Genomic DNA, 1,153,433 nt, shown 5'->3' with positions numbered 1-1,153,433 from the left:
ACCACTTTTGAACACAGAGTAGTGTCAAAAGGTTATTGGTTGGATAGCAGATAATACTTCCAGTTTCTCAAAACCTACCCAGATCTGTCGGATCTACTTGTCAAAGTACGCCTCCTGTGTGCCCATTTTAGAAAGTCAGCTACAGCTTCCGCCGCTCTTGCCGTGCTTCAGCAGCGTTTGCAGCTTCCGGCTCACCGACTGGTGTGTGATGTCCCCATGCATTGGAACTTTACATTGCAGATGTTGGGAAGGATTTGTGAGCAGAAAAGGGCAGTTGTTGACTACCTGCATCAACAAGTCCGTCGGTATTCAGGTCAGACTCCACACATAAAACGTCAGGAGTGGACATGGATGTCAGAGATCTGTATCATTCTCCAGAACTTTGAGGAGTCCACTAAGATGGTGAGCGGCGATGACGCCATAATTAGCATCACCATCCCACTTCTCTGTCTTTTGAAACGCTCTCTGCTCTCGATTAAAGAGAATGCATTGCAGGCGGAGCACAATGAGATGGAGCAAGGAACCATACAGGATGATTACACACAGCCCAGCCTCATCTCATCCCAACGTGAATTGGGTGACAATGAGGAAGAGAAGGAGGAGGAAGAACAGGAGCTAGTTTCCTGCGCTATAGACGGTACTACCTGCAAAACTGCCATACCATCTGTTCAGCATGGATGGCCTGAGGACAGGGAGGAGGAGGAGGATGAGGAGGAGAGCATTGTCAGTCGTCCTCTTGGTGAGGACACGGAAGTCTTGCCTATTTGCAGTCTGGCACACATGGCTGAGTTTATGTTACACTGCCTTTCCTGTGACCCTCGCGTTGTCCAAATTTTGGGTGACAGTCATTACTGGTTGGTGACGCTTATAGACCCACGCTACAGGGAGAACTTTATGTCTCTTATTCCTTTGCAGGACAGGTCTAATAAAATGGGGCAGTACGAGAAGGCACTTGTTGCGGATTTAGTGTAAAAATTCCCATCTGAAAACGCTGGCGGCAGAGGTCACAGTTCATTGGACAACCAAGGAGTACAGGCGAGAGAGCCACAAATGCAATCCAGCAGAGGCAGGGGAACACTGTCAAAGTTCTGGGACAGTTTTCTCAGACCCTCCCAATGCACAGGCCCTGAGGTGGGGGTACTCTCACAAGGACTGCAAAGTTTCAGAAGATGGTGAGAAGATTGCCGACCATACCAACGTCCTCCGTGATTCCTCTGTGCCTTATAATTATTGGGTATCCAAGCTGGACACGTGGCATGAACTGGCTCTCTATGACTTGGGGGTCCTGGCCTGCCCTGCCGCTAGCGCTTTGTCAGAGCAGGTTTTTAGTGCCGCCGGTGGAATTATAACCGATAGGCGCATTCGTCTGTCAACTAAAAATGCTGACAGGCTGACTCTTATAAAAATGAACAAGGGCTGGATTGGGCCAGACTTCTCAACACCACCGAATGGTAGCAGCGTAGCATAAACTCAAATACAGTGTGTTTTTTGGGGAGGTCTAACTTTATTCTCATGCATCTCTGTCTTCACACCCAGACATGGGTAAACACTTCCTGATTTTGTCTATTTGCTCTTGTCCTCCTCCTTCTTCACATCCTCATCCTCCACAACCATATCACCACCATATGTACCATATCAACATATCTACGCCTCTTGCAAGGGACATTGGAGTTTCTCCAAATTTTTGGCAGACGTTGCTTCGCTGCATAGGCAAACACTATGGGAGACCCACTTCCTAATAATGGGAACATTGTTTTTAGGAGGCTCTCTGACCTCCCTCTACGTCTCTTGCAAACGGCATTGGAGTTCCTCCAAATTTTGGGCAGCCGTTGTTTCACTACATAGGCAAACACTATGGGAGACCCACTTCCTAATAATGGGAACACTGTTTTTAGGAGGCTCTCAGACCTCTACGTCTCTTGCAAGGGGCATTGGAGTTCCTCCAAATTTTTAGCAGCCCTTGCAGTCACTGCATACGCAATAACAGTATAGGAGACCCACTATTTAACAATGGGAACAACAAAGCATAGTCGGCTGATGGCTCTCTAACAATAAAGAGGGCCTACTGCTGGCCCTTTAAGAATAATAAGGGCCGCCTGATGGCCCTATAAAAATAGGCTTTGTGACTTTCAGAGTCCCTCCATCATAAATGAAACAGGATGAGTCTGATGATGTGTCACACATCACATGGCCAGATAAGGTTGTAAAATGTTAAAATGACAATTCCCAGTGAATGCATTTGTCTTGGTTGAATGGCAAAGTGCAAAAACGCATCAAAAACGCTACATGTGAACATACCCCAAGGTGTGGAGGAGCATTTTTGTTTTTGGTTATTTATTTTGCCTTATATACAAGTCATTACCCTTGAAAGCATGTTGATTAACATATTTCCTAGGAAAATCCATTTTGTTTTCGTTTTTGCATGTTTTATTGTGAGTCCGTAAAAGTGGCGTAATACCTCTGACAACATTGTTGACAGCAGTGACCTGGGAGTCAGAAATGCTTCCAGGGGTATTCCCCATGCTGTTCCCATGTCATTTGAGCATTGTTCCTGTCGATTTGGGCAATTTTTAGGCCCTCTGCAGACCGCCTGGGGGAGCCGCCGGAAAAATGCTCGAGTTTCCCATAGACTTACATTGGGCTCGTTACTCGGACCGAGCACTCGAGCATTCCAATTTGCTCGACCTGAGCAACGAGTACCTGAGCATTTTAGTGCTCACTCATCACTATTTGGAACCTCATCACAGGACCTTGACGTGTAGAATGGCACCAGAGAGATCATGCAGAATCCCACCTTTGCCACCACATGTGAAGGATCCACACCTCACCACCCGCCTGACGTCACAATTACGTCAGACGGATAACGTGATATGGATCTGCCCTTTGCACCAATGTGACGTTCTGCACCCCCTCGGGGACATGTAAGGTCAGATTGGTACCGTTCTACACAGACACCCCCTGTCCGCATGGGTACAGGAAAGTACCGGAAGTTACAAGAGGTGGCCCACTCAGTCACTGACGTGGCACCACACTCGCTCACACCTCTGACAGTCTAAGAGGCCCCTTTCACTGACCCAAGTGAAACATAACCTTATCAGCCTGGTAGAGCTGCCACCAGTTTCTATTAGATATAAGTCCTCGAGCTGTTAACGGGAATTATATCAGGCCAGAAACCAGCCCCGGTAGCGTGTTAGTTGAACCGAACAACGGATGTGAGGATTCATGGATCAAGATAAAAGAGCAGCCCAAGGTTAAATTATATATTTAATCGCTTTAAGGGCTCACTAGACAATACACAATATACATAAGGGTTATATATACATAATGGTCAGAGATGCAAACACAATAGTAGTGGTACAAAAGATATAAGCAGATATTAAGAGTCAGTTACCAGTCAGATGGAAGGCCTGGCTTGCAAGGGAGGGCTGCCACATGGGAGGCTTGTGGGTCCCTCTGTTGGGTGACTTCCCTCACAGGATGTGTCATTGCGACCTCCCAGAGAAAAAGCCCTGGGCTAAGAGCTGCAGGAGCTTTTAACCTCTCTGGGTCACCCCCCTCCTGCTCCCTGGGCTGGTCCTAAATCTCCACCTCTGGCCTACATCAGCTATAAACTCCAGAAACTAAAATGGGTTATATTTCCTTAATAAACAATCATAGAGGGCCGGTTCTGGTGTCATCGGATTCAGCCGTGCCCCTGCTACGCATGAAGACCAAACACAGCGGTCCTATGGGTTTCCGAATGGCTGTTCTATGTATCTCCCCATCCCTATGCGCTAAACTTGGCTGGGAGCCAGGCTGACACTCCCCATTCTCTTGGGATCTCGAAAATCTATGTTATGAATTGCTAGGACATATAGTATTTCCATAACTCGGTATTGAATTATAGTTGTCTGACACAAATGGAAGACGGCATGGTTTGGATCCACAGGGGGTCTTCCTGTTGTAGCCAACCAGCTAGGTGGTGGGGGTGTAACTCCTTGGCTTGAAGCTGCTAGGTGAGAGATTTCTCACTCACTGTCCCTTGGCCCCCTTCCTCCTCCTTGGCTGCAGAACTGTCCAGTTACAACTGTTCATGGAAGGTTTTGATAATCCCCTGCCAAATAGGATACAGTGATTGACATGGGATTATATCTCCAATATTCTTCACACTTGGGATATATTTTTACAGTAAATTTATAATACATTTTGAGTAATGAATTACAAAATAAAATATACAGTCATGGCCAAAAGTGTTGCCACTCTTGAAATTGTTCCACAAAATGAAGTATTTCTCCCAGAAAAATATTGCAATTGCACATTTTGCTATACTCATAATTATTTCCTTTGTGTGTATTGGAACAACACAAAAAAATACTGTGAAAAAAGGCAAATTGGACAACTTTACACTAAACCCCCAAAATGGGCAGGATAAAAATGTTGGCACCTTTCCAAAAATGTGGGTAAACAACTTTGTTTTAAGCCTGTGATGCTTGTTCAAACTCAGATGTGGCAAGTAACAGGTATTCTGTCCCCATGGCTGTGCTGTAAGTATAGGGCGCTGTGAGACACTGTTTCCAGACTGCCTCTTCACCTTACTTACAAGGGCAATGTTCGCAGACAGCTTTAACTCGACCGCAGGATGGCACGTTGATGAAGATTTAGAAGAAACTTTATTTTTCTTTCAGGAATCTTGTTACAGTGCATACAGCAGCAGCAGCAGGTAAAAATAACTTTTCCTGAGAGACAGGCTGTGAGCACATAAGCTTCTAATAGTGGTAAGATTGAGAATGAGGAGAAGCAGGAAGAAGAAGGGAGGGGTTAGTTGTATCACAGCCACATGAGAGGGAGACAGGGAGAGAGAATGGACAAACTTCAAGGAAAGTAAACATTACAGCAATTCAATAAACAGTAATGCATAGCAACTGTAAGAAGTCCATTAGAGTCTATGAAATTCCCAATCATGGGACATAACAATAGGTATCAGCAATATGAAAATCAACCTGAAATCAGATAAAAAGGGGAGAAGTTGACTCAGTCTTTGCATTGTGTGTGTCACGTGACTGTAGTTTGATAACCCGAGGCTAAGGGCTCCTTCCCTATCCCTAAATCTATAGGTGCCCTAGCTATCCCTGCTCCCCAGATTACTTCTAATCGTTAAGATGCCGGGGCAACGTACCTTGCTGAGCTCCTGAATCAGCCCTTATCTGTCCCCTCCCCCACCCAGGGGATCTTCTACTTTGGATCTAATCCTTATAAACAGGGGGGAAATGGTTGAGGAGGTAAAAGTGGCTGGGACCCTAGGAGGCAGCGACCATGCTATTATAGAATTTTGGATAACTAGAGGAGGAAGACATGTGAAGACTCAAACTTCAAGGTTAGATTTTAGAAAGGCAGATTTTAAGAGACTCAGAAAGAGAATAGGAGGGATCCAATGGCTGGATGTCCTTAAGGACAAAAATGTCCAGGAAGGATGGGAAATTTTTAAAAATGAGATTCTCAAAGCACAATCGTTAACAATCCCGAAAAGTAGAAAGAATGGGAAGCATTTAAGGAAACCAGGATGGATGAACACAGAACTTAAACACATGCTAAAAAGAAAGAAAGAAATGTTTATTAAATGGAAAGAGGGAGGCATATCTAAAAAAGATTATAATGCAGTCTGCAGATCCTGTAGGGCACGTATCAGGTTAGCTAAAGCTGACAATGAATTAAGGCTTGCAAGAGATGTCAAAAGCAATAGAAAAGGATTTTGGGGGTATGTCAAAAGTAAAAGAAAAGTCAAAGATGCTATAGGATTTTTACAGGATGAAAATGGAGAAATGGTAAGAGAGGATGTTGAGAAGGCCGAACTTTTTAATTCCTATTTTGCATCTGTTTTCTCTCAGAAAGAAAATGTAACATCAACTGATCTTCACTGTCCTTTTAAAGGAATAGAGGAATCCAAGTTATCTGTAAACAGAAAGATTGTGAGGGAATATTTAGCTAACATAAATGAGTTCAAGTCTCCAGGTCCAGATGAATTACACCCCAGAGTACTGAAGGAGATCGTAGAAGAAATTTTAGAACCACTCTCCATAATCTTTGAAAATTCTTGGAGAACAGGAGAAGTCCCAGAAGACTGGAGAAGAGCAAATGTTGTTCCTATCTTCAAAAAGGGGAAGAAGGTGGACCCAGGGAACTATAGGCCGGTGAGTCTGACTTCTATACCAGGAAAGATCTTTGAACAAATTATTAAACAACATGTATGTAAGTACATGGATAAGAATGAAGTGATTAACCAGAGTCAGCATGGGTTTGTAACTAACAAGTCATGTCAGACTAACTTAATTTCCTTCTATGACAGAATCACTGACTGGGTGGATCAGGGAAATGCTGTAGATATAGTATATCTTGACTTCAGCAAAGCATTTGACAAAGTATCTCACACCATCCTTATTGAAAAAATGACCAAGTATGCAATGGACCAGGCAACTGTTAGGTGGATTCATAACTGGCTTAGTGATCGGACTCAAAGGGTGGTTGTAAATGGCTTCACATCCAGCTGGATGAATGTCTCAAGTGGGGTACCACAGGGCTCCGTCCTGGGACCTGTATTGTTCAACATCTTTATCAATGATTTAGATGAAGGAATTGAGGGTAAACTGATTAAATTTGCTGATGACACAAAGCTAGGAGGGATAGCTAATACTAGAGAAGAGAGAGAGAGGATTCAAAAAGACCTAAATAAACTGGAGCAGTGGGCAGCAACCAACAGAATGGTTTTTAACAGGGAAAAATGCAAAGTACTACATCTGGGCAATAAAAATGAAAAAAGCATATACAGAATGGGAGGAATAGAGCTAAGCAACAGTACATGTGAAAAAGACTTAGGTATACTAATAGATCATAGACTGAACATGAGTCAACAGTGTGATGCAGCAGCAAAAAAGGCAAATACAATTCTGGGATGTATTAACAGAAGCATACAGTCTAGATCACGTGAAGTCATTATCGGTCTTTACTCCTCTTTGGTCAGACCTCATCTGGAATACTGTGTACAGTTTTGGGCACCACATTTTAAAAAAGACATAGACAAACTGGAGCAAGTTCAGAGAAGAGCGACCAGAATGGTGACTGGTCTGCAAGCCATGTCCTATGAGGAACGGTTGCAGGATTTGGGAATGTTTAGCTTGCAAAAAAGAAGACTGAGAGGAGACTTAATAGCTGTCTACAAATATGTCAAGGGCTGTCACATTGTAGAAGGATCATCTTTATTCTCATTTGCACAAGGAAAGACTAGAAGCAATGGGATGAAACTAAATGGGAGGAGACACAGATTAGATATTAGAAAAAACTTTTTGACAGTTAGGGTGATTAATGAGTGGAACAGGCTGCCACGAGAGGTGGTGAGTTCCCCTTCAATGGACGTCTTCAAACAGAGGCTGGACAGACATCTGTCTGAGATGATCTAGTGAATCCTGCTTTGAGCAGGGGGTTGGACCAGATGACCCAGGAGGTCCCTTCCAACTCTACCATTCTATGATTCTATGATTCTATGAAGTGGAGAGTAGTTGTATATAAGAATACAGAAACCAGACTAACAAGGGAAGACGTTCAAGGATAAATGAAAATACAAATAATACAAATATGCACTCACAAACAGCAGAGTGGAACACTGGGAAGTAGAGGATGAGGATATGCACACAGACAAATAACCAAGCAACAGTCTTAAGATCAACACTTTAAGCGCCTCCACCACAAACACCTCCAACTCCACACCAGGCAGTATAAAACTAACACTGGCAATCCTGATTTACAGAGACAAGTATAAATAGCAGAGGGGAGTGGCCAACACTGAACAGCTGAGATTATCAAAGCAGGAAAGCTTCAGAGACTCTCAACTGAACAGATTTAACCCCTGCACTGCTAGCAGAAACCTGCACCTTTTTTAATATGATGGCAAAGTGCTTCAAATCAGTGCAGGACTAAGTGGAATCAGACAATGCGGTCTTCTGGCCCCTCTCTATTGCTGTAAACCCGTGACAGTGTGTCTGTGTGTGCCATACTAAGAATGAAGAACAGAAAGAGAAGAGGAAAACTGTCTGATGACTTGATAACCAAAATTGTTGAAAAACATCAACAATCTCAAGGTTACAAGTCCATCTCCAGAGATCTTGATCTTCCTTTGTTCACAGTGCACAACATAATCAAGAAGCTTACAACCCATGACACTGTAGCTAATCTCCCTGGACATGGATGACAGAGAAAAATTGATGAAAGGTTGCAACGCAGGATAGTCTGGATGGTGAATAAGCAGCCCCAATCAGGTTTCAAAGCAATTCAAGACATGTGGAGGCATCGTGGACTTACTTGCCCACTGGAACTGCATTGGCCAGAAAACTACTCAATACCCAATGTGTGTCGCACATAAAAGAATTTCTACTCAATAAAACTGTGACTGACTTCAATCTATTAACCTATTGGCAACATATATGATGGATATGGGAGCTGAATGTGTCATGACAGTGGCATTTAAGAGTTTGGAATAGGGGTGGTCTCCCCTCATCCCCCTTCCTCTACATGCAATGCAATTGTGGGATTCTGATGACATTGTAATGGCAACAAACTATGTTTGCATACCTAAATCCCATCCAGATTGAAGTTCCTTATGGGAACTAATAAAAAATGTAAAAGGTGACTCAAAATATTTAAAAAAAATCTAAAAAGAATAAATAAAAGTTAAAATCAGCTGCATTTTTTCACAATGTAAATAACAAAATCTAAATAATAAAATTAACATATTGCCCCGTGCGTAAGAGCCTGAACTGAAAATATATCATAATGTTTGTGCATATTTTAAAGGTCAAAATTCTAAAAGAAAAGAAAACCCAGCAGATTGAAATAGAAGAATCATTGTTTTTGTTCAGTATGCCTCCTCAAAAAATTTAATAATGAGAGATCAAAAATCCATGTGGGACCCCAAATTTGTACTAATAAAAAAACTATAGATCATTCTGCATAAGAACAATCCCTCATACAACTCTATAGACCAAAAGACAAAATTGATGGCTCTCTAAATATGGTGGCACAAAGCAATATTTTGTATATTTTAATGTTTTATTAAGTATTAACACATAAAAAATATATATATTTGGTATCACCTTAACTGTACAAACAAATTTACCATTTAATTTTCAAGGCCCCGAAAAACAATGGCAGAACTGCTGTTTTATTTTCAATTACCATACCATTTAGAATTTTTTCATATTTTTCAGCACATTGTATGGTCAAATGAATGATATCATTCAAAACTACAAATCATCCTTCCAGAAAAATAATAAAATTATAGCTCTTGGAAGACTAGGCGGAAAAAAAGAAAAGAAAGAAAAATGGCTTCAAAATAAAGACTATTATTTTGTGCATTATGTAATTTATTTGCCTCATGGGAAGTAGGTTGGTTCCAAGTGGTTTTGTCTCATGTCTGAGTGTAAAGCGTTCTGTATATAGGACTTAGTTTTTTTTAAACCAAGATTAAAAAAAAGAAACAAGAAATTGAAATATTAAATAGGAAAAATAGGTGAATCACAAACTGGAAATGTTTGGTCCAGTAGTCTCCACCTGTGAACTGTTGTGGAACTATAACTCCCAATTTCCAGTATTGGAGTTCAAGACTTGAAGTTCTACAATTGGATTTTTTTTTACAATAGCCGGAGAGCAACAGGTTGGAGGCAACTGATTTAGGGAATTTTATTTTGAGGCAGTTTACTCTTAATAATGATAATAATAATAATAATAATAATAATAATCTCTGAGGCACCAGAATATAACAGAATAATTAAATAGTATATGTAAATATCCTCTGCATGGAGAAAGAGGACAGGAACCCTAGTGCCACCTTTAGGCTCATTAAAGGATTGATATTGACTTTTAGGATTGCTATATCGAAAAGGTGGCACTAGAGTTCCTGTCTTCTTCATCTCTCAAAGGAGAATATTGCATGCCCTATAAGTTTCCTTACACTGACTTGGCACTCTTCACATGGAAAAATTCACCTATTACATTAATTTCTACTATGTTTCAAAGTAATATAGAAAGAATATATAGAAAGAAACAAAAAATAAGTAAACGTTTGTGATTAATACTTAGTTCTCTGAAAGTGCATTTCATTCTTCATAAATAATGGACAAGGTGAAGAAATCAATACTAAATGTACGGGAATAGCAATGTTTCAAACACACTAGAGTTAGTACAAAAGTTCCCACCCTAGTCTCCAGGCACTTGCAATGATAGGACGAGTAGAGCAAGACATATATATATAAACATATCTGGTGTCAGTGCTCGGTCATCTGATACCTTCCAGATAAATAGAAATGCATCAGTAAGAATAAATGGTGATACAGGACTAGGGCTTTGAATTGTGTTTTCTATTGACAGCAATAATTCATAAACCAAACTCAGCATTCTTCATAAACCAATTACATTTTTATGAAATCAACAGTGAGCATGTCGCTGGCCTTCTCCAGCAGAGGGAGAATATAGGGGACCACTTTAATGTACTATTTTGCTTGTATTGGGAAATGAGGGCCCAGCCACTGAATTACCATATATTCTTCACTGCTTGTCTGCAGTTTTTAACACCGCGTTGGGAATACAATTGATCATCTATTGATCTATATGAAAAGTAGTCTCAAAAATGTACACACTTTTTTATGTCTAGTGCAAAAACTGAGTATGAAATGCTGCGTTATAGGATAGTTCTGCTCGTTAATTGTAAACTCAAGAGAAATAAATTAATTAAATGGCAGCAGATCAATTTTATCTGGAAAGTTTTAACTATTATGAGCCTCACCCATATGGACCCATTTATTAGTACAATCAGTGTAATAACATATTTAGAACAGGCATCAAATGCAAAAAATTTTAAGTACACAAAAGAGAGAATATCTGTGTCATGTAACAGTGCCCTTGATTTTCCGTTTTTGCACTTTCATTTTTTCCTCCCCTTCTTCAAAGAGCCATAACTTTTTTATTTTTCCATTGACAAAGCCATATGAAGGCTTGTTTTTTGCAGGATGAGTTGTACTTTTTAATTATACCATGTATTTCATCATGTTATGTACTGGAAAGCAGGAAAATAAATTCTTGGTTGGGCGAAATAGTAAAAAAAGCGCAATTCCACAATTGTTTTCTTTTTATTTATAGCGTCCATTAAATATGCTATTACGGCAATACCAAACATAGTGATTTATTTTATTTAAGTGGTGAAAAAAAAATCTGTTTTTTTTAAAAAAAAATTTGCTTGCGTCTCCATTTTCGTAACTGTTCACATTTGTTATCAATGGGGCTGTGTGATGGCTTGTTTTTCTGCACCCTGAGTGATCGTTTTCATTGATACCATTTTGGTTTAGATACAATGTTTTGATCGACTGTTATTGCATCTTTTTGTGCTGTTGCAGTGGCTAAAAAAACTGATGTTTTGATTTGCTTCTTATCACGGCATTTACCGATTAGGTTAATTCATTTTATAATTTGATAGATCAGATAGATTTATGGACATGGAGATACCACATAAACTTTTTTCATTTCTTAATTTTTAATGGAGGAAAAGGAAAGAGATATCAACTTTTGTGTTTTTTATTTGCTTCACATTTTTTCAAACATTTATTTTTACTTTTCCTTGCATTTTGTAGTCCCCTTAGGGAACTTGAACTAGTAATTGTCTGATCGCTTGTGCTATACACAGCGATACCACAGTATGACTGTGTATAGCAAAAGTCACGGTCTCCTATGAGCGCAAGCCATAGGTTGTCTTTCAAAGAAGTGCCATCATGTAAGTTGTGTCACCCTGGCCTGGATGCCACAAATATAATAAAGCTGTGTCTGAGAGCAAGGGGGAGGTTCTCTAGTCAAGGACCATTAGCAAGCAGCACCTCCTGTCCCAGGCCAGTAGGGGGAGCAGGCTGCCCCTATAAAAGCTGGAACTGGGGGCAGGCTTAGAGGAGAACTGGACAACCTGTCTCTGGATTGAGAGGTGTCCCAGAGCAGGGACAGACAGCTGTGTTGCAGCCTAAGAGGCCGTGTGGCAGTAGGAGAGCCACGAGCCAGGGACAAGAAGCGAAGCAAGCCTGTCCTGGCAGATAGAGAAACTAATCTACCAGACTTTGGTGTCTGAGGCTGTGAGGATTCCAAGTCCTACAGCAAATAACCAGTCCGCAGGGGATTGTATGTTCCCTGGCCTAAGAAGCCCGGAGGTTCCGCCACAGCAGAAGGGACCAGCAAAGCCGTATCAGGCCAAGAGTAAAAAGGGACCCAAGTCGCCAGCCATACGGGCGAGAAGACACGGTGAGCTCAGGAACGTGGGCTATTACACCACGAGGAGGGAAATAGCCAGAGAGAACGCAGAGAGCACGGTAGGCCTACACCCTCACCCTGATCAGGGCCAGCTTCCCACTTGTTCTCAGACATCCAGGCCCCCTCCTAGCCGGGCCTGTTATTGGGTTGTTTCACCTGTACTAATAAAGACTCTGAACTGTTTAAGAGGCCTCCGTTTCCTGGCTATCGCGGTCGGAATCATCCCCTCCATCATCCATTATATACTGCCCTGGGGCCATACTCCTCCCGTGGGGAGTTGTACTATTCAGTGCTGCATATTTATATCAGCCCCAGCGGTCTGCACTGCAGCGGCGGTTAGCCCTGACCGCAATCCACGGGTGGTGTAGTCGGACATTGCAAAACATATAGAGGACTGCCATTGGTCTGACCACCCTGAGCCACGGACCGGGTTGCCACTACTACCCCCATCATTGCCCTGTTGCCCGGATCCGAGTGCCCCACGGCCCAGGGGGCGAGTCAGCTTTGGCGTAGTCGGCAGGATTGTGACCAACCCGCCACAAACGGGTATTGCGTGCCTGAAAATGACTGTACACGTACCTTAAAAGAGGTTTCCCGCCATCCGGAGCCGTTTCCCGCCATTTTCAGCCGTCTCCCGCCATCTTCAGCAGCTTCCCGCCATCTTCAGCCGTTTTCCCGCCATTCGACGCCATCTGCAGGACGCCGTGCGGGAAGAAGAGGGGCGTGGACGTCCAAACCGCGCGAGACCCGAAGCTCCGCCCTACGCACCGACGCTGCGCAAGGTCCTGGAAGGGAGAGAGAGCGACGCTGACGTCACCAGGACGCGACGCTAGGTCCTCGTCCAGAGCAGCACCAGCGGAGCCGCGGCCTACAGAAGAGGATCGTCGGAAGGTAGGCCACGCTTAACTAGGGGGGAGGAAGATGTCAGACACGGAGGCGCCCACTACCACCAGCGCAGCTGCAGCAGCGGTGATGCCATTTTCCCTGCCTTACATCCCTGGAGCGGCCTGGCTGCCCAAGTATTCAGGGGAGCCCCATGCCCTAACTGACTTTAAGGAAATGCTGTACAGTTTGTTCCAAGTTTACCCCCTGACAGAGGAACAGAAGATTAGCATACTGACAGGGCAGTTAACTGGCGCAGCCCAGCGGGAGGTAAAGTCATGGCCCGCTAAGGAGAAAAGAACTGTAAAGGACATTCTGGCCCGGCTGCGGGGTACCTTTGATACACGTACCTCCGCTGAAATTAAAATGCGGTTCTACGGATGTAAGCAGCGGGCACAGGACAGCATCAGAGACTATGCCCTAAATTTGCAGGAAGCCTTGAGAGCCATCAAACAAGCTGACCCTGGCAGTGTGCGGGATACGGATAAGCTACTAACAGAACAGTTCATAGAAGGTCTGCTGTCTAGTGCCCACAGGACCCTGCTGCGCCTCATCTTCTTTCAGAACCCTGATCTGACCTTTGCCCAATTCAAGGACAGGGCCATAAGGGTGCTCCGTGAACCCGCAACCAGTGGCGCTATAAACCCCCGGCGCCCTGCTCTCACCTACCACCAGGAGGCGGCGCCCTCCTCTATGGACTCTGTGGGGGCTGATGCATAGGCCCTGAACCAAGCCCCATCGAAAGATCTGCACCACCAAGTCCAGGAGCTGACCAGGAGCGTCGCGGCGTTGATCAGGACCGTCCAGGCGTTACAAGTAGACCCGTCAAGACCCATCGAGTTGGCTTCAAGCCCGAAGGATGTCCCGTGGCGTCGACAGAGGAGGACCCCGTCGTTCCCAGGGAGGCCCACAGACTGCTACGTAGAGGATGGACAGCCCATTTGCCGTCGATGCAACCAGCCCGGACACATTTCCTGGTACTGTAATTTAAACGGGTCCAACCTGGGGCAGAGGGCCAACCCCCAGGCATAAGATCATCAGGCCCTTACAATTGTCGTAATAAGTACGTTGTGGGGCACCCGGTTTTACCCGTGGTGCTGGACGGTATCCCCATGAGCGCCTTGCTGGATACCTTGTTGCAAGTAACTACTATCCCTTATGTACTTTTTAAGCGGTATTGGACTGATGCTGATATAACACGGTATCCAGACAGTGACTTGAGTATCACCGCCAGTAATGGCTTGCCCGTGCCACAGATGGGGTTCAAGGAGATGACCATTAAGATTGGTAAAGTTGAACTGCCGGCACAGGGAGTAATTATTGTGGACATTGACCGTCGTGAAAGTCACCCTAAAATAACTGTGGGTACTAACGTGATTGAAAATTGTCTTTCAGAGGTAATTGTAATTCTACAACAGGTGGCGGTGAATGCTAGTTCCAGCCAACAGAGAGTCCTCAACAAAGAGATAAAAGCCCTGATGAGACAGCAGCAGGTAGAACTGTCTGGTGGTGAGATCGGTAGCGTAAGAATGAGTGACCCATTCCCCATTTCCATGCCTCCCAAAAGTGAAATGATGATCTGGTGTCGGACTGCAATCGGGTTGAGAGGTAGAGACTACCAAGCCATGGTAGAACCTGTGTACTCAGACTGCAGGCCCACCATTTTGACAGGCCGAGGGGTGGTTGATGTCCATCATGGGAGGGTGCCCGTTCGCATTGTCAACATTGGGGAGAGGGAGGTACACTTACCCAGGTACGCTACACTTGCCAAACTGTTTGCTGTCGAACACAAAGCTATCAGGGCCGTGGAGCCTTTGCCTCCATCTCCACAGGTGGAGGGTAACGGCTCCCAGAAACAAAAGGAGGACTGGTGCCAGAAACTCCATGTGGGTGCTGACTCCACTCCCCTGTACCAAAAACAAGGAGTCTACCGGGTGGTTCAGGAGTACGAGAGAATTTTTAGTAAGCACCCGCTAGACTTCGGCCGAGTAAAGGGAGTGGAACACCACATCCCCACGGGGAGCCACCCACCAATAAAGGAGAGGCACAGACCTGTCCCCCCTGCACATTATCAGAATGCAAAGGGCATGCTGAGGGAAATGAAAGAAGCTGGGGTCATTAGAGATAGCTGTAGCCCCCGGACAGCCCCCTTGGTTCTGGTAAAAAAGAAAGACGGCACCATGAGAATGTGCGTGGACTATAGAAAAATCAACCGTATCACCCATAAAGACGCATATCCGCTGCCTAGAATAGAGGAGTCTTTAGCCGCACTAAAATCAGCTAACTCCTTTTCTACTTTGGACCTTACTAGCGGGTACTGGCAGGTTCCTGTGGCAGAGGCTGACAAGGAGAAGACCGCCTTCACCACCCCGATGGGACTGAGCGAGTTCAACTGTATGCCCTTTGGGCTCTGCAACACACCAGGGACCTTCCAGAGGCTGATGGAATGCTGTCTAGGGCACCGAAACTTCGAGACGGTCCTACTTTACCTGGACGATGTGATCGTCTATTCGAAGACCTACGAGGACCATCTAAAACACCTGGCAGAGGTGTTCGAAGCCCTGGTAGGCTATGGCCTGAAGGTGAAACCATCAAAGTGTCACCTGTTGAAACTGAAGGTCCAGTACCTAGGGCACGTGGTAAGTGCAGAAGGAGTAGCCCCCGACCCTGACAAGGTCACAGTAATCAAGAGCTAGCCAAGCCCCTCGAACATCAAAGAAGTGAGGCAATTTCTCGGGTTGGTAGGCTACTACCGAAGGTTCATCCCCGGGTTCACTAAGATGGCAGCCCCTATGCAGGACCTCCTCATAGGACAGTCTAAGTCCAAAAGCCAAAAGCCACCCTTCAAGTGGGACAAGCCGGAAGAGGAGTCCTTCCGCCAGTTGAAGATGGCCCTCACAGGGGATGAGATCCTGGCCTACCCCGATTATGGCCAGCCTTTTATTCTCCACACAGACGCCAGTAATGTGGGGCTGGGAGCCGTACTGTCTCAAAACCAACAGGGCAAAGAAAGGGTGATCGCGTATGCCAGCCGGAAGCTGAGGCCCACTGAAAGGAACCCGGAGAATTACAGCTCCTTCAAGCTAGAATTCTTGGCAGTGGTGTGGGCCATCACATAGCGGTTTAAGCATTACCTGGCCTCCGCAAAGTTCACCGTGCACACGGACAACAACCCGTTGACACACCTGGACAATGCAAGACTGGGTGCCCTAGAACAGCGGTGGATGGCGAGACTCTCGAATTATGACTTCGTAATCAAGTACCGGGCAGGCAAAACCAATGCCAATGCTGACGCCCTATCGAGAATGCCTCACTTACCTGAGGGTGACGAAGACCCAGAAGAGCTGGAGGAGGTAGAACTCCCCGCGTTTCACCGGTATGAAGCCGCTCAATACTCCCACCACGTGAAGGAGGAAGATTTAACAACCGTTATGATCAATCCCCTACCTCACCACAGCTGGGCCGAGACCCACGATAGTGACCCTGCACTCTGCATGGTGAAAGATCTGCTGACCCAGGAAGACGCCCGCTTAGATCCGGATGCTCCAGAGGAAGCCAAGCAGCTATGGAAAGAGAAGAGCAAGCTGTTCCTCTATGAAGGCATGCTGTGCAGAAGACTTGTCAACCACCGGACACACGAGCTGACCTGGCAAGTCGTCGTCCCAAGGCGGGATGCAGCTATGGTCCTGGGGGCTTACCATGACAGAGCGGGGCACTTCGGCTGGAAGAAACTGGAGTTCCTGCTAAGAGGACGGTTCTTTTGGGTCGGCATGAGAGGGGCTGTAGAGAAGTGGTGCCGAAACTGTGGCCCTTGTAACCTAAGGAGGAAGGACCGCACCAGCCAGAAGACACCCTTGAGGCCCATCGTCAGCACGCAGCCTCTTGAGCTGGTAGCTCTGGACCACGTCAAATTGGCTCCAAGCCGGTCAGGATACGTTTATGCCCTGACCATCGTGGACCACTATTCCCGATTTCTAGTGGTGGTCCCTGTAAAAGACTTGATAGCTCAAACGGCGGCCAGAGCCTTCCAGCAATACTTCTGCCACCCACACGGGTATCCGGAACAAGTTCTGACAGACCAGGGTCCAGCGTTCGAGGCCGAAATCTTCCAAGAGTTCTGCAACCTCTATGGCTGTAAGAAGATTCGGACAACGCCTTACCACCCACAAACCAACGGGATGTGTGAGAAAATGAACAATATAGTCATTGATCTCCTGAAGACGTTGCCCCTGGAGGAACGCAGCCTGTGGCCAGAAAAACTGCTGGACCTGATAGACTTAACAACCATATCCCGGTGAATGCTACAAACTGCACCCCAGCTTACCTGATGCGAGCCAGACCAGGTAAGCTGCCCATAGACCTGGAGATGGGAGTCCTAACACCTGAGGACACCTCCCCAGATGCGGACTGGGATACGGAAAGGCGACTGCAGTACAAGAAGGTACAGGAGAGTGTGGAGAAGAGCCTGGCCCAGGTGAGAGAAAGGCAAGAAAGACTCTTCAACCAATAAGCCCCTGCTGGTCCCCTGGAACCTGGTGAGCAGGTCCTGAAGTGAAAGAGAAGGCTACACAAGCTGGACGACCAGTGGGAAAGGGAACCCTACACCGTACTGCAGTCTGATCACGACAACCCAAAGGTGTGCGTGATCACCAAGGATGGAGGAGAAACCACTTGTACCGTCTCCAGAGACCACCTAAAAAGGGTCCCCGAGCAACTACGGAATGCAGAAGAGGATCAAAGTGACCTTGAACCCGCAGAGGACAAGGAAGAAATGATTAGCACCGTTCTCGGAGAGTTCCCTCAGTCCTGGACTCGAATCAACGATGCCATAGTGGTACCCGTCCTGCATTTCCTGCAACCAACTCAGCAGCAACCTACACCAGAGCAGGAAAGCGAAGAAGAACAAGCAGTTCCAGAGGCAGAAGAGCCTGTACCAGCAGCCCAGGAGAATCAACCCTCTGCTGACAGTGAGCCTGCCATGCCTGCGGTAAGCCAGAGGACCCGCAGAAAGCTGCCTGCCCTGACTGTAAGTCTAGCCAGTGACTGTACTCTAAATGGTAGTGAAGAAAACCAGGTTAGACCACCACCAGACAGTGGGTTACGCAGGTCAACCAGGAGCACAAAGGGGCAGATACCCGCTCGCTGGAGAAAATAGGGTGCACTAAAACTGTAAATAACCCTGTTGCCAAGTGTTGAAATGTTTGCAAAGTTACATGCATGATTAGTAATTGTGTATTTCAGTTTCTTACAGTTGCCGTACGGACTCAAAGCTTATGAACTTTTAATAACCGGGACTTTGTATGGACTGCGTTCGGAGCCTAACCAAGGAATGAACTAAGACTGTAAAGGACTTGGGGCTAGGACAGACCCCCACCTGGTTAAGGCTCCCCGTTGTGTTGGTGATATGGACACCCGGTCACAGACCACACTGTGACCTTAAGAACTCAACCTGTGCGTCGTTTGTCTACTAATGTTTTATGGTCATGCATATTAATTGTTTCTTGTTTAGTCCCGGAATACTAAATTTTACTAGGGGGGAATGTGTCACCCTGGCCTGGATGCCACAAATATAATAAAGCTGTGTCTGAGAGCAAGGGGGAGGTTTTCTAGTCAAGGACCATTAGCATGCAGCACCTCCTGTCCCAGGCCAGTAGGGGGAGCAGGCTGCCCCTATAAAAGCTGGAACTGGGGGCAGGGTTAGAGGAGAACTGGACAACCTGGATTGAGAGGTGTCCCAGAGCAGGGACAGACAGCTGTGTTGCAGCCTTAGAGGCCGTGTGGCAGTAGGAGAGCCTCGAGCCAGGGACAAGAGGCGAAGCAAGCCTGTCCTGGCAGATAGAGAAACTAATCTACCAGACTTTGGTGTCTGAGGCTGTGAGGATTCCAAGTCCTACAGCAAATAACCAGTCCGCAGGGGATTGTATGTTCCCTGGCTTAAGAAGCCCGGAGGTTCCGCCACAGCAGAAGGGACCAGCAAAGCTGTATCAGGCCAAGAGTAAAAAGGGACCCAAGTCGCCAGCCATACAGGCGAGAAGACACGGTGAGCTCAGGAATGTGGGCTATTACACCACGAGGAGGGAAATAGCCAGAGAGAGCGCAGAGAGCACGGTAGGCCTATACCCTCACCCTGATCAGGGCCAGCTTCCCACTTGTTCTCAGACATCCAGGCCCCCTCCTTGCCGAGCCTGTTATTGGGTCATTTCCCCTTTTCTAATAAAGACCCTGAACTGTTTAAGAGGCCTCCGTTTCCTGGCTATCGTGGTCGGAATCATTCCCTCCATCATCCATTATATACTGCCCTGGGGCCATACTCCTCCCGTGGGGAGTTGTGACTATTCAGTGTTGCACATTTATATCAGCCCCAGCGGTCTGCACTGCAGCGGCGGTTAGCCCTGACCGCAATCCACGGGTGGCGTAGTCGGACATTGCAAAACATATAGAGGACTGCCATTGGTCTGACCACCCTGAGCCACGGAACGGGTTGCCACTGCTACCCCCATCATTGCCCTGTTGCCCGGATCCGAGTGCCCCAGGGCCCAGGGGGCGAGTCATAAGTCATGGTGTTTATCAGCAGACCTCTGGCTGTCATAGAAACCCATTACAGGTGGTGGTTTGAAGATCACATCCTGGGACAAGTATTGTAAATGCTCGTGTCACATGTGGCTTGTATAGGCGGATGACAGCAGATGATGGCTGAAAAAAAACGCCATCATCAGCCAGTAAAGATGCAGGCTCAGCCTCTGAGCCCACATCAAGTCAGAAAGCTGACATATGTTGTAAATGTACGTCATACGGTACAGACCAAAAGTTTGGACACACCTTCTCATTTAAAGATTTTTCTTTATTTTCATATCTATGAAAATTGTTCATTCACACTGAAGGCATCAAAACTATGAATTAACACATGTGGAATTATATACTTAACAAAAAAGTGTGAAACAACTGAAAATATGTCTTATATTCTAGGTTCTTCAAAGTAGCCACCTTTCGCTTTGATGACTGCTTTGCACACTCTTTGCATTCTCTTGATTAGTTTCAAGAGGTTGTAACCGGAAATGGTCTTCCAACAATCTTGAAGGAGTTCCCAGAGATGCTTAGCACTTGTTGGCCCTTTTGCCTTCACTCTGCGGTCCAGCTCACCCCAAACCATCTCGATTGGGTTCAGGTCTGGTGACTGTGGAGGCCAGGTCATCTGGAGTAGCACTCCATCACTCTCCTTCTTGGTCAAATAGCCCTTGCACAGCCTGGAGGTGTGTTTGGGGTCATTGTCCTGTTGAAAAATAAATGATGGTCCAACTAAACGCAAACCGGATGGAATAGCATGCCGCTGCAAGATGCTGTGGTAGCCATGCTGGTTCAGTATGCCTTCAATTTTGAATAAATGCCCAACAGTGTCACCAGCAAAGCACCCCCACACCATCACACCTCCTCCTCCATGCTTCACGGTGGGTACCAGGCATGTAGAGTCCATCCGTTCACCTTTTCTGCATCACACAAAGACATGGTGGTTGGATCCAAAGATCTCAAATTTGAACTCATCAGACCAAAGCACAGATTTCCACTGGTCTAATGTCCATTCCTTGTGTTCTTTAGCCCAAACTTGTCTCTTCTGCTTGTTGCCTGTCCTTAGCAGTGGTTTCCTAACAGCTATTTTACCATGAAGGCCTGCTGCACAAAGTCTCCTCTTAACAGTTGTTGTATAGATGTGTCTGCTGCTAGAACTCTGTGTGGCATTGACCTGGCCTCTAATCTGAGCTGCTGTTAACCTGCGATTTCTGAGGCTGGTGACTCGGATAAACTTATCCTCAGAAGCAGAGGTGACTCTTGGTCTTCCTTTCCTGGGGCGGTCCTCATGTGAGCCAGTTTCTTTGTAGCGCTTGATGGTTTTTGCAACTGCACTTGGGGACACTTTCAAAGTTTGCCCAATTTTTCGGACTGACTGACCTTCATTTCTTAAAGTAATGATGGCCACTCATTTTTCTTTACTTAGCTGCTTTTTTCTTGCTATAATACAAATTATAACAGTTTATTAAGTAGGACTATCAGCTGTGTATCCACCTGACTTCTGCACAACACAACTGATGGTCCCAACCCCATTTATAAGGCAAAAAATCCCACTTATTAAACCTGACAGGGCACACCTGTGAAGTGAAAACCATTTCCCGTGACTACCTCTTGAAGCTCCTCAAGAGAATGCCAAGAGTGTGCAAAGCAGTCATCAAAGCAAAAGGTGGCTACTTTGAAGAACCTAGAATATAAGACATATTTTCAGTTGTTTCACACTTTTTGTTAAGTATATAATTCCACATGTGTTAATTCATAGTTTTGATGCCTTCAGTGTGAATGTACAATTTTCAAAGTCATGAAAATACAGAAAAATCTTTAAATGAGAAGGTGTGTCCAAACTTTTGGTTTGTACTGTATGTCAACAAGGGGTTAAAGCAGATCTGTCTGCTTAATATGCCTTCCTATGAAAGGAAATATTCGAGCTACTGTACTCCTAGTGGCCTTTTTTTGGTATTTGGATAACTGGAATGCTGAAAGATTGCATTCAGCAAGGTAGAACATTCCTCAGACAACCATTAACCCCTTCCCAACTTGTGTCATGTCTACACTACTCTGCAGAAGCTGTGTTCCTGCAACGAGCAGTATATATACGGCGCAGTAAACGCGAAGGCTCACACTGAGTGCCACCGCGATCACATGCGGGTGTCAGCTCTATGTGAGAGCTGACACCTCACAGCAAGGCCCACAATCGGTGCTAGCGTTTAACCCCTGTGATGCCACTGTTAATAGTGACAGCAACATTACAGGGCATCACAGAGGGAGTAAGCTCCCTCTGTTATCCCATCAGCAAAACGCGATGCGATTGCGTTGTGATGATGGTCTCCATGATGACTCCCGGTTCCAAGATGGCCACGGGGTCCTTTTGGGTCCTTCAGGAAGGTGGTCTGTCAGCGCCTGCTCACCCTGCCTGTCAGATGCTGATCTGATATTCTGCAGTGCAGAACCATTGCAGAGTATTAAATCAGTGATCTGTCATTTTGAAGTTCATGTCCCATCCTGGGACAATGTAAAAAAGTAAAAAAAAAGTTAATAAAATTCTAAAAATATTATAAAAAAAATCACAGAATAAAGAACAACAACAAAAAAATTCATCCATTAAATACATTTATTTATGAAAAAAAAATACACATATTTGGTATTGTCGCGTCTGGAATGACCCAACCTATTAAACTGTCTCACCAGTTAACCCCTTCAGTTAACACTGTAAAAAAGAAACAAGGAAAAAACTATGCTTTATCATACCGCAAAACAAAAAGTGCAATAAAACGCGATCAAAAAGACAAATGTAAATAAAATGGTACCACTAAAACGTCATCTTGTGGTGCAAAAAACAGGCCACAATACAGCTCCGTCAGCGGAAAAATAAAAAAGTTAAAGCTCTCCGAGTAAAGCGATGCAAAAATAATTATTTTTTCTGTAAAATAGTTTTTATTGTGTAAAAGCGACAAAACATAAAGAAAGATATAAATGTGGTATCGCTGTAATTGTACTGTAATTGTAGTGAACTGAAGAAATTATCAATTTTACCACACATGGAATGGCATAAAAAAAACCCCAAGAAACAGCTCCTGAATTGCTGGATAGAAAGCGATCAAATATGTCATGTGCCCAAAAATGGTACCAATAAAAACATCAACTCGTCCTGCAAAAAACAAGCCTTCAAATGACTCTGTTGGCCGAAATATAGAAAAATTATAGCTCTCAAAATATGGCAATGCAAAAACTAGTTTTTGCAAAAAAAAAAAAGCATCTTTCAGTGTGTGACAGCAGCCAAGCATAAAAACTAGATATAAATCTTTTATCTCTGTAATCGCACTGACCTGAAGAATAAAGTCGTCATATCATTTATACATATATAAAAAATAAATAAAACTAATTCTTCACTTGCAGTTGATTTGTTCATTCTACCTACAAAGATCGCAGTAAGGTTCGGCTCACATTTATTTGCCGCTCTACTCTGAGCACTTACACCGGGGTTTCCGTGTAAATCTCAGAAATACATAATTCAGACGGAACCCCCAGAGGAAGATTCTCTATAATAAGGCAGATGGAGGCACTGTAGACGCCGTCTGGCCTATGATCCAGCGGTGTCTGTCTTTTTAGGCATGCATAAAAGCGGGGTCCGCCACAGTTTTGTGCACTTCTTAAAAGGACAACGCTGCCACAGTGTAGTGAATGGATCCCTCATGGGTTTCATCTGAATCATGTCACTCTGGGATTTAAATGGAAACCCCAAAGTAGGTGCTCAGCGTAGAGAGCCGGATAAATGTGATCCAAAATATTATGTAAAATGTTCCCAATAATAGCCTCAACTCAATCCACAAAAAAAGCAAGTCCCCACTCAGGTCCATCATCTGTTTTCGTAAATATAGGGGCTTCCACGTTACTGGTAGTACAAAGGCTCTGGAAAAGCGCTATGGCTCCTCGCCCCCCAAAAGCAATCCAGGGAATTCTGTGCTCCCAAATCCAAATACTGCCCTCCCTTTTGAGCCCCTGTGTGTCTAAACCACATTTAGCGCCCACATGTTTGGCATTTCTGTAGCGATGAGAGCCCGCATAATTTACTGGTGCGAGTCTCCAGAAGCATGGGCTGGGCACAATGTACAGGCACTACAACGTACTGGTCACTACAATGCACTGGTCACTGCAACGGCAGTTTGCAATTTTCACTCAGGTACATCCACTGCTGCTTGTTTCTGGAAAACACCCATGAAGTCAAAATTGTCATTACAGCTGTAGATAAGTTCCTGAAGGGGTATTATTTCTAAAATGGGGTCATTTGAGGGAGGATTCTGCTCTTCCAGCACTTAGGGGCTCTGTATTTGGAGTCTGCAAACTATTTTAGAAAAATCTGTGATCCAGGAGGCAAATAGCGCTCATACCCTCCCAAATTTTCACAGATCAATGTTGTAAAATTCTGTGAAGCACCTGTGGGTTCAAGGTGCTCACCACACATGTAGATAAATTCCTTGAGGGGTCTAGTTTCCAAAATGGGGTCACTTGTTGGGATTTTCCACTGTTTAGGCACATGAGATGCTCTCCAAAAGTGCATGACACCCTCAGACCACTCTATCAAAATCTGCATTCCAAAATGTCACTCCTTCCTTTCTGAGCCCTGCCATGCACCCAAACAATTGTTTTCACCCACATATGGGGTATCTGCGTACTCAGGAGAAATTGCACAACAAATTTTGGGGTCCATTTTCTCCTGTTACCCTTGTGAAAATGCAAAATTTGGGTCTGAAAAACATTTTTGTGAGAAAAATGTGATTTTTTTTTTTATTTTCACCGGTCAACGGTATAAACTTCTGTTAAGCACCTGGGGTATCAAGGTGCTCACACACATCTAGATAAGTTCCCTGAGGGGTCTAGTTTCCAAAATGTGGTCACTTGTGGGGGGTTTCAACTGTTTAGGCACATGAGGGGCTCTCCAAATCGACATGGCGTCTGCTAATTATTCCAGAAAATTTTGCATTCAAATAGTCAAATGGCGCTCCTTCCCTTCCAAACCCTGCCGTGCATCCAACAGTAGTTTTCCTCCACATATTGGGTATTGGCGTACTGAGGAAAAATTGCACAACAAACTGTATGGTGCAATTTTTCATGTTACCCTTATGAAAATGCAAAACGGCTCAACGTTCTAAACTTCTGTGAAGCACCTTGAGGTTCAAGGGGCTCACCACACATCTATTAAAGTTCCCTGAGGGGTTTGGTTTCCAGAATGGTGTCACTTGTGGGGGGTTTCCACTGTTTAGTCACATCAGGAGCTCTCCAAACGCGACATGGCGTCTGCTAATTATGGCAGCAAATTTTACATTCAAAACGTCAAATGGCGCTCCTTCCTTTCCGAGCCCTGCCGTGCAGCTAAACAGTGGTTTTCCCTCACATATGGGGTATCGATGTGCTCAGGAGAAATTGCACAACAAATTTTGGGGTCCAGTTTCTCCTGGTACCCTTAGGAAAGTAAAAAAAAATGAGTATAAAGGAAAATTTGTGTGAAAAAAAGTTCAATGTTTATTTTTTCCTTCCATATTCCATTAATTCCCATGAAGCACCTGAAGGGTTAATAAACTACTTGAATGTGGTTTTGAGCACCTTGAGGGATGCAGTTTTTACAATGATGTCACTTTTGGATATGTTCTGCCATATAGACCCCTCAAAGTCACTTCAAATGTGATGTGGTCCCTAAAAAAATGGTTTTGTAAATTTTGTTGTAAAAATGAGAAATCGCTTCTAACTTCCTAACAAAAAAAAATTGTGTTCCAAAAATTGTGCTGATGTAAAGTAAACATGTGGGAAATGTTATTTATTAACTATTTTGTGTGACATAACTCTCTGATAACAATTAAAAATTTCAAAATTTTCTAAATTTTCACCTAATATCCGATTTTTTCACAAATAAATACAAGTCATATCAAATAAAGTTTACACTATCATGAAGTACAATACTGTATGTTAGGAAAAAACAATCTCAGAATCACTGGGATCCATTAAGGCGTTCCAAAGTTTTACCTCATAAAGTGACAGTGGTCAAAATTAAAAAAATTGGCCTGTTCACGAAGGTGAAAATAGGCTTTGGGGTGAAGGGGTTAACCACTTCACGACATGTGCCATACATGTACGGCATATGTTGTGTCTCTTCCTTTGGCGTAGGCTCCGGCAATGAGCCCACACCTTTTCTGATCAGCTGTCATGTGTTCCTAACAGCCGAGGGTGGAATCACGATCCACCCGCGGCTATTAACATGTTAAATCACCTGTCAATCTTTGACAGTGTCATTTAACATGGCCGTGGTGGAAGGATGTCACTAGTCCCGCCCATCGGTGCCCGTATCACATGATCGCGGGTCGCCGATAGGTGAGCATGGCAACCCAGGGTCTGCAGGAAACCCCTGCGGTTGTTATTGTCAGGATGCTATGAGCGCCGCCCAGCGGGTAGCGCTCATAGCAAGTGAGCATTTCTGCTACACACAGGCGATCTGATGATCGCCTAAGTGTGGCACAGGTGATCAGATGATCGCAGCTTCTAGTCTGCCATGGAGACTATTGAATCATGTAAAAAGTAAAAAAAAAGTTTTAAAAATATAAAAAAAAATGTAAAATATAAAATTTTGAATCATCCCACTTTCGCCCCATTCAAAATAAAACAATGAAAAAAAAAAAAAAATATACACATATTTGGTATCGCTGCGTTCAGAATTACCCAATCTATCAATATATAAAAATAATTTATCTGATTGGTAAATGGCGTAACGAGCAAAAAATCAAAATGACAGAATTATGTTTTTTTGGTCACCGCAACACTGCAATAAACTGCAATGACGGCGATAAAAACATTGTATCTACCCCAAAATGGTATCAGTTCAAATGTCAGCTAGGCATACAAAAAATAAACCCTGACGTGGCCCCAAATCCAAAAAAATGGAGACGCTACGGGTCTCGAAAAATGGCAACTTTTTTTTTTAACAAATTTCACCACTTAAATAAAAAAGAACCTATACATGTTTGGTATCTACAAACTTATAATGACCTGGAGAATCATAATGGCAGGTCGGTTTTAGTATTTAGTGAACATGGTAAAAAAAAAAAAAAAAAACAACAACTGTGGAATTGTACTTTTTTGCAATTTTACCACACTTGGAATTTTTTTACTGTTTTCCGGTACACAATATGCTAAAACCAATGGGGCATTCAAAAGCACAACTTGTCTGGCAAAAAATACCTCACATGGCCAGATTGACTTAAACATAAAAAAGTTATGGCTCTGGGAAGAAGGGGAGCAAAAATGAAAGCACAAAAATGGAAAATGGCCCAGGGGGTGAAGGGGTTAATATCCTCATTGATATCAGCTGAGGTGTCTAAGCGTGTGTATTTCTACACGTAGCACTCATACACGATAATGACAAAATCAAGAAGATGTTTTTTAAAAAAATTTCTATTATTTCATAATTTGCGTATTATTAACATGTCTATTAATCCTGTGATTTTCATAATTTCATGATTTTCCTTCTTGGTGTTGCAAATTCAATAAGGACAATGTCACAAGTTTCCCATGAAACTGACCACATCCTTATTTTACATTTTATTTTATGTTAGGTTTTAATGTATTTTATTGTTTTTTTATCTTTTATTTAAGTGTATATGGATTATATGTTTATAATAACTTGTATATTGGTATTTTTGTTTTTATTTATAGTATTTTGAAATATAGATAGAATGAGTTACCATATAGGGAGTGAATCAGCATGGGAGTAATACAGTATATGTTTTACAATTTTAGTGTATGAGCAGCAATGAATCCATTCCATAGTTTTATCAAATTTAAAAGGAAATTAAAATGGAGTGACCAGAGGAGAAAATATGAATCACTTTTGAAAAAGTTTCAAAACGCATCTATTGTTGTGGATTACTATATGTATATCCTGAAGCTATAAATTCTATAGGATGACATATCATATCAGTAACTCGTCATTGCTATTATTTGTTAATTCACCAAAAGAAAAAAGAAAAATTTGTGTCTTTATACTTCTGAGTGTTATCTCACTCCTGAGTAAGTTACAAAAAATATGTTTCTGGGAATCTTAGAGCAGAATTCCGCTCCCGGATAACTTCTGAAGTAGGGACAACTGTGAATTGACCACTCACAGGTGAATGAGAGATTGATGTGGGGATCAGTGTGTGAGAGGCTTGAATGTCATATTTTTTGCTATAAAGTTGGGGTGATTGTGATGACATTTCCAACACTTTTAAATGTGTTTTAAATGCATATATAAATAGAATAACAGGATAGTGGATATAGCATCAGTGGCCATTTAACAGCGATTTTTGGAAACTTGTGACATTGTCTTTATGAAAGCTGAGTTTGAATTCAATATTTTATTGGGATTCATTTATAAAACTCATAGGGACATAAAAATCTTCAAAAACTTTAATGCTAACCCAATATGAAGTAGTAACAATATAATGAGTATTAACAATAGTGGCAAACAGAAGTTGTGTGGTGTGGCACTTGTGGACATGTAGCTTTTCTATTGTATAAAAAAGACGCTCTATCGGAAGGCTTTGTCATTATGTACTAAATATGCACCAAAATAATAAGTAAAAATAGTGATTATAGAAAGTTTTATAGGATCCTTGTTCCAAAATATTTATAGGATAATGGTTAGTTTAACACCTTGTATATTAAAATATTCTATGATGGCCCTATGGAATAAGACTCCTCAGTATTTGTTATTTGGTACATTTTTATTGTATATTTTTGGCATTTTATTGCTTTTTTATAACTAGAAAGTGGATATACAAGTGCCAGTACTTGATTGACATTTTTGATCTGATATTTTGTGCTTTAGTTACTAGGAGCCAGAGAAGCAGTTTGTACAGATCTGGATTGTTGCCATTTGTCCTTATTTTCATTTCAAGAATGTAATTTCTTATTCTTCATATAAGAAATCAAGCCTATTGCCCACGGGCAGAATAGCAGCCTAGAATGACAAACCTGTTTAAGAGATCTGCACTAAGTGAAATTTTAAAATAATAGCCATACCTTAATATATTAATACATCATTGCTGTTAAATATTTCACAAATTGTTTTGCCTTGTTGGCTTTAGTCCTGAAGAGCTTAAATACACTAAAAGTCAGTTTGAAAAATAATATGTGGCATATGTTGTGAAATAGACCTCAATGCCCTTGTAGTAATGAGGCACCTCATCTGAATACATTAAGTAATTGTTTGATAAAGAACTCCAATAACATTTATTTCACTTAGTGTCACTGTTACTCTACAGAGACAAAAAGGAAACCTTTACAACAAAATAATACAATAGTTTGGCACCATTACAAAATGACTATTCTTTCACACTTGGCCAGTCCTTCTTTGCTGCATTCAATCTTTGAGACAGTGATAAATTAAAAGACTGAAGCAAGGAAGATGCTAATGGTGTGGGTAGGAAAGCTATGTTTAACACAACTTAAATTAATGTTGTGGTCGAGGAAAGATTCAGATCCTGACTTCTGCACCACTAGATAGAGTAGCACTTAATGTGAATGGAAGGATAGCTTCATATGCCTATGAGACTATGAAAGCTATTGCAGGTTACATTAGTTTGTCCTGAATAAACACAAAAAATCAAGTGGAAAAGTGTGGCCTTTTAACATCACAGAATCCCAATATTGCACTTCCTATAAAAGGGTATACCTAAAAAATTACACTAAGGTAATTATACCAAATTATATGAAAAATAAATTAGAATAGACAGAACAACTACAAAAACAAATGAACAAAAACAGCAAAAAAAAACATAAGAAATATTATAAACTCATTAACATCACTTACAATCCAGTTAAACTGCTGAAGACCTAAATAATTAACTTTAAATCTAGAAAAATTAGCAAATTTACCGTGACTACAAAAAGAAAACAATACGTTTTTATAAGTTATCATCCTGTGGCTGATAATATACATGCAAAAGTGGATTCTTTCTTATTATTTTAACATTTAATGCCCCATGATGGATATGTAGCACCCTGAGGATTCGGCTGCTACAGGGGTATTGCACCTCAACCCAGAGGTGTGGTATTCCACTCCCGGGTAAGGATGGAGTGTGGATCTGAGCTCGGTAGGCTGCATGCACTACACACATCCCATTTCCAAGGAGCAGACCGACGGTACTCCCACTTAGAAATGTGCAGGTACGACCGAGTCTGTTCCTGGCTGGAGTGGGAGGGGGGTGGAACATCCCAAGTAGTGTAGGGGCAGATAGGGGGAGCAGCCTGGGTAAAGATAGGAGCTCATTGGGTGCTGGTCACCTGAGCTCACACATAGAGGGTGTATATAAGGTGGGCACCATCAGAGAACAGGGTCAGTCTTTGCAAGTCAGTCTTTGCAAGTCGGTCAGTCTGCCACGTTCGGTCAGTCTGTCAGTCTTTGCAGAGAGAAGTCAGAGGAGGAAGAGGAGCAGAGAAGCCCCAGAGAGAGAGAGAGGAGAAAGCCAGAAAGACCCAGAGGGGGAAACAGAAAAGGAACTCTGAGAACCCAAAGTCCATCAGCGGGTGAAGAGTTGGCATTAGGGTACCGGATCCCAAGCTGGTGGGGGCAAAAGCACACCCTAGCCAGAGACCGGAGGCCGTGGGCAGTGTCTGCCACGGCCACCCACCACATCCACCCCGAAGGCATACCACGTGGAGGGTCAGGGAACCCAAGGCCAAGGGTCTCCCAACAGAAGGCCCGAGTGAGCTGGACCTGGGTGGATCCCTAGTGGGGACGGCCAGAGAAAGGACAGAAGGAGAGCTCAGGGTCACGCTCCGGACTTGCTTGGGGGTTGGCTGAATCCAGGACCTGGTGGACGCAGCACGGCTCGGGTGGTCACTGAAGGCCGGAGTGACCGGAATATCTGCAGTAAGTAAACACCCTGAACTGCACAACCCGACTCTGTCTTTACTTCTCATCTACGCTGCACCACCACAACCCCCATCCTCTGCACCTGACCCCCTGAGGCTATACCCCACCCGTTGGGGGTTATACCATCAAAAGCTGCACCTACACCATCAGCCTCAGCGGACCCTGTTGCAGCGGCGGCCGTAGTGACCGCAATACAACGGGTGGCGTAGTCGACATTAAGAACTTAATAACATCTGTAGGACTGCCACATACAACTGAGTTTGACACCCTGGGCACGGACCGGGTCACAGCCACTCGGAAGACTACAACCCCCATCTGATCCGGCTCCGGGTATTCCCCTAAAGAATATGGCCCAGGGGGCGCGTCAACTTTGGCGTAGTCGGCAGGATTACGTGCCCGCAACACCCGGGTACTGCGTGCCTGAAGAAAAGAGCAAGTTTACCTCAAAAAGAAGTCTCCTGCCGGTTTCGGAGGGTCCCCGCCATCGGACCCCATCACCAGTCGATTCCCGCCGGTTGTCCGCCATTAACAGCTTTTTCCCGCCATCTGCAGAGTTTCCCGCCACTGGGAAGCGGTTCCCGCCATTTCCAAAGGTTTCCCGCCTTGGAAGAGCGGACGCCATTATGGGCGTGCCAGAGGGTGGTGAGAGGCCGCCTCCCATCGTGGGCCAGGACCGAAAATGGCGCCAAAAGTGGAAACCGCCCCCACCAACAGAGACTGTGATGCTAGAGGTGTCTGTCAGCGTGAAAGAACTGCCCCTGGAGCTGACAGTCACCAAGTGGCCCCGGGACCGCCCTCGAGGTGGGAGGAGACGAAAGGAGAGAGAAAAGATGGGTGTCGCTTGGAGCAGTCTGGAGAGAGCGCACCCGGAGGCAAGAAGCCTGGAGAAGAATATCGGAGGAGCTTACCCGGAGATGGCGAGAAAGCAGAGCAGCACCGGCCCGTTGGCCAGGAGCCTGCTAGAAACAGAAGAGGGAGAGCAGAGCAGCACCGGCTCGCTGGCCAGGAGCCTGCTAGAGACCACAGTAGGAGAGCAGAGCAGCACCGACCCGTTGGTCAGGAGCCTGCTGGAAACAACGACCCCACTAGGCCTAGTGGAGGTCCTAGCACAGCTCCCCCGAGACCGAGAGTGTGCACAGACCGCTCTGGAGGGCCTCGCAAGGAGGATGGCCCGGGTGCAGCGAGAGACGTTGGCGGAGTGGAGCCGTGAGATGGCCCAGCAGACCGAGACCTGTCAGCGGAGCACGCCACCTAAGACGAGGAGACAGACCGCCTCTGAGGATGGCGCGGGAGGACTGAAGGCCGGAGACGGCGCCGAGAAGGGAGCCGAACGAGTGGAGGCAGGTAAAGGGGACGTCTATACCCCAAACCGGGAAACCGCGTACCTGCCCCAGCTCCCCGTCGCAGAGCCCGAAGTCTATCCTGCCGTGCCCGTCGCTGCAACGTCACCGCCGCAGACTAGGCCTCAAACGGGAGCCGCGACCCCTGTGACGTCACACGCCCCGACCCCGAGCGTGACCAAGCAGGAAGTACCACCGGCCTGGTCGCAAGGCCTAGTACCCCCGGGCGCCGCAATACCAACAGCGCCCCCTACCTCCGCGGAGCCCCCGGCCTGGTCGCAGGGCCAAGTAGCCCAGGGCGCCGCCGTCCTTACGGTGCCCTTCACCTTCCAGATACCCCAGGCTTGGCCGCAAGGCCCGGGCAACCCGGGCGCTAACACCACCGCGCCCATAAGACCAAGAGTGCCGCATCTGGGAGAGGACCTGTACGCCCAGCATACGTGCCCGGATGGGCAGCCGTTTATTTGGCCACCGGAGTTTCACCATCCCCGACTCCGGAGAGAGAGACCCCTGGATGAACCCCTGATCCCGGCTCCAAAGCCCGTAAAGAGGATCTCGCCCCCGCTAGCAGAAGCGCAGTTTGAGTGGGACCCCACCGGAGAAGATCTCATGGGGTTCACTCAGGAGACTCGGGCAGCTGCAGCGGAGCGTGCTGAGTGCTGCCGTCAACAGCTCGAGGTCTTCGAGAGGGAGCGGAGAGAGAGGTGGGTCCGGGAACAGCAAGCTCAAGTAAGGAGCGCGGAGCAGAAGAGTCGGGCCAGGAGAGACCCCCGTGCAGCGCATAGTCCCCGCACCACCGGGACTGTGATTAAGTTTAACATGCAGCATGGGTGGGGCTTCATCCGAGACCACCGCACTCTAGGCGACGTCTTCGTGACCAGGAGAGACGTTGAGTCCCACCTACCGGAGGGACACAGGGGTCGTGACCTTTACATCGGGGACGAGGTCACCTTCACCCGGCACAAGTGTGCCAAAGGACCCTACGCCCTCCATGTGCATCGCCTGACGGAGGAAGAGCTGCGGTGTGAGGAGGAAGAGCAAGAGGACCCGGACGGGTCTGAAGCCAAAGGTAACCATAAAGCAAGAGCAGGAGGACGCCGTCGTTAAGTACAGCGGAGACGAAGCTGTATATAGTTGCCCGTCGGGGCACAGTGAACTGAAACTGTTACTGTTGCTAATATAGTCCCCGTTGGGACCAGCAAGTGTGAACTGTTACCCGTATTTCCCTTAATCCCACTGACCGAGGACTGAGAGCGGTCATTCCTCCCCAATACCTGGCCGAGGACTGAGAGCGGCCATATCCTTGTATATAGTTGCGCGTCCTAAAGCGCCCCCTACCGGTTTTATAGGAAAACCATTTTTCAAGAAAAGACTGTCGCACTGTACCCGGTCACACGTTGCACAGTGACCGGAGGAGGAGCCAGAGGCGACGAGAATGTTTTATATGGAAAGTTTTATTAATATATATATATATGATGTTTTATATGTTTATGCAAAAATTTGTATGTTTTGGTGTGGTTTATGTCTTACAGCCCGAGGACGTGCTGTGATTTACCAGGGGGGAATGTAGCACCCTGAGGATTCGGCTGCTACAGGGGTATTGCACCTCAACCCAGAGGTGTGGTATTCCACTCCCGGGTAAGGATGGAGTGTGGATCTGAGCTCGGTAGGCTGCATGCACTACACACATCCCATTTCCGAGGAGCAGACCGACGGTACTCCCACTTAGAAATGTGCAGGTACGACCGAGTCTGTTCCTGGCTGGAGTGGGAGGGGGGTGGAACATCCCAAGTAGTGTAGGGGCAGATAGGGGGAGCAGCCTGGGTAAAGATAGGAGCTCATTGGGTGCTGGTCACCTGAGCTCACACATAGAGGGTGTATATAAGGTGGGCACCATCAGAGAACAGGGTCAGTCTTTGCAAGTCAGTCTTTGCAAGTCGGTCAGTCTGCCACGTTCGGTCAGTCTGTCAGTCTTTGCAGAGAGAAGTCAGAGGAGGAAGAGGAGCAGAGAAGCCCCAGAGAGAGAGAGAGGAGAAAGCCAGAAAGACCCAGAGGGGGAAACAGAAAAGGAACTCTGAGAACCCAAAGTCCATCAGCGGGTGAAGAGTTGGCATTAGGGTACCGGATCCCAAGCTGGTGGGGGCAAAAGCACACCCTAGCCAGAGACCGGAGGCCGTGGGCAGTGTCTGCCACGGCCACCCACCACATCCACCCCGAAGGCATACCACGTGGAGGGTCAGGGAACCCAAGGCCAAGGGTCTCCCAACAGAAGGCCCGAGGGAGCTGGACCTGGGTGGATCCCTAGTGGGGACGGCCAGAGAAAGGACAGAAGGAGAGCTCAGGGTCACGCTCCGGACTTGCTTGGGGGTTGGCTGAATCCAGGACCTGGTGGACGCAGCACGGCTCGGGTGGTCACTGAAGGCCGGAGTGACCGGAATATCTGCAGTAAGTAAACACCCTGAACTGCACAACCCGACTCTGTCTTTACTTCTCATCTACGCTGCACCACCACAACCCCCATCCTCTGCACCTGACCCCTGAGGCTATACCCCATCCGTTGGGGGTTATACCATCAAAAGCTGCACCTACACCATCAGCCTCAGCGGACCCTGCTGCAGCGGCGGCCGTAGTGACCGCAATACAACGGGTGGCGTAGTCGACATTAAGAACTTAATAACATCTGTAGGACTGCCACATACAACTGAGTTTGACACCCTGGGCACGGACCGGGTCACAGCCACTCGGAAGACTACAACCCCCATCTGATCCGGCTCTGGGTATTCCCCTAAAGAATATGGCCCAGGGGGCGCGTCAGATATATCCATCATGGAGCAGGTTGGGGTATGTGAAGTAGGCTCAGGAGCTGAGCTTGCTCCACAAGTGATAGATGCCATCTAAATTAAATAGCAGGCATCTGTGTCTAAGAGCTACAGCTTGAGTTCAGCCTGCCACTGTTAGCCATTTGGATACCGTTGTCAATCTCACTGGTGGGGAACTAATGGGTTACTGTGTGTTACGGGGCCGGGTGGTGGAACCTCTGTGCCGAGGTGCAAGGAGGGACCCAGAGGGGCGTGACTAAGTATCCACCCGAACCGACCCTGGTCGTACGGCAGCAAACTACACCGTGACCAGGGAGGATCCGGGCTGAGGGACCAGGTGCTACTCTGGGGACGACCTTGTAAGAGAGCAGGTGGCTCCCACGGGTCAGATGGCTGGGACTGACCGGTATGGCGGATGGACTCGGCAAGCAGGCGGAAGTCTCTGGTAGCTGGCAGGTGGTCACAGTTTGAGAAAGCAGGGCAGGTAGGCAGTCTTTAGGTTTACCAGGAAGATGGTCACAGCAAGTGACGGCAGGGTCTCCAGGCAGGCTGGCAGGAAACAGTCAGGTGCTCCCAGGTGAGCGGACAGACAGACGAGGTTGGTAACAGGCAGGTAACTGGTGGGCACTCCCAGGTGAGCGGTCTGACAGACGAGGCAGGTAACAGTCTGGTAACTGGTGGACGCTCCCAGGTGAGCGGTCTGACAGATGAGGCAGGTAACAGGCAGGTAACTGGTGGATGCTCCCAGGTGAGCGGACAGATAGCCAAGGCAGGTAACAGGCAGGTAACAGGTGAGCGCTCCAGGGGAGCAGGCTGGCAGGCTCGGCAGGTAACGGGCAGATAACAGGCTGGCAGGCAGGACGAGAAGTCAGGCTAGCAGCGGAATCTGAGGGCTGAAGCACAAGTGAGACACAGTGCAAACAACTTTGCTGGGGCACCTCCATTTTGGAGGAGGTGCCTTATATATGGGAAGTCCTCCGGCAATTGGCCGGGGACTCCTTAGGACGACGCGCGCGGCCCCTTTAAGAGAGGGGGAGCGCGCGCGCGCGCCCTAAGCACAGTGCCCGGGAAGGAGCGCGCGCTGGCAGCAGCGAGGGAAGGAGCGCTGGAGGACGCCGCGTGCTGAACAGGAAGGTGAGAGGGACGGCGTCTCTGCCTAACAGGAGGCAGAGACGCCGATGCTACACTGTGGCAGATGGAGGTCCGCTGAAGGTCCATGTTCCATCTTGGTACTCCTGTAAAGCTCAGCTATAGGCTGATCTTCAATGGAAACCATAATTTACACTATATGCTGCAATATTCACAGACGCTCAAATCCCTTGAGAAGACTAAAAAATAAAAGTAAAAAATAAAAACAATATTTTAAAAAATAAAAAAAAATTGAAAAAATAAAAAATTATAATTACACCCTTTTTTCACTATAAAAAGTTTTTTTAAAAAAAAAAAAATAAAAAAAAATCACATATCTGGTATCACCACTTCATAAAAGTACAGTCAAAATATAAAATCAATTAACTCATAGTAAAAATGAATAAAAATTGAAATGCTAGAATTGTGTTTTTTCAAGCATTTCACTTCCCTAAAAAAATACAATACGAAGCGATCAAAACACCATATATACCCCGTAACATTTTGATTTATTTAGTAGCGAGTATGAGCACTGCAATCCTTGGCATGCAATCATTTAGGTCATTACGGGTTGGCAGACCAATGTTCTGCCACACCGAATGCATTTGAGCGCAAAATTTATCATGATCCACTGCTGGCAGCTCCCACTGCAATGTGATTTTCAGAATTCCACTACTTTTCCTTCCTGGTGTTGCAATTTCAATTTTGAGGAGTATATATTTATTTCATCACAGAATTATGAGCTATTGATATTCTCCATGGAAAACTAAATGTCAGATGTTACTAATCCCTTAACCTGATTATCAACCACGATTGTCACATTGAGCAAAAGTTTGATGCCAATGTGACCCAGTTAAGTTCAATAAGTCTATGGATCTAAACTTAAAAATAGTATAATTTATGTATTGCCCACATTTAATGCTGTCAGTATACATTAATAAAATAATATTCTATTAGTTTTGATGTTAAAATGTTTTTTTGTTTTAACAATTATTACATGTGTCATAATTGCTTTCTCACACATTGATTAGTACAAAACAGATTTTCTCTTTTAAGACCACGTTCATACGGATGCAAAATACTGACCAAATACTGAACGTGTGAACGTGGCCTTACAGTTTTGATGGAACCAAACCATTTTCCATTAATCCTTTTAAAACTTGTTTAGTAGTTGATCTACTGTATATACAGTATGTATAAATAGCATTCATTAATAATTGGTATATTGACTATATATAACATTTAGCAACAACTAATAAAAACACTTGAAAAACATACAAAAAAGTTAATGTCTGCTCACCACCTCCTAGAGCGCTCGGATCCTGCTGTGCGGCAAGTTTTTAGAACTTAAAAAGGAGCGCTGGACTTATTCCTTTTTAACTAATAAAAACCTTACAAAGACTCTGTTAGCACAGATTGACTGTTCAAATGAAGTTCAGGCATCCGTGCACCATGGCGCGGCCAATCATTTATTACACCTTCCCACCTGCTTGTTTTCCATCTATCTCCACCATACTCTGGCCCTATGAATCAAGAGTTGTCAATCAAAGAAAAGAAGAAAAGGGAGCTGGAGATAGAGGGAAAACAAGCAGGTGGGAAGGTGTATATAAATGATTGGCCGCGCCATGAAGTACCGAGCGGTGGGACTTAATTTGAACAGTCATCCTGTGCTGACAGAGTCCCTTTAAACCATTTTTTTTCTTACCCAATAACTTACTAAACTTTGCTTTTGCTCTTAGCCATTTGTCCTTTTTATTACATCAAATTGTTTTCTGACATTTCCCCTTTACTTTCACTACTTTCAGAAGAATAAACATCCTAATTTCTATTGCCGCTACTCACTAACAACTTTCACTGTTACTTTATGAGTACACAGATCTTTCCAGAATAACAGGAGAATTGGGAGAACATCTTCAAAGGGACTGAAATAATCTTTTAATTTGTCAAGGCTTTATTCTCAGTACAAACAAATGTATTAAAGCCATCAATCTCTTCTTTTCCACATGCCAGAAGAAATTGGGTTATTACATAAATGTTGACGTCCATGTCTGACTTTTCTCAGTGTATATGATTAGAGGTTCAATCTATTACACAGATATTATTGTAGTGCCAAAGATCTATTTTTGTCTCTTTTAGGTAGAGTATATGAGATGTCCATATTTATGGGGATGTGTGTATGTGTATATATATATATATATATATAGATAGATAGATAGATAGATAGATAGATAGATAGATAGATATTCATACATATTTATACACAATATATATGTACATTTATGTGATATATATACATTTGTAGATTTTAGGTTATAGGCTTTAACATTTTAAGTACCAGGTTTTGCACTTTTGTTTCTTTTCTACCTAATTAAAGCAATTTATGATCTGTTTATCTCGTCAGATAGGAGATACATACAGTGGGGAAAAAAAGTATTTAGTCAGCCACCAATTGTGCAAGTTCTCCCACTTAAAAATATGAGATAGGCCTGTAATTGACATCATAGGTAGACCTCAACTATGAGAGACAAAATGAGAAAACAAATCCTGAAAATCACATTGTCTGATTTGGAAAGAATTTTTTTTCACATTTTGGTAGAAAATAAGTATTTGGTCAATTACAAACAAACAAGATTTCTGGCTCTCACAGACCTGTAACTTCTTCTTTAAGAGGCTCCTCTGTCCTCCACTCATTACCTGTAGTACTGGCACCTGTTTGAACTTGTTAGCAGTATAAAAGACACCTGTCTTTCCAAATCAGACAATGTGATTTTTAGGATTTGTTTTCTCATTTTGTCTCTCATAGTTGAGGCCTACCTATGATGTCAATTACAGGCCTCTCTCATCTTTTTAAGTGGGAGAACTTGTACAATTGGTGGTTGACTAAATACTTTTTTCCCCTCTATACATGCCACACCAATATTACTAAATGCTACAATTGTGTCACAAATGTAAACACAATTTGGCTCTACCAAAGTCCCCCTTCCATTTACTAGGAGCTGGGTAAAGAGTACTCCTGGCCATCAAGGGCTCATCTAGCTGGGCAGCTTGTGCCAAGTGTGTCTGTGGCTGCCCCTTTGCGGGTTTGGTGCCAGTCTTGTTGGGTGCCTCTGCAAAGCGCATAACACTCACCTCCTCCGTCATAACAGTTAATGTTATACTTGTCAAAATTTCCATTTTGTTAATGACACCTGTTTCTTTTCTGCCTCATATTTCCTTAACCTTCAGCACCTTGGGGGGTAAGGAACATACTACACCAGAACATCTTTTTACAGTTAAATTACTGGAAGAAATGAACATTTGAACTTGGATGATGTGGAGCTGGAGGCGATGAAGAATATGATTCTAATTCCATTCTGTATTGCTGGCTCTGTTAGCTCTGGTGGTAGCTCTGACCCAGGATCAAGAGATGTTTCACACAGAGGCAATTGTCAGCTGAATCATTGACAACAATGATGATGATGATTATGTGGTGGAGGAGGACGCTGGCCTCCGCAATACACAGCCAAGTGACATGTGGCTAAAAAATCTGGGGCTAAATCAGCTTTCTCTGCTGTCAGGTCTCGTTCAGGTGATACTGCACGTGCTGTTGGTGGAGGCTGAAAGGCACATAAAAAGTCTAGTCGCAGTGATGTTGATTATAATATGCAGGCATTTTGTGTGTGGGAGTTCTTTTGACATGGCCGCCAGACGATTCTTTGGCAGTCTGCAAGCTCTGCAAGAAGAAAATAAGGCATGGACATCCGGGCTCATATAGACTAGGAGCTATGCCTCCCCATCAGCACATGAAGTGACATCACCTGCTCATTTCCCAAAGTTTAGCCCTCCAGCAATCGGAGGAAGTCTCAAGTTGTCCTCTTCCCCCTTCTCGCTACACTCGTCTTTCTTTTAGTCATGCCACACCCTCAAGTAGTATCTAGTCAGTGTCATCACCACCATCATCATTGTCATCCAACACTACTGCATGTCATAATCAAAGAATGCCTCCTCCTCTTTCTCTTTCTCAAAACAACAAATAGCCATCGCTGATTGTGTGTCGAAGAAACAAGTGTATGCTCCCAGTAATCAACTAGTTTGCCAACTAAACCCTCACCTGATCAAGTTGCTTGTGGTTCAGTCAGTGCCGTAACATCTTGTGGAGTCTGCTGTCTTTTGAGAAATGATGAAACAAATAGACATGGAAGAGCGCAGCATGAGAAGCACCTGATGGTCTGGGGGGATAGTCCAATAAAGGTGGGGGGTTTTTAGCCTCTCACCTGGAAGGTTTGTGCATGACCTGCACAACCTCGGTGATGGGCGTCTCCGTGCACTCCTGCTGTGTTGCTCCGGGACCGCACCTGTACTATGCTTCCTGGTCTGGTCACAAGATCTGGTCATGTGATACTACTGAACAGGATGTGACATCGCTGCAGGTCCTGATGTCTGGATGGAGATGCTCCCTAGAGCCCCAAGATGCTCCAGCCACAATCCCTCAAGGGGAATATCAAGGTTTTAAAGAAAAATATTTGTGGTCAATTGGAGGAGCGCTATGGCTAGAGAACACGCTGTAAAGGATGGATGATAACGAACCTTTTCTTGAACCACTATGTGTTTCGGCTTCGGGCCGCTGCCTTCCTCAGGTAGATTCTGAGACCTGAAATCCACCCGAGGAAGGCAGCAGCCCGCTTCCAAAATGCGTAGTTGTTCAATGAAAGGTTCGTTATCATCCATCCATTACAGTGTGTTCTCTAGCCATAGCGCTCCTCCAATTGACCTCAAATATTTTTCTTTAAAATTTTGAGAAATGATGGCATGCACTCATTTTTTGCTAGAAGATTCAGCCGCCATTATTTTTAGCAGGATGGGGTTCACTCTTTATATTCTCATGAATGAGAATGTAGGCCGCTCTTTTGACTTGTTTTTGAGCTCCAAAGTGCACTGTACTGTAGATACCTGAAGTAGTAACTATACTGAAGCCCATTGAAGAGGCAATAAAATTTGTCATTAGGGATACTTGCGGAATCAAAAATATTATACCCTTCATACTTGTCCTGGAAAAACACTCACCATAATTCAAGCAGGGATTACGAAGAACAGCACTTTGCACCTATTCATTACCGCCCTGTGTCTATTACAGATCCTTTAGGTCCATGTTCCATGCTGAAGGAATTAGAAGAGGAAGAGTAGTAGTTGGAGGAGCAGCAGGAGGTTGATATGGAAAGAGGCATAGACTTTGCACAGGTAGGGGATGAGGTTGAAAGTCATAATGAAAATGATGATGATGACAATGCTGGCTATGACAACAACTGTCGCAGTGGGGCGATAAAAATTAACAAAGGGGCCTTTGGTTGTGCTGGTGAGCAAGGCAAGCTGTATGTTACAATGCTTGTAGGGTGACAGGTGTGTATTGTTAACATCAAGAAAAGTGATGACTATTGGATAGCCAAGCTTTTAGACTCTCATTATAAAAGTAAAACAGGGGGATTTTTTCAATTGACTTATTACCAGGATAAGCTGGCTCTCTCACCTGTGCCAGCATTAGGGCTATAACAGGTAGACAAGGTAGCAGCAGTAACTGCCACTATTTGCCAAAATGGACCAGATATTTTATCTGCCATTGCGACAACCACAGACACTTCAGCAAACAGAGACATTCCGACTGAACAGTAAAATTTAGTTTTACTTAGACAGTGTCCTTTCTCAGGCAGATACCCTGAGCCCCAATGACATGGACTACTGGGTCCACAGATTGGACAGTGGCAAGAACTGGCCCAGCTTGCTATAAGCATACTGTCAAGTCCAGTCTTCAGTGTAATGTCAGAGAGGTTATTCAGCATGGCTGGTGGATTTGTCACACCAACCTGACAAAGTTGTTCACTGCAAGCATGGAAAACCTCTCATTTGTCAAGATGAATTTGACATGAATCAGTACTGATTTTCATTTTCCTACAGTTGATGCCAATTATTAAATCAGCCATACAATCTTCCTGTCGGTTCATTGTCTATCTTTTGCACAGTTCTTGCTGCCACTAGTGCACCTACTCCCTGTCTATCATGTCATCTACACTGTAGTACTGATGTTGCTGGGGCTGCTGTTGCTGGACCTACACTGTCAGACATTTCCTTGCTATTCCCATCCTAATTCTCCACCATGCAGTCACTGCCAAGCCATTCAAGCCACATATGTAATGACTGCCTGTGGAGACATGGGGGTCGCCCATGGGCATAATACTACTCAGACAACACAGGGGTGAGGGTAAAAAAGTGTGACAATAATTTAGTGAACCACCACACAGACAATAAACATATAAAACAGTCCCAGCAACCTACCTAAGATGGTGCAAATTATAGAGTATCACCCTTCTGCTGGTCCGCTGGGAATAGAGCAGCTGCGATTTTGAGGCTTCCAGGGCTGACTACCCCCACCAGTTGCACCCCGCTTTTGGCGGGCACCCACAGAGAGGAGGTAATGACAAGCTTAGGAAGCTGACAGTCCATTGAGGTACGTGGCCAGGAAACCGAAGGTCCCAACCTGGCTTCTCCGAACATATCCATGAACCAGGTGACTGGATGGTCCCAACCTGGCTTTCTCCAAATGTATCCATGAGTTCTGTCAATGGAACAGATCGATATTCCTCCAGCCAGGGCTGTGGTCCCTTAAGCTGGCATCCTGTAGAATCCAAATCTGTGTCCCTCTTGATGGAGCCATGATGTCCTTTAGAGCTATAATGTAGAGTATTCCTGGCTGTGGTTTTGGAAAAGATTCCCTGATACAGATGCATATCCCCTTTATATAGTTCACAACTGTCCCTTCAAGCCAACATCCACAGGCCAAGGATCAGGGATGATGCTCTTAACGCTCATTGCCCGAGTATCTACAGCTCAGCCCCCAATGTTGATTTGCAAACATTGATGGCTAAACTATAACCACCCAAACAATGCAAGACAACAAGCTGCATGGACTTATGCAATGTTAATCAGCATATTTTGCAAATAACCATTGTTCAATGACCCTGAGTCCCTGTCTTGCAAAGCTAGCAGACAATAAGTTGCAGTAAATAGCAACTCAAGTGTTAACATCCAGGCTTATTCAAACAATAGTCTGTGTTGATCAACCAAAGAAAAACATATAAATTCAAAAGTCAACATAAAGATAAAAGCGTATGGCTCCTGGCCTACTGAATTTACATCTGGATAATTAAGATTAAATACTGTGTCGTCACACTGCCCAATATGTTTTATAGTGCTAGACGATACTGCTGCTGTCACGGCTGATGTTGTGACCCTACACCATCACACATCACATTGCCTGCCCTGTCTAAATTCTTTACTGTGCGGCTTCTGCCACTGCAACTACAGAGCCACGCCAGTTATACATCTCCTGGTTGCCCACTGTGCTTTATAGTGTTAGACAGCACAGATGCTGGGAAAATGAGAGTACACAAATTTAAAATAGCTCCCAAAATGAGGCTAATTTTTGGAAAGGCTTGGTGACAAGTCATTGCTTCTTTACTTTGGATACAGCTAGCCTACTCATGCCTCCTAAAAATTGATATTTTTTGTATGGCTTGTGAAAAAGCTATTTCTACTTCATTTAGCAAAGAGCAAAGCTCTTGATACATCCCAAAGAGGGATTATTTATGCACCCCCCAATTAAAAAAAGCCAAAGCTCCTTCCATTTGCACCACATGTCTATAGACACCAGGAAGACAATCATCTGCAGCCAAAAAGGGATCATTTTTTGACTGATTTATACAATTTAAGAACCCTGAAAAAATCTAAAATTACCAATGCTTTTTATCCGTTTACACCTTGCAAGATAGGTTGAGGCCACTTGAACATTAAAAAGGCTGTGTTTGCACAACAGTGCTCAAAGTGAGTTCAGTACACACCTTTGAGACCTCAGGGTTTTATTCATGTATTTTTGCAATTTGAGGCTTTTCTGTGTTGCGATTTGCGGCAAATTTATTTGCCACAAATCAAAACTCTTGGTGAAATTCGGTAAATCCGGCGAATTCCAACTTCAGATGATCCCCTCATCTCTAGTCTTAATGGAATCATAACTGTGCAAATGAATATACGAGGAATGAAGTAACTCTTGCTACATTTGCAGTAGGTCAATGGAACCAATATTTAAGGATCAGAACACAAAGGCTTACTTCAGCCTGCTTCCCATCCACTAATTGCTAAAGGTCAGAACAGAGAAAAAGGAAATCGTAAAATCAATATTCCAGTACTGGAATGGAGGTATCTTGGTTAAAGCCATTAGTGAATTTTTTTTATCATGGAATACTGATCAGTGGTATACAAAGGCTTTTGCAGGCAATGTTCAATCTGTTCACTTAAGGGTTCAATCTATAATGGAAATAGAGTAGGAAGAAATGTTCACATAAAGATCATTGGGGAGTAAGGAGTGTGTCTACACATCAGGGCTATGGAAAGTGAATGTCAAAGATGACAGAACAAACATCCAAAATACCTTGATTTTTATCCATTTTCCGACATCTGTCATCACTAGGACCAGTTGTACATTACCCCACAGAGATTTTAAATAAAAGAGTTTAATTCCCCCTTCTTCCACCTTTCAAAAAACGTCTTTCAGAAGAGCCATCTGTACAAGCCCTTAAGGCATTACTAAATAAAATTTATTTTAATGTATAAGTCAAACTATGAATTATTTTTATCAGAAGTGTATTCTGGGATTTCTTTTAAGCAGGGCACTTGACCTTCTATGGTTATTATATATTAATTGAGTAAGAAAGCTCTTGTACGGAGCAGTATCTATCTCACTATGTTAAGAATATTACTTGCCTTTGGTATCTGCATGCATTACACTAATTAAATCAGTTGACATATTCATGAAAGCAAAGTCTTTGACCATTTGACCATTTAAATGTCAGTAGTGTAGCCTAATGGTCAGCATTCTATAGAATTTGTTTGTAAGTGTGAAATTGTGTTTTCTAAGGTAACTATATAATAATGTTTGATATTTTCTAGATCTTATGGAATTAGAAGTTTCATTAAAAACAGTTTTCAGTAATTAGACTGTTTTCTATCAGTTTATTAAGTACATATAGTATCTTTATGTTGAGCACATATTAAAGTAGGCCATATATTGAACAATTATTTCCTACCTGCACAACATTCCTATATTTCTCACTATCAAGTTTCTAAAAGACAATACATTAAAAAGTAATCTTCTGGTATGAAAACGATTTTTCATGTAGTGTTATATAAATTATGTAATTTATTCTATTGGCTAATTATAAAGGTGATACTTCCAATGAAATACTTCTGATGGAATAAGGTCAATACTTACGTACATATTTTATACTCGAGTGTCATCTTGGGGTGAAATTAGAACATTCTTTCCACCAAAATGTTACTTTCCATGAGTTCATGAATTCATCTGCTAAATATTACCAGCAAAGTGAGCGAGAATTCATTTTTCTCAGTAATTAACTACACAATTCAATGCAAGTCTTGGGTGATGTCATAGCAAGGCCAAAACATTATCAAGAGGCCAGGTAAGGCATTCTGTTGTTTCACACTTGTTCCAGATTAATACGTTGGACGGATTTTCTACCTAAAAACTTTTAGGCTGCGTGCCCACTATGCGTTTTTCAAGCGTTTTTGCAGTGGAATTTCTGCAGCAAAAACGCTTTAAAAACGCTTGGTAATACGTGCCCCATGGTCCCCAATGATAATCCGCATGTGCTGTGCACATCCTGCGGAAATTTCCGCTGCGGATTATCATTGCGGAAAAATACGCAGCATGTTCATTAATTTTGCGGACACGCAGCGTAATCGCCGCCATTGACTTGCATTGGACCGCGTGACATCCGCATGACTACATCTGTACATGCGGATATCACACGGTTCAATGTGCGGATGGTACCCAGATCTGGAGGAGAGGAGACTCTCATCCAGACCTGGGTACCATAGAACCTGTTAAAAAAAGAATAAAAAAAAAAAAAAAAAAAAAAGATTATACTTACCTTCCGATGTCCTCCCGGTGTTTTCTCCCCTCCGTCTGGTCTGCTGTATGGGTCGCGGTGTTGTGAAGGACCTGCCATGACGTCATTGAGTCATGTGACCTGTCACATGACTCAATGACGTCACTACAGGTCCTTCACACCACCGCAAGCCGCCCAAGACACCGGACGCAGCAGTGTTTTTTTTTAACTAACTTGGTCACACTATATAAATCCATGCCGGTTGCATGGATTTATATAGTGTGAACAAGTTGTCAAGCACTTTTCCAAGTGATGCTAAATTCGCTTGGAAAGCGCTTGATAACCCGCATGCAGAAATGCATGCAAAAAAAGCTTGACAAACGCTTCTACCTACCGGGAAAAACGCATGTAAAAACCGCATGCATTTTTCCTGCCAGGGAGAAGCGGAAAAAATATGCAGCATTTCTGCATCGTGGGCACATAGCCTTAGTGGAAATCCCCTTTAATTCCATTTCAAAACATTGCACGCCAAAGCTGGTACCAAGAAAGGATAAGATAGTAATATGAAAGGACTACCTGTCTTGTATGCCTAGCTTATCATATAGTCAAGCATCCATGGCACTTCTACTTGAGAGGCTTGCTGTAAATACCTATCAGAGTCCTTGAATTTTGGTGATTTGGAGGGTGCACAACAGAGGTACAGATAATTAGGTATTGATTTTACAAGAGACTAAAGTGAATGTGGAGGAAGGAGGGTGGTGAGATACAGTTATACTTAGGCGTCTGTGAGAAGGGCACACAGATTTCATTCTTTGTGCTTAGAAAGGTCACATAGAGCCAGAGATGGCATGTTTCCAAATCGTTCTTTTCATCTGGAGATTCACAGAATGTCACTTCTTTTGAATGGGTTTCAGCAATCAATTAAGTGTATGCTGAATAAATGTACCACATCTTCTGCTTAACACTTCCACTACTTCACAAGTCTTTACTGTATCATAATACATCTGTAATCCTGATAATTATTTAATGGATGAATTAATTAAATCTAATAATTTGCACATTTTGTGTATAATTTTATATTTAAAAATTAAATCTGAATGTCAGTTAATGATTTTCTAATATTCTGCTGCACGTTGTTATCTTTAAAATATAAATGATTAAACAATTTATAGTGATATTATAAAGAACTGATATTCATTTTTTTATTGAATTTAAGACAAATCAGCCCAGATATCTGATGTAATCAGGCAGATGTATTAGTGAGTGGTAGTCATTGGTTATAATAAAGGAGTTACCCTCATTTGATGACACATTGACATCCCATTTTGTTTGATTTTCAAAGGGTATCCCAAATCTTTTGGCAAATCTATCAGTATGTATTCGATTTCCTGCAGCACCACCACAAGTGATATCAAGCTTCAGTTAAGTAATATTGACCCTCAGATCAAGCTTCACCTAATGGTTTACAGTAAATGAAAGCGACAGCTTTCATTGAAATCATTTGGTGTATAATATATACATCCAACATCCTCCAAAGTAAGAGATGGTCTCTGCTTTGACTTATGTATGAAGGTACTGAATGACTGACGTCTATTAATTCTTTTTTATATATACAGTACAGACCAAAAGTTTGGACGCACCTTCTCATTTAAAGATTTTTCTGTATTTTCATGACTTTGAAAATTGTACATTCACACTGAAGGCATCAAAACTATGAATTAACCCATGTGGAATTATATACTTAACAAAAAAATGTGAAACAACTGAAAATATGTCTTATATTCTAGGTTCTTCAAAGCAGCCACCTTTTGCTTTGATTACTGCTTTGCACACTCTTGGCATTCTCTTGATGAGCTTCAAGAGGTAGTCACCGGAAATGGTTTTCACTTCACAGGTGTGCCCTTTCAGGTTTAATAAGTGGGATTTCTTGCCTTATAAATGGGGTTGGGACCATCAGTTGTGTTGTGCAGAAATCAGGTGGATACACAGCTGATAGTCCTACTCAATAGACTGTTAGAATTTGTATTATGGCAAGAAAAAAGCAGCTAAGTAAAGAAAAACGAGTGGCCATCATTACTTTAAGAAATGAAGGTCAGTCAGTCCGAAAAATTGGGCAAACATTGAAAGTGTCCCCAAGTGCAGTTGCAAAAACCATCAAGCGCTACAAAGAAACTGGCTCACATGAGGACCGCCCCAGGAAAGGAAGACCAAGAGTCACCTCTGCTTCTGAGGATAAGTTTATCCGAGTCACCTGCCTCAGAAATCGCAGGTTAACAGCAGCTCAGATTAGAGACCAGGTCAATGTCACACAGAGTTCTAGCAGCAGACACATCTCTACAACAACTGTTAAGAGGAGACTTTGTGCAGCAGGCCTTCATGGTAAAATAGCTGCTAGGAAACCACTGCTAAGGACAGGCAACAAGTAGAAGAGACTTGTTTGGGCTAAAGAACGCAAGGAATGGACATTAGACCAGTGGAAATCTGTGCTTTGGTCTGATGAGTCCAAATTTGAGAACTTTGGTTCCAACCACCGTGTCTTTGTGCGACGCAGAAAAGGTGAACGGATGGACTCTACATGCCTGGTTCCCACCGTGAAGCATGGAGGAGGAGGCGTGATGGTGTGAGGGTGCTTTGCTGGTGACACTGTTGGGGATTTATTCAAAATTGAAGGCATACTGAACCAGCATGGCTACCACAGCATCTTGCAGCGGCATGCTATTCCATCCGGTTTGCGTTTAGTTGGACCATCATTTATTTTTCAACAGGACAATGACCCCAAACACACCTCCAGGCTGTGTAAGGGCTATTTGACCAAGGAGGAGAGTGATGGGATGCTACGCCAGATGACCTGGCCTCCACTGTCACCAGACCTGAACCCAATCGAGATGGTTTGGGGTGAGCTTGACTGCAGGGTGAAGGTAGAAGGGCCAACAAGTGCTAAGCTTCTCTGGGAACGCCTTCAAGATTGTTGGAAGACCATTTCCGGTGACTACCTCTTGAAGCTCATCAAGAGAATGCCAAGAGTGTGCAAAGCAGTCAACAAAGCAAAAGGTGGCTACTTTGAAGAACCTAGAATATAAGACATATTTTCAGTTGTTTCACACTTTTTTGTTAAGTATATAATTCCACATGTGTTAATTCATAGTTTTGATGCCTTCAGTGTGAATGTACAATTTTCATAGTCAAGAAAATACAGAAAAATGTTTAAATGAGAAGGTGTGTCCAAACTTTTGGTCTGTACTGTATGTATATATATATATACATATATATATATATATGAAGATACGAAATGTGCAGCATCTGAAACAACGCATACTGGAAGCCTGTGCTAGCATTTTTTCTGTGGTGCTGCTATCAGTGTGTCAAGAGTGGGAGAAGAGGGTTGCATTGACAATCCACCACAATGGGCAGCACTTTGAACACATTTTATAAGTGGTCATAAACTTGTAAATAACTCATGAAAGGATAAAGTTATGTTAAAACCAAGCACACCATTGTTTTTCTTATGAAATTCTCAATAAGTTTGATGTGTCACATGACCCCCTTCCCGTTGAAAAAAATAAAGTTGGATCCAAAATGGCCAACTTCAAAATGGCCGCCATGGTCACCACCCATCTGGAAAAGTTTCCCCCCTCCCATATACTAATGTGCCACAAACAGGAAGTTGATATCACCAACCATTCCCATTTTATTTAGGTGAATCCATATAAATGGTCCACCCTTTATATATATACACTAACGTTCGAAAGTTTGGGCCACCTAGACAATTTTGTGTTTTCCATGAAAACTCATACTTTTATTTATCAAATGAGTTGCAAAATGATTAGAAAATATAGTCCAGACATTGACAAGGATAGAAATAATGATTTTTATTAGAAAGAATAATTTTCTCCTTCAAACTTTGCTTTCGTCAAAGAATGCTCCCTTTGCAGCAATTACAGCATTGCAGACCTTTTGCATTCTAGCTGTTAATTTGCTGAGGTAATCTTGAGAAATTTCACCCCATGCTTACTGAAGCCCCTCCCACAAGTTGGATTGACTTGATGGGCACTTTTTGCTACCATACGGACAAGCTGCTCCCACAACAGCTCAATGGGGTTGAGATCTGGTGACTGCGCTCGCCACTCCATTACAGATAGAATACCAGCTGTCTGCTTCTTCCTAAATAGTTCATCGATAATTTGGAGGTGTGCTTTGGGTCATTGTTCTGTTGTAGGATGAAACTGGCTCCAATCAAGCGCTGTCCACAGGGTATGGCATGGCATTGCAAAATGGAGTGATAGCCTTCCTTATACAAAATCCCATTTACCTTGTACAAATCTCCCACTTTACCAACACCAAAGCAACCCCAGACCATCACATTACCTCCACCATGCTTGACAGATGGCGTCAGGCACTCTTCCAGCATCTTTTCAGTTGTTCTGCGTCTCACAAATGTTCTTCAGTGTGATCCAAACAGCTCAAACTTTGATTCGTCTGTCCATAAAACTTTTTTCCCATCTTCCTCTGTCCAATGTCTGTGTTCTTTTGCTCATATTAATCTTTTCCTTTTATTAGCCAGTCACAGATATGGCTTTTTCTTTGCCACTTTGCCCTGAAGGCCAGCATCCCGGAGTCGCCTCTTCACTATAGACGTTGACACTGGCGTTTTGCGTGTACTATTTGATGAAGCTGCCAGTTGAGGAGCTGTGAGCCGTCGATTTCTCAAACTAGAGACTCTAATGTACTTGTCTTGTTGCTCAGTTGTGCAGCGGGGCCTCCCACTTCTCTTTCTACTCTGGTTAGAGCCTGTTTGTGCTCTCCTCTGAAGGGAGTAGTACACACTGTTGTAGGAAATCTTCAGTTTCTTGGCAATTTCTCGCATGGAATAGCCTTCATTTCTAAGAACAAGAATAGACTGTCGAGTTTCTCATGAAAGTTCTCTTTTTCTGGCCATTTTGAGAGTTTCATAGAACAAACAAATGTAATGCTCCAGATTCTCAACTAGCTCAAAGGAAGGTCAATTTTATAGCTTCTCAAATCAGCCAAACCGTTTTCAGCTGGGCAAACATACTTGTGCAAGGGTTTTCTAAACATCCATTAGCCTTCTTACACAGTTAGCAAACACAATGTACCATTAAAACACTGGAGTGGTGGTTGCTGGAAATGGGCCTCTATACACCTATGTAGATATTGCAATAAAAACAAGATGTTTGCAGCTAGAATAGTCATTTACCACATTAACAATGTATAGAGTGTATTTCTGATTCATTTAATATTAGCTTCATTGAAAAAAATTTGCTTTTCTTTCAAAAATAATGACATTTCTAAATGACCCCAAACTTTTGAACGGTAGTGTATATATATATATATATATATATATATATATATACAGTACAGACCAAAAGTTTGGACACACCTTCTCATTTAAAGATTTTTCTGTATTTTCATGACTATGAAAATTGTACGTTCACACTGAAGGCATCAAAACTATGAATTGACACATGTGGGATTATATACTTAACAAAAAAATGTGAAACAACTAAAAATATGTCTTATATTCAAGGTTCTTCAAAGTAGCCACCTTTTGCTTTGATGACTGCTTTGCACACTCTTGGCATTCTCTTGACGATCTTCAAGAGGTAGTCAACGGAAATGGTCTTCCAACAATCTTGAAGGAGTTCCCAGAGATGCTTAGCACTTGTTGGCCCTTTTGCCTTCACTCTGCGGTCCAGCTCACCCCAAACCATCTCGATTGGGTTCAGGTCTGGTGACTGTGGAGGCCAGGTCATCTGGCGTAGCACCCCATCACTCTCCTTCTTGGTCAAATAGCCCTTACACAGCCTGGAGGTGTGTTTGGGGTCATTGTCCTGTTGAAAAATAAATGATGGTCCAACTAAACGCAAACCGGATGGAATAGCATGCCGCTGCAAAATGCTGTGGTAGCCATGCTGGTTCAGTATGCCTTCAATTTTGAATAAATCCCCAACAGTGTCACCAGCAAAGCACCCCCACACCATCACACCTCTTCCTCCATGCTTCACAGTGGGAACCAGGCATAGCGTCCATTCGTTCACCTTTTCTGCGTCGCACAAAGACACGGTGGTTGGAACCAAAGATCTCAAATTTGGACTCATCAGACTAAAGCACAGATTTCCACTGGTCTAATGTCCATTCCTTGTGTTCTTTAGCTCAAACAAGTCTCTTCTGCTTTGTGCCTGTCCTTAGCAGTGGTTTCCTAGCAGCAATTTTACCATGAAGGCCTGCTGCACAAAGTCTCCTCTTAACAGTTGTTGAAGAGATGTGTCTGCTGCTAGAACTCTGTGTGGCATTGCCCTGGTCTCTAATCTGAGCTGTTGTTAACCTGCGATTTCTGCAGCTGGTGACTCAGATAAACTTATCCTCAGAAGCAGAGGTGACTCTTGGTCTTCCTTTCCTGGGGCGGTCCTCATGTGAGCCAGTTTCTTTGTAGCGCTTGATGGTTTTTGCATCTGCACTTGGGGACACTTTCAAAGTTTGCCCAATTTTTCGGACTGACTGACCTTCATTTCTTAAAGTAATGATGGCCACTCGTTTTTCTTTACTTAGCGGCTTTTTTCTTGCCATAATACAAATTCTAACAGTCTATTCAGTTGGACTATCAGCTGTGTATCCACCTGACTTCTGCACAACACAACTGATGGTCCAAACCCCATTTATAAGGCAAGAAATCCCACTTATTAAACCTGACAGGGCACACCTGTGAAGTGAAAACCATTTCCGGTGACTACCTCTTGAAGCTCATCAAGAGAATGCCAAGAGTGTGCAAAGCAGTGATCAAAGCAAAAGGTGGCTACTTTGAAGAACCTAGAATATAAGACATATTTTCAGTTGTTTCACACTTTTTTGTTAAGTATATAATTCCACATGTGTTAATTCATAGTTTTGATGCCTTCAGTGTGAATGTACAATTATCATAGTCATGAAAATACAGAAAAATCTTTAAATGAGAAGGTGTGTCCAAACTTTTGGTCTGTACTGTATATATATACAGTACAGACCAAAAGTTTGGACACACCTTCTCATTTAAAGATTTTTCTGTATTTTCATGACTTTGAAAATTGTACATTCACACTGAAGGCATCAAAACTATGAATTAACACATGTGGAATTATATACTTAACAAAAAAAGTGTGAAACAACTGAAAATATGTCTTATATTCTAGGTTCTTCAAAGTAGCCACCTTTTGGTTTGATGACTGCTTTGCACACTCTTGGCATTCTCTTGATGAGCTACAAGAGGTAGTCACCGGAAATGGCTTTCACTTCACAGGTGTGCCCTGTCAAGTTTAATTAGTGGGATTTCTTGTCTTATAAATGGGGTTGGGACCATCAGTTGTGTTGTGTAGAAGTCAGGTGGATACACAGCTGATAGTCCTAATGAATAGACTGTTAGAATTTGTATTATGGCAAGATAAAAGCAGCTAAGTAAAGAAAAACGAGTGGCCATCATTACTTTAAGAAATGAAGGTCAGTCAATCCGAAAAATTGGGCAAACTTTGAAAGTGTCCCCAAGTGCAGTTGCAAAAACCATCAAGCGCTACAAAGAAACTGGCTCACATGAGGACCGCCCCAGGAAAGGAAGACCAAGAGTCACCTCTGCTTCTGAGGATAAGTTTATCTGAGTCACCAGCCTCAGAAATCGCAGGTTAACAGCAGTTCAGATTAGAGACCAGGTCAATGCCACACAGAGTTCTAGCAGCAGACACATCTCTACAACAACTGTTAAGAGGAGACTTTGTGCAGCAGGCCTTCATGGTAAAATAGCTGCTAGGAAACCACTGCTAAGGACAGGCAGCAAGCAGAAGAGACTTGTTTGGGCTAAAGAACACACGGAATGGACATTAGACCAGTGCAAATCTGTGCTTTGGTCTGATGAGTCCAAATTTGAGATCTTTGGTTCCAACCACCGTGTCTTTGTGCGACGCAGAAAAGGTGAACGGATGGACTCTACATGCCTGGTTCCCATCGTGAAGCATGGAGGAGGAGGTGTGATGGTGTGGGGGTGCTTTGCTGGTGACACTGTTGGGGATTTATTCAAAATTCAAGGCATACTGAACCAGCATGGCTACCACAGCATCTTGCAGCGGCATGCTATTCCATCCGGTTTGCGTTTAGTTGGACCATCATTTATTTTTCAACAGGACAATGACCCCAAACACACCTCCAGGCTGTGTAAGGGCTATTTGACCAAGATGGAGAGTGATGGGGTGCCTCGCCAGATGACCTGGCCTGCACAGTCACCAGACCTGAACCCGATAAAGATGGTTTGGGGTGAGCTGGACCGCAGAGTGAAGGCAAAATGGCCAACAAGTGCTAAGCATCTCTGGTAACTCCTTCAAGATTGTTGGAAGACCATTTCCGGTGACTACCTCTTGAAGCTCATCAAGAGAATGCCAAGAGAGTGCAAAGCAGTCATCAAAGCAAAAGGTGGCTACTTTGAAGAATCTAGAATATAAGACATATTTTCAGTTGTTTCACACTTTTTTGCTAAGTATTTAATTCCACATGTGTTAATTCATAGTTTTGATGCCTTTAGTGTGAATGTACAATTTTCATAATCATGAAAATACAGAAAAATCTTGAAATGAGAAGGTGTGTCCAAACTTTTGGTCTGTACTGCATATATATATATATATATATATATATATATATATATATTGTTAAGGGGACGGTTGCAAACAACTTTATTAAATAATGGAAAACAACCGAACCCGGGGTCCGCGATGCAGCCTAGAGGACTGCGGCCGAACACCTTCCGGGTAAGAAGGTAAAACAACCAACTAATGTATAAATCCCTCCAGTGTTATTTCACACCGGGACGGGAAAAGGGATTCGCACTATCTCCGTTAACTGCATGAGAGATGTGCGACAAATAACGTAGCCGTAGCCCTGTTAACTGCACAGAGGCTACGCAGCAGGAGCCAGGAAGTGTGTGTGACTCACGCCGGCGTGTACGTGCTCCCAGCCGGTGTGCGACCGTACTGCGGAGTAACTCTCCACGTGACTAACAGGCGGTACCAGGGATATGGAGCTCGCAGTCTGCTCGGGGTGTATAGCGACCCCCTTGACGGAACCAGACTGTCAAACGGAAACTACCTGCCTCCCTCCAGCTAAGACTGCCTATCCCCAGCTAATCCTGCCTGTCCGAAGCTAGGCCTGCCTAAGCGACCTGTGCTAAACAGCCGAGCGAACTCTGACATCGGCAGGTCACGGAGAGAGCAGCTAGAGAGCACGTGGACCCCAAACAGACAAGCGTCCACACAGGAACACAACCTTAGCTCAATGATCAGAGAGCGCCGCCATGCTTGTGGGTGGCCTATTTAAAGACTAAGCCCTGCCCACTGTCGCATTATTGGTCGCACTACTGATGACGTCACCTGCGGCCAATCAGGCGGTGCCAGGTCACCGGATCAGGTGACACCAAAGCACCAATCACGGTCCGCCATGTCACGGGCATGCTCAGTGCAGTGCATCCTGGACTTAGGCTGTAGCAGCCCTTGTTCCCCTCCGCAACCTTTGCTTAACACTACTAGGAACAATGACCCAAGAGAGCCTGTACTTCTTGTTCACTGGCTATGTGTTGGGACCAATGGTGATGTGAAGCAGCATCTGCCCTGGCTGGACCAGAATGGGAGACCACAGATGATTCTGACCCAATTTCAGGTCCAGCAACCACTCAATGCCTAACATATATATATATATATATATAACACTCAGTGGGGATAATAAGTATTTGATACACTGCCGATTTTGCAAGTTTTCCCACTTACAAAGAGTAGAAAGGTCTGTAATTTTTTATCATAGTTACACTTCAACTGTGATAGACAGAATCTAAAAAAAATCCAGAAAATCACATTGTATGGTTTTTCATAATTAATTTGTACTTTATTGCAAGAAATATGTAATTGATACAATATAAAAACAGAACTTAATATTTGGTACAGAAACCTTTGTTTGCAATTACAGAGGTCAGACGCTTCCTGTAGTTCTTGACCAAGTTTGCAAACACTGCAGCAGCGATTTTGACCCACTCCTCCATACAGATCTTTTCCAGATCTTTCAGGTTTCAAGGCTGTAGCTGCGCAACATTGAGTTTCAGCTCCCTTCAAAGACTTTTTACTGGATTCAGGTCGGGAGACTAGCTAGGCCACTCAAGGACCTTGAAATACTTCTTACAGAGCTACTCCTTAGTTGCCCTGGCTGTGTGTTTCGGGTCATTCTCAAGCTGGAAGACCCAGCCACGACCCATCTTCAATGCTCTTAATGAGGTAAAGAGGTTGTTGGACAAAATCTCATGATACATAACCCCATCCATCCTCCCTTCAATATGGTGCAGTCGTCCTGACCCCTTTGAAGAAAAGCACCCCCAAAGTATGATGTTTCCCCCACCATGCTTCACGGTTAGGACTGTGTTCTTGGGGTTTTACTAATCCTTCTTCTTCCTCCAAACACGGCGAGTGGAGTTCATACCAAACAGTTCTATTTTGGTCTCATCTGACGGCGTAGTGTGTTACTAATGGTAATGTTTGAGATTGTGGTCCCAGCTCTCTTCAGATCATTGACTAGGTCCTCCCGTGTAGTTCTGGGCTGATTCCTGACTCTTCTCAGAATCATCCTTACTGCACGAGGCGAGATCCTGCATGGAGCCCCAGGCCGATGAAGATTGACAGTCATCTTGTGTTTCTTCCATTTTCTAATAATTGTGCCAACAGTTGTTGCCTTCTCACCAAGGTGCTTGCCTATTGTCCTGTAGCCCATCCCAGCCCTGTGCAGGTCTACAATTTTGTCCCTGGTGTCCTCAGACAGCTCTTTGGTTCTGGACATGGTGGAGAGGTTGGAGTGTGATTGAATGAGTGTGTGGAGAGGTGTCTTTTATACAGGTAACGAGTTCAAACAGGTGCAATTAATACAGGTAATGAGTGCAGAGTAGGAGGACTTTTTAAAGAAAAACTAACAGGTCTGTGAGAGCCAGAATTCTTGTTGCTTGGTAGATGATCAAATACTTATTTCATGCAATAATAAACAATTTAATCATTTAAAAATCATACAATGTAATTTTCTGTGTTTTGTTTTTAGATTCTGTCTCTCACAGTTGAAAACTTGCAAAATCGGCAGTGTATCAAATACTTAATTTCATCACTTGTTTATATATACAGTATATGTATATACAGTACATATATTGATAAGCCTAAATTTTTATGAACTATTTATTATGCTTAATCATGTAGCACCATCATATTCCACAGCACTTTACAGATATTGTTATCACTGTCCCCATTGGAGCTCACATTATAATTTCCATCTTTGGAGTGTGGGAGGAAACAGGAATCCCGGGACGAAAACCACATAAACATGGAGAGAACATAGAAAACTCCATGCAGATCTTGTCCCAGTGCAGGGGTCCTTGGTGAGATTTGATCTCAGGACCTCAGCGCTGAAAGGCTACAGTGCTAACCACTGAGCCAAGGTTCTGCTCCATGAAAAAAGAAAAGTTTGCAAAATTCCCATAATTGTTTAGCTTATACAGAATTAGCAATATTCTATTTGCAAGAAATTGTCTTTTTAACTAATAAACAAAACAATATTTAGTACATTGCCATTAGCTCCCCTGAGATACTAAAAAAAACTCCAAGCAAAAGGACTAGCAGTTCTTTTTATAATCCATGTCTCCTCCTTGATCTTAGTCTTGCCGCTCCTGTCTTTCGAGCTTGTTTCGGATGCTGCTGATGGCTGTTGGAAATAATTCTCCTTGGCACACAGCTGAAAGTCCTTCCTCAGCCAGTATGCATTTGCCTGGCACCCAACTACGCTGTTGTGAGAATTTAATTACTAAACGCAAGCCACCACGAGAATGATTAGATGAAATTGTAAATTTCTTTAGCCTTAATTCAAGAATGCATGCTAACTAAACAACCCGGAGGTGTTTTAAACATCTTATCAGGTTTCTATTGTTGTGATAATCTATAGTTTTGCAAACATCGTGAAATATATTGAGAACATTTTCCATCGTAATTATATTTACAGGAGCCCTCTGGGTTTGTGGCAAAGCAGAAGATTAGCAGCAAACCCTGTGTCTCTCACTGTCACATTAATACCCTGAAAACTCACTAATACTACTTGGGATTTTGTCCATGTATCTAGAAATTTAAATTGAAAAACTGGCAGAGATAGAAGCGAACAGGGAACTGCGGCAAAATACTTTAATTGAAAATTGGTATTATGGAGCAGTTAATGTAGGTAAGTTGACTCATATATATTACAGTAGAAATGACAATATGCTATTTCACCATATTGTTGTAACAAATAGAAGCCTAAAAATCAAATGACCTATGCTAATAATGACGATGGGATTATTGGACAAAGAAGCAATGAAAAACAAGTTACAGTACATGTGTATATTTATGCTGCAATAATTATAGTAATGCTGTATTCCTTGCTGTAAAGGGAACCTGTCAGCTTCTCTAGGCTCCCCAAACCAAACAAACCCCTTTTGGTGGCTTAACCCCTTAGTGATTGAGCCAATTTTGAGCCTAAAGGAGTGGTCCTAAAGTAATATTGATTTTAAATCCTAAATGTCTATCTATTTATTGTAATAATCAAATCACTTTTCTAATATACTTTAATTAAAAAGTCCTTACCGTTCCCTCTCTACTCCAACTGCTTTTTTTTACCGACTTCAATTTTATGACATTTTGTTTTAGAATCCTGTGCATGCTGGAATACTCAAACGGGACATCATCAGGGGGAAGAGGCTGCGGTCATAATTTAAAAGGGTTAAAAAATTTTGCAGCAATTTTTATTTTCTTTTCAAGAAAATTTACGAATCATATTTTTTATAGACATTTTCAGTTTTGAAGTGACTGTGAGTGCCTATATATTGGAAACCCCCCAGAAGTGATATTATTTTAAAAACTGCACCTCTCAAGTTATTCTAAACTGCTGTTAGAAATTTAAGCCTTCAACTGGAATGAAAAAAGGAAAAATGAATTTTTTTTCCACTAAAATATTTAGCTGCAAATTTTTCATTTTCACAAAGGATAATACGAAAAAAAGGACCTTAAAATGTATTATGCAATTTCTCCCAAGCATGCTAATATCATGTATGTAGTCAAAAACTGCTTATTTGTTTGGACATATGTCAGAGCTCGGAAGGGAAGAAGGTCTATTTAGTATATGGATCTTAAATTTGACTGGAATAGATTGCAGACACCATGTCGCATTTGCAGAGCTCCTAAGGATGTAAATCAGCAGAACCCCCCACAAGTGACTTCATTTTGGAAACTAGACCCCAAAAGGAATTCACCTAGTGGTGTGTTGAGCATTTTGAGCACGTTACTGCTGTACCAATGATATAACATATGAGACTGAAAATGAAAAAATTAAGTTTTTCTCCAGTAAAATGTTGTTTTAGTCCCAAGTTTTTAATGTTTACAATTGGTAATAGAAGACAATGGAGCCAATAATTCATTATGTAATTTCTCCCAAATGTGTTGACAGCTTAAATGTGTTCAAAAACTAATATTTGGCCAAATGGCAGGGCTTGGATAAGAAATAGCACTATTTGATTTTTGGAGCACAAATTTGGCTGGAATAGGTTGTGGATGACATGTCGCATTTACAGAGTCCCTGAGGTGCCAAAACACCAGAAATCCTCTAAAATTGAACCAATTGTGTCAACAAGGTCCCTCAAGAATTAACCTATGGGTATGTTGAGCATTTTTAGCCCACAGGTGCTGCACAGAACTTTTTAAAATGTGGATGTGAAAACAAAAATTACGTCTTTTTCCAGTAAAACGTAGTTTTAGCCCCAAGTTTGTAATTTTTGCAAGGAATGATAGAAAAATATAGAACCTGTAATTTATTTCGTAGTATCTCCCAAACATGGTGATACTCCATATGTGATAAAAAACAAATGTTTTGGCACATGACAGGGCTCGGAAAGGAAAGAGCTCCATTTTATTTTTTGAGGGCAAATTTGGCTAGAATAGATTGGGGATGCCATGTTGCATTTGTAAAGACCCTGCCATGCCAAAACAGCAGAAACTCCCCCACTAATGACCACATTTTGGAAACTACACCCCTCAAGGAATTCATCCAGTGGTATGCTGAGAATTTTGAATCCATAGGTGCTTCACAGAGTTTTTAAAATTTAGATGTGAAAATAAAATTGTGTTTTCTGTTAAAATGTTGTTTTAACCCCAAGTTTGTAATGTTCACAAGGAATAATTGGAGAAAATTGTTCCCATAATTTGTTACGAAATTTCTTCTGAATGCGGTGATACCCTATATGTGGTCAAAAGCGAATGTTTTGGCATATGGCAGGGCTTGGAAATAAAAGAGTACTATTTGATTTTTGGAGTGCAGATTTGGCTGGAATAGATTGTTGAATGTAGGTACTAAGCAAATCTTTAAAACATGACTGTTGGGGGCCGTGAGGACTGGAGTTTGGGAAACACTGAAATAGATTGGGGGCTCCATTAGCAGAGACCTTGTGGTGCCAGGCCAGCAAAAAATACCAAAACTCACAAATGACTCCATTTTATATACTTCAGTACTGAAGGAATTTTGAATTCATCTATGGGTATCTTGAGTATTTTGAATCCTCATAGAATTTTATAACATTGGGCTGTTAAAACATTGTGTTACATTTTTGCAGTAAAAATACAATTTTTTATTAGCTGTATCTTTTTAGTTTACACAAGGGTAATAGGTAAAAATGGACCCCACAACTTGTTGCACAATTTCTCCAGAATGCAGTGATATCCCATATGTTGTCATAAACTACTGTTTGGCCACATGGAAGGACTGAGAAGTAGTGATGGGCGAGCACTAAAATGCTCGGGTGCTCGATGCTCGGGTCGAGCAAATTGGAATGCTTGGGTGGTCGACCCGAGCAACGAGCCCAATGTGAGTCTATGGGAAACTCGAGCATTTTTCAGGCGGCTCCCCCCGGCGGTCTGCAGAGGGCCTAAAAATTGCCCAAATCAATGGGAACATTGCTCAAATTACATGGGAACAGCATGGGGAAGACCCCTGGAAGCATTTCTGAATCCCAAATCACTGCTGTCAACAACGTTGTCAGAGGTATTACGCCACTTTTACAGACTCACAATAAAACATACAAAAACAAAAACAAAATGGATTTTCCTGGGACTTAAGTTAAGGAACATCCTTTCCAGGGTAATGACTTGTATATAAGGCAAAATAAATAACCAAAACCAAAAACACTCCTCCACACCTTGGGCTATGTTCACACATAGCGTTTTTGATGCGTTTTTGCACTTCTGCATTGCTTTCAACCAAGATAAATGCATTCACTGGTAAATGTCATTTTAACATTTTACAACCTTTTCTGGCCATGTGGTGTGTGACACATCATCAGATACATGCATACAGTGCTGAAAAGACATGGGAACAGCATGGGGAAGACCCCTGGAAGCATCTCTGACTCCCAGGTCACTGCTTAAAAGTGTGCCCATCATAAGTGATCCTTGGTGGATGTGAAGATGCCTCCCGCCATGCACCTGTCATTGCAGACTTGCAACAATCACCGTCCGCGTCCTTGTCCCAGTGCAGCGTTCAGTTGTCCTTACCCCATTCCTTGGAATGCAAGTGCAAGTATGCAGCCAGCCACCCACAAGCTGCAATACTATACTGCCAAATTTTTGACAGCTGCTTGTACTTGAAATGTGGCCTTTTAGGCACGTGGAGGTGGAAGCTGTCCACAACCTTATGGTGGCAGCAATCGGGTATCCATACTTGGTCATCAGCCGCCACTATTTGGCCTGGTGTCGTCTCCGCCTTCCACAAGTACGGGTCCTACAACATTACCCGTGCCCTCCCCAGTGAACTTACTGGGAAGGACAGCCTACCCACAAACACGTGGTCAAGTGAACGTGGCCAGGGACGGTATGGAGCCAGTCCACAGCTTTTTTTGCTGAGATTTGTATTTCACCACAGCCATATTCTTTAGCTTGGTGAAAGAAATTGGGAAACCATATCTACTCCAGCTGTCATTTCTCCCAGGAAGTCCACTAAAGCTGCTTGCACTTTAAATGTGGCCTTTTAGGCTTGTGGAGGCAGAAGCTTTTCACAACCTCATGCCGGCGGCGGCCGGGTGTCCATACTTGGTCCCCAGCTGCCACTAATTTTCCCGGTATCGTCTCCGACTTCTAAACGTGCGGGTCCCTGAACATTACTGCTGGTACTTTCTGTGGGAATCTGCTTGCCTCCTACCAGCCTGGAATATTTCTAGTAAACTATGGTACGACGCCATGGTATTAGCACTGCCCCCAGTACCAGTAGAGAAGCCATCCCCAATTTCCTTCTCAGGAATTTTATTTGGTAGACTGAGTGGCTGCCCAAATACATTAGTTTCTCACAAAGGAGCTGAAGATAGAGTGGCAGTATGTGCAAGTTTCTCCAGCCTGTTAGATATCAGAGGGTGAACGGCAGCACATTGGATCAGTGCTTAGCACTGAAGCCTTGCAGCGCTGGGATCCTGGGTTCAAATCCCAGCAAGGACAACATCTGCAAGGATTTTGTATGTTCCCCCCATGTTTGAGTGGGTTTCCACCTCAGTAAAGCAGCCATAGAGTGTCCGGGAACCTTCCCACACACTTTTCTTAGCCAGGACTGCTTCTTGGCAGGGTTGGACGGTCCCACCAGAGAATCCTCTGGTGTGCCCTGGCTTCTACATCAGGAGAGTTCATGATAGTGCTAACTTTGCAGCTGCTATGGGGCTCTTGAGCGGGGGGAGGAAGGTGAGCCCTCAGAATCAAATCCTCTGGTGGGCCCAATGTTTTTGAATCTGAAACAGCTTCTCAGTGGGAGTTGTATTTCACCACAGCCATATTCTTTAGCTCGGTGAAAGGACTGGCATAGAGGGAAACCGTATCTACTCTGGCTGTCATTTCTCCGTCACCCTGTTCTGCCCATTGTCACACACGACCATGCCTGACTGTATGTTCAGTGGTGAGAGCCACAGATCAGGCTGCTGTGTTACAGCTTTCAACAACTCTGCAGCGCTGGGCGGTTTGTCACCTAAGGATTAAGCATGTTATCTTCAGCACAGCCTGTTGCCACTTGGCCAAGATAATGCTGCAGTGCTTTCAATTTGTGACTGATGTGGTCATTTCGGAGATGGAGGAGGAGGTGCAGGAGCTGAACAATGTGATTACATTGAGGTGACATTGGCTACTCTGTTTTTTATACTAAAGAAAGATCCTACTGTTTTTACGTTATTTTTTAAGACAAATGCATTCACCGGGAAATGTCATTTTAACATTTTACAACCTTATCTGGCCATGTGGTGTGTTACACATCATCAGACACATCCTGTTTCATTTATGATGGAGGGACTCTGAAAGTCACAAAGCCTATTTTTATAGGGCAATCAGGCGGCCCTTACTATTCTTAAAAGGCCAGCAGTCGGCCCTCACTATTGTTAGAGAGCCATCAGCCGGCTATGTTTTGTTGTTCCCATTATTAACGAGTGGGTCTCCTATACTGTTATTGCGTATGCAGTGACTGCAAGGGCTGCCAAAAATTCGGACACAACCCAATACCCCTTTGAAGAGACATAGAGGAGGGTCTCAGTAAAAAAAATGTTCCCATTATAAAGGAGCGGGTCTCCTATAGTGTTAATGCCCATGCTGTGACTGCAAGGGCTGCCAAAATTTGGGAAAAATCCCACTAAAAATTTAAAGACACAAGGAGCAGGGCCACAGTAATGACATGTTTCCATTACAAAGGAGCGGGTGTGCTATACAGTTATAGGGTATGCAGTGAGTCCAACGGCTCAAAAATTTGGGAAAAACCCCACTAACAATTTAAAGACACATAGAGCAGGGCCACAGTAATGACAAATTCCCATTAGAAGGGAGAGGGTCTCCTATAGTGGTAATGCCCATGCTGTGACTGCAAGGGCTGCCAAAATTTGGGAAAAACTCCACTAATAAATTAAAGACACATAGAGCAGAGCCACAGTAATGACATGTTTCCATTACAAAGTAGAGGGTGTGCTATACAGTTATAGGGAACACAGTGAGTCCAACGGCTGACAAAATTTAAGAAAAACCCCACTAACAATTTAAAGACACATAGAGCAGGGCCACAATAATGACATGTTTCCATGACAAAGGAGCAGGTCTGCTATACAGTTATAGGGTATGCAGCGAGTCCAACGGCTGACAAAATTTAGGAAAAACCCCACTAACAATTTAAAGACACATAGAGCAGGGCCACAGTAATGACATGTTTCCATTACAAAGGAGCGGGTGTGCTATACAGTTATAGGGTATGCAGTGAGTCCAATGACTGCCAAAATTTAGGAAAAACCCCAGTAAGAATTTAAAGACACATAGAGCAGGGCCACAATAATGATGACATGCTTCCATTACAAAGGAGCGGGTGTGCTATACAGGTATAGGATATGCAGTGAGTCCAACGGCTGACAAAATTTAGCAAAAATCCCACTAACAATTTAAAGACACATAGAGCAGGGCCACAGTAATGACAAATTCCCATTATAAAGGAGAGGGTCTCCTATAATGGTAATGCCCATGCTGTGACTGCAAGGACTGACAAAATTTGGGAAAAACCCACTAACAACTTAAAGACACATAGAGCAGGGCCACAGTAATGAAATGTTTCCATTACAAAGGAGCGGGTGTGCTATACAGTTATAGGGTATGCAGTGAGTCCAACGGCTGACAAAATTTGGGAAAAACCCCACTAACAATTTAAAGACACATAGAGCAGGGCCACAGTCATGACAAATTCCCATTAGAAGGGAGAGGGTCTCCTATAGTGGTAATGCCCATGCTGTGACTGCAAGGGCTGCCAAAATTTGGGAAAACTCCACTAATAAATTAAAGATACATAGAGCAGGGCCACAGTAATGACATGTTTCCATTACAAAGGAGAGGGTGTGCTATACAGTTATAGGGAACACAGTGAGTCCAACGGCTGACAAAATTTAAGAAAAACCCCACTAACAATTTAAAGACACATAGAGCAGGGCCACAGTAATAACATGTTTCCATTACAAAGGAGCAGGTGTGCTATACAGTTATAGGGTATGCAGCGAGTCCAACGGCTGACAAAATTTAGGAAAAACCCCACTAACAATTTAAAGACACATAGAGCAGAGCCACAGTAATGACATGTTTCCATTACAAAGGAGCGGGTGTGCTATACAGTTATAGGGTATGCAGTGAGTCCAATGACTGCCAAAATGTAGAAAAACCCCCACTAAGAATTTAAAGACACATAGAGCAGGGCCACAATAATGATGACATGTTTCCATTACAAAGGAGCGGGTGTGCTATACAGTTATAGAGTATGCAGTGAGTCCAACGGCTGACAAAATTTTGCAAAAACCCCACTAACAATTTAAAGACACATAGAGCAGGGCCACAGTAATAACAAATTCCCATTAGAAAGGACAGGGTCTCCTATAGTGGCAATGCCCAAGCTGTGACTGCAAGGGCTGACAAAATTTGGGAAAAACCCCATTAACAATTTAAAGACAAAGAGAGCAGGGCCACAGTAATGACATGTTTCCATTGCAAAGGAGCGGGTGTGCTATACAGTTATAGGGTATGCAACAAGTCCAACAGCTGACAAAATTTAGGAAAAACCCCACTAACAATTTAAAGACACATAGAGCAGGGCCACAGTAACGACAAATTACCATTAGAAGGGAGAGGGTCTCCCATACTGTTTGCATATGCAGTGAAGTAAGGGCTGCCAAAAATTGGGAGGCACTCCAATGCCCCTTGGAAGAGACATAGAGGGCCTCATGAAAAAATGTTCCCATTATTAGGAAGTGGGTCTCCCATAGTGTTGGCCTATGCAGTGATTGCAAGGGGTGTCAAAAATTGAGAGGCACTCCAATGTCCCTTGGAAGAGACGTGGAGGAGGGACTCATAAAAAAATGTTCCCATTAGAAGGGAGCGGGTCTCCTACACTTGTAATGCCCATGCACTAAGTGTATGGGCTCACAAACATTTACCCATGGTGGGTATACATGAACATACTGTATACATTTTTTTTTTTTTACGGGCATCATAAAGACCCTTTAAAAAAATTATGTGGGTTTTGCACCACGGACCACGGTCACCCTGGTGATATGGTGGTGGAGGATGAGGATGAGGAGAAGGAAGAGGACAAGAGCAAATAGCCAAAATCAGGAAGCGTATACCCATGTGTGGGTGTGAAAAGGTGCATGTGAATACACCTCCCAAAGAAAGACACTGGATTTGAGTTTATGTTATGGTGCTATCATTCGGTGGTGTTGAGAAGTCTGGCTCCATCCTGCTCTTGTTCATTTTTATAACAGTCAGCCTGTCAGCATTTTCAGTTGACAGACAGATGCGCTTGTCAGTTATAATTCCACCAGCGGCACTAAAAACCCGCTCTGATAAAACGCTGGCGGCAGGACAGGCCAGGACCTCCAAGGCATAGAGAGCCAGTTCATTCCACGTATCCAGCTTGGATACCCAATAATTATAAGGCACAGAGGAATCAGCATCTTCCCAAACATTGCATTCCTTGTGAGAGTACTCCGTGCCTCAGGGCCTGTGCGATGGGAGAAAATTCTCCCAGAACTTTGAAAGCATTCCCCTGCCTCTGCTGGATTCGAGTTGTGTCTCTCTCGCCTGTAGTCCTTGGCTGTCCAACGAACTATGACCTCTGCCGCCAGCTTTTTCAGATGGGAACTGTTTTTAGGCTACGTGCACACGATGCGCTTTTCATGCGTTTCCGCTGCGGAATTTCCGCAGCGGAAGCGCATCAAAAGCGCATGGTAATCCGCACTCCATGGTCCCCAATGGCATTCCGCAATGTCAATGCACATGCTGCGGATTTTTCCGCAGCGTTTCTGCAGCGCTCATAAATCCGCAGCATGTTCATTAATTTTGCGGAAGCGCAGCGGAAGCGCCGCCATTGACTTGCATTGAGACGCATAGAATCCGTGTCTGTACATTTGTACAAGCGGATAATATGCATTTCAATGTGCAGATGGTACCCAGTTCTGGAGGAGAGAAGACTCTCATCCAGACCTTGTTACCATTGTACCTGTAAAAAAGAATAAAATAAAAAATGAAGTTTATATTCACCTGTCCGGCGGCCCCTGCAGCGCTTCTCGTTCCAGGACCTGAGATGACGTCGCTGTCACATGTGACCACAGGCTGTCTCGCGAGATGCCGGCAAGCCAGGAAGGAACCAGGAAAAAGCGCGACAGCTCACGCGGCGGGGCATCGGAGGTAAGTATAGCTTTATTTTTTTATTTTTACGGTCACACTGTATAAATGCATGCTGTTTGCATGGATTTATACAGTGTGACCTAGTTGTCAAGCACTTTCCAAGTGATGCTATCGCCTGGAAAGTGCTTGCCAGTCCGCATGCGGAAACACATGCGTTAACGCATGTGGATACGCATGTGAATCCGCATGTATTCTGCAGGAAAAACGCATGCACAATCTGCATGCGTTTTTTTCTGCCAGGGAGATGCAGAAATGCTGCAGAAATTTTCTTCTTCATTTCTGCATCGTGGGCACATAGCCTCATAGTTCCGTAACAAGGGCCTTCTGGTACTGCCCCATTTTTGTAGACCTGTCCCCCTCAGGAATAAGAGATATAAAGTTCTCCTTGTAGTGTGGGTCTAGAAGTGTTACCAACCAGTAATGACTGTCACCCAAAATTTTGAGAACGCGAGGGTCAGGGGAAAGGCTGAGTAACATAAAATCAGCCATGCGTGCAAGACTGCTAACAGGCAAGACTTCCGTGTCCTCACCAAGAGGACAGGTGACCATCCTCTCCTCCTCCTCCTCTCTGTCCTCAGGTCATCCACGCTGAACAGACGGTATGATAGTTGTGTAGGTAGTACCGTCTATAGCGCATGAAACTAGCTCCTGTTCTTCCTCCTCCTCTTCCTCATTGTCACCCAATCCACGTTGGGATGAGATGAGGCTGGGCTGCGTGTAATCACCCTGTATGGTTCCTTGCTACATTTCATCTTGCTCAGCATGCAATGCATCCTCTCTGCTCACCATCAAAGAGGATGCAATGCATCCTCTTTGATTGTGAGCAGAGAGCGTTTCAGAAGACAGAGAAGCGGGATGGTGATGCTAATTATGGCGTCATCGCCGCTCACCATCTTGGTGGAGTCCTCAAAGTTTTGGAGGATGGTACATATGTCTGACATCCATGTCCACTCCTGAGGTCTTATGTGTGGAGTCTGAACTGAATACCGACGGCCTTGTTGATGCTGGTACTCAACAACTGCCCTCTTCTGCTCACAAATCCTTCCCAACATCTGCAGTGTAGAGTTCCAACGCGTGGGGACATCACACACCAATCTGTGAGCCGGAAACTGCAAATGCTGCTGAAACATAGCAAGGGCGGCGGAAGCAGTAGGTTACTTTCTAAAATGAACACACAGGCGGCATACTTTAACAAGCAGATCCGGCAGCTCCGGGTAGGATTTGAGAAATCGCTGAACCACAAGGTTGAGCACATGGGCCAGGCATGGTATGTGTGTGAGCTCACCTCGCCTCAGAGCCGCCACCAGGTTCCGGCCATTGTCACACACGACCATGCCTGGCTGTAGGTTCAGCGGTGTGAGCCACAGATCTGCCTGCTCTTTCAAAGCTATCCACAACTCTTCAGCATTGTGCGGTTTGTCACCTGAGCATATTAGCTTCAACACAGCCTGTTGCCGCTTGGCCGAGGCAGTGCTGCAGTGCTTCCAGCTTGTGACTGATGTGGTAATTTCGGAGATGGAGGCTGAAGAGGAGGAGGAGGCTGAGGAGGATGAGGTTCAGGAGCTGTAGACTGTGGGGGCAACCCTGATTGACCTAGGGCCTGCAATCCTTGGCGTCCGAAGGACATGTTCCGTCCCAAGGTCCGACTGGATCTTGGCTTCCACTATGTTAACTCAGTGTGCCGTCAGTGAGATGTACCATCCCTGCCCACAAGCACTTGTCCACATGTCCATGGGTAGGTGGACTTTCCAGGCAACTGCGTTGTTGAGGGCACGGCTAATGTTTTAGGACACGTGCTTGTGTAATGTGGGGATGGCACACCGGGAGAAATAGTGGCAGCTGGGGACCGAGTACCTAGGAACGGCCTCCGCCATCAGGTTGCGGAATGCTTCCGTCTCCATGAGCCTAAAAGGCAACATTTCGAGCGCAAGCAGTCGCGAAATTTAGTAATTTATTAGTGTGGCCTGTGGGACGTTGGCTGCGTATTTGAGCTTGCGTTCCAAGGACTATGGTATGGACAACTGAACGCTGCGCAGGGACAAGGACGTGGACTTGCTTGATGATACTGCTACGGCATCTTCGCATGCACCATGGACAGGGGATTGGCTTGCATGCACAACAGGGGAAGCAGTGGTGCTGCTTCTGGACCCTGGGGTTCGGCTCACAAAGTTGGGTGCTTTGCTACGATGTGCCTGATCATGCTGGTGGTGGTCAGGCTGGTTGTTTTGCCACCCCTGCTGATGCTGGCCTGGCAGGTGGTGCAAATGGCTTTTTTGGCGTTATCGGCAGAGTCTTTAAAAAACAACCAGACTCGGGAAGACCTAACAGTTGTACTGGCAACTTCCTTCGCATTGGTGTTACGGGGAACGGTTGCCTGCCTTCTGTCTGCGGCCACCACACTGCTTCTTCCTGCCTGTTGTGGTGCTCTGCCTCCCTCCCCCTGTGTGCTGCTCTCCTCACTCTGCTTGTCCTCCTGCCAGGTTGGATCAGTTACTATATCATCTACTACCTCGTTTTCCACTTCCGCACTCTGGTCCTCCTCCTGACTTTCTGGCAATTGTGTCTCATCATCGTCCACCTCTTGTGACACTTTCCCACTGTCGCCTTCATGTGACGGTGGCCGCTGAAATATTTGGACATTGCTACATGCGATCTCCTCTTGCCCCGCTTCAAGTGGACCGGGCGAGAGGCCCGAATCTATAAATAGAAAAGTGAACAGCTCTTCGGAGTGTCCAAATGTGGGATCAGTTGTCTCTGGGCACTCGGCATGGTGGGACGAAGGAGTTTCAGGGTGAGGAATATGCGGTCCAGACTCACAGCTACGGAGACTTGACCATATGGCAGACAGGGTGGTGGTGGTGGCTAAGTGACTGGAAGCATTATCTGCTATCCAACGAATAACCTTTTCACACTGCTCTGTGTTCAATAGTGGTGTTCTGCGGTCCCCTATTAATTGGGACAGGAAAGTCGAACGAGAAGATGTGGCTGTTTGTTGTGGCACAATTTCAGCTTGCCCACTGCCTTGGCCTCTGCATGCACCATCACCATCACGTCCAGTTCCCCGTCCCCTGCCACGTGCCTTGCCCATTTAAAATTTTTAACTATTTTGAACAGCAAACTGGTGTCAATAGCTTCACTGACACACTGAAACAAATTTTTAATGGAGGCCAGAAATGGCAGCATTTTCTGAAAACGTGTATGTGATCCGTGTGACGGAGAAAACACAGTTTTAAATACCTGGCCTGTAGGTAACTATTTTGAACAGCAAACTGGTGTCAATAGCTTCACCGACACACTGAAACAAATTTTTAATGGAGGCCAGAAATGGCAGTATTTTCTGAAAACGTATATGTGATCCGTGTAACGGAGAAAACACAGTATTAAATACCTGGCCTGTAGGTAACTATTTTGAACGACAAACTGATGTTAATAGCTTCACTAACACACTGAAACAAATTTTTAATGGAGGCCAGAAATGGCAGTATTTTCAGCGCAATTATATGTGATCCATGTGACGGACAAACCACAGTTTTAAATAGCTGGATCTTTAGCGCTGTAATATGGAAAGGACCTGGCTGTATTTTGCAGGCAAATGGCGCAGAAAAATTGTGTTCTCTGGATTCCTTTTTAAGCAAATAATGAGGATTAAGATCCAAAAAAAAATTATTCCTCACCCCTGAGACCTGGGCCTATGTCTAGAAATATTTAACAGCAGCAACAGCAGCAGCAGCAGACAAAACTGGAATGGAGACTCTTTTGCTATATGCACTGCAGTCTGCTATATACCCTGCCTGCCTATATACACTGCCTGCCTGATATCTCTGCAGATGGATTAGTCCTCAAAAGGACTGTTTGTTGAGATGGATATGAGTCTCTAATATAATTTGGTACACCTACGCTAACTAGAAACAAGCAAATCTCTCCCTAGCTCAGCAGCACCTCTCCCTACACTGTCTGATTCCGGAGAAACTGTGATGAGCATGGCGGCGCCAGGTCTGATATAGACCTGATGACGCTGTGTGGCCAGCCAATCACTGTAATGCCACAACTAACATGGCTGTGGCATTACAGTGAGTGGCAGGCAATCCCTGCATGTTCATTGGCTCTGTAAAGAGCGCCAAACATGCAGGGAGGGGACCTCCTCTCCCGCCGAGCAACCCCGGAAATACTCGGCCAACGCCGAGCATCGAGAGCAGTGAGATGCTCGGTCGAGCACCGAGCAGTAGCGAGTATGCTCGCTCATCACTACTGAGAAGGTAGGAGCAACATTTGGCTTTTGGACCACAGATTTTGCTAGAATAGTTTATAACATTTGCACTTCCCTTAAGATGCCAGACCATCACAAAACCCCCAAAGTTGACCACTAGTGTTGAGCGAGCACTAAAATGCTCGGGTGCTCGAAGCTCGGGCCGAGCTCACCGTGATACTCGGGTGCTCGACCCGAGCAACGAGCCCAATGTTAGTCTATGGGAGACCCGATCATTTTTGCGGCGGCACCCCCGGCAGTCTGTAGAAAGCCTGAAAAGTGCCCCAAACGATAGTGACAGGGCTCAAATGACATGGGGACAGCATGGGGATCGCCCCAGGAAGCATTTCTGACCCCCGGGTCACTGCTGTCAACAACGTGGTCAGAGGTATTAAGCCACTTTTACGGACTCACAATAAAAGATGGAATAATAATAAGACATATGGGAAAAACAGTATAAAATAAAGAGGTTAAAATACAGATAAGTCTTACGAATTGGATACATGAGAGATTCTGGCAGAGGAGAATGCTGCGTGAAATATTGACACATCTGCAGTACTCATTGATCTCCTGGGGTCGGACACTGATATTCAGTAGATTAGATGTCATAAAGAGGTCTACCTGACACCTCACTTCTCCCTCAGCTGAGGTCAGAGGAAGACGGCTGACTGGATGCGATTTAACCTCAGTTGTGTCCTTAATTTCTACTCTGAGTCATATAATTCCACAGAACCTCCTTGTGTAAGAATATATGGCCATCATGTTACTGAACACACAGCATTCTATACATACCACACATGAATATGATATATCCATAATTCAGGGAGATATTGCATTCCTGTGGGTTGCCAGCTACCAAAACTTTTGTGATTTTACTTACATATGCAAATGTTTTCTCTATTGCTATGAAATATATATAACTTGGCCAGTGATGTGCTTATTAGGCTGTGTGCCCACGATGCGTTTTTTAAGCGTTTCCGCAGCGGCAAAAACGCTGCAGAAACGCTTAAAAACGCATGGTAGTAGGCCTGCCATGTTCCCCAATGATAATCCGCATGTGCTGTGCACATGCTGCGGAAATTTCCGCTGCGGGTTATCATTGCGGAAAAAAACGCAGCACTACCAATTATTTTGCGGAAGCGCTGCGTTTTGGCCGCCATTGACTTGCATTGAACCGCATGGATTACGCATCACTGCATCTGTAGATGCGAAATCCAAGCGTTTCAATGTGTGGATGGTACCCGGGTCTAGAGGACAGGAGACTCTCCTCCGGACCTGGGTACCATAGAACCTGTAAAAAAAAGAATAAAATAAAAAATAAATATCATACTTACCTTCTGACGGCCCCCGCTGCGCTCGTCCTCCCTTGCAGCTCGCGGTGGACTGAAGGACCTGCGCTGACGTCATAGTCATGTGACAGCAGGTCCTTCAGTGTAGTGTACCGCGAGCTGCCAGCAAGCCAGGACGGAGCGAAGCAAAACTCCGGGGGCCATTATAAGGTAAGTATAGATTTATTTTTTTATTTTTAAACATTCTTTAAGGTCACAGTATATAAATCCATGCCGTTTGCATGGACTTATATAGTGTGACCAAGTTGTCAAGCACTTTCCAAGTGATGCTAAAATAGCTTGGAAAGCGCTTGACAACCCGCATGTGGAAATGCATGTGAAGAATGCTTCACATCCGCATGTCCCTGGCAGGAAAACGCATGTACAATCCACATGCATTTTTTCTGCCAGGGAGATGCAGAAATGCTCAGGAAAAAATCCGGAGCATTTCTGCATCGTGGGCACATAGCCTTAGTGCCCATTGTAAGGAAGGCACAGAACTACAAAAAGTCAACAGTGAGGCTGCTCTTGCAAATCATATTATCACACCCACAGGGTGTGGTAACATAATTAATGGGACTATTATTCCCGGGAAAACAACATCCCCTTGACTAGTCACCCACTAATTAACATTTCACAGGCCAAGTTACAAAAACAATTTTATGGTGATAGACAAAGCAAAAAGCCATCAAAGGGATACGTTTGAAATATATTAAGATTTGAATAAAGATATGGGGTGGTTTGGAGGGGTAGTCGGGTGAAGTAGCTGATCAGTTCCCTTTAAGGAATTTAGGGTATATTGTAAATTGCATGTGATACTAAATGATTTTCTTATTTTTGTCACAAAATTATTTACCATCACAACATCACAAAGTTCAATGTGATGAGAGGGCAATAGCAGTAATTGGTTGAAGAAGCGTCTGTGAGCTTGCCTCACACATGGAATAGCATTCCAGCTGTCAGAGACCATCTTGTTACTAGAGATGAGCCAATCAGTGAAAATTGGCCTTGTCAGCGTTTCACCAAAGATCAAATTTCAGAATCAAGAAATCAGGAAATCCAGAATCAGAAAACACCATATAAAAATAAATAAAAATAAAATAAGCAGCCAGGAATCACTTACTTGATGTTCAGGTAATGGCTAACGGCAAGATTTCTCTTTAACCAGTTCAAGAAAAGGACACATTTTACGTTTTTTTTCACACATGTGATTTAAAGAGCTGTAAGATTGTTTCTTATTTGGATATTTAAATAGTTTTTGTATACTTTTCTGATACATGGAGTTTCATGTTTATGTCATTGTCATACTCTCTTTTTTAAAAAAACATACTAGGCTACATCACAGTAGGGAGACAGTATATGTATATAGACAGATGAATAGATAAATAGATATACATGGAATAAATTACCTTTGCCAGCATAATGACTATAACTTTTGGAATTTTGTTATGGTAATTACGTTACACCTCATGGGAGTGACCATCTTGAGATTTTGCAGCTCGGCCTGCTGTGTTCTAATGAGATATGCGCCCCCCGGATTCCAGGCTGGTTGCTAGGCAGCGTCAGAGCAAAGGTCCACAGTAAAATGTAACGTGTATATATAATATATAACTTGGCGCATCTTACTCCAATGTACTCTTCATCATAACCAGTGCATAAACATCTTGATGAATTGGGAATATCCTGTTTACCCGAGGGTGCTTGACATTAATGGACAGAGACTAAGCTAACTGCTTCTTTACCAGCAGGCTTGAATATTATACTTAGCCCATGGCTTGCATATGGTTTTATAGTGCTAAGTGCAAATATTATAAGGGATAAGCGGCGGTGCCTCCTAGTGCAGGACACTGACTGCTCTGCTGCTGATGAGCGATCAGAACTGGAATAGTACAGGGCTTCCCTCAGGGAATCTACCAGTACAGCACTGAGGAGCACTCAACAAATTAGCAAGCAGCTCAGGAGTCAGTCGTTCTTTACCTTAGGTAGTGGCGCCGCTTATCTCCTCTACCAGTAATTGTAAGCAGCGCTCTGCGCATACAGTATTAGTGCAGTCACAGTGCTGGCCAGGGCACACATTGACTGTATGCTGTGCTATTGATGAATGCTCATCATTAGTGATGATCGAGCACTAAAATGCTCGGGTGCTCGTTGTTCGGGTCGAGCACATTGGAATATTCGGGTATTGGCAACGAGGCCAATGTAAGTTTATGGGAAACTCGAGCATTTTTCAGGCGGCTCCCCCCGGCGGTCTGAAGAGGGCCTAAAAATGGCCCAAATTGATGGGAACAGTGCTCAAATGACATGGGGACAGCATGGGGAAGACCCCTGGAAGCATTTCTGACTCCCAGGTCACTGCTGTCAACAATGTTGTCAGAGTATTACGCCACTTTTACGGACTCACAATAAAACATACAAAATCAAAACCAAAATGGATTTTCCTGGGAAATATGTTAATGAACATCCTTTCCAGGGTAAAGACTTGTATATAAGGCAAAATAAATAACCAAAAGCAAAAATACTCCTCCACACCTTGGGCTATGTTCACACGTAGCGTTTTTGATGCGTTTTTCCACTGTTGCATTGCTTTCAACCGTGACAAATGCATTCACCAGGAAATGTCATTTTAACATTTTACAACCTTATCTGGCCATGTGCTGTGTGAGATATCATCAGACACATCCTGTTTCATTGATGAAGGAGGGACTCTGAAAGTCACAAAGCCTATTTTTATAGGGCCATCAGGTGGCCTTTACTATTCTTAACCCCTTTACAACCCAAGGTGGTTTGCACGTTAATGACCAGACCAATTTTTACAATTCTGACCACTGTCACTTTATGAGGTAATTACTCTGGAACGCTTCAACGGATCCCCCTGATTCTGAGACTGTTTTTTCGTGACAAATTGTACTTCATGATTGTGGTAAAATTTCTTTGATATCACTTGCATTTATTTGTGAAAAAAATGGAAATTTGGTGAAAATTTGGAAAATTTTGCAATTTTCAAAATTTGAATTTTTATGCCCTTAAATCCGAGAGATATGTCACACAAAATAGTTAATAAATAACATTTCTCACATGTCTACTTTACATCAGTACAATTTTGGAACCAAAATTTTTTTTTTATTAGGGAGCTATAAGGCTTAAAAGTTGACCAGTGATTTCTCATTTTTCCAACAAAATTTACAAAACCATTTTTTTAGGGACCACATCATATTTGAAGTCACTTTGAGGGGTCTTTATGACAGAAAATACCCAAAAGTGACACCATTCTGAAAACTGCATCCCTCAAGGTGCTCAAAACCACATTCAAGAACTTTATTAACCCTTCAGGTGCTTCACAAGAATTTTTGGAATGTGGAAGAAAAAAATTAACATTTAACTTTTTTCACAAAAAATGCTACTTTAGACCCAATTTTTTTTATTTTTGCAGGGGTAACAGGAAAAAATGGACCCCAAAATTTGCTGTGCAATTTCCCCTGGGCACGCAGATACCCCATATGTGGGGGAAAACCACTGTTTGGGTGCACGGCAGGGTTTGGAAGGGAAAGAGCGCCATTTGACTTTTTGATTGTAAAATTTGCTTGAATAATTAGCGGATGCCATGTTGCGTTTGGAGAGCCCTTGATGTGCCTAAGCAGTGGAAATCCCCCACAAGTGACACCATTCTGGAAGCTAGACCCCACAGGGAACTTATCTAGATGTGTGGTGAGCACCTTGAACCCCCAGGTGCTTCACAGAAGTTTATAACATTGAGCCGTAAAAATAACATTTTCACATTTTTCCCACAAAAATGTATTTCAGCCCCCAATTTTGCATTTTCATAAGGGTAACAGGAGAAATTGCACCATGCAGTTTGTTGTGCGATTTCTCCTGAGTAAGCAGATACCCATATGTGGGGGAAAACCACTGCTTGGGTGCACGACAGGGTTCGGAAGGGAAGGAGCGCCATTTGACCTTTTGATTGTAAAATTTGCTTGAATAATGAGCGGACGCCATGTTGCGTTTGGAGAGCCCCTGATGTGCCTAAGCAGTGGAAACCACCCACAAGTGACACCATTTTGGAAACTGGACCCCTCAGGGAACTTATCTAGATGTTTGGTGAGCACCTTGAACCCCCAGGTGCTTCACAGAAGTTTATAACACTGAGCCGTAAAAATAAAATTTTCACATTTTTCCCACAAAAATGTTTTTCAGCCCCCAATTTTGCATTTTCATAAGGGTAACAGGAGAAATTGCACCATGCAATTTGTTGTGCAATTTCTCCTGAGTATGCAGATACCTCATATGTGGGGAAAACCACTGCTTGGGCATACGGCAGTGGGCATACGGCAGGGTTCGGAAGGAAAGTAGCACCATTTAACTTTTTGAATGTAAAATTTGCTTGAATAATTAGCGGATGTGCCCCTGATGTGCCTAAACAGTGGAAACCCCCACAAGTGACACCATTTTGGAAACTAGACCCCTCAGGGAACTTATCTAGATGTGTGGTGAGCACCCCGAACCCCGAAGTCCTTTACAGAAGTTTATAACATGGAGCCGTGAAAATAAAAAAATCAAACTTTTTCCACAAAAATTGTTTTAGTCCCAATTTTTTTATTTTCACCAGGGTAAGAGGATGAAATGGACCCCAAAAACTTTTGTGCAACTTCTCCTGAGTACGCCAATACCCCATATGTGGGGAAAATACAGTGTTTGGGCGCACGGCAGAGTTAAGAAGGGAAGGAGCACTGTGTGACTTTTTGAACGCAAAATCGGCTGGAATCGAGAGCGGATGCCATGTTGCGTTTGGAGAGCCCCTGATGCGCCTAAATAGTGGAAACCACCACAAGTGACCTCATTTTGGAAACTACACCCCTCAAGGATTTTATGAAGGGGTATAGTGAACATTTTGAACCAAGAGGTATGACAGAGAATTTGATAACATTAGGTCATCATATTGAATAAGTTGTCATTAGTCTTGAGCGCAAGTGCTCGCTACTTGAGTTTGCATCGGGTACTCGGGAATGCACCATGTATCAAGGGTACTTGAGTGACATGCTCGAGTCTCCGCCAAAAAAAAACACATGCGGGGATCGCTCGTGCATGGCAGGCAATCCCCGCAAGGTTTTTTTTGGCTGCGAAGCATATGGGGAGGAGACTCGAGCATTTCACTCGAGCATCCACGATACTCAATGCATACCTGAGTACCCGATGCACTTGAGCTCAACACTAGTTGCCATATCGTCATCTTTTTTTTTTACTTTTGAAAAAAATCCCAACCCTAACCCTAGCCAAACCCCAACCCTAACCCTAGCCCAACCCCAACCCCAACCCTAGCCCAACCCTAGCCCAACCCTAATCCCAACCCTAACCCAACCCTAGCCCTAACCCCAACCCTAACCCCAACCCTAACCCTAGCACAACCCTAGCACAACCCTAGCCCAACCCTAACCCTAGCTCAACCCTAACCCCAGCCCAACCCTAACCTCAACCATAACCCTAGCACAATCCTAACCCCAACCCTAACCCCAACCCCAACCCTAACCCGAGAGTTTATTTTTTACTCCGTTCCTCTTGCGGTATAAGTGATTAAACTACTTTATTCTTCGGGTCGGTGCGACTACAGAGATACCAGAATCATATCGGGATTTTATGATTGACAGCTGTCACACACTAAAAGATGCATTTTTTTGTAAAATCTAGTTTTTTCATCGCCATATTTTGAGAGCTATAATTTTTCCATATTTTGGCGGACAGAGTCATGTGATGGCTTGTTTTTTGCGGGATGAGTTGACGTTTTTATTGGTTCATTTTCAGTCACGTGACATTTTTTGATCGCTTTCTATTCCGATTTTTGGGAGGCAGAATAAACAAAAACCAACAATTCAGGAATTGTTTTTTTTTTATTTTTTTATTCTGCTCCACGTGTGGTAAAATTGATAAGGTAGCTTTATTCTTTGGATCAGTACGTTTACAGTGGTACCACATTTATATAGTTTTTCTATGTTTTGGCGCTTTTACATAATAAAAGCAATTTTATAGAAAAAATTTTTTTTTTGCATTGCTTTATTCTGAGAGCTTTAACTTTTTTATTTTTTGGCTGATGGAGCTGTATGGCAGCTTGCTTTTTGCAGGACGAGATGACGTTTTCAGCGGTACCATTTTTATTTATATTCGTCTTTTTGATCGCATGTTATTCCATTTTTTGCTTGGCGATATGATGATAAAGCATTGTTTTTTGCTTCGTTTTTTTTTCTTTTTTACCGTGTTCACTGAAGGGGTTAACTAGTGGGACAATTTTATAGGTCAGGTCGATACCAAATATGTGTACTTTTATTGTTTGTTGTTTTTTTTTCTTCATAATAATATTTATTGATGGGTACATTATATTTTTATTTTTGGTTGGATTATATTTTAAAAAAAAATTAAAATATTTTTTTAATTATTATTTTTTTTTTACTTTGTGACAGTTTTTTTTACTGTTATACTTTGTCCCACTATGGGACTTTCACTTTTTTAAATTCTGATCGCCTGCATAGCACAGGAATGGAGAAGATAGTTTGGTTAGATCAGATCAGATCAGAGCACACTGTATTTTAATGCACTTTTCATGACTTTTTATAATTATAATATGTATTTAATAAAGATTTTTTCATTCTAATTACATCTAAAAAACTCCATTTGTCTCCTGCTTTCATATGCTTTTTGGAGTGATGTTACTGTTGTGGCACACTCTCTCTTATGGGTGTTGATGTGCCTCCAGCCATTATGTACCTGGGATCTCTGTTATTAATATTTTATACCATGTGGCTTTTGCTACTTCCACTTTCTCTGCCAATATACAGCCACACATCTACTAGCTATAGCATAGTATACAGCACAGAGTAAATAAACCCTAAACTGTTTCCACAAAAAAAGATAATTTTTGCATTGCTTTTTAAGAAGCCATTGCTTTTTCACTTTCAAAACAGCAAACCTGTTGTTGCTTCCAAAAATGGAAAATTTTTGCACGGCTTTTTAAAAATCCATTGCTTCTACATTTTGTAAACAGCAAACCTATTACTTCTCTCAAAAAGAGAATGGCTTCTTCAGTGTACACTGCCTATCTATAAACAGCAACATGGCAGGCATCTGTTTTCAAAATGGGGTAATTTTTACATTTTAAAAATCCTTAAAAGTTTGTCAATGCAGTTTGTCATAAAACAGGCTGCTGACTTCCACTGGTTATCATCCATTTATCAACAGCCATATATGTTAAAGAGCTTGAAAGGGGCTTAATACAATCCTAGGAGACCTCAGAGTGTTGCACACATCTGTTCAATAGGAGGTTTGCAGTATTTGCGACAAAGCTGCCGAATTTGGATTTTAAAAAAGTTTGCTCATCTCTAGATAATCCATGTTATTTGCGTAACCTTGGTTTGCTAATGTTATGGCTGATCAGACGACGTGCTTGATTCTGTACACTGTAGTTTATAATGCTCCATGAATCCAGCTCTGTAAGTATTTGTTGCTATCTTTTGAGTTATTGTATAATTATGGTTTTTGGGTCTTGAAAGTAGGACAAAGGTCTGTAAGTAGTCGTTTCCATGGAGATTCTAAATGTTTTATTTTCTCATGGCAATACAGAAAATCAACTTGACTTTGAAATACAGATTTATTTTATTGATTCCAATTTTCGCTACTGGAGTGGACTGCTTGATTTATCTGACAACAAATGATTTTCTGCTTTGCTTCTCTGTATTGTGAAGCTACAGTACTACCCCTTGTCCAGCCTGGGCCAAGAGCAATAAGAGATTTGCATTTACTAAACAGCTGAAGTCATTATAAAAAAGTCTCCTACTGTTCTGATTGGAAGAGACACTCCAGTCAAGTGCTCACAGACCTTTTAATATGTCTACATTAGTCAGGTCCAACTTGACAGAAGGGCTCATTCAGCCACATAATAGAACAATTGCATTTTCAACTAAATGCTACACATTTTGTTTTTATGGAAAAACAGAAATCTAAAAACATAACAAGTAATATAGACGACACTAAAAGGAGCAATGGTCCCCTTATGGAAAAAGAATTACAGATTTTTCTCATGAAGGCTCAGAGTAATTATTTATCCTTTGCACTCTGTCCTATTGCATTATGTCCATCAGTGAATAATGAGTGAGGAAATCATCTGATGACATTTCGTAAATGTGTCCTAATGCTACTGTAAATCTACAGACTTCAGAATCGCACAGCCTGTAAAAAAGCATTGAACCTATTGCCACATCGTTTTACAAATATAGAGCAGATATTGTCAGATACAGTGCATTGTGAAAATATTTGGCCCCCTTGAACTTTTCTACCTTTTGCCACATTTCTGGCTTCAAACATAAAGATATAAAATTTTAATTTTTGGGGGAAGAATCAACAACAAGTGGGACACAGTCATGAAGTGGATCGAAATTTATTGGATGTTTTAAACTTTTTAAAAAAAATAAAAGCTGAAAAGTGGGGCGTGCAATATTATTCGGCCCCCTTGAGTTAATACTTTGTAGCGCCACCTTTTTCTGCGATTACAGCTGCAAGTCACTTGGGGTATGTCTCTATCAGTTTTGCACATCGAGAGGCTGAAATTCTTGCCCATTCTTCCTTGCAAAACAGCTCGAGCTCATTGAGGTTGGATGGAGGGCGTTTGTGAACAGCAGTTTTCAGCTCTATCCACAGATTCTCAATTGGATTCAGGTCTGGACTTTGACTTGGCCATTCTAACACCTGGATACGTTTATTTTTGAACCATTCCATTGTAGATTTTGCTTTATGTTTGGGATCATTGTCTTGTTGGAAGATAAATCTTCGTCCCAGTCTCAGGTCTTTTGCAGAGTCCTACAGATTTTCTTCCAGAATGGTCCTGTATTTGGCTCCGTCCATCTTCCCATCAATTTTAACCATCTTCCCTGTCCCTGCTGAAGAAAAGCAGGCCCAAACCATAATGCTGCCACCACCATGTTTGACAATGGTGATGAGCTGTGTTGATTTTTTGCCAAACATATCGTTTTGCATTGTGGCCAAAAAGTTTGATTTTGGTTTCATCTGACCAGAGCACCTTATTCCACATGTTCGGTGTGTCTCCCAGGTGGCTTGTGGCAAACTTCAAACGAGACTTTTTATGAATATCTTTGAGAAATGGCTTTCTTCTTGCCACTCTTCCATAAAGGCCAGATTTGTGCGGTGTACGACTGATTGTTGTCCTATGGACAGACTCTCCCAACTCAGCTGTAGATCTCTGCAGTTCATCCAGAGTGATCATGGGCCTTTTGGCTGCATCTCTGATCAGTTTTCTCCTTGTTTGAGATGAAAGTTTAGAGGGACGGCCGGGTCTTGGTAGATTTGCAGTGGTCTGATACTCCTTTCATTTCAATATGATCACTTGCACAGTGCTCCTTGAGATGTTTAAAACTTGGGAAATCTTTTTGTATCCAAATCCAGCTTTAAACTTTGCCAGAACAGTATCTCGGACCTGCCTGGTGTGTTCCTTGGTCTTCATGATGCTCTCTGCACTTGAAACAGAACCCTGAGACTATCACAGAGCAGGTGCATTTATACGGAGACTTGATTACACACAGGTGGATTCTATTTATCATTACCAGTCATTTGGGACAACATTGGATCATTCAGAGATCCTCACTGAACTTCTGGAGTGAGTTTGCTGCACTGAAAGTAAAGGGGCCGAATAATATTGCACGCCCCACTTTTCATTTTTTATTTTTTTTAAAAGTTAAAAATATCCAATAAATTTCGTTCCACTTCACGACTGTGTCCCACTTGTTGTTGATTCTTCCCCAAAAAATTTGAATTGTATATCTTTATGTTTGAAACCGGAAATGTGGCAAAAGGTAGAAAAATTTAAGGGGGCCAAATACTTTGACAATGCACTGTACATTTCTCAGAAGCTTCTTTCAAGCAGCACGGTTGGCTCAGTGGTTAGCACTGTTGCTTAGCAGTGGTGGGGTCCTGGGTTCCCACCAAATCTCATCGAACACAACATCTGCAAGGAGTCTGTATGTTCTCCCAATGTCTGTGTGAGTTTCCACTGGGTTCTCCGGTTTTCTCTCACACTCCAAAGACATACTGATAGGGAATGTAGATTTTGAGCCCCAATGGGGACAGCGATGACAATATCTGTAAAGCAATATGGAATATGAAAGCGCTATAAGCATAATAATTGCTCCAAAAATGAATTCTCTTACATTTGCAGCAAAGGTACTGAACTAGTTTTAGCAAAGGTGCACTTCTCTGTATCTGTGAGTAGGTAAACGTCAAAGCTGAACACCAACAATAAGGACGTAATCATGTTAATGTTTTCTTCGATCCATTATTATATGTTAGTTGGAAAACCACATCAGACCCAAAAATTATTGCAAGCCTCACCTCAAAATTAATTAGAATGATAGACCTTCTGAACTCAGTAAGATCCCCAAAAGGATCCCTAATTTTTTTCAGGATCCCGGTCAAATTACAAAATTAACTCAAACCAGATCTTCAAAATTAATGCAGGGCTCAGACTAGAAAGTTTAATCAAACTACAGACCAGCTCCTAAAATTAAAGGGGCTGGTTAGGTTTTTTAAATAATATTGTATTGCCTCAGAAAATGCGATAAAATAACAAAATAACTATAAGGTTAGGGTTACATATCAGCTTTGGTTGATCTAACATTTAGTGCTTCATTTTCACACTGCATCTAATAATTGTCAGTTTAATTTGAATACAACACAGAAGTCACAAAAAATCCAATTCAGCTAGATTATTGGTCAGGAGTCACATGTCTTAGCCAGCAAAGACCTTAAAGGGACTCTGTCATCACAGAATGACTGTTGAAACTAAATACAGGCACTCGGTGCACAAAGGCATGTACAGTCACTTAAATACACCTTCCCACATATTTGTTCTCCAGCTTTTCTAGTTCTATGAAGCCAGAGCTGTAAATCAAAGAAGAGCGAGAAGGGTGGAGATAGAGGTAAAAGAAGCAAGGGGGAAGGTCTAGTTAAATGTTTGGCCACACCATGATGCACTGAGTGGCGGTACTTGGTTTTAACAGTTATTCTGTGCCGACAGAGTTCCTTTAATGAAAGTTGTCTTCTCATATCAACATGTCTGCAATTTTCTTTTTTTTTACAACAGTATTATACCCCTAAATGAAGTGTGCAACAACATCTTGCAGATAAATCACTATTGTGCATCCAGCGCTGCTGTGTAGCTCTGACCTAGCTCATGACATGCTGAATTCTGGATCTGCATGTGACCACTGCAGGATCACCAGAGTGGCAAGCACTGCGAGAATGTAGTCAATTTGTTATTGTATATCATTCCCTGCCTTGAGGCTATTTTTTATTATAAATCCTGACTTACTACAATATATCAGTGAAAAAAATGCCATATTTACATACTTATTAATACATGGTTAAAATTTCAGTTCACTGTAAGATGCAGACAGACTTCAACAGTACAACAGTTTAACAGAGCTAGCACAGGTGGAAAACACTAACAAACATTGCCTTTATCAGTGATATAGCTATACTCCTGGAATTAATTCAAGACCACAGACCAGAAAAAAAAGTACCTCCCACTCCCAGGACCTCTTTACTGCTTGTTGCTTCTGCACTCAATGTGTCTCCCTCACCCCACACATATTCCCTTATGGCCCACTGTGACTAGTCGAGCAGCATGCCAGAAACATTGATGCTCTGTCTCGATGACCAAACTGACAAGAAATTTAACAATGAAAAATAATTTCAACAAACTTCTAACAAACTGTCCATGAATAAAAATAAGTTAGTCTTGTTTAAAATTTTCATCTTCTAGTTGCTGAAAGAACATTCACATTATATTCCCATAATTCATCTTGAAAGATCCTTCATCTTTCTCATATAGTCATTGAACAAAGAAGGCCCGTTTGAATGACTGTAATGGCCAATATTTACTAAAATGTGTATGGCAGCATTGACGAAACCATCGCTCACCAAGTGATCATTCATAGAATGGTTGTTTAACCATCAACCTATCCAAAGTACATAACCACCTTTAGTTCTGCAACCATAGAAGAAATGTGATGCTAGTCACTACTCTGTAATTCTACTTCTTCTAATTGAACTTCTGTAATTTCTCTTGGGATCAATAAAGAATATTGTATCGTATCATACTCACAGACAAGCCTTTAGGCTGGGTAGTCAAGAGGTCAGAGGTCAAAAGCCAGGAGGGTACGTTACAGACAGAGGGGTGAGACAAAGGCATAGTCAGGTAACAGTCCGAGGTCAGAATTCCAAGAATGTAGCGGATCACGACAAAAGGGCTAGGCAAACAAATGGTCAAGGCAAATCCAAGGTCGAGCAGCAAAGATCAGAATACAAGATTAGGAGCACAGAGAAAGCACACACCTCTTGAGCAAAGCAACAATTTGCTTTGCTTAGCAATAGATTTGGCAACACTCTAAGGCAGAGAGATGGCTAAACAGCCAGGTAATTACTCTGAACAGGAGAAACATGGATGAAGCCCCAGCACATTTTGAGTGGATGGATAAACAGTCACTCAAGACACTGAGAGCTTTTAATACTTCTTATTATTGCTACTACTTTACCTATGTAACTACCGCTGCAATTACTCAAATTTAGCGGCTACTTCTTGTTTCAAATAAACCTACTTCATCAATATATCTAAGGATTGCTGCTAACTTATATAACTAGCCTATTACTAAGGCAGAATGGTGGCTCAGTGGTTAGCACTGTTGCCTTGCAGTGCTGGGATCCTGGTTTCATATCCAACCAAGGACAACATCTACTAGGAGTTTGTATGTTCTCCCTGTGTTTGCGTGGGTTTTCTTCAGGTTCTCCTGTTTCGGTTAGAACTCTCCTGTTAGGTTTTTTCTAGTTTGCTGGTCACATGACCTTTTTTGCCTATTTAATCCTGCTCTGCCCTCCTGGCCTTGCTGGACTTCATTGTAATTTCTACTCTTGAACTAGCTTGGTGCTCTGTTACCTTTCTCAGTCAGTTTTGCTAGGTCTTCGGACCTCTATGTTCTATGTTGTTTGTTTGTCTTATTTCTGCTACAATTTCTGCTAGGAGGTGTCCATCTTTCTCCCAGTCCCTAGTTCTTGTAGGGATCCCTTCCTCACATCTATAGGTCTTCGTTCAGACTAGCCGAGGACTTTAGCGGGTCTGATCGCTGGACCAGGTTCCCCGTTACATCGTAGGGATCCAGCTTAGTTCTATTGTAGGGACAGATCTCCTGTCTTTCCTTAGTGCTTGTAGCAGATCATAACAGTTTCCTCCCACACTCCAAAGACATACTGATAGGGAATGTAGATTGTGAGCCCCAATAATAAAGTCTGTAAAGCGCTGTAGAATCAATCGCTCTATATATGTGAGTAAATTACTACGATTACCTCCTCATGTTTCTACTGCTCTTACTTTTACTATTTCCCATCCTTGTAGTACATCAGACAGGATCTCCACCGATGTCGCTACTTGTATACTGCATTAACCAGTGTTCATATTAACCACTCTGTCCAATGAGCATTTCCTTAACTCCAAAGAGAAATATTCACCAGAAGTGCCAATTTGCGTTAATGCAAACATACTACCAGTTGGGAAAGACTGCACTGATTCCTATGACTGGTGGATGCTGCACTGAACAGGGAATGTTGACTATTGAGTAAGGGACACATCGGCCTTATCTGTCTGAGGTGCAAGTGCACTGCGTACTTCTATTGAATTATGAGAAATCATCAAAAATCGGCTACTATTGGCGGGCCCCTGTTGCTCTGTTTGTTTGTTTTTTATATTTAAATTGTCCACATTTTTTTCTGTCCTAAATTACAATCTTTCAATTTCATTTATTAGATTATTGATCTATTCATAAGAGAAAAAAGTGTGCAAGCTCTGAAGTGCTGTTACTTATGTGTCTTTATAAAGCGCATCCATAAAACTTGAACTAATGCGTACCTTTTCTCTTAGCTTATTGAAAGTCTGGACTTGTCCCTATAACATTATTTCTGAAGCTAAGACTCTCCAATATGTTTATACAATGTGATCACAATCTATGCAAATCACCATGAAGAAATACCTATAGACAATGGAATGACTGTACATTTTACATGTTAACAGTTCTCTAAAGCTAAAATGACACCTTCAGTAATATAAATGTCTACCATCAAGTCTGCCCTTCACAGCCCATTAAGGCCAAGTAACTTTGTATGGCAGTGAAGCTGTCCGTCACATATGCTTTCACGCCACATATTCCAATTGTCAGAATATGGCTGTCTTGTACAATCTGCAAGCGCTCTATTGTGCCAATAAATGGAAAGCCAGAAGATTATTAGGCGGAAGGTTTGTAAACATCTTCCTCTGTTTTTTTTCATTTCCAACTGCAGGATCCAGGCTTTTTACTCATCTGATTATATTTCTTTTTTACAATTCAGATCGGGAATAAGATAGAAAGAATGTGCTCTGAATAAGTAGAAGGACATAACAGTGCTATGAATACTAAACCGCTGAATAATAGAAAGTGTGTAGCTAGACGACTGAGAGAAAAAAACGCCCATAAAATCTGACTAGGTAAGCAGCATTCTAAAGAGCATCTGCTGACATTCCCCACGTTCTTCAATAGATAAAGGTCTTTTAATGTTGGCTGTCCTGCAAAAAATGATGGCTCTTTAGGTGCTAAATATAAATCATTCAGGCATGAGAGGCAAGTGTTGCTCTACATCTGCACCTGGCAAGGCTCCTTTCAATGTAGTATTTACACTGTTTTGCTCTTAGGTTGATGAAATGCTACAATGCCAGTGAATGCCTATATAAAGTAAAAACAGCGTATTTTTGTGAAAATTGAGGTCATAGAGTAGGTGTCAGAGAATGCTTTTGCATTTAGCTCTCCGTCAGGAACTATACTGTTCCATCATGAAATGATAGCAAAAAAACAAGTTCGGAACAGATTGCAAAAGGTCATAAGGAAAAGTAGCATCATGTTTATGTGTAAAAACAGTGTTCAGGCTCTAGCACGGTAAACAGCAGATAATAACTACTATTCAGTAGCTGGATTTTGAAGTTTTATCCATAAAAATGTTGGTAATGTAATTTTAAGTACAGTAAAGTGTCCAAACTTAATAAAACATACAGTACAGACCAAAAGTTTGGACACACATTCTCATTTAAAGATTTTTCTGTATTTTCTTGACTATGAAAATTGTACATTCACACTGAAGGTATCAAAACTATGAATTAACACATGTGGAATTATATACTTAACAAAAAAGTGTGAAACAACTGAAAATATGGTGACAGATTCCCTTTCATTATTTGTATTGTCGCTCCATAAGTTGTATAGTGGTATACATTACTACCACACAGTCTAAACTAAATTTTTATAACTTTGTCTTTTGAAGTACTGCAGGTCTTTACAATTCTAATATGTTCTCAATTTTTTATTGATCTATGTGGACCAAATATCCAGAAAAAAAACCTGCAAATTTGAGTGTATGAGAAGGTCGCTTTGCTTTGTACTGGTTTTACCAAGGCTTATGCTTTTCTGTAACCTTTGTCTTCATTAGTTGAAGAAACTTTGACAAAGCACTGGTCATACCACTTGGCTGGTTGCCAAACAGCATGGTACTCAAATAGCTGTGGTGTGGTATGAGTAAAATCTGTAGAAGAATGGAGAAGTCAGTAAATGTGAGAGTGAGGCTATGTGCCCACGATGCAGAAATGCTTAGGATTTTTTCCTGAGCGTTTCTGCATCTCCTTGGCAGAAAAAAACGCATGGGGATTGTACATGCGTTTTTCATGCCAGGGACATGCGGAAATGAAGCGTTCTTCACTGGCATTTCTGCATGCGGCTGTCAAGCACTTTCCAAGCGATTTTAGCATCACTTGGAAAGTGCTTGACAACTTGGTCACACTATATAAATCCATGCAACCAGCATGGATTTATATAGTGTGACCCAAGAGAATGGTTAAAAATAAAAAAATAAACCTATACTTACTTTCTGATGGCCCCCGCAGTCTTGCTGCGCTCCTGTGCTGGCTGCCGGCAGATCGCGGTACGCTGTACTGAAGGACTTGCCGTCACATGACTGTGACGTCAGCGCAGGTCCTTCAGTCCTGCGTGATCTATCGGCAAGCACAGGGAAGGAGTCCAGGGGCCGTCGGAAGGTGAATATAATCTTTATTTTTTATTTAATTCTTTTTTTTACAGCTTTTAATGGTACCTGGGTGTGGAGGAGAGTCTCCTGTCCTCCACACCAGGGTACCATCCGCACATTAGAACGCGCCAATTACGCAAGTACAGATGCAGTCAATGGCGGCGAAAACGCAGCGCTTCCGCAAAATTAATGGACATGCTGCGGATTTTTAAACGCAGCATAAACGCTGCGGAAAAATAGCAGCATGGGCATTGAAAGTGCTTAATTGCATTGGAGACCATGGGGGAAGGTTTACCAAGTGTTTCCCAAGCATTTACGCTGCGGAAATTCCGCAGCGTAAACGCTTGAAAAACGCATCATGGGCTCACAGCCTTACAGTATTTTGAGTCAAGGGTTGTGAATGACTTCACAACTGTTGTACAAGTATAATTTATAAGTATATGTACATACACCCATTTGCTACTTACACGTTTACAGGATTGCTTACATTTGCTATATGTACAGTACTGTTCAAATTTTTTAAGCTTGTATGGAAAAAATTATGCAAAGCAAGAATGCTTTCAAAAATAGAAGTTTCAATAGTTTAGTTGTATTAATTAGCAAAATTCAAAGTGAATGAACAAACAAGAAATCTAAATCATATCAATATTTGATATAACCACTCTTTGCCCTCAATACAGCACCAATTTTTTGAGGTACACTTGTACAAAGCCAGGTGTGACGGATCAACCCCGTTCTCCAGGATTTTACCACATGGGGGTTGTCGTAGCGCCTATGCAGCTAATGGGACATACTGTTATAAAGTGGGGTGAATACTGTGGATCGCATATTGTTGGACATGCTGTGATGTGACCGAAGCACTCCTGGCCCCCACCTTCCTGTGCTCACTTAGCAGTGGCAAACAGACAATGTGCTGATTAATGGGTTGTTGCATAACTGCTGTCTGGGAGCCTACTGTGGGTATCATTTGGTGAGAACAAGGGGTTAAAAATAGCCTGTGTGATTCTCTATAAAACCTGCTTGTGAGAATAAAAGTTAAGTTCATCTTGGAGACACTGTGCGATAGTCATATTTTTTATATCCCAGTGTAAGAGAAGCCTTTTCATGTCAGAGGCCTGCAGAAGAAGATTGGACATCTGCGGATGGGGTAACTAGCTCCCGTCAGACCAGGAATTTTGTTGGATCAGGAGTATAATTAACCAATTATACCAAGCAGGTGACAAACAATGATCAGTATTTTTATTTGTAGGTTGAAGCACAGTCTGTAACTGAAACAGAGAAAGCTAGATAGAAAGCTTAAAACTAGGTGAGGAACAACCAAACTCTGCTACAAAGGTGAGGATGTGGAAGACGTTTCGTGTCAAAGGCATACATCATAGCAAAACAGAGCAAACTAACAAGACCCAAGGTAGTTATACTGCATCAGCAACATCTTTCCCAGGCGAAGATTTTAAAATTGTCTGAGATTTTCTAGATGTGCTTTTCAAGCTCTTTTGAAGAAGCACCAAGAAATGGGAATGTTGAGGACTGTAGACGCAGAAAACGTAAGATATTCAGCTGTGCCGTCAGCTCAGAACTAGTTGCAACCAATGGGAACAAGCTGTACTCATGTACTGTTCGGAGAAGTCTGGTCTGAAGTTGTCTTTATAATGGAATTGTGGCCAAAAGCCATACCTTTGACATGGAAACAAGTGTCTTAACTATACATGAAAACATAAGAACTGTAAAGCAGAAAAATGGGAGCAGGTGCTTTGGAATGATGAGTCAAAAATTTAAATATTTGGCTTTGTTCATCGTAGGGCTGAAGTGTTGCACAATGAGTGTCTGCAGGCAACTATCCATATCAGCAAAAAGTGTTGGGGATTTAGTGAGTATTAATAATGTCTTCAATGCTGAGAAATACAGGCAGATACTTATCCAGCAGGCAATAGCATCAGTGAGGCGTCTGATTGGCTCCACATTTTTCTGCAGTAGGACAACAATCTCAAACACACCGCCTATGTAATTAAGAACTATCTTCATAGTAAACAAGAAAAAGAAATCCTTGAAGTGGTGATATTGCCCCGCAGAGCCCTGATCTTAACATCAAGTCTGTCTGGGATTACATAATGAGACTATAGGATTTGCAAGAGCCTGCATTGACAGAAGGTATGTGGTTAGCTTTCCAAGATGTTTAAAACAACCTCCCAGGGTTGAATCACCAGTACATATGAGTATTGACGAATGGGTGCACATCTTTAATGGCTAATCCCATCAATTTGTATGTCTGTCAGCCACACATGTAGTAGGAAGGCAGGACTCTCATTGTATGGTGTGGTAGATCGGCTCACTCGACTGCACATAGAGGTAGACACAGGAACACTGTCTCTTTAAATCTTCCACTGGTTTTATTAAAAGTACTGTATAAAAACAGGGCAATGTTAGCAAAACAAACATGACCTTCCCAGCTTAAGACAAAAACAAAAACATTACGTATGGCACAGTCCTTGTTGCTATGGGAATCTTCCCGCTTCAGGAACAATCAACACAACGTCCAGCTTTCCTTAACAGGAAAGCACAGCTCCAGAGGTTAACCTCCAGGCCCACCACACACACTGCTCTAGAAGGCCGGGTATTTATACTCTGGACTCCTCTCGCTCTACAGCTGTTAATCATCCTATCACTAAACATGGCTGATTAACGCCTCTCATCACTTTGCTCCTATGTTTATATTACTGAAGCTAACAACCTCTGTGCTACATATCTCCCCTCTAGTACTTTGCCAGTGACTTTGTCACAATGGGCTTTATGATTATTTTTATTCAAAGCATAAATAAACCATAATAACATGTAACAACATTTCAATTTACAAAACAGCCTTTTTTAAAGCTATCTGATGAAGGCTGGTCAGCAATCTGCTCTACATCTCCATTTTGTTATTGTAATAAGAGAAGCACCACTACACCCACCTAGGAACTTTTTTACTGTAAAGTTACAATTAAAAGGAATCTGTTACCAGGTTTTTGCTACCAAATCTGAGAGAAGCATGATGAAAGGGTAGAGACCTTGATTCTAGCGATATATCACTTATTGGGCTGCTCGCTGCAGTTTTGATAAAATCACTGTTTTATCTGCTGCAGATCTACTAGGTCTCTGAATGATGACCTTGTCCAATTTTTATCCAATTTCAAGCCAATGGGTCCATTAAAAACCGACAGCACATGGATGCAATCCAAAGTACATCTTAGTGTTATCGATCTTCACTTGTCTAATAAGTAGAAGCTTGGAAACCTTCGTCTTTTTTGTTTTGCATGTGAGAAAAATGGATGCACCTTGATGGAAAAAATGGACACATGGGCCTCTATTCATCATTTGCGATTTATTGAAGTAATTTTTCTTTTTTTGTAATGTAGCATTCGCTGATGTATTTTGTGCCAAATTCTTAAAAATGGCACACGTGGGTCATGAATTTAGTGCAAAATAAAAAATGTGTTTATCCATCTTTTGCAACTTTTAGAGCCAAATTTTGGTAAATAATTCACATTTGTCTGAAAATGAACCTAACTGAAAACTCCATCATAAACCTTGAGATACACAAAAATGTGACTTTTGGTAAAAGTCACATTTCATGAATAGCGTTGAGCCACCCCCGTAGTGTTCGGGTTCTTTTCGGTTCGTTGAACACCGGCATGTTCGTTGAACGGTTCGTCGAACACCGTCGAACACCGTCGAACACCGTTAAAAGCAATGGCAGGCAAACAAAAACACATAGAAACACATAGAAAACACACAGAAAACACCTTCAAATGTGTCCAAAAGCTGACAAACTGCTCAGAATAGAATAGAATAGAGCATCACACATAAATTAGATAGATAGAAACATGTCAGTCACATATATAATAAGTACAGTGACAGTGTTGGTTACTGTACTTGTCATTTAGTGTTAAAATAAAGGATTTATTAAAAAAAAAAATTGGCGTGGGGTTCCCTGTAATTTTAGTCTCTAGCGAAGGTTAAGCAGACGGCTGGGGCAGATGTTTGAAGCCTGGAAAGGGGGTAATACCCACGGAGCTTCCCAGGCTACTAATATCAGCCCCCAGCTGAATACCTAGCCTTTACTAGCTATTAAAATGGGGGCCCCCCCCAAAAAAAATAATGTGGGGTCCCCCCTATTTTAATAGCTAGCAAAGGCTAGGCAGACAGCTGGGGGCTGATATTAATAGCCCAGGAAGGGTGCCATGAATATTGTCCCCCTCCCAGGCTAGAAACACCAGCCGTCAGCCGCCCCAGAAATGGCGCATCCATGGCGCAGGCAATATCTCTGAAGGATGACAAGCTGGATAGCAGCGTTCTGCTACCATCCAGCCTGCCATCTCAATGCCATCCCATCTCAATGCCAAACTGTATTTGGTCTTATATATTTTTTAACTGTTGATTGATAAAAAAAAGGATGCTATCCAGATGTCATATGGATGTAAAAAAAAATGGACATACGGATGATGGACAACTGATGACAATGCAGATGAAAATTGTCCTTTTTTGTAGATGTTAAATGGACAATTTTTCATGTGCTCGTCTGACTCTCGCCTTACTGGAGTTGCAAGTTGTGAATTCTAAGTATGTGGGAGCGGACCAGGCCGGCAGTGTCCTTAGAAACGTGTAGACAAATTGTCAAAATAGTCAATTTAAGTGACACATTAATCTCCAGAAAATGATAATGAATGTAGTCCCGAGGATGTGCCAGTGCTTTATAAATGAGGATAAAATTTCAATTACAGTGACATTCTCCCAAAGAAGTTTAAGTTCACTTTTCTCTGTTTTGCATATGCCAACTTTTAATGGAGTTGTAATGAGCAATTAAACCCAAATGATGGAAGACTAGCTTAGATAAACAGCCCATGTGTAATGAAAGTAATGAACTAATATTTATTATGAGTTAGGTTATTGGCTTGCAAAGCTCTATTATTTCCTGCACTGATATATGAACTAAGGACAGATGATACATGAGGTTTGTTTATTGCCTTCCCACAATGGGAGGAAGATGTATCAGGTCCATTTCGCTGCAGTGCTGATTATAATGTTAGCCTTGCTGTTGAGGTAAGCAATTTCACCATTGTTCAAGAAATTATTAAAGGGGTATTCTCATCTCTATGTTTCAATAAATATAGTCATAAATACTATTGAAGAAAATCTAATGTTAACCGACCTTTTTTTCCTACATGAGAACTGCATAATGTGGGACCAGAGACCCTTATTTCGAGCTGTGTCACTTGGGCTGTGTGCCCACTATACGTTTTTTAAGTGCTTCCGCAGTGGCAATTCCGCTGCAGAAACGCTTAAAAAACGCATGGTAGAAGGCCTGCCATGTTCCCCAATGATAATCCGCATTTGCTATGCACATGCTGCGGAAATTATCATTGCGGAAAAATCCACAGCACTACCAATTATTTTGCGCAAGCGCGGCATTTAAGCGATTCAATGTGCGGATGGTACCCAGGTTTGGAGAAGAAGAGACTCTCATCCAGACCCGGGTACCATAGTACCTGTAAAAAAAGGTCACGCGACCTCTGATGTCGGCAATCGCGTGACCTGTCACATGACTAAATGACGTCATGGAAGGTCCTTTTAGACCATCGCGAGCTGCCGGGGAGCCAGGACGCATCGCTAATGAGACCGGGGGCCATCAGAAGGTTAGTATAATGTTTATTTTTTACCATTCTTTTTAACTATAAACTTGGTCACACTATATAAATCCATGCAGGTTGTATGGATTTATATAGTGTGACCAAGTTGTCAAGCACTTTTCCAAGTGATACTATAATCATTGGAAAAGCGCTTGACAACCCGCATGCGTAATCGCATGTGAAAAACGCTTCAGAAACGCTTGTCCCTGGCAGAAAACGCATGTACAATCCGCATTCGTTTTTTCTGCCAGGAAGATGCAGAAGCGCTCAGGAAAAATCTGGAGCATTTCTACATCGTGGGCACATAGCATTACTGAGCTTCTTGCATTTTTGATGTATTCTCTGTTTTATTTGCTGCAGATCTGCCAGCTCTTTCAATGATGAGCTCTGTATAATCCCATCCACACCATTTATTGACCGTTTTCTATCTACACTGCGCATAGGCAGAAAACTACTAATCAATGATTGGGGCATAGTCCAAGCTTCTGAATTGGTGCAGGTTTGCAAGTCCTCTTAGTGATAATGTCATATCCTTCTGATAAAATACTGTATTATTAAAATTACAACAAGTAGCCCAGTAAATGAAATACTGAAGGAATCAAGGACTCTGTTCTTAGATAATTCTGCCCTCAAAGGCGGTAGTAGCAACCTTGTGATAGAGTCTCTTTAAGACCACTCTGTCCACTCCTGTCCAACTCTTTATTTTCACTCTTCCCTTTTGTGGGCAAGATCAAACTCTATAGGATCTGTCAGCAGTTGTGCTGGATACCACTTCCCACTGTTTTTGCATACTTTATATTTCCATTATATTCTGAATAACAGTATTGGGAGTCAGACATAGGGGGGATTCTCTGCATGTTCGGCATAGTGATCCGAAATCCATGTATAGCATAATAGGATGGTTTCCTGGATGCTGCACATATGTGAAAGCTGTGTTATTCATGTTCATACGAATGTATAGAGGCTGGGAGGCAACCCTGCTAAGGAAAATCCATACATGGCTATGTGCACACAGAGACTTTCAAAGAGATTTTGAAGTGAAAACTGAGAGGAAACTCTTCAAATCTTCTTAAAAAAATACAAAACGCCTCAAAAACTTGGAGGCTCATCTCAGTTTCTGCTCTGAAAACTCATGAGAAAGACTACATGAGCACATAGCCTCTGGAGAAAATATATATTTTTTGTCTTTTTTTTAACATTTTATTTTTATGTATCATAATTGACACAACTTTAGTTACAATAGGCCAACCTGTCTTTTTCTTTCTAGCTTGAAAAGGTTATTGAAATATGTAGTTTTGAAGAACTGTCCATTTCGCAAGCCAGCATCATTCTCTAAAACTTAGAACCTATGGTTCAGTGCTTTTGGCTCTCTGGTTGGATAATGAGTGCCTCAAAAGGGACATTCTCTGATTAAATATACTAAGCTAGATCAACTTTGCTCTGTAACATGTTTTCTCTGTCATTACTACTGGGCTGTAAAACCCTCAAGGGCATAAACAATCGCGGTTACAGAGGTTGCAACAGTGGCTGGGCCCATGTGGAAGGGAGGCCCGCTGATCCCAGCACTTGCGTCAGCTAGATGTGCACATTCAGCTGAAGTTTATTGCAGTGCAGTGTGCAAGGACCCTCCGGCTCCCTGCACTGCAATACGCACCGCTGGCCAATCAGAGGCTAGCAGCTGACATCACATTGGTGTCACATTACAGTGACATCATGCATTGCCATAGCAGGCGCGCGGATGTCAGCTGCCAGCCTCTGATTGGCCAGAGGCGTGTATTGCAGTGCAGGAAGCTGTGCAGCACAATACACTTCAGGTAAATGCTGAATGTGCAAATCCATCTGAAGTAGGTACTTGGGTTGACGGGCCCCCCTCCTGCACCGGCCTGGAACAGAATGCTGCGTGTCAAGGAAGCGCAGGAAGGTGAGAAGAATGTTTTATTTAGAATGCAGAATATATATACCAGAAAGGGACCCAGGATGGGGGACATATATACCAGTAAAATGATTTGGAGTCACTAATGAATATTAGTGGTTTCCAACTTTATTGCTCTTCCATTAACTATTTTTTTTGCTGCTGAGATGCAAATTCAAAAGTGAAAACCAATATGGCTGCACTTAGTGCTTTCACTTTTAAAAAATTTAAACAAACCAATTCTTTTTACCATATTTCCAATTTTAATAAGTTTAAGGGGATTATTAATTTTCATGTTACTTGGATTCAGGATAAGTTTGTTGTTTAATCTAGTGATGACCGAGCACTAAAATGTTTGAGTGCTCAATACTCGAATTGAGCAGGTCAGACGCTCGGATGGGCTCGACTCGAGTACCGAGTATTAAAGAAGTCAATGGGAAACTAGAGCATTTCTCCGGAAGACCCTAACAAATGAGCTGGGGAGAGAGGAAAATATCGGAAATTGATGAAAGCAGTGCTCCAATGGAATGGGAATAGCATAGGGAAGATGCCTGGATGCATCTCTGACTCCAGGTGGCTGCTGGGAACAATGTTTTCAGAGTACTACTCCACTTTTACGGACTGACAATAACACATACAAAATTAACGATAAAATGGATTTTACAGGAAAAAATGTTAGGAGACATTCTTTCCTGTATAATGACTTGCATATAAAGCAAAATTGAAAAGAGAAAAAAACTCGCCTCATACACCCCTTTATAGCCATCTCTCACAGTTATTTCCCTGTGGCCTATGACTACAGTAGATGACATAGTAGAGGGGGAAATAAAAGTACACCCACTGGTAGTCACCTGTAAATGTAATTTTAACATTGTAATACCTTATCTAGGCATGTGGTGTGCATGACATCTCCTTCCTTTCCTTATGCTCTTCTTAAGACCATCTACGTTGAACTGACAGGATTAAGCTGGTGTGGGTAGTACCCTCTGTAGCACAGAAAACCATCTCCTGTTCCTCCTCCTCCTCATTATCACCCAACCCAGTCTGAGAAGATGAGATGAGTCTGAGCTGGGTAGTATCACCCTTTGCATTTTCTTCCTCCATCTCCACCTGGTCCACATGCAAAGCTTTCTCTTTAATTGTGAGCAGTGAACGTTTAAGTAGACACAGATGCAGGATGGTTACACTGTTTATGGCGTCATCGCCACTCACCAACTTGGTTGATTCCTCAAAGTTTTGGAGAACCTGACAGATGTCAGACATCTATGCCCACTCGTCGGTTGTTAAGTGCGGAGGCTGACCGGAATATCGACGGGCATGTTGTAGCTGGTATTCAACTACTGCTCTCTGCTGCTCACAAAGCCTGGCCAAAATGTGTAATGTGGAGTACCAGTATGTGGTCATGTTGCACACCGGTCAGTGAGCTGGCAATTGCAAGCGCTGCTGCAGCACTGCCAAACCATCAGCAGCTGTAGCTGACTTGCGGAAATGGGCGCACATGTGGTGTACCTTCACAAGTAGCTCAGGCAAATCTGGGTAGGTGTTCAGAAACCGCTGAACCACTAAGTTGAGCATGTGGGCCAGGCATGGTACATGTGCGAGCTTGCCAAGCTTCGAATCCGCCACCAGGTTATGGCCATTATCACACACGACCATGCTTGGTTATATGCTGAACACCCCGATGCTTGATCAAGTATTGAGCGGTGGCGAGCATGCTTGCTCATCACTATTTAATATTTTACTTTAAAAAAAATTTTCTTTTTTTTTAAATTTATCTTTTATTCCCCACATTGGTATCCTGAGAAATGTTATGATTTTTTTAGGATGCCAATGTCTGCCTTTGACGAGTTAGTAAACCTCTTCTCTGCGTCCTCCCAGTGAAAATGTTGGGATAATGGATTTACTATCTCATCAAAGGCATACATTGGCATCCTAACAAAATCATAAAAATTCTCAGGTTTGTGCCTTCTTGACCATTTTACTCCACTTTTAGCTTTTGATTTTGGTTATGATCAATATGAACTGCACAATTTAAAATTATTGATTAGATTTTTTTCTCTTTCTTTTACAGATTTTTGGCAACTGGAAAGAGTTACATCCCTGCATCTGCAATTTTGTGTTGGTAAATCTATAATTTCCACAATTGTTAGGAGTACATGCCACGTGATCTAGCAGAGTTTGTAACTGATTGTGATGCCCAGTTCGACTCAGCAGTTTTGGTTGCGAGCAGGCTTTCAATATTTGCCCAATTTTCACATTGCCCTCAGCGAGACCCGACGGCTCTGATGAGCGTTGTCTTCACTACCTGGCACCTGTGAATAGCAGTAACTTTACTGCTATTCGCAGTCACCGGAGCCAGATTCGTGGAACGTGGACTACATCGGAGCTTCGTGGGAACAATTTTTCTAATAAATTGGTGAAAGAGGGACTGTCTCTTCTCTTTATTTCTGTCTTTTTTTTGTTTTTCAAGCATCCATTTCTGGACAATATCGTATTTTGTGGATTACGGCGGAGCTGCACGGGATTTTTTCTCCCAATAAATTGTTGAACAAGGGATAGTGTGGGGGAGTCTTTATTCAAATAAAGTTTTTTTGTACTGTGTGTGTTTTAAATTTTTATTACTAGGTCAGTAATGGGGGTGTCTGATAGATTTTTGGCAAATCACAGGTGTCATCAACCCCAACTATCATTACCCCGATTGCCACCACACCAGGGCAATTGAGAAGGGACGGGCAAATCACCAGAATTAGGGCATCTAATGTTATGCGCCAACTCTGGGGTGTCTGCGGGCTTGTATTTTTAGGCTGGTAATGGCCAAATAACTATGGACCTTCCCAGCCTGATAATATAAGCCCACAGCTGTCTCCTTTACCTTGGCTGGTTATCAAAAATAAGGGGGACTCCACGTCGCTTTTTTAAATTATTTATTTATTTAAAAGGTTAAATAAGGCTAAACACCCTTTAGTGCCACATGAAAGGCACTAAACGGTGCAAGTTTATAATATGTAGGGGGCTTGTGACATTATGTATTGTAGTAAAGTGACTTGCTCAGCTCTCACAGAGGAAGACACAGGAAACACGTCTCAGATTAACTTCCTGCAGGTTTATTATACAGCATAAACCCTGTCAGGGTTCCACAAAAATAAACAAGTCCTCTCTGGGATAATGGGAAAAAAAGATGTAAAGTATAGCACAGTTCATAGGTGAGCTGGTTTCACCTGCTTTTGGTATCACAAACAGTCCAGCAAAGTCCTTTTGTGGAGCTCTCTGGCTTCCACTCACAGTCTGGAGACTTCCTCCTCCAGACCAGAACAGAGAGAAAAAAACAGTGACTGAGTATTTAACTAACCTAGCCACACCCTTGAGGTGGAGATATGGTAAGTAGGCGTCCCGCCCGTCTCTCACCTACTCACAAAGAACCAGACCCAAGATAGCAGTTTAACCTCTTCAGCACCTAACATGCTAAAGAAACTTCTAGGTTCAGTTCACTGAGGCTCGTAGCCGTAGTGAAACATATCTCCCCTCACATACTTCACCAGTGACTCTGTCACAATATCTACAGGACATCTAGCTAATCTATTCTATCTCTATAATCTGACGGTTCTGGCTATGAATATACTGCACTTGGCTGATGAAATTTCAGGTTTCCTTTGAGATGTTTTTTTTTGCACCCATAGACTTGCATTGGCGAATTAGGGCAGATATATGCAGTGAATCACAGCTTGCTGTGATTTTTTCCTCAGTCAGATTAGAGCTAAGGAAAAACTCGCCGATGAGCACTGACTCATTAATAAAATTGGTGTGAGTGCCATGCGATGTTTTCTCGCATTGCACTCACCAATTTTATACCCAAGTGGGAGGAGTGGGCCAAAATCCCTGCTGCAGTGTGCGCAAACTTGGTCAAGAACTACAGGAAACGTCTAACTTCTGTAATTGCAATCAAAGGTTTCTGTACCAAATATTAAGTTATGTTTTTCTATTGTATACTTATTTCTTGCAATAAAATGCAAATTAATTATGTAAAAATCATACAACGTGATTTCCTGTTTTTTATTTTTAGATTATGTCTCTCACAGTTGACGTGCACCTACAATAAAAATTACATTATCTCCTTTCTCTTGCTGGTGGGAAAACTTACAAAAATGGCAGTGTATCAAATACTTATTTTCCCCACTGTATGTTTAACTGTGAAATGCTGTACACTATGCTGAAGGAGCCTAATGATGGGGCCTAATATACAGTACACTGACATTGAAGAAGCTCAATGACGCTCACACGATGTTTGTTTGTTATCCTCAAAGCACGTATTAAACCACAAGCTATTATATAGGGTACTTAGCCCCTTTACGGTCAAATCAGGAATATAGCCATAATCAACAACATTAACAGAAATAAACACTTGAAAAAGATCACTCTGTTTGTAATGACTTGATATAATATATGAGTTTCACTTTTTGTATTGAAGAACTGAAATAAATTAACTTTTTGATGATATTCTAATTTTGTGAGATGCACCTGTACATTTTAGTGTTTTAGTGGCTGAGAATTTTTTTTATTTCATATGCAAATGAAGGAGCTTTGTTCTACCCAGGACTGCTGCCTGAATTCAATCAGCAGTACAGTGACACTGATGGAGCGACATTCACACAGTGCAGATCCTATCTTAAGGTGCCACTCTGTACAGTTTCAGTATGACACTGTGTGTGTGATTTCACTGACATCATGTGAGTGTCATTAGGCTTCTTCATTGTCAGTGTACAAAGAAAAACCAAAGACAAGCAAAATACCCAAGTAACTGGAAGTAAATGGGTAAATCACACAGTGCAAAAATAATAATAAATAATGAAGGGTATTTAGTTAACATAATTTCGATCAAAATAATGTAAAAGCTATCCCGCCAAGTCACGGCAACCCTTATGGGACAGTCCTAACTCTAATATTAAAACCTTACCATTTGTCAAGTGACATACATATAGATAAGGGCAGAGAGACTGACCCCCTAGTAGAAGCATAGACCTGAGGCAGAATGAACATTTCAGCTCAGACAAAGGGCGGCCACACCCTTATATGTTATATCTAGTTTTTTTTTTATTGTCAGTGTACAGCAGATTGAATTCAGGCAAAGTAAGCATTATCACTCAGGATCAGGTACAGTGATCATAATGCAAATTGAAGGATGTAATTATGCACTTAGTCCATAGGCACGCCAATGGTGTACTAAAGCTCCCTCATTTTCGCATAAGTTAAAAGTTGTTTTCTCAGCCACTACAATAGGGGCTGACAGACTCTCTTTAAATAAAAGTATAATGACACTTGCCTCTGAGATGTGTAATTACACATCAATGTCCATACTCCAGTACACATTCTGACAGCCATGATGATCCTCCCACCTTAAATTGATCCAATATGCCAAGATTGCACCTCTTTCTAAACATACCACTTCATGGGTTGTTAACGTAAGCACAATGAATATGTTAGTGTTTTAAAAATCAAAAACGTCACAAAAATGTTTACAAAGAGCCGAAAAATACAATCAAGCATCTTTGCAAAGTTTTTTAGGCCTCCCATTGACTTCTATTGTAAACCATGGAGTGGAAAACACCAGAAGAATTGATAGGTCACTTCTATTAAGTGTCTGACAACACTTGGACTTGGAGAACCCCTTCTCATACCCCACGCTTGGCCCTGATAAAATAAAAAAGCTTATACTCATCTCCCGTGCCGGAGCCATTCCAGCGGTGATGGAGTGGTATCCCACAAAGTGGGCATTTCTATGGGATACCGGATATATAGCTTTGTATTCAGATGTTGCATAGTTTTATGTTTCTTCACAGGTACTAAGAAATCCAAGAATATTTTAAGCAACAGTATGGACTGAATATGTATACATGTATGCTGTTTCATTTTGTTTTACAGATGTGGATGTGTCGGGGATGACACACTTCAAGAGGGGAGACATGTCGTATCCCACAAAGTGGCCATTTCTATGGGATACCGGATATATAGTGTGTTTCATATAAATGCTGTTTTTTGTGTAAACTGTGCATTTTAAATACATTGTGAGACCTGCTGATAGGCAGCACAAAAAGGGTTAATTTTCCTCTCACAGGCTTGATCATGTGACCCAGGTCTGTTTAATATGCAGAAGCTTCTGGAAAAATGCCTCTGGGCAGTCAGCCAATGACTGCAGCTCTAACAGTCACATGGGAGTGGGAGGGACTAAATCCTGTGAGGTAGTTAAGGATTGAAGTGGCAGTTGGTGATAAGACATTTTGAGAAGAGGAAGCCATTTTGTAGGTGAAGGAGTTACCTACCTTCTCCCTGACTGCTGTGCTTAAAAAGGGGACAAACACAATAAGGGGAACTGATAGTCTTCATATTAGGAAGATTACAATTGCACCTCTAGGAGGAAGAATTACCTCAGGGGTGAAACAGAGCACAGTGCTGAGGAAGAAATATTCAGATTTGATGAAACCAGAGGTTACTACGATCTGCCTGTCTGCAGGTACACAGCAGTCTTAAACCGTGAGTGTAATCCTGTACCTCAGTTCCCTACCGTTTGTGAATAAGAATTTGCCCCGTTATCCTCAGTAAAGAAACTTCTGTTTAAGTTCTTAAGGTTTCTTTATGACTGGGGCTCGGGTGCACAGACTACTACCACGATCATCACCCTCTACCTGGAGGCATTTACTGGAAAAACATTATATTGTGGAGTTTAACATTATATTGTGGAGTTTCATTTGGGTGTGCAATTTGAGAAGAGAAGACTAGTGTTGAGCGAGCATGCTCGACACTGCTCGGTACTCGCCCGAGCATCACGCTACTCGGGATGTTCGGCGAGCACCGATCTTTTCCGGGTTACTCGGGCGGGAGCGCGGGTCTCCGCCCTGCATGTTTGGCGCTCTTTACAGAGCCAATGAACATGCAGGGATTGCCAGCTAGTCACTGTTATACCGCAGCCATGTTGTTTGTGCGCATTACAGTGATTGGCTGGCCGCACAGCGTCACCTCGAGTATTTAAAACCGGGCGCCGCCATCTTGGACACAGACGCTCCGGATCAGACAGTGTAGGGACAGCGCTGCTGAGCTAGGGAGAGATTTTTGCTGCAAAATAGTTAGTGTAGGGTCTGTAAAGGCTGCCAGAACAAACAAACAGTCCTTCTCAGGATTAATATCCATCCTAGATATCAGGCAGGCAGGCAGGCTGTATAGGAGACACAGTGGTTATACCAGCAAACGCTGCATTACAGTCCTGTGTGCTCCTGTTTCTGAAATTTCTGGACTTAGCTGCAGGTCTCAGGGGCCAGTAAAAATCCTTTTTTTTAATCTAAATCCTCTTTTTTTTTCTGCCTACACACTGTACAAATACTCGTCTTATTAACCTATTGATGTCCCCCCCCCCCCCCCAAAAAAAAAAAAGTGTGTCTCTGATTTTTCAGACACAAATATATCTGTTGAAAAGAGTCTGGTATAGGCTACTGAAACAGAAGTGTGGTTTTGCAGTTCAACGGCTAAAATCTGTGTAGTATCCAGTTTTGGGCCTTTGGTATCTAAAAAAAAAAACAGTTTGAGTGTGTCGCTCACTGTTCAGCCGCAAGTCTATATATTTTAAAAAGTCTGTTATACACCAGAAAATTAAAACTGTGGTTTTGCTGTTCCACGGTAAAAAATCTCTATTATCCTGCTTTTTGCATTTTTTGCAGTAAAAAAAAATAGTAGTGTCTCCTGAGTGTTCTGACACAAAAATATATCTGTTGAAAATAATCTGGTGTACGCCTGACAAATCCCAGTGTAGTTTTGCAGTTCAACGGGTAAAATCTGTGTAGTATCCAGTTTTGGGCCTTTAGTATGTAAGAAAAAAACAGTTTGAGTGTGTCGCTCACTGTTCAGCCGCAAATCTATATATTTTAAAAAGTATGTTATACTCCAGTAAATTAAAACTGTGGTTTTGCTGTGCCATGGTAAAAAATCTCTATTATCCTGCTTTTTGCATTTTTTGCAGTAAAAAAAAACAGTAGTGTCTCCTGAGTGTTCTGACACAAAAATATATCTGTTGAAAATAGTCTGGTGTACACCAGACAAATCCCAGTGTGGTTTTGCAGTTCAATGGGTAAAATCTGTGTAGTATCCAGTTTTGGGCCTTTGGTATCTAAAAAAAGATAACAGTTTGCATGTGTCACTCACTGTTCAGCCGCAAATCTATATATTTTAAAAAGTCTGGTATACACCAGTAAAATAAACCTGTGGTTTTGCTGTTCCACGGTAAAAAATCTCTATTATCCTGCTTTTTGCATTTTTTGCAGTAAAAAAAACAGTAGTGTCTCCTGAGTGTTCTGACACAAAAATATATCTGTTAAAAATAGTCTGGTATACGCCTGACAAATCCCAGTGTGGTTTTGCAGTTCAACGGGTAAAATCTGTGCAGTATCCAGTTTTGGGCCTTTGGTATCTAAATAAAAAACAGTTTGAGTGTGTCGCACACTGTTCAGCCGCAAGTCTATATATTTTAAAAAGTCTGGTATACACCAGTAAATTAAAACTGTGGTTTTGCTGTTCCACGGTAAAAAATCTCTATTATCCTGCTTTTTGCATTTTTTGCAGTAAAAAAATAACAGTAGTGTATCCTGAGTGTTCTGACACAAAAATATATCTGTTGAAAATAGTCTGTACGCCTGACAAATGCCAGTGTGGTTTTGCAGTTCAACGGGTAAAATCTGTGTAGTATCCAGTTTTGGGCCTTTGGTATCTAAAAAAAAATAACAGTTTGAGTGTGTCACTCACTGTTCAGCCGCAAATCTATATATTTTAAAAAGTCTGGTATACACCAGTAAATTAAACCTGTGGTTTTGCTGTTCCACAGTAAAAAATCTCTATTATCCTGCTTTTTGCATTTTTTGCAGTAAAAAAAACAGTAGTGTCTCCTGAGTGTTCTGACACAAAAATATATCTGTTAAAAATAGTCTGGTGTACGCCTGACAAATCCCAGTGTGGTTTTGCAGTTCAACGGGTAAAATATGTGCAGTATCCAGTTTTGGGTCTTTGGTATCTAAATAGAAAACAGTTTGAGTGTGTCGCACACTGGTCAGCCGCAAATCTATATATTTTAAAAAGTATGTTATACACCAGTAAATTAAAACTGTGGTTTTGCTGTTCCATGGTAAAAAATCTCTATTATCCTGCTTTTTGCATTTTTTGCAGTAAAAAAAAAAGTAGTGTCTCCTGAGTGTTCTGACACAAAAATATATCTGTTGAAAATAGTCTGGTGTACGCCTGACAAATCCCAGTGTGGTTTTGCAGTTCAATGGGTAAAATCTGTGTAGTATCCAGTTTTGGGCCTTTGGTATCTAAAAAAAATAACAGTTTGAGTGTGTCGCTCACTGTTCAGCCGCAAATATATATATTTTAAAAAGTCTAGTATACAACAGTAAATTAAAACTGTGGTTTTGCTGTTCCACGGTAAAAAATCTCTATTATCCTGCTTTTTGCATTTTTTGCAGTAAAAAAAACAGTAGTGTCTCCTGAGTGTTCTGACACAAAAATATATCTGTTAAAAATAGTCTGGTGTACGCCTGACAAATCCCAGTGTGGTTTTGCAGTTCAACGGGTAAAATCTGTGCAGTATCCAGTTTTGGGCCTTTGGTATGTAAATAAAAAACAGTTTGAGTGTGTCGCACAATGTTCAGCCGCAAGTCTATATATTTTAAAAAGTCTGGTATACACCAGTAAATTAAAACTGTGGTTTTGCTGTTCCACGGTAAAAAATCTCTATTATCCTGCTTTTCGCATTTTTTGCAGTAAAAAAATAACAGTAGTGTATCCTGAGTGTTTTGACACAAAAATATATCCGTTGAAAATAGTCTGTACGCCTGACAAATGCCAGTGTGGTTTTGCAGTTCAATGGGTAAAATCTGTGTAGTATCGACTTTTGGGCCTTTGGTTTCTAAATAAAAAACAGTTTGAGTGTGTCACTCACTGTTCAGCCGCAAATCTATATATTTTAAAAAGTCTGGTATACACCAGTAAATTAAATCTGTGGTTTTGCTGTTTCACGGTAAAAAATCTCTATTATCCTGCTTTTTGCATTTTTTGCAGTAAAAAAAACAGTAGTGTCTCCTGAGTGTTCTGACACAAAAATATATCTGTTAAAAATAGTCTGGTGTACGCCTGACAAATCCCAGTGTGGTTTTGCAGTTCAACGGGTAAAATCTGTGCAGTATCCAGTTTTGGGCCTTTGGTATCTAAATAAAAAACAGTTTGAGTGTGTCGCACACTGTTCAGCCGCAAGTCTATATATTTTAAAAAGTCTGGTATACACCAGTAAATTAAAACTGTGGTTTTGCTGTTCCACGGTAAAAAATCTCTATTATCCTGCTTTTTGCATTTTTTGCAGTAAAAAAATAACACTAGTGTATCCTGAGTGTTCTGACACAAAAATATATCTGTTGAAAATAGTCTGTACGCCTGACAAATGCCAGTGTGGTTTTGCAGTTCAACGGGTAAAATCTGTGTAGTATCCAGTTTTGGGCCTTTGGTATCTAAAAAAAAATAACAGTTTGAGTGTGTCACTCACTGTTCAGCCGCAAATCTATATATTTTAAAAAGTCTGGTATACACCAGTAAATTAAACCTGTGGTTTTGCTGTTCCACAGTAAAAAATCTCTATTATCCTGCTTTTTGCATTTTTTGCAGTAAAAAAAACAGTAGTGTCTCCTGAGTGTTCTGACACAAAAATATATCTGTTAAAAATAGTCTGGTGTACGCCTGACAAATCCCAGTGTGGTTTTGCAGTTCAACGGGTAAAATATGTGCAGTATCCAGTTTTGGGTCTTTGGTATCTAAATAAAAAACAGTTTGAGTGTGTCGCACACTGGTCAGCCGCAAATCTATATATTTTAAAAAGTATGTTATACACCAGTAAATTAAAACTGTGGTTTTGCTGTTCCATGGTAAAAAATCTCTATTATCCTGCTTTTTGCATTTTTTGCAGTAAAAAAAAAAGTAGTGTCTCCTGAGTGTTCTGACACAAAAATATATCTGTTGAAAATAGTCTGGTGTACGCCTGACAAATCCCAGTGTGGTTTTGCAGTTCAATGGGTAAAATCTGTGTAGTATCCAGTTTTGGGCCTTTGGTATCTAAAAAAAATAACAGTTTGAGTGTGTCGCTCACTGTTCAGCCGCAAATATATATATTTTAAAAAGTCTAGTATACAACAGTAAATTAAAACTGTGGTTTTGCTGTTCCACGGTAAAAAATCTCTATTATCCTGCTTTTTGCATTTTTTGCAGTAAAAAAAACAGTAGTGTCTCCTGAGTGTTCTGACACAAAAATATATCTGTTAAAAATAGTCTGGTGTACGCCTGACAAATTCCAGTGTGGTTTTGCAGTTCAACGGGTAAAATCTGTGCAGTATCCAGTTTTGGGCCTTTGGTATGTAAATAAAAAACAGTTTGAGTGTGTCGCACAATGTTCAGCCGCAAGTCTATATATTTTAAAAAGTCTGGTATACACCAGTAAATTAAAACTGTGGTTTTGCTGTTCCACGGTAAAAAATCTCTATTATCCTGCTTTTCGCATTTTTTGCAGTAAAAAAATAACAGTAGTGTATCCTGAGTGTTTTGACACAAAAATATATCCGTTGAAAATAGTCTGTACGCCTGACAAATGCCAGTGTGGTTTTGCAGTTCAATGGGTAAAATCTGTGTAGTATCGAGTTTTGGGCCTTTGGTATCTAAATAAAAAACAGTTTGAGTGTGTCACTCACTGTTCAGCCGCAAATCTATATATTTTAAAAAGTCTGGTATACACCAGTAAATTAAATCTGTGGTTTTGCTGTTTCACGGTAAAAAATCTCTATTATCCTGCTTTTTGCATTTTTTGCAGTAAAAAAAACAGTAGTGTCTCCTGAGTGTTCTGACACAAAAATATATCTGTTGAAAATAGTCTGGCGTACGCCTGACAAATCCCAGTGTGGTTTTGCAGTTCAACGGGTAAAATCTGTGCAGTATCCAGTTTTGGGCCTTTGGTATCTAAATAAAAAACAGTTTGAGTGTGTCGCACACTGTTCAGCCGCAAGTCTATATATTTTAAAAAGTCTGGTATACACCAGTAAATTAAAACTGTGGTTTTGCTGTTCCACGGTAAAAAATCTCTATTATCCTGCTTTTTGCATTTTTTGCTGTAAAAAAATAACAGTAGTGTATCCTGAGTGTTCTGACACAAAAATATATCTGTTGAAAATAGTCTGTACGCCTGACAAATGCCAGTGTGGTTTTGCAGTTCAACGGGTAAAATCTGTGTAGTATCCAGTTTTGGGCCTTTGGTATCTAAAAAAAAAATAACAGTTTGAGTGTGTCACTCACTGTTCAGCCGCAAATCTATATATTTTAAAAAGTCTGGTATACACCAGTAAATTAAACCTGTGGTTTTGCTGTTCCACAGTAAAAAATCTCTATTATCCTGCTTTTTGCATTTTTTGCAGTAAAAAAAACAGTAGTGTCTCCTGAGTGTTCTGACACAAAAATATATCTGTTAAAAATAGTCTGGTGTACGCCTGACAAATCCCAGTGTGGTTTTGCAGTTCAACGGGTAAAATATGTGCAGTATCCAGTTTTGGGCCTTTGGTATCTAAATAAAAAACAGTTTGAGTGTGTCGCACACTGGTCAGCCGCAAATCTATATATTTTAAAAAGTATGTTATACACCAGTAAATTAAAACTGTGGTTTTGCTGTTCCATGGTAAAAAATCTCTATTATCCTGCTTTTTGCATTTTTTGCAGTAAAAAAAAAAGTAGTGTCTCCTGAGTGTTCTGACACAAAAATATATCTGTTGAAAATAGTCTGGTGTACGCCTGACAAATCCCAGTGTGGTTTTGCAGTTCAATGGGTAAAATCTGTGTAGTATCCAGTTTTGGGCCTTTGGTATCTAAAAAAAATAACAGTTTGAGTGTGTCGCTCACTGTTCAGCCGCAAATATATATATTTTAAAAAGTCTAGTATACAACAGTAAATTAAAACTGTGGTTTTGCTGTTCCACGGTAAAAAATCTCTATTATCCTGCTTTTTGCATTTTTTGCAGTAAAAAAAACAGTAGTGTCTCCTGAGTGTTCTGACACAAAAATATATCTGTTAAAAATAGTCTGGTGTACGCCTGACAAATCCCAGTGTGGTTTTGCAGTTCAACGGGTAAAATCTGTGCAGTATCCAGTTTTGGGCCTTTGGTATGTAAATAAAAAACAGTTTGAGTGTGTCGCACAATGTTCAGCCGCAAGTCTATATATTTTAAAAAGTCTGGTATACACCAGTAAATTAAAACTGTGGTTTTGCTGTTCCACGGTAAAAAATCTCTATTATCCTGCTTTTCGCATTTTTTGCAGTAAAAAAATAACAGTAGTGTATCCTGAGTGTTTTGACACAAAAGTATATCCGTTGAAAATAGTCTGTACGCATGACAAATGCCAGTGTGGTTTTGCAGTTCAATGGGTAAAATCTGTGTAGTATCGAGTTTTGGGCCTTTGGTATCTAAATAAAAAACTGTTTGAGTGTGTCACTCACTGTTCAGCCGCAAATCTATATATTTTAAAAAGTCTGGTATACACCAGTAAATTAAATCTGTGGTTTTGCTGTTTCACGGTAAAAAATCTCTATTATCCTGCTTTTTGCATTTTTTGCAGTAAAAAAAACAGTAGTGTCTCCTGAGTGTTCTGACACAAAAATATATCTGTTGAAAATAGTCTGGTGTACGCCTGACAAATCCCAGTGTGGTTTTGCAGTTCAACGGGTAAAATCTGTGCAGTATCCAGTTTTGGGCCTTTGGTATCTAAATAAAAAACAGTTTGAGTGTGTCGCACACTGTTCAGCCGCAAGTCTATATATTTTAAAAAGTCTGGTATACACCAGTAAACTAAAACTGTGGTTTTGCTGTTCCATGGTAAAAAATCTCTATTATCCTGCCTTTTGCATTTTTTGCAGTAAAAAAATAACAGTAGTGTATCCTGAGTGTTCTGACACAAAAATATATCTGTTGAAAGTAGTCTGTACGCCTGACAAATCCCCGTGTGGTTTTGCAGCTCAACGGGTAAAATCTGTGTAGTATGCAGTTTTGGGCCTTTGGTATCTAAAAAAAAAAACAGTTTGAGTGTGTCGCTCACTGTTCAGCCGCAAATCAATATATTTTAAAAAGTCTGGTATACACCAGTAAATTAAAACTGTGGTTTTGCTGTTCCACGGTAAAAAATCTGTATTATCCTGCTTTTTGCATTTTTTGCAGTTAAAAAAAAACAGTAGTGTCTCCTGAGTGTTCTGACACAAAAATATATCTGTTGAAAATAGTCTGGTGTACGCCTGACAAATCCCAGTGTGGTTTTACAGTTCAATGGGTTAAATCTGTGTAGTATCCAGTTTTGGGCCTTTGGTATCTAATTAAAAAACAGTTTGAGTGTGTCGCTCACTGTTCAGCCAAAAGTCTATATATTTTAAAAAGTCTGGTATACACCAGTAAATTAAAACTGTGGTTTTGCTGTTCCACGGTAAAAAATCTCTATTATCCTGCTTTTTGCATTTTTTGCAGTAAAAAAATAACAGTAGTGTATCCTAAGTGTTCTGACACAAAAATATATCCGTTGAAAATAGTCTGTACACCTGACAAATACCAGTGTGGTTTTGCAGTTCAACGGGTAAAATCTGTGTAGTATCCAGTTTTGGGCCTTTGTTATCTATAAAAAAAAACAGTTTGAGTGTGTCGCACACTGTTCAGCTGCAAATCTATATATTTTAAAAAGTCTGTTTTACACCAGTAAATTAAAACTGTGTTTTTTCTGTTCCACGGTAAAAAATCTCTATTATCCTGCTTTTTGCATTTTTTGCAGTAAAAAAAACAGTAGTGTCTCCTGAGTGTTCTGACACAAAAATATATCTGTTGAAAATAGTCTGGTGTACGCCTGACAAGTCCCAGTGTGGTTTTGCAGTTCGACAGGTAAAATCTGTGTAGTATCCAGTTTTGGGCCTTTGGTATCTAAATAAAATACAGTTTGAGTATGTCGCTCACTGTTCAGCCACAAATCTATATATTTTAAAAAGTCTGATATACGCCAGTAAATTAAAACTGTGGTTTTGCTGTTCCACGGTAAAAAATCTCTATTATCCTGATTTTTGCATTTTTTGCAGTTAAAAAAACAGTAGTGTCTCCTGAGTGTTCTGACACAAAAATATATCTGTTGAAAATAGTCAGGTGTACGCCTGACAAATCCCAGTGTGGTTTTGCAGTTCAATGGGTAAAATCTGTGTAGTATCCAGTTTTGGGCCTTTGGTATCTAAATAAAAAACAGTTTGAGTGTGTCGCTTACTGTTCAGCCGCAAATCTATATATTTTAAAAAGTCTGGTATACACCAGTAAATTAAATCTGTGGTTTTGTTGTTCCACGGTAAAAAATCTCTATTATCCTGATTTTTGCATTTTTTGCAGTACAAAAAAAACAGTAGTGTCTCCTGAGTGTTCTGACACAAAAATATAGCTGTTGAAAATAGTCTGGTGTACGCCTGACAAATCCCAGTGTAGTTTTGCAGTTCAACGGGTAAAATCTGTGCAGTATCCAGTTTTGGGCCTTTGGTATCTAAATAAAAAACAGTTTGAGTGTGTCGCACACTGTTCAGCCGCAAATCTATATATTTTAAAAAGTATATTATACACCAGTAAATTAAAACTGTGGTTTTGCTGTTCCATGGTAAAAAATCTCTATTATCCTGCTTTTTGCATTTTTTGCAGTAAAAAAAAAGTAGTGTCTCCTGAGTGTTCTGACACAAAAATATATCTGTTAAAAATAGCCTGACAAATCCCAGTGTGGTTTTGCACTTCAATGGGTAAAATCTGTGCAGTATCCAGTTTTGGGCCATTGGTATCTAAATAAAAAACAGTTTGAGTGTGTCGCACACTGTTCAGCCACAAGTCTATATATTTTAAAAAGTCTGGTATACACCAGTAAATTAAAACTGTGGTTTTGCTGTTCCACGGTAAAAAATCTCTATTATCCTGCTTTTTGCATTTTTTGCAGTAAAAAAAAAAGTAGTGTCTCCTGAGTGTTCTGACACAAAAATATATCTGTTGAAAATAGTCTGGTGTACGAGTGACAAATCCCAGTGTGGTTTTGCAGTTCAATGGGTAAAATCTGTGTAGTATCCAGTTTTGGGCCTTTGGTATCTAAAAAAAATAACAGTTTGAGTGTGTCGCTCACTGTTCAGCCGCAAATATATATATTTTAAAAAGTCTGGTATACCCCAGTAAATTAAAACTGTGGTTTTGCTGTTCCACTGTAAAAAATCTCTATTATCCTGCTTTTTGCATTTTTTGCAGTAAAAAAAACAGAAGTGTCTCCTGAGTGTTCTGACACAAAAATATATCTGTTAAAAATAGTCTCGTGTACGCCTGACAAATCCCAGTGTGGTTTTGCAGTTCAACGGGTAAAATCTGTGCAGTATCCAGTTTTGGGCCTTAGGTATCTAAATAGAAAACAGTTTTAGTGTGTCGCACACTGTTCAGCCGCAAGTCTATATATTTTAAAAAGTCTGGTATACACCAGTAAATTAAAACTGTGGTTTTGCTGTTCCACGGTAAAAAATCTCTATTATCCTGCTTTTTGCATTTTTTGCAGTAAAAAAATAACAGTAGTGTATCCTGAGTGTTCTGACACAAAAATATATCTGTTGAAAATAGTCTGTACGCCTGACAAATACCAGTGTGGTTTTGCAGTTCAACGGGTAAAATCTGTGTAGTATCCAGTTTTGGGCCTTTGGTATCTAAAAAAAAAAACAGTTTGAGTGTGTCGCTCACTGTTCAGTCGCAAATCAATATATTTTAAAAAGTCTGGTATACACCAGTAAATTAAAACTGTGGTTTTGCTGTTCCACGGTAAAAAATCTCTATTATCCTGCTTTTTGCATTTTTTGCAGTTAAAAAAAACTGTATTGTCTCCTGAGTGTTCTGACACAAAAATATATCTGTTAAAAATAGCCTGACAAATCCCAGTGTGGTTTTGCACTTCAATGGGTAAAATCTGTGCAGTATCCAGTTTTGGGCCTTTGGTATCTAAATAAAAAACAGTTTGAGTGTGTTGCACACTGTTCAGCCACAAGTCTATATATTTTAAAAAGTCTGGTATACACCAGTAAATTAAAACTGTGGTTTTGCTGTTCCACGGTAAAAAATCTCTATTATCCTGCTTTTTGCATTTATTGCAGTAAAAAAAAAAGTCGTGTCTCCTGAGTGTTCTGACACAAAAATATATCTGTTGAAAATAGTCTGGTGTACGCCTGACAAATCCCAGTGTGGTTTTGCAGTTCAATGGGTAAAATCTGTGTAGTATCCAGTTTTGGGCCTTTGGTATCTAAAAAAAATAACAGTTTGAGTGTGTCGCTCACTGTTCAGCCGCAAATATATATATTTTAAAAAGTCTGGTATACACCAGTAAATTAAAACTGTGGTTTTGCTGTTCCACGGTAAAAAATCTCTATTATCCTGCTTTTTGCATTTTTTGCAGTAAAAAAAACAGTAGTGTCTCCTGAGTGTTCTGACACCAAAATATATCTGTTAAAAATAGTCTGGTGTACGCCTGACAAATCCCAGTGTGGTTTTGCAGTTCAACGGGTAAAATCTGTGCAGTATCCAGTTTTGGGCCTTTGGTATCTAAATAGAAAACAGTTTGAGTGTGTCGCACACTGTTCAGCCGCAAGTCTATATATTTTAAAAAGTCTGGTATACACCAGTAAATTAAAACTGTGGTTTTGCTGTTCCACGGTAAAAAATCTCTATTATCCTGCTTTTTGCATTTTTTGCAGTAAAAAAATAACAGTAGTGTATCCTGAGTGTTCTGACACAAAAATATATCTGTTGAAAATAGTCTGTACGCCTGACAAATCCCAGTGTGGTTTTGCAGTTCAACGGGTAAAATCTGTGTAGTATCCAGTTTTGGGCCTTTGGTATCTAAAAAAAAAAACAGTTTGAGTGTGTCGCTCACTGTTCAGTCGCAAATCAATATATTTTAAAAAGTCTGGTATACACCAGTAAATTAAAACTGTGGTTTTGCTGTTCCACGGTAAAAAATCTCTATTATCCTGCTTTTTGCATTTTTTGCAGTTAAAAAAAACTGTATTGTCTCCTGAGTGTTCTGACACAAAAATATATCTGTTAAAAATAGCCTGACAAATCCCAGTGTGGTTTTGCACTTCAATGGGTAAAATCTGTGCAGTATCCAGTTTTGGGCCTTTGGTATCTAAATAAAAAACAGTTTGAGTGTGTTGCACACTGTTCAGCCACAAGTCTATATATTTTAAAAAGTCTGGTATACACCAGTAAATTAAAACTGTGGTTTTGCTGTTCCACGGTAAAAAATCTCTATTATCCTGCTTTTTGCATTTATTGCAGTAAAAAAAAAAGTTGTGTCTCCTGAGTGTTCTGACACAAAAATATATCTGTTGAAAATAGTCTGGTGTACGCCTGACAAATCCCAGTGTGGTTTTGCAGTTCAATGGGTAAAATCTGTGTAGTATCCAGTTTTGGGCCTTTGGTATCTAAAAAAAATAACAGTTTGAGTGTGTCGCTCACTGTTCAGCCGCAAATATATATATTTTAAAAAGTCTGGTATACACCAGTAAATTAAAACTGTGGTTTTGCTGTTCCACGGTAAAAAATCTCTATTATCCTGCTTTTTGCATTTTTTGCAGTAAAAAAAACAGTAGTGTCTCCTGAGTGTTCTGACACCAAAATATATCTGTTAAAAATAGTCTGGTGTACGCCTGACAAATCCCAGTGTGGTTTTGCAGTTCAACGGGTAAAATCTGTGCAGTATCCAGTTTTGGGCCTTTGGTATCTAAATAGAAAACAGTTTGAGTGTGTCGCACACTGTTCAGCCGCAAGTCTATATATTTTAAAAAGTCTGGTATACACCAGTAAATTAAAACTGTGGTTTTGCTGTTCCACGGTAAAAAATCTCTATTATCCTGCTTTTTGCATTTTTTGCAGTAAAAAAATAACAGTAGTGTATCCTGAGTGTTCTGACACAAAAATATATCTGTTGAAAATAGTCTGTACGCCTGACAAATCCCAGTGTGGTTTTGCAGTTCAACGGGTAAAATCTGTGTAGTATCCAGTTTTGGGCCTTTGGTATCTAAAAAAAAAAACTGTTTGAGTGTGTCGCTCACTGTTCAGTCGCAAATCAATATATTTTAAAAAGTCTGGTATACACCAGTAAATTAAAACTGTGGTTTTGCTGTTCCACGGTAAAAAATCTCTATTATCCTGCTTTTTGCATTTTTTGCAGTTAAAAAAAACTGTATTGTCTCCTGAGTGTTCTGACACAAAAATATATCTGTTAAAAATAGCCTGACAAATCCCAGTGTGGTTTTGCACTTCAATGGGTAAAATCTGTGCAGTATCCAGTTTTGGGCCTTTGGTATCTAAATAAAAAACAGTTTGAGTGTGTTGCACACTGTTCAGCCACAAGTCTATATATTTTAAAAAGTCTGGTATACACCAGTAAATTAAAACTGTGGTTTTGCTGTTCCACGGTAAAAAATCTCTATTATCCTGCTTTTTGCATTTATTGCAGTAAAAAAAAAAGAGAAGTGTCTCCTGAGTGTTCTGACACAAAAATATATCTGTTGAAAATAGTCTGGTGTACGCCTGACAAATCCCAGTGTGGTTTTGCAGTTCAATGGGTAAAATCTGTGTAGTATCCAGTTTTGGGCCTTTGGTATCTAAAAAAAATAACAGTTTGAGTGTGTCGCTCACTGTTCAGCCGCAAATATATATATTTTAAAAAGTCTGGTATACACCAGTAAATTAAAACTGTGGTTTTGCTGTTCCACGGTAAAAAATCTCTATTATCCTGCTTTTTGCATTTTTTGCAGTAAAAAAAACAGTAGTGTCTAATGAGTGTTCTGACACCAAAATATATCTGTTAAAAATAGTCTGGTGTACGCCTGACAAATCCCAGTGTGGTTTTGCAGTTCAACGGGTAAAATCTGTGCAGTATCCAGTTTTGGGCCTTTGGTATCTAAATAGAAAACAGTTTGAGTGTGTCGCACACTGTTCAGCCGCAAGTCTATATATTTTAAAAAGTCTGGTATACACCAGTAAATTAAAACTGTGGTTTTGCTGTTCCACGGTAAAAAATCTCTATTATCCTGCTTTTTGCATTTTTTGCAGTAAAAAAATAACAGTAGTGTATCCTGAGTGTTCTGACACAAAAATATATCTGTTGAAAATAGTCTGTACGCCTGACAAATCCCAGTGTGGTTTTGCAGTTCAACGGGTAAAATCTGTGTAGTATCCAGTTTTGGGCCTTTGGTATCTAAAAAAAAAAACAGTTTGAGTGTGTCGCTCACTGTTCAGTCGCAAATCAATATATTTTAAAAAGTCTGGTATACACCAGTAAATTAAAACTGTGGTTTTGCTGTTCCACGGTAAAAAATCTCTATTATCCTGCTTTTTGCATTTTTTGCAGTTAAAAAAAACTGTATTGTCTCCTGAGTGTTCTGACACAAAAATATATCTGTTAAAAATAGGCTGACAAATCCCAGTGTGGTTTTGCACTTCAATGGGTATAATCTGTGCAGTATCCAGTTTTGGGCCATTGGTATCTAAATAAAAAACAGTTTGAGTGTGTCGCACACTGTTCAGCCACAAGTCTATATATTTTAAAAAGTCTGGTATACACCAGTAAATTAAAACTGTGGTTTTGCTGTTTCACGGTAAAAAATCTCTATTATCCTGCTTTTTGCATTTTTTGCAGTAAAAAAAAAAGTAGTGTCTCCTGAGTGTTCTGACACAAAAATATATCTGTTGAAAATAGTCTGGTGTACGAGTGACAAATCCCAGTGTGGTTTTGCAGTTCAATGGGTAAAATCTGTGTAGTATCCAGTTTTGGGCCTTTGGTATCTAAAAAAAATAACAGTTTGAGTGTGTCGCTCACTGTTCAGCCGCAAATATATATATTTTAAAAAGTCTGGTATACCCCAGTAAATTAAAACTGTGGTTTTGCTGTTCCACGGTAAAAAATCTCTATTATCCTGCTTTTTGCATTTTTTGCAGTAAAAAAAACAGAAGTGTCTCCTGAGTGTTCTGACACAAAAATATATCTGTTAAAAATAGTCTGGTGTACGCCTGACAAATCCCAGTGTGGTTTTGCAGTTCAACGGGTAAAATCTGTGCAGTATCCAGTTTTGGGCCTTTGGTATCTAAATAAAAAACTGTTTGAGTGTGTCGCACACTGTTCAGCCGCAAGTCTATATATTTTAAAAAGTCTGGTATACACCAGTAAATTAAAACTGTGGTTTTGCTGTTCCACGGTAAAAAATCTCTATTATCCTGCTTTTTGCATTTTTTGCAGTAAAAAAATAACAGTAGTGTATCCTGAGTGTTCTGACACAAAAATATATCTGTTGAAAATAGTCTGTACGCCTGACAAATCCCAGTGTGGTTTTGCAGTTCAACGGGTAAAATCTGTGTAGTATCCAGTTTTGGGCCTTTGGTATCTAAAAAAAAAAACAGTTTGAGTGTGTCGCTCACTGTTCAGTCGCAAATCAATATATTTTAAAAAGTCTGGTATACACCAGTAAATTAAAACTGTGGTTTTGCTGTTCCACGGTAAAAAATCTCTATTATCCTGCTTTTTGCATTTTTTGCAGTTAAAAAAAACTGTATTGTCTCCTGAGTGTTCTGACACAAAAATATATCTGTTAAAAATAGCCTGACAAATCCCAGTGTGGTTTTGCACTTCAATGGGTAAAATCTGTGCAGTATCCAGTTTTGGGCCTTTGGTATCTAAATAAAAAACAGTTTGAGTGTGTCGCACACTGTTCAGCCACAAGTCTATATATTTTAAAAAGTCTGGTATACACCAGTAAATTAAAACTGTGGTTTTGCTGTTCCACGGTAAAAAATCTCTATTATCCTGCTTTTTGCATTTTTTGCAGTAAAAAAATAACAGTAGTGTATCCTGAGTGTTCTGACACAAAAATATATCTGTTGAAAATAGTCTGTACGCCTGACAAATCCCAGTGTGGTTTTGCAGATCAACGGGTATAATCTGTGTTGTATCCAGTTTTGAGCCTTTGGTATCTAAAAAATAAAACAGTTTGAGTGTGTCGCTCACTATTCAGTCGCAAATCAATATATTTTAAAAAGTCTGGTATACACCAGTAAATTAAAACTGTGGTTTTGCTGTTCCACGGTAAAAAATCTCTATTATCCTGCTTTTTGCATTTTTTGCAGTTAAAAAAAACAGTAGTGTCTCCTGAGTGTTCTGACACAAAAATATATCTGTTGAAAATAGTCTGGTGTACGCCTGACAAATCCCAGTGTGGTTTTGCAGTTCAATGGGTAAAATCTGTGTAGTATCCAGTTTTGGGCCTTTGGTATCTAAATAAAAAACAGTTTGAGTGTGTCGCACACTGTTCAGCCGCAAGTCTATATATTTTAAAAAGTCTGGTATACACCAGTAAATTAAAACTGTGGTTTTGCTGTTCCACGGTAAAAAATCTCTATTATCCTGATTTTTGCATTTTTTGCAGTAAAAAAATAACAGTAGTGTATCCTGAGTGTTCTGACACAAAAATATATCTGTTGAAAATAGTCTGGTGTACGCCTGACAAATCCCAGTGTGGTTTAGCAGTTCAATGGGTAAAATCTGTGTAGTATCCAGTTTTGGGCCTTTGGTATCTAAATAAAAAACAGTTTGAGTGTGTCGCTCACTGTTCAGCCGCAAGTCTATATATTTTAAAAAGTCTGGTATACACCAGGAAATTAAAACTGTGGTTTTGCTGTTCCACGGTAAAAAATCTCTATTATCCTGCTTTTTGCATTTTTTGCAGTAAAAAAATAACAGTAGTGTATCCTGAGTGTTTTGACACAAAAATATATCCGTTGAAAATAGTCTGTACGCCTGACAAATGCCAGTGTGGTTTTGCAGTTCAATGGGTAAAATCTGTGTAGTATCCAGTTTTGGGCCTTTGGTATCTAAATAAAAAACAGTTTGAGTGTGTCGCTCACTGTTCAGCCGCAAATCAATATATTTTAAAAAGTCTGGTATACACCAGTAAATTAAAACTGTGGTTTTGCTGTTCCACGGTAAAAAATCTGTATTATCCTGCTTTTTGCATTTTTTGCAGTTAAAAAAAACAGTAGTGTCTCCTGAGTGTTCTGACACAAAAATATATCTGTTGAAAATAGTCTGGTGTACGCCTGACAAATCCCAGTGTGGTTTTGCAGTTCAATGGGTAAAATCTGTGTAGTATCCAGTTTTGGGCCTTTGGTATCTAAATAAAAAACAGTTTGAGTGTGTCGCACACTGTTCAGCCGCAAGTCTATATATTTTAAAAAGTCTGGTATACACCAGTAAATTAAAACTGTGGTTTTGCTGTTCCACGGTAAAAAATCTCTATTATCCTGATTTTTGCATTTTTTGCAGTAAAAAAATAACAGTAGTGTATCCTGAGTGTTCTGACACAAAAATATATCCGTTGAAAATAGTCTGTACGCCTGACAAATATCAGTGTGGTTTTGCAGTTCAACGGGTAAAATCTGTGTAGTATCCAGTTTTGGGCCTTTGGTATCTATAAAAAAAACAGTTTGAGTGTGTCGCACACTGTTCAGCTGCAAATCTATATATTTTAAAAAGTCTGTTATACACCAGTAAATTAAAACTGTGTTTTTTCTGTTCCACGGTAAAAAATCTCTATTATCCTGCTTTTTGCATTTTTTGCAGCAAAAAAAACAGTAGTGTCTCCTGAGTGTTCTGACACAAAAATATATCTGTTGAAAATAGTCTGGTGTACGCCTGACAAATCCCAGTGTGGTTTTGCAGTTCAACGGGTAAAATCTGTGTAGTATCCAGTTTTGGGCCTTTGGTATCTAAATAAAAAACAGTTTGAGTGTGTCGCTCACTGTTCAGCCACAAATCTATATATTTTAAAAAGTCTGATATACGCCAGTAAATTAAAACTGTGGTTTTGCTGTTCCACGGTAAAAAATCTCTATTATCCTGCTTTTTGCATTTTTTGCAGTTAAAAAAACAGTAGTGTCTCCTGAGTGTTCTGACACAAAAGTATATCTGTTGAAAATAGTCTGGTGTACGCCTGACAAATCCCAGTGTGGTTTAGCAGTTCAATGGGTAAAATCTGTGTAGTATCCAGTTTTGGGCCTTTGGTATCTAAATAAAAAACAGTTTGAGTGTGTCGCTCACTGTTCAGCCGCAAGTCTATATATTTTAAAAAGTCTGGTATACACCAGTAAATTAAAACTGTGGTTTTGCTGTTCCACGGTAAAAAATCTCTATTATCCTGCTTTTTGCATTTTTTGCAGTAAAAAAATAACAGTAGTGTATCCTGAGTGTTTTGACACAAAAATATATCCGTTGAAAATAGTCTGTACGCCTGACAAATGCCAGTGTGGTTTTGCAGTTCAATGGGTAAAATATGTGTAGTATCCAGTTTTGGGCCTTTGGTATCTAAATAGAAAACAGTTTGAGTGTGTCGCACACTGTTCAGCCGCAAGTCTATATATTTTAAAAAGTCTGGTATACACCAGTAAATTAAAACTGTGGTTTTGCTGTTCCACGGTAAAAAATCTCTATTATCCTGCTTTTTGCATTTTTTGCAGTAAAAAAATAACAGTAGTGTATCCTGAGTGTTCTGACACAAAAATATATCTGTTGAAAATAGTCTGTACGCCTGACAAATCCCAGTGTGGTTTTGCAGTTCAACGGGTAAAATCTGTGTAGTATCCAGTTTTGGGCCTTTGGTATCTAAAAAAAAAAACAGTTTGAGTGTGTCGCTCACTGTTCAGTCGCAAATCAATATATTTTAAAAAGTCTGGTATACACCAGTAAATTAAAACTGTGGTTTTGCTGTTCCACGGTAAAAAATCTCTATTATCCTGCTTTTTGCATTTTTTGCAGTTAAAAAAAACTGTATTGTCTCCTGAGTGTTCTGACACAAAAATATATCTGTTAAAAATAGCCTGACAAATCCCAGTGTGGTTTTGCACTTCAATGGGTATAATCTGTGCAGTATCCAGTTTTGGGCCATTGGTATCTAAATAAAAAACAGTTTGAGTGTGTCGCACACTGTTCAGCCACAAGTCTATATATTTTAAAAAGTCTGGTATACACCAGTAAATTAAAACTGTGGTTTTGCTGTTTCACGGTAAAAAATCTCTATTATCCTGCTTTTTGCATTTTTTGCAGTAAAAAAAAAAGTAGTGTCTCCTGAGTGTTCTGACACAAAAATATATCTGTTGAAAATAGTCTGGTGTACGAGTGACAAATCCCAGTGTGGTTTTGCAGTTCAATGGGTAAAATCTGTGTAGTATCCAGTTTTGGGCCTTTGGTATCTAAAAAAAATAACAGTTTGAGTGTGTCGCTCACTGTTCAGCCGCAAATATATATATTTTAAAAAGTCTGGTATACCCCAGTAAATTAAAACTGTGGTTTTGCTGTTCCACGGTAAAAAATCTCTATTATCCTGCTTTTTGCATTTTTTGCAGTAAAAAAAACAGAAGTGTCTCCTGAGTGTTCTGACACAAAAATATATCTGTTAAAAATAGTCTGGTGTACGCCTGACAAATCCCAGTGTGGTTTTGCAGTTCAACGGGTAAAATCTGTGCAGTATCCAGTTTTGGGCCTTTGGTATCTAAATAAAAAACTGTTTGAGTGTGTCGCACACTGTTCAGCCGCAAGTCTATATATTTTAAAAAGTCTGGTATACACCAGTAAATTAAAACTGTGGTTTTGCTGTTCCACGGTAAAAAATCTCTATTATCCTGCTTTTTGCATTTTTTGCAGTAAAAAAATAACAGTAGTGTATCCTGAGTGTTCTGACACAAAAATATATCTGTTGAAAATAGTCTGTACGCCTGACAAATCCCAGTGTGGTTTTGCAGTTCAACGGGTAAAATCTGTGTAGTATCCAGTTTTGGGCCTTTGGTATCTAAAAAAAAAAACAGTTTGAGTGTGTCGCTCACTGTTCAGTCGCAAATCAATATATTTTAAAAAGTCTGGTATACACCAGTAAATTAAAACTGTGGTTTTGCTGTTCCACGGTAAAAAATCTCTATTATCCTGCTTTTTGCATTTTTTGCAGTTAAAAAAAACTGTATTGTCTCCTGAGTGTTCTGACACAAAAATATATCTGTTAAAAATAGCCTGACAAATCCCAGTGTGGTTTTGCACTTCAATGGGTAAAATCTGTGCAGTATCCAGTTTTGGGCCTTTGGTATCTAAATAAAAAACAGTTTGAGTGTGTCGCACACTGTTCAGCCACAAGTCTATATATTTTAAAAAGTCTGGTATACACCAGTAAATTAAAACTGTGGTTTTGCTGTTCCACGGTAAAAAATCTCTATTATCCTGCTTTTTGCATTTTTTGCAGTAAAAAAATAACAGTAGTGTATCCTGAGTGTTCTGACACAAAAATATATCTGTTGAAAATAGTCTGTACGCCTGACAAATCCCAGTGTGGTTTTGCAGATCAACGGGTATAATCTGTGTTGTATCCAGTTTTGAGCCTTTGGTATCTAAAAAATAAAACAGTTTGAGTGTGTCGCTCACTATTCAGTCGCAAATCAATATATTTTAAAAAGTCTGGTATACACCAGTAAATTAAAACTGTGGTTTTGCTGTTCCACGGTAAAAAATCTCTATTATCCTGCTTTTTGCATTTTTTGCAGTTAAAAAAAACAGTAGTGTCTCCTGAGTGTTCTGACACAAAAATATATCTGTTGAAAATAGTCTGGTGTACGCCTGACAAATCCCAGTGTGGTTTTGCAGTTCAATGGGTAAAATCTGTGTAGTATCCAGTTTTGGGCCTTTGGTATCTAAATAAAAAACAGTTTGAGTGTGTCGCACACTGTTCAGCCGCAAGTCTATATATTTTAAAAAGTCTGGTATACACCAGTAAATTAAAACTGTGGTTTTGCTGTTCCACGGTAAAAAATCTCTATTATCCTGATTTTTGCATTTTTTGCAGTAAAAAAATAACAGTAGTGTATCCTGAGTGTTCTGACACAAAAATATATCTGTTGAAAATAGTCTGTACGCCTGACAAATACCAGTGTGGTTTTGCAGTTCAACGGGTAAAATCTGTGTAGTATCCAGTTTTGGGCCTTTGGTATCTAAAAAAAAAAACAGTTTGAGTGTGTCGCTCACTGTTCAGCCGCAAATCAATATATTTTAAAAAGTCTGGTATACACCAGTAAATTAAAACTGTGGTTTTGCTGTTCCACGATAAAAAATCTCTATTATCCTGCTTTTTGCATTTTTTGCAGTTAACAAAAACAGTAGTGTCTCCTGAGTGTTCTGACACAAAAATATATCTGTTGAAAATAGTCTGGTGTACGCCTGACAAATCCCAGTGTGGTTTAGCAGTTCAATGGGTAAAATCTGTGTAGTATCCAGTTTTGGGCCTTTGGTATCTAAATAAAAAACAGTTTGAGTGTGTCGCTCACTGTTCAGCCGCAAGTCTATATATTTTAAAAAGTCTGGTATACACCAGGAAATTAAAACTGTGGTTTTGCTGTTCCACGGTAAAAAATCTCTATTATCCTGCTTTTTGCATTTTTTGCAGTAAAAAAATAACAGTAGTGTATCCTGAGTGTTTTGACACAAAAATATATCCGTTGAAAATAGTCTGTACGCCTGACAAATGCCAGTGTGGTTTTGCAGTTCAATGGGTAAAATCTGTGTAGTATCCAGTTTTGGGCCTTTGGTATCTAAATAAAAAACAGTTTGAGTGTGTCGCTCACTGTTCAGCCGCAAATCAATATATTTTAAAAAGTCTGGTATACACCAGTAAATTAAAACTGTGGTTTTGCTGTTCCACGGTAAAAAATCTGTATTATCCTGCTTTTTGCATTTTTTGCAGTTAAAAAAAACAGTAGTGTCTCCTGAGTGTTCTGACACAAAAATATATCTGTTGAAAATAGTCTGGTGTACGCCTCACAAATCCCAGTGTGGTTTTGCAGTTCAATGGGTAAAATCTGTGTAGTATCCAGTTTTGGGCCTTTGGTATCTAAATAAAAAACAGTTTGAGTGTGTCGCACACTGTTCAGCCGCAAGTCTATATATTTTAAAAAGTCTGGTATACACCAGTAAATTAAAACTGTGGTTTTGCTGTTCCACGGTAAAAAATCTCTATTATCCTGATTTTTGCATTTTTTGCAGTAAAAAAATAACAGTAGTGTATCCTGAGTGTTCTGACACAAAAATATATCCGTTGAAAATAGTCTGTACGCCTGACAAATATCAGTGTGGTTTTGCAGTTCAACGGGTAAAATCTGTGTAGTATCCAGTTTTGGGCCTTTGGTATCTATAAAAAAAACAGTTTGAGTGTGTCGCACACTGTTCAGCTGCAAATCTATATATTTTAAAAAGTCTGTTATACACCAGTAAATTAAAACTGTGTTTTTTCTGTTCCACGGTAAAAAATCTCTATTATCCTGCTTTTTGCATTTTTTGCAGCAAAAAAAACAGTAGTGTCTCCTGAGTGTTCTGACACAAAAATATATCTGTTGAAAATAGTCTGGTGTACGTCTGACAAATCCCAGTGTGGTTTTGCAGTTCAACGGGTAAAATCTGTGTAGTATCCAGTTTTGGGCCTTTGGTATCTAAATAAAAAACAGTTTGAGTGTGTCGCTCACTGTTCAGCCACAAATCTATATATTTTAAAAAGTCTGATATACGCCAGTAAATTAAAACTGTGGTTTTGCTGTTCCACGGTAAAAAATCTCTATTATCCTGCTTTTTGCATTTTTTGCAGTTAAAAAAACAGTAGTGTCTCCTGAGTGTTCTGACACAAAAGTATATCTGTTGAAAATAGTCTGGTGTACGCCTGACAAATCCCAGTGTGGTTTAGCAGTTCAATGTGTAAAATCTGTGTAGTATCCAGTTTTGGGCCTTTGGTATCTAAATAAAAAACAGTTTGAGTGTGTCGCTCACTGTTCAGCCGCAAGTCTATATATTTTAAAAAGTCTGGTATACACCAGTAAATTAAAACTGTGGTTTTGCTGTTCCACGGTAAAAAATCTCTATTATCCTGCTTTTTGCATTTTTTGCAGTAAAAAAATAACAGTAGTGTATCCTGAGTGTTTTGACACAAAAATATATCCGTTGAAAATAGTCTGTACGCCTGACAAATGCCAGTGTGGTTTTGCAGTTCAATGGGTAAAATATGTGTAGTATCCAGTTTTGGGCCTTTGGTATCTAAATAAAAAACAGTTTGAGTGTGTCACTCACTGTTCAGCCGCAAATCTATAAATTTAAAAAAGTCTGGTATACACCAGTAAATTAAATCTGTGGTTTTGCTGTTTCACGGTAAAAAATCTCTATTATCCTGCTTTTTGCATTTTTTGCAGTAAAAAAAACAGTAGTGTCTCCTGAGTGTTCTGACACAAAAATATATCTGTTGAAAATAGTCTGGTGTACGCCTGACAAATCCCAGTGTGGTTTTGCAGTTCAACGGGTAAAATCTGTGCAGTATCCAGTTTTGGGCCTTTGGTATCTAAATAAAAAACAGTTTGAGTGTGTCGCACACTGTTCAGCCGCAAGTCTATATATTTTAAAAAGTCTGGTATACAGCAGTAAATTAAAACTGTGGTTTTGCTGTTCCATGGTAAAAAATCTCTATTATCCTGCTTTTTGCATTTTTTGCAGTAAAAAAATAACAGTAGTGTATCCTGAGTGTTCTGACACAAAAATATATCTGTTGAAAGTAGTCTGTACGCCTGACAAATCCCAGTGTGGTTTTGCATTTCAACGGGTAAAATCTGTGTAGTATCCAGTTTTGGGCCTTTGGTATCTAAAAAAAAAAATAGTTTGAGTGTGTCGCTCACTGTTTAGCCGCAAATCAATATATTTTAAAAAGTCTGGTATACACCAGTAAATTAAAACTGTGGTTTTGCTGTTCCACGGTAAAAAATCTGTATTATCCTGCTTTTTGCATTTTTTGCAGTTAAAAAAAACAGTAGTGTCTCCTGAGTGTTCTGACACAAAAATATATCTGTTGAAAATAGTCTGGTGTACGCCTGACAAATCCCAGTGTGGTTTTGCAGTTCAATGGGTAAAATCTGTGTAGTATCCAGTTTTGGGCCTTTGGTATCTAAATAAAAAACAGTTTGAGTGTGTCGCTCACTTTTCAGCCGCAAGTCTATATATTTTAAAAAGTCTGGTATACACCAGTAAATTAAAACTGTGGTTTTGCTGTTCCACGGTAAAAAATCTCTATTATCCTGCTTTTTGCATTTTTTACAGTAAAAAAATAACAGTAGTGTATCCTGAGTGTTCTGACACAAAAATATATCCGTTGAAAATAGTCTGTACGCCTGACAAATATCAGTGTGGTTTTGCAGTTCAACGGATAAAATCTGTGTAGTATCCAGTTTTGGGCCTTTGGTATCTATAAAAAAAACAGTTTGAGTGTGTCGCACACTGTTCAGCTGCAAATCTATATATTTTAAAAAGTCTGTTATACACCAGTAAATTAAAACTGTGTTTTTTCTGTTCCACGGTAAAAAATCTCTATTATCCTGCTTTTTGCATTTTTTGCAGCAAAAAAAACAGTAGTGTCTCCTGAGTGTTCTGACACAAAAATATATCTGTTGAAAATAGTCTGGTGTACGCATGACAAATCCCAGTGTGGTTTTGCAGTTCAACGGGTAAAATCTGTGTAGTATCCAGTTTTGGGCCTTTGGTATCTAAATAAAAAACAGTTTGAGTGTGTCGCTCACTGTTCAGCCACAAATCTATATATTTTAAAAATTCTGATATACGCCAGTAAATTAAAACTGTGGTTTTGCTGTTCCACGGTAAAAAATCTCTATTATCCTGCTTTTTGCATTTTTTGCAGTTAAAAAAACAGTAGTGTCTCCTGAGTGTTCTGACACAAAAGTATATCTGTTGAAAATAGTCTGGTGTACGCCTGACAAATCCCAGTGTGGTTTTGCAGTTCAATGGGTAAAATCTGTGTAGTATCCAGTTTTGGGCCTTTGGTATCTAAATAAAAAACAGTTTGAGTGTGTCGCTCACTGTTCAGCCGCAAATCTATATATTTTAAAAAGTCTGGTATACACCAGTAAAATAAATCTGTGGTTTTGTTGTTCCACGGTAAAAAATCTCTATTATCCTGCTTTTTGCATTTTTTGCAGTTAAAAAAAACAGTAGTGTCTCCTGAGTGTTCTGACACAAAAATATATCTGTTGAAAATAGTCTGGTGTACGCCTGACAAATCCCAGTGTGGTTTTGCAGTTCAACGGGTAAAATCTGTGTAGTATCCAGTTTTGGGCCTTTGGTATCTAAATAAAAAACAGTTTGAGTGTGTCGCACACTGTTCAGCCACAAGTCTATATATTTTAAAAAGTCTGGTATACACCAGTAAATTAAAACTGTGGTTTTGCTGTTCCACGGTAAAAAATCTCTATTATCCTGCTTTTTGCATTTTTTGCAGTAAAAAAATAACAGTAGTGTATCCTGAGTGTTCTGACACAAAAATATATGTGTTGAAAATAGTCTGTACGCCTGACAAATCCCAGTGTGGTTTTGCAGATCAACGGGTATAATCTGTGTTGTATCCAGTTTTGGGCCTTTGGTATCTAAAAAATAAAACAGTTTGAGTGTGTCGCTCACTATTCAGTCGCAAATCAATATATTTTAAAAAGTCTGGTATACACCAGTAAATTAAAACTGTGGTTTTGCTGTTCCACGGTAAAAAATCTCTATTATCCTGCTTTTTGCATTTTTTGCAGTTAAAAAAAACAGTAGTGTCTCCTGAGTGTTCTGAAACAAAAATATATCTGTTGAAAATAGTCTGGTGTACGCCTGACAAATCCCAGTGTGGTTTTGCAGTTCAATGGGTGAAATCTGTGTAGTATCCAGTTTTGGGCCTTTGGTATCTAAATAAAAAACAGTTTGAGTGTGTCGCACACTGTTCAGCCGCAAGTCTATATATTTTAAAAAGTCTGGTATACACCAGTAAATTAAAACTGTGGTTTTGCTGTTCCACGGTAAAAAATCTCTATTATCCTGATTTTTGCATTTTTTGCAGTAAAAAAATAACAGTAGTGTATCCTGAGTGTTCTGACACAAAAATATATCTGTTGAAAATAGTCTGTACGCCTGACAAATACCAGTGTGGTTTTGCAGTTCAACGGGTAAAATCTGTGTAGTATCCAGTTTTGGGCCTTTGGTATCTAAAAAAAAAAACAGTTTGAGTGTGTCGCTCACTGTTCAGCCGCAAATTAATATATTTTAAAAAGTCTGGTATACACCAGTAAATTAAAACTGTGGTTTTGCTGTTCCACGATAAAAAATCTCTATTATCCTGCTTTTTGCATTTTTTGCAGTTAAAAAAAACAGTAGTGTCTCCTGAGTGTTCTGACACAAAAATATATCTGTTGAAAATAGTCTGGTGTACGCCTGACAAATCCCAGTGTGGTTTTGCAGTTCAATGGGTAAAATCTGTGTAGTATCCAGTTTTGGGCCTTTGGTATCTAAATAAAAAACAGTTTGAGTGTGTCGCACACTGTTCAGCCGCAAGTCTATATATTTTAAAAAGTCTGGTATACACCAGTAAATTAAAACTGTGGTTTTGCTGTTCCACGGTAAAAAATCTCTATTATCCTGCTTTTTGCATTTTTTGCAGTAAAAAAATAACAGTAGTGTATCCTGAGTGTTTTGACACAAAAATATATCCGTTGAAAATAGTCTGTACGCCTGACAAATGCCAGTGTGGTTTTGCAGTTCAATGGGTAAAATCTGTGTAGTATCCAGTTTTGGGCCTTTGGTATCTAAATAAAAAACAGTTTGAGTGTGTCACTCACTGTTCAGCCGCAAATCTATAAATTTTAAAAAGTCTGGTATACACCAGTAAATTAAATCTGTGGTTTTGCTGTTTCACGGTAAAAAATCTCTATTATCCTGCTTTTTGCATTTTTTGCAGTAAAAAAAACAGTAGTGTCTCCTGAGTGTTCTGACACAAAAATATATCTGTTGAAAATAGTCTGGTGTACGCCTGACAAATCCCAGTGTGGTTTTGCAGTTCAACGGGTAAAATCTGTGCAGTATCCAGTTTTGGGCCTTTGGTATCTAAATAAAAAACAGTTTGAGTGTGTCGCACACTGTTCAGCCGCAAGTCTATATATTTTAAAAAGTCTGGTATACACCAGTAAATTAAAATTGTGGTTTTGCTGTTCCATGGTAAAAAATCTCTATTATCCTGCTTTTTGCATTTTTTGCAGTAAAAAAATAACAGTAGTGTATCCTGAGTGTTCTGACACAAAAATATATCTGTTGAAAGTAGTCTGTACGCCTGACAAATCCCAGTGTGGTTTTGCATTTCAACGGGTAAAATCTGTGTAGTATCCAGTTTTGGGCCTTTGGTATCTAAAAAAAAAAACAGTTTGAGTGTGTCGCTCACTGTTCAGCCGCAAATCAATATATTTTAAAAAGTCTGGTATACACCAGTAAATTAAAACTGTGGTTTTGCTGTTCCATGGTAAAAAATCTCTATTATCCTGCTTTTTGCATTTTTTGCAGTAAAAAAATAACAGTAGTGTCTCCTGAGTGTTCTGACACAAAAATATATCTGTTGAAAATAGTCTGGTGTACGCCTGACAAATCCCAGTGTGGTTTAGCAGTTCAATGGGTAAAATCTGTGTAGTATCCAGTTTTGGGCCTTTGGTATCTAAATAAAAAACAGTTTGAGTGTGTCGCTCACTGTTCAGCCGCAAGTCTATATATTTTAAAAAGTCTGGTATACACCAGTAAATTAAAACTGTGGTTTTGCTGTTCCACGGTAAAAAATCTCTATTATCCTGCTTTTTGCATTTTTTGCAGTAAAAAAATAACAGTAGTGTATCCTGAGTGTTTTGACACAAAAATATATCCGTTGAAAATAGTCTGTACGCCTGACAAATGCCAGTGTGGTTTTGCAGTTCAATGGGTAAAATCTGTGTAGTATCCAGTTTTGGGCCTTTGGTATCTAAATAAAAAACAGTTTGAGTGTGTCACTCACTGTTCAGCCGCAAATCTATAAATTTTAAAAAGTCTGGTATACACCAGTAAATTAAAACTGTGGTTTTGCTGTTCCACGGTAAAAAATCTGTATTATCCTGCTTTTTGCATTTTTTGCAGTTAAAAAAAACAGTAGTGTCTCCTGAGTGTTCTGACACAAAAATATATCTGTTGAAAATAGTCTGGTGTACGCCTGACAAATCCCAGTGTGGTTTTGCAGTTCAATGGGTAAAATCTGTGTAGTATCCAGTTTTGGGCCTTTGGTATCTAAATAAAAAACAGTTTGAGTGTGTCGCACACTGTTCAGCCGCAAGTCTATATATTTTAAAAAGTCTGGTATACACCAGTAAATTAAAACTGTGGTTTTGCTGTTCCACGGTAAAAAATCTCTATTATCCTGATTTTTGCATTTTTTGCAGTAAAAAAATAACAGTAGTGTATCCTGAGTGTTCTGACACAAAAATATATCCGTTGAAAATAGTCTGTACGCCTGACAAATATCAGTGTGGTTTTGCAGTTCAACGGGTAAAATCTGTGTAGTATCCAGTTTTGGGCCTTTGGTATCTATAAAAAAAACAGTTTGAGTGTGTCGCACACTGTTCAGCTGCAAATCTATATATTTTAAAAAGTCTGTTATACACCAGTAAATTAAAACTGTGTTTTTTCTGTTCCACGGTAAAAAATCTCTATTATCCTGCTTTTTGCATTTTTTGCAGCAAAAAAAACAGTAGTGTCTCCTGAGTGTTCTGACACAAAAATATATCTGTTGAAAATAGTCTGGTGTACGCCTGACAAATCCCAGTGTGGTTTTGCAGTTCAACGGGTAAAATCTGTGTAGTATCCAGTTTTGGGCCTTTGGTATCTAAATAAAAAACAGTTTGAGTGTGTCGCTCACTGTTCAGCCACAAATCTATATATTTTAAAAAGTCTGATATACGCCAGTAAATTAAAACTGTGGTTTTGCTGTTCCACGGTAAAAAATCTCTATTATCCTGCTTTTTGCATTTTTTGCAGTTAAAAAAACAGTAGTGTCTCCTGAGTGTTCTGACACAAAAGTATATCTGTTGAAAATAGTCTGGTGTACGCCTGACAAATCCCAGTGTGGTTTAGCAGTTCAATGGGTAAAATCTGTGTAGTATCCAGTTTTGGGCCTTTGGTATCTAAATAAAAAACAGTTTGAGTGTGTCGCTCACTGTTCAGCCGCAAGTCTATATATTTTAAAAAGTCTGGTATACACCAGTAAATTAAAACTGTGGTTTTGTTGTTCCACGGTAAAAAATCTCTATTATCCTGCTTTTTGCATTTTTTGCAGTAAAAAAATAACAGTAGTGTATCCTGAGTGTTTTGACACAAAAATATATCCGTTGAAAATAGTCTGTACGCCTGACAAATGCCAGTGTGGTTTTGCAGTTCAATGGGTAAAATATGTGTAGTATCCAGTTTTGGGCCTTTGGTATCTAAATAAAAAACAGTTTGAGTGTGTCACTCACTGTTCAGCCGCAAATCTATAAATTTAAAAAAGTCTGGTATACACCAGTAAATTAAATCTGTGGTTTTGCTGTTTCACGGTAAAAAATCTCTATTATCCTGCTTTTTGCATTTTTTGCAGTAAAAAAAACAGTAGTGTCTCCTGAGTGTTCTGACACAAAAATATATCTGTTGAAAATAGTCTGGTGTACGCCTGACAAATCCCAGTGTGGTTTTGCAGTTCAACGGGTAAAATCTGTGCAGTATCCAGTTTTGGGCCTTTGGTATCTAAATAAAAAACAGTTTGAGTGTGTCGCACACTGTTCAGCCGCAAGTCTATATATTTTAAAAAGTCTGGTATACAGCAGTAAATTAAAACTGTGGTTTTGCTGTTCCATGGTAAAAAATCTCTATTATCCTGCTTTTTGCATTTTTTGCAGTAAAAAAATAACAGTAGTGTATCCTGAGTGTTCTGACACAAAAATATATCTGTTGAAAGTAGTCTGTACGCCTGACAAATCCCAGTGTGGTTTTGCATTTCAACGGGTAAAATCTGTGTAGTATCCAGTTTTGGGCCTTTGGTATCTAAAAAAAAAAACAGTTTGAGTGTGTCGCTCACTGTTCAGCCGCAAATCAATATATTTTAAAAAGTCTGGTATACACCAGTAAATTAAAACTGTGGTTTTGCTGTTCCATGGTAAAAAATCTCTATTATCCTGCTTTTTGCATTTTTTGCAGTAAAAAAATAACAGTAGTGTCTCCTGAGTGTTCTGACACAAAAATATATCTGTTGAAAATAGTCTGGTGTACGCCTGACAAATCCCAGTGTGGTTTAGCAGTTCAATGGGTAAAATCTGTGTAGTATCCAGTTTTGGGCCTTTGGTATCTAAATAAAAAACAGTTTGAGTGTGTCGCTCACTGTTCAGCCGCAAGTCTATATATTTTAAAAAGTCTGGTATACACCAGTAAATTAAAACTGTGGTTTTGCTGTTCCACGGTAAAAAATCTCTATTATCCTGCTTTTTGCATTTTTTGCAGTAAAAAAATAACAGTAGTGTATCCTGAGTGTTTTGACACAAAAATATATCCGTTGAAAATAGTCTGTACGCCTGACAAATGCCAGTGTGGTTTTGCAGTTCAATGGGTAAAATCTGTGTAGTATCCAGTTTTGGGCCTTTGGTATCTAAATAAAAAACAGTTTGAGTGTGTCACTCACTGTTCAGCCGCAAATCTATAAATTTTAAAAAGTCTGGTATACACCAGTAAATTAAATCTGTGGTTTTGCTGTTTCACGGTAAAAAATCTCTATTATCCTGCTTTTTGCATTTTTTGCAGTAAAAAAATAACAGTAGTGTATCCTGAGTGTTTTGACACAAAAATATATCCGTTGAAAATAGTCTGTACGCCTGACAAATGCCAGTGTGGTTTTGCAGTTCAATGGGTAAAATCTGTGTAGTATCCAGTTTTGGGCCTTTGGTATCTAAATAAAAAACAGTTTGAGTGTGTCGCTCACTGTTCAGCCGCAAATCAATATATTTTAAAAAGTCTGGTATACACCAGTAAATTAAAACTGTGGTTTTGCTGTTCCACGGTAAAAAATCTGTATTATCCTGCTTTTTGCATTTTTTGCAGTTAAAAAAAACAGTAGTGTCTCCTGAGTGTTCTGACACAAAAATATATCTGTTGAAAATAGTCTGGTGTACGCCTGACAAATCCCAGTGTGGTTTTGCAGTTCAATGGGTAAAATCTGTGTAGTATCCAGTTTTGGGCCTTTGGTATCTAAATAAAAAACAGTTTGAGTGTGTCGCACACTGTTCAGCCGCAAGTCTATATATTTTAAAAAGTCTGGTATACACCAGTAAATTAAAACTGTGGTTTTGCTGTTCCACGGTAAAAAATCTCTATTATCCTGATTTTTGCATTTTTTGCAGTAAAAAAATAACAGTAGTGTATCCTGAGTGTTCTGACACAAAAATATATCCGTTGAAAATAGTCTGTACGCCTGACAAATATCAGTGTGGTTTTGCAGTTCAACGGGTAAAATCTGTGTAGTATCCAGTTTTGGGCCTTTGGTATCTATAAAAAAAACAGTTTGAGTGTGTCGCACACTGTTCAGCTGCAAATCTATATATTTTAAAAAGTCTGTTATACACCAGTAAATTAAAACTGTGTTTTTTCTGTTCCACGGTAAAAAATCTCTATTATCCTGCTTTTTGCATTTTTTGCAGCAAAAAAAACAGTAGTGTCTCCTGAGTGTTCTGACACAAAAATATATCTGTTGAAAATAGTCTGGTGTACGCCTGACAAATCCCAGTGTGGTTTTGCAGTTCAACGGGTAAAATCTGTGTAGTATCCAGTTTTGGGCCTTTGGTATCTAAATAAAAAACAGTTTGAGTGTGTCGCTCACTGTTCAGCCACAAATCTATATATTTTAAAAAGTCTGATATACGCCAGTAAATTAAAACTGTGGTTTTGCTGTTCCACGGTAAAAAATCTCTATTATCCTGCTTTTTGCATTTTTTGCAGTTAAAAAAACAGTAGTGTCTCCTGAGTGTTCTGACACAAAAGTATATCTGTTGAAAATAGTCTGGTGTACGCCTGACAAATCCCAGTGTGGTTTAGCAGTTCAATGGGTAAAATCTGTGTAGTATCCAGTTTTGGGCCTTTGGTATCTAAATAAAAAACAGTTTGAGTGTGTCGCTCACTGTTCAGCCGCAAGTCTATATATTTTAAAAAGTCTGGTATACACCAGTAAATTAAAACTGTGGTTTTGCTGTTCCACGGTAAAAAATCTCTATTATCCTGCTTTTTGCATTTTTTGCAGTAAAAAAATAACAGTAGTGTATCCTGAGTGTTTTGACACAAAAATATATCCGTTGAAAATAGTCTGTACGCCTGACAAATGCCAGTGTGGTTTTGCAGTTCAATGGGTAAAATATGTGTAGTATCCAGTTTTGGGCCTTTGGTATCTAAATAAAAAACAGTTTGAGTGTGTCACTCACTGTTCAGCCGCAAATCTATAAATTTAAAAAAGTCTGGTATACACCAGTAAATTAAATCTGTGGTTTTGCTGTTTCACGGTAAAAAATCTCTATTATCCTGCTTTTTGCATTTTTTGCAGTAAAAAAAACAGTAGTGTCTCCTGAGTGTTCTGACACAAAAATATATCTGTTGAAAATAGTCTGGTGTACGCCTGACAAATCCCAGTGTGGTTTTGCAGTTCAACGGGTAAAATCTGTGCAGTATCCAGTTTTGGGCCTTTGGTATCTAAATAAAAAACAGTTTGAGTGTGTCGCACACTGTTCAGCCGCAAGTCTATATATTTTAAAAAGTCTGGTATACAGCAGTAAATTAAAACTGTGGTTTTGCTGTTCCATGGTAAAAAATCTCTATTATCCTGCTTTTTGCATTTTTTGCAGTAAAAAAATAACAGTAGTGTATCCTGAGTGTTCTGACACAAAAATATATCTGTTGAAAGTAGTCTGTACGCCTGACAAATCCCAGTGTGGTTTTGCATTTCAACGGGTAAAATCTGTGTAGTATCCAGTTTTGGGCCTTTGGTATCTAAAAAAAAAAATAGTTTGAGTGTGTCGCTCACTGTTTAGCCGCAAATCAATATATTTTAAAAAGTCTGGTATACACCAGTAAATTAAAACTGTGGTTTTGCTGTTCCACGGTAAAAAATCTGTATTATCCTGCTTTTTGCATTTTTTGCAGTTAAAAAAAACAGTAGTGTCTCCTGAGTGTTCTGACACAAAAATATATCTGTTGAAAATAGTCTGGTGTACGCCTGACAAATCCCAGTGTGGTTTTGCAGTTCAATGGGTAAAATCTGTGTAGTATCCAGTTTTGGGCCTTTGGTATCTAAATAAAAAACAGTTTGAGTGTGTCGCTCACTGTTCAGCCGCAAGTCTATATATTTTAAAAAGTCTGGTATACACCAGTAAATTAAAACTGTGGTTTTGCTGTTCCACGGTAAAAAATCTCTATTATCCTGCTTTTTGCATTTTTTACAGTAAAAAAATAACAGTAGTGTATCCTGAGTGTTCTGACACAAAAATATATCCGTTGAAAATAGTCTGTACGCCTGACAAATATCAGTGTGGTTTTGCAGTTCAACGGATAAAATCTGTGTAGTATCCAGTTTTGGGCCTTTGGTATCTATAAAAAAAACAGTTTGAGTGTGTCGCACACTGTTCAGCTGCAAATCTATATATTTTAAAAAGTCTGTTATACACCAGTAAATTAAAACTGTGTTTTTTCTGTTCCACGGTAAAAAATCTCTATTATCCTGCTTTTTGCATTTTTTGCAGCAAAAAAAACAGTAGTGTCTCCTGAGTGTTCTGACACAAAAATATATCTGTTGAAAATAGTCTGGTGTACGCCTGACAAATCCCAGTGTGGTTTTGCAGTTCAACGGGTAAAATGTGTGTAGTATCCAGTTTTGGGCCTTTGGTATCTAAATAAAAAACAGTTTGAGTGTGTCGCTCACTGTTCAGCCACAAATCTATATATTTTAAAAATTCTGATATACGCCAGTAAATTAAAACTGTGGTTTTGCTGTTCCACGGTAAAAAATCTCTATTATCCTGCTTTTTGCATTTTTTGCAGTTAAAAAAACAGTAGTGTCTCCTGAGTGTTCTGACACAAAAGTATATCTGTTGAAAATAGTCTGGTGTACGCCTGACAAATCCCAGTGTGGTTTTGCAGTTCAATGGGTAAAATCTGTGTAGTATCCAGTTTTGGGCCTTTGGTATCTAAATAAAAAACAGTTTGAGTGTGTCGCTCACTGTTCAGCCGCAAATCTATATATTTTAAAAAGTCTGGTATACACCAGTAAAATAAATCTGTGGTTTTGTTGTTCCACGGTAAAAAATCTCTATTATCCTGCTTTTTGCATTTTTTGCAGTTAAAAAAAACAGTAGTGTCTCCTGAGTGTTCTGACACAAAAATATATCTGTTGAAAATAGTCTGGTGTACGCCTGACAAATCCCAGTGTGGTTTTGCAGTTCAACGGGTAAAATCTGTGTAGTATCCAGTTTTGGGCCTTTGGTATCTAAATAAAAAACAGTTTGAGTGTGTCGCACACTGTTCAGCCACAAGTCTATATATTTTAAAAAGTCTGGTATACACCAGTAAATTAAAACTGTGGTTTTGCTGTTCCACGGTAAAAAATCTCTATTATCCTGCTTTTTGCATTTTTTGCAGTAAAAAAATAACAGTAGTGTATCCTGAGTGTTCTGACACAAAAATATATCTGTTGAAAATAGTCTGTACGCCTGACAAATCCCAGTGTGGTTTTGCAGATCAACGGGTATAATCTGTGTTGTATCCAGTTTTGGGCCTTTGGTATCTAAAAAATAAAACAGTTTGAGTGTGTCGCTCACTATTCAGTCGCAAATCAATATATTTTAAAAAGTCTGGTATACACCAGTAAATTAAAACTGTGGTTTTGCTGTTCCACGGTAAAAAATCTCTATTATCCTGCTTTTTGCATTTTTTGCAGTTAAAAAAAACAGTAGTGTCTCCTGAGTGTTCTGAAACAAAAATATATCTGTTGAAAATAGTCTGGTGTACGCCTGACAAATCCCAGTGTGGTTTTGCAGTTCAATGGGTAAAATCTGTGTAGTATCCAGTTTTGGGCCTTTGGTACCTAAATAAAAAACAGTTTGAGTGTGTCGCACACTGTTCAGCCGCAAGTCTATATATTTTAAAAAGTCTGGTATACACCAGTAAATTAAAACTGTGGTTTTGCTGTTCCACGGTAAAAAATCTCTATTATCCTGATTTTTGCATTTTTTGCAGTAAAAAAATAACAGTAGTGTATCCTGAGTGTTCTGACACAAAAATATATCTGTTGAAAATAGTCTGTACGCCTGACAAATACCAGTGTGGTTTTGCAGTTCAACGGGTAAAATCTGTGTAGTATCCAGTTTTGGGCCTTTGGTATCTAAAAAAAAAAACAGTTTGAGTGTGTCGCTCACTGTTCAGCCGCAAATCAATATATTTTAAAAAGTCTGGTATACACCAGTAAATTAAAACTGTGGTTTTGCTGTTCCACGATAAAAAATCTCTATTATCCTGCTTTTTGCATTTTTTGCAGTTAAAAAAAACAGTAGTGTCTCCTGAGTGTTCTGACACAAAAATATATCTGTTGAAAATAGTCTGGTGTACGCCTGACAAATCCCAGTGTGGTTTTGCAGTTCAATGGGTAAAATCTGTGTAGTATCCAGTTTTGGGCCTTTGGTATCTAAATAAAAAACAGTTTGAGTGTGTCGCACACTGTTCAGCCGCAAGTCTATATATTTTAAAAAGTCTGGTATACACCAGTAAATTAAAACTGTGGTTTTGCTGTTCCACGGTAAAAAATCTCTATTATCCTGCTTTTTGCATTTTTTGCAGTAAAAAAATAACAGTAGTGTATCCTGAGTGTTCTGACACAAAAATATATCTGTTGAAAATAGTCTGTACGCCTGACAAATACCAGTGTGGTTTTGCAGTTCAACGGGTAAAATCTGTGTAGTATCCAGTTTTGGGCCTTTGGTATCTAAAAAAAAAAACAGTTTGAGTGTGTCGCTCACTGTTCAGCCGCAAATCAATATATTTTAAAAAGTCTGGTATACACCAGTAAATTAAAACTGTGGTTTTGCTGTTCCACGATAAAAAATCTCTATTATCCTGCTTTTTGCATTTTTTGCAGTTAACAAAAACAGTAGTGTCTCCTGAGTGTTCTGACACAAAAATATATCTGTTGAAAATAGTCTGGTGTACGCCTGACAAATCCCAGTGTGGTTTAGCAGTTCAATGGGTAAAATCTGTGTAGTATCCAGTTTTGGGCCTTTGGTATCTAAATAAAAAACAGTTTGAGTGTGTCGCTCACTGTTCAGCCGCAAGTCTATATATTTTAAAAAGTCTGGTATACACCAGTAAATTAAAACTGTGGTTTTGCTGTTCCACGGTAAAAAATCTCTATTATCCTGCTTTTTGCATTTTTTGCAGTAAAAAAATAACAGTAGTGTATCCTGAGTGTTTTGACACAAAAATATATCCGTTGAAAATAGTCTGTACGCCTGACAAATGCCAGTGTGGTTTTGCAGTTCAATGGGTAAAATCTGTGTAGTATCCAGTTTTGGGCCTTTGGTATCTAAATAAAAAACAGTTTGAGTGTGTCACTCACTGTTCAGCCGCAAATCTATAAATTTTAAAAAGTCTGGTATACACCAGTAAATTAAATCTGTGGTTTTGCTGTTTCACGGTAAAAAATCTCTATTATCCTGCTTTTTGCATTTTTTGCATTAAAAAAAACAGTAGTGTCTCCTGAGTGTTCTGACACAAAAATATATCTGTTGAAAATAGTCTGGTGTACGCCTGACAAATCCCAGTGTGGTTTTGCAGTTCAACGGGTAAAATCTGTGCAGTATCCAGTTTTGGGCCTTTGGTATCTAAATAAAAAACAGTTTGAGTGTGTCGCACACTGTTCAGCCGCAAGTCTATATATTTTAAAAAGTCTGGTATACACCAGTAAATTAAAATTGTGGTTTTGCTGTTCCATGGTAAAAAATCTCTATTATCCTGCTTTTTGCATTTTTTGCAGTAAAAAAATAACAGTAGTGTATCCTGAGTGTTCTGACACAAAAATATATCTGTTGAAAGTAGTCTGTACGCCTGACAAATCCCAGTGTGGTTTTGCATTTCAACGGGTAAAATCTGTGTAGTATCCAGTTTTGGGCCTTTGGTATCTAAAAAAAAAAACAGTTTGAGTGTGTCGCTCACTGTTCAGCCGCAAATCAATATATTTTAAAAAGTCTGGTATACACCAGTAAATTAAAACTGTGGTTTTGCTGTTCCACGATAAAAAATCTCTATTATCCTGCTTTTTGCATTTTTTGCAGTAAAAAAATAACAGTAGTGTCTCCTGAGTGTTCTGACACAAAAATATATCTGTTGAAAATAGTCTGGTGTACGCCTGACAAATCCCAGTGTGGTTTAGCAGTTCAATGGGTAAAATCTGTGTAGTATCCAGTTTTGGGCCTTTGGTATCTAAATAAAAAACAGTTTGAGTGTGTCGCTCACTGTTCAGCCGCAAGTCTATATATTTTAAAAAGTCTGGTATACACCAGTAAATTAAAACTGTGGTTTTGCTGTTCCACGGTAAAAAATCTCTATTATCCTGCTTTTTGCATTTTTTGCAGTAAAAAAATAACAGTAGTGTATCCTGAGTGTTTTGACACAAAAATATATCCGTTGAAAATAGTCTGTACGCCTGACAAATGCCAGTGTGGTTTTGCAGTTCAATGGGTAAAATCTGTGTAGTATCCAGTTTTGGGCCTTTGGTATCTAAATAAAAAACAGTTTGAGTGTGTCACTCACTGTTCAGCCGCAAATCTATAAATTTTAAAAAGTCTGGTATACACCAGTAAATTAAATCTGTGGTTTTGCTGTTTCACGGTAAAAAATCTCTATTATCCTGCTTTTTGCATTTTTTGCAGTAAAAAAAACAGTAGTGTCTCCTGAGTGTTCTGACACAAAAATATATCTGTTGAAAATAGTCTGGTGTACGCCTGACAAATCCCAGTGTGGTTTTGCAGTTCAACGGGTAAAATCTGTGCAGTATCCAGTTTTGGCCTTTGGTATCTAAATAAAAAACAGTTTGAGTGTGTCGCACACTGTTCAGCCGCAAGTCTATATATTTTAAAAAGTCTGGTATACACCAGTAAATTAAAATTGTGGTTTTGCTGTTCCATGGTAAAAAATCTCTATTATCCTGCTTTTTGCATTTTTTGCAGTAAAAAAATAACAGTAGTGTATCCTGAGTGTTCTGACACAAAAATATATCTGTTGAAAGTAGTCTGTACGCCTGACAAATCCCAGTGTGGTTTTGCATTTCAATGGGTAAAATCTGTGTAGTATCCAGTTTTGGGCCTTTGGTATCTAAAAAAAAAAACAGTTTGAGTGTGTCGCTCACTGTTCAGCCGCAAATCAATATATTTTAAAAAGTCTGGTATACACCAGTAAATTAAAACTGTGGTTTTGCTGTTCCATGGTAAAAAATCTCTATTATCCTGCTTTTTGCATTTTTTGCAGTAAAAAAATAACAGTAGTGTATCCTGAGTGTTCTGACACAAAAATATATCTGTTGAAAGTAGTCTGTACGCCTGACAAATCCCAGTGTGGTTTTGCATTTCAACGGGTAAAATCTGTGTAGTATCCAGTTTTGGGCCTTTGGTATCTAAAAAAAAAAACAGTTTGAGTGTGTCGCTCACTGTTCAGCCGCAAATCAATATATTTTAAAAAGTCTGGTATACACCAGTAAATTAAAACTGTGGTTTTGCTGTTCCACGGTAAAAAATCTGTATTATCCTGCTTTTTGCATTTTTTGCAGTTAAAAAAAACAGTAGTGTCTCCTGAGTGTTCTGACACAAAAATATATCTGTTGAAAATAGTCTGGTGTACGCCTGACAAATCCCAGTGTGGTTTTGCAGTTCAATGGGTAAAATCTGTGTAGTATCCAGTTTTGGGCCTTTGGTATCTAAATAAAAAACAGTTTGAGTGTGTCGCACACTGTTCAGCCGCAAGTCTATATATTTTAAAAAGTCTGGTATACACCAGTAAATTAAAACTGTGGTTTTGCTGTTCCACGGTAAAAAATCTCTATTATCCTGATTTTTGCATTTTTTGCAGTAAAAAAATAACAGTAGTGTATCCTGAGTGTTCTGACACAAAAATATATCTGTTGAAAATAGTCTGTACGCCTGACAAATACCAGTGTGGTTTTGCAGTTCAACGGGTAAAATCTGTGTAGTATCCAGTTTTGGGCCTTTGGTATCTAAAAAAAAAAACAGTTTGAGTGTGTCGCTCACTGTTCAGCCGCAAATCAATATATTTTAAAAAGTCTGTTATACACCAGTAAATTAAAACTGTGGTTTTGCTGTTCCACGATAAAAAATCTCTATTATCCTGCTTTTTGCATTTTTTGCAGTTAACAAAAACAGTAGTGTCTCCTGAGTGTTCTGACACAAAAATATATCTGTTGAAAATAGTCTGGTGTACGCCTGACAAATCCCAGTGTGGTTTAGCAGTTCAATGGGTAAAATCTGTGTAGTATCCAGTTTTGGGCCTTTGGTATCTAAATAAAAAACAGTTTGAGTGTGTCGCTCACTGTTCAGCCGCAAGTCTATATATTTTAAAAAGTCTGGTATACACCAGTAAATTAAAACTGTGGTTTTGCTGTTCCACGGTAAAAAATCTCTATTATCCTGCTTTTTGCATTTTTTGCAGTAAAAAAATAACAGTAGTGTATCCTGAGTGTTTTGACCAAAAATATATCCGTTGAAAATAGTCTGTACGCCTGACAAATCCCAGTGTGGTTTTGCAGTTCAATGGGTAAAATCTGTGTAGTATGCAGTTTTGGGCCTTTGGTATCTAAATAAAAAACAGTTTGAGTGTGTCACTCACTGTTCAGCCGCAAATCTATAAATTTTAAAAAGTCTGGTATACACCAGTAAATTAAATCTGTGGTTTTGCTGTTTCACGGTAAAAAATCTCTATTATCCTGCTTTTTGCATTTTTTGCAGTAAAAAAAACAGTAGTGTCTCCTGAGTGTTCTGACACAAAAATATATCTGTTGAAAATAGTCTGGTGTACGCCTGACAAATCCCAGTGTGGTTTTGCAGTTCAACGGGTAAAATCTGTGCAGTATCCAGTTTTGGGCCTTTGGTATCTAAATAAAAAACAGTTTGAGTGTGTCGCACACTGTTCAGCCGCAAGTCTATATATTTTAAAAAGTCTGGTATACAGCAGTAAATTAAAACTGTGGTTTTGCTGTTCCATGGTAAAAAATCTCTATTATCCTGCTTTTTGCATTTTTTGCAGTAAAAAAATAACAGTAGTGTATCCTGAGTGTTCTGACACAAAAATATATCTGTTGAAAGTAGTCTGTACGCCTGACAAATCCCAGTGTGGTTTTGCATTTCAACGGGTAAAATCTGTGTAGTATCCAGTTTTGGGCCTTTGGTATCTAAAAAAAAAAATAGTTTGAGTGTGTCGCTCACTGTTTAGCCGCAAATCAATATATTTTAAAAAGTCTGGTATACACCAGTAAATTAAAACTGTGGTTTTGCTGTTCCACGGTAAAAAATCTGTATTATCCTGCTTTTTGCATTTTTTGCAGTTAAAAAAAACAGTAGTGTCTCCTGAGTGTTCTGACACAAAAATATATCTGTTGAAAATAGTCTGGTGTACGCCTGACAAATCCCAGTGTGGTTTTGCAGTTCAATGGGTAAAATCTGTGTAGTATCCAGTTTTGGGCCTTTGGTATCTAAATAAAAAACAGTTTGAGTGTGTCGCTCACTGTTCAGCCGCAAGTCTATATATTTTAAAAAGTCTGGTATACACCAGTAAATTAAAACTGTGGTTTTGCTGTTCCACGGTAAAAAATCTCTATTATCCTGCTTTTTGCATTTTTTACAGTAAAAAAATAACAGTAGTGTATCCTGAGTGTTCTGACACAAAAATATATCCGTTGAAAATAGTCTGTACGCCTGACAAATATCAGTGTGGTTTTGCAGTTCAACGGGTAAAATCTGTGTAGTATCCAGTTTTGGGCCTTTGGTATCTATAAAAAAAACAGTTTGAGTGTGTCGCACACTGTTCAGCTGCAAATCTATATATTTTAAAAAGTCTGTTATACACCAGTAAATTAAAACTGTGTTTTTTCTGTTCCACGGTAAAAAATCTCTATTATCCTGCTTTTTGCATTTTTTGCAGCAAAAAAAACAGTAGTGTCTCCTGAGTGTTCTGACACAAAAATATATCTGTTGAAAATAGTCTGGTGTACGCCTGACAAATCCCAGTGTGGTTTTGCAGTTCAATGGGTAAAATCTGTGTAGTATCCAGTTTTGGGCCTTTGGTATCTAAATAAAAAACAGTTTGAGTGTGTCGCTCACTGTTCAGCCGCAAATCTATATATTTTAAAAAGTCTGGTATACACCAGTAAAATAAATCTGTGGTTTTGTTGTTCCACGGTAAAAAATCTCTATTATCCTGCTTTTTGCATTTTTTGCAGTTAAAAAAAACAGTAGTGTCTCCTGAGTGTTCTGACACAAAAATATATCTGTTGAAAATAGTCTGGTGTACGCCTGACAAATCCCAGTGTGGTTTTGCAGTTCAACGGGTAAAATCTGTGTAGTATCCAGTTTTGGGCCTTTGGTATCTAAATAAAAAAAAGTTTGAGTGTGTCTCACACTGTTCAGCCACAAGTCTATATATTTTAAAAAGTCTGGTATACACCAGTAAATTAAAACTGTGGTTTTGCTGTTCCACGGTAAAAAATCTCTATTATCCTGCTTTTTGCATTTTTTGCAGTAAAAAAATAACAGTAGTGTATCCTGAGTGTTCTGACACAAAAATATATCTGTTGAAAATAGTCTGTACGCCTGACAAATCCCAGTGTGGTTTTGCAGATCAACGGGTATAATCTGTGTTGTATCCAGTTTTGGGCCTTTGGTATCTAAAAAATAAAACAGTTTGAGTGTGTCGCTCACTATTCAGTCGCAAATCAATATATTTTAAAAAGTCTGGTATACACCAGTAAATTAAAACTGTGGTTTTGCTGTTCCACGGTAAAAAATCTCTATTATCCTGCTTTTTGCATTTTTTGCAGTTAAAAAAAACAGTAGTGTCTCCTGAGTGTTCTGAAACAAAAATATATCTGTTGAAAATAGTCTGGTGTACGCCTGACAAATCCCAGTGTGGTTTTGCAGTTCAATGGGTAAAATCTGTGTAGTATCCAGTTTTGGGCCTTTGGTATCTAAATAAAAAACAGTTTGAGTGTGTCGCACACTGTTCAGCCGCAAGTCTACATATTTTAAAAAGTCTGGTATACACCAGTAAATTAAAACTGTGGTTTTGCTGTTCCACGGTAAAAAATCTCTATTATCCTGATTTTTGCATTTTTTGCAGTAAAAAAATAACAGTAGTGTATCCTGAGTGTTCTGACACAAAAATATATCTGTTGAAAATAGTCTGTACGCCTGACAAATACCAGTGTGGTTTTGCAGTTCAACGGGTAAAATCTGTGTAGTATCCAGTTTTGGGCCTTTGGTATCTAAAAAAAAAAACAGTTTGAGTGTGTCGCTCACTGTTCAGCCGCAAATCAATATATTTTAAAAAGTCTGGTATACACCAGTAAATTAAAACTGTGGTTTTGCTGTTCCACGATAAAAAATCTCTATTATCCTGCTTTTTGCATTTTTTGCAGTTAACAAAAACAGTAGTGTCTCCTGAGTGTTCTGACACAAAAATATATCTGTTGAAAATAGTCTGGTGTACGCCTGACAAATCCCAGTGTGGTTTAGCAGTTCAATGGGTAAAATCTGTGTAGTATCCAGTTTTGGGCCTTTGGTATCTAAATAAAAAACAGTTTGAGTGTGTCGCTCACTGTTCAGCCGCAAGTCTATATATTTTAAAAAGTCTGGTATACACCAGTAAATTAAAACTGTGGTTTTGCTGTTCCATGGTAAAAAATCTCTATTATCCTGCTTTTTGCATTTTTTGCAGTAAAAAAATAACAGTAGTGTATCCTGAGTGTTCTGACACAAAAATATATCTGTTGAAAGTAGTCTGTACGCCTGACAAATCCCAGTGTGGTTTTGCATTTCAACGGGTAAAATCTGTGTAGTATCCAGTTTTGGGCCTTTGGTATCTAAAAAAAAAAACAGTTTGAGTGTGTCGCTCACTGTTCAGCCGCAAATCAATATATTTTAAAAAGTCTGGTATACACCAGTAAATTAAAACTGTGGTTTTGCTGTTCCACGGTAAAAAATCTGTATTATCCTGCTTTTTGCATTTTTTGCAGTTAAAAAAAACAGTAGTGTCTCCTGAGTGTTCTGACACAAAAATATATCTGTTGAAAATAGTCTGGTGTACGCCTGACAAATCCCAGTGTGGTTTTGCAGTTCAATGGGTAAAATCTGTGTAGTATCCAGTTTTGGGCCTTTGGTATCTAAATAAAAAACAGTTTGAGTGTGTCGCACACTGTTCAGCCGCAAGTCTATATATTTTAAAAAGTCTGGTATACACCAGTAAATTAAAACTGTGGTTTTGCTGTTCCACGGTAAAAAATCTCTATTATCCTGATTTTTGCATTTTTTGCAGTAAAAAAATAACAGTAGTGTATCCTGAGTGTTCTGACACAAAAATATATCTGTTGAAAATAGTCTGTACGCCTGACAAATACCAGTGTGGTTTTGCAGTTCAACGGGTAAAATCTGTGTAGTATCCAGTTTTGGGCCTTTGGTATCTAAAAAAAAAAACAGTTTGAGTGTGTCGCTCACTGTTCAGCCGCAAATCAATATATTTTAAAAAGTCTGTTATACACCAGTAAATTAAAACTGTGGTTTTGCTGTTCCACGATAAAAAATCTCTATTATCCTGCTTTTTGCATTTTTTGCAGTTAACAAAAACAGTAGTGTCTCCTGAGTGTTCTGACACAAAAATATATCTGTTGAAAATAGTCTGGTGTACGCCTGACAAATCCCAGTGTGGTTTAGCAGTTCAATGGGTAAAATCTGTGTAGTATCCAGTTTTGGGCCTTTGGTATCTAAATAAAAAACAGTTTGAGTGTGTCGCTCACTGTTCAGCCGCAAGTCTATATATTTTAAAAAGTCTGGTATACACCAGTAAATTAAAACTGTGGTTTTGCTGTTCCACGGTAAAAAATCTCTATTATCCTGCTTTTTGCATTTTTTGCAGTAAAAAAATAACAGTAGTGTATCCTGAGTGTTTTGACCAAAAATATATCCGTTGAAAATAGTCTGTACGCCTGACAAATCCCAGTGTGGTTTTGCAGTTCAATGGGTAAAATCTGTGTAGTATGCAGTTTTGGGCCTTTGGTATCTAAATAAAAAACAGTTTGAGTGTGTCACTCACTGTTCAGCCGCAAATCTATAAATTTTAAAAAGTCTGGTATACACCAGTAAATTAAATCTGTGGTTTTGCTGTTTCACGGTAAAAAATCTCTATTATCCTGCTTTTTGCATTTTTTGCAGTAAAAAAAACAGTAGTGTCTCCTGAGTGTTCTGACACAAAAATATATCTGTTGAAAATAGTCTGGTGTACGCCTGACAAATCCCAGTGTGGTTTTGCAGTTCAACGGGTAAAATCTGTGCAGTATCCAGTTTTGGGCCTTTGGTATCTAAATAAAAAACAGTTTGAGTGTGTCGCACACTGTTCAGCCGCAAGTCTATATATTTTAAAAAGTCTGGTATACAGCAGTAAATTAAAACTGTGGTTTTGCTGTTCCATGGTAAAAAATCTCTATTATCCTGCTTTTTGCATTTTTTGCAGTAAAAAAATAACAGTAGTGTATCCTGAGTGTTCTGACACAAAAATATATCTGTTGAAAGTAGTCTGTACGCCTGACAAATCCCAGTGTGGTTTTGCATTTCAACGGGTAAAATCTGTGTAGTATCCAGTTTTGGGCCTTTGGTATCTAAAAAAAAAAATAGTTTGAGTGTGTCGCTCACTGTTTAGCCGCAAATCAATATATTTTAAAAAGTCTGGTATACACCAGTAAATTAAAACTGTGGTTTTGCTGTTCCACGGTAAAAAATCTGTATTATCCTGCTTTTTGCATTTTTTGCAGTTAAAAAAAACAGTAGTGTCTCCTGAGTGTTCTGACACAAAAATATATCTGTTGAAAATAGTCTGGTGTACGCCTGACAAATCCCAGTGTGGTTTTGCAGTTCAATGGGTAAAATCTGTGTAGTATCCAGTTTTGGGCCTTTGGTATCTAAATAAAAAACAGTTTGAGTGTGTCGCTCACTGTTCAGCCGCAAGTCTATATATTTTAAAAAGTCTGGTATACACCAGTAAATTAAAACTGTGGTTTTGCTGTTCCACGGTAAAAAATCTCTATTATCCTGCTTTTTGCATTTTTTACAGTAAAAAAATAACAGTAGTGTATCCTGAGTGTTCTGACACAAAAATATATCCGTTGAAAATAGTCTGTACGCCTGACAAATATCAGTGTGGTTTTGCAGTTCAACGGGTAAAATCTGTGTAGTATCCAGTTTTGGGCCTTTGGTATCTATAAAAAAAACAGTTTGAGTGTGTCGCACACTGTTCAGCTGCAAATCTATATATTTTAAAAAGTCTGTTATACACCAGTAAATTAAAACTGTGTTTTTTCTGTTCCACGGTAAAAAATCTCTATTATCCTGCTTTTTGCATTTTTTGCAGCAAAAAAAACAGTAGTGTCTCCTGAGTGTTCTGACACAAAAATATATCTGTTGAAAATAGTCTGGTGTACGCCTGACAAATCCCAGTGTGGTTTTGCAGTTCAATGGGTAAAATCTGTGTAGTATCCAGTTTTGGGCCTTTGGTATCTAAATAAAAAACAGTTTGAGTGTGTCGCTCACTGTTCAGCCGCAAATCTATATATTTTAAAAAGTCTGGTATACACCAGTAAAATAAATCTGTGGTTTTGTTGTTCCACGGTAAAAAATCTCTATTATCCTGCTTTTTGCATTTTTTGCAGTTAAAAAAAACAGTAGTGTCTCCTGAGTGTTCTGACACAAAAATATATCTGTTGAAAATAGTCTGGTGTACGCCTGACAAATCCCAGTGTGGTTTTGCAGTTCAACGGGTAAAATCTGTGTAGTATCCAGTTTTGGGCCTTTGGTATCTAAATAAAAAAAAGTTTGAGTGTGTCTCACACTGTTCAGCCACAAGTCTATATATTTTAAAAAGTCTGGTATACACCAGTAAATTAAAACTGTGGTTTTGCTGTTCCACGGTAAAAAATCTCTATTATCCTGCTTTTTGCATTTTTTGCAGTAAAAAAATAACAGTAGTGTATCCTGAGTGTTCTGACACAAAAATATATCTGTTGAAAATAGTCTGTACGCCTGACAAATCCCAGTGTGGTTTTGCAGATCAACGGGTATAATCTGTGTTGTATCCAGTTTTGGGCCTTTGGTATCTAAAAAATAAAACAGTTTGAGTGTGTCGCTCACTATTCAGTCGCAAATCAATATATTTTAAAAAGTCTGGTATACACCAGTAAATTAAAACTGTGGTTTTGCTGTTCCACGGTAAAAAATCTCTATTATCCTGCTTTTTGCATTTTTTGCAGTTAAAAAAAACAGTAGTGTCTCCTGAGTGTTCTGAAACAAAAATATATCTGTTGAAAATAGTCTGGTGTACGCCTGACAAATCCCAGTGTGGTTTTGCAGTTCAATGGGTAAAATCTGTGTAGTATCCAGTTTTGGGCCTTTGGTATCTAAATAAAAAACAGTTTGAGTGTGTCGCACACTGTTCAGCCGCAAGTCTACATATTTTAAAAAGTCTGGTATACACCAGTAAATTAAAACTGTGGTTTTGCTGTTCCACGGTAAAAAATCTCTATTATCCTGATTTTTGCATTTTTTGCAGTAAAAAAATAACAGTAGTGTATCCTGAGTGTTCTGACACAAAAATATATCTGTTGAAAATAGTCTGTACGCCTGACAAATACCAGTGTGGTTTTGCAGTTCAACGGGTAAAATCTGTGTAGTATCCAGTTTTGGGCCTTTGGTATCTAAAAAAAAAAACAGTTTGAGTGTGTCGCTCACTGTTCAGCCGCAAATCAATATATTTTAAAAAGTCTGGTATACACCAGTAAATTAAAACTGTGGTTTTGCTGTTCCACGATAAAAAATCTCTATTATCCTGCTTTTTGCATTTTTTGCAGTTAACAAAAACAGTAGTGTCTCCTGAGTGTTCTGACACAAAAATATATCTGTTGAAAATAGTCTGGTGTACGCCTGACAAATCCCAGTGTGGTTTAGCAGTTCAATGGGTAAAATCTGTGTAGTATCCAGTTTTGGGCCTTTGGTATCTAAATAAAAAACAGTTTGAGTGTGTCGCTCACTGTTCAGCCGCAAGTCTATATATTTTAAAAAGTCTGGTATACACCAGTAAATTAAAACTGTGGTTTTGCTGTTTCACGGTAAAAAATCTCTATTATCCTGCTTTTTGCATTTTTTGCAGTAAAAAAATAACAGTAGTGTATCCTGAGTGTTTTGACACAAAAATATATCCGTTGAAAATAGTCTGTACGCCTGACAAATGCCAGTGTGGTTTTGCAGTTCAATGGGTAAAATCTGTGTAGTATGCAGTTTTGGGCCTTTGGTATCTAAATAAAAAACAGTTTGAGTGTGTCACTCACTGTTCAGCCGCAAATCTATAAATTTTAAAAAGTCTGGTATACACCAGTAAATTAAATCTGTGGTTTTGCGGTTTCACGGTAAAAAATCTCTATTATCCTGCTTTTTGCATTTTTTGCAGTAAAAAAAACAGTAGTGTCTCCTGAGTGTTCTGACACAAAAATATATCTGTTGAAAGTAGTCTGTACGCCTGACAAATCCCAGTGTGGTTTTGCATTTCAACGGGTAAAATCTGTGTAGTATCCAGTTTTGGGCCTTTGGTATCTAAAAAAAAAAATAGTTTGAGTGTGTCGCTCACTGTTTAGCCGCAAATCAATATATTTTAAAAAGTCTGGTATACACCAGTAAATTAAAACTGTGGTTTTGCTGTTCCACGGTAAAAAATCTGTATTATCCTGCTTTTTGCATTTTTTGCAGTTAAAAAAAACAGTAGTGTCTCCTGAGTGTTCTGACACAAAAATATATCTGTTGAAAATAGTCTGGTGTACGCCTGACAAATCCCAGTGTGGTTTTGCAGTTCAATGGGTAATATCTGTGTAGTATCCAGTTTTGGGCCTTTGGTATCTAAATAAAAAACAGTTTGAGTGTGTCGCTCACTGTTCAGCCGCAAGTCTATATATTTTAAAAAGTCTGGTATACACCAGTAAATTAAAACTGTGGTTTTGCTGTTCCACGGTAAAAAATCTCTATTATCCTGCTTTTTGCATTTTTTACAGTAAAAAAATAACAGTAGTGTATCCTGAGTGTTCTGACACAAAAATATATCCGTTGAAAATAGTCTGTACGCCTGACAAATATCAGTGTGGTTTTGCAGTTCAACGGGTAAAATCTGTGTAGTATCCAGTTTTGGGCCTTTGGTATCTATAAAAAAAACAGTTTGAGTGTGTCGCACACTGTTCAGCTGCAAATCTATATATTTTAAAAAGTCTGTTATACACCAGTAAATTAAAACTGTGTTTTTTCTGTTCCACGGTAAAAAATCTCTATTATCCTGCTTTTTGCATTTTTTGCAGCAAAAAAAACAGTAGTGTCTCCTGAGTGTTCTGACACAAAAATATATCTGTTGAAAATAGTCTGGTGTACGCCTGACAAATCCCAGTGTGGTTTTGCAGTTCAACGGGTAAAATCTGTGTAGTATCCAGTTTTGGGCCTTTGGTATCTAAATAAAAAACAGTTTGAGTGTGTCGCTCACTGTTCAGCCACAAATCTATATATTTTAAAAAGTCTGATATACGCCAGTAAATTAAAACTGTGGTTTTGCTGTTCCACGGTAAAAAATCTCTATTATCCTGCTTTTTGCATTTTTTGCAGTTAAAAAAACAGTAGTGTCTCCTGAGTGTTCTGACACAAAAATATATCTGTTGAAAATAGTCTGGTGTACGCCTGACAAATCCCAGTATGGTTTTGCAGTTCAATGGGTAAAATCTGTGTAGTATCCAGTTTTGGGCCTTTGGTATCTAAATAAAAAACAGTTTGAGTGTGTCGCTCACTGTTCAGCCGCAAATCTATATATTTTAAAAAGTCTGGTATACACCAGTAAAATAAATCTGTGGTTTTGTTGTTCCACGGTAAAAAATCTCTATTATCCTGCTTTTTGCATTTTTTGCAGTTAAAAAAAACAGTAGTGTCTCCTGAGTGTTCTGACACAAAAATATATCTGTTGAAAATAGTCTGGTGTACGCCTGACAAATCCCAGTGTGGTTTTGCAGTTCAACGGGTAAAATCTGTGTAGTATCCAGTTTTGGGCCTTTGGTATCTAAATAAAAAAAAGTTTGAGTGTGTCTCACACTGTTCAGCCACAAGTCTATATATTTTAAAAAGTCTGGTATACACCAGTAAATTAAAACTGTGGTTTTGCTGTTCCACGGTAAAAAATCTCTATTATCCTGCTTTTTGCATTTTTTGCAGTAAAAAAATAACAGTAGTGTATCCTGAGTGTTCTGACACAAAAATATATCTGTTGAAAATAGTCTGTACGCCTGACAAATGCCAGTGTGGTTTTGCAGTTCAATGGGTAAAATCTGTGTAGTAAGCAGTTTTGGGCCTTTGGTATCTAAATAAAAAACAGTTTGAGTGTGTCACTCACTGTTCAGCCGCAAATCTATAAATTTTAAAAAGTCTGGTATACACCAGTAAATTAAATCTGTGGTTTTGCGGTTTCACGGTAAAAAATCTCTATTATCCTGCTTTTTGCATTTTTTGCAGTAAAAAAAACAGTAGTGTCTCCTGAGTGTTCTGACACAAAAATATATCTGTTGAAAGTAGTCTGTACGCCTGACAAATCCCAGTGTGGTTTTGCATTTCAACGGGTAAAATCTGTGTAGTATCCAGTTTTGGGCCTTTGGTATCTAAAAAAAAAAATAGTTTGAGTGTGTCGCTCACTGTTTAGCCGCAAATCAATATATTTTAAAAAGTCTGGTATACACCAGTAAATTAAAACTGTGGTTTTGCTGTTCCACGGTAAAAAATCTGTATTATCCTGCTTTTTGCATTTTTTGCAGTTAAAAAAAACAGTAGTGTCTCCTGAGTGTTCTGACACAAAAATATATCTGTTGAAAATAGTCTGGTGTACGCCTGACAAATCCCAGTGTGGTTTTGCAGTTCAATGGGTAATATCTGTGTAGTATCCAGTTTTGGGCCTTTGGTATCTAAATAAAAAACAGTTTGAGTGTGTCGCTCACTGTTCAGCCGCAAGTCTATATATTTTAAAAAGTCTGGTATACACCAGTAAATTAAAACTGTGGTTTTGCTGTTCCACGGTAAAAAATCTCTATTATCCTGCTTTTTGCATTTTTTACAGTAAAAAAATAACAGTAGTGTATCCTGAGTGTTCTGACACAAAAATATATCCGTTGAAAATAGTCTGTACGCCTGACAAATATCAGTGTGGTTTTGCAGTTCAACGGGTAAAATCTGTGTAGTATCCAGTTTTGGGCCTTTGGTATCTATAAAAAAAACAGTTTGAGTGTGTCGCACACTGTTCAGCTGCAAATCTATATATTTTAAAAAGTCTGTTATACACCAGTAAATTAAAACTGTGTTTTTTCTGTTCCACGGTAAAAAATCTCTATTATCCTGCTTTTTGCATTTTTTGCAGCAAAAAAAACAGTAGTGTCTCCTGAGTGTTCTGACACAAAAATATATCTGTTGAAAATAGTCTGGTGTACGCCTGACAAATCCCAGTGTGGTTTTGCAGTTCAACGGGTAAAATCTGTGTAGTATCCAGTTTTGGGCCTTTGGTATCTAAATAAAAAACAGTTTGAGTGTGTCGCTCACTGTTCAGCCACAAATCTATATATTTTAAAAAGTCTGATATACGCCAGTAAATTAAAACTGTGGTTTTGCTGTTCCACGGTAAAAAATCTCTATTATCCTGCTTTTTGCATTTTTTGCAGTTAAAAAAACAGTAGTGTCTCCTGAGTGTTCTGACACAAAAATATATCTGTTGAAAATAGTCTGGTGTACGCCTGACAAATCCCAGTGTGGTTTTGCAGTTCAATGGGTAAAATCTGTGTAGTATCCAGTTTTGGGCCTTTGGTATCTAAATAAAAAACAGTTTGAGTGTGTCGCTCACTGTTCAGCCGCAAATCTATATATTTTAAAAAGTCTGGTATACACCAGTAAAATAAATCTGTGGTTTTGTTGTTCCACGGTAAAAAATCTCTATTATCCTGCTTTTTGCATTTTTTGCAGTTAAAAAAAACAGTAGTGTCTCCTGAGTGTTCTGACACAAAAATATATCTGTTGAAAATAGTCTGGTGTACGCCTGACAAATCCCAGTGTGGTTTTGCAGTTCAACGGGTAAAATCTGTGTAGTATCCAGTTTTGGGCCTTTGGTATCTAAATAAAAAAAAGTTTGAGTGTGTCTCACACTGTTCAGCCACAAGTCTATATATTTTAAAAAGTCTGGTATACACCAGTAAATTAAAACTGTGGTTTTGCTGTTCCACGGTAAAAAATCTCTATTATCCTGCTTTTTGCATTTTTTGCAGTAAAAAAATAACAGTAGTGTATCCTGAGTGTTCTGACACAAAAATATATCTGTTGAAAATAGTCTGTACGCCTGACAAATCCCAGTGTGGTTTTGCAGATCAACGGGTATAATCTGTGTTGTATCCAGTTTTGGGCCTTTGGTATCTAAAAAATAAAACAGTTTGAGTGTGTCGCTCACTATTCAGTCGCAAATCAATATATTTTAAAAAGTCTGGTATACACCAGTAAATTAAAACTGTGGTTTTGCTGTTCCACGGTAAAAAATCTCTATTATCCTGCTTTTTGCATTTTTTGCAGTTAAAAAAAACAGTAGTGTCTCCTGAGTGTTCTGAAACAAAAATATATCTGTTGAAAATAGTCTGGTGTACGCCTGACAAATCCCAGTGTGGTTTTGCAGTTCAATGGGTAAAATCTGTGTAGTATCCAGTTTTGGGCCTTTGGTATCTAAATAAAAAACAGTTTGAGTGTGTCGCACACTGTTCAGCCGCAAGTCTATATATTTTAAAAAGTCTGGTATACACCAGTAATTTAAAACTGTGGTTTTGCTGTTCCACGGTAAAAAATCTCTATTATCCTGCTTTTTGCATTTTTTGCAGTAAAAAAATAACAGTAGTGTATCCTGAGTGTTCTGACACAAAAATATATCTGTTGAAAATAGTCTGTACGCCTGACAAATCCCAGTGTGGTTTTGCAGATCAACGGGTATAATCTGTGTTGTATCCAGTTTTATGCCTTTGGTATCTAAAAAATAAAACAGTTTGAGTGTGTCGCTCACTATTCAGTCGCAAATCAATATATTTTAAAAAGTCTGGTATACACCAGTAAATTAAAACTGTGGTTTTCCTGTTCCACGGTAAAAAATCTCTATTATCCTGCTTTTTGCATTTTTTGCAGTTAAAAAAAACAGTAGTGTCTCCTGAGTGTTCTGAAACAAAAATATATCTGTTGAAAATAGTCTGGTGTACGCCTGACAAATCCCAGTGTGGTTTTGCAGTTCAATGGGTAAAATCTGTGTAGTATCCAGTTTTGGGCCTTTGGTATCTAAATAAAAAACAGTTTGAGTGTGTCGCACACTGTTCAGCCGCAAGTCTATATATTTTAAAAAGTCTGGTATACACCAGTAAATTAAAACTGTGGTTTTGCTGTTCCACGGTAAAAAATCTCTATTATCCTGATTTTTGCATTTTTTGCAGTAAAAAAATAACAGTAGTGTATCCTGAGTGTTCTGACACAAAAATATATCTGTTGAAAATAGTCTGTACGCCTGACAAATACCAGTGTGGTTTTGCAGTTCAACGGGTAAAATCTGTGTAGTATCCAGTTTTGGGCCTTTGGTATCTAAAAAAAAAAACAGTTTGAGTGTGTCGCTCACTGTGCAGCCGCAAATCAATATATTTTAAAAAGTCTGGTATACACCAGTAAATTAAAACTGTGGTTTTGCTGTTCCACGATAAAAAATCTCTATTATCCTGCTTTTTGCATTTTTTGCAGTTAACAAAAACAGTAGTGTCTCCTGAGTGTTCTGACACAAAAATATATCTGTTGAAAATAGTCTGGTGTACGCCTGACAAATCCCAGTGTGGTTTAGCAGTTCAATGGGTAAAATCTGTGTAGTATCCAGTTTTGGGCCTTTGGTATCTAAATAAAAAACAGTTTGAGTGTGTCGCTCACTGTTCAGCCGCAAGTCTATATATTTTAAAAAGTCTGGTATACACCAGTAAATTAAAACTGTGGTTTTGCTGTTCCACGGTAAAAAATCTCTATTATCCTGCTTTTTGCATTTTTTGCAGTAAAAAAATAACAGTAGTGTATCCTGAGTGTTTTGACACAAAAATATATCCGTTGAAAATAGTCTGTACGCCTGACAAATGCCAGTGTGGTTTTGCAGTTCAATGGGTAAAATCTGTGTAGTATGCAGTTTTGGGCCTTTGGTATCTAAATAAAAAACAGTTTGAGTGTGTCACTCACTGTTCAGCCGCAAATCTATAAATTTTAAAAAGTCTGGTATACACCAGTAAATTAAATCTGTGGTTTTGCTGTTTCACGGTAAAAAATCTCTATTATCCTGCTTTTTGCATTTTTTGCAGTAAAAAAAACAGTAGTGTCTCCTGAGTGTTCTGACACAAAAATATATCTGTTGAAAGTAGTCTGGTGTACGCCTGACAAATCCCAGTGTGGTTTTGCATTTCAACGGGTAAAATCTGTATAGTATCCAGTTTTGGGCCTTTGGTATCTAAAAAAAAAAATAGTTTGAGTGTGTCGCTCACTGTTTAGCCGCAAATCAATATATTTTAAAAAGTCTGGTATACACCAGTAAATTAAAACTGTGGTTTTGCTGTTCCACGGTAAAAAATCTGTATTATCCTGCTTTTTGCATTTTTTTGCAGTTAAAAAAAACAGTAGTGTCTCCTGAGTGTTCTGACACAAAAATATATCTGTTGAAAATAGTCTGGTGTACGCCTGACAAATCCCAGTGTGGTTTTGCAGTTCAATGGGTAAAATCTGTGTAGTATCCAGTTTTGGGCCTTTGGTATCTAAATAAAAAACAGTTTGAGTGTGTCGCTCACTGTTCAGCCGCAAGTCTATATATTTTAAAAAGTCTGGTATACACCAGTAAATTAAAACTGTGGTTTTGCTGTTCTACGGTAAAAAATCTCTATTATCCTGCTTTTTGCATTTTTTACAGTAAAAAAATAACAGTAGTGTATCCTGAGTGTTCTGACACAAAAATATATCCGTTGAAAATAGTCTGTACGCCTGACAAATATCAGTGTGGTTTTGCAGTTCAACGGGTAAAATCTGTGTAGTATCCAGTTTTGGGCCTTTGGTATCTATAAAAAAAACAGTTTGAGTGTGTCGCACACTGTTCAGCTGCAAATCTATATATTTTAAAAAGTCTGTTATACACCAGTAAATTAAAACTGTGTTTTTTCTGTTCCACGGTAAAAAATCTCTATTATCCTGCTTTTTGCATTTTTTGCAGCAAAAAAAACAGTAGTGTCTCCTGAGTGTTCTGACACAAAAATATATCTGTTGAAAATAGTCTGGTGTACGCCTGACAAATCCCAGTGTGGTTTTGCAGTTCAACGGGTAAAATCTGTGTAGTATCCAGTTTTGGGCCTTTGGTATCTAAATAAAAAACAGTTTGAGTGTGTCGCTCACTGTTCAGCCACAAATCTATATATTTTAAAAAGTCTGATATACGCCAGTAAATTAAAACTGTGGTTTTGCTGTTCCACGGTAAAAAATCTCTATTATCCTGCTTTTTGCATTTTTTGCAGTTAAAAAAACAGTAGTGTCTCCTGAGTGTTCTGACACAAAAATATATCTGTTGAAAATAGTCTGGTGTACGCCTGACAAATCCCAGTGTGGTTTTGCAGTTCAATGGGTAAAATCTGTGTAGTATCCAGTTTTGGGCCTTTGGTATCTAAATAAAAAACAGTTTGAGTGTGTCGCTCACTGTTCAGCCGCAAATCTATATATTTTAAAAAGTCTGGTATACACCAGTAAAATAAATCTGTGGTTTTGTTGTTCCACGGTAAAAAATCTCTATTATCCTGCTTTTTGCATTTTTTGCAGTTAAAAAAAACAGTAGTGTCTCCTGAGTGTTCTGACACAAAAATATATCTGTTGAAAATAGTCTGGTGTACGCCTGACAAATCCCAGTGTGGTTTTGCAGTTCAACGGGTAAAATCTGTGTAGTATCCAGTTTTGGGCCTTTGGTATCTAAATAAAAAAAAGTTTGAGTGTGTCTCACACTGTTCAGCCACAAGTCTATATATTTTAAAAAGTCTGGTATACACCAGTAAATTAAAACTGTGGTTTTGCTGTTCCACGGTAAAAAATCTCTATTATCCTGCTTTTTGCATTTTTTGCAGTAAAAAAATAACAGTAGTGTATCCTGAGTGTTCTGACACAAAAATATATCTGTTGAAAATAGTCTGTACGCCTGACAAATCCCAGTGTGGTTTTGCAGATCAACGGGTATAATCTGTGTTGTATCCAGTTTTGGGCCTTTGGTATCTAAAAAATAAAACAGTTTGAGTGTGTCGCTCACTATTCAGTCGCAAATCAATATATTTTAAAAAGTCTGGTATACACCAGTAAATTAAAACTGTGGTTTTGCTGTTCCACGGTAAAAAATCTCTATTATCCTGATTTTTGCATTTTTTGCAGTAAAAAAATAACAGTAGTGTATCCTGAGTGTTCTGACACAAAAATAAATCTGTTGAAAATAGTCTGTACGCCTGACAAATACCAGTGTGGTTTTGCAGTTCAACGGGTAAAATCTGTGTAGTATCCAGTTTTGGGCCTTTGGTATCTAAAAAAAAAAACAGTTTGAGTGTGTCGCTCACTGTTCAGCCGCAAATCAATATATTTTAAAAAGTCTGGTATACACCAGTAAATTAAAACTGTGGTTTTGCTGTTCCACGATAAAAAATCTCTATTATCCTGCTTTTTGCATTTTTTGCAGTTAACAAAAACAGTAGTGTCTCCTGAGTGTTCTGACACAAAAATATATCTGTTGAAAATAGTCTGGTGTACGCCTGACAAATCCCAGTGTGGTTTAGCAGTTCAATGGGTAAAATCTGTGTAGTATCCAGTTTTGGGCCTTTGGTATCTAAATAAAAAACAGTTTGAGTGTGTCGCTCACTGTTCAGCCGCAAGTCTATATATTTTAAAAAGTCTGGTATACACCAGTAAATTAAAACTGTGGTTTTGCTGTTCCACGGTAAAAAATCTCTATTATCCTGCTTTTTGCATTTTTTGCAGTAAAAAAATAACAGTAGTGTATCCTGAGTGTTTTGACACAAAAATATATCCGTTGAAAATAGTCTGTACGCCTGACAAATGCCAGTGTGGTTTTGCAGTTCAATGGGTAAAATCTGTGTAGTATGCAGTATTGGGCCTTTGGTATCTAAATAAAAAACAGTTTGAGTGTGTCACTCACTGTTCAGCCGCAAATCTATAAATTTTAAAAAGTCTGGTATACACCAGTAAATTAAATCTGTGGTTTTGCTGTTTCACGGTAAAAAATCTCTATTATCCTGCTTTTTGCATTTTTTGCAGTAAAAAAAACAGTAGTGTCTCCTGAGTGTTCTGACACAAAAATATATCTGTTGAAAATAGTCTGGTGTACGCCTGACAAATCCCAGTGTGGTTTTGCAGTTCAACGGGTAAAATCTGTGCAGTATCCAGTTTTGGGCCTTTGGTATCTAAATAAAAAACAGTTTGAGTGTGTCGCACACTGTTCAGCCGCAAGTCTATATATTTTAAAAAGTCTGGTATACACCAGTAAATTAAAACTGTGGTTTTGCTGTTCCATGGTAAAAAATCTCTATTATCCTGCTTTTTGCATTTTTTGCAGTAAAAAAATAACAGTAGTGTATCCTGAGTGTTCTGACACAAAAATATATCTGTTGAAAGTAGTCTGTACGCCTGACAAATCCCAGTGTGGTTTTGCATTTCAACGGGTAAAATCTGTGTAGTATCCAGTTTTGGGCCTTTGGTATCTAAAAAAAAAAACAGTTTGAGTGTGTCGCTCACTGTTCAGCCGCAAATCAATATATTTTAAAAAGTCTGGTATACACCAGTAAATTAAAACTGTGGTTTTGCTGTTCCACGGTAAAAAATCTGTATTATCCTGCTTTTTGCATTTTTTGCAGTTAAAAAAAACAGTAGTGTCTCCTGAGTGTTCTGACACAAAAATATATCTGTTGAAAATAGTCTGGTGTACGCCTGACAAATCCCAGTGTGGTTTTGCAGTTCAATGGGTAAAATCTGTGTAGTATCCAGTTTTGGGCCTTTGGTATCTAAATAAAAAACAGTTTGAGTGTGTCGCTCACTGTTCAGCCGCAAGTCTATATATTTTAAAAAGTCTGGTATACACCAGTAAATTAAAACTGTGGTTTTGCTGTTCCACGGTAAAATATCTCTATTATCCTGCTTTTTGCATTTTTTGCAGTAAAAAAATAACAGTAGTGTATCCTGAGTGTTTTGACACAAAAATATATCCGTTGAAAATAGTCTGTACGCCTGACAAATGCCAGTGTGGTTTTGCAGTTCAATGGGTAAAATCTGTGTAGTATCCAGTTTTGGGCCTTTGGTATCTAAATAAAAAACAGTTTGAGTGTGTCACTCACTGTTCAGCCGCAAATCTATAAATTTTAAAAAGTCTGGTATACACCAGTAAATTAAATCTGTGGTTTTGCTGTTTCACGGTAAAAAATCTCTATTATCCTGCTTTTTGCATTTTTTGCAGTAAAAAAAACAGTAGTGTCTCCTGAGTGTTCTGACACAAAAATATATCTGTTGAAAATAGTCTGGTGTACGCCTGACAAATCCCAGTGTGGTTTTGCAGTTCAACGGGTAAAATCTGTGCAGTATCCAGTTTTGGGCCTTTGGTATCTAAATAAAAAACAGTTTGAGAGTGTCGCACACTGTTCAGCCGCAAGTCTATATATTTTAAAAAGTCTGGTATACACCAGTAAATTAAAACTGTGGTTTTGCTGTTCCATGCTAAAAAATCTCTATTATCCTGCTTTTTGCATTTTTTGCAGTAAAAAAATAACAGTAGTGTATCCTGAGTGTTCTGACACAAAAATATATCTGTTGAAAGTAGTCTGTACGCCTGACAAATCCCAGTGTGGTTTTGCATTTCAACGGGTAAAATCTGTGTAGTATCCAGTTTTGGGCCTTTGGTATCTAAAAAAAAAAAACAGTTTGAGTGTGTCGCTCACTGTTCAGCCGCAAATCAATATATTTTAAAAAGTCTGGTATACACCAGTAAATTAAAACTGTGGTTTTGCTGTTCCACGGTAAAAAATCTGTATTATCCTGCTTTTTGCATTTTTTGCAGTTAAAAAAAACAGTAGTGTCTCCTGAGTGTTCTGACACAAAAATATATCTGTTGAAAATAGTCTGGTGTACGCCTGACAAATCCCAGTGTGGTTTTGCAGTTCAATGGGTAAAATCTGTGTAGTATCCAGTTTTGGGCCTTTGGTATCTAAATAAAAAACAGTTTGAGTGTGTCGCTCACTGTTCAGCCGCAAGTCTATATATTTTAAAAAGTCTGGTATACACCAGTAAATTAAAACTGTGGTTTTGCTGTTCCACGGTAAAAAATCTCTATTATCCTGCTTTTTGCATTTTTTACAGTAAAAAAATAACAGTAGTGTATCCTGAGTGTTCTGACACAAAAATATATCCGTTGAAAATAGTCTGTACGCCTGACAAATATCAGTGTGGTTTTGCAGTTCAACGGGTAAAATCTGTGTAGTATCCAGTTTTGGGCCTTTGGTATCTAAATAAAAAACAGTTTGAGTGTGTCGCTCACTGTTCAGCCGCAAATCTATATATTTTAAAAAGTCTGGTATACACCAGTAAATTAAAACTGTGGTTTTGCTGTTCCATGGTAAAAAAATCTCTATTATCCTGCTTTTTGCATTTTTTTGCAGTAAAAAAAACAGTAGTGTCTCCTGAGTGTTCTGACACAAAAATATATCTGATGAAAATAGTCTGGTGTACGCCTGACAAATCCCAGTGTGATTTTGCAGTTCAATGGGTAAAATCTGTGTAGTATCCATTTTTGGGCCTTTGGTATCTATAAAAAAAACAGTTTGAGTGTGTCGCACAATGTTCAGCTGCAAATCTATGTATTTTAAAAAGTCTGGTATACACCAGTAAATTAAAACTGTGGTTTTGCTGTTCCACGGTAAAAAATCTTTATTATCCTGCTTTTTGCATTTTTTGCAGTAAAAATAAACAGTAGTGTCTCCTGAGTGTTCTGACACAAAAATATATTTGTTGAAAATAGTCTGGTGTACGCCTAACAAATCCCAGTGTGGTTTTGTAGTTCAACGGGTAAAATCTGTGTAGTATCCAGTTTTGGGCCTTTGGTATCTAAAAAAAAAAACAGTTTGAGTGTGTCGCTCACAGTTCAGCCACAAATCTATATATTTTAAAAAGTCTGGTATACACCAGAAAACAATAACTGTGGTTTTGCCATTCCACTGTAAAAAATCTCTGTTATTCAGGTTTTAGTATTTTTTCCGTAAGGAAAAACAGTAATAATTTCTCCCTGATTGTTCTGATTGTTTTAAAGAGTCACGTGTAGGCCAGAGAAATAGAACTGTGGTTTTCCTCTTCCACGGTTCTAATCTACTTTTTATTACCCTTTTTCCATTGATAGTGCGAGTGTAAGCTATTTTACTTCCTTTACAATGGGCAAGGCGCGTGGCAAGGGACGTCGAACTGGACGTTCTGGTGATGGTGCATGCAGAGGACGGGGCCGTGGCCAAGGTTAAAATGTGCCACAACCAACAGCCACATCTTCTCGCTACCACTTCTTGACCAAATTACTAGGGAAGCACAGAACAACACCAGTATTGCGAACTGATCAGTGTGAACAGGTTTTTAACTGGATAGCAGAAAATACTTCCAGTTACCTGGGCACCACCACCTCCGGTCTGTCTTCCACACGATCAACTCTTAGTAGCCGTGAATCTCGACCGCATACTCCTCCTCACCCTGATGCTCCTTCCTCCCACCATGCCGAGTGTCGTCAGACAGCAATTGATCCCACACTTGGACACTCTGAAGAGCTGTTCACTGGTCCATTTCCATATTTGTGCCCCTCGCCTGCTACGCTTGAAGTGGTGGAAGAGGAGATCCCATGTAGCGATGCCCAAATATTTGAACAGCCACGGCCACAGGAAGTCGACGCTGGCAATTTGTCACAAGAGGTGGACGATGATGAGACACAATTGCCAGGAAGTGAGGAGGAAGATCGTGGTGCGCAAGTGGAAGTGGAGGAGGTGGTGGATGATCTAGTAACTGACCCAACGTGGCAGGAGGACATGCAGAGTGAGGCCAGCAGCACACAGGGGGAGGCAGGCAGAGTACCCCAACAGGCAGGAAGAAGCAGTGTGGTGGCCGCAGACAGAAGGCGGGCAACCATTCCCCGTAACACCAACACGAGGGACGTTGCCAATACAAGCGGTAGGTCTTCCAGAGTCTGGAATTCTTTTAAAGACTCTGCTGATAACCCCAAAAAGGTAATTTGTACCACCTGCCATGCCAGCATCAGCAGGGGTGACAAAACTACCAGCCTGACCACCACCAGTATGTTTAGGCACATGGCAGCAAAGCAACCGACTTTGTGGGGCAAACCCCAGGGTCCACGACCAGTGTGAGCGGGTGTCACCACTGCTTCTTCCGCTGTTGTGCGTGCAATAGAACCCCCTATTGTGTGTGCAAGGCAATCCCCTGTCCATACTGCATGTAAAGATACCCCTCCTCTCAGTCTTCATTTGTTATGGCAGTTTCTGAAGAAACAGCACGTCCCACTGCAGCGTTCAATTGTCCATATCCCAGATCTTTGAACGAAAGCGGAAATTCGCAGCTAACGCCCCACAGGCCACAGTCCTAAATTAGCACATTTCACAACTGCTTGCGTTGGAAATGCTGCCTTTCAGGCTGGTGGAGACGGAATCCTTCCGCAACGTTATGGCGGTGGCCGTCCCTCGTTACTCAGTCCCCAGCCGACACTATTTTGCCCGGTGTGCCATCCCCGCACTACACAAGCACGTGTCCCAAAACATCTGCCGTGCCCTCAACAACGCAGTTACCGGGAGAGTCCACCTGACAGCGGACACGTGGACAAGTGCTTGTGGCCAGGGACGGTACATCTCCCTGACGGCACACTGGGTAAACATAGTGGAAGCCGGGACCCAGTCAGACCTTGGGACGGAACACATCCTCCCCACACCGAGGATTGCGGGCCCTATGTCAGTCAGAGATGCCCCCACAGTGTACAGCTCCTGCGCATCATCCTCCTCCTCCTCCTCCTCATGTTCAGCCTCCATCTCAGATATCACCACTAGTGTTGAGCCACCCCCGTAGTGTTCGAGTTCGGTTCTGTTCGTCGAACACCCGTGTGTTCGCCGAACTGTTCGTCGAACTGTTCGTCGAACACCTTCGAACACCGTTAAAACCAATGGCAGGCAAACAAAAACACATAGAAACACATAGAAAACACCTTCAAAGGTGTCCAAAAGCTGACAAACTGCTCAGACGACACAACTAACACATGGAAAAGTGACAAGTACATATAGTCATGCGAAAATAAAAGAGGTGGAGGAGTAAAAGGAGGGGGAGACACAGATATAGGCATGTCATGCCCTTCTAAAATCCAAAAAGTGAGAAGCCGACACGGCCAGTCCGCTCCTGCCCGTGCCACCTCCGTGTCGCCGGGTTTGTGCCAGAGCCGCGGTGAACCCTGATGGCCAGCCCCCCTCTCCCAATACTGGTGCCTGTCCGCTGGTGGGTCGAGCGAGCCCCCCTGTGGTGGAGGCAGCTCTAAGCTTTTTAATTTAAATTGTCTCTCTAATTTGAATGAATACACTTTAAATCCATTTACAAGGATCTATTGGAGGGCAAGTCTCATGCCAGCAGCCGCGTAATTCCAGCTCCAGTAGCGTCCACTAAAGCTGCTGCAGTTAAAAAGCTTTTATAAAGATCGAGCTCGGCTGTCCACCGCAAGGCATCCTACTGCCAGTCCCAGCCCCTATGCCTTGGGGTGCCTCCTGATGCTCTTCACTGAGTATCCCATGGTCCCGAAGCATTTCCTTTGAAAAAATTAAGTGTCTAAACTACAGGTGGTGTAGCTTGCTTAACAGCCGGGATAATCCGCTGACTAGCAGACACTGCTACTAGGCACAAAGTATTTCCTGGGCTAGATGCAGTTAAAAATTTGTAATTAGATACTCTCGTTGGATGCTGAGAAAGCATTCCATAGAGTCTCCTGGCACGCCATATATGATTCTCTTAAAAAGCTTGGGGTAGGGGTCTAGGGGACCCTTTTATAGCCAAAATCACGGCCCTGTATTGCAATACGTCACCTAGGCTGAAGATAAATGGAACTGCAGCACCCTGAGGGCTCGGTTGCTACAGACGTATTGCACCTCACCCAGAGGTGTGATATCTCACTCTCAGGTAAGGATGGAGTGTGGATCAGGACCCGACACCTGCATGCATTACACCACATTGCCGTGGGGCAGGGCGACCAATATGCCCCTGAGATGGGCACGACAGTCCCTGTCCCTGGCTGGAGTGGGGGGAGGGAACACTGAGGAAGGGGAACAGTGTAGTGCAGGAGCAGGGAGGAAGCAGTTCCTGGGTGCATTGAGAAGGGAGTATAAAAGGTGGGCACCATCTTAGTTCAGTGCAGAGAAGTCTGAGCAGAAGTGGCAGGGAGCAGGGGCTCTGCATGAGCTCTGCTCCGGAGGCGGGCCTAGTAACAGAGGCCCAGGCCTGGAAGAGGGAGAAGGAAGGAAGAGGAGCGGAGAAGTCTCCAGGAACGAGGAATGAAGGGATCCCAGGGGTGCGGACGGGCGAGTCGCCACCGCACGCCCGAATCCACCTGCGTGGAGGGGTCAGGCCAAAGGGGGAGACCGGTCCCCAAACTAGTGGAGGCAGGAAACGACCCTCAGCTAGAAACCGGAGGCTCTGACATTTTATGTGGCGCAGCCCCTCGCTACACCCGCTAGGAAGACACCACATAGGGTCAGGGAAACTGGCGCCAAGTTTACCAAGAGGAGGCCCGAGGCAGCCGGACAGAAGTGTTGGTAAGAAAGGCCAGACAAAGGACACACAAAGGGGGTCCTGTGAAGTGCTCCAAAGTTATCTGGGAGTTGTCTGAGCCCCTCACCTGGTGAGCACAGTACGACGTGGGCAGCCGTTACCTGCAGACGTGGTCTGGATAATAAGAACTGTGAGTAAAGGCCCTGGACTGCATCACTGACTCCGTGTCGTTACTGCTGCTGCCCTGCACCATCACCCCCATCCTCCGCATACACTGCCCTGAGGCTATACTCCTCCCGTGGGGAGTTATGCTACGCTCTGCTGCACCCACAACACCAGCCTCAGCGGTCTGCCCTGTAGCGGCGGTTCACTCTGACCGCAATCCACGGGTGGCGTAGTCGGACATTTAAACATCAAAACCACATAAATAGTTCCGCCACTGGTTTGACCGCCCTGAGCCACGGAACCGGGTCGCCGCCACGAAGACTACAACCACCAGCATCCACCAAAAAGGGTCCGGCTCCGGGTGTCCCAAGGCCCAGGGGGTGCGTCAGAACATTTTCATCACCTTTCACAATCACCAATGGGACAAGGCAGGGATGTCCTCTGTCCCCTCTCTTATACATCCTAGTGACGGAGCACCTGCTCTCATCAATTCGCCATAACCCCAATATTAGGTGGATTGAGGTGGGAGGCACCGAGTACAAGTGCTCTCTATTTGCTGATGATGTCCTAGTATATATCACTCAATCACATATATCCATCCATGCTGTTATGGCTGAAATAGATCACTTTGTTACATGGTAAAATTTTAAAATCAATGCAGCGAAGTCTGAGGCCCTCGATGTCTCCCTCCCCAAATCCATATAGGATTCCTTCCAGTCCAACTTTCCCTTTGCCTGGCCCTCACAGGGTATCAAATACTTAGGAATTCCTATTCATAGAGACCTCTCCCATCTATGTTATCTTAATTTTGGGCCCTTTATTGAACAATTCCATACAGACCACGGTTGGCAAGTTAGAACTGTAAGATTCACTACGTGAACCGCTGGTGTTTTGTGGAAAAGCACATGTACACCGCGTTCCAAATTATTATGCAAAAAGTGTTTAGGAGTGATAAGGGAAGAATTTGTTTGTTTGTCAGTTAAACTCATTGATGGTGATGTGTGTCAGGGCTCTTTATATCACTGTAAGCAATTGCAGACACCTGTGCTAATTAGTTTGGCAGGTGTGTCCAATGAAAGGCAAGACTACTTAAGAAGGCTCTCTCACATTATTAAGCAGCCTACATTTTCTGCCAAAATGGGAAAGAAAAAGGATGTGTCGGCTGCTGAGAAGCAACAAATTGTGGAGTGTTTAGGTCAAGGCATGACTACAATCAACATTGTGCGATGATCAGGATGAAGTGTCTTGGCAATCAAGAAGTATGTAGCTGATTCACAGTACACACGTGTGCGTGCTGATAAGGGCAAATTGAGGACTCTTTCCTACAGGCAATTACGTCAGGTTGAAAGAGCAGCGGCAAAAAAGCATTGTCATAGCAGCAGACAAGTTTTTGAAGCTGCTTGTGCCTCCAACGTCCCCCGAACAACAAGATGCAGGGTCCTTCAGAGGTTTGCAGCTGTGCATACGCCATCCTGTCGACCTCCTCTATCCACTTCACACAAGCAGAAACAGCTCCAGTGGGCCAAACATTACATGAAGACTGATGTCAAAACTGTTTTGTTCACGGATGAGTGCCGTGCAGCGCTCGATGGTCCAGATGGATGGAGTGGAGGATGGCTGGTTGATGGACACCCCACGCAAACACGGCTACAGCGCCAACAAGGAGGAGGTGGAGTAATGTTTTGGGCTGGAATCATGGGGAGAGAGATTGTCGGCCCCTTTAGGATCCCTGAAGGCGCTAAAGATGAACTCCATAATGTATGTGGATTTTCTCAAACAGCACTTCCTGCCATGGTTCAAGAAGAAGAACCGTGTATTTCACAGCAAGATCATTTTTCTGCATGATAATGCACCATCTCATGCTGCACATAAAACATCTGCATCTCTGGCTGATATGGGCATAAAAGGGGACAAACTTATGGTGTGACCCCCATGCTCCCCTGACCTCTACCCCATTCAGAACCTTTGGAGCATCATTAAAAGGAGTGTCTATGATGGCGGGAGGCAGTTCACATCTAAGCAACAGCTCTGGGAGGGTATTCTGTCCTCATGCAAAACAATTGAAGCAGAAACCATCCAAAACCTGACAAATTCAATGGACGAGAGAGTTCAGAAGCTCCTTTCGAACAAGGGGTCCTATGTGAAAATGTAACATCACCTAGAATAAAGTTTTGAGTTGAAAACTGTTTGATTTCAGTTTTTAACAACCTGCTAATGCTTATAATTTCAAAAATGACCATTTTTTTGGTCTTTATTAAAATGAAAAGGTTGATCGAAAAGTTTGGGGGATCTAAGAGTGTGGCAACCCAGTAGTCATGATTACTTCGAATTCTGACAATATGAGGGTCATGCTGCAGGTAGTGCAGCAAGAAGGCACTTATGTGTCTTGCGCATCTCGGAGCCCCAAAATTATTTTCCGGGTTAGATGCAGCTAAAAATTATTTTTAATTTTAAATCTGGTGGAGCTTATTATAGATGGCCTAATAGGATCAGTGCTGCACACTGCTACAAAGCCCAAATTATTTTCCAGTCAAGATACAGATAAACATGATTAGTAATTTGAAAGCTTAAAACGTTTGGTAGGGTGATTTTAACCAATCATCAAGCTTTTACTCTCCCCAGGATGACACAGGGGTAGAAAAGTCGTTTCGGATCCATGATTTGTTCATCTTTATGAACGTGAGTCTGTCTACATTATCAGTGGAGAGCCGCGTGCGCTTATCTGTCAGCACACCACCAGCAGCGCTGAACACACGTTCAGACAGAACGCTGGCTGCGGGGCATGACAAGATCTCCAAGGCGTAAGTGGCTAGCTCCGGCCATTTATCCAGATTGGAAGCCCAAAAAGAGCAAGGGTCCAGTGACACAGTCGTGGCTTCAATGTTTACTTGGAGATACTCCTGTACCTCTAGGCGTTGACTATGTGTCAGACTTCTTGTCTCCTGTGGCCTTGCAAAGGATGGGCTAAAAAAGTGGTGAAATGATTCCGCAAAATTGATGTTACCAGCAGATACTGTGGTTCTGTTACGGTTTGAGTGCTGAACACTTGACGGTCCCACGGTTGGCAAGTTGGAACTGTGAGATTCACTACGTGCACCACTGGTATTTTGTGGAAAAGCACATGTAAGATTCTGCAACAGTCTCTGCTGATACTCCTGCATGCGTGCATCCCTTTCTATGGCAGGAATAATTTCTGCAAATTTACTTTTGTACCGGGGATCTAACAGTGTGGCAACCCAGTAGTCAGGATTATTTCTAATTCTCACAATTCGAGGGTCATGTTGCAGGTAGTGCAGCAAGAAGGCACTCATGTGTGTTGCGCATCCAGGAGCACCAAGTCCCTGTTGTGTTGGTGGCGAGGTAACAATCATGCTTCCTTCCTCTGTCCTCTCCCCCCAACCTCGCACAACAGAAATGTGATCAAGGTCTCCCTCATCTGATGAGTCTTCCATCAGTTCGTCCTCCACTTCTTCCTGGGCTCCTGCACCTTCCTCACTAGTTTGGCTGCTACCATGCGCAATGGTAAAACCATCTCCCCCACCCTCACATGCCTGCCGCCTTGGTGCTGCCGACCTTCTGGACCTTGCAGATGTTAGCCCTTCCGCATACAACTCCTCCTCCTCTACTTCCTCCACCTCCTCTTGTGCCACCACCTGACTCCGAATTCTGTTTAACATGTGCTCCAGCATGTAAATCACCGGAATAGTCATGCTGATAATGGCATCGTCAGCACTAAACATCTTCGTCGCCATTTCAAAACTGTGCAGAAGGGTGCATAGGTCCCTGATCTGAGACCACTCCTCCAGCGTGATTTGCCCCACCTCTGAATCTTGTTGGCCCAGGCTATACATCAGAACGTATTGCACCAGGGCTTGTCGGTGCTGCCACAGTCGCTGCAACATGTGCAGAGTTGAATTCCACCGGGTAGGCACATCGCATTTTAGCCGGTGAAGTGGCAGGCCCAACGACTTCTGTAGAGATGTAAGTCGCTGAGCTGCGGGATGCGAACGGCGGAAGTGAGCACACAGCGACCGTGCCCCCTGCAGAAGGCCATCTAGTCTGGGATAGTGGGCTAAAAATTGCTGGACAACCAGGTTCAACACGTGAGCCATACAAGGCACGTGTGTGACATTGCCCCGGCGAAGGGCCGCACCCAGGTTTGCAGCATTGTCGCACACGGCCTTCCCTGGTTTCAGGTCCAGTGGAGACAACCATTCATGAAATTGGTTCTCCAGAGCTGACCACAACTCCTCAGCTGTGTGACTCACATTTCCCAGACATTTCAATGTAAAAACCGCCTGATGACATTGAGCCCTACTGCCAGCATAGTAAGGAGGTGTGCAGGATCCCTTCTGCGCAGTTAGAAAGCTTGTGGCATGACCAGACAGGCTTTGGGTGCAGGTGGAAGACCGAGAGGAGGTTGAGGAGGCAGAAGCAGTGGAGGAACTTTGACATAAAGAGGATTGACGCACAACTCGTGGGGACGGCAAGACTTGGACAGCAGCCCCTTGTCCTGCTGTCACCATAGTTACCCAGTGCCCAGTCAGCGACATGTAACGCCCCTGTCCATGCCTACTCGTCCAAGTGTCTGTGGTGAAATGCACCCTGTCACACACAGAGTTTCTCAAAGAAGCGGTGATGTTGTGTGCGACATGCTGGTGGAGGGCAGGCACACCTTTCTTTGAGAAGTAGTGCCGACTGGGCATCTGGTACTGGGGCACTGCGACGGACATAAGGTCTCGAAAATCCTCTGTGTCCACCAGGCGGAAAGGCAGCATTTCTGTAGCCAAGAGCTTGCAGATGGTGAAATTCAACCTCTTAGCTTTCTCATGGCTAGGAGGAAATGGTCTTTTACTTGTCCACATCTGAGGGACCGAGGGCTGGCTATTGTGCTTAGACGGGGTTGATAAGGGTGTCCCCGGCAAACTGCCGGTCTGTGAGGAAGATGCAGGCGGACATGTTAGGTTGCCTTCATCCAAAGGTGGTGCTATCGATGTCGGACAGCGCTCAACACCAGCTGGTGTTACCACCTCCAAAGAAAATGATGACCTGCCAATCACGCTGGCTGTTGCGGGTAAAGAGGTGGCAGGTCTGCGCCCCAAAACAGGTGTGACTGCTGTCCCCCCAGTCACAGAGGATGAAGAGGTCGCGGATGCACAAGATATGGCAGACGGTGGTTGGCCCGGCCGGCTAGGCCGCATTGTAGCACACTGAGCTTCCCACTGCAACTTATGCTTCATGTCCATGTGCCGGTTCATGCATGAAGTACTCAAACTATGTATTTTTTGGCCTCTACTTAGCTTTTGCTGACAAATGTTACAGATAACACGAGTTGGGTCATCTTTATCGATCTGAAAAAATACCCAGGCTATGCAAGGCTTAGCACCCATGCGACCTGAAGAGCCACCACGACTTGTGGTGAGAGGCAGAGTTGTGTTTGAGGATGCAGTTGTTGACGTGCTTCCAGTACTACGTCTCTGTCCAGGAAGGCGCAACCTGACCTCGTCGTCACTAGCATCTTCCTCCACCTCCTCTGCTGACCTCATCTCTTGACTGACTGTGGGTTAACAGTAAGTGGGATCTCCGACCTCATCATCATCACCCTGTGCGTTATCACACCCGTCGTCCTCAGAGCCAACCTGTTCCTGCCCTGACAAAAAACTAAAGTTGTCGCTCCAATCAGGTATTTGAGTCTTATCATCGTCTTCCTCATTGTCTCCACCAACAGGAGTTACAGTTTGGGAATGAGGGTCTACATTATGGTCAGAACCTTCTGCGTCTGGTCCTGGATCCGACTCATAAAGATTCTGGGCATCAGTGCAGATCATTTCCTCGTCTGGATTCACAGAAGCGCTGGAGTCGACCTCTGATTCCCAGGCTATAGTATGAGTAAACAGCTCTGCAGACTCAACCATCTGTTCTACCTCATACTCAGACGGGCAGCTGGAGATTTGGGAGCTGTGAGGAAGCAAGTGCGATTTGGGTGACACCTTTGAGGACTGGAGTATTTGTGATGTAGAAGTTGATGTGGAGGAGAGCCCACTTAAAGGAGCACTTGATATCCGTTGAAGCACCTGCTGTTTTTGTGCCTCATCTGGAATTTGTAGCGATTGGCGTGGCCGTAAGAAAGGGATCTTATCACATTGTCCGCTAAAAGAAGTAGACATTTTAGTTTGGCTGGAAGATGGTCTTTCTTCTGCAGATGTTACTGTTGCTTTAACACCTACCCCACGGACACAACCTTTTTTCCCCTTCCCAACACGCCTATTCCCCTTTCCACCAGCAGCAGGCCTTTTTCCACTCATTTTGGTGGTTAACTAATTCACAACTCTGGAGTTGTTTGCACAAAAAAACAATGGATGGTAACCGAGCAGAGCTGAGTGGCCAAACTGTGGTATTTGGCCAAAACTATTGGCTGGGTTAGATGCAGAAAAAAATTATTTTGAATTTGCAACCTGATGGAGGTCAGTATAGATGGACTAATAGAGAAAGTCCGACACACTACTAGAAGGCCAAATATTTTTTCAGAGGTAGATGCAGAAAAAAATATATTCAGTTTGCAACCTGATGGAGGTCAGTATAGATGGACTAATACAACAAGTCCCGCACACAGCTAGAAGCCCAAATATTTTTTCAGAGGTACTGTAGATGCAGATAAAAATTATTTTTAATTTGCAACCTGATGGAGGTCAGTATAGATGGACTAATAGAGAAAGTCCGACACACTACTAGAAGGCCAAATATTTTTTCAGAGGTAGATGCAGAAAAAAATATATTCAGTTTGCAACCTGATGGAGGTCAGTATAGATGGACTAATACAACAAGTCCCACACACAGCTAGAAGCCCAAATATTTTTTCAGAGGTACTGTAGATGCAGATAAAAATTAGTTTTAATTTGCAACCTGATGGAGGTCAGTATAGATGGACTAATAGAGAAAGTCCGACACACTACTAGAAGGCCAAATATTTTTTCAGAGCTAGATGCAGAAAAAAATTATATTCAGTTTGCAACCTGATGGAGGTCAGTATAGATGGATTAATAGAACAAGACCCACACACAGCTAGAAGCCCAATATTTTTTCAGAGGTAGATGCAGAAAAAAATATATTCAGTTTGCAACCTGATGGAGGTCAGTATAGATGGACTAATAGAACAAGTCCCACACACTGCTAGAAGCCCAAATATTTTTTCAGAGGTACTGTAGATGCAGATAAAAATTAGTTTTAATTTGCAACCTGATGGAGGTCAGTATAGATGGACTAATAGAGAAAGTCCGACACACTACTAGAAGGCCAAATATTTTTTCAGAGGTAGATGCAGAAAAAAATATATTCAGTTTGCAACCTGATGGAGGTCAGTATAGATGGATTAATAGAACAAGACCCACACACAGCTAGAAGCCCAATATTTTTTCAGAGGTAGATGCAGAAAAAACTATATTCAGTTTGCAACCTGATGGAGGTCAGTATAGATGGACTAATAGAACAAGTCCCACACACTGCTAGAAGCCCAAATATTTTTTCAGAGGTACTGTAGATGCAGATAAAAATTAGTTTTAATTTGCAACCTGATGGAGGTCAGTATAGATGGACTAATAGAGAAAGTCCGACACACTACTAGAAGGCCAAATATTTTTTCAGAGGTAGATGCAGAAAAAAATATATTCAGTTTGCAACCTGATGGAGGTCAGTATAGATGGATTAATAGAACAAGACCCACACACAGCTAGAAGCCCAATATTTTTTCAGAGGTAGATGCAGAAAAAACTATATTCAGTTTGCAACCTGATGGAGGTCAGTATAGATGGACTAATAGAACAAGTCCCACACACTGCTAGAAGCCCAAATATTTTTTCAGAGGTACTGTAGATGCAGATAAAAATTAGTTTTAATTTGCAACCTGATGGAGGTCAGTATAGATGGACTAATAGAGAAAGTCCGACACACTACTAGAAGGCCAAATATTTTTTCAGAGGTAGATGCAGAAAAAAATATATTCAGTTTGCAACCTGATGGAGGTCAGTATAGATGGATTAATAGAACAAGACCCACACACAGCTAGAAGCCCAATATTTTTTCAGAGGTAGATGCAGAAAAAAATATATTCAGTTTGCAACCTGATGGAGGTCAGTATAGATGGACTAATAGAACAAGTCCCACACACTGCTAGAAGCCCAAATATTTTTTCAGAGGTACTGTAGATGCAGATAAAAATTAGTTTTAATTTGCAACCTGATGGAGGTCAGTATAGATGGACTAATAGAGAAAGTCCGACACACTACTAGAAGGCCAAATATTTTTTCAGAGGTAGATGCAGAAAAAAATATATTCAGTTTGCAACCTGATGGAGGTCAGTATAGATGGATTAATAGAACAAGACCCACACACAGCTAGAAGCCCAATATTTTTTCAGAGGTAGATGCAGAAAAAAATATATTCAGTTTGCAACCTGATGGAGGTCAGTATAGATGGACTAATAGAACAAGTCCCACACACTGCTAGAAGCCCAAATATTTTTTCAGAGGTACTGTAGATGCAGATAAAAATTAGTTTTAATTTGCAACCTGATGGAGGTCAGTATAGATGGACTAATAGAGAAAGTCCGACACACTACTAGAAGGCCAAATATTTTTTCAGAGGTAGATGCAGAAAAAAATATATTCAGTTTGCAACCTGATGGAGGTCAGTATAGATGGACTAATAGAACAAGTCCCACACACTGCTAGAAGCCCAAATATTTTTTCAGAGGTACTGTAGATGCAGATAAAAATTAGTTTTAATTTGCAACCTGATGGAGGTCAGTATAGATGGACTAATAGAGAAAGTCCGACACACTACTAGAAGGCCAAATATTTTTTCAGAGGTAGATGCAGAAAAAAATATATTCAGTTTGCAACCTGATGGAGGTCAGTATAGATGGATTAATAGAACAAGACCCACACACAGCTAGAAGCCCAATATTTTTTCAGAGGTAGATGCAGAAAAAAATATATTCAGTTTGCAACCTGATGGAGGTCAGTATAGATGGACTAATAGAACAAGTCCCACACACTGCTAGAAGCCCAAATATTTTTTCAGAGGTACTGTAGATGCAGATAAAAATTAGTTTTAATTTGCAACCTGATGGAGGTCAGTATAGATGGACTAATAGAGAAAGTCCGACACACTACTAGAAGGCCAAATATTTTTTCAGAGGTAGATGCAGAAAAAAATATATTCAGTTTGCAACCTGATGGAGGTCAGTATAGATGGATTAATAGAACAAGACCCACACACAGCTAGAAGCCCAATATTTTTTCAGAGGTAGATGCAGAAAAAAATATATTCAGTTTGCAACCTGATGGAGGTCAGTATAGATGGACTAATAGAACAAGTCCCACACACTGCTAGAAGCCCAAATATTTTTTCAGAGGTACTGTAGATGCAGATAAAAATTACTTTTAATTTGCAACCTGATGGAGGTCAGTATAGATGGACTAATAGAGAAAGTCCGACACACTACTAGAAGGCCAAATATTTTTTCAGAGGTAGATGCAGAAAAAAATATATTCAGTTTGCAACCTGATGGAGGTCAGTATAGATGGACTAATAGAACAAGTCCCACACACTGCTAGAAGCCCAAATATTTTTTCAGAGGTACTGTAGATGCAGATAAAAATTAGTTTTAATTTGCAACCTGATGGAGGTCAGTATAGATGGACTAATAGGGAAAGTCCGACACACTACTAGAAGGCCAAATATTTTTTCAGAGGTAGATGCAGAAAAAAATATATTCAGTTTGCAACCTGATGGAGGTCAGTATAGATGGACTAATACAACAAGTCCCGCACACTGCTAGAAGCCCAAATATTTTTTCAGAGGTACTGTAGATGCAGATAAAAATTAGTTTTAATTTGCAACCTGATGGAGGTCAGTATAGATGGACTAATAGAGAAAGTCCGACACACTACTAGAAGGCCAAATATTTTTTCAGAGGTAGATGCAGAAAAAAATATATTCAGTTTGCAACCTGATGGAGGTCAGTATAGATGGACTAATACAACAAGTCCCACACACAGCTAGAAGCCCAAATATTTTTTCAGAGGTACTGTAGATGCAGATAAAAATTAGTTTTAATTTGCAACCTGATGGAGGTCAGTATAGATGGACTAATAGAGAAAGTCCGACACACTACTAGAAGGCCAAATATTTTTTCAGAGCTAGATGCAGAAAAAAATTATATTCAGTTTGCAACCTGATGGAGGTCAGTATAGATGGATTAATAGAACAAGACCCACACACAGCTAGAAGCCCAATATTTTTTCAGAGGTAGATGCAGAAAAAAATATATTCAGTTTGCAACCTGATGGAGGTCAGTATAGATGGACTAATAGAACAAGTCCCACACACTGCTAGAAGCCCAAATATTTTTTCAGAGGTACTGTAGATGCAGATAAAAATTAGTTTTAATTTGCAACCTGATGGAGGTCAATATAGATGGACTAATAGAATGATGCTATGCCCAAAAGATTTTACTTCACTAGGTGCAGTAAAAAAATTGGTATTCTATACACAGGTGGTATATCTTGCAACACAGATAGGCTACTCCACTGACTAACACACTCTGCAATAGGCCAAAAAGGATTAGCTTTGCTAGATTCAGCCAAATGCTGTGAAAAAAACTTGCACAGCACTGGCACAGACCTGCCTGGCAAAAACTGATAGGAACTCATGTAACCTAGTCCTGAAAAGGACTCCAATTACAATTAGTCTTTACTCCCACAACATATCTATTTAAGAGCACAGACCTCCCTGATAAAAGTCGTAGGAAATGCTGTAACCTAGTCCTTAAAAGGACTGCAATCACAACTATTCCCTACTCCCAAGCTATCTGTATATTTGTGCGAAAATTGGCTTGAAATTAACAAGGTATAGCGCACACAGCAACAGCGGTGCCGTCTAACACGCAGCTGCAGCAGTGAGAAAATGGTGGCGACGGGGAAAATGGCTTGGTCTTATAGGGCAAGGACATGTGACATACACTGCCAATGACACATGCCCTTGCTTGTGTGAAAAAAAGCACTTCGCTCCGTGTGCGCGCTGCTGATAGGCTGACAGATTGCACCTCCCCACTGTAAATGCGGGAAAGAGAAAAAAAAATGGAGATCTTCATTGTTCCTGCAGAGATCCATCCCCTGCCCCTCCCCCCACCCCGCTGTACACTCAAACTGCGTATTAACATTAATTTTCATCATTACTGAGAAAAAATCCAGTTATGATTTTGGTGCACGAACAGTTATCGAACATAACCTCGAACAGCCGAATTTTTCTCAAATTGTTCGTGTTCGCCGAACGGCTCGAACACCGCCCAAAACAGCTCGAATTTGAGATTGGCGAACAGTTCGAGTAGAACAACGCTCATCTCTAATCACCACATCGGTTACAAGCTGGAAGCACTGCAGTACTGCCTCCGCCAAGCAGCAACAGGCTGTGCTGAAACTCAGAAGCTTAAGTGAGAAACCTCACACTGCTTGTGAGTTGTGGACAGCTGTGAAAGAGCAGGCAGATCTGTGGCTGAGACCGCTGAACCTACATCCAGGCATGGTCGTGTGTGACAATGGCCGTAACCTGGTGGCGGCTCTGAGGCGAGGCGAGATCACACACGTACCATGCCTGGCTCATGTGCTTAACCTCGTGGTTCAGCGGTTTCTTAAATCATACCCCGAGTTGCCAGATCTGCTCGTGAAAGCACGCCGCCTGTCAGCTCATTTTCGCAAGTCGGCTACAGCTTCCACCGCCCTTGCTGTGTTGCAGCAGTGTTTGCCGCTTCAGGCCCACCGACTGGTGTGTGATGTCCCCACATGTTGGAACTCTACCCTCCACATGTTGCAAAGGATTTGTGAGCAGAAGAGAGCAGTTGTGGAGTACCAGCTGCAACAAGGCCGTTGATATTCAGGTCAGACTGCACACATAAGACCTCATGAGTGGACCTGGATGTCTGACATATGTACCATCCTGACAAACTTTGAGGAGGCCACCAAGATGGTGAGTGGCGATGACGCCATCATTAGTGTCAGCATCCCACTTGTCTGTCTTTTGCAACGCTCTCTGCAGAGAATTAAAGAGGAGGCATTGCAGCCAGAGCATGATGAGATGGATCAAGAAGCCGTAGCGGGCGATTACACACAGCCCAGCCTCATCTCATCCCAACGTGCATTGGGGACAATGAGGGAGAGGAGGAGGAAGAGGAGGAGGAAGAACAGGAGCTGTTATCATGCGCTGTAGAAGGTAGTACGTGTACAAGTGTCATACCGTCGGTTCAGCGTGGGTGGCCTGAGGACAGGGGGGGAGGAGGAGAAGGAGGAGAGCATGGTCAGTCGTCATCTTGGTGAGGACACGGAAATCTTGCCCGTTACCAGTCTAGCACGCATGGCTGATTTTATGTTATGCTGCCTTAAACGTGACCCTCGCGTTGTCAAAATGTTGGGTGACAGTCATTACTGGTTGGTGACACTTGTAGACCCCTGCTACAAGGAGAACTATCACTCTCTTATTCCTGAGGTGGAGAGGTCTACAAAAATGGGCCAGTACCAGGAGGTCCTTGCTGCAGAACTGTTAAAAAAATTCCCATCTGAACACGCTAGCGGCAGAGGTCACAGTTCATTGACCAACCAAAGCGTACAAGCGAGAGAGAGGCAACTCCAATCCAGCAGAGGCAGGGGAACACTGTCAATGTTCTGGGACAGTTTTCTCAGACCCTCCCTTCGGACAGACCCTGAGGCGCGGGGTACTCTCACAAGGAGTGGAAAGTTTCAAAAGATGGTGAGGGAGTACCTTGCCGACCGTACCAGCATCCTCCGTAATTCCTCTGTGTCTTTTAATTATTGGCTATCCAAGCTGGACACTTGGAATGAACTCGCTCTGTATGCCTTGGAGTTCCTGGCCTGCCCTGCCGCTAGCATGCTATCGGAGCGTGTTTTTAGTGCCGCTGGGAGAATTATACTGATAAGCGCACTCGTCTGTCAAATGACAATGCTGACAAGCTGACCCTTATCAAAATGAACAAGGGCTGGATTGGGCCAGACTTCTCATCACCCCCAAATGACAGCAGAGTAACATAAAGTCAAATCCACTGTGTTATTTCGGGAGGTGTATTCCCATGCACCACTTCACACCCACACATGGGTATACGCTTCCTCATTTCGGCTGTTTTATGTTCTTCTCCTTATCCTCAGCTTCCACCACCACTATACCACCAGGGTGACCATGGTCCGTGTTGCCATTATTGAAAGTTCCTCCGTCCTTATTTTTGTCAGCTTTTGCTTGGAAGGCGTAAGCAAAGACTGTGGGAGACCCACTCCCCAATAATGGGAATTATATTTTTAAGATGCTGTACTGTATGGCTCTTGTAAGGGGCATTAAAAGCATCTTGTTATACCACTCTGACCTCCACGTCTCTTGTAAGGGGCATTAAAAGCATCTTGTTATAGCACTCTGACCTCCACGTCTCTTGTAAGGGGCATTAAAAGCATCTTGTTATACCACTCTGACCTCCACGTCTCTTCTGAGGGGCATTAAAAGCGTCTTGTTATACCACTCTGACCTCCACATCTCTTCTGAGGGGCATTAAAAGCGTCTTGTTATACCACTCTGACCTCCACGTCTCTTCTGAGGGGCATTAAAAGCATCTTGTTATACCACTCTGACCTCCACGTCTCTTCTGAGGGGCATTAAAAGCGTCTTGTTATATCACTCTGACCTCCACATCTCTTGTAAGGGGCATTAAATCCGTCTTGTTAAGCTACTGGGACCTCAACGAGTCTTCGAACGGGCACTGCATTTCCTCCTAATTTTTTGAAGCTTTTGCTTGGAAGGCATAAGCAAATACTATGGGAGACCCATTCCCCAATAATGGGACTTATGTTTGTAATATGCTGTACTGCATGGCTCTTGTAAGGGGCATTGCAAGTTGGTCCGTCCTAATTTTTGGAAGCTTTTGCTTGGAAGGCATAAGCAAATACTATGGGAGACCCACTCCCCAATAATGGGACTTATGTTTGTAATATGCTGTACTGCATGGCTCTTGTAAGGGGCATTGCAAGTTTGTCCATCCTAATTTTTGGAAGCTTTTGCTTGGAAGGCATAAGCAAATACTATGGGAGACCCAATCTCCAATAATGAGAATAATGTTTGTAATATGCTGTACTGCATGGCTCTTGTAAGGGGCATTGCAAGTTTGTCCATCCTAATTTTTGGAAGCTTTTGCTTGGAAGGCATAAGCAAATACTATGGGAGACCCACTCCCCAATAATGGGAATAATGTTTGTAATATGCTGTACTGCATGGCTCTTGTAAGGGGCATTGCAAGTTGGTCCGTCTTAATTTTTGGAAGCTTTTGCTTTGAAGGCATAAGCAAATACTATGGGAGACCCACTCCCCAATAATGGGACTTATGTTTGTAATATGCTGTACTGCATGGCTCTTGTAAGGGGCATTGCAAGTTGGTCCGTCCTAATTTTTGGAAGCTTTCGCTTGGAAAGCATAAGCAAATACTATGGGAGACCCACTCCCCAATAATGGGACTTATGTTTGTAATATGCTGTACTGCATGGCTCTTGTAAGGGGCATTGCAAGTTCCTCATAATTTTTGGAAAGCCTTCCATTCACTGCTTAGGCTAACAGTGCACAGGAGACCCAGTTGGTATAAATGGAAAAAACGGTTTAGTTAAGGCTAGTGTTGAGCCACCCCCGTAGTGTTCGAGTTCGGTTCGGTTCGTCGAACACCCGTGTGTTCGCCGAACTGTTCGTCGAACTGTTCGTCGAACACCTTCGAACACCGTTAAAACCAATGGCAGGCAAACAAAAACACATAGAAACACATAGAAAACACCTTCAAAGGTGTCCAAAAGCTGACAAACTGCTCAGAAGACATAACTAACACATGGAAAAGTGACAAGTACATATAGTCATGCGAAAATAAAAGAGGTGGAGGAGTAAAAGGAGGGGGAGACACAGATATAGGCATGTCATGCCCTTCTAAAATCCAAAAAGTGAGAAGCCGACACGGCCAGTCCGCTCCTGCCCGTGCCACCTCCGTGTCGCCGGGTTTGTGCCAGAGCCGCGGTGAACCCTGACGGCCAGTCCCCCTCTCCCAATACTGGTGCCTGTCCGCTGGTGGGTCGAGCGAGCCCCCCTGTGGTGGAGGCAGCTCTAAGCTTTTTAATTTAAATTGTCTCTCTAATTTGAATGAATACACTTTAAATCCATTTACAAGGATCTATTGGAGGGCAAGTCTCATGCCAGCAGCCGCGTAATTCCAGCTCCAGTAGCGTCCACTAAAGCTGCTGCAGTTAAAAAGCTTTTATAAGGATCGAGCTCGGCTGTCCACCGCAAGGCATCCTAATGCCAGTCCCAGCCCCTATGCCTTGGGGTGCCTCCTGATGCTCTTCACTAAGTATCCCATGGTCCCGAATCATTTCCTTTGAAAAAATTAAGTGTCTAAACTACAGGTGGTGTAGCTTGCTTAACAGCCGGGATAATCCGCTGACTAGCAGACACTGCTACTAGGCACAAAGTATTTCCTGGGCTAGATGCAGTTAAAAATTTGTAATTAGATACTCTCGTTGGATGCTGAGAAAGCATTCCATAGAGTCTCCTGGCACGCCATATATGATTCTCTTAAAAAGCTTGGGGTAGGGGTCTAGGGGACCCTTTTATAGCCAAAATCACGGCCCTGTATCGCAATACGTCACCTAGGCTGAAGATAAATGGAACTGTAGCACCCTGAGGGCTCGGTTGCTACAGACGTATTGCACCTCACCCAGAGGTGTGATATCTCACTCTCAGGTAAGGATGGAGTGTGGATCAGGACCCGACACCTGCATGCATTACACCACATTGCCGTGGGGCAGGGCGACCAATATGCCCCTGAGATGGGCACGACAGTCCCTGTCCCTGGCTGGAGTGGGGGGAGGGAACACTGAGGAAGGGGAACCCTGTAGTGCAGGAGCAGGGAGGAAGCAGTTCCTGGGTGCATTGAGAAGGGAGTATAAAAGGTGGGCACCATCTTAGTTCAGTGCAGAGAAGTCTGAGCAGAAGTGGCAGGGAGCAGGGGCTCTGCATGAGCTCTGATCCGGAGGCGGGCCTAGTAACAGAGACCCAGGCCTGGAAGAGGGAGAAGGAAGGAAGAGGAGCGGAGAAGGCTCCAGGAACGAGGAATGAAGGGATCCCAGGGGTGCGGACGGGCGAGTCGCCACCGCACGCCCGAATCCACCTGCGTGGAGGGGTCAGGCCAAAGGGGGAGACCGGTCCCCGAACTAGTGGAGGCAGGAAACGACCCTCAGCTAGAAACCGGAGGCTCTGACATTTTATGTGGCGCAGCCCCTCACTACACCCGCTAGGAAGGCACCACATAGGGTCAGGGAAACTGGCGCCAAGTTTACCAAGAGGAGGCCCGAGGCAGCCGGACAGAAGTGTTGGTAAGAAAGGCCAGACAAAGGACACACAAAGGGGGTCCTGTGAAGTGCTCCAAAGTTATCTGGGAGTTGTCTGAGCCCCTCACCTGGTGAGCACAGTACGACATGGGCAGCCGTTACCTGCAGACGTGGTCTGGATAATAAGAACTGTGAGTAAAGGCCCTGGACTGCATCACTGACTCCGTGTCGTTACTGCTGCTGCCCTGCACCATCACCCCCATCCTCCGCATACACTGCCCTGAGGCTATACTCCTCCCGTGGGAAGTTATGCTACGCTCTGCTGCACCCACAACACCAGCCTCAGCGGTCTGCCCTGGAGCGGCGGTTCACTCTGACCGCAATCCACGGGTGGCGTAGTCGGACATTTAAACATCAAAACCACATAAATAGTTCCGCCACTGGTTTGACCGCCCTGAGCCACGGAACCGGGTCGCCGCCACGGAGACTACAACCACCAGCATCCACCAAAAAGGGTCCGGCTCCGGGTGTCCCAAGGCCCAGGGGGCGCGTCAGAACATTTTCATCACCTTTCACAATCACCAATGGGACAAGGCAGGGATGTTCTCTGTCCCCTCTCTTATACATCCTAGTGACGGAGCACCTGCTCTCATCAATTCGCCATAACCCCAATATTAGGTGGATTGAGGTGGGAGGCACCGAGTACAAGTGCTCTCTATTTGCTGATGATGTCCTAGTATATATCACTCAATCACATATATCCATCCCTGCTGTTATGGCTGAAATAGATCACTTTGTTACATGGTCAAATTTTAAAATCAATGCAGCGAAGTCTGAGGCCCTCGATGTCTCCCTCCCCAAATCCATATAGGATTCCATCCAGTCCAACTTTCCCTTTGCCTGTCCCTCACAGGGTATCAAATACTTAGGAATTCCTATTCATAGAGACCTCTCCCATCTATGTTATCTTAATTTTGGGCCCTTTATTGAACAACTCCATACAGACCACGGTTGGCAAGTTAGAACTGTAAGATTCACTACGTGAACCGCTGGTGTTTTGTGGAAAAGCACATGTACACTGCGTTCCAAATTATTATGCAAAAAGTGTTTAGGAGTGATAAGGGAAGAATTTGTTTGTTTGTCAGTTAAACTCATTGATGGTGATGTGTGTCAGGGCTCTTTATATCACTGTAAGCAATTGCAGACACCTGTGCTAATTAGTTTGGCAGGTGTGTCCAATGAAAGGCAAGACTACTTAAGAAGGCTCTCTCACATTATTAAGCAGCCTACATTTTCTGCCAAAATGGGAAAGAAAAAGGATGTGTCGGCTGCTGAGAAGCAACAAATTGTGGAGTGTTTAGGTCAAGGCATGACTACAATCAACATTGTGCGATGATCAGGATGAAGTGTCTTGGCAATCAAGAAGTATGTAGCTGATTCACAGTACACACGTGTGCGTGCTGATAAGGGCAAATTGAGGACTCTTTCCTACAGGCAATTACGTCAGGTTGAAAGAGCAGCGGCCAAAAAGCCTTGTCATAGCAGCAGACAAGTTTTTGAAGCTGCTTGTGCCTCCAACGTCCCCCGAACAACAAGATGCAGGGTCCTTCAGAGGTTTGCAGCTGTGCATACGCCATCCTGTCGACCTCCTCTATCCACTTCACACAAGCAGAAACGGCTCCAGTGGGCCAAACATTACATGAAGACTGATTTCAAAACAGTTTTGTTCACGGATGAGTGCCGTGCAGCGCTCGATGGTCCAGATGGATGGAGTGGAGGATGGCTGGTTGATGGACACCCCACGCAAACACGGCTACAGCGCCAACAAGGAGGAGGTGGAGTAATGTTTTGGGCTGGAATCATGGGGAGAGAGATTGTCGGCCCCTTTAGGATCCCTGAAGGCGCTAAAGATGAACTCCATAATGTATGTGGATTTTCTCAAACAGCACTTCCTGCCATGGTTCAAGAAGAAGAACCGTGTATTTCACAGCAAGATCATTTTTCTGCATGATAATGCACCATCTCATGCTGCACATAAAACATCTGCATCTCTGGCTGATATGGGCATAAAAGGGGACAAACTTATGGTGTGACCCCCATGCTCCCCTGACCTCTACCCCATTCAGAACCTTTGGAGCATCATTAAAAGGAGTGTCTATGATGGCGGGAGGCAGTTCACATCTAAGCAACAGCTCTGGGAGGGTATTCTGTCCTCATGCAAAACAATTGAAGCAGAAACCATCCAAAACCTGACAAATTCAATGGACGAGAGAGTTCAGAAGCTCCTTTCGAACAAGGGGTCCTATGTGAAAATGTAACATCACCTAGAATAAAGTTTTGAGTTGAAAACTGTTTGATTTCAGTTTCTAACAACCTGCTAATGCTTATAATTTCAAAAATGACCATTTTTTTGGTCTTTATTAAAATGAAAAGGTTGATCGAAAAGTTTGGGGGATCTAAGAGTGTGGCAACCCAGTAGTCATGATTACTTCGAATTCTGACAATATGAGGGTCATGCTGCAGGTAGTGCAGCAAGAAGGCACTTATGTGTCTTGCGCATCTCGGAGCCCCAAAATTATTTTCCGGGCTAGATGCAGCTAAAAATTATTTTAAATTTTAAATCTGGTGAAGCTTTAGTATAGATGGCCTAATAGGATCAGTGCTGTACACTGCTACAAAGCCCAAATTATTTTCCAGCCAAGATACAGATAAACATGATTAGTAATTTGAAAGCTTAAAACGGTTGGTAGGGTGATTTTAACCAATCATCAAGCTTTTACTCTCCCCAGGATGACACAGGGGTAGAAAAGTCGTTTCGGATCCATGATTTGTTCATCTTTATGAACGTGAGTCTGTCTACATTATCAGTGGAGAGCCGCGTGCGCTTATCTGTCAGCACACCACCAGCAGCGCTGAACACACGTTCAGACAGAACGCTGGCTGCGGGGCATGACAAGATCTCCAAGGCGTAAGTGGCTAGCTCCGGCCATTTATCCAGATTGGAAGCCCAAAAAGAGCAAGGGTCCAGTGACACAGTCGTGGCTTCAATGTTTACTTGGAGATACTCCTGTACCATCGTCTCTAGGCGTTGACTATGTGTCAGACTTCTTGTCTCCTGTGGCCTTGCAAAGGATGGGCTAAAAAAGTGGTGAAATGATTCCGCAAAATTGATGTTACCAGCAGATACTGTGGTTCTGTTACGGTTTGAGTGCTGAACACTTGACGGTCCCACGGTTGGCAAGTTGGAACTGTGAGATTCACTACGTGCACCACTGGTATTTTGTGGAAAAGCACATGTAAGATTCTGCAACAGTCTCTGCTGATACTCCTGCATGCGTGCATCCCTTTCTATGGCAGGAATAATTTCTGCAAATTTACTTTTGTACCGGTGATCTAACAGTGTGGCAACCCAGTAGTCAGGATTATTTCTAATTCTCACAATTCGAGGGTCATGTCGCAGGTAGTGCAGCAAGAAGGCACTCATGTGTGTTGCGCATCCAGGAGCACCAAGTCCCTGTTGTGTTGGTGGCGAGGTAACAATCATGCTTCCTTCCTCTGTCCTCTCCCCCCAACCTCGCACAACAGAAATGTGATCAAGGTCTCCCTCATCTGATGAGTCTTCCATCAGTTCGTCCTCCACTTCTTCCTGGGCTCCTGCACCTTCCTCACTAGTTTGGCTGCTACCATGCGCCCTGGTAAAACCATCTCCCCCACCCTCACATGCCTGCCGCCTTGGTGCTGCCGACCGTCTGGACCTTGCAGATGTTAGCCCTTCCGCATACAACTCCTCCTCCTCTACTTCCTCCACCTCCTCTTGTGCCACCACCTGACTCCGAATTCTGTTTAACATGTGCTCCAGCATGTAAATCACCGGAATAGTCATGCTGATAATGGCATCGTCAGCACTAAACATCTTCGTCGCCATTTCAAAACTGTGCAGAAGGGTGCATAGGTCCCTGATCTGAGACCACTCCTCCAGCGTGATTTGCCCCACCTCTGAATCTCGTTGGCCCAGGCTATACGTCAGAACGTATTGCACCAGGGCTTGTCGGTGCTGCCACAGTCGCTGCAACATGTGCAGAGTTGAATTCCACCGGGTAGGCACATCGCATTTTAGCCGGTGAAGTGGCAGGCCCAACGACTTCTGTAGAGATGTAAGTCGCTGAGCTGCGGGATGCGAACGGCGGAAGTGAGCACACAGCGACCGTGTCCTCTGCAGAAGGCCATCTAGTCTGGGATAGTGGGCTAAAAATTGCTGGACAACCAGGTTCAACACGTGAGCCATACAAGGCACGTGTGTGACATTGCCCCGGCGAAGGGCCGCACCCAGGTTTGCAGCATTGTCGCACACGGCCTTCCCTGGTTTCAGGTCCAGTGGAGACAACCATTCATGAAATTGGTTCTCCAGAGCTGACCACAACTCCTCAGCTGTGTGACTCACATTTCCCAGACATTTCAATGTAAAAACCGCCTGATGACGTTGAGCCCTACTGCCAGCATAGTAAGGAGGTGTGCAGGATCCCTTCTGCGCAGTTAGAAAGCTTGTGGCATGACCAGACAGGCTTTGGGTGCAGGTGGAAGACCGAGAGGAGGTTGAGGAGGCAGAAGCAGTGGAGGAACTTTGACATAAAGAGGATTGACGCACAACTCGTGGGGATGGCAAGACTTGGACAGCAGCCCCTTGTCCTGCTGTCACCATAGTTACCCAGTGCCCAGTCAGCGACATGTAACGCCCCTGTCCATGCCTACTCGTCCAAGTGTCTGTGGTGAAATGCACCCTGTCACACACAGAGTTTCTCTAAGAAGCGGTGATGTTGTGTGCGACATGCTGGTGGAGCGCAGGCACACCTTTCTTTGAGAAGTAGTGCCGACTGGGCATCTGGTACTGGGGCACTGCGACGGACATAAGGTCTCGAAAATCCTCTGTGTCCACCAGGCGGAAAGGCAGCATTTCTGTAGCCAAGAGCTTGCAGATGGTGAAATTCAACCTCTTAGCTTTCTCATGGCTAGGAGGAAATGGTCTTTTACTTGTCCACATCTGAGGGACCGAGGGCTGGCTATTGTGCTTAGACGGGGTTGATAAGGGTGTCCCCGGCAAACTGCCGGTCTGTGAGGAAGATGCAGGCGGACATGTTAGGTTGCCTTCATCCAAAGGTGGTGCTATCGATGTCGGACAGCGCTCAACACCAGCTGGTGTTCCCACCTCCAAAGAAAATGATGACCTGCCAATCACGCTGGCTGTTGCGGGTAAAGAGGTGGCAGGTCTGCGCCCCAAAACAGGTGTGACTGCTGTCCCCCCAGTCACAGAGGATGAAGAGGCCGCGGATGCACAAGATATGGCAGACGGTGGTTGGCCCGGCTGGCTAGGCCGCATTGTAGCACACTGAGCTTCCCACTGCAACTTATGCTTCATGTCCATGTGCCGGTTCATGCATGAAGTACTCAAACTATGTATTTTTTGGCCTCTACTTAGCTTTTGCTGACAAATGTTACAGATAACACGAGTTGGGTCATCTTTATCGATCTGAAAAAATGCCCAGGCTATGCAAGGCTTAGCACCCATGCGACCTGAAAAGCCACCACGACTTGTGGTGAGAGGCAGAGTTGTGTTTGAGGATGCAGTTGTTGACGTGCTTCCAGTACTACGTCTCTGTCCAGGAAGGCGCAACCTGACCTCGTCGTCACTAGCATCTTCCTCCACCTCCTCTGCTGACCTCATCTCTTGGCTGACTGTGGGTTGACAGTAAGTGGGATCTCCAACCTCATCATCATCACCCTGTGTGTTATCACACCCGTCGTCCTCAGAGCCAACCTGTTCCTGCCCTGACAAAAAACTAAAGTTGTCGCTCCAATCAGGTATTTGAGTCTTATCATCGTCTTCCTCATTGTCTCCACCAACAGGAGTTACAGTTTGGGAATGAGGGTCTACATTATGGTCAGAACCTTCTGCGTCTGGTCCTGGATCCGACTCATAAAAATTCTGGGCATCAGTGCAGATCATTTCCTCGTCTGGATTCACAGAAGCGCTGGAGTCGACCTCTGATTCCCAGGCTATAGTATGAGTAAACAGCTCTGCAGACTCAACCATCTGTTCTACCTCATACTCAGACGGGCAGCTGGAGATTTGGGAGCTGTGAGGAAGCAAGTGCGATTTGGGTGACACCTTTGAGGACTGGAGTATTTGTGATGTTGAAGTTGATGTGGAGGAGAGCCCACTTAAAGGAGCACTTGATATCCGTTGAAGCACCTGCTGTTTTTGTGCCTCATCTGGAATTTGTAGCGATTGGCATGGCCGTAAGAAAGGGATCTTATCACATTGTCTGCTAAAAGAAGTAGACATTTTAGTTTGGCTGGAAGATGGTCTTTCTTCTGCAGATGTTACTGTTGCTTTAACACCAACCCCACGGACACAACCTTTTTTCCCCTTCCCAACACGCCTATTCCCCTTTCCACCAGCAGCAGGCCTTTTTCCACTCATTTTGGTGGTTAACTAATTCACAACTCTGGAGTTGTTTGCACAAAAAAACAATGGATGGTAACCGAGCAGAGCTGAGTGGCCAAACTGTGGTATTAGGCCAAAACTATTGGCTGGGTTAGATGCAGAAAAAAATTATATTCAATTTGCAACCTGATGGAGGTCAGTATAGATGGACTAATACAACAAGTCCCACACACAGCTAGAAGCCCAATATTTTTTCAGAGGTAGATGCAGAAAAAAATATATTCAGTTTGCAACCTGATGGAGGTCAGTATAGGTGGACTAATAGAACAAGTCCCACACACTGCTAGAAGGCCAAATATTTTTTCAAAGCTAGATGCAGAAAAAAATTAGATTCAGTTTGCAACCTGATGGAGGTCAGTATAGATGGATTAATACAACAAGACCCACACACAGCTAGAAGCCCAATATTTTTTCAGAGGTAGATGCAGAAAAAAATATATTCAGTTTGCAACCTGATGGAGGTCAGTATAGATGGACTAATACAACAAGTCCCACACACAGCTAGAAGCCCAATATTTTTTCAGAGGTAGATGCAGAAAAAAATATATTCAGTTTGCAACCTGATGGAGGTCAGTATAGGTGGACTAATAGAACAAGTCCCACACACTGCTAGAAGGCCAAATATTTTTTCAGAGCTAGATGCAGAAAAAAATTATATTCAGTTTGCAACCTGATGGAGGTCAGTATAGATGGATTAATAGAACAAGACCCACACACAGCTAGAAGCCCAATATTTTTTCAGAGCTAGATGCAGAAAAAAATTATATTCAGTTTGCAACCTGATGGAGGTCAGTATAGATGGATTAATAGAACAAGACCCACACACAGCTAGAAGCCCAATATTTTTTCAGAGCTAGATGCAGAAAAAAATTATATTCAGTTTGCAACCTGATGGAGGTCAGTATAGATGGATTAATAGAACAAGACCCACACACAGCTAGAAGCCCAATATTTTTTCAGAGCTAGATGCAGAAAAAAATTAGATTCAGTTTGCAACCTGATGGAGGTCAGTATAGATGGACTAATAGAATGATGCTATGCCCAAAAGATTTTACTTCACTAGGTGCAGTAAAAAAATTGGTATTCTATACACAGGTGGTATATCTTGCAACACAGATAGGCTACTCCACTGACTAACACACTCTGCTATAGGCCAAAAAGGATTAGCTTTGCTAGATTCAGCCAAATGCTGTGAAAACAACTTGCACAGCACTGGCACAGACCTGCCTGGCAAAAACTGATAGGAACTGATGTAACCTAGTCCTGAAAAGGACTCCAATTACAATTAGTCTTTACTCCCACAACCTATCTATTTAAGAGCACAGACCTGCCTGATAAAAGTCGTAGGAAATGCTGTAACCTAGTCCTTAAAAGGACTGCAATCACAACTATTCCCTACTCCCAAGCTATCTGTATATTTGTGCGAAAATTGGCTTGAAATTAACAAGGTATAGCGCACACAGCAACAGCGGTGCCGTCTAACACGCAGCTGCAGCAGTGAGAAAATGGTGGCGACGGGGAAAATGGCTTGGTCTTATAGGGCAAGGACATGTGACATACACTGCCAATGACACATGCCCTTGCTTGTGTGAAAAAAAGCACTTCGCTCCGTGTGTGCGCTGCTGATAGGCTGACAGATTGCACCTCCCCACTGTAAATGCGGGAAAGAGAAAAAAAAATGGAGATCTTCATTGTTCCTGCAGAGATCCATCCCCTGCCCCTCCCCCCACCCCGCTGTACACTCAAACTGCGTATTAACATTAATTTTCATCATTACTGAGAAAAAATCCAGTTATGATTTTGGTGCACGAACAGTTATCGAACATAACCTCGAACAGCTGAATTTTTCTCAAATTGTTCGTGTTCGCCGAACGGCTCGAACACCGCCCAAAACAGCTCGAATTTGAGATTGGCGAACAGTTCGAGTAGAACAACGCTCATCTCTAGTTAAGGCCCTCTGACCTCCATGTCATTTCCAAGGGGCATTGGAGTGCCTCAAAATTTTTGGTAGGCATTGCACTCACTGTATGCCCTATAACTGTGTAGCCGAACCGCTCCTTTTGTTACCGAAATATATCCTACAAGACATATGTGGTTGACTGGCCTGATATTGATGTGAATGGTTCCTCTTCCTCCTGCTCTTTCTCCTTTGCCACTACCTCATCCATCATTTATCACCTGAAGCTTTGTTTTAACGGGAGTCATAGAACTGGGATAGTAGCAGGAAAACATCCAGCAATCCTCGGAGGAGGTAGGATATGCGCCAAAATGCTGACCACCTCAGGCCTAGCCGCTACTACATACATGCGCTTGCATTCTAAGAAAACAAAGCAGATGCTAACTTGTATCATCATCATCATGGTCCTCACCTTGGCACTCTCAACTCCCCTGATGGAGAAGCCAGGGCCCACCAGAGGAGTCTGGTTCTCTGGTGGTCTCGTCCAATGCTGCCCTAAAGCAGGCCGGGCTAAGAAAAGTGTGTGGGGGGAAGTTGACAGGAGAAATAGGGGTGGCTGAGGACCGTTTATGGACACCCGGCTGCCCCCAGGCGGCTGGAGACCGAGTGTGGACACCCGGCCGCCAGGCGGCTGGGGACTGAGTATGGATTCCAGGCCGCCAACACAGCCATGACGTGGTGGCCAGATTTCGCCTCCACATGCCTAAAAGGCCCAATTTCAAGTGCAAGCAAGCAATCAAGCAGTGTGGTATTGCAGCCAGGGGGTGGGTGTCAGGCTGCATGCTTGCGTTTGCATTGCAAGGAATGGGAGAGGTACAATTGAACACTGCCCTGGGACAAGGACTTGAACGGGGATAGTTGCAAGTCTGCAACGACAGGTGCAGCGTGGGAGGCATCTTCGCCTGTACCATGAACAGGGGTTTGGCATGCACATACTACAGCGGAATAGTCTGTCCTTCCCACTAAATGCACTAGGGAGGGCACAGGTAATGTTTTGGTATACACGCTTAATCTTATGTTTAAGGCACACCGGGACAAATAGGGGCGGCTGGGGACTGAGTATGGATACCTCGCTGCCGAAGCAGCCATGAGGTAGTGGCCAGCTTCGGGCTCCTCCAAACTAAAAGGCCCCATTTCAAGTGCAAGCTAGCAGTATAGCATTGCAGCCTAGGGGTGGGTGGGTGACAGGCTGCACACTTATGCTTGCATTAAAAGAAAACAAAGCAGATGCTAACTTCTATCATCATCATCATGCTCCTCACCTTGGCACTCTCAACTCCCCTGATGGAGAAGCCAGGGCCCACCAGAGGAGTCTGGTTCTCAGGTTGTCTCGTCCAATGCTGCCCTAAAGCAGGCCGGGCTAAGAAAAGTGTGTGGAGGGAAGTTGACAGGATAAATAGGGGCGGCTGGGGACCGTTTATGGATACCCGGCTGCCCCCAGGCGGCTGGGGACCGAGTGTGGACACCCGGCCGCGGGGCGGCTGGGGACCGAGTATGGACACCCAGCCGCCCCCTGGCGGCTGGGGACCGAGTGTGGACACCCGGCCGCCGGGCAGCTGGGGACTGAGTATGGATTCCAGGCTGCCAACGCAGCCATGACGTGGTGGCCAGATTCCGCCTCCACATGCCTAAAAGGCCCAATTTCAAGTCCAAGCAAGCAAGCAGTATGGTATTGCAGTCTGGGGGTGGGTGGGTGGCAGGCTGCATACTTGCACTTGGATTGCAAGGAATGGGGGAGGTACAATTGAACAGTGCCCTGGGACAAGAACTTGCACGGGGATAGTTGCAAGTCTGCATCTTCTGATGCGGCAAGGATGACTTCTGATGGGCACACTTTTAGGCAGTGACCTGGGTGTCAGAGATGCTTCCAGGGGTCTTCCCCATGCTGTTCCCATGTCTTTTCAGCACTGTATGCATGTGTCACACAGCACATGGCCAGATAAGGTTGTAAAATGTTAAAATGACATTTCCCGGGGAATGCATTTGTCACGGTTGAAAGCAATACAAAAGTGCAAAAATGCATAAAAAATGCTACTTGTTAACATAGCCCAAGGTGTGGAGGAGTATTTTTTTGGGGGGGTTATTTATTTTACCTTATACACAAGTCTTTACCCTGGAAAGGAAGTTTCTTAACATATTTCACAGGAAAGCAGTTTCAGTTTCGTTTTTGAACGTTTTATTGTGAGCCCTTAAAAGTGGCTTAATACCTCTGACCACGTTGTTGACAGCAGTGACCTGGGCATCAGAAATGCTTCCTGGGGCGATCCCCATGCTGTCCCCATGTCATTTGAGCACTGTCACTATCGTTTTGGGCACTTGCTAGGCTTTTAAAAGACTGCCGGGGGTGCCACGCTCGGGTCTCCCATAGACTAACATTGGGCTCGTTGCTCGGCCCGAGCTTCGAGCACCAGAGCATTTTAGTGCTCGCGCAACACTAGAGAAGACTCTTCTCCTGACAGAAAACTGGCCACAGCAAGATTCATTGTATACTGCGAGGAGTACAGCACTCTGCCATACACCACTAGTGTTGAGCCACCCCCGTAGTGTTCGAGTTCGGTTCGGTTCGTCGAACACCCGTGTGTTCGCCGAACTGTTCGTCGAACTGTTCGTCGAACTGTTCGTCGAACACCTTCGAACACCGTTAAAACCAATGGCAGGCAAACAAAAACACATAGAAACACATAGAAAACACCTTCAAAGGTGTCCAAAAGCTGACAAACTGCTCAGAAGACACAACTAACACATGGAAAAGTGACAAGTACATATAGTCATGTGAAAAGAAAAGAGGTGGAGGAGTAAAAGGAGGGGGAGACACAGATATAGGCATGTCATGCCCTTCTAAAATCTAAAAAGTGAGAAGCCGACACGGCCAGTCCGTTCCTGCCTGTGCCACCTCTGTGTCGCCGGGTTTGTGCCAGAGCCGCGGTGGACCCTGACGGCCAGCCCCCCTATCCCAATACTGGTGCCTGTCCGCCGGTGGGTCGAGGCCCCCCACGGTGGGGGGGGGAGTAACATCTGCAGAAGAAAGACCATCTTCCAGCCAAACTAAGATGTCGACTTCTTTTCGTGGACAATGTGATACGATCCCATTCTTACGGACACGCCCATCGCTACAAATTCTAGATGAGGCACAAAAACAGCAGGTGCTTCAACGGATATCAAGTGCTCCTTCAAGTGGGCTCTCCATCACCTCAGTTTCAACATCACAAATACTCCAGTCCTCAAAGGTGTCACCCCAATCGCACTTGCTTCCTCACAGCTCCCAAGTCTCCAGCTGCCCGTCTGAGTATGGGGTAACACAGATGGCTGAGTCTGCCCAGCTGTTTACTCATACTATAGCCTGGGAAACGGAGGTCTGCTCCAGAGCTTCTGTTAATCCAGATGAGGAAATGATCTGATCCGATGCCCAGAATCTTTATAAGTTGGATCCAGGACCAGATGAAGAAGGTTCTGAGCATAATGTAGACCCTTGTTCCCAAACTGTAACTCCTGTTGGTGGAGACAATGATGAAGACGATGATGAGACTCAAATACCTGATTGGACCGACAACTTGACTTTTCGGTCAGGGCAGGAAGAGGTTGGCTCTGAGGGCGACGGGTGTGATAACACACAGGGTGATGATGACGAGGTTGGAGATCCCACTTACTGTCAACCCACAGTCAGACAGTCGATGAGGTCAGCAGAGGAGGTGGAGGAGGATGTGACTAGCCCTGGGGATGGGGATGACTCGGTACCCGGGCATTTGCCTGGCCTTGGGGATGTCGCGGTGGTCGGCTCCCTGGCCCGTACCCTGGGGTCTCTCTTTAAAAGGGTGGATAATTGTTAATTTTATAAGAGTTCATGACGCCACCTGTAGTATCTGGTGACAAGCACCAGCGCTGCAGCAGTCCACTGAGGCCGGTGATAAGGCAGCTCGATGGTATAGCTCCCCACAGGTGGAGCTAGGTCTCAGGGCAGCGTATGCAGGGGGAATGCAGGACAGGCGAGACCCAGCTGGGTCAGAGCAAGAACGGGAACGGACACGGTAGTCACTTCAGTACCTTTTACTGGTGGAAATTCAGGCACATCCCGGAGCACTGTAGGGTGAAGGGTGCATATCAGGATCCTCCCCAATGAGCGGGTGTAGGGCCTCCTGTTTCTTGCCTCTGCGCAGTAAGTTTCTGACCTGCCTGGAGCTAGGCCTAACTTTGTCTCTGTCCTGCGCTGGCTGACCTTGTGGTAGGGCCTTCTCTTGGAGTTCACGCTCCCAGTATGCGGGGCCTAAGCGTCTCCTGGCTCTGTTACATATCAGCACCTTAGCGATCCTGGGACTTGTAGTTCTCCAGGGATTCCGGTTATGCCTTACTGGGTCATAGAGATACCGGTAAGCTCGGATCCTGTGTCCGGTAAATGCTTCGGGGTGAGCTGGTTAAGCTCCTCTGCCCCTTATGTACTAACTCGCCACTCGCCTTCGGCCTACTCGGGCCCTCACTAGGCTATACACACTAACGGCAGCTTGCCGCGCTTCACTGATCTTACGGCACCGGCACACCTTAAGCTCTATCTGGGCTCCCTGAATCTAGCAAGCAGGAGCCTCGTGCTCCACTGCTGAACTATTAACTGCGTTCTCTAGACTAGACTGAGCTCCACTGCAGACTGACCTCTCTTAGGCTTCTCTACTGCAGGAACTCTTCAGAGGAACTGAACTGCCTAGCTACACCTTCCCTATTTATATCCCTAACGGGCTCCCTCTGCTGGTCTGAGGTGGAAGGTGGAGATGTGTGAATGTTTATGGGGGCCTCTTGTGGAGGATTCCATCAATGCACTCTTGTAGGATCTGTGATACCAAGCGCAGCGGGGCATCACAGATGCTATTGACGACGAGGTTAGGTTGCGCCTTCCTGAACAGAGACGGAGTACTGGAAGCACGTCAACAACTGCATCCTCAACCACAACTCTGCCTCTGACCACAAGTCGTAGTGGCTCTTCAGGTCACATGGGCTCTAAGCCTTGCATAGCCTGGGCATTTATTCAGATCGATAAGGATGACCCAACTCGTGTTATCTGTAATATTTGTCAGCAAAAGCTAAGTAGAGGCCAAAAAATACATAGTTTGAGTACTTCATGCATGTATCGTCACATGGATATGAAGCATAAGTTGCAGTGGGAAGCTCACTGTGCTACAATGCGGCCTAGCCGGCTGGGCCAACCACCGTCTGCCCCATCTTGTGCATCCGCAGCCTCTTCATCCTCTGTGACTGGGGGGACAGCAGTCACACATGTTTTTGGACGCAGACCTGCCACCTCTTTACCCGCAACAGCCAGTGTGATTGGCAGGTCGTCAGTTCATTGGGAAGTGGAAACACCTGCTAGTGTTGAGCGCTCTCCGACATCGAGAGCACCACCTTTGGATCAAGGCAACCTAACATGTCCGCCTGCATCTTCCTCACAGACCGGCAGTTGCCAGGGACACCCTACTCAACACCGTCTAAGCACAACAGCCAGCCCTCGGTCCCTCAGATGTGGAAAAGTAAAAGACCATTTCCTCCTAGCCATGAGAAAGCTAAGAGGTTGAATTTCACCATCTGCAAGCTGTTGGCTACAGAAATGCTGCCTTTCCACCTGGAGGACACAGAGGATTTTCAAGACCTTATGTCCGTCACAGTGCCCCAGTACCAGATGCCCAGTCGGCACTACTTCTCAAAGAAAGGTGTGCCTGCGCTCCACTAGCATGTCGCACACAACATCACCGCTTCTTTGAGAAACTCTGTGTGTGACAGGGTGCACTTCACCACAGACACTAGGACGAGAAGGCATGGACAGGGGCGTTACATGTCGCTGACTGGGCACTGGGTAACTATGGTGACAGCATGACAAGGGGCTGCTGTCTAAGTCTTACCGTCCCCACGAGTTGTGTGTTAATCCTCTTTATCTCGAACTTCCTCCACTGCTTCTGCCTCCTCAACCTCCTCTCCGTCCTCCACCTGCACCCAAAGCCTGTCTGGTAATGCCACCTGCTTTCTAACTGCGCAGAAGGAATCCTGCACACCTCCTTACTATGCTGGCAGCAGGGCTCAACGCATCAGTGTTTACTTTGAAATGTCTGGGAAATGTGAGTCACACAGCTGAGGAGTTTTGGTCAGCTCTGGAGACCCAGTTTCATGAAAGGTTGTCTCCACTGGACCTGCAACCAGGGAAGGCCATGTGCGACAATGCTGCAAACCTGGGTGCGGCACTTCGCCGGGGCAATGTCACACACGTGCCTTGTATGGCTCACGTGTTGAACCTGGTTGTCCAGCAATTTTTAGCCCACTATCCCGGACTAGATGGCCTTCTGCAGAGGGCATGGTCGCTGTGTGCTCACTTCCGCCGTTCGCATCCCGCAGTTCAACGACTTACATCTCTACAGAAGTCGTTGGGCCTGCCAGTTCACCGGCTGAAATGCGATGTGCCGACACGGTGGAATTCAACTCTGCACATGTTGCAGCGACTGTGGCAGCACCGACAAGCCCTGGTACAATACGTTCTGACGTATAGCCTGGGCCAACGAGATCCAGAGGTGGGGCAAATCACGCTGGAGGAGTGGTCTCAGATCAGGGACCTATGCACCCTTCTGCACAGTCTTGAAATGGCGACGAAGATGTTTAGTGCTGACGATGCCATTATCAGCATGACTATTACGGTGATTTCCATGCTGGAGCACATGTTAAACAGAATTCGGAGTCAGGTGGTGGGACAAGAGGAGGTGGAGGAAGTAGAGGAGGAGTCGTATGCGGAAGGGATAACATCTCCAAGGTCCAGACGGTTGGCAGCAACAAGGCGGCAGGCATGGGAGGGTGGGGAAGAGGGATTAACCAGGGCGCATGGTAGCAGCCAAACTGTTGAGGAAGGTGCAGGAGCCGAGGAAGAAGTGGAGGACGAACTGGCAATGGGCATGGAAGACTCATCAGATGAGGGAGACCTTGATCACATTTCTGTTCTGCGAGGTTGGAGGGAGAGGGCAGAGGAAGTAAGCATGATTCTTACCTCGCCACCAACACAACAAGGACTTGGTCCTTCTGGATGCGCAAGACACGAGTGCCTTCTTGCTGCACTACCTGCAACATGACCCCCGGATTGTCAGAATTCGAAGTAATCCCGACTACTGGGTTGCCACACTCTTAGATCCCCGGTACAAAAGTATATTTGCCGAAATAATTCCTGCCATAAAAAGGTATTGACGAATGCAGGAGTATCTGTTGCAGAATCTTACATGTGCTTTTCCACAAAACACCAGTGGTGCACGTAGTGAATCTCACAGTTCTAACTTGCCAACGGTGGGACTGTCGAGTCTTCATCACTCAAACAGTAACAGTAACACAGTATCTGCTGGTAACAGCAATTTTGTGGAATCGTTTCACCACTTTTTTAGACCATCCTTTGCAAGGCCACAGGAGACAAGAAGTCTGACACATAGTCAATGCCTAGAGAGGATGGTACAGGAGAATCTCCAAGTGAACATCGAAGCCATGACTGTGTCACTGGACCCTTGCTCATTTTGGTATTCCAATCTTGAAAAATCGCCGGAGCTCGCCACTCACGCCTTGGAGATCTTGTCATGCCATGCAGCCAGCGTTCTCTCTGAACGTGTGTTCAGCGCTGCTGGTGGTGTGCTGACAGATAAGCTCACGCGGCTGTCCACTGAGAATGTAGACAGACTCACGTTCATAAAGATGATCAAATCATGGATTTGCAAGGACATTTCTACCCCTGTGTCATCCTTGGGAGACTAAAAGCTTGGGGATTTGGTAAAATCACCTCACCAACCGTTTTAAGCAACAGTGGGGCAATTGATGCCACTTAACCCTAGAACGCATGACCATAAAAATCTACACTTTCACATACCTGGGGCCCTTTAGGCCCGTGTGCAAATAACATGGAATAACTCAAACTCAAATGACAAACAACTATATACATGAAGAATACCTAGAGTTTCAAAATTCTAACTAAAGCAATCTTGCAGAAAATAGAAAACAATTAACTGGGCGGGCCTGCAAGGCCACAGGTATGCGTTCTAGGGTTAAGTGGTGTCTGTGCCACAATTTTGGGAGTCCCCTTGCTGTGTCTTACGTGACGTTGGCATCGTCAATTCCAGGTGGGTTGGGTCGCACCCCCCCCTTTTAACTGTAAGAAACTACATACACTATGGCTTGGGGTAACACAGATGGTTGAGTCTGAAGAGCTGTTTACTCAGAGGTCTGCTCCAAATCTTCAGTGTCTGCTAGTCAGCGTAGAATTTTTAACTGCATCTAGCCTAGGCAATACTTTGGGCGTAGTAGCCCAGCTGCGAAGCAAGCTGCACCGCCTGTGTATCTAATAAGAATTTTTAAATTAATCTAGCCTAGGCAGACTGTGGGGACCCCCAACCAAACCCAGATGCTCAGCCCCCCTACCGCCCCCCTTTCATGGACAACCCAATAATGTAACTCTTACAACTGGATGGGTGAGGATCGGTCACAGCTTTATTAACTCTTTATACTCATTCCATTAGAAAGGCATTTTATTTCTAAAATAATTCAGCTTGTTGCAGCATGCCCTGGGTCCCCACTCCGTCAAGTTGGCCAACAAGTGTAACTCTCCAACATGTCCTTTCTATTTCCAGGCCACGGAGGATCCAGCGTACTCGTATGCAGGACTCTGACCCCCACCCATCACTCTTAACGCTTGTTCCACTCCGTCCTGGAGTCCTGACAGGAATATGTCCAGTCCAATATCTATTAAGTGAACACCGTCGGGCCGTATGAGGCCTGCTTTATCTCCTTCCAGTTGTCGGTGTCGTATCACTACACCGCCTCTGTCTCTTCTAAATTTTGCCATCCGAATATTTATTACCCGCCTTGTCCATTCGATGGCCGTGATGTCTCGCGCACCTTGCCATACCGCTATCGGCACAATCTCTGACCATACTATAGCTAATTTTGTGAAAAATTCTCTGAAGCGCTCAGTGTCTAGTTTCATTATTGCCATTAGTTATGCGCTCTTGTGATGACCTAGGTTGTTTCCCCTGGCCTGTATAACTAAGATGACCGGACCTCTTGCCTCTCTCACTACCTTGATTACCTCCATTAGTACCTGTGGCCATAGCAGGCCTCTAATACCTCTCCAGTTGAAATATGTGTTATGAAACTCTAATTTCCTCCCGCCTGGGCGGACTTTCGCCCTTTTTTGTGCCCAATATATATACGAGTGGCCTATCACTCACACTGTTGGCTTAGCGTCACCTGTAAAAGAAACAAACCACGTTAGGATAACAAGTCCGGTCTTATGTATCTCGCCAAACACGTGGATCGCCATCTCCCTATCCTCTGAACTTCCGTTTCTGACAGTCCTGCTCTTGCTGCTTCCGTGGCCGCACCTATGCGGAATGAGTGCGTCCCGTAATCTTTGGGGTGGTTCCCTGCCGATGTTATGCATTTATTAAATATAGCTTGGAACAGGTATCTTGATAATGGCGTTCCATCAATGTGTGATACGAAGAAATTACTTTGTGATCTGCTGGTTAGATATGTTTTTACAATTGTTACCCGACTCAGTGTACCGTTTGTGGGTTGTAGAAGTACCCAAGTACCCCTGCCCGCTGGAACCATTTTCGATTGGTGTATGCGTACACGTATTACATTATTGGCTATGACTACTTCCTGGTGTAATAAGCGTCCACTGGTGGTAATTTTGGATTGAGGGACTAATTTGCTTATACATAGCGCCCCGAAGAAGGCGATCACAAATGCAGTAGACATTAGTGTTGCTTCAAATTGTGAGTGTCATGTTAATGGTGTTAGGGATAAGATGTGAGAAATCAGTTTTAGTGACACGGGACGGGACGTCTACATTCCTGACTTGGCTGACCCCTTTTCCACCCTTTTATGGATTGTCTGATGATGAATCTTTGTCACATCTCCCCAATTCAGTAGTTGGAAGTGAAATGCTACTCCGGTCAGACACCGCTGCGCTGATGCCCCTGATATGCCCCTCATCATTAGCTGGTGGAGAAATTCTATGGTGACTTGTGATCTGGCTTGTTCACATTGGTCAACCCGTCTGCCTGCTACTAGTCGTGTCCACTCTTCCCATGCCTTACCGTATGCTTGCCACGTTGACGGGGCAACTGACGCTCTGATTAATGGCATCAACTATTCGCCACTAGATCCCATAGGGAGGGTGGGCAACTTTTGCCCGATGGGTGGGCGTTGTGGAAGAGCTCTGTGAAAATCTGCCAATTGAATTGTTATAAAGCGTTAGCAGCAGCTTTATACCCCTCAGCATAGTGGCTAGCGCGGACCCATACATTGTGTTTTAGGCACAGGAATACTAGCCTGCGTAGTAGGCCTAGCACTGGGAGAGACGATGATGCCATCTTATTAATGCAGTGCGCTAGGCTGGTGTTTTGTGTTATGAAGCGTATATTTTTGTTAGCCAGGCGCGCGCCCCATATTTCTATTGCTAGCACTATTGGGAAAAATTATTTTCAGGGCTAGATGCAGCTAAAAATTATTATTAATTTCAAAGCTGGTGGAGCTTGGTATAGATGGCCTAATACAATGAGTCCCACACACTGCTAGAAGCCCAAATATTTTTTCAGAGGTAGATGCAGATAAAAATTATTTTTAATTTGCAACCTGATGGAGGTCAGTATAGATGGACTAATAGAGAAAGTCCCACACACTGCTAGAAGGCCAAATATTTTTTCAGAGCTAGATGCAGATAAAAATTATATTCAATTTGCAACCTGATGGAGGTCAGTATAGATGGACTAATAGAACAAGTCCCACACACAGCTAGAAGCCCAAATATTTTTTCAGAGGTACTGTAGATGCAGATAAAAATTATTTTTAATTTGCAACCTGATGGAGATCAGTATAGATGGACTAATACAACAAGTCCCACACACAGCTAGAAGCCCAATATTTTTTCAGAGCTAGATGCAGACAAAAAATTATTTTGAATTTGCAACCTGATGGAGGTCAGTATAGATGGACTAATAGAGAAAGTCCCACACACTGCTAGAAGGCCAAATATTTTTTCAGAGCTAGATGCAGAAAAAAATTATATTCAGTTTGCAACCTGATGGAGGTCAGTATAGATGGACTAATAGAGAAAGTCCCACACACTGCTAGAAGGCCACATATTTTTTCAGAGGTAGATGCAGAAAAAAATATATTCAGTTTGCAACCTGATGGAGGTCTGTATAGATGGATTAAGAGAACAAGTCCCACACACAGCTAGAAGCCCAATATTTTTTCAGAGGTAGATGCAGAAAAAAATATATTCAGTTTGCAACCTGATGGAGGTCAGTATAGATGGACTAATACAACAAGTCCCACACACAGCTAGAAGCCCAATATTTTTTCAGAGGTAGATGCAGAAAAAAATATATTCAGTTTGCAACCTGATGGAGGTCTGTATAGATGGATTAATAGAACAAGTCCCACACACAGCTAGAAGCCCAAATATTTTTTCAGAGGTAGATGCAGATAAAAATTATTTTTAATTTGCAACCTGATGGAGGTCAGTATAGATGGACTAATAGAGAAAGTCCCACACACTGCTAGAAGGCCAAATATTTTTTCAGAGCTAGATGCAGATAAAAATTATATTCAATTTGCAACCTGATGGAGGTCAGTATAGATGGACTAATAGAACAAGTCCCACACACAGCTAGAAGCCCAAATATTTTTTCAGAGGTACTGTAGATGCAGATAAAAATTATTTTTAATTTGCAACCTGATGGAGGTCAGTATAGATGGACTAATACAACAAGTCCCACACACAGCTAGAAGCCCAATATTTTTTCAGAGGTAGATGCAGAAAAAAATATATTCAGTTTGCAACCTGATGGAGGTCTGTATAGATGGATTAATAGAACAAGTCCCACACACAGCTAGAAGCCCAATATTTTTTCAGAGGTAGATGCAGAAAAAAATATATTCAGTTTGCAACCTGATGGAGGTCAGTATAGATGGACTAATACAACAAGTCCCACACACAGCTAGAAGCCCAATATTTTTTCAGAGCTAGATGCAGAAAAAAATTATATTCAATTTGCAACCTGATGGAGGTCAGTATAGATGGACTAATAGAATGATGCTATGCCCAAAAGATTTTACTTCACTAGGTGCAGTAAAAAAATTGGTATTCTATACACAGGTGGTATATCTTGCAACACAGATAGGCTACTCCACTGACTAACACACTCTGCAATAGGCCAAAAAGGATTAGCTTTGCTAGATTCAGCCAAATGCTGTGAAAAAAACTTGCACAGCACTGGCACAGACCTGCCTGGCAAAAACTGATAGGAACTGATGTAACCTAGTCCTGAAAAGGACTCCAATTACAATTAGTCTTTACTCCCACAACCTATCTATTTAAGAGCACAGACCTGCCTGATAAAAGTCATAGGAAATGCTGTAACCTAGTCCTTAAAAGGACTGCAATCACAACTATTCCCTACTCCCAAGCTATCTGTAGATTTGTGCGAAAATTGGCTTGAAATTAACAAGGTATAGCGCACACAGCAACAGCGGTGCCGTCTAACACGCAGCTGCAGCAGTGAGAAAATGGTGGCGACGGGGAAAATGGCTTGGTCTTATAGGGCAAGGACATGTGACACACACTGCCAATGACACATGCCCTTGCTTGTGTGAAAAAAAGCACTTCGCTCCGTGTGTGCGCTGCTGATAGGCTGACAGATTGCACCTCCCCACTGTAAATGCGGGAAAGAGAAAAAAAAAATGGAGATCTTCATTGTTCCTGCAGAGATCCATCCCCTGCCCCTCCCCCCACCCCACTGTACACTCAAACTGCGTATTAACATTAATTTTCATCATTACTGAGAAAAAATCCAGTTATGATTTTGGTGCACGAACAGTTATCGAACATAACCTCGAACAGCCGAATTTTTCTCAAATTGTTCGTGTTCGCTGAACGGCTCGAACACCGCCCAAAACAGCTCGAATTTGAGATTGGCGAACAGTTCGAGTAGAACAATGCTCATCTCTATACACCACATGAGATTACCACAAGAATTTGGCGTCACAAACAGGATTTACCTCTGTGCCTTATATTTATTGAAGATTGAGATTAACCAAGCTGATCCCGCTGAAGCTGTTAATGCTGATCAAATTTTAAAGGAACAATTTATTGAGGGAGTAACATCTGATATTACCAGGATACAATTGAGAATGCTGGCACTACAACACCCTGATAGTGATTTTCTGAATTTTAAAGAATCTGCCATAAAAATATTGAGCCCAATGGATAAAGAGTTGAACGACCAAGAAAGTGCTGTGTTTGCCCATGCCAAACCTGTTGTTGTTCAGTGTGCTCCCCATCAGGTAGAAGGCTCTACTGAAGAGATATGTAATCAAATTGCGCAGCTAACCAAAAGTATTGCACTCCTATGCAAAAAAGTAAAGGAGTTGAAGCATTCAGCCTCCAGTCAAGGAAACCATCCTCCTTTTATCCAGAATGTGCCACCCTACAGTCCCAGAGACAACTACTACCGGACAGTTAGGAGACCCACGAACAGATTTGATTCCTTAGGTTGACCAATTTGCCACAGATGCAACCGTAGTGGTCACATAGAAAGAGAATGTCGGTCTTTAATCTGGAATTTCCTGAGGCCAAGGACCAACCCTCAGGAGAAGAATGCATAGGTCCTGATGACCCTGACCCTTTTTCAGCACTACTTGACACTGGATTGCAAGTTACCACAATTCAGCTACCACAATATAAGCGTTACTGGAAAACAGACCAGCTAGCAAAAATTACCTCGACTGACTTCCACATTATAGCTAGTAACGGACAACCTGTTCCTCAAGTGAGCTACTGGACCGCTACTTTTAAAATTGGCAGAACTGAACTACCTGACCAAGGCCTTATTGTAGTTGATATAGGAGAAGACGATTTCCCACCCGTAGTTTTAGGGATGAATGTACTCCAAAATTGTTTTGATGAACTGATTGAAGGTATGACTTACGCTCTTAATGCTACATCCCCCATGAAGAAGAGAACCATTCAGAAGACACTCGGCATACTCGTTAGTCATCGTAAATTCACTAATTCAAGAGGGGAGATCAGCTCTGCCAGAATAATGGACTCCAGGCCTTTAATCCTGAAACCCCATACAGAATCTATGGTGTGGTGCAAAACCAAGATGGGTTTAAAGGGTCAGGACTATGAAGTTCTAGTTGAACCAAATGAACACAAAGATGATACAGTCATTATAGCTGCAAGAAGTTTGGCTGCTGTAACTCACGGTCGAGTACCAGTGCGTCTCATAAATTGCGGGGACTAACCTGTGATCCTGCATAAATATACCACTGTAGCAAAACTGAGTAGACTCAATTTTCAGGATATCCTTCAAGATTCCCAATGCTCTATCCAAGTGAAACCTTCCCAAGTGCAGAAACTAAAAAGGAGTGGTGGCACTAACTCGACATAGGCACTGAAGAGACCCCCCTCAAGCAAAAAGATGGAGTACTTAGAGTTGCCAAAGAATATCAACATATATTCAGCAAGTTTGCCTTTGACTTTGGGAGAGTCCGTACAATCAAACACCCCATTTCCACTAGTTCCCATCCTCTAATCAAAGAGAAGTACCGACCTATACCTCCATCCATGTACCAGCCAGTAAAGAAGATGATACAAGAAATGAAAGATGATGATGTGTCTAAGGACAGTCGCAGTCCTTGGGCTGCACCAATTGTTTTTGTCAAAAAGAAGGACGGGAGTATTCGTTTTTGTGTGGATTATCGCAAACTTAACAACATTACCCACAAAGATGCATACTCCCTGCCCAGAATAGAAGAATCATTGACTGCCATGAAATCAGCAGCCTATTTCTCCACCCTAGATCTCACCAGCGGATACTGGCTAGTACCAATGGCCCTAGAGAACCAAGAGAAGACCACATTCACTACCCCTATGGGTTTGTTTGAATTTAACTGCATGGCCTTCGGCCTGTACAATGTTCCGGGAACCTTCCAGAGACTCATGGAATGCTGCTTGGGTCACAAGAATTTTGAAACTGTGCTACTGTATTTAGATGATGTAATCATCTATTCCAAAACCTACAAGGAACATCTCCAGCATCTTGCTGAGGTCTTTGAAGTCTTAGCCAAGCATGGCCTGAAAGTCAAACCGTCCAAGTGCCATCTTCTAAAATCCAAGGTCCAATACCTAGGGCACGTGGTTAGTGCGGAAGGAGTTATTACAGATCCTGAGAAGATTGCTGTGCTAAAAGACTGGCCTATCCCAACTACCATTAAAGATGTCCACGGATTCCTCGGATTTGCTAGCTACTACAGAAGATTCATCAAAAACTTTACTCAGATTGCTGCCCCCTTACAAGACCTCCTAAAGGGACAACCGTGCCAGAAGACGTACTAAAGTCCCTCTATTCAATGGACTCCAGAGCTAGAACAGTCCTTCCAAGAACTTAAGATGAAGTTAACTGAAGCCCCAATCCTTGCCTATCCGGAGTACAATATCCCCTTCCACCTGTATACAGATGCCAGCCATATGGGACTAGGTGCAGTGCTAGCTCAGGTCCAAGATAACAAAGAAAAAGTTATAGATTATGACAGCAGATCCCTCCGGCCAACCGAGAAAAATGATCAGAACTACAGTTCATTTAAGTTGGAATTCCTTGTATTAGTGTGGGCCGTCTCTGAAAAATTTAAGTATTACTTGGCTGCAACCCCCTTCATCGCTTTCACTGACAATAGCCTACTGTCCCAGTTACAGACTGCTAAACTTGGAGCCCTTGAGCAGAGATGGGCCTCTTGCCTCTCCAACTACCAATTTATACTGAAGTACCGAGCAGGACGATCAAATGCCAATGCTGATGCCCTGTCCAGGTTGCCCACAACAGAAACACCCCATTATAACGTAGACGAGTGGGAAGAAGTAGAAATGCCTATATTTTACTCCTATGTCGCCAAACAGAATGTACGGAGAGTCAAAAGAAACCCAGTTTCAGAACCTAGCCCCAAATCCACGGTGAGTCACGATTGGGCTGAAATCCAGAAGGAGAGCAGAACTTTCAGAACTCTATGGCAGTTGCTAGACTCTAGACCCCCAAAACTGCCCATGGGCTACAAACAATCTGACCAAGAACTTTGTCGATTATGGCGACAGAAAAAACGTCTGCAGTTCCACAAAGGAGTCCTTGTTCGATGCACTGTGAAACCTCACACTCATGAGAGAGTGTTTCAAGTAGTCATACCCAGACAAGATGCCAGCCTCATCCTAGAGGCCTACCACAACCAATCAGGGCACTTTGGCTGCCAAAAGACTGAGATGACCATCCAATAACGCTTCTATTGGATAGGAATGCGCCAAGACATTGAGAAATGGTGCAGAGAATGTGTTTCATGTACTCTAAGTAGCCAAGAAGGTATGGAGCAAAGAGTTCAGCTGCATACCATTAAAACTCACCATCCTCTGGAGATTGTTGCTCTTGACCATGTGAAACTGCAACCCAGTCGTACTGGATACCTCTATGCTCTGACCATTATCGATCACTACAATAAATTTGTTGTGGCTGTTCCTGTCAGAGATCAGACTGCCCGGACCACTGCCTTAATATTTTGGAAACATTTTGTAAGGCCTTATGAATACCCCGAGCAGATCCTGACAGATCAAGGTCCCCCATTTGAGTCAGAGTTATTCCAAGAACTGTGTGCACTCTATGGCTTCAAGAAACTTTGCACAACTGTGTACCATCCCCAATGCAATGGACTATGTGAAAGGATGAATAAAACTTTGATTGACATGTTAAAGAATGTTCCAACCAAAGAAAGACAAGAATGGCCTGAGTTGCTCCAAGAGTTAACTTACCTGTATAATAACACAACCCACTGCTCCACCGGTTACACTCCATATTACCTGATGTTTGGTCATCCAGGGAAACTTCCTGCAGACTTTCAGCTAAATGTTCAAGTGGAAGATCACTCTAATTCCCTAACACATTCAGATTGGGTTGTAGACCACCAAAGACGTCTCCAAGAAGCTAACGAAATTGTGGAAGACCGAATGAAAGCTGTCCACCAAAGGCAGGAGGATGATTTCAATGCAAGGACCAAGGCGAAACCCTTACAAGTAGGAGACAGAGTTTGGGCTAAAAAGAACCACTGCTCCCACAAACTGGATGACCACTGGGAATTATACCCTTACGTCATCACCGGTATCCCATTCCCAGGGGTGAAAGTGTACAAAATTGTCAGAGAGATGGAACAGATGGAACACTCAGCAAGAAAAAGTGGTCCATTGTAGCCAGATCAAGATTTGCATACTCCTGGAAGTTCCAGTCCCATCAGTTTCTAACACTATTGCAACCAGAAGAGACTTCCAGAACCCCCACCACCCTGTTTGTTTGGCTTCATGCGCCCTGTCTTCAGTTTGTGCTGCCAGTGCCTCATTCTCCATTACCAAGGGACAGTTACCCGCTCATTACCAGGACTAGTTGGTAACTACTTATCTAAACTGGAGAGACTTTGCACGTGTGGCTCCGATAGAGACATATTTGTACTATGTAATAAGAGAGACTCCATGGCTTATGAGAGCCTTATTACTGCCACACTGTTTCCTAGCCCTCCCAAAAACAGCTGGTGCAGGAAGTTTCTTTATGGTCTGTGTGCCCCAACTGTACCTGGGGACGAAGCAAAGTAGTTATAACGGGTTAGCTGTTATCCCGTTCCCCACTTAGTGGGGGTTGTTCCTGTAAGGACCTACTCCAGGACCAAAAGGACTCTTTTATTACATTTACGTGTTGTTTTACCTTTGTTGTTTTACCTTTGTATTCAGATGTTGCATAGTTTTATGTTTCTTCACAGGTACTAAGAAAACGAAGAATATTTTAAGCAACAGTATGGACTGAATATGTATACATGTATGCTGTTTCATTTTGTTTTACAGATGTGGATGTGTCGGGGATGACACACTTCAAGAGGGGAGACATGTCGTATCCAACAAAGTGGCCATTTCTATGGGATACCGGATATATAGTGTGTTTCATATAAATGCTGTTTTTTGTGTAAACTGTGCATTTTAAATACATTGTGAGACCTGCTGACAGGCAGCACAAAAAGGGTTAATCTTCCTCTCACAGGCTTGATCATGTGACCCAGGTCTGTTTAATATGCAGAAGCTTCTGGAAAAATGCCTCTGGGCACTCAGCCAATGACTGCAGCTCTAACAGTCACATGGGAGTGGGAGGGACTAAATCCTGTGAGGTAGTTAAGGATTGAAGTGGCAGTTGGTGATAAGACATTTTGAGAAGAGGAAGCCATTTTGTAGGTGAAGGAGTTACCTACCTTCTCCCTGACTGCTGTGCTTAAAAAGGGGACAAACACAATAAGGGGAACTGATAGTCTTCATATTAGGAAGATTACAATTGCACCTCTAGGAGGAAGAATTACCTCAGGGGTGAAACAGAGCACAGTGCTAAGGAAGAAATATTCAGATTTGATGAAACCAGAGGTTACTACGATCTGCCTGTCTGCAGGTACACAGTAGTCTTAAACCGTGAGTGTAATCCTGTACCTCAGTTCCCTACCGTTTGTGAATAAGAATTTGCCCCATTATCCTCAGTAAAGAAACTTCTGTTTAAGTTCTTAAGGTTTCTTTATGACTGGGGCTCGGGTGCACAGACTACTACCACGATCATCACCCTCTACCTGGAGGCATTTACTGGAAAAACATTATATTGTGGAGTTTCATGTGGGTGTGTAATTTGAGAAGAGAAGACTCTTCTCCTGACAGAAAACTGGCCACAGCGAGATACATTGTATATTGCAAGGAGTACAGCACCCTGCCATACACCACATGAGATTACCACAATGGCACTGACGTTCCCGGGGCTCCCGTGCAGTTGTTGTGACAAGTTGAACATGAAGAGGAAGTCAGAGATCAGCCGCAGCCCTGACTTCCTCTTATTGTTTCTTTCGACAGAAGGTGGAGACAGTGACGCCAGCGCTGATTGTGCACCTAGGTCACATGTCACAACAACCACACGGGAGCCCCGGGATCGTCAGTGCCGACACCACTGGAACGGCGCCAGTACGGGAGGTGAGTATAAGTTTTTTCATTTTATCAGGGCCAAACATTTAGATCAAGAAAGGGTTGTCCTAGTAGTGGACAAACCTTTTAAGCTAACTAAAAATGCTCAAAAGACTGAACATACGTACAGCAAGTGTTTTTTTTCTTCAATATAATAAATAAATAGGAAGAGACTTTCAAGCATTTTTGAGCAATTTCACAGGTGTTTTTGGAGCAGAGCCACTGGAAAAGGCCCATCAAAACTCTTTTTGCACATACTCTAAGGATCCTTATTCCTTAATAAGGGTTGAAGGGTTGTCCGGTCCAAAATGATGTCTGCAGTCACTCTGTGTGACTGCAGACTTATGAATCCCCCAGTGAGAGTGTACGCTGTGAGGATTTGGGGGTTTCTGAGCTGGGATTGGTGAGTACTTATGCGTTATGCATACTCCCCGGCCAGAGCCCAACTATGCACTTGTATGGAGCAAGGCCGTGCGCTCTAGTCACGCTCTCTCTCTGGGAGTATGCATAAATCATACGTACCCGCTGGTCCTGCTCAAAATCCGGCAAATCTTAGAAGCGCATTGTGTGTGACTGCAGATTAATTATTTTGGATTAGACAACTCCAGTAAAGAGAATCTGTCAGCAGGTTTTTAATATGGGATCTGAGAGCAGCATGATGTAGAGGCAGAGAGCATGAAACTAGTGAAGTATCACTTACTGTATGGTTTGGTGCAGTTCTGATAAAATTCCTGTTTTCTCTGCTGTAGATGTAGTCAGAATGCTGAGCTGGGTATAACCCCACCCACATCCCTGACTGGCAGCTTCCTGTGTACACTGCACATTGTCAGCGAGCAGCTAATCAGTCATGGGGGCCAGGGTTACACAAATTATATGGACTTCCTGGCATGTGACATCTAGTCGTGAAGTGGTAATTAGTGATGAGCGAGTATGTTCGGTTAACCCTTTCGGCGAGTATGCTCGGGCGAGTACCCAGTATCTTCAACGACTGTTTGACAGCTTTAATACATGTGAGGAATGCTTAAGAAACAAGCATTCCTCACATGTATTAAAGCTGTCAAACAGTTGCAAATAATGCACACGGGAGTGATTTAAACATATCACCGAGTACACTGAAGATACTCGGTACTCGCCTGAGCATACTCGCTGAAAGGGTTAACCGAACATACTCGCTCATCACTAGTGGTAATCTCTTGCTGATATAATACTGATTGTATTGAAACTACAGCAAGATGCTGATCTATTGACACATCCCTGGAATCAGGTTCTCTACATTATGCTGCTCTCAGATTAAATAGCAAAAACCTGTTGATAGATTCCTTTTAACACCACATTTTTTTTACAAGGGTTAAAAAATAAGTGAATAACACCTCCCACTCTGAAAGGCTTCAGCAGGTATACTACAGCTGACACCCTGCTGTAAAGCTTCTATCAGTACTAGCATCAATTAAGGTTATTTATCTAGATGCTATTGGCAAAAGTGACATCAGCATCTATATGGTTAACAGAGGGGAGGAGTTATCTCTTTCACCCCATTGGCAATACGCAACTGATTTGCAGGATGATGATAGTTGCTATAGCAACAAGAGGCCAAGCACTGGCCTTGGGGACTGCCAGCTACCATGGCCTGATAGTCCCTGACGTAAAACTGACAGGTCTGATGCACTGAAATACAGTGCATTGTGAAAGTATTTGGCCCCCTTGAACTTTTCTACCTTACAAAGGATTTTTATTAAGCCGTCCAATAATTTGGGAGAGAGCAAAAATAGGTTAGCTGCTTTCAAAGTGAATAGGCAATGACTTATGAACAAACCATGAATTTAAAAAAGTATCCTTTTCAAAGTGAAGAAGCAATGGCTTGTTGTCAAAAAGTCTGTCAAAAAATTAACCCTCTTTTGTGAGCTATTTGAGGTTTGTGGACTCCAAGAGAATATGTTTTGCATTAGCAATACATTCTATCACTATAAATCACACTGTCAGGCAGAAGATGCACAATAGAGAATTAGGACAAAGCAGGCAAGAAGATGTCAGGTAATGTTGGGCCAGCAACAGCGGCCCCAGCAGCAGCAGTACTACATTATAGATGACATGATGGACAGGGTGTAGATGCCTGACTGAGTGTGAGCCATCAGCACTAGTAGCTGCAGAAGAGTACATTACAAGGTTTTCCACACTTGTGGCAGCTAACCTGCTCTGCTTGGGTGTGAGAAAAACAATGGATGCGCTGAATACTCTCACTGATATGATCCTAGTGGCTTTACATGAACACAACAGTGATAGCAAACTGGGCCATTTCTTGCCATTGGTCCAGTCTGCTGACCCAGAAGTCCAAGGGATTGGGATTCAGGGTATCTGCTTGAGAAAGGACAGTCTAGGTTTGACTGGACCTGGCTATTCAGCCGGTATATCTCTGTTTTCTGAGCAGAGGGGTCTGTTGGTTAGTCGTGCGGTAGGTGTCCGCTTGATGAAAGCATTGAGAAGCTTATCCTGGAAAAAATCCAATTTGGACTTCCTTTCGGAAGCAGTACAAAATTTCACCATTTTGTTAAAATGAGGATCTCAAAGCCTGACTATCCAGTGGTAATCCCTATGCTTAATGGTAACTATACGCTTGTCATCCCACAAGCATTGCAGCATACAGTTGACTGCCATTGTCAGCGTTTTCATTGTTGTTTTCACTGTGGCTGTCAGACTCCTTCCCTGTCTGTGACAACTCTATGTTCCATTTTCCTCCTCCTCTCCTTCCCCAACTTTCCATCTCACTTCAATCTTTGGATTATTCTGTACAGACTGATTACCTTTACAATTTTCAATATGCTTCACTAGTGCAGTAGCACATCTAATAAACAGCATAATCCAATTTCAGCCTTTTTCTCTCTATGTGGATTGAGCTGTGTGCTCTGACCTCCTATCCCCACACAATAAAAGCACTGCTAGATCAGCCTGCATCGTTTAGGCCAGGGGTCCTCAAACTAAGGCCCGCGGGCCACATGCGGCCCGCGGAGGACTTTTATCCGGCCCACTGGGCTATGGGCAGAGGAGAGGGGGGCGGTGTCAGCGCCCGCCCTTCTCTCCCGCTTGCTCAGGGCCCCGGCAGCCGGATACTTACCTCTCCCTGTGCCTCCGCAGATCCGCTGTCTTCCTGCTCTGCGCTTCCTGTGACATCTCAGGTCAGAGGGTGCGGTGACGTCTTTACACCGTGCCCTCCCGAGTGCAGTCACAGGCAGCGCAGAGCGGGACGACGCCGCCGCGACGCTGGAGTCCAGACCAGAGTAGGGCAGCGGCAGTGGCAGCAGGTGAGGAGGAGTGAGGTGAGTATTGGATTTTTTTTTTTAATGTATGGAGGCATAGGTCATTATATGGGGGGGTGACATCCTGCAAGGGGTATAATATGGGGGGGTGACATCCTGCATGGGGCATGATATGGGGGGTGACATCCTGCATGGGGCATTATATGGGGGGTGACATGCTGCATGTGGCATTATATGGGGGGGTGACATGCTGCATGTGGCATTATATGGGGGTGACATGTGCATGGGGCATTATATGGGGGGGTGACATGCTGCATGGGGCATTATATGGGGGTGACATGCTGCATGGGGAATTATAAAGACAGGGGAGTGATATCCTGCATGGGGCATTAAATGGGGTTGACATCCTGCATGGGGCATTATATGGGGGATGACATCCTGCAAGGGGTATAATATGGGGGGTGACATCCTGCATGGGGCATGATATGGGGGGTGACATCCTGCGTGGGGCATTATATGGGGGGTGACATGCTGCATGTGGCATTATATGGGGGGGTGACATGCTGCATGGGGCATTATATGGGGGGTGACATGCTGCATGGGGCATTATATGGGGGGTGACATGCTGCATGGGGAATTATAAAGACAGGGGAGTGATATCCTGCATGGGGCATTATATGGGGGGGTGACATCCTGCATGGGGCATTATATGGGGGTGACATCCTGCATGGGGCATTATATGGGGGGTGACATCGTGCATGGGGCATTATATGGGGGGTGACATCCTGCATGGGGCATTATATGGGGGGGAAAGGGACATCCTGCATGGGGCATTATATGGGGGGAAAGGGGACATCCTGCATGGGGCATAATATGGGGGGGTGACATGCTGCATGGGGCATAATATGGGGGGGTGACATGCTGCATGGGGCCTAATATGGGGGGGTGACATGCTGCATGGGGCATAATATGGGGGGGTGACATGCTGCATGGGGCATTATATGGGGGGGTGACATGCTGCATGGGGCATTATATGGGGGTGGCATCCAGCATGGGGCATTATAAGGGGGTAACAGCCTGCATGGGGCATCATAAGGGATGGAACAGCCTGCATATGGCATTATAAGGGGGAAACAGCCTGCCTATTGGGAACATTTGCCTGCCCATTGAGGACCTATGCTGCCTATTGGGGATATTTACCTGAATATTGGGGACATTTACCTGCCTATTGGGGACCTATGCTGCCTATTGGGTACATTTACCTGCCTATTGGGGACCTATGCTGCCTATTGGGGACATTTACCTGCCTATTGGGGACCTATGCTGCCTATTGGGTACATTTACCTGCCTATTGGGGACCTATGCTGCCTATTGGGGACATTTACCTGCCTATTGGGGACATTTACCTGCCTATTGAGGACCTATGCTGCCTATTGGGTACATTTACCTGCCTATTGGGAACCTACGCTGCCTATTGGCAGAGCGGGACGACGCCGCCGCGACGCTGGAGTCCAGACCAGAGTAGAGCAGCGGCAGCGGCAGTGGCAGCAGGTGAGGAGGAGTGAGGTGAGTATTGGATTTTTTTTTTTTAATGTATGGAGGCATAGGTCATTATATGGGGGGGTGACATCCTGCAAGGGGTATAATATGGGGGGGTGACATCCTGCATGGGGCATGATATGGGGGGTGACATCCTGCATGGGGCATTATATGGGGGGGTGACATGCTGCATGTGGCATTATATGGGGGGGTGACATGCTGCATGTGGCATTATATGGGGGGGTGATATGCTGCATGGGGCATTATATGGGGGGTGACATGCTGCATGGGGCATTATATGGGGGGTGACATGCTGCATGGGGCATTATATGTGGGGGTGACATGCTGAATGGGGCATTATATGGGGGTGACATGCTGCATGGGGAATTATAAAGACAGGGGAGTGATATCCTGCATGGGGCATTATATGGGGGTGACATCCTGCATGGGGCATTATATGGGGGGTGACATCCTGCAAGGGGTATAATATGGGGGGGTGACATCCTGCATGGGGCATGATATGGGGGGTGACATCCTGCATGGGGCATGATATGGGGGGTGACATCCTGCATGGGGCATTATATGGGGGGTGACATGCTGCATGTGGCATTATATGGGGGGGTGACATGCTGCATGGGGCATTATATGGGGGGTGACATGCTGCATGGGGCATTATATGGGGGGTGACATGCTGCATGGCGCATTATATGGGGGGTGACATGCTGCATGGGGAATTATAAAGACAGGGGAGTGATATCCTGCATGGGGCATTATATGGGGGGTGACATCCTGCATGGGGCATTATATGGGGGTGACATCCTGCATGGGGCATTATATGGGGGGTGACATCATGCATGGGGCATTATATGGGGGGTGACATCCTGCATGGGGCATTATATGGGGGGGAAAGGGACATCCTGCATGGGGCATTATATGGGGGGAAAGGGGACATCCTGCATGGGGCATAATATGGGGGGGGGTGACATACTGCATGGAGCATAATATGGGGGGGTGACATGCTGCATGGGGCCTAATATGGGGGGGTGACATGCTGCATGGGGCATAATATGGGGGGGTGACATGCTGCATGGGGCATTATATGGGGGGGTGACATGCTGCATGGGGCATTATATGGGGGTGGCATCCAGCATAGGGCATTATAAGGGGGGAACAGCCTGCATGGGGCATCATAAGGGATGGAACAGCCTGCATATGGCATTATAAGGGGGAAACAGCCTGCCTATTGGGAACATTTGCCTGCCCATTGAGGACCTATGCTGCCTATTGAGGATATTTACCTGCCTATTGGGGACATTTACCTGCCTATTGGGGACCTATGCTGCCTACTGGGTACATTTACCTGCCTATTGGGGACATTTACCTGCCTATTGGGGACATTTACCTGCCTATTGGGGACCTATGCTGCCTATTGGGTACATTTACCTGCCTATTGGGAACCTACGCTGCCTATTGGGGACATTTACCTGCCTATTGGGGATATTTACCTGCCTATTGAGGACCGATGCTGCCTATTGAGGACCTATGCTGCCTATTGGGTACAGTTACCTACCTATTGAAATACCGGTTGATTTAACTTTAATTTAATTTTAAATATTGTATTTGTTCCTGTATTGTTTTTTTTACTACAAAATAAGATATGTGCAGTGTGCATAGGAATTTGTTCATAGTTTTTTTAAAAAACTTTATTCCGGCCCTCCAATGGTCTGAGGGACCGTGAACTGGCCCCCTGTTTAAAAAGTTTGAGAACCCCTGGTTTAGGCTGGCTGTGATAGTCCCCCTTGATTTTGATTAGATGCGCTAGACTATGTGATAACTGCAGCGCATTATGGGCAAATCCACCATTCAGCGCCTGACATCCTTAGCCAGCTCTGTGACTCTTCAGCAATGTGTGAAATGGCGTGGGGAATTTTCTTTTGGTCAATTCATGTGAATCAAATTGCAAATTGTTTGAATTCAAGGGGGTCTACTAATGTCAGGTAATTCTATCTACAATTGAATTTCCGCTAATCGATTTGATCATTTTTACTAGTTATCAAAGTAAAATATTCAATTCCCAACTTTTATATAATAGCAAAAATAAACAAAAAAAAGTACACATAATTGGTATCCCCACATGCAAAATGATCTGAACTAATAAGCTACCATATTATTTAACAGATGCAGTGAAAAATAAGCAAAAAATATGCAAAAAATGCCACAAATAAAATGGAATAAAAAGTAATCAAAAAGTCGTATGTAAAAACAAACGTTATCACTAAAATTATTTTCTGTACAATTGTTTTAGTGTGCAAAAGTGGCAAAATAACTGAAAAAACGACACCGTAACTGTAGAAAAAGACACAGACAGCACATCCAGATGTTATACATGTATCTACTGCAGCTAAGCAAAATTTTCAAAACTGAACATGTGGGTCCTAGTTAACATTTTTGTCAGAATGCATAACCCACTGACATGTCCCTGGGTCCCTAACCTGCAAGGTTAAGCGATGTGCGCAACCACCACCACTGCAACACCATGCCAGTAGGGGAAGGGACCAAGATGTTTACTGTATTCATGCTGCCAGGCAAAGGCAATCTGCCCGCGACTCTAGGCCACACTACCCTAGAGACACAGCATCACAGCTACAATAGCCACCACATAGAAACACCACCAACTGAACTAATCTAAAAATCTCACCTTTCATGTTGCTTCATTCAAATACCTGACAATATAATAGGCTGGACACTTGTGCAGTATCATGCTAATTTAAAAACATCTTGGCCAAATTGGTGGAGTTCTGGCACCAAGGTAAAAACAAAATGACAGACTATGCATTATACAGTAACTCTAGAAAGAAAGACATGTACCGCACATCCAAATATCATATACTGATTTGCATCTAAGCAAATTTCTCAAAACTGAACATAAGGTTCTTGTTAACAATTTGATGAGAAAGTACAGTGGGGAAAAAAAGTATTTAGTCAGCCACCAATTGTGCAAGTTCTCCCACTTAAAAAGATGAGAGAGGCCTGTAATTGACATCATAGGTAGACCTCAACTATGAGAGACAAAATGAGAAAACAAATCCTGAAAATCACATTGTCTGATCTGGAAAGATTTTTTTTTTTAAATTTTGGTGGAAAATAAGTATTTGGTCAATTACAAAACTTCATCTCAATACTTTGCTATATATCCTTTGTTGGCAATGACAGAGGTCAAACATTTTCTGTAATTCTTCACAAGGTTGGCACACACTGTTGCTGGTACAGTATGTTGGCCCATTCCTCCATGCAGATTTCCTCTAGAGCAGTGATGTTTTGGGGCTGTCGCTGGGCAACATGGACTTTCAACTCCCTCCAAAGGTTTTCTATAGGGTTTAGATCTGGATACTGGCTAGGCTCTCCAGGACCTTGAAATGCTTCTTACGAAGCCACTCCTTCGTTGCCCTGGCGGTGTCCTTGGGATCATTGTCATGCTGAAAGACTCAGCCACGATTCATCTTCAATGCCCTTGCTGATGGAAGGAGGTTTGCACTCAAAATCTCACGATACATGGCCCCATTCATTCTTTCATGTACACCGATCAGTCGTCCTGGTCCCTTGGCAGAGAAACAGCCCCAAATCATGATGTTGCCACCCCCATGCTTCACAGTAGGTATGGTGTTCTTTGGATGCTACTCAGCATTCTTTCTTCTCCAAACACGACGAGTTGTGTTTCTACCAAACAGTTCTACTTTGGTTTCATCTGACCATATGACATTCTCCCAATACTCTTCTGGATCATCCAAATGCTCTCTAGCAAGCTTCAGATGGGCCTGACATGTAATGGCTTAAGCAGGGGGACACATCTGGCACTGCAGGATCAGTGGTCTTGTATGTCTTCCATTTTCTAATTATTGCTCCCACAGTTGATTTCTTCACACCAAGCTGCTTGCCTATTGCAGATTCAGTCTTCCCAGGCTGGTGGAGGGTCTACAATTTTGTTTCTGGTGTCCTTCCACAGATCTTTGGTCTTCACCATAGTGGAGTTTGGAGTGCGACTGTTTGAGGTTGCGGACAGGTGTCTTTTATACTGATAACAAGTTCAAACAGGTGCCAGTACTACAGGTAATAAGTGGAGGACAGAGAAGCCTCTTAAAGAAGAAGTTACAGGTCTGTGAGAGCCAGAAATCTTTCTTGTTTGTAATTGACCAAATACTTAATATCCACCAAAATTTGAAAAAACTTTCTTTCCAAATCAGACAATGTGATTTTCAGGATTTGTTTTCTCATTTTGTCTCTCATAGTTGAGGTCTACCTATGATGTCAATTACAGGCCTCTCTCATCTTATTAAGTGGGAGAACTTGCACAATTGGTGGCTAACTAAATACTTTTTTTCCCCACTGTATAAACCCACTGCCACGAAATGGTGAACCTCTTTGTGGATCCCTAATTTGTTTGGCATAGCAATGTGTAGTGACCACCTCCACCGTGACAACATGTTCCAGGGGAGCGACTGAGGTACACCAAAAACACTATAGAAATATGGTGTTGCCGTAATTGTACTGACCAGAAGTACCGAGTTGTCTTATTCCTATACCTCATGATGAACAGGAAAAAAATGAATAAAAACAATTGCTGCTTTCTAGTGTTGAGCGAATGTGCTCGTTTAACCCTTTAAATGAGCAAGCTCGGGTGTTCGCCAAGTATTTGCGGCATGCTCAGCATCTAGGTTTGATCTGCCACGTCTGCATGTGTCGCAGCGGTTAGACAGCTGCGACACATGCAGGGATTGCCTGTGTGTTAGGCTATCCCTGCATGTGTCACGGCTGTCTAACAGCCGTGACACATGCAGCCGTTGCGGCTCAAACCTAGATGCCGAGCACGCCGCAAATACTCGGCGAGCACCCGAGCATGCTCGATTAAAGGGTTAAACGAGCACGCTCGCTCAACACTTCTGCTTTCTGTTCATACTGCCTCCCAAATAAAAAAGTGATCAAAAAACATTATGAACTACAATTTGGTTACAATAAAACCTGAGCTTGTCCCGTAAATACAGTACAAGCCCTCATACAACAAAAGCTGACAATTTTAATTGTATTAGTTCCTCTTTGCATTAATTCCTGAGAATCATCTGAAGGGTTAACAATCTTCCTGACAGCAATTTTGAATACTATGATGGGTGCGATTTTGAATAGCCAATAAAGTGAATAGGTCCCTGAAGAAAATTAGAATATACTGCCAACTTTTAAGCCTTCTAACACCATACAAAATGAAAAGACATTTAAATAAATGATGCTGACATAAAGTAGACATATGCTAAATGTTATATATTATGATTTTTTAGATGGTATGAATATTTGGTTTAATGGTATAAAATTTAAAAGTTTGAAACTGCTAGTTTTTCACATTTTTTGTGAAATTACAGATATTTTCATATATAAATGCAAAACATATTGATCTATATATACCACTAAAATAACAAAGCCGCTGCCAACAAGTCTAAAAGAAGGACGTATTGGACACTGAAAGAACAGTTGGTTCTTGAAACTGATGTGCTGGTAATAGGAAAAATAATTAAGTGCACGTACTTGAACAACTTTGATTCTGATGGCTGGAGTCAGCGTATCTCCAATAGCAGTTCTTATGAAGTGTTCCCAATATACCTACATTTAGTACCTACTAACAGTAGTTGAGCATGAGCGCTCAAGGCTCATTGATGTGTGTGAAGAGCAAAGACTAGCAGGTTTGGTCCAATCACACTGGAAAGCTACTCTACTACAAAGTGCTACAAATTAGGTATTCTTGGCTATGATAGCAAGGTGTCAGAACACACAATACATGACAGCTTGCTGCATAGCTACAAGCCTGTCAGAGTGTCCATGTTTACTCCTGTCCATAGTGCATTGCTTACTGGGGAAAACAAAAAGTCAAGTCACCAGAGGAAATGTAATGCTCTGGGCAATCTCTTGCAAGGGATCTTTGGGTCTGGGCAATCATATGTATCATGGCGGTGACTCGCAGACCTTCCCAGCACCGCTGTGCTCACCATGCGGTTTTTCCTCATGTCTGGCCAGGCTTACCCTGGAGTTGTGCAGCAGTGCTGCTTTATGCCTGTGGCTTCCATCTAACCTTATGGGGGCGTGGCGGGTCTATGCAGGAATTTAACTCTGCTGTATCCTGCAGAGATTAACGTCTCCAGCATATCCCATGCTAGCAGGGTCTATATCTGGCAGCTCTACCTACTACTCCCTGCCCGAACGTTGGTTCCTCGCTAGTTCGTGTGCTAGTGTCCTGTTTGCTTGTATTGATTCTCTGTTATTGACCTTGCTTGCTTGTCCTGTCTGACCTCTCCGCTCCTGACCCCAGCTATTCCTACTGATCCTGTATTACCTGCCCTGACCTTGGACCATCTCACTTCACTTTGTATTTGCCCTCTCGTACCCTCTGGTCAGCAGATGCAGACTGCCCTGGAGTTGTACCTGACATCAAGCCTATCCTCACCACCAGAGGCACTAGTGAACATCAGGTAGTTGCTTAGTCATGCCCCTCCAGTGTAAGCCCGGCTTGTGGCACAGTGGTTCTACATTCACCAGCGTTACATTCGCCCACCACCGTAATAATATGGATGTCATTTCACAAATACTATCTTTCTAAACATTGTGGCAGTATTCTCCTTTATTGCAACATAATACCCTAATGATGGTGGCCTCATTCATGAAGATGCATCCTGTAAAAAAGTCATATAAATGTATAGTAGATGTGGGCCTCACCATTTCAGTCGTAAACTCCTACAGATCGACCTGCTTAGGGAGCTAATGTTCCAGTATTAGAGCCGATTGTCAGTCAGTCCCGTCCTGGGGGCAAAGTTATAACCGCCACTCACTATGCAATGAGCGGTGACTGAGGCCGTGCCAGCCCTGACTGAAAGTCCGAGGCTGCCGAGAAGAATAAAGTTTATTTCCTCCCCCTGCTGAGGGGCTCTCAGTGCAGGCACTGTGCAGCTTCAGAACGCTATTAACCCATTATTTGCAGGTTATTAGTGTTTTTTACAATGACAAGTTCCCTTTAAGGTCTCAAAAACTGCACCATATACCTTGTAGGAGATACAGTTCCAAATATTTTGCTTCCTATTTTAGAACAGCTACTAGGAGGAGATAACTCTCATTACCACATGCAGAGGTAGTATGAATCTGTATGCAGTGAGGTCCTCTTAGAGACAGCAGTAAGTAGACAGAATTTGATAATTTAACGCCATGAAATAAGGGATTCCAAAAAAAATCAGAGCTCTGAGACCCATAAAGATATAAGGTGGTTTTGCAGTAGAGGTCCACCTTTTGCTCTGGGTCCGGTGGTACTGGTCTGTGACCAAAAGATCAGCCCAAACCTGGAGCCAAAGAGTCATTGCTGAAAGTAGTCTAGAATGAGGAATGTAATACTATTCATGTTCAGATCACCTTAAAGGCGTTATAAAGCATTTAAAAATATGTCTGCTTTGTCTAGAACCAGCATCACATCTGTCCATGGGTTTTGATTGGTATTACAGCTTAGCTGCACTAAAATATATGGAGGTGAGATATATTATTTAATTTAGATTGTGAACAACCGTGACACTGTTTTTAGAACAAAATGGCCAAATTTATTGATTCTTATATAAACTCTTCAGGACCTGTCAGGACCTGTCAGCAGTATATTAGAACCTCAACTAAAGGTGTTATAAAACCCCTTTAATTCTTTCATTCATACTTTGCTATTAGAATTTTTTGGGAGCGTTTTTGAGTAATCTATTTTTCAAAGTTTCATCTCAAGTGCATCGGAGTGGACCCTTAACTCCTCAGCTGTGCGCTACTTCACCAGCACAGGCCTCCAGTCATTGATTGACAGGTCGCTCTTTCCTCAGTGACCTGTCTCCTCTGCGCAGCCATCGTCATTGCTCAGGTTTATTTCATCCGAAGGGGCAGTAATTACGCAATGAGCTCCTGATTACATTCTGTGATCAATGTACCAGCGTACGCAACCTCATTATAAGCTCACTGCACAGGTGCCATCATAGACTGGGTTTGTTGCAATGATGGCACCCACTCAGTTACCTCCTAATGTCTTTGTGGGAGCTGGTACATTGATCTAAAATTTCATCAGGAGCTCACTGCACAGGTTCCACGCCCTCTGATAAAACAAACCCGAGCAATGACTATGCCTGCACAGGGAAGATGGGTCACTGAGGCAAGAGTGACTTGTCAATTCACAACAGGAGGCCTTCTGTTGGCTGGGAAATACAGTAGATCTGAGGAGTGAAGTGCACTGAATGATACACTTGAGAATAAAACTTCAAAAATAATTGATCAAAACTGCCCCAATGAAATTCTACTAGGAATGTATGAATGTAATGAGCACTAAAGGGGCTTTACACTCATACCTATAGTTAGGGGTCGAATATCCTGCTGGCAGATCATCTGTAATGAAATCTATCTTTCTAATCAGCATTAAGCCAGCATGTTCTATCTTTCATATTAGCATTAAAAAAGAAGAATGGTTGGCTTTTTCTTTTTTAATCCCATGGTATAAAACATCTCTTATGAAGTTGATATCATGTTGTTGTTGTATATACATTATACACATAAAATTCCAAATGACACCATTTCCAGTAGACATTTTTAATTGTGTGAAGAATTTCAGGACTTGAAATGATGACTGACATAATAGTTTTTTTTAAAGAAACTCTTGTGTACGTATATCAGTCCAGGTGGTGTGAATCACAAGATTGATCCCAAAAAAGTGAAAGATGCAAAATCGTGTTTGTTAATACACAATAATCTCCATTGGACAACTGATTCGAGTCAAGTAAAGGGCTGTAGAAACTGATGGTATATTGTCTAAAATGCAGTAAATATTTGTTGTGGCACCAAGGAGATTAAAAAGGGTCTTTTTTTAGAAAGAGCACCATGCCTATCCATAGGCTATGTCTGGTATTGCAGTTCATGCTCATTCAAGAAAATGGTGTTGAGCTGCAATATCTTTCTTAGCCTATGAACCAGAGAGCTGCTGTTTTTTAAAAGTGAAGGACAAATTATCCTTTTAACTGATGAACATCCACTATCTGCTTAGTACTAAAACATATTATATATTTATCATACACTATAGAGTCATTTATAGTAAGTTGTTGATTTTAACCATTCAAATATATGTAGCAAGAAAATCCCAGACAAGGGCATTCCAAAGTGCTTAGCTCAGGACTTTCACAGTTTGATACTTTAGATTACTGTTTAGACAAAGGACCAAGAGCACGTAGTGTTCCATAGTCTCATCTGGGGTATACAACTTTTCGCTAGACAACGAACATTTGAGCCCAGATGCTGAAGGTTAAGCCAACTCTCATTAGATGAAATTTGAGTGTTTTAATAAATACAAGGCACTCCCCCAGATGAAAATCTAGCTTACTATAAAAACAGTCATATATTACCTTTTCTTGGAGGCTCCATTCCAAATTTAATGTACATTTAAATGGGATAATCTCCTCAAACTTATCATTTGGCATTTTCAACAAAACATCTAATATTGGGTATTTTTTTTTAATTATTAATGAATCTGTTCAATTTTAATTTTACATTTTTGATAAAATTATTGACTAAAGTATGACACAACATTGGTGGCGTCAAATGTATTCCTTAAGATGTAGGACATATTAATTGTTATTCCAGGCATTACACTGAGCAAGGTTTTAGTGTTTGTCAAAAGTCCAGTTTGAACAATAAGATAATTTTATTGTTGGTCTATGAATTAAATTGCATCTGAAGGAATACTGTTATTTGCTACATCATCACTGTGGTGCGGAGTAAGTTCTTGACCATAGATACCTGCACAATGGCCACGTCAATGCCTTTAGCAACTCGTTAGGGTAATGACTGCAAATAGATTTCTTGCCCATTGGTGATTATTGCTTACTTACATTTGCATGTTATTTACATTTTATTTAGTACAATTAATCACACATGCTGATGTGGGGGATGCTCTGTTCTTTTGTATAGGAAGTACAATAAAAAGGCACATGATCATTCATTGTAGGAATTGTGCACCAGTCTGTAACATAAAATTTACCAGCAGAGAAGCTTGTCACTTATACCCTCTTGAAGAACAAACATAAACTCTTTCCATTCTTTTAATCCTCCATCTTTTACGTGCTCTGTTCATCTCGTCCTTTTGGTATTTCCACACATGATCCATGACAGCCTATCCACATAGTAGGATGGCTATTATCATGTGATGTACAGTGGTCCATGAGCAGATGGTAGAATATGTCCTCTTTTCTTGTGATTAACCAAGAAGGCATCTCTGTATGTTTCTCACATCTAATAAGAACACCCTTGCTGCTATAGCCATCAATTCCGGCCATGTTTAATCCAGTTTCTTATAATCCATTTCTGTCCTGAGCATCTCTGAACCACCAGTCTCAGTCCAAAATTAGCATCCTTAGACATCTCCACTTCTAGACAGCGACCCGTGTCCCTGCTGACAATGGGGCTATTCTGTATGTAGGATAGAAAGCAGAATTTAGTATCTCTGACAAATTCTGGTAACACAACATATGCAAAAGATATTGGTCACAATGCTGTATCCCATGTATTTCTCTACTTCTAAATTATAATAAACCATAGGTACGCACAAAGATAGAAAAATGTAAAATGAATATGACGCACCCCTGGGCCTGTGTCGCGCTGCGTTGCGCACGCGGGAGCTTACCCGGAGCCGGATCTCTTGAGGGTTGTAGTCTCGTGGCGGTGATCCGGTCCGTGCCCAGGGAGTCAGACTAAGTGGCGCTGTATTAGCGGTAGATGTTGGACGACTACGCCACCCGTTGAGTACAGCTAAGGAGCTGCTGCTGCAGGGCAGACCGCTGAGGCCGGTGGTAGGATTGTGCAGCGTGATAGTATAACCCCCAACGGGAGGGGTATAGCCTCAGGGCAGCCGACGTGGATGATGGGGGTAGCAGGAACCACTCGGAGACGGTACGGTGTAGTTCAGGGTCTTTACTGGTGACAACGATAGACCCTCCTGGAGTACTGGCTAGCGATTGGGGCCTGGTCAGTCCTTGAGCAGATGGGATCTCCCCTGGCCAGGCGGAGTTGTAGGCCTCCCAAACTAACGATACTCTTCTGGCTACCTTGCTAGAGGCGGGTATAAGTAGCCCACGTCCCTGAGTGTACCGTGTGGTGCTCACCCGTATGGCCGGTGACTCGGGGCCTTCTAGTAGCTTCCGCTCCACGACGGCGGTGCTGGTCCCACACGTGTGACCGTGCCTTCGGGTTTCTGGGCCAGAGGACCTGCAATCCCCTGCCGGTCGGTTTCTGCTGCTGGATAGGAGTTAGTCCCCACAGCCTCGGACTCCGGGTCCGGTGATAACTTCTCAGTCAGGGCGAGCTCTGCAGCTGCCAGCCCCTGACTCCTTGTAGCACTGCTCCCACAGAGCTCCTGATGTTCTTTTCCTATATCTGCTTCTCTGTCTTTACTTCTTCTCTACTCACTAACCCTGCCTCAGCCCCAGGTTTATATAGGGGAAGTCCTTCCCCTCCCAGGACTGGGCAGGAGGTGTGGCATGCATAGGATTCCTGACCAAGAGACCTCCCACCTGCTCTCAGACATAACATTGCATTACTGTGGAAACCAGACCCCTGGGGTGCCACAAATAGAACTACTAAAAATTAATAAATGTCAGAAAGTATCTCAAATAAATATTACATGTATTAGAAAAACTATATCAAACCAGAAGTATATAAAAACATTACTATGAATCCATACACCAAGAGAAATATGCCAATGGTCCTACTGGTGTATATACAGAGTATACAGCAGACCCGCCTAAAAACAGAGTATAATCACAAAGTAAAATGGGACAATCAATAATCTGACAACATGGGAGTCAAGTAGCAATGAACATTATAGTTAAATGTAAACCAATGTAACAATGCATATAAGTCAACCCAAACATACACGTCCCTGCATTCAAAAAGGCCCTATTCTTTCACCCAGTCTCGATGAGTGGGCAGGGCGGAGTACGAGGCGCCTGATTCATTAAAAGGTGCATGTCTCATAATGAATCAGGAGAGGCGCAAAGTGTTGTGCGTCCCTGTGTGCACCTCTACACAAATCTTACTTCAATCAATCTTAATTTGGAGCCAGATTTGTGGCTTAAGAAATACCGCTGCTTTGAATATACACCTGTAAGACCATCTGAATACTTGTCTTGTATACGAATGTTCATGTATTTTATATACTATTGGTTGGGAATAGTTTTATTGACCAATAAAAATAATAAAATACAGTATATAGTAAGCTCTGTGCAAACATTTTAGGCAGGTGTGGAAAATATTATGCAAACTACAATAAATTTTAAAAATAGAAGTGATAATAGTTTATTTTTATTAATTAAAAAAATGCAAAGTGAAAGAACACAAGAGAAATTTAAATCAAATCAATATTTGGTGTGACCACCTTTTGTCTTTAAAGCAACAACAATTCTTTTAGATATATATAGATACTAGATATTGAACCCATTCTAAACCCGGGTGGCAAGCATTTTTATTGGTCCATTTTCGGCGCCATTTTTTTTAAGACACTGTGTCTGTGAATTCACATATACTGTGTCTTCAATAAAATGGTGCCGGATGGCGTGGTATGCGCATGCGGTGACTCCGGCACCATTTTATTTAAGCAATGTACTACAACGTCAACACGCAGCGGCCATAGGTGGTAATGGAGATGGTTGGTGCAGGCGCACTGCTATGTTGACATTGTAGTACACTACTTAAATAAAATGGCGCAGAGTCAGCACATGCCATGCTATCTGGTGCCATGTTATTGAAGACACTGTATGTGCGAATTCGCAGACACAGTGTCTTAAAAAAATGGTGCCAGATAGAGCGTGCGCATGCGCTGACTCCGGTGCCATTTTATTGAAGTATTATGCTACAAAATTAAATGTACCCTGTCATCAGAAATAAAACTATTAACCTGCATATATGCAGTTAATCTGCAGGTTAATAGCGTTATTATGCTGCCCAGCGCCTGCACGCAGCCGAATGCAGCGGCGAGAAAATTAACTTTATTTTATATATGCTCCCCCATCCTGGTCCCTCATCCTGGTATATGCTCCCCCATCCTTGTCCCCCATCCTAGTATATGCGCCCCCATCCTGGTCCCCCATTCTGGTATATGCTCCCCCCGATTGTGGTATATGCTCCCCCATCCGGGTCCCCCATCCTGGTATATGCTTCTCCATCTGAGGAGATTGAGGTATGTGTCCTAGTGGCGCCGGAGATGGTGTTATGCGGTCAGCGCTTATGCATATCGTGATCTCCGGCACCACAGTCCTTCATCCTCGTCCTCCTCCCTCTCACTTGTATTGGCTGATGTGTTTGTCTGTCTCTGGCCAGAGTGCGCAGGCACATTGTGCAGGCACAGTGTACAGAGGCTTCGGACAGACTGACACATCCCTGGTTATATTATAGATATATGTTGAAAAACAGTTATTAACTGAAACTAAAACAGCTGTTTAGGAAGCTCCAAACTATGCTGAAGTTATGGAAGACAGTTTCATTTCACTTCTCAAACATCATGGCAAGACTGAGCAAAGCAACTGCACCAGGACTGCCACCAGGAATTTCGGGGCCCCATACTGGCAACATTTTTGGGCCCCCTTGAGACTGCGCCCAGCCTCCACCCCAGATCCGCCTCCATCCCTCGAACCTTCCACAGTCCCGCCTCCCACTCTTGGAAAAGCTCTACTTTCTGCACCACATCTTCACCAATCACACATTAACAGTTCCTATCTAACAATATATCACACACATAGCCAGCAGCCTTTGTTTTGGCCAAATTAATTTTTAAGCCGCCACCACGACAAGGTAGACTCTTCTGGCAGAGTCCTACTCTACTGTACACTATTAAACATTTCTTATAATATACAATATTCTTTTTAGGCATATTTTTATTTAAGGGAATGTGTCTCATACATTTTTTAAAATGACCAATAATACCACATACAAGGGACAAATACCATCACACCATGACCAGACCACATATTACCACCACATAGTGACCGAATAATACCACATTCAAGGGACAAATACCGCCACACCATGACCAGATCACATATTACCACCACATAGTGGCTGAATAATACCACATACAGGGACAAATACCGCCACACTGTGACCAGATCACATAGTGACCAAATAATACCACATACAAGGGACACATATAGTCACATCATGACCAGACCACATATTACCACCACATAGTGACTGAATACTACAATACTGAACATTAATAAAAAAACATAATACCAATAGTACCATAAGTACCATTATACACAGGAGCCCTGTGTATAGTATGTAGTGTATAGAGTCAGTGTTCAGGTAACTCCCCATGTCTCTCCATCCTGCTGCCCCCCACATCTCTCCATCCTGCTGCCCCCCATGTTTCTCCATCCTGCTGCCCCACTATGTCTCTCCATCCTGTTCTGCTGCCCCCATATGTCTCTCCATTCTGCTGCCCCCATATGTCTCTCCATTCTGCTGCCCCCTATGTCTTTCCATTCTGCTGCCCCCATATGTCTCTCCATTCTGCTGCCCCATATGTCTCTCCATTCTGCTGCCCCCATATGTCTCTCCATTCTGCTGCCCCCATGTCTCTCCATTCTGTTGCCCCCATATGTCTGTCCATTCTGCTGCCCCCAATATGTCTCTCCATTCTGCTGCCCCCATATGTCTCCCCATTCTGCTGCCCCTATATGTCTCCCCATTCTGCTGCCCTTATATGTCTCCCCATTCTGCTGCCACATATGTCTCTCCATTCTGCTTTCCCCCTATGTCTCTCCATTCTGCTGCCCCATATGTCTCCCATTCTGCTGCCCCATATGTCTCTCTATTCTGCTGCTCCCGTATGTCTCTCTATTCTGCTGCCCCCAATATGTCTCTCCATTCTGCTGCCCCTATATGCCTCCCCATTCTGCTGCCCCTATATGTCTCTCCATTCTGCTGCCCCCATATGTCTCTCCATTCTGCTGCCCCCTATGTCTCTCCATTCTGCTGCCCCCTATGTCTTTCCATTCTGCTGCCCCCATATGTCTCTCCATTCTGCTGCCCCATATGTCTCTCCATTCTGCTGCCCCCATATGTCTCTCCATTCTGCTGCCCCCATGTCTCTCCATTCTGTTGCCCCCATATGTCTGTCCATTCTGCTGCCCCCAATATGTCTCTCCATTCTGCTGCCCCCATATGTCTCCCCATTCTGCTGCCCCTATATGTCTCCCCATTCTGCTGCCCTTATATGTCTCCCCATTCTGCTGCCACATATGTCTCTCCATTCTGCTTTCCCCCTATGTCTCTCCATTCTGCTGCCCCATATGTCTCCCATTCTGCTGCCCCATATGTCTCTCTATTCTGCTGCTCCCGTATGTCTCTCCATTCTGCTGCCCCCAATATGTCTCTCCATTCTGCTGCCCCTATATGCCTCCCCATTCTGCTGCCCCTATATGTTTCTCCATTCTGCTGCCCCTATATGTTTCTCCATTCTGCTGCCCCCCTATGTCTCTCCATTCTGCTGCCCCTATATGTCTCCCCAATCTGCTTCCCCCTATGTCTCTCCATTCTGCTGCCCCATATGTCTCTCTATTCTGCTGCTCCCATATGTCTCTCCATTCTGCTGCCCCCAATATGTCTCTCCATTCTGCTGCCCCCCATATGTCTCTCCGTTCTGCTGCCCCCATATGTCTCCCCATTCTGCTGCCCCTTTATGTCTCCCCATTCTGCTGCCCCCATATGTCTCTATATTCTGCTGCCCCTATATGTATCCCCATTCTGCTTCCCCCCTATGTCTTTCCATTCTGCTGCCCCCATATGTCTCTCCATTCTGCTGCCCCATATGTCTCTCCATTCTGCTGCCCCCATATGTCTCTCCATTCTGCTGCCCCCATATGTCTCTCCATTCTGTTGCCCCCATATGTCTGTCCATTCTGCTGCCCCCATATGTCTCTCCATTCTGCTGCCCCCAATATGTCTCTCCATTCTGCTGCCCCTATATGCCTCCCCATTCTGCTGCCCCTATATGTTTCTCCATTCTGCTGCCCCCCTATGTCTCTCCATTCTGCTGCCCCTATATGTCTCCCCAATCTTCTTCCCCCCTATGTCTCTCTATTCTGCTGCCCCATATGTCTCTCTATTCTGCTGCTCCCATATGTCTCTCCATTCTGCTGCCCCCAATATGTCTCTCCATTCTGCTGCCCCCAATATGTCTCTCCGTTCTGCTGCCCCCATATGTCTCCCCATTCTGCTGCCCCTTTATGTCTCCCCATTCTGCTGCTCCCATATGTCTCTATATTCTGCTGCCCCTTTATGTCTCCCCATTCTGCTGCCCCCATATGTCTCTATATTCTGCTGCCCCCATATGTCTCCCCATTCTGCTGCCCCTTTATGTCTCTCCTTTCTGCTGCCCCATATGTCTCTCATTCTGCTGCCCCATATGTCTCTCTATTCTGCTGCTCCTGTATGTCTCTCCATTCTGCTGCCCCCAATATGTCTCTACATTCTGCTGCCCCCAATATGTCTCTCCATTCTGCTGCCCCATATGTCTCCCCATTCTGCTGCCCCCATATGTCTCTCCATTCTGCTGCCCCTATAAATCTCCCCATTCTGCTACCCCATATGTCTCCCCATTCTGCTGCCCCCCTATGTCTCTCTATTCTGCTGCCCTATATATCTACCCATTATACTGCCCAAAATGTCTCCCCATTCTGCTGCCCCATATGTCTCTCTAATCTGCTGCTCCCATATGTCTCTCTATTCTGCTGCCCCCACTATGTCTTTCCAATCTTCTGTCCCCAATATGTCTCTCCATTCTGCTGCCCCATATGTCTCCCCATTCTACTGCCCCCATATGCCTCTCTATTCTGCTGATCCCGTATGTTTCTACATTCTGCTGCCTCCAATATGTCTCTCTATTCTGCTGCCCCCATATGTCTCTCCATTCTGCTACCCCCATATGTCTCTCCATTCTGCTGCCCCCCAGGTCTCTCCATTCTGCTACCCCCAGTGTCTCCCATTCTGACCCCATGCTTCTCTCCTGCCCCCATGGTGCGGCTTTAAAAAAAAAAAAAAAAGTTAAAAAAAAGCTTCTTCTTACCTTCCGGCACTCCAGCACCCAGCTCTCCCATCACCGGAAGCACGATCACTGGCGCATTGACAGTGACGTCATACACCAGCGACGTGCGCTGACGTCAGCCATCGGCTGTTAACTATTGCCATGCGGGAAGCTTCCCGCACGGCAATAGATTTAAAGTGAATCTGCGTCCGAGGACGCACGTTCACAGTGACTAAACCAGCAGGGGGCTGTCGGGCCCCCTCTGCTCACTGGGCCCATAAGCAAGTAAGGGCAGTAATGCCCTGATGGCGGCCCTGAACTGCACACAAGTTATATTGCATTGGCAAGGTCTCTCCCAGACAAAGACTTCAAAGCAGACTCGGGTTACAAGATGTGCTGTTATTTATCTTTTGAAGAAGTACCAAAAAATATGCAACGTTGAAGACAGTAGACTTTTTTTTAATTTTTCCTCAAGTAATATTTTTATACAGATTATTACAATTGCAGAACAATAAATTGACAATGGAGCTTTTATTATTTATGTTTCTGGTAAAAAAAACAAACTGTTAGCAACACATACAGAAGGCTTGAACAATGTTTCAGGGTGGCTGCCTTTGATGTTACTGTGAAACACTGAAGTCTTCATTGGTACACCATAAGGGGTAGCCACCCCCCTAAAATTGTTTCATGATCTTGTTGTGTATTATATGCCAGGTGAATGTTTTTTTTTACCTAAATGTTGCTTCTTTACAACAAACTGAGCTGTAACTGAACAAATGTGAAAAAAAAATTGAGTCACTTTGTTTCTACAAGTGTCAGGTTCTTCCATCCATTGGGAGGGACCTATTTCATGTCCATCCATCATTTATGTTATGTGTTTCCCTGATCTCTGTCATGGGTGATCCTGATCTAAGCCGTGTGTATTTTCCATCTTTTTAATTTCATTTTAAAATTAAAAAGTCAAGTGTATCATGTTATGGTGTTATGTAAGAAAAATTAAGCAATGGATATAGGCAATCAGGAAACTATAATATTAAGATTTGATTAGATTACATATTTTTAGTATTTATTTTTTGGATTTTTAGTACCGAATGTATAAACATAAATTTTGTCCCTGAAGGCATTTAAACAATATTGAGTAAGTCGTTCTGAAGTAGCGAAATATATGAAGTGCTGCCATCTAGTAATTTAAACCTTTCTTAGTATTAGACCCTAAGAGCTTAGGGAATTTAGCTGGAATGTGGTTTGCGTATGTGTATATTTTGCTTGTCAGTGCTGTGGCTGTACAGATGTTCATACTCCAATACAATATTAGGAATCTTCCTTTAATACCTGGCTACAATTAAAGTGCAACTGTTGCTTTAATATTTTTTCTTAAAATCTATAGTACACATGAAAATAAGAAACTTTGTAATAGATTTTATCAGACAAATCTGCATCTTTCTCCGCCAGGACTGATCATTCATCTCTAAAATTCTCAATGCACTGGTAAAATCTGTATTCAGTGAAGACAGATTTTTACACTACAGAGAAAGGAGATAGCAGTTGCTACTGACAAGTTTCTGTGTAGATCGAAGGGGGAGGAGAAGGGAGGAGCTCTGCCTTTAGCTCCTCCCACCTCATCCCCTTGAATCTTATGAGTTATCCTTTAAGATATAGCGTTCACATTTAACAACGTCCCACCTGTGTGAAATCCCATAGTTTCTGAGTTGGTCTAGGGACATCATCACATTTCTTCAGAGTAGGGGTTCTTCCTTTGCCATCGTCAATGAGACACTTTGTATCGGGTAAGAAGGCAGTGGAGCCAAGGGGACCTAATTGTAGCAGCCCCTCAGCGCTATATCGTACCAACTGTAAGAAAACAAAAGGAGAAATCAGTCAGTGAATATTCTTCTGCTAATAATGAAGGCATAGACTTTTACACTAGTTTCCAGTTTTCGAAAGATGTGGAGATCATCAGTATGGACAGGCTAGGAATTTGGTTATCTTACTTATTCGCTAGGCTGCTTTCCCTTTCATATATACTTGCTGCTCACTATTGGCTGTATACAACATTGCTTCCAGCAGACATTGATTTCCCCACGTGAACACACTGCGCTGTTTTAAACAATCACTTTGCTTTTACTCACCATATGTTCCACTGACATAGACTGTTAACATCTTTTCCTGACTGTGTTGGCTCAACCACTGTATAATAACTGTCCGTTCCTGAAAACCCTAGTTTGTGATATCTCTGACACGAGGGAATAACTCTGCAGAAAGCACATGACACAGATGGTGTAACGTGGTGACACCTGACACTTTCATTTAGTGTATTCATGCAGAGCTGAGACTGTTGATGATCGGAAAGGAAACCACTCTGGATTCTAACTATTTTAAGAAGGAAACTTAAGAATTTTCTTAATTTCAGAAACTATGCATAACTCTTTCTTAAAGTTACATTTTTCACCTTTGTTTGGATATGACACTGATGAATACATCTGTCATATATAATTATATCAGATACTATATTTTTGAACACTTGCATAGGTGTGCTGGTAATTGTGGCATTGCTATAGTTTAGAAAATTAACAGTCAACTTAAAATATTTTCCTTGGTTATTAGGCAATGTGCACTTCCAGTGCAGACATGATATTTTATGCAGACACTAAGTGGAGTTGATACATATACTAAAAATGTAGTTTAGTCTATTCTTGACAAGTGTCATCTGCTGCTCTTCCTGCTAATATCATCAATATAGTAGACAACTGTACACTAAATCTAATGCTTATTTCAGATTGGCTGATAATTTGGGAAAGAGTATTTTTAGCAATGCTCGTTCATGACTATCAAGCCATTTAAACAAGTCGGCAATCACATCTACAAATGAGCAAAATATGTGTTTTTTGGGTTCGATGATTTCTAGCCAGCTCAAAAAAATCATTGTTCACGGCAGCATAATAGCCTGTGTAGAGAGACATGCGCCGCGGAGAACCGTGATATTCTATGTGCATAGAATTCTGGTTGAGATGTTTAATAAGGCCACTAAACTGCCGATTTACTTGTATATAGCAGATTTAGAGCTGGATAACAGCTGCAGTCAACATGTTTTAACCCAGTCAGAGGGTCACTGTAGCATCGGCATCCCTGCACACTTCCCATGCTGCCTTCCCTCGGCAGGGATGCCGACTCACTCACCACTCCCCAGCCTTCATGACGCGCGCGTCCTCCTCCTGCCACTTCCCGGGGTCTGGATCCTGCAGATCCACGGGCAGATCCCTGGGCACTGCGCTTAGGGCGTGCGAACGTGTAATACTAGTTTCTTAAAGAGATAGTGCTCATCATTTAAAAGTGTCTCCAGCCAATGGCTGACAGACACTTATTATTTAAGGCACCACCACCTTTTGGGAGGTATCTGAGCCACGTTATGTCAATAGTCTTCACACTTGCTAGTTCTCAGGTCACCTGCCAGTACCTGTCTGTACCTGTCGGCATGTACTTGCTGGGTGTTCTTGTATTCCGGCTGTGCCCACCAGCACCCACCTGCCTGTATATAAGCCGTGAATGCCAGCACCTGCGTGCCTGTATATCAGACGTGCCAGTCTTTATATCAGCCGTACCTTCCAGCACCTGTCGTGCCTGCCTGTATACAAGCCGTACCTGCCTGCATCTGCCGTGCCCGCCTGTATACCAGCCATCCCCGCTTGCAGCTGCCATTCTGGCTCCCTGTCACCTTGGGAGTCAGCTGCCAAGTGTCCGAGGTCCGTCCTGGAGTAGCAGCTGGCGTCCATCTGGAGCCAAGTCTAACCCCACAATCAGGGGCTCTAGCGAAGAGTCAGATGTTTGCCTAGTTATGCTCCTCCAAGCTCGTCTCAGTCCATGGCACAGTGGTTCCACTACCACGGACGTTATACTTAGTTGACCGGAAAATCTATGCAATGTTATTTCAAGAAAAAAAATGTGCTAAAAGAGTGATGCCTTTATTGTCTAACCATAAAAATATTTGCAGACTTTTGGAGCACAGGTGCCCCTACATCAGACAAGTGAACAAATTAATGACTGAGCAAGGAGGAGAGATGAAAAACACCAACATTGTGCACGGGGTGGAATATCATCAAAGTAAGCCCAAGCATTAAAAAAATGTTTTTCTTATACATGATGTGCAACAGAGGTGATGACTTAGGAGTAGAGATGAGCGTTGTTCTACTCGAACTGTTCGCCAATCTCAAATTCGAGCTGTTTTGGGCGGTGTTCGAGCCGGTCGGCGAACACGAACAATTTGAGAAAAATTCGGCTGTTCGAGGTTATGTTCGATAACTGTTCGTGCACCAAAATCATAACTGGATTTTTTCTCAGTAATGATGAAAATTAATGTTAATACGCAGTTTGAGTGTACAGCGGGGCGGGGGGAGGGGCAGGGGATGGATCTCTGCAGGAACAATGAAGATCTCCATTTTTTTTTCTCTTTCCCGCATTTGCAGTGGGGAGGTGCAATCTGTCAGCCTATCAGCAGCGCACACACGGAGCGAAGTGCTTTTTTTCACACAAGCAAGGGCATGTGTGATTGGCAGTGTATGTCACATGTCCTTGCCCTATAAGACCAAGCCATTTTCACCGTCGCCACCATTTTCTCACTGCTGCAGCTGCGTGTTAGACGGCACCGCTGTTGCTGTGTGCGCTATACCTTGTTAATTTCAAGCCAATTTTCGCACAAATATACAGATAGCTTGGGAGTAGGGAATAGTTGTGATTGCAGTCCTTTTAAGGACTAGGTTACAGCATTTCCTACGACTTTTATCAGGCAGGTCTGTGCTCTTAAATAGATAGATTGTGGGAGTAAAGACTAATTGTAATTGGAGTCCTTTTCAGGACTAGGTTACATCAGTTCCTATCAGTTTTTGCCAGGCAGGTCTGTGCCAGTGCTGTGCAAGTTTTTTTCACAGCATTTGGCTGAATCTAGCAAAGCTAATCCTTTTTGGCCTATTGCAGAGTGTGTTAGTCAGTGGAGTAGCCTATCTGTGTTGCAAGATATACCACCTGTGTATAGAATACCAATTTTTTTACTGCACCTAGTGAAGTAAAATCTTTTGGGCATAGCATCATTCTATTAGTCCATCTATACTGACCTCCATCAGGTTGCAAACTGAATATAATTTTTTTCTGCATCTAGCTCTGAAAAAATATTTGGGCTTCTAGCGGTGTGTGGGACTTGGTCTATTAGTCCATCTATACTGACCTCCATCAGGTTGCAAATTAAAAATAATTTTTTTCTGCATCTAGCTCTGAAAAAATATTTGGGCTTCTAGCAGTGTGTGGGACTTGGTCTATTAGTCCATCTATACTGACCTCCATCAGGTTGCAAATTAAAAATAATTTTTTTCTGCATCTAGCTCTGAAAAAATATTTGGGCTTCTAGCAGTGTGTGGGACTTGGTCTATTAGTCCATCTATACTGACCTCCATCAGGTTGCAAATTAAAAATATTTTTTTTCTTCATTTATCTCTGAAAAAATATTTGGGCTTCTAGCAGCGTGTGGGACTTGTTCTATTAGTCCATCTATACTGACCTCCATCAGGTTGCAAATTAAAAATAATTTTTTTCTGCATCTAGCTCTGAAAAAATATTTGGGCTTCTAGCAGTGTGTGGGACTTGGTCTATTAGTCCATCTATACTGACCTCCATCAGGTTGCAAATTAAAAATAATTTTTTTCTGCATCTAGCTCTGAAAAAATATTTGGGCTTCTAGCAGTGTGTGGGACTTGGTCTATTAGTCCATCTATACTGACCTCCATCAGGTTGCAAATTAAAAATAATTTTTTTCTTCATTTATCTCTGAAAAAATATTTGGGCTTCTAGCAGCGTGTGGGACTTGTTCTATTAGTCCATCTATACTGACCTCCATCAGGTTGCAAATTAAAAATAATTTTTTTCTGCATGTAGCTCTGAAAAAATATTTGGGCTTCTAGCAGTGTGTGGGACTTGGTCTATTAGTCCATCTATACTGACCTCCATCAGGTTGCAAATTAAAAATAATTTTTTTCTGCATCTAGCTCTGAAAAAATATTTGGGCTTCTAGCAGTGTGTGGGACTTGGTCTATTAGTCCATCTATACCGACCTCCATCAGGTTGCAAATTGAATAAAAAAATTTTCTGCATCTAGCTCTGAAAAAATATTTGGGCTTCTAGCAGTGTGTGGGACTTGGTCTATTAGTCCATCTATACTGACCTCCATCAGGTTGCAAATTGAATAAAAAAATTTTCTGCATCTAGCTCTGAAAAAATATTTGGGCTTCTAGCAGTGTGTGGGACTTGGTCTATTAGTCCATCTATACTGACCTCCATCAGGTTGCAAATTAAAAATAATTTTTTTCTTCATTTATCTCTGAAAAAATATTTGGGCTTCTAGCAGCGTGTGGGACTTGTTCTATTAGTCCATCTGTACTGACCTCCATCAGGTTGCAAATTAAAAATAATTTTTTTCTGCATCTAGCTCTGAAAAAATATTTGGGCTTCTAGCAGTGTGTGGGACTTGGTCTATTAGTCCATCTATACTGACCTCCATCAGGTTGCAAATTAAAAATATTTTTTTTCTGCATCTAGCTCTGAAAAAATATTTGGGCTTCTAGCAGTGTGTGGGACTTGGTCTATTAGTCCATCTATACTGACCTCCATCAGGTTGCAAATTAAAAATAATTTTTTTCTTCATTTATCTCTGAAAAAATATTTGGGCTTCTAGCAGCGTGTGGGACTTGTTCTATTAGTCCATCTATACTGACCTCCATCAGGTTGCAAATTAAAAATAATTTTTTTCTGCATGTAGCTCTGAAAAAATATTTGGGCTTCTAGCAGTGTGTGGGACTTGGTCTATTAGTCCATCTATACTGACCTCCATCAGGTTGCAAATTAAAAATAATTTTTTTCTGCATCTAGCTCTGAAAAAATATTTGGGCTTCTAGCAGTGTGTGGGACTTGGTCTATTAGTCCATCTATACTGACCTCCATCAGGTTGCAAATTGAATAAAAAAAATTTCTGCATCTAGCTCTGAAAAAATATTTGGGCTTCTAGCAGTGTGTGGGACTTGGTCTATTAGTCCATCTATACTGACCTCCATCAGGTTGCAAATTGAATAAAAAAATTTTCTGCATCTAGCTCTGAAAAAATATTTGGGCTTCTAGCGGTTTGTGGGACTTGGTCTATTAGTCCATCTATACTGACCTCCATCAGGTTGCAAATTAAAAATAATTTTTTTCTGCATCTAGCTCTGAAAAAATATTTGGGCTTCTAGCAGTGTGTGGGACTTGGTCTATTAGTCCATCTATACTGACCTCCATCAGGTTGCAAATTAAAAATAATTTTTTTCTGCATCTAGCTCTGAAAAAATATTTGGGCTTCTAGCAGTGTGTGGGACTTGGTCTATTAGTCCATCTATACTGACCTCCATCAGGTTGCAAATTAAAAATAATTTTTTTCTTCATTTATCTCTGAAAAAATATTTGGGCTTCTAGCAGCGTGTGGGACTTGTTCTATTAGTCCATCTATACTGACCTCCATCAGGTTGCAAATTAAAAATAATTTTTTTCTGCATCTAGCTCTGAAAAAATATTTGGGCTTCTAGCAGTGTGTGGGACTTGGTCTATTAGTCCATCTATACTGACCTCCATCAGGTTGCAAATTAAAAATAATTTTTTTCTGCATCTAGCTCTGAAAAAATATTTGGGCTTCTAGCGGTGTGTGGGACTTGGTCTATTAGTCCATCTATACTGACCTCCATCAGGTTGCAAATTAAAAATAATTTTTTTCTGCATCTAGCTCTGAAAAAATATTTGGGCTTCTAGCAGTGTGTGGGACTTGGTCTATTAGTCCATCTATACTGACCTCCATCAGGTTGCAAATTAAAAATAATTTTTTTCTGCATATAGCTCTGAAAAAATATTTGGGCTTCTAGCAGTGTGTGGGACTTGGTCTATTAGTCCATCTATACTGACCTCCATCAGGTTGCAAATTAAAAATAATTTTTTTCTTCATTTATCTCTGAAAAAATATTTGGGCTTCTAGCAGCGTGTGGGACTTGTTCTATTAGTCCATCTATACTGACCTCCATCAGGTTGCAAATTAAAAATATTTTTTTTCTGCATCTAGCCCAGCCAATAGTTTTGGCCTAATACCACAGTTTGGCCACTCAGCTCTGCTCGGTTACCATCCATTGTTTTTTTGTGCAAACAACTCCAGAGTTGTGAATTAGTTAACCACCAAAATGAGTGGAAAAAGGCCTGCTGCTGGTGGAAAGGGGAATAGGCGTGTTGGGAAGGGGAAAAAAGGTTGTGTCCGTGGGGTAGGTGCAGAAGAAAGACCATCTTCCAGCCAAACTAAAATGTCTACTTCTTTTAGCGGACAATGTGATAAGATCCCTTTCTTACGGCCACGCCAATCGCTACAAATTCCAGATGAGGCACAAAAACAGCAGGTGCTTCAACGGATATCAAGTGCTCCTTTAAGTGGGCTCTCCTCCACATCAACTTCAACATCACAAATACTCCAGTCCTCAAAGGTGTCACCCAAATCGCACTTGCTTCCTCACAGCTCCCAAATCTCCAGCTGCCCGTCTGAGTATGAGGTAGAACAGATGGTTGAGTCTGCAGAGCTGTTTACTCATACTATAGCCTGGGAATCAGAGGTCGACTCCAGCGCTTCTGTGAATCCAGACGAGGAAATGATCTGCACTGATGCCCAGAATCTTTATGAGTCGGATCCAGGACCAGACGCAGAAGGTTCTGACCATAATGTAGACCCTCATTCCCAAACTGTAACTCCTGTTGGTGGAGACAATGAGGAAGACGATGATAAGACTCAAATACCTGATTGGAGCGACAACTTTAGTTTTTTGTCAGGGCAGGAACAGGTTGGCTCTGAGGACGACGGGTGTGATAACGCACAGGGTGATGATGATGAGGTCGGAGATCCCACTTACTGTCAACCCACAGTCAGCCAAGAGATGAGGTCAGCAGAGGAGGTGGAGGAAGATGCTAGTGACGACGAGGTCAGGTTGCGCCTTCCTGGACAGAGACGTAGTACTGGAAGCACGTCAACAACTGCATCCTCAAACACAACTCTGCCTCTCACCACAAGTCGTGGTGGCTCTTCAGGTCGCATGGGTGCTAAGCCTTGCATAGCCTGGGCATTTTTTCAGATCGATAAAGATGACCCAACTCGTGTTATCTGTAACATTTGTCAGCAAAAGCTAAGTAGAGGCCAAAAAATACATAGTTTGAGTACTTCATGCATGAACCGGCACATGGACATGAAGCATAAGTTGCAGTGGGAAGCTCAGTGTGCTACAATGCGGCCTAGCCGGCCGGGCCAATCACCGTCTGCCATATCTTGTGCATCCGCGGCCTCTTCATCCTCTGTGACTGGGGGGACAGCAGTCACACCTGTTTTGGGGCGCAGACCTGCCACCTCTTTACCCGCAACAGCCAGCGTGATTGGCAGGTCATCATTTTCTTTGGAGGTGGTAACACCAGCTGGTGTTGAGCGCTGTCCGACATCGATAGCACCACCTTTGGATCAAGGCAACCTAACATGTCCGCCTGCATCTTCCTCACAGACCGGCAGTTTGCCGTGGACACCCTTATCAACCCCGTCTAAGCACAATAGCCAGCCCTCGGTCCCTCAGATGTGGACAAGTAAAAGACCATTTCCTCCTAGCCATGAGAAAGCTAAGAGGTTGAATTTCACCATCTGCAAGCTCTTGGCTACAGAAATGCTGCCTTTCCGCCTGGTGGACACAGAGGATTTTCGAGACCTTATGTCCGTCGCAGTGCCCCAGTACCAGATGCCCAGTCGGCACTACTTCTCAAAGAAAGGTGTGCCTGCGCTCCACCAGCATGTCGCACACAACATCACCGCTTCTTTGAGAAACTCTGTGTGTGACAGGGTGCATTTCACCACAGACACTTGGACGAGTAGGCATGGACAGGGGCGTTACATGTCGCTGACTGGGCACTGGGTAACTATGGTGACAGCAGGACAAGGGGCTGCTGTCCAAGTCTTGCCGTCCCCACGAGTTGTGCGTCAATCCTCTTTATGTCAAAGTTCCTCCACTGCTTCTGCCTCCTCAACCTCCTCTCGGTCTTCCACCTGCACCCAAAGCCTGTCTGGTCATGCCACAAGCTTTCTAACTGCGCAGAAGGGATCCTGCACACCTCCTTACTATGCTGGCAGTAGGGCTCAACGTCATCAGGCGGTTTTTACATTGAAATGTCTGGGAAATGTGAGTCACACAGCTGAGGAGTTGTGGTCAGCTCTGGAGAACCAATTTCATGAATGGTTGTCTCCACTGGACCTGAAACCAGGGAAGGCCGTGTGCGACAATGCTGCAAACCTGGGTGCGGCCCTTCGCCGGGGCAATGTCACACACGTGCCTTGTATGGCTCACGTGTTGAACCTGGTTGTCCAGCAATTTTTAGCCCACTATCCCAGACTAGATGGCCTTCTGCAGAGGGCACGGTCGCTGTGTGCTCACTTCCGCCGTTCGCATCCCGCAGCTCAGCGACTTACATCTCTACAGAAGTCGTTGGGCCTGCCACTTCACCGGCTAAAATGCGATGTGCCTACCCGGTGGAATTCAACTCTGCACATGTTGCAGCGACTGTGGCAGCACCGACAAGCCCTGGTGCAATACGTTCTGACGTATAGCCTGGGCCAACGAGATTCAGAGGTGGGGCAAATCACGCTGGAGGAGTGGTCTCAGATCAGGAACCTATGCACCCTTCTGCACAGTTTTGAAATGGCGACGAAGATGTTTAGTGCTGACGATGCCATTATCAGCATGACTATTCCGGTGATTTACATGCTGGAGCACATGTTAAACAGAATTCGGAGTCAGGTGGTGGCACAAGAGGAGGTGGAGGAAGTAGAGGAGGAGGAGTTGTATGCGGAAGGGCTAACATCTGCAAGGTCCAGACGGTCGGCAGCACCAAGGCGGCAGGCATGTGAGGGTGGGGGAGATGGTTTTACCAGGGCGCATGGTAGCAGCCAAACTAGTGAGGAAGGTGCAGGAGCCCAGGAAGAAGTGGAGGACGAACTGATGGAAGACTCATCAGATGAGGGAGACCTTGATCACATTTCTGTTGTGCGAGGTTGGGGGGAGAGGACAGAGGAAGGAAGCATGATTGTTACCTCGCCACCAACACAACAGGGACTTGGTGCTCCTGGATGCGCAACACACATGAGTGCCTTCTTGCTGCACTACCTGCAACATGACCCTCGAATTGTGAGAATTAGAAATAATCCTGACTACTGGGTTGCCACACTGTTAGATCCCCGGTACAAAAGTAAATTTGCAGAAATTATTCCTGCCATAGAAAGGGATGCACGCATGCAGGAGTATCAGCAGAGACTGTTGCAGAATCTTACATGTGCTTTTCCACAAAATACCAGTGGTGCACGTAGTGAATCTCACAGTTCCAACTTGCCAACCGTGGGACCGTCAAGTGTTCAGCACTCAAACCGTAACAGAACCACAGTATCTGCTGGTAACATCAATTTTGCGGAATCATTTCACCACTTTTTTAGCCCATCCTTTGCAAGGCCACAGGAGACAAGAAGTCTGACACATAGTCAACGCCTAGAGACGATGGTACAGGAGTATCTCCAAGTAAACATTGAAGCCACGACTGTGTCACTGGACCCTTGCTCTTTTTGGGCTTCCAATCTGGATAAATGGCCGGAGCTAGCCACTTACGCCTTGGAGATCTTGTCATGCCCCGCAGCCAGCGTTCTGTCTGAACGTGTGTTCAGCGCTGCTGGTGGTGTGCTGACAGATAAGCGCACGCGGCTCTCCACTGATAATGTAGACAGACTCACGTTCATAAAGATGAACAAATCATGGATCCGAAACGACTTTTCTACCCCTGTGTCATCCTGGGGAGAGTAAAAGCTTGATGATTGGTTAAAATCACCCTACCAACCGTTTTAAGCTTTCAAATTACTAATCATGTTTATCTGTATCTTGACTGGAAAATAATTTGGGCTTTGTAGCAGTGTGCAGCACTGATCCTATTAGGCCATCTATAATAAGCTTCACCAGATTTAAAATTAAAAATAATTTTTAGCTGCATCTAGCCCGGAAAATAATTTTGGGGCTCCGAGATGCGCAAGACACATAAGTGCCTTCTTGCTGCACTACCTGCAGCATGACCCTCATATTGTCAGAATTCGAAGTAATCATGACTACTGGGTTGCCACACTCTTAGATCCCCCAAACTTTTCGATCAACCTTTTCATTTTAATAAAGACCAAAAAAATGGTCATTTTTGAAATTATAAGCATTAGCAGGTTGTTAGAAACTGAAATCAAACAGTTTTCAACTCAAAACTTTATTCTAGGTGATGTTACATTTTCACATTGGACCCCTTGTTCGAAAGGAGCTTCTGAACTCTCTCGTCCATTGAATTTGTCAGGTTTTGGATGGTTTCTGCTTCAATTGTTTTGCATGAGGACAGAATACCCTCCCAGAGCTGTTGCTTAGATGTGAACTGCCTCCCGCCATCATAGACACTCCTTTTAATGATGCTCCAAAGGTTCTGAATGGGGTAGAGGTCAGGGGAGCATGGGGGTCACACCATAAGTTTGTCCCCTTTTATGCCCATATCAGCCAGAGATGCAGATGTTTTATGTGCAGCATGAGATGGTGCATTATCATGCAGAAAAATGATCTTGCTGTGAAATACACGGTTCTTCTTCTTGAACCATGGCAGGAAGTGCTGTTTGAGAAAATCCACATACATTATGGAGTTCATCTTTAGCGCCTTCAGGGATCCTAAAGGGGCCGACAATCTCTCTCCCCATGATTCCAGCCCAAAACATTACTCCACCTCCTCCTTGTTGGCGCTGTAGCCGTGTTTGCGTGGGGTGTCCATCAACCAGCCATCCTCCACTCCATTCATCTGGACCATCGAGCGCTGCACGGCACTCATCCGTGAACAAAACAGTTTTGAAATCAGTCTTCATGTAATGTTTGGCGCACTGAAGCCGTTTCTGCTTGTGTGAAGTGGATAGAGGAGGTCGACAGGATGGCATATGCACAGCTGCAAACCTCTGAAGGACCCTGCATCTTGTTGTTCGGGGGACGTTGGAGGCACAAGCAGCTTCAAAAACTTGTCTGCTGCTATGACAAGGCTTTTTTGCCGCTGCTGTTTCAACCTGACGTAATTGCCTGTAGGAAAGAGTCCTCAATTTGCCCTTATCAGCACACACACGTGTGTACTGTGAATCAGCTACATACTTCTTGATTGCCAAGACACTTCATCCTGATCATCGCACAATGTTGATTGTAGTCATGCCTTGACCTAAACACTCCACAATTTGTTGCTTCTCAGCAGCCGACAATCCTTTTTCTTTCCCATTTTGGCAGAAAATGTAGGCTGCTTAATAATGTGAGAGAGCCTTCTTAAGTAGTCTTGCCTTTCATTGGACACACCTGCCAAACTAATTAGCACAGGTGTCTGCAATTGCTTACAGTGATATAAAGAGCCCTGACACACATCACCATCAATGAGTTTAACTGACAAACAAACAAATTCTTCCCTTATCACTCCTAAACACTTTTTGCATAATAATTTGGAACACAGTGTACATGTGCTTTTCCACAAAACACCAGTGGTTCACGTAGTGAATCTTACAGTTCTAACTTGCCAACCGTGGTCTGTATGGAATTGTTCAATAAAGGGCCCAAAATTAAGATAACATAGATGGGAGAGGTCTCTATGAATAGGAATTCCTAAGTATTTGATACCCTGTGAGGGCCAGGCAAAGGGAAAGTTGGACTGGATGGAATCCTATATGGAATTAGGGAGGGAGACATCGAGGGCCTCAGACTTCGCTGCATTGATTTTAAAATTTTACCATGTAACAAAGTGATCTATTTCAGCCATAACAGCAGGGATGGATATATGTGATTGAGTGATATATACTAGGACATCATCAGCAAATAGAGAGCACTTGTACTCGGTGCCTCCCACCTCAATCCACCTAATATTGGGGTTATGGCGAATTGATGAGAGCAGGTGCTCCGTCACTAGGATGTATAAGAGAGGGGACAGAGGACATCCCTGCCTTGTCCCATTGGTGATTGTGAAAGGTGATGAAAATGTTCTGACGCACCCCCTGGGCCTTGGGACACCCGGAGCCGGACACTTTTTGGTGGATGCTGGTGGTTGTAGTCTTCGTGGCGGCGATCCGGTTCCGTGGCTCAGGGCGGTCAAACCAGTGGCGGAACTATTTATGTGGTTTTGATGTTTAAATGTCCGACTACGCCACCCGTGGATTGCGGTCAGAGTGAACCGCCGCTACAGGGCAGACCGCTAAGGCTGGTGTTGTGGGTGCAGCAGAGCGTAGCATAACTCCCCACGGGAGGAGTATAGCCTCAGGGCAGTGTATGCGGAGGATGGGGGTGATGGTGCAGGGCAGCAGCAGTAACGACACGGAGTCAGTGATGCAGTTCAGGGCCTTTACTCACAGTTCTTATTATCCAGACCACGTCTGCAGGTAACGGCTGCCCACGTCGTACTGTGCTCACCAGGTGAGGGGCTCAGACAACTCCCAGATAACTTTGGAGCGCTTCACAGGACCCCCTTTGTGTGTCCTTTGTCTGGCCTTTCTTACCAACACTTCTGTCCGGCTGCCTCGGGCCTCCTCTTGGTAAACTTGGCGCCAGTTTCCCTGACCCTATGTGGTGCCTTCCTAGCGGGTGGAGCAAGGGGCTGCGCCACATAAAATGTCAGAGCCTCCGGTTTCTAGCTGAGGGTCGTTTCCTGCCTCCACTAGTTCGGGGACCAGTCTCCCCCTTTGGCCTGACCCCTCCACGCAGGTGGATTCGGGCGTGCGGTGGCGACTCGCCCGTCCGCACCCCTGGGATCCCTTCATTCCTCGTTCCTGGAGCCTTCTCCGCTCCTCTTCCTTCCTTCTCCCTCTTGCAGGCCTGGGCCTCTGTTACTAGGCCCGCCTCCGGAGCAGAGCTCATGCAGAGCCCCTGCTCCCTGCCACTTCTGCTCAGACTTCTCTGCACTGAACTAAGATGGTGCCCACCTTTTATACTCCCTTCTCAATGCACCCAGGAACTGCTTCCTCCCTGCTCCTGCACTGCAGGGTTCCCCTTCCTCAGTGTTCCCTCCCCCCACTCCAGCCAGGGACAGGGACTGTCGTGCCCATCTCAGGGGCATATTGGTCGCCCTGCCCCACGGCAATGTGGTGTAATGCATGCAGGTGTCGGGTCCTGATCCACACTCCATCCTTATCTGAGAGTGAGATATCACACCTCTGGGTGAGGTGCAATACGTCTGTAGCAACCGAGCCCTCGGTGCTACAGTTCCATTTATCTTCAGCCTAGGTGACGTATTGTGATACAGGGCCGTGATTTTGGCTATAAAAGGGTCCCCTAGACCCCTACCCCAAGCTTTTTAAGAGAATCATATATGGCGTGCCAGGAGACTCTATGGAATGCTTTCTCAGCATCCAACGAGAGTATCTACTTACAAATTTTTAACTGCATCTAGCCCAGGAAATACTTTGTGCCTAGTAGCAGTGTCTGCTAGTCAGCGGATTATCCCGGCTGTTAAGCAAGCTACACCACCTGTAGTTTGGACACTTAATTTTTTCAAAGGAAATGCTTCGGGACCACGGGATACTTAGTGAAGAGCATCAGGAGGCACCCCAAGGCATAGGGGCTGGGACTGGCACTAGGATGCCTTGCGGTGGACAGCCGAGCTCGATCCTTATAAAAGCTTTTTAACTGCAGCAGCTTTAGTGGACGCTACTGGAGCTGGAATTACGCGGCTGCTGGCATGAGACTTGCCCTCCAATAGATCCTTGCAAATGGATTTAAAGTGTATTCATTCAAATTAGAGGGACAATTTAAATTAAAAAGCTTAGAGCTGCCTCCACCACAGGGGGGCTCTCTCTACCCACCAGCGGACAGGCACCAGTATTGGGAGAGGGGGGCTGGCCGTCAGGGTTCACCGCGGCTCTGGCACAAACCCGGCGACACGGAGGTGGCACGGGCAGGAGCGGACTGGCCGTCTCGGCTTCTCACTTTTTGGATTTTAGAAGGGCATGACATGCCTATATCTGTGTCTCCCCCTCCTTTTACTCCTCCACCTCTTTTCTTTTCGCATGACTATATGTACTTGTCACTTTTCCATGTGTTAGTTGTGTCTTCTGAGCAGTTTGTCAGCTTTTGGACACCTTTGAAGGTGTTTTCTATGTGTTTCTATGTGTTTTTGTTTGCCTGCCATTGTTTTTAACGGTGTTCGAAGGTGTTCGACGAACAGTTCGACGAACAGTTCGGCGAACACACGGGTGTTCGACGAACCGAACCGAACTCGAACACTACGGGGGTGGCTCAACACTACTTAGGAGTTCAGAGATCTGGAAATATTCTGCTGTGGTACACGGGTGTGAAGTGTGTCCATATAGTGGGCTCACATGGGTTCATACGTACTGTATACAACGTGCGCAGAAGGAGCCTATATTGGGAAACTAAACAAAAAGTAAAATTACGGATGACACCACACAGACAAAAGGAAGAAACTGGATTCCATCATGGATAAACCTATCTCTGAACCAGGATACAGTATGAGAGATTTAAAAAGTCTTAGTACTAAAAGGCAATTTTAAGAATGAGAGAGGAAAGTTTGAGAATTTAAACATACAAGAATTTTCCATTCAGTGACACAATAGCGCAATCTAACTCCTGATTTATGACTCAATACATGGACAAACTTCACACCCTTGTACTACAGTAGACTGACCCCAGATCTCTAAACCTCTATTGGGCATCAATCTGTCCACAAACTGTCAAAATATGTGTTTTGATCTCTTCAAAGTCTAAAAACCCCAAATAAGTTGTGCAGCTGGCAATATTTCACATCTCACAAGCTTTGAAAATGACAAACTATGGATTTAAGAACCTAGTTTTAACTTACGCTTTAACATCTGATTTATGCTTTGTAGGTTGAGGAAAATAGACAAAACAAAGTTGAACTGCTCAGTCTAATCCTTGAGCAATGCATCCAGGCTGAGATTTTAAGGAAATCTGAGCTCAAGAACAAGTGAAGTTGATCAATCAAGATAAATGAGTCACTGGCTGACTGAGCCATGTTCTCAAGAAGGGATTATGGTGGGAGACTGATGAGTGTGTTTGGCCACTCAAGGTTGACAGACATTTCTTTTTCTGTAGTTGACTTAGTGTCTGCAAACCATTGTTGTACTTGCAATGGTCGGTCCTCAGGGCCATTATATTATTACCTTAATTTCTTGTAATGCTTTTTTTCTTTATTTGGAAATTAACAGTTTGACTTTTCCTCTCTGTCAGAAATACTTAGAGGAATATGTAAATAAAATCTCTCCAGTATTTGTAATCAGTATTCTTTTTATAAAAGGAAGAATAAACAGCGGAAGGAATATCTTTGCGGAGAAGACAACATTCACAAATAGCCATTATGAAAGCAAAGTGTTCAGCTGAGCGTTATCTTAAATTTATAGGGCAGCGCTAATGATGGTAATAGGAGAATTTATGCTTGGGTAAATATAGTGAAATAGACAGAAAATACTATTAAGATGTGTTTGCACAATAAACTAGAGAAAAAATATTCATTTATAGACGATGATAAGCCTGACTTGGTGTTCTTCAACTCTAAATTCCATAAATACCTATATATTTCAATTACCTGAATAAAGTATAACCTTATTTATTAAGCTTTACATCTTCCCAAATGTAAATTATTTAAAGACAAACCTGTGTTAAGCAAATATTGACTGAGACCAGTATGTATTAATATAAACTTATAGATTACCTTCATGCAGGCTGCTCTAGATGTGTTTTGGATTCCGTACAGCCTGCATCTAAACCCCCAATACACATTAGACTAATGTCGACCGAACCCTGTGATATCATCTAATTAGTCTAATGTGTATGGGAGCCCTGGGCAATTTATTGTTGGGACGGGAATATTGATCTGGCATGTCAGATATCGGACTGCCAATTATATTGTCTCCACGTCGACGATTTATTATAAAAAAAATACAGTGCTTACAGAGTTACAAATAGATGAAATAACAAAAAGACATACAAAAAGGCTCAAACAATGTAAAACAATTAACAATGTAGAATAGATAAATAAAGAAGAGGAGATCATCACATAAATTAGGTCAAATGTACAATTCACGTCTCTCCTGGATCTGACCAAGAGTTTTTCTGAATTAAATATTTTTAGGGGTTTCATCTATACCCTTCACCGCTCCTCCTGGTTTGGTGTGAGGAGGATGGCTAACTGTATTCAAGGCAAGAAGGGGGCAAGGACATAATTCTAATTTATGTCATATTTTCCTAATGGAATATCCTAGTGGAATAATATGATCTCCATATTTCCAATTAAACTTTCACCATCCTAGACGCACGAATATCCACAATACAGGTTGATATACATATCTGTGGTTTCCCAAGGCCGAAAACCTTAGCGCTTGAAGTAATTATGTCTCCCGATAACAGATATATCTGTGGATGGTGTTGATATCAGATTATTATAGTTATGGTATGGAAATATTGCATTTCCATTATCATGCGGTGTCCCAAGTATGCTAGAGATGTACTGTCTACCTTAGGGGCCATTATCTTCTCCCCCATATTTTAGCATTACTTTGCTTATGAGAAAAATACATACAGTTTGTTCTTTCAGCCACTTTCGCCTCTTTGCTAATTTATTTACTCACAGGAGATGTTGCCAGGTGTCCAGTGATGTTGGATTTATTTATCTAACCCTGGGATCTAAGGGGTAAGCTTTCTTATTGTAGAGAGTAACAAGCCAGGTCTAGCATGCCAGTTTGAGGAGACTTAAATGCCTTGCATGCTCTTCTGGGAAATTAAATATGCAAATTGTCTCTTCCGAGAGGAAGAGGGCTTAAACCCTAGTGCCACCTATTGGAGCAGCAACCAGTCGTACCCTCTTACCTAGCCAAATCAGATCTCATATTTTGCACTGACGAGGGTTAATACCCTGAAACACCATGTCTGCAAATTGGGTTTATGATTTGGCTTTTATCCTAAGTCATATGGCAAGGCTCGTTAAAGGGTCGATTGTGACTTATAGGATTGCTACTTCCAACAGGTGGCACTATAGAGTTCAAGTTCTCTTCCTCTTGAAGAGACAATTGGCATATTTATCTAACCCATAAATTTATCTAACCTGTTTATAACAGGTTCTCTTTAATTTTAGTATTTAATATTATTAAATACTAATATTATTATTTAATATTAACTCTATAACTGTACTAGCAGTGGTGTGGGGTTTTTCTTGGTATGGAGCTAGAGAACTGTGTTATGATCAATCAGCTACCTCCTTGGCCACACACATTATGAGGTATGGACAAGGTTATATGATCCCTTATTACTTACGGTGTTACAGAAGACCAGCTGTTAAGTGACTGATGGGGTTAATAAAAATGCTAACTAATTCCAAAACTTTAGATTTCATTAGTGAGAATCGTAAGAAAAAAAAAACAAAATCTTGGCCTGGCACCATTTGTCACCCCGCTGAAGCATCATAGAGTGAACTAACTATGTTTTGTACGCCCGTGCGGACTTCTCCTGCAGCTATGGCATCACGTGGTGTATCCCAGTCTATAGAATGGATACTCATACCTTGTACAGTAGTGGCCAGTACCTGGGTTATCAGAGATCAGCACGTCCCAGTGGAACACAGCCGGGCGCAGGTCTAGCAATTTTTACAGCAGAATTGGATTCCATCTCCAGATTCACTGGGTAAATGGATTATACAGATCATACAAAAATGAAATACATGTCGCTTTCCCTTTACAAAAGCTAGGAGTGGTATACACATATTTTCTGAGTAATTAGAAGCTTTTTAGTATTTTGATTCATACCAAATCAAAATTTTTGGGGAATTTCAATTCAGATTCGAAGTTCAATTGATCCGCTCATCTAAAATAAACAGCAAGGTGAATTTCCCTTTGAAATTAAAGAGTATTCAAAGAAAATTTGTAGCATTTTTATGACGATTTGCACTTCAACAATATTGTCAGAAAACTCTGTGTGAACTTACTCTAAATGTATTTTATAGACAAGGTCTACAGTAAGTATCTACAGTATGTTGTCAAACCAACAAAGCATCCTCATCATAAAACACGTAAAGCAAACGTTGCTTTACGTGCGGACCTTGTGTGCATAGTGCAGGTAACAGTGCGTGAAGAATTAGAATCTGACAACGTTAGGCATATGGCAGCATGGTGGCATTGGACTCTGGGATACTGGTTTTCAATATCACTAAGGGAAACATCTTAATGGAGATTACATGGATTTACTCCCACAATTAAAAGAAACTGATATTAAGTAACGGTGAGAAATTGATAATGAGCTTTGTATGAAATTGTAATTTGTATGTTTCACATAGGGAGATTAGATTTTGAGCCCCATTTTGGTCAGAGATGGATGTGAGTCCCTATATAACACTGTGGAATATGTAAATCCTATGGAATAATGGAATGGAAATAAGGGACTGTACAGACCTCTCCCTTGGATCACAGCAAAAGTGGATTTTTCTTTATCTACATATCATTAAATAATAGGCAGTACCTGGTGTAACTTTTTTTTTATAACCAACTCAAGATTTTCTAGAACTATCATACATATTGTTCATCCGATTTGAGGTTTTACTTGCTAAATGACAAGGCAAAATTAGGTACAAACGTATGCTCTTCAGTAGTGTTGAGCCACCCCCGTAGTGTTCGAGTTCGGTTCGTCGAACACCCGTGTGTTCGCTGAACTGTTCGTCGAACTGTTCGTCGAACACCTTCGAACACCGTTAAAACCAATGGCAGGCAAACAAAAACACATAGAAACACATAGAAAACACCTTCAAAGGTGTCCAAAAGCTGACAAACTGCTCAGAAGACACAACTAACACATGGAAAAGTGACAAGTACATATAGTCATGCGAAAAGAAAAGAGGTGGAGGAGTAAAAGGAGGGGGAGACACAGATATAGGCATGTCATGCCCTTCTAAAATCCAAAAAGTGAGAAGCCGACACGTTCAGTCCGCTCCTGCCCGTGCCACCTCCGTGTCGCCGGGTTTGTGCCAGAGCCGCGGTGAACCCTGACGGCCAGCCCCCCTCTCCCAATACTGGTGCCTGTCCGCTGGTGGGTCGAGCGAGCCCCCCTGTGGTGGAGGCAGCTCTAAGTTTTTTAATTTAAATTGTCTCTCTAATTTGAATGAATACACTTTAAATCCATTTACAAGGATCTATTGGAGGGCAAGTCTCATGCCAGCAGCCGCGTAATTCCAGCTCCAGTAGCGTCCACTAAAGCTGCTGCAGTTAAAAAGCTTTTATAAGGATCGAGCTCGGCTGTCCACCGCAAGGCATCCTACTGCCAGTCCCAGCCCCTATGCCTTGGGGTGCCTCCTGATGCTCTTCACTGAGTATCCCGTGGTCCCGAAGCATTTCCTTTGAAAAAATTAAGTGTCCAAACTACAGGTGGTGTAGCTTGCTTAACAGCCGGGATAATCCGCTGACTAGCAGACACTGCTACTAGGCACAAAGTATTTCCTGGGCTAGATGCAGTTAAAAATTTGTAATTAGATACTCTCGGATGCTGAGAAAGCATTCCATAGAGTCTCCTGGCACGCCATATATGATTCTCTTAAAAAGCTTGGGGTAGGGGTCTAGGGGACCCTTTTATAGCCAAAATCACGGCCCTGTATCGCAATACGTCACCTAGGCTGAAGATAAATGGAACTGTAGCACCCTGAGGGCTCGGTTGCTACAGAGGTATTGCACCTCACCCAGAGGTGTGATATCTCACTCTCAGGTAAGGATGTAGTGTGGATCAGGATCCGACACCTGCATGCATTACACCACATTGCCGTGGGGCAGGGCGACCAATATGCCCCTGAGATGGGCACGACAGTCCCTGTCCCTGGCTGGAGTGGGGGGAGGGAACACTGAGGAAGGGGAACCCTGTAGTGCAGGAGCAGGGAGGAAGCAGTTCCTGGGTGCATTGAGAAGGGAGTATAAAAGGTGGGCACCATCTTAGTTCAGTGCAGAGAAGTCTGAGCAGAAGTGGCAGGGAGCAGGGGCTCTGCATGAGCTCTGCTCCGGAGGCGGGCCTAGTAACAGAGGCCCAGGCCTGGAAGAGGGAGAAGGAAGGAAGAGGAGCGGAGAAGGCTCCAGGAACGAGGAACGAAGGGATCCCAGGGGTGCGGACGGGCGAGTCGCCACCGCACGCCCGAATCCACCTGCGTGGAGGGGTCAGGCCAAAGGGGGAGACCGGTCCCCGAAACTAGTGGAGGCAGGAAACGACCCTCAGCTAGAAACAGGAGGCTGTGACATTTTATGTGGCGCAGCCACTCGCTACACCCACTAGGAAGGCACCACATAGGGTCAGGGAAACTGGCGCCAAGTTTACCAAGAGGAGGCCCGAGGCAGCCGGACAGAAGGGTTGGTAAGAAAGGCCAGACAAAGGACACACAAAGGGGGTCCTGTGAAGCGCTCCAAAGTTATCTGGGAGTTGTCTGAGCCCCTCACCTGGTGAGCACAGTACGACGTGGGCAGCCGTTACCTGCAGACGTGGTCTGGATAATAAGAACTGTGAGTAAAGGCCCTGGACTGCATCACTGACTCCGTGTCGTTACTGCTGCTGCCCTGCACCATCACCCCCATCCTCCGCATACACTGCCCTGAGGCTATACTCCTCCCGTGGGGAGTTATGCTACGCTCTGCTGCACCCACAACACCAGCCTCAGCGGTCTGCCCTGGAGCGGCGGTTCACTCTGACCGCAATCCACGGGTGGCGTAGTCAGACATTTAAACATCAAAACCACATAAATAGTTCCGCCACTGGTTTGACCGCCCTGAGCCACGGAACCGGGTCGCCGCCACGGAGACTACAACCACCAGCATCCACCAAAAAGGGTCCGGCTCCGGGTGTCCCAAGGCCCAGGGGGCGCGTCAGAACATTTTCATCACCTTTCACAATCACCAATGGGACAAGGCAGGGATGTCCTCTGTCCCCTCTCTTATACATCCTAGTGACGGAGCACCTGCTCTCATCAATTCGCCATAACCCCAATATTAGGTGGATTGAGGTGGGAGGCACCGAGTACAAGTGCTCTCTATTTGCTGATGATGTCCTAGTATATATCACTCAATCACATATATCCATCCATGCTGTTATGGCTGAAATAGATCACTTTGTTACATGGTCAAATTTTAAAATCAATGCAGCGAAGTCTGAGGCCCTCGATGTCTCCCTCCCCAAATCCATATAGGATTCCATCCAGTCCAACTTTCCCTTTGCCTGGCCCTCACAGGGTATCAAATACTGAGGAATTCCTATTCATAGAGACCTCTCCCATCTATGTTATCTTAATTTTGGGCCCTTTATTGAACAACTCCATACAGACCACGGTTGGCAAGTTAGAACTGTAAGATTCACTACGTGAACCACTGGTGTTTTGTGGAAAAGCACATGTACACTGTGTTCCAAATTATTATGCAAAAAGTGTTTAGGAGTGATAAGGGAAGAATTTGTTTGTTTGTCAGTTAAACTCATTGATGGTGATGTGTGTCAGGGCTCTTTATATCACTGTAAGCAATTGCAGACACCTGTGCTAATTAGTTTGGCAGGTGTGTCCAATGAAAGGCAAGACTACTTAAGAAGGCTGTCTCACATTATTAAGCAGCCTACATTTTCTGCCAAAATGGGAAAGAAAAAGGATGTGTCAGCTGCTGAGAAGCAACAAATTGTGGAGTGTTTAGGTCAAGGCATGACTACAATCAACATTGTGCGATGATCAGGATGAAGTGTCTTGGCAATCAAGAAGTATGTAGCTGATTCACAGTACACACGTGTGCGTGCTGATAAGGGCAAATTGAGGAATTTTTCCTACAGGCAATTACGTCAGGTTGAAAGAGCAGCGGCAAAAAAGCCTTGTCATAGCAGCAGACAAGTTTTTGAAGCTGCTGGTGCCTCCAACGTCCCCCGAACAACAAGATGCAGGGTCCTTCAGAGGTTTGCAGCTGTGCATACGCCATCCTGTCGACCTCCTCTATCCAATTCACACAAGCAGAAACGGCTCCAGTGGGCCAAACATTACATGAAGACTGATTTCAAAACTGTTTTGTTCACGGATGAGTGCCGTGCAGCGCTCGATGGTCCAGATGGATGGAGTGGAGGATGGCTGGTTGATGGACACCCCACGCAAACACGGCTACAGCGCCAGCAAGGAGGAGGTGGAGTAATGTTTTGGGCTGGAATCATGGGGAGAGAGATTGTCGGCCCCTTTAGGATCCCTGAAGGCGCTAAAGATGAACTCCATAATGTATGTGGACTTTCTCAAACAGCACTTCCTGCCATGGTTCAAGAAGAAGAACCGTGTATTTCACAGCAAGATCATTTTTTTGCATGATAATGCACCATCTCATGCTGCACATAAAACATCTGCATCTCTGGCTGATATGGGCATAAAAGGGGACAAACTTATGGTGTGACCCCCATGCTCCCCTGACCTCTACCCCATTCAGAACCTTTGGAGCATCATTAAAAGGAGTGTCTATGATGGCGGGAGGCAGTTCACATCTAAGCAACAGCTCTGGGAGGGTATTCTGTCCTCATGCAAAACAATTGAAGCAGAAACCATCCAAAACCTGACAAATTCAATGGACGAGAGAGTTCAGAAGCTCCTTTCGAACAAGGGGTCCTATGTGAAAATGTAACATCACCTAGAATAAAGTTTTGAGTTGAAAACTGTTTGATTTCAGTTTCTAACAACCTGCTAATGCTTATAATTTCAAAAATGACCATTTTTTTGGTCTTTATTAAAATGAAAAGGTTGATCGAAAAGTTTGGGGGATCTAAGAGTGTGGCAACCCAGTAGTCATGATTACTTCGAATTCTGACAATATGAGGGTCATGCTGCAGGTAGTGCAGCAAGAAGGCACTTATATGTCTTGCGCATCTCGGAGCCCCAAAATTATTTTCCGGGCTAGATGCAGCTAAAAATTATTATTACTTTTAAATCTGGTGAAGCTTTAGTATAGATGGCCTAATAGGATCAGTGCTGCACACTGCTACAAAGCCCAAATTATTTTCCAGTCAAGATACAGATAAGCATGATTAGTAATTTTAAATCTGGTGGAGCTTATTATAGATGGCCTAATAGAATCAGTGCTGCACACTGCTACAAAGCCCAAATTATTTTCCAGCCAAGATACAGATAAACATGATTAGTAATTTGAAAGCTTAAAACGGTTGGTAGGGTGATTTTAACCAATCATCAAGCTTTTACTCTCCCCAGGATGACACAGGGGTAGAAAAGTCGTTTCGGATCCATGATTTGTTCATCTTTATGAACGTGAGTCTGTCTACATTATCAGTGGAGAGCCGCGTGCGCTTATCTGTCAGCACACCACCAGCAGCGCTGAACACACGTTCAGACAGAACGCTGGCTGCGGGGCATGACAAGATCTCCAAGGCGTAAGTGGCTAGCTCCGGCCATTTATCCAGATTGGAAGCCCAAAAAGAGCAAGGGTCCAGTGACACAGTCATGGCTTCAATGTTTACTTGGAGATACTCCTGTACCATCGTCTCTAGGCGTGGACTATGTGTCAGACTTCTTGTCTCCTGTGGCCTTGCAAAGGATGGGCTAAAAAAGTGGTGAAATGATTCCGCAAAATTGATGTTACCAGCAGATACTGTGGTTCTGTTACGGTTTGAGTGCTGAACACTTGACGGTCCCACGGTTGGCAAGTTGGAACTGTGAGATTCACTACGTGCACCACTGGTATTTTGTGGAAAAGCACATGTAAGATTCTGCAACAGTCTCTGCTGATACTCCTGCATGCGTGCATCCCTTTCTATGGCAGGAATAATTTCTGCAAATTTACTTTTGTACCGGGGATCTAACAGTGTGGCAACCCAGTAGTCAGGATTATTTCTAATTCTCACAATTCGAGGGTCATGTTGCAGGTAGTGCAGCAAGAAGGCACTCATGTGTGTTGCGCATCCAGGAGCACCAAGTCCCTGTTGTGTTGGTGGCGAGGTAACAATCATGCTTCCTTCCTCTGTCCTCTCCCCCCAACCTCGCACAACAGAAATGTGATCAAGGTCTCCCTCATCTGATGAGTCTTCCATCAGTTCGTCCTCCACTTCTTCCTGGGCTCCTGCACCTTCCTCACTAGTTTGGCTGCTACCATGCGCCCTAGTAAAACCATCTCCCCCACCCTCACATGCCTGCCGCCTTGGTGCTGCCGAACCATCTGGACCTTGCAGATGTTAGCCCTTCCGCATACAACTCCTCCTCCTCTACTTCCTCCACCTCCTCTTGTGCCACCACCTGACTCCGAATTCTGTTTAACATGTGCTCCAGCATGTAAATCACCGGAATAGTCATGCTGATAATGGCATCGTCAGCACTAAACATCTTCGTCGCCATTTCAAAACTGTGCAGAAGGGTGCATAGGTCCCTGATCTGAGACCACTCCTCCAGCGTGATTTGCCCCACCTCTGGATCTCGTTGGCCCAGGCTATACGTCAGAACGTATTGCACCAGGGCTTGTCGGTGCTGCCACAGTCGCTGCAACATGTGCAGAGTTGAATTCCACCGGGTAGGCACATCGCATTTTAGCCGGTGAAGTGGCAGGCCCAACGACTTCTGTAGAGATGTAAGTCGCTGAGCTGCGGGATGCGAACGGCGGAAGTGAGCACACAGCGACCGTGCCCTCTGCAGAAGGCCATCTAGTCTGGGATAGTGGGCTAAAAATTGCTGGACAACCAGGTTCAACACGTGAGCCATACAAGGCACGTGTGTGACATTGCCCCGGCGAAGGGCCGCACCCAGGTTTGCAGCATTGTCGCACACGGCCTTCCCTGGTTTCAGGTCCAGTGGAGACAACCATTCATGAAATTGGTTCTCCAGAGCTGACCACAACTCCTCAGCTGTGTGACTCACATTTCCCAGACATTTCAATGTAAAAACCGCCTGATGACGTTGAGCCCTACTGCCAGCATAGTAAGGAGGTGTGCAGGATCCCTTCTGCGCAGTTAGAAAGCTTGTGGCATGACCAGACAGGCTGTGGGTGCAGGTGGAAGACCGAGAGGAGGTTGAGGAGGCAGAAGCAGTGGAGGAACTTTGACATAAAGAGGATTGACGCACAACTCGTGGGGACGGCAAGACTTGGACAGCAGCCCCTTGTCCTGCTGTCACCATAGTTACCCAGTGCCCAGTCAGCGACATGTAACGCCCCTGTCCATGCCTACTCGTCCAAGTGTCTGTGGTGAAATGCACCCTGTCACACACAGAGTTTCTCAAAGAAGCGGTGATGTTGTGTGCGACATGCTGGTGGAGCGCAGGCACACCTTTCTTTGAGAAGTAGTGCCGACTGGACATCTGGTACTGGGGCACTGCGACGGACATAAGGTCTCGAAAATCCTCTGTGTCCACCAGGCGGAAAGGCAGCATTTCTGTAGCCAAGAGCTTGCAGATGGTGAAATTCAACCTCTTAGCTTTCTCATGGCTAGGAGGAAATGGTCTTTTACTTGTCCACATCTGAGGGACCGAGGGCTGGCTATTGTGCTTAGACGGGGTTGATAAGGGTGTCCCCGGCAAACTGCCGGTCTGTGAGGAAGATGCAGGCGGACATGTTAGGTTGCCTTGATCCAAAGGTGGTGCTATCGATGTCGGACAGCGCTCAACACCAGCTGGTGTTACCACCTCCAAAGAAAATGATGACCTGCCAATCACGCTGCCTGTTGCGTGTAAAGAGGTGGCAGGTCTGCGCCCCAAAACAGGTGTGACTGCTGTCCCCCCAGTCACAGAGGATGAAGAGGCCGCGGATGCACAAGATATGGCAGACGGTGGTTGGCCCGGCCGGCTAGGCCGCATTGTAGCACACTGAGCTTCCCACTGCAACTTATGCTTCATGTCCATGTGCCGGTTCATGCATGAAGTACTCAAACTATGTATTTTTTGGCCTCTACTTAGCTTTTGCTGACAAATGTTACAGATAACACGAGTTGGGTCATCTTTATCGATCTGAAAAAATGCCCAGGCTATGCAAGGCTTAGCACCCATGAGACCTGAAGAGCCACCACGACTTTTGGTGAGAGGCAGAGTTGTGTTTGAGGATGCAGTTGTTGACGTGCTTCCAGTACTACGTCTCTGTCCAGGAAGGCGCAACCTGACCTCGTCGTCACTAGCATCTTCCTCCACCTCCTCTGCTGACCTCATCTCTTGGCTGACTGTGGGTTGACAGTAAGTGGGATCTCCAACCTCATCATCATCACCCTGTGCGTTATCACACCCGTCGTCCTCAGAGCCAACCTGTTCCTGCCCTGACAAAAAACTAAAGTTGTCGCTCCAATCAGGTATTTGAGTCTTATCATCGTCTTCCTCATTGTCTCCACCAACAGGAGTTACAGTTTGGGAATGAGGGTCTACATTATGGTCAGAACCTTCTGCGTCTGGTCCTGGATCCGACTCATAAAGATTCTGGGCATCAGTGCAGATCATTTCCTCGTCTGGATTCACAGAAGCGCTGGAGTCGACCTCTGATTCCCAGGCTATAGTATGAGTAAACAGCTCTGCAGACTCAACCATCTGTTCTACCTCATACTCAGACGGGCAGCTGGAGATTTGGGAGCTGTGAGGAAGCAAGTGCGATTGGGGTGACACCTTTGAGGACTGGAGTATTTGTGATGTTGAAGTTGATGTGGAGGAGAGCCCACTTAAAGGAGCACTTGATATCCGTTGAAGCACCTGCTGTTTTTGTGCCTCATCTGGAATTTGTAGCGATTGGCGTGGCCGTAAGAAAGGGATCTTATCACATTGTCCGCTAAAAGAAGTAGACATTTTAGTTTGGCTGGAAGATGGTCTTTCTTCTGCAGATGTTACTGTTGCTTTAACACCTACCCCACGGACACAACCTTTTTTCCCCTTCCCAACACGCCTATTCCCCTTTCCACCAGCAGCAGGCCTTTTTCCACTCATTTTGGTGGTTAACTAATTCACAACTCTGGAGTTGTTTGCACAAAAAAACAATGGATGGGAACCGAGCAGAGCTGAGTGGCCAAACTGTGGTATTAGGCCAAAACTATTGGCTGGGTTAGATGCAGAAAAAAATTATATTCAATTTGCAACCTGATGGAGGTCAGTATAGATGGACTAATAGAACAAGTCCCACACACAGCTAGAAGCCCAAATATTTTTTCAGAGGTTGATGCAGAAAAATTTTTTATTCAGTTTGCAACCTGATGGAGGTCTGTATAGATGGATTAATAGAACAAGTCCCACACACAGCTAGAAGCCCAATATTTTTTCAGAGGTAGATGCAGAAAAAAATATATTCAGTTTGCAACCTGATGGAGGTCAGTATAGATGGACTAATACAACAAGTCCCACACACAGCTAGAAGCCCAATATTTTTTCAGAGGTAGATGCAGAAAAAAATATATTCAGTTTGCAACCTGATGGAGGTCTGTATAGATGGATTAATAGAACAAGTCCCACACACAGCTAGAAGCCCAATATTTTTTCAGAGGTAGATGCAGAAAAAAATATATTCAGTTTGCAACCTGATGGAGGTCAGTATAGATGGACTAATACAACAAGTCCCACACACAGCTAGAAGCCCAATATTTTTTCAGAGCTAGATGCAGAAAAAAATTATATTCAATTTGCAACTTGATGGAGGTCAGTATAGATGGACTAATAGAATGATGCTATGCCCAAAAGATTTTACTTCACTAGGTGCAGTAAAAAAATTGGTATTCTATACACAGGTGGTATATCTTGCAACACAGATAGGCTACTCCACTGACTAACACACTCTGCAATAGGCCAAAAAGGATTAGCTTTGCTAGATTCAGCCAAATGCTGTGAAAAAAACTTGCACAGCACTGGCACAGACCTGCCTGGCAAAAACTGATAGGAACTGATGTAACCTAGTCCTGAAAAGGACTCCAATTGCAATTAGTCTTTACTCCCACAATCTATCTATTTAAGAGCACAGACCTGCCTGATAAAAGTCGTAGGAAATGCTGTAACCTAGTCCTTAAAAGGACTGCAATCACAACTATTCCCTACTCCCAAGCTATCTGTAGATTTGTGCGAAAATTGGCTTGAAATTAACAAGGTATAGCGCACACAGCAACAGCGGTGCCATCTAACACGCAGCTGCAGCAGTGAGAAAATGGTGGCGACGGGGAAAATGGCTTGGTCTTATAGGGCAAGGACATGTGACATACACTGCCAATGACACATGCCCTTGCTTGTGTGAAAAAAAGCACTTCGCTCCGTGTGTGCGCTGCTGATAGGCTGACAGATTGCACCTCCCCACTGTAAATGCGGGAAAGAGAAAAAAAAAATGGAGATGTTCATTGTTCCTGCAGAGATCCATCCCCTGCCCCTCCCCCCACCCCGCTGTACACTCAAACTGCGTATTAACATTAATTTTCATCATTACTGAGAAAAAATCCAGTTATGATTTTGGTGCACGAACAGTTATCGAACATAACCTCGAACAGCCGAATTTTTCTCAAATTGTTCGTGTTCGCCGAACGGCTCGAACACCGCCCAAAACAGCTCGAATTTGAGATTGGCGAACAGTTCGAGTAGAACAACGCTCATCTCTACTCTTCAGTATGCCATATGTTAACAAATATTCAAAATGAATGTGATTTGTGATAGCCTCCAGCATTGAAGACATTAGTAGCCCTAGATCAGCTCCGTCGGAGGCTAATGTCACAGCATGGAGATTACTTTGGCCTTTAACTGGGGCCTAAAAAAGTTAAGACCATTAAACCATTATGTTCCGAAAATCACTGAAAAGTGTCTGGTTGCTTAGGACTCTGGTAATTTCTTAGCCATTTCTGAAATGTTTCACGTAAAGGGAATCTGTAAGTATAATTAACCCTCCTAAGCCGTCTATATGGGCATGTAGGTCATAGAAAGCTGAATAAAATGGTACCTTGATATCTGCGATCTGATGTCTTATTCCAGAGAAAGCTAAGTTTTTCTTATATGTAAACTACCTCTTCCAGGCTATGGGGAGGATGTTGCCTGAAAGATAATTCCGCCTCCACAGCTTATTTTAAATAAAAATTAAGCTGTTTTCTCACTGCAGCCACTTGCTCCCAGTCATTTTGAACAGACAGGGAGCTGCTACAGTCATGCACATTATACAGGTGAGGGCCCTGTATACACTCCTGGAACATTGTCGGATGGCCCGCTCTGCTTTGTGTGTGCAGAACAGGTTGTCAATCCATTGTATATTACCAAAAAGCTCTATGCAATACTCACCTGTGAGGACATGCCATGGCAGGGGTATAAAATGGCTTTGTTGTCATCTTCAGAACCTTGATCCAAACAATAACCTGTTGCTTTACTATTCCGAAGCTGAAATGATAAGAAATAGTCAAAGAGTCAAAGACTGCATTAGGGTAATATGAGAAAAAAATAACTATACACATACTATGCAGAGAAATCCAGGAACCAGGGCACCAAACCTCCTTCTTTTGATAATTCCATTGTCTGTGCACACTTGATGCAACCCTCCACAAGGTTGTAGCAATACAGAGAAATCCAGATGTCCTCCTCTTGGTAACTTTATTAGTATAGAAAAAAACAAAGTTTCAGCTGTGCAGGGCCTTTATCAGGCCATCCAAAAAGAGAGATATTTTGTTTGGCTTGGTGTAGGCCCTATGTGTCTGAAACATTGTGATTTTTCTGCACTAATAAAGTTACCAAAAGGTGCCCTGGTTCCTGGATTTCTCTGTATCGCTACAACCTTGTGGAGGGTTGCATCAAGTGTGCATGGACAACAGAGCGGTGCACAGGACTCATCTATTGCAAGAATACACATAATGTACAATACATTTTATACTTTCATATAGATATTTTTCTGTGTAGCATTACACATTTGCTGCACAATATCATCCCAAACTTCTTGCCACCTACAGTACTATTATTACGGAACTGCTATGCACCATGAGAATAAACCCTGCTTTATGGCTCATACAGTGTATCCTATTGTGCTTAGCTTAAAGTGGATTTGTAAAAGGATACCTAAGGTAGAAACATGTAGTAAAATAAAGAAATAGCAATTATTTACTTCTTGTACTTGCAAATGTCACCTATGAGGCTAGGGATTGACTATAGTGCCCAAATCACTGACTGGTATGATGTTATCTCTTCCAATACTACCAGCATTGGAATAGCAGGGAATTTAAAGGCTATGTACATCTTCACACAGTTTTTGTTTTTTGGCTATTTGTTTCCTAATTAAATAATTAAGCAACTTTCTAAATAGTTTTCATTAAGTGGTTATTACCACAATGGCATTCATTATTTTTTGCAAAGCACGGTAAATGCATCCTAATATTTAATATACAGACGAAGCCCAACATAAGGAATTTTTCTTGAAATGTCATGTTTTTTTGTAATCTCTATCGGCCCCTCTGTGTATTTAGAATCTCATTATTGAATGGGTGGTCCTCTTCTTTCTTTCTGGAAAATATCACAAGTTTCCAGTAAAGCGCCACTGTGTTGCCACCATTGATATTTGACACCTCATCACGCTAATATTTGTTTAGAATATACTATATACTGCTGTGCACTATATGATCCTGTACAGTACTTTTCCATACCGATTTTTTTTCTGCTGTATACTTAAAGAGATTTTAAATTTTCAAGAAAGTTGTGTCCCTAGGCACAGTTTGTTGTAAAATAACAACGTGTGCTTTAAAGGGAACCTGTCATGTCTACTAATGCCATTAATCTGCAGATATAGGGTTAATCTGCTGATTAATAGTGCTCTGACCGTGGTGCCCAGCCAATGTATTGAAAATGAGGCACATAAGATAATATAAACTTTATTTCTCCAAGGAACCACAGGCTTTCCATCATGCAGGCGTGCCTGGAGCAATTACAGTCACCGCTCATAGCATTGAGAGCTGCGGCTGTAAGCACGCCATGGCACTGACTGGCAGTCGGCTCTGCACTAATGCACTGCAGAGTCGGCTGTCAATCAGTTCCAGAGGTGTGCTTACAGCTTTTAATGGCACCACAACGTAGCTTGAAATAACCATAATAGAAGCATTGAAAAGCTGAGATCAGCGTAGCTTGCTCTTCAGTGCCTCTATAATTGTGTTTGATGCCTGCTACTGACAGATCAATAATACAATACTGCAAATGCTGCTTTATTGATGCATATGGCAGAGGATTATCTTCTTCCACATAAATCCGTTCTGTCAAACTAAATTGATCAGGTAAGGTAAGTTCCAGACTGGACTAGAGTATATAAAAATCATTCCACCATGTCAAAGGTGTCCGCAGCCCCATAAGGGTTAAGTAATTATCTCTTTGGTTTATAACATTATTTACCTGTAAAATCCAAAATTGTATAATTCCAGTAAACAACCACATTAACAGGGGTACTTCACACGGCCTTCAAACCTTCTAATTTCTTCTATCCTTGATTAATTACTTTCAGATTCTTAAAACCTGTCCAGCTTATGCAGGTGCACAACTCTTTACAAGAGAAAGTTCTGACAACTGTACTGTAACTGTAACAAATTGTGCTGCTGGGTGAGGATCAAATAATTAGGACAATTTCACGTTCAATGACATCAAGCTGCGATCAAAGTTTAATAAAAAAGTTAAAAACAAGGAAAATCCCCTTAAGAAAATCATGTTTCAGCTTTGTACTGAACAGAATTCATCTTTTTTGACAGGTGTAATGAGCGCAACTACTTATCAGTTTACTTAGCAGTATAATTATAATTTTTTTATTTCATTCAGCAGAAAACTGTGAATTGGTTTTATAATATTGTGTGGAAAAAAACCTAAAAGATGCGCATTTGTATAAATTTCAAATGCATACAGAGTTTCTTTGATCAATGCCCTTTACATCTGCTCATAATCACAAACTTCTGCTCCATATGCAAAGTCAAAATCCTCTCTGTTGCATGAGATTTTAGCACTGTTCTGTTGCAATAATATGGACTGATAGTTAAATAGCTGGTGTGATTTTGGGCTCCTCCTTAGGTCTTACCCTGGCATCAAGGAGATATTTCATCCCTGGCATTGTAGTTGATGACCATCTATGCAGTCAGACTAATGATTGGTTCATATAATTCTAATGTCTGTCTTCACTCCCGGCTGTTCTAGGACGTTTTGTATTTGTCTCATGACCTTGTTTTTATACATGATAGTAGTGATTCTATTTCTCTTGTCAGCATGGGCAGTCATATATTTTCAAAGATAGGTATTTTAGTGAGCATTAGTGTTTTGCAGTTTTGCTGCCTTACATTTCATTCTAGGATTTGCCAGTATAGATTTTTTTGTTAGATTTTTGCTATCATTTTATGCTTTGAATTCTATGATTTAATATTTATGCTTCCTTAAAGAAAATTATGTTCTAAGCTTCAATATGAACCATGACAACATAAATTATATATTTTTTTGTAATTTGTGATTAGTTATTGCATACACCATTTAAATTATTTTCTCTAATTAGTTGCCCTAAATAGGATGTTCATTCAGCTTATTTAACATGTTGTGGCTCTATAAATTTGCCATATCCTTATTACTTGTGTTTTGGGTAATTCTTCTTTTTTTAAGGTCACCTTTTAGCTTAAGAAATTAATTGCCAAGCTTTTATTTCTCAGAACACTATTTATATTTAAAATAGATTTGTCTTCACACTCTATCCATGTAAGTATGAAAGAATTTGCAAGACATTTTTTTTTATTTTTGAACCCTATAAATTAGCCCTATAAATAAGGTGCTGTTTTAATGGTCTAAATTGGCTTATTCTTCTTTTTGTGAATTTAGAATACTACGTAAATGCTTGAAATAATACGTAAAAAATACTTATTGGGGGCAACATTTGTTTTGTTTCTAATCCTTTTTTTTGTCATAGCAAGATGCTTAAGAGTTGACTGCTTCTTCATATCCTCTTTTTTTCCAATCAACAGTTGTTTATTGTGTTTTTTTGTAACTCAATTTTGTCAAAATATCAAAATACAGTGGATTGTAAAAGTATTCACCCCCTAGCTTTTTACCTATTTTGTTAGATTACAATCTGTGTTTAAATATTTTTGTAATCAGATTTGTGTGTGATGTATCAGCACTAAATAGTCGAAGTTGGTGAAATAAAGTGAGAAAAATATAGGCATAAATTAAATTTATGGGATCAAATAGCTAAAAACTGGCATATGCATTCACCCCTTTTGCAATGAAGCCCCTAAAAAATTGTGGTGTAAGCAATTACCTGCATAAGTTATAGGGAAGTCAACCTGTATGCAATCTAAGTGTCACATGGTCTGTCAGTTAATACACACCTTTTCTGAAAGGCCACAGAGACTGCAACACCATTAAGCAAGAGGCACCACTAACCAAACAACACCATGAAGACCAAGAAGATCTCCAAACAATTTCAGGGTTGGGTTATAAAAAAATATTCCAATCTCTGATCATCCCCCGGAGCACCATCAAATCTATTATCATCAAATGGAAAGAACATGGTACCACAACAAACCTGCCAAGAGAGGCCTGCCCAGCAAAACTCTTAGCCCAGGAAAGGAGGGCATTAATCAGAGAGGCAGCACAGAGACCAAAGGTAACCCTGAAGGAGCTGCAGAGTTCCCAAGCAGAGACTGTCAATACAACCATAATAAGCCATACACTCCATAGAAGTGGACTTTATGGAAGAGTAGGCAGAAAAAAGCCTTTACTTACACACAAAAATTGTAAGGCTTGTTTTGAGTTTGCCAAAAGACGTGGAAGACTCTTCAAATTTATGGAGGAAGGTGCTGTGGTCAGATGAGACCAAAATTGAACATTTGGCCACCAAGGTAAACTTTATGTCTGACGTCCAACCAAAGCAGCTCATCACCCCAAGAACACCATCCCCACAGTTAAACATGGCGGTGGCTTTGGGGATGTTTTTGGCAGCAGGGAGCGGGAAAATGGTCCAAGTCGAGGAAAAGATGGATGGTGCAAAATACAGGAATATTCTTGAGCAAAACCTGTTTCAGTCTGTCAGTGATTTGAGACTGAGATGGAGGTTCACCTTCCAACAAGACAATTACCTAAAGCATACTGCTAAAGCAACACTCGAGTGGTTTAATAGGAAATGTGTAAATGTTTTGGAGTGGCCTAGTCGAAGCCCAGACTTTAATCCAATTAAGAATCTATGATCAGATTGCTGTTCACCAGACAAAACCATCTAACTTGTAGGAGCTGGAGCAGTTTTGCCTAGAGGAATGAACAAAAATCCCATTGGCAAGATGTGGAATGCTCATATCCAAAGCGACTTGCAGCTGTAATTGCTGCAGAAGGAGGCTCTACAAAGTACTGACTCTAGGGAGGGGGGGTGAATAGTTATACACACTGAAGCTTATTTTGTCCTATTTGTTATTTACTTTTCAATAAAAAGAAAACTAAATGTTCATAGTTGTAGGCATGTTTTTTACATGAACTTATGCAAAACCTCGAAAAAACAATGAAATTCCAGGTTGTGACGTAGGAAAATGAAAAATGACAAGGGGGGTGAAAACTTTTGCAAGCCACTGTATGAACAGTCAATTGGTATTTCAAAGTAGTTTGGGAACTGACCTTAAGCCCCTTGATGACCCGTCTATTTTACGTTTTTTTTTCTCCCCTTTTTTCAAGAGTCGTGACTTTTTTATTTTTTTGTCCACATAACCGTATAAGGCTTGTTATCTGTGGGACAAATTATACTTTTGAAGGCCACCATTCATTTTATCAAGTAATGTACTGGCAAGCAGGAAAAAAATCCCATTGAAATTGCAAAAAAATTGCAATTCCACAATTGTTTTTTTTATTTTTTTTTTATTTTCCATATTCACTATATGATAAAACTGACAATATGATTCTCCAGGTTAGTATGATTACTCATATACCAAGCATGTATAGTTTTTTTAATGTAAGTGGTGAAAAAATCAGTAATTTAAAAAAAAATAGAATAATTTTTTTTTTGCCTGTCGCCATTTTCAGAGACCTGTAATGTTTTAACTATTTGGGATATGGGACTGTGTGAGGGCTTTTTTTGTACACTGGTCTCACGTTTTTGATACCATTTGGGGGTAGATTCAATGTTTTGATATCCTCTTATTTAATTGTATTGCATTGTTACGGCGACCAAAAAAGTAATTCTAATGTTTTGATTTTTTTTCTTATTACACCAGTTACTGATTGGAATAATTTATTTTAGATTTGATAGATCAGAGTTTTACAAATGTAGTGATACCAAACGTGTATTTTTCATTTTTTTTTAATTGCTTTATTTTTAATGGGGCAAAAGGGAGTAATTTAAACTATTCTATATAATTTTTTCATATTTTCAAAAACATTTTTTTTCACTTTTTACTGTATTTGTTAGTGCCCTTGGGGAATTTTAACCCCTTTCCGACCTGGTCAGTAATAGTACGCACCAGGTCGGAAAGGCCGGTTCAGCGGGGGCTCCGACGCTGAGCCCGCACTGAACCGGGCACATGTCAACTGATTCTTACAGCTGACATGTGCCTGCAACAGCCGTGGGTGGAATCACGATCCACCCGCGGCTGTTAACTAGTTAAATGCCACTGTCAATCTCTGACAGCGCCATTTAACTCGCGCTTCCAGGAAGCGCGTCCTAGGCTCTGCCCATCGGTGACCCCGTCACGTGATCGCGGGTCACCAATGGGTGGGCATGACAACCCAGGGTCTGCAGCAGACTGCTGTGGTTGTCATGTCTCTATTGCTATGAGCGCTCATAGCACATGAGCATTTCTACTGCATATAGGCGATCTGCTCCTCTCCTGTATGCAGTAGAAGCAATCAGACAACTGCTGCTTCTAGTCTTCTATGGAGACTATTGAAGCATGCAGTAAGTGTAAAAAAAATGTTTTTAAAAATATTAAAAAAATAAAAAAAATATAAAAGTTTAAATCACCCCCCTTTTGCCCCATTCAAATTAAAATAATTACCCCCCCCACACACACATATTTGGTATCGTCGCGTTCAGAATCGCCCAATCTATCAATATAATAAAAGAATTAATCCGATGGGTGAACGGCGTAACGAGAAAGAAATTCTAAACGCTAGAATTACGTTTTTTTGGTCGCCGCAACATTGCATTAAAATGCAATAACGGGCGATCAAAACATCGGATCTACCCCAAAATAGTATTAAGGAAAACTTCAGATTGGAACGCAAAAAATAAGCCCTCACCCGGCCCCAGATCCCGAAAAATGGAGACGCTAAGGGTCTCAGAAAATGGCGCTATTTTTATTCTTTTTTAGCAAACTTTGGAATTTTTTTTTTACCACTTAAATAAAAAAGAACCTATAGATGTTTGGTGTCTACGAACTCGGAATGAAGTGGAGAATAATAATAGCAGGTCAGTTTTAGCAATCAGTAAACGTGGTAAAAAAGGACCCAAAAAACAACTATGGAATTGCATTTTTTTTGCAATTTCACCGCACTTGTAATTTTTTTCCTGTTTTCCAGCACACAATATGGTAAAACCAGTGATGTCATTTAAAAGTACAACTCATCCCGCAAAAAATAAGCCCTCACACGGCCATATTGACCAAAAAATAAAAACGCTATGGCTCTGGGAAGAAGGGAAGCAAAAAATGAAAACGTAAAAACAGAAAAACCCAAGGTCGTTAATGGGTTAAACTATGATCATTTGATCGCTTGTACTATACATAACAGTGCTACAGGAAAAAAATCACGGTCTCCTATGAATTGCAGCTAAACGTTGACTTTCAAAGTTGAACCATCATTCATGACAAGCAGAGAGGTCGTCAACTGACCCCGATTGTCATGGTAATCCACTGGTGCCCAGCGATCACGTCAAGGGTGCACCAATAGGTGTGTGGAATCACCCACCCTACTTAATAGTTAATAGTAAATGGCCTAAAAAAGTATTGGCTTTAAGGAGTTCTCAGTGAAACTATCAAAATAAGGAAAGGTATAAAGAAGGAGGAAAGAGTAGAGGGGCAGGAAAGGAACTTTGGAGGACTGAGATCCATCAGACAGGTCATGCAAAAAAATGTGGAAAACAAACACAGTTGGAGCGCCAATGGTGAACAGCCTGAGGTTTGGGGGGGGGAGAGAAGGGGGAGATGTTGTGACCACTCACCTGGTCCTGTGCCCCGCACAACAAGGGAAAACGCTTTCAGGTGGGAGTCTGTATGATGACCGCAGCTTAATAGGGACTGCTGTAAGGTGATCGAAGTGGGCTTTCCACAATGACATCACAGCAGGTACTATAGTAAGCTAGTTGTAAACAGAGCAGCTTCCACCGCTCTCCACAAGGGAGATTGGCAATCAAGAAGGAAAGAATTGTGCTGTGTTAGGGAAGCGCTAGAACAACTAGACAGGGAATTAAGGTTATAAAACACAGATTCATCTACCTGAGGAAGATAGCTTCTGCTATCGAAACGCGTTGTGGCGTTAGAGAGCGTATTAAACAATAAAAGGTTTGTGTTTTATAACCTTAATACTCTGTCTAGTTGTTCTAGCGCTTCCCTAACACCGCATAATTCTTTCCTTCTTGAATGCTAAAAAATGTAGCATTTACCAAGTAATGGGTGGCAAGAAACTTATGAAAATAATTGCACATGCAGCGGGTGGAATAAGTATTGAACATGTCACCAATATTCCAAGTAAATATATTTCTTGACATGAAATTCTCGCCAGATGTCGATAACAACCCATCCAATCCACACAGGCAAAGAAATCAAACCATAGGTTCCCATAAATGAAGTTATGTGTAATAATGAGAAATGAGACAGGGTAAAAGTATTGAACATGCTTACTGAAATGTAATTAACACTTCGTATAAAAGCCTTTGTCCGTGATGACCGCTTCAAGACGCCTCCTGTATGGAAAAACTGGTTGCATGCATTGCTCAGGTGTGATTTTGGCCCATTCCTCCACACAAACACTCTTCAAACCCTGAAGGTTCTGTGGGCTCCTTCTACGAATTCTGAGCTTTAGTTCCTTCTGTAAACTTTCTATTGAATTCAGGTCAGGTGATTGGCTGAGCCATTCTAGCTTTATTTTCTTTTTCTGAACCAACTAAGAGTTTACTTGAATGTGTTTTTGGGATCATTATCTGGCTCAAATGTTCACCCAATGTTTGGATCGGCTATAACCGAGATAATCAGGTAATAGAAAATGAGGATCAAAGTATGTTGACTGCTGAGGGTGATAAAGACACATTAGGAGTCTAAGATTTAAATAGATTAATGACCAAACCGAACACTAAGCCGAAGGACAGACCCTAAGGAGATTTGTTAAAGTGAATGTGTGGCATGTCAAAGACAGGAGGATAGTAGGTGGAGATGGTAGGCACAATGCGGCAATTAGTTGGGTGCTCAATGGTAAAAAAAAAAAAAGCCATAGCATTTGTGTATACACGAGGGTCAGTGGGTGCTCTCGTGTGCTGGTCCAGCTATCTTTAAAAAGACCTCCTGGACAGGGATCATACCACTGAACGCCCACACTCCTTCCCCATGGGCAGAACAGTCAGACACAGCCATTAAACAGTACATAGCAGGGGCACGTTAATAAGATTATCTCAGCACAGTAACATTTTTTTAACACATCCAACTGTAGAACTTATTTTTATTCCAATATCTATTAATATATTAATTAAAATGTACTTTGTTTGTGGGACAACCCCTTTAAGATATTTTACCTGTTGGGAGTTTGGGTTGTTTTTGAGAGTATATTATTTTCTCTGTGACCAGCAAATTATTTGCTATCTCTGATAGCTATAAGACTAGTTGCAGCTTGACTAGGAGTCTTTTCATGATTTCTTCAAGGTGGGGGACCTCGGTCTTAAGTAGAGATGCACGATCGGTAAACTTCCCGATGTTCGCCAAATAGTTCATTGAACAGTTCTTCGAACGTATCCGAATCCCATTGTATTCAATGGGAGGCAAAACCAAATGCATACACAACACCTTCAAAGGGGCCCAAAAGCTGCCAAAACACATCAAATTAGTAGCAGACACCAGGAAAAGTGTCATCAATTGACCCACAGTACAAATAGTATAATTATTAGTATTATTTATTATTATAGCACCATTTATTCCATGTTCTTTTAGATGTGAAAAGGGGTATACATAGCAAACAACAAGTGCAATAATCTTTAACAAAAAAGAGTCACTGACTGGTACAGGAAGAGAGATATTTTGGAGTTGGAGTCAGCAGAAAGTGGAAAGGGCTTAGACCTCAGGTTTGAAGGAGAGATCAGAGTCAAGCGGGACTGGGAGAGTGGGCATCCATTGACTTTGATGGATAGGTCAGTTGGGGGGGTTGAATGAGATGGTGGAAAGATGATGAATTCAGTTTTATCCATATTATGTTTTAGAAATCTAGCAAAGAGGAAAGATGAAATAGAGCACAGACATTGTGGGATTCTGGTTAGTAAGGAGGTGATATCAGGTTCAGAGAGGTAGATCTGTGTGTGATCAGCATAGAGGCGATACTGATGAGATATCTGAGGTGTACGCGGACTGTACTGTGCTGTCAGGGCAGGAATATGAGGAGGGTAACTCTCAGGGTAAGGAGTGGGAGTTCAGATAGGATCACGATGATGTTTTAGATCCCATTTGGTGTGAACTCAGAGGCACACAGCTGAGTAGCTCAGCAGAGGAGGTGGAGGAGGAGGAAACCGAGGAGGTTACATTGTGGCTTCGCGTACAGACACTGAGTGATGCAACCACAGCAAGCACTGCATCCACAACTGTGGCTGTGGCCAGCAGCGGTCACGGGTCTACAGTTCGCAGTGGCGACAAGGTTTGCCTAGCCTGTGTCTTTTTGGAGACCGCAAAGGATGACACAACTCACGTTATCTGCAAACTTTTTTAAAAACGACTGCGTAGAGGCAAAAATTGCAAAAATTTGACTACTACATGCATGAAATGGCACATGTGCGATCAACATTTATTAGACTAGGAATCTCACTGTGCTAAAATGCAGACAAGTGGGTCTCGCTAACCAACGGCAGCCCCATCAACTGCAACTGCTGCTTCTTCCTCCTCTGTCACCATGGCACGTATTTTCACACAGGTCTCCCGCTTCACAACGTCTACTTGTTTACCCGCTACAGTCGGGGTGAGTGAGAGCCTGTCAGCTGTTACGGAAGTGGACATGACTGCTGTTTTTGACCGATCACAAACACCAAACACACCACATCTGTTATGTTCTGCTACCAAAGCTAAGGAAAGAGAGGAGATCTGTCCCTACTATAAGACTCAGCTGAATCCCTACGATGTAACAGGGAACCTGATCCTGCGATCAGACCTGCTAAAGTCCTAATCTAGTCTGTACGGAGACCTATAGATTTGGGGAGGGAATCCCTACAAGTACTAAGGACTGGGAGGAATATGGGACACCTCCTAACAGAAATAGCAGCAGACAGACGAACAAACAAAATAGATAGAACCTAGAGGTCCGTAGACCAAGCAAACTAACAGAGTTAGATACAGAGCACAGGCTAGCTAGAAAGTAGATATACAATGAAGTCCAGCAAAGCCAGAAGGGCGGAGCAGGATTAAATAGGCCAACAAGGTCATGTGACCAGCAAAGGAAAAAAAACCTAACAGCAAGGTTCTAACAGTACCCCCCCTTCTAAGAGGATCCTCCGGATCCCCTAGGACCAGGCTTATCAGGAAATCTCCTGTGAAACGCTCTGATAAGTCTGGACGCGGAAACATCATCTGACCTCACCCAAGAGTTATCCTCGGGTCCGAAACCTTTCCAGGCCACAAGATACTGCAAACTACCTCTATACCGTCTAGAGTCAAGGATGCGAGATATTTCATATTCCCCGTCCTCCACCACCGGAGGAACAGAGGCAGAGGCGTCACCATCCGACACAACAGCTTTTTTTAACAGAGAGACATGAAAGACCGGATTAATTCTCCAGGAGGTAGGAACCTCCAACCTAACAGCAGATTGGTTGACAACCTGAAGCACCTTAAAGGGCCCTACAAACTTGGGACCCAATTTCTTAGAAGGAATCCTCAACCGCAGATTCCTAGAGGACAACCAAACCATGTCACCAACAGCGAACAAAACCTCCTGTCGTTTCCTATCAAAGTAGTCTTTAGATTTTCTGTTGGCCTCCTGAAGATTACCACGCACATCCGTCCAAACTCTTTCCAAATCACCGGAAAAATTCTCCTCCTCAGGCACGGCAGATCCCAACTTGGAGAACGACCCAAACGACGGATGTCTCCCAGAACAACAAAAAAAAGGCGAACAACCAGCAGAAGAAGATGTATGATTGTTCAGAGCAAATTCGGCAAGTGGCAGAAACTCAGACCACCCCTCTTGATTGTCTGCCACAAAACAACGCAAGAACTGCTCAACATCCTGGTTTTTCCTTTCTGTCTGGCCATTAGATTCAGGATGATATCCGGACGAAAACGACAAATGAATTCCCAACCTGTCACAAAAGGCACGCCAAAAACGAGCCACGAACTGAGGACCCCTATCAGAAACAATGTCAGTAGGAACGCCATGAAGTCTGACAATTTCCTTGACAAAGGCCTTAGCGAGAGTTTTAGCGCAGGGCAGTTTGACGAAGGGAACCAAGTGACACATCTTGCTAAAACGGTCCACGACCACCCAGATGACAGTAAAACCCTCAGAGGGGGGAAGGTCAGTTATAAAGTCCATAGCCAAATGTGTCCAAGGAGCACTGGGGACCTCCAAAGGACAAAGCAACCCCGCAGCAGGAGTATCTGAGGACTTAGATCTAGCACATATAGTACATTGGCGCACCCACTTAATGACTTCCTTCTGCCATCCAGGCCACCAAAAACTGCGACCCACCAGTCTCTTGGTCTCAGAGATTCCGGGATGACCTGCCAACCGAGATTCGTGACACTCAACAAACAAATCTCTCCTAAAGGTCCCAGGCACAAACAACCTCCCATGAGGAGTGTTAGATGGGGCATTCTCCTGAGCTTTAAGAATCTCATCTTCCAAAACGGAGTCTAAAGCAGCTATCACAACACCTTCTTGTAAAATGTTTTCCTCTTTCTCAGCACCGACTATGGGAGAAAAACTGCGAGACAAGGCATCCGCCTTAACATTCTTAGTACCAGGGATGTAAGTAACGGAGAAATTAAACCGCGAGAAAAACAGTGCCCACCTAGCCTGACGGGCATTCAGGCGCTTGGCAGCGTCAAGATATATCAGATTTTTATGATCCGTAAGAACCTGAACGGGAAATTCCGCACCTTCCAAGAAGTGGCGCCAGTGTTCAAATGCGAGTTTAATAGCCAATAATTCCCGATTACCAATATCGTAATTCAATTCAGTCTCCGAAAATTTTTTTGAAAAAAATGCACAGGGATGTAATCCATCCCCGTTATCCTGAGACAATACTGCGCCAACCCCCACAGAGGAAGCATCAACCTCAACCAAAAACGGCCTAGTAACATCAGGCTGCATAAGGATGGGAGCAGAGGTGAACCTCTCCTTGAGATACACAAAAGCTTCAATGGCCTCAGAAGACCACTGAACCGCATCAGCACCTTTCCTGGTGAGATCAGTCAGAGGTTTGACAATACTAGAAAAATTTTTTATGAATTTTCTATAGTAATTGGCGAAACCCAAAAACCTCTGTATTGATTTCAAACCAATAGGCCTAGGCCATTCCTGCACAGCCTGAACCTTAACCGGATCCATCTCAAAACCTTTGCTGGAGATAATGTAGCCCAAAAAACTAATTCTCTGTACAGCGAACTCACATTTCTCCAGCTTAGCAAAAAGCGAATTGTCCATTAATAACTGTAATACCTCACGCACGCTCCGCCAATGAGACTCCAGATCTGGCGAATAAATCAAAATGTCATCCAAATACACAACCACATTTTTACCGATCAAAGGTCTAAGGATGTCATTAATCAGATTCTGAAAAAATGCAGGAGCATTAGTAAGACCAAAAGGCATAACCAGATTCTCAAAATGACCCACAGGAGTGTTAAAAGCAGTCTTCCATTCATCACCCTCCTTCATGCGCAACAGATTGTATGCCCCCTTAAGGTCAATTTTAGAGAACCACTTGGCCCCCAATAACTGGTTAAACAGATCAGGAATCAATGGCAGTGGGTAAGGATTGCGTACCGTAATTTTGTTAATCTCACGAAAATCCAGACAAGGACGTAAACCGCTGTCCTTTTTTTTTACAAAAAAAAATCCAACCGCCACAGGAGACTTAGAGGGCCTAATGTGACCGGCGGCCAAACTTGTCTGTATGTATTCCTCCAAAGCCTTCCTCTCAGGAATAGTAAGGTTAAATAAACGACTTTTAGGAAGAGTTGCTCCAGGGACAAATTCAATAGAACAATCATAGTCTCTATGGGGAGGCAAAACCTGCGATTCTTTCTCAGAAAAAACTCTCCAAAAATCCTGAATAGGAACAGGCAATTCTCCCCTATCCAAAGCTGCAATACGCCCGTTACAACACTTGTCATAACATTTATGGCTCCAGGATTTAATTTCACTGGTAGACCAATCCAGTACAGGATTGTGAAATTTTAACCAGGGCAAACCCAATATTACTGGAGAAGGCAAGTTATTCAACACTACCAAATCCAATTTCTCATGGTGAACACCATTAATAGTGAGAGGAAATTCACTGACCTTGAGAGTAATATTCTTCAAAGGGGAGCCATCCACAGAAACCACAGCAATGGGGGATGATAAAGGTTCAGGTTTTAAATTGAGATTTTCCACGAATCCCCCATCAATAACATTCAGTGTAGACCCGCAATCAACAAACACCCGAAATTCCATTAATTTTTCCTGAGCAATCGTGGAAGCAGCTAAAAATATACCCTTGGAATTTAAACAGGCAATACGGGCGTGACTGACCATTTTTTTTTCTTTCTTCATACGAAGCTCACAGCCTTTAATCAAATGACCAGATTTTCCACAATAGAAACACAAGCCTTCTGAAAAACGACGGTGTTTTTCTTGAGAGCGAGGTGCCACCGATCCAATCTCCATCGGTTCACCACTGTTAGTACACACATTATCATAACCAGAAACTGACATAGCAGAGGATTTGCTCTCATTAACCCTAGCACGCAGTCTTCTGTCCACCCGTATAGCTAATTGCATAGCCTGTTGCAAATCCTCAGGTGTAGGATAAGCAATTAGCAGGTCTTTAACCTTTTCACTGAGCCCAGCAAGAAATAGACTTTTCAGAGCAGAATCGTTCCACCCTGTTTGAGTGGACCAACGACGAAAATGTGTACAATATTTTTCCATATTACCTGATCCTTGTTTTAAACGTCTCAACTCAGTCTCAGCTGATGCCACACGGTCAGGATCATCATATAATAGTCCTAAAGCAGAAAAAAAACTATCCACTGATCTGAAGCATGTATCACTAGGTTGCAAAGAAAAGGCCCCCTCCTGAGGCTCTTTGCGCAAAAGTGACATTATGAACCCTACGCGCTGGGATTCATCCCCAGAGGACTTGGGTCTCAAACGAAAATACAATAAGCAAGCATTTTTAAATGAAAAAAATTCTCGATGTTCACCAAAAAATAAATCCGGCAAACATACCTTAGGCTCCAAGAAATATGCTCCAGGACAGTTACTCACGTGCTGACGGAGCTCGGCCACTTCCAGAGAGAGTCCCTGCAGGTGTTTAGCCAAATCCTGAACCGACACCATGATGGAACAAAAAAAAATCTTTCCTTAGAGAATTTACAGGCTGGACTTACTGTTATGTTCTGCTACCAAAGCTAAGGAAAGAGAGGAGATCTGTCCCTACTATAAGACTCAGCTGAATCCCTACGATGTAACAGGGAACCTGATCCTGCGATCAGACCTGCTAAAGTCCTAATCTAGTCTGTACGGAGACCTATAGATTTGGGGAGGGAATCCCTACAAGTACTAAGGACTGGGAGGAATATGGGACACCTCCTAACAGAAATAGCAGCAGACAGACGAACAAACAAAATAGATAGAACCTAGAGGTCCGTAGACCAAGCAAACTAACAGAGTTAGATACAGAGCACAGGCTAGCTAGAAAGTAGATATACAATGAAGTCCAGCAAAGCCAGAAGGGCGGAGCAGGATTAAATAGGCCAACAAGGTCATGTGACCAGCAAAGGAAAAAAAACCTAACAGCAAGGTTCTAACAACATCTTTCTCAATCCGCCATAACATCTCCGCCTACACCTCTCTCACAGTCTAGCAGTTTTTCATGCTCACCTTACTTCACCTTCTCTCAGCACAGCAGCCAGCCCTCGGTCCCACAGTTGTGGTCACATAAAAGATTGTTTCCTCCTGTACATGCCAAAGTAAAGAGCTTGAACTTCACCATCTCCAGTCTGTTGCTCATGGAAATGCTGTCTTTCCGCTTGGTGGATACAGATGTTTTCCGAAAGTTGATGGCCGTCACAGTCCCCCAGTACCAGTTGCCCAGTCGCCATTACTTGTGTAAAAAAGATGTGCCTGCGCTACACCAGCATGATGCAGACAACATCACCCGTTCCTTGAAAAAATCTATGTCTGATAGGGTGCATTTCACCACTGACACCTTGTCAACCAAGCATGGCCAGTGGCATTACATCTCGCTGACTGGACACTGGGTGACTCTGGTGGTTGTAGGGGCAGGTGAGAAATGGGCTTCTCCACAAGTTTTGAAGTTGAATAACTAAACCACTACCCACCAGAAGATGGAGAATTAAACTACGTGCAACAGTTAGGAGATGAAGAGGATATTAATCCAATCTCTGTTGTCCTTGGTTGCCAGGAGGAGATGAAGGAAGCAAGCTTGAGTGTTATCCCGCCACCAACACATTATGGACTTGGACCTCATGAAAGAGACCGACGCATGAGCGCCTTCTTGCAGCACTATCTGCAACATGTTTGTTGCACGTTTTGTTAGAATTAGAAATAGTGCTGACTACTGGGTTGCCACTCTGTTCTATGCATGGTACAAGAGTAAATTTTGCCAGAAGCTTGAAGACAGTCTTGAGAGTGGTTTTACCCAAGACAGCAGTGAGGTATCACGGTAGTAACAGCAGAAATTAGATTTTTTTTTACTGTGAACAAGTTCTGTATACAGCTGAATCTCTGCACACAAAAAATGACAAGCTGAGATGTGGCCTGCTATATGCATCAACCCCCACAAATGAATAAATAGCCCCCATCCACACTGAATAAATCCCCCCTGCACACTGAATAAATCCCCCATCCACACTGAATAAACCTCTCCACAGTGAATAAATTGCCCCCTTGCACACTGAATAAATCCCCCTCCACACTGAATAAATCCCCCCACAATGAATAAATCCCCCTTCTACACACAGAAAAAATAGTCCCCCTGCACACTAAATAAATCTACCCCTCCTCGCTGAATAAATAACCCCCTCTCCCCACTGAGTAAATCCCCCCGCCACACTGAATAAATCCCCCCCACACTGAATAAATAGCTCCCCTAAACACTGAATAAACCTCCCCCCTGCAAACTGAATAAATCCACCTTGCACACTGAATAAATCCCCCCACACTGGATAAATCCCCCCTCCACACTGAATAAATAGCACCCTGCACATTGAATAAATCGACCCCTCCACGCTGAATAAATAGCCCCCCTGCACATTGAATGAATCCCCCCTCCACACTGAATAAATCCCCCCTCCACACTGAATAAATCCCCCCTCCACACTGAATAAATCCCCCCTCCACACTGAATAAATCCCAGCTCCATACTGAATAAATCCCCCCCATACTGAATAAATCCCCCCTCCAGACTGAATGAATAGCCCACCTGCACACTGAAAAAATCCCCCCTGCACACTGAATAAATCCCCCCAACACAAAATAAATAGCGCCCCTGCAAACTGAATAGAAAGACACCCTGCACCCTGAATAAGAAGCCCCCCTCCACAATGAATAAATAACGCCCCTCCACACTGAATAAATCCCCCCTTCCACACTGAATAAATCCTCCCCTTCCACACTGAATAAATCCCTCCTGCACACTGAATAAATCCCCCCTGCACACTGAGTAAATTCCCCCTCCACACTGAATAATTAGCCCCCTGCAGACTAAATAAATCTCCCCCCTGCACACTGAATAAACCTCCCCCTCCACACTGAATAAATCCCTCCCTCCACACTGAATAAATCCCCCCAAACTGGATAAATCCCCCCTCCACACTGAATAAATCTCCCCCTCCACACTGAATAAATACCGCCTACTACACACTGAATAAATAGCCCCCCTGCACACTGAATGAATCCCCACTCCACACTAAATAATTAGCCCTCTGCACATTGAATAAATCCCCCCTCCACACTGAATAAATAGCCCCCCCTGCACACTGAAAAAATCCCCCCTGCACACCGAATAAATCCCCTCCACACTGAATAACTAGCCCCCCTGCACCCTGAATTAAAAGCCCTCCTCCACAATGAATAAATAGCCCCTTGCAAACTAAATAAAAAGTCCCCCTCCACACTGAATAAATCCCCCCTCCACATTGAATAAATCCCCACTTCCACACAGAATAAATCCCCCCTTCCACACTGAATAAATCCCCCCTCCACAGTGAATAAATAGCTCCCCTGTAAACTGAATGGATTCCCCCTCCACACAGAATAAATAGCCCCCCTGCACACTGAAAAAATCCCCCCTCCACACTGAATAAATCCCCCGTACACACTGAATAAATAGCCCCCCTGCACCCTGAATAGAAATCCCCCTCCACACTGAATAAATAGCCCCCCTGCACCCTGAATAGAAAGCCCCCCCCTGCACCCTGAATAAAAAGCCCTCCTCCACACAGTATAAATAGCCCCCTGCACACTAAATAAAAAGTCTCCCTCCACACTGAATAAATCCCCTCTCCACAATGAATAAATCCCCCCTTCCACACTGAATAAATCCCCCTCAACACTGAATAAATAGCCCCCCCTGCAAACTGAATGGATCCTCCCTCCACACTGAATAATTAGCCCCCTGCACACTGAATAAATCCCACCTCCACACTGAAAAAATCCCCACTCCACGCTGAATAAATAGCCCCCCTGCACCCTGAATAGAAATCCCCCTCCACACTGAATAAATAGCCCCCCTGCACCCTGAATAGAAAGCCCCCCTGCACCCTGAATAAAAAGACCTCCTCCACACTGAATAAATAGCCCCCTGCACACTAAATAAAAAGTCCCTGTCCACACTGAATAAATCCCCCCTCCACACTGAATAAATCCCCCTTCCACACTGAATAAATCCCCCCTCCACACTGAATAAATAGCCCTCCTGCAAACTGAATGGATCCCCCTTCCAGACTGAATAATTAGCCCCCTGCACACTGAATAAATCCCCCCTCCACACAGAATAAATCCCCCCTCCACACTGAATAAACAGCCCCCCTGCATACTAAATAAAGTGCCCCCTTCACATTGAATAAAAAGCCCCCTGCACCCTGAATAAAAAGCCCCCTGCACACTGAAAAAAAGCCACCCTCCACACTGAATAAATAGCCCCCTGCACATTGAATAAAAAGGCCCCCTCCACACTGAATAAATCCCCCTTTCACACTGAATAAAAAGCACCCCTGCACCCTGAATAAATAGCCCCCTTCACATTGAATGAAAAGTCCCCCTCCACACTGAATAAATAGCCCCCCCCGGACACAGATTAAACCTCCCCCTCCACATTGAATAAATCCCCCTCTCCACACTGTATAAAAAGCCCCCCCCCCCGCACTCTGAATGAAAAGCCCCCCCCTGCACCCTGAATAAAAAGGCCCCCTCCACACTGAATAAATCCCCCTTTCACACTGAATAAAAAGCACCCCTGCACCCTGAATAAATAGCCCCCCTGCACACTGAATAAATAGCCCCCCCTGCACCCTGAATGAAAAGTCCCCCTGCACACTGAATAAATAGCCCCCTGCACATTAAATAAAAAGTCCCCCTCCACACTGAATAAATCCCCCCCATCACACTGAATAAATTCCCCCCAACACTGAATAAATAGCCCCCTTGCACACTGAATAAATCACCCCCTGCACACTGAATAAATCCCGCTTCCACACTGAATAAATCTCCCCACAGTGAATAAATTGCCCCCTTGCACACTGAATAAATACTCCCTGCACACTGAATAATTCCCCCCTTCCACACTAAACAAATCCCCCTCACACTAAATCAATAGCCCCCCCCTGCACACTGAATAAATCCCCCGCCACACTAAATAAATCCCCCCTCCAAAATGAATAAATCCCCCGATCCAAACTGAAAAGTCCCCCTGCACACTGAATAAATCTCCCCCTCCTCTCTGAATAAATCCCCCCTCCACACTGAATAAATCCCCTCCTCCACACTGAATAAATCCTCCCTCCACACTGAATAAATAGTCCCCCTCCACACTGAGTAAATCCCCCTTCCACACTGAATAAATCCCCCTCACACTGAATAAATAGTCCCCCCTGCACACTAAATAAATCTCCCATCTGCACACTGAATAAATCCCCCCTCCACACTGAATAAATCCCTCCCTCCAGACTGAATAAATCCTTCCCTCGACACTGTATAAATCCCCCCACACTGGATAAATCCCCACTTCACACTTAATAAATAGCCCCCTGCACACTGAATAAATCCCCAGCTCCACACTGAATAAATAGCCCCCCTGCACACTGAATGAATCCCCCCTCCACACTGAATAAATCGCTCCTCCACACTGAATAAATCCCCCCTCCACACTGAATAAATACCCCCTCCACACTGAATAAATCCCCCCTCCATACTGAATAAATACCCCCCCTCCACACTTTATAAATAGGCCCCCTGCACACTGAAAAAATCTCCCCCTCAACACCGAATAAATCCCCCCTCCACACTTTATAAATAGTCCCCCTGCACACTGAACGAATCCCCCCTCCACACTAAATAAATAGCCCCCCTGCACACTGAATAAATCCCCCATCCAGACTGAATGAATAGCCACCCTGCACACTGAAAAAATCCCCCTTGCATACTGTATAAATCCCCCTCCACACTGAATAAATAGTCCCACTCCACACTGAGTAAATCCCCCCTTTCACACTGAATAAATCCCCCCCCACACTGAATAAATAGCTTCCCTAAACACTGAATAAATCTCCCCCCTGCAAACTGAATAAATCCCCCTTGCACACTGAATAAATCCCCCCACACTGGATAATTCCCCCCTCCACACTGAATAAATAGCACCCTGCACATTGAATAAATCGACCCCTCCACGCTGAATAAATAGCCCCCCTTTACATTGAATGAATCCCCCCTCCACACTGAATAAATCCCTCCTCCACACTGAATAAATCCCCCCTCCACACTGAATAAATCCCCCCTCCACACTGAATAAATCCCAGCTCCATACTGAATAAATCCCCCCCCATACTGAATAAATCCCCCCTCCAGACTGAATGAATAGCCCACCTGCACGCTGAAAAAATCCCACCTGCACACTGAATAAATCCCCCCAACACGGAATAAATAGCGTCCCTGCACCCTGAATAGAAAGCCACCCTGCACCATGAATAAAAAGCCCCCCTCCACAATGAATAAATAGCCCCCTCCACGCTGAATAAATCCCCCCTTCCACACTGAATAAATCCTCCCCTTCCACACTGAATAAATCCCCCCTGCACACTGAGTAAATCCCCCCTGCACACTGAGTAAATGCCCCCTCCACACTGAATAATTAGCCCCCTGCAGACTAAATAAATCTTCCCCCTGCACACTGAATAAACCTCCCCCTCCACACAGAATAAATCCCTCCCTCCACACTGAATAAATCCCCCCAAACTGGATAAACCCCCCTCCACACTGAATAAATCTCCCCCTCCACACTGAATAAATATCGCCTCCTCCACACTGCATAAATAGCCCCCCTGCACACTGAATGAATCCCCACTCCACACTAAATAATTAGCCCTCTGCACATTGAATAAATCCCCCCTCCACACTGAATAAATAGCCACCCTTGCACACTGACAAAATCCCCCCTGCACACCGAATAAATGCCCCCACACTGAATAAATAGCCCCCCTGCACCCTGAATTAAAAGCCCTCCTCCACAATGAATAAATAGCCCCTTGCAAACTAAATAAAAAGTCCCCCTCCACACTGAATAAATCCCCCCTCCACATTGAATAAATTCCCCCTTCCACACTGAATAAATCACCCCTTCCACACTGAATAAATCCCCCCTCCACACTGAATAAATAGCTACCCTGCAAACTGAATGGATTCCCCCTCCACACTGAATAAATAGCCCCCCTGCACACTGAAAAAATCCCCCCTCCACACTGAATAAATCCCCCATCCACACTGAATAAATAGCCCTCCTGCACACTGAATAGAAAGCCCCCCTCCATGCTGAATAAATAGCCCCCCTGCACCCTGAATAGAAATCCCCCCTCCACACTGAATAAATAGCCCCCCTGCACCCTGAATAGAAAGCCCCCCCCTACACCCTGAATAAAAAGCCCTCCTCCACACAGAATAAATAGCCCCCTGCACACTAAATAAAAAGTCTCCCTCCACACTGAATAAATCCCCTCTCCACGATGAATAAATCCCCCCTTCCACACTGAATAAATCCCCCTCAACACTGAATAAATAGCCCCCCTGCAAACTGAATGGATCCTCCCTCCACACTGAATAATTAGCCCCCTGCACACTGAATAAATCCCACCTCCACACTGAAAAAATCCCCCCTCCATGCTGAATAAATAGCCCCCCTGCACCCTGAATAGAAATCCCCCTCCACACTGAATAAATAGCCCCCCCCTGCACCCTGAATAGAAAGCCCCCCCTGCACCCTGAATAAAAAGACCTCCTCCACACTGAATAAATAGCCCCCTGCACACTAAATAAAAAGTCCCCGTCCACACTGAATAAATCCCCCCTCCACACTGAATAAATCCCCCCTTCCACACTGAATAAATCCCCCCTCAACACTGAATAAATAGCCCTCTTGCAAACTGAATGGATCCCCCCTCCAGACAGAATAATTAGCCCCCTGCACACTGAATAAATCCCCCCTCCACACAGAATAAATCCCCCCTCCACACTGAATAAATCCCCCCTCCACACTGAACAAACAGCCACCCTGCATACTAAAGAAAGTGCCCCCTTCACCCTGAATAAAAAGCCCCCTGCACCCTGAATAAAAAGCCCCCTGCACACTGAAAAAAAGCCACCCTCCACACTGAATAAATAGCCCCCTGCACATTGAATAAAAAGGCCCCCTCCACACTGAATAAATCCCCCTTTCACTCTGAATAGAAAGCACCACTGCACCCTGAATAAATAGCCCCCTTCACATTGAATAAAAAGTCCCCCTCCACACTGAATAAATAGCCCCCCCCGGACACAGATTAAACCTCCCCCTCCACATTGAATAAATCGCCCCCCCCCCCGGACCCTGAATGAAAAGCCCCCCCTGCACCCTGAATAAAAAGGCCCCCTCCACACTGAATAAATCCCCCTTTCACACTGAATAAAAAGCACCCCTGCACCCTGAATAAATAGCCCCCCTGCACACTGAATAAATAGCCCCCCCTGCACCCTGAATGAAAAGTCCCCCTGCACACTGAATAAATAGCCCCCTGCACATTAAATAAAAAGTCCCCCTCCACACTGAATAAATCCCCCCCATCACACTGAATAAATCCCCCCCAACACTGAATAAATAGCCCCCTTGCACACTGAATAAATCCCCCCCCTGCACACTGAATAAATCCCGCTTCCACACTGAATAAATCTCCCCACAGTGAATAAATTGCCCCCTTGCACACTGAATAAATAATCCCTGCACACTGAATAATTCCCCCCTTCCACACTAAACAAATCTCCCTCACACTAAATCAATAGCCCCCCCCTGCACACTGAATAAATCCCCCTCCACACTAAATAAATCCCCCCTCCACAATGAATAAATCCCCTGATCCAAACTGAATAGTCCCCCTGCACACTGAATAAATCTCCCCCTCCTCTCTGAATAAATCCCCCCTCCACACTGAATAAATCCCCTCCTCCACACTGAATAAATCCTCCATCCACACGGAATAAATAGTCCCCCTTCAAACTGAGTAAATCCCCCTTCCACACTGAATAAATCGCCCTCACACTGAATAAATAGCCCCCCTGCACACTAAATAAATCTCCCACCTGCACACTGAATAAATCCCCCCTCCACAATGAATAAATCCCTCCCTCCACACTGAATAAATCCTTCCCTCGACACTGTATAAATCCCCCCACACTGGATAAATCCCCACTCCACACTTAATAAATAGCCCCCTGCACACTGAATAAATCGCCCCCTCCACACTGAATAAATTCCCAGCTCCACACTGAATAAATAGCCCCCCTGGACACTGAATGAATCCCCCCTCCACACTGAATAAATCGCTCCTCCACACTGAATAAATCCCCCCTCTACACAGAATAAATACCCCCTCCACACTGAAAAAATCTCCCCTCCATACTGAATAAATCCCCCCTCTAAACAGAATAAATTCCCCACTGCACACTGAATAAATCCCCCTCCACACTGAATAAATAGCCCCCTCCACACTGAATAAATAGCCCCCCTGCACACTGAAAAAATCTCCCCCTCAACACCGAAAAAATCCCCCCTCCACACTTTATAAATAGTCCCCCTGCACACTGAACGAATCCCCCCTCCACACTAAATAAATAGCCCCCCTGCACACTGAATAAATCCCCCATCCAGACTGAATGAATAGCCCCCCTGCGCACTGAAAAAATCCCCCTTGCATACTGAATAAATCCCTCCCTCCACACTGAATAAATCCCCCCTCAGTGGATAAATCCCCCGTCCACACTGAATAAATATCCCCCTCCACACTGAATAAATCTCCCCTCCACACTGAATAAATAGCCCCCCTGCACACTGAATGAATCTCCCTTCCTCACTGAATAATTAGCCCTCTGCACTTTGAATAAATCCCCCTTCACACGGAATAAATCCCCCCTCTACACTGAATAAATAGCCCCCCCTGCACACTGAAAAAATCCCCCCCCTGTACACTGAATAAATCGCTCCCACACTGAATAAATAGTCCCCTTCCACACTGAGTAAATCCCCCTTACACACTGATTAAATCCCCCTCACACTGAATAAATAGCCCCCCTGCCCATTAAATAAATCTCCCCCCTGCACACTGAATAAATCCCCCCTCCACACTGAGTAAGTCCCTCCCTCCACACTGAATAAATCCCTCCCTCCACACTGAATAAATCCCCCCACACTGGATAAATCCCCCCTCCACACTGAATAAATCGCCCCCTCCACACTGAATAAATCCCCAGTTCCACACTGAATAAATAGCCCCCCTGAACACTGAATGAATCCCCCCTCCACACTGAATGAATCCCACTACACACTGAATAAATTCCCCCTCTATACTGAATAAATTCCCCCTCCACACTGAATAAATCCCACACTGCACACTGAATAAATAGCACCCCTCCACACTGAAAAAATCTCCCACTCAACACTGAATAAATCCCCCCTCCACACTTTATAAATAGCCCCCCTGCACACAGAACGAATCCCCCCTCCACACTGAATAAATAGCCCCCCTGCATACTGAAAAAATCCCACTTGCATACTGAATAAATCCCCCCTCCACACTGAATAATTAGCCCCCTGCACACTAAATAAATCTCCCCCCTGCACACTGAATAAATCCCCCCACCACACTGAATAAATCCCTCCCTCCACACTGAATAAATCCCTCCCTCCACACTGTATAAATACCCCCACACTGGATAAATCCCTCCTCCGCACTGAATAAATAGCCCCCTGCACACTGAATAAATCGCCCCTTTCACACTGAATAAATCCCCAGCTCCAAACTGAATAAATAGCCCCCCTCCACACTGAATAAATCCCTCCTCCACACTGAATAAATCCCCCCTCCACTCTGAATAAATCCCCCCGAAAAACTGAATAAATCCCCCCTCCACATTGAATAAATCCCCCACTCCACACTGGATAAATCCCCCACTGCACACTGAATAAATCCCCCTCCACACTGAATAAATAGCCCCCCTCCACACTGAAAAAATCTCCCCCTAAACACTGAATAAATCCCCCCTCCGCACATTATAAATAGCCCCCCTGCACACTGAACGAATCCCCCCTCCACACTGAATAAAAAGCCCCCCTGCATACTGAATAAATCCCCCCTCCACACTGAATAAATCCCCCCTCCATACTGAAGAAATCCCCCCCCTCCATACTGAATAAATCCCCCCTCCAGACTGAATGAATAGCCCACCTGCACACTGAAAAAATCCCCCCTGCACACTGTATAAGTCCCCCCAACATGGAATAAATAGCGTCCCTGCAAACTCAATAAAAAGACCCCCTCCACACTGAATAAATAGCCCCACTTCACACTGAGTAAATCCCCCCTTCCACACTGAATAAATCCCCCCTGCACACTGAATAAATCCCCCCTGCACACTGAATAAATCCCCCCTCCACAATGAATAATTAGCCCCCTGCAGGCTAAATAAATCTCCCCCCTGCACACTGAATAAACCTCCCCCTCCACACAGAATAAAACCCTCACTCCACACTGAATAAATCCCCCCAAACTGGATAAATCCCCCCTCCACACTGAATAAATCTCCCCCTTCACACTGAATAAATATCGCCTCCTCCACACTGAATAAATAGCCCCCCTGCACACTGAATGAATCCCCCCTCCACACTGAATAAATAGCCCCCCCTGCACACTGAAAAAATCCCCCCTGCACACCGAATAAATCCCCCCCACACTGAATAAATAGCCCCCCTGCACCCTGAATTAAAAGCCCTCCTCCACAATGAATAAATAGACCCTTGCAGACTAAATAGAAAGTCCACCTCCACACTGAATAAATCCCCCTCCACATTGAATAAATCCCCCCTTCCACACTGAATAAATCCCCCCTTCCACACTGAAAAAAACCCCCCTCCACACTGAATAAATAGCCCCCCTGCAAACTGAATGGATTCCCCCTCCACAATGAATAAATAGCCCCCTTGCACACTGAAAAAAAAACACCTCCACACTGAATAAATCCCCCCTCCACACTGAATAAATAGCCCTCCTGCACACTGAATAGAAAGCCCCCCTCCATACTGAATAAATAGCCCCCCTGCACCCTGAATAGAAATCCCCCCTCCACACTGAATAAATAGCCCACCTGCACCCTGAATAGAAAGCCCCCCTTGCACCCTGAATAAAAAGCCCTCCTCCATACAGAATAAATAGCCCCCTGCACACTAAATAAAAAGTCCCCCTCCACACTGAATAAATCCTCTCTCCACACTGAATAAATCCCCCCTTCCACACTGAATAAATCCCCCTCCACACTGAATAAATAGACCCCCTGCAAACTGAATGGATCCCACCTCCACACTGAATAATTAGCCCCCTGCACACTGAAAAAATCCCACCTCCACACTGAATAAATCTGCCCTCCTCACTGAATAAATAGCCCACCTGCACCCTGAATAGAAATCCCCCCCTGCACCCTGAATAAAAAGCCCTCCTCCACACTGAATAAATAGCCCCCTGCACACTAAATAAAAAGTCCTCCTCCACACTGAATAAATCCCCCCTCCACACTGAATAAATCCCCCCTTCCACACTGAATGAATCCCCCCTCCACACTGAGTAAATAGCCCCCTGCAAACTGATTCGATCCCCCCTCCAGACTGAATAATTAGCCCCCTGCACACTGAATAAATCCCTCCTCCACACTGAAAAAATACCCCCTCCACTCTGAACAATCAGCCCCCCTGCATACTAAATAAATTGCCCCTTTCACCCTGAATAAAAAGCCCCCTGTACCCTGAATAAAAAGCCCCCTGCACACTGAAAAAAAAGCCACCCTCCACACTGAATAAATAGCCCCCTGAACATTGAATAAAAAGTCCCCCTCCACACTGAATAAATAGCCCCCCTGGACACAGATTAAACCTCCCCCTCGCATTGAATAAATCCCCCCTCCAAACTGTACAAAAAGCCCCCCCCCCGCACCCTGAATGAAAAGCCCCCTTGCACCCTGAATAAAAAGGCCCCCTCCACACTGAATAAATCCCCCTTTCACACTGAATTAAAAGCACCCCTGCACCCTGAATAAATAGCCCCCTGCACACTGAATAAATAGCTCCCCCTGCACCCTGAATGAAAAGTCCCCCTGCACACTGAATAAATAGCCCCCTGCACATTAAATAAAAAGTCCCCCTCCACACTGAATAAATCCCCCCCATCACACTGAATAAATCCCCCCCAACACTGAATAAATAGCCCCCTTGCACACTGAATAAATCCCCCCTGCACACTGAATAAATCCCGCTTCCACACTGAATAAATCTCCCCACAGTGAATAAATTGCCCCCTTGCACACTGAATAAATACTCCATGCACACTGAATAATTCCCCCCATCCACATTAAACAAATCCCCCTCACACTAAATCAGTAGCCCCCCCTGCACACTGAATAAATCCCCCTCCACACTAAATGAATCCCCCCTCCACACTGAATAAATCCCCCCACAATGAATAAATCCCCCGCTCCACACTGAATAGTCCCACTGCACACTGAATAAATCTCCCCCTCCTCTCTGAATAAATCCCCCCTCCACACTGAATAAATCCCCTCCTCCACACTGAATAAATCCCCCCTCCACACTGAATAAATAGTCCCCCTCCACACTGAGTAAATCTACCTTCCACACTAAATAAATCCCCCTCACACTGAATAAAGAGCCACCCGGCACACTAAATAAATCTCCCACCTGCACACTGAATGAATCCCTCCCTCCACACTGTATAAATCCCCCCACAGTGGATAAATCCCTCCTCCACACTGAATAAATAGCCCCCTGCACACTGAATAAATCGCCCCATACACACTGAGTAAATCCCCTGCTCCACACTGAATAAATAGCCCCCATGCACACTGAATGAATCCCCCCTCCACACTGAATAAATCCCTCCTCCACACTGAATAAATCCCCCCTCCACACTGAATAAATCCCTTCCTCCACACTGAATAAATAGCCCCCCACCACACTGAAAAAATAGCCCCCCACCACACTGAAAAAATCTCCCCCTCAACACTGAATAAATCCCCCCTCCACACTTTATAAATAGCCCCCCTGCACACTGAACGAATCCCCCCTCCACACTGAATAAATAGCCCCCCTGCATACTGAAAAAATCTCACTTGCATACTGAATAAATCCCCCCTCCACACTGAATAATTAGCCCCCCTGCACACTAAATAAATCTCCCCCCTGCACACTGAATAAATCCCCCCACCACACTGAATAAATCCCTCCCTCCACACTGAATAAATCCCTCCCTCCACACTGTATAAATACTCCCACACTGGATAAATCCCTCCTCCGCACTGAATAAATAGCCCCCTGCACACTGAATAAATCGCCCCCTTCACACTGAATAAATCCCCAGCTCCACACTGAATAAATAGCCCCCCTCCACACTGAATAAATCCCTCCTCCACACTGAATAAATCCCCCCTCCACTCTGAATAAATCCCCCCGAAAACTGAATAAATCCCCCCTACACATTGAATAAATCCCCCCCTCCACACTGAATAAATCCCCCACTGCACACTGAATAAATCCCCCTCCACACTGAATAAATAGCCGCCCTCCACACTGAAAAAATCTCCCCCTCAACAGTGAATAAATCCCCCCTCTGCACATTATAAATAGCCCCCCTGCACACTGAACGAATACCCCCTCCACACTGAATAAAAAGCCCCCCTGCATACTGAAAAAATCCCCCTTGCATACTGAATAAATCCCCCCTCCACACTGAATAATTAGCCTCCTGCACACTAAATAAATCTCCCCCCTCCACACTGAATAATTCCCTCCCTCCACACTGAATAAATCCCTCCCTCCACACTGTATAAATACCCCCACACTGGATAAATCCCTCCTCCGCACTGATAAAATAGCCCCCTTCACACTGAATAAATCGCCCCCTTCACACTGAATAAATCCCAAACTCCACACTGAATAAATAGCCCCCCTCCACACTGAATAAATCCCCAGCTCCACACTGAATAAATCCCCCCTCCACACTGAATAAATAGTCCCCCTCCACACTGAGTAAATCCCCCTTCCACACTAAATAAATCCCCCTCACACTGAATAAATAGCCCCCCGGCACACTAAATAAATCTCCCACCTGCAAACTGAATAAATCCCTCCTCCACACTGAATAAATAGCCCCCTGAACACTGAATAATTCGCCCCCTCCACACTGAATAAATCCCCAGCTCCACACTGAATAAATAGCCCCCATGCACACTGAATGAATCCCCCCTCCACACTGAATAAATCCCTCCTCCACACTGAATAAATCCCCCCTCCACACTGAATAAATCCCCTCCTCCACACTGAATAAATCCCCCACTGCACACTGAATAAATAGCCCCCCACCACACTGAAAAAATCTCCCCCTCAACACTGAATAAATCCCCCCTCCACACTTTATAAATAGCACCCCTGCACACTGAACGACTCCCGCCTCCACACTGAATAAATATCCCCAATGCATAATGAAAAAATCCCACTTGCATACTGAATAAATCCCCCTTCCACACTGAATAATTAGCCCCGCTGCACACTAAATAAATCTCCCCCCTGCACACTGAATAAATCCTCCCACCACACTGAATAAATCCCTCCCTCCACACTGAATAAATCCCTCCCTCCACACTGTATAAATACCCCCACACTGGATAGATCCCTCCTCTGCACTGAATAAATAGCCCCCTGCACACTGAATAAATCGTCCCCTTCACATTGAATAAATCCCCAGCTCCACACTGAATAAATAGCCCCCCTCCACACTGAATAAATCCCTCCTCCACACTGAATAAATCCCCCCTCCACTCTGAATAAATCCCCCCGAAAACTGAATAAATCCCCCCTACACATTGAATAAATCCCCCCCTCCACACTGAATAAATCCCCCACTGCACACTGAATAAATCCCCCTCCACACTGAATAAATAGCCCCCCTCCACACTGAAAAAATCTCCCCCTCAACACTGAATAAATCCCCCTCCGCATATTATAAATAGCCCCCCTGCACACTGAACGAATCCCCCCTCCACACTGAATAAAAAGCCCCCCTGCATACTGAAAAAATCCCCCTTGCATACTGAATAAATCCCCCTCCACACTGAATAATTAGCCTCCTGCACACTAAATAAATCTCCCCCCTGCACACTGAATAAATCCCCCCTCCACACTGAATAAATCCCTCCCTCCACACTGAATAAATCCCTCCCTCCACACTGTATAAATACCCCCACACTGGATAAATCCCTCCTCCGCACTGAATAAATAGCCCCCTGCACACTGAATAAATCGCCCCCTTCACACTGAATAAATCCCCAACTCCACACTGAATAAATAGCCCCCCTCCACACTGAATAAATCCCCAGCTCCACACTGAATAAATAGCCCCCCTCCACACTGAATAAATCCCCCCTCCACACTGAATAAATCCCCCCTCCACACTGATTAAAGCCCCAGCTCCACACTGAATAAATAGCCCCCATCGACACTGAATAAATCCCCCCTCCACACTGAATAAATCTCCCCTCCACACTGAATAAATCCCCCCTCCATACTGAAGAAACCCCCCCCTCCATATTGAATGAATCCCCCCTCCAGACTGAATGAATAGCCCACCTGCACACTGAAAAAATCCCCCCTGCACACTGTATAAGTCCCCCCAACATGGAATAAATACCACAATGAATAATTAGCCCCCTGCAGACTAAATAAATCTCCCGCCTGCACACTGAATAAACCTCCCCTTCCACACTGAATAAATCCCTCACTCCACACTGAATAAATCCCCCCAAACTGGATAAATCCCCCCTCCACACTGAATAAATCTCCCCCTCCACACTGAATAAATATCGCCTCCTCCACACTGAATAAATAGCCCCCCTGCACACTGAATGAATCCCCCTCCGCACTAAATAATTAGCCCTCTGCACATTGAATAATCCCCCCTCCACACTGAATAAATAGCCCCCCCTGCACACTGAAAAAATCCCCCCTGCACACCGAATAAATCCCCCCACACTGAATAAATAGCCCCCTTCCACACTGAATAAATCCCCCCTTCCACATTGAAAAACCCCGCCTCCACACTGAATAAATAGCCCCCCTGCAAACTGAATGGATTCCCCCTCCACAATGAATAAATAGCCCCCTTGCACACTGAAAAAATCCCCCCTCCACACTGAATAAATCCCCCCTCCACACTGAATAAATAGCCCTCCTGCACACTGAATAGAAAGCCCCCCTCCATACTGAATAAATAGCCCCGCTGCACCCTGAATAGAAATCCCCCCTCCACACTGAATAAATGGCCCACCTGCACCCTGAATAGAAAGCCACCCTTGCACCCTGAATAAAAAGCCCTCCTCCACACAGAATAAATATCCCCCTGCACACTAAATAAAAAGACCCCCTCCACACTGAATAAATCCCCCCTTCCACACTGAATAAATCCCCCCTTCCACACTGAATAAATCCCCCTCCACACTGAATAATTAGCCCCCTGCATACTGAATAAATCCCACATCCACACTGAATAAATCCACCCTCCACACTGAATAAATAGCCCCCCTGCACCCTGAATAGAAATCCCCCCCCCTGCATCCTGAATAAAAAGCCCTCCTCCACACTGAATAAATAGCCCCCTCACACAAAATAAAAAGTCCTCCTCCACACTGAATAAATCACCCCTCCACACTAAATAAATCCACCCTTCCACACTGAATGAATCCCCCCTCCACACTGAATAAATAGCCCCCCTGCAAACTGAATGGATCCCCCCTCCAGACTGAATAATTAGCCCCCTGCACACTGAATAAATCCCTCCTCCACACTGAAAAAATCCCCCCTCCACACTGAACATACAACCCCCCTGCATACTAAATAAATTGCCCCCTTCACCCTGAATAAAAAGCCCCCTGTACCCTGAATAAAAAGCCCCCTGCACACTGAAAAAAAAGCCACCCTCCACACTGAATAAATAGCCCCCTGCACATTGAATAAAAAGTCCCCCTCCACACTGAATAAATAGCCCCCCTGGACACAGATTAAACCTCCCCCTCCACATTGAATAAATCCCCCCTCCACACTGAATGAATAGCCCACCTGCACACTGAAAAAATCCCCCCTGCACACTGTATAAGTCCCCCCAACATGGAATAAATACCACAATGAATAATTAGCCCCCTGCAGACTAAATAAATCTCCCGCCTGCACACTGAATAAACCTCCCCTTCCACACTGAATAAATCCCTCACTCCACACTGAATAAATCCCCCCAAACTGGATAAATCCCCCCTCCACACTGAATAAATCTCCCCCTCCACACTGAATAAATATCGCCTCCTCCACACTGAATAAATAGCCCCCCTGCACACTGAATGAATCCCCCTCCGCACTAAATAATTAGCCCTCTGCACATTGAATAATCCCCCCTCCACACTGAATAAATAGCCCCCCCTGCACACTGAAAAAATCCCCCCTGCACACCGAATAAATCCCCCCACACTGAATAAATAGCCCCCTTCCACACTGAATAAATCCCCCCTTCCACATTGAAAAACCCCGCCTCCACACTGAATAAATAGCCCCCCTGCAAACTGAATGGATTCCCCCTCCACAATGAATAAATAGCCCCCTTGCACACTGAAAAAATCCCCCCTCCACACTGAATAAATCCCCCCTCCACACTGAATAAATAGCCCTCCTGCACACTGAATAGAAAGCCCCCCTCCATACTGAATAAATAGCCCCCCTGCACCCTGAATAGAAATCCCCCTTCCACACTGAATAAATGGCCCACCTGCACCCTGAATAGAAAGCCACCCTTGCACCCTGAATAAAAAGCCCTCCTCCACACAGAATAAATATCCCCCTGCACACTAAATAAAAAGACCCCCTCCACACTGAATAAATCCCCCCTTCCACACTGAATAAATCCCCCCTTCCACACTGAATAAATCCCCCTCCACACTGAATAATTAGCCCCCTGCACACTGAATAAATTCCACCTCCACACTGAATAAATCCACCCTCCACACTGAATAAATAGCCCCCCTGCACCCTGAATAGAAATCCCCCCCCTGCATCCTGAATAAAAAGCCCTCCTCCACACTGAATAAATAGCCCCCTCACACAAAATAAAAAGTCCTCCTCCACACTGAATAAATCACCCCTCCACACTAAATAAATCCCCCCTTCCACACTGAATGAATCCCCCCTCCACACTGAATAAATAGCCCCCCTGCAAACTGAATGGATCCCCCCTCCAGACTGAATAATTAGCCCCCTGCACACTGAATAAATCCCTCCTCCACACCGAAAAAATCCCCCCTCCACACTGAACATACAACCCCCCTGCATACTAAATAAATTGCCCCCTTCACCCTGAATAAAAAGCCCCCTGTACCCTGAATAAAAAGCCCCCTGCACACTGAAAAAAAAGCCACCCTCCACACTGAATAAATAGCCCCCTGCACATTGAATAAAAAGTCCCCCTCCACACTGAATAAATAGCCCCCCTGGACACAGATTAAACCTCCCCCTCCACATTGAATAAATCCCCCCTCCACACTGTATAAAAAGCCCCCCCCGCACCCTGAATGAAAAGCCCCCTTGCACCATGAATAAAAAGGCCCCCATCCACACTGAATAAATCCCCCTTTCACACTGAATAAAAAGCACCCCTGCACCCTGAATAAATAGCCCCCCTGCACACTGAATAAATAGCCCCACCTGCACCCTGAATGAAAAGTCCCCCTGCACACTGAATAAATAGCCCCCTGCACATTAAATAAAAAGTCCCCCTCCACACTGAATAAATCCCCCATCACACTGAATAAATCCCCGCCAACACTGAATAAATAGCCCCCTTGCACACTGAATAAATCCCCCACTGCACACTGAATAAATCCAGATTCCACACTGAATAAATGTCCCCACAGTGAATAAATTGCCCCCTTGCACACTGAATAAATACTCCATGCACACTGAATAATTCCCCCCATCCACATTAAACAAATCCCCCTCACACTAAATCAGTAGCCCCCCCTGCACACTGAATAAATCCCCCTCCACACTAAATAAATCCCCCCTCCACACTGAATAAATCCCTCCACAATGAATAAATCCCCCGCTCCACACTGAATAGTCCCACTGCACACTGAATAAATCTCCCCCTCCTCTTTGAATAAATCCCCCCTCCACACTGAAAAAATCCCCTCCTCCACACTGAATAAATCCCCCCTCCACACTGAATAAATAGTCCCCCTCCACACTGAGTAAATCACCCTTCTACACTAAATAAATCCCCCTCACACTGAATAAATAGCCCCCCTGCACACTAAATAAATCTCCCACCTGCACACTGAATAAATCCCCCCTCCACACTGAATAAATCCCTCCCTCCACACTGAATAAATCCCTCCTTCCACACTGTATAAATCCCTCCACACTGGATAAATACCCCCTCCACACTGAATAAATAGCCCCCTGCACACTGAATAAATCGCCCATTCCACACTGAATAAATCCCCAGTTCCACACTGAATAAATAGACCCCCTGCACACTGAATGAATCCCCCCTCCACACTGAATAAATCCCTCCTCCACACTGAATAAATCCCCCCTCCACACTGAATAAATCCCATCCTCCACACTGAATAAATCCCCCACTGCACACTGAATAAATAGCCCCCCACAACACTGAAAAAATCTCCCCCTCAACATTGAATAAATCCCCCTCCACACTTTATAAATAGCCCCCCTGCACACTGAACGAATCCCCCCTCCACACTGAATAAATAGCCCCCCTGCATACTGAAAAATTCCCCTTGCATACTGAATAAATCCCCCCTTCACACTTAATAATTAGCCCCCTGCACACTAAATAAATCTCCCCCCTGCACACTGAATAAATCCCCCCTCCACACTGAATAAATCCCTCCCTCCACACTGTATAAATGCCCCCACACTGGATAAATCCCTCCTCCACACTGAATAAATAGCCCCCTGCACAATGAATAAATCGCCCCCTTCACACTGAATAAATCCACCAGCTCCACACTGAATAAATATCCCCCCTCAACACTGAATAAATCCCTCCTCCACACTGAATAAATCCCCCCTCCACACTGAATAAATCCCCCCTCCACACTGAGTAAATCCCCCTCCCTATTGAATAAATCCCCCCCTCCACACTGAATAAATCCCTCACTGCACACTGAATATATCCCCCTCCACACTGAATAAATAGCCCCCCTCCACACTGAAAAAATCTCCTCCTCAACACTGAATAAATCCCCCCTCCGCACTTTATAAATAGCCCCCCTGCACACTGAACGAATTCCCCCTCCACACTGAATAAATAGCCCCCCTGCATATTGAAAAATTCCCCTTGCATACTGAATATATCCCCCCTCCACACTTAATAATTAGCCCCCTGCACACTAAATAAATCTCCCCCCTGCACTCTGAATAAATCCCCCCTCCACACTGAATAAATCCCTTCCTCCACACTGAATAAATAGCCCCCCTGCACCCTGAATAAATCCCCCATCCAGACTGAATGAATAGCCCCCCTCCACACTGAGTAAATCCCCCCTCCATACTGAATAAATCCCCCCTCCACACTGAATAAATCCCCCTTTCACACTGAATAAAAAGCACCCTTGCACCCTGAATAAATAGCCCCACTGCACACTGAATAAATAGCCCCCCCTGCACCCTGCATGAAAAGTCCCCCTCCACACTGAATAAACCCCCCCATCACACTGAATAAATCCCCCCCAACACTGAATAAATAGCCCCCTTGCACACTGAATAAATCCCCCCCTGCACTCTGAATTAATCCCGCTTCCACACTGAATAAATCTCCCCACAGTGAATAAATTGCCCCCTTGCACACTGAATAAATACTCCATGCACACTGAATAATTCCCCCATCCACATTAAACAAATCCCCCTCCCACTAAATCAGTAGCCCCCCCTGCACACTGAATAAATCCCCCTCCACACTAAATAAATCCCCCCTCCACATTGAATAAATCCCCCCACAATGAATAAATCCCCCGCTCCACACTGAATAGTCCCACTGCACACTGAATAAATCTCCCCCTCCTCTCTGAATAAATCCCCTCTCCACACTGAATAAATCCCCTCCTCCACACTGAATAAATCCCCCCTCCACACTGAATAAATCCACCCTCCACACTGAATAAATAGTCCCCCTCCACACTGAGTAAATCCCCCTTCCACACTAAATAAATCCCCCTCACACTGAATTAATAGCCCCCCTGCACACTAAATAAATCTCCCACCTGCACACTGAATAAATGCCCCCTCCACACTGAATAAATCCCTCCCTCGACACTGAATAAATCCCTCCCTCCACACTGTATAAATCCCCCCACACTGGATAAATCCCCCCTCCACACTGAATAGATAGCCCCCTGCACACTGAATAAATCGCCCCCTCCACACTGAATAAATCCCCAGCTCCACACTGAATAAATAGCACCCCTGCACACTGAATGAATCCCCCCTCCACACTGAGTAAATCCCTCCTCCACACTGAATAAATCCCCCCTCCACACTGAATAAATCCCCTCCTCCACACTGAATAAATCCCCCACTGCACACTGAATAAATAGCCCCCCACCACACTGAAAAAATCTCCCCCTCAACACTGAATGAATCCCCCCTCCACACTTTATAAATAGCCCCCCTGCACACTGAACGAATCCACCCTCCACACTTAATAATTAGCCCCCTGCACACTAAATAAATCCCCCCCCTGCACACTGAATAAATCGCCCCTCCACACTGAATAAATCCCTCCCTCCACACTGGATAAATCCCTCCCTCCACACTGAATAAATCCCTCCCTCCACACTGTATAAATCCCCCCACACTGGATAGATCCCTCCTCCACACTGAATAAATAGCCCCCTGCACAATGAATAAATCGCCCCCTTCACACTGAATAAATCCACCAGCTCCACACTGAATAAATATCCCCCCTCAACACTGAATAAATCCCTCCTCCACACTGAATAAATCCCCCCTCCACACTGAATAAATCGATCTCTCCACACTGAATGAACCCCCCCTCCACACTGAATAAATCCCTCCTCCACACTGAATAAATCCCCCCTCCACACTGAATAAATCCCATCCTCCACAATGAATAAATCCCCCACTGCACACTGAATAAATAGCCCCCCACAACACTGAAAAAATCTCCCCCTCAACACTGAATAAATCCCCCCTCCACACTTTATAAATAGCCCCCCTGCACACTGAACGAATCCCCCCTCCACACTGATTAAATAGCCCCCCTGCATACTGAAAAATTCCCCTTGCATACTGAATAAATCCCCCCTCCACACTTAATAATTAGCCCCCTGCACACTAAATAAATCTCCCCCCTGCAGACTGAATAAATCCCCCCTCCACACTGAACAAATCCCTCCCTCCACACTGAATAAATCCCTCCATCCACACTGTATAAATCCCCCCACACTGGATAAATCCCTCCTCCACACTGAATAAATAGCCCCCTGCACAATGAATAAATCGCCCCCTTCACACTGAATAAATCCACCAGCTCCACACTGAATAAATATCCCCCCTCAACACTGAATAAATCCCTCCTCCACACTGAATAAATCCCCCCTCCACACTGAATAAATCCCCCCTCCACACTGAGTAAATCCCCCCTCCATATTGAATAAATCCCCCCCTCCACACTGAATAAATCCCTCAATGCACACTGAATATATCCCCCTCCACACTGAATAAATAGCCCCCCTCCACACTGAAAAAATCTCCTCCTCAACACTGAATAAATCCCCCCTACGCACTTTAAAAATAGCCCCCCTGCACACTGAACGAATCCCCCCTCCACACTGAATAAATAGCCCCCCTGCATACTGAAAAATTCCCCTTGCATACTGAATAAATCCCTTCTCCACACTTAATAATTAGCCCCCTGAACACTAAATAAATCTAACCCCTGCACACTGAATAAATCCCCCCTCCACACTGAATAAATCCCTCCCTCCACACTGAATAAATCCCTCCCTCCACACTGTATAAATCCCCCCACACTGGATAAATCCCTCCTCCACACTGAATAAATAGCCCCCTGCACAATGAATAAATCGCCCCCTTCACACTGAATAAATCCACTAGCTCCACACTGAATAAATATCCCCCCTCAACACTGAATAAATCCCTCCTCCACACTGAATGAATCCCCCGTCCACACTGAATAAATCTCCCCTTCACACTGAGTAAATCCCCCCTCCATATTGAATAAATCCCCCCCTCCACACTGAATAAATCCCTCACTGCACACTGAATATATCCCCCTCCACACTGAATAAATAGCCCCCTGCACATTGAATAAAAAGTCCCCCTCCACACTGAATAAATAGCCCCCCTGCACCCTGAATAAAAAGGCCCACTCCACACTGAATAAATCCCCCTTTCACACTGAATAAAAAGCACCCCTGCACCCTGAATAAATAGCCCCCCCCTGCACACTGAATAAATAGCCCCCCCTGCACCCTGAATGAAAAGTCCCCCTGCACACTGAATAAATAGCCCCCTGCACATTAAATAAAAAGTCCCCCTCCACACTGAATAAATCCCCCCATCACACTGAATAAATCCCCCCCAACACTGAATAAATATCCCCCTTGCACACTGAATAAATACCCCACAATGAATAAATTGCCCCTTTGCACACTGAATAAATACTCCAGGCACACTGAATAATTCCCCCCATCCACATTAAAATAATCCCCCTCACACTAAATCAGTAGCCCCCCCTGCACACTGAATAAATCCCCCTCCACACTAAATAAATCCCCCCTCCACACTGAATAAATCCCCCCACAATGAATAAATCCCCCGCTCCACACTGAATAGTCCCACTGCACACTGAATAAATCTCCCCCTCCTCTCTGAATAAATCCCCCCTCCACACTGAATAAATCCCCTCCTCCACACTGAATAAATCCCCCCTCCACACTGAATAAATAGTCCCCCTCCACACTGAGTAAATCTACCTTCCACACTAAATAAATCCCCCTCACACTGAATAAATAGCCACCCGGCACACTAAATAAATCTCCCACCTGCACACTGAATAAATCCCCCCTCCACACTAAATAAATCCCTCCCTCCACACTGAATGAATCCCTCCCTCCACACTGTATAAATCCCCCCACAGTGGATAAATCCCTCCTCCACACTGAATAAATAGCCCCCTGCACACTGAATAAATCGCCCCCTCCACACTGAATAAATCCCCAGCTCCACACTGAATAAATAGCCCCCCTGCACACTGAATGAATCCCCCCTCCACACTGAATAAATCCCTCCTCCACACTGAATAAATCCCCCCTCCACACTGAATAAATCCCTTCCTCCACACTGAATAAATAGCCCCCCACCACACTGAAAAAATAGCCCCCCACCACACTGAAAAAATCTCCCCCTCAACACTGAATAAATCCCCCCTCCACACTTTATAAATAACCCCCCTGCACACTGAACGAATCCCCCCTCCACACTGAATAAATAGCCCCCCTGCATACTGAAAAAATCTCACTTGCATACTGAATAAATCCCCCCTACACACTGAATAATTAGCCCCCCTGCACACTAAATAAATCTCCCCCCTGCACAATGAATAAATCCCACCACCACACTGAATAAATCCCTCCCTCCACACTGAATAAATCCCTCCCTCCACACTGTATAAATACTCCCACACTGGATAAATCCCTCCTCCGCACTGAATAAATAGCCCCCTGCACACTGAATAAATCGCCCACTTCACACTCAATAAATCCCCAGCTCCACACTGAATAAATAGCCCCCCTCCACACTGAATAAATCCCTCCTCCACACTGAATAAATCCCCCCTCCACTCTGAATAAATCCCCCCGAAAACTGAATAAATCCCCCCTACACACTGAATAAATCCCCCACTGCACACTGAATAAATCCCCCTCCACACTGAATAAATAGCCCCCCTCCACACTGAAAAAATCTTCCCCTCAACACTGAATAAATCCCCCCTCCGCACATTATAAATAGCCCCCCTGCACACTGAACGAATCCCCCCTCCACACTGAATAAAAAGCCCCCCTGCATACTGAAAAAATCCCCCTTGCATACTGAATAAATCCCCCCTCCACACTGAATAATTAGCCTCCTGCACACTAAATAAATCTCCCCCCTGCACACTGAATAAATCCCCCCTCCACACTGAATAAATCCCTCCCTCAACACTGAATAAATCCCTCCCTCCACACTGTATAAATACCCCCACACTGGATAAATCCCTCCTCCGCACTGAATAAATAGCCCCCTGCACACTGAATAAATCGCCCCCTTCACACTGAATAAATCCCCAACTCCACACTGAATAAATAGCCCCCCTCCACACTGAATAAATCCCCAGCTCCACACTGAATAAATAGCCCCCCTCCACACTGAATAAATCCCCCCTCCACACTGAATAAATCCCCCCTCCACACTGATTAAAGCCCCAGCTCCACACTGAATAAATAGCCCCCCTCCACACTGAATAAATCCCCCCTCCACACTGAATAAATCTCCCCTCCACACTGAATAAATCCCCCCTCCATACTGAAGAAACCCCCCCTCCATACTGAATGAATCCCCCCTCCAGACTGAATGAATAGCCCACCTGCACACTGAAAAAATCCCCCCTGCACACTGTATAAGTCCCCCCAACATGAAATAAATACCACAATGAATAATTAGCCCCCTGCAGACTAAATAAATCTCCCGCCTGCACACTGAATAAACCTCCCCTTCCACACTGAATAAATCCCTCACTCCACACTGAATAAATCCCCCCAAACTGGATAAATCCCCCCTCCACACTGAATAAATCTCCCCCTCCACACTGAATAAATATCGCCTCCTCCACACTGAATAAATAGCCCCCCTGCACACTGAATGAATCCCCCTCCGCACTAAATAATTAGCCCTCTGCACATTGAATAATCCCCCCTCCACACTGAATAAATAGCCCCCCCTGCACACTGAAAAAATCCCCCCTGCACACCGAATAAATCCCCCCACACTGAATAAATAGCCCCCTTCCACACTGAATAAATCCCCCCTTCCACATTGAAAAACCCCGCCTCCACACTGAATAAATAGCCCCCCTGCAAACTGAATGGATTTCCCTCCACAATGAATAAATAGCCCCCTTGCACACTGAAAAAATCCCCCCTCCACACTGAATAAATCCCCCCTCCACACTGAATAAATAGCCCTCCTGCACACTGAATAGAAAGCCCCCCTCCATACTGAATAAATAGCCCCCCTGCACCCTGAATAGAAATCCCCCCTCCACACTGAATAAATGGCCCACCTGCACCCTGAATAGAAAGCCACCCTTGCACCCTGAATAAAAAGCCCTCCTCCACACAGAATAAATATCCCCCTGCACACTAAATAAAAAGACCCCCTCCACACTGAATAAATCCCCCCTTCCACACTGAATAAATCCCCCCTTCCACACTGAATAAATCCCCCTCCACACTGAATAATTAGCCCCCTGCACACTGAATAAATCCCACCTCCACACTGAATAAATCCACCCTCCACACTGAATAAATAGCTCCCCTGCACCCTGAATAGAAATCCCCCCCCACTGCATCCTGAATAAAAAGCCCTCCTCCACACTGAATAAATAGCCCCCTCACACAAAATAAAAAGTCCTCCTCCACACTGAATAAATCACCCCTCCACACTAAATAAATCCCCCCTTCCACACTGAATGAATCCCCCCTCCACACTGAATAAATAGCCCCCCTGCAAAATGAATGGATCCCCCCTCCAGACTGAATAATTAGCCCCCTGCACACTGAATAAATCCCTCCTCCACACTGAAAAAATCCCCCCTCCACACTGAACATACAACGCCCCTGCATAATAAATAAATTGCCCCCTTCACCCTGAATAAAAAGCCCCCTGTACCCTGAATAAAAAGCCCCCTGCACACTGAAAAAAAAGACACCCTCCACACTGAATAAATAGCCCCCTGCACATTGAATAAAAAGTCCCCCTCCACACTGAATAAATAGCCCCCCTGGACACAGATTAAACCTCCCCCTCCACATTGAATAAATCCCCCCTCAACAATGTATAAAAAGCCCCCCCCGCACCCTGAATGAAAAGCCCCCTTGCACCATGAATAAAAAGGCCCCCATCCACACTGAATAAATCCCCCTTTCACACTGAATAAAAAGCACCCCTGCACCCTGAATAAATAGCCCCCCTGCACACTGAATAAATAGCCCCACCTGCACCCTGAATGAAAAGTCCCCCTGCACACTGAATAAATAGCCCCCTGCACATTAAATAAAAAGTCCCCCTCCACACTGAATAAATCCCCCCATCACACTGAATAAATCCCCCCCAAAACTGAATAAATAGCCCCCTTGCACACTGAATAAATCCACCACTGCACACTGAATAAATCCCGCTTCCACACTGAATAAATGTCCCCACAGTGAATAAATTGCCCCCTTGCACACTGAATAAATACTCCATGCACACTGAATAATTCCCCCCAATCCACATTAAACAAATCCCCCTCACACTAAATCAGTAGCCCCCCCTGCACACTGAATAAATCCCCCTCCACACTAAATAAATCCCCCCTCCACACTGAATAAATCCCTCCACAATGAATAAATCCCCCGCTCCACACTGAATAGTCCCACTGCACACTGAATAATACTCCCCCTCCTCTCTGAATAAATCCCCCCTCCACACTGAATAAATCCCCTCCTCCACACTGAATAAATCCCCCCTCCACACTGAATAAATAGTCCCCCTCCACACTGAGTAAATCACCCTTCTACACTAAATAAATCCCCCTCACACTGAATAAATAGCCCCCCTGCATACTAAATAAATCTCCCACCTGCACACTGAATAAATCCCCCCTCCACACTGAATAAATCCCTCCCTCCACACTGAATAAATCCCTCCTTCCACACTGTATAAATCCCTCCACACTGGATAAATACCCCCTCCACACTGAATAAATAGCCCCCTGCACACTGAATAAATCGCCCATTCCACACTGAATAAATCTCCAGTTCCACACTGAATAAATAGACCCCCTGCACACTGAATGAATCCCCCCTCCACACTGAATAAATCCCTCCTCCATACTGAATAAATCCCCCCTCCACACTGAATAAATCCCATCCTCCACACTGAATAAATCCCCCACTGCACACTGAATAAATAGCCCCCCACAACACTGAAAAAATCTCCCCCTCAACATTGAATAAATCCCCCTCCACACTTTATAAATTGCCCCCCTGCACACTGAACGAATCCCCCCTCCACACTGAATAAATAGCCCCCCTGCATACTGAAAAATTCCCCTTGCATAATGAACAAATCCCCCCTCCACACTTAATAATTAGCCCCCTGCACACTAAATAAATCTCCCCCCTGCACACTGAATAAATCCCCCCTCCACACTGAATAAATCCCTCCCTCCACACTGTATAAATCCCCCCACACTGGATAAATCCCTCCTCCACACTGTATAAATAGCCCCCTGCACAATGAATAAATCGCCCCCTTCACACTGAATAAATCCACCAGCTTCACACTGAATAAATATCCCCCCTCAACACTGAATAAATCCCTCCTCCACACTGAATAAATCCCCCCTCCACACTGAATAAATCCCCCCTCCACACTGAGTAAATCCCTCCTCCATATTGAATAAATCCCCCCCTCCACACTGAATAAATCCCTCACTGCACACTGAATATATCCCCCTCCACACTGAATAAATAGCCCCCCTTCACACTGAAAAAATCTCCTCCTCAACACTGAATAAATCCCCCCTCCGCACTTTATAAATAGCCCCCCTGCACACTGAACGAATTCCCCCTCCACACTGAATAAATAGCCCCCCTGCATATTGAAAAATTCCCCTTGCATACTGAATAAATCCCCCCTCCACACTTAATAATTAGCCCCCTGCACACTAAATAAATCTCCCCCCTGCACTCTGAATAAATCCCCCCTCCACACTGAATAAATCCCTTCCTCCACACTGAATAAATACCCCCCCTGCACCCTGAATAAATCCCCCATCCAGACTGAATGAATAGCTCCCCTCCACACTGAGTAAATCCCCCCTCCATACTGAATAAATCCCCCCTCCACACTGAATAAATCCCCCTTTCACACTGAATAAAAAGCACCCTTGCACCCTGAATAAATAGCCCCCCTGCACACTGAATAAATAGCCCCCCCTGCACCCTGCATGAAAAGTCCCCCTCCACACTGAATAAACCCCCCCATCACACTGAATAAATCCCCCCCAACACTGAATAAATAGCCCCCTTGCACACTGAATAAATCCCCCCCTGCACTCTGAATTAATCCCGCTTCCACACTGAATAAATCTCCCCACAGTGAATAAATTGCCCCCTTGCACAATGAATAAATACTCCATGCACACTGAATAATTCCCCCCATCCACATTAAACAAATCCCCCTCCCACTAAATCAGTAGCCCCCCCTGCACACTGAATAAATCCCCCTCCACACTAAATAAATCCCCCCTCCACACTGAATAAATCCCCCCACAATGAATAAATCCCCCGCTCCACACTGAATAGTCCCACTGCACACTGAATAAATCTCCCCCTCCTCTCTGAATAAATCCCCTCTCCACACTGAATAAATCCCCTCCTCCACACTGAATAAATCCCCCCTCCACACTGAATAAATCCACCCTCCACACTGAATAAATAGTCCCCCTCCACACTGAGTAAATCCCCCTTCCACACTAAATAAATCCCCCTCACACTGAATTAATAGCCCCCCTGCACACTAAATAAATCTCCCACCTGCACACTGAATAAATGCCCCCTCCACACTGAATAAATCCCTCTGTCGACACTGAATAAATCCCTCCCTCCACACTGTATAAATCCCCCCACACTGGATAAATCCCCCCTCCACACTGAATAGATATCCCCCTGCACACTGAATAAATCGCCCCCTCCACACTGAATAAATCCCCAACTCCACACTGAATAAATAGCACCCCTGCACACTGAATGAATCCCCCCTCCACACTGAATAAATCCCTCCTCCACACTGAATAAATCCCCCCTCCACACTGAATAAATCCCCTCCTCCACACTGAATAAATCCCCCACTGCACACTGAATAAATAGCCCCCCACCACACTGAAAAAATCTCCCCCTCAACACTGAATAAATCCCCCCTCCACACTTTATAAATACCCCCCCTGCACACTGAACGAATCCCCCCTCCACACTGAATAAATAGCCCTCCTGCATACTGAAAAATTCCCCTTGCATACTGAATAAATCCCCCCTCCACACTTAATAATTAGCCCCCTGCACACTAAATAAATCCCCCCCCTGCACACTGAATAAATCGCCCCTCCACACTGAATAAATCCCTCCCTCCACACTGGATAAATCCCTCCCTCCACACTGAATAAATCCCTCCCTCCACACTGTATAAATCCCCCCACACTGGATAGATCCCTCCTCCACACTGAATAAATAGCCCCCTGCACAATGAATAAATCGCCCCCTTCACACTGAATAAATCCACCAGCTCCACACTGAATAAATATCCCCCCTCAACACTGAATAAATCCCTCCTCCACACTGAATAAATCCCCCCTCCACACTGAATAAATCCCTGTCTCCACACTGAATGAATCCCCCCTCCACACTGAATAAATCCCTCCTCCAAACTGAATAAATCCCCCCTCCACACTGAATAAATCCCATCCTCCACAATGAATAAATCCCCCACTGCACACTGAATAAATAGCCCCCCACAACACTGAAAAAATCTCCCCCTCAACACTGAATAAATCCCCCCTCCACACTTTATAAATAGCCCCCCTGCACACTGAACGAATCCCCCCTCCACACTGATTAAATAGCCCCCCTGCATACTGAAAAATTCCCCTTGCATACTGAATAAATCCCCCCTCCACACTTAATAATTAGCCCCCTGCACACAAAATAAATCTCCCCCCTGCACACTGAATAAATCCCCCCTCCACACTGAATAAATCCCTCCCTCCACACAGAATAAATCCCTCCCTCCACACTGTATAAATCCCCCCACACTGGATAAATCCCTCCTCCACACTGAATAAATAGCCCCCTGCACAATGAATAAATCGCCCCCTTCACACTGAATAAATCCACCAGCTCCACACTGAATAAATATCCCCCCTCAACACTGAATAAATCCCTCCTCCACACTGAATAAATCCCCCCTCCACACTGAATAAATCCCCCCTCCACACTGAGTAAATCCCCCCTCCATATTGAATAAATCCCCCCCTCCACCCTGAATAAATCCCTCACTGCACACTGAATATATCCCCCTCCATACTGAATAAATAGCCCCCCTCCACACTGAAAAAATCTCCTCCTCAACACTGAATAAATCCCCCCTACGCACTTTAAAAATAGCCCCCCTGCACACTGAACGAATCCCCCCTCCACACTGAATAAATAGCCCCCCTGCATACTGAAAAATTCCCCTTGCATACTGAATAAATCCCCTCTCCACACTTAATAATTAGCCCCCTGAACACTAAATAAATCTCCCCCCTGCACACTGAATAAATCCCCCCTCCACACTGAATAAATCCCTCCCTCCACACTGAATAAATCCCTCCCTCCACACTGTATAAATCCCCCCACACTGGATAAATCCCTCCTCCACACTGAATAAATAGCCCCCTGCACAATGAATAAATCGCCCCCTTCACACTGAATAAATCCACTAGCTCCACACGGAATAAATATCCCCCCTCAACACTGAATAAATCCCTCCTCCACACTGAATGAATCCCCCGTCCACACTGAATAAATCTCCCCTTCACACTGAGTAAATCCCCCCTCCATATTGAATAAATCCCCCCCTCCACACTGAATAAATCCCTCACTGCACACTGAATATATCCCCCTCCACACTGAATAAATAGCCCCCCTCCACACTGAAAAAATCTCCTCCTCAACACTGAATAAATCCCCCCTCCGCACTTTGTAAATAGCCCCCTGCACACTGAACGAATCCCCCCTCCAGACTGAATAAATAGCCCCCCTGCATACTGAAAAAATCCCCCTTGCATACTGAATAATTTCACCCTCCACACTTAATAATTAGCCCCCTGCACACTAAATAAATCTCCCCCCTGCACACTGAATAAATCGCCCCTCCACACTGAATAAATCCCTCCCTCCACACTGAATAAATCCCTCCCTCCACACTGTATTAATCCCCCCACACTGGATAAATCCCTCCTCCACACTGAATAAATAGCCCCCAGCACACTGAATAAATCACCCCCTTCACACTGAATAAATCCCCAGCTCCACACTGAATAAATAGCCCCCCTCCACACTGAATAAATACCTCCTCCACACTGAATAAATCCCCCGTCCACACTGAATAAATCCCCCCTCCACACTGAATAAATCCCCCCTCCATATTGAATAAATCCCCCCCTCCACACTGAATAAATCCCCCACTGCACTCTGAATAAATCCCCCTCCACGCTGAATAAATAGCCCCCCTCCACACTGAAAAAATCTCCCCCTCAACACTGAATAAATCCCCCCTCCGCACTTTATAAATAGCCCCCAGCACACTGAACGAATCCCCCCTCCACACTGAATAAATAGCCCCCCTGCAGCCTGAATAAATCCCCCATCCAGACTGAATGAATTGCCCCCCTGCACACTGAAGAAATCCCCCTTACATACTGTATAAATCCCCCGTCCACACTGAATAAATCTCCCCCAGCACGCTGTATAAATCCCCCCCTCCACACTGAATAAATCCCTCCCTCGACACTGAATAAATCCCCCCACAGTGGATAAATCCCCCATCCACACTGAATAAATCTCCCCCTCCACACGGAATAAATCTCCCCTCCACACTGAATAAATAGCCCCCTGCACACTGTATGAATCTCTACTCCACACCGAATAATTAGCCCTCTGCACTTTGAATCAATCCCCCCTTCACACGGAATAAATCCCCCCTCTACACTGAATAAATAGCCCCCCCTGCACACTGAAAAAATCTCCCCTGTACACTGAATAAATCCCTCCCACACTGAAAAAATAGCTCCCCTGCACCCTGAAAAGAAAGCCCCCCTACACCCTGAATAAAAAGCCCTCCTCCACACTGAATAAATAGCCCCCTGCACACTAAATAAAAAGTCCCCCTCCACAATGAATAAATCCCCCCCTCCACACTGAATAAATACCCCCCTTCCACACTGAATAAAAAGCCCCCCTGCACCCTGAATAGAAATCCCCCCTCCACACTGAATAAATAGCCCCCCCTGCACCCTGAATAGAAAGCCCCCCCTGCACACTGAATAAAAAGCCCTCCTCCACACTGAATAAATAGCAACCTTCCACACTGAATAAATCCCCCCTTCCACACTGAATGAATCCCCCCTCCACACTGAATAAATAGCCCCCCTGCAAACTGAATGGATCCCCCATCCAGACTGAATAATTAGCCCCCTGCACACTGAATAAATCCCTCCTCCACACAGAATAAATCCCCCCTCCACACTGAATAAATCCCCCCTCCACATTGAACAAACAGCCCCCCTGCATACTAAATAAATTGCCCCCTTCACCCGGAATAAAAAGCCCCCTGCACCCTGAATAAAAAGCCCCCTGCACCCTGAAAAAAAAGGCACCCTCCACACTGAATAAATAGCCCCCTGCACATTGAATAAAAAGTCCCCCTCCACACTGAATAAATAGCCCCCCTGGACACAGATTAAACCTCCCCCTCCATATTGAATAAATCCCCCCTCCACACTGTATAAAAAGCCCCCCCCACACCCTGAATGAAAAGCCCCCCTGCACCCTGAATAAAAAGGCCCCCTCCACACTGAATAAATCCCCCTTTCACACTGAATAAAAAGCACCCCTGCACCCTGAATAAATAGCCCCCCCTGCACACTGAATAAATAGCCCCCCCTGCACCCTGAATGAAAAGTCCCCCTGCACACTGAATAAATAGCCCCCTGCACATTAAATAAAAAGTCCCCCTCCACACTGAATAAATATCCCCCTTGCACACTGAATAAATCCCCCACTGCACACTGAATAAATCCCGCTTCCACACTGAATAAAACTCCCCACAGTGAATAAATTGCCCCCTTGCACACTGAATAAATACTCCAGGCACACTGAATAATTCCCCCCATCCACATTAAAATAATCCCCCTCACACTAAATCAGTAGCCCCCCCTGCACACTGAATAAATCCCCCTCCACACTAAATAAATCCCCCCTCCACACTGAATAAATCCCTCCCACAATGAATAAATCCCCCTCTCCACACAGAATAGTCCCACTGCACACTGAATAAATCTCCCCCTCCTCTCTGAATGAATCCCCCCTCCACACTGAATAAATCCCCTCCTCCACACTGAATAAATCCCCCCTCCACACTGAATAAATAGTCCCCCTCCACACTGAGTAAATCCCCCTTCCACACTAAATAAATCCCCCTCACACTGAATAAATAGCCCCCCTGCACACTAAATAAATCTCCCACCTGCACACTGAATAAATCCCCCCTCCACACTGAATAAATCCCTCCCTCCACACTGAATAAATCCCTCCCTCCACACTAAATAAATCCCCCCAAACTGGATAAATCCCCCCTCCACACTGAATAAATAGCCCCCTGCACACTGAATAAATCACCCCCTCCACACTGAATAAATCCCCTGCTCCACACTGAATAAACAGCCCCCCTGCGCACTGAATGAATCCCCCCTCCACACTGAATAAATCCCTCCTCCACACTGAATAAATCACCCCTCCACACTGAATAAATCCCCCCCTCCACACTGAATAAATCCCCCACTGCACACTGAATAAAAAGCCCCCTCCACACTGAAAAAATCTCCCCCTCAACACTGAATAAATCCCCCCTCCACACTTTATAAATAGCCCCCCTGCACACTGAACGAACACCCCCTCCACACTGAATGAATAGCCCCCCTGCATACTGGAAAATTCCCCTTGCATACTGAATAAATCCCCCCTCCACACTGAATAATTAGCCCCCTGCACACTAAATAAATCTCCCCCCTGCCCTGCACACTGAATAAATCGCCCCTCCACACTGAATAAATCCCTCCCTCCACACTGAATAAATCCCTCCCTCCACACTGTATAAATCCCCCCACACTGTATAAATCCCTCCTCCACACTGAATAAATAGCCCCCTGCATACTGAATAAATCGCCCCCTTCACTCTGAATAAATCCCTCCTCCACACTGAATAAATCCCCCCTCCACACTGAATAAATCCCCCCTCCACACTGAGTAAATCCCCCCTCCATATTGAATAAATCCCCCCTCCACACTGAATAAATCCCCCTTTCACACTGATTAAAAAGCACCCCTGCACCCTGAATAAATAGCCCCCCTGCACACTGAATAAATAGCCCCCCCTGCACCCTGCATGAAAAGTCCCCCTGCACACTGAATAAATAGCCCCCTGCACATTAAATAAAAAGTCCCCCTCCTCACTGAATAAATCCCCCCATCACACTGAATAAATCTCCCCCAACACTGAATAAATAGCTCCCTTGCACACTGAATAAATCCCCCCCTGCACTCTGAATTAATCCCGCTTCCACACTGAATAAATCTCCCCACAGTGAATAAATTGCCCCCTTGCACACTGAATAAATACTCCATGCACACTGAATAATTCCCCCCATCCACATTAAACAAATTCCCCTCACACTAAATCAGTAGCCCCCCCTGCACACTGAATAAATCCCCCTCCACACTAAATAAATCCCCCCTCCACACTGAATAAATCCCCCCACAATGAATAAATCCCCCGCTCCACACTGAATAGTCCCACTGCACACTGAATAAATCTCCCCCTCCTCTCTGAATAAATCCCCACTCCACACTGAATAAATCCCCTCCTCCACACTGAATAAATCCCCCCTCCACACTGAATAAATAGTCCCCCTCCACACTGAGTAAATCCCCCTTCCACACTAAATAAATCCCCCTCACACTGAATTAATAGCCCCCCTGCACACTAAATAAATCTCCCACCTGCACACTGAATAAATCCCCCCTCCACACTGAATAAATCCCTCCCTCGACACTGAATAAATCCCTCCCTCCACACTGTATAAATCCCCCCACACTGGATAAATCCCCCCTCCACACTGAATAAATAGCCCCCTGCACACTGAATAAATCGCTCCCTCCACACTGAATAAATCCCCAGCTCCACACTGAATAAATAGCACCCCTGCACACTGAATGAATCCCCCTCCACACTGAATAAATCCCTCCTCCAAACTGAATAAATCCCCCCTCCACACTGAATAAATCCCCTCCTCCACACTGAATAAATTCCCCACTGCACACTGAATAAATAGCCCCCCACCACACTGAAAAAATCTCCCCCTCAACACTGAATAAATCCCCCCTCCACACTTTATAAATAGCCCCCCTGCACACTGAACGAATCCCCCCTCCACACTGAATAAATAGCCCCCCTGCATACTGAAAAATTCCCCTTGCATACTGAATAAATCCCCCCTCCACAATTAATAATTAGCCCCCTGCACACTAAACAAATCTCCCCCCTGCACACTGAATAAATCGCCCCTCCACACTGAATAAATCCCTCCCTCCACACTGGATAAATCCCTCCCTCCACACTGAATAAATACCTCCCCCCACACTGTATAAATCCCCCCACACTGGATAGATCCCTCCTCCACACTGAATAAATAGCCCCCTGCACAATGAATAAATCGCCCCCTTCACACTGAATAAATCCACCAGCTCCACACTGAATAAATATCCCCCCTCAACACTGAATAAATCCCTCCTCCACACTGAATGAATCCCCCCTCCACACTGAATAAATCCCTCTCTCCACACTGAATGAATCCCCCCTCCACACTGAATAAATCGCTCCTCCACACTGAATAAATCCCCCCCTCCACACTGAATAAATCCCATCCTCCACAATGAATAAATCCCCCACTGCACACTGAATAAATAGCCCCCCACAACACTGAAAAAATCTCCCCCTCAACACTGAATAAATCCCCCCTCCACACTTTATAAATAGCCCCCCTGCACACTGAACGAATCCCCCCTCCACACTGATTAAATAGCCCCCCTGCATACTGAAAAATTCCCCTTGCTTACTGAATAAATCCCCCCTCCACACTTAATAATTAGCCCCCTGCACACTAAATAAATCTCCCCCCTGCACACTGAATAAATCCCCCCTCCACACTGAATAAATCCCTCCCTCCACACTGAATAAATCCCTCCCTCCACACTGTATAAATCCCCCCACACTGGATAAATCCCTCCTCCACACTGAATAAATAGCCCCCTGCACAATGAATAAATCGCCCCCTTCACACTGAATAAATCCAGCAGCTCCACACTGAATAAATATCCCCCCTCAACACTGAATAAATCACTCCTCCACACTGAATAAATCCCCCCTCCACACTGAATAAATCCCTCCTCCACACTGAGTAAATCCCCCCTCCATATTCAATAAATCCCCCCCTCCACACTGAATAAATCCCTCACTGCACACTGAATATATCCCCCTCCATACTGAATAAATAGCCCCCCTCCACACTGAAAAAATCTCCTCCTCAACACTGAATAAATCCCCCCTACGCACTTTAAAAATAGCCCCCCTGCACACTGAACGAATCCCCCCTCCACACTGAATAAATAGCCCCCCTGCATACTGAAAAATTCCCCTTGCATACTGAATAAATCCCCTCTCCACACTTAATAATTAGCCCCCTGCACACTAAATAAATCTCCCCCCTGCACACTGAATAAATCCCCCCTCCACACTGAATAAATCCCTCCCTCCACACTGAATAAATCCCTCCCTCCACACTGTATAAATCCCCCCACACTGGATAAATCCCTCGTCCACACTGAATAAAGAGCCCCCTGCACAATGAATAAATCGCCCCCTCCACACTGAATAAATAGCCCCCCTCCACACTGAATAAATACCTCCTCCACACTGAATAAATCCCCCGTCCACACAGAATAAATCCCCCCTCCACACTGAATAAATCCCCCCTCCATATTGAATAAATCCCCCTCTCCACACTGAATAAATCCCCCACTGCACTCTGAATAAATCCCCCTCCACGCTGAATAAATAGCCCCCCTCAACACTGAAAAAATCTCCCCCTCAACACTGAATAAATCCCCCCTCCGCACTTTATAAATAGCCCCCAGCACACTGAACGAATGCCCCCTCCACACTGAATAAATAGCCCCCCTGCACCCTGAATAAATTCCCCAACCAGACTGAATGAATAGCCCCCCTGCACACTGAAGAAATCCCCCTTACATACTGTATAAATCCCCCCTCCACACTGAATAAATCTCCCCCAGCACGCTGTATAAATCCACCCCTCCACACTGAATAAATCCCTCCCTCCACACTGAATAAATCCCTCCCTCCACACTGTATTAATCCCCCCACACTGGATAAATCCCTCCTCCACACTGAATGAATAGCCCCCAGCACACTGAATAAATCACCCCCTTCACACTGAATAAATCCCCAGCTCCACACTGAATAAATAGCCCCCCTCCACACTGAATAAATACCTCCTCCACACTGAATAAATCCCCCGTCCACACAGAATAAATCCCCCCTCCACACTGAATAAATCCCCCCTCCATATTGAATAAATCCCCCCCTCCACACTGAATAAATCCCCCACTGCACTCTGAATAAATCCCCCTCCACGCTGAATAAATAGCCCCCCTCAACACTGAAAAAATCTCCCCCTCAACACTGAATAAATCCCCCCTCCACACTTTATAAATAGCCCCCAGCACACTGAACGAATGCCCCCTCCACACTGAATAAATAGCCCCCCTGCACGCTGAATAAATTCCCCAACCAGACTGAATGAATAGCCCCCCTGCACACTGAAGAAATCCCCCTTACATACTGTATAAATCCCCCCTCCACACTGAATAAATCTCCCCCAGCACGCTGTATAAATCCCCCCCTCCACACTGAATAAATCCCTCCCTCCACACTGAATAAATCCCCCCACAGTGGATAAATCCCCCATCCACACTGAATAAATCTCCCCCTCCACACTGAATAAATCTCCCCTCCACACTGAATAAATAGCCCCCTGCACACTGTATGAATCTCTACTCCACACTGAATAATTAGCCCTCTGCACTTTGAATCAATCCCCCCTTCACACGGAATAAATCCCCCCTCTACACTGAATAAATAGCCCCCCCTGCACACTGAAAAAATCTCCCCTGTACACTGAATAAATCCCTCCCACACTGAAAAAATAGCTCCCCTGCACCCTGAAAAGAAAGCCCCCCTACACCCTGAATAAAAAGCCCTCATCCACACTGAATAAATAGCCCCCTGCACACTAAATAAAAAGTCCCCCTCCACACTGAATAAATCCCCCCCTCCACACTGAATAAATCCCCCCCTTCCACACTGAATAAAAAGCCCCCCTGCACACTGAATAAAAAGCCCTCCTCCACACTGAATAAATAGCCCCCTTCCACACTGAATAAATCCCCCCTTCCACACTGAATGAATCCCCCCTCCACACTGAATAAATAGCCCCCTGCAAACTGAATGGATCCCCCATCCAGATTGAATAATTAGCCCCCTGCACACTGAATAAATCCCTCCTCCACACAGAATAAATCCTCCCTCCACACTGAATAAATCCCCCCTCCACACCGAACAAACAGCCCCCCTGCATACTAAATAAATTGCCCCCTTCACCCGGAATAAAAAGCCCCCTGCACCCTGAATAAAAAGCCCCCTGCACACTGAAAAAAAAGGCACCCTCCACACTGAATAAATAGCCCCCTGCACATTGAATAAAAAGTCCCCCTCCACACTGAATAAATAGCCCCCCTGGACACAGATTAAACCTCCCCCTCCATATTGAATAAATCCCCCCTCCACACTGTATAAAAAGCCCCCCCGCACCCTGAATGAAATCCCCCCTGCACCCTGAATAAAAAGGCCCCCTCCACACTGAATAAATCCCCCTTTCACACTGAATAAAAAGCACCCTGCACCCTGAATAAATAGTCCCCCCTGCACACTGAATAAATAGCCCCCCCTGCACCCTGAATGAAAAGTCCCCCTGCACACTGAATAAATAGCCCCCTGCACATTAAATAAAAAGTCCCCCTCCACACTGAATAAATCCCTCCATCACACTGAATAAATCCCCCCCAACACTGAATAAATATCCCCCTTGCACACTGAATAAATCCCCCACTGCACACTGAATAAATCCCGCTTCCACACTGAATAAAACTCCCCACAGTGAATAAATTGCCCCCTTGCACACTGAATAAATACTCCAGGCACACTGAATAATTCCCCCCATCCACATTAAAATAATCCCCCTCACACTAAATCAGTAGCCCCCCCCTGCACACTGAATAAATCCCCCTCCACACTAAATAAATCCCCCCTCCACACTGAATAAATCCCCCCCACAATGAATAAATCCCCTCTCCACACAGAATAGTCCCACTGCACACTGAATAAATCTCCCCCTCCTCTCTGAATGAATCCCCCCTCCACACTGCATAAATCCCCTCCTCCACACTGAATAAATCCCCCGTCCACACAGAATAAATCCCCCCTCCACACTGAATAAATCCCCCCTCCATATTGAATAAATCCCCCCCTCCACACTGAATAAATCCCCCACTGCACTCTGAATAAATCCCCCTCCACGCTGAATAAATAGCCCCCCTCAACACTGAAAAAATCTCCCCCTCAACACTGAATAAATCCCCCCTCCGCACTTTATAAATAGCCCCCAGCACACTGAACGAATCCCCCCTCCACACTGAATAAATAGCCCCCCTGCACCCTGAATAAATTCCCCATCCAGACTGAATGAATAGCCCCCCTGCACACTGAAGAAATCCCCCTTACATACTGTATAAATCCCCCCTCCACACTGAATAAATCTCCCCCAGCACGCTGTATAAATCCCCCCCTTCACACTGAATAAATCCCTCCCTCCACACTGAATAAATCCCCCCACAGTGGATAAATCCCCCATCCACACTGAATAAATCTCCCCCTCCACACTGAATAAATCCCCCCTCTACACTGAATAAATAGCCCCCCCTGCACACTGAAAAAATCTCCCCTGTACACTGAATAAATCCCTCCCACACTGAAAAAATAGCTCCCCTGCACCCAGAAAAGAAAGCCCCCCTACACCCTGAATAAAAAGCCCTCCTCCACACTGAATAAATAGCCCCCTGCACACTAAATAAAAAGTCCCCCTCCACACTGAATAAATCCCCCCCTCCACACTGAATAAATCCCCCCCTTCCACACTGAATAAAAAGCCCCCCTGCACACTGAATAAAAAGCCCTCCTCCACACTGAATAAATAGCCCCCTTCCACACTGAATAAATCCCCCCTTCCACACTGAATGAATCCCCCCTCCACACTGAATAAATAGCCCCCTGCAAACTGAATGGATCCCCCATCCAGACTGAATAATTAGCCCCCTGCACACTGAATAAATCCCTCCTCCACACAGAATAAATCCCCCCTCCACACTGAATAAATCCCCCCTCCACACCGAACAAACAGCCCCCCTGCATACTAAATAAATTGCCCCCTTCACCCGGAATAAAAAGCCCCCTGCACCCTGAATAAAAAGCCCCCTGCACACTGAAAAAAAGGCACCCTCCACACTGAATAAATAGCCCCCTGCACATTGAATAAAAAGTCCCCCTCCACACTGAATAAATAGCCCCCTGGACACAGATTAAACCTCCCCCTCCATATTGAATAAATCCCCCCTCCACACTGTATAAAAAACCCCCCGCACCCTGAATGAAATCCCCCCTGCACCCTGAATAAAAAGGCCCCCTCCACACTGAATAAATCCCCCTTTCACACTGAATAAAAAGCACCCTGCACCCTGAATAAATAGTCCCCCCTGCACACTGAATAAATAGCCCCCCCTGCACCCTGAATGAAAAGTCCCCCTGCACACTGAATAAATAGCCCCCTGCACATTAAATAAAAAGTCCCCCTCCACACTGAATAAATCCCTCCATCACACTGAATAAATCCCCCCCACCACTGAATAAATATCCCCCTTGCACACTGAATAAATCCCCCACTGCACACTGAATAAATCCCGCTTCCACACTGAATAAAACTCCCCACAGTGAATAAATTGCCCCCTTGCACACTGAATAAATACTCCAGGCACACTGAATAATTCCCCCCATCCACATTAAAATAATCCCCCTCACACTAAATCAGTAGCCCCCCCTGCACACTGAATAAATCCCCCTCCACACTAAATAAATCCCCCCTCCACACTGAATAAATCCCCCCCACAATGAATAAATCCCCCTCTCCACACAGAATAGTCCCACTGCACACTGAATAAATCTCCCCCTCCTCTCTGAATGAATCCCCCCTCCACACTGCATAAATCCCCTCCTCCACACTAAATAAATCCCCCCTCCACACTGAATAAATAGTCCCCCTCCACACTGAGTAAATCCCCCTTCCACACTAAATAAATCCCCCTCACACTGAATAAATAGCCCCCCTGCACACTAAATAAATCTCCCACCTGCACACTGAATAAATCCCCCCTCCACACTGAATAAATCCCTCCCTCCACACTGAATAAATCCCTCCCTCCACACTGAATAAATGCCCCCACACTGGATAAATCCCCCCTCCACACTGAATAAATAGCCCCCTGCACACTGAATAAATCACCCCCTCCACACTGAATAAATCCCCTGCTCCACACTGAATAAACAGCCCCCCTGCGCACTGAATGAATCTCCCTCCACACTGAATAAATCCCTTCTCCAAACTGAATAAATCAGCCCTCCACACTGAATAAATCCCCCCCTCCACACTGAATAAATCCCCCACTGCACACTGAGTAAATAGCCCCCTCCACACTGAAAAAATCTCCCCCTCAACACTGAATAAATCCCCCCTCCACACTTTATAAATAGCCCCCCTGCACACTGAACGAATCCCCCCTCCACACTGAATGAATAGCCCCCCTGCATACTGAAAAATTCCCCTTGCATACTGAATAAATCCCCCCTCCACACTGAATAATTAGCCCCCTGCACACTAAATAAATCTCCCCCCTGCCCTGCACACTGAATAAATCGCCCCTCCACACTGAATAAATCCCTCCCTCCACACTGAATAAATCCCTCCCTCCACACTGTATAAATCCCCCCACACTGTATAAATCCCTCATCCACACTGAATAAATAGCCCCCTGCATACTGAATAAATCGCCCCATTCACTCTGAATAAATCCCCAGCTCCACACTGAATAAATAGCCCCCCTCCACACTGAATAAATCCCTCCTCCACACTGAATAAATCCCCCCTCCACACTGAATAAATCCCCCCTCCACACTGAGTAAATCCCCCCTCCATATTGAATAAATCCCCCCTCCACACTGAATAAATCCCCCTTTCACACTGATTAAAAAGCACCCCTGCACCCTGAATAAATAGCCCCCCTGCACACTGAATAAATAGCCCCCCCTGCACCCTGCATGAAAAGTCCCCCTGCACACTGAATAAATAGCCCCCTGCACAATAAATAAAAAGTCCCCCTCCTCACTGAATAAATCCCCCCCATCACACTGAATAAATCCCCCCCAACACTGAATAAATAGCTCCGTTGCACACTGAATAAATCCCCCCCTGCACTCTGAATTAATCCCGCTTCCACACTGAATAAATCTCCCCACAGGGAATAAATTGCCTCCTTGCACACTGAATAAATACTCCAGGCACACTGAATAATTCCCCCCATCCACATTCAAATAATCCCCCTCACACTAAATCAGTAGCCCCCCCTGCACACTGAATAAATCCCCCTCCTCACTAAATAAATCCCCCCTCCACACTGAATAAATCCCCCCACAATTAATAAATCCCCCGCTCCACACTGAATAGTCCAAATGCACACTGAATAAATCTCCCCCTCCACTCTGAATAAATCCCCTCTCCACACTGAATAAATCCCCTCCTCCACACTGAATAAATCCCCCCTCCACACTGAATAAATCCCCCCTCCAAACTGAATAAATAGTCCCCCTCCACACTGAGTAAATCCCCCTTCCACACTAAATAAATCCCCCTCACACTGAATAAATAGCCCCCCTGCACACTAAATAAATCTCCCATCTGCACACTGAATAAATCCCCCCTCCACACTGAATAAATCCCTCCCTCTACACTGAATAAATCCCTCCCTCGACACTGTATAAATCCCCCCACACTGGATAAATCCCCCCTCCACACTGAATAAATAGCCCCCTGCACACTGAATAAATCGCCCCCTCCACACTGAATAAATCCCCAGCTCCACACTGAATAAATAGCCCCTCTGCACACTGAATGAATCCCCCCTCCACACTGAATAAATCCCTCCTCCACACTGAATAAATCCCCCCTCCACACTGAATAAATCCCCTCCTCCACACTGAATAAATCCCCCACTGCACACTGAATAAATAGCCCCCCACCACACTGAAAAAATCTCCCCCTCAACACTGAATAAATCCCCCCTCCATACTTTATAAATAGTCACCCTGCACACTGAAAAATTCCCCTTGCATACTGAATAAATCCCCCCTCCACACTTAATAATTAGCCCCCTGCACACTAAATAAATCTCCCCCCTGCACACTGAATAAATCCACCCTCCCCACTGAATAAATCCCTCCCTCCACACTGAATAAATCCCTCCCTCCACACTGTATAAATCCCCCCACACTGGATAAATCCCTCCTCCACACTGAAAAAATAGCCCCCTGCACAATGAATAAATCACCCCTTCACAGTGAATAAATCCACCAGCTCCACACTGAATAAATATCCCCCCTCAACACTGAATAAATCCCTCCTCCACACTGAATAAATCCCCCCTCCACACTGAATAAATCCCCCCTCCACACTGAGTAAATCCCCCCTCCATATTGAATAAATCCCCCCTCCACACTGAATAAATCCCCCTTTCACACTGAATAAAAAGCACCCCTGCACCCTGCATGAAAAGTCCCCCTGCACACTGAATAAATAGCCCCCTGCACGTTAAATAAAAAGTCCCCCTCCTCACTGAATAAATCCCTCCCATCACACTGAATAAATCCCCGCCAACACTGAATAAATAGCCCCCTTGCACACTGAATAAATCCCCCCCTGCACTCTGAATTAATCCCGCTTCCACACTGAATAAATCTCCCCACAGGGAATAAATTGCCCCCTTGCACACTGAATAAATACTCCATGCACACTGAATAATTCCCCCCATCCACATTAAACAAATCCCCCTCACACTAAATCAGAAGCCCCCCCTGCACACTGAATAAATCCCCCTCCACACTAAATAAATCCACCCTCCACACTGAATAAATCCCCCCACAATGAATAAATCCCCCGCTCCACACTGAATAGTCCCACTGCACACTGAATAAATCTCCCCCTCCTCTCTGAATATATCCCCTCTCCACACTGAATAAATCCCCTCCTCCACACTGAATAAATCCCCCCTCCACACTGAATAAATCCCCCCTCCAAACTGAATAAATAGTCCCCCCCACACTGAGTAAATCCCCCTTCCACACTAAATAAATCCCCTTCACACTGAATAAATAGCCCCCCTGCACACTAAATAAATCTCCCATCTGCACACTGAATAAATCCCCCCTCCACACTGAATAAATCCCTCCCTCCACACTGAATAAATCCCTCCCTCCACACTGTATAAATCCCCCCACACTGGATAGATCCCCCCTCCACACTGAATAAATAGCCCCCTGCACACTGAATAAATCGCCCCCTCCACACTGAATAAATCCCCAGCTCCACACTGAATAAATAGCCCCCCTGCACACTGAATGAATCCCCCCTCCACACTGAATAAATCCCTCCTCCACACTGAATAAATCCCCCCTCCACACTGAATAAATCCCCTCCTCCACACTGAATAAATCCCCCACTGCACACTGAATAAATAGCCCCCCACCACACTGAAAAAATCTCCCCCTCAACACTGAATAAATCCCCCCTCCATACTTTATAAATAGTCACACTGCACACTGAACGAATCCCCCCTCCACACTGAATAAATAGCCCCCCTGCATACTGAAAAATTCCCCTTGCATACTGAATAAATCCCCCCTCCACACTTAATAATTAGCCCCTTGCACACTAAATAAATCTCCCCCCTGCACACTGAATAAATCCCCCCTCCCCACTGAATAAATCCCTCCCTCCACACTGAATAAATCCCTCCCTCCACACTGTATAAATCTCCCCACACTGGATAAATCCCTCCTCCGCACTGAATAAATAGCCCCCTGCACAATGAATAAATCGCCCCCTTCACACTGAATAAATCCACCAGCTCCACACTGAATAAATATCCCCCCTCAACACTGAATAAATCCCTCCTCCACACTGAATAAATCCCCCCTCCACACTGAATAAATCCCCCCTCCACACTGAGTAAATCCCCCCTCCATATTGAATAAATCCCCCCCTCCACACTGAATAAATCCCCCACTGCACACTGAATATATCACCCTCCACACTGAATAAATAGCCCCCCTCCACACTGAAAAAATCTCCTCCTCAACACTGAATAAATCCCCCCTCCGCACTTTATAAATAGCCCCCCTGCACACTGAACGAATCCCCCTCCACACTGAATAAATAGCCCCCCTGCATACTGAAAAAATCCCCCTTGCATACTGAATAATTCCCCCCTCCACACTGAATAATTAGCCCCCTGCACACTAAATAAATCTCCCCCCTGCACACTGAATAAATCGCCCCTCCACACTGAATAAATCCCTCCCTTCACACTGAATAAATCCCTCCCTCCACACTGTATTAATACCCCCACACTGAATAAATCCCTCCTCCACACTGAATAAATAGCCCCCTGCACACTGAATAAATCACCCCCTTCACAATGAATAAATCCCCAGCTCCACACTGAATAAATAGCCCCCCTCCACGCTGAATAAATCCCTCCTCCACACTGAATAAATCCCCCGTCCACACTGAATAAATCCCCCCTCCACACTGAATAAATCCCCCTCCATATTGAATAAATCCCCCCTCCACACTGAATAAATCCCCCACTGCACACTGAATAAATCCCCCTCCACACTGAATAAATAGCCCCCCTCCACACTGAAAAAATCTCCCCCTCCACACTGAATAAATCCCCCCTTCCACACTGAATGAATCCCCCCTCCACACTGAATAAATAGCCCCGCTGCACCCTGAAAAAATCCCCCATCCAGACTGAATGAATAGCCCCCCTGCACACTGAAAAAATCCCCCTTACATACTGAATAAATCCCCCCTCCACACTGAATAAATCTCCCCCAGCACGCTGTAAAAATCCCCCCCCTCCACACTGAATAAATCCCTCCCTCCACACTGAATAAATCCCCCCACAGTGGATAAATCCCCCATCCACATTGAATAAATCTCCCCCTCCACACTGAATAAATCTCCCCTCCACACTGAATAAATAGCCCCCTGCACACTGTATGAATCTCCACTCCACACTGAATAATTAGCCCTCTGCACTTTGAATCAATCCCCCCTTCACACGGAATAAATCCCCCCTCTACACTGAATAAATAGCCCCCCCTGCACACTGAAAAAATCTCCCCTGTACACTGACCAAATCCCTCCCACACTGAATAAATAGCTCCCCTGCACCCTGAAATGAAAGCCCCCCTACACCCTGAATAAAAAGCCCTCCTCTACACTGAATAAATAGCCCCCTGCACACTAAATAAAAAGTCCCCCTCCACACTGAATAAATCCCCCCCTCCACACTGAATAAATCCCCCCCTTCCACACTGAATAAATAGCCCCCCTGCACACTGAATAGAAATCCCCACTCCACACTGAATAAATAGCCCCCCTGCACCCTGAATAGAAAGCCCCCCCTGCACCCTGAATAAAAAGCCCTCCTCCACACTGAATAAATAGCCCCCTGCACACTAAATAAAAAGTCCCCCTCCACACTGAATAAATCGCCCCTCCACACTGAATAAATCCCCCCTTCCACACTGAATGAATCCCCCCTCCACACTGAATAAATAGCCCCCCTGCACACTGAATAAATCCCTCCTCCACACAGAATAAATCCCCTCTCCACACTGAATAAATCCCCCCTCCACACTGAACAAACAGCCCCCCTGCATACTAAATAAATTGCCCCCTTCACCCGGAATAAAAAGCCCCCTGCACCATGAATAAAAAGCTCCCTGCACACTGAAAAAAAAGCCACCCTCCACACTGAATAAATAGACCCCTGCACATTAAATAAAAAGTCCCCCTCCACACTGAATAAATAGCCCCCCTGGACACAGATTAAACCTCCCCCTCCACATTGAATAAATCCCCCCTCCACACTGTATAAAAAGCCCCCCCGGCACCCTGAATGAAAAGCCCCCCTGCACTCTGAATAAAAAGGCCCCCTCCACACTGAATAAACCCCCTTTCACACTGAATAAAAAGCACCCCTGCACCCTGAATAAAAAGCCCCCCTACAAACTGAATAAATAGCCCCCCCTGCACCCTGAATGAAAAGTCCCCCTGCACACTGAATAAATATCCCCCTGCACAAAAAATAAAAAGTCCCCCTCCACACTGAATAAATCCCCCCCATCACACTGAATAAATCCCCCCAACACAGAATAAATAGCCCCCTTGCACACTGAATAAATCACCCACTGCACACTGAATAAATCCCGCTTCCACAATGATTAAATCTCCCCACAGTGAAAAAATTGCCCACTTGCACACTGAATAAATACTCCATGCACACTGAATAATTCCCCCCATCCACATTAAAATAATCCCCCTCACACTAAATCAGTAGCCCCCCCTGCACACTGAATAAATCCCCCTCCACACTAAATAAATCCCCCCTCCACACTGAATAAATCCCCCCACAATGAATAAATCCCCCGCTCCACACTGAATAGTCCCACTGCACACTGAATAAATCTCCCCCTCCTCTCTGAATAAATCCCCTCTCCACACTGAATAAATCCTCTCCTCCACACAGAATAAATCCCCCCTCCACATTGAATAAATAGTCCCCCTCCACACTGAGTAAATCCCCCTTCCACACTAAATAAATCCCCCTCACACTGAATAAATAGCCCTCCTGCACACTAAATAAATCTTCCACCTGCACACTGAATAAATCCCCCCTCCACACTGAATAAATCCCTCCCTCCTCACTGAATAAATCCCTCCCTCCACACTGTATAAATCCCCCCACACTGGATAAATCCCCACTCCACACTGAATAAATAGCCCCCTGCACACTGAATAAATCGCCCCCTCCACACTGAATAAATCCCCAGCTCCACACTTAATAAATAGGCCCCCTGCTCGCTGAATGAATCCCCCCTCCACACTGAATAAATCCCTCCTCCACACTGAATAAATCCCCCCTCCACACTGAATAAATCCCCTCCTCCACACTAAATAAATCCCCCACTGCACACTGAATAAATAGCCCCCCACCACACTGAAAAAATCTCCCCCTCAACACTGAATAAATCCCCCCTCCACAGTTTATAAATAGCCCCCCTGCACACTGAACGAATCCCCCCTCCACACTGAATAAATAGCCCCCCTGCATACTGAAAAATTCCCCTTGCATACTGAATAAATCTCCCCTCCACACTAAATAATTAGCCCCCTGCACACTAAATAAATCTCCCCCCTGCACACTGAATAAATCGCCCCTCCACACTGAATAAATCCCTCCCTCCACACTGAATAAATCCCTCCCTTCACACTGAATAAATCCCTCCCTCCACACTGTATAAATCCCCCCACACTGGATAAATCCCTCCTCCATACTGAATAAATAGCCCCCTGCACAATGAATAAATCGCCCCCTTCACACTGAATAAATCCACCAGCTGCACACTGAATAAATATCCCCCCTCAACACTGAATAAATCCCTCCTCCACACTGAATAAATCCCCCCTCCACACTGAATAAATCCCCCCTCCACACTGAGTAAATCCCCCCTCCATATTGAATAAATCCTCCTCTCCACACTGAATAAATCCCCCACTGCACACTGAATATATCCCCTTCCACACTGAATAAATAGCCCCCCTCCACACTGAAAAAATCTACTCCTCAACACTGAATAAATCCCCTCTCCGCACTTTATAAATAGCCCCGCTGCACACTGAACGAATCCCCCTCCACACTGAATAAATAGCCCCCCTGCATACTGAAAAAATCCCCCTTGCATACTGAGTAATTCCCCCCTCCACACTGAATAATTAGCCCCCTGCACACTAAATAAATCTCCCCCCTGCACACTGAATAAATCGCCCCTCCACACTGAATAAATCCCTCCACACTGAATAAATCCCTCCCTCCACACTGTATTAATCCCCCAACACTGGATAAATCCCTCCTCCACACTGAATAAATAGCCCACTGCACACTGAATAAATCACCACCTTCACACTGAATAAATCCCCAGCTACACACTGAATAAATAGCCCCCCTCCACACTGAATAAATCCCTCCTCCACACTGAATAAATCCCCCGTCCACACTGAATAAATCCCCCCTCCACACTGAATAAATCCCCCCTCCATATTGAATAAATCCCCCCCTCCACACTGAATAAATCCCCCACTGCACACTGAATAAATTCCCCTCCACACTGAATAAATAGCCCCCCTCCACACTGAAAAAATCTCCCCCTCAACACTGAGTAAATCCCCCCTCCGCACTTTATAAATAGCCCCCCAGCACACTGAACGAATCCCCCCTCCACACTGAATAAATAGCCCCCCTGCACCCTGAATAAATCCCCCATCCAGACTGAATGAATAGCCCCCCTGCACACTGAAAAAATCCCTCTTACATACTGAATAAATCCCCCCTCCACACTGATTAAATCTCCCCCAGCACGCTGTATAAATCCCCCCCTCCACACTGAATGAATCCCTCCCTCCACACTGAATAAATCCCCACACAGTGGATAAATCCCCCCTCCACACTGAATAAATCTCCCCCTCCACACTGAATAAATCTCCCCTCCACACTGAATAAATAGCCCCCTGCACACTGTATGAATCTCCACTCCACACTGAATAATTAGCCCTCTGCACTTTGAATCAATCCCCCCTTCACACGGAATAAATCCCCCCTCTACACTGAATAAATAGCCCCCCCTCGCACCCTGAATGAAAAGCCCCCCTGCACCCTGAATAAAAAGGCCCCCTCCACACTGAATAAATCCCCCTTTCACACAAAATAAAAATCACCCCTGCACCCTGAATAAATAGCCCCCCTGCACACTGAAAAAATAGCCCCCTGCACACTAAATAAAAAGTCCCCCTCCACACTGAATAAATAGCCCCCTGCACATTGAATAAATCCCCCCCTTCCACACTGAATAAATATCCCCCATCACACTGAATAAATCCCCTCCACACTGAATAAATTGCCCCCCTGCACCCTGAATAGAAAGCCCCCCTGCACCCTGAATAAAAAGCCCTCCTCCACACTGAATAAATAGACCCCTGCACACTAAATAAAAAGTCCCCCTCCACACTGAATAATTCGCCCCTCCACACTGAATAAATCCCCCCTTCCACACTGAATGAATCCCCCCTCCACACTGAATAAATAGCCCCCCTGCAAACTGAATGGATCCCCCATCCAGACTGAATAATTAACCCCCTGCACACTGAATAGATCCCTCCTCCACACAGAAAAAATCCTCCCTCCACACTGAATAAATCCCCCCTCCACACTGAACAAACAGCCCCCTGCATACTAAAGAAATTGCCCCCTTCAACCGGAATAAAAAGCCCCCTGCACCCTGAATAAAAAGCCCCCTGCACACTGAAAAAAAAGCCACCCTCCACACTGAATAAATAGCCCCCTGCACATTGAATAAAAAGTCCCCCTCCACACTGAATAAATAGCCCCCCTGGACACAGATTAAACCTCCCCCTCCACATTGAATAAATACCCCCCTCCACACTGTATAAAAAGCCCCCCCCTGCACCCTGAATAAAAAGGCCCTCTCCACACTGAATAAATCCCCCTTTCACACTGAATAAAAAGCACCCCTGCACCCTGAATAAATAGCCCCCCTGCACTCTGAATAAATAGCACGCCCTGCACCCTGAATGAAAAGTCCCCCTGCACACTGAATAAATAGCCCCCTGCACATTAAATAAAATGTCCCCCTCAACACTGAATAAATCCCCCCATCACACTGAATAAATCCCCCCCAACACTGAATAAATAGCCCCCTTGCACACAGAATAAATCCCCCACTGCACACTGAATAAATTCCGCTTCCACACTGAATAAATCTCTCCACAGTGAATAAATTGCCCCCTTGCACACTGAATAAATACTCCATTCACACTGAATAATTCCCCCCATCCACATTAAACAAATCCCCCTCACACGAAATCAGTAGCCCCCCTGCACACTGAATAAATCCCCCTCCACACTAAATAAATCCCCCCTCCACACTGAATAAATCCCCCCACAATGAATAAATCCCTCGCTCCACACTGAATAGTCCCACTGCACACTGAATAAATCTCCTCCTCCTCTCTGAATAAATCCCCCCTCCACACTGAATAAATCCCCTCCTCCACACTGAATAAATCCCCCTCCACACTGAATAAATAGTCCCCCTCCACACTGAGTAAATCCCCCTTCCACACTAAATAAATCCCCCTCACACTGAATAAATAGCCCCCCTGTACACTAAATAAATCTCCCACCTGCACACTGAATAAATCCCCCCTCCACACTGAATAAATCCCTCCCTCCACACAGAATAAATCCCTCCCTCCACACTGTATAAATCCCCCCACACTGGATAAATCCCCCCTCCACACTGAATAAATAGCCCCCTGCACACTGAATAAATCGCCCCCTCCACACTGAATAAATCCCCAGCTACATACTGAATAAATAGCCCCCCTGCACACTGAATGAATCCCCCCTCCACACTGAATAAATCCCTCCTCCACACTGAATAAATCCCCCCTCCACACTTTATAAATAGCCCCCCTGCACACTGAACGAATCCCCCCTCCACACTGAATAAATAGCCCCCCTGCATACTGAAAAAATCCCCCTTGCATACTGAATAAATCCCCCCTCCACACTGAATAATTAGTCCCCTGCACACTAAATAAATCTCCCCACTGCACACTGAATAAATCCCCCCTCCACACTGAATAAATCCCTCCCTCCACACTGAATAAATCCCTCCCTCCACACTGTATAAATCCCCCCACACTGGATAAATCCCTCTTCCACACTGAATAAATAGCCCCCTGCACACTGAATAAATTGCCCCCTTCACACTGAATAAATCCCCAGCTCCACACTGAATAAATAGCCCTCCTCCACACTGAATAAATCCCTCCTCCACACTGAATAAATCCCCCCTCCATGCTGAATAAATCCCCCTCCACACTGAGTAAATACCCCCTCCATATTGAATAAATCCCCCCCTCCACACTGAATAAATCCCCCACTGCACACTGAATAATTCCCTCTCCACACTGAATAAATATCCCCCCTCCACACTGAAAAAATCTACTCCTCAACACTGAATAAATCCCCCCTCCGCTCTTTATAAATAGCCCCCCTGCACACTGAATAAATCGCCCCCTTCACACTGAATAAATCCCCCTTGGATACTGAATAAATCCCCCCTCCACACTGAATAATTAGCCCCCTGCACACTAAATAAATATCCCCCCTGCACACTGAATAAATCCCCCCTCCACACTGAATAAATCCCTCCTTCCACACTGAATAAATCCCTCCCTCCACACTGTATAAATCCCCCCACACTGGATAAATCCCTCCTCCACACTGTATATATAGCCCCCTGCACACTGAATAAATCGCCCCCTTCACACTGAATAAATCCCCAGCTCCACACTGAATAAATAGCCCCCCTCCACACTGAATAAATCCCTCCTCCACACTGAATAAATCCCCCCTCCACACTGAAAAAAAACCCCTCCACACTGAATAAATCCCCCCTCCATATTGAATAAATCCCCCCCTCCACACTGAATAAATCCCCCACTGCACACTGAATAAATCCCCCTCCACACTGAATAAATAGCCCCCCTCCACACTGAAAAAATCTCCCCCTCAACACTGAATAAATCCCCCCTCCGCACTTTATAAATAGCCCCCTGCACACTGAATGAATCCCCCCTCCACACTGAATAAATAGCCCCCCCTGCACCTTGAATAAATCCCCCATCCAGACTGAATGAATTGCCCCTCTGCACACTGAAAAAATCCCCCTTGCATACTGAATAAATCCCCCCTCCACACTGACTAAATCTCCCCCAGCACACTGTATAAATCCCCCCTCCACACTGAATAAATCCCTCCCTCCACACTGAATAAATCCCCCCACAGTGGATAAATCCCCCCTCCACACTGAATAAATCTCCCCCTCCACACTGAATAAATCCCCCCTCTACACTGAATAAATAGCCCCCCCTGCACACTGAAAAAATCCCCCCCCTGTACACTGAATAAATCCCTCCCACACTGAATAAATAGCTTCCCTGCACCCTGAGAAGAAAGCCCCCCCTACACCCTGAATAAAAAGCCCTTCTCCACGCTGAATAAATAGCCCCCTGCACACTAAATAAAAAGTCCCCCTCCACACTGAATAAATCCCCCCCTCCACACTGAATAAATCCCCCCCCTTCCACACTGAATATATCCCCATTCCACACTGAATAAATAGCCCCCCTGCAAGCTAAATGGATCCCCCCTCCAAACTGAATAATTAGCCCCCTAGACACTGAATAAACCCCCCTCCACACTGAATAACCCCCCCTCCACACTGAATAAATAGTCCCCCTGCACACTGAATAATTCCCCCCTCCACACTGAATAAATAGCCCCCCTGCACGCTGAATAAATAGCCCCCTTCACCATGAATAAAAAAAACCTACACCCTAAATAAAAAGCCCCCTGCACACTGAATAAAAAGCCCCCCTCCACACTGAATAAATAGCCCCCTGCACACTGAATAAAAAGTCCCCGTCCACACTGAATAAATAGCCCCCCTGGACATAGATTAAATCCCCCCTCCACAGTGAATAAAGCTCCCCCTCCACACTGAATAAATCCCCCCTCCACACTGAATAAAAAGCCCCCCTCCACACTGAATAAATCCCCCTTCCACACTGAATAAAAAGCCCCCCTGCACCCTGAATAAATAGCCCCCTTGCACAATGAATAAATCCCTCCTTCCACAGTGAATAAACCACTGTTCTGCACCCTGAGTAAAAAGCCCCCCTCCACACTGAATAAATAGCTCCCCTGCACCCTGAATGAAAAGCCCCCCTGCACCCTGAATAAATAGCCCCCTGCACATTAAATAAAAAGTCCCCCTCCACACTGAATAAATCCCCCCCTCCACACCGAATAAATCCCCCCTTCACACTGATTAAATAGCCCCCCTGCACACTGAATAAATAGTCCCCCTGCACCCTGAATAAAAAGCCGCCTTGCACCCTGAATAAAATGCCCCCTGCACACTGAATAAAAAGTCCCCCTCCACACTGAAGAAATCCCCCTTCCACACTGAATAAAAAGCCCCCCTGCACCCTGAACAAATACCCCCCCTGCACACACATTAAATCCCCCCTCCACAGTGAATAAACCTCCCCCTCCACACTGAATAAATCCGCCCTCCACACTGAATAAAAAGCCCCCCTGCATCCTGAATAAAAAGCCCCCCCCCACACTGAATAAATCCCCCGTCCACACTGAATAAAAAGCCCCCCCTGCACCCTGAATAAATAGCCCCCTTGCACACTGAATAAATCCCCCCTTCCACCCTGAATAAAAAGCCCCCCCCTGCACCCTGAGTGAAAAGCCCCCCCTGCTTACTGAATAAATAGCCCCCCTACACACTGAATAAATAGCCCCCCCTGCACCCTGAATGAAAAGCCCCCCTGCACCCGGAATAAAAAGCCCCCTGCACAGTGAATAAAAAGCCTCCTTCCACACTGTGTAAATAGTCCCTGCAAACTGAATAAAAAGTCCCCACCACACTGAATAAATAGCCCCCCTGCACACAGATTAAATCCCTTTTCCACAGTGAAAATACCTCCCCCTGCACAATAAATAAATCCCCCTTCACACTGAATAAAAATCCCCCCTGCACCCTGAATAAAATGCCCCCATCCACACTGAATAAATAGCCCCCCTGTACACTGAATAAAAATCCCCCCTCCATACTGAATAAATCCCCCCTCCACTGAATAAATTGCCCCCTGCACATTGAATAAAAGCCCCCCTGCACTATGAATAAAAGCACCTCTGCACCTTAAATAAAAAGCCCCCCTGCACCCTGAATAAATAGCCCCCCCCATGCTGAATCTTCGGTGTCTTCAGCTCCACAGCCACAGGAACACTTACCACTGATGGTCTTCTCTCTTCTGGGCGCCGGCGGGTGACGTCAGCAGCGTGACCACATGACCTGATCACGCTGCTGGCGTCACTCTAAGCTGACAGTCAGAGCTTCAATTGTACTTGCATCTGAAAGATGCAAGTGCAATTGAACGCTGGGAGCTGGCACGCTGCACGTTCTGTGAGTCGGCTGTCACCTCGGCAGCCGAGTCAGAGAACGGCCGAATCCCGGTCCGGGGGGGCAGCACAAGGCAGCCATCGGGGGAGACACTTTGGACTGCCGCATTAGGCGGCCCAACGGCGCCTCCTGCTGGCTGCGCCTGGGGCACATGCCCTTGCTGCCCTCCCCTAGATACTCCTCTGCCTTCTCGCATTGCTTCACTTCTGCTGCTGCTGGCTTCCTGAGAGACTTCGCCTCCTTTCTTTCCCCATGCTGTCTTCTCACACTATTCCCCTCAATAGTCTCCTTACACGTTTCCCCCTACCTCCTCATATTTCCTTCTCACACTTCCCCTTAACTTCCCATACTGAGTCCGTACACATCCCATCACTCTTGATCTCCATACTGTGTCCGCACTTATCACCCTCGGTCACCGAAAAATGTCTGCACACATTTTTCCCCTCGCTTCCCATAATGTGTCTGCACCCACCCCCACTCACTTCCCACAGATTAAATCTCCCCCTCCACACAAAATAAATCCTCCCTCCACACTGAATAAACCCCCACCATACTGAATAAACCTCCCTTCTACAGTGAATAAATATCGCCCATGCACACTGAATAAATCCCCCCTCCACACTGAATAAATCCCCCACACTGAATAAATAGCCCCCTAAACACTGAATAAATCCCCCCCTCCACACTTAATAAAAGTCCCCCTGAACACTGATTAAATCCCCCACACTGAATAAATAGCCCCCCTCCACACTAAATAAATCCCCCCTCCACACTGAATAAATCCCCCCACAATGAATAAATCCCCCGCAATGAATAAATCCCCCCTCCACACTGAATAAATAGCCCAAATGCACACTGAATAAATCCCCCCTCTACACTGAATAAATCTCCCCCACACTGAATAAATAGCTCCCTCTGTTGGCATATGCAACAGATCAGGACTTATTATAAGTGAAAGGAGGACTTTATACTAACCAGACAGCAGATGGCGATAGTGTGTAAAGTTATATGCTTGCTGTAAATGTGGGAGAAAAGCTCTCAATTGTTGGTTGTTTTTACTTCCTGTGTTTTACTTTTTTTCCTGAATGTGTTATGTAAGCAGCACACGGACTGTGTGACACTGAATTGTATCTCATGTTTAACCAGTATGAAGTAAATACTGTTTACTCAAGATATCTTGCTGATTGAAGCTCTTGTAAGCACAGTGGTGACTGTAAGAAGATGCACTATGCGACAGGTTATGGGCCCAGGCCGGAACCCAGACACTAAAGCCCACACTACAAGAGGATCCAGGTTTATAACCCCAGATAACGGAGCACACAGATAAGCTCTGTAAACAGAAGGAAATAAATCCAGATACAGAGTGACAGAGGAATTCATGATCCCAGGAGCTGGATATAATTACAGAGAATTCAACACAGGCAGCACATTCAGGAACTATCAGCAAGAAAAAACAGGAGAATATCTTCAGTACAACTCTCTAAACAAGTAAGACTATATAAAGATGATGAGTAATAGAACTGAAATTCACAGTAGTTAAACTGAATAGTGAAAATTATCAGTTATGGAAATTCAAAGTAGAGATGTTGTTATCTAAGGATGATTTATGGGAAGTAATTGCTACAGAAAGACCAGATCTTATTTTTATTAAGAAAGCTTTACAGTATGAGATTGAGTGCAAATGACGACATGCAGAAGCACATATTCTCAATGATGAAAGTGATATCACAGCTAAGATCTATTGGAGAAGACATTAAAGATAGTCATGTAGCAGCTATATTATTGTGCAGTTTACCAGATTCGTATACAGCCTTGATAAATGCCCTTGAGACGAGACCAGAAACTGACATTACATTAGATTTTGTGAAAACAAGACTAATAGATGAATATCAGAGAAGAAAGGAACAAAGAAATGATTCTTCTACTGAAAAGGACAGTGAAAACGCTCTTAAAGCTACAGAATTTAAAAAACCCTATAAGAAAGAGACAAGAGAATGCTTCAGATGTAAGAAAAAAGGTCATTTAAAGAAAGACTGTACCATATGGAAAGCAGAAAAACAAAAATTACAACATAAAAAGCATACACAGAAAGTAAAAAACACAATTTCCGATTCATGTGAGAATAATTGGAATGGCACATTTAAAGTAACAGACAAGAAATCATCACTTGGTTGGTTTATTGATTCAGGAGCAACGAGTCATATGACAAGTGACAAGAATTTCTTTACTGATCTTGATTTAGATAAGAAAGAAGCCATTTATCTTGCAGATGGAAGCAAAATAACCGCAGAAGGTATCGGACAAGGTATGCTAAATTGTTCAAACAAGTTCGGACAAGATTCAAAGATACTTGTACAGGATGTGTTGTATGTTCCAAAATTGGAAGGCGGATTATTATCTGTGAAACGTTTAACAGCAAAAGGACTTACAGTAAAATTCAAAGACAATGAGTGTGCAATTATTGCAGGAAACAAGGTGATAACCAAAGTCAAGGCAGATGAACAATTATATCATTTTGACACAGCAAAGGAACAGATGAAGGTATGTACACATGATCACAAAAACGGTATTTACATGTGGAATAGACGTCTAGGACATAGACACCCTGACAGTATAAGGGAACTACAGAGAAAAGAATTGACAAAAGATTTAAAGATATCAGATTGCTCAATTACCGTAAGATGTGAATGTTGTATAAAATCCAAAGCCACAAGGATATCTATTCCAAAAGAAAGTGAGATGAAAAGCGAAAGACCACTTGATTTGGTGCATACTGACGTATGTGGACCCATGAAAGTGACTACATCAGGAGGCAATAGATACATGTTGACTTTTATAGATGACTACTCAAGATTAGTGTTGAGCCACCCCCGTAGTGTTCGGGTTCGGTTCGTCGAACACCGGGATGTTCGAGGAACTGTTCGTCGAACTGTTCGTCGAACACCTTAGAACACCGTCGAACACCATTAAAACCAATGGCAGGCAAACAAAAACACATAGAAACACATAGAAAACACCTTCAAAGGTGTCCAAAAGCTGACAAACTGCTCAGAAGACGCTTTCTTTAAAAAAGCCGGCCGGCAATTCAGCAGCGGCATACACCGGTACCCGACAATTTAGACAAGAAGGAATAGAGCCTCACACATAGATTAGATAGATAGAAACATGTCAGTCACATATATATGAAGTACAGTGACAGTGTTGCTTACTGTACTTGTCATTTAGTGTAAAGGATTTATTAAAAAATATAATAGTGTTTTCATGCACTGTCTCTTTAAAAAAGCCGGCCGGCAATTCAGCATCTGTACCCGACAATTTATAACAGACAGAATAGAGCTTCACACATAGATTAGATAGATAGAAACATGTCAGTCACATATATATGAAGTACAGTGACAATGTTGCTTACTGTACGTGTCATTTAGTGTAAAGGATTTATTAAAAAAAATAATAGTGTTTTCATGCACCGTCTCTTTAAAAAAGCCGGCCGGCAATTCAGCATCTGTACCCGACAATTTATAACAGACAGAATAGAGCTTCACACATAGATTAGATAGATAGAAACATGTCAGTCACATATATATGAAGTACAGTGATAGTGTTGGTTACTGTACTTGTCATTTAGTATTAAAATAAAGGATTTATTATTAAAAAAAATTGGCGTGGGGTTCCCCTTAATTTTAATCTCTAGCGGAGGTTAAGCAGACAGCTGGGGCAGATGTTTGAAGCTTGGGAAGGGGTAATACCCACGGAGCTTCCCAGGCTACTAATATGAGCCCCCAGCTGAATACATAGCCTTTACTAGCTATTAAAATGGGGGACCCCCCCAAAAAAATGACGTGGGGTCCCCCCTAATTTAATAGCTAGCAAAGGCTAGGCAGACGGCTGGGGGCTGATATTAATAGCCCAGGAAGGGTGCCATGAATATTGGCCCCCTCCCAGGCTAGAAACACCAGCCGTCAGCCGCCCCAGAAATGGCGCATTCATAGGATGCGCCAATTCTGGCACTTAGCCTCGCTCTTCCACGCTGCCCTGTAGCGGTGGCAGGGGGTAATAGGGCTGGGGTTGATGTCAGCTTATAATGCCAGCTGACATCAAGCCCAGGTTAGTAATGGAGAGGCGTCTATAAGACACCCCCATTACTAACCCCATAGTCAAAGTTAAAAGAAAACACAAACACCCAGAATAAAGTCCTTTAATTGAAATAAAGACACAATCCTTTATTGTTCTAAATTAAACCATACTTACCATCACGCCCATTCCAGCTGAAGCCAACGATCTCCTGCAATAAAGAAAAATAATAAAGCAACATCATCCTTACCTTTCCATGGTTCCCACGACAGCTTCAGCTCTGCTACATCGAGATGACAGGCTGGACCGCAGCAGAACGCCGCCATCCAGCCTGTCATCCCGCAGACACTGAGAAGCGCAGGCTTGCTTGCGCTCTGCAGTGTCTGGCTGTGACGGCATAAAGATGAGACGAGTTCATGTCCAATGAACTCAGCTCACCTCCTGCACGTCACTGACAGCGTGGGAGAATTCTCCTGCACTCAGCGCTTCAGCGTGAGAATTCTCCCACGCTGAAGCACTGAGTGCAGGAGAATTTTCCCACGCTGTCAGTGACGTGCATGAGGTGAGCCGAGTTCATTGGACATGACCTCGGCTCATCTGGATGCCGTCACAGAGAGACAATGTGGAGCGCAAGCAAGCCTGCTCTTCTCAGTGTCTGCGGGATGACAGGCTGGATGGCAGCGTTCTGCTGCGGTCCAGCCTGTCATCTCGATGTAGCAGAGCTGAAGCTGTCGTGGGAACCATGGAAAGGTAAGGATGAGGTTGCTTTATTATTTTATTTTTATTACAGGAGATCGTTGGCTTCAGCTGGAATGGGTGTGATGGTAAGTATGGTTTAATTTAGAACAATAAAGAATTGTGTCTTTATTTCAATTAAAGGACTTTATTCTGGGTGTTTGTGTTTTTTTTTAACTTTGACTATGGGGTTAGTAATGGGGGTGTCTTATAGACGCCTCTCCATTACTAACCTGGGCTTGATGTCAGCTGGCATTATAAGCTGACATCAACCCCAGCCCTATTACCCCCTGCCACCGCACCAGGGCAGCGTGGAAGAGCGAGGCTAAGTGCCAGAATTGGCGCATCCTATGAATGCGCCATTTCTGGGGCGGCTGACGGCTGGTGTTTCTAGCCTGGGAGGGGGCCAATATTCATGGCTCCCTTCCTGGGCTATTAATATCAGCCCCCAGCTGTCTGCCTAGCCTTTGCTAGCTATTAAATTAGGGGGGACCCCACGTCATTTTTTTGGGGGGGTCCCCCATTTTAATAGCTAGTAAAGGCTATGTATTCAGCTGGGGGCTGATATTAGTAGCCTGGGAAGCTCCGTGGGTATTACCCCCTTCCCAGGCTTCAAACATCTGCCCCAGCTGTCTGCTTAACCTCCGCTAGAGATTAAAATTAAGGGGAACCCCACGCCAATTTTTTTAATAATAAATCCTTTATTTTAATACTAAATGACAAGTACAGTAACCAACACTATCACTGTACTTCATATATATGTGACTGACATGTTTCTATCTATCTAATCTATGTGTGAAGCTCTATTCTTTCTGTTATAAATTGTCGGGTACAGATGCTGAATTGCCGGCCGGCTTTCTTAAAGAGACGGTGCATGAAAACACTATTATTTTTTTTGATAAATCCTTTACACTAAATGACAAGTACAGTAAGCAACACTGTCACTGTACTTCATATATATGTGACTGACATGTTTCTATCTATCTAATCTATGTGTGATTCTCTATTCCTTCTATTCTAAATTGTCGGGTACCGCTGCTGAATTGCCGGCCGGCTTTTTTAAAGAGACGGTGCATGAAAACACTATTATTTTTTTTGATAAATCCTTTACGCTAAATGACAAGTACAGTAAGCAGCACTTTCACTGTACTTCGTATATATGTGGCTGACATGTTTATATCTATCTAATCTATGTGTGAAGCTCTATTCTTTCGGTTCTAAATTGTCGGGTACCGGTGTATGCCGCTGCTGAATTGCCGGCTTTTCATGTTTCACTGTTGGCACTGTTCCCATCGATTTGGGCAATCACTGTAATGCCACAACCACCATGGCTGTGGCATTACAGTGAGTGGCAGACAATCCCTGCATGATTGGTGCTCTAAATAGCACCAGACATGCAGGACACGCTTTTGGTGCACGAACAGTTATCGAACATAACCTCGAACAGCCGAATTTTTTGCAAATCGTTCGGGTTCGTCGAACAACTCGAACACCGCCCAAAACAGCTCGAATTTGAGATTGGCGAACAGTTCTAGTCGAACACCGCTCATCTCTACTCAAGATACACAGTCACAAACTTAATTAAAAACAATAGTGAAGTTTTTGATAAACTTGTAGACTATGTAACAAGATTAAGTAACAAATTTCAAAGGAAGCCAACTGTCATCCGAAGTGATAATGGAGGTGAATTTACAGGTCACAGAATAGAAGAATACTTAAGACAAAATGGAATAGAACACCAGAAAACTGTTCCATACACACCTGAACAAAATGGAGTAGCAGAAAGGAAAAACAGAACTCTAACAGAAATGATAAGATGTATGCTGACGGATTCTAAACTACCAGAGAAATATTGGGGTGAGGCAGCAATGACAGCTACATATCTACAGGAACCGACTTTTTTCAAGAAAACTGACGAAAACTCCATATGAACTGTGGCAAGGTATGAAGCCAAGTGTCAATCATTTAAAAGTTTTTGGATGTAAAGTTTTTATATTCATTCCAACAGAAAAATGTTCCAAACTTCAAAACAGATCCATGGAAGGAATATTCATTGGATATAGTGAAAATTGCAAAGGATATAGAATCCTAGATCCCAAAACAGACAGAGTTACGGTGAGTAACAGTGTGACATTCTTTGAAGATTTAAATGAAGACATTATGATTTCAGTTGAAACAAAAAATGAGAAAAACAATAGTGACATAACTGAAGAAATATCTGATGAGAAAGAAGTAGAAATCAATGAAGAACAAAACACTGAAAGTGAAGAATCACAACTACAAACAGACACAGAACCAAGACGCTCAATGAGAGAGAACAAAGGAAAACCACCAAAATGTCTCTCATACAAGACAAGCATAAGAAAAATCTATTAGCCTACCTCTTGGGAAGACATATCTAAACTTCCTGAAGAAGAAGCTAATAAATGGATAGAAGCGACAGAAACAGAAATTAAATCCATGCATGATTCAAATACATGGACACTAACAGATTTGCCAGAAGGAAGAAAAGCCATAGGATGTGTTAGGCACCAGGCAGTTGCTGGATCTGAAATGGGTTCAGAATCATCAGTGTATTTGGGGGTCTCCCATTCAGGACCAGCCAGGGCTGATGCTGCACAGCATCACCGGTGGTCCCAACACCTAGCCAATGCATGAGATGTGCAATTTGTATCTTGGGTGTTTGTGCCTAGCGCTATGAAGTATAGGTTGTGGAGGGAGTCAGGGCTCCGGCAGCCCAAGTCCAAGATGCGTCACACTGAGCATGCCCGTGACATGGCAGACCGTGATTGGTGGTTCGGGAACCAGCTGATCCGGTGACCTGGCACCGCCTGATTGGTCATAGGTGACGTCACCAATGGTGCGACAGTGGGGCAGGGCTTAATCTTTAAAAGGCCCGCCCACAAACATGGCGGCGCGCTCAGTTCATAGAGCATGATGCTGGTGTGTGGACGTCTGTGCTCCACGTGTAGTTTCTGCTAGGCAGGCAGCTTCGCCTTGCAGACTGGCTCTGTCAGTGGGGGTTGCCTTACACCCCGAGCAGCCTGCAGGACCACGTGGAGAAACACTCCTCTGTCCGGTAGCACGCCGGCAGAGGGCACTTACCCGTCGGCGTGAGTCACACGCATCTTAGCGCCAAGCCCTACAGCGTAGCGCCTGTATCGAAGACAGGGCTACTGCTTTTCCCTCGGTCGCACGTCTCCCTGCGGTTCTTGGAGATTGTGTGAACCGCTGAAACCCGCTCCGTGTGCATTAACACGGAGTGGTTCTTCAGTTAAGTAGGTGCTATCCCGGTCACTCTTCTCCCGTGCAGTTAACGGAGATAGAGCGAACCGCTGTACCCGTTCCTGTGTGCTGTAACATGGAAGGGTTTAACATTTAAGTTTGTTACTTTACTTTCCACCCGGAAAATGTTCGGCAGCAGTCCTCCAGGCTGCATCGCGGACCCCGGGGTCGGTTGCGTTCCATTTTAATAAAGTTGTCTGCAACCGCCCTCCTAACAGTATCTGAGCGCCAGGGTCTTGCCGAACATGGCCGACAATCAGCAGCTGCAGCGCTATATACAGCAACTGGAGACCAGACTCAGGTCTCTGGAACAAGCTGCCATTTTGCAGGGGTTTTGTTAATTTATGCTCCATACACTTGGTGATGATGGAGGCACGTTTTCCCTCCGAGAGAGCCAAAGTGGGTTATATCATCTCGTTGCTCTCCCACAGGGCTCTGGAGTGGGCTACTCCACTGTGGGTGCGGAATGATCCGGTTGTGGCTAATGCATGTCTTTTTCTTAGGACCTTAAAAAGTGTTTTTCTGGGGCCTCAGGTCACGCATGATACGGCTCTTAAGCTGGTTGCGTTGACCCAGGGTTCGGCCACCGCCAGCCACTATGCCATTCAGTTCAGAACCTTTGCGGCTGAATTGGATTGGCGAGAGCGGTCGCTAATTCCGGTGTTTTGGAGGGGGCTGGCTGGGCATATTAAAGATGCCCTAGCTACCAGGGAGATCCCAACCTCTCTGGAAGAGTTAATTACACTTGCTAACCGAATAGATCTGCGTCATGCAGAACGTAAGCTAGAGCTGGAGGGTTCCAGACCTCGGTTTCGGTTGGCACCCGCTTTCTCTAGGCCTATCTCCAAATCCGCGGTTCCCAACCCAGAGCCTGAGGCTATGGACATATCCCGGACTAAGTCTAAGCCCCCTCATTCCCGACCTGCACATCCCTTGGAGAACCCCGTTAATAAGGTTTCCAAGCAGTCGGGAAACGAGGGTGTCTAACCACCGTTGGAGGAGGTGTGTTAGATTCAGGGGTTTCGTCCTCCAGATTACTGTATGAGGTGACATTGTCCTTCGGAGACACCATGATTACTGCCAAGGCGTGGGTGGATTCTGGAGCCGATGGCAATTTCTTGTCATCTACATTGGCCCAGAGGCATGCCATTCCTCTGGAGTTACTGCCCAGGGCAATGAACATCACGGTGGTCAACGGATCGCTGCTGGACACACAAATCACTCACCAGTCAGCCCCCCTCACCATGTTGTTTCCTCAGGGTCACCGGGAGGTTATCTCCTTCTTTATTATCCCCGGGGGATTAGATGAGGTGCTATTGGGTCTGCCATGGCTACGTCGCCATTCTCCACATATTAATTGGAATACAGGGAAAATTTCTTCCTGGGGTGAGGATTGTGTGCCCCAATGCATGGTCACAGCTGCTCGGGGGGTAGTCTCAGAACCGTCTCCTGACTTGTCCGCTCTACACGAGCAATATCGAAGTTTCACGGACGTCTTTTCCAAAAAGGCTGCTGAGACTCTTCCTCCTCACCGACAGTATGACTGCCCTATTGATTTGGTTTCTGGTGCGGAGCCTCCTCGCGGTAGGGTTTACCCCCTGTCTGTACCTGACACCCAGGCCATGTCTGACTACATCAAAGAGAACTTGGCTAGGGTGTTTATCAGAAAATCAGTCTCTCCTGCGGGAGCGGGGTTTTTCTTCGTTCAGAAGAAAGAGGGTGATTTACGTCCCTGCATAGATTATAGAGGACTAAATGCTATCACCATCAAGAATAAATACCCTCTACCCCTGATTTCTGAACTATTTGACAGGTTGCGAGGGGCTAACATCTTCACTAAATTGGACCTACAAGGGGCGTATAATCTTGTGCGAATCCGTGAAGGTGACGAGTGGAAAACTGCCTTTAATACTCGTGATGGTCATTATGAGTATCTCGTTATGCCCTTCGGATTATGAAATGCCCCGGCGGTTTTTCAAGATTTTGTCAATGATATCTTTCGGGATTGCTGCTATCTTCCGTGGTAGTCTATCTCGATGATATCCTTATTTTTTCCCCGGACCTCTCCACACACAGAGAGGATGTTCGCAGGGTTTTTTAACGTTTGCGAGCAAATTCTTTATATTGTAAGCTGGAGAAGTGTCAGTTTGAACGAGAGTCGTTACCGTTCCTGGGCTACATCATATCCAGTAAGGGATTGGCTATGGATCCACAAAAATTGGTAGCGGTGCAGAACTGACAGGAGCCTCATTCTCTTAAAGCGGTACAACGCTTCATGGGCTTTATTAATTATTACCGGCAGTTCATACCACATTTTTCCACACTGGTGGCTCCCTTGGCCGCTTTAACCTGGAAGGGTGCCAATCCCAAGATTTGGTCTAAGGAGACATCCGAGGCGTTCCGGGAGATTAAATCCTATTTCTCTAAAGCTCCCATTCTCCATCGTCCGGATGTGAATAAGCCATTCTTTCTGGAGGTCGATGCCTCCTCGGTCGGAGCAGGAGCGGTTCTCTCTCAAAAGAAAGAACAGGGTCGGACAAGGCCATGTTTTTTCTTCTCCAAGACCTTCTCTCCAGCAGAGAAAAGTTATACGATTGGTGACAAAGAATTACTGGCTATTAAGATGGCTTTTTCGGAATGGAGGTACCTCTTGGAGGGAGCTAAACATCCTTTCGTGGTATATTCCGATCATAAAACCCTTTCGTACCTACAGACGGCGCAGCGTCTTAACCCGAAGCAGGCCAGGTGGTCTCTTTTCTTTTCCCGGTTCAATTTTTCCATTCATTTTTTAAAAGGGGAGAAGAATCCTCGGGCGGATGCATTGTCCCGGTCTATGGATACGGCTGAGGACGAGGACGAGCCCCGGCTTATTGTTCCGCCAGAATGTATGCGGACGGTGGCTCCAGTGTCCCTAAACCAGGTTCCTCCCGGGAGGACGTTCGTTCCTCCTAATTTACAGAATGAAGTACTGTCTTGGGCACATGCCTCTAAGATCGGAAGTCATTTTGGGGTCAGACGTAACACGGAGCTTCTCCAACCGTCGTATTGGTGGCCAAAGTTGTCCCAAGACGTTAAGGAATATGTCCAAGCATGTGTCTCCTGTGCGAGAAATAAATCGTCCTGTCAGAGGCCAGCTGGTCTTCTTCATCCGTTACCCGTGGCGGATAGACCTTGGGAGCTGGTAGGGATGCACTTTATTGTTGAGTTACCTAAGTCCCGGGGAAACACGACAATATGGGTGGTGTCTAGAGATGAGCGTTGTTCTACTCGAACTGTTCGCCAATCTCAAATTCGAGCTGTTTTGGGCGGTGTTCGAGCCGTTCGGCGAACACGAACAATTTGAGAAAAATTCGGCTGTTCGAGGTTATGTTCGATAACTGTTCGTGCACCAAAATCATAACTGGATTTTTTCTCAGTAATGATGAAAATTAATGTTAATACGCAGTTTGAGTGTACAGCGGGGTGGGGGGAGGGGCAGGGGATGGATCTCTGCAGGAACAATGAAGATCTCCATTTTTTTTTCCTCTTTCCCGCATTTACAGTGGGGAGGTGCAATCTGTCAGCCTATCAGCAGTGCACACACGGAGCGAAGTGCTTTTTTTCACACAAGCAAGGGCATGTGTCATTGGCAGTGTATGTCACATGTCCTTGCCCTATAAGACCAAGCCATTTTCCCCGTCGCCACCATTTTCTCACTGCTGCAGCTGCATGTTAGACGGCACCGCTGTTGCTGTGTGCGCTATACTTTGAGTGTTGATTTCAAGCCAATTTTCGCACAAATCTACAGATAGCTTGGGAGTAGGGAATAGTTGTGATTGCAGTCCTTTTAAGGACTAGGTTACAGCATTTCCTACGACTTTTATCAGGCAGGTCTGTGCTCTTAAATAGATAGATTGTGGGAGTAAAGACTAATTGTAATTGGAGTCCTTTTCAGGACTAGGTTACATCAGTTCCTATCAGTTTTTGCCAGGCAGGTCTGTGCCAGTGCTGTGCAAGTTTTTTTCACAGCATTTGGCTGAATCTAGCAAAGCTAATCCTTTTTGGCCTATTGCAGAGTGTGTTAGTCAGTGGAGTAGCCTATCTGTGTTGCAAGATATACCACCTGTGTATAGAATACCAATTTTTTTACTGCACCTAGTGAAGTAAAATCTTTTGGGCATAGCATCATTCTATTAGTCCATCTATACTGACCTCCATCAGGTTGCAAATTGAATATAATTTTTTTCTGCATCTAGCTCTGAAAAAATATTGGGCTTCTAGCTGTGTGTGGGACTTGTTGTATTAGTCCATCTATACTGACCTCCATCAGGTTGCAAACTGAATATATTTTTTTCTGCATCTACCTCTGAAAAAATATTGGGCTTCTAGCTGTGTGTGGGACTTGTTCTATTAATCCATCTATACAGACCTCCATCAGGTTGCAAACTGAATATATTTTTTTCTGCATCTACCTCTGAAAAAATATTGGGCTTCTAGCTGTGTGTGGGACTTGTTGTATTAGTCCATCTATACTGACCTCCATCAGGTTGCAAATTAAAAATAATTTTTATCTGCATCTACTGTACCTCTGAAAAAATATTTGGGCTTCTAGCTGTGTGTGGGACTTGTTCTATTAGTCCATCTATACTGACCTCCATCAGGTTGCAAATTGAATATAATTTTTATCTGCATCTAGCTCTGAAAAAATATTTGGCCTTCTAGCAGTGTGTGGGACTTTCTCTATTAGTCCATCTATACTGACCTCCATCAGGTTGCAAATTAAAAATAATTTTTATCTGCATCTAGCTCTGAAAAAATATTTGGCCTTCTAGCAGTGTGTGGGACTTTCTCTATTAGTCCATCTATACTGACCTCCATCAGGTTGCAAATTAAAAATAATTTTTATCTGCATCTACCTCTGAAAAAATATTTGGGCTTCTAGCTGTGTGTGGGACTTGTTCTATTAATCCATCTATACAGACCTCCATCAGGTTGCAAACTGAATATAATTTTTTTCTGCATCTAGCTCTGAAAAAATATTTGGCCTTCTAGCAGTGTGTGGGACTTGTTCTATTAGTCCACCTATACTGACCTCCATCAGGTTGCAAATTCAAAATAATTTTTTGTCTGCATCTAGCTCTGAAAAAATATTTGGCCTTCTAGCAGTGTGTGGGACTTGTTCTATTAGTCCATCTATACTGACCTCCTTCAGGTTGCAAACTGAATATATTTTTTTTCTGCATCTACCTCTGAAAAAATATTGGGCTTGTAGCTGTGTGTGGGACTTGTTCTATTAATCCATCTATACAGACCTCCATCAGGTTGCAAACTGAATAAAAAATTTTTCTGCATCTACCTCTGAAAAAATATTTGGGCTTCTAGCTGTGTGTGGGACTTGTTCTATTAGTCCATCTATACTGACCTCCATCAGGTTGCAAATTGAATATAATTTTTTTCTGCATCTAACCCAGCCAATAGTTTTGGCCTAATACCACAGTTTGGCCACTCAGCTCTGCTCGGTTCCCATCCATTGTTTTTTTGTGCAAACAACTCCAGAGTTGTGAATTAGTTAACCACCAAAATGAGTGGAAAAAGGCCTGCTGCTGGTGGAAAGGGGAATAGGCGTGTTGGGAAGGGGAAAAAAGGTTGTGTCCGTGGGGTAGGTGTTAAAGCAACAGTAACATCTGCAGAAGAAAGACCATCTTCCAGCCAAACTAAAATGTCTACTTCTTTTAGCGGACAATGTGATAAGATCCCTTTCTTACGGCCACGCCAATCGCTACAAATTCCAGATGAGGCACAAAAACAGCAGGTGCTTCAACGGATATCAAGTGCTCCTTTAAGTGGGCTCTCCTTCACATCAACTTCAACATCACAAATACTCCAGTCCTCAAAGGTGTCACCCCAATCGCACTTGCTTCCTCACAGCTCCCAAATCTCCAGCTGCCCGTCTGAGTATGAGGTAGAACAGATGGTTGAGTCTGCAGAGCTGTTTACTCATACTATAGCCTGGGAATCAGAGGTCGACTCCAGCGCTTCTGTGAATCCAGACGAGGAAATGATCTGCACTGATGCCCAGAATCTTTATGAGTCGGATCCAGGACCAGACGCAGAAGGTTCTGACCATAATGTAGACCCTCATTCCCAAACTGTAACTCCTGTTGGTGGAGACAATGAGGAAGACGATGATAAGACTCAAATACCTGATTGGAGTGACAACTTTAGTTTTTTGTCAGGGCAGGAACAGGTTGGCTCTGAGGACGACGGGTGTGATAACGCACAGGGTGATGATGATGAGGTTGGAGATCCCACTTACTGTCAACCCACAGTCAGCCAAGAGATGAGGTCAGCAGAGGAGGTGGAGGAAGATGCTAGTGACGACGAGGTCAGGTTGCGCCTTCCTGGACAGAGACGTAGTACTGGAAGCACGTCAACAACTGCATCCTCAAACACAACTCTGCCTCTCACCACAAGTCGTGGTGGCTCTTCAGGTCGCATGGGTGCTAAGCCTTGCATAGCCTGGGCATTTTTTCAGATCGATAAAGATGACCCAACTCGTGTTATCTGTAACATTTGTCAGCAAAAGCTAAGTAGAGGCCAAAAAATACATAGTTTGAGTACTTCATGCATGAACCGGCACATGGACATGAAGCATAAGTTGCAGTGGGAAGCTCAGTGTGCTACAATGCGGCCTAGCCGGCCGGGCCAACCACCGTCTGCCATATCTTGTGCATCCGCGGCCTCGTCATCCTCTGTGACTGGGGGGACAGCAGTCACACCTGTTTTGGGGCGCAGACCTGCCACCTCTTTACCCGCAACAGCCAGCGTGATTGGCAGGTCATCATTTTCTTTGCAGGTGGTAACACCAGCTGGTGTTGAGCGCTGTCCGACATCGATAGCACCACCTTTGGATCAAGGCAACCTAACATGTCCGCCTGCATCTTCCTCACAGACCGGCAGTTTGCCGGGGACACCCTTATCAACCCCGTCTAAGCACAATAGCCAGCCCTCGGTCCCTCAGATGTGGACAAGTAAAAGACCATTTCCTCCTAGCCATGAGAAAGCTAAGAGGTTGAATTTCACCATCTGCAAGCTCTTGGCTACAGAAATGCTGCCTTTCCGCCTGGTGGACACAGAGGATTTTCGAGACCTTATGTCCGTCGCAGTGCCCCAGTACCAGATGCCCAGTCGGCACTACTTCTCAAAGAAAGGTGTGCCTGCGCTCCACCAGCATGTCGCACACAACATCACCGCTTCTTTGAGAAACTCTGTGTGTGACAGGGTGCATTTCACCACAGACACTTGGACGAGTAGGCATGGACAGGGGCGTTACATGTCGCTGACTGGGCACTGGGTAACTATGGTGACAGCAGGACAAGGGGCTGCTGTCCAAGTCTTGCCGTCCCCACGAGTTGTGCGTCAATCCTCTTTATGTCAAAGTTCCTCCACTGCTTCTGCCTCCTCAATCTCCTCTCGGTCTTCCACCTGCACCCAAAGCCTGTCTGGTCATGCCACAAGCTTTCTAACTGCGCAGAAGGGATCCTGCACACCTCCTTACTATGCTGGCAGTAGGGCTCAACGTCATCAGGCGGTTTTTACATTGAAATGTCTGGGAAATGTGAGTCACACAGCTGAGGAGTTGTGGTCAGCTCTGGAGAACCAATTTCATGAATGGTTGTCTCCATTGGACCTGAAACCAGGGAAGGCCGTGTGCGACAATGCTGCAAACCTGGGTGCGGCCCTTCGCCGGGGCAATGTCACACACGTGCGTTGTATGGCTCACGTGTTGAACCTGGTTGTCCAGCAATTTTTAGCCCACTATCCCAGACTAGATGGCCTTCTGCAGAGGGCACGGTCGCTGTGTGCTCACTTCCGCCGTTCGCATCCCGCAGCTCAGCGACTTACATCTCTACAGAAGTCGTTGGGCCTGCCACTTCACCGGCTAAAATGCGATGTGCCTACCCGGTGGAATTCAACTCTGCACATGTTGCAGCGACTGTGGCAGCACCAACAAGCCCTGGTGCAGTACGTTCTGACGTATAGCCTGGGCCAACGAGATCCAGAGGTGGGGCAAATCACGCTGGAGGAGTGGTCTCAGATCAGGGACCTATGCACCCTTCTGCACAGTTTTGAAATGGCGACGAAGATGTTTAGTGCTGACGATGCCATTATCAGCATGACTATTCCGGTGATTTACATGCTGGAGCACGTTAAACAGAATTCGGAGTCAGGTGGTGGCACAAGAGGAGGTGGAGGAAGTAGAGGAGGAGGAGTTGTATGCGGAAGGGCTAACATCTGCAAGGTCCAGACGGTCGGCAGCACCAGGGCGGCAGGCATGTGAGGGTGGGGGAGATGGTTTTACCAGGGCGCATGGTAGCAGCCAAACTAGTGAGGAAGGTGCAGGAGCCCAGGAAGAAGTGGAGGACGAACTGATGGAAGACTCATCAGATGAGGGAGACCTTGATCACATTTCTGTTGTGCGAGGTTGGGGGGAGAGGACAGAGGAAGCAAGTATGATTGTTACCTCGCCACCAACACAACAGGGACTTCACACATGAGTGCCTTCTTGCTGCACTACCTGCAACATGACCCTCGAATTGTGAGAATTAGAAATAATCCTGACTACTGGGTTGCCACACTGTTAGATCCCCGGTACAAAAGTAAATTTGCAGAAATTATTCCTGCCATAGAAAGGGATGCACGCATGCAGGAGTATCAGCAGAGACTGTTGCAGAATCTTACATGTGCTTTTCCACAAAATACCAGTGGTGCACGTAGTGAATCTCACAGTTCCAACTTGCCAACCGTGGGACCGTCAAGTGTTCAGCACTCAAACCGTAACAGAACCACAGTATCTGCTGGTAACATCAATTTTGCGGAATCATTTCACCACTTTTTTAGCCCATCCTTTGCAAGGCCACAGGAGACAAGAAGTCTGACACATAGTCAACGCCTAGAGACGATGGTACAGGAGTATCTCCAAGTAAACATTGAAGCCATGACTGTGTCACTGGACCCTTGCTCTTTTTGGGCTTCCAATCTGGATAAATGGCCGAAGCTAGCCACTTACGCCTTGGAGATCTTGTCATGCCCCGCAGCCAGCGTTCTGTCTGAACGTGTGTTCAGCGCTGCTGGTGGTGTGCTGACAGATAAGCGCACGCGGCTCTCCACTGATAATGTAGACAGACTCACGGTCATAAAGATGAACAAATCATGGATCCGAAATGACTTTTCTACCCCTGTGTCATCCTGGGGAGAGTAAAAGCTTGATGATTGGTTAAAATCACCCTACCAACCGTTTTAAGCTTTCAAATTACTAATCATGTTTATCTGTATCTTGGCTGGAAAATAATTTGGGCTTTGTAGCAGTGTGCAGCACTGATTCTATTAGGCCATCTATAATAAGCTCCACCAGATTTAAAATTACTAATCATGTTTATCTGTATCTTGACTGGAAAATAATTTGGGCTTTGTAGCAGTGTGCAGCACTGATCCTATTAGGCCATCTATACTAAAGCTTCACCAGATTTAAAATTAATAATAATTTTTAGCTGCATCTAGCCCGGAAAATAATTTTGGGGCTCCGAGATGCGCAAGACACATAAGTGCCTTCTTGCTGCACTACCTGCAGCATGACCCTCATATTGTCAGAATTCGAAGTAATCATGACTACTGGGTTGCCACACTCTTAGATCCCCCAAACTTTTCGATCAACCTTTTCATTTTAATAAAGACCAAAAAAATGGTCATTTTTGAAATTATAAGCATTAGCAGGTTGTTAGAAACTGAAATCAAACAGTTTTCAACTCAAAACTTTATTCTAGGTGATGTTACATTTTCACATAGGACCCCTTGTTCGAAAGGAGCTTCTGAACTCTCTCGTCCATTGAATTTGTCAGGTTTTGGATGGTTTCTGCTTCAATTGTTTTGCATGAGGACAGAATACCCTCCCAGAGCTGTTGCTTAGATGTGAACTGCCTCCCGCCATCATAGACACTCCTTTTAATGATGCTCCAAAGGTTCTGAATGGGGTAGAGGTCAGGGGAGCATGGGGGTCACACCATAAGTTTGTCCCCTTTTATGCCCATATCAGCCAGAGATGCAGATGTTTTATGTGCAGCATGAGATGGTGCATTATCATGCAAAAAAATGATCTTGCTGTGAAATACACGGTTCTTCTTCTTGAACCATGGCAGGAAGTGCTGTTTGAGAAAATCCACATACATTATGGAGTTCATCTTTAGCGCCTTCAGGGATCCTAAAGGGGCCGACAACCTCTCTCCCCATGATTCCAGCCCAAAACATTACTCCACCTCCTCCTTGTTGGCGCTGTAGCCGTGTTTGCGTGGGGTGTCCATCAACCAGCCATCCTCCACTCCATCCATCTGGACCATCGAGCGCTGCACGGCACTCATCCGTGAACAAAACAGTTTTGAAATCAGTCTTCATGTAATGTTTGGCCCACTGGAGCCGTTTCTGCTTGTGTGAAGTGGATAGAGGAGGTCGACAGGATGGCGTATGCACAGCTGCAAACCTCTGAAGGACCCTGCATCTTGTTGTTCGGGGGACGTTGGAGGCACCAGCAGCTTCAAAAACTTGTCTGCTGCTATGACAAGGCTTTTTTGCCACTGCTCTTTCAACCTGACGTAATTGCCTGTAGGAAAGAGTCCTCAATTTGCCCTTATCAGCACGCACACGTGTGTACTGTGAATCAGCTACATACTTCTTGATTGCCAAGACACTTCATCCTGATCATCGCACAATGTTGATTGTAGTCATGCCTTGACCTAAACACTCCACAATTTGTTGCTTCTCAGCAGCCGACACATCCTTTTTCTTTCCCATTTTGGCAGAAAATGTAGGCTGCTTAATAATGTCAGACAGCCTTCTTAAGTAGTCTTGCCTTTCATTGGACACACCTGCCAAACTAATTAGCACAGGTGTCTGCAATTGCTTACAGTGATATAAAGAGCCCTGATACACATCACCATCAATGAGTTTAACTGACAAACAAACAAATTCTTCCCTTATCACTCCTAAACACTTTTTGCATAATAATTTGGAACACAGTGTACATGTGCTTTTCCACAAAACACCAGTGGTTCACGTAGTGAATCTTACAGTTCTAACTTGCCAACCGTGGTCTGTATGGAGTTGTTCAATAAAGGGCCCAAAATTAAGATAACATAGATGGGAGAGTTCTCTATGAATAGGAATTCCTAAGTATTTGATACCCTGTGAGGGCCAGGCAAAGGGAAAGTTGGACTGGATGGAATCCTATATGGATTTGGGGAGGGAGACATCGAGGGCCTCAGACTTCGCTGCATTGATTTTAAAATTTGACCATGTAACAAAGTGATCTCTTTCAGCCATAACAGCATGGATGGATATATGTGATTGAGTGATATATACTAGGACATCATCAGCAAATAGAGAGCACTTGTACTCGGTGCCTCCCACCTCAACCACCTAATATTGGGGTTATGGCGAATTGATGAGAGCAGGTGCTCCATCACTAGGATGTATAAGAGAGGGGACAGAGGACATCCCTGCCTTGTCCCATTGGTGATTGTGAAAGGTGATGAAAATGTTCTGACGCGCCCCCTGGGCCTTGGGACACCCGGAGCCGGACCCTTTTTGGTGGATGCTGGTGGTTGTAGTCTCCATGGCGGCGACCCGGTTCCGTGGCTCAGGGCGGTCAAACCAGTGGCGGAACTATTTATGTGGTTTTGATGTTTAAATGTCCGACTACGCCACCCGTGGATTGCGGTCAGAGTGAATCGCCGCTCCAGGGCAGACCGCTGAGGCTGGTGTTGTGGGTGTAGCAGAGCGTAGCATAACTCCCCACGGGAGGAGTATAGCCTCAGGGCAGTGTATGCGGAGGATGGGGGTGATGGTGCAGGGCAGCAGCAGTAACGACACGGAGTCAGTGATGCAGTCCAGGGCCTTTACTCACAGTTCTTATTATCCAGACCACGTCTGCAGGTAACGGCTGCCCACGTCGTACTGTGCTCACCAGGTGAGGGGCTCAGACAACTCCCAGATAACTTTGGAGCGCTTCACAGGACCCGCTTTGTGTGTCCTTTGTCTGGCCTTTCTTACCAACCCTTCTGTCCGGCTGCCTCGGGCCTCCTCTTGGTAAACTTGGCGCCAGTTTCCCTGACCCTATGTGGTGCCTTACTAGCGGGTGTAGCGAGGGGCTGCGCCACATAAAATGTCACAGCCTCCTGTTTCTAGCTGAGGGTCGTTTCCTGCCTCCACTAGTTTCGGGGACCGGTCTCCCCCTTTGGCCTGACCCCTCCACGCAGGTGGATTCGGGCGTGCGGTGGCGACTCGCCCGTCCGCACCCCTGGGATCCCTTCGTTCCTCGTTCCTGGAGCCTTCTCCGCTCCTCTTCCTTCCTTCTCCCTCTTCCAGGCCTGGGCCTCTGTTACTAGGCCCGCCTCCGGAGCAGAGCTCATGCAGAGCCCCTGCTCCCTGCCACTTCTGCTCAGACTTCTCTGCACTGAACTAAGATGGTGCCCACCTTTTATACTCCCTTCTCAATGCACCCAGGAACTGCTTCCTCCCTGCTCCTGCACTACAGGGTTCCCCTTCCTCAGTGTTCCCTCCCCCCACTCCAGCCAGGGACAGGGACTGTCGTGCCCATCTCAGGGGCATATTGGTCGCCCTGCCCCACGGCAATGTGGTGTAATGCATGCAGGTGTCGGGTCCTGATCCACACTACATCCTTACCTGAGAGTGAGATATCACACCTCTGGGTGAGGTGCAATACCTCTGTAGCAACCGAGCCCTCAGGGTGCTACAGTTCCATTTATCTTCAGCCTAGGTGACGTATTGCGATACAGGGCCGTGATTTTGGCTATAAAAGGGTCCCCTAGACCCCTACCCCAAGCTTTTTAAGAGAATCATATATGGTGTGCCAGGAGACTCTATGGAATTCTTTCTCAGCATCCAACGAGAGTATCCAATTACAAATTTTTAACTGCATCTAGCCCAGGAAATACTTTGTGCCTAGTAGCAGTGTCTGCTAGTCAGCGGATTATCCCGGCTGTTAAGCAAGCTACACCACCTGTAGTTTGGACACTTAATTTTTTCAAAGGAAATGCTTCGGGACCACGGGATACTCAGTGAAGAGCATCAGGAGGCACCCCAAGGCATAGGGGCTGGGACTGGCAGTAGGATGCCTTGCGGTGGACAGCCGAGCTCGATCCTTATAAAAGCTTTTTAACTGCAGCAGCTTTAGTGGACGCTACTGGAGCTGGAATTACGCGGCTGCTGGCATGAGACTTGCCCTCCAATAGATCCTTGTAAATGGATTTAAAGTGTATTCATTCAAATTAGAGAGACAATTTAAATTAAAAAGCTTAGAGCTGCCTCCACCACAGGGGGGCTCGCTCGACCCACCAGCGGACAGGCACCAGTATTGGGAGAGGGGGGCTGGCCGTCAGGGTTCACCGCGGCTCTGGCACAAACCCGGCGACGCGGAGGTGGCACGGGCAGGAGCGGACTGAACGTGTCGGCTTCTCACTTTTTGGATTTTAGAAGGGCATGACATGCCTATATCTGTGTCTCCCCCTCCTTTTACTCCTCCACCTCTTTTCTTTTCGCATGACTATATGTACTTGTCACTTTTCCATGTGTTAGTTGTGTCTTCTGAGCAGTTTGTCAGCTTTTGGACACCTTTGAAGGTGTTTTCTATGTGTTTCTATGTGTTTTTGTTTGCCTGCCATTGGTTTTAACGGTGTTCGAAGGTGTTCGACGAACAGTTCGACGAACAGTTCGGCGAACACACGGGTGTTCGACGAACCGAACCGAACTCGAACACTACGGGGGTGGCTCAACACTAGTGGTGTCTGACCATTTCTCTAAGATGGTTCACCTGGTTCCTCTGCTCAGGGTTCCTTCTTCCCGGGTTCTGGCATCACTGTTCATTCATCGCGTTTTCCGTCTCCACGGAATGCCTGATAGGATTGTCTGTGACTGGGGTCCACAGTTTTCCTCCCGGTTCTGGAGAGAGTTGAGCAACTTGTTCTCCATTGAACTGAATCTCTCTACTGCCTATCACCCGGAGACTAATGGCCTGGTGGAACGCACTAACCAGACGCTTGTGACATACTTGCGTCAGTTCGTTTCGGCCAACCAGAATGACTGGTCGATATTGCTACCCTGGGCTGAGTTTGCCCTGAACAAAGCAGTGGCGGATTCCACAGGTCAGACTCCGTTCCTCCTAAATAATGGGCAACATCCGTGAGTCCCTGTCCCTATGCCGGTTTCCTCTGTGGAACCTGGGGTCAGAGATTGGGCTCTGGAGGCGCGGGAGGTTTGGGATCATACCCAGGAGGCTATATTGGCTTCCAAGAATCGGATGAGAGAGTCGGCTGACACTCATCGCCGTCCGACCCCCGTATTCTCGCCGGGCGACAAAGTGTGGCTCGCAGCTCGGAATATCAGAGTACGTGGAGAATCCCCTAAGTTTGCCCCCCGTTTCATTGGTCCATTCAGAATTTTAGCCCAGGTAAATCCCGTAGTGTATCGGCTGCAGTTGCCACGACACATGAGGATTCACGACACGTTTCATGTGTCACTTCTTAAGACGGTTCGCCTGTCAAAATTCTCGGAACCCCAACCTGCTCCTGACATCAGGGGGGATGATTTTGAGGTGCAGGCGATTGTGGGGTCCAAGATGGTCCGTGGGAAAAAACATTACCTCGTACACTGGAGGGGCCACGGATCTCAGGATCGTTCCTGGGAACCCGTGGACCACATTCACGCTCCCCTTCTCATTGAGGAATATGAGCGTCAAGTGGAGGGGGAGGTTAGAGGGAGGGATAATGTTAGGCGCCGGGTGGTTGCTGGATCTGAAATGGGTTCAGAATCATCAGTGGTCTCCCATTCAGGTCCAGCCGTGGCTGATGCTGGACAGCATCGCCGTCAGTCCCAACGCCTAGCCAATGCACGAGATGTGCAAGTTGTATCTTGGGTGTTTGTGCCTAGCGCTATGAAATATAGGTTGCGGAGGGAGTCAGGGCTGCGGCAGCCTAAGTCCAAGATGCGTCACACTGAGCATGCCCGTGACATGGCGGACCGTGATTGGTGGTTCGGGAACCAGCTGATCCGGTGACCTGGCACCGCCTGATTGGTCACAGGTGATGTCACCAATGGTGCGACAGTGGGGCAGGGCTCAATCTTTAAAAGGCCCGCCCACAAACATGGCGGCGCACTCAGATCATAGAGCATGTTGCTGGTGTGTGGACGTCTGTGCTCCACATGTAGTTTCTGCTAGACAGGTTAGCTCCATAGAGGCAGGCTAGTGAAAGTAGGCAGGTAGCTTCGCCTTGCAGACTGGCTCTGTCAGTGGGGGTCGCCTTACACCCTGAGCAGCCTGCAGGACCACGTGGAGAAACACTCCTCTGTCCGGTAGCACGCCGGCAGAGGGCACTTACCCGTCAGCGTGAGTCACACGCATCTTAGCGCCAAGCCCTACAGCGTAGCGCCTGTATCGAAGACAGGGCTACTGCTTTTCCCTCGGTCGCACGTCTCCCTGCGGTTCTTGGAGATTGTGTGAACCGCTGAAACCCGCTCCGTGTGCAGTAACACGGAGTGGTTCTTCAGTTAAGTAGGTGCTATCCCGGTCACTCTTCTCCCGTGCAGTTAACGGTGATAGAGCAAACCGCTATACCCATTCCTGTGTGCTGTAGCACGGAAGGGTTTAACATTTAAGTTTGTTATTTTACTTTCCACCCGGAAAGTGTTCGGCAGCAGTCCTCCAGGCTGCATCGCGGACCCCGGGGTCGGTTGCGTTCCATTTTAATAAAGTTGTCTGCAACCGCCCTCCTAACAGGATGTAAATGGATTTTTAAAGTAAAATACCAAACAGATGGCACAGCTGAAAGATACCGAGCAAGACTCGTAGCTAAAGGGTATTCTCAAAAATATGGAGAAGACTATGATGAGACATTTGCTCCAGTTGTGAGCAAATCTGAATGTAAAGACAGCTTTTTTGAATGGAGATTTAACAGAAGACATTTACATGGAACAACCTCCAGGATTCAAAATGAAAGAAATCCAAACAAAGTTTGCAAACTACAGAAAAGCATGTATGGTTTAAAGCAAGCAGCTAAAGCGTGGAATGACAAAATCACGGAAGTACTTACAAATGAAAAATTTCAAAGAAGCAAAGCTGATCCATGCTTGTACACAAAAAGGCTGATTAATAGATGGATTTATGTACTCATATATGTAGACGACATTTTGATTTGTTTTAAACAAGAAAGGGATAAAGAAAACATTCTAAAAATCCTGAAGCAACATTTCAAAATCAAAGACTTGGGAAATGTAAAACAGTACCTAGGAATACAAGTAGAAAGAGAAGAAGACGGAAGTTTCCTACTGAATCAAAATCACATGATTCAAGACATAACAGAAAAATTTGGATTAAATGATGCAAAAACAGTAAAGTCTCCAATGGAAACTAATTATCTCAAAGAGATGAACAGTGAAAAAAATATGCTACCAAATAATGAAGAATACAGAACAGCAATAGGAAAACTACTGTATCTAGCGACCATTACAAGACCAGACATCACAGCAGCAGTAGGAATCCTGAGTAGAAAGGTATCAAAACCAAATAAAGCTGATTGGAATGCCGTGAAGAGAGTAATGCGTTATTTGAAAGGAATTAGCAATGTTAAGCTGAAATTACCCACAAGTGATAATTGCATTTTAACAGGATATGTTGATGCAGATTGGGCTGGAGATCCAACTGACAGAAGATCTACCAGTGGACATATTTTTTTTCTCTCAGGTGGACCAATAAGTTGGACAAGTAAGAAACAGTCAATTGTGACACTGTCTTCAACAGAAGCAGAATATGTTGCCGCAGCACATGTGAGTCAAGAAGGACTGTGGTTAAGACAATTGTTGACAGAATTAGGACAACCACAGTTGGAACCAACAACACTGAAAGAGGACAATCAAGGATGTCTTGTTCTTGCTCAGATGGAAAGAGTCAATCCAAGAACCAAGCATATTGATGTGAAATATCATTTATTGAGAGATCATCAAGAACAAGGAGTCTTGAAGTTAGAGTATTGTCCTACTGAAGAAATGACAGCAGACATCTTCACGAAGGCGTTGAATGCTGATAAACACCAAAGACTAATAAAAAAGTTGGGTTTGATTGAATAAGTCCTTACTGTTGAGAAAGGGTGTTGGCATATGCAACAGATCAGGACTTATTATAAGTGAAAGGATGACTTTATACTAACCAGACAGCAGATGGCGATAGTGTGTAAAGTTATATGCTTGCTGTAAATGTGGGAGAAAAGCTCTCAATTGTTGGTTGTTTTTACTTCCAGTGTTTTACTTTTTTCCTGAATGTGTTATGTAAGCAGCACACGGACTGTGTGACACTGAATTGTATCTCATGTTTAACCAGTATGAAGTAAATACTGTTTACTCAAGATATCTTGCTGATTGAAGCTCTCGTAAGTACAGTGGTGACTGTAAAGGCCCTGTCACACTTAGCGACGCTGCAACGATCCCGACAATGATACGACCAGTCAGGGATCGTTGCTGCGTCACTATGTGGTCGCTGGTGAGCTGTCAAACAGGCAGGCTCACCAACGATCAGGGGAGCAGCGACATCGTGGAAAGAATCTTTCCACGATGTACTGCTCCTGGTTACCAGCCTGCTGAAGCAGGAGCAGGCTGGTAACCATGGTAAACATCGGGTTACTAGGGGCACACGCGCACCTAGTAACCCGTTGTTTATCATGGTTACCACTCTGCTACATTGAGCGGGAGGTTACTGCTCACTTTAGCAGGCTCATAACCATAATAAACATCGGGTTACTAGGGGCACACGCGCATCTAGTAACCCGTTGTTTATCATGGTTACCACTCTGCTACAGTGAGCGGGAGGTTACCGCTCACTTTAGCAGGCTCGTAACCATGATAAACAACAAGTTACTAGGTGCGCATGTGCCCATAGTAACCCAATGTTTATCATGGTTACCAGCCTGATCGCTACTCCCGCTGGTCACACACAGTGATGTGTGCTGACCAGTGGGAGGGCCACGACCAAAAAATGGTCCAGGACACTTTGCAGCGATCAGCGACCTCACAGCAGGGGCCTGATCGCTGCAAAGTGTCACACATAGCGACATCGCTTGTGAGGTCGCTGTTGCGTCACGAAAACCGTGACACAGCAGCGATCTCGCTAGCATCTAGCTATGTGAGACGGGGGCTTAAGTAGATGCACTCTGCGACACCCTCCACACTGAATAAATAGCCACCCTCCATACTAAATAAATCCCCCCTCCACACTGAATAAATCCCCCCACAATGAATAAATCCCCCCTCCACACTGAATAAATAGTCCCCTGCACACTAAATAAATCTCCCCCTCCTCACTGAAAAAATAGCCCCCCTCCCTACTGAATAAATCCCCCCCTCCAAACTGAATAAATTCCCCCTCCACACTGAATAAATAGTCCCCCTCCACACTGAATAAATCCCCCTTAACACACTGAATAAATCCCACCCACACTGAACAAATAGCCCCCCTGCACACTGAATAAATCCCCCCAAACTGGATAAATCCCCCCTCTATACTGAATAAATAGCCCCCCTGCAAACTGAATAAATACCCCCCTCCACACTGAATAAATCCCCCGCTCCACACTGAATAAATAGCCCCCCTGCATACTGAATGAATCCCCCCTCCACAAATAAATCCCTCCTCCACACTGAATAAATCCCCCTCCACACTGAATAAATCCCCCACTGCACACTGAATAAATCCCCCCTCCACACTGAATAAATCCCCCCTCCACACTGAACAAATAGCCCACCTGCACACTGAATGAATCCCCCCCTCCACACTGAATAATTAGCCCCCTGCACACTGAATAAATCCCCCCCACCACACTGAATAAATAGCCCCCCTGCACCCTGAAAAGAAAGCCCCCCTGTACCCTCAATAAAAAGCCCCCCTCCACACTGAATAAATAGCCCCCTGCACACTAAATAAAAAGTCCCCATCCACACTGAATAAATCCCCCCTCCACACTGAATAAATCCCCCCTCCACACTGAATAAATAGCCCCCCTGCACACTGAATGAACTCCCTCTCCACACTGAATAATTAGCCCCCTGCATACTGAATAAATCCCTCCTCCACACTGAATAAATCCCCCCTCCAAACTGAATAAATAGCCCCCCTGCACACTGAATAAATCCCCCCACAACACAGAACAATCCCCCCTCACTTAATAAATAGCTCCCTATACTCTGAACAGAAAGCCCCCCTGCACCCTGAATATAAAGCCCCCCTACACACTGCAATAAATAGGACCCTGCACATTAAATAAAAAGTCCCCCTCCACTCTGAATAAATCCCCCCCCTGCACACGCAATAATTCCCCCCACCACACTGAATAAATAGCCCCCCTGCACCCTGAATAGAAAGCCCCAGTGCACCTTGAATAAAAAGCCTCCCTCCACACTGAATAAATAGCCCCCTGCACACTGAATAAATAGCCCCCTCCACACTGAATAAATCCCCCTCCACACTGAATAAATAGCCCCCCTGCACACAGATTAAATCCTTCCTCCATACTGAATAAATCCCCCAATGAATAAATCCCGCCTTCCACACTGAGTAAAAAGCACCCCTGCACCCTGAGTAAAAAGCCCCCCTCCATACTGAATAAATCCCTCCCTCCACTGAATAAATAGCCCCCCCGCCACACTGAATAAATCCCCCCTCCACACTAAATAAATAGTCCCCTTCCACACTGAATAAATCCCCCCTTCCACACTGAATAAATCCCCCCCACACTGAATAAATAGCCCCCCTGAACACTGAATAAATCCCCCCCTGCACAGTGAATAAATCCCCCGTCCTCACTGGAAAAATTCCCCCACACTGGATAAATCCCCCCTCCACACTGAATAAATAGCCACCCTTGACACTGAATAAATCCCCCCTCCACACTGAATAAATCCCCCATCTCAAACTGAAAAAATAGCCCCCTTGCACACTGAATGAATCCCCCCTCCACACTGAATAAATCGCTCCTCCACACTGAATAAATACCCCTCCAAACTGAAAAAATTCCCCCCTCCACAATGAATGAATCCCCCCTTCCACACTGAATAAATCCCCCACTCCACACTGAATAAATCCCCCACTGCATACTGAATAAATCCCCCCTCCACACTGAATAAATCTTCCCCTCCACATAGAATAAATCCCCCCTCCACACTGAATAAATAGCCCCCCTGCACACTGAATGAATCCCCCCTCCACACTGAATAATTAGCACCCTGCACATTGAATAAATAACCCCTCCACACTGAAAAAATACCCCCTCTACACTGAATAAATAGCCCCCCTGCACCCTGAATAGAAAGCCCCCCATGCACCCTGAATAAAAAGCCCCCCTCCACACTGAATAAATAGCCCCCTGCACATTAAATAAAAAGTCCCCCTCCACACTGAATAAATCCCCCCCCTGCACACGGAATAATTCCCCCCACCACACTGAATAGATAGCCCCCCTGCACCCTGAATAGAAAGCCCCACTGCACCTTGAATAAAAAGCCCCCCTCCACACTGAATAAATAGCCCCCTGCACACTAAATGAAAAGTCCCCCTCCACACTGTATAAATAGCCCCCCTGCACACTGAATAAAACCCCCCACAACACAGAATAACCCCCCTCACTGAATAAATAGCTCCCTGCACTCTGAACAGAAAGCCCCCCTGCACCTTGAATATAAAGCCCCCCTCCACACTGAATAAATAGCCCCCTGCACATTAAATAAAAAGTCCCCTCCACACTGAATAAATAGCCCCCCTGCACACTGAATAAAATGCCCCCCTGCACCCTGAATAAATAGCCCCCTGCACACTGAATAAAAAGCCCCCCTCCACATTGAATAAATAGCCCGCTGCACACTGAATAAAAAGTCCCTATCCACACTGAATAAATAGCACACCTGCACACAGATTAAATCCCCCCTCCACACTGAATAAATCCCCCCACAATGAATAAATCCCCCCCTCCACACTGAATAAATCCCCCGTCTCACACTGAAAAAATTGCCCCCTTGCACACTGAATGAATCCCCCCTCCACACTGAATAAATCCCTCCTCCACACTGAATAAATACCCCTCCAAACTGAATAAATTCCACCCTCCACAATGAATGAATCCCCCCTTCCACAGTGAATAAATCCCCCACTCCACACTGAATAAATCCCCCACTGCACACTGAATAAATCCCCCATCCACACTGAATAAATCTTCCATCCGCATAGAATAAATCCCCCATCCACACTGAATAAATAGCCCCCCTGCACACTGAATGAATCCCCCTCCACACTGAATAATTAGCCCCCTGCACATTGAATAAATAACCCCTCCACACTGAAAAATACCCCCTCTACACTGAATAAATAGCCCCCCTGCACCCTGAATAGAAAGCCCCCCTGCACCCTGAATTAAAAGCCCCCCTCCAAGCTGAATAAATAGCCCCCTGCACATTAAATAAAAAGTCCCCCTCCACACAGAATAAATCCCCCCTCCACACTGAATAAAAAACAGCCCCCTGCACTCTGAATAAATAGCCTCCTTGCACACTAAATAAATCCCCCCTTCCACACTGAATAAATAGCCCCCCCTGCACACTGAATAAATAGCCCTCTGCACCCTGAATGAAAAGCCCCCCTGCACACTGAATAAAATGCCTCCATCCACACTGAATAAAAAGTCCCCCACCACATTGAATAAATAGCTCCCCCTGCACACAGATTAAATCCCTCCTCCACATTGAAAAAACCTCCCCCTCCACACTGAATAAAAAGCCCCCCTGCACCCTGAATAAAAAGCCCCCCTGCACCCTGAATAAAAAGCCCCCCTGCACCCTGAATAAATAGCTCCTCTCCACACTGAATAAATCCCCCCCATACTGAATAAATCCGCCCTCTACTGAATAAATAGCCCCCCTGCACAATAAATAAATCCCTCCTTCACACTGAATAAAAAGCCCCCCTGCACTCTGAATAAAAAGCCCCCATCCACACTGAATAAATAGCCCCCCCTGCACCCTGAATAAATAGCCCCCGCCATGCTGAATCTTCGGTGTCTTCAGCTCCACAGCCACAGGAGCACTTACCACCAATGGTCTTCTCTCTTCTGCGCGCCGGCGAGTGATGTCAGCAGCGTGACCACATGACTTGATCATGCTGCTGGCATCACTCTAAGCTGACAGTCAGAGCTTCAATTGAACTCGCGTCTGACAGACGCAAGTGCAATTGAACGCTGGGTGCTGGCACGCTGCACGTTCTGTGAGTCGGCTGTCAGCTTGGCAGCCGAGTCAGAGAACGGCCGAATCCCGGTCCGGGGGGTGGGGCAGCACAATGCAGCCATCAGGGGACACACCTTGGACTGCCGCATTAGGCGGTCCGATGGCGCCCCCTGCTGGCTGCGCCCAGGGGCACATGCCCTGGCTGCCCTCCCCTAGATACGCCTCTGCCTTCTCCCACCCAGGGTCTGCAGTATTGCTTCACTTCTGCTGCCGCTGGCTTCCTGAGAGACTTCGCCTCCTTTCTTCCCCGATACTGTATCCTCACACTATTCCCCTCAATAGTCTCCATACACTTTTCCCCCTACCTCCTCATATTTCCTTCTCACACATCCCCCTAACTCCCAATACTGAGTCCGCACACATCCCATCACTCTTGGTCTCCATACTGTGTCCACACACATCCCATCACCCTCGCTCCCCATACTGTGTCCGCACCCATCACCCTCAGCCACCGTACTATGTCTGCACCCATTTTTCCCTTTACTTCCCATAATGTGTCTGCACCCACCCCCCACTCACTTCCCACAGATTAAATCTCTCCCTCCACACAAAATAAATTCTCCCTCGACCCTGAATAAACCCCCCACCATACTGAATAAACCTCCATTCCACACTGAATAAATATCGCCCTTACACAGTCAATAAATCCCCCCCTCCACACTTAATAAATAGTCACACTGCACACTGAATAAATCCCCCCACACTGAATAAATAGCCCCCCTCCACATTGAATAAATCCCCTCCTGCACACTGAATAAATCCCCCCTCCACACTGAATAAATCTCCCCACAGTGAATAAATTTCCCCCCTCCACACTGAACAAATCCCACTCACACTAAATAAATAGCCCTCCCTGCACACTGAATAAATCCCCCTCCACACTAAATAAATCCCCCCTCCACACTGAATAAATCCCCCCACAATGAACAAATCCCCCCTCCACACTGAATAAATAGCCCCCCTGCACACTGAATAAATCCCCCCTCCACACTGAATAAATCCCCCTCCACAATAAATAAATCCCCCCTCCACACTGAATAAATCCCCCCACAATGAACAAATCCCCCCTCCACACTGAATAAATAGCCCCCCTGCACACTGAATAAATCCCCCCTCCACACTGAATAAATCCCCCCACACTGAATAAATAGCCCCCCTCCACACTAAATAAATCCCCCCTCCACACTGAATAAATCACCCCACAATGAATAAATCTCCCCCTCCTCACTGAATAAATAGCCCCCCTCCCCACTGAATAAATCTCCCCCTCCACACTAAATAAATCCCCCCCACACTGAATAAATAGTCCCCCCCTCCACACTGAATAAATCCCCCTTCCACACAGAATAAATCCCCCCCACACTGAATAAATAGTCCCCCTGCACACTGAATAAATCCCCCCTCCACACTGAATAAATCCCTCCCTCCACACTGAATGAATCCCCCCTCCACACTAAATAAATCCCTTCTCCACACTGAATAAATCCCCCCCTCCACACTGGATAAATCCCCCCTCCACACTGAATAAATAGCCCCCCTGCACACTAAATAAATCTCCTGCTCCACACTGAATAAATAGCCCCCCTGCACACTGAATGAATCCCCCCTCCACAATGAATAAATCCCTCCTCCACACTGAATAGATCCCTCCTCCACTCTGAATAAATTCCCCCCTCCACATTGAATAAAAAGCCCCCCTGCACCCTGAATAAAAGCTCCCCTGCACTTACCATCGATGGTCTTCTCTCTTCTGGGTGCCAGCGAGTGACGTCAACAGCGTAACCACATGACCTGATCACGCTGCTGGCGTCACTGTAAGCTGACGGTCAGAGCTTCAGTTGTACTCGCGTCTAAAAGACGCAAGTACAATCACTGGGAGCCGGTGCGCTGCACGTTCTGTGAGTCGGCTGTCAGCTTGGCAGCCGAGTCAGAGAACGGCCGAATCCCGGTGCGGGGGGCTGCAGAATGCAGCCATCGGGGAAGACACCTTGGACTGCCGCATTAAGCGGCACGACGGCGCCCCTCTGCTGTCTGCTCTCGGGGCACATGCCCTAGCTGCCCCCCCTAGATACGCCTCTGCCTTCTCCCTCCCAGGGTCCGCATCATTGCTCCACTACTGCTGCCGCTGGCTTCCTGAGAGACTTTGCCTCCTGTGACCCCCACTCCACCTTCCCACAGGTAAGATACCTATTCGGATTATAAGATGGATCCCCATTATAGAAAATATTTTTTTTCCTATTTTCCACCCCAAAATTTGGGGTGCGTCTTATGGTCTAATGTGTCTTATAGTCCGAAAAATACGGTATTACCTGATTTTGCCTTTCATGCCTTATGCTACTCCTTAATTGCTGCCCCTGTCCCTTTCTGTCAGTAGATATGTGTTACTATGTTCTGTCCCCACTCAGCTCAGTTTAGGATGAGTATAGATACTGTATATGATTGATTAGGGGAAAGTCCTGCAGTCTCCTGCAGTGTACCGGCTCCACAATAAAAAGACACTACGGCCTCGATTCATCAGGACTGGCGTTGTTTCACCCAGTCTTCATGAGGGGGTCAGATGCGCCTGATTTATTAAGAAACTTAAAAGTGGTGCGTGTGAGTCTGCCACAGTACATGAATTAGATGAGTGGGTATCACCACACCCCGTTCAGCCCCGCCATTTTGGAGTGAAAACACAAAAAGTTCCAAAACTTTGCGCAACCTCTTATTGCACAAAAGCGTTGCAACTTTTCAATGTTTATTATGCCAGAAGAGTAAGCACTTTGATGAATCAGCAGCGCTGCAGTATGTGAATGCAGGAAAGCCAGCATCAGATCAGAGTACTGTACTTTTTGTATTTCTTTGTGAAATAATAGCTACACTTTAAACAAAGTTGAAATACTTTTTTTTGCAAGCAGATAAGTAGGAAATTATGCAAATTTGGCAAAATTGTTCTTTCAGTTCAGATAGACCTAGTGGATGTGCCTGGTACTGTTGCATAGTCCATTTTACTTAAATGGAACTGAGCTGCAGTACTAGCCAACGTCTCCCCATAAAGACTTTGAATGAGTTGACACACTCATACTGGTTGGTTAATGCTAAGTCCCATAATATCAGGAATGATGTATATTTTTGAATGCCTTGTATGAAGAAATCTTCATTTTTTTCTAATATCTTTCTATATTTCATTGAGTATGTAAATATTACAAGTAGCTGTATGTAATTTATATAATTTTAGGCATCCATCAGACCTTAAGATATGCTGGACATGGTTTAGCTAGATTAACAGACTTAAGACTTTGACCACAGTCAAGCTTAGAGTCATGAACAAATACGGTTACTTAGGTAATAACACTGAGGGAGAAATATCTTTTACTCTGCAATATGCGTGGAGTTGACTGTCAGAACATGCCGAACATTATTCCCTCTAGAGCCTAAGGACAGCCAGACAGAGATGGTTGATTATGTCATGTAACAAAAAAGCATTATATAACAAGTAAAACACTGAAGAAATCTAGGCAGACATCCCTTATGTGATCCTAGCCCTAAAGGGACTTAAAAAAACCTAACTGTATGGCATAATCAGGAAAATTTAAAGAAATGTTGTGCTGAGAACTCAAGAATACACACAAAAATAAAGTTGAAAACCTCATAAGAGGAGAACCCTAGCAGCAGCTATTACATATACACATTATCTCTGAAACAGTCCTCTTCAGACTGATTGGGATATCTGGAGGAATGGTTATCCGGAGCAGAAGAGGTCCTGTGTCATGCCAACATTGAGGCATCCTGTGACCATTCTTGTGTGCATTTGCTCTTCATCCAAGGGAGTGGGCTTACTCACAATTTTTCCCAAGAACACTGCCATGAATAAAGAATGGTATCTAAAAATCCTCTAAGAGCAACTTCTCCCAACTATACAGGAGCAATTTGGTGATGAACAGTGCTTTTTCCAGCATGACTGAGTACCATGTCACAAGGCAAAGTGTCAACTACTATAGTTGGCTCAGTAAACAAAGCATTTACATTTTGAGTTCATGGCCAAAAACACTGAAGTAGCAAAGTATGAAACCAACATTTATGTGATTCTCAAAAATGTTGGCAACGATTAAACACAGTTTGTGTCCGAAAGATTGGTGCACCAAACCTGGTATGAGATCTGTGCACTGGAGAAACAAACATGTGGCTCGCTGATCATTCATTTAAGGAATATTACATATGTGTCACTTACAGTACATATGTAACAACACCTCTGTCATCAGGCATGGTAAAGCTAAGTCTGTCAGTCACAAAAAATGCAGCCTAAAAGCTGTGCCGACGTTAGGGGAAGGTGCAAACTAGGCAATTTCCTAGGGCCCCCACTGCGCTAGGGGCCTATATGGTTTACTGTATTCAATGCACATGTGGTGACATCACTGTCATGTGACCGTGATGTTACCACAGGATCTCTACCCTGTAGGGGTCTAGAAAAACTGAAGAAGAGGAGACAGACTGGTAAGTATTGTATAGTGTGTGTATTTGTATATATAAGAAAAAGGGAAGATCTACTTCAGGGAGACACTGCACCTACACCCAACTAGTCCCTGTAAAGACTAGAAAGAATCCACCGCACAACTTGAAAACACCACCTTGGACCTGGCTAAAAGGCTATCGAGGGGTTTCTTGTACCTCCCAAGGAATCAGAAGGGAGGCCGCAACACACTGCCAACAAGAGGAGAGGAAAGTGTTCAAGAAGATATGAAAATGCAGGGTGAGAAAATTAAAACACGTTCATATAAGGTGGGGGGAAAGCTAAGGAGAGTCAAAAATAAACGGAACAAGAATAACCTCCCAGAAGCCTAAATAGGTGAAAGGAAGAGGAACTGGGAAGGAAAACAAAAAGACTCACTGCAGGAATTCAACTGGTGTGTACCATGCAAGGTAAACCCCTTAGCTGAAGGGCTAACTCCTAAACCCATGTCCAGCTAGAGGTATAGTCAGCAAGGAAGTTTAGTGAAGGGTGAACATATAAAACCCAACCCAGAATGTGATAAGGCAGACTAAAATGGGAAAATGGAAAACACCTGGAGAGGAGCAAACCAAGAAGGGGAAACAAAGAAAATTGGAACCAACAGCATTTGGACAGGAAAGAAAAGGCAATAGCTCAGCATACAGAGGACCCAACCACAGAGAAACAATTCAGCATATCAAATCCCCAAACAGAGCCATGAGTGCAGGTCTCTCTGTATGTATGTGCTCTGTGTTTTCACTGTGTTTGTATGAAGTATACACATTTATAAATACCAGCAGCGCAGACAAGAGTTCATAGGTGCAAATATGTTGGTAATCACCCAACGAATGAGCAAAATGTTGCTCATTCATCAAGTAATTGAATTGTTTTTGCCAGAACAAAAATAATTGTTCTCAGCAGCACATCACTCGGTGTTACCAGAAGATGTGCTGCAGATAACATGATACTGTATGGGGACACATTGATCCTCCAGTGATCATTCTTTGTCAGCCTGTGTAAAGAGGCCAGTACACAACTGCCGAACGACTTGAATATTGTAGATCGCGCTCGTTTAACGTTCTGAAATTAGCACATGTAAATTCAACCTAAATGCTTGTGTTTGATGGTGCAATATGTTAGCATTTGGACCCCACTTTAAACTTTTGCACAAGACTCCACTTTGTCTAAAACCTGGCCTGCCTAATAGAGTACCAATCATTACAAAGAGAAACTCAATTGTAATTTTTGTACATGCAGATTTTCTTCACTATGTGCTGAGTGGGTAGAATCTTCTTGGTGTAACGTCAGAGCTGTAATGCCTTGTTACTCCCCTCTCACAGATTGAGTCTCACTATGAGGCTGGGTGCCCACGTAGCGTTTTTCAAGCGTTTATGCTGCGGAATTTCCGCAGCGGAAACGCTTGTGAAACGCTAGGTAATCCGCACCCCATGGTCCCCAAGGGGATTCCGCATGTTCTATGCACATGCTGCGGATTTTTCTGCAGCGTTTATACTGCGTACAAAAATCCGCAGCATGTCATTTAATTTTGCGGAAGCGCAGCGGAACTCCCGCCATTGACTTGCATTGAAACGCATAGAAACCGCGACTGTACATTTGTACAAGCGGCTTCTATGCGTCTCTATGTGCGGATGGTACCCAGTTCTGGAGGAGAGGAGACTCTCATCCAGACCTGGGTACCATTGTACCTGTAAAAAAATAATAAAATAACAAATAAAGTTTATACTTACCTTTCCGAAGGCTTTTCTCTGAATGCCGGCATCGCTTGAGGACCTGCGGTGACGTCACAGTCATGTGACCGCAGGCCCTTCACCGCTCTGTCTCGCGATATGCCAGCAGCCGGGAACCAGACAGGAACGAGCGCTGCTGCACACACCGGGGCCTCGGGGGTGAGTATAGCATTATTTGTTTTAATTTTTACGGTTCACACTGTATAAATCCATGCCGTTTGCATGGATTTATATAGTGTGACCTAGTTGTCAAGCACTTTCCAAGTGATGCTATCGCCTGGAAAGCGCTTGTCAATCTGCATGCGGAAACGCATGTGAATCCGCATGTATTCTGCAGGAAAAACGCATGCACAATCTGCATGTACAATCTGCATGCGTTTTTTCTGCCAGGGAGATGCAGAAATGCTGCAGAAATTTTCTGCTTCATTTCTGCATCGTGGGCACATAGCCTGAAGCTGAGCATGAGAGAATATAGCACAACCTCCTCTTCTCCTCTCACAGCAGCCACATACACAGAGAGACAGAGAGATCATACTGCAGGAGCATTCCCCTATAATCTTTCCTTGCCTATTATTTACTGCATTAATCTGTAAAAAAGTTTCTGGTGATGATAGACATTTACAGAGAGCCTGCGAGTAGGAATGCAGATTACAGGCTGCTGGAGGATGAAAAAGATTACACTTTCCTCAAATAATACAAATATATACAGCAATGCTATAATTGATGTAAGCCAGTAAGCATGTGCAATCCCACTTTATGTAATAATCTCAATAAGGTGACATGAAAGCATTTCTGAAGCCCCTGAAAAATCCTAAAGCTGATGTCATGGTTCGATGATCAGCGGTTATCTCTATTTTTATGACTTTAGCTCTACTTATATGAAGCTAATACATGAAAGAAGGATTTACTGTTTTGCTTGGTGCAGGTTTCTAGTGTATGATCTACAAACATTACTATGCGAGAATTGTTTCCACTTAGATCACTCATGTGGATAAGATGTATCTGAGGATCTTTATTATTCTGTAGATGAAGAACCACATAACAGTAATATGCTGGCATTCCTAACATTAAATATGGGTTCATTAGTTGTAATGGACTGCCTGCTAGATTGCCAATCTTCTGTATTGTAGAAACAATAAAAATCTATGAAGCAAAAGAGCAAGTAAAATAAAATTACTAAGGAAATGATCAGAGATTTTGTGATGCGAATTCAAATTTACAAGTGCTACTTAAAGGGTGTTTTTCAACATCTTATATGGCTTATCGATAAGACTCCCACTGATCGTGACAATGGGATGCAGCACTGTTTTTTGCCCCACACAGTTGCCCCAAGTTACCCAGGTGTGCAGGAAACTGCAGTATGACCCTCTCAAATGGATGGGAACACAGTGCAACACCAGCGCTGCATTCCCCTTGTCAGGAACAATCAGGGTGCCAGAGGAACAGATGACCCCTATGATCATAACGTGATTGCATATGCTAGTGAAATGCAATAACTTCATGGGATGAAACTCCCTCACTTCCTAACCCCCCTTTAACTAAAGTAATCAGTAAATAGTTTAATTTTTGTGCTTCTATTAACTTGCATTCCTCTTCTGTGTACCTGCATATCGGCAAAGAACTTCATGCTATGGAGTAGCGAGAATGCCATTTGGTGGTGCACTGTTAGGAATGTGCGACGTCCCCCCTGAACGATGGGGTTACTCGGAGCTGGGTCAGTGTAGATGTTGCGGGGATGCAGTCGTGGCCTCGACCCGGTCCGTGCCCAGGGCTGTCACATGAAAATAATGGGCTTTCTGGGATGAGTGGTTGTTCGACTACGCCACCTGTGGTTTCTGGTGAAGGCCACCAGCGCTGCAACAGTCCTCTGAGGCTGGTGTTCTGGCAGCACAGTTGGTACTACTCCCCACAGGCGAGTAGGCCTCAGGGCAGTGTCTGGTAAACTAAGTGGAAGTACGGTGGGTGCAGTGCCGCGTAGGAATAAACAAGCGGAGGCAGTGAATGAAGTCATCCGGGTCTTTACTCACTTTAGATGAACTTTCAGCTGCAAAGCTTCTCTCTGCTACACACGGCGTACTGCGGCCACCGGGAAGGGGGTTCAGCACTTCCCAGGTAGATCAGGAGCACCTGTCGAAACCCCACTGGTGTGTGTTCCTCTCCTTGGTAAGTTCTCCCACTGAGCCTTCTCCTGACTGTGTGTGGAATGAACGTGGTGTAAGGCCGGGTCCCACTGGGTAAACGAAGTTTAAGAGATACAGGTGGCAACTCCGCTCCGTCCGTATCCCCCTGGGATCCACTAGGCCTCCGAGCTTTTCTGACTGAGACGTGAAGTGACCAAGTCAGATATCGGGGGCTGGTTACCCCTTTTGCAGCAGGAATCCCTCTGGCTAAGCCAGAGTGAAAGGTACAGGTGGCGACTCTGCTCCCTCCGTACCCCCCTGGGATCCTTTTGCCTGTGGAGCCTATCTCTCCTGCTCCCCTCCAAGGCCTTCTTAGAACAGGACCCTGACTGGGCAACTCTGACCCGCTCCTCGTCTCAAGGCCAGAGTACGAGGACCGCGAATCTTCAGCCAGCTACAGACTCTTGCTGGACCCTGACAGAAGACCCTCAATCAAAGACCTTGAACTTAAGATGGCTGTAGATTATATATCAATCAATAAGTGCTTCCTAAAAGTGTGTCCTCCACCCTCACCCACTACATGGTTCCCCCTATCTTTGGTTCCCCCCATCTCCTCTATCCTGGGCTGGGGCAGCACCCTGGTGCATTTAGGCCCCCTACAGGACAGGAGTGGTGTAGTGTTGAGTGTGAAGTGGGGTCCTGAGTGATGCTCCATCCTTACCTGTAAGAGGAGATACCACACCTGTATCTGAGGTGCAGTACCCCTGTGGCGACTGAACCCTCAGGGGCGCCACAAATGCAAGCAAAAGCATGAAAAAGGCAGATTGGGAATCAATGTCCTTTAATCAATTTAATGATAGTTTAGGATAGAAATGGGGGTGGGGTTGAGGTATCTATAAGTAAACTTCACCTGGAGCTATTATCTGTAATGTTTTTAGAACTCCATGAGTCCTATTACTATGTACAACTGTGTTAACACAAGCATGAAGCCTGCTGACAGATCTATCCGGCAGGAGCTACATATTTGAAAATCTATGCAGCAAGTCTTATTAACCTGCAATGGTTTAATGAGTATTATCCCCATAATAACCACCCTTTTATACAGTAGTCATTAAAGTGATTGTGTTTTCATGCAGCACGGGTCAGGTATGTGGCTTTCAAAGACAGCAAGGCAACCACAAGACAAGAAACTATTGGTAACATACTGATTGATCTACACTCAGAATTCAAGAGTTGCAGTGAATTACACAGAGCACTCAAATAAGATTGGCACTGATCAAATGATTGATTGGTGGCAGGTCACATGACCGAGAACAGCCTTGATGACAGCCTTAACTTGGAAGGGCTGTTTTTTCCTGTCAATGGGGTACTTTTTTTAAACCTTTAGAGGGACACTTCAGAAAAAATGTAAGTAAAAGTAAAAAACAACATACAATATAAATAATGATTAAAAAAGAAACAATAAATACCAACCAATCATAAACAAAGCCCTGCTCTTAGTGACTTTAACTTTTTGCAGTAATATAACCGTAAAGAGAAAAAGGAGGAAAAAAAACGTAAAAAAAAATGCCAAAAAACAAAAATGGAATAGCAGTTAGACTTAAAAATGCAAAAAAAATATGAAAAATTGTGCTAGCGCTTAAAGCTCAGGATGCTTTTAGGTAGGAGCTAAATTATATATACAAATTTGTAACCAGTATTTTGTCTCTATACTAAGACACTTTGCATAGTCTGATCATGCATAGTACTCTGTTTCAAAAATTGATGATAGCAAAAAGGAGAGGGCAGGTACAAGGGTTATGCCAGAAGATACTACACAGGGTTTGTTCATAGCCTGTAACCATATGTCACATAATGAAGGTAGAAGATGCAGGTCAAAAATGGTATGCGATATTTAATCAAAAGTATGTAGACAGTTGCTTCAGTTACTTTGGTAAGCGTGGGTGTTAGGTAGTACAACCCAAGAGAGTGGCAGGGAGTTATTATTTTTGCTAAATCTAACAGATTGCAACATTTTGTGATCACTCACTACTCACTAGTGTGAAAAACAGACTAAACATGCAAAAGTTGTATCAGCAAAGATCACACATCATTCCTAGAGATATTTATAGTATTTTAAAATATCATGTGCAAAATTAGCTTTTATTGCCAGATCCACAAATGATAAAATGTGTTTTAGACTGGTTTTATTATATCTAAAAACTGTGTGCAAATGTTTTTAATGCAGTATAATTTATAAGCAGATCTGGCGTCAGCACCCGGCACACCCGGGCAAGTGTCGGGGCCCTGAGCAAGCGGGGAGGCCCACTCGCCGTCGGGCACCCCGAAGCGCTATGGGACCCGTGAGTGGAGGAGAGCGGTGCCAGCGCCTGCCACCCCCTCGCTTGCTCAGTACCCCGGAACAATACTTACCTCTCCCCATGCCTCCGTAGCAGCTCGGGTCTCTTCCGGGTCCTCTGACTGTGACGTCTCAGGTCAGAGGGTGCGATGACGTCTTTCCACCGCTCCCTCTCCTGAGCCGTCACAGCGCAGAGCGGGAAGACACCGGTGACGCTGAGGAGTCCGGAGCAGCGGCAGCAGGTGAGGAGAAGTAAGGTGAGTATTTTTTTTTTTTTTTTTAATGTATGGAGGCATGGGGCATTATAGGTAGGGGGAACAGCCTGCAATGGGGCATTATAGGGGCTGAGAACAGCCTGCATGGGGCATTATAGGGGGGGAGAAGAGCCTGCATTTGGGCATTATAGGGGGGAGAACAGACTGCATGGGGCATTTTATGGGGGTGAACAGCCTGCAATGGGGCATTATAGGGGGGAGAACAGCCTGCAATGGGGAATTATAGGGGAGGAGAACAGCCTGCATGGGGCATTATGTGGGGGGGGGCAGCCTGCATGGGGCCTTATGTGGGGGGGGGGAACAGCTTGCAATGGGGCATTATAAGGTGGGGAAAAACAACCTGCAATGGGGCATTAAAGGGGGGAGAACAGACTGTATGGGGCATTATGTGGGGGTAGAACAGCCTGCAATGGGGCATTATAGGGAGGGGGGAACAGATTGCAATGGGGCATTATATGGGGGGGGGACAGCCTGCAATGGGGCATTATAGGGGGGGAGAACAGCCTGCAATGGGGCATTATAGGAGGGGGAGAACAGCCTGCAATGGGGCATTACAGGGGGAGAACAGCCTGCAATGGGGTATTATAGGGGGGAGAACAGCCTGCATGGGGCATTATAGGGGGGGAGAATAGCCTGCATGTGGCATTATAGGGGGGGGGAGAAAAGCCTGCAATGGGGAATTATAGGGGGGAGAGCAGCCTGCATGGGGCATTATAGGGGGGAGAACAGCATGCAATTGGGCATTATAGTGGGGGAGAACAGCCAGCAATTTGGCATTATAGGAGGAGAGAACAGACTGCATGGGGCATTATGTGTGGGGGGGGACAATCTGCAATGGGGCATTATAGGGTGGGGAAGAACAGACTGCAATGGGGCATTATAAGGGGGGAGAACAGCCTGCATGGGGCATTATGTGGGGTGGGAGAACAGCCTGCATGGGGCATTATGTGTGGGGGGGGGACAGCCTGCATGGGGCATTATCGGGGGGGCACAGCCTGCATGGAGCATTATGTGGGGGGCACAGCCGGCATGGAGCATTATATGGGGGCCAGTATTCTGTATGGAGCGTTATATGGGGACTAGTATCCTGTGTGGAGCGTTTTATGGGGGCCAGTATCCTGTATGGAGTGTTTTATGGGGGCCAGTATTCTGAATGGAGCGTTATATGGGGGCCAGTATTCTGTATGGAGCATTATATGGGGGCCAGTATTCTGTATGGAGCATTATATGGGGCCCATAATACAGTATAGAGGACTATGTGGTGCCCATAATACTGTATGCAGGACTATACTATCTGGTCTGCTCTGTGCGCTGCGAGGATTCGCCGATTTCTGAGCTATTGTAGAATTTACAATAGATATCACTCATGTAATGTAAGATGCGAAATCTTTGGCCTTGTACTATATATATACAGTATTTCTCTGTTATCTGTGCTTCATGAATCGTGGTGTGTGTTAAAGGGGCCCACTGAGACTCTTTCGCCCAGGGCCCACAAAAACCTGGAGCCAGTCCTGTTTATAAGCTACTAATGTACTCTAGCTACAATGCCACTATAACGCATGTGTAAAATTCATAAGTATATATGCATATACAGTCATGGCTGAAAGTATTGACACCCTTGAAATTGTTCCAGGAAATTATTGCAATTGCACGTTTCGTTATACATGTGTTTATTTCCTTTGTGTGTATTGGTACAACACAAAAAAGGAGGAAAAAAAGACAAATTAGACATAATTTCACACAAAACCACAAAAAATGGCCCAACAAAATTGTTGGAACCTTTTCCAAATTGAGGGTTAACAACTTTGTTTCAAGCATGTTATGCTCGTTAAAACTCACTTGTGGCAAGTAACAGGTGTGGGCAATATGAAAGTCACACCTGAAACCAGATAAAAAGGGCAAAAGTTGACTCAATCTTTGCATTGTGTGTCTGTGTGTGCCACACTAAACATGGAGAACAGAAAGAGGAGAACAGAACTGTCTGAGGAGAACTCAACAACCAAAATTGTTGAAAAATATCAACAATCTCAAGGTTACAAGTTCATCTCCAGATATCTTGATGTTCCTTTGTCCATGGTGTGCAACATGATCAAGAAGTTTACAACCCATGGCACTGTAGCTAATCTCCCTGGACAATGGATGGCAGAGAAAAATTGATGAAAGATTGCAATGCAGGATAGTCCAGATGATGGATAAGCAGCCCCAATCAAGTTCCAAAGAAATTCAAGATGTCCTGCAGACTTAGTTTGCGCTAACACTGATGCACCCTATCTGTCGACATTTGAATGAAATGAAACGCTATGGCATGAGCACCAGGAGGACCCCACTATTGACACAGAGACATAAAAAAGCTAGACTACAATTTGCTAAAATGTATGTGAGACAAAATCTTCTTTCTGGGAAAGCGTCTTCTGGATAGATGAGACCAATATAGCTTTTTGGTAAAGCACATAATTCTACTGTTCACCGAAAATGGAATGAGGCGTACACAGTATCTATAGTCAAATATAGTCAAATATGGTGGAGGTTTAAAACTGTTTTGGGGGTGTTTTGCTGCCTCTGGCACTGAGTGCCTTGACTGTATGTAACGTGACCTGGAGTGGTAGCCGTGGGCAAGTGTTGAATAATCGGCACCGCGGCACGCTACTGTAAATTGAGAGTTTGGGATGTGTATATATGCTGGCAGTGTTACTATGAGTACCTTCACCTTCAGGCTGGTTCTGTCCTACTTCTCACCAGGTCCATTGGGACTCAGGATAAGGACACCAGACATGTTCATAAAAACAAGGTACTCTTTACTTGGCAACACACTTAAGTACATTCTTATCGGTTTTGGGCGACGGTAAACAAGCAGAGCAAATCAGATAAATCTCCACTTTCCTGGTGCAGGGACACACGGGACAATATGCTATGTTTTGAACCCTGCACCTAGTGCCGCACCTAGAGCCGATTCCCTCTTCTGTGTCCTCAGCTGGGCAGCACAGTTCCTTCACAGGGCTCCCCACATCTGGCCAACACTAGACTCACTTCTTCTGTAAATTATCCCAATAATAGTTTTCACCCACTTGCCTGCTGAACTGGAACTCAGTCGACTCTAACGTTCTCTAATTGTTCTTGCTGCTTTGTGCCTCCTAGATCAAACCACACTAATTTTGTTCCTATCCAGATCTCTGCACATGCCCTTCTAACAGGCACACAATCGCCTCTCCCTGTAGGCTAGCTCCTCCCCAATGGGCTAGTCCCAACATTAACTCTGTCTGCCCCAGCAGTCTGTTGCTGGGCAGACTTAACTTTCTCCTACATACTAAAACACAACTTGCATTTCTTTCCTACATTAACATTACACTACATCTTACATATTATATGCCAAAGTAACATTGATGTCTTCAAATGGGAACACGGCAGCTGGTCCGGCTCCTCAAGGCATCATGAAATCTGAAGATTACCCAAAGGATTTTGGGTCGCAATATATTGCCCAGTGTCAGAAAACTGGTTTTGTGTTCTAGGTCATGGGTTTTCCAGCAGGACAATGACTCCAAACATACTTCAAGAAGCACCCAGAAATGGATGGAAACAAAGTGCTGTAGAGTTTTGAAGTGACCAGCTATAAGTCCGAATCTAAATTCCATTGAACACCTGTGGAGAAAGCTCACAATTGCTGTTCGGAGACAGCACTCTTCAAATTTGAGAGACCTGGAGTAGTTTGCAAAAGAAGAGTCCTCCAAAATTCCAGTTTAGAGGTGTAAGAAGCTTGTTGATGGTTATAGGAAGTGATTGATTTCAGTTATTTATTCCAAAGGTTGCACAGCCAAATATTAACAACAATTTGTCTGGCTTGTTTTTGGGTTTTTTAGTAAAATGATGTCCAATTTGCCTTTTTCTCTGTTTTTTTGTGTTGTTCCAATACACACAAAGGAAGAAAACGTGTATAACAAATCGTGTAATTTCAATAATTGTCTGGTAGAAATACTTAATTTTCTGGAAAAAGGGAACCAACACTTTCAGCCATGACTGTACAGTACACGCACATAAACAAGCATACTAAAAAAAAATTACACGACACATGCATATTCACATGCAAATTTACGCAATACACATGCATGTACACATTACTCACTCATATAACACATTAACCCCTTCCTGCAAAACGCCGCAAGCCTACGGCACCGAGATCGCGCAGGCTGAAGCTGAGCACCGCCACGATTGAGTGCGGGTGTCAGCTCTATGAGAGAGCTGACACCCCTTAGCAACGCCCTTGATATCGCGGGACATCACAGAGGGTGTGAGCTCCCTTCGTGCCTCCATCAGCACAATGCGATGCGATCACGTTGTGCTGATGGACTTCATGGTGACCCCCGATCCCACGATGGCTGCGAGTTCCTTCAGGGTCCTTTAGGCAGGTGGCCTGTCAGCGCCTGCTCAGAGAGCAGGAGCTGAGACACCTCCTCCCTGCCTGTCAGATGCTGATCTGATGCTCTGCAGCGCAGAAAAATTGCAGAGTATTAGACCAGTGATTAGGGAAGGGAAAGTTGTTGCTCCATAGTGGAACAATGTAAAAAAGTAAAAAAAAAGTTAATAAAAATTATGAAAATATAAAAAAAACACACAAAATAAAGAACAAAAAAATAAAAAATATTAATCCAATAAATACATTTATCTGTGTAAAAAAAAAACAAACAATAAAAGTACACATATTTGGTATCGCTGCGTCTGCAACGACCCAACCTATAAAACTGTCCCACCTGTTAACCCCTTCAGTGAACACCATAAAAAATAAATGAAAAACAAGGCAAAAACTATGCTTTATCATCATACTGCCAAACACAAAAAGTGGAATAAAACGCAAAAAAGACTAATGTAAATAAAAATTGCTGTATCACTATATCACAGAAAACATCATCTTGTCCCGCAAAAAACAAGCCACCATACAGCTCTATCAGCAGAAAAATAAAAAAATTACAGCTCTCAGAATAACGCAATGCAAAAAGAATAATTTTTCTAGAAAATCATTTTTATTGTGTAAAGCACCAAAACATAAAAAAGACATTAATGTGATAAAGCTGTAATTGTACTGACTCGAAGAATAAAGGTGCCTCATCAATTTTAGCACACGCAGAACGGCATAAAAGAAAAGAAAAAAAACTATTTCATGTGCCCGAAAATGGTACCAACAAAAACGTGAACTCGTCCCGCAAAAAACAAGCCCTCACATGACTCTGTCAGCCGAAATATGGAAAAATTATAGCTATCAAAATATGGCGATGCAAAAACTTGTTTTTACAATAAAAAACGTCTTTTAGTTTGTGACAGCGGCCTAACATAAAAGCCTGATATAAATCTGATATCGCTCTAATCGCACAGACCCGAATAATAAAGTAATCTAATCACTTGTACTGCATGAGGATTGGCATAAAAAATAAAAACAATTCTTCACCTGCTATTCATTTGTTCATTCAGCCTCCCAAAGATCGCAGTAAGGCCTGGTGCATATTTATCCTGCGCTCTGCGCTAAAGCTTACACCAGGGTTTCCGTGTAAATTTCTGATATACGTGATTCAGATGGAACTCCCGGTGGAAGATTCCCTATAATAAGGCAGATGGAGGCACTGTGGATGCCGTCTGCCCTGTGATCCGGTGGTGTCTGTCTTTTTAGGTGTGCATAAAAACGCCGTGTGTCATAGTTTTGAAAAGAAGGACACCGCTGAACAGAGTCTAGATGGAGTCCAGAGTAACTCTGCTGCCTCATTATAGTGAATAATAACCTTGGGGGTTTCATCTGAATCACATCACTCGGAGATTTAGATGGAAACCCAGATATAAGTGCTCAGCGTAGAGCACAGGATAAATGTGATCCAAATTGTTATGCAAAATGTTCCCAATAAAAGCTTCAAATCCATTCACAAAAAAAGGAACTCCTCACTCAGGTCCATGATTTGTTAACCGAAATATAGGGCTTCCACGTTACGGGTAGTTCAAAGGCCCTGGAAAAGCTAAATGGCTCCTCGCCCTCCAAAAGAAATCTAGCGAATTCTGTGCTCCAAAATCCAAATGCGCCCCTCCCTTCTGAGCCCCAGTGTGCCTAATCTGCAGTTAGCATCCACATGTTTGCCATTTCTGTAGCGATGAGAGCCCGCCTAATTAATGGGTGCATGTCTACAGAATCACAAGCTGGGCACAATGTACTGGCCACTACAACATACTGGTCACTGCAATGGCAGTGTGCAATTTACACTGAGCAAAATCCACTGTTGCTTGTTTCTGGAAAACATCCATGGAGTCAAAATCGTCAATACATCAGTAGATAAATTCACAAAGGGTATAAGTTCAAAAATGGGGTCACTCGAGGGGGGATTCTGCTCTTCTAGCACTTAGGGGCTCTGTATATGGAGTCCGCAAACTATTCTAGGAAAATCTGTGATCCAGGAAGCAAAAAGCATTTCATCCCTCCAGTGTCTCATCGTACGGCTAAGCAGTACTGTAAAGCCACATATGAGGTATTTCTACATTCAGCAGACATTGTGGGACAAATTTTGGCGCCATTTTCACCCATTTCCCACTGTGAAAATGTAAAATCTAGGGCTAAAACCAAACTTTGGTGGTAAAAATGTATTATTTTTTCTTCACTGTCCAATGGGGGTCACTTATGGGGGCTTGGCTAATCTGGCACTTCAGGGGTTCTACCAATGTGACATGGCACCCTCAAACCAGTCCAGCAATATCTGAACTCAAATATGGCGCTTCTTCCCTTCTAAACTTTACATTGTGCCTCAAAAGTAGTTTTCGACCACATATGGGGTGTCTGCATACTCAGGAGAAATTGCACTACAAATTTTGGGGTCCATATTCTCCTGTTACCCTTGTGAAAATGCAAAATTTGGGGCTAAAAAACATTTTTGTGGGAAAAATTTGATCTTTTTTATTTTCACGGCTCAACAATATAAACTTTTATGAAGCACCTGGGGGTGCAAGGTGTTCAATACACATATAGATACCTTCCCTGAGGGGTCTAGTTTCCAAGATGGTGTAACTTGTGGGGGGTTTCCACTGTTTAGGCACATCAGGGGCTCTCCAAATGCGACATGGCGTCTGCAAATTATTCCAGCAAATTTTACATTCAAAAAATCAAATGGTCCTCCTTCTCTTCTGAGCCGTGCCGTGTGCCCAAACAGTAGTTTTGTCCCACATATGTATCAGTGTGCTCAGGAGAAATTGCACAACAAATTGCATGGTGCAATTTTTCCTGTTACCTAGGGAAAATGCAAAATATGGGGCTGAAAAACATTTGTATGGGAAAAATGTGATTTTTTTTTAATTTCATGGCTCAAATTATAAACTTCTGTGAAGAACCTGGGGGTGCAAGGTGTTCAATTCACATATAGATACCTTCCCTGAGGGGTCTAGTTTCCAAGATGGTGTAACTTGTGGGGGGTTTCCACTGTTTAGGCACATCAGGGGCTCTCCAAATGCGACATGGCGTCTGCTAATTATTCCTTTAAATTTTACATTCAAAAAATCAAATGGCCCTCCTTCCCTTCTGAGCCGTGCCGTGCGCCCAAACAGTAGTTTTGTCCCACATATGTATCAGTGTGCTCAGGAGAAATTGCACAACAAATTGCATGGTGTAATTTTTCCTGTTACCTAGGGAAAATGCAAAATATGGGGCTGAAAAACATTTGTATGGGAAAAATGTGATTTTTTTTTTAATTTCATGGCTCAAATTATAAACTTCTGTGAAGAACCTGGGGGTTCATGGTGTCACTTGTAGGGGGCTCTTACTTTTCCCTTCTTGTCTCTGGAGGCAGGTGTTTTACATGTTATGCAGAAGATTGATCAGTTTCAGGTAATAGCTAAGTAGTGTCTAAGCATATTATTTATGAAAACAGGGAATTTGTACATTTACAACCTTTTAATAGAGGGCCCTGCAGAGAGCATTAAATAACAGTGGCAGTTACAATAAATAGTGGCAGTGTCTATGAGACAGAAATTAATTATGGCAACTGTAATTCTTAAAATGGTAATCTTACAATCGTCAAACCTCGGCAGCATGAAAACAACTCGACTACACAGAACTGAGTAATATAAACAAAATGAAAACTTATAAGAGCTATGGTGGCTTCATCTGATTAGCATTCAGAAACATTAATATACCTTTTTTGTAAGCTCAAAAGTCCTTAATTACTACTAACACTATTTAATTTGCTATTTCATTTGTTACATATGTTAGAGATTAACCTATGTTCAATCTTTAATAGATGGATTATAAGTTACTTATCCCTCTGATCTCTTTGTTTCTTATCATCTAGCCATGCATACTGCTCTTCTCCTTTAAAACGTACCTCCACTTTCCAAGAAAACGATTACAGTGCAGGACTGTAATGTAATCTTATTTTAAATCAATCTATTATATGTTTGTGCTCATAATTCACAGCATGGACCGCCCAAAGTCTGTGCTACAGACTACACTAAACTAGGCAGCATCATGCTCCTTGCTCTTAGCTACTGTCTTTTGTGTGTGGGAGAAAGCTGTAAAATCGTCTGACGCTTGCTTTCAACTGAAGATGGTTTAGCAGCAGAGTGACGCTGCCTAGTTTAGTTAGTTTGGGCGGTCCATGCTGTGAGTTATCAGCAAAAACATGTAATAGAGTGATTTAAAGATATACTGGTATGCTTTAACATTTTTTTCTTATTAGAAGGGTTTCTTACCTCGCCGTAAGTAATAGTATTATTGTAAATCCTCATTTCTGGGTATACATTCTCCAGGTACCATTTAAAATTACGACACTGTAGTTTATGTCGAAGAGCCAGTCTTTCAGAGACATCGCCAAAGTCCATCCCAGGGTTCTTTAAAAAAAAGTAAGACCAGATATCAGGTTTCTGTTTCATAGTTCAGTGAATTGTCTTAACAACACTTTGCAGAAAATTGCTGTACATTTAACAGACTTTCAGAATGATCAACCTTATGATGCTGAAATCTGAGGAGCCATACAAGATACAGAGGCATAACACATTTAGGTAAATAAAATATTGATCACTTTGTTTTGTTACATTTCGAAAAGGATGTTATTTATTCATGTCATCTGTGCAGAGTGCAAATGTAATGCATCTGTCCTGTGATACATATCTCACTTCTTCATCTGCAGATGCCCTGCCAACTTTCATTTGTACTGCAAGCTTTTTGCATGAATTGATTTGAATTTATGAAAAATTAATGTTTACATACAAAATATTACGTTTGGAGTTCTTAAAATATTAAATTGGGATGGATTTAACAGTTTTTCAAATTGTCTTGGAAGCAGCATCATACTGGAAGGTCTTGAATGTACACATACTTTAGCTTTTGAGACAATGGATGTAGGCAGTGATAGATCTATAGCTGTATTAGCATAGCCTTTTTACGAATCTTGCAATTAAAGGTCTTTATAACTGCTAACCATGTGAGCAAGGTGGCTATGTCTCACAAAAAAACAACTAACTTTCACGTATTAAAGTTTATTCATTTCCATTTGGCTACAGGTTTTGTTTAGTTCACACTCAATAAAAAGGAACTGAAAAAGACATGGAAAGAACCAAAAATTAATTCAAAGGTTATTTCTTTACTGGAGACGTAAAACTTACTGTCATTGGTATGTTCCACGCCATATAAACATGGGACTTGAACTCATCCATCCAGACTTCTGCCGCCCGCAGGGCATTACGCTTTGCATAGTAATCAATGTCATTATTATAAGGCTTCTTTGTGCGTTCAATATGGGCAACTCTAGAACAAGGCAAAACTTCCATACTTCCTCCACATTGCCAGACCTAGAAAACAGATGTTCAAAACACAAGAACTTTAGGAAATGCAATACTGAACTTTAGGAACCTGACAGTATGATTTTCTTCTGAAATTATTGATTGGATGGCTATTAAGGTCAGTTACTAGTACAACCAAAAAGTGATAAATAGTAAAAGATAAATGTTTTGTGATAATACGATGTGTCAGTGCTGGAAAATCAAGCTTTGAAGCCACATGGAAATTAGCCTAGAAGTGCATTGACACACCCTGAATGCACTTCCAGCCTAACTTTTAGATTTCTTTAAAGCTTGATTTCTCATTGCTGGAATATCGAATTACTAGAAAACAGGCATAATTTTTATCATTCTACTGGAATCGATACAGCCATACCAGTAGATAAACCGTAGTTCAGTAGATAAATCATATTGACATGTTCACTTTAAAATTGAATCTTTAGGTTCTCTCTTGAATAAAATCTTAACTCATCTTTATAATATGTGGCTTTTAATTTTTCTGATACAAAGATCCAAATCCCCAGTAAAGACATAATAAAATTCAGACTACCAGCAGCCTCCTCCATGCATTGGTTAGGAGCCTACTGAATACAGCTTATGTATTAAACTGAATAGAAAGTCCACTCACTCCTGTGATAAAACATGCAAGGAAATATGTCACCTCTGAAAGCTGCAGCTGTGAGTCCCTGCTGTTTGACTGTATGCTTACTTAATAACACCAAAAAAATCCTCAATACATAATCCTAATAGCCAGAAAAGAAGCACAAACATATAACATCACTAAAAAAAGGAACTTCTTAATAAGGGCTAAAAATATCCTTATTTATGAATCATAAAAATGATTCAATCAGTATAACAAAGAATATCACAAGATTAGGGGTACAGATGAAGAAAATGTGGGCATACCTGGTAAAATAAATATATGGCACACTGTAAATATACTACAAAGAGAATACCCCTACATTCAAAATATGGACATAGTGTCAATATATCATAATTTAGCACATACAGATCACATAAAATAGATAACATAGATAAGTGATTGTTATCTATTTCATGTGATCCGTAGTATATTTACAGTGTGCCATATATTTATTTTATCAGGTGTACCCACCTTTTCTTCATCTTTACCCCCCCATCTTGTGGTATTCTTCGTTATACTGATTGAATAATTTTTATGATTCATAAATAAAGATATTTTTAGCCCTTATTAAGAAGTTCCTTTTTTTAGTGATGTTGTATGCTTACTTATCGTAATTGACTTATCTGTTCCACAGTGGACAGGAGCTGTTATATGGCCCCACCATGAACTGGAACAGCTCTGCACGATCGGACACGGCAAATAACAGTATAAAGCAGGTGCACATTTATAAGATTATATTAGCACTGGAACATTTTTTTTAATACATCCAGATTAGTGTTGAGCGAGCACTAAAATGCTCGGGTGCTCGAAGCTCGGGCCGAGCTCACCGTGATACTCGGGTGCTCGACCCGAGCAACGATCCCAATGTTAGTCTATGGGAGACCCGAGCATTTTTGCGGCGGCACCCCCGGCAGTCTGTAGAAAGCCTAAAAGTGCCCAAAACGATAGTGACAGTGCTCAAAAGACATGGGGACAGCATAAGCATCGCCCCAGGAAGCATTTTTGCCCCCCATGTCACTGCTGTCAACAACGAGGTCAGAGGTATTAAGCCACTTTAACGGGCTCACAATAAAACGTTCAAAAATGAAACTGAAATGGTTTTCCTGGGAAATATGTTAAGGAAGTTCCTTTCCAGGGTAAAGACTTGTGTATAAGGTAAAATAAATAACCAAAAACAAAAATACTCCTCCACACCTTGGGCTATGTTCACAAGTAGCATTTTTTATGCGTTTTTGCACTTTTGTATTGCTTTCAACCGTGACAAATGCATTCACCGGGAAATGTCATTTTAACATTTTACAATCTTATCTGGCCATGTGCTGTGTGACACATGCATACAGTGCTGAAAAGACATGGGAACAGCATGGGGAAGACCCCTGGAAGCATGTCTGACACCCAGGTCACTGCCTAAAAGTGTGCCCATCAGAAGTGATCGTTTCCGCATCAGAAGATGCAGACTTGCAACTATCCCTGTGCAAGTCCTTGTCCCAGGGCAGTGTTCAATTGTACCTCCCCCATTCCTTGCAATGCAAGCGCAAGTATGCAGCCTGCCACCCACCCACCCCCAGGCTGCAATGCCATACTGCTAGCTTGCTTGCGCTTGAAATGGGGCCTTTTAGTTTGGAGGAGGCCGAAGCTGGCCACTACCTCATGGCTGCATCGGCAGCGATGTATCCATACTCAGTCCCCAGCCGCCCGGCGGATGGGTGTCCACACTCGGTCCCCAGCTGCCAGGGGGTGGCCAGATGTCCATACTCGGTCCCCAGCTGCCCCGCAGTCGGGTGTCCACACACGGTCCCCAGCCACCTCTATTTCTCCTTGAACCTTCCCCCACACTTTTCTTAGCCTGGCCTGCTTTAGGGCAGCATTGGACGATACCACCAGAGAACCAGACTCCTCCGGTGGGCCCTGGCTTCTCCATATGGGGAGTTGAGAGTGCCAAGGTGAAGAGCATGATGATGATGATAGAAGTTAACATCTGCTTTGTTTTCTTGGAATGCAAACGTAAGTGTGCAACCTGCCACCCACCCACCCCCAGGCTGCAATACCATACTGCTAGCTTGCACTTTAAATGGGGCCTTTTAGTTTCGAGGAGGCCGAAGCTAGCCACTACCTCATGGCTGCTTCGGCAGTGAGGTATCCATACTCAGTCCCCAGCCGCCCGCCGGCCGGGTGTCCACGCTCGGTCCCCAGCCGCCAGGGAGAGACCGGGTGTCCATACTCGGTCCCCAGCCGCCCCGCGGCCGGGAGTCCACACACGGTCCTCAGCCGCCAGGGGGCGGCCGTGTGTCCATACTTGGTCCCCAGCCGCCCCGCGACTGGGTGTCCACACACGGTCCCCTGCCGCCTAGGGGCAGCCGGGTGTCCATAAACGGTCCCCAGCCGCCCCTATTTCTACTTGAAACTTCCCCCACACTTTTCTTAGCCTGGCCTGCTTTAAAACAGCATTGGACGAGCCGACCAGAGAACCAGACTCCTCCGGTGGGCCCTGGCTTCACCATCAGGGGAGTTGAGAGTGCCAAGGTGAGGAGCATGATGATGATGATAGAAGTTAGCGTCTGCTTTGTTTTCTTGGAATGCAAGCGCATGTATGTAGTAGCGGCTAGGCCTGAGGTGGTCAGCGTTTTGGCGCATATCCTACCTCCTCCGAGGATTGCTGGATGTTTTCCTGCTACTATCCCAGTTCTATGACTCCCGTTAGAACAAAGCTTCAGGTGATGAATGATGGATGAGGTGGTGGCAAAGGAGAAAGAGCAGGAGGAACAGGGACCATTCACATCAATATCAGGCCAGTCAACCACACATGTCTTGTAGGATATGTTTCTGTACCAAAAGGAGCGGTTCGGCTACAGAGTGATAGGGCATGCAGTGAGTGCAATGCCTAACAAAAATTTCGAGGCACTCCAATGCCCCTTGGAAGTGACATGGACGTCAGAGGGCCTTAACTAAACCATTTTTTCCATTTATAGCAACTGGGTCTCCTGTGCACTGTTGGCCTAAGCAGTGAATGGAAGGCTTTCCAAAAATTATGAGGAACTGCAATGCCCCTTGAAACAGATGTGGATTACAGCATACTAAAAACCTTCTACCCATTATTGGGGAGTGGGTCTCCCTTAGTGTTTGCATATGCATTGAAAAGCAAAAGCTGACTAAAATTAGGAGGAAATGCAATGCTGGTTGGAAGAATGGTGGAGGTCGCAGTGGAATAAAAAGACAATATCAATGCCCCTTGGAAAAGTGGTGGAGGTCACAGTAGCTTAACAAGACGGTTTTAATGCCCCTTGGAAGAGACATGGAGGTCGCAGTAGCTTAACAAGACGGTTTTAATGCCCTTGGAAGAGATGTGGAGGTTGCAGTAGCTTAACAAGACGGTTTTAATGCCCCCTGGAAGAGACATGGAGGTCGCAGTGGAATAAAAAGACAATATCAATGCCCCTGGGAAAAGTGGTGGAGGTCACAGTAGCTTAACAAGACGGTTTTAATGCCCCTTGGAAGAGACGTTGAGGTTGCAGTAGCTTAACAAGACTGTTTTATTGCCCCTTGGAAGAGACGTGGAGGTCAAACTGGAATTAAAAGACAATATCAATGCCCCTGGGAAAAGTGGCGGAGGTCGCAGTAGCTTAACAAGACGGTTTTTATGCTCCTTGGAAGAGAAGTGCAGGTTGCAGTAGCTTAAGAAGACGGTTTTAATGCCCCTTGGAAGAGACGTGCAGGTTGCAGTAGCTTAACAAGACGGTTTTAATGCCCCTGGGAAGAATGGTGGAGGTCGCAGTGGAATAAAAAGACAATATCAATGCCCCTGGGAAATGTGGTGGAGGTCGCAGTAGCTTAACAAGACGGTTTTATTGCCCCTTGGAAGAATGGTGGAGGTCGCAGTAGCTTAACAAGACGGCTTTGATGCCCCTTGGAAGAGACGTGGAGGTTGCAGTAGCTTAACAAGATGGTTTTAATGCCCCTTGGAAAAGACGTGGAGGTTGCAGTAGCTTAACAAAACGGTTTTAATGCCCCTTGGAAGAGACGTGGAGGTCACAGTGGAATAAAAAGACAATATCAATGCCCCTGGGAAAAGTGGTCGAGGTCGCAGTAGCTTAACAAGACGGTTTTAATGCCCCTTGGAGGTATGGTGGAGGTCGCAGTGGAATAAAAAGACAAAATCAATGCCCCTGGGAAAAGTGGTGGAGGTCGCAGTAACTTAACAAGACGGTTTTAATGCCCCTTGGAAGAGACGTGGAGGTTGCAGTAGCTTAACAAGGCGGTTTAAATGCCCCTTGGAAGAACCATGCAGTACAGCATCTTAAAAACATTATTCCCATTATTGGGGAGTGGGTCTCCTATAGTCTTTGCCTATGCCTTCCAAGCAAAAGCTGCCAAAAATTAGGAAGGAGGAACTTGCAATGTTGGCAACACATGCCAAGGTCATCCTGGTGATATAGTGGTGGTGGAGGCTGAGGATAAGGAGAAGAGCAAAATACAGCCGAAATGAGGAAGTATATACCCATGTGTGGGTGTGAAGCGGTGCATGGGAATACACCTCCCGAAATAACACAGTGGATTTGACTTTATGCTACTCTGCTGTCATTTGGTGGTGATGAGAAGTCTGGCCCAATCCAGCCCTTGTTCATTTTGATAAGGGTCAGCTTGTCAGCATTGTTAGTTGACAGGCGAGTGCACTTATCTGTTATAATTCCCCCAGCGGCATTAAAAACACGCTCCGATAACACTTTAGCGGCAGGGCAGGCCAGGACCTCCAAGGCGTACAGGCGAGTTCATTCCAAGTGTCCAGCTTGAATACCAAAAAATTAAAAGGCACAGAGGAATCACAGAGGACGCTGGTACGGTCGGCAAGGTACTCCCTCACCATCTTTTGAAACTTTCCACTCCTTGTGAGAGTACCCTGCGCCTCAGGGCCTGTAAGCTGGGCGGGTCTCAGAAAACTGTCCCAGAACGTTGACAGTGTTCCCCTGCCTCTGCTGGATTGGAGTTGCATCTCTCTCACCTGTACAACTTGGTTGAGCAACGAACTGTGACCTCTGCCGCTAGCGTGTTCAGATGGGAATTTTTTTAACAGTTCTGCAGCAAGGGCCTTCTGGTACTGCCCCATTTTTGTAGACCTTTCCACCTCAGGAATAAGAGAGTGAAAGTTCTCCTTGTAGCGGGGGTTTAAAAGTGTTACCAACCAGTAATGACTGTCACCCAATATTTTGACAACGCGAGGGTCACGGTTAAGGCAACGTAACATAAAGTCAGCCATGCGTGCCAGACTGGTAATGGGCAAGACTTCCGTGTCCTCACCAAGATGACGACTGATCATGCTCTCCTCCTCCTCAGGCCACCCACGCTGAACCGACGGTATGACAGTTGTACAGGTACTACCGTCTACAGCGCATGATACCAGCTCCTGTTCTTCCTCCTCCTCCTCCTCCTCCTTCTCTCCCTCATTGTCCCCCAATGCATATTGGGATGAGATGAGGCTGGGCTGTGTGTAATTGCCCATTATGGGTTCTTGATCCATCTCATCATACTCTGGTTGCAATGCCTCCTCCTTAATTCTCTGCAGAGAGGGTTGCAAAAGACAGACAAGTGGGATGCTGACGCTAATGATGGCATCATCGCCACTCACCATCTTGGTGGACTCCTCAAAGTTTGTCAGGATGGTACATAGGTCAGACATCCAGGTCCACTCCTGAGGTCTTATGTGTGGAGTCTGACCTGAATATCGACCGCCTTGTTGCAGCTGCTACTCCACAACTGCTCTCTTCTGCTCACACATCCTTTGCAACATGTGGAGGGTAGAGTTCTAATGTGTGGGGACATCACACACCAGTTGGTGTGCCGGAAGCTGCAAACGCTGCTGCAGCACAGCAAGGGTGGCGGAAGCTGTAACCGACTTGCGAAAATGAGCTGACAGGCGGAGTACTTTGACGAGCAGATCTGGCAACTCGGGGTACGATTTAAGAAACCGCTGAACCACAAGGTTAAGCACATGAGCCAGGCATGGTACGTGTGTGATCTTGCCTCGCCTCAGAGCCGCCACCAGGTTACGGCCATTGTCACACATGATCATGCCTGGATGTAGGTTCAGCCGTCTCAGCCACAGATATGCCTGCTCTTTCACAGCTGTCTACAACTCACAAGCAGTGTGAGGTTTATCACCTAAGCTTATGAGTTTCCGCACAGCCTGTTGCTGCTTGGCTGAGGTAGTACTGCAGTGCTTCCAGCTTGTAACTGATGTGGTGATATCTGAGATGGAGGCTGAACATGAAGAGGAGGATGATGCGCAAGAGCTGTACACTGTGGGGGCAACTCTGACTGACATAGGGCCCGCAATCCTTGGTGTGGGGAGGATGTGTTCCGTCCCAAGGTCCGACTGGGTCCCGGCTTCCACTATGTTTACCCAGTGGGCCATCAGGGAGATGTACCATCCCTGGCCACAAGCACTTGTCCACGTGTCCGTTGTCAGGTGGACTCTCCCAGTAACTGTGTTGTTGAGGGCACGGCAGATGTTTTGGGACACGTGCTTGTGTAGTGCGGGGATGGCACACCGGGCAAAATAGTGTCGGCTGGGGACCGAGTACCGAGGGACGGCCACCGCCATAAGGTTGCGGAAGAATTCCGTCTCCACCAGCCTAAAAGGCAGCATTTCCAATGCAAGCAGTCGTGAAATGTGCGAATTTAGGACCGTGGCCTGTGGGGCGTTGGTTGAGAATTTGCGCTTTCATTCAAAGCTCTGGGATATGGACAATTGAACGCTGCGGTGGGACCTGGACGTTGATGCTGTTTCTTGAGAAACTGCAATAACAAGTGAAGACTGAGAGGAGGGGGCATCTTTGCATGCAGTATGGACAGGGGATTGCCTTGCACGCACAACAAGGGGTTCTATCACATGCACAACAGCGGAAGAAGCAGTGGTGACACCGGCTGACACTGGTCGTGGACCCTGGGGTTCGCCCCACAAAGTCGGGTGCTTTGCTGCCATGTGCCTGATCATGCTGGTGGTGGTCAGGCTGGTAGGTTTGTCACCCCTGCTGATGCTAGCATGGCAGGTGGTACAAATGGCCTTTCTGGGGTTATCAGCAGAATCTTTAAAAAAATTCCAGACTCTGGAAGACCTACCGGTTGTACTGGAAACGTCCCTCATGTTGGTGTTACGGGGAACTGTTGCCCGCATTCAGTGAGCGGCCACCACACTACTTCTTCCTGCCTGTTGGGGTACTCTGCCTCCCTCCCCCTGCTGGCCTTGCTCTGCGTGTCCTCCTGCCACATTGGGTCAGTTACTAGATCATCCACCACCTCCTCCTCTTCCACTTGCGCACCATGATCCTCCTCCTCACTTCCTGGTAATTGTGTCTCGTCATCGTCCACCTCTTGTGACAAATTGCCAGCGTCGACTTCCTGTGGCCGTGGCTGTTCAAACATTTGGGCATCGCTACATGGGATCTCCTCTTCCACCACTTCAAGCGGAGCAGGCGAGGGGCGCAAATATGGAAATGGACCAGTGAACAGCTCTTCAGAGTGTCCAAGTGTGGGATCAGTTGCTGTCTGACGACACTCGGCATGGTGGGAGGAAGGAGCATCAGGGTGAGGAGGAGTATGCGGTCGAGACTCACGGCTACTAAAACTTGACTGTGTGGAAGACAGACCGGAGTTGGTGGTGCCCAGGTAACTGGAAGTATTATCTGCTATCCAATTAATAACCTGTTCACACTGATCAGTTCGCAATACTGGTGGGGTAGTGTGCTTCCCTAGTAATTCGGTCAAGAAGTGGGAGCGAGAAGATGTGGCTGTTGGTTGTGGCACATTTTCACCTTGGCCACGGCCCCATCCTCTACACGCACCATCACCAGAACGTCCAGTTCCACGTCCCTTGCCACGCGCCTTGCCCATTGTAAATGAAGTAAAATAGCTTACACTCGCACTATCAATGGAAAAAGGGTAATAAAAAGGAGATTAGAACTGTGGAAGAGGAAAACCACAGTTCTATTTGTCTAGCGTACACCAGAATCTTTTAAACAGATATATTTGTGACTGAACAGACAGGGAGACACTATTACTGTTTTTTTTTTACGTAAAAGAGGCCAAAAGCTGGATAATACAGAGATTTGAACTGTGGAACTGCAAAACCACAGTTCTAATTTACTGGCGTATACCAGACTTTTTTAAACAGATATGTTTGGGGCTGAACAGTCAGCGACACACTCAAACTGTTTTTTTTATGTAAAAAAGACCCAAAAGTGGATAATACAGAGATTTGACCCGTGGAACTGCAAAATCATAGTTATAGTTATGTGGCGTACACCAAAATCTTTCAAACAGATATATTTGTGTCTGAACAGTCAGGGAGACACTATTACAGTTTTTTTTTACGGCAAAAAATGCCAAAAGCAGGATAATACAGAGATTTGACCCGTGGAACTGCAAAACCACAGTTCTATTTTTCTGGCCTACACCAGACTCTTTTAAACAGATATATTAGTGTCTGAACAGTCAGGGAGACACTATTACTGGTTTTTTTTAAGACAAAAAATACCAAAACAGGATAATACAGAGATTTGACCCGTGGAACTGCACAACCACAGTTCTATTTTTCTGGCCTACACCAGACTCTGTTAAACTGATATATTGGTGTCAGACCAGTCAGGGAGACACTATTACAGTTTTTTTTTATGGCAATAAATGCCAAAAGCAGGATAATACAGATATTTGACCCGTGGAACTGCAAAACCACAGTTATAGTTATGTGGCGTACACCAGAATATATTAAACAGATATATTGGTGTCTGACCAGTCAGGGAGACACTATTACAGTTTTTTTTTACAGCAAAAAATGCCAAAAGCAGGATAATACAGAGATTTGACCCGTGGAACTGCAAAACCACAGTTCTATTTTTCTGGCCTACACCAGACTCTTTTAAACAGATATATTAGTGTCTGAACAGTAAGGGAGACACTATTACTGTTTTTTTTACGACAAAAAATGCCAAAACAGGATAATACAGAGATTAGACCCGTGGAACTGCACAACCACAGTTCTATTTTTCTGGCCTACACCAGACTCTTTTAAACTGATATATTGGTGTCCGACCAGTCAGGGAGACACTATTACAGTTTTTTTTTACGGTAATAAATGCCAAAAGCAGGATAATACAGAGATTTGAACCGTGGAACTTAAAACCACAGTTATAGTTATGTGGCGTACACCAGAATATATTAAACAGATATATTGGTGTCTGACCAGTCAGGGAGACACTATTACTGTTTTTTTTTTTTACAGCAAAAAATGCAAAAAGCAGGATAATACAGAGATTTGACCTGTGGAACTGCAAAACCACAGTTATAGTTATTTTGCGTACACCAGACTCTTCTAAAAAGATATATTAGGGTCTGACCAGTCAAGGAGACACTATTACAGTTTTTTTTTACGGCAAAAAATGCCAAAAGCAGGATAATACAGAGATTTGACCTGTGGAACTGCAAAACCACAGTTATAGTTATGTGGTGTACACCAGAATCTTTTAAACAGATATATTGGTGTCTGACCAGTCAGGGAGACACTATTACAGCTTTTTTTACGGCAAAAAATGGCAAAAACAGGATAATACAGAGATTTTATCCGTGGAACTGCAAAACCACAGTTCTATTTTTCTGGCCTACACCAGACTCTTTTAAACAGATATATTGGTGTCTGAACAGTCAGGGAGACACTATTACTGTTTTTTTACGGCAAAAAATGCCAAAAGCAGGATAATACAGAGATTTGACACGTGGAACTGCAAAAGCACAGTTATAGTTATTTGGCGTACACCAGACTCTTTTAAACAGAAATATTGGTGTCTGACCAGTCAGGGAGACAGTATTACAGCTTTTTTTTACGGCAAAAAATGCCAAAAACAGGATAATACAGAGATTTGACCCGTGGAACTGCAAAACCACAGTTCTATTTTTCTGGCCTACACCAGACTCTTTTAAACAGATATATTGGTGTTTGAACAGTCAGGGAGACACTATTACTGTTTTTTTATGGCAATAAATGCCAAAAGCAGGATAATACAGAGATTTGACGCGTGGAACTGCTAAACCACAGTTATAGTTATGTGGTGTACACCAGGCTCTTTTAAACAGATATATTGGTGTCTGACCAGTCAGGGAGACACTATTACAGCTTTTTTATGGCAAAAAATGCCAAAAACAGGATAATACAGAGATTTGACCTGTGGAACTGCAAAACCACAGTTATAGTTATATGGCATACACCAGAATCTTTTAAACAGATATATTCGTGTCTGACCAGTCAGGGAGACACTGTTACAGGTTTTTTTTTACGGCAAAAAATGCCAAAAACAGGATAATACAGAGATTTGACCCGTGGAACTGCAAAACCACAGTTCTATTTTTCTGGCCTACACCAGACTCTTTTAAACAGATATATTGGTGTCTGAACAGTCAGGGAGACACTATTACTGTTTTTTTACGGCAAAAAATGCCAAAAGCAGGATGATACAGAGATTTGACCCGTGGAACTGCAAAACCACAGTTATAGTTATATGGCATACACCAGAATCTTTTAAACAGATATATTCGTGTCTGACCAGTCAGGGAGACACTGTTACAGGTTTTTTTCTACGGCAAAAAATGCCAAAAACAGGATAATACAGAGATTTGACCCGTGGAACTGCAAAACCACAGTTCTATTTTTCTGGCCTACACCAGACTCTTTCAAACAGATATATTGGTGTCTGAACAGTCACAGACACACTCAATTTTTTTTTTTTTGGGGGGGGGGGGTAATACCAAAAGGTTAATAAGACGCGTATTTGGACAGTCTGAGTGAGGAAAAAAAAAATACAGGAGTTAGATGAAAAAAATAATAATTTTTCCTGGCCCCTGAGACCGGGGTGATAAGTCTAGCAATTTGACCAACAGGAGCACACAAGACTGTAATGCAGCGTTTGCTGGTATAACCACTGCGTCTCCTATACAGCCTGCCTGCCTGCCTGATATCTGGGATGGATATTAGTCCTGAGAAGGACGGTGTGTTTGATTTGGCAGGCTTTAGAGACCCTACGCTACCTATTTTGCACTATATATCTCTCCCTAACTCAGCAGCACTGACCCTACACTGGCTGATCCGGAGCGACTGTGTCCAAGATGGCGGCGCCCGGTTTTAAATACTCGAGGTGACGCTGTGCGGCCAGCCAATCACTGTAATGCCCACAAACAACATGGCTGCGGCATTACAGTGACTGGCTGGCAATCCCTGCATGTTCATTGGCTCTGTAAAGAGCGCCAAACGTGCAGGGCGGAGACCCGAGCTCCCGCCTGAGTTACCCGGAAATGCTCGGTGCTCGCCGAACATCCCGAGTAGCGTGATGCTCGGGCGAGTAACGAGCAGTGTCGAGCATGCTTGCTCAACACTAATCCAGATCAATAGATCAAGGTCTATTGATTAAAATGTATTGTGTTTCTGGACAACCCTTTTTAATCCATGGACTGTAGGCTAAAATAAATATTTGCAATTGGGTTTAATTACAAATTTTGCACTGTTTGTCGTCTATAGCCTCTTTTTGTCACTGTTTATTTCTGCCTGCAGAATGAGTTAACAGATAATCTTTCAGTCTGCATGTTCTGAAAGTTTGTAACTATTTTATTTGTCTTTTTCAGAGCTCTTCTGGGCTGATATAAGACCACAGACCACATCAAAGCAGAGCTAAACTTTTTGGTCATAAGTCAGTTAAGAGATGCTGATAAAAAGATTGATACAAATCAGCTGTCAAGTGCTGGAAACTATGAGGGCTCAGCACCGAAGCCCGCATCAAAGAGGGGGAGGTGACAAATGACGTAAAGATACATCATACGTCGTAAAGGGGTTAATGGGATAAAAATGTTGATGGGAGTGCTTCTGTAACTCATTCAGCAGCCACGAATCTGCAGGGTAACAAAGACCTGGTAAAAGCCAAAACAGTGCAAAGTTTTTGATGAAACACAATTGCAAAATTGATTTTTTAGCTCAAAATATATGTATTTAAGTAAAAAAAAAGTCTCCAAAGGTGTCCATATCTTTTAAATGTGTGCAATCATACCGTTTATGGTAGTATATTTACAGGCTGCAGCACAGAAATGGAGAAGAAGTGAGACAGAGCAATCAGATTTTTTTTCCAACATATCAATCAGAAGAGCAAATAGAGGAGACACTTGCAAAGAATGTGCATCAGGGGCTGAATTTGCATTAAGTTCTTGTAGTGATGCCCCAAGCATAAAGCACAAACTGAAGTTTTCATCAAAAGAGCATTCAGCATTTCCACCTCCAGCCGCTCCTCCTTCCTCGCTGCTGGAGGCCTGCTATGTACGACAGAGAACTCCAGGCCTCTCCCGCAGCTCAGAGATTAACATAAACTTGTAAAATCAAAACATCAACATTAAAAACAATATATAGTTTATCTGTTGGTAAATTGCCAGCAAACAAAGAATATTGCTTTTCTCACAGCAGAGGAACAGAAATGAGGCAATCGGAAAGTGAAGTACTGGAGCTATTGATACCAGTATCTGTGTATCTATACAATCTATCCCTCATGGACTACTTTATCACAGCTTTCAGAGTTAAACAAATGTCAAAATGTTCTTGTTTGACATGAATTTAAGAAGATGAGATGTTTCCTTACAAAGCAGGTAATAGAAATATATTTGGTATTTTTTTTTCTAACTTCTATAATGGTGGTGATCACTTGGTAAAAGCCTGCTGTTTATGGATTTGACATCTACAGACCTCATTTTATTAGACAGTTATCATCTGAAATTTCCAAACAACACTGCCTCGAGAATACCATTGATGTATGAAATCTGGTCCAATTCTTTTACGTGTCTACCTAAAGCTGGCTCACAGCACACCCCAGGCATATTTATTACCATTGTGCATGAAATGAGAGAAGTGGTTTGTTACATTATCATTGAGAACTATAGTTAAAATGCCCATCTCTAATGGAAGTGTGTTCCCTCAGCTATCAGAATGATAATTACTTGATTTCGAAATTATATTTGTCAAGATCTTCAAACACTACACATCAGATTACAATTGATGGGGAAATCATGGACTTCACTATCAATGTGATGCAACTTTAAAGGGAACCTGTCACATTGGATAACACTATTTACCTGCCGATAAAGGGTTAATTTCCAGTTAAATAGCATTAGAAAGGTGTCTGGCCGGCTGAAGCATGGCTCTCTGGAGAAAATGAACATGATACTTCCTGGGAGCCACGGGATTTCAGTCATACGGTCACTACTCAGAGCACAAATGCACTGCAGACAATACTGTCAGTCAAAGGGCCGGGATGTGCTTACAGTCACCGCTCTCACTGCTGTAAGTGGTGACTGTAGCCATGCCAGAACACCTGTATGACTGAAAGACGGCGACTCCATGGAGGTATGAAGTTGTTTTTCTCCTGGTAGCCATGCTTTCAGTAAGGCAGCCGGTCACCTTTCTATAGCGTTATCCGATTTTCATCACCAGTTTAAAGAAATTAAAATGAATTGAATATATAATTGATTGGATTTAGGTTTTCTGGAATAAAAAATGTGGGATATTTTACTAAATGACTTCAGGAATTAACGTTGTAGAGGGGAGATATTTCACAAGATGAGGAGTTGTTAGTTCCGAAATGATATGGTCATACACGCATGATCATGTCGCTACTAGACTACTGCAAAAACCTCTTCTCATCTTCTATTATGGCTAAGTGCATATGTTTTAAAGTGTTACTTCATTTTCAGATGACTTTTCAGAATAAGCTGTGCTGTGTGTGACGCGCCCCTGGGCCTGAGTCGCGCAGCGTTGCGCACGCGGGAGCCTACCCGGAGCCGGATCGGATAGGGGTAGTAGTCTCGTGGCGATGACCTGGTCCGTGCCCAGGGAGTCAGACTAAGTGGCGGTATATTAGCAGTAGATGTAGGACGACTACGCCACCCGTTGAATGCAGCTATGGAGCTGCCACTGCAGGGCAGACCGCTGAGGCCGGTGGAAGGATGGTGCAGCGTGGATGGTGTAACCCCCAACGGGAGGGGTATGGCCTCAGGGCAGCCGACGTGGATGATGGGGGTAGCAGGAACCACTCAGAGACGATGCGGTGTAGTTCAGGGTCTTTACTGGTGACAAAGATAGACCCTCCCGGAGTACTGGCTAGCGGTCGGGGCCTGGTCAGTCCTTGAGCAGATGGGATCCCCCTTGGCCAGGCGGAGTTGTAGGCCTCCCCAACTAATTGTACTCTTCTGGCTTCCTTGCTAGAGGCGGGTAAAGGTAGCCCATGTCCCTGAGTGTACCGTGTGGTGCTCACCCGTATGGCCGGTGACTCGGGGCCTTCTAGTGGCTTCCGCTCCACGACGGCGGTGCTGGTCCCACGCGTGTGACCGTGCCTTCGGGTTTCTTGGCCAGAGGACCTGAAATCCCCTGCCGGTAGGTTTCTGCTGCTGGGTCAAGGTTAATCCCCACAGCCTCGGACTCTGGGTCCGGTGGTAACTCTTCAATCAGGGCGAGCTCTTCCGCTGCCAGCCCCTGATTCCTTTTAGCACTGCTCCCACTGAGCTCCTGATCTTTCTTTCCTAAGCTGCTCCTCTTCTTCTCCCTAACCCTGCCTCAGCCCCAGTTTTATATAGGGGAAGTCCTTCCAGGACCGGGCAGGAGGTGTGGCATGAATAGGATTCCTGACCAAGAGACCTCCCACCTGCTCTCAGACATAACATTGCTATTACTGTGGAGACCAGACCCCTGGGGTGCCACATGTGCATGCATGAAGGTTAACACTAATTTCTGGCCATCATACCACTTGTATCCTGCATTATATAGTGGTTTCCCTTCTACAGGCTCAAGTCACTAGAAGCAACAACGGCATCTTGAAGTATACTCTGCCTCGTTCTCCCTACAACTTCTCCCCTCTTCCTTCTATATAGACTTCTATAGGCAGCAGGTTTAATTTTCACAGATTTGAGCATTTTTTGTTGACCAGTGTTGGAGACAGGGGTGGTTTCATATTTTTGCTTGTACTTTTGATTTTAACATGTAGTCACTCTTTAAACTCTTTAACAATGACATATGTGAAGCCTTATTACCTAGTCTCACCATATATCTTTACCCTCAACTCCAAACACCACCCCCATTCTACTCTTTTTACAACCTTCTCTCCTCTAGACCTGTCTGCTCATCACATTTTGGCCTCTCATGGTGCAATCTTTATTCTCTACAATTGACCAGACTTATAGATTTCTGGCACTATAAAAATACATAACAGTAATAATAAAATAATAATATAGCGAATCATTGCTATATCATAATCAGACATTTTAGAGTTGAATATTGAAAGGGTCATGGATATCACAATGTTGGGGATGCCATTGTGGCCAGGCTTCTGAAGGTAGATTTGACAGAGACAGGAATAGCTTCCAGCTACTGAGACTTCAATAATAATTACTATACAGTCGTATTCTATAAGGAAGTCAATATTAATGTTGTACTTCCCTTTTTTTAGATGCAGAAAATTCTCAACTTTCCAGTTGCTGATATTCTAATCTGCAGAACCATCATTGCGGCAGTTAGCCTGCCTGCTTCCAGCTATAGTTTATGTCTGCCATATATCTAAAATATTCATTCCCAGAGATTATTTACGGCTCATATTGAAATTCAGCCATGGATAGGAACGTGGAACTCTCATTTGTAAAAAAAAAATTAAATCACTTTGCAGTAGATACTATGTGAATATTCATCAATTGGTATTAGAATTCAGTGTGTCTTTGTCGTTGTCACCCAGCCGGGTACATTGTAGTGCAGACCAGTTATTAAAGAGATCAAGTTCTGCACACAGTGACACTAGAGACTTTGTGTTGACACCTTGCACAAAATATATCACTTATGCATGAAACTGCTGTTTGGTAACAAGCATCTTTGTGAATTTCACTGCGTCAAAGGGAGTTTTTTTAGCATCCGATCACACACACCTACACAATCCCACAGGGCCATGACAGCGAAGGCAGGTTGTAATAAGAGCTGGCAAGGAATTCTGATTTAATTTGTCTAAAAATATTCATGACAAGAACCACTCACCCTTCGTGCATGATATTAGGAGGCAGTTTAGCAGCAAGCTTATTACAATGACAATTCCTGGCAAGAGCTTCCTTCACTTAAGACACCCGGGCTAGACAAGTATACAACATTAACCCCTTGAATGGCAGATATTCTGGAGGAGGCTATTTGATGCACAAGATTCTTGGTAACATATTAAATGGTCCATTAACATAATATTCATATCCATTTGAAAATGTTCTTAAATTAAACAAAATGGTAATGATTCTACGTAAGATGAAATATGTTGGATTATCAGAATAAATGTGACATGCAGAAGTAGTGCTGTTGCTTCAAAAGCATGCAGCAACTTTTACAAATGGCACAAGCACAGGAGAAAGGAAGTGTTGTGTTTCAGAAGCATCCAGCAACTAGAGGGGTTAACACAATCACAGGAGACAGGGAGTGTTTTAGCAGAGCCCCAGGGGGATTGTGGGGAACTTGTTATTGTAGTCTGGCTGAAGCTGAAGAGAAAGGTGGTGTGTTATCTGGATCTGACAGAAGGCAACTGAACAGGATTCAGATCAGGAGAGAAACTAAACACAGGTCAGATAAACTCCCTGAACTAACCGTACAGAGTGTTATTGGGCAGGAAGATAAGGACTGGAAGGAATTATGTCACAGGGATCATCTCCCTCATCAAACCCTCCCCCCCCCTGCATCTCCATGCAGGGTAAAGAATGCTGTATACTATTGTGTCCTTGTGAAGGAAAAGCCTGTGGTTGTGTATGCATAGAAGTGTGCTGCTAAGAGATCTAATCTATGCTGAATTATGCTACTGAAGAGACTGTGCCTTGTGAAGAATCTACTGTATTGTTACTGGAGCTGGTTGCTCAAGAAACTCCGACTATACTGTAATGAAGATTGTTGCTGCAATATCCCTGAATTGCGCTGGCCGCAATTGAATTCCACTGTTAAACTGTTGAAAAAGACTCTTGTCAGATGTGTCTGGTCAGCAATTGAATCTATTGTGTGCCTGAGAGATGCTGCAGCCTATGGTCACCCTGTGTAACGGTTTCCCCAGGATTCCAAAGAATTCATGAAACCCGTCTTGCCCTATCTGAACCTAGCGGCGTGCGTGTAACATAAACCCTATGAATATAACTTTTTACAACATATAGACATCAAAGAGGGCTACCCCAGTTTATGAACCTCCCATATGAGTCAGAGTAACCGTTGATAAGCAGAAGTTCTTGCTCATTAAGACTTGAGCCACCCATTCATGTATTAAATTGTTGGCTATTCCTTATAAAGGCCACCATGTAATACTGCAGGTCTTTGCTCCGGTCTTGGAGGCCAGACCCACAGTGATCAGCTGATTGCTGCAGCAGATGCCAAATTAAAGGGTCTGTCTATGATGAGAAATGTGGAAGCATTTAGGATACAGAGCAACTCAGCCATGAAGCGGCAGACCACATAAAGTTACTGCAGAGGTGCAAAGTGCATAAAAGTCGCCAATGTTCTTCTGACTCATTTATTGCAATGTTCCAAAACTTCTCTAGCAATAACTAGAGATGAGAGGATTGATCTGCGTAGCATGAGTTTTTAAGTCATATCTCCTGAAATTCACTGTTTCATGCGAATTACAAACATTTTGAGATTTGATTTGCAAAAAGAAACTCAACTTGTATGCCATCCTTTCCCACACTGCTAATACATCAGAAAATGGGCCAATGTAATTTTGCATTGGCCGCATGGGCCTCCCCATAATGGCGTGCAGCTATGACATCTTACAGATTATCTGATTATCGTCACAGATCAGCTGTTCCCAGTGGAGCACAGTTTGTACGGCAGAGTCCTTTTCTATTTCCAGAGTCACTGGGTAAGTCTCTTTCTTCTGTAGTGTATAAGCTCTTATGGTCAGTGGGGTCTTCTCTCTCTTTTTCTCCTTTGTCATGTGTAAATTCTTATAATCAGTGGTGTCCTCTCTCTTTTGACTGTAAAGTGTAAACTCCTATGGTCAACAGGGTCCTCTCTCGCTCCTATAGAGTATAAGCTCTAAAGGTCAGCAGGGTCCTCTTTCTCTCTCTCCTCTCCCCAACGTGTATTTTCCAAGCAATTACAAACTTTCCTGTGTTGAGAGTCGCACTAATTTATTCACAATAAACAAACTTTTTGCTGAAAATTCTGTAAAGTCGGTGAATTCGAATTGCAAAAGTTCTGCTCATCTCTTGCAATAACATGAACATGAAAACTGTGTGCTGGGAACTTTATAGCATTGGTTTCCATGGTCAAAAAGCTGAATGCAAGCCTTACACGACTAATCACAAAGCCAAGTTTTGGAATGAATGGTGTAAAGCACGCCACCTGTGCACTATGGAGCAGTGGAAATATGATCTGTGCATTGACAAATCATGTCTCTCTCTCTGGAAGTCTGATAGATGAATGGTGAATGCCTGGAGACCTTTACCTGCCTGACTTCACTATGCCAACTGTAAAGTGTTTAGTGGAGCAGGGATAACGCTATGGAGGTATTTTTCAGTGGCTAGCCTAATCTCCATAGCTGAAGGGAAGTCATAATGCTTCAACATACCAAGACCTTTTGGACAACTATATACTTCCAACTTTCTAGGAACAGTTTGTCAAAAATACTTTCCATTTCAACATGACTATGCCCCAGAGCTCAAAGAAAGATCCATAAAGACTTGACTGGGTGAGTTTGGTGTGAAAGAACTTGACTGGCCACAAAGAGCCCTGATCGCAATCCCATCAAACACCTTTAGGTCATGTCATGTCCAACATCAGTGTCTGACCTAATAAATGTTCTTGTGGATTAATGGGCAAAAATTCCCACAAACACAATCTAAAATCTTTTAGAAAACCATCCCAGAAGAGGGAAGCTGTTACATCTACAACATAAGGACCAACTTTATATTATTGTCTAATGTCTATAGATTTATAATGGGATGTCATAAAAGTTCCTGAAGGTGTAATGTGCAGGTATCCCAATACTTTTCTCCATATAGTATATAAATAACTCTTAATTTCATATGGTATATAAATAACTCTTTATCTGTATTTTTCTCCAATGTCTCACAGTTTTTTTTGAAACTCTGATACTTTAGGCATCTGGCAAATATTAGTGCTATCAACCTCCTAAATGCATTTTTTGATCTTTTTTTGTTGGCCTGTCATTTTCTTTTTATTTAGGTCACTATCTACATTTTATCTATATGAATCGCTTTATCTGAAAGCTGTATGTTTATTAATACTAATGCTGGTGAAAGCTTCTTTAGTACAGTCCTACAATTTCTAAAGGTCGTCACCAGAAGCTCTCTGTGCCCTTTTTTACCCCTTGTTGTTACGTACAGAGCCGTAATTGTGCTAATTATAATTGTCAGTGAGCAATATCTGATTTGCCTGAAAGGTGAAATGCCCAGTCGATTCCTATGCTATTCGTGGATGACTAGGAAAGTTTCTGATGATGGATTTTATGATGCAGAACTCTTAATAGGGTCACTCAGAGGTCAGATTTGCAGGATTTTTTTTAAATAAGTGTATGAGCTTTCCACTATCTCGCTAATACATGGTCAGACAGTCCTTCGACATTTAGAGCATTTAGAGGTGTAATCCCTTGCGCAATGTGTCAGCTTATTGCTGTCAGACCCTGGGCTGCTTTCTATTCTCCCTATGGAATTTAGCGGAAATACACAAATGCAATTTAGAATAACTCATGAAGGTTATTTCATAGAGATGTTCAATGTAGTCTGTGTCTCATGCATCAACGGTTCACATTTCATAAGTACCTGAGAACAGCATGGTAATTTGAGCAAACAAATTAAAATTATTTACTCATTTTAATTCTTAGAAATGAAAGAAAAAATGCTCTGTAATATTAGAAGCTGCATTGCCCCTGTATATCTCTCTAATTTATCATAGATGTATGTACAGATAACACATTGTTAGTGATGACTCTATGTTCACAATGTTGTTCGATTATCCGAGGTGTCAACTGATCTCAGAGATTAATTTAATGTGGAGAGAGCAAGGTGTGCCACTCAATACTAAAATCAATGGGAAATGGAAGCCTATATGTAATAGAACTTACGACGGTTTCACACATCAGTTTTTTGGTACGAGTGCTATCCGCATAGATCATGGACCCATTTCAAAGGATGTGCCTTCTAATGTGTCTTTTTTTTGCAGATTAATTGTACCATAAAAAATGGTGACATGTCTTTCCTTGATCCACATCCTTGATTAAATTTTCAAATTTAAGTCGATGATACAGTTAAAAAAAACAGCTAGTACATGGATATCATCCGTGTGCTGTCCATATTTTACTCTTTAATGAGTATGTGAAGTAATTTTTTTTCTTCATGTGAAAAATAAAGGTATGCAGCAAGGTATGTCAAAACTAAGACACAAGACAAAAATGAGTCCGTCATGCTGAAAAAAAACACCGACCATTGGATTGTTTTCATATTTGAGAAAATAAAACTGTGCAAAACCAGCTTTATAAAAAGTGATTTTGGTGAAATAAGTAATGAACATGTCATTATTTTATAGGCCATCAGTTGAACCAGCTGATATTATTTTTCACTGTGGCAGGATTGCTTTCTAATTACTGATAGATTTCACCTGGTCTCATGACTTTCCATGGCTTTTTGCATCTCTCTTTCTTCATGTGTTCAGTACTTTTTCCCTGTCTCATTTATCATTATTACACATAACTTAATTTATGGACATCTATGGTATGATTTCTTTTCCTATGTGGATTGGACGGGTTGTTACTGACATCTGGTGAGAATTCCATGTCAATAGCACCTTTAGGCTAAGTGCCCACGATGCAGAAATGCTGCATATTTTTTACGCTTCTCCCTGGCAGAAAAAACGCATGCAGATTTTAAATGCGGTTTTCCCGCCAGGTAGAAGCGTTTGTGAAGCGTCTTTGCATGCATTTCTGCATGCGGGTTATCAAGCGCTTTTCCAAGCAATTTTAGCATCACTTGGAAAAGTGCTTGACAACTTGTTCACACTATATAAATCCATGCAACCGGCATGGATTTATAGTAGTGTGACCAAGTTAGTTAAAAAAAAGAATAAGAATGGTGAAAAATAAAAAAAATAAAGTTTATACTCTTGCACTGCTTGCGGGGGTGTGAAGGACCTGCGGTGACATCATTGAGCCATGTGATAGGTCACATGACTCAGTGACGTCATGGCAGGTCCTTCACATCAACGCGAACATTGCAAGACACCTAACGGAGCAGACAAAACACCGGGAAGACATCGGAAGGTGAGTATAAACTTTATTTTTTATTTTAAATTCTTTTTTTACAGTTTCTATGGTACCCAGGTCTGGATGAGAGTCTTCTCTCCTCCAGACTTGGGTACCATCCGCACATTGAACCGTGTGATATCCGCATGTGCAAATGCAGTGATGCGGATGTCACGCGGTCCAATGCAAGTCAATGGCGGCGATTACGCTGCGTGTCTGCAAAATTAATGGACATGCTGCGGATTTTTGAGTGCAGCATAAACGCTGCGGAAAAATCCGCAGCATGGGCATTGACATTGTGGCTTGTCATTGGGGACCATGGGGGGCGGATTACCAAGCGTTTCCCAAGCGTTTATGCTGCGGAAATTCCGCAGCATAAATGCTTGTAAAACGCTACGTGGGCACCCAGCCTTAGAAATGTATAAACTTGGTGATGTGTTCAATACTTATTTCATTATTGAAAATCCCTTTAATGTGCAGTATGTAAATTGTGAAACTAATGTCTCATACTGCAAGTTTGTTTGATTTGTATAACATTATAGGACTGTTGCTCTCTTTTGTCTGCCTTCACTCATGGAATCAAAAACATTCCATATATAAAGCATTTTGCCTTTTGTAAGACAAAAAAACAACAAACCAAAATATGCAATGTATCACCATGCCTTTAGTTCAATATTACATGTGATTTATTTGTCACCGATTAGAGATGAGCGAAAATATTAATGTGGAAATGAGTTCTACTCGAATATTACAAAACTCTTCATTCTCCAAAAGTTTGCATGAGCGCTGTTCTCAGCAAAATGATGACTGCCAGCTGCGATTTGTCTGATCCCAAAAGTGTAACAAAAATATCCTTATATTTATCTCATTGCTCATGTTTCCAACCCCTCCGCTCCTCACCATCACCCATCGAGGTCCTCATCACATCTTGTGCTGAAATTCCCAGGCCTTTCTCACACGGTTCTTCGCATGCATGCATAAGATCACAATGTCACAACATGATGTTGTAACCATTTGCATACTTGCACAGAGAGCGTGACATTGTGGCCTTATGCGCATCCGCAGAACTGTCTTGGGATTTCAGCAATCACGGCGGTAATCAGAAGATGCAATGAGACTCGAACGGGTGGTGGTGAAGAGCCAGAGAGTGGAGCAGTAAGATGGGTATAAGAGTTTTTTTTTGATTTTTTTAACGCCTTATACTCATTATGCTCTGGGGTCTAATGAGACACTAGTGCATAATAAGGGACATTAAATTTGTTGAAAATAATTCCTCTGCGAATCAAATTTCCGAGGTAAATCTGCACTAAAAGGCAAATTTGAATTTTACCTGATCCACTCATCTCTAGTTTTGATATTTGATATTTTTGACTTACAATTATGTTGGCACACAGATTGTTACTGATACAAGTGCTTAGGGACTTACATGTCTAGGGACATGATAAGTGAAAGCTATAGTGAATAGCCAGCTAAAGTATATACTGAGATAGTGGTCACAACTGACCATTGTGCTTAAGGGGCTACGAAATCTCTCAACTGCAATATGCCACCAATCCCATGGTTAGAATGGAACAATGCTCAAGTACGTGGAAATGACTGAAAGAGCCAAGCATTGTGCTCCCTGTAACATTGAAAATATATTTTTTACCGTCGCCGTCTAATCATGTCTAATGTGAATATTATCAGACTATCAGATTTTTTAAGTTTTTAATCAGTAGTCACAAACAAGGAAAACTTTTCACAGGAGTTGAACCCTAAATTGATATTTTGAAAACACACTTTGTAATTAGATAAGCCAAAGCAGATAACTAAAAAACACTGCAGAGTTATTTATGCAGGCAATAACAAACCAAAATCAAGTCTAGATAATATAACCAAGCTATTGTGAAAAGTGACAAAGTATAAATGTAAATAAAGCCAACCGATGGTCACTTAATATCTCACATTCATCAACTAATTTCAGAAATGCAGCAGTCCAAAATTTGGGTGTCCACAGTTAGAAACAGTCACATATTCATAGCGTCCACTCACAGTTTGCTTGATTCTTTGTGTTTGACTCTGTATGAGCTTCTAGGATAGTGCCCCGGCCGACAGCTACTATCCAAATGTCCATAATCCACTTGAGGAACTCCGGATGCAGATGGTGACCTCATTGTGAATAACTATGAAGTCCAGTTAGGTCCAGCACACTGTAATATCCTACGCATTTCAGAGAATGCTGTCTCCTTTGTCAGGGATGCGTATGCACAACCAGTAAACCACTATAATCCTTTTATGGAGTATCTTCCTCTTGTCTGTTGGAAGCACCTTAAATTGGACTCTCTACACGATGCAAAACAAGCAACTAGTCAAATGCAAATAACTATATTCCAGTATTAAGCCCATTAGGTTTCAGAGTATCCAATTCAAATATCCATCTACTGTAGTGAGCTGGCAGGCTCTGGCTGTTCTGTGATAATTGAGATAGAGCCTGTGACAGAAATGATTACGCAGGATGGTGTTGCCACCTTGTGGCCAGAGGTTGCACCTGCTCAGGGTGTGATGACAGAGAAAAAGACTGAGTCTCCTGTGTCCCGCCCTAGAGAGTCACGTGACCAGAGTGAGAAGCAGGAAAAAGCGCGCGGAGAGTCTGAGAGAGTCTGTGAAAAGAACCAGGACGGTGTGCAGGTCCTCGTGTGTGCCTTAGGGGATACTCTCAACGTGGCTGCTGTTATCTGACATCTTTTCCTCAGAGCTTTCCCCAGCTTCCGCACTGCTGAAGGATTCAGCTGTTACACTCCCCACTACTGGAGTGTGGACTACACAAGGGAATCTACAAGAGCTACTACCCGGATCAGAGAGACTGTAAGCGGGACCTCTGGCGAGAGGCCGAAGTATTCCTTCCTTTCAGCGAAATTTGTTGTTCCTGTTTTTTTTCTTCGGCTGGGACGCCTTGTTGCAAAGACAGACAGGCCTGCGACGGGGAACACATCCTTCTGGAGTAAAGGACTGGTAACGTGTGAGTAGGGACAGTGAGGGTCAGCTTATAAGTACACGTTATTGCTGTGAACATTTACGGTTGTCATTTATTGTGTTCTGCTATGTTAAAAATGTATACAAGTAAAGATATGGTTATCAAGATAGAGTCTGTGTGTGGGGATCTTGCTGGGCCAGATCATGGATACCAGCGCGCGGCCTTGCCCGCGGTCACTTCATCTGGCATAGTCGGCAGGATCTGTGACCAACAAGATTCCCACCCAGGCCACGTGTACAGTCAGAAAGCCCCGCCGGTGTCTATTGTGAATCAGGTCAGGAAATTTGGCGGACGAATCTACCCTGTACCAGAGTGGGCGGAACAAGTCCGGATACTGGGGGAAATGTAAAATATTGACCCTAAGACCTTGGCAGAAATGGCGGTACTGACGCTAGAGGGGGAGGCATGGATGACAGTCAGACTGGAGACGGCTAGGGGCCAGCGTACAGTGGATGATTTGGTGCGGGTGCTGGAGAACACCTATGGGCCGACCACATACCAGGGAACACTGCGACACATGTTCTTTAGACGGACGCAGCTTGAATGGGAGGATATTCCCCAATATGCGAACGCCCTTCAGGTACTCCTTGAACAAGCCTGTGGAAAAGGGGAACAACTAGCTGGTATGGCTCCTCGTGACCTGGTACTGAGAGACCAATTTGTAATAGGACTGAGAGACCAGTGTCTTAACCGCACGTTACAGGACTTGATCCGGATGATGCCGACTCTTACTTTTGCTGAAGTCAAACAGGAAACCATAGAACGATCAAGGGGACCCGTCATGGATGTGGGGATTCCAGGTGCTGCGTGCAGATCCATATCTGACATTAAAAATCTGAACAGTGACACGGAAGACCTGAAACAGATGGTAGCAGACTTATAGAAACAGGTATTACAGTTAACATTAGACCGACAGGGAGACCAGCGAAGACAGCCTAGTCGTCCCATGGGACAGTGTTGGTCATGCGGTGATCCTTGCCATAGGGCAAATCGTTGTCCTCAACACTTCCCTCTGCAAAAATCTCCGCCGCACCAACGAACAAACCCTCAGTCGCCCCAGCGAAGGGAATTTCGATCAGACCAGCGAATGGAACCCCAGCCATATCCACAAGCAGAGCTACCACGCCGGGCCTCACCACAATGGCCGCCGTTAAACTAGACACCCCTGCAGCTGAAGCTCGCGCAGCAGGGGAGGCCAAGGAGAGGGGTGTGGAAAAACAGAGCCAATGGCGGAGTGCTCTTGCCTCGAGTAGCCCGACACTTGAAGTTGTCCTGCAAGGAATTGCCGTACAGGGACTGATGGACACTGGGTCACAAGTGACCACGATCTCTGAACAGTTTTACGAAAATTACCTTAAACCAAGAACTGCTCGTGACCCAGTCACCGCCATTAAGATTATTGCGGCTAATAATCTACCTATTCCAGTGACCGGAGTTGCTTGGATGGACACAAAGGCTTGCGGGCAGGACTTAGGGAAACGAGGGATCGTCATCGTCAAGGAAGGTTTCGGCTCCGAGACCCCAGTGATAGTTGGAATGAAAATCTTGAAAGACCTAGATCTTTTGCTGTTGACAAGAAAAGGACCCAAATACTGGCAGAAAGTCACCAAACATAAGCCGACTCGTCTGGCGTTCCAGCGCGTAATCCGGACCATTGGACTTCAACAGATGGCAGAGGAACAACTACCCCTAGCCGCAATTACGGTGCCACGCCGTACCCGGATTACTTTGCCCGCTGAAAAAGAGACAGTCATTTCCTTACCCCTTAACACCCACCGACAACTTGAGGGGGCTGAAGTGTTGATCGAGCCGAGGACCCCAAGTGGGGGTAAGCTAAACCCACTAGTTGTTCACACTCTAGCCGTCGTGAGGAACGGGAGAGTCCCTGTCAGGCTAAACAACACCGCAGACGTAGGCCTAGCCCTTGAAGCCGACACTCAACTTGCCCGGGTATATGCTCTACCCACGGAAGTGAATCCCATTGGACCCCTAAAATTCACCCCGTCTACAGAAGGCGACTGGACGGTAACCGTCTCAGCCATAAACGCTCAAGTAGACGATGAAATCATTGGGCGAAAACTACGGGAAAAAGTACAGCTAGACACGTCCCAATACACCAAACAAGAAGTGTCTCAAGTGGAGGAACTCCTGCGGGAACACCAAGACTCCTTTGCAAAGCATGACACAGACTTTGGGTGTACCACCAGTATCCAGCACGAGATACCCAAGGGCGATACCCCCCCTATCCGCGAGAGGTACCGGCAGATACCACCTCAACAATACCAGGAAGTGAAAAGCCTATTAGAATCCATGCTACACGCCCGAGTGGTACGTGAAAGCCAGAGCCTGTGGGCTGCATCCGTGGTGATAGTCAAAAAGAAAGATGGTTTCCTGTGATTTTGCGTAGACTACCGTAGGCTGAACGCTTGCACTATCCGGGACTCATATCCACTTCCTCGGATTGAAAAGTCACTGACCGCCCTGAAGAAGGCCAAATATTTTTCGTCCCTAGACCTGGCCAGTGGATATTGGCAGGTTCCAATGAGTGATAAGGACAGGGAAAAGACCGCCTTCATCCTTCCCATGGGCCTGTATGAGTTTGACCGGATGCCATTCGGCTTGAATAACGCACCAGGGACCTTTCAGAGACTGATGGAACGCTGTCTGGGAGACTTTAACTTTGAGTTTACGCTGATATACCTTGACAACATCGTGGTATACTCCGCCACCTTCGAGGATCATCTTCACAAGCTTGGCCAAGTGTTCCAGTGCTTGAGGGGACACGGCTTGAAGTTGAAGCCCAGCAAGTGCCGTCTGTTCCAGCAGGAAATCGACTACTTGGGTCACCGGATCTCAGTCGAAGGTGTCCAGCCCTCTCGGAGAAGATAGCAGCCGTTCAAGAGTGGCCGCAGCCAACTACCGTCAAAGAAGTCTGGGCTTTTCTGGGGCTGGCAGGCTACTACCGTCGGTTTGTCAAGGACTTTGCTCGGCTTGCTGAACCACTGCATGAGGTTCTCCGAGGGACCGCGAACAGTCCCAGAGGACGACGCATCAGTTGGGGGCCTGACCGAGAAAAATCCTTTCAGGCACTTAAGGCTGCTCTAACATCACCCCCTGTTCTGGCGTATGCAGATTACACATTACCGTTTCAGTTGCACACCGACGCCAGCCTTCAAGGTCTAGGGGCGGTCCTCTCTCAAGTTCAAGATAATAGAGAACGCGTGATAGCCTATGCCAGTAGGTCTCTCCGTGATACCGAAAAGAATCCCGTCAACTACAGCTCCTTCCGCTTGGAACTCTTGGCTCTGACTTGGGCTATGACGGAGAAATTTGCCGGCTATCTGACAGGAGCGGAGGTGCTGGTCATGACGGACAACAATCCTCTTGCCCACCTAGAGAATGCCAAACTAGGGGCAATGGAACAGCGCTGGATGGCCAGGCTCTCTAGATTCCAGTACAAAATTAAATACAGAGCAGGGAATGAGAATCATAATGCTGACAGCCTGTCTAGAGTGACATCATCCCCGCCAGTGGGGGACCGGGATGAAGAGTTGGAGGAAGATGAGATGCCTGACTTTGCCCGGCTCGCAAAGCAAATAGAAGATAGCCGCCAGTATGCAGTAGGAGGGATTGAAGCCGTAGTGGGATCTCCCCTGTCCCAGCAAGATTGGGCCAAGCTTCAAGATCGAGATCCCGAGCACGTCTTACTGAAACAGTATGTGAATAAACAAGAGAAACCGCCCTCCGAAGTGAGAGCCCGACTATTGACTGGAGCCTTGGCTCTGCTTGCCCAATGGGATCGGCTGATCGTGAAAGATGGAGTCCTATATCGCAGGGCCCTTTTATCCCATATGCTGGAGGAGTGTTTGCAGATTGTCGTCCCGGTGCAGTTGGCCCATGAGATGGTAAACGAAGCTCACAGGAGGAACGGCCACTTCGGCATAGACAAGACCCTCCGGTGGACCCAGCAGTTCATTTTTTGTCCGGGGCTCCGTAAGCTGGTTGAAAACATCTGTCAAGAATGCCGTACCTGTGAATTCCACAAGTCCGCGGAGCAGCGTGCCCCCGTCCAGACTATTAAGACGTCGAGGGCCCTCGAGCTGTTGATGGTGGACTATCTGTTGATCGGAACAGCGAATAGTGGCTACCAGTACTGTCTGGTGATGGTGGACCACTTCACGAAATTCGCCATCGCTGTTGCTACTAGGGATCAGACTGCCGAATCAGCTGCACAGGCCATCTGTCAGCAATTCGTTCGGGTCTACGGGTGTCCGGAGCGGCTACACTCTGATCAGGGGGCTTGTTTCGAAGGGCGAGTCATTGAAGAACTCCAACGGATGTATGGAATTAAGAAGTCCAGGACCACCCCTTACCATCCACAAGGGAATGGCGCCTGTGAACACTTTAACCGGACCCTCTTACAACTGATCCGGACACTGGCTGAAGACAAAAAGCCCGACTGGCCTCGATTCCTCCCAGAACTGCTGTGGGCCTATAATAATCAAGTCCATTCCGTCACCGGATACACCCCATACACCCTTCTCTTTGGCCGTCCAGCCAAAGACATCCATGAGTTGTAACTGTCTAGCTCCGAAGAAGATACCTGTGGTACCTATTCTTCCTGGCTACAAACACACCGCCAGAGAATGGAGACTGTCTACCGGCTAGTAGGCTGACAAATCCAGGATCAAGTGCACGCTGACCCACTTCCGGTACAAGAGGACTCACTGAATGTAGGTCAACTGGTCCTAGTCCGTATAAAGAAACCGCAAGGGAAACTCCGGCCCAAGTGGGAGACCGAAGTCTATCGAGTAATTGGACAGCCGTACCCTGGTGGCCCCGTCTATCGAGTGCAGGGCGAAGACAGCGGCAGCATCCGAACTTTGCACCGTAATATGTTGCGCCCCTGCCATTCCCAGCCTGACTCCCCTACTGTGATACCTAGAGAGATGGATATCACTAATACTGTCGGAGACACTGACCCCGGGGATGTAGAGATTGAATGCATGCCTACCCCTGTCCGTCCGACTGACGCACTTGAACCGATTACCTCCTCTACTGACATGTTGACTGGGAAAGAGAGTGGGGTGACTGATCGGAGAGAGGGGTTCCAACCCGTTAGGCGGACAACGAGGACCACTGCAGGGGTACCTCCAGGACAGTCCTACAGAGACCAATATGTGTGGCCCTCTTCCCAGCCGCCCCCTGTCACATCCACAGCCATTGCCGCCCTGGAGCCGGTCATTGACAGGGACTGCCAACCTTTGAGTGGGGGGGCGTGTAGTGAGCTGGCAGGCTCTGGCTGTTCTGTGATAATTGAGATAGAGCCTGTGACAGAAATGATTACGCAGGATGGTGTTGCCACCTTGTGGCCAGAGGTTGCACCTGCACAGGGTGTGATGACAGAGAAAAAGACTGAGTCTCCTGTGTCCCGCCCTAGAGAGTCACGTGACCAGAGTGAGAAGCAGGAAAAAGCGCGCGGAGAGTCTGAGAGAGTCTGTGAAAAGAACCAGGACGGTGTGCAGGTCCTCGTGTGTGCCTTAGGGGATACTCTCAACGTGGCTGCTGTTATCTGACATCTTTTCCTCAGAGCTTTCCCCAGCTTCCGCACTGCTGAAGGATTAAGCTGTTACACTCCCCACTACTGGAGTGTGGACTACACAAGGGAATCTACAAGAGCTACTACCCGGATCAGAGAGACTGTAAGCAGGACCTCTGGCGAGAGGCCCAAGTATTCCTTCCTTTCAGCAAAATTTGTTGTTCCTGTTTTTTTTCTTCGGCTGGGACGCCTTCCTGCAAAGACAGACAGGCCTGCGACGGGGGACACATCCTTCTGGAGTAAAGGACTGGTAACGTGTGAGTATGGACAGTGAGGGTTAGCTTATAAGTACACGTTATTGCTGTGAACATTTACGGTTGTCATTTATTGTGTTCTGCTATGTTAAAAATGTATACAAGTAAAGATACGGTTATCAAGATAGAGTCTGTGTGTGGGGATCTTGCTGGGCCAGATCATGGATACCAACGCGCGGCCTTGCCCGCGGTCACTTCACTACTATCAGCCCTTGACATACTTTTAATATAATCACCAGTATAATCTCCAATGGATTTTGACAGATTGTATCGCCCATACCTCTGATCCTATAAATTGACCACCATGTTTAAGCACATAGTTTTCTGACAGAGGGTGATCTACTGATTTTTAAAAAATATTTTTCAAATGTTCACCAATTATTTTTTGTAATTTTAACATTTTTTAATTTATGTGGTAATAAGTCTGGAACGCTCCAACATATTTCAGTGATTCTGAGATTGTTTTTGATGACATGCTGTTCTTCATGTTAGTGATAAATTGTGGTCAATAAGATTTTAGTTTATTTATGAAAGTATATTTCACAAAAAAAGTGAAAATGTAGCAATTTTTAAGCTTTGATTTTTTATGCCCTTGAACCAAATAGTTATACCAAACAAAATAAATAATAAATAACATTTCCCACATGTCTACTTTACGTCTGCATAATTTTTTAAACATATTTTTTGTTAGGAAGTTAGAAAGGTTAAAAGTTAATCAGCAGTTTTTCATTTTTCCAACAAAATTTACAAAACCTATTTTTTTAGGAACCACATCACATTTGAAGTGACTTTGAAGGGCCTATGTGACAGAAAATCCCCAAAAGCTACACCATTTTAAAAACTGAACACCTCAAAATGCTCAAAACCACATTCAAGAAGTTTATTAATCCTTTGGGTGCTTCACAGAAATTAAAGCAATGTGGAAGGAAAAAATGTTTTCTCACAAAAATGTTGCTTTAGCTTCAAATTTTTCATTTTCACAAGGGTAAGAGGAGAAAATAATCCATACGTTTTTTTGTCCAATTTCTCCTGAGTACACTGATACACCATATGTGGAAACCTACTGTTTGGGCATCCAGCAGGGCTCAGAAGGGAAGGAACGCCAATTGAATTCTGGAGTACAATTTTGGCTGAAATTGATTGCGGATGCCATATCGTATTTCAAGAGCCTCTGACAAGCCAAAACAGCAGAAACACCTACAAGTGATGCCATTTTGGAAACTACACTTCTCAAGGAATTAATCTAAGGGTGTAGTGAGTATTTTTAACCCTCAGGCGATTCACAGAATTGTATAACATTGGGCTGAGTAAATTGAAAATTACCATTTTTTCCACTAAAAAGTTGCTTTGGACCCAAGTATTTAATTTTCAAAAGGGATAATAGGAGAAATTAATGGTACAATTTGTTAGGCAATTGAGTACAACAATACCCAATATGTGGTTGACAACTACTTTTGAGACACATTGCAAAGCTCATAAGGGAAGAAGCGCCATATTTGGGTTCAGGTTTTGCTGGAATGGCTTGAGGGTGCCTTGTCACATTGGCAAAGCCCTTGAGGTGCTAGAACAGCAGAACCCCCCCATAAGTAACCACATTTTACAAACTACACCTCTTAATGAGTTCATCTAAGGGTGCAGTGAGCATATTGACACCATGGATGTGTCACTAGATGTTATACCATTAGACAATCAAGAAAACAAAATTACATTTTTACCACAAAAATTTTGTGTTAGCCCTAGATTTTACATTTTCACAAGGGGACATGGGTAAAGATGGCACCAAAGTTTGTCACACAATTTCTGCTGAACGTGGCAACACCTCATATGTAGCTGTACAGTACTGCTTAGTCATACAGCGAGACTCAGGAGGGAAGGAGTGCTTGCAGAACAAATTATCGTAGAATAGTTTGTAGACTCCAAATATAGAGCCCATAAATGTCAAAAGAAAGGGAATTTATCTACAGGTGTAGTGATGTTTTTAACTCCACGGGTGGTTTCCAGAAACAAGCAGAAATGGATGTTGCTAAGTGAAAATTGCAAATCTGCCATTGTATTTCCCGTACATTATAGTGCCCAGTACATTGCAGTACCCCATACGTTGTAGTGCCCATGCATTATGCTCAGCTCATGATTCAGGAGACATGCACCCAAAAATTAAGAAGGCTCTCATCACTACAGAAATGCCAAACATGTGAACGCTAAATGTGGCTTAGGTACACTGGGGCAAAGAGGTGAGGTTGGCATTTAGATTTAGGAGTGCAGAATTTGCTGGATTTCAGTTGGGGGGGGGGGGTGAGGAGCCATAGCGCTTTTCCAAAGCCTTTGTGCTACCAGTAACGTGGAAACCCTCTATATTTCCATTGACAGATGACAGACCTGAGTGAGGACTTGATTTTTTTGTGGATTGATTTGAAGTTTTTACATTTTACATATCATTTTGGATCACATTTATCCTGCACTGTACGTTCAGAACTTACATTGGTGTTTCCATCTAAATCTCGAAATGATGCTATTCAGATGAAGCCCCCGAGGGATCCATTCACTATAATGAGGCAGCAGAGTTGCTATGGATTCCGTCTGGCCTTTGTTCAGCACTGACCTTCTTTTCAGAGGTGCACAAAACTGTGGTCGATGGCTCTTTTATGAATGCTTAGAAAGACAGACACCACCGGATCATAAGCCAGACGGCATCCACAGTGTCTCCACCTGCTTCATTATAGGGAATCTTCTGCCGCGGGTTCCATCTGAATCATGTATTTCAGAGATTTACGTGGAATCCCGGTGTAATCAATCAGCGTACAGCGCACAATAAATGTGAACCGAGCCTTACTGTGATCTTTGGGAGGCAGAATGAACAAATCAATAGCAGGTCAAGAATTGGTTTTACTTATTCTTTAGACCGTTCCTCGTGCGGTATTAGTGATAAAGCAGCTGTATTCTTCAGATCGGTGTGAATACAGTGATATCAGATTTATATCAGTTTTTATGTTTGGCTGCTATCACACACTAAAAAATATTTTTTTTTTCAGAAAGCAAAGATTTGAGAGCTGTAATTTTTTCATGTTTTTATTGGTATAATTTTTGGGCACATAACATTTTTTGATCGCTTTCTATTCCAATTTTTGAGAGGCAGAATGAACAAAAACCAGCAATTCAGGAATTTTTTTTATATGCCATTCACCGTGTGGTAAAAGTGGTAAGGTAGCTTTATTCTTCTGGTCAGTACGATCACAATGATACAATATTTCTAAAAAAATGTTATGGTTTGCCGCTTTTACACACTAAAAAGCATTTTTTAGAAAAGCTAATTATTTTTGCATTGCTCTATTCTGAGAGCTATAACTTTTGTATTTCTCAGCTGACTGGGCTGTATGGTGGCTTGTTTTTTTGCGGGACAAGATGGCATTTTCAGCTATACCAATTTTATGTACATTCAACTTTTTGATCACATTTTATTCTACTTTTTGTTTGGCAGTATGATGTAAAAGCCTAGTTTTTTTTTTTACGGTGTTCATTGAAGGGGTTAACTAGTGTGACAGTTTTATAGGATCGGATGCAGCGATACCAGATATTTGTACTTTTTTTGTTTATTTTTGTTTTTACATAAATATACGTATTTATTGGTATAATATTTTTTAAATCTTTTTATTTTTTATTTTGTGATTTTTAATATTTTTATAATTTTTTGTAACTTTGTTTTCAATTTTTTACTTAATCCCTCCATGGGACTTTAACTTGTTTTACTCTGATCTCTGGTATAATGCATTGCAATGCACCAGCACTACAATGCATTATACTTTTCAGTGCTGCACTGACAGATCGCCTTTTAGACCATGCTGCTGGCATGGCCTCAACAGGCCAACATACATGGCAGTCATTATTTGACCTTGGGTTGCAATAGCAATGATTGAGCCCTTGCCATGACTTCGCAGGGGCACTGATCAGTCTAGAGATGGAGCCCCCTCCTTCTCCCTTCCTTCTAAATGCTGCAATCGCTATTGATAGCAGCATTTAGGGGCTTAAACAGCACAATCGCCAGGACGTAACGGTACTTCCATTTGTGGAAACGCACTGCAAAATAGGACAAACAGGTACATCCAATATGGGGAAGGGAATTAACACCTCCTCTACAGTGTATTCTCACTGATTGTATCGCCCATACCGCTGATCCTATAATTTGACCACTATGTTTAAGCACATATTGCGTCTAGAAAAGAATTGGTGAACCTTTGAGAAATAATAAAAAAAATCAGTAGATCTATGTGCTTAAACATTTTGGTCAGTTTATAGGATTAGATGTATGGGCAACACAATCAGTCAAAATCCACTGGAGAGGAGTTGATTATAATAAAAGTATGTCAAGGGCCTAGAGTAGATGTTATGTTCTGCAACTTAGAACTAAGGAATAGGAGGGAAAAGCTGTCCCTGCACTGAGACTCAGCTTTACCTTACGCTGGGGTGGGTGCCCTATTCCTTAGGGAAAGGGGTCCCTAAAAGATCTAAGGACTGGGAGCAAAAGCAGGAGACCTCCTAACAGAAAAGTTAGTTGCAGAAATGAAAATCAAAGGAAACAAAACTGGTGGAACAAGAAGTGCCAGGATAACAATAGTCCAAAGCAAGAACTAAACAAGGCTACTTAGCCAGAGCACGAGCATTACAACACTGATGTCCAGCGAGGAATGAGAGCCAGGTGCTGAGTAATAAAGGGTGCAGAGTTCATGTGACCAAGAAACCCAGCACCAGAGGAAAAGACTAGAAACCAGCAAACCACAACAAGATGGCCGATAGTAAAACAACATAGATTCTAACAGTACCTCCCCTTTTACGAGGATCCTCCGGATACTCTAGGCTGAGCCTTACCAGGAAATCTCCTCTGAAAAGCCTTAATTAGCCTTGAGGCCGAGACATCCTCAGCCTTCACCCAGGATTATCCTCGGGGCCGAAACCTCTCCAGGACACAAGATACTGTAATCTTCCTCTATGCCACCTGGAATCCGAAATGCGAGAAATCTCAAATTCACCGTCCTCATCAACAGGAGGAACAGTAGGCTTCACCTGCTTATCAGGCATGTCCGCCTTCTTAAGTAACAACACATGAAACACAGAATTAATCCTCCAGGACAAGGGAATGCCCAACCTCACCGCTGCAGAGTTGACAATCTGAACCACTTTGAGAGGACCCACAAATTTAGGCCCCAGTTTTTTAGAAGGAATTTTCAAACGAAGATTCCTAGAGGACAATCAAACCATATCCCCAATAGCAAACAAGGACTCCTTTCTTTTTTTTGTCAAAATACCCTTTTGATCTCCTGTTAGCCTCTTCAAGGTTCAGATGTACACTGGTCCATACCCTCTCCAAATCACCAGAAAAATTGTCCTCCTCCGGTACAGCAGCCCCAAATTTGGAAAATGGACTAAAAGATGGATACCTGCCAGTACAACAAAAAAAGGGAGAACCACCAGCCGAGAAAGAAGTATGATTATTAAGGGCAAACTCCGCAAGTGGTAGAAATTCTGACCACATTTCCTGATTGTCTGCCACAAAACATCTCAAAACCTGCTCGACATCCTGGTTCTTCCTTTCAGTCTGTCCATTGGACCCTGGATAATACCGCGACGAGAATGACAAATTAATTTTCAATCTGTCACAAAAAGCATGCCAAAATCAAGCCACAAACTGTGGTCCTCTATTGGAAACAATGTCCATGGGAACACCATGGAGCCTAACAATCTCCTTCACAAAAGCTTTAGCAAGAGTCTTGGCACAAGGTAACTTGTTGAACGGAATCAGATGACACATTTTACTAAACCGGCCAACAAGAACCCAGATGACAGAAAAACCCTCCGATAAAGGCAGATTGGTGATAAAATCCATGGCAAGGTGCGTCCATGGCGAACTAGGAACTTCCAAGGGGCATAGCAACCCCTCAGCCGGAGCGTGAGAGACCTTTGACCTAGCGCACACAGAACACTGACGCACCCACTTGATGACTTCCCTTTGCCACACTGGCCACCAGAAACTCCGACCGATAAACTTCCTAGTTTCCGAAATCCCTGGGTGATCCGCCAACCGAGACCCATGACATTCAACAAACAACGCTCTCTTCAAGGCTCTAGGCACAAACAATTTACCCCACGGAGTGTTAGTTGGTGCCGCACTCTGAGCTCCTAGGATGCTATTCTCCAACTCACAATCCAATGCGGCCACCACCACCCCTCTCTGCAAAATACACTCCTTCTTCTCAGCATTCTCCACTGGAGAGAAACTACGAGACAAAGCGTCAGCCTTAACATTCTTTGTCCCCGGGACAAAGGTTACGGAAAAATTGAACCGGGCAAAAAACAGTGCCCACCTAGCCTGACGGGCATTCAAACGTTTAGCTGCGTCCAGATGAATCAAATTCTTATGATCAGTGAAAACCTGTATAGGATGTCGAGCCCCCTCCAAAAAATGTCACCAATGCTCGAACGCGAGTTTAATAGCCAAAAACTCACGATTCCCAACATCATAGTTGAGCTCTGTCTCAGAAAATTTTTTTGAAAAGAAAGCACAGGGATGCACCCCATCCTCACCCTCCTGGGACAGAACTGCCCCTACGCCTATAGATGAGGCATCCACCTCAACCAAAAATGACTTGGTCTCATCCGTCTGGATAAGAACAAGAGCAGAGCTAAACCTATCCTTGAGATACTCAAAAGCTTCAATAGCCTCAGTGGACCATTGGACTGTATTAGCACCCTTCTTGGTGAGATCAGTAATGGGTTTAGCGATGACAGAGAAATTCTTTATGAATTTCCTGTAGTAATTGGCAAACCCCTAAAACTTCTGAATGGACTTCAAACCCTCAGGCCTCGGCCACTTCAGCACTGCCTGAACTTTCACTGGGTCCATCTCAAAACCATTATAAGAGACAAAGTAACCCAAAAAACGAATTTTCTGGACAGCAAACTGACACTTCTCCAATTTAGCAAAGAGTGTGTTATCTCTCAGAATCTGAAGAACTTTGTGGACTCTCTGCCAATGAGACTCAAGATCAGATGAATAAATCAAAATGTCATCCAGATAAATAATAACACTCCTACCGATCAAGTGTCTCAGAATGTCATTGATGAAATTTTGAAAAAATGCAGGAGCGTTAGTAAGCCCAAAAGGCATCACCAAACACTCAAAATGTCCTTCCGGGGTGTTAAAAGCTGTCTTCCATTCATCTCCGTCCTTCACCCGCAGCAAATTATATGCCCCACGAAGGTCAATCTTAGAACACCATTTAGCTCCGGTCAATTGGTTAAACAAATCCGGAATAAGTGGTAACGGGTAAGGATTGCGCACAGTGATCTTATTAATCTCCCGAAAATCCAGACATGGCCTAAGACACCCATCCTTCTTTTTGACAAAAAAGAACACAACCGCCACAGGAGACTTAGAGGGTCTTAGATGTGACCTGCAGCTAAACTAGTCTGAAGGTACTCCTTCAAAGCCTCCCTCTCGGGAATTGTCAGATTAAACAACCGACTCTTAGGGAGCTTAGCATCAGGTATGAAGTCAATAGCGCAATCGTAATCTCTATGAGGTGGTAAAGCTTTAGACTCCACCTCCGAAAAAACCCTCCAAAAATCCTGAATGGGTTCAGGTAACAGCCCCTTCACAACAGCCGCAATGTGAAAATTACAACACTTACCATAACACCCCTGACCCCAGGATCTTATGGAACCAGACGACCAGTCCAGCAAAGGATTATGTACTTTTAACCAGGGAAACCCCAGGATGACCGGGGAAGGCAACATAGCAAGTACAAATAAGTCAATCTGCTCCTGATGTTCCATATTCATAGTAAGCAGAAACCCAGTGACCTTTCGAAGAATGCTCCCATGCTCCAGGGGAGTATTATCAATCGCCACCACAGGAAAAGGAGACGACAAAGGTTCAGAATCAAACTTATACTTTTCAAGAAATTAATCAAATTAAGTGCAGAACCACAATCCACCATAACCTGAAGCTCAATCAAACGACCCTGACAGGTGGTATTACCAGGAAAAAACACCCCAGCAGAACGTAAAAACACAATGCAAACGGGAATGTTATTTCTACTGACCATTTTTTTTCTTTCCTTAAGCGAACCTCAAATTGCTTTAAAAAATGATCATCCTTACCGCAATACAAGCAAAGTCCATCAGAGAACCTCCTGTCCCTCTCCTTGGAGCGGGATGACATTGCCCCAATGTCCCCAGTGTTGGCAGGAATATCGTGAGAAACAGAATCCAGCAATACAGGAAACTTCTCCTCATTCTGTCTAGCCCTCAACCTTCTATCCACACGAATAGCTAACTGCATGGCAACTTGCAAAGTATCATGTGCAGGGAATGCAATGAGCAAATCTTTAACCCTTTCACTCAAGCCTGCCAGAAACTGAAACTTGAGTGCAGGGTCGTTCCACCTGACCTCTGCAGACCATTGTCTGAACAGGGTGCAATAACTCTCAGTATCAAGAGAACCCTGTTTGAGATGTCTGAGCTCTGCCTCAGCTGATGTAACCCTATTAGGATCATCATAATGGCATCAAAAAATGCCTCCACAGACCTCAAGCAATGATCATCAGGAGACAAGGAAAACGCCCAGATTTGATGTTCCTTATGTAATAGAGACATAATAATTCCTATTACCACTACCACTACCAGAAGATCTAGGTCTGAGCCGAAAATACAACAAACAAGCATTTTTAAATGAAAAAAAATCCTGTCGTTTCCCCGAGAAACACTCAGGTAATCCTACCTTAGGTTCTTCATAGTGTTCTGCAGGGTATTTACTCACGTACTGCTGAAGATCGGCAACCTCCAGCTTCAACCCTTGCAGGCATTGAGCAAGCTCCTGGATGGTAACCATACTGAAGAAAATCCAGGAAGAGGTGAGGAGAAGAAAAAAAAACAAAAAAAAGAACTAAGGAATAGTGTTGAGCCACCCCCGTAGTGTTCGAGTTCGGTTCGGTTCGTCAAACACCCGTGTGTTCGCCGAACTGTTCATCGAACTGTTCGTCGAACACCTTCGAACACCGTTAAAACCAATGGCAGGCAAACAAAAACACATAGAAACACATAGAAAACACCTTCAAAGGTGTCCAAAAGCTGACAAACTGCTCAGAAGACACAACTAACACATGGAAAAGTGACAAGTACATATAGTCATGCGAAAAGAAAAGAGGTGGAGGAGTAAAAGGAGGGGGAGACACAGATATAGGCATGTCATGCCCTTCTAAAATCCAAAAAGTGAGAAGCCGAGACGGCCAGTCCGCTCCTGCCCGTGCCACCTCCGTGTCGCCGGGTTTGTGCCAGAGCCGCGGTGAACCCTGACGGCCAGCCCCCCTCTCCCAATACTGGTACCTGTCCGCTGGTGGGTCGAGAGAGCCCCCCTGTGGTGGAGGCAGCTCTAAGCTTTTTAATTTAAATTGTCCCTCTAATTTGAATGAATACACTTTAAATCCATTTACAAGGATCTATTGGAGGGCAAGTCTCATGCCAGCAGCCGCGTAATTCCAGCTCCAGTAGCGTCCACTAAAGCTGCTGCAGTTAAAAAGCTTTTATAAGGATCGAGCTCGGCTGTCCACCGCAAGGCATCCTAGTGCCAGTCCCAGCCCCTATGCCTTGGGGTGCCTCCTGATGCTCTTCACTGAGTATCCCGTGGTCCCGAAGCATTTCCTTTGAAAAAATTAAGTGTCCAAACTACAGGTGGTGTAGCTTGCTTAACAGCCGGGATAATCCGCTGACTAGCAGACACTGCTACTAGGCACAAAGTATTTCCTGGGCTAGATGCAGTTAAAAATTTGTAAGTAGATACTCTCGTTGGATGCTGAGAAAGCATTCCATAGAGTCTCCTGGCACGCCATATATGATTCTCTTAAAAAGCTTGGGGTAGGGGTCTAGGGGACCCTTTTATAGCCAAAATCACGGCCCTGTATCACAATACGTCACCTAGGCTGAAGATAAATGGAACTGTAGCACCGAGGGCTCGGTTGCTACAGACGTATTGCACCTCACCCAAAGGTGTGATATCTCACTCTCAGATAAGGATGGAGTGTGGATCAGGACCCGACACCTGCATGCATTACACCACATTGCCGTGGGGCAGGGCGACCAATATGCCCCTGAGATGGGCACAACAGTCCCTGTCCCTGGCTGGAGTGGGGGGAGGGAACACTGAGGAAGGGGAACCCTGCAGTGCAGGAGCAGGGAGGAAGCAGTTCCTGGGTGCATTGAGAAGGGAGTATAAAAGGTGGGCACCATCTTAGTTCAGTGCAGAGAAGTCTGAGCAGAAGTGGCAGGGAGCAGGGGCTCTGCATGAGCTCTGCTCCGGAGGCAGGCCTAGTAACAGAGGCCCAGGCCTGCAAGAGGGAGAAGGAAGGAAGAGGAGCGGAGAAGGCTCCAGGAAAGAGGAATGAAGGGATCCCAGGGGTGCGGACGGGCGAGTCGCCACCGCACGCCCGAATCCACCTGCGTGGAGGGGTCAGGCCAAAGGGGGAGACCGGTCCCCGAACTAGTGGAGGCAGGAAACGACCCTCAGCTAGAAACCGGAGGCTCTGACATTTTATGTGGCGCAGCCCCTTGCTCCACCCGCTAGGAAGGCACCACATAGGGTCAGGGAAACTGGCGCCAAGTTTACCAAGAGGAGGCCCGAGGCAGCCGGACAGAAGTGTTGGTAAGAAAGGCCAGACAAAGGACACACAAAGGGGGTCCTGTGAAGCGCTCCAAAGTTATCTGGGAGTTGTCTGAGCCCCTCACCTGGTGAGCACAGTACGACGTGGGCAGCCGTTACCTGCAGACGTGGTCTGGATAATAAGAACTGTGAGTAAAGGCCCTGAACTGCATCACTGACTCCGTGTCGTTACTGCTGCTGCCCTGCACCATCACCCCCATCCTCCGCATACACTGCCCTGAGGCTATACTCCTCCCGTGGGGAGTTATGCTACGCTCTGCTGCACCCACAGCACCAGCCTTAGCAGTCTGCCCTGTAGCGGCGGTTCACTCTGACCGCAATCCACGGGTGGCGTAGTCGGACATTTAAACATCAAAACCACATAAATAGTTCCGCCACTGGTTTGACCGCCCTGAGCCACGGAACCGGATCGCCGCCACGAAGACTACAACCACCAGCATCCACCAAAAAGGGTCCGGCTCCGGGTGTCCCAAGGCCCAGGGGGTGCGTCAGAACATTTTCATCACCTTTCACAATCACCAATGGGACAAGGCAGGGATGTCCTCTGTCCCCTCTCTTATACATCCTAGTGACGGAGCACCTGCTCTCATCAATTCGCCATAACCCCAATATTAGGTGGATTGAGGTGGGAGGCACCGAGTACAAGTGCTCTCTATTTGCTGATGATGTCCTAGTATATATCACTCAATCACATATATCCATCCCTGCTGTTATGGCTGAAATAGATCACTTTGTTACATGGTAAAATTTTAAAATCAATGCAGCGAAGTCTGAGGCCCTCGATGTCTCCCTCCCTAAATCCATATAGGATTCCATCCAGTCCAACTTTCCCTTTGCCTGGCCCTCACAGGGTATCAAATACTTAGGAATTCCTATTCATAGAGACCTCTCCCATCTATGTTATCTTAATTTTGGGCCCTTTATTGAACAATTCCATACAGACCACGGTTGGCAGGTTAGAACTGTAAGATTCACTACGTGAACCACTGGTGTTTTGTGGAAAAGCACATGTACACCGCGTTCCAAATTATTATGCAAAAAGTGTTTAGGAGTGATAAGGGAAGAATTTGTTTGTTTGTCAGTTAAACTCATTGATGGTGATGTGTGTCAGGGCTCTTTATATCACTGTAAGCAATTGCAGACACCTGTGCTAATTAGTTTGGCAGGTGTGTCCAATGAAAGGCAAGACTACTTAAGAAGGCTCTCTCACATTATTAAGCAGCCTACATTTTCTGCCAAAATGGGAAAGAAAAAGGATGTGTCGGCTGCTGAGAAGCAACAAATTGTGGAGTGTTTAGGTCAAGGCATGACTACAATCAACATTGTGCGATGATCAGGATGAAGTGTCTTGGCAATCAAGAAGTATGTAGCTGATTCACAGTACACACGTGTGCGTGCTGATAAGGGCAAATTGAGGACTCTTTCCTACAGGCAATTACGTCAGGTTGAAAGAGCAGCGGCAAAAAAGCCTTGTCATAGCAGCAGACAAGTTTTTGAAGCTGCTTGTGCCTCCAACGTCCCCCGAACAACAAGATGCAGGGTCCTTCAGAGGTTTGCAGCTGTGCATACGCCATCCTGTCGACCTCCTCTATCCACTTCACACAAGCAGAAACGGCTCCAGTGGGCCAAACATTACATGAAGACTGATTTCAAAACTGTTTTGTTCACGGATGAGTGCCGTGCAGCGCTCGATGGTCCAGATGAATGGAGTGGAGGATGGCTGGTTGATGGACACCCCACGCAAACACGGCTACAGCGCCAACAAGGAGGAGGTGGAGTAATGTTTTGGGCTGGAATCATGGGGAGAGAGATTGTCGGCCCCTTTAGGATCCCTGAAGGCGCTAAAGATGAACTCCATAATGTATGTGGATTTTCTCAAACAGCACTTCCTGCCATGGTTCAAGAAGAAGAACCGTGTATTTCACAGCAAGATCATTTTTCTGCATGATAATGCACCATCTCATGCTGCACATAAAACATCTGCATCTCTGGCTGATATGGGCATAAAAGGGGACAAACTTATGGTGTGACCCCCATGCTCCCCTGACCTCTACCCCATTCAGAACCTTTGGAGCATCATTAAAAGGAGTGTCTATGATGGCGGGAGGCAGTTCACATCTAAGCAACAGCTCTGGGAGGGTATTCTGTCCTCATGCAAAACAATTGAAGCAGAAACCATCCAAAACCTGACAAATTCAATGGACGAGAGAGTTCAGAAGCTCCTTTCGAACAAGGGGTCCTATGTGAAAATGTAACATCACCTAGAATAAAGTTTTGAGTTGAAAACTGTTTGATTTCAGTTTCTAACAACCTGCTAATGCTTATAATTTCAAAAATGACCATTTTTTTGGTCTTTATTAAAATGAAAAGGTTGATCGAAAAGTTTGGGGGATCTAAGAGTGTGGCAACCCAGTAGTCATGATTACTTCGAATTCTGACAATATGAGGGTCATGCTGCAGGTAGTGCAGCAAGAAGGCACTTATGTGTCTTGCGCATCTCGGAGCCCCAAAATTATTTTCCGGGCTAGATGCAGCTAAAAATTATTTTTAATTTTAAATCTGGTGAAGCTTATTATAGATGGCCTAATAGGATCAGTGCTGCACACTGCTACAAAGCCCAAATTATTTTCCAGTCAAGATACAGATAAACATGATTAGTAATTTGAAAGCTTAAAACGGTTGGTAGGGTGATTTTAACCAATCATCAAGCTTTTACTCTCCCCAGGATGACACAGGGGTAGAAAAGTCGTTTCGGATCCATGATTTGTTCATCTTTATGAACGTGAGTCTGTCTACATTATCAGTGGAGAGCCGCGTGCGCTTATCTGTCAGCACACCACCAGCAGCGCTGAACACACGTTCAGACAGAACGCTGGCTGCGGGGCATGACAAGATCTCCAAGGCGTAAGTGGCTAGCTCCGGCCATTTATCCAGATTGGAAGCCCAAAAAGAGCAAGGGTCCAGTGACACAGTCGTGGCTTCAATGTTTACTTGGAGATACTCCTGTACCATCGTCTCTAGGCGTTGACTATGTGTCAGACTTCTTGTCTCCTGTGGCCTTGCAAAAGATGGGCTAAAAAAGTGGTGAAATGATTCCGCAAAATTGATGTTACCAGCAGATACTGTGGTTCTGTTACGGTTTGAGTGCTGAACACTTGACGGTCCCACGGTTGGCAATTTGGAACTGTGAGATTCACTACGTGCACCACTGGTATTTTGTGGAAAAGCACATGTAAGATTCTGCAACAGTCTCTGCTGATACTCCTGCATGCGTGCATCCCTTTCTATGGCAGGAATAATTTCTGCAAATTTACTTTTGTACCGGGGATCTAACAGTGTGGCAACCCAGTAGTCAGGATTATTTCTAATTCTCACAATTCGAGGGTCATGTTGCAGGTAGTGCAGCAAGAAGGCACTCATGTGTGTTGCGCATCCAGGAGCACCAAGTCCCTGTTGTGTTGGTGGCGAGGTAACAATCATGCTTCCTTCCTCTGTCCTCTCCGCCCAACCTCGCACAACAGAAATGTGATCAAGGTCTCCCTCATCTGATGAGTCTTCCATCAGTTCGTCCTCCACTTCTTCCTGGGCTCCTGCACCTTCCTCACTAGTTTGGCTGCTACCATGCGCCCTGGTAAAATCATCTCCCCCACCCTCACATGCCTGCCGCCTTGGTGCTGCCGACCGTCTGGACCTTGCAGATGTTAGCCCTTCCGCATACAACTCCTCCTCCTCTACTTCCTCCACCTCCTCTTGTGCCACCACCTGACTCCGAATTCTGTTTAACATGTGCTCCAGCATGTAAATCACCGGAATAGTCATGCTGATAATGGCATCGTCAGCACTAAACATCTTCGTCGCCATTTCAAAACTGTGCAGAAGGGTGCATAGGTCCCTGATCTGAGACCACTCCTCCAGCGTGATTTGCCCCACCTCTGAATCTCGTTGGCCCAGGCTATACGTCAGAACGTATTGCACCAGGGCTTGTCGGTGCTGCCACAGTCGCTGCAACATGTGCAGAGTTGAATTCCACCGGGTAGGCACATCGCATTTTAGCCGGTGAAGTGGCAGGCCCAACGACTTCTGTAGAGATGTAAGTCCCTGAGCTGCGGGATGCGAACGGCGGAAGTGAGCACACAGCGACCGTGCCCTCTGCAGAAGGCCATCTAGTCTGGGATAGTGGGCTAAAAATTGCTGGACAACCAGGTTCAACACGTGAGCCATACAAGGCACGTGTGTGACATTGCCCCGGCGAAGGGCCGCACCCAGGTTTGCAGCATTGTCGCACACGGCCTTCCCTGGTTTCAGGTCCAGTGGAGACAACCATTCATGAAATTGGTTCTCCAGAGCTGACCACAACTCCTCAGCTGTGTGACTCACATTTCCCAGACATTTCAATGTAAAAACCGCCTGATGACGTTGAGCCCTACTGCCAGCATAGTAAGGAGGTGTGCAGGATCCCTTCTGCGCAGTTAGAAAGCTTGTGGCATGACCAGACAGGCTTTGGGTGCAGGTGGAAGACCGAGAGGAGGTTGAGGAGGCAGAAGCAGTGGAGGAACTTTGACATAAAGAGGATTGACGCACAACTCGTGGGGACGGCAAGACTTGGACAGCAGCCCCTTGTCCTGCTGTCACCATAGTTACCCAGTGCCCAGTCAGCGACATGTAACGCCCCTGTCCATGCCTACTCGTCCAAGTGTCTGTGGTGAAATGCACCCTGTCACACACAGAGTTTCTCAAAGAAGCGGTGATGTTGTGTGCGACATGCTGGTGGAGCGCAGGCACACCTTTCTTTGAGAAGTAGTGCCGACTGGGCATCTGGTACTGGGGCACTGCGACGGACATAAGGTCTCGAAAATCCTCTGTGTCCACCAGGCGGAAAGGCAGCATTTGTGTAGCCAAGAGCTTGCAGATGGTGAAATTCAACCTCTTAGCTTTCTCATGGCTAGGAGGAAATGGTCTTTTACTTGTCCACATCTGAGGGACCGAGGGCTGGCTATTGTGCTTAGACGGGGTTGATAAGGGTGTCCCCGGCAAACTGCCGGTCTGTGAGGAAGATGCAGGCGGACATGTTAGGTTGCCTTGATCCAAAGGTGGTGCTATCGATGTCGGACAGCGCTCAAGACCAGCTGGTGTTACCACCTCCAAAGAAAATGATGACCTGCCAATCACGCTGGCTGTTGCAGGTAAAGAGGTGGCAGGTCTGCGCCCCAAAACAGGTGTGACTGCTGTCCCCCCAGTCACAGAGGATGAAGAGGCCGCGGATGCACAAGATATGGCAGACGGTGGTTGGCCCGGCCGGCTAGGCCGCTTTGTAGCACACTGAGCTTCCCACTGCAACTTATGCTTCATGTCCATGTGCCGGTTCATGCATGAAGTACTCAAACTATGTATTTTTTGGCCTCTACTTAGCTTTTGCTGACAAATGTTACAGATAACACGAGTTGGGTCATCTTTATCGATCTGAAAAAATGCCCAGGCTATGCAAGGCTTAGCACCCATGCGACCTGAAGAGCCACCACGACTTGTGGTGAGAGGCAGAGTTGTGTTTGAGGATGCAGTTGTTGACGTGCTTCCAGTACTACGTCTCTGTCCAGGAAGGCGCAACCTGACCTCGTCGTCACTAGCATCTTCCTCCACCTCCTCTGCTGACCTCATCTCTTGGCTGACTGTGGGTTGACAGTAAGTGGGATCTCCGACCTCATCATCATCACCCTGTGCGTTATCACACCCGTCGTCCTCAGAGCCAACCTGTTCCTGCCCTGACAAAAAACTAAAGTTGTCGCTCCAATCAGGTATTTGAGTCTTATCATCGTCTTCCTCATTGTCTCCACCAACAGGAGTTACAGTTTGGGAATGAGGGTCTACATTATGGTCAGAACCTTCTGCGTCTGGTCCTGGATCCGACTCATAAAGATTCTGGGCATCAGTGCAGATCATTTCCTCGTCTGGATTCACAGAAGCACTGGAGTCGACCTCTGATTCCCAGGCTATAGTATGAGTAAACAGCTCTGCAGACTCAACCATCTGTTCTACCTCATACTCAGACGGGCAGCTGGAGATTTGGGAGCTGTGAGGAAGCAAGTGCGATTTGGGTGACACCTTTGAGGACTGGAGTATTTGTGACGTTGAAGTTGATGTGGAGGAGAGCCCACTTAAAGGAGCACTTGATATCCGTTGAAGCACCTGCTGTTTTTGTGCCTCATCTGGAATTTGTAGCGATTGGCGTGGCCGTAAGAAAGGGATCTTATCACATTGTCCGCTAAAAGAAGTAGACATTTTAGTTTGGCTGGAAGATGGTCTTTCTTCTGCACCTACCCCACGGACACAACCTTTTTTCCCCTTCCCAACACGCCTATTCCCCTTTCCACCAGCAGCAGGCCTTTTTCCACTCATTTTGGTGGTTAACTAATTCACAACTCTGGAGTTGTTTGCACAAAAAAACAATGGATGGTAACCGAGCAGAGCTGAGTGGCCAAACTGTGGTATAGGCCAAAACTATTGGCTGGGTTAGATGCAGAAAAAAATTATTTTTAATTTGCAACCTGATGGAGGTCAGTATAGATGGACTAATAGACCAAGTCCCACACACCGCTAGAAGCTCAAATATTTTTTCAGAGCTAGATGCAGAAATTTTTTTTATTCAATTTGCAACCTGATGGAGGTCAGTATAGATGGACTAATAGACCAAGTCCCACACACTGCTAGAAGCCCAAATATTTTTTCAGAGCTAGATGCAGAAAAAAATTATTTTTAATTTGCAACCTGATGGAGGTCAGTATAGATGGACTAATAGACCAAGTCCCACACACCGCTAGAAGCCCAAATATTTTTTCAGAGCTAGATGCAGAAAAAAATTATATTCAATTTGCATCCTGCTGGAGGTCAGTATAGAAGGACTAATAGAACAAGTCCCACACACTGCTAGAAGCCCAAATATTTTTTCAGAGCTAAATGAAGAAAAAAATTATTTTTAATTTGCAACCTGATGGAGGTCAGTATAGATGGACTAATAGACCAAGTCCCACACACTGCTAGAAGCCCAAATATTTTTTCAGAGCTAGATGCAGAAAAAAAATAATTTTAATTTGCAACCTGATGGACGTCAGTATAGATGGACTAATAGAACAAGTCCCACACGCTGCTAGAAGCCCAAATATTTTTTCAGAGAAAAATGAAGAAAAAAATTATTTTTAATTTGCAACCTGATGGAGGTCAGTATAGATGGACTAATAGACCAAGTCCCACACACTGCTAGAAGCCCAAATATTTTTTCAGAGCTAGATGCAGAAAAAAATTATTTTTAATTTGCAACCTGATGGAGGTCAGTATAGATGGACTAATAGAACAAGTCCCACACGCTGCTAGAAGCCCAAATATTTTTTCAGAGATAAATGAAGAAAAAAATTATTTTTAATTTGCAACCTGATGGAGGTCAGTATAGATGGACTAATAGACCAAGTCCCACACACTGCTAGAAGCCCAAATATTTTTTCAGAGCTAGATGCAGAAAAAAATTATATTCAATTTGCAACCTGCTGGAGGTCAGTATAGAAGGACTAATAGAACAAGTCCCACACACTGCTAGAAGCCCAAATATTTTTTCAGAGCTAAATGAAGAAAAAAATTATTTTTAATTTGCAACCTGATGGAGGTCAGTATAGATGGACTAATAGACCAAGTCCCACACACTGCTAGAAGCCCAAATATTTTTTCAGAGCTAGATGCAGAAAAAAATTATTTTTAATTTGCAACCTGATGGAGGTCAGTATAGATGGACTAATAGACCAAGTCCCACACACCGCTAGAAGCCCAAATATTTTTTCAGAGCTACATGCAGAAAATTTTTTTATTCAATTTGCAACCTGATGGAGGTCAGTATAGATGGACTAATAGACCAAGTCCCACACACTGCTAGAAGCCCAAATATTTTTTCAGAGCTAGATGCAGAAAAAAATTATTTTTAATTTGCAACCTGATGGAGGTCAGTATAGATGGACTAATAGAACAAGTCCCACACGCTGCTAGAAGCCCAAATATTTTTTCAGAGATAAATGAAGAAAAAAATTATTTTTAATTTGCAACCTGATGGAGGTCAGTATAGATGGACTAATAGACCAAGTCCCACACACTGCTAGAAGCCCAAATATTTTTTCAGAGCTAGATGCAGAAAAAAATTATTTTTAATTTGCAACCTGATGGAGGTCAGTATAGATGGACTAATAGAATGATGCTATGCCCAAAAGATTTTACTTCACTAGGTGCAGTAAAAAAATTGGTATTCTATACACAGGTGGTATATCTTGCAACACAGATAGGCTACTCCACTGACTAACACACTCTGCAATAGGCCAAAAAGGATTAGCTTTGCTAGATTCAGCCAAATGCTGTGAAAAAAACTTGCACAGCACTGGCACAGACCTGCCTGGCAAAAACTGATAGGAACTGATGTAACCTAGTCCTGAAAAGGACTCCAATTACAATTAGTCTTTACTCCCACAATCTATCTATTTAAGAGCACAGACCTGCTTGATAAAAGTCGTAGGAAATGCTGTAACCTAGTCCTTAAAAGGACTGCAATCACAACTATTCCCTACTCCCAAGCTATCTGTATATTTGTGCGAAAATTGGCTTGAAATTAACAAGGTATAGCGCACACAGCAACAGCGGTGCCTTCTAACACGCAGCTGCAGCAGTGAGAAAATGGTGGCGACGGGGAAAATGGCTTGGTCTTATAGGGCAAGGACATGTGACATACACTGCCAATCACACATGCCCTTGCTTGTGTGAAAAAAAACACTTCGCTCCGTGTGTGCGCTGCTGATAGGCTGACAGATTGCACCTCCCCACTGCAAATGCGGGAAAGAGAAAAAAAAATGGAGATCTTCATTGTTCCTGCAGAGATCCATCCCCTGCCCCTCCCCCCGCCCCGCTGTACACTCAAACTGCGTATTAACATTAATTTTCATCATTACTGAGAAAAAATCCAGTTATGATTTTGGTGCACGAACAGTTATCGAACATAACCTCGAACAGCCGAATTTTTCTCAAATTGTTCGTGTTCGCCGACCGGCTCGAACACCGCCCAAAACAGCTCGAATTTGAGATTGGCGAACAGTTCGAGTAGAACAACGCTCATCTCTACTAAGGAATAGGAGGGAAAAGCTGTCCCTGCACTGAGACTCAGCTGTACCCTATGCTGGGGTGGGTGCCCTATTCCTTATAAATAGCATCACCGAAACTCTTGCACTGAACTCAAACGAAGACCTGTAGGAAGGGGAAAGGGGTCCTTATAAGATCTAAGGACTGGGCGCAAAAGCAGGAGACCTCCTAACAAAAAGTTAGTTGCAGAAATGAAAATCAAAGGAAACAAAACTGGTGGAACAAGAAGTCTCAGGATAACAATAGTCCAAAGCAAGAAGAACTAAACAAGGCTACTTAGCCAGAGCACGAGCGTTACACCACTGATGTCCAGCGGGGAATGAGAGCCAGGTGCTGAGCAATAAAGGGTGCTGAGATCACGTGACCAAGAAACCCAGCACCAGAGGAAAAGACTAGAAGCCAGCAAGCCACAACAAGATGGCCGATAGTAAAACAACATAGATTCTAGCAGTAGAAGGATATTTGAATTGGAAACTCTGAAACCTAATGGGCTTAATACTAAAATAGAGTTATTTGCATTTGACCAGTTGCTTGCTTTGCATTGTGTAGATAGTCCAATTTAAGGTACCTTTGCCAGACACAAACAAAAAGCTCCAAAAAAGGATTGCGGTGATTGACTGGTTGTGCACACGCAGCTCTGGCAAAGGATTCTCTGAAATGCATAGGATATTGAAGTGTCATGGAGCTATCTGGATGTTGTAATATTTCAATGTGACGTTCTTCGTGTGGATTACGGACATTTGGATAGTTTTTGCCGGCCAGGGCACTATCGTAGAAGGTCATACAGAGTAAAACACACAGTCAAGAAAATTGTGGACGCTATGAATATGTGACTGTTACTATCTGTGGACACCTGAATTTTGGACTGCTGCATTTCTGAAATTAATGGATGAATCTATTTATCCCTAATGAGGTTGTAAGTGACCTTTGGTTGGTTTTCTTTACACCTTGTCACTTTGCGCAATAGCTTAGTTATACATTATCTATATTTGTTTTAACCCTGTGGTGGTCAGGGCAATTTATTTGTGGCAGGGGACGTATAAAGTAATTACAGTTAGTGAAAGTATTGTATTTTATTGTATAAAATCAAGTTTAGATGCCTAAGAACTTTGGACTACTTTGTGAACCTTTTTTTTAATAGGTAAACAGTCAGAATTTTATTTTTGCTTTACAAGATCCTGTCTGCTTTCTTAATAATTTTTCTAGTGATTATGAGGTGCTTCTCAGCACTACATCTAAATACATTCTCGTTCACTGTTTATAGCTGATGTTAATGTAGCCACTGATGCCAAGTTGGATTTAAATGATGCTCTTAAGTATCTATTGGAATATGTTTATGAGATCTATCCTGTGTTTTTATGGACTTCTAACCACTGTCTCACAGGCTAGTATTTGTGCTAGTAGTATGGTAATCATTCAAGATTTGAAGAAACAAAGAACATGATAAGAAATACATAAATATTCAATGCAAAATTCAATGTGGGGACTTAATGGGGTAAAAATGCAAAAAATTCTGTCTAATTTTGCACCAAAACCTGGTGTATACGCCTTGTTCCCTGTTAATAATGTACTTTTGTAGGCAGGTATGTGACACCTTTCATTCAAATAAAATTTTCATGTGAAATAGGTGATAATCCTGAGATGCGATTAGCAAATTTATCCCAATATATTGATATAAATCAACTATTTATCTTTTTTTTTACACCTTTCCTCATTCCTAAAGCTCCCTTTAAACCAGGTTTGCCATGTTTTTAAAACTATCTCTTTAGTTGAAACACATGGATAACATAGAAAAGTATGGCCTAATTCTTTATTCGCATCTGTGATGTTTTTCTCTAGTGTTTTGGTGTATTTTGCCTGTTTTTCATCTGCGTCTTATTCTTCTTTTAATTTTTGTCTTTTTTAAAGTCTGTTTTATATGTGTTCATCTGTTCTATTTCTTTATATTCACAATTATGGGAGGGTTTGGGGTTTCCATATGTTTTTGGATGATTCATCAATAGCAATTTTTTAAAATTCCAACAATTTTTTCGCAAATCTACTCCAGTTCCTCCCTAGACTGATTTTATGCTTGTCTGAAATTTGTGCTCAATTTTTGCAGTATTTAGTGAAACAGGTGACTTTTTATGTTAAAAATTCACAAAATCTTACACTGTACATTCAACTAGGTAATGAATTAGTTTAGGGTCTAGTCTGCAGCACTTTCACCCTACTTAATATAAAAAATGAAGAGGTAAAACACTAGAGATGAGCGAATCCAAACGTAAAAGTTTGGGGTTCATATCAGACGCCTAATGTCCGGTGCTGAACTCAAAACATAGACTTCTCCCGGAATGTTCGAAGTTCCGGGGGAAGAGAGAGAGAAAGAAAGAATTTTCCTACTTAAAAGCTGTTAATGGGGTTCGGGTTCTGGTTCAAGTTCAGGTAAAGTTCTGGTACCAGAACCGAACTTTGGAATAAAGTTTGGGTAGGGTACCAGAACCTGAACTTCCAGGGGTCTGCTCATCCCTAAAAACCACCTAAAGAGTTGATTATACCCCAATTGATCCATAATGGCCATTTGCACATACTCTAAAGCTTGTATCTTTCTAAAAAGATAAGAAAGTTAACACATACTTTATTCAAATAACTGCTCCTATTTTGCACTGAATATTAACACATAATATTTACTAGTATTTTCCATTGCATGTTTGGGTAATATTGCATGTAATAATTTTTTTTCATCCTTTCAGATTACATATGAACAATGTGCTAAAACCCATACAGGCAGCCCAATGACCCTAAAATGTTTCCACTGCATTGCTTATTTGGCTTTACAATGGATTGCAATACTATTTAACACTGAGAAGCAAGTAGGCACACAATCTAGGCTGATATAATCATCATACCACAGAGAATACAAATTATAGTGGGAGTACAATTATATCTCAATAATTTGAAAATAGGTATTTTGTCAAAATTGACAATAAGTATAAATAGATAAAATGGCTTAGGGATTAACCCAAAGCATCAGGATATCAGACAGCTAACCTATTAAAAAGATCTTTATATTCATGTTAAATGTGGTCACTGAAGCGACTTAATGGGCTTAGGAGGAAATAAAAAGCTTCATTAGGTTATAGCAGAAATATTTGAAATAAACAGGATACACATTTCAGAATACACATTTAGCCAGTCAGTGCACATAAGAAATGCATTTTGAAGGAGGTTTTCTTATCAGAGACAACCATACAGTGGAACACTTTGACTACAATTAAGGACCATAGGACCATCTTACTTAATGAATAGTCCAAGTTGACTCAAGAGCTGGCAATTTGTTATTAGCTTTGCCTTATTTCATGTTAAATACTAAGGTTTACCAAACCAAATATGCGCCTGTAGATAACTTTGCAAATTATGCATCAATGGGGCATAGTTTGCAATTGTAAATCCAACAAAGCACAAAATATCCCTTTTTTGATAGCTGGCATTTGACACTTATTAAAAAATGAATTCTAGACCTGATAAATATTGGGTCTTATTTATCAAGCTAAATGCATCAGAATCCGGGTGTAAAAAGTTTGGCTTCAAAAAATGTGCTAAGATTGTAATGAATATTTCTGACACAAAGTAAATCAACTAATAAGTTGCGTAAACATAGACTAGACATACTTCGATTTATGACACAGAATGAAAAACTTTGATAAAGTTAGCACAATTTGAAACTGTGTAGTCTAAGTTTCCACTAAATAAGAATTAGGCAGTTTTAATAAATATGCCCTGTTGTATTTGAAAAAAAAATCTAAATTCAACTATGGGTATTAGTTAAAATTTTCTATCACTTTAACCCCTTCACCCCGAAGCCCGTTTTCATGCTCCTGACCAGGTCAAATTTTTCAATTCTGACCAGTGTCACTTTATGTAGCAATGACTCTGAAATGCTTCAACATATCTCGGTGGTTCTGAGAATGTTTTTCGCGTCACATTATACTTCGTGGTAGTAGTAAATTTAGGTTTAAAGGATTTGCATTTTTTTATGAAAGTATCAAAAATGTGACAAAAATGTAGAAAATTAGCAATTTTTGAACTGTGAATTTTTATGCCCTCAAAAAAAATAGTCGTACCGCTGAAAATAATTAATAAATACCATTTACCAGATGTCTACTTTCTGTTAGCATCATTTTTTAAACATATTTTTGTTAGGAAGTTAGAAGGGTTATGAAGTTAGCGGTAATTTTTAATTTTTCCTCCAAAATTTATGAATCATATTTTTATAGGGATCATTTCACATTTAGGCCACGGCCCCACAGTATTCGGTCAGTATTTTTTCTCAGGAGTGGGAGCCAAAACCAAGTGAGGAACAATCAGAGAAAAGGTATAATAGAAACAAGTACACCAATTCTGCATTTATCACCCACCCATGGTTTTGGCTTTCACTCCTGAGAAAAAATACTGACCAAATACTGATAGTGGGGCCATTGCATTAAAGTGACTTTGTTGGTCCTATATGTCAGAAAACCCCCAAACAAGACTCCATTATAAAAACTGCATTCCTCACAGTATTCAAAAATGCATTAAAGAAATTTGTTAACTGTTCAGGTGCTTCACAAGAATAATAGCAAAGTGGAAGAAAATCATTTAAAATATTATGTATTTTTCACTAAAAATGTTGCTTTAGTCCCAATTTTTTCATTTTCAAAAGGGTAACATGATAAAATTGACCACCCAATTTGTTGTGCAATTTCTCATGAGTATGCTGATGCCCCATATGTGGGGGAAAACACTGTTTGGGCACACAGCAGGGTTCAGAAGGGAAAGAGCGCCACTTGACATTTCGAGCTTAGATTTGGCCAGAATAGACTGTGGACCCCATATCGCATTTGAAGAGGCCCCAAGGTGCCAAAACAGCAGAAACCCTCCACATGTGACCCAATTTTGGAAACTACATCCTTCAAGGAATTTCTTTAGGGGTGTGGTAAGCATCTTAAACCCATAGATTCTTCACAGAATTTTTAAATATTGGACCGTGAAAATTAAAAATGATGTTTTCCACAAAATATGTTGTGTTAGCCCTAAATTTTTCATTTTTACAAGGGTAACAGGAGAAAATTGACCTCTCAATTTGTTGTGCAATTTCTGCTGAGTACGCAAATACCCCATATGTGAAGGAAAACTAGTGTTCGGGCACACAGCAAATCTCTAAAAAAAGGAGTGCTATTTTGGAAAGCAGACTTTGCTCGCATTGTTTACAGGCACCATGTCACATTTGTAGAGCTATTGCATTACCAGAAGAGCAGTAAGCCCCCACAAATTACCCCATTTCGGAAACCATACACCTCAAGGCATTCATTTAGGGATGTGGTAAGCATAATGAAACCATAGGTGCTTCACTGAATTTTATAAAATTGGGATGTGAAAATGAAAAATTATGTTTTTTACAATAATAAGTAGATTTAGATCAAAGTGTTTTATCTTTATCATGGCTATAAAATAAGTAATCCCATAAATTATTATGCTATTTTTTCCAAGTAAAGTAGTACCCTATATGTGGTCATACACTTCAGTTTGGGCATGTGTTAGAGCTCGGAAGAGATGGAGTGTATTTGGCTTTTAGGGAGCAGAGTTTCCTGGCGTAGTTTGTGGGCCTCCTTAGCGGAGCCCTTAAGCTTCCACAGCAGAAACACAGCAGAAACACAGCAGAAATCCGCTTGTGAGGTGTGCGGTCATCAGTGTACACTGTCAGCATGGGTCCTGAAGCATCCATCCACCATAGGAACCAACAGTAAAGAGACGTATACCACATGGTTTACATCTCTTTGAAGAGTCTCCCTGTATTGGAAAGTGCAATCTGCTGCGCTTTCCATACAGTTATATAAGTGCATGCCGGCCAAATGGAGGCTGAAAGATCAGACTTTTAGCCTGCGTATGATAAATGGTTGGCAATGGTGATGTTACAATATACTGTAGGCTAGGTGAATGAACACAGTGCACCTAGCCTAAGTGATGTACGGGTTATATACAGTAACCCCATACATTACCTGAATACTGCAGTACATTCACTTCAATGGGAGATAAAGCTCAGTATTATTCTATTAAGAAATCTGCAGGGCTGCTGTGTTCTACCCATACATTGCTTAGATCCAGTTGATGCTGCAGAAGTTTTCAGCTGATAGATTGATGTGCTGGTGTCGGACCTCTGCTGATCTCATATTGATCTCATATTGAAGAAATATCCAGCAGATAGATCATCGATGATTAGACTCGGAGAACCCCATTAAGTGCAGCAGAAGACAAGTTGATGATAAGTGTGGTTTGGGCATGCTGCCGAATCAGAGGAGGGGTCCATTTGGATTTCCGAGAGTGGATTTGCTAAGCTACCACCCTGGCACTGACTGACAGCAGGATCAGCATTAGACCTGGCTGTCAGTCAGTGCCAGGGGCATGGTTACAGCCGCCGACCTCTATACACAGGACTCATGCTGGCGCCACCCCCATGATTGAACTCTGAACCCTGCCAGGGGGAATAAAGTTAATTTCCTCCTGGCAGCGGGACTGTAAGTTTGGTCACCAGGCAGGTTCAGAACGCTATTATCCTGCAGATTAACCCCATATATGCATGTTAATAGTGTTTTTTTCACATGACAGGTTCCCTTTAAACACCTAAGAATGCAGCTAATGTTGACCTTCAGGATTAAATATACAGGGTGGGCAATTTATATGGATACACCTAAATAAAATGGGAATGGTTGGTGATATCAACTTCCTGTTTGTGGAACATTAGTATATGGGAGGGGGAAAACTTTTCCAGATGGGTGGTGACCATGGTGGCCATTTTGAAATTGGCCATTTTGGATCCAACTTTATTTTTTTCAATGGGAAAAGGGTCATGTGAACATCAAACTTATTGAGAATTTCATAAGAAAAACAATGGTGCACTTGGTTTTAACCTAACTTTATTCTTTCATCAGTTTTTTACAAGTTTATGACCACTTATAAATTTGTTCAAAGTGCTGCCCATTGTGTTGGATTGTCAATGCAACCCTCTTCTCCCACTCTTGACACACTGATAGCAACACTGCAGAAGAAATGCTAGCACAGGCTTCCAGTATCCGTTGTTTCAGATGCTACACATCTCGTATCTTCACAGCATAAACAATTGCCTTCAGATGACCCCAAAGACAAAAGTTTAAGGGGGTCAGATCGGGAGACCTTGGTGGCCATTCAACTGGCCCACGATGACCAATCCACTTTCCAGGAAACTGTTCATGTAGGAATGCTCGGACCTGACACCCATAATGTGGTGGTGCACCATCTTGTTGGAAAAACTCAGGGAATGTGCCATCTTGAGTGCATAAAGAGGGCAGCACATCATAATGTAGCAATTTCAGATATCCAGTGGCATTGAGGTTTCCATTGATGAAGAATGGCCCCACTATCTTTGTACCCCATATACCACACCATACCATCAATTTTTGTTTTCCAACAGTCTTGGAGGGATCTATCCACTGTGGGTCAGTGTCAGACCAATAGTGGTGGTTTTGTTTGTTAACTTCACCATTCACAAAAAAGTTTGACTCATCACTGAACATAATGTTCTGTGTAAACTGGGGGTCCTGTTCCAATTTTTGTTTTGCCCATTCTGAAAATTCAGTATGCCGATCTGGGCCATCCACGTTGAGATGCTGCAGCAGCTGGATTTTGTAAGGGTGCCATTTGTGAGTAGCTAATATCCGCCGAAGGAATGTTCGACTGATGCCACTCTCCAGTGACATGCGGCGAGTTCTATGCTGTGGGTCTTGCTGAATGAAGCTTGGACAGCCACTGATGTTTCTTCATTAGTGACAGTTTTCTTGGTTCCACATTTTGGAAAATCCAACACTGAACCTGTTTCATGAAATTTGGCAAGCAGTTTGCTAACTGTAGCATGGGAGATGGGTAGTCTCGTAGGGTGTCTCGCATTGAAATCTGCTGCAATGACTCGGGTACTGCGTTCACCAAACATCAACACAATTTCTATGCGCTCCTCACGTGTTAACCTCTGCGACATGTCAATGGCTGTAAACAAAGAAAAACTTATAAATAACTCATGAAGGAATAAAGTTACGTTAAAACCAAGAACACCATTGTTTTTCTTATGAAATTCTCAATAAGTTTGATGTGTCACATGACCATCTTCCCATTGAAAAAAATAAAGTTGGATCCAAAATGGCACGTATGACAGGGCGTCACAGCCCATTGATTGACTGCAAAAAAATCTCAACATTTACATGATGCATCACAGCATTTATATATAGCAATACATGATATAGTATAACCAATTTCAGCTGAGTAGTCCCACAACAAACATAGTCCATTTAAAGCACTAAGTAACCTGTAAAGAATACATTGGATGCTCGTCGGTTGCAAATGAGGGAGGAACATTGTCCACCCTCCTTGAATGCTCAAGTTTGTCTTTTCATGAAAGGATGAGTGAAACAAATTAAAGTTATGCCAGGTCCCATTGCTTTAGGGAATCATGCAGGGAAATTACATGAGCAATATGTGAATAAAATAAATCATAGTTTGGATTTCACAGTGCTCTCAACGTCCTTTTATTGAGCAATAAACACACTAAGGAAAAATTTCAATGACAATACAGAATAATCTAACTATGTGTAGCTGTTCATTTTTGTAGTATGCACGCATTATCAACTCACTTCACCAGCAAATCCAAATAAATGAAAGATTTTTTTCCTCCAGTCGGATTACTTAATTTGCACCGCATCTAAGAGACTTAATTAAAATATGCTAATTAAATTGTTGCTGGCTAAAAATCAGCATCTGAAATGGAGGGGGTACAGGACCAATCGGCATGCGGCAGGAAATCTTTTCACAAACCGGCTAATTGGAAATTAAACAGAATGTGTTGCAGCTCAGCTGGTAACAACAATTAACTTTCAATTACAATTTGTGGGTTTTGTGTAGGTACAGTACACAGAGGAAGCAAAGAACATAGGGGGAGAAAGAATTGCGATAAAAACAGAGACTTTTATATCAACTCCTGGAGTGGACACATTTTACTAAGTTGATTCCGACAGATTACAAACGTTTGTCACTGTTAGAAAGCGCCAGTGCTGTAGCCGGCTCATTATCTAACCGATCTTTCTGCTTCTACTACAAGAAACTTGTTAATGACCACAAAGCTAGAATATAAAACCAACATAAAGTTTGCAATTTCAAACATAATTGAATTTCACTTCAACAGTTTTCTATGCACAATAAAATGTCACCAGTTTTCTTTATTACAATTTTCACAAAGTTGCTTTTGTCCTTTTACTTCCAAAAGGTAACAAGAGTAATATTTTTCACAAAACCTGGAAATTCACAGTGAGTTGACTTAACCAGAATCAACTTAAAGGGGTTGACCAGAATTTACTAGTGTTTTAGCATAAGTGGCATGTTACTAAATCATCTCCCAAATATACCGGGATCTCCATCCCAACATGATAGCTGCGTCACTGTCTTTACATGCCGCAGCTACATTATCATGTGACTTCTTTGCAATAGATCTGGCAGATGAGTTGGATGTCCTACATTTTTTATAATAGTGTTTTCGCTTTTGATCTATTCTAAATACTAGATCTGGCACCATGCTAATAAGTAAAGTTCAACACATGGGTAGGAAAAAGGAGGCCAGGTATTGACTGAGCTATGACTGTAATGTTTAAATGACTCAAGGGAAAAACTAAAAAGAATAAAAGTTGTGGAATGATGACTTCTACCAATCTCTGACAGAAGCATTTAACAGACCCCGGCATGGAGGCGCGTTATGAGCCCATCGGAGCGCCCGTGATATGATCGTGGGTCACCGATGGGTTGCTATGACAGCCGGAGGTCTGTAGAAGACATGAGTGCTTATGATTACAAAGCTCCTTTGAACCCTGCCTGTGGCTGGGCTTCAAAGGAGACTTTGATTTCTGCTATCTACAACAATGCTGTGGCATGGCTGTATATAGCACAAGTGATCAGGCAATAGCAATTTTAAGTGTCCTATGGAGACTAACAAGAATAGTGAGAAGTAAAAATAAATGTTTTAAAAAATATGGAAAAATCTCTAAAAGTTAAAATGACCCTCCTTTACCCCAATTAAAATAAAGATAATAGAACATAAAAAAATACCCATATATGGTATCATTGCGTTAAAAAAAGTCCGATCTATCAAAATCTAAAAAAAATTAACCCAATCGGTAAACACAGTAAATTAAAAAAAAATTCAAGAACTCTAAAATTTTTTTTTTTTGGTTGCTGCAATTCCACAAAAAATGCTATAACAAGCGATCAAAACATCATATCTATCAAAAAAGTTATCAATAAAAAATATCATCTTGCCGTGCAAAAAATAAGCTGTCACAAACGTGACAGGGGCTGGAAAAATTGCAACACAACTAACTTTTTTTTTTTGCAAACTTCTGATTTTTTTTGGACCACTAAAATAATAAAAGAACTGAACATATTTGGTATCGTCGTAATCATACTGATGAGTAACATCATAATGTGAGGTAATTTTTAACACAAAATGTACTCTATAAAAACAATTCCCAAAAAACAATGTCAGAATTGCATTTTTTTTTCACAATTTCTCCCTACTTGGATTTTTTCCCCATTTTACAGCAGAATATGTGGTAAAATGAATTGTATCATTCAAAAGTACAACTCGTCCGGCAAAAAAACATGCCCTCATATGTTTATGTGGGAAGAAAAATTAAAGAGTTATGGTTCTGGGAAGAAGGGGAGGAAAAAAACAAAATGCTAAAACGGAAATTGATCCCATCATGAAGGGGTTAAAGGGTCATTTACTAATAAAACTAATTTCTGTAGCAGCAGTGGACCCTAATGATTTCAACAGCATAATAACATCTCTTGGGCTCAAGGAATGCTGTAAAAATAAATAATAATAGTATGTTTTTATCAATTAACAAAATACAAAGTAAACAAACAAAGTCAAAATCTAATCAATCTTTGTTGTGACCCACACTTTGCCTTCAAAACAGTATCAAAGCGGCAATTCTTCTAGGTAAACTGAATTGAAGGTTGTTTCAAACATCTTGGGGAACTAACCGCAGATCTTTTGTGGATGTAGACTTGCGCAATCCTTCTGTCCCTTCATGTAATACCAGACAGACTTGATGATCCTGAGATCAGGGATTTGTGGGCACCATATTATCAATTATAGAACTCATTGTTCTTTTTACATCGAAGACATTTCTTATTGATATTGGATGTATGTAAATTAATTGACTGCTGCAAAATAAATTTGACGCCTAAGCGCCATGTGCACAGAGCCTAAATGAGTTAGCAGCATTTGAGAACAGAGTAGGCAGCCTACTTTGCTTTAGTTTTTAATACACCTTTATTTATTATAGGTGATTTTGATTATAAAATGTTATGCAATTTTTTTCCTATGCAATTCCCTAGTAGTATGTACTGCAGTACTGTCAAAAAGTTCTTGAAGAATATTCCCTATGAATGTCTTATTGCTTTTTTTCTTGTTTATATGTATCTATTACTCAAATAATTTGATAATCTGGAACATTTCTGTTACAGAGGGAGCTGGATTTTCAGCACTTTACAATACATATAAACTTTCTTCTTGATTTTTAATATTACCGTTAAGAAACTAAATATATAGGCATAGAAAACTTCACAGTAATACATTTTGATATTACTTAAGGTGATGGAAGCAGATTTACCTGTCCATTAAAAGCTAAAGGCATTCTCTATCTGTACCTTTTAGAAATGTATTATTGTGACAAGCAAAGTCAACACAAGGTATTATGAGCCACAAGGGTAAAATGTTATATGGATTTCCGATATCAGCCAAACAAACTGAAACTCATGGCCAACATACTGTCATCCCCTCCCACCACCGGCTGCTATGTTTATGGTATTTCATTACTCAGCCAACCGATAGTCCCAGAGATGCAACTTTCTCTTATTACCTGGCATCACTGGAATCATCTTACAATCTCAAGGTTGGGAGAATGAAGTAGTAAAGAAAGGTTCCTCATCTCTAGGGAAATCACTGTCTCTTTGCAATGAGTTTCTGATGGCACAATACTAGTTTAGCACACATATCACCTATACTTAGTAATAGAATGTGACAGTTAGAGCTATTTAATGCAAAAGAGTCTCCTGGATGGAGCATTTCTTTGTACCCAAATTATGCTAGCTGACATTTTTCTGCTACAGTGTAATACACAAAAATAAAAGGAACAGGACTGAATGGAAATACATTGGAAAGTTGCATTCAGTCTTCCGTAAAGCTATAGGAAACATGACTACCTAATCCTACAATACTAACATTACATTTATTTATATGACATTCATTGCCAAAAAAATAAATTAAAGAGTGCCCGAAGCTTTCATAGCAAATTCTGGATGTAAACTGACAAATATATATATTTTTTCAATTAGTTGTTGGCTTACAACAATCTCTTCATCTCTTCCAACTCACCCCACTTCGACTAGGATGAGCGTGCATGTGTTTTGAATAGTTTATCTCCTGGAGAAGCAAAAGTATTGCTTGTTGGTCTAGCACTCAAGGCCTATGACCTCTAAGAATATTAGATGCAGATCGGTATTATTTAGACTGTGCCAGGGTTCAGAGGACAATAGGCACCCAGGACCGGTTGTCTAGTAAATAGTCCGGCCACCGGGTGCTTTAGCAAAGCTGCACTTGTAAATCATCTGTGGCTGCATCACACATAGCATTATGTGTTGTGCACGCGTCTTCTTGTGCAAAGTGGCTTCGGAGATAAGTGGCAGTTATTTCAGAGGCCATGGACTAACACCCGTCTTCTTCTTCTCTTTTCACACAGGTACATGCTCTTCTCCTGCGCAATTCCTCTGCTTGCTGTATATGCCACCATCTAATGCTCTGCTCTCCTGATTCAACTCACTGGTACATGCTCTGCTCCTGCACAATTCTTCTGCTTGCTGTATATGCCGCCATCTAATGCTCTGCTCCCCTGATTCAACTCACTGGTAGAATTCTCCTCTTTATATTTCTGCTTTATCTGTCCCATTCCACTCAATACTCACATATGTCTGTCCTTTCCCCACTGTAGATTTTATCTGATGTTTAGAGGTGCCAAACTGCAGAGCCTACAGAGTCCTAGCTCTGTCTTTGATCACCCAGCCATCTCCTGGTGAGATGACCAGCTGCTAATTTAGCCACAAGCAGCTCCCACAATGCCCCTCACCTGATGGTTTAGTGTGCCATATATATTTAGAAGCTCTTTAAGGGGTGCACGCGTGCTGGGTTGTGCACGCATCTTGTGCAAAGTGGCTTCGGAGATAAGTGGCAGTTATTTCAGAGGCAGTTAGTCAGGGCAGGAGTCAGGTAAACAACACTTTGACCACTTACTCTCTTTTAACTATGTTTCTGTTAGCTCTCACTTTTTCCTCTATAGTCCTCCACTTTCTAGTAACCCCTCAAATCCCTACACCTAGTAAGAAACTCTTCATCTCTCCCTCCATCCTCCCCATTCATCTCACCTCCTCCTTCAAATTATTCCTCAACATTCAATCCTGGATCTCCAAACACAGACAGCCACCTCATGCTCTCTCTTGCTCCCACCTGCTAACACTTTCTCTGCTCCTCCTCACTGCTGGAGATATCTCTCCAAATCCTGGTCCTCCTCGCCATATCCCCACAGTTACTTCTACCTCCTATCCATGACCTTCCACAAACTGTCGCAACCCTTCTAACCTCATACCCATCCAACTAATCCCCACTTCCTTAGTTGCTCTAACAGGAGCTCTATGGAACGTTCGCTCTGTCTGCAACAAACTTTCCTACATCCACGACCTTTTCATTACTAACAAACTTTCCCTCCTCGCCATCACCGAAACATGGCTCACCCCCTCTGACATAGCCTCCCCAGCTGCACTTTCATATGGCGGATTCCACCTTTCCCACACCTCCCGCTCTAACGGCAAACATGGCGGAGGCGTAGGTTTTCTCCTGTCAGATACCTGCGCTTTCACCCAAATATCACTGCCACCCTCTGTTACACTCCCCTCATTTGAGGTGCACTGTGTGCGCATCTATTCCCCCTCTGACCTCCAACTGGCCGTCATTTACCGACCCCCAGGGCTAGCCACCACTTTCTTAGACCACTTCACCACCTGGCTGCTTCACTTCCTTTCCACTGATATCCCCACTATCATAATGGGTGAGTTCAACATCCCCATTGACACTTCCCACTCGTCTGTCTCTAAGCTCCTATCCCTCACTTCCTCCTTCGGCCTTGCTCAATGGTCTTCGGCAGCTACTCATAAAGATGGCCACACACTGGACCTCATCTTCACCCGCCTCTGTTCCCTATCTAACCTCTCTAACTCACCCCTCCCTCTCTCTGACCATAACCTCCTCACATTCTCTACCCTCTCCTCTCCAGGTGCACAATCCCCACTCCACAAACTTACGCACGCTCGCAGAAACCTCAAACACCTTGACGTACACTCACTCTCTGAATCCCTCCTCCTTCTTACAGACATAAATTCCTTACACAATGCAGATGTTGCTGCCGCTTCATATAACACCACAATAGCTGCAGCTCTCGACTCGATCACCCCTCTCACACATACCAAATCTCGCACAATCAACAGGCAACCCTGGCACACCAAACTTACTAAAGAACTGCGACGGGCCTCCAGGGTTGCGGAGCGGAGATGGAAAAGGTCTCACTCCATTGAGCACTTCATTGCATTCAAACAATCCCTCACTATTTTCAAGTCCGCACTCACTACAGCAAAACAAATCTACTTCTCATCTCTCATATCCACCCTGTCTCACAACCCTAAACAGCTATTTAACACTTTCAATTCTCTCCTTCGTCCCCCAGCACCTCCTCCCTCTTCTCTCATCTCAGCTGAAGACTTTGCCTCATTCTTCAAGGAGAAGATTGACACCATCAGACAAAGCTTTTGCCTAAAGTCCGCACAACCCCTCCTCATATCAACTCAACCTTCCTCCTCCAAACCCCACTTTTCCTCCATTACAGAAGGTCAAGTCTCCTCTTTACTCTCCAAATCACAACTCACCACCTGCGAACTTGAGCCAATCCCATCCCACCTCATCCCTAACCTTACCACAGTCTTCATCCCAACCCTAACCCACCTCTTCAACCTGTCACTAACAACCGGTGTCTTCCCCTCATGTTTCAAACATGCCGCAATCACACCCATCCTCAAAAAGCCCTCCCTTGACCCATCCTCTCTGACTAGCTACTGCCCCATATCACTTCTCCCCTTTGCCTCAAAACTACTAGAACAACATGTCCACCTTGAACTGTCCTCCCACCTCTCCTCCTGTTCCCTCTTCGACCGCCTGCAATCTGGCTTCTGACCACATCACTCGACTGAAACTGCCCTGACGAAAGTCACCAACGACCTACTAAACGCCAAATCCAAGCGACACTACTCCATCCTCCTCCTTCTGGACCTGTCATCTGCCTTCAACACAGTGGACCATTCCCTCTTACTACAGATTCTCTCATCTCTTGGTATCACAGACTTGGCCCTATCTTGGATCTCCTCATACTTAACAGACAGGACATTCAGCGTCTCCCACTCACGCACCACCTCCTCATCTTGCCCCCTATCTGTCGTTGTCCCACAATGTTCAGTTCTAGGACCTCTGCTCTTCTCCATCTACACCTTTGGCCTGGGACAGCTCATAGAGTCTCACGGCTTTCAGTATCACCTCTATGCTGACGACACACAGATCTACCTCTCTGGACCCGATATCTCCTCCCTACTAACCAAAATCCCACAATGTCTGTCCGCCATCTCATCCTTCCTCTCTGCCAGATTTCTAAAACTCAACATGGATAAAACAGAGTTCATCATCTTTCCACCCTCTCATTCATATCCCCCATCTGACCTATCCATCAACGTCAATGGCTGTTCACTCTCCCCAGTCCCACAAGCTCGCTCCCTTGGGGTAACCCTGGACTCTGATCTCTCCTTCAAACCACATATCCAAGCCCTTTCCACTTCCTGCCGACTCCAACTCAAAAATATCTCCTGGATCCGTGCATTCCTCAGCAAAGACTCTGCAAAAACACTAGTGTATGCCCTCATCATCTCCTGCCTCGACTACTGCAACCTCCTGCTCTGTGGCCTCCCTTTCAACACTCTTGCGCCCCTCCAATCTATCCTAAACTCTGCTGCTCGACTAATCCACCTGTCCCCCCGCTATTCCCCGGCCGCTCCCCTCTGTCAATCCCTTCACTGGCTCCCCATTGCCCAGAGAATCCAGTTCAAAACCCTAACCATGGCATACAAAGCCATTCACAACCTGTCTCCTCCATACATCTGTGACCTAGTCTCCCGGTACTTACCTGCACGCAACCTCCGATCCTCACAAGATCTCCTTCTCTACTCCCCTCCTATCTCCTCTTCCCACAATCGCATACAATATTTCTCCTGTGCATCCCCCCTACTCTGGAACTCTGTACCCCAACACATCAGACTCTCGCCTACCATGGAAGCCTTCAAAAGAAGCCTGAAGACCTACCTCTTCCGACAAGCCTACAACCTGCAGTAACCACCGCTCCACCACATTACTGCATGACCTCCTCTTCCCCCACCTACTGTATCCTCACCCATCCCTTGTAGAATGTGAGCCCTCGAGGGCAGGGTCCTCGCTCCTCCTGTACCAGTCGCTGACTTGTTTTGTTAAGATTATGTAAATGTTTTTGCTATGTATATCCCTATCACATGTAAAGCGCGATGGAATAAATGGCGCTATAATAATAAATAATAATAATGGGTTATAGTTAATTTAATGACAAAATGTACAATTGGTGGAGGAAGGTTAAACTTGATGGACCTAGGCCTTTTTTGAACCTATGTAACTATGTGACAATAAGTAACATGCGGCACATTTTACACATTGTGATGCAGCATCAATAAGGTTCCCCGTGACCAGGCAGCCCTAAATGTCACTTTGCTAGTAACTGGCTATGGCTGCTCGGCTGCCAGGAGCTGTAGAGGCAATGTACCTTGAATAACAGCTGTGCATTATCACTATATGGAGTAGGCTCAGGAGCTTAACCCACTCCATGCAGCTTATGTGGCAGCTGTGTTACATAGCAAGTACCTGATGGGATCAGAGCTAGCTCTGATTGCATCAGTTTAACCTCTTAAATGCTACTGTCAAGTGTGATGGAGGCATTTAACAAGGGACAACAAGGGACTTTTTCAAATATAAAAAGCAAAAAAACTTTTTTAAAAATAGATAAACATTTCAATCACCCCATTTTCTCCAAAAGGGGAATTGGTATTGTTGTGTGAATAATTATCCTAAGCAATAAAATATTAAAATATTTAACCCATATGGTGAACACCGAAAAGGAAAAAAAATCTGATCTCCAGAATTGACTTCATTGTACACTGAAAATGCAACAAAAAGCAATCAAAATGTCATAGGTACTAGTGATGAGCGAGCACTAAAATACTCGGGTACTCGTTGCTCGGGCCGAGCAAATTGGAATACTCGGGTGCTCGACCCGAGCAACGAGGCCAATGTAAGTCTATAGAAAACTCGAGCATTTTTCAGGCGGCTCCCCCCGGCGGTCTGCAGAGGGCCTAAAAATTGCCCAAATCGATGGGAACAGTGCTCAAATGACATGGGAACAGCATGGGGAAGACCCCTGGAAGCATCTCTGACTCCCAGATCACTGCTGTCAGCAACGTGGTCAGAGTATTATGTCACTATTACAGACTTACAATGAAACATTCAAAAACGAAACCAAAATGGATTTTCCTGGGAAATATGTTAAGGAACATCCTTTCCAGGGTAATGACTTGTATATAAGGCAAAATAAATAACCAAAAACAAAAATACTCCTCCGCAACTTGGGCTATGTTCATACGTAGCGTTTTTGATGCGTTTTTGCACTTTTGAAATACTTTCAACCAAGACAAATGCATTCACCAGGAAATGTCATTTTAACAATTTACAACCTTATCTGGCCATGTGGTGTGTGACACATCATCAGACACATGCATACAGTGCTGAAAAGACATGGGATCAGCATGGGGAAGACCTCTGGAAGCATCTCCGACTCCCAGGTCACTGCCTAAAAGTGTGCCCATCATAAGTGATCCTTGGCGCATGTGAAGATGCCTTCCGCCATGCACCTATCGTTGCAGACTTGCAACAATCACCGTGCACGTCCTTGTCCCACTGCAGCGTTCAGTTGTCCCTACCCCATTCCTTAGAATGCAAGCGAAAGTATGTAGGCAGCCACCCACCCACCCACAGGCTGCAATACTATACTGCCAAATTTTTGACAGCTGCTTGCACTTGAAATGTGGCCTTTTAGGCTCGTGGAGGTGGAAGCTTTTCACAACCTCATGCCGGCGGCGGCCGGGTGTCCATACTCAGTCCCCAGCCGCCACTATATTTCTGGGTATCGCCTCCGCCTTCCACAAGCACGGGTCCCACAACATTACCCCTGCCCTCCCCAGTGCACTTACTGGGAAGGACCGCCTAACCACAAACACGTGGACAGGTGAATGTGGCCAGGGACGGTACGGAGCCAGTGCACAACTTTTTTTGCTAAGAGTTGTATTTAGCTTGGTGAAAGGACTGGCATAGAGGGAAACCGTATGTACCCTGCGTGTCATTTCTCCCAGGAAGTCCTGTAATTGAGCTTGTTGCAGAAGCAATGGCAGCCCATTCAATATCAACTCGCACTTGTCGGTGGTGCCTTGACACACACACATCTTTCTTTGCGCATTTAATTTCTTGAATACAGAGTTGGACAATGGCCTGATCTGTAATGCGTTTTGAGAATTAACATGCATAAGCATGGCCGATCCACATTAAAAAAGCAGCTACAGAGTGTCCGGGAACCTTCACCCACACTTTTCTTCGTCAGGGCTGCTTTTCGGCAGGGTTGGACGGGCCCACCAGAGAACCGGAGACTCCTTCGGCGGGCCCTGGCTTCTCCTTCAGGAGAGTTCATAGTGCCGAGGTGAGGCCATGATGATGATAGAGGCCACCATATGCTTAGTTTTCTGTTACTTGGAATGCAAGTGCAAGTAGGCAGCCAGACACCCACCCACAGGCCGCAACACTAAACTGCCAGATTTCTGGGCAGCTCTTTGCAATATGGCCTTTTAAGCTCGTGGAGGTGGAAGCTTTTCACAACCTCATGTCAGTGGCGGCCAGGTGTCCATACTCGGTCCCCAGCTGCCACTATATTTCCAGGTATCGCCTCCGCCTTCCACAAGCACGGGTCCCACAGCATTACCCATGCCCTCCCCAGTTCACTTACTGGGAAGGACCACCTAACCACAAACACGTGGACAGGTGAATGTGGCCAGGGACGGTATGGAGCCAGTCCACAACTTTTTTTGCTGAGAGTTGTATTTAGCTCGGTGAAAGGACTGGCATAAAGGGAAACCGTATGTACCCTGCGTGTCATTTCTCTCAGGAAGTCCTCTAAAGCTGCTTGCACTTGAAATATGGCCTGAATATTACTGCTGGTACTTTTCTGTGGGAATTTGCTTGCCTCCTACCAGCCTGGAATATTTCCAGCAAACTATGGTACGACGCCATTGTATTAGCACTGCCCCCAGTACCAGTAGTGAAGCCATCCCCAATTTCCTTCTTAGGAATTTTATTTGGTAGACTGAGTGGCTGCCCAAATACATTTTCTCACAAAGGAGCTGAAGATAGAGTGGCAGTAGGTGCAAGGTTCTCCAGCCTGTTAGATATTAGAGGGTGAATGGCAGCACATTGGATCAGTGGTTAGCACTGAAGTCTTGCAGTGCTGGGATCCTGGGTTCAAATCCCAGCAAGGACAACATCTGCAAGGACTTTGTATGTTCTCCCCGTTTTTGCGTGTGTTTCCTCCTCAGTAAAAAAGCAGCCATAGAGTGTCCGGGAACCTTCCCACACACTTTTCTTAGCCAGGACTGGTTCTCGGCAGGGTTGCCGGTCCCACCAGAGAATTCTCTGGTGTGCCTTGGCTTCTACCTCAGGAGAGTTCATGATAGCGGTAACTTTGCAGCTGCTATGGGGCTCTTGAGCGGGTGAGAAAGGTGAGCCCTCAAAATCAAATCCTCTGGTGGGCACAATGTTTTTCAATCTGAAACAGCTTCTCAGTGGGAGTTGTATTTCACCACAGCCATATTCTTTAGCTCGGTGAAAGGACTGGCATAGAGGGAAACCGTATCTACTCTGGCTGTCATTTCTCCATCACCAGGTTCCGTCCATTGTCACACACGACCATGCCTGGCTGTATGTTCAGCAGTGAGAGCCACAGATCAGGCTGCTGTGTTACAGCTTTCAACAACTGTGCAGCGCTGGGCAGTTTGTCAATTAAGCATTAAGCATATTATCTTCAGCACAGCCTGTTGCCGTTTGCGGTCATTTTCAGAGATGGAGGAAGAGGAGTCATAAAGTCTATTTTTATAGGGATATCAGACGGCCCTTACTATTCTTAAAAGGCCAGCAGTCGGTCCTAGCTATTGTTAGAGAGCCATCAGCCGGCTATGCTTTGTTGTTCCCATTATTAACAAGTGGGTCTCCTATACTGTTATTGCGTATCCAGTGACTGCAAGGGCTGCCAAAAATTTGGACGCAACCCAATACCCTTTTGAAGAGACATAGAGGAGGGTCTCAGTAAAAAAAATGTTCCCATTATAAAGGAGCGGGTCTCCTATAGTGGTAATGCCCATGCTGTGACTGCAAGGGCTGCCAAAATTTGTGAAAAAACGCAATAAGAATTTAAAGACACATATAGCAGGGCCACAGTAACAAGGTACGACATGTTCCCATTAGAAAGGAGAGGGTCTGCTATACAGTTATAGGGTATGCAGTGAGTCCAACGGCTGACCAATTTTAGGAAAAACACCACTAAGAATTTAAAGACACATAGAGCAGGGCCACAGTAACAAGGTACGACATCGACATGTTCCTTTTAGAAAGGAGAGGGTCTGCTATACAGTTATAGGGTATGCAGTGAGTCAAATGGCTGACCAATTTTAGGAAAAACACCACTAAGAATTTAAAGATACACAGAGCAGGGCCACAGTAACAAGTATGACATCGACATGTTCCTACTAGAAAGGAGAGGGTCTGCTATGCAGTTATAGGGTATGCAGTGAGTCCAATAGCTGACCAATTTTAGGAAAAACACCACTAAGAATTTAAAGACACATAGAGCAGGGCCACAGTAACAAGGTACGACATGTTCCCATTAGAAAGGAGAGGGTCTGCTATACAATTATAGGGTACGCAGTGAGTCCAACGGCTGACCAATTTTAGGAAAAACCCCACTAAGAATTTAAAGACACACAGAGCAGGGCCACAGTAACAAGTACGACATGTTCCCATTAGAAAGGAGAGGGTCTGATACACAGTTATAGGGTATGAAGTGAGTCCAACGGCTGACCAATTTTAGGAAAAACCCCACTAAGAATTTAAAGACACATGGAGCAGGGCCACAGTAACAAGGTATGACATGTTCCCATTAGAAAGGAGATTGTCTGCTATACAGTTAAAGGGTATGCAGTGAGTCCAACAGCTGACCAATTTTAGGAAAAACCCCACTAAGAATTTAAAGACATACAGAGCAGGGCCACAGTAGCGACAAATTCCCATTAGAAAGGAGAGAGTCTCCCATAGTGTTGGCCTACGCAGTGAATGCAAGGGCTGGCAAAAATTTGGAGGCACTTCAATGCCCCTTGGAAGAGACGTGGAGGAGGGCCTCATAAAAAAATGTTCCCATTAGAAAGGAGTGGGCTTCCTATACTTGTAATGCCCATGCACTAAGTGTATGGGCTGACAAACATTTACCCCTGGGGGGTATACATTAACATACTGTATAAAAAAATTTTTTTACGGGCATCATAAACACCCTTTAAAAAAATTATGTGGGTGTTGCATCACGGACCACGGTCACCCTTGTGATATGGTGGTGGAGGGTGAGGAGACGGAGGAGGACAAGAGCAAATAGACAAAATCAGGAAGCGTATACCCATGTGTGGGTGTGAAAAGGTGCATGGGAATACACCTCCCAAGAAAAGACACTGGATTTCAGTTTGTTATGCTGCTATCATTCGATGGTGTTGAGAAGTCTGGCCCAATCCAGCCCTTGTTCATTTTTATAAGAGTCAGCCAGTCAGAATTTTCAGTTGACATGCAGATGCGCTTATAAGTTATAATTCCACCAGCGGCACTAAAAGCCAGCTCTAATAAAACGCTGGTGGCAGGGCAGGCCAGGACCTCCAAGGCATAGAGAGCCAGTTTATTCCACGTATCCAGCTTGGATACCCAATAATTATAGGGCACAGAGGAATCATGGAGGACTTTGGTATGGTGGGCAAGGTACTCCCTCAGCATCTTCCCAAACTTTGCACTCCTTGTGAGAGTACCCAGCGCCTCAGGGCCTGTGCGATGGGAGGGTCTGTGAAAACTCTCCCAGAACTTTGACAGTGTTCCCCTGCCTCTGCTGGATTGAAGTTGTGTCTGTCTTGCCTGTACTCCTTGGTTGTCCAACGAAGTGTGCCCTCTGCTGCCAGCATTTTCAGATGGGAATTTTTTTAATACTTCTGCAACAAGGGCCTTCTGGTACTCCCCCATTTTTGTAGACCTGTCCGCCTCAGGAATAAGAGATATTAAGTTCTCCTTGTAGAGTGGGTCTAGAAGTATCACCAACCAGTAATGACTGTCACCTAAAATTTTGAGAACGAGAGGGTCATGGGAAAGGCAGAGTAACATAAACTCAGCCATGCGTGCCAGATTACTAACAGGCAAGACTTCCGTGTCCTCACCTAGAGGATGACTGACGATGCTCTCCTACTCCTCCTCCTGCTCTCTGTCCTCTGGCCATCCACACTGAACAGCCGGTATGACAGCTGTGCAGGTAGTACCGTCTATAGTGCATGAAACTAGCTCCCGTCCTTCCTCCTCCTCCTCCTTTTCCTCATTGTCACCCAATCCACGTTGGGATGAGGTGAGGCTTGACTGTGTGTTCCTTGCTCCATCTCATCATGCTCCGCCTGCAGTGCATCCTCTTTGATTGTGAGCAGAGAGCGTATCAGAAGACAGAGAAGCAGGATGGTGATGCTAATTATGGCGTCATCGCCGCTCACCATCTTGGTGGAGTCCCCAAAGTTTTGGAGGATGGTACACATGTCTGACATCCATGTCCACTCCTAAGGTCTTATGTGTGGAGTCTGAACTGAATGCCGACGACCTTGTTGATGCTGGTACTCAACAACTGCCCTCTTCTGCTCACAAATCCTCCCCAACATCTGCAGTGTAGAGTTCCAATGCGTGGGGACATCACACACCAGTCTGTGAGCCGGAAGCTGCAAACGCTGCTGAAACACTGCAAGGGCGGAAGCTGTAGCTGACTTTCTAAAATGGGCACACAGGCGGCATACTTTAACAAGCAGATCCGGCAGCTCCGGGTAGGTTTTGAGAAACTGCTGAACCACAAGGTTAAGCACATGGGCCAGGCATGGTACGTGTGTGAGCTCGCCTCACCTCAGAGCCACCACCAGGTTCCAGCCATTGTCACACACGACCATGCCTGGCTTTAGGTTCAGCGTTGTGAGCCACAGATCTGCCTGTTCTTTCAGAGCTGTCCACAACTCTTCAGCATTGTGCGGTTTTTCACCTAAGCATAGTAGCTTCAGCACAGCCTGTTGCAGCTTGGCCGAGGCAGTGCTTCCAGCTTGTGACTGATGTGGTCATTTCAGAGATGGAGGCTGAAGAGGAGGAGGAGGCTAAGGAGGATGAGGTGCAGGAGCGGTAGACCATGGGGGCAACCCTGATTGACCTAGGGCCCTCAATCCTTGGCGTCGGGAGGACGTGTTCCGTCCCAAGGTCCGACTGGGTCCCGGCTTCCACTATGTTAACTCAGTGTGCCGTCAGTGAGATGTACCGCCCATGCCCACAAGCACTTGTCCACGTGTCCGTGGTTAGGTGGACTTTGCCGGTAATTGCGTTGTTGAGAGCACGGCTAATGTTTTGGGACACGTGCTTGTGTAATGGGAGGACGGCACACCGGGAGAAATAGTGGCGGCTGGGGACCGAGTACCGAGGGATGGCCACCGTCATCAGGTTGCGGAATGCTTCTGTCTCCATGAGCCTAATAGGCAACATTTCGAGCGCAAGCAGATGTGAAATGTTTGAATTTAGTAGTGTGGCCTGTGGGGCGTTGGCTGCATATTTGTGCTTGTGTTCCAAGGACTGGGGTATGGACAACTGAACGTTGCGCTGGGACAAGGACATGGACGTGCTTCCTGATGCTACTACTTGAGAGTGTGCAATGACAGGTGCAGGGCAGGAGGCGTCTTTGCATGCACCATGGACAGGGGATGGGCTTGCATGCACAACAGCAGAAGACGCAATGGTGCCACCCGCAGACACTGTTCCTGGACCCTGGGGTTCAGCCCACAAAGTCATGCTCTTTGCTGCCTTGTACCTGATCATGCTGGTGGTGGTCAGGCTGGTTGTTTTGCCACCCCTGCTGATGCTGGCCTGGCAGGTGGTGCAAATGGCCTTTTTGGGGTTATCGGCTGAGTCTTTAAAAAACAACCAGACTCGGGAAGAACTAACAGTTGTTCTGGCAACTTCCTTCGTGTTGGTGTTACAGGGAACGGGTGCCTGCCTTCTGGGTGCGGCCACCACACTGCTTCTTCCTGCCTGTTGGGGTGCTCTGCCTACCTCCCCCTGTGTGCTGCTGTCCTCGCTCGGCATGTCCTCCTGCCAGGTTGGGTCAGTTACTATATCATCCACCACCTTGTCTTTCACATCCGCACCCTGGTCCTCCTCCTGACTTTCTGGCAATTGTGTCTCATCATCGTCCACCTCTTGTGACACTTTCCCACCGTCGCCTTCGTGTGACCGTGGCTGCTCAAATATTTGGGCATCGCTACACGCGATCTCCTCTTGCCCCACTTCAAGTGGAGAAGGCGAGAGGCCTGAATCTATAAATGGAAAAGTGAACAGCTCTTCAGAGTGTCCAAGTGTGGGATCAGTTGTATCTGGGTACTCGGCATGGTGGGAGGAAGGAGGATCAGGGTGAGGAATATGCGGTCCAGACTCACCGCTTCTGAGACTTGACCGTGTGAAAGACAGGGTGGTGGTGGTGGTGGCTAAGTGACTGGAAACATTATACTCTATCCAACCAACAACCTTTTGACACTGCTCTGGGTTCAATAGTGGTGTGCTGCGGTCCCCTAGCAATTGGGACAGGAAGGTCAGGCGAGAAGATGTGGGTGTTTGTTGTGGCACAATTTCGGCCTGCCCACGGCCTTGTCCTCGACCTCTGCATGCACCATTACCATCACGTCCAGTTCTCCGTCCCTTGCCACGTGCCTTGCCCATTTTAAATGGAGGACAGTATCTTTCACGCTCACTACAAATGACTGAGTTTGGAGCAAACTTATATGTTATTCGTGTGATAGAGAAAACAGAGTTTTAAATACCTGGCCTGTAGGTAAGTAGTTTGAACAGCAAACTGCGCTGAATTGCTTCAATGACACACTAAAGGAAATTTTTAATGGAGGCCAGAAATGGCAGTATTTTCTGACAACGTATATGTGATCCGTTTGACGGAGAAAACACAGTTTTAAATAGCTGGATTTCTAGCGCTCTAATATAGAAAGGACCTGGCTGTATTCTGCAGTGCCAACAAGCAAATGGCGCAGATAAAATGGTGTTCTCTGGATTGCTTTTTAAGCAAATAATGAGGATTAAGATCCAAAGAAAAGTATTCCTGGCCCCTGAGACCTGGGCCTTTGTATAGAAATATCTAACAACAGCAGAAGGCAGAATTGGAATGGAGCCTCTTGTGCTATATGCACTGCAGTCTGCTATATACACTGCCTGCCTATACACCCTGCCTGCCTGATATCTCTGCAGATGGATTAGTCCTCAGAAGGACTGTTTGTTAAGATGGATATGTGTAATGCACGGTTTTTCTCCATACACTACCTAATACATGATCAAATCTCTCCATGTCACAGCAGCAGCTCTCCCTACACTGTCTGATCCGGAGTGACTGTGACGAGCATGGCGGCGCCAGGTCTGATATAGACCTGATGACGCTGTGCGGCCCGCCAATCACTGCAATGCCCACAATCAACATGGCTACGGCATTACAATGCATGGCAGGCAATCCCTGCATGTTCATTTGCTCTCTAAAGAGCTCCAAACATGCAGGGAGGGGACCCTAGTTCCCGCCCGAGCAACCCGTAAATACTCTGCGAACGCCGAGCATCTCGAGCAGTGAGATGCTCGGGTGAGCACCGAGCAGTAGCGAGCATGCTCGCTCATCACTAATAGGTACCCCAAAATGGTATCAATAAAAACATCAGCTTGACGCACAAAAAGCAAACTGTCACACACGTCTATCGACCGAAGAATAAAAAAAACTTAAGCCCCCCTGTACACATTAGATAGTTGTCGGCCCACATACACAGAGAAGCTTGGCCGAGCACTCTTGTTTTGTCTGAGAGAGTTGCTTACAGACTCCTCCCGTGATGCTAATCTCCTGGAGAACAATAGGATCGTCCATCCATTCATGAATCAGGTCCTATGTGGATATATGCATAATGTGTATATATTGTGTATATATCTTCATGTAAAGTATGTATAATGTGTATATGTATGTGCTGTATGATGTGAGTACGTGTGTACGTGTATGTATAATGTGTACGTGCATATTTTATTTGATATATATGCTTGTGTATATTTATGTAATGTGTACATGTGTATATAGTCTGTGTGTAATGTATCGATGTGTCTCTGCATATTTTATATATGTACGTATAATGTGCAAATATGTGAGTAATGGAGTAATGTGTGCATGCATATAAATGTGTATGAGCATATTTTATGTATGAAAATGTAACACGAGTACTTTAGATGCAGCGACACAGAAACACAGAGCAGCCAATACGGGGTTAATAAACAGGGGAATTTTATAATAACAGGGTAAATCTCCACGCAGGGAGTATCAGGGGAAAATATGGGCGAAAACAAGGGAAGTAGCAGGTAAAAGTCTTTAACTGACAGTTCACAGTTTAACTAAATATAGCAGAGTCGAACCGATTGTAAACGACAGTTTTTACACTTAGCTGACTCTTTTCCTCCACAAGGCAGTTGCCAGCTGATGCCAGTGTTGATTTTTTCAGGCGTCCCCGCCCAAACAATGCTCCGTCTTCTGGTGGCAGCGGGCGGTCTCCGGTTTTACCCGCTGAGCTCCTAGTCCATAACACGGCACCTTACGTGCCCGGCTCCACCGATCGTGCGTCTCTTCTCTAGTCGGCTTGACTCCTCCAGTCCACTGCACTCGGCTCTTGCTCCCAGTCCTGGAGCCAGGAGCCTGGACCCTCTCACACTGCTCTGCTGAGCAGGACCCAGCTCCGCTTTCCCGCGCAAACGTCCTCATCTCTTCCTCTCTCTACCCACGCCACCAGTCTCTCGGTCACCTGACCTCCCAGCTCTCACTCTGGACACGCCCCCAGCTTCCCAGTCACCTGACTCCCGAGCTTGCAGTCTGTCTTCCCCCTGCAACCAGAGGCACGGCCCCGGCAGTTCCTGATCCCTTGCTCTGAAAGTACTTACACCCCGGTCTTCCCCCTTACAAATATGTAATGTGTGCGTAATGTGCATGCATGTATATGTGTCCAATCTACTGTATATACACATATGTGTACATGCATATATATGTGATTATGGGTATATGCTCAGACACACAGAAGTACTTCACTGCTTTGGTCTGCCCCTGCATTTCATATAATGTTTCTGTCACAATTGACCTCCGTTAGATAGACTGTGTACACATAAATAAAACTAAGGAAATTTATGTCATATCCAATATTATATCTAATCTTACAAATATCAGATATTAATATCCTCACGTAAATTCATATTCAAAGGACAAGCAGTGAGGAATACATGCAAAAAAAGTTATGGGTATAACAAGAATATTAAATACATAAGTACATTCTTTTACATTAGGTACAAGAAATAGTTATTCGGATGGGATAGAACACTGAAAGATACGCTGTACAAAGGAGCTAACATTGTGTCTATCTTACCAGGTTGCTGATTGTGAAGATAAAAGAGTTAGGCCATGTGCACATGTTGAGTATTTGGTGAGTTTTTTATATCAGTATTTGTAAGCCAAAACCAGGAGTGGGTGATAAATACAGAAGTGGTGACGTGTTTCTATTATACTTTTACTCTGATTGTTCCGCTCCTGATTTTGGCTTATAAATACTGAGGTAAAATACTGACCAAATTCTTAATGTGTGCACGTGGCCTTAATGCCAATAAAAGCTCTTGGGAATAAGCTGACACCCACTCAGGAGAGAGCGCTTTGACGAAGGTCAATTGTGATCGAAGAGTTATATGAAATGTGTGAATTGCAAAGGAAAATAAATTACCACTTCAGCAATTTTTGAGTGCCAAGTTCTTTTCTACTGACAATAGATAAACTATTTGTGATTCATTTCAATGTTACAGGAGACAGAGACTTTCAATTTTATGAAATAGGTTCTTAGTAGCCACAGTAGCCACTCCTCAAACACGCACCAAGCGCTTCATGAGACGCAAGCCGAAGGGTGAGCGACTACACTCATGGCTCTGTGGTTTGTTCTTGCCTCCCTAGCTAAAATTTGCTCCAGCGTTGCATCTCCACTGCTCCACTGCAGTCGACATGGCTTCAGTAGTGAAGGCACTTTTATGGGACTGCTGGAACAATTCACTGGACTCAATGGTTTGTGCCACCTACCACAGAACGACTGCTAAGCCCAGTGAATGACTGCAGTGGTCACATACTATAGATTAGATATGATGTCACTGCTTTACCATGCCAATATAGATCAGGAGAGCAGTGAAGAAGTGCAGTAATAAGTGAATAAAGATGTCTTTGTTATATTCAACAAGCAGGAAGCTTTGAGACATTTTATGTGTTATTATTTAGGGATTTGGGTTCTGGTACACTACCAGAACTTTATTCCAAAGTTCAGTTCTGGAACCCAAAACCTATTGAAAAAAATGAGAACCCGAACTTTTGAGCTGGAAAATTCTCTGTCTCTCTTTCTCTCTCTTCCCCCTGAACTCCGAACACTGCAACGGACTTCTGGGAGAAGTCTGTGTTCGTCGTTTAGCACTGGACACTAAATGTCGGGTTCGAAACCCAAGATTAACCAAACCTTTAAGTTCGGGTTCGCTCATTTCTAGTTATGATATAATGCAGCATCATTTTCAGTGACTTGTGCTGTGTTCAATGTAAATTAAAGCTTGCTGTGTTATGGTGTTATGGTGTGTAACACAATATTTGGTAAGTTAACATTTACTACATTTGCATTTATTGGGGGAATTTAGGACTTTTGTGAGTTAACAGCAAAAAGGTAGATTTTGTTTATGCAGAATTTCATTCCAATCTTATTTTTCACACTGAATGATTCACAATAATTTTGCCTCAAAATGAATCTCTACAAAAGTTGTGGATGCGGCACTAATGGACCATTGCTTTTTACTGATTTGTATACTGACTGCAAAGGTTGGTGAGCAGAGGAATATACATGACTGCCGTAGCACAATAAGTACCTTTTACGAGGCATAAAAGGCAACACAGACAGCAAATTTTAACTTTTTGTGATTGGACCTCTTTACTGCATGGCACATAAACAGGTGCACAATACAGTTTATGGCCCATCAGACTCTTTATAGAATTTGCACCATGAATAAATTGCACAAGGTCGGTAAATATAAAAACCTCACTTCAAAGAACTTACTCCTTTTATTAAAATAACATGTGTATCAATGAATCTTCATTTAGATTATTTTATTACAATATTATGGCACTTTTTAGTAATGCATTTGTACATCTTAAGATTCACTTTGGATAATTGTCTGCTGAACACTCCCTATATACATGAATTGGCAGAGAGGTCACCACCACTGCTAATTTTCTGTAAGAATAAAACATCTGCCATGTTTAAATCTAACATGTCCGAGACACCTGCACCAATACAAAACAAAAAGGAGACAGATTGGACAAATTACCGTAATCAAAATTTCCACCCATAGCTAATGTATATGCATGAAGGCTCAGACTGGTGAACAGGGGAACAGGGGTATTTCTTGATGGGCCCCTGTGCAGGATTGGGCCCTCCACACCCTATAAGAGCAATAGTTGGCAGAATATACTTGATTCTCTTTGTATAGACAAAAGCAGCATCTCCTCATTCATTTAACAAACTACCCAGTTGATTCCCATATAGAAACATAGATACATTTGTGAATGAGGATAATGTAATAATTGTATGTAGCCGAGCAGTGGGCCACCAGAATCAATGGTACTAATGGGCCCTTGGCATCCCAGTCCAACGTATACTAGTATTTATAGAATACAATTGTCACAATCTATTCAACATGTTTAAAGACATTACTTTGATCCACTTTTTTTTATAAGCAGTTCCACATGCCACAAAAGGAAATTAAAAATGGTATGTCTTCATAAATATGGAGCTCATCATTTGCACCATTCATTTGGCAAATTTGTCCCACTGCATATTGAGATCTTCAAGGTGGATGAGAAGAGGTGGGGGCAGAAGTTAAAAGACAGCTAAAAGGAATCTAGCAAATGGATGTTACAATATATCACTAACCTGTTCATTCCTTGACTAGAAGATTTTGGAATGAACAAGTTGGCGACATATTGTAGCATCTATCTTTTCCCATTCTTTCATAAAAACCTCAACTTGCCTCTTCAGAATTTTCCATAGGTGTTTGGTTGGGTTCAGATCAAGAGACATATTTGGCCACTTAATCATTTTCATTCTGCTCTTCTTCATAAATGCAACATATGAGTGTTTTGGGTTATCATTGTCATGTTGTAAAAGTGCTTGTCTACCAAGGTCTTGAAGTGATGGCAGTATCTTCTCTTTCAATATAAAGCAGTACATCTGTGAATTCATGATACCATCAATTAAATTTAGCTCTCGACACCAGGAACATTCATGTTACTATCACTGTACCCTTGGGAAACAAACACACTTTTACAACATGACAATGACTCAAAACATACATCTGCTGCATTTATGAAGAACTGGGTGAAAGTGATTCAGTGGCCAAGTATGTCTGAACTCAATCTAACATCTACTAAGAATTCTGAAGAGACAAGTTGAGCATCACTCATCATCCAGAGGTAATTTGTGAAGAATTGAAAAAGAATGGAAAAAAATAGATGCTGCAATATGTCGCCAACTTGTTTATTCTATGCCGAGAAAACTTGGTACTGTCTTTGAAAATCATCGAGGTCATTCAAAATGCTAGATGTAGTAGTATTTGATGTGGAGTATATTCATTTTTACACCAACAAATGTAAAACTGAAGATTTTGTAATGAAAGTTATATTTTTAACCTTACTTTCATGCTATGAGTTAAAAAATGTTCTATGAAACTCAGTCTTGTCAAAATTTTGGAAATTGTTATTGTATTCAGTGAAATATTGATTAAAATCTTACTTTTCAAAGGGGGTGTACTCATTTATGCAGAGCACTGTATGTACAGTTTGTATATGATAAAAAGACAGACAAAGAGAGAATGATATTCTGGTTTTGTTCTTTATTTTCATAGATTGTCACTCTTAATGATACTCTGGGTGGTTTCTTAATATGCCTAGTCACCAACCAAGTCTTGGCATCATATAATTAAATATTGCAGGAAATGGGGGTCATCTGCAATACCAAACAGTATTTACTGTTTGCAACTGATGTTGTTTCTGGGGAGAAAGCAAACCTAACTTTCTACATATTCTTGCGGCCTTGGGAAAAATATCAACATTTTATAGCTCGAGAACTAGATTTTATTATTGCATATCTCAAGAAAATGTTAATATATTTTGATATTTTTTCATTTCTTATATATCATCTACATAATTAATGACCCAAACCAAGAACCTAAGTACAGAACTACTGTATTTGAGCTCAGTAATGGAAATCTATCATCTAATTGCTGTAGGTATTGATTAGACATGGCTTTCCAGAGTTTATATGTAATAACAACATGTGCTCTTGAATTAGAGGGAGAAAGGACATTGCACATCCGATAGAAAGCTGTAGGAAAACGCTATGCTATCAATAAAGCTTGTTTAATAACATTAATGTCTGTTTATGCTTGTTTCCCCTAGAGTCTTCACACCTGCAACGCAATGGCAATAAACAGACTAATTAAAATAAAGCAAAGTTACACATTTCCTCTGCCTGCAGCAGCCCATGACTCTTGTGATGTATTATATTTGTATAACCACATGCTGGTAAAGATAAGACAGGCCAAGTCATTTTGCTCTTGCCCACAGCTACTTCGTCAGACTTGACAAACACATGGATTAGGCTTTCACTTGAAAGCCATAGTTCCCACTGTTCACACAAGTCATGCTATTAATGTGTTCAAGGAACATCTTAGCTGACTATGCAAGTCTATAATATTTAGGCTATGTGCCCACGATGCAGAAATGCTCCGGATTTTTTCCTGAGCGTTTCTGCACCTCCCTGGCAGAAAAAACGCATGTGGACTACGGGGCCATGGGCGTGGAGAGGAGTGAATAGTTCTCCTTAATAGCGCACACAGCAGCGACCGCGCTCCTGCTGCGGCTCCGCGATCCTCTGTGTACTAAAATGAATGTTTATTCACTCTTCTCCACGCCCATGGGAGTGGAGAAGAGTGAATATCCATTCTCTCTAATGGCAGGCATACAGGATCGCGGAGCCGCAGCAGGAAGCCGGCGGCTGCGATTGACAGTGTGCGCTATTAATGAGAATGAATATTCACTCCTCTCCTCTCCCATGGGCGTGGAGAGGAGTATTAAATTTCTTTAACAGCGGGCACACGTGGTAGCTGCTGGCTACTACCTGTGCCCGCTGCTCCACCGCCGCAACCTGCCCCCCACCCTCCATAGCCGGGAGAACAGCTGAGCTGTGACAGGACACGGGACTGAGCACTCAAAGAGGAACAGTCCCGCGTAAACCGGGACAGTTGGGAGCTATGCATATACAGTATAATACTTATCAAATGCTCACCAATATCGTTGTTGAGTTTATATCCTTATAATTAAGACTGGCAATATGATTTTATCAGATACCAGCATGACCAGAAGTCATAACAATAGTATGTAAATAATTCAAATAATTTTAGAAATAATATGAAATTTCAACATTCTGTTGACCTTGTGGAGATTTTGAATTAATAATTGAATAATAATGCACAGCCCACTTCTTGGGTTATACATCTTTTTATATGTCTATTTATTTTATGGTCTGATCTGAGATTTATATTGATTCTTGGGTATGAATTTATTAAGGGTGTCTGAGACATGTAGCTAATTTTGGGGTCTGGTAAGGGTTCTGATGTATATTCTGTGGTATATATTCATTCAGTCTAGTGGTCTAGTCTGAGGATTGTATTTATTTCATAGTCTAGTCTGTATTTTGGGGTGAGCGCTTAGCTTATTTAGTTTATTATGGGGTCTGTATTTATTTAGGTCTGTATTTGTTCAAGGGTCTGGTCAGAGTCTGCAGTTCCTTAGGGACTCTTGGGTCTATATTTATTCTGAGGTTCGTATTTATTTAGAGGACTGTATTTTAGGATCTGGTCTTTGGTCTGTTTTTATTCAGAGGTCAGTTTTGGTGTCTGTAATTTTTTTTGTGGTCTGTGGTTTAAGGGGGTTGTCCCCTAGCCATCTATTCTTCTTAACAAATAAAGTGTGCAACATATTATAAAAAAAACATATACTTACCTTCTGAACTGGTGCTGCTCCTTTAGTGTTGGCACTAACTTTCACTGGAGTTATGTGACAATGATATGTTACATGAACGCTGCAGTCAATCAGTTATTGTCAGGTGCAACCTTAAATAGTCCATCCCCTATTTTGGAATACTGAGAGGCTGCAGCCAATTTATGATCTCTGATTGGCTGCAGCAGTCACATTACATGACAGTTGTAATAGACAATGGCCAACATTGGAGAAGCTGTGCCATTTTAGAAGTATATGTTTTTTTATTTCATCTTGCACACTTTAGCTGTTAAGAAAGGGTTGTCTAGAAGAGGACAACCACTTCAAGAAGAATGGCAGTTACATACTTAACATTAAAGCAGATTACTTTTTAAGAACACGTATGTAAAACTGGAACATTGATATTAACATGTTTAGTAATACATGTCTACATTTTTAGTGTGTGAACCATTTCTGTTTTGCTGTTTCGCTGTATTTCCATTTTATTTTCATAAACTTTTTATATCTTGAGTCCTAGTAGTAAATCAACCTTTGTAGCTAAACTTTCATTGGACACTTTAAAGGGAACCTGTCATGACGGGTTTTATAAAATACCATTAGGCTCTGGCATTACAAAGGACTATGCTTTATTGAAATGCCTCAGAGTACAAAGAGCAGGTATGGGGATAGAGAACTCTTTCATATTGCCCGTGGTTAAGGCAGCATAGACTGCTGACACAATCCCTTCAAAGGCTATGAACACCACTGGAATGGAAAAAATATTTTTACATAAATTTACATATTTTAAGTTAAAAATATTGAACTAAGTTTTATGCTTTAAATGCTCATCCTTTTATTCATTATTAGACCCCTTGATATACAGTTTGCATCCTGCTCCAAATTTTTACCTTGTGAGCTTTTTCCTCCAATGTAAGGTCTGTATTTCATTTGTGCAGCTGCATTTACTAACTCTCATGTATCAGCTTCATTCTTATCACCATTACCATAGATGTTTTTTTCTAGCTATCTATATATGACAAAAGACAACAAAGGAACAGCTTGTTCCACAGAATGTTTGCTTTATTTCAGCTCCTAAGTATAACTATTAAATCAAGTTTTTCACCAGAGTTGTCTAGACAGCTAGATCCCTACAATCATGTTCAGAATGGAGTCCTGCATTGTATTAGATTTGTTGCATATTGAGCCCCCTGAGAAATGTATTTGTGAATGAATCCACTGTATGAAGAGATCAGATTGAAAAGTCTGCGAAGATTTCATAATTCTTGAAAATAAACGGCTTCTTGACAGCTGTGCTTTTTTTACTTCCATGAGCTTCAGGTCATTAATTTTGATTGTGTGCTTCACCCAGAGAGAAAAACACATACCACAAAGCTAAGTGACAAAAAAAAAGCTAAGTTCCATCAGAATCTTGTTGACAAAACCAGAGCCGAGACTTGAAAGCTCAGACTTTTTATTTCTGCTGAGACAGCTTGTCTTAAAGCGTCTGCTCCTTTGTCTTTCTGCTGTTGCGTTTCCTTGTTTGCTTTCTTGTCTGTGTTCACTTTCTAATCAACTTGATGAATTTGGTCTTTAACATCCCTTCTTTTCTGCTGAGATTTTTTTCGCAAGCAGAATGTCCCTACCGTCATCATATTTTTTTTTTATCATTTCACAAACTTAATTTATTATTGTGTCAGCATTAGCTCTGATTGTTACCTGTGCTGTTATTCATACAATAGAATGATGAGTGTGATCTTCATGGGTTAAGTCACAAAAACTAACTAAAGTGAATCTTCTACAGCAGCTAGATTCTAATTCAGTATATTGTTTTGTTAGATAGATGAGTAATAATGTTAATTGTGGAATAGGATAGTGGGAGCAGAAAAAAAAAACATGAATACCTTTCCTACATTCTTCCTCAGCTTTTCTTACAGCTTCTTCATCTGTACATGCCTGCTAAGTTCACTTTCTACAGCTCTTGCCATCTCTAACACTAAGAACAGTTATTTATTGGCCCTGATATCATGTCTAAAGCAACTGTCATGTCAGGTGTTTTAATCTTCATATTAGAGTTTAGTGGAAAATCACAGCAAAAAAGACTCATATCAGTGTTCCAATGGATCCTCAGATATTTTCATCTATATACGATGAACATTTATTCTGCCTAATATCTCAGAGGAAGTTTAAACAGGATTCCAAGTTCAAACAGACTCCATTGAATCAGCTCCATTGGGCTTCTGTCGAAATATCAAACTTGTTTGATGGATCCACTGATGGAGGCTCCCACAAAAGTGTGAACATGACAAGTATGCTTGTAAATGGAGTAATCTCAGATCTGTGTTGAAGCCTCTGTAGAACGTTCTGTCACTGATTCCTTCATTTTTACTGGTATAGATAGGCCTATTTTTCCTTTTTTGTAAAATGATGGACAGCATCATGGAAAAAACTACTATGTATCAGTGGAGTCTATCTGGTGTTGATGGAGTCCATCATGCGATGCACCTGTTCCTGGCATGAATTCTGGATTTTTTTTTTTTGGAATTCAAAATCCCTCATCTTTAAAAAATAAAGGCCCACATTTGATAAAAAATGGCAAAATTAGCAAAAACATTAATAAATTTTGCTTAGGCATTTACAATAATGAAATTCTTCATTTGCTGAAAAAAAATTGTGCAAATACAATATCAAATGTCCCCAAAGTATTTAAAAAAATGGATGTCAATAATTAAGTACTAAAACGAAACGCAAAAAATTTGGGTTCAGTAGAATCTAAATTTTATGTAACATTTGAGTCAATTTCAACTTGTGTGTAACAGGTTTGCTTGTTTGTAATACAAAGATATCTACTAAGGTTATTGGTATTATTATAACTATTAAAATGTTGAAAATGAAGGGCACAACACAATGAGAAGATAGAATTAATTTAAGGGAAAACATAATGATAATCGTAGGGAAATACATTATTGTGGAACACGCATGAATAGATGGTTGTATGAATGGAATATTCATAGTATTATATCATTTCACATTTCAATGTACTATATAGATATCATACATACATTATAATTTTGTACCCTGTACAATTATTCAGGACTTATTATTATAATCAGCCTTTGGGACAATCATACATTATTTCTGATTACATCTGGGATGACTACTGATGAGTCCATATCTCCACAATCATTCAACCAGTGAAAGAGTATAGCAATAATGTATATCTTGCTCAAATGCACAATTGTCAATCCCATGACAGTCATTTAAAATGCCTTCAACTATACATAACAAAGGAATTATTATAACAATAGTAATATGGCTGCACACAAGGGCAAAATAAATGGGGAAGATTTAGTAGTACCATACAGAGCCGTGTGCTACTTCCCTCCCAGAGTACTGTGCGCCTACTGATGGATAAGACATAAGCTAGAAACAATGATGCAAAAACACTTATTAAATTCACGTCCAATTTTTTGGACACATTCAAGTAAAAACAATCAACTTCCGATTCCTTTTAGTGGCTTGATGCCAGAGAAACAATACATAAATCTGCCCCAATGAATGTTGCATGTAACAAAATTTGCCAATATACAATTTTTTATGTAATCCAACTGAACATTCATAAACAAATATCCTATTTTGTATTGTCAATATCTGGCTCCAGTGCAGTGACACATGATTTATGCAGAATTTATGTTTATTATTTCTATTCTTGCCACATTATTTTACAAGGCTTAAGAGGCCAGTTTGCCTACTTCTGTCGAAGTGGTTGCAGATTTATCTGTTACAATGTAACATTACAGATTAGAAATGTGGTTCACCACCCCAAATTAAAGATTGTTGGCTGCAGGAAATGTCATTCAGATATATATTTGGTTCTGTGTAACTATACATAGACAGTTATCCCTTAAGATATATTGTATCAACATGCAGGTTCACAATGAAAACTTGAGTTGAGCAAAAAGATTTGCAGGACCCCGGCATCTATTTCACTACTTCATGTTAGCTGGACCAAGGTCTTTTTTGGGAACTTCCTCAAAAAGCACTAAAATGGCATAATCCTGAACACATACAGTGCTTACAAGGCCCAACAATGTCATGACATTTTAGCACAGGGCACATCAAGACTAGGCCTTATGTGACATCAATATGTTGCGAGAGGGCTTGTAATCACCACAGGCGCCCTTGATGTTGCATTTGAGTGCCAGCCAAGGAAGTTCTCAGAACCCTGGTCTGGCTGCCACAAGTCTCATCTCTAGCATATAAATTACACAGGGCCTTTCATTTGCCCCTGGCAGAAATACTCCCTGAAATATAATTTGATCAAACAATCCTAGCTATATGTGTTTTACTTTGGCAGTATATATTTTTCTTTTATGAGACACATTTTTTCCCTTGATAAGAGGGCGCCTTTTCTCAGTCACCTATATATAGTATTTTAGAATAATAAGATATGTTCACACTGTTATCTAACCTAACATCAAAGAATAGCCAAAGGTTTGAAATGTCAGAGTAGATAACATCACAAGACCAATATAATATAAATATATCTGGCTTAGAGATGTGACTGAAATGTTAAGGAATATGTCATGTGAAAAAGGCATCTCCAAATTATTTCTGTAATAATATTTAGTTAAATGTCTGCTTTACATGCTGTTTTATTATTTTTTTGTTAATTTCTGATAAAAAATGTGAATCCATTTGGTCTAATGAAGTGAACAGCCAGAGGTTTCAGCAGTCCTTTCTTATAATCATGCATAATAAACATGAAGTTAATCTTAAAATGATTAATTAGGTATATAAATTTGAAAGGATTACATTTTTCCCCTAAAATTTCCCATTTTCAGTTGCCTGCCAAGCTGTTCATTTGGCAAACAACTCAAATGCTTCATAACAACTAGTAATGCAATTTCACAATAACAAAAACACAATAATAATAATAATAATAATAAAAAAATATTAAACTTTCAAAAAGGATTATACTGCCATTATTATATGAATTTTTTAAAATAAGTATTGGAGGTGAGCAGATCTTTTGAACTTTGAATTTGCCAGGTCCAACAAATTTTTCCCAAAAATTGGATTCACAGCAATTTGATTTACTATGAATCATAATACTGCAAAGCCAAAGCCTCCAATGGCTTTGAAAACATGCGTATAATTCTCAGAGGTACCTCATGACAGTATTCAATCTCTTTTAAGCTCTTATACTCAAATTCTTAGCTGTGATATATTTTTTGTTTCCTTTGCACAACCCTGTCCACTGCTACTGATACTTTTTCGTTTACCATACATTTTGTACAACACCAGAGACGAGAGGATGTTTTGAAATTCGAAGGTAAAAGAAAGATATGACCCTGTTAACCATAAGAGCTTACACTCTACAGGAGAAAAAAGAGAAGACCCCATTAACTATAAGAGCTTGCATTCTACAAGAGAGAGAGACATACGCAGCGATTCTGGAGATGGAAAATGACTCTGCTGTACAAACTGTGCTCCACTGTGAACTTATAATCTCAGTATTAGCCTGCTCTCTGAGCAGTGTGGGAAATGGTGCCAATCAATTTTTTTTTTATCAAATTTTAAAATGCTTTAATTCATGTGAAACCGCAAATTTCATGAAATTCGACTGAAACTCAATCCTTCGCAGAACAATCCGCTCATTTCTATACAAAACCATAATTAACTTTTAACAATTTCTTCAACCCCAATTAGTCTACCCATGCCAATAAGAACATATAAATATATTCTAAGTAGGTACATGTACAAATAAAAAGACATGGCAGCAGGCCGCAGTTTAGGTGCAGTGTGCATCATTTTCATATTGGACTAGTAAAACAAGTGTTCAAAAACTTGAGTAAAATGTAGGTCCAACTCAAGAGGTGTATATTAAAAATCTTCAATATTTTATTTAGGAATCAACGTTGTAGCAAGTCTATAAAAGATTTGTACCACCAACACATATCTGGCACTTTCTATGCACTTACTCGTGATGTGTCAGAAAAATATGATGCAAACAGACCTAAAATTACTTTCTGATTACCATTAGCGCAGAGGTGGACTACCTATCAGTTATAAGTAGTACCTGACGTTTTGCATATAACATGATTGTAAGTCATGTGATTAAAAAGTGAAAAGTAATATAAATTAAAATCAGTTAAAAACCATGATAATAACATGAGATAAACAACAATAGATTGAGCAAAATTATCAGTCAATAATTTCACATCGTTTCACTAATGAAATTTACAACAAAGGGAATTTGATATTAAAGGGAATCTGTCAGTAGGATTTCACTCCAAAACTGTTTATATGTGCAATAAATTATTGCAAAGACAAGTCCATTCACACCTTTGAGTAGCCAGTCCATTGCTCGGTTAATAAGAAATTGTTTGAATGAATATACAAATGAGGCTGAAGTATTTTCTGCATATAGAACTTCTTCCCAAGCCTCTGTTTTCCCCAGCTCTACTCTCCACCGAGCACTATCTTTTACTACTTAACGAAGAGTTCCTTTGCTTAAAGTCACATAGAAAAGAAGCTGTCAGTCAAGTAGAATGCCGTGATGGGGAGTGCTGGGACTTGAGAAGAGCTTCCACATGCTAAAAGCACTTTAACCTCATTTGCATATTGATTCACACAGCTATTTATTGGTAATGAAGGAACAACAGACTGGCTAGTCAAAGGCTGGATGTACTTGTCTTTGCAACAGATATATGTGCATAGAAACAGTTTGGGAGTTGAAATCCTGTCAACATATTCCGTTTAACCCTTTATCAACATATGATGTACAGTTACGTCACATGCCAGCGTCCTGAATTTAATGCGGGTTCACATGCCGAGGCCGCATCTTTACCCGCACATGATGGCTGATTTAATTAGTCATCATATGCCTCTAACAGCCACTGTCGACCTATGAAATCCCGCTGTCAATTTCTGACAGCGGCATTTAACATGCGTCGGCAGGGGGGTGCGTCATTTCACAATCCCGTGCACCTGTGATGTGATGGGTTGTCATGATTGCCAAGGGCCTGCTGTGTTTAGCTGGTGTTCATAAGAAATCATGAATTTCTCTATACACAATAGTGCTGATGCACTGCTATGTTTAACACAAATGATCAGATAGTCCCTAAGGGGACTATTGAATGCAATAAAAAGTAAAACAAAAATATTTTTAAAAGTATGAAAAAAAATAAAGCAGAAAAGTTCAAATCTCCCCTCTTTTGCCCCAATAAAAATAAAACAACATAAAAAAATCCACATATCTATCAAAATATAAAATAAATTTATTGAATTGGTAAACGGCGTAATGAGAAAAAAATCAAAAAGCCAGAATTAGGTTTTTTTGGCCACCACAAAATTGGCTGGTACAAAGCCATCTGCTCAGTGCGCAAAAAATAAGCCCTGACACGGTTCAAAATCCCAAAAAATGAAAACATTACGGGTCTCGGAAAACAGCGTCACAAGAAAAGGGTATGTTTTTTACGAATATCTGAGTTTTTTGTGCACCACTTAAATAAAAAAAACTAACCTGGAGAATCATACTGCCATTTCACTTTTACAATATAGGGAACATGGTAAATAAAAAAAAAAAAAAAAACAATTGTGAAATTGCAATTTTTTTCCACTTTCACAGCACTTGGAATTTTTTTTCCTGCCTTCCAGTGCATCACATGATAAAATGAATGCTTTCATTCAAAAGTACAACTTGTCCCACAAAAGTATGTTCCTCATACTTTTATTTTGATGGAAAGATAAAAACGTTATGGCGGAGGAAAAAAGGGGAGGAAAAAATGAAAGCAAAAAATCGGAACATGGCCATGGTGTGATGAGGTTAAGATTAAACATCCCCCATGCCTCCATGTTTAAAAGAAGGCGCTCACAATCACCACCTCTTTTATTGCAATATATTTGTTCGATAGCATATACCTGAAATTAATCAATATTCCTTTTATGATAGCTAATAAAGCTTGTGACATTTCTATTACTGTTGTTTCTGTGATTTACATCTTCCAAATGCTCCCATATAGGTGTGCTTAATTTTTAGATAGTACAACCCACGTATTTTAATTTGCAAAAACAGATATGCACAGTTAAATATTTACTTTTTTAAAACATTTTTATCTTTATCTTTATCTAACATTATTGTTTTTTTAACAAAATTCAACCTCCTTCCAAAAGTGATGTAATAAGAAATGCTACGCATGAACATGTACAAAAAGCCAGCACCTACAAATGGTGCGTTGTATTGGTGTGACGTGTACAGATGTAAAACAAATGTGCAAAAATAAATTGTTAGAGACATGCACGCTTTATGAGGTAGAAAGTGACAGTTGCTATCTGGATTTTAGGAAATTTTCTTTTGTACATTAATTATAATAATCATTAATTATAATACTGTCTTGTAAATACATTATGCAAATTCAAACAGCCATTATGACTATAATATGGAAATTAACTGAACCCGCCTTTAAGGAAGGTTTTCTAATATTTCCTACTGTGCTACAAGCATGAATAAATCCGAAAATTCACCATATAAGTCCCATTCTCTAGTGCCTCATTCAGACTATTTGGCACTAAACTACTTGAAAAAAATCCAAAACATCTCCTTTGTAAATAATTTTTATACTTTGAGATGAATTTATTTATTTGCTCAATCAGATTAAGCTTTAGTAAATCTGGATCACTCTGATAATAAAATATAAAGTGTCTTGAAACGCTATGCTTCATAAAGCCATGTTTTAAGTTATATCAGTGCTTACTCGTCCTTTAGATCAAAGTGTGGGCCATATAGGCACTCCAGCAGGTAGATGACACATTTTTCCGCCTTATTTGTGATTATCTTATGACTTTTACATTTATTTTGGTCAAATTTACACCTACAGTTTTTAGCATTCCATTTTCTTCCTTTTATATCTCTTAAAGTCTTGCATATTATCTTTTATTGTTTTGAGCCTCCCAAACATTAATTCTGAAGCTCCTCCAACCTCCTTCTGTAGAAGAGGGTCATTTAAAATTATGTTTCCTTTTTTTTTTTTAAAGATGTTTCACATTTAAGCATGTCTTGCATTTAATCTATTAACAAACGATGAGCCAAATATTTCCTTATTTTTCCCACTTCTATCTATACATTTTCCTTTTGTCTGTAGGCAATCTGTAAGGGTGATGGACTGTTCTGCTGCATTCCTACCACTGAAGACTACAATCGCACTATGTGTACAGTGTCATGTGGTTTTACATGTAATGTGAATAGTGATGTGCATCTTTTATATTGTGTGATGGTAATGTACAGCATATAAGAATGTAAAGTGTTAATGTATAATGTGAGTAGTACATAGTGCAGGATAAACAAAGGATTAGACTTGGGATAGTATAAATACGGTTTATACAGTTAAGTGGTGTAGCAACGGTTTAGGACATGAGATAAGGATAATAGGTTTAGTCTATAGGCTAGGATATAGTTAATGTATAGAACTAGCCCAGAAGGTTGGGACTAGTGTTAGTATAAAGTGGGCACTTCCTGGTAGTGACTCAGCTAGGGAAGTACTGTGACAAAGTCAAGTTCAAGAACAGTGGGCTGCTTTGACCATCGTGTACCAGTCTTTCAAAGCAGTGAGAAGCCATTCTGGAATCTCAAGTGGATGCTCCTGTTACGTCCAGAGCCTAAGGTCGGGAATAGGGGCTGCTGGGCACATCGTATCCTCTGGCATACTGTGGAAGATGGACAGGGACCCATGTAGATAGAAGGTAGTGGATCCCAGGTGCACTGCTGAAGTGAACGGGAAATCCCTGAGGCTAACAGAGTCAGTGGGCTTAGGGATATTTCAGAACAAACGGTACAGCTGAAGACGTGTTGTACTAAGGAAGTAAGAAGTATGACGTGTTGTGCCCTATCCAACATGTTACAACCTGATGAACTTGTACTGACCAGTAAACGTTTGCTTGTTGTAATGAATTTGGTGCTCTCTGAGCTGTGTGTGGTGGCTCCTGAAGATGGAGGCCTGGAGATAGCAGAGGCCTGTGGCCTACAAGTGAGTGTGATTGCACCCCACACTTGACAGAGTGTAACCGGACAGCATCTCGGTCATGGTTACCACTCTTGGCAACTTTACAAATCATCTTGACTTCTAGATAGCACTTATCTTTTGCTCCTTCTATTAGAGTTATTCAATAGTTCTTAACCTTCAGTCGTTTTTATGATTTTATAAAGGGGTTTATAATGAAATGCATTGGATATATGCTTATTTTTATGGTCCATTATTGATCAGAACCTGTCATGTCAAAAACCCTCCCTATAACCTGCAACATGAACTAAGGAAAGATAGGGGAAAGCTGTCCCTACAGTAAGACTAAGCTGAATCCCTACGATGTAGCGGGCTGCCTGCTCCTAGTGAACAGACCCGCCTTAGTCCTCGGCTAGTCTGAACAAAGACCTATAGAATTAAGGGAGGGGTCCCTAAAAGAACTAAGTACTGGGACAAAAATGGGACACCTCCTAAACAGAAGTTGTTGTAGAAAACAAAAGACAAACTGACAAAAATGTACTAGAGGTCCCAGAGGACCAAGTGAACTGACAGAGATAGGCACCGAAGCACCAGGCTAACAAAACAGTCAAACAACACTGAAGTCCAGCAAAGCCAGAAGGGCGGAGCTGGAATATAAAGGCAGATGGTCACGTGACCGCAAAACACAAGATAGAAAAAACTAACAGGAGGGTTCTAACCGTACCCCCTCTTTTATGAGGATCCTCTGGATCCTCCAGGCCCAGGCCTATCCGAAAACCTCCTGTGGAAAGCTTTAACAAGCCTAGGAGCAGAGACATCATCCGTCCTTACCCAGGAGATGTCTTCGGGACCGAAACCCTTCCAGGAGACAAGATACTGTAATCTCCCTCTATGCCATCTAGAATTCAAGATACGCCAAATTTCAAATTCGCTGTCTTCCACCACAGGAGGAACTGTGACAGTGGCGTCCCTATCAGATACGTCAGACTTTTTCAACAAGGAAACATGAAACACAGGATTAATCTTCCAGGAAGTAGGGACATCCAACCTAACAGCAGACGGGTTAACAACCTGAAGCACTTTAAATGGACCCACAAACTTAGGACCCAGTTTTTTAGAGGGAATCCTCAACCGCAGGTTCTTCGAGGACAACCAAACCATGTCACCCACAGTAAACAAAACCTCTTGAAGGTTGCAACGTACATTAGTCCAAACTCTCTCCAAATCACCGGAAAAATTCTCCTCCTCCGGCACCGCCGACCCTAATTTGGAGAACGAACCAAAAGACGGATGTCTCCCAGTACAACAAAAAAAAGGAGAACACCCAGCAGAGGAGGATGTATGATTGTTAAGAGCAAATTCTGCGAGAGGCTGAAACTCAGACCACACCTCTTGATTGTCTGCCACAAAACAATGCAAAAACTGTTCAACATCCTGGTTCTTTCTTTCAGTCTGTCCATTAGACTCAGGATGATAACCAGACGAAAATGAAAAATGGACTCCCAACCTGTCACAAAAAGCACGCCAAAAGTGAGCTACAAACTGAGGTCCTCTATCAGAAACAATATCTGTGGGAACGCCATGGAGTTTGACAATCTCCTTAACAAAAGCCTTAGCGAGTGTCTTGGCGCAGGGCAACTTAATGAATGGAACCAAGTGACACATCTTACTAAAACGGTCCACGACCACCCAGATGACAGTAAAACCCTTGGACACAGGAAGATCAGTAATAAAATCCATTGTGAGGTGCGTCTAAGGCGCACTACGAACTTCCAGACGGCAAAGCAACCCCGCAGCAGGAGTATGTGAAGCCTTTGACCTAGCACACACAGTACACTGACGCACCCACCTGATGACTTCCTTCTGCCATCCAGGCCACCAAAAACTGCGACTGATAAGTCTCTTAGTTTCCGAAATTCCTGGATGACCTGCCAAACGAGACTCATGACACTCCACAAACAAATTTCTCCTAAAGGCTCTAGGCACAAACAACCTCCCATGGGGAGTCTTAGATGGAGCATCATCTTGAGCTTTCAGAATCCCATTCTCCAAAACGGAGTACAAAGCCGCCACCACAACTCCTTTCTGTAAAATGCTCTCCTCCTCCTCGGTACCGACCGTAGGAGAGAAGCTGCGAGATAAAGTATGAGCTTTAACATTCTTAGTACCAGGGATATAGGTAACAGAAAAATGAAACCGAGAAAAAAAAGTGCCCACCTAGCTTGACGGGCATTCAAGCGCTTGGCAGCATCCAGATAGATCAGATTCTTATGATCTGTGAAAACCTGAATAGGAAATCTAGCGCCTTCCAAAAAATGACGCCAATGTTCAAACGCAAGTTTAATAGCCAGCAACTCCAGATTTCCAACATCATAATTCAGTTCGGTTTCCAAAAATTTCCTCGAAAAGAAGGCACAAGGATGTACGCCACCCTTGTTCTCCTGAGACAAAACTGCTCCGACCCCCACCGATGAAGCATCGACCTCGACCAAAAAGGCTTGGTCTCATCAGGCTCCATAAGAATAGGGGCAGAACTGAACCTCTCTTTGAGATACTCAAACGCTTCAACGGCCTCAGTAGTCCACTGGGCCGTATTCGCACCTTTCCTGGTGAGATCGGTTAGAGGTTTAACAATTACAGAAAAATTCTTAATGAATTTCCTGTAATAATTGGCAAAACCCAAAAATCTCTGTATAGATTTCAAACCAATAGGCCTAGGCCATTCCTGCACAGCCTGAACCTTCACAAGGTCCATCTCAAAGCCCTCGCTGGAGACAATGTAGCCCAAAAAACTAATTTTCTGCACAGCGAATGCACATTTCTCCAGCTTAGCAAAGAGTGAATTATCACTCAATAGCTGCAAAACTTCACGTACACTCTGCCAATGGGACTCCAGATCTGGCGAATAAATCAAAATGTCATCCAAATACACAACCAGATTCTTACCAATCAAAGGTCTCAGGATGTCATTAATAAGGTTCTGAAAAAATGCAGGTGCATTGGTAAGACCAAAAGGCATCACCAGATTCTCAAAATGACCTACCGGAGTGTTAAAGGCAGTTTTCCATTCATCACCTTCCTTCACTCGTAACAAATTGTATGCCCCCCGGACATCAATTTTGGAGAACCACTTGGCTCCCACTAAGTGGTTAAACAAGTCAGGAATTAAAGGCAATGGGTAGGAATTACGTACGGTAATCTTATTAATTTCACGAAAATCCAGACATGGACGTAAACCGCCGTCCTTTTTTTTAGCAAAGAAGAATCCAACTGCCACAGGCGACTTAGAAGGTCTAATGTGACCAGCAGCCAGGCTAGTCTCTATGTACTCCTCCAAAGCCTTTCTTTCAGGGATAGTCAGATTAAACAAGCGACTTTTGGGAAGAGTAGCACCCGGAACAAACTCAATGGCGCAATCATAATCCCTATGAGGAGGTAAAACTTGCGACTCCTCCTCTGAAAAAACCCTCCAAAAATCTTGAATAGGTACCGGTAATTCCACTTTTTTCACAGCCGCAATGCGACCATTACAACATTTATCATAGCACTTCGGACTCCAAGACTTAATCACATCAGTAGACCAGTCCAATAAAGGATTGTGCAGTTTTAACCAAGGCAATCCTAGAACAACTGGAGAGGGCAAATTATCCAAAACAACCAAGTCCAAAATTTCTTGGTGAACTCCATTGATAGTGAAGGAAAATGCAGCAGTCTTGTGAGTAATACATTTCAAAGGAGTGTTATCAATTGCAACCACAGAAATAGGTGATGACAAAGGTTTGGATTTCAATTTAAGGTTTTCCAAAAACCGTTTATCAATCACATTAAGTGTTGAACCACAATCCACAAATACCTGAAATTCAATCAAATCTCCCTGTAGAGAAGTACTCCCAGAAAGAAGTACTCCTGCAGAGCGTAAACAAGCTATACGGGCGTAACTGACCTTTTTTTTTTCTTTACTTAAATGACGCTCGCAATACTTAATCAAATGGTCCGCTTTAACACAATAAAGACACAAACCTTCGGCGAATCTCCGGTCTCTTTCCAGAGAACGGAGTGACATTGCCCCCATCTCCATTGGTTCTCCGCTGTCAGAGCAGATTTTCTGGGAACTAGGACCTGACGTTACAGGAGTTTTTACATCATTCACCCTGGACCTCAGTCTCCTGTCCACACGAACAGATAACTGCATAGCTTCCAGCAGTGTCTCAGGTGCAGGGAATGCAATTAGCAAATCCTTAACCCTTTCACTCAGACCAGCAAGAAATAAACATCTCAGCGCAGAATCATTCCATTTAACTTCTGAGGCCCATCTCCTGAAGTGTGTGCAATAATTTTCAACATCATCTGACCCTTGATTCAAACGTCTAAGTTCTGATTCAGCAGATGAGATTCGATCAGGATCGTTATATAATAGCCCCATAGCAGAAAAAAATTCTTCAACAGACCTTAAACACGGATCATTAGGTTGGAGAGAAAAGGCCCACCTCTGTGGGTCCTTGTGCAAAAGTGACATAATAAAACCTATGCGCTGTGATTCATTCCCAGAGGATCTTGGTCTCAAACGAAAATATAACAAACAAGCATTTTTAAAGGAAAAAAAATCTTGCTGTTTACCATAAAAACATCAGGCAGTCCTACCTTGGGTTCGACAAAATGCGCTCCAGAACAGCTACTCACGTGTTGCTGGAGCTCGGCCACCTCCAGAGACAATCTCTGCAAGCGTTGAGCCAACTCCTGGACGGAAACCATACTGATCCCCGAATTTCTTTCCTTTAAATTTTTTGGGCCGGACTTACTGCTATGATCTGCAACATGAACTAAGGAAAGATAGAGGAAAGCTGTCCCTACAGTAAGACTAAGCTGAATCCCTACGATGTAGTGGGCTGCCTGTTCCTAGTCCACGGCTAGTCTGAACGAAGACCTATAGAATTAAGGGAGTGGTCCCTAATAGAACTAAGGACTGGGAAAAAAATGGGACACCTCCTAAACAGAAGTTGTTGTAGAAAACAAAAGACAAACTGACAAAAATGTACTAGAGGTCCCAGAGGACCAAGCAAACTGACAGAGATAGGCACTGAAGCACCAGGCTAGCAAAACAGTCAAACAACACTGAAGTCCAGCAAAGCCAGAAGGGCGGAGCTGGAATATAAAGGCAGATGGTCACGTGACCGGAAAACACAAGATAGAAAAAACTAACAGGAGGGTTCTAACACAAATATGGGGTTAATCTAAGGGTTCTAGAGCTGTGCGACAGGAGCACTTTAAGACTGGCTGCTGGATGGAAATGATCTTTATGCCTTCTAGCAGTCTCCAGCTTTCAGTATTGGTGGCCGGCCCGTGCGGCTTCAGTCACCGCACAGTACATAATGAACTGCAGCTATAACCATGCCCCGTCATTTATGGACAGCCGGCTCTACTGTAATGCCGTAGCCATGTTGGTTGTGGGCATTACAGTGATTGGCTGGACGCACAGCATCATCAGGTGTATATAAGACTGGGCGCCACTATGCTCGTCACAGTCTACCCCGGAATCAGGCAGAGTAGGGAGAGCTGATGCAGCGTCAGCGAGAGATTTGCTTGTTTACAGTTAGTATAGGTATTCCACAACATATATCTATATCCATCTGAACTAACAGTCCATCTGAGGACTAATCCAGCTGCATATATTCAGTGGTGATAGCAGGAGTTAGGTAGGCAGACAGTATATGTGGCAGACAGCAGTGCATGATACAGCACAAGAGGGTCCATTGAACTTCCTGTTAGTATAGGTATTCCACAACATATACAGTGGTGGCCAAAAGTATTGGCACCCCTGTAATTCTGTCAGATAATACTCAGTTTCTTCCTGAAAATGATTGCAATCACAAATTCTTTGGTATTATTATCTTCATTTAATTTGCTTGCAAGGAAAAAACACAAAAAGAATTGTACTAAAGCCAAATTGGATATAATTTCACACCAAACCTAAAAAAGGGGGTGGACAAAAGTATTGGCACTGTTTGAAAAATCATGTGATGCTTCTCTAATTTGTGTAATTAACAGCACCTGTAACTTATCTGTGGCACCTAACAGGTGTTGGCAATTACTAAATCACACTTGCAGCCAGTTAACATGGATTAAAGTTGACTCAACCTCTGTCCTGTGTCCTTGTGTGTACCACATTGAGCATGGAGAAAAGAAAGAAGACCAAAGAACTGTCTGAGGACTTGAGAAACCAAATTGTGAGGAAGCATGAGCAATCTCAAGGCTACAAGTCCATCTCCAAAGATCTGAATGTTCCTGTGTCTTCCGTGCGGTGTGATCAAGAAGTTTAAAGCGCATGGCACTGTGGCTAACCTCCCTAGATGTGGACGGAAAATAAAAATTGACGAGAGATTTCAATGCAAGATTGTGCGGATGGTGGATAAAGAACCTCGACTAACATCCAAACAAGTTCAAGCTGCCCTGCAGTCCGAGGGTACAACAGTGTCAACCCGTACTATCCGTCGGTGTCTGAATGAAAAGGGACTGTATGGTAGGATACCCAGGAAGACTCCACTTCTTTCTCCAAGACATAAAAAAGTCAGGCTTGAGTTTGCCAAAACTTACCTGAGAAAGCCTAAAATGTTTTGGAAGAATGTTCTCTGGTCAGATGAGACAAAAATAGAGCTTTTTGGGAAAAAGCATCAACATATAGTGTACAGGAAAAAAAAAGAGGCATTCAAAGAAAAGAACACGGTCCCTACAGTCAAACATGGCGGAGGTTCCCTGATGTTTTGGGGTTGCTTTGCTGCCTCTGGCACTGGACTGCTTGACCGTGTGCATGGCATTATGAAGTCTGAAGACTACCAACAAATTTTGCTGCATAATGTAGGGCCCAGTGTGAGAAAGCTGGGTCTCCCTCAGAGGTCATGGGTCTTCCAGCAGGAGAATGATCCAAAACACACTTCCAAAAGCACTATAAAATGGTTTGAGAGAAAGCACTGGAGACTTCTAAGGTGGCCAGCAATGAGTCCAGACCTGAATCCCATAGAACACCTGTGGAGAGATCTCAAAGTGGCAGTTTGGAGAAGGCACCCTTCAAATATCAGGAACCTGGAGCAGTTTGCCAAAGAAGAATGGTCTACAATTCCAGCAGAGCATTGTAAGAAACTTATTGATGGTTACCGGAAGCGGTTGTTCGCAGTTATTTGGGCTAAAGGTTGTGCAACCAAGTATTAGGCTGAGGGTGCCAATACTTTTGTCTGGCCCATTTTTGGAGTTTTGTGTGAAATGATCAATGATTTGATTTTTGCTTCATTCTCTTTTGTGTTTTTTCCTTGCAAGCAAATTAAATGAAGATAATAATACCAAAGAATTTGTGATTGCATTCATTTTCAGGAAGAAACTGAGTATTATCTGACTGAATTGCAGGGGTGCCAATACTTTTGGCCACCACTGTATATATATCCATCTGAACTAACAGTCCTTCTGAGGACTAATCCAGCTGCATATAATGAGTGCTAGGCAGGCAGGCAGTGTATGTGGCAGACTGCAGTGAATGATATAGCACAAGAGGGTTCATGGAACGTCCTGTCTGTTGCTGCTGTAATAATTACAGATATTTCTAGACATAGGAAGGCAATTTTTTTTTTATCTTAATCCTGGTTATTTGCTTAAAATGCAATCCAGAGTACACCATTTTTCTGCTCCATTTGCTTGTTCTCACTGCAGAATAAAGCCAGATCTGTTACATATTTCAGTGATAAAAATCCAGAAATTTGAACTGAACGTGGAAAATATTGGCCTCCTTTTCCATTCTGTTGCAGTGTGTCAGTGAATCTACTCACACTAGGTCTCTGTGTAGAATAATATTAGTAAATTACAGGCCTACTATTTAAAACCATGGTTCTCTGTCAGACATATCACCTATAAGACTGTTCAAAAATCATACATTTCTTCCATTTTCGTTCCGCTGCAGTGTGTCAGTAAAGCTATTCACACTAGGTCTCTGTGTAGAATATTAGTAAATTACAGGCCTACTATTTAAAACCATGGTTCTCTGTCAGACTTATCACCTATAAGAGTGTTTCAAAATCAGACATTTCTTCCATTTTCATTTCGTTTGCAGTGTGCCGGTCAAGCTATTCACACTAGGTATCTGTGAAGAATAGTATTAGAAAATTACAGGCCTCCTATTTAAAATTGTGGTTCTCTGTCAGAAGTATCACATTTAACTGCGTTCCAAAATCAGCCATTTCTCGTGAACGTGGAAAATATTGTCCTCCATTAAAACAAGGGACGGGGAAGGGGACGTGATGATGATGGTGCATGCAGAGGCCGAGGACGTGGCCGTGGGCAAGCTGAAATTGTGCCACAATAAACATCCACATCTTGTCGCTCGATCTCCCTGTCCCAATTAATAGGGGACTGCAGAACACCACTATTGAACACAGAGCAGTGTCAAAAGGTTATTGGTTGGATAGTAGATAATGCTTCCAGTCACTTAGCCACCACCATCCTGTCTTCCACACGGTCAAGACGGTCAAGTCTCAGTAGCCGTGAGTCTGGACAGCATATTCCTCACCCTAATCCTCCTTCCTCTCACCATGACGAGCGCCCAGAGACAACTGATCCCACACTTGGACATTCCGAAGAGCTGTTCACTTTTCCATTTGTAGATTCGGGCCTCTCGCCCTACCAGCTTCAAGTGAGTCAAGAGGAGAACGCGTGTAGAGATGTCCAAATATTGGAGCAGCCACGGTCACACGAACGCGACGGTGGGAAAGTGCAATTACTGTCGCAAGAGGTGGATGATGATGATGATGAGACACAATTGCCAGAAAATCAGGAGGAGGAATAGGGTGCGGAAGTGGAAGACGAGGTGTTGGATGATACAGTAACTGACCCAACCTGGCAGGGGGACATACAGAGCGAGGACAGCAGCACACAGGGGGAGGGAGGCGTAGCACCACAACAGGAACAAGCATCGTGGTGGCTGCAGACACAAGGTGGTAAAGCGTTCCTCGCAACGCCAACACGACGGAATTTGCCAGTACAACTCTTAGGTTTTCCAGAGTCTGGTTATTTTTTAAAGACTGCATATAACCCCAAAAAAGCCATTTGCACCACCTGCCAGGCCAGCATCAGCAGGGGTAGCAAAACTAGCAGCCTGACCACCGCCAGCATGATCAGGTACATGGCAGCAAAGCACCTGACTAAGTGGGCCGAACCACAGGGTCCAGCAACAGTGTCTGCGGGTGACACCACTGCTTGTTTCGCTGTTGTGCGTGCACGCTAATCCCCTGTCCATGGCACATGCCTAGATGCCTCCCATCCTGCACCTGTTGTTGCATACTCTCAACTAGCAGCATCAGCAAGCACGTCCACGTCCTTGTCCCAGTGCAGCGTTCAGTTGTCCCTACCCCAGTCCTTGGAAGGCAAGCGCAAATACACAGCCAATGCTCCACCGGCCACACTACTAAATTCAAACATTTAGCGAATGCTTGCGCTCGAAATGTTGCCTTTTAGGCTCATGGAGATGGAAGCTCTCCGCAACCTGATGGCAGCAGCCATCTCTCGGTACTCGATCCCCAGCTGCCACTATTTCTCCTGGTGTGCCATCCCCGCATTACACGAGCACGTGTCCCACAACATTAGACGTGCCTTCGACAATGCAGTTACTGGGAAAGTCCACCTAACCACGAACACGTGGACAAGTGCTTGTGGGCAGCACACTGGGTTAATATAGTGGAAGCCTGGACCCAGTCGGACCTTGGGACGGAACACGTCCTCCCGACGCCGAGAATTGCGGTCCCCAGATCAATCAGGCTTGCCCCCATATTCTTCAGCTCCTGCACCTCCTCCTCTTCAGCCTTCATCAATGACCACATCAGTCGCAAGCTGAAAGCACTGCAGCACTACCTCGGCGCAACAGGCTGTACTAAAGCTAATATGCTTAGGAGACAAACCACACAATGCTGAAGAGTTGTGGACAGCTCTGAAACAGCAGGCAGATCTGTGGCTGACACTGCTGAACCAACAGCCAGGCATGGTCATGTGTGACAATGGCCGGAACCTGGTGGAGGCTCTGAGGCGAGGCGAGCTCACACACGTACCATGCCTGGCCCATGTGCTTAACCTCGTGGTTCAGCAGTTTCTCAAAACCTACCCGGATCTGTTGGATCTGCTTGTTAAAGTACGTCGCCTGTGTGCCCATTTAAGAAAGTCAGCTACAGCTTCCGCCGCCATTGCCGTGCTTCAGCAGCATTTACAGCTTCCAGCTCACCGGCTGATCTGCGATGTCCCCACACATTGGAACTCTACATTGCAGATGTTGTGAAGGAAGGAATGCTGTGAGCAGAAGAGGACAGTTGTTGACTACAACAAGGCCATCGGTATTCAGGTCAGACTCCACACATAAGACCTTAGGAGTGGACATGGATGTCAGACATATGTACCATCCTCCAAAACTTTGAGGACTCCACCAAGATGGTGAGCAGTGATGATGCCATAATTAGCCTCACCATCCCGCTTCTCTGTCTTCTGAAACGCTCTCTGCTCACAATTAAAGAGGTTGCATTGCAAGCGGAGCACAATGAGATGGAGCAAGGAACCATGTAGGGTGATTCCATACAGCCCAGTCTCATCTCATCCCAATGTGGATTGGGTGACAATGAGGAAGAGGAGGAGGAGGAAGAACAGGAGCTAGTTTCCTGCGCTATAGACGGTACTACTTGCACAACTGTCATTCCGTCTGTTCAGCGTGGATGGCCTGAGGACAGGAAGAGGAGGAAGAGTAGGAGGATGAGGTGGAGAGCATGGTCAGTCACCCTCTTGGTGAGGACATGGAAGTCTTGCCTCTCTGCAGTCTGTCACACATGGCTGAGTTTATGTTACCTTGCCTTTCCCGTGACCCTCGTGTTGTCCAAATTTTGGGTGACAGTCATTATTGGTTGGTGACACTTCTAGACCCACGCTACAAGGAGAACTTTCTGTCTCTTATTCCCTTGCAGGACAGGCCTAATAAAATGGTGCAGTACGAGAAGGCTTTTGTTGCGGAATTGTTAAAAAAATTCCCATCTGAAAACGTTGGCGGCAGAGGTCACAGTTCGTTGGACAACCAAGGAGTACAGGCGAGAGAGACACAAATGCAATTGAGCAGAGGCAGAGGAACACAGTCAAAGTTCTGGGACAGTTTTCTCAGAACCTCCCATTGCACAATCCCTGATGCGCGGGGTACTGTCTCAAGGAATGAAAAGTTTCGGAAGATGGTGAAAGAGTATCTTGCCGACCGTACCAACGTTCTCTGTGATTCATTTGTGCCTTATAATTATTGGGTATCCAAGCTGGACACGTGACATGAACTGACTCTCTACACCTTGGAGGTCATGGCCTGCCCTGCCGCTAGCGTTTTGTCAGAGAGGGTTTTTAGTGCTGCCGGTGGAATTATAATCGATAGGTGCATCCGCCTGTCAACTGAAAATGCTGACAGGCTGACTCTTATAAAAATGAACAAGGGCTGGATTGGGCCAGACTTCTCAACACCACCGAATGATAGCAGCATAACATAAACTCAAATACAGTGATTTTTTTTTGGGAGGTCTAACTCTATTCCCATGCACCTCTGTCTTCACACCCAGACATGGGTATACGCTTCCTGATTTTGTCTATTTGCTCTTGTCCTCCTCCTTCTCCGCATCCTCATCCCCGACCACCATATGTACAATATCAACATATTTACATCTCTTGCAAGGGACATTGGAGTTCCTCCAAATTTTTGGCAGCCGTTGCTTCACTGCATAGGCAAACAGTATGGGAGACACACTTTCTAATAATGGGAGCATTTTTTGCAGGAGTCCCTCCGACCTCTACGTCTCTTGCAAGGGGCATTGGAGTTCCTCCAAATTTTTGGCAGCCGTTGTTAGGCAAACAGTATGGTAGACACACTTCCTAATAATGGGAACAACAAATTATAGCCGACTGCTGGCCCTTTAAGAATAATAAGGGCCACCTTATGGCTCTATAAAAATAGGCTTTGTGACTTTCAGAGTCCCTCCATCATAAATGAAACAGAATGTGTCTGATGATGTGTCACACACCACATGGCCAGATAAGGTTGTAAAATGTTAAAATGCCATTTCCTGGTGAATGCATTTGACTTGGTTGAAAGCAATGCAAAAGTGCAAAAATGCATCAAAACGCTATGTGTGAACATAGCCCAAGGTATGGAGGAGCATTTTTGTTTTTGTATATTTATTTTGCCTTATATTACCCTCATTACCCTGGAAAGGATGTCCCTAACATATTTCCCAGGAAAATCCATTTTGATTTTGTTTTTGTATGTTTTATTGTGAGTCCGTAAAAGTGGCGTAATACCTCAGACAACATTGTTGACAGCAGTCATCTGGGAGTCAGAAATGCTTCCAGGGGTCTTCCCCATGCTGTTTCCATGTCATTTAAGCACTGTTCCCATCGATTTGGGCAATTTTTAGGCCCTCTGCAGACCGCCGGTGGGAGCCGCCGGAAAAATGCTCGAGTTTCTCATTCTCATAGACTTACATTTTGGCTGTATAGATCGCTACGTGCGGCCTCCCGCTGTGTATAGATGGCTACGTGCAGCCTCCTGCTGTGTATAGATGGCGTAGTGCGGCCTCCTGCCGTGTATAGATGGCAACGTGCGGCCTCCCACTGTGTATAGATGGCTACGTGCGGCCTCCCGCTGTGTATAGATGGCTACGTGGGGCCTCCCGCTGTGTATAGATGGCTACGTGCGGCCTCCCACTGTGTATAGATGGCTACGTGCGGCCTCCTGCTGTCTATAGATGGCTACGTGCGGCCTCATGCTGTATATAGATGGCTATGTGCGGCCTCATGCTGTATATAGATGGCTACGTGCTGCCTCCTGCTGTGCATAGATGGCTACGTGCTGCCTCCTGCTGTACATAGATGGTGCCGTGCGGCCTCCCGCTGTGTATAGATGGCTATGTGCGGCCTCCTGCTGTCTATAGATGGCTACGTGCGGCCTCATGCTGTATATAGATGGCTACGTGCGGCCTCATGCTGTATATAGATGGCTACGTGTAGTCTCCTACTGTGTATAGATGGCGCCGTGTGGCATCCCGCTGTGTATAGGAGGATTATGTGGCAGCTCATATTGTATGTAGGGTCTCATACTGTATATAGGGGGATGTCAGAATACTTAATTGTGCTCAATATTAAGTCATACAATTAATGTAAAAAAATTATTATAATTAATATATTAATATTGTGACAAATTAATTTCACGTGAACTATCACATGATCTATCAAAGGGGATCATGTGACATGTCACATGATACATTAGGTGTGTGTGTGTGTGGGGGGAGGGGGGGGCATGCCTTCTAAACTGCCCAGGGCCCTTGCTACTCTTAATCCACCCCTGATTGTGCTATGTCTGTTTTCCTATTAATAAAAAAAAAGTTCTTGTTTTTTTTATGCTCCAACAATAACTCTGCATCAGAAGTTTAATAAAGTGAGTTTCCATGCTTGAGCAGTTGTACACAAGGCTAAGATTACCTCACAATGCCAAGCATTGTCTTTTGAAGTAACACCACCTTTGAAACGATCATTCACTTTTAACTATCTGCCAGTCTGATGGACGAATATGGGATTGGCTGATGCCCTGAGAGCACTACAGTACTTATAGGAATGCATAGTACTTACTATAATATATCAGTGGAGAGATGGTGGTATGGGGCTGTTTCTTAAGGTTTTGGAATAGGCTGTTTATTTGCCTTATTGGGCAATGCTCATGTCACAACATACTAAGACATTTTGCTATTCCAAAAGATTGATCACAAACCAAGGACAATAAAAACATGGTTTGACAAGTTTGGTGTTAAGAAATTCAAGTATCCTTCATCCTGCTTCACGCTATACTTTATATCTTTTCCATATGTTCTATAAAATCAATTTTCACATGGTTTCATTGGCAAATGTATGGCAAATAACAGTGGATAATAATAATCCCATACAAATAACTTGCTGGAGGCTTGCTTATGATTCAGTGCTGCAATACCAATTTCAGTGCTTTCACAAGTCACACACTATTTTGTTTCCTCTTTGTATTGCAGCTGTATGAGTTATAAGGAATGATTTACAGTTGTCCAAGGTCTGGATGGAGTAAGGATTTAACACATATATATTGCATTCAATGATATTTTTCTGCTCGTAATTCAGTTTCTCCTTGAGAATGCAACACAACTTTAACTGCTTAGCTTTAGAAAACAAACCCTCTTCAAAGTTAGAAGGAATAATCATATGCTCACAGCTCCGTGTAGTGAGAAAGCCAACGGTATCTTAATCATTTCATGATTCATTACCAGCCAAACAACTACAGCTCCCAATCAATCAATAGCTTTGCAAGAGGAATCAGGCCATGGTTGGCATACTCTCTCTATAGAACAAAAGGAGTCTATTCTGCCATCCATCACTGGGGAACCTTTGTATCAAAATTCAAATCGCATTCCATTCAAATATCTCTTGGCAGACAGTTTTGTTTTCCCCCCTAAGTGTCCTTCTTTAACATTTCTTTTTTGGATTCAATAGCCCACTTTATCTGCAGAACCTTTCAAGTCCAATTTATTGTTATGACCATCTTCTATTCAAGAACGTGACAGATCAATGCACAAGAGCCTCCTTGAAAATCCTTATGCACCGATAGAAACACCTCTAACCTTGACATATAGGAACCTTGTGCTTCTGTGCCTTTAACAGTTAGAAAATACAGATATCAGATAATTAAACTGCTGCTTCTGAAAGTTCTTAAAACCTTTCATTTATTACTGTCATCTTGCTGCTTTCCTACAAATTAAACTGATAAAATATGATATTGCTACATTTCTAATCTAATAACTGCAATAACCAAGCAGAAATCTTTTTCAAGGTGAAGTCGCTTAGCCCATATATTTCTCTACAGTTGCTACAAAAATGATCATCGTTGTATGAAAATGGAACAGAAGTTGTTATTTTATTAAAGAGATGATCTCATTCCATTAAGTGGACTTATTGAAGCTTTGGACTCCAAACTCATATTTTTGTATTGCTTTATTGCTTTAAGTAAAATAATTTTCCTTGAATATTACGAGTGAGAAGAGGACTCAGATAATTGCCAATATTCACTTGGCATTCCATTTTTTGATGGGTCCAGTGTAGGTGGAAACTTTAATTATTTAGGCTATGTGCCCACGATGCAGAAATGCTCCGGATTTTTCCTGAGCGTTTCTGCATCTCCCTGGCAGAAAAAACGCATGCAGATTTTACATGCGGTTTTCCTGCCAGGGACAAGCGGAAGTGAAGCGTTTTTCACATGCATTTCCGCATGCGGGTTGTCAAGCGCTTTCCAAGCGATTTTAGCATCCCTTGGAAAGTGCTTGACAACTAGGTCACACTATATAAATCCATGCAAACAGCATGGATTTATATAGTGTCACCGAAAGAATGGTAAAAAATAAAAAATAAATATTATACTTACCTTCTGATGGCCCCCGGTGTCCTTGTCTTGGCTTGCCGGCAGCTCGCGGTAGACTAAAGGAGCTGCCGACGTCAGCTGTCGCGTGACCCGTCACATGACTAAATGACGTCACCGCAGGTCCTTTTAGTCTACGGCGAGCTGCCGACAAGCCGAGACAAGGACACTGGGGGCCATCAGAAGGTAAGTATAATATTTATTTTTTATTTTTTTTTACAGGTTCTATGGTACCCGGGTCTGGAGGAAAGTCTCCTCTTCTCCAAACCCGGGTACCATCCGCACATTGAAACGCATGTTATCCGCATGTACACATCCAGTGATGCGGATGACATGCGGTCCAATGCAAGTCAATGGCGGCGAAAACGCCGCTTTTCCGCAAAATAATTGGTAGTGCTGCGTATCCGCAGCGGAAATTTCCACAGCATGTGCACAGCACATGCGGATTATCATTGTGGAACATGGCAGACCTTCTACCAAGGGTTTTTAAGCGTTTCTGCAGTGGAGTTGCCGCTGCGGAAATGCTTAAAAAACGCATAGTGGGCACACAGCCTTATGGCTTACCCAAACAAGGAACTACAAGTTTTCTATGTGACTTTAGTAAAAAAATGAAAGCTAATGAAATTCTGTGGCTGACAGTAGCTAGAGGTGTTTCAAGCTAGCTCTGTTGTATGATAGTTGATTCATAAAACGACCAATGATTGTCCTGCAACTATATTGTATTTGTGACATTGCAGACAATGGTAACAACTTTGTTCTAGCAATTTAGTGATAAGCGTCTGAATGATGGCCGTCTGGGACTATTCTATCCCTAGGAGTCCCATAAACTTTGAATTTAAAGGCAATGTGCATAATTGATTAAATATATGCATATATACAGTGAAGGAAATAATTATTTGATCCCTTGCTGTTTTTGTAAGTTTGCCCACTGACAAAGACATGAACAGTCTATAATTTTAAGGGTAGGTTATTTTTAACATTGAGAGACAGAATATCCAAAGGAAAAATCAAGAAAATCACATTGTATAAATTAGATAATTTTTTTTGCATTTTGCAGTGAGAAATAAGTATTTGATTCCTCTGGCAATACTTGGTGGCAAAACTCTTGTTGGCAAGCACAGCAGTCAGATGTTGTTTGTACTTGAGATTTGCGTACATGTCAGGAGGAAGTTTGATCCACTCCTCTTTGCAGATCATCTCTAAATCATTAAGATTTTGAGGCTATCGCTTGGCAACTCGGACCTTCAACTCCCTCCATAAGTTTTCTATTGGATTAAGGTCTGGGGACTGGCTAGGCCACTCCATGACCTTACTGTGCTTCTTTTTGAGCCACTCCTTTGTTGCCTTGGCTGTATGTTTTGGGTCATTGTCTTGCTGGAAGACCCAGCCATGGCCCATCTTCAATGCTCTTACTGAGGGAAGGAGGTTGTTGGCCAAAATCTCGTGATACATGACCCCATCCATCTTCCCTTCAGTATAGTGCAGTCGTCATGTCCCCTTTGCAGAAAGGGGACATGACTACTGCACTATACTGAAGGGAAGATGATATAATGTTGCCCCACCATGCTTCACAATCGGGACGGTGTTTTGTATTCATTCTTCTTCCTCCAAACACGGCAAGTTGAGTTAATGCCAAAGAGCTAAATTTTTGTCTCATCTGACCACAGCACCTTCTCCCAATAACTCACAGAATCATCCAGGTGTTCATTGGCAAACTTCAGACGGGCCTGCACATGTGCCTTCTTGAGCAGGGGGACCTTGCGGGCACTGCAGGATTTTACACCTTTAAGGCATAATGTGTTACCAATGGTTTTCTTGGTGACTGTGGTATCAGCTGCCTTGAGATCATTAATAAGTTCACCCCGTGTAGTTTTAGGCTGATCTCTCACCTTCTTCATGATCAAGGATACCCCACGAGGTGAGATTTTGCATGGTGCCCCAGATCGATGTCGATTGACAGTCATTTTGTATTTCTTCCATTTTCTTACTATTGCACCAACAGTTGTCTCCTTCTCACCAAGCGTCTTACTTATGGTTTTGTAGCCCATTCCAGCTTTGTGCAGGTCTATCATCTTGTCCCTGACATCCTTAGAAAGCTCTTTGGTCTTGCCCATGTTGTAGAGGTTAGAGTCTGACTGATTAATTGAGTCTGTGGACAGGAGTCTTTTATGCAGGTGACTATGTAAGACAGCTGTCTTTAATGCAGGTAAAGAGTTGATTAGGAGCGTCTAGCTGGTCAGTAGGAGCCAGAACTCAAAATGGTTTGTAGCCTGTAGGGGATCAAATACTCATTTCTCCCGCAAAAAATGCAAATAAATGTATCTAATTTATACAATGTGATTTTCTTGATATATATATATGTATATATATATATATATATAATATAATATATATATATATATATATATATATATATATATATATAGTTCTGTAGAAAAGTTGAATGAACAAAAGAGAAATTTAAATTAAGTCAATATCTGCTGTGACCACCCTTCACCCTTTGCCTTCAAAATAGCACCAATTCTTCTAGGTACACTTGCACACAGATTTTGAAGGAACTTAGAAGGGAGGCTATTCCAATTGTCTTGGAGAACTAACCATAGATCAATAGATGTAGGCTTGCTTAAATCCTTCTGTCTATGCATGTAATCCCAGACACACTTGAAGATGTTGGAATTAGACGTCTGTGGGGCAAAATAATCACTTCCAGGACTTGATCTTCTTTATACAAAGTTCTTAATGAGATTGGCTGAATATGTGGGGTCATTGTTCTGTTTCAGAATAAATTTGTCAATTAAAACTTCCTTAGTGGTTTTGCACAGTACTGTATATATATAAAGCAATCAACTTTGACATGTGGAAATGTGCGTCATTGGTCAGTTATTGGCTATTAGTGCAAAACACTATAATTGTGCCATTTAGTTTATTTTTAATCATGATGAGTATATGTAAGACAATGCAGTTGCAAAATATTTCCCACAGCACAAATAATTTAGGAACAGTTGTTTGTATCATGGGGACACAGATGTTCAATTGCATAATCAGCACAATCCAAAGTTAATGGGAAACATGTTACATTTTAGGTATTCTTCCAAGTGACTGAAGAAAGAAAGCGATGATGTACAGTACCATAAAGCCCATTTAAAAAAATGTAGGCTTTATTTTATAAAAGCAAAAAATTTCAAGACAAAATATCTTTGTTAGGTCAATGGCAAATAGTTGAAATTGTATAATAATAACCCAAATGCCCCCCGAGGAAGCTAACGCAAAATGCATTTTGGGGCCATCCATCCACGTCCTCAGCAAGTTGTACTTTAGGATCATTTTCTCCACTTTGTGTCTCTGGGAAGGATTGGCTGGGTCCCTTGTTCTTTTCTCTTATACATCATCTGGTATATTGATGCTCTGATTGTATGTCTTTTGTCCTTCTCGCTAAATGAGGCTCATTGGATTTAACTTTCTGCTTGGTACCCTATGCATTCTGTGCATTGACTTATGACTGGACAATCTGTAGATATGCTTATTTATTGAAGGCTTTTTCTCCCCTCAAATACAGCTGTACCTGATGCAGTTGAAATCATACTTTTAAATACACTATATAGAAAGACACATATGCATGTTTTTCTCAATATCTGACATGAAATCAGAATAAACCTTTCCCGTTTTAGGTCAATTAGGATTACCATAATTTTTAATATTTGCCAAATGCCAGAATGATGAGAGAGAATGTTTTAAGACATTTTTATTACTTACTAAGTCAAAAGTTTACATACATTTCATTAGTATTTGGTACCATTGCCCTTAAACTGAATGACTTGGGTCAAACGTTTGAGATATACTTTCATAAGCTTCTCACAATAATTGGTCGGAATATGGGTCCATTCCTCCTGACAAAACTGTTGTCACTGATCCAGGTTTGTAGGTCGCCTTGCTCGCACCTGCCTTTTCAGTTTTACCCATAAATTTTCAATAGGATTGAGATCAGGGCTTTGTGATGGCCTCTCCAAAACATGGACTTTGTTATCCTTAAGCCACTTTGTTACCATTTTGGCAGTATGCTTCGGGTCATTGTCCATTTGGAAGACCCATTTACTCCCAAGCTTTAACTTCCTGGCTGATGTCTTGAGATGTTGATTCAGTATTGCCACATAATCTTCTTTTCTCATGATGACATCTATTTTATGAAGTGCACCAGTCCCTCCTACAGCAAAACAACCCCACAACATGATGCTGTCACCCTCGTGTTTCACAGTTGGGATGGTGTTCTTTGGCTTCCAAGCATCTCCCTTTATCCTCCAAATGTAATGATGGTCATTATGCCCAGAAAAGTTCAATTTTAGTTTCATCAGACCACAGGACATGTCTCCAAAAATTAAGGTCTTTGTTCCTGTGTGCATTTGCAAACATTAATCTGGCTTTTTTATGTTTCTTTTGGAGTAATGGCTTCTTTCTGGCAGAGTGGCCTTTGAGCCCATGTTGATACAGTACTCGTTTCACTGTAGTTATTGACACACTCTTACCAGCTTCTGCCATCATCTTCACAAGGTCTTTTGCTTTTGTCCTTGGGTTGATATGCACATGTCGGACCAAAGCACGTTCATCTCTGGGACACAGAACCCGTCTCCTTCCTGAGCGGTATGATGGCTGGACATTCCCATCTTGTTTATACTTGCGTATAATTGTTTGTACAGATGAACGAGGCACCTTCAGGCATTTTGCAATTGTACCCAAGGACGAGCCAGACTTGTGCTAGTCCACAATTCTCTTCCTCATATCTTGGCTGATTTCTTTAGACTTTCCCAAGATGCTACATAAAGAAGCAGTGTGTTTACATGCCCCCTCTTTATTTTCTTGCTGACAGGCTATTCATGTACTTGTGTTGTATTGCATATTATACCTTATTTGTTTATATTGAAATGAATAGCATTTTCCCCCCACTAAGACCAGGAGTCACTTCAGCCTAGATTTTTATGTACTCCCTATATAGACGTGGCTCTTTGGTGCCGCTTCTATTTACCCTTAATTTTATTCTGTCTCCTTATCTGGAATATGTTTTTAAGAATTGTTGAAATAAAATTTTTTCTTATTCTTACTTGATTTGCTCCAATTTTCTATATCCTTTTGTTTTTTGCAAACTGCATAATAGTAAAATGTAGAGATGAGTGGATCATTTGAAATTCAAATTCTCAAGGGGCTTTTTCACACTTTTTGGTGGAGTACCAAGACATTTTTTTCTGTGCTATATTAAGAAGCAATAGATTTTCACAAGCTGTTCAAAAATTATCCCTTTATTTAGGGAGCAAAAACAGATGTGCTGTTTTGAAATTGAAGTAATGGATTCTCAACTATGAGTGAAAAAAATATCCCTTTTTTGGGATCTGCAATAGATTTGCTATTGTCAAAGTGATTAAACAATTACAAAGGCTTTTTATCAAGATGTCCAAAAATTATCCCCTTTTTATGGCGCAGTAATAGGCTAGCTGTTTTCAACGTTAAGTATCAATGGCTCATCAATGGAGATTATTAAATAGATTTAAAATGCATCACATTTGAGTAAAATTTCCTGAATCCACAGTTCCCGACAAATTTGAACAATCTGCGATTTGATTTGTGTGACATTTTAGTAGATTGTATCTGTCACAAACTGCCACATGAGCTTCGCCAACACATCTCTCTCTCTCTCATCCCATTCTCATAATCAGTCCTACTGAACACTTTCTAAAAAGTAGGTAGCACAGCGCAAAGCATTCATCACATAGCCAAATCCATATTAACATCTTTCATCCTGTTATTAGCTTCTCATTTCTCCTCTGTGCCTATTTTCCACTTATCATTCCTCTAACAGACAGTTTTAATAGATGTAAAAAAGTCTACCATTTTATATAATGATGGTGAACAGACACAGTATTCACATATCTATAATGAGCACCAAGACAGCTATACAATGTCCTATGCTAGAACTGTGCACATCTCTCTTGAAACTTTTAAAACTTACTGAAGCCACTTAAACAGATTAAAGCAAGCAGCATACACTACAAGCAAACCTTACAATGTTATTGATGTTATTTCAGCACAATTAAGCCACCTGCCATTTGCGGCAAATTGATTTGCCAAAAATCAAATATTTTGGAAAAATTCCCAGAAACTAGCGAATTCGAATTTCAAAATGTTCGATGCTGTCTACTTGTCAACAAACCTTTAAAATATTTACTCTATTTTGGGAGCTGTTTTATGTTTGTGTGTCCTCACGAAAACACATTTTCAAGCAGCAGTACAGAGTAACACAATAAAGTACAGCAAATCAGGCAGCCAATAGATATGTGACTGGTGTGACTGTGCAGTGGCAGCAGCAGAAGTTGCATAGTAGAAAAGTGGGACGGGTGAGCAAAGGAGATGCCTGCCAGGTGTAGGGCCAGGAAAGGCAACCACAGCAGTAGCACAGTATAGCAGTATTAAACACAGTGTGCAGACAGGAGATGTGTGGCAGGCATGCTTGTGCAGTGGTAGTAGCAGAAGCTGCACAATATAAAAACAGGAAGCATCATGCAAGGAGATGTCTGTCAGGTGTAGGGTCAACAATGGTACCAACAGCATCAGAACCATAGTATTGCACCACAAAACACACTGGCCAGCCAGGAGATGTAGGGCTGGCATTTCAATGGAGTGGAATAGCTGCTGTAGAAGCCACATCTTATAGAATTATGTTGCCTTGCAATGTAGGGCCAGCAATGGCAGACCTGGCAGCAGCAGTTATACAGAATAGATGACATGAAGGACAGGGAGAAGAGTACAGTAAATGCCTGGCTTAGCATAAACCCTTGCCACTGCCACTGGCAGCAACAGAACAGTGTAAAAGACAAACAACGTATAGGCAGGAAGGCAAATGGTACATTTGATCAAATAGGTGAATGAAAGTCAGCACTGATCCATGCCTTATTCATTTTGACAAATGTAAGGTTTTCTATGCTTGCAGCAGATAACCTAGTTCGCTTGGGTGTGACAAAGCTAACAGCCACCCAGAATCCCCTCAAAAGCCAATGACTGCATTGAATTCCCTCATTGACAGTACACTTGAGACAAGACATGACAGGTTTTGACATTGGTCCAATAAAGAACTGGTAATAAGCCAAATTGGACTCCCTTTTAGAAGCAGAAAAACATCCACATTTTGCTTTATTAGGGTATAAAAGCATATGTATTCAATAGTCATCCTATTGCTTGAAAGTAACAATATGCCTGTAATCTCACAATAATCTCTCAAAAGGATGACAGATTCCCTTTAAAGGGAACCTGTTGCGTTGAACATGCAGTCCACTATGGGGACAACATGATATAAAGAAGAAGATGAACATAATTATATATAGGTTTATTAGAAAATATTTAGCGTACCTTGTCTTTTATTTATTTAAATCCCTGATGTTTGCATATGAGTCAAGTGGGCAGTCCTACTCAGTGATTGATAGCTATCTCTGCATTCACAGTCATATAGGGAAGACAATCACTGTCTGTCAATCACTGAACAAAACTACCCACTGGACTCAGATGCATAAAAACCCAAGGATTTAAATGAATAAAATGCAAAGTTTACTGAAACATTTCCCACTATAATGTACATATTCTGAACACCTACCCCTGCGCTATAACACCTACCTACAGAGTAGATACTATTTTCAACATGACAGGTTCCCTTTAAGGTTGTTTTACAGATAAAATGTACTTTAATAAAAGTAAGTTGTATTATTATACTTACTGCTCACTTCAATTGCTAAGCCATCCTCCTTCTCTGTGACAGCTGATGCATAGACTGCTAATAATACAATATGCGTGCTTTTTGATTTATATGGTGTTCTACTGTATCACACATCTGTATATTGTGCTATAATGGCCATTGCTGTTCACAATTATACAATTCTGAATATATGTGCTGGCTAAATCTTCTTGCAAGAGGGGCCTGCTTGACACCAATGCTTTCTTTTCCTCATGTGAGAGATATTTGTATTATTTTGCCATGTTTTGTATTATATTAGAATGTTGTTTTTTTTGTCATTGCTATACATGAACAGATGAAAGGAATATATCCACAGTTTCCCCATATCGCTTAATGGACCAATAAACATTACAGATCTGTCTTTTTACACTAGACAACTACATGTTATAAAAAGCACCAGTGTATACCTAAGGCCATAGTCACACGTTCAGTATTTGGTCAGTATTTTACATCAGTATTTATAAGCCAAAACCAGGAGTGGGTGATAAATACGGAAGTGGTGACGTGTTTCTATTATACTTTTCCTCTGATTGCTCCACTCCTGCTGTTGGTTTACAAATACTGATGTAAAATACTGACCAAATACTGAGCATGTGAATGTGGTCTAAATGAGAGAAAATAAGAGCAAGATCAGCACAAAATATTTTCTCCGCTGAACCTTTACAGGTTACAAAGCCATACTCAATGGGCCAGCAGAAGTTATCCAAATTCCGCTGGATACTACTTACCACCAGGTACAGCACACTACTTATTTTAACACTGATCGCCTGAGCCTAAAAAATGAATATTTTTTCTGACAGTAAGCCCACTGAATATCAAAAGTCTTAAGAACAAACATTCTCTGCTGAATTTAACATTAACCGTCGGGCAACAGAACTGCCAGTACAAAAGATGTAATAAAAATTAAATAGTGACAACAAAAAAATATTGTTATTATATTGTAAAAATTTACAGTCATCGCATACAATAAACTGCATGGGCCTGAATGTATTTGAAGGGAAGAAACAAATTTCAAATCCATGAATATTGTTTGCTTTGTCCTCCTGCTTCAACTAAAAAAAAATAAGCCTTCCAGACACATTGTATTGCATTTATCTGTCAGGCTTTTTACGCACTATGCCTTGTTTAACACGTCTAGTCTTATGCATTTTATACTCCCAGTTGTAAATGAATCCTCATGTGTGGGACATGGCGGTGAATTCAGGCAGGAGAAACTGAGATAGAAAGCGTGCATCTTAATTGAACTTCTGAGATCCCTCGAATCTTAGCTGGCAGAGCAGGGCGTGAATGGAAATTAAAGATGCTTTAACATGGATGCAGGCACCTGCAGTAACCACTTAGCTGATTCACCCTGCCTGCAGTGCGCTTAGATTCATTTTTCTATTTGACTGAACCTGAAAAATCTCGCAAAGAACACTTGCTCCCCATACAAAACACTAGTACAGTATCTGCCTATAGTGCTAAAAATGGTTTATATTTTACTTTTTTTTCTTAAGAAATGGAGCGATGATGTTTTAGTTAAGAAAGAACAACCATGTATATTAATGGTTCTGATAAATGGTAGCAAAAGTATAGTTATATGATTATGTCATATCCACATTATTTAATGCCTGTTAAAGAGCTCTCTAGCCTAGAAAGCCATACTAGAGTTTTGCTATAGTTATTAGCGCAAGTGCTCGTTGCTTGACTTTGCCTAGGGTGCTCGGGTCCAAGTCCAATCACTCGCATGTTTTGCTTATTTTGTTAGACTGCCACAAAATATGCTGGGATTGCCTAACATACACGGGCAATTCTTGCATGTTTTGTGGCTGTCTAACAGCAGCGTAACTAGCCACCACGGGGACTTGAATATGTTACTCGATCACCCTAGGCAAACTCGAGTAACGAGCACTTGCGCTCATCACTATTTGGCTATGATACTCATGTACTGAAGCACAACAATGAAGATTTACAAATTCTATGCTTGTTAAACACATCAGATCATATGTTCGATTTTGAGCAACATTTTGTAGATTGCTTTGATTCTACTCATAGTCCAGAGCTCCATTATTAATTCTGACTGTAGTTTTTGAGAATGGTTGACGAACCTAGTATGAGTAATACACCTAACGTATCAGCTAAACTCCTAAAATAAAAAAAAGAACAGTTACATTTTCTTTTAGTATTGGTGTTGCTCTTATGGCATTTTAAAAAAAAATCAGCTCATCCACAAATCATAATCAAGACTAAATCATCCATTTCTTTAATTCTCAATTATAATGTTTTCTTTGTTACATTAGTTGAAAAAAGACACAAAGCTGCTGCCTCTTCCACTGAGACCAGCAATCCAGTTCTCCTTCTTCCATGATGGCCGGTGCAATGACATAAGGATCAGTGGTAAGTCTGAACCACACATTTATAGCGCAGAAAAGACAGGGAAGTCATGAATTGGACTTACCTTAGTAGCCATCTTGTATGCCGAAGGACGAAAATGCAGTCTTAGTGGAGAGGGCAGCCGCAGGCAACTAACTAACTAAAATGATTACACACAACAAATATATAGTAACTTTTCAGTACCAAAGTGGAGGGTTAGGCTATGGTCACACTATCAGTATTTGGTCAGTATTTTTCCTCAGTATTTCTAAGTGAAAACCAGGTGAGGAACAGTCAGAGGAAAAGTATAATAGAACCATGTGACAAATTCTGCATTTTTTGACCCACTCCTGGTTTTGGCTTACAAATTCTGATGTGAAATACTGAGCAAATACTAATAGTGTGACCGTAGCCTTAAGGTACCATCACACTTAGCGACGCTACAGTGATCCCGACAACGATACGACCTGGCAGGGATCGTTGCTGCGTCGCTTTGTGGTCGCTGGTGAGATGGCAAACAGTCAGATCTTCCCAACGACGCAACAACAATATTTCGACACAACCAGCGATCTCACAGCAAGGGCCTGGTCGCTGCTAACTGTCAAATGTAGCGAGATCGCTGCTGAGGTCGCTGTTGCGTCACAAAACTTGTGACTCCGCAGCAATCTCGCTAGCGATCTCGCTTAGTGTGACGGGGGCTTTAGTTTAAATCAAGTCTTAGGTCACGGCCCCACTATCAGTATTCGGTCAGTACTTTTTCTCAGAAGTGGGTGATAAATGCACAATTGGTGCACTTGTTTCTATTATACCTTTTCTCTGATTGTTCCTCACCTGATTTTGGCTCCCACTCCTGAGAAAAAATACTGACTGAATACTGACCAAATACTGATAGTGGGGCCATGGCCTTACACTTTAATAAACTCATAAAAGTTTTTTTATTACTTTTGAATATATTTTTATCTTGGTGTTTTGTGGACTAATCTTACTCAAAAATGTACATGTTTCAAGTATCTTATTAAGTATGCTTTAAAATAATAACATTTGTCTGGCATATCTTAGTGGCTTAGCATCGGAGGGCCGCAGGGGTGCATGTCCCGATCACAAAATTCTTAGGGGTATAAAATTTAAAAATCAAAAAGAAAGTAGCCCTAAGGTATATTGGCATCAACATGATGTTGATACAATTGGACTATGGCTGAGCAGAAAGCAATCAGTTCTGTGCCCCACCACTCTCTATCCTGTACACCGCAAGCTGCTATAGACATATGGTTTAGAATTCATCAGTCCTGGCACAGACTAAACAAGGATATCACTGCATTTCACCACCTGTGCCCGCTCGTACATGGGAGAAGAAGATTCGGTAACTCGATTTAGATGAACATAAACTTTATTTCTTTGTGTGGGGTGGCACAAGAAATGAAATTAATAATTTTAAAGGGGGAACTCAGCTAACATCATTACTTTTTAAGTGGGCACTAAGGGGGCATTATTTGTTTTTAAAGGGCACACAAGGAGCATTATTATTAGGTTAGGGGATGCAATACTTGCTTTCCTAGGCTTTCGCAAACCATTCTACACCACTGGCATATCTCTTTATATGTTAATGCTTTTTTACTGCAGACTGTATTTAGATTTATGCATTGATATTTTAATGTGTGTTATTGCTCTCCTACTCCTATTTCAAAGAATCAAGAAATGTTTTTTTAAAGTATGCCTATTTTGTATATTTTGATGACAGGTACTGTATATTTGAGTGTTATCAGAATAAAGGTTTGAGAATTCAATGGCTACAAGATAACAGCTACATGTACAAATGCGGGGACAATTTAGAGGATTCTTCCTTCCTATTAACACTGTACATAAATAACTGAAATCACATGATTCACATTCACCTTTAAGTGTCAGCTGATACTGTCTTTTCCTATTGGATGGGAACTTTCTTCAATCACATTAATATTTTTAATATGTGTTAAACATTTTACAATTTATGTACAATTTATGTAACTTTTCTTCATCCTGTTCTCAATGTCATTTGATCTCATTGTCGCAAAGACTTTTAATACTTTGTAGTTTTCAAAGCTTAGACTATTACAGTACTCACAGAGTCACTCTCAAGACCCACAGCTCATGACGTGGGCTCAGGGATCCTGCTCAGCTTAGTGACATTGAATTTAGGACATCTGTAGTTTGCAGAATTTCTTATTGGATTAAATAAAACTGACACTGATTATGTGTGATTATTAAAGCGGCATGAACTGGAAAAAATTCTGTGTGAAATGTGCATGGGGAAATGCTTTAATAAAGACCTTTATGCATACATATGAAATGCAGTTATTAATACATTAAAACAGTTTTGCATCAACTATTTTTGACCATTGGACATGACTAATAGGACTTGGATATCAAGTCCTAGCATTTATTCCCATATGTCATAATTGACAATATAAAAGTTGAAATTAACCTAAGCTTAAGGAAATTGTGTCATAAAGGCAAACCTTGTCCAAATGTTAGACTGAAGCATGGACATAATAATTAGAGTTTAGTCTCCTTGAGCCAGAACAGACCCTTGCTCTGAATGCAACGTAATGCTATATTTCCATTGCAACTTCTGCAGCAGGGAAAATGTCTTACTAGGAGTAGATTTACACTGATTACAGCTGATAATTGGGATTATTGGAATCATTGGGCAAGGTTTGTGCATAAAATGAGATTCCCAGAGTTATCAAAGTCACCTCCTTATTAGTGTTGAGCGAGCATGCTCGACACTGCTCGGTACTCGCCCGAGCATCTCACTACTCGGGATGTTCGGCGAGCACCGAGCATTTCCGGGTTACTCGGGCGGGAGCTCGGGTCTCCGCCCTGCATGTTTGGCGCTCTTTACAGAGCCAATGAACATGCAGGGATTGCCAGCCAGTCACTGTAATGCCGCAGCCATGTTGGTTGTGGGCATTACAGTGATTGGCTGGCCGCACAGCGTCACATCGAGTATTTAAAACCGGGTGCCGCCATCTTGGACACAGTCGCTCCGGATCAAACGGTGTAGGGAGAGTGCTGCTGAGTTAGGGAGAGATTTATACTGCAAAATAGGTAGTGTAGGGTCTCTAAAGCCTGCAAAATCAAACAAACAGTTCTTCTCAGGACTAATATCCATCCCAGATATCAGGCAGGCTGTATAGGAGACGCAGTGGTTATACCAACAAACACTGCATTACAGTCCTGTGTGCTGCTTTTCAAATTGCTAGACTTAGCCCCTGGTCTCAGGGGCCAGGAAAAATCCTTTTTTTTTTCATCTAAATCCTCTTTTTTTATTTTTCCCTCAGTCAGACTGTACAAATACCCGTCTTATTAACCTTTTGGTATTCCCCCCCCAAAAAAAAAATTGAGTGTGTCTGTGAGTGTTCAGACACAAATATATCTGTTTAAAAGAGTCTGGTGTAGGCCAGAGAACTAGAACTGTGGTTTTGCAGTTCCACGCTTCAAATCTCTGTATAATCCACTTTTTTGCATAAAAAAACCCATTTTGAGTGTCTTGCTGACTGTTCAGACACAAACATATCTGTTTAAAAGATTCTAGTGTAGGCCAGATAACTAGAACTGTGGTTTTCCTCTTCCACGGTTCAAATCTGGGTGTGATCCACCTTTTTGCATAAAAAAAACATTTTGAGTGTCTCGCTGACTGTTCAGACACAAATATATCTGTTTAAAAGAGTCTGGTGTAGGCCAGATAACTAGAACTGTGGTTTTCCTCTTCCGTGGTTCATTTCTCTGTATTATCCACTTTTTTGCCTTTTTTCAATAAGAAAAAACATTTTAAGTGTCTCGCTGACTGTTCAGACACAAATATATCCACCACCAGCATGATCAGGCACATGTCAGCAAAGCACCCGACTTTGTGGGGCGAACCCCAGGGTCCACGACCAGTGTCAGCGGGTGTCACCACTGCTTCTTCTGCTGTTGTGCGTGTAAGAGAACCCCCTGTTGTGCGTGCAAGGCAATCCCCTGTCCATACTGCATGCAAAGATGCCCCCTCCTCTCAGTCTTCACTTGTTATGGCAGTTTCTCAAGAAACAGCATCAACGTCCACATCCACGTCCCACCGCAGCTTTCAATTGTCCATATCCCAGACCTTTGAATGAAAGCGCAAATTCACAGCCAACGCCCCACAGGCCACAGTCCCAAATTCGCACATTTCACGACTGCTTGCGTTGGAAATGCTGCCTTTCAGGCTGGTGGAGGCGGAATCCTTCCGCAACCTTATGGCGGTGGCCGTCCCTTGGTACTCGGTCCCCAGCCGACACTATTTTGCCCTTTGTGCCATCCCCGCACTACACAAGCACGTGTCCCAAAACATCTGCCGTGCCCTCAACAATGCAGTTACTGAGAGAGTCCACCTGACAACGGACACGTGGACAAGTACTTGTGGCCAGGGACGGTACATCTCCCTGACGGCACACTGGGTAAACATAGTGGAAGCCGGGACCCAGTCGGACCTTGGGACGGAACAGATCCTCCCCACACCGAGGATTTCAGGCCCTATGTCAGTCAGAGTTGCCCCCACAGTGTACAGCTCCTGCGCATCATCCTCCTCCTCCTCATGTTCAACCTCCATCTCAGATATCACCACATCAGTTACAAGTTGGAAACACTGCAGTACTGCCTCAGCCAAGCGGCAACAGGCTGTGCTGAATCTCATAAGCTTAGGTGATAAACCTCACACTGCTTGTGAGTTGTGGACAGCTGTGAAAGAGCAGGCTGATCTGTGGCTGAGACTGCTGAACCTACATCCAGGCATGGTCGTGTGTGACAATGGCCATAACTTGGTGGCGGCTCTGAGGTGAGGTGAGATCACACACGTACCATGTCTGGCTCATGTGCTTAACCTCGTGGTTCAGCGGTTTCTTAAATCGTAACCCGAGTTGCCAGATTTGCTCGTCAAAGTACGCCACCTGTCAGCTCATTTTCGGAAGTTGGCTACAGCTTCCGCCGCCCTTGCTGTGTTGCAGCAGCGTTTGCAGCTTCCGGCACACCGACTAGTGTGTGATGCCCCCACATGTTGGAACTCTACCCTCCACATGTTGCAAAGGATTTGTGAGCAGAAGAGAGCAGTTGTGGAGTACCAGCTGCAACAAGGCCGTCGATATTCAGGTCAGACTCCACACATAAGACCTCAGGAATGGACCTGGATGTCTGACATATGTACCATCCTGACAAACTTTGAGGAGTCCACCAACATGGTGAGTGGCGATGACGCCATCATTAGCGTCAGCATCCCACTTGTCTGTCTTTTGCAACGCTCTCTGCAGAGAATTAAAGAGGAGGCATTGCAGCCAGAGTATGATTAGATGGATCAAGAAGCCGTAGCGGGCAATTACACACAGCCCAGCCTCATCTCATCCCAATGTGCATTGGGGGACAATGAGGGAGAGGAGGAGGAGGAGGAAGAACAGGAGCAGGTATCATGCACTGTAGACAGTAGTACCTGTACAACTGTCATACCGTCGGTTCAGCGTGGGTGGCCTGAGGACAGGGGGGAGAAGGAGGAGGAGGATGATGGCATGGTCAGTCGTCATCTTGGTGAGAACACGGAAGTTTTGCCCGTTACCAGTCTGGCATGCATGGCTGACTTTATGTTACGCTGCCTTAACCGTGACCCTCGCGTTATCAAAATGTTGGGTGACAGTCATTACTGGTTGGTGACACTTTTAGACCCCTGCTACAAGGTGAACTTTCACTCTCTTATTCCTGAGGTAGAGAGGTCTACAAAAATGGGGCAGTACCAGAAGGCCCTTGCTGCAGAACTGTTAAAAAAATTACCATCTGAACACGTTAGCGGCAGAGGTCACAGTTCGTTGACCATTAAGGTGTACAGGCGAGAGAGACGCAACTCCAATCCAGCAGAGGCAGGGAACCACTGTCAATGTTCTGGGACAGTTTTCTGAGACCCGCCCAGCTTGCAGGCCCTGAGGCGCGCGGTACTTTCACAAGGAGTGGAAAGTTTCAAAAGATGGTGAGGGAGTACGTTGCCGACCGTACCAGCATCCTCCGTGATTCCTCTGTGCCTTTTAATTATTGGGTATCCAAGCTGGACACTTGGAATGAACTCACTCTGTACGCCAGGAGGTCCTGGCCTGCCCTTCCGCTAGCGTGTTATCGGAGCGTGTTTTTAGTGCTGCTGGGGGAATTATAACTGATAAGCACACTCGCCTGTCAACTGACAATGCTGACAAGCTGACCCTTATCAAAATGAACAAGGGCTGGATTGGGCCAGATTTCTCATCACCACCAAATGACAGCAGAGTAACATAAAGTCAAATCCACAGTGTTATTTCTGGAGGTGTATTCCCATGCACCGCTTCACACCCACACATGGGTATACGCTTCCTCATTTCGGCTGCTTTTTACTCTTCTTCTTATCCTCAGCCTTCACCACCACTATACCACCAGGGTGACCGTGTTCAGTGTTGCCAGCATTGCAAGTTCCTCCGACCTAATTTTTGGCAGCTTTTGCTTGGAAGGCATAGGCAAAGACTATGGGAGACCCATTCCCCAATAATGGGAATAATGTTTTTAATATGCTGCACTGCATGGCTCTTGTAAGGGGCATTAAAACTGTCTTGTTAAGCTACTGTGACCTCCATGTTTCTTCCAAAGGGAATTAAAACCGTCTTGTTAAGCTACTGTGACCTCCATGTCTCTTCCAAGGGGCATTAAAACCGTCTAGTTAAACCACTCTGAACTCCACGTCTTTTCCAAGGGACATTAAAACCGTCTTGTTAAACCACTCTGAACTCCACGTCCCTTCCAAGGGGTATTAAAACCGGCTTGTTAAATCACTCTGACCTGCACGTCTCTTCCAAGGGGCATTAAAACCATCTTTTTAAGCTACTGTGACCTTCACGTCTCTTTCAAGGGGCATTAAAACCGTCTTGTTAAGCTACTGTGACCTCCACGTCTCTTCCAAGGGGCATTAAAACCATCTTGTTAAACCACTTTGACCTCCACGTCTCTTCCACGGGACATTGATATTGTCTTTTTATTCGACTGTAACCTCCACCACTCTTCCAAGGGGCATTAAAACCGTCTTGTTAATCTACTGTGCCCTCACGTCTATACCAAGGGGCATTAAAACCATATTGTTAAGCTACTGTGACCTCCACGTCTCTTCAACGGGGCATTGAAACTGTCTTGTTAAGCTACTGTGACCTCCACCTCTCTTCCAAGGGGCATTAAAACCATCTTCCTAAACCACTCTGACCTCCTCGTCTCTTCCAAGGGGCATTAAAACCATCTTGTTAAGTTACTGTGACCTCCACTTCTCTTTCAAGGGGCATTAAAATCATCTTGTTAAACGACGCTGACATCCACGTCTCTTCCAAGGGGCATTAAAACAGTCTTGTTAAACCACTCTGACCTCCACGTCTCTTCCAAGGGGCATTAAAACCGTCTTGTTAAATCACTCTGACCTCCACGTCTCTTCCAAGGGGCATTAAAACCGTCTTGTTAAGCTACTGTGACCTCCACGTCTCTTTCAAGGGGCATTAAAACCATCTTGTTAAACCACGCTGACCTCTACGTCTCTTCCAAGGGGCATTAAAACACTCTTGTCAAGCTACTGTGACCTCCACGTTTCTTCCAAGGGGCATTAAAACCGTCTTGTTAAGCTACTGTGGCCTCCACGTCTCTTCCAAGGGGCATTAAAACCATCTTGTTAAGCTACTGTGACCTCCACGTCTATTCCAAGGGGCATTTAAACCGTCTTGTTAAGCTACTGTGACCTCCACATCTCTTCCAAGGGGCATTAAAACAGTCTTGTTAAGCTACTGTGACCTCCACATCTCTTCCACGGGGCATTGATGTTGTCTTTTTATTCCACTGTAACCTCCACCACTCTCCCAAGGGGCATTAAAACCGTCTTGTTAAGCTACTGTGACCTTCACGCCTCTTGCAAGGGGCATTAAAACCATCTTGGTAAGCTACTGTGCCCTCACGTCTATACCAAGGGGCATTAAAACCATATTGTTAAGTTACTGTGACCTCCACGTCTCTTCCAAGGGGCATTGAAACCGTCTTGTTAAGCTACTGTGACCTCCACCTCTCTTCCAAGGGGCATTAAAACCGTCTTATTAAGTTACTGTGACCTCCACTTCTCTTTCAAGGGGCATTAAAACCATCTTGTTAAACCACGCTGACCTCCACGTCTCTTCCAAGGGGCATTAAAACACTCTTGTTAAGCTACTGTGACCTCCACCTCTCTTCCAAGGGGCATTAAAACCGTCTTATTAAGTTACTGTGACCTCCACTTCTCTTTCAAGGGGCATTAAAACCATCTTGTTAAACCACGCTGACCTCCACGTCTCTTCCAAGGGGCATTAAAACAGTCTTGTTAAACCACTCTGACCTCCACGTCTCTTCCAAAGGGCATTAAAACCGTTTTGTTAAGCTACTGTGACCTCCACGTCTCTTCCAAGGGGCATTAAAACCATCTTGTTAAACCACGTTGACCTCCACGTCTCTTCCTAGGGGCATTAAAACACTCTTGTTAAGCTACTGTGTCCTCCACGTTTCTTCCAAGGGGCATTAAAACTGTCTTGTTAAGCTTCTGTGACCTCCACGTCTCTTCCAAGGGGCATTAAAACAGTCTTGTTAAACCACTCTGAACTCCACGTCTCTTCTAAGGGGCATTAAAACCATCTTGTTAAGCTACTGTGACCTCCACGTCTATTCCAAGGGGCATTAAAACCATCTTGTTAAGCTACTGTGACCTCCACGTCTCTTCCAAGGGGCATTAAAACCATCTTGTTAAATCACTCTCACCTCCACGTCTCTTCCAAGGGGCATTAAAACCGTCTTGTTAAGCTACTGTGACCTCCACGTCTCTTCCACGGGGCATTGATGTTGTCTTTTTATTCCACTGTAACCTCCACCACTCTCCCAAGGGGCATTAAAACCGTCTTGTTAAGCTACTGTGACCTTTACGTCTCTTCCAAGGGGCATTAAAACCGTCTTGTTAAACCACTCTGAACTCCACGTCTCTTCCAAGGGGCATTAAAACCGTCTTCTTAAACCACTCTGAACTCCACAGCTCTTCCAAGGGGCATTGAAATGTTGTTTTTAATAACCTCTAACCTCCACGACTCTTCCAACGGGCATTGCATTTCCTCCTAATTTTAGTCAGCTTTTGCTTTTCAATGCATATGCAAACTCTAAGGGAGACCCACTCCCCAATTATGGGTAGAAGGTTTTTAGTACGCTGTAATCCACATCTGTTTCAAGGGGCATTGCAGTACCTCATAATTTTTGGAAAACCTTCCATTCACTGCTTAGGCCAACAGTGTACAGGAGACCCAGTTACTATAAATGGAGAAAAAGGTTTAGTTAAGGCCCTCTGACCTCCATGTCACTTCCAAGGGGCATTGGAGTGCCTCGAAATCTTTGGTAGGCATTGCACTCACTGCATGCCCTATAACTGTGTAGCCGAACCGCTCCTTTTGGTACAGAAACATATTGTTATGTTCTGCTACAGGGACTAAGGAAAGACAGGAGAACTGTCCCTACAATAGAACTAAACTAGATCCCTACGATGTAATGGGGAACCTGATCCTGCGATCAGACCCGCTAAAGTCCTCGGCTAGTCTGAACGAAGACCTATAGATGTGAGGGAGGGATCCCTACAAGAACTAGGGACTGGGATAAGTTTGGACACCTCCTAGCAGAAATAGTAGCAGTCAAAGACAAACACACAACAAAAAGCATAGAGGTCAGAAGACCTAGCAAAACTAACAGAGAACGGCAACAGAGCACCAAGCTAGCTCAAGAGTAGTAAATACAATGAAGTCCAGCAAGACCAGGAGGGCGGAGCCGGATTAAATAGGCAAAAATGGTCATGTGACCAGCAAACTAAAAAGAACCTAACAGGAGAGTTCTAACAGTACCCCCTCTTCTAAGAGGATCCTCCGGATCCCCTAGGCCCAGGCTTACCAGGAAACCTCCTGTGAAACGCTCTGACAAGTCTGGAAGCAGAAACATCATCCGCCCTCACCCATGAGTTATCCTCAGGTCCGAAACCCTTCCAAGCGACGAGATACTGCAAACTCCCTCTATACCGTCTAGAATTTAGGATGCGGGAAATTTCATATTCCCCGTCCTCCACCACCGGAGGAACAGTGGCAGAGGCGTCACCATCAGACACATCAGCTTTTTTCAACAGAGAAACATGAAACACCGGGTTAATCTTCCAGGACGTAGGAACCTCCAACCTAATAGCAGATTGGTTAACTATCTGAAGCACCTTAAAGGGCCCTACGAACTTGGGACCCAATTTTTTAGAAGGAATCCTCAATCGCAGATTCTTAGAGGACAACCAAACCATGTCACCAACAGCAAACAAAACCTCTTGCCGTTTCCTATCAAAGTACCTCTTAGATTTTTTGTTAGCCTCCTGAAGATTACCACGCACATCCGTCCAAACTCTCTCCAAATCACCGGAAAAATTCTCCTCCTCAGGCACAGCCGAAACCAATTTGGAGAATGACCCAAAAGACGGATGTCTCAAAGAACAACAAAAAAAAGGCGAACACCCAGCAGAAGAGGATGTATGGTTGTTAAGAGCAAATTCAGCAAGTGGCAGAAACTCAGACCACCCCTCTTGATTGTCTGCCACAAAACAACGCAAGAACTGCTCAACATCCTGGTTCTTCCTTTCTGTCTGGCCATTAGACTCAGGATGATATCCAGATGAAAACGACAAATGAACTCCCAACCTGTCACAAAAGGCACGCCAAAAACGAGCCACGAACTGAGGTCCCCTATCAGAAACAATGTCAGTAGGAACACCATGTAGTCTGACAATTTCCTTGATAAAGGCCTTAGCGAGTGTCCTAGCGCAAGGCAGTTTGATGAAGGGAACCAAGTGACACATCTTGCTAAAACGGTCCACGACCACCCAGATGACCGTGAAACCTTCAGAGGGGGGAAGGTCAGTAATAAAGTCCATAGACAGATGTGTCCAAGGTGCACTAGGAACCTCCAGAGGGCAAAGCAACCCCGCAGCAGGAGCATGCAAAGACTTGGATCTAGCACACACAGTACATTGGCACACCCACTTAATGACTTCCTTCTGCCATCCAGGCCACCAAAAACTGCGACCCACAAGTCTCTTGGTCTCAGAAATTCCTGGATGACCTGCCAACCGAGACTCATGACACTCAACAAACAAATCTCTCCTAAAGGTCCTAGGCACAAACAACCTCCCATGGGGAGTGTTAGATGGGGCATTCTCCTGAGCTTTAAGAATCTCATCCTCCAAAACGGAGTCCAAAGCAGCAATCACAACACCATCTTGTAAAATGCTCTCCTCTTCCTCCTCAACACCGACCATGGGAGAAAAGCTGCGAGACAAAGCATCCGCTTTAACATTCTTGGTACCCGGGATGTAAGTAACGGAAAAATTAAACCGCGAGAAAAAAAGTGCCCACCTAGCCTGACGGGCATTCAAGCGCTTGGCAGCATCAAGATAGATCAGATTTTTATGATCAGTGAAAACCTGAATGGGAAATTCAGCACCTTCCAAGAGGTGACGCCAGTGTTCAAATGCGAGTTTAATCGCCAGCAATTCCTGATTACCAATATCGTAATTAAGTTCAGTCTCAGAAAATTTTTTTGAAAAAAAGGCACAGGGATGTACTCCATCCTTGTTTTCCTGAGACAACACCGCACCGACCCCCACCGAAGAAGCATCAACCTCAACCAAAAACGGCTTAGTCACATCAGGCTGCATAAGGATGGGAGCAGAGGTGAACCTCTCCTTTAGAAACACAAAAGCTTCAATGGCCTCAGAAGTCCACTGAACAGCATTAGCACCTTTCCTGGTGAGATCGGTCAGCGGTTTGACAATAATAGAAACATTTTTTATGAATTTTCTGTAATAATTGGCGAAACCCAAAAACCTCTGTATCGATTTCAAACCAATAGGCCTAGGCCATTCCTGCACAGCTTGAACTTTAACCGGGTCCATCTCAAAACCTTCATTGGAGATAATGTAGCCCAAAAAACTAATTCTCTGTACAGCGAACTCACATTTCTCCAGCTTAGCAAAAAGCGAATTGCCCATTAATAACTGTAATACCTCACGTACGCTCCGCCAATGAGACTGCAGATCAGGCGAATAAATCAGAATGTCATCCAAATACACAACCACATTTTTGCCGATTAAAGGTCTAAGGATGTCATTAATAAGATTCTGAAAAAATGCTGGAGCATTGGTAAGACCAAAAGGCATAACCAGATTCTCAAAATGACCCACAGGAGTGTTAAAAGCAGTCTTCCATTCATCACCCTCCTTCATGCGCAACAAATTGTATGCCCCCCGGAGATCAATTTTAGAGAACCACTTGGCCCCCACTAACTGGTTAAATAAATCAGGAATCAATGGCAGTGGGTAAGGATTGCGTACAGTAATTTTATTAATCTCACGAAAGTCCAGACAAGGACGTAAACCGACATCTTTTTTTTTTACAAAAAAAAATCCAACAGCCACAGGAGACTTGGAAGGCCTAATGTGACCGGCGGCCAAGCTTGTCTGTATGTATTCCTCCAAAGCCTTTCTCTCAGGAATAGTAAGATTAAATAAACGACTTTTAGTCTCTATGGGGAGGCAAAATTTGTGACTCCTCCTCAGAAAAAACTCTCCAAAAATCCTGAATAGATACAGGCAATTCCCCTTTATCCACAGCAGCAATACGTCCGTTACAACACTTGTCATAACACTTAGGGCTCCAGGACTTAATTTCATTGGTAGACCAATCCAGTACAGGATTGTGCAATTTTAACCAGGGTAACCCCAATATTACTGGAGAAGGCAAATTATCCAATACCACCAAATCCAAATTTTCTTGGTGAATACCATTAATAGTGAGGGGAAATTCACAGACCTTATGAGTAACACTCTTCAAGGGAGAGCCATCAACAGAAACCACAGCAATAGGGGATGACAAAGTTTTAGGTTCTAATCTAAGTTTTTCCAAGAATCCCCCATCAATCACATTCAGAGTAGAACCACAATCCACAAATACCCGAAATTCAATTAATTCACCCTGAGCAGCAGTAGTGGCAGATAGGAATACTCCCTTAGAATTTAAACAGGCAATACAGGCATAACTGACCATTTTTTTTTTCTTTCTTCAAACGAAGCACACAGTTCTTAATAAAATGACCAGAATTTCCGCAATAGAAGCACAAGCCTTCAGAAAGCCTGCGATCTTTTTCCTGAGAGCGGGGTGCCATCGCCCCAATCTCCATCGGCGCTCCATTGTCAGCACAGACCCTCTCAAGACTCGGAGCTGACATAGCAGAGGATTTGCTCTCATTAACCCTTGCACGCAGTCTCCTGTCCACCCGCATAGCTAATTGCATTGCCTCCTGCAAGTTTCCAGGTGTGGGATAAGCAATCAGTAAATCCTTAACCCTTTCACCTAGCCCTGCAAGAAACAAGCTTTTCAAAGCTGAATCGTTCCACCCCACCTGGGCAGACGACCGACGGAAGTGAGAACAATATTTTTCCACATTACCTGATCCCTGCCTCAAACGTCTCAATTCAGACTCAGCAGATGAGACACGATCAGGATCATCGTACAACAAACCCAAAGCAGAAAAAAAACTATCCACTGATCTAAAGCACGGATCACTAGGTTGGAGAGAGAAGGCCCATCCCTGAGGATCTTTGCGCAAAAGTGACATTATGAACCCTATGCGCTGTGATTCATCACCAGAGGATCCGGGTCTCAAACGAAAATACAATAAACAAGCATTTTTAAAAGAAAAAAAATCTTGTTGTTCGCCAAAAAATAAATCAGGCAGACGTACCTTTGGTTCCACAAAATGTGCTCCAGAACAGCTACTCACGTGTTGTTGGAGCTTGGCCACCTCCAGAGAGAGTCCCTGCAAGCGTTGAGCCAAATCTTGAACCGAGACCATGATGGAAAACTGGAGGTCTTTCCTTAGAGAATTTTTTTTTTTTTTTTTCTTTTAAGGCTGGACTTACTGTTATGATTAGTGTTGAGCCACCCCCGTAGTGTTCGGGTTCGGTTCGGTTCGTCGAACACCGGGATGTTCGAGGAACTGTTCGTCGAACTGTTCGTAGAACACCTTAGAACACCGTCGAACACCGTTAAAACCAATGGCAGGCAAACAAAAACACATAGAAACACATAGAAAACACCTGCAAAGGTGTCCAAAAGCTGACAAACTGCTCAGAAGACACTCTCTTTAAAAAAGCCGGCCGGCAAATTCAACAGCGGCATACACCGGTACCCGACAATTTAGACAAGAAGGAATAGAGCATCACACATAGATTAGATAGATAGAAACATGTCAGTCACACATATAAGAAGCACAGTGACAGTGTTGGTTACTGCACTTGTCATTTAGTGTAAAGGATTTATTAACAAAATATTAGTGTTTTCATGCACCGTCTCTTTAAAAAAGCCGGCCGGCAATTCAGCATCTGTACCCGACAATTTAGAACAGAAAGAATAGAGCTTCACACATAGATTAGATAGATAGAAACATGTCAGTCACATATATAATAAGTACAGTGACAGTGTTGCTTACTGTACTTGTCATTTAGTGTAAAGGATTTATTTAAAAAAATAATAGTGTTTTCATGCACTGTCTCTTTAAAAAAGCCGGCCGGCAATTCAGCAGCGGTACCCGACAATTTAGAACAGAAAGATAGAGCATCACACATAGATTAGATAGATAGAAACATGTCAGTCACATTTATAATAAGTACAGTGACAGTGTTGGTTACTGTACTTGTCATTTAGTGTTAAAATAAAGGATTTATTAAAATAAAAATTGGCGTGGGGATCCCCCATAATTTTAGTCTCTAGCGGAGGTTAAGCAGACAGCTGGGGCAGATGTTTGAAGCCTCGGAAGGGGGTAATACCCACGGAGCTTCCCAGACTACTAATATCAGCCCCCAGCTGAATACATAGCCTTTACTAGCTATTAAAATGGGGGACCCCCCTAAAAAAATGACGTGGGGTCCCCCCTATTTTAATAGCTAGCAAAGGCTAGGTAGACAGCTGGGGGCTGATATTAATAGCCCAGGAAGGGTGCCATGAATATTGGCCCCCTCCCAGGCTAGAAACACCAGCCGTCAGCTGCCCCAGAATTGGCGCATCCATAGGATGCGCCAATTCTGGCACTTAGCCTCGCTCTTCCCACTGCCCTGTAGCGGTGGCAGTGGGGTAATAGGGCTGGGGTTGATGTCAGCTTATAATGCCAGCTGACATCAAGCCCAGGTTAGTAATGGAGAGGCGTCTATAAGACACCCCCATTACTAACCCCATAGTCAAAGTTAAAAAAAACACAAACACCCAGAATAAAGTCCTTTAATTGAAATAAAGACACAATTCTTTATTGTTCTAAATTAAACCATACTTACCGTCACGCCCATTCCAGCTGAAGCCAACGATCTCCTGTAATAAAAATAAAATAATAAACCAACCTCATCCTTACCTTCCCATGGTTCCCACGACAGCTTCAGCTCTGCTACATCGAGATGACAGGCTGGACCGCAGCAGAACGCCGCCATCCAGCCTGTCATCCCGCAGACACTGAGAAGAGCAGGCTTGCTTGCGCTCCACAGTGTCTCTCTGTGACGGCATAAAGATGAGCCGAGGTCATGTCCAATGAACTCGGCTCACCTCATGCACGTCACTTACAACGTGGGAGAATTCTCACGCTGAAGCGCTGAGTGCAGGAGAATTTTCCCACGCTGTCAGTGAGGTGCATGAGGTGAGCTGAGTTCATTGGACATGAGCTCACCTCATGCACGTCACTGACAGCGTGGGAGAATTCTCCTGCACTCAGCACTTCAGCGTGAGAATTTTCCCACGCTGTCAGTGACGTGCATGAGGTGAGCCGAGTTCATTGGACATGACCTCGGCTCATCTGGATGCCGTCACAGCGAGACACTGAGGAGCGCAAGCATGCCTGCTCTTCTCAGTGTCTGCGGCATGACAGGCTGGATGGCAGCGTTCTGCTGCGGTCCAGCCTGTCATCTCGATGTAGCAGAGCTGAAGCTGTCGTGGGAACCATGGAAAGTTAAGGATGAGGTTGGATTATTATTTTTCTTTTATTGCAGGAGATCGTTGGCTTCAGCTGGAATGGGCGTGATGGTAAGTATAGTTAAATTTAGAACAATAAAGAATTGTGTGTTTATTTCAATTAAAGGACTTTATTCTGGGTGTTGTGTTTTTTTTAAATACTTTACTAGAAATTCATGGCGGTCATGTCTAATACTGGCGTGACCCCATGAATTTTGGGCTTGGGGCCAGCTGATAATACCAAGCTGGCCCTAACCCCTTTATTACCCAGTGAGCCACCGCACCAGGGCCCTGGATGAGTTGGGTACAGCGCCAGAAGATGGCGCTTCTATGAACGCGCCATTTTCCGGGGTGGCTGCGGACTGCAATTTGCTGCGGGGGGGGGCCAAGAAAGCTTGGGCCTCCCTGCGCTGCAGATTCCAGCCCCCAGCTGCCTAGTTGTACCTGGCTGGACACAAAAATAGGGCGAAGCCCCACGTATTTTTTTTTTAATTATTTCATGAAATTCATGAAATAATTAAGAAAAAAAGGCCTTCCCTATATTGTTGTGTCCGGCCAGGTACAAATAGTCAGCTGGTGGTTGGGGGCAGCCTGTTCCTGCCTGCTGTACCTGGCTGGACACAAATATAGTGCGAAGCCCCACTTCAATTTTTTTAAATTATTTCAGGAAATTCATGAAATAATTAAAAAAAAATTGACGTGGGGCTTCGCACTATATTTGTGTCCAGTCAGGTGCAGCAGGCAGGAACGGGCTGCCCCCAACCACGAGCTGCCTATTTGTACCTGGCCGGACACAACAATATAGGGAAGCCCTTTTTTTCTTTATTATTTCATGAAATAATTTAAAGAAAATTGAAGTGCGGCTTCGCCCTGTTTTTGTGTCCAGCCAGGTACAACTAGGCAGCTGGGGGCTGGAATCCGCAGCGCAGGGAGGCCCAAGCTTTCTGGGCCACCCTCGCTGCAAATTGCTGTCCGCAGCCACCCCGGAAAATGGCGCGTTCTTAGAAGCGCCATCTTCTGGCGCTGTACCCAACTCATCCAGGGCCCTGATGCAGTGGCTCACTGGGTAATAAAGGGGTTAGGGCCAGCTTGGCATTATCAGCTGGCCCTAAGCCCAAAATTCATGGGGTCACGCCAATATTAGACATGACCACCATGAATTTCTAGTAAAGTATTTAAAAAAAACACAACACCCAGAAAAAAGTCCTTTAATTGAAATAAACACACAATTCTTTATTGTTCTAAATTAAACCATACTTACCGTCACGCCCATTCCAGCTGAAGCCAACGATCTCCTGAAATAAAAGAAAAATAATAAAGCAACATCATCCTTACCTTTCCATGGTTCCCATGACAGCTTCAGCTCTGCTACATCGAGATGACAGGCTGGAAAGCAGCAGAACGCTGCCATCCAGCCTGTCATCCCGCAGACACTGAGAAGCGCAGGCTTGCTTGCGCTCCACAGTGTCTCTCTGTGAGGGCATCCAGATGAGCCGAGTTAATGTCCAATGAACTCGGCTCACCTCATGCACGTCACTGACAGCGTGGGAAAATTCTCCTGCACTCAGCGCTTCAGCGTGGGAGAATTCTCACACTGAAGCGCTGAGTGCAGGAGAATTCTCCCACGCTGTCAGTGACGTGCAGGAGGTGAGCTGAGTTCATTGGACATGAGCTCACCTTATGCACGTCACTGACAGCGTGGGAAAATTCTCCTGCACTCAGCTCTTCAGCGTGGGAGAATTCTCACGCTGAAGCGCTGAGTGCAGGAGAATTCTCCCACGCTGTCAGTGACGTGCAGGAGGTGAGCTGAGTTCATTGGACATGAGCTCACCTTATGCACGTCACTGACAGCGTGGGAGAATTCTCCTGCACTCAGCGCTTCAGCGTGAGAATTTTCCCACGCTGTCAGTGACGTGCATGAGGTGAGCCGAGTTCATTGGACATGAACTCGGCTCATCTGGATGCCGTCACAGAGAGACGCTGAGGAGCGCAAGCAAGCCTGCGCTTCTCAGTGTCTGCGGGATGACAGGCTGGATGGCAGCTTTCTGCTGCGGTCCAGCCTGTCATCTCGATGTAGCAGAGCTGAAGCTGTCGTGGGAACCATGGGAAGGTAAGGATTATGTTGCTTTATTATTTTTCTTTTATTGCAGGGGAACGTTGGCTTCAGCTGGAATGGGTGTGATGGTAAGTAGAGTTTAATTTAGAACAATAAAGAATTGTGTCTTTATTTCAATTAAAGGACTTTATTCTGGGTGTTTGTGTGTTTTTTTAACTTTGACTATGGGGTTAGTAATGGGGGTGTCTTATAGACGCCTCTCCATTACTAACCTGGGCTTGATGTCAGCTGGCATTATAAGCTGACATCAACCCCAGCCCTATTACCCCACTGCCACCGCTACAGGGCAGTGGGAAGAGTGAGGCTAAGTGCCAGAATTGGCGCATCCTATGGATGTGCCATTTCTGGGGCGGCTGACGTCTGGTGTTTCTAGCCTGGGAGGGGGCCAATATTCATGGCTCCCTTCCTGGGCTATTAATATCAGCCCCCAGCTGTCTGCCTAGCCTTTGCTAGCTATTAAAATAGGGGGGACCCCACGTCAATTTTTTGGGGGGTCCCCCATTTTAATAGCTAGTAAAGGCTAGGCATTCAGCTGGGGGCTGATATTAGTAGCCTGGGAAGCTCCGTGGGTATTACCCCTTCCCAGGCTTCAAACATCTGCCCCAGCCGTCTGCTTAACCTCCGCTAGAGACTAAAATTATGGGGGATCCAACGCCAATTTTTTTTTAAATAAATCCTTTATTTTAACACTAAATGACAAGTACAGTAATAAACACTGTCACTGTACTTCATATATATGTGACTGACATGTTTCTATCTATCTAATCTATGTGTGATGCTCTATTGCTTCCATTCTAAATTGTCGGGTACCGCTGCTGAATTGCCGGCCGGCTTTTTTAAAGAGACGGTGCATGAAAACACTAATATTTTTTTTTATAAATCCTTTACACTAAATGACAAGTACAGTAATCAACACTGTCACTGTACTTCATATATATGTGACTGACATGTTTCTATCTATCTAATCTATTTGTGATGCTCTATTCTTTCGGTTCTAAATTGTCGGGTATCGGTGTATGCCGCTGCTGAATTGCCGGCTTTTCATGTTTCACTGTGAGCACTGTTCCCATCGATTTGGGCAATCACTGTAATGCCACAACCACCATGGCTGTGGCATTACAGTGAGTGGCAGACAATCCCTGCATGATTGGTGCTCTAAATAGCGCCAGACATGCAGGACACGCTTTTGGTGCACGAACAGTTATCGAACATAACCTCGAACAGCCGAATTTTTTGCAAATCGTTCGGGTTCGTCGAACAACTCGAACACCGCCCAAAACAGCTCGAATTTGAGATTGGCGAACAATTCTAGTCGAACACCGCTCATCTCTAGTTATGATCTGCTACAGGGACTAAGGAAAGACAGGAGAACTGTCCCTACAATAGAACTAAACTAGATCCCTACGATGAAACGGGGAACCTGATCCTGCGATCAGACCCGCTAAAGTCCTCGGCTAGTCTGAACGAAGACCTATAGATGTGAGGGAGGGATCCCTACAAGAACTAGGGACTGGGATAAGTTTGGACACCTCCTAGCAGAAATAGTAGCAGTCAAAGACAAACACACAACAAAAAGCATAGAGGTCAGAAGACCTAGCAAAACTAACAAAGAACGGCAACAGAGCACCAAGCTAGCTCAAGAGTAGTAAATACAATGAAGTCCAGCAAGACCTGGAGGGCGGAGCCGGATTAAATAGGCAAAAATGGTCATGTGACCAGCAAACTAAAAAAAAACTAGCAGGAGAGTTCTAACACATATCATACAAGACATGTGTGGTTGACTGGCCTGATATTGATGTGAATATTCCCTGTTTCTCCTGCGCTTTGTCTTTTGCCACCACCTCATCCATCATTCATCACCTGAAGCTTTGTTTTAACGGGAGTCATAGAACTGGGATAGTAGCAGGAAAACATCCAGCAATCCTCGGAGGAAGTAGGATATGTGCCAAAACGCTGACCACCTCAGGCCTAGCCACTACTACATACATGCGCTTGCATTCCAAGGAACAGAAAGCTAAGGAGATGGATGGCCTCATGATCATGAATAATTTACTCGTTGTGTAGGAGGCCAACCACTGCTGCTGTCTACGTTCTGAACGTTGTGTTGAAGCCTGCTTGACCCAGGACCCGCAATCTTCTATGTCTGGAGGACGTGTTGCATCCCAGTGTCCAACTGTGTCCCGGCTTCCACAATATTAACCCAGCAAGAAAGGCGTCAGTGAGATGGACCATCTCTGGCCACATTCACTTGTCCACGTGTTTGTGGTTAGGCTGTCCTTCAAATAGGGGCGGCTGGGGACCGTTTATGGACACCCGGCCGCCCCAAGGTGGCTGGGGACCGTGTGTAGGCACCCGGCCGCAGGGCGGCTCGGGACCGAGTATGGATACCAGGCCGCCGACGCAGTCATGACGTGGTGGCCAGATTCTGCTCCCACATGCCTAAAAGGCCCAATTTTAAGTGCAAGCTAGCAAGCAGTATGGTATTGCAGCCTGGGGGTGGCAGGCTGCATACTTGCGCTTGTATTGCAAGGAATGGGGGAGGTACAATTGAACACTGCCCTGGGACAAGGACTTGCACGGGATAGTTGCAAGTCTGCATCTTCTGATGTGGCAAGGATCACTTCTGATGGTCACACTTTTAGGCAGAGACCTGGGTGTCAGAAATGCTTACAGGGGTCTTCCCCATGATGTTCCCATGTCTTTTCAGCACTGTATGCATGTGTCACACAGCACATGGCCAGATAAGGTTGTAAAATGTTAAAATGACATTTCCCGGTGAATGCATTTGTCATGGTTGAAAGCAATACAAAAGTGCAAAAACGCATAAAAATGCTACTTGAGAACATAGCCCAAGGTGTGGAGGAGTATTTTTGTTTTTGGTTATTTATTTTACCTTATACACAAGTCTTTACCCTGGAAAGGATGTTCCTTAACATATTTCACAGGAAAGCAGTTTCAGTTTCGTTTTTGAACGTTTTATTGTGAGCCTGTAAAAGTGGCTTAATACCTCTGACCACGTTGTTGCCAGCAGTGACCTGGGGGCTCAGAAATGCTTCCTGAGGCGATCCCCTTGCTGTCCCCATGTCATTTGAGCACTGTCACTATCGTTTTGGGCACTTTTTAAGCTTTCTACAGACTGCCGGGGGTGACGCCGCAAAAATGCTCGGGTCTCCCATAGACTAACATTGGGCTCGTTGCTCGGGTCGAGCACCCGAGTATCATGGTGTGCTCGGCACAAGCTTCGAGCACCTGAGCATTTTAGTGCTCGCTCAACACTACTCCTTATAAATGCAAACTAAATTGACATCACTTATAGCCAAATATTACCAGCATCCCCAATAGCACAACAGGTGCTCTCTTAAGTGAAAGCCTACCATTCACTGTGATAGCTTTTATCAACATGAAAGCAACCCAATAACTTTAGATCACTGACGTATTAGATGGAGAGACTAGCTGCTACAATGTTTTCCTTAAACAGCACACAAAGACTTGGGGGATTCTTGCTCTTCTTTCTCTATGTAGCACATGTTCATAAACAGCAGTAGCTTGGAGGACATTATACAAAAATACTAATCAGTGTATCTGTAAATCCAGCTCTGGGGGTGAGGTAAAACACTTGATAAAAATATGTAGAACTGGACCATGTGTGCCTGTGCATCTCTCACTCTTCGGCCACATTCACACGTTCAGTATTTGATCAGTATTTTACATCAGTATTTGTAAGACGAAATCAGGAGTGGAACAATCAGAGGAAAAAGTATAATAGAAACACGTCACCACTAGTGATGATCGAGAATACTCGTTGCTCGAGATTTACGAGCATGCTCGGGCGAGCACCTATTATCTTCAGCGTGCTCGGGCATTAAGTTTTCGTCGCTCCCTGAACATGATTTGCGACTGTTTGACAGCTTTAATACATGTGAGGAATGCTGGAAAAACAGGCATTCCTCACATGTATTAAAGCTGTCAAACAGTCGCAAATCATGGTCAGGGAGCGACGAAAACTTAACGCCCGAGCATGCTCGTAAATCTCGAGCAGCGAGCATGCTCGCTCATCACTGGTCACCACTTCTGTATTTATCACCCACTCCTGGGTTTGGCTTACAAATGCTGTTGTAAAATACTGATCAAATACTGAATGTGTGAACGTGACCTTCTTCACATTCTGCTCCTCCCTCTCTCTCATTCCATCTTCGCAGACTTCATTCTGTAGCTCTAATATGACAACGCAATGAGCTGGCAGTCCAGTTTGTTTTGACCAAGATGAAGTTTAGTTGTTTTTTCTGAGTGAAAGATCAGGTCAGGAGGAGGAGTAGAAATTGGGAAAAAATGCTCATAAGTAGATAAAGAAGCCTAATATACATTGCAAACGTTCTCATATATGTCTGGCTATTCATGCAAGTATGTTAAAACAAAAGTGTCCATTTAATTGAAACAATAGGTAACTATCTGATGCCAAGTTTCCTTTAATACCCAGAAATAAAAGTTTGATATTCAAAGCTATCAATAAGGGGGTTCCGATACCTTTCCTGAGGCTTTTATTGGAATTTTCTAAAACAAAAAAATAACCAGCAAATAGATTGTGCTGATTGTCATTTCTTAATTGACCTACACTGTTGTTTTAATCTATTTTCCTACCAGTTTCCATGGTATAGTGCCAATATCTGATTGCTCTTTGCCTGCCAATTCTATTTTATTTATCAAGCTGCTTTTGGGGATTAAGGAAATCTATTTCCTGTGTGTAGTCCAAAAAGACTGATCTATATGGGCCATTTTCTTTAAACTCAAAGTGATGCTTTGCCCTGAGCTGTACAATTTATATTATTACCCTTAAAACATCTTATTGAGGCTGAAGCTTAATTATTACCAACCTTTAACTACATCTTTTTGTTCACATTAAGAAAATGAGAAGAAAGAGCAAATAGCTATTTCGTTTTAGTGGCTCCAGAAGAGTATGGAAACGTGGCAGAGAGCCAAAGAATTCTGTGAAATAAAGACAACTAGATTCAAAGGGGTAGAACATTTTCCTTGAGTCGGAAGCATGTCTAGATTTTTGGAAATATCATATAGGTTTGGAAAAGCAGTAAGACAGGATGTATTTTGTACAAAAAATTAGCTTAATTCTACTGTATGCTCGTTAATGGATGAACAATATACAGCATTATATTACATATAAACATTTACACAGTTTAGGTTTCTAAATTGGTTGCAGATATCTGTTTCTTACACAGGTAAATCTTCCTCTATGAAACGACATTATAAGTAGTGTGGCACATGAAAATTAGTATATGAAGGGAAGATGATCTGATAGTATTATATGTATCATCTAGAAGAGTTTTAGGTCGAATGTTGGTGTGGTTAAAAATACCTTGTGCAGAGGAAAGCATAATTACCTACATATTGTACCCAAGTCGTGCCGCTAAAGGCCTCCAGTTGTCCATCTTTCAACTGTGTAAACATACAGGTGAAGATATCCACATCCAACATTTCAGAGGTCACAATTATGATATGCAACTACCTGCACCTTTTCCCCACACAGCACAGGCACCATATACATCCATTGATTGCACAGATACACTACAGAAACCACATGAAAATATCCATTTCTGTGAATGCATCAAACACATTCAGCGACTCCACAGAAGTGAGATTATATCCACAAGAGCACCTCTTCAACTTTCCCCACTTTTGTACGGTCGCTATATGTGTTTATTGCATTCACCATTGCCATCTTAGTTGGACTGATACAAATATTGCTGCAGCCATTGTTTACACAGTGTAAAGACGGAGAGGTTGGGGCCTTAATTGTCAATATTGGAGTGTAATATGTCATCAGTTATTCTTATCTCAGGGCAAGGTGTCAGTTTAATGTATTTGCTGATTTTTCTCCCCTTTAAGCATTTCACGACATGTGCCATCCATGAATGGCGCATGTCGTGTCTCCCCCTCTTTGATGCTGGCTCCGGTGCTGAACCCCGGCACATGACAGCTGATCTGAACAGCTGTAATTTGTCCATAACAGCTGCGGGTAGAATCGAAATCTACCCGCGGCTGTTAACATGTTAAATGCCGTTGTCAATCTCCGACAGCGGCATTTAACATGGCCTCGCTGGAAGCGCATCACAAACCACGCCCATCGCGTGCCCATCACATGATCACAGGGCTGAAGCCATGCTGTGTGTAGCACAGGCGATCGGATGATCGCAGCTTTTAGTCTCCCATGGAGACTATTGAATCAAGCAATAAGTAGAAGTAAAAGATTTTAAAAATATAAAAAAAAATAAAAAAATATAAAAGTTTAAATCACCCTCCTTTCGCCCGATTCAAAATAAAATAATAAAAAAAAATCAAAAATACACATATTTGGTATCGCCGCATTCAGAATCACCTTATCTATCAAGATCAGTAAATGGCAGAATGAGAAAAAAAATCAAAACACCAGAATTATGTTTTTTTGGTCACAGCAATATTGCAATAAAATTCCATAACAATAACAGGCGATCAAAACATCGTATATACACCACAATGGTAAAAATAAAAAACATCAGCTTGGCGCGCAAAAAATAAGCCCTAACCCGGCCCCAGATCCCAAAAAATGGAGACGCTATAGGTATCGGAAAATGGCGCCTTTTTCTTATTTTAACAAATTTTGGATTTTCTTTTCACCACTTAAATAAAAAAGAACCTATACATGTTTGGTATCTGCAAACTCATAATGGCATGGTGAATCATAATGGCAGGTCAATTTTAGCATTTAGTGAACATGGTAAAAAAAAACAACTGTGGAATTGCACTTTGAATTTTTTTCCTATTTTCTAGAACATGCTATGGTAAAACTAATGGTGTCATTCAAAAGTACAACTCGTCCCACAAAAAACAAAATCTCACATGGCCATATTGATGGAAAAATAAAAAAAGTTATGGCTCTGGGAAGAAGAGGAGCAAAAAAGGAAAGCGCAAAAATGGAAAATGGCAGCGACGTGAAGGGATTAAAGGAATTATCTGAGACTACTTTATTTTCTTCTAATGTGTGCTAACTACCTGCCTGTTCTGCCGTGCACCAGGTTAGAGCGATCACAGACCAGGAGACCTGGCTGTCAATCAGCATGACATCGGCAGTCAGGCCCCATTAACAGAGCTGAGCAGAAGAGAAGCAGCTGCTTGGCGTGATGTCACCGGAAGCTGCAGAATCTCCAGCAGGGGCAGGATCGGCCTCGTCACAACAGGCAGGTAATTAATAACTGTCCATAAGGCTGTGTGCCCACGTAGCGTTTTTCAAGCGTTTTTGATGCGGAATTTCCGCAGCGGAAACGCTTGTAAAACGCTTGGTAACCCGCACCCCATGGTCCCCAAGGGGATTCCGCATGTTCTATGCACATGCTGCGGATTTTTCCGCAGCGTTTATGCTGCGTTCAAAAATCCGCAGCATGTCAATTAATTTTGCGTTTCCGCAAGCAGAATTGCCTTTGTCCAATGCATAAAAAACGCAAGGCAATTCCGCATGTGGAAAACGCGTGAAAAATGTGCGATAAACGCGTGCGGAATTCCGCATGCGTTTTTCCGGGAGAGGACTTGCAGAAATGAAGCAGAAATTTTCTGCTTCATTTATGCAACGTGGGCACATAGCCTAAGATAATAATAAAATAGTCCCTGATAATCCCGAAGGTTTCAGCTTTACTATTGCATTTTTATGAAATAGTAGAGTAATAGTAGGATAAAAAAAACACTAAATGCCACTTTATTTAAAGGTAACTAAAATTTTCTAACTTCAGAGTATTTCAGGAACAAGTACTAAGTGGGTTCTGAGAGATATGTTGATCTTTTCCCTTCCATTATTAGTCTATGGCATGTAGTTCAAACCCAATCTAGCATTTAGTATATCGACAAACTACACAGCTATAAATTTTGTATTTAGTCAAACTGTCTGCAGTGAGTTTTATATCACACCTGGAATCCGTCCATTGCACTCAGTCATTACGCCCATATTTTACAGAGTAAAATGCATGCACTTAAAAAATGTGATCTCACAAATTACACTGCATTAAAACTGAAAACTCACTCTCATGCCAAGCTCAATATTTTCTCCTCCGTACACCTCCATGCCAGGATCTAGCAGCCCAATGTCTCCAAAGTAAGCGCGATCCACCACAAAGGAACAACCAATCATTGCAGGGGTCCTGGTGAGGAAACAAAGAGTTAGTAGCATCCAAAAAATGAGAGTCAGCTTTTTGGCTGCTCAGTCTGAATTTCATTGCTTGCTAAAAAATGAATTAGGTTGTTACAATAAATCATAATGATAACACATAATGTCTGAGGAAGGATAATGGCTCAGAGTCAGTATCTAGCTTTGCGCATGGTTAATGCAACATGAATTGTTTACTATATCTACTATTTCAATTTCAATTTGTTAGATGGTTTCTCCAAGAAAAACAAAAGTTAGCCTAAGGCAAAAATAATATTTTGCTGTACTATGTTCTATATTGTTTATCTGCATGGACTCATGGAGTCAGTGCCTGGAGAACCACATGTGGGTTTACATATTACATTTTTGCTGATTTACATAGTGATTATCAAAATGATTTGACAGCATTAAATTCACAAAAAAATGGCATGTGAGCACACATCCTAAGGCTTTGTTCACCTCAGTATTATGATGTTTCCATCACATTTTTTAGTATCCTCCATAAAAAGAGACTCACAGTCTGCTGGGTCCATCAGGATTTATTAAGATCTGATGGAAAATGGATCTGGCTTAGCTGTCATTATTAACATATACCATGACAATAATGTGCAGAGAGCCTTAGATGAAAAACAGGGAAATCCCTTAAGAACATCTGTTTATCCTAACACATTTTATAACCTAATAGCTCTTGAGATGTGGACCAAACAGAATAGTTTGTATTTATATTCCAGTATAATATTGATAAAATTGCAGTAGGTCATCTCATGGCCCTTGTCAAGGTCAAACTAATATGTAATACTAAATCATATTGTCATTTTCTGGAATGTACAATTCATTATAGGGATACCGGAGGCAGATTTTTTTTAAATCTGACTCCCTGTAAGCAAGTTTTTTTTCAAACACATATCCAGTATGGGATGTGAATTTCTGATGAGAAATAGCTATTGATGTAATGTTTATCTGGCATCCATATGGTCCCTTGTCAATTCTGGACTAATTCGTTCTAGTACTCTGTTAGATTTTAGTAATAAATCAAGTTATTCCATCTAGGAGCACGGTAATATTTAGATCAAAGATTCAAGGTCAAAGTTTAACTATTTAAAGGACTTTTTAATAAAAGCCGAGATGCCAGTAGGCGGAGGCTGTTGCTGGGTCTAAAAAGACCCAGCATAGCCTTAGCATTGATGGTTGTCATTGCAACTGATTTACCCTGTAAGGCCATGGCCCCACTATCAGTATTTGGTCAGTATTCAGTCAGTATTTGTTCTCAGGAGTGGGAGCCAAAACCGGGTGAGGAACAATCAGAGAAAAGGTAGAATAGAAACAAGTCACCAATTCTGCATTTATCACCCACTCCTGGTTTTGGCTCCCACTCCTGAGAAAAAATACTGACCGAATACTGACCGAATACTGATAGTGGGGCTGTGACTTAAAGTTAAATTCCCACAATGAGTTTTTGGTGATTTTTTGGTGATCCTGCATATTTTCGCTTTACTGTCTTACAGTTCCTTCAAAGTGGAAGGGATTTATGGAAATATCATGCCCACTGTGCTTTTTTATGTAGCAAAAAAATCGGTTTGTGTTTCAAATCTGCAGCATGTTAATTTCTGTTGCGGGTACACTGACTTTTATATGCAGATTTGCCTCATAGAATTACATTAGATGCGGAAAATCTGCAGATAAAAAGTGCATATGCTTTTTCAGTGCTTTTCTGTGGTGGTAACGCATGAAAAATACATGTAATCCACACATGAGAGTCAAAAAGCTTTTGTCAAAGCCAAAATACCAGTAAGTATCAAAAACAAAGCAGCTTTATTTTAGATATGACATACCAAAAAGAGACAAAAACCAAAGTGTCAAAAGTACAATAAAAAAAGCATTTAAAAAAATGAACTAAAAAATGCAATGAAAATAACAAAGTAACACAACTAACCCAATTTACTTAATAGGTGCAGAAATGCTGCAGAAAATCTGCAACATCTAAAACTCATCAAATACTCATTGTGGGAACATAGCCTAAGGGCTCGCTCACACCAGCATATACATTGGACAAGTGCTATCTGATTTTTTTTACCGGATAGCACTCAGGCCAATGGTATTCAATGGGTCAGAATCTGTCAGTGAAAAAATAACCGTATCACTCTTGGATTTCTCTTTGCAATTGAAAGACACTCACCTATTCAAATCTATGGATGTGTGGAAACCAACAGACTGCACTTGGATGACATCTGAGTACAGTCTGATTTCCGTGGACGCACAGAATGGAGAAGATGGAGAAATTTTGTTCTCCATCTTCTCCTCACAGTGTGCACCGATTCTCTCAGTCGGAAGAATCAGATCACACTATGCCGACACTCTGAGAAACCTCTGATCAGCGTTTGATCAGAGTGTCATTTGCATAATCGGCCCAATGAGAGAATCTCTGGCCGTCTGACCGTAGCCTTACAGAAAGAAAAAGTATAGTTTGAACAAATATATATATATGAGCACCAAAGGCCTAGCCTGAACTTTGAGGGACAAATGATAAAAATAAAAGTAAAAACAATAAAAAAAATCAATCAATAAATAAGTAAATATTAGATAACACCTCTCTCTACTAAAAATTCCCCCTTAACCCATTTATTATCTTGGACGTATAGGTACGTCCAAGGTCGCCTCCCCCTGTTTGATGCGGGCTGCGGCAATGAGCCCGCATCTTTCCCAGCACGTGACAGCTGATCCGATCTGCTGTCATGTGCCCCTAACAGCCATGGGTGGAATCTTGATCCACACGCGACTGTTAATATGTTAAATGTCGCTGTTAAATTCTGACAGCGGCATTTAACATGGCTGTGCCGGAAGCGCATCATAAGACCTGCCCATTGGAACGCATGTCACATGATTGCGGGTCGCCGATGAGTTGGCATAGCCCCTGTGGTGTAATAGTCAATCTGCTATGAGCGCCGCCCAGCGGTCAGCGCTCATAGCAGATGAGCCCTTTGTTACACATAGCAGGGTTTAGGCCCTGCTATGTGTAACACAGGCGATCAGATGATCGCAGCTTCTAGTCTCCCATGGAGACTACTGAAGAATGTGAAAAGTGAACATTTTTTAAAAAAAATTCCCCCCCTTTCGCTCCATTCAAAATAAAACAATTAAAAATACACATATTTGGCATCGCCGCATTCAGAATTGCCCGATCTATCAATATATGAAAAGATTTAATCCGATCAGTAAATGGCGTAACCAGAAAAAAAATCCAAACGACAGAATTATGTTTTTTGGTCGCCGCAAGATTGCAATCAAATGCAATAACGGGCGATCAAAACATTGTATCTACACCAAAATGGTATCAATAAAAACGTCAGCTAGACGCACAAAAGTGAGCCTTCACACAGCCCCTAAATCCCGAAAAATGGAGACGCTATGGGTTTCGCAAAATTACGCCTTTTTTTTTTTTTTTTTTACAAACTTTGGATTTTTTTCACCACTTAAATAAAAAAGAACCTATACATGTTTGGTATCTATAAATTAATAATGGCCTGGAGAATAATAATGGCCAGTCAGTTTTAGCATTTAGTGAACATGGTAAAAAAAAAAAAGAAAAGCTATTGTGGCATTGCACTTTTTTTGCAATTTCACCGCACTTTAAATTTTTTCCTTTTTTCCAGTACACGATATGGTAAAACCAATAGTGTTGTTCAAAAATACAACTCGTCCTGCAAAAAACAAGCCCTCACATGAAAATATTGACCAAAAATAAAAATGTTATGGCTCTGGGAAAAGAGAAGCAAAAAAACAAAAACGCAAAAACGGGAAAACCCAAGATGGTAAAGGATATGTGCGCACAATGTCTTTTTCAGACAGATGCTGCCTGGAACCAGCCTGAGGAAGTGCTAAAAACACTAAAACTACTGAACATATGCACAGCAATGTCAAAACGACTTGCTGTGCATATGCTCTGTAACTTTTCACTTCTTTTAAAAGCTTGAAACTTTGAAAGCCATGAAGCAGCTAAAAGAAGTGACCTGACTATTCTTCAGGCCACATCCCCTTGGAAACCACCACTATCTTATATATGGAATAAAGTAATCTACAAAGCTGCTGCTGCAAAAACCTAGCAAAAAGCATAAAAAAAGACGCTTTAAGAAAAGCATCAACCACGTTTTTCTGAAGCTTTTTCTGCTTTAAAAATTATGTGAGTATGCCGGTGTATAAAAGATGCTGTGTTCACATACCCTAAGTCTCCAAAAGAAAACTTAGAATGCGAATGGAGTTTTGTAAAATCTTGTTCCCCAAAAATGTTGGTAACATTTTTGGACAATAATATAAATATGAAAATCTGTCTAAGCAGTTTAAAATCTGTAAGCAATCTGAATAATATAAAAGAAAGATTAACTGGGTTTAGAATTGTGTAGTATATTTCCCAAATATTATGGACAATCCTTTAGCTTGATATTGGCATAAATACTTCCATAAAAGCTGTACAATGTCACCCTGTAGAATCATTAAACAACAATGCACTTGAAACATGATGCATGGCTCATCCATATACAGAAGTGCTGATATGGAGGCAAATTATGATTTAAATGAATTAACAGTGAGTTGCCTCATAACACTTGCTTTTATTCCCCACTTTAATAAGACCTATTGATTAAAAAGACAGACATGTTTATGTGCTACTGTGATATTTGCAAAAATTTCATGTAGATTACACCGAGCTTTGCAGAGCAGCCCACTATATTCCTATGTGAATACACTTTATACAACACTACTTTCTTCAATTAACATGCTCTAACTTCATGTTCAATACATTCAACTGTGCTGGTAAGGGCATTATCGAAATAGGGTAAAATGAGTTAGAAAGATGTTGCATTATTTTTCCCCTGCCCCTACCAAAGTGTCTCCAGAAAGGGGGACAATGAACATTCATCCTCATTATAAATGAGATCACAAAGTTGAGACCCACAGCTGACAGCCATTTACGGTAAACATGAGCGGATCAAGTAAAAGTTGCCCAGTTCTTCACAGGAAATTCGAGTCACAGAGAAGTTTTTCTCCATGAACTTAATATCCTTTGTTATTGACGCGCCCCTGGGCCTGTGTCGCGCTGCGTTGCGCACGCGGGAGCTTACCCGGAGCCGGATCTGTTGAGGGTTGTAGTCTCGTGGCGGTGACCCGGTCCGTGCCCAGGGAGTCAAACTGAGCGGCGATGTATCAGCGGTAGATGTTGGGACGACTACGCCACCCGTTGAGTACAGCTAAGGAGCTGCTGCTGCAGGGCAGACCGCTGAGGCCGGTGGTAGGATTGTGCAGCGTGATAGTATAACCCCCAACGGGAGGGGTATGGCCTCAGGGCAGCCGACGTGGATGATGGGGGTAGCAGGAACCACTCGGAGACGGTACGGTGTAGTTCAGGGTCTTTACTGGTGACAAAGATAGACCCTCCCGGAGTACTGGCCAGCGATTGGGGCCTGGTCAGTCCTTCAGCAGATGGGATCTTCCCTGGCCAGGCGGAGTTGTAGGCCTCCCAAACTAACTGCACTCCTCTGGCTACCCTGCTAGAGGCGGGTATAAGTAGCCTACGTCCCCGAGTGTACCGTGCGGTGCTCACCCGCATGGCCGGTGACTCGGGGCCTTCTAGTAGCCTCCGCTCCACGACGGCGGCGCTGGTCCCATGCGTGTGACCGTGCCTTCGGGTTTCTTGGCCAGAGGACCTGGAATCCCCTGCCTGACGGATTCTGCTGCTGGGTAGGAGTTAGTCCCCACAGCCTCGGACTCCGGGTCCGGTAAGAAATCTTCTCAGTCAGGGCGAGCTCTGCAGCTGCCAGCCCCTGACTCCTTGTAACACTGCTCCCACAGAGCTCCTGATGTTCTGTTCCTATATTTGCTTCTTTTCTCTGTCTCTACTTCTTCTCTACTCACTAACCCTGCCTCAGCCCTAGGTTTATATAGGGGAAGTCCTTCCCCTCCCAGGACTGGGCAGGAGGTGTGGCATGCATAGGATTCCTGACCAAGAGACCTCCCACCTGCTCTCAGACGTAATATCTCTATCACTGTGGCAACCAGACCCCTGGGGTGTCACATTCCCCCCTAGTGAAATTTAGTACTCCGGGACTAAACATATTTTAGAAAAACATAACAAGATATAACAATAACAATACAATAAAGAAACACATAAAGGTGGTCACGGCATGTCCGTAACCGGGTGCAGTCTTTGAAGAAAGCAAGGTGTCCATTTCACCAAAACAGGGAGACGTAACCAGGTAGGGGTCTGTCCTGCCCCGAGTCCTTAACAGTCTTTAGTCCGTCCTGGGTTACGCTCCAACTATGTACACAGGATTCCCGGTAAATCCACCAAAGACTCCTATAAACAACTAGAAACACATAATTATACACAAGCAACAAGAAAAACAGGTAACCACAAATAAAACAATTTTTACACTTCAAATCCTCCAACGTGCGGGTAACTGGCCTCTAGTGGCCCTAGTGGACCTACGGAGCTGACTGTCTGGCCCTGAACTACAGGGTGTAGGAGCTGTTAAGGGTAAACTGGGCAGCGGTCTACGGGCCCTTTGGCTCACTAGGGATATGGCAGGCTCACTGCAAGCAGAGGGTTGATCCTCCTGGTCTGCTGGTGTGGGGTCTTCTGCCTCCTGGACCGGCTGTTCTTCCAGCTCTACCTGTTGCTCCGTAGGTGCTTGGGATGCTGGTTGGAGGAAGGTGAGTACGGGTACCACAACTGCACCATTGACTTGAGTCCAAGACCGAGGGAAGTCTCCGAGCACAGTACTAACCATATCTTCCCTTTCCTCTACGGGTCGATGGTCTTCCTGTTCCTCTTCAGGGTTCCGTAGCTGTTCAGGACACTTCTTCAGGTGATCCCGGGATACAATGGCTGTGGTCTCCCCTCCGTCTTTACTGATGGTACAGACCTTCGGGTTCTCGTGGCTTGAGGGCAGTACGGTGTACGGGTCCTTCTCCCACTGGTCATCCAACTTGTGGAGCCGTCTTTTCCTCTTCAAGACCTGCTCTCCGGGCACCAGGGGAACAGCGGGAGCATACTGGTTGTAAGTTTTCTCTTGTCTCTCCCTAGCCTGACAGAGACTTCGCTCCACGCTCTCCTGTACTTTCCGGTACTGCTGCTGCCTCTCTGTGTCCCAGTCTGCTTCTGGTGAAGTGTCCTCGGGTGTCAGGACTCCCATTTCCAGGTCAACAGGTAACTTACCAGGTCTCGCCCTCATTAGGTAAGCCGGGGTACAGTTGGTGGAACCTACCGGGATGTGGTTGTATAGGTCCACCAGATCGGGCAGCTTCTCAGGCCACAGCCTGCGTTCTTCCAGGGGCAACGTTTTCAGAAGATCCATTACCACCTGGTTCATTTTCTCACAAAGTCCATTAGTTTGCAGATGATAGGGTGTCGTCCTTATCTTCCGGCAGCCATACAGATTGCAGAATTCCTGGAAGACCTCCGCTTCAAAGGCAGGTCCCTGGTCCGTCAGCACTTGGTCCGGGTACCCGTGTGGACGGCAGAAGTGCTGCTGGAAGGCTCTAGCTGCTGTTTGAGCCATTAAGTCCTTGACGGGGACGACAACCAAGAACCGGGAGTAATGATCCACGATGGTTAATGCGTAGACGTAGCCACTTCTGCTTGGGGTCAGTTTTACATGATCCAAGGCTACCAGTTCCAACGGCTGCCGGGTGACGATGGACTGCAGGGGAGTCTTCTGGCTGGCACGGTCCTTCCTCCTCAGGTTGCACGGGCCACAGTCTCTGCACCACCTCTCGATGGTTCCCCTCATGCCTACCCAATGGAACCGCCCGCGCAGCAGGAACTCCAGCTTCTTCCATCCGAAATGCCCAGCTCCATCGTGGTATGCCTCCATCACCATGGCTGCGTCTCGTCGTGGCACCACTACTTGCCAGATTAGTTCATGCGTCCGGGAGTTAACCATCCTGCGGCACAACTTCCCCTTGTAAAGGAACAGTCTACTCTTTTCTGCCCACAGTTGCTTGGCTTCCTCCGGAGCGTTGGGTCAAGGCGAGCCTCTGGCTGAGTCAGCATCTCCTTCACCAGCCGGACAGCAGGGTCACTGTCTTGCGTTTCCGCCCAGTTGTAGTGAGGTAAGGGGTTAAGCGTAGCGCCTTGCTTACTCCTTACCCGATGGGAATACTGGATAGTCCCATGATGGTGAAACGCGGGGAGTTCGACTTCTTCCAGTCCCTCTGGATCTTCCCCTACGTCCGGTAGGTTTGGCATCCTGGACAGGGCGTCCGCGTTGGTATTGGAGCGTCCTGCCCGGTATTTGATGGTGAACTCGTAGTTGGACAGGCGGGCCATCCATCTCTGCTCTAGGGCACCGAGTCTTGCCGTGTCCAGGTGTGTCAACGGGTTGTTATCCGTGTACACGACGAACCAGGAAGAAGCGAGGTAGTGCTTAAAGCGTTCGGTGACTGCCCACACCACTGCCAGGAACTCTAGCTTAAATGAGCTGTAATTCTCAGGGTTTCTTTCGGTGGGTCGCAGTTTTCGGCTGGCGTAAGCGATTACTCGCTCTTTCCCCTGCTGGATCTGGGACAGCACGGCTCCTAGCCCGATGTTACTTGCGTCGGTGTAGAGGATAAAGGGCTGGCTGTAATCCGGGTACGCCAGGATTTCATCCCCCGTGAGGGCCATCTTCAGCTGGCGGAAGGACTCTTCTTCCAACTTCTCCCATCTGAAGGGCGGCTTCTGGTTCTTGGCCTTCCGGGACTGGCCTATCAGGAGGTCCTGCATAGGAGCTGCCTTTTTGGTGAAACCGGGGATGAACCTGCGGTAGTAGCCTACCAACCCGAGGAACTGCTGCACTTCCTTTACACTGGAGGGACTTGGCCATTCCTTAATTGCGGTGATCTTATCAGGGTCGGGAGCCACTCCGTCAGCGCTCACCACGTGTCCCAGGTACTGCACCTTTGGTTTCAGGAGGTGACACTTGGAGGGTTTCACCTTTAGGCCGTAGCTTGCCAGAGCTTCGAACACTTCCGCCAGGTGTTTCAGGTGGTCCTCATAAGTCTTAGAATATACGATGACATCGTCCAGGTACAACAGGACCGTCTCGAAGTTTCTGTGGCCCAGACAGCACTCCATTAATCGTTGGAAGGTTCCTGGTGCGTTGCAGAGTCCGAACGGCATACAGGTAAACTCGCTAAGTCCCATCGGGGTGGTGAATGCGGTCTTCTCCCGGTCCGCCTCTGCTACAGGAACCTGCCAGTACCCACTAGTGAGATCCAAGGTAGAGAAGAAGTTAGCAGATCTTAAAGCAGCCAAAGACTCCTCTATCCTTGGTAAGGGGTACGCATCCTTGTGTGTGATACGGTTGATTTTCCGGTAATCTACACACATCCTCATGGTGTTGTCTTTCTTTTTGACTAAGACTAGTGGAGCTGCCCAGGGGCTACAGCTATCCCTGATCACCCCAGCCTCCTTCATGTCTCTAAGCATCCCCTTGGCGTGTTGGTAGTGTGCAGGGGGTACGGGTCGATACCTCTCTTTTATGGGAGGATGGTCTCCCGTGGGGATGTGGTGTTCTACCCCCTTGACTCGCCCGAAGTCTAACGGGTGTTTACTAAACACTCTCTCGTACTCTTGAACCACCCGATAGACTCCCTGTTTCTGGTGTGAGGGAGTGGAGTCAGTACCCAAATGTAGTTGCTGACACCAGTCCTCCATTGTTTTCTTAGAGCCATTACCTTCCTCCGGGTGAGATGGAGGCAAGGGTTCCACAGATTGTATAGCATTTTGGTTAATGGTATATAATTTGGCTAGCGTGGCATACCGGGGCAGGTACACTTCCCTCTTCCCGATATTGATTATGCGAACGGGCACCCTCCCATGGCGTACATTAACCACCCCCCGTGCTGTCAAGATGGTGGGCCTACTGTCTGAGTAAACTGGTTCTACCATTGCCTGGTAATCTCTACCTCTCAGACCAATAGCTGCCCGGCACCAAATCATCATTTCACTTTTTGGGGGCATGGCAATAGGGAAAGGGTCACACATTCTCACGCTACCAATCTCACCGCCGGAGAGTTCCACCTGTTGCCGTCGCATCAGTGCCCGGATCTCTTTTTGGAGCACTCGCTGCTCGCCGGAGCTGGCGTTCTTGGCAACCTGCTGTAAAAGGAAAATCACCTCTGCAAGACAATTTTCAATTACATTAGTTCCTAGAGTTATCTTTGGGTGACTCTCGTGTTTGTCAATGTCTACAATGATCAGTCCCTGTGCTGCCAGTTCAACTCTACCGATTTTAATGGTCACCTCTTTAAATCCAATCTGTGGCACGGGCTGACCATTGCTGGCGATGATACTCAAGTCGTCGTCAGGGTAGCGGGTGATATCCGAGTCATTCCAGTACTGCTTGAAGAGCACGTATGGGATGGTGGTGACCTGTGACCCGGTGTCCAGTAGGGCACTCATAGGAATGCCATCCAGTACCACGGGTAAGACTGGACGTCCTCCCACATATTTGTCGCGCCAGTTCGATGGGCCTGGTGATCTTTTCCCTGGGGGTTGGCCCTCTACCCCAGGTTGTGCCAGTTTAAAGGACCTTGCCATATGTCCGGGTTGATTGCAGCGGCGGCAGATGGGTCGTCCGTCCTCGTTGTATCAGTCGCTGGGTCTTCCTCTGGCCGGTGGGGTCCTCCTTGGTCGACGCCACGGGATGTCCTCCGGTCCGGATGCCAGCTGGATCTTCCCTGGAGTGGAAACCTGTAAAGACTGCACAGTTCGGGTTAGCGCAGCAACGCTTTTAGCTAGCTCTTGGACCTGATGGTGCAGGTCTGGAGCCGGGTCATTGTTCAAAGCCTGCGCATCAGCTCCCACAGGCCCTGCCGACAAGGGTGCCGCCTCCTGGTGGTAAGTGGTAGTGGGGCGTCTGTGGGTCACAACGCCACCTGGTGCCGGTTCTCGGAGCACCCGGATGGCTCTGTCCTTGAACTGTGCAAATCCCAGATGAGGGTCCTGTAAGGCCATTGCCCGCAACTGGGTTCGGTGGGCATTGCAATATAAACCCTCTATAAATTGTTCAGTCAACAGCCTGTCCTCGTCTCCCACGCCGTCAGGGTCGGTCTGCTTAATGGCTCTCAGGGCCTCTTGTAGGTTCAGGGCATAGTCCCTTATACTCTCATGTGCCCGCTGTTTGCACCCGTAGAATCTAAGCTTGATCTCGGCTGAGGTGCGGGTATCAAAGGTGTCCCTCAGCCGGGTTAGTATCCCTGCGACAGTCCTCCCCCCAGGTGGCCAGGACTTTACCTCCCTTCGGGCTGCCCCAGTTAATTGGGCCACCAGGATGCTCACTTTTTGCTCTTCTGTGAGGGGGTACACCTGGAAGAGGCTATCCAGCTTTTCTCTAAAGTCATGCAGGGTATGTGACTCCCCTGAGTACTGGGGTAGCCAGGCCGCTCCCGGGATATAGGGCATGGTGAAAGGCATGACTGCAGCAGCGGTGGCGCTGGCGGGGGTTGAGGCAGTGAAGCTCTCCTCCGTATCCGACATCCTCCTCCCCCCTAGTGGACCGTGGCCTACCTTGCGATGATCCTCTTCCGTAGGCCACGGCTCCGCAGTAGATCGTCAGGGTTGAGGACCTTCCGTCGCGCTCCTGTGACGTCGGCGTCTGCTGGGCTCCTTCCAGGACCTTACGCGACGTCCGGACGTGAGGCGGGGCTTCAGTTCTCGCGCGCTTTCGGAGTCCACGCCCCTCTTCTTCCCGCGCGACGTCTTCAAGATGGCGTCCAACGGCGGGAAAACTCCACGGAAGGCGGGAAGAAGGCTGAAAATGGCGCCGGATGGCGGGAATCTTCACCGATGGCGGGAAGAAGGCTGAAGATGGCGCCGGATGGCGGGAATCTTCACCACAGGTAAGTTTGAACAGTCTCTTTCAGGCACGCAGTACCCGGTGGTTGCGGGCACGAGATCCTGCCGACTACGCCAAAGTTGACGCGCCCCTGGGCCTGTGTCGCGCTGCGTTGCGCACGCGGGAGCTTACCCGGAGCCGGATCTGTTGAGGGTTGTAGTCTCGTGGCGGTGACCCGGTCCGTGCCCAGGGAGTCAAACTGAGCAGCGATGTATCAGCGGTAGATGTTGGGACGACTACGCCACCCGTTGAGTACAGCTAAGGAGCTGCTGCTGCAGGGCAGACCTCTGAGGCCGGTGGTAGGATTGTGCAGCGTGATAGTATAACCCCCAACGGGAGGGGTATGGCCTCAGGGCAGCCGACGTGGATGATGGGGGTAGCAGGAACCACTCGGAGACGGTACGGTGTAGTTCAGGGTCTTTACTGGTGACAAAGATAGACCCTCCCGGAGTACTGGCCAGCGATTGGGGCCTGGTCAGTCCTTGAGCAGATGGGATCTTCCCTGGCCAGGCGGAGTTGTAGGCCTCCCAAACTAACTGCACTCCTCTGGCTACCCTGCTAGAGGCGGGTATAAGTAGCCTACGTCCCCGAGTGTACCGTGCGGTGCTCACCCGCATGGCCGGTGACTCGGGGCCTTCTAGTAGCCTCCGCTCCACGACGGCGGCGCTGGTCCCATGCGTGTGACCGTGCCTTCGGGTTTCTTGGCCAGAGGACCTGGAATCCCCTGCCTGACGGATTCTGCTGCTGGGTAGGAGTTAGTCCCCACAGCCTCGGACTCCGGGTCCGGTAAGAAATCTTCTCAGTCAGGGTGAGCTCTGCAGCTGCCAGCCCCTGACTCCTTGTAACACTGCTCCCACAGAGCTCCTGATGTTCTGTTCCTATATTTGCTTCTTTTCTCTGTCTCTACTTCTTCTCTACTCACTAACCCTGCCTCAGCCCTAGGTTTATATAGGGGAAGTCCTTCCCCTCCCAGGACTGGGCAGGAGGTGTGGCATGCATAGGATTCCTGACCAAGAGACCTCCCACCTGCTCTCAGACGTAATATCTCTATCACTGTGGCAACCAGACCCCTGGGGTGTCACATTATGTTCTGAGGTACAGATGAGCGAACTGTAAAATTCGAGGTTCGTACTGTCCGGTGCTGAACTCTGAACACGGACTTCTCCTGGAAGTCTGTAATACAGTTTGGGAGTTCAGGGAGGAAAGAGAGAGAGAGAGAGATCCAAAGTTTGGTTCCCCATTGATTTCTATGGAGTTCGGGTTCAAGTTTGGGTGCAGTTCTGGTACCCGAACTGAACTTTAGACTAAAGTTTCGTCTAACCCAACAAACCCAAACTTCCACGGGTCCGTTCATCCCTACTCTGGGGTCTATATGGAACCCAGAGTAAAATAAATATAATATGTAAAATATAGATCAAATATAATAATTTACTCACCTCTCCGGCCTTTCCACTGTTCACCATCACCCTTCCGATCCCCGTTGCATCTTCTGATCCCAGTCACTTGGATTGAAATAGCAAGGTTGGGTTCTGTGGAAGCTTACGAATGATAACAGCATCATGACTTCACAACGTGCATCATGACCATATGCAAGCATGTGCAGAACAACCCTGGATCTCATCAGGGCCAGAACTCCTGGCTCAGCACAAGTTTTAGGGATCAGAAGATGCACCAAGGACCGGAAAGGTGACAGTGAAGAGTGGAGGGGCCAGAGAGGTGAGCGGTGAGTTGAGTATAGGGCTTTTTTTAACCTTTTGATGGTCCTTTATGGTTCAGAAAAATGGCATCAAATTACAAGAAATATACATTTTGGTGAATGCGTAACTTTGCAATACGTACGAGCACGTACACACTGTGGCCATTTCACAGACAAAACCCAACAAAAAAACAAAATAAGCATATACCCTGTAGTAAGTAAATAGTGATAGTGCATGTAAATAACATTGGGTACTTAGTTAACACTCCCGATTAGGTGCACCTTGTCACGGTGGGATGGCTTTTATGCTTTTTTGATCAACATAAGTGCCCTACAGTATGTTATTTACATGTACTATTACTATATACTTATTTACTTACTTCCGGTTATGCTCATTTTGTTTTTTTTCTTGGGCTTTGTCTTTGAAATGGCCACAATGTAAACATGCTCTTACATATTACACATACACCAACGTATTCTCTGGCTCATTTCTTTAGCTTTGCTTTAGTTTCTTGTACTTTGTACAAACGGGGGCATGGCCCTCCTTTTGAGCCAGGCATTTCATCTATATAAAGTCCCATGAGCAGGTATCTGAACAGTCTGGCCCCTATCCTGCTTTTACCTTATTCACATTGAGGTCATCTCACACAAGGTAACATTTCAATACTAGAGACAGGATAGGACCACCCTGACTACGGACACCTTGTCGTGGTGGGATGTTTTTTACGCTTTTTTGATCAAAATAATATTAACTAAGTACTCTATGTTATTTACATGTACTATTACTATTTACTTACTTCAGGGTATATGTTCATTTTGTTTTTTTCTTGGGTTTTGAATGTGTATTTTTGTAAAATTCAATTCCACTCAAATTTATTCTCTCATCTATAATTCATCTATAATTCATGGCATATCTAAAATTATTTTTTAAATGTTAGCAGGAGAATATCAGTTTAAGAAAATGTCCCCAAGTAGTTTAACTGCTGAGTTTTTCAGCTACATTGTTTTGTGCTCAAAATCAATTAACAGCATTTAACAGTTCAAACAAGCTAGATGTGAATCCATAAAAACTCAAGCCCACTGTGCATTTAAAGATGCTGTAAAAGTGAGCCTTTTATAGTTGTTTTTTTCTATTAATTAATATAGGGGATCCTGAAAAAATTGCATGTAAAACTGCGGTTGCACTTTTAGGTGCAGAATCGCAGCATTTCTGCACTAAAAACTGCATAAATATTGCTGTGTCAAATCCATACAAAAAAGCATAAAAAAGGGAAAGAATAAACAAAAACATAAGACAAAGAAGACTGGTCTTGTGTATTTTTGTGTGGACAACTGAGGAATATGTGGAAAAAACAGAGTGAAAATCTGCACCATTTTTGCATATGGGAACATAATCAAATAATCCTTTACATAGACGCTCCAAAGACCATATCTAGTGCAGATGTATGTAAAGCTACCTTCCCGCAATGAGTTTTTGCTGAGTTTTTGATGTTGCAGATTTTCTGCAGCATTTCTGCACCAATTAGCTAAATTAGACTATTTTTTATTTTGTTACTTTTTATGTTTTTACCGCGATTGACAGAGCATTTTTTGTCTCTTTTTGGTATGTCATTTTTTAAATAAAGCTGCTTTGCTTATGATACTTCCTGGCATTTGGTTTTGATAAAAATGTATTGATAGAGTCAGGTGCAGATTACATACATTTTCGCAGTGGAAACACACTAAAAACACAAATACGCTTTTTACCTGTAGACTTTCCACATCTAATACAATTTGATAGGGAAATCCACACCTAAAACTCTGCGTACCCGCAATAGAAATTGGCATTTTGCGGATTTCAAAAACGCGCGACTAGTTATTTTACGCAGCATGAAAAAAGCACAGTGTGCATGAGACTTCTATAAGTCCCATCCAATTTGCTGGAACTGTAAAAAGCTGATTTTTTTTTGCGAAAATAAGTAGCATCAAAAAATCACCAAAAACGTATCGAATTCAACCTTACGATGCCAAAATTGAATACAAATGTGTTTACTGCAAATCGTACTTTAGACAACCTATTTACCAGCTTTGAAAAAAAAGCTGCAGTTAAAATCACAGTAGATACCAACTTTTAGAAGAATCTGGAGTTTGTTTTGTGCATACAGCTACAATGCAGACATATATATTTCCATAGTAACCACCAGGTAACTACTTACTACTACTACTTTTAATATTTCACTGTATCTAAAATGATGCAAAACCACCTGCAGATTTTTTTTTTTACATGTGAAGCTACTATAGAAATTTAAATATTTTAATAGTAATTTCCATTTTTTTTATAGCTTAACTGCGTCTAAAATAAAGAAATAAACTGCAAATTGTTTTATTTATGTATCTACTGTACTATTCATACCTATGTAACTCCATGGTATCAGGTAACCAGTAAACCCTGTGTAAACTGTCTGATCCTGCAGTCACATTGCCTTTCATTGATCCCTTTCATTGATCTTACTGGGGAAAGCCAGTAACATAAATAATGACAATTAAAAAAAGAAAAAAAACAAAAAAACAAAAATAAGCCATAGAATAAAAAAATATATGGATGAATTGAATTTTTCGGGGTCCTCCAAAAAAAAGAGCATAAGGATCACTAACAAACAGGAAAAATCACTCTTACAAAAAGGTTTAAAATGAGTAGTAAGAGCACCCATCTCTCGTCAACATGCCCACTTCCGGTTTTTGACAGGTGCCCCGCCCATTTTTGGTACATGTCCCGCCTCCACTTCCGGTCTAAACCCCTCCCCTCTCCTCTCAATTCTCCGCCCACTCTCTGCCCCTATGTGTGTCAATACCTGTTACATCAGTTCCGTCCCCGTCCCTGGAAGCAAACCCTTACCGCCCCTATGTGTGTCAATTAGTGTTGAGCGAACATGCTCGACACTGCTCGGTACTCGCCCGAGCATCACGCTACTCGGGATGTTCGGCGAGCACCGAGCATTTCCGGGTTACTCGGGCGGGAGCTCGGGTCTCCGCCCTGCATGTTTGGCGCTCTTTACAGAGCCAATTAACATGCAGGGATTGCCAGCCAGTCACTGTAATGCCGCAGCCATGTTGTTTGTGGGCATTACAGTGATTGGCTGGCCGCACAGCGTCACCTCGAGTATTTAAAACCGGGCGCCGCCATCTTGGACACAGTCGCTGCGGATCAGACAGTGTAGGGACAGCGCTGCTGATTTAGGGAGAGATATATCCTGCAAAATAGTTAGTGTAGGGTCTGTAAAGGCTGCCAGATCAAACAAACAGTCCTTCTCAGGACTAATATCCATCCCAGGTATATCAGGCAGGCAGGCAGGCTGTATAGGAGACGCAGTGGTTATACCAGCAAACGCTGCATTACAGTCCTGTGTGCTGCTCCTGATGCTGAAATTGCTGGACTTAGCTCTAGTGTTGAGCCACCCCCGTAGTGTTCGAGTTCGGTTCGGTTCGTCGAACACCCGTGTGTTCGCCGAACTGTTCGTCGAACTGTTCGTCGAACACCTTCGAACACCGTTAAAACCAATGGCAGGCAAACAAAAACACATAGAAAACACCTTCAAAGGTGTCCAAAAGCTGACAAACTGCTCAGAAGACATAACTAACACATGGAAAAGTGACAAGTACATATAGTCATGCGAAAATAAAAGAGGTGGAGGAGTAAAAGGAGGGGGAGACACAGATATAGGCATGTCATGCCCTTCTAAAATCCAAAAAGTGAGAAGCCGACACGGCCAGTCCGCTCCTGCCCGTGCCACCTCCGTGTCGCCGGGTTTGTGCCAGAGCCGCGGTGAACCCTGATGGCCAGCCCCCCTCTCCCAATACTGGTGCCTGTCCGCTGGTGGGTCGAGCGAGCCCCCCTGTGGTGGAGGCAGCTCTAAGCTTTTTAATTTAAATTGTCTCTCTAATTTGAATGAATACACTTTAAATCCATTTACAAGGATCTATTGGAGGGCAAGTCTCATGCCAGCAGCCGCGTAATTCCAGCTCCAGTAGCGTCCACTAAAGCTGCTGCAGTTAAAAAGCTTTTATAAGGATCGAGCTCGGCTGTCCACCGCAAGGCATCCTACTGCCAGTCCCAGCCCCTATGCCTTGGGGTGCCTCCTGATGCTCTTCACTGAGTATCCCATGGTCCCGAAGCATTTCCTTTGAAAAAATTAAGTGTCTAAACTACAGGTGGTGTAGCTTGCTTAACAGCCGGGATAATCCGCTGACTAGCAGACACTGCTACTAGGCACAAAGTATTTCCTGGGCTAGATGCAGTTAAAAATTTGTAATTAGATACTCTCATTGGATGCTGAGAAAGCATTCCATAGAGTCTCCTGGCACGCCATATATGATTCTCTTAAAAAGCTTGGGGTAGGGGTCTAGGGGACCCTTTTATAGCCAAAATCACGGCCCTGTATCACAATACGTCACCTAGGCTGAAGATAAATGGAACTGTAGCACCCTGAGGGCTCGGTTGCTACAGAGGTATTGCACCTCACCCAGAGGTGTGATATCTCACTCTCAGGTAAGGATGGAGTGTGGATCAGGACCCGACACCTGCATGCATTACACCACATTGTCGTGGGGCAGGGCGACTAATATGCCTCTGAGATGGGCACGACAGTCCCTGTCCCTGGCTGGAGTGGGGGGAGGGAACACTGAGGAAGGGGAACCCTGTAGTGCAGGAGCAGGGAGGAAGCAGTTCCTGGGTGCATTGAGAAGGGAGTATAAAAGGTGGGCACCATCTTAGTTCAGTGCAGAGAAGTCTGAGCAGAAGTGGCAGGGAGCAGGGGCTCTGCATGAGCTCTGCTCCGGAGGCGGGCCTAGTAACAGAGGCCCAGGCCTGGAAGAGGGAGAAGGAAGGAAGAGGAGCGGAGAAGGCTCCAGGAACGAGGAATGAAGGGATCCCAGGGGTGCGGACGGGCGAGTCGCCACCGCACGCCCGAATCCACCTGCGTGGAGGGGTCAGGCCAAAGGGGGAGACCGGTCCCCGAAACTAGTGGAGGCAGGAAACGACCCTCAGCTAGAAACCGGAGGCTGTGACATTTTATGTGGCGCAGCCCCTCGCTACACCCGCTAGGAAGGCACCACATAGGGTCAGGGAAACTGGCGCCAAGTTTACCAAGAGGAGGCCCGAGGCAGCCGGACAGAAGGGTTGGTAAGAAAGGCCAGACAAAGGACACACAAAGGGGGTCCTGTGAAGCGCTCCAAAGTTATCTGGGAGTTGTCTGAGCCCCTCACCTGGTGAGCACAGTACGACGTGGGCAGCCGTTACCTGCAGACGTGGTCTGGATAATAAGAACTGTGAGTAAAGGCCCTGGACTGCATCACTGACTCCGTGTCGTTATTGCTGCTGCCCTGCACCATCACCCCCATCCTCCGCATACACTGCCCTGAGGCTATACTCCTCCCGTGGGGAGTTATGCTACGCTCTGCTGCACCCACAACATGAGCCTCAGCGGTCTGCCCTGCAGCGGCGGTTCACTCTGACCGCAATCCACGGGTGGCGTAGTCGGACATTTAAACATCAAAACCACATAAATAGTTCCGCCACTGGTTTGACCACCCTGAGCCACGGAACCGGGTCGCCGCCACGAAGACTACAACCACCAGCATCCACCAAAAAGGGTCCGGCTCCGGGTGTCCCAAGGCCCAGGGGGTACATCAGAACATTTTCATCACCTTTCACAATCACCAATGGGACAAGGCAGGGATGTCCTCTGTCCCCTCTCTTATACATCCTAGTGACGGAGCACCTGCTCTCACTCAATCACATATATCCATCCATGCTGTTATGGCTGAAATAGATCACTTTGTTACATGGTCAAATTTTAAAATCAATGCAGCGAAGTCTGAGGCCCTCGATGTCTCCCTCCCCAAATCCATATAGGATTCCATCCAGTCCAACTTTGCCTTTGCCTGGCCCTCACAGGGTATCAAATACTTAGGAATTCCTATTCATAGAGACCTCTCCCATCTATGTTATCTTAATTTTGGGCCCTTTATTGAACAACTCCATACAGACCACGGTTGGCAAGTTAGAACTGTAAGATTCACTACGTGAACCACTGGTGTTTTGTGGAAAAGCACATGTACACTGCGTTCCAAATTATTATGCAAAAAGTGTTTAGGAGTGATAAGGGAAGAATTTGTTTGTCAGTTAAACTCATTGATGGTGATGTGTGTCAGGGCTCTTTATATCACTGTAAGCAATTGCAGACACCTGTGCTAATTAGTTTGGCAGGTGTCATACCAGCAGACAAGTTTTTGAAGCTGCTTGTGCCTCCAACGTCCCCCGAACAACAAGATGCAGGGTCCTTCAGAGTTTTGCAGCTGTGCATACGCCATCCTGTCGACCTCCTCTATCCACTTCACACAAGCAGAAATGGCTGCAGTGGGCCAAACATTACATGAAGACTGATTTCAAAACTGTTTTGTTCACGGATGAGTGCCGTGCAGCGCTCGATGGTCCAGATGGATGGAGTGGAGGATGGCTGGTTGAAGGACACCCCACGCAAACACGGCTACAGCGCCAACAAGGAGGAGGTGGAGTAATGTTTTGGGCTGGAATCATGGGGAGAGAGATTGTCGGCCCCTTTAGGATCCCTGAAGGCGCTAAAGATGAACTCCATAATGTATGTGGATTTTCTCAAACAGCACTTCCTGCCATGGTTCAAGAAGAAGAACCGTGTATTTCACAGCAAGATCATTTTTCTGCATGATAATGCACCATCTCATGCTGCACATAAAACATCTGCATCTCTGGCTGATATGGGCATAAAAGGGGACAAACTTATGGTGTGACCCCCATGCTCCCCTGACCTGTACCCCATTCAGAACCTTTGGAGCATCATTAAAAGGAGTGTCTATGATGGCGGGAGGCAGTTCACATCTAAGCAACAGCTCTGGGAGGGTATTCTGTCCTCATGCAAAACAATTGAAGCAGAAACCATCCAAAACCTGACAAGTTCAATGGACGAGAGAGTTCAGAAGCTCGTTTCGAACAAGGGGTCCTATGTGAAAATGTAACATCACCTAGAATAAAGTTTTGAGTTGAAAACTGTTTGATTTCAGTTTCTAACAACCTGCTAATGCTTATAATTTCAAAAATGACCATTTTTTTGGTCTTTATTAAAATGAAAAGGTTGATCGAAAAGTTTCGGGGATCTAAGAGTGTGGCAACCCAGTAGTCATGATTACTTCGAATTCTGACAATATGAGGGTCATGCTGCAGGTAGTGCAGCAAGAAGGCACTTATGTGTCTTGCGCATCTCGGAGCCCCAAAATTATTTTCCGGGCTAGATGCAGCTAAAAATTATTATTAATTTTAAATCTGGTGAAGCTTTAGTATAGATGGCCTAATAGGATCAGTGCTGCACACTGCTACAAAGCCCAAATTATTTTCCAGTCAAGATACAGATAAACATGATTAGTAATTTTAAATCTGGTGGAGCTTATTATAGATGGCCTAATAGAATCAGTGCTGCACACTGCTACAAAGCCCAAATTATTTTCCAGCCAAGATACAGATAAACATGATTAGTAATTTGAAAGCTTAAAACGGTTGGTAGGGTGATTTTAACCAATCATCAAGCTTTTACTCTCCCCAGGATGACACAGGGGTAGAAAAGTCGTTTCGGATCCATGATTTGTTCATCTTTATGAACGTGAGTCTGTCTACATTATCAGTGGAGAGCCGCGTGCGCTTATCTGTCAGCACACCACCAGCAGCGCTGAACACACGTTCAGACAGAACGCTGGCTGCGGGGCATGACAAGATCTCCAAGGCGTAAGTGGCTAGCTCCAGCCATTTATCCAGATTGGAAGCCCAAAAAGAGCAAGGGTCCAGTGACACAGTCGTGGCTTCAATGTTTACTTGGAGATACTCCTGTACCATCGTCTCTAGGCGTTGACTATGTGTCAGACTTCTTGTCTCCTGTGGCCTTGCAAAGGATGGGCTAAAAAAGTGGTGAAATGATTCCGCAAAATTGATGTTACCAGCAGATACTGTGGTTCTGTTACGGTTTGAGTGCTGAACACTTGACGGTCCCACGGTTGGCAAGTTGGAACTGTGAGATTCACTACGTGCACCACTGGTATTTTGTGGAAAAGCACATGTAAGATTCTGCAACAGTCTCTGCTGATACTCCTGCATGCGTGCATCCCTTTCTATGGCAGGAATAATTTCTGCAAATTTACTTTTGTACCGGGGATCTAACAGTGTGGCAACCCAGTAGTCAGGATTATTTCTAATTCTCACAATTCGAGGGTCATGTTGCAGGTAGTGCAGCAAGAAGGCACTCATGTGTGTTGCGCATCCAGGAGCACCAAGTCCCTGTTGTGTTGGTGGCGAGGTAACAATCATGCTTCCTTCCTCTGTCCTCTCCCCCAACCTCGCACAACAGAAATGTGATCAAGGTCTCCCTCATCTGATGAGTCTTCCATCAGTTCGTCCTCCACTTCTTCCTGGGCTCCTGCACCTTCCTCACTAGTTTGGCTGCTACCATGCGCCCTGGTAAAACCATCTCCCCCACCCTCACATGCCTGCCGCCTTGGTGCTGCCGACCGTCTGGACCTTGCTGATGTTAGCCCTTCCGCATACAACTCCTCCTCCTCTACTTCCTCCACCTCCTCTTGTGCCACCACCTGACTCCGAATTCTGTTTAACATGTGCTCCAGCATGTAAATCACCGGAATAGTCATGCTAATAATGGCATCGTCAGCACTAAACATCTTCGTCGCCATTTCAAAACTGTGCAGAAGGGTGCATAGGTCCCTGATCTGAGACCACTCCTCCAGCGTGATTTGCCCCACCTCTGAATCTCGTTGGCCCAGGCTATACGTCAGAACGTATTGCACCAGGGCTTGTCGGTGCTGCCACAGTCGCTGCAACATGTGCAGAGTTGAATTCCACCGGGTAGGCACATCGCATTTTAGCCGGTGAAGTGGCAGGCCCAACGACTTCTGTAGAGATGTAAGTCGCTGAGCTGCGGGATGCGAACGGCGGAAGTGAGCACACAGCGACCGTGCCCTCTGCAGAAGGCCATCTAGTCTGGGATAGTGGGCTAAAAATTGCTGGACAACCAGGTTCAACACGTGAGCCATACAAGGCACGTGTGTGACATTGCCCCGGCGAAGGGCCGCACCCAGGTTTGCAGCATTGTCGCACACGGCCTTCCCTGGTTTCAGGTCCAGTGGAGACAACCATTCATGAAATTGGTTCTCCAGAGCTGACCACAACTCCTCAGCTGTGTGACTCACATTTCCCAGACATTTCAATGTAAAAACCGCCTGATGACGTTGAGCCCTACTGCCAGCATAGTAAGGAGGTGTGCAGGATCCCTTCTGCGCAGTTAGAAAGCTTGTGGCATGACCAGACAGGCTTTGGGTGCAGGTGGAAGACCGAGAGGAGGTTGAGGAGGCAGAAGCAGTGGAGGAACTTTGACATAAAGAGGATTGACGCACAACTCCTGGGGACGGCAAGACTTGGACAGCAGCCCCTTGTCCTGCTGTCACCATAGTTACCCAGTGCACAGTCAGCGACATGTAACGCCCCTGTCCATGCCTACTCGTCCAAGTGTTTGTGGTGAAATGCACCCTGTCACACACAGAGTTTCTCAAAGAAGCGGTGATGTTGTGTGCGACATGCTGGTGGAGCGCAGGCACACCTTTCTTTGAGAAGTAGTGCCGACTGGGCATCTGGTACTGGGGCACTGCGACGGACATAAGGTCTCGAAAATCCTCTGTGTCCACCAGGCGGAAAGGCAGCATTTCTGTAGCCAAGAGCTTGCAGATGGTGAAATTCAACCTCTTAGCTTTCTCATGGCTAGGAGGAAATGGTCTTTTACTTGTCCACATCTGAGGGACCGAGGGCTGGCTATTGTGCTTAGACGGGGTTGATAAGGGTGTCCCCGGCAAACTGCCGGTCTGTGAGGAAGATGCAGGCGGACATGTTAGGTTGCCTTGATCCAAAGGTGGTGCTATCGATGTCGGACAGCGCTCAACACCAGCTGGTGTTACCACCTCCAAAGAAAATGATGACCTGCCAATCACGCTGGCTGTTGCGGGTAAAGAGGTGGCAGGTCTGCGCCCCAAAACAGGTGTGACTGCTGTCCCCCCAGTCACAGAGGATGAAGAGGCCGCGGATGCACAAGATATGGCAGACGGTGGTTGGCCCGGCCGGCTAAGCCGCATTGTAGCACACTGAGCTTCCCACTGCAACTTATGCTTCATGTCCATGTGCCGGTTCATGCATGAAGTACTCAAACTATGTATTTTTTGGCCTCTACTTAGCTTTTGCTGACAAATGTTACAGATAACACGAGTTGGGTCATCTTTATCGATCTAAAAAAATGCCCAGGCTATGCAAGGCTTAGCACCCATGCGACCTGAAGAGCCACCACGACTTGTGGTGAGAGGCAGAGTTGTGTTTGAGGATACAGTTGTTGACGTGCTTCCAGTACTACGTCTCTGTCCAGGAAGGCGCAACCTGATCTCGTCGTCACTAGCATCTTCCTCCACCTCCTCTGCTGACCTCATCTCTTGGCTGACTGTGGGTTGACAGTAAGTGGGATCTCCAACCTCATCATCATCACCCTGTGCTTTATCACACCCGTCGTCCTCAGAGCCAACCTGTTCCTGCCCTGACAAAAAACTAAAGTTGTCGCTCCAATCAGGTATTTGAGTCTTATCATCGTCTTCCTCATTGTCTCCACCAACAGGAGTTACAGTTTGGGAATGAGGGTCTACATTATGGTCAGAACCTTCTGCGTCTGGTCCTGGATCCGACTCATAAAGATTCTGGGCATCAGTGCAGATCATTTCCTCGTCTGGATTCACAGAAGCGCTGGAGTCGACCTCTGATTCCCAGGCTATAGTATGAGTAAACAGCTCTGCAGACTCAACCATCTGTTCTACCTCATACTCAGACGGGCAGCTGGAGATTTGGGAGCTGTGAGGAAGCAAGTGCGATTGGGGTGACACCTTTGAGGACTGGAATATTTGTGATGTTGAAGTTGATGTGGAGGAGAGCCCACTTAAAGGAGCACTTGATATCCGTTGAAGCACCTGCTGTTTTTGTGCCTCATCTGGAATTTGTAGCGATTGGCGTGGCCGTAAGAAAGGGATCTTATCACATTGTCCGCTAAAAGAAGTAGACATTTTAGTTTGGCTGGAAGATGGTCTTTCTTCTGCAGATGTTACTGTTGCTTTAACACCTACCCCACGGACACAACCTTTTTTCCCCTTCCCAACACGCCTATTCCCCTTTCCACCAGCAGCAGGCCTTTTTCCACTCATTTTGGTGGTTAACTAATTCACAACTCTGGAGTTGTTTGCACAAAAAAACAATGGATGGGAACGGAGCAGAGCTGAGTGGCCAAAGTGTGGTATTAGGCCAAAACTATTGGCTGGGTTAGATGCAGAAAAAAATTATATTCAATTTGCAACCTCATGGAGGTCTGTATAGATGGATTAATAGAACAAGTCCCACACACAGCTAGAAGCCCAATATTTTTTCAGAGGTAGATGCAGAAAAAAATATATTCAGTTTGCAACCTGATGGAGATCAGTATAGATGGACTAATACAACAAGTCCCACACACAGCTAGAAGCCCAATATTTTTTCAGAGGTAGATGCAGAAAAAAATATATTCAGTTTGCAACCTGATGGAGGTCTGTATAGATGGATTAATAGAACAAGTCCCACACACAGCTAGAAGCCCAATATTTTTTTCAGAGGTAGATGCAGAAAAAAATATATTCAGTTTGCAACCTGATGGAGGTCTGTATAGATGGATTAATAGAACAAGTCCCACACACAGCTAGAAGCCCAATATTTTTTCAGAGGTAGATGCAGAAAAAAATATATTCAGTTTGCAACCTGATGGAGGTCTGTATAGATGGATTAATAGAACAAGTCCCACACACAGCTAGAAGCCCAATATTTTTTCAGAGGTAGATGCAGAAAAAAATATATTCAGTTTGCAACCTGATGGAGGTCTGTATAGATGGATTAATAGAACAAGTCCCACACACAGCTAGAAGCCCAATATTTTTTCAGAGGTAGATGCAGAAAAAAATATATTCAGTTTGCAACCTGATGGAGGTCTGTATGGATGGATTAATAGAACAAGTCCCACACACAGCTAGAAGCCCAATATTTTTTCAGAGGTAGATGCAGAAAAAAATATATTCAGTTTGCAACCTGATGGAGGTCTGTATAGATGGATTAATAGAACAAGTCCCACACACAGCTAGAAGCCCAATATTTTTTCAGAGGTAGATGCAGAAAAAAATATATTCAGTTTGCAACCTGATGGAGGTCTGTATGGATGGATTAATAGAACAAGTCCCACACACAGCTAGAAGCCCAATAAAATATATTCAGTTTGCAACCTGATGGAGGTCTGTATAGATGGATTAATAGAACAAGTCCCACACACAGCTAGAAACCCAATATTTTTTCAGAGGTAGATGCAGAAAAAAATATATTCAGTTTGCAACCTGATGGAGGTCAGTATAGATGGACTAATACAACAAGTCCCACACACAGCTAGAAGCCCAATATTTTTTCAGAGGTAGATGCAGAAAAAAATATATTCAGTTTGCAACCTGATGGAGGATTGTATAGATGGATTAATAGAACAAGTCCCACACACAGCTAGAAGCCCAATATTTTTTCAGAGCTAGATGCAGAAAAAAATATATTCAGTTTGCAACCTGATGGAGGTCTGTATAGATGGATTAATAGAACAAGTCCCACACACAGCTAGAAGCCCAATATTTTTTCAGAGGTAGATGCAGAAAAAAATATATTCAGTTTGCAACCTGATGGAGGTCAGTATAGATGGACTAATACAACAAGTCCCACACACAGCTAGAAGCCCAATATTTTTTCAGAGGTAGATGCAGAAAAAAATATATTCAGTTTGCAACCTGATGGAGGTCTGTATGGATGGATTAATAGAACAAGTCCCACACACAGCTAGAAGCCCAATAAAATATATTCAGTTTGCAACCTGATGGAGGTCTGTATAGATGGATTAATAGAACAAGTCCCACACACAGCTAGAAGCCCAATATTTTTTCAGAGCTAGATGCAGAAAAAAATATATTCAGTTTGCAACCTGATGGAGGTCTGTATAGATGGATTAATAGAACAAGTCCCACACACAGCTAGAAGCCCAATATTTTTTCAGAGGTAGATGCAGAAAAAAATATATTCAGTTTGCAACCTGATGGAGGTCTGTATAGATGGATTAATAGAACAAGTCCCACACACAGCTAGAAGCCCAATATTTTTTCAGAGGTAGATGCAGAAAAAATATATTCAGTTTGCAACCTGATGGAGGTCTGTATAGATGGATTAATAGAAAAAGTCCCACACACAGCTAGAAGCCCAATATTTTTTCAGAGGTAGATGCAGAAAAAAATATATTCAGTTTGCAACCTGATGGAGGTCTGTATAGATGGATTAATAGAACAAGTCCCACACACAGCTAGAAGCCCAATATTTTTTCAGAGGTAGATGCAGAAAAAAATATATTCAGTTTGCAACCTGATGGAGGTCTGTATGGATGGATTAATAGAACAAGTCCCACACACAGCTAGAAGCCCAATAAAATATATTCAGTTTGCAACCTGATGGAGGTCTGTATAGATGGATTAATAGAACAAGTCCCACACACAGCTAGAAGCCCAATATTTTTTCAGAGGTAGATGCTGAAAAAAATATATTCAGTTTGCATCCTGATGGAGGTCAGTATAGATGGACTAATAGAACAAGTCCCACACACAGCTAGAAGCCCAATATTTTTTCAGAGCTAGATGCAGAAAAAAATATATTCAGTTTGCAACCTGATGGAGGTCTGTATAGATGGATTAATAGAACAAGTCCCACACACAGCTAGAAGCCCAATATTTTTTCAGAGGTAGATGCAGAAAAAATATATTCAGTTTGCAACCTGATGGAGGTCAGTATAGATGGACTAATACAACAAGTCCCACACACAGCTAGAAGCCCAATATTTTTTCAGAGGTAGATGCAGAAAAAAATATATTCAGTTTGCAACCTGATGGAGGTCTGTATGGATGGATTAATAGAACAAGTCCCACACACAGCTAGAAGCCCAATAAAATATATTCAGTTTGCAACCTGATGGAGGTCTGTATAGATGGATTAATAGAACAAGTCCCACACACAGCTAGAAGCCCAATATTTTTTCAGAGCTAGATGCAGAAAAAAATATATTCAGTTTGCAACCTGATGGAGGTCTGTATAGATGGATTAATAGAACAAGTCCCACACACAGCTAGAAGCCCAATATTTTTTCAGAGGTAGATGCAGAAAAAAATATATTCAGTTTGCAACCTGATGGAGGTCTGTATAGATGGATTAATAGAACAAGTCCCACACACAGCTAGAAGCCCAATATTTTTTCAGAGGTAGATGCAGAAAAAAATATATTCAGTTTGCAACCTGATGGAGGTCTGTATAGATGGATTAATAGAACAAGTCCCACACATAGCTAGAAGCGCAATATTTTTTCAGAGGTAGATGCAGAAAAAAATATATTCAGTTTGCAACCTGATGGAGGTCAGTATAGATGGACTAATACAACAAGTCCCACACACAGCTAGAAGCCCAATATTTTTTCAGAGGTAGATGCAGAAAAAAATATATTCAGTTTGCAACCTGATGGAGGTCAGTATAGATGGACTAATACAACAAGTCCCACACACAGCTAGAAGCCCAATATTTTTTCAGAGGTAGATGCAGAAAAAAATATATTCAGTTTGCAACCTGATGGAGGTCTGTATAGATGGATTAATAGAACAAGTCCCACACACAGCTAGAAGCCCAATATTTTTTCAGAGGTAGATGCAGAAAAAAATATATTCAGTTTGCAACCTGATGGAGGTCTGTATAGATGGATTAATAGAACAAGTCCCACACACAGCTAGAAGCCCAATATTTTTTCAGAGGTAGATGCAGAAAAAAATATATTCAGTTTGCAACCTGATGGAGGTCTGTATAGATGGATTAATAGAACAAGTCCCACACACAGCTAGAAGCCCAATATTTTTTCAGAGGTAGATGCAGAAAAAAATATATTCAGTTTGCAACCTGATGGAGGTCTGTATGGATGGATTAATAGAACAAGTCCCACATACAGCTAGAAGCCCAATAAAATATATTCAGTTTGCAACCTGATGGAGGTCTGTATAGATGGATTAATAGAACAAGTCCCACACACAGCTAGAAGCCCAATATTTTTTCAGAGGTAGATGCAGAACAAAATATATTCAGTTTGCAACCTGATGGAGGTCTGTATAGATGGATTAATAGATCAAGTCCCACACACAGCTAGAAGCCCAATATTTTTTCAGAGCTAGATGCAGAAAAAAATTATATTCAATTTGCAACCTGATGGAGGTCAGTATAGATGGACTAATAGAATGATGCTATGCCCAAAAGATTTTACTTCACTAGGTGCAGTAAAAAAATTGGTATTCTATACACAGGTGGTATATCTTGCAACACAGATAGGCTACTCCACTGACTAACACACTCTGCAATAGGCCAAAAAGGATTAGCTTTGCTAGATTCAGCCAAATGCTGTGAAAAAAACTTGCACAGCACTGGCACAGACCTGCCTGGCAAAAACTGATAGGAACTGATGTAACCTAGTCCTGAAAAGGACTCCAATTACAATTAGTCTTTACTCCCACAATCTATCTATTTAAGAGCACAGACCTGCCTGATAAAAGTCGTAGGAAATGCTGTAACCTAGTCCTTAAAAGGACTGCAATCACAACTATTCCCTACTCCCAAGCTATCTGTATATTTGTGCGAAAATTGGCTTGAAATTAACAAGGTATAGCGCACACAGCAACAGCGGTGCCGTCTAACACGCAGCTGCAGCAGTGAGAAAATGGTGGCGACGGTGAAAATGGCTTGGTCTTATAGGGCAAGGACATGTGACATACACTGCCAATCACACATGCCCTTGCTTGTGTGAAAAAAAGCACTTCGCTCCGTGTGTGCACTGCTGATAGGCTGACAGATTGCACCTCCCCACTGTAAATGCGGGAAAGAGAAAAAAAAATGGAGATCTTCATTGTTCCTGCAGAGATCCATCCCCTGCCCCTCCCCCCACCCCGCTGTACACTCAAACTGCGTATTAACATTAATTTTCATCATTACTGAGAAAAAATCCAGTTATGATTTTGGTGCACGAACAGTTATCGAACATAACCTCGAACAGCCGAATTTTTCTCAAATTGTTCGTGTTCACCGAACGGCTCGAACACCGCCCAAAACAGCTCGAATTTGAGATTGGCGAACAGTTCGAGTAGAACAACGCTCATCTCTACTTAGCTCCAGGTCCCGGGGGCCAGGAAAAATCCTTTTTTTTATCTAAATCCTCTTTTTTTTTTCCTCCTTCACAATGTACAAATACCCATCTTATTAACCTTTTAGTGCCCCCCCCCCCAAAAAAAAAGTGTGCCTCTGATTTTTCAGACACAAATATATCTGTTGAAAATAGTCCGGTCTAGGCCAGAGAAATGGAAGTGTGATTTTGCAGTTCTATGGGCCATTTGTATCTAAAAAAAACAGTTTGAGTGTGTCGCTCACTGTTCAGCCACAAATATATATATTTTAAAAAGTCTGGTATACACCAGTAAATTATTACTGTGGTTTTGATGTTCCACGGTAAAACATCTCTATTATCCTGTTTTTGGCATTTTTTGCTGTATAAAAATAATAAGTGTCTCCCTGATTTTTCAGACACAAATATATCTGTTGAAAATAGTCTGGTGTAGGCCAGAGAGACAGAAGTGTGCTTTTGCAGTTCCACGGTAAAAATTCTCTATTATCCTGCTTTTTGCATTTTTTGCTGTAAAAAAAAAAAAAATAGTGCCTCCCTGATTTTTCAGACACAAATATATCTGTTGAAAATAGTCTGGTGTAGGCCCGAGAAATACAAGTGCGGTTTTGCAGTTCCACGGTACAAACCTCTGTATTATACACTTTTGGGCCATTTGTATCTAAAAAAAACAGTTTGAGTGTGTCGCTCACTGTTCAGCCGCAAATATATATATATTTTAAAAAGCCTAGTATACACCAGTAAATTATTACTGTGGTTTTGATGTTCCACGGTAAAACATCTCTATTATCCTGTTTTTGGCATTTTTTGCTGTATAAAAATAATAATAGTGTCTCCCTGATTTTTCAGACACAAATATATCTGTTGAAAATAGTCTGGTGTAGGCCAGAGAGACAGAAGTGTGCTTTTGCTGTTCCACGGTAAAAAATCTCTATTATCCTGCTTTTTGCATTTTTTGCTGTAAAAAAAAAAAATAGTGTCTCCCTGATTTTTCAGACACAAATATATCTGTTGAAAATAGTCTGGTGTAGGCCCGAGAAATACAAGTGTGGTTTTGCAGTTCCACGGTACAAACCTCTGTATTATCCACTTTTGGGCCATTTGTATCTAAAAAAAACAGTTTGAGTGTGTCGCTCACTGTTGAGCCGCAAATATATATATATTTTAAAAAGCCTGGTATACACCAGTAAATTATTACTGTGGTTTTGATGTTCCACGGTAAAACATCTCTATTATCCTGTTTTTGGCATTTTTTGCTGTATAAAAATAATAATAGTGTCTCCCTGATTTTTCAGACACAAATATATCTGTTGAAAATAGTCTGGTGTAGGCCAGAAAGACAGAAGTGTGCTTTTGCTGTTCCACGGTAAAATATCTCTATTATCCTGCTTTTTGCATTTTTTGCTGTAAAAAAAAAAAAAATAGTGTCTCCCTGATTTTTCAGACACAAATATATCTGTTGAAAATAGTCTGGTGTAGGCCCGAGAAATACAAGTGTGGTTTTGCAGTTCCACGGTACAAACCTCTGTATTATCCACTTTTGGACCATTTGTATCTTAAAGAAAACAGTTTGAGTGTGTCGCTCACTGTTCAGCCGCAAATATATATATATTTTAAAAAGCCTGGTATACACCAGTAAATTATAACTGTGGTTTTGCTGTTCCACGGTAAAAAATCTCTATTATTCAGGTTTTGGTAGTTTTTTCTGTAAAGAAAAACAGTAGTGTCTCCTGACTGTTGTGACACAAAAATATATCTGTTGAAAATAGTCTTGTGTAGGCCCGACATCCCAGTGTGGTTTCGCTGTTCCACGGGTCAAATCGCTGTACTATCCAGTTTTGGGCCTTTGGTATCTAAAAAAAAAGCAGTTTGAGTGTGTCGCTCACTGTTCAGCCGCAAATATCTCTATTTAAAAAAGTGTGGTATACCCCAGTAAACAATAACTGTGGTTTTCCTCTTCCACGGTTCTAATCTACTCTTTATTACCCTTTTTCCATTGATAGTGCAAGTGTAAGCTATTTTACTTCATTTACAATGGGCAAGGCGCGTGGCAAGGGACGTGGAAGTGGACGTTCTGGTGATGGTTCGTGCAGAGGACGGGGCCGTTGCCAAGGTGAAAATGTGCCACAACCAACAGCCACATCTTCTCGCTCCCACTTCTTGACCGAATTACTAGGGAAGCACAGAACAACACCAATATTGAGAACTGATCAGTGTGAACAGGTTATTAATTGGATAGCAGACAATACTTCCAGTTACCTGGGCACCACCACCTCCGGTCTGTCTTCCACACAGTCAACTCTTAGTAGCCGTGAGTCTCGACCGCATACTCCTCCTCACCCTGATGCTCCTTCCTCCCACCATGCCGAGTGTGATCAGACAGCAAGTGATCCCACACTTGGACACTCTGAAGAGATGTTCACTGGTCCATTTCCATATTTGGGCCACTCGCCTGATACGCTTGAAGTGGTGGAAGAGGAGATCCCATGTTGCGATGCCCAAATATTTGAACAGCCACGGCCACAGGAAGTCGACGTTGGCAATCTGTCACAAGAGGTGGACGATGACGAGACACAATTGCCAGGAAGTGAGGAGGAGGATCGTGGTGCGCAAGTGGAAGAGGAGGAGTTGGTAGATGATCTAGTAACTGACCCAACGTGGAAGGAGGACATGCAGAGTGAGGCCAGCAGCACACAGGGGGAGGGAGGCAGAGTACCCCAACAGGCAGGAAGAAGCAGTGTGGTGGCCACAGACAGAAGGCAGGCAACCGTTCCCCGTAACACCAACACGAGGGACGTTGCCAGTACAAGCGGTAGGTCTTCCAGAGTCTGGAATTTTTTTAAAGACTCTGCTGATAACCCCAAAAAGGCCATATGTTCCACCTGCCATGCCAGCATCAGCAGGGGTGACAAAACTACCAGCCTGACCACCACCAGCATGATCAGGCACATGGCAGCAAAGCACCCGACTTTGTGGAGCGAAACCCAGGGTCCACGACCAGTGTCAGCGGGTGTCACCACTGCTTCTTCCACTGTTGTGCGTGCAATAGAACCCCCTGTTGTGTGTGCAAGGCAATCCCCTGTCCATACTGCATGTAAAGATGCCCCCTCCTCTCAGTCTTCACTTGTTATGGCAGTTTCTCAAGAAACAGCATCAACGTCCACGTCCACGTCCCACCGCAGCGTTCAATTGTCCATATCCCAGACCTTTGAACGAAAGCGGAAATTCGCAGCTAACGCCCCACAGGCCACAGTCCTAAATTCGCACATTTCACGACTGCTTGCATTGGAAATGCTGCCTTTTAGGCTGGTGGAGACGGAATCCTTCCGCAATCTTATGGCGGTGGCCGTCCCTCGGTACTCGGTCCCCAGCCGACACTATTTTGCCCGGTGTGCCATCCCCGCACTACACAAGCACGTGTCCCAAAGCATCTGCCGTGCCCTCAACAACGCAGTTACTGGGAGAGTCCACCTGACAACGGACACGTGGACAAGTGCTTGTGGCCAGGGACGGTACATCTCTCTGACGGCACACAGGGTAAACATAGTGGAAGCCGGGACCCAGTCGGACCTTGGGACGGAACACATCCTCCCCACACCGAGGATTGCGGGCCCTATGTCAGTCAGAGTTGCCCCCACAGTGTACAGCTCCTGCGCATCCTCCTCCTCCTCCTCATGTTCAGCCTCCATCTCAGATATCACCACATCAGTTACAAGCTGGAAGCATTGCAGTACTGCCTCTGCCAAGCGGCAACAGGCTGTGCTGAAACTCATAAGCTTAGGTGATAAACCTCACACTGCTTGTGAGTTGTGGACAGCTGTGAAAGAGCAGGCAGATCTGTGGCTGAGACGGCTGAACCTACATCCCGGCATGGTCGTGTGTGAAAATGGCCGTAACCTGGTGGCGGCTCTGAGGCGAGGTGAGATCACACACGTACCATGCCTGGCTCATGTGCTTAACCTCGTGGTTCAGCGGTTTCTTAAATCGTACCCCGAGTTGCCAGATCTGCTCGTGAAAGTACGCCGCCTGTCAGCTCATTTTCGCAAGTCGGCTACAGCTTCCGCCACCCTTGCTGTGTTGCAGCAGCGTTTGCAGCTTCCGGCACACCGACTGGTGTGTGATGTCCCCACACGTTGGAACTTACCCTCCACATGTTGCAAAGGATTTGTGAGCAGAAGAGAGCAGTTGTGGAGTACCAGCTGCAACAAGGCCGTCGATATTCAGGTCAGACTCCACACATAAGACCTCAGGAGTGGACCTGGATGTCTGACATATGTACCATCCTGACAAACTTTGAGGAGGCCACCAAAATGGTGAGTGGCGATGACGCCATCATTAGTGTCAGCATCCCAATTGTCTGTCTTTTGCAATGCTCTCTGCAGAGAATTAAAGAGGAGGCATTGCAGCCAGAGTATGATGAGATGGATCAAGAAGCCGTAGCAGGTGATTACACACAGCCCAGCCTCATCTCATCCCAACGTGCATTGGGGGACAATGAGGGAGAGGAGGAGGAGGAGGAGGAGGAGGAAGAACAGAAGCTGCTATCATGCGTTGTAGACGGTAGTACCTGTACAAGTGTCATACCGTCGGTTCAGCGTGGGTGGCCTGAGGACAGGGGGGAGGAGGAAGAGGAGGAGGAGGAGGAGAGCATGGTCAGTCGTCATCTTGGTGAGGACACGGAAATCTTGCCCGTTACCAGTCTGGCACGCATGGCTGACTTTATGTTACGCTGCCTTAACCATGACCCTCGTGTTGTCAAAATGTTGGGTGACAGTCATTACTGGTTGGTGACTGGTGTTGAGCCACCCCCGTAGTGTTCGAGTTCGGTTCGGTTCGTCGAACACCCGTGTGTTCGCCGAACTGTTCGTCGAACTGTTCGTCGAACACCTTTGAACACCGTTAAAACCAATGGCAGGCAAACAAAAACACATAGAAAACACCTTCAAAGGTGTCCAAAAGCTGACAAACTGCTCAGAAGACACAACTAACACATGGAAAAGTGACAAGTACATATAGTCATGCGAAAAGAAAAGAGGTGGAGGAGTAAAAGGAGGGGGAGACACAGATATAGGCATGTCATGCCCTTCTAAAATCCAAAAAGTGAGAAGCCGACACGTTCAGTCCGCTCCTGCCCATGCCACCTCCGTGTCGCCGGGTTTGTGCCAGAGCCGCGGTGAACCCTGACGGCCAGCCCCCCTCTCCCAATACTGGTGCCTGTCCGCTGGTGGGTCGAGCGAGCCCCCCTGTGGTGGAGGCAGCTCTAAGCTTTTTAATTTAAATTTTCTCTCTAATTTGAATGAATACACTTTAAATCCATTTACAAGGATCTATTGGAGGGCAAGTCTCATGCCAGCAGCCGCGTAATTCCAGCTCCAGTAGCGTCCACTAAAGCTGCTGCAGTTAAAAAGCTTTTATAAGGATCGAGCTCGGCTGTCCACCGCAAGGCATCCTACTGCCAGTCCCAGCCCCTATGCCTTTGGGTGCCTCCTGATGCTCTTCACTGAGTATCCCGTGGTCCCGAAGCATTTCCTTTGAAAAAATTAAGTGTCCAAACTACAGGTGGTGTAGCTTGCTTAACAGCCGGGATAATCCGCTGACTAGCAGACACTGCTACTAGGCACAAAGTATTTCCTGGGCTAGATGCAGTTAAAAATTTGTAATTAGATACTCTCGTTGGATGCTGAGAAAGCATTCCATAGAGTCTCCTGGCATGCCATATATGATTCTCTTAAAAAGCTTGGGGTAGGGGTCTAGGGGACCCTTTTATAGCCAAAATCACGGCCCTGTATCACAATACGTCACCTAGGCTGAAGATAAATGGAACTGTAGCACCCTGAGGGCTCGATTGCTACAGAGGTATTGCACCTCACCCAGAGGTGTGATATCTCACTCTCAGGTAAGGATGGAGTGTGGATCAGGACCCGACACCTGCATGCATTACACCACATTGCCGTGGGGCAGGGCGACCAATATGCCTCTGAGATGGGCACGACAGTCCCTGTCCCTGGCTGGAGTGGGGGGAGGGAACACTGAGGAAGGGGAACCCTGTAGTGCAGGAGCAGGGAGGAAGCAGTTCCTGGGTGCATTGAGAAGGGAGTATAAAAGGTGGGCACCATCTTAGTTCAGTGCAGAGAAGTCTGAGCAGAAGTGGCAGGGAGCAGGGGCTCTGCATGAGCTCTGCTCCGGAGGCGGGCCTAGTAACAGAGGCCCAGGCCTGGAAGAGGGAGAAGGAAGGAAGAGGAGCGGAGAAGGCTCCAGGAACGAGGAATGAAGGGATCCCAGGGGTGCGGACGGGCGAGTCGCCACCGCACGCCCGAATCCACCTGCGTGGAGGGGTCAGGCCAAAGGGGGAGACCGGTCCCCGAAACTAGTGGAGGCAGGAAACGACCCTCAGCTAGAAACCGGAGGCTGTGACATTTTATGTGGCGCAGCCCCTCGCTACACCCGCTAGGAAGGCACCACATAGGGTCAGGGAAACTGGCGCCAAGTTTACCAAGAAGAGGCCCGAGGCAGCCGGACAGAAGGGTTGGAAAGAAAGGCCAGACAAAGGACACACAAAGGTGGTCCTGTGAAGAGCTGCAAAGTTATCTGGGAGTTGTCTGAGCCCCTCACCTGGTGAGCACAGTACGACGTGGGCAGCCGTTACCTGCAGACGTGGTCTGGATAATAAGAACTGTGAGTAAAGGCCCTGGACTGCATCACTGACTCCGTGTCGTTACTGCTGCTGCCCTGCACCATCACCCCCATCCTCCGCATACACTGCCCTGTGGCTATACTCCTCCCGTGGGGAGTTATGCTACGCTCTGCTGCACCCACAGCCTCAGCGGTCTGCCCTGCAGCGGCGGTTCACTCTGACCGCAATCCACGGGTGGCGTAGTCGGACATTTAAACATCAAAACCACATAAATAGTTCCGCCACTGGTTTGACCACCCTGAGCCACGGAACCGGGTCGCCGCCACGAAGACTACAACCACCAGCATCCACCAAAAAGGGTCCGGCTCCGGGTGTCCCAAGGCCCAGGGGGTGCATCAGAACATTTTCATCACCTTTCACAATCACCAATGGGACAAGGCAGGGATGTCCTCTGTCCCCTCTCTTATACATCCTAGTGACGGAGCACCTGCTCTCATCAATTCGCCATAACCCCAATATTAGGTGGATTGAGGTGGGAGGCACCGAGTACAAGTGCTCTCTATTTGCTGATGATGTCCTAGTATATATCACTCAATCACATATATCCATCCATGCTGTTATGGCTGAAATAGATCACTTTGTTACATGGTCAAATTTTAAAATCAATGCAGCGAAGTCTGAGGCCCTCGATGTCTCCCTCCCCAAATCCATATAGGATTCCATCCAGTCCAACTTTGCCTTTGCCTGGCCCTCACAGGGTATCAAATACTTAGGAATTCCTATTCATAGAGACCTCTCCCATCTATGTTATCTTAATTTTGGGCCCTTTATTGAACAACTCCATACAGACCACGGTTGGCAAGTTAGAACTGTAAGATTCACTACGTGAACCACTGGTGTTTTGTGGAAAAGCACATGTACACTGTGTTCCAAATTATTATGCAAAAAGTGTTTAGGAGTGATAAGGGAAGAATTTGTTTGTTTGTCAGTTAAACTCATTGATGGTGATGTGTGTCAGGGCTCTTTATATCACTGTAAGCAATTGCAGACACCTGTGCTAATTAGTTTGGCAGGTGTGTCCAATGAAAGGCAAGACTACTTAAGAAGGCTGTCTCACATTATTAAGCAGCCTACATTTTCTGCCAAAATGGGAAAGAAAAAGGATGTGTCGGCTGCTGAGAAGCAACAAATTGTGGAGTGTTTAGGTCAAGGCATGACTACAATCAACATTGTGCGATGATCAGGATGAAGTGTCTTGGCAATCAAGAAGTATGTAGCTGATTCACAGTACACACGTGTGCGTGCTGATAAGGGCAAATTGAGGACTCTTTCCTACAGGCAATTACGTCAGGTTAAAAGAGCAGTGGCAAAAAAGCCTTGTCATAGCAGCAGACAAGTTTTTGAAGCTGCTGGTGCCTCCAACGTCCCCCGAACAACAAGATGCAGGGTCCTTCAGAGGTTTGCAGCTGTGCATACGCCATCCTGTCGACCTCCTCTATCCACTTCACACAAGCAGAAACGGCTCCAGTGGGCCAAACATTACATGAAGACTGATTTCAAAACTGTTTTGTTCACGGATGAGTGCCGTGCAGCGCATGATGGTCCAGATGGATGGAGTGGAGGATGGCAGGTTGATGGACACCCCACGCAAACACGGCTACAGCGCCAACAAGGAGGAGGTGGAGTAATGTTTTGGGCTGGAATCATGGGGAGAGAGATTGTCGGCCCCTTTAGGATCCCTGAAGGCGCTAAAGATGAACTCCATAATGTATGTGGATTTTCTCAAACAGCACTTCCTGCCATGGTTCAAGAAGAAGAACCGTGTATTTCACAGCAAGATCATTTTTTTGCATGATAATGCACCATCTCATGCTGCATATAAAACATCTGCATCTCTGGCTGATATGGGCATAAAAGGGGACAAACTTATGGTGTGACCCCCATGCTCCCCTGACCTCTACCCCATTCAGAACCTCTGGAGCATCATCAAAAGGAGTGTCTATGATGGCGGGAGGCAGTTCACATCTAAGCAACAGCTCTGGGAGGGTATTCTGTCCTCATGCAAAACAATTGAAGCAGAAACCATCCAAAACCTGACAAATTCAATGGACGAGAGAGTTCAGAAGCTCCTTTCGAACAAGGGGTCCTATGTGAAAATGTAACATCACCTAGAATAAAGTTTTGAGTTGAAAACTGTTTGATTTCAGTTTCTAATAACCTGCTAATGCTTATAATTTCAAAAATGACCATTTTTTTGGTCTTTATTAAAATGAAAAGGTTGATCGAAAAGTTTGGGGGATCTAAGAGTGTGGCAACCCAGTAGTCATCATTACTTCGAATTCTGACAATATGAGGGTCATGTTGCAGGTAGTGCAGCAAGAAGGCACTCATGTGTGGTGCGCATCCAGGAGCACCAAGTCCCTGTTGTGTTGGTGGCGAGGTAACAATCATGCTTCCTTCCTCTGTCCTCTCCCCCCAACCTCGCACAACAGAAATGTGATCAAGGTCTCCCTCATCTGATGAGTCTTCCATCAGTTCGTCCTCCACTTCTTCCTGGGCTCCTGCACCTTCCTCACTAGTTTGGCTGCTACCATGCGCCCTGGTAAAACCATCTCCCCCACCCTCACATGCCTGCCGCCTTGGTGCCGCCGATCGTCTGGACCTTGCAGATGTTAGCACTTCCGCATACAACTCCTCCTCCTCTACTTCCTCCACCTCCTCTTGTGCCACCACCTGACTCTGAATTCTGTTTAACATGTGCTCCAGCATGTAAATCACCGGAATAGTCATGCTGATAATGGCATCATCAGCACTAAACATCTTCGTCGCCATTTCAAAACTGTGCAGAAGGGTGCATAGGTCCCTGATCTGAGACCACTCCTCCAGCGTGATTTGCCCCACCTCTGGATCTCGTTGGCCCAGGCTATACATCAGAACGTATTGCACCAGGGCTTGTCGGTGCTGCCACAGTCGCTGCAACATGTGCAGAGTTGAATTCCACCGGGTAGGCACATCGCATTTTAGCCGGTGAAGTGGCAGGCCCAACGACTTCTGTAGAGATGTAAGTCGCTGAGCTGCGGGATGCGAACGGCGGAAGTGAGCACACAGCGACCGTGCCCTCTGCAGAAGGCCATCTAGTCTGGGATAGTGGGCTAAAAATTGCTGGACAACCAGGTTCAACACGTGAGCCATACAAGGCACGTGTGTGACATTGCCCCGGCGAAGGGCCGCACCCAGGTTTGCAGCATTGTCGCACACGGCCTTCCCTGGTTTCAGGTCCAGTGGAGACAACCATTCATGAAATTGGTTCTCCAGAGCTGACCACAACTCCTCAGCTGTGTGACTCACATTTCCCAGACATTTCAAAGTAAAAACCGCCTGATGATGTTGAGCCCTACTGCCAGCATAGTAAGGAGGTGTGCAGGATCCCTTCTGCGCAGTTAGAAAGCTTGTGGCATGACCAGACAGGCTTTGGGTGCAGGTGGAAGACCGAGAGGAGGTTGAGGAGGCAGAAGCAGTGGAGGAACTTTGACATAAAGAGGATTAACGCACAACTCGTGGGGACGGCAAGACTTGGACAGCAGCCCCTTGTCCTGCTGTCACCATAGTTACCCAGTGCCCAGTCAGCGACATGTAACGCCCCTGTCCATGCCTACTCATCCAAGTGTCTGTGGTGAAATGCACCCTGTCACACACAGAGTTTCTCAAAGAAGTGGTGATGTTGTGTGTGACATGCTGGTGGAGCGCAGGCACACCTTTCTTTGAGAAGTAGTGCCGACTGGGCATCTGGTACTGGGGCACTGCGACTGACATAAGGTCTCAAAAATCCTCTGTGTCCACCAGGCGGAAAGGCAGCATTTCTGTAGCCAAGAGCTTGCAGATGGTGAAATTCAACCTCTTAGCTTTCTCATGGCTAGGAGGAAATGGTCTTTTACTTGTCCACATCTGAGGGACCGAGGGCTGGCTATTGTGCTTAGACGGGGTTGATAAGGGTGTCCCCGGAAAACTGCCGGTCTGTGAGGAAGATGCAGGCGGACATGTTAGGTTGCCTTGATCCAAAGGTGGTGCTATCGATGTCGGACAGTGCTCAACACCAGCTGGTGTTACCACCTCCAAAGAAAATGATGACCTGCCAATCACGCTGGCTGTTGCGGGTAAAGAGGTGGCAGGTCTGTGCCCCAAAACAGGTGTGACTGCTGTCCCCCCAGTCACAGAGGATGAAGAGGCCGCGGATGCACAAGATATGGCAGACGGTGGTTGGCCCGGCCGGCTAGGCCGCATTGTAGCACACTGAGCTTCCCACTGCAACTTATGCTTCATGTCCATGTGCCGGTTCATGCATGAAGTACTCAAACTATGTATTTTTTGGCCTCTACTTAGCTTTTGCTGACAAATGTTACAGATAACACGAGTTGGGTCATCTTTATCGATCTGAAAAAATGCCCAGGCTATGCAAGGCTTAGCACCCATGCTCTTATGTTCTGCTACCAGAGCTAAGGAAAGAGACGAGATCTGTCCCTACGATAGAACTCAGCTTGATCCCTACGATGTAACAGGGGACCTGATCCTGCGATCAGACCTGCTAAAGTCCTCAGCTAGTCTGTACGGAGACCTATAGATGTGGGGAAGGAATCCCTACAAGTACTAGGGACTGGGAGCTAAATGGACACCTCCTAACAGAAATAATAGCAGACAGACGAACAAACAAACAATATAGAACACAGAGGTCCGAAGACCAAGCAAACTAACAGAGTTAGATACTGAGCACCGGCTAGCTAAAGAGTAGTAATACAATGATGTCCAGCAAAGCCAGAAGGGCGGAGCAGGACTAAATAGGCCAACAAGGTCATGTGACCAGCAATAGAAAAAACCTAAGAGCAAGGTTCTAACAGTACCCCCCCTTCTAAGAGGATCCTCCGGATCCCCTAGGACCAGGCTTATCAGGAAATCTCCTGTGAAAAGCTCTGATAAGTCTGGACGCGGAAACATCCTCCGACCTCACCCATGAGTTATCCTCGGGACCGAAACCTTTCCAGGCCACGAGATACTGCAAACTACCTCTATACTCTATGTACTCCATCCCCGTTATCCTGAGACAATACTGCGCCAACCCCCACAGAGGAAGAATCAACCTCAACCAAAAACGGCTTAGTCACATCAGGCTGCATAAGGATGGGAGCAGAGGTGAACCTCTCCTTGAGATACACAAAAGCTTCAATGGCCTCAGTAGTCCACTGAACCGCATCAGCACCTTTCCTGGTGAGATCGGTCAGAGGTTTGACAATAATAGAAAAATTTTTAATGAATTTTCTATAATAATTGGCGAAACCCAAAAACCTCTGTATCGATTTCAAACCAATAGGCCTAGGCCATTCATCCACAGCTTGAACTTTCACCGGGTCCATCTCAAAACCTTCGCTGGAGATAATGTAGCCCAAAAAACTAATTCTCTGTACAGCGAACTCACATTTCTCCAGCTTAGCAAAAAGCGAATTGTCAATTAATAACTGTAATACTTCACGTACGCTCCGCCAATGAGATTCCAGATCCGGCGAATAAATCAAAATGTCATCCAAATACACAACCACATTTTTGCCGATCAAAGGTCTAAGGATGTCATTAATAAGATTCTGAAAAAATGCAGGAGCATTAGTAAGACCAAAAGGCATAACCAAATTCTCAAAATGACCCACAGGAGTGTTAAAAGCAGTCTTCCATTCGTCACCCTCCTTCATGCACAACAGATTGTATGCCCCCCGAAGGTCAATTTTAGAGAACCACTTGGCCCCCACTAACTGGTTAAACAGATCAGGAATCAATGGCAGTGGGTAAGGATTGCGTACAGTAATTTTGTTAATCTCACGAAAATCCAGACAAGGACGTAAACCGCCGTCCTTTTTTTTTACAAAAAAAAATCCAACCGCCACAGGAGACTTAGAGGGCCTAATGTGACCGGCGGCCAAACTTGTCTGTATGTATTCCTCCAAAGCCTTTCTCTCAGGAATAGTAAGGTTAAATAAGCGACTTTTAGGAAAAGTCGCTCCAGGGACTAATTCAATAGTACAATCATAGTCTCTATGGGGAGGCAAAACCTGCGATTCCTTCTCAGAAAAAACTCTCCAAAAATCCTGAATAGGAACAGGCAATTCCCCCCTATCCACAGCTGCAATACGCCCGTTACAACACTTGTCATAACATTTATGGCTCCAGGATTTAATTTCATTGGTAGACCAATCCAGTACAGGATTGTGCAATTTTATCCACAGCAATCCCAACACCACCGGAGAAGGCAAGTTATTCAAAACTACCAAATCCAAATTCTCATGGTGAACACCATTAATAGTGAGGGGAAATTCACAGACCTTGAGAGTAACATTCTTCAAAGGGGAGCCATCCACAGAAACCACAGCAATGGGGGATGACAAAGGTTCGGGTTTTAAATTGAGTTTTTCCAAGAATCCCCCATCAATTACATTCAGAGTAGACCCACAATCGACAAACACCCGAAATTCCATTAATTTTTCCTGAGCAATAGTGGAAGCAGCTAAAAATACACCCTTGGAATTTAAACAGGCAATACGGGCATGACTGACCATTTTTTTTTTTTCTTTCTTCATACGAAGCACACAGCTTTTAATGAAATGACCAGAATTTCCGCAATAGAAACACAAACCTTCAGAAAATCTGCGGTCCTTTTCTTGAGAGCGAGGTGCCATCGCTCCAATCTCCATCGGCTCTCCACTGTCAGTACACACATTCTCATGACCAGAAACTGACATAGCAGAGGATTTGCTCTCATTAACCCTTGCACGCAGTCTCCTATCCACCCGTATAGCTAATTGCATAGCCTGTTGCAAATCTTCAGGTGTGGGATAAGCAATTAGCAGGTCTTTTACCCTTTCACTAAGCCCTGCAAGAAACCGACTATTCAGAGCAGAATCGTTCCACCCTATTTGAGTAGACCACCGACGGAAATGAGTACAATATTTTTCCACATTACCTGATCCCAGTCTCAAACGTCTCAACTCAGTCTCAGCAGATGAGACACGGTCAGGATCATCATATAATAGCCCCAAAGCAGAAAAAAAACTATCCATTGATCTAAAGCATGTATCACTAGGTTGCAAAGAAAAGGCCCACTCCTGAGGCTCTTTGCGCAAAAGTGACATTATGAACCCTATGCGCTGGGATTCATCCCCAGAGGACCTGAGTCTCAAACGAAAATACAATAAGCAAGCATTTTTAAATGAAAAAAATTCTTGATGTTCACCAAAAAATAAATCAGGCAAACGTACCTTAGGCTCCAAGAAATGTGCTCCAGAACAGTTACTCACGTGCTGACGGAGCTCGGCACCTCCAGAGAGAGTCCCTGCAGGCGTTTAGCCAAATCCAGAACCGACACCATGATGGAACAGAAAAATCTTTCCTTAGAGAATTTGCGGGCTGGACTTACTGTTATGTTCTGCTACCAGAGCTAAGGAAAGAGAGGAGATCTGTCCCTACGATAGAACTCAGCTTGATCCCTACGATGTAACAGGGGACCTGATCCTGCGATCAGACCTGCTAAAGTCCTCAGCTAGTCTGTACGGAGACCTATAGATGTGGGGAAGGAATCCCTACAAGTACTAGGGACTGGGAGCTAAATGGACACCTCCTAACAGAAATAGTAGCAGACAGACGAACAAACAAACAATATAGAACACAGAGGTCCGAAGACCAAGCAAACTAACAGAGTTAGATACTGAGCACCGGCTAGCTAAAGAGTAGCAATACAATGAAGTCCAGCAAAGCCAGAAGGGCGGAGCAGGACTAAATAGGCCAACAAGGTCATGTGACCAGCAATAGAAAAAACCTAAGAGCAAGGTTCTAACACATGCGACCTGAAGAGCCACCACGACTTGTGGTGAGAGGCAGAGTTGTGTTTGAGGATGCAGTTGTTGACGTGCTTCCAGTACTACGTCTCTGTCCAGGAAGGCGCAACCTGACCTCGTCGTCACTAGCATCTTCCTCCACCTCCTCTGCTGACCTCATCTCTTGGCTGAATGTGGGTTGACAGTAAGTGGGATCTCCAACCTCATCATCATCACCCTGTGCGTTATCACACCCGTCGTCCTCAGAGCCAACCTGTTCCTGCCCTGACAAAAAACTAAAGTTGTCGCTCCAATCAGGTATTTGAGTCTCATCATCGTCTTCCTCATTGTCTCCACCAACAGGAGTTACAGTTTGGGAATGAGGGTCTACATTATGGTCAGAACCTTCTGCGTCTGGTCCTGGATCCGACTCATAAAGATTCTGGGCATCAGTGCAGATAATTTCCTCGTCTGGATTCACAGAAGCGCTGGAGTCGACCTCTGATTCCCAGGCTATAGTATGAGTAAACAGCTCTGCAGACTCAACCATCTGTTCTACCTCATACTCAGACGGGCAGCTGGAGATTTGGGAGCTGTGAGGAAGCAAGTGCGATTGGGGTGACACCTTTGAGGACTGGAGTATTTGTGATGTTGAAGTTGATGTGGAGGAGAGCCCACTTAAAGGAGCACTTGATATCCGTTGAAGCACCTGCTGTTTTTGTGCCTCATCTGGAATTTTTAGTGATTGGTGTGGCCGTAAGAAAGGGATCTTATCACATTGTCCGCTAAAAGAAGTAGACATTTTAGTTTGGCTGGAAGATGGTCTTTCTTCTGCAGATGTTACTGTTGCTTTAACACCTACCCCACGGACACAACCTTTTTTCCCCTTCCCAACACGCCTATTCCCCTTTCCACCAGCAGCACGCCTTTTTCCATTCATTTTGGTGGTTAACTAATTCACAACTCTGGAGTTGTTTGCACAAAAAAACAATGGATCGGAATCGAGCAGAGCTGAGTAGCCAAACTGTCGTATTAGGCCAAAACTTTTGGCTGGGTTAGATGCAGAAAAAAATTATATTCAATTTGCAACCTGATGGAGGTCAGTATAGATGGACTAATAGAACAAGTCCCACACACAGCTAGAAGCCCAAATATTTTTTCAGAGGTAGATGCAGAAAAAAATTGTATTCAGTTTGCAACCTGATGGAGGTCAGTATAGATGGACTAATAGAACAAGTCCTACACACAGCTAGAAGCCCAAATATTTTTTCAGAGGTAGATGCAGAAAAAAAATATATTCAGTTTGCAACCTGATGGAGGTCAGTATAGATGGACTAATAGAGAAAGTCCCACACACTGCTAGAAGGCCAAATATTTTTTCAGAGCTAGATGCAGATATAAATTATTTTTAATTTGCAACCTGATGGAGGTCAGTATAGATGGACTAATAGAGAAAGTCCCACACACTGCTAGAAGGTCAAATATTTTTTCAGAGCTAGATGCAGAAAAAAAATCTATTCAGTTTGCAACCTGATGGAGGTCAGTATAGATGGACTAATAGAGAAAGTCCCACACACTGCTAGAAGGCCAAATATTTTTTCAGAGCTAGATGAAGAAAAAAAATTATGTTTAATTTGCAACCTGATGGAGGTCAGTATAGATGGACTAATAGAGAAAGTCCCACACACTGCTAGAAGGCCAAATATTTTTTCAGAGCTAGATGCAGATATAAATTATTTTTAATTTGCAACCTGATGGAGGTCAGTATAGATGGACTAATAGAACAAGTCCCACACACTGCTAGAAGGCCAAATATTTTTTCAGAGGTAGATGCAGAAAAAAATTATATTCAGTTTGCAACCTGATGGAGGTCTGTATAGATGGATTAATAGAACAAGTCCCACACATAGCTAGAAGCCCAAATATTTTTTCAGAGGTAGATGCAGAAAAAAATTATATTCAGTTTGCAACCTGATGGAGGTCTGTATAGATGGATTAATAGAACAAGTCCCACACACAGCTAGAAGCCCAAATATCACAGCTAGAAGCCCAATATTTTTTCAGAGGTAGATGAAGAAAAAAAATATATTCAGTTTGCAACCTGATGGAGGTCAGTATAGATGGACTAATAGAGAAAGTCCCACACACTGCTAGAAGGCCAAATATTTTTTCAGAGCTAGATGCAGACAAAAAATTATTTTTAATTTGCAACCTGATGGAGGTCAGTATAGATGGACTAATAGAGAAAGTCCCACACACTGCTAGAAGGCCAAATATTTTTTCAGAGCTAGATGCAGAAAAAAATTATATTCAGTTTGCAACCTGATGGAGGTCAGTATAGATGGACTAATAGAACAAGTCATACACACAGCTAGAAGGCCAAATATTTTTTCAGAGGTAGATGCAGATAAAAATTATTTTTAATTTGCAGCCTAATGGAGGTCAGTATAGATGGACTAATAGAGAAAGTCCCACACACTGCTAGAAGGCCAAATATTTTTTCAGAGCTGGTTGCAGACAAAAAATTATTTTGAATTTGCAACCTGATGGAGGTCAGTATAGATGGACTAATAGAGAAAGTCCCACACACTGCTAGAAGGCCAAATATTTTTTCAGAGCTAGATGCAGACAAAAAATTATTTTGAATTTGCAACCTGATGGAGGTCAGTATAGATGGACTAATAGAGAAAGTCCCACACACTGCTAGAAGGCCAAATATTTTTTCAGAGCTAGATGCAGACAAAAAATTATTTTTAATTTGCAACCTGATGGAGGTCAGTATAGATGGACTAATAGAGAAAGTCCCACACACTGCTAGAAGGCCAAATATTTTTTCAGAGCTAGATGCAGATAAAAATTATATTCAGTTTGCAACCTGATGGAGGTCTGTATAGATGGATTAATAGAACAAGTCCCACACACAGCTAGAAGCCTAAATATCACAGCTAGAAGCCCAATATTTTTTGAGAGGTAGATGCAGAAAAAAAATATATTCAGTTTGCAACCTGATGGAGGTCAGTATAGATGGACTAATAGAGAAAGTCCCACACACTGCTAGAAGGCCAAATATTTTTTTAGAGCTAGACGCAGACAAAAAATTATTTTTAATTTGCAACCTGATGGAGGTCAGTATAGATGGACTAATAGAGAAAGTCCCACACACTGCTAGAAGGCCAAATATTTTTTCAGAGCTAGATGCAGAAAAAAATTATATTCAGTTTGCAACCTGATGGAGGTCAGTATAGATGGACTAATAGAACAAGTCCCAGACACAGTTAGAAGGCCAAATATTTTTTCAGAGGTAGATGTAGATAAAAATTATTTTTAATTTGCAACCTGATGGAGGTCAGTATAGATGGACTAATAGACTAAGTCCCACACACTGCTAGAAGGCCAAATATTTTTTCAGAGCTAGATGCAGACAAAAAATTATTTTGAATTTGCAACCTGATGGAGGTCAGTATAGATGGACTAATAGAGAAAGTCCCACACACTGCTAGAAGGCCAAATATTTTTTCAGAGCTAGATGCAGACAAAAAATTATTTTGAATTTGCAACCTGATGGAGGTCAGTATAGATGGACTAATAGAGAAAGTCCCACACACTGCTAGAAGGCCAAATATTTTTTCAGAGCTAGATGCAGACAAAAAATTATTTTTAATTTGCAACCTGATGGAGGTCAGTATAGATGGACTAATAGAGAAAGTCCCACACACTGCTAGAAGGCCAAATATTTTTTCAGAGCTAGATGCAGATAAAAATTATTTTTAATTTGCAACCTGATGGAGGTCAGTATAGATGGACTAATAGAGAAAGTCCCACACACTGCTAGAAGGCCAAATATTTTTTCAGAGCTAGATGCAGAAAAAAATTATATTCAGTTTGCAACCTGATGGAGGTCAGTATAGATGGACTAATAGAACAAGCCCCACACACAGCTAGAAGCCCAAATATTTTTTCAGAGGTAGATGCAGATAAAAATAATTTTTAATTTGCAACCTGATGGAGGTCAGTATAGATGGACTAATAGAGAAAGTCCCACACACTGCTAGAAGGCCAAATATTTTTTCAGAGCTAGATGCAGAAAAAAATTATATTCAATTTGCAACCTGATGGAGGTCAGTATAGATGGACTAATAGAATGATGCTATGCCCAAAAGATTTTACTTCACTAGGTGCAGTAAAAATATTCTATACACAGGTGGTATATCTTGCAACACAGATAGGCTACTCCACTGACTAACACACTCTGCAATAGGCCAAAAAGGATTAGCTTTGCTAGATTCAGCCAAATGCTGTGAAAAAAACTTGCACAGCACTGGCATAGACCTGCCTGGCAAAAACTGATAGGAACTGATGTAACCTAGTCCTGAAAAGGACTGCAATTACAATTAGTCTTTACTCCCACAATCTATCTATTTAAGAGCACAGACCAGCCTGATAAAAGTCATAGGAAATGCTGTAACCTAGTCCTTAAAAGGACTGCAATCACAACTATTCCCTACTCCCAAGCTATCTGTAGAATTGTGCGAAAATTGGCTTGAAATTAACAAGGTATAGCGCACACAGCAACAGCGGTGCCGTCTAACACGCAGCTGCAGCAGTGAGAAAATGGTGGCGACGGGGAAAATGGCTTGGTCTTATAGGGCAAGGACATGTGACATACACTGCCAATGACACATGCCCTTGCTTGTGTGAAAAAAAGCACTTCGCTCCGTGTGTGCGCTGCTGATAGGCTGACAGATTGCACCTCCCCACTGTAAATGCGGGAAAGAGAAAAAAAAATGGAGATGTTCATTATTCCTGCAGAGATCCATCCCCTGCCCCTCCCCCCACCCCGCTGTACACTCAAACTGCGTATTAACATTAATTTTCATCATTACTGAGAAAAATCAAGTTATGATTTTGGTGCACGAACAGTTATCGAACATAACCTCGAACAGCCGAATTTTTCTCAAATTGTTCGTGTTCGCCGAACGGCTCGAACACCGCCCAAAACAGCTCGAATTTGAGATTGGCGAACAGTTCGAGTCGAACAACGCTCATCTCTATTGGTGACACTTGTAGACCCCCGCTACAAGGAGAACTTTCACTCTCTTATTCCTGAGGTGGAGAGGTCTACAAAAATGGGGCAATACCAGAAGGCCCTAGCTGCAGAACTCTTAAAAAAATTCCCATCTGAACACGCTAGCGGCAGACGTCACAGTTCGTTGCCCAACCAAGGCGTACAGGCGAGAGAGATGCAACTCCAATCCAGCAGAGGCAGGGGAACACTGTCAACGTTCTGGGACAGTTTTCTGACACCCGCCCAGCTTACAGGCCCTGAGGCGCGGGGTACTCTCACAAGGAGTGGAAAGTTTCAAAAGATGGTGAGGGAGTACCTTGCCGATCGTACCAGCGTCCTCCGTGATTCCTCTGTGCCTTTTAATTATTGGGTATCCAAGCTGGACACTTGGAATGAACTCGCTCTGTACGCCTTGGAGGTCCTGGCCTGCCCTGCCGCTAGCGTGTTATTGGAGCGTGTTTTTAGTGCCGCTGGGGGAATTATAACTGATAAGCGCACTGCCTGTCAACTGACAATGCTGACAAGCTGACCCTTATCAAAATGAACAAGGGCTGGATTGGGCCAGACTTCTCATCACCACCAAATGACAGCAGAGTAACATAAAGTCAAATCCACTGTGTTATTTCGGGAGGTGTATTCACATGCACCGCTTCACACCCACACATGGGTATACGCTTCCTCGTTTCGGCTGTTTAATCTTCTTCTCCTTATCCTCAGCCTCCACCACCACTATACCACCAGGGTACCAGCATTGCAAGTTCCTCCATCCTAATTTTTGGCAGCTTTTGCTGGGAAAGCATAAGCAAATACCATGGGACACCCACTCCCCAATAATGAGACTTATGTTTGTAATATGCTGTACTGCATGGCTCTTGTAAGGGGCATTGCAAGTTGCTCCATCCTAATTTTTGGCAGCTTTTGCTGGGAAAGCATAAGCAAATACTATGGGAGACTCACTCCCCAATAATGGGACTTATGTTTGTAATATGCTGTACTGCATGGCTCTTGTAAGGGGCATTGCAAGTTGCTCCGTCCTAATTTTTGGCAGCTTTTGCTGGGAAAGCATATGCAAATACTATGGGAGACCCACTCCCCAATAATGGGACTTATGTTTGTAATATGCTGTACTGCATGGCTCTTGTAAGGGGCATTGCAAGTTGCTCCGTCCTAATTTTTGGCAGCTTTTGCTTGCAAGGCATAAGCAAATACTATGGGACATCCACTCCCCAATAATGGGACTTATGTTTGTAATATGCTGTATTGCATGTAACGCGCCCCCTGGGCCGTGTGTACACGTGTGTGGGATAACCGGTGCCGGGTCTCTGGGGTCTGTAGTCTCCGTGGCGGTGACCCGGTCCCGTGGCTCAGGCTAGTCAAACCAGTGGCAATCTTTCTTAGGTTTTGAGGTTAATTGTCCGACTGCGCCACCCGTGGATTGCGGTCAGGGAGTACTACCGCTGCGAGGCAGACCGCTGAGGCTGGTGTTGTGTGCGCAGCATAAAATGGGATAACTCCCCTCGGGAGGAGTATAGTCTCAGGGCAGTTAGTGTGGATGATGGGGGTGATGGTGCACGAGCGCAGCAGGAATGACTCAGAGTCTTTGCAGTGCAGTTCAGGGTCTTTACTGATGATTATAAGGTAGACCCTCCCGGGAGTACTGGCTAGCATAAGAGGCCTGGTCAGTCTGTGAGCAAGCAGAAGTTCCCCTGGCCAGGTGGAGTTGTAGGCCTCCCCGTCTGTCTGCACTCTTCCTGGCTACCTTGCTGTAAGCGGGTAGCAGTAGCTCACGTCCCTGAGTGTACCGTGTAGTGCTCACCCGTATGGCTGGTGACTTGGGGCCTTCTGTTAGCCTCCGCTCCACGACGGCGGTGCTGGTCCCTTGCTTGTGACTGAGCCTCCGGGCTTCTATGGCCAGAGGACCTGAAATCCCATGCCGGCTGGTTTCTGCTGCTGGATATATAAGTCCTCACAGCTTCGGACTCCTGTGTCCGGTTCCTATTGTCTTCTGCCAGGGCGAGCTCTGCTCAGCTTCCAGCCCCTCGTCTTTAGCTCCTAGCTCCTACAGAGCTCCTTGCTGTTACTTTCCCTTGCTCTCACTCTGACTCTGACTGTTCTCTGTTCTCTGGCTCACTCAACCCCACCCCAGATCCAGTTTATAAGGGCAGAATTCTCCCCTCCCAGGACTGGGGCAGGAGGATGTTGCATGTTTAAGGGATCCTGACCAGGAAACCTCCCACTTGCTCTCCGACGTAATCTCTATTACTGTGGTGACCAGACCCCTGGGGTGCCACACATGGCTCTTGTAAGGGGCATTGCAGTACCTCATAATTTTTGGAAAGCATTCCATTCACTGCTTAGGCCACCAGTGCACAGGAGACCCAGTTGCTATAAATGGAAAAAAAGGTTTAGTTAACGCCCTCTGACCTCCATGTCATTTCCAAGGGGCATTGGAGTGCCTCGAAATTTTTGGTAGGCATTGCACTCACTGTATGCCCTATAACTGTGTAGCCGAACCGCTCCTTTTGTTACAGAAACATATCCTACAAGACATATCTGGTTGACTGGCCTGATATTGATGTGAATGGTCCCTGTTCCTCCTGCTCTTTCTCCTTTGCCACTACCTCATCCATCATTTATCACCTGAAGCTTTGTTTTAACGGGAGTCATAGAACTTGGATAGTAGCAGGAAAACATCCAGCAATCCTCGGAGGAGGTAGGATATGCGCCAAAACGCTGACCTCCTCAGGCCTAGCTGCTACTACATACATGCGCTTGCATTACAACAAAACAAAGCAGATGCTAACTTCTATCATCCTCATCATGCTCCTCACCTTGGCACTCTCAACTCCCCTGATGGAGAAGCCAGGGCCCACTGGAGGAGTCTGATAGTCCGGTGGGCTCGGCCAATGCTGCCCTAAAGCAGGCCAGGCTAAGAAAAGTGTGGGAAAGGTTACCGGTACAAATAGGGGTGGCTGGGGACCAAGTATGGACACCCGGCCACCCCCTGGAGGCTGGGGAGCAAGCGGGGACACCCGGCCACCAGGCGGCTGGGGACTGAGTATGGATACCAGGCCGCCGACACAGCCATGGCGTGGTGGCCAGATTCCGCCTCCACATGCCTAAAAGGCCCAATTTAAAGTGCAAGCAAGCAAGCAGTATGGTATTGCAGCCTGGGGGTGGGTGGGTGTCAGGCTGCATACTTGCGCTTGCATTGCAAGGAATGGGAGAGGTACAATTGAACACTGCCCTGGGACAAGGACTTGAATGGGGATAGTTGCAAGTCTGCAACGACAGGTGCAGGTGGGAGGCATCTTCACATGTACCATGAACAGGGGTTTGGCATGCACACACTACAGCGGAATAGGCTCTCCTTCCCACTAAATGCACTGGGGAGGGCACAGGTAATGTTTTGGTATACGCGCTTAATCTTATGTATAAGACACACCAGGACAAATAGGGGCGGCTGGGGACTGAGTATGGATACCTCGCTGCTGAAGCAGCCATGAGGTAGTGGCCAGCTTCGGCCTCCTCTAAACTAAAAGGCCCCATTTCAAGTGCAAGCTAGCAGTATGAATTACAGTCTGGGGGTGGGTGGGTGGCAGGCTGCACACTTACACTTGCATTAAAAGAAAACATAGCAGATGCTAACTTCTGTCATCATCATCATGCTCCTCACCTTGGCACTCTCAACTCCACCGATGGAGAAGTCAGGGCCCACCGGAGGAGTCTGGTTCTCTGGTGGGCTCGTCCAATGCTGCCTAAAGCAGGCCGGGCTAAGAAAAGTGTGTGGGGGGATGTTTCAAGGAGAAATGGGGGCGGCTGGGGACCGTTTATGGACACCCGACTGCCCCCAGGCGACTGGGGACCGTGTGGACACTCGGCTGCGGGGCGGCTGGGGACTGAGTATGGACACCCGGCCGCCGGGCGGCTGGGGACTGAGTATGGATTCCAGGCCGCCAACACAGCCATGACGTGGTGGCCAGATTCCGCCTCCACATGCCTAAAAGGCCCAATTTCAAGTTCAAGCAAGCAAGCAGTATGGTATTGCAGCCTGGGGGTGGGTGGGTGTCAGGCTGCATACTTGCACTTGTATTGCAAGGAATGGGGGAGGTACAATTGAACACTGCCCTGGGACTAGAACTTGCATGGGGATAGTTGCAAGTCTGCATCTTCTGATGCGGCAAGGATCACTTATGATGGGCACACTTTTAGACAGTGACCTGGGAGTCAGAGATGCTTCCAGGGGTCTTCCCCATGCTGTTCCCATGTCTTTTCAGCACTTTATGCATGTATCACACAGCACATGGCCAGATAAGGTTGTAAAATGTTAAAATGACATTTCCCGGTGAATGCATTTGTCATAGTTGAAAGCAATACAAAAGTGCAAAAACGCATAAAAAATGCTACTTGTTAAAATAGCCAAAGGTGTGGAGGAGTATTTTTGTTTTTGGTCATTTATTTTAACTTATACACAAGTCTTTTCCCTGGAAAGGATGTTCCTTAACATATTTCACAGGAAAAAAGTTTCACTTTCGTTTTTGAACGTTTTATTGTGAGCCTGTAAAAGTGGCTTAATACCTCTGACCACGTTGTTGACAGCAGTGACCTGGGGGTCAGAAATGCTTCCTGGGGCGATCCCCATGCTGTCCCCATGTCATTTGACCACTGTCACTATCGTTTTGGGCACTTGTTAAGCTTTTAAAAGACTGCCGGGGGTGCCATCGCAAAAATGCTCGAGTCTCCCATATACTAACATTGGGCTCGTTGCTCGGGTCGAGCACCCGAGTATCACGGCGAGCTCGGCCCGAGCTTCGAGCACCCGAACATTTTAGTGCTCGCTCAACACTTGTGTCAATATCTGTTACGTCAGTTCCGTCCCCGCCCCGGAAGCAGCCCATGTTCAGCCTCTGTTACGTCCCCCATGACAGCCCACATGCCCTTCACCCAAGGTTGTAGGTTAATGTGTAAGCGCTGTATGTAAGAAAAACATGTCAAGACATGTTTTTGTGAGAAAAGGCAGCCCCAGGATCCCTAGGGTTAGCATTCTGTAGTGTTCATAATAATGACGTAATAAAAGTGTTTAAAAAAATATACATTTATTGTAGATTCACTTAGAGGTATACACAAATAAAGAAATGGAAAAAGGTGTAAATAGATTTCAAAATACAACATTATACAAGCAAATCTATAGGTTACAATACATTTCAATGCTAATATTTAAAAAGTTAACCATGCGCTCGGCGACAGTGTCTCTGTAAGGTTGTAGGATAATGTGTAAACTTGGCACATTACCCATTAACAGCGGCTCGATTCTCTGTAAGGTAATAGGTTAATGTGTAAGCGCCTTATGTAAGAAAAAACATGTCAATACATGTTTTTTTGTGAGAAAAGGCAGTTCCAGGGTTAATGTTAACAGGCACAGCAAAATAGATTGAATGATTTATTGAACAAGAAATACTAAGATATAAACATTTTTAGTACACATTACAAAAAGGAAATATCGTTATAAAACCACATTAGTTCTATAGCAGAAATAGAGCAAGATCATGTTTCGCAGGGCGGTTTGCAAACCTGATTATAATCGCATAATGGCGTACGTAAAATCGTGATAGAGTTAGAAAGATTTTGTACAAATGCATCTACTAGACGATCATTATGTTTTAAATCATTTGTAAAGTTTTTCAGTAATCGCTTCAATGTTATTCCCGCAACGACGAGATACAACACGTAAATACAAAACTGTCAGCAAAAACTCGACATAGAGTCTTGCAGCTGGCGGTTCTGATAGCAATACGTCGTGGTGTTTCTTCTTAAAAATTGTATAATCGTATTCGGAAATACGGCGGCGTCAGGTTGTAACCCGTAACTGTCAAAAAATAAGGATTTGTTCCTGCATAGAATAATGAGTAGCCAATGCTCTTCCGAAGAATCTGTGTTGACAATATAGGCTCTAGGTCTATACCTGATAACGTGGCGTGGTAAGAGGTCGCAGGGAAATACGCCGCCAAACATACTCCGAGTAACGGGATTTCGGCTCTAAATGCATGACAGTTGCATAGTATTCATTATAGACGAAGTCCACTGTGGAGTCACAAAAGTTTAAATAAAGTCGTATAGGACTTCTCGACGTTGGTTAATCTCCAGTACAGCCATGTTGACCGCATAAACGATCATATTCACCGTGTGTGGTGTGGCATCCGCAAAATGAATTTCGGCCCGTAGGTTACCCGTTTTAATGAGCGAAAAGTGAGCGCTCGGTTTCTGATCCGGCGACAAATCGAACGCGAAGAAAGTGTAGCCGCTCATAAAATCATCACGATCTATGCTTAATCCTGCCTCGGCTTTTTGTTTTCCGGAGATGTGAACGAGAGCCATATATTCCCTCACAGCATGTTCAGCGTCAAAATTAGGATGAAATGGCTTGGTGGGGATCTGCTGTCCGTCCAAATACAGAGCAGCGTGGTTGATCCTATAATGGTGAAAGCAAAGTGGGTTTTTCTGGTAACTGCTGCTGAAGGCCTCATTGTCCACAAAGCAAAGAATCACCATTTTTGGTATCTGGCCCAGAAAAAGATTTTCATGATTACTATTTCTCGTTCCTCCAGGGATGCTATAGACTTTCAAACAGGCTCTGTCTAGAGCGTATTTAGCGGGGCTTGATAGAAGAGCTTGGCTGTGACCGATCCTGACGGCTGGAAAGACTTGTACTCACTTTACGTAGAGGGCTGCTTTCACGATCTGAATCTTAAATTGTTCCTGCTCGGGAGTCATAAATCAAAACGAGTCCTTATTTCTTGATAACTTGATCTTAAGATCTAGACCGTTCAAAATGAGTTTCGGTTGATTAAAAATGTCACCGAAGATCGGGCCCATGAGTTCCACAGGCCTTGAGAGACGGGTTGCGTGGGCACATCTTGCGAACCCATGATTTTGATTTTTGCCGTTGAGTATGGTGGTCTGGTGATGGCCTGCAGTGTCTTTATAGAATAACCCCGCTGTAAATTGCGATCTCAACACTTGCGTACTGTAGTTTAAAAGCGTTTCAATGTAGGCCCGGTAACTATAAAGGTTATCAGATTGTGAAATCAAACGGTCCCCCAGTGTAATGTCCACCTGATTGAAAAGTGTGGCTATGGGGTAATTAATAAGTCCTACACGCGTGCCGGCACCGAGAACCGTACCGTCCTGTTTCAGGATGCGGCACTGGACATTCAAGAGTGTATTATTTAAATCGTAATAATATTCTCCGCTTCCCGATACGAAAAATTCCTGGGGTGCGTTATCGGCTAGAGCAGCGATGGGTTGCACCTCGACAAAAAAACGATTTTTCGATGCTAGTCTGCGTGGGAGGTACAGTAAAGATATCCAGTTCACTTTTAGCGCACTCTATCGACGCATCATGAATAAACGCAATGACCTGTTATTAGAAGATGTCACTCGTGAGGCGTCTTGCGGACTTCTGACGCGAACTCGATTTACGTTGAGCGGTGTTATTCATGAGGCGCGGCGGGAATCGCGGTGAGGGGGGCTTTTCGCTCGTGGTAAAGAGTTTCTTTCTCTTTTTCTTTTACGCGATTTTGTGGTTACGTAGATTAGTCCGTCGTCCTCTTGATTGTTTTTAGAGGTGCGATTCAATCTGTCCACTACGGCCGTAGACATACTCGTGATAGCGTCTTTAGCAATGTTTCTTATGTCTGTTTTTACATACGGTTTGACTAGTTCTAGGCCTTTTCTGAAAAGCGGTACTGCTCTTCTAAAAAGGCTTCTAAACATACCACCGAGTCCGGCGCCGTACATGTATTCATCACTGCGGAACCCCTCTAAGCCATGCCCTGCTTGAGCTACATAGTACCGGGCGTACAAGACGGGATTGCCGTAAACTCTTTGAGACATCATTTTTACCGTGGCGTAGTCTTGCGAGGCCTAAAATGTAATCGCACTATACACTTTCCGTATCTGAATTTAACTGGCGTACCCTGGTCCGACATGACAGTAACAGTTACGGAGTCAAAGTGTTGTTTGCACAGCGGTATGTAATCTGGCCGCGAGTAGCGCACTGTGACAATATCGTTATCATTGCCGCTAACTTCTACGGTCCGTAACAGTTGAACGTATCTGTCGCCCACAAGCTGATGTTGAATTATATCAGTGTATACAAAAAGCGAATAAAAACCCGCCTTTGAATTGGGGTAAAAGCGGCGATTCCACGGCATTAAAGCTGCGGGTGAATCATCGACGGTCTGTAGTCCGAAAATAAATTTTAGCTTAGTACCCAGAGCAAACTGTATAGGGGATGGGTCGGGTAGGATTACCTCTCGACGTAGATCATCATAGCGTATCCTATAGGCAGGCATGGATAAATTCAGCGATTCTATTCGTGCATTGACCAGCTTTTGAATGTTCGGGTAAAATCCTGATTTTACATGATAAACCTTTAACGGCTCGTTGTGTTTAGCAGCATAGAAGTTCCCTACGGTTCACGCTGCCAGCACGCGTGTGGGACTTATTAATTACCCCATAGCCACACTTTTCAATCAGGTGGACATTACACTGGGGGACCGTTTGATTTCACAATCTGATAACCTTTATAGTTACCGGGCTTACATTGAAACGCTTTTAAACTACAGTGCGCAAGCGTTGAGATCGCAATTTACGGCGGGGTTATTCTATAAAGACACTGCAGGCCATCACCAGACCACTGTACTCGACGGCGAAAATCAAAATCATGGGTTCGCACGCAGAGCCCACGCAACCCGTCTCTCAAGGCTTGTGGAACTCGTGGGCCCGATCTTCGGTGACATTTTTAATCAACCGAAACTCATTTTGAACGGTCTAGATCTTAAGATCAAGTTATCAAGAAATAAGGACTCATTTTGCCTTAAGACTCCCGAACAGGAACAGTTTAAGGTTCAGATCGTGAACGCAGCCCTCTACGTAAAGTGAGTACTAGTCTCTCCAGCCGTCAGGATCGGTCACAGCCAAGCTCTTCTATCAAGCACCGCTAAATACGCTCTAGACAGAACCTGTTTGAAAGTCTATAGCATCCCTGGAGGAACGAGAAATAGTAATCATGAAAATCTTTTTCTGGGCCAGATACCAAAAACGGTGATTCTTTGCTTTGTGGACAACGAGGCCTTCAGCGGCAGTTACCAGAAAAACCCACTTTGCTTTCACCATTATAGGATCAACCACGCTGCTCTGTATTTGGACGGACAGCAGATCCCCGCCAAGCCATTTCACCCTAATTTTGACGCTGAACATGCTGTGAGGGAATATATGGCTCTCGTTCACATCTCCGGAAAACAAAAAGCCGACACAGGATTAAGCATAGACCGTGATGATTTTATGAGCGGCTACACTTTCTTCGCGTTCGATTTGTCGCCGGATCAGGAACCGAGCGCTCACTTTTTGCTCATTAAAATGGGTAACCTACGGGCCGAAATTCATTTTGCGGATGCCACACCACACACGGTGAATATGATCGTTTATGCAGTCAACACGGCTGTACTGGAGATTAACCAACGTCGAGAAGTCCTATACAACTTTAATTAAACTTTTGTGACTCCACAGTGGACTTCGTCTATAATGAATATTATGCAACTGTCATGCATTTTGAGCCGAAATCCCGTTACTCGGAGTGTGTTTGGCGGCGTATTTCCTTGCGACCTCTTACCACGCCACGTTATCAGGTATAGACCTAGAGCCTATATTGTCAACACAGATTCTTCGGAAGAGCCCGGTACGCATTGGCTACTCATTATTCTATGCAGGAACAAATCCTTATTTTTTGACAGTTACGGGTTACAACCTGACGCCGCCGTATTTCCGAATACGATTATACAATTTTTAAGAAGAAACACCACGACGTATTGCTATCAGAACCGCCAGCTGCAAGACTCTATGTCGAGTTTTTGCGGACAGTTTTGTATTTGCGTGTTGTATCACGTCGCTGCGGGAATAACATTGAAGCAATTACTGAAAAACTTTACAAATGATTTAAAACATAATGATCGTCTAGTAGATGCATTTGTACAAAATCTTTCTAACTCTATCACTATTTTACGTACGCCATTATGCGATTATAATCAGGTTTGCAAGCCGCCCTGCGAAACATGATCTTGCTCTATTTCTGCTATAGAACTAATGTGGTTTTATAACTATATTTCCTTTTTGTAATGTGTACTAAAAATGTTTATATCTTAGTATTTCTTGTTCAATAAATCATTTAATCTATTTTGCTGTGCCTGTTAACATTAACCCTGGAACTGCCTTTTCTCACAAAAAAACATGCATTGACATGTTTTCTCTTACATAAGGCGCTTACACATTAACCTATTACCTTACAGAGAATCGAGACGCTGTTAATGGGTAATGTGCCAAGTTTACACATTATCCTACAACCTTACAGAGACACTGTCGCCGAGCGCATGGTTAACTTTTTAAATATTAGCATTGAAATGTATTGTAACCTATAGATTTGCTTGTATAATGTTGTATTTTGAAATCTATTTACACCTTTTTCCATTTCTTGATTTGTGTATACCTCTAAGTGAATCTACAATAAATGTATATTTTTTTAAACACTTTTATTACGTCATTATTATGAACACTACAGAATGCTAACCCTAGGGATCCTGGGGCTGCCTTTTCTCACAAAAACATGTCTTGACATGTTTTTCTTACATACAGCGCTTACACATTAACCTACAACCTTAGGTGAAGGGCATGTGGGCTGTCATGGGGGACGTAACAGAGACTGAACATGGGCTGCTTCCCGGGCGGGGACGGAAATGACGTAACAGATATTGACACACATAGGGCGGTAAAGGTTTGCTTCTGGGGGCGGGGACGTAACTGACGTAACAGTTATTGACACACATAGGGGCGGAGAGTGGGCGGAGAATGGGGAGGAGAGGGGAGGGGTTTAGACCGGAAGTGGAGGCGTGACATGTGCCAAAAAGGGGCGGGCACCTGTCAAAAACCGGAAGTGGGCGTGTTGACGAGAGGTGGGTGCTCTTACTGTTATGCACACGCCCGGGCTAAGCGGCGTGTGCGTGTGATTGGTAGTGATTCCACTGGACCATGCCGGAGAGTGAATGCCTGGAGGGGCGTGACTAGGTATTCACCCGATCCGACCAGGGTCGCACGACGGCATACGACGCCAGTGCACCAAGGAGGAACCGAGCAGAGGGACCAGGTGCTACTCCAGGACAGACCCCGGACACGGCTGTTGACCCACACAGGGGAATACAGGAACAGGCTGGTAGGCTGGCACACAGACTGGTGGGTATAGGCAGGCACGACTGGTATGCAGGCAGGCGGGTATGCAGGCAGGGGGGTAAAGACAAGCACAGCTAGAGTGCAGACAGGGAGGCACTAGCAGGTAGGAACACAGGCGGGATAGGACCCAGTAAACACCGGGACTCAGGAACAATACAGGCAGAGGGTTACAGGCAAGCACAGCTAGAGTGCAGACAAGGCTGAGCAGGGAGGACAGGGCTCTGTTCACACGGAACAGACAGGAAGGGAAAGACAGAGCCAGATACTCACACAGTACTTGCAGAGACAACAAGCAGGAGTTAGGTACGAGTTCAGACTCTGCAGAAAAAGGAAGGGAACGGACATAGAGGCAAAACAGGTAAAGGACAGGAGAGAGTTCAGACTGGAACTGAGTGTACGGAGGAGACCGACACTGCAGAGGGATACAGGAGCGGGTCTGGGAATACGGCCCCCAGAGAGGCGGAACGAACAGGCAAGGAGCGTGTTCAGACAGGACAGACCAGACACAGGAGCGGGTCTAGGAAATCGGCCACTAGAAGGCGGAACGAACAGGCAAGGAGCGTGTTCAGACAGGACAGACCAGACACAGGAGCGGGTCTAGGAAATCGGCCACTAAAAGGCGGAACGAACAGGCAAGGAGCGTGTTCAGACAGGACAGACCAGACACAGGAGCGGGTCTAGGAAATCGGCCACTAGAAGGCGAGAGGAACAGGCTAGGAGCGTGTTCAGACAGGACAGACAAGAGAACACAGAAAGGACTCAGTTCAGACACGGGAGCTGATACCGCAAAGCAGGAGACATACAGGACTCAGTTCAGACACGGGAACTGATACAAAAAGCAGGAGACAAGAGACGGGACCTGGCACCTTCAGAGTGCAAGCACACACTGAAGGAAACACTATGCTCAGGCAGGGATAGAAAGGAGCTGCTGAGCTATATACCAAGTGACAGACAGCAATAGGCTGAGGACGCACAAGGGGTGTGACCCACAGCAGGTACAAAAGGCAGGAAGTGATCGGGCGCCGCCCTTAAGCAGCAGAAACAGACACAAACAGACAGCATGGAGGGAAGCCAGAGAGACATTCTGGACAGGAGATCAAGTGCGCCCTCTTGCACAGTGGGAGATGGACCACCATGCAAGGACGCCGCCAGGTATGTTACAGTACCTCCCCCCTTACGCCCCCTCTTCTTCAGGCCTGCCAGAATCTTCCGCAGGGAATTCGAGGACCAGTCGTTCACTGGGTTGGAGGGGGACAGAGACTTAAGGGTAATCTCTGCTTCGAGGTACATCTTGTCAAGCTCACAGGAAGAAATAGACGGGTTATCAGGTACATAATGAGGAAAAGTCACTGTCTCTTTGTTATCTGGTGGTATCCCGGAGGATTCAGGAAACAACTGGAGGTCCTCCGCCGGGTCAGAAGAGTGCAGAGGCTCAGAGAAAACAACTGCTTCAGAGTACACTAGGTCGGACTCACTGGAGGAAGCAGGCGAGGTATCGGGTACCGAGTATAGGAAAGTCTCTGTCCATTCACCACCAGGTGGCACCCCGAAGGGTTCTGGAGACAGCTGGCGGTCCTCCGCCTGGTCAGAGGGGTGTAGAGACTCACGGGTAACCTCTGCTTCAGAGTACACTAGGTCGGACTCACTGGACGAAGCAAGCGAGGTATCAGATCCAGGATATAGGAAAGTCTCTGTCCATTCACCACCAGGTGGCACCCCGAAGGATTCTGAACACAACTGGAGGTCCTCCGCCTGGTCGGAGGGGTGTAGAGACTCAGGAGTAACCTCTGCTTCGGAGTACACTAGGTTGGACTCACTGGACGAAGCGAGCGAGGTATCAGGTACAGAGTATAGGAGAGTCTCTGTCCTTTCGCTACCAGGTAGCACCCCGAAGGGTTCAGGAGACAACTGGAGATCCTCCGCCTGGTCGGAGGGGTGTAGAGACTCGGAGGTAACTACCACTTTGGGGTACCCATTGTCAGGCTCACAGGACGAAGCGGACAAAGTATTGAGAACCGGGTGTAGAGAAGTCTCTCTCCATTTGTCATCGAGTGGTATCCCGGAGGGTTCAGGAGGCAACAGGGGATCCTCCGCCAGGTAGTAGAGGTGCACAGACTCTGAGGTAACCACAGCTTTGGAGCATCCTTGGACATGCACACCGGTTAAAGAGAAAGAAGCATCTGATGCCGGGTGCAGGAAGTTCTCCTGTGTGGAGTCTGGATGGGCAGAAGTCTCTTCGGCCAGGAGAACTGGTGCACTACCCACGCACATTACCCATTGGGGTTTCTCCGGGATACAGGGAGATGAAGCTTCAGTAGGGACTTCAAGGTTGGGGTCAGGAGGTCTCAGGGAGGACAGACCCTGGCGTGACGGCTTGCCTCTAAGTCTAGCACGTCTGGACTGCCTCTTGAGGTTGAGAGAAGTATTCCGGAAAGCGTAGTCACCCTGTGAGGATTCTGGGTGGGCAGTAGTCTCATTGGACTGGAGGACTATTGCGCTACCCACACACATTACCCGTCGGGGCTGCTCCGGGATATTGGGAAGTGAAGCTTCAGCAGGGGCTTCAGAGTTAGGGTCCTCGAAGACCATACGAAAGGCCACCAGGAAGGCCTGCAGGTCAAGGATGACAGGATCCCATGCTTCCCATAGGGGGGTGACCCATTTCAAGGCATCACCCGCTAGGTAGTCAATCATAAAGGCCACTTTAGCCCAATCGGAAGGAAAATAGAGAGGGTAGGCCTTAAAGTGTAGCATGCATTGCTCCACAAATGCACGACACTGTCTTGGATCCCCATAGTAACGTGGCGGATCCGCAGGAACGAGGGCTGATAGATCCATCTGGACGGGTGCGTAATTCGCCTGGAACTCAGCTAAAGGGGGAAAAAAATTTTATTTATTTTATTTTAATGCATGTATTCGCTGGAAAAACTTCTCAAAGAGCGAAGGCCGTGGGGCTCAACGGGAACCATGGCCTGAGCATGCTGTTATGCACACGCCCGGGCTAAGCGGCGTGTGCGTGGGATTGGTAGTGATTCCACTGGACCGTGCCGGAGAGTGAATGCCTGGAGGGGCGTGACTAGGTATTCACCCGATCCGACCAGGGTCGCACGACGGCATACGACGCCAGTGCACCAAGGAGGAACCGAGCAGAGGGACCAGGTGCTACTCCAGGACAGACCCCGGACACGGCTGTTGACCCACACAGGGGAATACAGGAACAGGCTGGTAGGCTGGCACACAGACTGGTGGGTATAGGCAGGCACGACTGGTATGCAGGCAGGCGGGTATGCAGGCAGGGGGGTAAAGACAAGCACAGCTAGAGTGCAGACAGGGAGGCACTAGCAGGTAGGAACACAGGCGGGATAGGACCCAGTAAACACCGGGACTCAGGAACAATACAGGCAGAGGGTTACAGGCAAGCACAGCTAGAGTGCAGACAAGGCTGAGCAGGGAGGACAGGGCTCTGTTCACACAGAACAGACAGGAAGGGAAAGACAGAGCCAGATACTCACACAGTACTTGCAGAGACAACAAGCAGGAGTTAGGTACGAGTTCAGACTCTGCAGAAAAAGGAAGGGAACGGACATAGAGGCAAAACAGGTAAAGGACAGGAGAGAGTTCAGACTGGAACTGAGTGTACGGAGGAGACCGACACTGCAGAGGGATACAGGAGCGGGTCTGGGAATATGGCCCCCAGAGAGGCGGAACGAACAGGCAAGGAGCGTGTTCAGACAGGACAGACCAGACACAGGAGCGGGTCTAGGAAATCGGCCACTAGAAGGCGGAACGAACAGGCAAGGAGCGTGTTCAGACAGGACAGACCAGACACAGGAGCGGGTCTAGGAAATCGGCCACTAAAAGGCGGAACGAACAGGCAAGGAGCGTGTTCAGACAGGACAGACCAGACACAGGAGCGGGTCTAGGAAATCGGCCACTAGAAGGCGAGAGGAACAGGCTAGGAGCGTGTTCAGACAGGACAGACAAGAGAACACAGAAAGGACTCAGTTCAGACACGGGAGCTGATACCGCAAAGCAGGAGACATACAGGACTCAGTTCAGACACGGGAACTGATACAAAAAGCAGGAGACAAGAGACGGGACCTGGCACCTTCAGAGTGCAAGCACACACTGAAGGAAACACTATGCTCAGGCAGGGATAGAAGGGAGCTGCTGAGCTATATACCAAGTGACAGACAGCAATAGGCTGAGGACGCACAAGGGGTGTGACCCACAGCAGGTACAAAAGGCAGGAAGTGATCGGGCGCCGCCCTTAAGCAGCAGAAACAGACACAAACAGACAGCATGGAGGGAAGCCAGAGAGACATTCTGGACAGGAGATCAAGTGCGCCCTCTTGCACAGTGGGAGATGGACCACCATGCAAGGACGCCGCCAGGTATGTTACACTTACTACTGCTGATGTCCATTTGGACAATACTACTACTATAGTATTATTCTAAAAAAAATGGTAATTATCACTATTTGAATTTGTTGATCAGATAGCAGTGTTTACTTTGTGATGATAGAAAGTATTGTTAGATTTTATTTTTTGGATCACAGCCCCTTGAGGAAGCCAACCCGAAATGTGCGTTGGGGCTGCCAGCATGGTATCACACATGAGGTAACAATGGGTAAGAGTTCATTGTGGTTGTGTGCATGGATATAGTGTTATATTTAGGCTATCATATTCTGGGAGTATAGACTAATTACTTATACATTTTTCAATGTTACAAAATCATTTTTCCATTCATCATACACCAGGTGATGAGGATTATATAAGCACTTGCACTTTATATATTTATAAATTGAACTATATACACTCCCTGCCCTAGTATTGCATGTGATACACAAGCTTTTTTCACCTGAATCTTTGTTGTATTTGACTTTGCATGCAATACATTCATATCATAAATATAAATATATATATATATGTATATATATATATATATGTGTGTGTGTGTGTATGCCTTCTTGTATTTTTAACAAAGACTTCAAATTTTATTTTTGGACTATGTACTCCATATTTTCAGTATTTATTAGATTTTATTTTATTTCTTGCTCATCTTTTCATCTTTTAGTAATATTAACCATTGTTAACATTTTTTGAATTAGATAATATATATTGGAAAGATTCTGGCAAATTCTTTATCTGGATACATCATTTAGATATTTCAATGAACTCTGCAGGATGTCACCCAGTGGAATCATTTAACAAACCATTTCACTGCAAACATGATATATGCCTCATTCATATAGAAAAGTGCTGATGTGGTACAATGTACTGGCTTTTAAGGAGATTCAAATCCTTGCAACCAAATTAAGGTGAGGGCTAAATCAACACTAATTCCAGATTTTCTCATGATCCTTGGTGTTTACAGGAGATAATGCTTGTTTATTGACTGTTTATGGAAATGGTGATAAATGGGATACTCTGCCCATATAAGAACTAAGGGTAGTATATATTACAGATGAATTTATAATCTAGGTTACTGATGTATAGGAGTTTTATTGCATTCCAAGAACATGTTTTATAATACTGTGGATAATTCTTCTGAGGGTTACTGTTTATCATGGCTTTATTTGTGTGCCTTGGCAGTCTTCTGCAATGAATTACTGATACTTTCTTAATATTGTTCAGCTGGTTCACATCAGTTTAGGCCTGATAAGCAGGATAGTAGACATAAGAATCAATATACTCTAGAGTGATATACATGATCTTATTGAACATCTGTCATTCTTAAATAATTTTGCTTTTTGTGAGATCTAATTATGGAGGAAGTGCAAAATACCATGAAATTAATGTTATGCCATTCTACACCCTAATTGCTTAAAAAACTGAATTGCTAAATCCAGAAAGTATCTTACTGTTTCCAAGTATATGAATTATGCACATACTGTCAGACTTGGCACCTACAATATTATTGCACTCACACAAGGTAAATGTCCAGCATAGTCGCCTTTATTTTACTGCAAAAGCAATAGGAGGGTAAAGCATGAGATTAATGAACCAGTCTGAGCCTCAATGGAGATTGCATTTGTGGACACTGTCAGGTGCTTGGGCTCAGATTTTATACACCCAACAGGGGCCAAGGCCTGGATAGAAGCCAAAATATATGTCCAGCATAGAGAGCCATTGCAAAAAAGTACGCTGCATGGTGTTAGTTTTTTTTTGTAGAGGCATAATTTATAGAAAAACTGATTTTTCAGAGACTATTGCCTTGATTCATCAAGGCTGGCAAGAAAATCGCTGGTCTTGATGAGGGGGTTTGCAGGTGACAGACGCTTCTAATTCATTAAGAGGCACATGAATTGAGGTCCCTCATGAATTAGACAAACTGTGGTTTCATGCCCCTGCCATGACTCTGTCCCTCCCCAACTCTAAAATTCTTTATTACTATATAGTAGAGATGAATAGGTCAAGCTAAATTCAAATTCACCGGTTCGCATGTATTTTCCCAGGAGATTGAAATTTAAAGTCCCTCTTACATTTTACATTTATTATATTCTGGGGTATTGAGAGAGACCCCAGAGCATAATAAATGTTAGAAATAAAAAATCCTTAAACTCCTTATACTCGCCTCACCGATCACCCCTCTGGAACCACCTCTCCTCACCTTCACCCATCCAGTCCTCGTCACATTGTCTGATTACCGCCGCTTACACTGAAATCTCCAGGCCTTAGGATAACCACATGTAAAAAGAACGGTAAACTTATGTGCAGTTAAATACTGTACATGAAGAATTCAAATAAAGACATCAAAGAAAAAAAGGGGTGGTGGGCAACAGTCACATGTGCTGTACGTCACTTTTTACATTTACATAAGTCCGAATCCACCATTGATTTTTATAGATAACACATTGTAGAGATCTGAGGTTGTGGGTTGAAAGTAATCACCTAGGCAGGTTAACGATGCAACAATATTTTATTGATCACAGCCATGGTAATAAAGCAATTCCAGGTAAATGGCCAAAATACAAATCTCTCTGTCCTCAAATTCCCAATCTGGGTTCAGTAGTTCCACTAGCTTTGTATAAGGCCATACTCACTGTCTCCCAACTTTTGGTTGGCCCAGAGATTTCGTATCTGCAGCCAGTATAGTCTGTAGCCACAGTCCATGATCCTCTAGACGGCAGATAAAACGATGAAAGCACAGGTATCCAGTAGCAGCGGTCCTTTTAAGAAAGTGTAAATCCAAACAACATAATCCATAATTGTAACATGTTCATCCATTCATCCTTCCAAGTCCACGGTCTCCATCCTCTTCCTTTAATCCTTCCACACCACTCCTAAAACATGACTCTCCTTTCTTTCACTGGGATCAGTCCCCTCCCAGGTCAGAAGTGATCACCCTCCCCCTCAAGCATTCACTGTAAGGCTGCTTGCCCACGAAGCATTTTCCAAGCGTTTATGCTGTGGAATTTATGCAGTATAAACGCTTGGGAAACGCTTGGTAATCCATCCCCCATGGTCCCCAATGACAAGCCGCAATGTCAATGCCTATGCTGCGGATTATTCGGCAGCGCTTTTGATGAGCTCAAAAATCCGCAGCATGTCCATTAATTTTGCAGACACGCAGCATAATCGCCGCCATTGACTTGCATTGAAACGCATATTATTTGTGTCAGTACATTTGTACACACGGATAATATGCGTTTCTATGTGCGGATGTTACCCGCATGCGGAAATGCAAGTGAAGAACGCTTCACTTCCGCATGTCCGTGGCAGGAAAACGCATGTACAATCCGCATGCATTTTTTTCTGCCAGGGAGATGCAGAAACGCTCAGGAAAAAATCCTGAGCATTTCTGCATCGTGGGCACATAGCCTTTGTAATGCAGTGGCTTGCGGCATTACTGTAATGGTCCAGGGTGTGTTTTGGCTGACCATGTACCTCCCCCTCAGGTGACTGATCACATGACTGTGACATCTGCACAGGTCCTGTGTGTGCACTAGAGGATATATAGACCCTGGTAGATTTGAGACAGGTGTGTAAGGCGTGAGGCCTGTTCCCGTGAGTGGGAAACCGTTAGCCTGGAGAGGCTTAGTGAGGCCTAGTGAAGCCTGGTGAAGCCTGAAAGGCAGAAGCTGGATCCTTATGTGTAAGCGATACCAGTAGCCTTGGAGGGCGAGAGGCTTGGAAGGCAAGAGTCCTGGAAGGCAGAGGCTGGATGTTAGGTGAGAAAACATACCAGTAGCCTTTGAAGGAATGATGGCTGGAGACCCCCATCTGGGAAGCCGTAAAGCCACAACTGTGGCAGAACAAGTCTGAAGCAGCTAAAACCCGGCAAAGGTAAAACACTGCTTGATGTGGACATTTGTATAAGTGACTTTGCTGAAGGCTGTAACTGGAGCCAAGTGAGCCTGTCTGCCACTGGAAAGGCTCTTGGACATTATATGTGTAAAATGTTGGTGAGCCACTGTTAGGAGGGCGGTTGCAGACAACTTTATTAAAATGGAACGCAACCGACCCCGGGGTCCGCGATGCAGCCTGGAGGACTGCTGCCGAACACTTTCCGGGTGGAAAGTAAAGTAACCAACTTAAATATTAAACCCTTCCGTGTTTCTCTACACAGGAACGGGTATAGCGGTACGCTCTATCTCCGTTAGCTGCACGAGAGATAGGCAGAGAAAAACTATCTGTAGTCCTGTTACAGCACAGGGACTACAGTGGCGGCGCTAGGATGCGTGTGTGACTACGCCAACGGGTACACGTGTCCCCAGCCGGCGTTCTACTGGACTGAAGGGTTCAACTCCACGTGACGGACAGGCGTTAGCCATGCACAGGACGTCTGCAGGCTGCTCGGGGTGATAGGCGACCCCTTTGGCTGACCCAGACTGCTAGACGAAGCTACCTGCCTCTATAGAGCTAACCTGCCTCTATGGAGCTAATCTGCCTAAGCGACCTGTGCTAATTAGCCGAGCGAACTCTGGCATTGGCAGGTCACGGAGTGAACAGCTAGGGAGCACGTGGAACAGAGTTGTCCACACAACGGCATCACTTGCTCAAATGATCAGAGCGCGTCGCCATGTTTGTGGGCGGGCCTTTTAAAGACTAAGCCCTGCCCACCGACGCGCCATTGGTGACGTTACCCGTGGACCAATCAGGTGGTGCCAGATCACCGGGTCAGGTGGGTGCCAACCCACCAATCATGATCCGCCAGGTCACGGACATGCTCAGTACGGCAAATCCTGGACTTAGATTCCACAAGCCCTGTCTCCCTCTGCAACCCAGGCTTAACATTGCTAGGCACAACTACCTGGGAGATAAACAGTGCTTGCGGACCAGCTAGGTGTTGAGGCTGATGGTGATGCTGAGCAGCATCAGCCCTGGCTGCACCAAAATAGGAGACCACAGAAGGTCCTGGACCCATTTCGAATCCAGCACCAGACTGATATCTAACAGCCACTGAGTTGGACTTGGTAATAAGCAGTAGTGAAGTGTAATAAACTGCTGGATTGTGAAATACTGGAAAATGTGGCTGGTGTGCTTTAATTGACCCGGTGCAGCAAGTGTCCCCCAGCATGATGACTAACACTGCCGTACACCTTATACGCAATAATAATATTGACAAAAACGGTGGTCTGTTGCTGGAAAAATATCATAGTCTTTAGTAAGTGGGCAGCTCCTCACACACATGAACACATTTTGGACTTCTGTTTTCTATTTTATTTTTTTTCCTTTTATTTAACTGATAATCAATACTGAAAAGATCTGACAAAAAGACAATGATAGCAATTTGTATATCATTTCAATTAATAAAAATGTTTAAAGTGAATGTAAAAAACTGATGTACATCACATGTGACTGTACCCCTCATTTTTTCTTTGTCACCTTTATTTGAATTCTTTATTTAACTGCACATAAGTTTACTGGTCCTTTTACATGTTGTTTCCTGTCGAAGGAGTTTGATTGACTTTGGAACACGGTGACAATAAACCACTTTTATCTATCCTTGGTCCTCAGATCCTTGTTTTGAAAATCTAGTTGCGCAAATCAAGTTAATTTTTTCCTGGTATTCTTCGCTAATATGGACATGGAATGACACCTTCCTTAGCCTTTCTCCAAGGACTCTTCCCTTACATGCCAGGTTGTAGTTATGTGAATCTCAAATTGCAAACTCTCCCTCATTTGTATTTGGAACTTTATCACTACATATGAATTTGCGTATAGTGCTATTGACTTAAAGATAACCTGTTGCACTCCTGTTTTAGAATATAATTGTGTTCCCCATAATATAGAGTGATTGCTGAGCATCTTTTCATAGAACTCATTGTGCCATTTCTATGTTATTTCAAAGGACTCATTGGGCCATTTCTTCTAGACAACTTTGTGTTACAAATTAGGGTGTGTAGCCCCACAGTAACAACGTCTAATCAGTACTGTGAGGAAGGACATACACTTTTGATGTAATGACACCCAGTTGTCAATTTATGGATATGTTTCTTATTTGTATTAAAGTTTAATGACATTCATGTATGAGTGCTATTTGTTTGTTTTTTTGCGGATAGCACTCTTACCTATTACAGTCTGTGGGGCTGTTCACATGTCAGATTTTTATCTCAGACGAAGGGGTCCATGCAAAATCATGGAGACATGTCTGATATTGATCAGTGTTTGATTAGAATTATGAATTCAAATTTATGGCTCCGTTAAAAAAACGGATGAAAGTCTGACCAAATGCTGATGAAAATCACTGATGAAACTAGATCCAATCTGAATGAGGCCTTAGAAAACAATCATGGGACACCTTTTCTTCTATCTGTGGAATACAAGTATTTAGTAAAACAGACAAGTCAGGTGAGCTGACAGATACTCTTTGTTTCTGACATTTGTTTCTGCTTAATGTTAGTTTTAAGAAGGCAATTACACACTACCTGTACTAGGCAGAAAATGCAAATGGTGGCTGTCACGTAATAACAGCTCTATGCATTCCTCCTGCATTGATATTTGTTTTAGGCAACATATGGGAATACATTATTTATGCTAGAAAGGGGTAACTCATAGATGTAGAAAGTGCATTGTGCTGACACTGCAGAGTGGAGGGGAAAAGTTGGAATGTCTTTCTGGGAGAGGGAATGGAGATGAAGGCACTGCTATTTGGAGGGATGACTTGGAAAAAGGTGGGATGCATTGCTGTGGCTACTTTGGGAAGGGTGAAGCTGCTGTTATTACTATGGAAAATGTTTTTCTAGATACATTTTTAGTTTTGTGTACCTGCCTACTAAATTATGTGATAAATCTGTTCCAGAATTTAGATCTCATACCTTAAAGAAACACTCCCATCAAAGTTTTTATCCTCATATTATATAGCACTGTGTACTTACAATTGCTCATTTTGCATTTCTACCCAGTTAAGTCTTCTATTATCTCTGCTCTATGTAGAAACATTCCCTGCATGAGTCATCCCCCTCTTCAACTCCTGATCCAGCTGCTCCTCTCCTCCTCCACCAGGGACTTTTGCAGTGATGAATCATGCAGGGAAAAGAGATTACCGGTTTCTACATAAAGCTTAGAAGGATTCAGCTAGTCTGTTTTTAGTCACGTGATGTCATAGACCTAATGGAAAACAGAAGAATGAACTGGGTAGAAGAGCAAAATGAGCAATTGTAAGTACACAGTGTTATATAATATGATGATTTCAATATACTAAGAAGATAACAATTTTGATGGAAGTGCTTCTTTAATAGCATGGAATATGTGTAAAATGTCTAAATATTACAAAAGAAATTCCTTTAGATTGTAGATTCACATCAATTAAGCTTCAAATAAATCTAGTGTAACGGGTCTGGGAGGTGGAACCTCTGAGCAACTATACAAAGGGGCAGTCCTTGTAAGGAAGCGGGTGGCTCCCAGGGAAGGCGGGCAGGTAGTCACGGCAAGTGACAGGGACAGTCTCTGGGTAGAAGGGCAGGAAGTCACGGCAAGTGACAGGGACAGTCTCTTGACAGGCGGATGGTCACGGCAAGTGACAGCAGGGTATGAGTCTCTAGATGGGCAGGTGGTCACGGCAAGTGACAGCAGGGAAGAATCTCTAGATAGGCTAGCAGGCAGGTAGCAGGTGAGCGCTCCCAGGTGAGCGGGCAAGAGTCTCTGGACAGGCAGGTGGTCACGGCAAGTGACGGCAGAGCCTCCAGGTAGGCTAGCAGGCAGGTAGCAGGTGAGCGCTCCCAGGTGAGCGGGCAAGAGTCTCTGGACAGGCAGGTGGTTACGGCAAGTGACGGCAGAGCCTCCAGGTAGGCTAGCAGGCAGGTAGCAGGTGAGCGCTCCCAGGTGAGCGGGCAAGAGTCTCTGGACAGGCAGGTGGTCACGGCAAGTGACGGCAGAGCCTCCAGGTAGGCTAGCAGGCAGGTAGCAGGTGAGCGCTCCCAGGTGAGCGGGCAAGAGTCTCTGGATAGGCAGGTGGTCACAGCAAGTGACGGCTAAGCCTCCAGGTAGGCTAGCAGGTAGGTAGCAGGTGAGCGAGTAAGAGTCTCTGGACAGGCAGGCTGGTATCAGGCAGGTATCTAGCAGGTACTTCCTGGTCCGCAGGCGGACTGATCCATAGACAGACTGGCAGGTGCTGGTAGGCAGACTGTTGGACCACAGGATAGCAAGCAGGTAAGCAGATATCAGGCAGGTATCAGGCAGGTATCAAGCAGGAATCTGGCAGGTGACTGGCAGGTAACTGGTAACGGGACCTGAGGGCTGAAGCAGAGTTGAAAGGCTTTGCAACAACATTGCTCGGGCACCTCCATTTTGAAGGAGGTGCCTTATACATGGTGAGGTCCTCCGGCCATTGGCCAGGGACTCCTTAGGACGGCGCACGCGGCCCCTTTAAGAGAGGGGGAACGCGCGCGCGCGCCCTAAGCACAGAAGCCGGGAAGCAGCGCGCGGTGCCAGCAGACCGGGAGGAAGACGCCGGGCACGGAGCGGAGAGGTGAGGGGAACGGCGTCCCTGCCTAGCAGGAAGCAGGGATGCCGACGCTACAGTACCCCCCCCTTTAGGCCCCCCCCTTTTTAGGCCAGACAGAAATTTGAGCGGGGCATGGATGTTCTCCCGGGGCTCCCATGTTCTCTCCTCAGGACCAAACCCCTTCCAATCCACTAGAAAAAAGGTCCTTCCTCTTACCCTTTTGGTGGCCAGAATGTTCTCTACCTCAAACTCGTTTTCAGCGGAAACCGGAGCAGGAGGCGTACCTGTAGACTTGGAAAAAGAGTTAAGTATCATGGGTTTGAGTAGAGATACATGGAAGGAGTTAGGAATCCGCAAATTGGCCGGGAGTTTCAATTTATAGGCCACCGGGTTGATTTGTTTGATAACTTCCAGTGGGCCGATGAACCGAGGCCCTAACTTGTAGGAAGGAATCTTGAGCCAGACATATTTAGACGAGAGCCAGACCTTATCTCCAGGACGGAATTGTGGTGGATCCAGACGTCTCTTGTCAGCCTGTTTTTTCATCCGCTCGGATGACTGAAGAAGTGCGGATCTGGTACTTTCCCAAATGGAGGAAAATTCGTTAATGAGAGATTCCGCAGCCGGATTGTCCACCGAGGCAGAGACGGGAAATGGGTTCCGAGGATGCTGACCGAAGACTACAAAAAACGGGGATTTGGAGGAAGATTCGCTCTCGTGATCATTGTAAGAAAATTCGGCCCACGGTAAAAGATCCACCCAGTCGGAATGGTGAGCATTAGCAAAGTGCCGGAGGTAACTGGTTAAAATTTGGTTGATCCGTTCTACTTGGCCATTGGACTGTGGGTGATAAGCGGAAGAAAAGTCCAAGGTGACCCCCAGCAGATTACACATGGCTCGCCAAAAACAAGAGGTGAACTGAACCCCTCGGTCGGATACGATGTGGAGAGGAAGACCATGAAGACGGAAGACATGATGGATAAAGTCTTTAGCTAACTCTGATGCAGACAGGAGACCCGGCAGTGGAATAAAGTGAGCCATTTTGGAAAAGCGGTCAGCGACCACCCATATGACCGTACAACCGGCAGAGACAGGGAGGTCCGTTATAAAGTCCATAGCTATATGCTGCCACGGGGCAGCAGGTACAGGAATTGGAAAGAGACGGCCGGCTGGCAGATGTCTCGGAACCTTGTTGCGGACGCAGGACACACTGGCTGAAACAAAGTCTATTACGTCTTTATGCAGGGTAGGCCACCAGTAATGCCGAGTAATAAGCTGGAGGGTCTTTTTCTGACCAGCGTGGCCAGCTAGCTTGGACGAGTGTCCCCAGTGTAGAACCTTCTCACGATCAGGAACAGTTACGAACGTCTTACCGGGTGGAAGACGATTTAGATTCACGGGGGCCACTTGCATTACTTTGGCGGGGTCAATGATGTGTTTAGGCTCCTCCTCAAGATCAGAGACCAAAAAGGATCGGGATAAGGCATCAGTTTTGATGTTTTGTCAGCCGGGCGAAAATGAAGAATGAAATTAAAGCGGGCGAAGAACAAGGACCACCGGGCTTGGCGCGGGTTAAGTCTCTGGGCACTCTGGAGGTAAGCCAAGTTCTTGTGGTCCGTGTAAATTATTACCGGGTGAAGAGCCCCCTTCAGCAGGTAACGCCACTCCTCCAGTGCCAGCTTAATGGCCAACAATTCTCGGTCTCCTATAGAATAATTGCGCTCAGAAGAGGAGAAGAGTTTGGAGAAGAAGCCGCAAGTTACCATTCTTCCGGAAGATGACTTTTGGGTAAGTACTGCTCCAGCTCCGGAGGAGGAAGCGTCGACTTCCAGAAAGAATTGTTTGTTGCCGTCCAGACGATGCAGCACAGGGGCGGAGGAAAAAGCTCGTTTTAAGGAAAGGAAGGCCTCCTCTGCTTCGGGCGGCCATTCTCTGGGATTAGCGCCCTTACGGGTGAGCGCCGAGATAGGGGCAGTCCGGGAAAAGAAGTGCGGAATGAAGAGGCGGTAGTAGTTGGCGAAGCCCAGGAACCGCTGAATAGCCTTCAACCCCTCTGGTCGGGGCCACTTCTGGATGGCAGACAGTTTCTCAGGGTCCATTTGTAGGCCGGTCTGAGAGATTATGTAGCCCAGAAACAGAAGCGAGGTCTGCTCAAAGAGGCACTTCTCATATTTAGCGTAGAGGTGGTTCTGCCTGAGCCTGAGCAGGACCTGACGAACGTCCCTCCGGTGAGTGAGAAGATCCGGAGAGAAGACCAAGATGTCGTCCAGGTACACCACCACGCAGGAGTAGAGAAGGTCACGGAAGATGTCATTGACCAACTCTTGAAAGACGGCGGGAGCGTTACAGAGACCGAAGAGCATTACAAGATATTCATAGTGGCCGTCCAGGGTGTTGAATGCCATCTTCCATTCATCCCCCTGACGGATATGGACCAGATTATACGCCCCACGGAGGTCCAGCTTGGTGAAGATTCTAGCCCCCCTCGGATGGTCAAATAATTCAGGAATGAGCAGAAGGGCGTATTTATTCTTCACTGTGATCTGGTTAAGGCCTCTATAGTCTATACAGGGACGGCTCACTTTTTGACGAAGAAGAAGCCTGCTCCCGCCGGGGAGGTAGATTTCCGGATAAATCCCCTGGCCAGATTCTCCTCAATATATTCAGACATGGACCGGGTCTCAGCAGCGGACAAAGGGTAAATACACCCACGGGGAGGAGTAGCGCCGGGCACCAGGTCAATTGGGCAGTCGTATGGTCTATGAGGGGGTAATGTCTCTGCTTCTCTTTTATTAAAGACGTCCGCAAAAGACCAATAGGGAGCCGGTAGGCCGGGTAGATTGTCTGGGGTAGGAGAAGGACGAGCAGGATGAACGGGAACTAAACAAGTCTTATGGCAGTCCTGTCCCCAGCGAAGAACTTCTCCGGTCTGCCAATCAAGCACGGGAGCGTATCTCTGGAGCCAAGGTAGGCCTAGCAAGAGGGCGTGAGAGAGTCCAGACAGAACATGGAAGCAGATGCTCTCAGAGTGCAGCATTCCCACCTGCAGAGTTATGGATTCAGTGATGAGTTGGATGGGATGTGGTAAGAGGCCCCCATTCACGGCGGCGACAGATAAGGGTACAGCCAGAGGTTTGGTGGGAATGCGGTATTTCTCTACCAGGGACTGAGAAATGAGATTTCCGGCAGCTCCAGAGTCAAATTGAGCCAGTTCAAAATAACGGTTCTCCCCGCAGATGATAGAGACCGACAGCATTAGAGATGGAGAGGGATTATTTCTGTCTAGGGTGACCTCTCTGAGCGATCCTAGACACAGGCGTTTCCCGACCTCTCCGGGCAGGAACGGATCCGGTGCTCCTTACTGCCACAGTAGAAGCAGCTCCCCTTGGCACGGCGTAATTCTTGATGGGTCTTGACCATCTTGGTCTGGTCGACCTGCATAGGCTCTGGTGAGTGCGCCGGAGGAGTAACGGAGGAAGTGATGGATCTCTGGAAGGTAGGGGCAAGGCGTGGAAACCTCCTCTCACGGGTGACCTCTTTGGTGCGCTCCTGGAACCGGATGTCAATCCGGGTGGCAAGTGTAATTAAGTCGTCGAGAGTGGTAGGAATGTCCCGACCGGCGAGTTCATCTTTAATACGGCCGGACAGACCCTCCCAGAAGACGGACACCAGGGCGTCGTTATCCCAGGCAAGCTCCGAAGCAAGGGTACGGAACCGTATGGCATATTGGCCCACGGTGAGACTTCCTTGGCGGAGGCGTAGCAAAGATGAGGCGGATGAGGTCCTCCGTCCTGGTTCATCGAAGACCTTCCGGAAAGCCGAGAGAAAGGCTGGCAGATTGGACACCAGGGGATCTCCTCTCTCCCATAGAGGATTTAGCCAAGCCAGCGCCTCCCCCGTGAGATGGGACATGATGAAGGCTACTTTGGCTCGGTCGGTGGAAAACTGGTGTGCCAACAGTTCGAAGTGCAGAGTGCACAGGTTAATTAAGCCCCGTGCCTGACCAGGATCTCCGCCAAAACGAGGCGGGGCGGTGAGGCGGGGACTGGGAAGAGATGCCATGGAATTGATGGCAGCGGCGCTGCCGGGGTAGGAGTCGTGTGATTGGAAACCGGTCCCGAAGATGTAGTCAGTGTGTCCAGGCGGGAGTTAACACTACGCAGGTGGCTCAGGATGGACTCCTGTTGGGACCTCTGACGGGACAATTCATGGCATAGGTCTGAGAGCGAGGGAGCTTGGGTGCCACCGGGTTCCATGGCCCGAGCAAACTGTAACGGGTCTGGGAGGTGGAACCTCTGAGCAACTATACAAAGGGGCAGTCCTTGTAAGGAAGCAGGTGGCTCCCAGGGAAGGCAGGCAGGTAGTCACGGCAAGTGATAGGGACAGTCTCTGGGAAGAAGGGCAGGAAGTCACGGCAAGTGACGGGGACAGTCTCTTGACAGGCGGATGGTCACGGCAAGTGACAGCAGGGAAGAGTCTCTAGATAGGCTAGCAGGCAGGTAGCAGGTGAGCGCTCCCAGGTGAGCGGGCAAGAGTCTCTGGACAGGCAGGTGGTCACGGCAAGTGACGGCAGAGCCTCCAGGTAGGCTAGCAGGCAGGTAGCAGGTGAGCGCTCCCAGGTGAGCGGACAAGAGTCTCTGGACAGGCAGGTGGTCACGGCAAGTGACGGCAGAGCCTCCAGGTAGGCTAGCGGGCAGGTAGCAGGTGAGCGCTCCCAGGTGAGTGGGCAAGAGTCTCTGGACAGGCAGATGGTCACGGCAAGTGACGGCAGAGCCTCCAGGTAGGCTGGCAGGCAGGTAGCAGGTGAGCGCTACCAGGTGAGCGGGCAAGAGTCTCTGGACAGGTTGGTGGTCACAGCAAGTGACGGCTAAGCCTCCAGGTAGGCTAGCAGGTAGGAAGCAGGTGAGCGCTCCCAGGTGAGCGAGTAAGAGTCTCTGGACAGGCAGGCAGGTATCAGGCAGGTATCTAGCAGGTACTTCCTGGTCCGCAGGCGGACTGATCCATAGACAGACTGGCAGCTGCTGGTAGGCAGACTGTCGGACCACAGGATAGCAAGCAGGTAAGCAGATATCAGGCAGGTATCAAGCAGGAATCTGGCAGGTGACTGGCAGGTAACTGGTAACGGGACCTGAGGGCTGAAGCAGAGTTGAAAGGCTTTGCAACAACATTGCTCGGGCACCACCATTTTGGAGGAGGTGCCTTATACATGGTGAGGTCCTCTGGCCATTGGCCGGGGACTCCTTAGGACGGTGCGCGCGGCCCCTTTAAGAGAGGGGGAACGCGCGCGGGCCCTAAGCACAGAGGCCGGGAAGCAGCGCGCGCTGCCAGCAGAGCGGGAGGAAGACGCCGGGCACGGAGCGGAGAGTTGAGGGGAACGGCGTCCCTGCCTAGCAGGAGGCAGGGACGCCGACGCTACATCTAGCAATTCTCATATTTTTTTTAAGTCTTAAGGCCCACATATACATTAGACTAACTTTGACCAAACCGCCAATATGGACTGGTTCAGCCGAAAGTCTAATGGATATAGGGACACCATACTTTCCCGGACAGATGATTTTAAGGGAGATAAGGATCCAGCTTTTCTGATTTCAGACTGCCGGTCCATTTGTCTGGCAGTGACTCCCTAGCAGAAAATACTAAGACACTCGTGAGAGCGAAAACTGTTGTGTACTGGAGAGTTAGACAAAATAGTTGCTGGCTGAATGGTCAGCCGAAACGTTGTTCTGCCGACAGATATCGAAAGTGTATGAGTGGCTTTAGACTCATTCGATTTCATGTAACGTTTAGATGCTCTCTTTTCCATTTATTTATTTTTTATTTTGCCTTTAAATGCTGATTTTAAACCTATTACTAAGGCTTTTTTTTTAATTATGAACAGCTTGTATTAAACACTTTGCTTACTTCATATATGGACATCTGGTATTAGAGGCATTATGATGACACATTTAGTATAGCTGTTGAAGAGTCCTTCTTTTCAAAGTTTTTTTTAGATCACATTTTAATGTCCCTGTGATCCTTTTTTTTGTGTGTAGTGATGAGATTGTTCCGTGTATATTGGGCACCGAACATCTCTATGGAAACAAATGTGGAAGTCCCTTGAATTTGCAAAGTGATAATTCCAATTCTAAAACAGTGCCTGGGTCTGCAGTATCATTATGTTCTTAACAAATTGTGTTACCCCTGATGAATAGCTACTGAAATGTGATAATTATTTTTACCGTACTTCTAATCAACAATAATAGGATATTGTAGTAGATATGAAAAAGGTGACTGTATAGTAAAGATTACAAAGCAATAATTAAGGCAATGTAACGCCATCAAAACAAAGTGAAATCCATCATTTCTAACCATAGAAGACTCATCCTCTCATCCAAAAATCACAGTATATCCCATTGACCACCGCCCACCAGTATATTGAATACAAATACAGCATTTCAATGTAAGAACATAGGATGAAACATAATGCCGGTAGTGTGTGTAAAGGGAGATACTTTTTGAAACCAGAAGTGGACAACGTATGTTTACCTAGAAACCATAAATTATGTGCTGTACCAGTAAATCTTGAAGTACATACCTACTTCATGATACTTGTTTTTAGAAACATTCTGTGCTAATTGACATTTTATTACATTTGAATAGCTCTTGGAGCTCCATTTACAAAGTTTGTATCCCCATGCCTAGACATAGAGTAAAATGATTTAATTTTTGTCACCTTCAGTCACCACTAAGATATTTGGACTATATTTTATATTATTTTATGATCCATCTCAATGTTTAAAGAGAGACTGTCACCACATTTGACCTATCTAAACTATTAATATGGGCATACAAGTTATAGACTGCTGAGGAAAGTGATGCCTGTATGTCTCATATCAGATATCTTGTTGTTGATAACTTTATCTAAATTACCTCTTCCAGGCTATGGGGAGGATGTTGCCCTGAAGATAATTCTGCCTCCGCACTTAATTATCCTATGTATCGCCTCCCACATTGTCACTCTGTCCCTGTGATGTTGAGTGCTTGTCCAGAAATCTAGCACCTGCGCATTCCATCTCTCGATGCTCCTCTTCAGTGTTCCACCCTGCTATGGGCATAGGCTTCCAATTGCTTCTGCGCAGGTGCCAGAGAGTCACTGGTACTGCTGCTCCCAGTGTTCTCTGGCACGCAGAAAGCTTGCGCTACACAAGCACCAGTGACTCGCCGATGCCTGAGCAGAAACAATGTGAAACCTATGCCCACAGAAGGGCTGAACAATGAAGAGGAGTGCCGGGAGATGGAATGCGCAGGCACGAGTACCCGATGTCACAGGGACAGAGCGACAATGTGGGAGGCGATACATAGGAAAATAAAGTGCAGAGGCAGAGTTATCTTCAGGTCAACATCCTTCCCATAGCCTGGAAAATGTCATTTACATAAAGTGATAAAAGATAATTTATTAACAACAAGGTATCTGATATGAGGCATACAGGGATGACTTTTTTCAGCAGTCTATCACCTCTATGCCCATATTAATAGGTTGGAAATCTCAAATGAGGAGACAGATTCCCCCCACAGTGCTGCTGTAATAATTGCTGAAAAAGACACAAACCACTATCGCTAAGCCAGAAATTTGGGCTCTCGCCAGATATGTGGTGAAAAAGAGAACAATATGAATGGGTCATGGTTATAACAAAAGTTTGATTCACTGTTTTTTGCCAATGCAAAAGAGCAACACTCACAGAAAAGTCTCGGAAAACCCCTTAAATGATTTTAATTACTTTAACAGATACAAAGTCACCAGCATTGCAACTTGCATATATTTTAAAATCACACAGCAACACATTGTAACAGCAAAAATACTTTGAAGGAATTTATGATATTCCAAAATTCAAGCTATCTGGAGGTTTGGGGAATTTTTTCTAGGTGCCTCCTCTGATCAGAGAAGACTTGCAATAGACTGCATCTTAGTGTCCATCTTTGTGTGGTGCTTTGCACTATTTTTTTTGTAGCACTTGGGTGTAGAAAATAATTATCCAAACTGAAGAAATCTCCTCCAATGTATTCAGTAACAATATGTTTCCATAAAGTCTCTATTTCCACTACGGACACAGAATACCATGAATGAGCATTTTTTGCTATTCTGGAAGTGTTCCGAGGAGAACATGGACATAGATAAAATGTCTTGTAATTTAGGATTTATGTTTGAAGATATGAATCAATTTGATTTCATTAGAAGTTTGTTTTTGAAGTGTACTTTAGAGAGGATTTGTAATGTTAAATATCTTGTTACAAAAGGCCCTGATGAAATTCAATGTCTGAATGCTCTGCATTTGGGGAATTGTATCACCTCATTATTTGTCATAAGTGTGATGTGGGAAAAGCTTAAATACAGTGGCGTAACTAGAATCCAATGGGCCCCAATGCAAAATTTAGATCGGGTCCCCCCATCCTGGTATATACATATGTCCTCCAACCTAGTATATATATCCTCCATCCTGATATATATGTCCCTTGTCCTGCCTGGGCCCCATCCTGGTATATATATCCCCCATCCTGGTTTATATGTCCCTCATCCTGGGCCCCATCCTGATATATATATCCACCATCCTGGTATATGTCCCTTATCCTGGGCCCATATCCTGGTATATATATCCTCCATCCTGGTTTATATGTCACTTATCCTGGGCTCCATCCTTGTATATTTATCCCACATCCCAGTATATATTTCCCCCACCCTGGTATAAGTCCCTTATCCTGGGCCCCATCCTGATATATATAAATAATACTAATAATAATAATATAATGATCATAATTTTTATTTATATAGCACCAACATATTCTGCAACACTTTACAATTAAGCATGGACATGTACAGACAATAAATTCAATACACGGTAAGACAGTTTAAACAGTTACATTAGGAGTGAGGTCACTGCTCGCAAGCTTACAATCTGCAAGGGAATAGGGGGACACAATAGGTGAAAAGTGCTTGTTATTTCAGGTCTAGCAATTATAATAGGGATTTTCATATAAGGCTGCATGATCAGGTCATCAGCCCGTATGTTTAAGTGCAATAATCAAGTATCGAGTGCAGTTATCGTGTGCATGGAGGGTGTGGAGACAGATGAATAGTAGGGAACAAATTCTGAACAATATTTAGAAGGAGGGAACAGGGGAAAGTTAGTTTACTGAGATGAGGTGGTAGGCTTGTTTAATGAGATAGGTTTTTAAAGCACGCTTGAAGTCATGGGGGCTAGGTATCAGTCGGATCGTTTGGGGTAGTGCATTCCAGAGAACTGGCGCAGCACGAGAGAAGTCTTGGATACGGAGGTACGAGGTTTGGATTATGGGGGATGTTAGTCTTAGGTCATTTGTAGAACGGAGGGCACGTGTAGGGCGATAGACAGAGATGAGAGAGGAGATATAAGGCGGTGCAGAACTGTGGAGAGCTTTGTGGGTGAGAGCGATGAGTTTATATTGTATTCTGTACCAAATGGGTAACCAGTGTAATGACTGGCACAAGATGGAGGCATTGGTGAAGCGGCTGGACAAAAATACGACCCTGGCTGCTGCATTCAGGACGGATTGAAGAGGAGAAAGTTTGGTAAGAGGGAGACCAATCAGAAGAGAGTTGCAGTAGTCCAGACGAGAGTGAATAAGAGCGACAGTAAAAGTTTTAGCAGTTTCGAAGGTGAGAAAAGGTCAGATTCTGGAGATGTTTTTAAGATGCAGGTGACAAGAGCGGGTGAGTGATCAGATATAGGGAGTAAATGCATAGAAAAAAAACAATTATACTCACCTTCCCTCCACTCCTCCGCAGCGTGGCGTTCTCTTCTGCTGGCGTTGGCAGACTGCTCACCTGCACAGGCCTGGTCGCGGTTACGACCACTGCGACCGCGGTCGTTGCGCCGTTGCTTAAAGGATTTACTCCATGGTTAAATATTACATTTTTGGGTAAGAGCTGTAAACAAGTTTAATTTTATTGGGATAATTTTTGTTATGGCTACCCTAGTATTTTTTTCAATTCCCTTTCAGAAAGATCACTTAACATGCCAAGAATCATTGGTCTCATACACTCAATACCATTGTCCAAATCTCCTTAAACACAGGTAGCTTAGTAGAATCTACTTCTTTTTACCAGCATTGAATACAAAGCAAAACTACTGGAAATATAAACAGAATGTAACCACATTTATTAATTTCACTGGCAATGTTTCAAAATTGATTCAATTTGAATTTATTAATTCTTTGTGGAATTTAACAAAGATTTTAGAAAAGCAATGTAAATATAGTTTCAAAGTATTTTGCAATGTTTACATATATTTAATATATATTTTTATATATTAAATAAAATTCAAACCGCAGTATCTATTCTAACTCTACCTGTGCTGCCTTTTATATTTAGATTAAAAAACATTCTTACATTTCTATATATTCAGTCTTTGTTAAGGACGAATTCCCAGAATACTCATGCATCCTGTGGTGTCTCTGACCAATACTTGGCTTTTGGTTATGCATAGAAAATGAGAATAAAATGTCTTGCCCTTTTGTAATGAATCATTATAATGTGTATTGTTTAGGCACCAACTCTGTAGTGAATCAATATAATGTTTCCTTTGAGGGCAAAACTGGACTGTAACTGTGACATTTATTTCTCTGTGCTTATATTAAGAGTGGGTCTGTGAAACATCCTTTTCTAGTATATAACATAAACAAGTTAAAGTGCTTTCACTATGGATTATTTCAATATTTTTCTTCTCTAGGTTCATGAATACTGGCTAAAGGCTAGGTCTCATTTTCTGAAAACTTGGCGTATTGCTACATAGCACAAGGATCACCCATAAGAATATAGAACCCATAAACCACCTACCCCACTAAGGCTCTTTCCCTTAGTATATATGTTGCAGTTACCTGATAATCTTCTTTTTTTTCACTACTGGTTTATTAAGCTGTACTTCATGACAGATCTCCCCTAGCTTTACTGCACACAAGCTCCCCGTCCATAAATATCCTTGTGAGCACGTGATAGACAGTTTATAAACAGCAGCCAATCAGAGGAGGCAGTACTGCAGGGGAGAAGCAACCTTGACCAATGTTAAAAGAGGAGGTGGGTCTCAGACTACCCAAGTTACTGTAGGCAAACTGTGGTCACAGATCATAACTCTGATTTAATAGAGTTGAGCTAAGAAGCAACTAAAGAACAAGCACAGCAGAATATGATAATAATTATCCATAGGTTTATATAGGTATTGACCAGACAGGTAATGTTAAAACCATTGATTATCTCATTAAAATTGTACCTATTACATGGAGGATCTATCAGGCAGCACAAAAGTTGATGTGGAAAAGTAGAAAGGACAAATGAAAGACCTTAAGAAGCAGGATGTCCATTGTGTCTATTGTTTCATGCTAATTCAAAATTAATAAAAGGAGAACAATTTGTAAAACAGCAACATGGTCGTGGGCACCAAAGGATCATTGATGCTTATTCCCCACTTACAAAATGTAAAAGATCTGCTGCTAATGTCTGCTAAGGTCTTGTGGAGTTCATGCTTTGATAAGTATATACAGTACTTCTAATCTAATATATGGAAACATATCCAATTTAATGTTGTGGCACAATAGTTTTTTTAATTTTCATGGATACTTAGTATAATATTCTGTAGAGCTAGCCACAAAGGTTTTTAACATATGCAGTCGTATAGGGTGTATAATCTGCTGTAACTAATAAGAGAGCCTCAGTTGAGTAAACACTAACACCAATCAGCTGGTACCATGAATCTTAAAGCATTTGTCTGGTTTTAAATTTTTATGGTCTAATTCATCACGGTATGTACTGTATTTTTCAGACTATAAGATGCACCTTACCATAAGACACACCCCATGTTTAGACAGCAGAAAATAGGAAAAACATTTTTCCTATTGATTAAAACTTCCCTGGTGGTGTAAAGTAGAGTCGTCATTATCACTAATTTTAATGCACTAGGGTAGAATAGGGAGGTAATAAATATATTGTTAGTGTCTCTCTTCAGTGTTATACACACAACACACATATTCATACACACATACAGGTGCTTCTCACTAAATTAGAATATTATCAAAAAGTTAATTTATTTCAGTTCTTCAATACAAAAAGTGAAACTCATATTATATAGAGTCATTACAGAGTGATCTATTTCAAGTGATTATTTCTGTTAATGTTGATGATTATGGCTTACAGCAAATGAAAACACAAAAGTCATTATCTCAGTAAATTAGAATACTTTATAACAACAGCTTGAAAAATGTTTTTAAAATCCGAAATGTTGGCCTACTGAAATGTATGTTCAGTAAATGCACTCAATACTTGGTCGGGGCTCCTTTTGCATCAATTACTGCATCAATGGCATGGAAGCGATCAGCCTGTGGCACTGCTGAGGTGTTATGGAAGCCCAGGTTGCTTTGATAACAGCTTTTAGCTTGTCTGCATTGTTGGGTCTGGTGTCTCATCTTCCTCTTGACAATATCCCATAGATTCTCTATGGGGTTAAGGTCAGGCGAGTTTGCTGGCCAATCAAGCACAGGGATACTGTTGTTTTTAAACCAGGTATTGGTACTTTTGGCAGTGTGGACAGGTACCAAGCACTGCTGGAGAATGAAATTTCCATCTCCAAAAAGCTTGTTGGCAGAGTGAAGCTAGAAGTGCTCTAAAATTTCCCGATAGACGGCTGCGCTGACTTTGGTCTTGATAAAACACAGTGGACCTACACCAGCAGATGACATGGCTCCCCAAACCATCACTGATTGTGGAAACTTCACACTAGACCTCAAGCAGCTTGGATTGTGTGCCTCTCCACTCTTCCTCCAGACTCTGGGACCTTGATTTCCAAATGAAAATTGGAACTCTGGGACCTTGTGGAGTGTGTCAATGACTGCCTTCTGGACATCTGTCAAGTCAGCAGTCTTCCCCATGATTGTGGAGCCTACTGAAACAGTAACAATAAAGTTGTGACGATCTTGAGACACCTCACTGATTTTACCCATCATGAGATGTTTATTGTGTGATACCTTGGTAATGAGACACCATTTTATAAACCATCAGTTGAACCAGCTGATATTATTTTTCACTAAGTAGCAGGATTGCTTCCTACTAACTGATAGATTTCAGCTGATGTCATGACTTTCCATGGCTTTTTGTAACTCTCTTTCTTCATGTGTTCAAAATCTTTTCCCTGTGTCATTTCTCATTATTAGACATAACTTAATTTATGGACATCTATGGTTCGATTTTTTTTGCCTGTGTAAATTGGATGGTTGTTACAAACATCTGGGAGAATTTCATGTCAACAGCACCTTTAGAAATATAATATATATATTTACTTAGAAAATTGGTGACATGTTCAATGCTTCTTTCACCCGCTGTAAAGGTACATAGCTCTGCTACATATGCACATATAGACAAACATAGCTCTGCTACATGCACCTATAGAGACACACACAGCTCTGCTACATGCACATTTACAGACACACAGTTCTAGTGCATGCACACTACATGCACATATAGAAACACAGCTCTGCTACATTATCATTTACGTACACGAACACGGCATATTACCACATCTTGCAGTTCCTGATCAGGATCTGAATGGAGGCTGACTGAACTGAGCAGCTAGCTGAAGGAACTTTGACCTGATTAACTGAAGGAACTTTCAGGTTATGTGGTCAGTCACATGACCTGAAAATTTCTTGAGCTAATCAGGTGGTAGGTCCTTTAGCTGCTCAGCTCGTGCAGCCTCCGTTTAGGTCCCGGTAAGCCTCCAGTCCTGCTATGCACCGATCACATAGATCATTATGGGGCAGGAGGAGAGAGAGCAGTTCTCTCTGTGATCGGAAAGGACATGGAATTTGCGTTCTCCTCCGTCACATGAAGCTGCCTCCGGCTTTATTTATTGCCTCTGCACACTTTTTAGCAAGAGTTTTTCTTGTTAAATAGTGCATCTTATAGGCCAAAAAATATGGTAAGTACTATTTGAGCACTGTATGATATTTACTGGTGTGCAATGTCTACTTCAGCATGATACATAATATAATCTTTACAGCGTTTGGCAATGGCGGCACTGTGCAGCAATCTTATTTAAACAATTTTATGGAAATATTTGCCAGATATATAACACTGCAATTTGTCACCATAATGTATGGCGATGAAAATTAGGCAGTATATGGTATGGTAATTTATACAAAGTATAACAGTACACTATATGGATCACAACATCATGAGAAGGTAGCACACAAGGTATCCTCCCACATAGTAGTGGCCTTAACTGCGTGTTATATCGTAATATGCTGTGGAACTTAACATGCAAATCTGGAGTTACATCACTTATAATGATGACTATCCCCTAGATTTGTGCATGAGTTCACAAAACTTCTTCTTCGGTATGAATTTAAGGTATGAGAACTATTGCCCACATATGTTTTAGGTATGTTGATAGAGAATAGAAATGATGCCAGGTTTATGAGACTTCAGATCTCCTCATTGTAGGTCTTTCTGCAAGGAAGGAATATTTACTACTATTTGCTATAGTATTAGTCATATAATGGTATGGCTTATATGGAAAAAGCACGAAATAAACACGAAATACTGTGCATGACAAAAATGACTTGTTTCTATAGTTCTTTACGTTGCAAGAGAAAGTAACTTCAGCTTACCTGATTGGAGCAGACTCATCCCCTTTCTCTAACCAGTCCTGAGGAGGAGTAATGTACATGCACCATAAACCCCAGTTATATCCATGTGCAGCATTAGCATATTGCTGCACTTCAAAAGTGTTGTATTTGATATTATCGATTGCTGGTAAAATTATTCGTCTTCTGTCTTCTTTGATCCTTGTGATAACAGGTTCTGCCCTACATATAGAAAGTGAGAAAGATTCTGTTAGCAACTGGTTTTATTACATAAAATGGTATCTTCTGCATTCTATTATGTTAAAAAAAAAACTTATTTATTTTCAGAACAGCAGTATAATGTTAATTCAGTATCAGCAAACTGGATGTTGTGACTTAATAAATAAAGAAAGACAATAATAAAACCATTTGTGAGATAACTTGTCCACAGTTACAATGTCAAGACATAGAATGGCAAACACAATGACCTGATGTAGGACGGTTCCAGAATGGCAGCAGCACTATAATATTAAAGGGAGCCAGAAGTGTGTGTGCATAACTTTTTTAATTTTTCCATCCACATACTGTAGACGTATGAGGGCTTGTTTTTTTGCAGGACAAGTTGTACTTTTGAGTGACACCATTCATTTTTGCCAAATAGTGTAGTGGAAAATTGGAAAAAAAAATACAAGTGCTGTGAAATTACGAAAAAAACTATAATTCAGACATAGTTTTTTGGGAATTGTTTTTATAGTGTTCATTGTGTGGTAAAAATGATCTTGTAATATGATTATTCTCATCAGTATGATTATGGTGATTTCAAACTCGCCCAGATGTTTTATTACTTTAGTAGTGAAAAAAAATCTGAGATTTGTAAAAAGAAAAAAAAATAATTTCCGATTGTGTCACCATTTTCCAAGACTGTAATAGTTTCATTTTTCAGTAAATAGAGCTATGTGAGGACTTATTTTTTGCAAGGCAATATTTTTATTGATACTGTTTTGGGAGAGATATGAAATTTTGATTGCTTCTTACAGTATTTTTTGTTGGTTACAGTATTTACCAGCCGGGTTAATTACTTTTATATTTTGATAAATCAAACTTTTATTGATAAGGCAATACCACATTTGTGCATTTTTATTTTTTTTTATTATCAGAATTTTTAATAGGGGAAAAGGGAGTTCATTTGTCCTTATGTTTTTTTTTACTTTTTTTCCTTACTTTTCACTGTACTTGTTTGCCACCATAGGGTACTTTAAAAGCTATGATTATCTGATCACGTGTGCTTTATGTAGCAATACCACAGTACTGCTTCATATAGTTAAAATCTTGGTCTTGTTTACTGGCCCCATGCTGTCATAGCAACCCATTGGCACCCCACAACCGGGTCACAGGCGCACTGCTAATGCCGGTGTCTGTGTTTGACAGCGGCAATCAACAAGTTATCAGTTGCAGGCGGAGCTCTGTTCTACCTATGGTTATTTGGTCAGTAGTTTACATCAGTATTTGTAAGTCAGAATCAGGAGAGGATGAAACATGCAGAAGTGGTGACGTGTTTCTATTATACTTTTCCTCTGAGTGTTCCATTTTCTGATTTGGCTTACAAATTTCAATGTAAAATACTGACCAAATACTGAACGTATGAACGTGGCATTAGAGGCAGGTCATGCTGTGTGTCACCGCCATTATCTACCTGGCGCGCCTGAGCCATACACCCGCTACACCATACATGTAAGGTAAGGTTAATAACAAAGAGCACAGACAGACTTTTCATGCTTTTAAAATTAAAAACAAGTGTCAAAAAACTATCCCTCTTAGACTTTTGTGATTAGGTACACCATTCTGTCATTGCCTGTAAGTCCATGAGAATGACTGAAATCTCCTGCACAGACAACTCCTGCAACAGGCTAACTCCAAATTCACCAGCCCAGATCTGTGGTTTACACTGAACCTGATTGACCATACATTCAATAAATGATAAAACCTGGAGATCTGAACTGAGATATAAGTTGATGTGCATGCAAAATGTAGATGCATGTTCACATCAGGCCATTGAACAGAGAGAAACCAAAGACAAGAAAAAATACCCAAATAGCTGAAAGTAAATGTATAGATCGCACAGTGCAAAAATAATAAAAAATAATAAAGGGTATTTAGTTAACATAATTTTGATCAAAATAATGTATAAGCTATCCTGCCACTTCACGGCAACCCTTATGGGACAGTCCTAACTCTAGTATTAAAAACCTTACCATTTGTCAAGTGACATACATATGGACAAGGGCAGAGAGACTGGATCTCTAGTGTAAGCGTAAAACCGAGGCAGAATGAGCATCTCAACCCAGACAAAGGGCGGCCACACCCTTTTATATGCACTAAAGCATACTGACTGCAAAGAAAAAACCTGGAGGTCTGAACTGAGACATAAGTTGATGTGCATGTTCACACCAGGCCATTGAACAGAGAGAAAGCAAAGACAAGAAAAAATACCCAAATAGCTGAAAGTAAATGTATAGATCAATAATGATGCATGTAGAGTCCTGGATTTGATGACAAGCATCCATACTTGTAGCTGTGACACTGTGTCTGTGTGTGTTCTTGTAAGGAGATGGGGGCTGAGGCAGGAAGAGGCCTTCCAGACCCTAAAGCTCGCATTGATGAATTTTCCTATCTTGGCCTATGCTGACTTCTCTCAAACATTTGTGTTATACATGGTCGTGAATCTCTACTGTCTGGGAACTGTGCTGGCCCAAATCCAAGAAGGACGAGAGTGGGTGATTGTCTATGCCAGTCAATCTCTATGGGATGCGGAGAGGAATCCTGAAAACTACAGCTCATTCAAATTGGAATTGTTAGCCATGCGCCATGACTGAGAAGTTTGCGAAGTATTTGTTGGGAGTCAGAAGTTCACATGCAGATTAATTATAACCCACTTGCTCAAATAGAAAGTGCGAAATTAGGAGCATTGGAACAATGGTTGGTCACAAGGATGTCCAAGTAATAGTATAAGTTAGCCTATAGGGCGAAGGCTGAAAATGCCCACGCAGACGTACTATCCAGAGTACCATGAGTGTCCAGGATGTGGAAGAAAAGTTGGAGGGGGATGAGTCCTCAGATTTCAGATGCTTTGTGACCACTTTCGTGGCCCCTCAAGAATCGGGAACACTGACAAAATCAAGTGGTGGGACGCCCAAGAGATGAATTGGTACAACTGCAACAGTCAGACACAGAGCTATCAAAGTTCCAAAAGTGGGTGACCTTAGGCCAGAAACCCAGCACAGAAGAGAGGGCAGCCTTGTCCATTGGTGCCTTACAGACACTAGGGCAAAAAGCTTTGTATGAAGAGTGGCCTATTATACAGGTAAATACAGTTACCCAGAGAGTTTGAGACTATGTGGCTAGTAGTGATTCCAGAGAGAATGGTGCCGAGTATTACGAAAGAAGCCCATGAGCGCACTTTGCAACGGAAAGGATCTTTCAATGGCTGCAACGGCTCATGTATTGGCCACAACTACATTGGGTGGTGGAAGAAGTTTGTCGAAAATGAAGGCAGTGTGAGTTGGCCAAGCCTTCAAAACAGAGGGCACCTACTGAGGTGATAAGGACTTCTGAGCCACTTGAAGTGTTGATGGTGGACTAACTCATGATCAGACTGTCCATTAATGGCTGTGAATATTGCCTGACTATGACAGACCACTTCAGGAAGTTTGCAGTCTTGACCCTGACCCAGGATCAGACGGCCGAGTTGGTGGCCCGAGTTTTCTGTTGAGACTTCATCTGAGTATATGGGTGCCCAAAGAGGATCTACTCCCATCAAGAGGCATGCTTCCAGGGGAGACACATGGAAGAACTGCACTGACTCCACGGCATCCAAAGTCCAGAACAAAGCCCCTTGGGGTGTGTGAATGTTTCAGCAGAACATTGTTAAAGATTCTGAGGAGATTGGAAGACAATCAGAAAATGAAATGGCCTGAATTCATTGCGGAGTAAGTGTGGGTATACAACAACCGAACTCATGCTACAATGGGGTACATGCCCTATACATTGCTGTTTGGCCATAACGGCTGTGAAATAACTGAGTTAGAATTTGACCCAGAAGAAGATTGCACCAGGATGAGTATACCCACGTGGGTGCGGGAGCACTGGCATTGGTGGTAGATGCTGAAGCGACTCGTTGAACAAATATTCCAGGAGATGAGTCATCCTGAAGTGACCCCAGTGCAGGACGCGCCACTACAACCTGGAGATCGAGTGCCGATAAGAGAAAAGTGCCCCATGGGCAAGTTGGATTACCGATGGGAGGCGGCTCCCCACTGAGTAACGAGGGGAATCCACCCCAAAAATCTGGTGTATGTGGGTGAGAAGATAGGGCACAAGAAAGAGTACTACACTGCAACATGCTCTGTCCCTGTGTGTCTGAATGGAAGAGAGTGATTGAACCCCCAAAAGAGGAAGGCTGCATCAAGGAGGTTTGTAGATGATGAGGATGAATGGTTGGTAGTACATACAGTGCCAAGAGAAGCAACACTACCACCCCAAGCTAATCCAGGGAATAGATCTCAAACTCAACCCGCGAGAGTAGTACCAGAAGGCTGACAGGGAGAAACAAGTCAAGAAGGGCCTCACAAAACTTAGCCAACACTGTGCCCCACCCACAAGGTACGTGGAGGATGACTTCATTTGACAGTACATAATGTAGGAGACACAAGAATGTGCTTGGATACCCAAGGAGCATCTAGAAGCAAAGTGATCTTTCTCGCCCGAGGATTGGCGAGTTTAACCCCTTAAGCCCCGCGGGTGGTTTGCACGTTAATGACCGGGCCAATTTTTACAATTCTGACCACTGTCACTTTATGAGGTAATTACTCTGGAACGCTTCAACGGATCCCCCTGATTCTGTGATTGTTTTTTCGTGACATATTGTACTTCATGATTGTGGAAAAATTTCTTCGATATCACTTGCGTTTATTTGTGAAAAAAACGGAAATTTTTTTTTTCACTTTTTCATTTTTACGAATCAATTTGTGAAGCACCTGGGGGTTCCAAGTGCTCACTATGCATCTAGAAAGGTGCCTTGGGGGGTCTAGTTTCCAAAATGGGGTCACTTGTGGGGGAGCTCCAAAGTTTGGGCACACAGGGGCTCTCCAAACGCAATGTGGTGTCCGCTAACAATTTGAGCCGATTTTCCATTCAATTTATTAGCGGATACCATGTTGCATTTAGAGAGTCCCTGTGTGCCCAAACATTGGAGCTCCCCCACAAGTGACCCCATTTTGGAAACTAGACCCCCCAAGGCACCTATCTAGATGCATAGTGAGCACTTGGAACCCCTAGGTGCTTCACAAATTGATTCGTAAAAATGAAAAAGTGTTTTTTTTTTCACTTTTTCATTTTTACGAATCAATTTGTGAAGCACCTGGGGGTTCCAAGTGCTCACTATGCATCTAGATAGGTGCCTTTGGGGGTCTAGTTTCCAAAATGGGGTCATTTGTGGGGGAGCTCCAATGTTTGGGCACACAGGGACTCTCTAAATGCAACATGGTATCCGCTAATAAATTGAATGGAAAATCGGCTCAAATTGTTAGCGGACATCACATTGCGTTTGGAGAGCCCCTCTGTGCCCAAACTTTGGAGCTCCCCCACAAGTGACCCCATTTTGGAAACTAGACCCCCCAAGGCACCTTTCTAGATGCATACCCCAACATGGCGTCCGCTAACAATTTGAGCCGATTTTCCATTCAATTTGTTAGCGGACACCATGTCGCGTTTGGAGAGCCCGTGATGTGCCTAAACAGTGGAGCTCCCCCACAAGTGTCCCCATTTTGGAAACTATACCCCTCAAGGATTTTATTAAGGTGTATAGTGAACATTTTGAACCCAGAGGTACGGCACAGAATTTGTTTACATTAGGTCATCATATTGAAGAAGTTGTCATTATTCTTGAGCGCAAGTGCTCGCTACTTGAGTTTGCATCGGGTACTCAGGTATGCACCATGTACAGCGTGTGCTCGAGTGACATGCTCGAGTCCCTGCTCCGCATGTTTCACGGTTATTAGACACCCAAAAAAAAACATGCGGGGATCGCTCGTGCATGGCAGGCAATCCCCGTAAAGTTTTTTGGCCGCGAAGCATATGGGGCAGAGACTCAAGCATGTCACTCAAATACCCACGATACTCAATGCATACCAGAGCACCCGATGCAAACTCAAGTAGCGAGCACTTGCTCTCAACACTAGTCGCCATATCGTCATCTTTTTTTCTTACTTTTGAAAAAAATCCCAACCCCAGCCCTAACCCTAGCACAACCCTAGCCCTAGCACAACCCTAGCTTTAGCACAACCCTAGCCCCAGCACAACTCTAGCCCCAGCACAACCCTAGCCCCAGCACAACCCTAGCCCCAGCACAACCCTAGCCCCAAACCCAGCCCTAACCCTAGCCCAATCCTAACCCAAGAGTTTATTTTTGACGCCGTTCCTTGTGCGGTATAAGTGATTAGACGACTTTATTCTTCGGGTCGGTGTGATTACAGCAATGCCAGAATCATATGGGGTTTTTATGACTGACAGCTGTCACACACTAAAAGACGCATTTTTTGTAAAATCTAGTTTTTGCATCGCCATATTTTGAGAGCTATAATTTTTCCAGATATTGGCAGACAGTCATGTGATGGCTCGTTTTTTGCGGGATGACTTGACGTTGTTATTGGTGCCATTTTCAGGCACGTGCAATTTTTTGATCGCTTTCTATTCCGATTTTTGGGAGGCAGAATAAACAAAAACCAACAATTCAGGAATTGTTTTTTTTTTTTTTTTTTATTCTGTTCCGCGTGTGGTAAAATTGATGAGGTAGCTTTATTCTTCGGGTCAGTACGTTTACAGCGGTACCACATTTGTATCATTTTTCTATGTTTTGGCGCTTATACACAATAAAAGCTATTTTATAGAAAAAAATATTTTTTAGCATCGCTTTATTCTGAGAGCTATAACTTTTTTATTTTTCGGCTGATGGAGCTGTATGGCGGCTTGTTTTTTGCGGGACAAGATGATGTTTTCAGCGGTGCCATTTTTATTTATATGCGTCTTTTTGATCGCGTGTTATTCCACTTTTTGTTTGGCGGTTTGGTGATAAAGCATTGTTTTTTGCTTCGTTTTTTTTTTATTTTTTTTACCGTGTTCACTGAAGGGGTTAACTAGTGGGACAGATTTATAGGTCAGGTTGTTCCGGACGCGGCGATACCAAATATGTGTACTTTTATTGTTTTTTTTTTTTTTTTTTTATAATAATATTTATTGATGGGTACATTATATTTTTATTTTTAGTGTATTATTTTTTTAATTTTTTTATAATATTTTTGCACATTTTTTTTTTTTTTCCACTTTCACACAGTTTATACACTTTATTACTTTGTCCCACTCTGGGACTTTCACTTTTTTTTTTCTGATCACCTGCATGGCACAGGAATGAAGCACCATCCCTATGCCATGAAGGCTGTCAGAAGTGCACAGTGTGAAGATTGCTTGGAGATGCACTGCGCATGCCCAAGCAATCTTCCTGCTCTCTGGTGACCCGGATGTTGTCATGACGACATCGGGTCGTCATGGCAACACCCGGGAAGCCTTTGCAGACTGCCCTGGAAGCCGGAAGAGGAGGTGAGTATCGCCGATCACCATCCCTTGCTCCCGCAATGCCGCGATCGACTTCGATCGCAGCATCGCGGGTATTAATGTGCTGGGAGCGGTGCAGGACCGCTCCCTGCACATAGTACCGGGTGTCAGCTGTGACAATCAGCTGACACCCGGCGGCGATCGCGCCCGCACAGCCTGTGTGCGCGCGCGATCGCCATGACGTACTAATACGGGTCTGGCTCTTAAGTCCCAGGGCACAGACGCGTATTAGTACGTCAGATGTTATTAAGGGGTTAAAGAAGGGAGGAATTTAAGGAGTTGAACAAGTGATAAGATTCACACAGTTAATACCTTAGTGCCTAACCAAGAGTCTGCTGATAAAAGTTGATAAGAAAAGAGAAAGCAGAGAGAATTACATTAGTAGAACCTGAAGAGTGAAGTGCATGTTCCCTGAGGGAAGAGATTGGTGGTGATAGCTGTGGTGCAGTTAGGACAGTGAAGGGGAGGAGGCAGTGCCTGGTCCTGTGGCAGGTGCAGCGGAGTTGATTTACCGCTGCCATTACGAATGAGGAACCGTACCACACCCAAGTAAGGAACTGAATAGCCAGACTCGAGTGAGGAACCGAGTAACCAGAACGAATGAGGAACCGAGTGACCAGACCCAAGTGAAGAACCAAGTAGCCAGATCTCAGGCTGAGTGACCAGAATCGGCTTGGAGATCTGAGCCGACTGAGCAGGGCAGGGTCGAGAGAGACGACTAAGCCGAAGAAGAGAGACGTTCCTGTGAGCCATAGCCTCTAGAGTACACGTACAGTACAAAAGGGATTGGAGCCATGCTTCAGGGGAGGAAACAGGCCAGCATGATTGGTGTGCAAAGTAACTTAACGATACAGGACTTGCAGCCTAACGGCGGAGCATCGTAGACTCCCATTAGGACCCGTACGATGGTCCATATTGCTTAGAAGGTGACAGAGAGATGATGATGATGGGCCTGATAGTGCTGTGACGCACTTCAGGTGGAGATGTTAGGTCCAAGACACCACTAACATTAATAGTTGTTTACTTGTAATTACAGAACCAATAGTGTGTTAATAAAATTGTCTTAATCCCAGTATAACCAAAATGTTATATTCGACTGTATAATAATTTACTGTAATACCATTGTTTGCTTCATCCTTTGATATTGTGCCATAGGCATCCCATATAGCAATCAAATAAATATCTATTGGTTAAGTTACTACTGAGACATCCTTCTCTGTGCTGTTGCATCCACGTACAGTTGTGCTCAAAAGTTTAACTACCCCAGCAGAATTTTTCCTTTCTTGGCCTTGTTTCAGAGAATATGAATGATAACAAAAAAAGTTTTTCTCCACTCATGGTTATTGGTTGGATAAAGCCATTTATTGTCAAACTACTGTGTTTTCTCTTTTTAAATCTTAATGACAAACAAAAACATTCAAATGACCCTGATCAAAAGTTCACATACCCCAGTTCTTAATACCGTGTATTGCCCCCTCTAGCATCAATGACAGCTTTAAGTCATTTTTATTAGTTGTGAATGAGGTTCCTAATTTTCTCAGATGGTAAAGCTGCCTATTCTTCTTGGCAAAAAGCCTCCAGTTCCTGTAAATGCCTGGGCTGTCTAGCATGAACTGCACGCTTGAGATCTCCCCAGAGTGGCTCAATGATATTGAGGTCAGGAGACTGAGATGGCCACTCCAGAACCTTCACTTTGTTTTGCTGTAGCCACTGACAGGTCGACTTGGCCTTGTGTTTTGGATCGTTGTCATGTTGGAACGTCCAAGTACGTCCCATGCCCATTATTAGGAAGTGTGTCTCCCATACTGTTTGCCTTTGCAGTGAAGCAATGGCTGCCAAAAATTTGGAGGAACTCCAATGCACCTTGCAAGAAATGTAGATATGTTGATATGGTACATATGGTGGTGATATGGTGGTGGAGGATGATGATGCGGAGAAGGAGGAGGACAAGAGCAAATAGACAAAATCAGGAAGCGTATACAGTGGTGGCCAAAAGTATTGGCACCCCTGCAATTCTGTCAGATAATACTCAGTTTCTTCCTAAAAATGATTGCAATCACAAATTCTTTGGTCTTATTATCTTCATTTAATTTGCTTGCAAGGAAAAAACACAAAAGAGAATGAAGCAAAAATCAAATCATTGATCATTTCACACAAAACTCCAAAAATGGGCCAGACAAAAGTATTGGCACCCTCAGCCTAATACTTGGTTGCACAACCTTTAGCCAAAATAACTGCGAACAACCGCTTCCGGTAACCATCAATGAGTTTCTTACAATGCTCTGCTGGAATTGTAGACCATTCTTCTTGTGCAAACTGCTCCAGGTCCCTGATATTTGAAGGGTGCCTTCTCCAAACTGCCATTTTGAGATCTCTCCACTGGTGTTCTATGGGATTCAGGTCTGGACTCATTGCTGGCCACCTTAGAAGTCTCCAGTGCTTTCTCTCAAACCATTTTATAGTGCTTTTGGAAGTGTGTTTTGGGTCATTGTCCTGCTGGAAGACCCATGACCTCTGAGGGAGACCCAGCTTTCTCACACTGGGCCCTACATTATGCTGCAAAATTTGTTGGTAGTCTTCAGACTTCATAATGCCATGCACACGGTCAAGCAGTCCAGTGCCAGAGGCAGCAAAGCAACCCCAAAACATCAGGGAACCTCTGCCATGTTTGACTGTAGGGACCGTGTTCTTTTCTTTGAATGCCTCTTTTTTTTTCCTGTACACTCTATGTTGATGCTTTTTCCCAAAAAGCTCTACTTTTGTCTCATCTGACCAGAGAACATTCTTACAAAACATTTTAGGCTTTCTCAGGTAAGTTTTGGCAAACTCCAGCCTGGCTTTTTTATGTCTCGGGGTAAGAAGTGGGGTCTTCCTGGGTATCCTACCATACAGTCCCTTTTCATTCAGACGCCGATGGATAGTACGGGTTGACACTGTTGTAGCCTCGGACTGCAGGGCAGCTTGAACTTGTTTGGATGTTAGTCGAGGTTCTTTATCCACCATCCGCACAATCTTGTGTTGAAATCTCTGGTCAATTTTTCTTTTCCGTCCACATCTAGGGAGGTTAGCCACAGTGCCATGGGCTTTAAACTTCTTGATGACACTGCGCACGGAAGACACAGGAACATTCAGGTCTTTGGAGATGGACTTGTAGCGTTGAGATTCCTCATGCTTCCTCACAATTTGGTTTCTCAAGTCCTCAGACAGTTCTTTGGTCTTCTTTCTTTTCTCCATGCTCAACGTGGTACACACAAGGACACAGGACAGAGGTTGAGTCAACTTTAATCCATGTTAACTGGCTGCAAGTGTGATTTAGTTATTGCCAACACCTGTTAGGTGCCACAGGTAAGTTACAGGTGCTGTTAATTACACGAATTAGAGAAGCATCACGTGATTTTTCAAACAGTGCCAATACTTTTGTCCACCCCCTTTTTTAGGTTTGGTGTGGAATTATATCCAATTTGGCTTTAGGACAATTCTTTTCGTGTTTTTTCATTGAAGACAAATTAAATGAAGATAATAATACCAAAGAATTTGTGATTACAATCATTTTCAGGAAGAAACTGAGTATTATCTGACAGAATTGGAGGGGTGCCAATACTTTTGGCCACCACTGTATGTGGGTGTGAAAAGGTACATGGGAATACACCTCCCAATAAAAGACACTGTTTTTTAGTTTATGTTACACTGCTTTCATTTGGTGGTTGTTACGCTCGCGCCCGGACTGACTGGCGTGAGCTTGATTAGTGATCCCACTGGACCATGAACCGAGGAGTGCCTGGAGGGGTGTAACTAAGTATCAACTCGGTCCGACCAAGGTCAAACGGCGGCTCAGTCGACTCCGTGAACCAGGGAGGAACCGAGCAGAGGGACCAGGTGCTACTCCAGGTCAGACCCCGGTCACAGTTGTTGACCCACACCGGGGAATGCAGGAACAGACAGGTTAGGCTGGCATACAGACAGGTGGGTACTGGCTGGCATGGCTGGTATGAAGACAGGTGGGTATTGGCAGGCATGGCTGGTATGCAGACAGGAGGGGACTGGCAGGCACGGCTGGCATGCAGACAGGTGGGCACTGGCTGGCATGGCTGGAATGCAGACAGGTGGGTACTGGCAGGTAGGAACGCAGGCAGGATAGGGACCAGTACAGACTGGGACACAGGAACGGAGCCGCAGGTGCGATGGACAGCAGAGCAGAGCGAAACTGCAGATGCGGTGAACAAGCAGAGCAGAGCGAATCCTCCAGTGCGGTGAACAAGCAGAGCCGAACTGCCGGAGTGGTGAACAAGCAGAGCAGGACGAAACTGCAGATGCGGTGAACAAGCAGAGCGGAGCAAAACTGCAGGTGCAGTGAACAAGCAGAGCGGAGCAAAACCGCAGGTGCGGTGAACAAGCAGAGCGGAGCAAAACCGTAGGTGCAGTGAACAAGCAGAGTGGAGGAAAACCACCGGTGCGGTGAACAAGCAGAGCAGAGCGGAACCGCAGGTGCGGTGAACAAGCAGAGCGGAACCGCAGGTGAGGCGAAAAAGCAGAACAGAGCAGAACCACAGGTGCAGTGAAGAAGCAGAGCGGAGCAAAACCGCAGGTGCTGTGAACAAGCAGAGCGGAGCAAAACCACAGGTGCGGTGAACAAGCAGAGCAGAACAGAGCAGAAGGTGCAGGCAGACAGGACAGGGCTCTGTTCACATGGAACAGACTGGAAAATACACGAAGATGGTTAGAACACAGGAGGTAGATACGGAGGAAGGGAAAGGGGACAAGCAGAACCAGATACACACAAGGTACTTACAATGAAGTAGCAAGTGGACACAAAACTCACAAACAGAAGTACAGAGTCAGCGAGTTGGAGTTAGGTGCAGGTGCAGACACTGCAGGAAAAGGGAAGGTTCAGACTTAGAGACAAACAGGTAACGGGCTAGTACACTGTTCAGACAGGAACAGAACCGGGAACAAGAAACAGGAACGAGCCTGGGAACTCAGCCCCCAGGGTGGCGGAAACAGACTAGAAGTCAGAGTTACAGGTAGCGGCCCTAGGTACTCAACCCCCAGGGTGGTGGAAACAGACTAGAAGTTAGAGATACAGGTAGCAGCCCTGGGTACTCAGCCCCCAGGGTGGCGGAAACAGACTAGAAGTCAGAGATACAGGTAGCGGCCCTGGGTACTCAGCCCCCAGGGTGGCGGAAACATATTAGAGTCAGGACAGGACCTGGCAACTCACAGTTGCACAGAACACGCTGTAAGAAAGTGTTGTTCAGGCACCTCCTACTGGGTGGAGGGGGTTTAAGTATCCAGTGACTCACCGCAATAGGCTGGAGAAGCATTAGGACTGCGCACACTGTAGCTTTAAGAATCAGGAAGCAACAGCGCCGACGCCCTAAGCCAGCAGACAAGAGACATACAAACAGCAAGTACTGGAGCAAAGTGTGCAGCCTGGCCTGATAGGTAAGATTGTGGTCTTGCATGGTGGGAGATCGTAAGCCATGCAAGCACGCCGCCAGGGATGTTACAGTGGTGTTGAGAAGTCTGGCCCAATCAAGCCCGTGTTCATTTTTATCAAAGTCAGCCTGTCAGCATTTTCAGTTGACAGGCAGATGCATCTATCCATTATAATTCCACCAGCGTCACTAAAAACCCACTCTGATAAAATGCTAGCGGCAGGGCAGGCCAGGACCTCCAAGGCGTAGAGAGTCAGTTCATGCCACATGTCCAGCTTGGATACTCAATGATTATAAGGCACAGAGGAATCAAGGAGGACGTTGGTACAGTCGGCAAGGTACTCCCTCAGCACCTTCCACAACTTTTCCCTCCTTGAGAGAGTACGCATCAGGGCTTGTGCGATGGGTCTGAGAAAACTGTTCCAGAACTTTGACAGTGTTCCTCTGCCTCTGCTCGATTGCATTTGTGTCTCTCGCCTGTACTCCTTGGGTGTCCAACAAACTGTGACCTCTGCCGCCAGCGTTTTCAGATGGGAATTTTTTTTAAATAATTCCGCAACAAGGGCCTTTTCGCACTGCACTGATTTTTTTAGGCCTGTCCTGCAAGGGAATAAGAAACAGAAAGTTCTCCTTGTAGCTTGGGTCTAGAAGTGTCACCAACCAATAATGACTGTCACCCAAAATTTGGACAACGCGAGGGTCATGGGAAAGTCAGCATAACATAAACTCAGCCATGTGTGCCATACTGCAAAGAGGCAAGACTTCCGTGTCCTCACCAAGAGGATGACTGACCATGCTCTCCTCCTCATTCTCCTCCTCTTCCTCCTCCTCCCTGTTTTCAGGCCATCCACGCTGAACAGACGGTATGACAGTTGTGCAGGCAATACTGTCTATAGTGCAGGAAACTAGCTCCTGTTCCTCCTCCTCTTCCTCATTGTCACCCAATCCACGTTGGGATGAGATGAGGCTGGACTGTGTGTAATCACCCTGCATGGTTCGCTTTGCCTCAGAGCCACCATCAGGTTCCAGCCATTGTCACACACAACCATGACTGGCTGTAGCTTCAGCGGTGTCAGCCACAGATCTGCCTGCTCTTTCAGAGATGTCCACAAGTCTTCAGCAATGTGCGGTTTGTCACCTAAGCATATTAGCTTCAGCACAGACTGTTGCCGCTTGGCCAAGGCTCTGCTGCAGTGCTTCCACCTTGCGACTGATGTGGTCATTTCAGAGATCGTGGCTGAAGAGGAGGAAGAGAAAGTGTAGGAGCTGTAGAATGTGGGGGCAACCCTGATTGACCCAGTGCCCGCAATACTCGGCGTCAGGAGGACGTGCTCTGTCCCAAGGTCTGACTGGGTCCCGGCTTCCACTATATTAACCCAGTGTGCCGTCAGCGAGATGTCCCGTCCCGGCCCACAAACACTTGTCCACATGTCCGTGGTTAGGTGGACTTTCCCAGTTACTGCGATGTTGAGGGCACGTCTAATGTTGCGGGACACATGCTTCTATAATGCGGGGACTGCACACTGGGAGAAATAGAGGCGGCTGGGGACCGAGGGACGGCCGCCGCCATCAGATTGCGGAAAGCTTCCGTCTCCACGAGCCTAAAAGGCAACATTTCGAGCGCAAGCATTCGCGAAATGTGTGAATTTATCTGTGTGGCCTGTGGGGCATTGGCTGCGTATTTGTGCTTGCGTTCCAAGGACTGGGGTAGGAACAACTGAATTTTGCGCTGGGACAAGGACGTGGACGTGCTTGCTAATGTGCTACTTGAGAGTGTGCAATGACTGGTGCAGGGTGGGAGGCATCTTGGCATTTGCCATCGACAGGGAATTGACGTGCACGCACAACAGCGGAACAAGCAGTGTTGTCACCCACAGACACAGTTTCTGGGCCCTGGAGTTCGACCCACATAGTCAGGTGCTTTTCTGCCATGTGCCCGATCATGCTGGTGGTGGTCAGGCTGCTAGTTCTGCTGATGCTGGAATGGCAGGTGGTGGAAATGATCTTTTTGGGGTTATCTGCTGAGTCTTTAAAAAATAACCAGACTCAGGAAGACCTAACAGTTTTACTGGCAACTTCCATCGAGAACAAGCAAATGGAGCAGAAAAATTGTGTACTCTGCATTGCTTTTTAAGAAAATAACCAGGATTAAAATAAAAAAAAAATTCCCTGGCCCCTGATATCTGGGGCTATGTCTACAAATATCTGTAAGAACAGCAGCAGCTGGACCCTCTTGCACTATATGCACTGCAGTCTGCCACATACACTGCCTGCCTGCCTAATTCCTGCTATCACCACTGAATATATGCAGCCGGATTAGTCCTCAGAAGGACTGTTAGTTTAGATGGACATATATATGTTGTGGAATACCTATACTAACAGGATGTTCAATGGACCCTCTTGTGCTGTATCATGCACTTCAGTCTGCCACATACACTGCCTACCTGCCTAACTCCTGCTATCACCACTGAATATATGCAACTGGATTAGTCCTCAGAAGGACTGTTAGTTCATATATATATATATATATATATATGTTGTGGAATACCGATACTAACTATTAAAAAGCAAATCTCTCCCTGACGCAGCAGCAGCTGTCCCTACTCTGCTGGTTCCTGAGTAGACTGTGACGAGTATGGCGACCCGGTCTTATATACACCTGATGATGCTGTGCGGCCAGCCAATCACTGTAATGCCCACAACCAACATAGCTACATCATTACAGTGCATGGCAGGCAATCCGTGCATGTTCATTGGCTCTATAAACCTGCAGGGAGGGGACCCAAATTCCTGTCCGAGCAACCCGGTAATACTCACCATGCGCCGAGCTTGTCGAGCACAGTGATGCTTGGGCGAGTACAGAGCAGTGGCGAGCACGTTTGCTCATCACTACATAACACAAAGAAATATGTACACTACCTTGGGCATAGGTATTAATGGTGAAACTTTAAAGATCTAATAAATATTTTTAAAACATTGGTAGTTTGCCTAATATAGCATAAACTAATAAAGTGATACTGCTATGAAACAATAGCACGTAGGATACAAATATCTACAATATAAGATCTGGAAGGGTAGTGATAATGTGTCATAGAGTTCAAGGGTGTCAAAAACTGGCCACACAATTTTCAGGAAAGGACATGTTTGAGGCTTTCCTCCAATCTGCTGACCTTACTTATCCACTAGCTACAGGGGATATGCTTGCATGCTACTGACTCTTAGTTATGTTATAAATGATTTGGCCTAAGGGCTTGTGCCGACAGCCATAGATTCTCTCATCTGAGAGAATCGGCCGATTATGCAAGTAACATGCTGATCAAACTTTGAACAGCGTTTGATTAGAGTGTCAGCATAGTGTGATCAGATTATCTTGAATGAGACAATCTGAACACAGTATGAGGAGAAGATGGAAAACAAAATTTCTCCATCTTTTCCAGTGTGTCAGTGCACGGAAATTAGACTGCACTCAGATGTCATCCAAGTGCAGTCCAATTATTTCTATGCACTCATTGACTTGCATGGCCAAGTGCAATCCGAATATTAGATCAAACTCAGACATGCAGTGGATTTTTCTTCGGATTGACTCTGTCCAAGGAAAAAAACAGTCGTGCACTGCAGGTGTGATTCGATGTTTTGTCGGACCACACTTGGACCGATAATACATCCGCCTGCAAGAGCCCTAAGAGTAATCTTCCAGAACTCTTTCAGACATAAAAGTAAATTGCCACTTTATGAGAGATACATGCCCTTTAATTATTGGTGCTCCCCTATATGGAACTTAGACACGTGTAGCATAAAATCAAGCAGTCCTGTTTTCAGTCTATCAGTTGCAGTGGGAATCCACATTAGAATGGAACAATCACACAATCAGAGTTACTTCAAGCAAGGCACGATCATCTGCTATAGACTTGCCAGGGCCAGTATTTAAAACATTTCAAACCTTAAATGGTTTTATTGTACTTGGATAATACCAAGAATGGTGAATCAAAGAAAAATATCCAGTGAAAGACAGTCCCATAAACAACTGGTCAAAAGGGCAATCAATCAAGCAATTCAACAGTCAAGCAAACTGCATTTGAATACAACACTGGTGCTTTAAGATGTCCAAATGTCCAACATATCTTTCCTTAGGAAAGATGGACTACTTAGGATGGATGGACATTGCCTGGTCAGATAAAGTCAGATTTCTGTTGCACTATTAATATGTGAGTGCCAGAATTTGGTGCAAGCAGTGTGAATCAGTGAGCCTTTACTGTAGTGTGCCAACAATTAGGCCTGGTGGAAGTAGAGTATTGCTGTGGAGATTATTTTTTTAAAACATCCTGTGTCCTCAGATATCTTTGGATGGATTTTTGGGCTTACCTGCATTATGGCCAACCAAAGTTAATTCCTATCATAGCAGTTTATCCTATGAAAGGTGGACACTTTTAACAGGACAAAACACTATAGTGCAAGGGTCTTGGATTGCCTCCAGGAACATGACATTACCATTGTAATTTTTGTAAGAAGCTATCCTGTCCTCATAAGCCAATATTGTGAAAAAAAAATCAATTTCAACAACTAGTGGAATCTATGCCATGAGGAATTGCAGTGATTTTGAAATCCAAAGAACGTCCAATGCTCTATTAGATGGATGTCTCTAATACAGTGTCCACTCAGTGTATGTTGGGTCTGGTTTGAAGACTAAGCTCTGTGGTCACACATCTGAAGTGATGTCATTTCACCTACAAAATACAAACAGGATGGCCTCATACGGAAAGGAACGAAGCATCAGACAGAAAAATTACAGCAAATTTCTAGTGGCTGGAATTGGAGCACAATAATTACCACAGCAAATCCAAAAGCTCTTATGCCACTCTAAGAGCTTAATTTTAATTTTTTGAGTGTAAAATTGCTTATTTTAGCATCGGAATTTTAATTCCTTAGATGGTAGTTCCTTACTTTTAATACAAATATTATTCTTCCAAGCAACAGAGGAATGGATTATAAACTGCTAAGTACACAGACTTTACATCTTATCTTGTTTACTACATACTCTTTGGATTTTATCTAAGACTTTTAATGTACCCTACTGAATGTTGGCAAAACATAACTGATCTCTTTCACTGAAGAAAATGCAAAACATTAAACACAAAGTAACAAGTAAAGGTAATTTTATTAGATATTATATTACTACTTCAATCTGAAGACAATATTAGAGAGGATACCACAGATTATATACAATCAAAATCACAATATGTACAGCAATTGGATCCAGCAACTTAAAAGTCGGCTTTAAGAATTCTTTCACTTTGTTATCCATCTGGCCCAGACTGCCATGACAATTTCTCCAAATATCTTTGGTCCTTCACTTCTGCAGCCCTTCACCACTCTTTATAGCAAAACAAATTCAGAAACCAGACCCCTAATTTATCTAGAGGACTTGTCATCTGGTCAAAAGAGACCAGATTTTAATCTTAAATAAAAATGGAGAAACTGGAGAGACAAGAAGCACAAAAGAGGGTCTTATCTGGTGGCAAAAGGATATAGAAAGTTAAAAAATCCGCTCACCTGATAGGGTTGTGACAGTCACAACTCCTGTATAAAGCATATGAAGGCTGCTGCAGGATCACCAATGAGGTTTGATGCAAAAGAATGAGAAATCTGGTGATTCAAACTCCGCGCTGCCAAGTATCCAAATTTCAATCATAGACAGAGATGCAGTATAATTGTGGTTTATTGCGTCATCACGTTTGAAGGTCTACAGACTTCTTCATCAGGACAAAACCACAGTTTTGCAACCTAGTAAGTAGCCAGAAACATCTTGTTTGCTATGCAATTAGGTAGAGTAAGCTCCCTATATGACACACAACTTCAATTTGATCATGTAACATTTTTATTTAAATATACCCAATGGAACAAAGTTGTGCTGATTACCAGAAGAGTCTGTGAGCACGTTAACCTTTCTCACAAGATGAAATATGGCCGCCAAGAATTACAGAAGGAAGTATGGCTGATTTGCAAAATTGAAACGTGATGGAATTTTCCACTGCATATGTTGCAGCATCTGTAAGATCTTGGGCTTTAAGATGAAGGATAATATTATGCAGCCTGGAAACTGAAGCTTGTGTTACTTAGAAATCCATTATTGGTTGTTGATAAGGGCCATGTGCCAATTACTGAAACCTTTGAAAGAGAATGCAAAATTATTTTCTATGACTTACATTTTTAGTATGTAGTAACATTTTTCTTGTTTTTACTGAAATTATTATTTTTTTGAGGGAGTGAATTCCCCAGGCAGAATCCTGCACAAGATTGGGTCCTTGTGTAGGGATGGGCAAGAAGGGCAAAATTTATTATTAAAAAAAAGTTGGGCTTCTACAACTCCAAAATTTATTTTAGTCTCAGCTTCTTCATTTTTGATGAAGGTAATTTTTTTTTAAGGGCACAAACAGCAACTGAAATTAATTCACCCAATAAGACCCTGCAAATGATTGGACCATTGCACAGGTCAGGGCACAAAGGGAAACATTTTTGTAACTTAGCAAACATCGTTCATCATCTAAACCCTATGATTGTTATGCCCTCATGGGTGGTAGTAGACTGGGAAGCTCCTACTATATTATTGTGTAACATGTAAATGGGGGATTATTTGTGCCAATACACCTGGCACTTTGGTGTCTGAGTTTCCATTTTTTGCTATCTATGCTTGAAGTTTTTTATATATTATAGCTAACGTCATTGAGACATATGTGGAGTTGTTCTTGACTTTGATTACCTTATTTTTTCTGATACAATTTGTAATGATTCTCTGTTGTCAGGTCTTATATATACAGACCTGACAATAGAGAACAGTGCTCAAATGATATAGGATCAGCATGGGGAAGACCCCTGGAAGCATTTCTGACTCCCAGGTCACTGCTGTCAACAACGTTGTCAGAGGTATTACGGCACTTTTACGGACTCACAATAAAACATACATCAACGAAACCAAAATGGATTTTCCTGGGAAATATGTTAAGGAACATCCTTTCCAGGGTAATGAATTGTATATAGGGCAAAATAAATAACCAAAACCAAAAATACTCCTCCACACCTTGGGCTATGTTCACACGTAGCGTTTTTGATGCGTTTTTTGCACTTTTGTATTGCTTTCAACCAAGACAAATACATTCACTGGGAAATGTCATTTTAACATTTTACAACCTTATCTGGTCATGTGGTGTGTGACACATCATCAGACACATGCACACAGTGCTGAAAAGACATGGGAAGACCTCTGGAAGCATCTCTGACTCCCAGGTCACTGCCTAAAAGTGTGCCCGTTGCAGACTTGCAACAATCACCATCCACGCCCTTGTCCCAGTGCAGCATTCAGTTGTCCCTACCCCATTCCTTGGAATGCAAGCGCAAGTATGCAGCCAGCCACCCACCCACCCACAGGCTGCTATACTATACTGCCAAATTTTTTACATCTGCTTTTACTTGAAATGTGCCTTTATAGGCTCGTGGAGGTGGAAGCTGTCCACAATCTTATGGCGGCGGCGACCAGGTATCCATACTCGGTCCCCAACCGCCACTATTTCTCCCAGTGTCGTCTCCACCTTCCACAAGCATTAATGTCCCACAACATTACCCATGCCCTCCCCAGTGCACTTACTGGGAAGGACTGCCTAACCACAAACACGTGGACAGGTGAATGTGGCCAGGGACGGTACGGAGCCAGTCCACAGCTTTTTGTGCTGAGTTGAATTTCACCACAGCCATATTCTTTAGCTTAGTAAAAGGACTTGGGAAACCATATCTACCCAGCTGTCATTTCTCCCAGGAAGTCCTCTACAGCTGATCTCACTTGAAATGTGACCTTTTAGGCTCGTGGAGGCGGAAGCTTTTCATAACCTCATGCCGGTGGCGGCTGGGTGTCCATACTCGGTCCCTAGCCGCCACTATTTCTCCCGGTGTCATCTCCGCTTTCCACAAGCACGGGTCCCACAACATTACCCATGCCCTCCCCAGTTCACTTTTTGGGAAGGACCACCTAACCACAAACACGTGGACAGGTTAATGTAGCCAGGGATAGTACGGAACCAGTCCACAGCTTTTTGTGCTGAGTTGTATTTCACCACAGCCATATTCTTTAGCTTGGTGAAAGAACTTGGAAAACCATATCTACCCAGCTGTCATTTCTCCCAGGAAGTCTTCTAAAGCTGTTTTCATTGAAATGTGGCCTTTTAGGCTCGTGGAGGCGGAAGCTTTTCATAACATCATGCCGGCGGTGGTCGGGTGTCCTTATTCGGTCCCCAGCCGCCACTATTTCTCCCGGTATTGTCTCCACCTTCCACAAGCACGGGTCCCACAACATTACCCGTGCCCTCCCCAGTACACTTACTGGGAAGGACCGCCTAACCACAAACACGTGGACAGATGAATGTGGCCAGGGATGTTACGGAGCCAGTTCACAGCTTTTTTATGCTGAGTTTTATTTCATCACAGCCATATTCTTTAGCTTAGTGAAAGGACATGGGAAACCATTTCTACCTAGCTGTCATTTCTCCCAGGAAGTCCCTGAAAGCTGCTTTCACTTGAAATGTGGCCTTTTAGTATCGTGGAGGCGGAAACTTTTCACAACCTCATGCCTCATGCCTCGTGTCTCGGTAAGCAGCCTTCACTATTTCTCCCGGTGTTGGCTGCACCTTCTACAAGCGCGGGTCCCTGAACATTACTGCTGGTACTTTTCTGTGGGAATTTGCTTGCCTCCTACCAGCCTGGAATATTTCCAGCAAACTATGGTACGACGCCATGGTATTAGCACTGCCCCCAGTACCAGTAGCTGTTAGGATCTGCAACATAAACTAAGGAAAGATAGGGGAAAGCTGTCCCTACGGTAAGACTAAGCTGAATCCCTACGATGAAGCGGGCTGACTGTTCCTTGTGAACAGACCCGCCTTCGTCCTCGGCTAGTCTGAACGGAGACCTATAGCGGCATACACCGGTACCCGACAATTTAGAACCGAAAGAATAGAGCTTCACACATAGATTAGATAGATAGAAACATGTCAGTCACATATATAAGAAGTACAGTGACAGTGTTGCTTACTGTACTTGTCATTTAGTGTAAAGGATTTATCAAAAAAAATAATAGTGTTTTCATGCACCGTCTCTTTAAAAAAGCCGGCCGGCAATTCAGCAGCGGTACCCGACAATTTATAACAGACAGAATAGAGCTTCACACATAGATTAGATAGATAGAAACATGTCAGTCACATATATATGAAGTACTGTGACAGTGTTGCTTACTGTACTTGTCATTTACTGCAAAGGATTTATTAAAAAAAATAATAGTGTTTTCATGCACCGTCTCTTTAAAAAAGCCGGCCGGCAATTCAGCATCTGTACCCGACAATTTATAACAGACAGAATAGAGCTTCACACATAGATTAGATAGATAGAAACATGTCAGTCACATATATAATAAGTACAGTGACAGTGTTGGTTACTGTACTTGTCATTTACTATTAAAATAAAGGATTTATTATTAAAAAAAATTGGCGTGGGGTTCCCCGTAATTTTAGTCTCTAGCGGAGGTTAAGCAGACAGCTGGGGCAGATGTTTGAAGCCTGGGAAGGGGGTAATACCCACGGAGCTTCCCAGGCTACTAATATCAGCCCCCAGCTGAATACCTAGCCTTTACTAGCTATTAAAATGGAGGACCCCCCCCAAAAAAATGACGTGGGGTCCCCCCTAATTTAATAGCTAGCAAAGGCTAGGCAGACAGCTGGGGGCTGATATTAATAGCCCAGGAAGGGAGCCATGAATATTGGCCCCCTCCCAGGCTAGAAACACCAGCCGTCAGCCGCCCCAGAAATGGCGCATCCATAGGATGCGCCAATTCTGGCACTTAGCCTCGCTCTTCCACGCTGCCCTGGTGCGGTGGCAGGGGGTAATAGGGTTGGGGTTGATGTCAGCTTATAATGCCAGCTGACATCAAGCCCAGGTTAGTAATGGAGAGGCGTCTATAAGACATCCCCATTACTAACCCCATAGTCAAAGTTAAAAGAAAACACAAACACCCAGAATAAAGTCCTTTAATTGAAATAAAGACACAATTCTTTATTGTTCTAAATTAAACCATACTTACCATCACGCCCATTCCAGCTGAAGCTAACGATCTCCTGCAATAAAAGAAAAATAATAAAGCAACCTCATCCTTACCTTTCCATGGTTCCCACGACAGCTTCAGCTCTGCTACATTGAGATAACAGGCTGGACCGCAGCAGAACGCTGCCATCCAGCCTGTCATCCCGCAGACACTGAGAAGCGCAGGCATGCTTGCGCTCTGCAGTGTCTGGCTGTGACGGCATAAAGATGAGACGAGTTCATGTCCAATGAACTCGGCGCACCTCATGCACGTCACTGACAGCGTGGGAGAATTCTCCTGCACTCAGCACTTCAGCGTGAGAATTCTCCCACGCTGTCAGTGACGTGCATGAGGTCAGCTGAGTTCATTGGAACTAATAATAATGCCGTCACAGTCAGACACTGAGGAGCGCAAGCATGCCTGCGCTTCTCAGTGTCTGCGGGATGACAGGCTGGATGGCAGCGTTCTGCTGCGGTCCAGCCTGTCATCTCGATGTAGCAGAGCTGAAGCTGTCCTGGGAACCATGGAAAGGTAAGGATGAGGTTGCTTTATTATTTTTCTTTTATTGCAGGAGATCGTTGGCTTCAGCTGGAATGGGCTTGATGGTAAGTATGGTTTAATTTAGAACAATAAAGAATTGTGTCTTTATTTCAATTAAAGGACTTTATTCTGGGTGTTTGTGTTTTTTTTTTAACTTTGACTATGGGGTTAGTAATGGGGGTGTCTTTTAGACGCCTCTCCATTACTAACCTGGGCTTGATGTCAGCTGGCATTATAAGCTGACATCAACCCCAACCCTATTACCCCCTGCCACCGCACCAGGGCAGCGTGGAAGAGCGAGGCTAAGTGCCAGAATTGGCGCATCCTATGGATGCGCCATTTCTGGGGCGGCTGACGGCTGGTGTTTCTAGCCTGGGAGGGGGCCAATATTCATGGCTCCCTTCCTGGGCTATTAATATCAGCCCCCAGCAGTCTGCCTAGCCTTTGCTAGCTATTAAATTAGGGGGGACCCCACGTCATTTTTTTTGGGGGGGTCCTCCATTTTAATAGCTAGTAAAGGCTAGGTATTCAGCTGGGGGCTGATATTAGTAGCCTGGGAAGCTCCGTGGGTATTACCCCCTTCCCAGGCTTCAAACATCTGCCCCAGCTGTCTGCTTAACCTCCGCTAGAGACTAAAATTACGGGGAACCCCACGCCAATTTTTTTTAATAATAAATCCTTTATTTTAATGCTAAATGACAAGTACAGTAAGCAACACTGTCACAGTACTTCATATATATGTGACTGACATGTTTCTATCTATCTAATCTATGTGTGATTCTCTATTCTTTCTGTTATAAATTGTCGGGTACAGATGCTGAATTGCCGGCCGGCTTTTTTAAAGAGACGGTGCATGAAAACACTATTATTTTTTTTAATAAATCCTTTGCAGTAAATGACAAGTACAGTAAGCAACACTGTCACAGTACTTCATATATATGTGACTGACATGTTTCTATCTATCTAATCTATGTGTGAAGCTCTATTCTGTCTGTTATAAATTGTCGGGTACCGCTGCTGAATTGCCGGCCGGCTTTTTTAAAGAGATGGTGCACGAAAACACTATTATATTTTTTAATAAATCCTTTACACTAAATGACAAGTACAGTAAGCAACACTGTCACTGTACTTCGTATATATGTGGCTGACATGTTTCTATCTATCTAATCTATGTGTGATTCTCTATTCCTTCTATTCTAAATTGTCGGGTACAGATGCTGAATTGCCAGCCGGCTTTTTTAAAGAGACGGTGCATGGAAACACTAATATTTTTTTTAATAAATCCTTTGCAGTAAATGACAAGTACAGTAAGCAACACTGTCACAGTACTTCATATATATGTGGCTGACATGTTTCTATCTATCTAATCTAGGTGTGATTCTCTATTCCTTCTATTCTAAATTGTCGGGTACAGATGCTGAATTGCCGGCAGGCTTTTTTAAAGAGACGGTGCATGAAAACACTATAATTTTTTTTAATAAATCCTTTGCAGTAAATGACAAGTACAGTAAGCAACACTGTCACTGTACTTCATATATATGTGACTGACATGTTTCTATCTATCTAATCTATGTGTGATGCTCTATTCCTTCATGTCTAAATTGTCGGGTACCGGTGTATGCCGCTGCTGAATTGCCGGCCGGCTTTTTTAAAGAAAGCGTCTTCTGAGCAGTTTGTCAGCTTTTGGACACCTTTGAAGGTGTTTTCTATGTGTTCCTATGTGTTTTTGTTTGCCTGCCATTGGTTTTAACGGTGTTCGACGGTGTTCTAAGGTGTTCGACGAACAGTTCGACGAACAGTTCCTCGAACATCCCGGTGTTCGACGAACCGAACCGAACCCGAACACTACGGGGGTGGCTCAACACTAATGATAACCAGACGAAAATGACAAATGGACTCCCAACCTGTCACAAAAAGCAAGCCAAAAGCGAGCCACAAACTGAGGTCCTCTATCAGAAACAATATCCGTGGGAACGCCATGGAGCTTGACAATCTCCTTAACAAACGCTTTAGAGAGTGTCTTGGCGCAGGGCAACTTAATGAATGGAACCAAATGACACATCTTACTAAAACGGTCCACGACCACCCAGATGACAGTAAAACCCTCGGACACAGGAAGATCAGTAATAAAATCCATAGTGAGATGCGTCCAAGGCGCACAAGGAACCTCCAGAGGGCAAAGCAACCCCGCAACAGGAGTATGAGAAGCCTTTGACCTAGCGTACACAGTGCACTGATGCACCCACTTGATGACTTCCTTCTGCCATCCAGGTCACCAAAAACTGCGACTGATCAGTCTCTTAGTCTCCGAAATTCCTGGATGACCTGCCAACAGAGACTCATGACACTCCACAAACAAATCTCTCCTAAAGGCTCTAGGCACGAACAACCTCCCCTGGGGAGTGTTAGATGGAGCATCATCTTGAGCTTTCAGAATCCCATTCTCCAAAACGGAGTCCAAAGCCGCCGCCACAACTCCTTTCTGTAAAATGCTCTCCTCCTCCTCGGCACCGACCGTAGGAGAGAAGCTGCGAGATAAAGCATCGGCTTTAACATTCTTAGTACCAGGGATATAGGTAACAGAAAAATGAAACCGAGAAAAAAAAAGTGCCCACCTAGCTTGACGGGCATTCAAGCGCTTGGCAGCATCCAGATACATCAAATTCTTATGATCTGTGAAAACCTGAATAGGAAATCTAGCGCCTTCCAAAAAATGACACCAATGTTCAAACGCGAGTTTAATAGCCAGCAACTCCCAATTTCCAACATCATAATTCAGTTCGGTTTCCGAAATTTATTTCGAAAAGAAGGCACAAGGATGTAGTCCACCCTTGTTCTCCTGAGACAAAACTGCTCCGACCCCCACCGATGAAGCATCGACCTCGACCAAAAAAGGCTTGGTCTCATCAAGCTGCATAAGGATAGGGGCAGAACTGAACCTCTCTTTGAGATACTCAAATGCTTCAATGGCCTCAGTAGTCCACCAGGCCGTATTCTCACCTTTCCTGGTGAGATCGGTTAGAGGTTTAACAATTACAGAAAAATTCTTAATGAATTTCCTGTAATAATTGGCAAAACCCAAAAATCTCTGCATAGATTTCAAACCAATAGGCCTAGGCCATTCCTGCACAGCCTGAACCTTCACAGGGTCCATCTCAAAACTCTCGCTGGAGACAATGTAGCCCAAAAAACTAATTTTCTGCACAGCGAACTGACATTTCTCCAGCTTAGCAAAGAGTGAATTATCACTCAATAACTGCAAAACTTCACATACACTCTGCCAATGGGACTCCAGATCTGGTGAATAAATCAAAATGTCATCCAAATACACAACCACATTCTTACCAATCAGAGGTCTCAGGACGTCATTAATAAGGTTCTGAAAAAATGTAGGTGCATTGGTAAGACCAAAAGACATCACCAGATTCTCAAAATGACCTACCGGAGTGTTAAAAGCAGTTTTCCATTCATCACCCTCCTTCAAACGTAACAAATTGTATGCCCCCCGGAGATCAATTTTGGAGAACCACTTGGCTCCCACTAACTGGTTAAACAAGTCAGGAATTAACGGTAATGGGTAGGAATTGCGTACGGTAATCTTATTAATTTCACGAAAATCCAGACATGGACGTAAACCGCCGTCCTTTTTTTTAACAAAGAAGAATCCAACTGCCACTGGCGACTTAGAAGGTCTAATGTGACCAGCAGCAAGGCTAGTCTGTATGTACTCCTCCTAGGCGTTTCTTTCAGGGATAGTCAGATTAAACAAGCGACTTTTGGGAAGAGTAGCACCCGGAACAAACTCAATGGCGCAATCATACTCCCTATGAGGAGGTAAAACTTGTGACTCCTCCTCCGAAAAAACCCTCCAAAAATCTTGAATAGGTACAGGTAATTCCACTTTTTCCACAGCCGCAATGTGACCATTACAACATTTATCATAGCACTTCTGACTCCAAGACTTAATCACATTAGTAGACCAGTCCAATAAAGGTTTGTACAGTTTTAACCAAGGCAATCCTAGAACAACTGGAGAGGGTAAATTATCCAAAACAACCAAGTCCAAAATTTCTTGGTGAACTCCATTGATAGTGAGAGGAAATGCAGCAGTCTTGTGAGTAATACATTTCAAAGGAGTGTTATCAATTGCAACCACAGAAATAGGTGATGACAAAGGCTTGGATTTCAATTTAAGGTTTTCCAAAAACCCTTTATCAATCACACTAAGTGTTGAACCACAATCCACAAATACCTGAAATTCAATCAAATCTCCCTGCAGAGTAGTTCTCCCAGAAAGGAATACTCCTGCAGAGCGTAAACAAGCTATACGGGAGTAACTGACCTTTTTTTTTTCTTTACTTAAACGACACTCACAATACTTAATCAAATGGTCACCTTTACCACAATAAAGACACAATCCCTCAGCGAACCTCCGGTCTTTTTCCTGTTAGCGGAGCGACATCCCCCCAACCTCCATCGCATCGGTTCCCCACCTTCAGAGCAGATTTTCTGGGGACTAGGACCTGACATTGCAGAAGTCTTTACCTCATTGAGCCTGCACCTCAGTCTCCTGTCTATGTGAACAGCTAACTGCATAGCTTCCTATAGAGTCTCAGGTGCAGGAAATGCAATTAGCAAATCCTTAACCCTTTCACTCAGACCAGCAAGAAATAAACATTTCAGCGCCGAATCATTCCACTTAACTTCTGAAGCCCACCTTCTAAAGTGTGTGCAATAATTTTCAACATCATCAGACCTCTGACTCAAACGTCTAAGTTCTGATTCAGCAGATGAGATTCGATCAGGATCGTCATATAATAGCCCCATAGCAGAAAAAAATTCTTCAACAGAACTTAAACACGGATCATTAGGCTGGAGAGAAAAGGCCCAACCCTGTGGTTCTTTGCGCAAAAGTGACATAATAAAACCAATGCACTGTGATTCATTCCCAGAGAATCTTGGTCTCAAACAAAAATATAACAAACAAGCATTTTTAAAGGAAAAAAAATCTTGCTGTTTACCATAAAAAACATCAGGCAGTCTTACCTTCGGTTCCACAAAATGCGCTCCAGGACAGCTACTCATGTGTTGCTGAAGCTCGGCCACCTCCAGAGACAATCCCTGCAGGCGTTGAGCCAACTCCTGGATGGAAACCATACTGATCCCCGAATTTCTTTCCTTTCAGTTTTTTTTTTTTTTGGGGGCTGGACTTACTGTTAGGATCTGCAACATAAACTAAGGAAAGATAGGGGAAAGCTGTCCCTACAGTAAGACTAAGCTGAATCCCTACGATGAAGCGGGCTGCCTGTTCCTTGTGAACAGACCTGCCTTCGTCCTCGGCTAGTCTGAACGGAGACCTATAGAATAAGGGAGGGGTCCCTAAAAGAACTAAGGACTGGGACAAAAATGGGACACCTCCTAAACAGAAGTTGTTGCAGAGCAAAAAGGACAAACTGACAAAAAGTACTAAAGGTCCCAGAGGACCAAGAACTGAAAGAGATAGGCACCGAAGCACCTGGCTAGAGAGACAGTCAAAACAACACTGAAGTCCAGCAAAGCCAGAAGGGCGGAGCTGGAATATATAGGCAGCTGGTCAAGTGACCGCAAAACACAAGATAGAAAAAACTAACAGGAGGGTTCTAACAGTAGCGAAGCCATCCCCAATTTCGTTCTCAGGAATTTTATTTGGTAGACTGAGTGGCTGCCCAAATACATTTTCTCACAAAGGATCTGAAGATAGAGTGGCAGTAGGTGCACGTTTCTCCAGCCTGTTAGATATTAGAGCACATTGGATCAGTGGTTAGCACTGAAGCCTTGCAGCACTGGGATCCTGGGTTCAAATTCCAGCAAGGACAACATCTGCAAGGACTTTGTATGTTCTCTCTGTGTTTACGTGTGTTTCCTCCTCAGTATAAATAGAGTGTCCGGGAACCTTCCCACACACTTTTCTTAGCAAGGACTGCTTCTCGGCAGGGTTGAACTGTCCCACCAGAGAATCCTCTGGTGTGCCTTGGCTTCTACCTCAGGAGAGTTCATGATAGCGCTAACTTTGCAGCTGCTATGGGGCTTTTGAGCGGGTGAGAAAGGTTATCCCTCAGAATCAAATCCTCTGGTGGGCACAATGTTTTTCAATCTGAAACAGCTTCTCAGTGGGAGTTGTATTTCACCACAGCCATATTCTTTAGCTCGGTGAAAGGACTGGCATAGAGGGAAACCGTATCTACTCCGGCTGTCTTTTCTCCGTCACCAGGTTCCGCCCATAATCACACACGACTATGCCTGGCTGTTTGTTCAGCGGTGAGAGCCACAGATCAGGCTGCTGTGTTACAGCTTTCAACAACTCTGCAACGCTGGGCGGTTTGTCACCTAAGCATTAAGCATATTATCTTCAGCACAGTCTGTTGCAGTTTGCCAAGGCAGTGCTGCAGTGCTGTCAGCTTGTGACTGATGTAATCATTTCGGAGATGGAGGAGGAGGTGCAGGAGCTGAACAATGTGATTACATTGAGGTTACATTGGCGACTCTGTTTTTTATACTAAAGAAAAATCCTACTGTTTGTTTGTTTTTTTACGTTATTTTTATGACAAATGCATTTTAACATTTAAACATCAGACACATCCTGTTTCATTTATGATGGAGGGATTCTGAAAGTCACAAAGCCTATTTTTATAGGGCCATGAGGCGGCCCTTACTATTATAAAAAAGGCCAGCAGTCGGCACTCGCTATTGTTAGAGTGCCATCAGCCGGCTATGCTTTGTTGTTCCCATTATTAATGAGTGAGTCTCCTATACTGTTATTGCGTATGCAGTGACTGCAAGGGCTGCCAAAAATTCGGACGCAACCCAATACCCCTTTGAAGAGACATAGAGAAGGGTCTCAGTAAAAAAAAATGTTCCCATTATAAAGGAGCGGCTCTTCTATAGTGGTAATGCCCATGCTGTGACTGCAAGGGTTGCCAAAATTTGGGAAAAACTCCACAAACAATTTAAAGACTTATAGAGCAGGGCCACAGTAATGAGTATGACATGTTCCCATTAGAAAGGAGAGGGTCTGCTACACAGTTATAGGGTATGCAGTGAGTCCAACGGCTGACAAAATTTAAGAAAAACCCAACTAACAATTTAAAGACACATAGAGCAGGGCCACAGTAACGACATGCTCCCATTAGGAAGGAGCAGGAGTGCTATACAGTTATAAGGTAAGCAAACGGCTGACCAAATTTAGGAAAAACCCCACTAAGAATTTAAAGACACATAGAGCAGGGCCACAGTAACGACAAATTCCCATTATAAAGGAGAGGGTCTCCCATAGTGTTGGCCTATACAGTGAATGCAAGGGCTGCCAAAAATTGCGAGGCACTCCAATGCCCCTTGGAAGAGACTTAGAGGGCCTCATAAAAAAATGTTCCTATTAGAAAGAAGCGGATCTTCTATACTTATAATGCCCATGCACTAAGTGGGGGTATACATGAACATACTGGGGGGTATACTCTTTAGAGCGCCAATCAACATGCAGGGATTGCCTGCCACTCATTGTAATGCCACAGCCATGGTTGTTGTGGCATTACAGTGATTAGCTGGCAGCACAGCGTCATCAGGTCTATATCAGACCAGGCGCCGCTGTGCTCGTCACAGTCACTCCGGAATCAGGCAGAGTAGGGAGAGGTGCTGCTGAGCTTGGGAGAGATTTGGTTGTGTATTAGGTAGAGTAGGGAGAAAACACGTACATTACACATATCCATCTCAACAAACAGTCCTTCTGAGGACTAATCCATATGCAGAGATATCAGGCAGGCAGTGTATATAGGCAGGCAGTCAGTGTATATAGTACACTGCAGTGTATATAGCACAAGAGACTTCATTCCAGTTCTGCTTTCTGCTGCTGTTAGATATTTCTAGAAATAGGCCCAGGTCTCAGGGGCCAGGAATAATTTTTTTTGGATCTTAATCCTCATTATTTGATTTAAAAGCAATCCAGAGATCACCGTTTTTCTGCGCCATTTGCTTGTTGGCACTGCAGAACACAGCCAGGTCCTTCCCATATTACAGCGCTAAAAATCCAGCTATTTAAAATTGTGTTTTCTCCGTCACACGGATCACATATACGTTTTCAGAAAATACTGCCATTTTTGGCCTCCATTCAAATTTTTTTTCACTGTGTCAGCGAAGTTTTTGACACCAGTTTGCTATTCAAAATAGTTACCTACAGGCCAGGTATTTAAAACTGTGTTTGCTCCGTCACACGGATCACATATACGTTTTCAAAAAATACTGCCATTTCTGACCTCCATTAAAAATTTGTTTCAGCGTGTCAGTGAAGCAATTGACACCAGATTGCTTTTCAAAATAGTTACCTACAGGCCAAGTATTTAAAACTGTGTTTTCTTTGTCACACGGATCACATATACCTTTTCAGAAAATACTGCAATTTCTGACCTCCATTAATAATTTGTTTCAGTGTGTCAGTGAAGCAATTGACCCCAGATTGCTGTTCAAAATAGTTACCTACAGGCCAGGTATTTAATACTGTGTTTTCTCCATCACACGGATCACATATACGTTTTCAGAAAATACTGCCATTTCAAAATTTGAAATGCAATTGACCCCAGATTGCTGTTCAAATTAGTTACCTACAGGCCAGATATTTAAAACTGTGCTTTCTCCGTCACACGGATCACATATAATTTCGATCCAAATTCAGTTATTTGTAGTGAGCGTGGAAGATATTGTCCTCCATTTAAAATGAGCAAGGCACGTGGCAAGGGACGAGGAACTGGACGTGATGGTGATGGTGCATGCAGAGGCCGAGGCCAAGGCCGTGGGCAAGCTGAAATTGTGCCACAGCAAACACCCACATCTTCTCGGCTGACCTTCCTGTCCCAATTCCTAGGGGACCGCAGCACACCACTATTGAACCCAGAGCAGTGTCAAAATGTTGGTGGGATAGAGGATAATGCTTCCAGTCAATTAGCCACCACCACCACCATGTCTTCCACACGGTCAAGTCTCAGTAGCCGTGAGTCTGGACCGCATATTCCTCACCCTGTTCCTCCTTCCTCCCACCATGCCGAGTGCCCGGAGACAAATGATCCCACACTTGGACACTCTGAAGAGCTGTTCACTTTTCCATTTATAGATTCGGGAACATGGCAGCAAAGCACCCGACTATGTGGGCCAAACCCCAGGGTCCAGGAACAGTGTCTGCAGGTGGCACCATTGCTTCTTCCGCTGTTGTGCATGCAAGTCAATCCCTTGTCCATGGTGCATGCGAAGATGCCTCCAGCCTTGTACCTGTTGTTGCACACTCTCAAGTAGCAGCATCAGGAAGCACGTCCACGTCTTTGTCCCAGCGCAGCGTTCAGTTGTACATACCCCAGTCCTTGGAACGCAAGCACAAATACGCAGCCAACGCCCCACAGGCCACACTATTAAATTCTCACATTTCACGACTGCTTGCGCTCGCAATGTTGCCTTTTAGGCTCTTGGAGACGGAAGCATTCCGCAAACTGATGGTGGCGGCCATCCCTCGGTACTCGGTCCCCAGCCACCACTATTTCTCCTGGTGTGCCGTCCCCACATTACACAAGCACCCAAAACATTAGCCATGCCCTCAACAATGCAGTTACTGGGAAAGTCCACCTAACCATGGACACGTGGACAAGAGCTTGTGGTCAGGGATTGTAAATCTCGCCGACAGCACACTGGGTTAACATAGTGGAAGCCGGGACCCATTCAGACCCTGGGATGGTACACATCCTCCCGACGCCAAGGATTGTGGGCCCTAGGTCAATCAGGGTTTCCCCCCACGGTCTACAGCTCCTGCATCTCAACCTCCTCAGCCTCCTCCTCCACTTCAGCCTCCATCTCCGAAATGACCACATCAGTCACAAGCTGGAAGGACTGCAGCACTGCCTCGGCCAAGCAGCAACAGGCTGTGTTGAAGCTAATATGCTTAGGTGACAAACCACACAATGCTGAAGAGTTGTGGACAGCTGTGAAAGAGCAGGCAGGTTTGTGGCTCACACCGCTGAACCTACAGCCAGTCATGGTCGTGTGTGACAATGGCCAGAACCTGGTGGCGGCTCTGAGGCGAGGCGAGCTCACACACATACCATGCCTGGCCCATGTGCTTAACCTCGTGGTTCAGCGGTTTCTCAAATCCTACCCGGAGCTGCCGGATCTGCTTGTTAAAGTACCTCACTTGTGCGCCCATTTTAGAAAGTCACATACAGCTTCCGCCGCCCTTGCCATGTTTCAGCAGCATTTGCAGCTTCCGGCTCACAGACTGGTGTGTGATGTCCCCACGCGTTGGAACTCTACACTGCAGATCTTGGGAAGCATTTGTGAGCAGAAGAGGGCAGTTATTGAGTACCAGCATCAACAAGGCCGTCGGTATTCAGTTCAGACTCCACACATAAGACCTCAGGAGTAGACATGGATGTCAGACATATGTACCATCCTCCAAAACTTTGAGGACTCCACCAAGATGGTGAGCAGTGATGATGCCATAATAAGCGTCACCATCCCGCTTCTCGGTCTTCTGAAACGCTCTCTGCTCACAATCAAAGAGGATGCATTGCAGGCAGAGCATGATGAGATTGAGCAAGGAACCATACAGGGTGATTACACACAGCCCAGACTCATCTCATCCCAACGTGGATTGGGAGACAATGAGGAAGAGGAGAAGGAGGAAGAACAGGAGCTAGTTTCATGCACTATAGACGGTACTACCTGCAAAGCTGTCATACCGCCTGTTCCGCATGGATGGCCAGAGGACAGAGACGAGGAGGAAGAGAGCATGGTCAGTCATCGTCTTGGTGAGGACACTGAAGTCTTGCCTGTAAGTAGTCTGGCACGCATGGCTGAGTTTACGTTACGCTGCCTTTCCCATGACCCTCGCGTTCTCAAAATTTTGGGTGACAGTCATTACTGGTTGGTGACACTTCTAGACCCATGCTACAAGGAGAACTTTATATCTCTTATTCCTGAGGCGGACAGGTCTACAAAAATGGGGCTGTACTAGAAGGCCCTTGTTGCGGAACTATTAAAAAAATTCCCATCTGAAAACCCTGGTGGCAGAGGGCACACTTCGTTGGACAACCAAGGAGTACAGGCGAGAGAGACACAACTTCAATTCAGCAGAGGCAGGGGATCACTGTCAAAGTTCTGGGAGAATTTTCTCAGCCCCTCCCATCACACAAGCCCTGAGGCGCGGGGTACTCTAACAAGGAGTGCAAAGTTTGGGAAGATGCTGAGGGAGTACCTTGCCGACCGTACTAACGTCCTCCGTGATTCCTCTGTGCCTTATAATTTTTCGGTATCCAAGGTGGATATGTGGCATGAACTGGCTCTGTATACCTTGGAGGTCCTGGCCTGCCCTGCCGCTAGCATTTTATCAGAGCGGATTTTTAGTGCCGCTGGTGGAATTATAACTGATAAGCACATTAACTGAAAATGCTGACAGGCTGACTCTTATAAAAATGAACAAGGGCTGGTTTGGGCCAGACTTCTCAACACCACCGAATGACAGCAGCGTAACATAAACTCAAATCTAGTGTCTTTTCTTGGGAGGTGTATTCCCATGCACCTTTTCACACCCAGACATTGGTGTAACATCCCTGGCGGTGTGCTTGCATGGTGCACCACCTCACACCATGCAAGATCACAATCTTACCTGTCAGTCCATGCTGCACCTTTTGCACCAGTACCAGCTCTGTCCATGTCTCTTGTCTGATTGCTTAGGGCGTCGGCGTGGCTTCCTGCTTGTTTCTTACAGCTACTGTGTGCACAGTCCTAATGCGTACCCAGCCTATTGCTTTGAGTCACTGGATACTTAAACCCCCTCCACCCAGTAGGAGGTGCCTGAGCAACACTTTCTCTCAGTTTGTCCTTTGCAACTGAATTGCCAGGTCCTGTCCTGTATCTAGTCTATGGGCTCTATACCCAGGCCTGTTACCTGTCTGTTCTGCCACCCTGGGGGCTGAGTTCCCAGGCTCGTTTCTGTATCTTGTTTCTGTTTCAGTTCCTGTCTGAACAGTGTCCTAGCCCGATTCTTGTTTGCTTCCATGTTTGTACCTTCCCTTTTCCTGCAGTGTCTGAACCTGCACCTAACTCCAACTCGTTGTCTCTGTACTTCTGTTTGTGAGTTTTGTGTCCACTCACTACTTCATTGTACTGGAAGCATTATCTGCTATCCAACCAATAACCTTTTCACACTGCTCTGTGTTCAATAGTGGTGTCCTGCAGTCCCCTATTAATTGGGACAGGAAACTCGAGCGAGAAGATGTGGGTGTTTGTTGTGGCCCATTGGTGCTTGCCCATGGCCTCGGCCTCTGCATGCACCATCATCATCATGTCCAGTTCCCCGTCCCTTGCCACGTGCCTTGCCCATTTTAAATGGAGGACAATATGTTCCATGCTCACTACAAATAACTGAATTTGGAGCGAACTTATATGTGATACGTGTGACAAACCACAGTTTTAAATACCTGGCCTGTAGATAACTATTTTGAACAGCAATCTGGGGTCAATTGCTTCATTGACACACTGAAACAAATTTTTAATGAAGGTCAGAAATGGCAGTATTTTCTGAAAACGTATATGTGATCCGTTTGACGGAGAAAACACAGTTTTAAATACCTGGCCTGTAGGTAACTATTTTGAACAGCAAACAGGTGTCAATTGCTTCACTGACACACTGAAACAAATTTTTAATGGAGGTCAGAAATGGCAGTATTTTTTGAAAATGTATATGTGATCCGTGAGATGGAGAAAACACAGTTTTAAATACCTGGCCTGTAGGTAACTATTTTGAACAGCAAACTGGTGTCAATTGCTTCACTGACACACTGAAACAAATTTTTAATGGAGGTCAGAAATGGCAGTATTTTGAGCGCAATTATATGAGATCCGTGTGACGGACAAAACACAGTTTTAAATAGCTGGATTTTTAGCGCTGTAATATGTAAAGGACCCGGCTGTATTCTGCACTCCCAACAAGCAAATGGCGCAGAAAAACTGTGTTCTCTGGCCCCTGAGACCTGGGCCTATTTCCAGAAATGTCTAACAGCAGCAGCAGACAGAACTGGAATGGAGTCTCTTGTGCTATATGCACTACAGTCTGCTATATACACTGCCTGCCTGCCTACATACACTGCTTGCCTGATATCTCTACAGATGGATTAGTCCTCAGAAGGACTGTTTGTTGAGATGGACATGTGTTTCTAATATAGCTTGGTACACCTACACTAACTAGAAACAAGCAAATCTTTCCCTAGCTCAGCAGCACCTCTATACTGTCTGATTCCGGAGTGACTGTGACGATCATAGCGGCGCCAGGTCTGATATAGACCTGATAACGCTGTGCGGCCAGCTAATCACTGTAATGCCACAACCAACATGGCTGCGGCATTACAGTGAGTGGCAGACAATCCCTGCATGTTCATTGGTGCTCTAAAGAGTGCCAAACATGCAGGGAGGAGACCCGAGCTCCCGCCAAGCAACCCCAGAAATACTCTATGAGCGCAGAGCATCTCAAGCAGTGAGATGCTCGGGCTAGCACCGAGCAGTAGCGAGCATGCTCGCTCATCACTAGCAGTGATGAGCGAGTATGTTTTGTTAACCCTTTCACTGAGTATGCTCGGGCAAGCACCAAGTAGCTACAGCTTTACAGCTTTAATACATGTGAGGAATGTCTATTTCTTACACATTCCTCACATGTATTAAAGCTGTCAAACAGTCGCAAATCATGCACACGGGAGTGATTCAAGCATAATACCGAGCTGCTGTAACTACTCGGTGCTCGCCCGAGGATACTCGGCGAAAGGGTTAACAAAACATACTCGTTCATCACTAATCACGAGTGCTTGCCTATTACAATTTGCTTCTTTCACAATTGTTCATTATTTAGTTAATAGCTGCAATTTGGGTGGAATTTTTAAGAGCATTTGCCCCCAAGGGACAAATATATTTATCCATCTCTAGTTGAAAAGGTAAGTCTCCTTGCTTCTCCTTGGAAATTTTGCAAGCAAAGCATGTGTACATTACTGACAAATCTCTATAATGCAGGGATTCATTGTGCCTCTTCAATGGGTATAGATTTGCAATAAAAATCTCCATTAGTCGGCAGCAATAAGAACATTTGATGAACCACTTTTAGTCAGATGCATTCAGATAGAGCAGTTCAGTAAATGGGATGAGATGAATCTGTTTTACCTTTGTTATTTTCTTTTTATTAGAATAAAAATAATCCACTTCTAATTGTTTTATTTTAGAGCAATACTTATATAAGTCCTAGAGGTTAACCATGCTCAGCTTTGCTTTGCGATCCTTCAGCCCCCTTGTTATTATTTGTATTATGTCTATATATCCTCTTCATAGTACATATTAATATTTCAAGGAAATATTTCTGGCACTGCAGAATGTGACTGACGGAACATTAAGCCATGCTCTAATGGGTGTAATAAGCTGTCACTTCTAGGACATCCAAAGTAAGTAATTATCTCGTTCTCAGCCTGCTCGTTCAGGCAACAGGCAACTTCATGTTCCATAGAGAGAATAAGAGGTAGATAGTGCTTCTGTCTGTTTTATTGTAATAGTTATTTGGAAATTAACTTAGAAAATGTCACGTAGGATGTTCTCCTCTTTATTTACATGTCAAATAGAAACCTCCACTAATGGTCAGTTCATTGTTGGCTAGACTCAACATGGTATTGATTTGTAAAATTTTCACTAGTTTTTATATCCCACTATATCTGTACCCCCACTTGTCATGAATATTATTCCACAAATACACATTTATAGCTAAAGACTAAAGAGTGATGAGAAGGTGAACCGCACTCTGCATGTTCTCCTTCACTAGAAAGGTCAAATATTCCACGATAATGTTGTTCTTAATAAAGACAAAGCAGTTATGCTTCACCTCAAGGCAAGCAGATGGAAGGTCATATGTGGAGACCACCAGGGACCCTAACAGATATCCACTGTCCCTCTCAATTAGTTTTCACACCTTGCTTTGGAACTTTGTAAATACACTTTTTATCTGCAATGAAAGCTTTTATAAAGTTCAATATATGTATTTTAATTGGTTCCCCGGAATTTTAAAAACAGGACTATTTTCTGTTGGAAACAGTACTACACCTGTCCTTTCCCTGTCACTGGTATAGCAGCTTAGCTTCATTAAAGTGAATGGAGCTGTACTGAAATTCCACAATCTGTGGACTGGTGTGGTGCTGTTTTTTGAAAAAAAAAATCGGTAATATTTTTGGAAATTTTTTTTAACTTGGTTTATATTAATTCTATAAATTTGAACTAATCTTAGCATTTTTTTTTCACTTAAAAAAAAGCTATCATCAGAAAATAACCTACTGTTTAAATCAGTTTTTTTTTGTAAAATCCATTTTTAAAAACATTTTGTACATTTTTTTTTCAGATTATGATTAGAATTAAAGGGGTTGTCCAGTCCAAATCGATAAGTCTGCAGTCACTCTGTGTGGGGAAAAAAAGTATTTAGTCAGCCACCAGTTGTGCAAGTTCTCCCACTTAAAAAGATGACAGAGGCCTGTAATTGACATCATAGGTAAACCTCAACTATAAGAGACAAAATGAGAAAATAAATCCTGAAAATCACATTGTCTGATTTGGAAAGAAATTTTTTTCAAATTTTGGTGGAAAATAAGTATTTTCTAACTCATATCTAACTCATACATACCCTCTGGTCCCGGCGAATTCCAGCGGCTCTCAGTCCTTGCGCTGGGGGGGATTCATGAGTCTGCAGTCATACAGAGTGATTGCAGACTTATAGATTTGAACCAGAAAATCCCTTTAACCCCTTAAGGACTGAGCCACTTTGTAGGTTAATGACCGGGCCAATTTTTTCAATTCTGACCATTGACACTTTATGAGGTAATTACTCTGGAACACTTCCAATGGATCTCCCTGATTCTGAGACTGTCTTTTCTTGACATATTGTACTTCAAGATAGTGGTCAAATTTCTTAGATATGACTTGCGTTTATTTGCAAAAAAAAATGGAAATTTAGCGAAAATTTTGAAAATTTTGCAATTTTCAAACTTTGAATTGTTATGCCCTGAAATCAGAGAGATATATAGTTAATAAATAACATTTCCCACATGTCTACTTTATATCAGTGCAATTTTGAAAAAAAAAATTTTGTTAGGAAGTTATAAGGGTTAAAAGTTGACCAGCGATTTCTCATTTTTCCAACAAAATTTACAAAACCATTTTTTTTAGGGACCACATCACATTTGAAGTGACTTTGAGGTGTCTATATGACAGAAAATACTAAAAAGTGACACCATTCCAAAAACTGCACCCCTCAAGGTGCTCAAAACCACATTCAAGAAGTTTATTAACCCTTCAGGTGCTTCACAGGAACTGATGCAATGAGGAAGGAAAAAATTAGCATTTAACTTTTTTCACAAAAAATTTAATTTAGACCCAATTTTTTTATTTTCACAAGGGTAACAGATAAAAATGGACCCCAAAATATATTGTGCAATTTCTCCTGAGCATGACTTTTGAGTTGTTGAATTCAAAATTTGCTAGAATAATTAGCGGACGCCATGTCGCATTTGGAGAGCCCTGATGTGCCTAAACAGTAGAAACCCCCCAACAAGTGACCCCATTTTGGAAACTAGACCCCTCAATGAACTTTTATATATGTGTGGGAGCACTTTTAACCCCCAGATGCTTCACAGAAGTTTATAACATAGCGCTGTGAAAATAAAAAAATCACAAAAATTTTCTTTTTGCCCCAAATTTTTTATTTTTACAAGGGTAACAGGAGAAAATGGACCCCAAATGTTGTTGTTCAATTTCCCTTGAGCATGCCGATACCCTATATGTGGCGCAAAACTACTGTTTGGGCACATGGCAGGGCTCCGAAGGGATGAAGCGCTATTTGACTTTTTGAATTCAAAATTTGCTGGAATAATCAGTTAACACCATGTCGAATTTGGATAGCCCCTGATGTGCCTAAAAAAGTGAAAAAAAAACCACAAGTGACCCCATTTTGGAAACTAGATGCCTCAATGAACTTATCTAGGTGCTTCACAGAAGTTTATAACGTAGAGCCGTGAAAAAAAAAATCACAAAAATTTTCTTTTAGTCCTAATTTTTTTATTTCCACAAGGGTAACAGGAGAAAATGGACCCCACTAGTTGCTGTGCAATTTCTCCTGAGCATGTCAATACCCTATATATGGATGAAAACCACTGTTTGAGCGCACGGCAGGGTTCGGAAGGGAGCGCCATTTGACTTTTTGAACGCAAAATTGGCTGGAATTTAGAGCGGATGCCATGTCGCATTTAGAGAGCCCCTGATGTACCTAATCAGCTGAAACCCCCCACAAGTGGCCCCATTTTGGAAACTAGACCCCTCAATTAACATATCTAGATGTGTGGTGAGCACTTTGAACCCCCAGGTGCTTCACAGAAGTTTATAACGTAGAGCCGTAAAAAAATAAAAAATCACAATTTTCTTTTAGCCCCAATTTTTTTATTTTTTGCAAGGGTAACAGGAGAAAATGGACCTCTCATTTTGTTGTTCAATTTATCCTGAGAACGCCAATACCCTATATGTAATTGGGAACTACTTTTGAGGCACAGTGCAAAGGTCAGAGAGGAAGGAGCACCATATTATAGTGCAGATTTTACTGTTGTGGTTTGCAGGTGACATGACCCACTGGGACAGCCCCTGAGGTGCCAGAACAGTAGATTCCCCCATATATGACCCAATTTTTCAAATTACACATCTCAATTAATTCATTTAGGGGTGCAGTGATCATATTGACACCACAGGTATGTCTCTGAATTTTATACCATTGGGCAGTGTGTAAAAAATAATTACATTTTTACAGCATAAATGTTGTTTTAGCCCCAGATTTTACATTTTCACACTGAGATAATGGATAAAAATGGCACCAGCATTGCAGTACATTATACCTGTAGGGAAAGCTCCTGAGACCATGCAGTGCATTGGTCTCAGGAGCTTTCCATAGCTTGGTGACCCGGGGGTCATCATGATGACCTCGGGTCACCATGGCAATGGACGGGCACCCACGATGACGTCGTGGGGGCGCCGACCTGAAGGCAGAGGGAGCTCCCGTACCTCTGCCTTGCCTCCTGAACATTGCGATCGCGCTCGATCGCAGCATTCAGGGGGCTAAAAGCCAGGGGCGGCGCTGACACTGCTCCTGGCTGTTTAGTGCCAGAGCTCAGCCACTGGCAGCGCTGAGCTCCGGCACTGATCAGGCAGGAGACACTGAAATTTCAGTGTCTCCTATGTGATCATGCTGTGATCGGTCAGTCAGATGGACAGGTACTACCTCTATACATAATTGATAACACAGGATCAGCCAATAACATTCGGTCATGTCACAGCTGATTCCTCTTTCCCCCATTACAGTGACCTTTGCACACACTGAATGCAAAAAATAGGGTAGAGGTCTGACCATATTCAGTGTCTAAAAAAGCCCAAGTAGGCAGTGTGAAAATTGCAAGATTTATTTTTATTATTTTTAATACCGATTATGATATGAAAAAAAAACATTGACATTTAACACAAAAAAACTGATTTAAACACTATGTCATTTCACTATTTCTTTTTTTCATAACAACTTCCCTTTAAGTTTTTATTATTCAAATATTGCTCAAGTGGATATTCACATATAGTTTTTAAACCTTAAGAGTAGTGATGAGCGAGCATGCTCGCTACTGCTCGGTGCTCACCCGAGCATCTCACTGCTCGAGATGCTCGGAGCTCGCCGAGTATTTCCAGGTTGCTCGGGCAGGAACTCGGGTCCCCTCCCTGCATGTTTGGCGCTCTTTAGAGAGCCAATGAACATGCAGGGATTGCCTGCCATGCACTGTAATGCCATAGCCATGTTGGTTGTGGGCATTACAGTGATTGGTTGGCCGCACAGCGTCATCAGGTCTATATCAGACCTGGCACCGCCATGCTCGTCACAGTCTCTCCGGATCAGACAGTGTAGGGAGAGCTGCCGCTGTGTCAGGGAGAGATTTGATCGTGTATTAGGTAGTGTAGGGAGAAAAACCGTACATTACACATATCCATCTTAACAAACAGTCCTTCTGAGGACTAATCCATCTGCAGAGCTATCAGGCAGGCAGGGTGTATAGGCAGGCGGTGTATATAGCAGACTGCAGTGCATATAGCACAAGAGGCTTCAGTCCAATTCTGCTTTCTGCTGCTGTTAGATATTTCAATACAAAGGCCTAGGTCTTAGGGGCCAGGAATACTTTTCTATGGATCTTATTCCTCATTATTTTCTTAAAAAGCAATCCAGAGAACACTGTTTTTCTGCGCCATTTGCTTGTTTTGGGAGAGGTGCTGCTGCGTCAGAGACAGATTTGCTTGTTATTAGGTAGTGTACGGAGAAAAACCGTACATTACACATATCCATCTTAACAAACAGACCTTCTGAGGACTAATCTATCTGCAGAGATATCAGGCAGGCAGGGTGTATAGGCAGGCTGTGTATATAGCAGACTGCAGTGCATATAGCACACGAGGCTCAATTCCAATTCTGCCTTCTGCTGCTGTTAGATATTTCTATACAATGGCCCAGGTCTCATGGGCCAGGAATGCTTTTCTTTGGATCTTAATCCTCATTATTTGCTTAAAAAGCAATCCAGAGAACACCATTTTTTCTGCGCCATTTGCTTGTTGGCACTACAGAATACAGCCAGGTCCTTTCCATATTAAAGCTCTAGAAATCCAGCTATTTAAAACTATGTTTTCTCCGTCAAACGGATCACATATACGTTGTCAGAAAATACTACCATTTCTGGCCTACATTAAAAATTTCCTTTAGAGTGTCATTGAAGCAATTCAGCGCAGTTTGCTGTTCAAACTACTTACCTACAGGCCAGGTATTTAAAACCCTGTTTTCTCTATCACACGGATCACATATAAGTTCGCTAAAAACTCAGTCATTTGTAGTGAGCGTGAAAGATACTGTCCTCCATTTAAAATGGTCAAGGCACGTGGCAAGGGATGGGGAATTGGACGTGATGGTAATGGTGCATGCGGAGGCCGAGGACAAGGCCATGGGCAAGCCGAAATTGTGCCACAACAAACACCCACATCTTCTCGCCTGACCTTCCTGTCCCAATTTCTAGGGGAACACAGCACACCACTATTGTACCCAGAGCAGTGTCAAAAGGTTGTTGATTGGATAGCGGATAATGCTTCCAGTCACTTAGCCATCACCAACACCACCCTGTCTTCCACATGGTCAAGTCTCCGTAGCCATGAGTCTGGACTGCATATTCCTCACCCTGATCCTTCTTCCTCCCACCATGCCGAGTACCCAGAGACAACTGATCCCACACTTGGACACTCTGAAGAGCTGTTCACTTTTCCATTTATAGATTCAGGCCTCTCGCCCAGTCCACTTGAAGTGGGGCAAGAGGAGATCACGTGTAGCGATGCCCAAATATTTGAGCAGCCACAGTCACACGAAGGCGACGGTGGAAAAGTGTCACAAGAGGTGGACGATGATGAGACACAATTGCCAGAAAGTCAGGAGGAGGACCAGGGTGTGGAAGTGGAAGACGAGGTGGTGGATGATATAGTAACTGACCCAACCTGGCAGGAGGACATACAGAGCGAGGACAGCAACACACAGGGGAAGGGAGGCAGAGCACCCCAACAGGCAGGAAGAAGCAGTATGGTGGCCGCAGACAGAAGGCAGGAAACAATTCCCCGTAACACCAACACGAAGGAAGTTGCCAGTACAACTGTTAGGTCAGGTTGTTTTTTAAAGACTCACAAAAAGGCCATTTGCACCACCTGCCAGGCCAGCATCAGCAGGGGTGGCAAAACAACCAGCCTGACCACCACCAGCATGATCAGGCACATGGCAGCAAAGCACCCGACTTTGTGGGCCAAACCCCAGGGTACAGGAACAGTGTCTGTGGGTGGCACCATTGCTTCTTCCGCTGTTGTGTATGCAAGCCAATCCCCTATCCATGGTGCATGCAAAGCCACCTCCTGCCCTGCACCTGTCGTTGCACACTCTCAAGTAGCAGCATCAGGAAGCACGTCCATGTCCTTATGCCAGCGCAGCGTTCAGTTGTCCATACCCCAGTCCTTGGAACGCAAGCGCAAATATGCAGCCAATGCCCCACAGGCCATTTTACTAAATTCTCACATTTCATGACTGCTTGCGCTTGAAATATTGCCTTTTAGACTCGTGGAGACTAGAGATGAGCGTTGTTCTACTCGAACTGTTCGCCAATCTCAAATTCGAGCTGTTTTGGGCGGTGTTCGAGCCGGTCGGCGAACACGAACAATTTGAGAAAAATTCGGCTGTTCGAGGTTATGTTCGATAACTGTTCGTGCACCAAAATCATAACTGGATTTTTTCTCAGTAATGATGAAAATTAATGTTAATACGCAGTTTGAGTGTACAGCGGGGCGGGGGGAGGGGCAGGGGATGGATCTCTGCAGGAACAATGAAGATCTCCATTTTTTTTTCTCTTTCCCGCATTTGCAGTTGGGAGGTGCAATCTGTCAGCCTATCAGCAGCGCACACACGGAGCGAAGTGCTTTTTTTCACACAAGCAAGGGCATGTGTGATTGGCAGTGTATGTCACATGTCCTTGCCCTATAAGACCAAGCCATTTTCCCCGTCGCCACCATTTTCTCACTGCTGCAGCTGCATGTTAGACGGCACCACTGTTGCTGTGTGTGCTATACCTTGTTAATTTCAAGCCAATTTTCGCACAAATATACAGATAGCTTGGGAGTAGGGAATAGTTGTGATTGCAGTCCTTTTAAGGACTAGGTTACAGCATTTCCTACGACTTTTATCAGGGAGGTCTGTGCTCTTAAATAGATAGGTTGTGGGAGTAAAGACTAATTGTAATTGGAGTCCTTTTCAGGACTAGGTTACATGAGTTCCTATCAGTTTTTGCCAGGCAGGTCTGTGCCAGTGCTGTGCAAGTTTTTTTCACAGCATTTGGCTGAATCTAGCAAAGCTAATCCTTTTTGGCCTATTGCAGAGTGTGTTAGTCAGTGGAGTAGCCTATCTGTGTTGCAAGATATAACACCTGTGTATAGAATACCAATTTTTTTACTGCACCTAGTGAAGTAAAATCTTTTGGGCATAGCATCATTCTATTAGTCCATCTATACTGACCTCCATCAGGTTGCAAACTGAATATAATTTTTTTCTGCATCTAGCTCTGAAAAAATATTTGGGCTTCTAGCGGTGTGTGGGACTTGGTCTATTAGTCCATCTATACTGACCTCCATCAGGTTGCAAATTAAAAATAATTTTTTTCTGCATCTACCTCTGAAAAAATATTTGGGCTTCTAGCAGTGTGTGGGACTTGGTCTATTAGTCCATCTATACTGACCTACATCAGGTTGCAAATTAAAAATAATTTTTTTCTGCATCTAGCTCTGAAAAAATATTTGGGCTTCTAGCGGTGTGTGGGACTTGGTCTATTAGTCCATCTATACTGACCTCCATCAGGTTGCAAATTAAAAATAATTTTTTTCTGCATCTAGCTCTGAAAAAATATTTGGGCTTCTAGCGGTGTGTGGGACTTGGTCTATTAGTCCATCTATACTGACCTCCATCAGGTTGCAAATTAAAAATAATTTTTTTCTGCATCTAGCTCTGAAAAAATATTTGGGCTTCTAGCAGTGTGTGGGACTTGGTCTATTAGTCCATCTATACTGACCTCCATCAGGTTGCAAATTAAAAATAATTTTTTTCTGCATCTAGCTCTGAAAAAATATTTGGGCTTCTAGCAGTGTGTGGGACTTGGTCTATTAGTCCATCTATACTGACCTCCATCAGGTTGCAAATTAAAAATAATTTTTTTCTGCATCTAGCTCTGAAAAAATATTTGGGCTTCTAGCGGTGTGTGGGACTTGGTCTATTAGTCCATCTATACTGACCTCCATCAGGTTGCAAATTAAAAATAATTTTTTTCTGCATCTAGCTCTGAAAAAATATTTGGGCTTCTAGCAGTGTGTGGGACTTGGTCTATTAGTCCATCTATACTGACCTCCATCAGGTTGCAAATTCAAAATAATTTTTTTCTGCATCTAGCTCTGAAAAAATATTTGGGCTTCTAGCAGTGTGTGGGACTTGGTCTATTAGTCCATCTATACTGACCTACATCAGGTTGCAAATTAAAAATAATTTTTTTCTGCATCTAGCTCTGAAAAATATTTGGGCTTCTAGCGGTGTGTGGGACTTGGTCTATTAGTCCATCTATACTGACCTCCATCAGGTTGCAAATTAAAAATAATTTTTTTCTGCATCTAGCTCTGAAAAAATATTTGGGCTTCTAGCAGTGTGTGGGACTTGGTCTATTAGTCCATCTATACTGACCTCCATCAGGTTGCAAATTAAAAATAATTTTTTTCTGCATCTAGCTCTGAAAAAATATTTGGGCTTCTAGCAGTGTGTGGGACTTGGTCTATTAGTCCATCTATACTGACCTCCATCAGGTTGCAAATTAAAAATAATTTTTTTCTGCATCTAGCTCTGAAAAAATATTTGGGCTTCTAGCGGTGTGTGGGACTTGGTCTATTAGTCCATCTATACTGACCTCCATCAGGTTGCAAATTAAAAATAATTTTTTTCTGCATCTAGCTCTGAAAAAATATTTGGGCTTCTAGCAGTGTGTGGGACTTGGTCTATTAGTCCATCTATACTGACCTCCATCAGGTTGCAAATTAAAAATAATTTTTTTCTGCATCTAGCTCTGAAAAAATATTTGGGCTTCTAGCGGTGTGTGGGACTTGGTCTATTAGTCCATCTATACTGACCTCCATCAGGTTGCAAATTAAAAATAATTTTTTTCTGCATCTAGCTCTGAAAAAATATTTGGGCTTCTAGCAGTGTGTGGGACTTGGTCTATTAGTCCATCTATACTGACCTCCATCAGGTTGCAAATTCAAAATAATTTTTTTCTGCATCTAGCTCTGAAAAAATATTTGGGCTTCTAGCAGTGTGTGGGACTTGGTCTATTAGTCCATCTATACTGACCTACATCAGGTTGCAAATTAAAAATAATTTTTTTCTGCATCTAGCTCTGAAAAATATTTGGGCTTCTAGCGGTGTGTGGGACTTGGTCTATTAGTCCATCTATACTGACCTCCATCAGGTTGCAAATTAAAAATAATTTTTTTCTGCATCTAGCTCTGAAAAAATATTTGGGCTTCTAGCAGTGTGTGGGACTTGGTCTATTAGTCCATCTATACTGACCTCCATCAGGTTGCAAATTAAAAATAATTTTTTTCTGCATCTAGCTCTGAAAAAATATTTGGGCTTCTAGCAGTGTGTGGGACTTGGTCTATTAGTCCATCTATACTGACCTCCATCAGGTTGCAAATTAAAAATAATTTTTTTCTGCATCTAGCTCTGAAAAAATATTTGGGCTTCTAGCGGTGTGTGGGACTTGGTCTATTAGTCCATCTATACTGACCTCCATCAGGTTGCAAATTAAAAATAATTTTTTTCTGCATCTAGCTCTGAAAAAATATTTGGGCTTCTAGCAGTGTGTGGGACTTGGTCTATTAGTCCATCTATACTGACCTCCATCAGGTTGCAAATTAAAAATAATTTTTTTCTGCATCTAGCTCTGAAAAAATATTTGGGCTTCTAGCAGTGTGTGGGACTTGGTCTATTAGTCCATCTATACTGACCTCCATCAGGTTGCAAATTAAAAATAATTTTTTTCTTCATTTATCTCTGAAAAAATATTTGGGCTTCTAGCAGCGTGTGGGACTTGTTCTATTAGTCCATCTATACTGACCTCCATCAGGTTGCAAATTAAAAATAATTTTTTTCTGCATCTAGCTCTGAAAAAATATTTGGGCTTCTAGCAGTGTGTGGGACTTGGTCTATTAGTCCATCTATACTGACCTCCATCAGGTTGCAAATTGAATAAAAAAATTTTCTGCATCTAGCTCTGAAAAAATATTTGGGCTTCTAGCGGTGTGTGGGACTTGGTCTATTAGTCCATCTATACTGACCTCCATCAGGTTGCAAATTAAAAATAATTTTTTTCTGCATCTAACCCAGCCAATAGTTTTGGCCTAATACCACAGTTTGGCCACTCAGCTCTGCTCGGTTACCATCCATTGTTTTTTTGTGCAAACAACTCCAGAGTTGTGAATTAGTTAACCACCAAAATGAGTGGAAAAAGGCCTGCTGCTGGTGGAAAGGGGAATAGGCGTGTTGGGAAGGGGAAAAAAGGTTGTGTCCGTGGGGTAGGTGCAGAAGAAAGACCATCTTCCAGCCAAACTAAAATGTCTACTTCTTTTAGCGGACAATGTGATAAGATCCAATCGCTACAAATTCCAGATGAGGCACAAAAACAGCAGGTGCTTCAACGGATATCAAGTGCTCCTTTAAGTGGGCTCTCCTCCACATCAACTTCAACATCACAAATACTCCAGTCCTCAAAGGTGTCACCCAAATCGCACTTGCTTCCTCACAGCTCCCAAATCTCCAGCTGCCCGTCTGAGTGTGAAGTAGAACAGATGGTTGAGTCTGCAGAGCTGTTTACTCATACTATAGCCTGGGAATCAGAGGTCGACTCCAGCGCTTCTGTGAATCCAGACGAGGAAATGATCTGCACTGATGCCCAGAATCTTTATGAGTCGGATCCAGGACCAGACGCAGAAGGTTCTGACCATAATGTAGACCCTCATTCCCAAACTGTAACTCCTGTTGGTGGAGACAATGAGGAAGATGATGATAAGACTCAAATACCTGATTGGAGCGACAACTTTAGTTTTTTGTCAGGGCAGGAACAGGTTGGCTCTGAGGACGACGGGTGTGATAACGCACAGGGTGATGATGATGAGGTCGGAGATCCCACTTACTGTCAACCCACAGTCAGCCAAGAGATGAGGTCAGCAGAGGAGGTGGAGGAAGATGCTAGTGACGACGAGGTCAGGTTGCGCCTTCCTGGACAGAGACGTAGTACTGGAAGCACGTCAACAACTGCATCCTCAAACACAACTCTGCCTCTCACCACAAGTCGTGGTGGCTCTTCAGGTCGCATGGGTGCTAAGCCTTGCATAGCCTGGGCATTTTTTCAGATCGATAAAGATGACCCAACTCGTGTTATCTGTAACATTTGTCAGCAAAAGCTAAGTAGAGGCCAAAAAATACATAGTTTGAGTACTTCATGCATGAACCGGCACATGGACATGAAGCATAAGTTGCAGTGGGAAGCTCAGTGTGCTACAATGCGGCCTAGCCGGCCGGGCCAATCACCGTCTGCCATATCTTGTGCATCCGCGGCCTCTTCATCCTCTGTGACTGGGGGGACAGCAGTCACACCTGTTTTGGGGCGCAGACCTGCCACCTCTTTACCCGCAACAGCCAGCGTGATTGGCAGGTCATCATTTTCTTTGGAGGTGGTAACACCAGCTGGTGTTGAGCGCTGTCCGACATCGATAGCACCACCTTTGGATCAAGGCAACCTAACATGTCCGCCTGCATCTTCCTCACAGACCGGCAGTTTGCCGGGGACACCCTTATCAACCCCGTCTAAGCACAATAGCCAGCCCTCGGTCCCTCAGATGTGGACAAGTAAAAGACCATTTCCTCCTAGCCATGAGAAAGCTAAGAGGTTGAATTTCACCATCTGCAAGCTCTTGGCTACAGAAATGCTGCCTTTCCGCCTGGTGGACACAGAGGATTTTCGAGACCTTATGTCCGTCGCAGTGCCCCAGTACCAGATGCCCAGTCGGCACTACTTCTCAAAGAAAGGTGTGCCTGCGCTCCACCAGCATGTCGCACACAACATCACCGCTTCTTTGAGAAACTCTGTGTGTGACAGGGTGCATTTCACCACAGACACTTGGACGAGTAGGCATGGACAGGGGCGTTACATGTCGCTGACTGGGCACTGGGTAACTATGGTGACAGCAGGACAAGGGGCTGCTGTCCAAGTCTTGCCGTCCCCACGAGTTGTGCGTCAATCCTCTTTATGTCAAAGTTCCTCCACTGCTTCTGCCTCCTCAACCTCCTCTCGGTCTTCCACCTGCACCCAAAGCCTGTCTGGTCATGCCACAAGCTTTCTAACTGCGCAGAAGGGATCCTGCACACCTCCTTACTATGCTGGCAGTAGGGCTCAACGTCATCAGGCGGTTTTTACATTGAAATGTCTGGGAAATGTGAGTCACACAGCTGAGGAGTTGTGGTCAGCTCTGGAGAACCAATTTCATGAATGGTTGTCTCCACTGGACCTGAAACCAGGGAAGGCCGTGTGCGACAATGCTGCAAACCTGGGTGCGGCCCTTCGCCGGGGCAATGTCACACACGTGCCTTGTATGGCTCACGTGTTGAACCTGGTTGTCCAGCAATTTTTAGCCCACTATCCCAGACTAGATGGCCTTCTGCAGAGGGCACGGTCGCTGTGTGCTCACTTCCGCCGTTCGCATCCCGCAGCTCAGCGACTTACATCTCTACAGAAGTCGTTGGGCCTGCCACTTCACCGGCTAAAATGCGATGTGCCTACCCGGTGGAATTCAACTCTGCACATGTTGCAGCGACTGTGGCAGCACTGACAAGCCCTGGTGTAATACGTTCTGACGTATAGCCTGGGCCAACGAGATTCAGAGGTGGGGCAAATCACGCTGGAGGAGTGGTCTCAGATCAGGGACCTATGCACCCTTCTGCACAGTTTTGAAATGGCGACGAAGATGTTTAGTGCTGACGATGCCATTATCAGCATGACTATTCCGGTGATTTACATGCTGGAGCACATGTTAAACAGAATTCGGAGTCAGGTGGTGGCACAAGAGGAGGTGGAGGAAGTAGTGGAGGAGGAGTTGTATGCGGAAGGGCTAACATCTGCAAGGTCCAGACGGTCGGCAGCACCAAGGCGGCAGGCATGTGAGGGTGGGGGAGATGGTTTTACCAGGGCGCATGGTAGCAGCCAAACTAGTGAGGAAGGTGCAGGAGCCCAGGAAGAAGTGGAGGACGAACTGATGGAAGACTCATCAGATGAGGGAGACCTTGATCACATTTCTGTTGTGCGAGGTTGGGGGGAGAGGACAGAGGAAGGAAGCATGATTGTTACCTCGCCACCAACACAACAGGGACTTGGTGCTCCTGGATGCGCAACACACATGAGTGCCTTCTTGCTGCACTACCTGCAACATGACCCTCGAATTGTGAGAATTAGAAATAATCCTGACTACTGGGTTGCCACACTGTTAGATCCCCGGTACAAAAGTAAATTTGCAGAAATTATTCCTGCCATAGAAAGGGATGCACGCATGCAGGAGTATCAGCAGAGACTGTTGCAGAATCTTACATGTGCTTTTCCACAAAATACCAGTGGTGCACGTAGTGAATCTCACAGTTCCAACTTGCCAACCGTGGGACCGTCAAGTGTTCAGCACTCAAACCGTAACAGAACCACAGTATCTGCTGGTAACATCAATTTTGCGGAATCATTTCACCACTTTTTTAGCCCATCCTTTGCAAGGCCACAGGAGACAAGAAGTCTGACACATAGTCAACGCCTAGAGACGATGGTACAGGAGTATCTCCAAGTAAACATTGAAGCCACGACTGTGTCACTGGACCCTTGCTCTTTTTGGGCTTCCAATTTGGATAAATGGCCGGAGCTAGCCACTTACGCCTTGGAGATCTTGTCATGCCCCGCAGCCAGCGTTCTGTCTGAACGTGTGTTCAGCGCTGCTGGTGGTGTGCTGACAGATAAGCGCACGCGGCTCTCCACTGATAATGTAGACAGACTCACGTTCATAAAGATGAAGAAATCATGGATCCGAAAAGACTTTTCTACCCCTGTGTCATCCTGGGGAGAGTAAAAGCTTGATGATTGGTTAAAATCACCCTACCAACCGTTTTAAGCTTTCAAATTACTAATCATGTTTATCTGTATCTTGACTGGAAATTAATTTGGGCTTTGTAGCAGTGTGTAGCACTGATCCTATTAGGCCATCTATACTAAAGCTTCACCAGATTTAAAATTAAAAATAATTTTTAGCTGCATCTAGCCCGGAAAATAATTTTGGGGCTCCGAGATGCGCAAGGCACATAAGTGCCTTCTTGCTGCTCTACCTGCAGCATGACCCTCATATTGTCAGAATTCGAAGTAATCATGACTACTGGGTTGCCACACTCTTAGATCCCCCAAACTTTTCGATCAACCTTTTCATTTTAATAAAGACCAAAAAAATGGTCATTTTTGAAATTATAAGCATTAGCAGGTTGTTAGAAACTGAAATCAAACAGTTTTCAACTCAAAACTTTATTCTAGGTGATGTTACATTTTCACATAGGACCCCTTGTTCGAAAGGAGCTTCTGAACTCTCTCGTCCATTGAATTTGTCAGGTTTTGGATGGTTTCTGCTTCAATTGTTTTGCATGAGGACAGAATACCCTCCCAGAGCTGTTGCTTAGATGTGAAATGCCTCCCGCCATCATAGACACTCCTTTTAATGATGCTCCAAAGGTTCTGAATGGGGTAGAGGTCAGGGGAGCATGGGGGTCACACCATAAGTTTGTCCCCTTTAATGCCCATATCAGCCAGAGATGCAGATGTTTTATGTGCAGCATGAGATGGTGCATTATCATGCAGAAAAATGATCTTGCTGTGAAATACACGGTTCTTCTTCTTGAACCATGGCAGGAAGTGCTGTTTGAGAAAATCCACATACATTATGGAGTTCATCTTTAGCGCCTTCAGGGATCCTAAAGGGGCCGACAATCTCTCTCCCCATGATTCCAGCCCAAAACATTACTCCACCTCCTCCTTGTTGGCGCTGTAGCCGTGTTTGCGTGGGGTGTCCATCAACCAGCCATCCTCCACTCCATCCATCTGGACCATCGAGCGCTGCACGGCACTCATCCTTGAACAAAACAGTTTTGAAATCAGTCTTCATGTAATGTTTGGCCCACTGGAGCCGTTTCTGCTTGTGTGAAGTGGATAGAGGAGGTCGACAGGATGGCGCATGCACAGGTGCAAACCTCTGAAGGACCCTGCATCTTGTTGTTCGGGGGACGTTGGAGGCACAAGCAGCTTCAAAAACTTGTCTGCTGCTATGACAAGGCTTTTTTGCCGCTGCTCTTTCAACCTGACGTAATTGCCTGTAGGAAAGAGTCCTCAATTTGCCCTTATCAGCACGCACACGTGTGTACTGTGAATCAGCTACATACTTCTTGATTGCCAGGACACTTCATCCTGATCATCGCACAATGTTGATTGTAGTCATGCCTTGACCTAAACACTCCACAATTTGTTGCTTCTCAGCAGCCGACACATCCTTTTTCTTTCCCATTTTGGCAGAAAATGTAGGCTGCTTAATAATGTGAGAGAGCCTTCTTAAGTAGTCTTGCCTTTAATTGGACACACCTGCCAAACTAATTAGCACAGGTGTCTGCAATTGCTTACAGTGATATAAAGAGCCCTGACACACATCACCATCAATGAGTTTAACTGACAAACAAACAAATTCTTCCCTTATCACTCCTAAACACTTTTTGTATAATAATTTGGAACGCAGTGTACATGTGCTTTTCCACAAAACACCAGTGGTTCACGTAGTGAATCTTACAGTTCTAACTTGCCAACCGTGGTCTGTATGGAGTTGTTCAATAAAGGGCCCAAAATTAAGATAACATAGATGGGAGAGGTCTCTATGAATAGGAATTCCTAAGTATTTGATACCCTGTGAGGGCCAGGCAAAGGGAAAGTTGGACTGGATGGAATCCTATATGGATTTGGGGAGGGAGACATCGAGGGCCTCAGACTTCGCTGCATTGATTTTAAAATTTTACCATGTAACAAAGTGATCTATTTCAGCCATAACAGCATGGATGGATATATGTGATTGAGTGATATATACTAGGACATCATCAGCAAATAGAGAGCACTTGTACTCGGTGCCTCCCACCTCAATCCACCTAATATTGGGGTTATGGCGAATTGATGAGAGCAGGTGCTCCGTCACTAGGATGTATAAGAGAGGGGACAGAGGACATCACTGCCTTGTCCCATTGGTGATTGTGAAAGGTGATGAAAATGTTCTGACGCACCCCCTGGGCCTTGGGACACCCGGAGCCGGACCCTTTTTGGTGGATGCTGGTGGTTGTAGTCTTCGTGGCGGCGACCCAGTTCCGTGGCTCAGGGCGGTCAAACCAGTGGCGGAACTATTTATGTGGTTTTCATGTTTAAATGTCCGACTACGCCACCCGTGGATTGCGGTCAGAGTGAACCGCCGCTACAGGGCAGACCACTGAGGCTGGTGTTGTGGGTGCAGCAGAGCGTAGCATAACTCCCCACGGGAGGAGTATAGCCTCAGGGCAGTGTATGCGGAGGATGGGGGTGATGGTGCAGGGCAGCAGCAGTAATGACACGGAGTCAGTGAATGCAGTTCAGGGCCTTTACTCACAGTTCTTATTATCCAGACCACGTCTGCAGGTAACGGCTGCCCACGTCGTACTGTGCTCACCAGGTGAGGGGCTCAGACAACTCCCAGATAACTTTGGAGCACTTCACAGGACCCCCTTTGTGTGTCCTTTGTCTGGCCTTTCTTACCAACACTTCTGTCCGGCTGCCTCGGGCCTCCTCTTGGTAAACTTGGCGCCAGTTTCCCTGACCCTATGTGGTGCCTTCCTAGCGGGTGTAGCGAGGGGCTGCGCCACATAAAATGTCAGAGCCTCCGGTTTCTAGCTGAGGGTCGTTTACTGCCTCCACTAGTTCGGGGACCGGTCTCCCCCTTTGGCCTGACCCCTCCACGCAGGTGGATTCGGGCGTGCAGTGGCGACTCGCCCGTCCGCACCCCTGGGATCCCTTCATTCCTCGTTCCTGGAGCCTTCTCCGCTCCTCTTCCTTCCTTCTCCCTCTTCCAGGCCTGGGCCTCTGTTACTAGGCCCGCCTCTGGAGCAGAGCTCATGCAGAGCCCCTGCTCCCTGCCACTTCTGCTCAGACTTCTCTGCACTGAACTAAGATGGTGCCCACCTTTTATACTCCCTTCTCAATGCACCCAGGAACTGCTTCCTCCCTGCTCCTGCACTACAGGGTTCCCCTTCCTCAGTGTTCCCTCCCCCCACTCCAGCCAGGGACAGGGACTGTCGTGCCCATCTCAGGGGCATATTGGTCGCCCTGCCCCACGGCAATGTGGTGTAATGCATGCAGGTGTCGGGTCCTGATCCACACTCCATCCTTACCTGAGAGTGAGATATCACACCTCTGGGTGAGGTGCAATACGTCTTTAGCAACCGAGCCCTCAGGGTGCTACAGTTCCATTTATCTTCAGCCTAGGTGACGTATTGCGATACAGGGCCGTGATTTTGGCTATAAAAGGGTCCCCTAGACCCCTACCCCAAGCTTTTTAAGAGAATCATATATGGCGTGCCAGGAGACTCTATGGAATGCTTTCTCAGCATCCAACGAGAGTATCTAATTACAAATTTTTAACTGCATCTAGCCCAGGAAATACTTTGTGCCTAGTAGCAGTGTCTGCTAGTAAGCGGATTATCCCGGCTGTTAAGCAAGCTGCACCACCTGTAGTTTAGACACTTAATTTTTTCAAAGGAAATGCTTCGGGACCATGGGATACTTAGTGAAGAGCATCAGGAGGCACCCCAAGGCATAGGGGCTGGGACTGGCAGTAGGATGCCTTGCGGTGGACAGCCGAGCTCGATCCTTATAAAAGCTTTTTAACTGCAGCAGCTTTAGTGGACGCTACTGGAGCTGGAATTACCGCGGCTGCTGGCATGAGACTTGCCCTCCAATAGATCCTTGTAAATGGATTTAAAGTGTATTCATTCAAATTAGAGAGACAATTTAAATTAAAAAGCTTAGAGCTGCCTCCACCACAGGGGGGCTCGCTCGACCCACCAGCGGACAGGCACCAGTATTGGGAGAGGGGGGCTGGCCGTCAGGGTTCACCGCGGCTCTGGCACAAACCCGGCGACACGGAGGTGGCACGGGCAGGAGCGGACTGGCCGTGTCGGCTTCTCACTTTTTGGATTTTAGAAGGGCATGACATGCCTATATCTGTGTCTCCCCCTCCTTTTACTCCTCCACCTCTTTTATTTTCGCATGACTATATGTACTTGTCACTTTTCCATGTGTTAGTTATGTCTTCTGAGCAGTTTGTCAGCTTTTGGACACCTTTGAAGGTGTTTTCTATGTGTTTCTATGTGTTTTTGTTTGCCTGCCATTGGTTTTAACGGTGTTCGAAGGTGTTCGACGAACAGTTCGACGAACAGTTCGGCGAACACACGGGTGTTCGACGAACCGAACCGAACTCGAACACTACGGGGGTGGCTCAACACTAGTGGAGACAGAAGCATTCCACAACCTGATGGCAGCGGCCATCCCTCGGTACTCGGTCCCCAGCCGCCACTATTTGCCCCGGTGTGCCGTCCCCGCATTACACAAACACGTGTCCCAAAACATTAGCTGTGCTCTCAACAACGCAGTTACCGGTAAAGTCCACCTAACCACAGACAAGTGGACAAGTGCTTGTGGGCAGGGACGTTACATCTCGCTGACGGCACGCTGGGTTAACATAGTGGAAGCTGGGACCCAGTCGGACCTTGGGACGGAACACGTCCTGCTGACGCCAAGGATTGCGGGTCCTAGGTCAATCAGGGTTGCCCCCACGGTCTACAGCTCCTGCACCTCATCCTCCTCAACCTTCTCCTCCTCTTCAGCCTCCATCTCCGAAATGACCACATCAGTCACAAGCTGGAAGCACTGCAGCACTGCCTCGGCCAAGCGCCAACAGGCTGTGCTGAAGCTAATAGTCTTAAGTGAAAAACCGCACAATGCTAAAGAGTTCTGGACAGCTCTGAAAGAGCAGGCAGATCTGTGGCTCACACCGCTGAACCTACATCCAGGCATGATCGTGTATGACAATGGCCGGAACCTGGTGGCAGCTCTGAGGCGAGGCAAGCTCACACACGTACCATGCCTGGCCCATGTGCTTAACCTCGTGGTTCAGCGTTTCTCGAATCCTACCCGGAGCTGCCGGATCTGCTTGTTAAAGTACGCCGTCTGTGTGCGCATTTTAGAAAGTCAGCTACAGCTTCTGCCGCCCTTACAGTGTTTCAGCAGCGTTTGCAGCTTCCGGCTCACAGACTGGTGTGTGATGTCCCCACGCATTGGAACTCTACACTGCGGATGTTGGGAAGGATTTGTGAGCAGAAGAGGGCAGTTGTTGAGTACCAGCATCAACAAGGCCATCGGTATTCAGTTCAGACTCCACACATAAGACCTCAGGAGTGGACATGGATGTCAGACATATGTACCATCCTGCAAAACTTTGAGGACTCCACCAAGATGGTGAGCGGTGATGATGCCATAATTAGCGTCACCATCCCGCTTCTCTGTCTTCTAAAACGCTCACAATCAAAGAGGATGTATTGTAGGCGGAGCACGATGAGATGGAGCAAGGAACCATACAGGGTGATTACACACAGCCAAGCCTCATCTCATCCCAACGTGGATTGGGTGACAATGAGGAAGAGGAGGAGGAAGGACAGGAGCTAGTTACATGCACTATAGACGGTACTACCTGCACAGCTGTCACAGCGTCTGTTCAGCGTGGATGGCCAGAGGACAGAGAGGAGGAGGAGGAGAGCATGGTCAGTCATCCTCTTGGTGAGGACACGGAAGTCTTGCCTGTTAGTAGTCTGGCTGAGTTTAAGTTACGCTGCCTTTCCCATGAGCCTTGCGTTCTCAAAATTTTGGGTGACAGTCATGACTGGTTGGTGACACTTCTAGACCCACGCTACAAGGAGAACTTTATATCTCTTATTCCTGAGGCGGACAGGTCTACAAAAATGGGGCAGTACCAGAAGGCCCTTGTTGCGGAACTATTAAAAAAATTCCCATCTGAAAAAGCTGGCGGCAGAGGGCACACTTTGTTGGACAACCAAGGAGTACAGGCGAGAGAGACACAACTTCAATCCAGCAGAGGAAGGGGAACACTGTCAAAGTTCTGGGAGAGTTTTCTCAGACCCTCCCTTCGCACAGGCCCTGAGGCGCGTGGTACTCTCTCAAGGAGTGCAAAGTTTGGGAAGATGCTGAGGGAGTACCTTACCGACCGTACCAACGTCCTCCGTGATTCCTCTGTGCCTTATAATTATTGGGTATCCAAGCTGGATACATGGAATGAACTGGCTCTCTATGCTTTGGAGGTCCTGGACTGCCCTGCCGCCAGCATTTTATCAGAGCGGGTTTTTAGTGCCGCTGGTGGAATTATAACAGATAAGCGCATCCGCCTGTCAACTGAAAATGCTGACAGGCTGACTCTTGGTCAGCCGTTGGACTCACTGCATACCCTATAAGTGTATAGCTGTCCCTCTCCTCTCTAATGGGAACATGTCGTACTTTGTTACTGTGGCCCTGCTCCATGTGTCTTTAAATTCTTAGTGGGTTTTTTCCTAAAATTGGTCAGCTGTTGGACTCACTGCATACCCTATAACTGTATAGCAGACTCTCTCCTTTCTAATGGGAACATGTCGTACCTTGTTACTGTGGCCCTGCTCCATGTGTCTTTAAATTTTTAGCAGGGTTTTTCCTAAAATTGGTCAGCCATTGGATTCACTGCATACCCTATAACTGTATAGCAGACTCTCTCCTTTCTAATGGGAGCATGTCGTACCTTGTTACTGTGGCCCTGCTCCATGTGTCTTTAAATTTTTAATGGGGTTTTTCCTAAAATTGGTCAGCCGTTGGACTCACTGCAAACCCTATAACTTATAGCAGACCCTTTCCTTTCGAATGGTAACATATAGTACCTTGTTACTGTGGCCCTGCACCATGTGTCTTTAAATTCTTAGTGTTTATTTTCCTAAAATTGGTCAACCGTTGGAATCACTGCATACCCTATAACTGTATAGCAGACCCTCGCCTTTCTAATGGGAACATGTCGTACCTTGTTACTGTGGCCCTGCTCCATGTGTCTTTAAAATCTTAGTGGGGTTTTTCCTAAAATTGGTCAGCCGTTGGACTCACTCGATACCCTAAAACTGTATAGCAGACCCTCTCCTTTCTAATGGGAACATGTCGTAACTTGTTACTGTGGCCCTGCTCTGTGTGTGTCTTTAAATTCTTAGTGGTGTTTTTCCTAAAACTGGTCAGCCATTGGACTCACTGCATACCCTATAACTGTATAGCAGACCCTCTCTTTTCAAATGGTAACATGTCGTACTTGTTACTGTGGCCCTGCTCTGTGTGTCTTTAAATTTTTAGTGGGGTTTTTCCTAAAATTGGTCAGCCGTTGAACTCACTGCATACCCTATAACTGTATAGCAGACTCTCTCCTTTCTAATGGGAACATGTCGTACTTTGTTACTGTTGCCCTGCTCCATGTGTCTTTAAATTCTTAGTGGGGTTTTTCCTAAAATTGGTCAGCCGTTGGACTCACTGCAAACCCTATAACTTATAGCAGACCCTTTGCTTTCAAATGGTAACATATCGTACCTTGTTACTGTGGCCCTGCACCATGTGTCTTTAAATTCTTAGTGGGGTTTTTCCTAAAATTGGTCAGCCGTTGGAATCACTGCATACCCTATAACTGTATAGCAGACCCTCGCCTTTCTAATGGGAACATGTCGTACCTTGTTACTGTGGCCCTGCTCCATGTGTCTTTAAAATCTTAGTGGGGTTTTTCCTAAAATTGGTCAGCTGTTGGACTCACTGGATACCGTAAAACTGTATAGCAGACCCTCTCCTTTCTAATGGGAACATGTCGTACCTTGTTACTGTGGCCCTGCTCTGTGTGTGTCTTTAAATTCTTAGTGGTGTTTTTCCTAAAATTGGTCAGCCATTTGACTCACTGCATACCCTATAACTGTATAGCAGACCCTCTCCTTTCTAATGGGAACATGTCATACCTTGTAACTGTGGCCCTGCTCCGTTTGTCTTTAAATTCTTAGTGGGGTTTTTCCTAAAATTGTTCAGCCATTGCACTCACTGCATACCCTATAAATGTATAGCAGACCCTCTCCTTTCTAATGGGAACATGTCGTACCTTGTTACTGTGGCCCTGCTCTGTGTGTGTCTTTAAATTCTTAGTGGTGTTTTTCCTAAAATTGGTCAGCCATTGGACTCACTGCATACCCTATACCTGTATAGCAGACCCTCTCTTTTCTAATGGGAACATGTCGTACTTGTTACTGTGGCCCTGCACCATGTGTCTTTAAATTCTTAGTGGGGTTTTTCCTAAAATTGGTCAGCTATTGGACTCACTGCATACCCTATAACTGTATAGCAGACCCTTTCCTTTCTAATGGTAACATATCGTACCTTGTTACTGTGGCCCTGCACCATGGGTCTTTAAATTCTTAGTGGGGTTTTTCCTAAAATTGGTCAGCCATTGGACTCACTGCATACCCTATAACTGTATAGCAGACCCTCGCCTTTCTAATGGGAACTTGTCGTACCTTGCTACTGTGGCCCTGCTCCATGTGTCTTTAAATTCTTAGTGGGGTTTTTCCTAAAATTGTTCAGCCGTTGGACTCACTGCATACCCTATAACTGTATAGCAGGCCCTCTCCTTTCTAATGGGAACATGTCGTACCTTGTGACTGTAGCCCTGCTCTATGTGTCTTTAAATTCTTAGTGGTGTTTTTCCTAAAATTGGTCAGCCGTTGGACTCACTGCATACCCTATAACTGTATAGCAGACCCTCTCCTTTCTAATGGGAACATGTCGTACCTTGTTACTGTGGCCCTGATCCGTGTGTCTTTAAATTCTTAGTGGGGTATTTCCTAAAATTGGTCAGCTGTTGGATTCACTGCATACCCTATAACTGTATAGCAGACCCTCTCCTTTCTAATGGGAACATGTCGTACCTTGTTACTGTGGCCCTGCTCTATGTTTCTTTAAATTCTTTGTGGTGTTTTTCCTAAAATTGGTCAGCCGTTGGACTCACTGCATACCCTATAACTGTATAACAGACCCTCTCCTTTCTAATGGTAACATGTCGTACTTGTTACTGTGGCCCTGCTCTGTGTGTCTTTAAATTCTTATTGGGGTTTTTCCTAAAATTGGTCAGCCGTTGGACTCACTGCATACCCTATAACTGTATAGCAGACCCTCTCCTTTCTAATGGGAACATGTTGTACCTTGTTACTGTGGCCCTGCTCTGTGTGTCTTTAAATTCTTAGTGGGGTTTTTCCCAAAATTTGGCAGCCCTTGCAGCCATAGCATGGACATTACCACTATAGGAGACCCCCTCCTTTATAATGGGAACATTTTTTTTACTGAGACCCTCCTCTATGTCTCTTCAAAAGCGTATTGGGTTGCGTCCAAATTTTTGGCAGCCCTTTCAGTCACTGGATACGCAATAACAGTATAGGAGACCCACTTGTTAATAATGGGAACAACAAAGCGTAGCCGGCTGATGGCTCTCTAACAATAGCTAGGGCCGACTGCTGACCTTTTAAGAATAGTAAGGGCCGTCTGATGTCCCTGTAAAAATAGGCTTTATGACTTTTAGAGTCCCTCCATCATAAATAAAAAAGGATGTGTCTGATGATGTGTCACACACCACATTGCCAGATAAGGTTGTAAAATGTTAAAATGACATTTCCCGGTGAATGCTTTTGTCTTAAAAAATAATGTAAAATAAACAAAACAATAGGATCTTTCTTTAGTATAAAAAACAGTGTCACCAATTTAACCTCAATGTAATCACATTGTTCAGCTCCTGCACCTCCTCCTCCATCTCCGAAGTGATCACATCAGTCACAAGCTGACAGCACTGCAGCACTGCCTTGGCCAAGCGGCAACAGGCTGTGCTGAAGATAACATGCTTAATGCTTAATTGACAAACCGCCCAGTGCTGCAGAGTCTTGGAAAGCTGTAACAGCAGCCTGATCTGTGGCTCTGATCGCTGAACATACAGACAGGCATGGTCGTGTGACAATGGGTGGAACCTGGTGACGGAGAAATGACAGCCGGGGTCGATACGTTTTCCCTCTATGCCAGTCCTTTCAACGAGCTAAAGAATATGGCTGTGGTAAAATGCAACTCCCACTGAGAAGCTGTTTCAGATTGAAAAACATTGTGCCCACCAGAGGATTTGATTCTGAGGGCTAACCTTTTTCACGCGCTCAAGAGCCCCATAGCAGCTGCAAAGATAGCGCTATCATGAACTCTCCTGAGGTAGAAGCCAAGGCACACCAGAGGATTCTCTGGTGGGACCGTCCAACCCTGCCGAAAAGCAGTCCTGGCTAAGAAAAGTGTGTGGGAAGGTTCCCGGACACTCTATGGCTGCTTTTTTACTGAGGAGGAAACAAACGCAAACACGGGGAGAACATACAAAATCCTTGAAGATGTTGTCCTTGCTGGGATTTGAACCCAGTGTCCCAGCGCTGCAAGGCTTCAGTGCTAACCACTGATCCAATGTGCTGCCGTTCACCCTCTAATATCTAACAGGCTGGAGAAACTTGCACCTACTGCCACTCTATATTCAGCTCCTTTGTGAAAAAATGTATTTGGGCAGCCACTCAGTTTACCAAATAAAATTCCTGAGAAGGAAATTGGGGATGGCTTCACTACTGCTACTGGGGGCAGTGCTAATACCATGGCGTCGTACCATAGTTTGCTGGAAATATTCGAGACTGGTAGGAGGCAAGCAAATTCCCACAGAAAAGTACCAGCAGTAATGTTCAGGCCACATTTCAAGTGCAAGCAGCTTTAGAGGACTTCCTGGGAGAAATGACACGCAGGGTACATACAGTTTCCCTCTATGCCAGTCCTTTCATCGAGCTAAATACAACTCTCTGCAAAAAAAGTTGTGGACTGGCTCCGTACCGTCCCTGGCCACGTTCACCTGTCCACCTGTTTGAGGTTAGGCGGTCCTTCCCAGTAAGTGCACTGGGGAGGGCACGGGTAATGTTGTGGGACCCGTGCTTGTGGAAGGCGGAGGCGATACTGGGAAATATAGTGGCGGCTGGGGACCGAGTATGGACACCCGGCAACTGTCAGCATGAGGTTGTGAAAAGCTTCCGCCTCCCCGAGCTTAAAAGGCCATATTTCAAGTGCAAAGAGCTGCCCAGAAATCTGGCAGTTTAGTGTTGCGGCCTGTGGGTGCATGGGTGGCTGGCTGCATACTTGCACTTGCATTGCAAGGAACAGAAAACTAAGCAGATGGTGGCCTCTATCATCATCATGGCCTCACCTCGGCACTATGAACTCTCCTGAAGGAGAAGCCAGTGCCCGCCGGAGGAGTCTCCGGTTCTCTGGTGGGCCCGTCCAACCCCACCGAGAAGCAGCCCTGGCTAAGAAAAGTGTGGGGTAAGATTCCCGGACACTCTATGGTTGCTTTTTTAATGTGGCTCGGCCATGCTTATTCATGTTATTTCTCAAAAAGCATTACAAATCAGGCCATTGTCCAACTCTGTATTCAAGAAATTAAATGCACAAAGAAAGATGTGTGTGTCAAAGCACCACCGACAAGTGTGAGTTGATGTTGGATGGGCTGCCATTGCTTCTGCAACAAGCTCAATTACAGGACTTCCTGGGAGAAATGACACACAGGGTACATACGGTTTCCCTCGATGCCAGTCCTTTCACCGAGCTAAATACAACTCTTAGCAAAAAAAGTTGTGGACTGGCTCCGTACCGTCCCTGGCCACGTTCACCTGGCCACCTGTTTGTGGTTAGGCGGTCCTTCCCAGTAAGTGCACTGGGGAGGGCACGGGTAATGTTGTGGGACCCGTGCTTGTCGAAGGAGGAGGGGATACCGGGAAATATAGTGGTGGCTGGGGACCGAGTATGGACACCCGGCCGCCGCCGGCATGAGGTTGTGAAAAGCTTCCGCCTCCACGAGCCTAAAAGGACACATTTCAAGTGCAAGCAGCAGTCAAAAATTTGGCAGTATAGTATTGCAGCCTGTGGGTGGGTGGGTGGTTGCCTGTATACTTGCGCTTGCATTCCAAGGAATGGGGTAGGGACAAATGAACGCTGCAGTGGGACAAGGACGTGGACAGTGATTGTTGCAAGTCTGCAATGACAGGTGTATGCGGGAGGCATCTTCGGATGTGCCAAGGATCACTTTTAGGCAGTTACCTGGGAGTCAGAGATGCTTCCAGAGATCTTCCCCATGCTGTTCCCATGTCTTTTCAGCACTGTATGCATGTGTCTGATGATGTGTCACACACCACATGGCCAGATAAGGTTGTAAAATGTTAAAATTACATTTCCCAGTGAATGCATTTGTCTTAGTTGAAAGCAATTCAAAAGTGCAAAAACGCATCAAAAATGCTACGTATGAACATAGCCCAAGTTGTGGAGGAGTATTTTTGTTTTTTATTTATTTTGCCTTATATACAAGTCATTACGCTGGAAAGGATGTTCCTTAACATATTTCCCAGGAAAATCCATTTTGGTTTTGTTTTTGTATGTTTTATTTTGAGTCCGTAAAAGTGGCCTAATACTCTGACCAAGTTGCTGACAGCAGTGATCTGGGAGTCAGAGATGCATCCAGGGGTCTTCCCCATGCCGTTCCCATATCATTTGAGCACAGTTCCCATCGATTTGGGCAATTATTAGGCCCTCTGCAGACCGCCGGGGGGAGCCGCCTGAAAAATGCTTGCGTTTCCCATAGACTTACATTGGGCTTGTTGCTCGGGTCGAGCACCAGAGTATTGCAATTTGCTCAACCCGAGCAACGAGTACCCAAGCATTTTAGTGCTCGCTCATCACTACTTAAGAGGCCTAGATCATGTGATAGATGATAGTGAAACAGATTACAATATATTGTGCAATGTTCATTTAGTATAGTACAAGTACTCCTTAGAGATGATAGCATATAATGTACACCTTGCGGTATACATATCATTGGTTGAGAATCAATCCCATAATCTAAATAAGTAATAGGGACTAATTAGAGATGATTGAACTATTCGAAATTTGAATCTGTGGGCTTCGCTAAATTCTACCCAAAAAATTGATTCTGGCTGAATAAATTTGAAGCGAATTGCAACACTGCAAAGCCTCTAATGCCTCAGTGGTCTCCTAGAACTGTATTGAACCGCTAATGAGCTCTTCAATGCAAACACAGTCTTAATAATGGCCAAGTGACCTCAACCTATCTAGCAATGGAAAAACGTATGGTAATAGGTAGTAATCAATAGTAGAATTCGTTTGAAGTGAAAGGGTCTAATTGTGAACTGTTAAAATAATTTAACATAATTTCTGGGCCCCCCATCCAGCTTGTCATCCTTCAGAGACACTGCAGAGCCAAGCATGCCTGCGCTGTGAAGTGTCTATGAAGGATGGCATGCTGGATGGCAGCGCTCAGCTGCGATCCAGCCTGTCATCTCAATGCCATCCCAGCAAGGGAGAATTCTCCTGCTCAAGCGCTGAGCGCAGGAGAATTCTCCCACGCTGTCAGTGACATGCATGAGGTGAGCTGAGTTCATTAGACATGAACTCGGCTCATCTGGATGCCGTCACAGTGAGACACTGAGGAGCGCAAGCATGACTGCACTTCTCAGTGTCTGCGGCATGGCAAGCTGGATAGCAGCTTTCTGCTGCGATCCAGCCTGTCATGTCAATGTAGCAGAGCTGAAGCCATCCTGGGAACCATGGAAAGGTAAGGATGAGGTTGGTTTATTATTTTATTTTTATTGCAGGAGATCGTTGGCTTCAGCTGGAATGGGCGTGACGGTAAGTATGGTTTAATTTAGAACATTAAAGGAATGTGTCTTTATTTCAATTAAAGGACTTTACTCTGGGTGTTTGTGTTATTTTTAACTTCGACTATGGGGTTAGTAATGGGGGTGTCTTATAGACGCCTCTTCATTACTAACCTGAGCTTGATGTCAGCTGGCATTATAAGCTGACATCAACCCCAGCCCTATTACCCCACTGCCACCGCTACAGGGCAGTGGGAAGAGCGAAGCTAAGTGTCAGAATTGGCGCATCCTATGGATGCGCCATTTCTGGGGCGGCTGACGACTGGTGTTTCTAGCCAGGGACGGGGCCAATATTCATGGCACCCTTCCTGGGCTACTAATATCAGCCCCCAGCTGTCTGCCTAGCCTTTGCTAGCTATTAAAATAGGGGGGACCCCACGTCATTTTTTTTTTGGGTCCCACATTTTAATAGCTAGTAAAGGCTAGGTATTCAGCTGGGGGCTGATATTAGTAGCTTGGGAAGCTCCGTGGGTATTACCCCCTTCCCAGGCTTCAAACATCTGCCCCAGCCGTCTGCTTAACCTCCGCTAAAGACTAAAATTACGGGGAACCCCATGCCAATTTTTTTTTTAAATAAATCCTTTATTTTAACACTAAATGACAAGTACAGTAATAAACACTATCACTGTACTTATTATATATGTGACTGACATGTTTCTATCTATCTAATCTATGTGTGATGCTCTATTCTGTCTGTTCTAAATTGTCGGGTACCGATGCTGAATTGCCGGCTGGCTTTTTTAAAGAGAGTGTCTTCTGAGCAGTTTGTCAGCTTTTGGACACCTTTGAAGGTGTTTTCTATGTGTTTTTGTTTGCCTGCTATTGGTTTTAACGGTGTTCGACGGTGTTCGACGGTGCTCTAAGGTGTTCGACGAACAGTTCCACGAACATCCCGGTATTCGATGAACCGAACCCGAACACTATGGGGGTGGCTCAACACTAATAATTAGTCCATATTATTAAGTTAGGAGAAGGACAACCAATATTCTGTAATGTGACATTCAATTATTAAATGTTATCTCCAGAATGAAAATCCAATATGTTAAAGGTACTTTATACGCAGTGTTGGACTGGGTTGGCATGTGCCCACCATTATCATAGACTCTTGGGGTCTACTGTTTAGCTACATGAAAATATTATATTATTCTTCCACAAATTTGCCTATGCTATGCTTCTATGTAATAACATGTCAGGTAGTTGAATGAATGATGAGAAGCTGCCTTTGTCAGTGAATCAAATGTATTGGGCCAACTATTGCTCATGTTGCGGGGTTAGTGACTTACTTCTGCACTGAGGCCTACCGGCGGATTCAGTTGTTTCTCCGTGGGCCAGTCTAAGCCTGTATATATGAATAAAGGCTCATTCAGACATCTGATTTTTCCATGTACAAGAAAAACAGACTAATCATTCTGATTAGTCTCTGATCAGAGTTTTATCAGACTTTGATTAGAGTGTGGTCCATATGTCATCCAATTTTCTCGTGTATGGAGAAATTAAAAGAAAAAAATTCTCCACCTTTTCCTTTCTGGCAGTCTGTGAAAATTGGACCGCACTCACAAGTTATCCGAGTCTGGTCGAATGTTATTCATGGTCACATTGATCTGAATTGCCGATTTTGATTCAACCCTCAGATCACAATTGGATATGTCTCCACAATTTTCCGCAGACCTCTCGGTCCACAAAAAAAATCAAACATGTGAATGACCCTATAGACTATCACGGGTGCGAGTGGTAGCTGTGAAAATCAGCTGCACTATGAGATGTTTTGAAGTCATTCAAAGCACCAACAAATCTGAGGAAGAGAAATGCTCCATAAATCCTTCCCTTTCCACTTCTCAACTAAAAATGATTTACTCATATAACAATGAAGCATAAAGTGAGGCAACAGGAAATAAGTTTTGTATTGTTGTGATTTCTTTATGTATGCTAAATGTGCTACTTTGCTATTTTAAATTAAAATGATAGATTCTTCTATACATGAGAAATAGGAAAAGGCTAATAAATTTCAATCTATTCAGCACCATGTACTCATGAGAGTTGGATAGTGTCAAACTTACAGTATTGTGCAGATATATGAAATATTCAATCTCATGATTAAGTTTTTAAACTTGTTTCTACTTAAAATAAAAGAAAAACTGAGCTGATAAATTTCATATTTCAATCAGTAAATACTGTACATTTATCATAAAGATTGGTGGGCTAACAAAATGAATATTGATAGAACAGTGTGTCCTTACCACCCAGTGTTGAATTCTACATGAGCGTCAAAAAATCCAACTATTGGTGCACTTGCTGCCTTCCATCCTTGTATCCGCGCTCTAATTAGTCCTTCCCGTCTGGTATTACGAACTATTTTCACAAGTCCAGGGTATCTCTTATTCACGTATTGATCCAAATTAAATTTCAGTTCAACTGAAACAAAGGAAGGATTTAGTTGAACAAATGTTACTGTAATCACATAATTAATATAGTTGAAAATTATATTGATGTGATTATCTAGTTAGATAATCCAGATATAATTGCTCAGTAATTGATGTTATTAATATGAATATATTTACTTTGGCCCCAAATAATCGGCTATTTGCTGTCACCTTTAATGCAAGTGACAACATCCTGTCTAGTAGAGTCATATTGTTCTAATTGGGGCGCATTGAAAACTAGCTTCCAACTCAAAAATTCAAGTTAGACAATGAAGCCCTACTCATATATACTGGTCAGAGATGTGATATTGTATCTCTGCTAAGGGTGGGTTGCAAACTCCAACTGGAAGAAAACTAAAGGTCCATTTAGATAAGTAGATAATTGTGTAAGCGATTAATGATGCGAGTAATAAACGATCTATAATAAATGTCAGACAAGCATTCGATCATGTAAGCGCTCAATTGATCGTCATTCACTGTACTCACACTGAAGATAATTGGTAGTGGAGGTGTAGAAAAGGCATTGAAAAAAAAAATTGACTCCAACTGTAGGTGATCAACTTTCAAAACACAAAATTGGAGCTATGCCTGATCAACCAATCAGAAGAGTTCAAGTGACTACAATTAACTTGCATAACATGCCTCCTAAAGCATTTTGGGTATCATTGAACAAACCAACAATTTCCATTTACATTGCACCATCAAGGAGCAAGCAGCGATAATTTTGTTGCTCGCATAAACTTTTCCATGCCTGATAAATGAGCGTTTTGGGACATGTAGTTCATTTGTTCACCCCACTTACATAGTATGACTATATTGCGTTTGAATTAAAGTGATTATTCGCTTGTCTAAATGGACCTTTAGTATACATATACCAACTCATTATGCCTCATTTTTAAAGCAAATCTGCAATTCAACACGTTTCCTTAATTGAAATCTAGATAAAATTCCATTTCTCCTGCAATGTGCTTTTTTTCTCAGAACGAAGGGTGGATGCTTTACATTTTAAGTTAATCCAAATGCAAAGTTTCACTGTTTGAACTTTCCATAGATCAATTCTATGTTGGGCTGATTAGAATATTTTTATTATGCATATGTACCAGTGATTGTTTCATCCCATTAGAGGCAACCCCTTTATATATGAGTTATTTGCAGATCTTACTCACAGAGCCCTCAGTAAATGATTAATTTTACAAGTAAAGTAGTGTCTACCGGGTGTTGCCGCTAAAATGGGGCAATACATGGTGGTCATTCTATGAAATTACTATCCAAGTAATACATGCAATGCACAAGTCTGCCAGGTCAGAATGCGCTCTTACAGTTACTTTCCATTCGGGCTCAAAGAGAGGGGTCCTAAGATGGGTTTCCTTCTCTATGATGTCTACAAATGCAGACAATCCCTTTAAATATTATCTTTATAACAATGCAATCTCAAGCTCAAGATTTTGATATATTAATACGATAGCAACTAACAGACGAAATAACAGTTGTCAATTAGTCGTAACATCTATGTTACCAGAGAAAGAGAGAAGAAAATCAATTGTCTACCTGGCAGAATTGCTGTAAGAGAACAATATTTTTATATCTGTAATAATAACAGCACGGACTAAAACTCCTTGAATTACATTTGTTAACAATTCCTGCTATTACAGTGAATGTATTGCCAAAACTTGTGAAGCCACCAATTTCAGAAATGATTATTTACTATCTGCATCAGGTATATCATCTAACGTGCAAAAACATTAATTAAGTCTAGAGGTTTATAGATAAAATCAGCCTATCCAGTCCATAAATCTGTAACTGAGTAGTGTTTTTTACAATGATCATGGGACAACTTGAGACATTCTAAATTATGCTGAAGTGTCTTCCCAATGAGAACAATCTATTGCTTGATGGTTTCATTTGCTTATCTATTTCACAAAGTGGGAAAAAGATGTCAGTTTTAGATAGGTAGATAGATAGATAGATAGATAGATAGACAGACAGAAGTTTACATGGCAAAGGGACTTTTTTCCTCTTTCCGTGACAGACCGACAGATAGATAGGGTCCTGTCCAAATGTGTTGACACCCTTGAAGTTGTTCAAGAAAATGAACTATTTCTCCCATAAAATTATTGCAATTACACATGTTTTGTTATACACATTTTTATTTTCTTTGTGTGTATTGAAACAACACAATAAAACAGAGGGAAAAAAGGCAAATTAAACACAATTTCACACAAAACTCCAAAAATGAGCTGGACAAAATTGTTGGCACCCTCAACTTAATATTTGGTTGCCCACCCTTTGGAATAAATAACTGTAATCAAGTGCTTCCAATAAACCATCAGCAAGCTTCTTACACCTGTCAAATGGAATTTTGGACCACTCTATTTTTGCAAACTGCTCCAGGTCTCTCAAATTTCAAGGGTGCCTTCTCCCCATAACAATTTTAAGATCTCTCCACAGGGGTTCAATAGGATTTAGATCCAGACTCATTGCTGACCACTTCAGAACTCTCCAGCACTTTCTTACCATCCATTTCTGGGTGCTTCTTGGAGTATGTTTGGGGTCATTGTCCTGCTTGGAGACCTATGACCTAGGACTCAATCCCAGCTTTCTGAAACTGGGCACTACTTTGCGACCCAAAATCCTTTGGTAATCTTCAGATTTCATGATACCTTGCACACAGTCAAGGCACCCAGTACCAGAGGTAGCAAAACAACCCCAAAAAGATCTTTGAACCTCCACCATATTTGACTGTAGGTACTGTGTTCTTTTCTTTGTAGGCCTCATTACATTTTCGGTAAACAGTAGAATGATGTGCTTTAGCAAAAAACTCTATTTTGGTCTCATCTGTCCACAAGACGCTTTCCCAGAAGGATTTTGGCTTACTTACGTACACTATCGTTCAAAAGTTTGGGGTCATTTAGAAATTTCATTATTTTTGAAAGAAAAGCACATTTTTTTCAATGAAGCTAACATTAAATTAATCAGAAATACACTCTATACATTGTTAATGTGGTAAATGACTATTCTAGCTGCAAACATCTTGTTTTTATTGAAATATCTACATAGGTGTATAGAGGCCCATTTCCAACAACCACCACTCCAGTGTTCTAATGGTACATTGTGTTTGCTAACTGTGTAAGAAGGCTAATGGATGTTTTTTAAAACCGTAGAAAACCCTTGCACAAGTATGTTAGCCAAGCTGAAAATGGTTTGGCTGATTTGAGAAGCTATAAAATTGACCTTCCTTTGAGCTAGTTGAGAATCTGGAAATGGCTAGAAAAAGAGAACTTTCATGGAAAACTCGACAGTCTATTCTTGTTCTTTGAAATGAAGGCTATTCCATGCGAGAAATTGCCAAGAAACTGAAGATTTCCTACAACAGTGTGTACTACTCCCTTCAGAGGAGAGCACAAACACGCTCTAACCAGAGAAGAAAGAGAAGTGGGAGGCCCCGCTGCACAACTGAACAACAAGACAAGTACATTAGAGTCTCTAGTTTGAGAAATCGACGCCTCACAGCTCCTCAACAGGCAGCTTCATTAAATAGTACACGTAAAACGCCAGTGTCAACATCTACAGTGAAGAGGCGACTCCGGGATGCTGGCCTTCAGGGCAAAGTGGCAAAGAAAAAGCCATATCTGAGACTGGCTAATAAAAGGAAAAGATTAATATGGGCAAAAGAACACAGACATTGGACAGAGGAAGATTGGAAAAAAGTTTTATGGACAGACAAATCAAAGTTTGAGGTGTTTTGATCACACAGAAGAACATTTGTGAGATGCAGAACAACTGAAAAGATGGTGGTAGAGTGACTGACGCCATCTGTCAAGCATGATGGAGGTAATGTGATGGTCTGGGGTTGCTTTGGTGCTGGTAAAGTGGGAGATTTGTGCAAGGTAAATGGGATTTTGAATAAGGAAGGCTATCACTCCATTTTGCAACGCCATGCTATACCCTGTGGACAGCTCTTGATTGGAGCCAATTTCATCCTACAACAGGACAATGACCCAAAGCACACCTCCAAATTATGCATGAACTATTTAGGGAAGAAGCAGGCAGCTGGTATTCTATCTGTAATGGAGTGGCCAGCGCAGTCACCAGATCTCAACCCCATTGAGCTGTTGTGGGAGCAGCTTGACCGTATGGTACGCAAAACGTCCCCATCAAGCTAATCCAACTTGTGGGAGGGGCTTCAGGAAGCATGGGGTGAAATTTCTCAAGATTACCTCAGCAAATTAACAACTAGAATGCCAAAGGTCTGCAATGCTGTAATTGCTGCAAAGGGAGCATTCTTTGACGAAAGCAAAGTTTGAAGGAGAAAATTATTCTTTCTAAAATAAATTATTATTTCTAACCTTGTCAATGTCTGGACTATATTTTCTAATCATTTTGCAACTCATTTGATAAATAAAAGTATGAGTTTTCATGGAAAACACAAAATTGTGTGGGTGACCCCAAACTTTTGAACGGTAGTGTACATTTTGGCAAACTGCCTAGCTTTTTTATGCCTCTGTGTCAGCAGTGGGGTCCTCCTGGCTCTCCTGACATAGCTTTTCATTTCATTCCAATGTGTCACAGGTGTGTCAGGTGTGACAGACAGTCGCTCTGGATCCGGATGTAGAAGGTCACTGCGCTGGGCATTACCGGCACTTCCAAATGCCAAGACTCTTGCTCAGGTATTTGTAAATGAGATCGTGAAGCTTCATGGGGTTCCCTCTGATGTGGTGTCAGATCGGGGGACCCAGTTTGTTTCTAAGTTCTGGAAAGCTTTCTGTACTCGACTTAGGGTGAAGCTGTTCTTTTCCTCTGCCTTCCATCCTCAGTCAAACGGACAGACCTAGTGAATTAATCAGAATTTAGTGTCTTATCTCAGGTGTTTTGTCTCGGAAAACCAGGAGGATTGGGCATCTTACTTACCGTTGGCATAATTTGCTATTAATAATTATCACCAAGAATCTACCGGCAGGTCACCGTTCTTTGGTGCATACGGTTTCCATCCACAGCTTGGTATTTTTAGTGGGGGGGGGGCTTTGGGAGTTCCTGAGGAGGAATGTTTTGCTTCATCGCTTTCCTCTGTGTGGCGGGGGGTTCTGAGTAATTTGAAGATCATGGGAGACAGGTACAAACGTATGGCTGACAGGAAACGCTCGCCAGGTCTGGACCTAAGTATGAATGACTTTGTGTGGTTGTCTACCAGGAATATCAAGTTGAAGGTTCCTTCCTGGAAGCTGGGACCTAGATTTATTGGTCCCTATAAAATAACCGCCATCATTAACTCAGCAGCATTTCGTTTTGAGCTACCTCAGGCCCTTAAGATCCACAATGTGTTTCTCAGGTCTCTGCTCAAGAAATATGTAGAACCTCTTGAATCCTCTCCCATGCTGCTGCCCCCAGTCATGGTTGATGGTAATTTGAAGTTTCAGATTTCAAGATTGTAGATTCTCGCCTCCAGCATCGTTCCGTACAGTACTTGGTGCACTGGAAAGGTTATGGTCCAGAGGAAAGGATGTGAGTTTCGGCATCAGAGGTGAATGCCTCCATGCTGGTTCATTCGTTCCACACCTCTTATCCTGAGAAACCTGGTCCTGAGTATCCGGAGACTACTCGTAGAAGGCAGGGTGCTGTCACGGGTGTGTCAGGTGTAACAGACAGTCACTCTGGATCCAGCTGTAGAAAGTCACTGCCCTTGGCATTGCAGATGCCTTCTTGATTCTCTCATCTCTGTGGTGTAGTTATATCCTTCTTCCTTTAGGATCCAGCAGCAACCTCCACTTTCTGCTGCTGATTGACACGCTCTTGCTTGGTAGTTAAAAACTCTCAGTTTCTCCAGAGAGTCGCCGGTGATAGTTCTATGTACCTCTGTGCAGGCTTGGAGCACTAGCAGTCGGCTTTCTTCTTTGGTGCCCTTGGAGGACAGTTGGCGTTATCTCTCTGGTGTCTGTTCAAGCTAAGTGTATCCCCTTTTTTTGTTTACCTGTCTTTTAGTTTGTAGTGTGGCCTGACTAGTGCTCACCCCATCCCTTCTCTATCTAGGGCCTAGCTTTAGGGACATTCAGGGATTAGGCTCCTGCTCGGCGATAGGTATGTAACCTTTATAGGGACGATATTATATTAGGGATATTAGATCTCCTTAGGGGTCTCCACTCCCCCTTTCCCTAGTTGTTGGGCTCCCTTCCCCTCTTTCCATCATTGTGCACTTAGTCTTTTCCTCATCTTGCATGACATAATGTTGATAGATAATTCACGCTGACACTTATGCACTCTGACTCTACAGGACAGCTGGAATTTCTTTGGAACTTGATTGGGACTGCTTATCCACCATCCAGTTTATCCTGCGTTGCAACTAGTGATGAGCGAATATGTTCGAGATCCGATCTCCAAGCTTAAGTTCGACATGAATGTGGTACATTCGGATTCGTGATCGGAAAAATGAGCAAAATTTGTTAAATTCGGTAACGTTCGGCAAATTTACGTAGTTACGCGATTGCAGGCCAACTACAGCGTTTTTTACAGTTTTGCTAGCATGGTGCTTGTGTATGATGAGCGGGAAGACGTGGCAGATGTGATAGCTCAGAACAGGTCAGATCAGCGACGCGCTTTTTTTTTTCCTGTAGGCGGTAACTTTAAGTCAGGAAAGCGCAGCTTGCCAATCAGAGTGCAGGAAGCATCCACAATGTCCCAGACACAAGGGCTTCTGCAATTGGCTGCTGAAATCACATGTCCTCTCCATATAAAAACCGGCCATGTTCCCTCAGCGCCATTTTATGCATGTCACTGAAGGAGATAGACGCTGCTGAGTGTGCTATGTCCTGTGTAATGAGAGATATTAGCTAGATAGATGGCCACTTCTGTGGAAGTCAGATAGTGTAGATAAGTCCTGTGCTGTGTACCTGTTCAATCGACCTTGCAGCCCTTTCTTTCTGTTTTTGTGCAATTACTGAGATTTTGACAGAAAGAGCAGGGCCTATGCACAGAACAATGTTGTGCACCGGCTGTACTGTCTGTGCTCCATGCAGACCTTCAATCTATTTTTGCACTTGCTAATGTGATAAAGGAAGCAAGCAAGCCCTTGTAGGCCACTTTTTGATTTTGCGGGGTTGAAATTCAGCTATCTGTAAAGCTTATCAGTGCAGAGCTTCTGAGTGCAGAGCACAAAAAACTTTTTTTCATTTGCTAATGTGATAGTGCAAGCTGTGTTAGCCCAGTTTGTCATTTTTTTGGTGGATGCACTTCAGTAAAACAAATATTTTTTTTCTGTTGCTAGCCATAGTCCACCAAAGATTTTTTTGTGTGGCAAACGTGATACAGTTTGCTAAAAGCCATTTTCTATCTTAGTGGCGGTGAAATTCATCTGTTTTCAGAGTAAAAAAAAGTTTTTTTCTGTTGCTAGCCACAGTCCACCAAAGATTTTTTTGTGTGGCAACCGTGATACAGTCTGCTAAAATCCACCTACTATTTTAGTGGCGGTGAACCTCAGCAGTTTTCAAAGTAAAAAAATTGATTATTTGTCTTACTAGACAGAGTCCACAAATGATTTTTTTGCATGGGAAACATCATACACTCTGCTATACGTCAGCTACTACGTTAGTGGCGGTGAACTTCAGCTGTTTCAGAGTAAAAAAAAGGTTTTGTCTGTTGCTAGCCACAGTCCACCAAAGATTTTTTTGTGTGGCAAACGTGATACAGTCTGCTAAAATCCACCTACTATTTTAGTGGCGGTGAACCTCAGCAGTTTTCAAAGTAAAAAAATGGATTATTTGTCTTGCTAGACAGAGTCCACAAACAATTTTTTTGTATGGGAAACGTCATACACTCTGCTATACGTCAGCTACTACGTTAGTGGCGGTGAACTTCAGCTGTTTTCAGAGTAACAAAATAGATTTTTTTCTGTTGCTAGACAGAATCCAAAAAATATTTTTTTCTGTCACAAACGTATTAGGGTATGTGCCCACGTTGCAGAAATGAAATGCATGTCCTCTCCCGGAAAAACGCTTGCGGAATTTGGCAAACGTTTTTCGCACGTTTTAGAAGCGTTTGGTACATGCGGAATTGTATTGCGTTTTTTATTGCATTGACAAGGCAATTCCACATGCGTAACCACAAAATAAATGGACATGCTGTGGATTTTTGAGAGCAGCATAAGCGCTGTGTAAAAATCCGCAGCATGGGCATTGAAATTGCGGATTCTCATTGGGGACCATGGGGGACAGATTAACAAGCTTTTCACAAGCGTTTACGCTGCGGAAATTCCGCAGCATATACGCTTGTAAAACGCTACGTGGGCACATACCCTTACACTCTGCTATAAGCCACCTAGTCCTTTTAGTATCTCCTATGTTAAACAGTCGTCATCCACAGTAAAAAAATACTTTGTTCAGTTCCTAATGTTATACAGCAGGAACATCTCAGTTTGAAATAGTTTGGAGAAAATCTCCTATGTTATATAGGTGTCATCCACAGTAAAAAAAATACTTTGTTCGGTTCCTAACGTTACACAGCAGGGACATCTTAGTTTGAAATAGTTAGGAGAATATCTCCTATGTTATACAGGCCTCATCCACAGTAAAAAAAATACTTTGTTCGGTTCCTAACACAATACAGCAGGAACATCTCAGTTTGAAATAGTTTGGAGAAAATCTCCTATGTTATATAGGGGTCATCCACAGTAAAAAAAAAAAACACTTTGTTCAGTTCCTAACACTATACTGCAGGAACATCTCAGTTTGAAATAGTTTGGAGAAAATCTCCTATGTTATATAAGCGTCGTCCATAGTAAAAAAAATATTTTGTTGGGTTCCTAACACTATACAGCAGGAACATCTCAGTTTGAAATGGCTTGGGGGAAAATGCCCTATGTTATATAGGCGTCATCCACAGTAAAAAAAATACTTTATTCGGTTAGTAACATTATACAGCAAGCCATATTTTACCTTGTCAATTAGTGCCGCTGAAATTCAGGTGTGTGCAGAGCTGTTGCAGAGGAAAAAATCTAAATTTGTTTTGCTAATAGTGTGCTCCTACTACAGTATCTGAGCAACATGAGTGGGAAAAAGAGAGGTCGTGGTGGAAAGGGGAATAGGCTTGGTGTTCAATGTATACGTGGGGTAGGTGGTAATGTTAGTGAAAGCACTAGTGAACCAACACTGTCATGTCCTATCCAAAGACAACTGACAGCTTCTGTTACTGGACGGGCTACTCCACTCCCTTTCTTTGGCAGCCGCACAGCGATACGCCTTGCTGATAAGGGCCAGAAAGAGCAGGTGCTCCAGTGGATGGCAAGCGCTGCTTCAAGTGGCCTCTCCTCTTCTTCCTCCACCTCAACATCACACACAGTACAGTCCACTGAGGTGGCACCCAATTACCCTTGCTTCCTCTTGTATCACAACTGTCCAAGCGCCTAACTGACTGTAGCGAACCACAGATGGGCGAGTCTGTATAACTGTTCACCCATTCTATACCATGGGCATCAGAAGTGTACTCCAAACATTCACAGAGTCAAGAAGAGGAGGAAAGCATCTGCACCGATGCGACCAAAAATTTTTTACGTTGAATTCGGGGAAGGACAGAGTAGGATCCGAGCAGGTTTCTGACCCTCATCACCAGACGTTAACCACTGGAGAGGGAGGGGATCCTGATGAGACTCAGATACTGGAGGCTCATGCGGACTTTACTGTGCTGTCAGGGCAACAAGAAGAGAAGGATCACCCTGAGGGCGAGGAATGGGATGACATATTGGATGATGACGAGGTTGAAGATCCTACTTGGTGTGAATCCAGAGTCATGCAGCCGAGTAGCTCATCTGAGGAGGTAGAGGTGGAAGATGAGGAGGTTACCTTCCGCCCACGGCGCAGACATGGAGTGATGCAAGCACGAGGAGCACTGCATCCTTAGCCACAACTGTGACTGTGGCAAGCAGTGGTCGCGGGTCTGCAGCTCGCAGGGGTGGCAAGGGTTGTCTAGCCTGGGCCTTTTTTGAGACTGCAAAGGATGAGCCAACTCACATTATCTGCACACTTTGCAAGAAAAAACTCAGTAGAGGGAAAAAGTGCAATAATTTGACTACTACATGCATGAACCTTAACATGCGCACACAACATGCGTTACGCTGGGAATCTCACTGCGCTAAAATGCAGACCAGCAGACCTCAACAGCCATCAGCTGCCCCATCAACCGCATCCGCTGCTTCTTCCTCCTTTTTTGTAACCGTGCCAAGTATTGGCACGCAGGTCTCTCACCGCAAAACAACTGGTTCTCTACTCACCCCAGTCAGGCTGAGTGAGAGCCTGTCAGCTGTAGCGGAAGCAGACATGCCTGCTGTGTTTGTTTTACTGAACACACCACACGTTTCTCAATCGACTGCAACATCTGCACCTGCACCTCACTCACAGTCCAGCAGTTTGTCCCTTTCACAGTACTCCGCCCTTTCTCAACACCGCAGTCAGCCCACAGTCCTGAGATTGTGGTCACATAAAAGAGTGTTTCATCCTCCACATGACAAAGCTAAAACTCCACTATCTCAAATCTGTTGGCCACGGAAATGCTGCCTTTCCGCCAGATAGATACAGATGGTTTCCGAAAGCTTCACAGTCCCCCGGTACCAGTTGCCCTGTCGCCTTTACTTCTCTAAGAAAACTGTGCCTGCGCTACAACAGCATGTCGCAGACAACATCACCCGTTCCTTGACTAAATCTATATCTGCCAGAGTGCATTTCACCACAGACACCTGGACGAGTAAGCATGGCCAAGGGTGTTACATCTTGCAGACTGGGCACTGGGTGACTCTGGTGGCTGTGGGGGCATGTGGGGAAGGGGCTGCCCAACAAATCTTCAAATCCCCAAGACTTGCAGAAGAAACCTCAGTATTTCACACTTCCTTCACTGCTTCAGCATCCTCCACCTCCTCTAGGGCCTCCACCTGCTCAATCAACCTCTGCCTTAATGAGACACGCGTTCCAACAGTGCAGAGCGAATCCACACCACCTCTGTACTGCGCAGCCAGGGCTCACGGCAATCAGGCAGTCTTCAAATTAATATGCCTTGGAGATCGCAGTCATACAGCTGAAGAGTTGTGGACAGCTCTCCAGGCTCAGTTTCAGCAATGGCTGTCTCCGCTGAACCTGGAGCCAGGGAAGGCCGTGTGCGATAACGGTGCGAACATCCTCAACCTAGTGGTACAGCTATTTCTCCGCCACCATCCCGACCTGGGTGAGCTGCTTCAGAAAGTGCGGAAGCTGTGTGCTCACTTCCGCCGTTCGCATCCCTCATGTCATCGACTTGCTTCGATACAGATGTCTTTCTCCATGCCAGTTAACAGGTTGATGTGCCGACGCGGTGTAATTCCACTCTGCACATGTTGCAGTGACTGTGACAGCAGCAACGAGCCCTGACGCAGTATGTCATGTCATATAGCCTAAGCTAATGCAGTACGGACGTGGGGCATATCACGTTTACGAAGTGGAAACAGATTAAGGACCACTGCACCGTTCTGCACAGTTTCGAAATGGCTACTAATTCCAGTCATCTACATTCTGGAGAAGACTTTGAATAGCATGCGGCAGGAGGAGGTTGTCCCAGAAGAAGAGGATGCGGAAGGGGTAAGAATGTCTCAAAGTTCCAGACTGTCGTCACACAGGCGGATGCCAAGTGATGGTGGTTTCCTGCGACTGAGGGGGTTTGGTGATACCAGACATACTGTTAGTGAAGGTGCAAGAGCTGAGGAACAAATGGAGGAGGAAGAAGTGATGGGCGAGCAACAGTCAGAAGATGAAGAGGATAATCATCCCCTGTCTGTTGAATGTGGTTGGCAGGAGGGGAAGGAGGAAACATGCATCAATATTACACAGACAACGATAGAGTCTGGCTTTGGACCGCCTGGAAGAGCCCGACATATGAGTGCTTTCTTGCTGCTCTTTCTGCAACATGATCCCCGTATAGTTAGGATTCGAAATAATGTTGACTACTAGGTTGCCACTTAGATCCACGTTATAAGAGTAAATTTTGCAGGATGCTTCCCGGCCTGGAAAGGGACATGCTAATGCTGGAGTATCGAAACAGGCTTTTAAGCAACCATAATGGAGCTTTTCCCCAAGATAGGAGTGATGCACACAGTGTGCATTGCAGCTGTAGTCTTTCAACCTCTGGCATGTCAGTTTGTAAACGCCAAAACATTAGCAGCAGCAGCAAAATAAGTGGCAGAAGCAATTTCTATGAGTCCTTTCACACATTTTTTAGACCAGCTCATGCACCAGCACAACAGAATACTGGAGAGGATGGTGGAGGACTATCTAGAGCTCAATACGGATACCATCAGTTAGGATTTTGACCCTTTTACATTTTAGTCTTCAAAAATGGATGAATGGCCTGAGTTTGCCTGTCATGCCTTGGAGTTTTTATTATGCCCGGCAGCCAGCGTTCTCTCAGAACGTGTGTTCAGCGCTGCTGGTGGTGTCCTGACGGATAAGTGCACCTAGCTGTCCCATGAAAGGGTTGACTGCCTAACTATCATCAAGATGAACAAGTCATGGATCTCAAAGGACTTTTGCACCCCAATTGCTCTTGCTGTGGCTACAGGTTTTAGGCCCTAATTTTTGGAAATGTGTAGAATACAGATTTGGTCGCTCAATCCATTGGGTTGGCTGTAGTGAGGTGTCGGTCCCCATTATACTACTTAAACTCTAGTGAAATTGATGCCACTTTGGTGGCTTTAGGCCTTATTTTATTAAAATATGAACAATCCTGATTGTGTCCTCCATCTACTGGGTTTGCTGTAGTGGAAGAGGTTTCTGTCTCCATTAAACTACTTCTACTCTGGTGAAATTGATACCACTTTGCTGGTGTCTGCCTCTAATTTTTAGAAATGTGGAGAATCCTGATTGGTCTCCATCTATTGGGTTTTGCTGTAGTGAAAGAGGTTTCTGTCTCCATTAAACTACTTCTACTCTGGTGAAATTCATGCCACGTTGGTGGTATTATGCCCTAAATTAGGGAAATGTAAACACTTCTGATTGAGTCTCCATCTACTTGGTTGCATTTAGGGGAAGATGTGTCGTTCCTAATTCTACAATTTCTACTGTAATGAAATTGATGTCACTTTGCTGGTGTCTGCCACTAATATTTGGAAATGTGGGGAATCCTGATTGGGTCTCCATTTATTGGATTTGGCTATTGTGGAAGAGGTTTCTGTCTCCATTAAACTACTTCTACTCTGGTGAAATTGATGCCACTTTGGTGGTGTTACGCCTTAATTTAGGGAAATGTAAACACTTCTGATTGAGTCTCCATCTACTGGGCTGGCTTTAGGGGAAGACGTGTTGTTCCTTTTTTTTGGGGGGAAATCTAGAGAATCCTAATTGGGTCTCCATCTATTGGGTTTGTCTGTAGTGGAAGAGTTGTTGATCACCATTATACTGGTTCTACTCTAGTGAAATTAATTCTTTGGGGCAGATATTTTTGTCACAGAGGTACACAAGATATAATCGAAATTGGTGTTCTTAGTACCGTGGTATATAAAGCAGGATATATATTTAATTTTTTGTTGTTGATATTGTCCTCCATACTGGGGTACACATTAGTAATGAGAGAGCACTAAATGTGCTCAACTTAGTGGTTCAGCGGTTTCTCAAAACCTACCCAGATCTGCCAGAGCAGCTTGTGAAAGTACAACGCGTGTGTGCCCATTTCAGAAAGTCAGCTATAATTTCCGCCACCCTGGCAGTGCTTCAGCAGCATTTGCATCTTCCAGCTCACCGACTGTTGTGCGATGTCACCACATGTTGGAAATCAACATTGCAGATGTTGAGAAGGATTTGTGAACAGCAGAGGGCAGTTGTTGAGTACCAGCTTCAACATGCCTATCGGTATTCAGGTCAGCCTCCGCACATAAGAACTGATGAGTGGGCATGGATGTCTGACATCTGTGCCGTCGTCCAAAACTTTGAGGACTCCACCAAGATGGTGAGCGGCAATGACGCCATAATTGGCGTCACCTTCCCACTTCTCTGTCTCCTGAAACGCTCGGTGCTCACAGTTAAAGAGGAGGCATTGCAGGCGGAGCAAGGAACTATGCAGCCCAGCCTCATCTCATCTTAATGTGGATTGGGTGATAATGAGGAGGAGGATGAGGAGGAACACATGGACAGTCGTCCTCTTGAGGAGGACAGGGAAGTCTTAGCTGTCTTGGAAGTCTTGATACCGCTTACAATCAGGCTTCTGACTGCACCATTCCACTGAAACTGCCCTGACTGGGAAAGCTGTATGAGTTTCACTTAATAACATTCAGTGGCCTAAACCGTGGCTTTGCTTATGCACGTTATTTCTGAAAACGCATTGCAGATCAGGCCATTGTCCAATTTTGTTGTGATTAAATTCAAGGCATAAAGAAAGATCTTTGTCTGTGACTAAGCACCACCAAGAAGTGTGAGCTGATGTTGGACAGGCTGCCATTGCTTATGCAACAAGCTGCATTAGAGGACTTCCTGGGAGAAATGACAGCCTGAGTAGATACGGTTTCCCTCTATGCTAGTCCTTTTACCGAGCTAAAGAATATGACTGTGGTGAAATACAACTCTCACAGAGAAGCAGTGTCAGACTGAAGAACATTGGGCCCACCAGAGGATTTGATTCTGAGGGACCGCCTTTCTCTCCTGCTAAAGAGCCCCATAGCAGCTGCAAGGTTTGGGCTATGAACTCTCCTGAAGGAGAAGCCAGGCCCACTGGAGGAGTTTCTGGTTCTCGGGTGGGCCCGTCCAACACTGCTTAGAAGCATCCCTGGCTAAGAAAAGTGTGGGGGAAGGTTCCTGGACACTCTATGGCTGCTTTTTTAATGTGGACTGGCTCCATACCATCCCTGGCCACATTCACTTGTCCTCGTGTTTGTGGTTAGGCAGTCCTTCCCAGTAAGTGCACTGGGGAGGGCACAGATAATGTTCTGGGACCCGTGCTTGTGGAAGGCGGGGACAACTCCCGGAGAAATACTGGCGGCTGGGAACCGAGTATGGAGACTCAGCCGCCGCCGTCATGAGGTTGTGAAAAGCTTCCGCCTCCATGAACCTAAAAGGCAACATTTCAAGTGCAAGCAGCTATCCAGAAATGTGGCAGTTTAGTATTGCAGCCTGTGGGTGGATGGGTGGCTGGCTGCATACTTGCGCTTGCATTCCAAGTAACAGAAAACTAAGCAGATGGATGACCTCATCATCATCACTACCTGAAAGGCTTGCGCTATGAACTCTACTGATGGAGAAGCCAGGGCCCACTGGAGGATTATCCGGTTCTCTGGTGGGCTCGTCCAACCCTGTCGAGAAGCATTCCTGGCTAAGAAAAGTGTGTGGGAAGGTTCCCAGACACTCTATGGCTGTTTTTTTTTTAATGTGGACTGGCTCCAGCAATCCATAAGATTACAATCTATAAGATCCCTTCACTGGCTCCTAAGTGCCCACCGTATCCAGTTAAAACTATTAACACTGACGTACAAAGCCATCCATAACCTTTCTTCTCCGTACATCTCTGAACTAATCTCCCGATATATTCCCTTCCATAATCTCCGGTCCTCCCAAGACCTCCTTCTTTCCACACTTATTTGTTCCTCACCCAATCACCTCCAATACTTCTACCAAATATCCCCCCATCCTCTGGAATTCTGTGCCTCAACACGTCCGATTAGCCACCACATTCGGATCCTTCAGACACAACCTGAAGACCCATCTCTTCAAGACAGACTACAGCCTGCCATTGCTTCACTGCCACCTCACCTCAACACCACCGGAGCTAATTCAACTCCACAACCTATTGTCTCCTTCCCCACTGTCCTGTAGACTGTAAGGCCACAAGTGCAGGGTCTATAAGACTTAAGATGCAATATGGCACCTTGACAAAGCCCAGTTCTCCCTCTGATATCTAACAATAACAAACAGGTCATACTGGAGAAACTTGCACCTACTGCCACTCAGTGTCTTCAGCTCCTTTGTGAGAAACTAATGTTTGCTCAGCCAGTGTACCAAATAAAATTCCTGAGGTATGGAAATTGTGGATGGCTTTGCTTCTGGTACTGGGTGGTAATACCAAACAGTGATGTGCCATTCACTGGATATTCCTGGCTGGTTGGAGACAAGCTCATTTCCACAGAAAAGTACCAGCCAGCTAAGGAGATGGTGGCCTCTGTCATCATGAAGGAGTTTGCTCGTTGTCTAGTTGTCTGGTTTTTATAATAAAGATCCTGCTCATTTTTATAGTTTTAAGTGAGCATGCAGAGACCGTGGTTTCTGCAGCAGCACATCCAGCATATATTATTCACATATCCATCTCAACTAACAGTGCTTCTGAGGACTAATCCAGTTGCATAGATAGTGGCGGCGAAATTGCTGTACCATCAGGTTGAGGATGCGAGCCATGCAAGGCATGTGTCTGAGGTTGCCCTGGCATAGGGCCACCACTGGGTTTGCACCGTTATCGCACATTGGCCTTCCATTGCTCCAGGTTCAGTGGAGACAGCCATTGCTCAAACTCGGCCTGGAGAGCTGTCCACAACTCTTCAGCTGTATGACTGTGATTTCCAAGGCATATTAATTTTAACACTGCCTGATTGCTGTGAGACCTGGCTGCGCAGTACGAAGGTGGGGGGGATTCTCTCTGCACTGTTGGAACATGTGTCTCAGTAAGGTAAAGATTGAGGGTGCAGGTGGAGGCCCTAGAAGAGGTGGAGGCTGCAGAAGCACAGAAGGAAGTGCTAGTTACAGAGGTTTGCCTGTAAGCCTTCGGGATTCCAACACTTGCTGTCTCTTGACACCTTGGTGTCTAATGGTTTAGTTCTCCATCCCCTGGTGTGTAGTGGTTTAGTTCTCCAACCCTAGCTGTTTAGTAGGTTAGTTTTCCAACCCCTGTTGTCTTATTAGTTTATTTCTCCAAACCCTATTTTCTATTAGTTTAGTTCTCCATGTTCTAGTGTGTATTTGTTTCATTCTCCAACCTCAGCTGTTTAGTAGTTTAGTTCTCCAACCCCTGTTGTCTTATTATTTTAGTTCTCCAACCCCTATTTTCTATTAGTTTAGTTCTCCATGTTCTGGTGTGTAGTTGTTTCATTCTCCAACCTCAGCTGTTTAGTAGTTTAGTTCTCCAAGCCCTGTTATATATTAGTTTAGTTCTCCATGTTCTGGTGTATATTTATTTCTTTCTGCAACCCATCCATGCCCACCGCCAGAGGTTAACGTCTGATGACGAGGGTTTGGATTCTTCTCGGACCCTGTCCTGGTCCGGATCAGCTGAAAAACATTTTGAGCAACGCTACACATGCTTTCTCCCTCTTGAGTCTGTGAAGCTTTTGATCAGACTTCGGATGCCCCGGAATAGAACAACTCTGCAGACTCGCCCATCTGTGCTTCCCCATAGACAATTGGCCAGTTGAAAAGTTGTAACATGGGTGAAAACAAGGGTAATTGGGGTGCCACCTCTGAGGACTGTACTGTGTGTGATGTTAAGGTGGAAGAAGAGGAGCAGAGGCCACTTGATGCAGAACTTGTCATCTACTGGAGCACATGTTCTTCCTGCCTCTCATTTACAAGGTGTACCACTGTGCAACTGCCAAAGAAAGGGAGTGGAGTCCAGTAACAGAAGTTTTAAAAATGCTGCACAATTGCTCACTGCACAAAACAAACCTACTTCTCTACTCTCATATCATATGTGTGTCACAACTGTAAACAGCTATTCAGTACTTTCAAGTCCCTCCTCTGTCCACCAGCTCCCCCTCCCTCTCCTCTCATCTCCTCTCATCTCAGCTGAAGACTTAGCCTCATTCTTCAAGCAGAAGATTGACAACATAGGGCAAAGGTTTTGCTTAAAGTCCCAACAGCCCCTTCTCTCTCATAACGACTCAACTTTGTTCCTCCAAAACCAGCTTCTGTGCCATCACGGAAGATCATCTTTACTCTCCAAATCACATCTCACCACCTGTGAACTTGACTTAATACCATCCCACCTGATTCCAAACAGTACCACAGTCTTCATCCCAAGCCTAACCTTCCTCTTCTACCTGTCACTAACAACTGGCATCTTCCCCTCATGATTCAAACATACCTCGATCACACCCATCCTCCTAAAGCCCTCCCTTGACCCATCCTATGTTTAGCTATCGCCCCATCTCACTTCTCCCCTATGCCTCCAAACTACTGGATGATCGCGTCTATTTTGAACTGATCTCCCACCTCTCCTCCTGCTCCTTCTTTGACCGCTTACAATCAGGCTTCCGACCGCACCATTCCACTGAAACTGCCCTGACTAAAGTCACCAACGGCTTCCAGTTAATGCTTCCAGTCTCTTAGCCACCACCACCACCACCTGCCAAATCCAAGCCAGACTACTCTGTCTTCCTCTTCCTAGACCTCTCATCTGCCTTTAACACAGTAGACCATACCCTCTTACAATCGACTCTCATCTCTCAGCATCACAGACTTGTCCCTGTCTTGGATATTTTTATACCTAACCGACAGGACGTTCAGTGTCTTCCACTCACACACCACCTCCTCATCTCACCCCCTATGTGTCGGTGTCCCCTAAGGTTTAGTTGTAAGACCAAGGCCTTTCTCCATCTACACCTTCAGCTTGGGACAACTCATGGTCTCACGGCTTTCAGTATCACCTCTATGCTGATGACACACAGATCTACATCTCCGGACCTGATATCACCATCTTACTAACCAGAATCCCACAATGTGTGTACTGTATTTCATCTTTCTTCTCTGCTAGATTTGTAAAAATTAACATGGATAAAACAGAATGCATCATCTTTCCACCATCTCATTCACCCCCAACTTACCTATCCATCAAAGTGAATGGCTGCCCACTCTCCACAGTCCCGCAAGCTTGACTCTGATATGTCCTTCAAACATCAGATCCAAGCCCTTTCCACTTGCTGCTGACTCCAACTCTAAAGAATCTCAGGGATCCGCACATTCCTCAATGAATGTAGAAAAACTCCTGCCTCGACTACTATAAGCTCCTGCTCTGTGGCCTCCCTTCTACCACTCTCGCACCCCTCCAATCTATCCTAAACTGTGCTGGCTGATTAATCCACCTGTCACCCCGCTATTCCCAAGCTTCTCCCCTATGTCAATCCCTGCGCTAGCTCCCTTTTGCCCAGAGACTCCAGCTGAAAAGCCTAACTTTGGCATACAAAAGCCATCGAAAACCTGTCTCCTCCATACATGTGTGACCTGGTCTCCCTGTACTAGTTACCTGCACGCAACCTCCCATCCTCCCAAAATCTCCTTCTCTACTTCCCCCTTATCTCTTCTTGTCACGAGATACAGGGATTGTCTGCTACACACTGTAATGCCACAGCCATGTTGGTTGTGGCATTACAGTGATTGGCTGGCGGCCCAGCATCAACAGGTCTATATCACACCTGGCTCCGACATGCTCGTAACAGTCTACTCCGGAATCAGGCAGTGTAGGGAGAGGTGCTGCTGAGGAAGAGATTTGCTTGTTTCTTAGTTAGTGTAGGTATACCAGCATATACAGTATTATTCACATATCCATCTCAACTAACAGTCTTTCTGAGGACTAATCCAGTTGCATAGATATCAGTGCTAGGCAGGCAGGCAGTGTACGTGGCAGACTGCAGTGCACATAGCAAGAGTTCCATTCCAGTTCTGTCTTCTGCTGGTGCTTTTACAGATCTTTCAAAAAATAGCCCCAGGTATCAGGGGCCAGGAATAATTTTTTTTTGGATCTTAATCCTGATTATTTGCTTAAAAAGCAATAAGAGAACACCGGTTTTCTGCTCCATTTGCTTGTTGGTACTGCATAATACAGCCAGATCCTTTCCATATTACAGCGCTAAAAATCCATCAATTTAAAACTGTGGTTTGTCCGTCACACGGATCACATATAAGTGTGCTGAAAATTCTGCCCTTTCTGGCCTCCATTGAAATTTTGTTGCAGTGTGTTAGCGAAGTTATTGACACCAGTTCGCTGTTAAAAATAGTAACCTACAGGCCAGCTATTTAAAACTGTGGTTTGTCCGTCACACGGATCACATATATGTGCGCTGAAAATTCTGCTATTTCTGGCCTCCATTGAAATTTTGTTGCAATGTGTCAGTGAATTTATTGACATTAGGTCGCTGTTAAAATTAGTTACCAACAGGCTAGCTATTTAAAACTGTGGTTTGTCCGTCTCACGGATCACATATAAGTGCGCTGAAAATTCTGCCATTTCTGGCCTCCATTGAAATTTTGTTGCAGTGTGTTAGTGAAGTTATTGACTCCAGTTCATTGTTAAAATTAGTTACCTACAGGCCAGCTATTTAAAACTGTGGTTTTCCATCACATGTATCACATATCACTGCGGTTTAAATCCAGCCATTTGTAGTGAACGTGGAAAATATTATCCTCCATTTAAAATGGGCAAGGCGCGTGGCAAAGGATGGGGAAGTGGACGTGATGGTGATGATGGTGCATGCAGAGGATGAGGCCGAGGCCATGGCCGTGGGCTAGCTGAAATTGTGCCACAACAAACACCCACATCTTCTCGCTCGACCTTCCTGTCCCATTTAATAGGGGACCGCAGAACACCACTATTGAACACAGAGCAGTGTGAAAAGGTTATTTGTTGGATAGCAGATAATGCTTCCAGTCTCTTAGCCACCACCACCACCACCTACCAAATCCAAGCCAGACTACTCTGTCTTCCTCTTCCTAGACCTCTCATCTGCCTTCAACACAGTAGACCATGCCCTCTTACAATCGACTCTCATCTCTCAGCATCACAGACTTGTCCCTGTCTTGGATATTTTTATACCTAACCGACAGGACGTTCAGTGTCTTCCACTCACACACCACCTCCTCATCTCACCCCCTATGTGTCGGTGTCCCCTAAGGTTTAGTTGTAAGACCAAGGCCTTTCTCCATCTACACCTTCAGCTTGGGACAACTCATGGTCTCACGGCTTTCAGTATCACCTCTATGCTGATGACACACAGATCTACATCTCCGGACCTGATATCACCATCTTACTAACCAGAATCCCACAATGTGTGTACTGTATTTCATCTTTCTTCTCTGCTAGATTTGTAAAAATTAACATGGATAAAACAGAATGCATCATCTTTCCACCATCTCATTCACCCCCAACTTACCTATCCATCAAAGTGAATGGCTGCCCACTCTCCACAGTCCCGCAAGCTTGACTCTGATATGTCCTTCAAACATCAGATCCAAGCCCTTTCCACTTGCTGCTGACTCCAACTCTAAAGAATCTCAGGGATCCGCACATTCCTCAATGAATGTAGAAAAACTCCTGCCTCGACTACTATAAGCTCCTGCTCTGTGGCCTCCCTTCTACCACTCTCGCACCCCTCCAATCTATCCTAAACTGTGCTGGCTGATTAATCCACCTGTCACCCCGCTATTCCCAAGCTTCTCCCCTATGTCAATCCCTGCGCTAGCTCCCTTTTGCCCAGAGACTCCAGCTGAAAAGCCTAACTTTGGCATACAAAAGCCATCGAAAACCTGTCTCCTCCATACATGTGTGACCTAGTCTCCCTGTACTAGTTACCTGCACGCAACCTCCCATCCTCCCAAAATCTCCTTCTCTACTTCCCCCTTATCTCTTCTTGTCACGATCGCATACATGATTTGTCCCGTGCATCTCCGCTACTGTGTAATGCTGTACCTCAACACATCAGACTCTCGCCTACCGTGCAAACCTTGAAAAGGAATCTGAAGACTCACTTCTTGTGACAAGCGTACAATCTGCGGTAGCCCTCGCTCCAGCATACCACTGTACGACTAGCTGTACCCTGACCTACTGTATCCTCACCCATCCCTTGTAGAATGTTTGTGCGCCCTCGCGGGCAGGGTCCTCTCTCCTCTTGTGCCAGTTGATGAGTCACTGACTTTTCACATGTAAAGCACCACGGAATAAATGTCGCTGTAATAGTAATAATTAGTGATGAGCGAGCATGCTCGCTTCTGCTCGGTGCTTGCTCTAGCATCTCACTGCTTGAGATGCTCGGCGCTCGCTGAGTATTTCCGGGATTGCTCGGTGGGAGCTCGGGTCCCCTCCCTGCATGTTTGGCGCTCTTTAGAGTGCCAATGAACATACAGGGATTGTCTGCTACACACTGTAATGCCACAGCCATGTTGGTTGTGGCATTACAGTGATTGGCTGGCGGCCCAGCATCAACAGGTCTATATCACACCTGGCGCCGCCATGCTCGTAACAGTCTACTCCGGAATCAGGCAGTGTAGGGAGAGGTGCTGCTGAGGAAGAGATTTGCTTGTTTCTTAGTTAGTGTAGGTATACCACCATATACAGTATTATTCACATATCCATCTCAACTAACAGTCTTTCTGAGGACTAATCCAGTTGCATAGATATCAGTGCTAGGCAGGCAGGCAGTGTACGTGGCAGACTGCAGTGCACATAGCAAGAGTTCCATTCCAGTTCTGTCTTCTGCTGGTGCTTTTACAGATATTTCAAGAAATAGCCCCAGGTATCAGGGGCAAGGAATAATTTTTTTTTGGACCTTAATCCTGATTATTTGCTTAAAAAGCAATAAGAGAACACCGGTTTTCTGCTCCATTTGCTTGTTGGCACTGCATAATACAGCCAGATCCTTTCCATATTACAGCGCTAAAAATCCATCAATTTAAAACTGTGGTTTGTCCGTCACACGGATCACATATAAGTGTGCTGAAAATTCTGCCCTTTCTGGCCTCCATTGAAATTTTGTTGCAGTGTGTTAGCGAAGTTATTGACACCAGTTCGCTGTTAAAAATAGTAACCTACAGGCCAGCTATTTAAAACTTTTTGTTTGTCCGTCACACGGATCACATATATGTGCGCTGAAAATTCTGCTATTTCTGGCTTCCATTGAAATTTTGTTGCAATGTGTCAGTGAAGTTATTGACATTAGGTCGCTGTTAAAAATAGTTACCAACAGGCTAGCTATTTAAAACTGTGGTTTGTCCGTCTCACGGATCACATATAAGTGCGCTGAAAATTCTACCATTTCTGGCCTCCATTGAAATTTTGTTGCAGTGTGTTAGTGAAGTTATTGACTCCAGTTCGTTGTTAAAATTAGTTACCTACAGGCCAGCTATTTAAAACTGTGGTTTTCCATCACATGTATCACATATCACTGCGGTTTAAATCCAGCCATTTGTAGTGAACGTGGAAAATATTATCCTCCATTTAAAATGGGCAAGGCGCGTGGCAAAGGATGGGGAAGTGGACGTGATGGTGATGATGGTGCATGCAGAGGATGAGGCCAAGGCCGTGGCCGTGGGCTAGCTGAAATTGTGCCACAACAAACACCCACATCTTCTCGCTCGACCTTCCTGTCCCATTTAATAGGGGACCGCAGAACACCACTATTGAACACAGAGCAGTGTGAAAAGGTTATTGGTTGGATAGCAGATAATGCTTCCAGTCTCTTAGCCACCACCACCACCACCCTGTCTTCCACATGGTCAAGTCTCAGTAGCCGTGAGTCTGGACTGCATATTCCACACCCTGTTCCTCCTTCCTCCCACCATGCCGAGTGCCCGGAGACAAATTATCCCACACTTGGACACTCCAAAGAGCTGTTCACTTTTCCATTTATAGATTCAGGCCACTCGCCCGCTCCACTTGAAGTGGGGCAAGAGGAGATCGCATGTAGCGATGCCCAAATATTTGAGCAGCCACGGTCACACAAAGGTGATGGTGGGAAACTGTCACAAGACGTGAACGATGATGAGACATAATTGGCAGAAAGTCAGGAGGAGGACCAGGTTGCGGAAGTGGAAGACAAGGTGGTGGATAATATAGTAACTGACCCAACCTGGAAGGGTAACATACATGAGGACAGCAGCATACAGGGGGAGGGAGGTATAGCACCAAAACAGGCAGAAAGACGCAGTATGGTGGCCGCAGACAGAAGGCGGGCAACTGTTCCCTGTAACATCAACACGACGGAAGTTGCCAGTACAACTGTTAGGTCTTCCTGAGTCTGGGTGTTTTTAAAGATTCTGCCAATAACCCCAAAAAGGCGATTTGCACCACCTGCCAGGCAGGCCTCAGCAGGGGTAGCAAAACTACCAGCCTGACCACCACCAGCATGATCAGGCACATGGAAGCAAAGCACCCGACTTTGTGGGCCGAACCCCAGGGTCCAGGAACAGTGTCTGCGGGTGGCACCACTGCTACTTCCGCTGTTGTGCGTCCAAGCCAATCCTCTGTCCATGGAAGATGGCTCTTGCCCTGCACCTGTCGTTGCACACTCTCAACTAGCACCATCAGAAAGCACATCCACATCCACCATTCAGTTGTCCTTACCCCTGTCCTTGGAACGCAAGCGCAAATACACAGCCAACGCCCCACAGGCCAAACTTCTAAATTCACACATTTCGCGACTGCTTGCGCTCGAAATGTTGCGTTTTAGGCTCGTGGAGACAGAAGCTTTCCGCAACCTGATGGCGGCGGCCGTCCCTCGGTACTCGGTCCCCAGTCGCCACTATTTCTCCCGGTGTGCCGTCCCCGCATTACACGAGCACGTGTCCCACAACATTAGCCGTGCCCTCAACAACGCAGTTACTGGTAAAGTCCACCTAACCACAGACACGAGGACAAGTGCTTGTGGGCAGGGACGGTACATCTCGCTGACGGCATACTGGGTTAACATAGCACTGCAGCACTGCCTCGGCCAAGTGGCAACAGGCTGTGCTGAAGCTAATATACTTAGGTGACAAACCACACAATGCTGAAGAGTTGTGGACATCTCTGAAAGAGCAGGCAGATCTGTGGCTGACATCGATGAACCTACAGCCAAGCATTGTTGTGTGTGACAATGGTCGGGACATGGTGGCAGCTCTGAGGCAAGGCGAGCTCACAAACGTACCATGCCTGGCCCATGTGCTTATCCTCGTGTTTCAGCGGTTTCTCAAAACCTACCCAGAGCTGCCGGATCTGCTTATCAAAGTACGCTGCCTGTGTGCCCATTTTACAGCTTCCACCGCCCTTGCCGTATTTCAGCAGCGTTTGCAGCTTCCGGCTCACCGACTGGTGTGTGATGTCCCCACACGTTGGAACTCTACATTGCAGATGTTGGGAAAGATTTATGAGCAGAAGAGGGCAGTTGTTGACTACCAGCATCAACAAGGCCGTCAGTATTCAGTTCAGACTCCACACATAAGACCTCAGGAGTGGACATGGATGTCAGACATATGTACCATCCTCCAAAACTTTGAGGACTCCACCAAGATGGTGAGTGGCGATGACGCCATAATTAGCATCACCATCCCTCTTCTCTGTCTTCTGAAATGCCCTCTGCTCACAATCAAAGAGGATGTATTGCAGGCGGTGCACGATGAGATGGAGCAAGGAACCATACAGAGTGATTACACACAGCCCAGCCTCATCTCATCCCAACATGGATTGGGTGACAATGAGGAAGAGGAGGAGGAGCTAGTTTCATGAGCTATAGATGGTACTACCTGCACAATTGTCATACCGTCTGTTCAGCGTGGATGGCTTGAGGACAGGGAGGAGGAGGAGGAGAGCATGGTAAGTCATCCTCTTGGTGAGGACACGGAAGTCTTGCCTGTTAGCAGTCTGGCACGCATGGCTGAGTTTATGTTACGCTGCCTTTCCCGTGACCCTCGCATTCTCAAAATTTTGGGTGACAGTCATTACTGGTTGGTGACACTTTAGACCCATGGTACAAGGAAAGCTTTCTGCCTCTTATTCCCACGAAGGAAAGACCTAATAAAATGGAGCACTACCAGAAGGCTCTTGTTGCGAAATTATTAAAAAAAATTTCCATCTGCTAGCGGTAGAGGTCACAGTTCATTGGACAAGCAAGAAGTACAGGCGAGAGAGACACAATTCAAATCCAGCAGAAGCAGGGGAACACTGTCAAAGTTCTGGGACAGTTTTCTCAGACCCTCCCATCTTACAGGCCCTGAGGCGCAGGGTACTCTCACAAGGAGTGCAAAGTTTGGGCAACCAACGTCCTCCGTGTTTCCTCTGTGCCTTATAATTACTGGGTATCCAAGCTGAACACGTGGAATGACCTGGTTCTCTACACCTTGGAGGTCCTGGCCTGCCCTGCTGCTAGCGTTTCATTAGAGAGAGTTTTTAGTGCCACCGGTGGAATTATAAACAATAGGCTCATCCGCCTGTCAACTGAAAATGCTGACAGACTGACTCTTATAAAAATGAACAAGGGCTGGATTGGGCCAGACTTCTCAACACCACCGAATGATATCAGCATAACCTAAACTCAAAAACAGTGTATTTTTTTGGGAGGTCTAATTCTATTCCCATGCACCTCTGTCTTCACACCCAGACATGGGTATACGCTTCCTGATTTTGCCTATTTGCTCTTGTCCTCCTCCTTCTCCTCATCCACCATCACCATATCATTCACCGCCATATCTACCATATAACCTCTTCTACGTGTCTTGCAAGGAGCATTGGAGTTCCTCCAAATTTTTGGCAGCTTTTGCATTCACTGCATAGGCAAACACTATTGGAGACCCACTTCCTAATAATGGGAACATTCTTTTTAGGAGGCTCTCTGACATCTACGTCTCTTCCAAGGGGCATTGGAGTGCCTCCAAATTTTTGGCAGGTTTTGCATTCACTGCATAGGCAAACACTATGTCATTTGAGCACTGTTCCTATCGATTTGTGCAATTTTTAGGCCCTCTGCAGACCACTGGGGGAAGCCGCCTGAAAAATGCTCGAATTTCCCATAGACTTACATTGGGCTCGTTGCTCGGGTCGAGCATCCGAGCATTCCAATTTGCTCGACTCGAGTATCGAGCACCCGAGCTTTTTAATGCTCGCCCATCACTAGTAATAATAATTATAATACTTGTACTCTGGGTCAATTGATGGCACTTTCCATGTGTCTACCCCTAATTTGATGTGTTTTGGCAGCTTTTGGGCCCGTTTGAAGGTGTTTTGTATGCGGTTTTTTTTGGCCCCCCATTGAATCCTATGGCGTTTGGTAACGTTCAACGATCATTCGATGAATAAATCGGCGAATAGTGCAGATTCAGTGATCGTAATCCGAATCAAATATTCAAACATTCGCTCATCTCTAGTTGCAACCTTTCATCAAGTTTTCACTGCAGTCGACGTCCAGGGATATTAACTACAGTGCAATGGGTTGTAAACGTCTTGATTATGTTGTGCACTACAGACAAATGAACATTAAAGAAGTTGTGCACTACTTTATATTATTCCCCCAATGTATCCCCCCGGGGCCCCTAAGACTTTTTCTAAATACCTTCCGTTGCAGATAATGCCTGTGAGAGGCGCTATTGGTGGCCGCTCACAGGCATCACGTGACCCCGCACTGACGTCATGACAAGTGAGGCGTGACTCAGCGCTGGGGTGGGGTTACCCCCAGCGTGACACCCAGCATCCACTACATGCTTTTCCAATGAATGGGGAGAGGCAGAGAGCGCGGTGGATGCTGGGTGTGACGCGGGGGGGGTAACCCGCCCACAGCCTGGCATCCATGGTGGAACCAGGAAGACAAAGAGCCCCGGCTTCTGCCAGCACTTGTCGTGACATCAGCGGATGTCAGAGCCGACTGCAGCCGGGGGTCACGTGATGCCTGTGAGCGGCCAGTGATAGCGCCGCTCACAGGCATTATCTGCAACAGAAGGTATTTACAAAAAGTCTTAGGGGCCCCAGGGGGATATATTGGGGGGGGGTAATCTAAAGTAGTGGACAACCCCTTTAAGATCTCTGGAGATGGACTTGAAACCTTTATATTGTTGATATTTTTCAACAATTTTGGTTCTCAAATCCTCAGACAGTTTTCGTCTCCTCTTTCTGTTCTCCATGATTAGTGTGGCACAGACACACAATGCAAAGATTGAGTCAACTTCTTTCCTTTTTATCTGGTTTCAGGTGTGATTCTCATATTGCTCACACCTGTTACTTGCCACAGGTGAGTTTGAACGAGCATCACATGCTTGAAACAAAGTTGTTTACCCACAATTTTGGAAAGGTGCCAACAAATTTGTCTGGCCCATTTTTGGGGTTTTGTGTGAAATTATGTCCAATTTGCCTTTATTTCTCTCTTTGTTTTGTTCCAGTACACACAAAGGAAATAAACATGTGTATAACAAAAAAATGTGTAATTGCAAATATTTTCTGGGAGAAATACTTAATTTTCTGGAGCAACTTCAAGGGTGCCAACACTTTTGGCCATGACTGTACTTTAGATGGCATAGGTACTTTTTTTCTTTCCATGACAAACAGACTTTCTAGATAGACAGACAGATAAATAGATATATAAATAGATAGATAGATAGATAGATAGATAGATAGAGAGATAGACATGAAGACAAATAGACATGTAGCTAGACAGACAGACTGACGGACAGACAGACAGACAGATAGATAGATAGATAGATAGATAGATAGACAAGCAGTCAGACAGACAGACAAACAGATAGATAGACAGACACACAGACAGACAAATAGATAGATAGATAGACAGATAGATAGATAGATAGATAGATAGATAGATAGATAGATAGATAGATAGATAGATAGACAGACACACTTTACATGGCAAAGTGACTTTCTTTTTCTTTCTGTGCCTGGTGAGCACATTTTATTAAAAAGTGTTAAAACCCTTTTATCTTTATAGCTAGGTTTTATCTTTTCTCAATAGACAGTACTTCCAATTTAAAAAACAATGCTATAAATTTCTTAGATCCAGGCATAACATTGTATGCTCCATATGCTGATCAGTGAGATAGTTTGTCTTTTCTTATTATGGTTTCACCTACCATTGTCACTGTTGTCATCTACAAGGATGACCTCTTTAAGTAGATGTGAAGGCGTGTGGTTGACCACACTGTGTACCGAGCGTAGGATTACAGACAAAGCTTCATTTACAAAAATAAAGACCACGGCAATCTGAGGCAGGTCATCTGGATAATTCATCTGTTTACACCTGTAAATAAAAAAATGAGAAGGTCACTCTAAGAACTGTACTATTTACACCGAATGCAAATTTCTTTAGACAAATTTTTCCATCAACAGAGTTGAGGTGTACAAAGAAAAGCTATAATTAAATGACTTTTCTGACCGCAGGAAAATTCAATAAAAAGCATGTTTCAAATTTATGCATTCTCACTTATCTAATTTCTTAACCATTTCTCACTCGTGTTTCTACCAAAATACCTGTATATCTTGCCTTCACGCGTCTTTTAAAGAATGTAGTCTATTCTACCTTGAAAAAGACTTTTCTATTAGTGTTGACCAACTAATCTATTTTTTTCTTGCTCCTTCACTTTTTCCCCTTTCTTCAAGTCTGACACTAGTTGCTGGTCACATAGCAACTACAATTAACAATTCTCTTAATAAAGATTGCTTCCCAATTTGTCTGCTCCTTATACCCCAGCTCCTGTCTGAAGACATCAACAACCCTTCACTAAGGACATGACATTCTTCTCTCCTCTTATCTGTTTTTCATGCTCAATACTCACTCCTGTGCATCTTTACTCCTGTGCAGCTCACTGCAACTTTATGTGTCCAACAAGCATGTAGCCTTTATTAACCCTTACTTCTTCACAACTTTATAAAAATAGAATTTTTCATATAAAGCACACTGTGTGTGCTCCATGTAATTGTACATTGTGAGCATCTTTAGCAAAAAATTGCTTAAGTCCTGAATCTGTCCATGTTAGGCCTTATGCACACAACAGAGCAATTTACAGGGGTCTCTTCAAAGTAAGGCCACATTCACACGTTCAGTATTTGGTCAGTATTTTACATCATTATTTGTAAGTCAAAATCTGGAGTGGAACAATCAGGGGAAAAGTATAATAGACATATGTGCACCACATCTGCATTTTTCCATTTTTCACCCACTCCTGGTTTTGCCTCACAAATACTGATGTAAAATACTGACCAAATACTGAACATGGGAATGTGGCCTTATACAGAGTCCCTGTGACTCCTTACTATTCAGCTATATGCACTCCATGTGGTGTTATATTATATGGTTGCATGCAGTTCAGTTTTACAGAACTATTATCCTCAAGCAATGATTTAAGTGACAAATAGGTCCCCAATATGTCATTCATTGAGGCATATTGCATCTTTTTGTGCATGTCAAAAAAAAACCTCCGCGTGCCTCCATATGTAACTCAAGGCATAATGAGGTACAGTAAAGTCATGAAGTGTATGTACTGTATAATGTAATTATCATTGACAATGTTAATGTAATGTCTATGTTGCATAAGAAAAACTTACGATCTTTACCTTTGTTTTGCAACTTGTAACATTCACGATATGCTACCTTGTAGTGTCAAACCAATATAAATAGCCCGAATAAGTGGTCAAAATATGAATTCATATGAATAAAATACCTTTATTGTAAATACAAGTGGGTACGTGGTGGCAAAAAAGAGAGCGCACACACAAATATAAAAATTGGTAACAAAGTACAGAACATTTAAAAAATAAAACATGCTGCTATATGATCAAAGATTATTAAATTTATTGATATAGCCTAAAGAACCTGTATGTAGACCAGGCGGGGCATAAAGTGCAAAAGGTGCCGAGGAATGTCATGATAGAGATGTATTAACAAGAGGGAATATGTCTTGTTGCTAGGTAAATCTAATTGTGGCATATTACATGGTGTATAATACCCTCTAGTTAAGTATAAACAATTGTATAGACAATTGTATGAAGGTACGCACCAAAACGCGAGTCGGGGTGAGTGCCACATTCTCTGGTGGATCCCATCCTGTCAGGTATGATCATACTCTTCAATACTGTATAATTTTGTTTATCCCATGCTAATATATTAGCTGTACCATCCACATTGGTGTTGGGCTGTGCAATATTACATGCTGGGACGTGCAATTACTTATAACGTATTTGAAGTTTCTGCACCTCATATTGTACTGTTTAAGGATATGTGCAATTGTCTATACTTTACTAGAGGGTAATATACACCATGTAATACGCTACAATTATTTTTACTTAGTAACCAGATATATTCCCTCTTGTTAATACATCTCTATCATGACATTCCTCGGCACCTTTTGCACTTTATGCCCCACCTGGTCTACATACAGGTTCTTTAGGCTATATCAATAAATGTAATAATCTTTGAACTATTGTACCTCAGGGTGTTGATCATATAGCAGCATGTTTTATTTTGTATATTTTCTGTACTTTGTTACACATTTTTATATTTGTGTGTGATCTCTCTTCTTTGCCACCACATACCCACTTGTATTTACAATACAGATATTTTATTCATATTAATTCATATTTTGACTACCTATTTGGGCAATTTATATTTGCTATTGGCCTGTGAGCCTTATTTCTATACCAGGAAAAATCTTTGAACAAATTATTAAACAACATGTATGCAAGTACCTTTATGAGAATGAAGTAATTAACCCGAGCCAGCTTGGGTTTGTAACTAATAAGTCATGTCAGACTAACTTCATTTCCTTCTATGACAGAACGGTGGATCAGGGAAACACAGTAGATATAGTATATCTTGGCTTCAGCAAAGCATTTGACAAATTATCTCATACTACCCTTATTGAAAAAATGACCAACTATGGTCTGGACAAGGCAACTGTTAGGTGGATTCATAACTGGCTTAGTGATCGAACCCAGAGTGGTCATAAATGGTTGCACATCCAGTTGAAAGAATGCCTCAACGGGGGACCCACTAGGCTCTGTCCTGGGCCCTGTGTTGTTCAACATCTTCATCAATGATTTAGATGAAGGAATTGTGGGCAAACTGATTAAATTTGCTGATGACACAAAGCTAGGAGGGATAGCGAATACTAGAGAACAGAGAGAGAGGATTCAAAAAGATCTAATCTAAACAACTAACAGAATGTTTTTTAGCAGGGAGAAACACAAAGTCCTACATCTGGGCAAGAAAAATGAAAAAGCATACAGAGAATGGGAGGAATAGGGCTAAGCAACAGCACATCTGAAAAATAATTAACCCCCTCTACTCTTCTTTGGTCAGACCTCATCTGGAATACTGTGTTCAATTCTGGGCACCACAGTTTAAAAAAAGACATAAAGAAACTGGAGCAAGTTCAGAAAAGAGCGACCAGAATGGTGACCGGTCTGCAAACAATGTTATATGAAGAACGGTTAGAGGATTTGGGAATGTTTAGCTTGCAAAAAAGAAAACTGAGTGGAGACTTAATAGCTGTCTACAAATATCTCAAGGGCTGTCACACTGTAGAGGGATCCGCTCTATTCTCATTTGCACAAAGAAAGACTAGAAGCAATGGGATGAAACTGAATGGGAGACGATACAGATTAGATATCAGAAAAAAACTTTTTTCCACTCGAGTGGAACAGGCTGCCATGAGAAGTGGTGAGTTCTCATTCAATGGAAGTCTTCAAACTGAGGCTGGACAGACATCTGTCTGAGATGATTTAGTGAATCCTACACTGAGCAGGGGATTGGACCAGATCACCCTGGAGGTCCCTTCCAACTCTAATGTTCTATGATTCTATAGGTATTTAGGATGAAAATTATTTGTATTTCGGACCTCTCCTTTAAGCCCTTTAACCAATTAATCAACAGAGGTGCCAATAGTTGGTACCCCACCAATCAGATGTGATGGCCCATCCTACAATGGCATGAAATGAGAAATAATAATAATAATGGAATAATAAAAATGAACACTCTACAACCTGATGTAACCTGAAAACATAATTAATTTTGCATTGTTAATTATCATATCTATTGCCCTTTAATAAACAAACAGATGTATAATCATTGAATAGATAAGTTCATGAACATTTACAGCAATTCATTAATTTATTGCTTGGTATGTACAGTATATTTTGCTATAACTGCATAAACCAAAACACAGTTAAGTCACTGTTTCTGTAAGACTAGATACTGTACATATAGGAAACTTAACACTTGCGTTGATTTGAAAAATCTGAGAAGGCATCTATATATGGATGACAGTTACACCTCATAAAATAAATTTTCTCCTTTTTTCACTTGTGAAAATGTCATTGTTTACCAGCTCCATTAGCACAAAGACAGACATGAATGAGCATGTTATGGATCACTGCATCAACCATTTGTACAGACACATTGCCAAATGTGTTGCTCTTTAAAAATGCTCTCAATGAACATACTGTAGAAGAGATCTCTGATATTTTTCCTTTCCAATGACGGAATTGCAGTACTTTTTAAGGTTAGTACAGACAGCACAAAGCAAGAAACTGATAATTTGATCTGAAAATTCAACTGTATGATTTTAGCTGATTTATGATAAAAAAAAGTTTAAATAAAATGCGAAACTTGACCTGAATGAAATAAATGAAAAGATGATTTTGATTCTGGGTCTGCACAGAAGATAATCTAAAATATTACAAGTTCCAGGTGAGAACAATAAGAAAGTCTCATCTTTTAAATTTATTTTTCTGCACCTGACTTTCAGATCTCATGAGAGATAAAGAAAAGATGGCACTTTAAAACTGTCAGCCTTGGTTAAGGATCTCGGTAACTCACATGTGGCCTTTCATGTCTCTCCATTTTTCCTTGTAATTCTTAACTGGTGAAAACCTTTTCTGTTGTGATCAGTCACAAACTGCTCGGGGATTTTGGAGATTTCTTGTTATAGTGATATTTTTCCTTTTACACGTATAACGGGTGTTTTTGGACCTTAGATGTTATTGTTTTATGATGACAATTATTGAAATGTATCAAAACATTTGGATTTATTGAATTAACAGCTTTGTTCCTATGATCAGATCATTTATTGTGTTTGATCAAATGTAGCTCAATACAGCATTATTTTCACTAATATGATTCATAGGTTTCTAAAAAAGTCCGCTTTATTCAACACGGTATACAAGATTGTAAAAGCAGTTTATAAGTTTGATCAACCTTACAAAGTTGGCTAGAAGATAAACAAAGTTCATTTTCTAAATTAATATCTTTCTACTAAAGGGATCAAATTATGTGTTTTTCTTCTATTAAATAAAACTTTGGTCAAATTTCCCTTAATACTTATATGCAAATTGCCTCTCCAGCATTGAGGAGCATTGCACGGCAAATAAGCCTCCTTACCTTGACGGGCCAGAGAAGGTATGTCACTCTCCACAAGGAGAAAAGTAACCCCTTAGACCTTAATAGTTAAACACCGTGTCTGCAAATTGAGATTCTGATTTGCCTTTTATCCTAAGTCATATTGCACGACTGGTTAAAGGGTTGATTGTGACTTGATGTATTGCTGCTTCCAGTAGGTGGCGCTATAGAGTTCAAGTCCTCTTTTTCTCTGAAGAGACAATTTGCATATTAAATTTCCCAGAGGAGCATTGCATGGCGAATAAGCCTCCTTACCTTGACATGCCAGAGCCGGTATGTCACTCTCCACAAGGAGAAACGTTACCCCTTAGACCTCAGTCCAGAGCCTCTCACCTAGCCAAATCAGTTCTCATACTTTGCACTAACGAGGGCCAACAGCCCGAAACACCTTGTCTGAAAATTTAGATTCTGACTTGGCTTTTATCGTAAGTTATATTGCACGACTCGTTAAAGGGTTGATTGTGACTTGTAGGATTGCTGCTTCCAATAAGTGGCGCTATAGAGTTTAAGTTCTCTTTTGCTCTGAAGAGGCAATTTGCATATATGGTTTGAGTAGAATTTATTTATCATATAAGGGTAGATAATGTTTTCATTTTGGCACCTCAAACCAAGTTTCTCGGTTGCTCTGTACACTATAGGTCCATATCACCAAGGGATTAAATAACATTTCTGCGTGGTACTGTGCAAGAGAATTTGCCAGATCTTCTTCCCTTACATAATTGTTGGCTCTTCAGCTATTGGCTAAAGCTACACTTCACAGTATTCCTACTTTACCCCTAGCCTTTATACACTGATATTGTAGATGACAACTAGTCCAAGTGGCAAATGTCTCCCAAGTGTTTAAAATATAATGTATAAAGTAACTCAATTTAGAAATAAGCTGCCTGGTTTAGTTAATTGTGTGTTTTTAACATATGGCAGTTGCCTAATCCCTGGTGTCTAGTCGCTTGTACTTAATATGAGGAGAATGTCTGAAAGATTGGGTGAGCAGTAGTGTCTGACAAGTTTAGGCTAGGACTCTGTAAGGAGAATAAACTGCAGGTAATGTAAGATTATGGTATTGTACACAGGGGTCTGGGCACGCCTTGGCATGTACAATAGGAGCTGGTGAGCTGTCACCATTTCTGTGTTAGTTGAATAACTAGATGTTTTTTTTAGAGTCAGTCAGACTTGGGTCTTTGCTGGTAACTTGCAGCTGTAGGTTGTGATTAAAGGGGCTGTCCAAAAAAAATTGTGAAATTCATTCTAAATGAATAACTACAAATCATGCACTGTGGATTCTCAAATGAGTCATTATGGGGTTGGCTCAATGGTCACTGCCCCAGCTGCTGTAACCACCCTGAACTGGGACAATATCGGTGACTTCCATTTCAATGGCTGGGCTAGTCTCTGCACTGAAGATCTTGGAGAAGACTCCACTCGGGGGTGTACACTCGCGGTGATGAATGGGAAGCGCGAGTGAGCCGGGACGTTGCTTCCAGCACTGACGTACTGTACAGGGGTTAGTCTGGGCTAGTACAAGAGACAGGGTGGGGGCCTATTGAAATGAAGGTGCCCCAGCGAGCCTTGTTAGACTTTGTCAGGAGGACTTGCGGCCTAGCGGGAAGAATCGGAGACCCTGGCTTGGGCAAGTGATAGAAGAAGCGATAATGCAGTGACTTTCTCTAGTACCGGTATAATCCCCTTTGTCACAAGTTATAAGAACATATAACCAGAGACTGCCATAGTAGCTAAAGTGAACCTGAGGATTCTTTTTACATTAGTTATTGTATATTTCATGCTGTAATTACTCTGTTTAGCATTGACTGTCGTTGCAAAGTTACTACAATTCCCACCATATTATGGAAATAAATCACTTCAGTGTTTACTTCAGCCTGGTGCTGAAGTAACCACTTCAGGATAGGAAATTTTTAGTTACAGTAAATTAGAAAAGTGGTTAGATAATGAAATTATATAGTTACGATATTTAGTATAAAATTCACTGTTAGTTTTGGACAACCCCATTAAGTGCACCCATAATAGTTGGTTTGTTTGACATCTTTGATAGTTGTTTAATGTCCCTGTGTCATCATAATTTCATGGTGAAGTCTGTGATTTAAGACCACTGTTAATTTATATAATTATATTGCTTTACAACACTATTATAAAAGCATTTGACATTACTTAAAGATTTCTGTTATTGAAAATCTGGCACAAAAGTACAAACAAATGACCATTCAAATTAATGTCAGTGTGCTTGGGATACATGTCAGATTTTCTGTAGCAAACATCTAAGCACTGCCAAAAGGGTTTGAGTCCTTTATACTGCCCTTTCAGAGGTGTTTTTGAGATTAAAGTCTTCACCAATGTCTCATCTGTTGCTTTGTCACATAAGAAGATTTTATTGACTGGCTTTTCCCATTAAAATACCTTAGTAGCAGATTGTTCTGTCTGCCTGATAAAAATGAACAGTAGATGAAAAGTAGAAGTAAAATGGAAGCTGACCAGTGCAAAGAAAATTGCTGCGACAAAGGAGAATTGTTGTAGTTGAATGTTTAACAAATGTTCGCTTTTTCTTCTATCACATCATTTACACAATGTATCAGTCTAGATATTGGTCTTCATTGCAGCAGACTTATCGCCCTGCTGCAGTTCATTCAGTATAATCTACAGAGCGGTTAACAAGAAATAGCATGTCCATTTCCTGTTGTTCTGTCTGACCCAACTCTGAGACTTCATATAATCAATCTTGCAGTTGTGTCCCTCTTCAGCTATTTCATCATGGTGCTGAAAGCTATTATTATTCTACATATAATGGCTCATTGAAATGAGAAAACCCAAGCACTTCTCACCCATGCTGACCTTCTCTTCCAGAGAGCAGCAACATTCGTAATAGATTACTCGCCGTTACCGTGGCTACCCTTGGCCTCCATTTCAGTAATGTGTTTGATGTAAAATTTCAGGTGCATAAACCATACAGTTACAACGATGTTAACAGCTGACACTTGTTGGATACATGTGAAATATGAATTAGGAGACGCCTGGATGCACATGATTAATTCCAGCGAACAGACAATATATTGCAACTGATTGATTCCGTGAAAGTTTCAACCGGAATTTACAAACCGCTCCAAAGCTTATTTTAGTAACGTAGACTGTCTGGGTGATCATGACTTTAGCTGGATTTTGTACTTTTATGGAAGCAAATCTAAGCCTTATGAACATTTCAATAAAGACTAATATGACCACTGAAACTTGTGCATGAGAATGCTTAAAGGGGTAATACAGGACTATATCAATGTTTTACTATTATTATTATGCTTTGTTTATATTGCGACATCATATTCCACAGTCTTTTACTGAAAATCAACTGTCAATCAGCATAACATTGGCAGTCAAGCCCCATGAACAGAGAAGCCTGAAAGAGAAAGAGCAGCTGAATAACCGGCAGGAGTGGTCGGTGACCGTTCTTAGCCGCCGCCAGTTAGAACAGGCTAATTTAAGTTGTGATCAAATCGATACCAGCAGCGCAGGATACCCGTTTTCCACTACTAATCTACTAATAGGTTGGATCCTTCAACCCGAGGTGCTGTAGCAGCTGGAATTCCCAATATCCATGCCATGTTTTCCACAACCACAACAGGTGCTTATATCACCAATACTGTTATCCGGATAAAACCCTATTACACTATCTTGTCCCCTGGCTACCTGTTAGTTGCTTGGACCATAGTAAAAAAAATAATATATAATCCTGGATAACCCCTTTAACTGCAGCATGTCATTAATTAGAAGGTTCATTTATTTGCAGAAGAGATCTAATATGCATTTTTAAAACTGTTATTTTATTTCTAAAAAAAACTTCCCGCTGGTAGCTCATATTAAGGAAACACTGCACCTACCTGTATTATTTGTATAGATGGTCAAAAAAGTATCAGTAGACTAATGCAATCTCCAGAAAGAGATGGAGTACAATATTCTACGAGTATAATAACATAATAGAATTGCCATCTGTCAATAAGTCCCCATGTCTAACTCTTTCCACCCTGTCCTACTTTACACAGCAAATCTGAAAAGTGAGCTACTAAAAACAGGAATCGTCAGCCTCCTGTGTGAGCTCTAGCCACCCGAGTAAAAAGTGGAAAAGTCCATAGAAAGTTGCAATATTGTCTTATAAAGCAAAAAATGTCTTTTGTAAGTGTGCAAATACTACTCATGGAAGACAGCTGCAATATTGTGATCTACAGCAAATAAAACATACATTTCTGTATCAGTACATTAATTTACTCTCTAAAATGCTACTTATAATTATAAATCCTCAAGCAAGATTTATATAAATATAGTCATATAATAATTATGACTGTGATTTTTATAATTTCATGACATTTCATTTTAGCTGTTGCAATCTCAATTTTAATATATAGTATATAGAGTATATATACTGTATCTGATGATCAACCATTTAGAGAGTGATAATACCTGTAGACATAATGTGGCAGAGAGGGACATTCTCTTTAAACCTAGTTTTTGAATACCCCTTTAAAGAAGCCCTTCCATCTCTATATTTTTTTTTAATAAATGAGTGTATATTTACATTAATTGAAGTATGAGTGTATTTATATTCTCAACTACCACTGCTCTCTTTGGTGCCCGGTGACGTTCTGCTTCGCTTCTTGTTGATGTCATTGCTATTGCGACTAGCCAGCTCACTATGCTCTACGTATGAGCCTGAAGTCTCTTTTCGGTCACATTCACACATTTGGTATTTGGTCAGTGTTTTACATCAGTATCTCAAGCCAAAACCAGGAGTGACTGAAAAATGTGGTGACTTGTTTCTATTATATTTTTCCTCCGATTGTTCCACTCCTGATTTTGGCTTACAAATACTGATGTAAAACACTGACCAAATACTGAACTTGTGAACGTGGCCTTACAATGAAAGCCTATGGAGCCTCATTCTGTTTGCTTTATAGACTTACATTGTAAAAGCCACTTCCGGGTGATGCAGAGACCAACGAAACCCGGACAGTCTACAGAGAAGTGACGTCACTCAGGAGAGGAGAAGAACAGCGCTGGGCACCGTCGAGAGCAGCGGTAGAGGAGTATATTAATACACTCACACTATATTACATGCACATGCACACGTTTAATAGCAAAAAATAGATGAGTGATTCTTTAATAATGAAAAGCTCTCCTCCAGATAAAATGGATGTCAGTAAGTCAGTGATATAGAAAGAAAACTATTTTGAAAACATTTCGCCTACATTCTTTTATTAATATATGCATAACAAAGATGAAACACACGTGTCAAAGTGTCCCCTAATCTAAAGCTAATAATTGTTTTGGATGAAATGCCTTAATTCCTACAGAGACCAGGTTCTGTATTTCCATTTTTAAAAGTATAAGCAAAGGTGAAAATGACATTTAGTTTACAGCGTAATTCCTTTACTGAAGATAATCATTGATATTTCAACATAAATGCAATAAGTAGTCTAGAAGTCCTGCATATCTCATTTTCTGTATAGGATAATTTGCTGGCATATTCTAGAATAATGCTGTACTCCTGGAATATGAAAGTATTATAGAAAATGATGGGATTAGTAAATGCTGGCTGATTACATTAATCTTTAATAACTAGTCTCAGGTATTCAAAATATATAACTGTCCTTTTTACAGTCATATAATCTATCATTGGATCCATAAATCAGTATGTTGTTTAATTGTTGCTTGAGACAACATCAGAATTTGAGTTAAATTATGTAAATTTTAATGTGTCATCAGATTAGAAAAGTTTGATGGTTACTTTTCACATCTAGCTGATTTTCTAATTTCTACAAGAGGGATGCATGAATAGGTATATCAGAAAATTGTCAGAAAATCAAATCACTAATTATAAATTGAAGGAATACAATCAACCTGTATCACATGGAAATTGTTTCTGAAAATCATAAACCGAGCAAGTTTGAAATGTTGAACAGGAATTTATTAGCAGAGAAACATATCTCCAATGTTGGTGCTCGTGAAGAAGGCACAAATAGGTATTGGGGTCAGTTGCTATTTTATAATTTGTTTTCTAAATAAATAAATTTATTAAAATTTTCCTTTTACTGTGTTTTTTCAATCACTTTTTATGTTGCACTAAATTAACAGGCTCAAAGCAGACAATTGTAAAACTAAAAGCACATCTGGGGCAAAACGTGAATTAAGGAATTCATGTTGGAATTTGAAATTTAGTGAAACTTTTTTTTATTAAAGGAGTAGTCTCACCTTAAAATCTAATATCTGGTGAAGCACAATCCAGTTGGGACAGCCTGTATGGCATATCTGATTTCTAATTTATTTATTTATTTTACTCACTTATATAGCGCCATTAATTCCACAGCGCTTTACAGACATTATAGGCACTGTCCCCATTGGGGCTCACAATCTAAATTCCCTATCAGTATGTCTTTGGAATGTGGGAGGAAACTGGAGAACCCGGAGGAAACCCATGCAAACACGGGTAGAACATACAAACTCATCCATATAACTGTGTGCTCTGAGCTGATGGACACAATTGCTCACTTAAAAATATGTGTACTGGTCTGTAGGCTATTGTCTTTAACCAGTGCCTACTGTATTCATGCACAATTTATTTCTCTTCATCTTTGTAGAGAAATTAGATTTGGAAGAATGGCACTAGCAATACACAGAATCCCAGGGTCAAAATATAACTAAATGAATAATACATGGTATCAGTTTTGTCTCTCAGCAAAATTTTAAGAGATACAGTGAAACCTTTCCGAAAGACCACCTGTGAGAACATCACTACTGGTTAGCCGTATGTCTGGCGAAGGAAGAATGAAGCATACATTGAAAAGAACACAATGCATACATTGAAGCATAGTGGTGGCTCGATGTTGCCCTGTGGCTCCTATGCTTCCTCTGGCACTGGAAACCCGCAGTGTTTGGAGGGCATGATTGATTTAATCAAGCAGCAGGTAATCCTAGGAGGACATGTCATAACTTGTTTGAGGAAGCTTGAACTTGGGTGACATTGGACCTTGCAACAGGACAATCTATCCCATGTTAACCAAGGCTTGATTTAAAAAATATTAATTGATTCTGGAGTGACTATCATGGGTGCCTGACTTGAATCCCAAAGAAAATTTTTGCAGGATTTGAAGAAGATGGTTGCTAATCACAAACCAATAAACTGGAGGACATTGCCCATGGGTGAAACTATGGTATGCTCCTGAACCTTGGAGTTTCAAGGGGTCAAAAAGGTTAATAAAGTTTTGTGATGGTTGGGAGCCTGTTGAAGATTTAGCTTTGGGAGTTAATGAGCTTCAAGTTACTCTGCTGTCATTTCCCATGAGGAATAGGCTAAAATTCCTCAGGAACACTGCCAGCAACTGATGTCTGACTATGCATCACATTTACAGCAGGTCATAACAGCCTACTAAGTAATAAAGATGCTTGTTGGGAAGGAGTTGAATAATTCTCAGCCTGAAGTAGTCATTAAAAGTGGAATTTTCAGTTGAATTTGAATGAACCTCTTGATAAATTAGCTGTGTTGTTGTATTTACTGTGAAAATCACATTGTCTGATTTGGAAAGACATTTTTTTCAAATTTTGGTGTAAAATAAGTATTTGGTCAATTACAAAAGTTCATCTCAATACTTTGTTATATATCAATTGTTGGCAATGACAGAGGTAAAACATTTTCTGTAAGTCTACACTAGATTGGCACACACACTGTTGCTGGTATGTTGACCCATTTCCTCCATACAGATCTCCTCTAGAGCAGAGATGTTTTGGGGCAGTCGCTGGGCAACACAGACTTTCAACTCCCTCCAAAGGTTTTCTATAGGGTTTAGATCTGAAGACTGGCTAGGCCACTCCAGGAACTTGAAATGCTTCTTACGATGCCACTCCTTCATTGCTCTGGCAGTGTTCTTGGGATCATTGTCATGCTGAAAGACTCTGCCATGTTTCATCTTCAATGCCCTTGCTGATGGAAGGATGTTTTCACTCAAAATCTCATGATACATGACCCCATTCATTCTTTCAAATACACTGATCAGTCGTCCTGGTCCCTTGGCAGAGAAACAGCCCCAAAGCATGATGTTGCCACTCCCATGCTTCACAGTAGGTAATGTGTTCTTTGGATGAAACTAAGCATTCTTTCTCCTCCAAACACAATGAGTTGTGTTTCTACCAAACAGTTCTACTTTGGTTTCATCTGACCATATGACACTCTCCCAATACTCTTCTGGATCATCTAAATGCTCTCCAGGAAACTTAAGATGGGCCCGGACAAGTAATGGCTTAAGCAGGAGGACATGTCGGACACTGCAGGATCTGAGTCCCTGGCGGCGTAGTGTGTTACTGATGGTAGCCCGTGTAACATTGGTCCCAGCTCTCTGCAGGTCATTCACTAGGTCCCCCGTGTGGTTCTGGGATTTTTGCTCACAGTTCTTGAGATCATTTTGACCCCTCAGGATGAGATCTTGTGTGGAGCCCCAGATTAAGGGAAATTATCAGTGGTCTTGTATGTCTTCCATTTTCTAATTATTGCTCCCACAGTTGATTTCTTCACACCAAGCTGCTTGCCTATTGCAGATTCAGTCTTCCCAGCCTGGCGCAGGGCTACAATTTTGTTTCTGGTGTCCTTCGACAGGTCTATGGTCTTTACCATAGTGGAGTTTGGAGTGTGACTGTTTGAGGTTGTGGACATGTGTCTTTTATACTGATAACAAGTTGAAACAGGTGCCAGTACTACAGGTAATAAGTGGAGGACAGAGGAGCCTCTTAAAGAAGAAGTTACTGGTCTGTGAGAGCCAGAAATCTTGCTTGTTTGTAATTGACCAAATACTTATTTTCCACCAAAATTTGAAAAAAATTCTTTCCAAATCAGACAATGTGATTTTCAGGATTTGTTTTCTCGTTTTGTCTCCCATAGTTGAGGTCTACCTATGATGTCAATTACAGGCCTCTCTCATCTTTTTAAGTGGGATAACTTGCACAATTGGTGGCTGACGAAATACTTTTTTCCCCACTGTACAGTTATGTGCAAAATAATAGCAGCCTAACATCATTAATGTGTTTAATTACTGTTTTTTGTGGAAAAGGATCATACAACATGGGAAAGAATTCATGACAAGATGTAGCCAAGTAATGGGCAACCAACAGAATCAACAGTTATGACATGCATGCTGTTAATTCACGGGAAATTGACTCTTTAATGAAAGGGGGGTGTTCTAATTAATAGCAGTGCAGAGTTCAATTATTGAGGTAATTAATTCTGTGAAGAAACAGGTTTCAATTATGGCTGTTACTTAAAGAAGGAGGGCAGCAAATGTTGTACTTGCTGATTTTTGCCTTTGCTCAGTGAGTAAAATGGATTGTTCTAGATATTGTACCAAAGGAGAAAGAACTTTAATCGAGAACATATAAAGAAGTGCTGAAAATTGACTGCTTAGCTAAAAAGATTTCCAATGCTTTAAAATGCAAACAACATCTGAAACACGTGGTAGGAAAACAAATACTACCATATGCATAGATCATAGAATCGCAAAAATGTCAAAGAAGTGACTCACCCCCAGGGCCGTGGGGTACTCGGCAGCCGGGCCTTATGGCTGCTTTTGGGGGAGATCACTGTGGCTGGCCTGGTCCGTGCAAAAAGGGGATATTTATAGGGGATTTGTCGTGACGCCACCTGTGGTGTCTGGTGAGGATCACCAGGGCTCCGACTGTTCTCTGAGGCAGGTGTTAGGGCAGCTTGAGATGGAATGGTGGAGCAGGCCTCAGGGCAGTGTAGACAAATGGAGGTGCGCTGGGCGTTGTAGTGCAGGGAGGGAAATGGCACCGGCGAAAGAAAGGAACGGAGGCAGCTCAGTGCAGTCATCCAAGATTTACTCACAGTTCTTAGACAGTCCACAGGTGCACTGTACTGGGGCAAGCCTCTCGCGTCGCACTGCGTTCACCGGGCAGGGGTCCAGTCCTTCCTCAGGCAGCTCGGGTGTACCTGGCAGAACCCCACTTTCTTATGTACCTCTCTAGACCGACTTCACGGTGGGTCTTACTCCCTCCTGCCCTGCGCTTCCCACTGTGAATCCTGTTCGGGTGCTGCGAGGTCCCCCCTGTCCGTCGGAGTTGCACAGACCTGCGTGACCTTACTTGGATTGGAGCGGGGGTTTAGCTTCTGGCTACAGAAGTCAGAAGCCTCCGGTTTTTCCAGCCGAGGCCTGAAGCTGCATGACTGGGCCAGGGGCCAGTCCCCTTCTTGCGGCCTAGATCCTTCGGACACTTGGCAGGTTCGGGGTGTACGGGTGCCGCCTGCACTCGCCATACCCCCCTAGGATCCCTTCTGCAGAACGGAGCTTACTCCCTGCTCCCCTCCTGGGCCTCTGTCCGAGGCCCTTGTAGTGGAGCAGAGCTCCTACAGACTGCTCCCAGACTGTTCCTCTGAGCTGTCCCTACTCAACCACTCTAACTACCGTTAAGATGTCTACCTTTTATATATCTACTGTATGAGTGCTCCCATAAACTACTTCCTCCACCCACACCCACTACTGGTTCCCCCTACCTTTGGGTTCCCCCCACCCCAGCCAGGGGCAGGGCTCAGCAGAAAACTACATTGCGTCTTGCCCCTCCTGCTGGTCTGGGGTAGTGTAGTGTTGGATGTAGGTGTTGGGGTCACGTGCAGTACTCCTTCCTTACCTGAGAGAAGGGAGACACCACACCTCTGGGTGAGGTGCACTACCTCTGTGGTGACCGAACCCTCAGGGGCACCACAGAAGCATCCAATGATCAGCTCTAGGGAGATCAAAGAAGATGTTCAGTTACCTGTGAGTCCTATAACCATCAGAAGACGCCTACATGAAGTCAAACTATTTGCAAAAGACCCTTGTAAAGTACCATTGCTGAAAAAAACATGTTGAAAAGGGTACAGTTGCCAAAGAACACATTGACTGGGCTAAAGAGAAGTGGTGCAACATTCTATGGACAGATGAAAGCAAGATTGTTCTTACTGGGTCTAAAGGCAGCAGACAGTTTTTGAGACGGCCCATAAACACTGATTTCAAGCCACAGTACGCTGTGAAGAGCATAAACATGGAGGTGCAAGCATAATGGTTTGGGGATGTTTCTCATACTATGGAGTTGGGCCCATTTATCGCACCATGGACCAGTTTGAATATATCAAAGTACTGAAGGTCATGTTGCCTTATGCTGAAGAAGAAATGCCCTTGAAATGGGTGTTTCAGCAGGACAATGGCACCAAACACACCAACAAGCGGGCAACATTCGGGTTTCAGACCAACAAGATTGATGCTATAAAGTGGCCAGCTCAATCCTCAGACCTCAATTTGTGGAGTGATATCAAAAATGCTGTTTTTGATACAAATCCCAAGAATGCAAAAGAACTGTAGAATGTAGTGCAATAAGCTTGGGCTGGAATATCTGTTTGCAGGTGTTAGCTGTTAGTTATCTCCATGCCACACAGATGTAAAGCAGCTATCAGAAATAAAGGTTATACAACAAAATATTAGTTCAGTGATTAACAGAAAAGCGAGGTCTGTAAATATTCCAGTTTGTAAATGAAGCAGACACTGCTAATTTTTGGAACAGCCTATCATTCCTTTTTCTTAATTTCAGTTTAAAAATGTATATTTTGCTCATGTTTTCATTTCGAATTCAATGTGCAGTGCCCCCAGTGCCTTTGTGTATATGGAAATAAATGATATTATAAGGGTTGAGCTTTTTCTCAGTTGTTTCAAACACACTGCTATTAGTTTGCAGATGACTGTATCATACAACATACAGAAAAAATTATTAGTAAGGTAAAGTACAATATAAAAATACTTAACTGACAATTTTGCAAGGCTCGTAAACTGTGATTTAACCTTCATGTAACATTCAATTATTAATGTAGAAAATACGTAAATTCCAGCAAAATGGATCTTTTGAAATTCATTTATTAAACATAGAAAAATCCAGAAAAATCCAGATCCGACACCAATGTAAAAGCAGACGCATTTCAAGCACAATCCTTATTCATTGCATGAAAATGTATATACTTGTTTCCGTTTTTAAGTCAAATCCTGTCTGGTCACATGACTTCCATAAACCAGTAACACAAATTAAAAACATATTCATAGACAAAAAAAAAGACTACCTGACAAAAACTAAAAAAGAACAATGGATAAATAATCATTCATGATAATAGATGAGGTCTTGATGCATATTCATACCTTGCAGAACTCTAGTTTGTAAGGCATATATCCACCAGGACTCTCAGTTCATCGACTTCCAAGCATTTCATAGGCAAACATGGAGGTAATACAGAGACATGCCAAATAATAGGTATTGAGAATGTTAATAAACCCATGTGGGGCAGCTAATACAAGAGGAAAATTATGAACAGAGAGTCATAGTGGATTTATGCCTTTCCAAACTAGAGCTATGAATATGCGTCAAGGGATCATCTCTCAATATAAATGATTATTTATTCATTGCTTTAGGTTTTGTTTAGTTTGTTTTTTTTTGGTCTACGAATATGTTTTTAATTTGTTTTATTGGTTTATGGAAGTCATGTGACCAGACAGGATATGGCTTAAATACGGAACTGAGTGTATATGTTTTTATGCAATGAATAAGGACTGTATCTGAAATGCGTCCGATTATACATTGTTGTCAGATCTGAATTTTTTCTGGCTTTCTATTTTTAATAAATTAATTTCTAAGGATCCATTTTGCTTGAATTTACATCTTTTCTACATTTTGGATTTGCCATACTATAAGGTTTTTGTGCAATTTGGATCCAGGCGTGTTGACCTTTCCTTTGTTTTTTTTATTCACATTCAATTACTAACGTTTCGAGGAGCACAACATGAAAAATAGCTTACTTTGCTACCAAGTGCAGGGTCTAAGGAGGTTGTACAGTGGGGAAAAAAAGTATTTAGTCAGCCACCAATTGTGCAGATTCTCCCACTTAAAAAGATGAGAAAGGCCTGTAATTGACATCATAGGTAGACCTCAACTATGAGAAACAAAATGAGAAAACAAATCCTGAAAATCACATTGTCTGATTTGGAAAGACATTTTTTTTAAATTTTGGTGGAAAATAAGTATTTGGTCAATTACCAAAGTTCATCTCAATACTTTGTTATATATCCTTTGTTGGCAATGACAGAGGTAAAATGTTTTCTGTAAGTCTTCACAAGGTTGGCACAGACTGTTCCTGGTATGTTGGCCCATTCCTCCATGCAGATCTCCTCTAGAGCAGTGATGTTTTGGGGCTGTCGCTGGACAACACGGACTTTCAACTCTCTCCAAAGGTTTTCTATAGGGTTTAGATCTGGAGACTGGCTAGGCCACTCCAGGACCTTGAAATGCTTCTTATGAAGCCACTCCTTCCCTGCCCTGACGGTGTGCTTGGGATCATTGTCATGCTGAAAGACTCAGCCATGTTTCATCTTCAATGCCCTTGCTGATGGAAGGAGGTTTGCACTCAAAATCTCACGATACATGGCCCCATTCATTCTTTCATGTACATGGATTAGTCGTCCTGGTTCCTTGGCAGAGAAACAGCCCCAAAGCATGATGTTGCCACTCCCATGCTTCACAGTAGGTATGGTGTTCTTTGGATGCAACTCTGCATTCTTTCTTCTCCAAACACGACGAGTTGTGTTTCTACTAAACAGTTCTACTTTGGTTTCATCTGACCATATGACACTCTCCCAATACTCTTTTGGATCATCCAAATGCTCTCTAGCAAACTTCAGATGGGCCCGGACATGTAATGGCTTAAGCAGGGGGACACTTTTGGAACTGCAGGATCTGAGTCCCTGGCGGCGTAGTGTGTTACTGATGGTAGCCTGGGTAACGTTGGTCCCAGCTCTCCGAAGGTCATTCACTACGTCCCCCAGTGTGGTTCTGGGATTTTTGCTCATCGTTCTTCAGATCATTTTGACCCCACAGGGTGAGATCTTGTGTGGAGCCCAAGATCAAGGGAGATTATCAGTGGTCTTGTATGTCTTCCATTTTCTAATTATTGCTCCCACAGTTGATTTCTTCACACCACACTGCTTGTCTATTGCAGATTCAGTCTTCCCAGCCTGGTGCAGGGCTACAATTTTGTTTCTGGTGTCCTTCGACAGTTCTTTGGTCTTCACCATAGTGGAGTTTGGAGTGTGACTGTTTGAGGTTGTGGACAGGTGTCTTTTATACTAACAAGTTCAAACAGGCTCCAGTACTACAGGTAATGAGTAGAGGACAGAGGAACCTCTTAAAAAAGAAGTTACAGGTCTGTGAGAGCCAGAAATCTTGCTTGTTTGTAATTGACCAATACTTATTTTCCACCAAAATCTGAAAAAAATTTCTTTCCAAATCAGACAATGTGATTTTCAGGATTTGTTTTCTCATTTTGTCTCTCATAGTTGAGGTCTACCTATGATGTCAATTACAGGCCTCTCTCATCTTTTTAAGTCAGAGAACTTGCTCAGTTGGTGGCTGACTAAATACTTTTTTTCCCTACTGTATATGGCTCAGAGATTGAAAGACCACCAATAGAAGTAATAATCCTTTACTTTATTCCCTGAATTAGATATACAAATTGCATCTTCAGAGAGGAAGAGGTCTTGAACTCTAGTGCTACTTATTGGTAGTCATGTGGCAAGTCATATTGACTTTTGTTTACTGTATTATACAAATTGTTATAACTTACAGGGATAGCATTTATGTTTATTATATTTACTGATTGTGACATTTATTTTTAAAATGTGTATTAAAACAGTATATTAATATTATTGTATTTCATCATTTTTTTGTAGTGTTGTATATAAAAAAAATTATTCACTTTTCTTTTTCCCCTAATATACAGATGTACTGGTATATAGAAATATATCTCTACGTGCCAGCACAATATGGCTGCAATAAAAAAATATCATTTAGCTCTGTAGATAGAAAAAAACCCCTCCTATATTAGCAGTGATGCCTGCTGCTCCCAGCTAAAGCTCCTACCTGTCACGCAAAAAGTTGTTATTCAGAATCCTGTGACAGAGCACATTCAAAACAGAGAGACACAGGGGGACCCTTCCCCCAACATCCTGAGTCAGGGATGGAACATGTGTCCATAGAGAAAATCGAATGATCATAGTAGCATCTCAGATACAGTGGGGAAAATAAGTATTTGATACACTGACGATTTTGCAAGTTTTCACACCTACAAGAATGGAGAGGTCTGTAATTTTTATCTTAGTTACACTTCAACACTGAGAGACAGAATCTAAAAAAAAAATCCAGAAAATCACATTGTATGATTTTTACATAATTAATTTGCATTTTATTGCATTAAATAAGTATTTGATCACCTACAAACCAGCAAGAATTCTGGCTCTCACAAAAGCCCTCCTATTATGCACTCATTATCTGTATTACTTGCACCTGTTTGAACTCGTTAGTTGTATAAACGACACCTATCCATACGATTATTCATACTCCAACCTCTCCACCATGGCCAAGACCAAAGAGCTGTCTAAGGACACCGAGGACAAAATTGTAGACCTGCCCAAGGCTGGGATGGGCTACAGGATAATAGGCAATCAATTTGTTAAGAAGGCAACAACTATTGGCGCAATTATTAGAAAATAGAAGAAACACAATACGACTGTCAATCTTCCTCAGTCTGGGGCTCCATGCAAGATTTCGCCTCATGGGGTAAGGATGATTCTGAGAAAGGTCAGGAATCAGCCCAGAACTACACTAGAGGACCTAGGCAATGACCTGAAGAGAGCTGGGACTACAATCTCAATCATTACTGGTTAGTAACACTCTATGCTGCCATGGATTAAAATTCTGCAGGGCACGCAAGGTCCCCCTGCTCACGCCAGCACATGTCTAGGCCCATTTGAAGTTCACCAATGACCATCTGAATGATCCAGAGGAAGCAACGGAGTAGGTCATGTGGTCAGATGAGACCAAAATAGAACATTTTGGTATCAACTCCACTAGCCATTTTTGGAGGAAGAAGAAAGATAAGTACAACCCCAAGAACACCGTCCCAACCATGAAGCATGGTGGGGGAAACATCTTACTTTGAGAGTGCTTTTTTGCAAAGGGGACAGGACAAATGCACCTTATTGAAGGGAGGATGGATGGGGTGATGTATCGTGAGATTTTGGCCAACAAACTCCTTCCCTCAGTAAGAGCATTGAAGATGGGTTGTGGCTGGGTCTTCCAGCATGACAATGACCTGAAGCACAGGCAGGGCAATTAAGGAGTGGCTCCGTAAAAAGCATTTCAAGGTCTTGGAGTCACTTAGCCAGTCTCTAGACCTGAACCCAATAGAAAATCTTTGGAGGGAGCTCAAACTCAATGTTGCCCAGAAACAGCCCCGGATCCTGAAAGATCTGGAGAAGATCTGTATGGAGAAGTGGGCCAAAATCCCTGCTGCAGTGTGTGCAAACTTGATCAAGAAGTACACCGCGTGCAGAATTATTAGGCAAATGCGTATTTTGATCACTTTGATACTTTTTATACATGTTGTTCTACTCCAAGCTGCATAGGCTTGAGAGCCAACTACCAATTAAGTAAATTTGGTGATGTGCATCTCTGTAACGAGGAGGGGTGTTGTCTAATGACATCAACACCCTATATAAGGTGTGCTTAATTATTAGGCAACTTCCTTTCCTTTGGCAAAATGGGTCAGAAGAGAGATTTGACGGGCTCTGAAAAGTCCAAAATTGTGAGATGTCTTGCAGAGGGATGCAGCAGTCTTGAAGTTTCCAAACTTTTGAAGCGTGATCAGCGAACAATCAAGCGTTTCATGGCAAATAGCCAACAGGGTCGCAAGAAGCGTGTTGGCCAAAAAAGGCGCAAAATAACTGTCCATGAATTGAGGAAAATCAAGCGTGAAGCTGCCAAGATGCCATTCGCCACCAGTTTTGCCATATTCCAGAGCTGCAACGTTACTGGAGTATCAAAAAGCACCAGGTGTGCGATACTCAGGGACATGGCCAAGGTAAGGAAGGCTGAAAAATGACCACCTTTGAACAAGAAACATATGATAAAACGTCAAGAATGGGCAAAGAAATATCTTATGACTGATTTTTCAAAGGTTTTATGGACTGATGAAGTGAGAGTGACTCTTGATGGGCCAGATGGATGGGCCAGAGGCTGGATCAGAAAAGGGCAGAGAGCTCCACTCCGACTCAGACCCCAGCAAGGTGGAGGTGGGGTATTGGTATGGGCTGGCATCATCAAAGATTAACTTGTGGGACCTTTTCGGGTTGAGGATGGAGTGAAGCTCAACTCCCAGACCTACTGCCAGTTTCTGGAAGACAACTTCTTCAAGCAGTGGTACAGGAAGAAGTCGGTATCGTTCAAGAAAAACATGATTTTCATGCAGGACAATGCTCCATCACATGCATCCAACTACTCCACAGTGTGGCTGGCCAGTAAAGGTCTAAAAGAAGAAAAAATAATGACATGGCCCCCTTGTTCACCTGATCTGAACCCCATAGAGAACCTGTGGTCCATCATAAAATGTGAGATCTACAGGTAGGGAAAACAGTACACCTCTCGGAACAGTGTCTGGGAGGCTGTGGTGGCTGCTGCACGCAATGTTGATCAAAAACAGATCAAGCAACTAACAGAATCTATGAATGGAAGGCGGTTGAGTGTCATCATAAAGAAAGGTGGCTATATTCATCACTAATTTTTTGGTTTTTGTTTTTGCATGTCAGAAATGTTTATTTCTAAATTTTGTGCACTGATATTGGTTTACCTTGTGAAAATAAACAAGTGAGATGGGACTATATTTGGTTTTTATTAAGTTGCCTAATTATTCTGCACAGTAATAGTTACCTGCACAAACAGATATCCTCCTAAGATAGCCAAATCTAAAAAAAACCCACTCCAACTTCCAAAAATATTAAGCTTGGATATTTATGCGTCTTTTGGGTCGATTGAGAACATAATTGTTGATCAATAATAAAAATAATCCTCTAAAATACAACTTGCCTAATAATTCTGCACACAGTGTACAAGTAACGTCGGGCCTCTGTAATTGAAAACAAAGGTTTCTGTACCTAATATTAAGTTCTGTTTTTCTATTGTATCAAATACTTATTTCCTGCAATAAAATGCAGATTATGTAAAAATCATACAATGTGATTTTCTAGATTTTTTTTTTAGATTCTGTCTTTCACAGTTGGAAGTGTACCTACGATAAAAATTACAGACCTCTCCATTCTTTGTAGGTGGGAAAACTTGCAAAATCATCAGTGTATCAAATACTTATTTTCCCCATTGTACATGCAATGCGACTGAATCCCCCGGTCCTCCTCCACTATGGAACACTGTGCAGAATGTGTCATGTTTGCTCTTGAGTAGGGCTAGGAAAGCAGCTCCAATCCTGTCCCTAGTTTAGGTTTTCGCAACGCTTATACTGCATAATGTAAGTGAAGTTTTCAACTAATGGTTTGTATCAAACATTCTCCTTGTCATGTACATGAGATATCTGACAGCTATATTATACCCTCATAAGAATCAGCTGTGCATGCAGTTTTCCTTCAAAGAGGTAAGCTATTACCAGACCCTTCAATATAGGCCATGTTAAAACCCAGACGTTGGTTGTCTTACTGCCCCCATACATATTAGAATGGAAGGTAACATTAAAGGGGTAGTTTGAAATTCAAATTCCCTGAAATGAAGCGTCATCGGTGACCTTTGCTTATGAGGCTGGTCACTGTGCACAATGACAGTGTGCTCTCTTGTCGACTCAGATCAGAATCAACAAGCTGGTAACAGAGCGCATGATCAGTGTGAGGTATAAGGTGAATACCCGGCTGGCAGAGACCAGTGCCATCCCACAAGTAATGTTACTTGTAGGGCAGAGCCGGTCTCTGTAAGCCAAGTATTTTTACATTGGGCACAGACAGTGCACTCTGTTGCTGGCCCTTTACTACTAAACTGAGCCGATGAGTGAACACACTGTCATTGTGCATATTACACAGTGACAGAGCAGGGACTAGCCTAGCCACTGAAACAAAGGTCAATGATGATGCTTTGTTTCAGGTTGGGGGCAGGGACTGCTGCAAAGATCTCAGCCTCTGTCCCGTGATGACACTTCGTTTGAGTATCCTAATATGCACTAGGATTCTCAAACCAGGTGTTATCAAAAAGGGAAGAAGTAAAAAAATGTAAAGAAGCTAGATAGTATAGTGAGGGAAGGATAGTGAATTTTTAATTAAAGTATATAAGAAAATAGTTTATGATATGTCATTACATAGATAGGCATTTAGTATGAAAATTAATTTGTATTTTGGACGACCCCTTTAAGTCTTCTGTCTCTTCTGTGATAAAATGGTTACATTGTGTATAAACTTTATTGACAGATCTTAACTAGTGATGAGTGAACATGCTTGCCACTGCTTGGTACTCTCCCGAGCATCACTGTGCTCGACAAAGTATTTCCAGGTTGCTTTGGCGGGAACTCGGCTCTCCTCCTTGCATGTTTGGTGCTCTTTAGAGAGCCAATGAACATGCAGGGATTGCCTGCCATACACTGTAATGCCATAGCCATGTTGGTTGTGGGCATTACAGTGATTGGCTGGCCGCACAGCATCATCAGGTGTATATAAGACCGGGCGCCGCCATGCTCATCACAGTCTACTCCGGAACACTAGACAGAGTAGAGAGAGCTGCTGCTCTGTCAGGGAGAGATTTGCTTCTTCATAGTTTGTATAGGCATTCCACAACGTATATATATATATATATATCCAACTGAACCAACAGTCCTTCTGAGGACTAATCCAGCTGCATATATTCAGTGGTGATAGCAGGAGTTAAGCAGGCAGGCAGTGTATGTGGCAGACTGCAGTGCATGATACAGCACAAGAGAGTCCATTGAACGTCCTGTTAGTATAAGTATTCCGCAACATATATATATATATCCATCTGAACTAACAGTCCTTCTAAGTACTAAACCAGCTGCATATATTCTGTGGTGATAGCAGGAATTAGGCAGGCAGGCAGTGTGGCAGACTGCAGTGCGTACAGTGCATTATCTTAATCCTGGTTATTTGCTTAAAAAGCAATCCAGAGTACACCATTTTTCTGCTCCATTTGCTTGTTCTCACTGGAGAATAAAGCCTGATCTGTACCATATTTCAGCGATAAAAATCCAGAAATTTAAACTGAACGTGGAAAATATTGGACTCCTTTTCCATTCTATTGCAGTGTGTCGGTCAAGCTATTCACACTAGGTGTCTGTCAAGAATAGTATTAGTAAATTACAGGCCTGCTATTTAAAACCGTGGTTCTCTGTCAGACATAACACCTATAAGAGTGTTCCAATATCAGACATTTCTTCCATTTTCATTCCGTTGCAGTGTGTCGGTCAAGCTATTCACACTAGATGTCTGTGAAGGATAGTATTAGCAAATTACAGGCCTGCTATTTAGAACCGTGGCTCTCTGTCAGACATAACACCTATAAGAGTGTTCCAAAATCAGCCATTTCTCGTGAACGTGGAAAATATTGTCCTCCATTAAAAATGGGCAAGGTGCGTGGCAAGGGACGGGGAAGTGGACGTGATGGTGATAGTGCATGCAGAGGCCGAAGCCGAGGACATGGCCGTGGGCAAGCTGAAATTGTGCCACAACAAACATCCACATCTTGTCACTCGACCTTCCTGTCTCAATTACTAGGGGACCGCAGAACACCACTATTGAACACAGAGCAGTGTGAAAAGGTTATTGGTTGGATAGCAGATAATGCTTCCAGACTTAGCCACCACCACTACCACCCTGTCTTCCACACAGTCAAGTCTCAGTAGCCATGAGTCTGAACTGCATAGTCCTCACCCTGATCCTCCTTCCTCCCACCATGCCGAGTGCCTGGAGACAACTGATCCCACACTTGGACACTCAGAAGAGCTGTTCGCATTTCCATTTGTAGATTCGGGCCTCTCGCCCGGCCAGATCAAGCGAGAAAAGAGGAGAACGCGTGTAGCGATGCCCAAATATTGGAGCAGCCACAGTCACATGAAGGTGATGGTGGGAAAGTGCATTTACTGTCGCAAGAGGTGGGTGATGATGATGCTGAGACACAATTGCCAGAAAGTCAGGAGGAGAACCAGGTTGCGGAAGTGGAAGACGAGATGGTGGATGATATAGTATCTGACACAAGCTGGCGGGGGATACACAGAGCGAGGACAGCAGCACACAGGGGGAGGGAGGCAGAGCACCACAATAGGCAGGAAGAAGCAGTGTGGTGGCCACCGACATAAGGCGGGAAAGCGTTCCTCGTAATGCCAACACAACGGAAGTTGCCAGTACAATTGTTAGGTCTACTCGAGTCTGGCTATTTTTTAAAAACTGTGCAGATAACACCAAAAAGGCAATTTTCACCACTTGCCAGGTCAGCATCAGCAGGGGTAGCAAAACTAGCAGCCTGACCACCACCAGTATGATCAGGCACATGGCAGCAATGCACCTGATTTAGTGGGCTGAAACCCAGGGTCCAGCAACGGTGTCTTAGGGTGACACCACTGCTTGTTCTACTGTTGTGCGTGGACGCCAATCCCCTGTCCATGGTGCATGCCAAGATGCCCCCTACCCTGCACCTGTTTTTGCATGTCCACTTCCTTGTCCCAGCGCAGCGTTCAGTTGTCCATACCCCAGTCCTTGGAATACAAGGGCAAATACACGCAGCCAATGGCCCACAGGCCGCACTACTAAATTCACACATTTCGAGAATGCTTGCGCTCAAAATGTTGTTTTTTAGGTTCACAGAGACTGAAGCTTTCCGCAACCTGATGGCGGCAGGCTCCCCTTGATACTCGGTCCCCAGCCGACAACATTAGACGTGCCCTCAACAACGCAGTTACTGGGAAAATCCACCTAACCACGAACTCGTGGACAAGTGCTTGTGGGCAGGGAGGGTACATCTCGCTGATGGCACACTGGGTTAATATAGTGGAAGCCAGGACCCAGTCGGACCTTGGGATGAAACACGTCCTCCCGACGCCGAGGATTGCGGGCTCTGGGTCAATCAGGGTTGCCCCATATTCTACAGCTCCTGCTCCTCCACCTCCTGCTCCTCAGCCTCCATTTCCGAAATGACCACATCAGTCGCAAGCTGGAAGCACTACCAGCATCAACAAGGCCGTCGGTAGTAAGGTCAAACTCCACACATAAAACCTCAGGAGTGGACATGGATGTCAGACATTTGCACCATCTTCCAAAACTTTGAGGACTCCACCAAGATGGTGAGCAGCGATTACGCCATAATTAGCATCACCATCCTGCTTCTCTGTATTCTGAAATGCTCTCTGCTCACAATTAAAAAAGATACATTGCAGGCGGAGCATGATGAGATGGAGCAAGGAACTATACAGAGTGATTCCACACAGCCCAGCTTCATCTCATTCTAACGTGGATTGGGTGACAATGAGAAAGAGGAGAAGGAGGAAGAACAGGAGCTAGTTTCCTGCGCTATAGACGGTACTATCTGCACAACTGTCATACCGTCTGTTCAGCGTGGATGGCCTGAGGACAGGGAGGAGGAGGAGGAGAGCATGGTCAATCGTCCTCCTGGTGAGGACATGGAAGTCTTGTCTCTTTGTAGTCTGGCACACATGGATGAATTTATATTACTCTGCCCTTCCCGTGACCCTCGCGTTGTCCAAATTTTGGGTGACAGTCATTACTGGTTGGTGACACTTCTAGACCCACACTACAAGGAGAACTTTCTGTCTCTTATTCCCTTGCAGGACAGGTCTAATAAAATGGGGCAGTACGAGAAGGCCCTTGTTGCGGAATTATTTAAAAAATTCCCATTTGAAAACGCTGGCGGCAGAGGTCACAGTTTGTTGGACAACCAAGGAGTACAGGCAAGAGAGACACAAATCCAATCCAGCAGAGGCAGGAGAACACTGTCAAATTTCTGGGACAGCTTTCTCAGACCCTCCCATTGCACAGGCCCTGAGGCGCGGGGTATTCTCCCAAAGAAGGAAAAGTTTCGGAAGATGGTGAGGGAGTACCTTGCTGACCGTACCAACGTCCTCAGTTATTCCTCTGTGCCTTATAATTATTGGGTATCCAAGCTGGACACGTGGCATGAACTGTCTCTCTATGCCTTGGAGGTCCTGGCCTGCCCTGCCGTTAGCGTTTTGTCAGAGCAGGTTTTTAGTGCAGCTGGTGGAATTTTAACCAATAGGTGCATCTGCCTGTCAACTGAAAATACTGACAGGCTGACTCTTATAAAAATGAACAAGGGCTGGATTGGGCCAGACTTCTCAACACCACCGAATGATAGCAGCGTAACATAAACTCAAATACAGTGTCTTTTTTTTGAGAGGTCTAACTCTATTCCCACGCACCTCTGTCTTCACACCCAGACATGGGTGTATGCTTCCTGATTTTGTCTATTTGCTCTTGTCCTCCTTCTTCTCCGCATCCTCATCCTCCACTACCATATCACTACCATATGTACCATATCAACATATCTACATCTCTTGCAAGTGGCATTGGAGTTCCTCCAAATTTTTGGCAGCCATTGCTTCACTGCATAGGCAAACAGCATGGGAGACACACTTCCTAATAATGGGAACATTGTTTTCAGGAGGCGCTCCGACCTCTACGTCTCTTACAAGGGGCATTGGAATTCCTCCAAATTTTTGGCAGCCATATCTTCACTGCATAGGCAAACAGTATGGGAGACACACTTCCTAATAATAGGAGCATATATTGCAGGAGGCCTCTGACCTCTAAGTCTCTTTCAAGGGGCATTGGAGTTCCTCCAAATTTTTGGCAGCTGTTGCTTCACTGCATATTCAAACAGTATGGGAGACACACTTACTAATAATGGGAGCATTTTTTGCAGGAGGCCCTCCGAACTCTACGTCTCTTGCAAGGGGCATTGGAGTTCCTCCAAATTTTTGGCAGCCGTTGCTTCACTGCGTAAGAAAACAGTATGGGAGACACACTTCCTAATAATGGGAGCATTTTTTGCAGGAGGTCCTCCGACCTCTACGTCTCTTGCAAGGAGCATTGGAGTTCCTCCATATTTTTGGCAGCCATTGCAGTCACTGCATATGCAATAACAGTATAGGAGACCCACTCATTAATTATGGGATCAACAAGCATAGCTGACTGCTGGCCTTTAAGAATAGTAAGGGCCGCCTGATGGCTCTATAAAAATAGTCTTTGTGACTTTCAGAATCCCTCTATCATAAATGAAACAGGATGTGTCTGATGATGTGTCACACACCACATGGCCAGATAAGGTTGTAAAATGTTAAAATTACATTTCCCGGTGAATGCATGTGTCTTGGTTGAAAGCAATGCAAAAGTGCAAAAATGCATCAAAAATGCTACGTGTGAACAAAGCCCAAGGTGTGAAGGAACATTTTTGTTTTTTGTTCTTTATTTTGCCTTATATACAAGTCATTACCCTGGAAAGCAAGTTCCTTACCATATTTCCCAGGAAAATCCATTTTGGTTTCGTTTTTGTATGTTTTATTGTGAGTCCGTAAAAGTGGCATAATACCTCTGACAATGTTGTTGACAGCAGTGACCTGGGAGTCAAAAATGCTTCCAGGGGTCTTCCCCATGCTGTCCCATTGTCATTTGAGCACTTTTCCCATCGATTTGGGCAATTTTTAGGCCCTCTGCAGACCGTCGAGGGAGCCGCCGGAAAAATGCTCGAGTTTCCCATAGACATACATTGGGCTCGTTACTCGGTCCAAGCACTCGAGCATTCCAATTTGCTTGACTCGAACAACGAGTACCTGAGCATTTTAGTGTTCGCTCATCACTACTCTTAACCTTCAACCATGCTCTTGCAAAGTTATGGTTGCTAGTCTGATGCTTGATTGATCACAACTTCTCTGTGTTTTGTACTGCTACCATTTTGACCACTGATGGTAATACTTTTCTTATCCAGTGATCATCTTTCATTTGTTGACCCGGGCTGCCCTGAGAATGCTGACTTGTCTGTTACTGCAGAAGCACTGAGAATAGAGAGATGTCTGGCGTTTATTTATTGCAATATGTTATTTGAAAAATGCCCAGTGCTATTATAATTTCCATGTGTATATACAGAAAGGCTGTAAGAAACAGTTTTGTAAAATATAATCCTATATTTTACAGATTTAAATCAATATTTTTTTATTCCTTGAAAATTTTTTTTTGTTGCATAAGGATATTAATGTGCCAATCTCAGCAATGGATTAAGTAATACCTTTAATGCTTTAGTGCTAGATTTCCCCTCCAGACAGAAATGCAAGCTGAATTAAAGCAGCCTCATGAATCTTTTAAGTGTCTAATACCAAATATGTTTTTCAAATGAACCTGTGGGTATAGAGCCACATTTATCTCATCTGTCAAAGAGATTCACCTTCCCTATGAATATCAACAACAGATTCTCCCAATACAAAAAGAGGGGCATAATGCAATGAATGCCTAGATAGACAGAAGACTGCAGGGGTATGTCATTTTTATACAATCCAGTGACAAAGTAGTACTGAGGTGCTTGCTTTTATGTGATCATACACGTACAGACCAAAAGTTTGGACACACCTTCTCATTTAAAGATTTTTATGTATTTTCATGACTATTAAAATTGTACATTCACACTGAAGGCATCAAAACTATGAATTAACACATGTGGAATTATATACTTAACAAAAAAGTGTGAAACAACTGAAAATATGTCTTATGTTTTACATATTAATTAACAATAACAATCAACAAATTACCAGACATGAACTTAATGTATAACATAATTTCACAACGACTTTTATATCTGCTGGCACCTCAATGTTTTATCTCTTTGAGGGACTCAAACCCTATATTACACTATCTCATACAACTGTAATCAACATTCATTAGCCAACTTTATAATCATTTTTACAATTTAATGCTGTTTTCACAAATAGACTTTTTAAAATCCCACATCATCTTATATAATACAGCTATAATCCACACCCAATTCATAATCATTTATACGATTTAAAGGAGCCTTTAAATACAGTGTTTTTTAATCCCACATCTTCCTATTTAATACAGCTTTAAAGGGAACCTGTCACCATCAAACACACTATTAACCTTCAGATATGGGCTTAATCTGATGGTTAATAACGTTACTAACCTGCCCAGCGCCTGTACTTAGCTGAACGTTGTGAGCAGAAAATTAACCTTATTCTCCCCGGCAAGATTCGGCTTCAGTCATGGGAGAGTGGCACCGGTGCCGCCGCGGATTCAGTCATTGCTCTGAGAATACAGAGTGGTGTCTATAACTGCGCCCCGGCTTTGATTGATGCTGGCTCTGCATTGGGGCTGGCTGTCAGTCAGGGCTGGGGATGCAGTTACAGCCACCTCTCTATATACTCAGAGTGATGACTGAAATAGCACCAGCGCTGCCCCCGTGGCTAAAACCAAATGCTGCCAGGGGTAGTAAAGTTAATTTTCTCCCTGTAGCGTTTGGCAAAGTGCTGGGCAGGCTATTAACTTTTTTTTTCCTGGTGACAGGTTCCCTTTAAGCCACACCCAACTTATAATCAGTTATACAATTTAACCCCTCTACCCCCAAGGGTGGTTTGCACGTTAATGACCGGGCCAATTTTTAAAAATCTGACAACTGTCATTTTATGAGGTAATACCTCTAGAACGCTTCAATGGATCCCACTGATTCTGAGTCTGTTTTTTTGTGACATATTGTACTTCATGATAGTGGTAAAATTTCTTCGATATCACTTGCATTTATTTGTGAAAAAATCAGAAATTTGGCGAAAATTTTGAAAATTTTGCAATTTTCAAAATTTAAATTTTTATGCCCTTAAATCAGAGAGATATGTCACACAAAATAGTTAATATATAACATTTCCCACAAGTCTACTTTACATCAGCACAATTTTGGAAACAATTTTTTTTTTTATTAGGGAGCAATAAGGGTTAAAATTTGACCAGCGATTTCTCATTTTTACAACAAAATTTGCATAACCATTTTTTTAGGGACCACATCACATTTGAAGTAACTTTGAGGGGCCTATTTGACAGAAAATACCCAAAAGTGACACCATTCTAAAAACTGCACCCTTCAAGGTGCTCAAAACAACATTCAAGAAGTTTATTAACCCTTCATGTGCTTCACAGGAAGTTTTGGAATGGGGAATAAAAAAATGAACATTTAACATTTTTCACAAAAATGTTACTTTAGACCCCAATTTTTTTATTTTTGCAGGGGTAACAGGAAAAAAAGGACCCCAAAAAGTGATGTGCAAATTCTCCTGAGCACACAGATACCCCATACGTGGGAAAAAACACTGGAGCGCCATTTGACTATTTGAATGTAGAATTTGCTTGAATAATTAGCGGACGCCATGTTGCGCTTAGAGAGCCCCTGATGTGACTAAACAGTGGAACCCCCCCATAAGTGACACCATTTTGGAAACTAGACCCCTCAGGGAACATATTTAGATGTGTGGTGAGCACCTTGAACCCCCAGGTGCTTCACAGAAGTTTATAACTAGAGATGAGCGTTGTTCTACTCGAACTGTTCGCCAATCTCAAATTCGAGCTGTTTTGGGCGGTGTTCGAGCTGTTCGGCGAACACGAACAATTTGAGAAAAATTCGGCTGTTCGAGGTTATGTTCGATAACTGTTCGTGCACCAAAATCATAACTGGATTTTTTCTCAGTAATGATGAAAATTAATGTTAATACGCAGTTTGAGTGTACAGCGGGGTGGGGGGAGGGGCAGGGGATGGATCTCTGCAGGAACAATGAAGATCTCCATTTTTTTTTCTCTTTCCCGCATTTGCAGTGGGGAGGTGCAATCTGTCAGCCTATCAGCAGCGCACACACGGAGCGAAGTGCTTTTTTTCACACAAGCAAGGGCATGTGTCATTGGCAGTGTATGTCACATGTCCTTGCCCTATAAGACCAAGCCATTTTCCCCGTCGCCACCATTTTCTCACTGCTGCAGCTGCGTGTTAGACGGCACCGCTGTTGCTGTGTGCGCTATACCTTGTTAATTTCAAGCCAATTTTCGCACAAATATACAGATAGCTTGGGAGTAGGGAATAGTTGTGATTGCAGTCCTTTTAAGGACTAGGTTACAGCATTTCCTACGACTTTTATCAGGGAGGTCTGTGCTCTTAAATAGATAGGTTGTGGGAGTAAAGACTAATTGTAATTGGAGTCCTTTTCAGGACTAGGTTACATGAGTTCCTATCAGTTTTTGCCAGGCAGGTCTGTGCCAGTGCTGTGCAAGTTTTTTTCACAGCATTTGGCTGAATCTAGCAAAGCTAATCCTTTTTGGCCTATTGCAGAGTGTGTTAGTCAGTGGAGTAGCCTATCTGTGTTGCAAGATATAACACCTGTGTATAGAATACCAATTTTTTTACTGCACCTAGTGAAGTAAAATCTTTTGGGCATAGCATCATTCTATTAGTCCATCTATACTGACCTCCATCAGGTTGCAAACTGAATATAATTTTTTTCTGCATCTAGCTCTGAAAAAATATTTGGGCTTCTAGCAGTGTGTGGGACTTGGTCAATTAGTCCATCTATACTGACCTCCATCAGGTTGCAAATTAAAAATAATTTTTTTCTTCATTTAGCTCTGAAAAAATATTTGGGCTTCTAGCAGTGTGTGGGACTTGTTCTATTAGTCCTTCTATACTGACCTCCAGCAGGTTGCAAATTGAATATAATTTTTTTCTGCATCTAGCTCTGAAAAAATAGTTGGGCTTCTAGCGGTGTGTGGGACTTGGTCTATTAGTCCATCTATACTGACCTCCATCAGGTTGCAAATTAAAAATAATTTTTTTCTGCATCTAGCTCTGAAAAAATATTTGGGCTTCTAGCAGTGTGTGGGACTTGGTCTATTGGTCCATCTATACTGACCTCCATCAGGTTGCAAATTAAAAATAATTTTTTTCGGCATCTAGCTCTGAAAAAATATTTGGGCTTCTAGCAGTGTGTGGGACTTGGTCTATTAGTCCATCTATACTGACCTCCATCAGGTTGCAAATTAAAAATAATTTTTTTCTGCATCTAGCTCTGAAAAAATATTTGGGCTTCTAGCAGTGTGTGGGACTTGGTCTATTAGTCCATCTATACTGACCTCCATCAGGTTGCAAATTAAAAATAATTTTTTTCTTCATTTAGCTCTGAAAAAATATTTGGGCTTCTAGCAGTGTGTGGGACTTGTTCTATTAGTCCTTCTATACTGACCTCCAGCAGGTTGCAAATTGAATATAATTTTTTTCTGCATCTAGCTCTGAAAAAATAGTTGGGCTTCTAGCGGTGTGTGGGACTTGGTCTATTAGTCCATCTATACTGACCTCCATCAGGTTGCAAATTAAAAATAATTTTTTTCTGCATCTAGCTCTGAAAAAATATTTGGGCTTCTAGCAGTGTGTGGGACTTGGTCTATTAGTCCATCTATACTGACCTCCATCAGGTTGCAAATTAAAAATAATTTTTTTCTGCATCTAGCTCTGAAAAAATATTTGGGCTTCTAGCGGTGTGTGGGACTTGGTCTATTAGTCCATCTATACTGACCTCCATCAGGTTGCAAATTAAAAATAATTTTTTTCTGCATCTAGCTCTGAAAAAATATTTGGGCTTCTAGCAGTGTGTGGGACTTGGTCTATTAGTCCATCTATACTGACCTCCATCAGGTTGCAAATTAAAAATAATTTTTTTCTGCATCTAGCTCTGAAAAAATATTTGGGCTTCTAGCAGTGTGTGGGACTTGGTCTATTAGTCCATCTATACTGACCTCCATCAGGTTGCAAATTAAAAATAATTTTTTTCTGCATCTAGCTCTGAAAAAATATTTGGGCTTCTAGCAGTGTGTGGGACTTGGTCTATTAGTCCATCTATACTGACCTCCATCAGGTTGCAAATTGAATATAATTTTTTTCTGCATCTAGCTCTGAAAAAATAGTTGGGCTTCTAGCGGTGTGTGGGACTTGGTCTATTAGTCCATCTGTACTGACCTCCATCAGGTTGCAAATTAAAAATAATTTTTTTCTGCATCTAGCTCTGAAAAAATATTTGGGCTTCTAGCAGTGTGTGGGACTTGGTCTATTAGTCCATCTATACTGACCTCCATCAGGTTGCAAATTAAAAATAATTTTTTTCTGCATCTAGCTCTGAAAAAATATTTGGGCTTCTAGCGGTGTGTGGGACTTGGTCTATTAGTCCATCTATACTGACCTCCATCAGGTTGCAAATTAAAAATAATTTTTTTCTGCATCTAGCTCTGAAAAAATATTTGGGCTTCTAGCAGTGTGTGGGACTTGGTCTATTAGTCCATCTATACTGACCTCCATCAGGTTGCAAATTAAAAATAATTTTTTTCTGCATCTAGCTCTGAAAAAATATTTGGGCTTCTAGCGGTGTGTGGGACTTGGTCTATTAGTCCATCTATACTGACCTCCATCAGGTTGCAAATTAAAAATATTTTTTTTCTGCATCTAGCTCTGAAAAAATATTTGGGCTTCTAGCAGTGTGTGGGACTTGGTCTATTAGTCCATCTATACTGACCTCCATCAGGTTGCAAATTAAAAATAATTTTTTTCTTCATTTAGCTCTGAAAAAATATTTGGGCTTCTAGCAGTGTGTGGGACTTGTTCTATTAGTCCTTCTATACTGACCTCCAGCAGGTTGCAAATTGAATATAATTTTTTTCTGCATCTAGCTCTGAAAAAATAGTTGGGCTTCTAGCGGTGTGTGGGACTTGGTCTATTAGTCCATCTATACTGACATCCATCAGGTTGCAAATTAAAAATAATTTTTTTCTGCATCTAGCTCTGAAAAAATATTTGGGCTTCTAGCAGTGTGTGGGACTTGGTCTATTAGTCCATCTATACTGACCTCCATCAGGTTGCAAATTAAAAATAATTTTTATCTGCATCTACAGTACCTCTGAAAAAATATTTGGGCTTCTAGCAGTGTGTGGGACTATTTGTATTAGTCCATCTATACTGACCTCCATCAGGTTGCAAATTCAAAATAATTTTTTTCTGCATCTAACCCAGCCAATAGTTTTGGCCTAATACCACAGTTTGGCCACTCAGCTCTGCTCGGTTACCATCCATTGTTTTTTTGTGCAAACAACTCCAGAGTTGTGAATTAGTTAACCACCAAAATGAGTGGAAAAAGGCCTGCTGCTGGTGGAAAGGGGAATAGGCGTGTTGGGAAGGGGAAAAAAGGTTGTGTCCGTGGGGTAGGTGTTAAAGCAACAGTAACATCTGCAGAAGAAAGACCATCTTCCAGCCCAACTAAAATGTCTACTTCTTTTAGCGGACAATGTGATAAGATCCCTTTCTTACGGCCACGCCAATCGCTACAAATTCCAGATGAGGCACAAAAACAGCAGGTGCTTCAACGGATATCAAGTGCTCCTTTAAGTGGGCTCTCCTCCACATCAACTTCAACATCACAAATACTCCAGTCCTCAAAGGTGTCACCCAAATCGCACTTGCTTCCTCACAGCTCCCAAATCTCCAGCTGCCCGTCTGAGTATGAGGTAGAACAGATGGTTGAGTCTGCAGAGCTGTTTACTCATACTATAGCCTGGGAATCAGAGGTCGACTCCAGCGCTTCTGTGAATCCAGACGAGGAAATGATCTGCACTGATGCCCAGAATCTTTATGAGTCGGATCCAGGACCAGACGCAGAAGGTTCTGACCATAATGTAGACCCTCATTCCCAAACTGTAACTCCTGTTGGTGGAGACAATGAGGAAGACGATGATAAGACTCAAATACCTGATTGGAGCGACAACTTTAGTTTTTTGTCAGGGCAGGAACAGGTTGGCTCTGAGGACGACGGGTGTGATAATGCACAGGGTGATGATGATGAGGTCGGAGATCCCACTTACTGTCAACCCACAGTCAGCCAAGAGATGAGGTCAGCAGAGGAGGTGGAGGAAGATGCTAGTGACGACGAGGTCAGGTTGCGCTTTCCTGGACAGAGACGTAGTACTGGAAGCACGTCAACAACTGCATCCTCAAACACAACTCTGCCTCTCACCACAAGTCGTGGTGGCTCTTCAGGTCGCATGGGTGCTAAGCCTTGCATAGCCTGGGCATTTTTTCAGATCGATAAAGATGACCCAACTCGTGTTATCTGTAACATTTGTCAGCAAAAGCTAAGTAGAGGCCAAAAAATACATAGTTTGAGTACTTCATGCATGAACCGGCACATGGACATGAAGCATAAGTTGCAGTGGGAAGCTCAGTGTGCTACAATGCGGCCTAGCCGGCCGGGCCAATCACCGTCTGCCATATCTTGTGCATCCGCGGCCTCTTCATCCTCTGTGACTGGGGGGACAGCAGTCACACCTGTTTTGGGGCGCAGACCTGCCACCTCTTTACCCGCAACAGCCAGCGTGATTGGCAGGTCATCATTTTCTTTGGAGGTGGTAACACCAGCTGGTGTTGAGCGCTGTCCGACATCGATAGCACCACCTTTGGATCAAGGCAACCTAACATGTCCGCCTGCATCTTCCTCACAGACCGGCAGTTTGCCGGGGACACCCTTATCAACCCCGTCTAAGCACAATAGCCAGCCCTTGGTCCCTCAGATGTGGACAAGTAAAAGACCATTTCCTCCTAGCCATGAGAAAGCTAAGAGGTTGAATTTCACCATCTGCAAGCTCTTGGCTACAGAAATGCTGCCTTTCCGCCTGGTGGACACAGAGGATTTTCGAGACCTTATGTCCGTCGCAGTGCCCCAGTACCAGATGCCCAGTCGGCACTACTTCTCAAAGAAAGGTGTGCCTGCGCTCCACCAGCATGTCGCACACAACATCACCGCTTCTTTGAGAAACTCTGTGTGTGACAGGGTGCATTTCACCACAGACACTTGGACGAGTAGGCATGGACAGGGGCGTTACATGTCGCTGACTGGGCACTGGGTAACTATGGTGACAGCAGGACAAGGGGCTGCTGTCCAAGTCTTGCCGTCCCCACGAGTTGTGCGTCAATCCTCTTTATGTCAAAGTTCCTCCACTGCTTCTGCCTCCTCAACCTCCTCTCGGTCTTCCACCTGCACCCAAAGCCTGTCTGGTCATGCCACAAGCTTTCTAACTGCGCAGAAGGGATCCTGCACACCTCCTTACTATGCTGGCAGTAGGGCTCAACGTCATCAGGCGGTTTTTACATTGAAATGTCTGGGAAATGTGAGTCACACAGCTGAGGAGTTGTGGTCAGCTCTGGAGAACCAATTTCATGAATGGTTGTCTCCACTGGACCTGAAACCAGGGAAGGCCGTGTGCGACAATGCTGCAAACCTGGGTGCGGCCCTTCGCCGGGGCAATGTCACACACGTGCCTTGTATGGCTCACGTGTTGAACCTGGTTGTCCAGCAATTTTTAGCCCACTATCCCAGACTAGATGGCCTTCTGCAGAGGGCACGGTCGCTGTGTGCTCACTTCCGCCGTTCGCATCCCGCAGCTCAGCGACTTACATCTCTACAGAAGTCGTTGGGCCTGCCACTTCACCGGCTAAAATGCGATGTGCCTACCCGGTGGAATTCAACTCTGCACATGTTGCAGCGACTGTGGCAGCACCGACAAGCCCTGGTGCAATACGTTCTCACGTATAGCCTGGGCCAACGAGATTCAGAGGTGGGGCAAATCACGCTGGAGGAGTGGTCTCAGATCAGGGACCTATGCACCCTTCTGCACAGTTTTGAAATGGCGACGAAGATGTTTAGTGCTGACGATGCCATTATCAGCATGACTATTCCGGTGATTTACATGCTGGAGCACATGTTAAACAGAATTCGGAGTCAGGTGGTGGCACAAGAGGAGGTGGAGGAAGTAGAGGAGGAGGAGTTGTATGCGGAAGGGCTAACATCTGCAAGGTCCAGACGGTCGGCAGCACCAAGGCGGCAGGCATGTGAGGGTGGGGGAGATGGTTTTACCAGGGCGCATGGTAGCAGCCAAACTAGTGAGGAAGGTGCAGGAGCCCAGGAAGAAGTGGAGGACGAACTGATGGAAGACTCATCAGATGAGGGAGACCTTGATCACATTTCTGTTGTGCGAGGTTGGGGGGAGAGGACAGAGGAAGGAAGCATGATTGTTACCTCGCCACCAACACAACAGGGACTTGGTGCTCCTGGATGCGCAACACACATGAGTGCCTTCTTGCTGCACTACCTGCAACATGACCCTCGAATTGTGAGAATTAGAAATAATCCTGACTACTGGGTTGCCACACTGTTAGATCACCGGTACAAAAGTAAATTTGCAGAAATTATTCCTGCCATAGAAAGGGATGCACGCATGCAGGAGTATCAGCAGAGACTGTTGCAGAATCTTACATGTGCTTTTCCACAAAATACCAGTGGTGCACGTAGTGAATCTCACAGTTCCAACTTGCCAACCGTGGGACCGTCAAGTGTTCAGCACTCAAACCGTAACAGAACCACAGTATCTGCTGGTAACATCAATTTTGCGGAATCATTTCACCACTTTTTTAGCCCATCCTTTGCAAGGCCACAGGAGACAAGAAGTCTGACACATAGTCAACGCCTAGAGACGATGGTACAGGAGTATCTCCAAGTAAACATTGAAGCCACGACTGTGTCACTGGACCCTTGCTCTTTTTGGGCTTCCAATCTGGATAAATGGCCGGAGCTAGCCACTTACGCCTTGGAGATCTTGTCATGCCCCGCAGCCAGCGTTCTGTCTGAACGTGTGTTCAGCGCTGCTGGTGGTGTGCTGACAGATAAGCGCACGCGGCTCTCCACTGATAATGTAGACAGACTCACGTTCATAAAGATGAACAAATCATGGATCTGAAACGACTTTTCTACCCCTGTGTCATCCTGGGGAGAGTAAAAGCTTGATGATTGGTTAAAATCACCCTACCAACCGTTTTAAGCTTTCAAATTACTAATCATGTTTATCTGTATCTTGACTGGAAAATAATTTGGGCTTTGTAGCAGTGTGCAGCACTGATCCTATTAGGCCATCTATACTAAAGCTTCACCAGATTTAAAATTAAAAATAATTTTTAGCTGCATCTAGCCCGGAAAATAATTTTGGGGCTCCGAGATGCGCAAGGCACATAAGTGCCTTCTTGCTGCACTACCTGCAGCATGACCCTCATATTGTCAGAATTCGAAGTAATCATGACTACTGGGTTGCCACACTCTTAGATCCCCCAAACTTTTCGATCAACCTTTTCATTTTAATAAAGACCAAAAAAATGGTCATTTTTGAAATTATAAGCATTAGCAGGTTGTTAGAAACTGAAATCAAACAGTTTTCAACTCAAAACTTTATTCTAGGTGATGTTACATTTTCACATAGGACCCCTTGTTCGAAAGGAGCTTCTGAACTCTCTCGTCCATTGAATTTGTCAGGTTTTGGATGGTTTCTGCTTCAATTGTTTTGCATGAGGACAGAATACCCTCCCAGAGCTGTTGCTTAGATGTGAACTGCCTCCCGCCATCATAGACACTCCTTTTAATGATGCTCCAAAGGTTCTGAATGGGGTAGAGGTCAGGGGAGCATGGGGGTCACACCATAAGTTTGTCCCCTTTTATGCCCATATCAGCCAGAGATGCAGATGTTTTATGTGCAGCATGAGATGGTGCATTATCATGCAGAAAAATGATCTTGCTGTGAAATACACGGTTCTTCTTCTTGAACCATGGCAGGAAGTGCTGTTTGAGAAAATCCACATACATTATGGAGTTCATCTTTAGCGCCTTCAGGGATCCTAAAGGGGCCGACAATCTCTCTCCCCATGATTCCAGCCCAAAACATTACTTCACCTCCTCCTTGTTGGCGCTGTAGCCGTGTTTGCGTGGGGTGTCCATCAACCAGCCATCCTCCACTCCATCCATCTGGACCATCGAGCGCTGCACGGCACTCATCCGTGAACAAAACAGTTTTGAAATCAGTCTTCATGTAATGTTTGGCCCACTGGAGCCGTTTCTGCTTGTGTGAAGTGGATAGAGGAGGTCGACAGGATGGCGCATGCACAGCTGCAAACCTCTGAAGGACCCTGCATCTTGTTGTTCGGGGGACGTTGGAGGCACAAGCAGCTTCAAAAACTTGTCTGCTGCTATGACAAGGCTTTCTTGCCGCTGCTCTTTCAACCTGACGTAATTGCCTGTAGGAAAGAGTCCTCAATTTGCCCTTATCAGCACGCACACGTGTGTACTGTGAATCAGCTACATACTTCTTGATTGCCAAGACACTTCATCCTGATCATCGCACAATGTTGATTGTAGTCATGCCTTGACCTAAACACTCCACAATTTGTTGCTTCTCAGCAGCCGACACATCCTTTTTCTTTCCCATTTTGGCAGAAAATGTAGGCTGCTTAATAATGTGAGAGAGCCTTCTTAAGTAGTCTTGCCTTTCATTGGACACACCTGCCAAACTAATTAGCACAGGTGTCTGCAATTGCTTACAGTGATATAAAGAGCCCTGACACACATCACCATCAATGAGTTTAACTGACAAACAAACAAATTCTTCCCTTATCACTCCTAAACACTTTTTGTATAATAATTTGGAACGCAGTGTACATGTGCTTTTCCACAAAACACCAGTGGTTCACGTAGTGAATCTTACAGTTCTAACTTGCCAACCGTGGTCTGTATGGAGTTGTTCAATAAAGGGCCCAAAATTAAGATAACATAGATGGGAGAGGTCTCTATGAATAGGAATTCCTAAGTATTTGATACCCTGTGAGGGCCAGGCAAAGGGAAAGTTGGACTGGATGGAATCCTATATGGATTTGGGGAGGGAGACATCGAGGGCCTCAGACTTCGCTGCATTGATTTTAAAATTTTACCATGTAACAAAGTGATCTATTTCAGCCATAACAGCATGGATGGATATATGTGATTGAGTGATATATACTAGGACATCATCAGCAAATAGAGAGCACTTGTACTCGGTGCCTCCCACCTCAATCCACCTAATATTGGGGTTATGGCGAATTGATGAGAGTAGGTGCTCCGTCACTAGGATGTATAAGAGAGGGGACAGAGGACATCACTGCCTTGTCCCATTGGTGATTGTGAAAGGTGATGAAAATGTTCTGACGCACCCCCTGGGCCTTGGGACACCCGGAGCCGGACCCTTTTTGGTGGATGCTGGTGGTTGTAGTCTTCGTGGCGGCGACCCAGTTCCGTGGCTCAGGGCGGTCAAACCAGTGGCAGAACTATTTATGTGGTTTTCATGTTTAAATGTCCGACTACGCCACCCGTGGATTGCGGTCAGAGTGAACCGCCGCTACAGGGCAGACCACTGAGGCTGGTGTTGTGGGTGCAGCAGAGCGTAGCATAACTCCCCACGGGAGGAGTATAGCCTCAGGGCAGTGTATGCGGAGGATGGGGGTGATGGTGCAGGGCAGCAGCAGTAACGACACAGAGTCAGTGATGCAGTTCAGGGCCTTTACTGACAGTTCTTATTATCCAGACCACGTCTGCAGGTAACGGCTGCCCACGTCGTACTGTGCTCACCAGGTGAGGGGCTCAGACAACTCCCAGATAACTTTGGAGCACTTCACAGGACCCCCTTTGTGTGTCCTTTGTCTGGCCTTTATTACCAACACTTCTGTCCGGCTGCCTCGGGCCTCCTCTTGGTAAACTTGGCGCCAGTTTCCCTGACCCTATGTGGTGCCTTCCTAGCGGGTGTAGCGAGGGGCTGCGCCACATAAAATGTCAGAGCCTCCGGTTTCTAGCTGAGGGTCGTTTCCTGCCTCCACTAGTTCGGGGACCGGTCTCCCCCTTTGGCCTGACCCCTCCACGCAGGTGGATTCGGGCGTGCGGTGGCGACTCGCCCGTTCGCACCCCTGGGATCCCTTCATTCCTCGTTCCTGGAGCCTTCTCCGCTCCTCTTCCTTCCTTCTCCCTCTTCCAGGCCTGGGCCTCTGTTACTAGGCCCGCCTCCGGAGCAGAGCTCATGCAGAGCCCCTGCTGCCTGCCACTTCTGCTCAGACTTCTCTGCACTGAACTAAGATGGTGCCCACCTTTTATACTCCCTTCTCAATGCACCCAGGAACTGCTTCCTCCCTGCTCCTGCACTACAGGGTTCCCCTTCCTCAGTGTTCCCTCCCCCCACTCCAGCCAGGGACAGGGACTGTCGTGCCCATCTCAGGGGCATATTGGTCGCCCTGCCCCACGGCAATGTGGTGTAATGCATGCAGGTGTCGGGTCCTGATCCACACTCCATCCTTACCTGAGAGTGAGATATCACACCTCTGGGTGAGGTGCAATACGTCTGTAGCAACCGAGCCCTCAGGGTGCTACAGTTCCATTTATCTTCAGCCTAGGTGACGTATTGCGATACAGGGCCGTGATTTTGGCTATAAAAGGGTCCCCTAGACCCCTACCCCAAGCTTTTTAAGAGAATCATATATGGCGTGCCAGGAGACTCTATGGAATGCTTTCTCAGCATCCAACGAGAGTATCTAATTACAAATTTTTAACTGCATCTAGCCCAGGAAATACTTTGTGCCTAGTAGCAGTGTCTGCTAGTGAGCGGATTATCCCGGCTGTTAAGCAAGCTGCACCACCTGTAGTTTAGACACTTAATTTTTTCAAAGGAAATGCTTCGGGACCATGGGATACTTAGTGAAGAGCATCAGGAGGCACCCCAAGGCATAGGGGCTGGGACTGGCAGTAGGATGCCTTGCGGTGGACAGCCGAGCTCGATCCTTATAAAAGCGCTACTGGAGCTGGAATTACCGCGGCTGCTGGCATGAGACTTGCCCTCCAATAGATCCTTGTAAATGGATTTAAAGTGTATTCATTCAAATTAGAGAGACAATTTAAATTAAAAAGCTTAGAGCTGCCTCCACCACAGGGGGGCTCGCTCGACCCACCAGCGGACAGGCACCAGTATTGGGAGAGGGGGGCTGGCCGTCAGGGTTCACCGCGGCTCTGGCACAAACCCGGCGACACGGAGGTGGCACGGGCAGGAGCGGACTGGCCGTGTCGGCTTCTCACTTTTTGGATTTTAGAAGGGCATGACATGCCTATATCTGTGTCTCCCCCTCCTTTTACTCCTCCACCTCTTTTATTTTCGCATGACTATATGTACTTGTCACTTTTCCATTTGTTAGTTATGTCTTCTGAGCAGTTTGTCAGCTTTTGGACACCTTTGAAGGTGTTTTCTATGTGTTTCTATGTGTTTTTGTTTGCCTGCCATTGGTTTTAACGGTGTTCGAAGGTGTTCGATGAACAGTTCGACGAACAGTTCGGCGAACACACGGGTGTTCGACGAACCGAACCGAACTCGAACACTACGGGGGTGGCTCAACACTATTTATAACATGAAGCCGTGAAAATAACATTTTCAAATTTTTCCCACAAAAATGTTTTTCAGCCCTCAGTTTTGAATTTTCATAAGTGTAACAGGAGAAATTGCACCATGTAACTTGTTGTGAAATCTATCCTGAGTAAGCCGATACCCCATATGTGGGGGAAAACCACTGCTTGGACGCATGGCAGGGTTCAGAAGGGAAGGAGCGCCATTTGACTTTTTGAATGTAAAATTTGCTTGAATAATTAGCGGACGCCATGTTGCATTTAGAAAGCCCATGATGTGCCTAAACAGTGGAAACCCACCACAAGTGACACCATTTTGGAAACTAGATCCCTCAGGGAACTTATCAAGATGTGTGGTGAGCACCTTGATCCCCCAGGTGCTTCACAGAAGTTTATAACATGGAGCCATGAAAATAAAATTTTCACATTTTTCCCACAAAAATGTTTTTCAGCCCCCAGTACTATATTTTCATAAGGGTAACAGGAGAAATTGCACCATGCAACTTGTGCAATCTCTCCTGAGTAAGCTGATATCCCATATGTGGGGGAAAACCACAGCTTGGGCGCACAGCAAGATTTGGAAGGGAAGGAGTGCCATTTGAATTTTTGAATGTAAAATTTGCTTGAATAGTTAGCGGATGTGCCCCTGATGTGCCTAAACAGTGGAAACTACCCACAAGTGACACTATTTTGGAAACTAGACCCTTCATGGAACTTATCTAGATGTGTGGTGAGCACCTTGAACCCACAGGTGCTTCACAGAAGTTTAGAACATAAAGCCGTGAAAATAAAAAAATCTAACTTTTTCCACAAAAATAATCTTTTAGCCCCAAATTTTTTAGTTGCACAAGGGTAAGAGGAGAAAATGGAAACTAAAAACTGTTGTGCAATTTCTCCTGAGTACGCCAATACTCCATATGTTTGGAAAATACACCGTTTGGGCGCCCGTCAGGGTTCAGAAGGGAAGGAGCACTGTGTGACTTTTTGAACGCAAAAATGGCTGGAATTAAGAACAGACACCATGTCGCAATTCGGGAGCTCCTGATGTGCCTAAATAGTGGAAACCCCCCAAAATTGACTCCATTTTGGAAACTGGACCCCCTCAAGGATGTTATCAAGGGGTACAGTGTACATTTTGAACCCAGAGGTACGACAGAATTTGATAACATTAGGTCATCATATTGTATAAGTTGTCATTAGTTTTGAGTGTAAGTGCTCTCTACTTCAGTTTGCATCGGGTGCTCGGGTATGCACCATGTATCACGGGTGATCGAGTGACATGCTTGAGTCCCTGCCCCGCATGTTTCACGGTTGTTAGACACCCAAAAAAACCATGTGGGGATTGCTCGTGCATGGCTGGTGATCCCAGCAACGTTTTCTTGGCCGCGAAGCATATGGGGCGGAGACTCGAGCATGTCACTAGAACACCCACGAAGCTCAGTGCATACACGAGCACCTGATGAAAACTCAAGTAGCGAGCACTTGCGCTCAACACTGGTCACCATATCATCATAATTTTTTTTCTTCTTTACTTTTGAAAAAATCCCAACCCTAACCCCAACCCTAATACAACCCCAACCCTAACCCAAGCCTAACCCCAATCCCAACCTTAGCTCAACTCTAACCCTAACCCTAACCCCACCCTAGCCCAACCCTAACCCTAGCTCAACCCTAACCCCATCCCCAACCCTAATCCCATCCCCAACCCTACCCCCAACCCCAGCCCCATCCCCAACCCTAACCTCAACCCTAACCTCAATCCCAACCCTAACCCCATCCCTAGCCCAACCCTAATCCTAGCCCAACCCTAACCCTAGCCCAACCCTTACCCCAACCCCAACCCTAGCCCCAACCCTAACCCTACCCTAACCCTAGCCCAACCCTAACCCTAGCACAACCCTAAACCTAGCACAACCCTAACCCTAACACAACCCTAACCCTAGCACAACCCTAACCCCAACCCTAATACAACCCTAACCCATAAGTTTATTTTTTTACACCGTTCCTCGTGTGGTATAAGTGATTAGACGACTTTATTCTTCGTGTCGGTGCGATTACACCGATGCCAGATTCATATTGGGTTTTTATGATTGACAGCTGTCACACACTAAAAGACGCTTTGTTTTGCAAATACTAGTTTTTGCATCGCCATTTTTTGAGAGCTATAATTTTTCCATATTTTGGCTGACAGAGTCATGTGATGGCTTGTTTTTTGCAGGACAAGTTGACGTTTTTATTCATACATTTTTTGATCTCTTTCTATTCCGATTTTTGGGAGGCAGAATAAATAAGAAACAGCAATTCCGGAATTGTTTTTATGGTCTTTTTTTTATGCCGCTGCACGTGTGGTAAAATTGATAAGGCAGCTTTATTCTTTGGGTCAGTACGTTTACAGCAGTAACGCACTTATATTTTTTTTATGTTTTGGTGCTTTTATACAATAAAAAATATTTTCTAGAAAAAAATTTTTTTTGCATCGCTTTATTCTGAGACCTATAACTTTTCTAATTTTTGGATGATGGAACTGTATGGCGGCTTGTTTTTTGTGGGACAAGATGATGTTTTCAGCGGTACCATTTTTATTTACATTCGTCTTTTTGATCACGTGTTATTCCATTTTTTGCTTGGTGGTATGATGATACAGCATTGTTTTTTGCTTCGTTTTTCATTTATTTTTTTTACCTTGTTCAATAAAGGGGTTACCTAATGGGACAGTTTTATAGGTCAGGTCGTTCCGGACGCGGCAATACCAAATATGTGAACTTTTATTTGTTTATTTTTTTCATAATAAAAATATATTATGGGTTCAATATATTTTTATTCTTGGGGCACTATTTTTTTTAAAAAAAAATTAATTTTTTTTTTTTTTTTTTTTTAATTATTTATTTTTTCACTTTTCTAATTTTTTTTTACTCTTACATTATGTCTCACTATGGGACTTATACTTTTTGCAGCCTCATGGGCTGCATGGCATAGAGAGCAGCAGCTCCCTATACCATGCAGCCTGTCAGCGCTGCACACAGGGAGACATTACTTTGGTCTTCCACTGCACATGACCAAAGTAACGTCCTGCCTCCTGGGGACCCGGATGTTGTCATGACGACATCGGGTCATCATGGCAACATCCAGGGAGCCGCGCAGACATCGCTGGAGGCCAAAAGGAGAGGTGAGAATCGCGATCACCTCCCCTTGCTCCCGCAATGCTGCGATCGACTTCTTTCGCAGCATTGCGGAGGTTAATGTGCCGGGAGCGGTGCGGTACCGCTCCCTGCACATAGCACCAGGTGTCAGCTGTAACAATCAGCTGACAGCCGGTGGTGATCACCCTGCACCGCTTGTGTGCGGGCGCGATTGCCACTTGCGTAATAGTACGTAGCTGGTCCATAAGTCCCAGGGCGCAGCTACGTACTATTACTGACGTCGTCGGAAAGGGGGTTAAGAGTACCTTCACATTTACAGCATTTTTTTTCTAAAATAACACTTTTTTTAGAATTTGTAGAAAACAACACTGCGATTAGATGATTGATGGGAGTCAATAGAAAAATATTAAACCAATGCATAAACAGCATTATTTGATGTTTGTTTCTTTGTCTTTTTATTTTACTTGCACTTTTTGTGGTCATAGATATTTTTGTTATAGCATCTTCTGGTTTTTCCATGCATTTTTTGGCCAAAAAACACTACCTAAAAAGTATGTTTGAAGGTAGTTAAGTGTGAAAATTACAAAATGTATATGTATGAGAGAAAAAACGGTAAAGTGGTTGCAACAATAAGACAGTTCCAAACTTCCTTTTTTATTTCACCATGTTATCACTTAAGAGGCGAGAATAAGTGTGTAGAGAAATATATTGTTTGCTAAGTGCTATGTATACTGTATATATCACAAATATTCAGGGATTCTTCTGTACATACAGTACAGACCAAAAGTTTGGACACACCATCTCATTTAAAGATTTTTCTGTATTTTCATGACTTTGAAAATTGTACATTCACACTGAAGGCATCAAAACTATGAATTAACACATGTGGAATTATATACTTAACAAAAAAGTGTGAAACAACTGAAAATATGTCTTATATTCTAGGTTCTTCAAAGTAGCCACCTTTTGCTTTGATGACTGCTTTGCACACTCTTGGCATTCTCTTGATGAGCTTCAAGAGGTAGTCACCGGAAATGGTTTTCACTTCACAGGTGTGCCCCGTCAGGTTTAATAAGTGGGATTTCTTGCCTTATAAATGGGGTTGGGACCATCAGTTGTGTTGTGCAGAAGTGAGGTGGACACACAGCTGATAGTCCTACTGAATAGACTATTAGAATTTGTATTATGGCAAGAAAAAAGCAGCTAAGTAAAGAAAAACGAGTGGCCATCATTACTTCAAGAAATGAAGGTCAGTCAGTCCGAAAAATTGGGCAAACTTTGAAAGTGTCCCCAAGTGCAGTTGCAAAAACCATCAAGCGCTACAAATAAACTGGCTCACATGAGGACCGCCCCAGGAAAGGAAGACCAAGAGTCACCTCTGCTTCTGAGGATAAGTTTATCTGAGTCACCAGTAGAGATGAGCGTTGTTCTACTCGAACTGTTCGCCAATCTCAAATTCGAGCTGTTTTGGGCGGTGTTCGAGCCGGTCGGCGAACATGAACAATTTGAGAAAAATTCGGCTGTTCGAGGTTATGTTCGATAACTGTTCGTGCACCAAAATCATAACTGGATTTTTTCTCAGTAATGATGAAAATTAATGTTAATACGCAGTTTGAGTGTACAGCGGGGCGGGGGGAGGGGCAGGGGATGGATCTCTGCAGGAACAATGAAGATCTCCATTTTTTTTTCTCTTTCCCGCATTTGCAGTGGGGAGGTGCAATCTGTCAGCCTATCAGCAGCGCACACACGGAGCGAAGTGCTTTTTTTCACACAAGCAAGGGCATGTGTGATTGGCAGTGTATGTCACATGTCCTTGCCCTATAAGACCAAGCCATTTTCCCCGTCGCCACCATTTTCTCACTGCTGCAGCTGCGTGTTAGACGGCACCGCTGTTGCTGTGTGCGCTATACCTTGTTAATTTCAAGCCAATTTTCGCACAAATATACAGATAGCTTGGGAGTAGGGAATAGTTGTGATTGCAGTCCTTTTAAGGACTAGGTTACAGCATTTCCTACGACTTTTATCAGGCAGGTCTGTGCTCTTAAATAGATAGATTGTGGGAGTAAAGACTAATTGTAATTGGAGTCCTTTTCAGGACTAGGTTACGTCAGTTCCTATCAGTTTTTGCCAGGCAGGTCTGTGCCAGTGCTGTGCAAGTTTTTTTCACAGCATTTGGCTGAATCTAGCAAAGCTAATCCTTTTTGGCCTATTGCAGAGTGTGTTAGTCAGTGGAGTAGCCTATCTGTGTTGCAAGATATACCACCTGTGTATAGAATACCAATTTTTTTACTGCACCTAGTGAAGTAAAATCTTTTGGGCATAGCATCATTCTATTAGTCCATCTATACTGACCTCCATCAGGTTGCAAACTGAATATAATTTTTTTCTGCATCTAGCTCTGAAAAAATATTTGGGCTTCTAGCAGTGTGTGGGACTTGGTCTATTAGTCCATCTATACTGACCTCCATCAGGTTGCAAATTAAAAATAATTTTTTTCTTCATTTAGCTCTGAAAAAATATTTGGGCTTCTAGCAGTGTGTGGGACTTGTTCTATTAGTCCTTCTATACTGACCTCCAGCAGGTTGCAAATTGAATATAATTTTTTTCTGCATCTAGCTCTGAAAAAATATTTGGGCTTCTAGCGGTGTGTGGGACTTGGTCTATTAGTCCATCTATACTGACCTCCATCAGGTTGCAAATTAAAAATAATTTTTTTCTGCATCTAGCTCTGAAAAAATATTTGGGCTTCTAGCAGTGTGTGGGACTTGGTCTATTAGTCCATCTATACTGACCTCCATCAGGTTGCAAATTAAAAATAATTTTTTTCTTCATTTATCTCTGAAAAAATATTTGGGCTTCTAGCAGCGTGTGGGACTTGTTCTATTAGTCCATCTATACTGACCTCCATCAGGTTGCAAATTAAAAATAATTTTTTTCTGCATCTAGCTCTGAAAAAATATTTGGGCTTCTAGCAGTGTGTGGGACTTGGTCTATTAGTCCATCTATACTGACCTCCATCAGGTTGCAAATTAAAAATAATTTTTTTCTGCATCTAGCTCTGAAAAAATATTTGGGCTTCTAGCAGTGTGTGGGACTTGGTCTATTAGTCCATCTATACTGACCTCCATCAGGTTGCAAATTGAATAAAAAAATTTTCTGCATCTAGCTCTGAAAAAATATTTGGGCTTCTAGCGGTGTGTGGGACTTGGTCTATTAGTCCATCTATACTGACCTCCATCAGGTTGCAAATTGAATAAAAAAAATTTCTGCATCTAGCTCTGAAAAAATATTTGGGCTTCTAGCGGTGTGTGGGACTTGGTCTATTAGTCCATCTATACTGACCTCCATCAGGTTGCAAATTAAAAATAATTTTTTTCTGCATCTAGCTCTGAAAAAATATTTGGGCTTCTAGCAGTGTGTGGGACTTGGTCTATTAGTCCATCTATACTGACCTCCATCAGGTTGCAAATTAAAAATAATTTTTTTCTTCATTTAGCTCTGAAAAACTATTTGGGCTTCTAGCAGTGTGTGGGACTTGTTCTATTAGTCCTTCTATACTGACCTCCAGCAGGTTGCAAATTGAATATAATTTTTTTCTGCATCTAGCTCTGAAAAAATATTTGGGCTTCTAGCGGTGTGTGGGACTTGGTCTATTAGTCCATCTATACTGACCTCCATCAGGTTGCAAATTAAAAATAATTTTTTTCTGCATCTAGCTCTGAAAAAATATTTGGGCTTCTAGCGGTGTGTGGGACTTGGTCTATTAGTCCATCTATACTGACCTCCATCAGGTTGCAAATTAAAAATAATTTTTTTCTGCATCTAGCTCTGAAAAAATATTTGGGCTTCTAGCAGTGTGTGGGACTTGGTCTATTAGTCCATCTATACTGACCTCCATCAGGTTGCAAATTGAATAAAAAAATTTTCTGCATCTAGCTCTGAAAAAATATTTGGGCTTCTAGCAGTGTGTGGGACTTGGTCTATTAGTCCATCTATACTGACCTCCATCAGGTTGCAAATTAAAAATATTTTTTTTCTGCATCTAACCCAGCCAATAGTTTTGGCCTAATACCACAGTTTGGCCACTCAGCTCTGCTCGGTTACCATCCATTTTTTTTTGTGCAAACAACTCCAGAGTTGTGAATTAGTTAACCACCAAAATGAGTGGAAAAAGGCCTGCTGCTGGTGGAAAGGGGAATAGGCGTGTTGGGAAGGGGAAAAAAGGTTGTGTCCGTGGGGTAGGTGCAGAAGAAAGACCATCTTCCAGCGAAACTAAAATGTCTACTTCTTTTAGCGGACAATGTGATAAGATCCCTTTCTTACGGCCACGCCAATCGCTACAAATTCCAGATGAGGCACAAAAACAGCAGGTGCTTCAACGGATATCAAGTGCTCCTTTAAGTGGGCTCTCCTCCACATCAACTTCAACATCACAAATACTCCAGTCCTCAAAGGTGTCACCCAAATCGCACTTGCTTCCTCACAGCTCCCAAATCTCCAGCTGCCCGTCTGAGTATGAGGTAGAACAGATGGTTGAGTCTGCAGAGCTGTTTACTCATACTATAGCCTGGGAATCAGAGGTCGACTCCAGCGCTTCTGTGAATCCAGACGAGGAAATGATCTGCACTGATGCCCAGAATCTTTATGAGTCGGATCCAGGACCAGACGCAGAAGGTTCTGACCATAATGTAGACCCTCATTCCCAAACTGTAACTCCTGTTGGTGGAGACAATGAGGAAGACGATGATAAGACTCAAATACCTGATTGGAGCGACAACTTTAGTTTTTTGTCAGGGCAGGAACAGGTTGGCTCTGAGGACGACGGGTGTGATAACGCACAGGGTGATGATGATGAGGTCGGAGATCCCACTTACTGTCAACCCACAGTCAGCCAAGAGATGAGGTCAGCAGAGGAGGTGGAGGAAGATGCTAGTGACGACGAGGTCAGGTTGCGCCTTCCTGGACAGAGACGTAGTACTGGAAGCACGTCAACAACTGCATCCTCAAACACAACTCTGCCTCTCACCACAAGTCGTGGTGGCTCTTCAGGTCGCATGGGTGCTAAGCCTTGCATAGCCTGGGCATTTTTTCAGATCGATAAAGATGACCCAACTCGTGTTATCTGTAACATTTGTCAGCAAAAGCTAAGTAGAGGCCAAAAAATATATAGTTTGAGTACTTCATGCATGAACCGGCACATGGACATGAAGCATAAGTTGCAGTGGGAAGCTCAGTGTGCTACAATGCGGTCTAGCCGGCCGGGCCAACCACCGTCTGCCATATCTTGTGCATCCGCGGCCTCTTCATCCTCTGTGACTGGGGGGACAGCAGTCACACCTGTTTTGGGGCGCAGACCTGCCACCTCTTTACCCGCAACAGCCAGCGTGATTGGCAGGTCATCATTTTCTTTGGAGGTGGTAACACCAGCTGGTCTTGAGCGCTGTCCGACATCGATAGCACCACCTTTGGATCAAGGCAACCTAACATGTCCGCCTGCAACTTCCTCACAGACCGGCAGTTTGCCGGGGACACCCTTATCAACCCCGTCTAAGCACAATAGCCAGCCCCCGGTCCCTCAGATGTGGACAAGTAAAAGACCATTTCCTCCTAGCCATGAGAAAGCTAAGAGGTTGAATTTCACCATCTGCAAGCTCTTGGCTACAGAAATGCTGCCTTTCCGCCTGGTGGACACAGAGGATTTTCGAGACCTTATGTCCGTCGCAGTGCCCCAGTACCAGATGCCCAGTCAGCACTACTTCTCAAAGAAAGGTGTGCCTGCGCTCCACCAGCATGTCGCACACAACATCACCGCTTCTTTGAGAAACTCTGTGTGTGACAGGGTGCATTTCACCACAGACACTTGTCGAGTAGGCATGGACAGGGGCGTTACATGTCGCTGACTGGGCACTGGGTAACTATGGTGACAGCAGGACAAGGGGCTGCTGTCCAAGTCTTGCCGTCCCCACGAGTTGTGCGTCAATCCTCTTTATGTCATTTTTCCTCCACTGCTTCTGCCTCCTCAACCTCCTCTCGGTCTTCCACCTGCACCCAAAGCCTGTCTGGTCATGCCACAAGCTTTCTAACTGCGCAGAAGGGATCCTGCACACCTCCTTACTATGCTGGCAGTAGGGCTCAACGTCATCAGGCGGTTTTTACATTGAAATGTCTGGGAAATGTGAGTCACACAGCTGAGGAGTTGTGGTCAGCTCTGGAGAACCAATTTCATGAATGGTTGTCTCCACTGGACCTGAAACCAGGGAAGGCCGTGTGCGACAATGCTGCAAACCTGGGTGCGGCCCTTCGCCGGGGCAATGTCACACACGTGCCTTGTATGGCTCACGTGTTGAACCTGGTTGTCCAGCAATTTTTAGCCCACTATCCCAGACTAGATGGCCTTCTGCAGAGGGCACGGTCGCTGTGTGCTCACTTCCGCCGTTCGCATCCCGCAGCTCAGCGACTTACATCTCTACAGAAGTCGTTGGGCCTGCCACTTCACCGGCTAAAATGCGATGTGCCTACCCGGTGGAATTCAACTCTGCACATGTTGCAGCGACTGTGGCAGCACCGACAAGCCCTGGTGCAATACGTTCTGACGTATAGCCTGGGCCAACGAGATTCAGAGGTGGGGCAAATCACGCTGGAGGAGTGGTCTCAGATCAGGGACCTATGCACCCTTCTGCACAGTTTTGAAATGGCGACGAAGATGTTTAGTGCTGACGATGCCATTATCAGCATGACTATTCCGGTGATTTACATGCTGGAGCACATGTTAAACAGAATTCGGAGTCAGGTGGTGGCACAAGAGGAGGTGGAGGAAGTAGAGGAGGAGGAGTTGTATGCGGAAGGGCTAACATCTGCAAGGTCCAGACGGTCGGCAGCACCAGGGCGGCAGGCATGTGAGGGTGGGGGAGATGATTTTACCAGGGCGCATGGTAGCAGCCAAACTAGTGAGGAAGGTGCAGGAGCCCAGGAAGAAGTGGAGGACGAACTGATGGAAGACTCATCAGATGAGGGAGACCTTGATCACATTTCTGTTGTGCGAGGTTGGGGGGAGAGGACAGAGGAAGGAAGCATGATTGTTACCTCGCCACCAACACAACAGGGACTTGGTGCTCCTGGATGCGCAACACACATGAGTGCCTTCTTGCTGCACTACCTGCAACATGACCCTCGAATTGTGAGAATTAGAAATAATCCTGACTACTGGGTTGCCACACTGTTAGATCCCCGGTACAAAAGTAAATTTGCAGAAATTATTCCTGCCATAGAAAGGGATGCACGCATGCAGGAGTATCAGCAGAGACTGTTGCAGAATCTTACATGTGCTTTTCCACAAAATACCAGTGGTGCACGTAGTGAATCTCACAGTTCCAACTTGCCAACCGTGGTCTGTATGGAATTGTTCAATAAAGGGCCCAAAATTAAGATAACATAGATGGGAGAGGTCTCTATGAATAGGAATTCCTAAGTATTTGATACCCTGTGAGGGCCAGGCAAAGGGAAAGTTGGACTGGATGGAATCCTATATGGATTTAGGGAGGGAGACATCGAGGGCCTCAGACTTCGCTGCATTGATTTTAAAATTTTACCATGTAACAAAGTGATCTATTTCAGCCATAACAGCAGGGATGGATATATGTGATTGAGTGATATATACTAGGACATCATCAGCAAATAGAGAGCACTTGTACTCGGTGCCTCTCACCTCAATCCACCTAATATTGGGGTTATGGCGAATTGATGAGAGCAGGTGCTCCGTCACTAGGATGTATAAGAGAGGGGACAGAGGACATCCCTGCCTTGTCCCATTGGTGATTGTGAAAGGTGATGAAAATGTTCTGACGCACCCCCTGGGCCTTGGGACACCCGGAGCCGGACCCTTTTTGGTGGATGCTGGTGGTTGTAGTCTTCGTGGCGGCGATCCGGTTCCGTGGCTCAGGGCGGTCAAACCAGTGGCGGAACTATTTATGTGGTTTTGATGTTTAAATGTCCGACTACGCCACCCGTGGATTGCGGTCAGAGTGAACCGCCGCTACAGGGCAGACCGCTAAGGCTGGTGTTGTGGGTGCAGCAGAGCGTAGCATAACTCCCCACGGGAGGAGTATAGCCTCAGGGCAGTGTATGCGGAGGATGGGGGTGATGGTGCAGGGCAGCAGCAGTAACGACACGGAGTCAGTGATGCAGTTCAGGGCCTTTACTCACAGTTCTTATTATCCAGACCACGTCTGCAGGTAACGGCTGCCCACGTCGTACTGTGCTCACCAGGTGAGGGGCTCAGACAACTCCCAGATAACTTTGCAGCGCTTCACAGGACCCCCTTTGTGTGTCCTTTGTCTGGCCTTTCTTACCAACACTTCTGTCCGGCTGCCTCGGGCCTCCTCTTGGTAAACTTGGCGCCAGTTTCCCTGACCCTATGTGGTGCCTTCCTAGCGGGTGGAGCAAGGGGCTGCGCCACATAAAATGTCAGAGCCTCCGGTTTCTAGCTGAGGGTCGTTTCCTGCCTCCACTAGTTCGGGGACCGGTCTCCCCCTTTGGCCTGACCCCTCCACGCAGGTGGATTCGGGCGTGCGGTGGCGACTCGCCCGTCCGCACCCCTGGGATCCCTTCATTCCTCGTTCCTGGAGCCTTCTCCGCTCCTCTTCCTTCCTTCTCCCTCTTGCAGGCCTGGGCCTCTGTTACTAGGCCCGCCTCCGGAGCAGAGCTCATGCAGAGCCCCTGCTCCCTGCCACTTCTGCTCAGACTTCTCTGCACTGAACTAAGATGGTGCCCACCTTTTATACTCCCTTCTCAATGCACCCAGGAACTGCTTCCTCCCTGCTCCTGCACTGCAGGGTTCCCCTTCCTCAGTGTTCCCTCCCCCCACTCCAGCCAGGGACAGGGACTGTCGTGCCCATCTCAGGGGCATATTGGTCGCCCTGCCCCACGGCAATGTGGTGTAATGCATGCAGGTGTCGGGTCCTGATCCACACTCCATCCTTATCTGAGAGTGAGATATCACAACTCTGGGTGAGGTGCAATACGTCTGTAGCAACCGAGCCCTCGGTGCTACAGTTCCATTTATCTTCAGCCTAGGTGACGTATTGTGATACAGGGCCGTGATTTTGGCTATAAAAGGGTCCCCTAGACCCCTACCCCAAGCTTTTTAAGAGAATCATATATGGCGTGCCAGGAGACTCTATGAAATGCTTTCTCAGCATCCAACGAGAGTATCTACTTACAAATTTTTAACTGCATCTAGCCCAGGAAATACTTTGTGCCTAGTAGCAGTGTCTGCTAGTCAGCGGATTATCCCGGCTGTTAAGCAAGCTACACCACCTGTAGTTTGGACACTTAATTTTTTGAAAGGAAATGCTTCGGGACCATGGGATACTTAGTGAAGAGCATCAGGAGGCACCCCAAGGCATAGGGGCTGGGACTGGCACTAGGATGCCTTGCGGTGGACAGCCGAGCTCGATCCTTATAAAAGCTTTTTAACTGCAGCAGCTTTGGTGGACGCTACTGGAGCTGGAATTACGCGGCTGCTGGCATGAGACTTGCCCTCCAATAGATCCTTGTAAATGGATTTAAAGTGTATTCATTCAAATTAGAGGGACAATTTAAATTAAAAAGCTTAGAGCTGCCTCCACCACAGGGGGGCTCTCTCGACCCACCAGCGGACAGGCACCAGTATTGGGAGAGGGGGGCTGGCCGTCAGGGTTCACCGCGGCTCTGGCACAAACCCGGCGACACGGAGGTGGCACGGGCAGGAGCGGACTGGCCGTCTCGGCTTCTCACTTTTTGGATTTTAGAAGGGCATGACATGCCTATATCTGTGTCTCCCCCTCCTTTTACTCCTCCACCTCTTTTCTTTTCGCATGACTATATGTACTTGTCACTTTTCCATGTGTTAGTTGTGTCTTCTGAGCAGTTTGTCAGCTTTTGGACACCTTTGAAGGTGTTTTCTATGTGTTTCTATGTGTTTTTGTTTGCCTGCCATTGGTTTTAACGGTGTTCGAAGGTGTTCGACGAACAGTTCGGCGAACACACGGGTGTTCGACGAACCGAACCGAACTCGAACACTACGGGGGTGGCTCAACACTAGTCACCAGCCTCAGAAATCGAAGGTTAACAGCAGCTCAGATTAGAGACCAGGTCAATGCCACACAGAGTTCTAGCAGCAGACACATCTGTACAACAACTGTTAAGAGGAGTCTTTGTGCAGCAGGCCTTCATGGTAAAATAGCTGCTAGGAAACCACTGCTAAGGACAGGCAACAAGCCGAAGAGACTTGTTTGGGCTAAAGAACACAAGGAATGTACATTAGACCAGTGGAAATCTGTGCTTTGGTCTGATGGAGTCCAAATTTGAGATCTTTGGTTCCAACCACCGTGTCTTTGTGCAACGCAGAAGAGGTGAACGGATGGACTCTACATGCCTGGTTCCCAACGTAAAGCATGGAGGAGGAGGTGTGATGGTGTGGGGGTGCTTTGCTGGTGACACTGTTGGGGATTTATTCAAAATTGACGGCATACTGAACCAGCATGGCTGCCACAGCATCTTGCTATTCTATCCGGTTTGCGTTTAGTTGGACCATCATTTATTTTTCAACAGGACAATAACCCCAAACACAACTCCAGGCTGTGCAAGGGCTATTTGACCAAGAAGGAGAGTGATGGGGTGCTACGCCAGATGACCTGGCCTCCACAGTCACCAGACCTGAACCCAATCGAGATGGTTTGGGGTGAGCTGGACCGCAGAGTGAAGGCAAAAGGGCCAACAAGTGCTAAGCATCTCTGGAACTCCTTCAAGATTGTTGGAAGACCATTTCCTGTAACTACCTCTTGAAGCTCATCAAGAGAATGCCAAGAGTGTGCAAAGCAGTCATCAAAGCAAAAGGTGGCTACTTTGAAGAACCTAGAACATAAGACATATTTTCAGTTGTTTCACACTTTTTTTGATAAGTATATAATTCCACATGTGTTAATTCATAGTTTTGATGCCTTCAATGTGAATGTACAATTTTCTAAGTCATGAAAATACAGAAAAATCTTTAAATGAGAAGGTGTGTCCAAACTTTTGGTCTGTACTGTATATACATGGCGCTTCTGCTTATTTTCATGGTAGACAAGATGTTAAAAAGAATAGAAAAAAAATATTGGTTTTGAGCTGGATTTGATCTTTAGACCTTTACACTTGTACGCTTTGACTCTCAAAACAATTATATACAAAACATAAAATTCTGAATAATATACTTTCAAAGCACAGCTATAGAGAAATTGATGGATAGGTCACGCTGTCTTTTAGCAGCTAAACAGGTTATACTGCAGCTTCAGGGACAGCGATTAATTGCCATCTGTGAAACAGGCTTGTACATGTCTAGCAATGAGAAGATGCTGATATTGATAGTATTAATTAGTCAGTTCATATTAAAATCCGCACAAGCTGGGAATAGGTCCATTATATGCAAAGTGATTAAAGTCATCAGGGGATATGGTTTTCATAACATTAGTTGCATTTTAACTAATTGTAAGGGACTTGGTTTTGCCGGCCCTTTGAAATGCATTTGCTTTAATTAGAATCTGTCAAATAGCTTGATGTCCATTTGAATTTTAATTAATGCTTAAGAGACCAAACTCACTCACTATAAATAATATATAAATAATATCAGATTTGATGAATGTCTCTGCTTGCACAGCATGGACTTATAAAAAGTGCCTGGATTGGTGGAAAGCAGAACATAACACCCTTCTGAAAGTAAATGTAGATGAAAGAGGTACATGTGTTTATTTTATAAGCACATACATTTGTTCATTTTAATGAAGTTACCCAGCTGCTAAGGTGGTACAGAAAGTGAGTGCGTAAGGAAATAGTACACCAGATGGGAATGAGCAAGAAATCCAATTAAAACTAACCACAAATCTTCCCTTGACAATTCTGTTACAAGACTCTTCTTTTAATAAGAAATTTGCAGCTGGAACTTTTTTTAAGTCTAGAAGGAGCCATTCAAGCCATATTTGCCATCAAAGAAATGATTGCACCACTGCTGTAAAACTGGCTTCTGGCATACTAAGACATTAACTATTACTTGCCCCCCTTATGATGCTTCTATTCCTTTACCCACTAATCTGTTTGGTTTAGTTGTTGTGAGGCTGGGTAGCAACATGATCAGGAACACATTTTGATGACACTAAAAGCTCATCGGTCACCTTAAAAGAACACTAATGACAGATCTCAGAATGGAATTGGGTTTTTTCTTCAGGATTTTGTGTTAGAGAGCAGAATTTATGGTTATTCTAATTATGACAAGGCGTCGAATAACCTAAGCAAAATAACATTCTTAAATTACTACCCTAACTACATGTTTAACTTTTGGTTTGATATTTTTATTTTGGAACTATATGACCCACATTTGACTCATCAGTTATCAGAGCAATATCCCAAAAATTATGAAGGTCATCAAGGTGGTTTCTCCTTGCACCTCTCCAATGGATAGCCTTTTCCTTTTCATGTCTGTCCATTGGTGAAAGTGTGCATGTTGAATAGAGATGAGCAAATTTTTTGAAACTCAAATGTGCCAAATTTGAAGCATTTTCACCAAAAACGTGATTTGCAGCAAATATATTTTTGTGAATATGAATATTGGAAAGATTGAAAATGTTCAGGAAATGCAAAAGGGGAGAGGATATACAGTACAGATCAAAAGTTTGGACAGACTTTCTCATTTAAAGATTTTTCTGTATTTTCATGATTATGAAAATTGTACATTCACACTGAAGGCATCAAAACTATGAATTAACACATGTGGAATTATATACTTAACAAAAAAGTGTGAAACAACTGAAAATATGTCTTATATTCTAGGTTCTTCAAAGTAGCCACCTTTTGCTTTGATGACTGCTTTGCACACTCTTGGCATTCTCTTGATGAGCTTCAAGAGGTAGTCACCGGAAATGGTTTTCACTTCACAGGTGTGCCCCGTCAGGTTTAATAAGTGTGATTTCTTGCCTTATAAATGGAGTTGGGACCATCAGTTGTGCAGAAGTCAGGTGGATGCACAGCTGATAGTCCTACTGAATTGACTGTTATAATTTTTATTATGGCAAGAAAAAAGCAGCTAAGTAAAGAAAAATGAGTGGCCATCATTACTTTAAGAAATGAAGGTCAGTCAGTCCGAAAAATTGGGCAAACTTTGAAAGTTTCCCAAAGTGCAGTTGCAAAAACCATCAAGCTCTACAAAGAAACTGGCTCACATGAGGACCGCCCCAGGAAAGGAAGACAAAGAGTCACCTCTGCTTCTGAGGATAAGTTTATCTGAGTCACCAGCCTCAGAAATCGCAGGTTAACAGCAGCTCAGATTAGAGACCAGGTCAATGCCACACAGAGTTCTAGCAGCAGACACATCTCTTCAACAACTGTTAAGAGGAGACTTTGTGCAGCAGGCCTTCATGGTAAAATAGCTACTAGGAAACCACTGCTAAGGACAGGCAACAAGCAGAAGAGACTTATTGGGCTAAAGAACACAATGAATGGACATTAGACCAGTGGAAATCTGTGCTTTGGTCCGATGAGTCCAAATTTGAGATCTTTGGTTCCAACCACCGTGTCTTTGTGAAACGCAGAAAGGTTGAACGGATGGAATCTACATGCCTGGTTTCCACTGTGAAGCATGGAGGAGGAGGTGTGATGGTGTGGGGGTGCTTTGCCCCTGAAAGGGCACACCTGTGAAGTGAAAACCATTTCCGGTGACTACCTCTTGAAGCTCATCAAGAGAATGCCAAGAGTGTGCAAAGCAGTCATCAAATCAAAAGGTGGCTACTTTGAAGAACCTAGAATATAAGACATATTTTCAGTTTTTTCACACTTTTTTGTTAAGTATATAATTCCACATGTCTTAATTCATAGTTTTGATGCCTTCAGTGTGAATGTACAATTTTCATAGTCATGAAAATACAGAAAAATCTTTAAATGAGAAGGTGTGTCCAAACTTTTGGTATGTACTGTATATAGAGAGAGAGAACCTTACCCCACTGACCATAAGATCTCACACCTTACAGACGAGAGAGAGAGAATGAGGACCATAAGAGTTTACACTCTTTATGAGAGAGGATCCTGTTGACCATAAGAGCTTACATTTTACAGAAGGGAGAGAGAGAACTCCACTAACAACAAGAGCTTACACTCTACAGGAGAGCGAAAGAGCAGGCTCTGCTTACCATAAGAGCTTACATTTTGTAGGAGAGAGGACCCCGGTAACCATAAGAGCTAACACTCTACAGGAAGAGAGAGACTTACCCAGTAACCATGGAAATGGAAAATGACTCTGGCTTATAGACTGTGCTCCACTGGGAAGTGCTTATTTCTGATGGCCCAGGTATTGAACACCACTGTACAAAGTATGGTAATCTTTTTGATGCCATAGCTACAGGGAATAATGGGTAGCTGGCTCGGCAACACAGAATGTTAGCCTACTCTCTGATGCTTCAGCAGTGTGGAAAATGATGCTGGCAAGTTTTTTTTTCTTCGAACAATGAATCAAAATGTTCAAATCCCTTGAAACTGCAAATTTCACAAAATTCGACTCAAATTCGATCCTCCGTGTATCGATCCCCTCAATTCTAATGATGAACTTACATGAAGTAAGTGATACCTGAAGTTCCTTAAATGTATGATTATATTTTTTTTGGCTTACTGAGTCATTGGTGAACTCAAGGATAGATTTATATAGGCCAACCACTATTAGAAGTTTTCACTTTTTAGAAAAAATAGTCTTTATATAAACCAAATTCTTAGAAAAATATCTAGACTAACATATTTTGCTTCTTGCTTCTTTTGGCATTTCTTCAGATTAACAACATATTATGCTGCTTGTTGAGAATATTTAACCTACTTCAGATTGCTGTAAGAATAAGACCACATTACGCTGCCTTCAGTATTTTTATGAATAATTCAAGTCAAATAAGTATCATTTTCCCTTTGCTTTAGAAATACTTCATGTATTTGACATGCATTTTTATTTTATCATTATATTTTTTTTGAGGCTATATGACCTGAAACAAAATTGTACAGTTTTTATATTATGGCATGACAAAGTATAACTCATTGAGTATAACTCATTGTTTTCTTTGTACTGATGGTACTTTGTCAAACACTGTCATATATCTAGTGAAGGTTTTGTGAATAGCCTTATATTTCAGCAAGCTGTAGGCGTTTCATTGTTTTCATTTATCCTTTGTACATTCCTGTAATGTTGTTCTCACTACATCTTTTTTTCCATTTTTGCTAAAAGATCTCAACCTGTTGGGAGGCTGCAGGAATAAAAGCATGCATTTAACATGTGTTTATGATAAATGGTTAAAGATCATACAGACCAGCTTCATGTTGTACAATATTAATGCAATGTTCTAGGGAAGAAAACCTTACTTTAAAATGTTCACTTGTCCAACAAAGAGAAAGTAAGTCTATTATTGCAAAAGTAAGACTGTAGTGAGAATATATTATAAACTAAATACTCCCGAGAAAAGCTGTTTGCTGTGAAAACTATCGAAAACTACCTCTTCTGTTTTAAACTACTACTTCCTTCTTCTCACCTGATTAGCTATTTTGGGGGTTCAGCTATAGGGATGGACTTCCCCTTTATAATCATCTTTCTTAGCTTACACATTTGTGTCTTTGTCTAGCTATTAAAGGGTTATTCCCCCAAAAATAACTTCTCCCCTATCCATAAGATAGATGAACTATGCTCTGTAGAGCTTCATCTTAAATGAAATGCGGTTTCTATGCTTGACTTCCACTCCATTCATTGTTTATGGGATCAACAGAGAAAGCAAAGCTCTTGGCTATTTCCAACAGACCTATAGATAATGAAGAGAGTGAAGTTTGAGCATGTGCACCTCCACTGCATTTAAGACGAGGTCCTGCTGAGCTTAATCCCTGTGTTCTAGACTCCCCTTCAAAGGATTGCTGGGGTACCCATGGATAGGGGATAATTTACTATTTTGAGAATAATTCTTTAGCAATTGTCCCTTTTTACCAAATGTAAAGAATCCAGACCTTTATATATAGAAACAATATTTACGAAAGACAACCTGATGAAAAAATCCTATAAACTCATGCAAGCCAATGCAAACTTAGCAATATAAAATACAATCACATTTATTGCTGCTGAGAAAAACAACTCACATACACACAATCTGCAACTTCTAAAAGTATAACAACATAAATGCCAACTGCTTGACACTCACGCAATTATACACACACAAACCCAAATGTGGGGGTTATTACCCTTTGATCTGCCCCCTACCAACAACAATTCAGCTGACATTCACCATGGAGTGCTAGAACTGCACACTGGACAGTGCTATAACTACACAATAGCTGAGGTAACTGTCCAAAACCAGCACATATCTTGCAAGGGTCCTTTTCTAATAAATGAGGCCAATGCATTATTGTATAGGAGAGAATGTCTGCACAACAACTTTAAAGGGAACCAGGTTTTTGCTACCGAATCTAAGAGCAGTATGATTTAGACACAGAGACTCTGATTCCAGCGATGTGTCACTTACTTGATTGCTTACTGTAGTTTTGATAAAATCTACACTACTCACAAATGCCAATCTGATCTACTATACACAATTTACTGTACATATGTCAATCTCATGCACTCTACATAACTCAAATATATGAATCTGATGTACTCTACACAACTTTTATATGCCAGCCTGATGTACTCTACACAACTCACATACGCCACCACATTATAAAATTCACATACTATGAAAACACTCGATTCATTCCAACATAGGGTCACTTGTGGGGGGTTTCTACTATTTTTGCTCCTCAAATGCTCCGCAAATGCGACATGGAATCCGCAAACTATTCCATCAAAGTCTGTGCTCAAAACATCACTCTTTCCTTTTGGAGCTTGGCAGCGTGCCCAAACAGTACTTTTTATGGGGTATCAGCGTACTCAGGAGAAATTTGCACAAAACATTTTGCAGTACATTTTCTCCTGTTACCTTTGTTAGAATAAAAAAATTGGGGCTAAAGCAACATTTTTTGTGGGAAAAATAATATATATTTTTTTTTCTCAGCTCAATGTTATAAAATTCTGTGAAGCACCAGGGGCTTCAAGGTGCTGACTACACATCTAGATAAATTCGTTGATTTGGGGCTAAAGCAACATTTTTGGGGGAAAAAGTACAATTTTAATTTTCTCCTTCCTCATTGCTTTAATGCCTGTGAAGCACCTGAATGGTTATTAAACTTGAATGTGGCTTTGAGCACTTTGAGGGGTGCAGTTTTTAAAATGATGTTACTTTTGGGTATTTTCTGTCATATAGGCTCTTCAAAGTCACTTCAAACGTGATGTGGAACTCAAAAATGGTTTTGACATCTTTATAAAAAAAAATGAGAAATTGCTGATAAACTTTTAATCTTACTAACTTCCTAACAAAAAAATGTTTAAAAAATTATGTTGATGTAAAGTAGACATGTGTAAATGTTATTGATCAACTATTTTGTGTAACATAACTCTCTTGTTTAACGGCATAAAAATTAAAAGGTTTTTAAATTGCAAAAATTTCAAAATTTTTACCAAATTTTTGCTATTTTCACAAATAAACACAATAAACATTCTCCTAAAGTTACCATTAAGATAAAGTACAATGCGTCTCGAAAAAACAATCTCAGAATCACTGGGATACATTGAAGCGCTCCAAAGTTATTACCACATAAAGTGACACAGGTCAAAATTGTAAAATTTGGTCAGGAAGGTGAAAACAGGCTGCAAAGTGAAGGGGTTAAACACATGATAAATAGTCAGTACACAGCTGCCATCATTTAAAATGATTGTGATTAAAATCATGTAAAGATTAGCTGTTCTAGTAGTATTTTTCTGACATCTTTAGTTGCATTTTACAGCAAAAAACATGGTCCATATACAGCTTACAATACAGCAAAGAGATATAATTAAAGACGAACAGATCTATATGACGGGGTCGAGTTTGAGTCAAATTTTCTGAAATTCGCGGTTTCACTCAAGGTCAAACAATTTGTGATAAGATTCGCAGTTCCAATTTAAAAAAATGCCCATCACCATTTCATTCATGCTCCACACTCAGCGAGCGGGTAATGGCATCTGGTGTGGCAGTTCGGACTTCCCCTGTATGTACCCCTGCCAGGTTGGGTCAGTTACTACATTATCCACATTCTCGTCTTCCACTTCCGCACCCTGGTCCTCCTCCTGACTTTCTGGCAATTGTGTCTCATCATCATTATCATCCACCTCTTGCGACAGTAATTGCACTTTCCCACCGTTGCCTTCATGTGACTTTGGCTGCTCAAATATTTGGATATCGCTACACGCGTTCTCCTCTTGACTTGCTTGAAGCTGGCCGGGCTAATGGCCCGAATCTACAAATGAAAAAGTGAACAGCTCTCCTGAGTGTCCAAGTGTGGGATCTCCGGGCACTCAGTATGATGGGGGGAAGGAGGATCAGGGTGAGGAATATGCGGTCCAGACTCACGGCTACTGAGCATTAACTGCTATCCAACCAGCTACCTTTTGACACTGCTCTGTGTTCAATAGTGGTGTACTGCGGTCCACTATTAATTGGGACAGGAAGGTCGAGCGACAAGATGTAGGTTTTTGTTGTGGTACAATTTCAGCTTGCCCACGGCGACATCCTCGGCCTCTGGATGCACCATCACCATCACATCCACTTTCCCATCCCTTGCCACGCATCTTGCCCATTTTAAATGGAGGACAATATTTTCCATGTTCATGAGAAATGGCTGATTTTGGAATGCAGTTATATGTGATATGTCTGACAGAGAACCACGGTTTTAAATAGCAGGACTGTAATTTACTAATCTTATTCTACACAGAGACCTAGTGTGAATAGTTTGACCGACACACTGCAATAAAATGAAAATGGAAGAAATGGCTGATTTTGGAACACTCTTATAGGTGATATGTCTGACAGAGAACCATGGTTTTAAATAGCAGGCCTGTAATTTACTAATACTATTCTTGACAGACACCTAGTGTGAATAGCTTGACGGACATACTGCAACAGAATGGGAAAGGAGGCCAATAATTTCCATGTTCAGTTCAAATTTCTGGATTTTTATAGCAGAAATATCGAACAGATCTGGCTGTATTCTGCAGTGCTAACAAGCAAATGAAGTTGAAAAATGGTGTACTCTGGATTGCTTTTTATGCAAATAACCAGGATTAAGATAAAAAAAAAATAGCTTTGGCCCATGATATCTGGGGCTATGTCTACAAATATCTGTAATTATTACAGCAGCAGCACACAGGACGTTGAATGGACCCTCTTGCACTATATGCACTCCAGTCTGCCACATACACTGCCTGCCTGCCTCCTGCCTAACACTGATTATATGGAGCTAGATTAGTCCTCAGAAGGACTGTTAGTTCAGATGTATATATATATATATATATATATATATATATATATGCTGTATATACATATATATATATATATATGTTGAGGAATACCTATGCTAACTATAAACAGGCAAATCTCTACGTGACTCAACAGCAGCTCTCCTTACTCTGCCTGTTTCTGGGGTAGGCTGTGACAAGCATAGCGGCGTCTGGTCTTCTATAAACCTGATGATGCTGTGCGGCCAGCTAATCACTGTAATGCCCACAACCAACATGGCTACGTCATTACAGTGCTTGGCAGGCAATCCCTGCATGTTCATAGATTGGCTCTCTAAAGTACGGCAAACATGCAGGGAGGGGACCCCTCTTCCCGCCCAAGCAACCCGGAAATACTCGCCGAGCGCTGAGCTTGTCCAGCACCGTGATGCTCGGGCGAGTACAGAGCAGTGGCAAGCACGTTTGCTCATCACTGCATGGGATATGATTGTGGCAGGGTGATAGGAAAAAAAATAACAGTATCACAGATAAGAATGCGGTTGCTGCTAGAGCAGCTCCACCGGTAGTGCTGGTAGAAACCGTCCTGGAAGTAGTAGAACAGAACGAAAGTTACATTTGCCCTCCTTTACAAACTCCACAAGTGTATTAGCTAGGAGGAAGTAGTTAATGGGGAGGGCGTAATGGAATACATGTCTCATCACTCATCTCACTCACAGCAGGATGATATTGCCTCTGACAGTAAAGTTGAAGTCAGTGTTCTGCTCTGTCCACCTTCTGCCATAACAGTTAATGTTGAGCAGAGTGAAATTTACAGTCTGTAAATGACACCTGTTTTTGTTCTACCTCAAAGTCTCCTAATCCACAACACCCTGGAGGCTAAGAAACATACTACATCAGAAAAAATTGATATTTTGGAAGACATGAACAGTCAACCTTTGTTATTAGAAGACATGGTGCAAAAGGAGATGGACAACACAATTCTAATACTAATCTGTGTAGTAGGCTCTGCGAGCCAAGATGGTAGGGACACTGCCTGTGATAAAAGGACTCAGAGCTCAAACCTTGGGGTGGGAATCAGGATGGGGCAAGGAGCACTGGCCATTTCACAAACAGAGGCACCTGTCAGCTGATTGATGGATGACGTTAAAGATTATTCTCTGTTGGACAAATGCTGGGAACTAGACATTGGAGTTAAGGTCATTAGAGGAGGAGATTGCTGGCATCAGCAATACACAGCACAGGCATTGTGCATTATAAACATCCTTTGGGGCCAAATCAGCTTTTCCTGCAGTCAGCTCTGGAGCAGGTTATGCAGCATGTGCTGTTGGTAAATGAGACTTTCGGGGTCAACAAATTGGACCAGTGGCAAGAACTATTTCAGTTTGCTATGGGCATACTATAATGCCTTCAATCAAATAACAAAGAGAGTGTTTAGCATGACCAGGGGATTTTTTATATGAACAAGAACCAGGTTATCCGCTGTTAGGCGAAAAACTAAATTTTGTCAAAATCATCCTTCTCACCTACTGTTTTCCATATACTTCCTGCTCTACCTCCAATGCATTGTCAGTCCTCATTTTGTGTGCCCAAGAAACATGTTTAATTGTCTAATTACATGGAAATTGTACTCCAATACGTTCACGTTAACCACAATTGATGCCAGGCCACTTGTATTGTATTGCCTTTTGCAAAAGAATTGCGTGTTCTTAGAGTCAATGGAACATACAGTACATATCCTTCAATATTTATTATACCAAAAAGCTATCCCAGCCAGGTTTGGGCACAAAATGCAACATTTTTTTAAAACAAAATTTATTGTATTTTGTGCATTAATCTTTCAATACAACAAACTCACCTTTTTAAAATTTTGGGTGAAATTAAATATTATTACTACTGTGTTGAATTTTCCTGGTATCACTCTCATCAGGATTGTGAGAATGAGCAAAATTGTTGAAAATTATCCAACCAAACTTCTTTAAACTTCATAAGGGAATTTTTTATTTTTAAATATCTTTTTTTTCTCCAAAATTGTTAAGGAGTTTTTGGGGAGGTGCAATTAGCATATTAGCGGGAAATTCTGTGTTCCCTAATCAGTGTAGCTTTCACAGGGAATGGTTGCCAACCGTATGTCTGACCATAAGAACTCTTTACGCTCCCTGAAAAGTAAATACTTTTCCATGTGCGTGCCCCCTGTACAGTGCAGATCAAAAGGGAAAAATTGTTTTTAAAATTATTAATTCAAAATTCCTTGAATCCCTGAAATGATAATTTTTTTCCAAAAATCTTAACAAAATCGAAGTGGAGGAATGGTAGAATTAACAGGGTAATGCGAGTTCCCTAATTAGGTGTAGTTTTTGCATAGTGGACTGTTGCTAACTACATTTATGACAAGGTGACTCCTTTCTGCAGGGTCAACACTTTTCTGAGTATACAGCCCTTGCACAGGGCAGGTCAGAAAGGAAAAAATTATCAGACATCACCAAATTGTTTAAAATTTTCAATAACAATTTATTTGAATTCCATAAATGCAATTTTTTTTCACAAAAATGTACAATTTTACAAATATGAAAGGCAACAGCACCAATTACAACATATGATGGACTAGATGGTTTATCTGCCAGTGCAAAAACTGATGCACATCAGAAAACAGAGTTGCACCACCTGAACTGCCAGGTTCTGTCGTACCTTTCTCAAGCAGATACTCTGGGCCCTAATCCCATGGATTTCAGGGTGAACAAATTGGACCAGTGGCAAGAACTTTTCCAGTTTGCTATGGGCATACTATTATGCCTTCAATGGAATAACAAAGAGAGTGTTCAGCATGACCAGGGGATTTTTCACATGAGCAAGAACCTGGTTATCCGCTATTAGGTGAGAAAACTAAAATTTGTCAAAATGAATCAGGCATGGGTCAGTGCAGACTTTCATGCACAATTGGCTAATGCCAATGATTAAATTGGCTATACCATTTGTGTGCCTGCTTGTCCGTTAATTGTCATTTATACCTTTTTGTTGCCACCAGGCCAATCAGCCACAGTATGCTAGACATCTCCTCCCTTTCCGTCATGTATATGGTAGTACTTCTGCTGCTGGGGCTGCTATTTTATGGTCTGCCCTATTTTATTGCTCTACCATGCTGCTCCACCCACAACCACTGTACAGTCTCTCCAGCCACACACCTCTTGGCTACTCATTGTATTTCATAGTGCTTGACCTTCCTTCCTACCGATGCTGGGAAATGTACTTCAGTTTATTTTTCAATAGAATTGTACAGATTATGAGAGACATTAAAAGTTGAAAAAATTCTGAAATTATTCTTCTTGGCATGATTTTTTAACATGACAAGACCTAGCATTTTAAAAGTGGTGCGTAGACTTTTTATAGTGTACATACACTGTGCGTCAGCAAACTGCAGTTAATGAATACTTGAAAGGCAATATTTCAATACACATAATAAAGGTGAGGTACTTACTTAATCAACATTTTTTGATCAAGAAAAGAAAAAGTCATCCAACTACGTCAAAGTGCCCCTTAATTTTGGAATGCTCCCATATTTAGTGATTCACCTCTCTCTCTGTGCCTTTATAGGCCTCAACTGAACTGTGGAAGAAATAGTAAGCAAGATTAGCTCTTAACTGAAACCTTTTTGGGAAAGATGAGTGGATAAAAGCTCATGAGTGGCCCCATCTAAAATTATTGTGTGGTTACAACAGGTAGTGTAAAATGCAGCTGCAGTGCACAGAGAGTTTACTTTTTTTTGTTATTGCAGCTTTATGGGAACTTGGTTGTGGGATGAATTTTATTTTTTACAGCAGCAATTTGGGATACATATAATTTATTGACCAACGTTTAGTTATTTTAGATGGAGAATGGGAAAAGACAGGAATAACACAATTTTTTGTGTTTTGACTCTACTGTGTTCACTGTATGGCATTAATAATAATGTTGCCTTTATTCATCATGTATACATGATTAAAGTGATATCAAATATGTATAATTTTTTTATGCTTCACATTTGTACAAGAAAAGCTTATTTCATGGAACAAAATTGCTTGCTCAGTTGTAACTAGTGTTAACCCCTTCCAAAGCAGGTGCGAACATACCACCGATGCAGCCATTGCAGATGCATCGGGAAACAAAGGTGAAGGGGACCCATGCATGGAAAGATTATAAAGAGAGCAATCTGGCCTGTCACCCGGAGCTAGGAGGTGAGCCGAGTTCATTGGATATGAACTCGGCTCATCTGGATGGCACCGCAATGAGACACTGAGGAGCACAAGCATGCCTGCGCTCCGCAGTGTCCCTGAAGGATGGCAAGCTGGATGGCAGCGTTCTGCTACGATCCAGCCTGCCATCTCAATGTAGCAGAGCTGGAGCCGTTGTGGGAACCATGGAAAGGTAAGGATGAGGTTAATTATTTTACTTTTATTGCAGGAGACATTGGCTTCAGCTGGAATGGGCCCAATGGTAAGTAGATTTTAATTTAGAATATTAAATTATTGTGTGTTTATTTCAATTAAAAGATTTTATTCTGGGTGTTGGAGTTTTTTTTTCACTTTCACTATAGGGTTTGTAATGGGGGCGTCTTATAGACGCCTCCCCATTACTAACCTGGGCTTGATGTTAGCTAGCATTATAAGCTGACATCAACCCCAGCCCTATTACCCCACTGCCACCGCTACAGGGCAGTGGGAAGAGTGAGGCTAAGTGCCAGAATTGGCACATCCTATGGATACGCCATTTCTGGGGCGGCTGAGGGCTTGTGTTTCTAGCCTGGGAGCGGGCCAATTTTCATGGCACCCTTCCTGGGCTATTAATATCAGTCCCCAGCTGTCTGCCTAGCCTTTGCTAGCTATTAAAATAGGGGGACCCCACGTCATTGTTTTTGGGGTCCCCCATTTTAATAGCCAGTAAAGGCTAGGTATTCAGCTAGGGACTGATATTAGTAGCCTGGGAAGCTCCATGTTTATTATCCCCTTTCCAGGCTTCAAACATCTGCCCCAGCCGTCTGCTTAACCTCGGCTAGAGACTAGAATTACGGGAGACCCGACGCCAATTTTTTTTTATATAATCCTTTATTTTAAAACTAAATGACAAGTACAGTAACCAACACTGTCACTGTACTCATTATATATGTGACTGACATGTATCTATGTGTGATGCTCTATTCTTTCTGGTCTAAATTGTCGGGTACTGATGTTATAACTGTATGCGGCTGCTGAATTGCCGGCTTTTTTAAAGAGACGGGTGCGTGAAAATCTGAGGGCATTAGTGTGTTCCAAGTGCCCTGCTATGTTTTTCATGCACCCTCCTATATACCCTGCCTGTCTGTCTGCCTATATATTCTGCCTGCCTGCCTAACATGTTTCATTGAGCACTGTTCCCATCGATTTGGGCAATTTTTGACCTTCTGCAGACCGCCGGGGGGGACTGCCAGAAAAATGCTCGAGTTTCCCATAGACTTACATTGGGCTCGTTGCTCGGGTTGAGCACCAGAGTATCACGGTGTGCTCGGCCTGAGCTTTGAGCACTCGAGCATTTTAGTGCTCATCAACACTAGTTCTGATCACTATAGTTTAACACTTACATGTCGCAACCAAGCTCAATTGCTGCATCTAAGGCCAGGTGCACACCATCGTATTTTGCATCACTCGGACTGATGTTAATCTATGGGGCCGGAAAGGGCCAGTCAGAGGAAAAAATAGTAGGATGTGTGAGCTTGCAAGTCAATGAGTGCATGGAAATCACCGGACCGCACTGACACAATGAAGAAGATGGAGACATTTTGTTTTCTATCTTCTCCTAATCTGAGATAATCAGATCACCCTATGCTGACTCTCTGATCGCACTCTGATCAGAGTTTGATCAGAGTGTCATTTGCATAATCTGACCAATTCTCTCGGACGAGAGAATCTACGGCTGTCTGACCATAGCCTTAATTGTGAGACAGATGGGGAGGGCCTTTCTACCAATCCATGACCCTTTTCTGTGACACAATTAATTGTTTTGGCTGTCAGTGGCATACTAAAGTCCCCGGTGTGAGCCTGATTGCTAAGTTCATAATATACTTCATTACAGAAGTATTTTTTTTATTCAAATCCCCCTCTTCCCATTCTTCAAATAAAAAAAATAAAATAAACATTGCAACCTCCATATGTGTCCAAACTTATAACATTATAGTACTTATAACATTATACACTAATCAACATTGAAATTGCACCCCCAAGAAGGAAAAGTTGTGTTATTTTGGAGATCAAAAGATCGATAGACATGTTAATGATATGGAAATAATGAGAAAACGAAAATAAAATTTTCAAAACATCTCAACTTATTCAGTCTCAAACATGAGCACCACAAGCAGAAATACAGGCACTTACAGGCCTTGGCATGCTCAAAATGAGGTTATTAATGTTTTCTGAGGAATGTTCTGCCACATTGAATGACATTGGGAATGCAAATCATCAAGATTTGCATCTGACAGCTCCCTTTGCAATTACCAATCAATGACATCCCAGATGTCATAGAATCATAGAATGTTAGAGTTGGAAGGGACCTCTAGGGTCATCGTGATCAATCCCCTGCTCAGTGCAGATTTCACTAAACCATCTCAGACAGATGCCTGTCCAGCCTCTGAAGACTTCCATTGAAGGAGAACTCATCACCGCTCGTGGCAACCTGTTCCACTCATTGATCACCCTCAATGTCAAAAGGTTTTTTCTAATATCTAATGTTTATCTTCTCCATTTTAGTTTCATTCCATTGCTTCTCGGGTTTCCATGTGCAAATGAGAATAGGATCATTCTTCTACACTGTCTGTAACATCATGATCGCTGCTTCCTAAATTCCCAGCTACCTTTACTTCCTCAACCTTTTCATCCTTGTTGGTAAGAATTAGGTTCAATATGGCAGATCTCTCTTCTACCTTTTGAAAGATAAAGTTGTCAGGGAGAGAAGATAAGAATTTTCTGGACCCACTACTTTCGCCTGAGAGAGATTCCCAATAAATATCTGGATAGTTAAAATCTCCCATGATCACTATGTTGCACTTTTTTGAGAACAAAAACATCTGATGTAAAAATAGTTCATCCATATCTTCAGTCTGTCCAGGAGGCCTACAGTAAACATCTACAATAGTGTCCTTTGTGTTCTCCTCTCCTTGTATTGTTACCCATACAGTTTCTACAGAGCTACCATTCTCTGAAGCTTGAATCTCTGTGGAGGTATATGCTTTCCTAACAAACAATGCAACACCTCCTCCCCTCTTGTTAAGCCTGTTTCTTATTAATAAGTTGTAATCTTCAAGGTTTATATTACAATCATGTGTATCATCCCATGAAGTTTCATTTATGCCTATGACATCATATCATGGCTTATTGCCCCTTTATTTTCATTCAGAATTTGTTGTCTTTGTTCCTTATTTCCACTTCTAATAGCAGGGCTCTCAATAGAATTCATTAGCTGCATAGTTTTTCCTTACCTTATATTTCCCATCCCAATTTGCTCGATTAAAGCTCTCCTGATGAGTGTACCATGGCATCTACCAAATATGTGTTCTCCTGTTTTAGTAAGATGCAACCCATCTCTAGCAAGGAGTCCATCATACAAAAATTCACTACACTCCTTGGTCAAGAAACCCAAAATGTTGCTGACAGCACCATTGGCATAGCCAGTTGATCTCAGTAGAATCTTGTTCAATCTCCTTGTTCCATGTCCATCCACTGGGAGGATGGATGAGAAGATGACCTGCTCTCCCTCTTCCTTCACTTTTTCAAAGTCTCTAAATATCCTTTCCTGGTCCTTTTTTGCTGTTTCATCTGTTCCTATGTGTATTAGTGGTCATGGGTAGTTGTCTTTAGCACTGAAGAGTTTTAATACCCTATCAGCCACATCTTTGATTTGGGCACCTGGAAGACAGCACACTTTTCATGAGGTGATGTCCAATCGGCAGATAGTAGCTTCTCTTCCTCTCAGTAGGGAATCCCCCACAACCACAACTCTCATTTTCTTCTTTACCACAGCGCTACTTTTTCTCCCTTCAAGAGGCTTCTGATTGCTTACTGAAGTGTACTTTGTGGGCAAAGCACTTTGTTGATGTACATATTCATAGTTGTTCTGTGTGAGAGCCTGGTAGTGGTTCTTCAGTGGTATGGGTGCTTACTGCCTTCTCATCCTCCTGCTTATTTGGATCACATGCTTCCATTTCTCTTCTTCTGCAGTTATATTGAAAAGTGCTTCTCTTAGAACATTCTAAATAGTTATTTCTACTATGTCATTAGCTTCTGCAAGAATGCTGAAAAGTTCTTCTCTTGCAACATTCTGAAGAGATTCTTCTGCTCTGTCAAGGAAGTCCTCATATTCTTTAATGAGCTTCAATGTGGCTATTTTCTCCTGAAGACTTGCTTGCATTTCTGGCATGTAAAGTTTGTCTTTTCCTCTGGCAAGTCTGTAAACATATAGCACAGATTGCAGCTCACCATATGGGTAATCTCCTTCTCCCTGTTGAACAAAATGAATTGCTGTTAAACTGTTGCAAAGATTTGGGTGCCGTAAGGCACGTGTTTTGATGATTTCCTTTAAACAAATCGATTCAGCTACACCCAAAGACTTTCAGTCTCACGGCGACTCTTCACTCTTCCCAGAATGCACCGGAAATATGCAAATTACCTTCCTCGAGCTTCAATTCCTGGTTATTGCTGTGAAGTGCCTGATGGGAGACAAGTCCAGAGATTCTGCAGACCATGGTAGCATATGTAGATCATGCAGGCTACTTAAAGTAACACAAGCAACATTGGGCAGGCATTGTCGAGTTGAAAAACGACTCCTGCGAAACTCTGAAAAAATGGGAGGATATTGAGGAGTGTATGGTGAACACATTAAAAATCAAAGCATCGTTTTTACCTCAAATGATACCAATAAAAGCTACAACTTATTTTGCAAAAAATAAGCCACCAGACAAATTAATCAATGGAAATATAAGAAGGTAAAAAAAAATTTATTAACAGGTAAAATTAAAGGAATATCAAAACATGAAACTCTAAAAATTTACGTCATTCTTAGGTATTGTTTATATACTGATCTGGAGAATAGAATACATTTACCAGGTCATTTTTAACACACTGAGAGCAGCATAAAAATGACATATGATTAATAGTGATGAGCGAGCATACTCGCAAGTACTCAGTACTCGCCCGAGCATTTCAGTACTCGAGATGCTCGGAGCTCACCGAATACTTGCGAGATGCTCGGGCAGATGCTCGGGTCCCCTCCCTGTATGTTTGGCGCTCTTTAGAGCGCTAATCAACATGCAGGGATTGCCTGCCACTCATTGTAATTCTGCAGCCATGGTAGTTGTGGCATTACAGTGATTGGCTGGCTGCACAGCACCATCAGGTCTATATCAGACCTGGCGCCGCTGTGCTCGTCTCAGTCACTCCAGAATCAGGCTGAGTAGGGAGAGGTGCTGCTGCGTCAGGGAGAGATTTGCTTGTGTATTAGGTAGTGTAGGGAGGAAAACCGTACATTACACATATCCATCTTAACAAACAGTCCTTTTGAGGACTAATCCATCTGCAGAGATATCAGGCAGGCAGTGTATATAGGCAGGCAGTGTATATAGCAGACTGCAGTGCATATTGCACACGAGGCTCCATTCCAGTTCTGCCTACTGCTGCTGTTAGATATTTCTGCTCCATTTGCTTGTTGGCACTGCAGAATACAGCCAGGTCCTTTCCATATTACAGCGCTAGAAATCCAGCTATTTAAAACTGTGTTTTCTCCGTCACACGGATCACATATACGTTTTCAGAAAATACTGTCATTTTTGGCCTCCATTTCAATTTTTTTTCACTGTGTCAGCAAAGTTTTTGACACCGGTTTGCTGTTCAAACTAGTTACCTACAGGCCAGGTATTTAAAACTCTGTTTTCTCCATCACCAGGATCACATATACGTCGTCAGAATATACTGCCATTTCTGGCCTCAATTAAAAATTTGTTTCAGTGTGTCAGTGAAGCAATTCACAGCAGTTTGCCGTTCAAACTAGCTACCTACAGGCCAGGTATTTAAAACTCTGTTTTCTCTGTCACATGGATCACATATACGTTGTCAGAAAATACTGCCGTTTCTGGCCTCCATTAAAAATTTCTTTCAGTGTGTCAGTGAAGCAATTCACACCAGTTTGCTGTTCAAACTACTTACCTACAGGCCAGGTATTTAAAACTCTGTTTTCTAAGTCACACGGATCACATATCCCTAAACCAGGGATTGAAGCTTGAAGAGGACAATTTGCATATTCCAGGTGCCTTCTGGGAAAAGCGAAGAGTCTCCCTCAGCTAGAAGATCGTTGGGTACAGCCGGGACCAGCTGCTTGGAAAGCATCGCCAAATCAGGGATTGAAGCTTGAAGAGGACAATTTGCATATTCCAGGTGCCTTCTGGGAAAAGCGAAGAGTCTCCCTCAGCTAGAAGATCGTTGGGTACAGCCGGGACCAGCTGCTTGGAAAGCATCGCCAAACCAGGGATTGAAGCTTGAAGAGGACAATTTGCATATTCCAGGTGCCTTCTGGGAAAAGCGAAGAGTCTTCTTCAGCTAGAAGATCGTTGGGTACAGCCGGGACCAGCTGCTTGGAAAGCATCGCCTAACGGCGCGCCAATTTGTTTATCCTAGGGTATCACAAGAAAGAAGACAGACATCAAGTCAGCAGGGACAAGTAGCAGCATGGCAGATGTGACAACCTACATGGTGAGCTGCAACATGTGCTACATGTTCACAGATCGACCAGAAGATGAAACCAACTTCACCTGCCAGAAGTGTAGACTACTGGCTCTTTTAGAAGAAAAGGTGCGTGGACTGGAAGAAAGAATTGTGACATTAAAACTCATCAAGGAAAATGAAGACTTCCTGGACAGTCACTACTGGTCACGGAAAGTGAAGGAAGCGTCAGAGAACCTCCAGAGGCAGACAAGTGGAGGCAAGTTACCAAAAGAAGCAAGAAGACCATGGAGACACCACCAACCACACAACTGAGAAACAGATTCCAAGGACTTGTGGAGGACGAAGATGGCACACCTAAGAATGAGGCACTACCAGCAAGCAAAGAAGAAAAGAGCACCCAGAAACACCCAGAAGCGACAAGAAAAAGGACAGCCAAGAGGGGAAGAAGAGTGGTAGTGGTGGGAGACTCACTACTGAGAGGAACAGAAGAAACTATCTGCAGACCGGCCATAACCGCAAGAGAAGTATGCTGCCTCCCAGGTGCGAAGATCAAGGATGTTACCGATAGGATACCGAAGCTCATCAGTTCCAAGGATGTCCACCCATTTCTTCTGATACATGTTGGCACCAAAGACACGGCAAGGAAGGACCTACCAACAATCTGCAAGGACTTTGAAGCTTTGGGGAAGAAAGTAAAAGAACTGGATGCGCAGGTAGCTTTTTCTTCTATCCTTCCAGTAGACGGGCATGACGTCAGGAGATGGAACAGGATCCTTGATGTGAACAACTGGCTGAGACGATGGTGCAGACAACAAGGATTTGGATTCCTGGACCACGGTGTGAATTACCTCTATGACGGACTCCTTGCCAGAGACGGACTACACCTCAACAAACCTGGGAAACACACATTCGCCAGGAGACTCGCAACACTCATCAGGAGGGCGTTAAACTAGAAGAAGAGGGGATGGGAAGAAAAACGCCGGACATGAACATGAAACCAGAGAACATACTGATGAAAGATATGAAGTGCGACAAAGAAGGTCCAAGACAAGATACTTGGAAGGGAGGTAAGAAAATTTCTAATACAATCCACAGAGAGAAGATTGGAACAAAACAAAATCGTGTAAACTGCGTGCTAGCAAATGTCAGAAGCCTGACAAACAAGATGGATGAACTGGAAGCAGAAATATCTACAGGTAACTAGGACATAGTGGGAATAACCGAGACATGGTTAGATGAAAGCTATGACTGGGCAGTTAACTTACAGGGTTACAGTCTGTTTAGAAGGGATCGAAGAAATCGGAAAGGGAGTGGAGTCTGTCTATATGTAAAGACGTGTCTAAAGCCTACAATACGGGAGGATGTATGGGAGGGAAATGAGGAGGTCGAGTCCTTATGGGTGGAGATACATGGGGCAAAAAACAATAATAAAATTATCATAGGAGGCTGCTATAAACCACCAAATATAGCAGAAGCCACGGAAAGTCTATTAATGAGACAAATAGACGAAGTAGCAAAAAATAATGAGGTGATTATTATGGGGGACTTCAACTACCCCGATATAGACTGGGAAACCGAAAGCTGTAGATCTCAGAAAGGAAACAGGTTTCTGTCAATTATCAAAGACAATTATTTGTCACAACTTGTGCAGGAACCAACTAGAGGGACGGCCCTTTTATACTTAATATTAACTAACAGGCCAGACAGAATAACTGAGGTGCAGGTCGGGGGGCACCTGGGAAATAGTGACCACAACATTATACAATTCCACATGTGCTTCAGTAGGGTGCCCAGCAAGGGAGTCACAAAAACACTGAACTTCAGGAGGGCAAAGTTTGATCAGCTAAGAGATGCCCTTCACCTTATAGACTGGGATAGTATCTTCAGTAATAGGAGCACGGATAGAAAATGGGAAATTTTCAAAACAGTCCTACATAGTCACTGTAGAAGGTACATACCTTACGGGAATAAAAGGGCTAGGAATAGGAGGAAGCCAATGTGGCTAAATAAGGAAGTCAAGAGGGCAATGAAAAAACAAAAAAAGGGCTTTCGGTAAACTTAAACAAGAAGGCAGCGAGGAAGCGCTAATATCTTATAGGGAAAAAAACAAAATCTGTAAGAAACAAATAAGAATAGCAAAAGAGGAGAAAGAGAGACTAATTGCCAAGGAAAGTAAAACGAATCCCAAACTGTTGTTTAACTATATAAACAGTAAAAGGATTAAAACTGATGGAGTTGGCCCATTGAAAAATAACCTGGGTAAAATCATAGAGGGCGATGAGGGTAAAGCAAACCTACTCAATAGCTTCTTCTCCACTGTTTTCACAAAAGAAAACAATTTATCGGAGGAAATGCAGAGTGATAAAGTAAACCCTCCGCTAAATATCACCCACCTAACCCAGGAGGAAGTTCAGAAATGCCTAAATAATATCAAAATAGAAAAGTCACCAGGCCCAGATGGCATACACCCCCGGGTACTAAAAGAATTAAGTAATGTGATAGACAGACCGCTGTATCTTATATTCAAGCACTCTTTATGGACAGGGACTGTCCCACTAGACTGGCGCCAAGCAAATGTGGTACCAATATTCAAAAAGGGGTCTAAAAGTGACCCTGGGAACTATAGACCAGTAAGCTTAACGTCAGTTGTGGGTAAATTGTTTGAAGGATTTCTTAGAGATGCTATTGTAGAATATCTTAATGATAATAACTGTCTAACTCCATATCAACATGGATTCATGAGGGATCGCTCCTGCCAAACAAACCTGATCGCCTTCTACGAGGAGGTGAGCTCACAGCTGGACCGGGGAGAGTCAGTGGATGTTGTATACCTTGACTTCTCCAAAGCGTTTGATACCGTGCCACACAAAAGGTTGGTATATAAAATGAGAATGCTTGGTCTGGGGGATAATGTGTGCAAGTGGGTAAATAGCTGGCTGAGTGATAGAAAGCAGAGGGTGGTTATCAATGGAGTAAGCTCAGGGTGTGTCAGGGTTACTAGCGGGGTGCCTCAAGGGTCTGTCTTGAGCCCTATATTATTTAATATATTTATTAATGATCTAGTGGAAGGGTTGCATAGTAAAACAGCAATATTTGCAGATGATACTAAACTTTGTAAAGTAGTTAATACAGATGAGGATAGGGCACAGCTACAGGAGGATTTAGATAAATTGGGGAGTTGGGCCAAAAAATGGCAAATGGGGTTCAATGCCAATAAATGTAAGGTCATGCACATGGGAAAGAAAAACAGCAGTCACCCATACATATTAAATGGGAAACCATTGGGGAAATCTGACATGGAGAAGGACCTGGGCGTCTTGGTTAACAGCAAATTAAATTGGAGTGCCAGTGTCAGGCAGCAGCTGCGAAGGCAAATAGAGTCATGGCATGCATCAGAAGAGGAATAGGGGCATATGATGAGAACATTGTTCTTCCTCTGTATAAAGCGCTGGTAAGGCCACACTTAGAATAGTGTGCACAGTTCTGGGCTCCGGTGCTCAGGAAAGACATATTGGAGCTAGAGAGGGTACAATGGAGGGCGACTAAGGTAATAAAGGGAAAGGAGGGACTAGAATACCCAGAGAGGTTGTCAAAATTAGGCCTATTTACGTTGGAAAAGAGAAGGCTTAGGGGAGACCTCATAAACATGTATAAATACATCAGGGGTCAGAACAGAGATCTCTCCCATGACCTGTTTATACCAAGGATGTTGACAAAGACGAGGGGGCACACTATGCATCTGGGGGAAAGGAGGTTCCTGCACCAGCATAGAAGGGGATTCTTTACGGTCAGAGCCGTGAGACTCTGGAACTCTCTGGGAGAGGAAGTGGTGATGTCCAACTCCAATGAGTTCAAGAGAGGCCTGGACGCCTTTCTTGAGAACAATAAAATTGCATCTTATGCTTAGTGATAGTTAATTAATCCAGGGATTTAATTTGACTGCCAGATTGGTGTCGGGAAGTGAATTTTTCCTCAATGATGTAAATTGCCCTATACCGCATGGGTTTTTTTTGCCTTCCCCTGGATCAACGCTGCGGAATAGCTGCAGTGCACAAGAAATAGGCTGAACTGGATGGACGCTTGTCTTTTTTCGGCCTTATAAACTATGTAACATATACGTTGTCAGAAAATACTGCCATTTCTGGCCTCCATTAAAAATTTCTTTCAGTGTGTCAGTAAAGCAATTCACACCAGTTTGCTGTTCAAACTAGCTACCTACAGACCAGGTATTTAAAACTCTGTTTACTAAGTCACACGGATCACATATACGTTGTCAGAAAATACTGCTATTTCTGGCCTCCATTAAAAATTTCTTTCAGTGTGTCAGTAAAGCAATTCACACCAGTTTACTGTTCAAACTAGCTACCTACAGGCCAGGTATTTAAAACTCTGTTTTCTAAGTCACATGGATCACATATACGTTGTCAGAAAATACTGCCATTTCTGGCCTCCATTAAAAATTTCTTTCAGTGTGTCAGTAAAGCAATTCACACCAGTTTGCTGTTCAAACTAGCTACCTACAGACCAGGTATTTAAAACTCTGTTTACTAAGTCACACGGATCACATATACGTTGTCAGAAAATACTGCTATTTCTGGCCTCCATTAAAAATTTCTTTCAGTGTGTCAGTAAAGCAATTCACACCAGTTTACTGTTCAAACTAGCTACCTACAGGCCAGGTATTTAAAACTCTGTTTTCTAAGTCACATGGATCACATATACGTTGTCAGAAAATACTGCCATTTCTGGCCTCCATTAAAAATTTCTTTCGGTGTGTCAGTAAAGCAATTCACACCAGTTTGCTGTTCAAACTAGCTACCTACAGACCAGGTATTTAAAACTCTGTTTTCTCTGTCACACGGATCACATATACATTGTCAGAAAATACTGCCATTTCTGGCCTACATTAAAAATTTCTTTCAGTGTGTCAGTGAAGCAATTCACACCAGTTTGCAGTTCAAACTAACTACCTACAGGCCAGGTATCTAAAACTCTATTTTCTCCGTCACACGGATCACATATACGTTTTCAGAAAATACTGCCATTTCTGGCCTCAATTAAAATTTCTTTAAGTGTGTCAGTGAAGCAATTCACACCAGTTTGCTGTTCAAACTAGTTACCTACAGGCCATGTATCTAAAACTCTGCTTTCTCCGTCACACGGATCACATATAAGTTTGCTCCAAACTCAGTCATTTGTAGTTAGCGTGGAAGATACTGTCCTCCATTTAAAATGGGCTAGGCACGTGGTGAGGGACGGGGAACTGGACGTGATGGTAATGGTGCATGTAGAAGCCGAGGACAAGGCCATGGACAAGCTGAAATTGTGCCACAACAAACACCCACATCATCTCGCCCGACCTTCCTGTTCCAAATCCTAGTGGACCGCAGCACACCACTATTGAACCTAGAGCAGTGTCAAAGGTTGTTGGTTGGATAGCGAATAATGCTTCCAGTCACTTAGCCACCACCACCACCCTGTCTTGCACACGGTCAAGTCTCAGTAGCCGAGAGTCTGGACCGCATATTCCTCACCCAGATCCTCCTTCCTCCCACCATGCCAAGTCCCTGGAGACAACTGATCCCACACTTGGACACTCTGAAGAGCTGTTCACTTTTCCATTTATAGATTCGGGCCTATCGCCCGGTCCACTTGAAGCGGGGCAAGAGGAGATCGCATGTAGCGATGCCCAAATATTTGAGCAGCCACGGTCACATGAAGGCGACAGTGAGAAAGTGTCACAAGAGGTGGATGATGATGAGACACAACTGCCAGAAAGTCAGGAGGAGGACCAGGGTGCGAAAGTGGAAGACGAGGTGGTGGATGATATAGTGACTGACCCAACCTGGCAGGAGGACATGCAGAGGGAGGAGAGCAGCACACAGGGGGAGGGAGGCAGAGCACCCCAACAGGCAGGAAGAAACAGTGTGGTGGCCGCAGACAGAAGGAAGGCAACCGTTCCCCTTAACACCAACACAAAGTAAGTTGCCAGTACAACTGTTAGGTCTTCCCGAGTCTGGTTGTCTTTTAAAGACTCTGCCGAAAACACCAAAAAGGCCATTTGCACCACCTGCCAGGCAAGCATCAGCAGGGGTGGCAAAACGACCAGCCTGATCACCACCAGCATGATCAGGCACATGGCAGTAAAGCACCCAACTTTGTGGGCCGTACCCCAGGGTCCTGGAACAGTGTCTGCGGGTGGCACCATTGCTTCTTCCGCTGTCGTGCATGCAAGCCAATACCCTGTCCATGGTGCATGCAAAGATTCCTCCTACCCTGCACCTGTTGTTGCACACTCTCAAGTAGCAGCATCAGGAATGTTACGCACACACCCGGACTGACTGTCATGAGCATGGTTAGTGATCCCACTGGACCATGAACCGAGGAGTTCTTGGAGGGGCGTGACTAAGTATCAACTCGGTCCGACCAAGGTCACATGGCAGCTCAGTCGACTCCGTGAACCAGGGAGGAACCGAGCAGAGGGACCAGGTGCTACTCCAGGTCAAACCCCGGTCACAGCTGTTGACCCACACTGGGGAAAGCAGGAACAGGCAGGATAGGCTGGCATACAGACAGCTAGGTACAGGAAGGCACGGATGGTATGCAGACAGGTGGGTGCTGGCAGGCACAGCTGGTATGCAGACAGGTGGGTACTGGCAGGCACGGCTGGTGCGCAGACAGATGGGTACTGGCAAGTAAGAACGCAGGCAGGATAGGGACCAGTACAGACTGGGATACAGGAACAGAGCCACAGGTGCAGTAGACAAGCAGAGCAGAGCAAAACCCGCAGGTTCGGTAGACAAGCAGAGCAGAGCAAAACCCGCAGGTGTGGTAGACAAGCAGAGCAGAGCAAAACCCGCAGGTGCGGTAGACAAGCAGAGCAGAGCAAAACCCACAGATACGGTAGACAAGCAAAGAAAAACCCGCAGGTGCGGTAGACAAGCAGAGCAGAGCAAAACCCGCAGGTGCGGTAGACAAGCAGAGCAGAGCAAAACCCGCAGGTGCGATAGACAAGCAGAGCAGAGCAAAACCCACAGGTTCAGTAGACAAGTAGAGCAGAGCAAAACCCGCAAGTGCGGTAGACAAGCAGAGCAGAGCAGAACCCGCAGGTGCGATAGACAAGCAGAGCAGGGCAAAACCTGCAAGTGCAGTAGACAAGCAGAGCAGAGCAAAACCCACAGGTGCGGTAGACAAGCAGAGCAGAGCCAAACCTGCAGGTTCGGTAGACAAGCAGAGCAGAGCAAAACCCGCAGGTGCGGTAGACAAGCCGAGTAGAGCAAAACCCACAAGTCCGGTAGACAAGCAGAGCGGAGCAAATACACACAAGGTACTTACAATGAAGTAGCGACTGGACACTAAACTCACAAACAGAAGTACAGAGACAACGAGTTGGAGTTAGATGCAGGTTCAGACACTGCAGGAAAAGGGAAGATATGGACATAGAGGCAAACAAGTAACGGACTAGGACACTGTTCAGACAGGAACTGAACCAGAAACAAGATACAGGAACGAGCCTGGGAACTCAGCCCCCATGGTGGCGGAAACAGACTAGAAGACACAGATACAGGTAACGGGCCTGGGTATACAGCCCACAGGGTGGCGAAACAGACAAGAAGTCACAGATACAGGTAAAGGGCCTGGGTATACAGCCCCCAGGGTGGTGGAAGCAGACAAGATACAGGACAGGACCTGGCAACTCAGTTGCACAGAACACACTGAAAGAAAGTGTTGCTCAGGTACCTCCTACTGGGTGGAGGGGATTTAAGTATCCAGTGACTCACAGCAATAAGCTGGGGACGCATTAGGACTGTGCACACAGTAACTATAAGAAACCAGCAGTAACCGCGCCGCCGCCCTAAGCAATCAGACAAGAGACATGCACACAGCAGGTACTGGGGCAAAGTGTGTAGCCTGGACTGATAGGTAAGATGGTGGTCTTGCATGGTGGGAGGTGGTAAGCTATGCCAGCACACCGCCAGGGATGTTACAAGGAAGCACGTCCACATCCTTGTCCCAGCGCAGCGTTCAATTGTCCATGCCCCAGTACTTGGAATGCAAGCGCAAATACGCAGCCAACGCCCCACATGCCACACTACTAAATTCTCACATTTCACTACTGCTTGTGCTCAAAATGTTGTCTTTTAGGCTCGTGGAGACAGAAGCATTCCGCAACCTGATGATGACAGCCGTCCTTCGGTACGTGGTCCCCAGCCGCCACTATTACTCCTGGTGTGCCATCCCCGCATTACACAAGCACGTGTCCCAAAACATTAGCCGTGCCCTCAACAACACAGTTTCCGAGAAAGTCCACCTAACCACGGACACGTGGACAAGTGCTTGAGGGCAAGGACGGTACATCTCGCTGATGGCACACTGGGTTAACATAGTGGAAGCCAGGACCCAGTCGGACCTTGGGATGGAACACGTCCTCCCGATGCCAAGGATTGCGGGCCCTAGGTCAATCAGGGTTGCCCCCACGGTCTACAGCTCCTGCACCTCATCCTCCTCAGACTCCTCCTCCTCTTCAGCCTCGATCTCCAAAATGACCACATCTGTCACAAGCTGGAAGTACTGCAGCACTGCCTCGGCCAAGCGGCAACAGGCTGTGCTGAAGCTAATATGCTTAGGTGGCAAACCGCACAATTCTGAAGAGTTGTGGACAGCTCTGAAAGAGTAGGCAGATCTGTGGCTCACTCCGCTGAACCTACAGCCTGGCATGGTTGTGTGTGACAATGGCCGGAACCTGGTGGCAGCTATGAGATGAGGCGAGGCGAGCTCACACACGAATCATGCCTGGCCCAAGTGCTTAACCTCGTGGTTCAGCGGTTTCTCAAATCCTACCCGGAGCTGCTGGATCTGCTTGTTAGAGTACGCCGCCTGTGTGCCCATTTTAGAAAGTCACCTACAGCTACCGCCACCCTTGCCGTGTTTCAGCAGGGTTTGCAGCTTCCGGCTCAAAGACTGGCGTGTGATGTCCCCACGTGTTGGAATTCTACACTGCAGATGTTGGGAAGGATTTGTGAGCAGAAGAGGGCAGTTGTTGAGTACCAGCATCAACAAGGCCGTCGGTATTCAGTTCAGACTCCACACATAAGACCTCAGGAGTGGACATGGATGTAAGACATATGTACCATCCTCCAAAACTTTGATGTCTCCACCAAGATGGTGAGCGGTGATGACGCCATAATTAGCATCACCATCCCGCTTCTCTATCTTCTGAAACGCTCTCTGCTCACAATCAAAGAGGATGCATTGCAGGCGAAGCATGATGAGATGGGACAAGGAACCGTACAGGGTGATTACACACAGCCCAGCCTCATCTCATCCCACTGTGGATTGGGTGACAATGAGGAAGAGGAGGAGCAGGAGGAAGGACAGGAGCTAGTTTCATGCACTATAGACGGTACTACCTGTACAGCTGTCATACCGTCTGTTCAGCGTGGATGGCCAGAGGACAGAGAGGAGGAGGAGAGCATGGTCAGTCATCCTCTTGGTGAGGACAGGGAAGTCTTGCCTATTAGTAGTCTGGCATGCATGGCTGAGTTTATGTTACGCTGCCTTTCTCATGACCCTCGCGTTCTCAAAATTTTGGGTGACAGTCATTAGTGGTTGGTGACACTTCTAGACCCACGCTACAAGAAGAACTTTATATCTCTTATTCCTGAGGCAGACAGGTCTACAAAAATGGGGCTGTACCAGAAGGCCCTTGTTGCGGAAGTATTTAAAAAATTCTCATCTGAAAACGCTGGCGGCAGAGGACACACTTCGTTGGACAACCAAGGAGTACCCTTCCAGGAGACAAGATACTGTAATCTCCCTCTATGCCATCTAGAATTCAAGATACGAGAAATTTCATATTTGCCGTCTTCCACCACAGGAGGAATAGTGACAGTGGCGTCCCTATCAGATACATCAGCCTTTTTCAACAAGGAAACATGAAACACAGGATTAATCTTCCAGGAAGTAGGGACATCCAACCTAACAGCAGACAGGTTAGCAACCTGAAGCACTTTAAATGGACCCACAAACTTAAGACCGAGTTTTTTAGAGGGAATCCTCAACCACAGGTTCTTCGAGGACAACCAAACCATGTCACCCACAGTAAACAAAATATCCTTACGTTTCCTGTCAAAATACTTCTTGGACTTCTTGTTAGCCTCTTGAAGGTTGCAATGTACATTAGTCCAAACTCTCTCCAAATCACCGGAAAAATTCTCCTCCTCCGGCACCGCCGACCCCAATTTGGAGAATGAACCAAAAGACTGATGTCTCCCAGTACACCAAAAAAAAGGAGAACACCCAGCAGAGGAGGATGTATGATTGTTAAGAGCAAATTCTGTGAGAGGAACAAACAAGCATTTTTAAAGGAAAAAAAATCTTGCTGTTTACCATAAGAAACATCAGGGAGTCCTACCTTAGGTTCGACAAATTGTACTCCAGAACAGCTACTCACGTGTTGCTGAAGCTTGGCCACCTCCAGAGACAATCCCTGCAGGCATTGAGCCAAATTCTGGACGGAAACCATACTGATCCCCGAATTTCTTTCCTTTTAGTTTTTTGGGCTGGACTTACTGTTATGATCTGCAACATGTACTAAGGAAAGATAGGGGAAAGCTGTCCCTACAGTAAGACTAAGCTGAATCCCTACGATGTAGCAGGCTGCCTGTTTCTAGCGAACAGACCCGCCTTAGTCCTCTGCTAGTCTGAGCGAAGACCTATAGCATTAAGGAAGGGGTCCCTAAAAGAACTAAGGACTGGGACAAAAATTGGACACCTCCTAAACAGAGAAGTTGTTGCAGAACACAAAAAGACAAACTGACAAAAGGTACTAGAGGTCCCAGAGGACCAAGCGAACTGACAGAAAAAGGCACCGAAGCACCAGGCTAGAGAAACAGTCAAACACTGAAGTCCAGCACAGCCAGAAGGGCGGAGCTGGAATATAAAGGCAGATGGTCACGTGACCGCAAAACACAAGATGGAAAAAACAAACAGGAGGGTTCTAACAATTTTGCTTTATATACAAGTCATTACCCTGGAAAGGATATTCCTTAACATATTTCCCAGGAAATTCCATTTTGGTTTTGTTTTGGTATGTTTTATTGTGAGTCCATGAAAGTGGCATAATACCTCTTACAAAGTTGTTGACAGAAGTGACCAGGGAGTCAGAAATGCTTCCAGGGGTCTTCCCCATGCCGTCCCCATGTCATTTGAGCACTGTTCCCATCGATTTGGGCAATTTTTAGGCCCTCTGCTGACCGCCGGGGGGAGCCGCCTGAAAAATGCTCAAGTTTCCCATAGACTTACATTGGGCTCGTTGCTGGGGTCGAGCACCCGAGTATTCCAATGTGCTCGACCCGAGCATCAAGCACCCGAGCATTTTAGTGCTCGCTCATTACTAATGATTAACAATATCGGAATTATATTTTTTTCACCCTGCATAGAACTTCTTTACAGTTTTTCAGAATATAGTAAAGTGAATGTTGTAATGTAAATTTGCAGCTTGTCCCATAATAAACAAGCCTTTTATGACAACATCAATTATAAATTATAAGAATGGGGGTTACCTTGACAAATAGCAGAGTAAAAGCCATTGAAATTGTCATGTTCAATGACATTGGTTTCAGTAAATTATTGACCCCAGGTGCAGATCTCAATGACCCTATGGTCTGAAGCGCGTCAGCCCAGGAATTTTCTCTCTCCCCCCCCCTCTGGGGTCATGACATATTGCCGTGAGATACATGTTTTTATATTTTCTTCAAATAAAATTTTGATTTTACAAACTTCTGTGTCTGAATCTATTTTGCTATCGACAGGTGCAGATCAGCCTCCTTATATCCAGACCTGAATCTCCGCTGCTGTCGACAGTGCTGCCACCAATCAATGAGCTTAGCAAATCTGCTAATGTACACACCAGGGAGAAACCTGTCAATCAACTGCAGCAGTGCTGGAAAGATCCAACCGGAGCAAAGCCAGACTAGTCTGTTTTTTTTTAATGGATCATTCTTGAGTTTCAACCAAGTGAAAAAATGGCAGACCCATTCTTTATCTATAATTAGTTGCTACTGAACACATTATCCAGTAGTACCAGTTAGGAGGTCATGCATGCATAATGAGTCCTCCTTGCTATTCTGCTGCTTTTATACAAGCATGTCCTGTGTACAGAAAATGTGCATGTATTCTTTCTTAGGTGCAGCTCACTGATTGAACAAATCCACAGATGACTGCTGTGTACACAACGGTCAGTCGGTGCTGCTTAGCTGTCATAACAGCAGCCATTGTTTCCTCACTTACACCTCACATGGTGAGCAAATGCAGAGACATGTCTGTCTGTTAGCTTGTGCTGTACAGCTTCAGTAAGCACCGCGCGGCTTTCAATGCAGCAGCCAAGCATGCATAAAGCACATCCACTAGAACCACCTTGAATAGGGTAACTGTTTCCACCAGATTATGGTATACTTGCATTATATTTCTGTACTAGTTGTAGCAGTTGCTATCAGAAGCTTTCACTGTTAGCTATGACAGCTTTTGTGCTGTGTAAACATAAAAAGACTGACAAATGGTGCCAAGCTAGCTATTGAAAATAGGTATAAAGATATGGGAAATTTTGTAAAAACTATTGAATTTGGGATAAAAGATTTGACTTACAGTACAAACCAAAAGTTTGGACACACCTTCTCATTTAAAGATTTTTCTGTATTTTCATGAGTATGAAAATTGTACATTCACACTGAAGGCATCAAAACAATGAATTAACACATGTGGAATTATATACTTAACAAAAAAGTGTGAAACAACTGAAAATATGTCTTATATTCTAGGTTCTTCAAAGTAGCCAACTTTTCCTTTGATGACTGCTTTGCACACTCTTGGCATTCCCTTGATGAGCTTCAAGAGGTAGTCACCGGAAATGTTCTTCCAACAATCTTGAAGGAGTTCCCAGAGATGCTTAGCACTTGTTGGTCCATTTGTCTTCACTCTGCGGTCCAGCTCACCCCAAACCATCTCGATTGGGTTCAGGTCTGGTGACTGTGGAGGCCAGGTCATCTGCCGTAGCACCCCATCACTCTCCTTCTTGGTCAAATAGCCCTTACACAGCCTGGAGGTGTGTTTGGGGTCATTGTCCTGTTGAAAAATAAATGATGGTCCAACTAAACGCAAACCGAATGGAATAGCATGCCGCTGCAAGATGCTGTGGTAGCCATGCTGGTTCAGTATGCCTTCAATTTTGAATAAATCCCCAACAGTGTCACCAGGAAAGCACCCCCACACCATCACACCTCCTCCTCCATGCTTCACGGTGGGAACCAGGCATGTAGAGTCCATCCGTTCACCTTTTCTGCGTCACACAAAGACATGGTGGTTGGAGCCAAAGATCTCAAATTTGGACTCATCAGACCAAAGCACAGATTTCTACTGGTCTAATGTTCATTCCTTGTGTTCTTTAGCCCAAACAAGTCTCTTCTGCTTGTTGCCTGTCCTTAGCAGTGGTTTCCTAGCAGCTATTTTACCATGAAGGCCTGCTGCACAAAGTCTCCTCTTAACAGTTGTTGAAGAGATGTGTCTGCTGCTAGAACTCTGTGTGGCATTGACCTGGTCTCTAATCTGAGCTGCTGTTAACCTGCGATTTCTGAGGCTGGTGACTCGGATAAACTTATCCTCAGAAGCAGAGGTGACTCTTGGTCTTCCTTTCCTGGGGCGGTCCTCATGTGAGCCCGTTTCTTTGTAGCGCTTGATGGTTTTTGCAACTGCACTTGGGGACACTTTCAAAGTTTTCACAATATTTCGCACTGACTGACCTTCATTTCTTAAAGTAATGATGGCCACTCGATTTTCTTTACTTGGCTGCTTTTTTCTTACCATAATACAAATTCTAACAGTCTATTCAGTAGGACTATCAGCTGTGTATCCACTAGACTTTTGCACAACACAACTGATGGTCCCAAACCCATTTATAAGGCAAGAAATATCACTTATTATACCTGACAGGGCACACCTGTGAAGTGAAAACCATTTTCAGTGACAACCTCTTGAAGCTCATCAAGAGAATGCCAAGAGAGTGCAAAGCAGTCATCAAAGGAAAAGGTTGCTACTTTGAAGAACCTAGAATATAAGACATATTTTCAGTTGTTTCACACTTTTTTGTTAAGTATATAGTTCCACATGTGTTAATTCATAGTTTTGATGCCTTCAGTGTGAATGTACAATTTTCATAGTCATGAAAATACAGAAAAATCTTTAAATGAGAAGGTTAGTCCAAACTTTTGGTCTGTACTGTATATTTGACTTTGATATGAAATATGAACAAATGATTAACTTTTAATATATTTTGCGGGAAGCAAAAATTAATTTGCCCATTTTTTGGTCTTTTTTGCATTTTCTTTTTATGTTGTTCACCTCTTGATTTAAATTACAGTATATGTTATCATTATTATACATTATAAGTGTAGCAATACAATATATATGTTTTTCCCACACATTTGCAAAAGAAAGTCACTTTTTATTAAAACTTTTTTGTCTTGTTAGCGCTTGGAAGCAGAATACAGTTTATTGCAATGTTATTTAATTATTTTTCAAGTCATACAAGTGCTTCAGGTCATTGACTTTATTAGATCCCAGCTACAACAGAAACACATTGGTACTAAAAAGGGCACATAAAGTACTGTGAAAATGTTTTAAGCAGTTGTTGAAAAACTGTTCAAAGAAAGAAAACTTTAAAAAATAAAAGTATTAATACTTTATCTTTTTTTATCAATTAACAAAATGCTAAGAAAATGAAAAAAAAAGAGAAACTTAAATCAATATTTGGCGTGACAACCCTTTGTCTTCAAAAGACCATAAAAGTATTAATTATCCTAGCTACATCTGCGCACAGTTTTTGAAGAAGTTTGGCAGGGAGGTTGATCAAAACATCTTGAAAATCTTATCTCAGATCCTTCCGTCTTTTCATGTCATCCCAGACAAACGTGATGATGATATTGAGATTAGGGCTCTATGGGAGCCCTATCATCACTGCCATGACTCCTTGTTCTTCTATAAGCTGAATATAGCTCTTAATAACATCGATTGTTTGAGGTCATTCTCTATTTCTTAGCATTGACCATTAATCTTGACCAAATCCACAACTCTATTTGTGGAAAATGTAGCCTCAAACTTGCAAGGAACCTCCACCATGCTTCACTTTGGCTGCAGGCACTCATTATTGTACCACTCCCAACCATTCCGAGAACAAACTGCTTTCTGTTACTGCATAATATTTCACATTTTGACCCATCAGTTCAGAGCACCCGCTGCCAATTTTCTGCACCCCAGTACCTATGTTTTCATGCATAATGGAGTCACTTGGCCTCTTTTCATGTTGAAGGTATAATTTTTTACCTCAATTCTTCCATGAAGACCACTTCTGGCCAGCCTTCTCCAAACAGTAGATGTATATAACTGGGTCCCACTGGTTTCTGCCTGTTCAAAACTGTTAGCACTGCTGGACATCTTCCAATTTTGAAGGGAAGTAATCAAGATGTATCTTTCATCTTCTGCATTAAGTTTCCTTGAAAACTGTATCTATGATCCTCAATGTTTTTCCTTTCTTGGTATTCTCAATGCTGATAATTACAGACAGAACCTTATCTATCATGCAATACTATTAGGAAAGCATCTGATTGGGTCAAAATTTATTCTGCAGCAGGAATCAACCTCAAACATACAGCCAATGTCATTAAGAACTATCATCATGTAAAAAAGAACAAGGAAATCTGAAAGTAATTATATGGCCCCTACAAAGCCCTGATAACATTATCAAGTCTGTGTGGGATTTTATGAAGAGACAGAAGGATTTACAAATCCTATATTCACAGAAGGTCTGTGGTTAGTTATCTAAAATATTTAAAGCAATCTACATGCTAAGTTCCTTCAAAAATTGTGTGCTAGTGTACCTAGAAGAATTGATGCTTTGATGCTATTTTGAGGACAAAGCATGGCCACACCATATATTCATTTGATTTATATTTTTCCATGGTTCATTAACTTTGTATTTTGTTTCTTGATAAAAAATAACTATCAACACTGCTATTTTTGAAAGCATTCTTACTTTGCACTTTTTCCTGCATAAGGCTATGTGCCCACGATGCAGAAATGAAGCGGAAAATTTCTGCATCATTTCTGCATCTCCCTGGCAGAAAAAACGCATGCGGATTGTACATGCGTTTTTCCTGCGGAATACATGCGGATTCACATGCGTTTCCACATGCGTTTCCGCATGCGGATTGACAAGCGCTTTCCAGGCGATTTTAGCATCACCTGGAAAGTGCTTGACAACTAGGTCACACTATATAAATCCATGCAAACAGCATGGATTTATATAGTGTGACTGTAAGAATGTTTAAAAATAAAAAAATAAAGCTATACTTACCCTCCAATGGCCCGGCGTGTGCTGCCGTGTTCGTTCCTGGCTTGTTACTGGCTGCCGGGATATCGCGAGACACTGCGCTGAAGGGCCTGCGGTCACATGACTGTGACGTCACCTCAGGTCCTTCAGTCTTGCACGCAAGCAGAGGGAAGGAGTCCGGGGGCCGTCGGAAGGTGAATATATCTTTATTTTTTATTTTATTCTTGTTTTTACAGCTCTTTAATGGTACCTGGGTGTGGAGGAGAGTCTCCTGTCCTCCACACCCGGGTACCATCCGCACATTAGAATGCGCCAATAACGCAAGTACAAATGCAGTCTTGCGGAATTGGCGCGTTCTAACGCAAGTCAATGGCGGCGAAAACGCCGCGTTTCCGCAAAATTAATGGACATGCTGCGGATTTTTGACCGCAGCATAAACGCTGCGGAAAAATCCGCAGCATGGGCACAGCACATGCTGATTATCATTGGGGAACATTGCTGCCCTTCTACCCTGCGTTTTTAATGCGTTTCCGCAGCTGCAGAAACGCTGTGGAAACGCATTAAAAATGCATCGTGTGCATACAGCCTAAACTATTTTTCATGGTACTGTATATTTGTACATACAGTATATGTATATATTTTTACATCCTTTAGAGTTCAACTTTTTCTCTAGCACATTGAATATGTAAAATCTAAGTGTTAATCTTTGTGTTTGATTATCTGCATTGCCTCAGTGTGACAGCATTTGGATTGACATCTGTACTGTGAAAATACATACAATAAGTGGAATGATTTATATGATTGCAGTGTAATAAGTGAGCTTTTACAAATGCTGCTAAGGGAACTACTGAGGTGGAGGATACAGAGAACCACAGTAAAACTCAAGGGAAACAAATACGGCTAGCGGCATATGAGATACAATTTAGAATCAGTACAGCTAAAATACATGAATGTAGAAATGGAACATACATACCTTGGGGAGAAGATGAATGGAAAAATCTGTGAAAGTAATTTGAAATGATTTCAAATCAAGTCACACAGTGTGCCCCAATAAGAGTCATAAATGTGTAGCTAAGTCATTGAGCAAAGAAGAACAGGTGGGAGTTGATGGGCTACAGTAGAGTGGTGATTTTGTTAGATGAGAAGGAAAAGCTAAGGGAATTATAGAAGCAATTTGATGGACTTACCTGAAGAAGTAAAGTATGTTTCCAAGAAATATTTATGTTACAGCCTAAAGTATGGTCTGATAAACCAGTATAGGTTGTTCAATTTACCGAGAATATATTTTTGCAAATGTTGGGAATGATACAAGATGATGGTGAGTATGTATTTTTGATTACATTTACAGATATTTTTAGATATATGACTCTAACGCATAGTTGAAAGAGAGATTTATATATATATATCTAAAGCATTTATCTAGTTCCAAACAAAATTACTTTTGTAACTTCAAAATGCCATGTAACATGAGTACAGTCATTTTCCTGTGTGATGCCCCCTTCTGGTCCAGATAATGTCCTCATGTCTGCATTATGTTAGTGAGCACAAATTTTAGCAGACCTTACTGTTTTGGTAACATTTTCCTTCGGTTTTGCTTTAGGCTCTTGCACTCAGTACACACAAGAGCGAAGTTTTCCTTTCTTTGAGCTGGGCATTATATTCATATAGCTTCCCATGGCTGGGTGAGCATAGTCGGGCCCCAGTCCCGCTTGGTCATTATTCTCATTAAGGTCATTTTGACACATGATAAGGTTTTAATACTAGAGGTTAGGACCATCCCGATTGAGTACACCTTGGCACTAGTGGGATGGCTTTTATACTTTTTTTTTTAATCAAAAACAGTGTTAACTAAGTAGCCTATGTTATTTATATGCACTATTTCATTGTATTTACTTACAGCAGGGTATATGTTCATTTTCATTTTGTTTCTATCTTAGGTTTTGTTTGTTTAATGGCCAGTGTGAACATGCTCCTATACGTTGCATGTATACCAACTGATACTACAGTTCATTTCTTTCGGTTTTACAATTATAAAGGGACCTGGAAGAGAAGCTGGGTGAGCATATGGTTAATTTAGGGAATGGGAGGCAGAAAGCTGAAAAATAAGTAATAATATTCTGAAAACAAACCTGGTTACAGTGAATTTATTGTAGATAAATTGGAGTTTTCTGTCCATAGAGTCACTCAGTCACTGGTACTGTATATGACAGGTACTGTATATACTTATGCATGATTGTGGAGCCTACTGAAACAGACTAAGGGACCTTTTTAAATGCGTAGGAAGCCTTTGCAGGTGTTTTTTGTTAATTGTTCTAAACTACTGAGATAATGACTTTTGTGTTTTCATTGTCTGTAAGCCATAATCATCAACATTAACAGAAATAAACACTTGAAATAGATCACTCTGTTGGTAAGGACTCTATATAAAATATGAGTTTCACTTTTTGTATTGAAGAACTGAAATAAATTAACTTTTTGATGATATTCTAATTTAGTGAGATGCACCTGTATATCCATATTGTCAGCATAACAACTTTATATTCAGCTTTTGTTTGTGTACAAGTTTTTACAATAACTCTTATACTATAGATGCAGTCTTTCCTTTTTTTCTCAATTTGATAGTATATTTAAAGAAAATTCATGTCAGAATGGCTGTACAATTGTTTATGAAAGTTTTTGAACATTAGACTCATAAAATGCTTATTTTAACATCTAACGAGAAAACTTTAAAAGTAAGTACACCATTCTCTTTGGGTCTAAGAAATCAACATAATAATGTATAAAGTTTGTATTATTAAAAATGGTGATAGATCTGCTTTAACTTGTCAGCTTGATAAAAAGTGTAAAAGATATGTTTAATAAGAGAAAGCTTTGACCAAAGTATCTCGTTCATTTTAAAGGTGATAAAATATAGTTTTGTAAATTTTCTCATAAATCCATCATATTTTTGAATATCATGTGATACTTAATGGCTGTCAAGCTGAAATTTGGTCTAATTAGGAAATGAACAAAAAGGGTTCCTACTATTTAGTGTGGTCATCAATGATGAGCATGGTTGTTTTATCCAGCAAGCTGTCAATGATACTGTTAAAGAAGCAGCAAAAACAGCTGCAATAGATCCCAAAGGTGTTGATGATCTAGATTAAATTCTAGCTCAACAGGTACATATTCCGTCAACCTGTTTCATGACTCTAAATAAAATCACATCTGTTCAGAAATGAAAAGCACTTGCTAATTTTGCATCTGCCAGCCAGGCAAGAAGTGTAATTTTTGTTGCAATTATTAATGGATGAAAAATGTTTAGCATGATATTTTTCACATTTCAAGGTTGTATCTTACTGCCCTGGTATTATACAGGTTCTATTAGATTAGGAATTAGCTTAAAATGTAGCTAAGCTGAAGTTCACAACAATGTCTTTTATTGTTCATGGAAATTGCTTCATCACATAATTGTCACATAAATGAATAAATAGTTAAAGAGCCAGTTCATCAACAGACTTTTATGACATCTCAATTATAAATGTCATACATTTCTAATCTCTAGCATCTGGGTTAGAATTGAATAGGTGGAAGGTCATAGGCATTAATACTCCATAGAAATGAAAAGTGCTCCCTTTTCTGTTAGACGTGTCACCTTATAGTTGGACCCAGAGAGATTGGTTATGATCTATGGAGGAAGAGGCAGCACTACTACAGGAGAAATAAAGCATCACTGTTGATATAGCCTACTACTGAGGTGTATTTAGCAGCTGTAGCTGCTCTTCACTGTTATGTAAACGTAACGTATTTAATTTTCACCAGGAACATAAATCAAAATGGATATTGATCCCCAGAAATATAATATAGCCTAAGCAGAAAAAGGATACTTAAAACTTAACATTTAATATCAACTTTAAAAAGTATAAAAAGACAAGACACATAGAAAGAAGCCAGAAAAAAACAAACAGCTGGCCTATTACTATAGGCTAAGGCAATGTTTGCAATATAAGGTGCCCTATGGATTATATCACATCATATCAGCACACAGAAACAATTCATTGGGTAGTCAGGAGAAATACCATTTACATCATATCCAGGCAATAAACCACGGTAATAATTGGAATGGTCTCACCCAATTGCAGAGAAGAAAAGAACCATCATCTGTCCTCCAAAATTCATAATAGGTATGAGTATTCACAGTGCTACTTTCACTCCCACAAGATAGGAAGAATCAGGGGGTCCTTTTCACAGATAAACCACCTCCCAACACATTTCTTCCCATGTGGGACTCAACAGGGGTTGTGGCAGCCAGGTAATAATTACATAACCTGTGTAATAGTAAGGCAATCCCGAAAACATGACCTGTTGGTTGGCCTTGAGGACTAGAGTTGGGGAATACTGCTCTAAGCCACAGGTCATGGTGAACAACATGGACTTAAGGCGATGGCACAGTGGGCAGGACTTTCCGGATAGTATGTGGAACAACGAGGACAAGGACGACACGCTGATAAGCAGAGCACGGAACACCAAAAGATATAGAACCAAAAGTGACACATACAGGAATAAAATATGTACTGTAAATTCAGGACTTGCAACAGTGTTAGTAGTGTGAACAACTCCAGAGAAAAGTTCATTGTGCTTACAGCAAGCTAAGGGTGAATCAGCAAACAAATTGATAGCCAATGGCAGCAATGATGTACAGGAAAACTTGTTTGTAGAGGCGATACACTCTTATAGCACCTGAATTATTAGTTGCAGGCCTGAGCTAGCAAGTAAATACAGTTTGTAGAAACAATCAGAAGTTGACTGGAAAAGATTACCAGCTGAGAGAGAGCTGGGTAGATAATCTCCAATTACAAGGTAAGTGAACACAACTATTAAAACAGTCACACAAGAGTCAGAGTTGGCCTTAAGAGGCCTTGAGTGATGATGTCATTGGATTTCTTTGGGCAACTAGTGAAAACTAACATGGAGATTGGCAAAGGGAGGAGGCCATAAGGGAAGGGAAGAGAGCCTGGCCCTGGAGCTGAGAAGAGTGCATAACATTCATTTTGGCTAATAAATGAGGGCTCTGAGTGGGAAACCCTATTTGGTAACTTACAAATGTCTAAAAAGGAATTTGAAAAAGGTTTGCTAAACTATAAAATCCCATTTTACTTTGTCAAATTAGAAAGCAGTAACCTATATTTATGCTGTGGGCTCTTGGAATTGTGCAAAAATATTGACTGGGTATAAATGGCCCTTAACTATCTTTTTTCTGAAGCAGTATGTTTGCATGCAGAGAGAAGCTGAGCTATCTGCTACTTCCAGTCTCCCAGAAAGCCCCAGGGATCCATCGTATTTCTTTCTTTGGAACCTGCTGGCACTTTGATAACAGCACAAATCAGCGCAGTTGCACAACTCTAACAATCTTCCCTGTAACAGTTTGCCTTTGAAGTATATAACAAGCATTTAGGAGATTCGGGATGTGCCAAAAACACTGCTATAACTTAATCCTTAGGAAAATTATTTTAAGCCTTAAAATGTAAATTTTTCCAGCAACAAACTTTTTTTTTAAGCTGGTCCAATACCAATAAGTAAAGTATTAAGCAGAGAAAATTATTAACATTTTTTTTTCCTTTACTCACAACTATTATTTCTGATGGGTTCAAAAACAACATTTTTGTGCTAATAAAACGGTAACATTTTCATGTTCATTACATCTGCAGCAAATGAACTAAATGATCTTGTTCTACCAACTAACCCTAATTCCTTAATAATCTTTCTATTAAAGAGACTATTGGGAGCTACAACCCAGTATTCTAGTGAAGTGTGGAACGTTAGGCACACATCATTAATTGAAGGGCTCTCCTTGTGTTAAGCATCTGTTTATCAATATTTTCAGCACTGCTTTATTCACATAACTTTATGTCTCAGTAGGAAATGAGGTGTTAGAATTTTTTTTGCAATGTACATTATACAGAATTTATCTGATCCCAATTTGCTTGCATGCTATAGGCACATGGCCTCATTTCTGAGATATAGCACATGGAAGGAGCATGAATCTGCACTGTCTAGAAACAAGTTGACACATTAATAGTAAACTGCCCCTTTGGGAGTGTTAGCTGCCAAGGAGTATAACTATATAGGGTTCAGAAGTTATAGTCACACTCAAGCCGTGGAGTCTAAAGAGGTCAAAGGTCTTTGTGTTTAATAAGCAGACCAGTAATATGTACAGCGTTGGTGACCCTGTTAAAAATTTAACATTGGGAAGAAAGGTTAATCCTATGATGCTTTGGTGCTTCCTATAGATTAGTTTATTAGGTATGTTGAAGAGAATGTCCCTACCAAGATAAACTTTGCATCTCGTGATCTTGCAGTATATGAATGCAAAACATCCTATTGAGCTATAAACCTCAAACAACTCTGAAATTGGCCAACCATGGTTAGACTATTACTAGCTTTTAAAGCCAGACATATGCCTCCTACTTCCAATTGTTAGATGTAAGAATTGTTTTAATGCAAACCTATTTTTTTTTCAAACCAAACTTTACTTACATATTGTTTTTATTTTTTCAACTGTTCTTGATAGGAAAGATTTGTCATGAGGAAATTACATACACATTAGCGTCTTCTTGTTTTTATTTCCTTTCTAGTGTTTGAAATATTCAGCCCAAGGGACCTCTTCATCCCACAATTCGACGGCATCAAATCATAGAAACAGTGTAACGAGAGAAAACAAATAGCATCATACTAATAGTCTTTTTTTGAAGATTCCTTTCTTAATTATTTTTTTCGAAGCTCTACAGATATTTACTGGCAGTGACCATGTGAGAGGTGCATATAGTGATGTGGGGTGCCATTTAGAGGAAACCTGACAAGAGATTAATGTTACCGGAACCACGGGCAGCAGGAATCAGATACTGGCTGTGTTCTCACATTCATGTATGCTTTAATCTGAAAAGCTGAGATGTTTCAGAGAAAACAAACTTTGAAAAGCCAGCCAGGGGCAATAGGTCTCTGATGACTAGTCCAATCCTGATGCTTTTCCCTGCCCTTGCTCCTCTAGTCTGACAGGTCTCTTGCTACATGTGTATATAAAGCAAGCCCTGTCAGTCTAGGAGAGTAGGGTGGGGAGAAGCTACCGGAGATTTTCCACAGACTAGTCACACAATTCCAGTCGACATTTCAAAGTTAAACATACACGGCTGCTATAACACAGTCACTGCATAATCAATGCTGCCCGCGGTTCTGGCAGTATGAATTTCCTGTTAGGCTCCTTTTAAATAGTATGGATATAATGGCCCTCATTGCACAGAGTGGTTTCCCCATTCAGGGAGGTTGAAATTAAAGCATAAGGACTACAGCAACAATTCAAGTTGTGGTAGATCACACACTCAGCTGCACACGGAGGTAGACTCAGGTATGCTGTCTCTTTAAAACTTTTGTTGGTTTTAAACCATCAGTTAGTCCATGAAAATAAACACAGCCCGCTGTGCAAAACAGGAAAAACAAAGCAAAAATGGAAACACCAAGAACACAGTCCTTGTAGTAGCAGGGGTCCGCCTGCAGAGAGTTAAGTAACTCCATATGGTTCAGAAACAGGCAAACACAAGCTCCCTTCTGGAGCTAGCTTTCACAGACATTGAACTCTGAATGCCTCATATAAAGTACCCCAAACCACACCCCAAGGTATAGATATGGTGAATGGCCTGCCACCCTTCACAATGGCCATTCACAAAAAGCACTCCCTTTTACTATAGACTTAACCCCTCTCAACAAATAACATGCTGGAGGAAACTTAATGGTTTCAGTTCACTGAGGCCAATAGCCTCAGGGAAATATATCTCCCCTTCAGCATTTTACTATTGACTTTGTCACAAAGTGGAATTTACTCACTGGGACTCAATGAGCTGGATGTTTTTTTTTTACAAGGAAACAGGCTTGAGGTAGACGGTTGGAATGCAGCGATGAGTGAAACGTAGCGACACATTGTTCACACTTGCATCAGTTTACATTCAAATACCTTCACAAAGACACAATCTCTTTGTCTCCATTACAGTGCAGAACAGCACACATTTACAGTGCTGATCACAGCCCTTTCTCATGGACAATGGACATCTCTCTTGGCTGGAGAAGCCTGAAGTAGCTCCTGTCTAGGAATTTGCATTCTGCTCAGTTACTGTGTTACAGTTCCTCACAAAGCGAAACTGGTCTCTGGCAATCTCGGATACGGTAATTCTCTCTACACTAAGGTTTCAGCACTGATATGCTTCTGATTTGACAATTTCTACATTCAGCTACACCAATAAAAATAAGGCAGATAAACAATCACACAGCCCAGGTTCAAAATTGCCAAAGCTTTAATAATAACACATAAAAGCAAATACATACAACAATAATAAAATCAAAGACACACCACAGATGGAAAAAGTGGAGTGCCTGGACTAAATAGTATAGGAGAAGACATTATAATCTGACATAGAGCTCCCACAGGTAATATGTAATGATAATATAAAACCAAGGGCATAAAGTACAAAAAGCAGCAACAAATTATTGCATGGAAAATAATGAAGTTACCAAACAGATATTTCATATATATATTGATAAATTAAGGCTGAGTTCACACGATGCGTTTTTCATGCGTTTCCGCGGCGTTTTTGCAGTTGCGTAAACGCCGCGGAAACGCATGAAAAACGCATGGTAGAAGGGCAGCAATGTTCCCCAGTGGAAATCCGCATGTGCTGTGCCCATGATGCGGATTTTTCCGCAGCGTAAACGCTGCGGTCAAAAATCCGCAGCATGTCAATTAATTTTGCGGAAACGCTGCTCTTTTGCCGCCATTGACTTGCATTAGACCGCATGGAATCCGCATCACTGTATATGTTGATGCGCTTTTCATGCGGTCTAATGTGCGGATGGTACCCGGGTGTGGATGAGAGGACTCTCATCCAGACCCAGGTACCAAAAGAATAAAATAAAAAATATATATATTCTCACCTTCTGACGGCCCGCGCTGCGTCCTGCCGGCTTCCCGGGCACTTCGCGTTTGAATGAAGAAGGACCTTCGCTGACGTCAGAGTCATGTGACGGGTCACGTGACGCTGACGTCGGAAGGTCCTAAAGTCTTCACTGCCGGCAGCCGGGACCGATGAAGCAGGACACCGGGGGCCATCAGAGGGTAAAGTATAGATTTATTTTTTGACATCACACACTATATAAATCCATGCCGGTTGCATGGATTTATATAGTGTGAAGTTGACAAGCACTTTCCAAGTGATGCTAAAATCGCTTGGGAAGCGCTTGTCAACCCGCATGCGGAAATGAAAGTGAAGACCGCTTCATTTCCGCATGTCCCTGGCAGGAAACCGCATGTACAATCCGCATGCGTTTTTTCCTGCCAGAGAGATGCAGAAACGCTCAGGAAAAAATCCTGAGCATTTCTGCATCGTGTGCACATACCCTAATATCATAAATGGCAGATCACATAGTGTTAATAAGATCAATATATCAATATATGCAGTGACTCTGCCTAAAAAATACATAGATACATGAACCGTTAGATAACCTCAATAAATACCTTATGCCAATATAGCTGCATATACAGTACAGACCAAAAGTTTGGACACACCTTCTCATTTAAAGATTTTTCTGCATTTTCATGACTATGAAAATTGTACATTCACACTGAAGGCATCAAAACTATGAATTAACACATGTGGAATTATATACTTAACAAAAAAGTGTGAAACAACTGAAAATATGTCTTATATTCTAGGTTCTTCAAAGTAGCCACCTTTTGCTTTGATGACTGCTTTGCACACTCTTGGAATTCTCTTGATGAGCTTTAAGAAGTAGTCACCGGAAATGGTTTTCACTTCACAGGTGTGCCCTGTCAGGTTTAATAAGTGGGATTTCTTGCCTTATAAATGGGGTTGGGACCATCAGTTGTGTTGTGCAGAAGTCTGGTGGATACACAGCTGATAGTCCTATTGAATAAACTGTTAGAATTTGTATTATGGCAAGAAAAAAACAGCTAAGTAAAGAAAAACGAGTGGCCATCATTACTTTAAGAAATGAAGGTCAGTAAGTCCGAAAAATTGGGAAAAATTTGAAAGTATCCCCAAGTGCAGTTGCAAAAACCATCAAGTGCTACAAAGAAACTGGCTCACATTAGGACCGCCCCAGGAAAGGAAGACCAAGAGTCACCTCTGCTTCTGAGGATGTTTATCCGAGTCATCAGCCTCAGAAATCGCAGGTTAACAGCAGCTCCGATTAGAGACCAGGTCAATGCCACACAGAGTTCTAGCAGCAGACACATCTCTTCAATAACTGTTAAGAGGAGACTTTGTGCAGCAGGCCTTCATGGTAAAATAGCTGCTAGGAAAACACTGCTAAGGACAGGCAACAAGCAGAAGAGACTTGTTTGGGCTAAAGAACACAAGAAATGGACATTAGACCAGTGGAAATCTGTGCTTTGGTCTGATGAGTCCAAATTTGAGATCTTTGGTTCCAACCACGGTGTCTTTGTGCGACGCAGAAAAGGTGAACGGATGGACTCTGCATGCCTGGTTCCCACCATGAAGCATGGAGGAGTAGGTGTGATGGTGTGGGGGTGCTTTGCTGGTGACCCTGTGGGGGATTTATTCAAAATTGAAGGCATACTGAACCAGCATGGCTACCACAGCATCTTGCAGCGGCATGCTATTCCATCCGGTTTGCGTTTAGTTGGACCATCATTTATTTTTCAACAGGACAATGACCCCAAATACACCTCCAGGCTGTGTAAGGGCTATATGACCAAGAAGGAGAGTGATGGGGTGCTACGCCAGATGACCTGGCCTCCACAGTCACCAGACCAGAACCCAATCGAGATGGTTTGGGGTGAGCTGGACCGCAGAGTGAAGGCAAAAGAGCCAACAAGTGCTAAGCATCTCTGGGAACTCCTTCAAGATTGTTGGAAGACCATTTCCGGTGACTACCTCTTGAAGCTCACAAAGAGAATGCCAAGAGTGTGCAAAGCAGTCATCAAAGCAAAAGGTGGCTACTTTGAAGAACCTAGAATATAAGACATATTTTCAGTTGTTTCACACTTTTTTGTTAAGTATATAATTCCACATGTGTTAATTCATAGTTTTGATGCCTTCAGTGTGAATGTATAATTTTCATAGTCATGAAAATACAGAAAAATCTTTAAATGAGAAGGTGTGTCCAAACTTTTGGTCTGTACTGTATAAATGACCAGTGTCAATAAAAGTTAGCCCAAAATGGTTTACGAAGTAGCCATAATTACCCAAAGAGCATAGATCAACAGTCCAGGCACCCACCACGCTCCCGACACGCGTTTCGCATAGGAAATGCTTTGTCCAGGGGTGATGATATGCTGGAGTGAGTAAGTATATAAAGGATCCTGGCCAATATCGTGCAAATTGATGATCATCTACAGCTGTGCATGAGCGCTTAGCCTGACCTATGCTGGGTGTTACCATGGGTACTTGTATGTTATCTTGCCCCTGCATAGAGACACCACCGCCGCGCCATCCATCCTATTGCGGAGTTACCGGAAGGGCATAATGAGAAGAAAGTACTTCCCGTCACGTGATCGCAAGCGATCACAAGATCGGAACAAAATCATGTGATTAGTATAACAGCAGAGCGCGTGCGGTCTTACATATATAGGCATAACGACACGTGAATTCAGGAGGCGAATTCGTGAACATGTCTTGGATATTGAGGGGGCTGGACAAGTGGATGATTTATCTTTGTTGAAACCAATCCCACGTCATTTTAAAGTGACCCATAATTGTGACTCTACTGGGTTGGTCTTCAGGGGTATTGACCGGGTTTTCTTGAGTTCGAGAGGGGGTAACTGGAAGAAATTATTGGCTCAAAAAGAAACAAAGTGGATTTATAAGCTAAAGACCACATCACCCCTTGGACTAAATGACCACAATAGTTTTGTGCCCTTTCTCTGAGTTATCTTGTCGCCTCTTATGTCTGTATATATTTATACATACAATATGTGTGTGCACATACACATATACGATATGTGTTTGTTATATTTTTAGGTTCTATTCTTTGCCCACCTTTTGATCTGAGTCCTAGTCATGCTGGTTTTAATATATTGTGTTTTTTAACTGTCTTGTTTATATGTGCCACTGATCATATTTTTGTTTAGTTGGTCCTGGATTTGTCTTGGCCTTCTGCAAGGATTCCTCCCTTTTTTTTTTAACATTTAGTGTTATTTACACATTCTTATTTCATGCCATATATGTAGTTGGTGCACATGTCACTTTATGATCACATATCTGGTATATAAATATTTTTTGATATTTATTATCATTTATCCTTTTATATCATTTTTAATCCAATGCACATGACACTTTATCATCAAATAGGTTGATGAATGTTTTTACACTTAGTGTTACTTTTATATACATTTTCTTTATGCCACGTATGTAGATTGTGCATATGTCACTTTATGATTACATATTTGATATATATTATTATGATATTTTTATCATACATTTTCTTCCACTTTACTTTTCATATAGTGCACATCGCACGTTATCATTACTATATATTATATATATATATCTTTTTGATATATCCTTTTTATATAATCTTCTATTATCACCTCACACATTTATTGTGTTTGAAATATATATTTCACTGTTTTTATCATGCACTATCTTATTTATACACGTGCTGTTTCTTCTGTCTTATATGGCATGTAATGTGGTTGTTTTTTTCACTTTACAATAAAAATTAAAATATATTTTGCTTTCTCTCTGGTCTCCTTTATTCTCTCTGTGTTTTATCACATTATTTTATTTTCACATTTTTCACTTGCACAATTTCTGGTCCACTGGTATATCCTTCTTGTTTTTTGTTTTCTTGTTTTTCTTTTTCTTTTTCTCTTCTTTTATACTTTTTATTTTTTGGTGGTAATCCTTCAGAGTTCCTGTCTCCTTCATATTTACCTTTGTATGCCTCGGCGATTTGACTTTAGTTTGAATGGCAGCCATCGCGCACGCGCTCTGCTGTTATACTGATCACGTGATTTGGTTCCGATCATGTGACCGCTTGCGATCACGTGACGGGAAGTACTTTCTTCTCATTATGCCCTTCCGGTAACTCCGCAATAGGATGGATGGCGCGGCGGTGGCGTCTCTATGCAGGGGCAAGATAACATACAGGTACCCATGGTAACATCCAGCATAGGTCAGGCTAAGCGCTCATGCACAGCTGTAGATGATCATCAATTTGCACGATATTGGCCAGGATCTTTTATATACTTACTCAGTCCAGCATATCTTTACCCCTGGACGAAGCATTTCCTATGCGAAACGCGCGTCGGGTGCGTGGTGGGTGCCTGGACTGTTGATCTATGCTCTTTGGGTAATTATGGCTACTTCGTAAACCATTTTGGGCTAACTTTTATTGACATTGGTCATTTATATATGCAGCTATATTGGCATAAGGTATTTATTGAGGTTATCTAACGGTTCATGTATCTATTTATGTATTTTTTAGGCAGAGTCACTGCATATATTGATAAACTGATCTTATTAGCACTATGTGATCTGCCATTTATGATATTAATATATCAATATATAAATGAAATATCTGTTTGGTAATTTCATTATTTTCCATGCAATAATTTTTTGCTGCTTTTTGTACTTTATGCCCTTGGTTTTATATTATCATTACATATTACCTGTGGGAGCTCTATGTCAGATTATAATGTCATCTCCTATACTATTTAGTCCAGGCACTCCACTTTTTCCATCTGTGGTGTGTCTTTTATTATTTTATTATTGTTGTATGGGATTTGCTTTTATGTGTTATTATTAAAGCTTTGGCAATTTTGAACCTGGGCTGTGTGATTGTTTATCTGCCTTATTTTTATTGGTGTAGCTTATTGATTTTCAGTCTATATGACTTATTGGTGTTTATTAATTTCTACATTCAGAAATAAACCTCTATGTTCCCATCTGCTGTGTCTAATCTTTGCTGTTATGGCAGCTACATTTCACTTTGTTGGTTGATGCACTCTTTGCTCACAGGAATAAACTTCTTTTCTCTTTTCTAATGGTAGTTGTCACCTTCACTCTGTAATGATGGCTGTTTCATCCAAGAGGCTCCTTTTCCCAGGGCAGACTACAACATATGCATAGAAGAATGGAGTCTCCAACATTTTCCCATTTGGCCATAACTAGTTCTTTGGGGTGTCACATCAAATGTCAAGTGTTACTCATCCTGAATTTGTTAGGTTTCTACCTGGTCCTCTTACTTGCTTGTCGGTACTTGTTCTCCCAGGGATTCTGTCACATTGTTATACACTGACGAGTAGTGTTGAGCATTCCGATACTGAAATATCGGGTATCGGCCGATATTCACTGTATCGGAATTCCGATACTTAATTCCGATACTTTTATAATATCGAATACCGGAATCGGAAGTTCCCATAATGCCTGCGCTCTGCAGTGTCTCTGAAGGATGACAAGCTGGATGGCAGCGCTCAGCTGCGATCCAGCTTGTCATCAGAATGCCATCCCAGCGTGGGAGAATTCTCCTGATTGTTTAAAAGCCGGCGCGCGGTAAAAAGCCGCCGGCTTTTAAACAATCACGCAGCCCCATACTGCTTCCCCGCAGCCTCCCATCCCGATCCTCCGCTCCCCTCGCCACCTCCCATCCCGATCGTAAATTAGGACCGGGCGGGGAGCGCAGCACCAAGGAGCGAAGGACCCGGGCGGGGAAGCCGGCAGTGAAAAGACTTCACCGCCGGCTTTCCCGTTCTGTGCTGCGCTTTCCCGCCGGTTATTTCAAATGAACAGCTGAGGTATCAGGTGATGCCGATCAGCTGTTCATTTGAAGTAGCCGCGGTGCCCTCAGAGGGTTCATGTGAGTTCATGCTTGACTGCATGAACTCACATCAACTTTCCCACGGCCGCACAGGTCAGCCTCACCTCCCGGACCCGTCATGATTAGTGTGTGCGGGGTGTGTGTGTGTGCGGGGTGTGTGTGCGGGTGTGTGTGCGGGGTGTGTGTGTGCGGGTGTGTGTGCGGGCAGACATAGGCCGATGTGACACTACTACTCCCATCGGCCTATGTCTGTCCCCCGTCCACTCGTGCCAGCAGGATCAGCTCGATGGGAGCAGTAGTTCCCATCAGCCTGATCCTGCTATTTAAATTGCCCTACTGTGTCCCCAATAAATGTTAGATACATGTCATTGGTGGCCAGTGGTTACCTAAAAGAAATTAGTTCATACATTACCTGTCCCCGCCGATCGCCACCTAAAATAAAGTAAAAAATAAAAAACTACACCTATACTCACCAAGACACCTAATTCCCCGAAGCCATCGATCTCCTGTAATAAAATATAAAATAATAAACCACAACCTTATCCTTACCCCTCCGTAGTAGTCCACGAGTGTCCCACGAAGATCTCCAGTTCAGAGCAGCCACATAGAATGTGACCGCTCTGAACCGCTGCTGCCGCTAGAATGACGGGGCCGTAAGGGTTCACCGGAGTTCAGGCAGCGCTGCTCCGGTTAGCTCCTTTACGGCACTGCTGTATCGTGAGAAATTCCCACGGTACAGCACTGCCGTAAAGGAGGTCTCCGGAGCTGCGCTGCCTGAATGCACTCTGGTGACCTCAGTCAGTGGCTCCCGCTGCCGGGAGCGGACGTGTTCCCGGCAGCGTGAGCTTACAGCAGCCATGCACAGCTGTCACCATCTCCAGATGTGACAGCTGTGCATGGGAGATCAGCGCAGGAACGTGGACAGGTAACTATTTTTTTTTTAGTAAACTAAGAATTAAATAAAATGGTGTTTTATTTCAAATAAATTATTTTTTTCTGGGTGTAGTGTGTTTTTTCTTTTTAACACTTTGTAGGTTAGTAATGGGGGTGTCATATAGACGGCCATCATTACTAACCTGGGCTTCATGGCAGCTGGCGCTGACATGAACCCCACCACTATTACCCCCTGCCACCGCACCAGGGCAGCGTGGAAGAGCGAGGCTAAGTGCCAGAATTGGCGCATCCTATGGATGCGCCATTTCTGGGGCGGCTGACGGCTGGTGTTTCTAGCCTGGGAGGGGGCCAATATTCATGGCACCCTTCCTGAGCTATTAATATCAGCCCCCAGCTGTCTGCCTAGCCTTTGCTAGCTATTAAAATAGAGGGGACCCCACGTCATTTTTTTTTGGGGGGTCCCCCATTTTAATAGCTAGTAAAGGCTAGGTATTCAGCTGGGGGCTGATATTAGTAGCCTGGGAAGCTCCGTGGGTTTTACCCCCTTCCCAGGCTTCAAACATCTGCCCCAGCCGTCTGCTTAACCTCCGCTAGAGACTAAAATTATGGGGGATCCCACGCCATTTTTTTTTTAAATAAATCCTTTATTTTAACACTAAATGACATTTGAGGACTTAATAAAGATGCAGTCCCTAAATTATTATTTATTTTTTAATAAATTTTTCCCAAAACTTTTGACGTGGGCTTCGCCATATTTTTGTATGCCAGCCAGGTACAGCATCCAGCTTCTATGAACGCGCCATTTTCCGGGGCGGCCGCGGACTGCAATTTTCAGCGGGGGGGGGAGGGCAAAAAGCTTGGGCCTCCCTGCGCTGCAGATTCCATCCCCCAGCTGCCTAGTTGTACCTGGCTGGACACAAAAATAGGGAGAAGCTCCACGTTTTTTTTTTTTTAATTATTTCATGAAATTCATGGAATAATTAAGAAAAAAAGGGCTTCCCTATATTGTTGTGTCCGGCTAGGTACAAATAGGCAGCTGGTGGTTGGGGGCAGCCCGTTCCTGCCTGCTGTACCTGGCTGGACACAAATATAGTGTGAAGCCCCACGTCAATTTTTTTTAAATTATTTCAGGAAATTCATGAAATAATTAAAAAAAAATTATGTGGGGCTTCGCCCTATAATTGTGTCCAGCCAGGTACAGCAGGCAGGAACGGGCTGCCCCCAACCACCAGCTGCCTATTTGTACCTAGCCGGACACAACAATATAGGGAAGCCCTTTTTTTCTTAAATATTCCATGAATTTCATGAAATAATTAAAAAAAAAAATGTGTGGCGCTTCGCCCTATTTTTGTGTCCAGCCAGGTACAACTAGGCAGCTGGGGGCTGGAATCTGCAGCGCAGGGAGACCCAAGCTTTCTGGGTCCCACCCGCTGCAAATTGCAGTCCGCAGCCGCCCCGGAAAATGGCGCGTTCATAGAAGCGCCATCTTCTGGCGCTGTACCCAACTCATCCAGGGCCCTGGTGCGGTGGCTCACTGGGTAATAAAGGGGTTAAGGCCAGCTTGGCATTATCAGCTGGCCCTAAGCCCGAAATTCATGGGGTCACGCCAATATTAGACATGACCGCCATGAATTTCTAGTAAAGTATTTAAAAAAAACACAAACACCCAGAAAAAAGTCCTTTAATTGAAATAAAGACACAATTCTTTATTGTTCTAAATTAAACCATACTTACCGCCACACCCATTCCAGCTGAAGCCAACGATCTCCTGCAATAAAAGTAAAATAATAAAGCAACCTCATCCTTACCTTTCCATGGTTCCCAGGACAGCTTCAGCTCTGCTACATCGAGATGACAGGCTGGACCGCAGCAGAACGCTGCCATCCAGCCTGTCATCCCGCGGACACTGAGAAGCGCAGGCATGCTTGCGCTCCTCAGTGTCTTTCTGTGACGTCATCCAAATGAGCCGAGGTCATGTCCAATGAACTCAGCTCACCTCATGCACGTCACTGACAGCGTGGGAAAATTCTCCTGCACTCAGCGCTTCAGCGTGAGAATTCTCCCACGCTGTCAGTGACGTGCATGAGGTGCGCCGAGTTCATGGGACATGACCTCACCTCATGCACGTCACTGACAGCGTGGGAAAATTCTCACGCTGAAGCGCTGAGTGCAGGAGAATTCTCCCACGCTGTCAGTGACGTACATGAGGTGAGCCGAGTTCATTGTCGGCTCATCTGGATGCCGTCACAGCCAGACACTGAGGAGTGGAAGTATGCCTGCGCTTCTCAGTGTCTGCGGGATGACAGGCTGGATGGCAGCGTTCTGCTGCGGTCCAGCCTGTCATCTCGATGTAGCAGAGCTGGAGCCGTCGTGGGAGCCATGGAAAGGTAAGGATGAGGTTGCTTTATTATTTTTCTTTTATTGCAGGAGATCGTTGGCTTCAGCTGGAATGGGCGTGATGGTAAGTATGGTTTAATTTAGAACAATAAAGAATTGTGTGTTTATTTCAATTAAAGGACTTTTTTCTGGGTGTTTGTGTTTTTTTTAAATACTTTACTAGAAATTCATGGTGGTCATGTCTAATATTGGCGTGACCCCATGAATTTCGGGCTTAGGGCCAGCTGATAATGCCAAGCTGGCCTTAACCCCTTTATTACCCAGTGAGCCACCGCATCAGGGCCCTGGATGAGTTGGGTACAGCGCCAGAAGATGGCGCTTCTATGAACGCGCCATTTTCCGGGGCGGCTGCGGACTGCAATTTGCAGCGGGTGGGGCCCAGAAAGCTTGGGCCTCCCTGCGCTGCAGATTCCAGCCCCCAGCTGCCTAGTTGTACCTGGCTGGACACAAAAATAGGGCGAAGCTCCACGTTTTTTTTTTTTTAAATTCATGAAATTCATGGAATAATTCAGAAAAAAAGGGCTTCCCTATATTGTTGTGTCCGGCTAGGTACAAATAGGCAGCTGGTGGTTGGGGGCAGCCCGTTCCTGCCTGCTGTACCTGACTGGACACAAATATAGGGCGAAGCCCCACATCAATTTTTTTAAATTATTTCATGAATTTCCTGAAATGATTTAAAAAAAATTGACGTGGGGCTTCGCACTATATTTGTGTCCAGCCAGGTACAGCAGGCAGGAACGGGCTGCCCCCAACCACCAGCTGCCTATTTGTACCTGGTTGGACACAACAATATAGGGAAGCCCTTTTTTTCTTAATTATTTCATGAATTTCATGAAATAATTAAAAAAAAAAAATACGTGAAGCTTCTCCCTATTTTTGTGTCCAGCCAGGTACAACTAGGCAGCTGGGGGATGGAATCTGCAGCGCAGGGAGGCCCAAGCTTTCTGCCCCCCCCCCCTCCCCCCGCTGAAAATTGCAGTGCGCAGCCACCCCGGAAAATGGCGCGTTCATAGAAGCTGGATGCTGTACCTGGCTGGCATACAAAAATATGGCGAAGCCCACGTCAAAAGTTTTGGGAAAAATTAATTAAAAAATAAATAATAATTTAGGGACTGCATCTTTATTAACTCCTCAAATGTCATTTAGTGTTAAAATAAAGGACTTATTTTAAAAAAAATTGACGTGGGGCTTCGCCCTATATTTGTGTCCAGCCAGGTACAGCAGGCAGGAACAGGCTGCCCCCAACCACCAGCTGCCTATTTGTACCTGGTTGGACACAACAATATAGGGAAGCCCTTTTTTTCTTAATTATTCCATGAATTTCATGAAATAATTTTAAAAAAAAATGCGTGGGGCTTCGCCCTATTTTTGTGCCCAGCCAGATACAACTAGGCAGCTGGGGGCTGGAATCCGCAGCGCAGGGAGACCCAAGCTTTCTGGGCCACCCCCGCTGCAAATTGCAGTCCGCAGCCGCCCCAGAAAATGGCGCGTTCATAGAAGCGCCATCTTCTGGCGCTGTACCCAACTCATCCAGGGCCCTGGTGCGGTGGCTCACTGGGTAATAAAGGGGTTAAGGCCAGCTTGGCATTATCAGCTGGCCCTAAGCCCAAAATTCATGGGGTCACGCCAATATTAGACATGACCACCATGAATTTCTAGTAAAGTATTTAAAAAAACACAACACCCAGAAAAAAGTCCTTTAATTGAAATAAACACACAATTCTTTATTGTTCTAAATTAAACCATACTTACCACCACGCCCATTCCAGCTGAAGCCAACGATCTCCTGCAATAAAAGTAAAATAATAAAGCAACCTCATCCTTACCTTTCCATGGCTCCCACGACAGCTTCAGCTCTGCTACATCGAGATGACAGGCTGGACCGCAGCAGAACGCTGCCATCCATCCTGTCATCCCGCAGACACTGAGAAGCGCAGGCATACTTCCACTCCTCAGTGTCTGGCTGTGACGGCATCCAGATGAGCCGAGGTCATGTCCAATGAACTCCGCTCACTTCATGTACGTCACTGACAGCGTGGGAAAATTCTCCTGCACTCAGCACTTCAGCGTGAGAATTTTCCCACGCTGTCAGTGACGTGCATGAGGTGAGCTGAGTTCATTGGACATGACCTCACCTCATGTATGTCACTGACAGCGTGGGAGAATTCTCACGCTGAAGCGCTGAGTGCAGGAGAATTTTCCCACGCTGTCAGTGACGTGCATGAGGTGAGCTGAGTTCATTGGACATGAACTCGGCTCATCTGGATGACGTCACAGAGAGACACTGAGGAGCGCAAGCATGCCTGCGCTTCTCAGTGTCTGCGGGATGACAGGCTGGATGGCAGCTTTCTGCTGCGGTCCAGCCTGTCATCTCGATGTAGCAGAGCTGGAGCTGTCCTGGGAACCATCGAAAGGTAAGGATGAGGTTGCTTTATTATTTTTCTTTTATTGCAGGAGATCGTTGGCTTCAGCTGGAATGGGCGTGATGGTAAGTATGGTTTAATTTAGAACAATAAAGAATTGTGTCTTTATTTCAATTAAAGGACTTTATTCTGGGTGTTTGTGTTTTCTTTTAACTTTGACTATGGGGTTAGTAATGGGGGTGTCTTATAGACGCCTCTCCATTACTAACCTGGGCTTGATGTCAGCTGGCATTATAAGCTGACATCAACCCCAACCCTATTACCCCCTGCCACCGCACCAGGGCAGCGTGGAAGAGCGAGGCTAAGTGCCAGAATTGGCGCATCCTATGGATGCGCCATTTCTGGGGCGGCTGACGGCTGGTGTTTCTAGCCTGGGAGGGGGCCAATATTCATGGCACCCTTCCTGGGCTATTAATATCAGCCCCCAGCTGTCTGCCTAGCCTGTGCTAGCTATTAAATTAGGGGGGACCCCACGTCATTTTTTTGGGGGGGTCCCCCATTTTAATAGCTAGTAAAGGCTAGGTATTCAGCTGGGGGCTGATATTAGTAGCCTGGGAAGCTCCGTGGGTATTACCCCCTTCCCAGGCTTCAAACATTTGCCCCAGCTGTCTGCTTAACCTCCGCTAGAGCCTAAAATTAAGGGGAACCCCACGCCAATTTTTTTTTAAATAAATCCTTTATTTTAACACTAAATGACAAGTACAGTAATCAACACTGTCACTGTACTTCATATATATGTGACTGACATGTTTCTATCTATCTAATCTATGTGTGATTCTCTATTCCTTCTATTCTAAATTGTCGGGTACAGATGCTGAATTGCCGGCCGGCTTTCTTAAAGAGACGGTGCATGAAAACACTATTATTTTTTTAAATAAATCCTTTACACTAAATGACAAGTTCTGTAAGCAACACTGTCACTGTACTTCTTATATATGTGACTGACATGTTTCTATCTATCTAATCTATGTGTGAAGCTCTATTCTGTCTGTTATAAATTGTCGGGTACAGATGCTGAATTGCCGGCCGGCTTTTTTAAAGAGACGGTGCACGAAAACACTAATATTTTTTTTAATAAATCCTTTACACTAAATGACAAGTACAGTAAGCAACACTGTCACTGTACTTCATATATATGTGACTGACATGTTTCTATCTATCTAATCTATGTGTGAAGCTCTATTCTTTCTGTTGTAAATTGTCGGGTACCGGTGAATGCCGCTGATGAATTGCCGGCTTTTCATGTCATTCTACATTATTCTTAGTTGTTTTACTTCATGTAGAATTAACCTACAAGGAAAGAAAGGGTTTATTTTCATTCCGATATTTGTGTCCCATTGACTTGCATTGGTTTCCGGTATCGGAATCGGCGATATCCGATACTTTTTGGGTATCGGCCCGATCCAATCCGATACGATATTTCCTGATATCGGAAGGTATCGCTCAACACTACTGACGAGCAAAAGGGTAGCAATGTTTTGAACTTTTGACTTTCCGGCTCCATATCTCACCATCCACTACTGCTTTGAATGCGAGACTACCATCATTTTATAAACAATCATCTTGGCTATCTCATACACAAATTTGACTTGCAATTATTTAGCATATTATTACTTATGCAGATTGTTATAATGTCATTGCATTGTTACAGTTTTGCTCCTGGTGGTGGAAAAATCTTTCTCTTCATGTTTACTTCAAATTACAACCTTTTGTCACATTTCCTAATAGCTCAGTGAGTTATTAAGTAGATTCCCAAGTGAAAGGTCACTGGTTTGAATTGATAAGCAACCATGAAAAAAGTTTCCCAAGAAAAGAGAAACAGCATAATTCAGTTCATCGATAGCGTTCTCTTGGCCTAGAAAATTGCCAAACTGCATCATGTAAGTGCCATGATAGTTGAAAGAATACGAAATGAAGTCCATCTATCCATTCAAAAGCCAAGAGGTGGACATCCAGGCAAAATATTGGAGTCAACAAGTTGGCTCATCACAAGATCTATGAGTTCTGGTGCGACAAACACGGCTGGAGATGGCTGGTATGTTTCGTAATGGTAAGATCACAGTCATCCATGCAAGCACCATGTGACACACATTACATAATTCTGGAATGGTGGCCCGAAAAAAGGTGAAGTAGCCTCGACTTCAATATCGTCATAAGAAGCGTCGGCTCGAATTTGCAAAAGAAGTCCGAAAAGTGGACTATAGAAGATTAGAAACGGGTGATTTGGAGCGATGAGATGAGTCAATAGACCAGGCTCTGATGGGTGCAAATGGTTTAGAAAAAACAAGGGAAAAAGGGGCTAATAGATCGAGAAATTGAAGAAACTGTCTAGTTTGGCGGAGGAAGCCTGATAATGATATGGGGTTGTTACACAGACAAAGGCATTGGATACTTGACAAGAATTGATAGTGGTCTCAATGCTGAGCCGTATTTGAATATCCTACAAGATGAGTTACTTTGTACACCCGAGTACTATGGGTATGAAGAGGACGACATAATATTCCAGCAGGACAACAACCCGATGCTTAGGTAAAGATTGGCAAATAAATAGTTGAATAACAATGAAATAGAAGTGCTGGATTGGCTCCCACAGTTCCCAGAGCTCAATCCAATCAAACACTTGTAGGTAGAGTTGAAGAAAAAACTGTATACATATCCAAGTGTGTCGACCAGTATGCACCAACTTTGAAAATGCGTAGAAGAGACCCGGGATCACATTTTGGTCGAGACATATTAGAATTTGATCAAGAGCATATCTAGGAGGATTCAGGCAGTGTTGAAAGCCAAAGTTAGATTTACAAAATACTAAAAAAATAATAAAATTTAGATTTTTAGGAGCAAAACAGTAACAATGCCGTTACATGACAAGAACCTGCATAACTAATCATATGCAAAATAGTTGCAAGTAAAATTAATGTATGACATAACCAAGATGATGGTCAATAAAATGATGGTAGTCTCACATTGAAGTAGCAGTTGATGGTGAGATATGGAGCCAGAAATTCAAAAGTTCCCATGTTGCTCGTTAGTGTATCACGCGATTACTGTGCCCAATCAGCACTGATTTTATTCTGCCAGCCTTTAGATGAATCATATATCAAGAGGAAGTCAAAGCTGTTTTTGGTTACTCACTTTTTCTTGATGTCTGATACATCCAAAGGTTGGGAGGGTGAAGCCAGCACTGATTGGGCACAGAGGTTGCGTGACATAACAAATGTGACGTGATCCACGGGAGAGCGAGTACTGATGCTGTTAGAACGGCGCCGACATCGCAGGTGAGTATAAGTGTCGATATTTTACTGAGGGCAAACATGTTGATTGAGAAGGGGTTGAATGAGTAGTGGACAACCTCTTTAACTGTTATGCTCGGTGTGTTAACTCTTATGCTATAGCTTCACACTCACATAGTTCTACTTTTCACAGTCAGTGTGTTAAAAGAAATTTGTCACCCCCTGGAATTTATCAGACCCCTAATATGGGCATACAGGTGATAGAAATGTGAATCTATACTTACCTGTATGCCTCATATTAGAGGTCTTGTTGCAGAGAAATGTCTTTTTATTCTTTCCAGTTTTTGATGCTTCCTGTCCGGGGGACGGGAAGAAATCCCCGCCTACTGTTTTAATTAAAATATTTCCCCCCTTCACTGCACGTCACAGTGCCCGTGATGTGCAGTTCCTGTGGCTGGATCCTGCGCCTGCGCAATTTACCTTGTACACAAGGTGCAGTAATTCCTGCAGTCTGTGTATCCTTGTAGAGCAGGGAACTTGTGCGAAGGTGCCGGCGATTCACTCTGCCTTCCTGGCGCCTGCGCACAAGATCCCTGCTCTACAAGGATACACAGACTACAGGAATTTCTGCGCCTTGCATACAAGGTAAATTGCGCAGGCGCGGGATCCGGCCATGGGAACTGCACGTCATAGGTGTCACGGTCTCCACACTTTCCTTGTCTGCTATTTTACTATTGTGTGGAGGCTGTCAGTCTGTTTTTGTTTTGCTGGGTCATTTCTGCAATCATCTGTGTTCACTTCCCTTGATTAGTTTTCTACTTAAGCATGCTAGCTTCTTCACCCAGTGTCAATTGTACACTTGCTGTTGCCTGTGTAGGACTGATCTCTCTGTGCTCTGTGCCTGACCCAGCCTGACTATTTTCCCTTACTTGGATTTTGACCATTTGCCTGTTATCTGACTACTCTTTTGTCTGCTCCCTTTGTACTGTGCCATTTTCCTTGACTTGACTTTGGATTGTTTGACCTCCCTTTATTTATGCAGTAAGTAGCACTTACATAATATTTCTTTCAGTAATATTAGTCTCTTCTCTCCTCTTCTGAGACTGTTATTTCTGTAGTGACTCACGTCACATTACAATTGATCGTTAATTTTTTCTTTTTCCCACCTATGGATCCGTTACATATTTTGTGTGATCAGGTGGCGAATCTGACTCAGTTCAGGATCTGGCCTTGGAACAACACAAACTGGTGTCCTCACAAGCTCAGTTACAAGACCAGATTTCAGATTTCTGGTACGTTTACTGTCCCTCAGAATCTTTCCTCTCCGACCACTGTTATGACCTTTGAACCATCTGACGTATCTTTAAGCCCCCCTGAACCGGCTATAGCACTCCCTGACAAATTTTCGGGGGAGAAAGATCAGTTCAGAACTTTCAAAGAGAGTTGTAAATTATTGTTTTTACTTTACGCCCTCGGTCATCAGGGAGTGAGTCACAGCGGATGGGAATTATAATGTCACTTCTACGGGAGGGTCCCCAGACTTGGGCATTTTCTCTACCCCCTTTTGCTCCTGAACGTATTTCTGTGGACGCTTTCTTTGATGCTTTAGGACAGATCTATTACGAACCTGATGACAGGGTCAAGGAGGCAGAGACAAGGATCATAAACCTGTCATAGGGGAACCACACAGCGGAAGACTACTGTTCTGAGTTTCGTCAGTGGTCTACTGAGGTTCTCTGGAATGACGCGGCTCTCAGGTGCCAATTCCTCAGGGGTCTTTCAGAGTCTCTAAAGGACGCTCTGGCTCTGCATGCTCCACCTGGATGTCTGGTGGAGGCCATGACTCAGGCTATCCACATGGATCGGATGAGGGAGAGACGCAAGGTTCAACAGGAGGTTCCATTTTTGTCCATTGGGCCCGGGTCGTTTACGAGAGGTAGAACCTATGGAGGTTGGAGCTGCCAGCTCAAGGGTTAAGGAGAGGAGACGCCGTCTGTAACTTGGACTTTGTCTGTATTGTGGCCAAACTGGACATCTCTTAAAGGATTGCCTGGCACAACCTGCAACGAATAAGCCGTCGGGAAACGCCTAGGTCTGGGTGATTGTCGAGGAGGTCACCCAGACTTACAGGTACCCTTTTACTCCTCCGATAAAGTGTTGTAGAATGCTGAACTTCTGTTTCAAAAACAGTGTCTATCAACATTTGCCTTTATTGACTGTGGAGCCTTGGCTAATTTCATTGATTCGGGACTTGTTCAGAAGTTAGGATTAGGGACAGTTAAGCTAGAAGACCCTATTCAAATTGTGGCTATTGATAGAACACCGTTGCTAAAAAATCTGGTTCAGTTAGTTACGGTGGAGTTCACACTCAAGGTGGGGTCACTTCATACTGAATTAATCTCCTGTTATGTCTTGGACAATTTACCTGCTGGGATTGTGTTGGGTCTTCCTTGGCTGCGCATGCATAATCCGATCATTGGCTGATATCAGAAAGATATTGTCAAATGGAACCCTCATTACATTGAAAAATGTCTTAAATCTGTGCATGCTTGCTCCGTTAGTCTGGAGGGTCTTCTGGAATACCTGAAGGACTTCGGAGATGCTATTTCGGAAGTAGAGTCTGAGATCTTACCTCCTCACCGTCCCTATGACTGTGCTATTAATCTCATTCCTAGCGCCAAATTACCCAATGCTCGCTTGTATAACTTGTCTGGCCCTGAGTGGGCATCCATGAAGGCTTATGTAATGCACACGCCCAGGCTGAGTGGCGTGTGCGTGTGTATGTAGTGATTCCACTGTGCCATGATCCGGAGAGTGCCTGGAGGGGCGTAACTAAGTATCTGCCCGATCCGACCAAGGTCGCACGACTGCATACGATGCCAGTGCACCAGGGAGGAACCGGGCAGAGGGACCAGGTGCTACTCCAGGTCAGACCCACACAGGGGAATACTGGAACAAGCAGGTTAGGCTGGCACACGGACTGGTGGGTATAGGCAGGCACGGCTGGAATACAGACGGGTGGATGCTGGCGAGCATGACTGGTATGCAGGCAGGGAGGTACTGGCTGGTATGACAGGTTGGAGCACAGAGTGGATAGGACCCAGTTCAGACTGGGACTTAGGAACAGAACCACAGATGCAGCGGACAAACACAGCAGAGTGAGACCGCCCGGAGCGGCGAGCAAGAGCAGAGCAAGACGAGACCGCCAGTAGCGGTGAGAGAGAGTAGAGCAGGACAAGGCCGCCTGAAGCGGTGAGCAAAGGGTTAGAGCAGAGCGAGACTGCCGGAGCAGTGAGCAAAGGAGTCAGAGCAGAGCGAGACTGCCAGAGCAGTGAGCAAAGGAGTCAGAGCGGAGCGAGACTGCCGGAGCAGTGAGCAAAGGGTCAGAGCGGAGCGAGACTGCCGGAGCAGTGAGCAAAGGGTCAGAGCGGAGCGAGACTGCCGGAGCAGTGAGCAAAGGGTCAGAGCGGAGCGAGACTGCCGGAGCAGTGAGCAAAGGGTCAGAGTGGAGCGAGACTGCCGGAGCAGCGAGCAAAGGGTCAGAGCGGAGCGAGACTGCCGGAGCAGCGAGCAAAGGGTCAGAGCGGAGCGAGACTGCCGAAGCAGCGAGCAAAGGGTCAGAGCGGAGCGAGACTGCCGGAGCAGCGAGCAAAGGGTCAGAGTGGAGCGAGACTGCCGGAGCAGTGAGCAAAGGGTCAGAGCAGAGCGAGACTGCCAGAGCAGCGAGCAAAAGGTCAGAGCGGAGCGAGACTGCCGGAGCAGCGAGCAAAGGGTCAGAGCGGAGCGAGACTGCCGGAGCAGTGAGCAAAGGGTCAGAGCGGAGCAGGACTGCCAGAGCAGTGAGCAAGGCAGAGCAGCCTAGAACTGCCAGAGCGGTGAGCAAGGCAGAGCAGGGGGGACAGGGCTCTGTTCACACGGAACAGACAGGAAGGGAAAGGCAGAACCAGATACCCACAGGGTACTTGCAGTGAAGTAGCGAGTGGACCACAAACTCACAAACGGAAGTACAGTGACAATGAGCAGGAGTTAGGTATGAGTTCAGACTCTGCAGAAAAAGGGAAGGTACGGACTTAGAGAAAAACATGAAACAGGCTAGGAGAGTATTCAGACAAGAACAGACACAGCAGCAAGATACAGGAGCGGGTCTAGGTATGCGGCCCCTAGAAGGCGGAACGAACAGGCTAGGAGCGTGTTCAGACAGGAACAGGCAAGATACAGGAACGGGTCTAGGTATGCGGCCCCTAGAAGGCGGAAAGAACAGGCTAGGAGCGTGTTCACACAGGCCTGGAAATACAGCCTCCAGGATAGGCAGAAGACAACAGGCTAGAAGATAATACAGACAGGACACAGTTCAGACACGGGAACTGATACCGAAGGCAGGAAACATAAACGGGACCTGGCATATCAGTGACCAGAAGCCAACTGACAGAACACAATGCTCAGGCAGGGTTTCTTGGGAGGAGCTGGGTAAAATACCAGGTGACAGACAGAAATAGGCACAAGGAGTGTGTCTGCAGCAGGTACAAGAAACAGGAAGTGATCGGGCGCCGCCCTTAAGCAGCAGAAACAGAGGCAAGCAGACAGCATGGAGGGAAGCCAGGCTAGCAGACTGGACTGGAGATCAAGTGCGCGCTCTTGCACAGTGGGAGATGGACCACTATGCAAGGACGCCGCCAGGTATGTTACAGTGCCCCCCCCCTTACGCCCCCTCTTCTTCAGGCCTGCCAGAATGTTCCACAAGGAATTCGAGGGCCAATTCTTCACTTCTAGGAGATCACTTCCACTGTCCACAGGAAAAACTGGTCTCATCTGGGTAGCTAGGATGCTACCTCCTATCCAGCCATCCTCAGCAACAGACGAAACGGGTGGAGTACCAGGACAGGACACAAGGAAGTCTCTCTCCACTTATTATCAGGTAGCACCCCAGAGGGTTCAGGAGACAACTGGAAGTCCTCCGCCGGGTTGGAGGGGTGCAGAGACTCGGGGGTAACCTCTGCTTCGGGGTACATCTTGTCAAGCTCACAGGATGAAATGGGCGAGGTATCAGGTACAAGGTGTAAAAAAGTCACTGTCTCTTGGTTATCTGGTGGTACCCCGGAGGATTCAGGAAACAACTGGGGGTCCTCCGCCGGGTCGGAAGAGTGCAGAGAGTCGGGGGCAACCTCTGCTTCGGAGTACACTAGGTCGGACTCGCTGTAAGAAGCGGGCGAGGTATCAGGTACCGAGTATAGAAGAGTCCCTGTCCATTCGCTATCAGGTACCACCCCGAAGGGTTCAGGAGACAACTGGAGGTCCTCCGCCTGGTCGGAGGGGTGTAGAGACTCGGGGATAACCTCTGCTTCGGAGTACACTAGGTCGGACTCACTGGAAGAAGCGGCCGAGGTATCAGGTACCGAGTATAGGAGAGTCTCTGACCATTCGCTATCAGGTAGCACCCCAAAGGGTTCAGGAGACAACTGGAGGTCCTCCGCCTGGTCGGAGGGGTGTAGAGACTCGGGGATAACCTCTGCTTCGGAGTACACTAGGTCGGACACACTGGACGAAGCGGGCGAGGTATCAGGTATAGAGTATAGGGAAGACTCTGTCCATTCGCTACCAGGTAGCACCCCGAAGGGTTCTGGAGACAACTGGAGGTCCTCCGCCTGGTCGGAGGGGTGTAGAGACTTGGGTTTAACTACCGCTTTGAGGTACCCATTGTCAGGCTCACAGGACGGAGCGGACGAAGTATCGGGTACCGGGTGTAGGGAAGTCTCTCTCCATTTGTCAATAGGTGGTATCCCAGAGGATTCAGGAGGCAACAGGGGGTCCTCCGACAGGTAGTAGAGATGCACAGACTCGGAGGTAATCACTGCTTCGGAGAACCCTTAGACAGGCTCACCGGTTAAAGTGGGTGAAGCATCAGATATCGGGTGCAGAAAGTCCTCCTGTGTGGATTCTAGGTGGGCAGAAGTCTCTTCGGGCAGGAGAACTGGTGCACTACCAACGCACATTACCCGTCGGGGCGGCTCCGGGATACAGGGAAGTGAAGCTTCAGCAGGGACTTCAAGGTTGGGGTCAGGAGGTCTTTGGGAGGACAGACCCTGGCGTGACGGCTTGCCTCTACGCCTAGCACGTCTGAACTGCCTCTTGAGGTTGGGAGAAGTATTCCAGAGAGTGTAGTCATCCTGTGTGGATTCTGGGTGAGCAGTAGTCTCTTCGGGCAGGAGGACTAGTGCGCTACCCACACACATTACCCAACGGGGCTGCTCCGGGTTATTGAGAAGTGAAGCTTCAGCAGGAGCCTCTGGATTAGGGTCATCAAAGACCATTAGAAAGGCCACCAGGAAGGCCTGAAGGTCCAGGAGGATAGGATCCAGTGCTTCCCATAGGGGGTTGATCCATTCCAAGGCATCACCCATTAGGTAAGACATCATGAATCCCACCTTAACCCGATCGGTGAGAAAACAAAGAGGGTAGAACTTGAAGCATAGCATGCATTGCTCCACAAATGCATGACTCAGTCTTGGATCCCCATAGTACCGTGGCGGATCCGCAGGAACGAGTGCTGATAGATCCATCTGGACGGGTGCGTAATACGCATGAAACTCAGCTGGTAGCAAAAAAATAAATTTCATCTAGAAGCACGTATTCGCTGGAAAACGTCTCAGAGAGCGAAGGCCGTGGGGCTCCACGGGAACCATGGCCTGAGCATGCTGTAATGCACACGCCCGGGCTGAGTGGCGTGTGCGTGTGTATGTAGTGATTCCACTGTGCCAAGAACCGGAGAGTGCCTGGAGGGGCGTAACTAAGTATCTGCCCGATCCGACCAAGGTCGCACGACGGCATAGGACGCCAGTGTACCAGGGAGGAACCGGGCAGAGGGACGAGGTGCTACTCCAGGTCAGACCCCGGACACGGCTGTTGACCCACACAGGGGAATACTGGAACAAGCAAGTTAGGCTGGCACACAGACTGGTGGGTATAGGCAGACACGGCTGGAATACAGATGGGTGGATGCTGGCGAGCACGACTGGTATGCAGGCAGGGAGGTACTGGCTGGTATGACAGGTTGGAGCACAGAGTGGATAAGACCCAGTTCAGACTGGGACTCAGGAACAGAACCGCAGATGCAGTGGACAAACAGCAGAGTGAGACCGCCCGGAGCGGCGAGCAAGAGCAGAGCAAGACGAGACCGCCAGTAGCGGTGAGCGAGAGTAGAGCAGGACAAGGCCACCTGAAGCGGTGAGCAAAGGGTCAGAGCAGAGCGAAACTGCCGGAGCAGTGAGCAAGGAGTCAGAGCAGAGCGAGACTGCCGGAGCAGTGAGCAAAGGAGTCACAGCAGAGCGAGACTGCCGGAGCAGTGAGCAAAGGAGTCAGAGCGGAGCGAGACTGCCGGAGCAGTGAGCAAAGGAGTCAGAGCAGAGCGAGACGTCTGGAGCAGTGAGCAAAGGGTCAGAGCGGAGCGAGACTGCCGGAGCAGTGAGCAAAGGGTCAGAGCGGAGCGAGACTGCCGGAGCAGTGAGCAAAGGGTCAGAGCGGAGCGAGACTGCCGGAGCAGCGAGCAAAGGGTCAGAGCGGAGCGAGACTGCCGGAGCAGCGAGCAAAGGGTCAGAGCGGAGCGAGACTGCCGGAGCAGCGAGCAAAGGGTCAGAGCGGAGTGAGACTGCCGGAGCAGCGAGCAAAGGGTCAGAGCGGAGCGAGACTGCCGGAGCAGCGAGCAAAGGGTCAGAGCGGAGCGAGACTGCCGGAGCAGTGAGCAAAGGGTCAGAGCGGAGCGAGACTGCCGGAGCAGTGAGCAAAGGGTCAGAGCGGAGCAGAACTGCCAGAGCAGTGAGCAAGGCAGAGCAGCCTAGAACTGCCGAAGCGGTAAGCAAGGCAGAGCAGGGGGGACAGGGCTCTGTTCACACGGAACAGACAGGAAGGGAAAGGCAGAACCAGATACCCACAGGGTACTTGCAGTGAAGTAGCGAGTGGACCACAAACTCACAAACGGAAGTACAGTGACAACAAGCAGGAGTTAGGTACGAGTTCAGACTCTGCAGAAAAAGGGAAGGTACGGACATAGAGAAAAACAGGAAACAGGCTAGGAGAGTATTCAGACAAGAACAGACACAGCAGCAAGATACAGGAGCGGGTCTAGGTATGCAGCCCCTAGAAGGCGGAACGAACAGGCTAGGAGCGTGTTCAGACAGGAACAGGCAAGATTCAGGAACGGGTCTAGGTATGCGGCCCCTAGAAGGTGGAAAGAACAGGCTAGGAGTGTGTTCACACAGGCCTGGAAATACAGCCTCCAGGATAGGCAGAAGACAACAGGCTAGAAGATAATACAGACAGGACACAGTTCAGACATGGGAACTGATACCGAAGGCAGGAAACATAAACGGGACCTGGCATATCAGTGACCAGAAGCCAACTGACAGAACACAATGCTCAGGCAGGGTTTCTTGGGAGGAGCTGGGTTAAATACCAGGTGACAGACAGCAATAGGCTGAGGACGCACAAGGGGTGTGTCTGCAGCAGGTACAAGAAACAGGAAGTGATCGGGCGCCGCCCTTAAGCAGCAGAAACAGAGGCAATCAGACAGCATGGAGGGAAGCCAGGCTAGCAGACTGGACTGGAGATCAAGTGCACGCTCTTGCACAGTGGGAGATGGACCACTATGCAAGGACGCCGCCAGGTATGTTTCAGATTATATTAATGAAAGTTTACGGAAAGGTCATATTCGTCCTTCCTCATCGCCTGTTGCCGCCGGATTCTTTTTTGTTAAAAAAAAAAAAGAGGTCTCGATTTCCTAGAATTAAACAAGATAACTGTTAAAAATACTTATCCGCTTCCACTTATCCCCGATCTATATTATCAGCTTTCGGGGGCCAAATAGTTTTCCAAACTGGATCTTAGAGGGGCTTATAATCTGATACTTATTCGTGAGGGTGATAAGTGGAAGACAGCGTTTTTAATTTCTGAAGGTCTTTTTGAAAACCTCGTCATGCCTTTTGGGCAAATGCACCCGCGGTGTTTCAGGATTTTAGGAATGATATTCTCTCTGATTATATTGGGAGATTTATTGTGGTTTATTTAGATGATATTCTAATTTTTTCACCTGATCTGGATATTCATTATAAACATGTCCGTTTGGTTCTGCAAAGGTTAAGAGATAATTGTTTGTTTGCCAAGATTGAAAAATGTACCTTTTTTTGTTCAAGAAATATCATTCTAGGGCATTGTGACCTGCAGGGGAGGGGGGAAATATTTTAATTAAAACAGTAGGCGGGTATTTCTTCCCGTCCCCTGGACTGAAAGCGTCAAAAACTGGAAAGACTAAAAAGACATTTCTCTGCATCAAGACCTCTAATATGAGGCATACAGGTAGGTATAGATTCACATTTCTATCACATGTATGCCCATATTAGAGGTCTGATAAATGCCAGGGGGTGAAAGATTCCCTTTAACTCTTATATTCTTCTTCCGTCACTTCAGACATCACTCCTATTCCTCTATGGCAGTGATTCCCAACCTTTATTACATTTAGAGCCACATTCAGCTCTAAGAGAGGGTCGCAAGCCACATCCAAAGTTACCCTCCTCCCCCTGAATAATTACATCTAGCTCCTGCCTCCCCTACAGTAGTAACATCCAGAGCCCCCATTATTTGTTTAATGACAAACATGGTTTCCCCTCAGAAATTGCACTAAGGCAAAGGGGCGGACATATTATTGGTGCAACCTGTGCAGCTGCACAGGCGACCATGAGGTAAGGAAGCCCATTTTCACCTCCAGGTGACATTGTATATTATGATGAGCTATTCGACTGCAAAGAGCACATATGCTGTTCTTGCACAAGGGCCCTTTTCTGTCTGTGTCCGCCAGTGCTAAGTCAGTATACTTACATCCATGATTTCCCATATTACCCTCATTCTTTATTCTTGCATCAGGCACTCCCACCACACTATCATATCCAGCTTCAAGCACCCCCTCTATCTATCATTATAATCCTATGTCCAGTTTAGCATTTATTTAATTCATCTTGCTACCCCCTAGGCAATTATATGCATCCAGATCTGCTCTTCTATGTTGGTGCTACTCATAAAAGTCACTAAAACCTACAAAAGACAAAAATATATCTCATACCCTACCATCATTATATATAAATGTAAAGCAAAGTTGCATAATAAATATAGGGTACTTAGTGAACTATTTTTGATCAAAAAAAGTATACAAGCCGTCCCACCAGCGGCAAGGTGACCCTAAATTGGGACGGTACCTATACTGTCTATATTAAAAACCTTACTGTATATCAAAGTTGAAGTAATGCATATAAAAGGGTAGACAAATAGGACCGGGTCCCAACTCCAGACCACCTAGGCCCGTGGTAAGCTACATATATACTAATCAGCTCAACAAAGGGGATGCCACACCCTTAAATTGCACAGAATGCAAACAAGACAAAAAACCAAGCAATGTGAACTGAGGTCTAAGATGGTAGACATGCAAGAAATAGGAGCATGTTCACACTAGCAAAAAGAAGCAAAACCTACAAAAGACAAAAATATATCTCATACCCTACCATCATTATATATAAATGTAAAGCAAAGTTGCATAATAAATATAGGGTACTTAGTGAACTATTTTTGATCAAAAAAAGTATACAAGCCGTCCCACCAGCGGCAAGGTGACCCTAAATTGGGACGGTACCTATACTGTCTATATTAAAAACCTTACTGTATATCAAAGTTGAAGTAATGCATATAAAAGGGTAGACAAATAGGACCGGGTCCCAACTCCAGACCACCTAGGCCCGTGGTAAGCTACATATATACTAATCAGCTCAACAAAGGGGATGCCACACCCTTAATTTGCACAGAATGCAAACAATGCATTACTTCAACTTTGATATACAGTAAGGTTTTTAATATAAACAGTATAGGTACCGTCCCAATTTAGGGTCACCTTGCCGCTGGTGGGACGGCTTGTATACTTTTTTTGATCAAAAATAGTTCACTAAGTACCCTATATTTATTATGCAACTTTGCTTTACATTTATATATAATGATGGTAGGGTATGAGATATATTTTTGTCTTTTGTAGGTTTTGCTTCTTTTTGCTAGTGTGAACATGCTCCTATTTCTTGCATGTCTACCATCTTAGACCTCAGTTCACATTGCTTGGTTTTTCATAAAAGTCACTGTCTGGAGACCCGCTTTTCATTGTTGTTTGTTAGATTTGGTGCTAATGCGCCAAGTTGGCAGACAGCTGCGAGGCACACATCATGGTCCCGTGAGCTACATGTGGTTACCCAGCCACAGCTTGGGGATCCCTGCTCTAAGGGATCCTATCTAATCATCTTAAACCTCAACATATCTCCTACAAAATGTATTGACCCACACAACACCAAGCCCTCACATCGCACATGTGACACATCACAGGATCTATCACACATTTTATGCAGCATATTCTTAAACAGATGGCACAGTATAAAACTTTGGATTATATAAAACTACAAATCATAAAACTAACATAGCACAGTCCTATAGGTAGTGTTAGGCGTCAGTCTTGTGCTGGATTTGAAATGGGTCCAGGACCTTCTGTGGTCTCCCATTTCAATCCAGCCAGGGCTGATGCTGCTCAGGATTGCTATCAGCCTCAACACCTAGCTGGTCCGCGAGCATTGTTTACCTCCCAGGTAGTTGTGCCTAGCAATGTTAAGCCTGGGTTGCAGAGGGAGACAGGGCTTGTGGAATCTAAGTCCAGGATTTGCCGTACTGAGCATGTCCGTGACATGGCGGATCATGATTGGTGGGTTGGCACCCACCTGACCCGGCACCGCCTGATTGGTCCACGGGTAACGTCACCAGTGGAGTTTCGGTGGGCAGGGCTTAGTCTTTAAAAGGCCCGCCCACAAACATGGCGACGCTCTCTGATCATTTGAGCAAGTGATGCCATTGTGTGGACAACGCTGTTCCACGTGCTCCCTAGCTGTTCACTCCGTGACCTGCCGATGCCAGAGTTCGCTCGGCTAATTAGCACAGGTCGCTTAGGCAGGTTAGCTCCATAGAGGCAGGTTAGCTCCATAGGGGCAGGTAGCTTCGTCTAGCAGCCTGGCTGAGCCAAAGGGGTCGCCTATCACCCCGAGCAGCCTGCAGGCGTCCTGTGCATGGCTAACGCCTGTCCGTCACGTGGAGTTGAACCCTTCAGTCTGGTAGCACGCCGGCTGGGGGCACGTGTACCCGTTGGCGTAGTCACACACGCATCCTAGCGCCGCCACTGTGGTCCCTGTGCTGTAACAGGACTACAGATAGTTTTTCTCTGCCTATCTCTCATGCAGCTAACGGAGATAGAGCGTACCGCTATACCCGCTCCTGTGTGGAGAAACACGGAAGGGTTTAATATGTAAGTTGTCGCTTTCCTTTCCACCCAGAAAGTGTTCAGCAGCAGTCCTCCAGGCTGCATTGTGGACCCCGGGGTCGGTTGCGTTCCATTAAATTAAAGTTGTTTGCAACCGCCCTCCTAACAGGTAGCAACTGGTTTTCAAATAGCCTTAGTCTGTAATATTTGTAAAAGGGTAACAAACCCATTTTCAACCCTCTTTCAACCACAGGCACAAGCCATTACAATAATTCCAGCTCAGAAAAGGGCTAGAATTATTCCCATACAATCCTCAGCTAAAGCAATGTTCATGTACATTGCTAGAAACAGAGACAAATAGGCAATGAGACTATTTAACAGATTTTCTTTCTTTTCAGAGTATCCCACAATGTGCAAGTCCAACATTTGTCTTGGCACTCCAAACCCAGTTCACATGTCATATACGTTGTAAATGGGGCAAATTACATCTGCACAAGTGTAATTACCTTGTATGTGATAAGAGTAGTAATTGTAACTAACAGGAATAATGCCCTTAATAGAGTAAGAGAGAACAAGGAGCCAATATTAACATTGTTGGTGTGTGTGACACATGTAATATCAGGAGAGCTCTGAAGCCTTTACAATTGTTCAGTTCTAAGTAGTGTTGAGCGATACCTTCCGATATCAGGAAATATCGGATCGGATTGGATCGGGCTGATACCCAAAAAGTATCGGATATCGCCGATTCTGATACCAGAAACCAATGCAAGTCAATGGGACACAAATATCGGAATGAAAATAAACCCTTTCTTTCCTTGTAGGTTAATTCTACATGAAGGAAAACAACTAACAATAATGTAGAATGTATTGGGGGAGCTGGTTGCCCAAATCGATGGGAACAGTGCTCACAGCGAAACATGAAAAGCCGGCAATTCAGCAGCGGCATACACCGGTACCCGACAATTTAGAACAGAAAGAATATAGCTTCACACATAGATTAGATAGATAGAAACATGTCAGTCACATATATAATAAGTACAGTGATAGTGTTGCTTACTGTACTTGTCATTTAGTGTTAAAATAAAGGATTTATTAAAAAAAAAATTGGCGTGGGGTTCCCTGTAATTTTAGTCTCTAGCGGAGGTTAAGCAGACAGCTGGGGCAGATGTTTGAAGCCTGGGAAGAGGGTAATACCCACGGAGCTCCCCAGGCTACTAATATCAGCCCCCAGCTGAATACCTAGCCTTTACTAGCTATTAAAATGGGGGACCCCCCAAAAAAATGACGTGGGGTCCCCCCTATTTTAATAGCTAGCAAAGGCTAGGCAGACAGCTGGGGGCTGATATTAATAGCCCAGGAAGGGTGCCATGAATATTGGCCCCCTCCCAGGCTAGAAATACCAGCCGTCAGCTGCCCCAGAAATGGCGCATCCGTAGGATGTGACAATTCTGGCACTTAGCCTCGCTCTTCCCACTGCCCTGTAGCGGTGGCAGTGGGGTAATAGGGCTGGGGTTGATGTCAGCTTATAATGCCAGCTGACATCAAGCCCAGGTTAGTAATGGAGAGGCGTCTATAAGACGCCCCCATTACTAACCCCATAGGCAAAGTTAAAAAAAAACACAAACACCCAGAATAAAGTCCTTTAATTGAAATAAAGACACAATTCTTTATTGTTCTAAATTAAACCATACTTACCATGCTGGAATCTGCAGCGCAGGGAGGCCCAAGCTTTCTGGGCCCCCCCCGCTGCAAATTGCAGTCCGCAGCCACCCCGGAAAATGGCGCGTTCATAGAAGTGCCATCTTCTGGCGCTGTACCCAACTCATCCAGGGCCCTGGTGCGGTGGCTCACTTGGTAATAAAGGGGTTAGGGCCAGCTTGGTCTAATCAGCTGGCCCTAAGCCCGAAATTCATGGGGTCACGCCAATATTAGACATGACCGCCATGAATTTCTAGTAAAGTATTTAAAAAAAACACAACACCCAGAATAAAGTCCTTTAATTGAAATAAACACACAATTCTTTATTGTTCTAAATTAAACCATACCTACCATCACGCCCATTCCAGCTGAAGCCAACGATCTCCTGCAATAAAAGAAAAATAATAAACCAACATCATCCTTACCTTTCGATGGTTCCCAGGACAGCTCCAGCTCTGCTACATCGAGATGACAGGCTGGATCGCAGCAGAAAGCTGCCATCCAGCCTGTCATCCCGCAGACACTGAGAAGCGCAGGCATGCTTGCTCTCCTCAGTGTCAGCCTGTGACGGCATCCAGATGAGCCAAGTCTCTCACGCTCACCGCATGCGCAGGAGAATTCTCCCACGCTGTCAGTGACGTGCATGAGATGAGCTGAGTTCATTGTCGGCTCATCGGGATGCCGTCACAGCCAGACACTGAGGTGCTCAAGTTGACGCGCCCACTGGGCCGCGTGGGGAACCCGGAACCGGGCCCTTTTTGTGGACGCTGGGAGTTGTAGTCACCGTGGCTGCGACCCGGTCCCGTGGCTCAGGGTGGTCATATCAGTGGCAGTCTTTATAGGGTTTTCGTGGTTTAATGTCCGACTACGCCACCCGTGGATTGCGGTCAGTGCGAACCGCCGCTGCAAGGCAGACCGCTGGGGCTGATGGTGTATGCAGCTGAGGTCGTGTAACTCCCCAAGGGAGGAGTGCAGCCCCAGGGCAGTTTAGTAGATGGTGGGGGTGATGGTGCGGGCGCCCCAGCACTAGTAATGCTGTATGAGGTGAGAAAGCACAGAGACAAGGTATTGCAGTTCAAGTTCTTTACTCACAGTTCTCATCCAGGTCACTTATGCGCAGGTAGGACCGCCCGAGCCGTGCTGCGTCCACCAGGCAGGGGGCTCGATCAACCCCCAGGCAATTCCGGAGTGTGGCACAGGACTCCCTTCTATCCTCTCGTCAGCCGTGCCCCACCAGTGACACTACTTCTGTCCAGCTGCCTCGGGTCTTCTCCTGGGAGGACTGGGTGTCCACTTCCCTGACCCTCTGTGGTGTGCCTTTCTAGTAGTTGTAGTGAGGGGTCGCACCAGTAAATGGGCACGACCGCCGGACCTTTGTTAAGGATTAGTCGCCTCCACCAACTTGGGTTCCGGTACCCTGTTCTGCCAACCCGTCACCCGCAATCTCCTGGGTCCTTAGGGTTCCTTCTGCTTCCGTGTCTCTGGGCCCTTCTACACTTTGGGTACTTCTCTTTCTTTGCTGTTCCTTTCTGTTTCTGTTCCTTTCTGTTTCTGTTCCTTTCTGCTGGCTCTGGCCTTCCTCCTAGGCCTGCCTCGTGGAGCTGGGCCCAGACTGAGCCACAGCTCCCTGTCAGCCCTCTCTGGCTGAACTCCTCTTCTCTTCTCCTCCTGACTGAACTGACCCAGAACTAAGATGGTGCCCACCTTTTATACCTCCCTCTCTGTGTATGAGCCCAGGTGACTTGCAACCAATGGGCTCCTACCTATGCCCAGAAACCCTCCCCTCCTGCTCCTAAATCACTGGGTTTTCCTTCCCCCTCCCCACTCCAGCCAGGGACATGTTCTGTCGTGCCTGCATTACTGTATTAATGGGAGCACCGTTGAGCTGTCCCCTGAAAATGGGGTGTGTGTGATGCATGCAGCTAACTGAGTCCCGGTCCACACACCATCCTTACCCGGGAGTGGGATATCACACCTCTGTTTGAGGTGAAATACCTCTGTAGCGACTGAACCCTCGGGGCGCTACACAAGCATGCCTGCGCTTCTCAGTGTCTGCGGGATGACTGGCTGGATGGCAGCTTTCTGCTGCGATCCAGCCTGTCATGTGAATGTAGCAGAGCTGAAGCTGTCCTGGGAACCATGGAAAGGTAAGGATGATGTTGCTTTATTATTTTACTTTTATTGCAGGAGATCGTTGGCTTCAGCTTGAATGGGCGTGACGCTAAGTAGAGTTTAATTTAGAACAATAAAGAATTGTGTGTTTATTTCAATTAAAGGACTTTATTCTGGGTGTTGTGTTTTTTTTAAATACTTTACTAGAAATTCATGGCCATCATGTCTAATATTGGCGTGACCCCACGAATTTCGGGCTTAGTGCCAGCGGATAATACAAAGTTGGCCCTAACCCCTTTATTACGCAGTGAGCCACCGCACCAGGGCCCTGGATGAGCTGGATACAGCGCCCGAAGATGGCGCTTCTATGAACGCATCATTTTCTGGGGTGGCTGCGTACTGCAGTTCATAGCAGGGGGGGCCCACAAAGCTTGGGCCACCCTGCGCTGTGGATTCCAGCCCCCAGCTGCTTAGTTGTACCTGGCTGGACACAAAAATAGGGCGAAGCCCCACCTATTTTTTTTTTTAAACTTATTTCATGAAATTCATGAAATAATAAAAAAAAAATGGCTTCCCTATATTGTTGTGTCCGGCCAGGTACAAATAGGCAGCTCGGAGTTGGGGGCAGCCCGTTCCTGGATTCTGTACCTGGCTGGCATACAAAAATATGGCAAAGCCCACGTCAAAATTTTTGGGAAAAATTAATTTAAAAATAAATAATAATTTAGGGACTGCATCTTTATTAACTCCTTAAATGTCATTTAGTGTTAAAATAAAGGATTTATTAAAAAAAAAATTGTCGTGGGATCCCCCATAATTTTAGTCTCTAGCGGAGGTTAAGCAGACAGCTGGGGCAGAAGTTTGAAGCCTGGGAAGGGGGTAATACCCACGGAGCTTCCCAGGCTACTAATATCATCCCCCAGCTGAATACCTAGCCTTTACTAGCTATTAAAATGGGAGACCCCCCGAAAAAAATGACGTGGGGTCCCCCCTATTTTAATAGCTAGCAAAGGCTAGGCAGACAGCTGGGGGATGATATTAATAGCCCAGGAAGGGTGCCATGAATATTGGCCCCCTCCTAGGCTAGAAACACCAGCCGTCAGCTGCCCCAGAAATGGCGCATCCATAGGACGCGCCAATTCTGGCACTTAGCCTCGCTCTTCCCACTGCCCTGTAGCGGTTGCAGGGGGTAATTGTGGTGGGGTTCATGTCAGTGCCAGCTGCCATGAAGCCCAGGTTAGTAGTGATGGGCGTCTATAAGACACCCCCATTACTAACCTACAAAGTGTTAAAAAGAAAAAACACACACTACACCCAGAAAAAAATAATTTATTTGAAATAAAACACACCATTTTATTTAATTCTTAGTTTACTAAAAAAAAATAGTTACCTGTCCACGTTCCTGCGCTGAACTCCCATGCACAGCTGTCACATCTGGAGATGGTGACAGCTGTGCACAGCTGCTGTAAGCTCACACTGCCGGGAACACGTCCGCTCCCGGCAGCGGGAGCCACTGACTGAGGTCACAGGAGTGCATTCAGTCAGCGCAGCTCCGGAGACCTCCTTTACGGCACTGCTGTACCGTGGGAATTTCTCACTGCACAGCAGGGCTGTAAAGGAGCTGACCGGAGCAGCGCTGCCTGAACTCCGGCGAACCCGCTTATTCTATGTGGCAGCTCTAAACTGGAGATCATCGTGGGACACTCGTGAACTACTACGGAGGGGTAAGGATAAGGTTGTGGTTTATTATTTTATATTTTATTACAGGAGATCGATGGCTTCGGGGAATTAGGTGTCTAGGTGAGTATAGGTGTATTTTTTTATTTTTTACTTTATTTTAGGTGGCGATCGGCGGGGACAGGTAATGTATAAACTAATTTATTTTAGGTAACCACTGGCCACCAATGAAATGTATTTAAAATTTATTGGGGACACAGTAGGGCAATTTAAATAGCAGGATCAGGCTGATGGGAACTACTGCTCCCATCGAGCTGATCCTGCTGGCACGAGTGGACGGGGGACAGACATAGGCCGATGGGAGTAGTAGTGTCACATCAGCCTATGTCTGCCTGCACGCACACACCCGCTGACATCGCACAGACACCCGCACACACCAATCATGATGGGCTGATGGTTTGCGAGGTGTGGCTGACCTGTGCGGCCGTGGAAAAGTTCATGTGAGTTCATGCAGTCAAGCATGAACTCACATGAACCCTCTGAAGGCACCGCGGCGACTTCAAATGAACAGCTGATCGGCATCACCTGATACCTCAGCTGTTCATTTGAAATAACCGGCGGGAAAGCGCAGCACAGAACGGGAAAGCCGGCGGTGAAGTCTTTTCATTGCCGGCTTCCCCGCCCGGGTCCTTCGCTCCCCGCTCCTTGGTGCTGTGCTCCCCGCCCGGTCCTAACTTGCGATCGGGATGGGAGATGATGAGGGGAGCGGAGGATCGGGGTGGGGGGCTGCGGGGAAGCAGTATGGGGCTGTGTGATTGTTTAAAAGCCGGCGGGCGGTAAAAAGCCGCCGGCTTTTAAACAATCAGGAGAATTCTCCCACGCTGGGATGGCATTCTGATGACAGGCTGGATCGCAGCTGAGCGCTGCCATCCAGCTTGTCATCCTTCAGAGACACTGCAGAGCGCAGGCATTATGGGAACTTCCGATTCCGGTGTCCGATATTGTAAAAGTATCGGAACTCAGCATCGGAAACTCCGATACCGCGAATATCGGCCGATACCCGATATTACAGTATCGGAATTCTCAACACTAGTTCTAAGCTGTTCTACAGGCTGTAACTTATTACAATGTTACTCAACTTTTTAATTGTTGGTATGTGAAAACTGTTAAATAGTGACCAAGGGAGACTATACACATCCAAGACAGTCTCAATTTGGTTTCATAATTACTTTAAAATCTAAATGTATCATACCAATGGCATATTGCTTAAATCACATCTGGCCACTGCAGGTATTTATTTGATGATTATGCTTTTCTGCAATCCTCCCACTCTCCATTAGGACACAGTGTGCAATAATGCTGCCTCCCTGCCATCGGGCCATGTTGATGTCTTTCCTCCATATGTTGTTTACACCCAGATAAAATCTGTAAGCAGCAACTTTAAAGAAATTCATTTGGGACTTTCCAATGTGAAAGAAATGGCTGATTATAAGTAGACAGATGGACTGACATCTGCCAGAGCTTCAAACTCACCAGTGTCACCACCATTTTGAAAGCCTTGAACATGAAAAATGTGTTTGCTTTGCCTTCTATAACACTAATACAATGCGGTAAGAGTATAAGAAAACAAAAAGAAGAAAAGAAGGAAAGAAAAAAAAAAATAAAAGAATAAACAGAGGAGAATATGAGCAATAATAATATGATATTTACTAAAGTGGCTATTGGATATAACGCACGGCCCACAATGAGGTTTAATAAAAAAGCATTTCCACTCTGATAAAGAATAATAGATGTGATATTGCGTTTCACATTATGCATTCTCATCAGGAGGTGAGAACTACAGATATACAAAGCGGCTGTTCATAAAAAGCTTGACACTGGGCATATCACTTTCCATTTCCTCAGGGCAAATGTGGAATAGGACTGGAAACTCCTTGTCACTGAATTCCATTAAATCTACATGACTGAATAAAGTAAGGTCTTATGTAGTCAACATTATTCAGTTGTTCACATATCATGGATCAAACTTAATGCACATTGTCCATTACTGAGTAAATAGGTATTACACTGATACAAAACCTGCAGGGACTTCTTCAGCAGTTATTTATAATGGATACAGTGGGGGAAGGGTAGTCAAAATGTACAAATATTCCCAGTTATATTTACCTACAAATACAATACCATGGTTCAGCCAGTAATGTATTGTATATATTAGATAACTTCTATTGGTCAGAGAGCCCCATTGTATTATTTGATAAAAAATACACTATTCTACCAAAGAAGTTTATGGTATTGAAGAGGATATCCAGTCAGAAAAAAATATTTTAAAATGACTTAGAGTACAAGCCATACTCTCTGCATCAATCCCCCATTGATCTGATTATGTCACTTTCCAATTCCCAACTGGGAATTCCCAATTGCAGCAATGTTGTCCCGACTCAGGGACATGCAGGGATTGGTTGCAGTGGTGACTACTAAGGCCAGACAAAAATTGCAGCAATCACGTTCCTAAGTAGGAACCAGGGGCATAACTATAATAGGTGCAGGGGTTGAAATAGCACCCGGGACCTGGAGCCTAAGGGGCTCAAAACTTCAAAAGGTCCTTTTGCCCCATATGAAAAAAACAATACTAATAAAGATCTGTGATAATTGGGGGCCCCGTTGGAGGTTTTGCATTGGGGCCCATGAGCTTCAAGTTACACCACTGGTGGCCTTATATGAACATGCATTTACATTTTGCATGCACATCAATTTCCGTTTCAGTTCAGACTCCCACGTTTTTTCTTTGAAGTTACACCACTGATTGGGATATAATCACTACAGCAGGAACAGAGACCTGTGGGTGACCAGTAAGAGACAAAACAGAAGAGAATCGGTAAGGTGAGTATGGCTGCTTTTGCATTTTTAGAACATTCTAGGATGTTTAAATAATTTTTCAAGGCTAGATAACCCCCTTTATTTAGTTTATTCAACTTGCATAGAGGCTTTCCAACTTTTCACATGTGGTTGTCCTTTGGAAGGAGTCAGTTTTGACTTTAAACTGCATTGACAATAAACCACTATTCATTTATCTTGTTTTCAGATCCTTTTTGGAATCAGCAGCACATTTGAAGTCCACAATTTTTGGCTTTATGGTACAATTTACACTCATCTGATGGATGATGCAGCAGCTGACAACTATGCAATATTAGTGGTTGTGTCACACACAACTTTATCAGGTGAAAACCCTGCCAATGTTCATTTCCCTTATATACTTGGATAAGATCCTATTGCGCTTTGCATATTGTTTTCATTTATTTTACATTAGGCACATTACTGTATTTTACGGATTATAAGATGCATGCAACGGATTAAAAAACGCACCACAAACTTTGGGGTTGAAACTAGGAAAAAAATATTTTTAAATAAAATGGTGGTGCGCCTTATAATCCATTTAATGGAAGCTTACCTGGGGGGGGCAGCGGCAGTGGAGTGGGGTCCCAGGAGCCAGAGTCACTGCTTCAGGAGGTCAGCAGCGGCAGAAGTGGGGCAATACTCCGGGCCCCATCTTCTCAGAAGGGTCGCTTATTCAGGAGCTCGGCGGCAGGCGGATTGGGGCAATGCTGTGGGCTCTGTCCTCTCAGAAGACATCGGTGCCGGCGAACGGAGGTCCCCTATCTCATGCATATCCCTGCGGTGGGCTACGGGAAAATGGCCGGCGACGACCTCCTGAATCAGCGACCCTGGCTCCTGTGACCCCGCTCCACCACTGCAGCCCCCCAGGTAACATACCTTCGGATTATAAGATGACTTATAATCTGAAAACTACTATAGTTTAATTTAGGAAGGGGTTTTCTAAGTTGTGGTCAAACCCTTTAAAAAGGAAAAAAATAAAGTGAATAATATGAAAATAAACAAATTGAACAGGTGTTTCTTGTAGCTGATGCGTGTCTTTTATCTGATGGGCTGCAGCACTCACATTTCCTTTGTCCTAAACTGTTTTGGATGAGGGAAATGTGAGCACTGCAGCCTATCCGTGGCTACGGATAGGCTGCTGTGCTCATGTGACAAAACAATGTCACTCGGGGGCTACTTCAGCAGGCACAGCACCTACATCACTGGAATGACACCGGACCGGAAGGTGAGTATATGATGTTTTTATTTTCCATGGGGCAGTTTCATTAAAAAAATGTTATGCAAGTAATGCAAAATCTCTTCAAGTTTTCCCAAAAGGTTAGACAGATTTTTTAATACTTCATATTCTCTGATGACTGAGCATCCATAGGAAACAGCCCTGATAATGTGAGAGTTGCCACACAGCAACAATCTTGCCTGCCCTTTCTAAAACTCTGGTAACCTTAAGAGGATCATTCCCATGAGCATCTACTTTACCGTTCAGTTTACAAACTTTGTGAATATTCTTTAAATGTCTGGAAATCCATTAAATGGTTGGGAAATCCCTTTATAAATCTTATATTACAATAATAGGACAAATAAACCTATATCAACTAACACAGTATGAAAAGGAATTAATTTGTGGATTGGTTTACTGTCTGTATATTATAAGAACAAATGTAAACCTATATGAAATACTTCACACCCATCTACATTGCATTTATGAAAATATAGTTGCAGCGAAATTATGAATTCAACCATATTTAAATCCAAGGACGGACTTTAAATGTCTAGTTTTGAATATTGGATAACTGTACCTTGCATGTGCTAATTACATTAAATGTGAGTCTCATGGTCTTAATTTGCTCTCTAAAGATTGAAACTGAATATTTATGAAGAACTAAATTTAAAATGCAAAATAAGGGCCACAGTCGAGTATAATGTCATGATGGAATCTAAATTGCCCCAAAGGCCTCATAGATATTACTATTTGTGACATGTGTAGATTAAACTACTGATCAACAATGTGTCCCTAGATAATACTTTTAAATGTTTTTATCAACTTGTGGGGATTATAGACATAGACAATACTTTTAACCCATCAAAGGTATCTAGAAAAATTCCACCTTAAAACAAAATTAAGGTGGTTATTATGATAAACTGCAAAGATTTTTAGCTTTAATATTGTTTATTTATAATGCAAGCCACCTTCAAAAGCAATTTCTTTGTGCAGTTGAAACCAGTTGTAAAAACTATTTTCTTACCTTTTTGCTAATGACCAAAAGTAACTCACAACACTGTTTTGGACACCATTACAGGAAATGCTGAAATCTCCATTGGTATGGAGCGAGAACCTGTTTGAAGAGCTATTTTTTTTTCTACGGTTATGGGGTAAGGTTAGTGCTAAGGTTAGGGCTAGACTGAGGGTTAGGTCCCAGGGTAGGGTAATAGTTATACAAAATAGAAAAAAGTTGCATAACCAAAAAAAATCTAATTTTATAAAAGAGTTGTACCTCCAATTTTGTTGTAAATAAGTTGCAATCTCCATTTTTTACTTATAAAAGTCACAAATAAAAGGATATTCCGTATTTATCATTGGTTTTGCAAGATAGGTAAGTCTGCCCCACTGATTACATTTATTATGATAATAAGATTGGGGGAGGCTCATCTCCTTATGTGTGTGCATATTTGATCAATATACCTATCATATTTAATAGAGATAAGCAAATTTGATGCAAAGCAAATTAGTGTAGAATTTTAGTAAAATATTTTTTCCTAGCAAAATCAAACAATTTGTGAATTAATTTACACGACTCAGTATAAATAAAAAACCTGTCACCATTTTAAAAAAGCTTACGTGACCTTAGGCGAGGCCTCTCGGACTTTATAATATTGCTTTACCGCTATCACATGACATGGTATTGCGTAACTAATCAGATAAGACTATCACAGCCTATACAAAAGCAGAGGTGGGGAATGCAGCAGCAATTTAAAGAAGCACTCCCACTAACTTTTTTATTTATGAAATATGTGTGTACATGCATGTTATGTAGTGTAAGTGTATTAATATGCTCAACTACCGCCGCTCTCTCCAGTGTCCAGCTTCTCTGCTTGTCACTGATGTCACCGCAATTCTGACTAGCCAACTTGTTCTATGCGCTATGCATGAGCCTGAAGTCTTTTTACAATGAAAACCTATGAATCCTTGTTCTGACACTCCATAGGCTTTCATTGTAAAAGATAGTTTCACGTCACACAGAGCACAGTGTGACCTGGACAGTCTCCAGAGCGATGATGTTACAGAGAAGCAAAGAAGAATGGCGCTGAACACCAGAGAGAGCAGTAGTAAGTGAGTATATTAACACACTCACACTACAGTACATGCATGTACACACACATTTAATCAATAAAAAAGTTAGTTGGAGTGCTTTTTTAAGAGTGATTTTGAATATTGAGAGACAATCATAATTCACAGCTAAGCAACAGACATAGGAAGGGAAAGACCTAAAGCATTGGACAAATAATAACACAGGTCTACAAGGATAAAACTGTTTGAAAAGTAACTCAGTAAAAATATCAAGAAAACTCCATCACGTACAGTTTTTTTTCATAAACACTGATTCCACAGGCTTTTTCTTGCACCATACTTTGATCCCTTTGTGTGATCCTCGGTGGATGAATTTGGTGTCATTAGATTGGTTAGAAATGGTTTTTCATTGTACAGATATAGAGAAAAGGAATCCCTTCCACACTTTTCTCAAGAGAGTGCTCTAGTGTATTGCAGTGATGTTCTCGGGCTGGTGGAAAAATTTAACATTGAGTACAATGTGATCGAGTGGAGACTCTTTTTTGATTCATCAAAAAAAGGTCTGAAAGCTGTGCCACTGCACAATGGCAGCAAGTATGCTTCAGTGCCTTTAGGGCATTCTGTGCACTTGAAGGAATGCTATGAGAATTTAGACTTTATGCTCAAGAAATTTAACTACAAGGATAAAGGATGGTGAATATGTGGTGATCTGAAAGTTCTCTCTTTGAATCTTGGGCAGCAAGGAGGATAGACGAAGTACCCATGCTTTTTGCGTGAATGGGACAGCTAGGATAGGACTCACCACTGGAGCCAAAAAAGTTGGCCAATGAGAACATCTTTGCAACCTGGACTCAAGAACAAATTTAGTTGATCCCACTAAAGTTCTCCTGCCACCACTCCACATTAAACTTGGACTGATGAAGCAGTTTGTAAAAGCTCTATTTCAGTTTTTCTTTTTTAATAAATTTGCAAAAATTTCTACATTTCTGTTTTTTTTTCAGTCAAGATGGGGTGCAGAGTGTACTTTAATGAGAAAAAAAATGAACTTTTTAGAATTTACCAAATGGCTGCAATGAAACAAAGAGAGAAAAATTTAAAGGGGTCTGAATACTTTCCGTACCCACTGTATACCTCATAAAGTGCTGTGCGTATCACAAATAATTTTTTTGTGCACATCTGCAAGTCAAATTTCACATCCGTACATGCCACATTAATATTGTGGCCTGTTGCAGTTGCTGGCTTTTTGATGAAGAAGGGATAATTATTTTTACAAAATAATATTTTAAGAAAAATGCCAAAAAACAATTACCAAAAAATCAAGACTTTTAACTTTGCATATCTGTTTTGGCAGTCTGTCTGTTGTCGCGTTTGGCTTTCTAAACGTAGGTTTTTAAGTAGATATACGTTCAGAAAGCCAAATGAGACAACAGGCTGCAAAAACAGATATGCAAAGTTAGTCTTGATTTTTTTGTAATTTTTTGGAGAATAATTGAGGTTGAAAAGATTAACAATTATAGTGTTGTGAAAAAATGAATGGTAAAGTAAAAGTGGAAATGGCAATGGCAATGAAAAGACTATTGTAGATAAAAAACAACTAAATACCACCCCTAAAAATGTGGGTGCCACAAACAGCAGCAGCAACACCACCACTACTAGCACCAGCTGTTTGGCCAGTAGTGATACCAAACGCAGGTCCCTATTGGCCTCCTTTACCTCCACCAAACAAATTAGTGGGGAAGAAGCAGCGGGCATTATGTAATATATGGCACATCACTTGGCTCAGTAGGGTAATTTTATCTTTGATAGTGACACCATCAGTTTGAGTCAGTGTTCTTCACAGTCTTCATCCTCTGACACCATAACAGTTAATTACATTACAGATTTTAAATTCTATCAATGAAACCTCTATCTGTTTTTCCCTTTAGTCCTCCAAAGCCACAGCAATCTGGGGGAAATGGAATATAATTCACAACAACTTTTTAAAGTAGTTAATTTATTGAATGAGATGAACAACTTTTATACTTGGTTGACATGAGGCCATAGAAGATGGGAAACCCAATTTAAACACCTAGCTTTGTTGGTGGCTTTTTCAGCCATGGTGGAAAGGGCACTGGCAGCGGCTGCCAAGGTGGCATTCTGAGTCAGGGCAAATCTAGATGAAGAATCAGGAGGGGTAGCTGAGGACATTTCCTTCACTGAGGTAACTGTCAGCTGAGTCAGTGATAAGGTTGATAGTGATGATGATGACGAGGAGGATTCTGCTAGAGGAAAATAAGCCATTGATATCCAGGCTAGAATAGACTGCAACTCTCTATGCAGCAAATGAAGCAATATTAATTGCTTCTTTGGGAAAAGGAAGCTGTTCAACAATATGAGCAACACTCAAGCTATCATCCAATCCTTTCCCCTTCAAGTAGTAAAAAGAGAAATTAACTCACCACTGGGATGTCTCCACCACCGCTTATATAAAACAGACAGATCCAGGAAGCCTATTGGCCTAATAGGCAAATTATGAGCCAAAAAAGGGAAAAAAAACAGGTATCTCTGATAAAATATACTGTTTAATTAGTAATCCATTAAAAAATCGTCAAAGCAGGACAGTGGAACATGTTGACACGTATCGACTTAGCAGTCTTAATCGTAACCACATTTTGATTTTGCCTGCTAAGTGGAAATGCATCAACATGTTCTCCTCTCCTGCTTTGATGATATTTTAATGGATTACCAATAAAAAAGTATACTTTATTGGAGTGACAAGCTTTTTTCCCTTTTTTTTGTCTCATCTTCAAGTACTACCTGATAGGGGTCATCATAATCATCCACAACAACTGCTTGTCATACTGCCTTACCACTTGTTTCACTCTGCTACCTTTCAAAAAATTATACTGTGTGCTAAGATTTGCTGGGAAATTACCCAGTCATTACTATCACAGAAAGGGGTGCTTGCTTTGTGTCCTCACATGCAGAAGAATGTGAGCTACTCTATTGGCATTGACCTTGAAAGTGCATTTCATCATAAATACGTGGAGCAGAAAATATGGTTATTGACAATACATGAGTTCAATGGTCTACTATGTAAATGTTTGTGAACTACCGCTACCATGGCAGGTGATGAAGCCTCAAAGGTTGGGCGCTAGATCTGGTTCCAAAGCCAGGGGCAGTTATCCATCTCTTTCTACACCTTCTCTGTGTCCTCTTCAATGGACATTACCCCATCCCCAACAGCAATAGAAAACAATGTTGCACCTTCTCCTCATCTTCATTCTTGCAAGGTTATTCACTGTCAAGCTGTTTTACAGTTTGTGAACATGAGTGGCAAAAGTCACATGGCAGGTGAGATACTCCTCTGCATGAAGCAGTAATTCTCACACTGAATATCACCCCATCAACTGTAAGTGAGCATTGTCATAAGCGACAATGGCCGTGTCAGGGTGAGGAATATGCGGTCCAGACTCACGGCTACTGAGACTTGACCATGTGGAAGACAGGGTGGTGGTGATGGTTGCAAAGCATTATCAGCTATCCAACCAACAACTTTTTGACACTGCTCTGTGCTCAATAGTGGTGTTCTGCAGTCCTTTAGTAATTGGGACAGGAAGGTCGATTGACAAAATGGGGGTGTTTGTTGTGGCACAATTTCAGCTTGCCCAAGGCCTCGGACTCTGCATACACCATCACCATCAATTCCACTTCCCCGTCCCTTGCCAGGCACTTTGCCCATTTTACATGGTGGACAATACTGTATTTTCCACGTTCACTTCAAATGGCTGAATTTGAACCGCAGTTATATGGGATACTGCTGACGGACAACCACAGTTTTAAGTATCGGGCCTGTAGGTTACTATTCTTCACAGTAACCTCATGTGAATAGCTTCACCGACACACTGCAACAATATGGAAATGGCTGCCAGAAATGGCTGAATTTGGAATGCAGTTATATGTGATACGTCTGACAGAGAACCACGGTTTTAAAAAGCGGGCCTTTAGTTTACTAATACTATTCTTCACAGCGACCTCGTGTGAATAGCTTCACCGACACACTGCAACAGAATGGAAATGGAGGCCAATATTTTCCACCTTCCATTCAAATTTCTGGATTTTTATTGCTGTAATATGGAAAAGATCTGGCTTTATTTTGAAGTGCTAACAAGCAAATGGAGCAGAAAAATGGTGTACTCTGGATTGCTTTTTAACAAATAATCAGGATTAAGATGAAAAAAAAAATTAGCCCTGGCACCTGATACCTGGGGCTATGTCTACAAATATCTGTAATTCCAGGATCAGTCAAAACGTGCAATGGACCCTCTTGTGTTGTATGCACTGCAGTCTGTCACATACCCTACTTGCTTTCCTTTTTAAGCAAATAACCAGGATTAAAATAAAAAAAAAATTAACCCTGGCCCCTGATATCTGGGGCTATGTCTACAAATATCTGTGACAACAGCAGCAGCAGACAGAACGTGCAATGGACCCTCTTATGCTATATGCACTGCAGGCTGCCACATACCCTGCCTGCCTGCCTAACTCCTGCTATCACCACTGAATATATGCAGCTGGATTAGTCCTCAGAAGGACTGTTAGTTCAGATGGATATATAGATATGTTGTGGAATAACTATACTAACTATGAACAAGCAAATTTCTCCCTGACTCAGCAGCAGCTCTCCCTACTCTGCTTGTTTCCGGGGTAGACTGTGATGAGTATAGCGGCACCAGGTCTTATATAGAGTACAGACCAAAAGTTTGGACACACCCTCTCATTTAAAGATTTTTCTGTATTTTCATGACTATGAAAATTGTACATTCACACTGAAGGCATCAAAACTATGAATTAACACATGTGGAATTATATACTTAACAAAAAAGTGTGAAACAACTGAAAATATGTCTTATATTCTAGGTTCTTCAAAGTAGCCACCTTTTGCTTTGATGACTGCTTTGCACACTCTTGGCATTCTCTTGATGAGCTTCAAGAGGTAGTCACCGGAAATGGTCTTCCAACAATCTTGAAGGAGTTCCCAGAGATGCTTAGCACTTGTTGGCCCTTTTGCCTTCACTCTGCGGTCCAGCTCACCCCAAACCATCTCGATTGGGTTCAGGTCTGGTGACTGTGGAGGCCAGGTCTTCTGGCATAGCACCCCATCACTCTCCTTCGTGGTCAAATAGCCCTTACACAGCCTGGAGGTGTGTTTGGGGTCATTGTCCTGTTGAAAAATAAATAATGGTCCAACTATACGCCAACCGGATGGAATAGCATTCCGCTGCAAGATGCTGTGGTAGCCATGCTGGTTCAGTATGCCTTCAATTTTGAATAAATCCCCAACAGTGTCACCAGCAAAGCACCCCCACACCATCCCACCTCCTCCTCCATGCTTCACGGTGGGAACGAGGCATGTAGAGTCCATCCGTTCACCTTTTCTGCGTCGCACAAAGATACGGTCGTTGGAACCAAAGATCTCAAATTTGGACTCATCAGACCAAAGCACAGATTTCCACTGGTCTAATGTCCATTCCTTGTGTTCTTTAGCCCAAACAAGTTTCTTCTGTTTGTTGCCTGTTCTTAGCAGTGGTTTCCTAGCAGCTATTTTACCATGAAGACCTGCTGCACAAAGTCTCCTTTTAACAGTTGTTTTGTAGAGATGTGTCTACTGCTAGAACTCTGTGTGGCATTGACCTGGTCTCTAATCTGAGCTGCTGTTAACCTGCGATTTCTGAGGCTGGTGACTCGGATAAACTTATCCTCAGAAGCAGAGGTGACTCTTGGTCTTCCTTTCCTGGGGCGGTCCTCATGTGAGCCAGTTTCTTTGTAGCACTTGATGGTTTTTGCAACTGCATTTGGGGACACTTTCAAAGTTTTCCCAATTTTTCGCACTGACTGACCTTCATTTCTTAAAGTAATGATGGCCACTCGTTTTTCTTTACTTAGCTGCTTTTTTCTTGCCATAATACAAATTCTAACAGTCTATTCAGTAGGACTATCAGCTGTGTATCCACCAGACTTCTGCACAACAGAACTGATGGTCCCAACCCCATTTATAAGGCAAGAAATCTCACTTATTAAACCTGACAGGGCACACCTGCGAAGTGAAAACCATTTCCAGTGACTACCTCTTGAAGCTCATCAAGAGAATGCCAAGAGAGTGCAAAGCAGTCATCAAAGCAAAAGGTGGCTACTTTGAAGAACCTAGAATATAAGACATATTTTCAGTTGTTTCACACTTTTTTGTTAAGTATATAATTCCACATGTGTTAATTCATAGTTTTGATGCCTTCAGTGTGAATGTACAATTTTCATAGTCATGAAAATACAGAAAAATCTTTAAATGAGATGGTGTGTCCAAACTTTTGGTCTGTACTGTAGATCAGATGATGCTATGCCGCCAGCCAATCATTGTAATGCCAACTACCAACATGGCTTTGGTATTACAGTGCGTGGCAAGCAATCCCTGCATGTTCATTGGCTTTCTAAAGAGCTCCAAACATGCAGGGCGGGGACCCGAGCTGCCGTCCGAGCAACCCGGAAATACTCGCCGAGCGCCGAGCTTGTCGGGCACCATGATGCTCGGGCGAGTACCGAATAGTGGCGATCATGTTCGCTCATCACTACTTGTGAGTTGGCAGAAGTATCATTAGCATCAGGTAAGCGAATGACTATAGGATAGCTGTAAAAGCAAACTGGGGACATTTTTTTCAGGTTTCTGGAAAAGAGTCCAAATTTTTGCATTACCAGGATAAATTGTGTTTCTTGCTTTGCAAAGTTTTTGTTCAGCAGTTGCCTGCTGACCACATGTCTGACCAGGAGTCCTTCTCTTGCTGCAGAACCCATAATCCCTTGCATGTACCGGGGCTTAAACAAGGCACCAGCTATTACAATATTTATGACACAATAGATGAGAAGTTTTTCTTTACTGCTGCACAAACCTGTCGCACTTCAGAGATCAGAGATGCACTGGCTAAACTGCCAGGTTCAATTGTATCTAGTCTGTGTCAACTCTCCTGCAGAAACCCACAGACTTGGTTCATGGACTTCTGGGTCAGCATATTGGACAAGTGGCAAGAACTGGTGAAGTTTGCTATGGGCAAACTCTCATGTCGATCCTTCAGTGTATTGCCAGGGAGGGAACTTATCATGGCAGATGGGCTTGTCCCTTCCAAGTGTGTAAAATCTTACATTTGTCAAAATGAATCAGGCATGAATCTATACCAAGTTTCTTTCATCTACGGTTGATGCCAATGATTGTATCAGCCATAGCATATATCTGGCTGCCCATTGTATTCTACACTGTTCCGCGACCGCCAATGCTAATGACCCCACGCAGCTAGGTATCTCCTGCCTGTCCATAATGCTATATTTATACTGTTCTTCTGCAAGTCTGCCTCTGCTGGCCATACACGATCGGACATCACCTTGCCTTTCCATTCATATTCTATGCTATGCTATTACTGCTACTATCGATAGATAGCCACAAATCTCCTGCTTGTCCAATATCTTCTACAGCTATACTATACAAGGGATACCGAAGTTGGCAGTGCTGAATCTACAAAGCTACACATATTGTTTGTCCCATAATATTCTATACTGTTCTGTTGCTTTTGCTGCTACTTAAACTGCTGATAGACAGCCACACACATCTCCTGCTTGTCCGTTGTGTTCTATAACTCTACTCTACTGCTACAGTGAACCCTTTACAGTGTAACTAAATCTGAAGTGGCTACCAAAAAAGGAATATTTTTTGCATGGCATTATAAGAAGCCATTGCATCTTCATTTTTAAAATAGCAAAACTGTTGGTGCTCTCATAAAAAGGGATAATTTGGGGCAGCTTGTGAAAAAGAATAATTGCTTCTTCATTTTCCAAACAGCAAATCTGTTGCTGATATTTTTTGTATGGCCCGTTGGAAGAAAAAAAAAACATTGCTTCTTCTTTTTATTTGGAAAACCTATTACTGCTCCCAAAAAGGGGGTCATTTTGGAAAGGCTTGTTAAAGTGCTATAGCTTTATTCATTTACCATTCTTCATTTAAAAGACAACAAATTTGTTATTTCTCCCCAAACGGGGATAATTTTGGACCACATCATGCAGAAAAGCCATGATTTCTTGTTTGTACACCTCCTGTCTATCAACACCAGTACCACAGTCATCTGCCCCCAAAAAAGTAGTAATTTTTGAACCATTTTTACATTTAAAAAAAAAAGAAAAGAATGTCAGTTCAGCGTCTCATTAAACACGCTGTTGGTTACCACCGTTTATTACTGTCAATTAAAATAATATAGCCGCAGTTAAAAATTGCAATACTTAATATATAATGTGTCATACCAAGCTGCTTAAGGTGACAATATCGCACTAGACACAATACTTTCACAGTACATGAGTGACTCTCAATTTAAAAAGTTCTGTACAATGTAGTGTATAAATAGAAAAGAAAAGAGGAAAGTATGTCACCCATCTGTCACAAGGAGGTAGAAGACATAAGGAATTCCTTGGTAATCTCTTTAGTCAATGTTAGGGGGTATCAATCAAACCTTAATTTTTTTCTCTGTCTGGTTATCTACCCCGAAGTTATAAATCAGGTTCTTAAGCTGAAAATGAAACTATACACCCTATATGTCCCTTTTCCTCTCCCAATACATTTGCATTACTAGGATTTCAAAATTTATCAGGGGAGCTGATTCCAAGGGACTTACTAATTACTAATATGAAGCCAGAGTGCTGGCTACACCAAAAATTTCGGATTACCAGCTAAGACACATACACAGCCTAACTCAAAGAGGGCGCCAATAAACTGCATCTTACATAGTTTGCCCAAAAAACATATTCCACCTTTCCACAGGTAATATAGACCTCATCATCCAGAGAACACTGTAAAATCACTACTTATGGTCTCTAAGGAACTCATGAGGTCGCAATCTACTTTCTTCCTTTCCAAGTGAAATGCAAGCAGATGCAACTCTGATCCTTTCTGCACCTGCTCTCAATCTTCAGTGAACTTCCTTTGCAAAGGTCTAAAATCTCTACAGAGGTAATTCAAAGACTTTGACTATGCAATGTAGAAAGGCAGGGGAAGTTGTTTAGGCAACCAGGTAAACAATAATGAATCTGGCTACCGACAATACATTACTTTCTATGTATTGGACTTATGGTAAGCAAAGAGCAGAAAAAAAGAAGAAAACTAACAATTAATATGAAAGGCTGTTACACAGCCTTACTGGTGAAAATCTAGGTAATAATAGAGACTCGGGGTCTTTTATGTCTTTGAAGAATGAAAGCACAAAAATCCCCCCAATAAGAGAAGACTTGTCATCTGTTGATGCTTTTGTAAGCATGGCATCTAAGGACCATAAATATATGACAGAATGAGGCACAAATTGCAATTCATAAATTCTACATCAGAAAGCGCAAAGCCAGTGAATTATTTTCTATGCACCAGGGGCTGTCAGTACCAAGCCCGCAATGAGTTGATCCTCAAGATCTTATGATTATGTCTGACAGGTAACTATTTCTTTAAATATAACAATTCACTTGCTCACACCTGATTGCCATTCCATATAATATTAGATTATTTTCCTCAATAACAAAAAAAGAACAAAGTCAAATATTTTTTGATTCATTTGTTTAATTTGGGTCTCTTTATCTACCTGTAATACTTGTGTGAACATCGGATGTAGTTTAGGTCAAATTTATGCAGAAATACAGAAATTTCTGAAAAATTCTGAAGGGTTCACAAACTTTCAAGCTCTACTACACTATATAAGGTCAAGTCTCACAACCTCACCTCTTTCATGCTTGACATATGTGTACGCTGAATTCAGTTACAGTATTATAATCCTATGCCTAAAGACATGCGCAGACATGGTGTATTTGTTGCAGATTTTTGATTGCGGATCCAGGGAACTAGTCTGATTCCTGTTATGTGAAGTCGGGAAGGAATTTTTCTTCTAATATGAGCAATTAGCATCTGCCTCATAGGGTTCTTTCCTTTATCTGGATCAAGATGTTAGGTCATAGGTTTCACTCAATGGACTTACAGTGGGGAAAAAAAGTATTTAGTCAGCCACCAATTGTGCAAGTTCTCCCACTTAAAAAGATGAGAGAGGCCTGTAATTGACATCATAGATAGACCTCAACTATGAGAGACAAAATGAGAAAACAAATCCTGAAAGTCACATTGTCTGATTTGGAAAGAATTTTTTTTCAAATTTTGGTGGAAAATAAGTATTTGGTCAATTACAAACAAGCAAGATTTCTGGCTCTCACAGACCTGTAACTTCTTCTTTAAGAGGCTCCTCTGTCCTAAATACTTTTTTCCCCACTGTATGTCTACCTTCAACCTTAAAAACTATGAAACGATGAAATCGGTTCCCATAATTTGCTGAGTCTTATAGTAGAGAATATTAATTTGATACTTTCAGGATTAACTTTAACAAGGGCTACTTTTTCTGTGTAACTTGATAATCAATATTATTTAACATAGGACAGGATTAATAATTTTCCTTACTATGCTATTTTTAATTATCAGTTTTATTACCCCATCCTCATGTAAGATTTAAAAGATGGCACTGCTGAATAGTATGTTTTTTCTTCATATCTTGTTCAACCATCTGTATTTATGTAGCAATTAATAAGCCAAGATATATTGCCCACGTGTAACAAGTGGGACTTGGGGTAAGGTCATTTACTTTTATGATTCTGTTTAATTTGGATTTGCCAATCCCCAGCTCATTCTCCCACAGGCCGGACTTAATAATCAAGATCCATGCTCTGTGCTTTGTGCACTAATTAAGGCCACTCTTTAATTAGAAAACCTAGCTGGTGCCAAACAAAGAACAAAATCAATAACAAATCCAATGGAGGGGAAAAAGACAAGTGATAACTTGTGTTTTCATAGAGTTAATAGCTTGAAGCAATATTGCATTCAGCTCATATGAAGAGCATATGTAGTGTACCATTGATGAAACGTGATAATTCCCGTGATTCTCTACTGAGAGCATAACTTGGTAACAGCAGTAATATAATTATAGAATTGTCCCTCATAATTCAAGTGCAGCAGATGACAACTACAGGGATTTCTTTTAAGCCCACATCAGCACTTGGCTCTTTGTAACTATGCATATCTGTCCAGGTCGTCTAAAATAAAGAACATGCAGGGCAAGGGCTTATGGAGGAAGCTGGGGAATCTCTGACATTGTGGAAGGCAACAGAAGGCTTGTGCTGCAACTGCACTTTTTAATAGTTGAGAACAGCAGTTTGCTAAATGTGGAAGACTTCTCAAAGGATGCCTTCTGTTACATAAGTAAATTAGTGGTATGAGTGTTTTGTATTTAAAGTCATGCTTAAATACCTGAACATAACATTAAAGATGTGAATGTAAATGTTTCGCAATTTATCAGATCCAATTTTACTACTTGCATTGAATAGCAAAGCAGATTTCAATGCCCAGAAATATTTTCATGTAAATTATATGCTGTAGATATCTCTTTTAGGTATGGGAGATTAGTGAGGAATTTGTTGTATAATATTTATAAAATAAAACATTAATCATCATGTACTTTTATATTACATAGTAGGACACCAATGACGATTGGACGTGAACATTTTAGAATTGTAATATAATTTATCTGAAGGGAGAGTCTTTTAAAACATAATTTTTAATCTGTCCTTGAAAAGCAGGGATTACCCAAGTTGAAACACACAAAACAAGAAATACTATATATGGATGTCTAATTACTAATCACATGGATAATAAAAATAAATATTTTTAAGGACAGATTAAAAGTTATGTTTTAAAAGACTCTCTCCATGTTGTTAAATTAACCTTAGTCTGAGGGAACTGATTCTGACCCCACTAGTCGGTATCGTCCGCTATATAAGAATTGAAATATTGAAATTAACTTGAGTCATATGTTGTATCATTTTTATTTTTTCCTATCTTGAGGGAAACATAGACGCCAAATTCACACATCGCAGATTTTTTTTGCGGATTTGCCGTATAGCAACTTACAGTACAATACAATAAAATGGGTTTTTCAAAATCCCCTTCAAAAAATGAAAATTAAAGCAAAGTGCATTTCCAGTTTGCGACATGTAATGACTGACATTCTGTTATACTGATCTACAGTACATGTCTCACACTGGTAATGCCCCTTTAATTTAAGATAAGCTCTGGAGGAAGATTCTCAGGGAGATCTATGTCCGGCCCGTAGATCTTAACAGCTCATTTACATATTAAGAAAAATGTGAATTTCTTTGAAATAAGACATTGAATTGCAGATATCAAGGTATCATTATTTTTTAAACTTTCTATGACCTGCATGCCCATAGAGACGGTTTAGGAGAGTTAAACCTTCCGTCAGATTACCTTTAATAGTGAATACTGGGATAAGAGCTACCTATTGCCATGATCTAGAAGCCTTTCTGTGACGGCTGCAGTGATGGATGGACAGATGAATCATGCACTTTGGGCTTGTTTTTCAATAACCTGGGTGAAGAGCATTGGGTGCACAGCAGTTTTACTATGGTTTAAAAGGATATATTAGAGCATTGCTGTAGAAAACAGAACTTATGACCTATAAAATATTTTATTTTAAAGGAGTTGCAAAGCAAAATCATTTTATCGCACGCATGAATCATATATGCACTTCCATAAAAATTGAAGATCAATATTTTTATTCTTAAGAGTTTTCAGTAATGTTAAAAACCAGGAAAAAAACAAAATATTGAGAATTTACAATTTTTAACCTCTTTTTGGATGGGTTGCAGACATTTTAGTTATACTTTAGGATATAAAACAAGTTTTGATTAATTTTTATAATTTTGTTAGGAGAATAAAAATTCTTCCATTTTTTGGCTGTTCATTGTATGGTTATTCTTTGGGCTCATGCTTATTGTAGCCCTGGAGGTCTCTGTTAGGCCCCATCTACCTTTTTAACTGACACACTGGAAAGGTCAAACACCTATGGTGCTATAGACGCTATTGACCATGGTATCAAAAGGTTTAAACAAAAGGGATCAGAGGTTTCTCTTATCCTGCTCAGCACAATGATAGCATGGCTCTCAATCACTATTATGCACCCGCAATGATTTTTTCTATGTCCATGCAATTACCATGATGCACATGTACAACATTGTACCATAACCCAGGGAATTCCTTTCATTCATGTTGGTCAGTTTTTACCACAAAATGAATAATTTATTGTGCATTTATAATCTTGAAACATTTACAAACATATTTACAATCACTAGTCAAGTATTACATCTGTAAACTTCTATCTATTTCAATATCACGCCTAAGAAGTTTATGCTTAACCTTTTAGTGACAAGGCCTAGGTGGGCCCTAATGACTGGCCGATTTTTATTTTTTTCTCTTTTTTCCTCTCCTCTTTGCAATAGCCAAAATGTTTAAATTTTTTCATTGACATTGCTACGCAGTCAGTCCCTGAACTATGAACATCCGACTTACGTATGACTCATTGTCACAAATGTAAGATGTAAAAAATACCCCAAGCTAATACTCACCTAATTGCTCATCTTTCTGGATGCCCCACTGCTCCGGTCTCTTAGCTCTTTACTATAGGCTAGAACTTCCAACCGCATACAGGCTTCTTAAGTCACTGTATCTTGTAAGGTTGTGAAGCACATTTTGATGTCATGACCTATGATACACAGTTACCACCGAGGCCTCGATACGGCCAGAAGTTCTGGCCTATAGTGAAGAGGTGGCCAAAGAGGTCAGTGATAAAGTGAATATTAGTTGTTTTTTAGGGGGCTAACCCTGTTGCTATTTTCATACAGATTTTGTTACAAACAAATCCACAGAACCTGTTTAGCTCATAACAAGGGGACTGCCTGTATGAATTTTTTTTTTATGTGTAGAAAATTGAATTATTTTTAGCACCATTTTCAAGTACATATAAATTACAATGTATCATGTAATTTATATGTTTTTTGTGATGGAAATTTGGAAAAGATATTTTACTGTTCATGATTTACACCAAAAAACCTTTGGAATGCATTTCTCAGGTTATTAGGGTCGTGTGGATACCTCCTGCACACTTGTCCTCTAATCTGACTTGTGTTTGGCTTCTTAGAAGCCACAAGTCTTGAGAAGATTCCCCAAACTTCTGGACTTCATACCTGAAAATGCTAGGATAGGAATTTTCTATATGCTTCCCAAGCTTCATAAACTAGGTAACCCAGGTAGGCCAATCATCTCAGTGGTAGGAACACTTGTTGAAAAAATCTCAGGGTGGGTAGAAAATGTCCTTAAACTGCTGGTAAGGAAGACAGACAACTATTTACAGGACACCACGGACCTTTTAAAAAAGCCATCTACAATGGATCCTCTCCCCAAGAGTGTCATCTTAGCCATCATGGATGTGGAATCGCTATATTCTAACATGCCACATGACGATGGACAGTAAGGGCACCAGTTCTCTGATCTTACATGGATATTGGCACTATAAAACTTTCACACCACCAATCTAATCTAATTAAGGATTCAATCTCTAAGATCAGTTTGTTTATTTATTTAAATGTCCATTTATTATGCCATGCATCTGCTCTTTTTGTGCATATATGTGTTTCTTTAGATACTTTGTTATACCATGCCTGATGAAGAGACCTAAGAAGTCTCAAAAGCTTGCTTTGCAACATAATTTATTTTATTTTTCTTAGCCATTAAAAGGTATCATAACTACAAGATTATAATTTTGTTTTTCCCACTGAGAGCAGAGACTTAGTGATCATGTGATTGCCAGGTTCTACAGATGCATGACAATTCTTCTGTTTGCTAGGTAAGCTCATTGAGAGCTATGTAGCTAGACAAAAGCTGTATTAAACCGCTTCTATCTTCTCTCCAGGGTTCTCGCCTGTGTTTGAAAGTAGGATACTGGACCTGCTCCTGCTAGATTGCAGGAGCAGGATCTTTAACCCAGCGCTGTAAATTTAAACATTTAAAATGGTATAGGGTTAAAGCCAAGGTCCGCATTATCTGGTTAATCACATTTGAATCTCTGTTCATGCCTTATTACTAAAATGATTGCAATAATAGCAAAGTTACTCTATCATACAGTACCTATTTACCAAAGTGAGGCAAACTCAAATATCTGAGAATTTTAGGCCAAAATATACTATATTGATGTGTCACGTGCTGCAGCAAATGTGCGGTCACTCTTTGGCTACATCGCATCAATATTTCATCAGAGCGGACGTCCGTTCTGATAAAATAGTAAAGACTGCAGCTGACAAGCGGATGCTCATTGCCTGCAGCAGTCACGTAACAAAACAATGTCACGTCTTCACCAGGAACAGCGGTGCCAACATCACTGGAATGGCGTGGCTGCAGGAGGCGAGTATACACTTTTTTTTATTTGAGTCCTTAATTGATTAAGCTGATGGTTGTCCAGTAGTGCATAACCCTTTGAAGAAAAGATTAGATATGTAAAGATTAAAAAAAGTTATTTACAGTATGTTGTAACCACAATGTCTTTTCAACTTTAGACTTGGGCTTCACAATGTCTTTTTCGTTATACAGCAATCTCTGTAAAATGACAGATTACTGCAACTTTAATGCTTGGGCAAAAATATTTATTGTCTTACGGTATTAATGACTTGTTTTCTATATGAGTAGAATGGGGACCACTAATGCACACACAAAAAAGTTGCCATGAAGCATAATTCCTCTGTGTTTTGATGAAATATTTAACAGATAGATTTAATACAACATATTTTTACATTTTGTGGATACAATTAATTTGTTATAATTTTATTACCAAGTGTTCAAAACAATGAACTCGGCAAATACCTTTCATTTACTTACTTTTTTGGTCTGTAGTCTGGAATCGATCTGTCCAGAGAGATTCTGTCACTTAATTGGGCATTGTAGCCATATTCTTCATATTTGGTTTCTGTTTCATGGCTATCATCTCTTAAAGTAGCAGCCATTCCACCTTGTCCAAGCCCTCCAGGGCCTTCAACGAGCCCCATGGGTTTTGCTAGGCCTAGAAGAATACATAATCCCATTACCCTAAGAATAGCATAACAAATGTTTAGAAAAATATAAAACACATGAAACATGGATTAGTTTATGGTAATGAAAGAGTTCATCCAAAGTTAAAAGCAATGTGACCCAATTATACTACTCAAAGAAATGATCTTCAACTTTAAAACTGTTGAACATATTTTTGAAATATACGAAATAGATATTAGAAAAATTACACACTGTATCAGGAGTGTCATTGAAGTTGTTTGAGCCATGTTTTTCAGTTTGCTAACATTTCTTTAATATTTAAAAGCTAGACTGTTTTCCATCGGGAGCCAGAAAAGTGAAAAATGAATCGTTTTTGAAAACTTGTTCTGCTTATCAAGCATTTTAGAAGGGCTGATTACGGCTGATAGTACCTAAAGTCCACACTGTTTTATGTTCTAGTGGGAATGGGAAAGTGTGGGATATATACAGTATATGTAATAGAGGCTTTAGAGGTCTAATCACGCTCATTTGATATGGTACATTATACCCAAGATCCACTTTCTGATCTCTTCAAGTCTACTCTCTAAGAATCAGCACATCTTACTATAAAGGAAAAATTGTACTTCATTATTGACTTACACATATATATAAAAAAGCTAATATATACATACTTACCTACTGGAATGAAATTGAATGGCAACATTTTATACTAGTTCTTTTGAGCTCTCTCCCTCTCTTCTTTTACTGAAATACATTTTGCACCTTGTTTTCAGAGAAGGTGTCGTGTTTCTGGCGCACCCTAGAGGACATTTGTTTATGGTAGCTTTTTTTATCAAAGGTATTTTCTAGAATCACAATACTGTTGGCCTATCATTAAGATTGGCACCACTGCTGATCAGCTACCTGAAAGGGCCACAATGATTATGTGAGTGCTGCACCCTATTCATTGTATACATTGTTTTGTCAGCCTGCACTGCATTTACTTATGAGTGGTTAGGCTCCATATTTCAGCATTGCCCTATTGAAGTTAATTAGTGTTAGGTAATTATCATGGAGATGGTACTTTAGCATCTATAATAGTTACTGCCAGTCATCTGAAAAAGCTTTCCTCAAAATGCAGTTAGCTGTAGACATGAAAATTTGGAATATCAGGCAGATGTTACATAAGAAGGTCTGGCTAACATTTACATTCCATGCATTCTAAAAGTGTTCGATATAGTTAAAATTACAATTCTATGCCAGATTCCCGAAAATGGGTGATACTTATTTCAAACTACATAGTGTTAGTGTGCTGTTACAATAATCCTTCATTTGAAATGAAAAGTAGGCAAATTCGATTAACGATCCACTACAAAGTTTTACCGAAGGCATAAGAGATTTTAAAAGAATGCACCACACCACTCCAGAGTCCAGTAGAGTTGTGCTTTATACCACTTCAGTACTACTTAGCCTTGTGCATGGTGATCACAGGTTTGTGTGCACAATAGCAATGCCTTTTCCACCACTTTGCAGGGGGGTGAAACAAGCGGGGAGCTGACCAATTGAAAAAGGTAAATGCATAGATTTGTGTCCCTCCTCTTTGTTCCAAAGAGTCTCACTATCTCTGCATAAGTAGCACACAATACAATCTGCACTACATTTACATGACTCTTGTTTGGGATCCTGTTGATGTTCAAAATAGAGCTAGCTGAGAAAGAAAAGAGTTCCTGCCATCCCAGATCTTTTGGAGAGAAGGCAGGCTGCTAATACAACCACTCTCTATTATTTCTCTGGGCTGGCGAGCCCATGACACATCCTTTTTTATCCTCACTGTCATTCAAACCTTCCTTCTTCTGCCTTCCAATTGCAACAGTGCAGCTTCCTAGGTATTTTGCTGCAAGTAGACTTAGCAGTTAGACCAGCAAAAAAAGGTAATGCAGTGAGACCCATAAAACGAAAATGACATCTACAGATGTCTTGTGTGGTCTTTTTGGAGATGGAAATTTAATTCTCCAGCAGGACTTGGCACCGGTCCACACCGCCAAAAGTACCAATAGCTGGTTTAAAAACAACAGTATCACTGTGCTTGATTGGCCAGCAAACTCACCTGACCTTAACCACATAGAGAATCTTTGGGGTATTGTCAAGAGGAAGATGAGAGACACCAGACCCAACAATGCAGACGAGCTGAAGGCTGCTATCAAAGCAACCTAGGCTTCCATAACATCTCAGTAGCGTCACAGGCTGATCGCCTCCATGCCACATTGCCGCATTGATGCAGTAATTGATGCAAAAGGAGCCCGACCAAGTATTGAGCACATTTACCGAACATACATTTCAGTAGGCCAACATTTCGGATTTTAAAAACATTTTTCAAGCTGTTCTTATAAAGTATTTTAATTTACTGAGATAATGACTTTTGTGTTTTCATTGGGTGTAAGCCATAATCATCAACATTAACAGAAATAAACACTTGACATAGATCACTCTGTTTGTAATGACTTTATATAATATATGAGTTTTACTTTTTGTATTGAAGAACTGAAACAAATTAACTTTTTGATGATATTCTAATTTATTGAGATGCACCTGTATAACCTTTGATACACTCAGTGTTGCTGCTGATCAGCTATAATAGGAGACGAGAGCAGGTATACATTTGGGCTGTAACTACCCATTACTGTATGATCTGTCCTCACATAAGTGATCTCATATCTTTTAGTAAAGACAAAGATTTCACAACCATGGTGCAATTTCATAACAGTGACAGGGCAACCTTATACCACCTCATGAGTTTTGGATAGGAGTCCTGTTAATTGGATTGGGAAATGTGCTGAGAAATATATGGAGACCACGGCAATGAGGGCAAATCAGAGATGTTGTTTTGATGTAATTTCCTGTTCACATGTTTCAGCAATTGGCAGCCAAAGTTTTCATGGTCTACAAGTCTATGGCTGAGTTTTTGTTAGTCCTAGACAATTCCACTTCACAATAATAGCATATATTGTACTGGAAATTTCATGATCTAACATATGATGAAGGTGGCTCAGGTAAAGGTTGTGTTTTTTGAAATTTGTGACCTTGGAGTTTTTAAGATTGCATTGGGCTACTATATTTCATGTTTTTGGTCTTAGTTTAAAGTGGTAATATTTATTAAATATTGATAAAATCACTAACAAATTGTAAGTCTTTTGCATCAAACAATTACAATAAACTTATTTTGAATCTTAAGATGTTATCTTAACCCCTTCCCAATCAGGTAATTTTTCATTTTTGTACTTTCATGTTTTCCTCCTTTTCTTTCAAGAGTCATAACTTTTTATTTTTATGTCCACATTGCCGAATAAGGGCTTATTCTCTTGTGGGCCAAATTGTGGTTTTGAATGACACCATTCAATATACTGGAAAACAAGAAAAAAATTCAAAATGCATTGAAACTGTGCAAAAAAGGCAATTCTGAAATTCATTTTTGGGTTTTGTTAATACAGTGTTCATTGTAAAAATGACCTGGCAATATGATTCTCCACATTAGCATGATTATTTTTTTTAAGCAATGAAGAAAATTGGGAAATTAAAAGAAAAATCACTTGTGTTGCCACATTCCGAGACGCAAGATGTTTTTATTTTCATGTTGATTGTGCAGTGTTAGAGCCTATTTTTTGTGTGGTGATCTGTGGTTTATTGATACCATTTTGAGGTAGATATCATCATTAGTGATGAGCGAGCACTAAAATGCTTGTGTACTCGTTGTTCGAGTCGAGCAAATTGGAATGGAAAAGTGCTCGGTCCGCGTAATGAACCAATGTAAGTCTATGGGAAACTCAAGGATGTTGCCTGCGGTTCCCCCCAGCAGTCTGCAGAGGACCAAAAAATTGCCCAAATCGATGGGAACAGTGCTCAAATGACATGGGGAAGACCCCTGGAAGCATTTCTAACTCCCAGGTCACTGCTGTCAACAACGTTGTCAGAGGTATTACGCCACTTTTACGGATTCACAATAAAACATACAAAAACAAAACCAAAATGGATTTTCCTGGGAAATATGTTAAGGAACATCCTTTCCAGGGTAATGACTAGGGTTGAGCCACCCCCGTAGTGTTCGAGTTGGGTTCGGTTCGTCAAACACCCGTATGTTCGCCGAACTGTTCGTCGAACACCGTCGAACACCGTTAAAACCAATGGCAGGCAAACAAAAACACATAGAAACACATAGAAAACACCTTCAAAGGTGACCAAAAGCTGACAAACTGCTCAGAAGACACAACTAACACATGGAAAAGTGACAAGTACATATAGTCATGCGAAAAGAAAAGAGGTGGAGGAGTAAAAGGAGGGGGAGACACAGATATAGGCATGTCATGCCCTTCTAAAACCAAAAAAGTGCGAAGCCGACACGGCCAGTCCGTTCCTGCCCGTGCGACCTCCGTGTCGCCGGGTTTGTGCCAGAGCCGCGGTGGACCCTGACGGCCAGCCCCCCTCTCCCAATACTGGTGCCTGTCCGCTGGTGGGTCGAGCGAGCCCCCCCCGTGGCGGAGGCAGGTCTAATCTTTTTAATTCAAATTGTCTCTCTAATTTGAATGAGTACACTTTAAATCCTTTTACAAGGATCTATTGAAGGGCAAGGGCAAGTCTCATGCCAGCAGCCGCGGTAATTCCAGCTCCAGTAGCGTCCACTAAAGCTGCTGCAGTTAAAAAGCTTTTATAAGGATCGAGCTTGGCGGTCCACCGCAAGGCATCCTACCGCCAGTCCCAGCCCCTGTGCCTTGGGGTGACTCCTGATGCTCTTCGCTGAGTGTCCCAGGGGCCCGAACCATTTCCTTTGAAAAAATTAAGTGTCCAAACTACAGGTGGTGTAGCTTGCTTAACAGCTGGGATAATCCGCTGACTAGCAGACACTGCTACTAGGCACAAAGTATTTCCTTGGCTAGATGCATTTAAAAATTTGTAATTAGATACTCTCGTTGGATGCTGAGAAAGCATTCCATAGAGTCTCCTGGCACGCCATATATTATTCTCTTAAAAAGCTTGGGGTAGGGGTCTAGGGGACCCTTTTATAGCCAAAATCACGGCCCTGTATCGCAATACGTCAACTAGGCTGAAGATAAATGGAACATTTTCATCACCTTTCATAATCACCAATGGGACAAGGCAGAGATGTCCTCTGTCCCCTCTCTTATACATCCTAGTGACGGAGCACCTGCTCTCATCAATTCGCCATAACCCCAATATTAGGTGGATTGAGGTGGGAGGCACCGAGTACAAGTGCTCTGCATTTGCTGATGATGTCCTAGTATATATCACTCAATCACATATATCCATCCCTGTTGTTATGGCTGAAATAGATCACTTTGTTACATGGTCAAATTTTAAAATCAATGCAGCGAAGTCTGAAGCCCTCGATGTCTCCCTCCCCAAATCCATACAGGATTCCATCCAGTCCAACTTTCCCTTTGCCTGGCCCTCACAGGGTATCAAATACTTAGGAATTCGTATTCATAGAGACCTCTCCCGTCTATGTTATCTTAATTTTGGGCCCTTTATTGAACAACTCCATACAGACCATGGTTGGCAAGTTAGAACTGTAAGATTCACTACGTGAACCACTGGTGTTTTGTGGAAAAGCACATGTACACTGTGTTCCAAATTATTATGCAAAAAGTGTTTAGGAGTGATAAGGTAAGAATTTTTTTGTTTGTCAGTTAAACTCATTGATGGTGATGTGTGTCAGGGCTCTTTATATCACTGTAAGCAATTGCAGACACCTGTGCTAATTGGTTTGGCAGGTGTGTCCAATGAAAGGCAAGACTACTTAATAACGCTGTCCCACATTATTAAGCAGCCTACATTTTCTACCAAAATGGTAAAGAAAAAGGATGTGTCAGCTGCTGAGAAGCAACAAATTGTGGAGTTTTTAGGTCAAGGCATGACTACAATCAACATTGCCAAGACACTTCATCCTGATCATCGCACAATCAAGAAGTATGTAGCTGATTCACAGTACACACGTGTGCGTGCTGATAAGGGAAAATTGAGGACTCTTTCCTACAGGCAATTACGTCAGGTTAAAAGAGCAGCGGCAAAAAAGCCTTGTCATAGCAGCAGACAAGTTTTTGAAGCTGCTGGTGCCTCCAACGTCCCCCGAACAACAAGATGCAGGGTCCTTCAGAGGTTTGCAGCTGTGCGTAAGTCAACCTGTCGACGTCCTCTATCCACTGTACACAAGCAGAAAAGGCTCCAGTGGGCCAAACAATACATGAAGACTGACTTCAAAACTGTTTTGTTCACCGATGAGTGCCGTGCAACACTCAATGGTCCAGATGGATGGAGTGGAGGATGGCTGGTTGATGGACACCCCATGCAAACACGGCTACGGAGCCAACAAGGAGGAGGTGGAGTAATGTTTTGGGCTGGAATCATGGGGAGAGAGATTGCCGGCCCCTTTAGGATCCCTGAAGGGGTAAAGATGAACTCCATAATGTATGTGGAGTTTCTCAAACAGCACTTCCTGCCATGGTTCAAGAAGAAGAACCGTGTATTCTGCAGCAAGACCATTTTCATGCATGATAATGCACCGTTTCTTGCTGAACATAACACATCTTCATCTCTGGCTGATATGGGCATAAAAGGGGACAAACTTATGGTGTGACCCCCATGCTCCCCTGACCTCAACCCCATTGAGAACCTCTGGAGCATCATCGAAAGGAGTGTCTATGATGGCAGGAGGCAGTTCAAATCTAAGCAACAGCTCTGGGAGGGTATTCTGTCCTCATGCAAAACAATTGAAGCAGAAACCATCCAAAACCTGGCAAATTCAATGGACGAGAGAGTTCAGAAGCTCCTTTCGAACAAGGGGTACTATGTGTAAATGTAACATCACCTAGAATAAAGCTTTGAGTTGAAAACTGTTTGATTTCAGTTTCTAATAACCTGCTAATGCTTATAATTTCAAAAATGACCATTTTTTTGCTCTTTATTAAAATGAAAAGGTTGATCGAAGAGTGTGGGGGATCTAAGAGTGTGGCAACCCAGTAGTCAGGATTATTTCGAATTCTGACAATCTGAGGGTCATGTTGCAGGTAGTGCAGCAAGAAGGCACTTGTGTGTCTTGCGCATCTAGGAGAACCAAAATTATTTTCCGGGCTAGATGCAGCTAAAAATTATTATTAATTTGAAAGCTGGTGGAGTTTAGTATAGATGGCCTAATAGAATCAGTACTGCACACTGCTACAAGGCCCAAATTATTTTCCAACCAAGATACAGATAAACATGATTAGTAATTTTAAATCTGGTGGAGTTTAGTATAGATGGCCTAATAGAATCAGTACTGCACACTGCTCCAAGGCCCAAATTATTTTCCAGCCAAATACAGATAAACATGATTAGCAATTTGAAAGCTTAAAACGGTTGGTGAGGTGATTTTAACAAATCATCAAGCTTTTACTCTCCCCAGGATGACACAGGGGTAGAAAAGTCATTTCGGATCCATGATTTGTTCATCTTTATGAACGTGAGTCTGTCTACATTATCAGTGGAGAGCCGCGTGCGCTTATCTGTCAGCACACCACCAGCAGCACTGAACACACGTTCAGACAGAACGCTGGCTGCGGGGCATGACAAGATCTCCAAGGCGTAAGTGGCTAGCTCCGACCATTTATCCAGATTGGAAGCCCAAAAAGAGCAAGGGTCCAGTGACACAGTCGTGGCTTCAATGTTTACTTGGAGATACTCCTGTACCATCGTCTCTAGGCGTTGACTATGTGTCATACTTCTAGTCTCCTGTGGCCTTGCAAAGGATGGGCTAAACTGTTGAAATGATTCAGCAAAATTGATGTTACCAGCAGATACTGTGTTTCTGTTACGTTTTGAGTGCTGAACACTCGACGGTCCCACGGTTGGCAAGTTGGAACTGTGAGATTCACTACGTGCACCATTAGTGAAAAGCACATGTAAGATTCTGCAACAGTCTCTGCTGATACTCCTACATGCATGCATCTCTTTCTATGGCAGGAATAATTTCTGCAAATTTACCTTTGTACCGGGGATCTAACAGTGTGGCAACCCAGTAGTCAGGATTATTTCTAATTCTCACAATTCGAGTGTCATGTTGCAGGTAGTGCAGCAAGAAGGCACTCATGTGTCTTGCGCATCCAGGAGCACCAAGTCCCTGTTGTGTTGGTGGCGAGGTAACAATCATGCTTCCTTCCTCTGCCCTCTCCCCCCAACCTCGCACAACAGAAATGTGATCAAGGTCTCCCTCATCTGATGAGTCTTCCATCAGTTCGTCCTCCACTTCTTCCTGGGCTCCAGCACCTTCCTCACTACTTTGGCTGCTCCCATGCGCCCTGGTAAAACCATCTCCCCTACCCTCACATGCCTGCCGCCTTGGTGCTGCCGACCGTCTGGACCTTGCAGATGTTAGCCCTTTCGCATACAACGCCTCCTCCCCTACTTCCTCTACCTCCTCTTGTGCCACCACCTGACTCCAAATTCTGTTTAGCATGTGCTCCAGCATGTAAATCACCGGAATAGTCATGCTGATAATGGCATCGTCAGCACTAAACATCTTCATCGCCATTTCAAAACTGTGCAGAAGGGTGCATAGGTCCCTGATCTGAGACCACTCCTCCAGCGTGATTTACCCCAGCTCTGGATCTCGTTGGCTCAGGCTATACGTCAGAACGTATTGCACCAGGGCTTGTCGGTGCTGCCACAGTCGCTGCAACATGTGCAGAGTTGAATTCCACCGGGTAGGCACATCGCATTTTAGCCGGTGAAGTGGCAGGCCCAACGACTTCTGTAGAGATGTAAGTCACTGAGCTGCGGGATGCGAATGGCGGAAGTGAGCACACAGCGACCGTGCCCTCTGCAGAAGGCCATTTAGTCCGGGATAGTGGCCTAAAAATTGCTGGACAACCAGATTCAACACGTGAGCCATACAAGGCACGTGTGTGACATTGCCCCGGCGAATGGCCGCACCCAGGTTTGCAGCATTGTTGCACACAGCCTTCCCTGGTTTCAGGTCCAGTGGAGACAACCATTCATGAAACTGGTTCTCCAGAGCTGACCACAACTCCTCAGCTGTGTGACTCACATTTCCCAGACATTTCAAAGTAAAAACCGCCTGATGACGTTGAGCCTTGCTGCCAGAATAGTAAGGAGGTGTGCAGGATCCCTTCTGCGCAGTTAGAAAGCTTGTGGCATGACCAGACAGGCTTTGGGTGCAGGTGGAGGACCGAGAGGAGGTTGAGGAGGCAGAAGCAGTGGAGGAACTTTGAGATAAAGAGGATTGATGCACAACTCGTGGGGATGGTGTAGCATCGGCGTCTCTGCCCCGTTCTAGGCAGAGACGCCGTCCCTCTCACCTCCCCGCTCCTGGCGCGGCGTCCTCCAGCGCTTCTCTCCCCGCTGCTTCCGGCACGTGCTCCTTCCCCGACAGTGTGCTTAGGGCGCGCGCGCGCTCCCCCTCTCTTAAAGGGACCGCGCGCGCCGTCCTAAGGAGTCCCCGGCCAATTGCCGGAGGACCTCCCATATAAAAGGCACCTCCTCCAAAATGGAGGTGCCCGAGCAATGTTGTAGCACTGTTCACTACTCTGCTTCAGCCCTCAGGTCCCGTTGCCAGTTACCTGCCAGATACCTGCCAGATTCCTGCCAGTCTGCTGTCTAATTCCTGCCTGATATCCTGCTACCTGCCTGCTAGCCTGAGGTCCGACGGTCTGCCTTCCAACTTCTGTCAGTCTGTCTAAGGACCAGCTTGCCCGCTCACCTGGGAGCGCACATCTTCTACCTGCCTGCTTGCCTGAGGTCCGACGGTCTGCCTTCCAACTCCTGTCAGTCTGTCTAAGGACCAGCTTGCCCGCTCACCTGGGAGCGCTCATCTGCTGCCTGTCTGCTAGCCTACCAGGAGGCTCTGCCGTCACGTGCTGTGACCACCCGCCTGTCCAGAGACTCCTGCCCGCTCACCTGGGAGCGCTCATCTGCTACCTGTCTGTTGGTCTTCCTGGAGGCTCCGCCGTCACATGCTGTGACCACCCGTTTATCCAGAGACTCTCGCCTGCTCACCTGGGAGCTCACGTCTATCATCTGCCGCCACAGGTCGTACCAATCCTTTACCCAGAGACTGCCCCGGTCACTTGCCGTGACCTCCTGCCCGTTCATCCAGAGACTGCCCCGGTCACTTGCCATGACCTCCTGCCCGTTCATCCAGAGACTGCCCCGGTCACTTGCCGTGACCTCCTGCCCGTTCATCCAGAGACTGCCCGGTCACTTGCCGTGACCTCCTGTCCGTTCATTCAGAGACTGTCCCAGTCACCTGCTGTGACTGCCTGCCCGTCTACCCTGGTCGCCACCCGCTCCCTTACAAGTACCGCCACCTTGTATAGTAGCTCAGAGGTTCCGCCTCCCAGACCCGTTACAGTTTGCTCGGGCCATGGAACCCGGTGGCTCCCAAGCTACCTCGCTCTCGGACCTGTGTCATGAACTGTCCCGTCAGAGGTCCCAACAGGAGTCCATCCTGGGTCACCTGCGGAATGTCAATTCTCTCCTGGACACTCTCACTGCTCTGCCTGCAACCACCGCCAGTGCCATGACTCGCAATCCGGCAGCTCCACTGCCCACTAATAACATGGTATCCTACCCCGGACCCCGGCTTTCTGCACCTCCTCGTTTCGGAGGCGACTCCGCCCAGGCTCGGGGCTTCATAGATCAGTGCACCCTGCACTTTGAACTCCTGTCTCACCAGTTTAACTCCGACCGGGCCAAAATTGCCTTCATCATGTCCCATCTCACCGGGGAGGCCCTGGCCTGGCTAAATCCTCTATGGGAGAGAGGAGACCCCCTGGTGTCCGACTTGCCTGCCTTTCTCACGGCTTTCCGGAAAGTCTTCGACGAACCCGGACGGAAGACCTCATCCGCATCATCTCTGCTACGCCTCCGTCAGGGAAGTCTCACCGTGGGCCAATATGCCATACGGTTCCGTACCCTTGCCTCGGAGCTGGCCTGGGATAATGACGCTCTGGTTTCCGTCTTCTGGGAGGGTCTGTCCGGCCATATTAAAGATGAACTTGCCGGTCGGGACATTCCTACCACTCTCGATGACCTTATAACTCTTGCCACCCGGATTGACCTGCGGTTCCAGGAGCGTGCCAAAGAGGTCACCCGTGAGAGGAGGGTTCCACGTCTATCTCCTACTTTTCAGAAACCCGTCACTCCCTCCGTCTCTCCTCAGCTACACTCTCCTGAGCCTATGCAGGTCGACCAGACCAAGATGGTCGGTTCTCGCCAAGAATCTCGCCGAGCCGAGGGAAGCTGTTTCTATTGTGGCAGTATGAAGCACTTCATCCGTTCCTGCCCGGAAAAACCGGGAAACGCCAGTGTCTAGGACCACTCGGAGAGGTCGTCCTAGACAAAAGTAAGCCCTCTCCGTCTCTCACCTTACCGGTCTCTATTGCTTGGGGAGAAAACCGTCTCTTTGAACTCGCCCATCTGGATTCTGGAGCTGCTGGAAACCTCATCTCCCAGTCTCTGGTAGAGAGATACCATATTCCCACCAAGTCCTTGGCTGAACCATTGTCAGTCGCCTCCGTGGATGGAAGACTTCTCTCGGAGACCATCCTGCTCATCACCGAACCCATAACCCTGCAGGTGGGAATGCTGCACTCTGAGGAGATCTCATTCCATGTGCTGTCCGGACTTTCTCACTCCCTGTTGCTAGGTCTACCTTGGCTCCAGACACATGAACCCGTATTGAACTGGCGATCCGGTGAAGTACTCCGATGGGGTCCTGACTGCCATAGGACCTGCCTGGTCCCAGTCCGTCCACTTCGCCCTCAGCCTACTCCAGCTAACGTACCTGGTCTCCCGGCTCCCTACTGGCCCTATGCGGACGTCTTCGGTAAGAAGGAAGCTGAGACGTTGCCACCCCATAGGCCATACGATTGCCCGATCGACCTGGTACCTGGCACCACTCCTCCCCGTGGGCGTATCTACCCGTTGTCTGCAGCCGAGACCCGAGCCATGTCTGAGTACATTGAAGAGAATCTGGCTAGGGGATTTATCCGAAAATCTACCTCCCTGGCTGGAGCCGGATTCTTCTTTGTCAAAAAGAAAGACGGCTCGCTACGTCCCTGTATTGACTACAGAGGACTCAATCTCATCACGGTAAAAAACAAATATCCCCTGCCACTCATCTCCGAATTGTTTGACCGTCTCAAGGGCGCCAGGATCTTCTCCAAGCTGGATCTACGAGGAGCGTATAATCTGGTCCGTATCCGTCAAGGAGACGAGTGGAAGACGGCATTCAATACCCGGGACGGTCACTACGAGTACCTTGTGATGCCCTTCGGTCTCTGTAATGCTCCCGCGGTCTTTCAGGAACTAGTCAACGACATCTTCCGTGACCTCCTGTACTCCTGCGTAGTGGTATACCTGGACGATATCTTGGTCTTCTCTCCGGATCTCCCCACACACCGGAGGGATGTTCGTCAGGTCCTGCTTAGGCTTCGGCAGAACCACTTTTACGCCAAATACGAGAAGTGCCTCTTCGATCAGACCTCCCTTCCGTTCTTGGGCTATGTCATCTCCCAAACAGGTCTGCAAATGGATCCCGAGAAGCTCTCTTCCGTTCTAAAATGGCCTCGTCCTGAAGGTTTGAAGGCGATACAGCGATTCCTGGGCTTCGCTAATTATTATCGTCTTTTTATCCCACACTTCTCGTCTCGGACTGCTCCCATATCTGCACTTACCCGTAAGGGGGCTAACCCCAGGACATGGTCGCCTGAAGCCGAGGAGGCCTTCCTTTCCCTAAAGAAAGCCTTCGCCTCTGCTCCCGTCCTGCACCGTCCGGACTGTAATAAACAATTCTACCTGGAGGTTGATGCCTCCTCCTCTGGAGCCGGAGCGGTGCTCACCCAGAAGTCTTCTACCGGGAGAATGGTAACGTGCGGCTTCTTCTCCAAAATCTTCTCCTCGTCGGAGCGCAACTACTCCATTGGAGACCGGGAATTGCTAGCCATCAAATTTGCACTGGGAGAGTGGCGCTATCTGCTTGAAGGGGCTCTCTACCCGGTAATTATCTACACGGATCACAAAAACCTGGCATATCTCCAAAATGCCCAGAGACTCAATCCTCGCCAGGCCCGGTGGTCATTGTTTTTTGCCCGCTTCGACTTCATTCTTCATTTCCGTCCGGCGGACAAGAACGTCAAAGCTGATGCCTTGTCCCGGTCCTTCCTGTCCTCCGATCAAGAGGAGGAACCTACGCACATCATCGACTCCTCCAAGGTGATGAATGTGGCCCCCTTGGATCTGACTCGTCTTCCACCCGGTAAGACGTTCGTAGCTGTGCCAGATCGGGAGAGGGTTCTTCGCTGGGGACATTCTTCTAAACTAGCTGGCCATGCTGGCCAAAAGAAGACCTTCCAACTTATTACCCGGCATTACTGGTGGCCTACCCTGCATAAGGACGTGGTAGACTTCGTCGCGGCCTGTTCATCCTGTGCCCGTAACAAAGTTCCCCGACATCTACCTGCCGGCCATCTCCTGCCCCTTCCCGTACCTGCTGCTCCTTGGCAACACATCGCTATGGACTTTATCACCGACCTTCCAGTTTCTGCCGGTTGTACTGTCATTTGGGTTGTCGCTGACCGTTTTTCTAAGATGGCCCACTTCATTCCCCTGCCTGGTCTTCCGTCTGCACCCGAGCTGGCTAAAGACTTTATCCGCCACATCTTCCGTCTCCATGGTCTGCCCCTCCACATCGTGTCGGATCGTGGGGTTCAGTTCACCTCTTGCTTCTGGAGAGCCACATGTAAGCTGCTGGACATTACCCTGGATTTCTCCTCCGCTTACCACCCTCAGTCCAATGGTCAAGTGGAGCGGATCAATCAGATCTTGTCCAGCTACCTCCGGCACTTCGTTGATGCTCACCACTCGGACTGGGTGGATCTCTTACCATGGGCCGAGTTCTCTTATAACAACCATGAGAGCGAGTCCTCTTCCAAATCCCCGTTCTATATAGTCGGTGGCCAACATCCCCGGATCCACTTCCTGTCTCCGTTTCTGTGGACAACCCTGCTGCGGAGTCTCTTGTCAGCGAATTTTCTACTATTTGGGAGAGCACCAGGTCCGCTCTTCTTCTCTCCTCTGAGCGGATGAAGAGATATGCTGATAAGAGACGTCTGGATCCGCCCCAATTCCGTCCGAGAGACAAGGTTTGGCTCTCATCCAAACATGTGCGGCTCAAAGTACCCTCCTACAAGTTGGGTCCTCGATTCATCGGCCCCTTCGAAGTCCTCAGGCAAATTAACCCTGTGGCCTACAAATTAAAACTCCCGGCCACCCTACGGATCCCCAACTACTTCCACGTATCTCTCCTCAAACCCGTTGTCTTTAACTTTTTTTCCAAAAATCCAGGTGCCCCTCCTGCTCCGGTTTCCGCTGATGACATCTTTGAGGTAGAGAGTATTCTGGCCTCCAAGAGGGTAAGAGGAAAAACCTTTTTTCTGGTAGATTGGAAGGGGTTTGGTCCTGAGGAGAGAACTTGGGAACCCAGGGAGAACATCAACGCCCCGCTTCTCCTTGAGAAATTTCTTTCTGGCCAAAAAAAGAGGGGGCCTAAAGGGGGGGGGGGTACTGTAGCATCGGCATCTCTGCCCCGTTCTAGGCAGAGACGCCGTCCCTCTCACCTCCCCGCTCCTGGCGCGGCGTCCTCCAGCGCTTCTCTCCCCGCTGCTTCCGGCACGCGCTCCTTCCCCGGCAGTGTGCTTAGGGCGCGCGCGCGCTCCCCCTCTCTTAAAGGGACCGCGTGCGCCGTCCTAAGGAGTCCCCGGCCAATTGCCAGAGGACCTCCCATATAAAAGGCACCTCCTCTAAAATGGAGGTGCCCGAGCAATGTTGTAGCACTGTTCACTACTCTGCTTCAGCCCTCAGGTCCCGTTGCCAGTTACCTGCCAGATACCTGCCAGATTCCTGCCAGTCTGCTGTCTAATTCCTGCCTGATATCCTGCTACCTGCCTGCTAGCCTGAGGTCCGACGGTCTGCCTTCCAACTTCTGTCAGTCTGTCTAAGGACCAGCTTGCCCGCTCACCTGGGAGCGCACATCTTCTACCTGCCTGCTTGCCTGAGGTCCGACGGTCTGCCTTCCAACTCCTGTCAGTCTGTCTAAGGACCAGCTTGCCCGCTCACCTGGGAGCGCTCATCTGCTGCCTGTCTGCTAGCCTACCAGGAGGCTCTGCCGTCACGTGCTGTGACCACCCGCCTGTCCAGAGACTCCTGCCCGCTCACCTGGGAGCGCTCATCTGCTACCTGTCTGTTGGTCTTCCTGGAGGCTCCGCCGTCACATGCTGTGACCACCCGTTTATCCAGAGACTCTCGCCTGCTCACCTGGGAGCTCACGTCCTATCATCTGCCGCCACAGGTCGTACCAATCCTTTACCCAGAGACTGCCCCGGTCACTTGCCGTGACCTCCTGCCCGTTCATCCAGAGACTGCCCCGGTCACTTGCCGTGACCTCCTGCCCGTTCATCCAGAGACTGCCCCGGTCACTTGCCGTGACCTCCTGCCCGTTCATCCAGAGACTGCCCCGGTCACTTGCCGTGACCTCCTGTCCGTTCATTCAGAGACTGTCCAAGTCACCTGCTGTGACTGCCTGCCCGTCTACCCTGGTCGCCACCCGCTCCCTTACAAGGACCGCCCCCTTGTATAGTAGCTCAGAGGTTCCGCCTCCCAGACCCGTTACAGTTGGCAAGACTTGGACAGCAGCCCCTTGTCCTGCTGTCACCATAGTTACCCAGTGCCCAGTCAGCGACATGTAACGCCCCTGTCCATGCCTATTCGTCCAAGTGTCTGTGGTGAAATGCACCCTGTCACACACAGAGTTTCTCAAAGAAGCGGTGATGTTGTGTGCGACATGCTGGTGGACCGCAGGCACACCTTTCTTTGAGAAGTAGTGCCGACTGGGCATCTGGTACTGGGGCACTGCGACGGACATAAGGTCTCGAAAATCCTCTGTGTCCACCAGGCGGAAAGGAAGCATTTCTGTAGCCAAGAGCTTGCAGATGGTGAAATTCAACCTCTTAGCTTTCTCATGGCTAGGAGGAAATGGTCTTTTACTTGTCCACATCTGAGGGACCGAGGGCTGGCTGTTGTGCTTAGACGGTGTTGAGAAGGGTGTCCCCGGCAAACTGCCGGTCTGTGAGGAAGATGCAGGCGGAAATGTTAGGTTGCCTCGATCCAAAGGTGGTGCTATCGATGTCGGACAGCGCTGAACACCAGCTGGTGTTTCCACCTCCAAAGAAAATGATGACCTGCTAATCACGCTGGCTGTTGCGGGTAAAGAGGTGGCTCGTCTGCGTCCTAAAACAGGTGTGACTGCTGTCCCCCCAGTCACAGAGGATGAAGAGGCCACGGATGCACAAGATGTGGCAGACGGTGGTTGGCCCGGCAGGCTAGGCCACATTGTAGCACAGTGAGCTTCCCACTGCAACTTATGCTTCATATCCATGTGCCGGTTCATGCATGAAATACTTAAACTATGGATTTTTTGGCCTCTACTTAGCTTTTGCTGACAAATGTTACAGATAACATGAGTTGGGTCATCTTTATCGATCTGAAAAAATGCTCAGGCTATGCAAGGCTTCGCACCCATGCGACCTGAAGAGCCACCACTACTTGTGGTCAGAGGCAGAGTTGTGTTTGAGGATGCAGTTGTTGACGTGCTTCCAGTACTACGTCTCTGTCCAGGAAGGCGCAACCTGACCTCGTCGTCACTAGCATCCTCCTCCACCGGCTCTGCTGACCTCATCTCTTGGCTGACAGTGGGTTGACAGTAAGGGGGATCTCCAACCTCGTCATCATCACCCTGTGTGTTATCACACCCGTCGTCCTCAGAGCCAACCTCTTCCTGCCCTGACAAAAAACTAAAGTTGTCGCTCCAATCAGGTATTTGAGTCTCATCATTGTCTTCCTCATTGCCTCCACCAACAGGAGTTACAGTTTGGGAACGAGGGTCTACATTATGGTCAGAACCTTCTGCGTCTGGTCCTGGATCCGACTTATAAAGATTCTGGGCATCAGTGCAGATCATTTCCTCGTCTGGATTCACAGAAGCTCTGGAGCCGACCTCTGATTCCCAGGCTATAGTATGAGTAAACAGCTCTGCAGACTCAACCATCTGTTCTACCCCATACTCAGACAGGCAGCTGGAGACTTGGGAGCTGTGAGGAAGCAAGTGCGATTGGGGTGACACCTCTGAGGACTGGAGTATTTGTGATGTTGAAGTTGAGGTGGAGGAGAGCCCACTTAAAGGAGCACTTGATATCCGTTGAAGCACCTGCTGTTTTTGTGCCTCATCTGGAATTTGTAGCAATTGGTGTGGCCGTAAGAAAGGGATCTTACCACATTGTCCGCTAAAAGAAGTAGACATCTTAGTTTGGCTGGAATATGGTCTTTCTTCTGCAGATGTTACTGTTGCTTTAACACCTACCCCACGGACACAACTTTTTTTCCATTCCCAACACGCCTATTCCCCTTTCCACCAGCAGCGGGCCTTTTTCCACTCATTTTGGTGGTTAACTAATTCACATCTCTGGAGTTATTTGCACAAAAAACAATGGATGGGAACCGAGCAGAGCTGAATGGCCAAACTGTGGTATTAGCCCAAAAGTATTGGCTGGGTTAGATGCAGATAAAAATTATATTGAACTTGCAACCTGGTGGAGGTTAGTATAGATGGACTAATAGACCGGGTCCCACACACTGCTGCAAGCCGAAATATTTTTTCAGAGCTAGATGCAGATAAAAATTATTTTGAATTTGCAACCTGGTGGAGGTTAGTATAGATGGCCTAATTAAAGAAGTCCCACACACTGCTACAAGCCGAAATATTTTTTCAGAGCTAGATGCAGAAAAAAATTATATTGAATTTGCAACCTGGTGGAGGTTAGTATAGATGGACTAATAGAACAAGTCCCACACACTGCTACAAGCCGAAATATTTTTTCAGAGCTAGATGCAGATAAAAATTATATTGAATTTGCAACCTGGTGGAGGTTAGTATAGATGGACTAATAAAAGAAGTCCCACACACTGCTACAAGCCAAAATATTTTTTCAGAGATAGATGCAGAAAAAAATTATATTGAATTTGCAACCTGGTGGAGGTTAGTATAGATGGACTAATAGAACAAGTCCCACACACTGCTACAAGCCAAAATATTTTTTCAGAGCTAGATGCAGAAAAAAATTATATTGAATTTGCAACCTGGTGGAGGTTAGTATAGATGGACTAATAGAACAAGTCCCACACACTGCTACAAGCTGAAATATTTTTTCAGAGCTAGATGCAGAAAAAAATTATATTGAATTTGGAACCTGGTGGAGGTTAGTATAGATGGACAAATAGAACAAGTCCCACGCACTGCTACAAGTTGAAATATTTTTTCAGAGCTAGATGCAGATAAAAATTATTTGAATTTGCAACCTGGTGGAGGTTAGTATAGATGGACTAATAGAACAAGTCCCACACACTGCTACAAGCCGAAATATTTTTTCAGAGCTAGAGAGCTAGATGCAGAAAAAAATTATATTGAATTTGCAACCTGGTGGAGGTTAGTATAGATGGACTAATAGAACAAGTTCCACACACTGCTACAAGCCAAAATATTTTTTCAGCGCTAGATGCAGATAAAAATTATTTTGAATTTGCAACCTGGTGGAGGTTAGTATAGATGGACTAATAGAACAAGTACCACACACTGCTACAAGCCGAAATATTTTTTCAGAGCTAGATGCAGATGAAAATTATATTGAATTTGCAACCTGGTTGAGGTTAGTATAGATGGACTAATAGAACAAGTCCCACACACTGCTACAAGCCGAAATATTTTTTCAGAGATAGATGTAGAAAAAAATTATCTTGAATTTGCAACCAGGTGGAGGTTAGTATAGATGGACTAATAGAACAAGTCCCACACACTGCTACAAGCCGAAATATTTTTTCAGAGCTAGATGCAGATAAAAATTATTTTGAATTTGCAACCTGGTGGAGGTTAGTATAGATGGACTAATAGAACAAGTCCCATGCACTGCTACAAGCCGAAATATTTTTTCAGAGCTAGATGCGGATAAAAATTATTTTGAATTTGCAACCTGGTGGAGGTTAGTATAGTTGAACTAATAGAATGATGCTATACCCAAAAGGTTTTACTTCACTAGGTGCAGTAAAAAAATTTGTATTCTATACACATGTGGTGTAGCTTGCAACACAGCTAGGCTACTCCACTGACTAACACACACTGCAAGAGGCCAAAAAAGATTTGCTTTGTTAGATTTAGCCAAAAGCTGTGAAAAAACTTGCACAGCACTAAAACAGACCTGCCTGGCAAAAAGTGATATGAACTGATGTAACCTAGCCCTCAAAAGGACTGCAATTACAATTAGTCTGTACTCCGAAGCTATCTATTTAAGAGCACAGACCTGCCTGATAAAAGTGATAGGAACTGATGTAACCTAGCCCTGAAAAGGACTGCAATTACAATTAGTCTTTATTCCCAACCTATCTATTTAAGAGCACAGACCTGCCTGATAAAAGTCGTAGGAAATGATGTAACCTAGTCCTTAAAAGGACTGCAATCACAACTATTCCCTACTCCCAAGCTATCTGTAGATTTGTGTGAAAATTGGCTTGAAATTAACAAAGTATAGCGCACACAGCAACAGCGGTGCCGTCTAACACGCAGCTGTAGCAGTGAGAAAATGGTGGCGACGGGGAAAATGGCTGGGTCTTATAGGGCAAGGACATGTGACATACACTGCCAATGACACATGCCCTTGCTTGTGTGAAAAAAAGCAGTTCGCTCCGTGTGTGCGCTGCTGATAGGCTGACAGATTGCACCTCCCCACTGTAAATGCAGGAAAGAGAAAAAAAAATGGAGATCTTCATTATTTCTGCAGAGATCCATCCCCTGCCCCTCCCCCCACCCCGCTGTACACTCAAACTGTGTATTAACATTAATTTTCAGCATTACTGAGAAAAAATTCAGTTATGATTTTGGTGCACGAACAGTTGTCGAACATAACCTCGAACAGCCAAATTTTTTTCAAATTGTTCGTGTTCTCCGAACGGCTCAAACACCAACCAAAACAGCTCGAATTTGAGATTGGCGAACAGTTCGAGTCGAACACCGCTCATCTCTAGTAATGACTTGTATATAGGGCAAAATAAATATCCAAAAACAAAATTACTCCTCCACACCTTGGGCTATGTTTACACGTAGCGTTTTTGATATGTTTTGGCACTTTTGCATTGCTTTCAACCAAGACAAATGCATTCACTGGGAAATGTCATTTTAACATTTTGCAACCTTATCTGACCATGTGGTGTGTGACACATGATCAGACACATCCTGTTTCATTTATGATGGAGGGACTCTGAAAGTCACAAAGCCTATTTTTATAGGGCCATCAGGCAGCCATTACTATTCTTAAAGGGCCAGCAGTTGGCCCTGGCTATTGTTAGAGAGCCATTAGCCGTCTATGCTTTGTTGTTCCCATTATTAGCGAGTGGGTCTCCTATACTGTTATTGCGTATGCAGTGACTGCAAGGGCTGCTAAAAATTTGGATGCACCCCAATACCCCTTTGAAGAGACATAGAGGAGGGTCTCAGTAAAAAAATTGTTCCCATTATAAAGGAGCAAATCTCCTATAGTGGTAATGCCCATGCTGTGACTGCAAGGGCTGCCAAAATTTGGGAATAATCCCACTAACAATTTAAAGACACATAGAGCTGGGCCACAGTAACGACATGTTCCCATTAGAAAGAAGAGGGTCTGTTATAGTTATGTTATAGTTATAGTTATGTTACAGTTATAGGGTATGCAGTGAGTCCAACGGCTGTCAAAATTTAAGAAAAACCCCACTAACAATTTAAACACACACAGAGCTGGGCCACGGTAACGAGTACGACATGTTCTTATTAGAAAGGAGAGAGTCCGCTATACAATAATAGGGTATGCAGTGAGTCCAACGGCTGCCAAAATTTAGGAAAACCTCACTAACATTTTAAAGACACATAGAGCTGGGCCACAGTAACAATTATGACATGTTCCCATTAGAAAGGAGAGGGTCTGCTGTTCAGTTATAGAGTATGCAGTGATTTCAACGGCTGCAAAAATTTAGGAAAAACTCCAATAACAATTTAAAGAGACATAGAGGTGGGCCTCAGTAATGACATATTCCCATTAGAAAGGAGAGGGTCTCCCATACTGTTTGCCTATGCAGTGACTGCAATGGCTGTCAAAAATTTGGAGGAACTCCAATGCCCCTTGCAAGAGACGTAGAGGTCAGAGGGCCTCCTGAAAAAATGCTCCCAATATTAGGAAGTGTGTCTCCCATACTGTTGCCTATGCAGTGAAGCAACGGCTGCCAAAAATTTGGAGGAACTCCAATGCCCCTTGCAAGAGGCGTAGAGTTTGCAGGGCCTCCTGAAAAAAATGTTCCTATTATTAGGAAGTGGGTCTCCCTCCAAATTTTTGGCAGCCGTTGCATTCACTGCATTGGCAAATAGTATGGAACTCCAATGCTCCTTGCAAGAGATGTAGAGGTCAGAGGGCCTCCTGAAAAAAATGCTCCCATTATTAGGAAGTGGGACTCCCATATAGTTTGCCTATGCAGTGAAGCAGTGGCTGCCAAAAATTTGCAGGAACTCCAATGCCCCTTGCAAGAGACGTAGAGGTCACAGTGCTCCTGAAAACAATGTTCCCATTATTGGGAAGTGGGTCTCCCATACTGTTTGCCTATGCAGTGAAGCAACAGCTGTCCAAAATTTGGAGGAATTCCAATGTCCCTTGCAAGAGACGTAGATATGTTGATATGGTACATATTGTGGTGGAGGATGAGGATACGCAGAAGGATGAAGACAAGAACGAATAGACAAAATCAGGAAGCATATACCCATGTCTGGGTGTGAAGAATGGGAATAGAGTTACACCTCCCTAAAAAAACACTGTATTTGAGTTTATGTTACGCTGCTATCATTCGTGGTGTTGAGAAGTCTGGGCTAATCCAGCCCTTGTTCATTTTTATAAGAGTCAGCCTGTCAGCATTTTCAGTTGACAGGTGGATGCACCTATCGGTTATAATTCCACCAGCGGCACTAAAAACCCGCTTTGACAAAATGCTAGCGGCAGGGCAGGCCAGGACCTCCAAGTTCATGCCATGTGTCCAGCTTGGATACCCAATAATTATAAGGGACAGAGGAATCACAGAGGATGTTGGTACTGTCGGCAAGGTACTCCCTCACCATCTTCCAAAACTTTTCCCCCCTTGGGAGAGTACCCCACGCCTCAGGGCCTGTGCGATGGGAGGGTCTGAGAAAACTGTCCCAGAATTTTGACACTGTTCCCCTGCCTTTGCTGGATTGGATTTGTGTCTTTCTCACCTGTACTCCTTGGTTGTCCAACGAACTGTCACATCCGATTGCTTGTACCATATACTGCAGTACCAGAATATTATTATTATTATTTATTACTATAGCGCCATTTATTCCATGGCGCTTTACATGTGAAAAAGGGGGTATACATAGCAAAAACACTTACAATAATCTTAATAAAACGAATCAGTGACTAGTACAGGAGGAGAGAGGACCCTGCCCGCGAGGGCTCACAATCTACAAGGGATGGGTGAGGATACAGTAGGTGGGGGTAGAGCTGGTCGTACAGCAATGTCATGGAGCGGTGGTTATTGCAGGTTGTAGGCTTGTTGAAAGAGGTAAATCTTCAGGTTTCTATTGAAGGTTTCCGTGGTAGGCGAGAGTCTGATATGTTGGGGTAGAGAGTTCCAGAGTAGGGGGGATACACGAGAGAAATCTTTTATGCGATTGTGGGAAGAGGAGATAAGAGGAGAGTAGAGCAGGAGATCTTGTGTGCATCGAAGGTTGTGTGCAGGTAAGTACCGGGAGACTAGGTCACAGATGTATGGAGGAGACAGGTTATGGATGGCATTGTATGCCAGGGTTAGGGTTCTGAACTCGATTCTCTGGGCAATGGGGAGACAGTGAAGGGATTGACAGAAGGGAGAGGCCGGGGAATAGCAGGGGGACAGGTGGATTACTCGGGCAGCAGAGTTTAGGATAGATTGGAGGGGCGTGAGAGTGTTGGAAAGGAGGTCACAGAGCAGGAGGTTGTAGTAGTCAAGGCGGGAGATGATGAGGGCATGCACTAATGTTTTTGCAGAGTCTATGCTGAGGAATGTGCGGATGCAGGAGATGTTTTTAAGTTGGAGTTGGCAGGAAGTAGAAAGGGCTTGGATATGTGGTTTGAAGGAGAGATCATAGTCCAGGGTTATCCCGAGGCGAGCATTCCATAGAGCTCCTGTTAGTGCAACTGGGGAAGTGGGGATTAGGAGGATGGGTATGAGGTTAGGAAGGCTGCGAGAGTTTGCGGTAGCTCGTGGATAGGAGTTAGAGGTGACTGTGGGGATGTGGTGAGGAGGGCCAGGATTTGGAGAGATGTCGCCAGCAGTGAGAAGGAGCAGAGAAAGTGTTAGTAGGTGGGAGTAGGAGAGAGCATGGGGTGGCTGTCTGTGTTTGGAGATACAGGATTGAATGTTGAGGAATAGTTCTGAGGAGGAAATGAGGTGAGTGGGGAGGATGGAGGAAGAGATGAAGAGTTCCTTACTAGGTGTAGTAGTTAGGGGCATTAGTAGAAAGTGAAGAACTATAGGGGAAATAGTGAAAACTAACAAAAACATAGTTGAAAGAGTGTAAGCGGTCAAAGTGTGGGTTACCTGACTCCTGCCCTGACTAACTGCCTCTGAAATAACTGCCACTTATCAGAATATTGCAGTATATAGAAAAAATGACAGTTCACTGGTTGGGTTTCAAATGAACTCTATCATGACAATCTCAGGGATCTTCAGCACACGACAGGTGCATAGCAACCCATCAGCACTCCGCAATCTCGTCATGGGCGGAGAGAAGGGAGGGAGTGAGGAACAATGGGTATGTGAAAGAGATTGGTAGTGTCATTTAAAGGGAATCTGTCAACAGGATTTCATTCTTCAAACTATTTACATGCAAATGTAGCTCTTTCAAACACAAGTGCAGCAATACCTTAACCTAGACACTCTGTTCATCCATTATTGAGAAAACAGCATTTGAACTGATATACAAATAAGGCTGTAGATCTGAAGCCTCTGTCACTCCAGCTCTATTCCTAGCCCAGAACCGCCTCCTCCTGTTCAATTGAAGGCTCCTTTGCATTGAGTCATACAGCACAGAGGCTGTCAGTCAAGCAAGAGGAAGTGGCGATGGGCAGGGAATAAAGGTAGAGTGACAGATGCTTCAGAAACCTCATTAGCATATAAATTCAAGCGCTGATTTCTCAGTAATGGAAAACTGGACTGTCCATTTAAAAGTATTATTGGACTTGTCTTTGAAAGAGCGACACTTGATTATAAATAGTTTTGGATGGAATCCTGCAACGGGTGGAGCTCCATATACTGCTGTTAGAGGCAGATCCTGAATCCCCCTAGTGAGTGCGCTGAGAGGATTCATAAGTCTGCAGTCACACAGACTGATTGCAGACTTATTGGTTTTGACCGGACAACCTCTTAAAGTCATATGTCGGTAAGGAGTTTATAACCATTGTATGTTCAATTTCAGGTTTATCTATTGCTACAGTTCTTCAAGTAAATAAGGAAATACAGTGTAGCATCTCCAGTCTGCTATTTCATTATGTGTTGGCATCCAGCCTTCTTCCATAACCTCAGCCCAGATGTGCCATAATCCTTAGCAAATGCAAAGCATACTCAGTCTTATTGCTTCATTATGTCCCTTATTATTCATCTTGCCTCGCAGTCACAACTCATCCTGAGAATGAGCTCTGACTAGACAATCTTTTCTTATTTCCTTTCATATGTCAAATCATTTTCTGAGTTCTTTCTATTCCGTCATCTTTAATTTCCACTACTTTCACTCACTGTTTTTTAAGTTTCTCTATGCATAGAATCAACATATTTATCTTTATACTTCATATTTTTCTCTGCAGATTTACTCTTTTGATTTCAGTAAATATTTTAAGGCCATTTATAGATCAAAAGATTTTGTAAATATATTAATAATGATTGAGTGAAGACAAACATACTTAACTTTTTCAGTAGCATTTTCGGTATTTTACTGAGAGATGAAGTGAAATCATTTATTATCTCATGACAGTGACAGCTTTCACAAGGTGAGATATATTAGGCAGTAAGTGAATGGCCAGTTCTTGAAGTTGATACTCTGTTAGGAGGGTAAATGAACAAAAATAATGATCTGAGATGCTACAAATTATCAAGACTAGATGAATTGATTTTATAGAAACAATCGTTCACCGGGAATTAATTAGTTCATCATTTGTTTAACTATTACTTTACTTATTTCTATTTTTTATAGGCAACTTTACGTTATTGCCAGAGAGAAAGGAGTATGTTATAGACAAAGAAGTTGTTAGAATCTATGTTGTTTTACTTTTTGAGCATCTTTTTGTGGTTTGTTGGCTTCTAGTCTTTTCCTCTTGTGCTGGGAGTCTTGGTCACGTGATCTCCTCACTCTTTATTACTCAGCACCTGTCTCCCATTCGTTGCTGGACATCAGTGTTGTTACGCTTGTGCTCTGGCTAAGTTGCCTTGGTAGTTCTTTGTGCTTAGGACAATTGATATAGAAGAATCATAGAATCATAGAATGGTAGAGTTGGAAGGGACCTCCTGGGTCATCTGGTCCAACCCCCTGCTCAAAGCAGGATTCACTAAATCATCTCAGACAGATGTCTGTCCAGCCTCTGTTTGAAGACGTCCATTGAAGGGGAACTCACCACCTCTCGTGGCAGCCTGTTCCACTCATTAATCACCCTAACTGTCAAAAAGTTTTTTCTAATATCTAATCTGTGTCTCCTCCCATTTAGTTTCATCCCATTGCTTCTAGTCTTTCCTTGTGCAAATGAGAATAAAGATGATCCTTCTACAATGTGACAGCCCTTGACATATTTGTAGACAGCTATTAAGTCTCCTCTCAGTCTTCTTTTTTGCAAGCTAAACATTCCCAAATCCTGCAACCGTTCCTCATAGGACATGGTTTGCAGACCAGTCACCATTCTGGTCGCTCTTCTCTGAACTTGCTCCAGTTTGTCTATGTCTTTTTTAAAATGTGGTGCCCAAAACTGTACACAGTATTCCAGATGAGGTCTGACCAAAGAGGAGTAAAGACCAATAATGACTTCACGTGATCTAGACTGTATGCTTCTGTTAATACTTCCCAGAATTGTATTTGCCTTTTTTGCTGCTGCATCACACTGTTGACTCATGTTCAGTCTATGATCTATTAGTATACCTAAGTCTTTTTCACATGTACTGTTGCTTAGCTCTATTCCTCCCATTCTGTATATGCTTTTTTCATTTTTATTGCCCAGATGTAGTACTTTGCATTTTTCCCTGTTAAAAACCATTCTGTTGGTTGCTGCCCACTGCTCCAGTTTATTTAGGTCTTTTTGAATCCTCTCTCTCTCTTCTCTAGTATTAGCTATCCCTCCTAGCTTTGTGTCATCGGCAAATTTAATCAGTTTACCCTCAATTCCTTCATCTAAATCATTGATAAAGATGTTGAACAATACAGGTCCCAGGACGGAGCCCTGTGGTACCCCACTTGAGACATTCATCCAGCTGGATGTGAAGCCATTTACAATCACCCTTTGAGTCCGATCACTAAGCCAGTTATGAATCCACCTAACAGTTGCCTGGTCCATTGCATACTTGGTCATTTTTTCAATAAGGATGGTGTGAGATACTTTGTCAAATGCTTTGCTGAAGTCAAGATATACTATATCTACAGCATTTCCCTGATCCACCCAGTCAGTGATTCTGTCATAGAAGGAAATTAAGTTAGTCTGACATGACTTGTTAGTTATAAACCCATGCTGACTCTGGTTAATCACTTCATTCTTATCCAGGTACTTACATACATGTTGTTTAATAATTTGTTCAAAGATCTTTCCTGGTATAGAAGTCAGACTCACCGGCCTATAGTTCCCTGGGTCCACCTTCTTCCCCTTTTTGAAGATAGGAACAACATTTGCTCTTCTCCAGTCTTCTGGGACTTCTCCTGTTCTCCAAGAATTTTCAAAGATTATGGAGAGTGGTTCTAAAATTTCTTCTACGATCTCCTTCAGTACTCTGGGGTGTAATTCATCTGGACCTGGAGACTTGAACTCATTTATGTTAGCTAAATATTCCCTCACAATCTTTCTGTTTACAGATAACTTGGATTCTTCTATTCCTTTAAAAGGACAGTGAAGATCAGTTGATGTTACATTTTCTTTCTGAGAGAAAACAGATGCAAAATAGGAATTAAAAAGTTTGGCCTTCTCAACATCCTCTCTTACCATTTCTCCATTTTCATCCTGTAAAAATCCTATAGCATCTTTGACTTTTCTTTTACTTTTGACATACCCCCAAAATCCTTTTTTATTGCTTTTGACATCTCTTGCAAGCCTTAATTCATTGTCAGCTTTAGCTAACCTGATACATGCCCTGCAGGATCTGCAGACTGCATTATAATCTTCTTTAGATATGCCTCCCTCTTTCCATTTAATAAACATTTCTTTCTTTCTTTTTAGCATGTGTTTAAGTTCTGTGTTCATCCATCCTGGTTTCCTTAAATGCTTCCCATTCTTCCTACTTTTCGGGATTGTTAACGATTGTGCTTTGAGAATCTCATTTTTAAAAATTTCCCATCCTTCCTGGACATTTTTGTCCTTAAGGACATCCAGCCATTGGATCCCTCCTATTCTCTTTCTGAGTCTCTTAAAATCTGCCTTTCTAAAATCTAACCTTGAAGTTTGAGTCTTCACATGTCTTCCTCCTCTAGTTATCCAAAATTCTATAATAGCATGATCGCTGCCTCCTAGGGTCCCAGCCACTTTTACCTCCTCAACCATTTCCTCCTTGTTTATAAGGATTAGATCCAAAGTAGCAGATCCCCTTGTTTTCTCCCCTACCTTTTGGAAGATAAAGTTGTCAGCAAGAGAGGATAAGAATTTGCTTGACCTGTTAGTTTTACTTGAGAGAGATTCCCAACAAATGTCTGGATAGTTGAAATCTCCCATGACCACTACGTCATATTTTTTTGAGAACTTGGTCATTTGATACATAAAGAGTTCATCCATATCTTCAGCTTGCCCAGGTGGCCTGTAGTAAATGCATACAATGGTGTCCTTTCCGTTGTTCTCTCCTTGTATTCTTACCCAAACAGTTTCCACAGAACTCCCAGTCTCTGAAGCTTCAATCTCTGTGCAGATATACGCTTTTCTAACATACAATGCGACACCTCCTCCTCGTTTATCAAGTCTGTTTCTTGCAAATAAGTTGTATCCTTTTAGCCTTTTATTCCAATCATGTGTATCGTCCCACCAAGTTTCAGTGATTCCAATGACATCATATTTCTTTTCCTGCGTTAGTAGTTCTAATTCTCCTTGTTTGTTGCCCATGCTTTGTGCATTTGTATAAAAACATTTTAGTTTGTGATTGGTTTCTCTTCCTCCCATATTTTTATTATTTAAATTGTTTTGTCTTTGTTCTTCCTTTCCACTTCCAGTAGCAGAGATCTCAATAGTATTTGTCAGCTGTATGGCTTTTTCTGGCCTTTTGCTTCCCTTCCCACATTGTTCTAGTTTAAAGCTCTCCTGATGAGTGCAGCAAGGCAATTTCCAAATACATGTTTTCCAGTCTTCGTAAGGTGCACCCCATCTCTAGCAAGTAGTCCATCGTATAGGTAATTCATTCCGTGATCCAGAAATCCAAATCCTTGTTGACGGCACCATCGACGTAGCCAGTTGTTCACCTGTAGAATCTTATTCCACCACATTGTTCCATGGCCATCCACTGGGAGGATGGATGAGAAGACCACCTGCGCTCCCAATTCTTTCACTTTCTTGCCCAAGTCTTCAAAGTCACTGCAGATGGTTTCCAGGTCCTTTCTTGCGGTGTCATTTGTCCCCACATGTATTAGCAGGAATGGGTAGTGATCTGTAGGTCTGAAGAGTCTTGATATCCTGTCAGACACATCTTTAATTTTTGCTCCTGGAAGACAGCACATTTCTCTTGAGGTTATGTCTGGTCTGCAGATAGCGGCCTCTGTTCCTCTTAACAGGGAATCCCCCATGACCACCACTCTCCGTTTTTTCTTCACAACATTCTTCTTTCTCCATCCAGGAGGATTCTGAGGGCTTACAAGGTTATTCATTGCTGGCAAAGTCTTATCTTGCTGTATTTCTTCATGGTTCTCCTGCGAGAGAGCCTGGTACTGGTTCCTGAGCAGTATAGGTGCTGACTGCCTCTCTATCCTCCTGCTTCTCTGGGTCACATGCTTCCATTCCTCTGTTTCCTCAGGTGCAGTTCGAATTTCTTCTCTTTCTGAATCATGAAGAGATAATTCTGCTCTGTCTAAGAACTCTTCACCTTCCTTAATGATTTTCAAGGTAGTTAACCTCTCTTCTACATTTCGCAACTTTTCCTCCAACAGGGACACAAGCTTGCATTTCTGGCATGTGAAGTTTGGCTTTTCCACTGGCAAGTCTGTGAACATGTAGCAGGATATGCAGCTCACCAAATGGCTCCTGGACTCTTCCATGTTCTTACTGTTAATGTTCTGAAAACAGTGAAAAAAGCTTAAAAAAAAAGCTTCAAAATGCGCGCGCCGGTAGGCGCGCGGTTTACCGATGTCCTCTTTTCAGCTCCAACAGCCAAAATCCAGTGTTCTTTGAGCTCACGGAGACTCTTCACTTACCCCAAAATGCAGTGGGAATATGCAAATTATCTCCTCAGGACTCCTCCCCTGGTTTACCGATGTCCTCTTTTCAGCTCCAACAGCCAAAATCCAGTGTTCTTTGAGCTCACGGAGACTCTTCACTTACCCCAAAATGCAGTGGGAATATGCAAATTATCTCCTCAGGACTCCTCCCCTGGTTTACCGATGTCCTCTTTTCAGCTCCAACAGCCAAAATCCAGTGTTCTTTGAGCTCACGGAGACTCTTCACTTACCCCAAAATGCAGTGGGAATATGCAAATTATCTCCTCAGGACTCCTCCCCTGGTTTACCGATGTCCTCTTTTCAGCTCCAACAGCCAAAATCCAGTGTTCTTTGAGCTCACGGAGACTCTTCACTTACCCCAAAATGCAGTGGGAATATGCAAATTATCTCCTCAGGACTCCTCCCCTGGTTTACCGATGTCCTCTTTTCAGCTCCAACAGCCAAAATCCAGTGTTCTTTGAGCTCACGGAGACTCTTCACTTACCCCAAAATGCAGTGGGAATATGCAAATTATCTCCTCAGGACTCCTCCCCTGGTTTACCGATGTCCTCTTTTCAGCTCCAACAGCCAAAATCCAGTGTTCTTTGAGCTCACGGAGACTCTTCACTTACCCCAAAATGCAGTGGGAATATGCAAATTATCTCCTCAGGACTCCTCCCCTGGTTTACCGATGTCCTCTTTTCAGCTCCAACAGCCAAAATCCAGTGTTCTTTGAGCTCACGGAGACTCTTCACTTACCCCAAAATGCAGTGGGAATATGCAAATTATCTCCTCAGGACTCCTCCCCTGGTTTACCGATGTCCTCTTTTCAGCTCCAACAGCCAAAATCCAGTGTTCTTTGAGCTCACGGAGACTCTTCACTTACCCCAAAATGCAGTGGGAATATGCAAATTATCTCCTCAGGACTCCTCCCCTGGTTTACCGATGTCCTCTTTTCAGCTCCAACAGCCAAAATCCAGTGTTCTTTGAGCTCACGGAGACTCTTCACTTACCCCAAAATGCAGTGGGAATATGCAAATTATCTCCTCAGGACTCCTCCCCTGGTTTACCGATGTCCTCTTTTCAGCTCCAACAGCCAAAATCCAGTGTTCTTTGAGCTCACGGAGACTCTTCACTTACCCCAAAATGCAGTGGGAATATGCAAATTATCTCCTCAGGACTCCTCCCCTGGTTTACCGATGTCCTCTTTTCAGCTCCAACAGCCAAAATCCAGTGTTCTTTGAGCTCACGGAGACTCTTCACTTACCCCAAAATGCAGTGGGAATATGCAAATTATCTCCTCAGGACTCCTCCCCTGGTTTACCGATGTCCTCTTTTCAGCTCCAACAGCCAAAATCCAGTGTTCTTTGAGCTCACGGAGACTCTTCACTTACCCCAAAATGCAGTGGGAATATGCAAATTATCTCCTCAGGACTCCTCCCCTGGTTTACCGATGTCCTCTTTTCAGCTCCAACAGCCAAAATCCAGTGTTCTTTGAGCTCACGGAGACTCTTCACTTACCCCAAAATGCAGTGGGAATATGCAAATTATCTCCTCAGGACTCCTCCCCTGGTTTACCGATGTCCTCTTTTCAGCTCCAACAGCCAAAATCCAGTGTTCTTTGAGCTCACGGAGACTCTTCACTTACCCCAAAATGCAGTGGGAATATGCAAATTATCTCCTCAGGACTCCTCCCCTGGTTTACCGATGTCCTCTTTTCAGCTCCAACAGCCAAAATCCAGTGTTCTTTGAGCTCACGGAGACTCTTCACTAACCCCAAAATGCAGTGGGAATATGCAAATTATCTCCTCAGGACTCCTCCCCTGGTTTACCGATGTCCTCTTTTCAGCTCCAACAGCCAAAATCCAGTGTTCTTTGAGCTCACGGAGACTCTTCACTTACCCCAAAATGCAGTGGGAATATGCAAATTATCTCCTCAGGACTCCTCCCCTGGTTTTCAATATCCTCGGACTTCTTGTTCCACCAGTTTTGTTTCCTTTAATTTTCGTTTCTGCAACTAACTTCTCTTTTAGGAGGTCACCAGTTTTTGCTCCCAGTCCTTAGATCTTTTAGGGACACCCTTTCCCCTCCCTTCAGGTCTTTGTTTGAGTTCAGTGCAGGATATTCGGTGGGGCTATTCACAAGGAATAGGGCACCCACCCCAGCATAGGGTTTAAGCTGAGTCTCAGTGCAGGGACAGCTTTTCCCTCCTATTCCTTAGTTCCTAGTTGCAGAACTAAACAGTATGTCCAGTCCTGTTTAAGAACAAACAACAAAAAAAAAAGTTTTTGTTTTTTTTTCTCCTCTCCTCTTCCTGGCTTTTCTTCAGTATGAGTACCATCCAGGAGCTTGCTCAACGCTTGCAAGGGTTGACTCGGGAGGTTGCCGGTCTTCAGCAGTGCATGAGTAAATATCCTGCAGAACGCTATGAACCTAAAGTAGGATTACCTGAGTGTTTCTCGGGGAAACGACAGGATTTTTTTCATTTAAAAATGCTTGTTCTCCGTTCCAAGGAGAGGGACAGGATGTTCTCTGAGGGACTTTGCTTGTACTGCGGTAAGGCTGATCATTTTTTAAAGCAATGCGAGGTTTGCTTAAGGAAAGAAAAAAAATGGTCAGTAGAAATAACACTCCCATTCGCATTGCTTTTTTATGTTCTGCTGGAGTGTTTTTTCCTGGTAATACCACCTGTCAGGGTCGTTCGATTGAGTTTCAGGTAATGGTGGATTGTGGTTCTGCACTAAATTTGATTGATCAACAATTTCTTGAAAAGTATAAGTTCAGTTCTGAACCTTTGTCGTCTCCTTTTCCTGTGATGGCAATTGATAATACTCCCCTGGAGCATGGGAGCATTCTTAGAAAGGTCACTGAGTTTCCGCTTACTATGAATATGGAACATCAGGAGCAGATTGACTTATTTGTACTTGCTAAATTGCCTTACCAGGTCGTCCTGGGGTTGCTCTGGTTAAAAGTGCATAATCCTTTGCTGGACTGGTCGTCTGGTTCCATAAGATCCTGGGGTCAGGGGTGTTATGGTAAGTGTTGTAATGTTCACATTGCGGCTGTTGTGAATGGGGAGTTACCGGAACCCATTCAGGATTTTTGGAGGGTTTTTTCGGAGGTGGAGTAGAAAGCTTTACCACCTCATAGAGATTACGATTGCGCTATTGAGCTCATCCCTGATGCTAAGCTCCTAAAGAGTCGGTTGTTTAATCTTACAATTCCCAAGAGGGAGACGTTGATAGAATACCTTCAGACTAGTTTAGCTGCAGGTCACATAAGACCCTCTAAATCTCCTGTGGCGGTTGAGTTCTTTTTTGTCAAAAAGAAGGATGGAGGTATTAGGCCATGTCTGGATTTTCGGGAGATTAATAAGATCACTGTGCGCAATCCTTACCCATTACCACTTATTAATTTGCTGCGGGTGAAGGACGGTGATAAATGGAAGACAGCTTTTAACACCCCAGAAGGTCATTTTGAGACCCTTGATCGGTGGGAGTGTTACTGTTTATCTGGATGATATTTTGATTTATTCATCGGATCTTGAGTCTCATTGGCAGAGAGTCCGCATAGTTCTTCAGATACTGAGAGATAACACACTCTTTGCTAAATTGGAGAAGTGTCAGTGTGCTGTCCAGAAAATTAGTTTTTTGGGGTACTTTGTCTCTTGTGATGGTTTTGAGATGGACCAGGTGAAAGTTCAGGCTGTGCTGGAGTGGCCGAGGCCTGAAAGTTTGGGTTTGCCAATTATTACAGGAAATTCATAAAGAATTTCTCTGTCATTGCTAAACCGATTACTGATCTCACCAAGAAGGGTGCTAATACAGTCCAATGGTCCACTGGGGCTATTGAAGCTTTTGAGTATCTCAAGGAGAGGTTCAGCTCTGCTCCTGTTCTTATCCAGATGGATGAGACCAAGCCATTTTTGGTTGAGGTGGATGCCTCATCTATAGGTGTAGGGGCAGTTCTGTCCTAGGAGGTAGAGGATGGGGTGCATCCCTGTGCTTTCTTTTCAAAAAAAATATCTGAGACAGAGCTCAACTATGATGTTGGGAATCGTGAATTGTTGGCTATTAAACTCGCGTTCGAGCATTGGCGACATTTTTTGGAGGGAGCTCGACCTCCTATATAGGTTTGCACTGATCATAAGAATTTGATTTATCTGGACGCAGCTAAACGTTTGAATGCCGGTCAGGCTAGGTGGGCACTGTTTTTTGCCGGGTTCAATTTTTCTGTAACCTTTGTCCCGGAGACAAAGAATGTTAAGGCTGACGCTTTGTCTCGTGGTTTCTCTTCAGTGGTGAATGCTGAGAGGGAGAAGTGTATTTTGCAGAGAGGGGTGGTGGTGGCCGCATTGGATTCAGAGTTGAAGAATAGCATCTTAGGAGCTCAGAGTGTGGCACCAACTAACACTCCGTGTGGTAAATTGTTTGTGCCTAGAGCCTTGAGGACAGCGTTGTTTGTTGAATGTCATGAGCCTCGGTTGGCGGGTCACCCAGGGATTTCGGAAACTAGGAAGTCTATTGGTCAGAGTTTCTGGTAGCCAGGGTGGCAAAGAGAAGTCATCAAGTGGGTGCGTCAGTGTTCTGTATGCGCTAGGTCAAAGGCCTCTCCCGCTCCAGCTGCGGGGTTGCTGTGCCCCTTGGAAGTTCCTAGTTCACCATGGACGCACCTTGCCATGGATTTTATCACTGATCTGCCTGTATCGGTGGGTTTTTCTGTCATCTGGGTTGTTATGGACTGGTTTAGTAAAATGTGTCATCTGGTACCGTTCAACAAGCAACCTGGCGCCAAGACTATTGCTAAGGCTTTTGTGAAGGAGATTGTCAGGCTCCATGGTGTTCCCACGGACAGTGTTTCCGATAGAGGACCAGAGGTTGTGGCTCACTTTTGGCATGCTTTTTGTGACAGATTGAAAATTCATTTGTCATTCTCATCGGGGTATCATCCAGAGTCCAATGGACAGACTGAAAGGAAGAACCAGGATGTTGAGCAGTTTTTGAGATGTATTGTGGCAGACAATCAGGAAATGTAGTCGGAATTCCTACCACCTGCGGAGTTTGCCCTTAATAATCATAATTCTTCCTCGGCTGGGTGTTCTCCTTTTTTTTGTTGTACTGGCAGGTATCCATCTTTTGGTCCATTTTCCAAAGTTGGTGCTGCTCTACTGGAGGAGGACAATTATTCTGGTGATTTGGAGAGGGCTTGTACCAGTGTATGCCTGAATCTTAAAGAGGCTAACAGGAGATCAAAAAGGTATTTTGACAAAAAAAAGGAGTCCTTGTTTGCTGTTGGGGACATGGTTTGGTTGTCCTCTAGGAATCTTCATTTGAAAATTCCTTCTAAACTGGGGCCTAAATTTGTGGGTCCTTTCAAAGTGGTTCAGATTGTCAACTCGGCAGCGGTGAAGTTAGGCATTCCCTCGTCCTGGAGGATTAATTCTGTGTTTCATGTGTCGTTACTAGTGTTGAGCGAACATGCTCGACACTGCTCGGTACTCGCCCGAGAATCACGCTACTCGGGATGTTCGGCGAGCACCGAGCATTTCCGGGTTACTCAGGCGGGAGCTCGGGTCTCCGCCCTGCATGTTTGGCGCTCTTTACAGAGCCAATGAACATGCAGTGATTGTCAGCCAGTCACTGTAATGCCGCAGCCATGTTGTTTGTGGGCATTACAGTGATTGGCTTGCCGCACAGCGTCACTTCGAGTATTTAAAACCGGGCGCCGCCATCTTGGACACAGTCGCTCCGGATCAGACAGTGTAGGGACAGCGCTGCTGATTTAGGGAGAGATATATCCTGCAAAATAGTTAGTGTAGGGTCTGTAAAGGCTGCCAGATCAAACAAACAGTCCTTCTCAGGACTAATATCCATCCCAGGTATATCAGGCAGGCAGGCAGGCAGGATGTATAGGAGACGCAGTGGTTATACCAGCAAACGCTGCATTACAGTCCTGTGTGCTGCTCCTGTTGCTGAAATTGCTGGACTTAGCTCCAGGTCCCGGGGGCAAGGAAAAATCCTTTTTTTTTAATCTAAATCCTCTTTTTTTTTTACCTCCTTCACAATGTACAAATACCCATCTTATTAACCTTTTGGTGCCCCCCCCCCCAAAAAAAAAAAAGTGTGCCTCTGATTTTTCAGACACAAATATATCTGTTGAAAATAGTCTGGTGTAGGCCAGAGAAATAGAAGTGTGGTTTTGCAGTTCTATGGGCCATTTGTATCTAAAAAAAACTGTTTGAGTGTGTCGCTCACTGTTCAGCCGCAAATATATATATATTTTAAAAAGCCTGGTATACACCAGTAAATTATTACTGTGGTTTTGATGTTCCACGGTAAAACATCTCTATTATCCTGTTTTTGGCATTTTTTGCTGCATAAAAATAATAATAGTGTCTCCCTGATTTTTCAGACACAAATATAACTGTTGAAAATAGTCTGGTGTAGGCCAGAGAGACACCAGTAAATTATTACTGTGGTTTTGATGTTCCACAGTAAAACATCTCTATTATCCTGTTTTTGGCATTTTTTGCTGTATAAAAATAATAAGTGTCTCCCTGATTTTTCAGACACAAATATACAGTACAGACCAAAAGTTTGGACACACCTTCTCATTTAAAGATTTTTGTGTATTTTCATAACTATGAAAATTGTACATTCACACTGAAGTCATCAAAACTATGAATTAACACATGTGGAATTATATACTTAACAAAAAAGTGTGAAACAACTGTAAATATGTCTTATATTCTAGGTTCTTCAAAGTAGCCACCTTTCACTTTGATGACTGCTTTGCACACTCTTGGAATTCTCTTGATGAACTTCAAGAGGTAGTCACCGGAAATGGTCTTCCAATAATCAGAGATGCTTAGCACTTGTTGGTCCTTTTGCCTTCACTCTGTGGTCCAGCTCACCCCAAACCATCCCGATTGGGTTCAAGTCTGGGGACTGTGGAGGCCAGGTCATCTGGCGTAGCACCCCATCACACTCCTTCTTGGTCAAATAGCCCATACACAGCCTGGAGGTGTGTTTGGGGTCATTGTCTTTTTGAAAAATAAATGATGGTCCAACTAAACGCAAACGGGATGGAATAGCATGCCGCTGCAAGATGCTGTGGTAGCCATGCTGGTTCAATATGCCTTCAATTTTGAATAAATCCCCAACAGTGTCACCAGCGAAGCACCCCCACACCATCACACCTCCTCCTCCATGATTCACGGTGGGAACCAGGCATGAAGAGTCCATCCGTTCATCTTTTCTGCGTCGCACAAAGACACGGTGGTTGGAACCAAAGATCTCAAATTTGGACTCATCAGACCAAAGCACAGATTTCCATTGGTCTAATGTCCATTCCTTGTGTTCGTTAGCCCAAACAAGTCTCTTCTGCTTGTTGCCTGTCCTTAGCAGTGGTTTCCTGACAGCTATTTTACCATGAAGGCCTGCTGCACAAAGTCTCCTCTTAACAGTTGTTGAAGAGATGTGTCTGCTGCTAGAACTCTGTGTGGCATTGACCTGGTCTCTAATCTGAGCTGCTATTAACCTGCGATTTCTGAGGCTGGTGACTCGGATAAACTTATCCTCAGAAGCAGAGGTGACTCTTGGTCTTCCTTTCCTGGGGCGGTTCTAATGTGAGACAGTTTCTTTGTAGCGCTTGATGGTTTTTGCAACTGCACTTGGGGACACTTTCAAAGTTTTCCCAATTTTTCACACTGACTGACCTTCATTTCTTAAAGTAATGATGGCCACTCGTTTTTCTTTACTTAGCTGCTTTTTTCTTGCCATAATGCAAATTCTAACAGTCTATTCAGTAGGACTATCAGCTGTGTATGCATCTGACTTCTGCACAACACAACTGATGGTCCCAACCCCATTTATAAGGCAAGAAATCCCACTTGTTAAACCTGACAGGGCACACCTGTGAAGTGAAAACCATTTCCGGTGACTACCTCTTGAAGCTCATCAAGAGAATGCCAAGAGTGTGCAAAGCAGTCATCAAAGCAAAAGGTGGCTACTTTGAAGAACCTAGAATATAAGACATATTTTCAGTTGTTTCACACTTTTTTGTTAAGTATATAATTCCACATGTGCTAATTCATAGTTTTGATGCCTTCAGTGTGAATGAACAATTTTCATAGTCATGAAAATACAGAAAAATCTTTAAATGAAAAGGTGTATCCAAACTTTTGATCTGTACTGTATCTGTTGAAAATAGTCTGGTGTAGGCCAGAGAGACAGAATTGTGCTTTTGCTGTTCCACGGTAAAAATCTCTATTATCCTGCTTTTTGCATTTTTTGCTGTAAAAAAAAAAAAAAATTGTGTCTCCCTGATTTTTCAGACACAAATATATCTGTTGAAAATAGTTTGGTGTAGGCCCAAGAAATACAAGTGTGGTTTTGCAGTTCCACGGTACAAACCTCGGTATTATCCACTTTTGGGCCATTTGTATCTAAAAAAAACAGTTTGAGTGTGTCACTCACTGTTCAGCCGCAAATATATATATATTTTAAAAAGCCTGGTATACACCAGTAAATTATTACTGTGGTTTTGATATTCCTCGGTAAAACATCTCTATTATCCTGTTTTTGGCATTTTTTGCTGTATAAAAATAATAATAGTGTCTCCCTGATTTTTCAGACACAAATATATCTGTTGAAAATAGTCTGGTGTAGGCCAGAGAGACAGAAGTGTGTTTTTGCTGTTCCACGGTAAAAAATCTCTGTTATCCTGCTTTTTGTATTTTTTGCTGTAAAAAAAAAAAAAATAGTGTCTCCCTGATTTTTCAGACACAAATATATCTGTTGAAAATAGTCTGGTGTAGGCCCGAGAAATACAAGTGTGGTTTTGGAGTTCCACGGTACAAACCTCTGTATTATCCACTTTTGGACCATTTGTATCTTAAAAAAACAGTTTGAGTGTGTCGCTCACTGTTCAGCCGCAAATATATATATATTTTAAAAAGCCTGGTATACACCAGTAAATTATAACTGTAGTTTTGCTGTTCCACGGTAAAAAATCTCTATTATTCAGGTTTTGGTAGTTTTTTCCGTAAAGAAAAACAATAGTGTCTCCTGACTGTTGTGACACAAAAATATATCTGTTGAAAATATTCTTGTGTAGGCCCGACATCCCAGTGTGGTTTCGCAGTTCCACGGGTCAAATCGCTGTACTATCCAGTTTTGGGCCTTTGGTATCTAAAAAAAAAGCAGTTTGAGTGTGTCGCTCACTGTTCAGCCGCAAATATCTCTATTTAAAAAAGTGTGGTATACCCCAGTAAACAATAACTGTGGTTTTCCTCTTCCACGGTTCTAATCTACTCTTTATTACCCTTTTTCCATTGATAGTGCAAGTGTAAGCTATTTTACTTAATTTACAATGGGCAAGGCGCGTGGCAAGGGACGTGGAAGTGGACGTTCTGGTGATGGTTCGTGCAGAGGACGGGGCCGTGGCCAAGGTGAAAATGTGCCACAACCAACAGCCACATCTTCTCGCTCCCACTTCTTGACCGAATTACTAGGGAAGCACAGAACAACACCAGTATTGAGAACTGATCAGTGTGAACAGGTTATTAATTGGATAGCAGACAATACTTCCAGTTACCTGGGCACCACCACCTCCGGTCTGTCTTCCACACGATCAACTCTTAGTAGCCGTGAGTCTCGACCGCATACTCCTCCTCACCCTGATGCTCCTTCCTCCCACCATGCCGAGTGTCGTCAGACAGCTAGTGATCCCACACTTGGACACTCTGAAGAGCTGTTCACTGGTCCATTTCCATATTTGGGCCCCTCGCCTGATACGCTTGAAGTGGTGGAACAGGAGAACCCATGGTGCAATGCCCAAATATTTGAACAGCCACGGCCAGAGGAAGTCGACGTTGGCAATCTGTCACAAGAGGTGGACGATGACGAGACACAATTGCCAGGAAGTGAGGAGGAGGATCGTGGTGCGCAAGTGGAAGAGGAGGAGGTGGTGGATGATCTAGTAACTAACCCAACGTGGAAGGAGGACATGCAGAGTGAGGCCAGCAGCACACAGGGGGAGGGAGGCAGAGTACCCCAACAGGCAGGAAGAAGCAGTGTGGTGGCCGCAGACAGAAGGCAGGCAATCGTTCCCCGTAACACGAACACGAGGGACGTTGCCAGTACAAGCGGTAGGTCTTCCAGAGTCTGGAAATTTTTTAAAGACTCTGCTGATAACCCCAAAAAGGCCATATGTTCCACCTGCCATGCCAGCATCAGCAGGGGTGACAAAACTACCAGCCTGACCACCACCAGCATGATCAGGCACATGGCAGCAAAGCACCCGACTTTGTGGGGCGAAACCCAGGGTCCACGACCAGTGTCAGCGGGTGTCACCACTGCTTCTTCCACTGTTGTGCGTGCAATAGAACCCCCTGTTGTGTGTGCAAGGCAATCCCCTGTCCATACTGCATGTAAAGATGCCCCCTCCTCTCAGTCTTCACTTGTTATGGCAGTTTCTCAAGAAACAGCATCAACGTCCACGTCCACGTCCCACCGCAGCGTTCAATTGTCCATATCCCAGACCTTTGAACGAAAGCGGAAATTCGCAGCTAACGCCCCACAGGCCACAGTCCTAAATTCGCACATTTCACGACTGCTTGCATTGGAAATGCTGCCTTTTAGGCTGGTGGAGACGGAATCCTTCCGCAATCTTATGGCGGTGGCCGTCCCTCGGTACTCGGTCCCCAGCCGACACTATTTTGCCCGGTGTGTCATCCCCACACTACACAAGCACGTGTCCCAAAGCATCTGCCGTGCCCTCAACAACGCAGTTACTGGGAGAGTCCACCTGACAACGGACACGTGGACAAGTGCTTGTAGCCAGGAACGGTACAGCTCTCTGATGGCACACTGGGTAAACATAGTGGAAGCCGGGACCCAGTCGGACCTTGGGACAGAACACATCCTCCCCACACCGAGGATTGCGGGCCCTATGTCAGTCAGAGTTGCCCCCACAGTGTACAGCTCCTGCGCATTCTCCTCCTCCTCCTCATGTTCAGCCTCCATCTCAGATATCACCACATCAGTAACAAGCTGGAAGCATTGCAGTACTGCCTCCGCCAAGCGGCAACAGGCTGTGCTGAAACTCATAAGCTTAGGTGATAAACCTCACACTGCTTGTGAGTTGTGGACAGCTGTGAAAGAGCAGGCAGATGTGTGGCTGAGACCGCTGAACCTACATCCCGGCATGGTCGTGTGTGACAATGGCTGTAGCCTGGTGGCGGCTCTGAGGCGAGGTGAGATCACACACGTACCATGCCTGGCTCATGTGCTTAACCTCGTGGTTCAGTGGTTTCTTAAATCGTACCCCGAGTTGCCAGATCTGCTCGTGAAAGTACGCCGCCTGTCAGCTCATTTTCGCAAGTCGGCTACAGCTTCCGCCGCCCTTGCTGTGTTGCAGCAGCGTTTGCAGCTTCCGGCACACCGACTGGTGTGTGATGTCCCCACACATTGGAACTCTAACCTCCACATGTTGCAAAGGATTTGTGAGCAGAAGAGAGCAGTTGTGGAGTACCAGCTGCAACAAGGCCGTCGATATTCAGGTCAGACTCCACACATAAGACCTCAGGAGTGGACCTGGATGTCTGACATATGTACCATCCTGACAAACTTTGAGGAGGCCACCAAGATGGTGAGTGGCGATGACGCCATCATTCGTGTCAGCATCCCACTTGTCTGTCTTTTGCAACGCTCTCTGCAGAGAATTAAAGAGGAGGCATTGCAGCCAGAGTATGATGAGATGGATCAAGAAGCCGTAGCGGGCGATTACACACAGCCCAGCCTCATCTCATCCCAACGTGCATTGGGGGACAATGAGGGAGAGGAGGAGGAGGAAGAACAGGAGCTGCTATCATGCATTGTAGACGGTAGTACCTGTACAAGTGTCATACCGTCGGTTCAGCGTGGGTGGCCTGAGGACAGGGGGGAGGAGGAAGAGGAGGAGGAAGAGGAGAGCATGGTCAGTCGTCATCTTGGTGAGGACACGGAAATCTTGCCAGTTACCAGTCTGGCACGCATGGCTGACTTTATATTACGCTGCCTTAACCGTGACCCTCGCGTTGTCAAAATGTTGGGTGACAGTCATTACTGGTTGGTGACACTTGTAGACCCCCGCTACAAGGAGAACTTTCACTCTCTTATTCCTGAGGTGGAGAGGTCTACAAAAATGGGGAAATACCAGAAGGCTCTTGCTGCAGAACTCTTAAAAAAATTCCCATCTGAACACGCTAGCGGCAGAGGTCACAGTTCGTTGAGCAACCAAGGCGTACAGGCGAGAGAGATGCAACTCCAATCCAGCAGAGGCAGGGGAACACTGTCAACGTTCTGGGACAGTATTCTGACACCCGCCCAGCTTACAGGCCCTGAGGCGCGGGGTACTCTCACAAGGAGTGGAAAGTTTCAAAAGATGGTGAGGGAGTACCTTGCCGATCGTACCAGCGTCCTCCGTGATTCCTCTGTGCCTTTTAATTATTGGGTATCCAAGCTGGACACTTGGAATGAACTCGCTCTGTACGCCTTGGAGGTCCTGGCCTGCCCTGCCGCTAGCGTGTTATCGGAACGTGTTTCTAGTGCCGCTGGGGGAATTATAACTGATAAGCGCACTCGCCTGTCAACTGACAATGCTGACAAGCTGACCCTTATCAAAATGAACAAGGGCTGAATTGGGCCAGACTTCTCATCACCACCAACTGACAGCAGAGTAACATAAAGTCAAATCCACTGTGTTATTTCGGGAGGTGTATTCACATGCACCGCTTCACACCCACACATGGGTATACGCTTCCTCGTTTCGGCTGTTTAATCTTCTTCTCCTTATCCTCAGCCTCCACCACCACTATACCACCAGGGTGCCAGCATTGCAAGTTCCTCCGTCCTAATTTTTGGCAGCTTTTGCAGGGAAAGCATAAGCAAATACCATGGGACACCCACTCCCCAATAATGGGACTTATGTTTGTAATATGCTGTACTGCATGGCTCTTGTAAGGGGCATTGCAAGTTGCTCCGTCCTAATTTTTGGCAGCTTTTGCTGGGAAAGCATAAGCAAATACTATGGGAGACCCACTCCCCAATAATGGGACTTATGTTTGTAATATGCTGTACTGCATGGCTCTTGTAAGGGGCATTGCAAGTTGCTCCGTCCTAATTTTTGGCAGCTTTTGCTGGGAAAGCATAAGCAAATACCATGGGAGACCCACTCCCCGATAATGGGACTTATGTTTGTAATATGCTGTACTGCATGGCTCTTGTAAGGGGCATTGCAAGTTGCTCCGTCCTAATTTTTGGCAGCTTTTCCTTGGAAAGCATAAGCAAATACTATGGGAGACCCACTCCCCAATAATGGGACTTATGTTTGTAATATGCTGTACTGCATGGCTCTTGTAAGGGGCATTGCAAGTTGCTCCATCCTAATTTTTGGCAGCTTTTGCTGGGAAAGCATAAGCAAATACTATGGGAGACCCACTCCCCAATAATGGGACTTATGTTTGTAATATGCTTTACTGCATGGCTCTTGTAAGGGGCATTGCAAGTTGCTCCATCCTAATTTTTGGCAGCTTTTGCTGGGAAAGCATAAGCAAATCCTATGGGAGACCCACTCCCCAATAATGGGACTTATGTTTGTAATATGCTGTACTGCATGGCTCTTGTAAGGGGCATTGCAAGTTGCTCCATCCTAATTTTTGGCAGCTTTTGCTGGGAAAGCATAAGCAAATACTATGGGAGACCCACTCCCCAATAATGGGACTTATGTTTGTAATTTGCTGTACTGCATGGCTCTTGTAAAGGGCATTGCAAGTTGCTCCGTCCTAATTTTTGGCAGCTTTTGCTGGGAAAGCATAAGCAAATACTATGGGAGACCCACTCCCCAATAATGGGACTTATGTTTGTAATATGCTGTACTGCATGTGACGCGCCCCCTGGGCCGTGTGTACACGTGTGTGGGATACTCGGTGCCGGGTCTCTGGGGTCTGTAGTCTCCGTGGCGGTGACCCGGTCCCGTGGCTCAGGCTGGTCAAACCAGTGGCAATCTTTCTTAGGTTTTGAGGTTAATTGTCCGACTGCGCCACCCGTGGATTGCGGTCAGGGAGTACCACCGCTGCGAGGCAGACCGCTGATGCTGGTGTTGTGTGCGCAGCATAAAATGGGTTAACTCCCCTCGGGAGGAGTATAGCCTCAGGGCAGTGAGGGTGGATGATGGGGGTGATGGGGCATGAGCGCAGCAGAAATGACTCAGTGTCTTTGCAGTGCAGTTCAGGGTCTTTACTGATGATTATAAGGTAGACCCTCCCGGGAGTACTGGCTAGCATAAGAGGCCTGGTCAGTCTGTGAGCAAGCAGGAGTTCCCCTGGCCAGGTGGAGTTGTAGGCCTCCCCGTCTGTCTGCACTCTTTTTGGCTACCTTGCTGTAAGCGGGTAGAAGTAGCCCACGTCCCTGAGTGTACCGTGTAGTGCTCACCCGTATGGCTGGTGACTTGGGGCCTTCTGTTAGCCTCTGCTCCACGATGGCGGTGCTTGTCCCTTGCTTGTGACTGAGCCTCCGGGCTTCTATGGCCAGAGGACCTGAAATCCCCTGCCGGCTGGTTTCTGCTGCTGGATATATAAGTCCTCACAGCTTCGGACTCCTGTGTCCGGTTCCTATTGTCTTCTGCCAGGGCGAGCTCTGCTCAGCTTCCAGCCCCCCGTTTTTAGCTCCTAGCTCCTACAGAGCTCCTTGCTGTTACTTTCCCTTGCTCTCACTCTGACTCTGACTGTTCTCTGTTCTCTGACTCACTCAACGCCACCCCAGATCCAGTTTATAAGGGCAGAATTCTCCCCTCCCAGGACTGGAGCAGGAGGATGTTGCATGTTTAAGGGATCCTGACCAGGAAACCTCCCACTTGCTCTCCGACGTAATCTCTATTACTGTGATGACCAGACCCCTGGGGTGCCACACATGGCTCTTGTAAGGGGCATTGCAGTACCTCATAATTTTTGGAAAGCATTCCATTCACTGCTTAGGCCAACAGTGCACAGGAGACTCAGTTGCTATAAATGGAAAAAAAGGTTTAGTTAACGCCCTCTGACCTCCATGTCATTTCCAAGGGGCATTGGAGTGCCTCGAAATTTTTGGTAGGCATTGCACTCACTGTATGCCCTATAACTGTGTAGCCGAACCGCTCCTTTTGTTACAGAAACATATCCTACAAGACATATCTGGTTGACTGGCCTGATATTGATGTGAATGGTCCCTGTTCCTCCTGCTCTTTCTCCTTTGCCACTACCTCATCCATCATTTATCACCTGAAGCTTTGTTTTAACAGGAGTCATAGAACTTGGATAGTAGCAGGAAAACATCCAGCAATCCTCGGAGGAGGTAGGATATGCGCCAAAACGCTGACCTCCTCAGGCCTAGCCACTACTACATACATGCGCTTGCAGTACAACAAAACAAAGCAGATGCTAACTTCTATCATCCTCATCATGCTCCTCACCTTGGCACTCTCAACTCCCCTGATGGAGAAGCCAGGGTCCACCGGAGGAGTCTGATAGTCCGGTGGGCTCGGCCAATGCTGCCCTAAAGCAGGCCAGGATAAGAAAAGTGTGGGAAAGGTTATCGGTACAAATAGGGGTGGCTGGGGACCGAGTATGGACACCCGGCCACCCCCTGGAGGCTGGGGAGCAAGCGGGGACACCCAGCCACCAGGCGGCAGGGGACTGAGTATGGATACCAGGCCGCCGACACAGCCATGACGTGGTGGCCAGATTCCGCCTCCACATGCCTAAAAGGCCCAATTTAAAGTGCAAGAAAGCAAGCAGTATGGTATTGCAGCCTGGGGGTGGGTGGGTGGCAGGCTGCATACTTGCGCTTGCATTGCAAGGAATGGAAGAGGTACAATTGAACACTGCCCTGGGACAAGGACTTGAATGGGGATAGTTGCAAGCCTGCAACGACAGGTGCAAGGTGGGAGGCATCTTCGCATGTACCATGAACAGGGGTTTGGCATGCACACACTACAGCGGAATAGGCTCTCCTTCCCACTAAATGCACTGGGGAGGGCACAGGTAATGTTTTGGTATACGCGCTTAATCTTATGTATAAGGCACACCAGGACAAATAGGGGCGGCTGGGGACTGAGTATGGATACCTCGCTGCCGAAGCAGCCATGAGGTAGTGGCCAGCTTCGGCCTCCTCTAAACTAAAAGGCCCCATTTCAAGTGCAAGCTAGCAGTATGAATTGCAGTCTGGGGGTGGGTGGGTGGCAGGCTGCACACTTACACTTGCATTAAAAGAAAACATAGCAGATGCTAACTTCTGTCATCATCATCATGCTCCTCACCGTGGCACTCTCAACTCCACCGATGGAGAAGTCAGGGCCCACCGGAGGAGTCTGGTTCTCTGGTGGGCTCGTCCAATGCTGCCTAAAGCAGGCCGGGCTAAGAAAAGTGTGTGGGGGGATGTTCCAAGGAGAAATGGGGGCGGCTGGGGACCGTTTATGGACACCCGACTGCCCCCAGGCGGCTGGGGACCATGTGGACATTCGGCCGCGGGGCGGCTGGGGACTGAGTAAGGACACCCGGCCGCCGGGCGGCTGGGGACTGAGTATGGATTCCAGGCCGCCAACACAGCCATGACGTGGTGGCCAGATTCCGCCTCCACATGCCTAAAAGGCCCAATTTCAAGTTCAAGCAAGCAAGCAGTATGGTATTGCAGCCTGGGGGTGGATGGGTGGCAGGCTGCATACTTGCACTTGTATTGCAAGGAATGGGGGAGGTACAATTGAACACTGCCCTGGGACTAGAACTTGCATGGGGATAGTTGCAAGTCTGAATCTTCTGATGCGGCAAGGATCACTTATGATGGGCACACTTTTAGACAGTGACCTGAGAGTCAGAGATGCTTCCCGGGGTCTTCCCCATGCTGTTCCCATGTCTTTTCAGCACTTTATGCATGTGTCACACAGCACATGGCCAGATAAGGTTGTAAAATATTAAAATGACATTTCCCGGTGAATGCATTTGTCATAGTTGAAAGCAATACAAAAGTGCAAAAACGCATAAAAAATGCTACTTGTGAACATAGCCGAAGGTGTGGAGGAGTATTTTTGTTTTTGGTCATTTATTTTAACTTATACACAAGTCTTTTCCCTGGAAAGGATGTTCCTTAACATATTTCACAGGAAAAAAGTTTCACTTTCGTTTTATTGTGAGCCTGTAAAAGTGGCTTAATACCTCTGACCACGTTGTTGACAACAGTGAGCTGGGGGTCAGAAATGCTTCCTGGGGCGATCCCCATGCTGTCCCCATGTCATTTGAGCACTGTCACTATCGTTTTGGGCACTTGTTAGGCTTTTAAAAGACTGCCGGGGGTGCCACCGCAAAAATGCTCGAGTCTCCCATAGACTAACATTGGGCTCATTGCTCGGGTCAAGCACCCGACTATCACGGCGAGCTCGGCCCTAGCTTCGAGCACCCGAGCATTTTAGTGCTCGCTCAACACTAGTCGTTACTTAAGAAGGCGGGCACGCCTGATAAGCAGGCGAAGTCTACTGTTCCTCCTGTTGATGAGGACGAGGAATTTGAGATTTCTCGCATTTTGGATTCCAGGTGGCATAGAGGGAGATTACAGTATCTTGCGTCCTGGAGAGGTTTTGGCCTTGAGGATAATTCCTGGGTGAAGGCCGAGGACGTCTCGGCCTCAAGGCTAATTAAGGCTTTTCACAGGAGATTTCCTGGTAAGGCTCGGCCTAGAGGATCCGGAGGATCCTCGCAAAAGGGGAGGTACTGTCAGTGCAGGGATAGCTTTTCCCTCCCATTGCTTAGTTCCTAGTTGCAGAACATAACAGTAGTCTGTCCAGTATAGGTGAGCATTTTGGAAGTGTATTTGTGTAAGAAAAGGGCAGATACAGTAAATATTTTAGCAATGGCAGAACAGTAAATGTATGAATGTTAAGGTGGGCTAACATGCTGGTGGAGAAGGAGATAGTGGGATTTTATTAGCAGATAATATTTTGGATGTGGAAGCAGATTCTGATAGGGAAAAGATTACAAGCTAGGTCTAGATGGCCAGTTAGGCTATGTGTGCACAATGCGGATTTTAAGCATAAATTTCCTCAGCGTTTTTGCCTCTCCCTGGCAGAAAAAATGCATGTGGATTTTACATGCATTTTTGATGCGTTTTTACATGCGTTTTTTTAAGCATTTTTTTAAGCGTTTTTGTACATCAATGAATCCTTTTTGAAGCTAAATAAAGTTATTTGGTGGGACATTGCTTAAGCCCTTGGATTACCATAGAACTGGGGTGAGTATATTGGTTCATTTAAATGATTAAAGAATGTGTCTGTTGTATTTCAAATAAATTGTTTACACTGTGTCTGTGTTTATTTAACTCTTTTTACTTTAATTAAGTTTGGTCATGAAAAGGTCTGATTGACACCTTGTCATCACCAAACAATAGAGCTGGGTGTCAACTAGTCCCTTTCGCCCAATCTTCATTAGCACTTCTATTCATGTAATTTATGCGGCTGCTGTGAGCTGTTATTTTTAGCCTGGGAAGGTGCCCAGAAAAAAATTGATGTGGGGTCCCCTATTAAATCTAACCAGCAAAGGCTAAACTAGACAGCTGCGGGCTGATATTAATTGCCAGGGAAGGGGCCATGTATACTAGCCCCCTCCGCGGCTATTAATATCACTCCTCAGCAGTCCCAGAAATGGCGCATGCATAAGATGCACCAAATCTAGTGCTTAGCCTCACTCTTTCCACTGCCCTGTAGTGGTGGCAAGTGGGGTAATGGGGATGGGGTTCACGTCAGCCTTGTTTAGGCGGATGATGTGAAAACCAGGTTAGTAATGGACTAAGACGCCCCCATTACTAACCCTGTGATAAAATAGTCGCGGCATTTTCAATAAAACATGGCCAGAATAAAGTATTCTAATGAAATAAAAACCACACGTTTTTTTTTTTTTAAATTATTGTACGCCTCTGCTAAACCCTCGATTTCCTGAAAAAAAAGTAAAATAACAACCATATTCCTCATCTGTCCGCTGTCAACGATGCAGTCCACTTACCGCCAACGTGTGTCCCACGACGATCTAGGTCACTTCTACAGCTGTGACATCAGCAATCACTGATGTCACAGCTGAAGAATACATCACTGTATACTGACAGTGCTCTAGAATACAGCACTGTACACTGACAGGAGGTCACTGGGGTTGATCAGATTAAGATTAGCTGATCAGCCCCGGTGAACTTGCCACCCAGGGAACATTCTTGCGAATGTTCACAGGGTCAGGTGATCATCAGTCACAAGACCGATCGGCTGATTGACGGCGTCTGCGATCAGTTGATGGTCACGTGGCCATCAGCTGATCGATGACATCAGCGCAGGTCCTGGAGCCACAGTATACAATGCTTCCAGGACCTCAGTGTACCGCTGGCCGCCGGGCCGAAGACATCGCCAGGAGGACACCGGGGGCCACTGGACAGGAGTATAGAAGGGTATTTTTACTTTTTTTTTTACTACCGCGGGCACGCGGGCTTGGAAGAGCAGACTACTGCTCCTCCCATCCACGCTGCTCTCGCTGTTATCAGCCAGAGCGGCGGTCAGATGAGAGGAGTAATATCCTCCTCTCCCGATCAGGGTACCACCCGCAGCGCGTTTCTGGTGCGAATTCGCGCTCATTGATTTTTATTGAAAAGCAGCAAAATCCGCAGGTATACATGTTATACCTGCAAGTTTTCTGCGATTCAATCCAAATCAATGGGTACAAATTCGCTGCGGAATCGCGCAATAAACGGTAATGCTGCGGTTTTTGCTGCAATGGTAATCCGGAGTGGAAATTTCCGCCTGATGTGCACAGCACATCCGGATTACCATTGCTGTACATGGCAGACCTATTAACAAGCAGTTTTAATGCGTTTCCGCGGCGGAAAAACAGCCGTTGAGATGCATTAAAACCACATCGTGTGAACTTAACCTTACAGAGGTTTTCCACTACTAATTTCATCCCTTTTCATATTCCCTAACTCTTCCTAGCTATCAGTTTTTCTAATATACTAATATACTCCTATTACCTGCCCTGCTCCTGGACGCTCATCTCTATGTGGGTCATATTGTCTTCTGTTGTTGTGTGACGCTGGAAAGCCCTACCCTGGGAGATGGGGGACTCGGAGCCGGGTCCTATGTTGTCGATGGGGTGCAGCCGTGGCCCGGACCCGCTCCGTGCCCAGGGCCGTCACATTAAAAGGGATGGTATGGGCTTATCCGGGTTGAGTGGCTGATCTTGACTACGCCACCTGTGGCACCTGGTGAAGGCCACCAGCGCTGCTGCAGTCCGCTGAGGCAAGACGTTATGGCAGCCGTCGTTGGTACTACTCCCCACAGGCGGAGCAGGGCCTCAGAGCAGAAGGACAGGATGGAGGGGGTAGTAGTCTAGGAGGTCTGGTGCTGCGTAGTGCGGTGTAATGCAGAATAAAGAGTCCAGAGGCCATAGGAGTTAACTTCCAGGGTGTTTACTCACGATGGAGATGGCAGTAGGAAGGCGTCTCCCTGCTCATCACGGAGTACTGTGGTCACCAGAGACGAGGGGGTCCGACAACCTCCGAGTACGTCCAGTGTTCAATCAGGACCCCGCACCAGAGTGTTCCTAGACTTCAGACCGGGTCCTTTCCTGTCTGTGTGTGTGTGTAGATAGGCCGGGTCTCCCTCCAAACTTCACTCAGAAAAAGGGTACGGGTGGCAGCTCCGCTGCTTCCGTTACCCGATGGGATCCTCAGGGCCTACGGGGCTTCCCTGACCAGGACATAGAGTAGCAAGGTCAGGTGTCGGGGTCCCGTACCCCTCTTGCAGCCGGAATCGCTCTGAATAGATCAGCTTGGCAAGGACAGGTGGTGTATACCGCTCCGTCTGCATCCCTCTGGGATCCATTTGCGGTGGAGCTACACTCCTAAGCTCCGGGCCTTCTTGGTCATGGTCCTTGACCGGGCTGAGACATTCATTGTCTACAGCCTGCCCCTCGACCCAAGGCCAAGGTTCGAGGGCCGTGCCTCCATCCTCTGCAGGTCCACACAGGATCCACGTTCAGGGAGGGAGGTCACGATGTAAGAACGATCAAAAACCAACAAAAGACTTCAAAAGACCATGAACCAAGATGGCTGTGTATTAAATATGAAATTTAAAGTGTCACTAAAATGTGAATCCTCCACCCTCACCCACTAATTGGTTCCCCTATCTCTTGGTTCCCCAGTCTCCCGATTCCAGTAGGGGCAGCATCTAGTGCCTATTGGCCCCCTCTGGTGGGAGAAGTGTGGTGTTGGATGTGGAGGTGGGGTCCTGACCATCGCACTGTTCTTACCTCAGAGGAGGAACACTACACTCCATTAGAGAAGTGCAGTATCCCTGTGGCGGTCGAACCCTCAGGGGCGCCACATTGTGATTCTGGTTCTGCTATTACCGATCTGAATACCAGAATCTGATGTACTGAGCAGCACACGTCATTGGTGGGCTCAGGGCTACCTCTATGTGTGACAGCAGTCTGAGCATGCATCCTCCTTTGCCGATGCTTTGGAGTTCCATGCCTTCAGCTAACAAGCACTGCAATGTGCTGCTTGTTATTAAAAAGCAAACATATAGGACTTCTCAGCTGAAAAGACAGCACTTCATAGCTTGAGCAGAGTCTGTCTGCACCACAAATGACTGAGCAGAGAGGAGACTTCACTCTCCTCTCTGCTTGGATCCTGCTGAAGCTTCGAAGTGCCGTCCATTCAGCTGACAAGCCCTTTGATTTGCTTTCTAATAACAAGCAGCACATCGTACAGCTTGTCAGCTGAAGGGACGGCACTCCAAAGCATTGGCAGGATGCAGGCAGAGGAGGAGAGTGAAGTAGCCCCTCCTCCACCAATGACGTGTGCTACTTAGTACGTCTGATTCCGGTTTCCTGACCGGAAGTAGAGGGGCAGAATCTCAACAGAAGACTAGATGACCCACACAAAAATGAGCTTACAAGAGCAGTGCAGATAATAGGAGTATATTTGAAAACTTATAGTTAGAAAGAGTTAGAACATACGAAAGAGGGTGAAATTAGTAGTGGAAAACATCTGTAAGGACACATGTCAGTGTGGTGTCTAGATCTGGAAAAGCGAGATGCAGAATATACAAATAATCATAAAAATTGAGGATAGCTTTTTGTTCAAATTTATAATATAAATAAAAATATATTTAATGGGGTTATTTGGTTAAGAGAATGTATTTTTTAAATGCTTTTTGTGCTTTGAGCTTACTGACAGGATATCCTCAAAGATGTCTGCCCACATAATAACAATTTTTACAAATCTTGATCTAATCAATCTAATTATCTTTAAAAACATTTAGACATCTATTTCTGAGCAACTCATTTTCATGCACTTTTACACTTAGTTTTCTAGTTTCTAATGTACTTTAACTAGTTTTTTTTTAGAAAACTAGCATTTTTTTCATATGCATTTGTAATTAAATGATGTAAAACATTGAATTCTTAACCTTAGTATGGTAGCTTTACACTTTTCACATATTTTAAATGTTGAACATAATTTCTTAACCAGAACCAGGTATAGCCTACTAATGAGAATAATGATCAATAATACAATAGCATCAACATATTAGAGGGATTGGAAATTCAGTAAATTAGGTACTGAAATGAACAGATGCTACTGCGCTTGTCAGTAAAAGGAAATGAATGATTGGCTGAGATTGGCTTAGTGCATCAGATGTAGGCCTCAGAGACACTAAACACCCAATCAATTTCCAGTCTTTCCAAGACATATATCTGTTTTATTGCATGGGGTATATGTGAAAATCTTTAAATGTTATACACTTTTATGAACAGAAGTGAGCAAAGCCAGTTAGTGAGCATCATAAGATTATATGCAAATATATAGAGTGTGTTTTTCTTAAATAAAACCAACCCAATTATATATCAATAAATGACAACGCAGAAGGCAGAAAAAGCAGTATAATAGTCTTATAATTTTAGAATGAAAAATACAATAGACACAGGAAAACAAAATGTCAAAAGTAATTTTAGTATGTAGCCATGAAGACATGAGAAAGCAAAAAGAAAGATCCTTTGAAAATAATTGACTGCAAGGCACAAATGGAGTCCAAAGTCAACAGCCAAGAGTGTACTCGGTGGGCTGTAAAAACGAAGACTAGTCCTCCTGCCGAGCTGCCACAAAGCAACTTAAAATTTGTTAAAAAGTTTGATTTGTCCTCTGAGTCTGACCATTGGTTTCAGGGTGGTAAGCAGAGGAAAATGACAAGTCAATCCCCAATTTACAACAAAAAGCTCTCCATAATTTATAGACAAATTGCACTCCCCTATCAAACACAATGTTAAGAGGCACCCCATGTAACCTTACAATATGAGAAATAAACAACCTGGAAAGATCAATTACCACCCAAACAGTAATTTTCCCACCAGATAGAGGCAAATCCGTGATGAAATCCATGGACAAATGAGTCCATGGTCTTTCTGGAATTGGCAATGGAGCCAATTCTCTGGCCGTCAGGCCAAGACTGACTTTAACATGTGCACAGACTTCACAAGCGGATACAAAATCTTTAATATCATTATGCATGGATGGCCAACAAAAAAGTCTAGAAATGGCTTCCCGTGTAGCAGAAACCCCAGGATGACCACACTCAAGGCGGAATCATGAAACTCCTGTAACAGCCGCTATGCTAGGTACACAGGCACAAATAATTTGGATCCTGGAGTAGCAGAAGGAACCTACAACTAAACTTTACGGATCTCCTTTTGCAACTAAGAAGTTACCATAGAAGCCACAATACCCTCAGGAAGAATGGAAGATGGTGGTTTTGGAGGAGAAACTGAATCAAGACAGCATGATAATGGGTCAGATTTCACATTTTTAGACCCTGGCATGAAAGTGATTGAGAAATTAAACCTAGAGAAAGACAAGGATGATCTGGCCTGTCTGGGGGTTAATCGTTTAGCTCAGAGGTCCCCAACCGCCGGTCCGCGGACCAGGACCGGGCCGTTGGGGTGTTTCAGCCGGTCCGCGGGGAGAGGGGGCCCCTCCAGCCTCCAGCAGGGCCGCCATCAGGGCATGACTGCCCTGACTCCAGTATGGGGCCCGGCCGGTAGGAGCCCCCTCGGAGCCCCCCTCTTGTGCGTCTCTCTCCTCATGGGGCCCCCGGCCGCATGCTAAGCGCCGGGTCCGGGACATCTTAGCGCTGCGCTGCTGCGGCAGCACCTTCATGATTCCCCTGACTTCCGGTCATGTGACGGCGCCGTCACATGGCCGGAAGTCAGGAGAACCTGGTGTCAGCGATTTGGACGAGCGCCAGGATTCTGCAGGGATCGCATGGGGGTAAGTATAACAAGTTTTATTTTTTTTTAAATACAATTAACTAGGAGTGGGGGGAATGGGAGATGCACATGGGGGGAGGGGAGAGATGAGAGATGCACATGGGGGAGGGGAGAGATGAGAGATCCACATGGGGGGGAGGGGAGAGATGAGAGATGCACATGGGGGAGGGGAGAGATGAGAGATCCACATGGGGGGGAGGGGAGAGATGAGAGATGCACATGGGAGGGAGGGGAGAGATGAGAGATGTGTAGCACCCTGAGGACTCGGCTGCTACAGGGGTATTACACCTCAAGCCAGAGGTGTGGTATTCCACTCCCGGGTAAGGATGGAGTGTGGAACTGAGCTAGTAGGCTGCATGCACTACATACATCCCATTTCCGGGGGACAGATCAACGGTACTCCCACCAGTATATGTGCAGGTACGACAGCGTCTGTCCCTGGCTGGAGTGGGAGGGGGGTGGAACATCCCAGTAGTGTAGGGGCAGATAGGGGGAGTAGTCTGGGTAAAGATAGGAGCTCATTGGGTGCTGGTCACCTGAGCTCACACATAGAGGGAGTATATAAGGTGGGCACCATCTTAGAACAGGGTCAGTCAGTGAGAGTTTAACCTGAGGAGCAGAGCAGAGGAGTTCAGCCAGGAGGGCTGACAGGGAGCTGTGGCTCCGGCTGGGCCCAGCTCCAGAACAGAGCCTGCTGAGAGAGAGAGAGAGGAGTGAGAAGGACCCAGAGAGGAAACAAGAAAGAACCCCAAGATCCCAGAATAAGGACAGAAGGGTGAGGGGTTGGCGAACAAGGGTACCGGAACCCAAGCTGGCGGAGGCCAAAGCAAACCTTAGCCAGGAACCGGAGGTCGTGGGCAGGATCTGCCACGACCCTCACCAAATCCACTAGAAAGGCACACCGAGCATAGGGTCAGGGAGCCCAGAGGAGGCTTGACCAACAAGAGACCCGAGGGAGCCGGACATAAGTGGATCCCTGGTGGGAACGGCCAGTAGAAAGGGAAAGTCAGAAAGGAGCTCAGGACCACGCTCCGGAATCGCCTGGGGGTTAGCCGAGTCCAGGACCTGGTGGACGCAGCACGGCTCGGGTGGTCACTCAAGGCCAGAGTGACCAAAAGAACATCAGTAAGTAAAAACCCTGAACTGCACCTCCCGTCTCAGAGTCTCCTTTCTACACCACAACAACCACCATCCTCCACGTCTGACCCCCTGAGGCTATACCCCTCCCGTTGGGGGTTATACTACCACAGCTGCACACACACCACCAGCCTCAGCGGACCATCCTGCAGCGGCGGCCTTTTGACCGCAAATCAACGGGTGGCGTAGTCGACACTAAGAACATCTGCAAGGACTGCCGCACACTGAGTTTGACACCCTGGGCACGGACCGGGTCACAGCCACTCGGAGACTACAACCCCCATCTGATCCGGCTCCGGGTATCCCTAACAACATGGCCCAGGGGGCGCGTCAACTTTGGCGTAGTCGGCAGGATCACGTGCCCGCAACAACCGGGTACTGCGTGCCTGAAGAAAAGTTCACATTTACCTCAAAAAGAAGTCTCCCGCCAATTCCAGAGGGTCCCCGCCATCGGACGCCATCTCGGATCAGTTCCCGCCATTTGCCCGTCATCTGCAGTCTTTTCCCGCCATCCACAGAGTTTCCCGCCACTGGGAGAAGATTCCCGCCATTTCAGAAGATTTCCCGCCTTGGCAGAGCGGACGCCATTATGGGCGTGCCAGAGGATGGCAAGAGGCCACCTCCCATCGTGGGCCAGGATCGGAAATGGCGCCAAAAGTGGAAACCGCCCCCACCAGCAGAGACTGTGATGATTGATATGTCCATCAGCGTGAAGGAACTGCCCCTGGAACTGGCAATGACAAAGTTGCCCCAGGACCACCCCCAATGTGGGCGGAGACGGAACAAAAGAGCGAAGATGGGAGCAGCCTGGGGGAGTCTGGAGAGAGCGCACCCGGAGATGAGGAGTCTGGAGAGGAGTCCAGAGAGAACACACCCGGAGATGGAGGGAGAGTCAGGCAGCACCGACCCTGTGGTCAGGAGCCTGTTGCAGGCCGCCACTCCAGAAGGTCTGCTGGAGATCCTGGCGCAGCTCCCCGGAGATCGGGAGCGTGCACAGACCACGCTGGAGGGCCTCGCAATAAGGATGGCCCGGGTGCAGCAGGAAACGCTGGCGGAGTGGACCCGAGAGATGGCCCTGCAGGCTGGAGCCTGCCAGCGAAGCATGCCACCCGCAGCGAGGAGCAAGTCCACCTCTAAGGACGGCAAAGGAGGGACGACGGCCGGAGACGACGCCGCGGAGGGAGCCGAAGAGATGAAGGCAGGTAATGGGGACGACAATATCCCGTGCCCAGAAGCCGTAAACCTGCCCCAGCTCCCCGTCGCAGAGCCCGAAGCCCCACTCACCGTTCCCGTAGCCGCTGCGTCATCGCTCCAAGCTAGGCCTCAAGCGGCCGGAGCCGCGGCCACGCCCCCTGTGACGTCACGCGCCTCGATCCAGAGCACGGCCAAGCAGGAGACGCCACCGGCCTGGTCGCAAGGCCGAGTGCCCCCGGGCGCCGCAGTACCAACAGCGCCCTCTACCTCCACTGAGCCACCGGCCTGGTCACTGGGCCAAGTAACCCCGGGCGCCGCCGTCTTCACGGTGCCCTTTACATTCAGGGTGCCCCAAGCCTGGTCGCAAGGCCTGGTGAACCCGGGCGCCGCCACCAAAACAGCGCCCTCAACGTCCACAGCGCCACACCTGGGTGAAGATCTATTTGCCCAGCACACATGCCCGGATGGGCAGCCCTTTATATGGCCACCGGAGTATTACCAACTTGAGCTCCAAAAGGAAAGGCCCCTGTGCGAGCCTCTGATTCCGGCTCCGAAGCCCGTCAAGATGACCCCGATCTCGTTGGAGGAGGCGCAGTTTGAGTGGGACCCCCCCAGGAGGACGTCGCCACTGATGTACAGTAGGAGCACTGTATATAGTTACCCGTCGGGGTATGAGAACTGTTATAAGTACTGCTGCTAGTTAAAATATAGTCCCCGTTGGGACCAGTGAACTGTTCCAGTGTGTCCCATCTCCCCTCAGGCTGAGGACTGTGAGCAGCCATTCCTTTTCCCCACTGGCCGAGGACTGAGAGCGGCCATATTCCCCTTGTATATAGTTGCGCTTCTTAAAGTGCCCCCTACCGGTTTTATAGGAAACTGTTTTTTCTTGAAGAGACTGTGGCACTTACCTGGTCACAATTTGCACAAGGCCAGAGGACAAGAATGTTTACTATGAAAAGTTTTATGCTGATGATATATATAATGTTTTATATGTTTATGATGTTTTTGAAAAAAAATTTTGTATGTTTGTGATGTTTTTATTCTTTTACAGCCCGAGGACGTGCTGTGATTTACCAGGGGGGAATGTAGCACCCTGAGGACTCGGCTGCTACAGGGGTATTACACCTCAAGCCAGAGGTGTGGTATTCCACTCCCGGGTAAGGATGGAGTGTGGAACTGAGCTAGTAGGCTGCATGCACTACATACATCCCATTTCCGGGGGACAGATCAACGGTACTCCCACCAGTATATGTGCAGGTACGACAGCGTCTGTCCCTGGCTGGAGTGGGAGGGGGGTGGAACATCCCAGTAGTGTAGGGGCAGATAGGGGGAGTAGTCTGGGTAAAGATAGGAGCTCATTGGGTGCTGGTCACCTGAGCTCACACATAGAGGGAGTATATAAGGTGGGCACCATCTTAGAACAGGGTCAGTCAGTGAGAGTTTAACCTGAGGAGCAGAGCAGAGGAGTTCAGCCAGGAGGGCTGACAGGGAGCTGTGGCTCCGGCTGGGCCCAGCTCCAGAACAGAGCCTGCTGAGAGAGAGAGAGAGGAGTGAGAAGGACCCAGAGAGGAAACAAGAAAGAACCCCAAGATCCCAGAATAAGGACAGAAGGGTGAGGGGTTGGCGAACAAGGGTACCGGAACCCAAGCTGGCGGAGGCCAAAGCAAACCTTAGCCAGGAACCGGAGGTCGTGGGCAGGATCTGCCACGACCCTCACCAAATCCACTAGAAAGGCACACCGAGCATAGGGTCAGGGAGCCCAGAGGAGGCTTGACCAACAAGAGACCCGAGGGAGCCGGACATAAGTGGATCCCTGGTGGGAACGGCCAGTAGAAAGGGAAAGTCAGAAAGGAGCTCAGGACCACGCTCCGGAATCGCCTGGGGGTTAGCCGAGTCCAGGACCTGGTGGACGCAGCACGGCTCGGGTGGTCACTCAAGGCCAGAGTGACCAAAAGAACATCAGTAAGTAAAAACCCTGAACTGCACCTCCCGTCTCAGAGTCTCCTTTCTACACCACAACAACCACCATCCTCCACGTCTGACCCCCTGAGGCTATACCCCTCCCGTTGGGGGTTATACTACCACAGCTGCACACACACCACCAGCCTCAGCGGACCATCCTGCAGCGGCGGCCTTTTGACCGCAAATCAACGGGTGGCGTAGTCGACACTAAGAACATCTGCAAGGACTGCCGCACACTGAGTTTGACACCCTGGGCACGGACCGGGTCACAGCCACTCGGAGACTACAACCCCCATCTGATCCGGCTCCGGGTATCCCTAACAACATGGCCCAGGGGGCGCGTCAGATGCACATGGGGGGAGGGGAGAGATGAGAGATGCACATGGGAGGGAGGGGAGAGATGAGAGATGCACGGGGGGGTGAGAGATGCACGGGGGGTGAGAGATGCACGGGGGGGATGAGAGATGCACGGGGGGTGGATGAGAGATGCACGGGGGGGATGAGAGATGCACGGGGGGTGGATGAGAGATGCACGGGGGGGGTGAGAGATGCACGGGGGGTGAGAGATGCACGGGGGGGATGAGAGATGCACGGAGGGGATGAGAGATGCACGGAGGGGGATGAGAGATGCACGGAGGGGATGAGAGATGCACGGGGGGGTGAGAGATGCACGGGGGGGTGAGAGATGCACGGGGGGGTGAGAGATGCACGGGGGGATGAGAGATGCACGGAGGGGATGAGAGATGCACGGAGGGGATGAGAGATGCACGGGGGGTGGATGAGAGATGCACGGAGGGGGATGAGAGATGCACGGAGGGGGATGAGAGATGCACGGGGGTGAGCTGCACATGGGGGGTGAGAGATGCACATGGGGGGTTATGTTTACATAACTTTGTTGCCTTATGAAGGGTGGGGGGGGCCCCCAAAAATTTCTTGCACAGGGGCCCACTACAGTCTGTGTCCGCCCCTGGGATGAAGTAAATGCAGCTGAACAGCAGCTGTCAGGACAGCTGCCCTGTCCTGCTGCAGGGCGTGATGGGGCCTCAGTGATGCGGCTCCTGGCACAGCACATTATGTGGGGCTCCTGGCGGGGACCTGGTCTACACTATATGATAAGTATGCACTAAACTCCAAATCCCTCCATTACCCCGCCCCCATATGACCAAAGCCCCGCCCACCCCACCCCCTCCTTGCTGGGCCATGGAAAAATGATCTTGCTTCAAGCCGGTCCCTGGTGCAAAAAAGGTTGGGGACCACTGGTTTAGCTGATTCAATGTAAGCTAGATTCTTGTGATCAGTGACCACAGCAACTTGATGAACTGCTCCCTCCAAAAAATGCCTCCATTCCTCAAAGGCCAATTATAGCCTAAATAAGTAACTCACGATTCCCAACATCATAATTTCTCTCCGTAGACAAGAATTTTTTAGAAAAAAAAGCACATGGTCACAGGTTAGTCAGAGTTTTGGGCCCCTGTGATAAAATGACTTTATCCCGACCTCCAAAGCATCTGAGATTCACCCCCTTATGTGTAAAGTCAGTAAGAGGTTTAGCAATCTCAGAAAAATCCTTGATGAATTTCCTATAATAGTTGGCGAATCCAAGAAATCATTGCAAAGCTTTAAGGGCACAAGGTTGAACCCAATCAATTATGGCCTGCACCTTCCTAGGGTCCATCTTAAACACTTCTGCTGACAAGCTAAACTCCAAGAACGAAATTTCCTGAACAGAAAAAAACACATTTATCTAATTTTGCAAACAAAGAGTTCTCTCTCAACCTTCGTAATACAACACAGACATGTTCTTGGTGAGAGTCCAAATTGAGCAAGAAAATTAGAATATCATCCATGTAAATCACATTCACAACAGATCTTCCAATGCAATCAGAGAAAATATCATTCATAAAATTTTAAAAAACCGCAGGTTCATTGGATAACCACCAAAATGACATGAAAACATTTTCAAATAGACACTCTGACTTTAAGAACGCCATTTTCCACTCATCACCCTTCTGGATGCATATAAATTGTAAGCTCCTCTAAGATTAAGTTTAGAAAACCACTTAGCCCCCAAAATCTGATTATATAGGTCGGGGATGATTGGAAGTGGGTAAGTATTTTTAACTGTGATTTTGTTTAGTTCTCGGAAAACGAGGCAGTGACGGAGGCCGCCATCTGTCTTTTTTACAAAGAAAAATCCGGCAGCTACATGGGAGTACAAAGGATGGATATGACCCTTCCGTAAACTGTCATTAACATATTCTTTCATGGCAGCCCGTTCAGGCCCAGGCAAATAGTAAAGGCGAGCTTTAGTTAATTTGGCATTAGGGACAAGATTAATAGCACAATCATAAGGATGATGAGGAGGTAGTATCTCCGCCTCTTTTTCCGAGAACACATCTCCAAAGTCCTTTCAGACTAGCAGAGCATATTCAGCACAGTAGTCCTCAGCAGTTTTGGCCCTTCTGTGCCAGGTTCATGATCTTTCCCTCAGCAACTTGGATCCTGTTGGGTTCATCATAGGTCAGGCCTAAAGCAACAAAAAAGGCATCCACAGTTGACCGTTCTGGGGCTTGTGGGGACAGGGAAAATGCCCAGTTCTGAGGGACATGATTATTCCCACTTGGTGGAATTCATCCCCTGATGACCGGGAAAACAGGGTAAAAAATATCCTACAGCTTCTCCTGAAAACCCTAAACTCATTTTTCTCTCCTGAAAATTTACCAGGGAGTGACGTCACAGCCACTGCCAGCAGTGGATGGTTATTAGTAGTCTTCATTAAACTAATCATCTGACCTTGCAGGTGATATTGTGATGATTCCAGACTCTGGCATTCCTTAGCCAGATACTACATCGTCAACGTCAAATTCACCACTTGATTACAGAGCATGTGAACAGGCTCCATACTGGTGAAAAAGAAAAATGTATCAGTTAGCTGTAAGGTAACGCTGAGTCACTTCTCATGGAGAAGCGGTGAGTCAGGATAATCAAGGAGTCTGAGGTCAATAGCCAGGAGATTACGTCATAAATAGAGGGAAGAGTCAAAGTTATAGTCAGGTAATGGTTTGAGGTCAAAATACCAGGAGGATAGTGGATCAGAGCAAAGGGTTTAAACAGATGGATGGTCAGAATGAGGTCCAAGGTCAGGCAGCGATAAATCAATGAGCAAAATACATGGTACATAACAAACCAACCACACTTAGCTAAAGCTATGGCTGCCAGCTATCTGGGGCTGCCAGCTCAATTAAATAGCTGAGCAATTATGGGAACTGAGAGCACCTGATGAGAGCTCACCACCTCCAGGTCTCAGATTGGACAGTTGAGCTGTCAATCAAAACACAGACAGCTCAGCACGCCCCTGCACCAGACTGGATAACTGAGCTGTCAATCAGTGCACAGACAGCTCAGCATGCCCCTGCACCACACTGGAAAACTGAGCTGTCAATGACTGCACAGACAGCTCAGCACTGAGAGGTAGAATTGTTACACCTTGCACCACTATTGATATCTCTAAATAACTCACATCCAATTAAATCATACTATCACTAAAATATAACATGTGCATTCTAAATTGTCTTACCCTATCTTTTCAATACTCAAATTTACGAAAAGATTCCAAAGATTTCTTCTTAAATGTACTAGGCATGAAAATATCGCTTTTGTATCATCTCCTGAGGGAGAAATTATATTTTGGGTAACATATGACAATTAAGCAGTATAATGTGATCGTAAAGTCATTATCATCCACATGAAACCAAATTAACATGGTCTGTGGTGGAAATCTGTGTACTTTGTGTCTGAACAGATTATAGTAATATTAAACTGAAGCCCTCTCCTGAGCTGCTCATTTGCATTATCTATGGCTATTGTTTGAGTAGGATGTCTAAAAAAGGCCAAATCCAGGTAGTCAATTTCACTGTCATTCAGCATTTAAAATTCCAGGGCGTAATTATACCTAAATAAAGACTATATTTAAGGAAAATATAAAATAAATACCTATTTAAAGAATCAGATTGGTCTGCATAACTAAGGAGAGTTATATGTCCAAAATGTGTTGCTGTTTGCCTTGATTCAATATTTTGAATTCACCTGACAACTTTTAAGCTATTCTAATAAATTGACAAATATATTATATCCAAACTGCTAGATACCTTTATTTGCATTATTTGCATCTCAAGCCAAGCATGGGCTTTAACTTTCCAAGCCCAGGCTCTTCACAGCCGATCTTTGGGAGCTGTTGAATGTTATACTTTGGGCTTAGCTCAGGGCATCACTTAGACAATTGTGAGCCAAGTCATGGATAATGTTGAAAATTGGGAACCTGATAGCGATATGCCATCAGAGGGAAAGGGTGGTGGAATCTACATTAAAAAGCATAATCTGGCCAGCAGGGCTTCAAGGGAAAGATCTGCTTTTTCTGCCATAAGCTCCATAATAGGTGATGCTGTAATTGATGTTGGTGTAGGAGGCTCAACAGTGACTGAAAGCTCTAGTGGCGATTGTAATGTTGGCGTCTCACATTTGAGGGCATTTTGGATATGGGAATTCTTTTCTACTTTGCCAGAGAACCAGTCTATTGCAGGATGCAGGCTCTGCTCTTTAATAATAAGGCATGTACATCCTGGTACACATTGACAAGGAACTACATCTTTACATCAGCACATGAAATGGAATTACGTGCTCATGTAGAAGAACGAAACTGAGGAGAAGAATGAGAAATGCTCAAAATGTAGTTAGTCTTCTCCTCATGATCAGTTGAATGTCACGCTGGTAACTCGCACGCTTTCTCAGAGCCATTCTATTCACTGTGCTCACTGCTTTGTTCCTCTCAGTCTCAGGCCTTCATGCCGAACAGTCTCTTGCAGCAATTCCAGCACTGCTGTATCCTCCAGTCTCCAGATGCGGCAAGTATCAGCAGGAATTTAACGCCTGTGTCTCCTGCAGAGATTATCTTCCCTGGCCTATCCTCTTCCAGCAGAGGATATATTAGGCAGCTCTGCCCTCCACACCATGCTTGAACTTAGGTTCCTAGTCCAATTTGTCTCCTAGTATCCTGTCCAAGTGCATGTTTGTATCAACGATCCTGCTACCGACCCAGCTTGTATACCTGTTCTGTCTGACCTCTCTGCTGCTGACCTCAGCTTTGTATTCTGAACCTGGGCTGCCAGCCTCAACCTCAGACTTCCTGACTATGTCTCTGCCTACACTCTCTGTATCTTCTAACCCTTCCATGACCCATTGGTCAGCTGCTGTAGGCCTGGCCACCAGGCACTGCCCCGGAGTTGCACCTGGTGGCTACCCTAACGGCCCAAGCCTATTCTCACCATCAGAGGCTCTAGAGAAGATCAGGTAGCCATTTAGTCACGCCCTTCCAAGGTAAGCCCGGCCATTGGCGCAGTGGGTGCACACTCACCGCCGTCACATTGAACTGGATAAATTTAATAGGCTACAAATCAGGGGGCAGGCAAACTACCAGTAGTAAAATGCTAAGGCTAGAGAAAGATCCTTGTTTCATGATAATTTGATTAAAGATCAGCAGTCTAGGGTATCTGGTAGGGAAATAAGAACATTGGAAACTACTTTTGCTACAACTTATAGTAGACAAGTCTCTCAAATTAAACAAAATATCTTCCAGTTTTATATCAAGACACTGATCTTAAAAAAAACTAGATCAGGGTATACAAGTAGCATCTAAACTATCATCTACTGTGGCTCTATCCTTGCATCTAGTATGTTGACAGATTTAAAAGAGGAGCGAAAGACTACTTGGGTATCTACTGTAAGTTTTTATAGATGTGGACATGATTGATGCAAAACATGCCAGTATGCTCTTTTAAGACAAGCATCTACTTCTGCTTTGAGTTTGAAATAATTAAAAATAGGTAATTTAATTAATTGCAATACAACATATGTGGTGCCTACCATTTGTAATATGTTGGTTGCGCTACAAACCGTTCTAATTCAGTGATGGTAAGAAATTGCTCCACTTACACAGGGGGATGACTACAAATGTAAATTGTTTAACTGAGAGTCATTTTGGATCTTTGTTTAAGGCACATAAATGCAAGACTGGATATTAGAGAGGCCCTGTCACTTGCAGAGGCGATGGTTGCCTACTGGTGTGGTGGTGTTTTATGTGTGGATGGCGGTTTAGGGGTGTAGCTACTGGGGAGTGTGAGAATGTCTTTTCCCTGCAGCTGCATGCTTCCAACCTGGATGGTGTGGAGGTCTGTGGTGGTTTCTCTTGCTGCATGGTGGGGGCACTGTGGTCACTCATCCTGCACTTTGGTGGATGACCTGCTGCTCTGCACACGCATCTTGCTGGGTGGTCTGTTGATCGTGGTGTGGGGGAGGGGATTACGGTGTGCTTGCTATGTGGCTGTACCTTGGGTGGCCTGGCCTCACATTATTTGAGCATTTACTTTGGTTTGGATATTACTAAAATCTCTCACGATTCCATAATTATAATTAGAAAGTGCTTTGGTGCATATTCACAATATGTGATTTTTAATGGGCTACAATTACAATAGGAAGAAGTGAAGATAATGTGTTGCTACGCATATTCACACTATGTATCTGAATGAGTTTTTTATGAATAAGCATTACTTTAAGTATCATATGATAACTGCATATCTTTAATCCCCGCTAAAGTGTTATTTATCTATCCCAACATTATTGTTTCTCTCAAATACACAATTCTGTCACTATGGCAATTTTGGTGTCTAATAAAGAGTGTAATACTGTACATTTAACCTTTAAATCAAAATCAGGGATTTCATGCCATAAAGCAATGCTATAGAATGAATTGGTGTCATCTGACAGGACAATGTTGTGGTTTAAGGCATTATTCACGTGATGCAATTTCTATTTATCCACAGGAATGCAGTTGCTTTGAGCTGTAATAATAATCTTTATTTTTATATAGCGCTAACATATTCCCCAGCGTTTTACGTACATTATCATCGCTGTCCCCATTGGGGATCACGATCTACATTCCCTATCAGTATATCTTTGGAGTGTGGGAGGAAACCGGAGAACCTGGAGGAAACCCAAGCAAATACGGGGAGAACATACAAACTCCTTGCAGATGTTGTCCTTGGTAGGATTTGTACCCAGGAACCCAGTGCTGCAAGGCTGCAGTGCTAACCACTGAGCCACCGTGCTGCCCGAGCTATGTCTTCATTCACACCTAGTTCATTCCGTTTTTTTCAGATGTCTGCCTACAATAGAATATCATAACTAGAGATGAGCGGTGTTCGACTAGAACTGTTCGCCAATCTCAAATTCGAGCTGTTTTGGGCGGTGTTCGAGTTGTTCGACGAACCCGAACGATTTGCAAAAAATTCGGCTGTTCCAGGTTATGTTCGATAACTGTTCGTGCACCAAAAGCGTGTCCTGCATGTCTGGCGCTATTTAGAGCACCAATCATGCAGGGATTGTCTGCCACTCACTGTAATGCCACAGCCATGGTGGTTGTGGCATTACAGTGATTGCCCAAATCGATGGGAACAGTGCCAACAGTGAAACATGAAAAGCCGGCAATTCAGCAGCGGCATACACCTGTACCCGACAATTTAGAACCGAAAGAATAGAGCTTCACACATAGATTAGATAGATATAAACATGTCAGCCACATATATACGAAGTACAGTGAAAGTGCTGCTTACTGTACTTGTCATTTAGCGTAAAGGATTTATCAAAAAAAATAATAGTGTTTTCATGCACCGTCTCTTTAAAAAAGCCAGCCGGCAATTCAGCAGCGGTACCCGACAATTTATAACAGACAGAATAGAGCTTCACACATAGATTAGATAGATAGAAACATGTCAGTCACATATATATGAAGTACAGTGATAGTGTTGGTTACTGTACTTGTCATTTAGTATTAAAATAAAGGATTTATTATTAAAAAAAATTGGCGTGGGGTTCCCCTTAATTTTAGGCTCTAGCGGAGGTTAAGCAGACGGCTGGGGCAGATGTTTGAAGCCTGGGAAGGGGGTAATACCCACGGAGCTTCCCAGGCTACTAATATCAGCCCCCAGCTGAATACATAGCCTTTACTAGCTATTAAAATGGGGGACCCCCCAAAAAAAATGACGTTGGGTCCCCCCTAATTTAATAGCTAGCAAAGGCTAGGCAGACAGCTGGGGGCTGATATTAATAGCCCAGGAAGGGAGCCATGAATATTGGCCCCCTCCCAGGCTAGAAACACCAGCCGTCAGCCGCCCCAGAAATGGCGCATTCATAGGATGCGCCAATTCTGGCACTTAGCCTCGCTCTTCCACGCTGCCCTGTAGCGGTGGCAGGGGGTAATAGGGTTGGGGTTGATGTCAGCTTATAATGCCAGCTGACATCAAGCCCAGGTTAGTAATGGAGAGGCGTCTATAAGACACCCCCATTACTAACCCCATAGTCAAAGTTAAAAAAAACACAAACACCCAGAATAAAGTCCTTTAATTGAAATAAAGACACAATCCTTTATTGTTCTAAATTAAACCATACTTACCGTCACGCCCATTCCAGCTGAAGCCAACGATCTGCTGCAATAAAAGAAAAATAATAAAGCAACCTCATCCTTACCTTTCCATGGTTCCCACGACAGCTTCAGCTCTGCTACATCGAGATGACAGGCTGGACCGCAGCAGAACGCTGCCATCCAGCCTTTCATCCCGCAGACACTGAGAAGCGCAGGCTTGCTTGCGCTGCTCAGCGTCTATCTGTGACGACATCCAGATGAGCCGAGTTCATGTCCAATGAACTCGGCTCACCTCATGCACGTCACTGACAGCGTGGGAAAATTCTCACAGAGAAGCGGTGAGTGCAGGAGAATTCTCCCACGCTGTCAGTGACGTGCATAAGGTGAGCTCATGTCCAATGAACTCAGCTCACCTCCTGCACGTCACTGACAGCGTGGGAGAATTCTCCTGCACTCAGCGCTTCAGCGTGAGAATTCTCCCACGCTGAAGCGCTGAGTGCAGGAGAATTTTCCCACGCTGTCAGTGACGTGCATAAGGTGAGCTCATGTCCAATGAACTCAGCTCACCTCCTGCACGTCACTGACAGCGTGGGAGAATTCTCCTGCACTCAGCGCTTCAGTGTGAGAATTCTCCCACGCTGAAGCGCTGAGTGCAGGAGAATTTTCCCACGCTGTCAGTGACGTGCATGAGGTGAGCCGAGTTCATTGGACATTAACTCGGCTCATCTGGATGCCCTCACAGAGAGACACTGTGGAGCGCAAGCAAGCCTGCGCTTCTCAGTGTCTGCGGGATGACAGGCTGGATGGCAGCGTTCTGCTGCGGTCCAGCCTGTCATCTCGATGTAGCAGAGCTGAAGCTGTCATAGGAACCATGGAAAGGTAAGGATGATGTTGCTTTATTATTTTTCTTTTATTTCAGGAGATCGTTGGCTTCAGCTGGAATGGGCGTGATGGTAAGCATGGTTTAATTTAGAACAATAAAGAATTGTGTGTTTATTTCAATTAAAGGACTTTTTTCTGGGTGTTGTGTTTTTTTTAAATACTTTACTAGAAATTCATGGTGGTCATGTCTAATATTGGCGTGACCCCATGAATTTCGGGCTTAGGGCCAGCTGATAATGCCAAGCTGGCCCTAACCCCTTTATTACCCAGTGAGCCACCGCATCAGGGCCCTGGATGAGTTGGGTACAGCGCCAGAAGATGGCGCTTCTATGAACGCGCCATTTTCCGGGGTGGCTGCGGACTGCAATTTGCAGCGGGGGTGGCCCAGAAAGCTTGGGCCTCCCTGCGCTGCGGATTCCAGCCCCCAGCTGCCTAGTTGTACCTGGCTGGACACAAAAACAGGGCGAAGCCCCATGTCAATTTTCTTTAAATTATTTCATGAAATAATTAAGAAAAAAAGGGCTTCCCTATATTGTTGTGTCCGGCCAGGTACAAATAGGCAGCTGGTGGTTGGGGGCAGCCCGTTCCTGCCTGCTGTACCTGGCTGGACACAAATATAGTGCGAAGCCCCACGTCAATTTTTTTTTAATTATTTCATGAATTTCCTGAAATAATTTAAAAAAATTGAAGTGGGGCTTCGCACTATATTTGTGTCCAGCCAGGTACAGCAGGCAGGAACGGGCTGCCCCCATCCACCAGCTGCCTATTTGTACCTGGCCGGACACAACAATATAGGGAAGCCCTTTTTTTCTTAATTATTTCATGAATTTCATGAAATAATTAAAAAAAATTGAAGTGGGGCTTCGCACTATATTTGTGTCCAGCCAGGTACAGCAGGCAGGAACGGGTTGGGGTTGATGTCAGCTTATAACGCCTGCTGACATCAAGCCCAGGTTAGTAATGGAGAGGCGTCTATAAGACACCCCCATTACTAACCCCATAGTAAAAGTTAAAAAAAACACAAACACCCAGAATAAAGTCCTTTAATTTAAATAAACACACAATTCTTTATTGTTCTAAATTAAACCATACTTACCATCACGCCCATTCCAGCTGAAGCCAACGATCTCCTGTAATAAAAATAAAATAATAAACCAACATCATCCTTACCTTTCGATGGTTCCCAGGACAGCTTCAGCTCTGCTACATCGAGATGACAGGCTGGACCGCAGGAGAAAGCTGCCATCCAGCCTGTCATCCCGCGGACACTGAGAAGCGCAGGCATGCTTGCGCTCCTTAGTGTCTCGCTGTGACGGCATCCAGATGAGCCGAGGTCATGTCCAATGAACTCGGCGCACCTCATGCACGTCACTGACAGCGTGGGAAAATTCTCCTGCACTCAGCGCTTCAGCGTGGGAGAATTCTCACGCTGAAGCGCTGAGTGCAGGAGAATTTTCCCACACTGTCAGTGACGTGCATGAGGTGAGCAGAGATCATTGGACATGAACTCACCTCATGCACGTCACTGACAGCGTGGGAAAATTCTCACGCTGAAGCGCTGTCAGTGACGTGCATGAGGTGAGTTCATGTCCAATGATCACTGCTCACCTCATGCACGTCACTTACAGCGTGGGAGAATTCTCCTGCACTCAGCACTTCAGCGTGAGAATTTTCCCACGCTGTCAGTGACGTGCATGAGGTGATCGAGTTCATTGGACATGACCTCGGCTCATCTTTATGCCGTCACAGCGAGACACTGAGGAGCGCAAGCAAGCCTGCGCTTCTCAGTGTTTGCGGGATGACAGGCTGGATGGCAGCGTTCTGCTGCGGTCCAGCCTGTCATCTCGATGTAGCAGAGCTGGAGCCGTCCTGGGAACCATGGAAAGGTAAGGATGAGGTTGGTTTATTATTTTTCTTTTATTGCAGGAGATCGTTGGCTTCAGCTGGAATGGGTGTGATGGTAAGTATGGTTTAATTTAGAACAATAAAGAATTGTGTGTTTATTTCAATTAAAGGACTTTATTCTGGGTGTTGTGTTTTTTTTATATACTTTACTAGAAATTCATGGCGGTCATGTCTAATACTGGCGTGACCCCATGAATTTTGGGCTTAGGGCCAGCTGATAATACCAAGCTGGCCCTAACCCCTTTATTACCCAGTGAGCCACCGCACCAGGGCCCTGGATGAGTTGGGTACAGCGCCAGAAGATGGCGCTTCTATGAACGCGCTATTTTCCGGGGTGGCTGCGGACTGCAATTTGCAGCGGGGGGGGGGGGCCAGAAAGCTTGGGCCTCCCTGCGCTGCAGATTCCAGCCCCCAGCTGCCTAGTTGTACCTGGCTGGACACAAAAATAGGGCGAAGCCCCACGTATTTTTTTTTTAATTATTTCATGAAATTCATGAAATAATTAAGAAAAAAGGCCTTCCCTATATTGTTGTGTCCGGCCAGGTACAAATAGGCAGCTGGTGGTTGGTGGCAGCCCGTTCCTGCCTGCTGTACCTGGCTGGACACAAATATAGTGCGAAGCCCCACTTCAATTTTTTTTTATTATTTCATGAAATTCATGAAATAATTAAGAAAAAAAGGCCTTCCCTATATTGTTGTGTCCGGCCAGGTACAAATAGGCAGCTGGTGGTTGGGGGCAGCCCGTTCCTGCCTGCTGTACCTGGCTGGACACAAATATAGTGCGAAGCCCCACTTCAATTTTTTTAAATTATTTCAGGAAATTCATGAAATAATTAAAAAAAAATTGACGTGGGGCTTCGCACTATATTTGTGTCCAGTCAGGTGCAGCAGGCAGGAACGGGCTGCCCCCAACCACCAGCTGCCTATTTGTACCTGGCCGGACACAACAATATAGGGAAGCCCTTTTTTTCTTAATTATTTCATGAAATAATTTAAAGAAAATTGACGTGGGGCTTCGCCCTGTTTTTGAGTCCAGCCAGGTACAACTAGGCAGCTGGGGGCTGGAATCCGCAGCGCAGGGAGGCCCAAGCTTTCTGGGCCACCCTCGCTGCAAATTGCAGTCCGCAGCCACCCCGGAAAATGGCGCGTTCATAGAAGCGCCATCTTCTGGCGCTGTACCCAACTCATCCAGGGCCCTGATGCGTTGGCTCACTGGTTAATAAAGGGGTTAGGGCCAGCTTGGCATTATCAGCTGGCCCTAAGCCCGAAATTCAGGGGGTCACGCCAATATTAGACATGACCACCATGAATTTCTAGTAAAGTATTTAAAAAAAACACAACACCCAGAAAAAAAGTCCTTTAATTGAAATAAACACACAATTCTTTATTGTTCTAAATTAAACCATACTTACCGTCACGCCCATTCCAGCTGAAGCCAACGATCTCCTGAAATAAAAGAAAAATAATAAAGCAACATCATCCTTACCTTTCCATGGTTCCCAGGACGGCTCCAGCTCTGCTACATCGAGATGACAGGCTGGACCTGCAGAACGCTGCCATCCAGCCTGTCATCCCGCAGACACTGAGAAGCGCAGGCATGCTTGCGCTCCACAGTGTCTCTCTGTGAGGGCATCCAGATGAGCCGAGTTAATGTCCAATGAACTCGGCTCACCTCATGCACGTCACTGACAGCGTGGGAAAATTCTCCTGCACTCAGCGCTTCAGCGTGGGAGAATTCTCACGCTGAAGCGCTGAGTGCAGGAGAATTTTCCCACGCTGTCAGTGACGTGCATGAGGTGAGCTGAGTTCATTGGACATGAGCTCACCTTATGCACGTCACTGACAGCGTGGGAGAATACTCCTGCACTCAGCGCTTCAGCGTGAGAATTTTCCCAAACTGTTAGTGACGTGCATGAGGTGAGCCGAGTTCATTGGACATGACCTCGGCTCATCTGGATGCCGTCACAGAGAGACGCTGAGGAGCGCAAGCATGCCTGCGCTTCTCAGTGTCCGCGGGATGACAGGCTGGATGGCAGCGTTCTGCTGCGGTTCAGCCTGTCATCTCGATGTAACAGAGCTGAAGCTGTCGTGGGAACCATGGAAAGGTAAGGATGATGTTGCTTTATTATTTTTCTTTTATTGCAGGGGATCGTTGGCTTCAGCTGGAATGGGCATGACGGTAAGTATGGTTTAATTTAGAACAATAAAGAATTGTGTCTTTATTTCAATTAAAGGACTTTATTCTGGGTGTTTGTGTTTTTTTTTAACTTTGACTATGGGGTTAGTAATGGGGGTGTCTTATAGACGCCTCTCCATTACTAACCTGGGCTTGATGTCTGCTGGCATTATAAGCTGACATCAACCCCACCCCTATTACCCCACTGCCACCCCTACAGGGCAGTGGGAAGAGCGAGGCTAAGTGCCAGAATTGGCGCATCCTATGGATGTGCCATTTCTGGGGCGGCTGACGGCTGGTGTTTCTAGCCTGGGAGGGGGCCAATATTCATGGCACCCTTCCTGGGCTATTAATATCAGCCCCCAGCTGTCTGCCTAGCCTTTGCTAGCTATTAAAATAGGGGGGACCCCACGTCAATTTTTTGGGGGGTCCCCCATTTTAATAGCTAGTAAAGGCTAGGCATTCAGCTGGGGGCTGATATTAGTAGCCTGGGAAGCTCCGTGGGTATTACCCCCTTCCCAGGCTTCAAACATCTGCCCCAGCCATCTGCTTAACCTCCGCTAGAGCCTAAAATTAAGGGGAACCCCACGCTAATTTTTTTTTAAATAAATCCTTTATTTTAACACTAAATGACAAGTACAGCAATCAACACTGTCACTGTACTTCATATATATGTGACTGACATGTTTCTATCTATCTAATCTATGTGTGATGCTCTATTCCTTCCATTCTAAATTGTCGGGTACCGCTGCTTAATTGCCGGCCGGCTTTTTTAAAGAGACGGTGCATGAAAACACTAATAATTTTTTTAATAAATCCTTTACACTAAATGGCAAGTACAGTAATCAACACTGTCACTGTACTTCTTATATATGTGACTGACATGTTTCTATCTATCTAATCTATGTGTGATGCTCTATTCCTTCCATTCTAAATTGTCGGGTACCGCTGCTGAATTGCCGCCGGCTTTTTTAAAGAGACGGTGCATGAAAACACTAATATTTTTTTTTAGAAATCCTTTACACTAAATGACAAGTACAGTAATCAACACTGTCACTGTACTTCTTATATATGTGACTGACATGTTTCTATCTATGTGTGAAGCTCTATTCTTTCGGTTCTAAATTGTCGGGTACCGGTGTACGCCGCTGCTGAATTGCCGGCTTTTCATGTTTCACTGTGAGCACAGTTCCCATCGATTTGGGCAATCACTCTAATGCCACAACCACCATGGCTGTGGCATTACAGTGAGTGGCAGACAATCCCTGCATGATTGGTGCTCTAAATAGCGCCAGACATGCAGGACACGCTTTTGGTGCACGAACAGTTATCGAACATAACCTCGAACAGCCGAATTTTTTGCAAATCGTTCGGGTTCGTCGAACAACTCGAACACCGCCCAAAACAGCTCGAATTTGAGATTGGCGAACAGTTCTAGTCGAACACCGCTCATCTCTAGTCTGGACACCATGTTGCCCAGGGAAAGTACCATCCAAAGTTGACAGGACATACACAGACAGTGTTGTTGCCACAAGAATGGATGATTATTATTAAATCCAGGACTCTGCATGCGCAGTTTATAAAATGCATAGTCAATCAGGTTTGGCGTAGACCACTAGCCTAGGCATGTGAATTCTGAGTTGACCTCCGTGCATGAAATTTCAGTTGTTCTCATGGACTTAAAGGTAACAACAGAATGATGTCCTTGATCACAAAAGACTAAGGCTGTGTGCCCACGATGCGTTTTTTAAGCGTTTCCGCAGCGGCAAAAACGCTGCAGAAACGCTTAAAAAATGCATGGTAGAAGGCCTGCCATGTTCCCCAATGATAATCCGCATGTGCTGTGCAGCACTACCAATTATTTTGCGGAAGTGCTGCGTTTTCGCCGCCATTGACTTGCATTAGAACGCGCCAATTCCACAAGACTGCATCTGTACTTGCATAATTGGCACGTTCTAATGTGCGGATGGTACCCGGGTATGGAGGAAAGGAGACTCTCCTCCACACCCAGGTACCATTAAAAGCTGTAAAAAAAGAATAAAATAAAAAATAAAGATTATATTCACCTTCTGATGGCCCCCGGACTCCTTCCCTGTGCTTGCCTGCAGATCGCGCAGGACTGAAGGACCTGCGGTGACGTCACAGTCATGTGATGGCAGGTCCTTCAGTACAGCATGCCGCGATCTGCCGGCAGCCAGCACAGGAGCGCAGCAAGTCTCGGGGGGCATCGGAAGGTAAGTATAGATTTATTTTTTTATTTTCTGACATTCTCTCGGGTCACGCTATATAAATCCATGCTGTTTGCATGGATTTATATAGTGTGACCGAGTTGTCAAGCACTTTCCAAGTGATGCTAAAATCGCTTGGAAAGCGCTTGACAACCCGCATGCGGAAATGCAAGTGAAGAACACTTCATTTCTGCATGTGCTTGGCAGGAAAACGCATGTACAATCCGCATGCGTTTTTTCTGCCAGGGAGATGCCGAAACGCTCAGGAAAAAATCCTGACCATTTCTGCATCGTGGGCACATAGCCTAAGAGGGATAATTTTTGACATTTTCTTGTAATTTTAAAAAGCCTGAAAAGTTTGTCTTTGCTGTACATTATTAAAATGGATGTTGGTCACCAACAGTTACCAACCGCCTGCCCACAGCCAGATGTGTTGTGTACAGTTGGACATTATTGAGTCTATGTTTGCATTAAAGAGCTTCAAAGTAATTTAATATATTCCTAGGAGACCCTTGCATTTACACGTGCCTTTTTTGGGCAATTAAAGGCTTTGTAGAAGATTATTTGGTATTCGAACTCTCCGGGTTCACCAAATTTTCCACAAAAATATATTTGCACAGATCTCTATACTGAAAAGAAGAGAGATCAATATGATATGTATATTCCACTTACCCAGTGGAAACTGGAGATGGAAAACAACTCTGTCTTACAAACTGCCAGCCTGGTGCCTTATTGTGCTCTACTAGGAATGCTGATCTCTGACTGACTACCAATGTACAAGGTATGGTAAGGTATGGTAATCCGCTAGATTTCCCTGCTACAGGGCAAGCCAGGAGAAGCCAACATGGCCACACAAAGCAACATTAGCCCACTCTCTGATTCTTCAGCTATGCAGAAAATAGTGCCAAGTTATTATTTTTTATTTGCAAATTGCAAATATCAAAGTGTTTGAATTAACGTGGAACTGTGAATTTCAGGATATTTGACACAAACTCAATCCTCCGAGGATCAATCCACTTATCTTTAATAATGACTTTCTAGATATAAAATATACTGTAAATGTCTATATGTTTTTGTACCTTCCTGTCATATTTAACCAAAATGTTATTGTCAGTCTAAACCAGGGATGTCAAATTCAAATACACAGAGGGCCAAAATTAAAAGCTTGGACAAAAATTGTGAGCCAACCTTGATATTTATTAAAAAAATAAATAGAATTGAGGAAGTTTTTCCTTATCATCAAATATAATGATAAACTTTTTCATATTGAAACAAACTTAATGGGGTTGTCCCACAGACAAAATACATTTTAATTAACAGATCTTAGAATAAAATATTGGAATAATATAATATGTTATATAAAAGCAGTAAAAAGCATATGGCCCAATGGCCTAATTTAAATATGTAATAGCAAAGGATAAAAAACCTTGAATAATACAGATAATAAAGTATGATGCAAACAAAAGTGCCCCCCAACATAGTTTGATACCCCCCCCCCAGTGAATTCCTCCACAGGCATGATATGATGACCTGATGACCCTTCTGCACCCCCCCTCCCTCCATCCCCCCGACAAAGAATGGTGACCCCATCACAGTATGATTCTCCAACTGTAATCCCCACACAGCCCTCCATATAGTTTAATGGCCACAAAAAGTGCTCCATACAGTATAGTGGGCCCCACATAGTTCTTCATACAGTATAATGGGGCCCCACACAGCCTCCATACAGTTTAATGACCACACAAAGTGCTGCATACAATATAATGGGCCCCACATAGTCCCCCATATAGTATAACAGGGCCCTACATTGCTTTCCATACAGTATAATGGCCACTCATAGCTTTCCATACAGTATAATAGCCACACGTAGTGCTCCGTACAGTATAATGACCTCAAAAGGTGCTACATACAGTATAATGGCCCCACATAGTGCTCCATACAGTATAATGCTCCATAAAAAGTGCTCCATACAGTAAAATGGCCCCACATAGTGCTCCATATAGTACAATGGTCCAGCATAGTGCTCCATAGCGTATAATGGGCCCACATAGTGCTCCATACAGCATAATGGCCTCACATAGTGCTTCATACAGTATAATGGCCTCACATAGTGCTCCATACAGTAAAATGGTCCCACATAGTGCTCCATACAGTATAATGGCCTTACATAGTGCTCCATACAGTATAATGGCCCAACATATCGGTCCATACAGTATAATGGGCTTCATATAGTGCTCCATACGGTATAATGGCCTCACATAGTACTCAATACAGTATAAAGGGCCCCACATAGTGCTCCATACAGTATAATATGCCCCACATTAAAAATAATAAATAAATACTCATCTCTGCCCATTTCCCCACTGCTTCGGTCTCTTCATGGTGTCTTTATTATCCTGTGCACATCTCGGTAAAGGGGGCACTTTGTAATGATGTCATCGCGCCCCCTGTGCTGAGACATCAGACGCAGTGAAGGAATGATGGGAGAGGGAATATCAGCTGACACTCCTTCCTCCATTATTGCCTTCAACTGTATCGGCATCTAGGATGCCGGTATAGTCGAAAGTGCGATGCCGGGGGGGAGACCAGCCCAGCGTTGTAGGCCAAATATTCTCAGGGGACCCATGCAGCGTCCCAGGCCACCCTGTGGGCCAGATTTGGTCCACGGGCCAGATTTTGACATATGTGTCAAATAAGCTTTTTTTCCTTTTTGGTTGCCTCTCAAATGCTATCTTTAAAATTATTTTCTACTGTAAGTCTTGAACCTAATTGTTTCCCCTATTTTGGGGAATATGCACATTCATATTCCTTGTATTAAAGGTTTGGTATTATCCCTTATTTTCTTGTTTTTTTATAGTCTTTTTGTTTGACAATGTGTTATGCTGATCTATATAATGTCATATGTCTGGTATTACTCATGCAGAAAAACTGTAATAATGTTAAGTCAATATGCTTAATATGTGGTCAGATAGTAGTTATTTTCATAATAACAAAACAATGTATTTTATGTTTTATGCAATATATATAGATACAAAAACTATATAATTGTACTATAGAAGTGCTGAAGCGCTCTTTATTTCTTTCTTTAGGCTTCATGTCACAGGTGTTTTTGTCATGCTCCTCCCAACCTAACTTTCATTATGTTCTAGCATCCAAGTGTCAACCTCCAGCCAAGCGATTAATTCTAACATAAATGCCATATAATGCTTGTGTTCGTGTATTAGCAAATGGTACAAGCTCCAGTTGTTTTATGCTATGTGAGGTTCCCCAGAGGTTGTAATTTGGACCAGCATGCTATTTTTAATGTTTTCTTAATAGCCTGTACAGCAAGATAGAATTATTCTTTTTTTGTGCTGATGGTATCAACATAATTAAAGTTCTGATCATAGATATTTAAGAGTCATTTTATGCAGCTAACAAAAGCAAACCAGCTTTATTCTTGCCTTCAATGTTTTCCTCTGTGTTGTGTCAGATTCAAGTTGAAAAATGATAGCATTCACTAGATTTTTTATTTATTTTACTCACTTATATAGCACCATTAATTCCGCAGCTCTTTACAGACATTCTCATCATCACTGTCCCCATTAGAGTTCACGTTATAGATTCCCTATCAGTATGTTTTTGGAGTATGGGATGAATCCGGAGAACTCGGAGGAAACCCACACAAACATGAGGAGAACATGCAAACTCCTTGCAGATGTTAGTGGGATTATAACCCAGGACCCCAGCGCTGCAAAGCAACAGTGGTAACTACTGAGCCATCGTGCTGTCCATTTTATAATACAATATATTCTGAATAACATTAGTCATATAGTACCCCTGCAATTTAAGTGTCTACCACAATATGAAGAAGCGTATAACCATAAGTGAAAAAAGGCCATACATGTTTGTGTGCTGGTAAACAGAAACAATATAGTAAATTGGTTAAGAAACTAAAGTATAAGGCATTAATCAATGCCATAAATATACAGTTATATGAAAAAGTTTCGGTACCCCTATTAATCTTAAGCTTAATGTTTTATAAAAATTGGTGTTTTTGCAACAGCTATTTCAGTTTGATATATGTATGAACTGTTGGACACAGTAATGTTTCTGCCTTGAAATGAGGTTTATTGTACTAACAGAAAGTGTGCAATCTGCATTCAAACAAAATTTGACAGGTGCATAAGTATGGGCACCCTTATCATTTTTTTGTTTTAAATACTCCTACCTACTTTTTACTGACTTACTAAAGCACTTTTTTGGTTTTGTAACCTCATTGAGCTTTGAACTTCATAGCCAGGTGTATGCAATCATGAGAAAAGCTACTTAAAGTGGCCACTTGCAAGTTGTTCTCCTGTTTGAATCTCCTCTGAAGAGTGGCATCATGGGCTCCTCAAAACAACTGTCAAATGATCTGAAAACAAAGATTATTCAACATAGTTGTTCAGGGGAAGGATACAAAAAGCTGTCTCAGAGATTTAACCTGTCAGTTTCCACTGTGAGGAACATAGTAAGGAAATGGAAGAACACATGGACAGTTCTTGTTAAGGCCAGAAGTTGCAGGCCAAGAAAAACATCAGAAAGGCAGAGAAGAAGAATGGTGAGATCAGTCAAGGACAATCCTCAGACAACCTCCAGAGAGCTGCAGCATCAACTTGCTGCAGATGGTGTCACTGTGCATCGGTCAACTATACAACGCACTTTGCACAAGGAGAAGCTGTATGGGAGAGTGATGCGAAAGAAGCCGATTCTGCAAGCACGCCACAAACAGAGTCGGCTGAGGTATGCAAAAGCACATTTGGAGAAGCCAATTTCTTTTTGGAAGAAGGTCCTGTGGACTGATGAAACCAAGATTGAGTTGTTTGGTCATACAAAAAGGCGTTATGCATGGCGTCAAAAAAACACAGCATTCCAAGAAAAACACTTGCTACCCACAGTAAAATTTGGTGGAGGTTCCATCATGCTTTGGGGCTGTGTGGCCAATACCGGCACCGGGAATCTTGTTAAAGTTGAGGGACGCATGGATTCCACTCAGTATCAGCAGATTCTTGACAATAATGTTCAAGAATCAGTGATAAAGTTGAAGTTACGCAGGGGATGGATCTTTCAGCAAGACAATGATCCAAAACACCGCTCCAAATCTACTCAGGCATTCATGCAGAGGAACAATTACAATGTTCTGGAATGGCCATCCCAGTCCCCAGACCTGAATATCATTGAACATCTGTGGGATCATTTGAAGAGGGCTGTCCATGCTCGGCGACCATCAAACTTAACTGAACTGGAATTGTTTTGTAAAGAGGAATGGTCAAAAATACCTTCATCCAGGATCCAGGAACTCATTAAAAGCTACAGGAAGCGACTAGAGGCTGTTATTTTTGCAAAAGGAGGATCTACTAAATATTAATGTCACTTTTCTGGTGAGGTGCCCATACTTATGCACATGTCAAAATTTGTTTGAATGCAGATTGCACATTTTCTGTTAGTATAATAAACCTCATTTCAAGGCAGAAACATTACTGTGTCCAACAGCTATTACATATATGAAACAGAAATAGCTGTTGCAAAAACACCAATTTTTATAAAACAATAAGCTTAAGATTAATAGGGGTGCCCAAACTTTTTCATATAACTGTATGTAGGGTTCCAAAACAAGCCTACCAGAAAAGCTGATAACAACAGCAAAAAAAGAAGTAAACAACCGTTGAAAAAAGCATATGAACAAGTGTTACCATAGTAATGCAATCAAAGTGACATGAGGTAAAACAGCATGTTCTAGATACGCGTTTCGCTTGGAAGGCTTCACCTGGTTCTACCTCATGTTTGTAATCAGGTTCATCTGCGGATGCCCTGCTCCTGTATCTGCCGGCTCATCTGAGGTGTGCAGGGTCCAAACTTGTGCCATGCCAAGCAAAGTCTGCTCCCAGCACACCTCATATAAGACAGCAACCTAGCTGTGTAATAGGTTGCTGTACCGAGGTGACAGTGAACCTTAAAGAAACCTATTTGTCTAGTGGCATTTTGCTACAGGTGCATATTACTGATCTAACCACTATTATTACATTGATATATTTATCAATAATAGTACTTAAACAAAAATTTGCATTGCAATGCAAGATTGCATTAAAGGAACATTATCTGGTAAGGTTAGGTCTGAAAATCTGTCCTTGTCAAGAGATGGGCATATACAGGTGCATCTCACTAAATTAGAATATCATCAAAAAGTTAATTTATTTCAGTTCTTCAATACAAAAAGTGAAACTCATATATTATATAGAGTGATCTATTTCAAGTGTTTATTTCTGTTAATGTTGATGATTATGGCTTACAGCCAGTGAAAACACAAAAGTCATTATCTCAGTAAATTAAAATAATTAACAAAAAACACCTGTAAAGGCTTCCTAAGCATTTAAAAATGTCTCTTAGTCTGTTTCAATAGGCTCCACAATCATGGGGAAGACTGATGACTTAACAGATGTTCAGAAGGCAGTCATTGACACACTCCACAAGGTCCCAGAGTTCCAATTTTCTGGAACTCTCTTGGAAACAGTTGACCCAGTTCTCACTCTGGGCAAACCACAATCCCTTGGTGCCTGTGTTGGTGCTACATATCCATCTTCCTCTTTGTTGCTGTTGTCATGGCTATGTGTGCCAACAGTCCAGGTCGGATCAGTGGACTCATCATCAACCACCTCGTCTTCTATCTCATCCTCCTTCCCAGTTGACATTGTAGGCTGACCTGATGGCAACTTTGTCTCATCATCATCAGCCTCCACCTCTGGAGACAGTAAATGACGTTCCTCAAAGTGAATTTCTTCTGGCCGTAGGTCCTCAAATACTTGAGCATCAACGCACGCCACCTCCTCTTGTCCCTCTTCAATGCTGCACGGTGATAGGCCAGAGCCAACCAAAGGATACGTACCAAATAGATCCTCGGAGTGGCCAAGCTAGTGGTCATATGTCTCCTGTGACTGATAATGGCGGGAGGAAGGAGAACCAGCTCCAGGATTGGAAGATCCAGCCTTCTGTATATCCACAGTAGACTGTGTGGTCGTGGAAGACTTGTTGCTGCTCGACAAATGCGTAGAGGCCTTATCTGCTATCCACACGTTTACATTCCAGACTGGGAACTTTTTCCAGGAACATAGTGGATGCATCAAGCTTCTTCTGACCTGACACAGACTGAGTGCCTTCTCGCGCACCACTGACAACACCACGTCCCTTAACAATAGTCTTTTATGACATTTGGGGTTTTATTGACAGATTTTCAGATGTTGATGGCACAAACCAAGCTATCTGTCACAGGCACAGCCAAAATAGTGAGTCAACCATGACACAGCCCATAGGGCTAATTTTTACAAATCCTATGCACATTGTGCAGTGGACAAACCAGGAAAGTATTCCTACTCCAGCCTAACTACTATTTGTGATTGGAGGCCCTTGGGATGGTGGCTTCCTGTGTAACGGGGGGCAGGGTAGCAGTCGGTGGCGAGTGGCATGTCAGTTTCAGTGATTAAATCCTCACCCAGGCCCACTACAGAAAAAGTGGACTCTGAGAATCCCTGTGTGTGTGTGTGTTGTGGTGCTTCCATGGAGGAGACCTCCATACTCACTTCTGACCCGCCGTCCCGGGTGTTGAGTCTTTTAACCTTCAGAAGGAGAAAACCAGACCAGCTTAAACACGTAAAAACTTCTGTACTTGCAGCCACAGTCAAATACAGGGAGTAACAAGTGATACAGTCTCTTTGTGATCTCTTCACATACAGCGGCACTTTACCAGAGAGGAAAGTCACGGACACTGATTTGGACACGAAGACCAACACCGAGCGCGCCAGCTCTCTGGGCAACTCCATTCTCTGTCCCACTGCCTGACCTGCTTGGATCCACCTCCCTGATGAGGCTGTCCTGTTTGGCACGTAAGGTGAAGTTCCCACCTTGACCTCTCCATGTACATCTGTTCCTGCTGACTAGACTGTTCGGATTCACCTTCCAGATAAGGTTGTCCAAAAACTCCCAGACTGTGACACACACACACCCTTCTCCTGTACTTTCTACTGTGTCCTCCTGACACGTCCTCACAAGTCACTGTCCCTCACTCAACTAACTCTGCCTGCAATCAGGAAGTGACTCCTTTCTTCACTAAACCTGCCACTCCCACACTGGATCAGCTCCTAAACCCCTTAACTCTTTCCCAACCATAACTGAATACTCTGTGTGCTATAGTGCCCACCTCTGCACTACAGCTTCTATCAATCTAATAGTCTACCCGCACCCACCTATATTGAACCTATAAGTAGCCCATCAGACATTAGATCATATGAATGCTCATATATAATCATAGAACACAGCATTATGTGCATTAAGAGGGAAGAGGCGCATGACCGTCCCGGTCACCCTCTTACATACCTCCCTCCTAAAACATGGTCGTCCCGACCATGAAAACACCTGCAAAAAGAAACACCAATGCACATTTAAAACATTCAACACATATGTTTATATTAAAATGTACGATAGATCAATTTACTTTAATCACTTCTTCTTGCTGGTCAACCTTGACCTCAGTCTCACTCGGTTGGGACCCTTGAACACAGAGTTCAAGTTCCTTTGAATATGGGTCCATCTGACCCCGGTCCCCTTGCTCCTGGGACCCACAAAAAAATGTCCATCACAGGCCCGCTGGCCAACAAATCCGGCTCCGACAGTTCTGGAGCAGTGACCCGGCACGATCCTCGGGTTGTCCTGACAGTTTCTCCCCCTCCTTCCTTTTTGCTGAGTACGGTCCCTTTAAGAACCATGTACTGCTCAATGGCTCTTATACAAGAGCACAGTCTATGGAGCAGTTGCACACAGTCCTTCAGTTAACCCTATCAGGGTTCAGTCCCGTAATCCAGCAGGGGAATGCACAAACGTGTGCAACAGAACTTGGTAAGGGGGAAACACACAAACATAAAGTCATCTTCTGGCCGTCCGGCCAGCACCATTGCTTCCTGGTGCTATCAGGGCTGCTTGCCCTTTAAGTGATGCAGAACAGTCTCTATTGGTGACCACATCCTTGGCCACCTCTGGTCGTCACCGGGCTGAACAGGGGCTCCTGCCCCTAAGAACGCAGAACAGTTCCTTTTACTTATTTCACAGTGTAACTAGCACAACTTGGGTGGCAGTTCACACACCGCCCATTTAGTCAGCGGCTTCTGCATAGTGGCTGTAGTTAAACACCCCACTGTCCTTGAGTAATAGGACCGTCTGCCCCGCCAATCTAGTAGATGAAGAGGACTTTCTACTCCTTCTCCTGGTCCTCCCCCCTATGGCTGGGCTAGGTGTTGGACCAGGCAGTCCCACAGGGCACTTGACGCAGGGGCGGCAGCGACTCTAGGACTCACCCCCTGGTCTTGGGCCACCACCACCTGTACCGCGTCAATCACAGTTGGCCACACAGGCCTTTGCATTTCTCTTTCCTTCTGCTGCATCTCCTGGCGCCAGTCCCATTCCATCCGCCCGAGGCCTCCACGGTGAGACATGTTGCTGTGCTGCTGCAGCTTTACTGTCTCTTCCAGTATTGGCGCCGCACTGCTTGACATGAGGGATCCTCCTTACAGGCTCCGCCCGTCCATGGGTGGAGCTGCCTCCACCAATTCCTCCCACTCTGTTTTTGGGATCTTCAATGGTGGGTGGGGTTTCTTCTTTCTTCGCAGCGCCCACCACAGGTGGGCACCGCTCACAGAGGGCCACAGTCTCAGCCCGGCCTGGCGTCCATGCCATACAGTTTTTCGAGCCATTTTACGCTGAGGACGCCCACGATGGGCGGAGCTATCGACAGCCTCCGCTCCATCATCCGCCATCTTGGGACTCATGTTGCTGGCCGCCATCTTGAGATCTCCATTTTCATCCACCATCTTGGTTTGTACGCTTTTCAATTCTTTCTGTTTCATATGTTTATCTTCTGGCGCCTCATCTGCATCAGGGGCATTTTTCTTGCTGTCCTTGCTGTCCTTATCCAGCATCTTCTCTCTCTTGCCACAGGACCTGTTCACCCCGCTGTTTGGATGCGAGGACTTTGCAGCCTGCCGACTACGCCAAATGTAGATCATGTTTGTCAAGGGAGGTCCTTGTCATGGAATCTTCCTGCACCTATGGCACAGCCCCCAGGAGTAATTTTTGGAAATGCAATGCACATTCTGCACTGGACCAAGTAGTACAGTATCAAGAATTCTTCTCTTGCTATGTAATCTGGGGAATATTGACAATCAAAATCTCTAAGCCATTCGGAGAAGCTTCTCCAAACCATCCTGGAGGGGGGGCAACATATATCCTTTGTCCATTGACTTGCAGAAGTGATATATTTGAGGTTGTCATCCAGTTTACTAGTGCAGCTTTATTTTTCCGGTTCACAGAGTTCAGCCATACTTGAGGATCGTAGGTCGCACTCACTGCTACCTTCTAGTACTCCATGTCTCTTGGCCATTTTTCTTGGCGATTGTAAAAAAGCCTCAACAGTATGTGTGAACAAAGGCTAAATGGGATATTATTTTTGTTTCTCTGGTTTATTTAGCCTTATATACAAGTGATTATGCAGGAAAAACTGTTTAACCTTTTTGGCCTGTTAAATGCAATTTAGGTAAGGTTTGGTAGTTGTTCTTGTGTGTAAAAGTGGCGTAATACTGCGACAAACTTATTCCCAGAAACCATATGTGAGTCAGAAATGCATGCAGGCACATTCTCCAGGCTCTTCCCATTCTGTTTCACCACTTTCCCATCCATTTCAGCCTTTTCCTCAGGCCCCTCCTTTGTAGGGTCTATCTCAAAATTACTCGCATTTCCCATTGACTTACATTGTACTCACTATTTGGAACGAATACGCGATTATTACAAAGTACTCGTTACGAGTATAGCGATTACGAATATTACCGTACTCACTCATCACTAGAAAATAACACTTCTTTAAATAGGGGTACCCGTGCAGCTTGTTGGGAAGTCCCCTCTCCAACAATGCGCAGTCCTTTCCTGAATGCTCCAGACAAGGGCAACCCCGCACCAGGTGTTTAGCTTACCCATAGAGAAGGCTTAGTCTCCGTTCCCAACAGCAGCATATTTGGTCATCCGAAGGGGTCACTCTCCTCAACTGCATAGATTCTTTCCCTGAAGAATGGGCAACTCTGGAGCAGGAAACACTCTTCTATTGGGGGTCTTCTCCCGTAGATGTTCTTGCTGCCTCCTGTCAAGTCACACAATAAGAGTCATGGCGGCCCATGTCTCCTGGCAACAGCTGACACTGGGGAACCTGGGACCCCTGAATAGCGTTAGCATTGGGAGTGACAGCATCCTGCCTCCCAACCACACCACGGCCTAAGGTAGGTCCCCTGGAATGGAGTACACGGGTAATGAGGGATCCCATGCCAAACCCACCTCCTGGAGGTGACACCGCACCTCTCACAATCAGAGGCAACCTACTGGGGAATCGAAGTATGCTCGGAATTACGAGGGGTACGCTTGCGCCTAGAGAAATAAGAGAGCCTAGCCCACTGTCCACTGGAGATCCGCCCCGATGCCCACTAGTATCCAAGGTGCCAGTACCCTCCGGAAAGACCACCACCGCTTTCCCAGCTGCCTTACAAGTGCTGAGCAGGATAGCTGTGAATCCAGCACTAGGAGGGACAACACTTATTAGAACTAGCAGCACCATCTATGCATTTCTTAGTTGTTCCCTCATTCTGCTCCTCCCTCACTCTTCCCCTCTTCTTTCCATAGTCTTTTATAGGCATCTGGAATCTGATTCCTCAGTGAGCTGGAAGTCAGTCCTGTTTTCTGAAAGATGCATTTTAGTAGTTTTTATGAGTAAATTACAAAGATGAGTATAAGAGTCAGGGGAATAAGAAGTGGCTCAAGTGTGCTATTGATTTACGCAAAGCTTGTTGAAACGATAGTAACCACTTATACAGTGATGAGCAAAAGGTTAACAATGGTTTAAACTTTTGAATTTTAGGCTCCATATCTCACCATCCACTACTGTTTTGAATATGAGACTACCATAATTTAATAGACAATCATCTTGGCTATCTCATACATGAATATGACTTGCAACTATTTTGCATATGATTTATTATGCAGATTTTTGTCATGTCACTGCATTGTTACTGTTTTGCTCCTAAAAATCTAAATTTAAATTTTTATTATTTTGTTAGCATTTTGTAACGCTAACTTTGTTTTTCATCACTGCCTGAAGCCTTCTAAGCATGCTGTCAATCAGATTTAAGCATGTCTCGACCGAAATCTGGTCCCAGGTCTCTTCTATATGTAAGTTGATGCATGGTGCATACTGGTCAACTCACTTGGTATGTATACAGCTTTTTCTTCAACTCTACCCACAAGTGTTTGATTGGATTGAGGTCTGGTGATGGTGGGGGCCAATCCTGCACCTCGAGTTCATTGTCATTGAACCATTTCTTCACCAGTCTCGACATATGCTTTGGGTCGTTGTCCTGCTGGAACACTATGTCGTCCTTTTCATACCGATGGTTCTCAAGTGTATGAATTAAGTTGATTTGCAGGATACTCACATATAGCTCAGCTTTGAGAGCACCATCAATCCTGGTCAAGTACCCAACTCCTATCCAACCCCATAATGTCAGGCTTAATGCACCGAATTTGACAGTTCCTTCAATTTCTGTATCCGTTAGCCCCTTTTTGCCTTGTTTCTTTCAGACCCATGTGCACCCATCAGAGCCTAGTCTTTTAACTTTCATCTCATCGCTCCAAATCACCCGATTCCAATATTCCATTGTCCACTTTTCATACTTTTTTGCAAACTTGAGCAAACGCTTCTAATGACGATATTGATATCGAGGCTCCTTCACCTCTTTTTGGGGGACCATTCCAGACTTGTGTAACGTGCGTCGCATGGTACTTGCATGGACGTCTGTGATCTCACTATTATGAAGCATATGAGCTACCTCTCACTGCCATGTTTGTCGTGCCAGAACTGATAGAGTTTGTGATGAGACAACTTGTTGGCTCCGATATTTTGCCTGGGCATCTACCTCTTGGCTTTTGAATGGATGGATGGACTTCATTTCATATTCTTTCATATTCTTCCAACTGTTATGGCACTCACATGATGTAGTTTGCCAATTTTCTTGGCCGAGAGACCACTATCCATGAACTGGATGATGCTGTTTCTCTTTTCTGTGGAAATCTTCTTCATGACTGGTTCTCGATTCAAACCAGTGACTGTTCGCTTGTAAATCAACCTAATAACACACTTAGCTATTAGAGAATGTGAGAACAGGTTGAATTTTGTAGTAAACCAGAAGAAAAATATTTTTCTATCACCAGGAGCAAAACAGTAACAATGCAGTGACATGACAAGAATCTGCATAAATAATCAAATGCTAAATAGTTGCAAGTCACATTTATGTATGAGATAGCCAAGATGATTGTCTATAAAATGGTGGTAGTCTCACATTCGAAGCAGTAGTGGATGGTGGGATATGGAGCCTGAAAGTCATAAGTTCAAAACATTGTTACCCTTTTGCTTGTCAGTGTACCTCAGGGAAGGGTTCAGTAATCTGCAAGAGACCCACAGTTATAAAACTGTCAAGCAGCTGTCAGGACATGCTGAAAGTTCTAGTTTTACAACAGCTGTAATGCCACATCATGTTGACCTCTGCATTTGGGATTTCAGATGGCTAGTTGTTCATGTTTTGTTCTATGAAAGTTTTGACTTAATTGAAAATGGCATAATTTAAGTTAAAAAAGAAATAACAAATGTAATTATGCCATGATCTTTTGCTAAATCTTGGCTTCCATTGATGGGATGTAAATTTGTTATTTAGCATGAGCAACCAAAATTCAATATAGTACATCAATGTTTTGCTAGATATTGCCATTTGAGCACCATCTACCATACTTAAGTTATCAAAAAAAGTTTTGAAAAGTCTAAATCTGCCTTTGTACCTGACCAATACATCGAGATTATAGTCGGCTTTATCTGGCTATGTGATCCTGCAGCCATGCTGGCTATAATTATTATGCAGCGTATGCTGGCTGAGATGCTGAAGAGCAACAGGCCAGCAAGTTTATGTTTTCAGTTGTGTCACTTGGAATTTCTTACAAGAAGAAAAACCCTCTCTAGGTAATTTTCATATTTATTTTACAGAAGTGATAAAGATGCAATGCTAATATATAGATGTCTCCACTAAATACTGTATCTGACAAAAATTATATACATCTGGCCATGAAAGTAATCCCTCACTATTACGTTATTGTCCTGTTGGCAAGCCAAATGTTTTATAAATTTGGAATCCTATCATGTACACAATTATCACACAGAATGTTACAGGCCTCATCAAACTATTTATTTTCTCAGCAATTCAACATTGGCATCTTGTGCAATGGATTCTGTTTCATATTTGTAAAGTACATTATGCTGATTACATGTGTATTGCTAAAAATTTAATCTTGTTCAAAACTGAACAAAACTGTTCTTTTCTAGAGGTGCCATGACATACATTTCCATTACATCTACTGATGACAAAGTAATTCTTTACTGTATATCAGTACAATAAGAAAATACAATAAGAATAGAACGCAGAAGCCACATATCCAAAATTATGGTAGACCTTATGCTAAATCAGTAAAATATTTATGGACTTAAAACAATTGCTTTAATCAGTGTACAGATTTTCTTTTTTTGTATTTTTTTTATGCATCTAACTTGGAAGCCATTAAAACTTGTAAGAATATTTTTTATGGATTTCGTAGGTAGGTCGAACCTGCAGAAACTATTCTGCACATACAGATATAACATTTGCATAAAATAACCTTTTTTAAAATATGAAAGACATATTTTAAACTTTAAAGGCAGTTTGGTTTCCATAGTTTTACTTTGGCAATATTATTATAAACCATTATAACAATTTAGAATTGCTGTAGATCAGAATACTACTTTATAGTTATAAGAAAGGTCTAATCTCAAAATATAGACAGGCAATTTTTGCTATACAGTTTGTACATTATATTTTATCTTAGAACTGAGGGGTAAAACAACCCATATTTCTTTAAAATATACCTCTTGATTCACGTTTTACTGGATTACACTTATTTTACTTACTGTGTGTCATAGTTGTTGAAGTTCATCACGTGACACTGTCTAAACTTTACAAGCTTTTTAAGCCATATGGTGCTTTATGCCTTTGGAAAATTCAACTAAAGCAAAAGATATCTATTTCGGAGACAAGAGTGTTGACTGATCACAGCTTATTAAAGTTGAAGGAAAACAGTATACAGTAAATGTGCCAAGTGAAGAAGTCCTTCTCTACAGCCGCTTTTAGAACGTACTAAAATGTATCTGTAAAGCACAGTATGCATGCTATGCAACCACACTGGCAACTTCTGTTGAGAAAGCTTAATAAAGATTCTATGACTTTCTATAAAGTAGAAGACAGGGAAAAGCCATCATAAGATCTGTAAGAAACTCTTGCTTTGTGGAGTACTACTAAAATAACCCTACATTTTTAGACTTTGTTCTGCATGCAAGGAGACATTTCCTCCCTCACTGACTTTCTATTCTTTACAGATTTACAAAATACACAATTATTTGTTAAGCAAATTATACAACTTGAAATAGTTTACACAATGTTGAAACATAATACTTACAGTCATGTTATATGATTGATAGTTGCTAAACAATTGTATTGTGCTTAAAGTGTTTCCATCTTTTATTCTTTTGAACATCATTTTGTTTTGTTAGATATCCTACTAGAGGTGGGGTCTGAGTCCCAAGACCTTGAGCCCCACCAACCACTAAAAAAACTGCTTAAAAGTGAACTACTCAACAGGCTGAAGCACTGAGCTTTTCCATGAGCATGTGCACAAAGCAGTGTACAGGATCATAGACTTTTCAATGAGCATGTGCCCACTTTGTGTACAGTCTCATTCAGGAGCTCACACTTCTGCCTTCTGAGCAATGTATTTTTGAGTTATTTTTTGAGTGATCATTGGGGGTCTCGAGACCTGGATCCCATTGATTTGTAAGACACATAAGAAAGGGAAAATATTAAAAAAGGTACCCTTTAAGATGTGTTTTTTATGTAGTAAACATTTTAGCTTTTATCGTTTTAATTGAATATTATGAAGATGTATATTTGTATATCAGAAACTATCTAACTAAAGTAACATGCATAGATCCTGATCCCTTACTACTTACACATTCTATATGTATACTCCTTATACATTTGTTGTAAAAAGTATAATCATGTTATATATATATTTATATATGTACAGAAATGTGTATATATATATATATATGTATATAGATATACTGATATATACATCTATATATATAAATATCTATATATAGATTTTTATATCTATAGATATAAATATATAGGATTGAATAAACTGGCGGTTAATGACAAGTGTATTACCAACACCTAAATCTTCTACCCATTGCCGAACAATGTATCCCTGAATACTTGTGCATACATAGCAATACTACATAATACAAGAAGCCAATAAATCAATGCTTTGTGAATCAAACATTCCTTTCACTCCTAGAAGCAGTATAACTCAGGTAGATGGTCTTGTCATCATTAACCTCTTTGGTGTCTGAAGGACATTTTTCCATTCCAAGCCTTAAGAAAAAGATTATTTAAAAACAGAGTTTGTCTTTAGCATCATTGGTAAGCTAGGATAGATACATTGCAACAGATTATATCTTTGCATCAATTGTATTGGATTTACAGAGCTGACATTTTATCTGGAACAAACCTAAAAATAGAAACATACAATACAGTTTAACAGTTGACTGAAAGTCTATATCTATGAACCGCTAAGTACTAGGATTCCTACGGACCTTTTTCCACTATGACCTTTTTCTTTTAAATCCTTTTACACTAAATGAACGTTATTGCTCCACTGCACTCACCAACATTTAGCAGAGCTTTTAAGTGATTGTGTATCAACCATCAAAGGGAGCGTTTCTGCTTAAATTATCTGTTACTTTAAATTCTTATTTCAAACACCCACAGTCTTTCTGTTAGTTACATGCAATCAAACATCCAAAACCCATTCCATGTACCAGTGCAGGCATTTGGCCAAGGTCAATGGACATGCCTACACAGGGAAACAAATTCAATCAATTATCTGAGATGGAAGCATGGAAGTATGGCTTGTTTAGCCTTTGTATAAAATGTCACAAACACACACACACAAGAACACCAAAATCTTAGCAGCAAAATTTTGACACATTGTGTATTGCAGATTAATGTATTTAGATTGCACTTCCATTTAATAAACTGCATTTTTATATCCAAAGTGAAATCTATATTTTTTTATGAATCCCACACCGCATTAATAATGTATTTTTCAAATGTATTTTAGTGTATATACCTATTTGATCTTAAACATTTAATTTACTTTTATATCTATGGATATCAAATAGGAAACTCTGAAATAAAAACATCCAACCAAGGGACATAGAGAGGCCCAGAAAGTACAACAAATAAACATTAAGAAATCCGGCTATAAGATTGACAATTCAATGATGTACAGATCATCTTACCATTTAGTTGGTTATAAACTACTTCCTCTAGGTGATCCAGTCTTTGCAGTATAGACTCTCGGTCAACCAAAGCTCCCACTTTGGTGTTTCTGCTCCTTACTCTGCGGTCAGAACTTCTCACAATCTGCACAAGCTCCTGGGATCTGTCCTGGATCCTGCAGTAAACTGAAAACAGGATGATCCCCACAAAAACTAAAATATTCACAGTCAGCAAAGTTTTGATTTTTCGTGCCACCGCCATGAAATCTGTGGAGATCCAGCATCAGGGCATCCCAAGTGAAGTCTCTCATTTACACTGAGCCCCAGCAGAGCAGTCCAGAATGGAAGAAACCAAGTGACACATCATGTACTGCAAGACAAAGCATCTGATACATTTAAAGCTGATCTTTTAGCTCCACAGAAATGTATAGCTGCAGCCCAACAGCCTGTTGTGGAGAGCGCATCTACAGCAGAAAAAATTCTTCGGGAATTAGCTATAAATTAATCTGTGACTAGAGAATACCATTGACTAAGAGCAAGCTCTAGTAGTGCCCTGACTAGTATAATATACTCTCTGAAAGGCTCAGGAGCTGTTCTTTCAGCACCACATCCCTCTGGTATCTATCTGGCCAGTGCTTGGGTATGGAGCTGTTGTCTCAGCACTATGTCCCTCCTCTACGTCTCCACTGCTCTGTGTGTTCTCATCTATGGAGCTGTTCTTTCAGCACCACGTCCCTCCTTTCGCTCTCGGTGCTCTGTGCTGTTCTGGAACAGGGAGCTGTCTATTTCAGCACCACCTCCCATCACTGGTTTTCTCTCTGATGTGGAAGCAGCTTGGAAGCAGACTGCAGCCTCTAAATGCTATGTGCTAGGAAGAACATTTCTTAATGCCAGGAATTACATTTACTGGTGACGATAGACAGCATATAATTTATAAACGGTTTTGTAGAAAATACTGTAGACAAGTCTACTTTTGTAATCCTGCAGTTGTGTGTAGGAGAATCTGTGTATTTTTGTATGTTATTGTATTTGTGTGTTTGATTGTATGTCTTTGTTCCAGCACAGAGCGCCTGTGCAACGTGACGTAGTAATGCTCATCAGCATTCACAGAATACTGCTAATGTTAACCCTTCTCCTCATGCCTGTGCTCTTCTCATCATTGCATTTGTTCTGTAAGCAAAAGTAGAGCACAGCACTGTGCATTACACACACACGTATGCATATACACACACACACGTATGCATATACACACACAGACACGTATGCATATACACACACACATGCACACACACACGTACAAACACCACTTTAGTAAATATTTTACTGTAGATTTCTCATTAAAAACAATAAGGCAATAATTTGGGGAAGGTTTTCACATGGATTTTGGCAGAGAATATGCAGCAAAATATGTTTTAAAAACAAACTCAGTGTAAAAGTAGACTTAAGGTTGTTGTTGTGCACAAAAATCTATTTCAAATCATTTTGTCTTATACAAACAAACATTTACTTGCAAAGTTACCCTGATCATATTTCATCCTCCATGATGGCATTTGGGCTTAAAAACAACTGCCCTTTTTTGACAAAGCCTGTTGTATTTCTGCATTGATAAGATTTTTGTATTAAGGAGCTGGTTTATTGGATTATGACATGAAGATTTATTGTATATTTAATGACTATTAAGATGCATGGAAAATCAATTAACCAGGTATAAGATTTTTTTTTTTTGGCAACTAGCAGAAAGTAATTAGTAAATTTATTCTTCCATTGTATTTTATTGACTGGCAAATCAGCAAATTAGCCAACAATATCAGTCACTCATCTCTGCTATTTAATAAAGTCGTCACTTCATCACTACCAGTGTCTCCCCAACAGCAATAATAGCATTAAGGAGACAATATTCATATGCACTAATTTTTGTAAAAAAAAAATATAATGTTCATTTTGAATTAACTTGTTGAGATCTCTTTTGTTACATCTTCCATGCAAACTGGAAAATATTAAGGGATTTATAATTCTGCATTTTTCTGACATTTTGTGAATACCACATGCTTTATTGTTTTAATACCCACTTTGCACTTTTCTGTCATATTTAATGTGATGTATGTGCACTATTTACCTTTTATCCATACACTATTTTTCTATTTATAATTGTGTTTCTTATTCCTAACATATGATAATATAAAAGGTTATGCAAATATAAACAATAATTAACCAATATTAATCTATTTTGAATACCTCTAGATATGATGAAAGTTACAAATATGAGCTTTAGTTGATTTGTTTATTTTCTTAAATATTTTCTATCCCCTCTTCCTGGTTGAACATGATGAACATACAGTAAAATAGAAATGTGAAAGACCTCCTTGCTTATTTAACCTCTTAACACATCTTGATGGATATATACGACATGCAGCATGTCAGGGCATTCGGCGCAGGCTAAGGAGCTGAGCCTGCTCCGTATAGGGTAGATGCTAGCTATATTACATAACTGGCATCTGCCTTTACAGCAGTGATTGGAGCTACCGCATATCACTGCTGGCCTCCTAAAAGCAATTGTCAATCACTGACAGCACCTCAATCTTGCCCCACCGTTCATTTGGGTACTCATTGGCCACTCCTGAAAAAGCAATTGCAGAGTGCTGATGTATTGCCATCACACCTTGTGGTCTTCTGAAGGACCCCATACCTGTCATGTTAATTCTGTTTTGACATCCAGCCATAGGCTGAACGTCATAAGACAGTGATTTTTACTGTATACAGGAACACTGTAGTATTGCTGTATATAGTGAAAGTGATCAAATGATAACAGGTTCTAGTTGTCTAACGAGATACAAAGTAAAGTAAAAAATAGAAAAAAAAGGTTTTCAAAATGTTGAAAAAATAGAAAACATAAAAATTAAAATCACCCCTTTTCCTTAGTTAAAAATAAGGAACTGTAAAAAATAAAAAATATATACATATTTGGGATTACAGCATCTGTAAAGATCCTATCAAAATATTAATTTAATTAATATGATTGGCAATAATTACTGTAAGGGGAAAGAAATCGAAATGCTAGAACTTGGGTTTTTCGGGTAGCGTAACGCTGCAAAAAAATGCAAAATGAAGTGATCAAATTTTAGTATGTATCATAATTGTATAAATAAGAATCAAGTAAAGCAAAACTAGGGGATCATCTATCAGACAGCTGCTAATGTGCCAATTCTGCTAATTTCAAGGTGTATACAGCATAGAACGCGGAGATAAAACTTAACTTTTACTAAATTAGTATTAAAAATGGCAAATATCCCATTAAGCACAAAGATACACAAAACATGTATAAAAACATATACAGTACAGACCAAAAGTTTGGACACACCTTCTCATTTAAAGATTTTTCTGTATTTTCATGACTATGAAAATTGTACATTCACACTGAAGGCATCAGAACTATGAATTAACACATGTGGAATTATATACTTGTGAAACAACTGAAAATATGTCTTATATTCTAGGTTATTCAAAGTAGCCTCCTTTTGCTTTGATGACTGCTTTGCACACTCTTGGCATTCTCTTGACGAGCTTCAAGAGGTAGTCACCGGAAATGGTCTTCCAACAATCTTGAAGGAGTTCCCAGAGATGCTTAGCACTTGTTGGCCCTTTTGCCTTCACTCTGCGGTCCAGCTCACCCCAAACCATCTCAATTGGGTTCAGCTCTGGTGACTGTGGAGGCCAGGTCATCTTGCGTAGCACCCCATCACGCTCCTTCTTGGTCAAATACTCCATTCACATCCTGGAGGTGTGTTTGGGGTCATTGTCCTGTTGAAAAATAAATGATGGTCCAACTAAACGCAAATCAGAAGAAATAGCAAGCCGCTGCAAGATGCTGTGGTAGCCATGCTGGTTCAGTATGCCTTCAATTTTGAATAAATCTCCAACAGTGTCACCAGCAAAGCACCTCCACACCATCACACCTCCTCCTCCATGCTTCACAGTGGGAACCAGGCATGTAGAGTCCATCCTTTCACCTTTTTTGCTTCGCACGAAGACACGGTGGTTGGAACCAAAGATCTCAAATTTGGACTCATCAGACCAAAGCACAAATTTCCACTGGTCTAATATCCATTCATTGTGTTCTTTAGCCCAAACAAGTCTCTTCTGCTTGTTGCCTGTCATTAGCAGTGGTTTCCTAGCAGCTATTTTACCATGAAGGCCTGCTGCACAAAGTCTCCTCTTAACAGTTGTTGCAGAGATGTGTCTGCTGCTTGAACTCTGTGCGGCATTGACCTGGTCTCTAATCTGAGCTTCTTTTAACCTGTGATTTCTGAGGCTGGTGACTCGGATAAACTTATCCTCAGAAGCAGAGGTGACTCTTGGTCTTTCTTTCCTGGGGCAGTCCTCATGTGAGCCAATTTCTTTGTAGCACTTGATGGTTTTTGCAACTGCACTTGGGGACCCTTTCAAAGTTTGCCCAATTTTTCGGACTGACTGACCTTCATTTCTTAAAGTAATGATGGCCACTCATTTTTCTTTACTTAGCTGCTTTTTTCTTGCCATAATACAAATTCTAACAGTCTATTCAGTAGGACTATCAGCTGTGTATCCACCTGACTTCTGCACAACACAACTGATGGTCCCAACCCCATTTATAAGGCAAGAAATCCCACTTATTAAACCTGACAGGGCACAACTGTGAAGTGAAAACCATTTCCGGTGACTTCCTCTTGAAGCTCATCAAGAGAATGTCAAGAGTGTGCAAAGCAGTCATCAAAGCAAAAGGTGGCTACTTTGAAGAACCTAGATTATAAGACATATTTTCAGTTGTTTCACACTTTTTTGTTAAGTATATAATTCCACATGTGTTAATTCATAGTTTTGATGCCTTCATTGAGAATGTACAATTTTCAAAGTCATGAAAATACAGAAAAATCTTTAAATGAGAGGGTGTGTCCAAACTTTTGGTCTGTACTGTATATAAAGCCAGTATCCCTATACAGGAAAAGTGCTGACAGTGGTCAGACAATCCAAGAGGCAATGATCTCAATCATAAACATAGTACACTGGTATTTAGAGCATGCAAAATATCAGGTTCTCAGACCAATAGTGCACTGCTCAAAAAAATAAAGGGAACGCTCAAATAACACATCCTAGATCTGAATGAATGAAATATTCTCATTGAATACTTTGTTCTGTACAAAGTTGAATGTGCTGACAACAAAATCACACAAAAATCATCAATGAAAATCAAATTTATTAACCAATGGAGGCCTGGATTTGGACACACCTTCTCATTTAAAGATTTTTCTGTATTTTCATGACTATAAAAATTGTACATTCACACTGAAGGCATCAAAACTATGAATTAACACATGTGGAATTATATACTTAACAAAAAAGTGTGAAACAACTGAAAATATGTCTAATATCCTAGGTTCTTCAAAGTAGCCACCTTTTGCTTTGATGACTGCTTTGCACACTCTTGGCATTCTCTTGATGAGCTTCAAGAGGTAGTCACCGGAAATGGTTTTCACTTCACAGGTGTGCCCTGTCAGGTTTAATAAGTGGGATTTCTTGCCTTATAAATGGAGTTGGGACCATCAGTTGTGTTGTGCAGAAGTCTGGTGGATACACAGCTGATAGTCCTACTGAATAGGCTGTTAGAATTTGTATTATGGCAAGAAAAAAGCAGCTAAGTAAAGAAAAACGAGTGGCCATCATTAATTTAAGAAATGAAGGTCAGTCAGTGTGAAAAATTGGGAAAACTTTGAAAGTGTCCCCAAGTGCAGTTGCAAAAACCATCAAAGAAACAAAGAAACTGGCTCACATGAGGACCGCCCCAGGAAAGGAAGACCAAGAGTCACCTCTGCTTCTGAGGATAAGTTTATCCGAGTCACCAGCCTCAGATATCGCAGGTTAACAGCAGCTCAGATTAGAGACCAGGTCAATGTCACACAGAGCTCTAGCAGCAGACACATCTCTTCAACAACTGTTAAGAGGAGATTTTGTGCAGCAGGCTTTCATGGTAAAATAGCTGCTAGGAAACCACTGCTAATGACAGGCAACAAGCAGAAGAGACTTGTTTGGGCTAAAGAACACAAGGAATGGACATTAGACCAGTGGAAATCTGTGCTTTGGTCTGACTCTACATGCCTGGATCCCACCATGAAGCATGGAGGAGGAGGTGTGATGGTGTGGGGGTGCTTTGCTGGTGACACTGTTGGGGATTTATTCAAAATTGAAGGCATACTGAACCAGCATGGCTACCACAGCATCTTGCGGCGGCATGCTATTCCATCTGGTTGGCGTTTAGTTGGACCATCATTTATTTTTCAACAGGACAATGTCCCCAAACACACACACCTCCAGGCTGTGTAAGGGCTATTTGACCAAGAAGGAGAGTGATGGGGTGCTATGCCAGATGACCTGGCCTCCACAGTCACCAGACCTGAACCCAATCGAGATGGTTTGGGGTGAGCTGGACCGCAAAGTGAAGGCAAAAGGGCCAACAAGTGCTAAGCATCTCTGGGAACGCCTTCAAGATTGTTGGAAGACCATTTCCGGTGACTACCTCTTGAAGCTCTATGCTAAAGACCATACCGCTTGAGGAGAGAAATCAGTGGCCAGACCTACTACTTGACCTAGTAGATCTGTACAATCACATACCAGTAAGTTCCACCAACTGTACTCCGGCATATCTCATGCAACCAAGGCCAGGAAAGCTGCCCATGGACCTGGAGCTTGGTGTTGTAGAACCAGAAGCGAATGTGACCACTGAGGACTTGGACACGGCCAGACAGGAGCAGTACAGAAGAGTACAAGCCTGTGTTGAAGACAGTCTCACTCGGGTGAGCGACAAGCAGGAAGCTCAATATAACATAGGTGCTCAAGCAGAACACTTCACACCTGGTGAAGTAGTACTAAAAAGGAAAAGAAGAAACCACAAACTTGATGACCAGTGGGAAAGGGAACCCTACACTGTGTTGAATTCAAGATTTGATAATAAGAAGACCTGCATAATTAGTAGAGATGGAGGAAGGACGACTGCAACAGTATCCAGGGATCACCTAAAGTTGTGTCCAGACCTGCTAAAGCCCCAAGGAGAGGTGCCTCTCATTATCCCGGAGGAGCCTAAAGAAGCAGTAATACACACTGACTTAGGAGATTAACCGGCAGACTGGCCCCAACTAGGAGGAGCAGTAATCATCCCTGTAATTACCTTCTACCCACAGCAAGAAGAACCTGTAAATGCTGAAGAGGAGCCAGCTCAAGAAGAGTCCCCAGAAGAAGGATCCCCGGTTGGAGCAGAGCAAGAAGGCCCAGCCTATGGTATACTTGCCAGTCCTGTAGAGAGGTCAATGCAGCCTTGTAGCCCCTCCACACCTAGTACTGACACATTGGGAGGTAGAGCACCTATTAGTGCCTCATGCATTCCAGTACCACGCTGGTCCACGTGTAGTACTAAAGGTCAACCCCCTGTCAGGTATAATCAGTAAGATAGCTAACCTCTGACATGTGTAGATAGTTACCCCTGGGGTATTGAACTGTATTTCTGTGTGTTTTCGTGCATATGTACATTACTTTGTGTTTTGCCTTATTGATGAAAAGTTTAAGTGATACGGACACTTCCCTTGTGACATACAGAACTTTGTGGCTGAGGACTATGTGCAGCCCAAAAACTATTTCTTGTAAATATTTGCACTCCCTGGAGTGCCCTTCTAGGTGACCTCAGAAGTAAAACCTGTCTGGAGTGGCCCAACTGGAGGTCCAACTCAGGATCTTCATGCCCTGCAGCCACCCCAGGGCCTACGTTGAGGGTTTGGGACAGGTCCCTCAAGCTACCAAGTACTGTGCCTTGTGAGATGGACATCCTTTCGGGGAACCACACCAAAGGAGACTTAAATTCTGAGGTTGCTTATGGTCTATACGTATAAATTTGTTATTTAGAATGTTATGCAACGTTTAAGAATGTGCCTCCCATAAAGGGAAGATTGTTATTGTTAATGTTTATCGTTATCTAAAATGTACTTCAGCCCGGGAGTGCTGAGCTTTGCTAGGGGGGAATGTGGCGCCCAGCTGTGCTAGGAGCCACAGATCCTAGAGGGGTGCATTAACGGATTTCTCCACAAGAGGCCTCCACAGCACACACACACCTCCACCTTCCACCTCAGACCATCAGAGGGAGCCCGTTAGCGAGATAAATAGGGAAGGTGGAGCTAGGCAGTTAGTTCCTCTGGAGAGTTCAGCAAGTACAGACCTGAATACAGAGTCGAGCTCAGTCTAGTCTGGAGTCTACAGAGAGTCAAGTCTGAGAGAGGTCAGCCTGCAGTGGAGCCCAGTCCAGATGCAGTTGTAGCTCAGTTAGAGCTCAAGATGTGCCGTCGCCATAAGATCGGTGAAGAGCGGCAAGTTGCCGCTAGTGTGTATAGCCTAGTGAGGGCTCAAGCGTGGCCGAAGGTGAGTGGAAAGTGAGTAGCATTGGGGGCAGAGGAGCTGTACAAGCTCACCCCAGAAAGCATATACCGTACACCGGGTCCGAGCTTACCGGGATCTCTAGGACCCAGTAGGACATAACCGGAATCCCTGGAAGACTTCAAGTCCCAGGATCACCTAAGAGCTGATAAGTAACAGAGCCAGGAGTCACAGAGGCCCCACAAGCTGGGAGCGCGTGCTCCAAGAGAAGGCCCTACCACAAAGTCAGCCGGTGCAGTACAGAAACCAGGTTAGGCCTAGCTCCAGGCAGGTCAGAAACTTACCACACGAAGGCAAGAAACAGGAGGCCCTACACCCGCTCACTGGGGAGGATCCTGATATGCACCCTTCACCCTACAGTGCTCCGGGACGTGCCTGAATTTCCATCAGTAAAAGGTACTGAAGTGACTATCGTGTCTGTCCCTGTTCTTGCTCTGACCCAGCTGGGTCCCATCTGTCCTGCATCCTTAAATCCCCGCTGCCCTGAGGCCTAGCTCCACCTGTGGGGAGCTATACCACGCAAGCTGCCTTAACACCGGCCTCAGTGGGCTGCCGCAGTGCTGGTGATCCTCACCAGACACCACAGGTGGCGTCACGAACTTAGTAACACAATCATCCACCCTTTTAAAAGAGAGGCCCAGGGTACGGCCGCGGGAGCCGACCACTGCGACATCCCCCAGGGTCAGGCCGTAACAAGGCCCGGGCGCCGAGTACTCCCCCCCCCCCGGGTTCTACAGCTGCATACCCTATAACTGGATAGAAGACCCTCTCTTTTCTAATGGAAACATGTTGTACTCGTTACTGTGGCCCAGCCCTATGTGTCTTTAAATTGTTAGTGGGGTTTTTCCTAAATTTTGGCAGCCGTTGGACTCACCGCATACCCTATAACTGTATAGCAGACCCTCTCCTTTCTAATGGGAACATGTCGTTACTGTGGCCCAGCTCTTTGTGACTTTATCCCCTTCACCCCGAAGTCTGTTTTCACCTTCCTGATCAGGCCAATTTTTTGAATTCTGACCACTGTCACTTTATAAGGTAATTGCTCTGGAATGGATCCCGGTAATTCTGAGACTGTTTTTTCATGACATATTGTACTTCATGACAGTTGTAAAATTTATTTGATATGACGTACGTTTATTTGTGAAAGAATCAGAATTTAAGCGAAAATTTTGAACATTTTGCAATTTTCAAAATTTTCTTCTTTATGCCCTTAAATCAGAGAGTCATGTCACAAAAAATAATTAATAAATAACATTTCCCACATATCTACTTTACAATAACACAATTTTGGAACGCAAATCTTTTATTTTTAGGAAGTTATAAGGGTTAAAAGTTGACCAGCGATTTCTCATTTTTCCAACAAAATTTACAAAACCATTTTTTTAGGGACCACATTACGTTTGAAGTGACTTTGAGAGGCCTTTATGGAAGAAAATACTCCAAAGTGACACCATTCTAAAAACTGCACCGCTCAAGGGGCTCAAAATCACATTCAAGAAGTTCATTAACCCTTCAGGAGTTTCACAGGAATTTTTGGAATGTGGAAGAATAAAATGAACATTTAACTTTTTTCACAAAAATGTTACTTTAGACCCCAACTTTTTTATTTTCGCAAGGGTAACAGGAAAATATGGACCCCAAAATTTGTTGTACAATTTCTCCTGAGTAAGCCTATACCACATACTGTATGTGGGAGAAAACCACTGTTTGGGCGAACGGCAGGGTTCGGAAGGGAAGGAGCGCCATTTGACTTTTTGAATGTAAAATTTGCTTGAATAATTAGCGGACGCCATGTTGCATTTGGAGAGCCCCTGATGTGCCTAAACAGTGGAAACCCCCCACAAGTGACACCATCTTGGAAACTAGACCTCTTAGGGAACTTATCTAGATGTGTGGTGAGAACCTTGAACCCCCAGGTGCTTCACAGAAGTTTACAGCATAGAACAATGAAAATAAAAAATATATTTTTTTTCCTGCAAGAATGTTTTTTTAGCACAATATTTTGCACTTTCACAAGGATAACAGGAGAAATGGACCCCAAAATTTGTTGTGCAATTTCTCTTGATTATGAAGATACCCCATATGAGGTTGAAAACTACTTTTGAGGCATAGTGCAAAGCTCAGAAGGGAAGCAGCGCCATATTGGAGTTCAGATTTTGCTGTACTGGTTTGAGTGTGCCATGTCACATTGGCAGAGCCCCTAAGGTGCCAGAGCAGCTGAACTCCCCTATAAGTGACCCAATTTTACAAACTACACCTTTAAATAAATTCATCTAGGGGTGCAGTGATCATATTGATCCCACAGGTGGGTCACATAATTTTATACCATTGGGCAGTGAAGAAAAAATAATTACATTTTTAACATGGAAATTTTGTTTCAGCCCCAGATTTTACATTTTGACACTGGGAGATGGGTAAAAATGGCATCAAAATTTGTGCCACAATTTCTGCTGAATTTAGAAATACCTCATATGTGGCTGTACAGTACTGCCTAGCCACACAGCGAGACTCGGGACAGAGCGCTATTTGCCACCTGGAGTGCAGATTTTCCTAGAATAGTTTGCGGACTTCATATACAGAGCCCCTATGTGCTAAAAGAGCAGAATCCCCTCTAAAGTGACCCCATTTTGGAAATTATAGCCCATTGTGAATTTATCTACAGGTGTAGGGACGATTTTGACTCCATGGGTGTTTTCCATAAACAAGCAGCAGTGGATGTTGCTAAGTGAACATTGTAGTGACCAATATGTTGTAGTGACCAGTACATTGTGGTTACCAGTACATTATGCCCAGCTCGTGCTTCTGGAGACATGCACCCGTAAATTAGGCAGGCTCTCATCGCTACAGAAATGCCAAACATGTGGACGCTAACTGCAGTTTAGACACACACTGGAGCTCAGAAGGAAGGGGGACATTTGGATTTGGAAGCGCAGAATTCATTGGATTTCTTTTGGAGGGCGAGGAGCCATTTTGTTTTTCCAGAGCCTTTGTGCTACCAGTAATGTGGAAGCCCCTATGTTATTGTTAACAGATGACGGACCTGAGTGGGAACTTGCTTTTTTAGTGAATGGAGTTGAAGCTTTTATTGGGAACATTTTACATAACATTTTGGATCACGTTTATCCTGCGCTCTACGATGAGCACTTATATCAGAGTTTCCATCTAAATCTCCAAATGACGTGATTCAGATATAATCCCCAAGCGATCCATTCAATATAATGAGGCAGCAGAGTTACTCTGGACTCCATCTGGCCTCTGTTTCAGAAGTGCAAAAAATTGTAGCCGACGGCACTTTTATGGACGCATATTAAAAAGACAGACACCGTGGGATCACAGGCCAGACGGCGTCCATAGTGCCTCCATCTGCCTCATTACAGGGAATCTTCCACCGTGGGTTCTGTCTGAATCACGTATTTCAGAGATTTACACGGAAACCCCGGTGTAAGCGCTCAGCACAGATCGCAGGATAAATGTGAACTGAGCCTTACTGCGATCTTTGGGAGGCAGAATGAACAAATAAGCAGCAGGAAAATAATTGCTTTTATTTATTTTTTACGCCTTTCCTCGTGCAGCATAATTGATTCGACGACTTTATTCTTCGGGTCAGTGCGATTACAGCGATGCTAGATTTATATCGGGTTTTTATGATTGACAGCTGTCACATGCTAAAAGACGCTTTTTATTGTAAAAAATTAGTTTTTGCATGGCCATATTTTGAGAGCTATAATTTTTCCATATTTTGCCCGACAAAGTCATGAGACGGCTTGTTTTTTGCGGGACGAGTTGACATTTTTATTGGTACCATTTTTGGGCACGTGACTTTTTTTGATCGCTAATTATTTTGGCATCGCTTTATTCTGAGAGCTGTAACTTTTATATTTTTCTGCTGACTGATCTGTGTGGCAGCTTGTTTTTGCGAAGCAAGATGCCATTTTCAGCGGTACCATTTTTATTTACAGGCATCTTTTTGATTGTATTTTATTCCACTTTTTGTTCTGTGGTATGATGATAAAGCATCGTTTTTTGCCATGGTTTTTTTTTTTTACGGTGCTCACTGAAGGAGTTAACTAGTGGGACAGTTTTATAGGTCGGGTCGTTATGGACTCTGCAATACCAAATATGTGTACTTTTTTGTTTATTTTTTTACACATATAAATATATTTATTGGAATAATATATTTTCTTTTTTTTTTCTTTATATTGTGATTTTTTGTAAAAAATATTTTTATAATTTTTATTAAATGTTTTTTTACTTTTTTAACCTTGTCCCAGGATGGGACATCATTTTCAAACATTCAGATCGCTGATCTGATGCTCTGCAGAGCATCAGAGCAGCATCTGACAGGCAGGAAGGAGGCATCTCAGCTCCTGCTCTCTGAGCAGGTGCTGAGTGGCCACCTTCCTGCAGGACCTTGAAGGACCCAGCGGCCATCTTGGGACCAAAGGTAACTATGGAGACAATCAACACAATGAGATCACATTGCGTTGTGCTGATGGGATCACAGAGAGAGCCCACTTCCTCTGCGATGCCCTGCGATGTCGCTGTCACTACTGACAGCGGCATCAGAGGGGTTAAATGCTCTCGATCAGTGCTAGCACTGATCGTGGGCAATGCTGCAGGGTGTCATCTCTCACACAGAGCTGACACCTGCATGTGGCGGCGCTCAGCGTGAGCCTGCCCTATCACCGTGCCGTACATGTACTGCTCTTGGTGGGAACGCAACTCGCGCAGAGCAGCACATGTACCGAGCATGTTGGGAAGGGGTTAAATTGTTAGTGGGGTTTCTCCTAAATTTTGGCAGCCGTTGGACTCACTGCATACCCTATAAATGTATAGCAGACCCTCTCCTTTCTAATAGGAACATGTCGTTACTGTGGCCCAGCTCTATGTATCTTTAAATTGTAAGTGATGTTTTTCCTAAATTTTGGCAGCCGTTTGACTCACTGCATACCATAAAACTGGATAGCAGACCCTCTCCTTTCTAATGGGAACATGTCATTACTGTGGCCCAGCTCTATGTGTCTTTAAATTGTTAGTGGGCTTTTTCCTAAATTTTGGCAGCCGTTGGACTCACTGCATACCCTATAACTGAATAGCAGACCCTGTCCTTTCTAATGGGAACATGTTGTACTCGTTACTGTGGCCCTGCTCTATGTGCCTTTAAATTGTTAATGGGGTTTTTCCAAAATTTTGTCAGCCCTTGCAGTCACAGCATGGGCATTACCACTATAGGAGACCCACTCATTTATAATGGGAATACTTTTTTTTTACTGAGACCCTCCTCTATGTCTCTTCAAAGGAGTATTGGTGTGCTTCCAAATTGTTGCTAGCCCTTACAGTCACTGCATATGCAATAATAGTATAGGAGACCCACTTTAATAATGGGAACAACAAAGTATAGCCGACTGCTGGCCCTTTAAGAATAGTAAGGCTGTAAAAATAGTGTTTGTGACTTTTATAATCCCTTCTTCATAAATGAAACAGGATGTATCTGATGATGTTTCACACACCACATGGCCAGATAAGGTTGTAAAATGTTAAAATGATATTTACCAGTGAATTACGGTTGAAAGCATTGTAAAAGTGCAGAAACGCATCACACACGCTACGTGTGAACATAGCCCAAGGTGTGGAAAAGCATTTTTGTTTTTGGTTATTTATTTTGCCTTATATACAAGTCATTACCCTGGAAAGGATGTTCCTTAGCATATTTCCCAGGAAAATCCATTTTGGTTTCATTTTTGTATGATTTATTGTGAGTCCGTAAAAGTGGCGTAATACCTCTGACAACATTGTTGACAGCATTAACCTGGGAATCAGAAATACTCCCAGGGGTCTTCCCCATGCTGTTCCCATGTCATTTGATCAGTGTTCCCATCGATTTGGGCAATTTTTAGGCCCTCTGCAGACTGCCAGGGGGAATCATCAGAAAAATGCTTGAGTTTCCCATTGACTTACATTGTACTCATTACTCGATATGCCCGACCCGAGTAACAAGTACCAGAGCATTTTAGTGCTCACTCATCACTAATAATAATCCAAAGATTCAAGTGAGAGAGGGAGTTGATGTACCTGCATAGTAATGTGACTGTGAATTAATAGTTACATAATTACTAGAGATGAGCGTTGTTCTACTCGAACTGTTCGCCAATCTCAAATTCGAGCTGTTTTGGGCGGTGTTCGAGCCGGTCGGCGAACACGAACAATTTGAGAAAAATTCGGCTGTTCGAGGTTATGTTCGATAACTGTTCGTGCACCAAAATCATAACTGGATTTTTTCTCAGTAATGATGAAAATTAATGTTAATACGCAGTTTGAGTGTACAGCGGGGCGGGGGGAGGGGCAGGGGATGGATCTCTGCAGGAACAATGAAGATCTCCATTTTTTTTTCTCTTTCCCGCATTTGCAGTGGGGAGGTGCAATCTGTCAGCCTATCAGCAGCGCACACACGGAGCGAAGTGCTTTTTTTCACACAAGCAAGGGCATGTGTGATTGGCAGTGTATGTCACATGTCCTTGCCCTATAAGACCAAGCCATTTTCCCCGTCGCCACCATTTTCTCACTGCTGCAGCTGCGTGTTAGACGGCACCGCTGTTGCTGTGTGCGCTATACCTTGTTAATTTCAAGCCAATTTTCGCACAAATATACAGATAGCTTGGGAGTAGGGAATAGTTGTGATTGCAGTCCTTTTAAGGACTAGGTTACAGCATTTCCTACGACTTTTATCAGGCAGGTCTGTGCTCTTAAATAGATAGATTGTGGGAGTAAAGACTAATTGTAATTGGAGTCCTTTTCAGGACTAGGTTACATCAGTTCCTATCAGTTTTTGCCAGGCAGGTCTGTGCCAGTGCTGTGCAAGTTTTTTTCACAGCATTTGGCTGAATCTAGCAAAGCTAATCCTTTTTGGCCTATTGCAGAGTGTGTCAGTCAGTGGAGTAGCCTATCTGTGTTGCAAGATATACCACCTGTGTATAGAATACCAATTTTTTTACTGCACCTAGTGAAGTAAAATCTTTTGGGCATAGCATCATTCTATTAGTCCATCTATACTGACCTCCATCAGGTTGCAAACTGAATATAATTTTTTTCTGCATCTAGCTCTGAAAAAATATTTGGGCTTCTAGCAGTGTGTGGGACTTGGTCTATTAGTCCATCTATACTGACCTCAATCAGGTTGCAAATTAAAAATAATTTTTTTCTTCATTTAGCTCTGAAAAAATATTTGGGCTTCTAGCAGTGTGTGGGACTTGTTCTATTAGTCCTTCTATACTGACCTCCAGCAGGTTGTAAATTGAATATAATTTTTTTCTGCATCTAGCTCTGAAAAAATATTTGGGCTTCTAGCGGTGTGTGGGACTTGGTCTATTAGTCCATCTATACTGACCTCCATCAGGTTGCAAATTAAAAATAATTTTTTTCTGCATCTAGCTCTGAAAAAATATTTGGGCTTCTAGCAGTGTGTGGGACTTGGTCTATTAGTCCATCTATACTGACCTCCATCAGGTTGCAAATTAAAAATAATTTTTTTCTTCATTTATCTCTGAAAAAATATTTGGGCTTCTAGCAGCGTGTGGGACTTGTTCTATTAGTCCATCTATACTGACCTCCATCAGGTTGCAAATTAAAAATAATTTTTTTCTGCATCTAGCTCTGAAAAAATATTTGGGCTTCTAGCAGTGTGTGGGACTTGGTCTATTAGTCCATCTATACTGACCTCCATCAGGTTGCAAATTAAAAATAATTTTTTTCTGCATCTAGCTCTGAAAAAATATTTGGGCTTCTAGCAGTGTGTGGGACTTGGTCTATTAGTCCATCTATACTGACCTCCATCAGGTTGCAAATTGAATAAAAAAAATTTCTGCATCTAGCTCTGAAAAAATATTTGGGCTTCTAGCGGTGTGTGGGACTTGGTCTATTAGTCCATCTATACTGACCTCCATCAGGTTGCAAATTAAAAATAATTTTTTTCTGCATCTAGCTCTGAAAAAATATTTGGGCTTCTAGCAGTGTGTTCGACTTGGTCTATTAGTCCATCTATACTGACCTCCATCAGGTTGCAAATTAAAAATAATTTTTTTCTTCATTTAGCTCTGAAAAAATATTTGGGCTTCTAGCAGTGTGTGGGACTTGTTCTATTAGTCCTTCTATACTGACGTCCAGCAGGTTGAAAATTGAATATAATTTTTTTCTGCATCTAGCTCTGAAAAAATATTTGGGCTTCTAGCGGTGTGTGGGACTTGGTCTATTAGTCCATCTATACTGACCTCCATCAGGTTGCAAATTAAAAATAATTTTTTTCTGCATCTAGCTCTGAAAAAATATTTGGGCTTCTAGCAGTGTGTGGGACTTGGTCTATTAGTCCATCTATACTGACCTCCATCAGGTTGCAAATTGAATAAAAAAATTTTCTGCATCTAGCTCTGAAAAAATATTTGGGCTTCTAGCGGTGTGTGGGACTTGGTCTATTAGTCCATCTATACTGACCTCCATCAGGTTGCAAATTAAAAATAATTTTTTTCTGCATCTAACCCAGCCAATAGTTTTGGCCTAATACCACAGTTTGGCCACTCAGCTCTGCTCGGTTACCATCCATTGTTTTTTTGTGCAAACAACTCCAGAGTTGTGAATTAGTTAACCACCAAAATGAGTGGAAAAAGGCCTGCTGCTGGTGGAAAGGGGAATAGGCGTGTTGGGAAGGGGAAAAAAGGTTGTGTCCGTGGGGTAGGTGCAGAAGAAAGTCCATCTTCCAGCCAAACTAAAATGTCTACTTCTTTTAGCGGACAATGTGTTAAGATCCCTTTCTTACGGCCACGCCAATCGCTACAAATTCCAGATGAGGCACAAAAACAGCAGGTGCTTCAACGGATATCAAGTGCTCCTTTAAGTGGGCTCTCCTCCACATCAACTTCAACATCACAAATACTCCAGTCCTCAAAGGTGTCACCCAAATCGCACTTGCTTCCTCACAGCTCCCAAATCTCCAGCTGCCCGTCTGAGTATGAGGTAGAACAGATGGTTGAGTCTGCAGAGCTGTTTACTCATACTATAGCCTGGGAATCAGAGGTCGACTCCAGCGCTTCTGTGAATCCAGACGAGGAAATGATCTGCACTGATGCCCAGAATCTTTATGAGTCGGATCCAGGACCAGACGCAGAAGGTTCTGACCATAATGTAGACCCTCATTCCCAAACTGTAACTCCTGTTGGTGGAGACAATGAGGAAGACGATGATAAGACTCAAATACCTGATTGGAGCGACAACTTTAGTTTTTTGTCAGGGCAGGAACAGGTTGGCTCTGAGGACGACGGGTGTGATAACGCACAGGGTGATGATGATGAGGTCGGAGATCCCACTTACTGTCAACCCACAGTCAGCCAAGAGATGAGGTCAGCAGAGGAGGTGGAGGAAGATGCTAGTGACGACGAGGTCAGGTTGCGCCTTCCTGGACAGAGACGTAGTACTGGAAGCACGTCAACAACTGCATCCTCAAACACAACTCTGCCTCTCACCACAAGTCGTGGTGGCTCTTCAGGTCGCATGGGTGCTAAGCCTTGCATAGCCTGGGCATTTTTTCAGATCGATAAAGATGACCCAACTCGTGTTATCTGTAACATTTGTCAGCAAAAGCTAAGTAGAGGCCAAAAAATACATAGTTTGAGTACTTCATGCATGAACCGGCACATGGACATGAAGCATAAGTTGCAGTGGGAAGCTCAGTGTGCTACAATGCGGTCTAGCCGGCCGGGCCAACCACCGTCTGCCATATCTTGTGCATCCGCGGCCTCTTCATCCTCTGTGACTGGGGGGACAGCAGTCACACCTGTTTTGGGGCGCAGACCTGCCACCTCTTTACCCGCAACAGCCAGCGTGATTGGCAGGTCATCATTTTCTTTGGAGGTGGTAACACCAGCTGGTCTTGAGCGCTGTCCGACATCGATAGCACCACCTTTGGATCAAGGCAACCTAACATGTCCGCCTGCATCTTCCTCACAGACCGGCAGTTTGCCGGGGACACCCTTATCAACCCCGTCTAAGCACAATAGCCAGCCCTCGGTCCCTCAGATGTGGACAAGTAAAAGACCATTTCCTCCTAGCCATGAGAAAGCTAAGAGGTTGAATTTCACCATCTGCAAGCTCTTGGCTACAGAAATGCTGCCTTTCCGCCTGGTGGACACAGAGGATTTTCGAGACCTTATGTCCGTCGCAGTGCCCCAGTACCAGATGCCCAGTCGGCACTACTTCTCAAAGAAAGGTGTGCCTGCGCTCCACCAGCATGTCGCACACAACATCACCGCTTCTTTGAGAAACTCTGTGTGTGACAGGGTGCATTTCACCACAGACACTTGGACGAGTAGGCATGGACAGGGGCGTTACATGTCGCTGACTGGGCACTGGGTAACTATGGTGACAGCAGGACAAGGGGCTGCTGTCCAAGTCTTGCCGTCCCCACGAGTTGTGCGTCAATCCTCTTTATGTCATTTTTCCTCCACTGCTTCTGCCTCCTCAACCTCCTCTCGGTCTTCCACCTGCACCCAAAGCCTGTCTGGTCATGCCACAAGCTTTCTAACTGCGCAGAAGGGATCCTGCACACCTCCTTACTATGCTGGCAGTAGGGCTCAACGTCATCAGGCGGTTTTTACATTGAAATGTCTGGGAAATGTGAGTCACACAGCTGAGGAGTTGTGGTCAGCTCTGGAGAACCAATTTCATGAATGGTTGTCTCCACTGGACCTGAAACCAGGGAAGGCCGTGTGCGACAATGCTGCAAACCTGGGTGCGGCCCTTCGCCGGGGCAATGTCACACACGTGCCTTGTATAGCTCACGTGTTGAACCTGGTTGTCCAGCAATTTTTAGCCCACTATCCCAGACTAGATGGCCTTCTGCAGAGGGCACGGTCGCTGTGTGCTCACTTCCGCCGTTCGCATCCCGCAGCTCAGCGACTTACATCTCTACAGAAGTCGTTGGGCCTGCCACTTCACCGGCTAAAATGCGATGTGCCTACCCGGTGGAATTCAACTCTGCACATGTTGCAGCGACTGTGGCAGCACCGACAAGCCCTGGTGCAATACGTTCTGACGTATAGCCTGGGCCAACGAGATTCAGAGGTGGGGCAAATCACGCTGGAGGAGTGGTCTCAGATCAGGGACCTATGCACCCTTCTGCACAGTTTTGAAATGGCGACGAAGATGTTTAGTGCTGACGATGCCATTATCAGCATGACTATTCCGGTGATTTACATGCTGGAGCACATGTTAAACAGAATTCGGAGTCAGGTGGTGGCACAAGAGGAGGTGGAGGAAGTAGAGGAGGAGGAGTTGTATGCGGAAGGGCTAACATCTGCAAGGTCCAGACGGTCGGCAGCACCAAGGCGGCAGGCATGTGAGGGTGGGGGAGATGATTTTACCAGGGCGCATGGTAGCAGCCAAACTAGTGAGGAAGGTGCAGGAGCCCAGGAAGAAGTGGAGGACGAACTGATGGAAGACTCATCAGATGAGGGAGACCTTGATCACATTTCTGTTGTGCGAGGTTGGGGGGAGAGGACAGAGGAAGGAAGCATGATTGCTACCTCGCCACCAACACAACAGGGACTTGGTGCTCCTGGATGCGCAACACACATGAGTGCCTTCTTGCTGCACTACCTGCAACATGACCCTCGAATTGTGAGAATTAGAAATAATCCTGACTACTGGGTTGCCACACTGTTAGATCCCCGGTACAAAAGTAAATTTGCAGAAATTATTCCTGCCATAGAAAGGGATGCACGCATGCAGGAGTATCAGCAGAGACTGTTGCAGAATCTTACATGTGCTTTTCCACAAAATACCAGTGGTGCACGTAGTGAATCTCACAGTTCCAACTTGCCAACCGTGGGACCGTCAAGTGTTCAGCACTCAAACCGTAACAGAACCACAGTATCTGCTGGTAACATCAATTTTGCGGAATCATTTCACCACTTTTTTAGCCCATCCTTTGCAAGGCCACAGGAGACAAGAAGTCTGACACATAGTCAACGCCTAGAGACGATGGTACAGGAGTATCTCCAAGTAAACATTGAAGCCACGACTGTGTCACTGGACCCTTGCTCTTTTTGGGCTTCCAATCTGGATAAATGGCCGGAGCTAGCCACTTACGCCTTGGAGATCTTGTCATGCCCCGCAGCCAGCGTTCTGTCTGAACGTGTGTTCAGCGCTGCTGGTGGTGTGCTGACAGATAAGCGCACGCGGCTCTCCACTGATAATGTAGACAGACTCACGTTCATAAAGATGAACAAATCATGGATCCGAAACGACTTTTCTACCCCTGTGTCATCCTGGGGAGAGTAAAAGCTTGATGATTGGTTAAAATCACCCTACCAACCGTTTTAAGCTTTCAAATTACTAATAATGTTTATCTGTATCTTGACTGGAAAATAATTTGGGCTTTGTAGCAGTGTGCAGCACTGATCCTATTAGGCCATCTATAATAAGCTTCACCAGATTTAAAATTAAAAATAATTTTTAGCTGCATCTAGCCCGGAAAATAATTTTGGGGCTCCGAGATGCGCAAGACACATAAGTGCCTTCTTGCTGCACTACCTGCAGCATGACCCTCATATTGTCAGAATTCGAAGTAATCATGACTACTGGGTTGCCACACTCTTAGATCCCCCAAACTTTTCGATCAACCTTTTCATTTTAATAAAGACCAAAAAAATGGTCATTTTTGAAATTATAAGCATTAGCAGGTTGTTAGAAACTGAAATCAAACAGTTTTCAACTCAAAACTTTATTCTAGGTGATGTTACATTTTCACATAGGACCCCTTGTTCGAAAGGAGCTTCTGAACTCTCTCGTCCATTGAATTTGTCAGGTTTTGGATGGTTTCTGCTTCAATTGTTTTGCATGAGGACAGAATACCCTCCCAGAGCTGTTGCTTAGATGTGAACTGCCTCCCGCCATCATAGACACTCCTTTTAATGATGCTCCAAAGGTTCTGAATGGGGTAGAGGTCAGGGGAGCATGGGGGTCACACCATAAGTTTGTCCCCTTTTATGCCCATATCAGCCAGAGATGCAGATGTTTTATGTGCAGCATGAGATGGTGCATTATCATGCAGAAAAATGATCTTGCTGTGAAATACACGGTTCTTCTTCTTGAACCATGGCAGGAAGTGCTGTTTGAGAAAATCCACATACATTATGGAGTTCATCTTTAGCGCCTTCAGGGATCCTAAAGGGGCCGACAATCTCTCTCCCCATGATTCCAGCCCAAAACATTACTCCACCTCCTCCTTGTTGGCGCTGTAGCCGTGTTTGCGTGGGGTGTCCATCAACCAGCCATCCTCCACTCCATTCATCTGGACCATCGAGCGCTGCACGGCACTCATCCGTGAACAAAACAGTTTTGAAATCAGTCTTCATGTAATGTTTGGCCCACTGGAGCCGTTTCTGCTTGTGTGAAGTGGATAGAGGAGGTCGACAGGATGGCATATGCACAGCTGCAAACCTCTGAAGGACCCTGCATCTTGTTGTTCGGGGGACGTTGGAGGCACAAGCAGCTTCAAAAACTTGTCTGCTGCTATGACAAGGCTTTTTTGCCGCTGCTGTTTCAACCTGACGTAATTGCCTGTAGGAAAGAGTCCTCAATTTGCCCTTATCAGCACGCACACGTGTGTACTGTGAATCAGCTACATACTTCTTGATTGCCAAGACACTTCATCCTGATCATCGCACAATGTTGATTGTAGTCATGCCTTGACCTAAACACTCCACAATTTGTTGCTTCTCAGCAGCCGACACATCCTTTTTCTTTCCCATTTTGGCAGAAAATGTAGGCTGCTTAATAATGTGAGAGAGCCTTCTTAAGTAGTCTTGCCTTTCATTGGACACACCTGCCAAACTAATTAGCACAGGTGTCTGCAATTGCTTACAGTGATATAAAGAGCCCTGACACACATCACCATCAATGAGTTTAACTGACAAACAAACAAATTCTTCCCTTATCACTCCTAAACACTTTTTGCATAATAATTTGGAACGCGGTGTACATGTGCTTTTCCACAAAACACCAGTGGTTCACGTAGTGAATCTTACAGTTCTAACTTGCCAACCGTGGTCTGTATGGAATTGTTCAATAAAGGGCCCAAAATTAAGATAACATAGATGGGAGAGGTCTCTATGAATAGGAATTCCTAAGTATTTGATACCCTGTGAGGGCCAGGCAAAGGGAAAGTTGGACTGGATGGAATCCTATATGGATTTAGGGAGGGAGACATCGAGGGCCTCAGACTTCGCTGCATTGATTTTAAAATTTTACCATGTAACAAAGTGATCTATTTCAGCCATAACAGCAGGGATGGATATATGTGATTGAGTGATATATACTAGGACATCATCAGCAAATAGAGAGCACTTGTACTCGGTGCCTCCCACCTCAATCCACCTAATATTGGGGTTATGGCGAATTGATGAGAGCAGGTGCTCCGTCACTAGGATGTATAAGAGAGGGGACAGAGGACATCCCTGCCTTGTCCCATTGGTGATTGTGAAAGGTGATGAAAATGTTCTGACGCACCCCCTGGGCCTTGGGACACCCGGAGCCGGACCCTTTTTGGTGGATGCTGGTGGTTGTAGTCTTCGTGGCGGCGATCCGGTTCCGTGGCTCAGTGCGGTCAAACCAGTGGCGGAACTATTTATGTGGTTTTGATGTTTAAATGTCCGACTACGCCACCCGTGGATTGCGGTCAGAGTGAACCGCCGCTACAGGGCAGACCGCTAAGGCTGGTGTTGTGGGTGCAGCAGAGCGTAGCATAACTCCCCACGGGAGGAGTATAGCCTCAGGGCAGTGTATGCGGAGGATGGGGGTGATGGTGCAGGGCAGCAGCAGTAACGACACGGAGTCAGTGATGCAGTTCAGGGCCTTTACTCACAGTTCTTATTATCCAGACCACGTCTGCAGGTAACGGCTGCCCACGTCGTACTGTGCTCACCAGGTGAGGGGCTCAGACAACTCCCAGATAACTTTGGAGCGCTTCACAGGACCCCCTTTGTGTGTCCTTTGTCTGGACTTTCTTACCAACACTTCTGTCCGGCTACCTCGGGCCTCCTCTTGGTAAACTTGGCGCCAATTTCCCTGACCCTATGTGGTGCCTTCCTAGCGGGTGGAGCAAGGGGCTGCGCCACATAAAATGTCAGAGCCTCCGGTTTCTAGCTGAGGGTCGTTTCCTGCCTCCACTAGTTCGGGGACCGGTCTCCCCCTTTGGCCTGACCCCTCCACGCAGGTGGATTCGGGCGTGCGGTGGCGACTCGCCCGTCCGCACCCCTGGGATCCCTTCATTCCTCGTTCCTGGAGCTTTCTCCGCTCCTCTTCCTTCCTTCTCCCTCTTGCAGGCCTGGGCCTCTGTTACTAGGCCCGCCTCCGGAGCAGAGCTCATGCAGAGCCCCTGCTCCCTGCCACTTCTGCTCAGACTTCTCTGCACTGAACTAAGATGGTGCCCACCTTTTATACTCCCTTCTCAGTGCACCCAGGAACTGCTTCCTCCCTGCTCCTGCACTGCAGGGTTCCCCTTCTTCAGTGTTCCCTCCCCCCACTCCAGCCAGGGACAGTGACTGTCGTGCCCATCTCAGGGGCATATTGGTCGCCCTGCCCCACGGCAATGTGGTGTAATGCATGCAGGTGTCGGGTCCTGATCCACACTCCATCCTTATCTGAGAGTGAGATATCACACCTCTGGGTGGGGTGCAATACGTCTGTAGCAACCGAGCCCTCGGTGCTACAGTTCCATTTATCTTCAGCCTAGGTGACGTATTGTGATACAGGGCCGTGATTTTGGCTATAAAAGGGTCCCCTAGACCCCTACCCCAAGCTTTTTAAGAGAATCATATATGGCGTGCCAGGAGACTCTATGGAATGCTTTCTCAGCATCCAACGAGAGTATCTACTTACAAATTTTTAACTGCATCTAGCCCAGGAAATACTTTGTGCCTAGTAGCAGTGTCTGCTAGTCAGCGGATTATCCCGGCTGTTAAGCAAGCTACACCACCTGTAGTTTGGACACTTAATTTTTTCAAAGGAAATGCTTCGGGACCACGGGATACTTAGTGAAGAGCATCAGGAGGCACCCCAAGGCATAGGGGCTGGGACTGGCACTAGGATGCCTTGCGGTGGACAGCCGAGCTCGATCCTTATAAAAGCTTTTTAACTGCAGCAGCTTTAGTGGACGCTACTGGAGCTGGAATTACGCGGCTGCTGGCATGAGACTTGCCCTCCAATAGATCCTTGTAAATGGATTTAAAGTGTATTCATTCAAATTAGAGGGACAATTTAAATTAAAAAGCTTAGAGCTGCCTCCACCACAGGGGGGCTCTCTCGACCCACCAGCGGACAGGCACCAGTATTGGGAGAGGGGGGCTGGCCGTCAGGGTTCACCGCGGCTCTGGCACAAACCCGGCGACACGGAGGTGGCACGGGCAGGAGCGGACTGGCCGTCTCGGCTTCTCACTTTTTGGATTTTAGAAGGGCATGACATGCCTATATCTGTGTCTCCCCCTCCTTTTACTCCTCCACCTCTTTTCTTTTCGCATGACTATATGTACTTGTCACTTTTCCATGTGTTAGTTGTGTCTTCTGAGCAGTTTGTCAGCTTTTGGACACCTTTGAAGGTGTTTTCTATGTGTTTCTATGTGTTTTTGTTTGCCTGCCATTGGTTTTAACGGTGTTCGAAGGTGTTCGACGAACAGTTCGACGAACAGTTCGGCGAACACACGGGTGTTCGACGAACCGAACCGAACTCGAACACTACGGGGGTGGCTCAACACTAATAATTACATACTGTAGGTTGAAAAAAGACCTAGGTCCCTCTAGTTCAACCTTTCTCCAGCACTTGTACATTTTGTCACTAAATGAACTATAACCCACAATGTTATGTGCATTGGGGAAATCATTCATCCCTTTTTTAAAAGCTGTTATTATTTAAAAGCTGTCATTACTAGAGATGAGCGTTGTTCTACTCGAACTGTTCGCCAATCTCAAATTCGAGCTGTTTTGGGCGGTGTTCGAGCCGTTCGGCGAACACGAACAATTTGAGAAAAATTCGGCTGTTCGAGGTTATGTTCGATAACTGTTCGTGCACCAAAATCATAACTGGATTTTTTCTCAGTAATGATGAAAATTAATGTTAATACGCAGTTTGAGTGTACAGCGGGGTGGGGGGAGGGGCAGGGGATGGATCTCTGCAGGAACAATGAAGATCTCCATTTTTTTTTCCCTTTCCCGCATTTGCAGTGGGGAGGTGCAATCTGTCAGCCTATCAGCAGCGCACACACGGAGCGAAGTGCTTTTTTTCACACAAGCAAGGGCATGTGTCATTGGCAGTGTATGTCACATGTCCTTGCCCTATAAGACCAAGCCATTTTCCCCGTCGCCACCATTTTCTCACTGCTGCAGCTGCGTGTTAGACGGCACCGCTGTTGCTGTGTGCGCTATACCTTGTTAATTTCAAGCCAATTTTCGCACAAATCTACATATAGCTTGGGAGTAGGGAATAGTTGTGATTGCAGTCCTTTTAAGGACTAGGTTACAGCATTTCCTACGACTTTTATCAGGCAGGTCTGTGCTCTTAAATAGATAGATTGTGGGAGTAAAGACTAATTGTAATTGGAGTCCTTTTCAGGACTAGGTTACATCAGTTCCTATCAGTTTTTGCCAGGCAGGTCTGTGCCAGTGCTGTGCAAGTTTTTTTCACAGCATTTGGCTGAATCTAGCAAAGCTAATCCTTTTTGGCCTATTGCAGAGTGTGTTAGTCAGTGGAGTAGCCTATCTGTGTTGCAAGATATACCACCTGTGTATAGAATACCAATTTTTTTACTGCACCTAGTGAAGTAAAATCTTTTGGGCATAGCATCAATTTATTAGTCCATCTATACTGACCTCCATCAGGTTGCAAATTGAATATAATTTTTTTCTGCATCTAGCTCTGAAAAAATATTGGGCTTCTAGCTGTCTGTGGGACTTGTTGTACTAGTCCATCTATACTGACCTCCATCAGGTTGCAAACTGCATATATTTTTTTCTTCATCTACCTCTGAAAAAATATTGGGCTTCTAGCTGTGTGTGGGACTTGTTCTATTAATCCATCTATACAGACCTCCATGAGGTTGCAAACTGAATATATTTTTTTCTGCATCTACCTCTGAAAAAATATTGGGTTTCTAGCTGTGTGTGGGACTTGTTCTATAAATCCATCTATACAGACCTCCATCAGGTTGCAAACTGAATATATTTTTTTCTGCATCTACCTCTGAAAAAATATTGGGCTTCTAGCTGTGTGTGGGACTTGTTGTATTAGTCCATCTATACTGACCTCCATAAGGTTGCAAACTGAATATAATTTTTTTCTGCATCTACCTCTGACAAAATATTTGGCCTTCTAGCTGTGTGTGGGACTTGTTCTATTAGTCCATCTATACTGACCTCCATAAGGTTGCAAACTGAATATAATTTTTTTCTGCATCTACCTCTGAAAAAATATTTGGCCTTCTAGCTGTGTGTGGGACTTGTTCTATTAGTCCATCTATACTGACCTCCATAAGGTTGCAAACTGAATATAATTTTTTTCTGCATCTACCTCTGACAAAATATTTGGCCTTCTAGCTGTGTGTGGGACTTGTTCTATTAATCCATCTATACTGACCTCCATAAGGTTGCAAACTGAATATAATATTTTTCTGCATCTACCTCTGAAAAAATATTTGGCCTTCTAGCTGTGTGTGGGACTTGTTCTATTAGTCCATCTATACTGACCTCCATAAGGTTGCAAACTGAATATAATTTTTTTCTGCATCTACCTCTGAAAAAATATTGGGCTTCTAGCTGTGTGTGGGACTTGTTCTATTAATCCATCTATACAGACCTCCATCAGGTTGCAAACTGAATATATTTTTTTCTGCATCTACCTCTGAAAAAATATTGGGCTTCTAGCTGTGTGTGGGACTTGTTCTATTAATCCATCTATACAGACCTCCATCAGGTTGCAAACTGAATATATTTTTTTCTGCAGCTACCTCTGAAAAAATATTGGGCTTCTAGCTGTGTGTGGGACTTGTTGTATTAGTCCATCTAAACTGACCTCCATAAGGTTGCAAACTGAATATAATTTTTTTCTGCATCTACCTCTGACAAAATATTTGGCCTTCTAGCTGTGTGTGGGACTTGTTCTATTAGTCCATCTATACTGACCTCCATAAGGTTGCAAACTGAATATAATTTTTTTCTGCATCTACCTCTGAAAAAATATTTGGCCTTCTAGCTGTGTGTGGGACTTGTTCTATTAGTCCATCTATACAGACCTCCATCAGGTTGCAAATTGAATATAATTTTTTTCTGCATCTAACCCAGCCAATAGTTTTGGCCTAATACCACAGTTTGGCCACTCAGCTCTGCTCGGTTCCCATCCATTGTTTTTTTGTGCAAACAACTCCAGAGTTGTGAATTAGTTAACCACCAAAATGAGTGGAAAAAGGCCTGCTGCTGGTGGAAAGGGGAATAGGCGTGTTGGAAAGGGGAAAAAAGGTTGTGTCCGTGGGGTATGTGTTAAAGCAACAGTAACATCTGCAGAAGAAAGACCATCTTCCAGCCAAACTAAAATGTCTACTTCTTTTAGCGGACAATGTGATAAGATCCCTTTCTTACGGCCACGCCAATCGCTACAAATTCCAGATGAGGCACAAAAACAGCAGGTGCTTCAACGGATATCAAGTGCTCCTTTAAGTGGGCTCTCCTCCACATCAACTTCAACATCACAAATACTCCAGTCCTCAAAGGTGTCACCCCAATCGCACTTGCTTCCTCACAGCTCCCAAATCTCCAGCTGCCCGTCTGAGTATGAGGTAGAACAGATGGTTGAGTCTGCAGAGCTGTTTACTCATACTATAGCCTGGGAATCAGAGGTCGACTCCAATGCTTCTGTGAATCCAGACGAGGAAATGATCTGCACTGATGCCCAGAATCTTTATGAGTCGGATCCAGGACCAGACGCAGAAGGTTCTGACCATAATGTAGACCCTCATTCCCAAACTGTAACTCCTGTTGGTGGAGACAATGAGGAAGACGATGATAAGACTCAAATACCTGATTGGAGCGACAACTTTAGTTTTTTGTCAGGGCAGGAACAGGTTGGCTCTGAGGACGACGGGTGTGATAACGCACAGGGTGATGATGATGAGGTTGGAGATCCCACTTACTGTCAACCCACAGTCAGCCAAGAGATGAGGTCAGCAGAGGAGGTGGAGGAAGATGCTATTGACGACGAGGTCAGGTTGCGCCTTCCTGGACAGAGACGTAGTACTGGAAGCACGTCAACAATTGCATCCTCAAACACAACTCTGCCTCTCACCACAAGTCGTGGTGGCTCTTCAGGTCGCATGGGTGCTAAGCCTTGCATAGCCTGGGCATTTTTTCAGATCGAGAAATATGACCCAACTCGTGTTATCTGTAACATTTGTCAGCAAAAGCTAAGTAGAGGCCAAAAAATACATAGTTTGAGTAGTGTTGAGCATTCCGATACTGTAATATCGGGTATCGGCCGATATTCGCGGTATCGGAATTCCGTTACTTAATTCCGATACTTTTACAATATCGAATACCGGAATCGGAAGTTCCCATAATGCCTGCGCTCTGCAGTGTCTCTGAAGGATTACAAGCTGGATGGCAGCGCTCAGCTGAGATCCAGCCTGTCATCAGAATGCCATCCCAGCGGGGGAGAATTCTCCTGATTGTTTAAAAGCCGGCGGGCGGTAAAAAGCCGCCGGCTTTTAAACAATCACACAGCCCCATACTGCTTCCCCGCAGCCTCCCACCCCGATCCTCCGCTCCCCTCGCCACCTCCAATCCCAATCATAAATTAGGACCGGGCGGGGAGCGCAGCACCAAGGAGCGAAGGACCCGGGCGGGGAAGCCGGCAGTGAAAAGACTTCACCGCCGGCTTTCCCGTTCTGTGCTGCGCTTTCCCGCTGGTTATTTCAAATGAACAGCTGAGGTATCAGGTGATGCTGATCAGCTGTTCATTTGAAGTCGCCGCGTTGCCCTCAGAGGGTTCATGTGAGTTCATGCTTGACTGCATGAACTCACATGAACTTTCCCACGGCCGCACAGGTCAGCCTCACCTCCCAGACCCGTCATGATTAGTGTGTGTGCGGGTGTGTGTGCGGGGTGTGTGTGCGGGGTGTGTGTGCGGGGTGTGTGTGCGGGGTGTGTGTGCGGGGTGTGTGTGCGAGGTTTGTGCGGGTGTGCGCGGTGTCTGTGCGTGCAGGCAGACATAGGCCGATGTGACACTACTACTCCCATCGGCCTATGTCTGTCCCCCGTCCACTCGTGCCAGCAGGATCAGCTCGATGGGAGCAGTAGTTCCCATCAGCCTGATCCTGCTATTTAAATTGCCCTACTGTGTCCCCAATAAATGTTAGATACATGTCATTGGTGGCCAGTGGTTACCTAAAAGAAATTAGTTCATACATTACCTGTCCCCGCCGATCGCCACCTAAAATAAAGTAAAAAATAAAAAACTACACTTATACTCACCTAGACACCTAATTCCCCGAAGCCATCGATCTCCTGTAATAAAATCTAAAATAATAAACCACAACCTTATCCTTACCCCTCCGTAGTAGTCCACGAGTGTCCCACGAAGATCTCCAGTTCAGAGCAGCCACATAGAATGTGACCGCTCTGAACCGCTGCCGCCGCTAGAATGACGGGGCCGTAAGGGTTCACCGGAGTTCAGGCAGCGCTGCTCCGGTTAGCTCCTTTACGGCCCTGCTGTATCGTGAGAAATTCCCACGGTACAGCAGTGCCGTAAAGGAGGTCTCCGGAGCTGCGCTGCCTGAATGCACTCCGGTGACCTCAGTCAGGGGCTCCCGCTGCCGGGAGCGGACGTGTTCCCGGCAGCGTGAGCTTACAGCAGCCATGCACAGCTGTCACCATCTCCAGATGTGGCAGCTGTGCATGGGAGATCAGCGCAGGAACGTGGACAGGTAACTATTATTTTTAGTAAACTAAGAATTAAATAAAATGGTGTGTTTTATTTCAAATAAATTATTTTTTTCTGGGTATAGTGTGTTTTTTCTTTTTAACACTTTGTAGGTTAGTAATGGGGGTGTCTTATAGACGCCCATCATTACTAACCTGGGCTTCATGGCAGCTGGCGCTGACATGAACCCCACCACTATTACCCCCTGCCACCGCACCAGGGCAGCGTGGAAGAGCGAGGCTAAGTGCCAGAATTGGCGCATCCTATGGATGCGCCATTTCTGGGGTGGCTGACGGCTGGTGTTTCTAGCCTGGGAGGGGGCCATTATTCATGGCTCCCTTCCTGGGCTATTAATATCAGCCCCCAGCTGTCTGCCTAGCCTTTGCTACCTATTAAAATAGGGGGGACCCCACGTCATTTTTTTTGGGGGGGTCCCCCATTTTAATAGCTAGTAAAGGCTAGGTATTCAGCTGGGGGCTGATATTAGTAGCCTGGGAAGCTCCGTGGGTTTTACCCCCTTCCCAGGCTTCAAACATCTGCCCCAGCCGTCTGCTTAACCTCCGCTAGAGACTAAAATTATGGGGGATCCCACGCCATTTTTTTTAAAATAAATCCTTTATTTTAACACTAAATGACATTTGAGGAGTTAATAAAGATGTAGTCCCTAAATTATTATTTATTTTTTAATTAATTTTTCCCAAAACTTTTGACGTGGGCTTCGCCATATTTTTGTATGCCAGCCAGGTACAGGATCCAGCTTCTATGAACGCGCCATTTTCCGGGGCGGCTGCGGACTGCAATTTTCAGCGGGGGGGGGTGGGCAGAAAGCTTGGGCCTCCCTGCGCTGCAGATTCCATCCCCCAGCTGCCTAGTTGTACCTGGCTGGACACAAAAATAGGGAGAAGCTCCACGTTTTTTTTTTTTTTAATTATTTCATGAAATTCATGGAATAATTAAGAAAAAAAGGGCTTCCCTATATTGTTGTGTCCAACCAGGTACAAATAGGCAGCTGGTGGTTGGGGGCAGCCCGTTCCTGCCTGCTGTACCTGGCTGGACACAAATATAGTGCAAAGCCCCACGTCAATTTTTTTTTAATTATTTCAGGAAATTCATGAAATAATTAAAAAAAAATTATGTGGGGCTTCGCCCTATATTTGTGTCCAGTCAGGTACAGCAGGCAGGAACGGGCTGCCCCCAACCACCAGCTGCCTATTTGTACCTAGCCGGACACAACAGTATAGGGAAGCCTTTTTTTTCTTAATTATTCCATGAATTTCATGAAATAATTAAAAAAAAAAATACGTGGGGCTTCGCCCTAGTTTTGTGTCCAGCCAGGTACAACAAGGCAGCTGGGGGCTGGAATCCGCAGCGCAGGGAGGCCCAAGCTTTCTGGGCCCCACCCGCTGCAAATTGCAGTCCGCAGCCGCCCCGGAAAATGGCGCGTTCATAGAAGCGCCATCTTCTGGCGCTGTACCCAACTCATCCAGGGCCCTGGTGCGGTGGCTCACTGGGTAATAAAGGGGTTAAGGCCAGCTTGGCATTATCAGCTGGCCCTAAGCCCGAATTTCATGGGGTCACGCCAATATTAGACATGACCGCCATGAATTTCTAGTAAAGTATTTAAAAAAAACACAAACACCCAGAAAAAAGTCCTTTAATTGAAATAAAGACACAATTCTTTATTGTTCTAAATTAAACCATACTTACCGTCACGCCCATTCCAGCTGAAGCCAATGATCTCCTGCAATAAAAGAAAAATAATAAAGCAACCTCATCCTTACCTTTCCATGGTTCCCATGACAGCTTCAGCTCCGCTACATCGAGATGACAGGCTGGACCGCAGCAGAACGCTGCCATCCAGCCTGTCATCCCGCAGACACTGAGAGGCGCAGGCATACTTCCACTCCTCAGTGTCTGGCTGTGACGGCATCCAGATGAGCCGAGGTCATGTCCAATGAACTCAGCTCACCTCATGCACGTCACTGACAGCGTGGGAAAATTCTCCTGCACTCAGCACTTCAGTGTGAGAATTTTCCCACGCTGTCAGTGACGTGCATGAGGTGAGCCGAGTTCATTGGACATGACCTCACCTCATGTATGTCACTGACAGCGTGGGAGAATTCTCACGCTGAAGCGCTGAGTGCAGGAGAATTTTCCCACGCTGTCAGTGACGTGCATGAGGTGAGCTGAGTTCATTGGACATGAACTCGGCTCATCTGGATGACGTCACAGAGAGACACTGAGGAGCGCAAGCAAGCCTGCGCATCTCAGTGTCTGCGGGATGACAGGCTGGATGGCAGCGTTCTGCTGCGGTCCAACCTGTCATCTCGATGTAGCAGAGCTGGAGCTGTCCTGGGAACCATCGAAAGGTAAGGATGATGTTGCTTTATTATTTTTCTTTTATTGCAGGAGATCGTTGGCTTCAGCTGGAATGGGCGTGATGGTAAGTATGGTTTAATTTAGAACAATAAAGAATTGTGTGTTTATTTCAATTAAAGGACTTTATTCTGGGTGTTTGTGTTTTTCTTTAACTTTGACTATGGGGTTAGTAATGGGGGTGTCTTATAGACGCCTCTCCATTACTAACCTGGGCTTGATGTCATCTGGCATTATAAGCTGACATCAACCCCAGCCCTATTACCCCACTGCCACCGCTACAGGGCAGTGGGAAGAGCGAGGCTAAGTGCCAGAATTGGCACATCCTATGGATGCGCCATTTCTGGGGCAGCTGACGGCTGGTGTTTCTAGCCTGGGAGGGGGCCAATATTCATGGCACACTTCCTGGGCTATTAAAATCAGCCCCCAGCTGTCTGCCTAGCCTTTGCTAGCTATTAAATTAGGGGGGACCCCAAGTTATTTTTTTTGGGGTCCCCCATTTTAATAGCTAGTAAAGGCTAGGTATTCTGCTGGGGGCTGATATTAGTAGCCTGGGAAGCTCCGTGGGTATTACCCCCTTCCCAGGCTTCAAACATTTGCCCCAGCTGTCTGCTTAACCTCCGCTAGAGCCTAAAATTAAGGGGAACCCCACGCCAATTTTTTTTAAAATAAATCCTTTATTTTAACACTAAATGACAAGTACAGTAATCAACACTATCACTGTACTTCTTATATATGTGACTGACATGTTTCTATCTATCTAATCTATGTGTGAAGCTCTATTCTGTCTGTTATAAATTGTCGGGTACCGCTGCTGAATTGCCGGCCGGCTTTTTAAAGAGACGGTGCACGAAAACACTAATATTTTTTAAAATAAATCCTTTACACTAAATGACAAGTACAGTAAGCAACACTGTCACTGTACTTCATATATATGTGACTGACATGTTTCTATCTATCTAATCTATGTGTGATGCTCTATCTTTCTGTTGGGTACAGATGCTGAATTGCCGGCGGGCTTTTTTAAAGAGACGGTGCATGAAAACACTAATATTTTTTAAAATAAATCCTTTACACTAAATGACAAGTACAGTAAGCAACACTGCCACTGTACTTCATATATATGTGACTGACATGTTTCTATCTATCTAATCTATGTGTGATGCTCTATCTTTCTGTTGGGTACAGATGCTGATTTGCCGGCCGGCTTTTTTAAAGAGACGGTGCATGAAAACACTAATATTTTTTAAAATAAATCCTTTACACTAAATGACAAGTACAGTAACCAACACTGTCACTGTACTTCTTATATATGTGACTGACATGGTTCTATCTACCTAATCTATGTGTGAAGCTCTATTCTTTCTGTTGTAAATTGTCGGGTACCGGTGTATGCGCTGATGAATTGCCGGCTTTTCATGTCATTCTACATTATTCTTAGTTGTTTTACTTCATGTAGAATTAACCTACAAGGAAAGAAAGGGTTTATTTTCATTCCGATATTTGTGTCCCATTGACTTGCATTGGTTTCCGGTATCGGAATCGGCGATATCCGATACTTTTTGGGTATCGGCCCGATCCAATCCGATACGATATTTCCTGATATCGGAAGGTATCGCTCAACACTAAGTTTGAGTACTTCATGCATGAACCGGCACATGGACATGAAGCATAAGTTGCAGTGGGAAGCTCAGTGTGCTACAATGCGGCCTAGCCGGCCGGGCCAACCACCGTCTGCCATATCTTGTGCATCCGCGGCCTCTTCATCCTCTGTGACTGGGGGGACAGCAGTCACACCTGTTTTGGGGCGCAGACCTGCCACCTCTTTACCCGCAACAGCCAGCGTGATTGGCAGGTCATCATTTTCTTTGGAGGTGGTAACACCAGCTGGTGTTGAGCGCTGTCCGACATCGATAGCACCACCTTTGGATCAAGGCAACCTAACATGTCCGCCTGCATCTTCCTCACAGACTGGCAGTTTTCCGGGGACACCTTTATCAACCCCGTCTAAGCACAATAGCCAGCCCTCGGTCCCTCAGATGTGGACAAGTAAAAGACCATTTCCTCCTAGCCATGAGAAAGCTAAGAGGTTGAATTTCACCATCTGCAAGCTCTTGGCTACAGAAATGCTGCCTTTCCGCCTGGTGGACACAGAGGATTTTCGAGACCTTATGTCCGTCGCAGTGCCCCAGTACCAGATGCCCAGTCGGCACTACTTCTCAAAGAAAGGTGTGCCTGCGCTCCACCAGCATGTCGCACACAACATCACCGCTTCTTTGAGAAACTCTGTGTGTGACAGGGTGCATTTCACCACAGACACTTGGACGAGTAGGCATGGACAGGGGCGTTACATGTCGCTGACTGGGCACTGGGTAACTATGGTGACAGCAGGACAAGGGGCTGCTGTCCAAGTCTTGCCGTCCCCACGAGTTGTGCGTCAATCCTCTTTATGTCAAAGTTCCTCCACTGCTTCTGCCTCCTCAACCTCCTCTCGGTCCTCCACCTGCACCCAAAGCCTGTCTGGTCATGCCACAAGCTTTCTAACTGCGCAGAAGGGATCCTGCACACCTCCTTACTATGCTGGCAGTAGGGCTCAACGTCATCAGGCGGTTTTTACATTGAAATGTCTGGGAAATGTGAGTCACACAGCTGAGGAGTTGTGGTCAGCTCTGGAGAACCAATTTCATGAATGGTTGTCTCCACTGGACCTGAAACCAGGGAAGGCCGTGTGCGACAATGCTGCAAACCTGGGTGCGGCCCTTCGCCGGGGCAATGTCACACACGTGCCTTGTATGGCTCATGTGTTGAACCTGGTTGTCCAGCAATTTTTAGCCCACTATCCCAGACTAGATGGCCTTCTGCAGAGGGCACGGTCGCTGTGTGCTCACTTCCGCCGTTCGCATCCCGCAGCTCAGCGACTTACATCTCTACAGAAGTCGTTGGGCCTGCCACTTCACCGGCTAAAATGCGATGTGCCTACCCGGTGGAATTCAACTCTGCACATGTTGCAGCGACTGTGGCAGCACCGACAAGCCCTGGTGCAATACGTTCTGACGTATAGCCTGGGCCAACGAGATTCAGAGGTGGGGCAAATCACGCTGGAGGAGTGGTCTCAGATCAGGGACCTATGCACCCTTCTGCACAGTTTTGAAATGGCGACGAAGATGTTTAGTGCTGACGATGCCATTATCAGCATGACTATTCCGGTGATTTTCATGCTGGAGCACATGTTAAACAGAATTCGGAGTCAGGTGATGGCACAAGAGGAGGTGGAGGAAGTAGAGGAGGAGGAGTTGTATGCGGAAGGGCTAACATCTGCAAGGTCCAGACGGTCGGCAGCACCAAGGCGGCAGGCATGTGAGGGTGGGGGAGATGGTTTTACCAGGGCACATGGTAGCAGCCAAACTAGTGAGGAAGGTGCAGGAGCCCTGGAAGAAGTGGAGGACGAACTGATGGAAGACTTATCAGATGAGGGAGACCTTGATCACATTTCTGTTGTGCGAGGTTGGGGGGAGAGGACAGAGGAAGGAAGCATGATTGTTACCTCGCCACCAACACAACAGGGACTTGGTGCTCCTGGATGCGCAACACACATGAGTGCCTTCTTGCTGCACTACCTGCAACATGACCCTCGAATTGTGAGAATTAGAAATAATCCTGACTACTGGGTTGCCACACTGTTAGATCCCCGGTACAAAAGTAAATTTGCAGAAATTATTCCTGCATAGAAAGGGATGCACGCATGCAGGAGTATCAGCAGAGACTGTTGCAGAATCTTACATGTGCTTTTCCACAAAATACCAGTGGTGCACGTAGTGAATCTCACAGTTCCAACTTGCCAACCGTGGGACCGTCAAGTGTTCAGCACTCAAACCGTAACAGAACCACAGTATCTGCTGGTAACATCAATTTTGCGGAATCATTTCACCACTTTTTTAGCCCATCCTTTGCAAGGCCACAGGAGACAAGAAGTCTGACACATAGTCAACGCCTAGAGACGATGGTACAGGAGTATCTCCAAGTAAACATTGAAGCCACGACTGTGTCACTGGACCCTTGCTCTTTTTGGGCTTCCAATCTGGATAAATGGCCGGAGCTAGCCACTTACGCCTTGGAGATCTTGTCATGCCCCGCAGCCAGCGTTCTGTCTGAACGTGTGTTCAGCGCTGCTGGTGGTGTGCTGACAGATAAGCGCACGCGGCTCTCCACTGATAATGTAGACAGACTCACGTTCATAAAGATGAACAAATCATGGATCCGAAACGACTTTTCTACCCCTGTGTCATCCTGGGGAGAGTAAAAGCTTGATGATTGGTTAAAATCACCCTACCAACCGTTTTAAGCTTTCAAATTACTAATCATGTTTATCTGTATCTTGGCTGGAAAATAATTTGGGCTTTGTAGCAGTGTGCAGCACTGATTCTATTAGGCCATCTATAATAAGCTCCACCAGATTTAAAATTACTAATCATGTTTATCTGTATCTTGACTGGAAAATAATTTGGGCTTTGTAGCAGTGTGCAGCACTGATCCTGTTAGGCCATGTATACTAAAGCTTCACCAGATTTAAAATTATTAATAATTTTTAGCTGCATCTAGCCCGGAAAATAATTTTGGGGCTCCGAGATGCGCAAGACACATAAGTGCCTTCTTGCTGCACTACCTGCAGCATGACCCTCATATTGTCAGAATTCGAAGTAATCGTGACTACTGGGTTGCCACACTCTTAGATCCCCCAAACTTTTCGATCAACCTTTTCATTTTAATAAAGACCAAAAAAATGGTCATTTTTGAAATTATAAGCATTAGCAGGTTGTTAGAAACTGAAATCAAACAGTTTTCAACTCAAAACTTTATTCTAGGTGATGTTACATTTTCACATAGGACCCCTTGTTCGAAAGGAGCTTCTGAACTCTCTCGTCCATTGAATTTGTCAGGTTTTGGATGGTTTCTGCTTCAATTGTTTTGCATGAGGACAGAATACCCTCCCAGAGCTGTTGCTTAGATGTGAACTGCCTCCCGCCATCATAGACACTCCTTTTAATGATGCTCCAAAGGTTCTGAATGGGGTAGAGGTCAGGGGAGCATGGGGGTCACACCATAAGTTTGTCCCCTTTTATGCCCATATCAGCCAGAGATGCAGATGTTTTATGTGCAGCATGAGATGGTGCATTATCATGCAGAAAAATGATCTTGCTGTGAAATACACGGTTCTTCTTCTTGAACCATGGCAGGAAGTGCTGTTTGAGAAAATCCACATACATTATGGAGTTCATCTTTAGCGCCTTCAGGGATCCTAAAGGGGCCGACAATCTCTCTCCCCATGATTCCAGCCCAAAACTTTACTCCACCTCCTCCTTGTTGGCGCTGTAGCCATGTTTGTGTGGGGTGTCCATCAACCAGCCATCCTCCACTCCATCCATCTGGACCATCGAGCGCTGCACGGCACTCATCCGTGAACAAAACAGTTTTGAAATCAGTCTTCATGTAATGTTTGGCCCACTGGAGCCATTTCTGCTTGTGTGAAGTGGATAGAGGAGGTCGACAGGATGGCATATGCACAGCTGCAAACCTCTGAAGGACCCTGCATCTTGTTGTTCGGGGGACGTTGGAGGCACAAGCAGCTTCAAAAACTTGTCTGCTGCTATGACAAGGCTTTTTTGCCGCTGCTCTTTCAACCTGACGTAATTGCCTGTAGGAAAGAGTCCTCAATTTGCCCTTATCAGCACGCACACATGTGTACTGTGAATCAGCTACATACTTCTTGATTGCCAAGACACTTCATCCTGATCATTGCACAATGTTGATTGTAGTCATGCCTTGACCTAAACACTCCACAATTTGTTGCTTCTCAGCAGCCGACACATCCTTTTTCTTTCCCATTTTGGCAGAAAATGTAGGCTGCTTAATAATGTGAGAGAGCCTTCTTAAGTAGTCTTGCCTTTCATTGGACACACCTGCCAAACTAATTAGCACAGGTGTCTGCAATTGCTTACAGTGATATAAAGAGCCCTGACACACATCACCATCAATGAGTTTAACTGACAAACAAACAAATTCTTCCCTTATCACTCCTAAACACTTTTTGCATAATAATTTGGAACGCAGTGTACATGTGCTTTTCCACAAAACACCAGTGGTTCACGTAGTGAATCTTACAGTTCTAACTTGCCAACCGTGGTCTGTATGGAGTTGTTCAATAAAGGGCCCAAAATTAAGATAACATAGATGGGAGAGGTCTCTATGAATAGGAATTCCTAAGTATTTGATACCCTGTGAGGGCCAGGCAAAGGGAAAGTTGGACTGGATGGAATCCTATATGGATTTAGGGAGGGAGACATCGAGGGCCTCAGACTTCGCTGCATTGATTTTAAAATTTGACCATGTAACAAAGTGATCTATTTCAGCCATAACAGCATGGATGGATATATGTGATTGAGTGATATATACTAGGACATCATCAGCAAATAGAGAGCACTTGTACTCGGTGCCTCCCACCTCAATCCACCTAATATTGGGGTTATGGCGAATTGATGAGAGCAGGTGCTCCGTCACTAGGATGTATAAGAGAGGGGACAGAGGACATCCCTGCCTTGTCCCATTGGTGATTGTGAAAGGTGATGAAAATGTTCTGACGCACCCCCTGGGCCTTGGGACACCCGGAGCAGGACCCTTTTGGGTGGATGCTGGTGGTTGTAGTCTTCGTGGCGGCGACCCGGTTCCGTGGCTCAGGGTGGTCAAACCAGTGGCGGAACTATTTATGTGGTTTTGATGTTTAAATGTCCGACTACGCCACCCGTGGATTGCGGTCAGAGTGAACCGCCGCTACAGGGCAGACCGCTGAGGCTGGTGTTGTGGGTGCAGCAGAGCGTAGCATAACTCCCCACGGGAGGAGTATAGCCTCAGGGCAGTGTATGCGGAGGATGGGGGTGATGGTGCAGGGCAGCAGCAGTAACGACACGGAGTCAGTGATGCAGTTCAGGGCCTTTACTCACAGTTCTTATTATCCAGACCACGTCTGCAGGTAACGGCTGCCCACGTCGTACTGTGCTCACCAGGTGAGGGGCTCAGACAACTCCCAGATAACTTTGGTGCGCTTCACAGGACCCCCTTTGTGTGTCCTTTGTCTGGCCTTTCTTACCAACACTTCTGTCCGGCTGCCTCGGGTCTCCTCTTGGTAAACTTGGCGCCAGTTTCCCTGACCCTATGTGGTGCCTTCCTAGCGGGTGTAGCGAGGGGCTGCGCCACATAAAATGTCAGAGCCTCCGGTTTCTAGCTGAGGGTCATTTCCTGCCTCCACTAGTTCGGGGACCGGTCTCCCCCTTTGGCCTGACCCCTCCACGCAGGTGGATTCGGGCGTGCGGTGGCGACTCGCCCGTCCGCACCCCTGGGATCCCTTCATCCCTCGTTCCTGGAGCCTTCTCCGCTCCTCTTCCTTCCTTCTCCCTCTTGCAGGCCTGGGCCTCTGTTACTAGGCCCGCCTCCGGAGCAGAGCTCATGCAGAGCCCCTGCTCCCTGCCACTTCTGCTCAGACTTCTCTGCACTGAACTAAGATGGTGCCCACCTTTTATACTCCCTTCTCAATGCACCCAGGAACTGCTTCCTCCCTGCTCCTGCACTACAGGGTTCCCCTTCCTCAGTGTTCCCTCCCCCCACTCCAGCCAGGGACAGGGACTGTCGTGCCCATCTCAGGGGCATATTGGTCGCCCTGCCCCACGGCAATGTGGTGTAATGCATGCAGGTGTCGGGTCCTGATCCACACTCCATCCTTACCTGAGAGTGAGATATCACACCTCTGGGTGAGGTGCAATACGTCTGTAGCAACCGAGCCCTCAGGGTGCTACAGTTCCATTTATCTTCAGCCTAGGTGACGTATTGCGATACAGGGCCGTGATTTGGGCTATAAAAGGGTCCCCTAGACCCCTACCCCAAGCTTTTTAAGAGAATCATATATGGCGTGCCAGGAGACTCTATGGAATGATTTCTCAGCATCCAACGAGAGTATCTACTTACAAATTTTTAACTGCATCTAGCCCAGGAAATACTTTGTGCCTAGTAGCAGTGTCTGCTAGTCAGCGGATTATCCCGGCTGCTAAGCAAGCTACACCACCTGTAGTTTGGACACTTAATTTTTTCAAAGGAAATGCTTCGGGACCACGAGATACTCAGTGAAGAGCACCATGAGGCACCCCAAGGCATAGGGGCTGGGACTGGCAGTAGGATGCCTTGCAGTGGACAGCCGAGCTCGATCCTTATAAAAGCTTTTTAACTGCAGCAGCTTTAGTGGACGCTACTGGAGCTGGAATTACGCGGCTGCTGGCATGAGACTTGCCCTCCAATAGATCCTTGTAAATGGATTTAAAGTGTATTCATTCAAATTAGAGGGACAATTTAAATTAAAAAGCTTAGAGCTGCCTCCACCACAGGGGGGCTCTCTCGACCCACCAGCGGACAGGCACCAGTATTGGGAGAGGGGGGCTGGCCGTCAGGGTTCACCGCGGCTCTGGCACAAACCCGGCGACACGGAGGTGGCACGGGCAGGAGCGGACTGGCCGTCTCGGCTTCTCACTTTTTGGATTTTAGAAGGGCATGACATGCCTATATCTGTGTCTCCCCCTCCTTTTACTCCTCCACCTCTTTTCTTTTCGCATGACTATATGTACTTGTCACTTTTCCATGTGTTAGTTGTGTCTTCTGAGCAGTTTGTCAGCTTTTGGACACCTTTGAAGGTGTTTTCTATGTGTTTCTATGTGTTTTTGTTTGCCTGCCATTGGTTTTAACGGTGTTCGAAGGTGTTCGACGAACAGTTCGACGAACAGTTCGGCGAACACACGGGTGTTCGACGAACCGAACCGAACTCGAACACTACGGGGGTGGCTCAACACTAGTCATTACTACCTCTTGTGGCAGGGCATTCCACATTTTGACTGCTCTAAAAGTAAAGAGCCCTTTCCTATTTAGCTGCCAGAATTTCCTTTCTTTCACCTGTACTGAGTGCCCCCTGGCCCTTTGTATGGTCTTTGTAAGGAGTAAGTCATGTGCTAGTCCTTTCTACTGACCATACATATATTTATGCAAGTAAATGAGATCAGCTCTGTGGCGTCTTTTTTCTAAGTTAAAGAAGCCCAACTTTTCCAACCTCTCATCATATGAGAGACTTTCCATCCCTTGTAATAATCTAGTTTCCCACCTTTGAACTGACTCTAACCTTTGACTATCCTTTTTAAAATGTGGACCCTAAAAGTGGATCCCATATTCTAGATGTGGGCTCACCAGTGATTTATAAAGGGATAGCAGTACTTTGAGATCACAGGATTTTATCTCTCTTTTTATAGATCCTAAAATCTTGTTTGCTTTTGCAGCAACTGCTTGACATTGAGTACTGCTGCTCAGCTTAGTTGTAACCCGACAATCCATGTCCTTCTCCTGTACTGTAGTTCCGAGTATACTCCCATTTAATGCAGCAATAGGATTACTTCGTCCAAGGTGCATTACTCTACATTAATCAACATTAAATCTCATTTGCCAAGTTTTTGCCCATTCAGTCATCTAATCCAGATTGTTTTGCAATATTGTAATGTCAAGGTCAGATTTTAATATACTACATAGTTTGGTGTCGTCATCAAAGACTGACACCTTACTCTCAATCCCATCCACAAGGTCATTAATAAAAAGGTTAAAAGAATCAGTCCTAGTACAGATCCTTGCGGTACCCCACTGCTGACTATATCCCATTTAGAGAATGCACCATTTATGACGACTCTTTGTTTCCTTTCATTTAGCCAATTCCTTATCCATCTGTATTTAGTTTCTCCTAGTCCCTGCTTCTGTAGCTTCAGTATAAGGCTGTTATGTGGTAAAATCTTAAATGCCTTTGCAAAATCCAGAAAAATCACATGAGCTGCATTACCAACATCCAGATTTGTACTTAACTTCTCATAGAAACCCTACATGTTAGTTAGACATGACTTATTATTCATGAATCCCAGTGTAAGAAAACTTAGTTTGAGCCGAAGATCATGGGTCCTCCAGCAAGACAATGACCCGAAGCACACATCCAAATGTACACAGGAATGGCTGAAAAATAAAAAGATGGACTGTTTTAAAATGGCCAGTAATTAGTGATAAGCGAGCATGCTCGCTACTGCTCGGTGCTCGCCGAGTATTTCCGGGTTGCTCGGGCGGGAACTCGGGTCCCATCCCTGCATGTTTGGCGCTATTTAGAGAGCCAATGAACATGCAGGGATTGCCTGCCATGCACTGTAATGCTGTAGCCATGTTGGTTGTGGGAATTACAGTGATTGGCTGGCCGCACAGCATCATCAGGTCTATATCAGACCTGGCACCGCCATGCTCATCACAGTCACTCTGGATCAGACAGTGTAGGGAGAGCTGCTGCTGCGTCAGAGAAAGATTTGATTGTGTATTATGTAGTGAAGGGAGAAAAACCGTACATTACACATATCCATCTTAACAAAGAGTCCTTCTGAGGACTAATCTATCTGCAGAGATATCAGGCAGGCAGGGTGTATAGTCAGGCAGTGTATATAGCAGACTGCAGTGCATATAGCACAAGAGGCTCCATTCCAATTCTGCCTTCTGCTGCTGTTAGATATTTCTATACAAAGGCCCGGGTCTCAGGGGCCAGTAATACTTTTCTTTGGATCTTAATCCTCATTATTTGCTTAAAAAGCAATCCAGAGAACACCATTTTTTCTGTGCCATTTGCTTGTTGGCACTGCAGAATACAGCCAGGTCCTTTCCATATTAGAGCACTAGAAATCCAGCTATTTAAAACTGTTTACTCCGTCACACAGATTACATATACGTTGTCAGAAAATACTGCCATTTCTGGCCTGCATTAAAAATTTCCTTTAGTGTGTCATTGAAGCAATTCACCGCAGTTTGCTGTTCAAACTAGTTACCTACAGGCCAGGTATTCAAAACTCTGTTTTCTCCGTCAAACGGATCACATATACGTTGTCAGAAAATACTGCCATTTCTGGCCTCCATTAAAAATTTCCTTTAGTGTGTCATTGAAGCAATTCACCGCAGTTTGCTGTTCAAACTACTTACCTACAGGCCAGGTATTTAAAACTCTGTTTTCTCCGTCACACGGATCACTTATAATTTGGCTCCAAACTCAGTCATTTGTAGTGAGCGTGGAAGATACTTTCCTCCATTTAAAATGGACAAGGCACCTGGCAAGGGACGGGGAACTGGACGTGGTGGTAATGGTGCAGGCAGAGGCCAAGGACAAGGCTGTGGGCAAGCCAAAATTGTGCCACAACAAACACCCACATCTTTTCGCTCGACCTTCCTGTCCCAATTTCTAGGGTACCGCAGCACACCACTATTGAACCCAGAGCAGTGTCAAAAGGTTGTTGGTTGGATAGCGAATAATGCTTCCTGTCATTTAGCCACCACCACCACCACCCTGTCTTCCACACAGTCAAGTCTCACTAGCCGTGAGTCTGGACCGCATATTCCTCACCCTGATCCTCCTTCCTCCCACCATGCCGAGTACCCAGAGACAACTGATTCCACACTTGGACACTCTGAAGAGCTGTTCACTTTTCCATTTATAGATTCGGGCCTCTCGCCTGGTCCACTTAACGCGGGGCAAGAGGAGATCGCGTCTAGAGATGTCCAAATATTTGAGCAGCCACGGTCACACGAAGGCGACGGTGGGAAAGTGTCACAAGAGGTGGACGAGGATGAGACACAATTGCCAGAAAGTCAGGAGGAGTACCAGGGTGAGGAAGTGGAAGACGAGGTGGTGGATGATATAGTAACTGACCCAACCTGGCAGGAGGACATGCAGAGCGAGGACAGCAGCAAACAGGTGGAGGGAGGCAGAGCACCCCAGCAGGCAGGAAGAAGCAGTGTGGTGGCCGCAGATAGAAGGCAGGCAACTGTTCCCCGTAACACCAACATGAAGGAAGTTGCCAGTACAACTGTTAGGTCTTCCCAAGTCTGGTTGTTTTTTAAAGACTCTGCCGATAATCCCAAAAAGGCGATTTGCACCACCGGCTTGGCCAGCATCAGCAGGGGTGGCAAAACGACCAGCCTGACCACCACCAGCATGATCAGTCACATGGCAGCAAAGCACCCGTCTTTGTGGGCCGAACCCCAGGGTCCAGGAACAGTGTCTGCGGGTGGCACCATTGCTTCTTCCGCTGTTGTGCATGCAAGCCAATCCCCTGTCCATGGTGCATGAGAAGACGCCTCCTGCTCTGCACCTGTTGTTGCACACTCTCAAGTAGCAGCATTAGGAAGCATGTCCATGTCCTTGTCCCAGCGCAGCGTTCAGTTGTCCATACCCCAGTCCTTGGAACGCAAACGCAAATATGGAGCCAACGCCCCACAGGCCAAACAACTAAATTCTCACATTTCACGACTGTTAGCGCTTGAAATGTTGCCTCTTAGGCTCGTGGAGATGGAAGAATTCCACAACCTGATGGCGGCGGCTGTCCCTCGGTACTCGATCCCCAGCCGCCACTATTTCTCCCGGTGTGCTGTCCCCGCATTACACAAGCACGTGTCCCAAAACATTAGCCGTGCTCTCAACAACGCAGTTACCGGGAAAGTCCACCTAACCACGGACACGTGGACAAGTGCATGTGGGCAGGGATGGTACATCTCGCTGACGGCACACTGGGTTAACAAAGTGGAAGCCGGGACCCAGTCCGACCTTGGGACGGAACACGTCCTCCTGACGCCAATGATTGAGGGCCTTAGGTCAGGGCTTTTTTATACAGCATGTTCATGTATACCCCCCAGGGGTAAATGTTTGTCAGCCCATTCACTTAGTACATGGGCATTACAAGTATAGGAGGCCCGCTCCTTTCTAATGGGAACATTTTTTTATGAGGCCCTCCTCCACGTTTCTTCCAAGGGTCATTGAAGTGCCTCCAAATTTTTGTCAGCCCTTGCATTCACTGCATAGGCCAACACTATGGGAGACTCTCACCTTTCTAATGGGAATTTGTCATTACTTTGACCCTGCTCTATGTGTCTTTAAATTCTTAGTGGGGTTTTTTCTAAAATTGGTCAGTCATTGGACTCACTGCTTAACCTTTAACTGTATAGCAGACGCTCTCCTTTCTAATGGAAACATGTCATACCTTGTTCCTGTGGCCCTACTCTATGTGTCTTTAAATTCTTAGTGTGGTTTTTCCTAAAATTGGTCAGCCATTAGATTCACTGCATACCCTATAACTGTATAGCAGACCCTCTCCATTCTAATGGAAACTTGTCATACTTGTTACTGTGGTCCTGTTCTGTGTGTCTTTAAATTCTTAGTGGGGCTTTTCCTAAAATTGGTTAGCCGTTGGACTCACTGCATACACTATAACTGTATAGCAGACTCTCTTCTTTCTAAATGGAATTTGTCGTTACTGTGGCCCTGCTCTATGTGTCTTTAAATTCTTAGTGGGGTTTTTCCAAAATTTTGTCAGCCCTTGCAGTCACAGCATGGGCATTACCACCCGCTCCTTTATAATGGGAACATTTTTTTTACTGAGACCCTCCTCTATGTCTCTTCAAAGGGGTATTGGGTTGCGTCCAAATTTTTGGCAGCCCTTGCAGTCATTGGATATGCAATAACAGTATAGGAGACCCACTTGTTAATAATGGGAACAACAAAGCATAGCCGGTTGATGGCTCTCTAACAATAGCGAGGGCCGACTGTTGGCCTTTTAAGAATAGTAAGGGCCATCTGATGTCCCTATAAAAATAGGCTTTATAACTTTCAGAGTCCCTCCATCATAAATAAAACAGGATGTGTCTGATGATGTGTCACACACCACATTGCCAGATAAGGTTGTAAAATGTTAAGATTACATTTCCCGGTGAATGCATTTGTCTTAAAAATAACGTAAAAAACCCCAAAAAACAATAGGATCTTTCTTTAGTATAAAAAACAGCGTCACCAAAACCTCAATGTAATCACAATGTTCAGCTCCTGCACTTCCTCCTCCATCTCTGAAATCACTACATCAGTCACAAGCTGACAGCACTGCAGCACTGCCTTGGCCAAGCAGCAACAGGCTGTGCTGAAGATAACATGCTTAATGCTTAATTCACAAACCGCCCAGCGCTGCAGAGTTGTTGTAAGCTGTAACACAGCAGCCTGATCTGTGGCTCTCACCGCTGAACATACTGCCAGGCATGGTCATGTGTGACAATGGGCGGAACCTGGTGACGGAGAAATGACAGCCGGGGTAGATACGGTTTCCCTCTATGACAGTCCTTTCACCGAGCTAAAGAATATGGCTGTGGTGAAATACAACTCCCACTGAGAAGCTGTTTCAGACTGAAAAACATTGTGCCCACCAGAGGATTTGCTTCTCAGGGATAACCTTTCTCACCCGCTCAAGAGCGCCATACCATAGCAGCTGCAAAGTTAGCGCTATCGTGAACTCTCCTGAGGTAGAAGCAAAGGCACACCAGAGGATTCTCTGGTGGGACTTTTCAACCCTGCCGAGAAGCAGTCCTTGCTAAAAAAAAGTGTGTGGGAAGGTTCCCGGACACTCTATTTTTACTGAGGAGGAAACACACGCAAACACGGGGAGAACATACAAAGTCCTTGCAGATGTTGTCCTTGCTGGGATTTGAACCCAGGATCCCAGAGCTGCAAGGCTTCAGTGCTAACCACTGATCCAATGTGCTGCCATTCACCCTCTAATATCTAACAGGCTGGAGAAACTTGCACCTACTGCCACTCTATCTTCAGCTCCTTTGTGAGAAAATGTATTTGGGCAGCCACTCAGTCTACCAAATAAAATTCCTGAGAAGGAAATTGGGGATGGCTTCGCTACTGGTACTGGGGGCAGTGCTAATACCATGGCATTGAACCATAGTTTGCTGGAAATATTCCAGGCTGATAGGAGGCAAACAAATTCCCACAGAAAAGTACCAGCAGTAATGTTCAGGCCACATTTCAAGTGCAAGCAGCTTTAGAGGACTTCCTGGGAGAAATTACATGCAGAGTAGATACGGTTTCCCTCTATGCCAGTCCTTTCACCGAGCTAAATACAGCTCTCAGCAAAAAAAGGTGTGGACTGGCTCCGTACCGTCCCTGGCCACATTCACCTGTCCACATGTTTGTGGTTAGGCGGTCCTTCCCAGTAAGTGCACTGGGGAGGGCACGGGTAATGTTGTGGGACCTGTGCTTGTGGAAGGCGGAGGCGATACCGGGAAATATAGTGGCGGCTGGGGATCGAGTATGGACACCCGGCCACTGCCGGCATGAGGTTGTGAAAAGCTTCGGCCTCCACGAGCTTAAAAGGCCACATTTCAAGTGTAAGCAGTTGTCAAAAATTTGGCAGTATAGGATTGCAGCCTGTGGGTGGGTGGGTGGCTGCCTGCATACTTGCGCTTGCATTCCAAGGAATGGGGTAGGGACAACTGAACGCTGCACTGGGACAAGAACGTGGACGGTGATTGTTGCAAGTCTGCAATGACAGGTGCATGGCGGGAGGCATCTTCGCATGTGCCAAGGATCACTTATGATGGGCACACTTTTAGGCAGTGACCTGGGAGACAGAGATGCTTCCAGAGGTCTTCCCCATGCATGTGTCTGATGATGTGTCACACAGCACATGGCCAGATAAGGCTGTAAAATGTTAAAATGACATTTCCTGGTGAATGCATTTGTCTTGGTTGAAAGCAATGCAAAAGTGCAAAAACACATCAAAAATGCTACGTGTGAACATAGCTCAAGTTGTGGAGGAGTATTTTTGCTATTGGTTATTTATTTTGCCTTATATACAAGTCATTACTCTGGAAAGGATGTTCCTTAACATATTTCCCAGGAAAATCCATTTTGGTTTCGTTTTTGTATGTTTTATTGTGAGTCCGTAAATGTGGCATAATAATCTGACCACGTTGCTGACTGCAGTGATCTGGGGGGGGTCTTCCCCATGCTGTTCCCATGTCATTTGAGCACTTTTCCCATCGATTTGGGCAATTTTTAGGCCCTCTGCAGACCGCCGGGGGCAGCCGCCTGAAAAATGCTCGAGTTTCCCATAGACTTACATTGGGCTCGTTGCTCAGGTCGAGCACCCGAGTATTCCAATTTGCTCGACCCAAGCAACGAGTACCCAAGCATTTTAGTGCTCGCTCATCACTACCAGTAATGAGTCCTGACCTCAATCCCATTGAAAATCTTTGGGGTGATCTGAAATCTGCCATTGGGAAAAAGAACCCTACAAACATTCAAGAGCTTGAACAAACTGCAAAGGAAGAGTGGAAGAAAATTCCAGGTGAGAAGTGCAAGAAGCTTATAGATGGCTGCAAGAAACATTGGGAGGCTGTCAGCAATGCCTAAGGGTGTGCAACCAATTATTGATTAGGGGTGCCTTTATTGCTGCACATGCTGTTTATTCTGTTTCTTCTTTGAAATTGCAATATGGAAGTTGAAAAACAATGTTTTATTGTTGTATTACTTTGCAACACTAATTAAAAAATCCTGAGGATATAACTTTGGTAAATTTCTATTTATCTCTGAAGATATTCTACAGTCTATGAAAAAAATGAAGGGGTGCCAATAATGGCGAGAAGCACTGTATATACTGTATGTTTATTTAATATTTTTTTATTTCTCCTCTCTGTTGCGCAGATATTAGCTTGTGAAGTTTAAGTTATAATTATGATAAGCACAATAGAGCATTAAGATAGATTCTACTTTCTGACGGCATGTACTGTGTCTCGTTCATAACATTGACCAATCATAAGCAGGAGGTCTCATGCAGGGGACAAAAGAACACTCTCTCATCTCTGTAACTACTGTGTAGTATAGAGCTGAGCTGGATGTGATTACCCCTTCAGCTTTCATCTCAAGGCAGTCAGTGTGGGGTAAGGAGGTACAACTGAGCAGAGTATGATTACAAAACTTCCAGATCTCTTCTTACAGCAGTCAGTATTAATGGACGGAGAATACAGAAGAGCTAAGTGCTATTACAAACACATAGGCAACTGCTGCTCTCCTCTCACAGCTTTTATCGCTGCAACATCTCCCACACTGATATTATCTTGAGAGGAGATCTGGAAATGTTTGGAAAGACACTCAGGTCTGCTCTATACTACACAGTAGCTGCAGAGATCAGGGCTGAGAGCAGAGCGTGTTCTTTTTTCCTCCTACATGACACCTCCAGCTTATGATTAGTATACGTCTTGCAAGGGGCAAAATATTCACCCTCTAGTAATACCCAGAGTTAAAAAGTAAAAACAGTTTTATTCATCTCTAGTGTTGAGCGAGTATGCTCTATTAACCCTTTCGCAGAGTATGCTCGGGCCGAGCTCCGAGTATTTACAGCTGCTCGGTGATATGTTTGAATCGCTCCCGTGTGCATGATTTGCGACTGTTTGACAGTTTCACTACATGTGAGGAATGTCTATTTCTTACACATTCCTCACATATAATAAAGCTGTCAAACAGTTGCAAATCATGCACATGGGAGCGATTCAAACATATCACCGAGCAGCTATAAATACTCGGAGCTCTCCCGAGCATACTCGTAACAGAACATACTCGCTCAACACTATTCATCTCTGCAGTCACTATTCCATGATGTCGCCAGTTTAACTTGCTAAAACTCGTGAAAGATTATCTTCAGTTATTTATTTTGGTGCAGTTTATTATTTTTACACTTTATGTTTATTGAAAATGAGGATATTCATAATGTTTTTCACACAGCAAAAATAAATATTATAGAAGTATTTTGATTATTTGCATTTTGATAGAATATTGAGCATCCCAGTAATGTTTTTTAGATTAACATTTACATAACAATGTGTGAACAACATGGTTTTATTAAAAAGTCACAGCTAATTTCTTACCTGCAAGTTCCCTTATGCGTATAATACCATTTCTACTGTAGAATAATGTAACGGAAATATTTTTTTTTTCAAAAGCCCAATTTCTGTGTCTAATTTTAAAATATATCAGTGTTACAGGTATTTGGATCTGAGTATTTAAAGAAATGTGAATGTATCCAGACTATCTCCATGGGATAAATTTACTAATGCTATTAAGACTAAAGCTACTGATTTATTTCCTGATCTAGTATTTTTACTAAAGGACATCCTATGGTGCTTGAAAAGCAGGTTGCAGGTAGCTAATACCTCTATAAAATATTGATTAATGTGCCTTTGTAACTGATGCTAGGATCTTTTACTAGCCAGGGTCCCTTTATTGTGACCTTGAGTATAGAAACACTATAGAAATGTATTTTTTCTACACAGCAACCTGTGCTAATATCAGCTTTCCATCTTTATCCTGATTGTATATGTAATAGAAAACAGAAATCAATGTGCATAGTCATCCATATTTGATGATTGTGCATCAGTGAAAAGGGTAATGTTACCACATGTAACACAAATTCTGCTACATTCAGTTCTACTTTTTGGAGCTCAGACCTTCAAGAAAATATCTTTTGCTTTCCCTTGCTTTTTCTGCACATTCCATTTCTTATCAAACAAAGTTTAACATTAAACAATTCTGCTACAATTTAAGTACCCAGAACAATGGTTGTCAATGAAAATGGTATCATTTCACATAATTAACTGCATCAGTTTGGCTTTACACAGAGGCAAATCTAGGTTTCCCAACACTGGGGGCAAAAATTCAGTTTAGCACCCCCTCTTATAGACAGCATAAGCGCTTTCAGTAGTTGTCATGTGACCCCTCATATGCCATGTTCATATTTATAGCCACTTGCCGACTAGTTTCTCTTCCTGATTATCTCAACAACCCATGCTTGACTGAGAGATGCAGGAGGAAAAGTTAGGTGGTCAACATGTGAACAATAGATCTATATTATGGAAACCCAGCTCATATCTTCTACCTGATTCACCTACACCATGGGTGAGTATTGTGAAAGTAGATATTTACATTTGGATATGTGCAATTAAACACTTATTATACCAAAACATTGTATATGCAAAGCAGAGCATTATTTGGCTTGTCTCTTTTTTTGTGTCTTTTTTATGTTCAGGTCTTCATTGACCAGTTGAAGGTTTGAAGTCATGTCTACAGCTCAGATGAGTCCAGCACCCTATTACAGTGGTCAAATAAGCTGTAGTTATAAAAAAATACAGAACAATGTGGTGGTTATAGTTCATAAGGAGGGATGGTGTGGAGGCAATGTTTTATGGTAGAGGACAGTTCCTAGGCAATTTACCATAAAAGGCCATGTTTTACCATGGGGGCCATATTTTCTGCTGGGAGCTCAGTGAGGGGCAATTATTTAATCAAGAACACAGCATTGACAGATAATTATATTCAGGGACATTATAATGACACTGTTATTTTTAAGGGCAGCATGCTGAGATGTGCTCTAGAAGACTTGAGAAGATGGAATTCTGTAGACACAAGCTGAGGATGGGAAAAGTCATCATGGCATCTGGAACAGATAACAAAAGGGATGAGAATGACTTCAACCATAGAAATTGTCACTTATATATCTAGTGTGAAACTACAACTCCCAACATTCTTTAAGTCTCTGTCTGAAGAGATGTGCTGTAGTTGAAACTTCACAAACTCTGGAAAGCCATAGGTAATGCTACACAATAGTATAATATAATAGTGTATGGACACTGGATATTATTGTAGACAGACATTCATTTATTCATTCATTCATTCATTCATTCATTCATTCAGCTTGCTTAAAACTCATTGCATCCATCATATCAACAAGTATTTTACTCATTTGTTTGGTATCTCAACACTATGTTGAGCCCAAGAATCATCGGCTCAACAAACAAGAAGAGAATTCAATGCTATAAAAACATTATTTTTATTGAAGTATTTAAAATTGACAGAAAACAATCAAAACAGAGAATGAATAAAAACCGTCAGCAAGACAGATCCATCAAAAATTGATAATAAGATCTAATTTGTAGCAGCAAACAGTATCAGTTCGTAATACATAATATGCAAAATCCCTAACCCCCTTACTTAGAGAGCATTTAACCTCTATCAGGAGAGGACTGTGATGAAATCAAAATATCCTCTCACCCTTGATATAGCTAACCCACATAATATTGAATGCCTTTTTTAAGGAAATATTAATGCATTATGCAGAAAGTATGGAGATTATAAATGCCTCTGTGTATATCCCTGTATGCCCCAATCCTAAGGAGACAGCAAATTGAAATTGAAAGAGAAACAGCAATGAATCTGGAGGATCTGGCACTGCAATATATCTCCAGTTAAATCCTGGTGTATACCTCTTTAAGAAAGTTTTATATGCTATCCAAAGCAAGGGAGGCTTAGGGTAATACCGGTAAGACCTTATGTGTATATATATAAACTGCCTCACAAGGTGAAAAGACTGACTGCTAAATGCAAGAGGGTAGGGCTGCAAAGCATGGAGGAAAGAAAGTTTGTCAGAAAGTGATACTCACTGCTGAAGGTGGATCTGACCGCACGTGCACCCCAACGCCGCCGTTTCGCCTGATGCTTCTTCCAAGGGGTGTTAACAACAAGAAAGGGGGATTCTTCATAAATACCCAGTGGTCTGGATCTGGCCAATCACAGGAACGTTGTCCCAGCCAACAGGCGGCGCATGAAGCACTCATCGGCCGCCCACCGCACGCAGTTCCTGTAGCGACGGACCGGAAGTCTGCGGGTGCCGTGGGTGCGCATGCGCACTGAATGGGACAAGGAAGATGATACGAATGTGGCTGCAACATACCACAAGAGGTACAAAAGGGGAGGAATTTAAGGGAACTCGGGAGATGCGGAAAAGCGTAACAACAGCCCAAAAACACAAACAAAGAAAAAGAACAGAGGGGAAGAAAGTGTAAATTATGAAAAATAAAATACAGAAGGGAATACAAAACGGGGCAATCACCCATTCCACCACAGCAATTGACCAAAAGGTCACTCTAGGCGAATGGCAAAAACCCACACAATAAAGAAACCCAAATTATCCATAAAAAATGAATAGGACGACATAATAAAATAAAAACACAATAAAGAGAATTCCCTCTTCCTCCCCTTATCCCAAATAATCCAATCCCATGTTCCCATTAACAATCACCCACTGGCTAATAGAATAATAACAGGAAAATCATGCCGCCCATCAACCATATACAACAAATAACATTCTTTGAAATATTTCAGATGAATGCATGGAGATTATGGAACCCAACAGAGTTCCCCAAATGCATAGGTTCATGACATTTAATGTATTCAACATATATCAGCTCGCAACGTGTTCCAGTACCATCCAAAGTCCTAGGGGTTCTTGTCACAAACAACCAATTTTCAAGCCGCCAGCGTTTTCAGATGGGAATTTTTTTAATAGTTCCACAACAAGGGCCTTCTGGCACTGCCCCATTTTTGTAGACCTATCCGCCTCAGGAATAAGAGATATAAAGTTCTCCTTGTAGCGTGGGTCTAAAAGTGTCACCAACCAGTAATGACTGTCATCCATAATTTTGAGAACGCGAGGGTCATGGGAAAGGCAGCGTAACATAAACTCAGCCATGCGTGCTAGACTACTAACAGGCAAGACTTCCATGTCCTCACCAAGAGGTTGACTGACCATGCTCTCTTCCTCCTCCTCCTCTCTGTCCTCTGGCACGCCACGCTGAACAGACGGTATGACAGTTGTGCAGGTAATACCGTCTACAGTGCATGAAACTAGCTCCTGTTCTTCCTCCTCCTCCTCTTCCTCATTGTCACCCAATCCACATTGGGATGAGATGCGGCTGGGCTGTGTGTAATCACCCTGTATGGTTCCTTGCTCCATCTCATCGTGCTCCGCCTGCAATGCATACTCTTTGATTGTGAGCAGAGAGTGTTTCCGAAGACAGAGTAGCGGGATGGTGATGCTAATTATGGCGTCATTGCCGCTCACCATCTTTTGGAGTCCTCAAAGTTTTGAAGGATGGTACATATGTCTGACATCCATGTCCACTCCTGAGGTCTCATCTGTGGAGTCTGAACTGAATAACGATGGCCTTGTTGATGCTGGTACTCAACAACTGCCCTCTTCTGTTCATAAATCCTTCCCAACATCTGCAGTGTAGAGTTCCAACGCATGGTGACATCACAAACCAGTCTATGAGCCGGAAGCTGCGAACGCTGCTGAAACACTGCAAGGGCGGAGGAAGCTGTAGGTGACTTTCTAAAAGGGGCACACAGGTGGCGTACTTTAATAAGCAGATCCAGCAGCTCCGGGTAGGATTTGAGAAACTGATGAACCACGAGGTTAAGCACATGGGCCAGGCATAGTATGCGTGTGAGCTCGCCTCGCCTCAGAGCCGCCACCAGGTTCCGGCCATTGTCACACATGACCATGCCTGGCTGTAGGCTTAGAAGTGTGAGCAACAGATCTGCCTGCTCTTTCAGAGCTGTCCACAACTCTTCAGAATTGTGCGGTTTGTCACCTAAGCATATTCGCTTCAGCACACCTGTTGCCGCTTGGCCAAGGCAGTGCTGCAGTGCTTCCAGCTTGTGACTGATGTAGTCATTTCGGAGATGGAGGCTGAAGAGGAGGATGAGGCTGAGTAGGATGAGGTGCAGGAGCTTTAGACTATGGGGAAACCCTGATTGACCTAGGGCCCGCAATCCTCGGCGTCAGGAGGACGTGTTCCGTTCCAAGGTCTTACTGGGTCACGGCTTCCACTATGTTAACCCAGTGTGCCGTCAGCGAGATGTACCATTCCTGCCCACAAGCACTTGTCCACGTGTCGGTGGTTAGGTGGACTTTCCCAGTAACTGCGTTGTTGAGGGCACGGCTCATGTTTTGGGACATGTGCTTGTGTAATACGGGGATGGCACACCTGGAGAAATAGTGGTGGCTGGGGACCAAGTAACGAATACTTCTGTCTCCACGAGCCTAAAAGGCAACATTTAGAGCGCTAACAGTCGTGAAATGTGGGAATTTAGTACTGTGGCCTGTGGGGCGTTGGCTGCGTATTTGTGCTTGCGTTCCAAGGACTTTGGGTATGGACAACTGAGCACTGCACTGGGACAAGGACGTGCTTCCTGATGCTGCTACTTGAGAGTGTGCAACGACAGGTGCAGGGCAGGAGGCATCTTCGCATGCACCATGGACAGGGGATTTGCTTGCATGCACAACAGCAGAAGAAGCAATGGTGCCACCCGCAGACGCTGTTCCTGGACCCTGGGGTTCGGCCCACAAAGTCGGGTGCTTTGCTGCCATGTGCCTGATCATGCTGGTGGTGGTCAGGTTGGTTGTTTTGCCACCCTTGCTGATGCTGGCCTGGCAGTTGTTGCAAATGGCCTTTTTGGGGTTATCGGCAGAATCTTTAAAAAACAACCAGACTCGGGAAGACCTAACAGTTGTACTGGCAACTTCCGTCATATTGGTGTTATGGGGAACAGTTGCCTGCCTTCTTTCTGCGACCACCACACTGTTTCTTCCTGCCTGTTGGGGTGCTCTGCCTCCCTCCCCCTGTGTGCTGCTGTCCTCGCTCTGCATGTCCTCCTGCCAGGTTGGGTCAGTTACTATATCATCCACCACTTCGTCTTCCACTTCCGCACTCTGGTCCTCCTCCTGACTTTCAGGCAATTGTGTCTCATCATCATCCACCTCTTGGGACACTTTTCCACCGTCGCCCTTGTGTGACCGTGGTTGCTCAAATATTTGGGCATTGCTACATGCGATCTCCTCTTGCCCCGCTTCAAGTGGACCGGGCGAGAGGCCCGAATCTATAAATGGGAAAGTGAACAAATCTTCGGAGTTTCCAAGTGTGGGATCAGTTGTGTCTGGGCACTCGGCATGGTGGGAGGAAGTAGGTTCAGGGTGAGAAATATGCGGTCCAGGCTCACAGCAACTGAGACTTGATCGTGTGGAAAACAGGGTGGTGGTGGTGGTGGCTAAGTGACTGGAAGCATTATCTGCTATCCAACCAATAACCTTTTGACACTGCTCTGGGTTCAACAGTGGTGTTCTGCGGTCCCCTATTAATTGGGACAGAAAGGTCGAGCGAGAAGATGTCGTATTTGTTGTAGCACAATTTCAGCTTGCCCACAGCCTCTGCCTCTGCGTGCACCATCATCACCTTCATGCCCAGTTCCCCGTCCCTTGCCACGTGCCTTGCCCATTTTTAATGGAGGACAATATTTTCCACGCTCACAACAAATGACTGAATTTTGAGTGAACACAGTTTTGAATACCTGGCCTGTAAGTAACTATTTTGTACAGCAAAACGGTGTCAAAAACTTTGCTGACACACTGAAAATTTTTTTTAACGGAGGCCAGAAATGGCAGGATTTTCTGAAAATGTATATGTGATCTGTGTGACGGAGAAAGCACAGTTTTATATAGCATTGGCATCTCTTCCTCCTGCTGGGCAGAGACGTTATTCCCCTCATCACCGCTGTCCAGGTCTGGCGTCTTCCTGCTCCGCTGCTGATGTGGCGCGCACCGCGTCCTATAGAGTCCCCGGCCAATGGCCGGAGGACTTCTCCTTTATAAGGCACCTCCTCCAAAATGGAGGTGCCTGTGCAAGGTTGTTGTTCCGTGTGCTAACACTTGCTTCAGCCCTCAGGTCCTGCTAGTCTGTCTATCAGTCCAGCCCGCCAGTCTGTCTAACAGTCCAGCCCGCCTACCTGCCTGTTACCTGTCATGCCCACCAGCCTGCCTACCTGGAGCACCTGCCTGTTACCTTTCGTGCCCACCAGCCAGCCTACCTGGAGAACCTGCCTGTTACCTGTCGTGCCCACCAGCCAGTCTACCTGGAGCACCTGCCAGTTAGCTGCCGTGCCCACCAGTCTGCCTACCTGGAGCACCTGCCTGTTACCTGTCGTGCCCACCAACCAGTCTACCTGGAGCACCTGCCAGTAACCTGCTGTGCCCGCCAGCCAGCCTACCTGGAGCACCTGCCAGTTACCTGCCGTGCCCGCCTGCTTGCCTTCCTGCAGCATCCATCTGGCTATCTGCCGAACCAGCCTGCTTATCTACCCGGACCACCCGTCAGCCTTCCTGCCGTGCTCATCCATTGTACCAGTCAGTTCCTGCCATCTGACCCATGGGAGTCACCTGCTCTCACACAAGGTCGGTCCCAGAGTGGCACCTGGTCCACCTGCCCGGTCCCTCCCTGGTTAACGGAGTCGACTAAGCCGCCGTGTAACCTGGGTCGGTCTGAGTAGGTACTTAGTTTTGTCCCTCCTTGCACCGAAGCCCAGAGGTTCCATCACACGGACCCGTAACATTTTAAATAGCTGGATTTTTAGCGCTGTAATATGGAAAGGACCTGGCTATATTCTGCAGTGCCAACAAGCAAATGGCACAGCAAAACGTTGTTCTCTGGATTGCTTTTTAAGCAAATAAGGAGAATTAAGATCCAAAAAAAAATATTCCTGGCCCCTGAGACCTGGCCCTTTGTCAAGAAATATCTAACAGCAGCAGAAGGCAGAACTGGAATGGAGCCTCTTGTGCTATATGCACTGCAGTCTGCTATATACACTGCCTGCCTGCCTATATACACTGCCTGCCTGATATCTCTGAAGATGTATTAGTCCTCAGAAGGACTGTTTGTTAAGATGGATATGTGTCTCTAATATAGTTTGGTACACCTACACTAACTAGAAACAAACGAATCTCTCCCTAGCTCAGCAGCAGCTCTCCCTACACTGTCTGATTCCGGAGTGACTGTGACGAGCATGACGGCGCCAGGTCTGATATAGACCTGATGATGCTGTGCGGCCAGCCAATCACTGTAATGCCACAACTAACATGGCTACGGCATTGCTGTGAGTGGCAAGCAATCCCTGCATGTTCATTGGCTCTCTAAAGAGCGCCAAACATGCAGAGAGGAGACCCGAGCTCCCGCCAAGCAACCCCAGAAATACTCGGAGAGTGCCGAGCATGTCGAGCAGTGAGATGCTCGGGCGAACACCGAGCAGTAGCGAACATGCTCGCTCATCACTAATCTTTATGCCTTGAAGTGCTTAAGAGCATGGTCATTTCGAGTGTTATATGTACAGCTAATAAATGGCATAACTTTATGGCTGGCAAATTGGGGAAAAAGCTGTATTTAAAGCTACCAGCAGGGGAAGAAAATTGATTGCTGATTATGTGTGTAGCAGGGGGACATATAAATGAATTATAGAGTGCATACAAAGGGTTTTGAGAAGTAAAGGCAAAAAATAGAGAAGTGAGTTATGTTTCATTGCCCTGCAACCTGCCCACAATGGCACAGCTTAGCAATGATGCTGAGGAAGACACAAAGAAGGTAAAAAAATATATAAAAGTTATATTTTTTTTGTAAAGTACTAATTGCTGCTAATAGATTTTTGCTTGAGACATTTTATATGAACATGATATATTTGCTCAGAAAATTCCATTGAAGTTAAGCTTTGATTGTGATAAAAAAAATCATGTTTTATGTATAGAGTTATTTCTATAAAATATTTAACTTTCCTAAATTTCAAGCTCTTCAGTAGTCTTTTAATTTTTATTTGATGCTTCAGAAAAATATCAAATAAGCCACCAATTTGTAGTCAATGAGATAATGTTCACATTGCCCAAGAGTCTACATTTTTATTTAAACTATGGTCTTTTTTTTTAAAGGCAGCTTTATTGTCTTCAGATACTGTATGTCTATGTCTACTCATTCAAGGATAGTAAAATGTTCTCTAAGATCTTCTGGCACCTTTCTTTTTTCATGTCCCTGTCAATCAGCATGCATTGTCATCCATTGCCACATTCCCTAGCAGTGATAAATACTCATACATGGACATACAGTGGGTACGGAAAGTATTCAGACCCCTTTAAATTTTTCACTCTTTGTTTCACTGCAGCCATTTGGTAAATTCTAAAAAGTTCAGTTTTTTTCTCATTAAAATATACTCTGCACCCCATCTTGTCTGAAAAAAACCCCAGAAATGTAGAAATTTTTGCAAATTTATTAAAAAAGAAAAACTGAAATATCACATGGTCATAAGTATTCAGACCCTTTGCTCAGTATTGAGTAGAAGCAGTACAGTAGAAGCTAGTACAGTCATGGCCAAAAGTAATGAGACAAATAGTAATTTTTCCAAAGTTTACTGCTTCATTTTTTGTAATGGCAATTTGCATATACTCCTGAATGTCAAAGAATGATCAGTTTAACAGCAATTACTGTACTTGCAAAGTCAATATTTGCCCAGAAAATGAACTTTAACCCCCAAAACACATTTCAACATCATTGCAGTCCTGCCTTAAAAGGAGCAGCTAACATCGTTTTAGTGATTGATCCATTAACACAGGTGTGGGTGTTGATGAGGACAGGGCTGGCGATCAATCAGTCATGATTAAGTAAGAATGACATCACTGGACACTTTAAAAGGAGGCTGGTTCTTGGTATCATTGTTTCTCTTCAGTTAACCATGGTTATCTCTAAAGAAACACGTGCAGCCATCATTGCACTGCACAAAAATGACCTAACAGGGAAGAGTATCGCAGCTACAAAGATTGCACCTCAGTCAACAATCTATCGCATCATCAAGAACTTCAAGGAGAGAGCTTCCATTGTTGTCAAAAAGGCTCCAGGGCGTCCAAGAAAGACCAGCAAGCGCCAGGACCGTATCTTAAAACTGTTTCAGCTGCGGGATCGGACTACCAGCAGTGCCGAGCTTGCTCAGGAATGGCAGCAGGCTGGTGTGAGTGCTTCTGCACGCACTGTGAGGCAGAGACTCTTTGAGCAAGGGCTGGTTTCAAGGAGGGCAGCAAAGAAGCCACTTCTCTCCAGAAAAAACATCAGGGACCGACTGATATTTTGCAAAAGGTACAGGGAGTGGACTGCTGAGGACTGGGGCAAAGTCATTTTCTCTGATGAATCCCCTTTTCGATTGTTTGGGACGTCTGGAAAACAGCTTATTCGGAGAAGAAGAGGTGAGCGCTACCACCAGTCTTGTCTCATGCCAACTGTAAAGCATCCTGAAACCATTCATGTGTGGGGTTGCTTCTCAGCCAAGGGAATCGGCTCACTCACAGTTTTGCCTAAAAACACAGCCATGAATAAAGAATGGTACCAGAATGTCCTCCAAGAGCAACTTCTCCCAACCGTCCAAGAGCAGTTTGGCGTCCAACAATGCCTTTTCCAGCATGATGGAGCACCTTGCCATAAAGCAAAGGTGATAACTAAATGGCTCATGGAACAAAACATAGAGATTTGGGGTCCATGGCCTGGAAACTCCCCAGATCTTAATCCCATTGAGAACTTGTGGTCAATCATCAAGAGACGGGTGGACAAACAAAAACCAACAAATTCTGGCAAAATGCAAGCATTGATTATGCAAGAATGGACTGCTATCAGTCAGGATTTGGTCCAAAAGTTGATTGAGAGCATGCCAGGGAGAATTACAGAGGTCTTGAAGAAGAAGGGGCAACACTGCAAATGTTGACTTGCTGCATTAACTCATTCTAACTGTCAATATAACCTATTGGTACTCATAATATGATTGCAATTATATTTCTGTATGTGATATAAACATCAGACAAACACTAATAAAAACCAGAGGCCAGCAGATCATGTGAAAATATAATTTTGGTGTCATTCTCAAAACTTTTGGCCATGACTGTACAGCCATGAGTCTTCTTGGGAGTGATGCAACAAGTTTTTTACACCTGGATTTGGGGATCCTCTGACATTCTTCCTTGCAGATCCTTTCCAGTTCCGTCAATTTGGATGGTGAACGTTGGTGGACAGCTATTTTCAGGTCTCTCCAGAGATGCTCAATTGGGTTTAGGTCAGTGCTCTGACTGGGCCAGTCAAGAATGGTCACAGAGTTGTTCTGAAGCCACTCCTTTGTTATTTTAGCTGTGTGCTTAGGATCATTGTCTTGTTGGAAGGTGAACCTTCGGCCAAGTCTGAGGTCCAGAGCACTTGGACCCCAAACTTGGTTTTCATCCAGGATATCTCTGTACTTGGCCGCATTCATGTTTCCTTCAATTGCAACCAGTCGTCCTGTCCCTGCAGCTGAAAAACACCCCCATAGCATGATGCTGCCACCACCATGTTTCACTGTTGGGATTGTATTGGGCAGGTGATGAGCAGTGCCTGGTTTTCGCCACACATACCGCTTAGAATTATCACCAAAGAGTTCTATCTTCATCTCATCAGACCAGAGAATCTTATTTCTCATTGTCTGAGAGTCCTTCATGTGTCTTTGAGCAAACTCTATGCGGGCTTTCATATGTCTTGCACTGAGGAGAGGCTTCTCTCGGGTTACTCTGCCATAAAGGCCCGACTAGTGGAGGGCTGCAGTGATAATTGACTTTGTGGAACTTTCTCCCATCTCCCTACTGCATCTCTGGAGCTCAGCCACAGTGATCTTGGGGTTCTTCTTTACCTCTCTCACCAAGGCTCTTCTCCCACGATTGATCAGTTTGGCTGGATGGCCAGGTCTAGGAAGACTTCTGGTGGTCCCAAACTTCTTCCATTTAAGGATTATGGAAGCCACTGTGCTCTTAGGAACCGTGAGTAAAGCAGAAATTCTTTTGTAACCTTGGCCAGAACTGTGCCTTGCCACAATTCTGTCTCTGAGCTCCTTGGGCATTTCCTTTGAACTCATGATTCTCATTTGGTCTGACATGCACTGTCTTATATAGACAGGTGTGTGCCTTTCCAAATCAAATCCTATCAGTTTAATTAAACACAGCTGGACTTCAATGAAGGAGTAGAACCATCTCAAGGAGGATCACAAGGAAATGAACAGCATGTGACTTAAATATGAGTGTCTGAGCAAAGGGTCTGAATACTTATGGCCATGTGATATTTCAGTTTTTCTTTTTTAATAAATTTGCAAAAATGTCTACATTTCTGGGTTTTTTTCAGTCAAGATGGGGTGCAGAGTATACTTTAATGAGAAAAAAAAATGAACTTTTTAGAATTTACCAAATGGCTGCAATGAAACAAAGAGTGAAAAATTTTAAGGGGTCTGAATACTTCCTGTACCCACTGTAGATACAGGCAGAAACGTGGACAGATCATGCTGTAAATGGACAACCTTGCTCCATACAAATGTGTGTTGGGTTCTGTAGTTCTATGATAATGTAGTTAAAGAGAATCTGTCACCCCCTGGGCGATATCAGACCTCTACTATGGGCATACAGGGTATAGAAAAGTAAATCTATACTTACCTGTATGGCCCATAACAGAGGTCTGATTGCAGAGAAATCGGTTTTTATAAAGTCTGTTTTCCAGAAGCTTGGCGTCCAGGGGACGCCAAGCAAACCCCTCCTATCTGCTTACTATTCTCCTAAATCGCCGCCTCTGTGCTAAATTACCATATTTCTCCCCTCCTCTGAACGTCACAGGACTCTGTGACAGACCCTGTGACGTTCCCTGTTCTGTCTCTCCTCCCGCGCATGCGCAGAGCGCCGCTCCCATGGAGCGTGCTTTGCTTCCCTCCAGCCCCATTTGACTGCGCTGCAGCCTTGTATTGCCATACAGGCTTACAGCCCAAGAGTGGCATATCCAGTGGTAGTGTAGCGTAGTTTCCCATCATACGAAGGTGACCTTGTCATGGTTGATGGGCACACATAAATTGGCCAAATTATGCGCAAAAAACCTTCATTTTTCAAAGTGACATTAGTCCAGATACAATATTTCTTATATTTTCATGTATGGAGTGCCGAAGTTCTTTTTGCAATTGAGATTACTTTTTTCTTCAGAGCACCCGAATAGACCAGTGAGCGACCCCTCTCTTTTTTCTATTAATCATTTTTGGGATCCCGCTCCTGGAGCATTGCAGCAGGTACGTGTTCACACTATTAGAAGTTTGACAGCCTTTTTTCTGACCATGTGTCCCTCCCATTCAGTCACAGGTGGTTTTAACTAGCTCTACCAGCCCATACATTGTAGGTTAAAAGCCCAAGCAGAGACATATTGTCCATACAGGCTTACAGCCCAAGAGTGGCATATCCAGTGGTAGTGTAGCGTAGTTTCCCATCATACGAAGGTGACCTTGTCGTGGTTGATGGGCACACATAAATTGGCCAAATTATGCGCAAAAAACCTTCATTTTTCAAAGTGACATTAGTCCAGATACAATATTTCTTATATTTTCATGTATGGAGTGCCGAAGTTCTTTTTGCAATTGAGATTACTTTTTTCTTCAGAGCACCCGAATAGACCAGTGAGCGACCCCTCTCTTTTTTCTATTAATCATTTTTGGGATCCCGCTCCTGGAGCATTGCAGCAGGTACGTGTTCACACTATTAGAAGTTTGACAGCCTTTTTTCTGACCATGTGTCCCTCCCATTCAGTCACAGGTGGTTTTAACTAGCTCTACCAGCCCATACATTGTAGGTTAAAAGCCCAAGCAGAGACATATTGTCCATACAGGCTTACAGCCCAAGAGTGGCATATCCAGTGGTAGTGTAGCGTAGTTTCCCATCATACGAAGGTGACCTTGTCGTGGTTGATGGGCACACATAAATTGGCCAAATTATGCGCAAAAAACCTTCATTTTTCAAAGTGACATTAGTCCAGATACAATATTTCTTATATTTTCATGTATGGAGTGCCGAAGTTCTTTTTGCAATTGAGATTACTTTTTTCTTCAGAGCACCCGAATAGACCAGTGAGTGACCCCTCTCTTTTTTCTTGTATTGCGCAAGCGACGGTGAGTCACTGGGACTTCCGCTCCACTGGCAGTACGCAGCCAAACGGGGCCGGAGGGAAACAAAGCGCACTCCATGGGAGCGGCGCTTTGCGCATGCGTGGGAGGGGAGGCGGAGCAGGGCACATCACAGGGCCTGTCACAGGGCTCTGTGACTTGCAGGGGGGGGGATGTGGTAATTTAGCACAGCGATGGCGATTTACAGGAATAGTAAGCAGATAGGAGGGGTTTGCTTGGTGTCCCCCGGACGCCAAGCCTTTGGAATTTTTTTTTTATAAAACCAGATTTCTCTGCTATGGGCCATATAGGTAAGTATAGATTTACTTTTCTATCACCTGTATGGCCATAGTAGAGGTCTGAAATCGCCCAGGGGGGTGACACATTCCCTTTAACCCCTTTCCAACCCTTGCCGTATTAGTACGCACATTTGCGTACCCCCATTCAGTGAGGGCTGAACCGAGCACATGTCAGCTGATTCTTACAGCTGACATGTGCCCGCAACAGCCGCGGGTGGAATCGCGATCCACCCGCGGCTGTTAACATGTTAAATCTCCGACAGCGGCATTTAACGCGCGCTTCCGGGTTGCGCGTCATAAGCCCCGCCCATCGGCGACCCCGTCACGTGATCGTGGGTCACCGATGGGTGGGCATGACAACCCAGGGTCTGCAGCAGACGCCTGTGGTTGTCATGATCTGGTCGCTAGTGGTCAGCGCTCATAGCACAGGACCATTTCTGCTGCATGCAGGGGATCTGCTCGTCCCCTGTATGTAGCAGAGACGATCAGACAACTGCTGCTTCTAGTCTCCTATGGAGACTATTGAAGCATGCAGTAAGTGAAATAATTTTTTTTTAAAAATGTAAAAAAAATAAAAAAAATATAAAAGTTGAAATCACTCCCCTTTCGCCCCATTCAAAATAAAATATAAAAAAAAAAACCCTACATAGACATATTTGGTATCGACGCGTTCAGAATTGCCCCATCTATCAATATAAAAAAACAATTAATCCGATCGGTAAACGGTGTAACGAGAAAAAAATTCTAAATGCCAGAATTACGTTTTTTGGTCACCGCAAAATTGCAATAAAATGCAATAACGGGTGATCAAAACATCGTATCTACTCCAAAATGTTATCAATAAAAACATCAGCCCGGCGCGCAAAAAATAAGCCCTCAACCTGCCCCGGATCACGAAAAACGGAGACGCTACAGGTCTCGGAAAATGGCGCTATTTTTTTTTAGTTTTTTTTACCAAATTTTGGATTTTTTTTTCACCACTTAAATATAAAATAACCTATACATGTTTGGTGTCTACGAACTCGTAATGACCTGGAGAATAAGAATAGCAGGTCATTTAGCATTCAGTGAACGTGGTAAAAAAAATAAATAAAAAACAACTGTGGTATTGCACTTTTTTTGCAATTTTACCGCACTTGGAATTTTTTTCCCATTTTCCTGTACATGATATGGTAAAATTAGTAATGGCGTTGAAAAGTACAACTTGTCCCGCAAAAAATAAGCCCTCACACGGCCATATTGTCCAAAAAATAAAAACGCTATGGCTCTGGGAACAAGGGGAGCAAAAAACGAAAAAGCAAAAACGACAAAACCCAAGGTTGTGAAGGGGTTAAAAATGAAGGTCGTACAAAGTTTTACCTAGAAATCTCCAATCAAAATATCTTTAGACTTCAGTCTTATGCACGTCTATCATGAATGGCTGATGTGTATTTATATACACCATAAGAAGGTATAGAGGCTTAGTGAGTAATTGCTTTTCTGAGCTGTCAGTTTACAAAGTAGAATACATTTTCATGCTTATAAACTAATCCTGTCAACTTCACTTTGCTTTAAAGAACTTTTTGGTTAGTTACTATTTTAGGTATATTGATTGAGTGGGCATATGTAATAAAAGTCGGAATTCTGGTGAAATGAATGGATTGACAGGAGAGATTTAGGAGAACCCTTAATGAATTATGACCTACTATATTCGTCATAAGTCGCCTCCCTGCCATTAGTGCGGGCTTGAACCTGCTTCTTTTCCGGCAGATGACGGCTGTAATATTTAGCCATCATCTACCTCTTACAGCTGTGGGCGAAGTGGAGCTCCACTCACGACTGTTAACCTGTTAAATGCCTGTTAACCTGTGACAGCAGCATTTAACTAAACACCAGCAAGGGGGTTCACTGTTCTAACACCTCATCAGCACCTCTGCGACACAATCATGGGCCGATGATAGGTTGCCATGACAGCCAGGGTTCTACTGATGACCACTGTGTCTGTCATCACCTTGTGAAAACCAGCCCATGACTGGCGTACATAGGAGACCGTGATTTTTGCTATATACAGCAATGTGCCATTGCTGTACATAGCACAAGTGATCAGATGACTAAAGGTTCAAGTCCCCTAAGGGGACTAACAAATACAGTGAAAAGTCCAAAAAAAATATGAAAAAAAATAAAAAAATATATAAAAGTTCAATTCACACCCCTTTTACCACATTAAAAATTAGGAAATAAAAATATTTTAAAAATAAATGTATTTGGTTTTGCTGCATTTGTAAAAGTCAGATCTATCAAAATGGAAAATAAATTAATCCGATCAGTAAATGGCGTAACGAGAAAAAAATCAAAGCACCAGGATTGCGTTTTTTCAGCCGGTGCAGTAACAGGAAAACAATATAATAACAGGCGATTAAAACGTCTTATGTACCTCAAAATGATATCAATGAAAACATCGTCTAGAGGCACAAAAAAACAAGTCCTCACACAGCTCTATATCCCAAAAATTGAAAATGTTATGGCTCTTGGAAAATAGCAACACAAGTAAAATTATTTTTTAAATATTTCGGAATTTTTTTTCACCACTTTAATGAAATAAAAACTATGCATGTTCAGTATCGTCATACTTGCACTGGAGAATCATATTGTAATTTTTATGGTAAAATGAACAATGTAAATAAAAAAAACAAAAAACAATTGCAGTTTTGCACTTTTTTTGCTATTTCGCTACACTTTCCATTGCATCTTATGCTAAAATGATGTTGTCATTCAAAAGTACAACTTGTCACACAAAAAGAAGCACTCACACGGCTTTATCAACAGAAAAATAAAAAAACTATGGCTCTTGGAATAAGGGGAGGAAAAAATGCAAAAAAAAATGGAAAATCACCATGTCTTGAAGTGGTTAATAATATAGATTGGCACTTGTTACAATCACTTCCACTGAGTCCAAATGCTTTCGTATAGTAAATATGGTAAACATCAATGAAATTGACACGAATAATTGACCGGACCTTAAAGGGTTAAATGATTATATCAATCATGATGTTAATTATGTGTACGAATTGAATTATGTGCTAGAGCACTGACTATTTGGGTTCTGAAATCTACATATTTACTTGTCAGTCTTACTTATAACACTAAATTTAAAAATTCATTTGGTGCAAAAAGTGTTGCTAATCTATCTCTGCTCATTCAATAAATGTATTTAGAGGCATCTATATGAAATGACAGTCTTGGTAAATCTCTCCCTTTGTTCTCACACGCTCTCAATAATCCAATACTTTGAAATTATATATTCAGCCTGATTGCCCTCCTGAAGAAGTTAAGCAATAGGCAAAGAAATATAGTGACCTCAATGTCAAAGACCCATCGGATTAAATATTCTAAGAGAGGAGCTATCACCTTGTGCCATTACCTTCTGACCCAGTGTTGCTGGCTTTAAACAATAAAAGTAATGAGATTTTAGATCCCATTTATTCCCAAACAACAACAGGGAACCTGAAAGAAATAGACATGTTTCAGGAAATCGACTTGACATTGACATTTTTAGTGAGCAATGACTTTTCTATGCCTTGTGGTTAGTCAAGTTGCAAGATTTATCTGCTTTGTGCAGTGTGGGCTTGAAATGATTTCTGGGAGGAAACTCTTTGAGCTGAATATAATTCACTCTACAGAGAAGGCCTCATTATGTTTGGATAAAGTGCAGTGGAACCTGATTATTTTATAAACCTCCCTTATAAAATATTCTTTTCTTGCAGAAAAAGAAAAACGTCTTTTTCAGTTGGGTATAAAGTTGCCCGTAATTGGGTGGCCTAAGTGTGAAGCTTTATTCTTTTCTTCTCTTTTATCTTCTCTTCAATATGATAAAACATACAAATAAAGAAAATGTCACAAGAGCCAATGTTAAAAAACAGCCAATTTCAGATGCATTTCCCCCTGCCATTACAGCTGTCATCCAACATCAGGAAGCGCATGGCTCACTTGTCTTCTACGTTGACATTCTTTATGGTTCATTTTGTAATAGAAAGGTTAAGACAGAGGAAAGTAAGGCTGCCAACTATTGGGGAACAAATTCTCTTTTTAGAACCGCAAATGCCAGTCACTTCTTCCGCTACAAGACAAATGAACACGCACAAATGGACTCCTGCCATTAAAAAGCCATACACTTTACTAAGTTGAATTAGTTTAAGGATTCAAGCCAAGTAGGACAATGATTACAAGAAGGGTAAATTGATATGCCAAGTCAATGAAAGTGATAGAAGACTCCAGCTTTGCCATTGTTCTGTATAATTCCATATAATGTCACAGCTGTGTTGATTTTCTTACCTTCTTTTATGCCTCCTTATTTTATTTAGTTACGTATTATGAAACTGATATTTTATTCAAACTTCTTACAATTTGTCTCACATTTCTTGAGTAAAATAGCATTACTGCTGACAGCTTATTAACTACAAGTCCCCCTTGTTTATATCCTTGTAAGCGTAGTTTTGTCACAAACGTTAAGAAAAGTGTTCTTTCATGAATATAGCTATTGTACTGTGAATGGTTTGCACTTTGGAAGCAACAATATAAACCAATAAAATGAATTCTTCATTTCTTTAAACTAGAGAATATAAAAAATAAAGTGGATGGATGTTTTTTTTTCTAATTAACTCTTGTAATCAATATAGTATGTATCATTTCAAAGTGAAATTCTGCTTAAAATGCTTTTGGGTATTGAAGATTATTTTTTCTGAAACATTTATATTTATTTGCTGTTTAAAAATAGAATGAATAAAATGTGATATTATATTTTCTATGGTATTATAACTGGTAAACAATGTTTAGAAAACACATTGAATTATTGTAAAAAAAAAATAACTGCCTTTGTAAATAATTTATTTAATGTCTTTTCAGTTCCATGCTTAGTGTTTTTTCTTATAAAATATATATTATAATTAGTGATGAGCGAGTGTATTCCTTTCTATTCGCTATTCGCAGGGATAGTACGGTATTCGGGTTACTCGCTATATTGCGAGTATTTGTGTACTTGCCTCGCTATACAACCCACTAAAGCCACTATACATGCTGGGCTTCTTAACCACTCACAGTAATGCCGCAGACATCTTGATTGTGGCATTACTGTGTTTGGCTGGCCGCCTAGCGTCATAGGGTCTATTTAAGCCCTGCCGCCGCCATTTTGTGCACATTGGGTCTGGAGCCTGCATTCTATAAGCATAGAGAGAGATTGCTGAGCTGCTAGGGAGAGTGTTTAGGCCTCTTGATAAAACAAAAGCCCTTTTAAGGGCTACCTGCAGTGTGTACTAGTTCAGTGTTTAAAGGAGCCGCTCACTAGCTCCATAATACCACCAAAAAATAGCTCTTTTCAGTGCTGAAGACACACAACAAAGTTAGAGTACAGGGAAGGAGAGATTGTGTATTAGGTAGGGAGAGATTAAAGTCTTCTTCCGGTGTCCATCTTAAAACAACTCTAGTCAACGGCAAAGCAATATTTTTCCAGCACACAGAGTAGTAGTATTTTGTGCTAACTTTTTTTTTTTAAAAGCACCGGTCTATTTTCTCCGCTGTTTTAGAGGTCAGAGCTTGGCTTCTGCTGTCCACCTTAGTCCACATAAAAAGGTGTTTAGTGCCCAACGCAAAGCAGTAGTCCAAACATTTCCTACTGCCTGCTACCAAGCACGCACCAGCCCATTTTCCCCGCAGTTTTTGGGATGACAGCCTGCCTTCTGTCCACATTTGTCCACTTAAAAAAGCGTTTAGTGTGCTACACAAGGCAGTAGTCCAAACATTTCCTACTGCCTGTACCAAGCACGCACCAGGCCATTTTCCCCACTGTTTTTCGGGTGACAGCCTGCCTTCTGTACATTAGTTCACTTAAAGCGTTTAGTGCCCTACACAAAGCAGTAGTCCAAACATTTCCTACTGCCTGCTACCAAGCATGCACCAGGCCATTTTACTGACTATTTTGGCTTTGGCAGGTAGCTTGGCTTGTGTCATCAACATCTGAAAATCTGTCAGCAAAACCCAAAATGCCAAAAAAGCCTGTTGTTAAGGGACGTGGACGTGGTGTTGTCAGTGGTGCATGAGAAGGCACTCAGTCTGTGTCAGGTCAGAAGTAGCTTGATGCATCCACTATGTTCCTGAAAAAATTGAATGGTCTGTAGCGTAAAAGTGTGTGGAAGCCAGAAAAGCGAGAGCAGATTCTGTCTTGATTAGCAGACAAGGCCTCTCCGCATTTGCCAAGCAGAAACAAATCTTCCACGACCACACAGTCTACTGTTGATTCACAGAAGGCTGGCCATCCAATCCTGAAGTTGGTTCACCTTCTTCCTGCCATTATCAGTCACAGGAGACATATGACCCCAACCTTGGCCACTCCGAGGATCTGTTTGGTACGTATCCTTTGGTTGGCTCTGGCCTATCACTGTGCAGCATTGTAGAGGGACAAGAGGAGGTGGCGTGCCTTTGTGCTCAAGTATTTGAGGACCTACGGCAAGAAGAAAGCCACTTGCAGGAACATCATTTACTGTCTCCAGAGGTGGAGGCTGATGATGATGAGACACAGTTGCCATCAGGTCAGCCACAATGTCAACTGGGAAGGAGGATGAGATGGAAGACTAGGTGGTCGATGATGAGTCCACTGATCCGACCTGGACCATTAGCATGCATAGCCATGACAGCAACAGAGAGGAAGATGGATATGTAGCACACACACAGGCACCAAGGGGTCGTGGTTTGCCCAGAGTGAGAACTGGGTCAACTGTTCCCAAGAGCAACCCCTCTGTGCGCCAAGTTAGGGCAAGGGGATGTTCAGCTGCTGTGTGGAATTTTTTTTCTGAAAGTCCTTCAGAGAAAAACATTGTAGTGTGTAGCATCTGCCATACCAAGTTGAGCAGAGGCCAAGTCAAAGGCAACCTGAGCACCAACAGTATGTAAAACCACATGGCAGCCAATCACCCCAGTAGGTGGGTGGAACACCAGGCTACCAAATCTGCATCTGCGGGTCAAACCAATGCCATGTCACCTGGGCTATGTCCTTCAGAATCTGCTGTTCAGGAAGCAGGCGCTCATACCTCCTGTCCACAAGCTGCGGTTGCTCACACACAGCAAACATCAACAACATCCACTTCCTTGTCCCAGCGAAGGGTCCAATTGTCTGAGATCTTGGAAAAAAAGTGTAAATAACCAGCCACGCACCCACAGGCAAAAATACTAAACTCGCACATTGCCAAATTGCTGGCTGTGGAGATGTTGCTGTTTAGGCTTGTGGGAACACAGTCTTTCCGTGATCTCTTGGCTGTGGCTGCCCCAGGATACAGTGTGCCCCGCCGCCAATATTTTGCCTGGTGTGCAGTCCCTGCATTACACAAGCATGTGTTAAACAATCTGAACCATGCCCTCACCAACACCGTAACCGGGAAGGTCCACCTAACAACAGACACCTGGACAAGTTGTTATGGACAGGGACGTGAGGGAAGGATGGGTACGTTCTACTGTTGAGGACACAGAACATTTGCCTTTTTGCAGCTTAGCCCACATGGCACACTTCATGTGTAAGTGTCTGTGGCAAGACCCTCGCATGATACACATTTTATCAAACAACCTATACTGGTTGGCCACCTTTCTCAATCCACGGTACAAGGAGAAATTTCCTTCTCTCCTTTTGGAGTCACAAAAGAGTTTTACAATGGAATCATTCAAGAGGGCCGTTGTAGATCAGTTGCTGAAAACATCACCCTCAGACAAAGCTGGTGGCAGAGGTACCGGCTCTTTTCAACACCAAGGGATAATGGGGAGAGACATGAACACTAGAGATGAGCGTTGTTCTACTCGAACTGTTCGCCAATCTCAAATTCGAGCTGTTTTGGGCGGTGTTCGAGCCGTTCGGCGAACACGAACGATTTGAGAAAAATTCGGCTGTTCGAGGTTATGTTTGATAACTGTTCCTGCACCAAAATCATAACTGGATTTTTTCTCAGTAATGATGAAAATTAATGTTAATACGCAGTTTGAGTGTACAGCGGGGTGGGGGGAGGGGCAGGGGATGGATCTCTGCAGAAATAATGAAGATCTCCATTTTTTTTTCTCTTTCCCACATTTGCAGTGGGGAGGTGCAGTCTGTCAGCCTATCAGCAGCGCACACACGGAGCGAACTGCTGTTTTTCACACAAGCAAGGGCATGTGTCATTGGCAGTGTATGTCACATGTCCTTGCCCTATAAGACCAAGCCATTTTCCCCGTCGCCACCATTTTCTCACTGCTGCAGCTGCGTGTTAGACGGCACCGCTGTTGCTGTGTGCGCTATACCTTGTTAATTTCAAGCCAATTTTCGCACAAATCTACAGATAGCTTGGGAGTAGGGAATAGTTGTGATTGCAGTCCTTTTAAGGACTAGGTTACAGCATTTCCTACGACTTTTATCAGGCAGGTCTGTGCTCTTAAATAGATAGATTGTGGGAGTAAAGACTAATTGTAATTGCAGTCCTTTTCAGGACTAGGTTACATCAGTTCCTATCAGTTTTTGCCAGGCAGGTCTGTGCCAGTGCTGTGCAAGTTTTTTTCACAGCATTTGGCTGAATCTAGCAAAGCTAATCCTTTTTGGCCTATTGCAGAGTGTGTTAGTCAGTGGAGTAGCCTATCTGTGTTGCAAGATATACCACCTGTGTATAGAATACCAATTTTTTACTGCACCTAGTGAAGTAAAATCTTTTGGACATAGCATCATTCTATTAGTCCATCTATACTGACCTCCATCAGGTTGTAAATTGAATATAATTTTTTTCTGCATCTAGCTCTGAAAAAATATTTGGGCTTCTAGCAGTGTGTGGGACTTGTTCTATTAGTCCATCTATACTGACCTCCATCAGGTTGCAAATTGAACATAATTTTTTTCTGCATCTAGCTCTGAAAAAATATTTGGCCTTCTAGCAGTGTGTGGGACTTTCTCTATTAGTCCATCTATACTGACCTCCATCAGGTTGCAAATTAAAAATAATTTTTATCTGCATCTAGATCTGAAAAAATATTTGGCCTTCTAGCAGTGTGTGGGACTTTCTCTATTAGTCCATCTCTACTGACCTCCATCAGGTTGCAAATTAAAAATAATTTTTATCTGCATCTACCTCTGAAAAAATATTTGGGCTTCTAGCTGTGTGTGGGACATGTTCTATTAGTCCATCTATACTGACCTCCATCAGGTTGCAAACTGAATATAATTTTTTTCTGCATCTAGCTCTGAAAAAATATTTGGCCTTCTAGCAGTGTGTGGGACTTTCTCTATTAGTCCATTTATACTGACCTCCATCAGGTTGCAAACTGAATATATTTTTTTCTGCATCTACCTCTGAAAAAATATTGGGCTTCTAGCTGTGTGTGGGACTTGTTCTATTAATCCATCTATACAGACCTCCATCAGGTTGCAAACTGAATATATTTTTTTTCTGCATCTACCTCTGAAAAAATATTGGGCTTCTAGCTGTGTGTGGGACTTGTTCTATTAATCCATCTATACAGACCTCCATCAGGTTGCAAACTGAATATAATTTTTTTCTGCATCTAGCTCTGAAAAAAATAGTTGGCCTTCTAGCAGTGTGTGGGACTTTCTCTATTAGTCCATCTATACTGACCTCCATCAGGTTGCAAATTAAAAATAATTTTTATCTGCATCTAGCTCTGAAAAAATATTTGGCCTTCTAGCAGTGTGTGGGACTTTCTCTATTAGTCCATCTATACTGACCTCCATCAGGTTGCAAATTAAAAATAATTTTTATCTGCATCTACCTCTGAAAAAATATTTGGGCTTCTAGCTGTGTGTGGGACTTGTTCTATTAGTCCATCTATACTGACCTCCATCAGGTTGCAAACTGAATATAATTTTTTTCTGCATCTAGCTCTGAAAAAATATTTGGCCTTCTAGTAGTGTGTGGGACTTTCTCTATTAGTCCATCTATACTGACCTCCATCAGGTTGCAAATTAAAAATAATTTTTATCTGCATCTAGCTCTGAAAAAATATTTGGCCTTCTAGCAGTGTGTGGGACTTTCTCTATTAGTCCATCTATACTGACCTCCATCAGGTTGCAAATTAAAAATAATTTTTATCTGCATCTACCTCTGAAAAAATATTTGGGCTTCTAGCTGTGTGTGGGACTTGTTCTATTAGTCCATCTATACTGACCTCCATCAGGTTGCAAACTGAATATAATTTTTTTCTGCATCTAGCTCTGAAAAAATATTTGGCCTTCTAGCAGTGTGTGGGACTTTCTCTATTAGTCCATCTATACTGACTTCCATCAGGTTGCAAATTAAAAATAATTTTTATCTGCATCTAGCTCTGAAAAAATATTTGGCCTTCTAGCAGTGTGTGGGACTTTCTCTATTAGTCCATCTATACTGACCTCCATCAGGTTGCAAATTAAAAATAATTTTTATCTGCATCTAGCTCTGAAAAAATATTTGGCCTTCTAGCAGTGTGTGGGACTTTCTCTATTAGTCCATCTATACTGACCTCCATCAGGTTGCAAATTAAAAATAATTTTTATCTGCATCTACCTCTGAAAAAATATTTGGGCTTCTAGCTGTGTGTGGGACTTGTTCTATTAGTCCATCTATACTGACCTCCATCAGGTTGCAAACTGAATATAATTTTTTTCTGCATCTAGCTCTGAAAAAATATTTGGCCTTCTAGCAGTGTGTGGGACTTTCTCTATTAGTCCATCTATACTGACCTCCATCAGGTTGCAAATTAAAAATAATTTTTTTTCTGCATCTACCTCTGAAAAAATATTGGGCTTCTAGCTGTGTGTGGGACTTGTTCTATTAATCCATCTATACAGACTTCCATCAGGTTGCAAACTGAATATAATTTTTTTCTGCATCTACCTCTGAAAAAATATTTGGGCTTCTAGCTGTGTGTGGGACTTGTTCTATTAGTCCATCTATACTGACCTCCATCAGGATGCAAACTGAATATAATTTTTTTCTGCATCTAGCTCTGAAAAAATATTTGGCCTTCTAGCAGTGTGTGGGACTTTCTCTATTAGTCCATCTATACTGACCTCCATCAGGTTGCAAACTGAATATATTTTTTTTCTGCATCAACCTCTGAAAAAATATTTGGCCTTCTAGCAGTGTGTGGGACTTTCTCTATTAGTCCATCTATACTGACCTCCATCAGGTTGCAAATTAAAAATAATTTTTATCTGCATCTACCTCTGAAAAAATATTTGGGCTTCTAGCTGTGTGTGGGACTTGTTCTATTAGTCCATCTATACTGACCTCCATCAGGTTGCAAACTGAATATAATTTTTTTCTGCATCTAGCTCTGAAAAAATATTTGGCCTTCTAGCAGTGTGTCGGACTTTCTCTATTAGTCCATCTATACTGACCTCCATCAGGTTGCAAACTGAATATATTTTTTTTCCGCATCTACCTCTGAAAAAATATTGGGCTTCTAGCTGTGTGTGGGACTTGTTCTATTAATCCATCTATACAGACCTCCATCAGGTTGCAAACTGAATATATTTTTTTTCTGCATCTACCTCTGAAAAAATATTGGGCTTCTAGCTGTGTGTGGGACTTGTTCTATTAATCCATCTATACTGACCTCCATCAGGTTGCAAACTGAATATAATTTTTTTCTGCATCTAGCTCTGAAAATATAGTTGGCCTTCTAGCAGTGTGTGGGACTTTCTCTATTAGTCCATCTATACTGACCTCCATCAGGTTGCAAATTAAAAATAATTTTTATCTGCATCTAGCTCTGAAAAAATATTTGGCCTTCTAGCAGTGTGTGGGACTTTCTCTATTAGTCCATCTATACTGACCTCCATCAAGTTGCAAATTAAAAATAATTTTTATCTGCATCTACCTCTGAAAAAATATTTGGGCTTCTAGCTGTGTGTGGGACTTGTTCTATTAGTCCATCTATACTGACCTCCATCAGGTTGCAAACTGAATATAATTTTTTTCTGCATCTAGCTCTGAAAAAATATTTGGCCTTCTAGTAGTGTGTGGGACTTTCTCTATTAGTCCATCTATACTGACCTCCATCAGGTTGCAAATTAAAAATAATTTTTATCTGCATCTAGCTCTGAAAAAATATTTGGCCTTCTAGCAGTGTGTGGGACTTTCTCTATTAGTCCATCTATACTGACCTCCATCAGGTTGCAAATTAAAAATAATTTTTTTCTGCATCTAGCTCTGAAAAAATATTTGGCCTTCTAGCAGTGTGTGGGACTTTCTCTATTAGTCCATCTATACTGACCTCCATCAGGTTGCAAATTAAAAATAATTTTTATCTGCATCTACCTCTGAAAAAATATTTGGGCTTCTAGCTGTGTGTGGGACTTGTTCTATTAGTCCATCTATACTGACCTCCATCAGGTTGCAAACTGAATATAATTTTTTTCTGCATCTAGCTCTGAAAAAATATTTGGCCTTCTAGCAGTGTGTGGGACTTGTTCTATTAGTCCACCTATACTGACCTCCATCAGGTTGCAAATTCAAAATAATTTTTTGTCTGCATCTAGCTCTGAAAAAATATTTGGCCTTCTAGCAGTGTGTGGGACTTTCTCTATTAGTCCATCTATACTGACCTCCATCAGGTTGCAAACTGAATATATATTTTTTCTGCATCTACCTCTGAAAAAATATTTGGGCTTCTAGCTGTGTGTGGGACTTGTTCTATTAGTCCATCTATACTGACCTCCATCAGGTTGCAAATCGAATATAATTTTTTTTCCATCTAACCCAGCCAATAGTTTTGGCCTAATACCACAGTTTGGCCACTCAGCTCTGCTCGGTTCCCATCCATTGTTTTTTTGTGCAAACAACTCCAGAGTTGTGAATTAGTTAACCACCAAAATGAGTGGAAAAAGGTCTGCTGCTGGTGATAAGGGGAATAGGCGTGTTGGGAAGGGGAAAAAAGGTTGTGTCCGTGGGGTAGGTGTTAAAGCAACAGTAACATCTGCAGAAGAAAGACCATCTTCCAGCCAAACTAAAATGTCTACTTCTTTTAGCGGACAATGTGATAAGATCCCTTTCTTACGGCCACGCCAATCGCTACAAATTCCAGATGAGGCACAAAAACAGCAGGTGCTTCAACGGATATCAAGTGCTCCTTTAAGTGGGCTCTCCTCCACATCAACTTCAACATCACAAATACTCCAGTCCTCAAAGGTGTCACCCCAATCGCACTTGCTTCCTCACAGCTCCCAAATCTCCAGCTGCCCGTCTGAGTATGAGGTAGAACAGATGGTTGAGTCTGCAGAGCTGTTTACTCATACTATAGCCTGGGAATCAGAGGTCGACTCCAGCGCTTCTGTGAATCCAGACGAGGAAATGATCTGCACTGATGCCCAGAATCTTTATGAGTCGGATCCAGGACCAGACGCAGAAGGTTCTGACCATAATGTAGACCCTCATTCCCAAACTGTAACTCCTGTTGGTGGAGACAATGAGGAAGACGATGATGAGGCTCAAATACCTGATTGGAGCGACAACTTTAGTTTTTTGTCAGGGCAGGAACAGGTTGGCTCTGAGGACGACGGGTGTGATAACGCACAGGGTGATGATGATGAGGTTGGAGATCCCAGTTACTGCCAACCCACAGTCAGCCAAGAGATGAGGTCAGCAGAGGAGGTGGAGGAAGATGCTAGTGACGACGAGGTCAGGTTGCGCCTTCCTGGACAGAGACGTAGTACTGGAAGCACATCAACAACTGCATCCTCAAACACAACTCTGCCTCTCACCTCAAGTCGTGGTGGCTCTTCAGGTCGCATGGGTGCTAAGCCTTGCATAGCCTGGGCATTTTTTCAGAACGATAAAGATGACCCAACTCATGTTATCTGTAACATTTGTCAGCAAAAGCTAAGTAGAGGCCAAAAAATACATAGTTTGAGTACTTCATGCATGAACCGGCACATGGACATGAAGCATAAGTTGCAGTGGGAAGATCAGTGTGCTACAATGCGGCCTAGCCGGCCGGGCCAACCACCGTCTGCTATATCTTGTGCATTCGCGGCCTCTTCATCCTCTGTGACTGGGGGGACAGCAGTCACACCTGTTTTGGGGCGCAGACCTGCCACCTCTTTACCCGCAACAGCCAGCGTGATTGGCAGGTCATCATTTTCTTTGGAGGTGGTAACACCAGCTGGTGTTGAGCGCTGTCCGACATCGATAGCACCACCTTTGGATCAAGGCAACCTAACATGTCCGCCTGCATCTTCCTCACAGACCGGCAGTTTGCCAGGGACACCCTTATCAACCCCATCTAAGCACAATAGCCAGCCCTCGGTCCCTCAGATGTGGACAAGTAAAAGGTCATTTCCTCCTAGCCATGAGAAAGCTAAGAGGTTGAATTTCACCATCTGCAAGCTCTTGGCTACAGAAATGCTGCCTTTCCGCCTGGTGGACACAGAGGATTTTTGAGACCTTATGTCCGTCGCAGTGCCCCAGTACCAGATGCCCAGTCGGAACTACTTCTCAAAGAAAGGTGTGCCTGCGCTCCACCAGCATGTCGCACACAACATCACCGCTTCTTTGAGAAACTCTGTGTGTGACAGGGTGCATTTCACCACAGACACTTGGACGAGTAGGCATGGACAGGGGCGTTACATGTCGCTGACTGGGCACTGGGTAACTATGGTGACAGCAGGACAAGGGGCTGCTGTCCAAGTGTTGCCGCCCCCACGAGTTGTGCGTCAATCCTCTTTATGTCAAAGTTCCTCCACTGCTTCTGCCTCCTCAACCTCCTCTCGGTCTTCCACCTGCACCCAAAGCCTGTCTGGTCATGCCACAAGCTTTCTAACTGTGCAGAAGGGATCCTGCACACCTCCTTACTATGCTGGCAGTAGGGCTCAACGTCATCAGGCGGTTTTTACTTTGAAATGTCTGGGAAATGTGAGTCACACAGCTGAGGAGTTGTGGTCAGCTCTGGAGAACCAATTTCATGAATGGTTGTCTCCACTGGACCTGAAACCAGGGAAGGCCGTGTGCGACAATGCTGCAAACCTGGGTGCGGCCCTTCGCCGGGGCAATGTCACACACGTGCCTTGTATGGCTCACGTGTTGAACCTGGTTGTCCAGCAATTTTTAGCCCACTATCCCAGACTAGATGGCCTTCTGCAGAGGGCACGGTCGTTGTGTGCTCACTTCCGCCGTTCGCATCCCGCAGATCAGCGACTTACATCTCTACAGAAGTCGTTGGGCCTGCCACTTCACCGGCTAAAATGCGATGTGCCTACCCGGTGGAATTCAACTCTGCACATGTTGCAGCGACTGTGGCAGCACCGACAAGCCCTGGTGCAATACGTTCTGACGTTTAGCCTGGGCCAACGAGATCCAGAGGTGGGGCAAATCACGCTGGAGGAGTGGTCTCAGATCAGGGACCTATGCACCCTTCTGCACAGTTTTGAAATGGCGACGAAGATGTTTAGTGCTGACGATGCCATTATCAGCATGACTATTCCGGTGATTTACATGCTGGAGCACATGTTAAACAGAATTCGGAGTCAGGTGGTGGCACAAGAGGAGGTGGAGGAAGTAGAGGAGGAGGAGTTGAATGCGGAATGGCTAACATCTGCAAGGTCCAGACGGTCGGCAGCACCAAGGCGGCAGGCATGTGAGGGTGGGGGAGATGGTTTTACCAGGGCGCATGGTAGCAGCCAAACTAGTGAGGAAGGTGCAGGAGCCCAGGAAGAAGTGGAGGACGAACTGATGGAAGACTCATCAGATGAGGGAGACCTTGATCACATTTCTGTTGTGCGAGGTTGGGGGGAGAGGACAGAGGAAGGAAGCATGATTGTTACCTCGCCACCAACACAACAGGGACTTGGTGCTCCTGGATGCGCAACACACATGAGTGCCTTCTTGCTGCACTACCTGCAACATGACCCTCGAATTGTGAGAATTAGAAATAATCCTGACTACTGGGTTGCCACACTGTTAGATCCCCGGTACAAAAGTAAATTTGCCGAAATTATTCCTGCCATAGAAAGGGATGCACGCATGCAGGAGTATCAGCAGAGACTGTTGCAGAATCTTACATGTGCTTTTCCACAAAACACCAGTGGTGCACTTAGTGAATCTCACAGTTCCAACTTGCCAACCGTGGGACCGTCAAGTGTTCAGCACTCAAACCGTAACAGAACCACAGTATCTGCTGGTAACATCAATTTTGCGGAATCATTTCACCACTTTTTTAGCCCATCCTTTGCAAGGCCACAGGAGACAAGAAGTCTGACACATAGTCAACGCCTAGAGACGATGGTACAGGAGTATCTCCAAGTAAACATTGAAGCCATGACTGTGTCACTGGACCCTTGCTCTTTTTGGGCTTCCAATCTGGATAAATGGCCGGAGCTAGCCACTTACGCCTTGGAGATCTTGTCATGCCCCGCAGCCAGCGTTCTGTCTGAACGTGTGTTCAGCGCTGCTGGTGGTGTGCTGACAGATAAGCGCACGCGGCTCTCCACTGATAATGTAGACAGACTCACGTTCATAAAGATGAGCAAATCATGGATCCGAAACGACTTTTCTACCCCTGTGTCATGCTGGGGAGAGTAAAAGCTTGATGATTGGTTAAAATCACCCTACCAACCGTTTTAAGCTTTCAAATTACTAATCATGTTTATCTGTATCTTGGCTGGAAAATAATTTGGGCTTTGTAGCAGTGTGCAGCACTGATTCTATTAGGCCATCTATAATAAGCTCCACCAGATTTAAAATTACTAATCATGTTAATCTGTATCTTGGCTGGAAAATAATTTGGGCTTTGTAGCAGTGTGCAGCACTGATCCTATTAGGCCATCTATACTAAGCTCCACCAGATTTAAAATTAATAATAATTTTTAGCTGCATCTAGCCCGGAAAATAATTTTGGGGCTCCGAGATGCGCAAGACACATAAGTCCCTTCTTGCTGCACTACCTGCAACATGACCCTCATATTGTCAGAATTCGAAGTAATCATGACTACTGGGTTGCCACACTCTTAGATCCCCCAAACTTTTCGATCAACCTTTTCATTTTAATAAAGACCAAAAAAATGGTAATTTTTGAAATTATAAGCATTAGCAGGTTATTAGAAACTGAAATCAAACAGTTTTCAACTCAAAACTTTATTCTAGGTGATGTTACATTTTCACATAGGACCCCTTGTTCGAAAGGAGCTTCTGAACTCTCTCGTCCATTGAATTTGTCAGGTTTTGGATGGTTTCTGCTTCAATTGTTTTGCATGATGACAGAATACTCTCCCAGAGGTGTTGCTTAGATGTGAACTGCCTCCCGCCATCATAGACACTCCTTTTGATGATGCTCCAGAGGTTCTGAATGGGGTAGAGGTCAGGGGAGCATGGGGGTCACACCATAAGTTTGTCCCCTTTTATGCCCATATCACCCAGAGATGCAGATGTTTTATGTGCAGCATGAGATGGTGCATTATCATGCAAAAAAATGATCTTGCTGTGAAATACACGGTTCTTCTTCTTGAACCATGGCAGGAAGTGCTGTTTGAGAAAATCCACATACATTATGGAGTTCATCTTTAGCGCCTTCAGGGATCCTAAAGGGGCCGACAATCTCTCTCCCCATGATTCCAGCCCAAAACATTACTCCACCTCCTCCTTGTTGGCGCTGTAGCCGTGTTTGCGTGGGGTGTCCATCAACCAGCCATCCTCCACTCCATCCATCTGGATCATCGAGCGCTGCACGGCACTCATCCGTGAACAAAACAGTTTTGAAATCAGTCTTCATGTAATGTTTAGCCCACTGGAGCCGTTTCTGCTTGTGTGAAGTGGATAGAGGAGGTCGACAGGATGGCGTATGCACAGCTGCAAACCTCTGAAGGACCCTGCATCTTGTTGTTCGGGGGACGTTGGAGGCACCAGCAGCTTCAAAAACTTGTCTGCTGCTATGACAAGGCTTTTTTGCCGCTGCTCTTTTAACCTGACGTAATTGCCTGTAGGAAAGAGTCCTCAATTTGCCCTTATCAGCACGCACACGTGTGTACTGTGAATCAGCTACATACTTCTTGATTGCCAAGACACTTCATCCTGATCATCGCACAATGTTGATTGTAGTCATGCCTTGACCTAAACACTCCACAATTTGTTGCTTCTCAGCAGCCGACACATCCTTTTTCTTTCCCATTTTGGCAGAAAATGAAGGCTGCTTAATAATGTGAGACAGCCTTCTTAAGTAGTCTTGCCTTTCATTGGACACACCTGCCAAACTAATTAGCACAGGTGTCTGCAATTGCTTACAGTGATATAAAGAGCCCTGACACACATCACCATCAATGAGTTTAACTGACAAACAAACAAATTCTTCCCTTATCACTCCTAAACACTTTTTGCATAATAATTTGGAACACAGTGTACATGTGCTTTTCCACAAAACACCAGTGGTTCACGTAGTGAATCTTACAGTTCTAACTTGCCAACCGTGGTCTGTATGGAGTTGTTCAATAAAGGGCCCAAAATTAAGATAACATAGATGGGAGAGGTCTCTATGAATAGGAATTCCTAAGTATTTGATACCCTGTGAGGGCCAGGCAAAGGGAATGTTGGACTGGATGGAATCCTATATGGATTTGGGGAGGGAGACATCGAGGGCCTCAGACTTCGCTGCATTGATTTTAAAATTTGACCATGTAACAAAGTGATCTATTTCAGCCATAACAGCATGGATGGATATATGTGATTGAGTGATATATACTAGGACATCATCAGCAAATAGAGAGCACTTGTACTCGGTGCCTCCCACCTCAATCCACCTAATATTGGGGTTATGGCGAATTGATGAGAGCAGGTGCTCCGTCACTAGGATGTATAAGAGAGGGGACAGAGGACATCCCTGCCTTGTCCCATTGGTGATTGTGAAAGGTGATGAAAATGTTCTGATGCACCCCCTGGGCCTTGGGCACCCAGAGCCAGACCCTTTTTGGTGGATGCTGGTGGTTGTAGTCTTCGTGGCGGCGACCCTGTTCCGTGGCTCAGGGTGGTCAAACCAGTGGCGGAACTATTTATGTGGTTTTGATGTTTAAATGTCCGACTACGCCACCCGTGGATTGCGGTCAGAGTGAACCGCCGCTGCAGGGCAGACCGCTGAGGCTGGTGTTGTGGGTGCAGCAGAGCATAGCATAACTCCCCACGGGAGGAGTATAGCCTCAGGGCAGTGTATGCGGAGGATGGGGGTGATGGTGCAGGGCAGCAGCAGTAACGACACGGAGTCAGTGATGCAGTCCAGGGCCTTTACTCACAGTTCTTATTATCCAGACCACGTCTGCAGGTAACGGCTGCCCACGTCGTACTGTGCTCACCAGGTGAGGGGCTCAGACAACTCCCAGATAACTTTGGAGCGCTTCACAGGACCCCCTTTGTGTGTCCTTTGTCTGGCCTTTCTTACCAACCCTTCTGTCCGGCTGCCTCGGGCCTCCTCTTGGTAAACTTGGCGCCAGTTTCCCTGACCCTATGTGGTGCCTTCCTAGCGGGTGTAGCGAGGGGCTGCGCCACATAAAATGTCAGAGCCTCCGGTTTCTAGCTGAGGGTCGTTTCCTGCCTCCACTAGTTTCGGGGTCCGGTCTCCCCCTTTGGCCTGACCCCTCCACGCAGGTGGATTCGGGCGTGCGGTGGCGACTCGCCCGTCCGCACCCCTGGGATCCCTTCATTCCTCGTTCCTGGAGCCTTCTCCGCTCCTCTTCCTTCCTTCTCCCTCTTCCAGGCCTGGGCCTCTGTTACTAGGCCCGCCTCCGGAGCAGAGCTCATGCAGAGCCCCTCCTCCCTGCCACTTCTGCTCAGACTTCTCTGCACTGAACTAAGATGGTGCCCACCTTTTATACTCCCTTCTCAATGCACCCAGGAACTGCTTCCTCCCTGCTCCTGCACTACAGGGTTCCCCTTCCTCAGTGTTCCCTCCCCCCACTCCAGCCAGGGACAGGGACGGTCGTGCCCATCTCAGAGGCATATTGGTCGCCCTGCCCCACGGCAATGTGGTGTAATGCATGCCGGTGTCGGGTCCTGATCCACACTCCATCCTTACCTGAGAGTGAGATATCACACCTCTGGGTGAGGTGCAATACCTCTGTAGCAACCGAGCCCTCAGGGTGCTACAGTTCCATTTATCTTCAGCCTAGGTGACGTATTGTGATACAGGGCCGTGATTTTGGCTATAAAAGGGTCCCCTAGACCCCTACCCCAAGCTTTTTAAGAGAATCATATATGGCGTGCCAGGAGACTCTATGGAATGCTTTCTCAGCATCCAACGAGAGTATCTAATTACAAATTTTTAACTGCATCTAGCCCAGGAAATACTTTGTGCCTAGTAGCAGTGTCTGCTAGTCAGTGGATTATCCCGGCTGTTAAGCAAGCTACACCACCTGTAGTTTGGACACTTAATTTTTTCAAAGGAAATGCTTCGGGACCACGGGATACTCAGTGAAGAGCATCAGGAAGCACCCCAAGGCATAGGGGCTGGGACTGGCAGTAGGATGCCTTGCGGTGGACAGCCGAGCTCGATCCTTATAAAAGCTTTTTAACTGCAGCAGCTTTAGTGGACGCTACTGGAGCTGGAATTACGCGGCTGGTGGCATGAGACTTGCCCTCCAATAGATCCTTTTAAATGGATTTAAAGTGTATTCATTCAAATTAGAGAGACAATTTAAATTAAAAAGCTTAGAGCTGCCTCCACCACAGGGGGGCTCGCTCGACCTACCAGCGGACAGGCACCAGTATTGGGAGAGGGGGGCTGGCCGTCAGGGTTCACCACGGCTCTGGCACAAACCCGGCGACACGGAGGTGGCACGGGCAGGAGCGGACTGAACGTGTCGGCTTCTCACTTCTTGGATTTTAGAAGGGCATGACATGCCTATATTTGTGTCTCCCCCTCCTTTTACTCCTCCACCTCTTTTCTTTTCGCATGACTATATGTACTTGTCACTTTTCCATGTGTTAGTTGTGTCTTCTGAGCAGTTTGTCAGCTTTTGGACACCTTTGAAGGTGTTTTCTATGTGTTTCTATGTGTTTTTGTTTGCCTGCTATTGGTTTTAACGGTGTTCGAAGGTGTTCGACGAACAGTTCGACGAACAGTTCGGCGAACACACGGGTGTTCGACGAACCGAACCGAACTCGAACACTACGGGGGTGGCTCAACACTAATGAACACCAGCTCCAACAGAGGTGGGGGAAAATGTGCACAAATTGGGCAATTTTCAATAAACCAGCACAACAGCAAGGACTATCTGTACCTGTAACAATGCCAAGGAGGGATAAGTTGCTGAACATGGTCAAGGGGTACTTAAGTGACCATACGTGCATCCTTTCTGACTCTTCAGTTCCCTTTAATTACTGGGTGTCTAAGCTGAACACTTGGCCTGACCTCTCCTTATATGTCTTGGAGGTGCTGACCTGCCCGGCTGCTAGTGTGGTGTCAGAGCGTGTTTTCAGTTCCGCTGGGGCAATCATCACTGATATGCGCACACGCCTCTCCAGGGAAAATGCAGACAGACTTACTCTGATTAAATTCAACAAGGACTGGATATCTCCACAGTTTGTAATCCCTCCAGATGACAGCAAGCCAACCTAAATTTACCAAAAATGCAGATTCATGCTACTGCTGTTAACGTCACCCCCTTCCCATAAAAACCTGTTTCCTTCCTTTGTCAACCATGACTCAGCCCATAGGGCTAATTTTTACAAACCCTATGCACATTGTGCAGTGGACAAACTAGGACAGTATTCCTGCTCCAGCCTGACTACTATTTGTGATTGGAGGCCCTTGGGATGGTGGCTTCCTGCATCAACCATGACTCAGCATATAGAGCTAATTTTTACAAACCCTATGCACATTGTGCAGTGCTCACATCTGGAATGTACAGTAGTCCTACCAAACTAATATTTGCCATTGGAGGTGCTTGTCACAGGTTGTGCCACATTGTGACTGAGATAGGGGATACATATTCAATAGAAATGTACTGTCAGTCACCCTATTTGGCAAAAGAACATGCCTGGCTTGTGCCACATTGTGACTGAGATAGGGGATATGATGCGCCCCCTGGGGCTGTGGGGTACTCGGTAGCTGGGCCGGTCCTTTTCGGGGTAGACAAGGTGGCAGTGACCCAGTCTGTGGCCCCGGGTGGTCAAATAAAGAAAACGGAAAGTCAATTTGGGGATAAAGTTCGTGAAGTCACCCGTGGTATGCGGCTAGGCCATCCTCCCACGTACTTGTCTCGCCAGCTTTGTGGGCCTGGTTGTCTTACTCCTGGGGGTTGACCCTCTGACCCAGGGGTTGCTCATTTAAATTGCAGAATCTTGCGATGTGCCCCGCCTTTTGACAGCGGCGGCAGATGTGTTGCCCGTTCTGGTCATAGCGATCGCTGTCTCTCCCTCTGGTCGGTGGAATTCTTCTCTGCCGTCACCACGGGACGTCATCTGGACTGGAAGCCAGCTGGATCCTTTCCTTTGGAGACACTTGCATGGCCTGCATGGTTTTGGTTAGTGTAGCTACACTTTTGGTCAGCTCCAGAACCTGAAGGCGTAGGTCTGCAGAGAGGTCATTATCTAGGGTCTGCGCGTCAGTCTCTACAGGAGTCTCTAAAAGGACGCCGCCTCCTGGTGGTATGTGATAGTTTGGCTCCGGAGGGGTGCAGTGCCACTTGGGGTTGATTCTCACAGCACCCGGATGGCCCGGTCTTTAAATTGCACAAAGTCTAGATCAGGGTTTTGCAGAGCCATAATGCGTAGCTGTGTCTGGTGAGCATTAAACAGATGCCCCTCAATAAACTGTTCAGTTAGCAATCTGTCCTCGTCTCGCACACTGTCGGGGTCTACCTGTTTAATGGCCTGCAGCGCCTCCTGCACGTTTAGAGCATAGTCCTGTACACTGTCCTGCACCCTTTGTTTTCACCCGTAGAACTTCATTTTAATCTCTGGCCTTTTAATTAGGTGGCCTATAAGGATGCTGACTTTCTGCTCCTCAGACAGGGGGTACACTTGAAACAAACTGCGCAGTCTCTCTTCAAATTCACTCAGGGTGTGTGACTCCCCTGAGTACTGGGCAACCACGCTGCCCCTGGAAAATACAGCATGGATAAATGCATTACAGTTGCTGCGGCCATGCCCCCAGCTGGATCCTCTTCTAGGTTGGGCATCTTCCTCCCCCCCGCTAGTGAACCTCAGCCATGTCCTGGGTTTCTGCAGGCGTACCAGTATGCTGCTCTGCAGGTGAGAAGGATCGCTTACCCAGCGGTTTCAGATTGGGGCCTCCTGCTTCCCCCTACTGACGTCAAATGACGTGATTATACAGTTCACCAAAGTCTATGGCACACAGTACCTGGTTATACCAGACTACGACATCCTGTTCATGATGCCAAGTTGCCTGGGGCCATGGGGTACTCGGTAGCCGGGCCGGTCCTTTTCGGGGTAGCTACGGTGGCAGCGACCCGGTCCGTGTCCACGGGTGGTCAAATAAAGAAAAGGGAAAGTAAATTTGGGGATAATGTTCGTGACGCCACCAGTGGTATGTGGCTAGGTGGGGCCGCCACTGCGGTGCAGATCCACTGGGGCTGATGGTGACGCAACAGAGTTGGTTCAGCTCTCCATGGGCATAGCTAAGCTCCAGGGTAGTATATGGTGATTTGAAGAGGTAGATGTTGTCGGCAGGGACAGTGTAGTGCAGGGCTGAGGGTGCAGATAATGACCAGACGACACAAGAAGGGCGGTTTCATCTACCTTTACTTGAGGTTTGATGGTGTAGACCGGGGCACTGGTAACAGAAGGTGAAGGAGATCCAGGCAGCCTAGAAGCAATTTGGGGATCCACCTCGCTAGGTGGAGTTGTAGGCCTTCCGTCTGCGCTGTCCCCTTTGACCGTGCTGCCTAAAGCTATGCTGCAGCCCTTTTTCCTGAGCAATCGTTTAATCCTCACCAGTATGCCAGGCAGCTGGAGCTTTTTTCAGGGGTTGCTCCTTCGTGGAGGCTCTGGGCTCTAGTGAACTGCTGAGCCGCCGGGCGTTTGGTGGGGCCAGGAGACCTGCAGTCTCCTGCCCTCCGGATTTAGCTGCCGGGACTTCAGTACCTGAACACCCACGGACTCCGGTGTCCAGTTTTTTGCGCTTTTCTCTGGGACGAGCTTGGTCACAGCTCCCCTCCCCAGGTTCTCCCTCGTCGCTCTCCTGTCTCCAACTCTCTTTTTTTCACTCCAACTTACTTTTTAAACCCTGCTTCCAGGCTCCAGTTTAAAGGGGTAGCTCCCCCCTCCTGGTCTGGAGCCAGGAAAAGTGTTGGATGCTGGTGTTACCTGATAAGGGGATCCCTTCTTGCTTCTAAGCATGGCATCACCCCTTGTGAAGGAGGCAATGCCAATGTGGCATCTAGACTCCTGGGGTGCCACAGATACACATTCAATAGAAATTTACACTGACTGTTGATGACCATCTGATGGCCCTCTGAAAACTTGAATTGTGGGCCACAACTACTACAGTACTCCATCGTAGATAATGTTTGTCAAGGGAGGCCCTTGTCATGGAATCTTCCTGCACCTATGACACAGCCCCCAGGAGTAATTTTTGAAAATACGATGCACATTCTACACTGGACCAAGTAGTACAGTATCAAGAAGTCTTCTCTCACTATATAATCTGGGGAATATTGACAATCAAAATCTCTGAGCCATTTGGAGGAGCTTCTCCAACCCATCCTGGAGGAGGGGGCACCATATATCCTTTGTCCATTGACTTACACAAGTGATGTATTTGAGCTCATCATCCAGTTGACTAGTGTAGCTTTATTTTTCTGGTTCACAGAATTCAGCCATACCTGAGGATCGCTGGCCGCACTACCTTCTAGTACTCCATGTCTCTTGGCCTTTTTCTCCATAGTCTCTGCTAGAGATGAGCGGTGTTCGACTAGAACTGTTCGCCAATCTCAAATTCGAGCTGTTTTGGGTGGTGTTCGAGTTGTTCGACGAACCCGAATGATTTGCAAAAAATTCGGCTGTTCGAGGTTATGTTCGATAACTGTTCGTGCACCAAAAGCGTGTCCTGCATGTCTGGCGCTATTTAGAGCACCAATCATGCAGGGATTGTCTGCCACTCACTGTAATGCCACAGCCATGGTGGTTGTGGCATTACAGTGATTGCCCAAATCGATGGGAACAGTGCTCACAGTGAAACATGAAAAGCCGGCAATTCAGCAGCGGCATACACCGGTATCCGACAATTTAGAACTGAAAGAATAGAGCTTCACACATAGATTAGATAGATAGAAACATGTCAGTCACACATATAAGAAGCACAGTGACAGTGTTGCTTACTGTACTTGTCATTTAGTGTAAAGGATTTATCAAAAAAAATAATAGTGTTTTCATGCACCGTCTCTTTAAAAAAGCCGGCTGGCAATTCAGCATCTGTACCCGACAATTTAGAATAGAAGGAATAGAGAATCACACATAGATTAGATAGATAGAAACATGTCAGCCACATATATACGAAGTACAGTGACAGTGTTGCTTACTGTACTTGTCATTTAGTGTAAAGGATTTATTAAAAAATATAATAGTGTTTTCGTGCACCGTCTCTTTAAAAAAGCCGGCCGGCAATTCAGCAGCGGTACCCGACAATTTATAACAGACAGAATAGAGCTTCACACATAGATTAGATAGATAGAAACATGTCAGTCACATATATATGAAGTACTGTGACAGTGTTGCTTACTGTACTTGTCATTTACTGCAAAGGATTTATTAAAAATAATAATAGTGTTTTCATGCACCGTCTCTTTAAAAAAGCCGGCTGGCAATTCAGCATCTGTACCCGACAATTTATAACAGACAGAATAGAGCTTCACACATAGATTAGATAGATAGAAACATGTCAGTCACATATATAATAAGTACAGTGACAATGTTGGTTACTGTACTTGTCATTTAGTATTAAAATAAAGGATTTATTATTAAAAAAAATTGGCGTGGGGTTCCCCGTAATTTTAGTCTCTAGCGGAGGTTAAGCAGACAGCTGGGGCAGATGTTTGAAGCCTGGGAAGGGGGTAATACCCACGGAGCTTCCCAGGCTACTAATATCAGCCCCCAGCTGAATACCTAGCCTTTGCTAGCTATTAAAATGGAGGACCCCCCCCAAAAAATGACGTGGGGTCCCCCCTAATTTAATAGCTAGCAAAGGCTAGGCAGACAGCTGGGGGCTGATATTAATAGCCCAGGAAGGGAGCCATGAATATTGGCCCCCTCCCAGGCTAGAAACACCAGCCGTCAGCCGCCCCAGAAATGGCGCATCCATAGGATGCGACAATTCTGGCACTTAGCCTCGCTCTTCCACGCTGCCCTGGTGCGGTGGCAGGGGGTAATAGGGTTGGGGTTGATGTCAGCTTATAATGCCAGCTGACATCAAGCCCAGGTTAGTAATGGAGAGGCGTCTATAAGACACCCCCATTATTAACCCCATAGTCAAAGTTAAAAGAAAACACAAACACCCAGAATAAAGTCCTTTAATTGAAATAAAGACACATTCCTTTATTGTTCTAAATTAAACCATACCTACCGTCACGCCCATTCCAGCTGAAGCCAACGATCTCCTGCAATAAAAGAAAAATAATAAAGCAACCTCATCCTTACCTTTCCATGGTTCCCACGACAGCTTCAGCTCTGCTACATCGAGATGACAGGCTGGACCGCAGCAGAACGCTGCCATCCAGCCTGTCATCCCGCAGACACTGAGAAGCGCAGGCATGCTTGCGCTCTGCAGTGTCTGGCTGTGACGGCATAAAGATGAGACGAGTTCATGTCCAATGAACTCGGCTGTAACGGGTCTGGGAGGCGGAACCTCTGAGCTACTATACAAGGGGGCGGCCCTTGTAAGGGAGCGGGTGGCGACCAGGAAAGACGGGCTGGAAGTCACAGCAGGAGAACGGGATAGTCTCTGAGTGAACGGGCTGGAGGTCACGGCAAGTGACCGAGGCAGTCTCTGGATGAACGGGCTGGTGGTCACGGCAGGTGAACGGGACAGTCTCAGAGTGAACGGGCTGGAGGTCACGGTAAGTGACCGAGGCAGTCTCTGGATGAACGGGCTGGTGGTCACGGCAAGTGACCGGGACAGTCTCTAGGTAAAGGGTTGGTACGACCTGTGGCGGCTGAAGATAGACGTGAGCTCCCAGGTGAGCAGGCGAGAGTCTCTGGATGAACGGGTGGTCACAGCATGTGACGGCGGAGCCTCCAGGAAGACCAACAGACAGGCGGCAGATGAGCGCTCCCAGGTGAGCGGACAGAAGTCTCTGGACAGGCGGGTGGTCACAGCACGTGACGGCGGAGCCTCCAGGTAGGCTAGCAGACAGGTAGCAGATGAGCGCTCCCAGGTGAGCGGGCAGGAGTCACTGGACAGGCAGGTGGTCACAGAAATCAGGCAGGAATCTGGCAGGTAACTGGCAGGTATCTGGCAACGGGACCTGAGGGCTGAAGCACAGGTGAGACACTGGTGCAAACAACATTTCTCGGGCACCTCCATTTTGGAGGAGGTGCCTTATATATGGTGAAGTCCTCTGGCCATTGGCCGGGGACTCCTTAGGACGGCGCGCGCGGCCCCTTTAAGAGGGAGGGAGAGCGCGCTCGCCCTAAGCACAGTGGCCGGGAAGGAGCGCGCGCTGCCAGCAGAGCGGGAGAGGGACGGCGGGCATGGAGCAGATCGGTGAGGGGAACAGCGTCCCTGCCTAGCAGAGGGCAGGGACGCCGGCGCTACATCGGCGCACCTCATGCACGTCACTGACAGCGTGGGAGAATTCTCCTGCACTCAGCACTTCAGCGTGAGAATTCTCCCACGCTGTCAGTGACGTGCATGAGGTCAGCTGAGTTCATTGGACATGAATGAGCTCACCTCATGCACGTCACTGACAGCGTGGGAAAATTCTCCTGCACTCAGCGCTTCAGCGTGAGAATTTTCCCACGCTGTCAGTGACATGCATGAGGTGAGCTCATTCATGTCCAATGAACTCAGCTGACCTCATGTACGTCACTGACAGCATGGGAGAATTCTCACTCTGTAGCGCTGAGTGCAGGAGAATTTTCCCACGCTGTCAGTGACATGCATGAGGTGAGCTGAGATCATTGGACATGAATGAGCTCACCTCATGCACGTCACTGACAGCGTGGGAAAATTCTCCTGCACTCAGCGCTTCAGCGTGAGAATTTTCCCACGCTGTCAGTGACGTGCATGAGGTGAGCTCATTCATGTCCAATGAACTCAGCTGACCTCATGTACGTCACTGACAGCGTGGGAGAATTTTCATGCTGAAGTGGTGAGTGCAGGAGAATTCTCCCACGCTGTCAGTGACGTGCATGAGGTGCGCCGAGTTCATTGGACATGAGCTTGTCTCATCTTTATGCCGTTACAGCGAGACACTGAGGAGCGCAAGCATGCCTGTGCTTCTGAGTGTCCGCGGGGTGACAGGCTGGATGGCAGCGTTCTGCTGCGGTCCAGCCTGTCATCTCGATGTAGCAGAGCTGAAGCTGTCGTGGGAACCATGGAAAGGTAAGGATGAGGTTGCTTAATTATTTTACTTTTATTGCAGAAGACATTGGCTTCAGCTGGAATGGGCGTGACGGTAAGTATGGTTTAATTTAGAACAATAAAGAATTGTGTGTTTATTTCAATTAAAGGACTTTATTCTGGGTGTTGTGTTTTTTTAAATACTTTACTAGAAATTCATGGTGGTCATGTCTAATATTGGCGTGACCCCATGAATTTCGGGCTTAGGGCCAGCTGATAATGCCAAGCTGGCCTTAACCCCTTTATTACCCAGTGAGCCACCGCACCAGGGCCCTGGATGAGTTGGGTACAGCGCCAGAAGATGGCGCTTCTATGAACGCGCCATTTTCTGGGGCGGCTGCGGACTGTAATTTGCAGCGGGTGGGGCCCAGAAAGCTTGGGCCTCCCTGCGCTGCGGATTCCAGCTCCCAGCTGCCTAGTTGTACCTGGCTGGGCACAAAAATAGGGCGAAGCCCCACGCATTTTTTTTTTAAATTATTTCATGAAATTCATGGAATAATTAAGAAAAAAAGGGCTTCCCTATATTGTTGTGTCCAACCAGGTACAAATAGGCAGCTGGTGGTTGGGGGCAGCCCGTCCCTGCCTGCTGTACCTGGCTGGACACAAATATAGTGCGAAGCCCCACGTCAAATTTCTTTTAATTATTTCATGAAATAATTTTTTTAAAAAAGGGCTTCCCTATATTGTTGTGTCTGGCCAGGTACAAATAGGCAGCTGGTGGTTGGGGGCAGCCCGTTCCTGCCTGCTGTACCTGACTGGACACAAATATAGGGCGAAGCCCCACGTCAATTTTTTTTAAATTATTTCAGGAAATTCATGAAATAATGAAAAAAAAATTGATGTGGGGCTTCGCCCTATATTTGTGTCCAGTCAGGTACAGCAGGCAGGAACGGGCTGCTCCCAACCACCAGCTGCCTATTTGTACCTAGCCGGACACAACAATATAGGGAAGCCCTTTTTTTCTTAATTATTCCATGAATTTCATGAATTTAAAAAAAATATACGTGGAGCTTCGCCCTATTTTTGTGTCCAGCCAGGTACAACTAGGCAGCTGGGGGCTGGAATCTGCAGCGCAGGGAGGCCCAAGCTTTCTGGGCCCCACCCGCTGCAAATTGCAGTCCGCAGCCGCCACGGAAAATGGCGCGTTCATAGAAGCGCCATCTTCTGGCGCTGTACCCAACTCATCCAGGGCCCTGGTGCGGTGGCTCACTGGGTAATAAAGGGGTTAAGGCCAGCTTGGCATTATCAGCTGGCCCTAAGCCCGAAATTCATGGGGTCACGCCAATATTAGACATGACCACCATGAATTTCTAGTAAAGTATTTAAAAAAAACACAAACACCCAGAAAAAAGTCTTTTAATTGAAATAAACACACAATTCTTTATTGTTCTAAATTAAACCATACTTACCGCCACGCCCATTCCAGCTGAAGCCAATGATCTCCTGCAATAAAAGTAAAATAATAAAGCAACATCATCCTTACCTTTCCATGGCTCCCATGACAGCTTCAGCTCTGCTACATCGAGATGACAGGCTGGACCGCAGCAGAACGCTGCCATCCAGCCTGTCATCCCGCAGACACTGAGAAGCGCAGGCTTGCTTGTGCTCCTCAGTGTCTGGCTGTGACGGCATCCAGATGAGCCGAGGTCATGTCCAATGAACTCGGCTCACCTCATGCACGTCACTGACAGCGTGGGAAAATTCTCACGCTGAAGCGCTGAGTGCAGGAGAATTTTCCCACGCTGTCAGTGACGTACATGAGGTGAGCCGAGTTCATTGTCGGCTCATCTGGATGCCGTCACAGTCAGACACTGAGGAGCGCAAGCATGCCTGCGCTTCTCAGTGTCTGCGGTATGACAGGCTGGATGGCAGCGTTCTGCTGCGGTCCAGCCTGTCATCTCGATGTAGCAGAGCTGAAGCTGTCCTGGGAACCATGGAAAGGTAAGGATGAGGTTGCTTTATTATTTTTCTTTTATTGCAGGAGATCGTTGGCTTCAGCTGGAATGGGCGTGATGGTAAGTATGGTTTAATTTAGAACAATAAAGAATTGTGTCTTTATTTCAATTAAAGGACTTTATTCTGGGTGTTTGTGTTTTTTTTTTAACTTTGACTATGGGGTTAGTAATGGGGGTGTCTTATAGACGCCTCTCCATTACTAACCTGGGCTTGATGTCAGCTGGCATTATAAGCGGACATCAACCCCAACCCTATTACCCCCTGCCACCGCACCAGGGCAGCGTGGAAGAGCGAGGCTAAGTGCCAGAATTGGCGCATCCTATGGATGCGCCATTTCTGGGGCGGCTGACGGCTGGTGTTTCTAGCCTGGGAGGGGGCCAATATTCATGGCTCCCTTCCTGGGCTATTAATATCAGCCCCCAGCTGTCTGCCTAGCCTTTGCTAGCTATTAAATTAGGGGGGACCCCACGTCATTTTTTTGGGGGGGTCCTCCATTTTAATAGCTAGTAAAGGCTAGGTATTCAGCTGGGGGCTGATATTAGTAGCCTGGGAAGCTCCGTGGGTATTACCCCCTTCCCAGGCTTCAAACATCTGCCCCAGCTGTCTGCTTAACCTCCGCTAGAGACTAAAATTACGGGGAACCCCACGCCAATTTTTTTTAATAATAAATCCTTTATTTTAATACTAAATGACAAGTACAGTAACCAACACTGTCACTGTACTTATTATATATGTGATTGACATGTTTCTATGTATCTAATCTATGTGTGAAGCTCTATTCTGTCTGTTATAAATTGTCGGGTACAGATGCTGAATTGCCGGCCGGCTTTTTTAAAGAGACGGTGCATGAAAACACTATTATTTTTTTTAATAAATCCTTTGCAGTAAATGACAAGTACAGTAAGCAACACTGTCACAGTACTTCATATATATGTGACTGACATGTTTCTATCTATCTAATCTATGTGTGAAGCTCTATTCTGTCTGTTATAAATTGTCGGGTACCGCTGCTGAATTGCCGGCCGGCTTTTTTAAAGAGACGGTGCATGAAAACACTATTATATTTTTTAATAAATCCTTTACACTAAATGACAAGTACAGTAAGCAACACTGTCACTGTACTTCGTATATATGTGGCTGACATGTTTCTATCTATCTAATCTATGTGTGATTCTCTATTCCTTCTATTCTAAATTGTCGGGTACAGATGGTGAATTGCCAGCCGGCTTTTTTAAAGAGACAGTGCATGAAAACACTATTATTTTTTTTAATAAATCCTTTGCAGTAAATGACAAGTACAGTAAGCAACACTGTCACAGTACTTCATATATATGTGACTGACATGTTTCTATCTATCTAATCTATGTGTGAAGCTCTATTCTGTCTGTTATAAATTGTCGGGTACCGCTGCTGAATTGCCGGCCGGCTTTTTTAAAGAGACGGTGCACGAAAACACTATTATATTTTTTAATAAATCCTTTACACTAAATGACAAGTACAGTAAGCAACACTGTCACTGTACTTCATATATATGTGACTGACATGTTTCTATCTATCTAATCTATGTGTGATGCTCTATTCCTTCATGTCTAAATTGTCGGGTACCGGTGTATGCCGCTGCTGAATTGCCGGCCGGCTTTTTTAAAGAAAGCGTCTTCTGAGCAGTTTGTCAGCTTTTGGACCCCTTTGAAGGTGTTTTCTATGTGTTCCTATGTGTTTTTGTTTGCCTGCCATTGGTTTTAACGGTGTTCGACGGTGTTCTAATGTGTTCGACGAACAGTTCGACAAACAGTTCCTCGAACATCCCGGTGTTCGACGAACCGAACCGAACCCGAACACTACGGGGGTGGCTCAACACCAGTCTCTGCCCTTAAATGAGTTAAATAATAGAGTGAGGGCCCTACAATATGATTAAGTGAGGGCACTCTCAAATATACACAAGAGGGACCTCCAAAATTTCTAGAGGAGGGCACTTCAAAATGTATGTTACAGGGCCACACGAGGGCTCTCACAAAACTCAGCTTTCCTGCCTACTGCAGGCCCTCTGAACATTTAAATTTAGAGCTGCAGTATCGCATGGTGGTGGAGGAGGTGGAGGAGGAGGAAGAGGGTCAAGCCCAATGCTACAATGGGCACATTGTAGACTGCTATGGAATATGTATTCCACTATCTGAGTGTCAATGATGGAGGGACCGCCAAAATGTCTAAGTAACAGCTGTCCCTCCAAAACTCATGTTACAGAGCCACCTGAGGCCTCTCAAGTCAAAGATCAACATAGCTACTGGTACGTTCTAGCTGTGCTTGTAAAGTGCTGGGGAATAGCGAACTAAAAATGATGTATGACGGAGGGACCTTCAAATATAAGTCAGGGCCCTCCCAATTGTAAAAGGATAAAAAAAAAGCCACAACAGTGTGTGTGAACAAAACACAAACACTAAAAGGGATATTTATGGGGTTTTTCCTCAGGCCCCCAGACCCCTTTGTAGGGTTCAGCAGAAAATTACTCGCATTTCCCATTGACTGACATTGTGCTCGCTATTCTAAACGAATACGCGATTATTGCAAAGTACTAGTTACGAGTATAGCGATTATGAATATTACGGTACTCGCTCATCACTAATTATAATTCATTTAGGGGTAAATAATTTAGGTGACCTTCAAAGTGGACAATTTTTCAGTAGTTGATCTACTTTTTGAAAGGCTAAAGTTGGATGATCTCACAGACCTATTTTTTCAGTTGCCTCGCAAATTAGGTATATGTGTCGAATCATGCTCCACAACGTGTGTTTAGACATGAGCATGCTGCCACTTTCTGGCAACTCATTGTTAAAGTTAATATTAGTCATCAAGAAGTATGTGAAAATCACATCCTCTAATAGGACTAGCCAAGACTCACAAATGGCATTATAAATCTGCAGTGGACTTTTCACTAGAGAATGGTACACTCACCTATGATAAGACAATTTTTCCACTTTTGGATTTAAACAATCGGAAATGATGCCTTATAGTCTATAATCTAGAAAGTAAGGAGGCTACATGATGAATACTATTCACTAACCAAAGAAGAAGATACACAGTTACTCCCATTGATGTCTATTTCTGTTACTTCTGGATGTTATTGTCAGACCACTGATAATACAGCTTAAGTACAGCTTCAAGAGCGGCGCAATAAATATCATTAGCAGTGCATTTTCCTCCACCAAGAAAGAGAGCCATGTACACTATAATTATCAACAAGTATTTAGAGGAAAAAGGGACCATTTTTAACCAACCATAATATCTACTCACTGTCATAAAAAAATCTTTGTAGAATACAATATATGTTCATGAAATTAGAACTATTCCTTTTAAAACTTAGGAAAATGAAAAACTACACACTCTGCTTTATATTGAGCACTATAATAAGCAGAAAGCACAGCATGCATGTTAAGCTATTTTTTACTTTCGTCAGCAAAGAAAAACGAGACGAGAAAAAGTCACATGGGGGCTTAACTGATCATAGAGGAAAAATACATTAAACTATTTGATTTTACTCATGACATGGTACATTTTTTACAGTAATGCTAGAGAATGTATTGTGGCAAAAATGGCAAAAACTACAATCCATAATAAATGCTATAATTAGTTTGTGAGTTATTTTTAGCGCATGCAGACAGACTGTTGGGTAGATTTTCTTAAAGTTTTTCATATTTACTAAATGAATGCATTTTGACTCAATGGAAGCGATTGTAACAGGTAGCAATCTACAGTACAGACCAAAAGTATTGGACACACTTTCTCATTTAAAGATTTTTTCTGTATTTTCATGACTATGAAAATTGTACATTCACACTGAAGGCATCAAAACTATGAATTAACACATGTGGAATTATATACTTAACAAAAAAGTGTGAAACAACTGAAAATATGTCTTATATTCTAGGTTCTTCAAAGTAGCCACCTTTTGCTTTGATGACTGCTTTGCACACTCTTGGCATTCTCTTGATGAGCTTCAAGAGGTAGACACCGGAAATGGTCTTCCAACAATCTTGAAGGAGTTCCCAGAGATGCTTAGCACTTGTTGGCCCTTTTGCCTTCACTTTGCGGTCCAGCTCACCCCAAACCATCTCGATTGGGTTCAGGTCTGGTGACTGTGGAGGCCAGGTCATCTGGCATAGCACCCCATCACTCTCCTTCTTGGTCAAATAGCCCTTACACAGCCTGGAGGTTTGTTTGGGGTCATTGTCCTGTTGAAAAATAAATGATGGTCCAACTAAACGCAAACTGGATGGAATAGCATGCCGCTGCAAGATGCTGTGGTAGCCATGCTGGTTCAGTATGCCTTCAATTTTGAATAAATCCCCAACAGTGTCACCAGCAAAGCACCCCCCACACCATCACACCTCCTCCTCCATGCTTCACGGTGGGAACCAGGCATATAGAGTCCATCCGTTCACCTTTTCTGCGTCGCACAAAGACTCGGAGGTTGGCACCAAAGATCTCAAATTTGGACTCATCAGACCAAAGCAGATTTCCACTGGTCTAATGTCCATTCCTTGTGTTCTTTAGCCCAAACAAGTTTCTTCTGCTTGTTGCCTGTCCTTAGCAGTGGTTTCCTAGCAGCTATTTTACCATGAAGGCCTGCTGCACAAAGTCTCCTCTTAACAGTTGTTGAAGAGATGTGTCTGCTGCTAGAACTCTGTGTGACATTGACCTGGTCTCTAATCTGAGCTGCTGTTAACCTGCGATTTCTGAGGCTGGTGACTCGGATAAACTTATCCTCAGAAGCAGAGGTGACTCTTGGTCTTCCATTCCTGGGACGGTCCTCATGTGAGCCAGTTTCTTTGTAGCGCTTGATAGTTTTTGCAACTGCACTTGGGGACACTTTCAAAGTTTTCCCAATTTTTCGCACTGACTGACCTTCATTACTTAAAGTAATGATGACCACTCGTTTTTCTTTACTTAGCTGCTTTTTGATTGCCATAATAGAAATTCTAACAGTCTATTCAGTAGGACTATCAGCTGTGTATCCACCAGACTTCTGCACAACACAACTGATGGTCCCAACCCCATTTATAAGGCAAGAAATCCCACTTATTAAACCTGACAGGGCACACCTGTAAAGTGAAAACCATTTCACGTGACTACCTCTTGAAGCTCATGAAGAGAATGCCAAGAGTGTGCAAAGCAGTCATCAAAGCAAAAGGTGGCTACTTTGAAGAACCTAGAATATAAGACATATTTTCAGTTGTTTCACACTGTTTTGTTAAGTATATAATTCCACATGTGTTAATTCATAGTTTTGATGCCTTCAGTGTGAATGTACAATTTTCAAAGTCATGAAAATACAGAAAAATCTTTAAATGAGAAGGTGTGTCCAAACTTTTGGTCTGTACTGTATGTTATTAACCATTTCATGACATGGCGATTTTCCAGTGTTTTGTTTTTGTTTTTTTGCCATCCACATTACCGCGTGAAGGCTAGTTTTTTGTGGGACAAGTTGTACGCTTGAATAACACCATTCATTCTACCACATAGTGTACTGGAAAACGGGGAAAAAAAAAATGTGCTTTAAAATAGCAAAGAAAGTGCAATTCCACAATTTTTTTTTTAATTTAACATGCTCATTATATGGTAAAACTAACCTGGCAATATGATTCTCCAGGTCAGTAAGAGTATACAGACACCAAACATGTATAATTTGTTTTTATTTAAGTGGTAAAAAAGAATTTGGAAATTTGTATAAAAAAACATTTACATGTGTCGCCATTTCCTTAGACCCATAACATTTTCATTTTTCGGATATGGGGCTGGGTGAGGGTTTATTTTTGGTACCCTGAACACACATTTTTATTAACACTATTTTGGGATAGATACAATATTTGGATCGCCTTTTATTGCATTTTATTGCAATATTGCGGCAGCCAAAAAAACATAATTCTGGCATTTATCAATCAGATTCATTTACTTTATATTTTGATAGTTTGCACTTTTTTTACGAATATAGCAATACAAAATATGTGTATTTTGTAATTGTTTTTTTAATGAGGCAAAAAGGGAGTGATATGAACTTTTGTGCTTTTAATTTTTTCATATTTTTAATTTTTTTTAACCTTTTTACTGTATTTAATAATAGGACTTGAAGCACTGAACATTGCATAGCTAAAATCATTATCTCATATGAACACCTGCCATGGACTGACTTTTGCAAGAGTATCGTAATGAAAGCCACAGAGTTCATCAGCAGACCCCCGGCTGTCATGGCAACCCATCAGCACCCCACAATCGGGTCGCAGCCACGCGAAGGGAAACATGCAATGTTGTGCCTCCCTGCTGGCGCATGTTGAAAGATGCTGTCAGAGATTGACAGCGGGATTTAACAGGTTAACAGAGCTCCATTTTACCCGCTGCTGGTAAAATCACATGATGGCTAATTAAATCAGCCATAAACTGCCAAGAAAGGTGCAGGCTCGGCAAGCGAGACCGTATCAAATGCAGGGACATAGCATATGACGTACATGTACGTATGTCATGAAGAGGTTAAAGTAATCAACAATCAACCTATTAATACACTAAATATACTACATTTAAAGCTTATTTTCTTTATTTATTGTGCCATTGCACACATTCCAGAAGATTGCATCAGCAAGAGAATGATCATATGACCTGTCGTGTGGCCAGGCTGGCTTCCACATAACACTTTGCATCCATCACATCACGTTGTGTAGCACAACCAGGGCGGGCAAAGAAAAAATGGGCCCCTGTACAAGAAAAGTATATAGTTCCAATAGGTCATCACACAGCACACCTTTATGTTTTTCTTTGCCTGTGCAAATCGGTTCCCTTACCTTTTAGGCTTCTGTGCTGCCAATGGTATGCCCACCACTAAGCACAGCCACAGCAGATCTGGAGAAACCATCAGAGCTTGTATAAAAATAGAAGCTGTAAATGCAGCAATTTTTTGTGGTGAATTTGGAATGGGATAGGATTACAAAGCTTAGCTATGGAGGTCAATAGAGTCAGTAATAAAACACTCAAGAAACTGTACAGATAGTGTGAGGAAAAGAGAATAATACAGATTTAGAGTGAGAGATACCAGAGTCGCTGTGTATGTGAGGCAGGGCCAGGGAGAGACACCTAGTTGTCAGCTGCTGCTTTTATATTCTTTTTGCATTTGTGCAGAAACAAAACGCCAATATTGCTGAAAGAAAAAAAAACTCTGTTTGCCTCACAAAGCGTGCGTGTCACAAACAGTATTGAGTTTTTGTACACCTGTTTTAGTAGTCTAAGTACACATCCTGATCACACCATTACTACTGTCTGGAGTCTGTTGCCATGTATACTGAGGTCACTTTGACATTACTAAGGGTGTATTTGTGTTTAAGGCTATGTGCCCACGATGCAGAAATGCTGCAGATTTTTTCCTCTTCTCCCTGGCAGGAAAAATGCATGCAGTTTTTACATGCATTTTTCCCACAAGGTAGAAGCGTTTGTCAAGCGTTTTTGCATGCATTTCTGCATGCGGGTTATCAAGCGCTTTTCCAAGCGATTTTAGCATCACTTGGAAAAGTGCTTGACAACTTGTTCACACTATATAAATCCATGCAACTGGCATGGATTTATAGTAGTGTGACCAAGTTAGTTAAAAAAAAAAGAATAAGAATGGTAAAAAATAAAAAATAAAGATTATACTTACCTTCCGATGTCCTCCCGCTGTTTTCTCTGCTGCGTCCGGTCTCTTGGGTGGCTCACGGTGGTGTGAAGGAACTGTGGTGACGTCATTGAGTCATGTGACAGGTCACATGACTCAATGACGTCATGGCAGGTCCTTCACAACACCGCGACCCATACAGCAGACCAGACAGAGGGGAGAAAACACCGGGAGGACATCGGAAGGTAAGTATAATTTTTATTTTTTATTTTAAATTCTTTTTTTTTACAGTTTCTATGGTACCCAGGGCTGGATGAGAGTCTCCTCTCCTCCAGACGTGGGTACCATCCGCACATTGAACTGTGTGATATCCACTTGTGCAGATGCAGTGATGCGGATGTCACGCGGTCCAATGCAAGTCAATGGCGGTGATTATGCTACATGTCTGCAAAATTAATGGACCTGCTGTGTATTTTTCTGCAATGATAATCCGCAGCGGAAATTTCCGCTGCATGTGCACAGCACATGAGGATTATCATTAGGGACCATGGGGCACGTATTACCAAGCATTTTTTAAGCATTTTCGCTGCAGAAATTCCGCGGCAACAACGCTTGAAAAACGCATTGTGGGCACGCAGCCTTAGAAGAGCTTGAAAGAGGTTGGATACAGTTCAGGAGAATTGAAGGCTTTGGAGATTTTTCGATTTGCATTGAATTGAGTTTCCCAGCCAAGTTTAGCAAAGCTAGCAAATTCAAATTTCAGAACATTAGCATAGCACTAAAATATATTTATATGCTTATATATACAGTATATACTGTACTATGCACAATTTTTAGGCAGGTATGGAAAAATACAGCAAAACCAAAGAAATGAGCTGGACCATAAGTTGGTATATATGTACACCAAGTGAACTTATTACGTAAACTATGTACCCTATGTTATTTACATGTTCTATTACTGTTTACTCATTTACTTAGTTACTTACTAAAGGGTATATGCTCAATTTGTTTTTTCTTGGGTAAGGTATGGAAAAATGCTGCAAAGTAACAATGCTTTCTGAAATAAAAATGTTATTATTTTATTAGCAATGAACAAAATGAAAAGTGAATAACAGAGAAATTTAAATCAAAACAGTATCAATTCTAAAATGTAATACAATATTACTAGCTGTGACATGAAACTGTCTTCCACAACCTCACCTTTGTAGCAGAGTTTGGCTGTTCCACACCCTGTTTTAAGCCTACCACAGTTGTTCCTGTGTCAGTTAATGACTGTGTCTTAATCTACATATGAAAATGATGATCATTATCACATTTCGTATAATTGGTTACTCATACACCTGTATTATCCCATAAGATTTATGACTTTCTGCAACTGTACCCAGAGGAACTGATTCTGATTGATTTGATTTAGATTTCTCTTTTATGCACTTTAAATTTTCCTAATTTATAACAGTAAAGTATTTACATTTATATTTTTAAAAGCAATTTTAGCAGAATTTTTCGATTCACACACACACATATACAGTATATCCCACCTACAAAGAATGGACAGGTCTATAATTGTTATGATAGGTACACTTAAACTGTGAGATACAGAATCTAAACAAAAATACAGAAAATCACATTGTATGATTTTTACATAATTAAATTGCATTTTATTGCATGAAATAAGTATTTGATCACCTACCAACCAGCAAGAATTCTGGCTCTTGCAAACCTGTTGAATTTTCTTTAAAAAGCCCTCCTACTTTGCACTCATTATCTGTATTAATAGCACCTGTTTCACATGTGAGTACAATTGAATCTCTGACCGCCGGGTCAGAGCGACGTCAGCAGCATGATCAGGTTATATGATCACGCTGCTCACACCACTCTCCGATGCGCAGAGGTGTGCGAAGAATATCTGTGATTAGTGCTCCGCACTGGAACTGAAGACACCGAAGATTAAATGTAATGGGTGGGGGAAGGTTTCTTCTGTTGGGGAAATATTTATTCTGTGGGGAGAGATGTACTCTGTGGGGGCAGATTTATTCTGTGGGAGGAAGATTTATTCTGTGGGGGGAGATTTATTCTGAGGGGGGGATATTTATTCCATGGAGGGAATATTTATTCTGTGGGGGGATTTATTCTGTAGAGGGAACATTTATTCTGTGAGGGGAATATTTATTCTGTGGTGTGAAGATTTATTCTGTGGGGGGAAGATTTATTCTTGGGGGGAGCTTTATTCTATAGGGGAGATTTATTTTGTGGGGAGGATATTTACTCTGTGGGGGGGAATTACTGTGTGGTGGAGATTTACTCTGTGGGGGAGATTTACTCTGTGAGGAGAAGATTTACTCTATGGGGGTAGATTTATTCTGTTAGGGGAGATTTATTTTGTGGGGGGGATTTACTGTGTTGGGGGAGATTTCGTGTGGGGGGAGATTTAGTGTGGGGGGAGGGGTGGGGAAGATTTAGTATAATGTGGGGAAGATTTGAGGACACAAGTTTGGGAAGCAAGGAAGTGACAGGTGCAGACACAATATGGAGAGCAGGAGAGATTTGAAGCCACAGTATGAGGTGCAAGTGGGGAAATGGGGGGCATGTATGAGGAAACAGTATGGGGGATGGGTGAATTCACAGCATAGTGGTTGGGAGAGATGGGTGCAGACACAGTATGGTGAGTGGGGGGATTGCTTCAGACACAGAATGGGGAGTATGGGTGCAAATGCAATATGGGGAGTGAAATGGGGAAATGTATGCAGACACAATATGGGAAGCGAGTGGGGGGATGGGCGCAGACACAGTATGGGGAGATGGGGGAATTTGTGTGGAGACAATGCGGTTAGCAGGGGGATGTGAGAGAAAACAGTATGAGGAAGGAGGGAGAAATGTGTGAGGAGACAGTATGGAGGGAGAAAAGTGTAAATGAGCACAGAATAAAGACTGAGTAGTGTAGGGTGGGTTACCATGGGGGGATGCTGTAAAGGCACAGCCAGGAGGGGACAGTATGCTAAGAAGGGGGGAGTGTGATGAGGGGTCACAGTATAGAGACTGAGCCCTATAGGAGGGACACAGTGTGAGAGTACAGTGTGAAGAGGAAGCCCAGTATGGAAAGGAGGGGGCAGTTTGGAGGGTATGTACCCTATGAAAGACAATGTGGGGGTCATACTTTGTGCAAGGGAAATAGTGAGGGCCAATTAATTATTCAGGGGCTCAGCATAGAGCAGATATTTTCATTCAGGATCATTATAATGACTCTGCTATTTTTAAGTCTGCAGAGATGGACTGTGGATGAGAAAAGTCACCATGGAGTCTAGACAAGATACCAGGAAGTAATTTTTTTTTGTGATGTTGACTAATTCTCATATTTTTATTTATGTAAGGGTATTAAAGGGGTTACCCAAGTTTGTGACTACTATGTGACTGCAGACTTCTGAATTCTCACAGTGCGCACTGCATGCTGTCGGGATTCTCTGATGACTGTGATTTGCATACATGCGGATATGTGCCAACTAGATATGCGTGGCCTCACTCCATGAAAATGAACTGACCAAAGCCGGACACGTCTAGTCGGAATGTGGCAAGAAGTACAGTACAGACCAAAAGTTTGGACACACCTTCTCATTTAAAGATTTTTCTGTATTTTCATGACTTTGAAGGCATCAAAACTATGAATTAACACATGTGGAATTATATACTTAACAAAAAAGTGTGAAACAACTGAAAATATGTTTTATATTCTAGGTTCTTCAAAGTATCCACCTTTTGCTTTGATGACTGGTTTGCACACTCTTGGCATTCTCTTGATGAGCTTCAAGAGGTAGTCACCGGAAATGGTTTTCACATCACAGGTGTGCCCTGTCAGGTTTAATAAGTGGGATTTCTTGCCTTATAAATGGGATTGGGACATCAGTTGTGTTGTGCTCAAGTCTGGTGGATACACAGCTGATAGTCCTACTGAATAGACTGTTAGAATTTATATTATGGCAAGAAAAAAGCAGCTAAGTAAAAAAAAAACAGTGGCCATCATTACTTTAAGAAATGAAGGTCAATCTGTCCGAAAAATTGGGAAAACTTTGAAAGTGTCCCCAAGTGCAGTTGCAAAAACCATCAAGTGCTACTAAGAAACTGGCTCACATGAGGACCGCCCCAGGAATGGAAGACCAAGAGTCACCTCTGCTTCTGAGGATAAGTTTATCCGAGTCGCCAGCCTCAGAAATCACAGGTTAACAGCAGCTCAGATTAGAGACCAGGTCAATGCCACACAGAGTTCTAGCAGCAGACACATCTCTACAACAACTGTTAAGAGGAGACTTTGTGCAGCAGGCCTTCATGGTAAAATAGCTGCTAGGAAACCACTGCTAAGGACAGGCAACAAGCAGAAGAGACTTGTTTGAGCTAAAGAACACAAGGAATGGACATTAGACCAGTGGAAATCTGTGCTTTGGTCTGATAAGTCCAAATTTGAGATCTTTGGTTCCAACCACCGTGTCTTTGTGCGACGCAGAAAAGGTGAACAGATGGACTCTACTTGCCTGGTTCCCACCGTGAAGCATGGAGGAGGAGGTGTGATGGTGTGGGGGTGCTTTGCTGGTGACACTGTTAGGGATTTATTTAAAATTGAAGGCATACTGAACCAGCTTGGTTACCACAGCATCTTGCAGCGGCATGCTATTCCATCCAGTTTGCGTTTAGTTGTACCATCATTTATTTTTCAACAGGACAATGACCCCAAACACACCTCCAGGCTGTGTAAGGGCTATTTGACCAAGAAGGAGAGTGATCGGGTGCTACGCCAGATGACCTGGCCTCCACAGTCACCAGACCTGAACCCAATCGAGATGGTTTGGGGTGAGCTGGACCGCAGAGTAAAGGCAAAAGGGCCAACAAGTGCTAAGCATCTCTGGGAACTCTTTCAAGATTGTTGGAAGACCATTTCCAGAGTCTACCTATTGAAGCTCATCAAGAGAATGCCAAGAGTGTGAAAAGCAGTCATCAAAGCAAAAGGTGGCTACTTTGAAGAACCTAGAATATAAGACATATTTTCAGTTGTTTCACACTTTTTTGTTAAGTATATAATTCCACATGTGTTAATTCATAGTTTTGATGCCTTCAGTGTGAATGTACAATTTTCATAGTCATGAAAATACAGAAAAATCTTTAAATGAGAAGGTGTGTCCAAACTTTTGGTCTGTACTGTATACATATCTCAAACTTGTGCTGACATGACCGTCCACGCTTGCCACCGGCAAGGGAGAATCCTGAACGTGTGCAGAGCATGCGCTGTGAGAATTCAGAAGACTGCTGTCACGCCAGGTGTGGAAAAGACTTAATGAACACAGAGGGAAGAGGGAAAGGGAGCCCAGACACTAGGGAAAGGGGAGAGTGGAGACCTCCTAGTCTGGTCTAGTGTCATTCTGTCTCAACTACCGTCCCTATATTGGCTCCTCGCCAATCGCCGAACGTGTGCCTCGCCCTGACTTTCCCTGGTGTATGTCTAAGGCTAGGGAGGGGAGGAGATGAGCACTAGCTGATCTCACTAAACTCTATAGACAACAAGGGTAGACAAACAGCGTAAGATAGCTTAGCTTTAGACAAACTCCAGACAAATGCGCACTCGGCCTGAAGCTCCAGAGAAGGCGAAGTATTGCTCTTGCTAAGCCTTCACAAGTAGTAATGAATATAGCCGGCACCTCCCTCTCAGACACACCAGGTATGTAAACTCCCAGGCCAGAGAGTTAATTAGCCAGAGGGAGGTAGCTGCTAGGTCCTAGAGACAGCCTCTCATCTAAGTCTATAATGCCAAACGTAGAGATCTCCTGCAACTAACTGCAGGGTGACTGCCTGTCACCTCTGATACACCCGTGACACTTGCAGTCACATAGAGTGACTCCAAACTTTCATCTCAAGCCTGGACAAGCCCTTTAATTCTAAAATAAAGTCCTGTAGCATGCCAATCTAACAGCATATAATATACTCACTGTCAGGATTCAATTCTGCTTGCAGGTTTCAGCCACTTCACTCCTATGCGATTTTCATACTTAGGGTCACGTGACAATTCGCTTTTCTTCCTGCTTCTCTCAGTTTTTCACAGCATTGAGCATTGAGAGGATTAGGGAGAGCAGCTCCTTGGCATGTGACTAAGTGTGCATATAGTATATGTGCTTTGGGCGTAAGGGGCCAAACTGATTCTTGCCCCGGTTGCCAGAAAACCAAGATACACCTTGGAGGATGAGTACAACCCCAAGAACACCATCCCATCTGTGAAGCATGGTGGGGGAAGCATCATACTTTGGGGGTGCTTTTCTGCAAAGGGGATGGGACGACTGCACAGTATTGAAGGGAGAATGGATGGAGTCTTGTATTGTGAGATTTTGGCCTACAACCTCCTTCCCTCAGTAAGAGCATTGAAGATAGATCGTGGCAGGGTCTTTCAGCATGACAATGACCTGAAACACACAGCCAAAGCAACAAAGGAGTGGCTCCATAACAAGCATTTCAAGGTCCTGGAGTGGCCTAGGCAGTCTCCAGACCCGAATCCAAAAGAAAATCTTGTGATCTGGAGAAGATCTGTATGGAGGAGTGAGCCAAGATCCCTGCTGCAATGTGTGCAAACTTGGTCAAGAACTACAGGATATGCCTGACCTCTGTAATTGCAAACAAATTTTTCTGTAACAAATATTAAGCTCTGTTTTTCTATTGCATCAAATACTTATTTCCTGCAATAAAATGCAAATTAATTATGTAAAAATCATACAATGTGATTTACTGGATTTTTTTTAGATTCTGTCTCTCAAAGTTGTGGTGTACTGACGATGCAAATTACAGACCTCTCCATTCTTTGTAGTTGGGAAAATGTACAAAATCGGCAGTGTATCAAATACTTATTTTCCCCACTGTATATATACGGTGCTCAGAATCAATGAGTACACCCCATTGAAAGGTAAGATTTTAATCAATATCTCACTGAAAACAAGAACAATTTTATTTTTTTGACAAGACAGAGTTTCAAAGGACGTTTTAACCCATGACATCAAAGTAAGGTTAAAATATAACTCTCATAGCAATATTTAGATTTACTCAAATTAGTTTATTAAAAAATGAATACACACCACATCAAAAACATCTTTTTTAAGACCTTCATAATTTTAAGGACAGCACCAAGTCTTCTAGGCATGGAATGAACAAGTTGGTGACATATTGCAACTTCTTTTTCCATTTTTCACAAATTACCTCTTTAAGAGCCTGGATGCTGGATGGAGAGCAATGCTCATTTTGTCTCTTCAGAATTATCCATAAGTGTTTCAGTTGGGTTCAGCTCAGGTAACATAGTTGGCCAAGGAATGACTTTCACCCTCTAATTCTTTAGAAATTCAACAGATGTGTGTTTTGAATCATTGTCATGTTTGAAAAGCGCACATCTCCCAAGGCCATAAAGTGATGGTAGCATCTTCTCATTCAATATAGAGCAGTGCATCTGTGAACTCATGATACCATCAATGAAATGTAACTCTCTGACACCAGGAGCACTCATGCAGCCCCACATATTGACAATGCCACCACCATGTTTTACTGTAGACAGCATGCATTTAGAAAAATGAATTTATAAAAATGCATGGTGCCTACAGTAAAGCATGGTGGTGACAATGTCCTTATGTGGACAGGGAGCTACATGTCATTGATTGTATCATAGATGTACTGCTTTATACTGAAAGAGAAGATGTTGCCATTAGTGTTGAGCGAGCACTAAAATGCTCGGGTGCTCGAAGCTCGGGCCGAGCTCGCCGTGATACTCGGGTGCTCGACCCGAGCAACGAGCCCATTGTTAGTCTATGGGAGACCCGAGCATTTTTGCGGTGGCACCCCCGGCAGTCTGTAGAAAGCCTAAAAAGTGGCCAAAACGATAGTGACAGTGCTCTAAAGACAAGGGGACAGCATGGGCATCGCCCCAGGAAGCATTTCTGACCCCCAGGTCACTGCTGTCAACAACGTGGTCAGAGGTATTAGGCCACTTTTACGGGGTCACAAGAAAACGTTCAAAAACTAAACAAAGTGCTTTCTTGTGAAATATGTTAAGGAACTTCCTTTCCAGGGTAAAGACTTGTGTATAAGGTAAAATAAATAACTAAAGACAAAAATACTCCTCCACACCTTGGGCTATGTTCACAAGTAGCATTTTTTATTAGTTTTTGCACTTCTGTATTGCTTTCAACCGTGACAAATGCATTCACCGGGAAATGTCATTTTAACATTTTACAACCTTATCTGGCCATGTGCTATGTGACACATGCATACAGTGCTGAAAAGACATGGGAACAGCATGGGGAAGACCCCTGGAAGCATCTCTGACACCCAGGTCACTGCCTAAAAGTGTGCCCATCAGAAGTGATCCTTGCCGCATCAGAAGATGCAGACTTGCAACTATCCCTGTGCAAGTCCTTCTCCCAGAGCAGTGTTAAATTGTGCCTCCCCCATTTCTTGAAATGTTAGCGCAAGTATGCAGCCTAGCACCCACCCACCCCCAGGCTGCAATAGCATACTGTTATCTTGCTTAGGCATGTGGAGGCAGACGCCGGCCACCATGTCATGGCTGCGTCGGCGGCCTGGTATCCATTACTCAGTCCCCAGCCGCCTGGCGGCCGGGTGTCCATACACGGTCCCCAGCCGCCTGGGGGCAGCCGGGTGTCTATACTCGGTCCCCAGCCGCCCCTATTTCTCCTGTCAACTTCCCCTCCACACACTTTTCTTATCCCGGCCTGCTTTAGGGCAGCATTGGACGAGCCCACCAGAGAATCAGACTCCTCCGGTGGGCCCTGGCTTCTCCATCAGGGGAGTTGAGAGTGCCAAAGTGAGGAGCATGATGATGATAGAAGTTAGCATCTGCTTTGTTTTCTTAGAATGCAAGCGTACGTGTGCAACCTGCCACCCATCCACCCCCAGGCTGCAATACCATACTGCTAGCTTGCTTGCACTTCAAATTGGGCTTTTTAGGCATGTGGAGGCGGAATCTGGCCACCACGTCATGGCTGCGTCGGCGGCCTGGTATCCATACTCAGTCCCCAGCCGCCCCGCGGCCGGGTGTCCACACACGGTCCCCAGCCGCCTGGGGGCAGACGGGTGTCCATAAATGGTCCCCAGCTGCCCCTATTTCTCCTGTCAACTTCCCCCCACACACTTTTCTTATCCCGGCCTGCTTTAGGGCAGCATTGGACGAGCCCACCAGAGAACCAGACTCCTCCGGTGGGCCCTGGCTTCTCCATCAGGGGAGTTGAGAGTGCCAAGGTGAGGAGCATGATGATGATAGAAGTTAGCATCTGCCTTGTTTTCTTGGAATGCAAGCACATGTATGTATTAGCGGCTAGGCCTGAGGTGGTGAGCGTTTTGGCGCATATCCTACCTCCTCCGAGGATTGCTGGATGTTTTCCTGCTACTATCCCAGTTCTATGACTCCCGTTAAAACAAAGCGTCAGGTGATAAATGATGGATGAGGTGGTGGCAAAGGAGAAAGAGCAGGAGGAACAGGGACCATTCACATCAATATCAGGCCAGTCAACCACACATGTCTTGTAGGATATGTTTCTGTACCAAAAGAAGCTGTTCGGCTACACAGTTATAGGGCATACAGTGAGTGAAATGCCAACCAAAAATTTCGAGGCACTCCAATGCCCCTTGGAAGTGACATGGAGGTCAGAGGGCCTTAACTAAACCGTTTTTTCCATTTATAGTAACTGGGTCTGCTGTACACTGTTGGCCTAAGCAGTGAATGAAAGGCTTTCCAAAAATTATGAGGAACTGCAATTCCCCTTGAAACAGACGTGGATTACAGTGTACTAAAAACCTTCAACCCATTATTAGGGAGTGGGTCTGCCTTAGTTTTCGCCTATGCATTGAAAAGCAAAAGCTGCCTAAAATTAGGAGGAAATGCAATGCCCGTTGGAAGAATCGTGGAGGTTAGAGGTAATTAAAAACAACATTTCAATGCCCCTTGGAAGAGCTGTGGAGTTCAGAGTGGTTTAACAAGACGGTTTCAATGCCCCTTTGAAGAGTGGCGGAGGTCGCAGTGGAATAAAAAGACAATATCAATGCCCCTTGAAAGAGTCGTGGAGGTCACAGTAGCTTAACAAGACGGTTTTAATGCCCCTTGGGAGAGACATGGAGGTCACAGTAGCTTAACAAGATGGTTTTAATGCACCTTGGAGTAGTGGTGGAGGTTGCAGTGGAATAAAAAGACAATATCAATGCCACTTGGAAGAGATGTGGAGGTCACAGTAGCTTAACAAGATGGTTTTCATGCCCCTTGGAAGAGTGGTGGAGGTCTCAGTGGAATAAAAAGACAATATCAATGCCCCTTGAAAGAGACATGGAGGTCATAGTAGCTTAACAAGACAGTTTTAAAGCCGCTTGGAAGAGCTGTGGAGGTAGCAGTGGAATAAAAAGACAATATCAATGCCTCTTGAAAGAGACGTGGAGGTCACAGTAGCTTAACAAGACGGTTTTAATGCCCCTTGGGAGAGACATGGAGGTCACAGTAGCTTAACAAGACAGTTTTAATGCCCCTTGGAAGAGTGGTGGAGGTTGCAGTGGAATAAAAAGACAATATCAATGTCCCCTGGAAGAGACGTGGAGGTAACAGTAGCTTAACAAGACGGTTTTAATGACCCTTGGAAGAGTGGTGGAGGTCGCAGTGGAATAAAAAGACCATATCAATGCCCCCTGAAAGAGACATGGAGGTCACAGTAGCTTAACAAGACGGTTTTAATACCCCTTGGGAGAGTGGTGGAGGTCGCAGTGGAATAGAAAGACAATATCAATGCCCCTTGAAAGAGACGTGGAGGTCACAGTAGCTTAACAAGATGGTTTTAATGCCCCTTGGAAGAGACATGGAGATCACAGTAGCTTAACAAGACAGTTTTAATGCCCCTTGGAAGAGTGGTGGAGGTCGCAGTGGAATAAAAAGACAATATCAATGCCCCTTGAAAGAGACGTGGAGGTCACAGTAGCTTAACAAGACTGTTTTAATGCCCCTTGGAAAAGTGGTGAAGGTCACAGTAGCTTAACAAGACGGTTTTAATGCCCTTGGAAAAGTGGTGGGGGTCACAGTAGCTTAACAAGACGGTTTTAATGCACCTTACAAGAGCCATACAGTACAGCATCTTAAAAATATTATTCCCATTATGGGGAGTGGGTCTCCCACAGTCTTTGCTTATGCCTTCCAAGCAAAAGCTGACAAAAATAAGGATGGAGGAACTTTCATTAATGCCAACACGGACCACGGTCACCCTGGTGGTATAGTGGTGGTGGAGGCTGAGGATAAGGAGAAGAGCATAAAACAACCGAAATGAGGAAGCGTATACCCATGTGTGGGTGTGAAGCGGTGCATGTGAATACACCTCCCGAAATAACACAGAATTTGACTTTATGTTACTCTGCTGTCATTTGGTGGTGATGAGAAGTTTGGCCCAATCCAGCCCTTGTTCATTTTGATAAGGGTCAGCTTGTCAGCATTGTCAGTTGACAGGCGAGTGCGCTTATCAGTTATAATTCCCCCAGCAGCACTAAAAACACGCTCCGATAACACGCTAGCGGCAGGGCAGGCCAGGACCTCCAAGGCGTACAGAGCGAGTTCATTCCAAGTGTCCAGCTTGGATAACCAATAATTAAAAGGCACAGAGGAATCACGGAGGACGCTGGTACGGTCGGCAAGGTACTCCCTCACCATCTTTTGAAACTTTCCACTCATTGTGAGAGTACCCCGCGCCTCAGGGTCTGTCCGAAGGGAGGGTCTGAGAAAACTGTCCCAGAACGTTGACAGTGTTTCCCTGCCTCTGTTGGATTGAAGTTGCGTCTCTCTCGCATGTACGCCTTGGTTGGGCAACGAACTGTGACCTCTGCCGCTGGCGTGTTCAGATGGGAATTTTTTTAACAGTTCTGCAGCAAGGGCCTTCTGGTACTGCCCCATTTTGTAGACCTCTCCACCTCAGGAATAAGAGAGTGAAAGTTCTCCTTGTAGCGGGGGTCTAAAAGTGTCACCAACCAGTAATGACCGTCACCCGACATTTTGACAACGAGAGGGTCACGGTTAAGGCAGCGTAACATAAAGTCAGCCATGCATGCCAGACCTTGTAATGGGCAAGACTTCCATGTCCTCACCAAGATGATGACTGACCATGCTCTCTCTCTCTTGTGTCTGAACAATCAGGGAGACACTGAACTGTCACAGACACACTTTTTATTTATGTTTTATTTTTTTTTGGGGGGGACACCAAAAGGTTAATAAGACAGGTATTTGTACAGTGTGAAGGAGGAAAAAAAAAAGAGGATTTAGATGAAAAAAAAAGGAATTTTCCTGGCCCCCGAGACCTGGAGCTAAGTCCAGCAATTTAAGAAACAGGAGCACACAGGACTGTAATGCAGCATTTGCTGGTATAACCACTGCGTCTCCTATACAGCCTGCCTGCCTGCCTGATATCTGGGATGGATATTAGTCCTGAGAAGGACTGTTTGTTTGATCTGGCAGCCTTTACAGACCCTACACTTACTATTTTGCAGTATATATCTCTCCCTAAATCAGCAGCGCTGTCCCTACACTGTCTGATCCCAGCCGTCTGTTTCCAAGATGGCGGCGCCCAGTTTTAACACTAGAACTACCGGAGGGGTCATTTTGACCCTTTTTCTATTTATTTTTCCTATAATTTCTAAAATTTTAACAAATGAGTTCTGAGTTTTTGTGACTTTTATTTATTCATGGTAATGTATATTTTAGGACACAAAAATGAATTGTAATTTTTTCAGGGGCCCAGATTTTACAATTCATACCTATAAGTACTGAAGTGGTCAATTTGACCCCATACATAAAAGTAGTAGTAGGCAAGTCACCTAATATTACAGAGTACAGAAAATCACAGTGCTTCTCCCTAGTTGTAGAGTGTAATTGTGTCTTTGCATATCAGGGATGATTCAGCATTTTGTTTTGTCTAAACTTGTCTGAACATGTTTGATCCATGTCTCTTCTAGCGATTTCTGTCTGCACTTCAGTAGCAAACATTACAGTTGAATGTACAACTCTGCATGTTTGTACAGTGTCATTTTATTATTTCTGCGATCTTACAAGTCCCTTTTTGCGTCGTATATTTGAAGCATGAGTAAGCAGAGGGGTCTGACAAGTGATGAAATTTTGAAATGTCTTCAGAATTTATCTGAAAATGAGTCAGAAGAAGAAAATCAGGAACAAATAGACTCAGAGTCTGATGAAGAATATTTTCCTCATGACATTTCCGAAGAATCAGATTCAAGCAGTAACAGTGATATAATTGACGATACCGAAGATTCTGGAGAGGATGATGGACGTCCTACTATGTCAACAAGATGTACGGCCACACCACAATTGTGGAGAGGTAGAGGAAGAGGGACCCAACCACAATATTTTGGATACGGAGGGAGAAAGAAAGGTACAGTGGACATTACACCTGCTGTGGGTCATAAAGAGACTTGTCGCGATGGAACTGTGTAGGAAGTTGTCCCAATTGCTTCTGCATCTACTGGCCGAATGTCCCAACAAAACATTCTATGAGAAACAGCTGGACCCACCCCTTATGCCAAACGGGAGATCATCAATGGGAATGTATCAAGTGCATGGAGGTTGCTAATTGATGAACCTATACTTCGCCATATAAAAAAGTGTACAGAAATGGAGGCTCGTCAGAAACTTGAAGATGATAAATGGACAGTTTCTCTAATCGAGCTTGATGCATTTACTGCAATATTATATGCGAGGGGCGCATATAATGCAAATGGTCTTTCTGTACAAACCTTGTGGTCAAGTACTTGGGGTCCTCGCTTCTTTCAAGACACTATGCCGAGAAGTAGGTTCGAATAATTGATGCGATTTGTACGATTTTACATCAAATCCACCCGATCTGATACATTGAAGAATGACAAGTTTGCTTTATTTTCTGAAGTGTGGAATCGCTTCATTGAAAATTGTATACTGTGTTACAAACCTGGAAAAAACCTGACAGTTGATGAACAGCTTTTTCCAACTAAATCAAGATGTCCTTTCACCCAATATATAGCCAATAAGCCGGACAAATTTGGAATAAAATTCTGGCTGGTAGCTGATGTAGAATCCAAATACCTCTGCAACGGGTTTCCATATTTGGGAAAAGATGAACATGACTGGCTGATCGGTCTCTTGCACAACATGCTGTTCTCAAACTAATGGATCCATTTTGGAACAAGGGAAGAAATGTTACTACAGATAATTTTTTCACTTCATTGAAACTTGCCAATACACTGAAAGACAAAAGAACAAGCATTGTGGGAACGATGAACCGTGCAAGAAAAGAGATTCCATCTTTGGCAAAAAACCTACGAACGAATACATATGAGACTACTCTGATGAAGAATGGTGACATCACTCTTACAGTTTACCAAGGTAAAATAAATAAGAATGTCATTTTGCTCAGTAGTCTTCACCCAGATGTAGCAGTTGGAAACAACAAGAAAAAAAAACCGGAAACGGTAAAATTTTACAATAAAGCAAAGGTTGGAGTGGACACAGTAGACCAGATGGCTTGAAAGTACACCACAAAATCTGGAAACCGCCGATGGCCTGTTCAGGTGTTTTGTAGTGTACTTGATTTAGCAGCTATAAACGCAATAATACTCTATAAAACAGCAACTGGGAGTCAAATTAGCAGACGGGAGTTCATTCTTCAGCTGGCATTAGATCTTCGCAAGAATTATTTGGAAACAAGAAGGGGCCCATCATCCGCAATGTCTGAACCACAAACAAAAGGACAAGAAATCCGCAAGCGTCGAAAATGTGGAGTTGGAAGATGCAACGAAAGCAAAACAATTAAAACTTGTGCAAGCTGTAACAAACCAGTTTGTGGAAAATGCACTGGGAAAGTGGAAGAAAGTACTATTTGTGTTAACTGTTGGACACCGCATGCTATGACCATGTAAAAGGAAAATGCGTTTAAACTGATGTACTTGATCTTAACACTATTCCTACTAAGTTAAAATAAATGTTCTTTAATTTGTTGGCAAAAAAAAGTTATTTTTACTCCAGAGTCAGTACTTTTGAATGGGGGTCAAAATGACCCCTAATGGTAGTTATAGGTATTATGAAACATGCGGTAGTTCTAGTGCTAAATACTTGAGGTGACACTGTGCGGCCAGCTAATCAATGTAATGCCCACAACCAACATGGCTGCAGCATTACAGTGACTGGTTGGCAATCCCTGCATGTTCATTGGCTCTGTAAAGATCGCCAAACATGCAGGGCGGAGACCCGAGCTCCCGCCCGAGTCACCCGGAAATCCTCGGTGCTAGCCGAACATCCCGAGTAGCATGATGCTCGGGCGAGTACCGAGCAGTGTAGAGCATGTTCGCTCAACACTAGTTGCCATCATCCATGCCTTTGGTAGAAGTGCATTTTTTATAACAACCACATTTAGGTCAAGTGATGTTTGGTGGTGCACATGGTGTTGATACCAGCCCTCTAGTACCAACTAGGGATTCCTTTTTCTTTGACCCATATGGTCTGAGTTTTTGGATCCAGATCAACCCTAGTCATTATTAACCCACCCTCGATATATTATGAGTTATCCCCAGTTTTTTATCTATTTTCCGCTCAAATATTACTTATATCATAAGTAAAGTGTTCCGCACTATATATAATCAAATCACTTCTCTTATACATACTCTCAATTATTCATGCACATATTTTTCTAATTTATTTAGAGAGAGGCGGTTCCTTTTCTAATATGATGGTTTTATACAGAATTCATCTACACTCATGTCCACCCATTACGAATTATACTAGACATTATTCCTGTCTTCAGCATAGCATCTTGGCACTTTGACGCCCCAGTGTGCTTGCCCACAATATGATACTTCTGGGCAGAGCTTTAGTTTTGCAGAAATGTACGCATGCGCATTGTAATAGACATTGTTCCAGTTTCCAAAGTGGTTTTCTGGACACTTGAGCATGCCCATTAACCTTTGCTTTCTGCTGACCCCGCTAACACAGAAAATACATGCAAAAAAGCAGCAAAAATGCAAGTTTTTATGCAGTGCTTTTCCTGCAAATATACATGATTTTGATGTAGAAATGCAACAAATACTTAACGTGAGCACATACCCTTAATTTAATCAATATCTGACACTTATATAGTTACTAATGATATCTCCTGTTGGTATTTTTGGATTTATATATTATTTATTCACAAGAAATATATAAATACCTACTGTTGGGTATCGTATGTAATGTGATCACATGCACTATGTATTTTTATTCTCTGATGATTGATTAATTTATATATTTTTGTATCAATTTTCAGTAGTGTCCATATAAGCCACTGATGTCCACCATGTTATCACTTGACAAAAGCTCATTGAGCCAAAATGTTGCCACTGTGTACATGGGTGAATAAATCACCTATTTTTGCATGTGATCTATTGAAGTACTTCCTATATTTCTTGATATAGAGATATATATATTTATATACTGTATGTACAATATATGGATTTGTTGATATTTGGCATTATTTTAACCCCTTAACGACCGCTGATACGCATTAAAACGGCGGTCATTAAGGGGCATTATTCCATCATAGCTGTTTTAAAGCGGAAATCGGAGATAAGAGAATATTGCCACCCGCCGGCAATTCCCATGGGTGTAAGCTATACATAAAAGCTGGCACCCTGCAGTATCGGCCCCGGCTGGTTTTGGCACCGACTGGGGCAAGTTAATACCTTAAATACCGCTGTCAATCGCTACAGCAGTATTTAAGTGATTGCAAGGGGATCACAAGATCCCCCCTCATTTGACCCCTGCAATGAGAATCATGGGTCCCAATGGTTGCCATGGTACCCTTAGGTCATGTGATGATCCCAGGGTACAGTGGCCTGTGAGATCCAGCAATAAGCTGGGTCTCTCAGGCTGAGTCAGTGACTCACTGATTGCTCTCATGGACCGTAGTACATGAGTACTGCACTCTATGAGACCAGCAATCCAAAAAAAATTATACATATCCCACAGTGAAAAAGTGTCAAAAATTGAAAAAAGAAAAATAACACAAAAAAAGCACACAAATCAAGAAAAAACACTTCGCCACTCAAAACGCAGCATTTGTGATAAAACAAAAATAAACAAAAAAAGTACACAAAATTGTCCTTGCTCTATAAAACTGGCATGTTATTCATTCCAAATGACAAACGCCGTAAAAAAAAGAAACATGCCAAAAATGTTGCTTTTTCATCATACTGATGAATAAATTAGTGAATAAAAAGTGTTCAAAAAATCATATGTAAAAAAAATTGTATAAATGAAAACTCCAAACCATCATTCAAAAAACAAGCCTTAATATGGCTCATTTGACAAAAAAATATAAAAAAAGTTGTAAAAATACCAAAGCATAAAAGAAAGCTATATAAATCTGGTATCGCTGTAATTGTACCAACCCGATGAACAAATCAGTCTTATCACTTTTACCATACGTTAAACGGAACAAAAAATAAAAACAAGAACTGAATTGCTGGTTTTTGTTCATTCTGTGTCTGAAAAAATATATATTATGTACCCCAAAATGGTACCAAAAGAAATCTGCAACTCATCCCGCAAAATAAGCCCCCATACAGCTCTGTTCGCCAAAAACTAAAAAAGTTACAGCTCTCAGAATATGGTGACGAAAAAAGTACTTTTTATAAAAAAAACCTAAAAAACCATACAAGTCTGGTACTCTGTAATCACACCGACCCGAAGAATAAATCTGCCTTATCATTTATACCGCACGGTGGGTTTTACATGGAAACCCTGACGTACTTGCTCAGCGCTGAACAAAAGATTGTGATCCCAGCCTTATTCTGGAAGTGATCAAAAAATATTATGCACCCCAAAATGTTACCAATAAAAACTCTAATTTATCCCGCACAAAACCAGCCCCCATTCAGGTCCATCATCTGTCAATGAAACTATAGGGTATCCCACTTTACTGATAGAACAAAGACTCTGGAAAAGCGACATAGCTCTCACCCCATCAAATAAAATCCAGTGAATTCTGTGCTCCCAAATCCAAATGCCCCCTTCCTTCTGAGCCCCACTTTGCCTATACCGCAGTAAGCGAACACATGTTTGGCATTATTGCAGTGGGGAGAGAGCACTTAACAATTTACGGGGTGAGTATCACCAGAAGCACAAGCTGGGTACAATGTATGGGAGCACTACATTGTTTACGGGCACAATGTATGGGTACTAAACTGGTATATTTGCAATTCTCCAGAAAAATAGCCTGGTTTAAATGTTACAAAATAGTCACTGCAGCCATAGATTAATTCATTGAGAGGTGCAATTTCTAAAATGTAGTCACTTTTGGGATTTTTCTGCTGTTCTGTTGCGGGGCTCTGCAAATGTCAACCGCAAACTATTCTAAAAAAAACTATGCTCCAAAAGCCAAATAGCGCTCCTTCCTTCTCGTTCCTGACGTGTGGCCTAATAGTGATTTCTGACAACATACGGGGCATCACCGCATTCAGGAGGTCCAAATTCACCCATTAACCCTTGTGTACCTGAAAAATTTGCAGCAAATACAATAATAACATTTTTACCACTAAAATGTCATATTTTCATGTCTCAATGTTATAAAATTATGTGAGGCACTTATGGGATCAAAATACTCACTACACCCCCAGATGAATTCCTTAGGCAGTGAAGTTTCCAATATGGGGTCACCTGGGGAGGGGTGTCTGCTGTTCTGGCACCTCACGGGCTCAGCTAATAGAGCCCACAATCTATCCAAATGGAATCTGCATTCTAAAAGACAAGTAGCGCTCCTTACTATCCGATCCCTGCCGTGTGCTCAAACGGAAGTGTACAACCACATATGGAGTACTGCCACATTGGGGAGAAATTGTATAACAAATTGTGGGGTCCAATTTTTTCCATTACCCCCAGTGTAAATTATAAATTTGGTGCTAAAACAGTATTAAAGTGGAAAAAAAAATATTTTTGATCTCACATCTAAATGTTATAAAGTTTTGTGAGTCACCTGTAAGTTAAAAAAACTCAGTGCACCTCAAGATGAATTCCTTGAGGGGTCTGGTTTGCAAAATGAGGTCACTTGTGGGGATTTCTGCTGTTTTCGTATGTCAGAGGCTTTTCAAATGCGACATGGCATTCACAATTTATTCCAGACAAAGAGCCCTGCCATGTGGCCAAACAGAAGTTTTTGACCCCATATCAGGCATCAGCACATTCATGAGAAATTGCATAACAAATTATGGGGTCTGTTTTCACCTATTATCCATTGTGAAAATTATAAATTTGTGGCTAAAACAACATTTTTGTGAAAAAAATGAAAATTTTCCATGTGACGACCTAATGTTATCAAATTCTATGTAGTACCTGTGGGTTAAAAATGCTCTCTATACCCCTTGATAAAATCCTTGAAGGATGTAGTTTCCAAAATGGGGTCACTTGTGGGGGGTTTCCACTGTTTAGGCACATCAGGGGCTCTCCAAATGCCTCATTCTATCAAAGTATGCATTCCGAAACATCACTCCTTCCTTTCTGAGCCCTGCTCAGTAGTTTTCCCCCACATATGGGGTATTAGTGTACTCAGGAGAAATTGCACAACAAATTTTTTTCTCCAGTTACCTTTGCGAAAATAAAAAAATTGGGGCCAAAATTACATTTTTGTGGGAAAAATGTGATCTTTCTTATTTTCACAGCTCTACATTATAAACTTCTGTGAAGCACCTGGGAATTTAAGGTGCTCACCACACATCTAGATGCATGCGTTCAGGGGTCTAGTTTCCAAAATGGGGTTAATTGTTGGGGTTTTCCACTGTTTAGGCACATCAGGGGCTGTCCAAATTTTCCCTCTCTCTCGATTCCAGCCATTTTTGCGTTCAAAAAGTCAAACAGTGCTCCTTCCCTTCCGAGCCCTGCTGTGCGCACAAACAATAGTTTTCCCCCACATATGGGGTATTGGCATACTCAGGAGAAATTGCACAAAAAAATTTGGGGTTCATTTTATCCTGTTACCCTTGTTTGAATAAAACAATTGGGGCTTAAGTAAAATTTTTGTGAAAAAAAAAACATTATTTTTTTCCTTCCATATTGCTTTAGTTCCTGTGAAGCACTTGAAGGGTTAATAAACTTTTTGAATGATGTTTTGAGGACTTTGAGGAGTGCAGTTTTTAGAATGGTGTCACTTTTGGGTATTTTCTGTCATATAGGCCTCCCAAAGACACTTGTTATTTATTAACTATTTTTTGTGACATAACTTTCTGGTTTAAGGACTGTGGCAAGACGACTCACTCGGCTGCGGTCAGAAGTAGACACAGGAACAGTTTCGGCTGCAGGTTTATTTTAACAGCATAAAGCACTAAAGACTTCAGCAAAATACAACTTAGTCTTGCTGGCATAAAGGTAAAGCAAAAAGACAAAGGATAACACAGTCCATGTGTGTACAGGTTCGCCTTCACCACTTTGCAGCAAACTTTGTCTCCTCCTGAGCTGAGACTCCACAGCCTGGAGACTTCACTCTCCAGACTCACCAACAACAGAAAAAAAACAGGACTGAGCATTTAAACTTGCACAGCCACATCCTGAGGGGAGGTATGGTGAATGACGTCCCTCCCATCTCAATGTCAATCACTCCAAACCACTCCCTTCACAATGGTGAGTTAAACCCTCAACATATAACATGCTGGAGAATAGTTGTAAGTTCAGTTCACTAAGGCTAGTAGCTGTAGCGAAACATACCTCCCCTCACATATACCAGCAGTGACTGTCACAGGACGTAAGAATTAAATTTTGAAAATTGCCAAATTTTCAACATTTTTGCCAAATTTTCGATATTTTCACAAATAAACGCAAATCATATCATATAAACTTTACTTCTGTCATGAAGTACAATATGTCATGAGAAAACAGTTTCAGAATCACTGGGATCCGCTGAGGCGTTCCAGAGTAATTATCACATAAATTGACACTGGTCAGATTTAAAAAATTTGACCTGGTCAAAATTGGCTCCGTCACTAAGGAGTTATATCACATGTTCCCAAAATTGACAAAGTGTTTTTCAATATTTTAAATTTCCCATCTGTAACACTGGCTGACAAAGATGTAATTGTCATTTTTGATTATCTGTTTCTAGATTCCAACATTCACTTTTTTATATACTAAAAACAGCACAAAAAAAATTCAAGTAAGAATACTTTCATTTTCTTTTTCATCTTTAACACAGTTGAACATTTTTGGTGTTTATCTTTGGGGCTTAATCTATTTATAGCAGATAAAGAGATAACCAAGTAAGCATTTGTTATGTGTCCACCAATATAATGAAGCAAAAAAATAAAAAAATGACCTAATCATAAATATAGTAAAATATATCAAATTTTATTCATCATATTAAAAATTGTGCAAAATATAAAGTATGAGAAAAAAGTGCCCAACAAATGGCACCCAGGGTTCAGAAGTACAGAATTGAAGACAAGCTCATGTGTTGGGACATGATATTAAATTAAGACATGATTCACCTATATACAGTATATCAGGTAGTGCATTATTGTAAATCAATAAAAATAAAGTGCAATGTGCTATATTAATAAATCTACAGCAGGTAGGCTTAATCAGTAGGTAAGGTGTGTATCACCTAGGAAGTAGATGTCCATAGTATCACAGATCAATACATAAAGTATACCAAATAGGCAGCGCAGACATGTCAAAAGGTACCAATACTGACCCCAGGGCACCACCACTCATCCGATGCTCGTTTTCCCATGCTGCTTTGAAGAGGTTATATGGGTAAGTAACAGGAATGGTATAAAAAGAGCTGGCGGCCAATCAGGAGAGGTTATGTGTGTCATGTGTATTGTTCACAGCTGATCGTGGAACGCATAGGGGAGCATGACCGGAAATGACCATTGGATTGTGAGACACGCATATAGTTGATGCATTGCGTTCCACAATGAAACGCATGGGTTAAGTGATACGATGTGCTGATGTTGAAACTAGTGTGAAGTGACATAATGCCATATCAAAGGAAATTGACATACTATTCACAGATATGTTAGTAAAACCTAATATACATTAAGCATTATCACATAGAGAGATCAAAATACATGATAAATACAATAATAAAAAATCTTATGGTGTAAACATGGGCATAAAGTGCAAAATAGTGCAAAGAGATGACAACAGGTAAGTATTATGTCATATTCCAGCATATAAATAAAGGGTGAGGCTGACCATGACGTAACATGATACAACAATAGGACATAATACACGATCCCATTAAATATATAGCTAACTATACATAAAAATCTGGTGTATTAGTATGTCTTATACGATATTTAAATATCCTAAAATAAATATAAACAACATGCACAAAATAGTGGTGACAGCTGATAACACAGAGGAATTGAAAGCGATACCCCGCCACTTCAAGAAATTTCAGCTCTTTTTATACCGTCCTTGTTATCCATATATCCTAGTCAAAGCAACACGGCAAAACGCGCGTCTGGTGAGTGGTGGCGCCTTGGGGTCAGTATTGGTATCTTTTGACATGTTTGCGCTGTCTATTTGGAATATTTTATGTATTGATCTATGATACTATGTACATATACTTCCTAGGTGATACATACCTTGTCTACTGATTAAACCTACCTGTTGTAGATTTATTGATATAGCACATTGCACTTTATTTTGATTGATTTACAATAATGCACTGGTATATAGGTGAATCATGTCTTAATTTAGTATCATGACCCGACATATCATCTTGTCTTCAATTCTGTACTTCTGAACCCTGGGTGCCATTTGTTGGGCACTTTTTTCCTTAATCTTTATATTTTACACAATTTTTAATACATGATTATGTGTCATTTTTTAGGTGTATACGATTTTTAACAGGGTTGCATCCCCTCAGTCATATTTGCTAATTGTTTTTATAGTTATGTCTATTTGGCATGCCATACAATGACTCAACACAAAAAGTCATTTGGCACTCAGCAAACTGCCAATTGCATGAACAATTGACTTTACCATGGCTTTGTAAAACACACTATACTTTTTAGCATAAAATTTCAAACCACGGCTAGGAGAAAGTATTTACTTCATCTTCAATAAAACCAGATTACGTTGTATTTAAAGCTACTCATTTTGACATACCTAATTAGGGCAAATTAATGGTTTAATGTAACGTTTGTACACTTATCATATTGTAGCAATACTGCAATCATAACTGCACCATGAACTGCTCTACTGATCAACATGCTAAAAAATGGCCTCATTAGTATTCAAGTTCCTTTCCAATTAATAGGTAAAGTGTCAGCTTGGAGAATTCTAGATGATGACTCAGGTTGCTTAACTGTAAGAAAAGTTTAAAATTGCTGACTTGAGAAAATAAATAAGTTTGTCACATGAAATTGAGTGACTGTAGACTATGACAAGATGAAATAAGTATTGTATGGGAAGTTTTGAGTCATCATGGCTAAACTTACATAGGTTAAGTAAGAATACAATAAAGTATAAGCAATCTAGATTATAGAAAAAAATCTCAGTAAAGGTTCATTTACTGGAGCCGACCGGCGGCATGATGCAGCCTATGATCAGTAAACTTTTATAATTAGTGATGAGCGAGCACTAAAATGCTCGGATACTCGTTGTTCGAGTCGAGCAAATTGGAATGCTCGAGTGGTCAGACAGAGTAACGAGCCCAATGTAAGTCTATGGGAAATTCGACCATTTTTCCGGCGGCTTTCCCCGGTGGTGTGCAGAGGGCCTAAAAATTGCCCAAATCAATGGGAACAGTGCTCAAATGACATGGGATCTGCATGGGGAAGACCCCTGGAAGCATTTCAGATGCCCAGGTCAATGCTGTCAACAATATTGTCAGAGGTATTACCCCACTTTTACAGACTCACAATAAAACATGCAAAAAGCTAAACCAAAATGCATTTTCCTTGGAAAAATGTTAAGGAACATCGTTTCCAAGGTAATGACTTGCATATAAGGCAAAATAAATAACCAAAATAAAATGCTACTCCACACCTTGGGCTATGTTCACAAGTGGCTTTTTGATGCATTTTTGCACTTTTGCATTGCTTTCAACCAAGAAAAATGAATTCACTGGAAAATGTAATTTTAACATTTTACAACCTTATCTGACCATGTGCTGTGTGACACATCATCAGACACATGCATACAGTGCTGAAAAGGCACAGAAACAGCATCGGGAAGACCCCTGGAAGCATCTCTGACTCCCAGGTCACTGCCTAAAAGTATGGCCATCATAAGTGATCCTTGGCACATGCGAAGATGCCTCTGTCATTGCAGACTTACAACAATCACCATCCATGTCCTTGTCCCAGCGCAGCATTCAGTTGTCCCTACTCCATTCCTTGGAATGCAAGCGCAAGTATGCAGCCAGCCAACAACCCACCCAAAGGCTACAATACTATACTGCCAATTTTTTGACAACTGCTTGCACTTGAAATGTGGCCTTTTAGGCTCGTGGAGGCGGAAGCTGTCCACAACCTTATGGCAGCGGCGGCCAGGTGTCCATACTCGGTCCCCAGTCGCCACTATTTGTCCCGGTGTTGTCTCCGCCTTCCACAAGCACGGGTCCTACAACATTACCCATGCCCTCCCCAGTGCACTTACTGGGAAGGATTGCCTAACCACAAACACGTGGACAAGTGAATGTGGCCAGGGACGGTACAGAGCCAGTCCACAGCTTGTTGGCAAGTTGTATTTCACCACAGCCATATTTTTTAGCTTGGTGAAAGGACTGATTTTTGGGAAACTGTATTTACTCCAGCTGTCATTTGTACCAGAAAGTTCTCTAATACAACTTGGCGCATATGCAAAGGCAGCAGCCTGTCCAACATCAGCTCGCACTTGTGGGTGGTGCTTCGACACACAAACATCTTTCTTTGCCCTTTAATTTCATGACTACAGAGTTGGGCAATGGCCTGATCTGCAATGCGGTTTCAGAAATAACATGCAATTAAGCACGTCCAATCCACATTAAGAAAAGGAGCCATAGTGTGTCCGGTAACCTTCTCACACACTTTTCTTAGCCAGGGCTGCTTCCTGGCAGGGTTGGACGGGCCCACCAGAGAACCGGAGACTCCTCCGGTGGGCACTGTCTTCTCCATCGGGAGAGTTTATAGTGCCGAGGTGAGGCCTTGATGATGATAGAGGCCACCATTTGCTTAGTTTTCTGTTACTTGGAATGCAAGCGCAGGTATGCAGCCAGCCACCCAACCACCCACAGGCTGCAATACTATACTGCCAAATTTTTGACAGCTGCTTGCACTTGAAATGTGGCCTTTTAGGCTCGTGGAGGCGGAAGCTTCTCACAACCTAATGGCGGCGGCTGGGTTTCCATACTCGGTCCCCAGCTGCCACTATTTCTCCCGGTATCCTCTCCGCCTTCCACAAACAAGGGTCCCTGAACATTACTGTTGGTACTTATCTGTGGGAATCTGCTTGCTCCTATCAGCCTGGAATATTTCCAGTGAACTATGGTACGACGCCATGGTATTAGCACTGCCCCCAGTACCAGTAGCGAAGCCATCCCCAAATTCCTTCCCAGGAATTCTATTTGGTAGACTGAGTGGCTGCCCAAATACACTAGTTTCTCACAAAAGAGCTGAAGATAGATTAGCAGAAAGTGCAAGTTTCTCCAGCCTGTTAGTTATCAGAGGGTGAACGGCAGCACATTGGCTTAGTGGTTAGCACTGGAGCCTTGCAGCACTGGGATCCTGGGTTCACATCCCAGCAAGGACAACATTTGCAAGGATTTTGTAAATTCTCCCCGTTCTTGCATGTGTTTCCACCTCAGACAAAAAGGTGCCAAACAGTGTCTGGGAACCTTCCCACACACTTTTCTTAGCCAGGACTGCTTCTCAGCAGTGTTGGACAGTCCCACCAGAGAATCCTCAAGTGGGCCCTATCTTCTCCACCAGGAGAGTTCATAATAGCGCAAACTTTGCAGCAGCTATGGGGCTTTTGAGCAGGGGAGAAAGGTGAGCCCTCAGAACCAAATCCTCTGGCGGGCCCAATGTTTTTCAGTTTGAAACTGCTTCTCAGAGAGAGTTGTATTTCACCACTGCCATATTCTATAGCTCGGTGAAAGGACTGGCATAGAGGGAAATCGTATCTACTGTCATTTCTCCGTCACCAGGTTCCGCCCATTGTCACACATGACCATGCCTGGCTGTATGTTCAGCGGTGAGAGCCACAGATATGGCTGCTGTGTTACAGCTTTCAACAACTCTGCAGCTCTCGGAGATGGAGGCCCAACTGGAGGAGGAGGTGCAGGAGTTGAACAATGTGATTACATTGAGATTACATTGAGGTTACATTGGTGACTCTGGTTTTTATACTGTGTTTTTTTTTACGTTATTTTTTAAGACAAATGCATTCACTGGGAAATGTAATTTTAAAATTTTACAACCTTTTTACAACAATCTGGCCATGGGGTGTGTGACACATCATCAGACACATCCTGTTTCATTTATAATGAGGGACTCTGAAAGTCACAAAGCCTATTTTTATAGGGCCATCAGGTGGCCCTTACTATTCTTAACCCCTTCGCTACCCTGGGATTTTCCGTTTCTGCATTTTAATTTTTTGCTCCCCTTGTTCCCAGAGCCATAGCGTTTTTATTTTTTGGTCAATATGGTCGTGTGAGGGCTTATTTTTTGCAGGATGAGCTGTACTTTTGAATAACATTACTGGTTTTACCATATTGTTACGGGAAAATGGGAAAAAAAAATCCAAGTGCGATGAAATTGCAAAAAAAAGTTCAATACCACAGAAGTTTTTTTCTTATTTTTTTTACCACGTTCACTAAATGCTAAAACTGACCTGCCATTATTATTCTCCAGGTCATTACGAGTTCGTAGACATCAAACATGTAGAGGTTCTTTTTTATTTAAGTGGTGAAAAAAAATTCCAAAATTTGCTAAAAAAAAAAAAGGCGCCATTTTCGAAGACTCGTGGCGTCTCCATTTTCCGGGATCTCGGGTCAGGGCTTATTTTTTGTGCGCTGAGCTGAAGTTTTTATTGATACCATTTTGGGTAGATCCGATGTTTTGATTGCCCGTTATTGCATTTTATTGCAATGTTGCAGCGACAAAACAACGAAATTCGGGCGTTTAGAATTTTTTTCTCGTTACGCCGTTTACCAATTGGATTAATTCTTTTGATATATTGATAGATCGGGCGATTTTGAACACGATGATACCAAATATGTGTATGTGTTTTTTTTATTTTTATTATTTTATTTTGAATGGGGCGAAAGGTGCATGTTTTAAACTTTTATATTTTTTAATTTTTTTAATATTTTTAAAAACATTTTTTATTCACTTTTTGCTTGCTTCTATAGTCTCCATAGGAAACTAGAAGCAGCACTTGTCTGATCGCCTCTGCTACATAGAGGTGATGAGCAGATCACCTCTATGTAGCAGAAATGGTCCTGTGCTATGAGCGCCGACCACTAGGTGGCGCTCATAGCGATCAGCACATAACAACCACTGGGGTCTGCTGCAGACCCAGGGTTGTCATGCCCATGCATCGGTGACCCGTGATCACGTGACAGGGTGACCGATGGGCGGGGTAAGTGACGCGCTGCCGGCGCGGCGATGTTAAATGCCATTGTCAGAGATTGACAGCGGCATTTAACATGTTAACAGCAGCGGGTGGATCGCAATTCCACCCGCAGCTGTTGCGGGCACAAGTCAGCTGTAATAATCAGCTGACGTGCCCGGTTCAGTGTGGGCTCACGGCCAGAGCCCGCGCTGAACAGGGGGTGACAGCCTGGTGTGTACTAATACGTCCCAGGCTGCAAAGGGGTTAAAGCCAGCTATGCTTTGTTGTTCCCATTATTAACGAGTGGGTCTCCTATATTGTTTTTGCGTATGCAGTGACTGCAAGGGCTGCCAAAAATTTGGATGCAACACAATACCCCTTTGAAGAGTCATAGAGGAGGGTCTCAGTAAAGAAAATGTTCCCATTATAAAGGAACGGGTCTCCTATAGTGGTAATGCCCATGCTGTGACTGCAAGGGCTGACAAAAATGGGGAAAAACCGCACTAAAAATTTAAAGACACATAGAGCAGGGCCACAGTAAAGAGTACGACATGTTCCAATTAGAAAGGAGAGGGTCTGCTATTCAGTTATAGGGTATGCAGTGATTCCAATGGTTGACAAAATTTAGGAAAACCACACTAACAATTTAAAGACACAGAGAGCATGGCCACAGTAATGACATATTCCCATTAGAAAGGAGAGGGTCTCCCATACTTTTTGCCTATGCAGTGACTTCAATGGCTGTCAAAAGTTTGGAGGCACTCCTATGCCACTTACAAGAGACGTAGAAGTCAGAGATCCTCCTAAAAACAATGTCCCAATATTATTAAGTGAGTCTCCCATAGTGTTTGCCTATGCAGTGAAGGAACGGCTGCCAAAAATTTGGAGGAACTCCAATGCCCCTTGCAAGAGACGTAGAGGTCAGAGAGCCTCATAAAATCAATGTTCCCATTATTAGGAAGTGGGTCTCCCATACTGTTTGCCCATGCAATGAAGCAATGGCTGCCAAAAATTTGGAGGAACTCTAATGACCCTTGCAAGAGACGTAGATATGTTGATATGGTACATATGGTGGTGATATGGTGGTGGAGGATGAGGATGCGGAGAAGGAGGAGGACAAGCGCAAACAGACAAAATGAGGAAGTGTATACCCATGTCTGGGTGTGAAGACAAAGGTGCATGGGAATAGAGTTAGACCTCCCCAAAAAAAAGACACTGTATTTGCGTTTATGTTACGCTGCTATCATTTGGTGGTATTGATAAGTCTGGCCCAATCCAGCTGTTGTTCATTTTTATAAGAGTCAGCCTGTTAGCATTTTCAGTTGACAGGTGGATGTGCCTATCAGTTATAATTCCACCAGTGGCACTAAAAACCCGTTCTGACAAAGCGCTAGCGGCAGGGCAGGCCAGGACCTCCAAGGTGAAGAGAGCCAGCTCATGCCACGTGTCCAACTTGGATGCCCAATAATTATAAGGCACAGGGGAATCACGGACGATGTTGGTACGGTCGGCAACGTACTCCCTCAACATCTTCCCAAACTTTTCCCTCCTTGTGACAGTACCCAGCGTATCAGGGCCTGTAAGATGGGAGGGTCTGAGAAAACTGTCCCAAAATTTTGACAGTGTTCTGCTGCCTCTGCTGGATTGGATTTGTGTCTCTCTCGCCTGTACTCCTTGGTTGTCCAACGAACTGTGATCTCTGCTGCCAGTATTTTCAGATGGGAATTTTTTTAATAATTCTGCAACAAGGGCCTTCTTGTACTGCACCACCTTATTAGGCCTGTCCTGCAAGGGAATAAGAGACAGAACATTCTCCTTGTAGCGTGGGTCTAGAAGTGTCACCAACCAATAATGACTGTCACCCAAAAATTGAGCAACGCGCGGGTCACCGGAGAGGCAGCTCAGCCATGTGTGCCAGACTGCATAGAGGCAAGGCTTCTGAGTCCTCATAAAGAGGACGACTGACCATGCTCTCCTCCTCATCCTCCTCCTCTTCCTCCTCCTCCCTGTCCTCAGGCCATCCACACTGAACAGACGGCATGACAGTTGTGCAGGTAGTACCGTCTATAGTGTATGAAACTAGCTCTTCCTCCTCCTCTTCCTCATTGTCACCCAATCCACGTTGGGATGAAATAAGGCTGGGCTGTGTGGAATCACCCTGTATCGTTCCTTGCTCCATCTCATTGTGCTCAACCTGCAATGCATCATCTTTAATTGTGAGCAGAGAGCGTTTCAGAAGACAGAGAAGCGGGATGGTGATGCTAATTATGGTGTCATCGCCACTCACCATCTTGGTGGAGTCCTCAAAATTTTGGAGTATGGTACATATATCTGACATCCATGTCCACTCCTGAGGTCTTATGTGTGGGGCTGCAGAAGCTGTAGCTGACTTTCTAAAATGGGCACACAGGCGGCGTATTTTGACAAGGAGATCCGACAGATCCGGGTAGGTTTTGATAAACCGCACATGGGCCAGGCATGGTACGTGTGTGAGCTCGCCTAGCCTCAGAGCCGCCACCAGGTTCCGGCCATTGTCACACACGACCATGCCTAGCTGTAGGGTCAGCTGTGTCAGCCACAGATCTGCCTGCTCTTTCAGAGCTGTCCACAGCTGTCACCTAAGCATATCAGCTTTAGCACAGCCTCTTCCCGCTTGGCTGAGGCAGTGCTGCAGTGCTTCCAGCTTGTGACTGATGTGGTCATTCCGGAAATGGAGGCTGAAAAGGAGGAGAAGAATGAGGTGCAGGAGCTGTAGAATGTGGGGGCAACCCTGATTGATCTAGGGCCCGCAATCCTCTGCGTCGGGAGGACGTGTTCCTTTCCAAGGTCCGACTGGGTCCTGGCTTCCACTATGTTAACCCAGTGTGTCGTCAGCGAGATGTGCCGTCGATGCTAATAATCACTTGTCCTCGTGTCCGTGGTTAGGTGGACTTTCCCAGCAACTGCATTGTTGAGGGCATGGCAAATCTTGTGGGACACGTGCTTGTGTAATGCGGGGATGGAAATAGTGGTGGCTGGGGACTGCCACCATCAGGTTGCACAAAGCTTCCATCTCCACGAGCCTCAAAGGCAACATTTCGAGCGTAAGCATTCGTGTGACCTGTGGGGCATTGGCTGCGTATTTGCGCTTGTGTTCCAAGGACTGGGGTAGGGACTAGGACGTGGACGTGTTTGCTGATGGTGCTAGTTGAGAGTGTGCAATGACAGGTGCAGGGCAGGAGGCATCTTTGCATGGGATTGGTGTGCATACACAACAGTGGAAGAAGCAGTGGTGTCACCTGCAGACAGTGTTCCTGAACCCTAGGGTTCGGCCTACTTAGTCGGGTGCTTTGCTGACATGTGCCTGATCATGCTGGTGGTGGCCAGGCTGGTAGTTTTGCTACCTTTGCTGATGCTGGCCTGGTAGGTGGTATAAATGGCCTTTTTGGGGTTATCGGCAGAGTCTTTAAAAAACAGCCAAACTCGCGAAGACCTAACAGTTGTACTGGCAACTTCCGTCGTGTTGGTGTTGCGGAGAACGCTTGGCCACCTTCTATCTGCGGCAACCACACTGCTTGTTCTTTCCTATTGTGGTGCTATGCCTCCCTCCCCCTGTATGCTGCTGTCCTCACTCTGCATGTCACCATGCCAGATTGGGTCAATGACTTCATCGTCCATCACCTCATCTTCCACTTCTGTACTCTGGTCCTCCTCCTAACTTTCTGGCAATTGTGTCTCATCATCATTCACCTCTTGTGACAGTTTCCCACCATCGCCTTTGTGTGACCGTGGCTGCTCAAATATTTGGGCATCGCTACATGCGATTTCCTCTTGCCCCGCTTCAAGTGGACTGGACGAGAGGCCAAAATCTTTAAATGGGTAAGTGAACAGCACTTCGGAGTGTCCAAGTGTGGGATGAGTTGTCTCCGGGCACTCGACATGGTGGGAGGAAGGAGGATCAGGGTGAGGAATATGCAGTCCAGACTCACGGCTACTGAGACTTGACCATGTGGAAGACAGGGTGGTAGTGGTGGTGTCTAAGTGACTGGAAGCATTATCTGTTATCCAACCAATAACCTTTTCATACTGCTCAGTGTTAAATAGAGGTATTCTGCGGCCCCCTATTAATTGGGACAGGAAGGTCGAGCGACAAGATGTGGGTTTTTGTTGTGGCACAACTTCAGCTTGCCCATGGCCTCGGCCTTGCCACATGCCTTGCCCATTTTAAATGGAGGACAATATTTTCAACATTCAATACAAACGGCTGAATACCACAGTTTTAAATAGCTGGCCTGTAGGTTACTATTTTTTACAGCGACCTGGTGTCAATAACTTCAATAACACACTGCAACAACATTTAAATGTAGGCCAGAAATGCCTGAATTTGGAGCTACCTTATATGTGATACGTGTGACGGAAAACCACAATTTTACAAAGCTGGCCTGTAGGTTACTATTTTTCACAGCGACCTGTTGTCAATAACTTCACTAACGCACTGCAACAAAATTTAAATGGAGGCCAATATTTTTCACATTCACTACAAATTTCTGGATTTTTATTGCTGTAGTTTGGAAAGAATCTGGCTGTATTCTGCAGTGGCAACAAGCAAATGGAGCGGAAAAACGGTGTTCTCTTGATTACTTTTTAAGCAAATAATCAGGATTAAGATAAAAAAAATTATCCCTGGTCCTTGATACCTGGGGCCATGTCTAGAAATATCTGTAACAGCAGCAGCAGACACAACAGGAATGGAGCCTCTTGTGCTGTATACACTGCAGTCTGCCACATACACTGCCTGCCTAGCTCTGATATATATATATACAGTGCCTACAAGTAGTATTCAACCCCCTGCAGATTTAGCTGGTTGACACATGCGGAATTAACTTGGCATTGTGACATTTGTACTGTAGATCAGCCTGGAAGTGGGAAATGCACTGCAGCAAATTTTTTTTTTTTTTTTTTTTAAGACGTTAAAAGTTAATTCAGAGTGTCATTTATTATTCAACCCCTCAAACCACAAAAGTATTAAGAAGTAGTTCAGGCACCAAGAATAATGAGCTTCACATGTGTGGATTAAAGATCTCTTTTGCCAGCCTTTTCTGACTATTTAAGACCCTCCCCAAACTTGTGAACAGCACTCAGACATGGTCAACATGGGAAAGACAAAGGAGCATTCCAAGGCCATCAGAGACAAGATCGTGGAGGGTCACAAGGCTGGCAAGGGGTACAAAACCCTTTCCAAGGAGTTGGGCCTACCTGTCTCCACTGTTGGGAGCATCATCCGTAAGTGGAAGGCTTATGGAACTACTGTTAGCCTTCCACGGCCTGGACAGCCTTTGAAAGTGTCCTCCCGTGCCGAGGCCAGGCTTGTCCGAAGAGTCAAGGCTAACCCAAGGACAACAAGGAAGGAGCTCCGGGAAGATCTCATGGCAGTGGGGACATTGGTTTCAGTCAATACCATAAGTAACGTACTCCACCGCAATGGTCTCCGTTCCAGACGAGCCCGTAAGGTACCTTTACTATCAAAGCGTCATGTCAAGGCTCATCTACAGTTTGCTCATGATCACTTGGAGGACTCTGAGACAGACTGGTTCAAGGTTCTATGGTCTGATGAGACCAAGATCGAGATCTTTGGTGCCAACCACACACGTGACGTTTGGAGACTGGATGGCACTGCATACGACCCCAAGAATACCATCCCTACAGTCAAGCATGGTGGTGGCAGCATCATGCTGTGGGGCTGTTTCTCAGCCAAGGGGCCTGGCCATCTGGTCCGCATCCATGGGAAGATGGATAGCACGGCCTACCTGGAGATTTTGGCCAAGAACCTCCGCTCCTCCATCAAGGATCTTAAGATGGGTCGTAATTTCATCTTCCAACAAGACAACGACCCAAAGCACACAGCCAAGAAAACCAAGGCCTGGTTCAAGAGGGAAAAAGTCAAGGTGTTGGAGTGGCCTAGTCAGTCTCCTGACCTTAACCCAATTGAAAACTTGTGGAAGGAGCTCAAGAATAAAGTCCACATGAGACACCCAAAGAACCTAGATAACTTGGAGAAGATCTGCATGGAGGAGTGGGCCAAGATAACTCCACAGACCTGTGCCGGCCTGATCAGGTCTTATAAAAGACGATTATTAGCTGTAATTGCAAACAAGGGTTATTCCACAAAACATTAAACATAGGGGTTGTATAATAATTGACCCACACTTTTATGTTTAAAATTTAATAAAATTCAACTGAGCAACATAACTTTTTGGTTTGTTAGATTTATGCTTCTGTTCATAAAACCTACTCTCGTTTGCAATTTGAAGGCTCTAACTTATTTGCATCTTATCAAACCAGCTAAATCTGCAGGGGGTTGAATACTACTTGTAGGCACTGTATATATATATATATATATATATATATATATATATATGTTGTGGAATACCTAGACTAACAGGACGTTCAATGGACCCTCTTACTATATGCACATACACTGCCTGCCTGCCTAGTTCTGATATATATATATACTAGCTACTGAACCCGTTCTACGCCCGGGTGGCAAGCATTTTTATTGGTATATGGTCTCCCATGCTGGTATGTGCTGCCCCCTCCTGGAATTTGTGCTTCCCCCATCCAATCCCCACCATCCTATCCTGGTATGCATGGCACTCCTCATCCCCATTCCTGGTATGCATGGCATCCCTGAACCCCAATCCTGGAAGGCATAGCACCCCTCATCCCTAATCCTGGTATGCATGGCACCCTTCACCCCAATCCTGGTATGCGTGGCACCCCTCATTCCCAATCTTGATATGTGTTGTACCCCATCCCTCATCCCTATCCTGGTATGCATGGTACCCCATCCCTCATCCCTATCCTGGTATGTATGGCATCCCTCATCCTGGTATGCATGGGCCCCTCACCCACATCATGGTATGCATGGCACACCTCACCCACATCCTGGTATGCATTGCACTCCTCATCCCTATCCTGGTATGCATGGCCCTCATCCCCAATCCTGGTATGCATGGCACCCCTCATCCCCAATCCTGGTATGCATGGCACCCCTCAACCTCAATCCTGGTATGCGTGGCACCCCTCATCCCCAATCCTGGTATGCATGGCACCCCTCATCCCCAATCCTGGTATGCATGGCACTCCTCATCCCCAATCCTGGTATGCATTGCACCACCCCTCATCCCTATCCTGGTATGCATGGCTCCCCTCATCCACAATCCTAGTATGCATGGCTCCCTCATCCCCAATCCTGGTATGCATGGCACCCCTCATCCCCAATCCTGGTATGCATGGCACCCCTCATCCCCAATCCTGGTATGCATGGCACCCCTAATCCCCAATCCTGTTATGCATGGCACCCCTCATCCCCAATCCTGGTATGCATGGCACTCCTTATCCCAAATCCTGGTATGCATGGCACCCCTCATCCCCAATCCTGGTTTGCATGGCTCACCTCATCCCCAATCCTGGTACGCATGGCACCCCTCATCCCCAATACTGGTATGCATGGCACCCCTCATCCCCAATCCTGGTATGCATGGCACCCCTCATCCCCAATCCTGGTATGCATGGCACCCCGCATCCCCAATCCTAGTATGCATGGCACCCTTTATTCCCAATCCTGATATGCATGGCTCCCTCATCCCCAATCCTAGTATGCATGGCTTCCTTCATCTCCAATCCTGGTACACATGGCTCCTCTCATCCCTATCCTGATAAACATGGCTCCCTCACCCCCATCCTGGTATGCATGGCACTCCTCATCCCTATCCTGGTATGCATGGCACCCCTCATCCCCAATCCTGGTATGCATGGCACCTGTCATCCCCAATCCTGGTATGCATGGCACCCCTCATCCCCAATCCAGGTATGCATGGTTCCCTCATCCACAATCCTGGTATGCATGGTTCACCCATCCCCAATCCTGGTATGCATGGCTCCCCTCATCCCCAATCCAGGTATGCATGGCTCCCTCATCCCCAATCCTGGTATGCATGGCACCTCTCATCCCCATTCCTGGTATGCATGGCACCCCTGAAACCCAATCCTGGAAGGCATGGCACCCCTCATTCCTAATCCTGGTATGCATGGCACTCCTCACCCCCAATCCTGGTATGCGTGGCACCCCTCATTCCCAATCCTGATATGTGTTGTACCCCATCCCTCATCCCTATCCTGGTATGCATGGTACCCCATCCCTCATCCCTATCCTGGTATGTGTGGTATCCCTCATCTTGGTATGCATGGGCCTCTCACCCACATCATGGTATGCATGGCATACCTCACCCCCATCCTGGTATGCATGGCACTCCTCATCCCTATCCTGGTATGCATGGCCCCTCATCCCCAATCCCGGTATGCATGGCACCCCTCATCCCCATTCCTGGTATGCATGGCACCCCTCATCCACAATCCTGGTATGCATGACATTCCTCATCCCCAATCCTGGTATGCATGGCACCCCTCATCCCCAATCCTGGTATGCATGGCACCCTTCATTCCCAATCCTGATATGCATGGCTCCCTCATCCCCAATCCTAGTATGCATGGCTTCCTTCATCTCCAATCCTGGTATGCCTGGCTCCCCTCATCCCTATCCTGATATACATGGCTCCCTCACCCCCATCCTGGTATGCATGGCACTCCTCATCCCTATCCTGGTATGCATAGCACTCCTCATCCCTATTCTAGTATGCATGGCACTCATCATCTCTATCCTGGTATGCATGGCACCCCTCATCCCCAATCCTGGTATGCATGGCACCTCTCATCCCCAATCCTGGTATGCATGGCACCCTTCATCCCCAATCCTGGTATGCATGGCCCCCTCATCCCCAATCCTGGTATGCATGGCACCCCTCATCCCCAATCCTGGTATGCATGGCTCCCTCACACCCATCCTGGTATGCATGGCACTTCTCATCCCTATCCTGGTATGCATGGCACTCCTCATCCCCAATCCTGGTATGCATGGTACCCCTCATCCCTATCCTGGTATACATGGTACCCCTCATCCTGGTATGCATGGCACCCCTCATCCCTATTCTGGTATGTATGGTACCCCTGATCCTGGTATGCATGGCACCCCTCATCCCAATTCTGGTATGTATGGCCTCCTCATCCCAGATGTTAGTAGGGCGGTTGCAGACAACTTTATTATAATGGAACGCAACCGACCCCGGGGTCCGCAATGCAGCCTGGTGGACTGCTGCCAAACACTTTCCGGGTGAAAAGGAAAGCAATCAACTTAAATGATAAACCCTTCCATGTTACTGCACACAGGAACGGGTATAACGGTTCGCTCAATCTCCGTTAACTGCACGGGAGATGCGCGACCGGGGAAGTAGCTGTAGCCCTGTTAACTACACAGGCACTACACTGGTGGCGCTAGGATGCGTGTGTGACTACGCCGACGGGTACACGTGCCTCCAGCCGGCGTGCTACCGGACTGAAGGCTACTACTCCACGTGACTGACAGGTGCTAGCTGTGGATAGGACATCTGCAGGCTGCTCGGGGTGTTAGGCGACACCTTTGGCAGAGCCAGACTGCTAGACGAAACTATCTGCCTCTATGGAACTAGCCTGCCTGACAGAAACTACTCGTGGAACAAAGTCGTCCACACAATCGCATCACTGCTCCATGATCAGAGCGCGCCACCATGTTTGTGGGTGGGCCTTTTAAAGACTAAGCCCTGCCCACCGACGCGCCATTGGTGACGCCACCCATGAAACAATCAGGCGGTGCCAGGTCACCGAGTCAGGTGGGTGCCAAACCACCAATCACGATCCGCCAGGTCACGGGCATGCTCAGTGCTGCGAATCCTGGACTTAGACTCCAAACGCCCTGTCTCCTTCTGCAACCCATGCTTAACATTGCTAGGTACCAATACACTGGAGACAACCTGTACGTCTTGTGGACCAGCTAGGCATCGGGGCTGATGACAATGCTGAGCAGCATCAGCCCTGGCTGGACAAAATGGGAGACCACAGATGGTCCTGGACCCATTTCAAATCCAGCCACAGACCAATGCCTAACATCATCCCCCTCCACTTGACACTCATTTTCCTCGATGAGCAGGGGGGCAAAAATGTGGTCCACGGGGTCACAGAGGGGATTCACAGAATCGTGACCCCTCCGGTGCACAGGGTACCCTTTTTTAAAGCGGGGGGCAAACCTCGCAGATTCCCCGCGTACTTTAGTATTACGAGCCGTGAGCCACACTCTGTCGCCCGGATAGAATACGGGAGCAGGACGTCGAGGAGTGACAACCGACTCTCTATGTGTGGAGTCCGTCACGGGTGACAGATGGGGAAGACCCGCCGGACTTTGGCGGAAAGATTTATCTCCCGCACAGACGGGACACGCGAGGACAAAGTCCTTAACGTCCTGGCGCCACCGGGGTCACCAATACGACCGTTGAAGGGACTTAGTGGTACGTTTGACCCCCAGATGAGCTCCGATCTTAGGGGCATGAGCCCAGGAGAGCACCATATTCTGTAGATTAGGGGAAACAAACGTCCTCCCCGATGGAACCTGGTTAGAGGACACAGCTGCCACCCTCTCTACCTGAGAGTTCATTTTGACATAGTCTGACAAGACCCGGGTCCTGGGGACAGACAAAGAACCTGTACCGGAAGCCACAATGGCAGAGGGATCAGAGACTACCCTCCGGGTGACTGCGACCATACACTGAGACGCACAATTCTCACTCCAGGAAAAAGTTTCCCCCGTATTCCAGTCAATGTGTGGAGTATGACAACGTAACCAGGGGAGACCCAATAACACCTCGTCTAATCCACCGGGAATAATAAGAAATTAGATGACCTCCTGATGGCCCTGAGGAAATGACAAGGTGAGGGGAATCGACTGGTGGGTGATTTGCACGTCCAGGAGTGAACCATTGACAACATTAATATTCATGGGTCTTGACAGTAACTCTAAAGGGATGGCATGCCTCTGGGCAAACGAAGATGATAAAAAATTGCCATCAGCACCAGAGTCCTCCAATGCCTTGGCAGTAACTGCAGATGTACTTAAAGACAATGACACATTATATAATAATTTGGAGGAAGAAGTCCCAGAATTTAATACACCTCCTCCAATGGTGGTAAGACCAACTCGTTTACCCGATTGCTTGGAACCCTTATTAACGGGGGACTCCAAGAGCTGAGCAGGTCGGGAACAAGAAGAGTTAGACTCAGTTCGAGATACATCCATAGCCTCAGGCTCCGGGTCGGGAGTCTCGGGTTTGGAAATGGGTCTAGAGAAGAATGGTGCCAACTGATACAGAGGTCTGGCAACCTCCAGCTCTAACTTGTGTTCCGCATGACGCAAGTCTATACGGTTAGCGAGAGATACTAACTCCTCCAGGGAGGTTGGGATTTCTCTGGTAGATAGAGCATTTTTAACATGACCAGCCAGACCCCTACAGAACACCGGAATAAGCGACCGCTCAGACCAATCCAGTTCAGCCGCTAAGGTTCTAAACTGGATGGCATAGTGGCTGGCGGTGGCTGAACCCTGAATCAACGCAAGAAGCTTAAGAGCTGTATCATGCGTGACCTGAGGACCAAGGAATATACTTTTTAGGGTCTTAAGGAAAAGACCCGCATTTGCTACAACCGGATCATTCCGCTCCCATAGAGGAGTAGCCCACTCCAGAGCCCTGTGGGAGAGTAATGAGATGACATAGCCCACTTTGGCTCTTTCGGAGGGGAACTATGCTTTAATCATCTCCAAGTGAATGGAGCATAAATTAATAAAACCCCTTCAAAATTTACTGTCCCCAGAACAAAGTCGTCCACACAATCGCATCACTGCTCAATGATCAGAGCGCCCCACCATGTTTGTGGGTGGGCCTTTTAAAAGACTAAGCCCTGCCCACCGACGCGCCATTGGTGACGCCACCCATGAACCAATCAGGCGGTGCCAGGTCACCGAGTCAGGTGGGTGCCAAACCACCAATCACGATCCGCCAGGTCACGGGCATGCTCAGTGCGGCGAATCCTGGACTTAGACTCCAAACACCCTGCCTCCCTCTGCAACCCATGCTTAACATTGCTAGGTACCAATACACGGGAGACAATCATTACGTCTCGTGGACCAGCTAGGCATTGGAGCTGATGACGATGCTGAGCAGCATCAGCCCCGGCTGGACCGTAATAGGAACCCACAGATGGTCCTGGACCCATTTTGAATCCAGCCATAGACCGACGCCTAACACCAGAAACCAGGTATGTATGACACCCAATCCCTCATCCTGGTATGCATGGTACCCCACATTCCTTTTCTGGTATGCATGGCACCCCTCACCCCCCAATCCTGGTATGCATGTTCCCCTCTTCTGCCCATACCATGCTGTTTGGCGCCATTTTGCTGAAGACACACTGCAAATGTGTGTTCAGTAAAATGGCGCCGGATAGTTCTATGCGCATGTGCCAATCCGATGCCTCACTCCTGCCCAGTCTCCGGCGAAGAGAGGTGCCACGGCAACGCTCCTCCCGGTCAGGTAAGTATGTAAGTATGGCACCGGAGATCACGGTATGCGTTCAGTGTCTACGCACACCGTGATCTCTGGCGCCATACACTCCATTACAGGTGGCTGGATGTGGTCTTCAGTCTGGAGCGAGACTGCGCGTCACGCATGCGCAGTTTATAAAGGCTTCAGACAGAGACACGCATCCCTGGTATTTATTATAGATATATATATATCTGTATATGTTGTGGAGTACCTATGGACCCTCTTGCTATATGCTCTGCAGTCTGTCACATGCACTGCCTGCCTGCTTTACTCCTGCTGTGACCACTGAATAGATGGAGCAGGATTAGTCCTCAGAAGGACTGTTAGTTCAGATGAATATATTTAGATGTTGTGGTATACCTACACTACCTAATAAACAAGCAAATCTCTCCCTAGCTCAGCAGCATCTCTGCCTACACTGTCTGTTTCCGGGGTAGACTGTGACGAGCATGGCAGCCACAGGTCTTATATAGACCTGATGACGTTGTGCGGCAGGCAATCCCTGCATGTTTATTGGCTCTCTAAAGAGAGTCAAACATGCAGGCCCGAGCAACCAGAAAATACTCACAGAGCGCCGAGCATCTACTATGGAACCAGGCATAGTAGGGAGAGCTGCTACTGCGTCAGGGAGAGATTTGTTTGCTTATAGTTAGTATAGGTATTCCACAACATATATCTATATCCATCTGAACTAACAGTCCTTCTGAGTAGAGATGAGTGTTGTTCAACTCGAACTGTTCGCCAATCTCAAATTCGAGCTGTTTTGGGCGGTGTTCGAGCCGTTCGGCGAACACGAACGATTTGAAAAAAATTCGGCTGTTCGAGGTTATCTTCGATAACTGTTCGTGCACCAAAATCATAACTGGATTTTTTCTCAGTAATGATGAAAATTAATGTTAATACGCAGTTTGAGTGTACAGCGGGGCGGGGGGAGGGGCAGGGGATGGATCTCTGCAGGAATAATGAAGATCTCCATTTTTTTTTCTCTTTCCCGCATATACAGTGGGGAGGTGCAATCTGTCAGCCTATCAGCAGCGCACACATGGAGCGAAGTGCTTTTTTTCACACAAGCAAGGGCATGTGTCATTGGCAGTGTATGTCACATGTCCTTGCCCTATAAGACCCAGCCATTTTCCCCGTCGCCACCATTTTCTCACCGCTGTTGCTGTGTGCGCTATACCTTGTTAATTTCAAGCCAATTTTCGCACAAATCTACAGATAGCTTGGGAGTAGGGAATAGTTGTGATTGCAGTCCTTTTAAGGACTAGGTTACAGCATTTCCTACGAGGTCTGTGCTCTTAAATAGATAGGTTGGGAGTAAAGACTAATTGTAATTGCAGTCCTTTTCAGGACTAAGTTACATCAGTTCCTATCAGTTTTTGCCAGGCAGGTCTGTGCCAGTGCTGTGCAAGTTTTTTTCACAGCATTTGGCTAAATCTAGCAAAGCTAATCCTTTTTGGCCTATTGCAGAGTGTGTTAGTCAGTGGAGTAGCCTATCTGTGTTGCAAGCTACACCACCTGTGTATAGAATACCAATTTTTTTACTGCACCTAGTGAAGTAAAACCTTTTGGGCATAGCATCATTCTATTAGTCCATCTATACTGACCTCCATCAGGTTGCAAATTGAATATAATTTTTTTCTGCATCTATCTCTGAAAAAATATTTGGGCTTCTAGCAGTGTGTGGGACTTGGTCTATTAGTCCATCTATACTGACCTCCATCAGGTTGCAAATTGAATATAATTTTTTTCTGCATCTAGCTCTGAAAAAATATTTAGGCTTCTAGCAGTGTGTGGGACTTGGTCTATTAGTCCATCTATACTGACCTCAATCAGGTTGCAAATTAAAAATAATTTTTTTCTTCATCTAGCTCTGAAAAAATATTTCGCATTATTGCAGTGTGTGGGACTTGGTCTATTAGTCCATCTATACTGACCTCAATCAGGTTGCAAATTCAATATAATTTTTTTCTGCATCTAACCCAGACAATAGTTTTGGCCTAATACCACAGTTTGGCCACTCAGCTCTGCTCGGTTCCCATCCATTGTTTTTTTGTGCAAACAACTCCAGAGTTGTGAATTAGTTAACCACCAAAATGAGTGGAAAAAGGCCTGCTGCTGGTAGAAAGGGGAATAGGCATGTTGGGAACGGGAAAAAAGGTTGTGTCCGTGGAGTAGGTGTTAAAGCAACAGTAACATCAGTAGAAGAAAGACCATCTTCCAGAAAAACTAAAATGTCTTCTTCTTTTAGCGGACAATGTGATAAGATCCCTTTCTTACGGCCAAGCCAATCGCTACAAATTCCAGATGAGGCAAAAAAACAGCAGGAGCTTCAACGGATATCAAGTGCTCCTTTAAGTGGGCTCTCCTCCACATCAACTTCAACATCACAAATACTCCAGTCCTTAGAGGTGTCACCCCAATCGCACTTGCTTCGTCACAGCTCCCAAATCTCCAGCTGCCCGTCTGAGTATGAGGTAGAACAGATGGTTGAGTCTGCAGAGCTGTTTACTCATACTATAGCCTGGGAATCAGAGGTCGGTTACAGCGCTTCTGTGAATCCAGATGAGGAAATGATCTGCACTGATGCCCAGAATCTTTATGAGTCGGATCCAGGACCAGACGCAGAAGGTTCTGACTATAATGTAGACCTTCATTCCCAAACTGTAACTCCTGTTGGTGGAGACAATGAGGAAGACGATGATGAGACTCAAATACCTGATTGGAGCGACAACTTTAGTTTTTTGTCAGGGCAGGAACAGGTTGGCTCTGAGGACGACGGGTGTGATAACACACAGGGTGATGATGATGAGGTTGGAGATCCCACTTACTGTCAATCCACAGTCAGCCAAGAGATGAGGTCAGCAGAGGAGGTGGAGGAGGATGCTAGTGACGACGAGGTCAGGTTGCGCCTTCCTGGACAGAGACGTAGTACTGGAAGCATGTCAACAACTGCATCCTCAAACACAACTCTGCCTCTGACCACAAGTCGTGGTGGCTCTTCAGGTCGCATGGGTGCTAAGCCTTGCATAGCCTGGGCATTTTTTCAGATCGATAAAGATGACCCAACTCGTGTTATCTGTAACATTTGTCAACAAAAGCTAAGTAGAGGCCAAAAAATACATAGTTTGAGTACTTCATGCCTGAACCGGCACATGGACATGAAGCATAAGTTGCAGTAGGAAGCTCACTGTGCTACAATGCGGCCTAGCCGGCCGGGCCAACCACCGTCTGCCCCATCTTGTGCATCTGCGGCCTTTTCAACCTCTGTGACTGGGGGGACAGCAGTCACACCTGTTTTGGGACGCAGACCTGCCACCTCTTTACCCGCAACAGCCAGCGTAATTGGCAGGTCATCAATTTCTTTGGAGGTGGTAACACCAGCTGGTGTTGAGCGCTGTCCGACATCGATAGCACCACCTTTGGATCAAGGCAGCCTAACATGTCCGCCTGCATCTTCCTCACAGACCGGCAGTTTGCCGGGGACACCCTTATCAACCTCGTCTAAGCACAACAGCCAGCCCTCAGTCCCTCAGATGTGGACAAGTAAAAGACCATTTCCTCTTAGCCATGACAAAACTAAGAGACCTTATGTCCGTCGCAGTGCCCCAGTACCAGATGCCCAGTCGGCACTATTTCTCAAAGAAAGGTGTGCCTGCGCTCCACCAGCATGTCGCACACAACATCACCGCTCCTTTGAGAAACTCTGTGTGTGACAGGGTGCATTTCACCACAGACACTTGGACGAGTAGACATGGACAGGGGCGTTACATGTCGCTGACTGGGCACTGGGTAACTATGGTGACAGCAGGACAAGGGGCTGCTGTCCAAGTCTTGCCGTCCCCACGAGTTGTGCGTCAATCCTCATTATGTCAAAGTTCATCCACTGCTTCTGCCTCCTCAACCTCCTCTCGGTCCTCCACCTGCCCCCAATGCCTGTCTGGTCATTCCACAAGCTTTCTAACTGCGCAGAAGGGATCCTGCACACCTCCTTACTATGCTGGCAGTAGGGCTCAACGTCATCAGGCGGTTTTTACTTTGAAATGTCTGGGAAATGTGAGTCACACAGCTGAGGAGTTGTGGTCAGCTCTGGAGAACCAATTTCATGAATGGTTGTCTCCACTGGATCTGAAACCAGGGAAGGCCGTGTGCGACAATGCTGCAAACCTGGGTGCGGCCCTTCGCGGGGGCAATGTCACACACGTGCCTTGTATGGCTCACGTGTTGAACCTGGTTGTCCAGCAATTTTTAGCCCACTATCCCGGACTAGATGGCCTTCTGCAGAGGGCACGGTCGCTGTGTGCTCACTTCCGCCGTTCGCATCCCGCAGCTCAGCGACTTACATCTCTACAGAAGACGTTGGGCCTGCCACTTCACCGGCTAAAATGCGATGTGCCTACCCGGTGGAATTCAACTATGCACATGTTGCAGCGACTGTGGCAGCACCGACAAGCCCTGGTGCAATACGTTCTGACGTATAGCCTGGGCCAACGGGATCCAGAGGTGGGGCAAATCACGCTAGAGGAGTGGTCTCAGATCAGGGACCTATGCATCCTTCTGCACTGTTTTGAAATAGCGACGAAGATGTTTAGTGCTGACGATGCCATTATCAGCATGACTATTCCGGTGATTTACATGCTGGAGCACATGTTAAACAGAATTCGGAGTCAGGTGGTGGCACAAAAGGAGGTGGAGGAAGTATAGGAGGAGGAGTTGTATGCGGAAGGGCTAACATCTGCAAGGTCCAGACGGTCGGCAGCACCAAGGAGGCAAACATGTGAGGGTGGGGGAGATGGTTTTACCAGGGCGCATGGTAGCAGCCAAACTAGTGAGGAAGGTGCAGGAGCCCAGGAAGAAGTGGAGAACGAACTGATGGAAGACTCATCAGATGAGGGAGACCTTGATCACATTTCTGTTGTGCGAGGTTGGGGGGAGAGGACAGAGGAAGGAAGCATGATTGTTACCTCGCCACCAACACAACAGGGACTTGGTGCTCCTGGATGCACAAGACACATGAGTGCCTTCTTGCTGCACTACCTGCAACATGACCCTCGAATTGGGAGAATTAAAAATATTCCTGGCTACTGGGTTGCCACACTGTTAGATCCCCGGTACAAAAGTAAATTTGCAGAAATAATTCCTGCCATAGAAAGGGATGCACGCATGCAGGAGTATCAGCAGAGACTGTTGCAGAATCTTACATGTGCTTTTCCACAAAACACCAGTGGTGCACGTAGTGAATCTCACAGTTCCAACTTGCCAACCGTGGGACCGTCGAGTGTTCAGCACTCAAACCGTAACAGAAACACAGTATCTGCTGGTAACATCAATTTTGCGGAATCATTTCACCACTTTTTTAGACAAGAAGTCTGACACATAGTCAACGCCTAGAGACGACGGTACAGGAGTATCTCCAAGTAAACATTGAAGCCATGACTGTGTCACTGGACCCTTGCTCTTTTTGGGCTTCCAATCTGGATAAATGGCCGGAGCTCGCCACTTACGCCTTGGAGATCTTGTCATGCCCCGCAGCCAGCGTTCTGTCTGAACGTGTGTTCAGCGCTGCTGGTGGTGTGCTGACAGATAAGCGCACGCGGCTCTCCACTGATAAAGTAGACAGACTCACGTTCATAAATAGAGATGAGCGGTGTTCGACTAGAACTGTTCGCCAATCTCAAATTCGAGCTGTTTTGGGCGGTGTTCGAGTTGTTCGACGAACCCGAACGATTTGCAAAAAATTCGGCTGTTCGAGGTTATGTTCGATAAATGTTCGTGCACCAAAAGCGTAACTAGATTTTTTCACATCATGCAGGGATTGCCTGCCACTCACTGTAATGTGACAGCCATGGTGGTTGTGGCATTACAGTGGTTGCCCAAATTGATGGGAACAGTGCCAACAGTGAAACATGAAAAGCCGGCAATTCAGCAGCGGCATATACCGGTACCCGACAATTTATAACAGACAGAATAGAGCTTCACACATAGATTAGATAGATAGAAACATGTCAGTCACATATATAAGAAGTACAGTGACAGTGTTGCTTACTGTACTTGTCATTTAGCGTAAAGGATTTATCAAAAAAAATAATAGTGTTTTCATGCACTGTCTCTTTAAAAAAGCCGGCCGGCAATTCAGCAGCGGTACCCGACAATTTATAACAGACAGAATAGAGCTTCACACATAGATTAGATAGATAGAAACATGTCAGTCACATATATATGAAGTACAGTGATAGTGTTGGTTACTGTACTTGTCATTTAGTATTAAAATAAAGGATTTATTATTAAAAAAATTGGCGTGGGGTTCCCCTTAATTTTAGGCTCTAGCGGAGGTTAAGCAGACGGCTGGGGCAGATGTTTGAGACCTGGGAAGGGGGTAATACCCACGGAGCTTCCCAGGCTACTAATATCAGCCCCCAGCTGAATACATAGCCTTTACTAGCTATTAAAATGGGGGACCCCCCAAAAAAAATGACGTGGAGTCCCCCCTAATTTAATAGCTAGCAAAGGCTAGGCAGACAGCTGGGGGCTGATATTAATAGCCCAGGAAGGGAGCCATAAATATTGGCCCCCTCCCAGGCTAGAAACACCAGCCGTCAGCCGCCCCAGAAATGGCGCATTCATAGGATGCGCCAATTCTGGCACTTAGCCTCGCTCTTCCACGCTGCCCTGGTGCGGTGGCAGGGGGTAATAGGGCTGGGGTTGATGTCAGCTTATAATGCCAGCTGACATCAAGCCCAGGTTAGTAATGGAGAGGCGTCTATAAGACACCCCCATTACTAACCCCATTGTCAAAGTTAAAAAAAACACAAACACCCAGAATAAAGTCCTTTAATTGAAATAAAGACACAATCCTTTATTGTTCTAAATTAAACCATACTTACCGTCACGCCCATTCCAGCTGAAGCCAACGATCTCCTGCAATAAAAGAAAAATAATAAAGCAACCTCATCCTTACCTTTCCATGGTTCCCACGACAGCTTCAGCTCTGCTACATCGAGATGACAGGCTGGACCGCAGCAGAACGCTGCCATCCAGCCTCTCATCCCGCAGACACTGAGAAGCGCAGGCTTGCTTGCGCTGCTCAGCGTCTCTCTGTGACGACATCCAGATGAGCCGAGTTCATGTCCAATGAACTCGGCTCACCTCATGCACGTCACTGACAGCGTGGGAAAATTCTCACGCTGAAGCGGTGAGTGCAGGAGAATTCTCCCACGCTGTCAGTGACGTGCATAAGGTGAGCTCATGTCCAATGAACTCAGCTCACCTCCTGCACGTCACTGACAGCGTGGGAGAATTCTCCTGCACTCAGCGCTTCAGCGTGAGAATTCTCCCACGCTGAAGCGCTGAGTGCAGGAGAATTTTCCCACGCTGTCAGTGACGTGCATGAGGTGAGCCGAGTTCATTGGACATAAACTCGGCTCATCTGGATGCCCTCACAGAGAGACACTGTGGAGCGCAAGCAAGCCTGCGCTTCTCAGTGTCTGCGGGATGACAGGCTGGATGGCAGCGTTCTGCTGCGGTCCAGCCTGTCATCTCGATGTAGCAGAGCTGAAGCTGTCATGGGAACCATGGAAAGGTAACGATGATGTTGCTTTATTATTTTTCTTTTATTTCAGGAGATCGTTGGCTTCAGCTGGAATGGGCGTGATGGTAAGTATGGTTTAATTTAGAACAATAAAGAATTGTGTGTTTATTTCAATTAAAGGACTTTTTTCTGGGTGTTGTGTTTTTTTTAAATACTTTACTAGAAATTCATGGTGGTCATGTCTAATATTGGCGTGACCCCATGAATTTCGGGCTTAGGGCCAGCTGATAATGCCAAGCTGGCCCTAACCCCTTTATTACCCAGTGAGCCACCGCATCAGGGCCCTGGATGAGTTGGGTACAGCGCCAGAAGATGGCGCTTCTATGAACGCGCCATTTTCCGGGGTGGCTGCGGACTGCAATTTGCAGCGGGGGTGGCCCAGAAAGCTTGGGCCTCCCTGCGCTGCGGATTCCAGCCCCCAGCTGCCTAGTTGTACCTGGCTGGACACAAAAACAGGGCGAAGCCCCACGTCAATTTTCTTTAAATTATTTCATGAAATAATTAAGAAAAAAAGGGCTTCCCTATATTGTTGTGTCCGGCCAGGTACAAATAGGCAGCTGGTGGATGGGGGCAGCCCGTTCCTGCCTGCTGCACCTGACTGGACACAAATATAGTGCGAAGTCCCACGTCAATTTTTTTTAAATTATTTCATGAATTTCCTGAAATAATTTAAAAAAATTGAAGTGGGGCTTCGCACTATATTTGTGTCCAGTCAGGTGCAGCAGGCAGGAACGGGCTGCCCCCATCCACCAGCTGCCTATTTGTACCTGGCCGGACACAACAATATAGGGAAGCCCTTTTTTTCTTAATTATTTCATGAATTTCATGAAATAATTAAAAAAAATTGAAGTGGGGCTTCGCACTATATTTGTGTCCAGCCAGGTACAGCAGGCAGGAACGGGCTGCCCCCAACCACCAGCTGCCTATTTGTACCTGGCCGGACACAACAATATAGGGAAGGCCTTTTTTTCTTAATTATTTCATGAATTTCATGAAATAATTAAAAAAAAAGTACGTGGGGCTTCGCCCTATTTTTGTGTCCAGCCAGGTACAACTAGGCAGCTGGGGGCTGGAATCTGCAGCGCAGGGAGGCCCAAGCTTTCTGGGCCCCCCCCGCTACAAATTGCAGTCCGCAGCCACCCCGGAAAATGGCGCGTTCATAGAAGCGCCATCTTCTGGCGCTGTACCCAACTCATCCAGGGCCCTGGTGCGGTGGCTCACTGGGTAATAAAGGGGTTAGGGCCAGCTTGGCATTATCAGCTGGCCCCAAGCCCAAAATTCATGGGGTCACGCCAGTATTAGACAGGACCGCCATGAATTTCTAGTAAAGTATTTAAAAAAAACACAACACCCAGAATAAAGTCCTTTAATTGAAATAAAGACACAATTCTTTATTGTTCTAAATTAAACCATACTTACCATCACACCCATTCCAGCTGAAGCCAACGATCTCCTGCAATAAAAGAAAAATAATAAACCAACCTCATCCTTACCTTTCCATGGTTCCCACGACAGCTTCAGCTCTGCTACATCGAGATGACTGGCTGGACCGCAGCAGAACGCTGCCATCCAGTCTGTCATCCCGCAGACACTGAGAAGCGCAGGCATGCTTGCGCTCCTCACTGTCTCGCTGTGACGGAATCCAGATGAGCCGAGGTCATGTCCAATGAACTCGGCTCACCTCATGCACGTCACTGACAGCGTGGGAAAATTCTCACGCTGAAGTGCTGAGTGCAGGAGAATTCTCCCACGCTGTCAGTGATGTGCATGAGGTGAGCTCATGTCCAATGAACTCAGCTCACCTCCTGCACGTCACTGACAGCGTGGGAAAATTCTCCTGCAATCAGCGCTTCAGCGTGAGAATTTTCCCACGCTGTCAGTGACGTGCATGAGGTGAGCCGAGTTCATTGGACATGAACTCGGCTCATCTGGATGTCGTCACAGAGAGACGCTGAGCAGCGCAAGCAAGCCTGCGCTTCTCAGTGTCTGCGGGATGACAGGATGGATGGCAGCGTTCTGCTGCGGTCCAGCCTGTCATCTCGATGTAGCAGAGCTGAAGCTGTCGTGGGAACCATGGAAAGGTAAGGATGAGGTTGCTTTATTATTTTTCTTTTATTGCAGGAGATCGTTGGCTTCAGCTGGAATGGGCGTGACGGTAAGTATGGTTTAATTTAGAACAATAAAGGATTGTGTCTTTATTTCAATTAAAGGACTTTATTCTGGGTGTTTGTGTTTTTTTAAACTTTGACTATGGGGTTAGTAATGGGGGTGTCTTATAGACGCCTCTCCATTACTAACCTGGGCTTGATGTCAGCTGGCATTATAAGCTGACATCAACCCCAACCCTATTACCCCCTGCCACCGCACCAGGGCAGCGTGGAAGAGCGAGGCTAAGTGCCAAAATTGGCGCATCCTATGAATGCGCCATTTCTGGGGCGGCTGACGGCTGGTGTTTCTAGCCTGGGAGGGGGCCAATATTCATGGCTCCCTTCCTGGGCTATTAATATCAGCCCCCAGCTGTCTGCCTAGCCTTTGCTAGCTATTAAATTAGGGGGGACCCCACGTCATTTTTTTTGGGGGGTCCCCCATTTTAATAGCTAGTAAAGGCTATGTATTCAGCTGGGGGCTGATATTAGTAGCCTGGGAAGCTCCGTGGGTATTACCCCCTTCCCAGGCTTCAAACATCTGCCCCAGCCGTCTGCTTAACCTCCGCTAGAGCCTAAAATTAAGGGGAACCCCACGCCAATTTTTTTAATAATAAATCCTTTATTTTAATACTAAATGACAAGTACAGCAACCAACACTATCACTGTACTTATTATATATGTGACTGACATGTTTCTATCTATCTAATCTATGTGTGAAGCTCTATTCTTTCTGTTCTAAATTGTCGGGTACAGATGCTGAATTGCCGGCTGGCTTTTTTAAAGAGACGGTGCATGAAAACACTAATATTTTTTTTAATAAATCCTTTACACTAAATGACAAGTGCAGTAACCAACACTGTCACTGTGCTTCTTATATGTGTGACTGACATGTTTCTATCTATCTAATCTATGTGTGATGCTCTATTCCTTCTTGTCTAAATTGTCGGGTACCGGTGTATGCCGCTGCTGAATTTGCCGGCCGGCTTTTTTAAAGAGAGTGTCTTCTGAGCAGTTTGTCAGCTTTTGGACACCTTTGCAGGTGTTTTCTATGTGTTTCTATGTGTTTTTGTTTGCCTGCCATTGGTTTTAACGGTGTTCGACGGTGTTCTAAGGTGTTCGACGAACAGTTCGACGAACAGTTCCTCGAACATCCCGGTGTTCGACGAACCGAACCGAACCCGAACACTATGGGGGTGGCTCAACACTATTCATAAAGATGAACAAATCATGAATCCGAAACGACTTTTCTACCCCTGTGTCATCCTGGGGAGAGTAAAAGCTTGATGATTGGTTAAAATCACCTCACCAACCGTTTTAAGCTTTCAAATTACTAATCATGTTTATCTGTATCTTGGCTGGAAAATTATTTGGGCTTTGTAGCAGTGTGCAGTAATGATTCTATTAGGCCATCTATACTAAGCTCCACCAGATTTAAAATTACTAATCATGTTTATCTGTATCTTGGCTGGAAAATAATTTGGGCTTTGTAGCAGTGTGCAGTACTGATTCTATAGGCCAACTATACTAAGCTCCACCAGATTTAAAATTAATAATAATTTTTAGCTGCATCTAGCCCGGAAAATAATTTTGGGGCTCCGAGATGCGCAAGGCACATAAGTGCCTTCTTGCTGCACTACCTGCAACATGACCCTCAGATTGTCAGAATTCGAAGTAATCCTGACTACTGGGTTGCCACACTCTTAGATCCCCCACACTCTTCAATCAACCTTTTAATTTTAATAAAGACCAAAAAAATGGTCATTTTTGAAATTATAAGCATTAGCAGGTTATTAGAAACTGAAATCAAACAGTTTTCAACTCAAAACTTTATTCTAGGTGATGTTACATTTGCACATAGGACCCCTTGTTCGAAAGGAGCTTCTGAACTCTCTCGTCCATTGAATTTGTCAGGTTTTGGATGGTTTCTGCTTCAATTGATTTGCATGAGGACAGAATACCCTCCCAGAGCTGTTGCTTAGATGTGAACTGCCTCCCGCCATCATAGACACTCCTTTTGATGATGCTCCAGAGGTTCTGAATGGGGTAGAGGTCAGGGGAGCATGGGGGTCACACCATAAGTTTGTCCCCTTTTATGCCCATATCAGCCAGAGATGCAGATGTGTTATGTGCAGCATGAGACGGTGCATTATCATGCATAAAAATGATCTTGCTGTGGAATACACGGTTCTACTTCTTGAACCATGGCAGGAAGTGCTGTTTGAGAAACTCCACATACATTATGGAGTTCATCTTTACCCCTTCAGGGATCCTAAAGGGGCCGACAATCTCTCTCCCCATGATTCCAGCCCAAAGCATTACTCCACCTCCTCCTTGTTGGCGCTGTAGCCGTGTTTGCGTGGGGTGTCCATCAACCAGCCATCCTCCACTCCATCCATCTGGACCATCGAGCGTTGATCGGCACTCATCCGTGAACAAAACAGTTTTGAAATCAGTCTTCATGTAATATTTGGCCCACTGGAGCCATTTCTGCTTGTGTGAAGTGGATAGAGGAGGTCGACAGGATGGCGTACGCAAAGCTGCAAACCTCTGAAGGACCCTGCATCTTGTTGTTCGGGGGACGTTGTAGGCACCAGCAGCTTCAAAAACTTGTCTGCTGCTATGACAAGGCTTTTTTGCCGCTGCTCTTTTAACCTGACGTAATTGCCTGTAGGAAAGAGTCCTCAATTTGCCCTTATCAGCACGCACACGTGTGTACTGTGAATCAGCTACATACTTCTTGATTGCCAAGACACTTCATCCTGATCATCGCACAATGTTGATTGTAGTCATGCCTTGACCTAAACACTCCACAATTTGTTGCTTCTCAGCAGCCGACACATCCTTTTTCTTTCCCATTTTGGCAGAAAATGTCGGCTGGTTAATAATGTGGGACAGCCTTCTTAAGTAGTCTTGCCTTTCATTGGACACACCTGCTAAATTAATTAGCACAGGTGTCTGCAATTGCTTACAGTGATATAAAGAGCCCTGACACACATCACCATCAATGAGTTTAACTGACAAACAAACAAATTCTTCCCTTATCACTCCTAAACACTTTTTGCATAATAATTTGGAACACAGTGTACATGTGCTTTTCCACAAAACACCAGTGGTTCACGTAGTGAATCTTACAGTTCTAACTTGCCAACCGTGGTCTGTATGGAGTTGTTCAATAAAGGGCCCAAAGTTAAGATAACATAGACGGGAGAGGTCTCTATGAATAGGAATTCCTAAGTATTTGATACCCTGTGAGGGCCAGGCAAAGGGAAAGTTGGACTGGATGGAATCCTGTATGGATTTGGGGAGGGAGACATCGAGGGCCTCAGACTTCGCTGCATTGATTTTAAAATTTGACCATGTAACAAAGTGATCTATTTCAGCCATAACAGCAGGGATGGATATCTGTGATTGAGTGATATATACTAGGACATCATCAGCAAATATAGAGCACTTGTACTCGGTGCCTCCCACCTCAATCCACCTAATATTGGGGTTATGGCGAATTGATGAGAGCAGGTGCTCCGTCACTAGGATGTATAAGAGAGGGGACAGAGGACATCCCTGCCTTGTCCCATTGGTGATTATGAAAGGTGATGAAAATGTTCTGACGTGCCCCGTGGGCCTTGGGACACCCGGAGCCGGACCCTTTTTGGTGGATGCTGGTGGTTGTAGTCTCCGTGGCGGCGACCCGGTTCCGTGGCTCAGGGCGGTCAAACCAGTGGCGGAACTATTTATGTGGTTTTGATGTTTAAATGTCTGACTACGCCACCCCATGGATTGTGGTCAGAGTGAACCGCCGCTGCAGGGCAGACCGCTGAGGCTGGTGTTGTGGGTGCAGCAGAGCGTAGCATAACTCCCCACTGGAGGAGTATAGCCTCAGGGCAGTGTATGCGGAGGATGGGGGTGATGGTGCAGGGCAGTAGCAGTAACGACACGGAGTCAGTGATGCAGTCCAGGGCCTTTACTCACAGTTCTTATTATCCAGACCACTTCTGCAGGTAACGGCTGCCCACGTCGTAATGTGCTCACCAGGTGAGGGGCTCAGACAACTCGCAGATAACTTTGGAGCGCTTCACAGGACCCCCTTTGTGTGTCCTTTGTCTGGCCTTTCTTACCAACCCTTCTGTCCGGCCGCCTCGGGCCTCCTCTTGGTAAACTTGGCACCAGTTTCCCTGACCCTATGTGGTGCCTTCCTAGCGGGTGTAGCGAGGGGCTGCGCCACATAAAATGCCACAGCCTCCGGCTTCTAGCTGAGGGTCGTTTCCCGCCTCCACTAGTTTCGGGGACCGGTCTCCCCTTTTGGCCTGACCCCTCCACGCAGGTGGATTCGGGCGTGCGGTGGCGACTCGCCCGTCCACACCTCTGGGATCCCTTCGTTCCTCGTTCCTGGAGCCTTCTCCGCTCCTCTTCCTTCCTTCTCCCTCTTCCTGGCCTGGGCCTCTGTTACTAGGCCCGCCTCCGGAGCAGAGCTCATGCAGAGCCCCTGCTCCCTGTCACTTCTGCTCAGACTTCTCTGCACTGAACTAAGATGGTGCCCACCTTTTATACTCCCTTCTCAATGCACCCAGGAACTGCTTCCTCCCTGCTCCTGCACTACAGGGTTCCACTTCCTCAGTGTTCCCTCCCCCCACTCCAGCCAGGGACAGGGACTGTCGTGCCCATCTCAGGGGCATATTGGTCGCCCTGCCCACGGCAATGTGGTGTAATGCATGCAGGTGTCGGGGTCCTGATCCACACTCCATTCTTACCTGAGAGTGAGATATCACACCTCTGGGTGAGGTGCAATACCTCTGTAGCAACCGAGCCCTCAGGGTGCTACAGTTCCATTTATCTTCAGCTTAGGTGACGTATTGCGATACAGGGCCGTGATTTGGGCTATAAAAGGGTCCCCTAGACCCCTACCCCAAGCTTTTTAAGAGAATAATATATGGCGTGCCAGGAGACTCTATGGAATGCTTTCTCAGCATCCAACGAGAGTATCTAATTACAAATTTTTAACTGCATCTAGCCCAGGAAATACTTTGTGCCTAGTAGCAGTGTCTGCTAGTCAGCGGATTATCCTGGCTGTTAACCAAGCTACACCACCTGTAGTTTGGACACTTAATTTTTTCAAAAGAAATGCTTCGGGACCACGGGATACTCAGTGAAGAGCATCAGGAGGCACCCCAAGGCATAGGGGCTGGGACTGGCGGTATTATGCCTTGCGGTGGACAGCCGAGCTCGATCCTTATAAAAGCTTTTTAACTGCAGCAGCTTTAGTGGACGCTACTGGAGCTGGAATTACGCGGCTGCTGGCATGAGACTTGCCCTCCAATAGATCCTTGTAAAAGGATTTAAAGTGTATTCATTCAAATAAGAGAGACAATTTAAATTAAAAAGCTTAGAGCTGCCTCCACCACAGGGGGGCTCGCTCGACCCACCAGTGGACAGGCACCAGTATTGGGAGAGGGGGGCTGGCCGTCAGGGTTCACCGCGGCTCTGGCACAAACCCGGCGACACGGAGGTGGCACGGGCAGGAACGGACTGGCCATGTCGGCTTCTCACTTTTTGGATTTTAGAAGGGCATGACTTGCCTATATCTGTGTCTCCCCCTCCTTTTACTCCTCCACCTCTTTTCTTTTCGCATGACTATATGTACTTGTCACTTTTCCATGTGTTAGTTATGTCTTCTGAGCAGTTTGTCAGCTTTTGGACACCTTTGAAGGTGTTTTCTATGTGTTTCTATGTGTTTTTGTTTGCCTGCCATTGGTTTTATCGGTGTTCGACGAACAGTTCGACGAACAGTTCGGCGAACACACGGGTGTTCGACGAACCGAACCGAACTCGAACACTACGGGGGTGGCTCAACACTTCTCCTGAGGACTAATAAAGCTGCATATATTCAGTGGTGATAGCAGGAGTTAGGCAGGCAGACAGTGTATGTGGAAGACTGCAGTGTATGATACAGCACAAGAGGGTCCATTGAACGTCCTGTCTGCTGCTACTATAATAATTACAGATATTTCTAAACATAGAAAGGCAAATTTTTATTTAATCTTAATCCTGGTTTTTTGCTTGAAAAGCAATCTAGAGTACACCATTTTTCTGTTCCATTTACTTGTTCTCACTGCAGAATAAAGCCAGATCTGTTCCATATTTCAGCGATAGAAATCTAGAAATTTGAACTGAACGTGGAAAATATTGGCCTCCTTTTCCATTCTGTTGCAGTGTGTCGGTCAAGCTATTCACACTAGGTCTCTGTGTAGAATAATATTAGTAAATTACAGGCCTGCTATTTAAAACCGTGGTTCTCTGTCAGACATATCACCTATAAGACTGTTCCAAAATCAGACATTTCTTCCATTTTCATTCCGTTGCAGTGTGTCGGTGAAGCTATTCACACTAGGTCTAGAAAATTACAGGCCTACTATAATTGTGGTTCTCTGTCAGCGTTATCACATATAACTACATTCTAAAAACAGCCATTTCTCGTGAACATGGAAAATATTGTCCTCCTTTAAAAATGGGCAAGGTGTGTGGCAAGGGACAGGGAAGTGGATGTGATGGTGATGGTGCATGCAGAGGTCGTGGCTGAGGCCGTGGGCAAGATGAAATTGTGCCACAACAAACACCCACATCTTGTAGCCCGACCTTCCTGTCCCAATTGCTAGGGGACTGCACCACACCACTACTGAACCGAGAGCAACGTCAAAAGTTTGTTGGTTGGATAGCAGATAATGCTTCAAGTCACTTTGCCACCACCAATACCACCCTGTCTTCAACACGGTCAAGTTTCAGTAGCTGTGAGTCTGGACCGCATATTCCTCACCCTGATCCGCCTTCCTCCCACCATGCCGAGAGCCCGGAGACAACGGATCCCACACTTGGATACTCAGAAGAGCTGCTCACTTTTCTATTTGTAGATTCGGGCCTCTCGCCCGGCCAGCTTCAAGCGAGTCAAGAGGAGAACGCTTGTAGCGATGCCCAAATATTGGAGCAGCCACAGTCATACGAAGGCAAAGGTGGGAAAGTGCAATTACTGTCGCAATAGGTGGATGATGATGATGATGATGAGACACAATTGCCAGAAAGTCAGGAGGAAGACCAGGGTGTGGAAGTGGAAGATGAGGTGGTGGATGATATAGTAACTGACCCAACCAGGCAGGGGGACATACAGGGCGAGGACAGTAGCACACAAGGGGAGGGAGGTGTAGCACCAAAACAGACAGGAAGAAGCGGCGGGGAGACCGCAGACACAAGCGGGAAAGCGTTCCTCGTAACGCCAACATGACGGAAGTTGCCAGTGCAACTGTTAGGTCTTCCCGAGTCTGGTTGTTTTTTAAAGACTCTGCAGATAACCCCAAAAAGACCATTTGCACCAGGCCAGCATAAGCAGGGGTAGCAAAACTACCAGCCTGACCACCACCAACATGATCAGGCACGTGGCAGCAAAGCACCCAACTAAGTGGGCAAAACCCCAAGGTGCAGCAACAGTGTCTCCGGGTGACACCACTGCTTGTTCTGCTATTGTGCATGCACGCAAATCCCCTGTCCATGGCGCATGCCAAGATGCATCCCGTCCTGCACCTGTCATTGCACATTCTCAACTAGCACCTTCAGCAAGCACATCCACGTCCTTGTCCCAGCACAGCGTTCAGTTGTCCATACCCCAGTCCTTGGAACGCAAGCGAAAATACGCAGCAGACACCCCACAGGCCACACTACTAAATTCACAAATTTCGCGAATGCTTGCGCTCGAGATGTTGCCTTTTAGGCTCGTAGAGACGGAAACTTTAAGCAACCTGATGGCAGTGGCCGTCCCTCGGTACTCGGTCCCCAGCCATCACTATTTTTTCTGGTGTGTAGTCCCCGCATTACACGAGCACGTGTTGCACAACATTAGATGTGCCCTCAACAACCCCGGTACTGGGAAAGTCCACCTAACCATGGACACGTGGACAAGTGCTTGTGGCAGGGACGGTACATCTCGCTGACGGCACACTGGTTAATATAGTGGAAACCGGGAGCTAGTCGGACCTTGGGATGGAACACGTCCTCCCGATGCTGAGGATTACGAGCCCTGGGTCAATAAGGATTGCCCCCACACTCTACATCTCCTGCACCCCCTCCTCCTCCTCTTCAGCCTCCATCTCCGAAATGACCACATCAGTCACAAGCTGGAAGCACTGCAGCACTTCCTCGGCCAAGCGGCAAGAGGCTGTGCTGAAGCTAATATGCTTAGGTGATAAACCGCACAACTCTGAAGAGTTGTGGACAGCTCTGAAAGAGCAGGCAGATCTGACACCACTGAACCTACAGCCAGGCATGGTCATGTGTGACAATGGCCGGAACCTGGTGGCGGCTCTGTGGCGAGGAGAGCTCACACACGTACCAGGCCTGGCCCATGTGCTTAACCTCTTGGTTCAGACATTTCTTAAAACCTACCCAGATCTGTCAAATCTGCTTGTCAAAGTACGCTGCCTGTGTGCCCATTTTAGAAAGTCAGCTACAGCTTCTGCCGCCCTTGCCGTGCTTTAGGAGCGTTTGCAGCTTCCATCACTAATTGATCTGCGATGTCCCCACGCGTTGGAACTCTACATTGCAGATGTTGGGAAGGATTTGTGAGCAGAAGAGGGCAGTTGTTGACTACCAGCATCAACAAGGCCATAGGTATTCAGGTCAGACTCCACACATGGACATGGATGTCGGACATATGTACCATCCTCCAAAATTTTGAGGACTCCACCAAGATGGTGAGCGGCGATGAGGCTATAATTAGCGTCACCATTCCGCTTCTCTGTCTCCTAAAATGCTCTCTGCTCACAATTAAAGAGGATGCATTGCAGGCAGAACACGATGAGATGGAGCAAGGAACCATACAGGGTGATTACACACAGCCGAGCCTCATCTCATCCCAATGTCGATTGGGTGACAATGAGGAAGAGGAGAAGGAGGAGGAGGAAGAACAGGAGCATTTTTGTTTTTGTATATTTATTTTGCCGTATATACAAGTCATTACCCTGGAAAGGATGTTTCTTAACATATTTCCCAGGAAATTCCAGTTTGGTTTTGTTTTTGTATGCTTTATTGTGAGTCCGTAAAAGTGGCGTAATACCTCTGACAACATTGCTGACAGCAGTGACCTGGGAGTCAGAAATGCTTCCAGGGGTCTTCCCCATTGTGTTCCCATGCCATTTGAGCACTGTTCCCATCGATATGGGCAATTTTTGGGCCCTCTGCAAACCGCCGGCGGGAGCTGCCAGAAAAATGCTAGAGTTTCCCATGCTTTTTTGGGCTCGTTACTCGGTCCAAGCACTTGAGCATTCCAATTTGCTCGACTCGAACAACGAGTACCCGAGCATTTTAGTGCTCGCTCATCACTAGTTATTATGTATACAAAGCACTGCAAAACTAGAGCTAAAGTCATTATCAGCGGGTATTTATCAATGTAAGCACCATCACTCTGAGAGTATTAAATTTATAGCTGAAAATGCTCCCATGATCCTGAACTTTCAGCTGTCAAATTCGGAGATACAAAGAATTATTAAATTAACTCTGCTTAAACGGACATAAATATTTTGCTTCTCAAGTAGAATAAGTAAAAACAGAAAGAGAAGAATGTTATGCGAGGCACGTATATTGGGAAAACTCAGCATGAGATAATATTTTAAAATTGATCTAAAATCTCTAAGTCTATTTCAGCACAAAATAATTTTTCACAGTCCAGATGTATCTAAGACAAAAGACCAAGAAAGTTTACAATTGTTGTTCAACATTTCCTATTATTTCTACTTTTTTGCTAGTAACTTGCAATAATGATTTTACAACCAACTTTATTTTTTTATATTATGTTCCAGATATACTGTTTCTTCTGGGTGACCTAAATCAACTGTTTATATTCATCCTTGTCAACAACCCATGCTCCCCTTAAGACAGAAGACTTGAATGTCTTTTCTGCACCATCTTCCTTTAGCTGTTACTGTTAGGCTATGTGCCCATGATGCAGAAATGCTCTGGATTTTTCCTGAGCGTTTCTGCATCTCCCTGGCAGAAAAAACACATGCGGATTTTAAAGCGTTTTTTCAGCCAGGCACAAGTGTTTATCACGCGATTTGCACACTCGATTTCGCATGCGGGTTGTCAAGCACTTTCCAAGCGATTTTAGCATCACTTGGAAAAGTGCTTGACAATTTCGTCACACTATATAAATCCATGCAACCGGCATGGATTTTATATAGTGTGACCAAGTTATTTAAAAAAAAGCATAAAAATGGTAAACAATAAAAAATAAAACATTATACTCACCTTCCGATGGCCCCCGGCCTCCTTCTCCGATGCGTCCGGTCTCCCCGGTGTCTCACGGTGGTGTAAAAGGATCTTACGTGAAGTCATTTAGTCATATGACAGGTCACGCGACCGCCGACGTGAGCGGTCGCGTGACCTGTCACATGAATGAATGACGTCATGGAAGGTCCTTTTACTCCATCGCGAGCCGCTGGGGATACAAGATGTACGGGATAGAAGATCGTGGGTAATAAGAAGTTGAGTATAATGTTTTTTTTATTTTAAATTCCTTTTTTTACAGATACTATGGTACCCGGATCTGCAGGAGAGTCTCCTCTTCTCCAGACCCGGGTACCATCCGCACATTGAATCGCTTAATATCCGCATGTGCACATGTAGTCATGCGAATATTAAGCAATTCAATGCAAGTCAATGGCAGCAAAAACATTGCGATTCTGCAAAATAATTGGTAGTGCTGCAGATTTTTCCGCAATGATAATCCGCAGCGGAAATTTCCGCAGCATGTGTACAGCACATGCGGATTATTGAGGAACATTGCAGAACTTCTACCAAGCGCTTTTTAAGTGTTTCTGCAGCGGAATTGTGGGCACACAGTCTTAGTTAATATCCAAGTTAAATGTTAAAGCAGCAAACCTGAGATCAAATTCCACCAACGAAACCATCTGCAGGACATTTTTATGCTTTCCCTGCATTTGCATGGAAAACTTGATAAGTAATCTAGACCTTGAGGCCTAATGGGGACAGTGGTGATACCATCTGTAATGTGCAGTGGAATATGTTGCTGACATATAAGAAAGCAATACATAAAAAAAATTAATATTAGACCTAAATTGAGCTATAAAGCACATGTAATTCAATTAAGCACAAGGACGTGATGGAAATATTTATCTCTGAGATTACCAGATGGTTGGAAATCTCCAAACTAAAATAAAATGAAAGAGCACAGGGACAGGTAGATAGGTGCCTTGTGGGGTCTAGTTTCCAAAATGGGGTCACTTGTGGGGGAGCTCCAATGTTTGGGCACACAGGGACTCTCCAAATGCAACATGGTATCCGCTAACAAATTGAACGGCTCAAATTGTTAGAGGACACCATGTTGCGTTTGGAGAGCCCCTGTGTGCCTAAACATTGGAGCTCCCCCACAAGTGACCCCATTTTGGAAACTAGACCCCCCAAGGCACCTATCTAGATGCATAGTGAGCAGTTGGAACACCCAGGTGCTTCACAAATTGATTCGTAAAAATGAAAAAGTGGGAAAAAAAATACTTTTCCATTTTTACGAATCAATTTGTGAAGCACCTAGGGGTTCCAAGTGCTCACTATGCATCTAGATAGGTGCCTTGGGGGGTCTAGTTTCCAAAATGGGGTCACTTGTGGGGGAGCTCCAATGTTTAGGCACACAGGGGCTCTCCAAACTCAACATGGTGTCCGCTAACAATTTGAGCCGATTTTCCATTCAATTTGTTAGCGGACACCATGTCGCGTTTGGAGAGCCCCTGATGTGCCTAAACAGTGGAGCTCCCCCACAAGTGACCCCATTTTGGAAACTATACCCCTCAAGGATTTTATTAAGGTGTATAGTGAACATTTTGAACCCAGAGGTACGACACAGAATTTGATAACATTAGGTCATCATATTGAATAAGTTGTCATTAGTCTTGAGCACAAGTGATCGCTATTTGAGTTTGCATCGGGTACTCAGGGTATGCACCATGTACTGCGTGTGCTCGAGTGACATGCTCGAGTCCCTGCCCCGCATGTTTCACGGTTATTAGACACCCAAAAAAAAACATGCGGGGATCGCTCGTGCATGGCAGGCAATCCCCGCAAAGTTTTTTGGCCGCGAAGCATTCAGGGCGGAGACTCGAGCATGTCACTCAAATACCCACGATACTCAATGCATACCCGAGCACCCGATGCAAACTCAAGTAGCGAGCACTTGCGCTCAACACTAGTCGCCATATCGTCATCTTTTTTTCTTACTTTTGAAAATAATCCCAACCCCATCACAACCCTAACCCTAAACCCAGCCCTAACCCTAGCCCTAACCCTAGCCCAACCCTAACCCGAGAGTTTATTTTTTACGCCGTTCCTCGTGCGGTATAAGTGATTAGACGACTTTATTATTCGGGTCGGTGCGATTACAGTGATACCAGAATCATATGGGGTTTTTATGACTGACAGGTGTCACACACTAAAAGACGCATTGTTTGTAAAATCTAGTTTTTTGCATCGCCATATTTTGAGAGCTATAATTTTTCCAGATTTTGGCAGACAGTCATGTGACGGCTTGTTTTTTGCGGGATGAGTTGACGTTATTGGTGCCATTTTCAGGCATGTCACATTTTTTGATCGCTTTCTATTCCGATTTTTGGGAGGCAGAATAAACAAAAAACAACAATTCAGGAATTGTTTTTTTTGTTTTTTTTTATTCTGTTCCGCGTGTGGTAAAATTGATAAGGCAGCTTTATTCTTTGGGTCAGTATGTTTACAGCGGTACCACATTTATATCGTTTTTCTATGTTTTGCACTTTTACATAATAAAAGCAATTTTATAGAAAAAAATATTTTTTAGCATAGCTTTATTCTGAGAGCTATAACTTTTTTATTTTTCGGCTGATGGAGCTGTATCGCAGCTTGTTTTTTGCGGGACGAGATGACGTTTTCAGCGGTACCATTTTTATTTATATTCGTCTTTTTGATCGCGTGTTATTCCATTTTTGTTTGGCGGTATGATGATAAAGCATTGTTTTTTGCTTCGTTTTTTATTTTTTATTTTTACCGTGTTCACTGAAGGGGTTAACTAGTGGGACAGTTTTATAGGTAAGGTTGTTCCGGCGATACCAAATATGTGTACTTTTATTGTTTTTTTTTTCTTTATAATAATATTTATTGATGGGTACATTATATTTTTATTTTTGGTGGATTATTTTTTTTATTTTTTTTTTATATTTTTACAATTTTTTTTTTTTTTTTTCACTTTCTGACAGTTTTTATACTTTTTTACTCTGTCCCACTCTGGGACTTTCACTTTTTTTATTCTGATCGCCTGCATGGCACAGGAATGCAGCACCATCCCTGTGCCATGCAGGCTGTCAGCGCTGGACAGGGAGAAGATAGTTTGGAGATGCACTGCGCATGTCCAAACAATCTTCCTGTTGTCTGGTGACCCGGATGTTGTCATGATGACATCGGGTAGTCATGGCAACATCCTGGAAGCCACGGCAGACAGCGCTGGAGGCCGGAAGAGGAGGTGAGTATCTGCGATCACCTCCCCTTGCCACCGCAATGCTGCGATCGACTTCGATCGCAGCATTGCGGGGGTTAATGTGCTGGGAGCGGTGCAGGACCGCTCCCTGCACATAGCACCGGGTGTCAGCTGTGACAATCAGCTGACACCCGGCGGCGATCACGCCCGCACAGCCTGTGTGCACGCGCGATCGCGATGACGTACTAATACGGGTCTGGCTCTTAAGTCCCAGGGCACAGATGCGTATTAGTACGTCTAATGTTGTTAAGGGGTTAACTAGCTCTTTAAACAAGCTTTATCCATGTGCATTTATAATATTAAGCAAATAACCCCCTTAATTGTAGGTTTGTGAGTGAATGTTTAGTACTAGTATTTTTTGACTGTGCTGCCTCGTCTTTTATTATGGCAGTTTGCTACATCTTTCAGTACATTAGAATTATGTCCTGGTATTGGTACTGTCCTGCTCATCGTTATTGGCACCCATGTAGTTTAAGTACATAATGTGGAATATCTCCTGAAAAAAATGAATTAAGTAAAACTGTTTTTTTGTGTAGAGTACTCGTGTTAAATACAAAAGAGCAAATGATAAACAATAATTTAAAACAAAAAACAATGGGAGGGAAAAATAGAAAAACTTAAAGTTTACTGTGTCACTGGTATTGGCACCCTTTACATTAATTTAGTATGGAAACACATTTTGACTCGCCTGTGGTAAATCACAAAAGAGATTCACGTGTGAATAATTATCGGTGCTAATGTGACATGCATTAGCCAATTAATGATTAATTCAGTGGTTTAAAAAGCCACATGGTAGGCCCTGTTCCTTTGTCACAATGGCAAAGACAAATGAGCTGTCTGAGGACATCAGAACTGCTATTATTAGAAACCACAAGACTTCCAAAGGGTATAAGGCAATCTCTAAAGACCTTGGTATCTCAGTTTCAAAAATGTGCAATGTTATTAAGGAGTTTGCCAAGCATGGAACCATCTAAAACCTCCCTGGGTGTGGGGGAGAGAGGAAAATTGACAAGAGATGTCTTCGAAGGTTGGTGCGAATGGACCACGTCAAGCATCCAAAGACCTGAAGGTGAACCTGGAACAGTCTGGGGTCACAGTTTCAACAAGCAACATACGCCACACACTAAACCAAGCAGAGCTTTATGGGCAAAGGCCAAGGACAAAACCAGTGCTGAAAAAAAGACATAAAAAGGATCGACTGATCTTTGCCAAAGAGTACCTTGACAAACCACAATCCGTCTGGGAAACTGTTGTGTGGACAGATGAAACAAAAATAGAGCTTTTTGGCAATGCAAAGCAACAGTTTGTTTACAGACAGCACAATGAAGCATATAAGGAAAAGAACACCTTACCAACAGTTAAGCATGGTGGAGGATCCATAATGCTGTGGGGTTGCTTTTCTGCAACTGGTACTGGAGGCCTTAACCATATCACAGAATCATGAAATCACATAATTATCAAAAGATTTTAGAGCAAAAAGTCCTACCCAGTGTAAGAAAACTTGTTTTGAGTCGAAGATCATGGGTCCTCCAGCAAGACAATGACCCAAAGCACACATCCAAAAGTACACAGAAATGGTTGAAACATAAACAATGGACTGTTTTAAAATGGCCAGCAATGAGTCCTGACCCAATCCCATTGAAAATCTTTGGGGTGAGCTAAAATCTGCCATTGGGAAAAAGAACCCTGCAAACATTCAAGAGCTTGAAAAATTCGCAAAGGAAGAGTGGGAGAAAATTCCAGCTGAGAAGTCCAAGAAGCTTATAGATGGCTACAAGAAACGTTTGGAGGCTTTCATTAATGCCAAAACGTGTGCAACCAAGTATTAATTAGGGGTGCCTTTATTGCTGCACATGCGGTTTATTCTGTTTCTTCTTTGAAATTGCAAAATGAAAGTTGAAAAACAATGTTTTATTGTTGTATTATTTTGGACCACTAATTAAAAAATCTTGAGGATATAACTTTGGTACATCTCCATTTATTTCTGAAGATATTGTACAGTCTTTGAAAAAAATTAAGGGGTGCCAATAATGGTAAGCAGTTCAGCACTGTAAATATGGCTGTTCTTTGTGTTGATTTTTGTATTTAGTGTCTTTTTCAGTAGTGGATATTTTTTAGAAATATAAAAGAAAATTACACAAAATCCAGAAATTAGAATACAAAGTTCTACCTCATAAAGTGTAGGTGTCGAAAACAATTTATTTTTCTCATCTCTTTTACTTATAAACTTCTTTATTTGCACACGCCACACCAATGAAAAATCCTGTTAAGGTACTGGCTTTTTGGAAGTGTAACTAACTAGCATTTATTATTATGTCATTTTTAGGAATGGTTGAATAATTGGGATTTAAATGATTGCTAAAGGTTAATTATAGTGTTGTACAAAATATATGTTAAAATAAATAGTGGCAGTGGCAATGAATGGGATAGATTAAAAGAAAAAATCCCATACCATGACTAAGAAAGTGGAAGCTGCTATCAGCAGCAAAAACACCACCACCACTAGCACCAGCCATCCAAGCAGTAGTACTACCAATCACATGTCATAATTGACTTCCTTTGCCTCTGGCAATTGTATTAGTGTTGAGGAAGCGGTGGGTGTTATGGAATATATGGCACATCATTTGTCTTCGTCACAGCAGAATGATGTTACCTTTGACAGAGACACCATCCATTTTAGTCAGTGTTCTGCATAAAATAGTTGGCCTGATCACAAATGATTACAAGGGATAATTTTTGGAATGTTTTTTATTTATTTTTTTACCATATAAAGTCTGTCAGTATGCTGTGTTTTTAAATAGGCTGTTGGTTTACCAGGTTACCATCCATTTTTATGGCGATGTCACTTTGGAATTACTAAGGCTGTGCCTGTGTTAAAAATCTTGAAGGGAATAGAATATTGTCCTACAAAAACTCAGTGTTACACAAGGCCTTTCAGGAAGCTTTGCCATATTGCATTTCACAGAGAATCATTTCACTATGAATCAAATAAAAAAAAAAAAAATCCATCAAACTTGGTGAATTTGAATTTTAAAATATTCAATCATATCTACTGTTACTTTAATAGATAGAGTAAAAGCCTTATTTTATATAAAAAAGCACAATTTTCTCTTTGAAGCATTCAAAGTCTCAGAAATTTTCCTGTGGCCATATACTGCTGTTATATCCATTCAGAACTTTTTAAATGATTGTACATTAGAGCTAAATTATAACCCCTTGTCTTCCCCTGATCTCCCTGGATTAGTTGTTACCTACTAGACATCTTGAATAGGCTCTTTTGCAATTCCCATGCCCTACACTCTTAATATATCACCTCAATTTATCTCCACACTGCAGAAAGTCAAATGATGACTGCTCCATTACTCACACACTGGATAAATAGTGTCACATTTAGCAAACTTGCTGCATATCCAGTTTTCACACACAATATGCTCTTCCTTGGGAACTGTGCATTTACAGTTTTAGAACAATTTTCTGATGAACACCCCAACAAAGAAGATGATTTATTGAACACAGGCTATATTGAATGCATGGGCACTATATGTAAGCCCCTTTCTGGACCAGAATCACTATTTATGGACTGCCAATATATCTCTCTGCTAGACTTTTGCCACCTCTGGACAAAGTAATCTATTTAAACACATCAATTCTATAGTGTATGGGGAATACGTAATGTAGGAGAGATGTGATTTAATGGCCAGAATTAATCTAAAATAAGTAGATTCAGTACCTCTGAGGGACTCTTATTTGGATACAGTACATATATATTCCATAGCTGCTGATTCAACAACTCCATGCAAACTCTACTCTGAAGTTTAAACTTGTTTCATTCTCTTAAAGAAAGAAAACGAAGAAAGAAAAGATTTTGGATGTCTCCTATGTTGTGGTTTAATCGGATAAAGAGCACTTGCCAAACTAAAGCTTGGCAATAGAGTAAAAAGATGTCATACTTTACATTTCATTTGCTAAAAAGAGGGATTTTTTTTTACTTTTAAAGGACAACTGAAGTCTATTTTTGCAGGAAGTTAGAATATGACTTTTCAACATTGCCTGTACATTACTATTTCCCAAAGGCTTAGATTCAAGTTTTTACACATGTATGCAAAAAAGTTTAACATAAGAGGGAAATGTATGTTTGGTCAGATTAAAAGCATTTTCAATAACTACTATAGGCATAAAACATAAAAGTTCACCTCTTGCTATAATTTCTATTTTTTTTTAGAAATGATCTATTTTGCTTAGGATAAAATAGATAACCTAAGTAGGAGCTTGGTAGATGAGAGATGCTAATGTTAGCAAACATTGTGTTGGTTACGTCACGTATTAAAAATCATCAGTAGCATTATTGGTAATAGAAATAAATAATTAATTGGATGTCCTTTTTAAAACACTGTCACCCTGTAACTTTGCATCTCAAAGATTGTTGACAATTGCCTCAAACATCTAAGGGAAGTACCTGGTTTAAAGATAGAGGACAAGGCCACTACCTAACAAAAGGTATGGTGTAGCTATAATACTAAAGTATAAATGCAAACACTATACAACAGAACTCTGCAAACATTATACACATTAATTCCACTACAGCTACATGAGTAAAACGTGTCAAGTTCTTTGCACACAATTGATAAAAGTATATGAGCCTATCTGCTAACAACTAGAGATGAGCGGTGTTCGACTCGAACTGTTCGCCAATCTCAAATTCGAACTGTTTTGGGCGGTGTTCGAGACGTTCGGCGAACACGAACGATTTGAAAAAAATTCAGCTGTTCGAGGTTATGTTCGATAACTGTTCGTGCACCAAAATCATAACTGGATTTTTTCTCAGTAATGCTGAAAATTAATGTTAATACGCAGTTTGAGTATACAGCGGGGCGGGGGGAGGGGCAGGGGATGGATCTCTGCAGGAATAATGAAGATCTCCATTTTTTTTTCTCTTTCCCGCATTTACAGTGGGGAGGTGCAATCTGTCAGCCTATCAGCAGCGCACACACGGAGCGAAGTGCTTTTTTTCACACAAGCAAGGGCATGTGTCATTGGCAGTGTATGTCACATGTCCTTGCCCTATAAGACCAAGCCATTTTCCCTGTCGCCACCATTTTCTCACTGCTGCAGCTGCATGTTAGACGGCACTGCTGTTGCTGTGTGCGCTATACTTTGTTAATTTCAAGCCAATTTTTACACAAATCTACAGATAGCTTGAGAGTAGGGAAGAGTTGTGATTGCAGTCCTTTTAAGGACTAGGTTACATAATTTCATACGACTTTTATCAGGCAGGTCTGTGCTCTTAGATAGATAGGTTGGGAGTAAAGACTAATTGTCATTGCAGTCCTTTTCAGGGCTAGGTTACATCAGTTCCTATCACTTTTTGCCAGGCAGGTCACTGCCAGTGCTGTCCAAGATTTTTTCACAGCATTTGGCTAAATCTAGCAAAGAAAATCCTTTTTGGCCTATTGCAGAGTGTGCTAGTCAGTGGAATAGCCTATCTGTGTTGCAAGCTACACCACCTGTGTATAGAATACAAATTTTTTTACTGCACCTAGTGAAGTAAAACCTTTAGGGCATAGCATCATTCTATTAGTCCATCTATACTGACCTCCATCAGGTTGCAAATTAAAAATAATTTTTATCTGCATCTAGCTCTGAAAAAATATTTAGGCTTCTAGCAGTGTGTGGGACTTGGTCTATTAGTCCATCTATACTGACCTCCATCAGGTTGCAAATTAAAAATAATTTTTATCTGCATCTAGCACTGAAAAAATATTTAGGCTTCTAGCAGTGTGTGGGACTTGGTCTATTAGTCCATCTATACTGACCTCCATCAGGTTGCAAATTCAATCTAATTTTTTTCTGCATCTAGCTCTGAAAAAATATTTAGGCTTCTAGCAGTGTGTGGGACTTGTTCTATTAGTCCATCTATACTGACCTCCATCAGGTTGCAAATTCAATATAATTTTTTTCTGCATCTAGCTCTGAAAAAATATTTCAGCTTCTAGCAGTGTGTGGGACTTTTTCTATTAGTCCATCTATACTGAACTCCATCAGGTTGCAAATTCAATACAATTTTTTTCTGCATCTAGCTCTGAAAAAATATTTCAGCTTCTAGCAGTGTGTGGGACTTGGTCTATTAGTCCATCTATACTGACCTCCATCAGGTTGCAAATTCAATATAATTTTTTTCTGCATCTAGCTCTGAAAAAATATTTAGGCTTCTAGCAGTGTGTGGGACTTGTTCTATTAGACCATCTATACTGACCTCCATCAGGTTGCAAATTCAATATAATTTATTTCTATAACTAGCTCTGAACAAATATTTCAGCTTCTAGCAGTGTGTGGGACTTGTTCTATTAGTCTATCTATACTGACCTCCATCAGGTTGCAAATTCAATATAATTTTTTTCTGCATCTAGCTCTGAAAAAATATTTAGGCTTCTAGCAGTGTGTGGGACTTGTTCTATTAGTCCATCTATACTGACCTCCATCAGGTTGCAAATTCAATATAATTTTTTTCTGCATCTAGCTCTGAAAAAATATTTCAGCTTCTAGCAGTGTGTGGGACTTGGTCTATTAGTCCATCTATACTGACCTCCATCAGGTTGCAAATTCAATATAATTTTTTTCTGCATCTAGCTCTGAAAAAATATTTAGGCTTCTAGCAGTGTGTGGGACTTGTTCTATTAGTCCATCTATACTGACCTCCATCAGGTTGCAAATTCAATATAATTTTTTTCTGCATCTAGCTCTGAAAAAATATTTCAGCTTCTAGCAGTGTGTGGGACTTGTTCTATTAGTCCATCTATACTAACCTCCACCAGGTTGCAAATTAAAAATAATTTTTATCTGCATCTAGCTCTGAAAAAATCTTTCAGCTTCCAGCAGTGTGTGGGACTTGTTCTATTAGTCCATCTATACTGACCTCCATCAGATTGCAAATTAAAAATAATTTTTTTCTGCATCTAGCTCTGAAAAAATATTTAGGGTCCTTGCAGTGTGTGGGACTTGGTCTAGTAGTCCATCTATACTGACCTCCATCAGGTTGCAAATTAAAAATATTTTTTTTCTGCATCTAGCTCTGAAAAAATATTTAGGCTTCTTGCAGTGTGTGGGACTTGGTCTAGTAGTCCATCTATACTGACCTCCATCAGGTTGCAAATTCAATATAATATTTTTCTGCATCTAGCTCTGAAAAAATATTTCAGCTTCTAGCAGTGTGTGGGACTTGGTCTATTAGTCCATCTATACTGACCTCCATCAGGTTGCAAATTCAATATAATTTTTTTCTGCATCTAGCTCTGAAAAAATATTTAGGCTTCTAGCAGTGTGTGGGACTTGGTCTATTAGTCCATCTATACTGACCTCCATCAGGTTGCAAATTAAAAATAATTTTTATCTGCATCTAGCTCTGAAAAAATATTTAGGCTTCTAGCAGTGTGTGGGACTTGGTCTATTAGTCCATCTATACTGACCTCCATCAGGTTGCAAATTCAATATAATTTTTTTCTGCATCTAGCTCCGAAAAATATTTAGGCTTCTAGCAGTGTGTTGGACTTGTTCTATTAGTCCATCTGTACTGACCTCCATCAGGTTGCAAATTCAATATAATTTTTTTCTGCATCTAGCTCTGAAAAAATATTTCAGTTTCTAGCAGTGTGTGGGACTTGGTCTATTAGTCCATCTATACTTACCTCCATCAGGTTGCAAATTCAATACAATTTTTTTCTGCATCTAGCTCTGAAAAAATATTTAGGCTTCTAGCAGTGTGTGGGACTTGTTCTATTAATGCATCTATACTGACCTCCATCAGGTTGCAAATTCAATATAATTTTTTTCTGCATCTAGCTCTGAAAAAATATTTAGGCTTCTAGCAGTGTGTGGGACTTGGTCTATTAGTCCATCTATACTAACCTCCACCAGGTTGCAAATTAAAAATAATTTTTATCTGCATCTAGCTCTGAAAAAATATTTGGATTTGTAGCAGTGTGTGGTACTCATTGTATTAGGCCATCTATACCAAGCTCCACCAGCTTTGGAAATTAATAATAATTTTTAGCTGCATCTAGCCCTGAAAATAATTTTTCTTCCCAATAGTGGTAGCAATAGAAATATGGGGCGCGCGCCTGGCTAACAAAAATATACGCTTCATAACAAAAAACACCAGCCTAGCGCATTGCATTAATAAGATGGCATCATCGTCTCTCCCAGTGCAGGCCTACTACGCCGGCTAGCATTCCTGTGCCTAAAACGCAATGTATGGGTCCGCGCTAGCCACTATGCTGAGGGGTCAGCATACAGTAAGGCATGGGAAGAGTGGACACGACTAGTAGCAGGCAGACGGGTTGACCAATGTGAACAAGCCAGATCACAAGTCACCATAGAATTTCTCCACCAGCTAATGATGAGGGGCATATCAGGGGCGTCAGCGCAGCGGTGTCTGACCGGAGTAGCATTTCACTTCCAACTACTGAATTTGGGAGATGTGACAAAGATTCATTATCAGACAATCCATAAAAGGGTGGAAAAGGGGTCAGCTAAGTCAGGAGTGTAGACGTCCCGTCCCGTGTCACTAAAACTGATTTCTCACATCATATCCCTAACACCATTAACATGACACTCACAATTTGAAGCAACACTACTGTCTATTGCATTTGTGATCGCCTTCTTCGGGGCGCTATGCATAAGCGAATTAGTCCCTCAATCCAAAATTACCACCAGTGGAGGCTTATTACACCAGGACGTAGTCATAGCCAATAATGCAATACGTCTACGCATGCGCCAATCGAAAACGGTTCCAGCGGGCAGGGGCACTTGGGCACTTCTACAACCCACAAACAGTACACTGAGTCGGGTAACAATAGTAAAAACATATCTAACCATCAGATCACAAAGTAATTTCCTCCTATCACACATTGATGGAACGCCATTATCAAGATACCAGTTCCAAGCTATATTTAATAAATGCATAACATCGGCAGGGAACCACCCCAAAGATTACAGGACACACTCATTCCGCATAGGTGCGGCCACGGAAGCAGCAAGAGCAGGACTGTCAGAAACGGAAGTTCAGAGGATAGGGAGATGGCGATCGACGTGTTTGGCGAGATACATAAGACCGGACTTGCTATCCTAACGTGGTTTGTTTCTTTTACAGGTGACACTAAGCCAACAGTGTGGGTGATAGGCCACTCGTATATATATTGGGCAGAAAAAAGGGCGAAAGTCCGCCCAGGCGGGAGGAAATTAGAGTTTCATAACACATATTTCAACTGGAGAGATATTAGAGGCCTGCTATGGCCACAGGTACTAATGGAGGTAATCAAGGTAGGGAGAGAGGCAAGAGGTCTGGTCATCTTAGTTATACAGGCCGGGGAAAACAACCTAGGTCATCACAAGAGCGCATAATTAATGGCAATAATGAGACTAGGCACTGAGCGCTTCAGAGAATTTTTCACAAAACTAGCTATAGTATGGTCAGAGATTGTGCCATAGCGGTATGGGAAGGTGTGCGAGACATCATGGCCATCGAACGGACAAGGCGGGTAATAAATATTCGGATGGCAAAATTTAGAAGAGACAGAGGCGGTGTAGTGATACGACACCGACAACTGGAAGGAGTTAAAGCAGGCCTCATACGGCCCGACGGTATTCACTTAATGGATATTGGACTGGACATATTCCTGTCAGGACTCCAGGAAGGAGTGGAACAAGCGTTAAGAGTGATGGGTGGGGGTCAGAGTCCTGCATACGAGTATGCAGGATAATCCCTGGCCTGGAAATAGAAAGGACATGTTGGAGAGTTACACTTGTTGGCCAACTTGCCGGAGTGGAGACCCAGGGCATGCTGCAACAAGCTGAATTATTTTAGAAATAAAATGCCTTTCTAATGGAATGAGTATAAAGAGTTAATAAAGCTGTGACCGATCCTCACCCATCCAGTTGTAAGAGTTACATTATTGTATTGTCAAGGAAAGGGGGGCAGTAGGGGGGCTGAGCGTTTGGGTTTGGTTGGGGGTCCCCACAGTCTGCCTAGGCTAGATGCATATAAAAATTCTTATTAGATACACAGGCGGTGCAGCTCGCTTCGCAGCTGGGCTACTACGCCCAAAGTATTGCCTAGGCTAGATGCAGTTAAAAATTCTACGCTGACTAGCAGACACTGAAGCTTTGGAGCATACCTCTGAGTAAACAGGTCTTCAGACTCAACCATCTGTGTTACCCCAAGCCATAGTGTATGTAGTTTCTTACAGTTAAAAGGGGGGGGGGAGCGACCCAACCCACCTCGGATTGACGATGCCAAAGTCACGTAAGACACAGCATGGGGACTCCAAAAAGAGTCTCCATTTTTTTCCAAAATTGTGGCACAGACACCACTTAACCCTAGAACGCATACCTGGGGTCTCGCAGGCCCGCCCTGTTAATTGTTTTCTATTTTCTGCAAGATTACTTTAGTTATAATTTTGAAACTCTAGGTATTCATTATGTATATAGTTGTTTGTCATTTGAGTTTGAGTTATTCCATGTTATTTGCATATGGGCCTAAAAGGCCCCAGGTATGTGAAAGTGTAGATTTTTATGGTCATGTGTTCTAGGGTTAAGTGGCATCAATTGCCCCACAGTTGCTTAAAATGGTTGGTGAGGTGATTTTACCAAATCCTCAAGCTTTTAGTCTCCCCAGGATGACACAGGGGTAGAAAAGTCCTTGCGAATCCATGATTTGTTCATCTTTATGAACGTGAGTCTGTCTACATTCTCAGTGGACAGCCGCGTGCGCTTATCTGTCAGCACACCAACAGCAGCGCTGAACACACGTTCAGAGAGAACGCTCGCTGCAGGGCATGACAAGATCTCCAAGGCGTGAGTGGCGAGCTCCGGCCATTTTTCCAGATTGGAATCCCAAAATGAGCAAGGGTCCAGTGACACAGTCATGGCTTCGATGTTCACTTGGAGATACTCCTGTACCATCTTCTCTAGGCGTTGACTATGTGTCAGACTTCTTGTCTCCTGTGGCCTTGCAAAGGATGGTCTAAAAAGTGGTGAAACGATTCCACAAAATTGCTGTTACCAGCAGGTACTGTGTTACTGTTACGGTTTGAGTGATGAAGACTCGACAGTACCATGGTTGGCAAGTTAGAACTGTGAGATTCACTATGTGCACCACTGGTGTTTTGTGGAAAAGCACATGTAAGATTCTGCAACAGCGTCTGCAGATACTCCTGCATGCGTAAATCCCTTTTTATGGCAGGAATTATTTCGGCAAATTTACTTTTGTACCGGGGATCTAAGAGTGTGGCAACCCAGTAGTCGGGATTACTTCGAATTCTGACAATCCGAGGGTCATGTTGCAGGTAGTGCAGCAAGAAGGCACTCATGCGTCTTGCGCATCCAGGAGCACCAAGTCCTTGTTGTGTTGGTAGCGAGGTAAGAATCCTGCTTCCTTCCTCTGCCCTCTCCCCCCAACCTCGCACAACAGAAATGTGATCAAGGTCTCCCTCATCTGATGAGTCTTCCATGCCCATTGCCAGTTCGTCCTCCACTTCTTCCTCGGCTCCTGCACCTTCCTCAACAGTTTGGCTGCTACCATGCGCCCTGGTTAATCCCTCTCCCCCACCCTCCCATGCCTGCCGCCTTGGTGCTGCTGACCGTCTGGACCTTGGAGATGTTATCCCTTCCGCATACGACTCCTCCTCTACTTCCTCCACCTCCTCTTGTCCCACCACCTGACTCTGAATTCTGTTTAATGTGTGCTCCAGCATGTAAATCACCGGAATAGTCATGCTGATAATGGCATCGTCTTCAGCACTAAACATCTTCGTCGCCATTTCAAAACTGTGCAGAAGGGTGTGTGGTGCCCCTGAGGGTTCAGTCGCCACAGAGTTACTGCATCTCACCCAGAGGTGTGGTATCTCACCCTCAGGTAAGGAAGGCGTATGGCTCGGGACCCTAACACCTGCATCCAACACATACCCGCAGTGGGGGTAGGGCGAGATTGCTCCCAAGGGAGAGCACAGTCCCAGGTCCCTAGCTGGCGGGAGGGTCCTATGTAGTGGGTGCTTATGGGAGCAGCTTAGGGGAGCACATGACAGGGAGAGTATAAATAGGAAGCCATCTTAGAAAGAGCAAGCCAGTCAGAGGAGGAAAAGTGACAGGAGCAGAGGCTCTGCATGAGCTCTGCTCCGGAGGCGGGCCTAGCCTGGGAGGCCCAGGACTGAAGGAGAGAAGAGAGGAGTGGGAGCAGGAAGGCTCCAGGAACCGAAGGGACCCTAGGGCTACGAGCCGTGCAGAAGGCCACCCGTATTCCCGCTGCTACCAGGAGTTAGAGGGGTCAGGCCAGATAAGGGTAACCGGTCCCTCAACTAGCGGAGAAACAGCAAGGCTCAACTAGAAACCGGAGGCTGCAGCATTTCATGTGCTGCAGGCCAAAGACCACACCAGTCTCACTAAGAAGGTAGCCACATAGGACCCAGGGGACGGAACACACGTCGCCCGCCAAGGCCCAAGGATACCGGATAGAAGTGTCACTGGGTGTGAGGTGCAGGGAGAAGGCCAGAGAAAGGACACACAGAAGGGGGTCCTGCTTAGTACTCCGGAGCTATCTGGGGGTGGACTGAGCCCCTCACTGAGTACGCACAGCACGACGGGGAAGATTGCTCTGGTACCTGTAATCTGGACTGCAACAACTGTGAGTAAAGATCTTGGGACTGCATCACACGGACTCTGTGTTCATTACTGACTCCCTACACTACAACCACCATCATCCACCCACACTGCCCTGAAGCTACACTCTTCCTGTGGGGAGTAATAATACCATTGCTGCAAAACCACCAGCTTCAGAGGACTGTTCCGCAGCGGCGGCCCCTTTGGCCGCACTCCACAGGTGGCGTAGTCGGACATTATAAAACCCATATATACAAATTACCCTTGGATTGACCGCCCTGGGTCACGGACCGGGTCACCGCCACAGTGACTACAACCCCCAGCGTCTACCGGCCCGGCTCCGGGTACCCCACGGCCCAGGGGGCGCGTCAACTTCATAGGTCCCTGATCTGAGACCACTCCTGCAGCGTGATTTGCCCCACCTCTGGATCTCGTTGGCCCAGGCTATACGTCAGAACGTATTGCACCAGGGCTTGTCGGTGCTGCCACAGTCGCTGCAACATGTGCAGAGTTGAATTCCACCGTGTCGGCACATCGCATTTCAGCCGGTGAACTGGCAGGCCCAACGACTTCTGTAGAGATGTAAGTTGTTGAGCTGCGGGATGCGAACGGCAGAAGTGAGCACACAGCGACCGTGCCCTCTGCAGAAGGCCATCTAGTCCGGGATAGTGGGCTAAAAATTGCTGGAATACCAGGTTCAACACGTGAGCCATGCAAGGCACGTGTGTGACATTGCCCCGGTGAAGGGCCGCACCCAGGTTTGCAGCATTGTCGCACACGGCCTTCCCTGGTTGCAGGTCCAGTGGAGACAACCATTCATGAAACTGGGTCTCCAGAGCTGACCACAACTCCTCAGCTGTGTGACTCACTTTTCCCAGACATTTCAAAGTAAACACTGATGCCGTTGAGCCCTGCTGATAGCATAGTAAGGAGGTGTGCAGGATTCCTTCTGCGCAGTTAGAAAGCAGGTGGCATTACCAGACAGGCTTTGGGTGCAGGTGGAGGACCGAGAGGAGGTTGAGGAGGCAGAAGCAGTGAAGGAACTTCGAGATAAAGAGGATTGACGCACAACTCGTGGGGACGGCAAGACTTGGACAGCAGCCCCTTGTCCTGCTGTCACCATAGTTACCCAGTGCCCAGTCAGCGACATGTAACGCCCCTGTCCATGCCTACTCGTCCAAGTGTCTGTGGTGAAATGCACCCTGTCACACACAGAGTTTCTCAAAGAAGCGGTGATGTTGTGTGCGACATGCTGGTGGAGCGCAGGCACACCTTTCTTTGAGAAGTAGTGCCGACTGGGCATCTGGTACTGGGGCACTGCGACGGAAATAAGGTCTCGAAAATCCTCTGTGTCCACCAGGCGGAAAGGCAGCATTTCTGTAGCCAACAGCTTGCAGATGGTGAAATTCAACCTCTTAGGTTTGTCATGGCTAGGAGGAAATGGTCTTTTACTTTTCCACATCTGAGGGACCGAGGGCTGGCTGTTGTGCTTAGATGGGGTTGAGTAGGGTGTCCCCGGCAAACTGCCGGTCTGTGAGGAAGATGCAGGCGGACATGTTAGGTTGCCTTGATCCAAAGGTGGTGCTCTCGATGTCGGAGAGCGCTCAACCCCAGCTGGTGTTTCCACTTCCCAATGAACTGACGACCTGCCAATCACACTGGCTGTTGCGGGTAAAGAGGTGGCAGGTCTGCGTCCAAAAACATGTGTGACTGCTGTCCCCCCAGTCACAGAGGACGAAGAGGCTGCGGATGCACAAGATGGAGCAGACGGTAGTTGGCCCGGCCCGCTAGGCCGCATTGTAGCACAGTGAGCTTCCCACTGCAACTTATGCTTCATATCCATGTGACGGTACATGCACGAAGTACTCAAACTATGGATTTTTTGGCCTCTACTTAGCTTTTGGTGACAAATATTACAGATAACAAGAGTTGGGTCATCCTTATCGATCTGAAAAAATGCCCAGGCTATGCAAGGCTTAGAGCCCATGCGACCTGAAGAGTCACTACGACTTGTGGTCAGAGGCAGAGTTGTGGTTGAGGATGCAGTTGTTGACGTGCTTCCAGTACTCCGTCTCTGTCCAGGAAGGTGCAACCTAACCTCATTGTCAATAGCATCTGTGACGCCCCGCTGTGCTTGGTATCACAGATCCTAGAAGAGTGCTTTCACACATCTCCACCTTCCACCTCAGACCAGCAGAGAGAGCCCGTTAGGGATATAAATAGGGAAGGTGGAGCTAGGCAGTTCAGTTCCTCTGAAGAGTTCCTGCAGTAGAGAAGCCTAAGAGAGGTCAGTCTGCAGTGGAGCTCAGTCTAGTCTAGAGAACTCAGTTAATAGTTCAGCAGTGGAGCACGAGGCTCCTGCTAGCTAGATTCAGGGAGCCCAGATAGAGCTTAAGGTGTGCCGACGCCATAAGATTGGTGAAGCGCGTCAAGCTGCCGTTAGTGTGTATAGCCTAGTGAGGGCCCGAGTAGGCCGAAGGCGAGTGGCGAGTTAGTACATAAGGGGCAGAGGAGCTTAACCAGCTCACCCCGAAGCATTTACCGGACACCGGATCCGAGCTTACCGGGATCTCTATGACCCAGTAAGGCATAACCGGAATCTCTGGAGAACTACAAGTCCCAGGATCACTAAGGTGCTGATACATAACAGAGCCAAGAGACGTTTAGGCCCCGCATACTGGGAGCGTGAACTCCAAGAGAAGGCCCTACCACAAGGTCAGCCAGGACAGAGACAAAGTTAGGCCTAGCTCCAGGCAGGTCAGAAACTTACTACGCAGAGGCAAGAAACAGGAGGCCCTACACCCGCTCATTGGGGAGGATCCTGATATGCACCCTTCACCCTACAGTGCTCCGGGATGTGCCTGAATTTCCACCAGTAAAAGGTACTGAAGTGACTACCGTGTCCGTTCCCGCTCTTGCTCTGACCCAGCTGGGTCACGCCTGTCCTGCATTCCCCCTGCATACGTGCCCTGAGACCTAGCTCCACCTGTGGGGTGCTATACCATCGAGCTGCCTTATCACCTGCCTCAGTGGACTGCTGCAGTGCTGGTGCTTCTCACAAGATACCACAGGTGGTGTCACAAACTCTTATAAAATTAACAATTATCCAACCTTTTAAAGAGTGACCCCAGGGTACGGGCCAGGGAGCCGACCACCGTGACATCCCCAAGGCCATGCAAAGGCCCGGGTACCGAGTCATCCCCATCCCCTGGGCTAGTCACATCCTCCTCCACCTCCTCTGCTGACCTCATCAACTGGCTGACTGTGGGTTGACAGTAAGTGGGATCTCCAACCTCGTCATCATCACCCTGTGTGTTATCACACCCGTCGTCCTCAGAGCCAACCTCTTCCTGCCCTGACCGAAAAGTCAAGTTGTCGCTCCAATCAGGTATTTGAGTCTCATCATCGTCTTCATCATTGTCTCCACCAACAGGAGTTACAGTTTGGGAACGAGGGTCTACATTATGCTCAGAACCTTCTTCATCTGGTCCTGGATCCGACTTATAAAGATTCTGGGCATCAGTGCAGATCATTTCCTCGTCTGGATTAACAGAAGCTCTGGAACAGACCTCCGTTTCCCAGGCTATAGTATGAGTAAACAGCTGTGCAGACTCAACCATCTGTGTTACCCCATACTCAGACGGGCAGCTGGAGACTTGGGAGCTGTGAGGAAGCAAGTGCGATTGGGGTGACACCTCTGAGGACTGGAGTATTTGTGAAGTTGAAGTTGAGGTGGAGGAGAGCCCACTTGAAGGAGCACTTGATATCCGTTGAAGCACCTGCTGTTTTTGTGCCTCATCTGGAATTTGTAGCGATGGGGGTGTCCGTAAGAAAGGGATCGTATCACATTGTCCACGAAAAGAAGTAGACATCTTAGTTTGGCTGGAAGATGGTCTTTCTTCTGCAGATGTTACTCCCCCCCACCGCGGGGGGGCTCGACCCACCAGCGGACAGGCACCAGTATTGGGAGAGGGGGGCTGGCCGTCAGGGTCCACCGCGGCTCTGGCACAAACCCGGCGACACGGAGGTCGCACGGGCAGGAACCGACTGGCCGTGTCGGCTTCGCACTTTTTTGGTTTTAGAAGGGCATGACATGCCTATATCTGTGTCTACCCCTCCTTTCACTCCTCCACCTCTTTTCTTTTCACATGACTATATGTACTTGTCACTTTTCCATGTGTTAGTTGTGTCTTCTGAGCAGTTTGTCAGCTTTTGGACACCTTTTGAAGTGTTTTCTATGTGTTTTCTATGTGTTTCTATGTGTTTTTGTTTGCCTGCCATTGGTTTTAACGGTGTTCGACGGTGTTCGACGAAGAGTTCGACGAACAGTTCGGCGAACATGCGGGTGTTCGATGAACCGAACCAAACTCGAACACTACGGGGGTGGCTCAATACTACTAACAACAAGGGGACATCTTTTAGATAGGATCCTACACTCCCTGACACAAGTTATGTCGCTTATCCATGTTATGTAAATAAAAGCTTATAACCTGACGCTAAATTCATCCATTGGTTTTATAAATTACTCTTTTGAAAGCTGAAACCGTCCCAAATTTGGTTTAGGTTAAGAATATAAATTGACATCAATGCTGAAATATTGATCATTTAATGAACACAGAATGGTCAGATTTTGGCAAGACAAAAGTTTTGTCGCCTGGTCATATAATGCACCCAATTCCTAGTTTACATCCTCACCAGTGCTCAGTAAATGATCGGTTAATTAGTGGGTGTGTATAAAAATAAACCCAGCACCCCTGACCTTCACTTTAACTGCAACTTGAGCTCTGACAGCATGCCAAAAATCCACCCTGCGACCAAAGCCTTGATTATCAAGAGGCTGAAGACCAGATCCACTGCAGAGGTGGCTGGCACCTTTAATGTGTCTTAGCTTCAAGTACAAAGAATTAAAAAAACATTTGAAGAGACTGGAGATGTGTTTGACAAGCCCAGGTCCAGCAGACCCGGCAAGACAACTGCTCAGGAGGAACGTTTGTTGGTTAGAAAATCCAAAGCAAGCCCCTCTTCCACTGCAGCAGAGCATCAACAGGCCTGGTCACCTCAAGTCCCTGTGTCAACTAGAACAGTTTGTAGGATTCTGTATCGAAATTACCTCCATGGTCGAATCAGTGCCCAGAAGCCAACACTAAACAAAAGGCAAATAAAAAGCATTTGCAAAGTCCCACAGCCTGCTAAACAGATGGATGCTCGAAAAGTGGCAGAAGGTGGATTTCTCTGATGAATCTTCAGTAGAATTACACCACAGCCGCTGCAAATACTGCAGGAGATCTACTGGATCCAAAATACACCCAGAAAACAATTACATTTGGTGGTGGAAAGATCATGGTCTGGGGTTACATTTAGTATGGGGGTGTGCGAAAC

General features: G+C 43.9%; 1 protein-coding gene across 1 annotated transcript; it reads right to left on the bottom strand.

Annotated features, from left to right (window-relative positions):
- Positions 1 to 223,280: 223,280 nt before the first annotated feature.
- Positions 223,281 to 970,210, bottom strand: GALNT9 (polypeptide N-acetylgalactosaminyltransferase 9). The gene is made up of 11 exons (XM_073676039.1): positions 969,210 to 970,210; positions 877,409 to 877,589; positions 719,611 to 719,777; positions 690,647 to 690,821; positions 621,971 to 622,168; positions 533,504 to 533,621; positions 386,975 to 387,160; positions 386,063 to 386,200; positions 263,120 to 263,215; positions 233,456 to 233,623; positions 223,281 to 225,162 (listed from the first exon to the last, which is right to left on the bottom strand). The coding sequence occupies exons 1-11, from the start codon at positions 969,448 to 969,450 to the stop codon at positions 225,016 to 225,018; spliced, it is 1,815 nt and encodes a 604-aa protein (XP_073532140.1). The 5' UTR covers positions 969,451 to 970,210; the 3' UTR covers positions 223,281 to 225,015.
- Between the last annotated feature and the right edge of the window lie 183,223 nt (positions 970,211 to 1,153,433).

Source organism: Phyllobates terribilis, unplaced genomic scaffold, assembly GCF_046119375.1.
Source record: "Phyllobates terribilis strain yellow unplaced genomic scaffold, ASM4611937v1 Scaffold_1__5_contigs__length_1240528914, whole genome shotgun sequence".
NCBI lineage: Eukaryota > Metazoa > Chordata > Amphibia > Anura > Dendrobatidae > Phyllobates > Phyllobates terribilis.
This window is presented reverse-complemented; position numbering and strand designations above follow the sequence as displayed.

Coding starts and splice junctions, on each gene's coding strand:
- GALNT9 (XM_073676039.1), bottom strand. CDS start 969,450: ATGGCGGTGGCACGAAAAATCAAAACTTTGCTGACTGTGAATATTTTA. Junction 690,822..719,610: donor AGATGACAACAGTGACAATG/GTAGGTGAAACC, acceptor CCTTTGTTTCAG/TTGAACTGAAATTTAATTTG. Junction 533,622..621,970: donor GATGAGTCTGCTCCAATCAG/GTAAGCTGAAGT, acceptor TTTCCTCACCAG/GACCCCTGCAATGATTGGTT.